Genomic DNA, 1,153,433 nt, shown 5'->3' with positions numbered 1-1,153,433 from the left:
GAAATGGGGTTACAGTCATTAAGAAAATTACAGATTGACCCTCTGTAGTTTCCTTTTAATTAACTTCAGTCTTTTAGTGTTCTTCTCTACCTCCTTCTCCAGACTGTCCAACTTTTTATAGACCAGTGTCACATCCCTCTGTAGCTCCTTTAGTGCATTCATGTCCATGGCAGCAGGTGGGTGGGCTATGGCACAGATGTTGAGGGTGTAGCAGCTGGGGCTGTAGTTATAGTGTCAGCTGTGCCCCCCTGCACATCTGTGGTGCTTGGTCCTCTCCACGTGGTCAGTGTGGGTCCCCCTTGGGTGAATGCACGCCATTCTTCGGGAGATCGCTCACTGCAATAGCGGCTTGCCATCCTCTGGAACCCAGATTCCACTGTCAGGATGAGCCTATAGCAGACTGCCCTCTTTTGAAATGCCCGCAGTTCGTCATTGTTCATGTTGGCAGCTGTTAAATTGTGATAGGCAACCATCAGTGTCAGCATTCTATGGAGTATGTACAGATTCTACAGGTTATTGCACATGCACTCCACCTCACATTAGGGATAAAACAATGGCCCTGATAAATACAACTGCAATCCTGCCTTAGCATCATTTCATTGACAGCAAAACAATGCTCAACAAGATTAGGAACCAAGCCAAATTAGGTGTGCATTGATTTTGTGCCATGTGTAACAATGCAAAGTCAGCATCAACTTCACATAGATCAGGGCCAATATTCCTCATCATCTGTGTGTGTCAATTTTCAACCATACATCACCAGTAACTTGAATATGTAATTGGGAGTATAGGATGCAGTTGCTAACCATAGGGGTCAATGTTAATAGTTACACATGCAAGCCTGACTGCCACCTACACTGTCAGCATCACATCTACCCACAAATTAGTTCTTCCTCTCTCCCTGTGCTTCAGGGGGGATGGCCATGCAATCCATCATCTTGATTGTCCAGGCCATCCACCAAGGCATGCCCACTCATACATGGAGTAAGGGAGTGGACTATATGTTAGGAGGGCTGCCAACTAGGAAGCTGGTATCCATAGGTCTATCATATCTATATTCATTTATCCAGGTGTAGGCACCCATCAATACCTGATCTGACAATACTATTCCTTACACACCCATATCCATGTCAGCACATGTCTGGCCTTAACCTGCATGCACGCCTATTACATTCCACATAAGTGTCACGTAAATGGAGTACAAAATATGGGGCACCATGCTGGGGGACAATTGCCCACCCAGTCCTACATATGCATTTCAAAACAGGGATGCATCAATTTGTGTTCAAAATGGTGCACACTGTGTTGTGAGAATGACCGTGTGTCCAGTGCCAATATTCTCACAGCAGTGCACTTCTTAGTCACATATGGGCCTACATGTGGCTTGTCATCACCTTGTTTACACAATGCTGCCCATTGAGCACCACAAGCCTCACAAGATGTGACTCTCTGCTCATTCATGGGTAACCCTTAATTGGGACACAATGTCACCATTCTGCAGGTCAGACATTATCACACTTACTGGATACATATGGATCTACAAATCTTGCCACTTCACTGATGTTGTAGGAGGCAGGTCCACCTGTAAGATAGAGATGGAGAACCATGCTTGGTGTTATATGACTGTCAGTACTAGTGGACAACATATTACAGTGTGCACTATTTTAGAGGAATGAGCTAGTTATCCTGGTGTAAGACAGTGCAACAGAAACACCACTGCAAAATTACAATGACACTGATTCTCAGGTAAGTGAAAGCCACACATCTGCACACTTACACTAGGCCTGAGACGCATGTAGTGCTACACCCTGCAAAAACCATATATGGCCAATCTATAGAAGATGGAACTCCATGGTATGAGGGGGAGTTTGGTGACAAATACATGACACTACCCAGGTGCTCTTCAAGACAACTGACTCAGGTATTCTGGCTTGTCCTGCAAGGCACCCAGAGGCACTTTGTGATGGACATGCGGCTCAATTTTTAGTCTGCAATTATCATGCGTTGAGTAATCCATGACTGATGTGAAAAAGTTGTCTGATTGCATCAAATGCCCTATTGCCACTGCCCCCTAACGAGGGTATGCCCCCTTTGCTAACATAATGGCAGGGATCATGTGTGTGAAATGATGAAAATGTAGTGCTATATATGGATTGCCCTTCTTTGTTGTCACAATCCAGTTAAATATGGTATGCTGGTAGTTTCTTGGCTTGTCATACATGACACTATGCTGGGGCACAGGTTTTGCCATGGCCCCTGTAATGTGTGACTTAGTGATGTTTGTGCATGACTCAACGAACATTTGACCTGCATTTGCAAAATGGTAGGACATGTGAACTCCATGTCTAGATTGGCGCAGTTAGACTTTCTTCTGGTTGCATGCAACCTGTCCACAAGCATTGCATGCAGTACTCCAACACATCTGCTGTCATTCAAGAGTGGTGAACAGTAGATAGTATGCCAATGGGAGACTTATTAACAGGGCCACTGATCACCACACCAAGATGGTCAAGCAGATCCTGCTCCCTGGTCACCAGATCTGCCCAGTGATGCTTTAGCTGGTGCTCGTTGCGGCTGCTGTTATACACGCTCTTCAGGTGGTGGATCACCTTGCCCCACCGCAACCGCCTCGCCTACGTCCGGTAGCCTTGGTTCACACGGCTCCCCATCTCCAACATTAACGGCAGGTAGTGGGCTACCAGCACTCGAAGCCTCCCAGCTCCTCCTCCCCCATCCTTGTCAACCCCCCCCCCCTACCAGACATATCTATCAGGTACAGGTTGACGCTAATAATGAATATAAACAAAATTAATAGAAAGGAAACTTAAGGCCCAAAAATTAATCATAACTAACCCAACTTATCAACTATCCCGGACATACACCCCACAGTACAAGTACAATAATAGACACAAAAAACACACAAATTTACAAACACTGGGACAAAGTACAGTCAAAATTACAAATAACACAACAGGAGGGACAACACAAGATACAGTACAGAGCAAAAACACACCACCAACTCCAGGACACAACCACACAGTCAAAAGAGGCACAGAATGTAAAGAGAAAATGAAGGTACACCCAAACTTCCATGCCTATAAACAGGATTTCCTATTATATAACTTCCTGTCCTGTACATCACTTTTTCTGTTATTCATGTATTTATTTGATGTATGTGATATTTGAGTGAGTATTTCAGATGCATAACCTACGTGTGTCTTTTTATTGACGCATTACCTTTATACATTGAATTAACAGAAAATCTGAATTGAGATGAGTGCGAAGGTGGAATTCATGCTAAGGGCCCATGGATAATATACATTGCATTTACGGATGTTTTCGACACATTTGCGTAAATTGTTTTGACTCTATTCCTGATTGCGTGATTTTGTTCCATTGTCTGTGGATGCACACTATATCAACATACAAATGGAATGGGCTGTGTTGCATTGTGTCATATTATGTATGGCTGTTGGAAAATAGGTTATTGGCGAGGGCAGGTAAGTACCTAGACTTAGCAATAGGCCACTAACCTCCACCTAGGTTCAGTTAGGTCTCAATAAATTAAACCCAACTCAACCCTTGGTAGCTTGGCAACGAGTGACAAGGCTTAACTTAGGAGACAAATGTGGAACCATTTAAAAATCACAAAACAGTAGATAAGTAAAACACAAAACACAATAAAAATCCAATACCAATTTATAAAAATAGATTCTATTTTTATCTTTAAAATGACACCAAAGCGATTAAAATCCGATAAGGGTAATCAGGGATATGAATTTGTAAAGAATTAATGCTTTTTAGCGCTTAGAAATCAAAAGGGCCAATCTGGTCGCCAAGTCACACCTGGACCGGGGCAAAGTCAAAGTTTGAGGCTGACCGCGATGGAGCCCTGCTTGCTACAACTTGCGGAAGGCCTTGGTCAAAAGTTTACCTACGGACTTAGTCGTTTTCTTGAAGATTTTCTTCAGCCAGACCAAGTCACCAGTCCAATCCGACCTCCTGGAACTCTTCCTCAGATATGCATTGTGGGAGCCCTCAATGGAGATTTTTACCTTCGGACATAGTCATTTTTTTGAGATGAAAATCCTTCGACCGGGGAAAACCTGAGTTTTGATCCGACATCCCTGTAGCCCCCTTCGGATTCACTGCCTGGGAGGTCCCGGTCAGCTTTCTACATTTGGACTTAGTCATTTTTTCAGAGATTTTCTTCACCGGGACGAAGCTGCAAGTCAGGCCGGATCAGGGTTGAGGCAAGCAGGCTAGAGTTGCTGCAGCGGGTCAGTGCCTTTATGAACCTTTTTTCCAAAAGTTCTCCAAACTTCTCCAAACCTCTAGATCTTCTTCCAAATGTTCTTTCAAGGTTCTTCTGAGGTCCACAGCTCACCCCAAGGTTCCAGAAGCTCTGAGATGCTCCTTGATGGTACGGACTACAACTCCCAGAATGCACCGGGCACAAACTTAAAAATGGCCACTGGACAGTGGTCAGCTGGTCAGGTTCTTCAGTAGTTGGTGCAGGGGAATCTGGTTAGCAATTTTTCACCTGTAACAAACAGGGAGTCCTTCCTTGAACCAGTTGAAGACAGGCAAAGTCATTCTTGTGGTGAAGCAGCTGGTGCAGTCCTCCAGAGTGCAGTGTCTAGGTGCAGGTCAGGGGTCCAGCAGGGCAGTCCTTCTTCTTCTGTAGTTCTTCCTTGTTGGAATCTGGTAGGGATCTGAGGTGTGGGTGCAGGCCTGCCAGTTTTATCCTTGCTTCTCGGTGAAAAGCAGGAGGACCTGGTTCTCCAATCAGGTGCAGGGTCCTTTTTCCTGTAATGACCACTTCCTGGGAAGTGTGGCAAAAATCAATCCCAGGGTGCAACATTTCTCAAAAATCCATTGTGGCTGAAAGTGATGTTTGGAGGTAATCTGTCTGAACACACCATTCTTCTGCCTTCTCCTAATCCAATCAGGGGGGCGCCTAAATGTTTGGGTTTGCAGGAGGTGAGGGAGGTGCTAGGTTACTCCAAATGTCCTTCCCTGCCTTTGAAGACCAGTTTGGCAGCCCTCCCCCCTGCCTGCCTCTCCATCTGCTGAGAGAAGTTCTCCTCCACCAAGCACATTCCATTGTGCTGATCCCAGGCTACTTCATACCCCATCAAGGCAGCCTGCCAAAGCACTACAGGGCTGAAGTTGCCAACTTTTTAGGTACAGTTTAAAACTCTTTACCTGAACAAGTTATATTACATCCAACAATTGTAAGTTGTGGGATGTATTCTAACAATTAATTTGATACCCGACTTGAGGTACCTGACACTTAAGGGGGCTTTACCAATTAAAATAAAGTCTCCCCATTCTAGCCTATGGAGGCTATTCACTACAATGAGGGAAAAACTAATTTGGTGATTTTACCTCACCAGGGCTTATGAAACTATTTTTATAAGGTCCCTGCTTATAGTTACAGGGCACCCTATACGGATCGAGCATCAAAATGTAAATATGCTGTTGAGTTTGTGCTGTATTTGGTAAAAAACAATATGCAAATTCAGCCCAAATAGAGTATAAATATGCCCTTAAATGTTCAAAATGTTGGAGATATTTTAAACCTCAGTCTATTTGGGTTAGGAAATGGTGATGACAACAGGAGGTTGATCCCTACAAGGATTTTGACTATGAGTTCCAGCCCCCTACACTGAGGAAAGAAGGTTAAGTAAGGGCTATTTCATTGGGGTATACGCTTTTACCAAAATTACACCTAAGCCTTCATCCCCTTTTTATACACTTATATGTGTACCTCTATTGATTGACATGTTCATAGGGAATGGAAGGGGAATGAAAAAGTATATACATATGAGATTTCCTATTTACCATTATTGAGGAGGCTATATTCACTTTATATGAAGTCCTCTCTATATTTCTATTTTTTCTTTTTTGTCAAATTACTCCCAAGTCATAATGTTTCCGTAATTACTCTTAATTGTCTTACCCTATTACTTTATCCCACTAAATATGCTTCATTAAGATATCTACAGTTTCATGCAATCTCATGCAGTGTGGTTTATGTGAAATAAATCCAAAATTGTCCATATCCTCAAGACGAAAAGGAAAAGAAAAAGAGAAAATATTTTCTAATTTGCTTTCCCATAAACTACTTTCCCCTTCCTTAAATCATCCAGCTCCCCTCTCCTTTGATACTTGCCGGGATTGCGACCTGTCCTGAGGCAACTGGTATAGACCTTCAGAACATATTCCTTGTTTATCGGTTACCACCAGTTTTTGTGTCTATCATCAATAGCCTCTTTGTCCTCATAGACATCCCAAACTCCAGTGTTCTTGGTCTCCTGGACCTCTGTTTCCTCGATGTCTCAATCATATGTACCCTTAATGAACCGCTCTTCTATGGCTTGTGTCCCAACCTAATTTCCAGTCCCTTGAATATTATCCTGGGTCATCACGTCTTCTGCACCACAGTCAGTGTTTGACCTTTTGCCATATGCCTTGTATTTAGCAGTGTGTCCTTTGTTAGAGCTCTTTTCTTCCAATTTTACATGAATATAGCACTGTGGGTCCAAAATGTACTGCCTTTTAGGACAATTGACCTTTTGTCTCCCTTGCTGGATACTCTATTTGCCCCTGCCGAAAAGTCAGAGGCTTGTAAGGGTCACTGTCACACCATATAGATAATACACAGCAAATTACACGTTATGCATGCTAAAAGGGACAGGCAATGGAAAGCTCAAAGAGAGGAGGAGATATTGTGCTTTAAAGTGCTGATGATCTGGTGGTAAAGGGTTGCATTTCATTGTGCTGGAATGAACCCCTAGATGTTTCTGTCTTTGATATGAAGGGTAAATGACTTGGAAGAACCACTTTGAATGCATTGATTCATATTGATTGAAATGAAGAAGCCCAGGATGCAAAACAGCCTATTAAGCGTGAAGGTGATTGTGATGATCTATTTGGTGCTGAAAGTTCATTACTGTAGCTCCTGGGAGGGCACTGCAGACAAAGGTGATGTAATATGGGCCTGCCATATTGTGCTGCAAGTTGTGTCTGTGAGTTTGCACGTGTGTGTATGTATGTGTGTGTGGATTGGCTGGTTGAGTGCGGGTGTTGTGTGGTAGACATTATCGTGATGTGTGTAGTTGTGCATGTGTGTGAGTGTATTTGTGTAGCTGTGTGTGTAGTTGTGTACGATTATGTGGTTGTGTTTTATGTCTGTGAGCAGTGTCAATGGTGTGTGTAGGTTGTGGCATGGATTTATGTTGATGTGTGTTTTTGGCATTTATGTGTTGTGTTGGGTTGGTTTGGCAATGGGTTGTTGTATGAATGTGTTGTGTAGTGTGTGGTGGGGGGCACCTATCGCTAAGAGACAATAGGTGTATGACACTTACCTCTCTTCATAGCCCCTGCCATTGTACGAAGTTCATTGAGTCCTGCCACTGTCTCCCTCCATCAGCAATCCGTTGCCAGCCAATCCACTTGCAGAGCTGTAACATCTAAATACTGCAGGTGGAAGACCTTTGACTTGATGGTCTTCTAGGGTCCACTGCAGAGGCTGCTTTACCATGTGACCACCAAGGTGTAAATCAGGCCCCGGGTATTAAATGATGTATTATAGAGGACAGACCATTTTTAGCTGTGCCACCAATGAAAACACCTGAAATATATTACTATGGTGCAATGGCCACTGTCCTTAATCATGCATGATATTTGAAAACCGGACACAAATTATAGGATTGCACTTAGCACAGCACAGTATCTCATCCTTAAATTCTCAAAAGATTTAGCATGAAAGAAATCTACATGGAGCTCCTATTAAGCAAACTTCAAGTAAACTAGCTCTCATATGTCAGTATTTTGTTTTATAAATGTCCTAATTAAGTAATCAACAAATTAATCACTTTCATCACAATCAATAATCAATAATATTTTATTTGATTCAGCCCTAGGGCCATACAAAGAACGTAAGGAAATACAACTTAAAAATATAGGGGGTCATTACAACATTGGCGGCAAAAGCCGTTTACCGCCGTGCAGTAGACCGCCAACACACCGCCGCAGCAGCGGAATTCCGCCACGGTCATTATGACCCACTGCTCGGAATCTGCCAAAATTCAGACACCCACACAAGTCCGCCACACCAAAGGTCAGTGATAAACTGGCGAAAACAAAACCTCCATCGTCACCCCAACAGAAATACGCCCACACTATCACGACACACGAACCTGCCAGTCCAATCCGACCTCCTGGAACTCTTCCTCGGATACGTGTCGTGGGAGCCCTCGGTCGAGATTTTTACCTTCGGACTTAGTCATTTTTTCGAGGTGAAGATCCTTGGACCGGGGCAAACCTAGATCTTGATCCGACGTCCTTGGAGCCCTCCACGGATACGGTGGCTAGGAGGTCCCGGTCAACTTCCTACTTTCGGCCCTCATTACAACATTAGCGGTAAAAGCCGCTTACCGTCTTGCAGAAGATCGCCAACACACAGCTATTACGACCCACAGCTCGTAATCCGCCAAAATTCAGACACCCACACAAGTCCGCCACACCAAAAGTCAGTGATGAACTGGCGAAAACAAAACCTCCACTGTCAGGCCAACAGAAATACGCCCACACTATCACGACCCACGAATCCACGAGGCAGTCTTTCAACCGTGGTATTCCATTGGCGGTACACACCTCCGCGCTCAAAATAAACACACATTTACAAAACACAACCACATTGGACAATTCGAAATACACACACCTGATACACATACACACACCACTCCGACACACCCATTACAATATAAAACACACACCCACATCACCCACAAACCCCTACGACAAAATTACCGAGAGAAGGACAGAAAGAGACACTACAAACAACTACCAAGCATCCACAGGCACACAATACCATCACCCACATAACTTCCACGCACCTCACACAACACACCACTAAATATCACCCCACACATCACTACACACACCACCCCACACATCACCCACACCACCCCATGGCACGGCAAAGACACCCCAGGTTCTCTGACGAGGAGCTCAGGATCATGGTGGAGGAAATCGTCCGGGTAGAGCCACAGCTATTCGGATCACAGGTGCAGCACACCTCCATAGCTAGGAAGATGGAGCTATGGCGCAGAATAGTGGACAGGGTCAACACAGTGGGACAGCACCCAAGAAATAGGGATGACATCAGGAAGAGGTGGAACGACCTACGGGGGAAGGTTCCGTGGTCTCAAGACACCACATTGTGGTACAGAGGACTGGCGGCGGACCCCCACCTCCGCCCCCACAACTAACAACATGGGAGGAGCAAGTCTTGGCGATTCTGCATCCTGAGGGCCTCGCAGGAGTAGATGGAGGAATGGACTTTGGTAAGTCAAATCTTAACTATTACATCCCCCACCCTACTTGCATGATATCACATACCCCCACCCTCACCCTCACCCCCATCACTCCAACTCCTCACAAATGTCCCAACATCACAAACCACGCATCCTAACACCAAGCCCTGCATGCAACAACAAAGCATGGACACACATCACCAAAGCATGGCCACTGCACATACCCATACACCCCCCTAAACCACCATCACACAAGGACCCACAGAGGAATGCAAGCAGTGGGGTACAGGGTCACCCACCCATTGCACACAATGGCACACACAGATGTAATAAACATCCTTTTATACCCCTGCAGGACGCCTACCCAACGTCACCGGACAGGAGGGTCCACACATGTCCACACCACCAACAGAAGAGGCCCAGAGTGATGACAGCAGCTCTGTCCAACTGGATCTAGATGACCAGCCCAGCCCATCTCGGACCTCTGGACAGTCGGTTCCCCTGACGCAGTCACAGGCCACCACAGAGCTTCCACCCTCTGGAAACACCAGCACAGCACCCACCAAGCGGGCCAATACCTCTGTCCCCAGGACACGTCAATCAGCAGTGTGTCCACCGCTACAGGGAACCCAGGCTAACCCACCACCCCAACAACAACAGGGACCTGTGGGCAGTGGCAGTGGGCACACGGTCCAGGGGACGGAGGCCCAGGAACACAGAGGAACTGGGAGTGCTGCTGTGCGACAGGGGGAGGACAGGCCAAGGGAACCCACTCTCCACGCGGCCCTCTCCAACATCATGGGAGCCTACCACTATTCCCAGGAGACGATGGCAACGGTACTGGCCAAGTTTCAGGAGACCCAGCGCCTGCAGAAGGAACAGTATTTGGGCTTCAGGGAGGAACTCAGATTCATCAATTCCACCAGGGACACTGTGGCACAACAAGGGGCCGCTGACACTAGCCTGGATGATGAACTGCCCACCACCTCCGCCGGCGCTAGTGGACAGGAGGCACCGCCACTGGACCACCACACCAGCACCCCACCCCCTGCAGAGGGAGAACCACCCCGCAAACGGTCCCTGAGATCTAGGACAAAGACAGAGAACGATGCCAAGACCCCAGCAAAGAAATGAGACCACCCTGAATGTCATCCTTCTGTCCCTCCTTGTCACCCTGTCCATCCTCAAACTGCCCCAGCTCCACCTCCTATGCCCATTTGGGCAATGCACCTGTGAGACTAATAGACGGGACTCTGCAATGGACATTCCTCCACCAACACCCCTCACCATTTTACAACCCCCTCCAATATTGAGCACAGAAATAAACACCCTTAAAGCACAAAACAATCTGGAGTCTGTCTGTGATTACCAAATAGTGTATTAACAATTACAGTGACAAAATGCTCTTACAATTGTAGTGTCACCATACCTATGTCACACAGCTCTAGTCCATGAGGAAACAAAGCAGATGTCACACATGGGGACCCACATCTGTGAAATAGTAAGGGAAGGTGACAACTCAGTGACCATACACTGGGTGAAAACAACAGACAGTAGAGAGGTAGTAGTGTTAAAGTACTTGTAGTAGGCATGTTTGTATTCTTACCTGTGTGTCAATGGAAAATTGCAGGATAACCGAGTTCCTGTTGTCAATGTCCTCTTCTTCTGCTTCCTCGTCGTCACTGTCCCCAGGCTCCACAGCTGCCACAACACCGCCATCTGGACCATCCTCCTGCAGAAAAGGCACCTGTCATCGCAAAGCAAAGTTGTGAAGCATACAGCAGGCCACGATGATCTGGCACACCTTCTCTGGTGAGTAGAATAGGGATCCACCTGTCATATGGAGGCACCGGAACCTGGCCTTCAGGAGGCCGAAGGTCCGCTCTATAATCCTCCGAGTTTGCCCCTTGGCCTCATTGTAGCGTTCCTCTGCCCTTGTCCTGGGATTCCTCACTGGGGTCAGTAGCCATGACAGGTTGGGGTAACCAGAGTCACCTGCAAATGGCGAGGGACAACTGTTAGACACACACTACCTGTAGGGATATCCCCAGACCCAGACAACAATTCCCACTGACTTGCTTCCAGGTGCTCACCTAATAGCCACACATGGTGCCTCTGGAGTTGACCCATCACATAAGGGATGCTGCTATTCCGCAGGATGTAAGCGTCATGCACTAAGCCAGGGAATTTGGCATTCACACGGGACATGTACTGGTCTGCCAAACACACCATCTGCACATTCATGGAATGATAACTTTGCCGGTTTCTGTACACCTGTTCACTGCTGCGGGGGTTACCAAAGCCACATGTGTCCCATCAATGGCACCTATGATGTTGGGGATATGTCCCAGGCATAGAAGTCACCTTTCACTGTAGGCAAATCCTCCACCTGAGGGAAAACAATGTAGCTCTGCATGTGTTTCAGCAGGGCAGACAACACTATGGACAACACGTTGGAAAACATAGGCTGGGACATCCCTGATGCTATGGCCACTGTTGTTTGAAATGACCAACTTGCAAGGAAATGGAGTACTGACAGCACCTGCACTAGAGGGGGGATTCCTGTGTGATGGCGGATAGCTGACATCAGGTCTGGATCCAGCTGGGCACACAGTTCCAGGATTGTGACACGATCAAGCCTGTAGGTGATGATCACACGTCTTTCCTCCATTGTCGACAGGTCCACCAGCGGTCTGTACACCGGAGGATGCCGCCATCTCCTCACATGTCCCAGCGGACGGTGCCTATGAAGGACAACAGCGAGCACAGTGTCAACCAACTCAGAGGAGGTACGTACCCACAGCTTACACAGAATACGAATAATAATCCGAAATTTGGCCTCTATGAGTGTTGAAGCAAGGCCTAGGTATGTGTGACACAGTTAAAAATTAAGCCATGTGGGCCCCCTGAAATGGCGGCTGCCTGACCTGTAAAGTGGGACAAAGGGATGTGAGGTAACTGCGCTGGCGTTGTACACCGTCGCAGTAGGCGGTCGGAGACCACGCCGCAATTCTGGATTGGTTAACATTGGACCCTATGGGTCACAGGAGCCAATGACGATGTACGCTGGTGGTGACAGTACGCACCGCCGCGGACGTGACCGCCATTTTCTATCTGTTCAATCACTCTATACCTGATCTTTGACAGGAGAGGACCTACACTGCAAGTGCTGATGTGACCTCAGTCTGGAAGAGACAATGGCTTGTGCGTCTGGGGAAAGGGCCCCTGCCTTCACATCGGAGGAGTTGGAGAAACTTGTGGATGGGGTCCTCCCCCAGTACACGCTACTCTACGGTCCTCCAGACAAATAGGTAAGTACACTTGGAGCATGCTGTATGGGCTATGCTTGTTTGGAGTGGGCTGGATGAAAGATGGGGGGGGAGATTGAGGCGTGCATGAAACGACGGTGAGTGCATGTGCCACATGGCAAGGGTAGGGATGGGGGCCAATGACTGTGACGGTGCAGTTGGTAATAACTTTTCTTTTTCCCCTGTACAATTCATGTAGGTCAGCGCCCACCAGAAGAAGGATATTTGGCGTGCCATCACCAAGGACGTCCGCACCCTGGGGTCTACCACAGACGGAGCACCCACTGCCGTAAGAGATGGGAGGACATTCGCTGCTGGAGCAAGAAGATGACGGAGGCCCAGCTGGGGATGGCCTCCCAATGTGGGAGGGGTGCCCGTCGCACCATGACCCCCCTGATGTTCAGGATCCTGGCAGTGGCATACCCGGAGTTGGATGGGCGCTTGAGGGCATCACAGCAGCCACAAGGGGGTGAGTACACTCTCATTCTGCTGATTTTGCGTGCAGTGGAGGTGTCTGGGTGGGGGAGGTGGTCTGTGGGTTTCCCTAGGCCAGGGCGAGTGTGCTAGTTAGGTCCCCTTGTTCTGGCAGACCCTGTGGTACCCCACCCCACCTGTGTACAGTGCCAAGTACACCTAGTCAGGCTCCTGTGACATCCATGTGTGCAGATGTCGGCCATTGCCTTGTAGGCCATGTCCCAGAGATTGAAAAGTGGACCCCAAGTGCACGGCGTAGTGCAGGGGGCTTCTGTGTCTGTCGTGTCCGCCAACGGTAGCGGTAATGCATGCACTCAACATGTCTTTCTTCTGTCGTTCCCCCCCCTTTTTGTGGTCTCCCTGTTCTTGTGTGTATTAGCATCATCAGGCGGAGGAGAAGTGGCACTGGAGCAGGAGGGAGCTGCATCCCACATGGCCCTGGAGGACGAGACTACGGACTCCGAATTCACCAGTGGGACGGAGGGCGAGGGGATCTCCACGGCGGGGACAGGAGCTGACACCAGTGATACGGACTCGTCCTCTGATGGGAGCTCCCTTGTGGTGGCGGCCACATCTGTGCCCCCCGCATCCACAGGGACAGCTGCCACCCCCCCTACCAGCACCGCACTCCCAGCAGCCCCTCAGCGTTTGCCCCGTGCCCGCTCACCCAGGAGGGTGGGCATCACCTTTGCCCCAGGCATCTCAGGCCCTGCCCCAGTCACCCCTGCTGTCCTCAGTGAGGAGGCCATTGACCTCCTCATGTCCCTCACTGTTGGGCAGTCTACCATTTTGAATGCCATCCAGGGTGTAGAAAGTCAGTTGCAACAAACAAATGCATTCCTGGAGGGCATTCATTCTGGTCAGGCGGCCCTTCAGAAAGCTTTTCAAACTCTGGCCTCAGCACTGATGGCAGCTATTGTCCCTGTCTCTAGCCTCCCACCTTCAACTTCCTCCACCCAGACCCAATCCCCTCTACCTCAGCCTATCCCAAGCACACCTTCAGACCAGCATGCACACACGTCAAAACACAAGGGAAGCTCAGGCAAACATAAGCACCACACATCCCACAGGCACTCTCACACACATGTAGACACACCAACATCCACTGCCTCCACTGTGTCCCCCTCCTCCTTGTCTCCCTCCTCCCTCCCAGTCTCATCTCCACTCACACCTGCATGCACTACATCTACAGCCACTACTTCCATCACCAGCACACACACCACCACACCCCGCTCACGTGCAGTCCCCACCCCCACTACCATTCACACGTCCCCTGTGTCCTCTCAAGATACACAAATGCAGGCACACACCCACCCAACAGCCATCCACCTCACGACAGCATCCAGCGCATGCACCTTCACCCAAAGTCACCAAACGAACACCTCCTACAACCACATCCTCTTCCTCCACTACCAAACCCCCTCCAGCTACCCGTCCCAGTGTTCCCAAGAAACTTTTCCTGTGCAACCTTGACCTCTTTCCCTCACCTCCCCACCTCGTCAGTCTCCTAGGGCCCGACTCTCCAGGTCCCAACCTAGCACCTCAGCCACAACATTTCCGGGACCAGTGTTGTCTGTAGTCACTGGAATCTGGAGTGCACCGGGCAGCAGGGCAGCCAGTGTGGCACGGAGCCACAGCACGGACAGTCCCCCACCTGTCAAACATCAAAAGTTGGCCAGTGCCCGGCGGGAGAGGAGGAAGACTCCAGCCATCAAAGCCGCTCCAAGGGTTACAGGTGGGAGTGTGGAGTCAGCTGCGACACCTTCCAAGGTGGGGAAGGGCCACAAGAAACTCAGCAAGTCTGGGAAAAGCAGCACGGCTGAGAAGACCGCCATCATCCCCGCTGCCCAGGAGGCCACCGCTATCATCCCCTCTGCCCAGGAGGCCATCGTCATCATCCCCGCTGCCCAGGAGGCAACCGCCAGCACCAGCCCTGCTGCCCAGGAGGCCACCGCCATCATCCCCGCTGCCCAGGAGGCCTCTGCCAGCACCAGCCCTGCTGCCCAGGAGGCCACCGCCATCATCCCCGCTGCCCAGGATGCCACCGCCATCATCCCCGCTGCCCAGGAGGCCACCGCCAGCACCAGCCCAGCTGCCCAGGAGGCCACTGCCAGCACCAGCCCAGCTGCCCAGGACTGGACCACCAGCACCAGCCCAGCTGCCCAGGAGGCCACCGCCAGCACCAGCCCAGCTGCCCAGGACAGGACCGCCAGCACCAGCCCCGCTGGGCCATAAGGGACCGCCAGCACCAGCCCTGACGGGCCATAAAGGACCGCCAGCACCAGCCCTGCTGGGCCATAAAGGACCGCCAGCACCAGCCCCGCTGGGCCAGACAGGACCGCCAGCACCAGCCCGCTGGGCCAGACAGGACCGCCAGCAGCTGAGTCACTGCCAATGACCCCGCCGCCACAAGCACCGCTGAACAGGACACTGCCGCCACAAGCACCTCTGAACAGGACACCGCCGCCACAAGCACCGCTGCACAGGACACTGCCGCCACAAGCACAGCTGCCAAGGACACCGCCGCAACAATCACCGCTGCCAAGGACACCGCCGCAACAAGCACCGCTGGCCCATGGGTGCCAAGGGCACTGACGCTACTGAGTCCGTCTCGAGCAGGATGAAGCACTCTGGGCACAAGGCCCCCTCCAGAACCAGTGGAGAGATACATCCACTACCTCTGTCCTTGGCAGGATGAAGCACTCTGGGCACAAGACCCCCTCCAGAACCAGTGGAGAGATAAATCAACTACCTCTGTCCTTGGCAGGATGAAGCACTCTGGGCACAAGGCCCCCTCCAGAACCAGTGGAGTAAGGGAACCACTACCTCAGTCCTTGGCAGGATGAAGCACTCTGGGCACAAGGCCCCCTCCAGAACCAGTGGAGACTGTTATCCACTTGAGAGACTGTGGTGGCTTTTCACTCCCCAGGATTGAACAGTGGGCAACCCACCCACTGTAGAGACTTGAGAGACTGTGGCTTTGCACTCCCCAGGATTGAACAGTGGGCAACCCACCCACTGTAGAGACTTGTGAGACTGTGGCTTTGCACTCCCCAGGATGGTACAGTGGGCAACCCACCCACTGTAGAGACTTGAGAGACTGTGGCTTTGCACTCCCCAGGATGGAACAGTGGGCAACCCACCCACTGTAGAGACTTGAGAGACTGTGGCTTTGCACTCCCCAGGATTGAACAGTGGGCAAACCACCCACTGTAGAGACTTGAGAGACTGTGGCTTTGCACTCCCCAGGATTGAACAGTGGGCAACCCACCCACTGTAGAGACTTGTGAGACTGTGGCTTTGCACTCCCCAGGATGGAACAGTGGGCAACCCACCCACTGTAGAGACTTGAGAGACTGTGGCTTTGCACTCCCCAGGATTGAACAGTGGGCATGTGGCCCCCTCGTGGATTTGGCGTCGTGCACTCAACCGGCTGAAGTGCCCCCCCTTTCCCTTCCCCCTGAGGTGCCTGTTTTATTGCTATCTGACGCCCGTGCAGTGTTCTCTCCGTCATGTTTGGGGATTGAGTGTGGACCTCGCCCATGCCGTGTGGGCCCAGTGTTCCACAGACTTCAATGGAGCACTACCTGGACTACTATTCTTTGTGTATATATTTGTTTATAGTGTATATCTATTTTTGGTACTGGATTATAATATATTACAATGGTTACACTCATTTCCTTTTATCTTTGCATTCTTCCGGGGGGTGTGTAACTGTAATGTATCATGCTGTATTAGTGTGTGTGTTGTAGTGGGTCAGGGTGGGGGTGTTGCGTGTGTGTGTCCTTTTTTTTCCCTCCCCCCTCCCCTGTGTTGTAGGTGTAGTACTCACCGTGGTTCGTGCTCCTGGTAGAGGAGCAAGAAGATAAGGGCTGGCAGGATCTGGAGCTCGGGTTCCATGGCGTCCCGATTCCTCGTGGGGTGTGTAGAGGTGAGCATTTTCCATTCGAAGTTCTATTTCCGCCGTGTTTTTTTTCGCGGTGAATCCGCACCAGAAAAGCTCTTGGATTGGTAGGTTGTGATACTGTGGGCGGTACATTGTCCTCCGCCTGTCTGTTGGCGGTGACCGCCAAGCTGTTTGTTTGTACCGCTGTGGCGGTCGGAGTGTTAAAGTGGCTGTCTTTGTTGGCGGTTTCCACCACGGTCGTAATTCAATTTTTTTTACTGCTGGCCTGTTGGTGGTCTTACCCCCGCTTTAACACCGACCGCTTGGGTTGTAATGACCACCATAATAATGATTGCATTTACAGCAAGATACAAGTTAAAAAGCGCTAATAGGTTAGTCACTTTTCACGAAGAATGTCATTCTATTGGCTTCACTTTTAACATCTGCATTATTCCCGCACGTCTTGATTTGGTTGGTAATAATTGAAATTCAGATTAAGCAACACTTTTTAAATGTTCTTATTTTTATTTCGCTGATAACTAGAACTGTATACACTCCATGACCGGAAAGAAGCAAGCAACACAATCTGATAATGAGGTTAATAGTCAACCTCTTGCTTGCCCATTCAAGCTCTAGAAGGTTGACACGTCTGCTTACAGGCAGGGAGTGACAGGCACATGAACCTCACTAAAGTGAGATGCTGTAAAAAGCCAGCTCGAGTATAATTGTCCTGCCTGCACAATAATGGAAGTTGATAGAAAACTGATAGGGGATTAGTGAGATATAAAATGTAGGAGGAATGGGATTAAGAGGATATATGAAAGGAAAAAATATAGAAAGGGATCACAAAAAGACAACGTTAAGAAGAGAATGAGAGAAAGGGCAGCTTTCATTCCTCCCGAGAAGCTTTAACAAAAGACACTGAGATGGAATTACAGATAAGCAGGTACACTTATAAAGTGGGAGAATGACAGATGGCAAAGATGATATGAAACTAACTGAAAACGTACTGGTCAGGCTGCCCGAGTAATTGTATGCGATTTAAAGCAATGAGGTTTCTTTATCAGCAAGATAATAAAAGTTAAGGGAAAGCAATTTCAATGAAGAAATGCATCAAAAGATAAAGGCCACACTATCCATGAAAACTAACCTGGAAGGAATAAAATAGAAAATGCGTTGAAATATTTCGCTTTTCATGGATTGCAATTTTTGTAAACTTAATTTCATGAAGCTGGCTGCCAGATCTATATAAATATATTGTAAATAGCGTCATGATGTGATATTTTAAAGTCAAATATATGATTGGTTATTGAAGCGCATGCTAATAATAATCAAATAATCTTTGGCTCATTGAAAGATTGCACTGACCATGCAAAAGCACTAGAACATATATCACAAGCATTTTCAGTACACTCGAAATTTCACAGTGCTGATTTTTGACACTGCTATTGGAGATGTGTGTCAAGTTATGTTTATTAATGATTTGGAACTCTGAATAGACCCACATTAAAATGAACACAATACATATACATACAACAAACAATTTCCCAGACTCCAAGGGAATTACATACCATATATAAAAAATACAACCATATTCAACCAATCAAGCTTATAAAATTGATTCTAAAAGATATATTAAAATGCATCCCTGGCGATATCAATAAAGTACTTCACCAAAAGGTGCAATAAAGCTTAAACTCTCAGGCCTCTATAACAAAATTTTACATAAAACACAAATCTCTATATAAATACATTTGAAAAGAAATGCATCAATATACAAACACTCATATCAATAATGTCACACATTTCACAATACAGAGGTTAATCAAACAAACTAATAAGGTGATTCGTTTTCATACACACAAATATCACTAGCTAAGCCACATAATAAACACCACAATCAGAATAATCCTAAAATAATTGAAAATCCCAAAACAAAATATTTCATTTGGATAATTAACCAGTAAATCAAAAACTACACTAGATGATCGAACTATTCATTTTAAAAAGATGGGTTTAAATTTTTTTTTAATCAAAGACAACATGAAGGGACAAACAAAAAGCGTATGCTTAAGATCTTGAATATCAGTGTGGCATGTCACAAACATTAGAGGAGCCGTACCATTTGTGAGTAAGTGCCTCTAAAGGCGCCATGTTCAATAAAAGAACAAGCATTTTCAATGCAACGGGTCTTGCATTTGCTCGAGTTAGAGCTATTACCATTGTAAACTTCAAACTGTACTTTTCTTGCCACACAAATTAAAAGAAAAAAAACACAGCATGATCGCCTAAGTAAAATGCAGCGCAATGCCGCTGCGTAGAAAATAAACAGATAAAGTAGTCTGGAAACCATGCTGAAAACATCTAGCCTCGTATGTTTTTAGTAATTTACCAGTGCTGTGTAGGTGGGCTAAACACCAGAAAAGGCATGACGTATGCATGCCTTTCACAAATGAAAGCAAGCGGATTTTAAAAGGCAAGCCCACGAACCAATGAAAGTGACTGACGTGACATGGTCGTGGTTGGAAGCCCAAAGAGAGATTACAGCATGGGATGGAGCGCTTTGCGCTCGCCCATAAGAAGCAACCTCACACTTGCGAATGATTCCAAATCAAAAAAAGCTGCAATATGCCCGACATAACCACATTTTTCAAAAACTCAAATCTTTTCTTCTTCTTACAAATATCTAGATCTAGCTGAAACCTTTTACGCAGTGTAACAGCCTTTATACACATTTTCGGCTGCAGGGGCAATCAAGCGAGCATGGAGTCCAACATTTCCAAAGAATATTTACAATTTCTTAAAAACTGGGATTTATATCTCAACTAATTAAAAACCTCTTTATTGATCAAGGGTCTTATCAACAGTTCATCACTGTGGAATAAACAAAATGCCCTCCGGAACACCCCGCAAGGCCTAATGCATGAGTCCTTTTGAGACCAAGCTAAATCTCAGAACAGCAGTAGAGGTCAGGGTATTACACATGCGATGTAGGATTTGCCCCTCAATTCTGTCTAAGAAGCCCCACTCTGCAATATTTGTAAATTCCAACCTATATAACAAAGTGGCAGGGATCTTTGCCTTATAGGCGGCTAAAAGATGGCAAAAATGTCTCCCATCAACTGCCTTAAAAAATGTCCCTAATCCCAAAGCTTAGAAACTGGCCTTACCCAAATTTTTAGATATGTGCTCAGAATCCCTAAGGGAAGAGGACATGGTTTTCCCCAAAAAGCAATAAGATTTTACTTGCTCAAACCTTTGGGAACCCACCCCTCAAACAAAACTTTTTTTTTCTGCATATTTTCCTTCCCCTAGAGCACACAACTCTTCTTAGCCTTTATCTACAAATGATGTTGATCTACATAACTAATGAGAGCTGACAACCCTTTTGGGGTAGGATCTACAACAACAATGTCATCTGCATACAATAAACAAATCACCTGACGCCCACCAATGCTAAGCGGAAAGCCTACACTTTTAGATAGGGCCATTGGCAGATCACATGTATACAGCAAGACTAGAAGTGGGGCCAGTAGGCACTCCTGCTTTAAGCCATTTTCTATTGCCTTTTCAGCTCATAAACCACGCTCCCCACCTAACAATGCTTTGCACCAAGTTTAAGAATGCAAGGCTATGAACACATGTAACAGATTTGTTGGAATGCCTAATTTGACCAACTTCTTCCATAGGGTCAGACGATAAACCCTATCAAATGCTGTAGAAAAGTCTATAAATGCAGCATAAACCACACACCCCTCATCAATACATATTTTTCATTTAACAATTGCGGGACTGAGATGTTGTCTAAGGTATTATGGCGCTTCCCGAAACCAGGCTGTTCCAAGGGGAAAATTGGATTATCATCGACCCATGTCTTCAGATGTTATAAAAGGCTTTTCACAAAAATCTTTCCTACAGCATCCCATAAGGCTTTTTGCTGTCACTTTTCTTATGTAGAGGAACTATAACACTCCCAACCCATGAGGGTGGTACTACACCTTTTGCATAGCAATAATGAAATACAGAGGGCAAGACCTTTGCCCATAGCAGTGATTCCTGCTTGATCACTGAAATCAGGACCAATTGCATGTCAAGCAGGAATGGCCCTGTTGTAAGCCTCAATCTCTCCCACTGGAGAGGGGCCAAAAGCATTCAATACGCCTTTACAATTGGACCAAATAACTGCTTCATAAGAATCAGTAGTACATTTTTGAGCGTACAGAGACAGGATATAGTCTCTCCACGTGCCTCCACAAGTACTTAGGTGTCCCACAACCATCAGCTACAATCTCCCAAAATTTGCAAGAATTCTTTAACCGAGCGGCTTCCCTTAAATCAATCCATTTCCGCTCAAGGTTTCACTTTCTGATAACTGTCCTTATCCAAACTATCCTCCTCTTCAATAGTAAAATCATTCTGCCCCTTTCTTGCGAGGCTAAGAAAATTTGTTGTCTCACCAACCTATTAATTTTGTTACTTTACAGCTGAATTGACATATTCTTGTATACAGACCTCTCGCCATTATTATTAGGAGCTTTCCTAGCGCACTTTAACTTGTTATTTGTTACTACCGCACACATAAACTCGGAAAACCAGTAAAGTGGATCCCCACTCCAGTTTTCACTAAACACTATGGCCCTTTCAAGGTGATTTTTCACAAACCATCTTTATGAAGGGGTACAGCGAGTTCTACCTGTATTCCTATGAAATTCAGGCTATGATTTATACTTTTTTGGCACCGCATCTGCCTCATGTTTTGATGCAAAAGTGGCGCAAACTTACAAAATTCTATTATATTTTGAATGTTTGTGCCGCTTTTGCGTCAAAAAAAGGATGCAAATGTGGCACAAAAAAGGTATAAATATGGGCCCTAGTCTTTGTGACCGTAAGCTGCCAGGCCTCCAAAGCAGATACTCTCATCTTGAGGGAAAGAAGGAGAATCCTCTGATCACTCAGAGCGGAGTCAAGAACAATCAAGTCCCCAACTGACTGAGCTAAGGCATATGGAGAAACAAAATAATCAATTATATAGCCACCCTTCTGCGTTTTGTGAATCACTAAGGCCGGTGAGTCCAAGGTAAATCTCCCATTTAGAATCAGGTAACTATACTCCCTCAAACACTTTAAGAGGGCGTATCTCCTTTTATCAGTTCTACTATTTAAAGTAAAAACAAGAGGAGATATATTAAAAGCAGATTCCCTTTCTAAGTCACAAAAAATAGGTTTGCAAATTTCTATTTGGTTTTGTAGGATGTTAACAAAGGTAGCTCGTTATTTGATTTTTGCTTAATGCTAATATCTTGAGTTAGAGAATGGTGCAAATTGATAATCTGGCACAAAAATTCAGACTCCTAGTTGCACATTGGATACTCCAGGTGAAGGATATTTTGATGGCAAATAATCCTACAGGTCATTAACATATTTGGTATAGAAACAGCTGCTCAGTCTATGGTAATTAGTTCACTGCCATGTTTGACAGATGTAACAAATGAAATATTTCAATAGAACTAATGACATGCTTTCAGGACAAGGTAAGTAGTAACCCAAGCCTACAAGTAAACAGTCCCATGAAATCTGGGAGACACTGTATATCAGCACTGTCAATGTACTCTCACTTTGGTGGTTTATTTTCATGCATGCGTTTTGTGGTGGAAAGCACACTAGATTAGATGGACGTTCAACTTTCTGCCATAGTCTGCTTCACCAAAGTTACTCATGTGGATCTGTGCCCCTTGACTGGCCTGAATTATTGCTACTCAGGCCCACCATTCCCAGGTCCTCGATGAGAGAAAGGTTCCTTAGACCTTGAGGAAATGTAACGATTTTAAAGGTAGGTTAACTGAACACTAAATTAATGTCTTCCACAGTGACAAGATGGAAATAATAGGTCCCACAATTGCCTCAACACCAGAACATTTAATCAGGACCAGCAGGCAATTATGTTAAGGCCTGTGAATTAGAAGTACAACTAATGGATCTTACTGCAAGTGTCTTACTCCACACATGTCTATTTATTAACATTGCTGTTCAACCAGTTGAGGCAGATGTTTGTCTACTTGAACGATGCCAAGTCTCCTTGTTATCCATCAAATCTCCAATAGCCCCCTTTAAGAAGACATTACAAGTTTAACACACTGTTCAGTTTAACTATGTGGCAAATAGTAACAAACATGAATGTTTGTGCTGGATGTTGGGTTTAGGATATAGGTACAACTGTGCATCAATATTTCAGACCCACTGAGCTGTCTTGTTTCACCCAAGACATCAGCATCAACAGGGATATAGACCCAGCCATGCTTGAGCATATAAGATCTATTACACCAGCGCTGACTATGGGATAACTGATAAATCTGGTCAGACCTGCAATTGTCCTAATGCAGAATATTGGACTGTAGAAAACCCTCTAATCATGATTAGAGACCTATGTTATATGGTTAAAGCTTAGGTGTGTGTGTCCTTGAAATCAGGTTTCTCATGTAATAGAAATCATTATGGTGTATCCAGAATAAAAGGTTTATTTTTGAGTGCCTAGTTTTGACTACAATTCTTAAATAAGCTCTATTAACCTTAAACGTAATTGTGTGGACCGACATTATATTTATTAGGTTAATAGTCTATCAATTTTTTTACCATTTCTAAAGTCAGCATTCGTTGAATGGCCTAGCAACACTTACAAGGTTGGGTGCACTTCTATTATACAACTACTGGTGTTACATTGACACATAGTGGTACTAAATGTGCTCCTCTAGGCCATCATCTACATCATTGTCTCTGTACCACAGATGGTTTTAACCTACCTTGCAAAGATGGCTAAAAACCTGTAGTGTTCATATACCACTTCTCAAGTCTCAATGGGCATTGTGCTCTGTATAAGGCTGTGGACCTAAACATCTTGTGGTTCATGCTGCACATGACACAGAGGCACATGACCACACAGATCAGTCTATTGAATATTCACATGTCTCCTCATCCAGCACATTATTTTGCTAACATCCCTAATTGCGGCCACTAAATCATGCTGTTGGCTATGTGGCTGAGAAGGGCCGTACCAGTTCTAGGTTTCTTTTATGGCAATGCTATGGTTAGATGATGGAGAATAGTTGCGCTGTTTAGTTTCTATGTTTTCTTTCTTTGACACACTGTCACATTCAACCACCCTAATTTAGAGGGATGATAAGGTAACGTTTCTATAACTCCTTGACTCCTGCAAATGCTTGGAATGAGCTTGAGGGCATTACCATCTCTGATTAGATAACAACACTTACAAAAAGTGTTCTTAGAAATTATCAAAGGTATCTCTGGCTTTTTGCAATGCTCTTTCTGTTTACTTTTATGATAAAATCTGCTCCTTCTAATTGAATTTTACTATTCTACAGTTGATCAACTCTCTCCCCTTCATGACCCCCCCCCCCTTTGCCACCTTGCCGGGTAATGCCCTACCAAAATAGCTCTGGTAGATACTGATACTGTTTGCACTACTATGTACTCTATGAAATCAGGATCTTAGTTTGTCTTCGCTTACTGCTCTGAGTATTGTACCACTGTCTTAACTTCACTCTGTGATCTCTCTTTTACAATATTGTTTTTTACTGCAGTATGGAAACATACTAACATTCTAGCTCTGGTGACAAAACACTGCTGTTTCTCAAATGCTCGCAAATCACAGGCTAAGAGTATTGCTACCTTTCCTTGCTACTATGCTGGAAAGACTGATGATTTACAAATCACCATTCCGCTTAGCACTAGCAGGAATGGATTACATCTGTAGAACCATAAACTCTGGCACTTTGGAAGCCCTGATCCTATTGGACATATTCATGACATTCAACATGGTCTCTTGTTCCATACTACTCATGCATGCACAAGTTTATAATCTGTCCTGATGCTTTAGAGTGGGTTAAAACTTTTCTGACCAGTAAACCTCAAACTGTTGTGCTCCCTCTCACCACTCTGATACTACCATGAGTCCTTCTAGAGTTCCTCTGTGCTCCTCTTTAAGCCCAATCTTTTTCAACATCTATAGGTGTGCTCTACATATGTGCCACTATTTTTGGGGTGCTCCAAGGGGGGCCTTTTTCCCATTGCCATCTCAAATAGCGATTTCCTAATAGGAAATTGCTTATTTGGGAAATGAAAAAGCAGTCCATTGACACAAATGCAATGGGATTCTAGTTTATGATTTCCTAATAGCGATTACTACTTTGTAGGAATGACTATTATGAAATCAGTATCTGTTTACAAAGTATTTTGCATTTCCTAAATAGCAATTTCTAAGAATGTATTCTTTAGGAAATGCAAAATTTAATTTTAGTACATATGTGTTAGAAATGGGGTCTTTGTTTGGCAGTTAGGTTACCCCCTGTCCAAGCAAGGACACTCACTCTGGTCAGGGTAAAGGAGACTCACCCTCAGTTAATCCTGGCTCACCCCCTTGGTAGCTTGGCATGAGCAAGCAGGCTTAACTACAGAAGCAATGTGTAAATTATTTGTACCAACGCACACAGTAACTCAGTGAAAATACTACAAAATGACACAACACAGGTTTAGAAAAAATGGTAATATTTATCTTAACAAAACAAGACCAAAACAACTAAAAAAACAACATACACGAGTCAAGTTATGAATTTGAAAAAGAATAAGAATCTTAATGCATGCATTGTGCCACTTTGTAAATATGGTGCAAGGAAAGTGCCATTTTAGAGTCACCTTAGCATAAAAAAATGACGCTATGGTGGTGCTAAGGTTGCACTAGGGGATCTTAAATCTGCCCCATCATTTTTAGCAAAAAGTACTCAGACTACCTAGTGCAAACATATTTATGCGTTTCTAATATTCCAGAACTCAGCTAATAAAACTCCTACATTCTCAAAAAGAATAAAACGTTGTCACCATGAAGTTTTAGGCAGGGCCACTAAATTATGCAGCACAAGAGGACCGAATTATGCAGCATGGTTCACTAAATTAGGCAGCAATAAAAAGTAAATTATGCAGCATAATGCAGCACATTTTGTAGTTAGTATAACTTCATTATTTTGTCATTTTTACTGAGCGTCACACTGTCTGTAAAATGTTTCACCTCATTAGTAGCAGTTTAACACCCAAATACAGCAATAAACAACTGAAATATGACCAGTCAACTTTTGAAAAGGGTATTCCACTGCTCCAGAACACTTCACATTTTAGTAACCTTTGGGCTGCTTGACCTAGAATGTTTTTTGCAAATGATGAGGCAGATGATGGATTATGTAGCAAATTTAGTAAACCTATATTTGTGCAGAAAATGCTGCTGCTACAGAATCTCATATTTTCAGTCAACATGACTTTAAGTGAGTAGGTCAATTAACGGCTGGTGAGAAGGGTTGTTTCTTCTTTAGGTCTCTGCAATAGCACCCCCTCTCTTTGCTTTCTGGCAGAGGCACCTCAAAGTCAGCCCTTATAATTCAGCAGCAGTTGTTTTTTTAAATGGTGAGACCAAGGGGTGAAATAAAGGAACTCAATGGGGTTGCATTAAGATGCAGAGCATTACTCCTTTAAACCCCTAGGCTCTCTGAGCAATGGTCTAGGAGAAAAAGGATAGGAGTATGATTCATGGATGTTGTCAAAGAGATATCCCGGAAGAGGGAGCACTGCATGGGTGTGTGTGATTTTGTTTGTTTACAAAGTAGCCAGAGACAGCTTCCTCAGAGAGCTATCCAAAAGAAAGGAAAATACATGGGGCCTTTTAAAAAAAAAAAAAGAAAAGGACCGTCCATTAGTGCAGTATGCACTACTGCCAGGTGCGTAAGAGTCCACTTCTGCTCTATTATAGCTGTCTTGCTATGATTAAAGTGAAGTGGATGCCAACATTCCTTGCCAGCATTAGAGCTCAGGTCACACGTGCTACTTTGTAACACAAAGAGGCATAAAGTATGATTGGTGCTGCAGATACAGTGGCACCAAAGGGCAGTTGATCCTGCTAGCTTGAGGTTGATGTTTATGGACATGGTGCTGTACTGTGTTTTCCCTTTTATGGAATGCACAGCAGTAGATTTGGGTACTGCTCTGCATTGTGTGAAAACCTGGGGAATGCGTAATTTGGTCTGGTGTGTTACAATACCAGTGAATCCAGGCCATTCTTTCAGCTTTTGGTGTCCTGGAATATTCCAAATAGTAAAAAATTTTGGAGTGTGACAATTAGCAGTTGAGCTGGTACTGGAATTTGCCAGCGCTGGCAGGGATATAATGGATAGCATAAACTGCAGTGGCCACCTGAGATATACCATGGGTCATGGAACTTACTTTTTTACAAATGGAGCACTTCTCAAATGGTGCACCTTTTGAGGAAGAAGATGATGATATTTTTCGCAAGGTTACTGTCAGAGAAAAGAGCAAAATATCATTGTCCTAGATTTTTTCTCACTATCTGGTAAAAATATGAATGTCAGAAACAAAAGTGGTTTGCAAGTTATGTGAACAGCTGTTGAGCTAGGGACAAGGGGGTTACATTTCTTTGTATCAACAACAATGAGAAGTCCTGAAAAACAGAAGAGGAGGTAGAAAAGAACTATACCAGAGGATGCTTGGAAGAGGGAAGCACCTGAAAATGTTCTTCTGGAGATGCTGAAGGAGATGCATGAAGAAAATGATCCTTAAATCTATGTGTTGCACTGTATAACATGCAATGAGAAAAGATTGTGTGAAGAAGCAAATAAAATTTGGAGATTGGGAAAGAAAAGTTGGAGGAACACTAAGGAAATTATTTTGCATAATATGATACCATAACATATTTTCCTGATCGTTCTGTATGTTCCTGTACTTTTCTATGTTGCCTCCCCTGGAATTACCATGTCACCTGTTGTGATCTACTACTCAATGCCTAGAGAAACCTTTGCTTTGCCTGTTCAAGCCCTACACATCAGGAGGTATTTGTTCATTAAATGGGATACAGGGTATAGTCAGAGACCACAACCTTCCCAAGACCATACTTGGAAGACAGCTCAAATATTATCATGGGAATGAGAGGTGAGGAACGTGAGGTATAAGAGAATCATGAAGGCTTGAGGGATGATATAATCATCTCTTCATCGCCATGGTGAAGGCTACAATGAACTAATGAAAGCAAATGGATTGATGCATGGTATAAACAGTGGAAGTAGCAGGAATCATTAGCTCTATTAAGACCAATGTGCCCAAGCGCACCAATTAACAATCACAGCTTACTAAATGACAAAACGTCAAGAAATGTATTTTATCATATACAAAATCCTACACTTGGGGTGGGGGTACTTTTTCTTTTTATCTTTGATTTCTCAGTTTGCATTTTTTACAAAGCCTTCTTGTGTTTTTCAATATATTATGATATAATGCAAACCGTTATGTTGGTCAACAAATGGGACTTCAACAGGACAGGTACAACATTAGCATTAAGGCATAATCGACACTCCTACAACCCCTGCACTTCGGTGGTTCTGCCGTCTGCAACTTCCCATTCTGATGGGGGCCCCTCAGCCTGTTTGCTTCCATGTGAGTTTACATGCATTTAAAACTGAGTTTCCTTGGGCTGTGCAGTATGCTGGCATTGCTTGTTTTGTGTCATGGGACCAAGGCCCACATGCTAAATAATAATGATACAGACACAGAGGATAACTGTACTTAACTAATCCCGAACATGTGTTCTCAGGCTCCTTTATGAGCAGGGTTACCTGACCGGTGACACCTGTGTTAATGGGTGTGGAGTGAATGTTAAGGCCAGTCTTCAGGGAGTGGCAGGTAAACTGGTACATGCTGATAGTACATTCCTCCCAAACTTCATTGAAAATAAAAACAAGACCTACCTGTAGGAATAAAACAAAACCACTAGATGCCAACTTAGACTCCCAACCTCGAGGGGCATTCCACAAGTCAGTAATGGACAGGTGCAGCTGGGAGCACCTGGGAATCTCTGGATGCATCCATGGTTTAACCAGCTACTACTGGGCACAAACATTATGGAGATGGAGTCCGGATTCATTGACAGCCAATGTCCACTCATGCACTGTTTGTCAGTCCTGTGTGCTCTTCCGGTGGTGCAGTTGGTGTCAAACAGTTCAAACTTGCTGCATCAGAAGCATTGGTGGAGTCCGCTGCAGAGATTTCTATTAAGGCATCCTGACTCCATGAAGGCCAATCCGACAAAGACTGGGAAGACATAGGCGATGTTTAGATGCCTTCCTCTGAAACCTCTGTGCTTCCTAGTACCGTGTCGGTGGAGCAGCTTCCGGATCATCTCTTGTGCAGGGATTCTCTTGAGACCCTTTAGATGAGTCTCCACAGGACTGCGTGGAGTGTGCAGGGCTCCATGTGGCTGTCTGCGGGCCTCTGCAAGATCACCAAAAGAACCCACAGGGAAGTCATTCATGCAACTGCAAGGGTGGATGATAAGTAGTCAGTATGTTTTTCAAAAGGACCCAGATGCTTGTGGGCTATCAGATAGTCTGTGGACAATTGAACCCCCACATTGCCAGGAGTCCCTCATTGGTCTCTTGATGATTCAGCAGGTAAGGCTCCACCCGGTGCTTAGATGGTCCTTCGCTGTGTTGGGTGACACCATTGGTAATGGAGGTGTGGTTGCCATTGGACAACCTGGACAATAGGTGGTGATGATTTGCTGGAGTGAGGGTGTCTGAAGCGGACTTTGCATCCATGTGGCTCGGTGTATTTGCTGGTGCTGTTGTTCTACCCATGGCATGTGCAGTTGTGTGCAGAGATGCCATCACTCGTAAAGCAGCTGTTGCCTGGGAACGGATAGTTGCACTGGAAAGTGTGGGGCAGAGATGGGGTTTGCGCTTGCTGGTGGCTAACATTTGGTTCTCCTTCTGAGAGTTCACCAGTTCTTTCAGTCTGACAGGTCTGTCACATGATCTTCTTTCCTCTCCCTTTCCTTCCTTCAATGTGGCATAGCATTGTATCATGCTGTCTTCTTGCTTGTTGTGATGTGGCATCCAGCTACATGTCATCTCTTTGCATGGACATCTCACAGGTCTGGCCCTATCTGAGGACTAGTTGTCTTCTCTTTGTATTACAGTGGTAGCAGCTTGCCACTCCAGTGTGTGACTCTCCTCTTCCCTGTCATGGGCCACTGGAGAATCTGTCTTAAGGCAGCACAGTGAGGACACTCCCTGAACACTTTTTGGCCTGCTGTGGGGCAGTGCTAGTACAGTTAGGGCCATATGTATGAACACATTTTCCCATAGACACGGAATGGGCAAAACTGCTTGCTACATCCGGCCCATAGTGTGTACACAATCTCCTTCCTCTGTTCAGGTCATACAGGGCGCCTCCTGTGGGATCTCCTAGGTGCTCCTCTCCATGGTTTGCGGGTAACCTTGGTATGGGGTTGGTGTCTGTCTTAAGGTTTCTTTTTCTTCTTTTGGATTGCTGGCCCTTTTTCCTGGTGTGTAGAGCAGATAGTGTGCTAGGCCATCAAATTCTACTAATAGCTGGTGTAGGACCGTTGGCTGTCCCAGTATTATGAGTGGCAGAGCCTGATGTTAGTTGTGTGCATTGCTTTATTGTCTTTCATTATATAACAGAGCCCTTTATTGGTGATATGTTAGCATCTTCAGCTCTCAAGGATGCAGTGTATTCCTCATTAATGGAGGGCCCATGGTTCTTTCTGCTGTTGTGTTTCTTTTTAAAATAACTTTTCCTGCTTGTGGCGTAGCTGCTCTTTAGACTCTTTTTTTGTGCAGATACCTTGTAAACTGAATAAAGTCTCTCAGTTGGGCCCAATTTCTCCCTTGAAAGCACTGCACATGCTGGATGCAGTCTTTACCAATGTTCAGGGGGGGGTAATTCAACTTCTGTTGATGTCAATGGAGAACAGGTGCTCCTGTGTTAGTCACTGGTTTTACCGTTCAATGTGTGGCATCTCTGCTTGCCAACGATGAGTCCGTGTTCAGCTGACAGGAAATGCTGGGCGCTGTGTATCGGAAGGCCACTAGGTGGGGGTGCAGTCACTCGCTTTGCAGGTGCTAGGCTCTAGCTTGTTGGCTGTCCTGGTACCTCTTGGAGTGGCCACTGCCACTGCAGCGTTCGCCGGAGGGGCAGAGCAGTGGAGGTACACTGCACCTCTTGGTCTCATACTGAGCCTAACGGGCTCGAACATGGATGCTTCTCTTAGCAGGCAGGCACTCAGCACCAAAAAGGGCCTGACAGAGTGGCCTGCTCAGTGTAGCAAGAAGCCACGGAGGTGTCATTCGCTTCTGTGCACTCCCTGGTATTCAGCAGGTATTCAACAGGTGGCAGCTGCTTTGAGATGGGATTCAGTTTGGGCCTACAGACCAACCCGATTTCACCTTTCCTTTTGACTACTTTGGGACATCAGTAAGGATGTTATCACTTGTTGGTGGGCTGGTAGTGTTCAGACATAACATGCGTTGACAGCACGCTGCAGTAATTCACCTCTGCTTCACTGTTGTTCCTTTCCTGTAAATTAAATTGAGGGTCCAGGACATAGCTCTGTTTGCTCTTCTCTACTCACCTCACACAGTTACTGAGACGGGGGATGACAGCAGGTGTGGTGTGATGCTAGACGGTTTCTGTTTCCTCTCTCTCAAGCCTGGAGAGGGTTCACCTTCCTCGTGGGATGGGCTGTAGGTAGTTGTGACAGTGCCTACAAATGTCTCTCCTCCTTCTTCTTCACAGCTGGTGAAGCGTCACAGCATGTAGTGTCAGACCCCTCAGCACCATTGTTGGTCTGGGCCCTTGGCCTACAAGTAGCATAAACCATGATTTTAATGTAGATAACTGGCCTTGTGCTTAAGCTCTAGGGCTCGTTCATTGGCAGGGTGACCCAACGAGTGATGCCTGTGTTGGATGGATGGGAATGGCAGTAAAAGGCAGCCTTCTGGGAGTGGCTGGTAGAAACATCTGTGTGTGTCCATCAGGACACTACAGCCTGGAAAGAAACAAAATCACAAACTGAGTTTCTCTTTCACGAAGAGCCAGGGTGTGTTTCAGAAACCTTCATTGGAGAGTGGAAGCTTCCCTTCACCGTCCTACCCCACCTCCTGAAAGTAGCTCAAGCAAGAAAAGGCGCACTGAACTGGCCAGGTATCTGCTGCAGACAAAACATTTGTTTTCATCTATTAAATCTTATGGACTTGCTTAGACATAAATTACTTAATATTTGGTTTTAGCCCTGGCTCGCACTGTGATGCCCAATAATTCTATTGTTTAAAACTGAGCACCTAACCAGGATTTCACAGAACATAATCCACCGGCTTTTTATGCAGTCTGAGTCACAGCTATCAGCTTATCCTAGCATCTAAACAAAAATTACTGTGCATTCTGGGATGCTTACGACTCATAATTTTTCCTTAGCGTTCATAAGTGGGTGATAAAAAGTTCCCATTTGCAAGTGTCAAAATGTGGCATACTGGCTGCCACGCATACATGTCATCTCAATACTGTCCATGCTGTTTCTGTTTGTGAGGTAATTTCACATTTCTGCTGTCTATCTGGTGCCTGTCTTTTTATATGTAAGACTTGAAAAGCTTCAGGCCATTCTTTACTCATTTTGTGAGTGAGGCATGCATTGTGATTGCTTCCAGTATTCTACTGGTTTAGCAGAGGCGAAGCTTGGTCAGTAAGATTCAGGGGTGTGTGTGCTTCAGATATTACAACAAACACTCTGGCATATCATGTTAAAATAGAAGCACGACATGAGTGTGGGTTGAAGGGGCAAGGAAAAGGAAGAGAGGTGGGGATTGTTACAGGTACTTAAAACTCATTATTTTGTAAAATAATCAATATTTTTTAGGATCTTCAAAACAAAGGCAAGAATGTGTGTGTGTGTTTTGCAAGTGTGTACTTTTGTCTGTTTATGTATGTAAATTTCCCCAGTGAAAGATCAACAGATATCTCAATATACCTGACTGAAAGTACCTGTACCATGTTAGAGAATAAATTTATTGGGGGGTATAACACCCCAAACACTCCCCCTAAAGCTACTCCTCTGCTATTTAGTGAGACAGGTTCAGCAACTGCTGCCATAATTTTCAGATTTTGTGCAGGGGAAGCTAGTACAGCTCTTGCTCATGCTGTATCCCTGTTGTGAAGAAGATAGTTACTGATGTTTGCAATCTGTACCTGTTTTGTATAAAGGAGGACTGTACAACTACTTCCACTTATATGCTTGAGTGCTTATTTTGATCCAGTGAGGCTCCCCAGCACTTATGTTTGGGTACTGGCACTTATTTTTCCATATCAGTAATTTGCCGTGAGCAAGAGAAATAAAAAATAAACAGATCAAGACATAGGAAGAGAAAGATGACAATAGCATCACAATGGGAGAATGTAGGAACATGCAAGAGTGGGATAAAAGGGCAGGTTGTGTATAATAGTGGATTAAAGACGCATGGAGTAACTTTAAGACTACCAGCCTTGGTATTCAGCATGCCAATGTTTTATTTCACCAGCCACAATCTTATGAGCAGAGGTCTAGGTACCAGCACTCCTTCTTTTACAAATCAAGCACTGCTTGCATGTACTTTGTGTCAGAGTTATTTTCACAGCTGATACCCTCCTTCTGCCTTTTCTGTGTGAGAACAACTTACCCTTCTCCTCTCTGTTGTCTGCCTTTTCTGTCTGGGAAGAAATCTAGCACAGGTACTTCTATTGCTGTTTCTTTTTTTGTGTCATGGAACTTTGCTGTGCTGCTCTCTGTGCTGTACCTGTTCAGTGTGAAAGAAATTTACACTGTTTATGTCAATGCTGATCTTGTTCACAGTGAGAGATGTATGCACTGCTGATGCCTTTTGGGTTTATATATTCTTTGTTTAGGAAAATCTTTGACTCCTCCCTTTGCTGTACATGTTTTGTGTAAGCCTGAAGCTTGCAAGCAATGCTGTCAGTTATGTGGTTCAGTTAGGCTCGTACCACTCTGTGTGTTGTGTCTGTTCCATAAGAAACATCAGCTATTGCTGCCTTTGCAGTGGCCTCCAGTTGAAGTGATCTTCACGCCCCCCTCCTTGAGGGTCTTATGTAAATATTGGTAAGAAACATCAGAGTTGCTGGTGGTTGAATAGCAGCAGCAAACTGGAGATGGCGACTTGAAATGACAAAGTACAGGAGAGACTAAAAGAGGTGTGAGCAAGGCAAAAGGTCGAGACAAAAGAGGAATAATGGAGCTGTGGGAAATAATGAAAAGCTAAGAAGTAGTAATGATAAAAAGGTGAGAAGAATTAAGTGGAAGAACATGGCAGAGAAAGTAGAATGGAAGAGGGTAAGAAAGAAAACTTTGAGGGAGACATAAAAGGGATGGAAGGAAATAACCAAAGAAATATGCAGAACGAACGTGGTAAACTGCAAAACAGATGAAACAGCAAGAGTGAAAGAGAAAAAAAATAAGAGATGGTAAAATAGAACAAAGAAGAAGGGGAAGTAACAAAAATATACAAACAAGGCAGGGAGGGAATAGGTAAATAGAAAAGATGTCACAGTAAAAAGGGGATTTGACATAGAAAAGAACTGATTTATAGATAGAATAGAGATGGAAAATATGAGAAATATTAATGATTTGATCAAATGTGCAAGAAAGATAGACCATGAGAGCTAGCCCAAAAGGCAAATCGAAAAAGATGTAAAAGGGTGGAGCTGTGCAATGCTATGTGGAGAGGAAAAGAGAGGATGGAAGGTGTGGGAAATTGGGTTGTTGGTTGACTGGGGTGTGAGCCCTGGTCAAGAACAGCCACAATCTCTTTGCAGGGTGAACCACAAAGAGTCACCTTTGCTTAACCCTAGTGTGGTACAAAAAGCAGTCAGGCGATACTTAGAGGACATTTTTAAAGTATTTATGCAGTACACAAACAGCAATACAGTGAAAACACAACACAAGAAAAATCCAGAACAATTTAGATTAATAGGGTAAGTTGTGATACATTATTTGACACCAAACCCATCAAAAGCCAATTTATAGAACCAGAGTTATGAATTTTTAAAGTTTGAGGTTCAAAATAGCAAGTCCTCAGTTTTAGAAAATGCCCCGATGGCACTTTGTAACACTTAAGTAGGATGCAGGTACAGGTTCAAAATGGTGGGAGCCTGTTATGGCCCTGAGGCTCTTAACAGGGGGCAAGCTAAACTAGCCCATGGAGTTATTTTTGGAAGTCCTGGGTGCAGGTGAAGTTGCAGGGCTCCCTAGCAGGGCTGCCCTTTGAAGGTACAAGGCAGGCTCCAGGCAGCAAAGCAATCCTTCCAGGCATAGCAGCATTCTGGCAGAGTACACAGCAGGTCACAGCAGCAGGCAGTCCTCTGAAAGTCCTTCTGCACGTCCAGTAGTGAACTAAGGAGTAGGTCTGAGAGCCCTATGTTTATGTCCTGGTGCCCTGCTCCTAGAAGATGGGAGATGATTCCAAAAGGGTTCGCTGAAATTCCAGGAATTTCCTGCTTCCCCTGCCCTGGCCCCTAGCTGACTGTACTAACAATAAAGGGTCATTAAGCCTATTAATGTGTCAGTGGGCAGTGCGTAGCCCACCCTCAAGCAAGTCAGTTAATGGCCCATTAATGCTAAGATAATCCCACTATTGTGTGACTGTCTGGGGTGAATACACAAAGCCTGAACTGTCAGTTACACCTAGTCTTCTGACCTAATGCAGCCTACAGGCACATAGGGCTAAGGGCAGGAAAATGACAACTTTCCAAAAGGGGCACTTTCAAACTTGTAATGAGAAATCAGACTTTACTATTAAAGAGGGTTTATCATTACAAGCTCATAGATACCAAACATGATGTATCTACCATTTCTTGTATAGGAATTACAACTTATTGTTTTAATAAGGAATCCCCAATGCTAACCTATGGGAAGGGTAGGCCTCACAGTAGTGAGAAAACACATTTTGGAGCTTTTCACTATTAGGACTTGTAAAAGTAAAACATATATATCCTAACTTTTAGTTACATAGCACGCTGCCCTATAGGCTCCCTAAGTCCTACCTTAGGGGTGACATATATGTAAAAAAGGAGTTTTAAAGGCTTGGCAAGGGGGTTTGAATGCCAAATCGACAATACCAATCTACAAGAGACTTACACAGAAAATAAATATGCCAATCAGGTAAATGCCAATCAATCCATGTTTACATGCCTATTAGCACTGGTTAGCAGTGGTAAAGGGCACAGAGCCCTAAGACCAACAAGCAAAAATCCAACAGAAATCTGGAGGCAGAAGACAAAAGGTTTGGGGGTAACCCTGTAGAGAGGGCCATTTCCAACAGAGGGGCATATAAATTGTGGAGTTGTGATGGGTCTGAGAAAACAGGGCTGATTGCAGAGGCCCCTAACTTTTTGCCCCCACTTTTCACTTTTTGCTGGTGTTCTCCTGACTCTGATGGTGCCCTGGGTACTACTAACCAGTCCCAGGGCCTGTGCTCTGTGTAAAATGGATATGCAAATTAGGCTAATTATAATTGGCTAAGTTAACCTACCTATAAGTCCCTAGTATATGGGAGGGCATGTAGGTTTAGGGACCACAACATAGGTGGTGCACCCATAGGTGCACTGCTGAGGGGCCCGGTGTCATTTTAAAGGCAGGCCTGCCTTGCTGGCTGCTTTTAAATTAAAGTTATATGCAAATTCGACTTTGGAATTAAAAGTAGTTCCAAAGTCTTAAACTACCTTATTTTTACATATAAGTCACCCGTAAGGTGTGCCCTATGTGACCCTAGGGCTGGGTGCCAAGTAAATATAAGCAGGGACCTTATAAAAATAGTTTTATAAGCCCTGGTGAGGTAAAAACAGCCAAATTCGTTTTTCCCTCATTGTAGTAAATGACCTTCATAGGCTAGAATGGGGCGACTTTATTTTAATTTTTAAAGTCCCCTTAAATGATGCATACCAATAATTTGGTATCAAATTAATTGTTGTAATAAATCCCACAACTTCCAGTTGTTGGATTTAATATAACTTGTTCAGGTAAAGAGTTTTAAACTTTACCTGAAAAGTTGCCAATTTCAGCCCTGCATTGTTTTTGCTGCTGTGCTCTGATTGGCCAGCCTCTAGCAGTGTGGCCAAGCTGCCTTGATGAGGTGTGAAGTGGCCTGGCTTCACACAAAGGAATGTGCCTGTGGGAGGTAATCTCCCCTCAGCAGATGGTGAGGCAGGAAGGGGGGGGGGGCTGCGAAACTGGTCTTCAAAGGCAGAAAAGGACATTTGGAGCAACCAGCAACACCCCCACATCCTGCAACCCCAGACAACTAGGTGCCCCCTTGATTAGATTAGGAGAGAGCAGGAGAGGGGTGTGTTTATGATTTTTAGCCACACCAGTGGGTGGGCTCAGCCAGATGTAAACTCCAAAAATCAGATTCAGCCATGATGGATTTTTGGAGGATGTTGCCTCCTGGGATTGATTTTTGCCACACTTCCCAGGAAGTGGTCATCACAGGGGGAAGGACCCTGCACCTGATTGGAGAACCAGGACCCCCCTGCTTTTCACCCAGGAGCAAGGATAAAACTGGCAGACCTGCACCCACACCTCAGTTCCCTACCACATCCAACAAGGAAGAACAACAGAAGAAGAAGGACTGCCCTGCTGGACCACTGGCTTGCACCTGGACCCTGCACTCAGAAGGACTGCGCCAGCTGCACACTTGGGCTTCACCACAAGAAGGACTTTGCCTGGCTTCAACTGGTTCAAGTAGGGACTCCCTGTTTGCTACAGGTGAAAAATTGCTATTCAGAGTCCCCTGCACCAACTCCTGAAGAAAGCGACCAGCTGACCACTGTCCAGTGGCCAAAAAGGAGTTTGCATCAGGTGCATTCTGGGAGTTGTAGTCCGCACTCCCCAAGGACCATCTCAGAACTTCTGGACCCTTGGGGTGAGCTGTGGACACCAAAAGAACCTTAAAAGGGCATATGGGAGAAGCCCCAGATGTTTGGAGAAGTTTGGACAACTTTTGAAAAAAAGCTCTATAGAGGGACCGACCCGCCGTGGCAACTCTAGCCGGCTTGCCTCAACCGCGACCCGGCCTGATTTGCTGGTTCGTCCCGGTAAAGAAAATCTCAGAAAAAGAGACTAAGGGGGTCATTACAACATTGGCGGTAAAAGGCGCTTACCGCCGTGCAGAAGACCGCCAAAACACCGCCGCGGAATTCCGCCACAGCTAATATGACACACATTCCGGAAACCGCCGAAATTCAGACATCCACACAAGTCCGCCACACCAAAGGTCACTGTTAAACTGGCGAAAACAAAACCTCCACCGTCACGCCAACAGAAACACGCCCATGCTATCACTACCCACGAATCCACGCGGCGGTCTTTCAACCGCGGTATTCCATTGGCGGTACACACCGCCACGCTCAAAATACATACACATCTCCAAAACACCGCCACATTGGACAATTCAAAATACACACACCTGATACACATACAAACACCACTTCCACACACCAATCAAAATATAAAACACAAACCCACATCACCCACAAACCCCTACGACCCAAAATCAGAGACGAAGGCGACAGACAGAGAGCACAGCAATAGAGAACCCCACCACACAGAGGCACACAACACCATCACCCATACAACATTCCACGCACAAAACACCACACACCACCACACATCACCACACTCATCAACACATACAACACCACACACATCAACCACACCACCCCATGTCACGCCAAAGACACCCCAGGTTTTCCGAGGAGGAGCTCAGGGTTATGGTGGAGGAAATAATCCGGGTAGAGCCACAGCTATTTGGATCCCAGGTGCAGCACGCCTCCATAGCCAGGAAGATGGAGCTATGGCGCAGAATCGTGGACAGGGTCAACACTGTGGGACAGCATCAAAGAAATCGGGAGGACATCAGGAAGAGGTGGAACGACCTAAGGGGGAAGGTGCGTTCTGTGGTCTCCAGGCACAACATCGCGATTCAGCGGACTGGCGGCGGACCCCCACCTCCTCCCCCACAACTAACAACATGGGAGGAGCAAGTCTTGACCATCATGCATCCAGAGGGCCTCGGAGGAGTCAGTGGAGGAATGGACACTGGTAAGTCAAATCTTAACTATCATATCCCCCACCCTACCTGCATGCTATCACAGACCCCCACCCTCGCCCCCTCCCCTATCACTCCAACTCCTCACTAATGTACTAATAACACAAACCACCCATCTCAAAACAAAGCCCTGCATGACACAACTAAGCATGGTCACCCTTCACTAAATCATGCTCACTGCACATACCCATAACACCCCCCCAAGCATCATCACACAAGCCCCCACACAGGAATGCTTGCACTGGGGTACACAAACACCCACCCATTGCACACCATGACACACACACATGCAATAATCATGCTCTCATACCCCTGCAGGACCACTACGTAACGTTACCACACAGGAGGGTCCAGACATCTCCACTCCACCCACAGAAGAGGCCCACAGCGATGACAGCAGCTCTAGCCAACTGGATCCAGATGACCATCCCGGACCATCGTGGGCCTCGGGACAGTCGGTTCCCCTTGCACAGGCACAGCCCAACACTGACCTTCCACCCTCTGGTAACACCAGCACAGCACCCACCCAGCGGGCCCATACCTCCATGCCCAGGACATGTCAATCAGCGGTGTGTCCACCACTACAGGGAACCCAGGGTAACCCACCACCCCAACAACAACAGGGACCTGGGAGCAGTGGTAGTAGGCACACGGTCCAGGGGACGGAGGCACAGGAACACAGGGGAACTGAGAGCGCTGCTGTGCGACAGGGGGCGGACAGGCCAAGGGAACCCACCCTCCACGAGGCCCTCTCCTCCATCATGGGAGCATTCCACCACTCCCAGGAGATGATGGCTACGGTCCTGGCCAAGTTTCAGGAGACCCAGCGCATGCAGGAGGAACAGTATTTGGGGTTCAGGGAGGAGCTCAGAACCATCAGCTCCACCCTGGGCACCATCGTAGGGGTGCTTAAGGACATACAAAAGACCATGAGGGACACCGTGGCACTCCAAGTGGCCCCTGACACTAGCATGGACGATGAACTGCCCACCACCTCCGCCGGTGCTAGTGGACAGGACGCCCCGCCACAGGACCACAACACCAGCTCCACACCCCCTGCAGACGGACAACCGCCACGCAAGCGGTCCCTGAGATCCAGGAACAGGACAGAGCAAGATGGCAAGACCCCGCCAGGAAATGAGACCACCCTGATTGTCCTCCCACTGTCCCACTTTGTTACCCTGTCCAGATTGGAACTGCCCCAGCTCCACTTCCTATGCCCATATGGGCAGTGCACCTGTGTGACCAATAGACTGGACTCTGCCATGGACATTCCTCCACCATCACCCATCACCATTTTGCCACCCCCTCCAATAATGAGCACTTCAATAAACACCCTTGAACCACAAAACAATCTGTGTATTAGCTATGACAATGACAAAATGCGTTTTCAAATGTAATGCCAACATACCTATGTCACACATCACAAGTCCATGAAGGATGCAAGCAGATGACACACGTTGGTAACCACACCTGTGAAACCGTAATGGAAAGGTACAACTCAGTTACCAAATACTTCTACTAATTGACAGACAGGATAGAGGTAGAAGTGTGAAAGTGAATGTAATAGTAAAAAAATTGTTCTCACCTGTGTGTCACTGGAAATATTGCTGTATGACTGACTCCCTGTTGTCTATGTCTTCTTCCTCAGCTTCCTCCTCATCACTGTCCACAGGCTCCACAGGCTCCACAGGCTCCACAGCTGCCACAACACCGTCATCTGGACCATCCTCCTGCAGAAAAGGCACCTGGCGTCGCAAAGCAAGATTGTGAAGCATCGAGCAGGCGATGATGATCTGGCACACCTTCCTTGGTGAGTAGAATAGGGAACCACCTGTCATATGCAGGCACCTGAACCTGGCCTTCAGGAGGCCGAAGGTGCGTTCGATCACCCTCCTAGTCCGCCCATCGGCCTCATTGTAGCGTTCCTCTGCCCTGGGATTCCTCACTGGGGTCAATAGCCGTGACAGGTTGGGGTAAGCAGAGTCCCCTAATAGCCACATCCGATGCCTCTGGAGTTGACCCATCACATTCGGGATGCTGCTATTCCGCAGGATGTAGGCGTCATGCACTGAGCCAGGGAACATAGTATTTACCTGGGAGTTGTACTGGTCTGCCAAACATACCATCTGTACATTCATGGAACGATAACTCTTCCGGTTCCTGTACACCTGTTCACTCCTGTGGGGGGGGACCAGAGCTACATGGGTGCCATCAATAGCACCTATGATGTTGGGGATATGTCCAAGGGCATAGAAGTCACCTTTCACTGTAGCCAAATCCCCCACCTGAGGGAAAATGATGTAGCTCCTTACGTGTTTCAGCAGGGCAGACAACACTCTGGACAACACGTTGGAAAACATAGGCTGGGACATCCCTGATGCGATGGCCACAGTTGTTTGAAATGATCCACTTGCAAGAAAATGGAGCACTGATAGCACCTGCACTTCAGGGGGTATTCCTGTGGGATGGTGGATTGGTGAGATCAGATCTGGCTCCAACAGTTCCTGGATTGTGGCACAGTCAAACCTGTAGGTGATGGTCAAATGTTGCTCCTCCATTGTTAACAGGTCCACCAGCGGTCGGTACACTGGAGGATTCCGCCATCTTCTCAAATGTCCCAGCTGACGGTGCCTAAGAAGGACAGCAGCACCACAGAGTCAACAAATTCCCAGGTATGTACCCACAGCTACACAGAACACAACACCAAATACAAAACTCTTCCTGTATGTGTGTTGAGTGTAGGCCTAGGTATGTGTGACGCAGTAGTAAATGAAGCCATGTGGGCCCCTGAAATGGCGGCTGCCTGACCTCTAAAGTGGGACAATGGGATGTGAGGTATCTGCGCTGGCGTTGTACACCGTCGCGGTAGGCGGTCGTAGACCGCGGCACAATGCTGCATTGTTTAACATTGTACCCTATGGGTCCCAGGAGCCAATGATGTAGTGCGCCGGCGGTGATGATACGCACCGCCGCGGACGTCACTGCCGCGGACGTGACCGACATTTTCTATCTGTTCAATCACTCGATACCTGATCTTCGACAGGAGAGGACCTACACCGCAAGTGCTGCTGTTACCTCGGTCTGGAAGAGACAATGGCTGCTGCGTCTGGGGAAAGGGCCCCTGCCTTCACTGCTCAGGAGTTGGAGAAGCTCGTGGACGGGTTCCTCCCCCAGTACACGCTACTCTTCGGTCCTCCAGACCAACAGGTAAGTACACAGGGAGAACGTTGTATGGGCTATGCTGGGTGGAGAGGGCTGGATGTCAGTAGGAAGGGGGCAGAGTTCAGTGAACATGAAGGACTGTGAATGCATGTGCCACATGGCAAGGGTAGGGATGGGGGCCACTCACTTCGACGGTGCAGTTGGTAATGACTTCTCTTCTTCCCCTGTACATGTCATGTATGTCAGCACCCACCAGAAGAAGGACATTTGGCATGCCATCGCCAAGGACGTCCGGCCCCTGGGGGTCCACCAGAGACGGGGCACCCACTGCCGTAAAAGATGGGAGGACATTCGCCGCTGGAGTAAGAAGACGGCGGAGGCTCAGCTGTGGATGGCCTCCCAACGTGGGAGGGGTGCCCATCGCACCATGACCCCCCTGATGTTCCGGATCCTGGCGGTGGCCTACCCGGACTTGGATGGGCGCTTGAGGGCATCACAGCAGACACAAGGGGGTGAGTACACTCTCATTCTGCGGACTTTGCGCACAGTGGAGGGGTCTGGGTGGGGGAGGAGGACTGTGGGTTTCCCTAGGCCACGGCGAGTTACGTAGGCTAGTCCCCTCCGGAATGCAGGCCATGTGGCACTCCACCCCACCTCTGTAGAGTGGCAAGTACAGGTATACATGCCCCTGTGTCATCTATGTGTGATGATGTCCACCATAGCCATGTAGGCCAGGTCCCAGGAATTGCATCTGTAGAGGCCAAGAGCACGGTGTAGTGCAGAGGGCTGCTGTGTCTGTATTGTCTGCCAACGGTAGCTGTAAGCCATGCACTCAACCTGTCTTTCTTCTGTCGTCCCCCCCACTTTTTGTGCTCTCCCTGTTCTTGTGTGCATCAGCGGATGTACATGTACAGGTACAGTGGCACCGGAGCACGAGGGAGCTGCATCCCACATGGCCATGGAGGGCCACACCACAGACTCTGAATACACCAGTGGCACGGAGGGCGAGGGGAGCTTCACGTCGGTCACCGGATCACCAAACAGCGACACGGACTCGCCCGCCGATGGGAGCTCCCTTGTGGTGGCGGCACCATCTGTGCCCCCCACTTCTACAGGTACAGACACCACCTCCCCTACCAGCACCGCCCTCTCAGAAGCCCCTCAGCCTTCGCTCCGTGCCCGCTCACCCAGGAGGGTGGGCATCACCTTCGCCCCAGGCACCTCAGCCCCTGCCCCAGTCACCCCTGTGCCCTCAGTGAGGAGGCCATTGACCTCCTCAGGTCACTCACTGTTGGGCAGTCTACCATTGTGAATGCCATCCAGGGTGTAGAAAGGGAGTTGCAACACGGTAATGCATTCCTGGAGGGCATTCATTCTGGTCAGGCTGCCCTTCATCGAACCCTGCAATCTCTGGCCTCAGCACTGATCGCAGCCATTGTCCCTGTGTCTAGCCTTCCCCCTCCAACTTCCTCCACCCAGACCCAGTCCCCTGTACCCCAGCCTATCCCAAGCACACCATCAGACAAGCATGCACACACCTCAACACACAAAAGTAGCTCAGGCAAACATATGCACCACACAACCCACAGGCACTCAAACAAGCATCACCCACATACAGACACAACAACATCCACTGCCTCCACTGTGTCCCCCTCCTCGTCGTCTCCCTCCTCCCTCCCAGTGTCGTCTACACTCTCACCTGCATGCACTACATCTACAGGCACTAGGACTCGCACCAGAACACCCAGCACCACACTCCGCTCACCTGCACTCACCACCCCCACTACCATTTACACGTCCCCAGTGTCCACTCCCAGTGTGTCTGTGACGCCCCCTCCCAAAATACACAAACGCGGGCACCCACACACCCAACATCCATCCACCTCACGACAGCCACCAGTACCTGCACCTGCACCCAAATCACCTAAAGTTACACCTCCTACAACCACCTCCTCTTCCTCCACTCCCAGACCCCCTCCAGCTACCCATCCCAGGCTTCGTCAGAAACTCTTCCTCAGCAACGTTGACGTCTTTGCCACCACCCCCACCCCTCCAATTCATAGGTCCCATAGTAGCACCTCAGCCAAAAAAAGTCCAGTACCAGTGGTGCGTGTTAAAGGTGTGTGGAGTGCACCGGCCACCAGGGCAGCCAGTGTGACACGAAGCCAAAGCACTGCCAGTCCACCCCCTGTAAAGCACCTTAAGTTGGAAAGTGGCCGACGGGAGAGGGTGAAGACTCCTGCTGGCAAAACTGCTCACAAGGGTCCCGGGGGAGTGCCGAGTCAGCTGTGACTCCTCCCAAGGTGGTGAAGGGGCAGAAGAAGTCTCCAAAGTCTGGTAAGAGCAGCACGGCGGAGAAGGGCGCCATCCTCCCCGGCAGCCGGGACGCCACCTCCAGCACTGTCGTCACTGGTCCGGAGACCACCGCCAGAGTCAGTGCCCTGGAGGGCAGCAGTATCGTCACTGGTCCAGAGACCACCGCCAGAGTCAGTGCCCTGGAGGGCAGCAGTATCGTCACTGGTCAGGAGACCACCGCCAGAGTCAGTGCCCTGGAGGGCAGCAGTATCGTCACTGGTCTGGAGACCACCGCCAGAGTCAGTGCCCTGGAGGGCAGCAGTATCGTCACTGGTCAGGAGACCATCGCCAGAGTCAGTGCCCTGGAGGGCAGCAGTATCGTCACTGGTCCGGAGACCACCGCCAGCATCAGTGACCTGTATTGCCCAGGCAGCCACAGCCCCGCTGGGCACTGAGGGACCGTAATGCCACACAGCACAGGTCAGGGACAGCAAAGGCAAGCACCGCTGAACAGGGCAAAGACCGCCATGGCAAAGCACTGCTGAACAGGCCAAAGACCGCCATGGTGAAGACCGCTGAACAGGGCAAAGCACCGCTGAACAGGGCAAAGACCGCCATGGCAAAGCACCGCTGAACAGGCCAAAGACCGCCATGGTGAAGACCGCTGAACAGGGCAAAGCACCGCTGAACAGAGCAAAGACCGCCATGGCAAAGCACTGCTGAACAGGTCACAGACAGCAAAGGCAAGCACCACTGAACAGGCCAAAGACCGCCATAGCAAAGCACTGCTGAACAGGTCTGAGACAGCAAAGGCAAGCACCGCTGAACAGGGCAAAGACCGCCATGGCAAAGCACCGCTGAACAGGGCAAAGACCGCCAAATCAAGCATCGTTAGCCCATGTGCAGCTGTGACAGTGACGGAACTGGGACCGTCACGGGGAGCGTGATGCACTCTGGGTACCATTCCCCCTCCAGAACCAGTGGAGACCTGCATACACTTGAGAGACTGTGGCTTTGCACTCCCCAGGATGGTACAGTGGGCAACCCACCCACTGTCGAGACTTGGGAGACTGTGGCTTTGCACTCCCCAGGATGGTACAGTGGGCAACCCACCCACTGTAGAGACTTGAGAGACTGTGGCTTTGCACTCCCCAGGATGGTACAGTGGGCAAACCACCCACTGTAGAGACTTGAGAGACTGTGGCTTTGCACTCCCCACGATAAAGTAGTGGGCAAACCACCCACTGTCGAGACTTGAGAGACTGTGGCTTTGCACTCCCCAGGATGGTACAGTGGGCAAACCACCCACTGTAGAGATTTGAGAGACTGTGGCTTAGCACTCCACAGGATAAAGCAGTGGGCAAACCACCCACTGTCGAGACTTGAGAGACTGTGGCTTTGCACTCCCCAGGATGGTACAGTGGGCAAACCACCCACTGTAGAGACTTGAGAGACTGTGGCTTTGCACTCCCCAGGATACATCAATGGGCATGGAGCCCCGTCGTGGATCTGGCGTGGTGCTGTAATCCGGCTGAGGTGCCGCCCCTTCCCTTCCCCCTGAGGTGTCTGTTGTATTTCTATCAGATGCCCCTGCAGTGTTCTCTCCATTTGTGGACAGGTATCTAGTGTGGGCCTCGCCCATGCATTTTGGGCCCAGTGGTCCACGGACATTGATATGTGCATGCCTGCAGTACTACTCGTGATGTATGATTTTCGACTGTTTATATATATCTGTATATAGTTGGTTACTCTATTTTGATACATTACAATGTTTGAACTGATTTCCTTTTGTCTTTGCATTTTTCCGGGGGGGTTGTGGGTTGTTACTGTGCTGTTTGGAAATGCATTGGTGTGTGTGTTGTAGTGGGTGAGAGTTGGTTGGGGGTGGGGGTGTTGCGTGTGTGTCCCCCTGACTTTTGCCTCCCCCCCCTATGTCGTAGGTGCAGTACTCACCGTTGTCTTCGTTGCCTACGTTGCTGGTGATCGTAGAGGAGGAGGAAGACAAGCGCAGGGAGAATATGTAGTTCGGGCTCCATGGTGGCCTCCTTCCTCGTGGAGTGTATTAAGGTGAGCGTTTTCCCATTGCAAAAGCTGTTTCCGCCGTGTTTTTATCCACGGTGAATCCATCCCAGAAAAGGTGGCGGATTGGCGGGTTGTGATACTGTGGGCGGTACATTGTCTTCCGCCTGTCTGTTGGCGGTGACCGCCGCGCTGCTTGTCTGTACCGCCGTGGCGGGCGGAGTGTTAAAGTGGCAGTCTATGTTGGCGGTTTCCACCACGGTCATAATTCCCTTTTTTTGTCCGCAGGCCTGTTTGCGGTATTACCACAGCTTTAACACCGTCCGCCAGGGTTGTAATGACCCCCTAAGTCCGAAGGTAAAAAGTTGACCGGGACCTCCCAGCCAGCGTATCCGAGGAGGGCTCCAGGGACGTCTGATCAAAATCCAGGTTTACCCGGGTCGAAGGATTTTCACCTCGAAAAAACGACTAAGTCCAAAGGTAAAAATCTCCACCGAGGATTCCAGCATCGCCTATTCGGAGAAGGGCTCCAGGAGGTCGGATTGGACTGGCAGGTTCGTCCCGCTGAAGAAAATCTTCGAAAAAGAGACTAAGGGCCTGATTCTAACTTTGGAGGACGGTGTTAAACCGTCCCAAAAGAGGCGGATATACCACCTACCGTATTACGAGTCCATTATATCCTATGGAAGTCGTAATACGGTAGGTGGTATATCCGCCACTTTTGGGACGGTTTAACACCGTCCTCCAAAGTTAGAATCAGGCCCTAAGTGTGAAGGTAAACTTTTAACCAAGGCCTCCAGTGGCCTGTAGCCAAGCAGGGCTCCATTGCGGTCGGCCTGAAACTTTTACTTTGCCCCAGTCAAGGTGCAACCAAATGACCCGTTTGGCGCTTTTTGTTTCTAGGCGCTAAAAAAAAAAAAATCTTTAAAAATTCATATCTCTGGTTCCCCTTATCTGATTTTATTCATTTTTGTGGCATTTTAAATATAAAAATATAATCTATTTTTATAAATTGGTTTTGGATTTTTAAACTGCTTCCTGTGTTTTATTTAATTACTGTTTTGTGATATTTGAATGCTTTACACTCTGGGCCTCATTATGACCCTGGCGGGCGGCGGAGGCCGCCCGCCAGGATGCCGCCCTCCAAAATACCGCGCCGCGGTCAAAAGACCGCGGCGGGTATTACAAGTTTTCCCCTGGGCTGGCGGGCGGTTGCTGAAAAACCGCCCGCCAGCCCAGGGGAAAACGACCTTCCCACGAGGATGCCGGCTCGTAATCGAGCCGGCGGAGTGGGAAGGTGCGACGGGTGCAGTGGCACCCGTCACGTATTTCAGTGTCTGCAAGGCAGACACTGAAATACTTTGCGGGGCCCTCTTACGGGGGCCCCTGCCGTGCCCATGCCATTGGCATGGGCACAGCAGGGGCTCCCAGGGGCCCCGCGACCCCCCCTACCGCCATCCTGTTCATGGCGGCTTTCCCGCCATGAACAGGATGGCGGTAGGGGGGTCAGAATCCTCCTCCGCAGCCATGGAGGATTCACACGAGCAGCGGAAAGTCAGCGGGAGACCGCTGACTTTCCGCTTCTGACCGCGGCTGAACCGCCGCGGTCAGAATGCTCGTTGGAGCACCGCCAGCCTGTTGGCGGTGCTCCCGTGGTCGGTGGCCCTGGCGGCCACCGGCCGCCAGGGTCAGAATGACCCTCTCTGTCTGCTAAGTTAAGCCTTGAAGCTCGTTGCCAAGCTACCAAGGGTTGAGCTGGGTTTAATTTACTGAGACCTAACTGGACCTTAGTGGAGGTTAGTGGCCTATTGCTAAGTGTAGGTATCTACCTGCCCCTACCAATAACCCATTTTCCAACAATGGGAATGCGATGACAGAGGGTGTATAATGGGCCTGAAATGGGAAGAAAGAGGTGTGTGAGTGGACAGAACGTTACACTAGGTTAGATACAGATATGAGAAGTATAGGGAAATATTAAAAAAACAACTTTATAGAAGAAGCTAGATGATGCCAGTAAGAGAATCAAAGATAAGATGTGTAGATGGGAGGAAATCTGAAAAAAGATAGCAGTGAGCCTGAGACAAGTAGAGACTGAGGTGGCTGAAAGAGGGGAATATAGTTTGAGGCAATAGACAAAGTGGGGAGGTAGAGTGAAAGAATGAGTGAGTGAGTTCAAAGAAACCCAGGAGAAACAAAGGTAAATCAATATGAGGAAAAGGTGTTATGGAACATGTAGTAGAAGTGTGAGAATGAGAGATGAAGCCGAAGATGAATGGGGAACTGCAAAAGATGGATATTAGATGAGAACATAGGTGTAATGAAAGGGGAACTGGGATGAATAGAAAACTATGGCAAAATAAAGGGTGGAGTTGAGAGGAAGACTCGAAAGGGATGATATGAGAGAATAGCAGTGGAGAAGAAAGATGGTGTGAAGCATATGGAGGCAAGTGTGTAAAAGTCTGAGATGGCAAAATAATTTGAGATGGAATCAGGCCTGACTATGAAAATCCAGGTCAACTATATAATCCTTGTGATGACTGAGATTATCGTAACTCAGTGTAACGTAATCAAGCAGAATTATGTATGAATTCTGTGAGATTATGCATAATTCTGCAAGAAGAGTAATTCTGCATTTAACACTATTTCCTATTGGGAAAATATCCACTTGCATACAAAATGGATGTAAGAATGCATTTTGCACTAAGAAATAGCCCTAATGCAGCAGAACAAGAATAGCGAGCGCAAGCTGCTACTTGCTCTTGCTAAATGTGCTTGTAGGGTAGGATTTCCCCCAACGTTCTCTTTGCATTTAGCGCTATTTTCTTAGAACAAAAATGTCCCCTTGCATGAATAATGCACCTGAGGATGAATTTTGCACTAAGAAATAGGTCCAAATGCAACAGAACACGAATAGTGAACGTGAGCTAAGTGAGATCCTGGGGAAGGATTTTCCCCAATGTACTCTTGACATTCATCACTATTTTCATAGTGCAAAATGTCCCCATGCATCCAGAATGGTGCAAAAATTTATTTTGCACTATGAAATAGTGTTAAATGTGCTGTTGTAGGATTCTCTCCCCAACTTACTGCTGTAGTATAGTGCTATTTTCTTAGTGCAAATGCACCCTACTGTCTGAAATGGACACAAGGATACATTTTGCACTAAGAAATAGCTCTAAATATAGCAAAACATAAGTAGCAAGTATGAATGGTTGCTCGCAGTCATGAAATGTGCTCTGTCAGTAAAATTGCTTTAACTCAAATTACTCTTAATTATGCGAGCAGGAGTAATCACTGAATTATTGGCAATTAAGGCAGAATTGCGGAAATTACTCTGATTACTCCAGGGTAATTAGGCCTACTCTGGAGAGTGGTGTGTAGACATGAACTCATATATAGCATACATGGAAATAGCACACAATAAAGCGTAATCAAGTCAGTTCTATTACAGTAGTGCTACAATTAAACAGATCAGCCCAATATCTGGGGTTCTCTGGCTTTTCTTCTTTGCAGAAGATATACAGAGTTGATGCCCATTTGGAAGTCAGAAGAGGGGAACACTTACAGATGCCATGTGATTTTTATGGCCAGTGTACACTGTGTCACAGCTAGTGGAAAACCCAGAGTTCTCTGCTTGTACTCACACAGTTTACATATTACATGTCCTTTGGTGGAGTTAGAAGAGTGTGACTGGCATCCTGTCAAACTTAGGGTGCAAGTCACTTGTGGTTGGCATGCTGTGGAGTTGGCGAGCTAAATGAAAGACATATTGGGTGTTAAAGGCTGCTGGGAGGTTACGGACATGGGCCTTGCAACAAAGGTCAGTACAAGGCAGGTCAGCAGTATACGTGCACTGGGACATAGGGCCTCATTATGACCCTGGTGGGCGGCGGAGGCCGCCCGCCAGGATGCCGCCCTCCAAAATACCGCGCTGCGGTCAAAAGACCGCGGCGGGTATTACAAGTTTTCCCCTGGGCTGGCGGGCGGTTGCTGAAAAACCGCCCGCCAGCCCAGGGGAAAACGACCTTCCCACGAGGATGCCGGCTCGTAATCGAGCCGGCAGAGTGGGAAGGTGCGACGGGTGCAGTGGCACCCGTCGCGTATTTCAGTGTCTGCAAGGCAGACACTGAAATACTTTGCGGGGCCCTCTTAAGGGGGCCCCTGCCGTGCCCATGCCATTGGCATGGGCACGGCAGGGGCCCCCAGGGGCCCTGCGACCCCCCCTACCGCCATCCTGTTCATGGCGGCTTTCCCGCCATGAACAGGATGGCGGTAGGGGGGGTCAGAATCCTCATGGCTGCGGAGCGCGCTCTGCAGCCATGGAGGATTCACACGAGCAGCGCAAAGTCTTTCCGCCGCGGTCAGAATGCTCGTTGGAGCACCGCCAGCCCGTGGTCGGTGGCCCTGGCGGCCACCGGCCGCCAGGGTCAGAATGACCCTCATAGTCTTCATGCAAAAGGGCGGTGGGGACAAAGCAGTGATTTTCGATTATTATGGTGGTAGTGGTGACTGAGTGACACTGGTAAGTTCAGGTCAACAGAATGCCCTAGGCAGCTGCAGTCATGAGAGGAAGAGCACTTCAGGAGTTCTGCAAAGGGAACGATTCACCACTCAGGATTTTAAAATCTTCTTTTGCAACAAGCAGACAGTGCTCCAAATGAAAAAGGCCTCTCACTCTTTTTCTCTCTCTTTGCAGGAATGCAGGAATGGAGCAAAGTTACAGCAGTCATATTGCACTAAATGCTGCTCTACAGTGGGCAGGAGTAGCAAGAGATTTGCCTTGGGCCGGCTCCTCCCTCTTTAGTCAGTAGCCTAGCTCGTAGCACCTGGGTCCCTTAAGGGAGTCAGTCAGATTCTCATCTCACAAGGTAGTCTACGTCCTTCTTTTCAAGTGCATGTACAACAGGACTTTCTTTTTCAGTCCTGTAGAATGTCATGTACTCCTTAAGGTGGACCAGCCAAACTTTCCGTTTCTAATTCAGGTGTTTGATTTGTCCTGTGTTCAGAAATCCTTAACATCAAAAGCTGAATTTAATGACTGCCTCATAGGACCTACTCATATCCTAAAACAGTGGACAGTTAGTCGTCATTCAGATTGAGAAGCAAACTTCAAATTCAATCAATTCCAAGTACATTCAAGTACATCTTCCTGTGGATATAGCTTAGTCACATAGAAACCAGTGCCACATAACAGGCACCGTCACAGTAATGTTAGGCATTCAATAACATCCATAGGGTTTGTGTATCACACTCAGACACTCTTGCCGGCAATCAGTGACTGTTGCTTGGTTTGCTATTGTTGCCATTGTTAGACACATGGCTATCTGAACAGTTTACAAGTGGTCATACCCTTGGCTCCAGTTTTTCCTTCAGGTTTTCTCTTGCTCAGACCTCTGAATATGAGGAGGGGAAGAGGAGAGGGAGCAGAACAGTGGGATGTTTAGGAAAAGATAAACAGCTTGTTATTTTGCGTTATTGATATCCTCCTTAGTAGCCCAAAGTCCTCTGTCTAGATACTGAGGAATTGCCATGCTGGAGTTCCCCATTCTGCATGTGGCCATGTACAATTTTCACATTTCCATGAATGAGGGTACCAACCATAACACATTACACAGATTTAGGATGGTAAAAGAAAGAAGCAATCTCATGCACTGCGGTGCAGATACAAAAAGTTGGTAATTATTGACTATCAGCTTCCACCAACCAACTGTTAGTTGTGGCATGGGTGTGGGGAAGCTAGTCATCCATGCTAAAAGCCACACCCCTTTGGGCACAGGGCTGTCACAAGAAGAGGGCAGCATGGGCTCACTTTCCCAGGAGCTCTCTTTTTGAGGGACCACTCTCCTGATGCAACCTGAACTTATAAACGAAGAAGCAGGAATGTCCCGTCCCTTTCTTATGCAACTAACACAGCTACAACAGTAGGCTGAACCAAAAAATGTATTTTCCCTTTTCCAAGTATATATGTTAGTGCAAACTATGAGTTGCCCTTAGATTGGAAACCAATTGCTGAATTTTCATTCCCTGGCCCCTCTAACATTTCGAACATGCCTATTTGGGCCTGTTGGTAATGACAAAATTCATGTTGCATACTGGACAAGAGGCTCTTGACCGAGGTCACCTGGCAGATAACCCTACCAGGTCCGAATTTTGAAATGGGAAGCAAGAAGGCACCTAGCTATGGCATCAGTGACATGATAGAGAGAGCATAGTGATAAACTAATGTGATGAAGAGATAGTGTTAAGAAAAAGAGTGGGAAAATTGGAAATGAGAAATAAGAGAGACAGAGACATCTGACAACTTGTCTATTGATAAGTTTACTTTGCAATTGTACAAAGTCAGCAGTGCTGCTCATTGTGATCTTTGATGTACATAGAGCCCCAAGTCTGTCCCAGGGTACCCCTCCATTTTCCTAGGGATTATTCCTCTTAGGCACTTAGAAGTATATGCCTTAAGCCCCCAGAATTTCAAAGCTAAATCCACCTGTGTCATTTAGAGACAATATTCATGATTAAACTTTAGCTTGAGAGATCTTGAGAGAAAGAAGACATAGTAGTCTGCCAACCTCTCCAAGTGTGTTTGTTAAATGTGTTTAATGTGTAGCATTTAATGCTAGGGGTATTTGTATAGATACCAGTCGTTTGCATCACCCCATAGTTATGCTCCTCTGTCATTGTTTGAGCTATGCCAGCTGCATGTTGATACCCTGTGCAAATTTGCAAGCCACTATGTATTAGGGTGCTTTGAAAACTTGCACCATGACAGTGTCTATAACGGATAGAATTGCTGCTTGACCAGCATGACCTGTGATGCTCAAACATAGCGTTGTCACTACCACTGCATCCTGAGCAACCTAGTTCACCATAAGCTACTCAGGTTTGTGGTGTACCACTGTAATATTAAGGCCAATATTTATACTTTTTTAGCGCCACATTTGCGTCATTTTTTGATGCAAAAACGGCGCAAACTTGCAAAATACAATTGTATTTTGTAAGTTTGCGCCGTTTTTGCATCAAAAAGGGGCGCAAACGTGGCACTAAAAAAAGTATAAATATGGGTCTAAGTCTCTCATTTTTAAATTGACAGGAAGTGTGGTACTTAAAACATGTTTTTATTTGCAGCACCACAGAATGTTTGAGCAGCAGCCTGTGCTATTTAATCAAAGGGCACCTATATTTGAAGTGCTCTGATATATGATGCCTGCATCCCTAAATATATTCCTCCTTGCAATACCAGCAATTTAGAACAGAAGTGTGATGTAGGGGTCCCTCCTCGGTGTACCTTGCAGGTCCCCCCAGTGGTTTTTGATTCTGCCACTGATTTGAATACAGTTACCCATACAACACCGACCAAAACATCCCCTCAGTCGATGTTTGAGTAATAACAAGCACATTGATCAAGTGCCTTTAGGCATGAATGGGATGAAGTCGGTAGTATGCACATGGAAAGGGTGGCTGGTTTATAGGCAGGAAAGCACAGTAAAGAGGCAGACAGGAAATGTAGAGTATATCTCTGTGCCATACACAGGGTTCATACTCATAGCATCAGATATCTGAACTATGGTGACTAATTGCATTTTGTAAATCAGCTCACTGCAGGTGTTTGTCTTGGTTTCTGTTAGATGGAGTGAGTGCATATCTGGTTATTATCAGGAAGGGACAAAGGGGAGGGAAATTGCTAGCCTTCTCAAAATATTTAATAAAGATCATTCATCTGCACCTAATGAGCACAATTGTGTAGCACCCTATGGCCCTCATTCTGACCTTGGCGGGCGGCGGAGGCCGCCCGCCAAAGTCCCGCCGTCAGATTACCGTTCCGCGGTCGAAAGACCGCGGCGGTAATTCTGACTTTCCCGCTGGGCTGGCGGGCGGTCGCCTTCAGACCGCCCGCCAGCCCAGCGGGAAAGAGGCTTCCACGATGAAGCCGGCTCGGAATCGAGCCGGCGGAGTGGAAGCTGTGCGACGGGTGCAGTTGCACCCGTCGCGTATTTCACTGTCTGCGCAGCAGACAGTGAAATACATGTAGGGGCCCTCTTACGGGGGCCCCTGCAATGCCCATGCCAGTGGCATGGGCACTGCAGGGGCCCCCAGGGGCCCCGCGACCCCCCCCTACCGCCATCCGGATCCCGGCGGTCCGACCGCCGGGATCTGGATGGCGGTAGGGGGGGTCGGAATCCCCGCGGCGGTGCAGCAAGCTGCGCCGCCGCGGAGGATTCAATGGGGCGGCGGTACACTGGCGGGACCCCGCCAGTGGTGCCGGTCCGACCGCGGCTTTACCGCCGCGGTCGGAATCCCCATTGGAGCACCGCCGGCCTGTCGGCGGTGCTCCCGCGGTCCTCCGCCCTGGCGGTCAAAGACCGCCAGGGTCAGAATGACCACCTATGTGTCACTGCAGTCCAAAAGGATTTAAGCAGGATATTCATTAGGACACTATCCTCCCATATACAGTTTACACTATAACACCCCAATGAGTCATACATCTGTATACCCTGTGGTAGTGAGTTGTCAAAAATGGAAGGCAATTACTCAAGGCTTTGTTTACTACTTTCAAGCTTGTGCCCTCACTCTGGAACTCTTTGACTTAGGGCCTGTGCTGGTGTGCTGATGTTATGGTACCGTGTTGGTACTCTTGAAAAGGATGGAGACTGCTCATATGAGCAACTTCTAAGTTCCCTGGTGTGATTTATACAGTGACCTGGCTTCTCATCATCATTGTTCTTGTAAAAAAGGCTAGAAGGGTGTTGCCTGTTGGTCTTATCAGTATAGGTGGAAAATACCTGTCGTCAGTGAGACTTTTTAAACTGATGCTGATCAATGCAACAACCACTATATACTCTGGCGTAGTTATCTCTATTGTCCTGGCATGAATGTCGGTACATGTTCACCTAGTGAGTCTACATCCTCTTATGCTTGTGTGTGTGCTAACAGCCTGTGTAGTATTAGTGTGTCATTGGTGGTATATTTCCTTCTTTATTCATATTCTTCCTGAGACCTATTGAAATCAAAGGTATGCACCCTTAATGAATGGAGGTCAACATGTTTCAGTTACTTTAGGCAATTTCTTTGGGACCAGAGGAGATAAAATATTAGCAATTTCTCACTGAACCTCTCAGGTTTTTTTCATGCACTACTGATAGCAAACCAGTAAGCATTTTGATTTTAGACCACAGCTTTTGGAAACACGGTGGAATTGTAGATCCTCCTCGGTTGTGGTGTCATCATCACATAGGCTGCCACTTTCCGCTATATATAAAAACCTCTAAATGAAAAGAGAGCATTGATAGGTGTGCTGCTTTGCTGATTGGCTGGTTAGTAGGTTCACTTTGGGAGAATTATAGTTCTTACAAGTAGCCTTCAAAAGCAGACAGCATATGTCCCAGAAATATGAAGGGGGCAACTCATGGACACGTTCGTCCCCACTGCTGGCTCTCAAAAAAAGGAGGTACAATAAAATTAAAGAATATAGGTGGTCATTCTGACCTCGGCGGTAAAAGGCGCCTACCGCCGGTCAGAAATCCTCCATAATCCCGCCGCGGTCGCGGAAACCCGCCACGGTCATTCTGACCCGCAGAAGGCAAACCTCCGAAAATCCGACAGCCACAACAGACCGCCAGACCAGCGGTCGGCGGAAAAGTGGAGGTGACAAAACCTCCACCGTCACGCCAACAGAAATACGCCCATGCCATTACGACCCACGAATCCACGCGGCGGTCTTTCAAACGCGGTATTCCATTGGCGGGACACACCGCCGCGGTCAGAATACACACAAACGAACAAAACTCAGCCACATTGGCCGATTTGAATACCACACACCTGATACACATACACACACCACTCCCACACACACAATACAATATAAAACACACACCCACATCACCCACAAACCCCTACGACCAAAAATTCTGAAATAAGGCCAGAGCGAGACACCACCATCCACAAACTAGCAGCCACAGCCACTCAACACCATCACCCACACACTATCCACACACAAAACAACACACACCACCACACTCAACACACTTAACTACACATACTCCACCCCACACATCATACACACCACCCCATGGCACCCCAAAGACACCCCCGCTTCTCAGACGAAGAACTCAGGGTCATGGTGGAGGAAATCGTTCGGGTAGAGCCCCAGCTGTTCGGCACACAGGTCCAATACACCAGCATTGCCCGGAGGACGGAGCTATGGCAGAGGATTGTCGACAGGGTCAACGCTGTGGGACAGCACCCCAGAAATCGGGAAGACATCAGGAAGCGATGGAACGACCTACGGGGGAAGGTGCGTTCCATGGTATCCAGGCACAACATCGCCGTGCAGAAGACTGGCGGAGGACCCCCACCTCAACCCCCACAATTTACAACATGGGAGGAGGAAGTCTTGAACATCCTGCATCCTGACGGCCTCGCAGGAGTCGGCGGAGGAATGGATACTGGTAAGTTGAAGCTTCACTACTGCTTCCCCCCCACCTGCATGCCAAATCATACCCCAACCCTCACCCCCATCCTCGAACCCCACCCTCACCCCCACCCCCATCCTCACCCCCACCCTCACCCCCACCACCATCCTCACCCCCACCACCATCCTCACCCCCACCCCCAGCACACCTATTCCCTGCCAATGTCTCACCATCACAACCCACACATCCAAAAACCTAGGCCTGCATGCGTCCACTAAGCATGGACACCCATCACCAAAGCATGCCCAATGCATATACACATCCCCCCCACAAGCCACCCTCACCAAAGCCCCCACACACGAATGCCAGCACTTGGGGACACGGGAACCCACAGATACACCCATATGCCACACATTGAAACTATAACCATACCTCTATACCCCTGCAGGACCCGACCGTCAACACACCGCCGCGGAGGGCCCAGAATTCTCCACACCCCCCACCCAAGAGGCCGTCAGCGATGACAGCAGCTCTGTCGACCTTGACACCGATGACCAGCCCGGACCATCGGGGACCTCTGGACAGTCGGTTCCCCTCACACAGGCCCAGGCCACTACAGACCCAAACCCCTCTGGGAACACCAGCACAGCTCCCACCCAGCGGGCCCATGCCACTGTCTCCAGGGCGCGTCAATCTGCGGTGTGTCTACCACTACAGGGCACCCAGGATAACCCACCACCCCAACAACAACAGGGACCTGGGGGCAGTGGTAGTGGGCACACCGGCCAGGGGGCAGAGGCCCAGGGAAACAGGGCAACTCGGAGGGCAGCTGTGCGACAGGGGGGGGACGGGCCCAGGGAACCCACTCTCCACGAGGCCCTCACCACCATCATGGGAGCATACAACCGCTCCCAGGAGACGATGGCGACGGTACTGGCCCGGTTCCAGGAGATCCAGGTACTGCAGGAGGAACACTATCGGGGGTACAGGGAGGACATCAGAGCCCTCACCTCCACCCTGGTTACCATGGTAGGGCTGCTGCAGGACCTCATCAACACCAGGACGGACACTCAACAACACCCAAGGGCCCCTGCCACTAGCCTGGACCAAGAACAGCCAACCACCTCCGCCGGCGCTAGTGGACAGGAGGCCCCCGCACAGCAGCAGCCCACCAGACCCCCACCTCCTGCAGGAGAAGAACCACCCCGCAAGAGGGCCCTGAGATCTCGCAAGAAGACAGAGTAGGATGTCAAGACCCCCGCCAGCAAAGGATACCACCTGATGTCATCCCACTGTCCCACATTGTCACCCTGTCCATCCTTGAACTGCCCATGCTCCATCTCTCCACAGGCCTCTGGACAATGCACCTGTGTGACTGTTACTCTGGACTCTGCCATGGACATTCCTTCACCATAGCCCCCACCCACTTGAAACCACCCATCCCATTTTGAGCACTTAAATAAACACCTATTTTGCACAAAACTATCTGGAGTCTGGCTGTGATTTCAAAATATTGTAATTGACATGACAGTGCAAATATGTCCTTGTACATAGTGAAGTCAACAAACAGCTGCCACAAAGCTGTAGTCCATGGGGAAACGAAGCACAGGACTCGTAGTGGGGACCCCAGATCTGAAATAGGGAGGGAAAAGCCACAACTCAGTCATCATACACTGGGGCAAATAGACAGGCAGCAGAGATGCAGGAGAGTAGTTCACATTTACTAAATTATCTTTGAATTGTTACCTGTGTCCTATTGGAAGTACTGTTCAATGATTCTGTCCCTGTTGTCTGTTTCAGCCCCGTCGTCTTCCTCCTCGTCACTCTCCTCAGGTTCCACCGCTGCCACAACACCACCGTCTCGACCATCCTCCTGCAGGAAAGGCACCTGGCGGCGCAAAGCCAGGTTGTGAAGCATGCAGCAGGCCACGATGATGTGACACACCTTCTTAGGTGAGTACATTAGGGATCCACCTGTCATATGCAGGCACCGAAACCTGGCCTTTAGGAGGCCAAAGGTGCGTTCGATCACCCTCCTAGTACGCCCATGGGCCTCATTGTACCGTTCCTCTGCCCTGGTCTGGGGATTCCTTACTGGGGTCAGTAGCCACGACAGGTTGGGGTACCCAGAGTCCCCCAATAGCCATACACGGTGTCTCTCTAGCTGTTCCATCACGTAAGGGATGCTGCTATTCCTCAGGATGTAGGCGTCATGCACTGACCCTGGGAATTTGGCATTTACATGCGAGATGTACTGGTCAGCCAAACACACCACCTGGATGTTCATTGAATGGTAACTTTTTCTGTTCCTGTACACCTGCTCCCTGTCTCTTGGGGGAACCAAAGCCACATGGGTCCCATCAATGGCACCAATGACGTTGGGAATATGTCCAAGGGTGTAGAAATCACCCTTCACTGCAGCCAATTCGCCCACCTCAGGGAAAATGATGTAGCTCCTCACGTATTTCATCAGGGCAGACAACACTCTGGATAACACCTTCGAAAACATGGGCTGAGACATCCCAGAAGCAATTCCCACTGTTGTCTGAAATGACCCACTTGCCAAGAAATGTAGTACTGACAGGACCTGCACCAGAGGGGGAATCCCTGTGGGTTGGCGGATGGGGGACATCAGGTCGGGCTCCAGCTGGGCACACAGTTCATGTATAGTGGCACGGTTAAGACGGTAGGTCAGGATAATGTGGCGTTCTTCCATTGTCGACAGGTCCACCAGCGGTCGGTACACGGGAGGATTCATCCGTCTCCTCGCCAAACTCAGCGGACGGTGCCTAGGAAGGACAACATGGAGCACACAGTCAAGCAACCCACAGGTACGTACTCACAGCTAGCACAGTAAACGATTCTCTATGCAGTGAATGGCGTGTCTGAGTGGCTATGCAAGGCCTAGGCCTGTGTGACGCAGTTGAAATTGAGCCATGTGGACCCTCGAAATGGCGGCTGCCTGACCTGTGAAGTGTGACAATGGGATGTGAGGTCAATGCGCTGGCGTGGCACACCGCGGCGGGCGGCGGGCGAAGACCGCGGCGCGAAGCCGCATTGGTTAACATTGAAGCCTATGGGTTTCAGGAGCCAATGGCGAAGGGCGCCGGCGGTGGCGGTACGCACCGCCGCGGTACGCACCGCCGCGGACGTGACCGCCATTTTCTATCTACTTATCCACTTGCGACTTGAACTTTCACAGGAGAGGACCTATACTGCAAGTGTTGCTGTGACCTCGGTCTGGAAGGGACAATGGCTGCTGCGCCTGGGGAAAGGGCCCCTGCCTTCACTGGAGAGGAGTTGGAGAAACTTGTGGATGGGGTCCTCCCCCAGTATGCGCTACTCTACGGTCCTCCAGACCAACAAGTGAGTTTAATTCAATCTGGATTTGGGGCCACTGGCTGGCTTGGGGGCCTGGCGGGGGGCCTGGCGGGGATCGGGGGCATGTTGGGGCTGGCGGGGGGCCTGGCGGGGATGGGGGGGCATGTTGGGCCTGGTGGGGGGCATGGCGGGGGGCCTGGCGGGGATGGGGGGCGTTGGGCCTGGCTTGGGGGCCTGGCGGGGGCCTGGCGGGGATGGGGGGGCATGTTGGGGCTGGCGGGGGGCCTGGCGGGGATGGGGGGCATGTTGGGCCTGGTGGGGGGCCTGGCGGGGGGCCTGGCGGGGATGGGGGGGCATGTTGGGGCTGGCGGGGGGCCTGGCGGGGATGGGGGGGCATGTTGGGGCTGGCGGGAGGCCTGGCGGGGATGGGGGGCATGTTGGGGCTGGCGGGGGGCATGGCGGGGATGGGGGTGCATGTTGGGGCTGGCGGGGGGCATGGCGGGGGGCCTGGCGGGGATGGGGGGCGTTGGGCCACTGGCAACGAAAATGCAGACAAACTTGAACGTGGTATTTCTCCCTCCCTGTACGTGTCACATAGGTCCGCTCCCATGAGAAGATCGGGATTTGGCGTGCCATCGCCAAGGAAGTCCGGACCCTGGGGGTCCACCATCGACGGGGCACCCACTGCCGCAAGAGGTGGGAGGACATCCGCCGCGGGACCAAGAAGACCGCCGAGTCTCTGCTGGGGATGGCCTCCCAACGTAGGCGGGGTGCCTGCCGTCAACTGACCCCCCTGATGTTCCGGATCCTGGCGGTGGCCTACCCTGATTTGGATGGGCGCGTGAGGGCAGCACAGCAGACACAAGGGGGTGAGTACAAGCATTATCTACTCTGTTGTCGCGCAGTGGAGGTGTCTGGGTGGGGGAGGAGGGCTGTGGGTCCCCCTAGGCCAGGGCGATATCTGTAGGCTGGGCACCCCCGTAAGCCCCTGTGTCCCCAGCCACCACCCTCAGTAGTTTGTCAGTACAGCCATCCCTGGGCCGTGTCATCCATGGGTGCAGTTGTCAACTCTAGGCGTGTAGGGCATGTTCCACGGAATGCGTAGCGGACCCCAAGTGCGCAACTTAGTGCAGGGGGCATCTGTGTCTGTCATGTCCGCTAACTGTACCGGAGATCCATGTACTCAATATCCCTTTATTTCTCTCTCCCCCCCCCTTTTTGTTTGTCTTTCTGTGCTTGTGTGCATCAGCATCATCAGGCGGAGGAGAAGTGGCATCGGGGCAGGAGGGAGCTGCATCTCACATGGCCCAGGAGGGCCATGCCACAGAGTCAGACTGGACCAGTGAGACGGAGGGCGAGGGGAGCTCCACAACGGGGACGACTGGACCCTGCAGCGACACGGACACGTCCTCGGAAGGGAGCTCCCTTGCGGGGGTGGCACCATCCGTGCCCCCCGCCATTACAGGTACAGCCGCCACCCAGCGCACCATCTCCGCCCTCCCAGCAGCCCCTCAGCGTTCGCCCTGTGCCCGCTCTGCCAGGAAGCCGGGCATCTCCTTCGCCCCAGGCACCTCAGGCCCTGCCCCTGTTACCCCCGCTGCCCTCAGTGAGGAGGTCATTGACCTCCTCCGAACGCTCATTGTTGGGCAGACTACCCTTTTGAATGCCATCCAGGGGGTGGAGAGGGAGGTTCATCGCAGCAATGCGTACCTGGAGGGCATTCATTCGGGTCAGGCTGCCCATCAGCGATCGTTCCAGGCTCTGGCCTCAGCACTGACGGCAGCCATTGTCCCTGTCTCCTGCCTCCCTCTACTAACTCCCTCCTCCCAGTCTCCTGTTCCTCTGCCTGTCCCACCCACACCATCAGACCAGCCTGCACACACCTCAACACCCAAGAGAAGCTCATCCAAACATAAGCACCACAGATCACGCAGACATTCACACACGCAACATTCCGATGCAGACATGCCAACAGTCACTACCACCTCTGTGACCCCCACCTCCTCGTCTCCCTCCTCCCTCCCTGTGACGTCTACACTCACACCTCCATTCACCTCACCATCAGCCAGTGTTTCCATCACCAGCACACCCTCCACTCCAGTCCGCACACGTGCAGTCACCTCCCCCACTGCCATTTACACGTCCCCTGTGTCCTCTCCCACTGTGTCTGTCACCCCCTCTTCCACACCACACAAACGCAGCCACCCACCCACCCAACAGCCATCCACCTCACGACAGCCTATCCCTCCTGCACCTGCACCCAAAGACAGCAAACGTGACTCACCTACAACCACATCCTCTCCACTCCCATTCCCACTGTACCTACCACTCTCCATTGTCCCAAGAAACTCTTCCTCGCCACTGCTAACTTCTTTCCTGACCCTGAGCCCCCCCCTCCTTCTCGTCGGGGTAAGAAGAGCACCTCAGCCACCACCAGCCCTGCAGCCCCCTTGACAAGGGTGCAGGGGTATTGGAGCCCACCAGCCCGCATGTCTGGATCTTCGCCCAGCAGCAAGGGGACAGCCAGCCCACCCCCTGGGAAGAGGAGCAGAATGCGGAAGGGGCGCCGCAGGAGCCCGGCTTCTACATCCCCCCCGGACACCACCCAGAGACAGTCACCAGCCACAGCTCCAAAGGGAGGAAAGGGCCACAGACTCCCGACTAAGGAGGGCAAGGGCAGCAAGTCGGAGAGGTCAGGATGCAGGCCTGCTGCCCAGGAGGAGCCCACCACCCCCATAGCCGCTGCCCAGGGAGGACCCAGCCCAGCTGGCCAGGAGGGCCCCACCACCCACAGCCCAGGTGGGCATTGAAGGAGCACCACGAGGCAATGAGCAGTTGGCCATAGACCGGCCGCCGTCTCAAGCCCGCTGAACTGGGCCCCGCAGTCTCAAGCACCGCTCCGCTGGGCCCCGCCGTCTCCAGCACCGCTCCGCTGGGCCCCGCAGTCTCAAGCACCGCTCCGCTGGGCCCCGCCGTCTCAAGCACCGCTGAACTGGGCCCCGCCGTCTCAAGCACCGCTGAACTGGGCCCCGCCGTCTCAAGAACCGCTGAACTGGGCCCCGCCGTCTCAAGCACCGCTGAACTGGGCCCCGCCGTCTCAAGAACCGCTGAACTGGGCCCCGCCGTCTCAAGCACCGCTGAACTGGGCCCCGCCGTCTCAAGCACCGCTGAACTGGGCCCCGCCGTCTCAAGAACCGCTGAACTGGGCCCCGCCGTCTCAAGCACCGCTGAACTGGGCCCCGCAGTCTCAAGCACCGCTCCGCTGGGCCCCGCCGTCTCCAGCACCGCTCCGCTGGGCCCCGCAGTCTCAAGCACCGCTCCGCTGGGCCCCGCCGTCTCAAGCACCGCTGAACTGGGCCCCGCCGTCTCAAGCACCGCTCCGCTGGGCCCCACCGTCTCAAGCACCGCTGAACTGGGCCCCGCCGTCTCAAGCACCGCTGAACTGGGCCCCGCCGTCTCAAGCACCGCTCCGCTGGGCCCCGCCGTCTCAAGCACCGCTGAACTGGGCCCCGCCGTCTCAAGCACCGCTGAACTGGGCCCTTCAAGGCAAGACCCGCTGAACTGGGCCCTTCAAGGCAAGAAGCGCTGAACTGGGCCCTTCAAGGCAAGAAGCGCTGAACTGGGCCCTTCAAGGCAAGATGCGCTGAACTGGGCCCTTCCAGGCAAGAACCGCTGGCCCTTTGGCAGACGTGGCAGGGCAGGATCTGTCTCGGGCAGGGCTGCAGGATGTCCTCTGGCCAACATGCCTCCTCCAATGGCAGTGGGGTCTGTTATGGACTGTGGCTTTGCTCTCCCCAGGATGGCCCAGTGGGCAGGCCACCCACTGTATGGACTGTTTGGACTGTGGCTTTGCTCTCCCCAGGATGGCCCAGTGGGCAGGCCACCCACTGTATGGACTGTATGGACTGTGGCTTTGCTCTCCCCAGGATGGCCCAGTGGTCATGGAGTCCCCTCGTGGATCTGGCGTCGTGTACTCAAGTGGCTGAGGTGCCCCCCCTTCCCTTCCCCCTGAGGTGCCTGTCCTATTTTCTTTCTGATGCCCCTGCAGTGTTCTCTCCGTGGAGTTCTTGTCGTGGGACTGGGCCTTGCCCCTTTGCACAGGACCCCTGTGGTCCACGGACAGTGGTTGGACTACATTTAGTAGCTGTATATATTTTGTACATAGTTTATTTATTTATTGGGATTACTGGTGTCCATATTTCAATATATCTGCCCGTTTATGATCTCTTCTTTTGGTCTTTGCATTATTTCGGAGGGGGGGGTTTGTGGGTTGTGACAGTGATCTGTGGGAATGCATTGATGTGTGTGTTGTAGTGGGTATGGGTGGGTGGGTGTGTGCCGGTAATCTTTTCCCTCCCCTGTGTCGTAGGTGCAGTACTCACCGATGTCTTCCGCGCCGCCGGGCGTGCTCCTGGTACAGGAGCAGGTATAGGAGTGCGGGGATGACCTGCAACTCGGGTTCCATACTGCCGGAATCTCGCGTGGAGTGCGTAGAGGTGAGCGTTTTCCCGTTCGTAGTCTGTTTCCGCCGTGTTTTTATCGGCGGTGCTCCCGCCCCGGAAAAGGTGGCGGATTGGTGGGTCGTGATAGGGTGGGCGGTACATTGTCTGCCGCCTGGCTGTTGGCGGGGACCGCCGCGCTGTTTGTTTGTGCCGCCGTGGCGGGCGGAGTGTTAATGCGGCGGGCTGTGTTGGCGGTTCCCGCCAGGGTCAGAATTGCATATTTTGGACCGCCGGCCTGTTGGCAGCTTGGCCGCCGCATTATCACCGACTGCCAGGGTCAGAATGAGGGCCATATTCTTTGTAAAAAGGAATCCGGGCCACAAGGACATAAATTTGGCTGTCCGATAAAGTGCGCAGGTGGGTTTCGACCTTGAATGGACATAGTATGGGCCAATAGATAACATGTCCAGATGTCCGGCACGTGATCACTGCGTGTGGTGTGTGTGCTGTGTTCTGATTGGCTGTGTGTTCCTAACTTCATACGGCATCTAACTTTATGGTGTTTTTGGAACATGTATCCCTCCGACCAAATGTGTTTATTGGGGGCCATTTTCCTAGGACCCTTGTGTTGTTGCTGCCTATCTGGGGACTAGATCTGGCTCTTTCCTGTTTCATATGTTTGTCTATGGGCTATGTGTCATCCCACCTGTAATCTGTCAGTTGCTTCAGGCCTGGGTTATAGGGCCTACTTGACCACAGGTCTGGGTAAATGGGGCGGTCATGTTGGGTGGAATCAGCAATAGCAAAGCGAGTTCATTGTTATGCTTGCACATATCACTGTGTAAATTGACATTGTTTCTATGCATATCAACATTCCCCCTCTAGTTGAATTTTCAACTACTTTATCCACCCCATGTTTCATGACAATTACATTATTCGACTTTTGATGTGTTTCTGTTGTGTCTACTATCATTTCTGTACCTACTTGAACTCTACCTAATTTGAGGATTGTGTTTTTATAGAAAAACAGCACGGAACTGAGGCTTAGCAGCAATGACACGCACAGTGCACAGTCTGACCATTCACCCAGGAAGCCAGGAAATCCTATCAAACAACTAGACCTGCTCTGGGGCACCTCCCTCCTTCTTCATTTCAGCTTGTAGACGATGCAGTGCTTGGATGTTGAAAGTCAGTGTCCCATTGTTCAGGTCGTTACCAAGTATAAATGTGCAACAGGATATATCAATCTTGGTGAATACCCCACCTTCCATTGCGCTCATTAAGTCCAACACATACTGATGTCGCATCACCATGAGGTGGATGTCTCTTAGTTCTCACTTGATTGTGTTTAGGCCAAGCTCATTATTGTTCACCATACCACACCATTTCCCACCTAGTTATCTTCAACCAGTGGGCATCCCATTTTGTCTATAGTATGAAGAATGGTATGGACTCTCCTGTGTTTACTTGAGTGTAAGTTAATAGTCTGAATTCCTCTGGAATGTCCTTGTACTGAACCCAACCAAATTAATCAGAAGTTCCTTTTTTTCGAGTCTGATGCAGCAGAATTGTTTTCCTCTGTAGAGGATTTTGGAACAGTTCAAACAGGTCTTTTCGGGGGATAACCAGGTTCAGGGTGTGCACTGTAAAGAGGGAGCAAAGGCTCCTACATCTGGGGACAAGCTGAGCATAAGCAAATTCTCTATATTGCCAGTAGAAATCCATCAGCGCGGAGGTGCCCCAGTTCATTTCTGGTCCGTGCAGTATTGCTCCACAATTTTCATTTTTGTGCTGAGAGGGATCGACCCTTTACATCGCAATCATAATGAATACAGTGTAAGTTTCCATACAATTAGGGGTTGCCCCTTCCCAGCCAACCACATGTACCTATTTCAGTATCCCAGATTTCTTGGCATGGGGTATCTATGATGGTATTTAACCCTCCCCTATAAGACTTGTTTCTCCTTGTATCATTAAGGTGGATGGCATTACACAGAAACTTAATGGATGGGGTCCAATTGTCATTGAAGAAGACTGCATTAGACACTCTACAGCCACCCTGGGACCACAGACAGCTCCGGTCAAGTGCTGCGGTACCAGGGGTGTCTTGCTTGGGTAAGAGAATTCATAGTGGAATGTACGTAAAAGCAGCCCATGGTTGAGGTCATGGAGGAATTGCCGGTGAATGTTTTAGCCACACATCGAAGAGGTGGACCCATACCTCTCTTCAGGTGTTGTGAAGATTACCTTGTAAGGCCCTTCAAACTTGGTCTGTTTCCATTTACTTATAAAGTTGTGGATATAGACTTCCTGCCCAGATTAAGATGTTTTGCAGCTTGGTGGTGGTGCACTAAGAGCTGTGGTGGCTGACCTTAACTCAGAGAGATATATGTGCAACTCATCCCCTAGTGCCCGAGAGCTTGCCTAATCGCTTAATTTGGTCCACCTCTTTGGGAAAGGTGTTTCCACCAGTCTGCTAGTTATGATCTGGTGTGGTGTAAGGTAGTGCTCCCTGCTAGGTGTGTTTTTAAGCGTGAACAGGGCTATGGACAGGCAGTGGAGCCACTTTTGTTGGGGATAGTGGAGATTTAAACAGGCTGTTGAGCCATTGCTTGGGGATGATATACATAATATGTGCATTATGACTAAAAAGGGTGCAAATGTGGTTAACCATGGAGTGAACAAAGTGCCTTCTGTTGTCTGATTAGATAACATCTGGTACCCCCACCTTGGTTTTACCTCCCTAGTGAGGAACCTGGCCGTCACCTTGGCATCACAGTGTATTCAGGGGCCATCTTCGACCCAACTGGAGTATGGGCAGATCACTACTATCACATATTGATAGTTAGCACACCACTCAATCATATCAATAAAATTAATCTGTAATGCTTTGAATGGTCCTGAAGGCCGTGGGATAGCTGACAACACAACCTTCAGTGTAGGTTTGGTTGAATTTAGCTGGCAGATAGTGCACCCATTTAAATACATGGTTACTTCCTCAGTAAGGTTGGGGATCAAACAGTCCCTCTGGAGCTCAGCTAACATGTTTCCTTCAGCTGTGGATGCCAGTAAGTGTAATTGGTGTAAGGCCATGTTGACTAGGCTCTGTGGCATGAAAGGTCTGCCCGTTGCAAGTGTCTATATGCAAGGTTGTGTGCAGTTTGTATGCAACCACTGGCTAGTTGATGCCCTTTTCATCAGTAAGTGCTGCTTCCTGCAATTCCATCGCGCATAATTTTGCTGTCTCGGTGTATGACTTGTCCTGTGATGGCTCTGTTTCCATAGGTTGAAGTGAGGGGAGTAGGTGTATGTGTTTAACCATTCCGTAAGCTGCCTAACGTTAGCACATCTATTAGTAATTCCAGAAGATCCTTGTGTGCGATGGGGAAGCCATCTGATTTTAGAAACCCTTGTCTTCTCCATTGGCCTATGCTTCAGTGCACTATGGTGGTGACATAAGCAGAGTCAGAGTAAATGGTTACCGTTTTCCCTGCACTTTGGGTGAGGGCTTAAATTAGAGCTGTTAACTCTACTACCTCTGCTGACAAGTTAGGGAGAAAAGTCAGCTTTGCAGTGACGTGCAATGCTTCTGAGGCTGCGTGGCTATGGGCCTTCACTGTCGTTGCTCCTTTGTGGCTTATACCTTTCTCGTGCTCTATTGTGGAAGATCCCTCAATAAAGAATGCCTCACAATCTAGGATAGGATCCTCCTTTGCTTGTCAGGTCCCTTGGAGCCTTCTCTCCCTCCTTGGCCTCGTGTGCTAGAAAGGTGGCTTAGTTCACCAGATGGCTCCATACTAGTTTTAGAGATAGCCTAGAAAGTTTGTACCCCGACACCCGATGTGTACTCAGTGTGCTCTTGCTCTTCTATATAACCGCAAACACTGAGTGGGTACCCCAATGATGATGAAAGTGCTTTTGTTAATTGCAAGGGCTGCTGCTGCTATTGCCTGCTCACATGGGAATTGTCCCTGCATGACTGAGTGCAAGAGCCAGCTGTAATGTGCAAGAGGGTTGTGTCCTGGAGGGTACTTTTGGGTTAGGATGACTGTCATGACTCGCTCATCACTGTGACTGAATAAGAAAAATGATTTCTTGTAGTTGGGTGTTCCTAGTTCGGAGGAGTACGATATCTCTGTTTTCAGTTATTTAATAGTCTTGTGCACCTCAGGCATCCATGCTAATTCCTCATGGATCATTTTTGCCTCTTTTATGGCCCTGATTAAGGAGGTAATGAGTGTACCCACTGTCAGATATAGGTACATAGTCCCAAAAACTTCTGCATACCTTTTTTTTGTTCTTGGAGGTGTCATAGCCCTGATGCAGCCTATGCGTTCCGGTGTGATCTGCTGGCCTGTCACTGAGACTAGTTAGCCGAGATAGCTAACCTCCGGTCGTACATACTGCACCATCCCCTTTTCCACTTTGTACTCTCTTGTGGCAAGTGCGGTCAGGAGGGCTATCTTATCTTGGTGACACAGGTCCTCCAAGGGGCTGCATACCAGGATGTTGTCTATGTACTGTATAAGGGAGCTGCTGGATTGGAATTTAGTGGGATCTTTTCTCAGTATTCGGTTAAAAATACGGGGGGACTCACAGCATTCCTGGCGAAGTATCCGGAAAAGCAGCTGCACTCCTCGGAATGTGAATGCAGTCAGATATAGACTGTCAGGGTGCAGTAAAAATGCAAAAAAATGAATTTGTTATGTCTATCATGGAGAAATAGCAGGTATTTGTGGGTATGCTAGTTAGTATGACAGATGGGTCTGGTACTACAGGGAAGACCAGGACCATGATGTCACTGAGGGAGTGCAGATCCTGCACCAGATGCCAGGTTCCTCCCTTACTCTCTCTGACGAGGAAGATTGGCATGCTACAGGGGAGACCCCCACAAGGAGGACCCCTTGATCAATTAGAACTTGGATCATGGGTGCTATGCCTTCGTCTGCCTCCTTAGAGAGCAGGTCCAGGTGCACCCAGGGTAGGATAGCCCCCTCCCGCAGTGTTGTCCCTATAGGTTAGGTGGTGATGATGACCCCTACATTGTAGAGCCTTTTGAGCCACAGCTGTGGCAGTACTGTGGCCATATCTTGTTCCTCCCGTGTTGTTAATACCGCCATGAGTGACTAGACCTCATTCAGCAATTCAACCCTAATCTGGATAGGGTCGGCAAATATGATTTCTGAGGCTCTCGGGCACTCACTGAACAACTGGTCATCAGTTGTTTCCTTTATTCTGGGACCGGGTGACATGAAGATGACACATGCCCACATTCCATCTGCTTGATCGGTTGCCCGCAGGATCCCGTATCTGGGTCATATTCCGACAGCTTCCAGAAAGAGCAGTGCTTCCTCTTGGTATCCAGCATTATGGTGACCTTTCCAGCAGTTCAGATCTCCCTTAGGTAAACCCCCCCCCAGAGGTTGAGTCCGCCCTGGTAGTATTATCTTCTCAGGGCAGGATGAGTTTGGCTACGATGAAGCGTGTTACAATACATGAGTGAGCATTCCCCATTCAATTTTTGGAATTGTCCAAATTGGTGGTGGAGAAGTGGAGAGACCTTGAGTGATTTTCTCTCCTCTCATAGGTCTTTCAAGTACCATACATAGTGGGGATCTGTTATGTTTATGTGATAGATTATGAGGCTGGTGTGTTTCTCCAATAATAGACTTCCCCAGTATATCTCTCTATGTGGTGGTTTCGACCTTCCCAGCAGAACATGAAATTATGGGCAATTGCCGCTCTCAGTCTGCCAGTTCTGGTGCTTTAGCAATGGGGGTGAGTATGACATCAGTAGAGGCAACCATATTGGCAGGTGCAGCTCTTGTTGGTCTGGTTGTGCGATGTGATTGAATCAAGGACATGAGTCTTGCCGGTGTGTCCCCTGGGATCGAGCACGTCATTGTCCCATCTTCAACAAAATTAATGGTCATATTTAGCGTGGCTATCGAATCTCTTCCTAGAATATTAGTTGGGGATAAGGGGTGAAATAGTAATTTCCCTTCCACACAGCTGCCTCCCATGTCCAACTCTGGTGGTATCATGAAGGAAACTCTCATGACTGTGCCTGAGAACCCTGGCATGTCCATCGAATCATTGGACAAGGGTAAGATCCCTTCTTTTAGGCAGGACTTTGTTGTCCCTGTGTCAATCAGGAAGATGTGTGGTATGTCATTTATTTATCAATATCATTATGGTGGGCTCCTCATTGAATCATTGGGTCATTGATAATATGGGACATGTGAGGTTGGGGGTACGGTTCTCACCCGTCGGGCACAGGGTTGACTTCTGTCAGTCCTGCTGTCTATCCAGTCCTTTGAGCAGAGAGGGGAATGTGACTCTGTCCCAGCCCTTGGGGCACTCTATATGATTTCCTCAACTCCCATCTCTGCATGCTAAAACCTTCCCAAACCTCTGTGGTGACACCCTTCTTGTAATTTAATAGCGATTAGATTAAGCATTAGCAGAAGACATCCTGTATTTAGCAACTATTGTGAACATTTGGTGGAATCCATTTTGTATTCATGGCAGCCATTTTCTCTGCCATGTGCTCGCCATGTGCTCTGTCCTACCTTTCTGTTAACTACTCTTGAAAATCTGTCTAGTGACAAGTTATATTTAGCATCTCCCACTTTCGCACATGCCCAGTAAGATCTGCAGCTGTTAGTAATCAGTAACAGACAGTAATGTGTCAACTAGTCCTTGAAACTGTTAGCCCCTCCTACCTGTCGACTGTGCATTTCCATATGACCTTACATGTATGTAAGTCTTGCTTCTATAATTGTACCACCTTCTTTTAGCCCCTGAGTGGGTATAAAAGGACCATGCTCTCTTAGTTCAGTGTGCTACTTCAAACATTACCGAAAGGTGCTGTTTGAACTGTAGTACCACCTCATGAGGTTTAATAAACTTTGTCTTTTATTTCAGTATCTGTGCCAACTTCTTCCTATATGGTCTGAGGACTTTGTGCAGAGAAGGGCTAACCCCTTGCACTAGCTGAGGCTTACTTCAACAAATTGGCACCCGAACAGGGACTCATCGGCGACTCGGACGCCCGACGGATTGGTCGCGATGAAGGATTAGGATCTCTCTGCGGACGATCAATGCCTGAGGAGACCCGAGTCTTGGCAACCACGGCTTTTTTCCCTTCTTTCTGATTTGACCATCCAGGTGGTGCAGGTCCTCGACTGAGATCCTTTTTGTTCATTCGTCATGCAGTGACCATTTGTTCGATTTTAGAACCTGGCAGTTGGAACCTGGACACCCTGTGATTGGTAAGAGCCGTTTTACGGCACTTGCTGTGGGTTTTGATGCCTTTGTTTGGTAATGAAGTTTAGCACTACTTACTGTGGCTCTCGTGTTTTGGGTGACTAGTCAATTTGTGTCCTTTGAATTGATATATAAATTGCAATTTATATAGGCAGGTAATGAGGAGAATTTTCTCCAATTTAATTTTGATTTGAACGGCACCTTAAGTGCTACTTTGATTATAATATTGCATATTCTGCACTATATTTGGCATGCCTGTTTTTAGGGCACTTCGTAGGATGTGTTGCTTTTGTAATGGTACCAATTTGAGTCTGGAAGAATCGCAACCGGCACCCCCAGATGGGACGCCCAATAGAGATATGTATGTTAAACATGGTCTTTCTTCTAAAATGTACAGCACATTATGGAATAAATGCACTCGTGTGGATCCTGAGTTACGTTGGCCTGTGCATGGGACATTTGATTTGCGAAAGATTGAGTATGTGGAACAATGTATGTGTAAGCAAAGGTCTAGGCAACATATGTTTGACTGTGTACGAATGTGGGAGAAAGAAGTGCGTGGACGAGTGAAGCGTGAGCAAGCCTTGCTTGAGAAAGTGCAGTGGAAGAATGTATATGAGAAAGCATTGGAAATGAGAAAGAAAGAAATAAATGACTTAAAGGAGCTAGAAGAGAAAGAACGTAAATTACAGGTAACTGGCCAATACACCGTTAGGCAACCTCTCTATCCTATCCTTAATAAACCACACAATGATTTTTTGTTACTAGATCGCCCTCCACCTCCGTATGTCATTCCTTCTGCCCCTCATGAGTTAGCTAAGATCTCCGGTTCGGAGCAACAGAAGATACGAGACAGTCGCTCTATGTTGCCTGCTGACCGTGCGTCTGAGCTTAGATCTATTGCTCGTAAAACAATTTGTAGCGTTGTCTCTGCTTCTGAACTTTTAGACAACATGAAAGGGTGGACGGAAAAGGAGCAGCTATATTTTAGTGAGGCATTTGGCACAGAAGTTATTGAACTATATCGGAAATATTCTGATGAGTTAGAGCCCGATGATGTAGCAGCTGATCATAAGCAAATGCGTGATGGTCTTTTTGTTTTCTCCCAAGTGGCTGATGCAATCAGGCGTTTGGTGAAATTATGTGTTGTAGCAGTCCGTTTGCAAGAGGAGAAAAGGGCCGTGGACGTAGTTGCACGGACATCTCAGACCGGCGGGGTGCAAGCTTCCATCTTCGGAACAGATAAGACTATGATAGTTCACGCGAAACTAATGCGGGAGGCCGCACCTTTGTATGTTCCTCCTATAGGATTGGGTACAAGTGATGATAAAACTTCTGTTGATGCTAAGGGTTATTTTATTTATAATTGGGTATATACTCCTTGGAATAGGACAGATGTAATGGCACTTAAAACAGCATTTCCTGACCCACGGAAAAATCCAGCCGCCTTTTATGAGGAAGTTGAGGGAGCAATTAGTTCTTGTACTATGACTTTGGCTGACGTTAATTTATTTTTCAGATTGATATTACCGCCAGATATGTGGAGAACTGTTCGTAAAGTGGATGATCGTGTAGTTTTTGGGGCGTAATGGAAAGAATTAGAACAAATGGACGGGGATAGGGAACCTGCGAAAAAGCCATATCAGTTGATTCTAGATCTTCCCGCAGCCATATTAGTTAAGTTAAAAACGATTATTCCCCCTAAAAAGATAGATTGGACTGTTTTAGCGTCTTGTAAGCAAAAGGCAGATTAATCGATCTCTGATTTCTTTACATGCTTAAAAGAAGCATTTCATGATTTTAGCGGCCACTTATTGTCAGATGATACGGGCAGACATTTGTTTGTCGATAAATATGTCGCAAATCTGTTACCATGAATAGCTAGTCGTCTAAAAGCTAGAGAAAGTTCATGGACTACCTCTACTCCGGCTTCTCTTTTGACTATGGCTCAGTATTATGAACGTCAGGAATTAGAAGCAAAAGGTAGTGAGGATAAAAAGATTAAAGAATTAAAGACGAAGGTTATGTTGGCTCAAGCTTATGGTCCGCCTTTTAGAGGTAGTGATAGAGGTGGACGTGGATCTTATGGTTCTTCTTACACTCGTTCGAATTTGTCTGTTGATTAGTGTGCTTATTGTAAGAAATTTGGGCATTGAGCTGCCGATTGTCCAGCACTACGTGTTCAGCAGTGTTCACATGGTCGGGGACAAATGAGAAATCACTCAGGATATTCAGGGCCTGGCCTAGAAGAAGCACGAATGATCATGCTAGAGTTGATGCTAATGTACGAGGGCAGGATGGGTTTAACACTTTTGATAGACGGAACCAATACCAGATGTCTAACTATGTGCAGCCTGATTTCCAAGATTCTGCATATGCATAGGATTGCCTAGGATGGGGTAAGGAATCAATTGAAGTTCCAGTAGTTCAGAGGGGTCTCTATGTTACAGCACATGTTTTGGGTTCTACTGATCAGTTTCTGGTTGATACAGGAGCTACTCGTAGCGCCTTGTCTAAACAATTGATTCCAAGGGCTCCTCTGTCTGGCTTAACCATTACACTGATAGGTTTCAATGGAACACCTTCCCCTAGCCCATTGTCACAACCACTTGCATTCCATGTTGATAAATTTACTGCTCCATGTCCAGTTTTGCTTTCTCCAAATACACCAGACAATATTGTGGGTCTTGATATGCTCAAGTATTTCAGGGCTACAATACGATGCTCTCCTGAAGGGGTGCGTGTTATTTTAAATGATAATCATCCTGTGATGGAAAGAGTTTTTCTTGTTAAAGAGGATATTGCATTAGCTTCACTCCCTAGTACTTCGTGGGCTACTTCAGATACTGATGTGGGACAAATGATTATTCCACCGGTACATATTAGTGTCAAGGAGGGAGCTGTATTGCCACGTTTGCCTCAATACAAAATTTCACAGGAGGGTGAAGAAGCACTCACAAGAATTGTGCATGATCTTATTGCAGTTGGAGTTGTTGAGGAAGTTCCGTATAATGTTTGTAACAGTCCGATTCTTCCTATTCTGAAAAAGGATACTGATACTAGGATTTACCGATTCATTATTAATTTGCAAGAAGTCAATAAGATTGTGATACCACAATATCCTGTGGTATCTGACATCACAACACTTCTTACTTTGGTTCCCCTGACAGCAACTACGTTCTCTGTGATAGACTTGAAGAATGCTTTCTTTTCGATCCCTATTCATTCTGATAGCCGATATTTGTTTGGTTTTACTTTGAATAAACGATCATCTAGATTTTGCAGAGTTCCTCAAGGCTATACTGAGAGTCCTAGTATTTATAGCCAAGCGTTAAAACGACAACTTGATTCTTTTGTTTTGCCTGAAGGTGTGGCTCTCATACAATATGTCGATGATATTTTGTTGGCAGCTGATACCCCTGAGCAATGTGAAAAGGGCACTTTGTCCTTCCTTTCTTTTCTTGCTTCACACCATCATAAAGTGTCACAAAAGAAATTTCAATATTGTAGACCAAAGGTAACCTATTTAGATCACCTTTTGTCTAAGGAGGGCCGTGCACTTACATCAGATCGTATTCAAGCAATTTTAGACACACCAGTACCCTCTACTCAGAAAGATGTTCGTGCATTCCTTGGTCTTACTTCTTTTTGTAGGCAATGGATATTAGGGTTTTCACACATTGTCAAACCTTTGCTAGCACGTTTGACTAAAGATACTCCAATGCCCCTCCCATGGACAGATGAATGTGAGACTGCTTTCCGGCAGCTACGACAAGCCCTTTGTTCAGCACCTGTGTTAGGTACTCCAGATTACATGAAGCCTTTTGCACTTTACGTACATGAGAAAGATGGATGTGCATTGTCAGTTTGAGTACAGACACATAGCGATAAGCAGCGTCCTTGTGCATATTTTTCAGCAGTACTTGATCCTGTCACTCGAGCATTGCCTGGGTGTTTTCGTTCAGTTGCCGCAACAGCTGTGTCAATACGTCAGAGTGAAGGGATAGTTTTGTCACATAAGCTGTTGGTGTTAGTACCCCATGCGGTTGATGCTCTTTTAAATCAAACAAAGACACAACATTTAACTAGCGCTTGCCTGACAAGATATGAATTGACATTGCTGGTTCCTCACATTACACTAAAGGGATGTTCAACACTAAATCCAGCCACTTTGTTTCCATATCCGGTGACTCAGCCTCAGTCACAAGAAACACATGATTGTATATTCCTTACCGAAGAACAGACAAAGGGTCGTATTGATTTACAAGATACGCCCCTTCCAGATGTAGACGGGGAATTGTGGGTTGATGGGTCTTGTTTGAAGTTGACAGATGGTACGACCTCAGCTGCATATGCAATCACCACAACACACACAGTAGTGGAGACAGCTCGTATACCACAGAAGTCAGCTCAAGCAGCTGAACTAATAGCTTTGACACGAGCATGTGAGCTTAGCACTGACTTATGTGTGAACATTTATACAGACAGCCTCTATGCTTTTGGAGTGGATCATGATTTTGGTTTGCTTTGGAAGGAAAGAGGCTTTCTCACATCCCACAGGATGCAGATAATGCACGGAGAATTAGTGCATAACCTCTTGACTGCATTGACATATCCAAAGAAACGAGCTATTGTAAAATGTAGTGCACACAAGAAAGTGACCGATAAGATAGGGCAAGGTTATGCCCTTGCGGACCGGGTAGCACGTGAGACTGAGATGCAGCGAAGTACTACTACTATGTATGTAGTGAAGTCACAAGCTGAACGTTGGCATAATGCTAGACAAGACATATTAGATATACAGAAATCTACTTCTGTGAAAGAACGTGAGCAATGGTCTGAAGAACGAGAATTGGATGATGAGGGCTGTTGGCGGAATAAGCAGATGGATAAATGGAAATTGCCTATAGCTTTTGTACAACCTATGGTTCAGATGGCACATGGTCTGGAACATGTTGGAGCTTCAACAATAACGAAGTTGCTTACGCAAGTTTGGGAGCATCCAGAAATTTCTAGTACAGCTAAGAGAGTAGTACAGTCTTGTTTGATCTGTTTACAATACAATCCTGGAAAAGGGACACGTACTCCTGCGGGAGGGTTTGCTACACCAACTGCACCTTTTGAAGTTCTACAAATGTATTATATTCAGCTTGAACGCTGCAACAATTTAAAGTATGTCTTGGTGGTGGTATGTGCCTTCAGTAAATGGATAGAGGCGTACCCCACAAAGGATAATACTTCCATTACCACAGCGAAGGTGCTTTTGAAAGAATCTTTCCCTAGGTTTGGTGTTTGCAGACTTTTATGGAATGATAACGGACCTCATTTTGTTGGAGAAGTTATTAAGTATGTCCTGAAAGGATTAAGGATAAAACAGAAGTTCCATGCGGTTTTCCATTCACAATCAGCAGGGTTGGTGGAAAGGTATAATGCTACTTTGAAGCTGAAGTTAGCGAAGATACAGGCTTCCACATCCTTAACTTGGCAGGATGCATTACCGTTGGCATTATTGTCTATTAGGTCAGTGCCACACTCTCGAATCGGCCTTACTCTTTACAAAATAGTGTTTGGAAGGCCAATGAACATTTGGGGAGTTCCTAAGCCAAATTCTGTATATGATGTACCTTGTGTCCTGAAGAATGGTTATTTGGCACAGTTAACCGACAATTTGGTTTCTATTCATCAACAGGTTCGAGAAGCACTTCCTGACAGATCTACAGGTGAAGGCCATGAACTCCCACCAGGTGACCAGGTGATGATTAAGTCCTTTGAAAGATCAAGCAGTTTGGAACCAAGGTGGCGAGGCCCAGAACAGGTGCTCCTTGCGACAAGGATAGCAGTTCGAGTGACAAACCGAAAGAATTGGGTCCATAGTACTCACTGCAAGAGAGTGCTACCTACCTTGGTGGAACCTGCTGTGTTGACCGATCATTGAGAGATTTTGACTACGGAGAAAGTCCGTGCTATATCACCTGACGAATCTGCGGAGTTCTTCCCAGACCATACAGTTTCTGGAGTGTCTCGATATAATTTGAGACTGAGGAAAGACCCCGTAGTGCTGGAGAAAACTGGTTGAGCTACCGCCCTGGGTTAGTGAAATGGAGAGCCAATGTGGCAAGGGGGGGGATCAGCCATGCATTAGAGTAATGACACCCGTCTTGGCCCGTGGTGAAGAAATCAGCGGCTGCCCAGGGATAAGAGCTCCAACGATTGTTTTTAATTAATTTCTGAAAGGGTCGATTATCACTGTTGCTAAAATGAATAACAAACTGATCATTAGTACTATGGGGGTTTGTTGTTGTTTTGGTGGTTATAGCAATAATCACCTGGTTTGTTGAAAAGAAGGCTCCTGCTTGTGAGTTTTTTGTTGCCACTACTCCAGTACCAGAGGATCACTATTACTTTACGCTTCCCTATCAGGAGCAGAAGCACCGTCAATCGTTCTTCAATAATACTTTCATTCAGATGTTGCATCATACTCCTAATGCTACAAATACTACTAACCGTTGGGTATGTGGAATGATACCTACGCATCAAAAGAAAGGAGGAACACCTTTCATTCCTCTTCCTTTTTCACACAATGGTTCTTGTCAAGCTTGGTATACGCTTTTGTTTGCATCTGGAAAACGTACAGAGGGTGGACTTCTTTTTCACCATAATAAAGTATGCTACCAAGACAAAGATGGGTATCCCCAAGCCAAAGGAACTTAATGGGAATGGGAAGAGTATCAACCCTACAATGTTTCAATACCATGGGGCATATTTATACTCCGTTTGCGGCGAATGTGCGTCAAAAATTTTGACGGACAATCAGCGCAAACGTTGCCCCATATTTAAACCCTGACGCCCGAGGCCGCGCACGAGAAAAATCCGCAGTGTGCGCCATTTTCTGGAAGCGGCAACCCGCCCTGCGTTAATGATATGCAGGGTAGGCATTCCCGTCCAAAAAACGACGCACACGGCCGCACGTCGTATTTATGCTTCCGGGCAAAAAGGACTCCCGGCCGGTAGGCGGAGCAAAAAAATGACGCAAAGCCCGATGTGCGTCAAAATTTAACGTCTGGGTCAGGGCAGGCGTTAAAATGGGGCAAACACACCTGTATTTAATCAGAACACACAGAACATACAGCAGAGAAGCAGAGCAGCAGAGCAGCAACAGGGAGGCATGGAGGTGATTTTTCTTCAGCGTGCACGTAGACGCAGAGCCCTGCAGCAACAACAGCAGCCACAACAACAACAGCAGGGACCCCAAAGACAGCGCAGAAGGCAGGAGAGGATATTCCGCCCAAGAACAACCCTGCATGGCCTCAGGGAATACAACATCATCCAGAGGTACCGGTTGAACTGGCAGGCCATTCAGCAGCTGCTGAGAAATATTGAACAGCAGTTGGCCCCCACTTTGGTGACACCCCGCACCATCCCAACAGAAACAAACCTGCTTGCCGTACTTCACCTGCTGGCAAGTGGCTCGTTTCAGACAACTGGTGCCCTGGTTGGTGGAATATCACAACCATCATTCTCTGCATTCCTGCCAAAAGTACTGGATGCCATCATTCGCCTGACACCCCGCCACATCTGCTTCCCTAACACACTGCAGAAGCAGCAGGAAACTAAACAGGGGTTCTACGCCATCAGTGGCTTCCCACACGTCCTTGGTGCAATCGACTGCACACACATACGCCTTGTGCCACCTGCTGCAACAGAACACCTCTACCACAACAGGAAGCACACACATTCAATCAACGTGCAGGCCATAGTCGATCACCAAGGACTGATCAACAACATCGTGGCTAAATATCCTGGGAGTATACATGACGCATTTATTTTCCGTCACAGCACCATCAACCAACACTTCCAGGATGGACGGTATGGCAATGGACTTGTTGGTAAGGACAAAAATCAAACTCATATACACACTGCACAGCAACCCTCTAAGACAAACAACACATACACCACATTAGCAACACCTCGCCAGGAACACACTGAGGTCCTCACATCACTAGCCATGTGTCATAAGTCACCATTGAACCTGTTGCACATTGGAATGTACTCCACAGCTTAATGTGAAGACATTAATGAGTGTGGTTGCCTAAATGTCAGCTTGCAAATTGGAAGTGTCACAATAACCTGTACATTAACACATTGCATAAGCCTTAAGGTAAGGGATGTCCAGGGTACTTTCATATGAACGTCTTAACTACACTTTCATGTTTTAACTCTGCATGGAACTATCATCTCACCCCCAGTGAAGACACACGGACACGTGTATCACAAGTCACAATGCAAGGGAGGGCACACTGTTATGAAAATCAAAATACAGACTGCTGACAAACGGTTAGCTAACAAACACTTGCTCAGCCAAGGAAAAAACTCAATGCAAAACTTTTACCCTACAAGTATAGGTTGTCACATTAGTACACAAAAGAGTCACAGACAACACAAGACAACTACTGCCATCAATGGTCTGTACAAGAGTGCTTTCTACATCTAATTGATCCCATTCTGTGTTTCTATTTCAGCTGATCAGGGGTATGGCATCCAGCCTTGGCTAATGACACCATTTGGGAACCCCACTACTGCTGCAGAGCGGGCATACAATGACGCCCATAAGAGGACACGCAGCATTGTTGAGCGGACCTTTGGGATCCTAAAGTCAAGGTTCCGCTGCCTTGACATCACAGGCGGTAGCCTACTCTATTCCCCAGAGATGGTCTGTAGGATCATACTCACTTGTGCCATATTGCACAACATTTGTGTAAAAAGGAACATTCCCCTCCTTGAACCAGACCCAGACATGCCTGAAGATGGCGAAGAGGAGGATGCTGGCCTGCAACAGGAGGGGGAACAACCAAACACGGCAGCAGGAGTGCGTAGGCGCCAACAGCTTGTAAATAATTATTTTTCATAATTTCTTATATCAACACTTATTGCACAATTGTAAATAAACACAGATAACAAACACCACATCATGCTTTGGCCTATTCATTTCTGCCCACCTTTAGTTCGAAATTGTTGAAGAAGAATGTCGTCTCATTGAGCAATAATGACATAACACTCATCACACAAAAAATATACACCACAAATGTCTGCACAGAGGGTAGGATGTTACATGATACATTATCATCCACAGAGGCCAACAGGAGTACAAATGTGGCAATGACACATGCCTGATCCAGACACCTGAGACAGTCTCTCACTCAGCCCAAAAATGTAGATCATTTGAAAGTCTCATTACACGTGTTCAGTGACAGGGTGGGACCATCCTTGTGTACGTGACCATGTCCTCAATGGCTTCTCTCAATTTTTTATATAAACAATACCCAATTGGAACAACATTAGCTGCCACTAACTCATGAGGAGACCTTGAAGTTACAGTGACAACATACACCCAGACAGGTGATAGTGGATCCACATTCGCACACACATATAAACATATGTCATCCAATCAACCAAATATTTGCAAGCAGCCCATCACAGTAGTGTCCCAGTTCGAACCTAGCAGGAAGAATGTAACATGCCACTAAACCAGGTAATGCATAAAGGGCCACATACATCAACAACCTATTTGTCATCAGCACATGAGGAACGCTGAGATTTAGCAAACATAGTCAGTGCAAAATGGTATGTCAGATTGCTCCAAATAATCAATAGGGCAAACGTCAAATGGGCTAATGAGATGAATGAATGGCTAACAGTGATTCATACCCTATGGCCTTCCATTAGCCTGTTGCTGCAGGTTTTGCATAACAGAATAAATGAAAGCCATGGATAAATTAGCAAATCTGGAAGGGCAAACGCTAGGGTGCTGGGGGCCTAAGTCCACCTCTACCGCCCCCCAACTATACAAGAATCATGAACTTGTGAACTAAACACATGCATAAGGCGCATGTGTGGCCTACATGTCAAAAGTCAAACACAAATCAGATACACAAAATGATAATAGGACATGGTTAGCCCCATAAAAAGTGTAAGTGACTACTGCACTCCCTGTTTGGACTATAGATAAATGCATTACCATGATAAATGTGGACACATTTTTGAGAAGGAATACATCATGGTATCCCATTCATCATTTAAAAATAGCCATCAGCAATTACCCAAAATATGTGTACAAATATGGTTAATACATTTTTTGAGGTATCATAAATATTACAGTGTGAATGCCTTCTATACATCCAATAAGGGACATGTGTCATAGCTAACCATAAATGTGTATCACATAGCACCGTTTGCTCATGACAAAGTTCCTTCCTCATCTTTAAAAAATGAAGACATAATTTAAAAATGCGTCAAATTTCCACGCATACAGCATGGGCATCATAATTTTTTCACGTACAGGAGTGCACAGAATGCAGAGTCAAAAAATATGAAATGAAAAATTATAAATTAATAAGGTACATGACATGTCCACCATAATGTCCATGTAGCGTCAAATTTCCACGCATACAGCATGGGCGTCATAATTTTTTCACGTACAGGAGTGCACAGAATGCAGAGTCAAAAAATATGAAATGAAAAATAATAAATTAATAAGGTACATGACATGTCCACCATAATGTCCATGTAGCGTCAAATTTCCACGCATACAGCATGGGCGTCATAATTTTTTCACGTACAGGAGTGCACAGAATGCAGAGTCAAAAAATATGATATGAAAAATAATAAATTAATAAGGTACATGACATGTCCACCATAATGTCCATGTAGCGTCAAATTTCCACGCATACAGCATGGGCGTCATCATTTTTTCACGTACAGGAGTGCACAGAATGCAGAGTCAAAAAATATGATATGAAAAATAATAAATTAATAAGGTACATGACATGTCCACCATAATGTCCATGTAGCGTCAAATTTCCACGCATACAGCATGGGCGTCATCATTTTTTCACATACAGGAGTGCACAGAATGCAGAGTCAAAAAATATGATATGAAAAATAATAAATTAATAAGGTACATGACATGTCCACCATAATGTCCATGTAGCGTCAAATTTCCACGCATACAGCATGGGCGTCATAATTTTTTCACGTACAGGAGTGCACAGAATGCAGAGTCAAAAAATATGATATGAAAAATAATAAATTGATAAGGTACATGACATGTCCACCATAATGTCCATGTAGCGTCAAATTTCCACGCATACAGCATGGGCGTCATAATTTTTTCACGTACAGGAGTGCACAGAATGCAGAGTCAAAAAATATGATATGAAAAATAATAAATTAATAAGGTACAGGACATGTCCACCATAATGTCCATGTAGCGTAAAATTTCCACGCATACAGCATGGGCGTCATCATTTTTTCACTTACAGGAGTGCACAGAATGCAGAGTCAAAAAATATGATATGAAAAATAATAAATTAATAAGGTACATGACATGTCCACCATAATGTCCATGTAGCGTCAAATTTCCACGCATACAGCATGGGCGTCATCATTTTTTCACGTACAGGAGTGCACAGAATGCAGAGTCAAAAAATATGATATGAAAAATAATAAATTGATAAGGTACATGACATGTCCACCATAATGTCCATGTAGCGTCAAATTTCCACGCATACAGCATGGGCGTCATAATTTTTTCACGTACAGGAGTGCACAGAATGCAGAGTCAAAAAATATGATATGAAAAAAAAAAATTTTATAAGGTACATGACATGTCCACCATAATGTCCATGTAGCGTCAAATTTCCACGCATACAGAATGGGCGTCATAATTTTTCACGTACAGGAGTGCACAGAATGCAGAGTCAAATATAAATTTTCATATATGTTTCTCATATTTGCCAGGAAATTATAATTCTACACTAGAACTGTAAACTCAGCCTCACAATAATGTAAGGGAACAATGAAGAAATTACTTTTGTCTCTGCATTATGTGCAATGTTATGCGTTAAAAAATATGACGCACAATCTATATGCGTGAAAATATGACGCATAACGGGAAAATAAAAACGGCGGCCATTTTATGCAGGAAGTGATGTAATAGGATATCCTGTTTACAAAACCTGTACTGTGAGTTAACTTTCACTTTCAATTTGCAGTCTCAGATTTATCTAGACTGTGTGGTTGTGTGAAAAGTGTAGTCCTGTGTTTAACCGCTTTTGTGTCCTATGTACCTAGTATTTTGTGTTTTTGTGATCATAGTCTTGTTGTCTAATATTGTCTTAGTCTGTTTAGTATACTTTTGTCCAATCCTGTTTTTGTTTGTATTGTCTGTGGGAGTCTGTTCTGGGTAGTTTAACTTTGGGGTTAGTTGGGCTATTTTTCTTAAGTTTTATTTTTCCTTCACTACTCTACCTTTCCCCATTTCCCACTTTTACTTGTTTGTCTCATTTTTCACCTTTCAATTTGTTAATATGTCAGGTAGGCCTCGGCTTGGCAGGATGGGTGAGGAGGAATTGGGGGGATTCATTTGGCTTGTTTGCCATTTCCTCCCACTCATGCTGGAGGCTGGGGGCCGTGTGATACAGGGGTATCACACGGAGGCACGTAAAGTCCGGTGGGGGAAGGTGCGCCATCACCTGGTCCGGGTGTACGGTAGCATTAGGAATGAGCATCAACTAAAGCACCGCTGGGCTGATCTCATATCCAGGGAGCAGGACCTGCTGGACCACCTGGAAATCAAGATTGGTGGCCATGTTGGTGAGTACAAATCAATTACATGTGAATAATTGAAATCTGTGTGGGGACATGTGATGATTGTTACCCAATCTGCTAGATAAGTAGCTGACTGTGTGTAATGCTAGGGAAACCTAATGTGTATTTGTTGCACAATGTGTAGGAAGACCAATGCTAGCAGTCTGATGGCTCATGTTTTCAACACATACCGGATGCCTGTGGCTGTATGTAATGTAGTGTTGCCTTTGTGTCAGACAAGCGACACGTTAATGCCTCTATTTGAACTCTACAGGTCATATTGGCCAGTGAGAAAGTTATGTTGAAACAACATACCTACATATGTAGACGCCGTAGCTAGACAGAAAATTGTAAACCCATGATGATGCTATAAATGTGTGGTGCCTTCACGTCACATGAAGTTAGCTATGTTGTCCACACATATGTCACATGTGTGTCTGGTTGCTGTGTGTTGAAAATGTCCACATAGCCTGTTTGAGTTTGAGGGGTCATGCAGTCCTCAAGTAACCAGCTTTTGGATGTCTCTCTGGGATGCACATGATGAGATGAATGCAAGCCATTATTGTTGGGGCATACTAATGGAGGTGTATCTTTGACAACACATGACTGTCCTGGCCACTGCATGTGTGTAGTAGGGTGTGTAACTGTAGCAGGAGACTCATCCAATGTTAATGTTGATTAAAAAATCATCCATGCAGTATGAGCATGTGGGAAAGTGTATCATTACCATGTCATATTCACACAGTGTCATAGTAACTGCAATTATTTGTCAGTGCACGGAGTCTGAGTATATTCTTCCTTTCATGCTTTACAGGTGGACCAGCACCGTACACCGTGGGAGAGGTGGCACATTTTGAGGACCCCGATACCTACAGTGAGTGTGGCCTGAGTGCTATTTTTATTGTTTGCTAGTGATGCATGATGGACTACTGTGTGTTCAACAGAATTCATGATTTGATGCGCTGCCCGTTCATTGGCATTGTTGCTTTAGTGGGATTTCAAATATCACTTCTGTTTCTGTAGACCAATACTTAGCCATCTCTCAGATTTAGGGGCTGTGGGTCATTCCAGTCGGCCCGCTATGGGGATTGGGATGAGTCATGTGGAATACACTGGTTAACGTAAGAGTTGCTCTGGGACTTGGCTTGAACTGAGTCTGCATATCAGACTGACATTCTCCCAGATAGCTTTGGCAAATGGCTTGTATGAAATATGCAGCTTCCTAGTTGAGGATGCTCTGTGTACACTGTAGGTTGGATCTTCCGGGGGCATGTACTTCCACAAGTTGAACTAGAAGTGTGTGTGACTAGAGTGCAATGGCCTAGGTGTTCAGTCGACTCATGATCATGGGTGTTCTTGCTCCTCTGTGTGTGTTGTAAAACATGCCTCACTGATAGTATGTGATGTTGGCCTGAGTCAGAGCATTTTGACATGTGTGGACCTTGGATATGACAATGTTTGGCTGACTCCAACGTGTTGCTAGCCCTTCATTGGTGTTGTGTGTGGAGGCAAATACTTGTTGACCTTTCTATACACTCCTGGGTGTGCATTGAACCTGGGATTGTTGGTTGTTCTTCCCACCCCACCCACAAAGACTGCCATGTGATTGGGAATAGGGTACCTAGGACTGTAGCAACCAGTATGTTACAGGTACTTGTGACCTTTTGCAACTTTGTTTAGAACCTAGGGCCAGATGTAGCAAACAGTTTTCAAGTCGCAAACGGCGAAAATCGCCGTTTGCGAGTCGCAAACATGTGTTTGCTATGCAGAAATGCATTTTGCGAGTCGGAACCGACTCGCAAAATGCATTTCCAACTCGCAAATAGGAAGGGGTGTTCCCTTCCTATTTGCGACTCGCAGTGGTATGCAATTCCATTTGCGACCGAGTACGCGGTCGCAAATGGAGTCGCAGTTACCATCCACTTGAAGTGGATGGTAACCCACTCGCAAACTGGAAGGGGTCCCCATAGGACCCATTCCCCTTTGTGAGTGGACCCAAAAATATTTTTTCAGACCAGGCAGTGGTCCAAGGGACCACTACCTGCCCTGAAAAAATCAGAAACTAAAGATTTAAGGAAAACGGGCTACACTAGGAAAATAAAACACCTGCTTTATTTAAAAGCAGTCACGGACATGGAGGTCTGCTGTTCCCAGCAGGCCTCCATCCCAGTGAGTGCCCATAGTCGCTATGGGGGCGCAAATTGGGACACACCTCATTAATATTAATGAGGTGGGTCTTTGCGACCTCATAGCGACTCGCAGACGGTGTCTGAGACACCGTTCTGCATAGCAAATTGCGAGTTGCAATTTGCGAGTCGCTCGGACTCGCAAATTGCAAGTCGCAATTTGCCGTCTTCCTACATCTGGCCCCTAGTGTACACATTCGGTTATGGCCCATGGGTTAAATATTTGCAAACAACAAATTACAAATGGCATTGAGTGAGGGTTGTGATAGTTATCACATAGAGTGACATATGTAGTGAAGTCAGTATGCAGAAGAGGTTCAGCCATAATGTCAGCTGCATTAGGCATTATTTGGATGAGAAGTTGATGCTGATGTCATCCATCATGTAGAGACATGGATATGCTAGGTGTGAGATGGCCTTATGTATGCAGACTTCACATGTACTTCCTCTGAGACTTTAAATAAACTATGTTGTGACAATTGCTGTAACAAATACAGTACAAGTAATGTACAAATAACCCATTGTGCTATTCCACCCAATGCAATTCCCATGGTAAATATTTGCCATATCTCTTCACAGCTGCAAACATGAGTGCCGCAGATAGACACCAATTTGAGAGGCGTGCCATGCGATACCGGCACATCCTGCAGGTGCAGTCGGGGTACAGGAGGCTGGCCCGAAAATACCAATCAGATCGGGCCTCCGGGGCATGGTGGGCCTCACCACAGGGTGGCCCTACATTGCCCACAACAGCCACCACCACCACATCCACCAGGTCTCCCCAAGTGGCCCCAGCAACGTCGGGCACAGTTGACCCTGGCTCCTCATCAAGACCTGGACCCAGCCATCTTCAACAACCAGGACAGTCCAGTGGGCATTCAACTGCTGGCACAAGTTCCACCTCAGCCGGCACACAGACTGCATCAGCCCCTCCTGTGGACCCAGCCGCATTCCTGGCATTGAGCCGTAAATTGGACAAGGTGTTTACAAAGGTGGACAAGCTAAGCCAGGATGTGGCATATATCAAAAAAAGGGTTCGGTCCATCAGGCGGACCCTACGGAGGGCCAACCTTTAGGACATTTGCCATGTTTAACTTTTACCCCTCCCCTCTCTCCTCTTTCCTATTTTGTACTGATAGTTGGGTTTTGGGGATTAGAATTAGGTTAGTATAGGTAGTTAGCTTAGTTAGTGTTAGGGAAGAGGGTGGGGGGCACTTATTCTTTCTATCTTTATTTTTTGTGTGGGTGGGGGTCAATGTTGAGATTCCTGTTTGTTTAAAAAAAATATATATATATATAACAATATATAAAAAAAAGAAAATACAAAAAAATACATGATTGTTTAGGATAGTATAGTATGTGTGTAGGTTAGCAAGTGTTGTCCTGCATGTGTCCTGTCTCATAATGGTGGGTGGGGGGTTGATGTTTAGATAGTTTAGTTATATGTGTAGAGTAAGTTTAGCTTAGGTTAGTTAGGGACAGTTGTGGGTTAGTAGTAGTCAGGTTAGATTAGTGTAGGTATTACTTTTCCCTTAGTTGCCTCTTGTGTGAATAAATAGTAATAAATATATAGTTAATCCTTTACATGATGCGTTAGGTGCTACTTTATCATGGCCTTGACATCAGTGTAGGTGAATGTTTTTGTATGACATTAGTGTCCTATGCTAGCCATCCCCAGAAAATGGAGGTTTAACATGCCAGCTACCCGTGTGATAACTTGGTAAGTATCCACCATTTGGGAGACCCACCATTGGTAGTTTGCATCGATCACCAAGGTTTTGTGTTGGTGAGTATGTATTCTACTTCACAAAGTGTGCTTCCAGACTTGTTATTGTGGGTAATTTCATAGGTCGGACTGCAGTGTGATGTTCAGGGAGATCTTTGTAGATGAGGTGTTCTTAACACTCTTGTCTTGTTGCCTTCATTGCTGACCTACATCATGTGTGTACTAATTCTGCATGACTTTCCTTCATGGAAGTATACTCAGAAAGGGTGATTGATGCAGTGTTATTTTTTTATGTTTGCTTACATTTTGCAGCATAATTTCATGTTTTAGTATTGCATGGTGCCTACATATCTCAGCCACCATTAGTTGACTAGAATTGCTATAGATGGTGCATCATTCTGTCCAACACAGCATGATTGTGTGTGGTTAGTCCCTTCATCAGTTATTCTCCTCAGTATGGTATGAGAATGTGATCTGTTCCATGTCTTCTTCTTCTGATGTGTGTGTTGCCTGGTTTATCCTTGTTGTTGTTGGTTGTGAAGGGGCAACACACGCCTCAGTGTTAGAAGACGTGGAGGCAGACATCCCGGGGGCTGCTCCCTGTGGAGTTATTAAGGGCAGTACTGCAGCAAGGAGGGCCTGCTGGTTTTTCAGAATAGCAGCCACATCACGATGGTAGGCAGCCAGGTCGGCCCTGAGGGGTTCAATGTTGCATTCGTGTACACGTTGACTGGATTGCAGTTGTAGGTGTTGTGTCAACTGGATGACAGCTGTGCTGATTTCCTTCAGTGTTTTGTCAAGTTCCTGCAAGAGAGATGTTCGGGCTTGCATAGCAGCTGCCTGATCTGCAAATGACATCATGCACAAACGCACCCCCTCAAGGCTGGCTGCCATGTTTTGCATCCCCACCGCACCTCCTTGGCCAGCTCCCGCTGTACCCCAACTACAGTTCTTTCAAAGCTGGTGCCATTGTCGTCAGAGTCCTCAGCTGTGTTGGAGCTGGCAGGTCTTAGAATTGGGGTGGTGGATGGTTCTTCTGTGATGGCTGCTTCTTCTGTGCTCCTCCTTGTGACTGAAGGTGGGGTCTGGAGGGTTTCAAGGACCTTTTGGATGGTCTCCTGGGAAATAGTTATGGGCTCGTCATCCATGTCATCAGGGAAATCAGGGACAGGCATATCGGCAGGAGATCCATGTTCCTCTGCAATGAAACAGGGTACAATTAGTGTGTCTGTGTTGTGACAATTTTGCCATAACATGCAAGCCTTTGGATGACTTAACTTTGTGCTCTGGTTTGGTATTGGTATCTGCTGTCCTTCATATGGGCATTGTTATAGGCCTATGGCCCACCTGTGTGTCACATGTATGATATAGAGTTATCAGACTTGTCTACCTAATTGCCTCTAGGTGTTGCTTTGTACCAATTTGGGAGTAGCCATCTTTTTGTCCTACTCGTCCCTCCGTGTATATCTATTCTTATGGAGAGACATTTTGTTGCGTGGGCTCTCATTATCCTTCATGAGATTACTGGATTTCTAGGCAGCAGGATAGCTAATGGTGTGGGGGACTGAGTCTGACCCACTTGTAAATAACTCTGTCACCCTAATTCTTTCTTTTTGCTCTGGCTAACTAGCAGTGCCTCATGTCTCCCACGGCAAAGAAATGATTAGACAGCCGAGCGCATGACATCTTTGGAACTTCTCAGGGAAGTCGTGGTCACTCAGATCAACCAATTCTCTCTTTTCCAGTATGATCTCATATACAAATGACAAAGACAGTATTTGTTTTATATGATGATTTCATAAAACAACTGACTTTTAGATAATTAGGTGTGAGCCACAATAACGCAAACAATACAACATGGTAGAATTGAAATAGTCACCAGGAGTGTAAAACATTTGAACAAAGCTATCATGGTGTCTAACTGTTTCTACTCTCCCTCTGCTTGTTCTATTTAGAGCACAGCATGTTAAGCTTCGAGCTTGCCTGTCTGAATCACTGGGGAGACATCAGCCCTCATATCTGAGCAATGGCCTGTGATCTGGTTCAGCATCTGCAGCAAGGCAGGCAGCGTCTAGTTGTGGTTCTCTGTTCGGAAACTTCCTCTTGCGTGTATTGGGACAAGGAAGTGATTTTATAACTAACATGTCATCGTGATGACAAAGTGTCCCTACGCAGGAATGCCAAATCTGAACTCCTACCACGTCTATCGGCAATGTACCAGACTGTATCCTTGACTGGAGCACAGAGTGAATATGTTATGGAGAACTCCAGTGCTGAAGTAGGCAAAACAGTGTGATATGAATAAAAAACAACACCATAGAACTGGCTATTTGCAAAATAACTGATACGAAGCCTAATAAAAAGCATTTAGTGCAAAGTGCACAGAGGCTCTAAGCTGTTAGCAAATGAATAAAAGTACATTCAGGGCAAGGTGCACAAAGGCATAAAGCCTGAAGCTAATGCGCAAAGTATACGTAAAACTTACAACACTACACTTTGACTGGCTGTGGGTGTTGTGAATGCCCTGGCAGCACACTTGCCTCTCAGGACCTGCCCCAAACACTTTTTATTCACATTGACCTAAATGTACATGTTATGTGGCTTATCCTATGGATGGCAATGTTAGGATGTGGTATGGATGTAAACATTGTTGATGTTTCCAGATGATGTTGGGTAATGTGTGTTTAATTGGATTGCCCTGTTTATCGTATCAAAGTCCTATTTGGTTCTCAGACTGTGCAGGTGTTTTTCAGTGAACAGTTGCATGTGTCCCCTCCTCAATGTTGTTGTCTGAGCAGTATGACATTAGTGATGTTGCCTTGTTAGCGAGGCACATGAGGGACCCTGACGTATGCAGCATGTGTGTGTCCTTAGTGCTGTGTGGCTCCTATTGCTGTTTACTTTGGCTGATGTATGTGTCAAGTATGGGCATTGGCATTTGAGTGTACTGGTGCCTTTGTCTTATTTCTCTAAATAGTTGCAATGTCATCCTCACCCCCTAATTTAGGCATGTATGTTCCATGGGGAGGTTCCTGCCATTTGCTACTATAGCTGCACAGAGATCAGAGGTGTTATTGTCAACTGTTGTCGCAGTTACATTGCAGTTGTTGTTTTGGCTACTGGATTACTGATAGGGACCTAGTTGATGTAGGATACATTTTGACTGACGAGTGCCTGGATGTAAGTTTGACGTAGTGGCCTTCCCACCTGTCGCTGCTTTCTCTTGGCTCCATTGTAGTAATTACAGGATGGCCCCATGGGACTGTTGTTGGTGCTGTATTTTGTCGTGCCCCAGCTTCAGTCTGTGCTGGCCATGCCCCCCTGCCGTGCCCCTTTACCCATGCCACTTCATATATATGCTGACTTACATGCATTGTGTAGTAGGTATTCCCCCCCCTGGTTGCAGTTATCATTATTGCATTATAATTCCCCATGCGACTTACCCTGCATGTGCGTTGTGTCGTGGTAGTCTGCGCTTTCCCCGTCCTTGAATCCCTGTGACGATCTCCTCAGGGATGACGGCTGCGACCATCTCCTGCATGTGGTCTAGGGCCTCCTGGTGTGCTGGACTCCCCTCTCCAGTCTGCAGTGCTGACTTCCTGTTCCTGGCCATTTTTTCTTTTGTCCTACGTTTGCAGTCATGCCAGCGTTTCTTACACTCAGTGACTGTTCTGCGTTCTTCAGCCACACTGTTGATCTTGTCCACAATTATTTGCCATATGGCCTCTCTCCTGCTGATTGGCAACTTAGAGGTGATGAACAGTTGGTGCTGGTGTTCCGTCACCTCTTTAACCAGGATTTCCTGCTCCTCTGCACTGAAGCGACACTTTCTTTTTTTTCTAAAAATGTCCTGGTTCCTGTATGGATCATCCTGGCTGGTTCCTGGTCTGCTGTCATCTTCCTGGGGTCTGTTGTGGCATCTGGGATCCATTTTGTCTCTCCTCTGCTGAAAGGGCAGTGTTCGCGGGTAAATATGACGGTATTGCGTCAAAAAAAACAGCGCTTTCTGGGTTGCGCTGTCGTAAATCGACCCACAGTCATTTGCGTCGCGTTAACGTTGGTTTCCTTTACGACTTGACGCCGCTGTGTGCGTCACGAAATAATGACTCCCACCTGTTGGTTGCGCCGCCGTGCGTCAAAGTATAAATTTGATGCCCGCACGGCGCATCGAAATGGCGTTAGCCGGCGTTAAAATTTTTGGCGCAAAGCTGCGCCGGCGCAGCTTTGCGTCAAAAAGTATAAATATGGCCTCGCATGTCTTCACAAATATAAGAGACTCTGACAAGAAAGAACAATTTGTGATTTCTGTTACAAAAACTAAAGCAGATTTATGTATACGTAGCATTGGGTGAATTCCAGTAGGGATAAGCTATTGTACCTTGATTTTAACTATTGAGGGTGTAAATAATAGTAGTTTTACAGCTTCACATAATACATATTTTGTTTGTGGTAACTATGGATATTACCAACTACCTGTTGCGTGGTCAGGTGTGTGTTATGTATCTTTTCTATTACCCCCTGTGTTTTTTGGCCCCTGCATCATATCACAGAGATTTTAAACTGTTCAATGACATCATTAAAAATAGATATAAAAGGACAATAAGTACAAATGAGGTAGACCAAACGGATACTAGCCTGCAACAATATGTTGATTTTAATTTAGGGTTGTTCTCCTTTGTGGGTGCTGTGTTAAACAGTAGGAAAGTGAGACGATTGACTAGGGTTGTGGAAGCTGTTACCAATCAGGCAGCTCTGGCACTTGGGAATATTACAGAGGAGCTCCAAATTGCGAGGATTGTAGCGCTCCAAAATCGTATGGTACCAGATGTGATATTAGCTGATCGAGGTGGTGCATGTCGCATGATCCGTAGTAGTTGCTGTGTTTTTATTCCAGATCACTCACCTTCAGTATATGATGCAATATCTAAATTGCATAAAATTGCTGCAGACATCCACACAGAGACTAGTACTTGGACTTTTTCTGGATGGTTTTGGGCTCTTGTTTCCGCTTGGGGCTGGAAACTACTGACTATCCTGTGTGTAATGATTGCAATATTTTTCAAATGCTGTATCTGTATTCAGTGTGGTCCAATGTTCTGCTCCATGTGTATTACTGCTTGTATGCCTACCAAAAGAAATATTACAGAAATAAAAGCACAACACGTTAGATAAGGAAATAGCTGAAATGATGAGCATAAATATACAAGATGAATATTTAGATTATCCCAGAAAATGCTGAAAGGGTCGTCTGTTGTAATTTAATAGCAATTAGATTAAGCATTAGCAGAAGACATTTTGTATTTAGCAACTATTGTGAACATTTGGCGGAATCCATTTTGTATTCATGGCAGCCATTTTCTCTGCCATGTGCTCGCCATGTGCTCTGTCCTACCTTTCTGTTAACTGCTCTTGAAAATCTGTCTAGTGACAAGTTATATTTAGCATCTCCCACTTTCGCACATGCCCAGTAGGATCTGCAGCTGTTAGTAATCAGTAACAGACAGTAATGTGTCAACTAGTCCTTGAAACTGTTAGCCCCTCCTACCTGTCGACTGTGCATTTCCATATGACCTTACATGTATGTAAGTCTTGCTTCTATAATTGTACCACCTTCTTTTAGCCCCTGCGTGAGTATAAAAGGACCATGCTATCTTAGTTCAGTGTGCTACTTCAAACATTACCGAAGGGTGCTGTTTGAACTGTAGTACCACCTCATGAGGTTTAATGAACTTTGTCTTTTATTTCAGTTTCTGTGCCAACTTCTTCCTATATGGTCTGAGGACTTTGTGCAGAGAAGAGCGAACCCCTTGCACTAGTAGGCCTTGCTGAGTCTTACTTCAACACCCTCAGTAGTTTTGCCGCCTTCTGTGCCATCGTGGCTACTGCTGTTCTGACCAGGGTTGCCTGCTCCCCATTCAGGGATTCTCTACTTATTCTCACTTCCTTCTTCCCTCGACTTGTCTTCTTTTCCACCTTATGAGGCCAAACAGGATTTCCAATTCCATACCTAATGCAATCCTTTACCATTGCTACATCCTCTGGATCAAAGGACTCCCCCCTAGTTTGCATGTGGCTAAATGGCAATTCCATCATGAGTTGGGGACCTTTTTAGGGGACTGGTACAGTTCTAACTTAATTGAATTTTAAATTGTCCTTAATCCTATTCTTATCATGGGTAGATACGTACACAGGATTATGCCGGAAACAACTGCTAGCTATGAGGTAAGAAAGTGCAATGGTTAACTTCAACATTATAAACCACTTTAAGAGTGGATTAGCAGGCTTGGAATAAAACTTTGTAGGAAAAAGATAGTGACTTCTTTATATGCACATAAAACACTGAAGAAGACATAGCATTTCAACTTGAAATATAGTTGCAACCGTTTATCAGGCCCACAAAATGCATCAATTGAAAACCACAATGGAAGTGAAAAGAAAAGAGAGGAAAAAATGGCAGATAAAAATCGACGACCTTCTCTGAAAAAACCTTAGCCTGCTTCTAGTGCATGCTGCCCAATGCTGTGGGGAGGCTGTGCATGGTACATGGGACCTAGTGAGCACGACAGTCTATCAATATGGGTTTGGGGACAAAGATTGCAACAATTTATGATGAGAAAAATGAACTACAGGGCCTCCTTGGCCAATCACAAGCTACACTCAGGCCCATATTTATACTTTTTGACGCAAAACTGCGCTAACGCAGTTTTGCGTCAAAATAATTAGCGCTGGGTAACGCCATTCTGAAGCGTCATGGGGGCGCTGTATTTAATCAATGATGTTAGCCGGCGTTAGCCGCCGGCGCTGCTTGGTGTGCGTGGAAAAAAATGACGTACACCAGGCAGCGCCGGCGTAGGGGAAAATGGAGTTTGGGCGTCAAAAAATGGGGCAAGTCAGGCTGAGGCACATTTTTCGCCTCAACCCAATTTGCGTCATTTTTTTTCACTCCCAACCCCCATTGAAATGACTCCTGTCTTAGCAAAGACAGGAGTCATGCCCCCTTGCCCAATGGCCATGCCCAGGGGACTTATGTCCCCTGGGCATGGTCATTGGGCATAGTGGCATGTAGGGGGGCACAAATCAGGCCCCCCATGCCAAAAAAAAAAAAAAAAAACACTTACCTGAACTTACCTTAATGTCCCTGGGATGGGTCCCTCCATCCTTGGGTGTCCTCCTTGGGTGGGCAAGGGTGACAGGGGGTGTCCCTGGGGGCATGGGAGGGCACCTCTGGGCTCCTTCAGAGCCCACAGGTCCCTTAACGCCTGCCTTTTGCAGGCACTAAAAAACGGCGCAAAAGCGGCCGTACGTCATTTTTTTTGACCCGCCCACTCCCGGGCGTGAATTTTGCCCGGGAGTGTAAATATGGCGCACATGCCTCGGAGTCAATTTTTTAGACGTGAACGCCTACCTTGCATCTCATTAACGCAAAGTAGGTGTCCACGCTAAAAAATGACGCAAACTCCATGGACTTTGGCACTAGACTCGTCTAACGCCAAAGTATAAATATGGAGTTAGTTTTGTGTCGGAATTGCGTCAAAAAAAACAACGCAATTCCGGCGCAAACGGAGTATAAATATGCCCCTCAATCTCCAAGATCCAAGTTTTCCCCAACGTCCAAATTGCACCCTGTTTACCACCTAGGGGGTTAGCGTACCATCTGTGTCACACCCAGAGGTCCAAGCGAAAAGCACTTCTTTCAAACACCACCATTGATTAAAAGAGACCGGTAGTACTGAGCTGGCTCTATGTCAGCCCAGATCCTATGCAGAGCTTCTGTGTCTCATCAAGTGGTCCAAGTGAAACCCTATATCACACTGAAGGTCATGTGTACCATCTGTGTCTCACCCAATGGTCCAAGCGTAACCCTATATCACACTCAGGGTCATGCATACCATCTGTGTCTCACTCAGTGGTCCAAGCAGAACCCTACATCACACTAAGGGTGAGGCATACCATCTGTGTCCAAGGCGAGCCCCAGTTTGCCATATGCCAAATGTTGGGACTAAGGATCAGACGTAGGCCCTCATTACAACCCTGGCAGATGGCGGAATGAGGGAGGTAAGACCGCAAACAGGCCAACGGTCATTACCGCCCCATTATGAACGCCAATGTCCCGCACCGCCCACCACGGCAGTAACGACCTCCACGCTGAAGACAACGGTCTCCAGCCCAGCGGCCGTCCCTAGACCGCCAGTGGTATCAGGACCCTGCATACTGCCATGAATTTCGTGGGGTTTTCTACCGCCATAAAATCCATGGCGGTATGTACCATCAGTGCCGGGGAATCCGTTTCCTGGCACTGATTGGGGTCTCCTCCTCCCCCATCCCCCTCCCCTGAGTCCTCCCCAACACCCACAACCCCCCCTAACACCCCAAAAAGGTGGTAGGATCCCCACCCCCATGGAAACCCACACACATACCCCCTACATGCACGCTCACACCACTCACACACATACACATGCACATACATGCACACATGCACACATCCATACATGTTACATTTCCCATACACACATTACACCCCCCGCATGCATACACGCACTCACACAATCCCTCTACACACTCACACGCACACCCCCATGCACGCACACAACACCCCCTCACCCCCTCCCCTAACAGACGATCACCTTACTTGTTCCAGTGATCCTCCGGGAGGGAATGGGATCCATGAGGGCTGCTCCGCCGCCATCACCCTATCACCAGAACACCGCCACTGAGTCATATTACGGTGGGCAGTGTTCTGATGACGTGGCCATCCAAAAATGGGCAGAGGGTTGCCATCAGTCATAATATGGTTGGCGGAAGACCGACTACACTGACGGTCTTCGGCCCGGCGGACCCTCTGCAGTCTTGTGAAAAGACCGCTGAGGTTAAAATGAGGGCCGTAATCTCTTACCCATTGACAGTGACTTCAGGATGGACCTCCACCCTGCAGATTCAGCAGATTCAGCAGAATGTTCAATCAATTTCAGCATCTCCTCACCTCTCTTTGTTGCATAGATCTGAATCCGTATGGGTGGGGTCTCTTCTTTTGGCTGCAGTCTAGGCTCCGAGGACCAATCTCTGCTGGTTGGGTTGCCAAAATGTTGTTTGATTATGGATTTACCTTAAATAAATGAAAGACAAGAGGCATTTGGATAAGCAGGAACAGTCTGTTTAATTGAACACAGCAGCTGGGAAAGCACAGTACAGAATTGGGGTTTGATGACTGTCTCTCAAAGTTACAGAGTTTTGAGAGTCGTTTCATGCATTGTCTTGAGGTGAAATAAAATCATTGAATACATTCTTTGAAAAAAGGAATCCGGGCCTAGTCACGAGGCGCTAACCCAACCATCTGATAATGTGTGCAGGTGGGTTTCGACCTTGTGTGGACATATTGTGGACCAGTAGGTAACATGTACAGATGTCCAGCACTGGGAGCACATGATCACTGCTTGTGGTGTGTTTGCTGTGTTCTGATTGACTGTATGTTCCTAACTTCTTGTGCCATCTAACTTTATGGTGTTTTGGGAATGCGTACCCTTCCGGCCAAATGTGCTTTATTGCAGGCCAATTTCCTAGCACTGTTGTGGTGTTGCTGCTTATCTGTGGAATCAATCTGGGTCTTTCCTGTTTTGTGCATTTGTCTATGGGCTACATGTCACCCCACCTGTGATCTGTCAATCAAGTTGCTTAAGGCCTGAGTCGTAGGGCCTTCTTGACCATGTACTTCTGGCTCTTGGTTGACAGGGTGGTCATGTCAGGTGGAATGGACAATAGTAACTCCACTGACACATATCATGGCAACCAGTGACATTGTTTGTATGCATATCAACAAAAACACATTCCGCCTTGTTTACAACTGCTTCAAATGGGTGGTAGTTTTTGACCCAAAGCCCATATAGTTTTATTAGAAGATCGTGTTTTTGTATCAAAGCATGAAAGCCTCAATTAACAACCCCAAGATGGAAAGCGATGCAGAGCAGTGCAAAACGGGTCTGAGCTGATAGAAAGGTATCCTTCCAGTCAAAAACACCTTTGCACTGAATAGTAAGAAGCCGGAGTAAAGCTCTGCCAGACTGTTTTTGGAAACCCAGATTTCCTCACCTTATCAACCATAGACGTCCAGGGAAAATCATAATGGTTGTACCATGAACCAACGCTTCGAAATATTAAAATAAGTATTTCCATCAGCAACTAAGCAAATCGAAATTCTCTTCAGCCCCGTCTCTGAGAAAGTTATTAAGAAAGGAAAACCATGGCAATGTTCATAAAATTATTCAGCAAATGCTAATTTTTCAAGTCTCAGTAATTACTTTAGCCATCACACCATTACTGATTTAATGCGAAGGTAATAAGCCGAATAATTAGATGCACTAGGTCACAGTTTCCACCCTAATTCCAGAAAGATAGATGAAAACTGGACATTTTAATATTAGGCATATGCTATAACAAGCAACGTGTGAAAGGTTAATGGAGAAACGAAGAGCATGCAGTGAGTGGAAGAAAAAGAGACAAAGAGCGCGAGAGAGGGAGATGAAAATGTAATAAAGAGTGAAAAAGAGAGTTATTGTTCTTTCGCTTCAAATTTATTTGTACTGATTTACTTTTCTCGTTTTGATGAAGGTCATTTCAGATATTTAATTACATGCTGATGGTCAAATACGCTTGACTGGGTGGTTGGCTGTCTGCAAGACGTAAGTCTGAGAGCATTTGATTTAACTGTCGGTGCTCAAAGTTAGTACTTTTCCAATTAGCCTTTTCGTTTTACTTAATTGGCGTTTAGCATTGTGATGAATGATAACTAATTTGCAGGGAGAATACACTCTTCTCTCGAAATCATTTCAGAAAGGAAGTAGCAATTTAAGAATTTAAAAGGATTTTAAATCAAACAAAATGCACCTCAGTCTCTAGAAATGTTGGGATACAGTGTGATGTCACTCTAATAAGACCAGTTTATCTATGAAACGGATGTATCTTTTTTCATAAATACATCTGTTATGAATGGATTGTTATTGAAAAGGGCAGCTGCTATCTACTGGTTATCTTTAGTCTTAGGGCAGTCTCCTGGCACCTTTCACCTTCAACCCTTTCAACATTTTTAGCATTTCAATGTGTATTTGTGACCAGAGGAAACTGTCTTTAAGCCCTTAGCTGTCAGACCTTTTCTCCATCAGGTGCCAGGCCTTTTTTTGGCTATTTGGTGCAGTTCGCGCTTAAGCCCTCATAACTTTTTGTCCACATAAGCTACCCACGCCAAATTTGTGTCCTTTTTTTCCAACATCCTAGGGATTCTAGAGGTATCCAGAGTTTGTGGATTCCTCTGGAGGACACCAAGAAATTAGCCAAAATACAGCAAAAATGATTTTTTTTTTTAAAAGGGGGGGAAAGGGTGGCAGAAGAAGGCTTGTGGGTTTTTTACCCTGAAAATGGCAACAACAAAGGATTTATAGTGCTAAAATCACCATCTTCCCAGCTTTCAGGAACAAGCAGACACATTTTTCAACACAATTTTGGCATTTTACTGGGACATCCCCCATTTTTACTATTTTTTGTGCTTTCAGCCTCCTTCCAGTTAGTGACAGAAATGGGTGTGAAACCAATGCTGGATCCCAGACATCTAAACATTTCTAAAAAGTAGACAAAATTCTGAATTCAGCAAGGGGGCATTTGTGTAGATCCTTCATGGTTTTCCTACAGAAAATAACAGCTGAAATAAACAAATATTGAAATTGAGATGAGAAACTGACATTTTTCTCCACATTTTACTCTGTAACTTTTTCTTGCGATATCAGATTTTTTAAAGCAATATATCATTACTGTTGTATCCTGACAGCCCCATGTGGAATCACCATAGTTATTTTTGTTTTGTGCCAGGATTCCAGGCAGTTGGAGGCTGGACGCTGGCAGAGAGGTCTGTGCTGGAGTACTGGCAGGGGTTGTATCGTATCTACTTAATAAACGTTTGAAGTTACCTCTGTGGACCCAATTCTTTCCAAAATTGGCGGCTCGGGTGAGATGGTGATTTCCAAAAATTACATCTGCTGGACTCTTCTGGTTGTGGGTATATATAGGGCTTGTAGGTTCATCAAGAACCCTAGGTACCCAGAGCCAAAAAAAGAGCTGCACCTTGCAATGGGTTTTCATTGTATACCGGGTATTCAGCAATTCATTTGGTGTAATATAAAGAATGAAAAATAGGTATCAAGGAAACCTTTATATTTAAAAAATGAGTACAAGATAAGGTATTCATAAGCACAGGTTATTTGCACAACTCTGATTTCCAGGGTTCCCATCCTTGCATGTGAATTACAGGTCATTTGTCAAATAGACATCTTTTTTACACACTGTCTTACATTTGGAAGGAAAACATGTAAAGAAAGACAAGAGGCAATAATACTTGTTATTCTTTGTTCCCCCAAGTCTCCCGATAAAATGGCACCTCACTTGCATTGGTAGGCCTAGTGCCTGCGACAGGAAACAAAACATGGACACATCACAATTTACATTGAAATCTGACATGTTTTTTGGAAAGTGCCCAGTTGTGGATTTTGGCCTCAAGCTCAGCTGGCACATAGGGAAACCTACCAAACTTGTGCATGTTTCAAAACTAGACACCTAGGGGAATCCAGGATGGGGCTCTCACCAGGTTCTGTTACCCATAATCCTTTGCAAACCTTAACATTTTGAAAAAAAACACCTTTTCCTCACATTTCAGTGATAGAAAGTTCTGGAATCTGAGAGGAGCCACAAATTTCTTTCCACCCAGCACCCCCCAAGTCTCCCAATAGAAATGGTACCTCACTTGTGTGGGTAGGCTTAGTGCCTGTGACAGGAAATGCCCCAAAACACAATATGGACACATCACATTTTCCCAAAGAAAAACTGACCTGTTTTTTGCAAAGTGCCTAGCTGTGGATTTTAGCCTGTAGCTCGCAACATAGCAAAACTGGACATTTCTGAAAACTAGAGACTTAGGGGACCCAGGTTGGGGTAACTTGTAGTGCTCTCACCAGGTTCTGTTACCCAGAATCCTTAGCAAACCTCACTTCTTCCTCACATTTCGGTGCTGCAAAGTTCTGGAATCTGAGGTGAGCCACAAACTTCCATCTACCCAGCATTCCTCCAGGTTTCACAATAAAAATTATATTTCACTTGTGTGGGTAGGCCTAGTGCCCGCAACAGGAAATGCCCCAAAACACTATATGGGCACTTCAAAATGATCAAATACAAAACTACCTGTTTTGGCAGGGGAGCACCTGCATTTCTGGTCCTGGGCTCAGCAGCCATTTAGGGAAACCTATCAAATCCAAACATTTCTAAAAGCTAGATACCCAAGGAAGTCCAGGGAGGTGTGACTTGCATGGATCCCCCAGTGTTTTCTTACCTAGAATCCTCAGCAAACCTTAAATTTAGCTTAACAAAAATCGCATTTTCCCATATTTCTGTGTGGGATCATCGCACTGGCACACATCTCCTACCACTCAACCTTCCCCTCAGCCTCCCGGTAAAAATGATACCTCACTTGTGTAAGTGGGCCAAGTGCCTGTGACACGAAAGAGCGAAAAACATGTTGAAAATAAGTGGGAACCAAAGCGTGTCCAAAAGTGCAGTTGAAAAAAAGCTGACAAGTGGGCCAGAATTTTTATTTGGTATAGATGCGACAATAGTGGGTGATAGAACTTTTGTGGATTCCTGTAGATTCTGGAAGGTTCCATCACAAAAATGTGGGAAAATGTGTGATTTCAAGCAAAGTTGAAGGTTTGCAAGGCATTGTGGGTTAGTATTGTATTGTATTGTAATAGTATTTATATAGTGCTTACTACCCCTGACAAGGCGTCAAAGTGCTTTTCGGCGAATAGCACGCTACTCCGGAACCCAACAAGAATTAGTGATGGATTAGTATCGGGAAATATGAATACAGTTTTAGTATTATTATGAGTTAATTTGAGCCGCGGATATGAGAGTGTGTTAGTTAGATTGACTGGAGTAATGGAGGAGTGGAGGAGGAAAGAAATCCAGAAGTGTTAATTGGGAGTATATCCCTCATTTACTCATCCCAAAGGCTTGGGATGAGTAAAGGGAGATGGAGGAGGGAAGGGTTAGGGAGATCATAGTAGCAGGGTGAGATAAATGAGGGAGAATTTAGTAGGGTTGTTTGGGAGGTCATGGTAGTAGAGTGAGGTTTGGTGAGTTAGATGTGGAAGCGGAGGGAAGAGCTTAGGCAGAGTTATGTAGGAGATGAAAGTAGTAGAATGGATTTGGGATGAGTCAGAGTGGGAATGGAGGATAGATTGATAGAGACATGACATATGATGATGGGTAGATAAGTGTGATAAGATGAGAACAGGGATTCATAGATAACTGGTATGACAACCCACCCAGGAGCCATGCAATGAACCACGAACATGCCAAGCACAGAACAACATACACACACACATACATATATATTTATATATATATATATATATATATATATATACGCACACACATACACACACACATACAAACACACATAAATACCCACACACGACCACATATATGTACATACAATACATAATTAGAACCTTGGGTAAATATACTTAGTCAAACAGGTTTAAAGAGTGTGTGTGTATTTTATTGTTATGATATAGTAGTGATACATATTTTCTAAAGAACTATACATAACTAGAAATAGACACATAATCAGAAAAAATATTTATCAACATTGGCATATGCAGTCCATAGTTGTTTGAATATGGTGGTTATGAAGGAAAGAGACAACTCTTGAGTAGTTTTTTGAAGACAAGAAAGTTATCTGTGGCTCTTATAGTTGGGGGTAATGAATTCCATAGTTTGGCTGCTTGAACGGAGAAGGATGTACCACCTATAGTCTTTTTCTTGTATGGTGGTGTTCTAAGGCGGGGTGCTAAGCTTGAACTGAGGTTTCTTTGTTGGATGTATTTGGTTATTTTGTGTCTGATAAAAAGCGGTCCTGTTCCATGTATAGCTTTGTGGGTGATACAAAGCACATTGAAAGTCCATCTTCTGGCAACGGGTAACCAGTGTAGTGCTCTCAAGGCAGGGCAGATGTGGGCTTGCGTCTTTACATGTAATAGTAGCCTGGCTGCGGAGTTCTGAATATGTTGTCGTTTTTTCATAATAGATAGAGATGATCCATGGTGGAGGCCATTGGCATAATCCAGTTTAGATAGTACAAGCAAGATAGTAGCTTGCACCTTGTGTGGAAATCCGAGGTCGGGGAAGATGCGTCGTAGAGTCGTCAAGGTGATGAAGCTTGTTTGTGCTAATTTGTCCACTTGGGCATTCATAGTAAACTTGGAGTCCATGGTGATTCCAAGGTTTTTAACTTCCTTTGATAATTTGGGAGGTGGTCCGATATCTCAGGCCAGACGCACAGAGGGTCATAACTTTTCCAGTCACCACATATGAGTATTTCTGTTTTGGAGGTATTTAGTTTGAGATGGCTCCAGGTCATCCACTGATCAACGGCTGAGGCAACTGAAGATTTCTGAGTTTTCAATGTTTTTGGGGCATTTTAATTTAAGTAGTATTTGTGTGTCATCTGCATAGTTGTAGCATGTGAGATGGAAATTATTGATCAGTTCGGGTAATGATATCATGTAAATGTTGAAAAGCAAAGGTGAGATGATTAATCCTTGGGGAACCCCTGCTTTTGTGAGGTAGGGTTTGGATGAGAAGGGGGGGCGAGTAGATGATATTAGATCTTTTTTGAAGATAGGAAGTAATCCAGTCGAGAGCAGTCCCTTGTATGCCGGCTTCGTGGAGTCTTTGAATTAGGGTGTCATGGTCAACTGTATCAAAGGCAGCCGAGAGGTCCAAGATAAGTACTGCAGCAACTCCATTGCGGTCGACTGTGTTTTTAAGATCATCCCAGATTGCTATGAGTGCCGATTCCATGCCTCTTCCTGGGTGGAATCCAGTTTGGAAGTCTGAAAGTATAGAATTGTGTTCAATGAATTGTGGCATCTGGGCGAATGCTGCTCTTTCTATCAATTTGCCCAGGAAAGGTCCATTTGTGATTGGTCTGTAGTTGTTGGGGTCTTGTGGGTCTAGGTTTGTTTTCTTTAATAACAGTCGTATGTATGCCTTTTTCAGGTCTATAGGAAAAGTACTTGTAGTGAGAGAGTTGTTGATGATTCTTCTTACAGGTGTGGCAGCAGAAGTAGATAGAAGAATGTTCTTGAAAATTTGTGGTGGGCAAGGGTCAGAAGGGCAAACGGAAGGTCTGCTTGCTTTGGCCAAATCCATGAATTCACCATGGGATATTTGTTGGAAGGACTGTAGAGGCTTGGTTGGTTTATTCTTAGAGGGTATTTTAGGAAAGGGGGTGGTGCTGATTGTTTTCTTCTGTTTTAAATAGGAGTCCAATGTGTCTGCCTTGGTTGTGTAGTGAGTTGGCAATTTGTTTGTGAAATCTTGAGTAGTGGGATGACTTCCTTCCATGCATGTAGGTTTTTTAAATTAATTGAGAATTTTATAAAATTCCTTGGTTGTAGATTGAGCATTTTGAATTCTGTCTGAGCAGTACCTTTTTTTAGCCTTTTTGATTGATGATTTGTATATTATGTTAAGTTTGTGTCGCTGCAGTTTGTCTTGACTGTTGTTTGTTTTGAGCCAGGTCCACTGCAATTTTCTGATTCGTTGCTTTATCTTTTTAAGTTCTGTGTTTCTCCAAGGTGTTGTTTTTCTTTTGTCGTGTTTAGTTTTTCTGAGTGGTATTAGGATATCAAAAGCTTCCGGTAGCCACTCATAAAGTTTGGGCACAGAATTAATTGTATCTAGATCTGTGTTGGCTGTTAGTTGTGTTTCTAAGTCATCCAAATTGAGTTTGCTGCATGGTCGATAGGTGCATGTATGTAAGTAGTTGTGGGGTGTGTTGATTTGTGGAGTTGTCTGTCGCCAAGTTATCAAATGGTGGTCTGCCCAAGTGATTGGCGTGATGCTATGAACGGTAACTAGTTCAGGCTTAGCAAAAATGACATCTAGGATGTGTCCGGCGATGTGTGTGGGATTGTGTACAATCTGATGTAGGTTCAACGCGACTAGGCCAGTGGTGATAGTTTTTGGATGGGGCATATTGGGTTTGTCAAACGAAATGTTTAGATCCCCAAGAATGCATTGGTTGGAGACTAGTGTAATAAGGTTTGAGACTGTATCTAGAAAAGCAGCTGGGAATGTTGAGTTGTTAGGTGAAGGTCTGTAAAGGAGGAGAAAGTTACAGGAGGACGTTGGAGTAGGGTGGCATCTGGTGAGGAGGGCTTCACAACCTTGTATGGAGATGTTGTCTGTTTTACTGAGGTTCATTGCCTGTTTGAATATAATAGCTAGTCCACCTCCTCTCTTGCCTATATGGTTTTGTGTGATGGTTTGATAGCCCAGAGGAAGGGCTTCGTGCAACACTTGGGCTATGTCATCTCCCAACCAGGTTTCAGTTATGAATAGTAAGTCAGGTTGTGTGTCTGTGAGCAGGTCGTAGATGTCGTACATGTTTTTTGGGAGTGATTGAGCATTTATGAGCTGACAGTTTGACAAAGGCGTGTTAGTGGTAGTGTTGTTTTGTTTAGCAGAAGGGTAAGTAGTGTAATATGAGCTTGAAGCAGGAGTGTTGCTAGTTGTGATAACTGTTTGAAGCTCACAATAGTCTTGTTTTTCAATATAGTGTTCCTCTTCCAGCAGGTTAAGGAGGCATTTTGTTGGGTCTGTGTGTGTGGGTGGTGGACTTGGTGGCTTAGAGAGACATGAAGAGTGTACTGTTTTTTGTAGGGTAGTCTTATAATATAATAGACCAGGGAATGCGAGGTTGCTAAGAGTGGCATGTTGTTTATTTTGTTTGTATCTGTTTAGTGTGGATGGAGTATGGGTTAGGGGTGGTGGAGGAGCATGTGGATCATGATGCAAGGCTCTAAATTGTGCAATGGAGGAGAGGCGAGTGAATGAAAGTTGCTGGGTTGGGGCGCTTGTGTTAGGTGTTTGTGAAGAGTGAGAAAGTAGGGGTAAAGATAGGATGGGATTTGTATTCTTTGTGTAGTCCCGAGGGTGGGAGTGGGTGTGACGATAAGTGTAATGAAAGTTTGTGTTGCTTTGATGTGCTGATGTGTGTGGTCTGTATTGTTTTTGTGGAATAGTGAGAGGGGATATTGGTGTAGTTGTTTTTGGTGAGGGATTTGTATGTTAAATGGTGCTGGTGAGTGGAATTAGAGGGTTAGATGGGGTGTTAATGTGTTTTAGAGATGAATGTACGAGGTGTGTAAGAGGTGATGGATGTGTGTCAGGGGAGTTAGTGTTAGTTGTGATGACTGGAAGAGGTAATATGTGTGGTGGAGTGAAATGTGGGGATTGTATGGTTGTGTGTAATTGCTGAAGAGAGGGGAAGGGTGCTTGTAGATGGTGTGTTGGAAGGCTGGGTTTTGGCATTGTTATAATGAAAGGTGGTCTGTGTGGAGCAAACAGTGGATTGTATTGTTGGTTAGTATGAGCAGAGAGTGTGTATCTGGAAGGCTGAGATTGAGACAAATGTTTACTGTAGGTTTGTGTCGTGTGGGTGATGCCAGGTTGTTAGTGGGAGTGGACAGAGTAGTGTTTGTTATGAGAATGCAGGCGTTTGACTTTGTAGTTGTGGAGTATATGTGTATATGTGTTGTATAATGGGTATTTTGTTGGGTGATGGGACATTGCAATCTGTCTGCGGTCAGTTTGTGATGCATAAATTGGATGTCTTTGTAGATAATGTGTTTACATGTTGATGGATGTGTAGGGACTGATATCAATCCTGGTCATTAGTGAATTGGGCAGCATTTCTGGCCCCTAGGCCCTAGTCCCTAGTCCCTACCTGCCCCGAGCAGGCCCAAACAGGCAACTGCCCTTGTCCTCTCCGCCCGGGCTGAGACGCCCTGAGTCCTAGGCTTAAGTAGCCCTACTGGCCAATAGGAACCTGGTCCTAACCCTAACCAAGCCAATTTCTAACCCCAATTCAAACAACAAATGGGAGACCCAGCCCTAATCACCAATCATACCCCAAATCCTGACCACCAATTGCATCCCCAGCCCTAGATCAAGCAACCAATCAGAAACCCAGACCTATCCACCAATCACAGTCCTTGAAACAACAGTTAATCAGAATCCCAACCCTATCCACCAATCACAGCCCTTGAAACAACAGCCAATAAGAATCCCAGCCCTAGCCACCAATCACAGCCCTAGAACCAACAGACAATCAGACACAGCCCTAGAACCAACAGCCAATCAGATTCTCAACCCTATCCACCAATCATAACCCTAGCCCTGGAGCCAGCAACCAATGGAAAGACCAGCTCCCAACAACCTATCACAACATATGCAACAACCAATAGGAACTTATATAAGGAGCAAGTTAACTGAAGTCCAGTCCCTGTGGGCAGGGAGGAGGCAGCTGTTGCTCTATTCAGAAACTCCTTGCATACAGACAGGCTTAATCCACACTTCCAAGCTAGCACAGTCTACTTTCCAGGTAAGGGAGAGATTGTTTAAAAACAAACACTGGAATACTGATTGTCGCGCAGTAAAACAGACACAGGTAGCTGAAATAAACACTTTTGAACAAATAATACTATTTACCCAGAAAATTCTGGGGGCTCGTTCCCTAGGTCTTTTTGCAATACTTGAACACTGGGCTGCATTAGGACACAGGGAAGATGCTGAGGCTCACAAAATGGAGGTGGCTGTCTTGGGCTTCCCTCCACATACTTAAGGGGCCAGAGCAGGTGTGGGGGGGAGGGCTCAGGTTCAACAGGGACTCAGAGAGCCAATCAGCTAAGTCCAGTCCCTGCGGGCAGGGAGGAGGCAGCTGCTGTTCTATTCAGAAACTCCATGGATACAGACAGGCTGAATCCACACTTCCAAGCTAGCAGAGTCTACTTTCCAGGAAAGGGAGAGATTGTTGGAATACTGCTGGTCGCGCACGTTGAAATGTGGCTTTTTTAAAGGTAAACAAACAGGGAGGGGGCAGACAGTTTCTAAACACAATTTAAATCACAGAAACAGATTAAAACAGTCTCCTAAAAACACACTCTGCAAGATGTATGTAGCCTTTTTACTTAGAAAAATGGGGGGGGGGGGGGTTTATCAAGTCATGTGCCACAAACTAGGAAGGTAATTCACACAGTCACGGCAAAAACAAATAAAAAAAAACACCACTTTAAAAAGGCCTATTTATAGTTCCTACTCCAATCTAAACCTATTTACAGAAGGTGTTGGACACTAAAGGGATGACATTTACTATTCCCACTACAATCTAAAACATGTTATGCAAGGTGCTGAGCACAAAAAAAAAAAAAAAAAATCAATGCTCCATACTCACACATATTTTTGATCTATAAAATAAAATTTACAAAATCTTAAAAACTCGAAAAACTAGCCTATAAACCTATTTGTTGATCATTCTACATTAACGTACAAAGTATTTTTTTAATAATTATAATTCATTATGTTTATTAATAATTAAAAATGTCCCTAGACTTTGAAACATAACATAAAAAATTCATACTACAAAATGAAAATAAAAAAATACAAAATATGAAATTAATTTTTAGTTCAAACATTGAAAATGCGTTTACTTTGCTAATACATTTTAAAATATATATTTCCAACAACAGAATGTATTCCAATACTAAACATATTAAAAATGTCAATTCAAAATTTAGTTTAACACTTGTTTCATAATTAAACTGATAACATAATAATTTACAACAAAATATAGGTTTTCGCATCATAAACAATACATAAATATATTCTATTTTCATAATTTAATTTGACAATATTTAAAAACCTTTTAAAATAAATAGAAATATACAAATAAAAAATTGTTCTAAGAATTTGTTTACAATTACATCATATTTTCAACTTTAAAAAATCCTTAAACATATAAAAAATATAACATTTATAAAACTGAATTCAAAACATATTAAACATATTTTTATTTTTTTTAAACTCACAGTTTCTTTGAAAGGCGTGGTGATGGATTCTTTGTATAAATTGTACTCAGGATCCTTTAGATTTACTAAGGGAATATACTTGCTAATCAGGTTTATCACAAACTCTTTCAGGTTTCTCCCTTCTGCTCCTTCTGGGATGTTTAGCACTCTTAAATTATTCCTTCTACAGTCATTTTGTAGTGATTCTAACTTTTTGGGGAGTTCTTTTTCCCCCGTCTTCAAAGTGTGAATCTCTCTGTGATCAACACTAACCTCCTAATTCAATGTTTTCAAAGAGACTTCCATTGAACAAAGTCTCTCAGTGAGGTCAATCATCTTAAGTTCTAAACAGGCACCTTGAATTTTAGCTTGATATTTCTCTTAGATTGCACACTTATGTTTAATCATCTCCTTCAGTGGTATTAGCAGAAATGCAATACCAGGCTGCCCTGCATTGTCCTGCATTTTGTATTCCTCCTCCTGAGGTGACACTTGTGGTACTTGTCGTTCCCCTTCTGTATTTCTTTCTAGGAGATGTTGGTTGAGAGCTTGATAACTGTTGGTGAGCACTAACCTTGCACTCTCAGCAGGGGCTTGTTGTTCTGCTTCCATATTTCTTGCTAACAAAGTAATTTCTGGTTCTTTCTCCTGTACCTTAAAGAAGGATTTCATTGATAGCGTCATTTTGACTCTCCTTTCCAATTTAGTTGAGTCCCTTCTACTCTGTAAGCTAGCAATGTCCACTGTCCCCTGGAGTTGATGGACAATAGTATCAGTGGGAGGTGAAACTAATAATCTATTGTGCTGCCTATGTGTGCTATTGTTCCCCTTAATTTGAGATAATTCTAAGCCAATCTGTTTGCTTCTTAGAGCGTAGGTTCTCTTGTTACCCTGGGATTTCTTTGGATCCGCTTCAACCTCCACCTGACCTTTTACACCCTGGTGAACTGCCTTCTTGTTTGAAACTGTTCTCGCTTGAGCAAAAAAGATGGACTCCTCAAGGGGCTTTGTTTTGGGGTCAAGCACTGCCCTTCGTGTTGGTCACATAGGACTTTGTATTCCTCGCTCTGAGCGTCCGATCCTCTGCTGCCAGAAATGCTCGCAGCCACTAGGAGGTGCTGTCCTTGTGGACGAAACCCCTGGACGCTGACCAGAGCCTGTGTGCAATGATCCCTGTGAAGCCCCTGGGCGCCCCCCATTGTACCACTGTTGCTGCTCGCCCGTGATCATGCAGTGACCATACCATAGCCACGCCTCTCTCCATTCAACTCAGACACCAGGTAAGCTGATGTGATTATACAAAAATGCCGACAGAGCCCTCCTGCGGTCCCCAAAGGTAAGCCTGCTAAGTCATGTAATATTTCCTGCCTGTAACACTGGAGAGACACAGAGCTCCCGGCCGGTGTGTTAGCTAGCTGCCACAATCCCCCATGGTATCTGCTCAGGAATACGATATGCAAAGAATCCACTGGGACCCCTTTAAAAGAAATCCTAATAGGGAGAAGCCAAGGAAGATACTAGAAAACTTTCAAATGTGTTCACTAAAAGAACAGAATATTTCTGAAGCCTTGAAAGCTAATAGTTTCACTAAAGGTGAGCTGACACTCCGCATTAGATTGAATATCTCTAGGATGACCCAGAATAGGCAATGGGAGCTGGGGAAATATGTCCAGGAATTTAGATATTTAAGTCCCACAGCCCAATAGAAGTTCCCAGCTACTTTGAGGATAATATCGAGCAACAAGATTTATATTATCAAAAGCCTGCTGAAGTTGAAAACTTAACACAATAGTTAAGAGCAAAACACAAGCAGACACCAGACAGCCAAGGCTCAAAGGTACTAGAAGTTACCCAACAAGGTTGTTTGGAGGGTTCCCCAGGGAGAGTGGGATGGTGGGACAGGTTGGAGAGAGCACAAAAGTAAAGAAAAATAGACATTTTAAAAACTAGGTGGAGAGCATGTGGGCAAAAAAATAAAAAAATAAGTCACCATAATTGACAACAGGTGTGGGAGAAACCATGAAAACCACAAAGGCAGGGGCCCTACACACTGATTGATTCAACTAATACACCAAACGTAAGCCTCTTAACATCAAATGTAACTGGGCACCGGGTAGCTCGTAGGAGGATGAAAAACTTAGAATTCCTAAAACAATCAGACAATGATGTTATAATACTCCAGGAAACCCACTTCCTCCAAGAAGAGCGTGATCAAATATGCAAGGGTTAAGACTGGATTAGCCAGCTACCATTCACTAATCAGAGATGCAATGTGAGGGGGGTAGCTATTCTGTTAAAAATCTCAGTGAATGCATAATGTTAAATTTTCTTTATGATCCTTGGGTAGATAGGTTATAGCAAATGTTAAATTCTATAGAGTAAGGTACTCCTTTGTAGGATATTATGGTTCAAATGTCAAAGACTCAAGCCACTTCAGGAACTCTATGGCCAGCTAGTGGACATCAGAGATCATATAGTGATGGATGGAGATTTTAACACACTGCTAGATCCCACTTTGGATAAATCTACAAACAGGCCAGTGGTAAATTCTCCTAAATTGAAGGACTATGTTCACTACATTAAGAAAGATTTAGGACTATCAGATATCTGGAGGCAGAGAGCAGGTCAGAAGAAGGGTTTTACCTACTACAATATAAAAAAAATACGGTCATTCATCTCAAATCGATTTTTTCCTGATAGATGTAAAGCTTGGACAAAAAGTATATGGAGTAGTACATCAACCGGAACATTTATCCGACCACCATGCCATGAAGTTAGAGCTTCTGATAGACAAGAATCCAGCTCCACCTCGGTGGACACTGGGCAGGACATTTTTACGGGTCCATTACCAACTAAAAAGTGACACAGTTGAGTTTTTCAAAGTAAATAAAGGCTCTAGCCCCCTACAAATTACCTAGGATACTTACAAAGATTTTATTTGAGGGATATTTTTAGCTATGCATTCTATAAAAGGAGAGAAAATAAACAAAACATGAGAGAGCCAGAGATGAAAATAGAATGGTTCCAAAAAGATCTGAATAACTGTAATGATCCACAGGTAAAGGAAGTACTAAGTAACTAATTCAAAGATATAAAGAGAGAACTGGTAGATTATTTAGAAAAGATGGTACAAAGAAAGTGGGAGGCCAGTAAGGAGGTACACCATGAGTATGGAGAAGGGTGCATAAAATTATTGGCTTGGAAGACAAGGGGGGGCAGTTCTAAAAATCTTATCAAGGAAAAATCTGGCACAGATTCGGCCTTTGTTACATTGTTACATTTGTATACAATTACCTCTAAGGCTACAGAAGAGCAGATAGTTACTTAACTTAAAGAGAATGCTCTTCCTGTACTACAGACAGATCGGAAATAGAGTTGAAATCAAGAAATAAGCACAGAAGAAGTAGAAAAAATGCTTAGAGGATTAAAAAAGGCAAAGACACTGGGCCTTGGTTGCTTACCATATGAGATGTTACAGTGCTCTGAGATAGGAACTTATTCAATTTTTGACTATAAGTTTACATTAAATATACTTGGAAGGGCATGCCCAGCCAAGGTCATCGGATGAGGTGATAATTGTATAATTTTAAAACCAAACAAAGACCACAACATGTGTAAATCGTACAGACCAATATCATTATTGATCAATGATTACAAGATTTATATTCTAATATTGGCAAAAATGCTGGAGAAATTGATTGGGAAACTTGTGCATGAAGACCAAAAGGGCTCCATGAAAGATAGACAACTATATGAGCTATTCCATGACTGTGTGTGCAATAGATGTGGCACTGGATACACACCTCCCTCTTACTGTTATGACTTTTGATGCTGCTAAGGCCTTCAAAAGGGTGATCTGGCCTTTTTTAAATGAAGTTTACAAACAATTTGGTCTAGGAGAAAACTTTCTTAGAATAATCAATGCTATCTATAAAGCACCAATGGCAAGGATAATAGCCATTGGAAATATAACACAGAAACTTCAGATAGGAAGAGTTACCTGACAAGGTTGCCCTTTTACCCCTACCGTTTATACTTTATATCAACTCCTTAGCAGGTCAGATCAGGAAAAAACATCCCATTCCAATATCATGATTGGGTGAAAAAAGTGTTGGTGTATGCTGACAACTTATTATTATGTAGGCAGGATTTGGAAAAACGAATTTCCTGCTATTCTAAATACTCTAAATTACTTTGGTAGGGTTACCAGTTATTTAGTAAACCAACAGAAAGCTGAGGTGATGACATGGAATGACTCACTTGATAATCTCACGAAGAAGAAGGAAATCAGGTACATAGGGATTCAACTTGTGAATGCCCAAATTAAATTTAATAAGCTTTTGATAGAAACCAAGAAACTTCTGAATTAGTGGGCTTATCTCCCATTCTCAATAGTGGGTACTGCCAATGAAATAAAACTGATGATTCTTACGAAGTTCACTTTTATTTTTACTACTCTACCTCTGAGCTTTAAGACAGAATGGTGTAGTAAATTACAGAGGGAATTGTGCAATTGCATCTGGAGTTACAAAGGAGAGAGAATTGCCTGGAGGACATTCCATAAATGTAAACTAGAGGGAGGGATAGCCTTCCCAGACTTCCAACTATTCTGCTGAGCATTTTTTTTTAAATGTGAGAATCTTACTAACGAGAGACTTCCAATAGGTTTGCCTTCTCTATCAAGCCCTAGCAAACAATTACCTGGGGGAAGGAGAACATTTTTTTATTCATATGTTGTCACCCAAAATACTTTAAGAAGATCATGTTGAAGGCTCTGAATATGGCGTGAAAGGTTAGATATCAGGTTAGGCGGATGCTAGGAATCTCATATTGCAATGACTTGGCTCCAATATGACACACACCAGGAATGCTGGCCTGTCTGCAGGACACATTGGCATAGCATTTAATGGATGCTGGGATATTAAGATGGGGTAACTGATTGATTGGGGTTACCCTGAGACCATGGGAAACACTACTACACCTTTCAAGTTATAGGCTAGCAAAATGTAGCTTTTACTAATTGATGAGTTGGGCACATGAACAGGGTAACGGAGGGAAAAACAGTACGGAATGGGAAGTGAAATTACAAAACAACCCTCCTCAGAAGAAGGAGGAATCCAAATGGTATTGAATGTTAGTGCAAAGTGAAGGTGGACCCCATGCATTGCCAGAGGACATTTGCAGAGTGGATCTGACATTGTTAGAGCTAATAGACCTATAGCAAGTATTCGTGTCTACACTTTGGGCTGCTTTAAAACTTGCTCCTCTGAAAAGAAACCATTTATTTACATTACATAGGGCTTCCTGGTATCTGAAGAATTTGTCGAAGATAATAGAACAGGAGGTGAGGTGCTGGCCAAAATGCAGATTCGAAAAAGCAGACGATTTCTATTTGTTGAGCAGTGTCCCCAAATCAAGCTCCTCTGGCAGAAAGAGAGTAAGGAAATAACAGAGACAAGCAAAAGGTTAATCCATTTAAGGCTCATTTGCACATAGATGGATCCACCTGAGGTGACATGGTGTGCAAAATGAAGATGAATTTGGATGCTGTCCCAGAGTAATTATCAGAGGCTGAGATTAATTCAAGCATCTCATCCATTGCATTTTTGTACACTTTGTTTATGTTTTTATGCACTAGTTTGGATTTCAAATAAGGTAAAAGGTCAATAGTAATTAATTTAACCCAGAGTACTACTTCCTACAAACAACTGTATACCCTTATGTGATGTATGTTTACATTTGTCTTCTTTAAAGTAATGACATCGTATAAAATAAAGATTTGTTGCACTCGTCATGTGAACCTAGATATTTATAAGTGTCCTAATATGTTCAAATGTCTAAAACTGTTTCTAACTCATTTGTAATGGGTTATCACATTCATATTGAAGCTCATAGCACCTGCTAATTTGAGAATGCGAGGGGAAGGACATTTTTAATTAGAGTAAAAAAGAAAACTAATGCAAGTTCCTTTACTATTGTGTATGTATAAAGTTATAACCACATTGACTCATTAATGTCCTTTTTTAAAATAAAACGCGAACATTGTAAACAAATGAATCGGTGTATTTTGTTAAATTATTCGGTTGTAATAATGATATTCTCTCTTAGGTGTATTTCATTTAACCTTTTGATATTGTGACTTCAGCATGTGCAATGCTTGGCCATGCTGGTCCCATTTAACCCTGGCTGTAACTCGTACATTATCCCGTATAATTACAGCAAAGTCGTATGTAGTGTTCGTTTTTGCCTATGTGGTTTGAGTCATTTTCTGACCTTTGAAGTAGATACATGAATACATAGTATTACCATGCTATTAGATGCCACTTAACTGCCAATTAGAGACCACTCCTTGTCCTCCCACCCTGCTTGACTTGTTGACTAGACTTATATAGTGCATCTATCACAGAGAGCTCTTTTCAATGTTTAAACTCGCTGAGTTGAGATACGAAAAGGGTCAGAAATATACTGCTTCTCAAACTGCCCACACTTTTGACAACTACAAATTTTATTTTTAAAAGTATCATCTCTCAAATAAATATATTAGGGTAACTAAAGAACTTCACTTTAGAAGAACTGCAGCAAGATGTAAAACAGTAGTAAATCTGGAATCTGCCCTTTTTGGAATTTGTATGCATTCCCAGAACTAGGCTTGGGAGCTGCATCAGATGTCGATTTCCTGGCATGCTTCTGGGAGTGACATGTGACACATTCCTTTTGCTTTTGTTTCCCCTGTGCGTATTTTTACCTACTGTAACTGAGGCACAGGAGGAAAGTAGACTGCTGTACAAATGCAATTTTTTCAGTTTTCTTTCCTCTATAAGGGAAACATTGTTCCCTGTGGAAAAATCTCTTTCTTTAGATCCCCACCTAATCTGGATGAGGGACTGCAATATGGGCTCCTTTCCTTCCTGTGATTATTTCCAGGGTTTGATAGGGCTAGATTTCAGTTTTGCATGTGGGAATGCACACCAACAAATGTGTTAGGGTGCATTTCCAAACTCAGAAGCCATATTTCTCCACAGTTGCAGTGGAGAAGTATACCATGGTAAACCTATTTATGCCGGCGAGGAATCCCTTTGCGAACTGCTGACAGATCTAAATACAGGCATCACTTCATGAATTTGCTTGCACTCTGTAAGAAGCTTGGTCAACCAATGCAAATACAAGTTATGAATATGCTTATAAATATATAATAGCTATTGCACGTTGAGGGTAGGTGGCTTACATAAGATTACTTAAACCAGTTAAAATGCTTGAACATCACTCATTTAATTTTGATTTTACTAGGTGAGAGGTGAACATTGGAGGAATAACAACCTATGGTGATAACTGGCTGACTGAGATACACTTTACTGCTATGATGAAGGCTGACAAGAGCTCTGTCAGGGGAGGGACTACTCTTCTCTCAGAATACTTCCTGTTTAAAGTTTTATTTGTGTGTGGGAGTATAATAAAGCACAAAGGGCCAGATGTACTAACATTTGTAATACCGATTTCCTAATAGTTATTCCCTCCGAATCGTAACAAAAGTAATTGGTATTCCTAGTGTATGTATCTCCTTTGAGTTTCATCAGTGACTCCTTGTGGGTCACAAATAGATCTACCTCATCATATTGATGAGGTAGATTTCAATTTGCGTTCCATGGGGAATCACAGCCATCACAGGGATGGTGGGGGGTTATGATTACTTTTCAATAAAGCAATCTTTTATTTTAAATACAGCCTGCATTCCTTAACCCCTTCGCTGCCAGGCCTTTTCCCCCTCCTGTGCCGAGCCTTTTTTTGGCTATTTGGAGCAGTTCGCGCTTAGGCCCTCCTAACTTTTTGTTCACATAAGCTACCCACGCCATATTTGCGTCCTTTTTTTCCAACACCCTAGGGATTCTAGAGGTACCCAGACTTTGTGGGTTCCCCAGAAGGAGGCCAAGAAATTAGCCAAAAAACAGTGAAAATTTCGTTTTTTTCAAAAAAATGGGAAAAATGGGCTGCAGAAGAAGGCTTGTGGTTTTTCCCCTGAAAAGGGCATCAACAAAGGGTTTGCGATGCTAAAATCACCAGCTTCCCAGCTTTCAGGAACAGGCCGACTTGAATCAGAAAACCCAATTTTTCAACACAATTTTGGCATTTTACTGGGACATACCCCATTTTTACGATTTTTTGTGCTTTCAGCCTCCTTCCAGTCAATGACAGAAATGGGCATGAAACCAACGCTGGATCCCAGAAACCGCAACATTTCTGAAAAGTAGACAAAATTCTGAATTCAGCAAGGGATAATTTGTGTAGATCCTACAAGGGTTTCCTACAGAAAATAACAACTGAAAAAGAAAAATATTGAAATTGAGGTGAAAAAAACATCACTTTTTCTCTATGTTTTACTCTGTAACTTTTACCTGCAATGTCAGATTTTTGAAAGCAATATACCGTTACGTCTGCTGGACTCTTCTGGTTGCGGGGACATATAGGGCTTGTAGGTTCATCAAGAACTCTAGGTACTCAGAGCCAATAAATGACCTGCACCCTGCAGTGGGTTTTCATTCTATGCCGGGTATACAGCAATTCATTTGCTGAAATATAAAGAGTAAAAAATAGCTATCAAGAAAACCTTTGTATTTCCAAAATGGGCACAAGATAAGGTGTTGAGAAGCAGTGGTTATTTGCACATCTCTGAATTCCTGGGTGCCCATACTAGCATGTGAATTACAGGGCATTTCTCAAATAGGCGTCTTTTTTACACACTGTCTTACATTTGGAAGGGAAAAATGTAGAGAAAGACAAGGGGCAATAACACTTGTTTTGCTATTCTATGTTCCCCCAAGTCTCCCGATAAAAATGATACCTCACTTGTGTGGGTAGGCCTAGCGCCCGCGACAGGATATGCCCCAAAACACAACGTGGACACATCACAGAAAACAGAGCTGTTTTTAGCAAAGTGTCTACCTGTAGATTTTGGCCTCTAGCTCAGCCGCCACCTAGGGAAACCTACCAAACCTGTGCATTTCTGAAAACTAGAGACCTAGGGGAATCCAAGATGGGGTGACTTGTGTGGCTCGGACCAGGTTCTGTTACCCAGAATCCTTTGCAAACCTCAAAATGTGGCTAAAAAAACACATGTTCCTCACATTTCTGTGGCAGAAAGTTCTGGAATCTGAGAGGAGCCACAATTTCCTTCCACCCAGCATTCCCCCATGTCTCCCGATAAAAATGATACCTCACTTGTGTGGGTAGGCCTAGCGCCCGCGACAGGAAACGCCCCAAAGCGCAACGTGCACACAGCCAAATTTTTGAAGGAAAACAGAGGTGTTTTTTGCAAAGTGCCTACCTGTAGATTTTGGCCTGTAGCTCAGCTGCCACCTAGGGAAACCTACCAAACCTGTGCATTTCTGAAAACTAGAGACCTAGGGGAATCCAAGATGGGGTGACTTGTGTGGCTCGGACCAGGTTCTGTTACCCAGAATCCTTTGCAAACCTCAAAATTTGGCTAAAAAAACACATGTTCCTCACATTTCTGTGGCAGAAAGTTCTGAAATCTGAGGGGAGCCACAAATTTCCTTCCACCCAGCGTTCCCCCACGTCTCCCGATAAAAATGATACCTCACTTGTGTGGGTAGGCCTAGCGCCCGCGACAGGAAACGCCCCAAAGCGCAACGTGGACACAGCCAAATTTTTGAAGGAAAACAGAGGTGTTTTTTGCAAAGTGCCTACCTGTAGATTTTGGCCTGTAGCTCAGCCGCCACCTAGGGAAACCTACCAAACCTGTGCATTTCTGAAAACTAGAGACCTAGGGGAATCCAAGATGGGGTGACTTGTGTGGCTCGGACCAGGTTCTGTTACCCAGAATCCTTTGCAAACCTCAAAAGTTGGCTAAAAAAACACATGTTCCTCACATTTCTGTGGCAGAAAGTTCTGGAATCTGAGAGGAGCCACAAATTTCCTTCCACCCAGCGTTCCCCCACGTCTCCCGATAAAAATGATACCTCACTTGTGTGAGTAGGCCTAGCGCCCGCGACAGGAAACGCCCCAAAGCGCAACGTGGACACAGCCAAATTTTTGAAGGAAAACAGAGGTGTTTTTTGCAAAGTGCCTACCTGTAGATTTTGGCCTGTAGCTCAGCCGCCACCTAGGGAAACCTACCAAACCTGTGCATTTCTGAAAACTAGAGACCTAGGGTAATCCAAGATGGGGTGACTTGTGTGGCTCGGACCAGGTTCTGTTACCCAGAATCCTTTGCAAACCTCAAAATTTGGCTAAAAAAACACATGTTCCTTACATTTCTGTGGCAGAAAGTTCTGGAATCTGAGAGGAGCCACAAATTTCCTTCCACCCAGCGTTCCCCCAAGTCTCCCAATAAAAATGATACCTCACTTGTGTGGGTAGGCCTAGCGCCCGCAACAGGAAACGCTCCAAAGCGCAACGTGGACACAGCCAAACTTTTGAAGGAAAACAGAGGTGTTTTTTGCAAAGTGCCTACCTGTAGATTTTGGCCTGTAGCTCAGCCGCCACCTAGGGAAACCTACCAAACCTGTGCATTTCTGAAACCTAGGGACCTAGGGGAATCCAAGATGGGGTGACTTGTGTGGCTCGGACCAGGTTCTGTTACCCAGAATCCTTTGCAAACCTCAAAATTTGGCTAAAAAAACACATGTTCCTCACATTTCTGTGGCAGAAAGTTCTGGAATCTGAGAGGAGCCCCAAATTTCCTTCCACCCAGCGTTCCCCCACGTCTTCCGATAAAAATGATCCCTCACTTGTGTGGGTAGGCCTAGCGCTCACGACAGGAAACGGCCCAAAACACAACGTGGACACATCACATTTTTTCATAGAAAACAGTGCTTACCTGTGGATTTTGGCCTCTAGCTCAGCCGGCACCAGGGGAAACCTAGCAAACCAGCGCATTTTTGAATACTAGAGACCTAGGGGAATCCAAGATGGGGTGATATGCGGGGGTCTGACCAGGTTCTGTTACCCAGAATCCTTTGCAAACATCAAAATTTGGCCCAAAAACACTTTTTCCTTTCATTTCGATGACAGAAAGTTCTGGAATCTGAGAGGAGCCACAAATTTCCTTCCACCCAGCGTTCCCCTAAGTCTCTCCATAAAAATGGTACCTCACTTGTGTGGGTAGGCCTAGCGCCCACGAAAGGAAATGGCCCAAAACACAACGTGAACACAACATATTTTTTCACAGAAAACAGAGGTGTTTTTTGCAAAGTGCCTACCTGTGGATTTTGACCTCTAGCTCAGCCGGTCCCAGGGGGGGGGGGAAATGCCCTAAAATAAATTTGACCCCCCAAACCCCCCCTGCCCAGGAGCGACCCTTGCCTACGGGGTCGCTCCCCCTGCGTGACATTGGCGCCAAACAACAAATCCCCGGTGCCTAGTGGTTTCTGCCCCCTTGGGGGCAGATTGCCCTAAAATTGACCAATCTGCCCCCAAGGGGGGAAGAAATGGTCTAAACACAGTTTGCCCCCCAGGGGAGCGACCCTTGTCTGATGGGTCGCTCCCCATCTCTAAAAAAACAAACAAACAAACAAAAAAACACAAAAAACAAATTTGCCCTGGCGCCTACAGGTTTCTGCCTCCCATGGGGGCAGATCGGCCTAATAATAGGCCGATCTTTCCCCAGGGGAAATGGCCTAAAATAAATTAGCCCCCGAACCTCCACCCCCCCCCGGGAGCGACCCTTGCCTACGGGGTCGCTCCCCCTGCGTGACATTGGCGCCAAAAAACATATCCCCGGTGCCTAGTGGTTTCTGCCCCTTGGGGGCAGATTGACCTAAAATCGACCACTTCTGCCCCCAAGGGGGGCAGAAATGCTCTAAATACAGTTTGCCCCCCAGGGGAGCGACCCTTGTCTGATGGGTCGCTCCCCATCTCTAAAAAAACAAACAAACCAAAAAAAACAACACAAATTTTTTTTTTGCCCTGGCAACAAGAGGTTTCTGCCCCCTGGGGGCAGATTGGCCTAATAATAGGCTGATCTGCCCCCAGGGGGGGCCGAAATGGCCTAAAATAAATTTGCCCCCCCAACCCCCACCCCCCCACCAGGAGCGACCCTTGCCTACGGGGTCGCTCCCCCTGCGTGACATTGGCGCCAAAAAAGAAATCCCCGGTGCCTAGTGGTTTCTGCCCCCTTGGGGGCAGATTGACCTAAAATCAACCACTTCTGCCCCCAAGGGGGGCAGAAATGCTCTAAATACAGTTTGCCCCCCAGGGGAGCGACCCTTGTCTGATGGGTTGCTCCCCATCTCTAAAAAAACAAACAAACCAAAAAAAAAAACACAATTTTTTTTTTTGCCCTGGCAACAAGAGGTTTCTGCCCCCCGGGGGCAGATTGGCCTAATAATAGGCCGATCTGCCCCCAGGGGGGGCAGAAATGGCCTAAAATAAATTAGCCCCCACGAACCCCCCCCCCCCCCGGGAGCGACCCTTGCCTACGGGGTCGCTCCCCCTGCGTGACATTGGCGACAAAAAACAAATCCCTGGTGCCTAGTGGTTTCTGCCCCCTTGGGGCAGATTGACCTAAAATCGACCAATCTGCCCCCAAGGGGGGCAAAAATGGTCTAAATACAATTTGCCCCCCAGGGGAGCGACCCTTGCCTGATGGGTCGCTCCCCATCTCTAAAAAAAAAAAAAAAAAAAAAAAAAAACACAAAAAAAAAATTGCCCTGGCGCCTAGAGGTTTCTGCCCACCCTGGGGGTAGATCGGTCTAATACCAATAGGCCGATCTGCCCCCAGGGGGGGCAGAGATGGCCTAAAATAATTTTGCTCCCCCACCTCATCCCCCCCCCCCCGGGGAGCTACCCTTGCCTACAAGGTCGCTCCACTTGCGTGACGGCGCAAAAAAAAGATCCCTGGTGCCTAGTGGTTTCTGCCCCCCTTGGGGGCAGATTGACCTAAAATCGGCCGATCTGCCCCCAATGGCCTAAATACATTTTGCCCCTCCAGGGGAGCGACCCTTGTCCAAGGGGTCACTCCCCATCTGTAAAACAAAAAAACAAAAAAATCCCTGGTGCCTAGTGGTTTCTGCCCCCCTTGGTGGCAGATCAGCTGAATCAAAATAGGCTTATCTACCCCCCAGGGGGGCAGAAATGGCCTAAAATAATCCCCCCCCCAGGGAGTGACCCTTGTCTAAGGGGTCGCTCCCCTTGCGTGAAATTCACGCAAAAAAAAAACTCCCTGGTGTCTAATGGTTTCTGCCCCCCTTGGGGGCAGATTGGCCTCATCAAAATAGGCCAATCTGCCCCCAAGGGGGACAGAAATGGCCTAAATATAATTTGCCCCCTAGGGGAGCGACCCTTGCCTAAGGGGTCGCTCCCCACCTAAAAAAAAAAGAAAACATAACAAAAAGAAAAAAGAAAAGAAATGATCCCTGGTGCCTAGAGGTTTCTGCCCCCCCTGGGGGCAGATCGGCCTAATAATAGGCCGATCTGCCCCCAGGGGGGGCAGAAAAGGCCTTCCCAAAAAAATGCCCCCCCTGGGAGCGACCCTTGCCCAAGGGGTCGCTCCCGTTGCGTGAAATTTGCGCAAAAAAAACCTCCCTGGTGTCTAATGGTTTCTGCCCCCCTTGGGGGCAGATTGGCCTCATCAAAATAGCCCAATCTGCCCCCAAGGGGGGCAGAAATGGCCTAAATATATATTGCCCCATAGGGGAGCGACCCTTGCCTAAGGGATCGCTCCCCACCTAAAAAAAAAGAGAACATCACAAAAAAAAAAAAAGCTCCCTGGTGCCTAGAGGTTTCTGCCCCCCCTGGGGGCAGATCGGCCTAATAATAGGCCAATCTTCCCCCAGAGGGGGCAGAAAAGGCCTTCCCAAAAAATGCCCCCCCCTGGGAGCGACCCTTGCCCAAGGGGTCGCTCCTGTTGCGTGAAATTCGCGCCCAAAAAAAACCTCCCTGGTGTCTAATGGTTTCTGCCCCCCTTGGGGGCAGATTGGCCTCATCAAAATAGGCCAATCTGCCCCCAAGGGGGGCAGAAATGGCCTAAATATAATTTGCCCCCTAGGGGAGCGACCCTTGCCTAAGGGGTCGCTCCCCACCTAAAAAAAAAAGAAAACTACACAAAAAAAAAAAGGTCCCTGGTGCCTAGAGGTTTCTGCCCCCCCCGGGGGCAGATCGGCCTAATAATAGGCCAATCTGCCCCCAGGGGGGGCAGAAAAGGCCTTCCTAAAAAAATGCCCCCCCTGGGAGCGACCCTTGCCCAAGGGGTCGCTCCCTTTTGCCAATTTCACTGAAAAAAAAAAATCCCTGGTGTCTAGTGGGGTTTCAAAAGCCGGATTGCAAGCAATCCGGCTTTTGAAACCTGTGAGAGACTTCAAAGGGAAGAAAATACATTTCCTTCCCTTTGAAGCCTCTCGGGGCCTCCCCCATGGGATTGAAAGAGAAATGCAAAAGCATTTCTCTTTCAGCTTCCAGCGCGATGGGGGAGACCCTGTGACTAATCAGCGCGCGCTCGCGCGCTGACGTCACAGGGGGGGTTGGGGGGGTCGGGGGTGGGAGGGGAAGGGCTTCCCCTTCCATCCCTGACTTGGGGGGGTGGGGGGGAACCCCACAGAGGGAGCGCTAGCGCTCCCTCTGGGCTCTGTGCACAGGACGTAATGGTTACGTCCTGGGCACAGCAGCACTGTGCCTCAGGACGTAACCATTACGTCCTGGGCACGGAAGGGGTTAAAGGAATGTACAAAGTCTAAAACTACATTTGTAGAATTTAGAAGTCATCTCTAAGGTCCACCATGGTGCCCCAAGGGTAGGGTGTCTTGTTGTACAAAGCAGGAAAATATCAAACATATTTTGTGTACCCTGGTAGGGAAAACAGGTATTTTTCCCTAGTGTAGTGGTGCTACCCTCCTAGACTAACATGTGAACGATTAATTAAACTTTAATAAAGTCTATCTTTTGATTTGAGCTAGCCAGGAATTTCTTTCAAAGTATCAAAATAATGGTCACAATACATCCAACAAATTGCTGAGGTTGGATTTATTATAATTATTGCAGGAAAGTCGTTTTAGAACATAGGGCCTGATTTAGATCTTGGCTATCATGGTCCCACTATCCCTTTTCCATCTGAAAGGAAAGCCCATACATCGCCATGACGGTCCGCCCGCCCTATTTAGACACACCGCCCCGTCACGGACTCAGATAAAAACGTCAGACAGTTTGATCCACATAAGAATGGTCATGAGTTTACAAGCTTCTGAATAAATGAGCGTTTTGAAGGAAAGGATTTTGCCTTAACAACTCGGAAGGCCCCTATACCAACTGGCTCTTTTACATTAAATGATTGATGGCTTCTTGCAAGTCAATAGATTGATGTGCTACAGAGTGACACAATAGCTAAAACATTGAGGCCACACGACAACGGATTGGTGATTGCCATTATATTGTTTTTAGCTCGACTAGGCTGTATGATATCAATATTAATGTGGACTGCTTCCTACCATAATACTTTGTCCTGATGATGATCCGTTTGAATACATTTCATTGTTTTGGGGTCAAAACATCAACATAAAATTTGAATGTGGATTGGACTTTAAAAAGTGCTTGTAGGTTCTGAACATCTACACCAAGGATGTTCATAGGGTACTACAGGATTTTTAACCACATTTTGTTTGTATTTGCATTGTAAATAGAACTGATGCACTTTATTAACACATAATTAACTTGCACTGCATCGTTAGAATATAGGAGCACCTAAAATATTATCCTGATTCAAACAGTTGAATCTAAATTTTCGTGATAAATGGGATATAATACTAAATGAACCTCATTGATTCAGAGAGTTTTTTGTAGTAAAACCACTGCCGTGGAAGTTGATAAGTCTCTTCTCTGGAGGGACTATTGTTTGTTGTTATACTATTTAGATGTTAGGGGGAGCATAGCCGAAAGACCGCTGACTGTCTACCATCATTGCTGGAAATCTCTACCCGTGTTAACTGTGTTATAGGTTAAAGTGGCTGGCGGTGGAACTCCTGCTCTTTTTGCCATCAAGCCAATCATAATGTGCTTTCCCGCTGATGCAACTGTGGCAGCTAAACCTCCACACCTGAAATGGCGGATTAGGAGGGGTAAAACTCACCACTTTTCCACTTTTCCCATTTCCTGCCCCCATGACCCCAATCATACAAGTCCTGCCATTGCTGCTGCCCCTGGACCAAGATGAAAATCAACCCAGTTGTCTCTGGAACCAAGAGTAAATCACTGTTTTACTTGTCATTTGTTGCTGTAAAGTAGCGCTCGACTCAAGTGTGATTAACAAAGGTTTGCAAATAACAGTACAGTGATGTGCAATACATATGTCTGTAATGTACTTAGAAAAATGTCCATAAACACACCCCAAGAAATTAGTAGCATGCACCAATCTGGGATCAACTGCCTTCATGGCATTAGACACCTACATCAAAACTCACAGCAAATTCAAATACAAATGTGTCCATAGAGGTGTGTGCAATATTGTCCCCTAAACTACCATACCATACACATTAACAGTATATCCAATAGGAACTACTCAAACCTATGATACTATAGCAATTGCACTACAAAATGCAACAAGTTGGTGTACAAAGAATGTACAACCAATCTTACCTCTAAACTGCTGCAAACATGGCAGAGATGTATGAAGGTCACATGTCCCCCTGGTGTGACAACCATGAGATGTCATTTAACTGTAAAGTGTTATGTTCCCTGTTAATCTGTTGCTCAAATGAGAAATTACCCTAAAAAACAAAAGACATGAGGCATCTGGCAAAACAGGAACAGTTTGTTTAATTAAACGTTACAGCTGGGAGAGCCGTTACTGAACCGGGGTCTGAGGACTGTCTCTCATTGTACATCGGATTGAAGCAAGATTTTATACATTTCTCTATGTGTCAAAAAAACATAAAAACATTCTTTTTTTGGGTAAATAGTTGTCAAAGAGTCGTAAATACAAATAGTAAAAGCAAGTGGGCCTCGACCTGGTGTGGACACAATATGGGCCAGGGAGTATGTGCCCAAATGTCCCGCCTCAGGGGTTGGTAGTCACTCTGTGTGCTGTGATCTGATTGGCTATCTTTTCCTAAAGACAGTGCCTTGAGACCCCATGGGTGATAAGCCGTGCTCTAGAAGTACTGATTGATTGACGTGGCATCTAACTTTATGGTGTGTTTGGGAATGCATGTGTCCCTCTGGCCATGTGTGTTTTATTGTGTCTGGGGCCATTGTGGTGCTGCTGCCTATTTTTGGAATCTGATCTAAGTTTTCCTGTTTGTTCATTTGGCTGCCGGCTAAGTGTTACCCCAACCTGTGATCTTATGTGCTCGGGCTGACAGAGGGTACACAACGAGGGAATCTAATAATGGTGATGCAACTTCATTTGTGCATATAAATGCATTGCTGTGTACATCAACATCCAATATTTACAAATGCATATGTGCATATTATTGGCACATCATGTCAAAATAAACATGCATGCATACTTCAGTCACAATAACATAAACACATAAAGGGCCTGATTAAGACTGTTGTGGAGGGGGTACACAAATGTGATGAATGTCCTACCTGCCATATTACAATTTCCATTATATAGTACTGGAATTTTTTTAATGGCGGGTGGGATATCCGTCACGTTTGAGACAGAGAAGCCCATCTGCCAAAGTCATAATCAGGCCCAAAAGTTTGTTGTAAGTTCCAGTAACGTGATGAATGCTTGGGCCAAAATTAATATGCCCATCACAAAATGTATAACACTAATGTATGCATTTAAAAAAAATAACTAAAATACATGACATATGCTTCTCACTGTTACAAAAGAGATGAGGTGCATGGCACACAAATTAACAGAAATAACATCATCAGCAAACAATTAGTAACAATCACAAAAATAAGGCCAGGACAAATGTATGCTCAAAATAAAAATATTGTATATAAATGAGATAACTCTCTCATGAGGAAAATACATATTATTCCAAAGAAAAGACAAAGGCACTAGGTCATTACTTGAGAGTGTAGGTTGCATGCCCACGACTTGGCTCCTGATGTCACCACCTAATGAAATTCCTTTGGAAGGGGCATCTATGTGGCAGAAAGCAGGCACCTCAATGATCTTAGGTTTGGAATTGGTGGTTTTGGGTTTGGAGGGGTGGGTTAGAATTTGGAAGGGGTGTGTTGGAGTTTGGAAGGGTCAGGAAGACGTTTAGGTGAAGTGGTCTGATGTTTGGGAGGGGTGGTCTGGGATGAGGAAGGGTTTAGGGACATGGCATACATGAGGCCCTCCTTGGGGTCAGAGGTAGGTTGACTGGAAGGGAGTTGAGTTTAGGAGGTAGAGGGAGTGTCAGTGGCTGTTGTGCCTGTGTCTGTTCTGTGGGTGAGTGTGGGTGTTGTGTTTGTGTTCAGTATGTGCGTGTGGATGTGTGTGTGTGCTTTGAGGTGATGTGTGTAGTTGTGGTCTGTGTGTGTGCTGGTGTATGTTTGTGTTGTGGTGGGTGTGGTGACTGCAGGTGTGCTGGTTGTATGTGTGGGTGTTCGTGTAGTGGTGGGTGTGGTGTCCGAGAATGTGCTGGTGGTGAGAGCGGATGTCTATGTCTTGGTGGGTGTGGGTTCTGATGGTGTGCTGATGGTGAGTACAGATGTCTGCGTGGTGAGTGTAGGTATTTGTATCATGGTGGGTGTGGTGTCTGGGATATGCTTGTGGTCATGGTGTGTGGTGTCTGCATGTGTGTGTCTGTTTTTCTTGTCATGTTGGTGTGAGGATGTGCTTTTGTGGGTGTTGCAATGGGTGCATATAAATATGTACATGTTCTCTGGATAGACTGGTTAAAGGGATTTGTGATGGGGAAGGGGTGGGAGTTGGAGCACGAGGTGGGGTTGGTGGGATGCTGCAGTCAATGAGGAGGCCAGACCATGGAATGACCACTCTAGGCCAAACAGGGCACCATGCCTGCCATCCACGTAAGCCAGCTTCTGAGTATTCTGGCCTGCAACGATAGTCTCAAAAGATCAACAGCCTTTTGATTGAGTGTTGCCTGGGAGACTGGGACGGGGAGGGAGGTTCCTGAAGCAAAGGTGACACCACCCATTTTAGGGGAGCAACTATAGCCAACTAGGGTGGGTCAAGAGGGAGGGTGGAGTGTGCAATGTGGGTGACAGATGACGATGCAGCTGTAATAGTCACACTAGGGTCTGCCACCACTAGGGACTGGTCATCTCTGGAGGCCTCTGAAGAAGATGATGAGTCACTCTTGGCCTCTGTGGCAGTCCCTTCACCCTCAGTGGCACTGTGTCCCTCAGTGTTGGCGGTGTCTGCACCAGTGCTACAGTGCCCAGCTCCTTCTCTGCTGACGTGGCTGCTGTAACCTTCACCTTGCCCAGATGTTGCTGTAAATACAGATACAACAGTTTGAGAGTATCTGTGTAAACAGAGTTTAACATGAACTTTGCCTAGCCTTCACATTACACCAGCTTCAAAGGACTCAAACTTGGCTTCTTTATCAACAGTATCTCACGCATGTGGGAAGAATTTCACAAACCATCTGCTCACGGTCTAGAAATTCCCCATGCTAGCTCCCATATCATAAATACCTTTTATCCCTTATCCACTTTTATTTCTCTGCATGACAAATGGCTTTGAGAGCATTAGTAAATACATAGGTTGGATTCATTCCTAAATCACTGCAGTATAGAGCAAAACATTTTCAACGTATCTAAAAAGGACATGTTTTGGGTCAGATATTACCTCATCAAGATGGGATATACCAAAATCTACGAGATGGAACCTTCCATCTTCATATGTTTTTTCAAGTATCACTTTGCTCACAATCGTTGCTTTCTCATCTGAACATAGCTAAGAATATGCACATATCATTTGGGCTATGTGTACTCTGTCACCAATGTATGCACATTCCTGTATGTTTAAATTAATACTTTATGGCCTGAAACGTCATGTTGGTTGACACAGACTGGCCCACATGCACATTTGGGAAGGACTGAGGCTTCATGACAACCTGCTACTGTCTACCTGAAATGAACTGAGTTTTGCTATTGAAACATTTCTCAAACAGATTTCAATAAGGAATGATGCCATTGTGCACGTTTCCAGTCCTTTCAGTGCAGTTGTTCATGACCATATGTTCATTGTACAACCTACCGAAGTAAAGTTTGAAACTGCAACTGTCTATCAGGTGTTTACTATGCCATGTCACCACTAATAGGGCTTACAATACCTATTCACATCTGTGATGGAGCATCACATGTGACCCAGTCCTCAAATGGGACAAGTTGGGTACAAATGTCCCTCAAAACATTGAGAAAATACAGGTACCCCTTTTTCACATGCTACCATGTGTCTGCTCTAGATAGTACTGGACTTATGATAAAAAATCTTGTGACAAACTTTGACAGGCTATGGTGCAGGCACTTGCCTCGTTGGTAGGCTTGGCCAAGCTTGATTTGCGCTGATTTCCTGGTGCAACATCAGAGGTCCTCCCACCTCTTCCTGCAATGCAGGCTGTACCATTTGAAGACACCCAGAGCCCACACCATCTTTGTAATGGCCTTCCACAAATCATGCCTCTAATGGGCGTTAACCTGTAAGGATGACAACAAATGTAAAAAAAAGAGATTTTTAGTGATTTTGGCTGTCTATAGTGCAGTCACACAATTTAGTTGCAGGGATCACAAGGGTTCCCCTGGCAGACAGTACAGATTATATACAAATATTTAATAATTCCTTTGAAACAATAATTTGCAGTGATCTGTGGAGTAGCCTCACAATTTTTACCTAGTTTTACCAATACAGGACACAAACACCATGTAATCAAGGGATAGGTAACTTGTCATGTAGTGAGACCACTCGAGATTAGTCCAGCTCATTGTGAACTACTAAATGCTAAACAACCTGTGCATTATGTGCACACAACCAAACACACAGCTACATTGACTTCATGCCTAACCTTCTAAGGGTCGGATAATATGGTTATTAACACATACACTTGCTAAGGACAGTATGGGAGGGCTGCCATGTGTCAGTGAGAGCATGGTTTTGGGTCATATATGAACAAGTGTGTACACTAATGGGACGTACATCAGTGACTAATTGTGAATCTGTGTCATTTGGACTGGCAGCACAGGCAATACCTTTCTCCATATGTGTCACTGTGTCATGTTTAAAACAAAAACTTACTCCAATTCCCAATTATGGCCAGTACATTACATTAACTTGAAAGAACAGAATCAGACATCTCTAGAACTCTGAAAAATCTGCTTGGATTTCAGATTTCTACCATTTTGACATGGGGCTGTGTTTCCACTTAAATTAGTGGTACAGTGCCTATTAGCAAATGGAAGTTAGGGGCACGCATTTTGTCTCATTATACCTGGAATTGTGAGAAACATGCACTGAAACAGCTAATTCTCAAAGGTGACTTTTCATTTCAATGCACAGACATTTCTAACATTCTCAAACAACACCCTGTAGCTAAATCATTCAGTTCACTACCCTTAAATCCAATCACAACAGTCATGACCAAAAAGAGACCCAAGAGCCTGTGGACAAAGAGGGAACAAGTTACTTTGGTAGATATCGCCCACTCAATCATGTACCTGTTAGTCTGGGGTCCAATACAGCTACCTGTACAGGGACAGAACCTCCTGGTGAGGATTTCCAGCTTTTCAGGTGAGAAGGCAGGAGCCCTGTCACCTGCTTTTCCCAGCATCCTGGCTCCCAGAGGTCGGTAACAGCAGCAAAAAAAATACGTTCTTGTTAGCTGCAATGTTAGGAGGTGAATTAGCTTTTTTTCAATACACCGCATACAAGTACACGTCTGAAGTGATAAACGATAGAGATGGACACAGATATTAGCTTTCCTGTGTAGCCATCACACATGTGACCTTGTGGCAAGGTCTCTTGTGGACTGTTCCATGTACCACACTATCAACTTCCACTATCAGGTGGCCAATGCCCTGATGGAAAGACCAGGCAGCCACCATTTTAGGGTGTGAAGCTGTGTAGTTTCATGTGTCACTGGCACTAAAAATGGAGACTAGTGTCTACACAAATGTCAGATATGAACAACACTGTTTTTGGCAAGAGATAACACGTGACTGTGTTTGACCTCAATAGTGTCGCAGTGAAAGTAATGACAATATTTTGAATCAAACATTTTAAAACAAATTAAGTGCAAATAATACATTTCAAGTGTATTATTTGCACACTATTAAAAATAGACATATAAAATGTGAGTTTTAAGTAAAAAAATAGTTGTACATGTATGACACAATGACATTCCTAATGTTAAAAAGACTTACGATGTGTGTTGATCATCAAAGTATGGCGTGACCATTTAAGCTGGTATTTTCTTTTCCATACATGCATGCAATGGCTTCAGGTCTTCAGGGCAGTTCCATACTTTGCCACAATGGAGGAAAGGGATGTCATTAAGATGTTTTGGTTCAATAGGCAAACTATCCTAAATTTGAGTCACCGGCTGGAGCCTGATCTCCTGCCTCACAACAACAATACAACAGAAATAACACCAAAAGTCAAACACATGGCATTTTTTGGCTACTGGCTCTTTTCAATATACTGTGGCAGTATCTGGGGCTTTTACCATCCAACTTTCAGTGGTGTGCTACAAGAAATCCTTTTGTCGGTGCTGAAACACATCAATAGCTACATGAAGTTCCCACAATAACAGAAACTGGCCACTGTGAAAAAAGAATGTCATGCTTGGGTAGACTACCACACGTGGTTGGAGCAATAGATGGTACACATTTTCCTTGGTACCACCACACATAAGGGAATAGGTCTAACACAATTGGAAGAACTTTCTTTCCATCCATGTGCAAGTTGTCTATTTAGCAGATGTGTACATCTCAAGTGTGTGTGTGCACTTTCCTGGGTCAACATATGATTCATTTGTATCGTGGGAACAGCACCACACCCCTGTAAATGTCAAAACTTGGACCTGGGAGGGCCTGGCTTGTTGGTAAGTGCAATATGACCTGTGGATCATTTGCTTGAGTCCTAGTTTAGGAAGGTAAAATGGCTTGATATATATTAATATAACAATTGATATGTTGCTTCCATGTAGGAGACTCAGCTTCTCCCAACAGACCATGGTTGTTAGCACTGCTGAGGAATCCAGCAATGCCAGGGAAAGTCTGCTTCAGTAAGGCCCAGGGAAGAACACAGAGGCCAGTGGAGCAGGCTTTTTGCTCCTCAAGACGAGGTCTAGGTACCTGAAGAGGACTGATGAAGCCTTCCTATACTCACCTGATAAGGTGTACCAAATCACGGTTGCCTGCTGCATGCTCCACAATGTCATCTGCGACAGAGCTTCCTAATAATTGCAAAGGATGAAGACCATGAAGAGCCACCGGGTAAGGATAATGAAATGCCCAGTGAAGATGAAAGTGGTGAAGAAGAAGGAATTGACCTACATCAAGATATTATTGGCCAGTTCCTCATCTGAGTTTAAATTTACGTTTACATATTGTAACCTCCAATGTCAGAACAACTTGTGACATTAGGAACATATCAGTCTACAATTGTGATTTGATACAATGGTCAGTTCGTAAAAGGCCAAGGTCAAGATAATAGTGGATAAGAGTTTCCCTACATTGACTACTGTGTTTATTGACATAGATTAACTTTGCTTGTGCTAAGTATATGTGTCCTTCTAACTTGTCATTTGAGTCAAATTTAATATATGAAATCATTAATTATTCCATGTTATTCTGTTTCAGGGTCCTTCACTATGGCATTGGCACTGAATTCAGGGTAACCTTGATGATGAGAGGTGATACCACAAAACCAGTCCCAGGAGGCTTGTTTCTGGCTCAGGGAAGGCCTGGCCTGGCATTTTGGGCAAGTGTGTTAGAAAAGTTTCAGCACTTTGTCCATCATGTGTTTGTTTTGCTAAAGTTGCCTTAGCAGGGTCGAGACTGATTTCTATATGGCTGGGTCCAAACTGGGGTGGCATGGTGGGCAAAAGAACAATGGATCCAACCCAGATCTGTGACTGGGATGAGTGTTTGAAAAGTTTCAGCACTCCGTTCATCATCCTTTATTGTTGCTAAAGTCACCATAAGTGGGCAGGGTATGCCCAGATGTAAGTCCCTTGCTTACTGTGCCACTGGATTCAAGCTAACCTGGCTGATGAGGGATGGTACCCCAAAACTGGTCCCTGGATGCTTGTTTCTGCTCTAGGTAAGACCTCACCTGGCAGTTTGAGGTGGGCTGTTCCCATGGGGAGCAGGGTCGAGACTGATTTGCAAATGGATGGGTTCAAACTGGGGTTACATGTTGAGCAAAAGAACAATGGATTCAACCCAGATCTATGACCGGGGGTGAGTGTTTGAAAAGGTTCAGCACTTCATCCTTTTGTGCTGCTAAAGTCACCGTAAGTGGCCAGGGTATGCCTAGACGTGGGTCCCTTGCTCACTGTGCCACTGGAATCAAGCTAGCCTGGTTGATGAGGGGTGGTACCCCAGAACCAGTCCCTGGATGCTTATTTCTTGTCTGGGGAAGACCTGGCCTGGCAGTTTGGGGTGGACTTCTCCCATGGGGAGAAAGGTCAAGACTGATTTGCATATGGCTGGGTCCAAACTGGGGTTGCATTTTGAGCAAAAAAACAATGGATTCAATCCAGATCTGTGATCGGGGGTAAGTGTTTGAAAAGTTTCAGCACGCCATTCATCATCCTTTTATGTTACTAAAGTCGCCGTAAGTGTCCAGGGTATGCCTAGACGTGGGTCCCTTGCTCATTGTGCCACTGGAATCAAACTAGCCTGGAGGAAGAGTGGTGATACCCCAAAACCGGTCCCAGGATGCTAGTTTCTGGTTCAAGGATGAATTGGCCTGGCAGTTTGAGCTGGACTGTTACCATTGGGAGCAGCGTAAAGACTGATTTGCATACGGCTGGGTCCAAACTGGGGTGGCATGGTGAGCAAAGCAATGGTGAATTCAATCTGGATGTGTGACTAGGGTGAATGTTTGAAAGGTTTCAGCACTTCATCCATCATCTTTTTGTGCTGCTAAAGGCACAATAAGTGGCCAGGGAATTCGCAGATGTGGATCCCTTGCTCACTGTGCCACTGGATTCAGGCTAGCCTGGCTAATGAGTGGTGATACACGGAAAGTGGTTTGAGGATGCTTGTTTCCAGTCCAGGGAAGACCTGGCCTGGCAGTTTAGGCTGCACTGTTCCCATGGGGAACAGGGTCAAGACTGATTTGTATATGGCTGGGTCCAAACTAGGGTGGCATGTGAGAAAAAGAACTATAGATTCAACCTAGGTCTGTGACTGGGTTTGAGTGTTTAAAAAGTTTCATCATCCAGGGCGGCCCTGTCTGTGGCCAGCAGTAGTGTACTTGGTCCAGCTGTAGAAGGGCCATAGACAGGAGCAGATGGTATGGAAAAAGCCCTGCACATGTGGTGATAGATGTTACAAAGCACAATAATCAGGGAGCTAATTTTGTCATTTTGGTTGAGTATTTCCAGCATTAACTCCCTATGTACCTTCTTGCTCTCCCAGAGCTCAGTTACGACCTGGCCCATCACATCTTGGGGACTCTTGTCAATAGTGATCTGGTTGACAAAGACGCCATTGGCCTCACTTTCCTGGCCCATTGATTCCACACCACAATGCTTACCCCCACAACCCTGTGCCCTGGAACCAGTGTGCCCCATCCCACTTAGTCCTGACACAACTGGATGCTATATTGGTGTTGTTTCAACTGAAGTCAGGGCTAAGTGGTACAAGACTCATTTAAAGTTCTATGGTACACAGGAAGTGGAGTGCTGAGATGTGGTTGCAACTGAGGTGGGAGGTGTAGGTATGAGCCCGAGAGAGATTCACTGGGGCTGTCTGGCCAGACAGAGTAGATGGACCAGGCTGCTTCTGATCATTCAGCCTTGCAGAAGTGGAGTCCTCACTAATGGCTTGATTCTGGTCTCGAGTAGAGGTGTCTTGAGCGGCAGATGGTAGTCCACTGACCTGGGAGGTTTGACCTGAGAAGAAGGCAGACCATATTAAATTACAATCTGGTTTGTACCTCATAGGTATTTTAGCTACAAATAGGGTAACTTAAAAGGTAAAATCAGTCTGGTAGCATGTTTAGGCCTTTGGGTCATATTTATGGTTTTACACATGCAGGCTGATTTACACACATGCAAACTCCAGTGATGATGTTGTAGTTATATTGTGAAAAGCAAAAAAAATATTTCTGAATTGTACATTACATGTAGGGGACATTCAAACTGACACAATGGTGAGTAGATTAGAGTAATGGACCATTCCATGGCCTACCAGGCTACAAAACTGTGGTTCAACTTAATAGAAAAACTGACATTGGTCATCATATGGTCAGTACAAAGTAAATTGTGTGTGGATAGTACTTCTATTAAGCATGCCACATCACATGGTAGATAATCCTGGATTCAACAGATTAATAATTATGTGAGCATTTATATCAATTCAATGTAGCTTTGAGAAGGTGTCAACATGCTTGAGGAACAAAACAACTGACATTTTCATACATAGCATGACATGGTAACTGTGATATGCATAGGTTTTTTTTATGTGTACACATATGGTAGTAAAGGAAGGTAGTTCCACATTACATTGCACTGTTGGTTTGCAGACACAACAACAGGGCATCAGGGTAGTTGTAGTCATCTGTTGACACCATACACAAAAGTTATTAAAAAGTGAGGTCCACATATATATTTCAATAAGTATAGTGGAGATGAACACACAGTTACAACATGTACCCATATATAGGTATAATATCAATAGGTGAAAACACCACTTGCAAACAGCATACTTTCATGTTCAAATGGATGGGGTTTTTGACCTGATTTTGGGAGAGCAACAACATACGTGGATAGAAATCATGTGACTGAGCAAATGCAAGGGCTTATTCATGGGAACAATCTCCTCCTTGCAGTTGTGCTTATTTGTTAACAAATGAGTGCCCAAAAAGATGAGGCATAATAAAAAAATCATATTTACAAATAACACAGATGGAAAGAAACACAGGAAAAAAAACAGTCTCCTGTGTGGCAAAGTCTGCTGGGAAAATGCTCTACTTCAGTTTAATGACAAAGGAACATGGCCTGAAATTGAGTGTGTTTTCTAGTGAGTTTTTCAGGTGTTCTCATTTGTCCAATATACAACAGCCATAGTACTATACTGAAAGGGTCCTATGACGGACTCCCACCATCATGGTGGTGCCGCTGATACATCACCAGCACAAATGGGTTATCTAAATAGGCTTGGCGAGATTCCTCTGTCAAGATGGGGACAGTGGGGTACTCATCAGCATCAGCATTAGAGTCTGCTTCGTTGGCTACACTCCATCATGGCAGTCTGCTGCACAGCCACAATAGATCTAATTGTGGCAGGAGAAACACTGTCGACTTGACGGTCTTTTTGGATCTGCCGCTGCTGTGAATTGGAAAGAAGACCTCCAAGATATAAATCAGGCCCTTATTACCCTGAAGTGAACTAAAACAGCCCTATAGCAGACCGTTCGGATTGGTCAGCCTTTGACATCCTGAGACAAGCTGCTTCCTGAGTAGGTATGAGGAGGCCTGGGGCTGAAACAATACAGCCATTTGATGGGAGGTGGTCTGTTTACTTGATAACCCCGGAGAAGATGAGTGTTTTTATTACATTATGGCATAACGAAGGAGGACATGTGAATAAAGAGAGGTTATCTCTGAAACCCATTGCGTTTATTTATGCCATAATGTAATAAAAAAAAGCTTTACAATTTAAAAACACTCGTGTCCTCGACTGTTACTGCTGCTGGGATCATGGAATGGGTTTCATGTGAGGAGTAACTAAAAAAGTGGATATTTGGAGATCGCTGCCTGTGGCGGCCCACTGCAGAAGTGAGCTTGGTGACAAGTGAAGGTTAAAGTGGAACATTTTATAGTTTGTATACAACTGGTTTGTAATGGCTGCATCTTGTAGATCCTTTAGTGCATAGAGACTAGGACCACTTCCTATGGTGACAATGGGTGCGAACATGACTTCTGTCAAACAATTGCAGTAGTTTCTGCCCTTCTCTGTACTCCACCACTTCAAATTGAGTGTGGTGGGAAGATGTCATGCCTCATAATGGGTGGACTCTGATTCAGATGCAATGTCACCAAAAACGGTTTCATTCTGGATGCTTATTTTAACTTTAGTCCTTGACTTCGTTTCTAGAGGTGACCATGGTGGTCTTGTACAAAAAATGTCAAAAATGCCCTCGATGTGCGCAGAAAAGGCTCCCAGCATGTAATAGTAATTTTTTAACATCCACGTTGGAGATGCATAATCAGTACCACATTCACAAAAGCAGTACCACTATAAATCTAAGGCTTGAAACCTTTATATCGTCACATGAATGGTGCCCTATGTAGGTAGTTGCTGTATTGGAAAGTGTCCATATCTTTATTTGGGAAATTGTAAAAGTTTGAGGCATCTCACGAAGGCTCAGCCACCTAGTTCAAAGTCAGTCAGTGTGAAGATATATATGTTCACTGCACCTGAGGATGAATAAACATACTAAACTTTTGGGTATATTTACAAGCCCCATAGCGCCACCGAAGCATCACGTTTTGTGACGCCCCGGTTGGTGCTGTACATTGTGCATATTTACAAGGCGGCACTAAGGCACTTTTTGTGGCTTAATGCCCCCTTGTAAATATGCCCCCCCAACACAGTTTTCTACGGCAGAGGGGAGTACAATGGGTGTTGCTGTGCATTTTGCTGTATACTTTGAAAGAGCCAAACCACCCTGGATAATTGTTTATGTGAAGGAAAGTGTCCCTCCCTGCACCTAACAATCATTAAAAAATTATGTTTGGTATTTCTATGTCTGCTACATTATGCAACACACCTATAAGTGCCAAATCACCATTGTAAAAAAAACAAAAAACTTTATCACCATAAAACATCTCATCATAGCACATCATTCAGAGAAAAAGCAAACCCATTTAACAATACCAAACATATTCTTACCCATTTGCCCAGAACCATCTTTAAGTCCTCACAATTGACATACAAAACTATTGTGCTAGATAAAGTACAATGCAAAAGTGACAAACAAACACCCACAGACTAAAACGATAAAGCGCAATCATGATAAAAACACTTCCTGGTAAAAACAGCTGAAACCCAGAGACAATACTTATGCAGAATTCATCCTGTCCACCACATTATTACTTCACTGTGCCTAAAGGGCTAGGGACAAACGTTAAATAGGATACTTTCCAAACTTTATCTAGTTTTATTCGAGAAGTGGCAGACCTGTTTGTCAGTACCAGGAGTACTCTTGCCCTTTAACCTGGCCATACACATCTTTGTATTCTCGCGGTTGGCATGCAAGCTGTTATACTTAGATTGATAAAGTGCAGTACAAAGATGTCAAGCAGCACCCAATACTAGGAGAATAGATCATCATTATCATAAAAACAGAATCATAGTAAAAAGGCTGATGCCCCGGGACACTACTAATGAAAATATGACCTGGTCATCACTTAATTACTTCATAGTGCGTGAAGGGCTGGGGACAAATGTTAGGTAGGATGGTTTTCCCACTTTAACTAATTTTATCTTGAAAAGCATCTATGACCCTTGCTTCCCTTGACATCTAAATGGTTTATTGGGCAGGAAAACATATCCTATTCCATTGACCTTAAAAGCTAAGATGAAATAATTTGTCAAAACAACCCCTTCTCCTTCATTAAAGGGAAAGAGGCGAGATAGCCAGTGAGGCAAAAATTCTTAACAACTGGACTAGTCTAATGTTTAACATTTCATTGCTTGGGTCAAGTGCTGTCATGAAGGCTGGCCTACAGGATCAAACTTGTAGGGCATTAACTTCTCTCCTCAGTACACAACTGGCCATATACAGACCACATGGGTCAGCGTCTCCCTAGTCTGACAGCATAGCCTGCATTCATGGGGTTCTGATACAGCCTCCTTTTTCCATTTGGGTGGGAAATCAAGGGTTGGAATATTTCCCTGTCTTAGCTTTAAAAGTCTTTGTTTGATTTTCAGGGATAGAGGAGCAGACAGGATGGGTGATTCCTTACCTAGTTTAAATGAATTTAAAACCAACCATTGTGTGACCGTTTGGATACTCTTCTATATCTTCTAACCAGCTTAGGATTTTAACTGATCTATTTACTGCTTTCCTAAAGACTGGGACAGGCAATGTATTACCCCATAGGTCAACCAGCTCCATCTGTTGGATGCTTTTTTCTGAGTGCTTCTTGAAGATACTGTTACCCCTCGCAAGATTAATTTCCTGCCATACTAAATTGGCTACAGTCTCTTTGGTGGCAAGATGTAATCTATAACAACCTTTGATAAATGCTGCCAGCCTGGCCATGATTGCTTTACTAAGGACAATTCTAGTCTAATTCGGGCCAGAGAGGCCAATGTAGGTAGCCAAAAAACTTGTTTATACGATTTAGCTGTTAACTTAAATAACAAGACTTTCTCCGCCCCCCTCATTATTTCTGTCCTATAAGAAAGTATCAGGAGTGATTTAGCTCTCATTATCATGGTCATCAGCTTAAGAGGGCACACAAGTATTGACTTTGCTAGATTTCCAAAAGCACAATATAGAACTTGTGCTTTCTCTCTTACCACTTCTCTGTGGCCTGCAAAAGTACCTTTTGAGTCAATCCTGACCCCCAGGTATGTGTATGTGGCCACTTCCTCAATACACTGCCCATTCAGATGCCATTTATGATGTAAGGTGGGTTTACAGTTGAGGGGGATTGTTTTAGTTTTACCTTGATTTATTTCCAGGTTATTGACCTACACATACCCCCTAAACCTTTCAGGAGTTTCTGTAAGCCTACTCTAGAGTTGCTAAACATCAACAGATTATCTGCATAAAGTAGATTGGATATTTGGCAACCACCAAGGATTGGGGGGTGGGCTGGCTGATTATCTAAAACTGGAGATAATTCTGCAATATACAGATTGGAAAGAAGTTGAACTAACACACAACCCTGCTTCAGGTCAACTGTAGTCTTGATAGACCTGGATAAGTAGGGACTGTACCCAAGTTTGATTTTTACCCAGGTGTTAGACTAGAGCATAATGATGGCATTCAATAGTTTTAATGGCAGCCCCCACTGCTGTAATTTTGACCACAATGTATCTCGAGGAACACAGTCAACTGCGGCTTTAAAGTCTACAAAACACATGTAGAGAGGCATCCCTGTAGCCTTTTCTCTATATTTATCATCCTCAATGCCATGAGATTGGTTAAAGTGCTTTGCTACTTAGTAAAGCTAGTTTGGTTAATAGGGAGCCTGCCATGATCTGCGGCCTACTGTTCTAAGTGCTGCAGAATTCCTATGTAGAAGTATTTGAGGTCCACCTTCAAAAGGGTGACTAGACAGTAGATAAATGGAAGGGAGACCTTCCCTCCCTTGTAAATAGGATGAATTATTGAGGGGAACCATCCAGAACCACGACTCCAGAAGAAAGAAGTTGTGAACAACTAAGGCAGAACAACGATTTTGTTAACCACAACTTCATTCTTCTGTGCCTCAACCATGCATGTGCTGAACAATGCACATGAGTGATTGAGGCAAAGACGAAGGGAGTCGGCTTCTGAGGAGGACAAGGTCAGGTAGGTGGGCCTGGGGCCATTTGAGGGGCGGGGTAGGGGGTGGTGGGTCAGGGTATTTTTGTTTTTTAGGGACAGGGTGGGAGGCCTGGGGAGTTTACGTTTTAGGGGCATGGGGGGCTGCGGTAGTTTTAGAGGCAGGGCTGGGGGGTTGGGGTATTTTTAGTTTTTAGGGGTGGGGGACGGGTGGTTTTAGGGGCAGGGGTGGGGGGTCGGTGTAGTTTAGATTTTAGGGGGTGGGGGTTGTTGTAGTTTTAGCATCAGGTTTGGGGTATTTTTAGTTTTTAGGGTGGGGTGGGAGGTCGAGGTAGTTTAGGTTTTGGGGGATGGGGGTCACTGTAGTTTTAGGGGTAGAGGTGGGTCAGGATATTTTTAGCTTTTAACGGCGGGTGGGGAGTCAGAGTAGTTTCGGTTTTAGGGGGTGGGGGTCGTTGTAGTTTTAGGGGTGGGGTGGGGGTGGGTATTTTTAGTTTTTAGGGGTGGGGTAGTTTAGGTTTTAACTGTGGGTCACTGTAGTTTTAGGGGCAGGGTGGTGGGTAGGGGTATTTTTAGGGGTAGTTTTAGGGGCGGGTGGGGGTGGGGAGTCGGGGTAATTGAGGTTTTATGGGGGTCGTGGTAGTTTTAGGTGTGGGGGTGGGGGTTGGGTAGTTTAGGTTTTAGTGGGTGGTGGAGTCAAAATCATTTTAGGGGCGGGGATGGGGGGTCGGAGTTTTTAAAAAAATTTATGGGGTGGAGGGTCGCAGTAAATTTAGGGGCAGGGGCTAGTTTAAGTTTTAGGGCTGGGGCCAGGGTAGTGGGGTGAGGTAGAATTGTTTTTAGGGGTGAGTGTGGGGTTTGGGGTACGATTGTTTTAGGGGTGGGGGTTGCATGCTGGAACCACGCATGCCGTTCCATGTATGCCTTTACCAGGAATGCCTTTACAACAAAAAAAGGTATTAGTGGTGAAGGCATTCATGGTAACAACGCGTCGTTGTTCTGATCGCAGTGTTTAGGCATGTGTGGTTCCAGAGTTTGTGGTTCCGGCACATATGTCTGGAACAGTACCTGTTGCCAAGACATAATTGAACATTAATGTAAAAAAAAGCAGCCCATCTTGTTGTAAATTGTTTAAACAGGGCCTGGGGTAATCCATTAGGGCCAGGTGCGCAGTCTGGGTGTGATTTTTCAATTATCTTGGTTATTTCAAGTGAGGTAAACATGATGGACTCCTGGACCTTGGACCCACCTGCGTTCTCTCCCATTGAACCGGACCAGCATCTGCTGAATAGGATTCCTTAAAGTGGGATTTCAAATATCCTACCCATGACTCCTCGTTTATATTTGCATTGTTGGCGGCCCTGGGGCCTTTTTTAGTGTTGTTGACCAATCTCCAAAAACCTCTTGAATTTGCAGATGCCGATGCATAATGCAATTTTGCCCATAACACTTCCTGCTTTGATTTTTTTAAAGAACCAGATGTTTCTTTTTAGAAGTTTCCTTTACTTCTGAAGAGTTTTTAGGATTGTTCTATCTTCTGGATGTTTCCGCAGATGCCTCAAGAGCCTATTCACCACCGATTTCCTCAGCATAGTGATTGTGGCATAAGTATTCTGTTACTGCACCCCAATTATGCACCCCTAGACCTACCATTCGCAAAACATTGATTAATAAGATTTTTTTAGAATGATTCCCATATGGCGACTGCATTTATAGATTAATTGGCCATGTTTTCTATCATCATGACTGCTTCCTCTGCCTGTACTTTGACCGAATGAGGACGTTTTCAGAGCAGAGCTCCCATTAAGAGGACTTGTTTCTTTCTGGATACATGCTTTGCTCTGGGCTGTAACTATTGGAGAGTTGTGGTCACTTTCTGGACAATCTTGAATTCTAAAATCACTCACAAATTTAAATAAGGGAGCATTTACCACCGTTTAGTCTAGATATGACATATCTGCTGGCAACCGCCCATTGAGTATAAAAAGGCTTGCTAACTCATAGCTCTCAATTAACTTATCACCAATTTTATTTTTCTTTCTCTAAGGAGGCAAATTTTGGATGGGCAATGGGACTGCTAAATGCATGTGGTCCTCACTTGGTGAATGAAATAGATTGAGATTAAAATCACCTGAGATAAGGAAATAGGCAGAGTTGGATGAATTTTTTTATGTGTAGCAGATGTTCGAAGAGTGTATTAGCTTCCATCATTTTCCTTTTAGGGTTCACATAAACATTAATCAGAATCAGTGGATCACGTATATTTTTTGCCCAGCCGCCCAAACGAACCAGCAGAAATGGCTGATCTTCCCTCTTGGGTTCTGACGGCTTAGCCATGAGTCTAGTGCTGATAAAGGTTACTAAACCACCTTTTGCCCTTCCAAACATATTGTGTTTCACTGCTGGCTTGTTAAATTCCTTGTATCCAATTAGAGGGAGACTCGTAAGTGCCCATGTTTCCTGCAACATTACAATATCAAAGGACCCCAAAAATTGAATAACCACTGGATCTTCCAGCTTGGCCTGAAGACCCCTATGTTCCAAGAGCAAATACTCAATGATCCTTGCAAATGAGGTGACTGATGGGCTACTATTCAGCTTTTTGGAGATATTCCAGAGGCTAGTGTTGTTGGAAGCCAGGACCATTTATCCTAGGGGTAGCCTTTTGTCAAAGACTGTCTGATAAGATCCTTCTTTGGCCCTTCTCTTTCCATATTTCTATTTTCAGATTTAATTGAACTGCCGCCCTTTCTCCTACCCCTTCCTTTGCAGGTTCTCCAGTCTTGGACTTCCCATTTGCCCCTTGTAAAACAGACCGGGGCATTACTTTGTTCTTTTTCAATAAACAGTCTTGCAGTAGCAGATATGGGTATCTTTTCCCTTGATAAAAGATAACCTCAATTTCCAAGTCTTTTAGGATGTTTTTCCTTTCCATGATTTGCATTGGGAGGGCTGGTGATACACATACCACTACTGTGTCATCCGTTTGTTAACTTCCCTGGACTTGTATGAATTTTATAGCAGCAATGTCATCTGACGCCACAGATTGAAGGCCCGGGAGAACATTTATTACTTTGAGAACAGTAGAGTGGTTAAGCACATCTTAGGGACCTCTAGATTTAAATTCTGGAATCCATAGCAACTGGAGGCCTTGGACCAGCATGGTCTGATTTGGATTGTTTACAAGGCTTGGCTGTTCTTTAGAAGTGCCTACTCAGTTAGGCCTTGGGAGGTAGTTCCACTCTGTGGAGTCTTCCCCTCCTAACTGCAGACTCCAGGGTGCCGTCTCTACTTGCCTACCCATGAATCCCCTAGTCTCCTCCTGATTAACTTCTAAAGGCTGCATTGGGATGATTTTCTGCCAGTCCTTGATGGGCCTAGCAGTACCTACTTATTCTGGCCCTTGTATTGCTAGGGAAGGTGGGGAAGGCATGTAAGGTGGTGTGAGGAAAGGGGAGATTAGGAGAAGTACCCTCCCTTAAAAAACACTACACCAAGAAAAAGAATGGCTTTTAGCAGGTTGGTTTTGTCAACCTCGTAAAAGCCATACTAAAAGAAAACCTCATCAACAATTGTTGAACAAAATAAGTTCATCATGTATTTTCATTCTGGATTTTCATTCAAATCGCATACAACATAACAACCCCTATATTTTAAGGTAAAACCTGAGAGGAGAAAAAGTGGAAACGATTTAGATGACTAAATTACTCAAATTCACCCTCTTGGAGCTTTTGCTAACAAAACTAAAGATCATCAGGATTGGAGAAAATTAATATCCACCTTTACCAGAATATGGCTGACAACACTGCCCCTTTGTGTCCCACTGTGACTGTATGGAGACATTTTACTTACATGAAATAAAATAGGAGGTTGTTTAGAGTTAGGTAGATGCAGGAAAATTGGCAGATGTCCTATCCACCTTATTCCGAGTATGCTGATGTCATACGCTAAATAAGATCCTAAAGTGAAAGTTTTGAGAGATATCATATGTACCTAAATTATATCCTTGTTCAGGTGAATGCTTTTTCATTGCTTTGTATTTTTGTAACTCTAGTATTCATGTATCTAATCCCCTTAATAAAATTCCAATATATTGTGTGTCATTTTGGTTATTACATTTTGTCACACTTTTGATAAATGAGTTTGGAAATTACTTTGGAGTACTTAGCAGAAATATTCTGGAGAAAGGTTTGCTGTTTTGTGCCAGAGCCCTCAGAGGAGAAGCCAAGATTAGATTTATAATTTGGTGTTACCCTGCCTCCAAATTAAAATAGGACAGAAGGTAAAATGGTGTGTCACATCAGTAACAAAGAACCTAACATATTTTCATCTCCCACACTCCTACCAAAGCAATGTGACTCTATGGTTGATTAGAGTTTGAAATACCTTGCTCCAAATAACTTCTTGCTTGCAACGTAAGTGAGGGGTAACAAGCGCAAAGTGCAGAAAGTAAACATGACATCATTGCTTGTATACTCGACCTGCACATGCAATCTCTGAATCATAGGTTACAACGTCAGCATGAAGCTACTCCTTTTGTTTTAGTGATTAAGAACGTACCAAATCCTACCATGTCACAGGAATTGCTAAGAAATAATTGTGTTCATTGGATTGGGCACAATATGAAGAATGTAACCATCTTTACCGGGGAGATCATGGTGGAAACTCACGTAGCTTGGATTGGACGCTCAGTGAAATACTGTCTCTCGGACTGGGTGATTATAAAGTTTAATTCATCTAAATTTGTGCACTATATGTTAACATTTTCTTGTGCTAATGCAGTTCAGTCTGAAGGTCTTCAATTTGTGCCACTTGACTAGGTAAACATCCTTTATGCCGAATTTTTTATAACGAAGTCCTGGTTAACGAAAGCGGAACAACGCTTTCTTTAACCACGACTTCGTTATTTTGTGCCTTAACCACGCATGTCCTGAACAACGAACATGCATGGTTAAGGTACAAACAAGGGAGTCGGCTGAGGAGGACGACGCAGATGACAAGGTGACGACTCAGGTAAGTGGGGGGTTTTAGGTTTTGGGGAGGGGGTGGGGGTCAGGGTGTTTTAGGTTTTGGGGTGGGGTTGGGGGGGTGGGGCATTTTTGGTTTTGGGGAGGGGGTGGGGGGTTGGGGGTTTTAGATTTTGGGGTGGGGTTGGGGGGGTGGGGCGTTTTGGTTTTGGGGAGGGGGTGGGGGGTCGGGGGTTTTAGGTTTTAGGGTGGGGTTGGGGGGTGGGGCGTTTTTAGTTTTGGGGAGTGGGTGGGGGGTCAGGGGTTTTAGGTTTTAGGGTGGGGTTGGGGGCGTGGGGCGTTTTTGGTTTTGGGGAGTGGGTGGGGGGTCAGGGGGTTTTAGGTTTTGGGGTGGGGCGTTTTTGGTTTTGGGGAGTGGGTGGGGGGTCAGAGGGTTTTAGGTTTTAGGGTGGGGTTGGGGACGTGGGGCGTTTTTGGTTTTGGGGAGTGGGTGGGGGGTCAGGGGGTTTTAGGTTTTGGGGTGGGGTTGGGGGGGTGGGGTGAGGGATGTAGGGTGAATGGTGCCTATTGCTAATGATTTTATCAGGAATGCCTTTACAACAAAATATCGTTGTTAAGGCATTCGTGGTAAAATCATTAGTAGTAAAGACGAGGTCGGTGTTCCGACCTCGTTGTTAAGGTTAGTAGTAGTTTAAGATTCGGTGTTCCGTCATATAACCACTTGACTATTTCTATAAACCTCAACCTGACCAGCAGCTCCCACCAGTACTCCTTTGCCCTGTGTTTAGAGGGTATCCTGCAAGAGACCACATTTATGACTTACCGCTAACTAACCATTTCCAACCCTTAGCTAACACAGAAGAGATAGAATTACTTATGTCACTGGTCTGGATTGCGCAATCCAAATGGGGACGAAGATGGGTGTCACACGTCTCTTTTCTCTTTTATGGTAAAGAAATATGGCTAGTCTCCCCTAATTCGGTCCATACGGAACAGAGTAGTAATGGGCTTGTTAACAAAAAAGGACCAGTGAAAACTGGGGTTTTTAACAACACTGTCCAGTTATCTAATTCAATGGAGGGTATTAACCAAGCACTTCTCTTGGTTGGTCAATTAGGCCAGTGCAAATCTCTTAATCGAACATAAACAGTAAGCTTAGGCCTGGCCTTGTTACCAATCAAGTGGCAGAAAATGAAATGATCGTATCACCACTTCCTCCCTACCTGAACCAAAAGAGGGTAGCCAGCACCATAGCCAGCAATTGGACACGTGCCATTGGTAATACAGCTTTTACCACCAAGCTAGCATTGTGGAATTTAGCAGGCTTACCCTCAAAATTACCCTGTCCAGATTTGTGGCAGTTTATTGACAAATGTGATATTTGCCTCTTTCAGGAGACCTAGGGCCTCATTACGACCTCCAGCTTTGTGGTGCCAGTCAGGACCGCCGCTGCTGTGGCGATCTGACCACCACATTAAGACCACTAGGGTAATGCTGTCTCTGCAGTGAACAGTGATCCAGACATTCTGACAGTGGCAGATGCCAGAATCAGCCAGGGTGGTGATGCATGCAGCACCACCCTGCTGATTACGTCCGGGGTCTCTGACAGCTTTTTCATGGCAGTATTACCACATGAAAAGGCTGGGAGAGAACAGGTGCAGGGGCCCACAGGGAGGGGCCTTCACTGCCCATGCACTTGGCATGGGCAGTGCAGGGGTTCCTCTGCCCAGCACCCTCACAATGTTCACTGTCTGCTATGCAGACAATGAACATTACGAGGGTGCTGGTGCACCCTGCATGCGACAACATTGCCTCTTGCTCGATAAGGAGCCAGAGAAAATGTTGCCACCACTTTCCCACACTGGTGGAAACCTCAGTTTATAATTATTATGCATCCTTTATTCCATCCTTTTTAATGAAATGAAAATGTTGACAAACCAATCGGATGGATTTTACTCCATTGCACAAACTGTATTCATTTTATGGATGTTTTGTTTATATGTGTCCTTTTACAGCTATGTAGCAGAATAAAGGTATTTGATAAATGATAGTGAAGACTGAGCTTTGAGTGGTAGTTTATACCTTTGATGATGTCTAAAGGGTGTCCATCAGTGGCAGTCAGAGTGGAAAAATCAAAGTAATACACTTGTGGCACTAGTAGGGAATCCCCATAGACAGATACTTGAATAAAGCTGGGAGTTCTGCATATTTACCAGTAGCAGAAACAATGGTTTGTTCTAAAGCGTTCAGAACAGCTGCATAAGCATTAACCCATCTATTTCAGGGATCCTAGTAAAAAATGAGTAAGACAAATTCCTCCATAGTGAAGAAATTGAGGAGAATGATGATGATGGTAAACAATGATAAAAATGAGCAGCAGCCTAAGTAAGGGACAAAATATAATAAACCCAACTTAAAGAAAATAGCAGTAACATGCATAAATGACATATTGTCCCTCATTACAACCCTGGCGGTCGGTGATAAAGCGGCAGTAATACCGCCAACAAACCAGCGGTAAGAAAAATTGAATTATGACCACGGCGGAAACCGCCAACACATACAGCCACTTTAACACTCTGGCTGCCACGGCGGTAGCAACAAACACCATGGCGGTAACTGCCAACAGCCAGGAGGAAGACAATGTACCACCCACTGTATTATGACAAACCAATCTGCCATCTTTTCTAGGGCGGTACCAATGCCATCAAAAGCACAGTGGAAACAGTACACAGAAGGGAAACTACTCACCTCTCGACACTCAAGGAAGAACCACAACGCCATGGAGACCGAACTGCACATATTTCCAATGCTGGTCTACCTCCTCCTACACCAGGAACACGAACGGCAGCGAAGACGACCACAGTGATTTGTCCACTGCTTGGTCCTGGGGAGTGCAAAGCCACAGTCTCTCTAGTGGATGGCTTCTCTACTGGTTTTGGAGGGGGCCTTGTGCCCAGTGTGCTTCATCCTGGCAAGGAGAGGGGGAGTGGATGCCTTCTTCCACTGGTTCTGGAGGGGGCCTTGTGCTCAGTGTGCTTCATTCTGGCATGGAGGGGGTGAGTGGATGCCTTCTTCCACTGGTTCTGGAGGGGACCTTGTGCCCTGTGATGCTGATCATGGATGGTGCAAGGTACAGTCTCTCACCTGGGTGTCACACCTACAGGTGTTTGGTGGGACCAGGACGCACTACAGCCCATGTAGTCATGACTCCACACTGCTCGCCGGCGGTGACGGCTGCTCAGTGGATTGCAGTTGCGTGCTGGCAGTGGTGTTGTCAGCGGTGGGGGGAGGATCCAGCACTTCCCCTGCAGCCGCAGACGGTTGCCCACTGGGGCTGCTGCTACTGGTAGTGGTGCTGCTGGTGATGCAGTGGCGGTGCTGGCGACGGTGCAGGTGGCGGTGCTGACAGTGGTGGAGGGAGGCTCCAGCCCTTCTCCTGTAGCCTCAGACGGCTGTCCACTGGGGCTGCTGCTGCTGGCAATGGTGCTGCTGGCGGTGCATGTGGCGGTACTGGCAGCGGTGCTGGTGGCAGTGCTGTCAGTGGTGGGGGGAGGCTCCAGCCCTTCCTCTACAGCCTCGGATGGCCGAAGTGCCATGGCTGGTGTTGTTTGCCCAGATGCTGCTCCAGCCCCAGGCACCATCCTTCCTGCTGCGTCTGTCCCTTTTTACATTGGCCTTGGCAGCTGTTGTCCCCTTCCTGCCCTTGGCAGATGGTGGTGCCTCCTTGCTTCTGCCAGCTGGTGTTCCCTTCCTGCCCTTGCTGGCTGGTGTTCACTCCTTCCCCTTGCTGGCTGGTGGTGCCTCCTTCTCCTTGCTGGTTGGTGGTGCCTCCTTCCCCTTGCTGGCTGGTGGTGCCTGCTGCCCCATGCTGGCTGGTTTCCTCTTCCTGCCCCTGCTAGCTGGCGGGCCCTTCTTGCCCTTGGCATGTGGTGCTGGCACACTGGCTGTGCTGACGGGTGCCTCCTTGGAGCCTCTCACACCTACAGTAGCTGCAGAAACTACAGTGGCCGTGGACTGGGTGGCTGAGGTGCTGGGCTGCCCACCCTGGCCCGAATTGAAGGATGGGGATAGGGGCAAGGAATAGGTCAAGGGACACTGAGGCTGGAAGAGGGTGAAGGTTTGGGAGTGGAGGAAGAGAGAGTGGTTGTAGGAGGTGTCTGTTGGGTGTCTGAGTCCTTGTGTTTGTGTACTGTGGGAGGAGGGGACACAGACACAGTGGGAGAGGACACAGGGGACGTGTGCATGGATGTGGGTGTGATGACTGCCAGTGAGGGGCGTGTTGTGATAGGTGTGCTGGTGATGGAGGTAGTGGATGAGGATGTAGTGCATGCAGGTGTGAGTGGAGATGTAGCTGGGAGGGAGGTGGATGACGAGGAGGAGGGGGACACAGTGGAGGCAGTGGATGTTGGTGTGTCTGCATCTGGATTATGCTTGTGTAAGTGCCTGTAGGATGAAGTGTGGTGCTTGTTTGCCTGAGCCACTTCTGTGTGTTGATTTGGGTGCATGCAGGTCTGAAGGTGTGTTTGGACAGGCTGGGGTTGAGGGGAATGGGACTGGGTAGAGGAAGTTGGAGGGGGGAGGCTTGAGACAGGGATAATGGCTGCCATCAGTGAGTTGGCCAGTGCCTGGAATGCTCTCTGTTTGGCCACTACACCAGAGTGAATGCCCTCCAGGTATACATTTGTTTGTTGCAAATGCCCTGCTAGACCCTGGATGGCATTCAGTATGGTTGACTGCCCAACAGAGAGGGATTTCAGGAGGTCAAGTGCCTCCTCACTGAGGGCAACAGGGCTGACTGGGGCAGGGCCTGAGGTGCATGGGGCGAAGGAGATGCCCACCCTCCTGGGTGAGCGGGCACGGGGAACTCGCTGAGGGGCTGCTGGGTGGGCGGTGCTGGTACGGGGGTGGCAGCTGTACCTGCAGTTGGGATGGGCACAGAGGCGTCCGCCACCACCAGGGAGCTTCCCTCAGAGGAGGTGTCGCTTTCAAAACTGTCCCCTCCTTTCTCTGTCGTGGTGATCCCCTCACCCTCCATCCCACTGATACCCTCACCGTCGTGGATTCGGCCTCCAGGCCCATGTGGGATGCAGCTCCCTCTGTCAAGGGTGCCTCTGCTCCTCCGCTAGATGATGCTAATGCACACAAGGACAGGGTGACAAAAATAGAAGGGGTGGAGAGACAGAGTATACACTTGGTCAATGGCAGCAACAACAATATCGTTGGCGTACACAACTCACAGGGAACAGCACTATGCACTAGGTCATTCACTACCAGTTACAATGCTAGTCACCAGGCCATGGGGTACGATGCCTAACGCCATTAGCTGCACACCGGAAACCCACAGGACCCTGTCCAGTAGTAGATGCCCACTAACATTATTGGGGATGGAGTGCATCTGAGCTTGCCCTTCATGGAACCTACCCTGCCATGTTCTCCCTGGCCTAGTGCCACTCAGCGACCCACATCCCCCACCCAGGTGACAACTTAACGTGTGTAAATTCATGATTCTGAATCTGTACTCACCCCCTTGTGGCTGCTGTAATGCCTTCAAGCACCCATCCAACTCCGGATAGGCCACCGCCAGGATGCGGAGCATCAGGGGGGCAGGGTACGACAGGCACCCATTCCTCGTTGTGAGGCCAGCCCCAGCTGGGCCTCCGCCATCTTCCTTGCCCAGCAGCGCAGGTCCTTCCACTGTTTGCGACAGTGGGTGCTCTGCCTGTCAAAGACCCCTAGGGTCCACACCTCCTTGGCAATGGAACGCCAAATACTCTATTTCTGACGGGCGCTGACCTGCAGAAAGAGATACATAAAAAAGGTATTAGTCATACCGTTTGCCCTCATGTCCCACCATATCCCTCCCATCCTCTTACGCACAGACATTGCCCACCAAACATGGAGCACTCTGCCCGACCCCTCAGCCCCCCTCTACATGAGGCTTACACACACAGCACTCCATACATTCATGCCCCACACATCGTGCTCACAGTGTACTCACCTGTTTGTCTTGAGGGCCATAAAGTAAAGGGTACCTGGATAGGGCCCCATCCGCTAGTCTCTCCAACTGCTCGGAAATGAAGGCAGGGGCCCTTTCCCCAGACACTCGAGCCATGGTCGCTTCCAGATACAGGTCACAGCAGCACTTGCAGTGTAGGTCCTCTCCTGTTGAAGGTCAGGTGGCAAGTGAGTGAACAGATAGAAAATGGCAGTCAAGTCCGCGGCGGAGTGTACCATCAGCACCGGCGTACATCACCATTAGCTCCTCGAACCCTTAGGCCCCAATGATAACCAATGATGTGTTGCACGGTGTAGGAAAGTACCATCTTGCCTGGCATTTTACCCCTATTGACCTATATGTAGTGCACGCGTGTAATGGTGTCTCCGCACTCACAAAGTCCGGAGACTTTGCCCTGAACAATGTGGGGGCACCTTGGCTAGTGCCAGGGAGCCCACACACTAAGTAACTTGGCACCTAACCTTCACCAAGTGAGGATTAGACATATAGGTGACTTATAAGTTACTTATGTGCAGTGAAAATGGCTGTGAAATAACATGGACGTTATTTCACTCAGGCTGCGGTGGCAGTCCTGTGTAAGAATTGTCTGCACTCCCTATGGGTGGCAAAAGAAATGCTGAAGCCCAGAGGGATGTCCTGGAACCCCAATACCCTGGGTACCTAGATACATATACAAGGGAATTATAAGACTGTTCCAGTGTACCAATGAGAATTTGTAAAATTAGTCACTAGCCTGCAGTAACAATTTTAAAAGCAGAGAGAGAGCATAAACACTGAGGTTCTGGTTAGCAGAGCCTCAGTGATACAGTTAGGCACCACACTGGGAACACATACCAGGCATACATTATGACCATTGGAGTCCTGCCTGGCAGGATCCCAGTGACACATAAGCAAAAACAAACATACATACAGTGAAAATGGGGGTAACATGCCAGGCAAGATGGTACTTTACCGCAGTCACTAAAATAAAGTACCTTTATTTTTAGTAACTCTGAGTATTGTGATTCTTATGAGATAGTGATATATAATATAAGTGGCATAGTAGGAGCTTTGCACGTCTCCTAGTTCAGCTTAAGCTGCTCTGCTATAACTACCTCTATCAGCCTAAGCTGCTAAAACACTACTAATCTACTAATAAGGGATAACTGGACCTGGCACAAGCTGTAAGTACCATCAGGTACCCACTATAAGCCAGGCCAGCCTCCTCCACTGGGAGCAGCGATGGGATAAGTACTTGTAAATGCTTTACCACTTTGTCATTGGTGCTTTTCATAAGAAAAGCATATACCAAATACTTAGAAATATACAAAGTTAACCTAATCAGTTTAATGTTCTTTCTACAAACTTTCTAAAACGTTTCTGAAAAGTTTTGAAAAGTTTTGAAAAGTTTGAAAAAGTTTTCTGTTTTCTCTAAAAGTTTCTAAACTTTTTTTTCTCTCTGTCCTAAACCCTTTCTAACAATCATGTCTGCAGTCGAACTTACTCCCACAGTTGTCCAAGCAACCAATGGTAGTTTAACATTTTAAAGTTTGGGGCGTCTCAGGATAGAAAGAGGTTTAAGCATTGGTAAGAACACTACCAAAGATCTTCTCCTTAGCCTTCTTCTAGAAAGTGACCAGAACCATTCTGGCCCATCCCAGGATCAGGAGGTAGAGGAGGGGGTTGCCCAGCAAGACTCAGAGCAGTCCCCTGAGGATGCTGGGGAGGGTTCATCCAAAGACCTGCCAGCTAACAGGCCTCCTAGTAACACTGGTAGTGGGAGGGGGTCACACACTAGTAGGGCACCTTTCACTCCAAAAGGCCAGGTTACTAGATATCAGCCAGTTACAGACAGTCCACTTCTGCCAATTCCCACATCTCCTCTGTGTCTCAGATTTCCCAAGACTCCCACCCTGAGGATAACACTATGGAAAGGGAACTCAGAATGCTGAGGTTGGAAGAGGCCAGACTGAAGCTAAGACAGTACCAGTTGGTCTTAGACAGGGAATCTCTAGATGTAGAGAGGGAAAACAGAGGTTGGGGTTAGCTCCCCATGGTGGCAGCAGCAGTGTTTTTGATAGTAATCCTGTAAGAGAGCCAGATTCCAGAAACCTGCATAAGAAAGTCCCCCCTTACAAGGAGGGGGATGACATTAACAAGTGGTTTGCTGCACTTGAGAGGGCTTGTATGGTACAGTTGGTCCCTCAGAGGCAGTGGGCTGCTATCTTGTGGCTATCCTTCACTGGTAAGGGTAGGGATAGGCTCCTTACTGTCAGAGAAAGTGATGCTAATAATTACAAAGTTTTGAAGGATGCACTCTTAGATGGATTTGGCTTAACCACTGAACAATACAGGATAACGTTCAGAGATACCAGAAAAAAGTCCTTTCAAGACTGGACAGACTTTGTAGACTGTTCAGTGAAGGCCTTGGAGGGTTGGTTACATGGCAGTAAGGTGACTGACTATGAAAGCCTGTATAATTTAATCCTGAGAGAGCATATTTTGAACAATTGTGTGTCTGATGTGTTGCACCAGTACTTGGTAGACTCAAATCTGACCTCTCCCCAAGAATTGTGAAAGGATGCAGACAAATTAGTCAGAACAAGAGTGAGCAGAAAAGCACATACAGGGGCTGACAAGGATGGCAAGAGGAAAGATGGTTTGAGATCTTAGGATAAGCATGGGGATAATGGTAAAAACAAAGATCCTTCTTCACATCCTAAACACTCTTCAGGGGTGGGGATAAATCATCGTCTTCCTCTTCTTCACAATCCACACACACTAAAAAGCCTTGGTGCTATGTGTGTAAAAATAATGGCCATTGGCCAGGGGATAATTCCTGCCCAGGTAAACCCCTTGAGCCTACCACCACTATTACGTCAAACTCTAGTGCCCCTAGCAGTAGTGGTAATAGTGGTGGGACTGCTGGAAACAATCAAAATAAGGGTGTAGTTAGGTTCATTTTTTGGTCTATCATAGAAACTGGGGTAGTCAGTCCCAAAACAGTTTTTGTCACCCCTGGTGGCATTGGCCTTGCCACACTGACTGCTTGTCCCCTTACAATGGATAGGTACAGGCAGTCAGTTTCAATAAATGGTGTTGTGGCCCAGGGCTACAGGGACACAGGTGCCACTATCACTTTGGTAACTGAAAACCTGGTGTCTCCTGCACAACTCCTCATTGGACAACAGTACAAGATTATTGATGTCCATAACTCCATTCAGTTCCTCCCCTTAGCTATAGTTCAGTTTAGTTGGGGTGGAGTTACTGGCCCTAAGCAGGTGGTAGAATCACCCAGCTTACCTGTAGACTGTCTCTTAGGCAATGACCTAGAGACCTCAGGTTGGGCTGAGGTAGAGTTTAATACCCATGCATCCATGCAGGGTATCCCTGTGGAAGTGCTTCCTCTCATTTCAGCTGAAATGAAACAGCAAATGAGAGGAAAAGGCCTGATAACTCAGAATCCTTCTCCAATAACAGGTAAAAGGGGCATCAAAGTATCCTCTACCCACCCTGCCATTAAGGATACCATTTCTGTGGTGGGAGAAACCTCTCCTGGGGTGGAACCTGTACCAAGGGAACCATCAGCTACTACAGCTGTACTCCCTGAGGTAAACGTACCTCTCTGTGGGATAACTAATCCTCATGTGAAAAATTGCACCAGTTTAGTTAGCAACCCTACACTGCCTGACAGCACTTAGGACAGCAGCCCTGCCCTAGTGTGGAGCATATAGGACAGCAGCCCTGCCCTGCTCCAACCCAAGAGAAACAGCAACCCTGTTCTCTCTTACAGCCATATGGACAAACGTTTTGCCCAGCCATAGCCTTATTGAGACAGCATCCCTGTCTGGCATTCTCATAACTTCATATAGGCCCAGTGGATCAATCCCACTGCTCTGAACTAAAACATAGTAATGGGAACTCTGAGAATATAACTGCACATTGTTGGCTAAAAAACTCCAAACAGGGTGGTTTACATCCCCACAGGGAAGTAACCATACAATGGATGATAAAGGGAGTTATTGCAGAGCTACTCTCCACTTATCACTACTGGCCAAGGTTAGTCTTATTGTCTTTCGTTTTGGGGGGGGGTTGTGTTGGAAGGTAGCCTCTTTTTTTAGCCTTGTTATCCCCACTTTTGGCCTGTTTGTTTGTATATGTCAAGGTGTTTTTACTGTCTCACTGGGATCCTGCTAGCCAGGACCCCAGTGCTCATAGTTTGTGGCCTGAATGTGTTCCCTTTGTGGTGCCTAATTGTGTCACTGAGGCTTTGCTAATCAGAACCTCAGTGCTTATGCTCTTTCTGTATTTAAAATTGTCACTGCAGGCAAGTGACCATTTTTACCAATTCTGATTGGTGCACTGGAACACCTTTTTAACTCCCTAGTATATGGTACCTAGGTACCCAGGGTATTGGGGTTCCAGGAGATCCCTATGGGCTGCAGCATTTCTTTTGCCACCCATAGGGAGCTCAGATCAATATTACACAGGACTGCCACTGCAGCCTGAGTAAAATAACGTCCACCTTATTTCACAGCCATTTTACACTGCACTTAAGTAACTTATAAGTCACCTATATGTCTAACCCTCACTTGGTGAAGGTTAGGTGCAAAGTTACTAAGTGTGAGGGCACCCTGGCACTAGCCAAGGTGCCCCCACATAGTTCAGGGCAATTTCCTCGGACTTTGTGAATGCAGGGACACCATTACACGCGTGCACTACATATAGGTCAATACCTATATGTAGCTTCACAATGGTAACTCCGAATATGGCCATGTAACATATCGAAGATCATGGAATTGTCCCCCCATGCCAAATCTGGTATTGGGGTGCCAATCCCATGCATCTCCGGGGCTCCAGCATGGACCCTGGGTACTGCCAAACTAGCTCTCTGGGGTTTTCACTGCAGCTACCGCTGCTGCCAAACCACAGACAGGCTTCTGCCCTCCTGGGGTCTGGGCAGCCCGGTCCCGGGAAGCCAGAACAAAGGATTTCCTCTGAGAGAGGGTGTTACACCCTCTCCCTTTGGAAATAGGTGTTAAGGGTTGGGGAGGAGTAGCCTCCTCCAGCCTCTGGAAATGCTTTGAAGGGCACAGATGGTGCCCTCCTTGCATAAGCCAGTCTACATCCGTTCAGGGATCCCCCAGTCCTGCTCTGGCACGAAACTGGACAAAGGAGAGGGGAGTGACCAATCCCCTGTCCATCACCACCCCAGGGGTGGTGCCCAGAGCTCCTCCAGTGTGTCCTAGACCTCTGCCATCTTGAATGCAGAGGTGTGAGGGCACAGTGGAAGCCTCTGAGTGGCCAGTGCCAGCAGGTGATGTCAGAGACTCCTCCTGATAGGTGCTTATCTGGATGGGTGGCCAATCCTACTCTGAGGGCTATTTAGGGCCTCTTCAGTGGGCTTTTCCTCAGATAACGATGTGCAAGAATTCACCAGAGTTCCTCTGCATCTCCCTCTTCGACTTCTGCCAAGGATCGACCGCTGACTGCTCCAGGATGCCTGCAAAACTGCAACAAAGGAGCAAGAAGATTACCAGTGACATTGTAGCACCTAATCCTGGCAGCTTTCTCGACAGTTTCCTGGTGGTGCATGCTCTGGGGGCTGTCTGCCTTCACCCTGCACTAGAAGCCAAGAAGAAATCTCCTGTGGGTTGACAGAGTCTTCCCCCTGCTAACGCAGGCACCAAACTTCAGCTTCACTGGTCCTCTGGGTCCCCTCTCATTGTACGGAGCGTGGTCCCTGGAACACAGGCGGTGAATCCAAGTGACCTGGACAGTCCAGTGGTCCATCTGTCCAAATTTGGCACAGGTAAGTCCTTGCCTCCCCTCGCCAGACAGTAATCCTTTGCAATGCGTGATTTTCAGCTGCTAGGGCTTCTGTGCACTTTTGCAAGGAATACTTTGAGCACAGCACTCCATCTTCCATTGCTCAACTCGCTGAGTTGACCACCTGCTTCGTGGGGCCCTCCTTTGTAGTGTTGAGATGACCGCCATGCTCAGTTTTCTTGAACCTGTGTTCAAGTTTTTCTGCGGGTGCTGCCTTCTTGTGTGTGGGCTCGATGTGTTGCTGAGGGCCCCATCTATCTCCTCTTTCAAGTGGCGACCTCCTGGTCCATCCTGGGCCGCACCCTTTTTCTTCAACCGCAACCTTTGTAGCTGGCAAGGCTTGTTAGTGGTCTTTCTTCAAAGAACCAACTCTGCATCCTCCAGCATTCTGTGCGACATCCTCTGAGCAAAGGATAATTTCCTGGCACCTTCCGTTGTTGCAGAATCTTCAGCTTCTTCCACCCGGAGGCAGCCATTTTGCAACTTCATAAGGGGTTTAGTGGGCTCCTGCACCCCCTGGACACTTTTGTGACTCTTGGACTTGGTCGCCTTCTTTTACAGGTCCTCAGGTCCAGGAATCTGTCTTCAGTGCTTTGCAGTCAGTTGTGGTCTTTGCAGAATCTCCTATCACGACTTTAGTGTGTTTGTGGGGAAGTAGGGTCATTTTACATCTACTTTTCAGGGTCTTGGGGTTGGACACCATTAATTTCTTCTGACACTCCCAGCAACCCTCTACACACTACACTAGGCCATGGGGTCCCTAAGTGGTTCGCATTCCACTTTCATAGTATATGGTTTTTGTTGCCCCTAGGCCTATTGCATTCTATTGTGTTCTACAGTGTTTGCACTACTTTTCTAACTATTTACTTACCTGATTTTGGTTTGTGTGTATATTTTGTGTATTTTACTTCCTTCCTAAGGCAGTATATCCTCTGAGATATTTTTGGCATATTGTCACTAAAATAAAGTACCTTTATTTTTAGTAACTCTGAGTATTGTGATTCTTATGATATAGTGCTATATCATACAAGTGGTATAGTAGGAGCTTTGCATGTCTCCTAGTTCAGCCTAAGCTGCTCTGCTATAGCTACTTCTATCAGCCTAAGCTGCTAGAACACTACTAATCTACTAATAAGGGATAACTGGACCTGGCACAAGGTGTAAGTACCCTCAGGTACCCACTATAAGCCAGGCCAGCCTCCTACACACGGCGGTCGTCAACCGCCTCCCGCAACGGTGCACAACGTCAACGGAATTACCTCATTTCCACTTGTCACTCCTCACAGGTCAGGCGGCCGCTATTTCAGGGGGGCACAGGCCATGGCACCTAACTCCATTTCAGCAGTCATAGGCACATCAATGGACCTACACGTTCTCATTGAGTTTCTGTAAAAAATCCAAGGCATATTAATCTGAGTATATGTTTGAAGATGACCATCTGCTCACCATTTTTCACCCTAGAGTTCAAGCACTAAGGATGGATGACGATGGAGACATACCCCTGTGTACAAACCCCTGGTGGACCTGGCGACAATGGAGGACAGGCTGTAGGAGGCTGGCACTCCCTTTTAGCCATTGTCTGTTGTTTCTCAGAGAGAGTAAAAGCAGTGAACAGTTCACTACTGTTAATGTACCTCCATGGAACACGGCCATTTTTCAATGTTTGTAACGTCCAACCAAGCTGCATGATAGAACACAGCTGACATTGTCCATGGTACAAAAGGGACATGTCTGACTGAATAATATCAATCGTAGATGACACTATATTCGTGAGCGAATAAATTCTGTTGGACAGGGTGTTCATGCCATTATCGACAACTGCCAAAGTTCTTTCTAAATTTTCCTTATCTATCTGCCTTAAGTGAGCAGCGGCTTCTATCTGAGAAAGTTTCCATATCTCATTATATATTGCATATACAAATCTTTTTGAGTGCTGTTTCCTAGGACCCAACAAGAAGTCCTGCCAGTCTATATTCTCAGAAAGTGTGTTCAGGTGTTCTTTAACTGCCGCTAATGTGTTAGACTGTACCTATTGTTGATACAGTTTACCCACACTATACGTAGTTTCTATCCCCATGTGTTGACCCGAGATGAAGCGAGGATCTGGCCGGCTAATCTTAAAACCCCCTGAGGAATCTAAAAAACGAGCCTGACATCAATTGGTGTCTTTTGGCCAAATCAACCACCCGCCAGGACTGGAAAGTGAAGAATTATAGGTACCAGCCTGAACCTTTGCATCTAGCTCTTCTTCGGTGTTATTAAAAAATAATTGCCAACCGTTAAATTTAGCCAGTATGGGGATACTAAGCTTGTTCAGTTCTTTTATTTTTGCTAACCCAAGTCAGGACGTCTGTTGAACAGTGTCATTCAAAAAAATCATTTGTTCAGGAATCAGGCATGCCTTGAACAAGGCCTCCCTTTCCTGTATTTGCCAATCCTGTGTCCCCCATAAACTCTTTAAATCAATATTGTTCTTCCAGTGATCGTAACCTTCAACGATAAGACGGGAAACTAAGGCATCTGAGTATATCAGTTTTGTATCAGTTAGCTACATTTTCCTAAAATTTGAATGAGGCAGTTAAAAAAAATATGGCTCGGAGTTTCTTGTATCATGCCCAGTAAAGTAAATGAATTTGTCTAAATACATTTTAGGGCTCCCCACTGGTGGTGTTGAACAATGTTCCCATTGTGTGTAAGTAAGAACTGGTCTATGTCTAGTTGCACAGTGCAGGTAGTAATGCCCCCAATTGTTGTAGCAGAACATTTCCCCATAGTTAATTGTATTACATATACATCATCACTTTCAAATATTGAATAGTCCTTCATTTCAGTTAAAATATTATCAACTTTGTGGACATCCCAATCATCAGAAACAACACCGGGTGTAATCACATCTGTCATTGATATTTTGAGTACATATGGAATTTTAATGACCTCAGTAGGCCTGTTTATTTCAAAAGGAACTTTGTCCCATACAATCCCATCAGAAATTGGTACTGCTGAAATGTTCACCAGGGTCCTTGTGTGAGGAATGCTGTGGAGTCAAAACTTCATCTATTGGTGTAATAATTGCGCGTTCAGGGGTGTAATGACCATTTATAAGCAAGAAAAAAACAGTCACAAATCTGATCCAAAAAAATAAAGTAATAAATGTCAAGCAGAACCAAAAATAGTTCCATGGATATATCAAATAGTTCTTTTTAAGCCATTGATAGAGGGTGCGCGTCTTTGAATCATATGAGTCAATAAGTCCAAAGAAAAGTCATCAATGTTGACAAAGTCTCTGCAAAAACAGGAGCAAGTTCAGTATTTGTAGACATGTCGACTTCTCGTGGGGGCTCATGGTAAATTGTGCCATCAGTCTGTGTTGTATTGGTGTATAAAATGGCCAACTCTAACTAGAAGTTGTGGAATTGGTGATTGGAACCAGGAGGAGCTCATTCTCCCCCCTCCCCATGGTCAAGGAGTTACTCATAGCATTGTTGTCCATTTTAACATAGTCCATAGTATTATTGGTCACTCTATTCTGAAGAGGAATGTCCTGTTGGGTAGTGCGAGGGGATCAGGAACCACCCAAGGGACATCTGGGTCTACTGTGCAGGATCAGCCACATGGTGTAATTTGACATTGTCGATTGAAACAAATCTGTTTCCTCGGGAACCTGGCAACGGTGGCAGGATTTCTGTTCTGGTACCTTGTATTCCCAAGACTAAGGGCCAGATGTAGGAAGGTCCGAATTTGCGATTCGGAAATTGCGAGTCGGTGTGACTCGCAATTTCCGAATCGGAAATTCGGAAGCAGAACGGTGTCTCAGACACCCTCTGCGACTCGCTATGGGGTCGCAAAGACCCACCTCATCAATATTAATGAGGTGGGTCGCATATTGCGACCCCATAGCGAGTCCCTGCACTCACAGGGATGGTGGCCTGCTGAAGTCAGCAGACCTCCATGTCTGTGACTGCTTTTTCAATAAAGCAGTTTTTTTTATTTATTTTGCAGCCCGTTTTCCTTAAAGAAAAACGAGTTGCAAAATGAAAAAAAACACGAAACCATTTGGTTTCATTTTTTCTGTGTAGGCAGTGGTCCATTGGACCACTGCCTGCTCTGAAAAAACCTTTATGCCCACATTCACAAAGGGGAAGGGGTCCCCTGGGGACCCCTTCCCTTTTGCGAATGAGTTACCACCAGTGTGACACTGGTGGTAACTGCGAGTTGCTTTGCGACTGCATTCGCGGTCACAAAGCAATTCTGAATTGCGATGCGAGTCGCAAATAGGAAGGGAACACCCCTTCCTATTTGCGAGCCGCATTCACAAATTGCGAGTCGGTCCCGACTTGCAATTTGTGAATGAGCATTGCGTTAGGCTGTTTGCATGGCGCAAACTGCGATTTTCGCAGTTTGCACCATGCAATCGGCTTCCTACATCTGGCCCTAAGACCGGTGCTCTGTAGGATTGACCAAATTCCTTCTTCACAGCGATCTTTTCACAAATTAGATCCCCAACTTTAGGAATCCAGCCAGTGGAAGTTGTTGGAATATCCCTTATTCCTAAGGTGGCAGCACTGGTAGATGATTTTTCATCTCAAAATTGTTGAAGCTCCTGTAAGACAGTGAGATGTTCATTTATGTCAAAAGGTGTTTCTGCTGTTACCATACCAGAACCATCAAGATCTGGGACATACATAGATATCCCAAAGAGAACCTCATAGGGAGTTCGTCCCCCCAAGGACCATCTTGGCAGATTATTCAGTGCTCTCTGGACCCTATATAGGTGATGAAGCCAGTTGCGGCCAGAGCCGAATACCCTTGCTGTTAAGGACTGCTTTAAATCTCAGGTCCGCCTCTCCACAACCGAATTTCCCTCAGGGTGGTATGGTAAGGAGTAACGGAGTTCAACACCCATCATCCCCATGGTGTCCCTGAATGCCTTAGAGTCATTTGCAGGGCCCTGGTCCGAATGGAATGCTGCAACCGCATATGTACTGATAAAGATCAGCAAGTCTTTTATAACAGTCCGAGCGTCAGCCGACTGCTGCGGCCACACCCACAGGAATCTAGAACAGGAATCCACAGCAACTAAAATATATTTGTATGCACCATCAGGTTGAAGTGGACCGCAATGGTCCAGGTACACACATTGTAGTGGCCTACTGGACACTATAAGGGATGTCTGTGGTGGGCGTTTGATGTTAGAGCCTTTCATTTGCTGGCAAATGTAACAACAGAGAATGTATTGTTTTGCCCGTCTGCATAGACCAGGCCACAGATGCGTTTCTGTAAGAGTGTTGTTGTGGCCGAGAAACCAGCATGAGCAGAAGCGACACTCTCATGTGCTACTTTCACTAGACCTAGCCTTTGGTCTTTGTTGGGGATCACCCGATTTCCAACCCCAGGAATTGTTGCATAGGCAACACTCTGTGCACTGTTATGGTAGAAATATCTTGTAGGGTACCCTTTCGGGAGAGACTTGCCCTCAGCTGAAGCTTTCATGGCAGTCAAAATGTCATTATCCAATCTCGTATGTACTACATGGACACACAGAAGCTTCTCCTTAAGATCAGCCAGCCTCCCCCACAACATTTTGTGTATTATGGTGTTCCCTTTAGAAACTCTGAATCCGTTCAGTTTCCAATTATTAAGATAATCATTGTAAAACTGAACACAATAATATGAATCACAGACTATCAAAGTCTGTCTTCCTGTCTCAGTTTTTTCTAGTGCTAAAATAAGGGCTTTAAGTTCAGCCAACTGAGCTGTGCAGTCTCCTAGGGTCTGCGTATATGTATTGTGCGGGTGGAAAATCCCATCCTTCATCACACCACTCACGGCTGTGCAAATGGCTGAGTATTGATGTTTGGTACCTACAGCTGGTTGGGCTGAACCATCAGTTTAAATCACAATAAAATAGTTCGTTTAAGGAGCAGGGGCATTCTTGTTCATATTGGAGAAATTATTTTCTTTGAAGTTTTGGTTCAAAAATATAATCCACATCAGTAGCTGTCAGAGAAGTTGCCCACTGAATCCAGCGTGGGTGTAGTGCTTTAGCATTAGGAACGCTCGATTTAGTGACGGCCTCTAGTGCCGGCACCGGGGTAACGACAATGATGCATTTCCCATGGGCAAGTGGTCTCTCTTTTATGGCAGCCATCTGAACTGCAGTTACAATTTTTTCTACGGCGCAAAGTGTTGCTTTGCAATCGAGTATAGATGAGATTTATATTCTATGGGCACTGTGAGGGTCATTCTGACCCTGGCGGCCGGTGGCCGCCAGGGCCACCGACCACGGGAGCACCGCCAACAGGCTGGCGGTGCTCCAATGAGCATTCTGACCGCGGCGGTTCAGCCGCGGTCAGAAGCGGAAAGTCAGCGGTCTCCCGCTGACTTTCCGCTGCTCTTTGGAATCCTCCATGGCTGCGGAGCGTGCTCCGCAGCCATGAGGATTCTGACCCCCCCTACCGCCATCCAGTTCATGGCGGGAAAGCCGCCATGAACAGGATGGCGGTAGGGGGGGTCGCGGGGCCCCTGGGGGCCCCTGCCGTGCCCATGCCAGTGGCATGGGCACGGCAGGGGCCCCCGTAAGAGGGCCCCGAAAAGTATTTCAGTGTCTGCCTTGCAGACACTGAAATACGCGACGGGTGCCACTGCACCCGTCGCACCTTCCCACTCCGCCGGCTCGATTACGAGCCGGCATCCTCGTGGGAAGGTCGTTTTCCCCTGGGCTGGCGGGCGGTTTTACTGGAACCGCCCGCCAGCCCAGGGGAAAACTCGTAATGCCCGCCGCGGTCTTTTGACCGTGGCGCGGTAATTTGGAGGGCGGGATCCTGGCGGGCGGCCTCCGCCGCCCGCCAGGGTCATAATGAGGCCCTGTGTCTTCCTCATTGAAGGTGACATACGTGAACCCAAGGGCATCCAGCAATTATTCTGATGACCACATTTTTCTTGTTGTCACAGGTGCAAGTGTTTGGCTTCTAGCATGTCCTGTTGCAAATCCTTAAGGCTGTGTGTATGTCCAATTGTCCAGTGTCTGCTAGAAAAGTCTGGACGTATTAAGTCATATAGTGGCTTAATGCGTTGTGCATAGTCCGGAATGTATGTTCTGCTAAAATTAAAGAAACTGAGCAAAGACTGTAGTTTCCTTAGCGTGTTTGGTAGGTGCAGTTTTGCACATTTTTCTAAGAAGTGTAGAGCCAGGCTCTTTCCTTCGTTTGATAGCTCATATCCCAGGAACAGTACACTGAGAAAGGCGATCTTAATTTTCTTAAAGTTGAATTTCTAACCAACTTCTGCAAACCCCAAAATTATGAGATCAACTCTCACAAGGTGAATGATCAGGTTGTTGTCTGTGAGGTAAATGTCATCGACATAGGATAATGCCTCAGGATCAATATTATGTAATATTGACGTTACTCGGGCTGAGAATAGCCCTGGGCTGTTCTTATAGCCCTGGGTTAAATGGCAAACGCGTTTCTGTGAGCCGAATGAGAATGCACTCAGGTCCCTAGTTTCTTTTGCTAAATTCTGACAGAAGAACCCGCTGGATATATCCAACGTTGTTTCATATTTTTTTCACACTATATTATTTATCAGGGCTGTGCTGTGTGAGTTTTGTATAGCATATGGAGGGGTATGGCTGTTTAAGAGTCTGTAATCTAAGACTATTCTATACAAATGATCTGTCTTCGCAACCGGGAATAACGAGTTATTCATTGCAGAGGCAAAGCGCTCAATTACCCCCTGATATTCCAGTTGACTGAGGATCTCCCTCACTGGAGCTTTCGCCTCATGTTTTACTGGATATTGTGGCTGAGGCTGGGGTGTAGACCTAATAGGTATGACATGACACGGAAAATCCCTGTCCCAACCTACATGATTGCGGTATAATGCAGGTGCCTGTGCTAAAGCCCAACTGACAACATAGGCTTCCTTTTTAGCCGCTGGAACAAGATTGGAGAAACCAGGCAAAATGACATTTTCCCCATGTGGGAGCTTACGGACGTGTTCGGACGTGTTTGGCTAATAAGATGTCACAATTAAGTCCATCCGAAAAGATCACACCAATGGTGCATTCCACATCTCCCTCAATTCGGATTTTTAGGTCATAAGTCTATCTGGTGGGAGTACATGCCCATCAGCCGTTTCAACTATAACAAAATCGCTAGTTGCTGTCGCATCCAGATGTTCTTTCAGACTCTGGCGACATATTGTGACCTCTGCTGCGCTGTCTAGCAGTGTCACTGCCACGTATTGTTCTTCAGCAAAGTTCTCAAGTGTATTGGCATTTTTAAGCGATAATGCTGCCACCTTTTTCTTTTTAAACTGTGGCTTTTGTTGCAAAGTCTCTTCTTCTTTTTTTACTGTAAACTTTGGTGAGTCTTTCTTTCGTTTCACCTAGTCCGGACATCGGTCAGGACGGCCCCCTCTCTCGGTATGCCTATCCGGAGCGTCCTGAAAAGAACGAGAGGGATGTGAATCAATATATCTATCAGGAGTTCTAATATTCTCCCTATTTCTGAGAGTATATCTCCTTTCGGAGTTCTCCGGATGTGGATAATCTGCTCTCTTATGCTGTCTTTCTTTAAATTCTCACAGCTCTTTTTTTAACTTTCTTGTGTCTGTTTAGTACCTTCCTTAGGGGTGGTACCTTGTACTTCCAATTTCTTCGGCTTGGCTCCCAAACCATCCCGTCCTATACTAGTATAGGTATCGGAAATACTTTTTGGTAGCTGTCTCTCTTGTTCCAAATGTCGAGTTTCTCAGAGACTCTGGCATATAGCCAGTGCTACCGCTTCCCCTTTAATATTTCTAAGGGGGTCATTACAACCTCGGCGGTCTTGGAAAAAGAACGCCGAGGCTGCGAGAGACAGAATACCGCCATTGCCGGCGGTATTCCTGGCTCCCTATTATGACATTGCCGCTGGGCCAGTGGAAATGTCACATCAACATTGCTGCCGGCTTGTAATAGAGACGGCGGCAATGCTGATGTGCAGCGGGTGCAGTAGCGAAATTCGGGCAGTGAAATGCGCGACGGGGCTATGCCTGGGGGCCCCTGCACTGCCCATGCCAAGTGCATGGGCAGTGCAGGGGCCCCCAGGGGCACCCCAAGTCCCCTTACCGCCAGCCTTTCCATGGCGGTGATTACTGCCACGGACAGGCTGGCGGTCGGGGACTCATAATCCCCAGGGCAGCGGTGCTTGCACCGCTGCCCTGGGGATTATGACCGCCAGGCGGAAACCTGGCGGGAAAGTGGAGGGGCCGGCGGTATGGCCGTGGCTATTGTGCCACGGTCATAATTGCTGGCGGAACACCGCCAGCCTGTTGGCGGTGTTACCGCCACCTTACCGCCGGCCGCCAGGGTCGTAATGACCCCCTAAGTATTGTCGAGGATACTGCGTCAAAATTACGCATCAATTTCATCCCCAAATCTAGGGCAGGGGATGCCCCATGATCATTCAGAATTTGTTTTAACACCTCCGGTAAATTGGCAAGTGTCGGGATACCATGTGTGGTAGTATATATTGCAGCGAAGGCTATACCCCATGTGGCACAGTCATCCACCGAGGGAACCATCTCAAAGGGCAAGCACATCATTTGAATTCTATGTTTCTCATGTGGTCCCGTATGGGGAAACACAGCTTCCAGCTGATTAGTTTTCTGGCTATCCAATAAGATACCTTCTCCCTGTCTGTGGGTACCTTACCCATAATGGTATGTACAGTTTGTGGAATAATCCCAGTAGCCAATTGATATCCAGCAGGTGGTGCTGGGCACGCTGGGGTTGTGTTCAAAGTCCGCATTACGAACTGAACAAGCCTTCTGTGTAATGTTACAATTTCATTATATAAGTTTTACAGATCTGCTACTAGCATATTGTGAATTCCTGGGTGTGGGGTGTATGTGGCAAACATAGGCCATGTTGGTTCATCATTACTCAAAGGACCTAATCTCACTCGCTGTATAATGTGTGGGACGGCGCCTTCAAACCAGTTCTGATGCTCTTGATAGGTGAGCGGTATTTCGTGATACTGGTATGCTTTTATTTTTTTTTACATCTTTTTATTTGTATTTATTTAACATTGCACTCAGGGATAGGCAAAATAGCAAAAATAGAAACGAGCTCCATACACAATATGAGTACATTTAAAATTGCACACTTGTGTAGAGCACCAGTGTTGCAGTCACGTCCTTTTGACCTGCTATCTTATACTAATGGCTAGTTTGGTGCTTACTGCTAGTATTCTTGGGGATAGTTTGAGTGAAAGGAAGGAGATAGGAGCTAAAAGAGAGACATTAAGTACAATAGTGGGAAAATACGAGGAAAGGGGCAGATATAGGGAGCCTGGTGGCTCAGCTCCATTGTTATCAGCGGTGTTTTTTTTTTATTTCTTTCGGTAAGTGGGTGTGCGGGGTGTGTTTTGTGTAGGCTATGCACTGCTTGCTGTTTCTTTCATTCTTTACTTAATCAATTTGAGTGTTTTTGTAATCGGGGGGCGCTTGTCGTCCTTGCTTTCAAGTGTTGTGACAAAGGAGTTCCAGGTTACTACGCCCTTCACTTTGATCCCTCTATCTTGCAGCGACTGCAGTGTATATGCCTCTGCTTTTGCCCAGCGCAATAGTTCTGTGCGTCAAAGTGTCATTCATGGTGCGTTGGGGGTCTTCCAGTGCATAGCTATTAATCGTCTGTACAAGACTAACGCTAAATCTATGCATTTGTGTATTTGCTTTTTGCCTTTAGGCCTTTCTCTTATTCCCAGTAAGCATAGCGCTGGGCTGGAGGCCAATGGAGCATCGAGCCATACGGTTATTTGAGATATTATGTTGCTCCAAGCATTCAAGATCGGGGGACATTCCCAGGTCATGTGAAAGAAAGTGGCTTCAATGGTTCCGCATCTTGGGCATTTCTGGGTTGATTGAGGGAACATTCGTGCGAGTCGGTGTGGTGATAGATATGTCTGATGTAGATAGTTAAACTGTGTATATTTTAGCCTGGGGTTGCGTGATACTGTGTGTGTCGATGTTACAGCCTGATTCCACTCTTGTTGTAAGAGGGTGTTGGCGAGTGTCTGGTCCCCTCTGGTTTTAGCTTGTTCTTGGCCTTGTGTAAATTGTGTGGTCAAGATTCTATATGTTCCCAAGACATTCTGTGGGTTTTGCAGGTTATTTAATAGTTCATGTAGGATTGGGGCTACTGCGGGCTCTTTGTTACCGCATTTCCATGTAGCACGTATTAATTGTCGCACCGCTCCAAATGTGATGAAGTCGCCTCGCCCTAGGTTGTGAGCGGCATCCAGTGCCTCGTAGGTTTTTATTTGACCATCGTTGAATAAGTCGCCCACTGTTTGTATGCCTTTATCCGGCCATACTGATAAGTCTAGTTTTGTGGCTATCACTTCGACTTTGGGTATGTCTAATAGTGGAATCTTAGGGGAGTATTGTGGTGTCTTGTCGCCACTCAGCACATATCGGTGCCATATTCGCCGTGCATTGTGAAGTAGTATATTTTGTGTGCGCCGTGTATCGTCCCTGTCCATTAGGTGACGTATTATATTAGTGTGTCCTATTTTGCCGTGTATATTTTGTGTTTCTGTGTTTGCAGGATCGCTTATCCATTTAAGCACCCACTGTAGTTGGGCGGATGCATAGTATAGTTCGAGTCGCAGCACCCCCATCCCTCCCTGTGCCAGTGGGTGGTGTATTTTGTTTAGGGCCACTCTGCGGCGGCCGTTCCCCCAGATTAGATCTGTCAATATGCTGGACAGGGTTTTAAAGAAGGAGGCAGGGAGTATCAGTGGTAGCGCAGAGAAAAAATATAGCAGACGTGGCAGAACCACCATCTTTGCTATGGCCACTCTGCCCAGTGGGGAGAGTGGGAGCGAGCACCAAAAGTGTAAGGATCCATGGAGGGCTCTGATCGCACGTCCTAGGTTACCCTCCTTAAGATCCTGGGGGTCATGGTAAATATTTATACCTAGGTACTTAAATGTAGTGTAACACCATTTCAGCTCAGTCGGAGAATGGTCTATGCGGCATGAGTCTGGGATTGCACGCATTGGGAATAAACAGGATTTCGACCAGTTGACCTTAAGACCGGATATAGTGCCAAATTGATCTAACAGTTCAAGCATACCAGGAAGGGAGGTAGTATAGTTACGTAGGAATATTAATGCATCATCCACGTACAGGGAGACTATACGGTACTGTGGACCGTCTTGAATGCCCCACTCAGACGTGTATGTACGAAGTCGGGCGGCCAGGGGCTCAATGGCGAGAGCAAACAGCAGTGGAGATAATGGGAATCCCTGACTAGTGCCCCTTTCCACTCTAAACTTCTCAGATATAGTTTCGCCTGTTTTGACTCTAGCTGTCGGTTCAGAGTATAAGGTTCTGATCCACCTAATGAATGTCTTGCCAAATCCCATTAGATCTAGTGTTTCTAGCAGAAAAGGCCAACCCAGTGTGTCAAACGCCTTTTCAATGTCCAGTGACACCGCTACTCGTCCGTTTTGTTTCTCAGGGGTGTTCGCCATTAAGCGTAGTAGGTTCTGTATATTGATATATGTGTTACGGCCGGGTATGAATCCCGATTGGTCGTGATGCACCAAATCCGACAGCAGTGGGAGAAGGCGGTTTGCTAGTATTTTGCCTAGCAGTTTGCAGTCTGTATTTAATAATGACAGTGGCCGGTATGAGTGGACATCCATTGGGTCGCGGCCTGGTTTATGCAGGACCACTATTATTGCCTCACGTTGTGATTCGGATAGCTGACCTCGTTCTAGGGCCTCGCCCAACATTTCAAAGTATGGCGCTAGTGTTTGCGTTTGGAAGGTGTTAAAATATTCTATAGGGAGACCATCGCCTCCCGGTGCCTTACCATGTGTCAGCTGTCATAGTGCCTGTTGCGTGATGTCTATTGGTCTATCCAGTTCCTCGGCCTGTGTTAATGTGAGTTGATTTATTTGTATTCCACTAAGGAACTTACGCAGCTGTTCTTGTGTGGGGGGGAGATGCGCTCTATACTGTGTACTGTGATATTCTTTGAAAGCGTAATTTATTTCAGCTTGGGTATTTATGATTGCCCCCGAGCTTAGCCGTATTGCCCTGATAGGGGCACTGTGTCTCTCGTTCTTCAGGAGCCATGCCAGAAGTCTGCCTGGTCTATCGCCCTCTGAATGCATACGGGCCATGTGATATCTGTAGTCATATTGCCTCAGGCGGTGATCTGCATCTTTCCACAGTGTGCGCGTAGCTGTGAGGCCCGCATTGTCTATTGCTCCCTCTGCAAATTTACATTCTGCGGATCTCACATTTTGCTCGTGTACTCAGATTTCGCTTGTCAGTGTTTGTCTTACCCCCTTGGACATTGACATGCATATGCCCCTAACCACCACCTTGTGTGCGTCCCATTCGTTTTCTCTGGATTTCGTAGTGCCAATATTAAGTGCAAAATATGTGGTAATTTGAGTGGCTATTTCTTTTCTGAAGGGGGGATCCAGTAATAGTCGCGGTTGCAGGCGCCACGTCGGGATGCGTGTATGCGGTCTGCCCCACTTGATATGTGCTATGAGCGGGCTGTGATCTGAGATCACTCTTGCGGAGTATTCTGCTTTGGTGAATTTGTGTGTCAATTCAAGTGAGCAAAGTATTAAGTCTATGCGGGTGTGTAGGAGGTGCACGGGTGAGTGGTAAGAGTATTCCCTGTCCAATGGGTGGAGGTGTCTCCACACGTCAATTAGTCGGCGCTCGGACATCCAGGATTGCAGTGTTTGTGAGTTTTTCCTCACTGTGGCAGCCACTAGCGGGGGGTGTGATCTGTCCATGTCTACTTGTGGCACGCAGTTCATGTCCCCACCCCAAATATTGGGTATGTTTAAAGTGTTTGATAGATGAGATATAGTGGTTTGCAGAAATTCACCCTGTTTAACGTTAGGGGTATATAACCCCGTAATCGCCAGTGGCTCACCATCCAGTGAGCCGACCAGCAGGATATATCTCCCTTCTTTATCTGTTGTATTATGTTTCATAGAGTAGGGTACCCCAGGAGCTATCCAGATCATAACCCCTCTCGCGAAAGATAATGTACCTGCTGAGTATAGCTGTCATGCCCAGTTCTTTTCTAATGATTTGGCGTCTGCTGAAGTGATGTGTGTTTCCTGCAATATAGCGATGTGTATATGATGGCGTTTTAGATGTGCCCGTACCCTGTTGCGTTTGGCTGCGCCAGCCATGCCTTTTACATTCCATGTTATTATGTTGTATGTTGTGTTCTTGTGTGCCATTTTACGTTATGTTGACTTTCGCCCTAAAGGCCCGCTTTAGAGATAGGATTGACTCCTTGCATTGCACGTCATAGTACTGGCGCAGCGCTTTAGCCCCCCACCCGATTATCGTCCCGCATGTGTAGGATATTGATAGCCCCGGGGGATTGGTGTAAGCACCTACGAAAAAGGGTAGAATAGAGGAAAGAAGCATAGAGCAATAAAAAGGATATACTGGGCAAAGCCCAACTTTAAATGTTTTGGCACAACCGGTGCCTAAATCGTGTCCGAAGGGATACTGTTCCATTCAGGTACCGTATAGGTAGTGGGGGGCGTGAGTAGTTAGAGGCCAGTCTCTTGCCCATGGCCCGTTTTAGTACAGGTTGTTCCCAGCGCCAACTTGTAGGTTTCCATGTAAATGGGTGTTGTTATTTCAGCTTCAGCGTGCGGCCGCACCGGGCAAGCATGCCACCAGTGTAGTGTTGAAACGATCTTACCCTCATACGATATTGACTGACGTTTTAGGGCAGGTGTTGCTAGTTTCGATACTTTGGGGTACTAACAAGAGATTCTCATATTTCGTCGGCCGCACGTGGGGTGAGGCGCGGACCCCCCGCCAGCGGAGAGAGGGAGGGGCTGGTACCGCTGTGTTGCGAGCTGCTGTCAATATACTCTGCTTCATTGTTGGTGCTCAGCTGCGAGCGTGCTAGTGTGCTGATCTCTTTTAAGGCTTGTGCCTGATCGGCTGCCATTTGTGTTTTGGTTGGTCTCGCCAAGTTGTTTTTCTTTTTTTTCCCTCTGCGCGGGTATGGGGTTATCCAGTCTTCCTTCGGCCTGTCTTCTTTAGTTGGGTCTACTAGGCTTCGCGTGTGCCCAGGTCCAGGCGTCCTCCGGTGTTGGGAATATAAGTGTTTTTTCATCTGAAATTATCCGGAGGCGATCTGGAAACATGAGTGAGTAAGTGATTTTATTCTCTCGCAAGACTTGCTTGATTTTGAAGAACGAAGCCCTCTTGTTTTGAACTTCCGCTGTATAGTCCGGGTAGGCAGTGATAATACAATTCTCCATGCTGGCCGTGCCAGAGGCTCTGAAGTGCTGTAAGACTAGGTCCCTGTCTCTACAGTTTAGAAATCTCGCTATCAGTGGACAGGGCGGAGCGCCCGGGCGAGGAGTTCTGCCTGGGATTCTGTGTGCTCTTTCTATGATTGGTACTTTTGTAGGGTCTTGTATTTTCATTGTGTCTTTAAGCCTGTTCTCCAGGAATACTTCAGCCTTTGGTGATTCTGCTCTTTCTGGTATTCCCAGGAATCTGATGTTATTGCGTCTGGAGCGACCCTCAGCCTCCTCGGTTCTCCGCTTCAGCTGTGTGATTTCCGCTTCCAGCTGTTGTATTTTATTTTTCATAACAGTTACCTCTGGTTGGACGTTTTCTAATGCTGTTTCTGTGTCCGCAACCCTATCTGTAAGTTTGCGGTGATCCGCCCGAAGAATGGTGATTTCCGAGATTGCAAAATCACTTTTAGTCTTGAGGGAGGTCTTAGTGTCCATGACTCTTTGCAACAGTTTTTCGAATTGTAACGAATGCGTGCGCAATGTCTCATTCACTTGTGATATTGTTGTCATTTGCAAGTCTGGTGGAGTGCCGCGGTCCAAACTGGGCCCCAGTTTGGGCTGCTTTGGTTTGACCATTATACCATCTGTAGTGTGCTTTTGGATCAGTTGAGGGTATTGTGCGCTGCCAGCACTGTTCGGGGCTGCTGAGCGCTGCAGTGAGGCGGTGTTGTCTTCCACGAGCGGCTTTTAAGTGGTAGGCTGTGCCTGGGTATGGCCGGGACATCCGAGTTAGCTTTGGGAGTTCCTGATCGAAGTCTCGCTAGTTGTGGGTGGCCAGTGTTGGCAGGGCTATTGGTTTTATGCCGGGCACTGCTCTGGGTCTATCCCTCCAGTCATGGATTAATCGTGTTAGTGTCTAGGCCAACTAATTGCGAGAGGGCCCCACGCAGTTCATCTGCCGGAACGAGTTGGCATTGCTTATTCTGCCCACTTGAGCCATAGCGTTATGTTTTTTTTCTGGCGCCCTTGGGAGTCCCCCAGCAGTGTCACTCCGATCGTCGACCCCTCTCCCGTCTTCGAGGCCGACACCATGCGTCCACAGCCCAGAGCGAGCTGCGATCGGCCAGCGGGGAACGCCCCTCGGGTCCGCAGGATCTCTTTTGTTCTTCTTACCTCGGGCAGTTACTCCGAGTTTCACGGCTGTCCGACCAACCTCGTTCGGAGCCACGAGCACCGCCTCGCCTCGCCGCCACCTACACTGGACCACCGAGCCGCCAAGTCGCGGTCACGGGGAGCACCCAGCTCCACAGCCGTTCATCGCCGGTCACTGCTGGCACGTTCTGTGCGCGGTCAGTACCGATCACCACTGGACTCCGTCAGCAGCGGGCCAAACCGTATCTTTCACTTTCACAGCCCGTTCACAGCCACAAGCCAGCTGCGCTCATCCAGCGGGGATCGCCCCTCGGGTCCGCAGGGTCTTCTTTGTACTTCTTACCTCGGGCCGCTGCTCCGAGTTCCGCGACAGTCCGGCCCAGCCCATCCAGAGCCACAAGCTCCACCAAGCCTTGCCACCTCCTCTGGATCACCGAGCCGCGAATACGTGGTCACAGGGAGCTCCGAGCTCCTTAGCCACTCGTCGCCAGCCTCTGTCGGCGCGTTCAACACGCGCCTGATACCAATCCCCACTGGACTCTGACAGCAGCAGGTCAAACCGTTTCTTTGGTTTTGGCTGTGCCGCCCGCGGGTCAGGACCACGATCCTGGCCCCGTGAAGCCTTATCGGCCGGGACGGGCGGCGCCCATCGATATCTTCTTCGGCTCTGGCCCCATGGAAACGCACGCTGCGCGTTCCATGCTGCTACATGTGTTGCGGAGCCTCACAATCCTATGTAGGAATTCAGTGGGGACTCCGGTTTACAACTTTGATGTTGTTTTGGCGCTGGGGTCAGGATCGGTGAAGGATTCTGATGGGCCGAGAGCAGAGCTCCTCGTTCAAGCGTCTGCTCCGGCCGCCATCTTGGCCACGCCCCGTGATACTGGTATGCTTGATACTGTTGAGGTACGTCAGCAATTTTATATGTGTGATATGTAGCTGACCTGGCGTCTTCCTCATGAAAGGTGACCCAGGCACAGAATTTTTCAGTTTGGTAAGCTTCATTAGCTTCTACTATGAAAGTGACGTCCCCGCTGTCGTCTCTTAAGCCATGCACTACTAGATGTAAAGTCAATGCCTGTCTGGCATTTTCAGGAATGTCTATTGCATTAGCCATATTGGAAAGAAAAAAAAATGGGTAAAGAGATGGAACATCAAGTGGGGAGTATTAAGTCCTTTTTAAAGATTTCGAGCTCGAACAACCTACATCTTAATTAGGTGTTCCCTGTTCAGATGAGGAGGATTTTCCCAAAGACCACGGACGTCTCTGTATAATGCTACTTAGGGTACCTGTCGTCTGTGAGACAGCGATAATAGGGGTATCCGTAAATTAGTGCCTAAACACCATCATTGGTGGTGCCATGTCGTACTTTGGACTCTTGCCCTGGACAAGGCTGCTGGTTTAGAGATGACAGTACTTATGTTTGTAGGTGACTATGCCTGTCCTACAACAAGTCGCAACTGTAGTCCCAACCCTTACGTCTCACTAGCAGTACCTCACCAATAACCCGAACAGTCAAAGTTGATTTGTGGCAGCCTTTATGCATGGACTCAGAAATACAACATCTCAGGGAATGTCGTGGTTAAACGGAGATTACCCCTTTCTCACATATATATTGTATCTCAAACAAACACAGGTAATAACAAAGATGCTGTAATGTTTCAATAGTTTTTATTCAACATAACACAGTAAATCATATTGGCTGCAATGATTAGGATAATGAACAGTACAAGAGATAGAATTGTAAAGACGAGGGTCATGGTTATGAAGACCCCCACCATCTTGTATTAGCATAGGAAGACATGAAGCGTATCATGTGTCCGTGTACCCTATCATAATAGGCCTAACCTTCTACCTAGAAAAGAGCTGGGTATGTTAAACCTAATATGGCAATGACATTTCCCTGGAAGGAGCCGCCAACCCTGGTTACCTTGAATGAGGTTTCAAGCTCAGACTTTGGCAGAACACGAAGTCCGGGCCTGCGTGAAGGCGACGTGCAGCATCGATAGTAGCAATGGTATCTGGTCGGAATCCCTCTGATTATCTGTCTTAAGTGTGATGTATTTATACAGATCTACTTGGACCCCTGACGTAGGTTGTTCCAAAACAATAGATGAAGCCGCATGCTTGGGACGGTAATTTCTACTGTGAGCCCCTATAGTTTGTTTGTCTTTGTTGTGTGAGTTAACACCTTAGCGAGGTGACACTGATAACATAAATCTAAACAAAAGGGACTAACTATAAACACGGCAGCCATCTTAAAAGATTTAATTAAATAAATGGTCTAAGACAGAGCAAGCTAAGTAGGTTAAAAGTCACTAGGTGACGGGGCACAAGTCTGCAAGTGAAAGCTAAGCTAACTCCTGTTATTCCATTAAAACAAACTAGGATTCACTACAGTAGTACATGGATGCGTCACACATATATGTCTAATGTCTAAAGGATGTATAATTTGTATATGTTACTGTCTCTTTGATACTATCAGGCAGCATGCCAAACGTTTTCATTTCATTTCATGGCTCTGTTTGTGAACTTAATGGTTAAATGACACATCATCCCAAAGCTTACAACACATTAAGGTCCTCATTACAACCCTGGCGGTCGGTGTTAAAACGGCAGTAATACTGCCAACAGGCCGGCGGTAAAAAAAATGGAATCATGACCACGCCAGCACATACAGTCACTTTAACACTCCGACCGCCATGGTGATAGCAACAAACACCGCGGTGGTCACCACAACAGCAAACCGGAAGACAATATACAGCCCACTCCATTACAACCCGCTCATCCACCAGCTTTTCCGGGGCGGTACTAACGCCATCAAAAGCACAGCAGAAACAGTACTTTGAAGGAAAACCACTCACCTCTCGACACTCAAGGAAGAACCAGGATGCCATGGAGCCCGAGCTGCAGGTCTTCCCCATGCTGGTGTTTCTGCTCACTGGGCCAAAACACATAGGCCAAGCCCACACTTGACTCCTGCCTCAATACGGAGAGAAGACTGCAAGGCATCAGGTCGAAAACACACAGGCACCTCAGGGGGCCAGGGAATGGGGGAGCACCTCAGACGGAAGATGGTACAACGCCACTGCTCCTGGAGGGGGTTCCATGACCACAGCGATGTCCTGGGGACTGCATAGCCACAGTCTCTCAAGTGGGTGGTTTGCCCACTGCTTGGTCCTGGGGAGTGCAAAGCCACAGTCCCTCAAGTGGGTGGTTTGCCCACTGCTTGGTCCTGGGAGTGCAAGGCCACAGTCTCTCAAGTGGGAGGCTCCTACATTGGTTCTGGAGGGGGCTTGTTGCCCAGTGTGCTTCATCCTGCCAAGGATAGGGTGAGTGGATGCCTTCTTCCACTGGTTCAGGAAGTGGGATTGGTGCCCAGTGTGCTTCACCCTGCCAAGGATAGGGTGAGTGGATGCCTTCTTCCACTGGTTCTGGAGGGGCGTTGTGCCCAGTGATGCAGCACATGAGGTGTGCAGGGTCACAGTCACTTACCTGGGTGTCAGATCCACCCGATTTTCTGTGGGCAGGATACATGACACACCATGGATGCATGACTACAGTCCATCTGCCGACAGGGATGGCTGTACAATGGTTGCGGTGCCGGGGCAGGTGGCGATGCTGCCAGTGGTGGGGGGAGGATCCAGCCCTTCCCCTGCAGCCTCGGATGGCTGCACACTGGGGCTGCTGCTGCTGGTGGCGATGCTGCTGTCCGCGGTGCAGGTGGCAGTGCTGGCGCAGGGCAGCTGGCGGTGGTGGCCACGGTGCAGGTGGCGGTGCTGGCTGCAGTGCAGCTGGCGGTGCTGCCAGTGGTGGAGGGAGGCTCCAGCCCTTCCCCTGCAGCCTTGTACAGCTGCCCACTGGGGCTGCTGCTGCTGGTGGCGGTGCTGCTGTCTGCGGTGGTGGCAGTGCTGGATGCAGGATATCTGGCGGTGGTGGCCGCGGTGCTGTTGGCAGTGCAGGTAGCAGCCCTTCCTCTGCAGCCTCGGACGGCTGAAGTGCCCTGCCTGGTGTGCCCCTTCCTGCCCTTGGCTGATGGTGGTGCCCCCTTGCTTCTGCCAGCTGGAGTCTTTGCCTTGGTCTTGCTGGCTGGTTGTGCCTCCTTATCCTTGCTGGATGCTCTCACCTTTTTGCCCTTTCCTGGTGGCAGAACCTTCGTGTCCTTGGCAGGTGTGGTGGCACACTGGCTGGGCTGACGGGTGCCTCCTTAGAGCCTCTCTGAGCTCCACAAACCACAGCGGACATAGACTTGGTGGCTGAGGTGCTGGGCTGGGTTCTGGCCACGCTAGCCCAAGGTGAAGGACGTGGGGGGGAGGGGTAGGGAATAGGTCAAGGATGGCAAGGAAAAGCTTCTTAGGGACACTGGGACGGGAAGAGGGTGAAAGTGTGAGAGTGGAGGAAGAGGGGATGGTTGTAGGAGGTGTCAGCCTGCTGTGTTTGGGTGCAGGTGCATGGGCTGGATGCTGTTGTGAGGTGGATGGCTGTTCGGTGGGTGTGTGTTTGCGTTTGTGTACTTTGGGAGGAGGGGTCACAGACACAGTGGGAGAGGACACAGGGGACGTGTGAATTGATGTTGGGGTGGTGACTGCCAGTGAGGGGCGTGTAGTGATAGGCGTGCTGGTGATGGAGGTAGTGGATGAGGATGTAGTGCATGCAGGTGTGAGTGGAGACACTAATGGAGGGAGGTGGAAGACGAGGAGGAGGGGGACACAGTAGAGGCACTGGATGTTGGAGTGTCTGCTTCTGGATGGTGCTTGTGTGAGTGTCTGTGGGATGATGTGTGGTGCTTGTGTTTGCCTGAACCACTTCTGTGTTGATTTAGGTGAATATTGTTCTGAAGGTGTGCTTGGGATAGGTTGGGTGAGAGGTTTGGGACTGGATAGAGGAAGTTGGAGGAGGGAGGCTGGAGACAGGGACAACGACTGCCATCAGTGCGGAGGCCAGAGCCTGAAATGCTCTCTGTTGGGCCGCCACGCCAGAGTGAATGCCCTCCAGTAATGCATTTGTTTGTTGCAAATGCCTCTCGACACCCTAGATGGCATTCAGAATGGTTGACTGCCCAACAGTGAGAGATCTCAAGTGGTCAATAGCCTCCTCACTGAGGGCAGCAGGGCTGACTGGGGCAGGGCCTGAGGTGCCTGGGGCGATGGAGATGCCCATCCTCCTGGGTGAGCGGGCAGGGGAAACACACTGAGGAGCTGCTTGTAGGGTGGTGCTGGTGGGGGGGTGGCAGCTGTACCTGTTGTTGGGGTGGGCACAGAGGTGTCCGCCACCGCCAGGGAGCTTCCATTGGAGGAGGAGTTGTTGTCTGTAGTTTCCCCTCCTGTCTCCGTCGTGGTGCTCCCCTCACCCTCCGTCCCACCGGTGCCTCTGCTCCTCCGCCAGATGATGCTAATACACACAAGGACATGGTGACAAAACAAAAAGGGGGAGAAACACAGGATACACTTGGTCAATGCCAGCAACACTACTACCGTTGGCGTACACAACACACAGGGAGCTGCCCTGTGCACTAGGCCATGCACTACCAGTTACACAGCTAGTCACCAGCCCATGGGGTTCAATGTCTAATGCCATGAGCTGCACACCTGAAACCCACAGGACCCTGCCCAGTAGTAGATTGCCAATATACTAAGGGGGTGGGAGTTCTTCAGAACCTGCCCAACAAGGGACCTACCCTGCCAGTTCGCCCTGTCTTAGGGGCACCCACAGCCCACATCCCCCACCCAGGTAAAACCTTAACGCGCACAAAGTCAGGAATCTGAATCTGTACTCACTCCCTTGTGGCTGCTGTGATGCCTTCAAGTGCCCATCCAACTCCGGATAGGCCACCGCCAGGATGCAGAACATCAGATGGGGCAGGGTACAACAGGCTCCCCTTCCTCGTTGGGAGGCCAGCCCCAGCTGGGCCTCCACCATCTTCCTTGCGGTGCAGGTCCTAACATCGTTTGTGGCAGTGGGTGCTCCGCCTGTCAAAGACCCCCGGGGTCCGCACCACCTTGGCGATAGCACACCAAATACCCTTTTTCTGATGGGCACTGACCACTGACAATGCCAGCGGAATTACCTCATTTCTACTTTTCTCTCCTCAGAGGTCAGGCAGCTGCCATTTCAGGGGGTCACAGGCCTTGGCACCCAACTGCGTCAGAGCAGACATTGGCACATCAACTGATTTTCGAATTCACATACTGTTTCTGTGAAGGAAGAAATGCATCTCTATTGCAACATATTTGTGAATATGACCCTCTGCTCACCGGTTTGAACCCTAGAGTTCAACCGCTGAGGATGAATAGGAGATGGAGACATCCCACAGTGTACAGACCCCTTTTGGACCTGGAGACTATGGAGGACAGGCACATAATCCTTACCTACAGACTTGATTGGGCCACAATCCAAGAACTGTGTGCCCAGTTGGAACCAGACCTGATTTCAGCTATCTCCCACCCCACAGGTATCCCCCGTCTAGTTCAGGTCCTGTCATTGGCCATTTCCTGGCAAGTGGTTCCTTCCAAACAACAGTGGCCATGGCATCAGGGATGTCTCAGCCAATGTTCTCAAATGTGTTGACCAGAGTATTGTCTGCCCTGCTGAAACACATGTGCAGCTACATTGTATTCCCCCAGGTGGAAGATTTGGCCACAGTGAAAGCTGACTTTTATGCCCTGGGACATATCCCCAACATCTTTGGTGCCATTAATGGTACACATGTAGCATTTGCCCCCCCCCCGAGAAATGAACAAGTGTTCAGGAATAGAAAAAGCTATCACTCTCTGAATGTGCAGATGGTGTGTTTGGCAGACCAGTACATCTCCCATGTGAATGACAAGAATTCTGGCTCTGTGCATGACACCATTATCTTGAGGAATAGCAGCATCCCATATGTGATGGCTCAACTCCAAAGGCACTGGGTGTGTCTAATAGGTGACCCCAAGGTCCCCAACCAGTATATGTTGGTGTATGGGTATGGGGTTGTCCCTAAGGGTGAGTGTGTAGCTAAAAGGTATCCCTCGATATTTGCAGGTGACTCTGGTTACCCCAACCTCTCATGGCTACTGACCCCAGTGAGGAATGCCAGGACAAGGGCAGAGGAACGTTACAATGAGGCACATGGGCAAACAAGGAGGATAATTGAGAGAACCTTCGGCCTCCAGAAGGCCAGGTTCAGGTGCCTCCATCTGACTGGTAGATCCCTGTACTACTCACCCAAGAAGGTGTGCCAGATCATCGTTGCATGTTGCATGTTGCACAACCTGGCCTTGAGACGCCAGAGGCCTTTTCTGCAGGAGGATGAGCCTGGAGATGGTCTTGTGGCAGCGGTGGAGCCTGTGGACAGTGAGGAAGAGGAGGCAGAGGATGAAGATGTGGACAACAGGAGTTCTCTCATACAGCAGTACTTCCAGTGGCACACAGGTAAGACACTGTAACTTCACTTTACATTGTAGGTTTTCTGTTGGACATTGGACATGGCAGCATGATTTCCCAATACCTATGGCCACTTACTGCACCCTTTGGGATCTCTATTTTCAAATCTCTGTGCCCCACTCTGGCTCCTGGTGTGTTTACCGCTGCCCACTACAGGTCATACCAAAGTATACATAACTGTACATATGAATTGCAATGCTTACAGATTGTTGAACTAATACATATTTCAATCAATTGACAGATTCCAGACTTGTATTTGTTCCAAGGGTGTTTATTTAAGTGCTAAGAGGTTGAGGGGGGTGTGCAATGGGCTGGGTTGATGGTGGAGGAATGTCCAGTTAGAGTCCAGTCTCTTTGTCTCACAGGTGCATTGTCCAATGGGGAATAGGAAGGGGAGCAATGGCAGTTCAAGGTGGACAGGGTGACAGAATGGGACACAAGGGTGACAATCAGGAGAGTCTTATTGTCTTGACAATGTTCTCTGGCTTCTGCTGGATCGCAGGGACCGTTTTCTCTGTGGTTCTCCTTCTGCAGGGGTTGGGGTGCTGGTGGCCTGTTGGTCCTGTGGCGGGGCCACCCTAGCGCCGGCGGAGGTGGAGGGCTGTTCTTCAGTGTGGCTTCTGTCAGGTTCCCAACTGTCCAAAGGTCCCTGCTGGGAAAGGTTGGTCATTGTGATCCAGGTGTGCAGAGCTGCTATCAACACAGTAGGCCTCTTCTGTGGGGGGACTGGATGTTGGTGGCACCTCCTTTCTGGTGAGGGAGGATGCAAATGCAGTGTTATTGTATCTGTTTGTGCCATCTTGTGCATTGTTTGTTTCCCTGTATGGTTGTGATAGCCCTGTCAGCTTTGCCTTGTGTGCGTGGTGATTTTGTAGGCTAGGTGATTCTCTCTAATGGGCATGCTTTAGTAATGGGTGTCCTTCCAGGTCTGTGATGGGTGTCCATGCATTGTTGTTGCATGCAGGGCTTAGTATTGGGATGGGTGGGTTGTGATAGTGGGGTATATGTGAGGTGGTGGAGTGATGGGTGTAAGGGTAGGGGTAGGAGTTTGTGATGGCATGCAGGTAAGGTGGGGGAAATAGTAGTAAATATTTGACTTACCAGAGTCCAGTCCTCCTGCTTCTCCTGTGAGGCCCTCAGGATGCAAGATCACCAAGACTTGTTCCCTCCATGTTGTTAGTTGTGGGGGAGGAGGTGGGGGTCCACTGCCAGTCCTCTGTACAGCTACCTGGTGTCTTGCAATCACGGAACGCACCTTCCGCCATAGGTCGATCCACCTATTTCTGATGTCATCCCTTGTTCTGGGGTGCTCTCCCACGGCATTGACCCTGTCCACGACTCTCCACCATAGCTCCATCTTCCTTGCAATGGACATCTGCTACACCTGTGATCCGAATAGATGTGGCTCTACCCGGATGATTTCCTCCACCATGACCCTTAGCTCCTCCTCTGAAAACCTGGGGTGTCTTTGGGGTGTCAGGGATGTGGTGTGAGTGGTGTGTGTGAGGATGTGTGGGGTGATGTGTTGTGGTGTGTGCTGTGAGGTGCGTAGATGGTATATGGGTGATGGTGTTCTGTGGCTCAGATTGAGTGGTTGCTCCTGGCTTCTCTCTCCCTCTGTTCGCAATCTTTTTTTTCATTGAAAGGGTTGTGGGTAATGTGGGTGCGTGTTTCATAGTGGTGTGGGTGTGTGGGTGTGGTGTGTGTATGTGTGTCAAGTGTGCGTAGTTTGAATTGTCCAATGTGGTGTAGTTTTGTATGTGTGTGCGTGCTTTGAGCGCGGCTATCCTTTTGGTACCGCCAGTTTATCACTGACCTTTGGTCAGAAGTACTTGTGTGGGTGTCTGTATAGTGACGGGTTTCTCTGTGTGGGTCATAATACCCGTAGCTGTATACCGCCGTGGTCACAGTATGTTGGTGGCTGTCAACAAGGCAGTAGGCAGCATTTACCGCCAATGCTGTAATTAGGGCCTAAGTCCTCTCCAACACATTTATTCCTGCCCCTGGAACATGACCACTGCACTGTAGTGTGCTGAAATATTTTGGCAGATTTAGGTTTGCCCTGCATTAGTCAGTGGTTTTTGTGGGCCCCCAGTTGGGTCAGAACTCAAAGAAGGGAGAAGAAATGACAAACAGGAAATCAACACAAAGAAGTTCAACACACTAAGTTGCTGGCATCCATTTTTAGTCATTCCGAGTATTCCTCAACTCCACGCAAGATTCTCTGTCATCTTGCTGTTCTGTTTCACCTATCTGTCCCAAATACGGCTAAGGGGCTTGAGAACAAAACATCCACTTTCAGTGAGACTGAATTGAACATTCTAACTGAGGGAGGCTTATCTTTAAGAGAAGCATCAGAGTAATGCAGTGCTCACAAGATTCTAGCAAAAGATTGCAACTCGAAGCAGTGCATTGGGCATGTACCATTGGTGGGGCAAGATGTGTAGAAACAATTGGGAGGACCTGAGATGCTAGGCCCGAATTAGGGCCCAGGACATCATGGTGTGTCCTCCCAGCCCATCTCACAGAGGGCCCACATTAGCCCACTGTACGGGAGGGTCATGAAGACAGCCTGGTCGAACGTCCATGCTCCGCTGGAGAAATTTGAGCAGCAGAGACCTGGTAAGCATAGAAACTGAATTATGAGTCTGTTAGTATGATGTGACTGGTGAAAGAGATGTAACATTGTGTTTCTTTTGTCACTTTCACCTATCTGTGTAATGGCTGCAGTACGTATGAGGTCAATGTTTGCATGGAGTTATTGGAATGCTGTTTTGTGAGGACATCCTGGGACTTAGAGTGTTCTAAACACAACTGAGGAAAGTGTCTTTACAGTTGCATTTTATGGAATGTATTCACTTAGTTTGGGGATGACCCTGCAAAGAGGGCCAGGTCCAACAATTATATATGCTTGATTTGAAGTATGGAAGTCTACATCAGTAGGTGTTTAGCTATGCTTTCAACATGACACCTTGGTGCACAGATTTTCACACAAATCTACATGTCTCACTCACACATGTATCATCAGATGTATGGCCTACAGCGGGGATAACCAATTGGCCATAATCAACTATTCCTCAGCTCAGTATTAAAAAGTTAAAAATATATTTTTATTTACAAATATTGTGTGTAGTCATATTTTATAATGATCATGGTGATCTCTCTTGTGCCTTCGCAACAGTGGTGGTGAGGATCTCTGTGAGTAAGTGTGTTTATTATCTCGGTGCTGATGTATGGGTAGGAGTGGTGCATCAGCCTGTACAGTTGGTGTGCCTGTTCAGGGCGTGAGGGTGTCTGTAATGTTGGTGAGAGAGGTACCTGTATGGGGGTGAGGCTGCCTGTACAGGTGCTGGGGGTACCTGTACAGGGGATGAGGGTGCCTCTACATATGGGGGAGGTACCTGTGGAGGAGTGAGGATATGTGTGTTGGATCCCCTTGGCCGTGAATGATGTCTTTGAAATAGTTTCAACATGCCCTCTTTCAACTTCAAGGTCAAGGCATGGTGTCTTGCAATCTCTTCTCTATAGATTGCTATGATGTCATTTTGCCTCCTTGTAATGTCTTGGCAGGATATATAAATCCTGTCCAAGACATGTATCTGCCTGCCAATTCCTGTACTGAGTCTGAAATGTCAGACAGTGTAGCACAAATGTCCTGCCTCACATCAGCCTGTTGTTAGAAAAATTCATCCTCCAACTGACCACAATCACCATCTTCCAGTGTCCTCTGCATGGGACGGCCTTGATACGACAGGGAGGAATGGCACATGGGAGACTGTGGGGATGTGTGCCTAAGGCATACATGTTACTCACCTGGGGTATTAGGTCCTTCATCTGCTTGAGAGAATGCCAGTGATACACTGTCATAAGAGGAGTGTGTAGGAGATGCAACACGTCTAGCTTGGATGTGAGCACTGTGAGGAATTGATGGTTGTGTTGGGGGTAGCTGGATGGCTGACTGCTGGGAATGGGCAATCCTCAGAGGTGAACTGGGAGGTATAATGCTGGCCGGACCTAATATAGGCTGTAGTGTTTTGCCTAGTGGGCCAACATTGCACTCCTGATAATCCAGGTCCTCTTCCCACAACCAGCTCATCATCAGCGTCTTCCTCTTCATCTACCTCCTCTTCATCCTCCTTTTTCTGAGCATTGCTGGCTACTGACATTGCTGCATTGAGGATGATTGGATTCTCTGCTCGGATAGTCCACAGCCCTCCACTGGTGAATGATTCAGCTTCATTTGTGACTCATTGACCTCAGCACTTGAATGAGGTTGCAACATTCTAGGTATTTTCATTTGTATATCATGAGCTACAAGACAAGGTTTGGGTCAGTTATTCTTTGCATCTAGGTGATTTTCCACATGTGACCTGGTTTGTATAAACATACACATGTGAGCTCACACTGTTGCACTGAGGTGTTCAATACAGAGGTACAATGCAAAACCAAACCCACGGGCTCCATCCTCAGCTCTGTGCAGTATTTAAATCCCCTGTGATGTCAACTGCTGAATGTGGCTCATTGAGTGTGTGTCGATCCAGCAGCTTTAGAGGAAAGTGAGAGCATAATTCATGTTCTGCATGAAATATATGTGAAAATGCAAAATTAACAGAGACATCCATGATTATGTTAGAAACATATCACACACCATCATCAGATGATCAGAAATTGTCCATTTCTGCTAATATCCTTTCACAAGGATTAGATTATTGTGCATTATTTGGGAATCAATAGGTTACAAAACTATATGGCACACTTAACTGATGAATGGATGGTAGTGTGTCTGACTGCTGCAGCCAGACTGTCTCCCAAATCCCTGGATGAGATACTTTGGATGGCTGAGGATAGCCTGACAGCAGCTGCAATGTACCGTACATATACTTATTTCAATACAAAGGATGGTGTGACTCATTTTACATATACATGTCATGGGTATAGACTTTCAACCCAGTTGTGGATAAATATAAACCTTTTGGTAAATACTGTACACATTAACCCCTTCGCTGCCAGGCCTTTTCCCCCTCCTGTGCCAGGCCTTTTTTTGCCTATTTGGGGCAGTTCGCGCTTAGGCCCTCATAACTTTTTGTCCACATAAGCTAACCAAGCCAAATTTGCGTCCTTTTTTTCCAACATCCTAGGGATTCTAGAGGTACCCAGACTTTGTGGGTTCCCTTGAAGGAGGCCAAGAAATTGGCCAAAATACAGTGAAAATTTCGTTTTTTTTTTTAAAAATGGAAAAAGTGGCTGCAGAAGAAGGCTTGTGGATTTCCCCCTGAAAATGGCATCAACAAAGGGTTTGTAGTGCTAAACTCAGCAGCTTCCTAGCTTTCAGGAACAGGCAGACTTGAATCAGAAAACCCAATTTTTCAGCACAATTTTGGCATTTTACTGGGGCATACCCCATTTTTGCAATTTTTTTTGCTTTCAGCCTCCTTCCAGTCAGTGACAGGAATGGGCATGAAACCAATGCTGGATTCCAGAAACCTAACCATTTCTGAAAAGTAGAGAAAATTCTGAATTCAGCAAGGGGTCATTTGTGTAGATCCTACAAGGGTTTCCTACAGAAAATAACAGCTGAAAGAGAAAAATATTGAAATTGAGGTGAAAAAAACATCAATTTTTCTCTACGTTTTACTCTGTAACTTTTCCCTGCAATGTCAGATTATGGAAAGCAATATACCGTTACGTCTGGTGGACTCCTCTGGTTGCGGGGATATATAGGGCATGTAGGTTCATCAAGAACCCGAGGAACCCAGAGCCAATAAATGAGCTGCACCCTGCAGTGCGTTTTCATTCTATACCGGGTATACAGCAATTCATTTGTTGAAATATAAAGAGTAAAAAATTGCTATCAAGAAAACCTTTGCATTTCCAAAAAGGGCACAAGATAAGGTGCTGAGGAGCAGTGGTTATTTGCACATCTCTGAATTCCGGGGTGACCATACAAGCATGTGAATTATAGGGAATTTCTCAAATAGATGTCTTTTTTACACACTCTCCTATATTTGGAAGGAAAAAATGTAGAGAAAGACAAGGGGCAATAGCACTTGTTTTGCTAATCTATGTTCCCCCAAGTCTACCGATAAAAATGATACCTCACTTGTGTGGGTAGGCCTAGCGCTGGCGACAGGAAACACCCCAAAGCGCAACGTGGACACATCCTAAATTTTGGAAAAAAACGGAGGTGTTTTTTGCGAAGTGCCTACCTGTAGATTTTGGCCTCTAGCTCAGCCGGCACCTAGGGAAACCTACCAAACCTGTGCATTTCTGAAAACTAGAGACCTAGGGGAATCCAAGGAGGGGTGACTTGCGGGGCTCGGACCAGGTTCTGTTACCCAGAATCCTTTGCAAACCTCAAAATTTGGCTAAAAAAACACATGTTCCTCACATTTCTGTGGCAGAAAGTTCTGGAATCTGAGAGGAGCTACAAATTTCCTTCCACCCAGCATTCCCCAAAGTCTCCCGATAAAAATGATACCTCACTTGCGTGGGTAGGCCTAGCGCCGGCGACAGGAAACACCCCAAAGCGCAACGCGGACACATCCTAAATTTTGGAAAAAAACAGAGGTTTTTTTGCGAAGTGCCTACCTGTAGATTTTGGCCTCTAGCTCAGCCGGCACCTAGGGAAACCTACCAAACCTGTGCATTTCTGAAAACTAGAGACCTAGGGGAATCCAAGGAGGGGTGACTTGCGGGGCTCGGACCAGGTTCTGTTACCCAGAATCCTTTGCAAACCTCAAAATTTGGCTAAAAAAACACATGTTCCTCACATTTCTGTGGCAGAAAGTTCTGGAATCTGAGAGGAGCTACAAATTTCCTTCCACCCAGCGTTCCCCCAAGTCTCCCGATAAAAATGATACCTCACTTGCGTGGGTAGGCCTAGCGCCGGCGACAGGAAACACCCCAAAGCGCAACGTGGACACATCCTACATTTTGGAAAAAAACAGAGGTGTTTTTTGCGAAGTGCCTACCTGTAGATTTTGGCCTCTAGCTCAGCCGGCACCTAGGGAAACCTACCAAACCTGTGCATTTCTGAAAACTAGAGACCTAGGGGAATCCAAGGAGGGGTGACTTGCGGGGCTCGGACCAGGTTCTGTTACCCAGAATCCTTTGCAAACCTCAAAATTTGGCTAAAAAAACACATGTTCCTCACATTTCTGTGGCAGAAAGTTCTGGAATCTGAGAGGAGCTACAAATTTCCTTCCACCCAGCGTTCCCCCAAGTCTCCCGATAAAAATGATACCTCACTTGCGTGGGTAGGCCTAGCGCCGGCGACAGGAAACACCCCAAAGCGCAACGCGGACACATCCTAAATTTTGGAAAAAAACAGAGGTGTTTTTTGCGAAGTGCCTACCTGTAGATTTTGGCCTCTAGCTCAGCCGGCACCTAGGGAAACCTACCAAACCTGTGCATTTCTGAAAACTAGAGACCTAGGGGAATCCAAGGAGGGGTGACTTGCGGGGCTCGGACCAGGTTCTCTTACCCAGAATCCTTTGCAAACCTCAAAATTTGGCTAAAAAAACACATGTTCCTCACATTTCTGTGGCAGAAAGTTCTGTAATCTGAGAGGAGCTACAAATTTCCTTCCACCCAGCGTTCCCCCAAGTCTCCCGATAAAAATGATACCTCACTTGCGTGGGTAGGCCTAGCGCCGGCGACAGGAAACACCCCAAAGCGCAACGCGGACACATCCTAAATTTTGGAAAAAAACAGAGATGTTTTTTGCGAAGTGCCTACCTGTAGATTTTGGCCTCTAGCTCAGCCGGCACCTAGGGAAACCTACCAAACCTGTGCATTTCTGAAAACTAGAGACCTAGGGGAATCCAAGGAGGGGTGACTTGCGGGGCTCGGACCAGGTTCTGTTACCCAGAATACTTTGCAAACCTCAAAATTTGGCTAAAAAAACACATGTTCCTCACATTTCTGTGGCAGAAAGTTCTGGAATCTGAGAGGAGCTACAAATTTCCTTCCACCCAGCGTTCCCCCAAGTCTCCCGATAAAAATGATACCTCACTTGCGTGGGTAGGCCTAGCGCCGGCGACAGGAAACACCCCAAAGCGCAACGCGGACACATCCTAAATTTTTGAAAAAAACAGAGGTGTTTTTTGCGAAGTGCCTACCTGTAGATTTTGGCCTCTAGCTCAGCCGGCACCTAGGGAAACCTACCAAACCTGTGCATTTCTGAAAACTAGAGACCTAGGGGAATCCAAGGAAGGGTGACTTGCGGGGCTCGGACCAGGTTCTGTTACCCAGAATCCTTTGCAAACCTCAAAATTTGGCTAAAAAAACACATGTTCCTCACATTTCTGTGGCAGAAAGTTCTGGAATCTGAGAGGAGCTACAAATTTCCTTCCACCCAGCGTTCCCCCAAGTCTCCCGATAAAAATGATACCTCACTTGCGTTGGTAGGCCTAGCGCCGGCGACAGGAAACACCCCAAAGCGCAACGTGGACACATCCTAAATTTTGGAAAAAAACAGAGGTGTTTTTTGTGAAGTGCCTACCTGTAGATTTTGGCCTCTAGCTCAGCCGGCACCTAGGGAAACCTACCAAACCTGTGCATTTCTGAAAACTAGAGACCTAGGGGAATCCAAGGAGGTGTGACTTGTGGGGCTCGGACCAGGTTCTGTTACCCAGAATCCTTTGCAAACCTCAAAATTTGGCTAAAAAAACACATGTTCCTCACATTTCTGTGGCAGAAAGTTCTGGAATCTGAGAGGAGCTACAAATTTCCTTCCACCCAGCGTTCCCCCAAGTCTCCCGATAAAAATGATACCTCACTTGCGTGGGTAGGCCTAGCGCCTGCGACAGGAAACACCCCAAAGCGCAACGTGGACACATCCAAAATTTTGGGAGAAAACAGTGCCTACCTGTGGATTTTGGCCTGTAGCTCACCCGGCGCCTAGGGAAACCTACCAAACCTGTGCATTTCTGAAAACTAGAGACCTAGGGGAATCCAAGGAGGGGTGACTTGCGGGGCTCGGACCAGGTTCAGAATCCTTTGCAAACCTCAAAATTTGGCTAAAAAAACACATGTTCCTCACATTTCTGTGGCAGAAAGTTCTGGAATCTGATAGGAGCCACAAATTTCCTTCCACCCAGCGTTCCCCCAAGTCTCCCGATAAAAATGATACCTCACTTGTGTGGGTGGGCCAGGTGCCTGCAACAGAATAAGGCCCAAAACCTGAAGGGATAGAAGGGATAGCACAGCAAGTTTATAAGGGCATATTCTTTTATACATCTTTAGACGGACTCTGCTTTGGGGACCCACATAAGTGAGGTGTAATTTTACTTGGGAGACTGAGGGGAAAACTGGGGAGTAGGAATTTTGTGCTTTTGTGCTGGAGCGGTGATCCTACTAAGAAAAATCAGGAAAATATGCTTTTTTATGCAAATTTTGAGGTTTACAGAGGAGTCTGGGTAAGAAAATGTTGGGGGAGCCACACAAGCCACACCTCCCTAGACTCCTTGGGGTGCCTAGTTTTAAAAAGTTTCTGGGTTTTGTAGGTTTCCCTACATGACGGCCGCACCCAGGACCAAAAACATAGGTGGGCCCTCCCCCCCAAACACAGGTATTTTTGGAATATATCACTTTGATGTGTGCACATACGTCCGTGATGTGCCAAACACTAAAATTGTGAAAAGAAACACACTTAGGTTATGTGAAGAAGACCCCTCACCCACCAACCAAGTTGGTGGCATGCTTCATCATCGGGGTCCCACCCGAGGCACCTAGCGTGTCTCAAGTGTGCTGCGACGCCTGATTACAGCGGAGCAGGTTTTGTCATTTGTACCACACATACTGGTTGGATTTGGCACGAGGGTGAGTGATGGTTCAGTAGATCAAATTTTATTAACAAGAGATTTCACAAAAGTGAAATGCACTGGTAATAACTGAAAGGCCAAAAAACAGAACCAATGACTCACAGCTCGTGAGCTGTAAAGCCACGACAAGGCACCAACCGCTTTACAGTCCATTCACACACCTTTCATACATGACATGCACTAGACCATTCACGCCGCCAGCCACGGGCCCAGCACATTACAAGACTCGCATCCACAGACAGCGCCAGTCAAGGGCCCATCACTTTCATATGCCCACATGCCTGATACAGCAATCACACCAGCTGATGAGTGTGTGGACTGGCGTTTGGCCGGCACTGCCAGCCAAGCGCCACACCACCAGCCAAGCGCCACCCCACCCACACCACCAGCCAAGCGCCACCCCACACACACCGCCAGCCCAGCGCCACCCCACACACACCGCCAGCCAAGCGCCACCCCACACACACCGCCAGCCAAGCGCCACCCCACACACACCGCCAGCCAAGCGCCACCCCACACACACCGCCAGCCAAGCGCCACCACACCCACGCCGCCAGCCAAGCGCCACTCTACACATGCCATCCCCTTTTTTTTGTTTTTAAACAACAAAGAAACCACTAATCATAAATTAGTACAAAACTACAAACACAAAAGCTCTAACTGAATACATAACTAATGCCAACCGTGAAACCGAACATATAAAAATATAAAACACCAGTTTACGCTCACGGAATTTCCCAATAATTCTTCTGTGTGTGGTAGCTCCTGAAACAGCCACCCACACACAGCCCAGGCTTTGAAGGACAATCAGGGCAGTACATCCTAGTCTCCTTCCTGATTCCTCTTCGAGCACAGACTCTACATCTCTTAGCAGGAAAGTTTTTTTTGGCCGTGGGAGGAATGTGCTCAGCAAAGTGACGATCTTTCAATATAGCCACATCCTCCACCACTGCTTCTCTAGGAACTCTTGCCTGTTCCAGCACAACAAGGCTAGCTATGATAGACTCCTGAAATTTCACAATTTGTCATCCTTGACTCTGGAGAACTATCCTTAAACACAACAAAAGCATTAAAAGTTGCCAAGTGGAACAAGTGAAGCGCTAATTTCTTATACCACACATAAGACTTACGAGCAGCAGTGTAAGGTTCTAACCTCTGATCTACTCTATCAACACCACCCATGTGCTTATTATAGTCTAAGATGCACACAGGTTTGCGCACTTCGGCAACCTGACCCCAAACAGCCACAGGTGAAGTACTCTCATCATGGATGGTGCTTAGCATGTATACATCCCTCTTGTCTACAAATTTCAGAGCTAGCAGCTCATCATTCCGCAAGGCACTGCACTGTCCCTTCTCAAGTTTTTTACAGACAAGCTCTTTTGGATAGCCTTTCCGATTAGAGCGGATTGTGCCACAAGCAACAGTGTCCACTCTGAACAACTCCTTGAACAACCGAACTCCAGTGTAGAAGTTATCTACATATAAATGGTGACCTTTGTTAAACAGTCGTCTACCAAGTTCCCACACAATTTTCTCACTAACTCCAAAAGTGGGAGGACAACCAGGGGGGTCAATATTGGAATCCCTACCAGTGTAGACCCGGAAATTATAAACATATCCTGTACTACTTTCTGACATCATATAAAATTTAATTCCATACCGTGCCCTCTTGCTAGGAATGTACTGCCTAAAAACCAAACGACCCTTGAACAGGACCAAAGACTCATCTACAGATATTTCTTTCCCTGGAACATAGATCTCTGAAAACCGATCTACCAAATGATCAAGGACAGGTCTAATCTTAAAAAGACGGTCAGAATCAGGATGATCTTGTGGCAAGGCTAAAGCATTATCTACAAAATGCAACATCCGAAGAAGAAGCTCATACCGGTTACGACTCATGATGGCAGGAAATATAGCAGTTGCCATCAAGGGACTAGTAGACCAATATGAAGACAGCGACGGCTTCCTTATCAGCCCCATCAAAAAAGTTAAACCCAAGAACTTTTTCAACTCTTCCAGATTTGTGGGAATCCACCGGCTAGCTCTAGAGTGTGGCCTAAGTCTGGCAGCGTTGTCCCCTTAAAAACTGCTCTGCATACAAATTAGTCTGCTCAACAATCTCTTCCAAAAATATATCGTCCATAAACAACTCAAAAAAGTTGACGGGCAAAAAGTTTTCCGTATTAACTCGACACCCTGGAAAACCAGTAAACGCAGGCAACTGTGGCTGCTCCATGTTTGGTGCAACCCATGCGTCAGGTCTTCCAATGGGAAGCCTTTCAGCTGCTGGCTCCTGCACCATTGGCACATCACTGTCCTCCTCTAAAACAGGCCCTTCATCAGCACTGAGAGTGGCTTCATCATCAGATGATTCATCTCTGACAGAAAATTCACTTCCAGAATCCTGCACTTCCTCCTCTGCCTCAGATGCAGAGTCAGTCTCATATTCATGGTCAGAAGATGACTCAAAAAGCACACTAACAACCTGCTGAGCGGTCATCCTACGGCTGGCCATGATCCTTCCTACAAAAATTAACTGGACAAATACACCACCAACAACCAGCACTGTGTAAGATAAGTAACAAAGTATAGGTTTATCACTAAGAATTATAAACTCAAAAACTATACTGCTCACTTGCCTGAAAAAGCTTGACTCACCAGCAACTACTCTGCACAGCCACAGCAATCACCAACGATATCCCACTAAAAAGAGAAAAAAAAAGCAAATTAGACATAAGACAACACAATAATCATTGTGCATAACTCTAAGGACAATTTCACACACAATCCTGCATTCAGTACACCACCTACAAACATGTCATTCATGCATTGCAACAATACTCACTTGGAGTAAATGTATTTACTTACCTAAAACATGCAACTACGCAAACCGCAGGACAACTACTGCCAAAACTGCAACAAGCCACAGCAAAGTCAGCAAAAGCTTTGAACTAAAACAAAAAGGAGAAAAACTGTTATTATCATAAAAGCAAATACTTCGCCAGTTGACAAACACTCCGCCACTAACCATTTTTTCATTTTCCCTTGTGTCTAGTCTTCTCTGCTTGGGGGAAGATGGGCCTAAAAAAAAATAGGCCAATCTACCCCCAATGGGAGGGAGCAGAAATCGCCCAGATTACATTGCACCCTTTGGGGGTGGGCGACCCTTGCCCAAGGGGCCACACCCCCACACAAAGCACACACACACACATAGTATCCCTGGCGCTATGGGGATTCTGCCCCCCTTGGGGACAGAAAGGCCTAAAAAATAGGCATATCTGCCCCCAAGGGGGGCAGAACTGCCCAAAAATACATGTGGGCCCCTGGGGGCGACCCTTGCCCAAGGGGCCGCCCCCCAACACAAAAAATAAAAACCAACAATAAAATCCCTGGTGTCTAGTGGCTTTCTGCCCCCCTTGGGGGCAGATCGGCGTAAAAATAGGGCCAATCTGCCCCCAAGGGGGGCAGAAACGACGATAAATACATTGCGCCCCCGGGGGGAGCGACCCTTGCCCAAGGGGCCACCCCCCAACACAAAGCACACATACAAACATATCTTTCTGGCGCTATTGGGATTCTGCCCCCCTTGGGGGCAGAAAGGCCTAAAAAAAATAGGCCTCTCTGCCCCCAAGGGGGGCAGAACTGCCCAAAAATACATGTGGGCCCATGGGGGCGACCCTTGCCCAAGGGGCCACCCCCCAACACAAAAAATAAAAATCAACAATAAAATCCCTGGTGTCTAGTGGCTTTCTGCCCCCCTTGGGGGCAGATCGGCCTAAAAATAGGGCCAATCTGCCCCCAAGGGGGGCAGAAACGACAATAAATACATTGTGCCCCTGGGGGGAGCGACCCTTGCCCAAGGGGCCACCCCCCAACACAAAGCACACATACATACATACTATTTCTGGCGCTATTGGGTTAGGCCTCTCTGCCCCCAAGGGGGGCAGAACTGCCCAAAAATACATGAGGGCCCCTGGGGGCGACCCTTGCCCAAGGGGCCGCCCCCCAACACAAAAAATACAAATCAACAATAAAATCCCTGGTGTCTAGTGGCTTTCTGCCCCCCTTGGGGACAGATCGGCCTAAAAATAGGGCCAATCTGCCCCCAGGGGGGGCAGAAACTACGTAAAATACATTTGCCCCCAAAGGGGAGCGACCCTTGCCCAAGGGGCCGCCCCCCAACACAAAAAATACAAATCAACAATAAAATCCCTGGTGTCTAGTGGCTTTCTGCCCCCCTTGGGGGCAGATCGGCCTAAAAATAGGGCCAATCTGCCCCCAGGGGGGGGCAGAAACGACGTAAAATACATGTGCCCCCAAAGGGGAGCGACCCTTGCCCAAGGGGCCGCCCCCCAACACAAAAAATACAAATCAACAATAAAATCCCTGGTGTCTAGTGGCTTTCTGCCCCCCTTGGGGGCAGATCGGCCTAAAAATAGGGCCAATCTGCCCCCAGGGGGGGCAGAAACGACGTAAAATACATGTGCCCCCAAAGGGGAGCGACCCTTGCCCAAGGGGTCGCTCCCCCACACTAATATAACACACACACACACACATACTGAAATCCCTGGTGTCTAGTGGGCATTCCTGCTGCCCGATCGCATCGTGATCGGGCAGCAGGAATGCTCAAAGAGACATCGAGGGAAAGGAAAACCCTTTCCTTTCCCTCGATGCCTCTCTCAGAGCACCCCCACCCCGCACGAAGGTGAAAAACTCACCTTCTCCCTTAGACGCGCTGGAAGCAAATGGCTTCCAGCGCGTCTTTCCCCCTTTCCATGAAATCAGCGCGCGATCGCGCGCTGACGTCATGGGGGGGGGGGTGGGGGGGTTGGCGTGAAAGGGGAAGGGATTCCCCTTTCAGCCCTGGCCTGGGGGTGTTGGGGGGCAGCCCTCGGGGGAAGCGCTAGCGCTTCCCCCGACTGCCAGTCCCAGGACGTAATGGTTACGTCCATGGCGCCACACGGGCGCTGCCATGGACGTAACCATTACGTCCCTGGCGGGGAAGGGGTTAAAAATAGAATTATCCATTCATTAGTCAACATGCTACACTTATGAGCCGCATATGAAGATCAGTGACAATAAGAATATTGGACACACACCTTATAGTGTTGACATATCATACAATAGTTTAGACTATGAACCTTTAATAAAGTAATTTTAAGTGCACTTACTAGACGCTACCATCTGCCCAGTGTGTGGTACCTGATCATATGTCACACTCAAATGTGGGGCAGTGATCACTGTAGTAGATGTTTTTCAGGCCAGCGCCACAGACCCTAAAATGATATGGATGCATTTAGTTTACTTTCTAGTTGAGGCATGTAATGGACAACATCTCCTAGTTCAGTTCACATATTTGAGGATATTAATGGTTTCTAAGTAGAAAATCCATGAGTTGTCTGATCCCAATATACTAAATGGGACCCTCTTCTGGCCATATTGATGTACCAGTTTGTGCTGGTGAAATGGGTTGAAGTGCCCCTTGACGTTGCTTCCCTGCAAGTGTAGGGACCTTTGCACCAGTGGACAAGTCTACTCTGGATGTATATACCAATAAAAACAAGAAGTCAACATACAATACCAACATGTGATCAATATGTACAACCTTTCTCATAGTTACTAAATTGCATTTGTAAGACAACTGTGATGGCTACTAACTCAGGGAAATTTTCTAAGGCTGCATACCAGTGTAAAATGAAATCACCAGCAATGATGGGCCACTCTTTGTGAATGAGGAATTGGAAGGTAAAATTTTCCATCACAAAGGATTCTGGAACTTGTAGTGCAATAGACAAAATGAGACACAATGAAAAACAAATGAGAGTCTGAATCGCAATGAATATTTGCACAAACTTGAAGTGGCTTACAGAGTCACATTTGTAGTTTATTTTATACCTTTATCATTTGAATTCTTTGTTTACCTCATCATATATTAACTGGCACCACATTAGGTTCATCATTACTAGCCAGTCCACGCAGCAGCTGGGGGAGCATGTTGGAGAGGACATCCTTGTCAATTGGGGTGAAATGGAGACAGGCTACAGTTTGTCCTCCAGGGAGGTCTCTGGCCACTTCTAACCTGGTGAACTTCCCCTTCACTCACCCTGCCACTTCCTTTTGGTGTCTGTGATGGACTGGATATCCTCCCCCAATGCACTGACTGCAGTGGTCAACTACTGCCATAGGACTGCCATGTTGCAATGCTGATATAAGGAGGTATACCACGCAGTTTTTGTAGTTCCTTAATACAAATGATATAATTATACTGGTATCCTCTATGTAGTTCTTCTTCCTCCTCACATGCAGCATGGTGATGGGAAGGCACAGTGCAGGCAGGTGTTGTGTGGGTGTGAAAAAACAGAGTCTTGGTTATATGCTGTGTTTATGTGTTTTATAGAGCATGGGTTGCAAGTGTATAAAATTATCTTTACTCCTCAATGAGTGTAGAGATTCTATCCCGAGTACAAACATCTGCCCTAAGTGCAGAACTACCACAGTCATAAGGACATGACTTATAAGTCCCTTTGTGAATACCGAAAGTAGAAAAGTTAGACTTTTAGTCTAGCTTTACCTTTGTGAATCAAACCCAAACTGTTTTAGTGCTAGGCATAATGAGGAGTTTTAAGCACTGCGTATGTTGCTATTATTGTATTGTTCTACTTATCCATAATGGAGTGAGGTAGTTCAGTTTGTTAAATTAGTGATGCCACTTGATAGCTTCAACTCAGGGTAGAGCTGCACTATGCTGAAACAAGCACGTGTGAACTCCATACCAATTTCTTATCTCTGAGAAAGAAACAGCAAGCTCTCTGATAAAGAAAAAGGATAAGCGATGCTTACCCGACAATAGCTTTCTGCAAAATGAATAAGGAGACAAACATTATGGCGGGATCTAGAGAACAGTTAGGAAATATTGCCCCTGTCTGTACAGTCCACCATGGCACTTCTATAGTGCCATGTATATATAGCAAAGAATAAAAAGAAATATAAACACTTGATAACATTCTCTGAACAGGGCACTCCAGTAAAAAGACAATAAAATACTTTACACAAATTATACAGCCACATCAATCCCAAAAGATGTGTTTACCAATTCAGTTTCTGTAAGATCTGTAGTGCAACACCAGATATACAGATCAGAGACAGATATGCCATCTACCTTATACAAGAATATATAATCCACTTATAATGAGTGGCTAAGAATGTATGTCACTTTTTTTTGTAGAATAACATGTGCCAAACTCTAAATTAGCGATTTTTCTCCTTAAATCAATTCCAGTAGTGGCTTCCACTGAACAGGGGTGGTGGGGCGGGACAGGGTGCGAAGGGTTGGGGGGGACCAAAACATTTTTTTTTAAAACCCCAAAACACTTACCTTCGAGGTGAGACACGTTTGTCTCCATCCGTTGCACAGGCTCCCAGCCATTCAATAAGCCCAACATGGCCAGCCAAACAGATATGCACATTTTGAGCCCTCCTTCGCCCCTCTCCCTCCAGCCTAGCCCTGCCCTTTACTACAAGGAAAAATAAAATGATAATAATGTACTGTATGTTATTATAATTTTTTTCATTTTGGGAAATCCAGTGGGTGATGGTCCTGCCCCTTAGCAGAGGAGCCACCCCTGATCAATTCTTGTATCACGCTTTCAGGGAAATTGCACACACAAAATAAAAACAGTAAATTAATATGCTCAAGCAGAAGCTGCTATTCATTATTTCTGGAAAGATACCATATGCACAACTTAAATGAAACCAAAACAAACTCTTTCCTAATTTGTCATGGATTATATGGGCCAAAAATACTGAGTACAGCTCCCTGACTCTCCCAATAGAAATCATATAAGAACAAATAAGACAGAGCTACACTATCATCAGTGCTTTTCTATCCAAAACTCATTATGGAAAGAATATGCAAATAATACCAGAAGAGAAATAATATTACTTTCATTAGTCCATATTGTATACTAGGCTAAAGTCACTGTCATGAGTATTAATTATGTTTGATGAATAATGTAGAAAATGAGTTTCAACCATCTAATCTCTGAATTTTTCATTTTTTGCCTACCTGGGTTTGTACCTTTACTGTTAGTGAGTTTCACTAATTGAGTCTCACTTATTGTAAATGCTGTGGAAATGGACTGAGATTTCTAACACCAGTATCAGTCTTTTAAGATAAGGTGGCTGCTGCACAGATGGGTAAGAAGATCTGCTGACTACACGAAAAACACATGATTATTTGTATGTACACATGTGTGCACGCTGAGCATGTGAGACTACTATCTAGCTCAGCCCAGTATTTGCACATCATTAGCCTGTTGCAGAAAGGACCTTTGAGGGATTGGTGCTGACCTGATGTTGGTCTTATAATAGGAGTGTGCATTCATAGTGTACGTCAGTAATGATTACTAAAATGTCGGTGTGCTTTACTGATTTACACATTATAGGCAAAATCAGTACACTTCTGCCCTATGCAGGCCTATAGATATTGGTCACACAGTATTCCTAGAGTAAAAATGTCCCCCAATCGCAGATCAAAAATCACTTCTGTAATAACTGTACTTCTTACGGCACTTTGAGGATTGTCATATTTCCCTGCCTCAGGTCATCTTCAGATTCCAGGTCTTTATTTCACTGACTGAGCCATCCTAATTACTCTGCTGGCCAGAAAGAGGATGAAGGGCCTCTCAAAACAAAAGAGACATTTAACAGTGCTTGACCCTATTTTTAGGAAAGGAGGAGGTGGGGAAGAAATCGTCATGTGCTAAATAGGGGTCTGATTTAGACCTTGGTGGATCTGGTCCTGCTGTCACATTTCCATCGGTTAATCTGTCTACCTTCGAGGTGGTCCTCCTATTCAATTTAGATGCTAGCAAGTCTATAAATGATTTGCCTTCCATTCAACGTAACTGTGTGGGAGATGCTGCCTAAGAGGTCATTAGTCTCCTCACTCAGTGCAGCCGGGGTGACAGGGGCAAAGGGTGAGGTGCCTGAGGCAAAGGAGACCCCCGACTTTATAGGGTGTTGGGTTTGGCCAAATGGGGGGGGTAAGAGGAAAGGTGGAGATGTATCTCTGGGTAGTTTACAAGGATGAGATGTTAACAGTTACAGAAGTGTCCAACACCACTAGGTACTGGTCAATTGTGGATGCCTGTGATAAAGATGACAATATGGTAGCCTCCATTCCAGTCCAGTCCCTACATTCCACTGTGTCCATCGCTGTCAGGTGTTTCCCCACACGAAACACAGTGGCCAGCTGCTTCCCCATCTTCTTGGCCAATGTCTCCTTTGCCTGCTCTTGAAGATGCTGTAAAGACATATTCAATAGTTTTATTGTATCTTTCTAAATATATGGTAATTGATAATCAAGTTTTTTTCTCAAAATATTTTCTAACTTTTTATATTTCACTTGATAACAAGGCTTTTAAACTTAGGTTTATATGCATCTTTATCTCCTGGGTGAGGGGACATTTTCAAAAAACATTTGGTCACAGTTTTGTAAGTTTCTATTACTGCTCTTAATTCAATTTTGATCATTTTCTAATCTTTTTTTGTTTATCTTCAGGAACTTTTCTATACTTCTGATTGTTTCACATTTGTTGTTTTGAATAGTGAACTTATGTTATCAGACTTTTAAGTCAAAGAAAAAAAACTTTGCACATAGTGTTTACAAGGCAAAAAAAGCTGATTCAACTTTTTTTTTTAAACAATTGAATCATTCTATGTTAATATTTACTGTAATATATCTATATTTGTATAAACAGAAAGTTTGTTTTATTTTGGGGGGGGGGATTTCACAATGGTAAAAATTACTTTAATGAACTTACATATTAAAAAAAAAAAAAAAAAACAATTCTGTACTTAAGTTGCCCATTAATCCATCATGCTCTATGTATGCTGTTGAAGAATTCCCCAAAATATTTTTTGCTTAATTTCAATTTTGTTCTACTGTACACGTAAATAAGTACATAGGGCTTGATACAGTGTTAATCCACCTCAGTACATACAGAAAAAAGTTTAACATTTTCTCTAAAATATATTATTTTCTTTTTTGTTTGTTTTACCATTGTGAAAATATGAACTACAATTCTGGCTTTCAGGTTAGTCAAAAATACAACATTACATTAACTTTTTAACACAAAAATTCATATTAAATTTTAAAAATAAAAAGTCAAAATGCAATTTATAATTGTAAAATGTTAAACTTTGATGCATTTCAAATATTTTGTGCCTGATTTTGATTTTTGCAGATGTGATACTACAACATATATGTGACGGAATTCCTGTCTGTCAAATTTCAAGTGCTTTGTAATATATTGCCTTTGGAATAGTTAGGACAAAATATTTGTTTTGTTGTGATGGAACATTCTGGGCCCGATTTTGAGTTTGGTTGACGGAAAACTCTGCCCGCCAAACTCCTGACAGGGTGGCCGCCGCCTATGTAGCGCCATCTCCATCAGAGTTAGTAAGAGTTTCTTGCTAGGTCAGCCTGCGTAAACCTGAGTTTCCACCCACTGGCCTAGCAGGAAACAAGCTACAGCATTGTCTCCTGCTTGTAATTGAGCCGGTAGCAATGCTGTAGCCTGCAGGGTGCACCAGCAAAGCAGGCAGTGAACATTGTGATGGCGCTAGACAGATAGCCCCTGCACTGCCCATGCCAAGGGCATGGGCCACCCTGGGGCCACCTCAGTTTGACTCCCATGAAAAGGCAGGCGTAGAACGCTGTGGTAATCTGAAGGGCAGCACTGCTTGCAGTGCTGTCCAGGTGGATTAGGTCCGCCATCTACCACTAGACTACTGAGATCCCTGATCCTGGTGGGGATGGTGGTCACCTGGTGGCCCCACCACCAGGGTTGTAATATGGCACTGTACCAACTCATTGGTAGCAGTCCGACCGCCATCCATGAATCTGGTGTTCCAGTGACCGCCCGGTTCGTAATGAGGCCCTCTGTCTGCAAAAGTCTTTTTAATCCATAAACACTACCTCTCTGGTGCGGGTCACGACCAGTGGCCGACACCAGGGAGGATGATAAAAAATCCTCTGGTACGTTGCACCTGAGGATTTTTTTTTACAAAAACCCCCGGGAGTCATGGACGATCAACTGTGTCTCCCCCTGCCCCTCCTCCTGGCTCTTTGTGATGTCAGCGCACCATAAGGCGTTTCAACTGTAGCTTTTAGGCAACAGTAAAAAAGTCAAGTAAGTCTTGTGATTATGTTTCTGCTACAAAAGGATCAGACTTTTGTCTAATGGCAGTTTTGGTGCCATAAGGAAGCGCAGAAGGTTTATATGCCTACTGCAAAGAGCAAATCTTTCTTTTATGTACATAGCTGAGTACATTAGTAAAGTCAGCCCTTACCTGCGCTATAATACAAATGAAATGTATGTGCAGGGGTGGCTATGGAGAGATGAAGGGCACTTTTGCTGGGTGGTAGTGCGGGAATCCGAGGAAGAGGACATGGGAGTGGGAGCACCAATAATGATTGTTGGACTGGGCGCTAGAGGTTCCAAAGACTGTGACGATTGGTATGTGACAAGGTGTTTTTTGAGTGTCTTGAAAGAATGTGCTGACTGAGGAAAGAAGCGTAGGTAAGGTGACCTCTACTGTTGCATGTATCACACACACACCAGCAATTAAGCCAGTAGCAGAGATGGCATCTCGTTGGATGACTGCTGCTCACGCCCTCACTTGGGTTATAGAGGACAGCTTTGACATAGGATCAGAGACTGAGACAGCAAAAACAGACACAGCATCTGAGGGATAGGCAATGGCACATACTCTGGGAGTGAATTTTCAGTCTCATTCGATAACTCCTCTTCCAGTAATTATGAGGGAGGTGATAAGGACAGTCCTGCTGTCCTTTCGCAAGCATAGTGTGTGCAACAGGACAATAGCGGGTTAGCCTAACCCAGAGAGCAGGTGAATGTAGCAGCAAGCACAGAGAGAGAGTGCTCTCTTGGGAGCTACCCAATTTAGTTCACCCACAAATTCCACCACCCAAATCATATTCTGGAGACATCAAAATTATATATCACAAAAGAAACTGGTTTTGTAAGGCAGGCACTTGTGTTTTTGGTCCTGGGCTCGGCAGCCATATAGGGAAACATACTAAGTCCAGACATTTCTGGAAACTAGACATCCTGGGGAGTCCACAGATTCCCCAAAGTTTTCTTACCCAGAATACCCTGCAAAGCTGAAATGTTAAATAAAAACTCTATTTTTTCTTGCATTCCTGTCACACAAATGACAGGAATATGCTGGTATCCACAAAATTCCTACCATCCAGTGATTCCTCACCTGTCCCGATAACAACACTACCCCACTTGAGTGCCTGTACCTAGTGCCTGCGCAAAAACAACAAGTGATGGACGGAATGCTGAACATTGTCAAACATTCACCCCCAGTACAGTGATCTGGGCCTAAGTCCATCGTTTTTCTGCTGCCCATGCCATTCCAGTTTGGACCCAGCCATATGCAAATCAGTCTTGACCCTGTCCTCCAGATCTATGACTGGGGGTGAGTGTTTGACAATGTTCAGCATTCCGTCCATCACTTGTTGTTTTTGCGTTGTTGTTGTTGTTTTTGCTTTGTACCTAGTGCCTGCGTCAGGAATGGATCACCTCAGGGTTAACAGTTGCCTCATGTAAGGCCCAACATTGACCGTTGTGTGATCTACTCCTGTAGCTTGCACTATGCCTACCCACACAAGTGAGGTACCATTTTTATCAGGAGACTTGAGGAAATGCTGGGTGAAAGGAAATTTGTGGCTTTTCTCAGATTCCAGAACTTTCTATCACCAAAATGAGAGGAAAAAGTATTTCTTTGCCAAATATTGAGTTTTGCAAAGGATTCTGGGTAACAGAACCTGGTGAGAGCCCCACAAGTCACCTCACCTTGGATTCCCCTAGCTCTCTAGTTTTTAAAAATGCACAGGTTTGGTAGGTTTCCCTAGGTGCCGACTGAGCTAGGGGCCAAATCCACAGCTAGGCACTTTGCAAAAAACTGGTCTGCTTTTTGGGGGGTGGAAATGCGATGTGTCCATGTCGTGTTTTGAGTCATTTCCTGTCACGGGCACTAGGCCTACCTACACAAGTGAGGTACCATTTTATTGGGAGACTTGGGGGAATGATGGGTGGAAGGAAATTTGTTGCTCCTCTCTGATTCCAGAACTTTCTTTCACCAAAATATGAGGAAAAAGTGTTTATTTCGCCAAATGTTGAGGTTTGCAAAGGATTCTGGGTAACAGAACCTGGTGAGAGCCCCACAAGTCACCCCATCTTGGATTTCCCTAGGTGTCTAGTTTGAAGAAATGTGTAGGTTTGGTAGGTTTCCCTAGGTGCCGGCTGAGCTAGAGGCCGAAATCCACAGCTAGGCACTTTGCAAAGAACAGCTCTGTTTTCTTTGGGAGAATGTGATGTGTCCACATGCGTTTTGTGGCATTTTCTGTCGCATGCGCTCAGACTACCCACACAATTGAGGTACCATTTTTATCAGGAGACTTGAGGTAACACTGGGTGGAAGGAAATGTGTTGCTCCTCTCAGATTCCAGAACTTTCTGTCACCGAAATGTGAGGAAAAAGTGTTTTGGGGCCAAATTTTGAGGTTTGCAAAGGATTCTGGGTAACAGAACCTGGTGAGAGCCCCACAAGTCACCCCATCTTGGATTCCGCTATGTGTCTATTTTTCAAAATTGCACCGGTTTGGTAGGTTTCCTTAGGTGCCGGCTGAGCTAGAGGCCAAAATCCATAGCTAGGCGCTTTCCAAAAAACAGGTCTGTCCATTACACTTCTTGATTCTGCTTCTTTCTTGATTATTGGTGGTTTGGGTTCAAATACACACTTGATTTGAACTTATTTCAACTGTAAGCTTTTGGCCATATCGAACTATGTGGATAATTTCTTGTTTATATTCTAGAGCTCATGCTTTCTCTAGCATCCTCCAGATTTTCTGTGATTGATCCAGAAGTGACTTCTTCTTCTTGGTTTGTTGATTTTCCTTTTTTGGTGCTAAGAGCTCCAATATAACTCTGTGATATATAAGACAATTGGACTTCTTCACCTGTCAGAGTTTCTTCATCCCTAAGTCCTTCTTGCTGTCTCTGATCACAGATTGTTCTTCTTTGAGTTTGAGCTTCTACAACTTGTGGTGGTACATTCACCAGTATTCTTTGCTCTGGGTTATAGACAACTATGGGCCTGATTTATGAAAAGTTATCGCCGCCTCTGTATCATTTTTTTATGCAAAAGCAGCGCAAACATACATACAAAATATAATTATATTTTGTAAGTTTGCACTGCTTTTGCATCAAAAAATTACACAAAGTCGGTGCTAATTTTCATAAATCAGGCCCTCCATCTTCATAAGGATCTCTTGTTCTCTAGGTACACAAAGCATACGTCCAGTTTGGAATTCTAGCACACTTGACATCTGTGTTTGTGATCGGAATAGTTTGGTTGGGGCTTTTCCAGTGTGACTCTAGACAGGACTTTCTCACATATTTTTTTATTAAGATCCAGTCTCCAGGACTAAGGTCATGGCATTGCTCTTCTGTGGCTTCATCCTGTCGAAAGACAGAATGTACCATCTCAGCCAGTCCCTTACAGCAATTGAGTACCATGTCATCTGTAATAGTTACAAGTACATTTGCTGGAAGTGCAGGTAATATTGCTCTGCCCATCAATATTGTGTGAAGCAACCACCCAGCTTTCCTGTCAGGTGCACATCTTAGCTCATTAACTCCAAAGGCAAAACATCAGGCTATTTTAGTGAAGTGGATGCACACATTTTGCCAATCTTGATTTAATCGTTTTGTTAAACTGTTTCACTATGTCTGAAGCCTCAGATCAATGACTGCATTGTAGCTTCTGCTCAACTTGCAATCTGATCACAACATTTTTATAATCTCAGTATTGAAGTGACTACCTCACTCTGACTCTAGAGAAACAGGTATACCATACCTAGGTACTAACTCCCTCAACAGTTACTTTGCAACAGTGAAACTATCATTTATTTTCATTGGGTATGATTCCATCCATCTTGAAAAGATGCTCACTATGACCAGGATGTATCTCAGCCCATTACAAGCAAGCATTTCAATGAAGTCAATTTGTATATTAAACACATATGATACTCATCTGATTCTCTATCTTTACAGCTACCATCAGACTGTAGTAAAGGTTTTCCACAACTGCGTGAAGGACATTGCTTTATGGCTGAACCCCAACACTATCAAATTTAATGGGGATAAGACAGAAATCCTCATTATGACCCTGGCGGTCGGCGGTAATATGAAGGAAAGTACTGCCAACAGTCTGGCGGTACTTTCCATCATATTATGACATTGGCGGTTTGGCTGAAACAAACCACCAATGTACCACACCGACCGCCACTGCCATAACAGCTGCTGGGCTGGAGATGCCAATCTCCAGCCCGGCGGCTGTCACTGTACCGCCTGTGGGATAATGGTCCTGCCTACCGCCATGGTTTCTGAGGCTTCCTTACTGTCACGAAAACCATGGCGGTAAGGAAGTATCAGTGACAGGGAATCCTTTCCCTGTCACTGATAGAGCTCTCCCCCATCCCCACCCCCATCTCCAGGTACCCCTCACCCCTCTTCCTCTCCAAACCCCCCTACATTCATACCCTCCCTTCACACACACACACACACATGCATACACACACACCCATTCCCACATGCATCCACGCATGCATACATCCATTCACACACACATCCGCACACACCTCCATCCATGCACACACATCCAACACATAACACACACCTGCATACACACACACACACACATACACACACACACACACCACACCCCCATCCCCCTCCCCTGTCGGAACACCCACTTACCTGAGTTCAGGAGGTCCTCCAGCAGGAGTTGGGACGGCCAGCAGAACCCCGCCAAGCTGAATTATGGGTCATAATACAGCCGGCGGCGGTCTACTGTCGTGGCGCAGCTGCTGGCAGCAGCCCCACATTAGCGCCATCTGCTGCCATGGCCACAGCCAGATTTCCACCATCCTTCTGGTGGAAATCTGGCTGTGGTAATAATAGGGCGGACGACTGGTAGCTGTGGCGATGTGCTTTTGGCGGCCGTCGCCGCAGCAGTAGGGTGTTTTTACCACCAATATCATAATGACGGCCATCGTTCTTATGCTGTTCAGCAAATAAAGTCTCAATGAACCTTCCTGCAAACTTCTGCCCTTTTCGAACAAAGGATGATCCTACCACCTCGGGCTCAGTTCGTGAATTGGGAGATATTTTTGATAAGAAACTGACCCTTGAAGTTCATACTACAAAACTAGCCGGGACTTGCTTTTTGCTCCTTCGAGGACTGCAGAAACTGCTTCCCATGCTGCCATTTTATGACACAACCATAATTAATTGCTGCGTGATTCTGAGCAGGCTTGAACATTGCAACTCTCTCCTTTTAAAGGCCTCAGACTGGTTAATAAATAGTCTGTATGGAGTTCAGGCTGCTGCGGCAAAATTGACCTTAATTCGTGCTAGAAGGTCAAGAGCCTCAGATGCCCTAAAAGAGCTTCACTGGTTACTGGTCAAGCAGAGAATAGTGTTTAAACCTCTCTGCATTGTTTTTAAAACTCTACATGGACAACGACCAGTCCCCTTGCAGAATCGTTTTCAAACATATTTCCCGAGGAGGAATCTACGCTCCTTATTGGTTTTCAGAGCCTGCATTCCTAAATTTAATAAATCAAGACAGGGAGGGTTGGGTTTTTCAGGAAGAGCTGCTCAACTTTGGAATCAGCTTACTGCCCCCACTTGGACTTACAGATGATTTGTTGTCCTTCTGAAAAGCTCTGAAAAATGGCTCTTTCCTTAATAACACTGCACATCCTCCTTGTCGACTGCTCTACTACTTTCCTCTCGTACCAGGGTCCCCTAGCGCCACGATACCTTACTGGTATAAATACTACTACTAACAATAATCATAATGATTTTAATAATAATAATAATAATAATAAGCTGGTTGAAAGGTTCCACCTGATCTCCCTATGTGACTCAGTGTAACATGTGTTTGTTTGCCTACATTAATTTGTTGACAGGCGATGCATTGATGACACAATTCTTCTGCTTGGGCAATGAATGTGGTATTGACCTAGTAATGCTTAAATGTATGTATCATGGCATCCTTCCCTAAAAGAGTTGGCTCATCGAGATGTCTAGTCATGGGGGACTGTCTGGTAGTACTGGTCTTCCATCCACTGAAGCACAAATATTATATTCATCTTTCCCATAACCTGCTGTGATCCATCCCTGTTTTTCTGTGTCAGGCTCTTTTTTATTTGCCTCAATTCATCCCAAATGTCTGCAACCATTGGCATCATAGAATGTTTTTTCTTGAGATTAATGTGGGAATGTTCCATTCAATGTACAAGCTTTTTCTAACATATTTTTCATAATTGGTGTTCTTCCTGCTATCACTTTAGAAGTCATGTGGTATGGTGGAGATCCTGGAAAAATCACATTTGGCTTTATGTTTATTCTGACTGGTCCTAAACCTTTGATTAGTCCAATATCCATACTTCTCCATCTAGTGGCTCTTTAAAAGTTACAGGTCCATCTTTTGTTGTCATCATTGGATATATTCTTTACTGTCCCTCTGGTGTACAATAGATGGTGTAATTGAACATAAACAACAAATCTATCCCTAGGAGGTTTACTGAACTTAAATCACAAACAGCAGGTTGATGGTTTTCTTCAAATGAACCTATTTTTACAGGAACATTTTTTTAAATTGGATTGTCATCTGTCTATTTGTAAATTCTACATTTGAGATCTCTATTCCAGATTGGGGTGGGGGTGGTAATTCTGCTGTTCTCATAGTGGTACGTGTAGCTCCAGTGTCAGTAAGAAATAACACTTGGTGACCATTCACCTCACCTTCATCAAATGGTCCACTCTGGTCTACCTCTAAGATTGCATCAAGTTTGCAATCTACCTTCCCTCTCAGACACAATCATTGTGATGAGCCTGATTTTGATCCTTCCTCGGTGAATATAGTAAATTGCTGAATCCCATTCTGATTTTGCATCTGCATCTCATTTTGATTTATTTTGGCATCTGATTTTGATTTGACCTCATGTGAGTTACATTTGGTTGAATCAAAAGTGCTTGTGGAATGGGAACCATTTTAGTCTGATTTTGTGTCAGTACTTTCACCTGTTGCAGAGAACCATGTTGCACAAGCAATTGATTTCCTCCCTGCATCTGGTTATGGTTTCCTGTATTTGGATTAATTCACAACTCCTTTGAAATCTTAAAAGGACGACAGGCACTCCAGTGCATGTATCAATAAATCATTTAGTCCGGGCAGCACAGACGTACAGACGCGTTTTGGCAGAAGAGCTACATTTTAGTCAATACTGTATGCGTCATTTTACTCAAGCCTTATAAAGTCACATGGACGTTGTTAGGAATGGGGCTTCTAATGGGCAGTCAGTTTACACCCTGACCAAGTAGGGACTCTCAAAGTAGTCAGGGCAATGGATATACCCAGCTCAGATATCCACAAATCACCCCCTTTGGCAGCTTGGCACGAGCAGTCAGGCTTAAATCAGAAGCAATTTGTAGATAATTTGTACATAACACACAGTAATACAGTGAAAACACTACAAAACGACACCACACCAGTTTTAGAAAAATAGCCAATATCTGTCTGTGTGAAACAAGACCAAAATCCAACATACAGTAATAAAGATATGAACTTTGCAAGAATCACTTAAAAATACAGCTCCTTGAAGTTGATAGTTCAATCTGGGGCTATCACAGCATCATCAACAACAGTTCAGACCATGGTGTCACGAGCCAGCTATGATGTTCAGAAGACCTGAAAACAGTAGCTAGAAATGCAGGACGTCGTGATCCTTACAATGAGATCTGAAGTGCAGTGTTGCTGGTGTTGCATGCATCTGTTCCGCAAGCCGGTGCAGGGATTTTCAGGCCCTTGAAGCCACCAGTGTTGCAGATCAAACTCCCAGCTGATGGTGAAGTCAGGAGCGCTGGCATTGTTGGCATGGGGGCTGCGTTGTGAAGCGTGATGATGCGACATGTGTTGCCTACAAGTCACGGTCCAGTCATTGGCTTGGTCACAGCATCCGGCGGAGTCAGTGTGACCAGGGTTGCAGTGTGACGTGGGGCAGGGTGACGTGTGGAATTCCCAGGTCATGATGCAGGCAGCAGTGTTGCTGAAGTGCAGTCATCTGTAGGCCCAAGGAGGCAGTATAACACAGGGTGGGCTTCATGCGGTTGCGATGCAGACAGGGCATCTTTTGACGATCCTGGAGTCAATGACACTGATGTCGGTGGACCGGGGCTGCGATGCACAATGGGACGGTGTTTCATGTACCTCACAAGCAATCCTCAGGCCATGGTGCAGGCAGCGGAGTCAGTGTCATCATAGAGTGGCGTCATCAGGGATACCAAGGGGGTCATTCTGACTTTGGCGGGCGGCGGAGGCTGCCCGCCAAAGTACCGCCGGCAGAATACCGCTGCACGGTCAAAAGACCGCCGCAGTAATTCTGAGTTTCCCGCTGGGCTGGCGGGCGACCGCCAGAAGGCCGCCCGCCAGCCCAGCGGGAAACCCCCTTCCATGAGGATGCCGGCTCCGAATGGAGCCGGCGGAGTGGAAGGGGTGCGACGGGTGCAGTTGCACCCGTTGCGATTTTCAGTGTCAGACACTGAAAATCTTGGTGGGGCCCTGTTAGGGGGCCCCTGCAGTGCCCATGCCATTGGCATGGGCACTGCAGGGGCCCCCAGGGGCCCCACGACACCCGTTATCGCCAGCCAGGTTCTGGCGGTCAAAACCGGCAGAACCAGGCTGGCGGTAAGGGGGTCGGAATCCCCATGGCGGCGCTGCCTGCAGCGCCGCCATGGAGGATTCCCTAGGGCAGCGGGAAACCGGCGGGACACCGCCGGTTTCCCGTTTCTGACCGCGGCTGTACCGCCGCGGTCAGAATGCCCATGGATGCACCGCCAGCCTGTTGGCGGTGCATCCGCGGTCCCCGGCCCCCAAGTCTGCAGTGTGAGCAAGACAATGCGGAGTGTGGGGCCCACAAGTCACAGTGCAAGGAGCTGCTCGGTGATCGCATCAGGTGGCAGCAGCGGTAAGACCAGGGTTGGAATGCGAAGTGGGGCATGGCTCTGTGCAGCGGCGTCAGGTCAAGGGGCAGACAGCGGCATAGTTTACGTAGTCCAGGTGGTTTTTCTTCTGTTGCACCACAAAACACTCAGTTCCCAGAGATGTAGGGAGATGAATATGAAGTCTTTAAAATCCCTGAGACTTCCAACAGGAGGCAAGCTTTACTTCAAGCCCTTGGAGAAACTTTGCAAGCAGGATATACAGCAAAATCCAGTCTTTATCCTTTTTAAGACAGAAGAAGGAACTGCAGTGGAACCCAGCAAGGCACACACAGCAAAGGGGCAGTAGTCCTCCTCCAGCACTTCAGCTCTTCTCCTTGGCAGAGGTTCCTCTTGATCCAGAAGTGTTCTAAAAGTCTGGGGGTTTGGGTCCACTACTTATAGTCATTTCTGCCTTTGAGGTAGGCAACCTTCAAAGGAAAGCCTCTGTTATTCACAAAATCCTGCCTTGCCCAGACCTGGCTCCAAACACACTCCAGGGGGTCAGAGAGGGCATTGTGTGAGGACAGGCATAGCCCTTTCAGGAACAGGTGTCATCTCCACCCTCCAACTCTAGCCCAGGAAGACTTATCACGATATGAAGGACACTCCACAGCTCCCTTTGTGTCACCTTCTAGAGGGAGTTCACAAACAGCCCAACTGTTAGTGTGACTCAGATGTGTATTCCGCAAGCAGGCAGAGGCACAGAATGGTTGAGCAAAAAAATGCCCACTTTGTAAAAGTGGCTTTTTCAAACAGACAATCTAAACCAATTCTACCAAAAGATGTATTTTTAAAATGTGAGTTCTGAGACCCCCAAAATCCATATCTCTAGCTACTACCAATGTAAAGGCAGTCTCCATGTTAACCAATGGGAAAGATAGGACTTACAATAGTGAAAAACAAATTTGGCAGTATTTCACTGTCAGGACATGTGAAACACACCAGTATAGGTCCTTCGTTTTAATCTGCCCACAGAGCTACCTGGGCCTACCTTAGGGGTAACGTACATGAAGTAAAAGGGAAGATTTGGGCCTAGAAAGTGGGTACACTTCCCAGGTCAAATAGGCAGTTCAAAGCTGCAGACACAAACACTGCAGTGTCAGGTCTGATACATGAGCTACTCATATGAGAGGCGCACTCGTAGCATTTGATTTGCAGGCCCTTTGCGCACACAGTGCACTTTACTAGGGTCTTACTAGTAAATAAATATACCAATCATGGAAAAACCAATCACCAATACAATTTACAAAGGGATCACTTGCACTTTAGCACTGATCTGCAGTGATAAAGTGAGCAGAGACAATAAACCAGCAAAACAGATCAGAAAAAATAGGAGGACAAAGTCAAAACATTTGGGGATAACACTGCAAAAAGGCCCAATTCCAAATGTTATGACCCCACCAAAAGCACAGAAGTCAAACCTTTTGGGGAGTATTCAACCTAACATGTACACACCTCTACATGTTATCTCTTATATTCAGTCATATCAATCAATCAATCAAAAAAAACTTTAAGCGCACTACTCACCCGTTAGGGTCTCAAGGCGCTGAGGGGGAGAGGGTTGCCGTTTACTGCGCAAAAAGCATGTCTTGAGGTGCTTTCTGAAAGTTAGGAGGTCCTGAGTCTTGAGTAGGTTGGTGGGGAGGGAGTTCCAGGACTTGGCGGCGAGGTGGGAGAAGGATCTGCTGCCGGAGGTGGTGCGTTAGATGCGTGGGACTGTGGCAAGGGCGAGGTCAGCAGAGCGGAGAAGTCGAGTAGGTGTGTGGAAGTTTACTCGTTCGTTAAGGTAGGCTGGTCCAGTGTCATGGTGGGGTTTGTTAGCGTGGATAAGGACTTTGAAGATGATCCTTTTACTGATGGGCAGCCAGTGTAGGGATCTGAGGTGAGCGGAGATGTGTTAGTGGTGGATGGAGGTTGAGGATGAGATGTGCGGCTGCATTCTGGATTCGCTGGAGTTTTTTCTGAAGCTTGGCTGTGGTGCCAGCATAGAGGGTGTTGCCATAGTCCAGTCTGCTGCTGATGAGGGCATGGGTGACTGTTTTTCTTGTTTCCGAGGGAATCCATTTGAAAGTCTTGCATAGCATGCAAAGGGTGTTGAAGCAGGAGGACGATATAGTGTTGATTTGCTAGGTCATGGAGAGAGATGAGTCTAAGATGATGCCGAGGTTGCATGCATGAGTGGTGGGTATTGGAGGTGGTCCGAGGGCGTTGGCCCACCAGGAGTCATCCAATGCTGTCTTGTTGGGGCCGAAAATAATAATTTCTGTTTTGTTGTAGTAAAGTTTGAGGTGGCTTGCTGGTTTCCATTTGGCGATTTTGAGGAGTCTGGCGTGCAGGTTTGTCTTGGCGGTTCCCGGTGAGGGAGATGATGAGCTGGGTGTCATCTGTGTAGGAGATGATGGTGATTCCGTGGGGGCGAAGGATGTTGGTGAGGGGGTCCATGTATATGTTTAAGATGGTGGGGCTGAGGGAGCATCCTTGGGGGACCCCGCAGATGATCTTGGTGGCTGGAGACCGGAAGGGATGGAGGAGAACTCTTTGGGTTCTTTTGGCGCAGAAGGAGGTGAGCCTGTCTAGGGCCTTGTGTCAGATTCCTGCGTCAAAAAGGCGTGCGTGGAGGGTTTGGTGGCATACAGTGTCGAACGCTGCGGAGAGGTCCAGGAGGATGAGAGCGACGGTCTTGCCCTTGTCCACTCTGGTTCTGATGTCGTCTGTGCAGGCTATGAAGGTGGTTTCAGTGCTGTGGTTCTTGCGGAATCCAGACTGGGAGGCGTTGAGTGTGTTGTTTTCTTCTAAGAAGTGAGACAGTTGGCCGTTCACGATCTTCTTAGCGACCTTGGTGGGGAAGGAGAGAAGGGAGATGGGACAATAGTTTTTATGGTCTTCCGAGTTTGCTTTGGGTTTTTTGATGAGCACGTTGACTTCAGTGTGCTTCCAGATGTCTGGGAAGGTTGCGGTGTTGAAGGAGCTATTGAATACGACACAGAGCTGGGGAGCAGTGATTTGGCTGGCCTTGTTGAAAATGTGGTGGGGGCAGTGGTCTGTGGGGGAACCTAAGTGGATGGAGTACATGGTTTTTTCAGTTTCTTTGTCGTTGGTTGGGGTCCAGGTGTGTATTTGGTTGGTGTGGGGGGCGTTGTGCTGTCAGTCGTGTCGGTGGTGGTGACCGTGGGTGCTGATGCTGTGAAACTGTTGTGTATGTCTATGATTTTAAGGTGAAAGTAGTTGGAAAGGGAGTTGCAAGGGTTTTGGGTGTGAGGGGGGTCAATGGTGCTGGATTTGGGTTTGGTGAGCTCTTTGACAATGGTAAAGAGTTTCTTGTTGTTCTGTGAGTTATTGTCTATGCATTCTTTGTAGAAGGACCGTTTGGTCTGGATGAGTTGGTGGTGTTTGCGTATGGTTGTTTTGAGGGTAGAGAAGTTGCTCATTAAGGGTTCTTGGTGCCATGCTTTCTCAATTTTGCCCATTCACGTTTGGAGGCTTGGAGTTCTGTGGTGAACCAGGGGGCGGTCTTGATGGGTCAGGTTTTGTTGTTTCTTTTCAGTGGGGCGAAGAAGTCTGCGCAAGTTGTTAACCATTGTGTAAGGTTGTGGGCAGCAGTGTTGGGGTCGTTGGTGATGGGGGTGGGGCTTGTGTGAGCTTGGCGATCAGGTGTTCTTTGGATATCTTCTCCCACTTTCGGTAGGGTGCTGTGTGTTTTCGGTGGTGGGTGCGGGGTTTCATGAAGGAGAAATGGACGCAGTGGTGGTTAGTCCAGTGGAGTTTGGTGGTGTGGGTAAAGGTGACGTGTCATATAAAAAAATACAAAGTATAATGTCATAACAAAAACCTTCTTCATAAATTACTGATGTACCAATGTCTACTGTACAATTCAAAATGTCCAAAATAAACTTAATAAAGAAAATCGGTTATACAATCTACTTTCCACTGCCTGGCCTTTTCCCCTCGTAGCACAGCAATGAATCCTGAGGGCAACATATCTACAACTGTATACAATTAAACCATGGCTTTACATTTTATTTACAAACATTCTTTTTTCTAATAATAATTATTGTCTCAGTTACAATTACATTTAATGTGCAGCCACACTATCTCCATTGGCGGGTTTGAATGTCTCTTACATCAAAATGGATATGAATTTGTTTGTGATTGAGTCATTCCTTCCCAGTGGGCTTTTTTGGTAATACTGATAAGTGTCTCTGTTAACCATTTAAAAACTAAGGGCAAGCACATTTGAATCTGGGATATCATTCCACAATAATCACATTTTTCTCATACAGACCCAAAATGTATAAACAACATGATCTTGAACCTCCCTAACCCTGGAAAATGACTTGGAACATCAACAGGTCCAACGGGCAACCTCAGATACAATAGCTAAATCGCTTCCTCGAGGTTTAACCATATTCTAGAAAGAAATCTACCAAACATACTTAAGTTTAAACCAAGTAAAACATCTCTACTTATTACAAAGCAGCAGACAGCAGGTTCTTATCTATAATGAAGAAAACGTCATGAAAGGATCCTCATAAGGCTGGAAGTTCACAGGTGTACATACATACATCTCCTTATCACAGTTCAGACCTTTGTGTTCTTTACTGTTTAAGGCTCTTATATATCTTGACTCCAGTATCTTTAATATTTTTTCTCTTTTGCCACCACTTGCTCCCTTAGAGACACTATTTAACACTGTACTTTAGTTAGGTTTTTGAGGCACATCAAGAACTGAAAAATGCTGTGGTACACCTGAAGGGTGGCTGCCTACATACACTTTGGGACTTGTGTACTTTAATATATATATAGCACATATTCACTACTAGAAAAATACTGACCTTTGATCTAATACATCCCCCTGCCAAACATGTACATTTCTGTTCTATTCTCATCATTTTTGCAGGCTTTGCATTTCATATGTTTTTTAAAGCTGTCAAATGGTTTTAACCACACTTTCTTTTACAGTCTGATGTCACTTCTATTCAGGGTATTCCACATGGATCTAGCTCTCCTATAGGTTGTGACACACTGCACTACCACAGTGTTTCTTCATCAGACCGTGGTCGGGCCGGCGGGCCGTGTTTCGGGAAACCGTGACCGCCGCGGCACATCTTTCTGTTTGGATTTTTCCACATGGCGGCCCAGGAGGCACCTTTCCTGCACTGGATCGCACCGTAGCCCCTGCCAGCCTCCCTGATTTCTACCATATTTACCTCTTTGGTTTTTTCCCTCTTTTTTCCTCCTTTTCTTCTTCTTTTTCTTCCATCTTTGTCTCTTCTTTTTCTTTATGTCCATGTTGTCTTCTTCCTTGGTGTTCTTCTACCCTGCATGCCTTTTTCCTTTTCTACTTAGTCTTTTTACCAATTCTTTTCTATATGGTCGTTCCCAACCCAAGATGATATCGTACTTTATTCCTGTTGTGTCACTTACTGTTTTCTGGTATATAAGCACTTCAGTTCTTGTCTTCCTTGCATTGTAAACTCTTCCGCTTTGGTGGTGATCCTCCCTCCTGTTTTTCCATGTTTTCATGTGTCTGTTTTTTCCTGCAAGATTATATTCTATGTTTTCCTTTTTCATTGTTTCTTTTTCCTATTTTTCAGGAGTTCCTGTGGTAGAGGATTTTTCCCAACTTTTTGGGCGGGTACTGTCTGCTTTGGTGTCTTTTCCTGTCAGCAGCACCGTGGCTAATAGAAAGGGTCGTCGTTAAATTGGCCAGTCCAGAACCAATAAAATACCGGGTGTTTCTTCAAGTTATACAGTCAGTGGTGGAAAGAGATGTGTAGACTGTGACATAGGTAACAAATGGTCTTCTTGTAAGGTCTCCTTCTATCACTGGGTCACTAGTGAGGAGATCAGTGTTTTCTCAAAACAGTACTGTGTGACTGGTGTGCTGTGTGGTAGGTAGTTATGAACCTGTGTTCATTCTTTTTAACTCTATGTTAGTTCTGTGGACCAAAGAGTTCCTCTCAAGTCTAGCCACTTTTGAACATGCAGTGTCTAAAGTGGCCGTGCTATATCCTCTATCTTTGAATCTCAGCAACACTTTGGAAGCCCTCCTTTGTACTACAAATTGTGTTTGCTCTTAAAAGTTTCCTGTATAGAATGCTTTCTTTCACCTGGACAGGATGAAAGCTCCTACCATGTAGGATACATTTGCCCACACTCGGTTTCCTATGGAGCACTGTCATTATTTTGTTACCTTGTATCTTTAACATGAGATTCATAAATTCTGCTTCAGTCTCACATTGCATGTAAATTTCAGGTTCAAATCTTTATTGTTAATGTCACAGACAAACATTAGAGCTGGTTATTTGTCAAATATATAGATATCATTTATTAACCCTATCCATAAGGAAATGTTCGTATTCCATTTATCCAGTGGCGAGTCAACCGAGCACCTGTTCCTCCCACCATCCCATGTGGAGGTTTGCATAACTGGGGACAAAACAAGTGTCCATCGCAGACCCCCTCTGCTGTTCAAATATCTTGTGGTTGAAGAAAAATGTTTGTATTTGAGGCACCATTCTCTCATGCTGAGTAACATCTTCATAAGTTTATAAAGTGTTTTGGACCTTGCCCCGAGGAAGTGTTCTACCACCCTAAGGCCGTCAGTGTGATAGATACTAGTATATAATGATGCCACAGCCAGTGTTAGCAGTAAGGTGTGCTCCCCACAAACAATATTAAAGATTATTCACAGGAAATCTGGTGTATCTTTTATATAGGACAGAAGGTTCTGCACAATGGCCATAAAAAGTTGGCAATGTAATGTGAGACATTCTCAAACAACCCTTCCTGGGCCACTATATTGGGTCTCCCTGGGTTTCTTTTTGGCATCTTTGTATATTTTAGGTATTAAATAAAATACTGAAAGCTCACGATAATCTGTTCTGGGATAGCTATATTCCTCATTGCTGATAAGACCTGTGCTTTCCATTCTGTCAACATACCTGTGAACTTCTTAACAACTTCTTTAAGTTAAAGTGTGTGAGGTCAGCTTTCTGTAGTAGGTAGGAACCCCCAATTGGGAATAGGCCTCCTCAAAGTATGCTTTAGTGGACCACAGCACTTCATTACCCCCTTTCCTTGAGCTTCTAATGATTACTTGAAGGATTTTGTACTACCTTTTTCATAGTATTTTTATAACTTCTGTCAACTTTAATCTCTATGCATACATTCTTTCTTTGTAAATCTCTGAACTCTTTAATCAAAATTTCTAAAAGATCGATCTGTGGGGTCATTAGTACTAGACAGTAACATTTTGTATTTTAGTCTGAGGGACAAACCTACTTCCTTAGATACTTATACGTCTTGGTTCTCAAGCTTTTCAGCTACAGTTCTTTCACTCAACTCTTCTCTCCCTTAACTCTCTAGGTAAAGCATCTCCTTCATGAATGTAATGTCTTCTATCAGCAACATGCTGGAGGAACACTCAGTACTCAGTACATTTATGTCTGGTTGTTTCACATCTTTCCATTTATATGATTTCAGTGATTTCAGTCTCCTTGAAAATTGAAACAAATAAATCTGTGTCTGAACGTTATCCAAATCTTTTTGTGACAATACAAGAGTCCTAAAGAGAGGATCTTGAAGTGGTTTTTAGAAAGTGAAATGTCAATCAAATTAATTACTTCTTTAATATCCTGTTGCTTCTGGTCATTTTCCCACTGCTTTCCCCTTATGTTTCTTTTACCTTGGCTTCCTCTTCTTTGTTGCCTTTCCCTCTTCCTCTTTTTCTTATGCTGCCTCTCCAAGGTCCATGGTGTGATCTATTGTCCCTTTGTAAAAAATAAAACTCCTGCTTTAAGGTTGTGGGATTGCTCATATGACCTGCATCTTCATAATCTGTATCTGAGCTCAGACCAGTACTCCTATCGTTCTGTATTAATTCCTGCCTGATCAGATTGTTTTCACCCATTTTCTGCCTCCTAATATTATCAAATCTCTGGGCAAAGGTATATATCCTTCCATTCTCATAATCTATATTATAAATGTTGAATGTTTGTGCTTTTGTTTGAATAATAGTTTTTCTCTTTATTAAGCTTACATTTGTGTTTCTAATGGCTCACCCTGGTACATAAATGATGAGGAGTCATCTTTTTCAGTGTTGCAAATCAACACCTGTACTCTGAACAATTACAGCACCTCTTCTTTGAGACACCATCATTTCTCCTTGAAGACCTTGCATTCCTGTTTGAAAACTAAATGTCTGCATTCCATTGAAACCATTTTCATTCTGTACGATACCACTGTTTCTCATAAACAACTGATTTTGAAACCCTCTTTGTGCAACTTTCATACATTTGTTTAAGGTTACACTATTTCATCTCCTGTTCATCATTACAATATTGTGCATATTTCAAAATCTAATCCAAATACTTTGTCTACCAACAAATCACGTTCTGAAATATGTGCTGAAAAATCTCAAATCTCAGACCAAGCAAACACTGTGAAATGAAAAATCCCAACATCTTCTGGATTAAGATGTGTATGTCCTGCTGAAATGCTTTTATCAGTCTCTCATATAATGCATGCACCGACTCCTTAACATTATCATGAACTCATTTCATTCTCAAATAATATAAATATTTAGGTAAAACTCTACCCTTCAAAAATGTTAGTGCCTTATTAAGCTTGGTCATTATAAGAAGCAAAGCAACGTTTGTGTGAGGATTTCTTGCCGTTTCTGCATCTGGCATTGAATTGCAATTTTACATTCTGCCTACAAGTCGCTCAGAACCACAATATCAAAGAATGTGTTTAAATCAATCCCCAAGACCTTTGAAATTTAAACAAATATATTGATTTGCATACACTATTGCATAGGGCTTTCTCCATGCTGTATAAAAATGTTCATAAATGATTCCAGGTCTCCCCTACTCCAAGCCAAATAAACCTCCACCTGGTATCTCTGGCAAAGGATAAGCAGTAGTTTCCATATCCAGCTCAGTAGGTGCAGTTTGTTTTCTGTTCCCCTCAGCCTCCTCTGCCTGTTTATTTTTCTTTTCATGCTTTTGTAATCATTGGTTTTCCCATTTATCAAATTCACTCCATCTTTGTGCATATTTTGTAATTCAGTAATATGCAATCAGATTCCTCAAAAACATATATTTTCAATGGACTCATCATCTAGATATACACTACAGCTTTTCTGCAATGGGACACTCTTTACAATATCAACATCTCATGTCTGTACTAATTCTGTTAATTTCTAATGTACATTTGATAATTCATATGATGAAGATCTAAACATCCTCTTATTAGTTCATCTAATTAAATTTTTAATGTGGAATATTTGATGATGTCTCTTTTTCTTAGGCTGAACTAGTATTTTGACTTGAACTGGCACTTGGACTTTCGGCATCCTCAGCTTTTACATATTTTCTGGCAGCCTCTTCAAAACAAAGGGCAAATATATCCCACCTTCTAGTGAATTACTTTCTCCTGCTACTGCTTGTGTGGTGAAGACAAATCATCTTCCTTCTGCTAATGCTTGAATAGTTTGCGGGGTATCCAAACCACAATCTAAGAATTTGGAGTGTCAGGATAAAACCATTTACTGGAACTCCTTCAGTTGCTTATTTAACTACTGTAGCTGGTGTGCAAACAACCTGTGCAAGCACTAATTTGGTTGAGACTTCCTGTGATGTTATCTCTAACCTCAACCCCACCCATCCATCAACTCTACCACTATTTCCTCCTTGGCAATCACAACTTCCACATCTACAATATCAACTCCACCACCCTACTGGATAACCTGAACAACATCAGCCTCACCCAATTGGTCACTGAACCCACGCACAAAGCAAGACACATACTCAACTCCATTTTTACCTCCAGCAATAGAATCCATTTCACCCATGCCACAGAACTCACCTAGACTGATCACACCATTGTTCACTTCATCATCTCCAGCACTCAGCACACCACTGCCAAGCACGAGCTACCCCTCAACGCAACTGGAGCAAAATAACAGAGACTCAGCAACACAGGCCCTCAGCACCACAAAACACAGAGGTGGTCATTACAACATTGGCGGTAAAAGCCGCTTACCGCCGTGCAGAAGACCGCCAACACACCGCTGCGGCAGCGGAATTCCACCACAGCTATTATGACCCACATCTCGGAATCCGACAAAATTCAGACACCCACACAAGTCCGCCACACCAAAGGTCAGTGATAAACTGGCGAAAACAAATCCTCCACCGTCACGCCAACAGAAATACGCCCACACTATCACGACCCACGAATCCACGCAGCGGTCTTTCAACTGCGGTATTCCATTGGCAGTACACAAGCCGCGCTCAAAATACATACACATCTCCAAAACACAGCCACATTGGACAATTCGAAATACACACACCTGATACACATCCACAAACCACACCCACACACCCAATACAATATAAAACACCCCCCACATCATCCACAAACCCCTACGACCACAATTAAAGAGAGAAGGCCAGAGAGAGACACCACCATCAACTAGCATCCACAGGCACACAACACCATCATCCACACAACTTCCACACACAAAACACCACACACCACTACATATCACCACACTTATCACCACACACACCACCCCACACATCACCTACACCACCCCATGGCACGGCAAAGACACCCCAGGTTCTCGGAGGAGGAACTCAGGGTCATGGTGGAGGAAATTGTCCGGGTAGATCCACAGCTATTTGGATCACAGGTGCAGCACACCTCCATTGCAAGGAAGATGGAGCTATGGCGAAGAATAGTCGACAGGGTCAACGCAGTGGACAACACCCAAGAAATCGGGTGTCAGGAAGTGGTGGAACAACCTAAGGGGGAAGGTGCGTTCCGTGGTCTCAAGACAAAACCTGGCGGTTCAGTGAACTGGCGGCGGACCCCAACCACCACCCCCACAACTAACAACATGGGAGGAGCAGGTCTTGGCGATTCTGCATCCTGAGGGCCTCGCAGGAGTCGGTGGAGAAATGGACTCTGGTAAGTCAAATCTTAACTATTACATCCCCCACCCTACCTGCATGCTATCACATACCCCCACCCTCGCCCCCACCCCTAACACTCCAACTCCTCACAAATGTACCAATATCACAAACCAAACATCCCAACACCAAGCCCTGCATGCAACAACAACGCATGGACACCCATCACTAAAGCATGCCCACTGCACATACCCATACACCCCCCTAAACCATCATCATACAAGGTCCCACACAGCAATGCCAGCCCTGGGGCACACGGTCACCCACACATTGCCCTCCATGACACACACAGATGCAATAATCATGCCTTTCCACCCCTGCAGGACCACTACCCAACGTCACCAGGAAGGAGGGTCCAGACATGTCCACTCCACCCACAGAAGAGGCCCACAGTGATGACAGCACCTCTGTCCACCTGGATCTACATGACCAGCCTGGACCATAGTGGGCCTTGGGACAGTCGGTTCCCCTCACACAGGCACAGGCCACCACAGACCTTCCCCCCTCTGGAAACACCAGCACAGCACCCACCCAGTGGGCCCATACCTCCGTCCCCAGGACACGTCAATCAGCTGTGTGTCCACCACTACAGGGAACCCAACAACAACAGGGACCTGGGGTCAGTGGCAGTGGACACACGGTCCAGGGGTCGGAGGCCCAGGAACACAGGGGAACTGGGAAGGCTGCTGTGCGACAGGGGGCGGACAGGCCAAGGGAACCCACTCTCCACGAGGCCCTCTCCTCCATCATGGGAGCCTACCACCACTCCCAGGAGACGATGGCAACGGTACTGGCCAAGTTTCAGGAGACCCAGCGCATGCAGGGGGAACAGTATTTGGGGTTCAGGGAGGAACTCAGAACCATCAGCTCCACCCTGGGCACCATCGTAGGGGTACTGAAGGAAGTACTCAACACCAGGAGGAACACTGTGGCACTCCAAGGGGCCCCTGTCACTAGCATGGACAATGAACTGCCCACCACCTCCGCCGGCGCTAGTGGACAGGAGGCACCGCCACAGGACCCCACCCCCTGCAGACGGAGAACCACCCCGCAAACGGTCCCTGAGATCCAGGAACAAGACAGAGCACGATGCCAAGACCCCCACCAAGAAATGAGACCACCCTGATTGTCATCCCACTGTCCCACTTTGTCACCCTGTCCATATTGAAACTGCCCCAGCTCCACTTCCTAAGCCCATATGGGCAATGCACCTGTGAGACTAATAGACTGGACTCTGCCATGGACACTCCTCCGCCATCAACCCTCACCATTTAACTTCCCCCTCCAATATTTTGTATTAAAATAAACACACCTAAAGCACCAAAAGATCTGGAGTCTGTCTGTGATTTCAAAATAGTGTATTTGCAATTACAATGACAAAATGTTCATGAAATAGTAATGTCAACATACCTATGTCACACAGCTCTAGTCCATGGGGAATCTAAGCAGATGACACACTTTGGGACCCACACCTGTTAAACCGTAAGGGAAAGTGACAACTCAGTGACCATACACTGGGTGAAATCGACAGACAGGATAGAGGTAGAAGTGTAAAAGTACATGTAGTAGGCAGGAATGTATTCTCACCTGTGTTTCACTGAAAATATTGCTGGATCACTGAGTCCCTGTTCTGCATGTCTTCTTCCTCTGCTTCCTCCTCATCACTGTCCACAGGCTCCACAGCTGCCACAACACCGCCATCTGGACCATCCTCCTGCAGAAAAGGCACCTGTCATCGCAAAGCCAAGTTGTGAAGCGTACAGCAGGCCACGATGATCTGGCACACCTTCTTTGGTGAGTAACTGCACCCGTCGCACCCCTGCAACACCGCCGGCTCCATTCGGAGCCGGCTTCTGGGTTGCAGGGCCTTTCCCGCTGGGCCGGCGGGCGCTCCCTTGGCGGCGCCCGCCGGCCCAGCGGGAAAGCCAGAATGGCCTCTGCGGTCTTTTGACCGCGGAGCGGCCAAGTGGCGGTTCCGCTTGGCGGGCGGCGGCCGCCGCCCGCCAATGTAGGAATGACCCCCACAATCTGCAATATATCTATAGAGACAAAAATTATATATTTTTTTGTTTCCTGGGTTATGGATCAAATACTCAATAGAGAATTCCCCAAATGTGTCATGCTATGTTTTCTTAGCTTTTAGAGAAATGTAGTTTCCAAGCTTAACGGAGCTAGAAAAATGATTTCAACATGCAGGTCCTCATAATGAACACGGTGGTCGAAACTGACGTGTTCATGCTGGCGGTCAAAACACTGACTGCCAGGGTCCCCGGATCCCCGCAGGCCGTATTAGGAGCATTCCTCTGGGCCAGTTGGCGGAAACACTGTTTCCGCTCGCCGGCCCAGAGGAATGCATGACCATGACATTGCCGGCGGCTCCACATGAAGCCGCCGCCACTGCCTCTGTGTGGCGGGCGCAGCTGCCCCCGTCATGCAGATCACTGCGAAAATCGGGCAGTGACCTGCGCGATGGGGTCCCCAGGGGTGCCCCGGGCACCCCCTCTGCAAGCCTTTCCCTGGCGGGTTTCCCCGCCAGAGAAAGGCTGGAGGATTAGGGTTAATTAGCCGAGGGGAAGCACCGCTGCCCTGTCGGATAATGATTCCGACCACCGCCAGGCTGCCTGACGGAGGGAGCCTGACGGTGTGTGAGGGCTGCTGATGGCGGCCCTCAAAGTGTTCTTAATGTGGCGGTGTGGCCCGCCATGTTCAAAATGACTTCCATAGTGTCAGAGACAGAGAGAGTATGATAACGAGAAGGGAAAAAATAGAAAAATGGGACAAGTAAGTATGAGAGAAAGAAAAGAAGAATAAAAAAATAACAGGAAGGCAGGGAGGGTGAAAGAACGAAAAAGAAAGAAAGCAAAGAGAATGAAACAAAGAAATAAAGAAAGAACAAAGATAAAGCAAAAGGAAATAAAGGAAAAAAACATAGAAAAAAGAGAAATAAAAATGCAGGGTAAAGAGAATTAAATATACAAATGTGACAAACATACAGCAGCGAATAGACAAAAGATTAAAATGGAACAATAAAGGAATGAATTTTAATAATAGAAATAAAATAATAAAAAAAGAAATTTAGAAAAGGAAATGAAACACATGTTAAATAAAATACAGATAGAGAGATTGGGAAGGAAGTTAAGAATTAGAGTAATCAATCAATCATTCAAGTAATTTATAAAGCGTGCTACTCACCCATCAGGGTCTCAAGGTGCTGGGGGTGGGGAGGGAGCTACTGGTCGAATATCCCTGTCTTGAGGCGTTTCCTGAAAGGCAGGAGGTCCTGAGTCTGGCGTAGTTGGAGCGGTAGAGAGTTCCAGGTTTTGGCAGCGAGGTGAGACAAGGATCTTCCTCCGGAGGTGTTGCGGTGAAAGCGGGGGACAAAAGTGAGGGTGAGGCTGGCAGAGCGGAGCTGGCGGCAGGGAGTGTGGAAGGTGAGTCTGTCATTGAGGTAGGCTGGACTTGTGCTGTGGAGGGCTTTGTGTGTGAGGAGTTTGAAGGTAATCCTCTTTGATACGGGTAGCCAGTGTAGTTCTTTGAGGTGGGCAGAGATGTAGTCGTGGCGTGGAACATTGAGGATGAGTCGGGCAGAGGCGTTTTGGATACATTGCATTTTCTTTTGTAGTTTGGCTGTGGTTCCTGCATAGAGTGCGTTGCTGCTGACCAGGGCGTGGGTGACTGTCTTTCTGGTTTCGACGGGGATCCACTTAAAAATCTTGAAGAGCATGCAAAGGGTGTTGTAGCAGGAAGAGGAGACTGCGTTGGTCTTCTGAGTCATGCTGAGTGTTGAATCCAAGATAATTCCCAGGTTTCATACTTGAGCGGTGGGTGTGGGTGCAGCTCCTAGGGAGGTAGGCCACCAGGAGTCGTTCCAGGCTGAGCGGTTGCAACCGAAGATGAGGATCTCTGTTGTATCTGTGTTTAGCTTGAGGCGGCTAGATTCCATCTAGTTGGCGATGGCGTGAAGTCCATTATAGAGGTTGTTTCTTGCGGTTGTGGGGTCTTTCGTGAGGGAGATGATCAGCTGGGTGTCGTCTGCATAGGACACTATGTTGATGTGGTGGGATTGTGCGATATTGGTGAGAGGAGCCATGTAAACGTTGAAGAGTGTTAGGCTGAGTGAGGATCCCGGTGGGATGCCACAGATGGTCTTGGAGGATTCGGACAGATAAGGTGGAAGTCTGACTCTCTGGGTTCTGTCGGAGAGGAATGAAGTGATCCAGTCGAGGGCCTTGTCGCGGATCCCTGCGTTGTGGAGGCATTTTCGAAGGGTGGTGACAAACGGTGTCGAAGGCTGCGGAGAGGTCCAGGAGGATGAGCGCTCAGGTTTCGCCTTCGTCGAGCATGATCCTGATGTCACCTGTAGCAGCAATGAATGCGGTCTCAGTGCTGTGGTTCTTGCGAAATCCGTATTGGGAGGTATCAAGGGCCTTGCTGTCTTCCAGAAAGCGGGATAGTTGGCTGTTCACGATTTTCTCAATGACCTTTGCTGGGAAGGGGAGGAGGGAGATGGGCTGGTAGTTCTTGGGGAAATCTGGGTCCGCCTTGGATTTCTTCAATAGGGCATTGACTTTGGCGTGTTTCCAGCTCTCCGGGAAGGTGGCTGTCTCAAAGGAGCTGTTGATGATGGCGTGGAGGTGGGGGGCGATGATGTTGCTGGCCTTGTTGAAGATCTGGTATGGGTAGGGGTCCGAGGGGGAGCCAGAGTGGATGGAGGCCATGGTGTTGATGGTGTCTTCATTGTTGACGTGGGTCCAGGCGCATAGAAGGTTTGTGCTGCTTGGTGCGTTGGGTTCGTGGTTGTCTATGGTAGGCTGGTGGGTCTGGGGTTTGAAGCTATTATGGATGTATTTGATCTTTCAGAGGAAATAGGTGGCGAGGGAGTTGCAGAGCTCCTGTAAAGGTGTGGGTTTGTCGGAGCAGGGCCTGGGGTTTGAGAGTTCTTTGATGATGCCAAAGAGCTCTCTGTTGTTGTGGGCATTGGTGGCTTTTGTAGTAGGTTCTTTTGGAGGTGCGGATCAGCTGGTGATGTTTGCGGATGGCCGTCTTGAGTGCGATGTGGTTGGATTCAGTAGGTTCAAGGCGCCAGGTCTTCTCCATTCTTTGGCATTCCAGTTTGGAGGTTTGTAGGTCTGGGGTGAACCAGCTGGCCTTGGGTCTGTGGTGGATGCCCAAGGGTTGTTTGAGTGGCGCGAGGGTGTTGGCACAGTCGTCTATCCACTGATGCAGGTTGGTGGCGGCTGAGTTGGGGTCCCAGGTCCTAGGAGGAGGTGCCTGGGCGAGGGTGGTGAGCAGCTGTTCTGTTGAGATTTTGTTCCAGTGGCGGCGGGGGGGCTGAGTGGTGAGGGGGTGGGTGACCGGTTTTTGGAAGGATAAGTGGATCCATTGATGGTCGGTCCAGTGGAGTTCAGTGGTGTGGCTGAAGTAGATGCGGTTGCTTGCTGAGAAGATGTGTGTCTTGCAGTGTGGGTTTGCAACATGACGAGTTGCTTAAGACCGAGGTTGGCAAGTTTGTCGAGTAGGTTGGTGGAGTTGATGTCGTGGGCCAGAGGGACTTTTTTTTTTTTTTTTAAACATATTTTATTGTTTTCATAAGCATAAGAAACTATGGAGAGCACACAAGGCATACATGGTTTTACATGTGCATTTTTCACTGAATTATATGCTATTACATTCTGTGTGTCTTTACATATCAACTCTTTTGTCCTTAAACTGTCATATATGGTGGACTACGTGCATTATAGCGGTGGTGTGTTCAAGTTAGTATGTCACCTTGTGTTCTTTACATCGAACATTATTTTTAACTACCAACTATTGACCACTAATCAGACATCTTGGTGTTGAGGATAGATTTTCTATCGCTGCATTCTTGACTGTTATCAATTATTATACATTATTGATCTAAGTAAGAAAACAATTCTGGGGGGGTGGGAGCGTCTCGTCTATTTTGTTATGTACTTGGTGATTATTATCTTATGGGTATCATTGAGATGCATCCTTGCCATTTTCACCTTTATCAAATGATATGAACTTTTCTACTAATTCATCCCATTCCTGGGCTATTAGGTATTTCCTACATACGGCATTTTCTTCTCTTCTAAGGGCAACTCCTTCTGCTTTACCCCATTCTATTACCTCCGCCCTCCATTGGCTCACTGTGGGTGGTGTCGTGGCTTTCCATCTCCTAGTCAGTAGGTGTTTAGCTAATAGGAGTGCTAGGTTTATCCATCTAGGGAGAACTTTCTTTTTGGGGGGATGCGGGACCATTCCCAGTATACATGTCTCCATTTTACAGTATATAGTCTTCGCTGCTAGTGTATTTAGGGAGTTGGTTATATTTTCCCAGTATTCAGAGATGGCATGGCAGTGCTAGAGCATGTGTGTGAGTCCCGCCTCCTCCTCCCTGCATCTGGGGCATGTTCAGGGCAGTTCGGGGTATAAAATTTGTAGTCTGTGTGGGGAGAGATATGCTCTGTGAAGTATAGCGTATTGAATGAATTTAAATCTTGTATTACGTGATATTTGGCTTGGGTAGTTTAGTATGGTAGTCCACTCCTCTTCTGATATCTCTCTTCCTACGTCTGTTTCCCATTTGCTTTTTAATTCCGTCAGGGGTTTAGATAGGTGAGTTTTCAGTCCTTCATACAGCCACTTGACCATGTGTATCCCTTGGCTTATAGTATATATGGAGTGTGCCAGTGCGTGTGTAGGTGGTTCTGTGTTATTCGGGGCCCAGTATTTAGTGACGTAATGCGTAATACTAGCATGTAGGAGGAAAAGTGAGGTTGACAGGTTGTGTTCATGGATGTAGCCAGTGTTTGTTAGTAAACGTTGGTCTTTAAACATGGAACCTATGAACTCTACGCCTTCCTGTGCCCATTTTTGTAGCTGTGCAGGGGTTAAATTACCTATGGTTACTGGTAATCCCAACAGTGGGATATTGGGAGAATAGGGGATCATGCCAGAGGTGTATCGAAGTGCCAGCTGCCAATAGTGGAGTGCTATTTTCAACAGGAGAGGGGTGTGTCCCTGAATCAGGGTTCCGGGGCATAACAAGGAGTGTAAATTACCCCTATCTAGCATCTGTTGATTGTAGTTTATTTCTTGTAAATTTCAGACGCTAAGCCAGCACGCCAGCCACTGGAGCTGCCCCGCAATGCAGTAAGCCTTAAAGTCTGGTGCGTTCATCCCTCCCTGCTCTACCGGCAACTGTAATTTGGCCAGGCTTATTCTGCATCGTCCTTTCCCCCATATAAGTTCCAGCAAGATAGAGTTGAGTAGTTTAAAATATGATTCTGGAACCTTCACTGGTAGGTTGGTGAAGTAGTATAGTAGGTGGGGTAGTGCCACCATTTTGTCTAGTGCCAACCTTCCCGCAATTGATATTGGTAACGTAGTCCAGAACTGGATCTGTGTTTTAAGTGAGGAGAGGGCCTTTTTTCAGGTTACCTTCCAAGAGGTCTTCTGGAGTGCGATATATTTGAATCCCAAGATATCGGAAAGTGTCCGTTGCAACTTGTAGTTGGTGATCTCCAAATGGTAACGTGTTGTTTCTATGTGGCTCATAAAATGAGAAAGCTGTGGATTTGTTATAGTTTATGGCCAGTCCAGACAGGGGCATGAATTCTTCAAAGATGTACGCCGCTTTGTTAGGGTTTTGGTTCAGATCCTTGATACGTAATATAATATTGTCAGCGTATAGTGAAAATACGTGTTGTGCATGATCTATTTCAATGCCCCATGTTCCGCCCTCTTGTCTCAATAACTGTGCCACTGGTTCTATGGCTAAGACAAATAGTAAGGGGGATAAAGGGCAGCCTTGCCTTGTGCCTCTGTGTACCGAATAAGTGTCTGATATATTTTGTCCTGTACGTGCTCTGGCTGTTGGTGCCGTATATAGTAGGTTGACCCATTTAATATAGTCCGGCGGAACCTGAAACTTCTTTAGTACCTTTATCATGTGTTCCCAGCTAAGTGAGTCGAAGGCCTGGCGGAGATCCAACAAGAGACATCCCGCGTGTGGGAGCTTCCCCCTTGCCGCATCCATTACCTGGTATAATCTACGCACATTTAAGGAGGTGTTCCTCGTTGGTACAAAACCGCATTGGTCCGTGTGTATAAGATTGGCTATGTGTGGTAGGAGCCTTTGTGCTAGAATTCTTGCTAGGATTTTATATTCCATGATTAGTAAGGATAGTGGTCTATACGATGACATATCCGTTGCGTCCTTACCCGGTTTCCGTAGGGACATCAGTAGTGCTTGCCCCGTTGTGTCTGGTAGTCGTCCTATCTCTGAGGATGCTTGATATAATCGCTCTAAGTGTGGGGTGAGCTGTGTGTTGAATTGTGAGTAAAATTCTGCTGGTAGACCGTCTGTTCCTGGTGTTTTATTGTGCACCATATTTTTGATAGTTTCCTTGATCTCCCCTTGTGTGATTTGACCTCCTAGTATCTGCCCGTCCTCTGCGTTAAGTGTTGGAAGTTTCATCCTAGCCAGGAAAGAGTCAATTTTTCCCTCTTCTACTGGGGGCGGGCGGAGTATAAAAGCCATGTAATAATCTTTAAAGGCTGTATTAATGTCCAATTGGGTAGTTATATCACCATGGTGTATTGTCCTGATATGCAGTATGGGAGTGGGGGCTATTTCTTCTCTTATTAGTCGTTCTAGGAGTGGTGCTGGCCTTTCACCTTCTCTGTGCATTATTTCCTTATATCTAATATGATCAAATTTTCACAGTTTTTCTACCAGGCGGGCGTGTTCAGATCTGAGACCCTGCAGTGCTGTAGTGTTGGTAGGGTTTATGACCGATTCTTTCTCAAGGATACCCAGCTTTTCTTCTGCCTGTGTCAGTTCCCTCACCAGAGTTTTTCATACTCCCGACACTGTTCCTATTATAACGCCTCGTATAACCACCTTGAATGCTTCCCATTCTACTAGTGGGGAGGAAGATGTGTCTGTATTGTTATGGAAAAAGGTCTTGGTTGTCTGCGCTAGTTCCTCTCGTAGGGCAGTGTCTTCTAACAATATGATGAGTAAATGCCATGTTGGGATAGGTGTGGATATTCGTCACCCTTTCATTGTCACTTCTAAAGGGTTATGGTCTGATACTGTCTTCGCAAGGTAAGTGGTTTTGGTCATGTGCATCTGCAATGCCTCAGTGCAGACAATCCAATCCAATCTCATGTGTACTTTGTGAGGGTGGGAATAGAAGGAATATTCCTTCATATTAGTGTTTCTTGCCCGCCAGACCTGGGGGATCATCCCTGTAGCCATCTCTTTAGTGCATCTGCTTGTCTCCGTGCATTTGTTCCTGACATTGGAGGGGTGTTCCTGTCCATAACAACATCTAACACCGCATTAAAGTCTCCCCCAATTACTCAGGGAATATGTGCCCATAGTGTTAATGCTCTGGATAGGCGTTCTAGGAAGGTGTCTTGGCCAGTATTTGGTGCATATATGCTGCCCAGCACCACTGGTTTCCCATCCAAGTTACCCTTGATTAAAACTAATCTCCCTTCCACATCAATCTTAGTATCAGCCAACTCTAAGGGCACACCAGCTCTTATCCACATGGCTGTTCCTCATGCAAATGCCGAGTATGAGGTGTGGAAGATCTGGCCTCGCCATTTTTTACAAAGTTTTACTGCTTCATGTGCAGTTAGATGAGTTTCTTGTAAACAAACAATATGTGCTTTGTGACGATTTAATTGTGCAAGGATTCTGTGTCTTTTTTTAATAGCTCCCATCCCCCTCACATTCCAAGTGACAATATTATATTCACGTGGTGTATGCATTTTTGAGTTTGGTTCTGTGCATCCACAGTCGTTTATGGCCCCATGTTAGTCTATAGTTTCTACAGGATAGTGTATCTGGAGTAGGTGTAGATGTCTGTCTTAATGGCAAATAAACATACTTATACTCTAATAGAAATACCAGGCAAAGCCTAAACTTGCTTTGCCAAACAATTACGTAATACATAACTTAGGTGCTACAACGAAGCAGCCAATTCGAGTTGGAAGGGGCCTGTGCAATGGGGCATGGATGAAGAATATGTCCCGCTGCCAGCGGGTTTGTTAGTGATAATGTGAGATAAAAACAAATTCAGCGTGTGTCAAGGAGCTCTACCAACCGGGCCCAATACAATTATTATAGGGAGGGGGGCAGGGGGGGTCAACCAGGAAGCATAATAGACATTTTGTGAATGTTATTATGGGGTTGCATCTGCTAAAAGTCTCTAGCAAGTTGTGGAGTAATGTCTGGAAATAAAGCCATGCTCGCCTCTGAGTCTGATGCCGCTATGCTATCTATTGAAGAAGCAGTTCTGCAGGGAGAGGGGTTAATCTCTCATAGGGAGCCTGCCATTTGTAATGCATTGTTTTGTCCCTCCAGGGCCTGACGCAGTGTTGGGCTTGTTCTTTTCCGCGACATTTGGGCATTATTCCGTTTGTCTCTTGTGATATTGCGGAAGTTGTCCTGTGTGGTGGCCGTTGTTCTGTTCCATTGCTCTTGAGTGTGGGAAGTTTTCGTCGAGCTAGGTACTCACCAGTTTGGGCGAGTCAAAGAAGTGCGTTTTTTGGTTATGTGTGATGTGGAGTTTTGCTGGGAATAGTAGTGTGTATTTTAGCTCCATTTTGCGTAGTCTTTGTTTTATTATTTGGAAGGATGCTCTGCGTTTCTGGACTGCCAGGGTATAGTCTGGGTACAGTGAGATCCTGGCATTGTCTATTATAATGGGATATAATTATCTTGCAACCTGTAAGGCGACGTCTCTATCTCTATAGTTCAATATTCGTGTTATTACAGGTCTTGCTGGGGCTCCTGGTATGGGTTTTCTGCCAGGGATACGGTGTGCTCTTTCCACCACAAAGTGAATCGACATTTTGTCTTTGGCTATGGATTGCATCCATGTCTCAATGTATTGTGTGAGATCGTTTCCTTCTTTGCCTTCGGGGAGCCCAATTATGCGTATATTATTGCGCCGTGAGCGCCCTTCTGCGTCTTCGATCCTTTCCTGCAGGGCTTCCATCTGTTGCTGGAGCTTCGCAATGGCATTTTTATTATCATTGTGTGTTGGGAGGATATCTGCCACTGTTGATTCTGTTTGTTTTAACCTGTATGAGAGTTTTGCTTGGTCATCTTTCATTATATTCATGTCCGTTGTGATCATATCTAATCTGTTCTCTATGGCTTGTCGAGAGTCTCTAATTTCTTGTAATATAGTGTCCAGCTTATCCATATTCTCCTTCACCTGGGGTGTTGGGTTCTGACTCCGGGGAGTTGGGGTCACACCGTCCTCCATTGATTTGCCCTTTGTGCGGCCCATTACCGAACTTCCCTGTAATATTCTTTTGTCTTACACCTCAGGTCGGATTTTCATTTGTTCATTCTTGGCGTGTTCTCGGGTCTTATTGTTTTTATAGCATTTGATCAGGTTGCCAGAATCTTATTTCCTCTTCGCGGAGTATAGTAGGGGGAGGGGAAGGTCCTGGGAATGGCTTTGTGAGTTATTCCTTTCATCGGAATGTGTACTCCCCATTTATGCGACCGCCATCTTAGGCGGTTAGCCACGCCCCCGGGCCAGGGGGACTGATAATGAAAGATAAAACTGATAATGAATGAAATCAGAAGATGAAAAATATGTTTTTTCAATGTGTTTTGGCGAGGTGTGTGCCATACAAATAAAACATCCATATATTCATATATAAAAACAAAACAGAAGAAGAAAAGCACAAAGAAGAAGAGAGAATGGATGGAAGACAAATTAGAAAGAAAGATAAAAAAGACAAACTGGAAAAAGTTGTAAACAGCAAGTGGTAAAAAGTATAGGGGAATAAAACCAAGTAGGATATACCAGAAGAATATACCAAGGTAGACAAGGATATGAAAGAGATAGATTGAGACAAGACAGTAGGAGTTAAAAAGGAAATAGGATGAGAGAGGCAACAGATAGTTAAAGTAGAGATATTTGTGAAGGTGAGAGGAGATGAAGAATAGAAAGATACTTGAACAGAGAGCAGCTGAAAAGAGAGAGAAGTGAGAAGTATCCTCAGATAGAGAATAACAGCTGGGCAGAAACACAAGTTTCTGACATGATGAGACTTAAGGGAAATAAGGGCCATATGTAAAAAGCATTTTTAAGATTGCAAATGGCACAATTCGCATAATTGGGCTGATGGAGACCTAACAAAATGTTTTTTCAAATATACAAAATGCAAAATGCAATTGGGTAACTTGTTGCCAAATTGCATTTTGCATTTGCGACTTGGTATTTGGAGGGGTGTTTTTAAAGCACCCTTAACAAATACCAAAGTTTTATTTGTTTCACTAAGGCTCCTTTTAGATGTGATTTTTACATATTTTATCAACCTGCCTTTATTTTAGGAATACGAGGAACATGCTATTTGTTTACTTAGGCTTCGTACAACATGTAATCGGTACTTTCTGAGTCAAAGGCAAAAGATCACGGTACACAATATGCTACTAATGTTGCCTGTTCACGAGACAGCTTCTAACATCTAGACACAGCACCTCATTGGAACTGTACTTCCAATATATGGTTTATTGTATAAATGGTACAGTGAACCAGTTGGGGACAGGGGGCATTCAAGCCACATCTATCCTGGGATGCATGCTGTGTGACATGCAGCTCGTTGGCACTGATCTACCAGCCTCCTGTGGGGATTGACATCTACATCACCAACTAACTCCTGACACTGTGTCCAAGAATGGTGTTGGGATTAATCCTTTAGATCAGGCCAGACAGAGGGTACACCCGCTATGTTCTCAGTGTAGACTTAGGGTTAGGTAGGAACATTTACAAATATAAAACCACACACACAATGCTTGGATTGTTTATTCTCTTTACCATGTTCTTTATGCTGATTACCTTGCTTTGCTTCATCTGCCTAATTATCCCAGCTCACTTGCTCTGTGCCAGATTGTGATTGCTGCAATAAATATATTGAAAACTTAGTTTGCATCTATTTGTCTCTTCTTGGCATGCATGAGTAATAACCGGAAGGGGTAAAATCTATTTCCATGTCTTCCCTGGGGAGTCTGAGTGTTATTTTCAGATTGTCATAATCACCTTTCACCCCAGAAGGTTTGGGGGGGCACATGTGGTACTGTGAGCTAACCAGGAATTAGGCCGAGAGTTACTAATGGTGTAGATTGACTCAGTCTCCCACATTCTACTGTTCTGTCATCCTAAACATGTGGTCTTATTACTATAGTGGGGAATGCATAACATAATACCAGCATCATATCAAGTTCAGGTACCTATTTAAAAGATCTCCTTTGTAGGCTCTCTGATATGTCTAAGGTGCCCTATTTTACCGTTATGCAGACATCCATGGTATTGGGGAATATCATCCTCAGCATTTTAGGTAGTACCTATATTTGTCTGTATATTGTTCAAGCGTTTACCTTTAAAAAGATATCGAACTTAGAGGAATATTTATATGCCCCTCGTGCCATAGGAGCATCAATTTTAGCGATGCTCTGGTGGCGCTGTGGACCTCACCATATTTACAAGGCAGCGCTAAGCCACTTTTTGTGGTTTAACACCGCTTTGTAAATTTGGGTCTCTCTAATGTAGTTTTCTGTAGCAGAGGGGCATGCAATGGGTATTGCTGTGGGTCTTTCACCGCAACACCCATTGCTTGTGACGCTGCCCCAGATTTACAAGAATTCATAAATCTGTGCCAGCACTCAAAAGTAACTCCATTTCAGGAGTGGCGTTAGCATGGCGCAATAGGGAGAAAGACTTTTATTTCTCTTTGTTTTTGCTTTTTCTGTGTGTGCTGCATTCTGCATAACACCATGAATGACTGTTTGTGTGCAGGAAGGTGTTGTTTCTTACACATAAACATTCATTCTCTTCAACACAGACACCCTTGCACTATGGTACAAGGATGCTTGCATTGGCGGTGGCAGCTAAATTTAGCACCAGCGCTAGAGGAAACACAGGGGTACACTGTAATTTTGTAAATATGGCACATCCCTACATTCCAGATGTGACGCAGAGCGGTGCTGCCAATTTTGGCGCTGTGCAACTTCTGTGTAAATATTTCCCTTAGTGTTTCCCACTCTGAATGTTGTTTATACATGTCAAATCCAGTGGTTAAACCAGTAAATTGTAGAGATGCTGTTACACACCATTTGCTTCTAAATGCAATACTTAATGGGGGTGGAGATGTTACATTTTTGGTAGAGGCACACCATGCATACAGAACTGAAACATTCTATTCATGAGTAAATTTTCCTGCAGTCGATGTCAACACAGTCAATATTCTACCACAATACAGCACATACAACTATTTTGAAATACTTCTGCATGTCAGGAACATCAAAATCAGTTCCAAGGCACCTGAGCACCTGCTCAATAACAGCAGGACCAGATGGCCAGTTTCAGATGCCTATACACAATATACAATCTGACGATCTGCTGCCATTATACAATAATCCAGTTAGATGATGTAGATGCTTAGCACAATTTTTAACATGAACATTGAACACTGCCCCAGCAAGGGCTGCCTGAGGTATCAAACAACAATTGGCTACACCTGGGACCAACCCAGTGACTATTAATGTTAGTATGTGTAAAGTAACCACCAAATGAGAGACATTTCTGTTTTAGATTGATCAAACAATCAGCTGGAAGCAGGGCTTACCCATAGGGGACCCCAAGATAAACATAGAATTCTCACAATGTGCTTGCCACTTGGAATGGTACCCTCTAATAATGATTGTGCTAATTGTGGCACAGATTTTCTGCAATATATACCATAACACATGGTATACTATCACTTGCAGTTTTACACGGTGCGTGCAGTGGTATTACTATTTTGTCTGGCTCTAATATTCCTGGAATTAGGGACTGTAACAAGCTGTTGGAAAGCTAGGCAACTGTCATGGGTCTTGCTAGATAGTTGGACCGGGATATTGAGGCTCCAAGGGCCAGGCTATTAGTGTGGGGCTCTCAGAAGGTTTTACCAATCTAAAATATTTTGTGAAAGTAATTAGATGCGCAATTGATTTTTTCATCGTTAATATGCTGCTTGAGCCCTTTTAATTTCAGAATGGTAATGTTTAATGGTATCTCAATATTTTTGTTTACTTATGTCAACATAGTCTCCTCTTTATGTCTTTCAGATTTTTTACATTCTTTTTTTAGTTTCAAGTGGTTGGGGTGTATACTAAGGTGTAGATTTATCTTTGGCGCACCTGGTGTAAGTATTTATAGGGATCACTTGATCAAGAGAGGATCTAATCTACTAGGGGATCTTCTCATTTACTACTGAGGAATCCCTGTCCAGATCAGGCCTACTATTATTAAGAACCTGGGTCAAACTGTCAATAGGTAGTTTTGACCAACTGTGGTCTTTCCAAGAGGTTTTGTCTAAGAAATTAGGTGAGTGTGGTAATTCCTGGACAAAAGTTACAGGCAACACGTTTTGTTCTTTTAACAGGATATCTTTGAAAAAAGGAGTCTAGCAAATGGCCTTTTTCAAGTGTGAGTCCTGATACTATTTCGGAAAGTGAAATGGCCGAGAAATCCTGTTAGGGTCCAGAAGCGTAGGCAACACTTGGCCCTTCCAGTTACAATCTCCTATTACAGTGAAATTAGATTTTGTGCTAGCCAAATTAACAATTACCTCAGAAAGTTGATAGAGGACAGCTCCAGAGAAAGTGAATGTTGGAAACAGTGAAATCGTTATAATCATGCTTTCACAATCTGGGAGCCGAAGGGGTTCAATGCGGCATCTAAGGTCTCCTTTGAGAATGTAGGCAATCCCTACCCCTGCCCTTGCCTTCAAAACAATTCACCCTTTTGATGCTCACTGGCATTATGAGGAACTTCCTCAAGAAAAAACCCAACTCAGGGGTGTGGAATTTATTAAAATATCTACTTGTCCAGGGGACAGGTTGCTTCTCAAATCTACTTGTCCTGTAAAAAGATCTACTTGTCCCTTTGGTGCCATGTAGTGTGGCGACAAATTATGGCAGCAATTAATAGCCTCTCTGATTATGCCAGGGCTACTACCATAGTAGGGCTTGAATACTTGGAGTTTCAATCCCTACTGTAGCAATTTCCTTATTTTGCCACCTTTCTGCAGATCTGCATACTGGGGCTGGAGGAAGCAGTAAGCAATAGTTCCAGGGCAGGAATGCCTTTGAGTCTGCAAACCTACTAACCTGCATGTTTTAAAGATTTTTACCAGCTTCTCTCTAATATTTTCCCATAATAAGAAAGGTTGGACATTTACTCCTGACAATGGCAGAATTAGAACTTCTTCCAGGGTTGGGAAGAAAGTGGCTGGAGGGAAAATGAACTTGCAAATGCTCAATAGATTTTCACATGAGCAAATCTACACATCGTATTTACCCATGCTAAAATACAGTTCACAAATATTTTATAGGGGTACGACATATACCATGGGTGCACTTTTGTGACTTTCTTTAAGAATTTGGGGCCACAAGTAGGTAGGTTCAGATTTGTGACCTGCAAATTGTGAGTCGCAAATCCGAATGTAGGATGGTGTCCTGGACACCATCTGTGATTCGCAAGGGCTTCGCAAATGCCCACATCATGAATAATCATGAGGTGGGTCGCAATTTGCGACCCCCTCGTGAATGGTGGCCTGCTGGAGACAGCAGACCACCATGTCTGTGACTGCTTTTCAATAAAGCCGTTTGTTTTGTTTTTTTTGTAATGCAGCCCGTTTTCCTTAAAGGAAAACGAGATGCATAACAAAAAGGAAAAATGAAACGTTTTCGTTTCATTTTTTCAGAGCAGGCAGTGGTCCGCAGGACCACTGCCTGCTCTGAAAAAATGTTTACAGTGACATTCACAATGGGGGAAGGGGTCCCATGGGGATCCCTTCCCTTTTGCGAAAGTGTTAGCACCCATTTGAAATGGGTGCAAACTGCGATTGGTTTGCGCCCGCGTTCGCGGACACAAAACAATCCTACATTGCACTGCGAGTTGCAATTAGGAAGGGAACACCCCTTACTAATTGCGAGTCGCAAACCCGTTTTGTGATTCGGTAACCAGGTTACTGAATCGCAAAACTGGGTTTGTGCATCACAATGTGCTTTTTGCACATCGCAAACAGCGAAAGTCGCTGTTTGCGACATGCAAAAAGCTACCTACATGTGGGTCTTGGTCCCTAATTAGGTCTGGTGTTAACAAAGACATTTTGTTTTTATTAAACTTCTATTTCTCTCTCTTTCGGCTGGCTTTACTGTGAGTGATTGCATTCTGCTCTTCCACAAGGAGCATATTGCCACACAAAGTAGTTTTGTTCAGTGTCAGGAACTAAAGTGGCAATCAGTGACGTAACGAAACTGGAGGGTGCCCCTTTGCAAAGAACATGGAGGAGCCCCCTCTCCAGACTCACTCAGGGCAGGTGCTGTGCTGAAGGGGCCTCCTGGAGGGCATCTGCGCGGCCTTTGTTATGCCGCTGGTGGCAACGTGTGCTTTAAGAGTTCAAAAACTTTTGGGGGGGGTTTTGCCAATGTTTGTTACAATGTTGAGGGCCTGGTAGCTCCCACAACAATAAAGTGTTACAAAAGCCATGTCAAAACAAGACACGCATTGATGAAACTAAAAGACTTATAAAAATGTCAGATCAGTTGGCTTTGTCAGTGTTTGTTTATTTTCATGCTTCCCATAATCGTGTTGAAAATGGTTACACTGATTTTCCATTAGAAATATTTTTGGGAAATACTAGCATGCATCAACACATTTTACTAAATGACACTTTATTTGCATATAATCAGAGAGCATTCTGGGAGCATTATACTTAGCCTCTTAGCCTAAACTTTTCAAACGTGTGTACACGTTTTTTTTTTTTTGTACTGGAACCAACGTCAGTAGTGAAGTGTGACCTTAAAACATTTATTTACAGCACGCACCCTAATAATGAAGGCTTTCAAATAATGAACCATAAATACAAGTTCGAACAGCATTATCTTTTGGAAACACATTACCTCAACTGCAGAGAGTTCCACTCTCTGTAAACAGGCAGCCAAAGGGTTTGTGCTGCAGGGGGTTGGGCCTTCTTGTCCCAAGGACAAAGTAAACATACAAACTTGTTGCCCTTGACCCCAAACAAGATGTGTCGGGCGATAGGAATTCCACATCCCTGCAACTCAAAAAGAGGGTAGTTGCAAGAATTTTGGTAAAATACGCCACACATACTGAGAACATTACTATGGAATAGGACGTGGGCAGTGACTCTGCTAGACAGCGTGGCAGAGATCACAGTAGTTTTCCTGTTTCTGGATGTGAGAGTAACTAACAACTTTTTAGAAGTTGAAACCCCAGAAAGATGAGCCACCACTCCAGACAGCTTCTATAACTTATACATACATATTGAGGGGAACATAACTCATACATTAAGGTAATTCCTTTGGGAAAAACATTAAGCTATGACATTTTCTTTGCATACAAAGGCTGGCCACCGGAGTTTCTCAGAACACTTCCACAAGAGGAAAATATGATTTTACCATCTATCTCATTCTTGTTTCCAGAGCAAGTAAAGCAAATGTATGCTGCAGATTGGGCTCTAGCACAAGCCCCAGCACTGTACTGCAACCAAGTTGGCTTGGATAGGGATTCTCCTTATTATGCAATACCTATATGGTCCAGCTCACAAGTGCAACCACAATACTCTATAAAGCACAAAGCAAAAGAACCTGCAAGGGAAATTCTCTCATAGCTTAGCTTGAGAAACAGGGTATAATTGAACCTTGAGAATTTCCTAAACAAGTTCCTTCCTGCAGAATAGTCTTAGATTACAGACATTTGAATAGTCACACATTGCATGAACATTTGCCATACAAAATTCACACATAGTACGGCATTAATTGAACAATACTGCACATAAACATGCAAAACAGTCCTGGATATTTCCAATGGATTTTCTGCCAGAGTATAGAGGTTGTCTAGGCCTGTTCTCTGCCTGTGTAACATCAATATTGCATATACTGAACCTGGAGCATTGTCCTGTGTCAATGATTTGTATTTGATGAATGATGACTTAAACACACATTTTGCCAGGGTAGTTCAAATTGTTTTCAGATTTGTTGAACATGGCTACAGATCCAATTTTAAGAAAACTAAAATAGCCTTTCTCAGTGTCCTGTATTTAGGATACAAGTTATCAAATGAGGGGAAGAGCCTGGCACCACGCTTCCCTGAGAAGTGTGCACAATTCCAATGACCAAATACCATTAAAAAACTACAATCATTTTTAGGATTTTTCATCTTTGGCAGAACATACATACCTCACTATGCGCAATGGATAAAACCTTTCTATGACTTAATTCATCTAGTTTTTTTCCAGTAAACGTTGGACACAAGCACAAACACAAATACTCAGATCATTACAGACTGGCATGTTTTACCTATGTTACATTTAATAAAGGTGTCACAGTGCCGATCACATAGAAAACACATTTATCCCAATGTTGAAATGCGCTTTGCTTCCACTGAAAAAATAGACTGCCTTTCAGAAGGCTGTTATTAAGGAAATATGACTGGCTGAGGCAAATCACATTATTGTTGACACCCAAGTCCCAGCCTTAAAGGCTGTCAGAAAGGATAGCATTCCAAACACAAAAGCCATACATCCTGGATGGATACAATTGGTCATTTCCTTGAAGGTCACTTATGTAGACAAAGTATTTGACCCAATATTACACACTCAAGAGTTTCTCCAATACAAACTGGATAACCCTATGCACAATAACATTATGCCTCTTGCTCAGGACACATATATGATTTATACTGAGCTCAAACTGCTGTAGGTACTAAGCTTCAATTCTTGATGGCTTGTGCAACTGTTAATTGAGTGATGAGGGATGGAGAGTTCCAACCTCATCAAACCTTTATGCAGTTCCTTGTTGATTGTACTGCTCAACTAGCTGAGCAGAAAGCATTGTTTTTGGCACTGGAAAATAGAATCCCAAATTCCCAACACTTATTCCTTGTGATTTGTACTACTGTGTCCCCTCTTTCAATGAACATTTGCATTACAGGTGCGTTATTGGATTCAGAGGTTCTAAAGGAAATACTATCAAGCATAAAGTGTTTTGGGAAAAAGGGGCACAGGATCATGCAATACATACACTGGGCTACCAATGTGTTGCAATACATGTTGTAGGGAATTCAATGGCTGAGGAAACAGCCAAAAGTGCAGTTTTTATGGCAACTCTAGCTGTGATTACTCATACTCTTACAAGGGTGGGTGAAGAAATACTGGCTGCTGTGAAAGCCTTGGCTGATGGTACCTCTTTACTAAAAGCTTACCAGCAAAATATTCCTACCATTTAAGAGCCCAAAACATTCCATATATAACAGTGGGTAATCGCGTGATCCCCAACCAAGACCGTAGGCTAAAACTAATTCAAGCAGTGCATGAGGGTGTTTCTTCTGCCCGTGCTGGTACAGCGGCTTCCATATCCCTGCTACAAAACTGCTATTGGTGGCATGGTCTATAAAAGCATACTAAACAGTATGTCCTTATTTGGGACACCTGCTAGCAAATTAAAGGCTCCACCATTGAGCTCCTACATTAGATACCCCTCTTAGTCTCAAACAAGCCTTTGCAGTGTGTGTACCTGGAACACTGTAGTCTCTTAAATTCTTATGGTGTATTCTGTTATATTATACTACCAATAGATTCTTGCTCCAGATTCCTTTGAGTGTGGCCACAACAATCAGCTAAAGCGTGCACTGTTATTAAAGATTTGCAAGTCTTTGTTGGGACATATATAGTAGCTGCATTCCACTCACACCAGGGCCCAGATTTTGCCTGCAAAGAATGCAAGGACACCATGGGAGCCATGTAAAGCTAGAGTATTAGATTCAGGTCATAGGTGGATCCATCTCCTACATGAAGTACAGAGAGCATTAAATAATCTGCCTAGAAGATCTGGCCCATATGAAATCCTGTTTGGCACCTCAATGTGTATTCCAGATTTTGATTGTCCTGGCACAGTGGTAGCAGAAACTGTTTTTGACATCAATGAATGTCTCACTGTCTTACAGCATCTACAAGATATCGGAGATGAGTGTTCCGCTATACATGTTGCTGCTGTGGGAATGAAGAATATACTAGTATCTACGGTTGGATTAAAAAAGTTGGGCATCTAGTCTGAGAAAAGATTGCAGTGAGAAAATAATTTGGCCATCATACTGTGCACTGGTGCCAGTCCTTGGAATTAAAGGTACCAGAATTGTCATCTTGGCACCAATTGCTGGTTGTAAAGGAAAACGCTTTGTCTCCATTGATCAAGATCAATAAAATTGCATTAAATGGCAGATCCTACACAGTAGCCCTCAAGAAATTCTGGGTAGTTCCCTATCCCCTCTCACTACCATTCAGGAAATACCTTTGCAAGCTTTGAACAATGCTGGAATTGTTTTCCCTAGGCTCAGGAAGGAAGAGAATGAACTTTTGTTGATTCCAATTACCGCTGCAAACACCAGAATCACCTTAGACATAGATCTACATTCTTCAATTACTTCTTAAAACATCTGAGTTTTTTATGATGAACCACCTTTAGATGAGTCCATCAGTTTCCTTTACCCTGCACTGGCTCCAGCCTTAACACAGACTGCTTCTGGGTATTTTGTTGACATTGGTAACTTTTGTTCAGACTTTACTGAAGCCTCTTTTCAGGGTATACCTAAGATATTTTACTAGGTTAAACACATTTATCTGATCTGTCCATGTTCCTATTTGTGAATTACACTGGCTTTGCTTGCTCTTTTCTTATGGATTTGATCTGTGACTAATTTATTTCTTCTTATAAATGGGCATTACCTTCTTGACTGCTCTGCTGTTGAGTTGAACTGCTAGACGAGGTACTGAAGCCTCGCATGGCTTCTCAATTTGTGAAGAGAACTGTTCCTTGTGAACAGTCCTGCTGTTCCAGTTCCTGATGGGATTGTTTAGAATGAAAGTTCCATATATGATATATTTGGTCCTACAGAAACTATTCATATTCCTTTCATTTTTTATATTTCTATGGATTGTATAATCTCGTCTAAGCCATGTGAGCTTGAATGTTAAACTGTAGTAAAAGTGGAGATATGTACATGAACTCCACGAATTATGGGGAAATGTTTTGTTATCACCATTATGCACATGATTACCTACATAGAGCTAGCACCCCATGTGCAGTTTTCAATTACACACAATGGGAGCATTGCCCGACTCCACCAGTGGGGAGTTCAAAATCATATTCATATACATTTACAAACTTTTCTGGACATGATAGAACTGAACCAGTCTCTTACTACTTCAAACTACTTTTGACTACAGTAAGGAAAAACATGCTGACCGCTACTAAATTAATTTATTCAGATTATGTTTTGTTTCCCAATTAGCCATTAAGGGTTACAAAAGTACAAAATTGATTTAAAATCAGTTTGTAAAAACAAAAGATTGGCAAGTACAGAGCCTAGATGCTTTGTTTAAAGCATGTCTGATTCATTTATAAATAATATTTCTCAATGACACTATTTAGCAGACAACATGCCTACGGTTAGCAAAAAATAAGGACATGAATGTGTCCAATTTCCCTTCCATTGCAAACCAGCAATTGGTAAAATATGATAAATTACACAGAGGAAGAGCTCACCGGTATGGTGACAAATTGTATATTTAACTTAACACTTTAAGGTCCCAACGGGAAGTGCTTGTGGCCAATGAACACATATTGTTGTCATGCACGCTTCAGAACACAGGGTTTTAAAACACACCAGATCCTCACTATATCGAGACACAACACACATGTTTTTTGACTAAATACAGCACAGGAAAGTTATGTCAGTAATGGTTGCAACATTCCACTTTGACAGATGTAAAAGAGCATCTCTCTCTTCTCTCTGACACAAACTTTCTAGATTTATTGTTAGTGCCTAGCTACCCATGCTCCAAAACATTCTTGTAAGCAATCTACAATGAAATTTGGAAGCAGTTGCAAATGGAAGCTGCTGTTCATTTAAGGCAAATAGACCAGGCAAATTTGGAGAAATCCTTAGCAGTTGTCAACAATAGGATGACTACATTGTCCAAATGTATTTACATACGTAATAACATTGTGTCATCTGCAATTGATATTATACAAAATGACATATCATTTTTACAACATGAACAGAGTCAGCTTAGATCCATAAGGCAGGTGAGTTGGACATCACAGGTTCCAAAATTGAAGTGCATGCCTTGAAAGCACCTCAACTCGGAAGAGTTATTTTTGCTCTTCAATATCAATAAGTTATCAACAGATAATGACAAAGAAGGATGCACCATAAACAATGCTTAGTATTGAAAAGTTTGAAAAGTTGCCTTCCACATCAGCTGAAACACCATCAGTTATGTGGCTAGTGCATGGAGTTATCTCTATGCCAATCTCCACATTTCAATTAACATGTTAAAACATTTTCCAGTAGGCAGGTTTGAGGCTTTCAAGGAGTGTTTTCTGCACATGTGTGGGTACTGTCTTTCAATTAGAGATGCATGAGTGGGGAAAATGGAGTGCTTCTTAGTGGTAGTGATTGTGAAACTTCTGGAAGCCACTCAATGATTTGTAGGCAGGTGATATTACACAATGTTTGTAATGTATCTGTAGCTAATTTAGCTTGTTACTTGAAGGGAGATCCCATCCGCTTTGATTCGCCCAGTGTTTCGGTTACTTTCAAATGGAAGTTACTTAATGTTGAGTGATCAAGGTTGTTGTGGGATGAGAGCAGGAGTCTCATATGTGATGTTTGTTTCTCAAATAGTAACCTGCTGTGGTAATGTCTTATTTCTTGCCAAGATACAGTCACTTTTAAATACTAACTTTCCGAGGCACAAGCACAACGGTTCGGCTGTTTCTTTTCTTTACCATATTCATAATGCTGATTAACTTGCTTTGTTTCATCTGCCTAATTATGCAGAGATCTATGACTTTTTTGGTTTACATTTACATGAGTAGCCAATCTTCCTAGATGGCTTCTGTCACACTCATATTGTGTGCATGTATGACTGTGATAACCAGGTTACTGAAGTAGCTGTCTATAGTAATTGATGAAATGACGAGTTGGTGCTTGACAATAAAGCTCATGATTAGACTAAAAATGTAAAGGTAATATTTACACAAGCATTCTTTCTTTCTTTTTAGTGTAAAGCTTTTAGTTGGAGAAATTGACTTTTTAATTCTGTCTTTATTTTTTTATTTATTATTTATGCATTGACTTAGTCAATGAGTTTTTCACATGTGTATTTGTTTATTTATTTCAAGTTTTAAAATAGGTCTGTGGTCTTTACAAGATAACAACAAAGGTGACCAAGAATCTCTTCACAGAGAAAATAATAAAATGATGAAATGAAGAGCTGCTGATAAAGTTCAGAAGAGGGGAAAAACAGTGCTGGTAACAAATGGGGTAGGGTAAATGAAAAAAGGAGAGGGATTTGAGCGCTAGAGAGCAATTCAGGATCAATCAACTATTAAAATTGAGAACGAAACAGAAGGCGATAAGGTGGGTGGACAAGACTAGTGATAAAATATATAAATAACAGCTAATGTAAAAGGTAAAAGAAGAACACAAGGAAGGCCTTGAAGAAAATAAGACAGCAAGGTTAGTATTTTCAAGAGCTGGGTGAAGGGAAAGATAAGCAGAATAATAGTAACTGTCAAAAATGAGCTGCAGATGAATGAGGCTCAATGAGGGAAAGAGTTGGGGGTTGTCAAAGGAAGAAAAATATAGCATAGTGCAGATCAAAATAAAGACTAACAGGAAGGGGTTTAGGGCCACATGTACGAAGCTAAAAAATTGTCAGAAATAGCAACTCAATGCGAATCGCTATTTCCGACTCACAAAACCGGATGTAACAAAAAATCGCAAATCAGTTTTGCGATTCGGTGCTGAGTCGCTTTCCTAAATTGCACATGGGTGTGTAACAGAATCGCAAATTGCTACTGAGTCGCAATTAGCGAACAGGTGCAGAAAAAAAGGGAAATCACTCTTGCTGGTGCTGGATGATGACCTCAGAACCAGGAAGTACCCCCCATATAAGTGGGAGGAGTCTAGCCAGCACATACAGCAGAGGCACACCCATCTGAAAGGAGCAACTACAGCCATGGCAAAGCCAAACTAAGGAGGCAACCACAGCAAGGAGGAAGAGAAAGCTCACATTCTCAGACAAAGAGTTGGAGGTCCTCCCTGAGGAGTGCTGCCTACACCATGAGGTCCTGCTTGGGAAGGCAGCAAAGAGTGTCCTTGACTCACAAAAAAAGAAGATTTGGCTGGACATACAAAGCAAGATAAATGCCATAGGAGTCAGTCATCGCTCCATCGAGGAGGTGCGCAAAAGATGGTATGACCTCAGATCCAGAACCAAGGAAAGGAAAGGATAGCAAAGCGGTTGAAGGTGTCGCATGGAACAGGTCGGGGACCATCCACAGTACCACCACCCACAGCAATAGAGAGCATGGTGGAGACCACTCTGGAGCCAAAGGCTGTTGTAGGAATTGGGGACCTGGACAGTTCAGCACCTGGAACCTCCAAAAGTAAGTAGCAAATCTCACTCATTTACACTATTCAAGATACCATGCACACAACCACAGTCCACAAAAGCATGTATCATCCACATTGTTCCATGCCGATATGCCAACCTCAAGTTCAGTGCATTATGGGTAATGTAGTACAGTAGTCCAGATTTTGAGGAATATTTATTTTGAGAAGCCACACATCTGAGAGGCACTGACAATGTATCCCCTGTGTCCCACAGGTCTCCCTCAAGTAACCACCCATTACCCTAGTGTGGAGGGAGATGACAATGCCATCATGACAGCAGATGAGGCAGTCAGCATTTCCCCAGGGGAGTGCAGTACCACACCGATTGTTCACCATGCACGTGAGACCACAAAGGAGATAGATGTGGACAATGAGGCAGTAAACCTGACACCGGGGACACAGATGGGTGAGAGTCGGCCACTGCGAACAGCTGGGTCTGGGCGTAGAAGGTGTTGTCTGACACATGATGCAGGTGAGGAAGATGTCACGACAGAACAATTCCTTGGACTGGAGGCATCCCTACTAAGCAGTCACCGCCTGCAAATCAAACAAATGCAGATAATGACCCGGGACCTGCACCGAATGCAACAGACCCTCACACAAGGATTTGGAAATGGTGAAAACCAACTATCCACCATCAACACCAACATGGTCAACCTGACTACCGCCATAAATTACCTATGTAGGGAAATGGTTGCAGATCGGGCCCATGCAAGGCGCAGAGAGCGCAACACAGCTGCACATTTGGACCGGCTCAGTCAGCACATTGGCCACCTAGCCACCACAACTACCTGCCTGTCAAGGCGCAGTGTCATGCTCCAGGTAGAACTAGGCCATTTTGCTGGAGAGGTGGCAAGGGGAGTAGGGCGCATTACTGCTGCAATTGACCTCATTCATACCTCCCAGACAGCAAGAGGTATTGGTGACACCCCTCAGGACGGTGAGGACATATCAAGCGTAAGCAGCGTTTCTGCCTCAGATGCCCGCACCCTGCGTAGTAGCAGTGCCCACCAGACATCAGTGGACCAACCAGGCACAGGCCATAGTGGTCGTAGCTGTTTGAGGGTGTGATGTTGTCTGCCTAGGTTTAGCCTAAGGCACACAAGTTTAGTGTGTTAGACTTTGTTACATTATACTTCTTTACTTCTAACTGTATGCCACTCCTGACATTAAAGGATATTTTTGTTTTGCACAACCTGGCTATGTGTGTCTTACATTTGTGAGTGCTGTTACGGTGGCACATACCTGCCAAAGTAATGATTTGTTATGTGATCCTGTCTCTGTCTGCCCTCCATTGCAATGCTACCATCCCCAGGCTGTCATTGTGGTGGCTCCTGCTCCTCATCCTCCGAATCTGTGTAATCTAGGGTGAGATGTAGCCCATGTCTGGTTTCTATGTTGTGTAGGATGGCATATGTCGCCACAATCTTGCATGCAGTCTCTGGGGCATACTGGAGTGCACCTCTACTTTTGTGCAGGCATCTAAAACGTGACTTCAACATGCCAAAGGTCCTCTCAATGACAGTTCTGGTTCACCGATGTCCAATGTTGTAGCGCCTCTCATTCTGATTGGCAGGTGTTAGGTATGGGGTAAGCATCCATGGCCTCAGAGCATATGCACTGTCACCTGTGTAACAAAACAGCATATATGAGCATGGCTTCACATGGTTATGCATTGAAATGTATTTCTGACATTGGTGTGTACTGCACAGTATCTAATAAATATCCTTCACCAAACTCCCCCGTTCTAGGCATTGGTGTTTCCCACTGTGCCTGAATATGTACGCATCATGTGTGCTCCCTGGAAATGTTGCCAGTATATAATTTATGACATTATGGGCATCACATACCACCTGGATGTTGAGTGAGTGAGTACATTTACTATTGCGGAACACATATTCCAGATTTGCAGGAGGACATATGGGCATATGTGTCCCGTCCACACACCCTATTACATGGGGAACGTTTGCAATTCTGTAGAAGTCCAATTTGGTTTTGTGTATTTCCTCTGCATTCCTGGGAAGGTGTATGTATCTTGACATGTGTGCGAGTATGATATCTAGGAACCTTCTAAGGAATTGTGACAGGGCACTTTGGGACACCCCACCAACAACTGCAATCACCCCCTGGTAGCTACCTGAGGCCAAGAGGTGCAGTGAGCACAGCACTTGCACATGTGTGTGGATGGAGCAGCTGCGCAGGGTTTGGCATTCTAGCTGAGGTTTCAGCAGTTCTATAATCTCTGAGACGACTGTGCTGCTCAGTCTATATTTCTCATATATTTCCTCCTCAGGCTGTTGAAATATGCTCTGCCTGGTTCTGTATATCCTCTCCTGTCTCCGCCTCCTCCTTCTCTGCTGGGCAGCCTGGACTCGCCTCCTCCACCCAATCACGTAGAGTGCAGCCATTTTGAAAAACCCAGATGCCTTCTGGGTCTGATTTCATACTTTGGTTCTGGTTACCACCTGTTCGGAATCAGTGTCAATCTGGGTGTGCAAAACGGACTATTTGCGACTATTTGCAATTCGCGACTTCCTTTGTACATTCTGTTTGCGACTCGCAAATTGCGATTTCTTAATTGCGATTTGCAAACTTGAGTCGCAAATGTTTGTGATTCAGTAATTGGTTGCATCGCTGTTTGGGACTCCGAAATGGCATTTGTACATACCATTTTGCATTTTGCACAGTTGCAAATAGCGCAAAATGTATATACATGTGGCCCTTAGTTGTTTATACCATTGTAGAACACCCGTTTGCCTTCAGAGATCTTTGAATAAGGGAGTGTCAGAGAAATAGGTTGTATCACGTGTAACACAGTGGTGGCTCCTCCACAATGGCGGAGGAGAATAACCCCCTGCCAACCCCTCCCCGTCAGCAGCAGCCTGTCAATTTGAGCAATCTGACCATGGGGAGGGAGCTTCGGACTTATCTGGCATATCATATTGCTTCTAAAACATGGACTGAACTGCCGCTACACCAGAGCATCCTCCCCCTCACGTCTTGAATTCTGCAGGAAGTTGAGAGCCTGGATATTTTAGTAGTCCCACTAGCTCCAAAGCGTGCCATGACTTACACAATCACAGTGACAAGATACCCTCCCGGGCAACAGTGTCCTCCACAAACCTGCATAATTTAACATAACCACAAACATATTTTAAAAAATGCATTTCACTTCAGACCTACCTCTAAAACCTACAGCTGTTTAGCCATTTTTTTTCTAATAGACTGCTGTAAAATGCAAATGTTTACCCCATTTTCATGTTCTATTTGAGCAGGGTTCTGCAAAGTCAGTCCTGGAGAGCCGGGTCCATGCCAGATTTTTAGCATATCCACATTTTGAAAAAATTAGAATTCTGAAACATCTTGTTTCTAAATGTGGATATGCTAAAAATCTGGCATGGACCCGGCTCTCCAGGACCGACTTTGCAGAACCCTGGAGAACAACCAAGCACCAACAGGAATGTCAGGTTTGGTAAACAGTTCTTTATTTTTCAGATTATTCCCTTAATACCGTGGCATACCCATCAGTAAATATTCTTTGCCCACATTATTTGAGAATTGTGAGCTAGAATAAATTATCTTCTGTTTTTTGATGACCAGTTGGTGGGATAATCAATTGAAACTTCATAAAGAGAGATGAGCCACCCTGCTTTGCTTGCTCACTTACTGCCATTTATAGTGATGTGTCAATCAAAGTGGTGTGTATTTGAGCATGTATGGAATAGTATCTCACCACTTTGTAGTCCAAGATAAAGAGTACATTTTGGTGTGACAATGCAATGCTGAGTTCTATTTCTTAAGTGGGAATCATGCCCTGGACCTGCACAAATCACAAAGCAACCTCATCATGAGATCAAATATCTGGTCAGTTGTTGGCATTTCATCAATGTGCATGTCATCAGTAATGCTAGGGTGAGGCCAGTCAAGCATCTGTATGCCTATTTCTGTGATGCAGTAGGATGCTGATGACCATGAGATTTAGATGCTTGGTGAAAGTTCTACATTATCATTTTTTATTACTTCATTTAACTACTATTAAAGTCACCCTGCCTTCAGAAAATTATGCAGGTGTCAAATAAATGCTAGAAGATGTACAAGACCATTAGTTTCCATGTACACTGTAGGGCTTCATTTGGTATTTTGAACCCACATTTTAGTTGGCTTGAGTTGACAGATGAGTGCACGTAAACACCCCATATATGGTTGACAAATCATTATAAACTGTTTGTGTCGCACTTTTAATCAGGGGCGGCTCCTCCATAAGGGCGGAGGAGCGTCTCCTCCCACCCCCGCCAGCAATGGCAGCTGCAAAACCTTTGAAAGAAAACGATTATAAACTGTGTTTATTATCATTTTCTTTGAAAGGGGCGGGGCCACGGGGGTGGCATGCACTGAGGGGGAGTGCATAGCACTCTCCCTCACGGTGCATGTATGTTTGGCCGGCTGCCTCGGGCCAGACAAACACACATGTGCAGAGGGCTCTCCAGCCCAGCAACAGGGTGCTCCCAGTCTGCCTGGGAGCGCCCTGGACGTTCCCAGCCAGTCCTGATGTTGCTTCTTATTCCCCCCCCATCTCTGCACGCTGCCCCGCCCCTTTTGAGCCCCGCGAAGCGCCACTGCTTTTAATTGCAATTCAAGTAAGAAACATTTGCTCTTATTAAGGAATTTGATCATGTAAAACATTAAACTGATATAATGTTAAGTGGGGGTAAAACTGCTCCCATAGGAAGGCAATGAGCGTTTCAAGGTAGGATTGCACATGAGCGATTGACAGGCACATAAACTGATGGGTCCGTGGGCATTCATCAACCCTTTTTCAGCTCATACTTTTCCAAAAATCGTCAGAGATCTACTCCTGTCAAGGGCGATCATAAATTGTTTTCTATTTTAGGAATGATTAGGAAACACCCAAAAATTATTGCGGTTTTAGCAGAAAAAAAATAAAAATGCAATTACACTAATGTAAATGCCTCTTTTGCATGTCCACATTTACACGATTTACAGTTGTGTATGGGAAAATTGACTTTGCATGAAGGTAAACAGGAACTTTTGAGCACTTTTTGAAATTTCTGATGTTCAACAATCTACATTGAGATAGTGGCGTGAATACGTGAATGTAATGGTTGAATTGTGTCTCAACCACGAAAACTTTACAGACCACTTGCAAAGCTTACTCTGCGCATTCCACAAAGTACAAAATACACGCTTCTAACAGACAGGTTTTACGTGTATAAGAAGGATGGTTGCATTCTACGATTAGAGGAGTGTTACTCGTTGTTTGAGGAAAAATATATGTTGTATGCATACATCACAATAGCAATTTGCTCTATACGAAAATTCTGTTTTATTTCCATTTGAGCCCATTCCCTGCTTTTTGGCTTGTTTCAGCTTCTCCCATATGAAAGTTTAGCGATATTATGAGTCCAAATCAAAGTTTACACATCTGGGTGATATTTTATCAACTGTGAATGCTAACATTTTCTAGCTGGTTACTTGTTTCTAAAGTTTCATTTCTTGGGAATGCTTGTCAGAGAATACTAATATTTACTGCACAGTAGTTTGTTGACATCGTATTGGATTTTGTGACTCCACAATAATAAACAGGCTCTACAGGAAACTGACAGCGATGTATCTAGTTTATCTCCAGGATAAATGTGTTGCATGCCATTAGTCTTACATAAATACCTTACCTCCTGTATATTTTTCATTGTATTTGCTTGTATTCGGGGCACTGAATCCTGAATTGACAAAAGAAATTCATTTACAGGACATTTTGCAGAAATATGGCCATTGGCCCTGGTAGTAAATAAGGATTGGGACATAGGGTACATAGAGTAGTAAACTCATAAGGGCAGATTTACAAGCCTTACCGCTGCTTTATCGTCATTTTTATGACACTTAAGGTCATATTTATACTCTGCTGCGCCGGATTTGCGTCATTTTTATGATGCAAATTGGGCACAAAACTATCACCATATTTATACTTTGACGCCCGCGAACGCCAAATTTCCGCTGTGTGCGTCATTTTCTGGAAGCGTGAAACCGCCTTGCGTTAATGTCATGCAAGATAGGCGTTCCCATCCAAAAAATGACTTAAACACCAGTGCACCATATTTATCCTACAGCACAAAAATCCCGCACAACTGGGAGGCGGAGTCGAAAAATGGGGCACAGCCCGATTTGCGGCAAAAATTACCACCTGGGTCTGGGCAGGTGTTAAAATGGGGCAAACACACCAGAAGCAACAGCAGAGCTCCAAAAGGAAGACATGGAGGTGCTTTTCATCCAGCATGCACGAAGACGCAGAGCACAGGACCAACAGCAGCAGCTTCCACCACACCAGCAGGGACACCAAAGGCAATGCAGAAGGCAGGCGAGGATATTCCGGACCAGGATAACCCTTCTGGGCCTCAGGGAACATGACATCATCTAGAGGTATAGATTAAACAGGCAAGCCATTCAGCAGCTGCTGTGACACATTGAGCCACAGTTGGCACCCAGCTTGCAGACACCTCACATCATTCCACCAGAGACCAAGCTGTTAGCTGTCCTCCACATGTTGGCTGGTAGCTCTTTTCAAACCACTGGTGCCCTGGTTGCCAGGATCTCACAGCCCTCATTCTCTGCCTTCCTACCCTGGGTACTGGATGCCATTATCTCCTTCACACCCCGCCACATCAACTTCCCCAGCACACAGCTGAAGCAGCAGGAGACCAAACAAGGCTTCTACCAAATCAGTGGCATCCCACACGTGCTTGGTGCCATTGATTGCACACATGTAGGGATTGTGCCACCTGCTGCAACCGCAACAGGAAGCACACACACTCCATCAATGTGCAGGCCATTGTCGATCACCGGGGATTGGTCACCAACATAGTGGCAAAGTATCCTGGGAGTGTACATGATTCATTCATCTTCCGCCACTGCACCATCAATCAACACTTCCAGGATGGACGATATGGAAATGGCCTACTTGTTGGTAAGTACAGAAACCCAGTTATATACACACTGCACAGCAACCCTGTAGGACACACAACACATGCACCACTACATTGACACATGGCCAGGAAGACACTGAGGTTGTGACACTGCTAATCACATTTGATATCCTGACCCAATAGGGTACACACCTATGGACAAATGACAGATGCAAATAACAACAGATGCCACTCCAGAGACACAAGGGAACAATTTAAAACCACACAGTGACAATGACATGGCCTTTACTGGCAGTACAACTTGGAAGATTAATCTTCCAACATCACATCAATAACACTCAATCACACACCCTTCCAAACAATATGTACTGTGTAAGGGGTATGCAATGTGTTTCGCTGCAGGTCTAACACTAACACTATGACACAAATAGCATGATGATGATGACTCCAATGAATGGGACATGGAATCATTGAGGCGGTACCAACATCTCACATTACTCCTGGGGTGACATTGTCCACTACCAATTAGCAAGTGGACTGTGCTAAGAACACATATTGATGTGACAATATTGCAAAGTGCACATTGCTACACATATGGATTGAGACAATTTCACACACACACAACAGATTAGCCAGTTAGCCAGCTCACCTGGACCAGGTTCAGTAGTGTAGGTACAAGTTTGAAAATGAGCCAACTCGGTGAGGACAGAAAAATAAGTTTGCATAGAACTTGTCACACATGGGATATTTGTGCATTGTCAATTGTCGACTCTTCAGTGCTGCCGACTTATGGAGATGTGTTGTACATTGTCACCTAGCCAAATCAAAGGGCTTCCCTGATGTTTAACAAATTACATTGCATATGTTAAATTGGATGGGATGTTCAGGCCATTTAGATGCAACCGTGTTACCACCACTGTGGAATTGATTGTGTATATGGAAGTATCATGGCACCCCCAGTTAAGGCACGTAGACACCTCTTTCACATGACCTAATGCATGGGAGTACACAATGTACTGCGAGTCTACAAAAATACCACTGACATCCGGTCAATCAGGCACCAGTTCAGATAGTGAAACATCCCAATGCTGATGGTACATCCTAGATGCCTAGGATTCCACACAATAACACAAACACAGATGAGTCACAGACAACACAAGATAACAACTGCCATGCAAAGTGATAATCATGGTGCAAGCTCCATCAAAGATTTTCTCTCATTTTCTCTTTCAGCTGATCAGGGGTATGGGATCCAGACATGAATCATTACCCCATTTGCAAACCCAAGCACTGCAGCAGAGCGTGCCTATAATGAGGCACATCGGAGGACACGCACTATAGGAGAGAGGGCCGTTGGCATCCTGAAGTCAAGATTCAGGTGTCTTGACATCACCGGAGACAGCCTCCTCTATTCCCCGGAAATGGTCTACAAGATCATTCTGACCTGTGCCATCCAGTACAATATATGTGTAAGGAGGAACATTCGCCTCTATGACCCAGACCCACAAATGCCTGAAGAGGAGGAAGAGGAGGATGCTGTTGATCAACATGAGGGGGACCATCCAAACACTGCTTCAGGATTGCGTCAGAGACAACACATTGTACAAAACGTCTTTTAACTATAGTCACCATCATCACTTTCTTACCATATGTCATTAAACACCTAATCTAATCAATAAATCATGGTCTGGGTAATTATTTATGCATCACAGAATCGCTAGGAATCACAATCTGAGTTTAGCCTCATGAAGCAGTGTAGTGATACAGATTAGGATACTGTGAGAAAACAGGGCTGATTGCAGAGGCCCCCTAACTTTTTGCCCCCATTTTCCACTTTTTGCTGGTGTTTTCCTGACTCTGATGGTGCCCTGGGTAATGATAACCAGTCCCAGGGCCTGTGCTCTGTGTAAAATGGATATGCAAATTAGGCTAATTATAATTGGCTAAGTAAACCTACCTATATGTCCCTAGTATATGGTAGGGCATGTAGGTTTAGGGACCACAGCATAGGTAGCACTGCTGAGGTGCCCAGTGTCATTTTAATGGCAGGCCTGCCTTGTTGGCTGCTTTTAAATTAAAGTTATATGCAAATTCGACTTTGGAATTAAAAGTAGTTCTAAAGTCTTAAACGACCTTAGTTTTACATATAAGTCACCCCTAAGGTGTGCCCTAGGTGCCCCTAGGGCTGGGTGCCATGTAACTATAAGCAGGGACTTTATAAAAATAGTTTTATAAGCCCTGGTGAGGTAAAAACAGCCAAATTTGTTTTTCCCTCATTGTAGTAAATGGCCTTCATAGGCTACAATGGGGAGACTTTATTTTAATTTTTAAAGTCTCCTTAAATGATGCATACCAAGAGTTTGGTATCAAATTAATTGTTGTAATAAATCCCACAACTTCTAGTTGTTGGATTTCATATAACTTGTTCAGGTAAAGAGTTTTAAACTTTACCTAAAAAGTTGCCAATTTCAGCCCTGCATTATTTTTGCTGCTGTGCTCTGATTGGCCAGCCTCGAGCAGCTTGGCCAAGCTGCCTTGATGAGGTGTGAAGTGGCCTGGCTTCACACAAAGGAATGTGCCTGTGGGAAGGAATCTCCCCTCAGCAGATGGTGAGGCAGGAAGGGGGAGGGCTGCCAAACTGGTCTTCAAAGGCAGAGAAGGACATTTGGAGCAACCAGCAACACCCCCACATCCTGCAACCCCAGACAACTAGGTGCCCCCTTGATTAGATTAGGAAAGGGCAGGAGAGGGGTGTGTTTATGATTTTTACCCACACCAGTGGGTGGGCTCAGCAAGATGTAACCTCCAAAAATCAGATTCAGCCATGATGGATTTTTAGAGAATATTGCCTCCTGGGATTTATTTTTGCCACACTTCCCAGGAAGTGGTCATCACAGGGGGAAGGACCCTGCACCTGATTGGAGAACCAGGACCCCCCTGCTTTTCACCCAGGAGCAAGGATACAACTGGCAGACCTGCACCCACACCTCAGTTCCCTACCACATCCAACAAGGAAGAACAACAGAAGAAGAAGGACTGCCCTGCTGGACCCCTGGCCTGCACCTGGAACCTGCACCCAGAAGGACTGCACCAGCTGCACACTTGGGCTTCACCACAAGAAGGACTTTGCCTGGCTTCAACTGGTTCAAGGAGGGACTCCCTGTTTGCTACAGGTGAAAAATTGCTAACCAGAGTCCCCTGCACCAACTCCTGAAGAAAGCGATCAGCTGACCACTGTCCAGTGGCCAAAAAGGAGTTTGCGCCAGGTGCATTCTGGGAGTTGTAGTCCGCACCCCCCAAGGACCATCTCAGAACTTCTGGACCGTTGGGGTGAGCTGTGGACCCCAAAAGAACCTTAAAAGGACATCTGGGAGAAGCCCCAGAAGTTTGGAGAAGTTTGGACAACTTTTGAAAAAAAGCTCCATAGAGGGACCGACCCGCCGCAGCAACTCTAGCCGGCTTGCCTCAACCGCGACCCGGCCTGATTTGCTGGTTCGTCCCAGTAAAGAAAAATCTCTGAAAAAGAGACTAAGTCAGAAGGTAAAAAGTTGACCGGGACCTCCCAGCCAGCGTATCTGAGGAGGGCTCCATGGACGTCGGATCAAGATCCAGGTTTACCCCGGTCGAAGGATTTTCACCTCGAAAAAATGACTAAGTCCGAAGGTAAAAATCTCCACTGAGGATTCCAGCATCGCGTATCCGGAGAAGGGCTCCAGGAGGTCGGATTGGACTGGCAGGTTCGTCCCGCTGAAGAAAATCTTTGAAAAAAAAGACTAAGGCGGTCATTCCAACTGCGGCGGGCGGCAGTAGCCGCCCGCCTGGCGGGAACCGCTGAATGACCGCACTGCCATTCTGGCTTTCCCGCTGGGCCGGCGGGCGACCGCCAAAAGGCCGCCCGCCGGCCCAGCGGGAAAGACCCAGCAACGATGAAGCCGGCTCCGAATGGAGCCGGCAGAGTTGCTGGTGTGCGATGGGTGCAGTGGCACCCATCGCGATTTTCAGTGTCTGCAAAGCAGACGCTGAAAATCATTATGGGGCCCTGTTAGGGGGCCCCACGACACCCGTTCCCGCCTTCCTGTTCCTGGCGGTAAAAACCGCCAGGAACGGGATGGCGGGAAGGGGGTCAGAATCCCCATGGCGGCGCTGCAAGCAGCGCCGCCATGGAGGATTCCCTGGGCCAGGGGAAAACCGGCGGGAAACCGCTGGTTCCCCTTTTCTGACCGCGGCTTTACCGCCACGGTCAGAATGGCCCAGGAAGCACCGCCAGCCTGTTGGCGGTGCTTCCGCGGTCCCCGGCCCTGGCGGTCATGGACCGCCAGGGTCGGAATGACCCCCTAAGTGTGAAGGTAAACTTTCAACCAAGGCCTCCCGCGGCCTGTAGCCGAGCAGGGCTCCATCGCGGTCGGCCTTAAACTTTGCCCCGGTCGAGGTGCAACCAGATGACCCGATTTTTGTTTCTAGGCGCTAAAAAAATAATAATTCTTTAAAAATTCATATCTCCGGTTCCCCTTATCCGATTTTATTTGTTGACCGCCGCCCGCCAGACGGGAACCGCCAATTGGCCGCCCCGCAGTCAAAAGACCGCTGGGGCCATTCTAACTTTCCCGCTGGGCCGGCGGGTGCTACCTAAGGTAGCGCCCGCCGGGCCAGCGGGAAAGGGGCCTGCAACACAGAAGCCGGCTCCGAATGGAGCCGGCGGTGTTGCAGGTGTGTGACGGGTGCAGTTGCACCCGTCGCGCTTTTCACTGTCTGCATAGCAGACAGTGAAAAGCAGGCTGGGGCCCTATTAGGGGGCCCCTGCACTGCCCATGCCAGCGGCCCATGCCAGGGGCCCCCGGACACCTGTTCCCGCAATCCTGTTCCTGGCGGTTAAAACCGCCAGAAACAGGCGGGAAGGGGGTCAGAATCCCCATGGCGGCGCTGCTTGCAGCGCCGCCATGGAGGATTCGCCCAGCCGGGGGAAATCCGTCGGGAAACCGCCGGACCCGGTTTTCCGACCGCGGCTTTACAGCCTCGGTCGGAATGGGCAATGAAGCACCGCCAGCCTGTTGGCGGTGCTTCAGTCATCCATGGCCCTGGCGGTCTTGGACCGCCAGGGTCAGAATGACCCCCATAATCTATTTTTATAAATTGGTCTTGGATTTTGAAACTGTTTCCTGTGTTTTATTTAATTACTGTTTTGTGATATTTGAATGCTTTACACTCTGTCTCCTAAGTTAAGCCTTGACGCTCGTTGCCAAGCTACCAAGGGTTGAGCTGGGTTTAATTTACTGAGACCTAACTGGACCTTAGTGGAGGTTAGTGGCCTATTGCTAAGTGTAGGTACCTACCTGCCCTTACCAATAACCCATTTTCCAACAGATACTGAAAAAGCCATATCACATTTGTTGGGTATGAATGTACACCCAACTTCACATACAGTGTAAATGACATATACGGTGTTCATTTCACATTTGAAGGGCAATGTCAGAGTAGCACAACTATGGGACACATCCATGTTGGCAACGTGGTTCATTGCAGCATATGGCACACAATTAAAACATAATCAATCACAAGTTAAAAACCTGCTTCATACATGAGCCAGTGGATTTGCAATTGCATTAGTAACAGGAATGTATGACCACACCCTTGACAGCAGTAAGTGTGACATCAGCTTTCTCTGCAAGGAGCATGTGTGACAAGAAGTCCATCTAAGCTGCAAATGGATAGCCCAGGTGCCCCAAGTATGGCAAGCATTGCTCACAAGACATGCCCTGTGCATGCCATCCCAGGTTATAAGTTCTGTCACAGGCATTTATTCAGTCTCTCCCCACCCTTCTCTAGTTAGCTCTGTAACAGGACTATATGTACCCTGATAATCCATCATCTACACACACCCAGTGTGATTCCCTCTTTAGTATGGCATGCCATATTCCTAGTTCAAAATGCACTGCCTGGGAGTCTGCTGGACCTGTAATCACCTGTCCATTGCTTCCCATGTGAAAGGTATTGTTGGCCCTTTGAACTTGATTCTCACCTACATGACTTGCGAGAGACTGAAGCTGCACACACCTGTGAGCACTTCCATGCAGACCACCCATTTGAATCTGCACTGACATTGCTGCTGGCTGGAACTGCTTAGAAGCTGCCTTTTTATGTATATCCTTGTTGAGCATTGTGTATAAACCACTTGTGTAACACAGCCCTTGGGTTATTGTGTAATGTTGCAGCCAACAGCACACATCCAGTTTTAATTATCCACAGTGTTGTTCAGGCTTTTCCCAGTCTGAGTCTGCTCACTGTGCATTTGCCTTGTTCATGTTAGTTCCTGACAGAGCGTGCATCCTGTTAGCCTGATTGTTACCTGTTTTTGTGTAACCATAGAGGTTCCCTGTGGCTACATTTCTCTCATAGTTGCTTTCCATGCCCTCACTTTCCTCCTGGGGTATTGTGTCTGGTAGGTCTACGATGAATCCACAAATACATATTGTATAGTTTAATCATTTTACATATGGTATCAAGGTCTGAGGCATGTATTCAAATAGCCTAATCCCTGCACTGTCCCTTGCCTGTGTTTCATGTATGCATGATTAACAAACACTGACAGTGTACTATGGCTGTATGCATGGATTGGAAATGGTGCCTCCAGCACAAAAAACATCGTTTGCTAATGTTCATGAATGGACTAAACATTTTTGTACCCTGACGGTCCACACACAGATTCACATTGGCTGCAACCCAATGATGGTGCTTGCATGGTGACTAGATGTGAGATTAATCAGCACAGAGGCACTGATGTTCCCTGTTGCAGTGGGAATTTTAGAGGCCACCCTGTGTACAAATGTTGTGATGAAAGCTGCCGGGTTCTGTTTACTAATCCATTACGTTTGTGGGCACAGCAAGGTTACCCTGTTATCAGCCTCTTGAAACTTCTGTAGTGCCATAGCTCAAATATCTCCATATGTGTTGTCAATTCGCCTTTGGCTTTCAGTCAATTCTGCTTTGAAGGATACTTTGTTAATGCAGGGAAAGGATCCAAAGACTCATGAGTAGACCTGCACTCAACAGTGGCAACATGGAGGACAATAATGACACCGGGTACACATGGCCACACACTTGAACTGGACACCTTTGTGCAATTAACCACTGAAAATATGTGAACACATGCAGCTTGGTTTGCTGGTCCTCCACTGCCACAGGAGAAACATAGGTCACATATAGGACTCAAACAGTGGAGTGGCATTACATTTCTGGATTGTTTTGCAACTCTGTGCCACAAACACTGTACCTACAAAGCATTTTCATATGACTGACTCATGGCTAGTATACAAACAAGTTACCAGGATGTGGTATCTAACATTCCTGTACATGTGATGGCTTACTCATTGCCATTATCAATCGTCCTCTATCTATCCTGTGCATAGTTTGTCATGGGAGATGTATTGTCCCAAAAGTCAGTGAAGTTCACACAGCATTAGATGCTACGTGTATGACAAACACATATCCTGACTGATATCTACACTGAAAAGTTTGTGAAGGTTATCCACATTAACAACAAATGCATACAAGCACATTAATGAAAGCATGTCTTGTGACGTTCACACAGAGGCCCAACAAAAATTGAAATAGCCAATTCACAGACATTGACACACAGGCAATGAGTTAATGTATTAAGTTGCATAGCCTTGCTGTCCTCTATGGACGCACAACTTGCTCAAACTGGGTAATATCAATTTGTGTTAAAAAAGTTTGGGTATCTATTGCGTTAGTGAAGAGTGCTCATCCGGTACAACAACTGGAGTATCATGGTCAGCAGTAGTGTGATCTGCCACATGTGCCCAAACACTGGAATACACAATGCAGGTGCAAACAGCCTATCTCTGTACAGTTACAGCTGTCATTTACTTAAAAAATGTGAGAAATGACACAAACACAGTAAAAGACATAAATGTTGATGCAAACACGTAAAAAAAGACGCATATGCATAAAAAATTGCTGCATATGCGTAGAAAAATGACGCTTGCAGCCATTATACATCCAGTGGCCCCAAACGGTAATTCCTACAATGTACCCCATGAAATTGGTTACCAATGATAAATATTTTGAACCATGGATGCGGGGTAATTTTTAAGCTATCGCATAAAAAAAATTGACGCACAGACTGTAAACGTCATAAACGTTTGACGCATCATAATAAAAATGCATATGAGGCAGGAAGTGATGTAATAGGATATCCTGTTTACAGAAATGGTACAGTGGGTGTACTTTCACTTTGCAGTCTGTGATTTTTCTAGACTGTGTGGCTGTGCTTAGAGTTTTGTCTGCCCCAATTGTGCTTTTGTCTCCTGTGTGCCATCCTATTTGACATCTGTTTTATTTGTAATTGTCTCAGTTGTTCATTGTAAGTGTTTATTTGTCATATTTGGTGTCTAATTTAGTCTTTGTACTGTTGGGAGTCTGTTGTGGGTATTGTTAGTTTGGGGATAGTTGGGCTGTTTGAGGGTTACTCTTCTTTCATTTTCCTCCCTCCTTTCCCTTTATTTTCCTCTGTACCCTTTATTTTTCCTATTATTTTGGTCATGTTGGGGAGGCCACGTCTGGGGCGAATAGTTGAGGAGGATCTGAGGTCATTCATTTGGCTGGTGTGCCACTTCCTCCCCTTGATGATTGAAGCAGGTGGCAGGGTGATACAGGGGTATCACACGGAGGCGAGGAGGATCAGGTGGTCTAAGGTGTTGTGCCATCTGCGCTGCATCTTTCACACACCGCGCTACGACCACCAAATGAAGCACCACTGGGCTGACCTTGTTGCCAGGGAGCAAGACCTGCAGGACCACCTGGGTATTGTGATTGGTGGCCCTGTTGGTGAGTACAATTCAGGGTAATGTGCACATTTAAATTATCTGTAGTGACAGTAGCAGATTTGTTGATATGCTGCAGGCAATGTTTTTGGACATGTGGAATGCAAGTTAAACATACATCGGCCCTGAGTTAGACAATAATTGCTACACATTACCGTCATTTGTGGACGCAACAGCTGCACTAACTTACAAAACACAACTTGATCTTGTAAATTAGTGCTGCCTTCACATCAATAGATGATGGCAATGTGGCTCAAACATGTGTTTTATCCATGGTCTGTGAGTGTACAAGGAAAGAGATGTTTTTCACAAGCTAAAGCAAAGAATGAATGTGTTCCCCAATTATTTTGAATACATGTCTGAACTGTATTCCGGCCCATACATAAAATGTCTTCCTAACCTCCGGTAATATCTTAGGTTGATAGTTTGACTTGGTTGTGCCGCAATTAAATTAGGAATGGATGCCAAAGTAATGCACACGGGTTCATATCTAAATGTTTGGTGCTACTTCCCATAGCTGTAGCATAAAACATGATGCAAATTATGCAAATTGAGGGATAACAACTATCCCTGGCCCTCTGTTCATTGTACCTGTGTGTTTTAAATTGGTCTTGGGCACATTAGCTGGAATAGAGCTGATGCATTTCCTATCTGTGTTACTTTATAGCCATGCACTTCTCCTAAGTTATTGGGTCATCGTGGGATACCTGACGTTGGGGAATGCATTTTCACGATGTGTTACTTGCATGATGTTGTGCAAGGGACTCCTGAGCAATTCCATCATACATATAAAGTTCCCAAATATTTTGCTAGTTTACGTTTGGTACACCCCTGCTGATCTAGTGCAATATATGTACAATAGCTAACTTCCCAGTATGGAGGCTATCACAGACATGGGTGTATACTAAGATCAGAAGACCAGCATTCCTGTGACTGCTGCCATTCTGAAGGTACATGCAAATTGAAACCTACATCATCATGATTGACAAAGTAGGACATTTGCTAAACCATGTTTCAATAATGGGACAGTGTCAGTTTGCTGTATACCGCTAATCTTCCAACTTGGCAATTGTAAGATGATGAGTGTGGCTAACTGTGAATTCCAAAACCCAATATGGGTGCACAGGGCAATGAGTGACACATTTCAGGTGCAATGACTACACCTGTGCCCATGCATTTTGTCATGGATGGCCACAATATTCACTGTCAGCATATATTTCTTTGTTGTATTAATTTAGATAAATGGCCAATCCATGTTTAGTGTCAGATTGTCATCAAGTAACGCACATGATCCCTGCCATTATGGTGTCAGAGGGGGCATATGTGACTCAGGGTACACTGTAAATGCGGCATATGTAACCTACACACAACACAGGCCCACATTTAAGGGACCATAGAAAGCACAATAAATCGTAAGCTTCACTTAACCCACATTAGCATCACACAGTAACTGATTGTCCCTTGATGCACAAGCCACAATACCTAAGTGACTGGTATTGCAGTGCTCCAGGAATGTGGCTGTGCATGTCTCTCATTACAACAAATGATGAAATGGAGTACACTACATAAATGAGTCTGCAAACAATTGAGGGATCATGTTTGTCACCACATGATAGTTAGGGCCACTGCATGTGTGCATATGTGTGTGTATCACTCACTGGAGTGACAGGGTCTATACATGTTTTCAGTGGTATGTATGTTGGAGTATCATCATGCCTGAGGGGCTGGACTTTCAGATATAATGTCACACACAGTCATTTTATTTGAAAGTGTTTTACAGTGCACAGACATTGAGCACATTTCACCCTTCCATGCACTACAGGTGGACCTGCCCCTTACACAATTGGCAAAGTGGCTCAATTTGCGGACCCAGATATATCCAGTAAGTGTTGATATTTCAGTTCTGTGTTGTGTTTGCAGCTGTTGTGTGATTGACTCCTGTGCATTGGACACGTGGCAAGGTATGATGTGCTGGCACATTATCTGATATATAACTTGACTTGAGGTTGACTTTTTTTTCCATATTTGAGTTGGACAATCATAACGTAGAGTCATATTTTGGGATTGGAGTGCAGCCCTGTAGGCATGGCCATGTGAATAGGGTGACATTTGTTGTTACATTTCTTGTAAAGAAAAATTTGCAGAGGCCCATTTTCATGATTTAGTCAGCAAGTCATACCCGGATTCTCACAGAATAGGGATGCCAAACTATTACCCACAGACTAATGTTCACTAATGAACATGTTCGACTGTATGTTTGACTTCATAGCAGCCTCTAGGTCCACATGTTGTGCTACGTGTATGTGGCACTTGAGTACCATGTCATAGGTGTGCATGCAGCTCAGGCCCAGATGGGTGCTTGCATCTATCTCTTTGTTGTAGGACAGGTATTGGTGGTATCAAATGATGTTGACAATTGTCTGCAATTACAAACATAAATGTGGATGGGATTGTACAAGGTTTGTGTCTATCCTAGTTGGACACCCTCCTTACCTGTGGTAGACTGGCTAAATCCATGTCCAGCTATCCAAAGCTTCCTGGCTGTCCTTGATGTTTGAAAGTATGTGTTGCTTGTCCATCCCCCCGAGGCACAGGCTTAGGGTTATGAAATGTGTGTACCTAGGTGTCAGTAAGGATGACAGCCACCACTGCAGGTCCATCAACATCCTCAGCTCCTGGACCACTAACAGCAGCCCCTGCACCTCCCCCTCCAAGCATGCCACCACCAACTGGACAATCCTCGACAACTGGCACACAGACCACCCCTGCTGCTGTCATTGACAATGTTAAATTTCGTGATGGGTGGGTGGGAAATTATGTTGGGGTTTTTGTGTATTAAATAAAAAAAAATTAAAAAAAAAATATATATATATATATATATATATATATGTATATATATATATATATATATATATTAATGCAAGATGACCAAGGCACACAGAGGTGCAAAGTCCAGCAAAGTTTGTAGGAAAAGGTATCCCTTGTAGTGTGAATCCAGAAGCGGAGAAAAAAGCGCTGATTCCAAGTTGGTGTTGAACAGTGTCTTTATTCTTAGACAAAGTTTATCGTAGGTAAGTTTAGTCTTGCAGAAAAACAGCCAACACGTGTTTCGTCACACAAGTGACTTTATCAATTATAAGAAACTATAATGTGCCCGTGATCCGCTTACATATATATGTGTGAATATGCACACGCTAGTGAGGAGAGAGTGAAAGGCATGGCAATCCAAGTGATCTCGTATGCTCTTAGTTGGTTAAGAAGTGAGAGCAAAAGAGATGAGAGTGAACTAGACACCGGAGACCGTTCAGTAATGATTGTGTAACATTTAAAGTGCTAATAAATGTGCATCAAAGGAAAAGACCATAAAGCATGTGTGCTGCATTGCAGAAATGCAAAAACGCGAGATGTTAGAGAGAGAAGAAATAGCCCACAGAAGACTCCAATTGAGGGAAAAAGATGCGCTGTGTAGCGCGGTGGAAAGAGGAACGTGATAGGAATGAGTAATCCTAAGAACATACCTGGGCCCGTCCGGCCAAGGAAAATGTAACCACAATCGGTGTGCAGGTAAGTGGTAGGTATGTACTGAGCCTGGCAAGGTCAGTAATTAGTTGTCCAGTAATCGAAGATAGAGACAAGGAGGCCCTGATAAGCCTCCAAACATGGTCCTAAAACATGAAAGAGTCTGTAGTGAAAAAACGGTACAGGGGTTGTCCAAGAAGAGAACCCCTGTGGATATGATATATAGCCAAAAAAGGAGGGAATGGGGGCCTAACAGAGGTGCTTGCTAGTAAAACAATCTTTTAGCCACTGCGAACGTGGATTAAATGGCAGTAGTTGTTAACTGAAGGTAAAAAACTAGTAACACAACAAAGGAAGTACGTGTCCAAATGGTGCAAGGTTAACCGTATAAGATGAATATGTACATTGGGCAATGGGGCGGATCCGGATTACGAGCGCCTGCTTCCATCCCAAGATATCTGATGCAGATATATGCAGCCACCTGAAAAGGGGTGCTCGCACTAGGTCTCGGTTTGCTTAATGGAGGATACACGCAGTCGGCGTTAAGAAAAACACTGTAAACTGTAATTGAAGGAACAGTGTATAGCGCAGGCAGCGAGGGTAAACATAGGTTGGGAGGGGCAAAGGTCTCATAAACTAGACGAAACGTCCGATTTAAGTTTCCAAGTTACCTGATTAAAGATGCGAGGCACACCGGTCCATCCGAAGAAACTCGTCTGGGGTCTTAGAGCCCCGCGCGTTCTTAATAGGCGGTCCATTGCAGCGAAATAGAGACAGGACTAAGCTGTCAAGCTGCTGTGAGTAGGTATCGTTAATGCTGGGAAAAGAGGCGGCCATTTTGTAGAGGTGAAGTAAAAAATGAAAAATGGGAGCGAGAGAGTGGAAAAATAGCCGAGAGGCACGAGTATCTCAGTTATGCCCAGTTGATCTAAATTGTTTCCTTGTTCTTCAAACATGACGAAACATGTGTTGGCTGTTTTTCTGCAAGAATAAACTTACCTACGACAAACTTTGTCTAAGAATAAAGACACTGTTCAACACCAACTTGGAATCAGCGCTTTTTTCTCCGCTTGTGGATTCACACTACCAGGGATACCTTTTCATACAAACTTTGCTGGACTTTGCACCTCTGTGTGCCTTGGTCATCTTGCATTAATTGTTATTGTGTATCTTGGTACACAACTCTCAGTGCCCATTGGGTAGTTGGGCACTCGACCAACTTGGCACCAGTTTCTCAAACTCTTTGACTTTGTTGCTTAATACGAATTGTTACGATAGCACTTTTACCGCCACTACCCTTGTACGTTTCATATATATATATATATATATATATATATAAAATATATATATTTGTTTAATATAAGATAGTATGGTGGTCATTCTGACCTCGGCGGTAAAAGGCGCCTACCGCCGGTCAGAAATCCTCCATAATTCCGCCGCGGTCGCGGTAACCCGCCACGGTCATTCTGACCCGCAGCAGCCAAACCTCCGAAAATCCGACAGCCACAACAGACCGCCAGACCAGCGGTCGGCGGAAAAGTGGAGGTGACCAAACCTCCACTGTCACGCCAACAGAAATACGCCCATGCCATTACGACCCACGAATCCACGCGGCGGTCTTTCAAACGCGGTTTTCCATTGGCGGTACACACCGCCGCGGTCAGAATACACACAAACGAACAAAACTCAGCCACATTGGACAATTTGAATTCCACACACCTGATACACATACACACACCACTCCCACACACACAATACAATATAAAACACACACCCACATCACCCACAAACCCCTACGACCAAAAATTCAGAAAGAAGCACTGAGAGACACATCAGCGATCACAGAATACCATCACACAGAGGCACACTACACCATCACCCACACAATATCCACACACAAAACAACACACACCACCACACTCAACACACTTAACTACACATACTCCACCCCACACATCATACACACCACTCCATGGCACCCCAAAGACACCCCCGCTTCTCAGACGAAGAACTCAGGGTCATGGTGGAGGAAATCGTTCGGGTAGAGCCCCAGCTCTTCGGCACACAGGTCCAATACACCAGCATTGCCCGGAGGACGGAGCTATGGCAGAGGATTGTCGACAGGGTCAACGCTGTGGGACAGCACCCCAGAAATCGGGAAGACAACTGGAAGCGATGGAACGACCTACGGGGGAAGGTGCGTTCCATGGTATCCAGGCACAACATCGCCGTGCAGAAGACTGGCGGAGGACCCCCACCTCAACCCCCACAATTTACAACATGGGAGGAGGAAGTCTTGAACATCCTGCATCCTGACGGCCTCGCAGGAGTCGCCGGAGGAATGAATTCTGGTAAGTTGAAGCTTCAATACTGCTTCCCCCCCACCTGCATGCCAAATCATACCCCAACCCTCACCCCCATCCTCGAACCCCACCCTCACCCCCACCCCCATCCTCACCCCCACCCTCACCCCCACCACCATCCTCATCCCCACCACCATCCTCACCCCCACCACCATCCTCACCCCCACCCCCAGCACACCTATTCCCTGCCAATGTCTCACCATCACAACCCACACATCCCAAAACCTAGGCCTGCATGCGTCCACTAAGCATGGACACCCATCACCAAAGCATGCCCAATGCATATACACATCCCCCCCACAAGCCACCCTCACCAAAGCACCCACACACGAATGCCAGCACTTGGGGACACGGCCGAAGGTGCGTTCGATCACCCTCCTAGTACGCCCATGGGCCTCATTGTACCGTTCCTCTGCCCTGGTCCGGGGATTCCTTACTGGGGTCAGTAGCCACGACAGGTTGGGGTACCCAGAGTCCCCCAATAGCCATACACGGTGTCTCTCTAGCTGTTCCATCACGTAAGGGATGCTGCTATTCCTTAGGATGTAGGCGTCATGCACTGACCCTGGGAATTTGGCATTTACATGCGAGATGTACTGGTCAGCCAAACACACCACCTGGATGTTCATGGAATGGTAACTTTTTCTGTTCCTGTACACCTGCTCCCTGTCTCTTGGGGGAACCAAAGCCACATGGGTCCCATCAATGGCACCAATGACGTTGGGAATATGTCCAAGGGCGTAGAAATCACCCTTCACTGTAGCCAATTCGCCCACCTCAGGGAAAATGATGTAGCTCCTCACGTATTTCATCAGGGCAGACAACACTCTGGATAACACCTTCGAAAACATGGGCTGAGACATCCCAGAAGCAATTCCCACTGTTGTCTGAAATGACCCACTTGCCAAGAAGTGGAGTACTGACAGGACCTGCACCAGAGGGGGAATCCCTGTGGGTTGGCGGATGGGGGACATCAGGTCGGGCTCCAGCTGGGCACACAGTTCTTGTATAGTGGCACGGTCAAGCCGGTAGGTCAGGATAATGTGGCGTGCTTCCATTATCGACAGGTCCACCAGCGGCCTGTACAAGGGAGGATTCATCCGTCTCCTCGCCAAACCCAGCGGACGGTGCCTAGGAAGGACAACATGGAGCACACAGTCAAGCAACCCACAGGTACGTACTCACAGCTTGCACAGTAAACGATTCTCTATGCAGTGAATGGCGTGTCTGAGTGGCTATGCAAGGCCTAGGCCTGTGTGACGCAGTTGAAATTGAGCCATGTGGACCCTCGAAATGGCGGCTGCCTGACCTGTGAAGTGTGACAATGGGATGTGAGGTCAATGCGCTGGCGTGGCACACCGCGGCGGTCGGCGGTCGAAGACCGTGGCGCGAAGCCGCATTGGTTAACATTGAAGCCTATGGGTTTCAGGAGCCAATGGCAAAGGGCGCCGGCGGTGGCGGTACGCACCGCCGCGGTACGCACCGCCGCGGACGTGACCGCCATTTTCTATCTACTTATTCACTTGCGACTTGAACTTTCACAGGAGAGGACCTATACTGCAAGTGTTGCTGTGACCTCGGTCTGGAAGGGACAATGGCTGCTGCGCCTGGGGAAAGGGCCCCTGCCTTCACTGGAGAAGAGTTGGAGAAACTTGTCGATGGGGTCCTCCCCCAGTATGCGCTACTCTACGGTCCTCCAGACCAACAAGTGAGTTTAATTCAATATGGATTTGGGGCCACTGGCTGGCTTGGGGGCCTGGCGGGGGGCCTGGCGGGGGGCCTGGCGGGGATGGGGGGCATGTTGGGCCTGGCGGGGGGCCTGGCGGGGGGCCTGGCGGGGATGGGGGGCATGTTGGGCCTGGGGGGGGGGGCCTGGCGGGGGGCCTGGCGGGGATGGGGGGCATGATGGGCCTGGCGGGGGGCCTGGCGGGGATGGGGGGCGTTGGGCCACTGGCAACAAAAATGCAGACAAACTTGAACGTGGTATTTCTCCCTCCCTGTACGTGTCACATAGGTCCGCGCCCATGAGAAGATCGGGATTTGGCGTGCCATCGCCAAGGAAGTCCGGACCTTGGGGGTCCACCATCGACGGGGCACCCACTGCCGCAAGAGGTGGGAGGACATCCGCCGCGGGACCAAGAAGACCGCCGAGTCTCTGCTGGGGATGGCCTCCCAACGTAGGCGGGGTGCCTGCCGTCAACTGACCCCCCTGATGTTCCGGATCCTGGCGGTGGCCTACCCTGATTTGGATGGGCGTGTGAGGGCAGCACAGCAGACACAAGGGGGTGAGTACAAGCATTATCTACTCTGTTGTCGCGCAGTGGAGGTGTCTGGGTGGGGGAGGAGGGCTGGGGGTCCCCCTAGGCCAGGGCGATATCTGTAGGCTGGGCACCCCCGTAAGCCCCTGTGTCCCCAGCCACCACCCTCAGTAGTGTGTCAGTACAGCCATCCCTGGGCCGTGTCATCCATGGGTGCAGTTGTCAACTCTAGGCGTGTAGGGCATGTTCCACGGAATGCGTAGCGGACCCCAAGTGCGCAACTTAGTGCAGGGGGCATCTGTGTCTGTCATGTCCGCTAACTGTACCGGTGATCCATGTACTCAAAATCTCTTTATTTCTCTCTCCCCCCCCCTTTTTGTTTCTCTTTCTGTGCTTGTGTGCATCAGCATCATCAGGCGGAGGAGAAGTGGCATCGGGGCAGGAGGGAGCTGCATCTCACATGGCCCAGGAGGGCCATGCCACAGAGTCTGACTGGACCAGTGAGACGGAGGGCGAGGGGAGCTCCACAACGGGGACGACTGGACCCTGCAGCGACACGGACACGTCCTCGGAAGGGAGCTCCCTTGCGGGGGTGGCACCATCCGTGCCCCCCGCCATTACAGGTACAGCCGCCACCCAGCGCACCATCTCCGCCCTCCCAGCAGCCCCTCAGCGTTCGCCCCGTGCCCGCTCTGGCAGGAAGCCGGGCATCTCCTTCGCCCCAGGCACCTCAGGCCCTGCCCCTGTTACCCCCGCTGCCCTCAGTGTGGAGGTCATTGACCTCCTCCGAACCCTCATTGTTGGGCAGACTACCCTTTTGAATGCCATCCAGGGGGTGGAGAGGGAGGTTCATCGCAGCAATGCGTACCTGGAGGGCATTCATTCGGGTCAGGCTGCCCATCAGCGATCGTTCCAGGCTCTGGCCTCAGCACTGACGGCAGCCATTGTCCCTGTCTCCTGCCTCCCTCTACTAACTCCCTCCTCCCAGTCTCCTGTTCCTCTGCCTGTCCCACCCACACCATCAGACCAGCCTGCACACACCTCAACACCCAAGAGCAGCTCATCCAAACATAAGCACCACAGATCACGCAGACATTCACACAAGCAACATTCCGATGCAGACATGCCAACAGTCACTACCACCTCTGTGACCCCCACCTCCTCGTCTCCCTCCTCCCTCCCTGTGACGTCTACACTCACACCTTCATTCACCTCACCATCAGCCAGTGTTTCCATCACCAGCACACCCTCCAGTACAGTCCGCACACGTGCAGTCACCACCCCCACTGCCATTTACACATCCCCTGTGTCCTCTCCCACTGTGTCTGTCACCCCCTCTTCCACACCACACAAACACAGCCACCCACCCACCCAACAGCCATCCACCTCACGACAGCCTCCCGCTCCTGCACCTGCACCCAAAGACAGCAAACTTGTCTCGCCTACAACCACATCCTCTCCCTCCACTCCCATACCCACTGTACCTACCACTCTCCATTGTCCCAAGAAAATCTATCTCTCTACTGCTACCTTCTTTCCTGACCCTGAGCCCCCCCCTCCTTCTCGTCGGGGAAAGAAGAGCACCTCAGCCACCACCAGCCCTGCAGCTCCCTTGACAAGGGTGCAGGGGTATTGGAGCCCACCAGCCCGCAGGTCTGGATCTTCGCCCAGCAGCAAGGGGACAGCCAGCCCACCCCCTGGGAAGAGGAGCAGAAGGCGGAAGGGCCGCCGCCGGAGCCCGGATTCTATATCCCCCCAGGACACTAGCCAGCCACCGTCAACAGCCACAGCTCCAAAGGGAGGAAAGGGCCACAGACTCCCGACTAAGGAGGGCAAGGGCAGCAAGGCGGAGAAGTCAGGCAGCAGGCCTGCTGCCCATGGAGGACCCGTCACAGCTGCCCAGGAGGAGCCCGCAACCCCCATAGCCGCTGCCCCGGGAGGAACCGGCACAGCTGCCCCGGGAGAGCCCACCACCCCCATAGCCGCTGCCCAGGGAGGACCCAGCCCAGCTGGCCAGGAGGGCCCCACCACCCACAGCCCAGGTGGGCATTGAAGGAGCACCATCCCCGCTGCCCAGGAGGGCACCACCAGGCAATGAGCAGTTGGCCATTGAATGTCCGCCGTCTCCAGCACCGCTCCGCTGGGGACCGCCGTCTCAAGAACCGCTGAACTGGGCCCTTCAAGGCAAGAACCGCTGAACTGGGCCCTTCAAGGCAAGAACCGCTGAACTGGTCCCTTCCAGGCAGGAACCGCTGGCCCTTTGGCAGACGTGGCAGGACAGGATCTGTCTCGGGCAGGGCTGCAGGATGTCCTCTGGCCAACATGCCTCCTCCAGTGGCAGTGGAGTCTGTTATGGACTGTTTTGACTGTGGCTTTGCTCTCCCCAGGATGGCCCAGTGGGCAGGCCACCCACTGTATGGACTGTATGGACTGTGGCTTTGCTCTCCCCAGGATGGCCCAGTGGGCAGGCCACCCACTGTATGGACTGTATGGACTGTGGCTTTGCTCTCCCCAGGATGGCCCAGTGGGCAGGCCACCCACTGTATGGACTGTATGGACTGTGGCTTTGCTCTCCCCAGGATGGCCCAGTGGGCAGGCCACCCACTGTATGGACTGTTTGGACTGTGGCTTTGCTCTCCCCAGGATGGGCCAGTGGTCATGGAGTCCCCTCGTGGATCTGGTGTCGTGTACTCAAGTGGCTGAGGTGCCCCCCCTTCCCTTCCCCCTGAGGTGCCTGTCCTTTTTTCTTTCTGATGCCCTTGCAGTGTTCTCTCCGTGGAGTTCTTGTCGTGGGACTGGGCCTTGCCCCTTTGCTCAGGACCCCTGTGGTCCACGGACAGTGGTTGGACTACATTTAGTAGATGTATATATTTTGTACAGTGCAAAAAGACATGTCATTGGACATGCTGGGGTGAAGTGTCATACAGTGCAGAGGGATATGAATTGCCAATGAGGTAGTGAGAGACAATCACAGGGTATAGTAACAAGCTAAACAGTGGGCTGGAGAACAGTGCTTGTGAGCAGCTGTTGCAAGACTGGCATGTTACAAAGCACAGGACCTTGGTTATAAGTGCCCATGTGGCAGGGACTTGTGCTACTGGGTACTCTTACAGGTGAAGGTGATCTGTTCCACATCTTCATCTTCTGATGTGTGTGTCATCTCCTATGCCCTTGGTGGTGGTGGGTTTGAAGGGGCAACACACACTTCAGTGTTTGAAGACGTAGAGTCAGAAATCCCGGTAGCTACCAACTGTGGGGCTATTAAGGGCAGTACTGCAGCAAGGAGGAGCTGCTGGTTCTGAAGGATAGCAGCTACATTACTGTGGTAGGCAGCCAGGTCTGACCTGAGGGGGTCAATATTGCATTCATGCACGCGTTAAAAGGTTTGTTGTTGGAGGTTTTGTGTCAACTCCCTTACTGTTGTGCTGATTTCCTTCAAACTTTGTTGAAGTTCTTGCAAGATTGATGTTCACCCTTGCATGGATGCTGCCTGTTTAGCAGATGACATCATGCACGAACGCACCCCCTCAAGGCTGGCTGCCATATTTTGCATCCCCACCCGCACCTCCTTGGCCAGCTCCCGCTGTACTCCAACTACAGTCCTCTCAAAGCTGGTACCAGTGTCGTCAGAGTCCTCAGCTGAGTTGGAGCTGGCAGGTAATACAATTGGGGTAGTGGGTGGGTCCTCTGTGATGGCTGCTACTTCTGTGCTCCTCCTTGAGACTGAAGGTGAGGTCTGGAGGGTTCCGAGGACATCTTGGAGGGTCTGCTGGCTGATTTTTGTCAGCTCGTCATCCATGTCATCAGGGAAGTCCAAGACAGGCACATCCCCAGGAGAGCCATCGTCCTCTGCAATGAGATATTGTACAATTAGTGTGTCTGTGTTGTTGCATTTGTAATGTGACGTTCTTTACTTCCTATTAGTTGCACATTGTGATCCTGGTTCCTGTTCATTGTTCCTGTCATTAAGATTAGCATTGTCCCAGGCCTATGTCCCACCTGCATGTCACATGTAGTGTGGGCAGTTTGGGGAATTGTCTGTGTCACATCCTCTAGGTGTAGGTTCTGCCCAAATAGTCTGTTGACACCTTCTTGTACAACTCAACCGTCCGTCTACTTCCATTATCATGGTGTGGCCTTGCACTGGCTGTGGGTGTTCTGATGGCACTTGCATCACACTTAACAATCTGGAACTCTGATATTTCACATCCAGCTATGTATTGCTGAGACCTAGCATATACTATGTATAGCATTGGCATGGCACACTACAGATGTCAGCATTGGTAGTGTGTAATGTTGATGTTGGGGAATGTGTGCTACATTGGATTGCACTGATGGTCCTAGCAGTGTTCCATTCCCTCTTCCAACTGCGCGGGTGTGTTTCACTAGCCAGAAACATTTGTCCTCCCCATCAATGCTGTTGTCTTAGCACTATGACAGTTGGGATGTTGCATGGTGGCATTGCAGCTATTGTGACCCAAGCAGAGAGTAGACACTGACATATGCAGCATGGGTATGACATTTCTGCTGGGTACCTCATAGTGTTTATGATAATGGCTGATGTTTGTAGCAACTATGGACATTCACATTTGACAGGATTAGCACATTTGTATTGATTACAGGGGATTGATAATGTTGTCATCCTGAACCCTGTAATTTGGGTGTGTTTGGGTGTGTTTGATCCATGGGCACGTAACTGCGATTGGCTACTTGACCTGCACACACAGCAGAGGTGGTAGTGGCAACTGTTGTCAATGGTAAATTTCACTTGCAGATATGGCCTGAGACTGTTAAGTGAGCCCTAGTTCATGTAGGGAGAATACCAGCTGTCGTGTGACAGCATGCCAGTTTTACATTGTACCCTACCCTCCTGGACTGGCTTTACCTTTCCAACATCCTTGGCATGGCAGCATACTCCAATGCAAAAGTTGTTAGTGTAAAGTAGTACTGTGCCCCAGGTTTCCTCTGAACAGCCCATGCCCCGTGCTGTGCCCCTTTGCCCATTCCACTCCCTGAATATCATGACTTACATGCATTGTGTAGTAGGTATGTCCACCCCCTGATTACAGTTTACATTTGGGCATTTTAGTTCCCCATGCCACTTCACCTGCATCGGTGTTGTCTCCTGGTAGTCTACACTGTCCAGTCCTTAAATCCCTGTAACAATCTCCTTAGGGATGACGGCTGCCACCATCTATGTGGTCCAGGTCCTCCTGCGGTGCTGGACTCCCACTTCCAGTCTGCAGTGCTGCCTTTATGTTCCTGGCCATCTTCTCCTTGGTCCTGCGCTTGCAGTCATGCCAGTGTTTCTTGCACTCGATGACTGTTTTCTGTACTTCTGCCACACTGTTTATCTTCTCAACAATTTGTTGCCAAATTGCATCTCTCCTGTTAATTGGCAATTTAGAGGTGACAAAAAGTTGGTGCTGGTGTTCTGTCACCTCGTTCACCAGTATTTCCTGCTCCTCTGCACTGAACCGACACTTCCTTTTCTTCTTCTTCCTCTTCTGGGTCTTGTTTGGGTTCTCCTGGCTAGTTCCTGGTCTGTTGTCATCTTCCTGGGGTCTCTCAAAGCTTCTGGGATCCATTTTGGCTCTCCTTTGCACATCTTGCTGTGTTTGCGCCGCTTTTTGACGCAATTGCATAAAAAAAAGGTGCATATCCGGTTTGTGATTTCGTAAACCGGATCAAAGTCATTTTCGCCACATTAACGTCATTTGTCTTTACAACGTGACGCATTGGTTTGAGTAAAAAAAAATGACTCACACCGGTGGTTTGCAAAGCCGAGCGTCAAAGTATAAATTTGACGCCTGAGCGGCGTTAAAATTTTGATGCAAAACTGCGTCTGCGCAGTTTTGCGTGAAAAAGTATAAATATGGGCCTAAGGTGGCATTGTGATAGCCACTTCCCGACCCATTCTTACAAAGTGGTGCAATGCATGCATTGCAAAAGTTTGCCTCCCCTTGCAGCACATTATGTCTACCTCATTATGCCTACGCATCGAGGCCCTAAATTTTCAAGATTTTACTGTGCCATTTTTTCTGTAATTTTTAATGCCTACTCAGGACAGGCGTTACAGTGACGCACCCACAGAAATCCATGGGCCTCCCCATGCTCTGCTGAATTAGCCTGAAATTTTTTATTCCTAGTGCAGCAAAGCACCACAACAGCATCAAAAATGTTCATAGTAACAGCCATCATAGTGCACCGTACTGTGAATATGGTGCAACCATTGTATCAATAGTGGGGGCAAGGGGAAGGCAAGAAAAGTGGCATATTGAGACCAATGTGCTACTTTCTTGTAAATCTGCCCCTTAGGGACCTCTAGTTACCGTTTACGATGTTAATGCTGACATCTTCAGCTTCAAGGATGGTTAATAGTCATGTGATCTGTTGAAAGGAGTTGTACTCCTCATGTGCTAGACAGAAAATATGTCCACCTGTACCCTTACAATATCTTGCCAATAGATGATTTTCTGCAATCCCTATATTTAAAATCCATCTTTCCTTATAAAAGGCGACTTGCAACACACCCAGTCTCTTATTAATAGTAAATGACAAAGCTGGTCAACATTAATAACCTATTACAGTTGAGCTCTAATATCACAATGCCTGCTGCCAGAGCCGGCAGCCCAGGGTAAAGGGTGGTCAACTCACATAGCATAACTAAAGCAGCTGTTTAAAGAAAGAAAATGAAAAATTGCTTTTCTTTTTTGTTCTCTGCTTTTCAGTCTGTACTGTGTCAAAGAAGAAAGGAGATGTTTATGGCAACATGTCTATTTATTGCACTCCTTAGGTAATTATGGGCCAGATGTAGGAAAGGAATTGCAACTCGCAAACGGCAAAAACTGCCGTTTGCGAGTTGCAAATCACATATTCCTATGCAGAAATGCATTCTGCGAGTCGGACCGACTCGCAAAATGCATTTCAGAATCGCAAATAGGAAGGGGTGTTCCCTTCCTATTTGCGATTCCTAGTGGTATGCAATACCATTTGTGACCGCATATGCGGTCGCAAATGGTGTTGCAGTTACCATCCACTTCAAGTGGATGGTAACCCACTCGCAAATTGGAAGGGGTCCCCATGGGACCCCTTCCAGTTTGTGACTGGACCCAAAAACATTTTTTCAGGGCAGGGAGTGGTCCCAGGGACCACTCCCTGCCCTGAAAAAATACCGAAACTAAAGGTTTCGGTTTTTTTTTTTAAGTGCAGCTCGTTTTCCTTTAAGGAAAACGGGCTACACTTAAAAAAAAAAAAACTGCTTTATTTAAAGCAGTCACGAACACGGAGGTCTGCTGACTACAGCAGGCCTCCATGTTTGCGAGTGCCCATAGTCGGTATGGGGCCGCAATTTGCAACCCACCTCATGAATATTCATGAGGTGGGTCATTGCGACCCCATACCAACTTGCAGACGGTGTCTGAGACACCGTTCTGCATAACATTTTGCGACTTGCAAACAGCGAGTCGCAATGACTCGCTATTTGCAAGTCGCAAAATGTTATTTTGCTACATCTGGCCCCACATCTCTTATATTCCAAGAAAATATGTTGTTTTTCCTTCCTTTTACTGCTACAATTTCAACCCCTTCTGCTTTCAGGATTGCAGGATAGTATAAGGTCAGATATAAAAACGAATTAAAGTATAGAAACTGCTCGCTCTCAATCATGGCATGCCCATTGAATGCCTATTTGTCATATGTGTAGCCACTATATAATTATGGTTAGGTCAGAGTTAGGTGAGAGTCTCCATAGGAAGATTTTTTGTTTCTTTTCATAAGAACTTTGGCTCTGTTTCATAAATCTTCAAGAAATTTTCCAAAATTCCATCCTAAATGTGATAGATATCCTGCCCGCCATATTTCATGTTCTATTATCTCCAAGGTCATAATCAGGCCCTGAGAAACATGAGGGGTGCCAAACCATTGTTTTTCCATGTAATTTCCAAGTGACTTTTTGGGGGGGTGATATAGAATAAATAGCTAAGCAGAATTACATTGAAATTTAGCAAAAAGTTGGAACTTTATTCAGAAATCTGGACTTTTATGATTTGGTCTATTAGCTGTTTTAGAGAAATGTATTTGTGTTTAAAGAGGTACTCAGGGTAGCTTTGAAAGGGCTAAAGAATAAAATATGTATATCTGGGTGGCTAGTCCCTAATTTAGAATTTTCTTGTGAAACTCCTGCACTACTGTAAACTAAAAGAATAGAGCCATTTGATTAGCAGAGAGATATTTTTTCCTCATCAGTGACCTCAGTTTCGCTAGATGGCTACCTGTCCAGGCGGACCAAGCAATCTGATTTTCTGGCCGCAGCCTGAACAGAAATACTGTACCTACCTTTACAGGGAAGGACATACGTATCCTCTTAGCCCCTGGCCCTTCTGGAGTGACCCAGAGAGTCCCCATTAGGTAAAAAAAAAAAAAAAAACTTGTGCCGTATGTACCACGTGTTCCTAAAGTGCTAAGACATCTTCTGAGGTACCACTATACTTCAACATAAGGTTTAAATTAAAGAAACATAATCCACCTGAGCTCCTTCTTGAAAAGTTTTGCTGCCAAGAAAAGAAGGTGTGGTCCCAAAACATTGATTTCCCATATTAATTATCAGATGAATATTGTGTTGTAGCCACTGAAAATTGGCTTAAAAAATTACATCAAAGTTAGAAGAAAGGTTGAACATTATTTTTGTCTACATCTGTTCAGCCTTATTAGAAAACTTTGCATTTAAAAAGGTGCTTATGATGATCATGAAAGCATTAAAGAAACTTTAGGTATATCTGGAATTTGAGTGTCCAGGTATGCAATTTTTAAGTGGATTTATCACTCTTTCTTGGCTGGCCACAACTTCAGCAATATATTGGGACAGCAATTGCAGGACTTAGGGAAATGGTCGCTACATCCTAAAAATTAATTAAAAAATATATGTTTAGAAAAGGTGAGCACATCCTGAACCAAAGGGCATTTGGTGTGGAGTCCTAAAGGGATCCCTCCTTGATTGGCTGGCCACAGCATAGACAACATGTCCTGTGCTGTCCAATATACAGTTTCACTTGTTGAGTTGTCTGGCTGAATAACTAATACAGATGAGTCTATGACTTTACTGAGGTCATCCATTTGATCACCATATGCAACAGTTACTCTACATAACTCAATATTAAACCCACAGGTATACTTTGAAGAATTGAACCAACCTTGTGGCCGTTCTCAACATCCAAGTTATAAACAGGCCATGGAACCATGTAACCATCCTAGAGATTAAACATCTAATCATAGTATTTATTATTAATTCTCCACTTAGGCACCCCTGTCATCAAATGTCCTGATGAGAGCTAAATATTACAAATTAGTTTGAAATGCTGTTAACAATATTGCACACACACAATTGTTTGGGATAAGTAAATTGCAATTCTAAAGTGACTATAGTTGTGACTAAAATTAAAAAACATACTTTATCTATATATATAAAATCATCACTTGCTCCCTTCTACATAGTTTCTTAATGGGACACACCAAACCTGTCTTTCTGTTTGTTTTTTTATAATTTCATGCACTCTATGTGACTTTTGAATAATTATATTCAGTTCTATTTCATCTCTTGTACAAGAAAGGCACATAAAAGAAACTGAAATAAAGATGCTTAACAGACAAGGGTATGAAATGTGGGCTCATGCAGGCTTTGCCTTGGACTGGAGAGGGGGGATCCTGCTGAAAAAGTCTACACCTTTCACTTTGCACCGCACCTGGGTTGATGGTGATGGCAGTGTATGTTGCACCCACATTAAAAGCACAAACACTGAGAGAATTGGGGGGGGGGGTGCTTCTCCAGTTCCCAGTAGGGATTGTTATACTGGGGGTGTCCAGAACCTTGTACTTGATGTGGATTGGGATCCCCCAAGAGAGAGAGGGTCTTACATGTGGGGTTTTTCAGCCTTCCTGGAAGCTATGCAACTGGGAGACATCTGGCAGTCTCTTATACTCAGGGAAAGCAGTTTACATACCACTCTGGGTCACACCATACCATACCCCGCTTATATAGATTGCCTGCTCACCACACTTATCATTGGCAGGTTTCTAGGATGCCATAATTATGGTACAAGGAATATCAGATCACACACCTATTTGGGTTAAGTTCCAGAGTTCAGAGGCATTGGTGGAAATTAGACAGTTGGTTCCTAAAAAACACAAAGGTATTATGGATGGCATTAGGGAGGGCATCAAACTGTATTTCCAGTTGGGTCTGTAGTCACATTATGGGAGGCCTATAAGACCATCCTATAGGGGCCTAGCAATGTTGCTGATAGCGAGAGAAAAAAAGGAAGAAACAGGAATGGGGAGATAGGGTTCAGGAAGAAGTATTAGAACTAGAGACAACTGGGGGGCACCTTTTACGCCAGAATAGTGTGAAAAGCTTCCTCTCACACAACAAGAGTACAGAGGTATGGCAGAGAATACAGCCTGCAACATTTCTCAGGTGGCATTGCCCTTCCTGAGTTGGAAAGGTACTTATGGGCTTCACAATTGATAATTATCAATCAATGGGTCTTTGCCCCCCTGACGGAGCCAACAGTCAGGGCAGATCACATGGTCCCTCAGATTAACAATAATAAATCCTTAGCATAGTCATGGTAGTGTGAGAAAGAGCAGTCAGGCTTTACTGGATGTGAGATGAGCATTTCAGAGTACCAACATGGAGGATAAGTAATTGATATGACTCAAAAGAAATTCAGAACCAATTAAAATAAAATAGAGCATATAATTGTGGACACCAAAACAAAGAAAATCAGTTATGTATAACCAGAGTTATGGATTTCAAAGCAGAAATAAAATCAGTGCATTTACAAGCTGTCAAATCTCACCAGTGCTGTCGCTGGTGACGGTCACTTGCGGGGTGACTACAGTGGAACCCACTTGTGGTTAAGTTTGTGTGGGTCTCATTCCCAAGCTGCGACAGTCAGACCAATTTTACTTAGCTCATGGGTCGTGGGTGCGGAGGTGTCCTGGTTGTCCTTTGTGTTGAATGCAGGAGTCAAGGGTACTGAAAAATGGTACTTGTGACACTTGGTCACTTTCAGGTCGAGTTTGTGGGAGCTCACAGGGTGTTAAGCTTGGGTGAGTCCCTGAACCAGGATTCACCAGGTTAAACAACTCCACATAGTCTCAGCGTCTTTGTGCAGAGGTGTGCTTAGCTATCCTTCGTGTTGAATGGGAGCTGCGATTGCAGGTTTTACCACTGAGAGGGTGTAGAGGAGGAAAAAGATGCAAAAACTCAACAATGGAGTCACAGATGATGCTGGATGAAGGTGTTGCAGTGTACCCTCGAGTTGCACACTACAATGAGTAAAGGTAGTGATGACTGGACTGGCCACCAGCAAGCCTTGGAAGTGGTAAGGTAGAGGAGAAGCTATCTCCCCTTTTGCAGGTCCAGTGGAGAATTGTAGCTGATTGTAACTTGACAGGCAGCTGAACTGTACTTCCCACAATGCACTGATTCACCTGTCTTTGGGCGATCCCTCAGAGGGTGTGTTGGCCAGCGCTTCTTTGGATCCGGTGAATACTTTTTATCTGTTGTGGGGATGGGTCTAGTTCCACCAGTCCAAGGGAGTCTGATCTTGCCTTTGGCTCACTAAGGGTTCCCTTTTGCTGTGGGAAGCGTTTCTGGTCCGGGATAAGCCGCAGTCGGGCAGTTCCAGGAAGTTGCCACAGGTTTAAGGGGATAATGCCTTTTGTCAGTGCAGAGTCCTGTTGTCATCGATGTGGATCTTCTTCTGCCCATTGTCACAAGTTGTTACAGATCTGAGATTCTGGTGCCAGGTGAGTACCTTATAACCTAGATTTATCAGCATTAGGGGTGTGGGTGCAAGAAGCCAATGGGCTTCTAGCCCCAGCAGCTAATCCTCCCCTGACTTCAGCACATCTGATGGGTTCTGGCATCTCTTCTACCCAAAACCCTGTATTCTGCATCTTCTTATTTTGGAAGAAGTCTTTTACTGTATAGACCAGTCTGCCCACCCTAGTGGTGTGGCTAGCCTTCTGGTGGTGTACACTTGCCGACTAACTAATTTTTGTGCCTGCCTGGGTGAAGACGTGCCTAGGGCATGGGGACTACTTTGTCCTCCACTGTGAGGCAACCTGCTTGAATATCAGAGGCGGTGTGCCCTTTGAAACTCACTGTCCTGTTGTACCACTTCACAAGCTTTCCTGGGAAAGATGGTGTGAGGGCCAGGCCATTGTATTTACTCCTGGGAGTGTTTGCACATCTGCCAGAGGGTCAGAATCTTGGCCTGGCTGTAGCAGCTCTGGGCTGGCAGCCAGACCCCTACACAACTGGGGTGGCTCTGTGGGCCACTTTTTAGGTTCCTTTCTGGGTCCATGCCTCATTGCCCTGGACATGAGATTCTTGTCTGGGTGAGAAGGCATGGTGTTTGATACCAAACATGACCCACTTTGGTGGTACTATGGTGGTACTATGGCGGAGCTGACGACTTCGGGATTACCAGGGGATCAGCCCATGGTATGCTATGGAATGTTGTTCACTTATAGTGCCAAAATGGAAAGGTCCGTTATAGGGACATATAACCTTGCATGTATATGTCCATACCTTTAATATAATGCATCCTGATTCCTGAGCTCAGAAGCACTTCCTTGGGGGGCTGACATATATTAAAGATAGTGCTTGGGCTGTGCCACACATGGTGTGGGCACAGTCATGTTTAATCGGTTTGCACTGGTCCTGCAGTCTGCAATTCTGCAATGGCACACCGGCTGTCAGTAGCTTACTTTGGTCATGAAGGGTGGCACAAACAGTGCCTCAGGCCCTGATGACCCCTTTAACACCCATGCTTTGGTGCTACCACATGCTAGGGGCTTATATGGGGGTTAAAGTACTTGTCAACTGTGGATACCAATACACAGTTACCACTTTAGGGAGAGAGCACTGGCACTTGAGCCTGGTTAGCAGGCTCCAGTACACTTTCGGAGTCATAGCCAGCATCACATAGAGTAAAAGTGTTGGGTGACCCTCCAGAAAAGGCACTTACCTACATGACTCCACCCAGACAAAAGGTGATGAGCAACTAACCTCACTCTTGGTAGTTTTCATCTTCTAAGTGGAAGAACCTCGAAATGACATCTGCATTGGCATGGTCAGCCTCAAGTCAGTGTTCCACTATAAAGACCAGTCTTGGGTTCTCTCCTCTCCTCTGCATCTGGATACCAATTCACTGTTAACAATTTAGGGAGAGAACACTGACACTGTGCCCTGGTTAGCAGGATTCAGTGCACTTTCAGAGTCATAACCAAAAACATCTAGAACTAAAAGTGTGGGGGTGACCATCAAAAAAGGGCACTTTCCTACAGAGGGTTTCTGCCTACACTATGGAACTGTCCACAGCTAGTGGACTTCTGGGTGGGGGTCCCCGGAGAGTCTCCAAGAGGGAACCAGCCTCTCTACTGCAATCTCAAAAAATCCTCTTGAATGTCTGGGAGGAGGAGAATCCGGTAAAGTACCCTAGACTGTTATCCACCCTGGGATTTTTAGTGGCTAAGCGTAATATTGTTCACAGGTGGTTCACTGAGTGCTGAGGAATTAAAATTTGACATGGACTGGTGCAGGACTGTAGAGCGACAGGTTTATGAATGTAGAGGATGCCCCACAAGTGGGAGAAAACATGGAGAATAGGGGACTAATTGAGGTACTGGATGGCCCTTTAGGACAGGAGTAACATCCCTACCAGTTTAAGGATCATGAATGATGAATGCCTTTTTTGTGAGGGAGCTTTGGGGTTGAAGAGATCATGAGGGGAGTTCCATTAATACGTTGATGTAGTATCCTGAGAGGAACATTAAGCAGACATGGGATTTTTGGTTGTGTTTTTTTTTTTGCTAATTAAAAATTGTTATGAAAAAATGAAGTGCATAGACTAAATTGGCCTGATTACGAGACCGGCGGTCAGGACTGCCGCTGTTGTGGTTGTCCAACCACCAGGGTCCCCCAGCACCGCCAGGATCCATGATCCCGATGGCCTGGTGATGGCAGAGGTCGTAACCCACCAGGGCAGCGATGTATTCAGCTCTCCTCTGCGGATTACAACCTTGTTCTCGGCCAGCATTTGCGAGGTGGTAAAACCATCATGAAGAGGCTAATGGAGCACAGGTACAGGGGGCCACAGGGGCCCCTGTACTGCCCATGAACTTGGCATAGGCAGTGCAGGAGCCCCCCCATCCAGCCCCATCACATTCATCACTGTCTGCCTTGCAGACAGGGAACATTGTGAGGGTTCTGGGGCTCCCTTTGGGCTACAGCATAGCTACTGGCTCGATAATGGGCTAAAGACACTGCTTTAGCCTGTTACCTGCTAGACCAGTGGGGTCTGCAAGTCATTTCATGAAAAGGCTGGTGGAGAACAGGTGCAGGGGGCCACAGGGGGGCCCTTGCACTGCCTATGCACTTGGCATGGGCAGTGTAGGTGTCACCCTGACCAGCACCCTGTCCATGTGCAGTCAGTGAACATTGTGAGGTTGGTGGTGCACCCTGCATGCGTCAGCATTGCTGCTGGCTCACATTTGAGCTAGATACAATGCTGCTGCCTGTTTCCTGCTAGGCTGAGGGGTAAAAGCCTCAGTTCCCCCCACCAGCCTAGCTGGAAACAGTTTGTAGGTCTGGTGGGTTGGTCGCCATCATGGCGGCATTCACCCTGTCAGGAGTTTGGTGGACGGGCTATCCTATTTGCCAAACTCTTAATTAGGCCCTTTATGTCTTTTTAAGTTTTCTTAGCTGGGAGTAGCTCTGTAGTGTGACCATGAACTTTTGGTGTGATGCTTTTTCAAATTGTCCCTTCATATTATTTAGAACTAGTGCTTGCTTTTCCAAGGTCATGCAAAACATTTCTAGCATCAGATTTTGTGACATTTACACGTGATTATATTCTCTATCATTTAGTATAGCATTGTGACAAGTAGTAGTCCTCCCATAGCTTGTATTTAAATAATATATTATGCATTACCAATGCCTAATTTCTAAGCTTGTGGTCGTATTACTGTAAGTATATCCCACATGAGACAATAACAGTTTTTCTTTTGGAAATGGGATGTAAGTGGCTGTTTCCATCATTATAACTGTGAATTTAATGTTGGTAATATCTACAAAGTAGTATTAACATGTATAAGTGCATTCCATTTTTTTCACATTTTAGATTTACAGATTTAATATAGTTTTATTATGAAGAAAAGTTTGTTGAGTTCTTCAGTTTTTTTTTTATTTAAGGAAGAGGTGTGAAATTTTAGCTTGTTAAAAAAGGGGGATTTGTTAAAATTAAGTCTGTTCAAAGATGTTCGCTTATTTATAGAATTTATTTTATGCTTGTTTATTTTTAAACTACACACTTTACATTTTTTAATTGCAAAGTTACTTATTGTGATTTTGTTGTTCAGAAAGATGATTCTGTTCCTTTTGTCTTTGAAATTTCTGATATGTGCCACTGGTGTGTTTTCCTATATTAGTGAAATGTAAATAATTGTTTTATATAAGTTTTCAAGTTTAAGTTTTGGTGTTATGTTGTTATAAATATTTTAGGTTATCTTACTTACGCTTTAGAGTTGGTGTTGCTTTTTGTAGTTACATTCCTCTTTTTCTCTGTTTAGAGTTGGCTGAATGTCACTTTGTTCAAGTATGAGTTTATTTGCAAAGTAATGCATGATGTTGTGTTCATTTTCTAGTGGTCATCTACTGTATTTGGAAAGTGTATGTATTGGTTAGTTAATTATACATTTTATTTAATTGGTTGTTGTGTTTGATGTTAGTTTAGTCCTTATTTGGTGGACGCTAGTTAGTGTTTATATGTCAATATTCTATATATGTTTATTTTAAAGCTATATCTGGTAAGTTTATTTCAGTTATGCTATGTTTTAATGTAAAAAAATGTTTATAGATGTGTGTTGGAAAGTGGATTATTGGTAAGGACAGGTAGCTACCTACACTTAGCAATATGCCACAAACCCCAAATAGACCCAGTCAAGGGCTCAGTAAATGAATCCTTGTTCAACCCTTGGTAGCTTGGCCCATGAGCACTTAGGATAAATTTAGGAGAAGTTTGTGAAGCAATTAGTATCAACAAAAGAGTAAATTAAAACAACACAACATACAATAGAAATCCAACATCAATTTATAAAAATAGGAAATATTTGTATCTTTAAAATGACACCACAAATGACAAATATTCAGTGTAAGGAACCACAAATATGATTTTTTAAAGATTAAACGAAAGAAAAATGTTCTGTAGTGCCGGAAAACCAAAAGCTCTAACCGGAGACATCTTGTCTCACTTGACCAGGGCAAAGTCAAAAGTTGAGGTCGACAGTGATGGAGTCCTGCTCGGGTACACTGAGAGGTAGACCTCGGTCAAAGTTTTACCTTTACACTTTTCTGGAGCTTTTCTTCCTCTACGTTGTGCAGTCCTCCTCAGTAAGCCAATTTTGATGCAAGTCATCATATTGCCTTTCCACGAGCCCCCAGTAAAAACCTGGGAGTCTGGAGCTTTCAGCAGGAGGAACCTGAAATTCAGGCCGTGTCATGTTTGAAGGTGGCCGGCTTGACTACCGAAGTCGGGTCAGTTTACTTATGGAGCTTTTTTCAAAGTTCCTCCAAACTTCTGGATCTACTTCCAGAAGTCCTTTATGGGTCCTTGAAGTGTCCATAAACTTGACACAAGGTTCCAGAAACTCTGAGTTTCTCCTTGGAAGTCAGGACTACAGTTCCCCGAATGCACATGATCAGGATCCTCAAATGGCCACTGGATTCTGGTCAGCTGGGCTCTTCTTGCAGGACTTGATGCAGGGGACTCTGGTCACCTGCATCGTACCTGCAGCTTACAGGAAGTCCACTTCTGGAGTTGCAGAAGCAAGGCAAAGTGCAGCTTGTGCAGTCCTTGTGAGAGCAGTGTCCAAGTGCAGGCCACGAGTCCAGCAGGGCAGTCCTTCTCCAGTATCTTTTTCCAGCAGGGATCTGAATTGTGGGGCAGCTCTGCCATATTTATCCTTGCTCCCTGGAGTAGGAAGCAGGGGGGTGCTCCTATATAATAGAGGGCAGGCCACCACACTTTGGGGTGCTCACTTCCTGTGTAGTGTGGCAAAAATCAATCCCAGGGAGCAACATTCTCTAAAAATACAATATGACAAACATTCATTTTTGGAGGCTAAATCTGGCTGAGTCCACCCACTGGTTTTGCTAAGTCTCTCTTAACACATTCCTTCCAGCCCCTCCTCTCATCAAATCAGCTGGGCTCCCATCTGTTTGGGGTGCAGGAAATGGGGGAGGTCCAGTTTCTGTCCCTTGAAGGCAAGTTTGGAAACTCTTTCCCAACCCTGTTCTGCCATTTTCTGCAACAATTATTTGCTCATCACATGTTTTCTTTGTCTCAGCCCAGGACACTTCACACCTCATTAAGGTAGCCTGTCTCAGGCTACCAGAGGCTGACCAATCAAGACCAATCAGGAGAGGGCACTACATGGCTAATTTTGGTAAGTTTAAGAAAGAGTTGTAGAACTTTTTCTCTGTGGCAGTTATATTGAATTCTGCATTGGCAAGTTAATTTGGTACCAAACCTTCTATATTTAGCTCATCTCTATGAAAAATAAGACTTTATTATTTTAAGGTATTCCAATATTAGCCTATTGAGATCAGTGACTAAAATGGTGAATATGGATTTGGCTGTTTTTCCCTCACCAGGGTATATAAAATATCTTTTAGAATGCCCTGTTTATATTTACACCACACCTGACCTTGGCACCTAAGGCAGACTCTAAAGGTGATTTATATGCAAGAATAAAGTAGTTTGAGACTTTGGAAGTACTTTTAATTCTAAGGTTGAATTTGGGGTTAATTTTACCTTAAAAGCAGCCAGCAACTCAGGCCTGCCTTTACAGTGATGCCAGGGACCACAGCAGTGCACCCAGCGGTGTCCTATCTACTCTGGGGTCCCCAAACCTACATCCCCTACCATATACTAGGGACTCATAGGTAGGTTTTCAAATCCAATTATAATTAGTTCTAATTTGTGTGTACCATTTTACACAGAGCACTGGGCCTAGGACTTGTTAGTAGTGCCCAGGGCACAGTCAGTAACCACAAGTATCAGTCAAAAAGTTTGGGAGTGATCAGGGCAAAAAGGATAACTTTCCCACAATGTTCAATAAACAATTTTAAGTTTTTTAAATGTTGATTTTTTAAACCAATCACCCAGTCATTTATAAAAAAAAAAAAACTTTACAAAGTTACATTCACATAGCTTAATACTTAAAAAAATTACAATTAAGGTAAATAAAAAGATTATAATTTAATTTTCATAAAATTAAATTTCACAAAAAATGTTTTTAAACAAAAAAACATACAATATCACCATGCTAATTCTCCTACTATTTCCACAACCCATCGCTAAAATGTTAACATACTACATTAAAATAAGCACTATTGACTTATAACATTATATAAAAAAGTATAAATAACTGTGTACAACATTATTAAAGCTAACATTAAAAAAAAGTGTTTTTGTTTTTCCATTTACCATTTATTGTTGTCAGCCTATCCAGCCATAACAATTACACGTTTACAAATAGCAATCCAACGTAACACTTTAAAAATCACATAAAATAAAAAAATGTCAGTAAAAACTACACTTAACATTGGTGCTTAGACGTGTGCCGCAACACTGCGCCCAACTTACCCTGCATTATAATGTAAATGCTTTTTAACTGTGGCTAACCAATCACACCCTAGTTTATTTACATAACATACTAGACTGTTCTGTAATGGTGATATGGATCTAAAGATTAAATAACTTGTTCTGGCACTAGTCATTTGGGACCTTTCAGTGCAAACCTCCAGTTTGATGATGTCCCAGAAACTATCCGTGTTTTACCTCATCCTGCACCAGTTTCCCTAGGCTGGTGACTGTAGGACGCCGCAAGCAGTTATTCTCGTGCCAGCTGCAAGTACATTGATGATCGTAGCTTCAATGCCTCCAGGATGTATGTTGAAACCATCATCACGATGTGTTTTTCGTCTGATCGCATACATAGCACTTCCGCTTCTTTTCACTTCCTGACTCCGTACGTTCTAAAAAATGGGTGTAAGTACAGTTTACGAAGATTGATCGTAAAGTGACATAATAAAAGGAAGTGGGATAATGTTTCTTGGCTGCCGTGAAGGCATGGACAGCAGTCTGATCTACCCAGGGGTACAGGCTACCATTTATTGGTCACCGCGGTCACCGGTAGTGTGTCCACCCAAAATTTAAAATAAAGAGCTCTTTTTCCCTTCAGGTAGATACTATCTATGAAAGCAGCTGGTTTGAGTTCTTGATTGAATAAGATGTAACGCTTAAATAAAGAACTAAGGCCCTCATTACAACATTGGTGGTAAATCCCGCTTACCGCCATTCAGAAGACTGCCAACACACCGCTGCGGCCGCGGAATTCTGCCACAGTTATTATGACCCACAGCTCGGAATCCGCCAAAATCTAGACACCCACACAAGTCCGCCACACCAAAGGTCAGTGATAAACTGCCGATAACAAAACCTCTACCGTCACGCCAACAGGAATACGCCCACACTCTCACGACCCACGAATCATGCGGCTGTCTTTCAGCCACGGTATTCCATTGGCGGTACACATCGCTGCGCTCAAAATACACACATATTTACAAAACACGACCACATTGGATAAATCGAAATACACACACCTGATACACATACACACACCACTCCCACACACCCAATCCAATATAAAACACCCACCCACATTACCCACAAACCTTTACAAACAAAAATTTGGAAGAAGCAGAGAGACAGAAAAGCAAAGACCACACCAGCAGACAGAGGCACACAACACCATTACTCATACACATCCACGCACAAAACACCACACACCCCTAAACATCACCCCACATATCACAACACACACCACCTCACACATCACACACACCACCCTATGGCACCGCAAAGACACCCCAGGTTTTCTGAGGAGGAGCTCAGGGTCATGGTGGAGGAAATCATCCGGGTAGAGCCACAGCTATTCGGATCACAGGTGCAGCACACCTCCATAGCTAGGAAGATGGAGCTATGGCGCAGAATCGTGGACAGGGTCAATGCAGTGGGACAGCACCCAAGAACATGGAATGACATCAGGAAGAGGTGGAACGACCTGCAGGGGAAGGTGCGTACCGTGGTCTCAAGACACCACATTGCAGTTCAGAGGACTGGCGGCGGACCTCCACCTCCTCCCCCACAATTAACAACATGGGAGGAGCAGGTCTTGGTTATACTGCATCCTGAGGGCCTCGCAGGAGTAGCTGGAGTAATGGACTTTGGTAAGTCAAATCTTTAACTACCATATACCCCACCCTACCTGCATGCTTACACCCCTGCAGGACCCCTACCCAACGTCACCGGACAGAAGGTTCCGGACATGTCCACTCCCCCCACAGAAGAGGCCCACAGTGATGACAGCAGCTCTGTCCAACTGGATCTAGATGACCAGCCCGGCCCATCTGGGACCTCGGGACAGTCGGTTCCCCTGACACAGTCACAGGCCACCACAGAGCCTCCCCCCTCAGGAAACACCAGCACAGCACCCACCCAGCGGGCCCATACCTCTGTCCCCAGGACACGTCAAGCAGCAGTGTGTCCACCACTACAGGGAACCCAGGCAAACCCACCACCCCAAGAACAGCAGGGACCTGGGGGCAGTGGCAGTGGGCACACGTTTCAGGGGACAGAGGCCCAGGAAAACCGGGGAACTGGGAAGTCTGCTGTGCAACAGGGGGAGGACAGGCCCAGGGAACCCACTCTCCACAAGGCCCTCTCCAACATCATGGGAGTATACCATAATTCCCAGGAGACAATGGCAACGGTACTGGCCAAATTTCAGGAGACCTAGCGGCTGCAGGATGAACAGTATTTGGGGTTCAGGGAGGAACTCAAATCCATCAATACCACCCTGGGCACCATTGTAGGGGTGCTAAAGGCCCTTGTGAACACCAGGAAGGACACTGTAGCACAACAAGGGGCCCCTGACACTAGCCTGGATGATGAACTGCCCACCACCTCTGCCGGCGCTAGTGGACAGGAGGAACCGCCACAGGACCACGACACCAGCACCCCACCCCCTGCAGATGGAGAACCACCCTGCAAGCGGTCCCTGAAATCCAGGACAAAGACAGAGAACAATGCCAAGACCCCCACCAAGAAATGAGACCACCCTGATTGTCATCCTTCTGTCCCACTTTGTCACCCTGTCCATCCTTAAACTGCCCTAGCTCCACTTCCTATGCCCCTTTGGACAATGCACCTGTGAGACAAATAGACTGGACTCTACCATGGACATTCCTCCACCATCACCCCTGACAACTTTAATACTACCTCCACCATTGTGCACTTAAATAAACACCCTTGAATCACAAAACAATCTGGAGTCAGTCTGTGCTTTCAAAAATGTGTATTTGCAATAACTGAGGAAAATACCAATGTCCATTCAATTTGTCAACATACCTATGTCACGCAGCTCTAGTCCATGAGGTAACATACCAGAGGTCACAGAGTGGGACCCACATCTGTGAAATGGTAAGGCAGAATGGTTTAAGCAAGAAAATGCTCGCTTTCTAAAAGTGGCATTTTCAAACACACAATCTTAAAATCAACTTTACCAAAAGATGTATTTTTACATTGTGAGCTCAGGGACCCCAAAATCCCCATTTATATCCGCTCCTAAAGGAAATCTACACTTTAATCATATTTAAAGGCAGCCCCCAAGTTAACCTATGAGAGGGATAGGCCTTTCAACGGTGAAAACCGAAATTAGCAGTATTTCACTGTTAGGACAGATAAAACACATTAGTGTATGTCCTACCTTAAATATACACTGCACCCTGTCCGTGTGACTACCTAGGGCCTACCTTAGGGGTGTCTTACATATAAGAAAAGGGAAGGTTGAGGCCTGGCAAGTCGGTACACTTGCCAAGTCGAATTGGCAGTTTAAAAAACTGCACGCACAGACGCTGCAGTGGCAGGTCTGAGCCATGTTTACAGAGCTACTATTGTGGGTGGCACAACCAATGCTGCAGGCCCACTAGTAGCATTTAAATTACAGGCCCTGGGCACCTCTGGTGCACTGTACTAGGGACTTACCAGTAAATCAAATACGTCAATCATGGATTAACCAATTACTTACACATTTTGTATAGGAGCACTTGTACTTTAGCACTGGATAGCAGTGGTAAAGTGCCCAGAGTAAGAAAAACAGCAAAAACAGAGTCCAGCACACATTAACAACCTGGAAAACAGAGGCAAAACATTAGGGGAGACCACAACAAGGATGCCAAGTATAACATTCATGAAGCCCATTGCCTGCTTTAAAGCATATCTAGATGACATGCAACCACCAATGGCCAAAACTCTGTGTATGTGATTTTGCTGGGGGTCCTGCAGTTGGACCAAACCACCTTAACTGTACTTTATGCCCTTATAATTCAATTGAGGACATTGCACATGTTATGATTTTCTGTCCGGCCTATAACACTTCCAGGGTAATATGGATATGAACAATTTGTCGCAATTTGGGTTTTAGAATGCATGCAGAAGCACTTCGAGTTCTGCATAATGATTCATTGAAATCCCTTGTATAAGTAGTCGGTAGATATCGGTATATGGTATGGCTTATCCCTTAGAAGAAGGGAGGTTTGATGTTCTAAGAATTTAGATGAATGCATTTTATGGTGAGGTGATGTTTTAATTGGAATGTTACATGATGTTTTACTTTATTTGGTTTTATAATATATATTTTTTAAATAGCTTTTATGTTTTTTAACCAAAATAAAGCTTGAAAATCTCTCTCTCTCTATATATATATATATATGTGTATGAATATATATTTATATACATATATATATATATATATATATATATATATATATATTTTTTTTTTATAAATATATATTTGTTGCAGGTTACAGGACTGTCACATTTCACACGTACAAAACCAGTGAAATTCAGCATTTACAGTTACCTCAGCTAACTGTAACTTGGGGCCCCATAATGCGCTACTTATGAACTCACATATTACATCACTCATGACAAGTTCAGTGACCTCCATGTGGACAATCATGTATGGTTCATCATGTGTAAATTGTCCTAATGGAGTCATGGAAGTAGTACTAATGTTGAGCAGGTATTCTACACATTTGGCATGGAAATGGACACTAATGACAACATGTGGAAATTGTCAGGGAGAAAGGTCTCTAAAATCCACGGCACAATGAATCCCCAGGGAAATCACCACTACTGTATGGCACCCCTTTTAATGACGTACTCTGATTACATCATTAGAAACTGTTAGTCCTTTGCATGTTGGAGAGGCCCAGGTATTTGCAAGTACCTGTAGTAGGCCCTCAACATGTTGCAAAATGGGAAGCTACATCACTGTCACCATTCTGGTCCTGCAAACACAGATGTCCGTGGATGAATAGTTGTACCCAACTACATGTGATTCCAACATAACCACAAGTTTTTCCATGATGCCTGCCAACTGTCAGGTAACAAACCTTTCCCATTTCACATATGCAGAGCACTTTGCCACATGATGCCACATAAATTGCATGGAAATACACATTGTGGTAGTCCTACCTGTCATGTCCATCATTGCTACTGCGGTTGTGCATGCCAAATGACATGCAATGATGGGTGAGAGTATGTGTGAGCCAACAATCAATGGTGACACACTCCTGTCTGTGGCACCACATGAAATGTATGCCCCATTACATATGTTTAATTCCAAACAAAGTTTGGCATGCACATATATGCCAGGGAATACAGCAATGATACCATGAACACAGTTAGAACATGAATGAAACAGCAGTGTACACATTTTGTCAAAAGAGAAAGGGATACATGTTAACATGTTGGCAACAGTGATGGCACATAAATCATTTCATTTCAAATAATTCCAAGTGAAAGTTTTGATCTGTAGTTGTTATGTCAATGATGGCTACCTCCACATGACAGACAGTAGTAAGGCACCAGCAATCATTGCACACTGAAGACAAGTGTCCTCTGGGGTATAGATGCCAATTTAATCACTTGACCAGACCCGTGGCTGAGGACAGTGAGCCACCACTTATTTTTCTTTGCGCTGTAACACTGAGGAGTAGTGGTCTGTTATGAAGAATTTAGACCCACTACAGCTACAAACATTACTTTATTGATAAATGTGCACAGCTATGTGTTGTCCCTAGAGAGCACATTTTTGGTGGATTGTACTCAATCATGTCCCAGGTCTCTGGGCTAATAGGCAAGGCACATTAGTATGCACCAAATTACATATTTACACAAACAGTTACTCATCTTGTCTGTCACACATGGCCCATCCCTACTAATCATGGGGAGGTGCCAGAACCTAACATATCAAGTTGGCTAGGTGACAGGCAGGAATTTGCTCTGTACTCACCCCCTTGTGGCTACTGTGCTCCCCTCAAATGCCCATCAAGGTCTGGGCCTGCCACCACCAGAATAGGAGCCATTAGGGGATACAACCTCTAATGTGAGCCCAGCCAATGTTGGGGGGACAGCCCCAGCTAGCCCTCCGTGATCTTGTAAGCCCAGAATCTCAGGTCCTCCCACACCTTCTGGGTAATGGCTCCCCAAATCTCCTTCTTCTCATAGGCATTTACCTATAAAGATACAAAAGCCAAATCAAATGATTACAAACACAAGTATTTGACCACATGGTGTGTCACACCCATGTCAGAATCACCAAGCACAAAATGGGCAATTTGTCAACACACCACAAGTGTAAAACACTCATTTCGGTAAGTACAGGGACATGACTACACACATTTGGAATCTACCCTGCTCATGACCTACAATGAATAAGCAAGCCTACTGACATCAGGTAGTCCATTCTCTAGCAAAATGTACTGTGATGTAAGCCTCAATGAAACACTACACACCAGTGTGACTTCTGAAGGGTAAAGGTCTTAGAACTGACTGGAAAAACACATTTACACTCTGCTAGATTGACTCAATGCACACCTATGGGCAACAACCATGTGTAGACATGGTGCCTACCAAATGCAGACTCATGTCACTTCAGGGTGGGTTTCTGTGGTATGTATCTGTACCACAGAACACTCCTTTGAATATTTGTTTCTAACCCACAGAGATGCCTTCCAACATACAATGGTATGTATTGTACAATTTCTGCTATGTAAGAGGCTACTAAATCTCATGTCATGGCCTCCAAAGAACCTTCACACTGTCTACACTGTGGGCTTTTCCTTTGTACAATAATACTGTACAAAACAAATATGACTTTTATGAAGGTGACAACAGCGCTGTGAGAGTAAGGAATGTAAAGGGCCTGTCATGAGTCAAAGACACACATTGACAATGATGCAAAATGCACAAATGGACTAGTTCTGGGATTTTCCTCAGTACCCATTCCTAATCTAGTCAATGGACTGAGGCATTCAGGGCAAGTTTTGCCAATAGATCCTCATATTGGCCACCTGACAGGATCTGCAGGTCCACTGGGAGTGGGCACAGTGCCACAGTTGCATAGCCACAGTGACTCAGCCTGGACTATGTCCCATACTGGGAAATGCATTTGACAGGACCTGGTCTCTGCAGGCTGAGCACACAAAACCTACTTGACACTTACATTTCCATCACTTCCTTGCATGAAAGTACAACATGTGATGATCATCAATGTGGCCTGTGGCTTGTATGGCAACCTGAAGGGCACATGCCTTCCAGATAATAGTTTGACAAGACAATATGTGGGTGAAAGATTTGTGGGACAATACACATTGCTTACAAGATCCTCAAATGATTCCAACAAGATGCATACACATCTCATGATCTCCTGCTCATACATGTTGTCTCACATTTGCAACAATTATAAACAAAGAAATGTAATTGTAAGGTAGGAAAGTTCAGGTTCCCCCAACATAAGGATTTAGCCAATGTGAAGGCTGACTTTTGTGAATTTGCTCACATCCCTGATGTGGTGGGGGCCATTGATGGCATAAATGTTGGCTTAGCACTAACAAGTCTATTGCAACAGAAAAAACTTCCATTCCATAAACATACAAGTTGTATGTTTGAAGAATCTCAAATGTGTGTGCCTGTTTTCCTGGCTCAGCCCATGATTCCTTTGTACCGCCAAACAATGCCATACCCGATCTGAAGTCATAGGTGCAACCAAAAAAGGGCCTGGCTGGTTGGTAAGTCACATCTGCCCTGATTGTGTGTGAGCAATGTCAGGTGCTACAATCATGAAGTGAGTGACTCATTGTCTCAGCATATCCAAACTTGGTTATTGATGCCTCTGAGGAATTCAACTACGCCAGAGGAAGTCCACTTCAATGATGCTTATGGAAGAACACAGCAGGTGGTGGAGCAGGCTTTTGGGCTCCTGAAGGCCAGATTCCGCTGTCTGGACAGGCCTGGTGGAGCCCTCCTCTTCTCACCAGGGAGTGTGTATCAGATCACTACGGCATGCTGCATGCTCCACTACATTGCCCTGTGCAGGAATATCCATTACATCCCAGAGGAGGGGGGAGCCTGGAGTGCAACTGGGTGAAAATCCTGAAATGCCAACTGAAGATGACAGTGGTGAAGAGGAAGGAGCTGACTTGTGAGAAGATATCATCCACAGCTACTTTTCATGAGTGTAAGTATGTTATTTGATGTCATGACTGCGAGACTACAATTAACTACATTTGTTAGACTGTATGGAGTTTGCTCTTTTTGAAACAGTGAGGGAGCTTACATTCTGCAAAAATCAGCCAAAGGCTGATTGATAAATTAGCTTTTGACATATCCACCACCTTGATAATGTTGCATTGCTTGTGTCAGAATTATTGCAATGTACTTTATTTTCCAGATGTTTGCTACGTGAGTTGTGTCATATGTATGATTTCAAGACTATACTCCTTGTTTTATTCTTTGTAAAGGTACCTTCATCATGACATCTTTATGTGGGCATTTCAGAGTTGTGACTTTGGCAGGTATGTGATGCTGCACTGACTTACAAATTAGACGGGAATTGTTCCGTTGATGTAGGTCACATAGTTCGGGTGTATGAGACATATGCCAAGACAGTTTGCACAGTGTTTGGATGTAAGTTCAGAAGTGCCCATTCAACTTGCTTTGTGTGCTGTGGTAGGCCTGATGCATAATGTCTGTCATCATGTGGTCATTACATATGTAGTCCTAGGTCACATCCAAGTCAGTTTCCATTAGATTGGCTAAACAATCTTTCTGTGACCTGTGTGTACATGTAAATGTGTTTTATCATTGTAGGCCACAGTGCCTGTACCAAAACACTGACCTATGTTTGTGTCATACCACCAGATGGTATTGGATTATTTGGTGTTGTATGTGATAAAGCTCAGACTGGTGACATCAACCACTTCAACATTTGCCTATTACACAGGACAATGTCTGACAAATCCCTTCCTTACATGGTCTGGTGGTCTGTACCTGTAAACATGTTCATTTACTCAGTATGAGTGACTTATTTATGATTTCCTATAGTTCAGTTAAGGTCTCGGGAACTAGAGTGACACAAAAGATCTGTACCACTCAAAGGTTAAAACAGGGTTGTATACTGCCCATCCTTGTTATTTAATGTATGTCTGGCAGACCTTAACAGTGCTCTGGCAGAAGTTAATGTGTTCCCACCTAAGCTAGCTGGTATACATTTGCAATGTATGCAGTATGATGATGATACTATTCTCTTTGATCACACCGCAGTAGGAATGCAATTATTGCTGCATGTCCTGTCACATTATCGTGATGAAAATATGATCTCCATCAATGTCTATAAAACCAAAATTATGGGTTTTGGGAGAAAGAAAGTGAGGAAAAGGGCCTTTGTATTGCTTTAAGTGTTTAGGTGTTTAATTTGGGAGACTCACGCCATGCCCAACTAGAGTCCATTAAAGGAATGGCAGTAGCTATGTCCATCATCTTTCAGAAACTCTTAAAACAAATGCCAGAACTAGGCTTGACTGCAATTTGATGTGAAACCGATGGCTTGCTGATCTTTAAAGGTAGGCTCGCTTCCTGGTTACATGAGACACAGTGCTGATGTTACATATGACTATTGCAGCTCCGGGACACTTCCCCATCCTCCCAAATTTGATTAGAATTTAATTTAAGTAATCAAATAATCATGGCGCAAGTAAGATTTTTGAACCATCATACAAAGCTTAAGGCAGTTCCTCCTGGCACATTGAGAAGTTTGATTTGGTTAAGCATGCAGATTAGTAAATCCGCATGGAAGTAGTATGCCAACAAATCTATTTCCACTGTGGGAGTCAATTACATTTTTCCTCAGAGGGTGCTTTATTTATCCAGCTCTGTGAAGCTGTGTTGGAAAAAAGATCTAATCAGTGTGGGATTATACCCTTAAAAGCCTATAAGTATGGCTGTCTGAAGAGATCAGCAGACCTGGATTGTAGAATATGCGAGTACAAATTAGAATTGTTACAGCATATATTATGCATTTCTATTGAATTGAGGCAATTTAGAGCCTTTTGGTTGACCCCTGTGTTTCTAATGCTAAAGATTAGGAAGTGCCACAGTGCAATTGTTACATGTCTATGTGGGGTTTATCCCCACTTAACAATAAGATTCCTGAAATTCTTGAAAGAAGCAGGTAAAACTTCAAACAGGACTGCTGCACCTTTTTAAAGTGTCTGATTTTTAGCACTCCTCACCCCTTAGAGGTTCACACCTCATTAATACCTCTGGATATCAATTAAGGGTGATTGGGCACACACTGGCTTGCTCCTGTGCCTGTAATGCTAGGGATTATGAAAAGGACAGAGTAGAACTGTCATATGTCCAAGTAGGCTATATTCCTAGTTTCCTGTAATATTTTGGAAACTTTGGAAAGAAGAAGACAAGGCCCTAAACAGTACACAGTCTAAGTATCTAAATGTTTTGCACTCAGCACTTTTCAGAAATTTTGGGCCCAAATTTAAGAAACGTTTGTGCCGCCTTTGCGTAATGTTTTTTTTTTTTTTACACAAAGGCTATGCTAACCTACCGCCACATTTATATTTTGATGCAAGTTCCATCCAGCGACAAATTATCTGAGATAGCATCATTTTTTTGGGAGCAGCAACCCACCTTGCATTGTTTTGCGACAATGATATGCCGGGTAGGCATTCCCTTCAAAAACATGATGCTATACCCGAATGCTAACATGATGCACAGAAAGGAAAAGGTCCCAAAAAATGACACGCAGCTTGCTTTGAATCAAATTTCAACACCTGGTCAGACCAGGTGTTTAAATAAGACCCACACAACACTACTTAAGGAATTGTAGGAAAGTACCATCTTGCCTGGCATGTTACCCCCATTTTTCACTGTATATATGTTGTTTTAGTTGTATGTGTCACTGGGACCCTGCCAGCCAGGGCCCCAGTGCTCATAAGTGTGCCTGAATGTGTTACCTGTGTTATGACTAACTGTCTCACTGGGGCTCTGCGAATCAGAACCTCAGTGGTTATGCTCTCTCATTTCTTTCAAATTGTCACTCACAGGCTAGTGACCAATTTTACCAATTTATATTGGCTTACTGGAACACCCTTATAATTCCCTAGTATATGGTACTGAGGTACCCAGGGTATTGGGGTTCCAGGAGATCCCTATGGGCTGCAGAATTTCTTTTGCCACCCATAGGGAGCTCTGACAATTCTTACACAGGCCTGCCACTGCAGCCTGAGTGAAATAACGTCCACGTTATTTCACAGCCATTTTACACTGCACTTAAGTAACTTATAAGTCACCTATATGTCTAACCTTTACCTGGTAAAGGTTGGGTGCTAACTTACTTAGTGTGTGGGCACCCTGGCACTAGCCAAGGTGCCCCCACATTTTTCAGGGCCAATTCCCCGGACTTTGTGAGTGCGGGGACACCATTACACGCGTGCACTACATATAGGTCACTACCTATATGTAGCTTCACAATGGTAACTCCGAATATGGCCATGTAACATGTCTATGATCATGGAATTGCCCCCTCTATACCATCCTGGCATAGTTGGCACAATCCCATGATCCCAGTGGTCTGTAGCACAGACCCTGGTACTGCCAAGCTGCCTTTCCCGGGGTTTCACTGCAGCTGCTGCCAACCCCTCAGACAGGCTTCTGCCCTCCTGGGGTCCAGCCAAGCCTGGCCCAGGATGGCAGAACAAAGGACTTCCTCTGAGAGAGGGTGTTACACCCTCTCCCTTTGGAAAATGGTGTGAAGGCAGGGGAGGAGTAGCCTCCCCCAGCCTCTGGAAATGCTTTCATGGGCACACATGGTGCCCATTTCTGCATAAGCCAGTCTACACCGGGTCAGGGACACCTTAGCCCTGCTCTGGCGCGAAACTGGACAAAGGAAAGGGGAGTGACCACTCCCCTGACCTGCACCTCCCCTGGGAGGTGTCCAGAGCTCCTCCAGTGTGCTCCAGACCTCTGCCATCTTGGAAACAGAGGTGCTGCTGGCACACTGGACTGCTCTGAGTGGCCAGTGCCATCAGGTGACGTCAGAGACTCCTTCTGATAGGCTTCTTCAGGTGTTGCTAGCCTATCCTCTCTCCTAGGTAGCCAAACCCTCTTTTCTGGCTATTTAGGGTCTCTGTCTCTTGGGATTCCTTAGATAACGAATGCAAGACCTCATCCGAGTTCCTCTGCATCTCTCTCTTCACCTTCTACCAAGGAATCGACTGCTGACCGCGCTGGAAGCCTGCAAAACTGCAACATAGTAGCGAAGACGACTACTGCAACTCTGTAACGCTGATCCTGCCGCCTTCTCGACTGTTTTCCTGGTGGTGCATGCTGTGGGGGTAGTCTGCCTCCTCTCTGCACTAGAAGCTCCAAAGAAATCTCCCGTGGGTCGACGGAATCATCCACCTGCAACCGCAGGCACCAAAGAACTGCATCACAGGTACCCTGGGTCTCCTCTCAGCACGACGAGCGAGGTCCCTTGAATCCAGCAACTCTGTCCAAGTGACTCCCACAGTCCAGTGACTCTTCAGTCCAAGTTTGGTGGAGGTAAGTCCTTGCCTCCCCACGCCAGACTGCATTGCTGGGAACCGTGACTTTTGCAGCTACTCCGGCCTCTGTTCACTTCCGGTGGAAATCCTTTGTGCACAGTCCAGCCTGGGTCCACGGCACTCTAACCTACATTGCACGACCTCCTAAGTTGTTCTCCGGCGACGTGGGACCCCTTTGTGCGACTTCGGGTGAGCACCATTTCACGCATCCTCGTAGTGCCTGTTTCTGGCACTTCTGCGGGTGCTGCCTGCTGCTGAGAGGGCTCCTTGTCTTGCTCGGCGCCCCCTCTGTCCTCTGATGCAATTGGCGACATCCTGGTCCCTCCTGGGCCACAGCAGCATCCAAAAACACTAACTGCACGATTTGCAGCTAGCAAGGCTTGTTGGCAGTCTTTTGGCAGAAAAACACTTCTGCACGACTCTCCACGGCGTTTGGGATCCGTCCTCTAAAGGAGAAGTCTCTAGCCCATGTCGTTCCTGGAGAAACCTAAGCTTCTATTGTCCAGTAGCAGCTTCTTTGCACCCACAGCTGGCATTTCCTGGGCATCTGCCCATCTCCGACTTGCTTGTGACTTTTGGACTTGGTCCCCTTGTTCCACAGGTACCCTCGACTGGAAATCCATCATTGTTGCATTGCTGGTTTGTGTCTTTCCTGCAGAATTCCCCTATCACGACTTCTATGTCCTTTGGGGAACTTTAGTGCACTTTGCACTCACTTTTCAGGGTCTTGGGGTGGGCTATTTTTCTAGCCCTTAATATTTTCTAATAGTCCCAGCGACCCTCTACAAGGTCACATAGGTTTGGGGTCCATTCGTGGTTCGCATTCCACTTTTGGAGTATATGGTTTGTGTTGCCCCTATCCCTATGTGTCCCCATTGCATCCTAATGTAACTATACATTGTTTGCACTGTTTTCTAATACTATTACTGCATATTTTGGTATTGTGTACATATATCTTGTGTATATTTGCTATCCTCATACTGAGGGTACTCACTGAGATACTTTTGGCATATTGTCATAAAAATAAAGTACCTTTATTTTTAGTATATCTGTGTATTGTGTTTTCTTATGATATTGTGCATATGACACTAGTGGTACTGTAGGAGCTTCACTCGTCTCCTAGTTCAGCCTAAGCTGCTCTGCTAAGCTACCATTATCTATCAGCCTATGCTGCTAGACACCCTATACACTAATAAGGGATAACTGGGCCTGGTGCAAGGTGCAAGTACCCCTAGGTACTCACTACAAGCCAGTCCAGCCTCCTACAGGAATACACACAGAAGGAGCATTGGCAACCTCCTGGAAAACATGGGATTGTTAATGATCCATCTTGGCACACATTGCTGTTGGCAGCGATGACAACATGTTCCTCAAGCAGCACCACAGCAATCCCAAACACTACCACAGCACCCACAAAGGCAGTGCAGAAGACAGGAGAGGATATTTTGACAGCGTACAACCATCGTTGGACTCAGGAAACAAGATGACATCAGAACCTATCATTTGAAGCAGGAGTCCATTGTACCCCTACTGCTCCACATGGCGCCAGACATCACTGCAAGGGTGGAAACTCCAACAAATATTCTACCCATGACCAAACTCCTCCCTGTCATCCATATGCTGGCATCAGGAACATTTCAGACAGTGGGCATACAAGTGGCTGGCATCTGCCAGCCATCCTTCTCGCCCTTCCTACCAAAGGAAATGGATGCAATGATCCGCCCTACAACCCACCACATCTGCTTCGCCAACACCCAGCAACTGCAGCAGGAGACTAAGCAATGTTTCACCCTAATTGTTGGGATCCTGCATGTGCTGGGTTCAATGGACTGCACCCATGACCAACTTGTGCCATCTGCAGCAACGGAACACCCCTACAGGAACCCTAACACAACCATTCAATAAATGTGCATGCCATTGTGGACCACCATGGGCTCTTCACAAACATCCCGACAGCAACCATGATGTCTACATATTCCAGCTTTCCACCATCAAAGAGCGGTTCCATGATGGACAATATGGCAATGGGATACTCTTAGGTAAGCCACCATACCAATCAGTACACAGACAACACACCAACTTTGTATGACAAACAAAACATAAACCACACTAAACACACATGGGCAGGGGAACACAGTTGTACAGACAACACATATGCCACCTGCCACACTACACTGAATTCATTGCACATCACACACACATACACATATGTCTACATAATACAGTCACAATTTGTCTGGCACACCAGGTGAAGGACAGGTGAAACTTGTCCCCTTTGTGTACAGAAGTTGGGCCCAAACCAATATGTGTTGTGAGAAACAGGGATGATTACAGTTGCCCCCTGACTTTTTGCCCCATTTTTCACTTGTTGCTGGTGTTTTCCTTTTTTAATGTCAGGCCTGCCTAGCTGGCTGCTTTTGAATTAAAGTTACATGCACATTTGACTTTGGAATTAAAAGTAGTTCCAAAGTCTTAAACAACCTTATTTTTACATTTAAGTCACCCCTAAGGTGTGCCCTCTATGCCACTAGGGCGGGTGCCATGATGTAACTATAAGCAGGGACCTTATAGAAATTGTTTTATAAGCCCTAGTGAGGTAAAACAGACACATTCATTTTTCACTCATTGTAGTGAATGACCTCCAGGGGCTAAAATGGGGAGAATTTTGAAAGTCCCCTTAAGTAAAAGATATCTCAAGTTTTATATCAAATCTATTTTTATAATACATCCCACAACTTCCAGTTGTTGGATTTCATATAACTTGTTCAGGTAAAGAGTTTTAAACTTTACCTGAAAAGTTGCCAACTTCAGCCCTGCAGTGTTTTTGCTGCTTTGGTCTGATTGGCCAACCTCTAGCAGCCTGGCCAGGATGCCTTGATGAGGTGTGAAGTGGCCTGGCTCAACACAAAGAGATGTGCCTGTGGGAGGAGATCTTGCCTCAGCAGATGGAGGGACAGAAAGGGGGGAGGTCTGCCAAACTGGTCTTCAAAGGCAGGGAAGGACATTTGGAGCAACCCAGCACCTCCCACACCTCCTGCAAACCCAGACAATTAGGTTCCCCTATGATTAGATAAGGCGACGGCAGGAGAAGGGCGTGTTTACAATTGTTAGCCACACCAGTAGGTGGGCTCAGCCAGATGTAACCTCAAAAATCACTTTCAGGCATGATGGATTTTTGAGGAATGTTGCTCCCTGGAACTGATTTTTGCCAGACTTCCCAGGAAGGGGTCATCACAAGGGGAAGGACCCTGCACCTGATTGTAGAACCAGGACCCCTCTGTTTTTCACCCAGGAGCAAGGATAAAACTGGCAGACCTGCACCCACAACTCATCCCTACCAGATTCCAACAAGGAAGATCTACAGAAGAAGAAGGACTGCTCTGCTGGACCCCTGACCTGGACACTGCACTCTGGAGGACTACACCAGCTGCATACTTGGGCTCCACCACAAGAAGGATTTTGCCTGGCTTCAACTGGTTCAAGGAGGGAATCCCTGTTTGCTATGGGTGAAAATGTGCTAACCAGATGTCCCCTGCACCAACTCCTGAAGAAACTGACCAGCGGACCACTGTCCAGTGGCCAAAAAGGAGTTTGCACCAGGTGCATTCTGGGAGTTGTAGTCCGCACCCTCAAGGAGCCTCTCAGAGCTTCTGGAATCTAGGGGTGAGATGTGGACCTCAAAAGAACCTTAAAGGAACATCTGGAAGAAGATCCAGTAGTTTGGAGAGGTTTGGAGAACTTTTGGAAAAATGCTCCATAAAGGGACCGACCCACCGCTGCAACTCTAGCCAGCTTGCCTCAACCGCGACCCGGCCTGACTTACAGGTTCTCCCGGTGAAGAAAATCTCTGAAAAAGTGACTACGTCCGAATGTAGAAAGTTGACCGGGACCTTCCAGGCAGTGTATACGGAGAGGGATCCAGGGACATCAGATCAAGATTCAGGTTTGCCCCGGTCGAAGGATTTTCATCTCGAAAAAATGACTAAGTCCAAAGCTAAAAATCTCCACTGAGGGCTACCGTGACGCGTATCGGAGGAAGAGTTCTAGGAGGTCGGATTGGACTGGCGACTTGGTCCCGCTGAAGAAAATCTCCAGAAAAACCATTAAGTCCGAAGGTAAACTTTTGACTGAGGCCTCCCATGAGCTGTAGCCGAGCAGGGCTCCATCGCTGTAGGCCTCAAACTTTGACTTTGCCCTTGTCAAAGTGCGACCAGATTGGCGCTATATGTTTCTAAGCACTAAAAAGTATTATTTTTTTCAAAATTCATATCTCTGGTTCCCCTTTTCTGATTTTATTTGTTTTGGTGACATTTTAAATAAATTACTTATTTACTGTTTTGTGATGTCTCCTAAGTTAAGCCTTGTCACTTGTTGCCAAGCTACCAAGGGTTGAGCTGGGTTTAATTTATTGAGACCTAACTGGACATAACTGGAGATTAGTGGCCTATTGCTAAGTGTAGATACTTGCCAGCCCTTACCAATAACCCATTTTCCAACAAGTGTCCACTGGTTGACAACTAAACACAGAACCCACACACATTACACTAAACAATGAAAAGCTCAGCTATGTGAATTACGTAGGCCATGTCAATGTAAAGAAAGTACCACATAGGCACAACCCCACATTTGTCATGGTGTTCAAGCCTCTACGGGCTCAAATATCAAATGCCACCCAAGTGTTGCCATTACCAACTACATATCGCCTACACATACCTGACCTACCTGTGGTGTGCACCTTACCTTCACCTGTCTGCTGCATTGTGCCCTACACATAGGAATACACCATCATGAGCCATAAAAGACCATGGGGCAGATTAATGAGAAGTGGTGCAGCACCTAGTCCAGTCCCACTTCACATGCGCCCCTTAGCGGACCATAAGGCCACCATGTAGGTGCTGTATACAAGAAACAGTTCACCATGGTGCAGAGTAGGTGCAATACTGTCAAGATAATGGATGTCATAGTAGGACTCTGTAGGAGTATTGAGAACATACCTAACCTTTTATGCACCGGATATAGTGATCCATGCAAAAATATGGTGTCCCCCCTCCCATTGCCTGCAACGTGCATGTGTTGAAAATGTCTGTGAGAAATCATGAATAGGACCCTTGGAGATTCCTCTGCACCTATTTTGCTACTCCTCCGATTGTGTGAATCACACCCTTGTACATATGATGGCTGGCACAGGCATCATCTGCCACAAAGGGACACTAAGGGGGTCATTACAACATTGGCGGTAAAAGCCGCTTACCGCCGTGCAGAAGACCGCCAATACACCGCTGCGGCTGCGGAATTCCGCCACAGCTATTATGACCCACATCTCAGAATCCGCCGAAATTGAGACACCCACACAAGTCCACCACACCAAAGGTCAGTGATAAACTGGCAAAAACAAAACATCCACCGTCACGCCAACAGAAATACGCCCATGCTATCACAACCCACGAATCCACGCGGCGGTCTTTCAACCGCGGTATTCCATTGGCAGTACACACTGCCGCACTCAAAATACAGACACATCGCCAAAACACCGCCACATTGAACAATTCAAAATACACACACCTGATACACATACACACACCACTCCCACACACCCATTGCAATATAAAACACAGACCCACATCACCCACAAACCCCTACGACCAAAAACTATAGATGAAGGCGACAGGCAGGGAGCACAGCAATAGACCTCCCCACCACACAGAGGCACACAACCCCATCACCCATACAACATCCACGCACAAAACACCCCACACCACCACACATCACCACACTCATCAACACATACACCACCCCACACATTACCTACACCACCCCATGTCACGCCAAAGACACCCCAGGTTTTCGGAGGAGGAGCTCAGGGTCATGGTGGAGGAAATCGTATGGGTAGAGCCACAGCTATTTGGATCACAGGTACAGCACACCTCCATAGCCAGGAAGATGGAGCTATGGCGAAGAATCGTGGACAGGGTCAACGCTGTGGGACAGCATCCAAGAAATCGGGAGGACATCAGGAAGAGGTGGAACGACCTACGGGGGAAGGTGCATTCAGTGGTCTCCAGGCACAACATTGCGATTCAGCGGACTGGCGGCGGACCCCCACCTCCTCCCCCACAACTAACAACATGGGAGGAGCAGGTCTTGACCATCATGCATCCAGAGGGCCTCAGGGGAGTCGGTGGAGGAATGGACACTGGTAAGTCAAATCTTAACTATCATATCCCCCACCCTACCTGCATGCTATCACACACCCCCACCCTAACCCCCTCCCCTATCACTCCAACTCCTCACTAATGTACTAATAACACAAACCACACATCCCAACACCAAGCCCTGCATGACACAACTAAGCATGGACACCCATCACTAAAGCATGCTCACTGCAGATACCCATAACACCCCCACAACCATCATCACACAAGCTCCCATACAGGAATGCTAGCACTGGGGTACACGCACACCCACCCATTGCACACCATGACACAAACACATGCAATAATCATGCTCTTATACCCTGCAGGACCACTACGTAACGTCACCAGACTGGAGGGTCCAGACATCTCCACTCCACCCACAGAAGAGGCCCACAGTGACGACAGCAGCTCTGGCCAACTGGATCCAGATGACCAGCCCGGACCATCGTGGGCCTCGGGACAGTCGGTTCCCCTTGCACAGGCACAGCCCAACACTGACCTTCCACCCTCTGGTAACACCAGCACAGCACCCACCCAGCGGGCCCACACCTCCGTCCCCAAGACACGTCAATCAGCTGTGTGTCCACCACTACAGGGAACCCAGGATAACCCACCACCCCAACAACAGGGACCTGGGAGCAGTGGTAGTGGGCACACGGTCCAGGGGACGGAGGCACAGGAACACAGGGGAACTGGGAGGGCTGCTGTGCGACAGGGGGCGGACAGGCCAAGGGAACCCAATCTCCACGAGGCCCTCTCCTCCATCATGGGAGCATACCACCACTCCCAGGAGACGATGGCTACGGTCCTGACCAAGTTTCAGGAGACCTAGCGCCTGCAGGAGGAACAGTATTTGGGGTTCAGGGAGGAGCTCAGAACCATCAGCTCCACCCTGGGCACCATCGTAGGGGTGCTGAAGGACATACAAAAGACCATGAGGGACACCATGGCACTCCAAGGGGCCCCTGACACTATCCTGGACGATGAACTGCCCACCACCTCTGCCGGCGCTAGTGGACAGGACGCCCCGCCACAGGACCACCACACCAGCACCCCACCCCCTGCAGACGGAGAACCACCCCGCAAGCGGTCCCTGAGATCCAGGAACAGGACAGAGCAAGATGGCAAGACCCCCGCCAGGAAATGAGACCACCCTGATTGTCATCCCACTGTCCCACTTTGTTACCCTGTCCATATTGGAACTGCCCCACCTCCACTTCATATGCCCATATGGGCAGTGCACCTGTGAGACTAATAGACTGGACTCTGCCATGGACATTCCTCCACCATCACCCATCACCATTTTGCCACCCCATCCAATAATTAGCACTTCAATAAACACCCTTGAACCACAAAACAATCTGGAGTCAGTCTGTGATTTTGAAAATGTGTATGAGCAATGACAGTGACAAAATGCGTTTTCGAATATAATGCCAACATACCTATGTCACACATCACAAGTCCATGAAGGATGCAAGCAGATGACACACGTTGGTAACCACACCTGTGAAACCGTAATGGAAATGTACAACTCAGTTACCAAATACTGCTTCAAATTGACAGACAAGATAGAGGTAGAAGTGTGAAAGTGAATGTAATAGTAAATAAATTGTTCTCACCTGTGTGTCACTGGAAATATTGCTGTATGACAGAGTCCCTGTTGTCAATGTCTTCTTCCTCTGCTTCCTCCTCATCACTGTCCACAGGCTCCACAGCTGCCACAACACCGTCATCTGGACCATCCTCCTGCAGAAAAGGCACCTGGCGTCGCAAAGCAAGATTGCGAATCATTGAGCAGGCGATGATGATCTGGCACACCTTCCTTGGTGAGTAGAATAGGGAACCCCGTGTCATATGGAGGCACCTGAACCTGGCCTTCAGGAGGCCGAAGGTGCGTTCGATCACCCTCCTAGTCCGCCCATGAGCCTCATTGTAGCGTTCCTCTGCCCTGGTCCTGGGATTCCTCACTGGGGTCAATAGCCATGACAGGTTGGGGTAACCAGAGTCCCCTAATAGCCACACACAGTGCCTCTGGAGTTGACCCATCACATACGGGATGCTGCTATTCCGCAGGATGTAGGCGTCATGCACAGAGCCAGGGAACATAGCATTTACCTGGGAGATGTACTGGTCTGCCAAACATACCATCTGTACATTCATCAAATGATAACTCTTCCGGTTCCTGTACACCTGTTCACTCCTGTGGGGGGACCAGAGCTACATGGGTCCCATCAATGGCACCTATGATGTTAGGGATATGTCCCAGGGCATAGAAGTCACCTTTAACTGTAGCCAAATCCTCCACCGGAGGGAAAACGATGTAGCTCCTCCCGTGTTTCAGCAGGGCAGACAACACTCTGGACAACACGTTGGAAAACATAGGCTGGGACATCCCTGATGCCATGGCCACTGTTGTTTGAAATGAACCACTTGCAAGGAAATGGAGCACTAATAGCACCTGCACTTCAGGGGGTATTCCTGTGGGATGGCGGATTGGTGAGATCAGGTCTGGCTCCAACTGGGTACACAGTTCCTGGATTGTGGCACGGTCAAACCTGTAGGTGATGATCAAATGTCGCTCCTCCATTGTTAACAGGTCCACCAGCGGTCGGTACACCTGAGGATTCCGCCATCTCCTCAAATGTCCCAGCTGATGGTGCCTAAGAAGGACAACAGCGACCACAGAGTCAACAAATTCTCAGGTATGTACCCACAGCTACACAGAACACAACACCAAATGCAAAACTCTTCCTGTATGTGTGTTGAGTGTAGGCCTAGGTATGTGTGACGCAGTAGTAAATGAAGCCATGTGGGCCCCTGAAATGGCGGCTGCCTGACCTCTAAACTGGGACAAAAGGATGTGAGGTAACTGCGCTGGCATTGTACACCGTCGCGGTAGGCGGTCTTAGACCGCGGCGCAATGCTGCATTGGTTAACATTGGACCCTATGGGTCCCAGGAGCCAATGATGAAGTGCGCCGGCGGTGATGATACGCACCGCCGCGTACGTCACCGCCACGGACGTGACCGCCATTTTCTATGTGTTCAACCACTCGATACCTGATCTTCGACAGGAGACGACCTACACTGCAAGTGCTGCTGTGACCTCGGTCTGGAAGAGACAATGGCTGCTGCGTCTGGGGAAAGGGCCCCTGCCTTCACTGCTCAGGAGTTGGAGAAGCTCGTGGACGGGGTCCTTCCCCAGTACACGCTACTTTACGGTCCTCCAGACCAACAGGTAAGTACACAGGGAGCACGTTGTATGGGCTATGCCTGGGTGGAGAGGGCTGGATGTCAGTAGGAAGGGGGAAGAGTTCTGCGACCATGAAGGACTGTGAATGCATGTGCCACATGGCAAGGGTAGGGATGGGGGCCACTCACTTCGACGGTGCAGTTGGTAATGACTTCTCTTCTTCCCCTGTACATGTCATGTGGGTCAGCGCCCACCAGAAGAAGGACATTTGGCGTGCCATCGCCAAGGACGTCCGGACCCTGGGGGTCCACCAGAGACGGAGCACCCACTGCCGGAAAAGATGGGAGGACATTCGCCGCTGGAGCAAGAAGACAGCGGAGGCTCAGCTGGGGATGGCCTCCCAACATGGGAGGGGTGCCCGTCGCACCATGACCCCCCTGATGTTCCGGATCCTGGCGGTGGCCTTCCCTGAGTTGGATGGGCGCTTGAGGGCATCACAGCAGCCACAATGGGGTGAGTACACTCTCATTCTGCAGACTTTGCGTGCAGTGGAGGGGTCTGGATGGGGGAGGAGGGCTGTGGGTTTCCCTAGGCCAGGGCGAGTTACGTAGGCTAGGCCCCTTCGTAAGGCATGGCCCTGTGGCCCCCCACCCCACCTCTGTAGAGTGCCAAGTACAGGTAGACATGCCCCTGTGTCATCTATGTGGACAGATGACACTCATAGCCATGTAGGCCATATCCCAGGAATTGCATCTGTAGAGGCCAAGAGCACGGCGTAGTGCAGGGGGCTGCTGTGTCTGTATTGTCCGCCAACGGTAGCGGAAAGCCATGCACTCAACCTGTCTTTCTTCTGTCGTCCCCCCCCTTTTTGTGCTCTCCCTGTTCTTTTGTGCATCAGCATCATCAGGCGGAGGTACAGTGGCACTGGAGCACGAGGGAGCTGCATCCCACAAGGCCATGGAGGGCCACACCACGGACTCTGAATACACCAGTGGGACGGAGGGTGAGGGGAGCTTCACGTCTGTCACCGGATCAGCAAACAGCGACACGGACTCGTCCGCCGATGGGAGCTCCCTTACCCCCCCTACCAGCACCGCCCTCCCAGCAGCCCCTCAGCCTTCGCTCCGTGCCCGCTCACCCAGGAGGGTGGGCATCACCTTCACCCCAGGCACCTCAGCCCCTGCCCCTGTCACCCCTGCTGCCCTCAGTGAGGAGGCCATTGACCTCCTCAGGTCACTCACTGTTGGGCAGTCTACCATTGTGAATGCCATCCAGGGTGTAGAAAGGGAGTTGCAACACACTAATGCATTCCTGGAGGGCATTCATTCTGGTCAGGCTGCCTATCATCGAACCCTGCAATCTCTGGCCTCAGCACTAATGGAAGCCATTTTCCCTGTGTCCAGCCTCCCCCCTCCAACTTCCTCCACCCAGACCCAATCCCCTATACCCCAGCCTATCCCAACCACACCATCAGACAAGCATGCACACACCTCAACACACAAAAGTATCTCAGGCAAACATAGGCACTACACATCCCACAGGCACTCACACAAGCATCACCCACATACAGACACAGCAACATCCACTGCCTCCACTGTGTCCCCCTCCTCGTCGTCTCCCTCCTCCCTCCCAGTGTCGTCTACACTCTCACCTGCATGCACTACATCTACAGGCACTAGGACTCGCACCAGAACACCCAGCACCACACCCCGCTCACCTGCACTCGCCACCCCCACTACCATTTACACGTTCCCTGTCTCCGCTCCCAGTGTGTCTGTGACGCCCCCTCCCAAAGTACACAAACGCGGGCACCCACACACTCAACATCCATCCACCTGACGACAGCTTCCAGTACCTGCACCTGCACCCAAATCACCTAAAGTTACACCTCCTACAACCACCTCCTCTTCCTCCACTCCCAGACCCCCTCCAGCTACCCATCCCAGTGTTCGTCAGAACCTTTTCCTGAGCAACGTTGACCTCTGTGCCACCACCCCCACCCCTCCAATTCATAGGTCTCGTAGTAGCACCTCAGCCAAAAAAAGTCCGGTACCAGTGGTGCGTGTTAGAGGTCTTTGGAGTGCACCGGCCACCAGGGCAGCCAGTGTGACACGGAGCCAAAGCACTGCCAGTCCACCCCCTGTAAAGCACCTTAAGTTGGAAAGTGCCCGACGGGAGAGGGTGAAGACTCCTGCCGGCAAAACAGATCACAAGGGTCCCAGGGGGAGTGCCGAGTCAGCTGTGACTCCTCCCAAGGTGGTGAAGGGGCAGAAGAAGTCTCCAAGGTCTGGTAAGATCAGCACGGCGGAGAAGGCCGCCATCCTCCCCGCCGGCCGGGATGCCACCACCAGCACTATTGTCACTGGTCCGGAGACCACCGCCAGAGTCAGTGCCCTGGAGGGCAGCACTATCGTCACTGGTCCGGAGATCACCGCCAGCGTCAGTGCCCTGGAGGGCAGTACTATTGTCACTGGTCCGGAGACCACCGCCAGTGTCAGTGCCCTGGAGGGCCCCGGCAGCCACAGCCCGCTGGGCACTGAGGGACCGTCATGCCACATACCGCTGCACAGGTCAGAGACAGCAAAGTCAAGCACCGCTGAACAGGGCAAAGACCGCCATGGTGAAGACCGCTGAACAGGGCAAAGCACCGCTGAACAGGGCAAAGACTGCCATGGCAAAGCACCGCTGAACAGGTCAGAGACAGCAAAGTCAAGCACCGCTGAACAGGGCAAAGACCGCCATGGTGAAGACCGCTGAACAGGGCAAAGCACCGCTGAACAGGGCAAAGACCGCCATGGCAAAGCACCGCTGAACAGGTCAGAGACAGCAAAGTCAAGCACCGCTGAACAGGGCAAAGACCGCCATGGTGAAGACCGCTGAACAGGGCAAAGCATCGCTGAACAGGGCAAAGACCGCCATGATGAGGACCGCTGAACAGGGCAAAGCACAGCTGAACAGGGCAAAGACCGCCATGGCAAAGCACTGCTGAACAGGTCAGAAACAGCAAAGTCAAGCACCGCTGAACAGGGCAAAGACCGCCATGGTGAGGACTGCTGAACAGGGCAAAGCACCGCTGAACAGGGCAAAGACCGCCATGGCAAAGCACCGCTGAACAGGTCAGAGACAGCAAAATCAAGCACCGCTGAACAGGGCAAAGACTGCCATGGTGAAGACCGCTGAACAGGGCAAAGACCGCCATGGCAAAGCACCGCTGAACAGGGCAAAAACCGCCAACTCAAGCATCGTTAGCCCATGTGCAGCTGGGACAGTGATGGAACTGGGACCGTCACGGGGAGCGTGATGCACTCTGGGCACCATTCCCCCTCCAGAACCAGTGGAGAACAGCATCCACTCCGTCTGTCCTTCACAGGATGAAGCACTCTGGGCACCAGTCCCCCTCCAGAACCAGTGGAGAACAGCATCCACTCCGTCTGTCCTTCACAGGATGAAGCACTCTGGGCACCAGTCCCCCTCCAGAACCAGTGGAGACTGTTATACACTTGAGAGACTGTGGCTTTGCACTCCCCAGGATGGTACAGTGGGTAAACCACCCACTTGTGAGACTTGAGAGACTATGGCTTTGCACTCCCCAGGATAAAGCAGTGGGCAAACCACCCACTGGAGTGACTTGAGAGACTGTGGCTTTGCACTCCCCAGGATGGTACAGTGGGCAAACCACCCACTGGAGTGACTTAAGAGACTGTGGCTTTGCACTTCCCAGGATAAAGCAGTGGGCAAACCACCCACTGGAGTGACTTGAGAGACTGTGGCTTTGCACTCCCCAGGATACATCAATTGGCATGGAGCCCCGTTGTGGATCTGGCGTGGTGCTCTAATCCGGCTGAGGTGCCCCCCCCCTTCCTTTCCCCCTGAGGTGCCTGTTGTATTTCTATCTGATGCCCCTGCAGTGTTCTCTCCGTTTGTGGACAGGTATCTAGTGTGGGCCTCGCCCATGCATTGTGGGCCCAGTGGTCCTAGGACATTGATATGTGCATACCTGCATTACTAATCGTGATGTATAATTTTTAGAATGTTTATATATATCTGTATATATTTGTTTACTGTATTTTGATACATTACAATGTTTGAACTGATTTCCTTTTGTCTTTGCATTATTCCGGGGGGGTTTTGGGTTGTTACTGTGATGTTTGGAAATGCATTAGTGTGTGTGTTGTAGTGTGCGAGGGTCGGGTTGAGAGTGGGGCTGTTGCGTGTGTGTGTCCCTGACTTTTGCCTCCCCCCTCCCCTATGTCGTAGGTGCAGTACTCACCGTTATCTTCGGCGCCGACGTTGCTGGTGTTCATAGAGGAGCAGGAAGACAAGCGCAGGGAGTATTTGTAGTTCCGGCTCCATGGTGGCCTCCTTCCTCATGGAGTGTGTTGAGGTGAGCGTTTTCCCATTGTAAGAGCTGTTTCCGCCGTGTTTTTATCCACAGTGAATCCGCCCCGGAAAAGGTGGCGGATTGGCGGGTTGTGATACTGTGGGCGGTACATTGTTTTCCGCCTGTCTGTTGGCGGTGACCGCCGCGCTGCTTGTCTGTACCGCCGTGGCGGTCGGAGTGTTAAAGTGGCTGTCTATGTTGGCGGTTTCCGCCACGGTTATAATTCCCTTTTTTTTCCCGCCGGCCTGTTTGCGGTATTATCACAGCTTTAACACCGTCCGCCAGGGTTGTAATGACCCCCTAAGTGTAGCACTGCATGCATAGTGCCACATGGTAACATAGATGCCTGAGTTTTGCTTTGTAACGCTACTATGGTGTAAAAACAAATGGCACCATTGTGGGGCAAGGAGGTGGTAGGTTCCACTAAGACAGCCTCAAATATAGACAACACATATTTGGCATGGTTGAACTGTCAGTTCGGATTTATTTTGACAATCACCAGGTCACTGAGCAACAACCACTGATAGTAATGTCCCCCAACACATACCAATGCAATCGTTCCACAAAACACACAATACCAGAAGCAAGTCTGAGTCACCACTAAAAATAAAACTAACAGCTGCAATGGAACATACGAAACCACAAATATGCATTACCAACACATGGTCTCTAATTCCTTTGCAGCCGACCATATGTATATAGACCAATGTTCACTGGGATGAACTAGTAGATGTCCCCAATGAAGAGGAGGGTGACAATGGTTCAGCACAGTTGAAGGGTGAACTTCAAAAAACTGCTTCTGGAGTTCACAGGAGACAACAAATTGTACCGAACATCTGCACCTAGACACTGTACAAATAATATCGCTTTGTAAATATCATCAATAAATCACTCTGCACCAGAATATCCATGGTCTACTCATTTTCCAGTACACATACCATTGGAATAATGCTCATAGCTCAAAGAGTAGGAAAGAAACACAACAATTGCAAAAATAGTTGGAACATAGGTTGTGATATAAGAGGGTCTAGCACCTCCATGCCACACACCAATGTCACTTAACTCACGGCCATGTGGCTCTCGAAGACCTAGATCCACACACCACCAACAATATGTGGCATTAAGTGGCCATTGTGCAAATTCCTACCCCTTTCCCCATATCATCCTTACAACTGGAAAGATATAGTCAAGGGGGCGTACATACAGTAGGGGCTCTTTCCAAATGGTGCATGAGAAAATTAGCTTCTGAACTGTGTCACATCTCAGGTAGAAGGCTGCACTGAGCATGTGTGACAAGGGGGGACACCACTGGAATTAATGGACCTTCATTGACTTTTCAGGGCTAGGTACCAAAGTTTGAGCCTAAGCCTGCACCGTGTATCAATGGTGCTACATTCCAGCACCGCCATTGGGCCCAATCCAGCCACATGGTGTGCTATACCTCAAATTTAGCACACACATGTTAGCTGTGGATTACACTAAGGGTTGCTAGACACTACAGAATGAACGTCTGGGTGGAATGTAGACAGAGTGTGTCCCACTCCCTATGTACATTCTAACCCACTGTTACACAAATCTGCTGTCTTGAGACATGCCTGAAGCTAATCTGGATATACATGTGAAGACTGATGTACGGGTGTATGGCCTAGGTAGGAAAGGGTTTGCAATTTCTTACAATGGTTGACATGTGTCAGCAAGGTAACCTAGTATAGTCTGTATGATACCATCACATACCACATATAAAAACACACCTCTAATTGACACGCTCATGCCTGACCAAGAGAAAGTTACCAGCAGTGACCAAGTTCCCTAAAATGTTTAGACCTCCAACATGCAACTCAGATGTGGGATGTGCAAGTATGTCTAGCAATGTCCAAACATGTCACAGACCCATCCTAAAATGTATGGCTGAAGAAGTATACAGATATGATGCATGTGGCAAATAAAAAATCCAGCACACAGATGATTTCACACACTAACAAGATACACTCATGGTGAAAGTGACATAGGTTGTGGAATGCAAAATTTGATACATACCCATGTACACCAAAGGATGTGGAAGAATAGCTGAGACAATCCCACAGATACTTGGAGATACAAGATGGGAAGGTGACCTGGAGACTATACAAGTGCTCTGGCAGGTGTACTCTCATTTGTGTGTGGAAGTCATGTGTTAGACCTGACATCCTTGGGGTGGTCTCCCCTGTCTTTTTTGCCTCTGCTTCCCATGTATTGACTGTGTGCTGGACTCTGTTTTTGCTGGTTTTGGCACTCTGGGCACCTTACCACTACTGACCAGTGCTGAACTGCAAGTGCTTTCAGTGAAGAATGTATGTATAATTGGCTTTTCCATGAGTGGCACATTTGAGTTACTAATAAGTCTCAAGTAAAGTGCACTAGAGGTGCGCAGGGCCTGTAAATCAAATGCTACTAGTGGGCCTGCATTACTGAATGTGCCACCTACATGAGTAGCTCTGTAAACATAGATCAGGCCTGCCACTGCAGTGTGTGTGTGTGTGTGTGTGTGTGTGTGTGTGCAGTTTTAAACTGCCAATTCAACCTGCAAGTGTACCCACTTCAGACTGTCAGGCTGACAGTAGACCTGTTTGTGAATCTCCACAAGACAGTGACACAAAGGGAGCTGGGGTGTAGCTGGGGTATAGCCTGCATATCCTGATGGGACATCTGAACTAGAGTGGAGGGAGGGGTGGTCACTTATACCTGAATGGCCTATGCCTGCCCTCACACAATGCATTCTCCTACCCCCGTGTGCGTCTGGGGCCAGGCCTGGACAATGCAGGATTGTGTGTACAATGGAGATTTTCCTTTGAAGTTTGCCTACTTCTTAGACAGAAAGGGGTATAAGTAGGGGACGCATAACAGTACATTTTCAGATTATTTCTGGATTCAAGAGGAACCTCTGCCAAGGAGAAGTTCTGAAGAGCTGCAGGAGGAGTAGTGCCCCTTTGCCTGTGACTGTGCTTTGCTAGGTTGGCCTGCAGTTGCTGCTTCTACCTGAATGAGGACAAAGACTGGACTTTGAGGTATATTCCTGCTTGTGAAGTGTCTCCAAGGGCTTGGACTGAACTTGCCTCCTGTTTTGAAGTCCCAGGGCTATCAAAAACATTTCCTGCCATCATCTGAACTCTGCTTAGACTCCTGCCAAGTGGTTCCCCATCCAGTCCCTGGGACCTTGAAAGGTGAAGCTGGTAGAACAAGGTCTGAAATCCACACACAGGAAGCTGTGCAGGGAAAGTTTTTGATGCACCACTTGCAATGTGGCTGTAAAAATGATGTGTCACCCTCCTCGCGGGTGAAGTTGATGCTCCACCTCCATCGCGGCTGGAAAATCGACACATCACCTGGATCGCGGCTGAAGAAACAATGCAACGTGCGCTTGTGGCTGCTGAAAACTGCACAAACCCCACACAGCAAGGATTTTCCATCACTGTACAGACAGAATTCGTACACACCATCGCTGTTCGTCAAAATCAACGTGAACCTGCACAGATGTACAGTGCCGTGTCCAAAACAACAATGCATCACTGACTTTTTTGACACACGCTCACCTGTGCAGCTTTATTTTTGTTACAAACCAGGCACTTTGTGTAACAACAGTGTTTCCATTGTATTCTATAGAGTAAGATTCAATTATTTTTAAAAATCATAACTTTACTTGTGTGTTGGATTTTTGTCATTTTGGTCTTGTTTGATTTAGATAAATATTGGCTATTTTTCTAAACTGGTGTGGTGCCCATTTTGTAGTGTTTCCACTGTATTATTGTGTGTGTTGGTACAAATACATTACACATTACCTTTAAGATAAGTCTGACGGCATGTGGCACGCTACTAAGGGGTAAGCAGGGGTTATCTTGAGTGAGTATCTCCTAGCCCTGACTAGAGTGAGGGTCCTTGCTTGGACAGAGTGCAAACTGCCTGCCAACCAGAGACCCCATTTCTAACATTGGTGATCAGCAGTGAGGATAGAACTTGTATTTGTACGTGACATACAGTGATTAAGTGTAACCTACAGCTTTCACTGCAGAAAGTGGGGGATAACCATGTAAAAAAAGAGGCCCTCTCTCACCCTAAGCCCCCCAAAATGAAAAGAGGATAAGACTACTCCTTCCCTAGTGAGTCTTCTTCACCCAGAACATCTGCATTGGCATGGGCAGTACCAGGTCTGTGTTCCACTTGAAAGTCCAGCCCTTGTAGGGAAATGGGCCACCTAAGCAGTTTGGGGTTTTCACCATTCATTTGTTGTAGCCATCTGAGAGGCCTGTGGTCAGTATGAACTATAAAATGAGAGCCAAACAGGTAAGGCCTCAACTTCTTCAGGGCCTAAACCACAGCAAAGGCTTTCCTCTCTATGGCACTCCATTTTTGTTCCCTAGAAAGTAGTTTCTTTCTTATAAAAGGAACTGGTTGGTCATGTCCATCATCATTTTTCTGGGAGAGGACCACTCATATCCCCATTTCAGATGTATCAGTTTAGACTATGAATTCCCTGGCGTAGTTTGGTGCTTGTAGAACTGAAGCAAAGCACATAGCTTCCTTCAGAGTGTCAAAGGCCTTTTGACAACTCACTGGCATTTTCTTGGAGGTAAGCTCTGTGAGGATGGCAACTATTGTGCTATAATCCTTCTCAAACCTCCTGTAACAGCCAGTCAAGCCAAGGAATACCCTGACTTGTGTCTGGGTTGTGGGAGCTTCCCAAGCCACAATAGTCTGAATCTTGGGTTAGAGGGGTTGCGCCTGGCCTCCACCAACCAGGTGGCAACAAGTAAGTGTCTTTTCCCTGCCCTATCTGGCACTTACTGGCCTTGATAGTAAACCCTGCCTTTTGCAGAGACTCAAGGACCTTTCCAAGGTGGATTAGGTGATTCTGCTAGGTGGAACTATAGACAGCTATGTCACCTAAGTAAGCTGCACTAAATGTTTCCAGTCTAGCAAGGACTTAGTTCACCAACCTCTGGAAGGTGGCAGGTGCATTCTTTAATCCAAAGGGCATAACAGTGAACTGATAATTCCCATTAGCAGTAGAAAATGCTGACCTCTTTAGTGCTCCTAAAGTCAGACTAATATACCTGTACCCAGATATTAAATTAATGGTACTCTGATATTTGTCTGCCCCAACTCTGTCGTTGAGCTTATCAGCTCTTGGAATTATGTGTTTATCAGTTTTTTGTCACACAGTTGAGGCCCCTGTATTCCACACAAAACCTCATTTCCTTTTTCTATCCTTTGGAGTGAGGCTTGGGGACTAAAACTACTGGGATAGCCCAGGGACTCTTGGAGGGTTCAATGACACCCAAATCCTGCATTTGTTTTACTTCTGCCTCTATGCACTCCTACATGGTCTGACTGTCTATAGATTGTTTTTCACAAGCAAGCTGTCACCAGTGTCCACATCATGGGTACACCAGTTTGTCCTTCCAGGGGTTGAGGACTGCAATCAGTTCGCTGTTAGCCCATGAGGGTGTTTGAAAAGACCACTCCATCCACAGAACCATCTTGTGGGTTGCTGGAGAGGAGATTAGGGAAAGGCTCACTCTCATCTTCCTGTCTCTCATCTGTAACCATGAGCATGGTCACATCAGCTCTGTCATAAAAGGGTTTTAGGCGGTAGACATGAATGATTCTTTGGGTTTTTTGCAACTGCCTAGGTCAACTAAGTAAGTGACCTCCCCTTTTCTCTCAAGTATGGGATAGGGCCCAAAACATTTGCCTTGGAGGTCCCTTGGAGCTACAGGCTCCAACACCCAAGCTTTCTGTCTTGGTTGGAACTCCACCATAGCAGCTTTTTGGTCATATCATAGCTTTTGAAGCTCTTGGCTGGACTGAAGGTTGTTGCTGGCCTTTTCATGTACTCACTCATTCTTGAACGTAGGGCAAATAAAGTCCACAATATCCTGTTTGGGCTCTTTAATAGGCTTCTCCCAGCCTTCCCTAACAAGACTTAGTGGTCCCCTAACAGGGTGCCCAAACTAAAGCTCAAATGGAAAAAAATGTAATCCCTTTTGTGGCACTTCCCTGTCTGTAAATAGGCAAGGAAGCAGGACATCCCATCTCCTTCTGAGTTTTTCAAAGAGTCCTCCAATCACGCCTTTTAGTGTCTGGTTGAAGCTTTCTACCAGTCCATTGGTTTGTGCATGGTATAGGGTAGTGAATTTATAAGTCACTCCACATTCCTGCCACATGTGTTTCAACTATGCAGGCATGAGGTTTGACCCTCTGTCTGATACTACCTCCTTAGGGATCCCTACTCTGGTCAATAAACCCAGGAGGGCTTGTGCAACTGTAGGTACAGTAATGGTCCTCATGGGTATTGCTTTAGGATACCTAGTGGCATGATCAACTACCACTAGTATGTATCTGTGTCTTGATGCTGTTTGAAGGTCATGGAGGCCAAATATGTCGAGCCCTACCCCTATAAAGGGTACCCCAAACACTGGGAGTGGCTTGTAGGGCACCTTTAAATGCCCATCTGCTTTGCTAATGGCCTGGCAGGTGGAATAGGACTGACAAACGGACTTCACTTTTTGAGACATTCCTGACCTATAGAAGTGGTTAACTAACCTACTCCAAGTTTTGGTTTGGCCTAGATGCCCTGCTAGGGGAAGGTCATGGACTAGAGTGAGAAGGGATTCTCTGAACTTCTAGGGCACTGCCATCCTTCTGGTTGCACCAGGTTCGAGGTCCCTGGCCTCAGTGGACAGGCGCCACTCCTCCCAATAGACCCTGTGGCTAACACTGACATTTCTTAGCTCCTCCTGAGCAGCATGCTGTCTCAGGCCTTCATGAGTGCGACAGGTTCTCTTCCCCGCCACAGATATTCCTTGAAGGGTCCCCGTGGACCCAAGAGCTCTGGGTGGTAAGGCCCATGTTCTTTAGGCCCGGTTCCCTCTAAGGTGGGTGACTCCCCTTCCTGAGACGAGGGGTCCTGTCTTGTGATCTGCTTTGAAGCTGGTCCCCCAGTCTTCTTGTCTTTTCTCTTGGAAGGCTGGTCCACTATTTCAGGACCCAGCTCTCATTTTTCCCTCTCAAGTTTGCTCTGTGCCCGTGTCTTGTCACATCCCCCTCAGTGTTACCTAGCATTGCTGTATGGGTCTTTAGTTCTACTTCAGCCCAGGGGGAATGCTCCAGGTAATTTCCAAGCAGGCAATCTACAGGGATGGATGAGGATACGACTACTTCTTTCTGCCCTAATACTCCCCCCATTCAAAGGTTACCATAGCCATGGGATGGAACTTTTTCTCATTGTCAGCATTAGTGATAGGATAAGAATTCCCTACCAGGAACTGTTTTGAGTGGACCAGGTGCTGAGTCACCACAGTAATACTAGCTACTTGGCCAGGCACCATAGGATAATTCTACCCCACCCTCAGTGACTAATGTTACCTCTGTGGGGACACTGACGTGGTCAGGCCATATCTCTGGCCCCATATGGATAGTGGCAACTGTATTTACTGCAGGGTGACTAGAGGCATTCTTTTTGTTTTTACAGCCAGAGTCTCCAGTTTGGTGCCCTTTGGTTTTGTAATCTTGGCACCAAGCCTTGCTGGGGTCAGAGTGTTTCTCTTTGTACCAACCCCTGGACTGAGTGTAGCTCTGGCCCCACCCTCCTGTGCAGATTTTGTGAGGCCTTAAGAAGTCTGTTTCTTATTTTTACCCTGGCTCCCATCTTTCCCTTATGGGGGCTTTTTGGCCTCTTTCATTTGGTCTCCCCCACCAGTGGTAGTTTTGGTCATTCTTGTTTTGACCCAGTGGTCTGCCTTCCTCCCCACTTCTTGACAGGAAAATAGCTCCAGGTCTATTAGATGTTGATGTAGCCTATCACTGGAACAATTACTCAACAGGTGCTCTTACATGAACAGATTATGCAGCCCATTATTGCCTTGTATCTTGTTCCCAATTAACCAACCACCCAGCATTTTTACTCAATAGTCCACAAAGTCTACCCAAGTCTGGCTCTGGGATTTTTGAGCCTCCCTGAACTTTATCCTGTACTCTTCAGTTGTAAATCTAAAGCCCTCTACCAGGGTACCCTTCATGAGGTTATAGGATATAGAATCTGTCTCATTCAGTGTCAGTAGCCTATCCTTGCACATTCCTGACATGACTCCCACATCAGTGTGCTCCAATGTTTCTTTTCAATTTCCCACCCAATGCAGGCACTTTCAAAGGCAGAAAACTATGTTACTATGTCATCCCCTTCAGTGAAGGGAAAGACAACTCATTTTGGGAGTTTGATGTTGAAAGCTTTTTCTTTCAACACTTGAATGCTGCCACCAGAGGTGGGACAAAAGCCTACCTCCTTTTGTTGTTTTTCTATCTCCAAGAGCTGACTGTCTAAGGCCAGTGTCTTGGTCAGCCTGGCAATATCCAGGTCTGTTTCTGTGGGTGCTCTAGAGCTGCTGAGGGAAGAGGAACTACCCTCATCCCTATAGACTATAGGATCTTCCTCCATCACAGGGCCACCAGAAACCTAATTTCTCTGTTTTGGGGCTTTTCCCAGTCTGAATATTGAATAGTCTGCAGAGTTTCCTTAATTGGTCATAGTTATATGCCTCATAAGGTTCCAGGTCAAGTTCCTGGCGTTCTGACCTCTGTATCAGACATAGGCCCTCATTCTGACCCTGGCGGTCAAAGACCGCCAGGGCGGAGGACCGCGGGAGCACCGCCGACAGGCCGGCGGTGCTCCAATGGGGATTCCGACTGCGGCGGTAAAGCCGCGGTCGGACCGGCACCACTGGCGGGCTCCCGCCAGTGTACCGCCGCCCCATTGAATCGTCCACGGCGGCGCAGCTTGCTGCACCGCCGCGGGGATTCCGACCCCCCCTACCGCCATCCAGATCCCGGCGGTCCGACCGCCGGGATCCGGATGGCGGTAGGGGGGGTCGCGGGGCCCCTGGGGGCCCCTGCAGTGCCCATGCCACTGGCATGGGCATTGCAGGGGCCCCCGTAAGAGGGCCCCTACATGTATTTCACTGTCTGCTGCGCAGACAGTGAAATACGCGACGGGTGCAACTGCACCCGTCGCACAGCTTCCACTCCGCCGGCTCGATTCCGAGCCGGCTTCATTGTGGAAGCCTCTTTCCCGCTGGGCTGGCGGGCGGTCTGAAGGCGACCGCCCGCCAGCCCAGCGGGAAAGTCAGAATTACCGCCGCGGTCTTTCGACCGCGGAACGGTAACCTGACGGCGGGACTTTGGCGGGCGGCCTCCGCCGCCCGCCAAGGTCAGAATGAGGGCCATAATTCTTTTACTGAAGTTGGGACCTTTTTAGAAATCTAGGGGCATATTTATACTCTGTTTGCGCCGGAATTGCGTTGTTTTTTTTTACGCAATTCCGACGCAAAACTAACTCCATATTTATACTTTGGCGTTAGACGTGTCTAGCGCCAAAGTCCATGGAGTTTGCGTCATTTTTTTGCGTGGACACCTACTTTGCGTTAATGATATGCAAGGTAGACGTTCCCGTCTAAAAAATTTACTCCGAGGCATGTGCGCCGTATTTACACTCCCGGGCAAAATTCACGCCCGGGAGTGGGCGGCTGAAAAAAAAAATGACGTACGGCCGCTTTTGCGCCGTTTTTTTGCGCCTGGTCAGGGCAGGCGTTAAGGGACCTGTGAGCTCGGAAGGAGCCCAGAGGTGCCCTCCCATGCCCCCAGGGACCCCCCCTGTCACCCTTGCCCACCCCAGGAGGACGCCTAAGGATGGAGGGACCCATCCCAGGGACATTAAGGTAAGTTCATGTAAGTGTTTTATTTTTTATTTTTTTGTGGCATAGGGGGGCCTGATTTGTGCCCCCTACATGCCACTATGCCCAATGACCATGCCCAGGGGACAGAAGTCCCCTGGGCATGGCCATTGGGCAAGGGGGCATGACTCCTGTCTTTGCTAAGACAGGAGTCATTTCAATGGGGGTTGGGAGTCGAAAAAAATGGCGCAAATCGGGTTGAGGCGAAAAATTTGCCTCAGCCTGACTTGCCCCATTTTTTGGTGCCCAAGCTCCATATCCCCCTACGCCGGCGCTGCCTGGTGTACGTCGTTTTTTTTCACGCACACCAGGCAGCGCCTGCGGCTAACGCCGGCTAACGTCATTGAATAAATACGGCGCCCGCATGGCGCTTCAGAATGGCGTTAGCCGGCGCTAATTTTTTTGACGCAAAACTGCGTTACCGCAGTTTTGCGTCAAAAGTATAAATATGGCCCCTAGAATCCCATTTTTGGGTAGGCCAACTAAAGTAAGGACTTTGATAACTGTTTTTAGAGTTGTAGTGACCTAACCAGGGCCCTAACAATTATTTTAAAAATCTGCCAAAAAATTGTTAGTCAATTAGAAAATCTAAAGACAAATTAGAGAGTTATTTGAGTGTTCACACACTTGACAAAGTGGCATCAGCAAATGCAAAGTCTTTATCCCACCACTGATACATCAAATGTAGGAGGCTGGCCCTCTATGTAGTGCACAAAACTAGGTACACTGTGTAGGGTGTCCAGGCAACCACACGTTGGTTTCCAGATGCAAAAACTAGATCACCTAATGAGGTACTTTGTTCAAGCAGATGGCTAATCTTGGAGAAGTACTAAGGATTTGCTGTACTCACAGTATCAATCATGCATCAAACACACTCAATGAATAAACCAAGACTAATTTTATAAAATTATTTCAGATTTTTATATATTTTGTAAGACCAAGATGGTCAAGATACGTCAAGTTCTTTTTGAGTTATGATTTTTCAAAGTTTTATTAAAGTAAGGGCCTCATTATGTCCCTGGCAGTCACCAGACCGCCAGGGTCACGGTCGCGGTCAGACTGCCACCAAAGTGGCGATCCAACAGTGACATTACGACCATGGTGAAAGTTCCATGGTTGGACCAGGACATCAACACCGACAGGTTGCCGCTAGTCGACAGCCTGATGTTCTCGACATTTGTAATCCGCCTGGGCAGTGCTGCTTGCAGTGCTGCCCTAGGGGATTACAAGTCCCCTTTCTACCAGCCTTTGCATGGCTGTAGCCATTGCATGCCATGCAAAGGCTGGTGGAAAGGGGGTGCTGGGGGCCCGTGGGGGCCCCTGCATTGCCCATGCTATTGGCATGGGAAGTGTATGGTCCCCATGGACTGCTCAGGTGGGCTTTCCACTAGCCGAATTACTGACAGTGGAAAGCGCAATGGGTGCTGCTGCATCTGCCGCTCTGCCACATTGGTGCCGGCTGGATTTTTGCCAGCATCAATGTTGAGGCCCTGTTCACTGCAGGGCCAGCAGTGTTCTGGCCGCACAAGTTGCCACCCACCAAACTCGTAATGAGGGCCTTAGTCTTTTTGTGCGTAATAACGCACCATAGAAATCAGTAGGCAGTCACTTTTAAAAATGCATTAAAAATCGTACAGTTCGGTTACCACTCTCTTATTTTGCAGAATGGTCGAATCAGTCGGTGGGCATGCTGTGCCAGCTGGAGAGTCTCGGGTGACTCCCGGTTCAGGCGGGAGCAGAGCTGGAAAGTCTCTTGGCACAGGCAAAGGGCCACTTGGAGTGGCCACCTAGAAAAGAAGATGGTTTGTAGCCTTAAAGTTGGTGGGGTCCCCCTTGGGCTGTCAAGATTGCAAGGGGTTAGGGAACCATGGAGCACAGCTGGTTCCTCATTGCAGGGCACAGGGCGCCGGATGCAGTGCGAGTTGGTGATTCAGGAGCTGTGCTCAATGGAGCCTGTTGGGGCTGGAGGTAATGCTCTTTGAGGATGGCTCACAGGATGACAATGGCACTCTGGCGGGAGGCCCTGGGTGTTCCTGAAGTCCCTTGACTGGGGCTCTCTTCTGGTTCAGTTGCAGCAATGGGGGTGCTGTTTTTCATGGAATCCAACATGCACTGGCCAGTACTTGTGGTATTAAAACGACTCAGCCACTCGAGGGTGCCGTGCCACCAAATGATACAATTGAAGGTCTTGTCCAGGCTGTTGTTGGTGTGTTGTCGGGTCTGGCTGCAGCTACCTCTTGCGGAGATATCAGCCAGTCAGTGAAGTGATCCTCACTGGCTTGTTACTTCTTGTTGCCTTCTTGAGTGGTTCCTCCACTCAGGAGGGAGATCTTGGGCTATTTGTGCAGCATGGAGGTCTTCGGGGTCTTGTGAGATCAGTCCAATGGTCAGCTCCTCCACAGCGGTGATTTTCGGGACACAGATGCAACAGGCAGGCTCTTGGCTCCTCTTCTGATGCAGCAGGTCCTCAGTTCTCTTGCTGTGGTCTTCTTTGGGGCTGTCTTCTTTTTTGTCCTTTTGAATCTGAATTCTCAGTCTGGGGCGCCCACTAAATACTGAATTTAGAGAGCGTTTTAGGGGGAACCTGGTAGTGTCCGATGGGACACTTACCTTAGGGTGGATTCACCCACTACAGTGACCACTTTCTGTGGGAATGGTCACTTCCCTAAACCTCATTGGCTATTCTCCTCCATTCCAAAATGTAGGATACAAAATTTTAGGGTCCACCTCGCAGACAACACCTTAGGGGTTGTGCATAACAGGTAAGGCAACTCCTTCTACCCATTGTTAGGTTTCCTGCCTTTGCTCCTGCCAAAAGTGGGGTTTGCAAAGGGGGATGCCAGTTGCTGCTAGCAGCAGGCTTGAGGGTTGTGTTTCAAGAGCGGTAAGCCCTTTGAGGCTCACGCCAGGACAGTGCACATTCCAGAGGGAGGGGAGTGTTAGCTCCTCCAACCAGAAAGGGCATTGTCTTACAAACCGAAGCGGCTGACCTCTCCCCCAAGGATTGTATATTGGCTGTCTGGAGGTAGCAGCTGGATTAGACCAGTTAGCAACCATTCCAGGTTAGGTTAGCTTTTGCAGGGGGCACCTCTATGGTGACCCCTGCAACATTTAGGGACAAATCCAATAGTGGCACCAGTTTAGATTTATTATTCTGAGTTGTTGGATACCAAACACTCCAGGGTTCAGATTGGCCATCATGTAGCTGGGAAACTTGTGTTGACCAGTGTCTAGCACATATATTAAAATGGCTGCTCTGTTCACTCACTATGTCCCAGGTTTGGCAAGGACACAGTGGGGGCATATTCCTCATGCAACTATGCCCTTACATATAATATGAAGCACCCTTCCTTGGGGCTGTAAGGCCTGCTAGAGGGGTGACTTACCCATAATAAATGCAGTTTATGGTGGACAGGGCACCCAGGCAGTGTGCCATGTCGAGTATGTATTTTAACTTTCCACCAAGACACTCAGACGGCAACGGCAGTGCTAGGTGCATCTTAATGCATGGTCCTAGAGGGCGACACAATCCGTGCTGCTGTTCTCAGGAGCCTACCATAGTACCCCAGGCCCCTGGGCACCTGGATACGCCTTTACTAGGGACTTATAGTGGTAGCTAAGGGTGTGTCCAATTGTGCCAATGCATCACAACAGATTTAGAGAAAGAGCTCTGGCCCTGGGATCCTGGTTAGCAGGGGCCCTGGGCACTACAATTTCTAGACACATCAACATCAGGCAAAAAGTGGGGGAATAACCATGTAAAAAAACAGCCCTCTCAAGGTGTTGAAATTGCCAATAGGTATGAATTGAAACAATGACAGTACTTAGCAGACAAGTCAACATAGGTTAAGTGAAGAAGGCACTTTGCCAGCTGTCACAACACTGGCATGATCTTACCCACATAACTAAGGAAATACTTTCTATGTGACACTGACTGTTGCTACCGGGTGGTTTCCGTGTTAATGTAATTATTTCCACATCTTCATCTTCCAATGTGTGTGGTGCCTCCTAGTGTCATGGGAGGTGCTGTTGTTGAGGTTGAGGGGCCCACACACACATCAGGGGATAGATATGTGGAGTCAAAGGTGTTAGCAGCTGCCATTTGTGGGAACATATAAGGCATCACTTCAGCAAGGAGGAACTGCTGATTTATCACTATCACAATGATAGGCAGCCTGTTTTCCCTGAGGGAGGCCACATCCTGCTATATGGACTCCAGGGCATTATATCCCCCAGCCTGTTGTCTATCATTCTGCTGACACTTTGGGAGGGCAAATGTTGAAACCTCTGCCTCATGACAGCAGCTGTGTCAGCCAAGAGCTTTTGGAGTCCATGTAGTGGAGAGTGGGTGCCTCTGATGGCACCTGAGTTGTCCTTATGTGGACTGAGGCACATCTGCACTCATTCTAGGCTCACTGCCATGGTCTCTATCACTACCCACACCTGCATGGCCAGCTCCAGCTGGACTCCTACCACTGTCCTCTGAAAGGTGATTTTTGGGTCCTCTAAGTCCAGGGCTTTGTCAGTACTGGCTGGTGCTGTGTTTGGGTAGCAGGGTGTTTCATGTGGAGACCCTACAATGCTGTGTGTCCTCCCTGTGACAGGAGGTGGTGTCTAGAGGGAACCTAGGACATCCTGGAGAGTCTCTTTATTGATGGTCGGCAGCTGGTCATCCACGTTATCTGTAAAATCAGGGACAGGAAGGTCAACAGGAGGTTAGGCATCATCCTCTGCATTGAGATAGTGAAATGTCAATCTTTGAATGTGGTGGCTATTGACATGGCACATCATTTACCTGTTACTGGAGGTTCAGTGGCATTTCACAGAACCCAGGTTGTAGTTGTAAATTATGTGTTGCATTGGGCATCACACATGGGGCAACCTTTCAAGGTATTATGTGCTTTGATCCTACACCACAAACTTCCTTTAAGGTTCCTTGCCCCTGCCACTGACACCATGGTGGCACATAATTTACTTTCTTATTAACAATGGTGGACATTCCCACAGTAGCGTATTGTGTGCTGTCACTCTTTTGGTACAATAAAGTGTTGGCACAATGAATGACGGAACTAATGCAGCAAAGCACAGGTAGGTCCATTGCTTACAATGTTTCAATTATATTGTAATCTGCCTCTAGCAAGCCCCACACGTGCTAATTGGAAGGGGCAGTCCATCCATTAGGGATTATCTGCCCCATTAGTTTGTCACTCCCTACATTTGGGACATTTTCTTGTATACAGCATATTCGCCACATGCATATGTTGGGCTAAAGATGTAGAATGTAGATCAATGCATGCATTTTGAGACTTTAATGATGTGGCACGAGGGGAATGTGCAGCATGGATCCACATGGGCAACTATTTGTATGATGGTACAGTTGCATTACAGGCTAGTGACATTGTGCCCGTAGTGGAACTTTGATGCCACTTGTGCTAGTTCTTATGCATGTAGATGTCCCATTAAGCAATACACCAGCCATTCACAGCTACAGCTACTTGTACAGTTGCACAAATGATGGTCACAGATATGCCCCATATGTTTTTGAGTTCATTTTTATGTCCTTCCCCAAATGGCGCATGACGGTGTGTGGAGTTGTTGTTGGTCCACCCTGTGTGCTTTGTGTTCCACAGGTTGCACACATAGGGCCGGATTTTTCCTCAAGTGGCACAGCTCAGTGCAGCAGCATTATAAGTTTCATGGCACTGAGTCACTTTAGAAACGCAGGTATGAGCCATGTTTACTAGAATACAGCACACCCCTGCATTTCCCCCGTACCTCCACAGATTTGTTCTCCCTGCACCAACACATACATCCTTGCACCATAGTGAAGGGGTGCCTGTGTTGAGGGGATAGATTGTTTATATGCAAAGAGGTGTCCCTTCCTGCACATGTACAAGCAATTATGGCAAGGTGACATTTCAATGTGTGCTGCTGGATGCAGCACACATGAGAAGGGCAATGACACAAGGAGGAAGGAAAACATTTTGCCTTGTTGCGCCTTCCTGACTCCACCCCTGGGGTGGTGTTGACCTCAGTCACAGTATCTGATCAACATGTGTCAGATCTGGGGCAATAAGAATAGGCAATGGGTGTTGTTGTGGCACAGCCACAGCCTCACTTATTGCAGGTCCCTTCCGGGCAATGTGGCTGTTGTCCATGTTGTGTATATGTCAGAGTTCATTGCACAACCAGAGCGTCTCTACAAGTGTGGCTTGGGTGGGGATGGGTCCAATGTGTCCCAATGCAACCCTTTAGCATGCATTGAGTGTGTCCTATGTGCCTCCCCCTTCTGCATTTGTGAGATTCCAGATAGCCCCCCATTCAATGTACCCTGCATTTGTGGTAGTTCTTGGTAGTCTGTGCTTTCCTGTCCTGTAATTCCAGTGACCAGCTTCTCCGGAATGACCGCTGCCACCATATCCTCCAGCTCATCCAGGACCTCGTCTGGTGCGGGACTTCCACCTCCAGTCTGCAGTGCTGTCTTTCAGTTCCTGGACAGTTTCTCCTTAGTTCTATACTTGCAATCGTGCCAGCGCTTCTTTCAATCAGTGACAGTCCTCCTCACCTTTGCCACGCTGTTGACTTTGTCTAATATTGCCTGCCATATGGCCTCTCTTCTACCTATTGGTAATTTGGAGGTGATGAAGAGCTGGTGTTGGTGCTCCGTCACTTTTCTGACTAAGATGTCATGCTCCTCCTCACTAAAGCGGCACTTCAGCTTCATGTTCTCCTTCTCCTCAGACTTTTCTGGACCCTCCTGGCTGGTACTTGGCTGATTAGGATCTCCCTGGGGTCTCTCCTGGTCTGCATTCTCGATTTTGTCTTTTCAGTTGTTTTTTTTCTTGCTTGCGCATTTTTTTACACTACTGTGGCTAAATATGGTGCTAAGCCATTTTGCCAGAAAAAACGTGCCACAAAATGGTCTAGCACCACTTTTGCAGCATTACCGTTATTGTTTCTTACGGCATGTTGCAGTGGTTAGTGTAATTTCTTTTGTCACTAACCATTTGTCAGAGGCATCGTGCATCATTTTTTAAATATGGTGCACTGATGGCGCTAGGGAATTTCCTTAGCTCATGGTAAATTTTTTGATGAACGTAGCGCAGTTGTGCATCATTTTTCTTAAATACAGGCCTTATATTTTAATAACATAATAGGGGACTGAGGAGGACAGTGACCTCCAGTCCACTAAGGAGGACTGTTAGTGGTGTTTGTGTGGTTCATTATACGAAATGATGTGATAATACTTATTATAGTACATCAAGAAAGTGGTGGGGTACTGGAAAGATTGGGTGGAACCATAAGACAATATTTTTTGTCTAAGTATCTTTAGGTATTTAATGGTATTTAGAGATGTCTTTTATGTGTAACCAGGTTGTGTAATGCTGGGAAGATAAATACATGTTGTGAGTTACAGGACAGCATGAGTGAGTTGCCATATTGTGTTTTTATGTATTGAGAAGGATTACATAAATATGTAATAAGTCTCTGAATCACCAACGCTACAAATGCTGACCTACTAAGGTTGGGAATGTATTGTATAATATTTTCCTCATTGTTATGTTTTTAAGTAACTAAAACAATACAATTTGCTACTTACTAACTTACTTACGTACAATAGTTCAGGCATATTGACAGCCAATGGGCTGAACATTGTAATACAAGTTTAACCAGTCACCTGTCTGTATGTGTTTGAGGAAGATGTTTGTAATCTTCATCTGGAAACTGTGAACATGCAACATATCCCATATTAAATAATTACCTTGGATTATCATTGTATGGCTTACAGGGTTTGACATATCTACATGGCTAAACATGGAAGCAAAATCAGCAAACAATGAGTCAGTGATGGGTGATGTTATTGTGAAGCTATGACTAACAGAAAATGTATGTTACATGAATCAACCCAAGAAAAAATATATGAAGGGGTCAGTCATAGTTAAGGAAATCATTAGAGCAGATGCGGCACCATTGGAAGTCCAAAGTCCAGAGTTCTCCTTGAATCGAAATGGAAAGTGGTTTAGGAGCAGTCCACAAAGTGAATGTGGAACACACAAAGGAGGACCTTAAGGAAGAGGGATATAGCTGGTAGTGGTGGGTCTTTTGCCATGAAGGGGAAGATTGGTTTTGAAAAGCCCTGCTCAGGGTTATGTGTATGTCCATCAACACCCCTGCTAAGAAGGCCATGTTGGAATTGTGGGCCTCCATCTGTTCTTGCATGTCCCTCTGTAGCTGTTTGATTTCCCGGAGTTTGGTCAAAGACTGGCCCATCACACCTTGCAACTCGTGATAGACCCCCAAGCTGTGGCTAATGATGTCCTGGCCAAGAGCTGCCCCAGTGGCCCCATCCTGCTAGCCCACAGCATCCCATGTACCCTACCCCACGGACCTCAGCCTTTGGCACCCAAAGTGACTGGGGGGACAAGATGGTGGAAACTGTGCTAGGTACATAGGTTGAGGGGGAATGGTTTCCAGTGATGTTGAAGGAACAGGGCTGGGAGGTGACATTTTGGGCACAGTGAGGCTCACTGTTGCCATCTGACCAGGTTTCCCAGATGGACCAGAACCATCCTCCACATGTCCAGGAGTGTTGTTGTCACTAGGGGCTTCATCCAATGGGGTAGTGGAGGTCTGTTTTATGGCCTCCGTGTACCCAGCAGCATATTCACCTATTTATGAAAAACATGCATTATTACTGGTTGAATTATGACATCTACCCCCAATAATTTTGTGTCACAGTAAGCAGAAACCTTTGACAAACTTACATTACAGGAAATCTAGTTATGCCAAGTAACAACAGTACTGGGTGATTTGACATAACATGTTTGAAGCATGACAAACCAATTTGATTCAAGCAGCTGATGAGATGTACAGATCCGTTTCAGTTTGGAAGATGCCCTGAAAATGAGATCTTACCACCAGTGCAGCCAATACAGTGGAGAGGCAATATGTGGCTTTGACCACATGTAGGACTAGTTGAGTGGGATGCAAGCAAACACAGGGCTTTGTTGGATATGCTACTAGAGGCAGCATTTACACAGTGCTGTGTCAATGAGTTTGCTGCCAATAACAATCTGGTGCTGCATCTTGAGGCCTTAGGAATACTTGTTTTACACCTTGGGTAAGGTGTCATGCCTGTCCTGAATAGTTTGCTTGGGTTAGCAAGTCAAGACTGAGCTAGGTAGACAGACATGTCTGTGAGTTCAGCATGATCTGTATCTTTATCACTTGTAGGTGATTTAACTTCAATTGAGAGTTCACAAACAAGGGTGTTTGGACAGAGAAACACTGGGCTGGTGTTCGAAGATACTGTACCAGGGCCTCCTGGGAGTTGCTATAAAGTCACTTACTCTAGTTTAGTTTAGTTTAAGAATTTATAAAGCGCGTAGTGACCTGAAGGCATCCCAGCGCTAACCTAACCTGACCGGTGCTGTCACTAGGAGAGTTGAGAGCGCTACCTACAGAAAAGAATGGTCTTGAGTTTTTTCCTAAAAAGTAGTTCTGAATGTTCCTGACGTAGATCGGAAGGAAGATCATTCCAAAGACGGACGGCCTTGGTAAGGAAGGAGTTGGCCCCCCAAGCTCTCTTGGACCTCAAGATGGTCACAAGACGAGAGGAGGAGGACCTCAGACTTCGAGAAGGAACATAAAGACATAGCCGCTTTCTAAAGAACATTGGGCCCTTATGTTGAAGAGCTCTATGAACAATGCATAGGGCCTTAAAATAGGTACGTTGCTTGAAAGGGAGCCAATGAAGCGAGGAAAGAGCAGGTTTAGCGGATACATGTCTGGGAAGATTGACAAGAAGCCGGGCGGCTGCGTTCTGGACTGTTTGTAGCCTTTTTATAACATAAGCCGGGGCGCTGAGAAAAAGTGAGTTCCCATAATCCAACCGGGAGAGGATAAGAGTTTGAACGAGGATTCTTCTGGCCATAGGGGGAAGAAGAATCGAGATTTTCCTAAGAACTCTTAAGATGCTAAAGAATATAGAGGAGACTCTTTTTGCTTGATAATCCATGGTCAGACGAGAATCCACCCAGAAACCAAGGCTTTTTACCTGGTCCTTAGGGGGAGGAAGATTATTGAAAGCCTCAGAGTACAGCGGAAGCGAAAGAGCTGGGGGGGAATTGCCTAGTACGATGACTTCTGACTTTCTGTCATTGAATTTGAGCTTAGACTGGACCATCCAAGCTCCAATGTCTTTCATACAGCACGAGAGGTTAGCTGCCGACGAGTCCCCGGAGCTGGATAGGGACACCACAAGTTGAGTATCGTCGGCGTAGGTGACCAAAGACAAATTGTAGGGAGCGATCACCTTAGCCAGCGGGGATAAATAGACATTAAAAAGAGTTGGGCTCAAAGAAGAGCCCTGAGGAACTCCACAAGTCAAAGGAAAAATGTCAGAGAAGTAGGCTCGATCCAGGACTTGAAAAGATCTGCCTTTGACAAAAGCGGACAGCCAGGACCATGCCAGGCCTCCTATCCCCAATTCTGAGAGCCTGCGGCAGAGAAGGTTGTGGTCCACTGTATCAAAAGCAGCGCTGAGATCAAGCAGAATCATGGCCACATGGGACCCTTGGTCCAAAAGCTGCCTGGCTGACTCAGTCACTGCAAGGAGGGCTGACTCCGTGCTATGATGGGCTCTAAAACCCATTTGGGTGGGGTGGAGGAGTTCATGGGTCTCTAAGTAGCTGGTTAATTGGTGATTAACGTGTTTCTCCAAAATTTTTGTTGAAATAGGGAGAAGAGCAATGGGTCTATAATTCTCCAGCAGAGATGGGTCCAGTTTCGGTTTTTTTAACAGAGGCTTAATAATGGCATGCTTAAAAAGAGGGGGGAGAAGACCTAACGATTCAGTATTTCTGTGAGGGGAGGTACAACAATATCTGAAACTCGCGAGAGGATGGGGGGAGGAGCGGGGTCCAGGGGGGAGCCCGATTTAATCTGAAGAAGAAGTTTAGTGGCAACAGTATCAGTAAGAGGTGTGAAGACAGTTAATGTGGTTCCGTAGAGGGAGGGATCCATCATTTGGTGCTCTACTGTACCTGGGGGAGGAGGAGAAGGGAACCTAGAGTATATCTTAATTACTTTGTCATTAAAATGAGATTCCAAAAGATTACTATATTCAGTGGAGGGTTCTGTGGGAGGAGAGGGCATAGGGGTTATAGTTAATTCCTTAAAAATCTGAAAAATTTCCTTTTGTGAGCAGGAGGAGCTTTCTATTCTTAATCCATAGTAGGAGGACTGGGCGGCTTTGATGTTTTGATGGTAGAGTCTGACGGATTGCCTATATATTTCTCTATCAATGAGACTGTAATTCTTTCTCCAGGCTCTTTCTAGCCTTTTGCACATTTTTTTTAGTTCTAGCAGACAAGGTGAAAACCAGGGTTTGGCCTTATGGGGGGGCTTGTTAGATCTCAATTTGATGGGCAGAATACTATCTCTACTACAAACACTTGACAAATTGTATACTGTGAGGTGGGTACATTTCAATTTAGAGGTCACAAATAAGGGTATTTGGCCAATTAACTACTGGGCTGGTGTTTAGAGTTTGTGGAACAGGGTCTATTGTGTGCAGTAGGCAGAGCACTCGTTAGACTACATACACTATACAAATGGTATCCTCCCAGGTGAGTACACTTCAATTGAGAGGTCAAAATCAAGGGTATTTGGGCAATTAACCACTGGGATGGTGTTTGGAATTACTGAAACAGGGTCTCCTAGCAGTTACAGTCAGGTAACTCCCTCTACTATACACAATACATGATATTCCCCACAGTTGAATAAACTTCAATTGAGAGTTCACAAACAAGAGTATTTGGACAAGTGACCACAGGGCTGGTTTTTGGAGTTACTGAGACAGGGCCACCTTGGAGTTGTAGTCCGGTCACACCCTCTACTAAACACACTTGACGAAGGTATCATCCCAGGTGACTATACTTCAATTGAGAGTTAAGACACATGGCTACTTGGACAATTGACCACTGGGCTGGTGTTTGGAGTTAGGGAAACAGGGCCTACTGAGAATTTCTGTCAGGTCACTTTCTCTACTACACACACTTGACAAATGGTATCCCCGAGGTGACTACACTTCAATTGAGACTTTACACACAGAGGTATTTGGAGAAGTGCCTACTAGGGTGGTGTTTGGAGTAACTGAAATAGGACCTCTTTGGAGTTGCAGTTCGGTTACTCCCTCTAGTACATACACTTGCAAATGTATATTCCCAGGTAAATAAACTTCAATTGAGAGTTAAGAGACAGGGATTTTTGGAGAAGTGAGCACTGAGCTGGTGTTTGGAGTTACTGAAACAGGGCCTCCTGGGAGTTGCAGTCAGGTGACTCCCTCTACTATACACACTATACAAATGGCATCCCCCAAAGAGAATACACTCCAATTGAGAGTTCACAAAAAAAGGGTATTTGGACAAGTGACCACTGGGGTGGTGTTTGGAGTTACTGAATCAGAACCTCCTGGGAGTTGCAGTCCAGTCACTCAGTCTACTATACACACTTGACAAATGGTATCCTCCCAGGTGAGTATACTTCAATTGAGAGTTAAGGCACAGGGGTATTTGGGCAAGTGACCACTGGGCTGGTGTTTGGAGTTAGAGAAACAGGGTGTACAGGGAATTGCAGTCAGGTCACTCCCTCCACTCCCCAACAGTTGTCAAATGTTTGGAATTATATATCTGTATGTAGGCTGCATTTAGGTTTGAGCATACGTTTACATGTTGGGACATACCTTGAATTCTGGAATGTGTTTGTGTTTTTGGTATTGTGTGATTTCCAGGCACCATTTTGACACATGGCATGGGATGGGCCTTGGTAGCTGTGATGTTGAATCCAATTAAACAGATTGACAGTTACTTCTCAGATACTTTCGGTATTGAATGTTGGTAAGGTACATGAACAAGAAAGTGGCAAAAGCTGAGCTGTGAGCAACCATAACATTGAATTTTTATGACAGTTTTTAGGTTGTAACTTACCAAGCTCTACTCCCCCAAGTATTCCTGTCATGCAGGATGGCCAAGACCTTCTACTCTCAGGGAAAGAATCTCAATGGGGCACTGGAAGGCTACAGTCAGTATTCGTGGCCTCAAGCTGCTGCATGGAGACTAGGGAACAGACCTTGTCCCTGAGGTCATTCCACCTCTTCCTACTGTTCTCCTTTGTGCATAGGGTAGTGCCTACAACATTCACTCTGTCAACTATCCTGTTCCACTTTTCCATTTTCCTTCTGAGAGGAGTGTGCTGGACTTGGGTTCCAAACTATTTTGGCTCCACTCTAATGATTTCACCCACCAAGACTCTCAACTCATCCTCTGAAAATCATGTTTTGTTGGCCCATGACATGACTGGAAATGAAAGGGAGTGACAGTGACTAACTTAACAAGACAATTGAATATGGGGAAAAGAAAATAGATGATGTGTGTGAAAGGTGTAAAATGGTTTGGGGCAAAAAGGGCTGCCTTATGAAAAAAATTAGAAAATGATGTGTGGTATGTCTTGCTGTACTGCAGAACAAATTCAAAGGTTTGCACACTGTGAGGGGTTTGTTTTATAGTACCCTTTGCAGGTGTGTCCACTTGGTCAATGTGTGTCAGCTGTGTTGTTTTTTAATTCATCCAATGTTCACTTGTGTGTTACTTCGCTGAGCGCGGACAGCTGTGGTCGACTGCCATTGGCTGACAGCTGCGTGGGGAATGCCAAGATGACTGTGTGTTTGTAGTAGCCTAGGTGGTTGGCTGCGGTGCTCATGGCACTGGTAGTCGGACTGCCTAAGTCCAAGCTGCCACACCACTGGCAATCTGACTTTTTTGCTTGATGGATGGCATTCCTGCCTGAATGAATCATAATATGGCAGTGTGGGACTACTGGCCCGGTGACCTTTTTGGGACCGCCAACATGGAGGTCTGGCGGTCTGGCCGCCAAATCCATAATCATGCCCTAAATCTTTAGGACATCTGGAGCGGCTTAAGAGTTAACGTTGATCACATGGTTTTTCACACTGCTATTAGGTGCAATGTTAAAGTTGTGTAGGCTATGTATAAAGGGTGGTTGGTGACACTTTCATGGCAAGTCAACTTCATGAGTTGCCCTTTCTCCTGATAAACTCATAGCCACTTTATCAGGGTTTAAGGTCACCTACCCAGAGACCTTGAGTAGAGTTGTTGCCAACCATGTATTTAGCAACAAACTATCACCAGAAATGTAACCAATTTACAAATCAGCTGTGGGTCACCAGGATTGAAACACACAATTATTGCTCCAGTACAAGATCCAATTTTCCTGATGTTAAAACTGCTTTTTGAATATTGTGACCGCAATGTGTGCAGACACGAGCAGGTGCATATCAGATGAATGAGATCTTCTTTTTTGTCTTTTGCAATACCTGCCCAATGTTGAATCAGCATGTTTCCATGCTGGAATGGATGCCAGGGCTGAGATGCCACCCATGCATAGTTGCACATTAAATGTGCGCAGAGAATGACATTTAGATACATGAGGCAATCGTAAGAAAGTTATATTTCTTTAGTAGCAGCCAGGTAAGGGAGCGAGCACTGAATTTATTTTTATGCTCTAACAGTGATATTGTTGTAGTGGACCTGTTGTCTCCCCATTTGAACGCGTCGTATGATGGAATTGCCACTCACTGGTCAGTGAGACTCAGCAGTTTAACAGAGGAATACAGATATTTTTATAACCTAATTTCCTGTTGCTTTGTACTGTAGACCATAGGGCTTAATTATGAGCATGGCTGATCTTGTACAAACTCTTTAGCTTTGTTGCTCTTCTGGCTAGGTCTTGTTTAGTGAACCCAAATTCATAAATTCTAAATTAATTTGGGATGGCAACACATTCCAAGGTAATTTGAAAACTTGCCTAAAGGCGTCTGTATTTTGTCAACTGTGACTACATTGTGACCCCTCATTGCTGGACTTACATAAGTGATAGTTGGCAACAGCTTTGCGGAAATTACTGAAAAAGCTGCATTGAGGGCCTGCTTAGTTTTTTTGCCTGAACAGTGAAGGCATGGATAAGAGGAGTCCCCATCAGCTTACTGCATCTCATTTGTTCCTTGAATTGAAGTATGGACCCGGATATTTATGGCTGGAAAAAGAATCAAGCTGTGGTGCATGTAGTCAAAATCTTGGGCTGTGCCCCGAAGGAGTTCCGAAAGACATTGTTTTGGTTTTTGTCACATTGACCTCCAGAGGATTGTTTTCAGCATAACCAGACAGAATTTTTGTGGACTTTTGTAATCCCACTTTGGTTTGACTAAATAATACAATGCCATCTGCACATAGAAAATTGGTAAGGCAAAAGGGGCCCAGTTTTGGAGGATGTTTTTTTCCTGGTCCAGAGTGGAAATGAGATCTCCCATGAATAGACTGAAAAGGTGAGAGGCTAACAGGCATTCCTGTTTTAGAACTTGGTACGTGGGGATCTCTCTGAACAGTCTTGTACCATCTCCAATTTTGATTTGAACCCATGTATCTGAGTTACAAAATCAAAACTTCAAAAATCTAATTCAGGCACAAAAAATGTGAAAAGCATCAAAGTTATTGTTTTTTTTAAAATTTCATATAAATCCATTTATGCAAAGTTTTACTGTAATGCTGTACCAATATTTGACTAACCAGAAAGCCAGAATTTGTTTTATTTTATTTTTATATTGGTAAAAAAATACAATTGAATGATGATATTTTAGAGAAAAAATGTATATGTTTCTATCTACTAAAGTGGATTAAAAATGTATCAAGTCTGTACAAGTGATTTAAATTTGACAAATTCTTTGGGGGATTTCTTTAATAGCCAAGGTGTTAGAAATGGGGTCTTTGGTTGGCTGTCAGGTTACCCCCTGTCCAAGCAAGGACCCTCACTCTAGTCAGGGTAAAGGTGAATCACCCTCAGCTAAACCCCGCCGGGTCGGCGTGTGTCGTTTCTCCTCTCCGCAGGAGAGCGATGCAGCGATCCCATCAGCACTCTCAAGTCCGGGCAGGCCTTGTGTGGTTTTTACATCCCCAGCGGTGTTAGCGTCCAAAATCCAGCCACATGTTGATCCAAAAACCACGCAGCGTGGGTTGCAATCTCACCAGCCTCTGTTAGCGATGCTGTGTGTCGTTTCTACAGCCAAGAAGGTCAGGATGACAAAACAAGAAAGGGGGGGATGCCCTGGCTGAAATGGACTGCTAACACGCTAGGTTACCTATACTTGCCATACACCCATTACCCTTCAGATGACCTATGTGCAATATCTGGCCTGGCCTTAGAGGCACCCACTAATACACCTCTGCCAACCGGATATCACCTCAACAGCCAAAATATGTAATGATACCCACTATACTCACCCCCTTGTGGCAGCTGTGATTCCCTCAAGCGCCCATCCAGCTCAGGCTAGGCCACCGCCAGTATGCTGGCCATCAGGGGGTCAGGGTCCGATGGGCAACCCTTCCTCATTGGGAGGCCATCGACAGCTGGGCATCCACGGTCTTCCATGCCCAGTGTCTCAGGTCCTCCCACCATTTCCGACAGTTCCTTGGAGATGGCACGCCATATTCCTTTCTTTTGATGGGCGCTGACCTGCAGAGGCAATACAGACAGGAGAATACCATTAAACAAACAGTCCAGCCTGTCACACAAATGGCCCACCATGCCCGTTTCCATCACCATTGGCACACACATAGCCCAGCGCACACCAAGTACACCACCACAAGACATTCCCCCACCCCACCCCCTTACACGATGCTTGCACACACATCTCTATGCATCCTTCCCACATGCATTGTGCCCAAAGTGTACTCACCTGTTGGTGTGGAGGCCCATACAGCTAACGGTACTGGGTTAGGACTCTATCCACCAGTCGCTCCAACTCCTCTGAAGTGAAGGCTGGGGCTCTTTCCCCGGTCACACAGGCCATGGTACATTCCGGACACAGGTCACAGCAGCACACGCAGTGTAGGTGTTCTCCTGTTGAAGGTCAGGAAAGAAGTGAGTAATCAGGTAAAAAATGGTGGGCTGGTCCTCAGAGGTGTACACCGTCACCACCGGCGTAGATCCCCATTGGCCACTGTACTCCATAGAGCCCCATATTATCCAATGAGGAATTGCACAGCAGTGCAAGACTGCCTTCTGCCACGACACCCAACATCAGAGTAATTACCTCACTTCCACATGTCCCTACAAACAGGACAGGCCATTGCCATTTCGGGGTGAAAAATCATATTGACAATTACTATGTCACAGGTTAGATTGGCACATACTTCGCCATTAACACTGTACCAATACATAAGTGCACCATGTGGACTGCAGTTGTGGTTTCATTGTTCCAATTGAGACAGCCTATTCACTCTTGTGTCCCTTAGATACCTACTGCTGCGGATGAATAAGAGGTAGAGACATACCCTCATGTATAGACCCCTGGTGGACTTAACTACACTGGAGGACAGGCACATTCTCCTCACCTACAGACTGGACAGGGCCAAAATCACTGAGCAGTGTGCCCAATTGGAGCCTGACCTGATCTTATCTATCCATCATCTAACTGGGATCCCCCCTCTTGTGCAAGTGCTATCAGTGCTCCATTTCCTGGCAACTGGTTCTTTCCAACTGACAGTGGGCTTGGCAGCAGGAATATCACAGCCAATGTTCTCAATCGTGCTGACAAGAGTGTTGTCTGCCCTGGTAAAATACATGTGCAGCTACATTGCTTTCCCCCAGGTGGAAGATTTGGCCACTGTGAAGGGTGGATTCTATGCAATGGGACACATCCCCAATATTATTGGTGTGATTGATGGTACACATATTGCGTTTGTTCCCTCGCCAGAATTAACAGGTGTTCAGAAATCATAAGTTTCTACTCACTGAATGTGCAGATGGTGTGCCTGGCGGACCAGTACATCTTCCACATCGATGTAAGTATCCTGGGTCAGTGCATGATCCCTTTGTTCTGAGGGATAGCAGCATCCCAAATGTAATGGCACAACTACAGAGGCACAGGGTTTGGCTATAATTGAGCTTTGGTCCCCACCCACTGTATTTTAGTGTATGCCTCTGGTTTTAACCCCATGGGATTGTGTGTGGCTAGATGTGCCCCTCAATACTTGCAGGTGACTCTGGCTACCCAAACCAATTGTGGCAGGTAACCCTTGTGAGGAATGCCAGTACAGGGGCAGAGGAACATTATAACGAGGCCTAAGGGCAAACCAGATGGATTATCAAAAGGACCTTCGACCTCCTGAAGGCTAGGTTCAGGTGCCTCCATCTGACAGGTGGATCCCTGTGCTACTCACCCGAGAAGGTCTGCCCGATAGTAATAGCATGCTGCAAGTTGCACAACCTGGCCCTCAGACGCCATGTACCCTTTCTTCAGGAGGAGGAGACACAAGATGCCCCTCTGGCAGCAGAAGACCCTCATGACAGTGAAGATGAAGAGGCTGAGGATGAGGACAACTGAACATCAGTTATCCGTCAGTACTTCCAATGACACACAGATGAGACAGTGCAACTGCACATTCCTATGACTATTGGTGTATTCTGTGTGGCTGTAGCATGATGGCATTTACTTCCTTTTATCTCTACTTAATGTCACCTATGGTTTGTCATTTTTCAGATGTTGGTGATATAACAACTGTGTACTGATGTGCTGACTACAGCCAGCTACAGGTCATTATTTCTATGCTCTTACAGTGTACAGTTAATTTGTAATGGATAAGACTATTACCATAAATACACCTTTTCAACACATAAAATACTAGTAGTTGAGTTGTGTTCAAGGTTGTCTATTGTAGTGCTAAGAAATTGAGGGAAAAGTGCAATGGAATGGGGTGATGATGGAGAGAAGTCCAGGTATTGTTCCAGTTTGTTTGTAGCACAGGTGCAGTGTCCATGAGGCCATTGGAAGGCAAGCAAAGCGGACAAGGTGACAGTGTGGGACACAAGGGGGACAATCAGGAAAGTCTCATTTCCTGGCGGTGGTCTTGGCAAGTGTCTCTGGCTTCTGCCGGGGTTGCAGGGAACGTTTGCGGGGTGGTTCACCTTCTCTAGAAGGAGGGATGCTGGAGGCCTGTGGGTCCTGTGGCAGGGCCTCCTGCCCACTAGTGGCAGCGGAAGTGGAGTTCTGGTCAATGGACTGGCTAGTGGTAGGGGCCCGCTTGTGTGCTGTTGCCTTCCTCATGATATTGGCCATGTCTGCCAGCACCCCAGCTATGGAGATCAGGGTGGTGTTAATGGTCTCCAAGTCCTCCCTGATCCCCTGATACTGTTCCTCCTGAAGCCACCTGTTCTTCTGCACATTCTGGCCCATGGTGTCCTGGGAATGTTGGTGGGCTCCCAGGATCTCAGAGAATGCCTCCTGGAGAGTCAGTTTCCTGGTCCTGTCCTTCCCCTGGCACACAGCAGTCCTTCCAGTGTCCCTGTTGGCCTGTGCTTCTGTCCCCTGAACGGTGAGCCCACTGCCACTGACCCCAGGTCCCTGATGGTCTTGGGACGAGGTGTGGCCTGGGGTCCCTGTACAGGTGGGCACACTGCTGATTGATGTGTCCTGGGGACAGAGGTGTAGGTACGCTGGGTGGGTGCTGTGGTGTGGGATACTGAAAAGGGGGGCTCTGTGGTGGTCTGTGAGTGGTCTTGGATGACCTGCTGTCCAATGGTGCCTGATGGGCCAGGTAGGTCATCCAGATCCTGAAGTCCAGAGTTACTGTCATCACTGGGGGCATCTTCTGTTGGGAGACTGGATAGTTGTGGCACCTCCTCTCCACTGACATTGGCTGGGGTACCTGTGGGGATGTTAGTGATGTATTATGCTTCCTGTGTATGACCTTTGTACATCTCTGGCTTCCACTCTATCGTTGGTGTTACCCTGCCACCTTTGTTTGTATAGGGTGAGGTATTGTGGGATTGTTAGTTTCCCTATGCTGTGCATGCTTTTGTGATGGATGTCCATGCAGGGCTGGGAGGGCTGTCCCTGCATTGGTATCGCATGAAGGGCCTGGCATTCGGGTTAGCCTATGTGTAGGTACAGTATGTGGGATGGAGTGGAGTGATGGGAGTGAGGGTGAGGGGATGTGATGGCATGCAGTTATGGGGGGTGATAAATAGTAAATATAGACTTACCAGTGTCCAGTCCTCATGCTACTCCAGCGAGTCCCTCAGAATGCAGTATTGCCAAGAGTTGCTCCTCCCATGCTGTGAACTGTGGTGGAGGAGGTGGGGGTACACCACCAGTCCTCTGTATGGCGAGCTGGTGCCTTGCTGCTATGGTACGTACCTTCCCAGGGTCTTTCCACATCTTCCTGATGTCATCCTTTGTTCTTGGGTGCTGTCCTATGGCGTTCACACTGTCCATCATTCTCCGCCATAGTTTCATCTTCCTTGCAATTGATATCTGTTGTACCTGTGCTGCAAAGAGCTGTGGCTGTAACCTGACAATGTCCTCCACCATGACCTTTAACTCCTCCTCAGTGAAACGGGAGTGCCTTTAGGGGACATTGGTGTTGTGTGGTGTGTTTTGGTGAGAGTGTGTTGAGTAATGTGGTGGGGTGTGTGATGTGGGGTGCTTGAGGGATGTATGGGTGTAAGTGGTGTGTGTCTAGGTTTTGCATTGGTCTTGGTGTCAGTCTGATGGCAATGATTTGTATTCGTAAAGAGTTGTGGGTATTGTGGGTGTGTGGGTGTGGTGTGTGTATGAGTGTCAAGTGTGTATTTTTCATATTGACCAATGTGGTGTTGTTTTGTATGTGGATATCTATTCTGAGCACAGCGGTATGTACCGCCAATAGTTTACCGCCATTGAATGTCCGCAGTGTGATTCGTGGGTCATAATGTGATGGGCTTTGTTTTGTTGGTGTAACGGTATGGGTGTTGGTACCGCCACTTTATCACTGACCTTTGGCTAACGGATTTGGGTATGTGGCTGTATTCTGTCCAATTGGTGTGTGTGTCTCATAATATGGCGAACGGATATTCGCCACCTCAGTGGTATGTTGGCAGCCGTCAGCAGGGCGGTAAGCAGCCTTTACCACCAATGTCATAATGAGGGCTATAATGTCGAACATGACATGCACAGCAGACCAAAGTAAGGGCAATAATTATAAACTTTGAATTTGGTACAAAAAAGCCAATCATCAAATTTTCTAACAAAAGTCATGATCTTGAAGAGCATCTTCGAAGCCATTACATGGAAAGGACCTCAGGAAAGAGGCCATATTGTCAGATGTTAGATCAATCACAGGATAGGCAGACGGATCCATGGAGAAGTAGTGTAAAGTAGTCTCTTATGGAGTTCCACCCCTCAGGAGTGGCATCCTCCAGAGTGCCAAAAAGAGACAGATTGTTCATCAAGTGTGGCTCATAAGTGGCCTCATGAATCAGCCTTAGTCTCAAGAGGCACGACCGTAAATGAACCCTCAGCAGTGCTTGGTCCACAGGAGGCAGTGGTGTAAAAGCAAGGCACACAGTAGGCAAGTGTTTGAAGAGGCACATTACCCAGCGAAAGACTGGTTGCACACACCATAGGAGTGGTCGGAATGAGTATGACCAGTCACGCTCCAATTCCTCCAGCAACAAAGCTTCAAAGACCTGAACCATGCGTTCAGAGCACAGTTGAGCCGGTGGCAGAGACACATAATTATGCATTACATCCTCAGCCACTACCTCCATCACCAGCACGCCCATCACCACACACCGCTCACATGCACTCACCACCCCCACTACAATTCATCCCCTGTCCTCTCCCAGTGTCCTCTCCCAGTGTGTCTGTGAGCCCTCCTCCCAAACTACACAAACGCAGGCAAACACCCACCCAACAGCCATCCACCTCACAATAGCCTCCGGCCCATGCACCTTCACCCAAATTCAGTACCCCTCCTACAACCACTACCTCTTCCTCCACTCCCAAACCCCCTCCATCTTCTCGTCCCAGTGTGTCTAAGAAACTTTTCCTGGCTAACATTGACCTCTTCCCTACGCCTCCCCCCATCCTTCCCGAAGGGCCAGGCTGTCCAGGTCCCAGCCCAGTACCTCAGCCACCAAATCCCCAAGCACAGTGGTCCCAGCAACTCCGGTCTCATCGCGGGCGCCACCCATCAGGGCTGCCAGTATGCTACCTAGCGAGGCCAAGGAGCAGGCCATTCCGCCACCTGCCAGGGTGAAGAAGGTGCCCACATGCCAGAGGGAGAAGCCGCACCTACCAGCAAGCAAGGGCTCCTCCAAACCAAAAGGGGACAGTGGCAAGACATCAGCAGCAACATCAAAGGTGGGGAAGGGACACAAACCGAAGAGCAGGTCAGAACAGGGCACAGTGGCTCTGGCTGAGGGACCAGAGTCACCCCTTCTGTCAACCAGTAGATCAACCTGTATGGCAGTGGACACTACCACCTGCACCGCCACCAGCACCGCCACCTGCAACGCCACCAGCACCGCCACCTGCACGTCTGCTGCCTCACCAACAGTCCCCAGCATCATCCCCAGTGGGCAGCAGTCCGAGGCTGCAGGAGACGTCCTGATGTGTCCCTCAACAGGTGCAGACACATGCACCACCACCAGCACCTCCGCCACAGACACCACTGCAACCACCACCACCAGCCTGGCAACATGCTCAAACAGTGCCACTACAGTTGACATGGCAATCATCCACAGTGGGCAGCCGTCCAAGGCTGCAGGAGACGCCCTGGACCCTGCCCAGCGTCAATGAGGCATGATTCCCAGCACTGTTTGTACCAGGAGGTGGCAGGCGAAGTCGCAGCAGGGTGGAGTGTGTCTCTGCCTCCATGGCGCATAATGCTACCTGTTCCCAGGCAATCTCGTGGCACACGCACCCAGGAGAGGGAATGGGACCTGCCACACTGCATGTGAAGCACTCTGGGCACAAAGCCCCATCCAGAACCAGTTCAGAGATACATCCACTACCTCAGTCCTTGGCAGGATGAAGCACTCTGGGCACAAAGCTCCTCCAGAAGCAGTGGAGATTCACATCCACCACCTCAGTCCTTGGCAGGATGAAGCACTCTGGGCACAAAGCCCCCTCCAGAACCAGTGGAGAGATACATCCACTTCCTCAGTCCTTAGCAGGGTGAAGCACTCTGGGCACAAAGCCCCCTCCAGAACCAGTGGAGATTCACATTCACTAACTCAGTCCTTGGCAGGATGAAGCACTCTGGGCACAAAGACATCTCCAGAACCAGTGGAGATTCACATCCACTTCCTCAGTCCTTGGCAGGATGAAGCACTCTGGGCACAAAGCCCCCTCCAGAACCAGTGGAGACCGACATCCACTTGAGAGACTGTGGCCTTGCACTACCCAGGATTGAGCAGTGGGCAAACCACCCACTTGAAAGACTTGTGAGACTGTGTCCTTGCACTCCCAGGATAGAGCAGTGGGCAAACCACCCACTGGAAAGACTTGAGAGAATGTGGCTTTGCACTCCCAGGATAGAGCAGTGGGCAAACCACCCACTGGAGAGACTTGAGAGACTGTGGCTTTGCACTCCCAGGGATAGAGCAGTGGGGAAACCACCCACTGGAAAGACTTGTGAGACTGTGGCTTTGCACTCCCCAGGATAGAGCAGTGGGCAAACCACCCACTGGAAAGACTTGTGAGACTGTGGCTTTGCACTCCCCAGGATAGAGCAGTGGGCAAACCACCCACTGGAAAGACTTGAGAGACTGTGGCTTTGCACTCCCTAGGATAGAGCAGTGGGCAAACCACCCACTGGAGAGACTTGAGATACTGTGGCTTTGCGATCTCCAGGATACAGCAGTGGGCATGGAGCCCCCTCGTGGAGCAGTGGCGTCGTCCGTTCATCTGGCTGAGGTGCCCCCCCCCGCTGAGGTGCCTGTTTCACTTCGATCTGATGCCCCTGCATTGTTCTGTCCGTTTCGAGTCAGGTATCTTGTGTGGGCTTTGCCCATGCATTTTTGGACACTGATCCATGGACAATGATTTGATTAATATCCGGACTTGTGTAGTTGGTGTACATATTTGTATATACTGATTTTTGAAATTGCCCTATCTGATTTTTATTGATTACACCATTTTCATTTGTCCTTGTGTTCTTCCAGGGGGTGAGAGGGTGTATATGTAATGTTGCTGCATGTATTTGTGTGAATGGTGTTGTGGGTGAGGGTGGGGGTGGGGGCATTGCGTGTTGCGTTTGTGTGTCACTCTCTTTTCCCTCCCACCCTCCCCTGTGTTGTAGGTGCAGTACTCACCGTGGTCGTCGACTGTGTCTTTCCTGCTCCTGATACAAGAGGAGGAAGACCAGCATGGGCAGGACCTGTAGTTTGGGCTCCATGGCATCCTGGTTCCTCGTTGGGTGTCGAGAGGTGAGTGGTTTCTGTTCCAATTCCTGTTTCCGCTGTGCTTTTGACAGCATTGGTACCCCTCGGGAAAAGGTGACAGATCGGCCTCTTGTAATAGTGTGGGCTGTATATTATCTTCTGTCTGTCTGTTGGCGGTTACTGCAGCAGCGTTTGTTTCTACTGCCGTGGAGGTCGGAGTGTTATGGTGGCTGTCTATGTTGGCAGTTCCCGCCGTGGTCGTGATTCCATTTTTTTTCCTGTGAGGCTGTTGGCGGTATTACCACTGCTTTAACACCCACCGCCAGGGTTGTAATGAGGGTCTTAGTCTGCCCAGCTTGTCATAATTTACATTGACAGTATCAATGTGAGGCCACATTTCTGATACTTTTATCTCTCATGTGGGGGGGGGAATAAAACTTGTCCACAACATGTAACGACCTTAGAGACTGAAATTTCGTAGGCAATTCCTGGTCACATACTGCAACAGCTTTGGTTGCTCAGCACCACATAACTTCCATTCAAAAGTACATGAACTGTTGGTCAAATCAAAGGGACAGGAGTACCCCTAAGAAAACAGGCCAAGTTTGCCACCCCCACATTGCAAAGGCTGTGAAGGGACACCTGCTTGCAGATCATTGAATGGCCAACAGTAGTCTCCCATTCGCTTCCGCTGAGAAAGACCTCTGTTTCACCATTCGGACATTTGTATTCCAAGGGCAACTCCCACTCTTCTTTAATACAGCTATCCCCTAGTCACACGTATCTGCCCACAGTAAGATGTTCAGGCATTTTGAGAAACGAAAAGTGGAAATGGGCAGATTAATTATGTTATGTAGGAGCCATTCTGTTGAAGTACTTTCTGCAACTGTGAAAGGCAACTTTTCTAACTTCTCTATGTGAAGTTTGGTGAAACTTGCTTCCTTTTTAGCCATTGTGTGTTGTTCCCTGGATAAATTAAAGGCCGGTGAACAATTCACTACTGTTAATGTACTTCCATGGAATTCTGCCATTTTTCAATGTCTGTAACATCCAACCTAACTGCATGATGGAACACAGCTGACTTTCTCCATGCTGTAAAAGGGACATGTCTGTTTGAATGATATCAATCGCAGATGACACTATGGCCCTCATTACGACCTTGGCGGTAAATGCCGCCTACCGCCATGCTGATGGCCGCCAACATACCGTGGCCGCAGTGGTATACTGCTATGGGTATTATGACCCACACAGAGAAATCTGCCACTATACAGACACCCACACAAGTCCGCCACACCAAAGGTCAGTGATAAACAGGCAGTAACAAAACCCACACCGTTAAGCCAACAGGAATGCGCCCACAGTATCACGACCCACGAATCAATGCAGCGGTTGTTTAACCGTGGTAATACATTGGCTGTACACACCCCGTGCTCAAAATACACACACATTTACAAAACACAACCACATTGGACAATTCAAACTACACACACCTGACACACATACACACTCCACACCCGTACACCCACACAGCCACACCACTATAAAACACACACCCACATTACCCACAAACCCTTGCAACCTAAAATTCCGAAGAAGGCCAGAGAGAGAGATTAGCAAACACAACGCCAGCATCCACAGACACACAACACAATCACTTATTCAATATCCACGCACCTCAAACAACACACACCAACACATCCCCCCAGACATCACAACAGACAGCACCTCACACATCACCCACACCACATCATGGCACCTCAAAGACACCCCAGGTTTTCAGAGGAGGAGCTCAGGGTCATGGTGGAGGAAATCATCCGGGTAGAGCCACAGCTATTCGGATCACAGGTGCAGAAGACCTCCATTGCAAGGAAGATGGAGCTATGGCGGAGAATCGTCGACAGGGTCAACGCAGTGGGTCAAGCATCCAAGAACACGGGATGAGATCAAGAAGAGGAGGAATGACCTATGGGGAAAGGTGCGTTCTTTGGTTGCAAGACACCAGGTAGCAGTAAAGAGGACTGGCAGCGGACCCCCACCTCCTCCACCACAACTAACAACATGGGAGGAGCAAGTCTTGGCGATCATGCATCCTGAGGGCCTCGCAGGAGTAGCAGGAGGACTGGACTCTGGTAAGTCAATTCTTTAATACTACATCCCCCACCCTACCTGCATGCCATCCCAAACTCCTACCACCACCCTCACCCCATCACTCCACCGCCTAAAATATACCCCACTATCACAACACACCCATCCCAATACCAAGCCCTGCATGCCACACCAATGCATGGACACCCATCACAGACCTGCATGGAGACTCATCACCACAGCATGCCCATTAGAGAGAATCACCTAACCTACAAAATCACCACGCACACAAGGGAATCACAACCATACTGGGAAACACACCCATGCACAAGATGGCGCACGCAGATACAATGACACTGCATTTGCATTCCCACAGGACCACCACTCAACATTACCGGAGAAGAGGTGCCACCAACATCCAGTCCCCCCACAGAAGAGGCCCACAGTGATGATAGCAGCTGTGGACGCCTGGATCACGATGACCAACCTGGCCCATCAGGGATCTCAGGACAGTTGGTTGCCTTGCCACAGTCCCATACCACCACAGAGCCTGCCCCCTCAGGAAACACCAACACATCACCTACCCAGCGGGCCCATGCCACTGTCCCCAGGACACGTCAATCATCAGTAGGTCTACCACCACAGGAACCCCAGGCAACCCCACAAACCCAAGAAAATCAGGGACCTGGGGTCAGTGGCAGTGGGCATGCGGTTCAGGGGACAGAGGCACAGGACAACAGGGAAGCTGGGAGGACTGCTGTGCGACAGGGCGAGGACAGGCCTAGGGAACCCACTCTCCACGAGGCACTTGCAGGGATCCTGAGAGCATACCAACATTCCAAGGAGACCTTGGGCCAGATTCCGGCCAAGTTGTAGAAGACCCAGCCGCTGCAGGAGGGACAGTACCTGGGGATCTGGGAGGATGTCAAACACATCCACACCATCCTGGTCACCATTACAGGGGTGCTGGCTGACATGGGGGAGGCAGTGGCACAACAACGGGCCCCTGACACTAGCCACAACGATGAACAGCCCTTCACCTCTGCCAGCGCTAGTGAGTAGGAGGCCCCGCAACTGGACCAACAGGCCACCAGCACCCCAACCCCATGCAGAAGGAGAACCACCCCGCAAATGGTCCCTGCGATCCAGGCAGAAGTAAAAAAACATTGCTAAGACCCCGGCCAGGAAAAAAAGACTCGCCTGATTGTCACCCTTATGCCCCACTTTGTCACCCTGTCCACCTTGAACTGCCATTGCTCCCCTTCATATGCCCCATCAGACAATGTACCTGTGATACCAAGAGACTGGAGTCTAACTGGACATTCCTCCACCATCACCCCAGCCCATTGCACATCCCCCTCTACTTATTAGCACTTAACACCCTTGGAAAAAATATGAATCTGGAGTCTGTCAATTGATTGAAACATGTATTAGTACAACATTCTGAAAACATTGCAATTCACAGTAATTTATACATTGGTATGACCTATAAAGGGCAGCATTAAACATACCAGGAGCCAGAGTGGGGCACAGAGAACTGAAAATAGAGATGTCAAAGGGCACAGCAAGTGGCCATAGACATAGGGAAATCAAGCTGCCATGTGCAATGTCCAACAGAAAACTGAAAAGTAAAGTGAAGTTACAGTGTCTTACCTGTGTGTCACTGGAAGTACTGCTGTATGATATTACATCTGTTGTCAACATCTTCTTCCTCTGCCTCCTCTTCCTCACTGTCCACAGGCTCCACCGCTGCCACAAGACAATCTCCAGGATCATCCTCCTACAGAAAAGGCACCTGGCATCTCAAGCCCAGGTTGTGCAAAATGCAACATGCAACGATGATCTGGCACACCTTCTTGGGTGAGTAGTACAGGGATCCCCTGTCAGATGGAGGCACCGGAACCTGTCCTTCAGGAAGCCGAAGGTTCTCTCAATAATCCTCCTTGTTAGCCCATGTGCCTCATTGCAACATTCCTCTGCCAATGTCCTGGAATTCCTCACTGGGGTCAGTAGCCATGACAGGTAGAGGTAACCAGGGACACCTGCAAACATCGAGAGAAACTGTTAGACACACACTAACCCTTAGGGACAACCCCATACCCAGAAACCAACATATACAGGGTGGGGACCTTGGGCTCATCTATTAGCCACACTCTGTGCCTCTGGAGTTGAGCCATCACATATGGGATGCTGCTATTCCTCAAAATAAAGGCGTCATGCACAGAGCCAGGATACTTGGCATTCACATGGGACATGTACTGGTCAGCCAAACATATCATCTGCACATTCATAGAGTGCTTTTTCTATTCCTGAATACCTGTTCATTTCTCCGGGGGGGGGGGCAAATGCTACATGTGTACCATCAATGGCACCAATGATGTTGGGGATATGTCCCAGGGCATAAAAGTCAACTTTCACTGTGGCCAAATCCTCCACCTGGGGGAAAACGATGTAGCTGCACATGTGTTTCAGCAGGGCAGACAACACTTTGGTCAACACGTTTGAGAACATTGGCTGAGACATCCCTGATGCTATGGCCACTGTTGCTTGGAATGACCCACTTAACAGGAAATGAAGCCCTGACAGGACCTGCACTAGAGGGGGGATACCTGGGGGCTGGCGGATAGCTGACATCAGGTTTGGCTCCAATTGGGCACACAGTTCTTGGATTGTGGCGTGATCAAGTCTGTAGGTTAGGATAATGTGTCTGTCCTCCATTGTCGCAAAGTCCACCAGGGGTGTGTACACTGGAGGATGTCTCCATCTCATATTCATCCTCAGTGATTGAAGCCTAGGGAGGAAAACGGTGAGCAGAGGGTCATATTCACACATCTATTGCAATAATGATGCATCTCTTCATTTACAGAACCAGTATGTGAATCCGAGAGTCAGTTGATGTGCCAATGTCTGCTGTGATGCAGTTAGGTGCCATTGCCTGAGCTCCCCTGAAATGGCAGCTGCCTGGCCTGTGAGGAGGGACAGTTGGAAATGGATGACCGCTGCGCAACTTTGCAGTGGTTCCAGGATCCAATGGCAATGTACGCCAGCGGTGACGGCACGCCCCACTGCAGACGTGACCGCCATTTTCTATCTATTCACTCACTTGCTACCTGACCTTCAATAGGAGAGGACCTACACTGCAAGTGCTGCTGTGACCTGTGTCTGGAAGTAACAATGGCTCATGTGTCTGGGGAAAGGTCCTCTACCTTCACTGCGGAAGAGTTGGAGAGATTTGTGGATGGGGTCCTACCCCAGTACACTTTACTCTATGGTGCCCCAGACAAACAGTTGAGTACACTGTGAGCATGATGCGTGGGCCATGAATGTACGGAGTGCTGTGTGTGTAAGCCACATGTAGGGGGGCTAAGGTGTCCTGGGCAGAGTGCTGCATGTATGGTGATCAATGTATGTGTGTTATTGGATGGGAGGGATATTCTGGGCCATGAGTGTTGGGCAGAGTGCTGCATGTATGGTGGTCAATGTATGTGCGTTAGTGGATGGGAGGGATATTGTGGGCCATGAGTGTGACAGTCCAGACGGTATTACTAATCCCTTTTCTGCTGTCTTTTTCCTGCAGGTCAGCACCCATCAGAAAAAGGGTATTTGGCATGGCATCGCCAAAGAGGTGTGGACCCTGGGGATCTTTGATAGGCAGAGCACCCACTGCCGCAAACGGTGGGAGCACCTGAACCGTTGGGCAAGGAAGACGGCGGAGGCCCAGCTGGGGCTGGCCTTCCAACGAGGAAGGGGTGCCTGTCGTACCCTGACCCCCCTGATGTTCCGCTTCCTGGGGGTGGCCTATCCGGAGTTGGATGGGCGTTTGAGGGCATCACAGCAGCCAGAAGGGGGTGAGTACAAATTCTAATTCATGATTTGGCATGCGTTAAGGTTTGACCTGGGTGGGGAATGTGGACTGTGGGTGCCCCTATGCCAGGGCGAACATGGCAGGGTAGGTCGTTTGTTGGGGAGGCTCTGAAGCACTCCAAACCCAATGGTCCTAGTGGGCATTTACTACTGGGCAGGGTCCTGTGGATTTCAGGTGTGCAGCCGATGGCATTATGCCATGTCCCCCATGGGCTGGTGACTAGCAGTGTAACTGTTAGTGCATGGCCTTGTGCATAGGGCAGCTCCCTGTGTGTTGTGTACGCCAACGATAATGTTGTTGCTGGCATTGACCAAGTGTATCCTCTTTCTCCCCCCCCCTTTTTGTTTTGTCACCCTGTCCTTGTCCATCATCTGGCAGAGGAGCAGAGGCATCAGCAACGGAGGAAACTGCATCCCACATTGGCCTGGAGGATGAATTCACCGAGGGTGAGGGCACCACTGGGACGGAGGGCGAGGGGAGCACCACAACGGAGACAGGAGGGGACACTACAGACAGTGACTCCTCATCCGATGGAAGCTCCCTGGTGGTGGCGGACACCTCGGTGCCCACCCCAACAACAGGTACAGCCGCCAGCTCTGCCCTCCCAGCAACCCCTCAGCGTGTTTCCAGGGCCCGCTCACCCAGGAGGGTGGGCATCTCCCTCGCCCCAGGCACCTCAGGCCCTGACCCAGTCTGCCCTGCTGCCCTCAGTGAGGAGGCTTTTGACCTCCTGAGATCCCTCACTGTTGGGCAGTCAACATTTCTGAATGCCATCCAGGGTGTCTAGAGGCATTTGCAACAAACAAATGCATACCTGGAGGGCATTCACTCTGGCGTGGTGGCCCAACAGAGAGCATTTCAGGCTCTGGCCTCTGCTCTGATGGCAGCCATTGTCCCTGTCTCTAGCCTCCCCCTCCAACTTCCTCTACCCAGTCCCAATCCCCTCAACCACAGCCTATCCCAAGCACACCTTCAGACCAGCATTCACCCAAATCAACACACAAAAGTGGCTCAAGCAAACACAAGCACCACACTTCATCTCACAGGCACTCACACAAGCACCATCCCCATGCAGACACACCAACATCCACTGTGTCCCCACCTCCTCGTCATCCACCTCCCTCCCAGTGGCGTCTCCACTCACACCTGCATGCACTACATCCTCATCCACTACCTCCATCACCAGCACGCCCATCACTACACACCCATCAGTAGCAGTCACCACCCCCACATACATGCACACATCCCCTGTGTCCTCTCCCACTGTATCTGTGACCCCGCCTCCCAAAGTGCACAAACGCAAGCACACACCCACCCAAAAGCCATCCACCTCACAACAGCATCCAGCTCATGCACCTGCACCCAAACATAGCAGACTAACACCTTCTACAAGCACTCCCTCTTACTCCACTCCCAAAATTTCACCCTCTTCCCACCCCAATGTCCCTAAGAAGCTTTTCCTAGACAACATTGACCTGTTCCCTACCCCTCCCCCCGTCCACCCTTCGGGCCAGGGTGGGCAAAACCCAGCCCAGCACCTCAGCCGCCAAGTCCACATCCGCTGTATTTCCTGCAGCTGTCAGAGGCTCAAAGGGCGCACCCGTCAGTCCAGCCAGTGTGCCACCAACCCCTGCCAAGGCAAAGAACATTCCACCACCTGGCAACGCAAAGAAGGGGACAGCATCCAGTAAGGGGAAGGAGCCAGAGCCACCCAGAAAGGCCACAAGGCCACCTCAAAGACTCCAGCTGCCAGACCCAAGGTGACACCACCATCTGCCATGGGCAGAAAACACCAACCAAGGCACTTCAGCCATCCGAGCCTGCAGGTGAAGGCCTGGTGGCTACCAGCACAACCGCCAGCACTGCGACTAGCACGGCACCTGTACCGCCACAAGCACTGCCACATGCAACCCCTGCCAAGGCAAAGAACATTCCGCCACCTGGCAACGCGAAGAAGGGGACAGCATCCAGTAAGGGGAAGGAGCCAGAGCCACCCAGAAAGGCCACAAGGCCACCTCAAAGACTCCAGCTGCCAGACCCAAGGTGACACCACCATCTGCCAAGGGCAGAAAACACCAGCCAAGGCACTTCAGCCGTCCGAGCCTGCAGGTGAAGGCCTGGTGGCTACCAGCACAACCGCCAGCACTGCGACTAGCACGGCACCTGTACCGCCATAAGCACTGCCACATGCACCACCACCTGCACTGCCGCAAGCACCACTACTGTCAGCAGCAGCAGCCACAGTGGGCAGCCATCCGAGGCTACAGGAGAAGGGCTGGAGCCTCCTCCCACCAATGGCAGCACCGGTACCTCCACCGCGGCCAGCACCGCCACTTGCACTGCCGCAAGCACCGCCTCTAGCACTGCCACCTGCACCGCTGACAGTAGCACCACTGGCAGCAGCCCCAGTGGGCAGCCATCCGAGGCTGCAAGAGAAGGGCTGGAGCCTGCTCCCACCACCAGCAGCACCAGTACCTCCACTGCATCCAGCACCACCACCTGCACTGCCGCAAGCACCGCCGCTAGCACTGCCACCTGCACCGCGGACAGTAGCACCACCGGCAGCAGCCCCAGCGGGCAGCCATCCGAGGCTGCAGGAGAAGGGTTGGAGCCTCCCCCCACCACTGGCAGCACCCCCACCACCACTGGCACTACCACCACTGTGCAGCCGTAGCCGCAGGCGGATGGACTGTACCCCTGCCTCCATGGACTATCATGCATCCTGACCACTGCAACTCTTGTGGCTCTGACACCCAGGTGAGGGACAGTGACCTGGCACCACCTAATTGCCGCATCACTGGGCACAAAGCCCCCTCCAGAACCAGTGGAGAAAGGCATCCACTCACCCTATCCTTGGCAGGATGAAGCACACTAGGCACAAAGCCCACACCAGAACCAGTGGAAGAAGGCATCTACTCACCCTGTTCTTGGCAAGATGAAGCTCACTGGGCACAAAGCCCCCTCCAGAACCAGTGGAGAAAGGCATCCACTCACCCTATCCGTGGCAGTATGAAGCACACTGGGCACAAAGCCCCCTCCAGAACCATTGGAGAAAGGCATCCACTCACCCTATCCTTGGCAGGATGGAGCACACTGGGCACAAAGCCCCCTCCAGAACCAGTGGGGAAAGGCATCCACTCACCCTATCCTTGGCAGGATGAAGCACACTAGGTACAATGAACCCTCCAGAACCAGTGGAAGAAGCCATCCACTTGAGAGACTGTGGCCTTGCACTCCCTAGGACCAAGCAGTGGGCAAACCACCCACTGGAGAGACTTGGGTCAACATCAGGGCAGTGCGCGCTCTACGGGCGACTACAATGCAAAAACCCAGTCTTTAGGCAAGAGCATAATTCATGAATTATGTTGATATGCTGTTGTTTAACCTTTTGCATTGCAGAGTTTAATCCTGAAGACTTATATTCAAGGTGCTTGTAAATACTGTTCATTTGCAATGTATTGCTGCAGGCTTTCAGAGTGTGTCAGGGTGTGGTCCCATTCCAGGGCCTTCTAGAAGCTTTCTCTGCAGCATGACTGGGTGTGGTTTGCGGGCTGGGCCAGACTCCATATAAGGGAGCCAGCCCAGCTCCACGTGCTCACTATTCAAAGGTCCTGGTGCAGAGCAGCAGCAACTTCCTGAGCTCCTGTTCCGGAGGCCTACTTTGACCTTCCAGGCCTTGCCCTTCATTGTATTGGTGATCCTTGAACAGGGCGTTAAGACGGAGGTCGGGCTGGGCCCCCAACCCCGTTTTCAAAGGCATTCGAGTTTTTGGGCCTAGCCTAGGTTTTGCAACATGCAACGATGCTTGAAAGATTTTCCTTGTGCTTGTAAATGTGCTTGCCGTTTGCTGGCATTTACATGTTGGTATTCGAATTGGCAAGATGCGCGATTCATTCCTTGCACTTAACTCTTGATACTCATTGTGAGCTACCATTTCTTGACATTTGCATGGTGACATTTGAATCGGCAAGACGTGCGAATCATTCCTTGCTTCCTTAACTCTTGATATTCATTATGCGCAACCATTTCTTGACATTTGCATGGTGACATTCGAATCAGCAAGACGCGCAATTCATTCCTTGCGTTTAACTCTTGATATTCATTGTGCGCAACCATTTCCTGGCATTTGCATGGTGGTATTCGAATCAGCAAGTCGCGCGATTCATTCCTTGCATTTAACTCTTGATATTCAATGTGCTCAACCACTTCTTGGCACTTGCATGGTGACATTCGAATCGGCAAGACGCGTGATTCATTTCCCGCATTTAAATCTTGATGTTCAGATTGCTTACAGTGTGCACAATCATTTCATGGCATTTGCATGTACTTGTTAGAGTCGGCAGTGTTTTTCCAGGTACCTAGATTTCTTGAGGCCTAATTAGAGTCTAGTTCTAGGCCATTCATGTTTCTTCAGTCTAAGTGTTATTTCATGTTCCGAGTATCATTGAACTCTAGATTCAACAGAGTGTTACTTCATGTTCAGAGTATCATTGAACTCTAGATTCAACAGAGTGTTACTTCATGTTCCGAGTACCATTGAACTCTAGGTTCAACAGAGTGTTACTTCATGTTCCGAGTACCATTGAACTCTAGATTCAACAGAGTGTTACTTCATGTTCCGAGTACCATGGAACCCTAGAGTCAACAGAGTGTTATTTCATGTTCCAAATATCATTGAACCTTAGATTCAACAGAGTGTTATTTCATGTTCTGAGTATCATTGAACCTTAGTTTCAACAGAGTGTTATTTCATGTTCCGAGTATCATTGAACTCCTAGAATCATAGTCTAGTGAAAGTCAATGTGACTATATTCTGATATTGTGTTATTTAACCTTTTGCTTCCTACAGGTCTCCTTCCCAGCTGTTCCCTTCCTAATCCCCTTTTCCCCACTATCAGAGTTTTGGAGCTGTCTTGTGGTGGACATGTTGGGAACATGCGCAGACCCCGAGGATCTGGTCTCCCTGACAACTTGAAAGACAGTGGCTTTGAACTCCCCAGGACCAGCAGTGGGCAAACCACCGACTGGAGAGACTTGAGAGACCGTGGTTTTGCACTCCTCAGGACCACAGGACCAAGCAGTGGCAAACCACCCACTTGAGAGACTGTGACTTTGCACTACCCAGGACATCACTGTGGGCATGGAGCCCCCTCCAGGAGCAGTGGCATTGTACCATCTTCTGGCTGAGGTGCCCTCCCCATCCCCCTAAGGTGCCTGTGTGTTGTCGTCCTGATGCCCCTGCAGTGTTCTCTCCATATTGAGGCAGGAGTCAAGTGTGGGCTTGTTCTATGTGTTATGGCCCAGTGGGCCATGGACTATTTTTGTGTGGACATTGTCCTCATTTTGTATAAATTGTATATATTGTACATACTGTTTATTTATTTATGAACATATTTCTCTAAAATTCTAATATTGCACTAATTTGACTCAATTAATTTTGGCCTTGAGTTCTTCTAGAGGGTTACGGGGTGTATATGTAATGTTGTTCCATGTGTTTGTGTGTATGGTGTTGGGGGTGAGGGTGGGGGTGGGGATGTTGTGTGTTGTGTGTGTGTGTCACTCTCTTTTTCCTCCCCCCCTCACCTGTCTACTAGGTGCTGTACTCACTGTGGTCGTCGTCGGCGCCGTTGGTACTCCTGATATATGAGAAGATACACCAGCATGGGCAGGACGTGCAGCTCGGGCTCCATGGCGTCCTGGGTCTTCTCTGAGTGTCAAGGGGTGAGTGGTTTCCCTTCCAAGTACTGTTTCCACCGTGCTTTTGATGGCGTTGGTACCGCCCCGGGAAAGCTGGCGGATGGGCGGGTTGTAATGGGGTGGGTGGTACATTGTCTTCCGCCTGTCTGTTGGCGGTTACCGCCACGGTGTTTGTTGCTACCACAGTAGCGGCCGGAGTGTTAAAGTGGCTGTATGCGTTTGTGATTTCCGCCGTGGTCGTGATTCAATTTTTTTTTACTGTCGACCTGTTGGCAGTAATACCACCGCTTTAACACCAACTGCCAGGGTTGTAATGAGGGTCTATGTTTGTTAGGGAATAAATCCTGTTGGACAGAGTGTTTATGCCGTTATCGACAACAACTAAACCTTTTCTAAGTTTTCCTCATCTATCTGCCATAAACATGCAACAGCTTCTAATTGAGAAAGCTTCCAGATCTCATTATACATAGCATAGATGAATCTTTTAGAATGTGGCTTCCTAGGACCTAGCAAAAAGTCCTGCAAGTCTGTATCCGCAGAAAGAGTGTTAAGATGTTCTTTAACTGCTGCTAACGTGTTAGTCTGTATCCATTGTTGGCACCGTTTACCCACATTGTATGTTGTAACTATAACTGTTTGTTGACCCGAGACAAAGCGAGGGTCTGGGCGGCTAATCTTGAAACCCACTGAGGAATTCAAAAAATTTGCCTGACATCCATTGGTGTCTTTTGGCCAAACTAATCACCCACCGGGTCTGGAAAGTGAAGAATTATAGGCACCAGCCTGAACCTTTGCATCTAGCTCTTTCTCAGTGACATTCAGGAAGAATTGCCAATCATTAAACTTTGCCGGAGTGGGGATGCTGGGCGTGTTTATTTCTTTTTTTTTGGCTAACCCCAGACAGGATGTCTGTTGAATGGTTTCACTTAAAAAGATCATTTGCACATGAATCAGGCATGCTCTAAATAAAGCTTCCCTACATCTCTTTAAATCAACAGTGTTTCTCCAGTATTCGTAACCTTCAACTGCAAGATGGGAAACAAAGGAATCTGAATAAATCAGCTTTGTATCAGATAACAAAATGTTCCTAATTTGTGAAGGAGGTAATATTAAATAATATCATTCTGGATGTTTATGTCATACCCAGAAAAATGAGTAAATTTATCTTTATAACATTTGGGGCTCCCCACAGGTGGTGTTGAACAGTGTTCCCACTGTCTGTAGTTAAGTACTGGTCTATGTCTAGAGGCATGGTGCAGGTAGTAATGTTCCCAGTTATTATAACAGAACATTTCCCCATAATTCATTGTATGTCTATTTACATCATCACTTTCAAACACTGATTAGTCCTTCATTTCAGTTAACATAGTATAAACTGTCTGGACATCCCAATCATCAGATACAACACCAGCTGTAATTACTTCAGTCATAGAAATTTTGAATACATATAGAATTTGAATGACCTCAGTAGGCCCGTATTTAACAAATACAGGCATCAGCTGACAACTGAGGCGATACTCACAGGAATCAACAAGAATCTACAGCGACTAAAATGTATTTGTATGCACCATCAGGTTAAAGTGGGCCACAGTGGTCCAGGTACACACATTGTAGTGGCCTGCTGGACTCTAAGAGGGATGTCTGTAGTGGGTGTTTGATGTTTCAGCGCTTAATTTGCTGGCAACTCTCACAACAGAGGACATACTGTTTCATTGGTTTGTACAAACCTGGCCACCAGAAGCGTTTCTGTAAGAGTGCTACTGTGGCCGACATACCAGCATGAGTAGAAGCAACACCCTCATGCGCTGCTTTTATTAGATCTAATCTCTGGTCTTTGTTAGGGATTACTCGATCTCCAACCCCAGGTAGTGTCACATACGCAACATTCTATGCACTGATGCAGTAAGAATATTTTGTAAGGTATGCTTTTGGAAGGGGCTTGCCTTTAGCCGAAGCTTTCACTGCAGTCAGAATTTCATGATCCAATCTCGTCTGAGAACGAGTCACTGCAGCCACAGACGCCGTAGCTACCGCAGATTTTACTGCTTCATCAGCCAAAGTATTGCCGATGATGGGTACTCCTACACGTTGATGGCCCAATGTATGTACTACATGGACACAAGGTAGCTTATCCTTGAGTTCAGCCATCCTCCCCAACAGTGTTTTGTGTTTTATGGTGTTCCCTTTGGAGTCTCTAAACCTGTTAAGCTTCCAATGATTGAGGTAATCATTGTAGGACTGGACGCAGTAGTATGAGTCACAGGCAATTAAAGTCAGCAATACTGGCTCTGTATGTTCAAGTGCTAGAATAAGAGCTTTGAGTTTAGCCAGCAGAGCTGTGCAGTCTCCTAAGGTCTGCATGTAGGTATTGTGAGGGTGAAAAATTCCATCCTTCATCACTTCACTCACGGCTGCTCAAGCGGCTGAATATTGATGTTTGGTACCAACAGCTGGTTGTGCTGAACGATCAGTATAAATGACAATATGGTATCTGTGAAGTGGTATACTATCTAGAGGATCGGGTACTGCTGTTCGTATTGGAGACATTTCTGTGTCTGAAGTTTTGGATAAAAAATGTAATCTACATTGTTGGCAGTCAGGGAGGTTGCCCACTGAATCCAGCATAAATGTAATGCTTTAGCGTTAGGAACGCTTGCTTTGGTGACGGCCTCTAACGCTGGCACCGGGGTAACGACAATGATGCAGTTCCCTTGGGAAAGTGGCCTCTCTTTAATGCTAGCCATCTGAACTGCAGGTAAAAAAAAATCTGTGGTTGCAAAACGTTGTTCTGCATTAAAATATAAATGAGATTTGAATGCTATGGGCAATGTGGTGCCCACGTTAAAGGTGACATAAGTTAACCCAATGGCACCAGCAATTATTCTAATGGCCAAATTGTCACGTGTGTGCAAGTGTTTTGCTTCTAGCATGTCCTGTTGCAATTCCCTAAGGATGTGTGTGTGTTCAACTGTCCAGTGTCTGCTAGAAAAATCAAGGTGTATGAAGTCATAGAGTGGCTTGATACGTTGTGCATAGTCAGAAATGTAAGTTCTGACAAAATTAAAAAAAACAAGTAAAGACTGTCATTTCTTGAGAGTGTTAGGTGGGTGAATTGGTGCATATTTCTCTAGAAAGTGCGGGTCCAGGCTCTTCCCCTTGTTTTTCTAAACTGAATTTGTAGCCAAGGGCTGCGAATCCTACAATGATCCGATCAACCCTGGCAGGATGAATGTTGAATGTTGAGGCCGTAATCTGTGAGATAGATGTCATCCATGTAGGACAACGCCTCATAATCAATATCATGCAATATTTATGTTTTCCGGGCTGTGAACAGCCCTGGGCTGTTCTTGTAGCCTTGGGGCAAATGGCAAAAGCATTTTTGTGAGCCAAATGAGAATGCACTCAGGTCCCGACTTTCGTGTGCTAAGTTTTGGCAGAATAACCCGTTGGAAATATCCAACATTGTTTTGTATTTGTTGTACACTATGTTGTTAATTAGTGCTGTGCCATGTGAATTTTTTATAGCGTATGTGAGTGTATGTCAGTTTAAGTGTCTGTAATCTAAGACTGTTCTATAGGAATGGTCTGGTTTTGCAACTGGGAATAATGGATTATTCATTGCAGGGACACAGGACTCAATTACTCCCTGGTGTTCAAGCTGAGTGAGGATCTCACTCACTGGAGATTTTGCTTTGTGTTTATCAGGATATTGTGGCTGAGGTTGGGGTGTAGACCTGGTACGTATTACATGACAAGGAGAATCTTTGTCCCAACCTACATGATTGCGGTACAAAGTAGGTGCCTGCGCTAAAGCCCAATTGACAGCGTAGGCTTGTTTTTCCGCTTCTGGAACAAAATGAGAGAAAGAAGGCAAAATTGCACCTTCCCCATGTGGGAGCTTATGGACGTGCTCAGGTGGCCAGTCCCTTTTGGCCAGCAGTATATCACAACTAATTTCATCCCAAAATATCACACCAATGGTGCTCTCTACGTCTCCCTCAATTTGGATATTTTAATCATAAACCCTGTTAGGTAGGAGAACGCGGCCGCCTGCAGTCTCAACTGCAATGAAATCGCTAGTTGCTGTCGCATCCGGATGATCTTTCAGACTCTGGCGACATATTGTGACCTCTGCTGCGCTGTCTAACAGTGTCACTGCCCACGTCTTGTTCTTCATCAATGTTCTCAAGTGTACTGCCATTTTTAATTGACAGTGCTGCCACCTTTTTCTTTTTAAACTCTGGCTTTTGTTTTGGAGACTTATCTTCTTTTTTGTCTGAGGACTGTGGTACGTCTTTTTTCTGTTTCACATATTCAGGACATCGATCAGGACGGCCCCCTCTCTCCCTACATCTATCCGGTGTGTCCTGAAAGGAACGACAGGGACATGAATCAGTATATTTGTCAGAAGCATTTACATTTTCTCTATCTCTGAGATTGTATCTCCTTTCGGAGTTCTCCGGTTGTGGAGCATCAGCTCTCTGATTTCATCTATCTTTAAATTGCTTTTGCTTATCCCAGTGCTTCTTAGAACCTCCCTGTGCCTGTTTAGTAACTTCCTGAGGGATGGTACTCTGTATTTCAAGCTTCTTCGGCTTGGCTCCCAAACCATTCCGTCCTATACTGGTATAGGTGTAGTAAATAATTTTTGGTAGCTCTTTCTCCCGATCAAAATGTGGAATCTCTCGGAGGCGCTAGTGCTACCGCTTCTCCTTTGATATTACTGAGTACTATGGAGGAGACTGCTTCAAAATTACGAAATAATTTCAGCCCTAAATCTAGGGCTGGTGCAGCCACGGGCTCATTCTATATTTGTTTTAACACTGTCGGCAAATTGGCAAGTGTAGGGGTACCTTGTGTGGTAGTATAAATTGCAGCGAAGACTGTACCCCATGTGGTGCAGTCATCCATCGAGGGGACCGTCCTGAAAGGCAGGCACATTGTGAGAATTCTATGTTTCTCCTGTGGTCATGTATGGAGAAACACAGCTTCCAGCTGATTTGTTTTCTGGGCTATCCAGAACTGTATTTTCTCTCATTCTGTGGGTATCTTACCCATGATAGTATGTACTGTTTGTGGATTCATCCCAGTAGCCAATTGATATCCAGCAGGTGCTGAATGAGCTGGTGTAGTGTTCAAAGTTTGCATTACGAACTGAACAAGTCATTTGTATAGTGTTAATAGTTCAAGATATAAGTTTTGCATGTCTGCTGCCTGCATATTTTGTATACCTAGGTGAGGTGCGTATGTGGCAAACATAGACCATGTTTGCCCATCATTACCTAAGGGACCTGATCTCACGGGTTGTATTACATGTGGTAGGGTGCCATTAAACCAGTTCTGGTGTTCTTGATAAGTAATCGGAATCTCAAGATACTGGTGTCCTTGGTACCGTTGAGGTACATTTGGAACTCTGTATGTATGGAATGTAAATGATCTTTGGTCTTCCTCAGGAAAGGTGACCCAAGAGTAGAATGTTTCTGTTTGGTAAGCTTCACTAGTTTCTACTATGAATGTGACATCCCTACCCTCTTCTTTTAAGCCATGCACTACTAGGTGTAGTGTTAATGATTGTTTAGCATTCTCAGGTATGTCTATGGCGTTAGCCATATTGTATAATGGGTATAAGAGATGGAGCACCAAATGGAGAGTAAAGTTCTTTTATGAGTTTGAGCTCGAACAACCTACAGCCTAATTAGGTACTCTCTGTTCAGCTGAGAAAGATCTTCCCAAGACCACGGACGTCTCCGTATAATGGTACTTAGGGTACCTGTTGTATTTGAGACAGTGATAGGCGGGGTATACATAAATTAGTGCCTAAACACCATTGTTGGTGGCGCCATGTCGTAGTTGTTCTTTTGCTCTAGACAAGACTTCTGGTTTAAGGATGACAGTAGTTATGTTTGTAGGTGACTAAGTCAGTCCTACAACCAGTCACAACTGTCATCTCAACCCTCCCGGCTCATAAGCAGCACCTCACCAAAAAACCCAAAAAGTAGAAGGTGATTTGTGGCAGCCTTTACGCATGGACTCCCGAGTGTGACATCTCAGGGAATGTCGTGGTTAAAGGGAGATTACCCCTGTCTCACATAAACACCATGGTGGTCATTACAACCCTGGGGGTCGGTATAAAAGCGGCGGTAAGACCGCCAACAGGCCGGTGGTAATAAAATTGCAATTACGACCGTGGCGGAAACCACCAACAAAGACAGCCACTTTAACACTCTGACAGCCACAGCGGTACAAACAAACAGCGCGGCGGTCACCGCCAACAGATAGGCGGGAGACAATGTACCGCCCACACTATTATGACTGGTCAGTGGATAAAAACATGGCGGAAACAGGAATTCCGAAGGGAAAACGCTCACCTCTACACACCCCACGAGGAACGAGGACACCATGGACCACGGAACTCCAAATTCTACCTGCAATAGTCTTCCTTCTCCTCTACCAGGAGCACGAACGCCGGTGGCGAAGACAACGGTGAGTACTGCACCTACGACACAGGGGAGGGGGGAGGGAAAAAACAGGGACATACACACGCAACACCCGCACCCTCACCCACTACAACACACACAAATGCATATCAATACATCACAGTTACACCCCCCAAACCCCCAGGAAGAATGCAAAGACAATAGAAAATGAGTGTAACCATTGTAATATATTAGAAACAAGTAGGCAGAAATATATATATACACCATGTACAAAATATATACCAACCATGGTAGTCCAGGTAGAGCACTAAGAAAGTCAGTGGAACACTGGGACCACACGGTATGGGCGAGGCCCACACAAGATCCCCGACCATGACGGAGAGAACACTGCAGGGGCATCAGAGAGCAAGAAAACAGGCACCTCAGGGGGAGGGAAAGGGGGGGCACCTCAGCCGCTTGAGTGCACAATGCCAAATCCACGAGGGGGCCACATGCCCACTGTTCCATCCTGGAGAGTGCAAAGCCACAGTCTCTCAAGTCTCTACAGTGGGTGGCTTGCCCACTGTTCCATCCTGGGGAGTGCAAAGCCACAGTCTCTCAAGTCTCTACAGTGGGTGGGTTGCCCACTGTTCCATCCTGGGGAGTGCAAATCCACAGTCTCTCAAGCCTCTACAGTGGGTGGCTTACCCACTGTTCCATCCTGGGGAGTGCAAATCCACAGTCTCTCAAGTCTATACAGTGGGTGGGTTGCCCACTGTTCCATCCTGGGGAGTGCAAAGCCACAGTCTCTCAAGTCTCTACAGTGGGTGGCTTGCCCACTGTTCCATCCTGGGGAGTGCAAATCCACAGTCTCTCAAGTCTCTACAGTGGGTGGCTTGCCCACTGTTCCATCCTGGGGAGTGTAAAGCCACAGTCTCACAAGTGGATGGCAGTCTCCACTGGTTCTGGAGGGGGCTTTGTGCCCAGAGTGCTTCATCCTGTTAAGGACAGAGGTAGTGGATGACAGCCTCCACTGGTTCTGGAGGGGGCATGGTGCCCAGAGTGCTTCATCCTGTTAAGGACAGAGGTAGTGGATGACAGTCTCCACTGGTTCTGGAGGGGTCATGGTGCCCAGAGTGCTTCATCCTGTTAAGGACAGAGGTAGTGGATGACAGTCTCCACTGGTTCTGGAGGGGGCTTTGTGCCCAGAGTGCTTCATCCTGTTAAGGACAGAGGTAGTGGATGACAGTCTCCACTGGTTCTGGAGGGGGCTTTGTGCCCAGAGTGCTTTATCCTGTTAAGGACAGAGGTAGTGGATGATATTCTTCACTGGTTCTGGAGGGGGCATGGTGCCCAGAGTGCTTCATCCTGTTAAGGACAGAGGTAGTGGATGACAGTCTCCACTGGTTCTGGAGGGGTCTTTGTGCCAAGAGTGCTTCATCCTGTTAAGGACAGAGGTAGTGGATGACAGTCTCCACTGGTTCTGGAGGGGGCATGGTGCCCAGAGTACATCATTCACCCCGTGACGGACTCAGTTGCGTCAGTGCCCCTGCCGCTCATGGGCTAGCGGTGTTTGAGATGGTGGTGCCCTGTTCAGCGGTGCTTGAGATGGCGGTGCCCTGTTCAGCGGTGTTTGAGATGGCGGTGCCCTGTTCAGCGGTGCTTGAGATGGCGGTGCCCTGTTCAGCGGTGTTTGAGATGGCGGTGCCCTGTGCAGCGGTGCTTGAGATGGCGGTGCCCTGTTCAGCGGTGCTTGAGATGGCGGTGCCCTGTTCAGCGGTGTTTGAGATGGCGGTGCCCTGTTCAGCGGTGCTTGAGATGGCGGTGCCCTGTTCAGCGGTGCTTGAGATGGCGGTGCCCTGTGCAGCGGTGCTTGAGATGGCGGTGCCCTGTTCAGCAGTGCTTGAGATGGCGGTGCCCTGTACAGAGGTGTTTGAGATGGCGGTCTCCATTGCAGGGTCTCAGCTGCTGGCGGTCCTTCATGGCCCAGCGGGGCTGGTGCTGGCGGTCCTTCATGGCCCAGCGGGGCTGGTGCTAGCGGGCCATCCTTCATGGCCCAGCGGGGCTGGTGCTGGCGGTTCTTCATGGCCCAGCGGGACTGGAGCTGGCGGTCCTTCATGGCCCAGCAGGGCTGGTGCTGGCGGTGGCCTCCTGGGCAGCTGGGCTGCTGCTGGCGGTGGCCTCCTGGGCAGCTGGGCTGGTGCTGGCGGTGGCCTCCTGGGCAGCTGGGCTGCTGCTGGCGGTGGCCTCCTGGGCAGCGGGGATGATGGCGGTCTTCTCCGCCGTGCTGCTCTTCCCAGACTTGCTGGGTTTCTTGTGGCCCTTCCCCACCTTGGAAGGTGTCACAGCTGACTCCACACTCCGAACGGGACCCCTGGGAGCAGCTTTGGTGGCTGGAGTCTTCCCCCTCTCCCGCCGGGCACTGGCCAACTTCTGATGCTTCACAGGTGGGGTACAGCCTGTGCTGTGGCTCCGTGCCACACTGGCTGCCCTGGTGGCCGGTGCACTCCAGATTTCGGTGACTACAGGCACCACTGGTCCTGGAGATGTTGTGGCTGAGGTGCTACTTCGGGACCTATGAGGCAGACAGGGTGGGGGATTTGTGGGAAAGAGGTCAAGGTTGGACAGGAAAGGTTTTTGGGACACACTGGGACGGGTAGCTGGAGGGGGTTTGGGAGTGGAGGAAGAGGTGGTTGTTGTAGGGGGTGTACGTTTGGTGACTTTGGGTGAAGGTGCATGCACTGGAGGCTGTCGTGAGGTGGATGACTGTTGGGTGGGTGTGTGCCTGCGTTTGTGTATCTTGGGTGGGGGCGTCACAGACACACTGGGAGAGGACACAGGGGACGTGTGAATGGTAGTGGGGGTGGTGACTGCACGTGAGCGGGGTATGCTGGAGAGGGACGTAGTGGCTGTAGAGATAGTGCATGCAGGTGTGAGTGGAGACTGGGAGGGAGGAGGGAGACGAGGAGGAGGGGGACACAGTGGAGGCAGTGGATGTTGGTGTGTCTGAATGTCTGTGATGCTTGCATGAGTGCCTGTGGGATGTGTGGTGCTTAGGTTTGCCTGAGCTTCACTTGGGTGTTTACGTGTGTGCATGTTGGTCTGTAGGTGTGCTTGGGATAGGCTGAGGTAGAGGGGATTGGGTCGGGGTGGAGGAAGTTGGAGCTGGCGGCTAGAGACGGGGACAAGGGCTGCCATCAGTGCTGAGGTCAGAGTCTGAAAAGCTCGCTGAAGGGCCGCCTGACCAGAATGAATGCCCTCCAGGAATGCATTGGTTTGTTGCAACTGCCTCTCTACACCCTGGATGGCATTCAAAATGGTAGACTGCCCAACAGTGAGGGACCTGAGGAGGTCAATGGCCTCCTCACTGAGGGCAGCAGGGGTGACTGGGGCAGGGCCTGAGGTGCCTGGGGCAAAGGTGATGCCCACCCTCCTGGGTGAGCGGGCACAGGGCAAAGGCTGAGGGGCTGCTGGGAGGGCGGTGCTGGTAGGGGTGGTGGTGGCTGTACCTGTAGATGCGGGGGCACAGATGTTGCCGCCACCACAAGGGAGCTCCCATCAGAGGACGAGTCCGTGTCGCTGGTATAAGCTCCTGTCCCCGCCGTGGAGCTCCCCTCACCCTCCGTCCCACTGGTGAATTCAGACTCCGTAGTGTCGCCCTTCAGTGCCATGTGGGATGCAGCTCCCTCGTGCTCCGGTGACACTGCTCCTCTGCCTGATGATGCTAATGCACACAAGAACAGGGAGACCACAAAAAGGGGGGGGAAGACAGAAGAAAGACATGTTGAGTGCATGCATTACCGCTACCGTTGGCAGACACGACAGACACAGAAGCCCCCTGCACTACGCCGCGCTCTTGGGCTCCACTGTTCAATTTCTGGGAAATGGCCTACAAGGCTATGGACGACATCTGCACACATAGATGACACAGGGGCATGACTAGGTGTACTTGGGACTCTACAGAGGTGGGGTAGGGTGCCACATGGCCTGCCTTACGGAGGGGCCTTGCCTACAGAACTCGCCCTGGCCTAGGGAATCCCCCAGCCCACCTCCCCCACCCAGACACCTCCACTGCGTGCAAAGTCAGCAGAATGAGAGTGTACTCACCCCCTTGTGGCTGCTGTGATGCCCTCAAGCGCCCATCAAGCTCCGGGTAGGCCACCGCCGGGATCCTGAACATCAGGGGGGTCATGGTGCGACGGGCACCCCTCCCACGTTGGGAGGCCATCCCCAGCTGAGCCTCCGCCGTCTTCTTGCTCCAGCGGCCAATGTCCTCCCATCTTTTCCGGCAGTGGGTGCTCCGTCTGTGGTAGACCCCCAGGGTCCGGACGTCCTTGACGATGGCACGCCAAATATCTTTCTTCTGGTGGGCGCTGACCTACATGAAATGTACAGGGGAAAAAGAGAAGTTATTACCAACTGCACCGTCAAAGTGATTGGCCCCCATCCCTACCCTTGCCATGTGGCACATGCATTCACCGTCTTTCATGCACGCAGCACTCTCCCCCCTTCCTACTTACATCCAGCCCTCTCCACACAGGCATAGCCCATACAACATGCTCCCTGTGTACTTACCTATTTGTCTGGAGGACCGTAGAGTAGCGAGTACTGGGGGAGGACCCCATCCACGAGCTTCTCCAACTCCTCCGATGTGAAGGCAGGGGCCCTTTCCCCAGACACTCGAGCCATTGTCTCTTCCAGACCGAGGTTACAGCAGCACTTGCAGTGTAGGTCCTCTCCTGTCGAAGATCAGGTATCGAGTGATTGAACAGATAGAAAATGGCGGTCACGTCCACGCTGTGCGTACCGTCACTGCCGGCGTACATCGCCATTGGCTCCTGGGACCCATAGGGTCCAATGTTAACCAATGCAGCATTGCGCCGCCGTCTTCGACCGCCTACCGTGACGGTGTACAGCGCCAGTGCAGTTACCTCACATCCCATTGTCCCACTTTACAGTTCAGGCAGCCGCCATTTCAGGGGCCCACATGGCTTCATTTCCAACTGCGTCACACATACCTAGGCCTAGACTCAACACACATACAGGCCACCTTTTGTGTATGATTGGTGTTCTTGGAAAACTGTGGGTACGTACCTCTGAGTTGTTTGACTCTGTGCTCGCTGTTTTCCTTCATAGGCACCATCCGCTGGGACACGTGAGGAGATGGCGGCATCCTCCAGTGTACCGATCGTTGGTGGACCCGACGACAATGGAGGAGCGACATTTGATTATCACCTACAGGCTTCACCGTGCCACAATCCAGGAACTGTGTACCCAGTTGGAGCCAGACCTGATGTCAGCAATCCGCCATCCCACAGGAATCCCCCCTCAAGTGCTGTCAGTGCTCCATTTCCTTGCAAGTGGGTCATTTCAAACAAGAGTGGCCATAGCATCAGGGATGTCCCAGCCTATGTTTTCCAACGTATTGTCCAGAGTGTTGTCTGCCCTTCCTAAACACATGCAGAGCTACATCGTTTTCCCTCAGGTGGACGATTTTCCTACAGTGAAAGGGGATTTCTATGGCCTGGGACACATCCCCAACATCATAGGTGCCATTGATGGGACCCCTCTGGCTCTGGTCCCCCCCACAGGAGTGAACAGGTGTACAGAAACCCGAAGAGTTATCATTCTATGAATGTACAGATGGTATGTTTGGCAGACCAGTACATCTCCCATGTGAAAGCCAAGTTCCCTGGCTCAGTGCATGACCCCTACATCCTATGGAATAGCAGCATCCCTTATGTGATGGGTCAACTCCAGAGGCACTGTGTGTGGCTATTAGGTGAGCACCTGGAAGCAAGTCAGTGGTCATGGTTGTCTGGGTCTGGGGATATCTATCCAGGTTAGTGCGTGTCTAACAGTTGTCCCTCACCAGGACTTGCAGGTGACTCTGGTTACCCCAACCTGTCATGGCTACTGACCCCAGTGAGGAATCCCAGGACAAGGGCAGAGGAACGCTACAATGAAGCCCATGGGCGAACTAGGAGAGTGATCAAGCGGACCTTCGCCTCCTGAAGGCCAGGTTCAGGTGCCTCCATATGACAGGTGGATCCCTATTCTACTCACCAAAGAAGGTGTGCCAGATCATTGTGGCCTGCTGTATGCTTCATAACTTGGCTTTGCGATGACAGGTGCCTTTTCTGCAGGAGGATGGTCCAGATGGCGGTGTTGTTGCAGCTGTGGAGCCTGTGGACAGTGAAGACGAGGAAGCAGAGGAAGAAGACATGCACAACAGGGACTCAGTGATCCAGCAATATTTCCAGTGAGACACAGGTAAGAGTACAAACCTGCCTACTACATGTACTTTAACACTACTACCTCTCTACTGTGTGTCGTTTTCACCCAGTGCATGGTCACTGAGTTGTCACTTTCCCCTTACGATTTCACAGATGTGGGTCCCACTGTGTGACATCTGCTTAGATTCCTCCTGTACTAGAGCTGTGTGACATAGGTATGTTAACATTACAATTGAAAGAGCATTTTGTCACTGTAATTGCTAATACACTATTTTGAAATCACAGACTCCAGATAGTTTTGTGCTTTAAGGGTGTTTATTTAAGTGCTCAATATTGGAGGGGGTAGTGAAATGGTGAGGGGTGATGGCGGAGGAATGTCCATGACAGAGTCCAGTCTATTAGTCTCACAGGTGCATTGCCCAAATGGGCATAGGAAGTGGAGCTGGGGCAGTTAAAGTATGGATAGGGTGACAAAGTGGGACAGTAGGAGGACAATCAGGGTGGTCTCATTTCTTGGTGAGGGTCTTGGCATCATGCACTGTCTTTGTCCTGGATCTCAGGGTCCGTTTGCGGGGTGGTTCTCCCTCTGCAGGGCGTGGGGTGCTGGTGGGATGGTCCTGTGGCAGGGCGTCCTGTCCACTAGCGCCGGCGGAGGTGGTGGGCAGTTCATCGTCCATGCTAGTGTCAGGGGCCCCTTGTAGTGCCACAGTGTCCCTCCTGGTGTTGAGTACTTCCTTCAGCACCCCTACGATGGTGCCCAGGTTCTGAGTTCCTCCCTGAAGCCCATATACTGGTCCTCCTACAGTTGCTGGGTCTCCTGAAACTTGGCCAGTACCGTTGCCATTGTCTCCTGGGAGTGGTGGTATGCTCCCATGATGGAGGAGAGGGCCTCGTGGAGAGTGGGTTCCTTTGGCCTGTCCGCCCCCTGTTGCACAGCAGCCCTCCCAGTTCCCTTGTGTTCCTCGGCCTGCATCCCCTGGACCGTGTGCCCACTACCACTACCCCCAGGTCCCTGTTGTTGTTGTGGTGGTGGGTTATCCTGGGTTCCCTGTAGTGGTGGACACACTGCTGATTGACGTGTCCTGGGGACGAAGGTATGGGCCCTCTGGGTGGGTGCTGTGCTGGTGTTTCCAGAGGGTGGAAGCTCTGTAGTGGCCTGTGACTGGGTGATGGGAACCAACTGTCCCGAGGTCCCCGATGGTCCGGCCTGGTCATCTAGATCCAGTTGGACAGAGGTGCTGTCATCTTCTGTTGGTGGTGTGGACATGTGTGGATCCTCCTGTCCAATGACATAGGGTAGGGGTCCTGCAGGGGTATAAAAGGATGGCTATTACATCTATGTGTGTCATGGTGTGCAATAGGTGGGTGACCGTGTACCCCAGTGTTTGCATTCCTGTGTGGGACCTTGTGTGAGGATGGTTTAGGGGGTTGTATGGGTATGTGCAGTGGGCATGCTTTAGTGATGGGTGTCCATGCTTTGTTGTTGCATGCAGGGCTTGGTGTTGGGATGGGTGGTTTGTGATGTTGGGACATATGTGAGGAGTTGGGGTGCTGGGGGTGAGGGTGAGGGTGGGGGTATGTGATAGCATGCAGGTAGGGTGGGGGTTGTAATAGTTGAGATTTGTCTTACCAGAGTCCATTCCTCCACCTACTCCTGCGAGGCCCTCAGGATGCAGAATCGCCAAGACCTGCTCCTCCCATGTTGCTAGTTGTGGGAGAGGAGGTGGGGGTCCGCCGCCAGTCCTCTGAACTGGCAGGTGGTGTCTTGAGACCATGGAATGCACCTTGCCCCATAGGTCGTTCCACCGCTTCCTGATGTTCTCCCGATTTCTTGGGTGCTGTCCCACTGCGTTGACCCTGTCCACTATTCTTCGCCATAGCTCCATCTTCCTAGCTATGGAGGTGTGCTGCACCTGTGATCTGAATAGCTGTGGCTCTATCCGGACGATTTCCTCCACCATGACCCTGAGCTCCTCCTCCGAGAACCTGGGGTGTCTTTGCCGTGCCATGTGGTGGTGTAGGTGATGTGTGGGGTGGAGTGTGTGGTGATATGTGGGGTGATATGTAGTGGTGTGTTGTGTGAGGTGCGTGGAAGTTCTGTGGGTGATGGTGTTGTGTGCCTGTGGATGCTGTTGTTCTTGCTGGTGCTGTCTCTCTCTGGCCTTCTTTCGGAATTTATTGTCGTGGGGGTTTGTGGGTGATGTGGGTATGTGTTTTATATTGTAATGGGTGTGTGGGAGTGGTGTGTGTATGTGTATTAGGTGTGTGTATTTTTAATTGTCCAATGTGGCTGTGTTTTGTAAGAGTGTGTGTATTTTGAGCGCAGAGGTGTGCACCGCCAATGGAATACCGCGGTTGAAAGACCGCCACGTGGATTCGTGTGTCGTGATATTGTGGGCGTATTTCTGTTGGCGTGATGGTGGAGGTTTTGTTTTCGCCAGTTTATCACTGACCTTTGGTGTGGCGGACTTGTGTGGGTGTCTGAATTTTGGCGGTTTTCGACATGTGGGTCATAATAGCTGTGGAGGTATTCCGCGGCGATGTGTTGGCGGTCTTCTGCACGGCAGTAAGCGGCTTTTACCACTAATGTTGTAATGAGGGCCCATGTCTCAATCAAACACAGGCAATGAAGAAGATGCAGTCAAGTTTCAATAGGTTTTATTTAACAAAACTGCAATCTGTGATAAGTTGCATGGGATGCAATGATTTGGATAATGAACAGTGGAAGAAAAAGAATGGTAAAGACAAGAGTCATTGATACAAAGACCCCCAACATCTTGCAATACCATGAAGTGACAGTATGAGATATGTCCTAATACCCTAGAATAATGAGCCTAACCTCTAACCTAAAGGAGAGCTAGGTATGTTAAACCTAATCTGCCAATCCCATGTCCATGGGAAGAGCCCCCCAACCCATGTTACCTTGGAATGAGGTCGCTAGCTCAGACTCCCTAGGGACACAAAGACTGGGTCAGTGTCAAGGCGATGTGCAGCATCGATAACTGTGATGGCATCTGGTTTGGATCCCTCAGACTATCTGTTTAAGTGAGGAGTATTTATACAGATCTGCTTGGACCGCTGATGTAGGTATGTTCCCAAACAATAGTTAAGAAGACATGCTTGGGATGGTAATTTTTACAAACAATTCCCTCAAAAGCGTGAAGAGGGGAAGTACCTAATGTGAACACCTAAGGTTTGTTTATCTTTGTTGCTTGATATTGACGGCTTAGTGCAGTGACACTGATAACGCAAACTAAAACAACGGCCTAACTAAAAACAAGGAAGCCATCTTAAAAGATTTAATTAAATAAATGCACTAAAATAGAGCAAGCTAAGAATGGTGAAAGTCACTAGGTGACAGGGGCACGAGTCCGCAAGCCAAAGGCTAACTCCTGTATCCCATTAAAACACACTAGGATTCACTGCAACTTGCTATTCAAAAGTCAGATGTTTTGGAGCATGATGCACCTCAGAAGGAAATCATTGGTGTTTAAGGTCACTGAGATACTCACCGCTAACCATGTAATAACGGCTTTTGTTGTTGCTTGCTATATATCGCAGAAAGGACATTTTTTCGCGCAATTATCATGATAACCGTGTATTGCGAATACGTTTGTTATCACTAAGTTTAATACAACATTTTCATAATTGGTGCTGGTGATACGGAACATTCTGTGAATGATCTGAAAGTTTAATTGCTATGCTCAACTTACTCTGTGATGTAACAGTGACGAAACTGATCGCTTGTGTTATTGATATCAACCCTATATTCCTAAAGTATTACAAACATTGCACTGTGATCTTTTGATATTAATCATATGTTCCTAAAGTGTTACAAACATTGTACTGCAATCCTTTGATATTAACCCTATGTTACCCGAGTGGTGTAAACATTGCACTGTGATCTGTTGGTATTAACCCTATGTTTCCAGAGTGATGCAAACTTTGGACCATGATCTTTTTCCTGAAAAATTCCTAGAGAGAGGGAGAGCCATTTAAAGTGGAAAAGTTGAACATAACAGGCACACCTAGCTTTCACATAGTAGTCAGAGACTAGTATATACATTATTATGAGTTATGAACTGTTTGACTATAATTGATCATGGGAAATCACAGCTCTTCAAGGGCCATCACAAGTCATTCAGATCTGGACCTGTGGCTCCAGTATCTCTCTCTCTCTCTCTTTCATTTGTCCCCTTTCCCCCACAGCGTTCCAATACTGTTCATGTGCATTTAAGTGGAAGGCACGAAATGTCTAGGAGGAATTGTGAATAAGCAACTTTATCAACATCATGGGGGTCATTACGACCCTGGTGGTCTTGAGACCACCAAGGTCACAATGGCGGTTGGACTGCCACCAACGTGGTGATCCGACACCCATATTACAATGGTGGTGGTGGTGATGGTGGTAGTGCCATGGTCAGACCGCCAGCACCAACAGTTTTCCTCCACAGGAGGGACTGGCAGTAGTGGCGGTCCTAGCGGTGGTGATTACAAATCCCTTCCTGCCTCAGGGGGGGCCCTGCACTGCACTTGGCATGGGCGTTGCAAGGGCCCCTTGGCCAGCCCCATAATGATGTTCACTGTCTGCTTTGCAGACAGTGAACATTCCGTTGGGTGCTAGTGCACCCTACACCGTCCAATCCCAAGCACACATCCACACCCACAGATACAAGCAGCACAATCATGCACACACACACACACAAATACAAATACACAAAGAAACACAAACACACAACGTATACATACTATTGACACGGCACCCACCAATGCCACAAGCACCACAATCATTACCACAACCATATGTACAACAACCACCACTACTTCCACACCCACCACCACCCACACACAGCCGCCACAACTACCATCACACCCACTACCACTGCAACCACTACCACACCCACAGCCATCGCAACCACCATCACACCCTCAACAACTACCACATCCACAAGCACCACAACCACACCAACCATCACAATAGCACACTCATCAAAACCAACACACTAGCACAAAAGCACACATACACAGAGAACACCACCAACAAAAACCAACACAGATACTCCTCAAAGTATGTCTTGACCCCTAACAACCTTGAATCCACCCCTCCCAAGGAAAAGACTTGAGGTGTCTTCTCTGTGCCCAATAGATGCGCAATAGGTGCCCCTTCCTGAGTAGGTTACTCCTATATGAGATAAGTTATAGGCAAGAAACCAACAAGCTGTTCTGTTGGACAACCATTTTGTACGAATTTATATTTTTTCATCTAAAAAAATATTGCATGAGGGAATTATCTAATTTATGAATAAAGCATTTCTTTTTACAAAGTACATCTTAACAATATTATTCAAGTACACTTTATTGATTAACAAAAATGTTAATGATAAAAATTTAAAATACTTACATTTATAACAGTAAATACAAAATATTTTTATTATGATATATTTGCAAAGTCCAAACATTAGAAACTTTTGAAATTCTAAAAGACATTAAGAGTTTGGTGCAAGCATTCCTCATGATAATGGACACTTTCACCAAAAACTACAATTCATATTTTTATTTTAAAGTGTTGATACAGGTGTGTTTATTTTAAATTAATTAGTGAAAAATCACACATGCATTAAACCTTAGAAAATAATTGAAATTAAGTGTAATAAAATACAGTACATGTACTGTCTAGTGCTATTACTGAATTATATCTGATTTAAAATATTTAGAAAAGTGTAATGCGTATATTCATAATTTGTTAGTTTATGATAAATAAATGAAAACACCTGGAGGAACAATTTATGTATTTTGATTTATGTCACATTTTGGATATCTGTCTACTATCACGATGAAAGGTTGGATCAAATTAGATTTTTTATTTTTTATTTAGATGTTTTCCTATTATTTCTTAAATGAAAACATTCCACACACAAATGCATTAAACCTTTCAAAAAGTACTTGCAAGACATTTTTGTAAATTCAAAAGTCCAAAGCAATTGTAAACAGACAATTCAAATGATAACAAGTGGCAAAAAAGCTTAACACTGATTCAGCGACAATGGGCTTGATTTGCTTTGTGGTCAAGTGCCAGCAGCAAAGGAAGGACTTTGATGATTAGATTCATGACAGAAACTGAAGGGAAAAAAGGAAATAGGTTTCTACCTTATATACCTTTGAATCCCCATCTCATATGCAGAGGTTTACCCACCACAGTTACGTCCAGAGGAAAGTATAACGTGGTTGTCTTGGCAGAAATATTGACTGTGATCCGTCCAAAAGCCACTTTTGCCTCTACAGCTGGACCAGATCTGCCAAGATCTAAATCTGCTCCTAAGCTGGAAGTTATAATCTTTACAGGGCTAAGGAACCAATAGTGTCCAACCACTCCTGGCTGAGAAATTAAAATGTATCCCTCTCAGAGCATTAGCAGCCAAACCCAATGGCTTAAGTGGTATGTCATTCAATGCCCATTTGACATTGTGAAGACTTCTTTGGACATAGCTTGTGACATTTGAAATAACATAATTGAAGAACCTACTGTGAATTGTACATGTCAAGAGAGCAAATTATACTTATTTCAGTTAACTATAGTGATTTTAGAGTTTAAAGTGTAAAGTTTTAACTGAAATGTGCACCTAACTATAACATCAATTAGTTTTTTGTTTTTATAGGAATTACCAACTAAATTTAATTCTCATATGGCCAAAAGCCAGTCGAGAGGTGGAATTGAACTCCAGCGGAAAGACTAGGGATGTACAGAATCTAACAGAACTTCAGAAAGAAAACTCAAGGCTGAGAAAAATAGACTAACAGGAGTGTGAGGCATTTCAGCATTGGTAAGTGGATAGGACAGCAGGACCACTTCTGGCCTGTCTGTTGCACACCAAAGTCTCTTGGACATCGATTGGAGCTATATGGAAACATAGGAGTGATTTAGTACATACTGAAGTAGGTATAAGTACTAAATACTACTTTATGTCTTTATTTGCAGCTGCTGCAGTAGTAGATGAGCATTTTGTGAATACCTATCTATTTGTAAAGCTATACCCAGGATCGATCGGATACAACAATAATCCCTAGATGAGCCACTTAGGATTAAAGAACTCTAAGCTGCGATTAACCAAATGGTACACAATAAAACTCCATATCATTATATACTGATGATGTGCTGATTTACTTGTGCAATGTGCAACAAGATCTATCAATGCGGAATTTGTAAAGTGCACTACTCACCTGTGAGGTTTTCAAGGGGCTGAGGATGGGGGCAGAAGGGGGCCAAGGTGCTGCTACTGCTAGAACAGCCATGGCTTGAGAAGTTTCCTAAAGGTAAGTAGGTCTTTGGTCTGGCGCAGGTGGGTGGAAAGAGTGTTCCACGTTTTGGCAGCGAAGTGAAAGAATGATCTACCGCTTTTTGTAGTTCTGTGGAAGCGTGGGACGGTTGAGAGGGCGAGGTCAGCGGAGCGGAGATGTCAGGTCAGGGTGTAGAAGGAGAGCTGTCTGTTGAGGTATTCTGGTCAGGTGTTGTGCAGTGCTTTGTGAGCCTGGGTGAGAAGTTTGAAAGTAACTCTCTTGTTGACTGGGAGCCAGTGCAGGTTTCTCAGGTGGTCTGTGATGTGGCAGTGGCAGGGGATGTCAAGGGTGAGGCGGGCAGAGGCGTTCTTGATGTGTTGCAGCCTCTTCTGGAGTATGGCTGAGGTTCTTGCGTAGAGGGCATTGCCATAGTCCAGTTTGCTTCTTACGAAGGCTTGGGTGACTGTTCTTCTGGTTTCAGCGGGTATCCATTTGTAGCTCTTTTGGAGCATGAGGAGGGTGTTAAAGCTGGAGGAGGAGATGGCGTTGACTTGCTAGGTCATGGATAATGAGGAGTCCGAGATGAATCCCAGGTTGCGTGTGTGGCCAGTGGGAGTCGGAGCGACTCCGAAAGTGACAGTCCACCAGGAGTCATCCCACGTGGAGGGGGTGGAGCCAAAGACGAGGACTTCCGTCTTGTCGAAATTGAGTTTGAGGCAGCTGCTCTTCATCCATTCGGCGATGGCCTTCATTCCTTTGTGGAGGTTGGTCTTGGCAGAGTCCTTGGTAAGAGAGAGGATCAGCTGGGTGTCATTGGCGTAAGAGATGATGTTGAGGTTTTGGGATCGGGTGATGTTAGCGAGCTGGACCATGTAGACGTTGAAGAGGGTCAGGCTGAGGTTTGAGCCCTGCAGCACGCCGCAGATGATTTGGTGGCCTCCGCGCGGAATGGGGGGAGGTGAACTCTCTGGGTTCTGCAGGTGAGATAGGGTGTGACCCAGTCCAGGGCTCTGTCACGTATTCCTGCGTAGTTCTCCTTGACGAAGCAGGCTAGCTGTCTCTTGACAGCCTTTTTGATGACTTTTGCCGGAAAGAGGAGCAGGGAGATAGGCTTGACGTTCTTGAGGTCCTTTGGGTCCGCTTTCATTTTTTTGAGGAGGGCATTGATCTCGGCGTGTTTCCAGCTCTCCAGGAAGGTGGCGGACTCAAAGGAGCTATTGATGATCTTCCCTAGTTGGAGTGCGATGACGGAGCTTGCTTTGTTGAGGATGTGGTGAGGGCAGGGGTCAGATGGACAGCCGAAGTGGATGGTGTTCATGATTTTGATGGTGTTGTTGTCGTTGACGGGGGTCTAGGAGAGCAGGAGGTTGGTCGGAGGTGAATCTGTGGTGGTGGTTGCAGGGGGGTCTGGATGCTGGAGCTGTTGTGGATGTCTGCAATCTTGCTGTGGACGTAGGAGGTTAGGGAGTCGCAGAGTTTTTGGGATTGTGGGATGTCGTTGGAGCTGGGAATGGAGAGTTCCTTAACAACATTGAAGAGCTCCTTGTGGATGTGTGCATTGTTGTTGATTCGGTCTTTGACGGCGGTTCTCTTGGTGGCTTGGATGAGTTGGTAGTGTCTGAGGATGGCGTTTTTGAAGGCTGTGTGGTTGTACAAAGTCTGATCTTGGTGCCACTTTCTTTCGAGTCTTCGGCAGGTTTGCTTAGATTTGCGGAGGTTGGCGTTAAACCAGAAGGCCTTTCTGAGACTATTGGCACTGGTGTCAACCCATTGCCTGAAGTTGCGGGCAGCTGCATCAGTGTTGGTGGTGTCGATGGGTGGGTTCCTGGAGAGGGTCACGATGAGTTGGTCTTCGTGACCTTGTTCCAACTGTGGTGGGGGATCTGTTGTGGATGGTGGTGTGTTGTGGGTTTCTTGAAGGAGAAGTGGATGCAGTGGTGGTCTGTCCAGTGCAGTTCGGAGGTGTGGCTGAAGGTGACATGATTGCTGGTGGAAAAAATAGGGTCGGTTGAGTGTCCTGTGGATTGGGTCGGTGTTGTGACAAGCTGTTTGAGGCCGAGGTTGGAGAGGTTGTTGAGCAGGGTGGCAGCGTTGTTGTAGTTGGTGTTCTCTGTGGTGATAGTAATGTTGGACAAATGTGGTGACTTTTCAGACCTAAAAGTAAACTGGGCTAACTCTTGCCTAAGTTGTATGTGGTGTGGAGGTTAGACACTTTTTAATATTTGAGGGTAACCATACACCACACAGATACTACCCTCATACAATGTAACCTGGGTCAACTATTAATGATGACACAACAGTTCTTTCAGTTATTGAGGTCCCTTCCCTTTCCCCCGATAGGAAGAGTGGGGATAGCCAAGATGTTGGCACTTCCAAGATTGCTGGACTTCTTTGCTGGACAACAAGTAAAGACAGTGCACTTTTTTTCAAAGATCTACAGAGTGTATTGCCTGACTTCCTGACTTAATATGGAGCATAGAAAGGAAGAGTGTGGCCCTGTATAAGTTATATAACCCCCAGACGGAGCAAGGTCTTGGACCCCGCAGTATGAACTCTATTACCAGCCGCACAATGTAAATGGCTGATACAATGAAATAACCAACCCAGAGAGAGAGAGGGGATTATTAGTTGTAATTAGTTAACTTCAGGGACCTCCATTACTGGATTAGTTGCTGGGACCCAAAAGTGGTGACATTTTGTTGAATAATCTGGCATTGCTAAGCACTGCTGTCATGAGTATGTACAACTAATGCAGTCTTCCATATCATATTTTTTACTTCTCCTAGTGTGGCCATTGCCAGAAATTGAAATGGTAGCTTTCACATACAACAGTAAAACATGGGTGAATCTGGGATAGCAACACTAGGCCACATGTACCTCAATAGCACCCTGGTAACCTTTCAGGAGATACTTGATTACATATATATATATATATATATATATATATATATATATATAAATATATATATATATTGCACATGGGGACAGGACCAGGCTGAACCACAAACTGCAGAGCAATTAAATTATTACTAACTCATGAAACAGTAGTAAGGCAATCACTTTATTATACAGGGGATTATTGAGGGAGAGGTTAAGGACTTACCTCCCAAAGACATATGGCTGACGGTGGTGGACCAGATACTGACGGATACCCATTGGAAATTCTCTCTAGAACAAGTGAAAACGTGTCAAGGAATCCCAGATTTAAATCTAACCATTTTAACTATTTTTACCAAATGTATCTTACCCCTCAGTGTATAACCCATATGTTCCCAGGTACAGAGGAAATCTGTCTCAGATGTGAATGAGTAGACGCTGGTTTTCTTTGCATGGTAGATCACAATATTCTGAATACTGGTGGGTAAGGAGACGGCTGAGCTAGCTGGAAATACACTTACCATAGATTCACTTATGTCTGCTAGGGGTGAAGCTTAAAGCAAAGCAAAATAAATACACAATGAAGTTCATAGAATAGGCATTAATCCTAGTCAAGTGGCACATGGCCATGACATGGAAATCACCAAAGCCTCCTGACATGGGGACCTGCTTTAGAGATTTGAAAAACTGGACAATAGCTAAAAAAGACATGTGGACATTACATGGACTAGGGGGTAAAGGTCTGCCAGAAAGGGTTTGGGATGTGTTTATATCATCCATAGAGGCCAAACCAGATCAGAGACCTCCCTGAGCAATATTTGAATGTAAGAAATTGGGTTGTTGGTTGAAGGGGTGAACCCGACTAAAGCAGCAACCACAATTCTTGTCAGGGTGGAGTCACAAGCAAATCCCAAATTTACCTGTGCTCATCCCTCTGGTAGATTGGGACAGGGCAGTCAGGCTTAATGTAGAGGCAATGTGTGAAGGACTCTGAGGCATCCATTTGCAAAATTAACTCCTGGGAAATGTCTGGGGCCTTTGGTACTGAGGCTGTACATATAGCCTGTTTGAGGGATGTCAAACACCTTCTGAAAGCACTCACGGGGTCATTACGACCTTGGTGGTCTTTTCGAAAGACCGCCGGGGTACCGCCGTGCTGAAGACCACCAGTGGTGGCGGTCTTCCGCGCCACGTATTATGACCGCTGGCAGCCCGCTGTCCTTTTTCGTACGGAAAGCCGCCAGCAGCCATACTGGCAGACGGCGGGAAAGTGGAGGTTGCTCAACCTCCACCGCCATGTCAACGGAACACCACCCACTGAATCACGTCCCATGATTCGGTGTGGCGGTGTTCTGGTGACGGTGTTCTGGTGGCGGAGCTGCCCCCATGGATCCCGTCCCCTCCCGGAGGATCAACGGACAAGGTAAGTTGATCGTCCGTTAGGGAAGGGGGTTGGGGGATGTTGTGTGTTGTGTGCATGCATGGGGCTGTGCGTGTGAGAGTGAAGAGGGGGTGAGTGAGTGTAAACGTGCGGTGGGTGTTGTGTGTATGGGAAATGTGTGCAGGTCGGACGGTGTGCATGTCTGTTTGTATGTGTGCGGGTATGTGTTGTCGGGGTGTATGTGTGCATGTAGGGGTGTGTATATGTGCATGTTCGGGGTCGGGGTGGGGAGGGGGGTTGTGCCACCTTTGGGGGGTGGCAGGGGTGTGGGGGGTGTGGGGGGAGGATTCGTGCGGGGTAGCGGGGGTGGGTCAGACCCCTATCAGTGCCAGGGAAGGAATTCCCTGCCACTGATAGTGCCTACCGCCATGGATCTCATGGCGGTTCCCAACCACCCGAGATCCATGGCAGTATGCAGGGTCCTGATATCATCGGCGGTCTAGTGATGACGGACGGGCTGGAGACTGCAATCTCCAGCCCAGCGGTCTTCACCGCCATGGTGGTCGGAATGGTGAAGTGGAGGGTGACCGCGGCGGTAACCGCCACGGTCATAATTCCATTTTTTTTTTCGCCAGCCTGTTTGCGTCTTACCGCCGCTTTACCACCGACCGTGGTCGCAATGACCCCCTCTGTCTTCATATTTTTGGGCTCATTCTTCAAAGTTAGCTCAGTCAAGGGGGTAACTATGGTATCATACTGCTTGACAAACCTCATGTAATAACTAGTGAGGCCCAAGAATTTCTCAATTCTGTCTGAGTTTTGAGAGGCTCCTAGGCCATGATGGTTTCTATCTAGGCTTGGGTGGTCTATACCCCTTGTCAACAAGTGTCTCAACTACACCACTGACTCCTGCCCTATCTGGCAATAATTGGCCTTGATAGTCAGGCCTGCCTGTTGCTGGGCCTGAAGCACCTCCTGGAGGTTAAACTGGTGACTCTTCCAGCTGATAGTGAAGTCTTCTATGTCATCCTGGTTAGCTGTACTGTAGGCCTCCATCCTAGCTGGGGCCTGACTCACCAACCGCTGGAAGGTAGCAGGAACATTCTTAGCAGGAGCGTTCTTTGTGTCCAAAGGGCATCATTTTAAACTGGAAGAGGCCCTCTGGAATGGATCTTTTTGTTGCCTCCTCAGGTAAAGCAGTCTGTCATTTCATAGATGTCAGGTTAACCATGCTGAAACATTTTTCAGCTGCCAACCGATTAAAGAGCTGATCAGCTTGGGGGATGGATGAGCCCCCTATAGTGCAGGCAGAACTTGAGTTCAGTGCAGGCACCCCATGGGGCCTCCTAGGGAGCAGGCACTACTGGGTTGGACCAGGGACAGTTGGAGTGGTCAATTACTTGCCCTTTCTTTGATACTGGCCCTCACTTTGTCTGACAGTCTATAGATATTATTCCTGACAGGGGAGCTGTCACCATTGACAATTTCATGGGTGTGTAAGCCCAGGGTTGAGGGAGAACAGACAAGCAAATTGGCCCAATAGTGGGTGGCATTCACTCTGCTGCTCTGAGGTCAGGGTAGGAGAGAAGATGACACCTTCAAATGACACATCTTTATCCTGGGATAACAGAAGATCAGAGATCTCCATCAGCTATCACCAACAGTAACATGACCTCAGACCTCGCATAGTGGGGCTTGATGCTATTGATGTGAAGGACCGTTAGGACTTTCTGGGGGTCTTGGGATCCATCATGTAGGTGACATCCCTCTTCCTCTCAATCACCTCATAGGGCCCAGTCAAATGATCTGGAGGACCTTGGGCTCAACTTGCGCCATCACACATAGTTTCTGGCCAGGCTGAGAGATGACCAGAGGAGTCTGTTTCATTGCCTCCTGTCTAACATTTAAGTTCTCTGAAGCCTTCTTCTAGAACTTGTGCATTTTCTTGTGGAGGGCTAGTATTTAGCTATCCACATCACAAGGGGGTCTATTCTAGGGTTTGCACCTACACCTCCTTCACCAAAGAAGGTGACCATAGAGGAGTACAAAAGGGCTAAACTCTACTCTTTTATGTGTGTATCTCCCTGTAAGCAAAGATCAGGCAGGGCAAGAGATTGTACCATTTACATCTCATCGACTCATGATAGCCCATAATCTTGTCATTAAGCGTCTTTTTGACCCTTTCAACAGCCTCATTAGTCTGGGGATTCTAGGGTGCAGAGAACTTGTAGGTTACCGCACATTCCTTCCTTATGGACTTCATGCGCTCAGACACCACCTCTCTGATACCAGTTCCTTTGAAAACCTACCCAGATACACACATCCCCATCCGCATTCCAGCTACTACAGGTGCAGTCAATGACCTCCGAGTGATGGCCTCTGGGTACCAGCTGGCATGGTCCACCAAACCCAGGATAAACCAGCTGCCCAGGGCAATTTTGAGTTCCTTGAACAACAGCCATGCGATTCAGGGAGCATTGAGCTTCTTCCCTGTCTTACCATGCAGGAGAAGCTAGTTTTAAAGACGCATCAGAGACTGTTTTCAGCCAGGGCCAACAGATATGTGTAGAAAGACTGGTGAAGGCTTTGTCCTGCCCTAGATGCCCTGCTTGGGGTATCTTGTGAGCCAGACCCCGCAGAAGGTCCTGTAACATTGGGGGACCACCAGAACACATGCTGCCTCATGCTCAGGAGCCTTAGGCTCACTTAAAAAGAGGATCTTCTTCCAGTTAATAAGGTTATCCTCAGATATGTCACTAGCTGCCTGGGCTTCACCCCTCTAGGGTTTGGACACTCTCTCTGTGTCTAGAAAACTCCCCTCATAGGGTCCATCTTCAACTGTCACCCAGCAAGCTCAGACAGGTCTCCAAGGGAGGCAATGTCTTCCCATGTCTTCTCTGGGGCAGTCATCTCCACTGCCCAATCCACTGGTACAGTGGAAACTTCAGGAGCTGGTTACCCATGCCCCTTGACCTTCACCTTTTTTCTAACTGCATGGGCTATTCTTTGAGGCTGTCTTAACTGTCTTGTGAGCCAGACCCAGTAGAAGGTCTTGTAACACTGGGGGACCAGCAGCACACATGCTGACTCATGTTCAGGAACCTTAGGCTCACTTTAAAAGAGGATCTTCTCCCAGTTAATAAGGTGATCCTCAGATATGTCACTAGCTTCCTGGGCTTCACCCCTCTAGGGTTGGACACTCTCTCTGTGCCTAGAAAACTCCCCCCATAGGGTCCACCTCCAACTGCCATCCAGCAAGCTCAGACAGGTCTCCTAGGGAATCAATGTCTTCCATGGTCTTCTATTTGGCAGTCATCTAAATTGCCCAATCCACTGGCACAGTGGAAACTTCAGGAGCTGGTTTCCCATGCCCCCTGCCTTTCACCTTCTTTCTAACTGCATGGGCTATTCTTTCAGGCTGTCTTAACTCCCCTCCAGAACAGTCGTGGACAGAGTTGTCAAGCAGACTCTCTCAGGCAACCCCAACATTTCCAGGTGTGGCTTGAGCTCCATTTCCTTCCAGTTTGACCAGTGATATTATATCAATCTAACAAGTATTGAGAAATACAAATATTGGAAATTAAATATTGAGTACAAAAGTCTTGGCTCTGCCTACATAACTATAAAAAATCACCAATATCAAGAACACAAATATTGTTGATAAAAACACACATTTGTATATATTTATAACAGAAATATTGGAAACACAAAAATAGTCAACTATAAATAAACATATAGCATGTCAAAAATATTGATTAACACAATATTGACTACAAATCGTCATAACTTGTTTTGTTCAAAATATTTTTATTAGAATTTTTATGTAAAACATTGAAAAGCGAAATAGAAAATGTTGATACATTTAAGCTAGAGAGAATACAGGGGAACAGTATTCACTAGAAATCTGACAATGATATTATACTTCTAAGGATAATTTGCGGGGGTCTTCCACAGGAGAACATTGGGTCTGTGGTTAGCTCCTGACTACTGAACAGAGAATGCATAAGGAAGAATTCCCAACACAGGTCCCAACATCATAGTCTTTAACAAGAACCCCAGAAAATACTGACAGGATCACAACCAAAGTGGTTGCTGCTGACAGATTTATCTTATTTCCTCCTCAGCCTTTGTGTATACGGCCATCATTTTATCATTCATCTTTTTTCATTTATGACAACAGATTCTGAGAGAGATTTCCATTGAAAGTTGGAGTTGTCAACAATGGATGGGTGGAAGTTGATGTTCAGACCCAGGGTCTGTGTTCTGTCCTTGTTTTAGGAGTAACCAGAGAAGCAGGAAAAGTGATCCATAATATCCAAGATCACTGGGATGGCTGAGCATAAGGGTTCTGTAAAATTAATATGTCATCTGAGTAAGAAGCAACATTAAATATTATTTCCCCTTATTGCATGCCTGGGATGTATGTGGATTCATTTAACATTACTAGAAGGGGGTCAATGGCAAAAAGGAATAGTTAAGAGGATAGTGGGCAGCCTTGGTGGGTGCCCTCTGGTAGGTAGAAGGGTTGTAATAAAACACTGTTTATTTTAGTTCTAGCAGAAGGGTTAGCGTATAGGGCCATGGTCATTCTAATAAAGGGGCCATCTAGATTTTATCTGGATAGGACGGCTACTACATATGGCTGTAGAACCTTATTGAAGGCCTTCTCTGCATCCAAGGCCATAGTTGCTGCTTTTGGGAAAATAAGGCTGGATTTTTTTTATCGCATGAGAAAATACATATTTGTTGTCACAGGCTATGTGATCTTTTATAAAGCCTGTCTGGGTGAGGTGAACCGCATTGGGTGTCAGGGGAGCAAGGTGCCTAGCAGTGATTTTAGCTTAAACCTTCGCCTCTGTGTTTATTAGGGAGATGGGTCTAAAAATTTTAGGTTCAGTGAGATCTTTCCCATCTTTGGGGAGGACTATAATGTTGGCCTCAGAGGCTGACCCCAACACTGAACAAAAAAATTGTTCAGAGCAGACTCCAGATGTGCTATAATTGTGGGGACAATGGTTTTAAGGAAGATATTTGTGAGACTGTCTGCTACTGGTGCTTTACCAACTGAAATATTTAATTTTGTCACTATTGATTGGACTATTTAAGGTTAGTTGTTCATTGTTAGACATTTGCTTTATTCAAAGGTTACGGAAGAATTCTAGACTTACATCCGTGGGTGTATTTCCAGATAGTGTAAATAGTTTGGTATAAAATATAGGATTTCATTCATCAATGTTTGTAGTTTTCCTGCGTCTTCTTTGATACTCTGGATGAGATAGGAATTGCATGTAAACTTCAGACATGCTGCTAGTGATCTACCTCCTTCTTCTAGGCATGGACCCATAGATGGGCAAATTTACTGACTATGGAATTGAATTATTATTTGAGTCTTTTTAATGCCGCCAAGTCAGAAGGGTCATTACTGTGCCTTTAAGCCAATTCTTTGGACTTGATTTTGGATGTTAATTTGTCTTCAGAGGTTTAATTGGTTTCTTTTTCCTGGCCATGCACATTATGACTTTAACTTTGAAAAAGCATTTAAGGGTAACCCGTAGCATTATCAAGGAAGATGTTGAGTCTTTGTTTTCCTGGATGCATTGGGCTAGTTCTTAGTGTACCCATTCATAGTACCATCATCTTTCCGAACCACAGTGTTCTTAGCCAGATTCATCCCTTAAATTGAATATGGCGGATCCGTGGAGTTACTGAGATAGCTGCATGATCAGAGACTATGATGGGTTTTATGGATGCAGAAGATGTGTTGATAAGAAGAGAGATGTTAACCAGTAGATAATCTATTCTCAAGAAGGTATTGTGTGGTGGTAGAAGAAGGTGAATTTATTTCCTGAAGGATTATCTAATCTCCATATGTTGGTTAGGCCATGGGCTACAAATAGGGAATTCTTCGCTTAGTGGGCCCTGGGTGCCTTATATCTAAAGACAGAAAGTCTGAGTAAGGTGGTGTCCATTTGCATGTTGAAGTTGCTGCCTAGGATAATCCAGACATTGCCGGGGGAGTGAGAGTTTTACAGATAGGTTGTCCAAGAATTGGGGATTGTCAGCAGTAGGGGCATAGATTTTTACTGCATAAACTTTTGTAGCATCAATCTGGAGGTGTGTAATCAGCCATCTGCCATCTTTATCTGATTCTGGCATAATGCTAAAAAAAAGAATTTCTGGAGACCAAGATGATTACACAATTCATTTTAGAGATGGGTGCAGAACAGGCAATGTTGTAAGCTCAACCAGAGCGCAAGGATAGCATTTCTTCATAGCCGATCCTGGTTTCCTGTAGAAAAACCTTGTCACTTTTATGAGTTTGGCAGTATTCAGAGAATTTCCTGCATTTCACAGGAAGATTGACTCCTTTGGCATTGATAGAAACATTTTTGAGGGTTATGATACGTTTGTCAGCCATCTGGTTGAGGGAAACCGCTAGTGAAATTGACTTGGAGTGAGACTGCTATTTATGGCAGGGTAGGAAGGAATGCAAGGCTGACACATGACTCAAGGGGAGTGAAGTAAACAAAACAGAGAGAAAAGAGAGAGAGAAAATCATAGAATTTTGTACTACAAAAGATCCCCACTAGAGGAGGATGGAAAATGGACATCATGCACAAGAAGCAGGAGAGGAGCTTTCGCTGGCCGCATCAAATCGTATGCTGAATAGGTGAGAAACAGGGGGCCCAATTATGAGCTTGGCAGTTCGGCTGCCAGACTGCCATGTTGGTGATCATGAAAAGACTTTCAGACCACCCCATTATGGGTTATACAGGCAGGATCGCTGACTGCCAAGCAAACAAAAGCAGACCTCCAGTGGTGATGCAGCCTGAAAATAGGTGGTCTGACCTCCAGCCCTGTCAGCACCGTGAACAACCACCAAACATATTACAAGCACATCATCGTCATGGCAGATGCTCATGGTGGTCAGCAAATAGTAGTACGAACAATGGTGGTTTGCGGTCAGCAAAGTAATAGACAATTGCACTTTGGATGAATTTTGAAAAAACGCAGTTGACATCCACTGCCACGGTGGACACACCTGCAAAAGATGCTATAAAACACTCCCCTTCACAGACCACAATCCTTTGCATTTGTAAGGCAAAACAGAGAAGCCAGAGCTCCTTACTTCCAAAACACTTCATAGATTAAGCACCCCTTTTTTCCACCATCCCATAGAATGCCCTGTACACACTTTTGTCCATTCACACCCTTTTGCACTTCCCATTTTTAGTTAGTCTCTGTCACCCATTTTCTTTTTGCCACCACCTCATGGTTGAAAAATCTACTTTTTTCAGAAGATGAGTTAAGAGTCATGGCGGATGAAATCATAAGAGTAGAACCACAATTTATTGGAGCACAAGTCTAGCACTCTCCTCTTAGTAGGAAAATGGGACCAGTTAGATGATAGGGTCAATGCTGTAGGCACCACCCTGCATACAAAGGAGGACATCAGGAAAAGGTGGAACGACCTTAGGGGCAAGGTCCGTTACCTGGTCTCCAGGTACCAGCTATAAGCAGAGAAGATTGGTGGTGGCCCTCTTAGTGCCCCATTATATCTCTTTCTGTGGGAGGAGAAGGTCTTGGCCACTCTGCATCCTGAGGGCTTGACAGGAATACCTGGGGAGTGCAGTCTGGTAAGTCACAACATACAAAATGTCACCAAAATGTAATGTCAGGCATGTTCACACCTCACCTTTACCCACTGTCTTCTTCATGTACCCCACTAACATTCAATATCCAGAGTATCTGAGTGTAAACAATGTCTATCTGCATTGTCTGGCCCAACATCACAGCTACTAAGGTCCATCACATGCCATTGGTCCAAAAAGGGACCGTAAATCTTTCAACATACAATAATAGTCCCAGAACTCATGGTATGTCTCAACAGGTAAATGTATGCCCAAATATAAATGCAGTCTGCATACAGATATGTAATACACAACATTTGTATAGTGTTTGTAGTACCAAGAGTTACCAGACTGCCACTCCCAGAAGGCAGTGTTCCTATTACATCAGACATGTGTTCACTAGTACACATCCTCCTGTTTGGTAACTCTCAATTGAAATTTCCTCACCTGGAAGGATACCATTTGTTAAGTGTTGGAAGTAGAGTGAGTGACCTGACTGCTAAAGCCAGAATTCCCTGTTTCTGTAATTACAACCACCAGCCCAGTGTACACTTACCGAAATACCCCTGTTTGGTAACTCTCACTTGAAGTGGACTCACCTGGGAGGATAACATGTGTGTAATGTGTGTAGTACAGGGGGTGACCTCACTGCAACTTCCAGGAGTCACTGTTTCACTAACTCCAAACACCAGTCCAGTGGTCACTTGCTCCAATACATCAATTATTGAACTCTCAAATGAAGTTCACTTACCTGGGGGGAGCATTTGTCAAGTGTGAACTAGAGAGTGTAACCTGATCGCAACTCCCAGGAGGTAGTGTTTCAGCAAATGCAAATATCAGACCAGTGCATTCTTGGCAAAATACCCTTGTTTGGTAACTCTCAATTGAAGTGTACTCATCTGGGAGGATAACATTTGTATAGTGCATGCACTAGAGAGAGTGTGCAGATTGCACCTCCCATGAGGCACTATTTCACTAATTCCAAACACCAGCCTAGTGGTCACTTGTCCACATATCCCTGTTTGGCAAATCACAAATAAACTTTACTCGCCTGGAAGGATACCATTTGTCAAGCATGGGGAGTAGAGGGAGTGACCAGACTCCTAAGGCCAGGAAGTCCCTTTGCGTGGTCATAACAACCTCGGCGGTCTTTTAACAAGACCGCCGAGGGACCGCCGTGCGGAAGACCGCCAGTAGTGGCGGTTTGCTGCTCGGCGTATTATGACCGTTGGCTGCCCTCTGTCGTTTTTCTGACGGAGAGCCGCCAACAGCCATACTTGCGGGTGGCGGGGAAGTGGAGGTTGCTCCACCTCCACCGCCATGCCAACAGAACACCGCCCAGCTAATCACGTCCTGTGATTCTGCGCGGCGGTGTTCTGTTGGCGGTGTGGTGTCGGCGGAGCTGCCCCCATGGCTCCCCTCCCCTCCCGGCGGATCGACGGAACAGGTAAGTCGATCGTCCGTTAGGGGAGGGGGGTGAGGGGTGTTGTGTGTTGTGTGGGTGCATGGGGGTGTGCATCTGTGTATGTAGGGGGGGTGTGAGTGCGTGTATGCTTGCGGGGGTGTTGCATGTTTTGGGAATGAGTGCGTGTATGTCTGTAGGTATGTCTGTGTGGATGTGTGCGTGAATGTGTGAATGTGGGTGTACGTGTTTGACTGTGTGTGTGGATGTTGGCATGTGTGTCGGTGTGTGTGCATGTATGTGTGTTGGTGGTGCCCGCGTGCGTGTCCGGTGTGTGTTTGTAAGGTAATGTCTGGGGTCGGGGTGGGGAGGGGGGTCCTGCCACCTTTGGGGGGTGGCAGGGGTGGTGGGGGGTGTAGGGGAGGGAGTCGGGGTGGGGGGTGGGGGAGACCCCTATCAGTGCCAGGGAAGGAATTCCCTGGCACTGATAGTGCTTACCGTCATGGATTTCATGGCGGTTCCTACCGCTGGAAATCCACGGCGTTAAGGCGGGTCAAAATACCGGCGGCGGTATTGTCATGGCCACCGGGCTGGAGACCAAGGTCTCCAGCCCAGCGGTCGTCTCCGCCCTGGCGGCGGAACGGAGAAGCGGCGGATGACCATGGCGGTAACCGCCATGGTCATGATTCCAAAAATAAGACCGCCAGCCAGTTGGCGGTCTTATCGCCACTTTAGCACCGTCCGCCAGGGTTGTAATGACCCCTTATGTGTACTCACCTTTCGAGATCACACTTGTATAGTATGTATAGTACAGGGAGTGACATGACTGCTGAGGCCAGGAGGCTCTGTTACTGTTATACCACTCACCAGCCCAGTATTCTCTTTTCCTAATACCACTGTTTGGTAACCCACAAATGAAGTGTACTCATCTTGGGAGATTATATTTGTGTATTGTGTGCAGTATAGGGAGTGACATGATTGATGAGGCAAGGGGGCTCTGTTACTGTTACTCCACTCATCAGCCCAATGTTCTCTTGTCCAAATACCATTGTTTGGTAAACCACAAATGGGAGGATACAATTCGCCAAGTGTGTGAAGTAGAGGGAATAACCTGACTGCAACTCCCAGGAGGCACTGTTTCTCTGACTCCAAACACCAGGCTAGTGTTCTCTTGTCCACATACCCCTGTTGGGTAAGTCTCAGTTGTAGTGTACATACCTAGGAAGATACCATTTGCTAAATGTTGGGAAGTAGCAGGAGTGACATGACTACAAAGCCCAAGAGGCCCTGCAACTCTAAGTCCAAACACCAGCACAGTGGCCATTTGTCCAAATACCTTTGTTTATCAACTATCAAATGAAATATACTCACCTAGGACTGATCAAGCACAGATCATGCCCAAACCACAGATGTATCTGTCAACATAGTCCCACCTTGACTTCCCAACCCAAGATGAAATATTTGAGGACTGGAATAACACCTTAACCACTGTGTGTAACAAGTATTCACAAGACCTCAAGATGCATCAAACAGATTGGTATTGGCAGAAGAAATATTCATATTGCACTGTGCACATAAAAAGCAAAGTCCTGGGCCTGCCTCCAACACAAATAACTAGGCCTCCTAATGGGCAAAGCCATATCTTGCCTAGCCACTGTTTTGCCTGCATTGGTGGCAAGATGGCATTTTCAGGAAAAATTAATTGGCATGATTCACTCGTGTCCCTATACCGTGGTTACTTGCCACAATAGGATTAACTGAAACTTAACTTTGTACAATGACTTGGCTTACTTTAATGCTAAAATTGTGCATTTTACACAACAGGTAGAGCTGCCTCTGGGCACACAGAGGATACAGAACAGACTGCCTCTACCGCCCTGGAAGAAGCCCTCAGTGAAGAAGACATTCCTGGACATCTGGACATGGAGGACAGTTCTGACCCATCTGGGCAACCTGGTCAGATGGCAACAGTAAGTCTCACTGTGGCCACTACATCACCATCGATTCCAGTTGCCTCAACATCACAGGTATTCACCCTCTAACCTGTGTCCCGGGCACAGCATGTACCACCTTGTGCCCCCTAGTCGTAGATTCTGATTTGCAGCACAACACTTCCAACAATGAGGGTCTAGGATAAAGTTAGAGAGGGCATCCTGTGGAAAAAACACAGGCCAGTGGAGATAGGGTGCCTGGAGGAATGCTGTGGGCCAGCAGGGTGAGGCCACTGTGGCTAATATTGGCCAGGACACCATTGGATGTGTCTTGGGGGTCTATCAGGAGTCCCAATGCTTGATGGGCCAGATCTTGACTGAATGCCATGAAATCAAGCAGCTACAGAGGGACATGCACAGAGACATGTGGGAATAGATTGAGGCCCACAATACCAACATGTCCTCCCTGACAGGTGTGCTGAGGGACATTCAAACCACCCTGAGCAGCAGTGGCGGCTGTCACTAAATAGGGGTGGTGGGGTGGGACAGGGTATGAAGAGATGGAGGGGACAGGTTATGAAAATAAATAAGTTTTAAAAAAAACTAAAACACTTACCTCCATCCTCTTCCTCTTCCTGGCTGCACAGGCTCCCAACCAGCAGCGTCATGACTGCTCTGAGCAGCTTCCTTCATTGCTCAGAATGGGAGTGAGAGCCTGTGTATGTTCTCTACCCAGCTGTGCTATACAGCTGAGTAGAGAACATGCAAAGTGTGTATGTCTTTTTGGCCGGCCAAACATGGCTGGCCAAAAAGACATGCATGCTTAGTGTGCACATAGCCCTCCTTAGCCCCCTTCCTCCTGCCCAGCCCACCCTGCCATATGAGGAAAAACAAAATGATAATCACATAATGTACATTATTAACCTTTTATTTTTACTTTTAGGAAAAACCAGTGGGGTGACACTCCTCCACCTTAGCGGAGGAGTCACCCCTACCGAGCAGGACTTTTCAGTCTACCACTTCCTTTGGCTCATCAACACCAGGCACATCAACATCAGTGCAAGCCACTGGAAGGGAGGCCCTGCCAGAGGAAGAACCAGTCCCAGACACCCTTGACCCTGTAGTAGCAGATGCCCACCTTTGCAAGCAGGGACGTGCAGCAATGAATCCTGGAGGTGCGGATCGCAAGAGAAACTCCACTGCCAGCAAGTTAACTCTTCTGAAAGGATCTGCTTTGAGTACCAAAAATTCACTCTGTTGACTGATCCTCAACCCCTTCAATCTACTCCAACAATTACTTTCACCATGGCTGACCCCTTTGCCATACATCTTTTGTTTCTTTCTGTCCAAATAATATTTTCAGAAATTGGATTGTAATAAATTCACCCATTACAATCACATTCTCTGCTTGCTTAATTTTCACATTTTCGTATGTAGAGATGTAAGGCCATGTGAACCATATGATGAAGACACAAGCTACTTGTGGATGGAGGGACATGTAACAGATACAGGTACAGTGTCCAGCTCATAATTACATACATTACACACCAACACGTTAGTACAAATGTCTGGTCAAACCCAGAAATTGGATTACAGTTTACAGGACATAGGATATCAATATGTCTCGACTCTTAGGAACAAGAATGTGTGACTTATACTGAGTCAAAGTGCATATTTCAAGGTAGAGATCCCCAGAGCACAGTAAGACGGGCTTTGTCAGACATTGGCCCTCATTCTGACCCTGGCGGTCGGCGGAGAGACGGCGGTCGGACCGCGAACAGACCGGCGGTATTAAAAATGGCATTCTGACCGCGGCGGTCCCCGCCGCGACCGACCGCTACTTCTCCACTCCGACCGCCACGGCGGTCATGACCGCGGGGCTGGAGTTTGCGCACTCCGGCCCGGCGGTCGTCCCAAGACCGCCAAGGGTATTATGACCCTGCCTACCGCCGCGGTTTCTTGCGGGCGGGAACCGCCGTGCGAACCATGGCGGTAAGCACTATCGGGGCCAGGGAATTCCTTCCCTGGCACTGATAGGGGTCTCCCCCACCCCCCACTACCCACCCGAGTCCTCCCCCCACACCCTCCACCCCCCTGCCACCCCCCAGAGGTGGTACGAACCCCCTCCCCACCCCCACCCCGACATGCACATACATGTACCCCGACATGCACACACCCCCAACATGCACATATACACACCCCCTACACACACATACACAACGGGGACACATACCCGCACACATACATGCCGACATGCGCACCTGCCGAACAGCACACATTACCCATAGACACAGCAGCACCCCCCGCCCGCATACACGCACTCACACACCCCCTCTACACACTCACACGCACACCCCCATGCACGCCCACATCACACAACACCCCCCCACCCCCTCCCCTCACGGACGATCAACTTACCTTGTGCGTTGGTCCTCCGGGAGGCGACGGGAGCCATAGGGACGTGACCGCCAACAGAAGACCGCCACACAGAAATGTGGGTCGTAATTCTGTGGGCGGTGTTCTGCTGGCGTGGCGGTGGAGGTTGACCAGTCTCCACTTTCCCGCCGACCGCCAGTGTGGCTGCTGGCGGTTTTCCGGCGGAACGCTCCCAGCGGTCAGAATGCGCACAGCGGCACACCGCCGCGGTCGGCGGTCTTCACCGCGGCGGTAACTCAGCGGTCTTGCGAAAAGACCGCCAAGGTCAGAATGAGGGCCATTGTCCTGTAGAATAGGAAAACGTTAAAGTGGTAAATGTCTGCAGCTTGAGTTGTATTACATACCGCACCAAAATAATCCAACATCACATAATCCAAAATACCGACAGATGACAGTACAACAGCCCCTGATCACAGGCCCATCATAATCCAATTTGCATGCATTTGATGGTATGACACAAAAATATGTCAGTGTTATGGCACATGAACATGCACATGCACTGTGTCCTGCAATGATGAAGCACATCTACAGCTAGATACAGGTCATACAAAAATAGAGTTGATCAAAAGCTAGGACTACATATTTTCAGACAGCATAATGACACAAATGATATATCAGGCATACCACAAGACACAAAACAAGTGCAATGTGCACTTCTGTATCTCTATCCAAACACCGGGGGTCATTACAACCCTGGCGGTCTTTGACCACCAGGGTTGTTTTGGCGGATTTCACCACCAGCAGGCTGGTGGTGAAATCCTTGGTATTACGACCGTGGCATAAGCGCCGCAGTCACACTGCCGGGACTGGCGGTTTCCCACCACTTTAATCCCGGTGGGAGTAATCCTCCAGGGCAGCGCTGCTTGCAGCGCTGCACAGGGGATTACGAGTCCCCCTCCTGCCAGCCTTTTCATGGCGGTTTGCACTGCCATGAAAAGGCTGGCGGAAAGGGGAGTCGCGGGGCCCCTGGGGGCCCCTGCGCTGCCCATGCCACTGGCATGGGCAATGCAGGGGTCCCCTGCCACGGCCCCATGCAGCTTTTCGCGAAGGGTGCAACTGCACCCGTTGCACTGCCGCAACACTGCCTGCTCCATTTGGAGCCGGCTCCTGTGTTGCTGCCGAGATCCCCGCTGGGCCAGCGGGCAGAAACCAGGTTTCCTCCCGGCGGCCCAGCAGGGATCTCATAATGGCTGTGGCGCGAGTGTGGCTGCATTGGCGGCCGTCCGGCGGCGTAATGACCCCCACAGTGCCAACTGTCTTGGTACAGTTCTCATACATGTAAACTTTTCAACCTACATTACCTGGAACAGTACATGCCCACTTCCATGCCTATTTTGTATGTCAGAATAGCATCAGATAACTGCCAATGTCACAGCTCTGAAATGCCCACATGAGGGTTTTATGGTGAAGGTACCTGTACAAAGAATAAAACAAGGAGTATAGGCTTGAAACCATACCTATGACACAAGTCACATAGCAAGTAAATGAAAATAAAATACATTGCAAGGAAACTGACACAGACAAAGCTACATCATCAAAGTGGTAATGGTTCAAAAGCTAACCTATTAAGCAGCCTTTGGCTGAATATTGCAGACTGCAAGATCCCTTGCTGTTTCTAAGACACTCAAATCCACACATTTTCACAACTACAGTTCATCGTACAGTCACAGTCATTACATCACATGACATACTTACACTGATGAAAAGTAGCTGTTGATGAGTTCTTCCTGCTAGTCAGCTGTTTTACCACTGTCATCCTCACTTGGCATTTCAGGAGTCTCACCGGGTGTCACTCCATACTCCCCCTCCTCCGGGATGTACAGGATATTCCTCCGCAGGAATATGTTGTGGATCATGCAGAATGCCTCAGTGATCTGACACACTTTCCCAGGTGAGTAGAGGAGGGCTCCACCAGTCCAGACAGCGGAATCTGGACTTCGGGAGCCCAAAAACCCACTCCTCTGGCTGCTGTGTTCTTCCATGGGCCTCATTGAAGAGAATTTCCCCAGGAGTAGTTGAATTCTTCAGCAGCATCAACAACCAAGTACGGTTTGGATATGTAGAGTCTCCTCTGGGTGCAGTTGTAACATCACCAAGGGTATGGTGCTGTTCAGCACCATGAAGGAATCATGGGCTGAACCCGTATAACGGGCACAGACATGTAAGATGTAAAGATCTGCCAAACAGACAACTTGCACGTTGTCTGTTACAATAGACTTGTTCATTGGCATGTGGTGGACCAAACCAACATGTGTGCCATCAATGGCCCCCACCACATGTAAGAGGTGGGCAAAACCATAAAATTCAGCCTTCACATTGGCTAAATCCTCACGTTGGGGGAACCTGATATAGCTGTCAATGTGTTTTACCATTGCTGAGAAGAAATCTTTCAACACCAGAATAGACATAGGTTCGGACATACAAGCAGATGTGACCACTGTATTTTGGAAGGACTCTGTGACCAGAAAGTACAATACCGACATGACGTGTATAATGGGTGGTATGCTGGTTGGATAACTAAAAGCTGGCATCAATTCTGGCTCCAACTAGTGGCAAAAGTCTACTATTGTTTGCCTATTCAAACAGAAGAGTGTATGATGTGGTCTGATGGTCTGGCAGTGGATGTTAGACAGCAGGTTATCCTCACTATCCTAGGGTACCTATGTACAACAAGACCTGACTTGTAACAGCAGTATGTCCCTCGCAGCATACATGATGCATGCAAACAATATCATGTGAAAAAGCATTTCTGACTGGATAGACATGACACACGGTACACATCCCAGCTGTCAACTCTACAAGGGTCCTATCTGACCTCCATGGTTTTCAAAACATGCGTCCACAACATGGATTTGGATGAAATTCAAATATGTACTACACAAATCCCCCTCAAAATGTGTCTGGATATTGCGACCGCCAAAACGACCATCTATGTAAGGAGACTGAACCAATTGCGAAGTGAAGGCAAAGGTCTGGCTATTGTTCTGCTGGCAGTCCTCTCCGTTGGCTGGAAAGATAAGGTCAAGATCAGTGAAGCTGTCAACGAAATAGCACACAGCATAAGATGGCACTGTCTGGAATGCTCTTTACCCTTCTTAGGCCTATGTGGGGTTTATGTAACAAAATGTGCTCTGTTCTGAGAACAGGCCTGATGTGATGGTATGTCTGTGGTTAGAAGGTTGACTCGGCCTTGTATGTCTTGGAGTGGCAATACTGGGTAAGTTAGTCTTAAGCAGGGCACAGAGTGAGATCGGTGCAAGGGACAGATAAGTGAAGAATATGAACAAATATCTTTTCTAAGAAAGGAAGCCAATCAAATGCAAATCAACAAGCTAAAAGTGAGCTCTCTTAAAATGAATACAAGTGAATAAAATGTGTATATGTCTTAAAGGCACAAGCTTTGGGCAAAGAGCTAAAATATGGGTGCCCAATCTAGGCGCTAAAAGGTACCCACAACACTCTCCCTATTGTCGGTACAAGAGTGCAGTGTCCAAGACCTAAAATAAACTACACTATGGGCTAGATGTGCCAAGAAATGGGCTTGCGATTCGCAATTTGCGAGTCGCAAACCGATATGCAGGATGGTGTCCCTGACACCATCTGCGAATCGCAAGGGGGTCGCAAAGACCCACCTCATTAATATTAATGAGGTGTGTCGCAATTTGCGACCCCCTTGCGATTCGCTGCACTCACAGGGATGGTAGCCTGCTGAAGACAGCAGACCACCATGTCTGTGACTGCTTTTTATTAAAGCAGTTTTTTTTTTATTGCAGCCCGTTTTCCTTAAAGGAAAACGAGTTGCAATACACTCGAGAAAATGAAACGTTTTTGTTTCATTTTTTGAGAGCAGCTCTGAAAAAATGTTTTTAGAGCCCTTCACAAAGGGGAAGGGGTCCCATGGGACCCCTTCCCTTTTGCGAATGGGTTAGCACCCATTTGAAATGGGTGCTAACTGCAAATCGCTGCGTTCGTGGTCACAAAGCAATTTTGCATCGCGATGAGAATCTCAAATAGGAAGGGGAACACCCCTTCCTATTTGCGAGTCGCATTCCCATTTTGTGAGTCGATAACAAGGTTACTGACTCGCAAAATGGGAATGAGCATCGCGATGCACGTTTTGCATGGCTCAAACAGCGAAATTCGCTGTTTGCACCATGCAAAACGCTTCGTACATCTGGCCCTAGGTAAACTACCTTAAAACAGAGTAAAATATACATAAAAGAGATGAAAATGGCTAAGTGGACAAGCCGACCAGTCTAAATTATGTGGCAAAGTAAAAATAGGCCAATTTAAGACTTTTAGAAAAATATCCAAAATGCCAAATTAACAAAAATGATGATCCCGAAGGTGATCTCCAAGCACTTCAATGGAAAGGGAATCCAAGATAGACCCCACGTCAGCAGGCAATAAATCCACCAGCTTGTCAGACAAAAGGTGGAAGGAGCACACGTGATCCGTAGTCTCAGTGTCAGTACCAGTCAAGGTGGCAACGTTTGGCACTGTGCCAGATGTTGAAGCACCAGGAGCCATTAAATACAGAAAGGGCGGCTCATAGAAGGCATCCTGCAACAACTGGGATCTCAATGGACAAGTCCAGCAAAGAGCCCTCATCAAAAACATCATCAATGTACTTCCAAAGAAGGCACATGTTGTAGGACAAGGCACACTTCGAGTGCATTTTTGAAAGGGCACTACAAGCAATGGAAGATGGGCTATACACAATTGAGAGTGAATCGAAATGACAGTGAACAATTCTTCTCTAGTTCTTCAAATGGTGATGCTCTGAAATGCTGCAACATGCATTCACGACACAGTTGGTCTGGTGGGAGCTCCATCATGACTCTTAGTTGAGATGGGGGAGCCACTTGAAAATAAAAAATAGCAATATCAGGATACCACCAGTTAATGCCAATGTTATTGGAAATCCTTCAAAACCACTAAAAAAAAGTGAGTGGATGGCTGAAGGTATCACTTCGAACATGGTGTGGAAGGTACTGACAAATCCAGAACTAACAGACTTAAAATGTTTTGGGAAGTTGGCATTTATACGGAACTGTATCTCTGTAGATGGCCTTGCCACTTGCTGGTCATAGGTTTCACGGGCTGGTGTGAGAGCCATGTGTTTTTTAAACAAAAGAGCTTTCAGTCTGCTCAGCTTGTCAAACTTATATTATAGGTAGCAACGTCAGCCCACATTTCAGCTACTTTTATCTCATGCATGCGGGGGAAATAGTACATTGCAGCAACAAGTTACAAATTGAGAGGCCAAAGTCACGTAAGGCACCTGGTATCATCCCATAGCAACCTTGATCACTTAGCATTGAGTAACTCCTATTCGAAAGCAGCTGAAACACTGGGTGAGTCAAAGGGATGGGACTGTCCTTCAGATAGCAAGCCAAAGCAGGCACTTGTCAAGACCCGCAATATCATGGATCAAACCTTTGGTGTGCTGAAGTCCCAGTTCAGATACCTGGATATTTAAGGAGGCACATTGCTATACTTGCCCCCTGTGGTCTGCAACAGGATCCTAATATGTGCTATCTTCCAAAATATATGTGGTTGGGCAAATACCCTGTGGGAAGCGGACACTGATGAGCTGGCCCCAATGGAGGGTAATGATGAGGATGATGGTGGAGGTGAGATCCAACACAATGACTGGTAGTCAGTAACGCAACCGCATAGTGCAACATTTTTTCACATGAAATACTTTAACTTTCATGGACAAAAAAATCTGAAAATAATATATATGTTCAACATGAAAATATTTGTTTGAATCCAATCTTTGTGTTGTCTTTTATGTCACAATCACAGTAAACATCAGCACCTACATCTCAATTAGAAGTAGGCCTCAGCATGTAAGAATCATGTCATCAGACCTACTGAGGAACATGGGGCTATGCCTCTCATCAATCACTTCTACTGATACATAAATGCAATGTGATGTTGTGTGCTCCTTTAAAGGGACACCATTACCACATTTTAATTTCCAAATTGATCATTATTTTCCTCATGCACTTGAGCAGTGCAGAGATGCACAGCTAGAATGCGTGATGTGTTCTGCAGCAGCAAAGTGTGGTACAGATGGCATTCAGTGAAGTTTGGAACAAAAACCAACAAATACCCTACCTAAGTCAAACCTCACACTGTTGTGTTTGTCACCATTGTAGTAACATGCAGAATGGCAGCATTTTGTAGGAACTAATGTTGTTGCAGATACCATCATAATCAGAGATAATGATTGACAGTTGTCATGGACAAAGGCCTAGTTTCATGTGAATAAGTAAAAGCTGTAAAGTGTAAAAAACACATACATGCATGAGTGTTGTCTTTCAAAACACAGCACACGTGGCCCAATTACTGGCTACATTGTCACATACACCACATCCTGCTAGAGGAGATAAATTACACATTTGCCATGTATTGCAAAGCAATGCAATGAGGAACAAAGGCTTGTAAAACAGCAATTTGAGCAAACTACGTTGTATAGTGAGTAAATAGCCAGAAACGTATGACATTGGAGATGTTCTGTGCAAACATCTAAACATCTTTTTCAAACGTCAGACAAAATGTATGTGCATACACACTAACTCATTGCACATGGTCAGATGGAGGGATTTGGATATAAACTTATCTTACCTTTGCATGGCTAGAGTTTGTACCCCTGAACTGAGTGTAAAGGCGCATAGTTGCTTAGATCGCACATCTTGTATCATCCCAAAGATGAATTTGCATTTGCTTTTTTGTGCAATTATTTAGGCCTGTGTCATGGATCACAGTATTTCTGGACCCAGAGCCCCACAGAAAGATCTGCTTGCAGAATAGATGTACTGCTGCTGCCTTTGTCAGGTGTAAGCCAGAGCTAAAGTGAGCTGTGTAGCATAATGTCAAGTGAACAGTAATAGTGACTATGACCATGTGACCGTTGGTTAAATGCAGTGAGGCCTAGTGGCATACGCCCCTATTAAAAATGTCTGTTGCTGTGTGTTAGTGTTACCTATAATGAGCACCCCAAACCAACATCATGTTGAGCAAAATATTTGTTAACAACAAAACCATGTGTAGAATGCATGGGTCTGTGCAAGATATACACAACACATAGGTTACAATGTGGAACAGTGTGCACATGGTCAATGTGTGTGTGCTGGCAGTGTGTTTTCACTCTCACACATTCTAGGATAGTCCAAGGAGAGTGTAGAGCAAAAAGGTGTACAGAGGCTCAATGTTGGTGCTGCATGTCATGATGTTGCTGCTAATAAGAGACATATAGACCATTGTATTGCTCACATAAAGTCCTGTCACTGTAAATAGAGGGTCATATAATGAGCATGGCCACACAGTGCAGTGCAGATATGCAGACTACTGCCCGACTGTATCTAAATGCATGCAGATTGTGGCTGGATTATATTCTGTGCTGTGCCATTTTAGACTTCTATGAGCCAACACAGGCATTCTAGCGCCATGGCACAGGATTGCCTGTGTTGCATGCAGGAATGTATTTGTGCATGAAGGTGCACCTTCCTGCTACCCAAATTATCCAGTGAGCCATAATCTCTACATGAGATGCAGAATGCAGGACACATTGAATGATGAAATGATGAAGAATATGAGAGTTCCAACTACTTGTGACAACACTGATTGGATGAGTTATGTCCCTGGGCATTCCCATGATCACATAGTTTGCTAAGTGTGGGAATATATTTCAAACCAATGGTTGTGATTAGGTAGAGCTTACATGTAACCACTCTCTAGTGCAGAGTAAGGCAAGGCATTGATGGGCAATGCATTGTGTCACACAAATTCAGTCACACTTTTAAGGGCAACACATGTTGCCCATGGGTGGATTAACAATTATCATAATAGAATAGGGTTACACATTTACCATGTTGTGCTGTGCATGCACTACATATTGGGTTTTATAAATGTTCTTGAGTGCCGCAGTGTCTTAGCGAGCACATTAAATGGCGGACCTTTCTACCTTCATGCGTAAGACATGGCTGTCTGACAACACATGTGCAATCTTGGATTCATACCTGTTGGTCTAAGAACTTTCTTTAAATTTGCACGCTGGATAATACATACACTGTTATATGGGAGAGCCATCCTGTCTCTAAGATTTACTAAGTGGGTTTTGCATCTGTGAAACATCACATGGAAGGATCCCTGACATGTTGCACGTGGGAAGAGATTTGTCAAAATGAGGAATACAAAAGAGTGGGCCATTGGCCCTAGGAGTAAATGTTCACATGCACATATAACTTTGGGAGATATCCAAGTATGTACCCTGGTGACAACTGTCACAACTGATGTGCGATGCTACAGCTAATAATGTCTGTCCTGCTATGCTGCCTACTGTCTTCCATTGCATGGTGATAGAGACTGCACATGTATTCCTTGGGACCCTGCTGACTCAATGAACAATCTGTTGCCTCACCTATAAATAATTTGCCACTCGTTATAAAATTATCGGCACATGATGGACTTACAACAACCCTGATTAACCACATAGCCACTTCCCTCTGTCACACAGAGCTGCCAAGTGATGCAAACCCAATTGTGGCCTAATGACAGGGTGTCCATTGTCTCTGATTCAGCATCACACAGACATCTACAGTTGAAACAGACCATTAGGCCCAGATGCATGGGTCATAACACCTGCATTGTCCTTGTTGCACGGTGCATTGCAGCACTTTCTTTGATTGGAAATCGTGCATCCAACCCAATGTGTGGAAATGACAGAAGAAGTGCTAATGTGCATTGAAGTATTGACAAATTGTCCGTTTAAGTTCCAATGCATAAAAAAAACCACTGCAAATGTCAAAAACTGGTGGGGTACACCCAGGAAATGATGTATTGGGTGGAATGGGCTGCAAACTAGGAAGTATGTAAGTTAGTTTCACTTTTGCTTACAGTATGTTACTCTGTGCTGGGTATTGGTGGTGTTTCGTTGAGCAGCTTGTGGTTTGTGCTGATTTATGGTGTTGCCAGTGTCTGTTCTGTCCTTGTGTCAATTGTCTTTATTGTGTATTGTAATTGTAAATTGTATAATTTTTGTCATTGTATTGTTGAGTGTTTGTTCTTTCAGGGGTTGCCATCTGCATGTAGTTATTTCCTCATTACAAAAAAAATAAAAATGTTAGATACATGTAAGGGGCAGATTTTTTAGGTTTAGCATAACAATTCCTGTGTACATCAGTCCAAGTGCTATAACCTACCACAGGGGACTGTTCACCATGTTCTTGTGTTTTTAAATTTATCCACATGCATGTATGTATTTGTATTTTTAACCTGATTTCACATACACGCTTGTTTAACAAAAACACTGCACATGTGATGTGTAAGGATGAAATTATTCATTAATCTTCTAATATGTTAGGCTTCTTCTGTGTGTTGCATTGTTCTGCACTCATAGAGAGTACAACATGCCCTGGAAAATATTTTTGTTTTGGAGGGTGGGCCTTTCAGGTTAGAAACGTTATACCGTCTTTAAAAAACATGCTCCCTTGCACCATGTTACAAGGTAGCATGCTTCATGGCTACTCAGCAATCTGTGCACAAGTGACATTAACAGTTTGATGTTGTCCTTATAATTTTATATATGGTGTATTATAGTCCTTTTATATACCAGCTCAACTTTGTCATGCCTAGGCTAAATGGTTTTCCCCTTTGTGTAATGGTGCAAGTGATCTCAAATGATGGTGTCTCCCAGTACACAAAACATTACATGCTTGACCCATGCTTTAGGCATGTGCTGTGAGATATCTCTGAACATCAATATCCGGACACCTCTGCCATGTAAGGTGACTATCTGCATCTCATATTTACAGACAATGTATACATATGTGTGTCCAATGAATTGAATATACCAGATCACTGGGATGTCATTGTACTGTTGGCATTTGAACTGACAGTGTGCATAAGAAAATTGCACAAAGCAATGTTCTAATTGTCTTGTAGGTGGACCTACACCATACACTCGGGGCAAAGTTGAAACCTTCAGGGACCTCAGTGTAACCAGTAGGTGTAATTAGTACATGGTTGTAACTCTGTAAGGTTATTGCCATTGCAGTAGCTGTAGTAGTTGTTGGTGCATATCCAAAAATAGCATGTGGTAGTGACTTTTGTTTACTCTCCTTGAGATGCTACTAAGTGAGTTATGTTAATACACATCCTCCATGGTATGAGTAGTCCATTAATCAACAAACATGCCCTGGTTTATAGAGGTGAATTTATTAATCAATATTTGTTTGGCTCAGCATGTGCTTTCTTGCAGTGTTTGGGGCAACAACAACATTGATTGTGACCAAAAGTTGTCCAGACAGAGTCTATGTGGGAGACATGTCATGCAACATGTAGAGTTGATGAGAATTTCAGTGAGGAGTTGGAATTTGCCATTAGAGAAGGTAGGCTTCTTCAGCAGTCCACAATTAGATAAGATTAATAGGCACACAAACAAAAGGTACAGTGGTGGTTGGTTAAGAAGGTGGCATAATGACAGGCATAGGACCAATGGGAAACTGGCCAGAGGGCACAGACAAATGTTACCTGTCAGTTTTCTGACAGAAATAGGAGAAGTTCACATCTTCCCCCTGTGATGGTTATGGGGCTTCCCCTGCAGTTGGTGGTGTTTGTGTGGGAGGCATCTGTGGCATATGCACTTTAGGGGCAGAAGATGGGTGTCCCATGTTCATGGCAGCCTTTGTCTGTGGCAGCAAGGCAGGCAGAACAGCACTGACAAGGGATTGAAGGTTTCTCAACAGTTCAACAATATCACTATGGAGGGCAGCCATTGTACTTATGTTTGAGTCCACCGTCTGCTCCATAGAATTCATTATGTTAATTGATGGTCTCCAGCCTGGTGACAACCTCACTGCGGTCAGAGGTTGAGACCTGTTGTTCTTGTCTTTCCCTCATGACACCTTCATTGTCAGTCATCAATGGTAGGTACCTTTAATTGCCTCAGTTATGCACTTATTAGGACTGAGGCACCTATGGACTTCCTCCATGCTGCCTACTATGATCTTTATCCCTGCCTGCATCACATCAGCCATTTGCTGCTGGACCCCTATGACTTGCCATTAGAAGACAGCTTTGGGGTCCTTGAAGTGCACAGCTAGACTTGGACTGGCAGCTGCGGCATGTCCTCTCGCTGACAGTTCCTCTGGAGACCCTACAACACTCTCATCCCTTGGTGTAACCAGTGGAGGGGATTTTATGGAATCCAGGAGTTGTTGGAAGTTGCCATCATCCATTGGGGACAGGATGTCATCACCAAAAGGTTGGTTATGCAGGACAGACTGCTGGACAGGAGTTGTTGTTTGTCCCTCTGCCACTAAATTATAATATGTCAATGATGATCTATGATAGCTGTTGACTATTTCGAGTTTTGTTGACATACATGCTTTGTTGTCATTCACTTTATGTTACACATAGATGTGTTGAACATGTGTTACTAACAATAAATGAGGGCAAGTAATACTGTTTTTGCCTTGCACACAGCAATGTCTGTACATAGTTCACATATCCACAAGGGGGGCATTTTTGTGCCATAACATACATTGCTAGGTAGCTACAAAACATGCTAGCCTGACCTGAGAGAAAGAATGAGTGCAGGTAAGGCTCTCATACATCATGTTTACTGACTTATTTTCAAATCATGGCTGCATTGATATAAGGTTAACATTTTGACACTACCACTCAGATCGTTGCACCCTGTTATGAGGGTGCCTGCATTCCCTGTAGCCCTTATGTATCCCACAGCTTATGACAAAATAATGTCAGTTTAATCAACTATCAATTTTTGCAAATCACTCTCACTTTCAAACAGTACAGCATGACAATCTGCCTCACAGTTCTGTAATGAATGCTATGTGTGTATTCCTGTGGCCAAGGCCCATATGTGACACACATACTTACAAGTCTGCACACCAAGCAGCCTTGATACATTGCAGGTCTGTGTAAGGTCATGTAATTACCATGGTTTACTTATTTGTGTGTACTGCTGTAATTTCCTAACACACACAGACATCTCCAGAGTCTAAACCAATAGGCACTGTGAACTATCTTTGAAGGGGATGTGCACAATAAAACTTGTAATACTAAAACTCCTATGTATCAACATTTGATAATTAGCCAACTTGGTCCTCTGCAGAGCATCACACATCTGTTCACTCAGTCCTGAACACTTGCCTCCTCTGTCATACATCACTTGGGCCCAGGGTCAGGACCTACACTTAGACACTGATGATAAACAGATCATACATTGACTGCTTGGGGACACAGACACAACCATCAACTACAATATACAACTGACCAACATGCCTATCCTCTATGCCAGAACTATGGCTCATGCCAAACTTCACAAGAGAGTAGTTGTGATTATATGTAACATTTACTTACACTAGTTTCCAACACGACTAGCCCCAAACACATCACTCCCCAACCATCCCTAAAACAAGCCTGTGATTCTGGACAACTGACTCATCCTATCATTTCCGATTTCTCCTCCAGAGCCAGCTGGCAAAAAACTCAAAGAAATCCTTTGCGCATGCTTTAACCTCCTCCAGAGTTTCTCCTCCCGGAGGAGTATACTTAGGGCACTGCTGTCCAGTTAACTTCCTCCTACTTGACATATGTAGCATAGTCAGACTTTTGTGGTTAAGGCTCCCTCCTGACACCTGCAACACATTCTGCCAGGCCCAAATTACATATTAAGGGAGTCTTTACGACCCTGGCAGTCGGTGTAATAGTAGAGGTATTACCACCAACAGGCTGGCAGTACATATCGCCACTATTATGACACTGACGGTTTGGCCAAAGCCAAACTGCCAAGATAACACATGGACCACCACGGCGGTAATGACCGCCAGGCTGGAGACTAGGCCGTCCATGGTATTGTGACCCCAACCCACAGCCATGGTTTCTGTGGTTTATGTACAACCACTGACATCATGGCGGTAGGCAAAGTCGTGCCAGGGAATTCCTTCCCTGGCACTGATAGGGGTCTCCCCCACCCCCCTCAACCTCCCCAGAGCCTTCTGGCGGAATTCCGGCTACGGTCATAGTTCCATGGATGGTCGGTAGCCACAGTGACGGTATGTTGGTGGCCGTCGATGTGGCGGTAGGCGGCATTTGCCGCCAATGTCATAATGAGGCCCTAAGTGTAGTGCACAAATTACCTCTTCGACAATATCCCTTCCCAGTTACTACACAAGTGTAATAATATCAAAAGAAGGTATGCATTGCTGTCACTGAGGATGCCTTGCCTCACAAACATCACCCCTCTCCTCCCAAAATCCAATGGCTCACTAGACATACCCACTGGCAGTTCCATGTGCTCATTTACAACTACATGGCACTGCACTACTAGGGACTCACCAAACTCTCACACAATCTATGCATCCGACAAACACTCATGGACTTTTGGTGGGCATCACTTGCATTTTCCCCCACCCCTATTCTTCATTTAACAAGAGAGGGAGTAGTTTTGTCTCCCATATGACAGCCATCAACTTTGAGATATGAACCAGTCTCAACAAGACAGCTACATGCATTATGGTTGAATGCTAGTGACTGGACATATGGCCCTGCACATAATCCTACTGGGAGATACTCCACATGCTGACAGCCTGTATTTCCTCTCAGGTGAAATGTATGTCCTCTGGCAACACCATTTTATTCCATTTTCTCATACACCCTGATGGAAAGTCTTCATTTTTTCCCTGGTCACCCCCAAACCTTTTGAACAGATACTGGTGATTACTGACTCTTGGTTGTGCCCTGTGTACTGCTAACCAGTCCCTGGGCCAAGGCTCTTTGTAAAGTGGATATGCAAATTAGGCTAATTATAATTGGCAGTATCAACCTACCTATAAGTCCCTAGTATACGGAAGGGCATGTAGATTTAGGAACCCCAGCATGGGTAGTGCATCCTTAGGTGTTCTGCTGAGGTGTCAAGTGCTATTTTAAAGGCAGGGCTGCCTTGCTGGCTACTTTTAAATTAAAGTTATCTTTAATTTCAACTTTGGAATTAGGGCCATATGTACAAACACATTTTCCCAAAGACATAGAATGGGTAAAACCCTTTGCTGCATCTGGCCCTAAATGTACTTCCAAAGTCTTAAACTGACTTATTTTTACATTTAGGTGACCTCTAAGGTGTGACCTAGGAGCCCCCAGGGTTGAGTGCAGTGTACATACAAGCAGGGACCTTGTATAAGATGTTTTATAAGCCCTGGTGAGGGGAAAATAGCCAAATTCACTCTTCCCTCATTTTAGTTAATGGAATACACAGGCTAAAATAGAGATACTTTATTTTTAATTATAAAGTACCAAAAGGAGCTAAATATGTCAAGTTTGGTATCAAGCAGATTGTCATAATACACCAACAACTTGCCATTGTTGAATCTAATGTGGCTAGTTCAGGTAGTTTTAGAACTCTACCTGAAAGTTGCCAACTTCAACTCTGCAGTGCCCTTCTCTGATTAGCCAGTCTCTGGCAGCCTGGCAAGGCTGCATGAATGAATGAAGTGTGAATTGGCCTCGACTGAAGACAAAGGAAGTGCCTGGGGGAGGAGATCTGCCTCAGCAGATGATGAAACTGGATTAGGGGAGGGTAGACAAACTGGTCTTCAAAGGAGGGAAGGATATTTGGATTAGTCCAGGACCTTCCCTTTTCCTGCAAACCCAGACAACCAGGTGCCCCCTTGATTAGATTAGGAGAGGGCAGGAAAGGGGTGTGTTAAGGAATTATAGTCATACCAGTTGGTGGACTGAGCCGCACCTAACCTCCAAAATTCAGAGTCTGCCGTTTTGGAAGTTTAAAGAATATTGCTCCCTGGGATTGATTTTGCCATACTTTCCAGGGAATGGTTATCCACAGGGGCAAGGATAAACATGGCAGAGCTTCACCCATATCTCAGATCCCTACCGGGAACAAAGACAAGAAGAAGAAGAACTGCCCTGCTCGACCTCTGACCTGCAGCTGGACACTCCACTCTCAAGGACTGCACCAGCTGCACACTTGGGCTTCACCACTTAAAGGACTTTGCCTGTCTGCAACTGGTTCAAGAAGGAGCTCCCTGTGTGCTACAGGTAGAAAATTGCTGACCAGATTCCCCTGCATCGAAGCCTGAAGAAAATGACCAGCTGACAAGTGGCTAGCGGTAATTTTTGGATTTCAACCAGGTGCATTCTGGGAGTTGAGGTCCTAACTCTAAAGGAGCAACTCAGAGCTTCTGGAACCTTGGGGTGAGTTGTAGACTCATAAAGGACTTTCAAAGAACTTCTGGAAGAAGATCCAGAAGTTTGTAGAAGATTGGAGAACGATTAAGTCCAAAGATAGAACTCTTCACCGATGTCTCCTGTGACATGTATCCAAAGAGGGCTCAAGCGAGGTCGGAAACGCCACCTCAGCTTGGGATGACTCCTGCTGGCCCATATCTCTCAGCGCCCCCCCTGCATTGACTGAACATGCCCGCAACTTAGGAATCATTCTCGATTCCTCCCTATCCTTGAGCCACCAGGTAAACTCTGTCGCCTCCTCCTGCTGGAACACACTCCGCAAACTTCAGAAGATCTTCAGCTGGATTCTATCGGACTGTCACAGGACACGCCTTAGTCACTAGCAAGCTCGACTATGGCCACTCCCGCTATGCCAGCACCTCAACTAGGAATATCAGAAAACAACATCTCATCCAGAACTCTGCCGCCAGACTCATTCTGGACCTCCCTCCCTAGAACACATCTCCCAACACATGAGGACCCTCCACTGGCTACTGATCGAGAAGCGAATCACATTCAAGCTTCTCACCCACTTGTACAAGGCCATACACAGCGCAGAACCAGCCTACCTGAACCGCTGCGTCTCCTTCCACATCCCCGCCAGATACCTCCTGTCTGGTTAGATGGCCCTAGCTGCCATCCCTTGCATCCGCAAAACCACCAGTAGAGGAAAATCCTTCACCTGCACTGCAGCAAAAAGCTGGAACAACCTCTCACTGTACTACAGACAAAGCCCATCGAACGCCATCTTAAGGAAGAACCTCAAGACGTGGCTCTTTGGGTAATGCATCCCCCCCAGCATCTCAAGACCCTCACATGTGAGTAGCCATGCTATACAATTACTGAATGATTGATTGATAAATTGAATCTGTGACTTCGTCCCAGTGAGGAAAATCTTTAAGAAAAAGATTAAGGCCCTCATTATGACATTGGCAGAAAGTCCCTCTTACTGACATGCCGACTGCCGCCAACATACCACTGCCGCGGCGATTTACCGCTACCCATATTATGACGCACACACAAGTCTGCCAACCCAAAGGTCACTGATAAAATGGCGTTAGCAAAACTCACACTGTTGCGCCAACAGAACTATGCCCACAGCATTATGACCCACGAATCACTGAGGCGGACACGCTCAAAATACACACAACCTAACAAAACAACACCACATTGGACATTTTGAATAACACACACCTGACACCCATACACACACCACACCCACACTCCACTATAAAACACACACACATTACCCATAACCCTTTACAACTGAAGAAAATTGATAACTGAGGGAGAGACACACTAAGAGCACCCACAGAACCAGAGCCACAGAACACCATCCCGCATACACCATCCACGCACCTCACAGCACACACCCCAACACATCACCCCACACACCCTCACACACACCACTCACACTACACCCATGGCACCAAAAAGACACCCCATGTTCTCAGAGGATAAGCTAAGGGTCATGGTGGAGGAAATCATCTGGGTAGAGCCACAGCTATTTGGATTACAGGTGCAGCAGACATCCATTGCCAGGAAGATGGAGCTATGGTGGAGGATCGTGGACAGGGTCAACGCTGTGGGACAGCACCCCAGAACAAGGGATGACATCAGGAAGAGGTGGAACGACCTACAGGGGAAGGTATGTTCCATGGTAGCAAGACCCCAGATAGCAGTAATGAGGACCGGCGGTGGACCCCCACCTCCTCCCCCATAACTAACAACATGGGAGGAGCAAGTCTTGGAAATACTGCATCCTGAGGGCCTAGCAGGAGTAGCAGGAGGACTGGACTCTGGTAAGTCAAATCTCTGTTACTATCACCCCCCTACCTGCATGCCACCACAAACCCCACCCCTACCCTCACCCCAATCACTCCACTACCTCACATACACCCAACCGTCACGACCCACCCCTCCCACTACCAAGTCCTGCATGCGACACCAATGCCAGGACACCCATCACCAAAGCATACACACTTGAGACAATCACTGATCGAACCAAATCACTACTCACATAAGACTAAGCTGCCAGGGCAATCACAACCATACAGGGCAACACACCCATGCACAAGATGTCACACGCAGAAACAATAACACTGCATTTACATCCCCACAGGTCCCCCACACAATGTCACGGGAGAGGAGATGACAGCAACATCCAGTCCCCACCCAGAAGAGGCCCACAGTGATGACAGCAGCTCTGCACGCCTGGATCAAAATGAAGAACCTGGCCCATCAGGGACCTCAGGACAGTCAGTTACCCAGGCACAGTCCCACACCACCACAGGGCCTCTCCCCTCAGGAAACACAACCACAGCACCCACCCAGCAGGCCATTACCTCTGTCCCCAGGACACGTCAGTCAGCAGTGTGTCCACCACTACAATGACCCCAGGCAACCCCACAAACAATGGATGATCAGGGACCAGGTGTCAGTGGCAGTGGGTACACGGTTCAGGGGACAGTGGCACAGGACAACAGGAAAGCCGGGAGTACTGCTGTGCGACAGGGGGAGGACAGGCCTAGGAAACCGACTTTCCAGGTGGCACTCACCAACAGCCTGGGAGCATACCACCATTCCCAGGAGACGATGGGCCAGATACTGGCCAAGTTACAGGAGACCCAGTAGCTGCAGAAAGGACAGTACCTGGGGATCAGGGAGGACCTGAGGGACATCCACACCACCCTGGTCACCATTGCAGGGGTGCTGGCAGACATGGCCAACACCATGAGGGAGGCAGTGGCACACCACTGGGCCCCTGACACTAGCCACACCGATGAACAGCCATCCACCTCTGCTGACGCTAGTGGACAGGAGGCCCCACAACAGGAACAATCAAGGCTACGGCTGAAACGCATTGTACTGGGAGGAAGCATTGGTGAATAAAGCATTTTGGACTTCCATTTGGTGTCCGGGAACTTTCTGTATGTAACAGGAGTTATTTTGGAAATATATATATATATATATATATATATATATGTATACACAAATACATAAGTTATGCTTCACTCCGGGCTCTGGCAGACTGTGGCCATCATTACGAGTTTGGCGGTCATCGGATACCCATGCAGGTGGTGATAGTTGAACCGCCATATTACGACCAGGAGGTGATCCAACCACAACACAGCCAAGTCACTGCCAGATCTGGATCTTTTTTCAATACATTCCATTACGTGTTCAAAATAATCTCTTTGTTGTATGTCAAGATCATTCTGACAACTCTTTGCTCATTGTCCTTTTTCTCTCCATGATTAAATTTGTTGACCAGTGTTTGCGCTCTTGTCTGAGATCTAGCTCTTTTCTCCCCTTGTTTGATATCTCTATGTCTATCTCGTCTTTGCATTAATCTCTGTTTTGTTTCTGCAAATTTTTCTTCCATCTCCTTCTTAGTCAAACAGTTGTGTTTCTTTCTAATACATCATCAATATGGGATGCTTCTTTTTAATGAACTGGGATGGAAACTAGAACCATGTAAGATGATATTAGTTGATGTTGATTTTCGATGTAGTGTAGTCTGTTTCTGTTTCTTATTGTTCTCTATAAATACTGTCACATCCAAAAATTAAATTTGAGTGCTGCTCATACTGCATGTAAATTGTGGTCCAACCTCATTGTTGTTCAGTCTCTCAAAATATTTCTGAAATTCCATTTCTGTTCCATTCCAAATGAGAAACAGATTGTCTAAGAAACGCAACCAGAGTACTATTTTCTCCATATGTTCCTTATTCCCCTCCCACAAGCTATTTGTTTTTCCCACCAACCCATTGTAAGATTGGTGAAGCTTGGAAAGAAGAAAACTCCCATCACTGTCCCACATATTTGAGAGTGCATCTGATGGTTAAAGAGAAATATGTTATTTTTCAGGCATAGTTCAATCATTTGCAGTAGCATTTCCAAATGTTTCAGTTCTTCAATATTTCTCTGTTGAAAAAAGTATTTGACAGCTTTCAGGCCAAATTCATGCATAATAGATTTATATAATGAGACCACGTCTTTAGTGACCAACAAAAAACCTTCATGTCACTCCATATTTGTTAGTATCCTGAGGAAGTCACAAGTTTCCTTTAAGTACGAACTTAAAGTGACCACCATTGGGGCTAGGAAGTGGTCCACATATGTTGAAATGTTTTCACAGAGAGAGCCGCAACTGGATATCATAGGTCTCTTGGGAGGTTTCTTTAAGGTTTTGTTAACTTTCAGTAAGAAGTGCATGGCAGGAATTATTGGACTCTCATCCTTGAGATATATAAGTTCATCATCATTCAGTAGTTCCTCAGTGTGCCATTCCTTAATTTTGTCATTGAGTTCTACAGTTAGAATTCATTGACAATTTCTGATAATTGGTGGCAATACTCTAGGTTTTCAATGATTACCACATTACCCCTTTTGTCTACAGGTTTAATCTCCAGACTTTGATTAGACATCAGATCTTTGAAAGCTTGTCGTTCCTTCAGTGTGAAATTCTCCTTCTTGTTGTTCTGTTTGATATTCTCCAACTTTCCCAAGTCTGTCATTACTAAGTCATGGAAGATGTCTACCTTATTTCCAAGAGTGAGAATAGGGCAGAGTTTAGATTTAGGTTTTAAAAATGTGTTTATGTCCTACAGTATCTATCTCCAGTTACTCAAAAACCTGTGTTTCAGATAGTTCATCACCTTCCAGAATGCACATCAAGTCATATGCAAGTTTGATATCCGATTTCTTTACTCTGGTAAATTCTGTGGATGGAATATTTACATTTTGCCCCGGTTGTTCCTTATGGTCAAATTTGGAAAAGAACTTGACTAGTTTCAACTTACGTACAAATTTGTATAGATCAATCTGTGTTTAGACGGAGTCAAAATGTTTATCCGGGCAGAATGTCAAGTCCTTGTTCAAGAGTCTGGCTTCATATTCAGTGAATTGGTGTTTTGTAAAATTGATTATTAGATTCTCATCTTGCTTCCCATCCATTAGTTCCTTTACTTCTTTTGTCTGTTACATAGTAAATAGCTTCTTTTTTTTCCAGACCCCCTTCTTGTTTTATGGCATCTTTTCATTTGAGTATGCAACCTCTTCTTTGGCCCCTGCCTTGTCCACTGCCTCTTCCTCTTGGTGTGCCCTGGAACATGTAGAACAGTTTCATTTTGTCTGAAAAAGTGGTTCTCCCAGTTTGTAGTGATGTTCCTTCCCCTTCACTTAGATCTGTATCTGATCCACTTATGGTTTCATTTGGGGACTTGTCAACTACAATTTGACCATACTGTAATTGTTGTGTAAGAATGTCAAATTGTTTCATGAATGTGAGGATTCTTCCAGTATTATAATCAGTTTTGTCTCTTTTAGATTTTCTTTGTTTTCATTCCTCTACATGGTTCTTATGTTTAGCAAGATTTGCCTCCATTTCATTCCTTAATTTCTTGCTTTCCTCCTCTTGTTTCAAGGACAGGATCTTGGCCTCTATCTCACTCAGACATTTCTGGATTTCCTCAATGTCCTTCTTCACATCCTAATAATGATGTACATCATGTTTTTAGAACACTCCATACTGCTAGCCCCCAATTCTTCTCACATTTCTGATTTGGTGTCTGGACGATTTGTTAATGTAAAGAGCCTTAACCCTCTGGGAACTCCACCAACTTCTATATATTGCTCCAATGTAATGATCTCCCAGCTTTTTGTTATTTCCTTCTTTAATAAGCATTCCAGTTGGATATATAATTGTTTGAAATTACCTTCCCCTCTTTTGAAGTCTATTTTAGAACTCCTTTTCTCACTATCTGTTTTTGTCTCATCTTTGTTGAACAGTATTTCTTCCTTCTGTATCCGTCTCGCCGCTCAGGCTTCCATGATAACTAACAACCAAGTATCCAATATTCTCGATACTTTGCACAGATGTAGGCAGGCATTTTAATTCTGCCATCACTCACCAATGGTGGTTCAGTGTTGCTTTCTTGCTCTTAGAGCCCTGAATTATAAAAGTTCTCCTGATCCATACTAGGGTATCTACCTTTGTCCCTTCCTGGATCACTTCAATATCGACCCCTCCTTTATACAATCATTTTTCTTACATGAGGAAATTTCCCTTTTCGTACTGCGTCCTCAGACCCCGCATGTTCAGTGTTGTCCTCGGTCTCAGCAAGCTAGTGAAGCAGTGATCATTTTTAACATTGTGAGTGTAACACTACAAGTCCCATAATGCTTCTTAAATGGCCTATATTGGTCAGTATAAGTAGTAGAGATATAAAATGCACTCACAACCAGTGAGTAAGAAGTGGTTGTGAATATGGTTGAGGCATACCTGGTGAAATAAATCAAAACACACAGGAGGTCAATATGACCCCGGCGGTCGGTGATAATGCAGCAGTAGTACTGCCAACAGGCTGGCGGTACTCACCGCCACATCATGACATTGGCAGATTGGTTGAAGTCAACCCGCCAATGTACGACTCCAACTGCCATGGCGGTAACAGCTGCCGGGATAGAGATATCAGTAGGAGGTTGGCCTGGCATATAGTGGGTACCTGATGGTACTTACACCTTGTGCCAGGTCCATTTATCCCTTATTAGTAGATTAGTAATGTTCTAGCAGCTTAGGCTGATAGAAGTAGCTATAGCAGAGAAGCTTAGGCTGAACTAGGAGACATGCAAAGCTATACCACTTATATCATATAACACTATATCATAAGAAACACAATACTCAGAGTTACTAAAAATGAAGGTACTTTATTTTAGTGACAATATGCCAAAAGTATCTCAGAGGATATACTCCCGTAGGAGGAAATAAAATACACAAAATATACACACAAACCAAAGTCAGGTAGGCCTAGTTCAACATAAACCATAAACTCCAAATGTGGAATGCGAACCACGAATGGACCCCAGGCCTAGTGTAGTGGGTAGAGGGTTGCTGGGAGTGTAAGAAAACACTAAGGGTATCCAAGATAACCCACCATAAGACCCTAAAAGGTAGGAGTAAAGTTACCCTACTACCCCAGAAAAACAGTAAAGTCGAGATAAGGGATTCTGCAAAAGCAACGACTGATTGCAAAGCACTGAAGACGGATTCCTGGACCTGAGGACCTGTAAAGAAAGGGGGCCCAGTCCAAGTATCAAGCAAGAGTCCAGGGGGGCAGGAGCTCACTAAACCCCAGATGAAGGTGCAAAAGGGCTGCCTCTGGGTGGAAGAAGCTGAAGATTCTGCAACAACAGAAGATGCCAGGAACTTCTCCTTTGCACAGGAGATGTCCCACGGCTTGCTGGAGGATGCAGAGTTATTTCCGTGCATAATGACCGCAAACAAGCCTTGCTAGCTGCAAGAGTCGTGGTTGAAGAAAATGGGTGCTGCCCGGGCCCAGGAAGGACCAGAAGGTTGCCCCTTGGAGGAGGAGACAGAGAGAGCCCATGCAGAAGCAGGCAGCCCCTGCAGAAGTACTTGAACAGGCATTCAAGAAATCTGAGCATGGCAGTCATCTCACCACTACAAAAGACGGTCCCACGAAGTCAGTGGTCAACTCAGTGAGTTGAGCAATGCAGGACGGAGTGCTGGGGACCTGGGCTATGCTGTGCATGAAGGATTCCTTGCAAAAGTACACAGAAGCCCTAGCAGCTGCAGATCATGCAGTACACAGGATTACTGTCTGGCATGGGGAGGCAAGGACTTACCACCACCAAATTTGGACAGAAGGACCACTGGACTGTCTGGGTCATTTGGATCCAGCTCCTGTGTTCTACGGACCATGCTTGTCAAGATGAGAGGGGACCCAGAGAACCAGTGATGCAGAAGTTTGGTGCCTGCGTTAGCAGGGGGAAGATTCCATCAACCCACAGGAGATTTCTTCTAGGCTTCCAGTGCAGGGTGAAGGCAGACAGCCCTCAGAGCATGTACCACCAGGAAACAGTCAAGAAAACCAGCAGGATGAGGTGCTACAATGTTGCTAGTAGTCGTCTTGCTACTTTGTTGTGGTTTTGCAGGCGTCCTGGAGAAGTCAGCGGTTGATGCTTGGCAGACGTTGAAGAGAGAGATACAGAGGAACTCTGGTGAGCTCTTGCATTTGTTATCTGAAGAGAAATCCACAGGAGAAACCCTAAATAGCCCTCAGAGGAGGATTGGCTACCTAACCAGGTAAGAGCCTATCTGACGTCACCTGCCAGCACTGTCCACTCAGATGCCTCCATTGTGCCCTCACACCTCTGCATTCAAGATGACAGCGGTCTGGAACACACTGGAGGAGCTCTGGGCACCACCCCTGGGGTGGTGATGGACAGGGGAGTGGTCACTCCCCTTTCCTTTGTCCAGTTTTGTGCCAGAGCAAGGGCTGGGGGATCCCTGAACTGGTGTAGAAGGGCACCATCTGTGCCCTTGTAAGCATTTTCAGAGGCTCGGGGAGGCTACTCCTCCCCAGCCCTTAACACCTATTTCCAAAGGAAGAGGGTGTAACACCCTCTCTCAGAGGACATCCTTTGTTCCACCTTCCTGGGACTGGGCAGCCCGGACCACAGGAGGGCAGAAACCTGTCTGAGGGTTGGCAGCAGCGGTAGCTGCGGAGAAAACCCCAGAGAGCTAGTTTGGCAGTACCCGCGGTCCATGCTGGAGCCCCGGAATGCATGGCACCTCAATACCAAATTTGGCATGGGGGAACAATTCTATGATCTTAGACATGTTACATGGCCATATTTGGAGTTACCATTGTGAAGCTACATATAGGTATTGAGCTATATGTAGTGCACACGTTTAATGGTGTCCCCGCACTCACAAAGTGTGGGGAAATTGCCCTGAACAATGTGGGGGCACCTTGGTTAGTGCCAGGGTGCCCTCACACTTAGTAACTTTGCACCTAACCTTCAGTAGGTGAGGGTTAGACATATAGGTGACTTATAAGTTACTTAAGTGCAGTGCAAAACGGCTGTGAAATAAGGTGGATGTTATTTCACTCAGGCTGCAGTGGCAGCCCTGTGTAAAAATTGTCTGAGCTCCCTACGGGTGGCAAAAGAAATGTTGCAGCCCATAGGAATCTCCTAAAACCCCAATACCATGGGTACCTAGGTACCATATACTATGGAATTCTAAGGGTGTTCCAGTGTGCCAATCAGAATTGGTGAAAATGGTCACTAGCCTGCAGTGACAATTTTAAAAGCAGAGAGAGCATAAACACAGAGTTTCTGGTTAGCAGAGCATCAGTGATACAGTTAGGCACCACACAGGGATAATATATAGACCACAAACTATGAGCACTGGGGTCCTGGCTAGCAGGATCCCAGTGACACATGCAAAAACAAACTGACAAACAAGTAAAAATGGGGGTAACATGCCAGGCAAGATGGTACTTTCCTACAATATCCATCTCCAGCCCAGCCCAGCGGCCACCATTGTGCTGCCGGAGCGATTATGACCCCACCTACAGCCATGGTTTTCGTGGTAAAACCATGGCAGTAGGCCCTGTCAGTGACAGGGAATTCATTCCCTGTCACTGATAGGTGGACCCACCTCCTGTACCTTTCGAAAGACCCCCCACAATTCCCCTATCTTTCCGAAGACACCTTCCACCCTCCCTACATCCATGCCCCCTTTACACACTCACACACACACACGCAGACACACACTTATTCACACATACATACACACATGCATACATCCAAACACACACACATCCCCACACACTTCAAACATACACGTAGGCGCGCATCACGAATACTATACATACACGTACTCACACTTCCATACATTCACACACGCAGTGAACATTGAACACACACCCACAATCACGCACACACATATATGCACACACACCCACACACACACACAACACCCCCCTCCCCTGTTGGAGACCAGACTTCCCTGGATCAAGGGGTCCTCCGGCAGGAGACGGGATGGAGCGCTACTACCGCCAGCAGCACCCACCAGCAGAACACCACCAGGTGTATTATTTTTCATAATATGGCTGGCAGCAATCTACTGGCGTGGCGCTGGTGGTGGTAGCAGCACCACCTTACCGCCATTCGCCAGTATGGCCACAGACGGATTTCCGCCCTTCTTGTGGTGGAAATATGCCTGTGGTCATAATATGGCGGACAGCTGGTAGCCACGGCGACAGTCTTTTGGCGGCCGTCGCCGCGGTGGTAGGCGTTTTTTACCACCAATGTTATAATGAGGGCCACAGTCTCCTGGAGTGCAGAGTAAATTTCTTTTAGGGAATTATATATATATATATATATATATATATATATATATATATATATATATATACATACATATATGCAGAGAGAGAGAGAGAGAGATTTTGTTCATTACGTGTTAGTGTAATCATGTTTGAAAAAAACATATATATACATCGGGGAGTTATACCTTAGGGCATGAATTATAGTTTCTTGAGGTAAGTATAACTATGACTGCTGAATTTCTATGGTTCTGTCTGTATAAAATCTGAACCCAACAAAAACGTCCCTGTATCATTTGTTTTTTTCAGTGAATTTGAAATATTTCATTATACACAGTTTTCTCATTAATAACTTTACAGCAAACGTTATAGTGATTCTATCAAGGATGTCATAGAAAATGTTACGACCGATGGAATATGTGGGATAATTAGTAGTGCATGATGAGTGCGTGAGTTATGATTACCTTAGTGTACGAGCTATAGTCATTTGAGATAATTCCAACTATTTCACTGAATTTCAGTGGCTTTGCACAAGTGAAATCTGAGTCTAACAATAACATTCCTGTAACCTTTGTTTTTATTTCAAAATTATTTTGAAGGTTTTTTTCTAATTTTATTTTGTTACTATACCGTCCTTGCAACCTTTGCTTTTTTCAGTGAATTTCTATGTTTTCTAATGCTATTTCTTAACTATAATATCCCTTCAATCTGGGTGTGTGACAGGGTGTGTGAGTAGGTATGTGAGTTGTTGTGTGGGTATGAAAGTGGGTATGTGATTATGTGGTGGGTATGTGAGTGCATGTGTGACTGGCTGTATGGGTCTGTGAGTGAGTATGGGAGTGGCTGTGTGGGTGTGTGAGAGGATGTGTGTGTGGGTTTTTGTGAGTATGTAACTGGCTCTGTGAGGGTGTGTGTGAAAGCTGTGTGGGTCTGGGAGTGGTTGTGTGAGTGGCTGCAAGGGCGTCTGAGTGTGAGTGATTGGCTGTATGGGTGTGTGAGTGGCTGTGTGGCTATGTAGGTGGGTGTAGGAGCATTCGAGTAGATATGTGAATGGTTTTTTGGGTCTGTGAGTTAGTACATGAGTTATTATATATGTGTATGAGTGGGTGTGTGAGTGATTGGGTGTGTAAGTGGGTGTGTGAGTGTTTGAGTAGGTGTGTTGAACTGTCAGTGAGTTTATGTTATTTTTAAATTGGGTTCTGGATACCTGAATCCACCTGAATCTGTGAGGATGTAGGGCTCCTTGTGTGGTTAAAAATGTTTTTGGGACAATTTCTTACCTAGATGGCATTCCCCACAGACCCTTCCATTAGTCCCATGGCATCAGGGTATCTCTATCCTGACTGCTTCTATTACTTTTATCTTGCTGTTGAGACCTGAGTCCTAATGAACAAAATGTGTCACGCCGCGGCCGCAAGCACGGGCCGCCGCAGCGCGGCACTCTCTGAATACCGCGGTCCGCAGGCAAGCCGCGGGGGAAGCCGCGGCTTGCAGGCGGATCACGGGAGAAGCCGCGACGCAGGTCAGGGGTCGCGGCACTCGCCGCGCTCCCTTCTTTTGCCTCGCACATCAAGGGCAGACGCGGCAGGGGAAGAGACTCGGAGTCGGGTCTCGAACCTGCCGCATACAGCGCATTTAGTGCGCTGAACATATTTAAGGTGCATTTACATAATCCTTTACATGCAGAAACCCTCTTGGCACCTTCTTACCGGTTACAAGGGCAAAAGCCGATTGCATGCACATGATTTATTTTTATGCATGCTTCCTCCTTTCCCAGCATGCTGTTCACATCCTCTCTTCCCTGCATGCATTGCTTTCCTTTTTCTAGGCACATATTTCCTATCATTTAACATGACCTGTTCCCCAATCCAAGATGGTGGTATTTCTACTTCCTGTTTTTCACTTCCTGTCTATGGGTATATAAGGGGACTTTAACCTCTTTCTCATTGCGTTGCAACACTCCTTTAGTGGTAGTCACGCTCCGGCTGGTTTGTTCCTATGAATCCAGTATTTCCTGACCTATCTTCGTTTCCAGTCTTCCTGTACCCTCGGATCTTCAGCTCTAACGCCTTGGTGTCCTCCTTCTGTTTCAGGGAGTTCCTGTTGGAGGTTTTTTACCCTATTGGGGTTTTTCCTCTGGGACCCCTTCTGGAGGGCACGGACTGTAGTGGCTTGCTATTGTCAACAGCACCGTGGCTACCGGAAGGGGTCGCACCTACCTCGGCCAGAGCAGAACCTGCCGGAACCGGGGTCGTTCCCCAACCCTCCTCAACTTCGACGGTAAGCCCATTGAAAACCGTGACAGATTGCAACGCCCAAAAATCCAGTTGCAGTCCGGAACCATGGATAATCCAGTGGTAAATACGGAACCCACGAGTCAGACCCTGCTCATGACGATACAACAACAGGCTCAAGAACTCCAACAGCTACGTACTGAAAATACCGTCTATCGACAAGCCTTTGCATCCAGGACCACTGATGTACCCTCAGTAGCTGCCACTACACCTCGTTTCTCCGGGGATCCTAACAAATTAAGAGAATTCCTGGATGCCTTGACGGTTTATTTTGCCTTTCGCCCCTCGCAATTTGTACAAGACAAGACCAAGGTGGGGTATTTGATTAGCGCCTTATCGGGGCCAGCATTGGCTTGGCCCACTCCTTTAGTGACAAGAAATGATCCTTGCCTGTCTAATTATTCCACCTTTGTCACTACTTTTAAACAGATGTTTGAGCGCCCTGGACTCAAGGCTTCAGCAGAAGAAGCTCTGCGAAATCCAACAAGGGAATCAAGATGTATTACAATACATCACCCGTTTCAGACAATTAGCAGCAGAAACATCCTGGGTGGACCGTACCTTGTTGACACTGTTCCGCAGAGGTCTCAGAGAGGACATTAAGGACGAACTGGTGCACTCTGCTAGAATAGAGAACCTTAAAGGATTGATGGATCAGACTTTGATGATAGAATATCGGTTGAACGAACGAAGAATGGAGAAAAAGAAGAGTCGTTTGCCATCTCACTCAGTAACGTCTCGCACCTTCTCTCATCGTACCGAGGAAGTCCGTTCTGAACCTAAGGGGACTACTGAGGAAGAGCCAATGCAAATTGATGCGGCTCGAGGACCTTTATCAGCAAGTGAAAGAGAACATAGACGAAGGAAGGGGCTTTTTCTATATTGTGCTGCAGCTGGTCACCTAATTCGCACCTGCCCCATTCGTCCAACCAAGCCTGTGGGAAACGCCAACTCCTGTCCTCAGTGAGAAGGGTGAGGGCGGGATATCATGAAATACCTTCCATTTGTTCTTCCAGGGAGGAAGGAACTGCTCTTTTTCTTTTACCAGTTATCCTTCATTTAACTGATGGCCGGGAAGAAAGAACCTTGGCTTTATTGGACTGCGGAGCCAGTGGCATCTATTTAGATGAAGCATGGGCCAAAGAACGACATATAGCACAAATACCTAAGGAAGTACCAGAACAAGTACACACGGTGGATGGATCACTCTTGGCCTCAGGACCCGTACAATATACCACCCCTACTTTCTGTCTACAGTTTGGGAAACACCAAGAAAATCTTTTGTTTGATTTAATTTCATCACCACACCACGTCATGATCCTGGGAATTCCATGGCTCACACGGCACAACCCTTACATCAACTGGGAAACAAGAACTATTTCTTTATCCTCGCACTTATGCCAACACCACTGCTATCTCGCAGGGGATTATTGGTCCCCAAAAGGTCTCTTAGCAGCACCCCCTAAGGTGGGATGCTCTATTAACGTCCTACAGGGAGTTCCCAGTCATTATCAGGAATATGCCGATGTATTCCAGAAGCCAGAAAAACCTGAACTGCCACCCCATAGAGAATATGATTGTGCCATTCCTTTAGAACCAGATACAGTAGTTTCTTTCGGGCGAATGTACTCTCTCACAGAACCTGAGAAGCAGATTCTTAAAGAATACCTTGATGAGAACCTACAGAGCGGGTTGATTGCTCCCTCTTCTTCACCTTCAGGGGCTCCTCTCTTCTTTGTGCCTAAGAAGACTAAAGATCTGCGTCCCTGTATTGATTTCAGAGGATTAAACAAGATCACTATTAAAGATCGGTACCGTTACCCCTCATTAAGGACATTCTAGAAGCAGTCAGAGGGGCAAAGAAATTCACCAAGCTGGATCTCAGAGGAGCCTACCATCTTTTAAGAATGAAAAAGGGTGATGAATGGAAGACCGCTTTTAGAACACCCTTTGGTCACTACGAATATCGAGTAATGCCATTCAGACTCACCAATGCCCCTTCCATTTTTCAAAGGTTCATGGATTCTATCTTTTCCGATCTTTTGCAACAAACAGTGGTGGTGTATCTCGACGACATTTTAATCTTTTCTGTTCATCCAGAGGAACACTCTAAGCATGTTCGCCACGTTTTAGAGAGACTCCGACAACACCATTTATTCTGCAAACCTGAAAAGTGCGAGTTTGATCAGACGGAAGTAAAATACTTGGGATATTGCATTAACCAAACTGGAGTCGCCATGGATTCAGACAAGGTGCAAGCTATATTGAATTGGCCATCTCCTTCTTCCATCAAAGAGACTCAGGGGGTCATTCTGACCTCGGCGGTAAAAGGCTCTTACCGCCGGTCAGAAGTCCGCCATTCTACCGCCGCGGCCGCGGTAAACCGCCACGGGCATTCTGACCCACAACTGCCAAACCGCCAAAAACCCGACATCCACGGAAGGCCGCCTCATCAGCGGTCAGCGATAAATTGGAGATGGCCAAACCTCCACCGTCACGCCAACACAAACACGCCCATGCCATTACGACCCACGAATCCACGCGGCGGTCTTTCAACCGCGGTATTCCATTGGCGGTACACACCGCCGCGGTCAAAATACACACACCTTTACAAAACACAGCCACATTGGACAATTCGAAATACACACACCTGATACACATACATACACCACTCCCACACATCCAATCAACTATAAAACACACACCCACATCACCCACAAGCCCCCACTACTAGAATTTCGGAGAGAAGGCGAGAGAGAGAGAGAGAGAGAGCACAGCTATCGAAAAACCCAACACACACAGGAACACAACATCATCACCCACACTACATCCACGCACAAAACACCACACACCACCACACAGACCACACTCATCACCACAAACACCACCCCACACCACCCCATGGCACCCCAAAGACACCCCAGGTTCTCGGACCAAGAACTCAGGGTCATGGTGGAGGAAATAATAAGGGTAGAGCCCCAGCTATTCGGCACACAGGTGCAGCACACTACAATAGCTAGGAAGGCGGAGCTATGGCAAAGGATCGTCGACAGGGTCAACGCTGTGGGACAGCATCCCGGAAACCGGGAAGACATCCAAAAGCGCTGGAACGACCTACGGGGGAAGGTGCGGTCGATGGTGTCAAGACACAACATCGCTGTGCAGAAGACTGGCGGCAGACCCACACCCACTCCACCCGAATTCACAGCATGGGAGCAAGAGGTCTTGAACATCCTGCATCCTGAGGGCCTCGCTGGAGTAGGCGGAGGAATGGACTCTGGTAAGTCTAATCTCAACTACCGTACCCCCCCAAACACCAGCATGCCAACCCACACCCCCGCCCTCACCCCCAACCCCCCAGCACACATCCTCCCTGCCAATGTCTCACCAGCACAACCCACCCAACACAACCCCAATCCCTGAATGCCACCACAAACCATGGACACCGATCACCTAAGCATGACCACTGCACATACCCATCCCCCCTCACAAACCACCCTCACAACTCCTCCCACAAGGGAATGCCAGCACTGGGGGACAAGGGCACCCACAAATCGCACGCCATGGCACACACAGAAGCAATAACCATACTCTTTTACCCCTGCAGGGCCCGAACGCCAACACACCGGCCAGGAGGGTCCAGATTTGTCCATCCCGCCCCCAGAGCAGGCCCCCAGTGATGACAGCAGCTCTGTCGACCTAGAACCTGATGACCAGCCCGGACCATCGGGGACCTCTGGACAGTCGGTTCCCCACCCACAGACACTGGCCACAGCAGACCCAACCCCCTCTGGGAATACCAGCACAGCTCCCACCCAGCGGGCCCATGCCTCTGTCTCCAGGATGCGTCAATCAGCGGTGTGTCCGCCACTACACTGCACCCAGGCTGACCCACCACCCCAACAACAACAGGGACCTGGGGGCAGTGGTAGTGGGCACACCGTCCAGGGGACAGAGGCCCGGGGAAACAGGGCAACTGGGAGGGCTGCTGTGCGAGAGGGGGTTGACCGGCCCAGGGAACCCACTCTCCAAGAGGCCCTCACCACCATCATGGGAGCATACCACCACTCCCAGGAGACGATGGCGACGGTACTGGCCAGGTTCCAGGAGATCCAGGCACAGCAGGAGGAACGGTACATGGGGTTCAGAGACGAACTCAGGAACATCGGTACCGCAATGGGGACCATCGTCCTGGCCCTCAACCAGATAGTCACCACATTGCGGGACCATGTGGCACCCCAAAGGGCCCCTGTCACCAGCCCGGATGACGAACAGCCTACCACCTCTGCCGGCGCTAGTGGACAGGAGGCCCCCACACCACAACAGGCCACCAGAACCCCACCTCCTGCTGAAGATCAACCACCCCGCAAGCGGAACCTGAGATCACACAAGAAGACAGAGTAGGATGCCAAGACCCCCACCAGCATAAGATACCCCCTGATGTCATCCCACTGTCCCACATTGTCACCCTGTCCAACCTTGAACTGCCCCTGCTCCATCCTTCCACAGGCATATGGGCAAGGCACCTGTGCTACTGAGAACTGGACTCTGCCATGGACATTACTCTACCCCCACCCATCACCGTTTTAATATCATGGACCTATACGCAGCACTTTAAATAAATCACCAATTGCACTTCAAATGTCAGGAGTCTGCTTGTATTCTTTACAAATGTATTACACATAACGGTGCAATAATGTTCATTTACATTGTGATGACAACATACCAGTGTCAATAAGCATTAGTCCATGGGCAAACAAAGCAGAAGTCACGCTGTGGGTCATACAGCTCTGAAAAGGGAAGGGAAAGTCAAAAATCAGTGAAAAGGAACTGGGGGGAAACACAGAAAGTAGAGATGCAGGAGGCCAGAAGTAAATTTAAAATGGCGTGGGTGATTCTTACCTGTGTGCTACTGAAAATACTGTTGTATAACTGTGTCCCTGTTGTCCTTGTCGTCCCCGTCGTCTTCCTCCTCTTCACTCTCCACAGGCTCCACAGCTGCTACAACACCACCATCTGGACCATCCTCCTGCAGGAAAGGCACCTGGCGTCGCAAAGCCAGGTTGTGAAGCATACAGCAGGCCACGATGATCTGGCACACCTTCTTTGGTGAGTACATTAGGGATCCACCAGTCATATGGAGGCACCTAAACCTGGCCTTCAGGACCCCGAAGGTCCGTTCTATAATCCTCCTAGTTCGCCCATGTGCCTCATTGTACCGTTCCTCTGCCCTGGTCCGGGGATTCCTCACTGGGGTCAATAGCCAAGGCAGGTTGGGGTAACCAGAGTCACCTATTAGCCACACACGGTGTCTCTGTAGCTGTTCCATCACATAAGGGATGCTGCTATTTCGCATGACATACGCGTCATGCACTGACCCCGGAAACTTGGCATTTAGATGGGAGATGTACTGGTCAGCCAAACCAACCACCTGGACATTCATCGAATGGTAATTTTTTCTATTTCTGTACACCTGCTCATTGTCTTTTGGGGGTACTAAAGCCACATGGGTCCCATCAATGGCACCAATGATGTTGGGGATATGTCCAAGGGCATAGAAATCATCCTTCACAGTGGCCAAATCACCCTCCTCAGGGAAAACAATGTATCTCTGCATGTATTTCATCAGGGCAGATAACACTCTGGACAAAACCTTAGAAAACATAGGCTGAGACATCCCTGATGACATGGCCACTGTTGTCTGAAAAGAGCCACTTGCAAAAAATGGCGTACTGACAGAACCTGCACCAGAGGGGGAATTCCTGTGGTTGGCGGATGGGGGACATCAGGTCTGGCTCCAGCTGGGCACACAGTTCATGTATAGTGGCTCGGTCAAGTCGGTATCGAAGTATAATATGTCGTTCTTCCATTGTCGACAGGTCCACCAGCGGTCGGTACACGGGAGGATTCATCCTTCTCCTCGCAAGTCCCAGCGGACGGTGCCTAGGAAGGACAACATGGAGCACAGAGTCAAGCAACCCACAGGTACGTTCACCCAGCTTGCACAGTACACGAATCGCTATGCATTGAAAGGCTTGTATGAGTGGCAATGCAAGGCCTAGGCCTGTGTGACGCAGTAGCAATTAAGCCATGTGGGCCCTTGTATTGGCGGCTGCCTGACCTGAGAAGTGTGACAGTGGGATGTGAGGTCAACGCGCTGGCGTGGCACACCGTGGCGGTAGGCGGTCGAAGACCGCAGTGCGAAGGCGAATTGGTTAACATTGCACCCTATGGGTCTCAGGAGCCAATGACGATGTGCGCCGGTGGTCGCGGTACGCACCGCGCCGGTACGCACCGCCGCGGGCGTGACCGCCATTTTCTATCTGCTTAATCACTCGAGACCTGATCATCCACAGGAGAGGACCTATACTGCAAGTGCTGCTGTGACCTCGATCTGGAAGAGACAATGGCTGCTGCGACTGGGGAAAGGGCCTCTGCCTTCACTTCAGAAGAGTTGGAGAAACTTGTGGATGGGATCCTGCCCCAGTATGCGCTACTCTACGGTCCTCCAGACCAACAGGTAAGTACACTGGGTGCACGTTGAATGGGCTATGCCTGGGTTGTGTATGGTGGATGTAAGATGGTGGGGTGGGGAGCGAATGAGGAGTGCAAGGCACGACAGATGAGAGCATGTGCCACATGGCAGGGTTGGGGAGGGGGGGGCAATCACATCTAACATGCAGAAAATGTTGAAATTTTCTTTCCCACCCTGTACATGTCAAATAGGTCAGCGCCCATCAGAAAGTCGACATTTGGCGTGCCATCGCCAAGGAAGTCGGGACCTGGGGGTCCACAACAGACAGGGCACCCACTGCCGAAAGAGGTGGGAGGACATCCGCCGCGGGACCAGGAAGACCGCCGAGTCACTGCTGGGGATGGCCTCCCAACGTAGGAGGGGTGCCAGTCGTACCTTGACCCCCCTGATGTCCCGGATCCTGGCGGTGGCCTACCCCGATTTGGATGGGCGCGTGAGGACATCACAGCAGACACAAGGGGGTGAGTACCAGCACATTCTGCTATCTTTACACGCAGTGGAGGCGTCTGGGTGGGGGAGGAGGGCTGTGGGTGACATTAGGCCAGGGCGCTTTCTGTAGTGTAGTCCCCTCCTTTAGGCATGGCCCTGTGCCCCCGCCCCCCACCTCTGTAGGGTGCCAAGTACAGCAATCCATGGTCCAGCATCACCCATGTGCGCATTTGTTGTCCATAGACCTGTTGGCCTAGTCACAAGTACTGAGTAGTATACCCCGATTGCGCTGCGTAGTGCATGAGGCTCCTGTGTCTGTCCTCTCCGCCAACGGTGTTGTCAATGCATGCACTCAACCTGTTTTTATTTCTCCCCCCACCCTTTTTCTATATCTTCTTGTGCATGTGTGCATTAGCATCATCAGGCGGAGGAGAATTGGCATCGGAGCACGAGGGAGCTGCAAGTCACAAGGCCCTGGTGGGCCATGGTACAGACACCGAGGTCACCAGTGATACGGCGGGCGAGGGGACGTCCTCGGAAGGGAGCTCCATAGCGGTGGTGGCAGCATCCGGGCCTCCCGCCTCTACAGGTACAGCCGCAACCCAGCGCACCAGCTCCGCCCTCCCAGCAGCCCCTCAGCCTTCGCTCCGTGCCCGCTCGCCCAAGAAGGCGGGCATCTCCTTTGCCCCAGGCACCTCAGGCCCTGGCCCTGTTACCCCTGCTGCCCTCAGTGAGGAGGTCATTGACCTCCTACAGACCATCATTGTTGGGCAGTCTACCCTTTTGAATGCCATCCAGGGGGTAGAGAGGGAGGTGCATCGGAGCAATGCATACCTGGAGGGCATTCATTCGGGTCAGGCTGCCCATCAACGATCGTTCAATGCTCTGGCCTCAGCACTGACGGCAGCCATTGTCCCTGTTTCCAGCCTCCCTCTTCTGACTGCCTCCACCCTGTCTCTGTCTCCTGTTCCTCAGCCTATCCCATCCACACCATCAGACCAGCCTGCTCACACCTCAACACCCAAGGGCAGCTCATCCAGACATAAGCACCACAGATCACACAAGCATTCACCCAAGCAACACCCAGATGCAGACATGCCAACAGTCACTACCACCCCTGTGTCCCCCTCCTCCTCGTCTCCCTCCTCCCTCCCTGTGACGTCTCCACTCACACCTGCATGCACACCACCATCAGCCAGTACTTCCATCACCAGCACACCCTCCAGTACAGTCCGCACACGTGCAGTCACCACCCCCACTGCCATTTACACGTCCCCTGTGTCCTCTCCCACTGTGTCTGTCACCCCCTCTTCCAAGACACACAAACGCAGGCAGCCACCCACCCAACAGCCATCCACCTCACGCCAGCCTCCGTCACAAGCACCTGCACCCAAAGACAGCACACCTGACTCTCCTACAACCACATCCTCTTCCTCCACTCCCATACCCACTACACCTACCCTTTACATTGGTCCTAAAAAACTTTACCTCTCAAAACTTAACCTCTTTGCCCCGCCTGACCCACCCCCTCCATCTGCTAAGAGTCCCAAGAGCCCCTCAGCCACCACCAGCCCTGCTTCAAGTGTCAGCATTGTGCACGGGTTTTGGAGTCCACCCTTTCCCAGCACTGATACATCGGCCAGCAGCAAGGGGACAGCCAGCCCCCCCTCTGGAAAGAGGTCCCGTAAAATCAAGGGCCGCGGCGAGAAGACTGACACGGCTGCCCCCAAGGAGCAAAGTCCTGGGCCGTCACCTGCCACAACATCCAGGGGAGGCAAGGGCCAGAGAGCCTCATCGAAGGAGGGCAAGGGCAGCAGGGCGGAGAAGACAGCCAGCAGGGGCGCGGACCAGGAGGGACCCACAAGCCCCATCCCGGGTGTGAGGGAGGACACCCACGGGCCCAGGACTCCGTCACAGAAGGGTCCAGCAACTGCACGGTCAGAGGGCGACTAAGCAGGGAGTCCTGGCCAGGTCTGGCTCCCTTGATTGACTGGACAAGGACCGCTGAAGAGGGCCCCGCCGTACAGCAAGGCACTGCTGAAGAGGGCCCCGCCGGGCAGAAAGGCACCGCTGAAGAGGGCCCCGCCGTGCAGCAAGGCACCGCTGAAGAGGGCCCCGCCAGGCAGAAAGGCACTGCTGAAGAGGGCCCCGCCGTGCAGCAAGGCACCGCTGAAGAGGGCCCCGCCGGGCAGAAAGGCACCCCTGAAGAGGGCCCCGCCGTGCAGCAAGGCACCGCTGAAGAGGGCCCCGCCGGGCAGCAAGGCACCGCTGAAGAGGGCCCCGCCGGGCAGCAAGGCACCGCTGAAGAGGGCCCCGCCAGGCAGAAAGGCACCGCTCCGCTGGGCCCCGCCGTCTCATGCACCGCTCCGCTGGGCCCTTCCTGTCAAGCACCGCTCCGCTGGGCCTCGCCGTCTCAAGCACCGCTCCGCTGGGCCCCGTCGTCTCAAGCACTGCTCCGCTGGGCCCCGCCGTCTCAAGCACCGCTCCGCTGGGCCCTTCCTGTCAAGCACCGCTCCGCTGGGCCTCGCCGTCTCAAGCACCGCTCCTCTGGGCCCCGCCATCTCAAGCACCGCTCCGCTGGGCCCCGCCGTCTCAAGCACCGCTCCACTGGGCCTCGCCGTCTCAAGCACCGCTCCGCTGGGCCCTTCCTGTCAAGCACCGCTCCGCTGGGCCCTTCCTGTCAAGCACCGCTCCGCTGAACCTCGCAGTCTCAAGCACCGCTCCGCTGGGCCCCGCCGTCTCAAGCACCGCTCCGCTGGGCCTCGCAGTCTCAAGCACCGTTCCACTGGGCCCTTCCTGTCAAGCACCGCTCCGCTGGGCCCTTCCTGTCAAGCACCGCTCCGCTGGGCCTCGCAGTCTCAAGCACCGCTCCGCTAGGCCCCGCCGTCTCAAGCACCGCTCCGCTGGGCCCTTCCTGTCAAGCACCGCTGGCCCATTGACAGTGCTGGTTCTGTGTCGAGCTAGTGTTCACGCTGTACTCGGGGCACCCTGACTCCTCCATTACCTGTGGAGTCTGTAATCCACCTGATGGCCTGTGTCTCTGCACTCCCCAGGATGGCAGAGTGGGCAGACCACCCACTGTAGAGACTTGTGAGACTGTGGCTTTGCACTCCCCAGGATGGCAGAGTGGGCAGACCACCCACTGTAGAGACTTGTGAGACTGTGGCTTTGCACTCCCCAGGATGGCAGAGTGGGCAGACCACCCACTGTAGAGACTTGTGAGACTGTGGCTTTGCACTCCCCAGGATGGCACAGTGGGCATGGTGGACCCTTCGTGGATCTGGCGTCGTGGACTCATGAGGCTGAGGTGCCCCCCCTTCCCTTCCCCCTGAGGTGCCTGTAGTTTTGTCATCTGATGCCCCAGCAGTGTTCTCTCCAACTGACTCAGGTCTCCTGTGTGGGCTTTGCCCATGTGTTGATACACTTTGGCCCACGGACAGTGGAAATTTAAGTGACTGTGCAGGACTTATTGCCTATGTTTATCGGTTTCGCAGTGTTCTTATTTGATTTTTTTGAATTCATATTGCTATTTTACCATGACTTCAATGACCCTCTTTTATACATAAATTTTGATTCTCACTTTAATTATGTCTTTGGATTATTCCGGGGGGTTTGGGTGGTGTCACTGTGACTTGGTGCTCTGCATTGGTGTGTAGATAGTTGGGGGGGGGTCGCATATGTGTGTGCCCGTAAGCTTTCCTCCTCCCCCTCCCCTGTGTCGTAGGTGCATTACTCACCGTTGTCGTCTGCGCCGGCGTTCGTACTCGTGGTAGATGAGCAGGTAGACAATAGCTGGTAGGATGTTTAATTCGGGTTCCATGCTGTTCTCCATCCTCGTGGAGTGTGTATAGGTGAGCGTTTTCCCGTTCGTAGTCTGTTTCCGCCGTGTTTTTATCGGCGGGGCTCCCGCCCCGGAAAAGGTGGCGGATTGGTGAGTTGTGATAGTGTGGGCGGTACATTGTCTGCCGCCTGGCTGTTGGCGGTGACCGCCGCGCTGTTTGTTTGTGCCGCTGTGGCCTGTGTTGGCGGTTCCCGCCAGGGTCAGAATTCCATTTTTTGGACCGCCAGCCTATTGGCGGGTTGGCCGCCGCTTTAACACCGACCGCCAGGGTCAGAATGACCGCCTCAGTGTTTTTTGGGATTAGCCAATTTCTATCGACAATTCATAGCAGACTTTGTTCAGAGAACCAGCTACATTACTCAAACCCTTAAAAAAGATCATCTAAAGAAGGGCTTTTGTTGGACACAAGACGCAGAGTTAGCCTTTCAGGATTTAAAGAAAGCCTTTATTCAAGCCCCTATTCTACGACACCCAGACACCAGCAAACAATTCATTGTTGTCGCAGATGCCTCAGAAAGAGCCATTGGGGCTGCCTTACTGCAAAAACAAGACGATGATGATTTAGAACATCCCGTATTCTACCTGTCACACATTTTATCCGATTCAGAGCGGAACTATTCCGTGTTAGAACGTGAATTACTCGCCTTAAAGACTGCATGCACAGAATGGAGACACTTTCTGATGGGCTCAAAAGAACCTTTTGAAGCCCGGACAGACCACAGAAATTTACAGTGCTTAAGAAACATTCAGTGTCAGAATAGCCGGCAGGCTCGATGGGCTTTCTTTTTCAGCCAATATGACTTCTATATCACTTACATCCCTGGTTCTCAGAACATCCTGGCGGATGCCTTGTCCCAAAGTTACCCTGGGTGCAGCGATTCTACTGTACAGAACCTATTTGACAATAACAAGAACATTGGGGTAGTACAGACTTTTTTAGATCAAGTCAAGTCCGAATATGCCCGTCTAGAAGAGACAGAGCTGAATAAGTTGCGTCCACAACTGCATGTAGATCAAGGCTATTATTATCATGATAAGGCCCTGTTATTATCCACTAAAATAGTACAGAATGAAGCCTTACGTATGTGCCATGATTCCCCCATCGCAGGTCATCGAGGAATGAAAGCTACCCAAGAACTTCTGCTTCGCTCCTTTTGATGGCCAACTCTCAAGACAGATACTGAGGAATATGTATCATCTTGTCCTATATGTGCTCAAGCCAAGACACCCCGTACTAAACCAGTAGGATTACTTCGCCCACTACCAGTTCCCCCAGGTCCATGGCACACTATCTCTACAGATTTCATGTGCTCATTACCCTCTTCAATGGGAAATCACGTAGTAATGGTAACCGTAGACTCCTTCACCAAGATGGCTCACTTCACGGCCTTAAGAAAGTTACCAATGGCAAAAGAATTAGGTCAAATCTTTACACAAGAAATCTTTCGATTTCATGGATTACCTCAGGTCATTATATCGGATAGGGGTCCTCAATATATCTCTCGATTCTGGAATCAATTCTGTAAGACATTGGGAATCAAAGTGGCCTTATCATCTTGGTTCCATCCTCAAACCAACGGACAGACGGAACGACTCAATCAAGGTCTCGAACAATATTTACGTAGCTTCTGCAATGCTACACAGAGTAATTGGGCTACCTATTTACCGCTTGCAGAATTCTCCTATAACAACTCCATACACAGCGCCTCGAAGGTCTCTCCCTTCTATGGCTCCTACGGTTTCCATCCCAAGGCCTTTCCAACTCCCCTGAGAGATAATTCCAATCTTCCTGCTATTTCCTCCTATGTTCGACAGCTACGGGGTGTCCAACGTGTTATCCATTCCAACCTTGTGGCCACTAAGTTCCGCATGAAAAGGATAGCAGATAGGAGACGCTGTGCGGCTCCTCAATATCAGGTCCATGATAAAGTCTGGCTCTCCTCTAGTATTTCTACCTCTCCGACTCACTCAAAACAAATTCAAACCCCGCTTTTATGGTCCCTTCCTAATTCTTAAAAAGATTAACCCAGTGTCTGTGCGTCTTCGCCTGCCCCGGACGTGGAAAATTCACCCTGTGTTCCATGTCTCTCACCTTAAACCTTACCTTCCTGATCCTTTTCACAGGCAATTCTCCTGCCCCCCTCCTCTGTTGGTTGATAATGTGCCCGAGTACGAGGTCCAGGAAATCTGTGACTCTCGGTTTTTCCATGGGCGCCTCCGATATCTTATTCATTGGAAGGGCTATCCTATGAGTGAGTGTTCCTGGGAGGATGCCCCTTCAGTTCATGCCCCTCTTTTGGTCCGTCGCTTTTTTCGACTCTTCCCTCACAAACCCGGGACCTCGGGGAGGGGACCTACTGTCACGCCGCAGCCGCAAGCACGGGCCGCCGCGGCGCGGCACTCTGAATACCGCGGTCCGCAGGCAAGCCGCGGGGGAAGCCGCGGCTTGCAGGCGGATCGCGGGAGAAGCCACGACGCAGGTCAGGGGTCGCGGCACTCGCCGCGCTCCCTTCTTTTGCCTCGCACATCAAGGGCAGACGCGGAAGGGGAAGAGACTCGGAGTCGGGTCTCGAACCTGCCGCATACAGCGCATTTAGTGCGCTGAACATATTTAAGGTGCATTTACATAATCCTTTACATGCAGAAACCCTCTTGGCACCTACTTACCGGTTACAAGGGCAAAAGCCGATTGCATGCACATGATTTCTTTTTATGCATGCTTCCTCCTTTCCCAGCATGCTGTTCACATCCTCTCTTCCCTGCATGCATTGCTTTCCTTTTTCTAGGCACATATTTCCTATCATTTAACATGACCTGTTCCCCAATCCAAGATGGTGGTATTTCTACTTCCTGTTTTTCACTTCCTGTCTATGGGTATATAAGGGGACTTTAACCTCTTTCTCATTGCGTTGCAACACTCCTTTGGTGGTAGTCACGCTCCGGCTGGTTTCTTCCTATGAATCCAGTATTTCCTGACCTATCTTCATTTCCAGTCTTCCTGTACCCTCGGAACTTCAGCTCTAACGCCTTGGTGTCCTCCTTCTGTTTCAGGGAGTTCCTGTTGGAGGTTTTTTACCCTATTGGGGTTTTTCTTCTGGGACTCCTTCTGGAGGGCACGGACTGTAGTGGCTTGCTATTGTCAACAGCACCGTGGCTACCGGAAGGGGTCGCCCCTACCTCGGCCAGAGCAGAACCTGCCGGAACCGGGGTCGTTCCCCAACCCTCCTCAACTTCGACGGTAAGCCCATTGAAAACCGTGACAAAATGACTGGTGCAACTTTCCTCTCAGGTTGCGGCCAGCCAATTATGGCATTGTTGTTGGCGAGTGGATTCACGAATCTGAGGAGGATCCAAGGAGGATCCACAAAGGACCCACGTCCCTATATATACACATTTGGTTATCTTTTAATAATTTGAAAACTGCAGAATGGATTTACACCAAATAATCAAAAGGACACTTTCTGAACCAAGATAATTTAAATAATTAGGCCAGGCCCCAGAGAATGGGGTCCTTGGGCCCAAAATCGGCCTGTTGAGGGAGGCCGAATGTCCCCCTCCCAATAGAAAATAAAATATTTAGAGCTGGCCCTGCAGATAGGGTCCTCTGGGCCGAGATCTGCCTGTGGAGGGGAGCTGTGTGGGGTTGTTATCAGGGTTGGCTCTAGGGCCTGGCCTCAGGGCCTGACTTCAGGCCAGGCCATGAGGTCAGCCACCACAGCACATGGCGAGGGCCGTGCACAGCATGGGTTTGGGTGGTTACAGGGGTTGACCGCATTCCATCCCCTGCTGTGCACGGCCTTTGGCTTTGTGCAATCCAGGGTTCAGTGGTTATAGGTCAATAAGTTTACTGCAGATATTACACTGACATTATCACCGATGTTAACAAAGATGTCATGAATTCTGTAATATCTAGGGTAATTAGCAGTGCATAGCGAGTGAGCAAATTATACTTACCTTAGGGCATGAGTTATAGTTGCTTGAAATAACTCTAACTGCTGAATTTCAGTGGTTTTGTATGAGTGAATTCAGCACCTAACTATAATGTCCGTGTAACCTTTGGTTTTTTAAGTGAATTTCTATGTTGGTTTTTTTTAATGTTATTTCCTAGCTATAACATCCCTGTAACCTTTGTTTTCTTCAGTGAATTTCCATGTCTTTTATTAACGTGAAGTCATTTTAATGACTATATGTGACTCCAAACACTGTGCACGGCAGGGGTTGGCCACAGGACCCGCGACCAACCCCTTATAACAACTCAAACCCACATTATGCATGCCCTTTGGACATGCATTGCATGGGTTGGCTGCAGGGCCAACCCCCTATAACCACCCAAATCTGCACAATGCACCGATAAAGGGTCTGTCTCTCTGGGTGTGAGAATAGGTGTGAGAGGGTGTCTCTGGCTGTGAGACTGTCTGTCAGGGTGTGGAGTGGGTGTGTCAGAGTCTAAGTGGTTTTGTGAGTGAATGTGTGATAGTCTGAGTGGTTCAATGAGTGTGTGTGTTAGTGTTTAAGTGGGTCTGTGAGTAGGTGCGTCAGTGTCTATGAGTAAGTGCATGAGGGTCAGAGTGGGTCTGTGAGTGGGTAGATGAGTGTCTGAGTGGGTGTGTGAGTGAGTGTGTGAGGGTCTTAGTGGGTCTATGAGTGCACGTGTGATGGTCTGAGTGGGTCTGTGAGTGGGTGTGTCAGTGTCTGAGTGGGTCTGTGAGCGGGTGCATCAGAGTCTGAGTTGGTTTGGGAGTGGGTGTGTCAGTGTTTGAGTAAGTCTGTGAGTGGCTGTGTAATGGTTTGAGTGGGTGTGTGAGTGGGTGTATGAGTGTCTATGTGTGTCACTTAGAGGGTGCGTGAGTGTCTGAGTGGGTCTGTCAGTAGCTACATGAGTCTCTGAGTGTTAATATGAGTGAATGAATTACTGCATGAATGAGTCTGTGAATGTTTTATTGATTTGCCCAAATTTGCAAATTTGTCACAACGTTACATGAGGGTCACACTGAGCCACAGGACATATTCATGAATATTGTGCGTTGTGGAAAAAAAATATTAAGGCCATAATTTGACCGTCAAATATCCCTATATCACATCCCTGGGGTCAGAGTACCTCTACCCTGACCCTTTATGCCACTTTTTAATTTACTTTTCAGTCCCTCTGACCAGGTCCCGTAAACTAAAATGGCAACTGCAACTTTCTGGTCAGGTTGAAGCCAGACAATCACAGCATTCCTGTTTGGCATGTGCATTTGTGAATTTGCCATCTCCAGGCTATTTCCATGTTGGAGGGGGATCCTGTGGCTCCCCTCAAGGAGCAATCAATTTCCCTGGGGACCACCATCCACAAGGGATTGCTCCTGCTATGTTCAAGTGGCACCCTCCCCATTGAAAAGCGATGGGTCCCAGAGAATGGGGTTCCTGGTTCTGAAATCAGCTGGAGGAGAGTGGCTGCGTTCCCCCCTCACTGAATAATGGCGATCCCCAGGGGATGGGGTCCCCAGGGCCAAAATCATCAAGACAGGGGCCCACATGGACCGCCTCCCCTGCATAACATGGTTTTCACTTTGAATTGCTAACAGTAGGCAAATGTGCAAATCACTTGGCCCCACACCGTCTAGCTTAGTAGCATACATGTCTTCCCCCCTCTTGCCAGGATGATGGGCAGGTTCCCAAAGAGCCCACGTGCATTTCCCACCAATTCTGATGGTGCATTATTGATGCTGAGAAATATGAGGATATCGCCACAAAACAAAGAAACATTTACTTCATATAGATAAGATGAAGGACCCTGGTTTGGTGGAGATTTCCATCTTTGTAGTCTCGTTGGCCTCTCTATAGGAGGCTTGATGTTATCACAGAATTCTAGAGAAACAGAAAACAGGAACAATCATGTTGCCACAAGGCTCACAGGGTCACTGGTAACATTTCCTTGTGCTCCTTAACACAGCTGTAGTGTACAATACATACTGGGCATTTACCCATGCAGGCAGATAGAACACCACTTGGGTAGATATTTCATGCATGCGAAGCTGTGGACTTTTGTTGGATAAAAGGGCAGGTGAGGGTCCTTTTTGGCAGAGACACTGACACAGCTACTGACATTCCAACTCAGAGACTCATGAACCTACTCACATACCCACCCAGATATTCACACACACCCACTCCCAGACCCACTCAGATATTCACACACACTCGCAGACCCACTTACATACTCATGCACCCACTCACAGATCGGCTCAAAACCTCACATACCCACTCAAAGACTCACGCACCCATTCATAGACCCACTAGGAGACTTACACACCCAGTCACAGACCTACTCAAAGGTTCTCGCACCTACGCACAGACTCACTAAGACACTCACAGACCTACTCACTGACCCATTCAGAGACTCATGCACCCCCACAGACCCATCCAGACCCACTCACAGACCCATCCAGACATTCATACACTCATGCACAGACCCACTCAGACTCACTTACTCACAGATCCACTTAGACACCCATGCACTCACTCACAAAACGAATCAGACATTCACACATCCACTCACAGACCCACTCAGACTGCCTGCTTCTGCCATGGCATGATAAGAAAGTGAGTCAGACTTGGATGGGGAACTTAGAAATAAAAAAGGACAAGAGGGAGGTCAAATAACAAATCAGGAAAGCAAAACAAAATACAGAAAGTCACGAAAACATAAATACACAAAGGGAGAGAAAGTAATAAAAAAAAATTCAATTTCTGTTCCATTCCAAATGAGAAACAGATCGTCTAAGAAACGCAACCAGAGTACTATTTTCTCCATATGTTCCTTATTCACCTCCCCCAAGCTATTTGTTTTTCCCACCAACCCATTGTAAGATTGGTGAAGCTTGGAAGGAAGAAAACTCCCATCACTGACCCACATATTTGAGAGTGCATCTGAAGGTTAAAGAGAAATATGTTATTTTTCAGACATAGTTCAATCATTTGCAGTAGCATTTCCAAATGTTTCAGTTCTTCAATATTTCTCTGTTGTAAAAAGTATTTGACAGCTTTCAGGCCTAATTCATGGATAATAGATTTAAAACCTTCATGTCGCTCCATATCTGCTAGTATCCTAATGAAGTCACACGTTTCCTTTAAGTACGAACTTAAAGTGACCACCATTGGGGCTAGGAAGTGGTCCACATATGTTGAAATGTTTTTATATAGAGAGCCGCAGCTGGATATCATAGGTCTCTTGGGAGGTGTCTTTAAGGTTTTGTTAACTTTCAGTAAGAAGTGCATGGTAGGAATTATTGGACTCTCATCCTTGAGATATATAACTTCATCATCATTCAGTAGTTCCTCAGTGTGCCATTCCTTAATTTTGTCATTGAGTTCTACAGTTAGAATTCATTGACAATTTCTGATAATTGGTGGCAATACTCTTGTTTTTCCATGATTACCACGTTACCCCTTTTGTCCACTGGTTTAATCTCCAGACTTTGATTAGTCATCAGATCTTTGAAAGCTTGTCGTTCCTTCAGTGTGAAAATCTCCTTCTTGTTGTTCTGTTTGATATTCTCCAACTTTCCCAAGTCTGTCATTACTAAGTCATGAAAGATGTCTATCTTATTTCCAAGAGTGAGAATAGGGCAGAGTTTAGATTTGGGTTTTAAAAATGTGTTTATGTACTACAGTATCTATCTCCAGTTACTCAAAAACCCGTGTTTCAGATAGCTTATCACCTTCCAGATTGCACATCAAGTCATATGCAAGTTTGATATCTGATTTCTTTACTTTGGTAAATTCTGTGGATGGAATACCTACATTTTGCTCTGGTTGTTCCTTATGGTCAAATTTGGAAAATAACTTGACTAGTTTGAACTTACTTACAAATTTGTATAGATCAATCCGTGTTTAGACGGAGTCAAAATGTTTATCCGGGCAGAATGTCAAGTCCTTGTTCAAGAGTCTGGCTTCATATTCAGTGAGTTAGTGTTTTGTAAAATTGATTATTAGATTCTCATCTTGCTTCCCATCCATTAGTTCCTTTACTTCTTTTGTCTGTTGCATAGTAAATAGCTTCTTTTTTTTCCAGTCCCCCTGCTTGTTTTATGGCATCTTTTCATTTGAGTATGCAACCTCTTCTTTGGCCCCTGCCTTGTCCACTGCCTCTTCCTCTTGGTGTCTCCTGGAACGTGTAGAACAGTTTCATTTTGTCCGAAAAAGTGGTTCTCCCAGTTTGTAGTGATGTTCCTTTCCCTTCCCTTAGATCTGTATCTGATCCACTTATGGTTTCATTTGGGGACTTGTCAACTACAATTTGACCATACTGTAATTGTTGTGTAAGAATGTCAAATCGTTTCATGAATGTGAGGATTCTTCCAGTATTATAATCTGTTTTGTCTCTTTTGTATTTTCTTTCTTTTAATTCCTCCACATGGTTCTCATGTTTAGCAAGATTTGCCTCCATTTCATTCCTTAATTTCTTACTTTCCTCCTCTTGTTTCAAGGACAGGATCTTGGCCTCTATCTCACTCAGACATTTCTGGATTTCCTCAATGTCTTTCTTCACATCCTAATAATGATGTACATCATGTTTTTAGAACACTCCATACTGTTAGCCCCCCTATTCTTCTCACATTTCTGATTAGGTGTCTGGACGATTTGTTAATGTAAAGAGCCTAACCCTCTGGGAACTCCACCATCTTCTATATATTTCTCCAATGTAATGATCTCCCAGCTTTTTGTTATTTCCTTCTTTAATAAGCATTCCAGTTGGATATATGATTGTTTCAAATTACCTTCCCCTCTATTGAAGTCTAGTTTAGAACTCCTTTTCTCACTATCTGTTTTTGTCTCATCTTTGTTGAATAGTATTTCTTCCTTCTGTATCCGTCGCGCAGCTCAGGCTTCCATGATAACTAACAACCAAGTATTCAATAAACTTGATACTTTCCACAGATGCATTTTAATTCTGCCATCACTCACCAATGGTGGTTCAGTGTTGCTTTCTTGCTCTTAGAGCCCTGAATTATAAAAGTTCTCCTGATCCATACTAGAGTATCTACCTTTGTTCCTTCCTGGATCACTTCAATATCGACCCCTCCTTTATACAATCATTTTTCTTACATGAGGAAATTTCCCTTTTCGTACTGCGTCCTCAGACCCCGCATGTTCAGTGCTGTCCTCGGTCTCAGCAAGCTAGTGAAGCAGTGATCATTTCTGCCCATGACGGTAAATGATGTTTTTAACATTGTGAGTGTAACACTACAAGTCCCATAATGCTTCTTAATGGGCCTATATTGGTCAGTATAAGTAGTAGAGATGTAAAATGCACTCACAACCAGTGAGCAAGACTTGTTAGTCGAACTGCGTAAGCGGTTGTGAATATGGTTGATGCATACCTGGTGAAATAAATCAAAACACACAGGAGGTCATTATGACCCCGGCGGTCGGTGATAATGCAGTGGTAGTACTGCCAACATCATGACATTGGGGGATTGGTTGAAGCCAACCCGCCAATGTACGACTCCGACTGCCATGGCGGTAACAGCTGCTGGGCTGGAGATATCAGTAGGAGGTTGGCCTGGCTTATAGTGGGTACCTGATGGTACCTACACCTTGTGCCAGGTCCATTTATCCCTTATTAGTAGATTAGTAGTGTTCTAGCAGCTTAGGCTGATAGAAGTAGCTAAAGGAGAGCAGCTTAGGCTGAACTAGGAGACATGCAAAGCTCCTACTATACCACTTGTATCATATAACACTATATCATAAGAAACACAATACTCAGAGTTACTAAAAATAAAGGTACTTTATTTTAGTGACAATATGCCAAAAGTATCTCAGAGGATATACTCCCTTAGGAGGTAAGTAAAATACTCAAAATATACACACAAACCAAAATCAGGTAGACATAGGGGCAACATAAACCATGTACTCCAAATGTGGAATGCGAACCACGAATGGACCCTAGGCCTAGTGTAGTGTGTAGAGGGTCGCAGGGAGTGTAAAAAAACATGAAGGGTATCCAAGATACCCCACCACAAGACCCTGAAAGGTAGGAATAAAGTTACCCTACTACCCCAAAAAGACAGTAGAGTTGAGATAAGGGATTCTGCAAAGGCAACAACTGACTGCAAAGCACTGAAGACGGATTCCTGGACCTGAGGACCTGTAAAGAAAGGGGACCAAGTCCAAGAGTCAAGCAAGTGTCCGGGGGGGCAGAAGCCCACTAAACCCCGGATGAAGGTGCAAAAGGGCTGCCTCTGGGTGGAAGAAGCTGAATATTCTGCAACAACAGAAGATGCCAGGAACTTCTCCTTTGCACAGGAGATGTCCCACGGCTTGCTGGAGGATGCAGAGTTATTTCCGTGCATAAAGACCACAAACAAGCCTTGCTAGCTGCAAGAGTCGCGGTTGAAGAAAATGGGTGCTGTCCGGGCCCAGGAAAGACCAGGAGGTCGCCCCTTGGAGGAGGAGACAGAGGAGGCACTCAGCAAGACACAGAGCCCATGCAGAAGCAGGCAACCCCTGCAGAAGTACTTGAACAGGCATTCAAGAAATCTGAGCATGGCAGTCATCTCTACACTACAAAAGACGGTCCCACGAATTCGGTGGTCAACTCAGTGAGTTGAGCAATACAGGATGGAATGCTGGGGACCTGGGCTATGCTGTGCGTGAAGGATTCCTTGCAAAAGTACACAGAAGCCCTAGCAGCTGCAGATCTTGCAGTACACAGTATTACTGTCTGGCGTGGCGAGGCAAGGACTTACCTCCACCAAATTTGGACAGAAGGACCACTGGACTGTCTGGGTCATTTGGATCCAGCTCCTGTGTTCTACAGACCATGCTTGTCAAGATGAGAGGGGACCCAGAGGACCAGTTAGCAGGGGGAAGATTCCGTCGACCCACAGGAGATTTCTTCTTGGCTTCCAGTGCAGGGTGAAGGCAGACAGCCCTCAGAGCATGCACCACCAGGAAACAGTTGAGAAAACCAGCAGGATTAGGTGCTACAACATTGCTAGTAGTCGTCTTGCTACTTTGTTGCGGTTTTGCAGGCGTCCTGGAGAAGTCAGCAGTCAATGCTTGGCAGACGTTGAAGAGAGAGATGCAGAGGAACTCTGGTGAGCTCTTGCATTTGTTATCTGAAGAGAAACCCACAGGAGAGACCCTGAATAGCCCTCAGAGGAGGATTTGCTACCTAACCAGGTAAGAGCCTATCGGGCGGGATCTCTGATGTAACATGCTGGCACTGGCCACTCAGAGGTCTCCAATGTGCCCTCACACCTCTGCATTCAAGATGACAGAGGTCTGGGACACCCTGGAGGAGCTCTGGGCACCACCCCTGGGGTGGTGATGGACAGGGGAGTGGTCACTCCCCTTTCATTTGCCCAGTTTTGCGCCAGAGCAGGGGCTAGGGGATCCCAAAACCTGTTGTAGACTGGCTTATGCAAGAAGGACACCATTTCTGCCCTTGTAAGCATTTCCAGAGGCTGTGGGAGGCTACTCCTCCCCAGCCCTTAACACCTATTTCCAAAGGAAGAGGGTGTAACACCCTCTCTCAGAGGAAATCCTTTGTTCTGCCTTCCTGGGCATGGGCAGCCCAGACCCCAGGAGGGCAGAAACCTGTCTGAGGGTTGGCAGCAGCGGTAGCTGTGGAGAAAACCCCAGAGAGCTAGTTTGGCAGTACCCGTGGTCCATGCTGGAGCCCCGGGAATGCATGGGATTGGCACCCCAATACCAAATTTGGAATGGGGGAACAATTCTATGATCTTAGACATGTTACATGGCCATATTTGGAGTTACCATAGTGAAGCTACATATAGGTGAAGAGGGCCCCGCCAGGCAGCAAGGCACCGCTGAAGAGGGCCCCGCCAGGCAGAAAGGCACCGCTCCGCTGGGCCCCGCCGTCTCATGCACCGCTCCGCTGGGCCCTTCCTGTCAAGCACCGCTCCGCTGGGCCTCGCCGTCTCAAGCACCGCTCCGCTGGGCCCCGTCGTCTCAAGCACTGCTCCGCTGGGCCCCGCCGTCTCAAGCACCGCTCCGCTGGGCCCTTCCTGTCAAGCACCGCTCCGCTGGGCCTCGCCGTCTCAAGCACCGCTCCTCTGGGCCCCGCCATCTCAAGCACCGCTCCGCTGGGCCCCGCCGTCTCAAGCACCGCTCCACTGGGCCTCGCCGTCTCAAGCCCCGCTCCGCTGGGCCCTTCCTGTCAAGCACCGCTCCGCTGGGCCCTTCCTGTCAAGCACCGCTCCGCTGAACCTCGCAGTCTCAAGCACCGCTCCGCTGGGCCCCGCCGTCTCAAGCACCGCTCCGCTGGGCCTCGCAGTCTCAAGCACCGTTCCACTGGGCCCTTCCTGTCAAGCACCGCTCCGCTGGGCCCTTCCTGTCAAGCACCGCTCCGCTGGGCCTCGCAGTCTCAAGCACCGCTCCGCTAGGCCCCGCCGTCTCAAGCACCGCTCCGCTGGGCCCTTCCTGTCAAGCACCGCTGGCCCATTGACAGTGCTGGTTCTGTGTCGAGCTAGTGTTCACGCTGCACTCGGGGCACCCTGACTCCTCCATTACCTGTGGAGTCTGTAATCCACCTGATGGCCTGTGTCTCTGCACTCCCCAGGATGGCAGAGTGGGCAGACCACCCACTGTAGAGACTTGTGAGACTGTGGCTTTGCACTCCCCAGGATGGCAGAGTGGGCAGACCACCCACTGTAGAGACTTGTGAGACTGTGGCTTTGCACTCCCCAGGATGGCAGAGTGGGCAGACCACCCACTGTAGAGACTTGTGAGACTGTGGCTTTGCACTCCCCAGGATGGCACAGTGGGCATGGTGGACCCTTCGTGGATCTGGCGTCGTGGACTCATGAGGCTGAGGTGCCCCCCCTTCCCTTCCCCCTGAGGTGCCTGTAGTTTTGTCATCTGATGCCCCAGCAGTGTTCTCTCCAACTGACTCAGGTCTCCTGTGTGGGCTTTGCCCATGTGTTGATACACTTTGGCCCACGGACAGTGGAAATTTAAGTGACTGTGCAGGACTTATTGCCTATGTTTATCGGTTTCGCAGTGTTCTTATTTGATTTTTTTGAATTCATATTGCTATTTTACCATGACTTCAATGACCCTCTTTTATACATAAATTTTGATTCTCACTTTAATTATGTCTTTGGATTATTCCGGGGGGTTTGGGTGGTGTCACTGTGACTTGGTGCTCTGCATTGGTGTGTAGATAGTTGGGGGGGGGTCGCATATGTGTGTGCCCGTAAGCTTTCCTCCTCCCCCTCCCCTGTGTCGTAGGTGCATTACTCACCGTTGTCGTCTGCGCCGGTGTTTGTACTCGTGGTAGATGAGCAGGTAGACAATAGCTGGTAGGATGTTTAATTCGGGTTCCATGCTGTTCTCCATCCTCGTGGAGTGTGTATAGGTGAGCGTTTTCCCGTTCGTAGTCTGTTTCCGCCGTGTTTTTATCGGCGGGGCTCCCGCCCCGGAAAAGGTGGCGGATTGGTGAGTTGTGATAGTGTGGGCGGTACATTGTCTGCCGCCTGGCTGTTGGCGGTGACCGCCGCGCTGTTTGTTTGTGCCGCTGTGGCCTGTGTTGGCGGTTCCCGCCAGGGTCAGAATTCCATTTTTTGGACCGCCAGCCTATTGGCGGGTTGGCCGGCGCTTTAACACCGACCGCCAGGGTCAGAATGACCGCCTCAGTGTTTTTTGGGATTAGCCAATTTCTATCGACAATTCATAGCAGACTTTGTTCAGAGAACCAGCTACATTACTCAAACCCTTAAAAAAGATCATCTAAAGAAGGGCTTTTGTTGGACACAAGACGCAGAGTTAGCCTTTCAGGATTTAAAGAAAGCCTTTATTCAAGCCCCTATTCTACGACACCCAGACACCAGCAAACAATTCATTGTTGTCGCAGATGCCTCAGAAAGAGCCATTGGGGCTGCCTTACTGCAAAAACAAGACGATGATGATTTAGAACATCCCGTATTCTACCTGTCACACATTTTATCCGATTCAGAGCGGAACTATTCCGTGTTAGAACGTGAATTACTCGCCTTAAAGACTGCATGCACAGAATGGAGACACTTTCTGATGGGCTCAAAAGAACCTTTTGAAGCCCGGACAGACCACAGAAATTTACAGTGCTTAAGAAACTTTCAGTGTCAGAATAGCCGGCAGGCTCGATGGGCTTTCTTTTTCAGCCAATATGACTTCTATATCACTTACATCCCTGGTTCTCAGAACATCCTGGCGGATGCCTTGTCCCAACGTTACCCTGGGTGCAGCGATTCTACTGTACAGAACCTATTTGACAATAACAAGAACATTGGGGTAGTACAGACTTTTTTAGATCAAGTCAAGTCCGAATATGCCCGTCTAGAAGAGACAGAGCTGAATAAGTTGCGTCCACAACTGCATGTAGATCAAGGCTATTATTATCATGATAAGGCCCTGTTATTATCCACTAAAATAGTACAGAATGAAGCCTTACGTATGTGCCATGATTCCCCCATCGCAGGTCATCGAGGAATGAAAGCTACCCAAGAACTTCTGCTTCGCTCCTTTTGATGGCCAACTCTCAAGACAGATACTGAGGAATATGTATCATCTTGTCCTATATGTGCTCAAGCCAAGACACCCCGTACTAAACCAGTAGGATTACTTCGCCCACTACCAGTTCCCCCAGGTCCATGGCACACTATCTCTACAGATTTCATGTGCTCATTACCCTCTTCAATGGGAAATCACGTAGTAATGGTAACCGTAGACTCCTTCACCAAGATGGCTCACTTCACGGCCTTAAGAAAGTTACCAATGGCAAAAGAATTAGGTCAAATCTTTACACAAGAAATCTTTCGATTTCATGGATTACCTCAGGTCATTATATCGGATAGGGGTCCTCAATATATCTCTCGATTCTGGAATCAATTCTGTAAGACATTGGGAATCAAAGTGGCCTTATCATCTTGGTTCCATCCTCAAACCAACGGACAGACGGAACGACTCAATCAAGGTCTCGAACAATATTTACGTAGCTTCTGCAATGCTACACAGAGTAATTGGGCTACCTATTTACCGCTTGCAGAATTCTCCTATAACAACTCCATACACAGCGCCTCGAAGGTCTCTCCCTTCTATGGCTCCTACGGTTTCCATCCCAAGGCCTTTCCAACTCCCCTGAGAGATAATTCCAATCTTCCTGCTATTTCCTCCTATGTTCGACAGCTACGGGGTGTCCAACGTGTTATCCATTCCAACCTTGTGGCCACTAAGTTCCGCATGAAAAGGATAGCAGATAGGAGACGCTGTGCGGCTCCTCAATATCAGGTCCATGATAAAGTCTGGCTCTCCTCTAGTATTTCTACCTCTCCGACTCACTCAAAACAAATTCAAACCCCGCTTTTATGGTCCCTTCCTAATTCTTAAAAAGATTAACCCAGTGTCTGTGCGTCTTCGCCTGCCCCGGACGTGGAAAATTCACCCTGTGTTCCATGTCTCTCACCTTAAACCTTACCTTCCTGATCCTTTTCACAGGCAATTCTCCTGCCCCCCTCCTCTGTTGGTTGATAATGTGCCCGAGTACGAGGTCCAGGAAATCTGTGACTCTCGGTTTTTCCATGGGCGCCTCCAATATCTTATTCATTGGAAGGGCTATCCTATGAGTGAGTGTTCCTGGGAGGATGCCCCTTCAGTTCATGCCCCTCTTTTGGTCCGTCGCTTTTTTCGACTCTTCCCTCACAAACCCGGGACCTCGGGGAGGGGACCTACTGTCACGCCGCAGCTGCAAGCACGGGCCGCCGCGGCGCGGCACTCTGAATACCGCGGTCCGCAGGCAAGCCGCGGGGGAAGCCGCGGCTTGCAGGCGGATCGCGGGAGAAGCCACGACGCAGGTCAGGGGTCGCGGCACTCGCCGCGCTCCCTTCTTTTGCCTCGCACATCAAGGGCAGACGCGGAAGGGGAAGAGACTCGGAGTCGGGTCTCGAACCTGCCGCATACAGCGCATTTAGTGCGCTGAACATATTTAAGGTGCATTTACATAATCCTTTACATGCAGAAACCCTCTTGGCACCTACTTACCGGTTACAAGGGCAAAAGCCGATTGCATGCACATGATTTCTTTTTATGCATGCTTCCTCCTTTCCCAGCATGCTGTTCACATCCTCTCTTCCCTGCATGCATTGCTTTCCTTTTTCTAGGCACATATTTCCTATCATTTAACATGACCTGTTCCCCAATCCAAGATGGTGGTATTTCTACTTCCTGTTTTTCACTTCCTGTCTATGGGTATATAAGGGGACTTTAACCTCTTTCTCATTGCGTTGCAACACTCCTTTGGTGGTAGTCACGCTCCGGCTGGTTTCTTCCTATGAATCCAGTATTTCCTGACCTATCTTCATTTCCAGTCTTCCTGTACCCTCGGAACTTCAGCTCTAACGCCTTGGTGTCCTCCTTCTGTTTCAGGGAGTTCCTGTTGGAGGTTTTTTACCCTATTGGGGTTTTTCTTCTGGGACTCCTTCTGGAGGGCACGGACTGTAGTGGCTTGCTATTGTCAACAGCACCGTGGCTACCGGAAGGGGTCGCCCCTACCTCGGCCAGAGCAGAACCTGCCGGAACCGGGGTCGTTCCCCAACCCTCCTCAACTTCGACGGTAAGCCCATTGAAAACCGTGACAAAATGACTGGTGCAACTTTCCTCTCAGGTTGCGGCCAGCCAATTATGGCATTGTTGTTGGCGAGTGGATTCACGAATCTGAGGAGGATCCAAGGAGGATCCACAAAGGACCCACGTCCCTATATATACACATTTGGTTATCTTTTAATAATTTGAAAACTGCAGAATGGATTTACACCAAATAATCAAAAGGACACTTTCTGAACCAAGATAATTTAAATAATTAGGCCAGGCCCCAGAGAATGGGGTCCTTGGGCCCAAAATCGGCCTGTTGAGGGAGGCCGAATGTCCCCCTCCCAATAGAAAATAAAATATTTAGAGCTGGCCCTGCAGATAGGGTCCTCTGGGCCGAGATCTGCCTGTGGAGGGGAGCTGTGTGGGGTTGTTATCAGGGTTGGCTCTAGGGCCTGGCCTCAGGGCCTGACTTCAGGCCAGGCCATGAGGTCAGCCACCACAGCACATGGCGAGGGCCGTGCACAGCATGGGTTTGGGTGGTTACAGGGGTTGACCGCATTCCATCCCCTGCTGTGCACGGCCTTTGGCTTTGTGCAATCCAGGGTTCAGTGGTTATAGGTCAATAAGTTTACTGCAGATATTACACTGACATTATCACCGATGTTAACAAAGATGTCATGAATTCTGTAATATCTAGGGTAATTAGCAGTGCATAGCGAGTGAGCAAATTATACTTACCTTAGGGCATGAGTTATAGTTGCTTGAAATAACTCTAACTGCTGAATTTCAGTGGTTTTGTATGAGTGAATTCAGCACCTAACTATAATGTCCGTGTAACCTTTGGTTTTTTAAGTGAATTTCTATGTTGTTTTTTTTTTATGTTATTTCCTAGCTATAACATCCCTGTAACCTTTGTTTTCTTCAGTGAATTTCCATGTCTTTTATTAACGTGAAGTCATTTTAATGACTATATGTGACTCCCAACACTGTGCACGGCAGGGGTTGGCCACAGGACCCGCGACCAACCCCTTATAACAACTCAAACCCACATTATGCATGCCCTTTGGACATGCATTGCATGGGTTGGCTGCAGGGCCAACCCCCTATAACCACCCAAATCTGCACAATGCACCGATAAAGGGTCTGTCTCTCTGGGTGTGAGAATAGGTGTGAGAGGGTGTCTCTGGCTGTGAGACTGTCTGTCAGGGTGTGGAGTGGGTGTGTCAGAGTCTAAGTGGTTTTGTGAGTGAATGTGTGATAGTCTGAGTGGTTCAATGAGTGTGTGTGTTAGTGTTTAAGTGGGTCTGTGAGTAGGTGCGTCAGTGTCTATGAGTAAGTGCATGAGGGTCAGAGTGGGTCTGTGAGTGGGTAGATGAGTGTCTGAGTGGGTGTGTGAGTGAGTGTGTGAGGGTCTTAGTGGGTCTATGAGTGCACGTGTGATGGTCTGAGTGGGTCTGTGAGTGGGTGTGTCAGTGTCTGAGTGGGTCTGTGAGCGGGTGCATCAGAGTCTGAGTTGGTTTGGGAGTGGGTGTGTCAGTGTTTGAGTAAGTCTGTGAGTGGCTGTGTAATGGTTTGAGTGGGTGTGTGAGTGGGTGTATGAGTGTCTATGTGTGTCACTTAGAGGGTGCGTGAGTGTCTGAGTGGGTCTGTCAGTAGCTACATGAGTCTCTGAGTGTTAATATGAGTGAATGAATTACTGCATGAATGAGTCTGTGAATGTTTTATTGATTTGCCCAAATTTGCAAATTTGTCACAACGTTACATGAGGGTCACACTGAGCCACAGGACATATTCATGAATATTGTGCGTTGTGGAAAAAAAATATTAAGGCCATAATTTGACCGTCAAATATCCCTATATCACATCCCTGGGGTCAGAGTACCTCTACCCTGACCCTTTATGCCACTTTTTAATTTACTTTTCAGTCCCTCTGACCAGGTCCCGTAAACTAAAATGGCAACTGCAACTTTCTGGTCAGGTTGAAGCCAGACAATCACAGCATTCCTGTTTGGCATGTGCATTTGTGAATTTGCCATCTCCAGGCTATTTCCATGTTGGAGGGGGATCCTGTGGCTCCCCTCAAGGAGCAATCAATTTCCCTGGGGACCACCATCCACAAGGGATTGCTCCTGCTATGTTCAAGTGGCACCCTCCCCATTGAAAAGCGATGGGTCCCAGAGAATGGGGTTCCTGGTTCTGAAATCAGCTGGAGGAGAGTGGCTGCGTTCCCCCCTCACTGAATAATGGCGATCCCCAGGGGATGGGGTCCCCAGGGCCAAAATCATCAAGACAGGGGCCCACATGGACCGCCTCCCCTGCATAACATGGTTTTCACTTTGAATTGCTAACAGTAGGCAAATGTGCAAATCACTTGGCCCCACACCGTCTAGCTTAGTAGCATACATGTCTTCCCCCCTCTTGCCAGGATGATGGGCAGGTTCCCAAAGAGCCCACGTGCATTTCCCACCAATTCTGATGGTGCATTATTGATGCTGAGAAATATGAGGATATCGCCACAAAACAAAGAAACATTTACTTCATATAGATAAGATGAAGGACCCTGGTTTGGTGGAGATTTCCATCTTTGTAGTCTCGTTGGCCTCTCTATAGGAGGCTTGATGTTATCACAGAATTCTAGAGAAACAGAAAACAGGAACAATCATGTTGCCACAAGGCTCACAGGGTCACTGGTAACATTTCCTTGTGCTCCTTAACACAGCTGTAGTGTACAATACATACTGGGCATTTACCCATGCAGGCAGATAGAACACCACTTGGGTAGATATTTCATGCATGCGAAGCTGTGGACTTTTGTTGGATAAAAGGGCAGGTGAGGGTCCTTTTTGGCAGAGACACTGACACAGCTACTGACATTCCAACTCAGAGACTCATGAACCTACTCACATACCCACCCAGATATTCACACACACCCACTCCCAGACCCACTCAGATATTCACACACACTCGCAGACCCACTTACATACTCATGCACCCACTCACAGATCGGCTCAAAACCTCACATACCCACTCAAAGACTCACGCACCCATTCATAGACCCACTAGGAGACTTACACACCCAGTCACAGACCTACTCAAAGGTTCTCGCACCTACGCACAGACTCACTAAGACACTCACAGACCTACTCACTGACCCATTCAGAGACTCATGCACCCCCACAGACCCATCCAGACCCACTCACAGACCCATCCAGACATTCATACACTCATGCACAGACCCACTCAGACTCACTTACTCACAGATCCACTTAGACACCCATGCACTCACTCACAAAACGAATCAGACATTCACACATCCACTCACAGACCCACTCAGACTGCCTGCTTCTGCCATGGCATGATAAGAAAGTGAGTCAGACTTGGATGGGGAACTTAGAAATGAAAAAGGACAAGAGGGAGGTCAAATAACAAATCAGGAAAGCAAAACAAAATACAGAAAGTCACGAAAACATAAATACACAAAGGGAGAGAAAGTAATAAAAAAAAATTCAATTTCTGTTCCATTCCAAATGAGAAACAGATCGTCTAAGAAACGCAACCAGAGTACTATTTTCTCCATATGTTCCTTATTCACCTCCCCCAAGCTATTTGTTTTTCCCACCAACCCATTGTAAGATTGGTGAAGCTTGGAAGGAAGAAAACTCCCATCACTGACCCACATATTTGAGAGTGCATCTGAAGGTTAAAGAGAAATATGTTATTTTTCAGACATAGTTCAATCATTTGCAGTAGCATTTCCAAATGTTTCAGTTCTTCAATATTTCTCTGTTGAAAAAAGTATTTGACAGCTTTCAGGCCTAATTCATGGATAATAGATTTAAAACCTTCATGTCGCTCCATATCTGCTAGTATCCTAATGAAGTCACACGTTTCCTTTAAGTACGAACTTAAAGTGACCACCATTGGGGCTAGGAAGTGGTCCACATATGTTGAAATGTTTTTATATAGAGAGCCGCAGCTGGATATCATAGGTCTCTTGGGAGGTGTCTTTAAGGTTTTGTTAACTTTCAGTAAGAAGTGCATGGTAGGAATTATTGGACTCTCATCCTTGAGATATATAACTTCATCATCATTCAGTAGTTCCTCAGTGTGCCATTCCTTAATTTTGTCATTGAGTTCTACAGTTAGAATTCATTGACAATTTCTGATAATTGGTGGCAATACTCTTGTTTTTCCATGATTACCACGTTACCCCTTTTGTCCACTGGTTTAATCTCCAGACTTTGATTAGTCATCAGATCTTTGAAAGCTTGTCGTTCCTTCAGTGTGAAAATCTCCTTCTTGTTGTTCTGTTTGATATTCTCCAACTTTCCCAAGTCTGTCATTACTAAGTCATGAAAGATGTCTATCTTATTTCCAAGAGTGAGAATAGGGCAGAGTTTAGATTTGGGTTTTAAAAATGTGTTTATGTACTACAGTATCTATCTCCAGTTACTCAAAAACCCGTGTTTCAGATAGCTTATCACCTTCCAGATTGCACATCAAGTCATATGCAAGTTTGATATCTGATTTCTTTACTTTGGTAAATTCTGTGGATGGAATACCTACATTTTGCTCTGGTTGTTCCTTATGGTCAAATTTGGAAAATAACTTGACTAGTTTGAACTTACTTACAAATTTGTATAGATCAATCCGTGTTTAGACGGAGTCAAAATGTTTATCCGGGCAGAATGTCAAGTCCTTGTTCAAGAGTCTGGCTTCATATTCAGTGAGTTAGTGTTTTGTAAAATTGATTATTAGATTCTCATCTTGCTTCCCATCCATTAGTTCCTTTACTTCTTTTGTCTGTTGCATAGTAAATAGCTTCTTTTTTTTCCAGTCCCCCTGCTTGTTTTATGGCATCTTTTCATTTGAGTATGCAACCTCTTCTTTGGCCCCTGCCTTGTCCACTGCCTCTTCCTCTTGGTGTCTCCTGGAACGTGTAGAACAGTTTCATTTTGTCCGAAAAAGTGGTTCTCCCAGTTTGTAGTGATGTTCCTTTCCCTTCCCTTAGATCTGTATCTGATCCACTTATGGTTTCATTTGGGGACTTGTCAACTACAATTTGACCATACTGTAATTGTTGTGTAAGAATGTCAAATCGTTTCATGAATGTGAGGTTTCTTCCAGTATTATAATCTGTTTTGTCTCTTTTGTATTTTCTTTCTTTTAATTCCTCCACATGGTTCTCATGTTTAGCAAGATTTGCCTCCATTTCATTCCTTAATTTCTTACTTTCCTCCTCTTGTTTCAAGGACAGGATCTTGGCCTCTATCTCACTCAGACATTTCTGGATTTCCTCAATGTCTTTCTTCACATCCTAATAATGATGTACATCATGTTTTTAGAACACTCCATACTGTTAGCCCCCCTATTCTTCTCACATTTCTGATTTGGTGTCTGGACGATTTGTTAATGTAAAGAGCCTAACCCTCTGGGAACTCCACCATCTTCTATATATTTCTCCAATGTAATGATCTCCCAGCTTTTTGTTATTTCCTTCTTTAATAAGCATTCCAGTTGGATATATGATTGTTTCAAATTACCTTCCCCTCTATTGAAGTCTAGTTTAGAACTCCTTTTCTCACTATCTGTTTTTGTCTCATCTTTGTTGAATAGTATTTCTTCCTTCTGTATCCGTCGCGCAGCTCAGGCTTCCATGATAACTAACAACCAAGAATTCAATAAACTTGATACTTTCCACAGATGCATTTTAATTCTGCCATCACTCACCAATGGTGGTTCAGTGTTGCTTTCTTGCTCTTAGAGCCCTGAATTATAAAAGTTCTCCTGATCCATACTAGAGTATCTACCTTTGTTCCTTCCTGGATCACTTCAATATCGACCCCTCCTTTATACAATCATTTTTCTTACATGAGGAAATTTCCCTTTTCGTACTGCGTCCTCAGACCCCGCATGTTCAGTGCTGTCCTCGGTCTCAGCAAGCTAGTGAAGCAGTGATCATTTCTGCCCATGACGGTAAATGATGTTTTTAACATTGTGAGTGTAACACTACAAGTCCCATAATGCTTCTTAATGGGCCTATATTGGTCAGTATAAGTAGTAGAGATGTAAAATGCACTCACAACCAGTGAGCAAGACTTGTTAGTCGAACTGCGTAAGCGGTTGTGAATATGGTTGATGCATACCTGGTGAAATAAATCAAAACACACAGGAGGTCATTATGACCCCGGCGGTCGGTGATAATGCAGTGGTAGTACTGCCAACATCATGACATTGGGGGATTGGTTGAAGCCAACCCGCCAATGTACGACTCCGACTGCCATGGCGGTAACAGCTGCTGGGCTGGAGATATCAGTAGGAGGTTGGCCTGGCTTATAGTGGGTACCTGATGGTACCTACACCTTGTGCCAGGTCCATTTATCCCTTATTAGTAGATTAGTAGTGTTCTAGCAGCTTAGGCTGATAGAAGTAGCTAAAGGAGAGCAGCTTAGGCTGAACTAGGAGACATGCAAAGCTCCTACTATACCACTTGTATCATATAACACTATATCATAAGAAACACAATACTCAGAGTTACTAAAAATAAAGGTACTTTATTTTAGTGACAATATGCCAAAAGTATCTCAGAGGATATACTCCCTTAGGAGGTAAGTAAAATACACAAAATATACACACAAACCAAAATCAGGTAGACATAGGGGCAACATAAACCATGTACTCCAAATGTGGAATGCGAACCACGAATGGACCCTAGGCCTAGTGTAGTGTGTAGAGGGTCGCAGGGAGTGTAAAAAAACATGAAGGGTATCCAAGATACCCCACCACAAGACCCTGAAAGGTAGGAATAAAGTTACCCTACTACCCCAAAAAGACAGTAAAGTTGAGATAAGGGATTCTGCAAAGGCAACAACTGACTGCAAAGCACTGAAGACGGATTCCTGGACCTGAGGACCTGTAAAGAAAGGGGACCAAGTCCAAGAGTCAAGCAAGTGTCCGGGGGGGCAGAAGCCCACTAAACCCCGGATGAAGGTGCAAAAGGGCTGCCTCTGGGTGGAAGAAGCTGAATATTCTGCAACAACAGAAGATGCCAGGAACTTCTCCTTTGCACAGGAGATGTCCCACGGCTTGCTGGAGGATGCAGAGTTATTTCCGTGCATAAAGACCACAAACAAGCCTTGCTAGCTGCAAGAGTCGCGGTTGAAGAAAATGGGTGCTGTCCGGGCCCAGGAAAGACCAGGAGGTCGCCCCTTGGAGGAGGAGACAGAGGAGGCACTCAGCAAGACACAGAGCCCATGCAGAAGCAGGCAACCCCTGCAGAAGTACTTGAACAGGCATTCAAGAAATCTGAGCATGGCAGTCATCTCTACACTACAAAAGACGGTCCCACGAATTCGGTGGTCAACTCAGTGAGTTGAGCAATACAGGATGGAATGCTGGGGACCTGGGCTATGCTGTGCGTGAAGGATTCCTTGCAAAAGTACACAGAAGCCCTAGCAGCTGCAGATCTTGCAGTACACAGTATTACTGTCTGGCGTGGCGAGGCAAGGACTTACCTCCACCAAATTTGGACAGAAGGACCACTGGACTGTCTGGGTCATTTGGATCCAGCTCCTGTGTTCTACAGACCATGCTTGTCAAGATGAGAGGGGACCCAGAGGACCAGTTAGCAGGGGGAAGATTCCGTCGACCCACAGGAGATTTCTTCTTGGCTTCCAGTGCAGGGTGAAGGCAGACAGCCCTCAGAGCATGCACCACCAGGAAACAGTTGAGAAAACCAGCAGGATTAGGTGCTACAACATTGCTAGTAGTCGTCTTGCTACTTTGTTGCGGTTTTGCAGGCGTCCTGGAGAAGTCAGCAGTCAATGCTTGGCAGACGTTGAAGAGAGAGATGCAGAGGAACTCTGGTGAGCTCTTGCATTTGTTATCTGAAGAGAAACCCACAGGAGAGACCCTGAATAGCCCTCAGAGGAGGATTTGCTACCTAACCAGGTAAGAGCCTATCGGGCGGGATCTCTGATGTAACATGCTGGCACTGGCCACTCAGAGGTCTCCAATGTGCCCTCACACCTCTGCATTCAAGATGACAGAGGTCTGGGACACCCTGGAGGAGCTCTGGGCACCACCCCTGGGGTGGTGATGGACAGGGGAGTGGTCACTCCCCTTTCATTTGCCCAGTTTTGCGCCAGAGCAGGGGCTAGGGGATCCCAAAACCTGTTGTAGACTGGCTTATGCAAGAAGGACACCATTTCTGCCCTTGTAAGCATTTCCAGAGGCTGTGGGAGGCTACTCCTCCCCAGCCCTTAACACCTATTTCCAAAGGAAGAGGGTGTAACACCCTCTCTCAGAGGAAATCCTTTGTTCTGCCTTCCTGGGCATGGGCAGCCCAGACCCCAGGAGGGCAGAAACCTGTCTGAGGGTTGGCAGCAGCGGTAGCTGTGGAGAAAACCCCAGAGAGCTAGTTTGGCAGTACCCGTGGTCCATGCTGGAGCCCCGGGAATGCATGGGATTGGCACCCCAATACCAAATTTGGAATGGGGGAACAATTCTATGATCTTAGACATGTTACATGGCCATATTTGGAGTTACCATAGTGAAGCTACATATAGGTATTTAGCTATATGTAGTGCACACGTTTAATGGTGTCCCGCACTCACAAAGTCTGGGGAAATTGCCCTGAACAATGTGGGGGCACCTTGGCTAGGGCCAGGGTGCCCTCACACTTAGTAACTTTGCACCTAACCTTCACTAGGTGAGGGTTAGACATATAGGTGACTTATAAGTTACTTAAGAGCAGTGTAAAATGGCTGTGAAATAAGGTGGACGTTATTTCATTCAGGCTGCAGTGGCAGTCCTGGGTAAGAATTGTCTGAGCTCCCTATGGGTGACAAAAGAAATGCTGCAGCCCATAGGAATCTGATAGAAATCCAATACCATGGGTACCTAGGTACCATATACTAGCGAATTATAAGGGTGTTCCAGTGTGCCAATCAGAATTGGTGAAAATGGTCACTAGTCTGCAGTGACAATTTTAAAAGCAGATAGAGCATAAACACTGAGGGGCATATTTATACTCTGTTTGCGCCGGAAATGCGTTGTTTTTTTTAATGCAAATCCGACGCAAAGCTAACTCCATATTTATACTTTGGCGTTAGACCCGTCTAGCGCCAAAGATCTTGGAGTTTGCGTCATTTTTTAGCGTGGACACCTACCTTGCGTTACTGAGATGCAAGGTAGGCGTTCCCGTCTAAAAAATGACTCCAAGGCATGTGCGCCTTATTTAAACTCCTGTGCAAAAATGACGCACGGGAGTGGGCGGGTAAAAAAAAATGACGTCCAGACACTTTTGCGTCATTTTTTAACACCTGGTCAGGGCAGGCGTTAAGGGACCTGTGGGCTCGGAAGAAGCCCAGAGGTGCCCTCCCATGCCCCCAGGGACACCCCCTGCCACCCTTGCCCACCCCAGGAGGACGCCCAAGGATGGAGGGACCCATCCCAGGGAACTTAAGGTAAGTTCAGGTAAGTATTTTTATTTTTTTGTGGCATAGGGGGGCCTGCTTTGTGCCCCCCTACATGCCACTATGCCCAATGACCATGCCCAGGGAACATAAGTCCCCTGGGCATGGCCATTGGGCAAGGGGGCATGACTCCTGTCTGTGCTAAGACAGGAGTCATTTCAATGGGTGTTGGGAGTAAAAACAAATGGGGTTGAGGCCAATATTTTGCCTCAGACCTGACTTGCCCCATTTTTTGACACCCAAGCTCCATTTGCCCCTACGCCGGCGCTGCCTGGTGTGGGTCATTTTGTTTTACGCACACCAGTCAGCTGCGCCGGCTAACGTCATTCCATAAATAAGGCGCCCGCATGGCGCTTTGGAATGGCGTTAGCCGGCGTTAAAATTTTTGACGCACAACTGCGTTGGCGCAGTTGTGCGTCAAAAAGTATAAATATGGCCCTGAGTTTCTGGTTAGTAGAGCATCAGTGATACAGTTAGGCACCACACAGGGAACATATGTAGGCCACAATCTATGAGCACGGAGTCCTGGCTAGCAGGATCCCAGTGACACATGCAAAAACAAACTGACACACAAGTGAAAATGGGGATAACATGCCAGGCAAGATGGTACTTTCCTACAATATCCATCTCCAGCCCAGCGGCCACCATTGTGCTGCCGGAGGGATTATGACCCCGCCTACAGCCATGGTTTTCGTGGTGTTCGTAACACCAAGAAAACCATGGCAGTAGGCCCTGTCAGTGACAGGGAGTTCGTTCCCTGTCACTGATAGGTGGACCCACCTCCTGTACCTTTCCAAAGACCCCCCACACCCCCCTACCTTTCCGAAGACACCCTCTACCCTCCCTACATCCACGCCCCCTTTACACACTCACACACACACACGCAGACACACACTTATTCACACATACATACACACATGCATACATCCAAACACACACACATCCGCACACACTTCAAACATACACGTAGACGCGCATCACGAATACTATACATACACTCACTCACACTTCCATACATTCACACACGCAGTGAACATAGAACATACACCCACAATCACGCACACACATACATGCACACACACCCACACACACACAACACCCCCCTCTCCTGTTGGAGACCAGACTTCCCTGGATCCAGGGGGTCCTCCGGCAGGAGACAGGATGGAGCGCTGCTACCACCAGCAGCACCCACCAGCAGAACACCACCAGGCCGTATTATTTTTCATAATATGTCTGGCAGCAATCTACTGGTGTGGCGCTGGTGGTGGTAGCAGCGACACCTTACCGCCATCCGCCAGTATGGCCACAGACAGATTTCCGCCCTTCTTGTGGTAGAAATATGCCTGTGGTTATAATATGACGGACAGCTGGTAGCCACAGCGACAGTCTTTTGGCGGCCATCGCCGCGGTGGTAGGTGGTTTTTATCACCAATGTTATAATGAGGGCCACAGTCTCCTGGAGTGCAGAGTAAATTTATTTTGGGGAATGAGATATATATATATATATATATATATATATATATATATATATATATATATATATATATATATAGATACATATATATATATATATAGAGAGAGAGAGAGAGAGAGAGAGAGAGAGAGATTGATTCTGTTCAGTACGTGTTAGTGTAATCATGTTTGAAAAAAACATATATATACATCGGGGAGTTATAACTTAGGGCATGAATGATAGTTTCTTGAGATAAGTATAACTATGACTGCTGAATTTCTATGGTTCTGTCTGTGTAAAATCTGAACCCAACAAAAATGTCCCTGTATCATTTGTTTTTTTCAGTGAATATGAAATATTTCATTATACATAGTTTTCTCATTAATAATTTTACAGCAAACGTTATAGTGATTCTATTAAGGATGTCATAGAAAATGTTACGACTGATTGAATATGTGGGATAATTAGTAGTGCATGATGAGTGCGTGAGTTATGATTATCTTAGTGTACGAGCTATAGTTATTTGAGATAATTCCAACTATTTCACTGAATTTCAGTGGTTTTGCACAAGTGAAATCTGAGTCTAACAATAACATTCCTGTAACCTTTGTTTTTTTCCAAATTATTTCAAAGGTTTTTTTAAATTTTATTTTGTTACTATACCATCCTTGCAACCTTTGCTTTTTTCAGTGAATTTCTATGTTTTTAATGCTATTTCTTAACTATAATATCCCTTCAATCTGGGTGTGTGACAGGGTGTGTGAGTAGGTATGTGAGTTGTTGTGTGGGTATGTAAGTGGGTATGTGAGTATGTGGTGGGTATGTGAGTGCATGTGTGACTGGCTGTGTGGGTCTGTGAGTGAGTATGGGAGTGGCTGTGTGGGTGTGTGAGAGGATGTGTGGGTGTGTGTGGATTTTTGTGAGTTTGTAACTGGGTGTGTGAGGGTGTGTGTGAAAGCTGTGTGGGTCTGGGAGTGGGTGTGTGAGTGGCTGCAAGGGTGTCTGAGTATGAGTGATTGGTTGTATGGGTGTGTGAGTGGCTGTGTGGCGGTGTAGGTGGGTGTAGGAGTATTCGAGTAGATATGTGAATGGTTTTTTGGGTCTGTGAGTTGGTACATGAGTGAATATTTATGTGTATGAGTGGGTGTGTGAGTGATTGGGTGTGTAAGTGGGTGTGGGAGTGTTTGAGTAGGTGTGTTGATCTGTCAGTGAGTTTATGTTATTTTTAAATTGGGGTCTGGATATCTGAATCTACCTGAACCTGTGAGGATGTAGGGCTCCTTGTGTGGTTAAAAATGTTTTTGGGACAATTTCTTACCTAGATGGCATTCCCCACAGACAATAAGTTTACTGCAGATATTACACTGACATTATTACTGATGTTAACAAAGATGTCATGAATTCTGTAATATCTAGGGTAATTAGCAGTGCTTGGGGAGTGAGCAAATTATACTTACCTTAGGGCATGAGTTATAGTTGCTTGAAATAACTCAAACTATACCTGCTGAATTTCAGTGGTTTTGTATGAGTCAATTCAGCACCTAACTATAATGTCCGTGTAACCTTTGGTTTTTAAAGTGAATTTCTATGTTTTTTAAAAATTGTATTTCCTAGCTATAACATCCCTGTAACCTTTGTTTTCTTCAGTGAATTTCTATGTTTTTTATTAATGTGAAGTCATTGTAATGACTATATGTGACTCCAAACACTGTGCACTGCAGGTGTTGGCCACAGGACCTGCGACCAACCCCTTATAACAACTCAAACCAACATCATGCATGGACTTTGGACGTGCATTGCATGGGTTGGCTGCAGGGCCAACCCCCTATAACCACCCAAATCTGCACAATGCACCGATAAAGGGTCTGTCTCTCTGGGTGTGAGAATAGGTGTGAGAGGGTGTCTCTGGCTGTGAAACTGTCTGTCAGGGTGTGGAGTGGGTGTATCAAAGTCTGAGTGGTTTTGTGAGTGAATGTGTGACAGTCTGAGTGGATCAATGAGTGTGTGTGTTAGTGTTTAAGTGGGTCTGTGAGTAGGTGCGTCAGTGTCTATGAGTAAGTGCATGAGGGTCAGATTGGGTCTGTGAGTAGGTAGATGAGTGTCTGAGTGCATGTGTGAGCGAGTGTGTGAGGGTCTTAGTGGGTCTATGAGTGCACGTGTGATGTCTGGGTGGGTCTGTGAGTGGGTGTGTCAGTGTCTGAGTGGGTCTGTGAGCGGGTGCATCAGAGTCTGAGTTGGTTTGTGAGTGGGTGTGCCAGTGTTTGAGTAAGTCTGTGAGTGGCTGTGTAAGGGTTTGAGTGGATGTGTGAGTGGGTGCATGAGTGTCTATGTGTGTCACTTAGAGGGTGCGTGAGTGTCTGAGTGGGTCTGTCAGTAGCTACATGAGTCTCTGAGTGTTAATATGAGTGAATGAATTACTGTATGAATGAGTCTGTGAATGTTTTATTGATTTGCGCCAAATTCGCAAATTTGTCACAACGTTACATGAGGGTCACACTGAGCCTCATGACATATTCATGAATATTGTGCTTGTGAAAAATAAATATTAAGGCCATAATTTGACCCTCAAATATCCCTATATCACATCCCTGGGGTCAGAGTACCTCTACCCTGACCCTTTATGCCACTTTTTAATTTACTTTTCAGTCCCTGTGACCAGGTCCCGTAAACTAAAATGGCAACTGCAACTTTCTGGCCAGGTTGAAGCCAGACAATCACAGCATTCCTGTTTGGCATGTGCATTTGTGAATTTGCCATCTCCAGGCTATTTCCATGTTGGAGGGGGATCCTGTGGCTCCCCTCAAGGAGCAATCAATTTCCCTGGGGACCACCATCCACAAGGGATTGCTCCTGCTATGTTCAAGTGGCACCCTCCCCATTGAAAAGCGATGGGTCCCAGAGAATGGGGTTCCTGGTTCTGAAATCAGCTGGAGGAGAGTGGCTGCGTTCCCCCCTCACTGAATAATGGCGATCCCCAGGGGATGGGGTCCCCAGGGCCAAAATCATCAAGACAGGGGCCCACATGGACCGCCTCCCCTGCATAACATGGTTTTCACTTTGAATTGCTAACAGTAGGCAAATGTGCAAATCACTTGGCCCCACACCGTCTAGCTTAGTAGCATACATGTCTTCCCCCCTCTTGCCAGGATGATGGGCAGGTTCCCAAGGAGCCCACGTGCATTTCCCACCAATTCTGATGGTGCATTATTGATGCTGAGAAATATGAGGATATCGCCACAAAACAAAGAAACATTTACTTCATATAGATAAGATGAAGGACCCTGGTTTGGTGGAGATTTCCATCTTTGTAGTCTCGTTGGCCTCTCTATAGGAGGCTTGATGTTATCACAGAATTCTAGAGAAACAGAAAACAGGAACAATCATGTTGCCACAAGGCTCACAGGGTCACTGGTAACATTTCCTTGTGCTCCTTTACACAGCTGTAGTGTACAATACATACTGGGCATTTACCCATGCAGGCAGATAGAACACCACTTGGGTAGATATTTCATGCATGCGAAGCTGTGGACTTTTGTTGGATAAAAGGGCAGATGAGGGTCCTTTTTGGCAGAGACACTGACACAGCTACTGACATTCCAACTCAGAGACTCATGAACCTACTCACATACCCACCCAGATATTCACACACACACACTCCCAGACCCACTCAGATATTCACACACACTCGCAGACCCACTTACATACTCATGCACCCACTCACAGATCGGCTCAAAAACTCACGTGCCCATTCACAGACCAACTCAAAGACTCACACACCCATTCATAGACCCACTAGGAGACTTACACACCCAGTCACAGACCTACTCAAAGATTCTCACACCTACACACATACTCACTAAGACACTCACAGACCTACTCACTGACCCATTCAGAGACTCATGCACCCACTCACAGACCCATCCAGACATTCATACACTCACGCACAGACCCACTCAGACTTACTTACTCACAGATCCACTTAGACACCCATGCACTCACTCACAAAATGAATCAGACATTCACACATCCACTCACAGACCCACTCAGACTGCCTGATTCTGCCATGGCATGATAAGAAAGGGAGTCAGACTGGGATGGGGAACTTATAAATGAACAAGGACAAGGAGGAGGTCAAACAACAGATCAGGAAAGCAAAACAAAATACAGAAAGGGAGAGAAAGTAATAAAAAAAAGTAAAGAAACAAACTGGGATTGGGAAGTAAGTGATCAGATGGGAGTAGATAAGGTGAGCTACAAAAGTTTGGAAAGAGCAGGCAAGAAAAGCTATGCATAGGGAGGGAAAAGAAAATTTCTGTTCCTTTGTTCACCTCTTGTTGCCATTCGCAATGATTTTCAGTGCAGAATGCACTACTGGCATGAAAAAAACGGTGTGACAACAGGGCAAGTATTTTTCAACTGCTGGTGGAATTCCATTGAATCTCATGGCCTTTTTTGATAACTCCGTAGAATTCTGCAGAGTGAAATTCCACAGGTTCTGCCCAGGACTGATTTCTGTCTGGGGTTGAGGACTACGGGATGACCTACATTTATGAGTATACACTAGTGTTGACATCTTGAATAGATCTAAGCATGTTTTTATACCATGCAAGTGTAGCACATGCATGGTGTGTGAGTAAAGTCGGTGTGATCAATTTTGATATCCCTGGATTGGCCTAGCACAAAAAGGGGGGTGAGAATTGTTCTCTCAGGCAGTAGAAGTGTGATGCCTGCATTTCTGTAGCTGGACTGGAACAAAAATACTAGACATTTAAGTGAGAGGTTTGGCGACACAACTGACTTTAGAAATTCGAAATGCCCTTGTGGTTATCAAGGAGCTCCTGATTAGTGATTGTTGGACTTTTTTGCTTATGCAGGATCATCCCCAATCTTTTTGTCTCTTGCCTGATATTTTGTCTGACCTGTTGCTGTTGGCTTTTGAACTCTGAGCACTTTACCACTGCATATGCTCTATGTGTAAATTGTAATGTTGATTGGTTAATTCATGATTGGCATATTTAACTTACCAGTAAGTCCCTAGTAAGGTGCACTAGAGGTGCCAGGGCCTGTAAATCAAATGCTACTAGTGGGTCTGCAGCACTCGGTGTGCCACCCACATAAGTCGCTCTGTGATCATGTCTCAGACCTGCCACTGCAGTGTCTGTGTGTGCAGTTTTAACTGTAAATTCGACTTGGCAAGTGTACACACTTGCCAGGCTTAAACCTTCCCTTTTCTTACATGTAAGGCACCCCTAAGGTAGGCCCTAGGTAGCCCCAAGGGCAGCGTGCAGTGTATAGTTGAGGTAGGACATAGTGGGGGTCATTACAACCCTGGCGGTAAAAGGTGCTTACCACCGTGCAGAAGACCGCCAATACACCGCCGCAGCGGCGGTAGTCTGCCACAGCTATTATGACACACATCTCGGAATCTGCTGAAATACAGACACCCACACAACTCCGCCACACCAAAGGTCAGAGTTAAAGTGGCGAAAACAAAACCCCCACCTCCACGCCAACAGAAACACGCCCATGCTATTACGACCCAAAAATCCACGTGGCAGTCTTTCAACCGCGGTATTCCATTGGCGGTACACACCGACGCGCTCAAAATACACACACATCTCCAAAACACCGCCACATTGGACAATTCAAAATACACACACCTGATACACATACAAACAACACTCCCACACACCCAACTCAATATAAAGCACACACCCACATCACCCACAAACCCCTACGACAAAAATTCACGGACGAAGGCCAGAGAGACAGCACAGCCAAGACAACACCACCATACAGAGGCACACAACACCATCACCCACACCACATCCACGCACAAAACACCACACACCACTACACATCACCACACACATCAACACTCACTACGCCCCACACATCACACACACCACCCCATGTCACGCCAAAGACACCCCGCTTCTCCGAGGAGGAGCTCAGGGTCATGGTGGAGGAAATCATCCGGGTAGAGCCACAGCTATTTGGATCACAGGTACAGCACACCTCCATAGCCAGGAAGATGGAGCTATGGCGAAGAATTGTGGACAGGGTCAATGCTGTGGGACAGCACCCAAGAAAAAGGGAGGACATCAGGAAGAGGTGGAACGACCTACGGGGGAAGGTGCGTTCAACGGTCTCCAGGCACAACATAGCGGTTCAGCGGACTGGCGGCGGACCCCCACCTCCTCCCCCACAACTAAAAACATGGGAGGAGCAAGTCTTGACCATCATGCATCCAGAGGGCCTTGGAGGAGTCGGTGGAGGATGGGACACTGGTAAGTCAAATCTTAACTATCATATCCCCCACCCTACCTGCATGCCATCACACACCCCCACCCTCATCCCCTCCCCTATCACCCAAAATCCTCACTAATGTACTAATAACACAAACACCCATCCCAACACCAAGCCCTGCATGACACAACTAAGCATGGACACCCAGCACTAAAGCATGCCCACTGCACATAGCCAGAACAACCCCCTAACCATCATCACACAAGCCCCCACACAGGAATGCCTGCACTGGGGTAGACAGAAACCCACCCATTGCACACCATCACACATACAAATGCATTAATCATGCTCTTATGCCCCTGCAGGAACCCGAAGGACCGTCACCACACCAGAGGGTCCAGACAACACCACTCCACCCCCAGAAGAGGCCCACAGTGACGATAGCAGCTCTGCCCTACTGGATCCTGATGACCAGCCCGGACCATCGTGGGCCTCGGGACAGTCGGTTCCCCTTGCACAGGCACAGCCCAACACTGACCTTCAACCCTTTGGTAACACCAGCACAGCAACCACCCAGCGGGCCCAAACCTCCCTACCCAGGACAGGTCAATCAGCGGTGTGTCCACCACTACAGGGAACCCAGGATAACCCACCACCCCAATAACAACAGGGACCTGGGGGCAGTGGTAGTGGGCACACGGTCCAGGGGACGGAGACCCAGGAACACAGGGGAACTGGGAGGGCTGCTGTGCGACAGGGGGCAGGCAATCCAAGGGAACCTACTCTCCACAAGGCCCTATCCTCCATCATGGGAGCATACCACCACTCCCAGGAGACGATGGCGACGGTTCTGGACAAGTTGCAGGAGACCCTGCGCCTGCAGGACGAACTGTATTTGGGGTTCAGGGAGGAGCTCAGGACCATCAGTTCCACCCTGGGCACCATCGTAGGGGTGCTGAAGGACATACAGCAGACCCTGAGGGACACCGTGGCACTCCAAGGGGCCCCTGACACTAGCCAGGACGATGAACTGCCCACCACCTCTGCCGGCGCTAGTGGACAGGGCGCCCCACCACAGGACCACCACACCAGCACCCCACCCCCTGAAGACGGACAACCACCCCGCAAGCGGTCCCTGAGAGCCTGGAACAGGACAGAGCAAGATGGCAAGAACCCCGCCAGGAAATGAGACTACCCTGATTTTCCTCCCACTGACCCACTTTGTTACCCTGTCCATACTTGAACTGCCCCAGCTCCACTTCCTATGCCCAGATGGGCAGTGCACCTGTGAAACTACTAGACTGGACTCTGCCATGGACATTCCTCCGCCATCACCCATCCTCAACCCCCTCCCATTTCTGAGCACTTCAATAAACACCCTTGAAACACAAAACAATCTGGAGTCAGTCTGTGATATTGTAAATATGTATTATTAATGACAGAGTCATAATGCGTTTCCCATTGTAAAGCCAACATACCTATGTCACACATCACAAGTCCTTGAAGGATGCAAGCAGATGACACACGTTGGTAACCACACCTGTGAAACCGTAATGGAAAGGTACAACTCAGTAACCAAATACTGGTTGAAATCGACAGACAGGATAGAGGTAGACGTGTGAAAGTTAATGTAATGGTAAAAATGAAAATGTTCTCACCTGTGTCTCACTGGAAATATTGCTGTATGACTGACTCCCTGTTGTCGTTGTCTTCTTCCTCAGCTTCCTCCTCATCACTGTCCACAGGCTCCACAGCTGCCACAACACCGTCATCTGGACCATCCTCCTGCAGAAAATGCACCTGGCGTCGCAAAGCCAAATTATGAAGCATCGAGCAGGCGATGATGATCTCGCACACCTTCTTCGGTGAGTAGAATAGGGAACCACCTGTCATATGGAGGCACCTGAACCTGGCCTTCAGGAGGCCAAAGGTGCGCTTGATCACCCACCTGGTCCGCCCATGGGCCTCATTGTACCGTTCCTCTGCCCTGGTCCTGGGATTCCTAACTGGGGTCAATAGCCATGACAGGTTGGGGTAACCAGAGTCCCCCAATAGCCATACACTGTGCCTCTGGAGTTGACCCATCATATCAGGGATGCTGCTATTCCGCAGGATGTAGGCGTCATGCACTGAGCCAGGGAACATAGCATTTACCTGGGAGATGTACTGGTCTGCCAAACAGACCATCTGAACATTCATGGAATTATAACTCTTCCTGTTTCTGTACACCTGTTCACTCCTGTGGGGGGGGACCAGAGCTACATGGGTCCCATCAATGGCACCTATGACGTTGGGGATATGTCCAAGGGCATAGAAGTCACCTTTAACTGTAGGCAAATCTTCTACCTCAGGGAAAATTATGTATCTCCTTACGTGTTTCAGCAGGGCAGACAACACTCTGGGCAAAACGTTGGAAAACATAGGCTGGGACATCCCTGATGCCATGGCCACTGTTGTCTGGAATGACCCACTTGCAAGGAAATGGAGCACTGACAGCACCTGCACGTCAGGGGGGATTCCAGTGGGATGGCGGATTGGTGACATCAGGTCTGGCTCCAACTGGGTACATAGTTCCTGGATTGTGGCACGGTCAAACCGGTAGGTGACGATGACATGTCGCTCTTCCATTGTTAACAGGTCCACCAGCGGTCGGTGCACCGGAGGATTCCGCCATCTTCTCAAATGTCCCAGCTGACGGTGCCTACGAAGGACAACAGCGACAAATCAGTCATTTTTCCTCCAGGTATGTACCCACAGTTACACACAAGACTACACCAATCACAAAACCCTTCCTGTATGTGTGTTGAGTGTAGGCCTAGCTATGTGTGACGCAGAGGTAAATGAAGCCATGTGGGCCCCTGAAATGGCGGCTGCCTGACCTCTAAACTGGGACAATGGGATTGTGGGGTAACAGCGCTGGCGTTGCTCACCGTGGCGGTAGGCGGTCGTAGATCGCGGCGCAATGCTGCATTGGTTAACATTGAACCCTATGGGGCCCAGGAGCCAATGAACAGGTGCGCCGGCGGTGATGATGCGCACCGCCGCGGACGTCACCTCCGCGGACGTCACCGCCATTTTCTATCTGTTCAATCACTAGATACCTGACCTTCGACAGGAGAGGACTTATACTGCAAGTGCTGCTGTGGCCTCGGTCTGGAAGAGACGATGGCTGCTGCATCTGGGGAAAGGGCCCCTGCCTTCACTGCTCAGGAGTTGGAGAAACTGGTAGACGGGGTCCTCCCCCAGTACACGCTACTCTACGGTCCTCCAGACCAACAGGTTATACAGAGAGCACGTTGTATGGGCTAGGCCTGGGTGGAGAGGGCTGGTTGGAAGAGGGAAGGGGGCAGAGTTCATAGAACATTAATGCATGTGAATGAATGGGCCACATGGCCAGAGTAGGGAGGGGGCCACTCACATCGACGGTGCAGTTGGTAATGACTGTTCCTCTTCCCTTGTGCATGTCATGTAGGTCAGCGCCCACCAGAAGAGGGACATTTGGCGTGCCATCGCCAAGGAGGTCTGGACCCTGGGGGCCCACCAGAGACGGGGCACCCACTGCCGGAAAAGATGGGAGGACATTCGCCGCTGCAGCAAGAAGACGGCGGAGGCTCAGCTGGGGATGGCCTCCCAACGTGGGAGGGGTGCCCGTCGCACCATGACCCCCCTGATGTTCCGGATCCTGGGGGTGGCCTACCCGGAGTTGTATGGGCGCTTGAGGGCATCACAGCAGACACAAGGGGGTGAGTACAACCTCATTCTGCGGACTTTGCGCGCAGTAGAGGGGTCTGGGTGGGGGAGGAAGCCTGTGGATGTACCTAGGCCAGCCAGAAACACGAAGACTAGGCCCCTCTGTAATGCAGCCCATGTGGCACTCTACCACACCTCAGTATAGTGCCAAGTCGAGGTATAGTTGTCCCTGTGGCATCCATGTGTGCAGATGTCCACCATTGCCATGTAGGCCATATCCCAGAAATTGCATATGCAGAGGGCAGGAGCACGGTGTAATGCAGGGGGCTGCTGTGTCTGTCTTGTCCGCCAACGGTAGCGGTATGTCATGCACGCAACCTGTCTTTCTTCTGTCCCCCCCCCTTTTTTCTGCTCTCCCTGTTCTTTTGTACATCAGCATCATCAGGCGGAGGTACAGTGGCACCGGAGCACGAGGGAGCTGCATCCCACATGGCCATGGAGGGCCACACCACAGACTCAGAATACACCAGTGGGACGGAGGGCGAGGGGAGCTTCACGTCGGGCACAGGATCACCAACCAGCGACACGGACTCGTCCGCCGATGGGGGCTCCCTTGTGGTGGCAGCACCATCTGTGCGCCCCACTTCCACAGGTACAGCCGCCACCTCCCCTACCAGCACCGTCCTCCCAGCAGCCCCTCAGCGTTCACCCCGTGCCCGCTCACCCAGGAGGGTGGGCATCACCTTCGCCCCAGGCACCTCAGGCCCTGCCCCAGTCACCCCTGCTGCCCTCAGTGAGGAGGCCATTGACCTCCTCAGGTCACTCACTGTTGGGCAGTCTACCATTGTGAATGCCATCCAGGGTGTAGAACGAGAGTTGCAACACGGTAATGCATTCCTGGAGGGCATTCATTCTGGTCAGGCTGTCCTTCAGCGAACCCTGCAATCTCTGGCCTCAGCACTGATGGCAGCCATTGTCCCTGTGTGTAGCCTCCCCCCTCCAACCTCCTCCACCCAGACCCAATCCCCTGTACCCCAGCCCATCCCAAGCACACCTACAGACCAGCATGCACACAAGTCAGCACACACAAGTAGCTCAAGCAAACATAGGCACCACACATCCCACAGGCACTCAGCAAGCAACACACACATGCAGACACACCAACATCCACTGCCTCCACTGTGTCCCCCTCCTCGTCGTCTCTCTCCTCCCTCCCAGTCTCGTCTACACTCTCACCTGCATGCAGTACATCTACAGGCACTAGGACTCGCAACAGAACACCCAGCACCACACCCCGCTCACCTGCACTCACCACCCCCACTACCATTTACACATCCCCTGTGTCCTCTCCCAGTGTGTCTGTGATGCTCCCTCCCAAAGTACACAAACGTGGGCACCCACACACCCAACATCCATCCACCTCACGACAGCCTCCAGTACCTGCACCTGCATCCCAAAACACCTAAAGTGACACCTCCTACAACCACCTCCTCTTCCTCCACTCCCAGACCCCCTCCAGCTACCCATCCCAGTGTTCGTCAGAAACTGGCCCTCTGTAAAGTTGACCTTTTTGCCCCCACCCCCCCTTCCAATTCATTAGTCACGTCATAGCGCCTCAGCCAAAAAGCCTCCAATACCAGTGGTGCCTGTACAAGGTATGTGGAGTGATGTGGAGTGCACCGGCCACCAGGGCAGGCAGTGTGACCCGGAGCCAAGGCACTGGCAGCCCACCCCCTGTAAAGGCTCTGAAATTGGAGAGTGGACGACGGGACCTTGTGAAGACTCCTGGTGGGAAAACAACTCACATGGGTTCCAAGGGGATTGGAGAGTCAGCTGTGACTCCACCAAAGGTGGGGAAGGGCCAGAGGAAGTCTGCCCAGCCTGTTGTGAGTATCACGGCGGAGAAGGGCGGCATCATTCCCAGCGGTCGGGACGCCACCACCAGCACCGTCGTCACTGGTCAGGAGACCACTGCCAGAGTCATAGCCCAGGAGGGCCCAAGTATCGTAACTGGTCAGGAGACCACCGCCGGAGTCATAGCCCAGGAGGGCCCAAGTATCGTCACTGGTCAGGAGACCACCGCCGGAGTCATAGCCCAGTAGGGCCCAAGTATCGTCACTGGTCAGGAGACCACCACCAGAGTCATAGCCCAGGAGGGCACAAGTATTGTCACTGGTCAGGAGACCACCGCCACCGCCGGAGTCAGTGCCCAGGAGGGCCCCGGCTGCCACAGCACAGGTGGGCTATGAGGGAACGTCATGCCACACACCAATACACAGTCTAGGGAACGTCATGCCACACACCAATGTCCGTACCAGAACCGCCATGGTAAAGCACCGCTGAACAGGGCGAGCACCGCCATGGCAAAGCACCGCTGAACAGTCCAGAACCGCCATGGAAAAGCACCGCTGAACAGGGCAAAGACCGCCATGGCAAAGCACCGCTGAACAGGCCAAAGACAGCCATGGCAAAGCACAGCTGAACAGGGCAAAGACCACCATGGCAAAGCACCGCTGAACAGGGCAAAGAACGCCATGGCACAGCACCGCTGAACAGTCCAGAACCGCCATGGCAAAGCACCGCTGAACAGGCCAAAGACCGCCATGGCAAAGAACTGCTGAACAGGGCAAAGACCGCCATGGCAAAGCACCGCTGAACAGGGCAAGCACCGCCATGGAAAAGCACCGCTGAACAGTCCAGAACCGCCATGGCAAAGCACCGCTGAACAGGGCAAAGACCGCCATGGCAACCCACCCACTGTAGAGACTTGAGAGACTGTGGCTTTGCACTCCCCAGGATGGTCCAGTGGGCAAGCCACCCACTGTAGAGACTTGAGAGACTGTGGCTTTGCACTCCCCAGGATGGTCTAGTGGGCATACCACACACTGTATAGACTTTAGAGACTGTGGCTTTGCACTCCCCAGGATGGCATAGTGGGCAAACCACCCACTGTATAGACTTTAGAGACTGTGGCTTTGCACTCCCCAGGATGGCACAGTGGCCAACCCACCCACTTTTGAGACTAGAGACTGCGGCTTTGCACTCCCCAGGATGGCACAGTGGGCATGGAGCCCCGTCGTGGATCTGGCTTTGCAGTCATCCGGCTGAGGTGCCCTCCCTTCCCTTCCCCCTGAGGTGCCTGTAGTATTTCCATCTGATGCCCCGGCAGTGTTCTCTCCGATTGTGGTCAGGTATCTTTTGTGGGCCTCGCCCATGCATTTTCGGACTAGAGGTGCACGGACATTGATATGTACATATCTGCACTACTTCTCGTAATGTATATATTTCTGCCTGATTTTCATATAGATCTGTATATTTTTGCAAGACATGTATATTGATACATTATAATGTTTAAACGGATTTCGCTTTGTCTTTGCATTCTTCCGGGGGGATTGTGGGTTGTTACTGTGATTTTTGTGGATGCATTGGTGTGTATGTTGTAATATGCGAGGGTGTGGGTGTTTCGTGGGTGTCCCCCTAACTTTTGCCTCCCCCATGTCGTAGGTGCAGTACTCACTGTTGTCTTCGGCGCCTACGTAGATGGTGGTCGTAGAGGAGCAGAAAGACAAGCGCAGGGAGTATTTGGAGTTCCGGCTCCATGGAGTCCTCGTTCCTCGTGGGATGTGTTCAGGTGAGCGTTTTCCCATTGCAAAAGCTGATTCCGCCGTGTTATTATCCACGGTGAATCTGCCCAGGAAAAGGTGGCGGATTGGCGGGTTGTGATACTATGGGCAGTACATTGTCTTCCGCCTGTCTGTTGGCGGTGACCGCCGTGCTGCTTGTCTGTACCGCCGTGGCTGTCGGAGTGTTAAAGTGGCTGTCTTTGTTGGCGGTTTCCGCCAGGGTCATAATTCCCTTTTTTTTTTCGACGGCCTGTTGGCGGTATTACCGCAGCTTTACCACCGTCTGCCAGGGTTCTAATGACCCCCATAGTAATGTGTTTTACATGTCCTGACAGTGAAATATTGCTAAATTCGTTTTTCACTGTTGCAAGCCTGTCCCTCTCATAGGTTAACATGGGGGCTACCTTTAAATCTGTTTAAAGGGTAGATTCCCTTTGGGAGCGGATGGACATATGGAGTTTGGGGTCTCTGAGCTCACAATTTAAAAATACATCTTTTAGTAAAGTTGATTTTAAGATTGTGCGTTTGAAAATGCTACTTTTAGAAAGTAAGCATTTTCTTGCTTATAACATTTCTATGACTCTGCCTGTTTGTGGATTCCCTGTCTGGGTCAGTTTGACAGTTGGGCTGGTTGCACCTCACACTAGACATTGACACAAAAAAGCAGCTGGGTGTAGACTGCATTTCCTGATGAGCCATCTGTGCTAGGAGGGAGCGGAGGATTGGTAACTTACAACTGAAAGGGCTGTTCCTGTCCTCACACAATGCAGTCTCTGGCCCCCTGGTAAGTGTCTGGGGCCTGGCCTGGGTAAGGCAGGATTTAGCATTCAAAAGAGACTTTACTTTGAAGTAGGCCTACAAGTAGGCCTACGTCAAAGGAGAAATTGGGTATAAGAAGGGCACCCAAAATCACAGACTTTAGGAACACTTCTGGAAACCAAGAGGAACCACTGCATAGAGAAGAGCTGAAGAGCTGAGGAAGAAGAGTTGTCCTGCCTGTGACTGTGCTTTGTGGAACCCTCCTGCAGTTGCTGCTTCTGCCTGTGCTAGAGGACAAAGACTGGACTTCGTGTTGCCTTCTTGTGAAGAACTCTCAAAGGGCTTGATTTAGAGCTTGCCTCCTGTTGTTTGAGGTCTCGGGGACAGCAAAGACTTGTCTCTGCCAGCACCTGGAGTCTCTGGAGAGACTCCTGCTCCGACAAGTGGTGCCCTATCCAGTCCCTGGGCCCTTGAAAGGAAAGTTGGCAGAAATCCAAGGAAATCGACTTCGGACGACTTCGGACTGACGCCGCTGCTTAATCCGGTAACGCCGCCTGCACCCGACTCCTTGATCTTCGCTGGAACGCGACGACCTTCGCAGACCCGACGCCGCTGAGCCCCGCTGAAGTCCGCAACTCCGTGTATGTCGCCGCACCACGTTGTGACCGACGCAGCTCGAAGTGCTCGGATTCAACGTTTCGCACAGACGCCGCAATCCCCTACTTCGCGCATCGGCTTGTTTTCACTCTTCACCAAAGGTACTGTACTTGGGGGTCTACGTGACTCCGTGTCCAGCGCCGCCGGTGTCGGCTTGTTGGGAACGACTCCGTTTCGACGCCGTGTTAACACCTCATCGAAGCTTTTTTTGTTTCTAAGCGCTATTTTTGAGTTTAATTGTGAAAAATTCATAACTTGACTTGTGTATGGCGGATTTTTGTCGTTTTGGTCTTGTTTTATTTAGATAAATATTTCCTATTTTTCTAAACTGGTGTTGTGTCATTTTGTAGTGTTTTAATTAAGTTACTGTGTGTGTTGGTAATAATACTTTACACCATGCACTCTGAAGTTAAGCCTTCTGCTCTACCAAGCTACCAAGGAGGTAAGCAGGGGTTAGCTGAGGGTGATTCTCTTTTACCCTGACTAGAGTGAGGGTCCTTGCTTGAACATGGGGTAACCTGACTGTCAACCAAAGACCCCATTTCTAACAGTGATCTTAAGCACTACCATTTGGTGGATGGCAGGGGTGGGAGGTGGTACTTCAGACTCTGTTGTGAATAGTGAAAAACTCTGTATGGCATGCGTATGCCTAGGCATGGGTCCTTTGCCCAGGGTATCCCCAGAAACAAGCTGCACCCAGCTGATAAGTCCATAACTCGGTTGAAACCGGTCCTGGGTGGATTGTTTCAGTTCATGGAGGACCTGGCTTTGCGGTTCTGGCTGGACTGTTACCATGAGGAGCAATTTCAAGGCTAATTTGCTTAGGGTTGGGTCCAAACTGAGTTGGCATAGTGTGCAAAGAACAATGGGTCAGCGTGTTACCCCCAGCTTTTCCAAGTGAGTAGACGTATTGCAAGCAGCCTCTCATCATCTTTTGTCTGTTTCATGTACTGTCCTAAGTGTTAAGGTAATGCCCAGACGTGGTTTCTGTGCTCACTGTGTCACTGGAGCCAAGCAGTACCCAACTGATGAACCCATAACTAGGGCCAAACTGGTCTTAGGTTGCTTGTGTTACAGTTCAGGAAGGACCTGGCTTGGTAGTTCAGGCTGGACTGTTCACATGAGAAGCAGGGTCAAGACTGATTTGAATATGGCTATCCAAACGGGGGTGGTATGGTGAGCAAGAGAACAATGGATTGGAGTGCTTCCCTGAGCTATTGCCAGTGGTTAGGTTTATTGCAAGCAGCCTCCTGTCACCTTTTCAGTTCTGAAACCTAAACAGACAAGGGATTAGAGAGTTTTCTCTCCCACAATGCCCTTCAAACCTCAAATTTTGACTCCAAAATTTGACTACACACACATTTTCCTCACATTTGTTTGAGGAAAACTTCTGGGCTCTGTGGGGAGCCACATACTTCCCCCCACCATGAGTTCCCACTAATTCTTCTATAAGATTGGTAACCCACTTGTGTGTGTGGGCCACAAGAACACAACACAAAAAGGCCTTTAACCACTACATTGAGAGATAAACAATAGTGGTAACTCTAGTATTCAGGCCATGTTGTGGTTCCACTGATGCAAACCTATGAACCACATACATTGTTTTAAACTAGACAACTAGGGGATTCCAGAGTGGGGTGCCTTTTGTGGATCCCTCAAACTGTGCCTCAAATGATGCATTTTCCTTCCAATTTTGTAATGGAAAACTTCCAAAATCTGTAGGAATCCACAAAATTCCACCACTTGTGGAGATACAAATGCTGCACCAGTGTGTGACTGGGAGTTCTGACCACAACAGAAATGGATCTGCACCAGAGAGGGCTTTATATGCCTTCCCAGTGCCAGCAAACGGATGATGACTGGGAAGGCAGTATAGGTGTCAGGCATTGACAGACACCCACATTCAACGTGTTAAGGTGCTTCTCTCACTGGATTGTGTGATGTTTTCTCAGATGTAACAATTACCTGCTATACCATATTGCCAACCTGGTATAGCAAATGAAGCATTTTGCAATGTTATTCTCCTGCTTGCTGATCATGAAGAAGTTCCAAACTGAGGAAGATAATTTTTTTAGTGTGCCACTGCTAAGGCCTGAAGAAATGGAGGTAGGTAGGCATGTCATTTGGCTCACTGTAAGGCATATTTCAACTTTGGTAGTGGTGAACGCAGTTCTTGACAGCGGTCTTACAAATGTGGAAGCTGATGGTGGTAGTGGTGGAATCACATCCCTCTGAGCAGGTTGAATAGGAGGGGCCATCTTGGGGTCCTCTGAGTCACCCTTCATACTGACAATCATTAGCTCATCCTCATCACTGTCACTTTTCTTAACTCTGAGGCTTTGGGGAACTGTGCTTTTCTCTTGTCTCCTGGGGCAGGTCCCAGACTCAGCCGAGGTCCAAGCCATGTCTAGATCATCAAAAGGGGGGCTTGGAGTAGATGATGGAGTATCCTTCCTTTTTCTTGCTGGATATTGTGAAGTCAATGATTGAAGAACAATGTCTTGCTCAGCAGGAATATCAATCTCCTGTTCTGTTCCTACTTCAGGAAGAACTATTGTTGGCTGCTGCTCCTGTTGCCACTTTCCTGCAATGATTGGGTAATAATTTGCAGCTAAGACAAATCCAGTTCAGACTCACTCATTTTTGCTGTGTAGAGGAGGGTGCAGCAGGGATACCACGTTACCCAGAAAAGGTGGAGGCCTGCTAGCCAATGGTGGAAATATCGTTCTTCTCCTCGTCACTGGCCAACGTTAAGTTCTTTCTTAGCTCTGGCAGTTACCACTAAGTGCAATGGGAGGAGGACTCAGTGGGAGTGCACTGGTTCCGGCCTTCTGTCTGTCTGTGCATAATGATGACTCTTGTGCACCCAAAAGCAAACAAACAAGAAAAAAATCTGTGGAACATGACATTTACATTTTGAATCTATGGCAAATATAATTTAGTGAGATCACATCAAAAATAATTAACAATAGTGTATCTATTCCAAACTATAATACCATAATACTTCAATAACATACAGGTTGAAAAGTTTACTTTATGTATCTCTAGGTCCCATGAGATGCCTGTGACAAGTATCTGGTGCAGGGGAATAAGGATTAATCTTAAATAAATTTATGTTGGTGTCTACCAATGGCAGGCAGGAAGTGCAGGGGGAAGTGGAATCATTCTTTAAAAATGAATACTGTTATATACCTATGGCCTAGGAGAACTAAGGCAAGCAAGGTGTGTAGGGGCTGTTGCCTCAATAAGGACTTTGTGAAATCCTATGGGAGGCAAACAGCTGCAGGGGAAAATAGAAAAAATTAATACAGTGTAGAAACACTGTAAATACATACTACAGTCCTCCTCAAACACATTAAACTGACATCTGCAAAAAAACAAAAGAAAAGAACGAAATAACAGAAGACAAAACTCTTTTATCAATTCCTAAAAAAAAGGCATGAAAACGTGAAGAAAAGGATTTAACACACTGACTACTTCACAGAATGACTGCTGGCCACATGTTCAAACAACAGCAAGCAAGGAGGTACAGACAACAAAGCACATATGCAGGCCTATGACTAAAGAACACTAACTGCTACTCAGAAAGGCTGCTGGTCACATGTTCAAACAACAAGCACAACAAGCAAGAAGGCATGGACAACAAAGAACACATTCAGGCCTAACGCAAAAACTCACTGACTGCTACACAAAATGGCTACCAGAAAAATGGTCAAACAACAACAAACAAAGAGGCATGGACAAGTAAAAACATGCAGGCCTATGGGCCCTGACTACATAAAATAGCCGCCTGTCACATGGTATGGAGACCAAAGTCAAAATGATGGCATATTATGCATACACACACACACACACACACAGATACACACACAGTGGTCGGACAAAAAATAGCCACTTGGCTAGTAAACAAAGGAGGCATGGAAAACAAAGAAGAAAAAAGTACCATGAATTTATCAATGACAAAATTATTATTAAGTCACCTATTAAAGTTTCCCAACAACACAAATCTTCCCAATGCATACAAAATGACCCCCTACCAAAATAAACTTTAACACTTTACCCAAAAACATGAAATACAAACAAATCACATTTTTCATTTAATGCAAGGCCATTCCTGCACCATAGTTGTTGTAAAACAAACATATACCACAGAAACAGTTGTTTTATATACCCAGTGCCTTTCACTGTATGAATGGGCGATGATCAGATTAGACAACATGGTAAAATGAATCATGCACATTTCATAAAAATGGAGAAAAAGTACTTAGCTGTGCAACTTTTTGCATTATAAAAACTAAAAAAGTGAATCCAAAAATAGGCCACTTCTGCAGCTCCAAACCACCCACAATCAAATTAAAAAATTGAACAAAAAATGAAAAAGTACAAACAACACCCTTATCTAAAAGTGTTCTACTTACTTGACTGATATGTTAAAACAAGTCCTTAAGATCCAATGGTGTACCAGCAGGAATTGCAGAGGAAGAGAGTGATCCTTTCACCTCAAACTCCGAAGGAAGAGTGACCAGGGGATGGGCAAAGCACTAGGAGGCACCTTCTAGATAGGAAATGATGCTTGGAGTCTCTGTGGCACTTCCTTCCTGTTAAAAAAGTAAAATAAAAAAGCATGCTTCATACCAAAAAACTACATGAACCATCTGTTCAGGTAGAATATTTACTCGAAAAGGCATTTTTTTAGTTGATTTAGCTGCTTATAAAGTAGGAAATCTTCTCAAAAAGCAACCCCAACCACTTGCAATCAAACATGTTAGCAAAAGGTGCCTGGGACTTGCGTCAGGAGCCACCAAATCTCACAAGCTCTCATGAGAGCCTTGCATTGTACTCATTGTCATTGTGTTGCTCAGACAGGAGCAAAATCCTGCCTAGAGGCACTTGGTGGAATTAGGCACAGGAGTAATTTGGAGTTACCAAACTCTATCATTCAACAGGGGATACCAAAATTTTGCCCGCGCCTAATAAATAGTATGGTCACAATATTGATTTCCCTTTACCACAATTTGCTGCATCACCGCTATATGTGCTTCACCCACAACAATGAAGGCACACTTGGTCAATCCCTAAGGGTCACAGAAGAGTTCCCTTATTATGATGGTCACGCCTTTTCATATATACTTAAATTACGTTGATACCAAGCTAACAAAAAGTCAGAATACTATATATCCATGCATTTGGACACTATGAGGAGGCACACACATCTATTTATGGTACAAGAGACATTCCCGTCCCATTAAACACTTAGATTAACTCAAATAACATGGGAAATGCAAAGTAGGGAGTCCACGCAAGAAGGGAGTAAACATAAAGTCCTAATCCAAAAGTGAGATTCTTTCCAAAACATCTATAAAGCCTCATGGAGAACACGCAACCACTACACATAATGATGAACCCTTCCTCCTACATGACAATCACAATAAGAACAGAGGCCCATATTTATACTTTTTGACGCAAAACTGCGCCAACGCAGTTTTGCGTCAAAAAAATTAGCGCCGGCTAACGCCATTCCGAAGCGCCATGCGAGCGCCGTATTTATTGAATGACGTTAGCAGGCGTTAGCCGCCGGCGCTGTCTGGTGTGCGTTCAAAAAAACTACGTACACCAGGCAGCGCCGGCGTAGGGGGAAAATGGCGTATGGGCGTCCAGAAATGGTGCAAGTCAGGCTGAGGCAAAAAAATTGCCACAACCCGATTTGCGGCATTTTTTTACGACGCCCATCCCCCATTGAAATGACTCCTGTCTTAGCAAAGACAGGAGTCATGCCCCCTTGCCCAATGGCCATGCCCAGGGGACTTATGTCCCCTGGGCATGGCCATTGGGCATAGTGGCATGTAGGGGGGCACAAATCAGGCCCCCCTATGCCACAAAAAAAAATATAAAAAAATACTTACCTGGACTTACCTTAATGTCCCTGGGGTGGGTCCCTCCATCCTTGGGTGTCCTCCTGGAGTGGGCAAGGGTGGCAGGGGGTGTCCCTGGGGGCAGGAGAGGGCACCTCTGGGCTCATTCTGAGCCCACAGGTCCCTTAACGCGTGCCCTGACCCAGGCGCTAAAATCCGGCACAAATGCAGGTTTTTTAGTCCCGCCCACTCCCGGGCGTCATTTTTGCCCGGGAGTATAAATACGACGCATATGCATCGCAGTCATTTTTTAAGACGGGAACGCCTACCTTGCATATCATTAACGCAAGGAAGGTGTTCACGCAAAAAAATGACGCTAACTCCATGAACTTTGGCACTAGACGCGTCTAACGCCAAAGTATAAATATGGAGTTAGTTTTGCGTCGAATTTGCGTCGAAAAAAACGACGCAAATTCGGCGCAAACGGAGTATAAATATGCCCCAGAAGATTAGTCATATTTGCAACTGACAATAAACTTCTAAGACTAAGCTAATGTGAAATGTGAATGATGGGCGTACCTTTCAAAATGTGCCCTCAATCATGCACACAGATATATGCCAAACATGGTGAATATCATAACACTAGCACACAAAGTAAAATTTGCTGTGGACTTTTAAATCATTTCAAAATACAAAATATCAAGTACTCTCCACACAAAATTATAACAGAAGTTAAAAATGCAATAATACATAAATACTTAAACTTTACCCACACACAGCCCTTTCAAGGCTACTACTGTTATTTCAGCCAAAGCATTTGGAAACCTCTGCACTAAGTGTAGAATATGCAAAACACCAAGTTTGGTTTTGAAGTTAAAAGGTTATTAGCCCCAGCATATGTATCTGTCACAGGTGTAGCTAACCAAATTCCAAATGCCATGACGCAATGTCTACGATAGCACCATGGCTCAATAAGCCAAAACCAACAAGTCAAGTCAAATTATGTTTATTGAGACAGTCAGTATTTAAAAGAAGGAAAAAACGTAATCCATTCATAAAAATACAATCAATTAACAAATGGATGCAATAGTACAGTTATTTTCCTTCATTAAAAAACACATCTCATTCATTACCTTAAAATACTATACGAAACATCCTAAAGAATTAAAATATTGCCCAAAAATTATTCTAGGACACAGAACGGTACAATCTCTAAAATTAAACTAAAAACATCTCCTTTTAAGGTTCCAGTGACTGCATTTGAAAACTTTCCAATAGAACAAGTCATATACAAATATTTAATTTCTCTCAAAAACTCTGCTTCTAGTTTAAAATTAAACATCCCATATTTGAGAAAAATTGGTATAAAATGTTTTATGTGCAGACAAAAACCTTCAACAGTCAAATAAAACATGTAAAATATTGCATTTTGTATTTAGACCACATGTAAATTTTACCTTGTCACCAATGGCTGCAGATCTATCAATCTTATTTTGAAATCAGAAATTTAAACCAGGTCTGAACTTTAGTATAGTTTGTCTCAGCAAGGCGTTCAGGAATGTATCAACATATGAGAACCCATCATCTCTTTCCCATGACTTTCTAAAAAACGTTATTGATGTCTCGCATTTAGTTACTGCATATCATGTTCCCTGGTGAAAGTTTTAGTCAATGCACCTGTAGACAAAGGTGACTCTTATTAAATCCTGTTAGGGCTTAAAGGGCTTAGGTTTAGATGAAATGCTGCCAGCTATAGAGGTAGGCCACTGCACTGTGGATGCTCATAGTACAGAATGCACAATCACCCTTTGCACAACATAACACAAATACACATCCAAAACTAATCATCTCCCTAACTTTAATATACTCATTCTTACCACTCTTGCTAGCTCTCAAAAACCCTCAAATATAAAAATCTTACAACTCATACTAATTACTTTTCAATCATATGTCCACCTTACCAACAACACTGGCAACTACATCTGCACATTCAACGTTGATGTATTTGTCATCAATTTTAGATTTTCTGCCTCAAATTTAAGTAACTGACTATTAAGTTTTACAGTAAGTAGTTTTCTGACTTCTGAAAAAGTAAGGGCTTTGATTGTTATTTAGATTTATGATATTTTGCTTTGTAATGGGTTTTGGTAATCTGATCAATATGCTTTATTTCTACAGTTGCATATGTGGCAAACCAGGGTGAACCTCATATTCTTTTGGTAATTATACAGTTTACTACTGCCTTGCTTCTCTTTCCTCAAGGACTTTACATCCTCTACTGCTTATACCACAAATCATTAAAACTCAATGATGAAACATATCTGTAACAAGAGTTTTATAGTTTGGCATCATTTTTAACAACCACTTTCATCTTTTCAGTAGCTATATAGCTTACTACACTTAAAGGAGGATAGCTGTTTGGACTTGTACTATAAGCATAGTTAGAGGGAGTAGCAATTTATAAATGTATCAGTCAGTCAGTCAGTCAAAAAAAACTTTATTCTGCATATTGCCATAAAAGTGCACATGTAAAAGTATCACCATAAAATGCAATGCTTATTACTTATTTCAGAATCAAGTTTTCTTCGATCTGCTAATTTACAAAAACTAAAAATCTGAGCATGTCCCTTAACCCTTCTAAGTCAGAATAAAATAGTTAATACTTATAGAATCATATACAACAATAAAACAGTATTTAAAATTACATTAATAAATAGTCACATCAACTAATTCATATCGATTTGTAATGGTAATAGCTGATTTAATAAAACTTAAAATAGAACTGCACATTTGTTTAGATGAAAGTCTTTGAATACCATTCAGTCCTTCCTTATAAGAGAGAGTGTGTAAATTACGCAAAATTAGTAATATAAAAGTTTTCCTAGGAACTGAGTAAAGTGAACAAAATAAAATAAAGTGACAAGTGCTTTGTTTCGAGAAATTGTCGCAAGGGCATGGCGGTAATATTTTTTCCCACACGCATTTTGTTGGAAACGCCACTCTAAAATGAATCATATTACATCTGAAAAGTACAAGTAAAGAATATAGGGAGGGGAACGGAAACCAAACAAAATATGGTTCTATCAAGTTTGAAAATGAAATTTGTACATATGACTCAAAAGATCTCAATTTCTCTGCCACTTGATATCTAAGATTCACAACGTACTCCTTGTAACGGGATTTGACAATTCCCTTCGCATTGACAGGCAGAAGCTCCGGTTTAAGATACATAAACTCCAAGTCCAAATTTTGAAAACAATTTTGAATAAAATGTAACCATGGAATTTTGTTGTGATTTGCTAACAAAATACAATCCTGTGTTAAAGTAGCCGCCGGGTTTGACCATACTTTTATCCATAACAAAAGGGGGGCAATGTCTATCAAATCAGTACTATAGCCTATACCCAACTCCTCATGGCATATAATATTCGCTATATTCTTGGGTACCATAAGTAGCCGACGGAGAAATTTATTCTCCACCCGTTGTAGTGTAATTGAGCTGGTATATCCCCAAAGGACCCCCCCCCATAAATCGCTGCCGAAACACATTTGGATTTATAGAGCATAATGATCTGCTGGACTGGTCTGGGCCCTAGTCTACAGGCAAAGTGAAAAATTGCTTCAACATTTCTTTCCATTTGTTGAAGCTTAAAATTCAAATGGGGTTTCCATGACAAAGAGGAATTTAGATACAAACCTAAATAACAAAAATCTTTTACCTTTGTTAAGGTGTTCCCCCATCTTAAAACATTTAGTGTGTGTATTTCTAGGACCACAGATCATAACATCTGACTTTTTAAAGTGAACTTTCAGGTCAAGCTCTTGTGTATACATTAAAAAAAGATCCAAAAGGATCTGTAGGCCATTAGCCGTGCTGGCAATCAAAACAGCATCATCAGTGTACAATAAAATCGGCAATTGTCTAAAACTCATCCTTGGGAAATCCTTACCATTTTGGGCTAAATAGCTATACAAGCCGCTAATGTATAACAGATATAGAAAAGGTGCCAAAGTACAGCCCTGTCTAACACCCCGATTGGATGCAAGCGGATGTTGACCAAACTGAATTGAGATAGTAAAATCAGAGTATAAACGTCTGATCAGATCCAACAAATCTTGCTCAACCCCCTTTGTGACCATTAGTGCCCACAGTTTCACTCTATTCACTGTGTCAAATGCGCTGCATAGGTCTATAAAGGCTAAGTGGATAGATTCCCTTTTAGCAATGACATATTTGCTAAGAATAAGGTGCAAATTTTGGGCCTGATCCACTGTACCTAATCCAGGCCTAAACCCATATTGAATTGGTGATAAGATACTTGTCCTTGCCACCCACTCCTCAAGCCGATTCAAGATGACACTCCCCAGGATCTTTGCCGTAGAGTCGATGAGAGAAATGGGTCTGTAGCAAAAGGGGTCAAGCCTATTAAAATATCTTTTTTAAATATCGGAACAATTATTGCTGTTAGCCATGATGAAGGGATGGAGATTTGAATGGCACTATTCAAAACATTTGTGATTAGCGGAACCCACAGATCAGGTAAAGATTTGAATAAGTCCACTGGTACCCCATCAGGGCCGGGGGCTTTCCCTGGTTTCATTTTATTTATTGCTGTAGCAATCTCATGTGTCTCAAGTGAAATTCCGCTCTTATTTGGAATGGAAGTAACCAATGCCGGAGAGCCACATACCTCCGTACCAGGATTAGGGTTATTTACGGACTGAAATACAGATGAAAAGTGTTCTACCCAGACCCCCTCTGGTATCAGACAGTGATCCTCCCTATTATCCTGTCCTGAGAAATATGGGTGATTAATCACCTTCCAAAATTGAGAGGGGTCACTCAATTCTGTGGCTGCCATGAGATCTTCCCATGCATACGTACTTCATTCTTCCTTCCTATCCTCAAGGACTGACTTATATCAACCCCTAGCCTGTATAACTAAGTCACGGCTAAAATAGAATAGTTTTCATAGCTGTTTTTAAGTCTCTGTGGGCAGCCGTACAGGCCAAATTAAACCAGCGTTGAGGTTTTACACCTTTAGAATGTTCAGCACACGTCAGTGCCTCATAAATAGCGTGACCTAAAGAATCATAAGCAGCTACAAGGTGCGCACAAATAGGTTGCAGAGTCAAACAAGTATTATTGTGGACCTTAATTTGTATTAGGAAATCCTCGTGAAAGGTATTTAAATTTACTCTCACCACTTCATACGGGGGCCAAAATTTCTTTTAGAAACCACTTTCTCCTTGCATTCTGTCCTAGGTAAAATTACCCTAGTTTTAAGGGATAGTTTTATACTCAAGGGATTATGGTCGCTGGCACAGTGGGATATAATCTTAAAATCCACAATTAAACGTGAAAGTGAAGAGCAGATAAGAATAACATCAATAATGCTACCATTCATACTCCCTGTATAGGTGGGTATTTTCCTTATCTGACTATTTGTCATATACCTTGCAAAAGCAAGATCAAATTTATAAATGAGGGAATTCAGAGCACTCCCTGAATTAGAATGAGTAAAATGTGTAAGTGACTCTGCCTTCTATAGGGACACCACATAAATGGGGTAATTCATGATTACACAACTGAACATTAAAATCTCCGACCCAAATCACATCAAATTCCCTATCCTGGAGTTTAACTGAAGAGTCTAAAAAGTCTGTTAACTCTTCAAGGCTTCCTGACAAGGCATTGACCGGAATGTTATTATAAAAACTTATGAGTAAAATATCCTTACGCCCAGCCATTGATAATAAAACCACCATAAAAAAGGCAGAAGACCAAATCAGAGAAACACCAATTTTTGGAAGTAATAAAGACACGAGTACCAGGAGCCCACCACTTGCTCTGCCCGCTATGGATGGAAGAGCTGGCTGAAACACAGAATAATAGCCATCCAAATAAAAAGGGGCCATAGACCAAGTTTCTTGAAGACAAATAATATCATAAGTAGATACAAACTCCAGCCATTCTAAGTTTTCAGCTTTAGAGCGAAGCCCTGCAATATTTCAGCTAATTAAGGATAGAGATTCAGTGCTTTCCTGGGACATATTCCCTGGCTCCTTAATTATAGCAACATCTGTTATATTCTGTGATAAAATAACTGGCTCGTCAAATAATAATTTGATAATTCCAGAGATATATGTCCTCCCACCATCTCGTTCTCCTGCGGAGTATCAATTAGAGACCCCATCCCCTCCGCTTGTCAATCATTAACATCAAGGGGTGACAGATTTTGATTGCCTTCAAAGTCGAAGGTAGGGTTCCGTGGAGGTGCCTTTAACAGAGCTGCATTTAGTCCATGGTGAACCTTCATAGAGGATTGATAAAACAGTTGGTTCATAGAAGAAACTTAAAGGGTGAATTTTGATCCCACCATCCCCATTCGCACACAATGACAGGGTCACCAGCAAATAGTTAACCAAATGAGGGTTGGCAAAATTAAGCACTATACAATCCCCTTCATATGCTTTTTTGGACAGACCTACCCACTTCACCCTTCTTGACATAATAATTCTGTCATTTAAATTGTCTTGATATCTAAGTTTTCTCCTCATCCAGTGTGCACATTTCCTTATTAGAGCCCGAGTGTCTGCCTTCTGGGTATAGTCCAGAGGGGGCACATTAGCTAAAACTAGAACATATGGCATACTATCCGATGGAAGCTGTAGAACCTCCTTTGGAGTGATGAGAAATCTGGGCCTGAAGGCTGTATCGGGTTTCAACATAGTAGTCGTACTGCCAGCCAGAATAGGCAAAGGATCTATTGGTAAATCATCATGAAAGCCACGAGTGGATATACATTGGGCCGAAATTTGATCGTAATCCGTTAAGCAATTAGCTTGCTGTAAATCTTTAGGATCAGACGCAGTCTCCTGAGTAGAGGGGGCCACAGAATTTATATCAGTTTTTATGATAGACCGTTGAATCAAAAATCTAGAAACAGTTTCTTGTAACTGCTTGAATTTAGAATTAATTAATAGTATTAGTTTTTCCTCTAACGCCGCAAAAAGCGGTTTGAGAATTAGGTCCAAGTTAGGCAGATGATTGTCATTTACATTTCTACTATCTGAACCCAATTCTCCTGATGGTAGACCTGCCATAGAGAAGTGATCAACCGGGGCGTCCAATGATGAAGAAATAAATTCCTTAGCCTTCGGCACTTGTTTTAACAGCTTGGTACTTTTACGATGACCTCCAGCTTTCCTTTTTTTAGGAGGAGGAGAAATAGCAACTAAGTGTTCTGTGGTGGCATCATTGCATACATTAGGAGACTGTAAGGAGTGCAAAACGTTAATTTTGTCTTTAAGTTGAGGCGAACCAAAATTAGAAGGGGCAGTTAAAAAATCAGTAGATGAACCGTGGGCTCTAAGGGGATTCTTTCAGTTAAATTGTTGACCTCCCCAATCCTTTCTTCTACTTGGCCAATTTCAGATACAATAGCCCCGATAACTGAAGATAAATAACTTGTTAATGATGATTGAACAGGCACAGCATGTACACCTTCAGCCCCAGATGTAATGTTCTTCCTTTTGCCCAATGTCTTCAAATAATAATAGGGCAGAACGCCCAATATTAGCCAAAACCAATAGTAATAAAGCACAAAAGATGCTGTATAACAATTTGAAATACGTAAATAAATAAAACTACTCAGTTAGCAGATCAAGAATATGGCTTACTTCTCCTCTCTTACTTGATTGCTGTTCACTTGACAACTCCTGGACTGCAAACCTCAGAGGGTGGGCCCGGCCTGGACTCAACTGGTCACTTTACGTGCTTTGAGACAGGGGGCCCCACATCTCCTCTCCGGCATCCCCGATGGGCCAAAACAGTGCTTGCGGCCAAGATTGCGTCCCGCGCTGCGGGGGACAGCTGAGCGCTATACGCACCCCGCCCCTCCTCTCCGGCTCCGGCATCCCCGATGGGCTGAAACAGTGCTCGCTGTCAAGATTGCATCCCCTCGAGAGTCTTTGGAAAGGGGGTTGGGGGCCCAGCCCGACCACATTACCGCCCTGCTCAAGGATCACCAATACTATGTGGGGCAGGCCTGGAACGTCAAGGTAGGCCTCCGGAACAGGAGCTCAGGAAGTTGCTGCTGCACTGCACCGGGACCTCTGAATAGTGAGAATAAATGTATCATTAGACCTGTCATCCAGTGTTCTTTTCCAAAGGTTTTGCCTTCTACCCTTCTGTTTTGGTTTTACCAGAGCTAACTGAAGCTAAAGTGCTTGTGTTCACTCACATAAACATGGTGAAATTGGCTTATACCTGATTACCATGTTTAATTTACTTATAAGTCCCAGTGAAGTGGTATACCATATACTCAGAGCCAGTAAATTAAATGCTACTAATTGGCTGGCAGTACTTAGGGCCAGACTACAAGTTTGGCAATGCCATGTTGGTGGTCCTACAAAAAGACCCAAACGACCGTATCATGATGCAAACAGGCATGACCACTGCACACCAAGCATAGGAGCAGACTGTCAGCGGCACGGTGGCTTGTATCTAGGCAGTCTGACCTCCAGCACAGTCAGTGCCTCAACCAACCACCGAACCTATTACAAACACACAGTCACTGTGGCAGTCTACTGGTGGCGGTTAGCCAATGCCTGTCAACCACTGCGGTCCACATTCAGTAAAGTCAGACAAGTGCACATTTGATGAGATCAAACACAAAACAGCTGACACACATTGGTTCAGTGGACACACCTGCAAATTGAATGTATGATGGAACAACGAATGCTGGAACTACGCATGCCTGAACAACTCATTCGGAACAACGACCGCATTGTTACCATGAATGCCTTTACCATGTAAGCCTTTGCAATGATTTTTTTGTTTTATAATCATGCCTAGTAAAGGCATGCTTGGGAACGGCATGTATGGTTCTAGCATGCGACCCCCCACCTGTCCGTAGGCTCAGAATGACCCCACCGCTAACACTAAAATTCCCCCTATCCCCGCCCCTAAAAACAAAAGTACCCCCACCCACCCTGAGGCCTAAAACCTTCCATACCCCCCACCCGCCCTAAAAACAACTCACCCTGCCCCTAAAAGCAAAACAACCCCAATCCCCCACCGCAAAAACCAAACTACCCTGACCCCCACCCCCAAAAACCAAACTACCCTGACCTCCTCACCCTCAAAAAACAGACTTCCCACCACCCCCAAGCCCTTAATCCAACCCCACCCCTAAAAAATATCACCAACCCTGCCCCTGCCCCACTTGTGACCGCGTCCTCTCCCGATGCACTCTCCCTTTTCTCTACCTTAACCATGCATGTTACCACGTTGTCACCACAAATGTCTTTACCACGCATGCCTTTACGATTTTTCGTTGTAAAAGCATGCCTAGTAAAGGCATGTGTGAGAATGACATGTGTGGTTCTAGCATGTGATCCACCTCCTGTCCTAAGGCCTGAAAGTACCCCACCCCTAATACTAAAACTATCCTGATCCCTGCCCCTAAAAATACCCCCACCCACCCTGAGCCATAAAAACTTCCTGAACCCCACCCGCCCGAAAACCATGACCTCACTCCTAAAAACAGAAACTACCCTGGTCCCCAGCCCCACAAACCAATCTACCCTGACCACCCACCCTGCACCCCCAAAAATCAAAACACCCTGATCCCCCTTCCCAAAAAACCAAGCTACCTTGACCCCCACCTCCAACCCCAAAAACCAAACTATCCTGGCCCCCATCCCCAAAAACCAAACTACCAAGATCCCCTAACCCCAAAAAAATCTATCCTGAGCCCCCACCCCCAAGAAAATAGCCAACCTCCAACCCACTCCCAAAAATAAAACTACCCCGATCCCCCCACCCCCAAAACCTACCTATCCCGATTCCCCACCCCAAAAACCAAACTACCCCGACCCCTCAACCCCCAAAAAAACAAACTACCCCGACCCTCACCCCCAAAAACTAAAGTACCCCAACCCCCACCCCACCCCCAAAAAATAAACTACCCTGATCCCCCACCCCCAAAAAATGAACCACCCGATCCCCTAACCCCAAAAAACTAACTACCCTGATCACCCACCCCCAAAAACAAAAGTACCCCGACCCCCTGCCCCAAAACAAAACTACCCGATCTTCACACTCCCCCTTAAAAACTGAACTGCCACAATCCCCCTGCCCCTAAAAACCAAAACTACCCTGATCCCCCCAGCCCCACCCCTAAAAAAACAAACTCCCCCAACCTCACCATCCCAAGCCCTTAATCCACCCCACCCCCAAAACCTACCCCCAACCATGCCCCAGCCCCACTTACCTGACAGCGTCCTCTCCCGATTCACTCTCCCTTTTCTCAGCCTTAACTGCGAATTTGTGTTGCTAGGGACATGAGTGGCTAAGGCAGAGAAAAAGGGAGCCATTGTCAACACAAGCGTGGTTCTGCTTGCGCTAACAATGTAGGTCGTTGTTCCGGAGTTGTTGTTCCAGATGTTTACCCTGCAAAGCACCATATAAAACATATCCCTTCAAAGATCACAATCCTTTATATTTTCACATGGACCCAAACATCCACAACCCACACTTATCAATTTTTACATACATTAGGCAAACCTTTATCCACCATCCCATAGAACACCCTGCACACACTTTTGTCTAATCACTCCCTATTGCTCTTCCCCTGGGAAGTAAGTCCCTGTCACCCATTCTGTTTCTGCGATGTCACGTTCCACAAATCCCCATTTCTCCAAAGATGAGTTGAGAGTCATGGTGGATGAAATCATAGGAGTAAAGCCACAATTTCTGGAGCCTAAGTCCAGCATACTCCTCTCAGTAGAAAAATGGAAATGCGGGACAGGATAGTTGACAGAGTGAATAGGTACTACCCTGTGCACAAAGGAGGACATTAGGAAGAGGTGGAACAACCTCAGGGGCAAGGTCCATTCTCTGGTCTCCTGGCACCATCTGGAGGTCAAGAACACCGGCGGTGCACCTCCCAGTAATTCTGTTAAGGCTCTTTCCCTGGGAGGTTGTGGCCATCATATATCCTAAGGGCTTGACAGGAATACCTGGGGGAGTGGAGTCTAGTAAGTTACCACACAAAAATGTCGCAATACATGCAATGTCATGCATGCTCACAGCTCAACTTTTGACATTGTCTTGTTCATGTACCTCAACAAAATTCAATACCCAGAGTATCTGAGGTTAAACACTGTCAATGTGAATCATTGGCCCAACATCACAGCTACTAAGGACCTTCACATGCCGTATGTCCAAATGGTGCCTATAAATCTCACAGTACCCAAAAGACATTCCAGGATCCCAAAAAGTAAATGTATGCTCAAACCTAAATGCAGTTTACCTACAGATATGTAATACCCAACATTTGTCAAGTGGTGGAGAGTAGAGGGAGTGACTAGACTGTAAATCCCAGGAGGCCTTGTTTCTCTAACTCCAAACACCAGCCCAGTGTGAATTTTCCCAAATGCATCTTCTTGTGAACTCTCAAATGAAGCATACTCACCTGGGACTATAAATTTGTCTTGTGTTAGGAAGCAGAGGGAGTTCAAAACCCAACAGGCCCTGTTGTTGAAACTCCAAACACAAATCAAGCGTAAACTTGTCCAATTACCCCTGTGTCTATACTCTAAATTGAAGTGTACTCCCATGGGAGGATACCATATGTATAGTATGTGTACTAGAGGGAGTGACATGATTGTAACTCCCAGGAGGCCCTGTTTCTTTAACTCCAAACACAGGCTCAGTAGTCACTTGGCCCAATACATCTGTTAGTGAACTCACACATGAAGTGTAGTCACCTGAGAGAATACCATTTGCACAGTGTGTTTAGTAGAGGGAATGACTTGACTGCAACTCTCAGGAGAGACTATTTCTGTAACTCCAACCACCAACACATTATACCCTAGCCCAAATATCCTTGTTTGCTAACTCTCAATCGAAGTTTAGTCACCTGGTAGGGTAACATTTATCAAGTGTTGAGAAGTAGAGGGAGTGACCAGCAAAGCCCAATAGGCCCTGTTTCTCTAACTCCAACCACCAGCACAGTGTGCACTTTTCCAAATACCCTTGTTTGCTAATTCTCAATTGAAGTTTACTTGCCTGGGAGTGACCAAAATACAGATCATGCTCAAACCAGAGACGTGTCTGCCTATCTAGCTCCATCTTGACTTGCTAACCCAAGATTAAACCATTGAGGACATGAAAGACACCTGACCCAGTTCGTACAACAAGTATTTCAAGGCATGTATTGGCAACAGACACATTGACACAGCACTGTGCAAATGATGACTCAATTCACATATACAACATAGTCCTGGGTTTGCTTGCATCCCACTCAACTAGGTCTCTGAATGGTCAAAGCCATATGTGGCCTCTCCACTGTGCTGATTGCACTGATGGTAAAATGTCATTTTCAGGTCATCTTACCAAGTGCAACAGGTCTGCGCATCTCAGCAGCTGCTTGAGTCAAATAAGTTTGGCATGCTTCACACATGTCATGTCAAATCACCTATTACCATGGGAACTTAGCACAATTGGATTATCTACAACTAACCTATGTCCAATGTCTCTGCTTACTGTAACACAAAACCTTTGGAGCTAGATGTCACCATTCAACCAGTAGCAATGTAAGGTTTTCATCAACAGGTGGATCTGACACTGGGCAGACAGAGACCACAGAACAGACTACCACTATCCCCCTGGATGAAGCCCTTGTTGACCCTCCTGGACTTGTGAATGTGGAAGAAGGTCCTGGTATATCTGGGAAACCAGGTAAGATGGTAACAGTGAGTCTCACTGTGCTCACAAGATCACCTTTCAATCTTGTTACTTCTACATCAAAGGTAACCATTCACCCCCTGACCAGTGTACCTAGTACAGTGTCTACCATCTTGTGCCTCAGTCCTGGATCCTGAGGTGGAGCTCAACACTTTGGACACTAAGGGCCGTATTTATACTTTTTGGCGCACAACTACGCCAACGCAGTTGTGTGTCAAAAAATGTAACGCCGGCTAACGCCATTCCAAAGCGCCATGCGGGCGGCGTATTTATGGAATGACGTTAGCCGGCGGAGCTGACTGGTGTGCGTAAAAAAAAATGACCCACACCAGGCAGCGCCAGCGTAGAGGAAAATGGAGCTTGGGCGTCAAAGAATGGGGCAAGTCGGTCTGAGGCAAAAAATCTGCCTCAACCCGATAAGCGCCATTTTTATTTTACTCCCACCCTCCATTGACATGACTCCTGTCTTAGCAAAGACAGGAGTCATGCCCCCTTGCCCAATGGCCATGCCCAGGGGACTTCTGTCCCATGGGCATGGTCATTGGGCATAGTGGCATGTAGGGGGGCACAAATCAGGCCCCCCTATGCCACAAAAAAAAAATATATATATACTTACCTGAACTTACCTTAAGTTCCCTGGGATGGGTCCCTCCATCCTTGGGCGTCCTCCTGGGGTGGGCAAGGGTGGCAGGGGGTGTCCCTGGGGGGCATGGGAGGGCACCTCTGGGCTCCTTCCAAGCCCACAGGTCCCTTAACGCCTGCCCTGACCAGGCGTGAAGAAATGACGCAAAAGCAGCTGGACGTAAAAAAAATTTACCCGCCCACTCCCGGGCGTCATTTTTGCCCGCGAGTATAAATACGGCGCACATGCCTCAGAGTCATTTTTTAGAAGGGAACACCTACCTTGCATGTCATTAACGCAAGGAAGGTGTCCACGCTAAAAAATTACGCAAACTCCAAGATTTTTGGCGCTAGACGGGTCTAACGCCAATGTATAAATATGGAGTTAGTTTTGCGTCAGATTTGCATAAAAAAAAAACGACGCAAATCCGGCGCAAACAGAGTATAAATATGCCCCTAAAGGTCCAGGAACCAGTTGGAAAGGGAACCCTCTGTAAAGGGCACAGGCTTGTTGGGTATAGGGTGAGTGGGAGGGATGCTGTGGACCAGTGGACTCAGGCCAATGTGGCTGCTGTTGGCTGGGACACCATTAGCCATGCCTTGGGGGTCTATAAGGAGTGTTGACCCAACTCTGGGAAATCAAGCAGCTACAGAGGGACAAGCATAGGGACATGTTTCAACAAATGGAGGACCACAATTCCAACATAGCATCCGACAGAGGTGCTAAGGACATTCACACAGCCCTGAGCACGGCTTTTCCAAACCAACCTTCCCCTTCTTGTGGGTCATCAGTGTGGCCCTGCCAGAGGAACAACCAACCACAGGCACGCCTGCCTCTCTAGCAAATGATCCCTCCCCCCTCACAAGTGGGGACATCCATCAAAGAATCCAGGTGATATTGCTGGCAAGGCACCCACATCTACCAGCAATAATCCTCTTCCTTAAGGTTCTCCTTGTGTGTCACCCTTTCACTCTGCAGACTGATCCTGTACCACCTACCATTTCCAATGGGATGAAAGCTCTGGACTTTGGGCTTCCAATGGTGTAGTACCTATATTTTCTATTACTCATAGCTTTGCAATAAAATCACCCATCACTGACTCAGTGTCTGTTGATTTTGATTTCATATTTAGCCATGTAGATATGTCAGAACATGTGACCCACATAATGATGATCCAAAGTACTTGTTTACAATGGGATCTGGTGCATATACACAGTGTCTAGCTCAGGATTACAACCATCCCACACAAACACATACATACAAGTGTCTTGTCAAACTAAACATTGTATTACAGTGTTCAGAACATAGACTGTCAATATATCTGAACTATTAGAATTCATAAATGATTGACTTATACTGAGAAAATTAAATTTTTTACAGGAACAGCCCTTCAGACCATGGAAGGAAGGGATTTGTCAAATGTATTGTCCGGTAAAATAGGCGAACATTAAAGTGGTTGATGTCACCAGTTTCAGCCTTATCACATACCACACCTAAGTAATCCAACATCACATAATCAACGATTCAGACAGGTGGCAGTAGAACAGTTTCCGATCCCGTGCTTTTGCATCTGGTGATATGACGCAAACATTTGTCAGTGTTTTGGCACAGGCACTGTGGCCTACATTGGTGAAACACATCTACAGCTAAATACAGGTCAGGCACATAACACACATGATGCATCAGGCACACCACAGGACACAAAAGAGTTCAATGGGGAGTTCAGAACTTTCATTCAAACACTGTGCACGCTGTCTTGGTACAGGTCTCCTACACCCAAACCCTGTGACCTACACTACCTGGAACAATCGATGTCCATTTAGTATGTCTGAACAGCATCACATACCTGCAAATGTCATGGCTGTGAAACGCCGACATGAAGATGTCATGGTAAAGGTAAGAACAAAATAGGGAGTATAGGCTTCAAACCGTACATATGACACAAGTCACATAGCAAGTATCTGGAAAACAAAGTACATTGCAAGAAACTTAACACAAACAAAGGCTCCTACCACATGTGGAAGGCCGACAAAACCATGGAAGTCAGCTTTAGCATTGGCTAAATCCTCATGTCAGGGGAACCTGATATAGCTGTCATTGGTGAAAGGAAATCTCTCAATACCAGACTGAACATGGGTTGGGAAATACCTCCAAATAGGGCCACTGTATTGAAAGGATCCTGTGGCCAGGAAGTGCAATACTGAACCATAGGTGGAATGCAGTATGGATTACTGTTAGATGCATCAGATCTGGCTCCAACTGATATTCCACATAAATCCACTATTGATTGCCTAATCAAATTGTAGAGCTGGATGACATGTCATTCTCCCATGGTTTGAAGGTCTGGCAATGGACGGTAGACAGGAGGTTGTCTCATCCTCCATCTTCCAGGGTACCTATGTCTGCATAAGTATGATTTCGAACATTGGTCACTGTGTCCACAGCAGCATACACGATACGTACCAACAATATCATGGGACAAAATATGTCTGACTGGAAATACATTACACCCAGAACGCATCACAGCTGTCAGCTACACAAGGGTCAAATGTGACCCCATGTGTCCACAACATGGATTGCTACTCAATTGCCCCTCGAAATATGACAGTCTTTTCTGACCGCCAAAAATACCATCAGTGGTGGTGAACCGTGCATTGCCATCATGTGCAACCTGTGCCCTGCAAAACATTAGACTGGTGGTTGTGTAGCCAGACCTCTACAACAAGACAGATTTAGGATGTTTGTAAACATCCTACACATACATTGTGACACATTTAATGGGACCATATGCAGTATTTCAAACTGTCAAAATGGCGGATGCTTGATCTACTGCTCTAGACATCAGGAATCGCCCGTGTAATCCGGCGACAGTTATCTGCATGGTAGGTGATACCAACCATTGTGAACACAGCCATAGGCTAATGTTGTTGCCTGTGGCAGTCACGGCTTAATGTCTGTGTCTGTCAGTGGTGATGACCTCATATGTGTGAGCCGCGAGGAGCAAAATCAATCACTTGACTCCTGACACTGCTGCTAGTGACACCTATACTACTTCAGCTGCTGTGAGCCACCTTTGGGAGCAATCATGCAATGTCCAGAAGGTGAAAGGGCCCCTGTCTTCTCTTCAGAGGAAATGGCGAGACTTGTAAACAAGGTCCTTCCCCAGTATTGCCAGATCTGTGGCTCACCAAGGGGGCAGGTAAGTACCTCATAGGCACAATTGACTTTGTTCATCACCATCCTTTTCCTCCTCACAGGCTACAATGTGCTGTTGTGTGTCATTTAGACTTCTTGTGTGCCTGTTGTTGCAGGTTGTGTGGCATCAATGGGATGTACATTGTGAAGGTATTGGAGACCAGTACTACATGTTGTATTCATTCACATTGTGTTTTGAGGCCCTAGATCCTCCCTGTTTTGGATGTACATATCTAGGCGAGGAAACTTCACTGACCTACAATGACATTTCTTTGTTAACGATGGCTGTAAATGTTAAACAGCTTCTATGTGCATGATAGCATGAGCTGTGAATTTATCTTGTATGAGTCATTTGAGGATTGTGCAAGCAATGTGTATTGTGCCAATGTCTGGAAGGCATATCATGACTTACTGTACCCTTCAGGTTGCCACACAAGCCACAAGCCATATTACATATTGTCATGCATGGAAGTGATGGAAATGTGAGTGTTATGTGAGTTCTGTATGCTCAGCCTGCAGAATCCAGGGCCTGTCAAATGTATCTCCCAGTATGGAACATACTCCAGGCTGTGAGAGAGTCACTGTGGTTAAGCAATTGTGGCATTGGGCCCACTACCCATAGAACTGCAGATCCTGCCATGTGGTCATATGATGCTCTAATGGAAAGACTTCCCCTGAATGCCTCAGTTGTTTGACTAGATTAGGAATGGGTGCTGAGGTAAATCCCTGAGCTCTGTTGTCACCTTCACAGAAGTCATATTTGTCCTGTACAGGCTTATTGGACACATGACACACCTTCAGTGCAGACAGTGTGTAGATTCTTTGAGGCCGTGACATGTGACTCAGTAGTTTGATTTCATAGCAGAAATTGAACAAAACATACATTTGTATGTCGGATACCATCTTTATAGGTTAGAAACAGATGTTCAAAGGTGTGTTCTGTGGTACAGGTACATACCACAGACACCCACCTTGAAGTGGCATGAGTCTGCATTTGGCAGGCCACCTGTCCACACATGCACATGGAAAAACCTTTCGGTACCCGTCAGGCCAGCCCTTTCATTGTTACTCAAGTGTAAGGGTGAAGGCTGTTCTATGATAGTTACCTGTGGGGACTGTATGCATTGTGTCAATGTTTGCAGAGTGTAAATGTATTTATCCAGTCTGGAGTTTAACCTTCAGAAGCCACATGTGTAGTGTTTCATTGTGGCTCCCATCACAGTACGTGTTGCTAGAGCATGGGCTGCCTGATGTCAGCAGATTTGCTCAGTCATCATAGGCCATGAACACGATAGTGGGTTAGTCTGCAGATGACTTCAAATGTGTGTAGTCATGTTCCTGTACGTTTCAACATGTGTGCTTTACTCTTGTGGTGTGTTTCTGACATGTGTGTTACACACCATTTGTGTACAAACTTGTGTTTGTAATCATTTGAGTTGTTTCTTACATTCATACATGTCAACATCCATCAGAAGAAGGGAATTTGTAGAGACATCGCCTGGAAGGTGAGGACCCTAGGTGTCCATAGCCGGCAGGTCGCCCATGTTGCAAGAGGTGGGAGGCCTGATATGCTGAGCTCGAAAGATCACGGAGGTCCAAATGGGACTGTTCTCCCAACGTGGGCAGGGTGCATGTTGAAGCATGACCCCCCTAATGGCTGCATTGTGCCAGTGGTGTACCCCGAGACTGATGGGCATTTGAGGGGAGCACAGCAGCCACAAAGGGGTGAGTACAGGGCAAATTCCTGCCTGTCACATGGCCAAGTTAATGTGTTAGCTTCTGACATCTTTCCCTGATGATTGGGGATGCACCATGTGTGACACACAAGATGAATAACTGTTTGTGTAGGTATTGAATTTGGTGCATACTGATGTGCCTTCACTATTAGCCCGGGGACCTAGGATACAACCAACTGCACCCCATAACATATTTGCTCACCAGTGCCAACACCTGGCTGTGTACATGATCAATCAAGTATTGTTTGCTGCTCTAGTTGGTCTAACTTCTATGCAACAGACTGCTACTTCTCAGTATTACAGCTCAATGAAAAAGAAGCAATGGATCACTGTCCTCAGCCATCTGTCTGGTCAACAGAGTAAATTGGCATCTGCCCCCCAGAGGTCACTCGTCTTCAGTGTGTGATGAGTGCTGGTCCCTCACTACTGTCTGTCATGTAAAGGTGGCCCTCATACAAGTGACAGAGCATATATTGCTCTTTGGGTGCAGTTGTAGAGCAATACGTTATGGTAACGCGTCCCAAACTAGATAATTTATTCACTCTGGGACTTGTTTTAGGCCGATGAATCTTTTGACCCTGATTGAGGACACCTTAAGACGAGTTGTCTAATCAGCATGTCAATCAATAAGTCAATAACGTCATCAATAGGCACCATAACAAATCAATTAGATTAATCAATAACATTAATAAGACTCGGAAACCACCATGACCTTTTAGTCATGAATAACCACACCAGTTTAGTACGATTTTATGATATTTACTCCCTCTTGATTACAATTCTACTAGTAAATTTATTAGTCTCAAAACCATGAAACACATCAGCATCGTTATAATATGGCAACTCGAATAAGATTTCATCAAAGCAAAGATCACGAACATTAGAACATAACACGACATCAACATAGGTTAACATTAGCAGAGTATCATTAGCGCATTATTCAACAAAGCATTGATTCAGTCATTTGTCTATTTGCATCCGTCTAGTGAACCCCTTAACTAACCTCGAATTAGCATTGGCATGTTGGGTTTCATGCAAAACAATTTAGCAACACAAATTTAGAAAACATCTAACTAGGGTCTCTGTCAAAAGAAGCAGTTGGTACTTAGAAAGGAAAGGCAAACAGACAATTACAATTTCATCATCATATAGTTACCCTCCATAATGGGTCAGCATACAGAGTCAGTCTTCATCCTCAGGACATCAGTTGATTCGCCATCAGCCAGGAAACACAGCAAAATTCAGCAAGACAGGGTAAGTAGGGACACTTCCCTCATAAGGAGGAGAAGTATAGAACGGGCAAGGTAAGGGTGAGGATGGTTTGAAGAGTCAAACAGCAAAGTCTCTAGGCAGAGTGACAAAGTGTTTGGGTCATATCAAGATTATTCGCAATGGCATCTCCTCATGGCTCCTCGTGTCAAAGGTTTTTATCCCTTTTCTGTTGTACAGTCCCCTAATTTCTAATTGGGCAGGTTTGGCACACCACTATCTCCATCCAATGGTTCTCCAGTCGTACTATCAAAATTGTCACCTCATAACAGTTCTCACGTAGTTTATTGGTTCTTGTGATTGACGTCTCCAACTGGTAGAATGTCCGGTATGATTTCATATTCTCGTGGTCCTCTCGCATCCCCCGTCAGTGGTTCCATTGTCTATACCGGTTTAGGCGACCTTGTACCTTTTGCGAATCTACACTGTTGCATTCAGCAAGAATGTTTCCTTGAGCAAGTCGATTATCTTGAGAACGGATCTACTATAGTTACACTCATCTTCTGGAAAAATACGATTACATGTCCTTCAGCAAGTCCGCACACTGCACGTTAGAAAAACACATTTAATATGAAACCGGGCAGCTAGGCCCCGACTCATGCTAACTAAGGCCTAGTGAATTAATTAGAAAAACCTTAATATATAGCTCTTAATACTAATACAAAATCATACATTAGTGCATCTATAACTCTTTATTAGTCAATTTTCTTAGTCCCCGTATATATTGGCGGCCACTCCCCGTGGGCACATTTCGGACTCACGTTAGTAAAAACACATTAAGGGGGTCATTACAACATTGGCAGTAAAAGCCGCTTACCGTCATGCAGAAGACCGCCAATACACCGCCGCGTCTGTGGAATTCCGCCACAGCTATTATGACCCACATTTCGGAAACCGCCGAAATTCAGACACCCACACAACTCTGCCACACCAAAGTACAGTGTTAAACTGGCGAAAACAAATCCTCCACCTCCACGCCAACAGAAACACGCCCATGCTATTACGACCCACGAATCCACGCGGCGGTCTTTTACCCGCGGTATTCCATTGGCGGTACACACCCCGCGCTCAAAATACACACACATCTCCATAACACCGCCAGATTGGACAATTCCAAATACACACACCTGATACACATACAAACACCACTCCCACACACCCAACACAATATAAAACACACATCCACATCACCCACAAAACCCTACAACCAAAAATTTTGACGAAGGCCAGAGAGACAGCACAGCATAGACAACCCCACCACACAGAGGCACAGAACACCATCATCCATACAACATCCACGCACAAAACACCACACACCACTACACATCACCACACACATCAACACTCACACCGCCCCACACTTCACACATACCACCCCATGTCACGCCAAAGACAACCCTGTTTTCCGAGGAGGAGCTCAGGGTCATGGTGGAGGAAATCCTACGGGTAGAGCCACAGCTGTTTGGCTCACAGGTGCAGCACTCATCCATAGCCAGGAAGATGGAGCTATGGCGCAGAATAGTGGACAGGGTCAACGCTGTGGGACAGCACCCAAGAAATCGGGAGGACATCAGGAAGAGGTGGAACGACCTACGGGGGAAGGTGCGTTCAACTGTCTCCAGGCACAACATTGAGGTTCAGCGGACGGGCGGCGGACCCCACCTCCTCCCCCGCAACTAACAACATGGGAGGAGCAAGTCTTGACCATCATGCATCCAGAGGGCCTCGGAGGAGTCGGTGGAGGAATGGACACTAGTAAGTCAAATCTTAACTATCATATCCCCCACCCTACCTGCATGCTAGCACACACCCCCACCCTCACCCCCTCCCCTATCACTCAAACTCCTCACTAATGTACTAATAACACAAACCACACATCCCAACACCAAGCCCTGCATGACACAACTAAGCAGGGACACCCAGCACTAAAGCATGCTCACTGCACATACCCAGAACACCCCCCCTACCATCATCACACAAGTCCCCCCACAGGAATGCTTGCACTGGTGTACACGGTCAGCCACCCATTGCACACCATGACACACACACATGTAATAATCATGCTCTTATGCCCCTGCGGGACCACGAAGGACCGTCACCACACCGGAGGGTCCAGACATCTCCACTCCACCCACAGAAGAGGCCCACAGTGACGATAGCAGCTCTGCCCTACTGGATCCTGATGACCAGCCCCGACCATCGTGGGCCTCGGGACAGTCGGTTCCCCTCGCACAGGCACAGCCCAACACTGACCTTCCACCCTCTGGTAACACCAGCACAGCACCCACCCAGCGGGCCCATACCTCCGTCCCCAGGACACGTCAATCAGCAGTGTGTCCACCACTACAGGGAACCCAGGATAACCCACCACCCCAACAACAACAGGGACCTGGGGGCAGTGGTAGTGGGCACACGGTCCAGGGGACGGAGGCACAGGAACACAGGGGAACTGGGAGGGCTGCTGTGCGACAGGGGGCAGACAGGCCAAGGGAACTCACTCTCCACGAGGCCCTCTCCTCCATATTGGGAGCATACCACCACTCCCAGGAGACGATGGCTACGGTCCTGGCCAAGTTTCAGGAGACCCAGCGCCTGCAGGACGAACAGTATTTGGGGTTCAGGGAGGAGCTCAGAACCATCAGCTCTGCCCTGGGCACCATCGTAGCGGTGCCGAAGGACATACAGAACACCATGAGGGACACCGTGGCACTCCAAGGGGCCCCTGACACTAGCCTGGACGATGAACTGGCCACCACCTCTGCCGGCACTAGTGGACAGGACGCCCCGCCACAGGACCACCACACCAGCACCCCACCCCCTGCAGACGGAGAACCACCCTGCAAGCGGTCCCTGAGATCCATGAACAGGACAGAGCACGATGGCAAGACCCCTGCCAGGAAATGAGACCACCCTGATTGTCATCCCACTGTCTCACTTTGTTACCCTGTCCAGATTGGAACTGTCCCAGCTCCACTTCCTATGCCCATATGGGCAGTGCACCTGTGAGACTAATAGCCTGGACTCTACCATGGACATTCCTCCACCATCACCCATCACCATTCTGCCACCCCCTCCAATAATTAGCACTTCAATAAACACCCTTGAACCACAAAACAATCTGGAGTCAGTCTGTGATTTTGAAAATGTTTATTATCTATGACAATGACAAAATGCGTTCGAAAATGTAATGTCAACATACCTATGTCACACATCACAAGCCCATGAAGGATGCAAGCAGATGACACACGTTGGTAACCACACCTGTGAAACCGTAATGGAAATGTACCACTCAGTTAGCAAATACTGCTTCAAATTGACAGACAGGATAAAGGTAGAAGTGTGAAAGTAAATGTAATAGTAAAAAAATAGTTCTCACCTGTGTGTCACTGGAAATATTGCTGTATGACAGAGTCCCTGTTATCAATGTCTTCTTCCTCTGCTTCCTCCTCATCACTGTCCACAGGCTCCACAGCTGGCACAACACCGTCATCTGGACCATCCTCCTGCAGAAAAGGCACCTGGCGTAGCAAAGCAAGATTGTGAAGCATAGAGCAGGCGATGATGATCTGGCACACCTTCCTTGGTGAGTAGAATAGGGAACCACCTGTCATATGGAGGCACCTGAACCTGTCCTTCAGGAGGCCGAAGGTGCGTTCGACCACCCTCCTAGTCCACCCATGGGCCTCATTGTAGTGTTCCTCTGCCCTGGTCCTGGGATTGCTCACTGGGGTCAATAGCCATGACAGGTTGGGGTAACCAGAGTCTCCTAATAGCCACACCCAGTGCCTCTGGAGTTGACCCATCAGATAAGGGATGCTGCTATTCCGCAGGATGTAGGCGTCATGCACTGAGCCAGGGAACATAGCATTTACCTGCGAGATGTACTGGTCTGCCAAACATACCATCTGTACATTCATCGAATGATAACTTGTCCAGTTCCTGTACACCTGTTCACTCCTGTGGGGGGGGGACCAAAGCCACATGGGTCCCATCAATGGCACCTATGATGTTAGGGATATGTCCCAGGGCATAGAAGTCACCTTTCACTGTAGCCAAATCCTCCATCTGAGGGAAAACGATGTAGCTCCTCCTGTGTTTCAGCAGGGCAGACAACACTCTGGACAACACGTTGGAAAACATAGGGGGTTATTCCAACTTTGGAGGAGGTGTTAATCCGTCCCAAAAGTGACGGAAAAGTGACGGATTTACCACCAGCCGTATTACGAGTCCATTATATCCTATGGAACTCGTAATACGGCTGGTGGTATATCCGTCACTTTACCGTCACTTTTGGGACGGATTAACACTCCTCCAAAGTTGGAATAACCCCCATAGACTGGGACATCCCTGATGCCATGGCCACTGTTGTCTGAAATGACCCACTTGCTAGGAAATGGAGTACTAACAGCACCTGCACTTGAGGGGGGATTCCTGTGGGATGGCGGATTGCTGACGAGATCTGGCTCCAACTGGGTAACCAGTGCCTGGATTGTGGCATGGTCAAACCTGTAGGTGATGATTAAATGTCGCTCCTCCTTTGTCAACAGGTCCACCACCGGTCGGTACACCGGAGGGTTCCGCCATCTCCTCACATTTCCCAGCTGACGGTGCCTAGGAAGGACAACAGCAACCACAGAGTCAACCAATTCTGAGGTATGTACCCACAGCTACACAGAACACGACCCAAAATACAAAAATCTTCCTGTATGTGTGTTGAGTCCAGGCCTAGGTATGTGTGACACAGTTGTAAATGAAGCCATGTGGGCCCCTGAAATGGCGGCTGCCTGACCTCTAAAGTGGGACAATGGGATGTGAGGTAACTGTGCTGGCGTTGTACATCGTCGTGGTAGGCGGTCGAAGACTGTGGCGCAATGCTGCATTGGTTAACATTGGACCCTATGGGTCCCAGGAGCCAATGACGAAGTGCGCCGGCGGTGATGATCCGCACTGCCGTGGATATCACCGCGCAGACGTGACCGCCATTTTCTATCTGTTCAATCACTCGATACCTGATCTTCGACAGGAGAGGACCTACACTGCAAGTGCTGCTGTGACCTCGGTCTGGAAGAGACAATGGCACGTGCGTCTGGGGAAAGGGCCCCTGCCTTCACTGCACAGGAGTTGGAGAAGCTCGTGGACGGGGTCCTCCTCCAGTACACGCTACTCTACGGTCCTCCAGACCAACAGGTGAGTACATAGGGTGCAAGTTGTATGGGCTATGCCCAGGTGGAGAGGGCTGGATGTAAGTAGGAAGGGGGCAGAGTTATGTGAGCATGAAGGAGTGTGAATGCATGCGCCACATGGCAAGGGCAGGGATGTGGGCCACTCACTACGACGGTGCAGTTGGTAATGACTTCTCTTCTTCCCCTGTACATGTCATGTAGGTCAGCGCCCACCAGAAGAAGGATATTTGCCGTGCCATCGCCAAGGACGTCTGGACCCTGGGTGTCCACCAGAGACAGAGCACCCACTGCCGTAAAAGATGGGAGGACATTCGCCGCTGGAGCAAGAAGACAGCGGAGGCTCAGCTGGGGATGGCCTCCCAACGTGGGAGGGGTGCCCGTCGCACCATGACCCCCCTGATGTTCCGGATCCTGGCGGTGGCCTACCCTGAGTTGGATGGGCGCATGTGGGCATCACAGCAGACACAAGGGGGTGAGTACACTCACATTCTCATAACTTTGCGCGCAGTGGAGGGGTCTGGGTGGGGGAGGAGGGCTGTGAGTTTCCCTAGGCCAGGGCGAGTTCCGTAGGCTAGGCCCCTCTGTAATGCAGGCCATGTGCCGCTCCACCCCACCTCTGTAGAGTGCCAAGTACAGGTATACATGCCCCTGTGTCATCTATGTGGGCAGATGACACTCATAGCCAAGTAGGCCATATCCCAGGAACTGCATCTGTAGAGGCCAAGAGCACGGCGTGGTGCAGGGGGCTGCTGTGTCTGTATTGTCCGCCAACGGTAGCGGTAAGCCATGCACTCAACCTGTCTTTCTTCTGTTTCCCCCCCACTTTTTGTGCTCTCCCTGTTCTTTTGTGCATCAGCATCATCAGGCGGAGGTACAGGGGTACCGGAGCACGAGGGGGCTGCGTCCCACATGGCCATGGAGGGCCACACCATGGACTCGGAATACACCAGTGGGACGGAGGGCGAGGGGAGCTTCACGGCAGTCAGCGGACCAGCAAACAGCGACACAGACTCTTCCTCCGATGGGAGCTCCCTTGTGGTGGCTGCACCATCTGTGCCCCCCACTTCTACAGGTACAGCCGCCACCCCCCTACCAGCACCGCCCTCCCAGCAGCCCCTCAGCCTTCGCCCTGTGCCCGCTCATCCAGGAGGGTGGGCATCACCTTCGCCCCAGGCACCTCAACCCCTGCCCCTGTCACCCCTGCTGCCCTCAGTGAGGAGGCCATTGACCTCCTCAGGTCACTCACTGTTGGGCAGTCTACCATTTTGAATGACATCCAGGGTGTAGAGAGGGAGTTGCAACACACCAATGCATTCCTGGAGGGCATTCATTCTGGTCAGGCTGCCCATCATCGAACCCTGCAATCTCTAGCCTCAGCACTGATGGAAGCCATTGTCCCTGTGTCTAGCCTCCTCCCTCCAACATCCTCCACCCAGACCCAATCCCCTGTACCTCAACCTATCCCAAGCACACCATCAGACCAGCCTGCATACACCTCAACACACAAGGGCAGCTCAGGCAAACATAGGCACCACACATCCCACAGGCACTCACACAAGCATCACACACATACACACACGCCAACATCCACTGCCTCCACTGTGTCCCCCTCCTCGTCGTCTCCCTCCTCTCTCCCAATGTCGTCTACACTCTCACCTGCATGCACTACCACTACAGCCACTAGGACTCGCACCAGAACACCCAGCACCACACCCCGCTCACCTGCACTCACCACCCCCACTACCATTTACACGTCCCCTGTGTCCTCTCCCAGTGTGTCTGTGACACCTCCTCCCAAAGTACACAAACGCGGGCACACACACACCCAACATCCATCCACCTCACAACAGCCTCCAGAACATGCACCTGCACCCAAAGCATCAAAAGTTAAACCTCCCACAACCACCTCCTCTTCCTCCACTCCCTGACCCCCTCTAGCTACCCGTCCCAGTGTTCGTCAGAAACTTTTCCTGAGCAACCTTGACCTCTGTCCCATCACCCCCCCCTCCAATTCATAGGTCCCGTAGTAGCACCTCAGCCAAAAAGATTCCGGTACCAGTGGTGCCTGTTAGAGGTATGTGGAGTGCACGGGCACCAGGGCAGCCAGTGTGACACAGAGCCAAAGCACTACCAGTCCACCCCCTGTGAAGCACCAGAAGTTGGACAGTGCCCGACGGGAGAGGGGGAAGACACCTGCCGGCAAAGCCGCCCAAAAGGGCCCCGGGGGGAGTGTCAAGTCAGCTGTGACTCCTCCCAAGGTGGTCAAAATAAGTAAATGATCTTAATCCCTCATCGAACAGGACTTGAATAAACAGGCGTTGACAAACAAATATGAAAACTTACCCCGCAGTTGCATCCTCCTCAACACCCGCTCCATCTACAAGCATGCCGTTGAACTTTGGGACCTACTCATCTCATCATCCCCGGACGTCACCTTCCTAACTGAAACCTGGATGAACCCCTCCTCGGAACCCGACATCGCCATAGCCATCCCTGACGGCTATATGGTCACCTGCAGAGACCGCACCAACAGACCGGAAGGAGGGATCGCCATAGTCCACAAGAACACCATCAGAATCTCGACCAACACCGAAGAAGCCCTCGACGCCGCCGAACACTTACATTTCCAGATTCACATCAACGCCAACACCACCCTCAGAGGAACTCTCGTCTACAGACCCCCCCATCCCCTGGCCGCAGTTCAGTGACTCCATCACCGACGTAATCAGAGCTCACATCCTTGCTTCTACAGATTACATCCTCCTCGGCGACCTGAACTTTCACCTCGAGAACTCCAAAAACAGTGACTCCACCGCCCTGCTCGCCAACCTCGCCAACCTCAGTCTCAAACAACTCGTCAAGACACCCACCCACTCCACCGGCCTCACGCTCGACCCCGTCTTCTCCGCCAGCAGCCATGTCACCTTCAGCCTCACCATCGAACTCCACTGGACCGACCACCGTTGCAACCACTTCACCTTCCACGAACCCACCACGCACCACCACCCACAACAGATCCCCTGCTGCAGCTGGAACAAGATCACTGAAGACCAACTGATCTCCACCCTCGCCCAAGCCACCCATCACCACCGACCCCAAAACAGCCGCCCTCAACCTCAGACAATGGATAGACGACTGCACCAACACCCTCGCCCCGATCAAGAAACACTCTAACAACCGTACCAGCTCTAAGGCCATCTGGTTCACAGCCGACCTTCAGGCCTCTAAGCATGAATGTCGAAAACTCGAGAAGAAGTGGCGCCATGAACAAACAGAGAGCAACCAAACCGCCCTCGAGAACGCCATCCGCAAGCACCAGCTCATCCGGACCACTAAGAGATCCTTCTACAAGGAACGAATCGACAACAACGCTCACGACAGCAAAGAGCTCTTCAACATCGTTAAGGAACTCGCCAACCCAAGGTCCTGCTCCAATGACACCTCACCTTCTGAAGACCTCTGTGACTCCCTCTCCACCTTTTTTTCACCACAAGATCACAGACATCCATGACAGCATCAATATCTTGACCCTCACGACAGCTGCTGTCACCACAAACCCTGACTCACCGGACCCCAGCCACACCAACCTCCTGCTCTCCTGGACCCACATCAAGAACGTGGATACCATCAAAACCATGAGCACCATCCACTCCAGCTCACCCTCCCACCCCTGCCCCCCCATGTCTTCACCAAAGCATGTTCCATCATCGCCCCCCAACTCCGAATGATTGTCAACAACTCCTTTGAGACTGTCACCTTCCCGGAAAGCTGGAAGCACGCCGAAGTCAACACCCTGCTAAAGAAACCCAAAGCAGACCCAAGAGATCTCAAGAACTTCTGGCCCATCCAGTTTTCGTAGCAACAACAAAACAGAGACCGCCCTCATCGCCGTGACGACGACATCAGGACCATGCTCGACAAAGGCGAAACTGCAGGCCTTATTGTCCTGGACTTTCCGCTGCCTTTGACACCGTCTGCCACCACACCCTTCATACACACCTCCAAGATGCAGGGATCCACCACAAAGTCCTGGACTGGATCACATCCTTCCTCTCTGGCAAAACCCAAAGAGTCCGCCTCCCTCCACTCCTTTCTGAAGCCACCAAGACCATCTGAGGCGATCCCCAAGGATCCACACTCAGCCCAACCCTTTTCAACATCTACATGGCACCGCTCGCCAACATCGTCTGATCACACAACCTCAACATCATCTCCTACGCCGATGACACTCAGCTGATCCTCTCACTCACCAAGGACCCCGCCACGGCCAAAATCATCCTCCACAATGGAATAAAGGCCATCGCCAACTGGATGGAGAGCAGCCGCCTGAAACTGAACTCAGAGAAGATGGAGATGACTCCTGGTGGCCGGCCACCCTAGGAACTGCACCGATGCCCACCAACCACGCACGCAACCTAGGATTCATCCTGGACTCATCACTCACTATGACCCAGCAAGTCAATGCCGTCTCATCTTCCTGCTTCAACACCCTCCGCATGCTCCGCAAGATCTTCAGGTGGATCCCCACTGAAACCAGAAGGATGGTCACCCAGGCCCTCGTCAGCAGCAGACTGGACTATAGCAACGCTCTCTACGCGGGAACCACGGCCACGCTCCAGAAAAAACTGGAATGTATACAGAACGCCTCCGCACCCCTCATCCTCGACATCCCACACCGCAACCACATTTCAGCCCACCTGAGAGATCTACACTCGCTCCCCGTCAACAAGAGGATCCCCTTCAAGCTCCTCACCCATGCTCACAAAGTACTCCACAATGCCGCCCCTGCTTACCTCAATGAGCGACTCACCTTCTACACTCCCAACCGTCAACTCTGCTACGCCAACCTCACCCTCGGCACCGTTCCCCGCATCCACTGAACTACAGCCGGCGGCAGATGGTTCTCCCACTTCACCGCCAAGATCTGGAACTCCCTGCCCGTCCACCTGTGACAGACTCAGGACCTGCTGACCTTCACGAAACGCCTCAAGACCTGGCTGTTAGAGCAGTAGCACCTCCCCTGCTCTCCCCCTCAGTGCCTTGAGACCCTAGCGGGTGAGTAGCGTGCTCTACAAATGACTGATTGACTGATTGGTTGTTACTTTTGCATACCCAAGGTATCAAACAAGAAAATATACAAATATTTATTTTCAAACATTTATTAAGGAGATCTTATTTTCGTAATACATGTATGAGCTGCGATTATGAAGCAGTATGAGACACAATTTTGTAACAGGCACTATTTGATTGGTAAAAAATACAAACAATTTAACCATGTCAGTTGTTATTAATGTGTCTCATTTATGTCACTAATAGCTAAACACTAAAGTTGGTAACCTGACATGATTCACCGTAGGGGACGTACTTTGAGGGACCAGCTGTGCCACAGTTTTTCACCAACATTTACAAACAACAGTTGGTTACCCTCACCACCCTTGGGTTTTTACAAATGCGGTCACTGCAATGTGTGCGAATTTGCTTTGGACAAAACAAAGGATTTCTGTTACAACGCGAATAAGACTTACATCATTAAACATTTTATGAACTGCAACACCAAGTTTGTAGTATACTGCATCGTTTGTACCTGTAAAAAAATATGTGTTGGTAGTACCATCAGACCGTTTAAAGAAAGACTACAGGAACATATCAGGGCAATCAAAAATAAGAACAATGATTATCCCTTTGCGGTACATTACAACTCAGAACATCCGTTACAAGAAAGATTAGACATACATACACATGGTATCGCCACCGTGGACAGTTGCCCAAGGGGGGGGGGCAATAAGACTCTCCAGCTTAGACAACTTGAAAGCAGATGGATCATTAGATTACGGACAGTTGAGGAGGGTCTTAATTCTGATAAAGACCTACATGTTTTTCTGTAGTATATTTACCCTTATGGTATGACCTTATCAGTATTGCTATCATCATCACAATATTTGTTTTGTATGTATACAATTTGGAACTTTTTGCTGTAATTTGTTATACATTATACTGCAACTTCTGTGGCATCTTAATAATATTGTCTATGCCACTACTATGTCCCACTTTACAGATGTGACCATTTTTGTGTTTCTGTTTCAATTGACCATGAAAATGTTTGTCATTTTACATATTCTCCTTTTTTTACATTTGTATATACTTGATGTGATGTCTTATACTCCATCTTCTACTTGCATGATACTGTCTTTCTCCTTGTGAGCACATGCACTATTTTTCCTCTATACCTTTCCTTTTTGGGTTTCCTCCCAAACATGGCAGACTTCGGAATCAGCTGCTCCAGAGTCCGCTTTCTATTACCACCTTTCATTCAACATAAATAGCAGCTGCTCATCGGCGCGCATTTCAGATGCGACGCCGCTAGCAGCTCGTGAAAACATCCTTCGTTTCACAACAAGGTGAGATGCCCTTAGCCTTATCCTAATTTAACCTCTTTCGAGACATGCTTCATTTTCGCAGCGGTCCCCTCTGGTATACCGGCAAGGCACACGTGCGGACAAGCGCCTGTGTGTTTTATTGCTTCTTCGATGTTATTGCTAGTTTTGTGTCCCCGTTATCTTTTGCCTTTTACTAAGATGCGTTGCCTTTAGCCTAATTTAATTTCTACTTTTGGGAGACACGCTTTACCATTGCAGTGGTTCCCTTTTTACACCGGCACGACACACGTGCACATAAGCGGCCGTGTGTTTTGCCTTTGACTATTACTACCAGCCTCATGTCATGACTTCCCGCAGACCATCGTTCTCTAATTCATTTTATTTCATTTGTCATCAGTACACACCTTATGCTTTAAACAGTATGTGTTTTCCGTTTACGGGCAGTTTACTATTTATTTCATACAATTTCGGCCTAACATTTTCCATTTTAGAATAGCACCTATACCATGAGTTACACCAAGGGTCGTTCGTACTAAAACTATACCTAAAATGTCTGTCGTTTGGAATTCTCTGACTTTACAAATCAAGAGAAGGTCTCTTGCGGCATTGACATTAGTGAAAGAACCATCTATAAGGGAGACAGACAAACCTATCCCTTTCTTTATTTATAACTATAAATATATTTTTCAAGTTATTTAACTAGTCTTGACTCTGGGAATTTTGGTTTTCAGAGCTTAGCTCATTAAATTACATTTTTTTTTCTTTCTCTCCTATGGTCCATTTTTCCTGTCTACAGTCCAGACTTATCATGGTCTGCGGATGCTTTTCTTATCTCATGCCATGCTACCTCATTAACATCATTGACCATTGGAGTTCAACAACACAATTTGATACTTCCACAAGTTGGAGGTATGTCCACTTCTCTATTTTGCATGTATTTGTGTCTTCTCTTTTGGACACAACCTTTCCATACACTATTACAACTGCACACAAAACGTGGTTGGAATTTCTAACATGAGATATAATGCATGGTTTCTTTTTCCTTCTTCTTGTCTCTTTTTATTCTATACTTTCACTGTTTTTTGCCTGCCAACACATATTTTCCTATATAGGCACTGGCACTTTTGTAGTTAACTTCATTCACATACCGGCCATTGGAATGCTTTCACTCTCACTGGGGTTATAGAAGGGTTATATTTTTATATTTTTTGTGGTTATAGCAAGATACATCCTCTAGCTGCGGCATCGGGCCTCTCTCTTTATTCACAACACTTGTCTCTATTTCAGTTCACACTTGGCATTATAGTATTTGATAATACCAGCAATATGTGTGACTGACGTATTCCATCTGTATATGTTCACAGCCTTGAAAAAGTTAATTCTGACGAAACACGTGTCGGCTGTTGTTTTCCGAATATGAGAATTGTATTAGCCTTTTGACATCATGCCCATTTTGTCTCACCGGGTCAAGTGATGTGCTTCCCGAGACACCATAGAGGAATAAATCGAAAACTCTACATACCTGTGATGTGCTGTGGTTTCTCTTTTCTTTACTAAAGTTAGTATAGTGGGAGTGCACTCTGCCTGACCTGTTTGGATGGTCCAACCTCTATACCTTGATATAATGTGTCAGGAAGCCGGTCTAGGTGTGCAGTTATCTTCCTTCACAAGATGAAGTAGGACTGTATCTCAGTTACAGCACACATTGGTTCCATGACACACTAAGCTTGAAGAGCTCCTCTCACTGGGCCTAGCCTGGATTCCGCTTATATAATCAAACATTATCCTTATCCCACAGTGACAGAGTTGCAAAACAACTTCTTTAGTTTGTCTAGAGCGAAACAGCTTTCTCCGACAAGCAGAGAAAAATAAAGTAAGGGCATTGCATTCTGATTGCCCAACCCTGGAACTAAATGTGCAGACTACAAGGTGACAATGCCTACTGAGAATAAATATGTGTGCGTCCTGTGATAAAGGAAAACATGCGTAAGTTATCACCAGAAAATTATGTCAAGCTAAAGAAATCCAAAAATGAGACTAACTGCAGGCTCTACAACCTTGTACTGGAAGGGTTGTATTTCAGTACAAAAGCTATTCCTTCCAGAACCCACACGCCCTTCTGTAGTGACTCATGGGTGTGTGCACGGGCACACAGAAGCCCATAGTGTACCAGCACACTGTAGTTTCTATGTTATGATGTGCCTTGCTGTGTTGGATTACTTTTTTGTAAATCTGGACCAGAATACCTTTACATTCTTGGGTTCACCCTCCAATACCTCTACTCTAATGCTCAATTGGGTAGATTGGGCCCTCTTTAGTATTCATCATTTATGCACTTTCATGTTTTGTGAGTATATATAGAAAAATGAGCATTTGCATTTGCTTTGAAGCTCTTTTCAAAGTACTGGTGTCTACCAGTTGGGTGAAAAATTTGTGCTATTAATGTTCATCAAATTTCCAGGAAGGAATTGGTGGCCCTCAAGTGCTTGTCATTTGAACAATTAATGGTAAATAATCTTTATCTTATGTTGTTGATTTTTATAAACTTTCATTTAAGAAAAAAACTTTCCCCTTAAACTCTCCCGGTCCCACATGGCTGAATATGGAAGGTTAATTTTAAGTAAGGTAGAGTTACTGACTTTGTCAGAGAATGAGAACCTCATCCCTCAGAACTGTATTCATTTATCATAGGGAGGATGTGTGAGGCTTCCTCTCTGAGCCTTTCCTCGCCCCAGAGACCCCATTCTCCTGGGTTGTATTTATTTATTAAGGAGGAGGGAGTGCATGGCCGTCCTCTCCAGGTAATTATGGGCCCCAGGCACCTCCATCCACCACAGGTTGTATTTTCTTTTTAAGGGAAGGAGATGCCTCTTGGGATTCCCCTGCCCACCAGGGATAGGGGGTCAGGGTATCCCTACCGTGCCCCTTATATTGTTTTTTTAATATATATTTTCAGGACAGGGAACTATGTCCCTGGAGTCCTATAATGGCTGCTGCAACATTTGTTTATGTTCAAAACGCTCAATCCTGTGGGACCCTCACTCCTATGAGAATGAGTCCCTCAAACACACTGTCCAGATATACAAATATTTTTGAACCTTTATTTCCTTAAACCTATTCTACAGATGTATACCAATTCACAAATAGCATATTTTCTCAACCAAGATCTAGCTTCCTGCCAAATTTGTTATAATTTAATTCAGCCGTTTTTGTGCTATCACATTCCAAAAAAGCCTATGAAAAATTCATAGAGATTTTGAGTTTTTAGACCCAGTCTTTTTCTTGGCCCCAGCCCCCATACACACACTTGACAGATTACCACAAAATCTTCCAGGAAGAAGGAAAAAGAGCACTTTTTGGAACTTTTTGGTGAAAATTTGTTAGACAGCACCAAAGTTATTAACAAACCAGAAAAGCCATTTCACAAGGATACACAATCATAATTATAACTATAAATAGCTATATATTTACTTATAAATAAAGGTTAAAGAGATGTTTTAGTTAGGTAAAAATGTTAAACATGACAATTTAAACACCCTAATCCACTGAAATTTACCAGTTGTAGTTATCTCACATAACTATAGCATAGGTAAATAGCAGTGTCAAGTTACTTTAGGGCAGGTGGTATAGTTAGCCGACATAACTATAACTGGTGAATTTCAGTGGTTTTGTTAATTTAAAATGGTATGTTTTAACTGACAGTTTCACCTACCTATAAGGTTACTATATCCTTTGCTTTTTTAAGTAAATTTCTTCATTTTCTTTCAATGTAAATCAAGATAATTTTACGATTCCTAACTAGTCACACTACCCTTTTTTATTTTCTGTGAATTTCCATGTTATTTTTTAAAATAAAGTAAGATGTCCATTGTGGCATGTTGAATAGGGTTGGGTGCAGGGCCTGGCCTATGTGTAGGTTAATCGCCCAAGCCCCCACCGTGGGCCCTGTGTGGCATGGTGTTGTGCATGCATGGCTGACATGAAAACATGAAAGTGCATAAATGATGTCATGTAACAATATAAATGGTGTCATTTTAAGTAATGTAGACCTGCTGGCTTTAAAACTCCAACATATAAAGAGCTGCAGGCCTGTTAGCTTTATCAAGGGGTCAGAACATGAACATGTCTTGAGGTCTTTAACATTTTCAGTCCACAGTGCACACTAGCTGAAGAACCTACAGCTTAAGCTTGGAGTGCTTTAAAAATATATGGTAAGCTCAGTTTTCCTGTGGTCATGGATTCGATTACCCAGGAGACTTACTGTGTTGTTTTACTGCTGCTGACGGGCTGATTCACTTCCTGCAGCCTTACATATTATTACAAAATGCTTGGTGGTGCCCCCGCCCCTTTTAGGGAAAATACCAAGATCCCAAAATATTACTAAAAAGCCCTGGCAGGGCAATATTGGGTGGTCCTTGCCCAGAGCATGAATAATAGATGAGTGTCTCTTGCTACTCATTAACAATTCGTTTTTTTTATTTTTTCCTTGGGTTTCTCCTTCCCACCCCGGATGTCCACATTTTATCTTCACTTTGGGGCCACTAGGAAAGACGTAAGATCCCTGTGCCCCCTGCTGTCTTCCCAGCCATCGTGCATACTGGGGTCTTGGATGCCCTGGTGCCCACCTTGACTTCTAAGCATTGTTTTTTATAGTTGAGGGCTGCAAGAGGAGCCCCAGGTCTCCCACAATAGCTGACATCTCCACAGCCAGCACCCATTATAGGTTTTGGTGGAAACCAGCCAATTTTCTTCTACCAGCCGGGGAACCCACAATTTTTTTAATGCTCTGGCAGCTAGGGGGAGCCAGCTCTAAACGTTTGCTCGTGCCTGATGGGAGCTGCTTTTTCTATGCTCCCACCAGGCAGGAGCAAAGCTGTGTTTCCTGCTCAGGAGAGAGCAGGCAGAGAATTACATTTACATTTCCTGCACATATTCTCCCGGGGAGGGAACAAGTCAGTGTCCTAGGAAATGGGATCCCCAGGAAACTGCACTTGGTGGACGAGGGGAAGGGGGTCTCTGAAGCCCTCTTATAGGTCAGAGAGGGGGCCTGAAGCAAGCACCCTAACTTTAATTAGTAAGTCAAGCCTGGGGATGTGGTTCTGGGACTTCCTAAAGGCTTGGGGAGGAGAGTCCAAACACTCCCCCCATAATTAAAGATATCCACCCCAGTGAGATGGGGTCTCCAAAGCCTTTTTAAGACTCAGTCAGTGGGCTGCATGCATCCCTCCCCTAACTTTTGAAATGTCCCCAGGGAATGGGGCCCTCTGGGCCTAGTAAAAACTTGGGGAGGAGGTCACACGCCCCCTCCTCAACAACAGTGGTTGTGCCAATGCCCTGGGCCCTGGCCCACCTCAGGGGGCATAAAATATAAAAATATGGGGCTTACCATGTCTTTTTTAACACCACCATTGATGCACAGATCAACCACAGATCTGTGGTACCGCTATGAAATGTTTTTATGTGTGTAGCATCAGGTGTGAACCTACACTAGACCTAGGAAAGTAGGGCACCTCTGCCCTGTCTCCTATCTGTTTTTTATACTTTTTGAAAGACATAGGACTGAGTCCATGAGTCCTAAAATGGCTGCAGGAACATCTTTGTTTATGTAGTGGAAGCCAATCAAATCCTATCTTAGGTCTGTCAGGTCTGGGGATCCTCGATGGTCTGATATAAACATACATTTGAACCCCTAATTACTCACATTACTGAAAGGATTCATATCAAATACCCCCAAAAACAGTTTTTTCCTCAAGATTTAGATTGCAGTTGAATCTGGTGTAATTTCGTTCAGCCTTTTTTGTGGTATCACTGTTCAATTTTCCTATGGAAAATTTGTTAGGGAAACTATTGATAGATACAGAGACAGACAGACAGACAGACAGATAGACAGAGAGAGAGATAGATAGAAGTGTCTTTCAATGTTTTGTAAATAATTAACATGGAACTCTGACATCAATACACTGAAAGTGAAAGTGAAATGAGCCAACCGGCTCATTTCATTTTCACTGCATCAGTGCTTGGGGGCATATATCAGACCCCTGAGCACTGATTCAGATGGGAGCGGTGTCACTGGAAAGAAGAGAATCCCCCCTTTCCAATGGTACCTTTCTCCTGTAGATCCCTGCTTGGGGATTACCACAGGAGGGTGATCCCCAAGCAAGGATCCACTAGATACCAGGGAGATAGGAGTTAGCCCCTTGGGCAATGGCTTATGCTCCCCCTGTTGCTTTTTTTATAGCCTTTCTGCCCCCTCGCCCTCCCAGGGGGGCTGATGGGGTCAATAACTCCCATCATCTGATGGAGTCCAGAGTGGTGTGCTTTGCATGCATCCCACACCATTTTCATTCCCACAAAAACATGTATTTCCTCACATTTCTGTGAGGACAACTTCTGAATTCAGTGGGGAGCCTAACAATTCCTGCTACACAGTATCCCCTCAAGTCTCCTGACAAAAATGGTACATCACTTGTGTGGGTGAGCCAAGAGACCTTGACACAAAAGGCCCTAAAGTGCTACATGAAGAGATCAGCAATAGGGGTAGCTGCTTCATTTGGGGCCATGCTTGGCCTCCACCCATTTAAACCTACCAACAAAGTGGAAAACCAGGGGATTTTAGAGTGGTGTGCCTTGCCTGAATTCCATGAGGTTTTTCTTACCCACAATGCCCTACAAACCTCAAACTTTGACTGACGTCAGACATTTTCTCTTCAATTCTGTGATGGTAACTTCAAGAATCTCAGGAATCCATAAACTTCCACTGGGCATTGTTGGTAGGAAAACCTCATGGGATCTACGTAATTTGCCCCATCCTGGATTTCCACTAGGTATCTATTTTTCAAAATTGTTCAGGTTTTCTAGGTTTTCCCTACCAGCTGATCTAGACCCCAAATTCCACAGCCACCCACTTTACAAAAAACGGGTCCGGTTTGAGTAGAAAAATTTAATTCATTCCTGTTGCAGTTTGGGTCATTTCCAGTCACGGGCACTAGGCCTACTCACACAAGTGAGGTGTCATTTTTTGTCAGGAGACTTAGGGAAATGCTGGGTGGAAGGACGTTTTTGGCTCCATGTAGATTTCAGAACTTTCCATCACTGAAATGTGAGAAAAATATGTTTTTAGGTAAAGTTTGAGGTTTGAAAGGGATTCTGAATAAGACAACCTGGCTTGAACCATTCAAGTCACCCCATTCTGGATTCCCCTGTGTGTCTAGTTTTAAAAATGCACAGGTTTACTAGGATTTCCTAGGTGCTGAATGAACTGGGACCCAAAAACCATAGCTACCCACTTTGTAAAAAAAGAGTCCGTTTTGAGTGGAAAAATGGGATGTGTCAATGTTGCATTTTGGGCAATTTTCTGATGTAGGCACAAGGCCTACCTGCAAAAAATGAGGTACTATTTTTATCAGAAGACATGTGGAAGCATAGAACAGTAGGATATTTGTTGTTACCAATTTTACTTCACTGCATTTGTGTCTTCCAGTGTGTAAGAAAGAAGATATTTTGAAAAAATACTTTCTAAATGTTGTGCTGGTCCAGGTACCCAGAAATTGAAGATGTACAAATAGCCACTGCTACTAAGCTCCATATCTTGTGCCTATTGTCAGAAATACATATGTTTCCTTGATATCTATTTTTCACTCTACATATTTCACCATATGAATTGATCTATACTTGGTATATAATGAAAACCCATTGTACTGTGCAGCTAAGTTGTTGGCTCTAGGTACTTTAGGTTCTTGGGAAAACTACAGACCCTTTATATCACTACAATCTGCCTAGGAGAAGTAATGGTATACTGTTTTTGTACACTGCCCATTGTGACAAAAAGTTTCAGGTGGAAATATTGTCACTATTGGCCGTTTTTTCCTACTTATTTACAGTATTTCTTTAAACAGTTACTTTTTGGGGGAAAACCTTGAGGGGCCTACCCATATGACTCCTGGCTGATTTTTGGAATGTTGTCTACTTTTCAGAAATCTATAGTTTTTCCAGATCACTCATGGGTTTCACACTGGTTTCCAACACAATCTGGAAGCAGGTTGAGAGCACAAAAAATAGGAAAAATGGGATACCTCTTTGAGAAATGCCAAAAACGTGGTATGTTTTTTATTCAGCTCTGTGTGTTCCTAAATGCAGGGAAGATGGTGACTTTAGCACAGCAAACCCTTTGTTGATGTCATTTTTATGAAATAAGCTGCCACTTTCATCCAGAAATACTTTTCCCTATTTTTCCCCAAAAACTCAAAATGTTGCTATTATTTTGTCATTTTCCTGGTCCCTTACAACAGAATCCACAAGCCCTTGATACCTTTAGAAAAAGCCTAAGGATGTTGGAAAAAAGGGTGCAAATTTGGAGTGTGTAGCTTATGTGGACAAAAAGTTATGGAGGCCTAAGCACAAACTGCCCCAAATAGCCAGAGAAGGCCTAGCACTAGGAGGGAAAAGGCCTAGCAGCAAAATGACTCATTTGATTTGAGAACTTCAGTATTTTGTACCTGCTGTACTTGCATCACGATCACCCAATGGGTGGTATGGTTGCAGTAATGCATATTTTGAAATCACAGTGATGCATTCCTGCCGACATACTTTATCATTAACAAACAATTTCAAATTAGCATGTTATATTTGCATAGTATGCGGGCCGTTTCATGAAGACTTCTCACAGGCACGCAAAGTTGCCATTCCCTTGTTATAGAGAATTTGTGATGATATTCATTAAAACCAGACACAGCTTCTTTCTGTGCCTGAGTTCACTGCTCTTAAAAAAGGCCCAAGCTGGCACATTTGTTTAAATTAAAATGTGCATATATTATATTATATTATATGGACCACTTTTAATCTCTCCCTCATTATCAGGTGGTTCATATTGTTCAAATGCTCAAACAAGGTGCGACTTTGTAGCACTTCCGCCATCCCCGCGACAGTAAAAATGCTTTCTAGCTTCGGTAGTAAAAAACATGATGCCTTGTCCACCATGAGATGAAAGAGTGGCACATTTGCTTTTAGTTATGCTACTTCAGAACAGAGACCCATTAAGTGATATGGTTTCTTTGGAAAAAACATAACTACAAAACGTTTATATTTGATTAATACAAAAGTATAAAAGAGTATATTCAAATAATAAAAACATTAACAATCTTAAAACGTAATTCCTCCGTACAATTCATCCCAATAGAGATACTAATTTGAAAAGAAAATTGATTTTTTTTGTTATAATCAACTCTAATCATTTAATGTGGTCCTGTATTAAATACACCCCAATGAGATGCCCTACAGAAAAACATGTTATAACACTGCACAGTATCTGAATATGCATTAGTGCAAGTTTACAAGTTCTAAATGCTAGGGGTCATTCTTATGACCCGGTTTGCATTGCATTGGCACCATGCGACATGATTGACGCAAACCATAAGTGAGATTTATGAAGCCATGCAAGGCCATCTTGCATGGCCCTGAGTGGCTTCATAAATCGCGAGAAATACATGCAGCGCAAATAGCTGCGTTACATTACTCTGCGCAAGGGATGCATTTTCGAGGGTGTTTTGTGGGTGTTCCCATGGAACATCCATGGATTTTGATACATTTCCAGATTTACCATAAATGGTAGACCTGGGAATGCAATAAAAACCTATGCCTTCCCGGGTGAGGGGTATTGTGGAAAAATATTTTTGTTTCTCCTTGTTGTTACCTCTTTCTACGTCACATAGAAATAGGAAAGAGCCTCTCAGGATTGTTTTTGTGCAAGAAGGCACCCTTTCCGGCACAAAAACAATCCTGCATGTAATACGGACACCCTTGCACAAAAGTGTGCAAGGGTGCCTTTGTTGGCTCTAGGCAGCCCATTGTGTGCCCGTGCAGGGAGAAGAACAGGATTGCGCAGTATTGTTTTAGGTAAAGTGCATTCCTACCCTTTCGCTCAGGGGCAGCCCAGCAAGTTGACTTGCAGAGCTCCACTGCACCAAAATTTCATAAATGTGCCCCTAGAAGTGTTTCCTCATTACAGTATAGAAGTTCCATCACAATATTTTTCAGAGACATCATTGCAGTTGCATCTCTTGAAATGATTGTCTAGGGGCACACAAAGGGTCATATAAAAAATTGGTGAGGTGGGTCACTCCTATCGGACAAACAGGCAAACGAGAAGAGTGTTCGCACAGGTGTGCGTACGTGGCTTGTGTGTGCATACATATACAACTTTTCATCTATACTCCTGTTTATCATTGTCCTCTTTACAATCGCTTATTTCGTTCTCTTTCGGTCTCTTTCACTTTTTCATTTTGTTTTCTGTCTTTCCTTCTTCAATTATTTCCTTTTTTGTATTAATTGCTATCACATCACCATTTTATTTACATCTCCTATTTTCTTTGTGTCTTCCCCTTCGACCATGTCTTTTTTGCAAACTTCGGTAAAACGTTTGTCGTTCTTCCAGGTTTTTTTTTAAAACTGTTATTTGCTTCGCCTAATTGACATAATGATGGGGAACAATGGTAGGCCAGGGAAATGCCGCTGGGGCGGGAACCCTTGCTGTCCCCACTATGATGAAGCAATTGTGTCAGTGCTCTTGCAGTATTACCACATGTGCTGCGTCACAAATTGCAGTTAGGCACAATAGGAATCACAGCCTGTTTACAATTAAAACTGTGCTTTATGAAGTAACCACAATTCATATATATTAGCATTACAATCATATACCTACGACTACTTCGTATATAACTTGAGTAATACTGACATTTGTTTCCACTCACCTCACGTCAGGTGCAAACAGCGATCACACAACCTGATTGATTGCAACTGGCACCTGTCTCCAAATGGTGCAGTGCAGAACATGGATGCAAAAGCCATTGCACCTGTCGTTATCGCTGCTAGCCTGTTCTAAACTTTATGACTGTTATCACTTATGATATATATAGCTCCGTTGGAGGGCTTTGTTATTTCCTTAAGGAAACGTCAGGGAATCCATCTTTTCTAATCATAATGGTCAATATACCACTGTGTGAGAGGCATGGGCTGGTTCAGCCTTATCTTACCTGCGTGCCACATCAAATGAAACCGGCTTCTTTAAATGTTGGGTACATTGATACTGATCTTTCCAATCAATAGTGTTCCCTAATGTGATGAAGTCATTTGATTGTATCAGGTAAATACATTCTCGACATATGGTTATAGCAGTTAACAGGCATTGAGGTCACAGATGGTCTCTCTATCTCTCTCTCTCCCCACTCTCTCTTATGCAACAAAAGAATGGAAGATTTTGACATGCCACTACTAACAATGGAAAATATATGACATGTTGACACCTTATGCTATCAGGAACTGCCCAATTTACTGCTGACTACACTGTCTACAAACACAGCAAAACTGAAACACATTGTAAAGATCTGGTTGATTTGTGAATTCTTTCCTAGTTCAGCTATATTGGAATATTTGGTAGTATGAATCACAGAATCACAACACACAATGACCTAAACTTTGTTCCTTCACTGATTGCCGATTCCAAGACAGGATGAAAGTCCATAACATTATCACAGTATGCACACCATTTTTCATGCAGAAATGTGCATCCACTTAAAGTTGTTTAAGGGATATTAAAACACTGGAATGTTTAGTGCATCGTTAAAGACATTGGATTACTCCAGGCTTTTAATGGCTGTTAGAAGCCCAGAGCATCACAATGCCAATGTTTGCCTTGCACAGCTGTTGCTGTGAACAAAGGCCTCACGGAACCAAAGGGGATTTTAATCCCAGTGGGCTCTGTGAGGCCTTTGTTTTATAGCCTTATAGCCAACTGTAGCGGGTTATATAGGCAACTAAAGGCCAACTCCAGCATTAAATGGGGAGCCAAAGGCTGTGTTAACTATGTATTCGTTTTTAATAAATGATGCATTAATGTTTTGTATTTTTCCTTTTAGGAGAGAACAAATACAAAATACAAAAGTTAATTCAAATAGATACATATTAATCAAGGAGTTGAACATCAATCACTAAAATCCTCATTATCAACAAAAAGAAGGAACACCCCCAGAAAACAAACAGGATTCCAAGATCCTCAAAGCCAATCATTATACTGCCCCATACCATACCATACCATACAGCTCAATAGTGAGCTACGCATGAATTTAGAATCAAAGAATAATTACTTGTCCGCAAATATGCCAATTAAGATATCTCAAGAATTCTTACATTCACCCAGTTAGACAGTGGGTTCATATCATTGTTCCCCTAGCCCTTGCTCTTTTTCCTTTACCAGGATATACACAATCCGCTGCATTATAAATGCACAACAATTCAGAGAGCCAGTGATGATAGGAATGACGTTACAGATTCAGCCAAGCTTCAGCAGTGCCTACACAAGCCACTGCCCTGGCCACGAACATTGGATACATTTTAACTATAAACAAGCTCAATTGCACTTCCACCCCAATAATATTAGGTGCAATTAGATAGGAATCTGAATGCATAAAATAATGTCCACAAATTCACTATGTTTCTCCACAAGGTGGCTAAGTTTGAACAGGTAGAGAACATATGTACAATATTGACATCACCACCTCTGCAGCGATTGTAGCTAGCATAAAGCCTTTATCCACACCTGAACTTCTTCACAAGTTTATAAGTGTATAATATAAGTTATTTATAGTATTATAGCGTGGACTTTTTAAACATCTCGATTTCTGCTTAAGCCCTCGGACATCTGAAAGTAGCTTGCAAGGATTAGTATCCAGCTCACTTCTCCTATTGCCAATTTGTATCATCCATATCAAGATTGAGCAGAACACTATATAATGTTATATATTTTGGACTCCCCCGAGGTAATCAGAGACTGCAACATCACAAACTGCTCCAATTAGAATTTCATATTTTCAAGTTTAATAGAAAAGTCTCTGATTTGCAGGTATTTAAACAAGGGATTGCACTGAGAAAATGCATAACCTCAGGGAGTACCAACATTGTAATTACATTACAACCCCTTGTTAACGCCATCTTAGCAAACTGGAAAAATTGGCCTTGCCTCAGCTGTAAGGATTCCATTGCATCTTGCAGTGTTTTGAACCTTTTATTTCAGTACAGATCCCCAAGTGTATTGCAGCCTCCCCGAGCTGCCATCTGTCCAATGCCACTGTCTTTGTTATCTAACTAAATGGCTGAAGCCTCCATATCGGCACATCTGCTGCATAAGGAGCACACCTAAACTTCAACTAACAGCCCTTTCCCACACCCTACATACCTGACTCGCTGTGCCTCTATTTCTTTTTTAAAAATCTGCATTTCAGTCCTTCTTTGACTACTATTCCTGGGGTTTAGCATTAAAGCCTTATCAAATGTCTAGGAATGATGCTGTCTGACTATAAAATAGAAACACCCTTTGGGTTGTGATTGGAAAAAACACTGGGTTATTTTGCTATCCACACACCCCTCAGAAGGCTTGAAGAAACCAAGAGGTAATCTAGCCAAATTAACTTCCTACGGGGCCAAGAGCAAAAAATGCAGCCAGGATCCTGCAGGTTCAAGCTGGCTGAGGCATTGATAAGTCCATGTAGCTCCATGAGTTACTCTATAGCCCCGTGTATCTTCGACTTACAACCTACATATGCTTTTGTTGGTGTCCATACCATATCATCATGGCAGTCAAGATACCCACAGACAACGATGGGCTTTGGCTAGGTAGCTAATTCCACCCACAGAAATTCTATGATAGACACTATGTTGAGGTTAGATCAATAAATAAAACAGATAGAGAATTAAACTATGAGTTTCTGGCACTCAAATATTGCCCATTTTCCAACATTTTCTGAGGCACACCTGTTGGAAGACACATAAATTATCTTTGGCTAAAGTAGCCACTCCTCTGATAGTAGTACTGTGTGTAAGAAAATTCAATAAACTTTACCCAAGATTTTCCAGAAAACATTTCTTAATGACAGGTATATGTTTTTCCTACAGAAATAAACTATCTGCACCCAGTGTTCTTAACTCTGATAAGACCATAGACTCCACTAACAAACCCCTCCGGCATGCCACACTCTCCCAAAACTCCCCCCGCCAACCTCTTTGAGGAAGCCATGCCTACCCTTGGTAGATTGTGTGATGTGGCGTGCATCCTCCACCCCTCCGCACAGGACCAGTAATTTATGCTCCTACCATACAACTATCAATTTATATATCACTTCCTGAGATAAAATAGCTGCTCCTGAAATCACAAGCAATTAGGAATGTAAAAGGTGTCCAGATAATCCTTTGCCTTGATTTCAGAATTGAAGGTGCAGGTTTTGTTATTAAAAATTGTCTTGTTGGTTAGAGCAGAAAGACTTGAGTTCCCTTTCCCTGAAAAAGTTTATTAAACTGGCACGGTCTCCCGCAATGCTCAACGGTTCAGTGACAGAAATCATGTCCCCAAAAAAAAGTGACCATCCGCCTCCCATTTACAGTCAGGCTACGCTTTTGTAAAAATTATTTGTCTAAGGAGAAAGTTACCAAAGAAACCTAGAACGGCTCTAGACTTGGAGTTAGCCAATGCCTCACCCTGGAGTGATTGCTTTAAACTAACCGGGAACTTATGTGTTCATTGGATCTCATGCTCCTAGTTCCATCCATTTATCCATTAGTTACGGAAAGGTGGCTTGAAGCAGAGTAATCATGAATCTTCTAGTGTCATCCCTCTTCATACCTTCCTTGATCCTGAGGACCCTTTGAATATTTAGCCACTGGCGTTTCTTAAAGTCCTCCAGCTTTCTTAGCATGACAACATGTTTAACCTAATGTGACACTGCCTCTTCCCTCACAGAGGGGAGGTCAGTCTTTAATATCATTGTGTGTCCCTCTACCATTAAAATTCTCTCCATTATCTCTGAACAAGGCTTTGAGAGTTTCTGAATTGCCCCCTGCAATTTCCTTGTAGCTGCACAAACCCTCTTGTTATCAGCTCGTCTTCTGATGTGCCACAATACCCTCGTAGATGACCTCTACAGAAAGAGGATCCTGCTTCTTATTCCCTCTCTGAGCAGATAAAAACCCAGCAATAGGTCCATGTTGAGTGACCCTGTAATCCACTTTTAGATGTGGCATAAAGCCTCCCTTACTGGATACCTTTGGTGGAAGTCTCTACACCATGGGTTGGGTATTTTCATCCCTATCTCCATGCGCAGGAGCAAAACTACTTACTTCAGTGATGCAGCTATTCATTAAGTCATACTCTGAGGCAGCGGTCTTATTAGAAGACACATCGGAGTGGGAAAAGAAATGCTATACAATCTCAGTGTCTGACTCCATCATACTCCGACACTCCTTTCCCTTGTGTTTCTCCTGTCCTTTGCCTTGACTCTTGCTATTAGAAGACACATCAGAGTGGGAAAAGAAATGCTATACAACCTCAGTGTCTGACTCCATCATACTCCGACACTCCTTTCCCTTGTTTTTCTCCTTTCCCTTGCCTTGACTCTTGCTATTATAAGTCACCTTTTCCACTGTCATATCCTTGAAATCTTCCTTCACCTTCTCCAGGCACTCCTCAGTTGACCCATCCAGTCCCATCTCGGAAGGGCACCCCTTTTATAGCAGTTGATCTTGACCTAGAATTGATTTGTTCTATAGTGACTGCTATCAGCAAATAATCCAGTCATACGCTCAAGGAACTTTCACATGTTCTTTACCTGCTTCTGAATCTCTGCTATTACCGTCCCCCATCGTAGTTATATCCAATGTTCTGATGGAAGCCTGGTTGCACCAACAACATTAAAATCATGGGAGCCCTCTTCTCTCTCCAGTACGTTCTTGTGACAACCTGCTGAACTACATTGTTAGTTTAGTCTCTGACCTGAGTTCCAGAGAGGATAGCGGGGGAAAGCAAGGGTCTGAATCCTCCATACCAAGACTAACTAAAGCTCTTGAATGCATGAAATTATACCTTTCCCCAGTGTCCCCAGCAACTAGATCTGGAAAGCCTGGGAAGGGAAGCCCATCTGATGCTCGAGCCAGAGAAGTCTGTATAGGCTTGGGACAATGGATAGAAACTGGAAAGTCCAAAACAGCTAAACCCTTATGTGGTTTAAACAGCAAATCAGCAATTGTGAGCTTTGGCACAGCAGAATCAGTAGTTTAGATGACCATCCCACCGACAAGGCGAGAGCCTGCACTGCCCACCCAGATATGTTTGGGTAGCTGGCACACCCAGCAACACCAGCTCATCGTCCAGCCCCATTCCCAGTCATGCTGTTGTGATTTACTCCTACTGCTTGTTTCTTAACCATGGATAGTCCTCATATATTAACACCCCTAGACATCTGCAGGGCCATAGCTCCACACTGCTTCCTTTCCATACAGCAGCAGAACTTTTACTTCAACAAACATGCCTTGTTAGCAACTCTTATTCCTCTGAAGTCCAACTCTTTACCTACTACTGTTGGAGTGGGAATAGTAAATCTGACCCAACGATGTTTGTCACTTTAGCTACTGTTCTCATGTCCCAATGGGAATAACAAATTTTTTCCTCTCCAGCACCCAAAGCTTTCCATACAATTGCTTATGTCGTAGTGGGAATAGAAAATCTAACCTTTCAAGAATCCAACACTTTTTTGTAAGGTTCATGCCTTCCAGTGCAGAAACCCCTTTTTCATTTCAGTTTGAAGATGTGTTACTGAACATGTAACAACTGATGGGTTGATATTTCATGTAATGCATGCTTCTCTTGTGCTTTTATTCTGTAAATGTAATATCAATATGTCTGATAAGCAAGCTCAATCACAAACACATTCAGTGACAACTGAGTGAATACTTAGCTTACACATTGTTCCAGGAATGCTATAAATCTTGTGACTGTTTCCATCCACAATTCTATTATTTTATGTATTACAAACACTTGCTTTTAGGCTTCTTTCTTTTAGTTTTAGGTTCTTAAGCACATACAGCATAGGTTCCATTTTAGCTGTCGTCTCAATTGTAGTTAGTCTTTCCAGCTTATTTATTCTTGTCCCAAATAGTGCATATCATTATGACTTAAAATCTTTAGGTCAGATTCCATTTTAAATAGGCCTCAAAATCATCTTAGGTGATGGAAGTTGCCATCATAGGGGTTAGACCTGACAGCTTAGAGTGGTCACCCCCAACTTTTTGCCTGCCTCCCTCTATTTTTCTGACACTGTTTTTGCTGGATTTAGGATTCTGCGCACTTTACCACTGCTAACCAGTGCTAACGTGCATATGCTCTCTCCCTTAAAACATGGTGACATTGGCTCATACCCAATTGGCATATTTAATGTATTTGTAAGTCCCTAGTAAAGTGCACCTAATGTGCCCAGGGCCTGTAAATTAAATGCTACTAGTGGGCCTGCAGCACTGTTTGTGTCACCCACATAAGTAGCTCCTTAACCATGATTCAGGGCTGCCATTGGAAGGCATGTGGGTGCAGTTTCACTGCCACTTTGACTTGGCATTTAAAAGTATTTGCCTTACACTCCTCTTTTTCTACATATAAGTCACCCCTAGGTAGGTCCTAGGTAACCCAGAGGGCAGTGTGCTGTGTGGGTACAAGACAGGACATATATCTGTGTGTTTAATAGGTCCTTGTAGTGGAAAACTGCTAAATTAATTTTCCACTGCTGTGAGGCCTGCTCCTTTCATTAAGGTTACCCTCATAAACGGTTTGAGCTGTAGATTCTGATTAGAAAGGGGTAAACAGGTCATCTTTAGTAAGGCCAGAATGGTAACATAAAATCTTGCTGACTGGTGAGGTTGGATTTTATTTTAGTATTTTAGAAATGCTGCATTTAGAAAGTGAGCCTTTCTCTGCACTTAAATCCTTCTGTGCCTTACAGCTTGTCTCCAATCCACATCTGGGCTGGAATGGTTGACAGCTCCCTTGTGCACTTCAATCCCAGACAGCGACAAATACAGGATGCTCAGTCACACCTGCACACATCTGCATACTGAATGGGTCTTCCTGGGCTGGAATGGTGGAGGGCCTGACACTTACATTTCACAGGACAGTGGCCTGCCCTCACACTAAGGACTGACAAACCCCCCACTGGGACCCTAGCAGACAGGGTTGTACTTAAAGGGGACTGTGTGCACTTCAAAAGAACTCTTTGAAGTATCCCCCACTACAAAGGCACTTTTGGGTATACAAACTGGGTCCCTGACCCTACCAACTTAGACACTTCTTGGGAAAAACACTCTGCACCTGAACCTGCAACCTGCCAAGAGAAGCTGCCTGGCTGCCCAAAGGACTCACCTGGACTGCTTTGCTGTAAAGGACTGCTGCCTTGCTGATGCCCTGCTGCCTTGCTGGCCTATGGCTCTGCTGAGAAGTGCTCTGCAAGGGCCTGAATTGAGCTTGCCTCCTGTTTTCTGACGTCTCAGGGCCAAAAAGCTTCACCTCTGCAAAGAAATTCCTTGTGAGGAGAAAATCAACAAACAGCCTGCTGGAATCGATGCACAGCCTGCTGTGCAACAGAAATTTCTACGCATTGCCCACTGGATCGAAGCGACACCTTTGGCTTCGTCTTGCACGCCCAAGATTTCCACACATTGTCCCTGGGTGTCAAAAGACCCTGCATCGCAAAGAGGATTCAATCCTGCACAACGGAATTCGACACAAAGACCTTGCCTCATGGAAAAAGAATTGATGCATTGACTGTGTACGCATGGAAATCCAATGCACACCTACCTTTTTCCACGCATCTCCTCCTCTGCAGTCCTCGTGTGTGTAATTTTGACGTAAACCTGGTACTTTGTGCTTGCAAGAGACAATTGTTACTTTTAAGAACCAAAGACTCCTCTTATAATTACAAAAGTGATATTTCAACTTGTGATTATCAAATCTTGATATTTTTGTACCTTAATATTCTATATTTTTCCTGTGTAGTGTCTTTTTGTGGTGTTCTCACTGTGATATTGCATGATTTATTGCACAAATACTTTACACTTCTAAGTTAAGCCTGACTGCTCACTGCCAAGCTACCAAAGGGTGGGCACAGGATAATTTGAATTCTATGTGACTTAGCCTGACTAGGATTGTGATCCCATTTGGACAAGGGTGTATACCTCTGTCAAATAGAGACCCATTTCTAACACTGGTGATCAGCGGTGAGGATAGGACTTGTATTTGTGCAGTAACATACAATAGCTACAGGTACACTACCTACCCACAGTTGAAGGACAACTTGATTTTTTTTCTTTTTCTGCAATTTCATTTTTCTGCTTGCCAGTTTAATCAACTCTTAATACAACATGTCTCTGGCTGGGTCTCAAGCAGGAGCTGGAAAGTCTGACCTAGCCAAGCTGGAGACATACATTGTTGGCTAGCTGAAAGGATTCTGCAAGGTGATGGGAGTACCTACATGGGGTGCCTCCAGGAAAAGGGAGTACCAAAAAGTGCTGAGGGCCTGGGCAGGAACAGGGAGTAGTGTCTCTGGCCATGGCCTGACTGCAGAGGAAAGGAGGGAGGAGAGAGAATTTGAACTGCAATTGTCAAGATTAGAGCTGGAGGAAAAGAAAGCAGAGAGAGAATCAGAAGCCAAACAAGCTGATGCTTAAAGGGCTTTGGCTAAGAAGAAACTTTTATTGGTTCTTGAACTGAGTATGAAAGAGCTGGATATCCAGGCTAGACAGTCTGAGTCCAGCAGTGGTGGTGGCAGCATACATGCAGGACCTGCTGGGGACAAGAATATTTGTATACCCAAAAATGTGGTGCCAAGTTATGTGGAGGGAGATGACATTGGTAAGTGGTTGGCTGCTTATGAAGTTACACTAAGGGCTCATGTGGTTCCAGAAGAGCAATGGGGGGGGGGGGCAGGCTTGTGGGGCTATGTACCAGTTGTTGGGAGGGACACACTTCTCACATTAGATCCAAAGGATCAGAACACTTACTCAACCATGAAAACTACTTTGCTTGCCAAGTTTGGGCTGACTCCTGAGAAGTACCATCAGAGGTTCAGGGACAGCACCAAGCTTTCCACACAACCTTGGGTAGACTTTTTTGATTTGTCCAGTAAGGCAATGAATGGATGGGTGCGGGTCAGTAAAGTAGATGACTATGTGGGGTTGTATAATTTGATCCAGAGAGAGTATATGCTCAGTGTGTGCTTTACAGAGTTGCGCCAGACCATAGTTGACAGTAAGCTGACTGACCCTAGGAAGCTTGCTGAGGAGGCAGACCTCTGGGTTAGCACCAGAGAGTCCAAAAAGGTATCTGGGGACACCCACAAAGGTGGTCAGGGTTCCCATCAGAAGAAAGAGGGAAGAAAAAAAATAAAAATAAGGAGTTCTCAAACGGCCCCTAAAACAATTCCTAGGGGGCGGTGGTAACCAGTCCAAACCTGATTCTGAAAAGAGGGCAGGGTTCTTTGATAAAGAAAGGAAAGTTTGTACCCAAATGCTTAGAGTGCACCAGGTTTTGTCACTACAAGGGTGACTCACCATGTCCAATGTGGGCATCGCAATCCACTAGAGGACAGACACCTGGGTTGGCTAGCGTAGCGTTCGGGGAGGAGGTAGTCCCAGATAATTTTGGGGAACAGATAGAGGTAACCCTCGTGCCCCTGGGAGACGAACAAATGGTGCCAAAAGTCCACATGCATGCCAACACTTCCAAGTATAGGCAGTGGGTCACCATTAATGGGCAAAGGGTGGAGACTCTGAGTGACACTGGAGCCAGCATGACCTCTGTCAGGGGTCAGCTAGTGTCCGAAGAGCAGGTCATCCCCAATGCCCTTAATTCCTGGCAAAATACTCCTCTGTGTCACCATGAGCATGGACATGCCAGAACAGTCTGGGCAGAGCAGACATACAGCCTAGGAAGAATGTGTGACTGGAGCAACTCTTTGTATTTGCTAAATTGCCCATTACTAAATCACTTCCCCTATTAAAATATGTTTACATCATGTTTTTAAATAACCTTGTATAATTATTAATATATTGTGTCAGAAACCCATTCCCCATTGAAGGGACAGGGCAAGTGGAAGCTACTGGACACAATGGTGGAGAATGAAGTATTTACTCCCAAGGTCCCTCAGGCACAACCTACTAACGATCCTGAGCATCTGGGCCAAGTATCTCTTCAGCAATTGACTTTCACCTGTAGTGCGGGTTGAGCAGTTTTTGGGGTGAACACTGGATCACAACTCAAAATACTTTTATTAACAGCAATGTATGACCACCTCTAAAAATACAGGGCGCTCAACTAGTTAAGAAGAAAAATTAATAACATTTAGTGAGCATAATCGTACAAACATGGCTGCTGATTCTCAAATAAGGTCAACTGTAAACTACAAAATCATGAAAAACAAACAGAATAAACATTGTTCAAACTCTAGCAGGACAGCTGTCAGTAATAAATATGTAAACCTTCAACATCCAAAAACTAACTTTGATATAAATATTTGTTTTCTTTTCTGCACAAAATAACCTATTTTTAAAGACAGGCTCCTTTGAATGATGGGAGGAACCTTTAGGTTATGACCTCTGCCATTCCGATTACACAGCAAATTGTACATTCACCCATTGCCCTTAAGCATGCCCTACCCACCAATAAGTATAGAACAACATACTCTAAATTAGCAAATGACAAACATCAGTCTGAAGTATAAGTATAATTGACCTAGCATTTTTTCCACACGATTCTTGAATTTAACACAAAGTAGTTGGTTTAAAAGTCAGTTAGAGTCATATCCCTCAGTAGGATGCTGCTCCACCAGATTACATATTTCTCACCCTTACGTTTATCTAGGTGCAGGGTCATCAGATCCTGTCTGGAAAATGTTTCTGGTAAAATTGCAGTGGAATTAGGCAAGGGATTTAGCTGCACACATACAAGGCCCCAATCTGCCCCCATTATTTTGCATTGGAGTAGCATGGATACCATTCTGCCCGTTGCCATCCTCGCCATCTCCATCATCTTGCAACACAGCAGATGGTAAATGACAGCACTACTCTTCATAAAATTGAAAATTCCATGAATAATTTCATCCAGATACCTTGGTCCACATCATTATTCCCCATTCAGTGGGGATTGACACCTAATTCCAGAGCTCTGGGTGTGTGTGTTTCCACTTAGTCTTTGGTATATGAGTACAGAGTTTGTCCATGCTAGTACCATGTAACTCACTATTGGGGCCTCAGGAAGAAATCAAAAGCACATACTACAGGACACATAAAGAAACAGTGTCCCCTTCACAAGAATAATTTGAAGAAACCTGGATAGTTAGAATACACACATGAGGCTGACGTTTCCCATGAAAATGGCAGACTTCAGCCATTACTGTGTATGTGAAGGTATGCAGACAGTATTAAACGCAACCCTGACATGTGTCTCGGGTGGTCCATCGTGTCTGAACAAAGCTAAACCTCTCTGAAGAGCTATAATGATAGTGAAATATGTGTCTAAGAATGCTTTTATTCATTCTAGGTTGGTTTGGGTAGTGTTTTACCAATCTAAAGCTGTAATACTATGCCTGGAGTGGTAGATGGCTTTTGTAATTTTACTGCTTGGTGTGGATTGCACTGTGCTAATCCTATGCTTAAAGAATTTGCTGAATAAATAGCAAAAGTTTTTGGGCCCCATTTTGAGCTTGACGGCCGGAAGAGCCGACCACCAAACTCGCAGGAATGAGACTGCTGTCAACCCAACCGTCTCACCCCCTGTCATATTACGATGTTCCCGCCAGTCAGCCCGGTGGGAACAATACTGTTGTATTGGTCTTGCCTCACTTAAGGAAGCCAAGACCAATACCATAGCATTACTGCACCCTCGGAATGTGCATTGTCTGCAAAGCAGACGTGCACATTCTGAGCATGCTGGGTAGGGGGGCCCCTGCATGGCCCATGACATGGCAGTAGAGAGTGCAGGAGCCCCCTGTGGTCCCCAGCATAGCCTTTCCACCACCCTTTGCAGTTGAACTGCCATGGAAAGGCTGGCGGAAAGGCGACTTGTGCTAAGCAGTGCTGAACTCAGCACCGCCGTGGCTGAGCATGAGTCAGGCCACCGTCAGCCCATAGGGAACCATGAGCGGCCGGACCTCCGGGAGTGCGGCTGTCCGACCGCCACCACGGCATTGGTGGTCCTCGGACTGCCAATGTTGCAATGAGGCCCTTTGGCACCGCCTAGCTCTGCCTGGATGCACTGTGCTAATCCTATGCTTAAAAATAATATATGTGTATATATATATATATATATATATATATATATAGACATAGATATAAAGATGCAAAAACAACCAGAGAGAAAATGCTCACTCAGGTGAAAAGTTCTAGAATTTACTTCAAACTGACACGTTTTGGCCGACTATGCGGCCTTGATCAAGTGATATCTATATATATATTTGGGGATATTATTTGTCGTGTGCTCCGCCGGCCCACGCTCCACCCCCCTTGGGTAGCGAGCCTGTTTCCAGGAAAGATTTGTTTGGTATGATATATAGATATAGGTATAGAGCTTGCTACTTCTTTTTTACATAAATATAATACAGATAGATAGATAGATAGATAGATAGATAGATAGATAGATAGATAGATAGATAGATAGATAGATAGATAGATAGATAGATAGATAGATTATCCTTAGTGTGCACCGTTCTTTAAAGGGACATTATAATTGGTTGGAAATGTAAGTTAAAGGTAAAACATAATATTATAAACTAACAAAACCACTGATAATAACTTATAGTTATTAGAAGTAACTGTGGCATGCCCTAAAGTAGCTATAACTGAAATCCTTGCCATGCACAGTGTTGATATCAGTGATGTAATTTCAGACGCCATTAGGGTTGTTATCAATGCAATCACTAAACGTGTCATGACTGATGTAATATGGGAGGGAAGAAGAGCATGGTGCACAAGTTGTAGTTACTTTAGGGCCAAGTTGTAGTTACGTGAGCTAACTTAAGGCAGGTCTCTGCACAGGTTTGTACTGATGGTTGAAGACTGGAAGCAGTGCTATTTTACCACCATGTTCCCTGGTAAATTATTGCTTTCCTGCTTTTGGTTTTAAATGTGGCAGTATTTGTCAACGTATATAAAGTAAAACAGAATTTACCACATTGACAATTGCAAAGCATCAAAACTACACAATCAAAGACAGCAGGGCATAACAAAACGGAAAGCAAAACCACAATACCCATTAAAATACATCAAATTACATTAATTTAGCACAAAATCACAGAAGTACAAAAACAACGGATAACACCACCGCCACACAAAAGTCCTACACAGCATATATATATGCACGCTTTTGTTCCACATCACCATCTCCAGAAAGCTGCTTTCATTACAAGCAAGCCAAAGGTGTTTGCACCACGCACCGCCTTAAGTACCACTAGAAGAAGAAATAGCGCGAGCCGAAAATGTTTTGTAATCCTGACAACTGTTTATATAATCTGCCTTCGAAGAGCATTGCGCTTTCCGCTTGTTTATCATGTGAGCTTTTATTTTGAACAGATGAAACTGTCACAGCTCACCATAAAAATCACTGTACTATTCGGTCATGGTATGCTAATGCTGCCAAAACACAAAACAATTAAATCACTATTCTAAGATTTATTGTCTAATAAAGGAAGGCAGCTGGAACACACTGCAGGATGCTTGACTCGTAGACACAGCAGCGTTTGTTTCCAGAGGTTTAGGCCAGCCATGCGTAAGAGCTGTCATGTTATTGCAATTAGTAGTCATTGTGCTGCTGTCACAGGGCCAGTCCAAAGTGACAGTGATAGGTAACCCACACAGCCGTAGCTAAGAGTGGGCATGATTGTTCTCCATCTGAAATGTTGTTCTCTTCATAACATGTCAATTTATAAAAAGTAAGGGCAGCACTGTCTTGAAATGTCGAACAAAGCAGTGTTTAGAACCACTATCCTAAATCATTTTACAAAGATGCCTCTTTATCACGCTAGCTAGTCTGTTTACCATACATAATTTTGATGTTTGGCATCACTCGGTGATAACCCGTTTGGCATCATGGGGGGGGGTTGTGATGTACTGTTTTCAGATTGATTTAAATTCTACACAATAATAATAGCCATGATTTAGGATACGCATTTTTTTTAACGGGTGACTCTCCTTTAGTGCTGTATGCCAGCATATTTTAGACATATGTCGCCTGACATAAAGATGCACTCCAAATCAAAGGGCCTGATTTAAGTGGCCCTGCACTGAATGGGTGCTTTTCTAAATATTGTGCTCTTTAGCGCCCCCCCTAATGCCACCATGTGCGTGCTGTATCTAAGATACGGTGCACCATGTGCATAGTTAAGGGAACTAGCATCAACATTTTTGACGCTAGTTTGGAGCTTTGCAGGATTAGCGTAAAAAAGGTTGACGCTAATCCTGCAAAGCCCATTGAAGCCCATTGTAAACAATGGTGTGCCTCTATTTAATGCCTGCTCTGAGCAGGTGTTAAAAGTGCTGAAAAAAATGGTGCAAAGAAATCTTTTAGAACGCCCCCTTTGCATACCTTATGCTTGGTGCAGGCATAATGTAGTGCAAAGGGTTACAAAGTGGTGTAATGCATGTATTGTGCCACTTTGTAAATTTGGATTGAGATTTTGGCCTTGTTGGGCCACATTAACGTAAAAAAAGTGACACTAATGTGGTGCAAGGAGGCACTAGGGGCTCTTAAATCTGCCCTTCAGTTTACAAAACTGTTGTCCCATTGGGTGTAGCTATCCTCTTATGAACTCCAAAGGTGTAGAATGCAGGTAGACAATAGTTAGGACACAATATCTATGGTAGCGAGCCACATCAAGGGCAAAGAAGTAGGCCCTCATTATGACCCTGGCGGACGGGGGAGAAGTGGCGGTAATACCGCCAACAGGCCGGCGGAAAATAAATTGAATTATGACCATGGCGGTTACCACCATGGTTATCCGCCACTTCTCCACTCCGACCGCCTGGGCAGTGACGATCGCTGGGCTGTAGTCTTCCGTCTACAGCCCGGCGGCCGTCACCAGACCGCCGGCGGTATCACGACCCTGCATACCACCATGGATTTCGAGTGGTTTGGAACCACCATGAAATCCATGGCGGTAGGCACTATCAGTGCTAGGGAAATCCTTCCCTGGCACTGATAGGGGTCTCCCCCACCACCAATCCCCACCGAGTCCTCTCCCTACACCACCCACCCCCCAAAGATGGCAGGACCCCCCTCCCCACCCCTACCCCCAACATTGAAACACACCCCCACCCTACATGCATACAGACACCACCATTACACATACCTGCACCCATACCAACAAACATACCAACAGACACACACACGGTCATACACGCACACATACATACAGACATCCACGCACACATGCTCACAGACATACAAACAGACATACATGCACACATTTTCAAACACACAACATCCCCTGCATGCATACACGCACTCGCACACCCCCTCTACATACTCAGACGCACACCCCCATGCACGCACACAACACACAACACCCCTCCGCCCCCCTCCCCTAACGGACAATCAACTTACCTTGTCTGTTGATCCTCCGGGAGGGGACGGGATCCATGGGGGCTGCTCCACCACCAGCTCCCCGTCACCAGAACACCGCCACACCGCATCATGGGACGTGATTCGGTAGGCGGTGTTCTGATGACGGGGCGGTGGAGGTGGAGCACCCTCCACTTCCCCGCCGACCGCCCGTATGGCTGCTGGCGGCACTCTGTCTGAAAAAGGACGGAGGGCTGCCAGCAGTCATAATACGCCGCTTGGAAAACCGCCTGCACTGGCGGGCTTCAGCACGGCGGTTCCTCAGCGGTCTTCGAACAAGATCGCCGAGGTCGTAATGAGGACCATAGTCTTCTTCATTTTAGAGCATTAGCCGGCCCTTGGTAACACCTTGGGGGGGCATCATTTTTATTAGGGTGACTCATATCGCTGAAAATCCATTCCTTTAAAAATATTGTTTGATAGCCCTGTAAAAACCAACACTATGATAAGTTGACCATGTTTTGCAGATATCAGGACTTATTCTGGGCATTTCATTCTCGTGTACGAGTTGGCCCAGTGGTTCTGACAGCAATATGCTTGGGCAGAGTCTGGTGGGCAACAGAATATGTTGATGTCTAATTAGTTGAGTACCTCTGTGGTTGTCTATCTGTACTCTGTATACTTGAAGTGAGAACATTTGAATTAATTAATTGACATTATTAGTGCAGGGAGAGACTATCAGGTGACTGAAACAAAAGACAACCATGGGTGCTGGTCTTTTTGCTGTAAAAGGGAGAGTAACGGAGAGTCAAATGGTCCATCCAGAAGATCTGGTTGCTGACCTGAATCCTTGCAGCAACATAAGATGGGGACCTTGCAGATCCAAAGTCTCAACAAGCCAGCATTATGCTAGTACTGCTAGTAGATTATCCCTACCCCGAAACTGCGCAGAGAGGAGATGATGTGATTGAACTTGGATCCACAATTTTTCTTTCAAATAGTAAGTGGCTAGAACACGTCATGTGCTTGCTAGGGCTATCTCCCATGATAAGGAGCAGAATTTAACTTCAGTCCTAGGTTCTGGGGCATGACAAGCTCTATAATTAACACACCGCCAAACAATGTGCCTCCCTCCAGACGAAGTTAGTCCCTCACATTGGCTCATCAGCCATGTTTTTCTTCAATGCCTACAGGTTTTTCACTCATAGGACATAGGAAGTTAGGGACCCAGTAAAAATGATGTTAGGGTCGATGAGAACGTGGAGGACAGAATGAGTCCCCTGGGTGAGTTTTGCTGTCCTCATAATGCCAAGCTGTATTGTCATGGTGTGTTTCTCGATCAATTAAAGAATGATCAATCAACCCTTGTCAGTCCTTGAAAGAAAGATCTTGAAATTATGATGATCATGAAGTGATACCTGGTCACTGCAATCTAGAGGTAGGAAGATGAGCTTGATATAATTTTAAGTATGGACCTAGAGGTTAGAACTCCCAGGATGGATTCGACCTAATAGCCTGCGGCTACGAAGATAAAGAAGAAACAAATTCAGGCAAATTGGAGAGGTTTAGGTTTTCATAAAGCACAAGCACTTTAATAATGGGCTAAGGAGGGCGGGGTGCGGGTTTTGTGTAAAACAAGGGTTCGGTGCTCATAGATGAAAACTGGACTGGTGTGGAGGTTGCAGTTTTACATAAAGCACATGCACTTTACCTAAGGCCGGAGTAGGGGTCGGGAAGGACCATAACAATAATTGAGGTGGCCTGACTATGAGAAGAAGTGCACTTTTCTTATTTTAATGGAGTTTGGCTTTATATTTTTATAGCTTGGTATGCAATGGCTTTAATTAACTATGCAAATAAATTTGAATTGAATTGTGCCACAATGGACACATTGGCCTCATTCTTCAGGTCCCCTGGACTATCTTTTAGAGATAGGAGCAATTGCTGGTCACAGGTAGTGAATGGGTGAGGGTAAAAGTGTTACAAGTTACACATTTGTTATTCATTCAGAGCCTCAGGCCGCTACTCTGGCTGCCCATAGGGAAGCATATTTCCTTTACAGCTCTCTGTATCACCTATAAGGCTTTAAACTCCCAGGGCTCCAATTATTTCTGTTCCATTTTAAGGTGGTATACGCCTAGCCACTGATTAAGATCAGCCGGCCTTCACCTGGTCGTGGTCCCCTGCTGTAGGAAATCTAAATGGGGTGACAAGGCTTTTTCGATTGCGGCTGTCAAGTTGTGAATTCTCTTCTGCTACATTTTAGGAAATTAGAATCCTTCCTGCCATTCCAGAAACAGCTGAAAACCTGGCTTTTTCCCTATAATCCTGCCCCTTTTTTTGCTATCTTACTGCAATTGTCTGCTTCTCTCTCTGGCAGCGCTTCGATGCTATGGACAGAATGCACTTTATAAATACAAAATGCAAATACAAATTAACAAAATCAGGGCTAGAGATGCTGAACATAGACAGGGCCTTTCCAAAAATAATTCAACCATTTCTTATCTGACCTACAGTTTCAGGTGCTCCTACATATACATTTTAGTACCATAGTGTAAAGCTCTTACCTTCAGTTGAACAGTCGCCCTACAGGAAAATAAAACCATCTGTTTTCCTGGGGCTGAGACAAGATTTGTGAGACAAATTGAAATACCAAGCTAGAGCTAACATGACGGTTGTTAATTTTATACAAAGAAAAGCTGCAATCTGCATGCACCTCACTGAGCAACCATAAAACAGAAATATAAATGTACTGTTACTTACATTGTGCTTAATAGAATAAATTAGAGCATTTCTAATTGATCCTGTTTTTTGCAGATAAAGAAGATGAGGGACAAGGAGATTAACTAAAGGTGAATGTGCTTGCTTCCATGGTGTGAAGTGGCAGAAAATGGCACAAAGAACAGCATTGATCCTCTTTCGATCACGAAAGGTCTTTATAATTGAAAGTTGGATTTGCACTGTGCCATACCCACTTTGCAACACAAAGTTTCAACATCCTAGTCATGTATGCTTCAGAGGTCGCTCCTTCTCCCACTTCCCCTCCAAGGCCTGGAACGATCTCCCCCTCCACCTGCACACCACCCCTTCTCAAAAGGACTTCAGGAAACAGCTTAAGACTTGGTTCTTCGACCACCATCGCCATCGGTCTTGGCTCAAGGAAACCCCCATATACCAGGAAATCCCCCTGGCTGACAAAGTGTGCTTTACATGCCCCCCGATTGATTGATTGATTGGTTTATTTATTAATTGATGTGCAAAATGGGTGTTTCTGAGCTGCAGCAGTGTAAGCACTCAGAGGTTTTGACTCAAAACCCAGTCAACTAAGATGGAATGATATGGATTTGCTTCAGAACCTAACACTAAACAAAAAAAAAGAGAAATGATGGAGCAACCAGTCATTAGCATCAGAAATGTAATGCATTGGATGTATGCTGGACACAAAGCGCAGATCCAACTTGTTTGACCCTTCTGCAGTTGTCTACGCATAGGAATTCTTAGTGGATGTTATACAGTTGTAAGTTATGCTACGCTATTTGTATATGGATCAATTACCCTAGAGTACTAATTAATTATTGATTAAAAAACGTTTTCATTTTTTGTAGGAGGTTGGCCTGGTTTGTAGTGGGTACCTTAGGTGCTCACACCTTATACCAGGTCCATTTATCCCTTGTTAGTGAAATGTAGTAGTGTTCTAGCAGCGTATGCTAATACAGGTAGCTGTAGCAGAGTAGCTTAGGCTGAACTAGGAGACATGCAAAGCTCCTGCAATACCATCATAGTTACACAGTACTTATACACAAGTAAAGACAATACTCAGTGTCACCAAAAATAAAGGTAATTTATTTTAGTGACACAAGGCCAAAAATATCTTAGAGATGATACTCCTTCTGGAGGTATTATACATAATATATACATTAGACACCAAAATAAGGGAAGCAAATAGTCATAGGATAGTGCAAACAATAGGAAATGCTGTAGGATGCAATAGGAGAAAATAGGTCTGGGGCAACACAAACCATAGACTAAGAAAGTGGAACGTGAATCAGGAATTCCCCCCTAGACAAGTGTAGTGTGTAGAGAATCATTGGGAGAGTAAGAAAACCACAAAGGTGAGTACAATACCCCACCCCAGAGCCCAGGAAAGTAGGAGTAAAGTACTGCAAGTTTCCTTAGGACACACTGCAAGTCGTGATTAGAGTTATTGCAAGAACCAAGCAAGACTGCAAGCAACAAATGGTGGATTCCTGGGCTTGAAGACCTGTAAAGAGAGGAGACCAAGTCCAGAAGTCACAGAAGATTCCAGGAAGGACAGGTTCCCCTGCCAACCTAGAAGATGGTGCAAAAGAGGAGTCTCCAGTTGGAAGAAGACTGCAGAAGAGCACCAAGGAAGATGGTTGTGGGTTCCTGCATGATGCAATGGATGTACCATGTTGGATGCAGGCGAGTTGCTGCGCTGGATTCATCCAACAAGCCTTGGATCAAGCAATGTTGCGGATTGCGTCAAAATGGCGCTGCCGAGACCCGGGAGGGTCCTGGGGGCCTCAACTCGGACTGAGGATGCAGAGGTGGCTCCCAACATTGGAGGGAACCTACAGATGACCAGGCATCACCCACGGAGGTCCCAGGACACGGGGACAAAGAAGGTGCAAATTGCGGATGTTGCAGCAGTACAAAAGAAGGTCCCACGCCACCGGAGAACAACTCAGCGAGTTAAGCGTCACAGGATAGAGTGCTGAGGACCTGGGCCAGGGTGTGCACAAAGGATTCTTGCAAATAGTGCACAGAGGCCTCAGGAGGTGAAGATGACACAGTGCACAGGGTTACTGTCGCAAACAGGGAAGGCAAGCTCTTACCTCCTTCAAATTTGGACAGCAGGACCTTGGGACAGTCTGTGTCAAAGGGGTCCACAACCTGCGTTCCAGGGAGCACCCTTGCTGCCAGTAGAGGAGTGCAAGACAACTGGTCATCATCTTAGAAGGTGCCTGCTGGAGCAGGGAAGTGACTCTGTCACTCCATAGGAGATTTCGTCGGTCCTTCTGGTGCAGGGCAAAGACAGGGAGTCCACGGAGCATGCACACTGTGGAAACTGTTGCCGTTGCTGGCTGGAGCTGAAGTTGCAGAGTCGAAGTAGCTCTTTCTGGATACTTTGTTGCAGTTACAGCAGTTCCTGGAGCAGTCTGCGGTCTATCTGAGGTCAGAGGATGAAGTAGTAGTTGCAGAGGATTCCTGATGGAAACTTGCAAGCAGAATCTGAAGAGAAACCCACAGGAGAGGCCCCAAGTATCCCTGAGAAGGGGATTAGCTACCTTATCAGTTATGGACCTATCAGGAGGGGTCTCTGACATCACCTGCTAGCACTGGCCACTCAGAGGCCACCAGAGTGTCCCCACACCTTGGAAAACAAGATGGCTGAAGTCTGGGACACACTGGAGGAGCTCTGGGCACCACCCTTGGGGTGGTGATGGACAGGGGCGTAGTCATTCCCCTTTCCTTTGTCCAGTTTCGCACCAGAGCAGGGACTGGGGGTCCCTGAACCGGTGTAGACTGGCTTATGCAAGGAGGGCACCATCTTTGCCTTTCAAAGCATTTCCAGAGGCTCTGGGAGGCTACCCCTCCCAAGCCTGTAACACCTATTTCCAAAGGGAGAGGGTGTAACACCCTCCTACCAATGGAAGTGCTTTGTTCTGCCTTCCTGGGACTGAGCTTCTCACCCCAGGAGGGCAGAACCTTGTTTGTGAGGTGGCAGCAGCTGTAGCTGCAGTGCAAGCCTCAGAGAGGTAGTTTGGCAGTACTGGGGGTCCATGGTGGAGCCCCCAGGATGCATGGAATTGGCTCCCCAATACCATATTTGGAATGGGACGACAATTCCATGATCTTGGACACCTTACATGGCCATATTCAGGGTTACCCTTGTGAAGCTACATATAGGTATTGACCTATATGTAGTGCACGTGTGTAATGGCATCCCTGCACTCACAAAGTCTGGGGAATTGGCCCTGGACTGTGTGGGGACACCTTTGCTAGTGCAAGGGTGCCCTCACACTTAGTAACATTGCACCTAGCCTTCAGTAAATGAAGTTTAGACATATAGGTGACTTATAAGTCACTCAAGTGCAGTGACAATGGCTGTGAAATAGTGTGTGCACTATTTCACGCAGGCTGCTATGGCAGTCCTGTGAAAGGGTTTGTCTGAGCTCCTTATAGGTGGCAAAGGAAATGCTGTAGCCCATAAGAATCTCCTGGAACCCCAATGCCCTGGGTACCTAGGTACCATGCACTAGGGACTCATAAGGGGGGTCCAGTGTGCCAATTGGAATTGGTAAATGAAGTCACTAGCCTATAGTGACAAATTTAGAAGCAGAGAAAGCATAAGCACTGAGGTTCTGGTTAGCAGAGCCTCAGTGACACAGCTAAGCACTACTGACAAAACACACCTTAGGCCACAAACAATGAGCACTGGGGTCCTGGCTAGCAGGATCTCAGTGAGACAGGCAAAACACACTGACAAACAGGGTTTTCACTATGAGCACTGGCGTCCTGGCTAGCAGGGACCCAGTGTCACAGTAAAAACACACTGACACACACTCACAAACAGGCCAAAAGTGGGGGTAACCATGCTAGAAAGAGGCTACTTTCTCACATTTTTCCTTCTGAACAGATAGAGGGGTTGCATTCTACCTGGAGGTTGCTTCATTCTCTAGCTGCTTCTACCACAAAGGCTCAATCCACAAAAGTGACTTGTTTAACGCTGGATATTTTCATAAAGAACTGGCCAGTGGAACAAAGAATATGGCTAGGTTAATAGTGCTTAAGTTTAGACACCACCAAGTGTAAGAAGAGTTGTGAACTATCTCATGTAGTGTAATTAGCGCTTTGAACCGTACTCTTTTCTTTAGAGGGAACCAGTGACGTGATCTAAGGATGGGATTGATATACTCCCTCAAACTGTACCCCACCACTATTAGAGCTGCATGTGGTTGGTACCAGTCATACATTTTTGAGAGATTTTTCTGATAGTCACAGATAAATGTCATTTCAATAACCCAGCCCTGCTGGTGCGTGCAATTGTAGCGGAATGTAGGGAAGGATTTTTTACAACAGTGCTATATTTGCCAACAAATACACATGTAACATTTGTATTCTGTGTTTCCAAAGAAATATCAGAATTAATGCAAATGTCCACTGCTTTTACTTGAGTGAGTGGAGTAGACATTACTTTGTCTTAACAGACCTGGTTCCATTTACCTATATGTTTTTTGTGATCAGTAATTCGGTTTTAGCGGGTTTCAGTTTGAAACAATTCTAATGCATCCATTGTTGCACACTGAAGAGGGTCTCAGTTAGAACTTCTTGACCAAATGGCAATTGATTTGAATGCCAACTGCCAGTCAGAATAATAGTTGTAAACCATCAGTGTAAATGTAAAACTGGAGACTTGACTGTGAAAGGACTTCCAGCCGTACCATTTAGACATTAAAAGGTAGAAGTGACAGCCAGAAAACCTGCCACTAACTACACAGGCCACTAACATTGGTGCTGACTTTAAAGGTAGATGGAAGGCAGTCTGAGGTCCATCTAAAAGGAATGATTTTAACCATTTCAGATTAAGCTTTTCAAGGTCCATATCCCTTGATCTCAAAACTAACTAGCTCCTCGTATATCCAAGTGAAATATTTACTCCCTCAAATTTTAGTCAGGAGCTACGTGGAGGTCAGTAAGGGGATGGGGCAAATTAACTTCTAATCCAGGAACGATATAATGGTGGGCTTTTCTGGTGCAACGCAGAGTCACGCTCTTGTTTTATGCATCTGTAGGGCATAAAGTGAATTCATTTATTGCTTTATTTTCAGATAGTACAGCTCAGAAATCAGTTTTGCCTAATTCTGATTCTCGGTGGGGGTGTATGAAAATAAAGCTGGAAACTATCAGGTTAAATGCATTGACTTTATTCCCTGCAGGCACATAACATGTGCACTTGGCTCTGCACTGCACTAGGAAAGCCCATCATGATGCTGCTGCAGGGGGTCAAAGTGCAGTTCTAAGGACAGTGCCGGGGGTGCAACTGCTACTACTTGTGACACAACTGACGTCCATTTTCCTTGCTTATTGCCAGCCCTCACAGTGTTTTATATACTGCTGGTATTGTGAAGAGGTTTTTGTCCTCTTTTGTTTTTTCCATAGACCTGTGTGTCATGAATTTGAATACTTGGATAGCTTTTTTTTGGTTATTATAGTACTACTCATCAATAAAGAAAAATAAACCTCTTTGAGACTATCCTGGCTAATTCGACATCCTGTAGAGGTGGCTTCTTAAGGTTTTGTGTTCTCTCATAAAGCCAGTGGCATATACATGAGTTATCCAGATACTGCTTGAAAGGATTGCATATTTCTCACATCTGGTTAAAATGATTAAATATATGTGATTGGTAAAGGGGGCTCTTATACTTGTGCACACCTGTTTTTGCTCTGCTGTGTTCCTTAGGAAATTATAGCTATTTCTGTAAAATATGGACACTATGAAACACAGACAAACTTTCAAGTTACGTAGGAAATCTTGACAGAGATACAGGGTCTCATATAAAATTTTGTTTTACACCAGTGAAGCCTTGTTGACTCTGCTTTCAGTAACCTCGATCCTGACAGGTCATCTATATACTTAAGGTGTTTGACCATCACGAGATTTTTCTACCCAGAACTACAATGCAAGGCATGATGGTCCATTAAGATAATTCCATCAATTGGCGCCACGTGCAGGGCGAAAAAAACATGTGTTAGGGATGTTGATTTTCTGAAGAACCAACTCCTGCTTTTTTATTTTAATCTTAAAAAATGTTTACTGAACAAGTTTAAAATATGCTGTCCACAAACTGACAAACGTTAGCCTTCAGAGTAAATGCAACAGCAGTGATTGTTCTGACAGTGTGGAGATGCCAGCCTGGTGGTTGAGGATCTCTGAAAAAGAAGAGTGATCCCTTAGCAGGGGAGGGGAGATCATGGCCTCTGCCGAGCAGGTAGTCTCTCTGTCTATGACCGAGACAGTCTTCAGGGGTAAGCCAATATAGCTTGGTGAGGAGCGAGCTAAAGTAGTCAGGCTTTTTAAATCTGAAGATAACTTGGGCTTCTGACTTTGGGATTAAATTAAGTGTGGTAAATAATTGTTTAACTCCTAAAAACGTAGCAAAAACTACCATAAATGTATCAGTTCAGTGCCATATTTGATGTATTTGCTTCACTCATTTCAGCAGTAACAACATGTAAAATATCATAATGTAAATGCAAATGTCAGCAATAGTGCATATTAATTATAAACCATAATAACCACAGTTGCAATTATTATCAGGGCCAGACTGCTGACCAAAAGCAGACCTGGCAAAAATGTTCAAACTAATCCTCCTCACTTTCACACCTCTCTCTTTCTCTTCATTCATTCAAGGGCTCTCTTCTTTTTTCCTCTCTCTCTCTTTCCCTCACTCAGTTTGTCACTATTCTCAGATGATCCCACTGTGTCTGTTGCGAATATACATATAGAACTGGAAATAAAGCCAGCAGAGGCTCTGTGCTTTCAAGAATAGTCCTCCAATGGTTCCAGCTCCAATGCCTCCCCCCACCCTGGGAAATTCTAGATGGAATAAATAACTAGTCTGTCCTTGTTAATTGCAAACATGAACAGTAATATCAGCACAGAGCTAATTTTGAAGGTGCACAGTTTCCAATTAAAACGGGCCTCAAAGCAAAGTCTTCTTTTCCTCATGGTTCAGGCTTTCAAAAGTGAGAAGCCAAAGGCCACAACCAGCACCTTTAACAAAGCTCATTACCAAGATGCCATTCCACTATTAATTAACGGAAAATCCTGTATTCTGTTAAACTGCCATATAAACAGTGCTGACTTGGGGTTCCTATGGCTAATTTCATGGTGTGCACACATCCCATCTCTACTATAGACCAAGGCTGTATGTCCACTCAATCACTGAAATTGTGCTGTCAATTTGTGAGTCACTACAGACAGAAATATGCAATACATCGATGGGTCTGCATGTTTATTTGCTGCTCTGTCTGCATGACAGGGACACTGTCAGATGGTTCTAATGGTCTGTTTCCCCAGGTTTCTTTACCTCATTCCTGATTAATCATAGTTATTCTGGTCCCAGAATCTACAAGTAAATTAATCTTTTTAAAACAAACCCCAATCTCAACATAGGAATCAACACATGGAGAGGCATCTTCTGTCACCACATCTTCAGAAGCTACCATCACCATGTCTCTGAATTCATCTTGAATCTTCTGTACCTTTTCTCACTCATCATAATCAACCTTAGACACATTGGTTACTCTATTCCTCTTCAATTTAGTACTAGTGACATGAATGTTTCTACCACTCTGTTTACCACTTTGACCAATTTTGGCAAAGTGACACACTTTGCCACATGCTCTACACACAGCACTTTTGCCGGACAAACTTTGTTACCCTGGCATTTGTAGTGTTGCCACACAAAAAACAAATGTTAACGTGTTTGAAGAATAATTTATTTTCTTATAACTCCATTGTGATAGATTTGACCTCTTTAACTTTACCCGCACTCGTTTCACCAGACCTATCTTCAAACCCTTTGACAAATGCCTTAGACATTTCAATGCTTTTCACCATGTGAATAGTCTCTTCCAGTGATGGGTTCCCCATTGGAAGAAGTTTCTGTTGGATAGTTTTATCAGAACATTTGCAAATATACTGATCCCTGACCAGTTGATCAGCCTTCAAATCAGCAGTCTGCACTTAGGCCCTGATTTAAGAGGGCCTAGCTCCACTCTAGCACCGCCTTATTGTAATTTGTTTCTGCTAAGGCAGTGCTAAGGTGGCGTTTTCCCCACACCATTTTTACAAAGTGTCTCAATGCATGCATTGCACCACTTGGCAACACTTTTCAGTGCATTATGCATGTGCTATGCATGATGTATGCACTGGGGCGTTCTCCCTTTGGGGGGGGGCAAAGAAATCTAAGAGATTTCTTTGTATCACTTTTTTTCGGCACTTTTAATGCCTGCTCATAGCAGGCATTATAAGAGGGCACACCATTGTTTACAATGGGCCCCGATGTACTGTTCAGGATTAGTGACAACAGTTTGGTGATAACCCTGAACATTACATCATTAGCATCAAAAATGTTCCAGTAACCCTGACCATTACATCAATACAGTCAAAAATGTTGACGCTGTTGCCCCCTACCCTGCGCCATGGAGTGCCGTGTCTTAGGTACAGCACACATATGGTGGTAGTAGGTGGGTGCTGAGGGGCGCAGGGAAAGTAGCACCTCAATAGGTTCAGCGCTACTTTCCTTAAATCTGCCCCTTAGTTCCGGTTGAATGTCAAAATGTAGCTCTAATCTTTTTACAGCTTCAATATATTCATCAGGTTCTTCTTCCTCAATATTGTCTGCAAATGGTGGTTAATGCTTAAACACAGACCTTTCATCAACCCCCAATGAATGAAGTAATAAGAATTTCTTTCTTTCTGGCCTATAATGGGATGCCCCTATTACCCCCAAATATGTGGTAAGCACATCATATAAGTTTTTCCACACAATCAGTGGATTACCAGGAACCCCCAGAAAAGTTGGTGGTGTGACCGCTTGCATCACATACTACAATAAGTAATACTACACACCACAGCACTAGTCACAATAGTAGAAGTAAATAACTTACAGAGAATGCAAATCAATGATACAATGCACTGAATTGTGACACACTATATACTCTTGATGAAGCTGTGTGTATCACTGTGATACAACTGTGCATGTAGGTGTGGTGCCTAGGTTACTGACTACATAGTAACCGGGCATGAGGTTCTAGAATGTGGGAAATAGAGTAGACAGTTTGAGTGGAGTTGTGGATTAAGCAGTTGTAGGTTTGCTCTCCTAAATAAATACACAAATTGAACATACCAGGCTCCGGATGAATGTCTACATAATGGCGACCAATGGGAGATGCTATGCGAGATAAGAGGAGAGCAAACCAGGAAGTCACAGAAAGGAATTCCAAGTGGCAGCTTCTGAAAATACGAGGAAACAGAACGGAACGTTTCTTTCAGTGGATTATTGTGCTGCAGACTAACAATCTGCTGAGTAGGTACAGCCTGCAAGGAAAACTCACCTTTGTTCATCTAAATTTTGGATGTGTCACACTCTCTCCACAACGTGCAAGGAAATTTCTTCAACAATGTCATGCTCCTTCAACGAATTACATATGTGACGCTTTGCGCTTCTTCAAAAATTTATGTGGGAAACGCATGTATGTACCACCATCTTGGACTTGGATATTACGTCAACCAGTCAGAACATTATTCTTTTTTAATATTGTTAAAAATGTATTAACTGTGGCAGCACACATGGGCACAGCTCAGGAGATACTCGCTCCTCATAGAGTTCAAAGTGAGGGCATTATATTATAGACTTAGATATGTAGTATCAGCCTATAGTCTGTGTAGCAATTGACAGATATGCATTCTTTTAAACGAAACAGTTAGCTAATAAAACAATTGAGGATTACATTTCAACATTAAAGAAACTCGCAGTCAATTGCATATTTGGCATACTACACGATGACCTAATTAGAGATCAAGTAGTTATGCACTGTGTGGCGAATCACCTTTAAATGAGGTAGTTGCAATTGTAAAAAAAAGCAGATTTGTCTAAAAGATGCGCTAATGTAGTTCTCAAAAACGAAAATGGGGAAGAGGCTGTATGCAAAACTGGTCATTCCATTGCTCAAGGGAAAAGAATGGACAATTAGTCTGGGAAGGAGAAAATTATTAAAAGTAATTATAAAAATGTGGACAATTTTGCCCAAAATACATGTTATCCAGCAGTTAAAGTCAAATGCACATATTGTGGGATTGTGGATAATTACAAAAGAGTGTGTAGGAAAAAGAAGAGTGAGAAAAATCAGATAGTAATATAGAGGAGACCAATGAACAGGATTCCACGAGTGATGAGAATGTTTTAAGCATTAGTGAAAATGATACAGCTTTAGCTATTAATGTTAATACTAGGAAGAAATCAAAGTGTGACATAAGTATTAATGGTGGGGTCCCGGTTATGGTTGTCGAGGATCCCTCTTGAAATCCTGAAGACATGGTTAAGAAACAATTTCCAAGTGTGTTTTCAGGAAATGTTGGGAATTTGCTGGGATTTACACATACAATTAAATTAAAGAAGGGTGCCATTTCAGTATGTCATAAAGTTAGGAATATACCTATGAGTATAAGAGAAAATGTTATATGGGAATTGGAATCTTTTGATAGTAAAGAAATTATTGAACCAATAGAAAGTGCTGAATGGTTGGCTCTGCTGGTCATGGCTCGTAAATCGGATGGATGGTTGCGTCTTTGCATTGACTTAAGCGAGTTGAACAAAAACATTGTTAAAGATAAATTTCCCTTACCTTAAATTGATTAACTTCTGTCTCAATCCAAAGATGCAAAATGGTTTTCAACCATAGATCTGACTTCGGATTACCATCAAGTCCAATTAGAAGCATCAAGTAGGGACCTTACAGCATTTATAAATCCATTTGGTTGTTACAGGTTTGTTAGAAAGCCATTTGAGTTAGCTTTGGCAGAAGCTGTATTTCAACAGTTGATGTGTATACTATTCAAAGGGATTGGTAAACTAATTTACTTCCAAGATGACATATTGATTATGGGCAATAGTACAGAGGAACATGATCACAAACTCAAGTTGGTATTGGGAAAGTTAGCTGAAGTGGGATTAACTGAAGAACTAAGGAAGTGCTAATTTGCTGAATTCAGTGACCTATTTGGGACATGAAGTAGGCAATGAGGGCATCACACCTAAGAAGGATATTATCAAAGCGATTAGTGATTCACCTGCACCTACATTGAAAGAGGAAGTAAGACTTACAGAATTTCAAGCTAAATTTGTAGAGAACCTTTCCATGAAAACACACAAATTGAGACAATTATTAAAGGGAAGGCAAAAGTTAAATTGGGATGAGCAATTACAAGAGGATTTTGAAAATATTAAATCAGATATTTGCAGAGCCAGTACCTTACAAGGATTTGAGATGGGAGTGCTTAGCATTGTTACAACCGATGCCTGTGGGAAGGGTCTAGGAGCAGTTCTCACCCAAATATCTGAAGAGGTTAGTGAAAGCACAGTGCTCTATGCCCTCTCGTTCACTATCGCCTGTAGAAGAGAAATCCTCTGTGATTCAGAGAGAGATGTTAGCTGCCGTGTGGGCAGTAGGGAAATTCAGCCAATATGTGTGGAGAACGAGATTTATGCTAAGAACAGATCACAAACTACTGGTGAAAATCAGGTGGGATTCTCAAACCAACACCACGTATAGCGAGAATTACATTAAAGCTTTTGTATTATGTGTATGATGTGGAATATCTACCACAAAAGATTAATAAAGTAGCAGATTATTTAAGTCAATCTCCATTACCCAATGAAGAGACTGGGAATGAGTTGGATGACTATAATGTTGCTTTTGTGTATGAGGAACATAGTGCCATATTGAAAGAAGAATGGGATTTGGACTACAAAAAGGATGAGAATAAGGAGTTAATAAAACAACTCATCGTCAAAGGGTGGGCAGCAAAAGACAAACTACAAGACGAGTGGAAGACGTATTAGGAAACTAAAGACAAACTATCTGTATGTGACACAGGGTATATTCTCAGAGGAGAAAAATTGGTACCTCCTGATGGTTTAAGATTAAGGGTTTTAGAATTGAACCATGAAGGGCATCTGAGCATAGTGAATTCGAAGAAAAGAGTGAAATTCTTGTATTGGTGGCCTGGTATAGATGTAGCAATTGAGAGATTTGTGAGAAATTATATTAATTGTTCTAATCATGATAAGTCTCACTGTGTTTAGACCTTCCATGGGTGAACGTATACTTCCAGAACGGCTGTGGGATGAAGTGAGTATAGACATATTAGGGCCAGTTTTGAATGATATGGGATATCTAAACACATAAAAGTTGCTGTGGACAATTACTCTAAGTGGCCAGAGATTGTGGTTACAGATAAGATTGAGGCGAAAGAAGTAGTTATCTTCTTTGAGAGTTTGTTTTTAACGGAAGGTATTCCAAAATATGTGTTGAGTGACAATGGGCCACAATTTATGTCACAGAAATTTGATAAGTTCATAAGGAGGAATGAATTCATCACTAAAAAAAAAAACAGTTTACCGTCCAGTGGGAAATGGTATTGTGGAACGGTTTAACAGAGTAATCATGGGTAGTATACAAGTTGCCATTGCGGCAGGGAAGGATTGGGTGAAAGAACTTAATATCACTATTTGGGCATACAGGGTAACCCCAAATGGACTTGGGTCTAATCCTATTAGGATTTTAATTTAAGGGGTAGAGAACCTTTCACAAAAGACAATGCGATTTGGCAGGAGAAAAAAAATTGTAGCAAGTGGTCACTCTGCAGTTAAGAACAACATGAGGAAAATGCAAGAAGCGCATAAAGTGCAGTATGATAAAAAACATGCGCCCTTGTTTATACTTTTTTAGCGCTGTATTTGCGTTGCTTTTTGACGCAAAAGTGGTGCAAACCTACAAAATACAATTGTATTTTGTAAGTTTGCGCTGATTTTGCATCAAAAATGCTGCAAATGCGGCACTAAAAACGTATAAGTATAGGGCCATGGTGAGGGAGAGATGCAATTAGTTCCAGGTGACTGGGTTAAAGTGATACTTGGTCACAGGACAAGGAAGGGTGGAAGCAAATTTTCAGTACCACAGCATGTATGTCAGGTGTACAATAAATCTGCTCTGTTAAGTGATAAAAAATTTGCATTTTAATGGGATGTTTAAATCTAACAAATTAATGGTTCAGGAATACCATAATAAGGAGAACTTGTATACTAATAACATGGATTGGTTGTGGGGTATGGTTCCTTGCACTCAGGGGTATCTCTGATGATTTACTACAATCTACAAATGAACCAGGGGTATCTCTGATGATTTACTACAATCTACAAATGAACCAAGTTCTCATTCTACTAAGACAACTTGTAGGGGAAGGGAAGTTAAGTTGCCAAATACATTTAATGATTTTGTAATGTGAAGAATCACTATGCATGTTCCTTTGTTATGTGTTGTTTTCTCTGAAGGTTATGGAGAGGTGGTCTATATTTTATATTCCTTGTTAAGAATGTTCTGTGTAAATATGTTAAAATTATAGGTTGAATATTATTAAAGGAGGGAGATGTGGTGTCTAGGTTACTGACTCTATTATAACAGGACACAAGGTTTAAGAATGTGGGAAACGGAGTGGACAGTTGGAGTGGAGTTGTGGATTAAGCAGTTGTAGGTTTGCTCCCATAAATAAATACATGAATTGAACTTACCAGGCTCCGGATGAATGTCTACAGTAGGGACGAACAGGGCACAGTAGTCATTCTCCCGTGTGTGCTTTTGATACAGTATCAGTACAAATGGGTGTGCACATCATCGAATACCAATATACATCAAAAAGATTAAAACAAACATTTTTTTGCATAAATTTGAACCTGGGTGTATTATTTAATATAATATTTTTCCATGTGCAGCTCACTATGAAAATGTTTCTCTCTGTGGAGACAAACCAATTTACACATTGCTCAGGTGTGCAGATCACCACAAACTCCCTTAAAATTCTGCAAGTTTTCTCAATTAAAAACTATAAGTGTGCAGATCACTGTGTAAAGAAATGCTCAAAACTAATAAGAGTGCATGACAATACGGCCCGTGTCCTTTGTTTATACTGAATTTCCCTGGGTAAACGCTGGACTGATTCAAGTAAACTGGAAAGTTGGGTTCTGCAGTCTCTTCTCTTCAATAGTCGCCACAATATTTGTAGTAACCACGCCGTACCAGAAGGTTTTAATGATGATTTGATGGTCAGAATTCAACTGTTGTTCCCCAGTTTAACATTAATAACATTCAAAAACAGAACAATATTACATCACAAACCATGATGTCATTAGCTCCTTATGTCATAAGCTAGCCAGTACAACAACCTACTACTGAGTATTACAGTGATCATGGGACATCCAACTAACTTCCCAGTTTGTTTGGATAGTTCAAGAATATTGAAAATGAAATCACGCAGTCAGAATAATCACCCCCTCTGAAGATGCATGCACTTGACCAATGCCTAAATGTTATTTCCTAAAGTTTTTCCTAGAAGTCCATGACTAGCGGTGTGAAATGTTTAAATACCAAGGCTGTCTACTCTTGATTTCACCTAACGCCTTTTTTGTCCCCCACTCTACACTCCCTGCCCCTTTATTTCGCTCTTGCAGCTTATTTTTCATCTCTGCTTTCTCACTCGTAGCTATTTTTCTGTTATTCTCAACCCCCCCTTCTGCCTTTACCTCTTGTTCTGGGCAAAGTTTTTTTTATTAGAATTAGCTGTCAGTACACAAAATTATTGTGCATGGCCTCAGCTGCAACCACCAGCTCTAAGTAAGTACTGCAGTGTGACACTTCACCTTTACTGGTGTCCAAAAGAGGCCAGTCAGGTCAGACTGGGGAACTGAAAGCTTTCCTGACAAACATGTTCAAACAAACCCTGGTTCCTTTGTTTTCTCATCTTATATCTTTCCATCCATCCCTTCTCTCTCTCCTTAGCTCATCTTTCTCTCCTCCCTCTCTGATTGCTTCTCTCTCCTGTCCCCCTCCCGCTCTCTCTCTCTTTCTCTTTCTTGAAGCCTCCCTGTGCTTACTGTAGTTAACATCTGGGAACTAGGGAAAGTGATAAAGGCACCAGGGGTAGCCCTGGGTTTTCCAAACCAGCCTCCAAGGGTCCAAATGCACCTGAGAAATGCCCAGTGGTATGAAAGGCCTCCCCAGTACTGGGGCCAGTCAGACCTTTTCTATACAAAGTTGCAAACATGGTTGCCCATGGAACCGCTTGCTGTTTGTTATTCTGAAGCTTCTTGTATTAGTTGCTGAGTGCTGCACATAAAGGAAGATGAGTGACTAGTGCAGGAAAATGCACCTTCCCTACTCGTGAATCTTCCTGTCTCTGACCGCACTCCATATGAAAATGACTGATATGTAACTATAATCACATTGGCTGCAATTTCAAAACGTTCAAGTTCATTTGGTTGCCTATTCTGATTTACACACATATGGTAGAATTATCAAACAATATATGAAACGTTTGTAGTTTTGGCTTAAAGTGTAAGAAAGCAAGTGATTCTAGGCCTCTAGCTGTCAAGACTTGGGGGGAGGGCATCAACGATTCTGAATTTTCCTCTTAACCTTGCACGGGAAAGCCCAAAGAAAGGGAAGAAATGAAGCCAGTAAACACCATAATGTTTGGTTAGTCTTCTGTAGTCTGTTTAAACCATGCTATATGCCTGCAACCATGCTATATGGGATTCACATGGGTCCCATGGTGCCATCCACAAACCACAAGAGTGGCCTATTAAGGTCAACCAGGCTACAGTGCAGTACTTAGGGGCAGCTCCTCCTCAATGGAGGAGAAGAGACACCCCCTGGCTAACAACCAGCAGCAGAAAAATAAAACAATACTTAAATATTGTTTTATTTTTCTGCTTCTGGCTCAGTCAGCATGAGACGGGAGGGGAAGGGCTGGGCCATGGGAGGTGGGAGTGGGGATGAGGAATGGAGTGCGCTAAGTGTGCATGTGTGTTTGGCCAGCTGTCTTAGGCCGGCCAAACACACATGCACAATTAGGTTCCTTAGTTTGCTCCAGCCTGGCTGTGTGCACAGCTGGGCTGGAGAAACTGCACAGGTCCCAGGGTTGTGCCTGAGTGGCAATCCAAGCCACTCAGACCAATCCTGATGCTGCTTTTATTCTAGGTTTAGCATGAAAGCAGCACCAGGATTGTTGGGTAGTCTGTTCTGGTGTCCCAGTGAATGTTGGGACACCAGCACAGGAATGAGCGTCAAGTGAGGTGACAGGAGATGGCAGCGGCAGGAAGGGTTAGTCTTTTTTAAAATTTCATTATTTGTTCCTCCACCCCCGTCCTCGTAATCCCTGTTGTCCACCTGCCCCTCCCCTTGAATTTTGCAGCAATTGCGGCTGGCAGTACTGAATGTGAAATACCTATGAAGCTCACTCGCAACATCACTGGTGGATTGTTTATGTATTAGAACATTTAACACCCCTTCCACCACGCTCTTCAGGTGTTACCTATTGTATGTGAACTTCTGTATCTCTTAGCTTATCAATCACACCTTTCCACTGTTTCTGATACCTTTTGTATCTTCAGTCTTTGAGCACTGTTTCGATACTCCCTCCTCATTCCCTCACTGGCTTTAATTGGTAGTGACTAGTAGCTCCTGTACCTCTCAACCATCAAAATCTTGTTTTGAGCCACTCTCACTGAACCGATCATAATGCCAGCATTTTCAGACTACTGAGAAGTGTGTAATCAACCTCATTCAAGTGACTTATGTCCCTGTAAATCTATGCAACAGGGCACTGCTTTATCTGTGATCCCCCACCCCTTGCTGGCAAGCTTGATCGTTGTGGTCTCTTTTGCATCTGGACTACTTTGAAAAAAAAAAAAATGTGTCCCCCCCTCACTAATGTGGTTGCTGCCTTTTGTGTCTTGAGACCATAACCCCTATGATCATGAGTAACTCTTGTACATCCTGTCCCTTAACACAGCTTTTTAGAAGCAGTTTGCTTGTTTTACATACTGAATGTATAGCTACCCTTGGGATCATGATGGGTCTCCCACATTCTTTGCGATCAAGTGTTAATATTTGAGGATATGGAGGCCAATGTTATTCTGTTAATTGTGTTAATAGGCCATGACCGCAATGTAACATATCTCTATTTTACAGTTCACAAAGAACACATAATGATCATTCTTATTCTGTTATTGCATTAAATCAATATACAACAGAATTGCAAATGCTTCTGCGAACCATTGCTTTCAGTCAAAGTAGTCTCACTAGTCATCTAGAGTTGTTTCCTCGTCTGCTAATTATGTGTGCTCTCTTGTACTATATGCCCTCTCTTCTTATGGATCTTAAATGCTCCCATCTTTCCCTCGCAGCTCTCTATTCATCAGTATGGCCACTAAGTTAATTACGACCACGTATAAGGATTCTCTGGAATTGACTTGTACTTCCTCCATAATCTATTTGCACTTCTAATATTTCAAAATATGATCAAGAGTATAATACATTCACTGCTGAAGAACCTTCATGTCTGAAGAATGAAGATGCATTTGTTTGCTCAGTGGACCAATGCATCCACTGCAGAAATCTGTATTTGACAGGATGGTCAAAGGTTCCAATCCAGGCCTGTCCCCTGAGCTTTTTGTCCTTCCAAAGTTGATCTAATATTTCAGTCTGCGTTAAGATACCCCGGCTGAGGTGAACATGCACTTCACAAATACATTATATTATAATTGTAAATAAGGCACAAGATACAACAAACTGTCCCCTGGAAACCTAACTCCTATCTTTCACTGAAAAAAGAAAGGCATGATTGGATACACTGTTAAAGATCCTATCCATTCTTTCAAATGTAAATATAATTTGTATTTATGAGTGCTTTAACATAGCTAATTCCAGTTGACAGCACACCTTGATACATCCCCGTATGACAATCATGAACAGGCTTCTAATGAAAGACACATACTTCGAGAATCTCTGTTTCCCTGCACAAACTTGATTCACCAACCGAGTCCTGCTTCTCCAGGGAAAACCTCACAAATCTATACTTCTTCCTCCTCTGGATGTTCCTACAATTGCCTTTAACACATAAGTAGTCCCAAAATGTCAAGTACTTCGAGGTGTGCCACAACGTGCATAATCCACTCCCAACTAACAAACTATTACCAGAATTCCAAGTAATATTTACTGCACCTCACAATTAGGGGCCCAACTACCAGTAATCTTGACAACCTCTCCAGCAGTGGTCATGCTCTCAGTACCTGTACATCTTCATAGATGCTACCAATCTGATTTCCAAATGTTCTGACACTACATAGCCACTAGATTTCTCCTCTATCTCTTCTGACCACTCATCTCACCAGAGAGGCATCAAATTCAAAATGGTTAACATCTAAATCACCTTTAAAAGTAAGGCCTAAAGCTCTCACTCTGAGGCCCTCATTCCGTATATGGAGGGGGAAGTGTTCTTTATCAAATCAAATCCAATATGCCAGTGTATAGAATGTAGTTTTCAGAGCTTAATGCATCACATTCTGCATGCCCAAGTAAATACCAAGCTATGTTATATTCCAGTAGATTTGATCACCTAAGTTGGAATTCTGAGCTCTGCACAAATGGGTTATCCCTGGGTCTGAAAACTCCAACCAACTGCGAAATAGGACATATGAGTTTAAATTCTGAAATAGTACGTCAGAATTCAATGCCAGATTTCTCCCCTCATTACCCATGATTTCCAGTGACTGAACCCTTGCTTTCACTGCTGTCTCCTTGCCACATGATAATATTCAACATTATCTCTATCAGCCTAGACCCGAAACACCTTGCTCTCTGACACCCCGGAAGCCTCATAACACGCCTAATAAATTATCTTAGATCTATGATTTATACTCTCAGTGACCACTTAGATTCTTCCTACTCAACTTAAAGTTGCTCTTCTATAGTTATTATGACCAAGATCTGTTCTTCACAGTACTACCATTCACCCATTACTCTCCAAGAAAGGTTATATCTTCTGAATTGTCTCCAATATCATCCAATACAACTTCTACACCTGAGCCATGCATGCAATGACTTTATACTATTATTAAATATGGCTATTTTACTTCCCCAAAGTACCCTTTCCTCTACTGCAGTTATTCCAGTTCTGAAATGATGTATTCACCTTACAACTGTACTCATGGTTTCATGCATTTTTATAATTGCACTGCCATAACGTCTTTAGCATCCTCAAATCAGGCTTGAGCATAATGCCACACTTATAATTTTAGAACCATCCTCATTGCTGTGCCTCCTCCAAAACCGCTGATTTTTCATGGCTCATTTCATTTAATGAACTGTTTTTATACTGTACCTTGATTGAGGCCTACAACTCCTTACTGAAACCTGGTTCACAGAAACCTCTAAAACAATTATGAACCTTGTTTTGCCTCTGAACTATTGTTAGACCTGGGATCTTTGGCATGGTTTTCCACCTAGATGTTTGTCTTCAACCCCCCTATTTTGCAGACTTCATTTGTACTGCACTTAGCACATTACCATAGCTAACCAGTGCTAAAGTGATATCTCCTGAAAACCTGATAGAATTGGCTTATGTCCAATTGGTATATTTGATTTACTTCTAAGTTTACTTTAAGTCTCTACTAAAGTGCCACTACCTGTGACCAGAGACTGTAAATCAAATGCTCCTAGTGGGCCTGCAGCACTGACTGTGCCACTCTCTTAAGTAACACTTTAAACATGTCTCAGGTCCTCCTTTGCCTTTGTGTGCAGTTCTAAACTGTCATTTCAATCTTGCAACATAAAACCTATTTAGAGGCCAACCTCACTTTTTAATAGATGTACGTCACCCACGAGGTAGGTCCTGGACAGCCCAGAGGACAGGGTGCAGTGTATTTAAAAAGTAGGACATGTACTTTTCAGTTTTATATGTTCTGGTAGTACAAAAAAACCTCTTAAATTCATTTTCACTGTTACAAGGCCTACGTCTCCCATACGATAAAATAGTGATTCAACATATTACATTTCAAAAGCTGTAACTTCCAAATGGGAAAATGTAACTAGTTCATGTTTGGTACCCTTGGGATTCTAATGAAAAATCCTCTCTTTTGGTAAAGTCAGCTTTTAGATTACAATTTTTAAAATGTCACTTTTACAAAGTTGCCTTTTTTATGCCTTAGCCATTTAGTGCCTACAGCCTGTCTCTAGGTCAACATGACTGGGTGTAGCTAACAGTTCGGCTTTGTGTATTCCTCGTAGACAGCCACATACAACAGAGTTTATGTGTGCCCAGATGGGCTATCGCTGGCAGGGTGGGTTGTCAGGGCAGGGTATAGCCCTACTTACACTTCCGTTATACTTGAATTACACTTGTCTGTGCTTTCTACGTTACTAGCAGTCTCGTAAAGGGATCAGGGATTCAGTAGTAGTTCAAACCCAATTGCATTCTATTGCATGGCACACTCAAGAACTGCATCAAAAGCACTATGTATATATTATGCGTTTATTTCAACAGCCTCATCCTGTTGCTTTGTACATGAGTATTAGCCACATAGTATATTATCAAAACAGCTCTTATGCTTGCTGCTTGCAGCGAAAATCAAATGAACGGTTGTAAAATAATTAGAATGTTCCTGGTAGCCCAACACCCTAAAGAATACTTATATGTGCAACATTATTAGAGCATGAAGTAGATAACCTGCCTCCAGACTTTCTTGGGGCTCAGTGCACTATATACCTTTTCACACTAGATCAGCTGTGGTTATCAGACTTTATCAACAAAAAAAGGGGACTGGGAGGTTGGTGGTCCAGTGTACGGTCTCCCTAATAACTAGATATGCAAAAACAAGTGTACACTGTTCCAAAGACAAAGAAAACTAGGGGGACACTAATGTTCAGAAGCAAGAGCCCTCACACATCCGAGAGGATGTCATGCTTCATCATTGGGTAGCTCCTCGTCAGACCGGCGCTGCAATTTCTGACGGGCTCCCCATAAAGGGGGCTCTTTGCCGGAGATCTTTATAGGTGGCTGCCGTAGTGGAGGACACTAGTATCACGGTCAGGCACTATTCCTAGCAGGAGAGTGACTCATAAACTTAGTTCCCAGTCCTAATAGAGTAAATACATTTAATAAATTGAAAGATAAGACTGGAACCAAGATTAAAAAACATAAGGAAAGTGTAATGTGAGAAATAATGCTCAACCACTTTCTACCTAATGTTGGAGCTGAGAAAATTATTGCAGGTCTCTTAAACATGGTCAACATGTTTCGCGTACAGTGGTCTAACAAGATCCTATTACGCTTCTTCAGGACCAATTAATAACAAAACTTCTCCTGTCTATATGTTACAAAAAGTTTGCGTAATTTTAATTCGTCGAACGAGAACATGCAGTCACTTACATTGAAGTTCGCTGTTTGTCAAAAGAAAATATTTTTTCGGTCGCCCTAGAAAACAAATCATTTTATCAATATAGACGGAAAAATTTGAGGGAACACCCGTGATACAACAGAGTGTAGTCGTGTGGAATAACAAGCCAGTATGCTTACCATCCCTTATTATGTGGGGAGCCCCTTGGGAAGTAGCATGCCGAAAGCGGTCACTACTAATAGAGAAAATAAACACAATAAATTTGACACAAACAATAGAATCAAACACAGTCAAGCTCACTACTAAAGTACAAGTGATCAGAATGAATGTCAAATGTATATTAATCTGTGTGACTCAGTTATTCAGAAATGCTCCCTTCTCTGGTAAATAAAATAAAGTAAAATGCGAAGAGGGAATGGAAATACCAAACAGGTAGGTATATTCGGTGTCTATAGATTGTTGTCAGTGGTGATTTTTAGGTTGAGAATCACCTGGACCCGGTCTGAACCTCCATGTATCACTAAAGAACTAAAAAAACGAGCATCTGCTAAACTGTAAAACTAATTCAACAGAGCTCCATGTCTACCCCTTTAAAACAAAACAAAATACAGCGTTAAATTAAGGCCACTTACTTCATATGTACCAGCAATCCACCGGGTCACCTACCCTGGCGTGCTATCCCGCATTGTGAAAATACTGACTCGGGACGAGTCTTTTAAAGGAATTATCTCGAGCAGGAAATGGCACGAGTAGTAAAAACTGAAGAAGGACTCAATTCCAAAGCCTTCTTTGACAGAGCTTTCATAGACCCATCACCATGAAAGCACTTTTAAATTAGGGTGACCACCTGGGATTGAGGCAAATTCTGGACAGGACTGTAAAAAATTCAGGACAAAAATTCAGGACAAAGGGTCAAAATTCAGGACAAAAATTCAAGAACAAACGTCAGTTTTACAGACACACGCAAGAGAGGCCATGCCTCACTATGTTGTCAGTGCATTTATTTACTCTTTTTTAACATAGCACTATTTATTCACTGTGGTCTTTTTGTGATTGCCTCCTGGTATGCTACATTCAGGTGTCACATTACGTCCTTGTTCAGTAGTAAATTAATGCCCTTTCCATACTGTGGAAAGCCCATCCCCCCTACCCAAATCTACCCGATCTTTCTTGAAGAGAAAGTAACAGCAACATTTTGATTATGTTTCTGAACATTTTAAAACCCCTGGCAAACAGTATGGCAAACATTAAGGTAATTAACCTTATGCGTATTTAAACAAATTGAACAAAAAACATCTGGCTTACCCCAACCGCCCATGGACTTTCAACCTAATTTTTTTTTAAAGAGGCTGGGCAGATGGTGTGGACGACAGTCTCACACCTAATGTCAGGATGAGGCACCCATAACTTGTCTGTAGTCTCACTGCACTAGAGTGTATGCCTGGGACTCTACATTTATCTCAGAAATGGGAGCCTGGACTACAAATCGAAGATAAGAGAGGAGGATGAAATTGAGATCAAATGGGAGATCCTCAGCAAGTAATTCAAAGCGTTGTTGCTAATAACTGGATAAATAAAGAAGAGAAGAACAAGGTGGGACAATTCCTAAAATCAGACAAGATGGGTCCACCAAGACTATTCAAAGGTATTGGGTACCTGGGGAGTTGTCTCTGCACACAGGAGCGAAACAGAAGAGGCACTGTCAAGTGGTCGAACAAGCAACACCCATCCACCTTGGCAAACTCTTCTGGTGCAATGGTCCGCTGTTAGTGCTTGTGAAGGATGAGCAGGGGGCAGACCCCTTGCAAGGTTGTGCAAGGCAATTGCCTGCTTTGTCCATGTCTTTAAATGGTTTTGAAATTGAGCAAAAGCCAAACTAGAGATCTGGGTTATCCTTAAGTGTCAAGTACACATAGAATCTTCAAAATATTTGGGATGTAAATTTTACAAACAAAATGAACTAATTTTAAAATGTCATTAGTGTTTCTTAAACATATGGCACTGTTTTCCCCTTTATATACAATTAGATCTCAGATTGAACTAGGAACCAGTTACCTTTTGATATCTAGTAATAAAGATCTACCATTCTTACACTGATTTCCAGGATGAAAATCTCGGCAGAGCGAGTGGTCCCTCCAAGCCCAGTTTGCTTTTTGGTCTTCTCTTCTGCTTTCTTTAGTGGGCCAACTGGCACTAGTGAAGATGGTGTGCTACCCCAATGATAGTATTATTTTGCAAACCTTCCCCTGCTCGTCCTTCATTCCTTCTTCAGACAGGCCACACATCTGATTTGGTTGCTGCGGTGCCATCGGGTAGCTCTTTCCACTCTAAATACACTGCTCATTGTTTCCTACTGACCTTTCCATGGATCACCATCTGGGGTTATCATGCACAGCTTTCTCTTGCCTTGCCAAAACCTGTAAACTCACTGACCCGAAGAAACCCTATGCTCCTGCACTACCTTTGCTAAGCCTTCCCACCTGCACACTGCACTGGTCGCCACTGTACTCTACACCACTCTGCCCTGTACTACCGCATTCTGCACCAATACACTCTATTCTACTGCACTCTATGCCACTCTACCCTGCCCAGTGCCACTCTATGCAACTGCACTCTACACCAGTGCACTCTAAACAACTGCACTGTGTGCCACTGCCCTTTACTCTGAACCACTGTACTCTATGCCACTGTTCTCTGTACCACTCTACACCACTGCACTGACACTCTACTCTGCAACTCTGTACTCTACACCACTCTACTCTATGCCACTGAACGCTAGGCACTATACTCTACTCTACACCACTCTACAATACTCCTCTCTGCACCACTCTACACCACTGCACTCTATGCCACATGAGTCTACTCTGCACTCTGACACTGCACCACTCTACATTACTGCACTCTATGCCACATGAGTCTACTCTGCACTCTGACACTGCACCACTCTGCATTACTGCAGTCTCTGCTACTCCACTGCACTCTATGTAACTCTACCCTATGCCACTCTATGCCACTGCACTCTGCGCCAATGTACTCTAAACAACTGCACTGTACTCCACTGCCCTCTACTCTGTACCACTGACTCTACGCCACTCTGTGCCACTCTACATCACTGCACTGACACTCTACAGCGTTGCACTCTGAGCCACTGCACTCTGCGCCACTGCACTCTACTCTGCACCACTCTACACTACACCACTGCACTCCCTGCAATGTGAGTCTACTCTGCAATCTATGCCACTGCACCACTCTACACTACTGCTCTCTCTGCTACTCTATTGTATGCCACTTTGCTCCACTGCACTCTATGCCACTGTACTCTGTCCCACGCCACTCCATGCCACTGCACTCTAAACCACTGCACTCTACGCTAACGCACTCTAAACAACTGCACTGTACCCCACTGCACTGTACTTTGCACCACTGGGCTCTACGCCACTGATCCTATGCTACTCCACTCCACACCACTATGCCACTAACTTTAAGCCATGCTGAACAGCAGCTACTCTGGTGTATAACATGGCTAATGGCTAAAACACATTAGCAAAGACAATAACTCTTTCGTAGACGAGACCTGTTGGCTTTGCCAATGTTTGTTAGTACTATGAGGTACAGAGGTCGCTGAAAGAACTGTGAAAAATACAATTACATCATCACAAAAGCTGCTACAAAATGTGCAAATACATTTCGGTTAAGTAAAAAAAAGTGCTTCTCAAATACAGATTTGAATAATATACGGTTTATACCTAGTACTAAAAAAAATTATAACACTCCATTAAAAACACACACTCCACAGCTCACCTTGGGACACCATTACAATACCTCTCTGAAAGAAATATCTTTGCCACCAGAAAACTTCAAGTGACTCCTTTTAGTAAAGTCAATGCAGGTTTTCAAGCCCCTTTGTATTTGCAGATTTACCAGTTGGGCACATTTGCATGTCTTTAGGGAAGGAGACCCCCTGGCAAGAAGGTCTGATTCTTATCTGTCTGCCCCTCCCTCCCTCAGAGCACAGGAGACTCGCAGCTGGGGAAACTGATCGGCCCGTAATTTCGCTCTACCTTCCCTTGTCCATTTGGTGAAAGGCTAAAATTACGGATAAATGCCATCCGTTAAGCCTTTCATCACGGACAAGGGATGGCAGGGCGAAATTACGGACAGTCCGTGAAATTTACGGACTGGTGGTCACCCTAAATGTGTCGTCACCCTTGGAAAGTCCATTCTCCCTCTGCTTGACATTCGGATTATTACTGTCCCTAGCATTATTATTTTCCGTTAGCTTGCGCTAAATATAATGTTCTCGTCGCTCTACAGACCTATGATACTCTTTAGTCTCACGTTTGTGCAGTATAATTGCTTAAAAATATTAATAATGAGATCAAGTCTGTTGAGGCATAATTGTGAGCTGTGCGATGAGGTGTCTTGTTTATAAGAAAAGATAACGTGAATAACGCGGTGAGAAAAACGGAACGTCAAGGGATTCAGTTGATAATTAACCAAATAAATAAGCACCATTGGCTCGGCGTCATTTATTTGAATTTTAAGATGCCTTGCGTTGCTGGGCTGCATTGTGGGCAGGAAGTTATTTTCACTCCACAATGGCAGGAAGGATTATAGAATAAAAGCAAGGGAGATAAGAAAGGTGAATCAATTGTACTGACCTTCGTTCAAGCGTCATTGAAGCACACAAATAAGATGGATTTATCCAGTGAAACTAAAATGGAACTGGGGAAAACAGTATAATGCATATAAATCAATTTCCATCAAAAGACCCGAACAAAAGAGGAGTTATGGAGAGGGATTTGTTGAATTTCTATTATAAAACGAAAAACTGGCACATGTGTAAAAGCATCGAGGGCCCTAAAGAAAATTTTACAAACGGTTTAGAACGGTGATATTTAATTTCAGGAACCATCATCTTGAATACTGCTACTGAGAACAGATGACATGTTGTGGCGAAATAGTTTTGCACAGAGGTAAGTGGAACACTAACGTCTTTAGTGTCAGTTATATTTGCAGGCGCCTAGTAGCATACCATATTATGTGGTCGAAAAGCTTTGCACCTGACGGCTCCCTATTTAAGTATGAAATTCGCAAACAGGGCCTCTTTGGTATACAACTTTGTACTTTCATTCTTAAACTTTACTCTTTTGTACACATTTACATATTACATTTACACATTTTACATTGAAGAAACGTACCCTTTCACGTAATACGGAGATTACAAGAGGATGTTGATCCGACCACTGCTTCCGAATTGTTGCTTTGTTAACCTGTGGGTCGGATACATAAACCTTTAAGGAATCAGCGAGAGGAACTTCGGACCTTTCATTACAAATACAAAAATCCTTTGTTATATTTCTTGGTAGGACTATTGCTCACGAAGGAAGACAGTCAAGGGAAGTGAGTGAAACATTCACAAGGTAAAAGTAATCTACAGACCCAGCCCCTTCAATGTTTTGAAGTGTAATTTGCCAAGGCATAAAATTAAGCAAAATATCTCCAAGTAAATGTAAATAAAAAGACATTATACAGTGAATATAAATGAATACAATATGAAATGTGAAAATATTGACACGGAAGACTGCACAAGGTAACGAAAAAACATTGAAATCCACTGCTCGGCTATATTAAACACTGAAAACACCCCTCTTTCGCCCAACGACATGGTACACATCACTCAATGACGGTGACTCCGCGTGGCCTCTTTTGCCTCACCGCACCACCACTGCCATTCTACGTTCCGCCCCCAACTACTATCCTTTACTACTTACACTTTGACTGGACTTCTGGTGCTAGGTGACTAACACCAACATCTCCACCGGACATATCAATTTACTAATTTATATATATATTTAGTTTGCATGTTTATATAGCTCCAAGAGCCAAGATTTGTATGCCTTACATAAAATTGTTTCTACTCCATACAAGCCGCAAGAAATGGTTGCATGGATTAGGATACATAAGAACATTTTAACAGATGCATAAGTTTAAAACAACAATCACCCAGATAAACATTATCCAGCAGGAAATTAGAGTTCAGCCGTGAGGACATATGGTGACAATATAACGTAGTCACTAAAAAAAAATAAAGTAATTGTAATTGTAATCGTATTTATATAGCGCTTACTACCCCTGACGAGGCGTCGAAGCGCTTTTCGATGAGTAGCACGCTACTCCGGTGCCCAACAAGAATTAGTGATGGATTAGTATAATTTAATAAGGAGTACAGTTTTAGTATTATTATGAGTTGCGGATATGAGAGTTTGTTAGTTAGATTGACTGGAGTAATGGAGGGGTGGAGGAGGAAAGAAATCCAGAAGTGTTAATTGGGAGTTTATCCTTCATTTACTCAATCCAAAGGCTTGAGATGAATAAAAGGGGGGCGGAGGGGAAAGAGGATGTGGAAGGGTTAGGGAGAGCATAGTAGCAGGGTGAGATGAATGCAGGAGAATTTAGTAGGGTTGTGTGGGAGGTCACAGAGGTAGAGTGAGGTTTGGTGAGTTAGATGTGGGGGTGGAGGGATGAGCTTAGGCAGAGATATTTAGGAGATGAAAGTGGTCGAAGGGATTTGGGATGAGTCCGAGTGAGAATGGAGGATAGTTTGATAGAGACATGACATAAGAGCGATGAGTAGATAAGTGTGATAAAAAGAGAGCAGAAATTCATAGAAACATGCCAGGCACAGAAACAACATATACACATACATACACATATATATATATATTTATACACACACACACATGACTATACACACACATCTGCACATACAATACATAATTAGAATCATGGGTAAAAAATACTTAGTCGTCCATCCATCATCCTAGTAAAAAGGCGGGAACTCCCCCACCTACCTCGAGGGTGGACGGGGCGTGGCCCAGCGGGCGGAGCCCACAGGTGCTCCACAAAGGGAGAAACCCTCCACTCTGTGTCTCCAGCAGAGGAAGACAGAAACCGCGCGTCCCAGTCAGACACAGACCACGCTCCAGCACATCATCAGCTCACCTCCAGGAAGGATTCCAGATCCCCTCCGCCATGGGATCTCTGAGCGCACAGCCCCGCCCCGCCCCATCCCTGCTAAGCCCAAGAGCCAGGGTGGGCCGTCCTTTCCAGAAGGTGAGCTTCAACCGCGGCATCTGCCGCGTCCACATTGTACACTAGGGTACGTGATGGGCCACGGGGGCAAAACGTCTTCAGCAACCTTGTGTGCCCCCGGCAATGTCATTGCCACTAGTGCGTCCCCGCGGAGATGTCCTCGCGCCCCTGCGCATCAACAACGCACCACGCGAGTCGGCGGCAAACGCAGTGGGGTCGCCTTGGAAAGCTGTCCATCATCCTGGCAAGAGGCGGGAATTCCCCTACCTACTTCGAGGGTGGACGGGGCGTGGCTCAGCGGGCGGAGCTTACAGGTGCTTCATAAAGGGAGAACCTTCTACTCTGTGTCTCCAGGAGAGGAAGATAGAACCCGCGCGTCACAGTCAGATACAGATTACGCTCCAGTACATCATCAGTTCACCTCCAGGAAGGATTCTGGATCTTTTTCTGCTATGGGATCTCTGAGCGCACAGCCTTGCTTTATCTTTGCCAAGCCCGAGAGTTAGGGTGGCTTGTCCTTTCCAGAAGCTGAGCTTCGACTGCGGCACCTGCTACATTTATATTGGTAAGTGCTTCCTTTGAGGTTTAGTTTCTGTAAAATGAGCATCGTGGCCTACACAACCGGAGTATTTTCTACGAGTATGTCAGTAAGCGTTACCTAGCATGTTTTATATACCCTGTTTATATTGTACACTAGGGGTACGTGATGGGCCACGGGGTAAACGTCTCCAGCAACCTTGTGTGCCTTTGGCAATGTTATTGTTACTAGTGCGTCTTTGTGGAGATGTCCTCGTGCTTCTGCGCATCAACAACACACCACCGGAATCGCCGGTAAACGCAGTGGGGTCGTTTTGGAAAGCTGTCCATCATCCTGGCAAGAGGCGGGAATTCCCCTACCTACTTCGAGGGTGGACGGGGCGTGGCTCAGCGGGCGGAGCTTACAGGTGCTTCATAAAGGGAGAACCTTCTACTCTGTGTCTCCAGGAGAGGAAGAAAGAACCCGCGCGTCACAGTCAGACACAGACCACGCTCCAGCACACCATCAGTTCACCTCCAGGAAGGACTCCAGATCTTCCTCTGCTATGGGATCTCTGAGCGCACAGCCGTGCTTCATCCTTGCCAAGCCCAAGAGCCAGGGTGGCTTGTCCTTTCCAGAGGCTGAGCTTCGACTGCGGCACCTGCTACGTTTATATTGGTAAGTGCTTCCTGTTGAGGTTTAGTTTCTGTAAAATGAGCATCGTGGCCTACACAACCGGAGTATTTTCTACGAGTATGTCAGTAAGCGTTACCTAGCATGTTTTATACACCCTGTTTATATTGTATACTAGGGGTACGTGATGGGCCACGGGGTAAACGTCTCCAGCAACCTTGTGTGCCTTTGGCAATGTTATTGTTACTAGTGCGTCTTTGTGGAGATGTCCTCGTGCTTCTGCGCATCAACAACGCACCACCGGAATCGGCGGTAAACGCAGTGGGGTCGTTTTGGAAAGCTGTCCATCATCCTGGTAAGAGGCGGGAATTCCTTTACCTACTTCGAGGGTGGACGGGCGTGGCTCAGCGGGCGGAGCTTACAGGTGCTTTATAAAGGGAGAAGTAGGCGCCTTATATATTATCAACATGACTATCACATTGCAGGTGAAACAAGAGGCAGTACTTGTGCGAGCAGGAAAGGAAAGGAAAGAATTATAAACTTTGTTCAGATCCTTTTGACTTGAATGATGACTGGGGGTGAGCTTTCCTAGCGGAACAGTAAAAAAAACGATGTCATAGTGATTTATGGTGTCAGGCAGGTCAAATATACATGGGATTATATCTAGACCAGTATTTTGTGTCACACAATAATCAGCAAAATTCATGAGGTTTGGATTGTCCTCCCTTGCCTCAATTAGTAAATAGGTTAATTGGGAACTACCAATGAGTATTACTCTATGATTTATGAGCACTGGTCAAACTTCTAATTGTGAAGAGGTAACTTCTTTGGGCATTGTTTAAACCTTGTTAGACTAGTAATGGAGTGGGATTTTTATGCTGTTGTGTTTTCGATTTATTGCCCATTTATTGTTTAGCTTGACATCGCAGTTGTCACTAGACCATTCAATGCAAATTGTGTTAGATAACTAGATAACTTATGTTGATTTTCTCTTGCAGCAGCACAGATGGGAGGAGGGCAGCCATTAGCCTACATGAATTTGTAGGTCTGGGTTAACAGTTCAACTGTCACCTAACCTTTTTCCTCAACACCTATATTACTCTACAGTTCTTTGGTTACTCACAAATACATATACACTCCCATTCTGCTTACCAGCAATGCTTCACATTGTCATACAGCATTCCTATAAAGACAATACTATTGGCATTGCCAATGCTTGTTTGATATTTCAAAATGTTTTACACATTTTCTTTAAATTAATCATATCTGCTCTCTGCCATAGCTAAAAGGGGTTGAGATCAGCTTTAATGTGCTGAAATCTTGGACTGGATCGAATAGCCTAGTGACATTATTACTTGTGGTGAACCACTACCCCAATTAATAATTTACTTTCTTACACATTTTGTTAGTCTATGGATTAACACTGAACATTATCTAATGGAGGTAACAGACACTTTGAACCATGTATACGAACATGTTAGGTGTGATGACAAAAGCAAGGTGTGGGTCTACATTTATTGTTTGAGGAAAGACTCCTACCTTATTAGAATAAGAATTGGTTTCTTTCCAGGCTAAAACACGGTTTCATTGAGAAAACGTGGGTTTCCAAACTAAGTTCGTAAAAACAATTAGAAAATAACAAAAAATATAGTACGAACATGGAAAAAATCAACATAAAGAAACTGGATACATTCACTTTTTGATCTATGATGTTTGTACGATTTCAGACAGAACATGATGGAGTTGGAGTGAGTTACTCAGAGTTTTACCTTCTGACTTAATGGCTTGGTTAGGGTTATTATGGACAAGAGCACCACCACACACTGCAGGTGCTCCATCTCCACCACCCTAATTAGGGAGGGGAAGCTATTACTGATTTTAATTTTCCAAGACCAGCATTTGAGGCCGTGAAAAAATAGGAATCTGTCGCTACTATGAAGAGAAAGGTTCATCTACATCAGAGAACGTTATTTTAGGCTTTTCAGCAACAAACCCTACTTTCGGGGATTTGTTGCTGAAAAGCAAATGAGAATGTCATGAAGGTAGAATAAATCTTTGGCCAGCTCGGCATTCACCAGTAATGGAACTGCATCTGCCTCTCTAGGGAATGCACTTTCATCACAGAAGCAGAATGAATCACTAAGTATTGTTTTTTATGAAAATCCAAATCCTTTGGCAAAGTAAGGCAGACCCAGGAGTTGGCAAAGTCTTCCTGGCATCAGAAGTTAAATTTTTAAGGTGCAACTAAAGCCTTGAATGTTGGTACCAAAAGTTCACACTGGGAAAAACTTGAAAACATATGGTCTCCTATGTACTTTTATCCCTGGTATCCTTTTGGCTTATTTTCCCACACTCTGATTTGACTTTCAGCCTTAGTCATTTTTTTGGAACTTAACAGTGTTTACTGAGGTCAGGGATCATGAGGCTATGACTTTCTCAGTGGGGAAAAGTAGAAGCCTTTTTCTTCTTGGCAAGCACCTTCAACCAGATTGCATCAGGAAATCTTAGTCCCTTTCCATGTAGCCATGATTAAGTTCCAACTATCTCCAGTTGCTGCAGATTATCCTTATGAAGATGCTTATAGATTCCTAACTGATAGGGTCAGTGATGGCAGTGAGGGAAAAGATGAACTATTTACTCCAGGAAAGGCTGCATAAAAATCCACAGCCTCACTTGTGAGTGGGGAAACAACACAACACTGACTTTTCCAATGCTCGCTCACCCATGCAGCTTTATTTTTTTATGCAAACCAGGTACTTTGTGTAACAACAACACATAATTGTTTTCTATGGAGTAAGACTCTTTTTTAATTTAAAAATGTGAGAAAGGCTGGAAGTGCATTTCTTCATTCCTAGAACCAAGTGGCTCCAAGGGCTTGCTGGCTTGCTAGCTTGCCTCCTGTTCAGTAGTCTCAGGGCCATCAAAGACATCCTCTAACTCTGCTTCAGCTACTGGACTGTGCCATCTTGAGTCTTGTCCTGCCAAGAGCTGTCAATCCAGTCCTGGTTTCTGAAAGGGGACTCTGCAACTGTTTTTCTGCAAAAACTGACTAATTTATACCGTTGCGGAGATCAGATCTGCCGTATCCTTGACGCATCACCACTGCTGCAGCGGTCAACCTTATCATCACCTTCACTGTGTAGCTCGATGATTGTGCAATAACTGCAACAGAGAGAGCTCAATGTCCCACTTTGAGGATACTGCTTCAATGACTGCGTGGCTTGGTGACAATGCATCTCCTCGACTGCCGGATCAGAATCGACACATCACATCACCTCCTCACCGTTGACACAGCCCTCCATCTAGGGTACTTTGCATTGAGCCCTGTGTGGGTCCTATAGCCAGTTTGCCTTCCATGAAGGTTGGCATGAACTTTAGATTTACCCTGGTCTAGCACGACCTTAAGTAACAATTTAGAGCTATTGACTTCTAAGCACTACATTGCAACTTATTCATATCTTGAGTATTACTTAGTGTATTTTTGTAGTTTTAGTCTGTTTTTACTCAGATAAATATTCTCTATTTTTCTAAACTGGTGTGAAGTATTTTTGTGGTGCCTTCACTGTGTTACTGTAATATGTGTTGCACAAATACTTTACACTTTGCCTCTTAAGCTTAGTCTGACTGCTCAGTGCCAAACTACCAGAGGGTGAACACAGGTTACATTAGGGTGTGTATCTGACTTACCATGGCCAGGATTGTGGTCCCTAACACTTCCAACTAGGAACCCAATTTTCTAACAACAGGGAAACCTCTAGAGCCTGTTCCCACTTCAAAGGAAGGACCAGGTATAAATATTGGACCGCAGACACCAGCTCTTCAGTACAGTTCTGGACCTGTGGAGACTGTGTGGAAGAAGGACAGCTTTGCTGCTGAACGGACTGCCACTCTGCTAGACTGCTGCTCTGAAGGACTGCTGTCCTGCTGTGCTGACCGCTGCCTGCTACCCTCTTGTCTGGGTGAGAAGGACTGGGCCTGCATCTGTATAAGCCAGGACCCCAGAATGACTCTAAGGGCTTGGTGGCTGGGCTCCTGACTAGAGCTTCAGGGACAGAACTCTCCAATAGCCTTGAACGCATCCACTGGACTCCATGATCTGTGAGTCCTACCCTGTTAAGTGGTGTCACCCCAGTCCTGGACCATTGGAATTGGGCCTGAAGCTGCTCTAACAGCCCATATGTGGATCTAGCAAAACTGACACATCAAATTCACTTCAAGAATTCTCTCAGTGCAAGGGCTCCGCATCAACCTCATACCCCACGTTGGAAGCACTACTGTACAAAGCTTCTCTGATTCAGGCCTCCGCATCACAAACCACTCATTGGCAGCAGACTTGCCGACAATGAGGTTCTCACATCGCAGTCTCTAAGCTTCTTGCAACTGATGCATCACCTCAACTGTATAACACATCCTTTCTCAGACTTCACATCACAAGCACCTTTTGATTAGATCCTCATCTCCCAGGAAACAAAGCATCCCAACATGGGGACCTCGCCACACTCCACAACCAGGATTTAAGGTACTCTTGTCCCGTAGGCCTAAATGGGTTTGTGTAGCTGCCAACGTTCCATGGCGGTTGGGCTGAACCTCTGACTTTGTCTTGTCCTGACTGCTCTGCACCAAGCTACTAGAGAGTAGAGCACATATAAATATGTGGTTCACTTGTGCCTTACCTCACAAGGATTGTGGTCACTGCCCGAGTAGGGTTTCACCCCCCTTAACAAGTAACCCAATTTCTTACATCTCTTAAGAACCCTATGTGGTGAAGCCATTTTAGTTGTTTTTTTGGACACATTGGGCCGTATTTATACTCTGGTTGCGCCGAATTTGCGTCGTTTTTTTCGACGCAAATTCGACGCTAAACTAACGCCAACTAACGCCATATTTATACTATGGCGTTAGACGCTTCGGGCGCCAAAGTGCCCGGAGTGTGCGTCATTTTTTAGCGTGAACCCCTTCCTTGCGTTAATGATATGCAAGGGAGGCGTTCCCGTCTTAAAAAATGACTCCCAGGCCTTTACGTGGTATTTATACTCCCGGGCAAAAATGACGCCCGGGAGTGGGCGTGGCCAAAAACGGCGCATTTGCGCCGCTTTTTAACGCCAGGGTCAGGCATGGCGTTAAGGGACAAGTGGGCTCAAAATGAGCCCAGAGTGCCCTCCCCTGCCCCCAGGGACCCCCCCTGCCACCCTTGGCCACCCCAGGAGGACACCCAAGGATGGAGGGACCCATCCCATGGACATTAAGGTAAGTTCAGGTAAGTTTTTTATTTTTTATTTTTTGTGGCATAGGGGGGCCTGATTTGTGCCCCCCTACATGCCACTATGCCCAATGACCATGCCCAGGGGACAGAAGTCCCCTGCGCATGGCCATTGGGCAAGGGGGCATGACTCCTATCTTTACAATGATAGGAGTCATGTTGATGGGGGATGGGCGTCGAAAAAAAATGGCGCAAGTCGGGTTACGACGATTTTTTCGACGTAACCTGACTTGCCCCATTTTAAGACGCCCATACGCCATTTTCCCCCTACGCCGGCGCTGTCTGGTGTACGTGGCTTTTTTCCACGCAAACCAGGCAGCGCCGGTCTGCTTGCGCCGGCTAACGCCATTCCATAAATACGGCGCCCGCATGGCGCTTCAGAATGGCGTTAGACGGCGCAAAATTTTTTGACGCTAAACTGCGTTAGCGCAGTTTAGCGTCAAAAAGTATAAATATGGGCCATTATTTTAGCAAAAAGCCATGCTGCGTGTGCTCTTTGGCCTAGTTACATTTCATTTTATCCCACTGTATTCTTTTAGAAACAATCACATTTGTGGTGATGTTTCATTTTCCTCTATCTTGCTGTTATTTCACCTAAGACATTTCTTAGCACAACATTCTTTTATTCTATGCTTTGTTTAAGGCTGAAACAAGATAGGGTTGCCAGCACATAGCGGTAGATCGCGTCTTTCACAGAAACATACATATTTTTACATGGAGACAATTTCCTCAGAACACTAAGGCCCTCATTACAACCCTGGCTGTCGGTGATAAAGTGGGGGTAATACCGCCAACAGGTTGGTGGTAACTACCACCAAATTATGACCATGGCGGTGACAACTCAGATAGACAGCCTCTTTACCATACCGACTGCCAGGGCGGATACAACAGCCACCATGGCGGTAGCCGCCTAAAGCCAGGCGGAAGTCAATATTCCGCCCACCATATTATGAGACAGGAAACTGCCACCTTTTCTGGGGCTGTACCAACACCAGCAAAAGCCTGGCGGAAACAGACCTATGAAGTGAAAGGACTCACCTTTGGAGACATTTGGAACAACCACGACGCCATGGAGCCCGAGCTGCAAACATTTCCCATGATATTTTACGCCCTGCTCCACCACGAACACCAACGACGGTGAAGATGACTACTGTGAGTACAGACGCCTAGCACACAAAGGAGGGTGGAGGAAAAGGAGAGAGACACACACACGCATAACACACACCCTGACCCCCAACACCATACACATAATTAGATGCAGTAAGACAACATATTTACCCCATACCCCTAAGGAATAATGCAAGGACAACACGAATAGATGAAAGTGAGTATATCAATAGAAATACAGTAAAAATACGAACATTCAATCCAAAAGTATATACATATGTACATTACAAGGGACACTGCCCAGTCCTCAATGTGCACGGGCCACCTGGCCACATTACAAAGCCCAAGGCCCCACCTTTCTCCTACACCAACATGGAGAGACCACTGCAGGGGCATCAGTTGTGAAATAGGCAGGCATCTCAGGGGGACGGGGAACAGGGGACACCTCAGAGGGCAGATGGAACAAATCCACTGGTTCTGGAGGGGGCAACATGCCCTGTGCTTGGTCCGCGTGAGTGCAAGGCCACAGTCTCTCAAGTGGGTGACTTGCCCACATGCTTTGGAGGGGGCAACATGCCCTGTGCTTGGTCCTGGGGAGTGCAAGGCCACAGTCTCTCAAGTGGGTGACTTGCCCACATGATCTGGAGGGGGCATTGTGTCGTGTGCTTCTGATCCTGGGGAGGATGGGGTGAGTGGCTGGCATACCCACTGGTTCTGGAGGGGGCATCGTGCCCTGTGCTTCTGATCCTGGGGAGAATGGGGTGAGTGGCTGACATAGCCACTGGTTCTGGAGGGGGCATCGTGCCCAGTGCCACTGATGCTGGGAAGTGCAAGGTCATAGTCTCTCAGCTGGGTGTCATAACCACAGGATTTGCAGGGGGAAGGCTGCATAACAGCCCATGGAGGCTGTACTACAGACAGTCTGCCGGCGGTGATGGCTGCTCAGTGGTGGTAGTGGTTCTGATGAAGCTCCAGCCCATCCCCTGCAGTCTCGGATGGCTGTCCACTGGTAGTGGTGGTGCTGCTGCTGCTGCTGGTGGTGGTTCTGAGGGGAAGCTCCAGCCCATCCCCTGCAGCCTCAGATGGCTGCCCACTGGTGCTGGTGGTGGTGGAGCTGCTGCTGGTGGCAGTTGTGGGGGGAAGCTCCAGCCTATGCCCTCCAGCCTCGGATGGCTGCCCAGTAGTGCTGGTGGTGGTACTGCTGCTGCTGCTGGTGGCGGTTGTGGGGGGAAGCTCCAGCCCTTTCCCTGCAGCCTCGGATGGCTGCCCACTGGTGCTGGTGCTGCTGCTGGTGGCGGCTGTGGGGGGAAGCTCCAGCCCATCATCTGCAACCTCAGCTGGCTGCACAACCATGGTTGGTGGTGGGGGCTCCAACTGAGTCCCAGCACAAGGCCCATTTTCCTTCCTGCCTGCTGGTTCAGGCCCCTTGCCATTCCTGCCTGCTGGTGCAGGCCCCTTGCCCTTCCTGGCAGCATCTGGGGATTGCTCCTTGCCCTTCCTGTCAGCATCTGGGGATGGCACTTTGCTCTTCCTGGCAGAAGCTGGGGAAGGCTCCTTGCCCTTACTGGCAGCAGCTGGGAATGGCACCTTGCCCGTCTTTGCAGGACTTGGGGCAGGCTCCTTGCTCTGCCGGGCAGCACTTGGGGATGGCACCCCTTCCTTGAGGCTGCCTGGTTCCCTGGAACTTTTACCACCACAAGTGGGTGTGGACACTACTGTGCCCGTGAAATGGGTGGCTGAGGTGCTTCCCTGGGTTTTTACCACCCTGGCCAGATGTGAAGGACGGGGGAGAGGTAGTTAAGAGGTCAATGGTAGAGAGGAAAAGCTTCTTAGGGACACTGGGGCAGGAAAAGGGAGAAGGTTTGGGAGTGGAGGAATAGGGTGTGGTTGTATGAGGTGTCTATCTGCTGTCTTTGGGTGCAGGTGCATGGGCTGGATGCTGTTGTGAGGTATATGGCTGTTCGGTGTCTGAGTGCTTGCATTTGTGTACCTTGGGAGGGGGGACACAGACACAGTGGGAGAGGACATAAGGCATGTTTGCATGGCTGTTGTGGTGTCTGGAAGTGAGGTGTGTGTTCTGTTAGGTGTAGTGGTGATGCTGGTAGTGGATGATGGTGTAGTGCATGCAGGTGTGAGTGTAGACACAACTGGGAGGGAGGTGGATCAGAGGAGGAGGAGGGGGACACAGTGGAGGCAGTGGATGTTGGTATGGCTGGTGTTTGAGTGAGTGCCTGTGGGATGATGTGTGGTGTTTGTGTTTGCTATGTCCGCTCTTGTGTGTTGTCCTGTGTGCATGCTTGTCTGCCTGTGTGCTTGGGATAGGTTGGGGTTGAGAGGAATGGGATTGGGATGAGGAAATTGGAGGGGGTACGGTGGAAACAGGGACAATGGCTGCCATCAGAGAGGATGCCAGAGCCTTGATTGATCTCTGTTGGGCCACCAAGCGTGTGTGAATGAGATGCATTTATCTGTTGCATTTGGGCTGCCAGCCCCTGGATGGCATTCACATTGGCTCATTGCCTTATAGAGATGGATTGCAGGAGGTCACTAGCCTCCTCACTTAGGTCAGCAGGGCTAACTGGGGCAGGGCCTGAGGTGCCTTGGGCAAAGGAGATGCCCACCTTCCTGGGTGAGCGGGCACGAGCAACTTGATGAGGGGCTGCTGGGAGGGTGGTGCTGGTACGGGGGCTGGGGTGGTCACAAAAGTGTCCACCACCACCAGGGAGCTTCCATTGGAGGAGGTATCTGTGTCCTAACTGTCCCCTCCTGTCTCCTCCATGGCGCTCCCCTCGCCCTCTGTCACACTGGTGACCTCAGCATCGGTGGACTCAGCCTCCTGGGTCCTGTGGGATGCAGCTCCCTCCGTCACCAGTGCCTCGGCTCCTCTGCCAGATGATGCTAATGCACATAAGGAAAGGATGAAAAAACAAAAAAGGGGGGGAGACAAACGATACACATGGTCAATAGCTGGACCAACACCACCATTGGCATACATACCACACTCTCACACATGTAACAGGCCTACACACTATGCAAATCACTAACAGTACCTATGCTAGCCTCCAGGGCATGGGGAGGGATACATCCCACCAATTGTGGATACCTGGGACCCACACAGCCCTGCCCAGTAGACCATACCTACAAGTTAGGTTGGAAGAATATCACTTCAGAACTCTGCCCAACATGGGACCTACTCTGTAATGTCAGGCCTGGCTTAGGGGCACCCACTGATTCAAAACCCCCTCCCTCATACCACCCTACCAGGCATAAGTTGTAATGACGGGAACTGTACTCACCCCCTTGTGACTGCTGTGATGCCCTCAAGCGCCCATCTAGCTCCGGATAGGCCACCACCAGTATTAGGGGGATCAGGGTTTGATGGGCACCCCTTCCTCGTTTGGAGGCAATCCCCAGCTGGGCCTCCATGGACTTCCATGCCCAGCGTCTCAGGTCCTCCTACCATTTCCGACAGTGGGTGCTCCAAATGCCGTAGACCCCCACGGTCCGCACATCCTTGGCGATGGCACCCCATATACCCTTCTTTTGATGGGCGCTGACCTGCAGAGAAAATACACATAGGAAAATAGTGCCGGCTGAGCTAGAGGCCAAAATCCACAGCTAAGCACTTTCCAAAAAACACATCAGTTTTCAATCTAAAAATGTGATATGTCCATGTTGCGTTTCCTGTCACGGACATTAGGCCTACCCATGCAAGTGATGTACCATTTTTATCTGGAGACCTTGGGAAACACAGAATAGCAGAACAAGGGTTATTGCTCCTTGTTTTTCTCTACATTTTTTTCTTCCAAATGTAAGCCAGTGTGTAAAAAAGACATCTATTTGAGAAATGCCCTGTAATTCACAGGCCAATATGGGCACCCCGGAATTCAAGGATGTGCAAATAACCACTGCTTCTCAACATCTTATTTTATGCCCATTTTGGAAATACAAAGCTTTTCTAGGTACCTATTTTTCACTCTCTATATTTCAGCAAATGAATTGCTGTATACCCAGTACAGAATGAAACCTAATTGCAAGGTGCAGCTTATTTATTGGCTCTGGGTACCTATGGATCTTGATGAGCCTACAACCCCTATATATCCCCACAACCAGAAGAGTCCAGCAGATGTAACGGTATATTGCTTTAAAAAATCTGACATCACAGGAAAAAGTTACAGAGTAAAACATGAAGAAAAATGGCTGTTTTGGTCAGCTCAATTTCAATATTTTTTTATTTGTGCTGCTATTTTCCAAAGGGAAAACCTTGTAGGATCTACACAAATGACTGCTTGGTGAATTAAGAATTGTGTCTATTTTTCAGAAATGTTTAGCTTTGCAGGATCCAGCATTGGTTTCACACCCATTCCTATCACTAACTGGAAGGAGGCACAAAGCACAAAAAATTGTACAAATGGGGTATGTCCCAGTAAAATGCCAAAATTGTGTTGAAAAATGTGGTTTTCTGATTCAAGAGCCTGTTCCTGAAAGCTGGGAAGATGGTGATTTTAGCACCGCAAACCCTTTCTTTATGCCATTGTCTGGGAAAAACCACAAACCTTCTTTGGCAGCAGCTTTTTCCCATTTTCTTTGAAATGTTCGCTGTATTTTGGTTAATTGCTTAGTCTCCTCCAGGGAAACCCACAAACTCTGGGTACCTTTAAATTCCCAGGATGTTAGAAAAAAAGGACACAAATTTGGCGAGGATAGCTTATGTGGACAAAAAGTTATAAAGTCCTAAGCACGAACTGCCCCAAGTAGCCAAAAAAGGGCTCAGCACTGGGTGGGGGGAGGCCCAGCAGCTAAGGGGTTAAACCTTTCAACAAGCCTCTTTAGGGATAGAAGGGTGTGGAGAACTTGTAAGCTACACCACATTCTTCCCAAAAAAACCTCATGGAGGCTGACATGAAGTTGGTGACCCTGTAAAACATCACTTCTTTGGGGAATCCTAATCAGATAAAGATCCTCGTTGGGGCCCTAGTCACAGTAGATACAGTTACAGTCCACAGAGGGATGGCCTCTGGCTATTAAGAGACATGATCCTCCAGGACCAGGATAATCCTGTTTCCTAAGCCAGTTTTGGGGTCTAAGAGTGCTATGATGTCAAATCTCACCCTTTCAGAGGGGGTGCCACGGACAGGTAAGGGATTCAGGGTTTTCCCACTGGCCTAGCAATTTAGACAGGTGCTGCAGAAAGTATTGGAGGCTGTCCTAATCTGGAACCAATAAAAGTGTGAGACCAGTCTAGTAAAGGTCTTTCCTGCTTCAGATGTCTTTCTAGGGGAATTTCATTAGCCAGGTCCAGTAAGAAGGCCCTGTAGCATTGAGGGGCCACCAAAAACATGTATGTCCCATGCCCAGGTGCCTTAGGATCACTATACAGGAGGTAATTCTCCCAATAAATGAGGTGATCTTTGATAACAGTGAGAGATAAGCCTGGCAAAAGTCTTGTCCTGCCCTTGATGCCTTACCAGGGGAATGTCATGAGCTAAACCCAGTAGCAAAGGCCCTGTAGCATTGGGAGACCACCAACACTATTCAGGCTCCTGGAGGAATGTTGGGGTATTTGTGCGGATCATGGTCTTCAAATAAATAGCACCAAAACCAATTACATGTTTTTTTGTGACCCAAAGCATAGAGTGAAGAAAAGCCTATTTTTAGATGGTGAGATTCTTGAATGGGTAACAGACTTTGACTCTTTGGGTGTTAGTCTAGAGAATTCCCTCAATTGGCAGCCCAGCTGCTAAAGTGCACAATGTCCCTAAAACAAAAGACAGGGGGCATCTTGAGATTTGCCGCCAGATTGTCCAGTTTATCCATTACGTCAGTGTTAGAAATTTGCAAAAGCCAAGCTAGAGTGGGGGGGGGGGGTTCCTGTATGGGGCTGAGCTATGGGACCATGGCAAACTAGCAGATATTGAAAGAGTAGAAAAATCATTTCTAAAGGCCCTGCTAAAGATTCCCTCGAGCTTACCTATACTGCTTATTTGAATGGACCTGAAAATGAATTCTGTTTCAGACATATCTGCCTTGAGGCCACTGCAGTACTGGATCCAGATCTGGTCCATAGATACTCTAGATCCATATAGGACATGGCTCAGAGTGCTTCTGGGTGCCCCTCAAGTCGAAAGAATTGCATGGTGTAGCTACGTAAAAAGTGGCTTTTTAAACTTGGGTTGGTCTCCTACTGGTTAGATCCCTCACACCCCCCAAAGAATGCACCACAGAGCCTCAAGGATACTGTTAGACCTGACATGCCTTAGGGTGATCACCCCTAACTTTTTGCCTGCCTCCCTTCACTTTTTTTTTTTTGCTGGCTTTTAGACTCTGCGCACTTTACCACTGCTAACCAGTGCTAAAGTGTATATGCTCTCTCCCTTTAAACATGGTAACTTTGGATCATACCCAATTGGACTATTTTATCTACTTATAAGTCCCTAGTAATGTGCACTGTATGTGCCTAGATAAATGCTACTAGTGGGCCTGCAGCACTGGTTGTGCCACCAACTCAAGCAGCCCCTTTACCTTGTCCCAGGCCTGCCATTGCAAGGCCTGTGTGTGCAGTTCCACTGCCAATTCGACTTGGCATTTAAAAGTACTTTCCAAGCCTAAAACTCCCCTTTTTCTACATATGAGTCACCTCTAGTGTGTGCCCAAGGTAACCCCTAGAGCAGGGTGCTGTGTGGGTAAAAGGCAGGACATGTACCTCTGTAGTTTACATGTCCTGGTAGTGTATAACTCCTAAATTCATTTTTACACTACTGTGAGGCCTGCTCCCTTCATAGGCTAACATTGGGGCTGCCATCATCCATTTTTTAAGTGGTAGCTGCTGATCTGAAAGGAGCAGGAAGGTCATATTTAGTATGACCAGAATGGTGATACAAAATCCTGCTGACTGGTGAAGTTGGATTTAATATTACTATTCTAGAAATGCCACTTTTAGAAAGTGAGCATTTCTTTGCACTTAAATCTTTCTGTGCCTTACAATCCACGTCTGGCTGGGTTTAGTTGACAGCTCCTTTTGCATTCACTCAGACACACCCCAAACACAGGGTACTCAGCCTCACTTGCATACATCTGCATTTTGAATGGGTCTTCCTGGGCTGGGAGGGTGAAGGGCCTGCTCTGACACAAAGGACTGCCACACCCCCTACTGGGACCCTGGCAGACAGGATTGAACTGAAAGGGGACCTGGTGCACTCCTTAGCCACTCTTTGAAGTCACCCCCACTTCAAAGGCACAATTTAGTATAAAACAGGGCCTCTGCCCTACCACCTCAGACACTTGCTGGAGAAGAAACCTGAACCAGAACCTGCATCCTGCCAAGAAGAACTGCCTGGCTGCTCAAAGACTCACCTGACTGCTTTCTACAAAGGACTGCTGCCTTGCTGTTGGCCTGCTGCCTTGCTAAACTCTTGTCTTGCTGCAAAAGTGCTCTCCAAGGGCTTGGATAGAGCTTGCCTCCTGTTCCCTGAAGTCTCAGGATCAAAAATACTTCTCTTTTTCAACTGGAATCCCTGTGCGCCGAACAATTCGACGCACAGCTTGCTCCATGGTGAAAAATTCCCCTCACTCCAATCCAGAAAGACACCGCTTGACGCGACGCCTGCGATGCGACCGGAACTTCGACGCACGGCCCGCCTGGACAACGCCACCCGACTTCCACAGAGGAAATCGACGCGATGCCAGCCGTGAGGAAGAAAATTCCATGCACAGCCCACCGAAACGACGCGCAGCCGGATAACAAGCCGAGGATTCCACCCACAGACCCAGGGACATCTGGTAATCCCGCGACCCACAGAAGGAGACGATCCGCGTGCCGGAAAACGACGCATGTCTTCCCCGAGTGAAAAATAACGATGCAAGTCTGTGTGTGAAGGGGCGAAACCAAAGCACACACCATTTTTCTTCCCAGAGAACGACGCACGTCTCCCCGCGTGCAAAATAACGACGCAAGTCCGTGTGTGAAGGGGCGAAACCGACGCACGCACCATTTTTCCACGCATCTCCTCCTCTGCAGCCCTCTGTGGAGCTTTTCCACTCCAAACCAGGTACTTTGTGCTTGAAAGAGACTTTGGGGGTCATTCCAACCCCGGCGGGCGGCGGGCACCGCCCGCCGGGCGGAAACCGCCCAAACACCGCCCCGCGGTCAGATGACCGCGGGGGGCATTCCGACTTTCCCGCTGGGCTGGCGGGCGATCTGCAAAAGATCGCCCGCCGGCCCAGCGGGAAAGCCCCAGCAAAGATGAAGCCGGCTCCGAATGGTGCCGCCGGTTTTGCTGAGGTGCGACGGGTGCAGTGGCACCCGTCGCGATTTTCAGTGTCTGCCAAGCAGACACTGAAAATCTTGCTGGGGCCCTGTTAGGGGGCCCCTGCACTGCCAGTGGCAGTGCAGGGGCATGGGCACTGCCAGTGGCATGGGCAGTGCAGGGGCCCCCAGGGGCCCCACGACACCCGTTCCCGCCAGCCTCTTCCTGGCGGTGTAAACCGCCAGGAACAGGCTGGCGGGAAGGGGGTCGGAATCCCCATGGCGGAGGATTCCTTTGGCCTGGGGAAAACCGGCGGGAAACGCCCGGTTTCCCTTTTCTGACCGCGGCGGTAGAATTGGCCAGGAAGCACCGCCAGCCTGTTTGCGGTGCTTCCGTGGTCGTTGGCCCTGGCGGTCAATGACCGCCAGGGTCAGAATGACCCCTTTTGTTTGCTTTTTAATGACTTAAGACACTTTATATCACTTTTCAGTGATATCTTTACAAATTCATATTGCATCTTTTGTCGTTTTGACCTGTAAATATCCAGATAAATATTATATATTTTTCTAAACACTGTGTGGTGTATTTTTGTGGTGCTATGTTGTGTTATTGTATGATTTATTGCACAAGTACTTTACACATTGCCTTCTAAGTTAAGCCTGACTGCTCAGTGCCAAGTTACCAGAGGGTGGGCACAGGATAATTTGGATTGTGTGTGACTTACCCTGACTAGAGTGAGGGTCCTTGCTTGGACAGGGGGTAACCTGACTGCCAACCAAAGACCCCATTTCTAACATTGGTGATCAGCGGTGAGGATAGGACTTGTATTTGTGCAGTGACATACAGTAGCTACGTATTTCACCACCTACCCACAGTTGAAGGTCAACTTGGTTTCTATCTCTTTTTGCAAATTAGTTTTCCCTGCCAATTTTCAAAAACTAAATCCTCACTCAACATGTCTCTGGCTGGGTCTCAAGCAGGAGATTTGGACATAGCCCTGTTGGAGACGTATACTGTCAAACAGCTAAAAGGGTTCTGCAAGGTGATGAGAGTACCCACCAAAGGGGCCTCCAGAAAGGAGGACTTTCAAGTGGCGCTGAGGGCCTGGGCAGAAGCCCATTTAGAGGAGGATGATGAGGAAGAGGAGCCAGAAAATAGCCTCTCAGAGGATTTGTTGCCATCAGTGGTTGATGTTACCACTGCAATTTTGCCCCCTTCCAGATCAGGGAGCAGTGTCTCTGAGCAAATCCTGACCGCAGAGGAAAGGAGAGAAGAAAGGGAGTTCCAATTGCAAATAGAAAAACTGAAAATTGAGGCTCAACAGGAGGAAAGAAGGGCAGAGAGAGAAGCCAAGGAGGCTGAAAGAGCTTCCAAACAGATGGAAGCTGAAAGAGCAGCCAAACAGAAGGAAGCTGAGAGAGCTTTGACTGAAAAGAAACTATTGTTGGCTCATGAACTGAGTCTCAAGGAGCTGGAGATCAAGGCAAGACAGTCTAAATCCAACAGTAATGGTAGCAGCATACAGACAGGACCTGCTGGAGAAAAGAAGGTTCGTATACCCAAAAATGTGGTGCCCAGTTTTGTGGTGGGAGATGACATAGATAAATGGTTAGCTGCTTATGAAGTTGCACTAAGGGCTCATGAGGTTCCTGAAGGGCAATGGGGTACAGCTATGTGGGGTTATGTGCCACCATTGGGGAGGGACACACTTCTCACATAGTATAAACCAGATCAAAACACATACCCACTTCAGAAAGTCATTTTACTAGCCTAGTTTGGGCTGACCCCAGAGGGATACCGTCAGAGGTTCAGGGACAGCACCAAACAAACCACACAAACATGGGTAGATTTCTTTGACTTTTCCAGTAAGGCACTGAATGGATGGGTGCGAGGCAACAAAGTAGATGATTACAAAGGGTTATATGACTTGATTCTGAGAGAGCACATGCTCAGTACTACTTTTACAGAGTTGCGCCAGCACTTGGTAGATAGTAAGCTTACTGATCCAAGGAAGCTTGCTGAGGAGGCGGACCTCTGGGTTAGCACCAGAGTGTCCAAAAAGGTATCTGGGGGGACACCCACAAAGGTGGTCAGAGTTCCCAACAGAAGAAAGAGGGGGGAGATAAACTTACAGATAAGGAACTCTCAAAAGGCCCCCAAAAGAATTCCCAGGGAAGGGGTAGCAACCATTCCTCTTTCAGATTTGGGAAAAAGCCAGGGACTTATGATAAATCAGGGAAATCCAACCCCAAATGCTTAGAGTGCTACCAGTATGGTCACTATAAGGGCGACTCCCAGTGTTCAAAGAGAGCGCTGTCCACTACCGGACAGACACATGGGCTGACTAGTGTAGCGCTCGGGGGGAGATGGACCCAGATAGCTGTGGGGAGCAGGCAGAGGTTTCCCTAGTGTCCTTGGGAGAAAGAGAAATGTTGCCCAAAGCCCACATGCCCCAAAATACTTCCAAGTACAGGCAGTGGGTCATCATTGATGGGCAAAAGGTGGAGGCTCTGCGTGACACAGGAGCCAGTATGACTACTGTCAAGAGTCAGCTGGTGTCAACAGAGCAGATAGTCCCTAATACATTCCACCAGGTCATAGTTGCTGACAATCGTGAGAGTCACCTACCGGTGGCTCTGGTTCCCTTTGAGTCAGGGGGGATCTCTGGTACTCTGAAAGTAGCTGTGAGTCCTGCCATGCCTGTGGATTGTCTGTTAGGCAATGATCTTGAGCATACTGCTAAGAAAAAGTAGAGCTCAGATCCCACCTGGAGATGTTAGGTTTGCCTGAGTGGGTCTGCATGACCACACGGTCCATGGCTGCCCGGGAAGGGAGTCAAGGGCGTCTGGAGCCTGGAAAAATGGCCCAGACAGCTGCAAAGAGGAAGGGCAAGAGGTGCGGGAAACCCGCCTCAAATGTTCCCATGGTGGTGGACGGGGTCCCTGAGGAGGAGGAGGCCCCTGAGCCAACTGGGGAGGACATAGCTGACCTGGGTAAGCTACCTGAACTTGCTGGCTGGCAAGTAGAGGGTGGGCCGACCAGGGCAGAATTCTGCAAAGTGCAAAAGGAAGGCCCCACCCTTGAGGGTCTGAGGCAACAGGCCACAGCCCAAGCAGCAGGTGACGCCTCTAGCACTCACCATATTTACTGGGAGAATGATCTCCTTTACAGTGAGCATAAGATTCCAGGTCCTGGGGCAGCCCGTGTACTGGTGGTCCCCCAGTGTTACCAGACCTTCCTACTGGGTCTGGCTCACGACATACCCCTGACAGGACACCTGGGCCAAGACAAGACCTTTAACAGGCTTGACACCCACTTCCATTGGCCCAGAATGAGGACAGCCTCAGATAACTTCTGCAGAGCTTGACCCACCTGCCAGGCTAGTGGGAAGACAGGGAAACGGCTTAAGGCTCCCCTGCTCCCACTCCCAGTCATTGGCACCCCCTTTGAAAGGGTGGGCATCGACATTGTTGGTCCCTTGGACCCCAAAACTTCCTTGGGCAACAGGTTTATCCTGGTTTTGGTGGACCATGCCACTCGCTATCCAGAGGCAATCCCTCTGAGAACAGTGACTGCACCGGTGGTGACCAGAGCCCTGTTGGGAATATTTACCCGTGTGGGATTCCCTAAGGAGGTTGTGTCTGACAGGGGCACAATCTTCATGTCTGCATACATGAAGTCCATGTGGGATGAGTGTGGGGTGACCTACCGGTTTACCACCCCTTATCATCCTCAATCTAATGGGCTTGTTGAGAGATTTAACAAGACCCTGAAAGGCATGATTAGTTGCCTGACTGATGCCATGAGGCGGAAGTGGGACGTCCTCTTACCCTGCCTGTTGTTTGCTTACAGAGAGGTGCCCCAGAAAGGGGTGGGGTTCAGCCCCTTTGAGCTTCTCTATGGTCACCCTGTCAGGGGACCCCTAAGCATTGTTAAAGAGGGCTGGGAGAAAGCTCCCAAGTCACCTCCCCAGGATGTGGTCAGCTACATGCTGGCCCTCCGCAACCAAACCCAACGCTTCTGGTAGCAGTCCAAGAGTAACCTCGAGGCCAGTCAAGAAGTGATGAAGGAGTGGTATGACCGGAAAACCACTCTGGTTGAGTTCTCACCTGGAGACAAAGTTTGGGTGATGGAGCCAGTAGAGCCCAGGGCTCTTCAGGAACGCTGGACTGGCCCCTTTGAGATCAAGGAGCGTAAAGGGGAGGCCACTTACCTAGTTGACCTCAAGACCCCTAGGCACCCCCTAAGGGTCCTCCATCACAACCGGCTCAAACCTCACTTTGAGAGGTCTGAGGTCAGTATGCTCCTGGTCACAGATGAGGGCATGGAAGAGGAGAGTGAACCTCTCCCCGACCTCCTCTCTGTCAAAGAAGGGGATGGGTCAGTGGAGGGCATCATTCTTTCTGACTCCGTGACTCTAACCCAGAGAGGAGACTGCTATGAGCTGTTAGAGCAGTTCTCCCCCCTGTTCTCCCTCACTGCTGGACTAACCCACCTCTGTGTTCATGATATTGACACAGGTGACAGTCCCCCTGTGAAGAACAAAATTTACAGGTTACCGGATAAGGTAAAGGCCAGCATCAAGGAGGAGGTCTCCAAGATGCTGACTTTAGGGGTTATTGAGAAATCCAGTAGTCCCTGGGCCAGCCCTGTGGTATTGGTTCCTAAGGCAACTGTCCCAAGTGCGAAGCCAGAACTCAGGTTCTGTGTGGACTACCGGGGTCTCAACTCAGTCACCCGGACTGATGCTCACCCCATCCCCCGAACTGATGAGCTCGTTGACAGACTAGGCGCTGCCAAGTTCCTGAGTACGTTTGATCTTACTTCAGGGTACTGGCAGATCAGCCTGACTGAGGTGGCTAAAGAAAGATCAGCATTTTCCACCCCGGATGGTCATTACCAATTCCGAGTGATGTCATTTGGATTGAAAAATGCCCCCGCTACCTTTCAACGGTTGGTTAACGGGGTCCTAGCTGGTAAAGATGCCTACTGTGCAGCTTACCTGGACGACATAGCTGTCTAAAGTTCCAGCGGGGAGGAACACCTGCTCCACCTAAAGGAGGTGCTTCAGGCTCTGCAACAGGCCGGCCTGACTATCAAGGCTAGTAAGTGCCAGATTGGGCAGGGTTCTGTGGTGTACTTGGGACACCTAGTAGGTGGTGGCAAGGTGCAGCCACTCCAGGCCAAGATTGAAACTATCAAGGCCTGGCAACCACCTAGAACACAGACTGAGGTGAGATCCTTTTTAGGCCTCACAGGATACTACCGCAGATTCGTCAAGTGCTATGGTACAATTGTGTCACCCTTGACAGAACTCACTTCCAAGAAACAACCTAGGTTGGTGAATTGGACAGAGGCTTGTCAGAAAGACTTTGATTCTCTGAAGGAAGCCCCCGTGCTCAAGGCCCCTGACTACTCCCAGGTATTTATTGTGCAGACAGGTGCTTCAGAGCATGGCATAGGGGCTGTTCTAGCACAGCTAAATTTGGAGGGCTCAGACCAACCAGTAGTCTTTATTAGCAGAAGACTATTACCACAGGAACAGAGGTGGAGTGCTATTGAGAGAGAAGCATTTGCTGTGGTCTGGGCACTGAAGAAGCTAAGACCCTACCTGTTTGGGACTCACTTCCGAGTTCAGACAGACCACAGGCCCCTCAGATGGCTCATGCAGATGAGGGGTGAGAATCCAAAACTCTTGAGGTGTCCATTTCCCTACAGGGGATGGACTTTACGGTGGAGCATCGCCCAGGGGTTGACCACGCCAATGCTGATGGTCTCTCCAGATACTTCAGCCTTAGCGATGAGAGCTCCCAGGAGGTCGGGTAGCTCTCCCCACTTTCAGCTGGGGGGGACACATGTTAGACCTGACATGCCTTAGGGTGGTCACCCCTAACTTTTTGCCTGCCTCCCTTCACTTTTTTTTTTTTGCTGGCTTTTAGACTCTGCACACTTTACCACTGCTAACCAGTGCTAAAGTGCATATGTTCTCTCCCTTTAAACATGGTAACTTTGGATCATACCCACTTGGACTATTTAATCTACTTGTAAGTCCCTAGTAATGTGCACTGTATGTGCCTAGGGCCTGTAGATTAAATGCTACTAGTGGGCATACAGCACTGGTTGTGCCACCCACTCAAGTAGCCCCTTTACCTTGTCCCAGGCCTGCCATTGCAAGGCCTGTGTGTGCAGTTCCACTGCCAATTCGACTTGGCATTTAAAAGTGCTTGCCAAGCCTAAAACTCCCCTTTTTCTACACATGTCACCTCTAATGTGTGCCCTAGGTAGCCCCTAGTGCAGAGTGCTGTGTGGGTAAAAGGCAGGACATGTACCTGTGTAGTTTACATGTCCTGGTAGTGTATAACTCCTAAATTCGTTTTTGCACTACTGTGAGGCCTGCTCCCTTCATAGGCTAACATTGGGGCTGCCCTCATCCATTATTGAAGTGGTAGCTGCTGACCTGAAAGGAGCAGGAAGGTCATATTTAGTATGGCCAGTATGGTAATACAAAATCCTGCTGACTGGTGAAGTTGGATTTAATATTACTATTCTAGAAATGCCACTTTTAGAAAGTGAGCATTTCTTTGCACTTAAATCTTTCTGTGCCTTACAATCCAGGTCTAGCTGGGTTTAGTTGACAGCTCCTTGTGCATTCACTCAGACACACCCCAAACACAGGGTACTCAGCCTCACTTGCATACATCTGCATTTTGAATGGGTCTTCCTGGGCTGGGAGGGTGGAGAGCCTGCTCTGACACAAAGGACTGCCACACCCTCTACTGGGACCCTGGAAGACAGGATTGAACTGAAAGGGGACCTGGTGCACTTCTAAGCCACTCTTTGAAGTCTCCCCCACTTCAAAGGCACATTTGGGTATAAAACAGGGCCTCTGCCCTACCACCTCAGACACTTGCTGGAGAAGAAACCTGAACCAGAACCTGCATCCTGCCAAGAAGAACTGCCTGGCTGCTCAAAGGACTCACCTGACTGCTTTCTACAAAGGACTGCTGCCTTGCTGTTGGCCTGCTGCCTTGCTGAACTCTTGTCTTGCTGCAAAAGTGCTCTCCAAGGGCTTGGATAGAGCTTGCCTCCTGTTCCCTGAAGTCTCACGATCAAAAAGACTTATCTTTTTCAACTGGACTCCTTGTGCGCCGAAAAATTAGACGCACAGCTTGCTCTGCTGTGAAAAATTCACAGCACGCCTATCCAGAAAGACGCAGCTTGACAGGACGCCTGCGGTGCGACCGGAACTTCGACGCACAGCCCACCTGGACAAGGCCACCCGACTTCCAGAGAGGAAATCGACGCAACGCCTGGCGCGAGGAAGAAAATTACACACACAGCCCACCAGAATGACGCGCAGCCAGATAACAAGCCGAGGATTTCACGCACAGACCCTGGGACATCTGGTAATCCCGCGACCCACAGAAGGAGACGGTCCGCCTGCCAGAAAACGACGCACGTCTTCCCCGAGTGAAAAATAATGACGCACATCCGTGTGTGAAGGGGCGAAACCGACGCACACACCATTTTTCTTCCCAGAGAATGACGCACGTCTCCCCGCATGGAAAATAACGACGCAAGTGCGTGTGTGAACTGGCGAAAACGACGCACACATCATTTTTCCACGCATCTCCTCCTCTGCGGCCCTCTGCGGAGATTTTCCACTCGAAACCAGGTACTTTGTGCTTGAAAGAGACTTTGTTTGCTTTTTAAAGACTTAAGACACTTTATATCACTTTTCAGTGATATCTTTACAAATTCATATTGTATCTTTTATCGTTTTGACCTGCAAATATCCAGATAAATATTATATATTTTTCTAAACACTGTGTGGTGTATTTATGTGGTGCTATATTGTGTTATTGTATGATTTATTGCACAAGTACTTTACACATTGACTTCTAAGTTAAGCCTGACTGCTCAGTGCCAAGCTACCAGAGGGTGGGCACAGGATCAGTTGGATTGTGTGTGACTTACCCTGACTAGAGTGAGAGTCCATGCTTGAACAGGGGGTAACCTGGCTGCCAAACAAAGACCCCATTTCTAACAGATGCATACTGGGTGAGTGTGCAAATGGCAGAGTTAGCATCAGTTCCATCTGGCAGCATGACGGACAGCTTTCCATCAGTCAAGTGTCACTATGAATATGAACATTACTTAGACATCATTTTACATCCTTTAGAATGTGCACTTTACATCAGATTTAGATTTGGTTCCTTGCCCTTATGTGATCTGACCTCTAAATGGAAGCAAACTCCGATGGGGTTCAAGACCAAAGAAAACATCGGTCACATCTTATTCCACTGTCCTGCATACAAGAAGCAGAGGGCTTATTGGATAAGACTACTCTGCAACTCCTTGGATGTCAGGGATTGCCACTTGGCCCTTAGGATCTGCAGAACAAATACCCAGGGGCCCGTGGTGTGTACTGTTGCAAAGTTTTTAGCAGCAATGTGGCATACTAGATTAAGATCTTTAAGCATTACTGTACATTCCTTTATTAAATGACTGAAATTGTGTTTTCTGATTAATATCTAGTATTGCTTATTTTAATTATTTGTGAACATATTCATATTTATTAAGTGTTAAATTTTACGTAGAACATGAGAATGACATTTTGTTACTGCTCCTCTAACTTATCTGGTAATGTTCCCAGTGCTCTCTTTTAGAACTATAGGTGGTAAAACTTTCAAACAAATCACTCTATTGCACAAATTCATAATGTTTAATTAATATTTTAGATATAAGTATATTGCGATCTTGTACTCTGTGCAAATTTCATTTCTTGGGACCAGATCATGGTGGTATTTAGTATTGCAAGTTCTTCAATATAGTTTCTTATTTGTCTTAAAATGAGGTCTTGTGGTGTGTGTATATGTTGTGCTTTTATGGCACTTGTTGCCAAAATAAAGCTTAATTATATTGAATTGACTTGACACCACCAACACACTTTTCCCTATGCTCAGGTGCCTTAGGCTCACTATACAGGAGGTCAGTCTCCCAATAAAAAAGACATTTCCCAGAGGTGTGACCAGCTGCCTTGGTTTCAGCCTGTGCACTAGGCTGGTCAAGGGTTGGGCACTCCTTCTGTGCCTTACAGAACATATCCCTGGTGGACTTATTCACTACTTGCCAACCAGCAAGTTCAGGCAGGTCCTCAAGGGAAGCGGTGTCCTCCCTAGTAGGATCTGCAGTGGTCTCCTTTGGCACCCCATCTACCTGTAGCATGAGAGATTCAGGAGCTAGTTTCCAACACACTCTGCCCTTCCTGTTCTCTGCAGGTTCCTAGGACATTCTTTCAAGCTCTTTGCTTATTTGCCTCGCCTCCTGGGCAGCATGGACTTGGTGGTCACACAGACCTCCTCAGGTAACAACAACATTTCCATGTGGGAACTGAGCAAAGGCATGGTAGAACTCACAATTATCCTAAGAGAATATAAGACCCCCCTCCCCGTTCAAAGGGAATCAGAGCCACAGGGTACTGGCTCTCATCGTTGTCTGCTACAAAAACCAAGTGAAATGTTTTGGTTATCACCTGCTATGAGGTCACCAGCTGATATCTGACAGTAGTCATGCCGGCTCCTGTGTCAGCGCCTCCACCCTCTTTCCATTGATCATGACCCATTGCTTCTACTTGGAAGTATTAGAAGGTATGTGGGCTTTGGATACCATTTCTCCATTACCTAGGGGCACTAAGATAACCTCCGCTCTCTTCAACACACTAACTGGGCCCCCTCTGCCCCAAGCTCTACACTGGCTAACCTATGTGACAAACAATCATGGACAAAGAGTCAGAGGAAATTATAATAATTAAAAGTTTATCAACTGATCAGTTATCTCCAAATATTGAAACAGTCAGAACACCCAGAATACATATCCTTGAAGTAAACTATTTCTTTATAGACTAAAACTATGTATTAACTATACAAAAAAAGTTATTAATCATTTTAAGTGGGCTTCAAATGGACCTGTTTACAATTTGTTCATGCTTGTAGTTAAAGTAAATTCATTTTCTACTCTCATCAACCAAATAACAGTTTGACCTTTCATTTGATTTTCAATACTCTGAATTTAAGAGTCCCTCACTCAGCTTGTGTCTTGTTAGAAGAACTGTTTTGTAGTGGATAAGTGAAAGCATTCCTCGGCAAAAGCATGATCCCAGACCTTCCGTTGCAGATAGCACATATCTAAGTTGAAGAGAAGTGGTCTTGTCTTAAGCTATCAGTGGTTAATCATGGTATTTTTCTCTACAAGCATTGTCTGACATTGTATTTGATTGCAAAATGTCCTTGCTGAACTTCAATTTGTGCTCACTCATTTAAAGTTTATTCAAGAAGCAGAATACATAGGTGCATGAGAGGATACTCATATTCCATGTCACATATCAGAAGTAATTTATGATTTGGCTTTAATGCTACTTGAACAGCTACTGTGAGAGAATAATATTTTGCAAATACCGCTACTCACAGCAGTGAAAACCTTTCTTTGTTTATTCATAGAAGGTCTCTGTTTTTAAGATATTTTTTGGAATCCCCTACTTCCTTTATAACTGGCACTAATTCTTCACATGGGCACCAGCAGTTCACAAAAGATCTCTGTCATTAATGGATACCCCAAGGTTCCATAATGTCTCCTGTCATCTTTAATGTTCACATGAAGCCACTCTGTATGCTACTTATCTGTAACAGCATCAACATTTACCAAAATGGTGACAATATCTCTATTTTAAAGTCTCCTCTTCTTCAGACATCCAACACCTCAAACACAGCTTGAACATAAACCAGGCCTCGATGCCAAGTGTCTACCTGAAACTCAACCCAACCAGAACAAAATGTGTAGTATTTTCAAAGAACAATAGACCCGATAAAGTACAAACCTGACTCATTGATGTGAATTTGATGGTTTTGAGCCCCTGCTTTTGCCTAATGCCAGCACACTTGGATTCACCCTGGACACCAAGAAACACATTGGTCAAAAACAAAGGTGGTCTCTTATAAGATCTTTTTCTAAGGCAAGTCAAATTGTTTCTTCCAGAAAGTGACTTCAGGACTGCTATTCAAGCCCTTGCACTCTTACATCTGGATGGCTGTAGTGCCCTATCCAATGGCCTCCCAGACATCACATTAGAATCCATTAAAGTAATTGTTTAAATCCTAGCATATCCCTTTTAATGTCTGAAGAAAAATGATCACATTAACCACCTCCTGATGGAACTCCTTTACCTTCCATTACTGACATTGTATCGTATGCAAAACCATCTACATCATCTACAAAGCCATTAGCAGACAAACTCACCACCTCTGGAGGTTCTCAGTATGCCTGCAGCTTGGACATTATCAGACTGCAGATTAGAAACAACAAAACAAGACAACATGGATTTTCCATCTAGGCACCCAGGACCTGGTACAACATACCCATATCTATCATGACTGTCCAACACAGCTTTAAGGAAAGAGTTGAAAACCAGCATTTTTTAAGCACACTACATCACAATGATACCCACAATGAATCTTCCTCTTCTATTACTTATTGACTTTACATTTGCCTTTGACAATGCACAGAACTCCACTACCTTTTGGTTAGGTTTGTGCTATAGAAATACAAATACATGCATACATACAAACATAAATACACGTCTACAAACATAAATGCATGCATACATACAAACATAGGTTTGTTCAATCAATGTATAATATGTATGTATGTGATTTGTATGTCTTGAACTGGTCTACAAATCAAAGGAGATCTTCACAAGAGAAGAGTCCATGAATTAAACATGCTTGAGACTGACCTACTCTGGCTAAAGAGACATCTTTTTATGATTAAGGTTGACAAATGAATTACACCAGTTTTATTGTTTGCAGTGTTTGTTTGGAATAACAGTTTAATTAATTCACAAACGTATTTATTTCACTGTCTATCAATTACCTTTAGCTATGGCTATCCTGGTCCTCCACAGTAGTACTGATTGCCATTTGATACTTGCAGTTACCAGATACTCATATTCAAAATATTTTACAAATATTTTTCTATCATTTCACAGAAGGTCAGTGTCATCTTTAATATATTTGTCCTGAGGAAATGGAAGTATACAAACCTTTATAAGAGATCAGAGATGATTTGTGTCCTCATATACCGAAAGACGTATAGTTAACACAAAAATGCCACAGTTACTTGTACCTATCCCAATAAATGGATATTGCTCTATTTGACTCTTGGAATAAGAATTTTAGAACTAGAATTTTAGCAGCATGCACAGGCTCTGTCGATTTTGTGTTTATTTCTAGACTATACAGCAATGAGGGCTCATTCAAGTAACAATTTAACACATTTTCTCTCCAAGAGAAACACTGTTAAATGGTATCCAAAAGCCAAAAATGATCATAAGTTGGCTTACATTGACATCAGAATACTGGACATCAACAGAATCACATGCTTCCAAAAGATATGGAAGGCTGGACAGTATGGGCCTGATTCACAAAAGTACACATACACGATTTTGCTAGTTTATGCTTGTTTGGGAATGCACAAAACTGTGTTTTAATAGAAAGTTAAAGTGTGAAGACTCCGCCGCCAGGGCGGAGAACTCCATACATAAAAAAGATGGCATGTTATATATTTTTATTTGTGGAAGTTCTCAGCCCAACTGTGTTAAATAGATTCTGAGAGATGTAAAACAAATATTTTTCTCAGTGTGACAGGTTGCTCTATTTTAAAAAACAGATTATAAATACTTCCACACATTCTAATGTTGTCAAGCATCCAGCCCACATTTGATTCTCAAAAATTGACTTTTCCTTTATTGTCTCATGAGGGAAATTATTCTGCTCTACTATTCCCTTATTCCTGTTGAGCATTGATCTAACTTCAGCCTCTTAGTGGCTTGTCCTAAGTGTTTTGGTCACAATCTGTTGAGAAAACACCATTACTTGAATTGGAAATATTAAAACTTGGAAATTACATAAATGTTTTTTCCTTGAAAAAGCTCTTACGATAAGTTTGCCATCTATAATTGAACAATTCCAATATGTAAATCCGAGATTCTGTAATGAAATAGCTAATGAACCTTTCAACATTCCCGAGTATTGAGTAAATCCAAATCTGCCAGCTATGCCCCATCAAATCCAAAGGTGGTAACTTGACATGATGAGTACTATTTATATTGTCTGAAAGTTTGCAATTTGAGACATGAAAAGTAATTGTTTTTAATGCATAGAAAAGGAAACTGGATGTGACTGGAGGTGAGGATGTAATTAAGTATTCAAAATGATAGAGTTGTGTCAATCTAAGTCAGTCTGTCTTCATAACCGTATAAAATAATACCTTTTTCATCAATGCCCCAGTGCCTAAAGATGAAAGGGGTGATTTAAATCTTGGTGGATATTTAAGGCCACGGGGGTGTCAAAGACCTCACCTAATCCCATTCCTGCCCACTCAACCTTTTTGTTTACAGAAACAGACTGCCAAAGTGGGAGTTTGTTCTTAAGCAAATAAATAAGCTGTTATATGCAGTATGTTTTTCTCTATGCTTTGGGGCCAGCTTTCCTTGCCACAAATGCGAAGCATGACAGACCCATACAGTGATGAATGGGTGATGGTTGTCTCACCGTGAATAGAGCAGGGCAACCATCACTTACACAGCTTGTGTATGCGGCATCAGCAGAGCAGCAGAGGCTTCACATTTGGAACCCCTGTGGTTGACCCACCTATAAATAGAGGATCAATGACATAACATAGATGCAAACAATACAATTCACCAAAATATCTGAAAGTAAATATAGTTTAAAAATATCACCTTTTTATACTTAAAAAAAGCAAAAATATTGATAACCAAAAAATTGCAATTAAAAAGATTTATTCCTACATATATCAATAGCAAAAATGTCCCCCAAAAATATTGTTACCTTCAAAGAAATATATAAAATGTCAAAATACTCAAACCCACAATATTGACTCCGTTATTGTTGCAAAAAGTGAAGCCAACTATTATAAAATACTATATTAACACTTCTTTATGTTGAACAATAAATACAATTAAAACGTTAAAAAAATGATATTCATTTTATAACCCTAAAATAAACTTTAAACACATAACAAATAAACACTTCAACACATTAAATAATTAATAAACTAAAAAGACTCACTACAACTAATGTAACTTAAAAACTAAACAGCAGTAAATAAAAATATAAACCATAAATCATACGCCTACTCCCAAAATAACACTATAAATATACAGTATATGAGTATGTTTTAATAAATTGTGAAAAATAACGATATTTTGAGTCAAATTTTCATCCAAAAAGAAAAAAAAGGTAATTTTTACAATTATATTTAAGAAAACTATATTTTTACAAGGTTATTAAGAACAGCACTTTAAACAAAATTCTTATATTCAATATTCCTGTCCACAATATTTTTGACATAATAGTTGTTATGGCACAATATATTTCATCACAATATTTTTTATTCAATATTTTGTCCAAACACCTAAATCGGGTAAGGCAACTACAAGGGTGGCATCCACCATTTTTGATGGCAACCCAGCCTCTACCAAACCCTAAACTGATTGGAGCAGATAATGAAAATTTAAAAATTAGAGTGTTAATCTTCCATACAAATAGTTAAAACATCTCAGAGTAACATTTGGCCCCAGAGCTCTAACTTTATTTTATTTTCAAATTTAAAATAGTTTGTCTGTATGACCATAGATAGCATTTTCATAGGAAAATATTTGCTCCTGGGGAAGTTCATAGCATTTTTCAGGAGAAAGTATTTCTGTTTTGTAACTCAGGTGCTACTATTATTAACAAGAGGATAGAAGTTAAAATGACAGAATAATGGACCTGATGTACTGAACATTTTTAAAGTCGCAAATGATGACAGCCAATAGGAGTGAGCGAAAATATATGACCTACCTTATTAATATTCATGAGGTAGGTTGATTGTGATCCACTCTGATCATCAATTTTAGGAACTGACCTATTAGTGCATAGGTAAAATAAAATCATTTACTGGCATGAAATTGTAACCACTTTTAAGGAACAAATTTTAGTACATCCGTTTCAGTGGTATTACATGTCTTAATAAATAGTGGGATGTTGTTATAGTTCAGTCTTGTTAAGATTCTTACTTTTTTAGTATTTTAGGGAGGGGCATTCTGAAGGACTTTTGTATGTATTTGATATGCAAACATTTGTGTACTTATCTTTGTTCTCTCTCTAGTCATATACAAAATGTAGCAATGTTTGGAACTGATATTAGGGTTACGAGGGAAGATTTTTTATCTTCTGGTGTATTTCAATGTCTCAACGTTTCTATTTACTAGTTGAAACCAAGGTCCCTGTATTACCTTGCTCTACCCTACCAGCTGTCCCAAGGGATAAAGCAGTGCAGTGCACTGATTCTCCCCATATGTTGAGTGAGGTTCCCTTGGTAACTGACTACCAACCTCATGGCTAAATTAATAGAGGCTTGTGTAAGCTGTCTCAAAAGTGGAACTAACCCTTTTAATGGCCCGACTTGACAACCTGGATTAAGAAATTATGGCATTGAAGTTACTGCCATCTTCAGTGACAAGTACCAGCCCCTCATCAGCTTCTGTGCCATCTATCAACAGATGCAGGCATGTTCCAAACCCCCTCGCCAGCAAAAAAATTACCAAAAGCAAAAATCAAAATACACACACACATACAAAACTAAACCACATTGAACAATTCAATCTACACACACCTGACACACACACCACACCCAAACACCACTATAAAACACCCACCCACAATACCCACAACCCCTTATGATGAAAAAATATTGCCAACTGAAAGAGACCAAGAGCAACCACAGCGCCAGAGCCACAAAACACCATCACCCATTTACCATCCACGCACTTTACAGCACACACCCCAACATATCACCCCACACATCCTCACACACTACACACAAGGAACCAGGTCAACACACATCAGAAAAAGGGTATATGGCATGCCATCGCCAAGAACGTGCGCACCCTGGGGGTCTTCGGCAGGCAGAGAACCCACTGTCGCAAACAGTGGGAGGACCTGAGATGCTAGGCAAGGAAGACGGCGGAGGCCCAGCTGGGGATGGCATTCCCAACGAGGACGTGGTGCTCATCGAACCCTGACCCCCCTGATGTTCCACATATTGGCGGTGGCCTATCCGGAGCTGGATTGGCACTTGAGGGCATCAAAGCAGCCACAAGGGGTGAGTACAGTTTCCAAGTCTACTACTTGCGCGTCGTGGGATGGTCTACGGAGGGAGCTGCATCTCACATGGCCCATGAGGCCAAATCCACTGACGGTGGGGGCACCAGTGGGATAGAGGGCGAGGGGAGCACCACGGTGGAGACAGGAGGGGACAGTTCTGACAGTGATACCTCCTCCGATGAAAGCTCCCTGCTGGTGACGGAAACCTCTGTGCCCACCCAAACTACAGGTACAACCGCCACCCCTGTACCAGCACCACCCTCCCAGCAGCCCCTCAGTGAGTTGCCCGTGCCCGCTCACTGAGGAGGGTGGTTATCTCCTTCACCCCAGGCACCTCAGGCCCTGCCCCAGTGAGCCCTTCCCTACCCCTCTACCCCGTCCTTCAAGTCTGGGCAGGCTGTGTAAAACCCAGGCAAGCACCTCAGCCACCTAATTTCACAGGCCCAGTAGTGTCCACAGCAACTGGTGGTAAAGGATCCAGGCCACCAGCCAGCCACACAGAAAGGGTGCCTGCCCCAAGTGCTGCTGGGAATGACAAGGAACCCTCCCCAGCTGCTGCCATGAAGGTCAAGGTGCCACCCACAGCTGCTGCCAGGAAGGTCAAGGTGCCACACCTAGCTGCTGCCAGGAAGGGCAAGGAGCAATCCCCAGCTGCTGCCAGGAAAGGCAAGGAGCAATCCCCAGCTGCTGCCAGGAAGTGGAAGGAGGAATCCCCATCTGCTGCCAGAAAGGAAAAGTGGTCTGGTGCCGGGTCTGAGCCCCCACAACAAACCATGGTGGTACAGCCGTCTGAGGCTGCGAGGGATGGGCAGGAGCCTCCTCCCACCACCACCACCACCAGCAGTAGCAGCACCACAACCAACACCACCAGCAGCAGTGGGCAGCCGTCCGAGGTAACAGGGGATGGGGAGGAGCCTCCCCCACCACCACCAGCAGCAGCAAAACCACTGAGCAGCCGTCACTGCCGGTGAACAGTCTGTGGTCCTGAGTCCACGGGCTTTTGTGCGGCCTGCCCCCTGTAAATCCTGGGGGTATGACACCCATCTGAGAGACTTTGACCTTGCAATCCCCAAGATATGCATCACAGGCCTCAATGCCCCCTCCAGAACCAGTGTGTATGGCACCCACTCACCCCTCTCCAGGAGGAAGATCACAGGGCATGATGCCCACCCAGAACCAGTGGTGAAAACACCCACTTGAGAGACTGTTGCCTAGCACTCCCTAGGACCAAGCACTGGACATGTTGCCCCCTCCAGAGCCATCAGGCAAATCACCCACTTGAGAGACTGTGGACTTGCACTCCCCAGGACGAAGCACAGGGCATGTTTCCCCATCCAGGACCAGTGGTGTTGTTCCGTCTGCCGGCTGAGGTGTCCCCCCCCCCCGTTTCCATCCCCCTGAGGTGCCTGCCTATCTTCGAACTGATGCCCCTGCAGTGTTCTCTCCGTGATGTTACAGGAATCAAGTGGGGCCTTGGACTTTTTAATGTGGCCCTGTGGTCCCCGCATATTGAGGACTGGCCAGTGTCCCTTTTTCGTACATATGCATATACTTTTAGATTACATTTTTGTATTTCTACTGTTTAATATTATTACACTCACCTTCATCTATTCCTGTAGTCCTTGCATTATACCTGAGGGGTACGGGTTAAACATGTTATATTAAGTTACTGCATCTGCTTGTGTGTATGGTGTTGGGAGTGGGGATGTTGTGTGTGTGTGTCATTCTCTCCCCCCCACTCCCCTGTGCGCTAGGCTGCTGTACTCACCATGGTCATCTTCGACATTGTTGGTGTTTGTGGTGAAGCAGGACGTAGAAAAGCATTGGAAAGATCTGAAGTTCAGGCTCCATGGCGGCGTGGTTCTTTCTTGAGTCTCCAATGGTGAGTAGTTTCCCTTCTGTGCAGTGTTTCCGTCAAGCTTTTGATGTTGTTGTTACCGCCCCGGAAAAGGTGGCGGATTGGGCTGTCATAATACAGTGGGCGGAACACTGACTTCTGCCTGGCTGTTGGAGGCTACTGCCGTGGTGCCTGTTGGTTCCGCCTTGGCGGTTGGTGTGTAAAGTGGCTGTCTGAGTTCTCACCGCCATGGTCATAATTTGGTGGTATTTATCGCCAGCCTGTTAGCAGTATTACCGCCGCTTTATCACCGACTGCCAGGGTTGTAATGAGGGCCTATGTAGTTGTTGCCCAATTCAGGGCTAGATTCATAAGTACAAGAAGCAAGTGCTGACTGTGTTCTCCTTTGATGTAACCAACCAATTCCAGGTGGCGTAGATCCCAAATGAATGTCTATGATCACTATGATGTTCAGATATGATTGACACATTGACATCTGTCACACATGTGGGGAGTATACACTTCTGTGGTGAAAAAGCCTAACCTTAAGCAATTTTGAAATACCTAGGCCAGATTCACAAGAGGCCTTAAAAGCTGTACGTGTGAAAGTTTAAACAAAAGTCCAATTTTCCCTTAGTAAATTGTGCAGAGAGTTTCCTATTGTCCTTGCTACCTAGTCATCTTCCCAAGTCAATCTACAAGTGGAATGTAACATAGTGTGTGCTGGAAATGGCCCTTTTTGCAGGGTCATCCCCAATCCTTTTGCCTCCTTCCTCCTATTTTTCCTGACCTGTTTTGTTGGCTTTAGGACTCTGGGCACTTTACCACTGCTAACCAGTGCTAAAGTGCATGGGCTCTCTGTGTAAATTGAATTGTTGATTGGTTTATCCATGATTGGCATATTTGATTTACTAGTGAGTCCCTCGTAAAGTGCATTAGAGGTACTCAGGGCCTGTAAATCAAATTCGACTAGTGGACCTGCAGCACTGGTTGTGCCACCCACAATAGTAGCTATGTCAACATGGCTCAGACCTGCCACTGCAGTGTCTGTGTGTGCAGTTTTAAACTGCCAATTTGATTTGGCAAGTGTACCCACTTGCCAGGCCTAAACCTTCCCTTTTCTTACATGTAAGTCACCCCTAGGGTAGGCCCTCGGTAGCTCCATGGGCGGGGTGCAGTGTATGTGTAAGGTAGGACATATACTAATGTGTTTTACATGTCCTAACAGTGAAGTACTGCAAAATGCAGTTTTTACTGTTGCAAGGCCTATCCCTCTTATAGGTTAACATGGCTTCTGCCTTTAAATATGATTAAAGTGTAGATTCTATTTGGGAGCGGATCGACATGTGGAATATGGGGTCTCTGAGCTCACAATTTAAAAATACATCTTTTAGTAAAGATGATTTTAATATTGTGTGTTTGAAAATGCCACTTTTAGAAAAGTGAGCATTGTCTTGCTTAAACCATTCTGTGACTCTGCCTGATTGTGGGTTCCCTGTCTATGTCAGTTTGACAGTTGAGTTGTTTGCACCTCTTTCTAGACGAGGTCTTCAAACATTTTGATGCCAGGACCCCTCTTTCAAAATGTTTTAGGTATAAGGACCCCCTCTGACTACCCCTCATTATTGATGATCATAAACATCTCTAATTCCCATAGCAAATCTTTTTTTATGGAGAGGAAATAATATTAAACAGTAGTGTGGGGGGCGTGGTCAAAGATGTGTCTAAAAACTAAGGTCTCCATATATGATGAATTGAAGTAGGGCAGTGGCGCCAGTGTTCTTGCTACTCTGCCCTATGGCAATATAAAAGGGTAGGAATAGACTGTATTTATGAAATTAAGTGCATTCCTGTCCTTTCCCTCAGTGCTGGTGCACAAATTGCTGCCTAGCACAAACAAAGGCAGGATTGTCTCATGCAGGAAGGGGTACCTTCCTGCACAAAACCAATCCTGAGAGGCATTTTCCTTTTTCTATATGTCTGGCAGATAGGAACACACATGGAAAGGGAAAAAAACAAGGAGAAATTAAAAAAATTTTCCTCATTACGGCTGCTCTGGGAGGTGTACGGTTTTGGCACTACTCCAGTTTACGTGATTTTGTAAATCTAAGGCAGCATCAAAATCCATGGATGTGCGTGGGAACACCCACCACATTGCCCGTGGATTGCCTCCTTGATGCAAAGAAAGGCAACACAGTGGCTTGCACTGCGTTGCCTTACTCCATATCCATAAGGCCATGCAAAGCCATGCAGGGTGGCTTTGCGTCGCCTCATACGTATGATTGAGCTGCTTGTGCCACCGGAGCATCAAAAAAAGTGATGCTCTGACAGTGCAAGCCTCCCATAAATAAGCCCCAAAATATTCTGTAAGTTTTTTTAAAGTCTTTCACCATCAGGTAGCTACATATAAAATAATAGTGAGCTTATTTGAAAAAAAAAAAAAAAAAAACATGTTACTCGCTGGGAGATGCACTGTAGTGCATTTTGAAACCTCTATTAGTTAGTGCACTGCAGAGGTGTAACCGAAGAGCAACAGAATTAAATCTTAGTTGGCGCAGTGGAAAATAGCGACGTGTGTATTTTTAGTGCCATGAGGACACAGCCGGTGACAGAAAGCACTGTGAATATGTAAGGCATTATTTTGCACAGCATAGGATAGGCCACCACAAAAAGGTTTAAGATAAAACAGTGCTTCCAAAATGTAGATTTAAGTAATATCAGAGCATATGTAATGAGATATTTAATAGCTGTCCCTTCAACACCTCCAGGTGAAGTAAGCGCTATGTAAATAAAATGACAATTAAAATCACATACTTCACAGTACAGTTGTTAACTCTGAGTGCCACTCATAAACAATAAATGTTTGTCATAATAAAGCTTTGAGTGACTTAATCATTTCAAGCCAAGAACCTCCTTTACTAGTTGCAGAGCAACTCGTAGCACACATTTACATTTAATTCAGGAAGAAGGCACCCTGGCACAAAAGCGTTTTTGGCTGTCTGTGTGGCTTTATTTCACAGCACAGGAGACTCAGTAAATCAAAGTTCTGCTGAGGCATTTTAATGATGGGATGAAGTGAGGCTGGGGCAATGCGCAACCCGTGCCCATGTCACCATGGCCCCCCTGGCAGTTGTGACCCCAAGATTGAAGACCTCTATCTAGACAGTGACACAAAGGGAGCTGGGGCGTAGCCTGCATATCCTGATGAGCCATCTTTGCTAGGAGGGTGGGGAGGACTGGTCAATCACACCTGAAAGGGCTGAGCCTGCCCTCAGACAATGAAGTCTCCAACCCACTGGTGTGTCTCTGGGGCTTGGCCTCAGCAAGGCAGGATTTCACAAACAAAAGAGACTTTTCTTTGAAGTGTGCCTATTTCAAGGGGCAAAATGGGTATACGAAGGGCACTCTAAACCACAGACTTTACATCACTTCTGGAAACCAAGAGGAACCTCTGCCTGGAGAAGGCTGATGTACTGAGGAAGAAGAGCTGCCCTGACTATGACTGTGCTTTTTGGAGCTATCCTGCAGTTGATGTTTCTCCCTGTGCAAGAGGACAAAGACTGGACTTTGTGTGCCTTCCTGCTTGTGAAGAATTCTACAAAGGCTTGAAACTGAGATTTCCTCCTGTTGTTTAATTATCAGGGAGAGCAAAGACTCGCTGAGACTCCTGCCCTGCCAAGTGGTGCCCTATCCAGTTCCTGGGGCCTTGTCAGGTGAAGCTGATGGACCAAGGTTGGAAATCCACGCACTGATCGCCGTGCGGAGACATTTTTTACGCAATCTCTAAAAGCGGCTTAAAGAACAATGCGCCGCCGGCTCCGTGGCTCAAATCAAAGCAGCGCTTGCAGCACAGCTGTGAAATCGATGCACCCGGCTGGAAAAACAACGCTTGGCATTGCTGGAGGCTGCAATGACGCAACATTGCTGGGCGTGGAAAAACAACACAAGCCTGCCTGGACCCGATGTGCTTTGTCCGGATCTACGCATCTCTCTCCTGTGGGGAAAAGAAACTACACCCGCCAATCGGACTGGAGAAGGAGAAATGACGCACAACCTCGCTTACGGGTGAGATATCTACGCACTGGTTACCTTTTGTGATGCACACTAGTCCGTGTGGGTTATTTTGACGTGACCCAGGTACATTTTCATTCTAACAGCGTTAGCGTTGTGTTTGAAAGGATATGAACACTCTTTTTGCATTTTAATTAAAAACTTGACTTGTGTATAGTGGATTTTTGTCGTTTTGGTCTTGTTTTGTTTAGATAAATATTCTCTATTTTTCTAAACCTCTAATGTGTCATTGTGCAGTGTTTTCATTAAGTTACTGTGTGTTGGTACAAACACTTTACACCTAGCACTCTGAAGTTAAGCCTGCCTCCTTGTGCCAAGCTACCAACACAGTGAGCAGGGGTTAGCTGAGGGTGATTCTCTTTTACCCTGACTAAAGTAAGGGTCCTTGCTTGGACAGGGGGTAACCTGACTGCCAACCAAAGACCCCATTTCTAACAATGTGGATGAAGCTATCCACCCCAAAGCATGTATCCATGATCGCCCTGTCAAATGCAGACTTCATATGTGCATTTGCTTTCCTTTGGAAATGTTTGTACTATTTTATGTGGGACAAGTATTCCAAAGACAGTCTTTACTCCAAGACACATGAAATGATACTTTACACCGATGAAACACACAGAAAAGCATGCATCTGACACAAAAAATGCATGTCTTGACCCTACACTAGATGTTACTGGTGCACGTGGGACTGGGAGAACTGTCCCTCTTTCTTTCGTTTAGAGATTACAAAGCTGCATTTGATTGAGTAGAAAGAGGCAAACTATGGTCTAAACTCGCAAACTGGGGCATTCCTCCCCAGCTGTTGAAATCAATTATCCTGCTCCACACAGATACTTACGTGAGGGTCAAATTGGGTGGCGGGACTCACCTTTCTAGGAAAATTCCCACCCTCCAGGGCCTGCCCCAGGGATGTGTACTTGCACCCCTTCTTTTTAATCTATTTTTGACCGATTTGCTGGCGGAACTGGACAAGGTGAATTTGCATTCACCAAGGTTGGGGCAAACTGCTATGACAAGCTTGATGTACCTCGACAATTGTATCCTTTTCCGTCACACTAGAATAAGCCTGCAGATGCTACTTAACGCAACAGATGAATTCTCAGAAAAAATGCTCTTCTCACATTCTGAATAAATAGAACATCATGCCCTTCAAGACCACCGCACGGCTGCAATCTCAGTGGTACTTGGGCAACAACAAGTTTGAAGCAGTTTACAAATATAAGTACCAATGGGTTCTTCATGACAGCAATGGCTTTTCAAGCCCCACCTGGAGTCCCTCAGTTGGAAATCCATCTTGCTTGCATTTGCGTTCAACAGTGTCAAAAAAGCAACTGGTTCCTCAACATATTTGCAGCAATTAAAGGCCATCCAAGCCAAACTAATTCCAACAATCACATATGGCAGCGAAGTTGTAACAGGCCGTGGTTCCGACCACCTGGAGAAAATGATCACCAAGTTCTTTAAGAGGCTGTTCATTTTACCGAATTATGTTTCACTGTGAGAAAGTAGCCTCTTTCTAGCCTTGTTACCCCCACTTTTGGCCTGTTTGTGAATATATGTCAGGGTGTTTTGACTGTTTCTCTGGGATCCTGCTAGCCAGGGCCCAGTGCTCATAGTGAAAACCCTATGTTGTCAGTATGTTTGTTATTTGTCACTGGGACCCTGCTAGTCAGGACCCCAGTGCTAATAAGTTTGTGTCCTATATGTGTTCCCTGTGTGATGCCTAACTGTCTCACAGAGGCTCTGCTAACCAGAACCTCAGTGGTTATGCTCTCTCTGCTTTCCAAATTTGTCACTAACAGGCTAGTGACTAAATTTGCCAATTCACATTGGCATACTGGTAGGCCCATATAAGGCACCCAGGGTATTGGGGTTCCAGGAGATCCCTATGGGCTGCAGCATTTCTTTTGCCACCCATAGGGAGCTCTGACAATTCTTACACAGGACTGCCAGTGCAGCCTGAGTGAAATAACGTCCACGTTATTTCACAGCCATTTACCGCTGCACTTAAGTAACTTATAAGTCACCTATATGTCTAACCTTCACCTGGTGAAGGTTGGGTGCAAAGTTACTTAGTGTGTGGGCACCCTGGCACTAGCCAAGGTGCCCCCACATCGTTCAGGGCAAATTCCCCGGACTTACTCCCCCACCCTCTGGGAGTGCTTTGATGGGCACAGATGGTGCCCATCTCTGCATAAGCCAGTCTACACTGGTTCAGGGATCTCCCAACCCTGCTCTGGCACGAAACTGGACAAAGTAAAGGGGAGTGACCACTCCCCTGACCTGCACCTCCCAGGGGAGGTGCCCAGAGCTCCTCCAGTGTGTCCCAGACCTCTGCCATCTTGGAAACAGAGGTGTCTGTGGCACACTGGACTGCTCTGAGTGGCCAGTGCCAGCAGGTGACATCAGAGGCTCCTTCTGATAGGCTCTTACCTCTCTTGGTAGCCAATCCTCCTTCCTAGGTAGCCAAACCTCCTTTTCTGGCTATTTAGGGTCTCTGCTTTGGGTATCTCACCAGATAACGAATGCAAGAGCTCATCAGAGTTCCTCTGCATCTCCCTCTTCACCTTCTGCCAAAGGATCGACCGCTGACTGCTCAGGACGCCTGCAAAACCGCAACAAAGTAGCAAGACGACTACTATCAACCTTGTATCGCTTCATCCTTCTGGCTTTCTTGACTGTTACCAGGTGGTGCATGCTCTGGGGGCAGCCTGACTCCTCTCTGCACCAGGAGCTCTGAAGAAATCTCCCGTGGGTAGACGGAATCTTCCCCCTGCAACCGCAGGCACCAAAAGACTGCATCACAGTTCCTCTGGGTCCCCTCTCAGCACGACGAGCGTGGTCCCTGGAACTCAGCAACTCTGTCCAAGGGACTCCCACAGTCCAGTGACTCTTCAGTCCAAGTTTAGTGGAGGTAAGTCCTTGCCTCCCCAAACTAGACTGCATTGCTGGGTACTGCGTGCTTTGCAGCTGCTCCGGCTCCTGTGCACTCTTCCAGGATTTCCTTCATGCACAGCCAAGCTTGTATCCCCAGCTCTCCTTCCTGCAGTGCACTACCTTCTGAGTTGTCCTCTGGCATCGTGGGACTCCCTTTTGTGACTTCGAGTGGACTCCAGTTCAATTTTCTTCCAAGTGCCTGTTCCGGTACTTCTGAGGGTGCTGCCTTCTTCTGTGAGAGCTCCCTGAAATGCAGGGCGCCCTCTCTGTCTCCTCCTCCAAGTGGCGTCATCCTGGGTCCTCCTGGGCCACAGCAGCACCCAAAAACCTCTACTGCAACCCTTGCAGCAAGCAAGGCTTGTTTGCGGTCTTTCTGTGTGGGAACACCTCTGCAAGCTTCATCGTAACGTGGGACATCCATCCTCCAAAGGAGAAGTTCCTAGTCCTCTTCTTTCTTGCAGAACTCCAAGCTTCTTCCAACAGGTGGCAGCTTCCTTGCACCCTCAGCTGGCATTTCCTGGGCTCCTGCCCACTCTCAACACTGTTGCGACTATTGGACTTGGTCCCCTTGTCCTACAGGTACTCAGGTCCGGAAATCCACTGTTGTTGCAATGCTGGTGTTTGTTCTTCCTGCAGAATCCCCCTATCATGGCTTGTGTGCTCTCTGGGAGTAGTAGGTGCACTTTACACCTACCTTTCAGGGTCTTGGGGTGGGCTATTTTTCTAACCCTCACTGTTTTTTTACAGTCCCAGCTACCCTCTACAAGCTCACATAGGTTTGGGGTCCATTCGTGGTTCGCATTCCACTTTTGGAGTATATTGTTTGTGTTGCCCCTATACCTATGTGCTCCTATTGCAATCTACTGTAACTTTACACTGCTTGCATTACTTTTCTTGCTATTACCTGCATAATTTTGGTTTGTGTACATATATTCTTGTGTATAATTAACAAAGCAGCTCAAGTCATGGCGCTGCGCTCCTGGAACCGGTGCTCAGACCGAGGGCAAGCCGAACCCTCGATAAACTTAAGGCAGCAAGGGAAGCTCTTTCACTTGGGTGGAAATGACAATGGACCCCAATTCTCCCTTTTGTCTCTACCTTAAGTCCTCTCTGAAAACACTGGGCCTGGAAGACCAACCACCCTAACTCAGCTCACATCAGCTTGTCAAACGTACAATGAAAGCAAGTGCCAGGTTTCTCTCACATCTTCAGGGTAAAGAGGCTTTATCGACACTAAGCCATTCTTGGCTGGTTTTATTATCATACAGCATTCTAACCCCTCAGTTCTATCTGGGAGCAGAGGTAATCCAAAGCAGCCTTTATGAAATACCAAATCGGTTGCCTTCCAACATACGCCCACTTTCCTAGGTGGACGCAAGTCAATATGACGGGCACCTGTCAACTATGTGGGCTGGCTCCAGAAGCACTGATCCATCAGATATGCCTGTGCAAAAGCACCACAACAGACAGATAGTAATAGGCTCTTACGACCAGTCTGGTTTCAAAGGGGGCTGTGTAAGTGCAGACCGGCGATTCTGACAGGCTTTAAAGGGAACAACGTGCAGCTTAGCTGCAGATTAGCTAAATTCTTGGACAAATTAGGGCGCTATCTCCAAGAGACTGAAAAAGCAAGACAAGCGCACACAACTAACCAGCAAGCAACTTTGTAATACTTCATAACATATTTTTAACTCAAAACTGATTTTATTATTGAATTTTATGATTTTTTTCTTCTCTTTTTGTGGAATGGTTTTGACTAACCAAACAAACTGATAAAAATAATAGTGCTTCCAGTGTGTTCAATTGGGGCATCGGCCTTATGACTGCTGCAACAATAGTTGGGAGTATGTGTAAGAGACATGAGGGACACACAAAAAGCATGCATGATACAGCATCTGACACCAAAAATACATGTCTTGACCCTACACTGGACAGTTCTGGACTATTCCTTTGCCATTGCAGCCAGTAATAATAAGGCCCTTGGTTCATCAGTCATGGTGTTGGCATTGAATTTTTCCATATAATTGCAAGAGGGCTGGCTATTTGCCCTCTAGTAGTCAATACACTACAAGTACCAGGCTGCACTCTGATTAGTGCTTCCAATGCGCTCCAATGAGGCATCGGCCTTATGACTGCTGCAACAGTAGCTGGGTGTATGTATAAAGAGACTAGAGGGACACACAAAAAGAAGCATGTATGGAATGGCTTCCGACACCAAAAATACACATCTTGACCCTACACTGGGGAGTGTCTGGACCATCCTTTTGCCATTGCACCTTGCAGTGATAAGGCCCTTGGTTTACCAGTCATAGTGTTGGCATTGCATTGTTCATATAATTTCAAGAGTGATTGCTATTTACCCTGTAGTGGTCAGTACACTACAAGCCCCAGGATGCACTCTAATTATTGCTTCCAGTGTGCTCCATTGGGACATCGGCCTTAGGACTACTGCAGCAATAGCTGGGCGTATGTCTAAATACACATGAGGGACACACAAAGAGCATGCATGATATAGAACCTGACACCAAAAAGACACACCTTGACCATACACTGGACAGTTCTGGACCATTCCTTTGCCATTGCAGCCAGCAGTAATAACCCCTTTGGTTCACCAGTCATGGTGCTGGCATTGCATTGTTCATATAATTGCAAGAGTTGGTGGCTATTTGCCCTGTAGTGGTCAGTACACCACAGGTACCAGAAAGCACTGTGATTAGTGCAATAGTTCAGACTGTGTACATGGTGACATGTGATACATGTTGTTAGAGCTCAGTCACCACTCACATCATACTACAAGGAACAATATGCATCTGATGCACTTACAAAATCTCTGCTGCTTCAACTCCTCCATCTGGGCATGGAGGGTCAGCCAGGCTGTCCTCAGGACCCTCCGTTACCATGGCGTGAGGCGGTGCAGGTGCTCGTGGGGCTGGGAGGACTGTCCCAATAGTTCTTGGGCCCTCAGCTGGGCCCAATGTTTCAGGTCCTCCCAGCGCTTGCAGCATGTCCTGGCCTGCTATGGATAGATGCCCACTGCACTGCAGCACTGTGCAATCTCCTCCAAGAGTCAGGTACGTGCTGCATTACTCAGCTGGTCCTCTGACACCCCATAAAGTTGAAGGTAATTGTCTAGCACCCTCCCCCAGCATAAATATCCAATTCATGTTTACTGAAGGGGGTGCCCCCTCAACTCCCTCAGCCATGTTGGGGAAGTTTGGGTAAAAAGAGCAGCAGGATGGCAGAGGATGCCCTCTGTAGTCGGGGATGACTTGAAAAGATAAAAAAAAAGCTGCCTGCAACTTCCTCTCATGAACTTTCTGCCTTGCATTTCCTCTGTGTCACTTCCTGGACAAATACTTTGGGTTCCGGCCCGTCTGTGAATTGTACGTCCTGAGTACAGATCATCCGATGCTATGCATTTGAAGCGTAGGATCTGCATGTGGGACGCAGGAGCCGCATGTGGGGCATATGATCCACAATCAGAGTGGAACAAAAATTAAGGACATCTGACATCTGCAAATACATGTAAGAAGGGCTGGAAAACTAAGGGAGAAAGGGAAGGTTTTGCAGATACACTCAGCACTGCAGCAATTCCAGCACAGTTTGGCCCTTTGCATTGCATTATGGTACATGTGATCAACATATCTTGCTTGCATCTAAGTAGAATATACTGTATCACCAAAGTAAGCACATATAGGGATGTCAAACCCTGGACACATGGTCCCAAGTACACCAAGGACTAGTGGTAATGAGCAAGACTAGGAACCCAGTGGCAAGGTTGTCATACCAGCCCCAACACAGAGACAGTAAAGTCAAGTGTTGAGGTCATGTAGGATTGCTGCTTAGTAACTGGGGACACTTAGTACAGCACCTGTTCCGAAGCAAAAACAGTAATGAGGCTTATCCAGAAACCTCCAGCCCCCGTCAAACACTCAATGACCCCCCTGGCCAGTCTGGACATTCCCAAGTCCTATGCACTAGTGCAGACACCCCTCAGTCATTTCACTTGGGGCACAATCTCCACAATAAGACATCCAAATGCGGGGGCCTATTGTGACTCAGGCTCAGATCTTTCTTTTGGGATTTCTTCCATCATCATTAGTGAACAACACTCCAAATCCCATTCAGTATATGGAGGGGCTCACATCATCTCATGTTCATTCATAGTCAGCCTCACCTCCAAGCATGATCCCCTGCCAACCTGCTGCACTATTGAACCAAGATCACCCAACATTTTTTAAGGCTCTGTGGATGAGGCATCCACAAAGTCAGAGATACTGATATGGACATATACACTGAGAGAGCGTTAACTAGGTAGTCCCAGTATTATTTGGGCCCAGGAAAGCAGATTCATCCTGCTTTCCACATTGATGACTGGGGCATGATTGTACACGGGGCACACTTTCTATGTCTGCGCCACAATGGAGTTTAAAAAAGGAGCAGTGTGGGACAGTGAGCCCCATTATAAGGAATGCAACACCCCAAGACATCCACATACTGACACTGCCCTGGGTGCAGATAGTCAAGTTGACAAATGAGCTGTCATACAGCAGCTGCTCTGTGCACATGTCAACCTGCATGCACATTTGAGGGGGAATTGGAGATTCCCTTGGAGGCAGGTGCAGTGAGTGACTAGACCCACCTGCAAAGGTATGTCTGTGGGGTCTGTAGGACCACCTGTCTCCCCTACATGGGACTCCCATCAGGGTATGCACTACATATGTATCTTTGGGGTGCACAGAGGGGGTGCACATTCATAATGCATACCTGCTGCACTATGTAAGAGCCAGGAAAATGGAGTTTAATTACTGCATGATGCAGGTAAGTGTATCTAGTTACCTTCAATAGTCTAAGATGTACCTTTGGAGCAGGTTGTATTACAGTAAGATTACCTGCTAGGATAGTGGCAGCTACTTCATGTCCTATGTCTCACAAGGTGCCTGTTGCTTTGACAAGAGCCAGTTACATGTTATCATTCAATAACTTGAGACCTGCATGTGTGATGGGCTCTCCATCACACACAATAGAAAATGGCCACACATTTAGAATGTGACTAATAGGTGTTAGTCTGATTCATGAGGAAGACTATTTGTGGTCATGGAGCCCTGCAAAAGTTACCTGGTCCATTCATGATGTGCAAATCTGGGCTAGATGATCATAATGCATTCAGGATCTTGTAGTTTCAGTCATTCCATGAAGAAACAGGGACAGAATGCCCAATCTCCAATATAAATCACCACATGCCTGGAGTGGGACATCCCATGGACAGCTGCCAAACATGTCAGCTAGGACCATGGACTATCCATATGTTAATACTGGTACATTAGTTCCATGGTGTACCTATGTCAGACATCTGGCCACACCACCATGTGATTTGGCACACCCACACACATACAAAGGGCCAGAACACAAGGGGGCTCTATTCCTGAGTCAGAGGCCACAAAGTCGTAGCTGACTCACCGCACTTGGGGCAGGATCACTGCACTGTGAAATCTCATAGCAGGAATTTCCCCTTGGTAACAGATACTCACCCTCTGATGTGGTGCCTTCACCCCAAAGGATCAGGCCCTTTGTGAAATAAACCCCTTTTGTGACACTGTCCAGGAAGAACTCACACATGAAGACATTTGAACCCCAGAGTCCATGAAGCCCTAAGAGACATTTTCTATGTTGATCCCTGACTTGTGCACATTATGTGATGCATGGCCAATCTTTTGACTCCTGGCAACAGCTTTTGTATATAGACATCATGTATGGCTTACAAAGTAGTCTCGGGTATCATATGTGCACAGAGTTTGAATAGTCCAGCAATCATCATTGACACCAGACTGCAAACCACAAGTAGGCCATGACACATGTTGCTCAAGTAAAACAAGTGCCAATCAAGTGGTCATGCACCTGCATACCCTGCCCTCTGTTTTATACAATGGCCCAGTTGCCTGGATTCAGACCTAGCTGAGGGTCCAGAGGTATGTGTAAGCCATGATTCAATGCTATGTTGTGCAAAACACAGAAGGCTACTATGATCTTGCACACAACTTGAGGTGAGTACAGCAGCACCCCTCGCACATTCGAGACATCTGAATCTTGACTTCAAGAGTCCAAAACTGTGCTCAATAATGTATTGTGTATGTCTGTGTGCCCCTATTTTACCTCTGTTGAGGTACAGTGGTTGTGTATCTGTATGGTGTGAGGAGATGAGAGGAGAGTACATATGCAGCATCACCTGAATAAGGAGAATGAGTGATATTTGTATATGCCTCTCATGCATCTGTATAGTACATGTTGTATGAAATGGTACATACTGTGTCTGTTGGGGCATGAATGGGGCATGAAAATTAGTGTTGACTAATGGTTTGACACGTGTACAAACATATTGCATACTTGTGTGGTGCTTGGTACTTACTGCGTAGCCACATGCTGACAAATTCTCCTGCTGCCATCTGCCAGATAAGAGGTGGCCTGCGTAATACTGTCATGGGTACTGCCTTGGAACACTGCATGCCCATCAATAAAGCTACCACTGGCATCACAGGCATGTTGATGGAGTGCCAGCAGTGTCTGTTGCAGACGATGTGTGCATTGTGGCAAGGTGACTGTGGAGCCACATGTGTGCAATCAATAGCATTCAGCACACGTGGGAAGCTGTAAATGAGGTAGAAATTGCCTTCTGGCCAGTGTATGGTGCATTCATATGTGACGGCGGGCTCTCCTATTGATGCAGCTCAGTAACTGATACAAGCATCGGGACTGGCTTGCTTTGCTATATAATGCTTCGATATCCAATGTGACCAAGGTTTCCTGAATTGATCATGTCCCTAGTATCTTTTGTATAAGAATGAATCTTGGGAATAAATGACCGCAGAATAGAGTCAACATATTTGGAAAAGAGGATCCATAATCAAAGCAGTAGTTGTGACTGTGAGATACACATATGCAGGGTTTCAATAATGAAATACCCTGGGAACAAGCCATTCATTTGAACTCTTCTTGAAATGGCTCTTTGACATAGATGTGATTTACAGGGTTTTCATTGACCTATATTTGGGGCATTTCCATACCACTCCGCGAATTCCAGTTCAAATTAGGGACGTATAGTATTGTTTAGTAGCACCGGCACACTTAAGAAGTCCACCATTTCTCCTCCTTTTTTTGTCTTGGAGGTGTGGGTTAACGTGGAACATGTCCGCATTCTTGCTGTGGTCACATGTCAAGCAGTCCCCTTTTCGCTGTAGCCGTCACCGTTACAAGGTGCATGGCTTCATGCTATTTTTTTGCATGGCAGAGGGCCGACATGTTCATAAACTCATGGCATCTGTACCGGCCAGCCAATACTCAAATTAGCAGGGTTAGTAATACTCAAACAGGTTAAGATTGGATACGCCATTTGCCCTGAGTACTAATTTGGATATTTATTTCCTATGTAGATAGCTGTGTTGTGCAATACCTATTTCAGAATTACACTTAATGTGATTTGGAATATTAGTTATAGAATTGAGAAGTTTTTTCATGAGTTTCATCTCTCCACCCAGCTAGGTGAGCGTGTGACATAGAGTTTGCTCTGTTTGAGACTATTATCATGACCTGGATGCATTTTGAGGCATTATGTTGAAGGACTGTTTTCCAAATTTGTTTTACAGTTTCTATAACTTGGGTTTGTTCTTCCCATTTAGAGTTGCTTTTTAAACCAACATGAGTGTTTACTGTGTAAGCCATTATTGTCTTATGTAGTTGCGATGGTGGGTTAATGTTGTGCATGGGGATTAACCATATGTGCGCTAACACCATGAGTATACTTGCTGTTGAACATTTGACAAAGATTTCCTCTCTTTTTTGTGTTTTAGTTCTTCACTCTATTTTCTGTCTATAGGGGTCACTCTTATTTGTTGGCGGGTTTTTGGATCTTTACTGTATGAGGTTTAGTCTATTCTGATATGAGAATGTTTGTAGCATGCATTTTCCTTCTTCTTGTTGTATTCTGGGTTTGGTTTCATTTTAAGACAGGTTGTGGTAGATACTGCTGAAAAGGTTTTAAACCATCAAAAGATATTGTATTAGTGCTTATGTACTTGGTATCAATGAGGGCATATAATCAAGTGTCTTTTGTTTGCAGAAAATTGGTATTTGGTGTCTCTCCTGAAGAAGGCATTTGAGCACCGAAACACTCGTAGAGTTTGGTCTGTTGCGAACATGCAGGAACTAATATGCAAGCACTCCTCTGAGTACACTTTCAATAATACTTTGAACTGAGTCATAATGATCTTTATTTTGAGATGGAATGGGGAGAAACACAATCCAGATAAGCAGATGTCCTTAACTTTGATGCAAGAGTTATCCTGGAATATAAACACAATCCTGACAAGCAGATTTAATTAACTTTGATGCAAAAGTTATAATGGAAGATGTGATGATAGTGTAAAAATATCCTATAATTTGGTTGCATTAGGGGAGAAAACAAAGGTGGTCATTCCAACCTCGGTGGTAAAAGGCGCTTACCGCCGTTCAGAAGACCGCCATAACACCACTGCGGCCGCGGTAAACCGCCACGGTCATTCTGACCCACAACAGGCAAACCGCCAAAATACAGACATCCACAAAAGTCTGCCACACCAAAGGGCAGCGAGAAACTGGCGATGACCAAACCTCCACCGTCACGCCAACAGAAATACGCCCACACTATCACGACACACGAATCCACACTGAGGTCTTTCAACCGCGGTATTCCATTGGTGGTACACACCGCCGCGCTCAAAATACACACACACTTACAAAATACAACCACATTGGACAATTCAAAATACACACACCTGAGACACATACACACACCACTCCCACACACCCATTACAATATAAAATACACACCCACATCACCCACAAACCTCCACTCTGAGAAATTCGTGAACACGCACCGAGAAAAGACATACGAGCACCCAGGCGCCCAATTCACTGTCACCCAGCAATATTTGCACACTCTTCACACAACACAACAATACACATCATCACACTTAGCACCACACAATCCACCCTACACATCACCCACACCACCCCATGGCACCGCAAAGACACCCCAGGTTCTCTGATGATGAACTCAGGGTCATGGTGGAGGAAATTGTACGAGTAGAGCCACAGTTGTTCGGGGCACAGGTGCAACACACCACCATTGCCAGGAAGATGGAGCTATGGAGCAGAATAGTGGACAGGGTCAACGCTGTGGGACAGCACCCAAGAAATCGGGACGACATCAGGAAGAGGTGGAACGACCTACGGGGGAAGGTGCGTTCCATGGTATCCAGGCACAACATCACGGTGCAGCGGACTGGCGGCGGACCCCCACCTCCTCCCCCAGAATTTACAACATGGGAGGAGCAAGTCTTGAACATCCTGCATCCTGAGGGCCTCGCAGGAGTAGGCGGAGGAATGGACTCTGGTAAGTCAAATCTTAACTACTTCTTCCCCCCACCCCACCTGCATGCCAACTCATCCCCCCACCCTCACCCCCACCCCCATCACACCTACTCCTTGCAAATGTCTCACCATCACAACCCACCCATCCCAACACCTAGCCCTGCATGTGTCCAGAAAGCATGGACACCCATCACCTAAGCATGCCCACTGCACATACACATACAACCCCCCCCAACCACCGTCACAACAGCCCCCACAAAGGAATGCCAGCACTTGGGTACACGGGCACCCACCCATTGCACGCTATGACACACACAGAAGCAATAACCATACTTTTATACCCCTGCAGGACCCGAACGCCACGTCACCGCGCAGGAGGGTCCACAAATGTCCACTCCACCCCCAGAAGAGGCCCACAGTGAGGACAGCAGCTCTGTCTCCCTGGATCTAGATGACCAGCCCGGTCCATCGGGGACCTCGGGACAGTCGGTTCCCCTCACACAGCCACAGGCCACAGCAGACCTTCCCTCCTCTGGGAACACCAGCACAGCACCCACCCAGCGGGCCCATACTTCTGTCCCCAGGACACGTCAATCAGCGGTGTGCCCACCACTACAGGGAACCCAGGCTAACCCAACACCCCAACAACAACAGGGACCTGGGGGCAGTGGTAGTGGGCACACGGTCCAGGGGACAGAGGCCCAGGGAAACAGGGGAACTGGGAGGGCTGCTGTGCGACAGGGGGGGGACAGGTCCAGGGAACCCACTCTCCACGAGGCCCTCTCCTCCATCATGGGAGCATACCACCGCTCCCAGGAGACGATGGCGACGGTCCTGGCCAGGTTTCAGGAGATCCAGCTTCTGCAGGAGCAACAGTATATGGGGTTCAGGGAGGAACTAAGAAACATAAGTTCCGTCATGGGTACCATCGTAGTGGCCCTGAATGAGATAGTCACCACATTGCGGGACACTGTGGCACCTCAAAGGGCCCCTGACACTAGCATGCACCAAGAACTGCCTACCACCTCCGCCGGCGCTAGTGGACAGGAGGCCCCGACACAAGACCAACAGGCCACCAGAACCCCACCCCCTGCAGAAGGAGAACCACCCTGCAAGCGGGCCCTGAGATCCAGGAAGAAGACAGAGTAAGATGTCAAGACCCCCGCCAGCAAAGGATACCGCCCTGATTGTCATCCCACTGTCCCACATTGTCACCCTGTCCAACCTTAAACTGCCCCTGCTCCACTTCCCACAGGCATTTGGACAATGCACCTGTGAAACTGATAGTCTGGACTCTGCCATGGACAATCCTCCACCATCACGCCTCACCGATTTGCAACCACCAATCCAATTTAGAGCACTTGAATAAAAACACTTATTGTACAAAACAATCTGGAGTCTGGCTGTGATTTAGAACAAATGTATTAGACATGACCGTGCCAAAATGTTCATTCACATTGTGATGCCAACAAACCGCTGTCACACAGCTGTAGTCCATGGGGAAACAAAGCAGATGTCACGCAGTGGGGCCCACATCCCTGAAAACGGAAGGGAAAGTCACAACACAGTTACCATACACTGGGGGAAAAAGTCAGACAGTAGAGAGGTAGGAGTCTTTAAGTAAATGTAATATGCCGGTGTGTACTCTTACCTGTGTGTCACTGAAAATACTGCTGTATTACTGTGTTCCTGTTCTCTATGTCGTCCTCTTCGGCTTCCTACTCTTCACTCTCCACAGGCTCCACAGCTGCTACAACACCACCATCTGGACCATCCTCCTGCAGAAAAGGCACCTGGCGGCGCAAAGCCAGGTTGTGAAGCATACAGCAGGCCACGATGATCTGGCACACCTTCTTTGGTGAGTACATTAGGGATCCACCTGTCATATGGAGGCACCTGAACCTGGCCTTCAGGAGGCCAAAGGTTCGCTCGTTCACCCTCCTAGTCCGCCCATGGGCTTCATTGTACCGTTCCTCTGCCCTTGTCCTGGGATTCCTCACTGGGGTCAGTAGCCATGACAGGTTGGGGTAACCAGAGTCCCCTAATAGCCACACCCGGTGCCTCTGGAGTTGACCCATCACATACGGGACGCTGCTATTCCGCAGGATGTACGCGTCATGCACTGACCCAGGGAACTTGGCATTAACATGGGAGATGTACTGGTCAGCCAAACACACCATCTGTACATTCATGGAATGATAACTCTTTCGGTTCCTGTACACCTGTTCACTCCTGCTGGGGGGGACCAAAGCAACATGTGTCCCATCAATGGCACCTATGATGTTGGGGATATGTCCAAGGGCATAGAAATCACCCTTCACTGTAGGCAAATCCCCCACCTCAGGGAAAACGATGTAGCTCCACATGTGTTTCAGCAGGGCATACAACACTCTGGACAACACCTTGGAAAACATAGGCTGGGACATCTCTGATGATATGGCCACTGTTGTTTGAAATGACCCACTTGCTAAGAAATGGAGTACTGACAGCACCTGCACTAGAGGGGGGATCCCTGTGGGTTGGCGGATGGGTGACATCAGGTCTGGCTCCAGCTGGGCACACAGTTCCTGTATAGTGGCTCGGTCAAGCCTGTATGTCAGTATGACATGTTGTTCCTCCATTGTCGACAGGTCCACCAGCGGTCTGTACACAGGAAGATTCCTCCATCTCCTCGCATTGCCAAGCGGACGGTGCCTATGAAGGACAACAGTGAGCACAGAGTCAAGCAACCCACAGGTACGTAACCACAGCTTGCACATAACACGATTCCCAATGCATTGAATGGCTTGTATGAGTGTTGGTGCAAGGCCTAGGTATGTGTGACGCTGTTGGTAATTAGGCCATGTGGGCCCTTGAAATGGCGGCTGCCTGACCTGTGAAGTGCGACAGTGGGATGTGAGGTCAATGCGCTGGCGTGGCACACCGCGGCGGTAGGCGGTCGAAGACCGCGGCGCAAAGCCGCATTGGTTAACATTGAACCCGATGGGTTTCAGGAGCCAATGACGATGTGCTCCGGCGGTCGCGGTACGCACCGCCGCGGTAAGCACCGCGGTGGCCGTGACCGCCATTTTCTATCTGCTTAATCACTCGATACCTGATCTTCGACAGGAGAGGACCTACACTGCAAGTGCTGCTGTGACCTCGGTCTGGAAGAGACAATGGCTCATGTGACTGGGGAAAGGGCCCCTGCCTTCACTGCGGAGGAGTTGGAGAAACTTGTGGATGGGGTCCTCCCCCAGTATGCGCTACTCTACGGTCCTCCAGACCAACAGGTAAGTACACTGGGACCATAATTAGTGGGCAATGCCTGGGTTGAGTGGGGTGGATGAAAGATGGTGGGGAGGGGAGCGATTGAGGCATGCATCAAACGACAGATGAGAGCATGTGCCACATGGCAAGGGTGGGGATAGGGGGCCACTCACATCGAGCATGCAGAAGGTGATGACTATTTTTCTCTCCCTGTACATGTCACATAGGTCAGCGCCCACCAGAAAGTCGCGATTTGGCGTGCCATCGCCAAGGACGTCCGGACCCTGGGGGTCCACAACAGACGGGGCACCCAATGCTGGAAGAGGTGGGAGGACATCCGACGCTGGAGCAGGAAGACGGCAGAGGCTCAGCTGGGGATGGCCTCCCAACGTAGGAGGGGTGCCAGTCGTCATTTGACCCCCCTGATGTCCCGGATCCTGGCGGTGGCCTACCCCGATTTGGATGGGCGCGTGAGGACATCACAGCAGACACAAGGGGGTGAGTACAAATACATTCTGCTGACTTTGCGCGCAGTGGAGGTGTCTGGGTGGGGGAGGAGGGCTGTGGGTATCCCTAGGCCAGGGTGATTTCTGTAGGCTAGGCACCTCCGTAAGGCATGGCCCTGTGCCCCCGCCCCCCACCTCTGTAGGGTGCCAAGTACAGGTATCCATGGCCCTGTGTCATCTATGTGTGCAGTTGTCGTCCATAGGCTTGTAGGCCATGTCCCACGGATTGCGTAGTGGACCCCAAGTGCGCGGCGTAGTGCAGGGGGCTTCTGTGTCTGTCTTGTCCGCCAACGGTAGCGGTAATCCATGCACTCAACATGTCTTTATTTCTCCCCCCCCCTTTTTTGTGGTCTTCCTGTTCATGTGTGCATTAGAATCATCAGGCAGAGGAGAAGTGGCATCGGAGCATGAGGGAGCTGCATCCCACATGGCCCTGGAGGGCCATGCAACGGAGTCCGAATACACAAGTGGGACGGAGGGCGAGGGGAGCTCCACAGCGGGGACTCGTGCTGATGTCAGTGACAGCGACTCGTCCTCTGAAGGGAACTCCCTTGTGGTGGCGGCAACATCCGTGCCCCCGCAACAACAGGTACAGCCGCCACCCAGTGCACCAGCACCGCCCTCCCAGCAGCCCCTCAGCATTTGCCCCGTGCCCGCTCACCCAGGAAGGTGGGCATCTCCTTCGCCCCAGGCACCTCAGGCCCTGCCCCTGTCGCCCCTGCTGCCCTCAGTGAGGAGGTCATTGACCTCCTAAGGACCATCACTGTTGGGCAGTCTACCCTTTTGAATGCCATCCAGGGTGTACAAAGAGAGGTGCACCAGAGTAATGCATACCTGGAGGGCATTCATTCGGGTCAGGCTGCCCATCAGCGATCGTTCAACGCTCTGGCCTCAGCACAGACGGCAGCAATTGTCCCTGTCTCTAGCCTCCCCCCTCCAACTTCCTCCACCCAGACCCAATCCCCTGTACCTCTGCCTATCCCAGACATACCTACAGACCAGCCTGCACACACCTCAACACCCAAGGGAAGCTCATCCAGACATAAGCACCACACATCACACAAGCATTCACACAAGCAACATCCACATGCAGACATACCAACAGCCACTGCCTCCACTGTGTCCCCCTCCTCGTCGTCTCCCTCCTCCCTCCCTGTGACGTCTCCTCTCACACTTGCATGCACAACATCTTCAGCCACTACGTCCATCACCAGCACACCCACCAGAACACTCCGCACACGTGCAGTCACCACCCCCACTACCATTTACACGTCCCCTGTGTCCTCTCCCAGTGTGTCTGTCACCCCCTCTTCCAAACTACACAAATGCAGGCAGCCACCCACCCAACAGCCATCCACCTCACGACATCCTCCAGCCCAAGCACCTGCACCCAAAGACACCAGACTTCACACTCCTACAACCACATCCTCTTCCTCCACTCCCATACCCACTACACCTACCCGTCCCTCTCTTTCCAAATTGCTTTTCTTTTCAAAAGTTGACCTCTTTCCTACAACTCTCCCACCGGTCCATCTCATAAGACTCCAATCAGCACCTCAGCCACCACAAAACAGGGACCTGTAAAGACTGTTGTCCATGGACTGTGGAGTCCCCCACCCTCAATGGCATCCAGTTCAGCTAGGAGCCAAGGCATGGCCAGCCCACCCCCGGAAAAGCATCCTAAGATTGCCAGTGTCCGGCGCGAGCGACCAAAGACCCCAGGGACAAAAATCCCTTCATTGGCTCCGGCAGGAAGTCGGGTGCCACCTGGCACACCGCCAAAGGTGGGAAAGGGCCACAAGCGTACAGGGAAGGGTGGGAAGGGCAGCACGCCCAACAAGTCTGGCAGCAGGCCAGCTGGCCTGGAGGGCCCCACCAGCCCCATCCCAGGTGTGCAGGAGGACACCCACAGGCCTGGTACTGCATCCCAGAAGGGTCCCGCAAGCCACGTTCCAGGTGGGCAGGAAGGCCCCGCCAGCCACATGTCGGGTGGCGAGTGACATCCATGCCTGGGCCGGATCCGCTGACCAGGACACTCATCTCAAGCACCGCTCCGCTGGGCACCGCCGTCTCAAGCACCGCTTAACAGGGCACCGCCATCCCAAGCACCGGTGAACAGGGCACCGCCGTCTCAAGCACCGGTGAACAGGGCACCGCCGCCTCAAGCACCGGTGAACAGGGCACCGACGTCTCAAGCACCGCTGAACAGGGCACTGCCGTCTCAAGCACCGCTGAACAGGGCACCGCCGTCTCAAGCACCGCTGAACTGGGCCCTTCATCTCAAGAACCGCTGGCCCATTGGCGGAAGAGGCAGGCCCGCATCTGTGTCGGGCAGGGCTGCACAAAGCACTCTGGGCACTAGTCCCCCTCCAGAACCAGTGGAGACTGTTATCCACTTGAGAGACTGTGGCTTTGCACTCCCCAGGATGGCACAGTGGGCAAGCCACCCACTGTAGAGATTTGAGAGACTGTGGCTTTGCACTCCCCAGGATGGCACAGTGGGCAAGCCACCCACTGTAGAGACTTGAGAGACTGTGGCTTTGCACTCCCCAGGATGGCACAGTGGGCAACCCACCCACTGTAGAGACTTGAGAGACTGTGGCTTTGCACTCCCCAGGATATGGCAGTGGGCAACCCACCCACTGTAGAGACTTGAGAGACTGTGGCTTTGCACTCCCCAGGATGGCACAGTGGGCAACCCACCCACTGTAGAGACTTGAGAGACTGTGGCTTTGCACTCCCCAGGATATGGCAGTGGGCAACCCACCCACTGTAGAGACTTGTGAGACTGTGGCTTTGCACTCCCCAAGATGGCACAGTGGCCATGGAGGCCCCTCGTGGATCTGGCGTTGTGGACTCATCTGGCTGAGGTGCCCCCCTTCCCTTCCCTCTGAGGTGCCTGTAGTTTTCCTATCTGATGCCCCTGCAGTGTTCTCTCCGTTTGAGGCAGGTATCCTGTGTGGGCTTTGCCCATGTGTTTTGGCCCAGTGGCCCACGAACAATGGACTGGACAATTTATGTATATAAAGTTATAGATGTGTGATATATTTTATACTCAGTCTTACAATATAATTCTATATTTATAATCATTTCCTTTTGCCTTTGCATTCTTCCGGGGGGTTTGGGGGTGTAACTGTGATGTGTTGCTATGCATTGGTGTGTGTGTTGTAGTGGGTGGGGGTGGGTGTGTCGCGTATGTGTGTCCCCGTAATATTTTCTCCTCCCCCCTCCCCTGTGTCCTAGGTGCAGTACTCACCGTTGTCTTCTGCGCCGGCGTTCGTGCTCCTGGTAGAGGAGCAGGAAGACAATGGCTAGTAGGATGTGTTGTTCGGGTTCCATGCTGTCCAGATTCCTCGTGGGGTGTATGGAGGTGAGTGTTTTCTGTTTGAAATGTCTGTTTCCGCCGTGTTTTTATCAGCGGGGCTACCGCCCCGGAAAAGGTGGCGGATTGGTGGGTTGTGATAGGGTGGGCAGTACATTGTCTCCCGCCTGTCTGTTGGCGGTGACCGCCGCACTGTTTGTTTGTCCCGCCGTAGCGGGCGGTGTGTTAAAGTGGCGGTCTCTGTTGGCGGTTTCCGCCAGGGTCGGAATTGCATTTTTTTTACCACCAGCCTGTTGGCGGTTTGGCCGCCGCTTTAACACTGACCGCCAGGGTTGGAATGACCCCCAAAGTGTTTGTTTGTTTGTTTGATATACATTTTTTATTAATCCAGTATGAGTGCTTTGTTATGTATGCGAGTATGAAAGGAGTATTTTTCTGTTTTCATACTGTGTTTTTTTCTATTACATTGAACAGTTCAATAATAAACGATTTAACAGTCTTGTTCATTGTATATTTAGTTTTTTGCCCTTTATCTGTACCATGAGGTGTAGATTAGAGTACAGATATATGTTCGAGTTGCCATAGAATTTTAGCATATTGATGTATTTTCCCTGCCTTTGGAACTCACTTTGAGAGCAAGGGGCTCTTTTCTTTAGACAACTGCAGGTTGATGACACACCAAATCAGTCCAGTCTGCACAATAATGCTGGGAAAGCTGTGATGAAGTAACCCCTGCTTCCTCCGGAGTGCACTGCATACTTAATTGTTCTTACGGATGTCCCAGAAATCCTTCCTGGTATAACCAAATGCCACTTGACCTTGAAAAAAAAGTCTTTACATTGGATAAAAATGAACTTAAGATTGCTGCACAATATAGCTCATGATATTATCCCGGTAAGAAAAACCCCATGGCTCGGCATCCATCCAAGAGACAATGAAGGGGACTGGGTCCTGGTGAATTTTAAAACCCCCATGCAAATAGACTCACTCCTAAGGTGACTAAACAACTTACCTTCAACACCAGGGAAAATAAAAGCCCTTCCTTAGGGCTATTTTCTTAGACCTTTGCCATCCTCAACAACCCATAGTAGATTTTTAAATTGCTCTGGCAGAGCAATTGATCTTACCAGCCAAACAATTTCTAATGTATCAATCAATAATCGTTTTGAGCCATTAACATCCTTGGATACCCAAGACTGATGGTGGCTGCACATGGCACCTTCTCTTGGAGGATTTATATCAAAACCAGTGCTCAAAGAAGGCGAGATAATCCTGCATGCTGTATTTGATTCAAACATAGACTTTATGAAGGAGACTACTGTCAGGCCTGCAAACCTGGATCTGGCCCAGTAAAAAACTTCTGAGTTGATCATTTGCCTTTGCAAATAGACCCTAGAAAGGTGGAAGCCATTACTCAGTGGATGGCTCCACAATGTGTAAAAAAAGTACAAAGCTTCATAGGGTTTGCCAACTTCTATAGACGTTTTATTGATCAGTCTTCCACCATTGTAGCTTCCATCACAAAGTTGCTTCATAAAGGAATACATTTTCAGTGGGGAGGAGAGGCAGATAAGGCTTTTCATCAATTGGAAGACAAGTTTAATACCACCCCCATTTTATGACACCCAGATCATACGCAATTATTTGTCGTAGAAGCGGTTCCTTCTCAAGTAGCGGTGGCTGGGGTCTTGTCTCAACGCGACCCTGGAACCGACGAGCTTCATCCTGTGCCTTACTTCTCCCACAAATTGAAACCAGCTGAAACTAACTACTCAGTAGCAGACCGAGAATTACTAGCAACAAAACATGTCTTTGAAGAAAAGAGACATTGGGGGTCATTCTGACCCTGGCGGCCGGTGACCGCCAGGGTCACCGACCACGGGAGCACCGCCAACAGGCTGGCGGTGCTCCCGAGGGCATTCTGACCGCGGCGGTTCAGCCGTGGCCAGAAAGGGTAAACCGGCGGTCTCCCGCCGGTTTACCACTGCCCTTGTGAATCCTCCATGGCTGCGGAGCGCGCTCCGCAGCCATGGGGATTCTGACACCCCCTACCGCCATCCTGTTCCTGGCGGGTCTCCCGCCAGGAACAGGATGGCGGTAGGGGGTGCCGCGGGGCCCCTGGGGGCCCCTGCAGTGCCCATGCCCATGGCATGGGCACTGCAGGGGCCCACGTAAGAGGGCCCCGCAAAGTATTTCAGTGTCTGCTAAGCAGACACTGAAATACGCGACGGGTGCAACTGCACCCGTCGCACCCCTGCAACTACGCCGGCTCAATTCTGAGCCGGCGTCCTCGTTGCAGGGGCATTTCCTCTGGCCCGGCGGGTGCTCTTTTGGAGAGCGCCCGCCGGCCCAGAGGAAATGTCTGAATGGCCGCCGCGGTCTTTTGACCGCGGTGCGGTCATTCAGCGGCGGTACCTTGGCGGACGGCCTCCGCCGTCCGCCAAGGTCAAAATGACCCCCATTATCTTTTAGGGGTTTACACACCGTCACTATTTAACAGATCACATGAGCTTACAATTTCTTAAGTCTGCACGTGCTTCGTCTACGCGACAGTTGCGATGATCCCAATTTTTTTATGACTATCACTTTCTTATCCATTTCCAACCAGGTCATGAGAATGGTAATGCTGACATAGTTTCTAGACTAGCTCACACCATTACAGGTGGAAGAGCCCCCCTTTATTATTTCATCAGACAAGATAGTTGGGGCCACTAACTATGATTCAGACTTCTTACAAGAAGTGCAGTGGTAGCAAGAAAGTACAGTAGCCATAGAAACCCTGAAACACCACACTACTGACAATACTAGTTATGGGGGATTAAAGTATGCAGCACAAAAGTTATACCTAACCGCAAAAACACTACAAGACAAATCTTGGGAGTGGTTGCATGTTAGTAAACTTGCTGGTCACCCAGGGGAGAAAAAGACCCTAGAAACCCTTCAATAACACTTTTGGTGGCCATCCATATCCAAAGACAAAAATACCTTCATAGCAAATTGTGTGACCTGTGCCCAAGGGAAGAGTTCTCATCATGTCCCCGCTGGTCTTTTGCAACACTTACCTACACCACCTGTGCCGTGGCACATGGTACCTTTAGACTTCATAGAAGAATTACCAAAATCTCAAGATGGGTTCATCACTGTTCTAGTTGTGGTAGATCATTTGACCAAGATTTGACCATTATTCCTCTAAAAGCCTTACCTTTGGCTATACATTTAGCCCATGTATTCCTACAATCAATAGTCCATTTACATGGTTTTCTTTCAGTCGTCATGTAAGATCGAGGAGCACAATTTGTGTCCAAATGTTAGAAATGTCTTTGTCAGGAATTGGAAATGGATGTCCACCTGTCATCAAGTCATCATCCACAATCATATGGACAAACTGAAAGAGTTAACCAATGTATGTACAAATATTCACATTGTTATCTCCTAAGCTCAGTAGTGGATTGGAATGAGTGCTTGTGGGCAGCCCAATTTGTGTATACAAATGCAATCCATGTACCCACAGAATATTCACCTTTTTACTGCCTCAATTGTTGGAATTAAGGGCCAGATGTAGCAAACTTTTGCGAGTCGCAAATGGCCCGAATCGCTATTTGCGACTCCGCAAAATCGGAAATGGGATGCAAAAATCCCATTTCCGACTCGCAAAAAGCGATGCGAGCCGTTACCGACTCGCAAAATTTGCGACCCCATTTTGCGACCTGCAACTAGGAAGTCGCAATTTGCGAGTCGCAAACCATATGCAATAGCAACTCGCAAATTGCGACTAGTCGCAAAAAGCCCAGTTTGCATGTCCAATTTACCACTAACTCAGAGCAGGTGGTAACCATTACCAAAGTATAAAAGGAGACCCAGAAGGCATCTGGGTTACTCAAGATGGCGGAGATATACCTGATAGGAGTGAGGAGGAGAGCCCATGCAGCCCAGCAGAGGAGGAGGAGGAGCCAGAGACAGGAGAAGATTTACAGAACAAGGCAGACACTCTTCCAGCAAACTGAGGAGGAAATATATGATAAATACAGACTTAGCAGCGCAGCTATACTAGATTTAATAAATTTACTCAAACCACAGCTAGAACGCCAGACTGTGCGCGGCTGCGCCATCCCTACGCATGTGCAAGTGCTATGCTCACTGCACCTCTTGGCCTCAGGGAGCTATCAGGGGGTCATTGCTGTGGCAGGTGGGGTATCCCAAAGTGCACTATCAAGGTTCCCCAGGGCATTCCTAGATGCCTTACTCACACACATGTCCCGATACATATACCTACCCAGGAATGAGGCAGAAAGCAACAGTACCAAGTCAGACTTTTACTGGATTGCCAACTTTCCCCATGTCATAGGTTGTGTAGATGGGACACATATTCAAATATGCCCTCCTGCAAACCTGGAATATCTATTCCGCAATAGAAAGTGTACCCACTCACTCAATATTCAGGTTATTTGTGACGCCCATTATGTCATCAATGACATGGTAGCTAAATTTCCAGGCAGTACACATGACTCCTACATTTTTAGGCACAGTGGGATACACCAGTGCCTGGAAAGTGGGGAGTTTGGAGACGGATACCTCCTAGGTAGAGCTGCATACACCTTGTAGACATGCACACAGAACAATGTGCACACCAACCTGGACTTTCTAACAGTGTACTTTTTGTGCCCAACAGGTGACAGTGCATATGCACTACGGCCATGGATACTGACTCCGTACTTAACATCCAGCAATGAATGTGAGAGGCGATACAACAGTGCACATAAGAGGACCAGGAACTTGATTGAAAGAACCTTTGGATTGCTGAAAGCACGGTTCAGATGCCTCCACCGAAGTGGAGGTGCCCTCCAGTATACCCCCATAACGGCATTCAAAATAGTAGTCGCATGCGCTATCCTGCACAACATTGCCACCCGACGTGGGCTACCTCTCACCCCTGCAGACCCAGATTCTGAGGATGAAGAGCAAGAGTAACCACATTGCCATCATGGGGATAGGAGCATCGCAAATCAAGGCAGACTGAGACGGGAACACATTGCAACCCACTACTTTGGAAGGTACGTGCCAACTTCTACCATACTCACCAATAGAACAAACACTCCATGTGTTAAGTGTAACGAACAAATTATTTAATATGTGCAAAAACCAAACTATATACAAGGAAAAACTGTTCAGGGACTTCAAAAAGTCCACCTGGCATGGGACACATTACCATCATGTGCCCCAACATCAGGGACAGTGGTTAGTTCACAGCCTACGGCGGGCTCGGCCAGCCTGGCTGGTACCAGGATGCTGAGCAGTGCTCTGCCTTGTACTCCCACTCCGTAGCACCCTGGTGTCACCAGCAGAGACACTGCTGACAGTGAAGCCCTCCTCACTGTCTTGTGGGGTGTCCCCTGTACCGCTGGACACCTGCCGTGCCTCCATGAGGTCTATCACATGGGTGATCCAGCCCAGGCCCCTTGCTACATCACCCGCAAAGTGGCCCATGTCAACCTGGAGGCTGACTGTTCTCCTTGACAGCCCAGTTGTGTTCACTGCCAGTCTGCAGATAGAGGAGGCCATCCTGTCCAGCCTTTGTAGCAGCTGGCGGTCCCTGCGCCGCGCACCCTCACTCTGCGTAAGCAGTCCAGCCACCAGTTCGCGCATTGACAGGGCTAGGTCACCTGTGTTGTTGCCAAGGACCTCCAGTTGTGCATGAACCTGCTGCATGCTGTTTGCATGGTTCCTTTCGAAGCGCTGCAGAACCCCACTAATCCGCCCTAACTGTTGATTCTGCAGGCGCTGACCCCGTAGCAGTTGTGCCTCCGTCGGTGTTGTGGATGGAAGCCCTGACTCTGCCTGCTACCCTGCTCTCCTCATCCTGCGTCGCCTGCGCAGCGGTGGAGGCCCTGTGATGTGTGAAGTGGCACTCCGGCTTGTTACTGGTGCAGGCTCCAAGACCACTGTTGCAGCGGGTGTTGCCAGAGAGGGGATGGTGTTGGTGGTGCAGGTGGGAGTGGTGGCTGCTCCTGTTGTCTCCTCATGGGGCTGGCTGACAATTGGCACCTGGCTGCTTTGGCTGGTGGTGGTGTCTTGTGGGAGACCTGTGGGACATGGGGAAAACACTGTCAGTGTCTACTATCTGTTGAACACTTCCTAATAAACATTTGCCTATTAACTGCCTACTTGACTACATTGCCCATAATGCATCATGCTGGTATTTGCTACTCTGAAATGGAGCTATCTTGGTTGTTCATGCCCCTGTGTACATGGTGGGTGGGGGTATGGCATTGATGGGGGTACAGGCATATCACATGGTACTCACCGGTTGATGTTCCGGGCTCAGAGGTGTCCAGTTCTCCAAATCCAGTTACTGACTACGGCTCCAGGGTCTCCTCCACCCTTTCCTCCAGGGGTGTGGGTGGTTGTATGGAAGATGGTCCCCCTCCTGTGCCTCTCATCTCCCGGAGCCTTTCTGCCACCCTCTCCTTGGTCCGGTAGCGGAGGTCGTACCACCTCTTCTTTAGTTCATCCACACTCCTGTTGCAGACCCCCAGGGAGTTTACCTTCTTCTGGATTTCCTGCCAAATTTGTTTTTTGGCAGAGTCTGGCACATTGAGGGCTGCCTTCCCAAAAAGCTCATCATGGTGCTGACAGCACTCATCTGTGAGCACCTCCAGCTCCTTCTCTGCAAACTTCAGCTTTCTCTTCCTGGGAGGGTCAGCCATGGTTGCTGGTGCTCTGTTAGCTGTGCTGCAGTTAAAAAGGGTGTGGTCCTCCCTCCTCCCAGGTGTATTTGTAAACTTCCTAGCTGTGATGTCATCATCATGTGCCAGGAAGTGTTTTCCTGAGTGTTCTGGAGTGGTTTCTGGAGTGTTCTGCAGCACCTGCTTTCAAATTTCAGCACAGTCGCAATTTGCGACACCCACTCGCAAATTGCGAGTCCGTTTTTTGTGTGTTCGCAAAAAGCGACCTTGCAAACAGCGGACTCGCTATCTGCGGTGCGACTCCGGGTGCGAGTTGCAATTTGTCCGTGCAAATTCTACCTGCATTCCAGTTAGCGACACGCAAATTGCGTGTTGCTAACTGCTCGCAAATTGCGAGTCGCTAATTTTTTTGTACCTACATCTGGCCCTAAGTGCACTACCTCAGTTAACCACTCCTGCGATACAAGACTTTTTACTATTGAGCGACATAAAAAAAAATGAGCAAGATAATCTAAAATTAGCAAAGCAAACATACAAAATATATGCAGACAAAAAAAGACGTCAGGACCAAAGTATGAAAATGGCACCTAAACAGATAAATGTGAAAGGTGCACGAAAGTTTCATCCAAGGTTTATGGGTCCTTTTACCATCATCAAAAGGATTAGCAAGGTGGCAGCGAAACTAGAACTTCCCACTTCTTTACCAATTCATCTAGTATTCCACGTCTCCTTATTAAAACCAGTAGCAGACGCCTTGCATTGGCCAAAAAGACCTCTTCCAATCCTAGTGGATTATCAACTAGAGTATGAGGTCAGGGCCATACTAGACTCTAAACAAATATGTAAAAAACTGTATTATTTATTGAACTGGAAAGGTTATGGGCCAGAAGATCATTCAGGGGAACTGGCAGGACACGTACGTGCTTCCCGATTGGTTTGTCAGTTCCACTATCAATACCCTGACAAACCGAAACCAATTGGGAGGGCCTTGGGAGGGGTGTACTGTTGGGCCTGCACACCAGGATATGCACCGGTAATAATCTTCTGAGTTGATCACTTGCCTATGCAGGAACCAATGCTTGTTTACAGAAACTAATGCTTGTTTGCAGAGACCAATGCTTGTTGGAACTAATGCCTGTTAGAGACAAGTGCTTGTTTGGAAACATGTGTTGCACAAGCCTCCAGCATCTCTATGACTCAGACTGGGTGTTGTTCCCTATAACTCAGGCTGGGAGTGGCTAGATGCAGCTCGTATTTAAACCACACCCAGTGTAAAAGTATTGCTTGCTGTGAAGGTCACCGGCTACCGAGGAGGAATCTCTGCTCCTTTGCTTTTGATCTTCACATTCTTTTCTGTCCAGCATTTTGGATTCCGCTTCTGGAAGAAGAAGAGACCGAGGGGATTAATCCTTAAAAAGGCGGTAAGCCGCTGCACGTGATTTAGGAACATGTATTGCTAAAACGTGAAACTTACTGACTTTAATCTTGATAAGTGAATGATCCTGGATGTGATGCACCTAAAAGTGCTCATCTTTGGCTTGTGATGTTCGCCTCTTGTCATGCTATAACGCGTATACCACAGAAAGGAGTTTCTATTGAACAGTTATTATGAAAATGACATACTGTGAATATGTTTTTTATTGCTCAGTTCAATGTGTAATTACTATGTTGTTAGCAATATGATGTACTGTGAATAAGTTTATTAACACTGAGTTCAAAGTGCCATTTGCATTATTTCAAATTGTTGCTGGTGATGCAGAACATTCTGTATTTTGCGCTTAAATGAAGTTGTCATTTATCCTAGGAAATACCAGCTCTTCAAGAACCATCGCTAGGCATCCGGATCCAGTGCTGCGACTCTAGTGCCTCTCTCCTTCTCACATGCATATCCTTTCCCCTGGGATGTTGCAGTGCCGATCATGTGTGTTTAAGTGGGAGTCACGCAACGTTTAGGTAGAATTGGGAACAAGCAGCTTGGTCAACATTGTGTCTCCATGGGAAAAACAGGTTAGTGCTTGACAACTATTGATATTTGCCAGCCATCCCCTCCCTAGCCAATACACCAACGGGAGATGTTGGATTATTCCCAAGGGCAGATGACCAGGTGGGTTGCTTGGATCCCCTTGTAATAGTCCCTTTGTCTTCAATTGAAATAGAAGGGGTAGGGTCTCATTTATGTGGCTTGTCTCCATTACCAACTATATCTCATCCCCAGGAGGTTCTGGTAGCAGACTATTCCCATCACGGACAAAACGTTATTCCCACTGGTGCAAATAACATCTTCTCTTGTACTGTTGCATATCTTAAGCCCAACTTTCTAGCAATGGACTGGACAGAATTTATTGATCAATTTGGTGTGCGTTTCTTCCTTGAGGTATGGCCTATGGAACCTTTGTATAAATTGGTCTATACTACATACCATATAAATGCTCTACTCTCTGTTCATGGTAGATCAACGGGGGACTTTTGATTTGGGTAAGAATAGACCTAAACTTGTGTATTGCCATGCTATATTGTGACTCATGAGACATTCTGGGTTTAAAATTCCACCTACCAGAAAGGTCACGTACTTGTCTGTATAATGTCTACTGGAGGCCTAGAAGCAGAAGTGCAGAATCGCCCACTCTGTATGCTTAATTAATCCCAAAGACTTGATCCTCAAAGCGCAGACTCGTAATCTAAACTTTGAACTCATATATGGCTATCATATGATCCTTGAGAAGGAGGATGAGTGGTGGGGTATAACCTCTCTCACCTCCAAACATTTTGTACTGGGCTCAGTGGCTGCCATGAAGGTTCTTCGCTTAAAGCCATCTAATGGGCTGAGAGCATGTAATGGTAGAACTGATAGGCACGAAGCTCCTGCACTCAGAAAAGGCCTGCTATCATCTAAATTGGACTATATTTTGAACAAAACCTCTATGTGTGATATGCTTGTAGATTTAAAGATAGAACATGGGGGGAGAGTGACTACTATCCCCTGTATGCTAAAATCTTGAACTATTGGACTACTGCCCCCTAGTACATCCAACTGATATCCCAGTAATAGGAAGTAATTGTAGGCCCATTAGATGCTCTTAAGTTTTTGGGAATCTGGAGACTCTAAGATATATAGGCCTAGATTTAAGAGGGCCTAATGCCACTTTAGTGCCGCCTTAGCATCATTTTTTTAATGCTAAGGTAGCACTAAGGTGACTTTATTCCCCTGCCATATTTACAAAGTGGCACAATGCATGCATTGCTCTTCTTTGTAACCCTTTGCCACAGGCATAATGTATGCACAGGGGGTGTTCCCCCATTTGGGAGGGGCAGAAAAATGGTGCAAAGAAATCTAAGAGAGCAGGCATTAAATGGGGGAACACCATTATTTACAATGGGCCCGAGTGTACTGTTCAGGGTTAGCACCAAAATGTTGATGCTAACCCAGAACATTACATCAATAGCTTCAGACGTTCTGACACTATTGCCCGCTACCCTGCACAAAGGTGCATGTAATGTAGCACCACATTTCATAAATGTGGCCCATAATGCTTTCATGTCAATAATAAATCACTGATGTTTTTACTAAAATGATGCGACATTCTGCGCCAAATAGAGATGCAAAGCTCAGCCTTTTCCTAAAGTGCCAAACTTGATTGGTTTTGTCCTTCATGTTAGTATTAGTGAACAAGTGCTCAAACGTAGAAACGTCTTTATGGTGGTCATCTAGCTCAGTATATTGAACACTTGCCATTGAAACATGTAGCACTTTCAATGTCAAGCGTTTGAATCCCAGTTTACCCCCCTGAACCTTTTAGGCAGATCAAATATCTGTTTCTATTGCAAGATGTTATATGTGGAGCTGTGTCTCTGTTTCTATAACGGCCTGGAGACACAGCTTGTCCGTGGATAACTTCCTCCTATGGTAAATGCCACGTCTGTTTTAGACGTACGATAAGAAAAAAACTAAACCCAAAGGGGAAATGTTTTTGTAAACCATATTTACGAAATACTGCTTATGTCAATAAATATTTTGCTTACTGTATTCTGGCACACAACACTCGTAGGTAAAAGGTCTAACCTCTTTCTGAAGTTATACGTTGGAGGAAAGTGTAGAAACTGTGGTTTGAAAGCCTTCCTATTCTGCGCTTAATACCTGCTCTGCGGCCTTGTTGTTGGCGAAGCGCTCAACTTTCACTTTCATCACAGTTGGAAAAGAGGAAAAAGTGAAAAGCCTCGCCACACTTTTTCCCCATGGGAAACCAATTTTCTCCGACTTTAAATGAGGATCATTGGTTCTCTTCTTGTTTAGCGAGACACATGGGTAACATTGAGATATGGATCTTTAAAGGACGTGGTGAGTTACGGTAAAGAATCTCATTAGTTCTATGCAGGATGTTAATGGTAATGTAATATTGATTTCGAAAGAGAATAAAGTCACCATATCAGGAATATGTGTAAAGGATGTCAGCCACACTCAATTTTATAATATCAGATTTAGCTGCCATAAGGAGTCACATGAAAGCAATCGTTAAGCCACATAAAGTCACACGTTAAGGCTTTAAGAAACCAAGACCAGTATTTGTAGGAATAACCTCTAGAAAAACAGAGTAACAAAGGTTTTTTTTTTTTTAACCAAGGAAACGTAAATTGTATTATCTCGAAATAAAATGTACAAGTGCATATATATTTGTTTATTTTATCAATATACCTAAGCATTAGCATTAGCCTCGTTAAGATATCTTGGCAGCCACGCTGCAAGAACTCAACAAATATTCTGCAGAGTGATTCTCTAGTTTCAAAAAGACAAGCAGGTATTTATTTCTGCAATCGTTCCAAAATTTTCAGTCATTCAAGGTTACAGCACAGCACAACACTTAATGTATGGTCTATTTATCTCACAACTCCCCTGAAAGCAGTCCACTAGTGGTGCAGTCCACTGCAGAAATGAGAAAATGGCCTGTCCAGCATAATGGACTGGCTTAGGTAGAAAGCATTCAAAATAAAATATGCTCCAGAAACGGCGAGAATCGAGCCAAGTTCAAGAAGTGCACTGAAGGAGCCACAATTGTTCAACACTTTGAGAATTTTAAATATCAAATTAGAGCGAAGCTATTCCAAGGCATTGGAGCAGAGATTAGACAATGTTCTGTCGCTCTATGCGTTTTCTTTTAAAAAAGTAGAAGCCACTATGAGACTGGTCAAAAAAGCAAGTCGTCATAATGCCGCACAATCACTACGAGGACCTTTTTCAAAATGTGTTCTCTATTTGACCAACTACTTTAAGTATTACTTATTTAGCATTTATATTCCTATTTGATCATTGGCCTTTATTGTAACCTTTCTTAGCAGTCAGTCTAGTTTGATAAATACATAATTTGAGGGACAACTTGCCAACAAATGCCACTTGACAAAGTTAATTCAAGACATGCATATCAATGGAAATTGAATCAGTCTTTAAACTGGATCCTCAAGATCAGAAGATGCTGGCACTGCCACTAGTTAATGTAGCCATTATTTGTTAAAGACTCTATTGAAACGAATGACCTTTCTTGAACACTTTTTCCATAAAAAGGAAAAAAATGAATTTATGGAAAATTCCTTAAAGAAAGCCGTAGGCTTTTTGGTGTTGTACAGTAAGTATGTGAATTGCACTGAGATTAATCACTGTTATAGCAGTAATGAGGAAAAGACCCTCAAGGGAAACGTTTCCACTAAGAAGTCAAATTGATATTGTTAGAAATGGGGTCTTTGGTTGGCAGTCAGTTTACTCCCTGTCCAAGCAAGGACCCTCCCTCTAGTTAGAGAAAGTCACACACAATCCAAATTATCCTGTGCCCACCTTCTGGTAGCTTGGCACTGAGCAGTCAGGCTTAGCTTAGAAGGCAATGTGTAAAGTATTTGAGCAATAAATCATGCAATAACACAGTAGAACACCATAAAAATACACCACACAGTAGTTAGAAAAATATATAATATTTATCTGGATAAATGCAGGTCAAAACGATTAAGATGCAATAATTATATGTTGAAAATAACACTGTAAAACTGATATAAAGTGTGTTTAGTCTCTTAAAAGCAATAAATGTCTCTTGCAAGCAACCAAGTACCTAGTTTGCGTTCAAAATCTACACAAAGAACTGCAGAGAAGAAGATGCGTGGAAAACAGGGAAGTGTGCGTTGATTTCTCGGGCCATACACATCGATGCGTCATTTATTTTTCATGCAGGGAAGGCTTTGCGTCGATTTCTGGTGCTTGGTTTTGGATCCTCTTCAGGTTGCGGGGTTTTCGGATGCCCCAGGGACGATGTGTTGAACCACTGACAGGAAAAAGTCACAGGGGCTGCGTCGATCCGGTGGGTGTTGCATAGAAAATTCTAATGCACGGCAGGCGCTGCGTTGATTCCTCTCTGGAAGTCGGGCTGTGTTGTTCCGGCTTGGCTGTGCATCGATCCAGTGGGCCGTGTGTCAAATTTCAGGTCGCTATGCTGTCGCTACATTGATCTTCTCCTTGAGAAGTTGGGCTGCCTCGTTCCTGTTTGGCGTGCCGTGAATTTTTCACCGCAATGCAGGCTGTGTGTCGTTTCTGGCAGGCTGTGTGTTGGTTTTCGTCGCACAAGAAGTTCTTGCAGAGATTAAGGCGGTCATTACGAATACGGCAGGAATTCCCGCCGTGTTCAGGCTGGCGGTCTTTCCATGGACCGCCAGCCTTCTGGAAAACCCGCCGTCCGTATCATGATCTCCCCGCCAGGCCGGCGGGCAGAGACAGTGTCTCCGCCCACCGGCCTGGCGTGGAACACGGGCGCAACATTGAGGGCGGCTCCATGAGGAGCCGCGGCCAATTTTGTTGTGCAGCGGGTACAGCAGCACCCGTCGCACATGTCACTGTCCGTAAACCGGGCAGTGACAAGCGCGACAGGTGCCTGCACCGGGGCCCCTGCAATGCCCATGCAAAGTGCATTTAAAACATTATCCGCAGGGTAGAGCAGCTACCCTGGCGGATGGTGTTTGCGGCGGAAACATGGCGGTGGGTGACGGCTGCTGCTGGTGGCCGTCACCCTGTTCTTTATATGGCGGTTCGGCCTGCCATGCCGGTTGGAGGCTTTAGCCGCTGTTGAAGTAAGCCTCAGCAAGGCCTACTAGTGCAAGGGGTTCGCCCTTCTCTGCACAAAGTCCTCAGACCATATAGGAAGAAGTTGGCACAGAAACTGAAATAAAAGACAAAGTTTATTAAACCTCGTGAGGTGGTACTACAGTTCAAACAGCACCCTTCGGTAATGTTTGAAGTAGCACACTGAACTAAGAGAGCATGGTCCTTTTATACCCACGCAGGGGCTAAAAGAGGGTGGTACAATTATAGAAGCAAGACTTACATACATGGAAGGCCATATGGAAATGCACAGTCGAAAGGTAGGAGGGGCTAACAGTTTCAAGGACTAGTTGACACATTACTGTCTGTTACTGATTACTAACAGCTGCAGATCTTACTGGGCATGTGCGAAAAAGTGAGATGCTAAATATAACTTGTCACTAGACAGATTTTCAAGAGTAATTAACAGAAAGGTAGGACAGAGCACATGGTGAGCACATGGCATAGAAAATGGCTGCCATGAATACAAAATGGATTCCGCCAAATGTCCACAATAGTTGCTAAATACAAGATGTCTTCTGCTAATGCTTAATCTAATCGCTATTAAATTACAACAGACAATCCTTTCAGCATTAGCTGAAGGCATTCGTCTTTCTGGGATAATCTAAAAATTAATCTTGTATATTTATGCTCATCATTTCAGCTATTTCCTTGTCTAACATGTGTTGTGCTTTCATTTCTGTAATATTTCTTTTGGTAGGCATACAAGCAGTAATACACATGGAGCAGAACATTGGACCACACTGAATACAGATACAGCATGTCAAAAATATTGCAATCATTACAGACAGGATAGTCAGTAGTTTCCAACCCCAAGCGGAAACAAGAGCCCAAAACCATCCAGAAAAAGTCCAAGTTCCAGTCTCTGTGTGGATTTCTGAAGCAATTTTATGCAATTTAGATATTGCATCATATACTGAAGGTGAGTGATCTGGAATAAAAACACAGTAACTACTACCGATGATGCGACATGCACCACCTCGATCAGCTAATATCACATCTAGTACCATACAATTTTGGAGCGCTACAATCCTCGCAATTTGGAGCTCCTCAGTAATATTCCCAAGTGCCAGAGCTGCCTGATTGGTAACAGCTTCCACAACCCTAGCCAATCGTCTCACTTTCCTACTGTTTAACGCAGCACCCACAAAGGAGAACAACCCTAAATAAAAATCAACGTATTGTTGCAGGCTAGTATCCGTTTTGGTCTACCTCATTTGTACTTATTGTTCTTTTATATCTATTTTTAATGATGTCATTGCACAGTTTAAAATCTCGGTGATATGATGCAGGGGCCAAAAACACAGGGGGTAATAGAAAAGAGACATAACACACACCTGACCACCCAACAGGTAAATGGAAATATCCAAAGTTACCACAAACAAAATATGTATTATGTGAAGCTGTAAAACTACTATTATTTACACCCTCAATAGTTAAAATCAAGGTACAATCGCTTATCCCTACTGGAATTCGCCCAATGCTACTTATACATAAATCTGCTTTAGTTATTGTAACAGAAATCACAAATTGTTCTTTCTTGTCAGAGTCTCTTATATTTGTGAAGACATATGGGGCCTGATTCTGACCCTGGCGGCCGGTGACCGCCAGGGTCACCGGCCACGGGAGCACCGCCGACAGGCTGGCGGTGCTCCGAAGGGCATTCTGACCGCAGCGGTTCAGCCGCGGTCAAAGGGTAAACCGGCGGTCACCCGCCGGTTTACCGCTGCCCTTCTGAATCGTCCATGGCGGCGGAGCGCGCTCCGCCGCCATGGTGATTCAGACACCCCCCACTGCCATCCTGTTCATGGCGGGAAACCCGCCATGAACAGGATGGCGGTAGGGGGTGCCGCGGGGCCCCTGGGGGCCCCTGCAGTGCCCATGCCAATGGCATGGGCACTGCAGGGCCCCCCGTAAGAGGGCCCCGCAAAGTATTTCAGTGTCTGCAAAGCAGACACTGAAATACGCGATGGGTGCCACTGCTCCCGTCGCACCTTCCCACTACGCCGGCTCAATTCTGAGCCGGCGTCCTCGTGGGAAGGTTGATTTGCCCTGGGCTGGCGGGCGGCCTTTTGGCGGCCGCCCGCCAGCCTAGGGCAAATCTCAGAATCACCGCAGCGGTCTTTCGACCGTGGTGCGGTGTTCTGACGGGGTTACTTTGGCGGGCGGCGGAGGCCGCCCGCCAAAGTAAGAATGACCCCCATGGTATTGAAACATTGTCCGATTGATACTCTTCCCATTCCCATTTAGTTCCTTTGGCTAGGGGATACCCATCTTTGTCTTGGTAGCATACTTTATTAAGGCGAAAAAGAAGTCCGCCCTCAGAACGTTTGCCAGGTGCAAACAAAAGCGTATACCAAGCTTGACAAGAACCATTGTTTGAAAAAGGAAGAGGAATGAAAGGTGTTCCTCCTTTCTTTTGATGCGCAGGTATCATTCCACATACCCAACAGTTAGTAGTATTTGTAGCATTATGAGTATGATGCAACATCTGAATGAAAGTATTATTAAAGTATGATTGAAGGTGCTTCTGCTCCTGATATGGGAGCGTAAAGTAATAGTGATCCTCTGGTACTGAAGTAGTGGCAACAAAAAACTCACGAGCAGGAGCCTTCTTTTCAACAAACCAGGTGATTATTGCTATAACCACCAAAACAACAACAAACCCCATAGTACTAATGATTAGTTTGTTATTCATTTTAGCAACAGTGATAATCGACCCTTTCAGAAATTAATTAAAAACAATTGTTGGAGCTCTTATCCCTAGGCAGCTGCTGATTTCTTCACCACGGGCCAAGACGGGTGTCACTGCTCTGAGGCATGGCTGATCCCCACCCCTTGCCACATTGGCTCTCCGTTTCACTAACCCAGGGCGGTAGCTCAACCAGTTTTCTCCAGCACTACGGGGTCTTTCCTCGGTCTCAAATTATATCGCAACACTCCAGAAATCGTATGGTCCGGGAAGAACTCCGCAGATTTGTCAGGTGATATAACACGGCCTTTCTCCGTAGTCAAAATCTTTCGATGATCGGTCAGCAGAGCAGGTTCCACCAAGGTAGTTTGCACTCTCTTGCAGTGAGTACTATGGACCCAATTCTTTCGGTTCATCACTTGAACTGCTGTCCTTGTCGCAAGGAGCACCTGTTCTGGGCCTCGCCACCTTGGTTCCAAGCTGCTTGATCTTTCAAAGGATTTAATTATGACCTGGTCACCAGGTCGGAGTTCATGGCCTTCACCTGTAGATCTGTCAGGAAGTGCTTCTCGAACCTGTTGATGAATAGAAACCAAATTGTCAGTTAACTGTGCCAAATAATTATTCATCAGTACACAAGGTACATCATATACAGAATTTGGCTTAGGAGCACCCCAAATGTTCATTGGCCTTCCAAACACTATTTCGTAAGGAGTAAGGCCGATTCGAGAGTGTGGCACTGACCTAGTAGACAATAATGCCAACTGTAATGTATCCGGCCAAGTTAAGGATGTGGAAGCCTGTATCTTCGCTAACTTCAGCTTCAAAGTAGCATTATACCTTTCCACCAACCCTGCTGATTGTGGGTGGAAAACCGCATGGAACTTTTATTTGATCCCTAATCCTTTCAGGACATACTTAATAACTTCCCCAACAAAATGAGGTCCGTTATCATTCCATAAACGTCTGAAAATACCAAACCTAGGGAAAATTTTTTTCAAAAGCACCTTCGCTGTGGTAATGGCAATATTATCCTTTGTGGGGTACGCCTCTATCCATTTACTGAAAGCACATACCACCACCAAGACATACTTTAAATTGTTGCAGTGTTCAAGCTGAATATAATCCATTTGTAGAACTTCAAAAGGTGCAGTTGGTGTAGCAAACCCTCCCGCAAGAGTACGTGTCCCTTTTCCAGGATTGTATTGTAAACAGATCAAACAAGACTGTAGTACTCTCTTAGCTGTACTGGAAATTCTGGATGCTCCCAAACTTGAGTAAGCAACTTTGTTATTGTTGAAGCTCCAACATGTGCCAGCCCATGTGCCATCTGAACCATAGGTTGTACAAAAGCTATAGGCAATTTCCATTTATCCATCTGCTTATTCCGCCAACAGCCCTCATCATCCAATTCTCCTTCTTCAGACCATTGCTCACGTTCTTTCACAGAAGCAGATTTCTGTACATCTAATACGTCTTGTCTAGCATTATGCCAACGTTCAGCTTGTGACTTCACTACATACATTGAAGTAGTACTTCGCTGCATCGCAGTCTCACGTGCTACGCGGTCCGCAAGGGCATTACCTTGCCCTATTTTATCGGTCACTTTCTTGTGTGCACTACATTTCACAATAGCTAATTTCTTTGGATATGTCAATGCAGTCAAGAGGTTATGCACTAATTCTCCGTGCATTATCTGCATCCTGTGGGATGTGAGAAAGCCTCTCTCCTTCCAAAGCAAACCAAAATCATGAGCCACTCCAAAATCATAGTGGCTGTCTTTATAAATGTTCACACATAAGTCAGTACTAAGCTCACATGCTTGTGTCAAAGCTATTAGTTCAGCTGCTTGAGCTGACTTCTGTGGTATACGAGCTGTCTCCACTACCGTGTATATTGTGGTGATTGCATATGCAGCTGAGGTCGTACCGTCTGGCAACTTCAAACAAGACCCATCAACCCACAATTCCCGTCTACATCTGGAAGGGGCGTATCTTGTAAATCAATATGACCCTTTGCTTGTTCTTCGGTAAGGAATATACAATCATGTGTTTCTTGTGACTGAGGCTGAGTCACCGGATATGGCAACAAAGTGGCTGGATTTAGTGTTGCACATCTCTTCAGTGTAATGTGAGGAGCCAGCAATGTCAATTCATATCCTGTCAGGCGAGCGCAAGTTAAATGTTGTGTCTTTGTTTATTTTAAAAGGGCATCAACCGCATGGTGTACTAACACCAACAGCTTATGTGACAAAACTATCCCTTCACTCTGACGTATTGACACAGCTGTTGCAGCAACTGAATGAAAACACCCAGGCAACGCTCGAGCAACAGGATCAAGTACTGCTGAAAAATATGCACAGGGACGCTGCTTATCGCCATGTGTCTGTACTAAAACTGACAATGCACATCCATCTTTCTCATGTACGTAAAGTGCAAAAGGCGTCATGTAATCTGGAGTACCTAACACTGGTGCTGAACAAAGGGCTTGTTGTAGCTGCCGGAAAGCAGTCTCACATTCATCTGTCCATGGGAGGGGCATTGGAGTATCTTTAGTCAAAAGTGCTAGCAAAGGTTTGACAATGTGTGAAAACCCTAATATCCATTGCCTACAAAAAGAAGTAAGACCAAGGAATGTACGAACATCTTTCTGAGTAGAGGTACTGGTGTGTCTAAAATTGCTTGAATATGATCTGATGTAAGTGCACAGCCCTCCTTAGACAAAAGGTGATATAAATAGGTTACCTTTGGTCTACAATATTGCAATTTCTTTCGTGACACTTTATGATGGTGTGAAGCAAGAAAAGAAAGTAAGGACAAAGTGCACTTTTCACATTGCTCAGGGGTATCAGCTGCCAACAAAATATCATCGACATATTGTATGAGAGCCACACCTTCAGGCAAAACAAAAGAATCAAGTTGTCATTTTAACGCTTGACTATAAATACTAGAACTCTCAGTATAGCCTTGAGAAACTCTTCAAAATCTAAATGATCGTTTATTCAAAGTAAAACCAAACAAATATCGGCTGTCAGGATGAATAGGGATCGAAAAGAAAACATTCTTCAAGTCTATCACAGAGAACGTAGTTGCTGTTGGGAGAACCAAAGTAAGAAGTGTTGTGATGTCAGATACCACAGGATATTGTGGTATCACAATCTTATTGACTTCTCGTAAATCAATAATGAATTGGTAAATCCTAGTATCAGTATCCTTTTTCAGAATAGGAAGAATCGGACTGTTACAAACATTATACGGAACTTCCTCAACAACTCCAACTGTAATAAGATCATGCACAAATCGTGTGAGTGCTTCTTCGTCCTCCAGTGAAATTTGGCAAACGTGGCAATACAGCTCCCTCCTTGACACTAATATGTACCGGTTGAATAATCATTTGTCCCACATCAGTATCTGAAGTAGCCCACAGAGTACTAGGGAGTGAAGCTAATGCAACATCCTATTTAACAAGACAAACTCTTTCCATCACAGGAAGATTATCATTTAAAATTACATGCACCCCTTCAGGAGAGCATCGTATTGTAGCCCTGAAATAGTTGAGCATATCAAGACCCACAATATTGTCTGGTGTATTTGGAGAAAGCAAAAATGGACATGGAGAAGTAAATTTATCAACATTGAATGCAATTGGTTGTGACAATGGTCTAGGGGAAGGTGTTCCATCAAAACCTATCAATGTAATGGTTAAGCCACACAGGGGAGCCCTTGGAATCAATTGTTTAGACAAGGCACTACGAGTAGCTCCTGTATCAACCAGAAATTGATCAGTAGAACCCAAAACATGTGCTGTAACTTAGGGACCCCTCTGATCTACTGGAACTTCAACTGATTCCTTACCCCATCCTAGGCAATCCTATGCATAGGCAGAATCTTGGAAATCAGGCTGCACATGGTTAGACATCTGGTATTGGTTCCGTCTATCAAAAGTGTTAAACCCATCCTGCCCTCGTACATTAGCATCAACCCTAGCATGATCATTTGTGCTTCTTCTAGGCCCTGAATATCCTGAGTGATTTCTCATTTGTCCCCGACCACTTGAACACTGCTGAACACGTAGTGCTGGACAATCGACAGCCCAATGCCCAAATTTCTTACAATACACACACTGATCAACAGACAAATTCGAACGAGTGTAAGAAGAACCATAAGATCCACGTCCACCTCTATCACTAACTCTAAAAGGCAGACCATAAGCTTGAGCCAACATAACCTTTGTCTTTAATTCTTTAATCTTTTTATCCTCGCTACCTTTTGCTTCTTATTCCTGACATTCATAATACTGAGCCATAGTCAAAAGAGAAACCGGAGTAGAGGTAGTCCATGATTTTTCACTAGCTTTTAGACGAATAGCTATTAGTGGTAAAAGATTTGTGACATATTTATTGACAAACAAATGTCTGCCCATATCATCTGACAATAACTGGCCGCTAAAATCATGAAATGCTTCTTCAAAGCGTGTAAAGAAATCGGAGACCGATTCATCTGCCTTTTGCTTACAAGACGCTAAAACAGTCCAATCTATCTTTTTAGGGGGAATAATCGTTTTTAACTTAACTAACTTAACTGCGGGTAGATCTAGAATCAACTGATATGGCTTTTTCGCAGGTTCCCTATCCCCGTCCATCTGTTCTAATTCTTTCCATGATGCCCCAAAAACTACACGATCGTCAACTTTACGAACAGTTCTCCACATATTTGGTGGTAATATCAATCCGAAAAATAAATCAATGTCAGCCAAAGTCATAGTACAAGAACTAATTGCTCCCTCAACTTCCTCATAAAAGGCTGCTGGATTTTTCAGCGGGTCAGGTAATGCTGTTTTAAGTGCCATTACATCTGCCCTATTCCAAGGAGTATACACCCAATTATAAATAAAATAACCCTTAGCATCAACAGAAGTTTTATCATCACTTGTACTCAATCCTTTAGGAGGAACATACAAAGGCGCGGCCTGCCGCATTGGTTTCGCGTGAACTATCATAGTCTTATCTGTTCCGAAGATGGAAGCTTGCACCTCGCCGGTCTGAGATGTCCATGCAACTACGTCCACGGCCCTTTTCTCCTCTTGCAAATGGACTGCCACAACACATAATTTCACCAAACGCCTGATTGCATCAGCCACCTGGGAGAAAACAGAAAGACCATCACACATTTGCTTATGATCAGCTGCTACATCATCGGGCTCTTACTCATCAGAATATTTCCGATATAGTTCAATAACTTTGGTGGCAAATACCTCAGTAAAATATAGCTGCTCCTTTTCCGTCCACCCTTTCATGTTGTCTAAAAGTTCAGAAGCAGAGACAGCGCTACAAATTGTTTTACGAGCAATAGATCTAAGCTCAGACGCACGGTCAGCAGGCAACATAGAGCGACTGTCTGGTATCTTCTGTTGCTCTGAACCAGAGACCTTAGCTAACTCATGAGGGGCAGAAGGAACGACATACAGAGGTGGTGGGTGATCTAGGAACAAAAAATCATTGTGTGGTTTATTAAGGATAGGATAGAGAGGTTGCCTAACGGTGTATTGGCCAGTTACCTGTAATTTAAGTTCTTTCTCTTCTAGCTCCTTTAAGTCGTTTATTTATTTCTTTCTCATTTCCAATGCTTTCCCATATACATTCTTCCGCTGCTCTTTCTCAAGCAAGGCCTGCTCACGCTTCACTCGTCCACGCACTTCTTTCTCCCACATTTGTACACAGTCAAACATATCTTGCCTAGACCTTCGCTTACACATACATTGTTCCACATACTCAATCTTTCGCAAGTCAAATGACCCATGCATAGGCCAACGTAACTCGGGATCCGCACAAGTGTATTTATTCCATAATGTGCTGTACATTATAGAAGAAAGACCATGTTTAACATACATATCTCTATTGGGCGTCCCCTCTGGGGGTGCCGGTTGCGATTCTTCCAGTATCAAATTGGTACCATTACAAAAGCAACACATCCTACGAAGTGCGCTAAAAACAGGCATGCCAAAAATAGTGCAGAATATGCAATATTATAATCAAAGTAGCACTTAAGGTGCCGTTCAAATCAAAATTAAATTGGAGAAAATTCTCCTCATTACCTGCCTATACAAATTGCAATTTATATATCAATTCAAAGGACACAAATTTACTAGTAACCCAAAACACAAGAGCCACAGTAAATAGTGCTAAACTTCATTACCAAACAAAGGCATCAAAACCCACAGCAAGTGCCGTAAAACGGCTCTTACCAATCACAGGGTGTCCAGGTTCCAACTGCCAAGTTCTAAAATCGACCAAATGGTCACTGCATGATGAATGAACAAAAAGGATCTCAGTCGAGGACCGGCGCCACCTGGATGGTCAAATCAGAAAGAAGGGAAAAACGCCGTGGTTGCCAAGACTCGGGTCTCCTCAGGCATTGATCGTCCACAGCGAGATCCCAATCCTTTGTCGCGACCAATCCGTCGGGCGTCCGAGTCGCCGATGAGTCCCTGTTCGGGCACCAATTTGTTGAAGTAAGCCTTGGCCGTATCATGATCTCCCCGCCAGGCCGGTGGGCAGAGACAGTGTCTCCGTCCACCAGCCTGGCGGGGAACACAGGCGCAACATTGAGGGCGGCTCCATGAGGAGCCACCGCCAATTTTGTTGTGCAGCGGGTGCAGTAGCACCCGTCGCACATGTCACTGTCCGTAAACCGGGCAGTGACAAGCGCGACGGGTGCCTGCACTGGGGCCCCTGCAATGCCCATGCAAAGTGCATTTAAAACATTATCCGCAGGGTAGCGCAGCTACCCTGGCGGATGGTGTTTGCGGCGGAAACATGGCGGTGGGTGACGGCTGCCGCTGGCGGCCATCACCCTGTTCTTTATATGGCGGTTCGGCTTGCCATGCCGGTTGGCGGCTTTAGCCGCTGTTGAAGTAAGCCTCAGCAAGGCCTACTAGTGCAAGGGGTTCGCCCTTCTCTGCACAAAGTCCTCAGACCATATAGGAAGAAGTTGGCACAGAAACGGAAATAAAAGACAAAGTTTATTAAACCTCATGAGGTGGTACTACAGTTCAAACCGCACCCTTCGGTAATGTTTGAAGTAGCACACTCAACTAAGAGAGCATGGTCCTTTTATACCCATGCAGGGGCTAAAAGAAGGTGGTACAGTTATAGAAGCAAGACTTACATACATGTAAGGTCATATGGAAATGCACAGTCGACAGGTAGGAGGAGGAGGCTAACAGTTTCAAGGACTAGTTGACACATTACTGTCTGTTACTGATTACTAACAGCTGCAGATCTTACTGGGCATGTGCAAAAGTGTGAGATGCTAAATATAACTTGTCACTAAACAGATTTTCAAGAGTAGTTAACAGAAAGGTAGGACAGAGCACAAGGCGAGCACATGGCAGAGAAAATGGCTGCCATGAATACAAAATGGATTCCGCCAAATGTTCACAATAGTTGCTAAATACAAGATGTCTTATGCTAATGCTTAATCTAATCGCTATTAAATTACAACACCGCCACAGCCGGCATGGCGGGCCGAACCGCTGTGTTCGTAATGACCGCCTAAGTCTTTTTGGTCCTGAGACTTCAGGGAACAGCAAGCAAGCTCTATCCAAGCCCTTGGTGAGCACTTCTCAGCACAGCCAGAGAGCAGCAAGGCATCAGGGAAACAGGAAGGCAGCAGTCCTTCACAGAAAGCAGTCAGGTGAGTCCTTTGGGCATCCAGGCAGTTCTTCTTGGCAGGTTACAGGTTCTGGTTCAGGTTCTCTTCTCCACGAAGTGTCTGAGTAGGTAGAGGCGGAGGCCCTTTTTAAATACCCAATTGTGCCTTTGAAGTGGGGGAGACTTCAAAGAGTGCCTTAGAAGTGCACATGGTCCCCTTTCAGTTCAATCCTGTCTGCCAGGGTCCTAGTAGGGGTTATGGCAGTCCTTTGTGTGAGGGCAGGCTACTGTTCTTTGACATGTAAGTGTCAGGCCCTCCACACTCCCAGCCCAGGAAGTCCAATTCAAAATGCAGATGTATGCAAGTGAGGCTAAGCAATCTGTGTTTGGGGTTTGTCTGAGTGAATGGACGAGGGAGCTGTCAGCTGAACCTAGCCAGACGTGGATTGTAAGGCACAGAAGGATTCAAGTGCAGAGAAATGCTCACTTTCTAAAGTGGCATTTCTAAAATAGTAATATTAAATCCAACTTCACCCGTCAGCAGGATTTTGTATTACCATTCTGGTCATACTAAATATGACCTCCCTGCTCCTTATAGATCAGCAGCTATCACTCAAACAGTATATGAGGGTAGCCCTAATGTTAGCATAGGAAAGGAGCAGGCCTCACAGCAGTGTAAAAACAAATTTAGGAGTTTTACACTACCATGACTTGTAAACTACCCTTTGTCCTGCCTTTTGCCCACACAGCACCCTGCCCTATAGGTTACCTGGGGCCTATCTTTGGGGTGACCTATATGTAGAAAAAGGGGTATTTTAGGCTTGACAAGTATTTTTAAATGCCAAGACGAATTGGCAGTGAAACTGCACACACAGGCTTTGCAATGGCAGGCCTGAGACATGGTTAAGGAGCTACGTAAGTGGGTGGCACAATCCGTGCTGCAGGCCCACTAGTAGCTTTTCATCTACAGGGCCTGGGAACATATAGTGCACATTACTAGAGATTTATAAGTAAATTAAATAATCCAATTGGGTATGATCCAATGTTATCATGTTTAAAGGGAGAGATCATATGCACTTTAGCACTGGTTAGAAGTGGTAAAGTGCGCAGAGTCTTAAAACCAGCAAAAACAGTGTCCAAAAAGTGGAGGGAGGCAGGCAAAAAGTTAGGGGTGACCACCCTAAGGCTGTCAGATCTAAAATGTGTCCCCCCAACTAAAAGGGGGGAGAGCTACCCAACCTCCTAGGAGTTCTCATCGCTAAGGTGGAAGTATCTGGAGAGACCATCAGCATTGGCGTGGTCAATCCCCGGGCGATGTTCCACCGTAAAGTCCATCCCCTGTAGGGAAATGAACCACCTCAAAAGTTTAAGATTCTCAATATTCATCTGCATGAGCCATCTAAGAGGCCTGTGGTCTGTCTGAACCCGGAAGTGAGTCCCAAACAGGTATGGTCTCCGCTTCTTCAGTGCCCAGACCACAGCAAATGCTTCTCTCTTAATAGCACTCCACCTCTGTTCCCATGGTAATAGACTTCTGCTAATAAACACTCCTGGTTGGTATAGACCCTCCTCCTTTAGCTGTGCTAAAACAGCCCCATGACATCTCTGAAGCGTCTGTCTGCACAATAAATTCCTTGGAGTAGCTAGGGCCCATGAGCACGGGGGCTTTGCACATGGCTTCCTTCAGGGAGTAAAAAGGCTTTCTGACACGCCTCTGTCCAATTCACCAACTAGGTTGCTTTTTGGAAGTAAGTTCTGTCAAGGGTGTCACAATGGATCCATAGCCCTTGACAAACCTACGGTAGTATCTAGTGAGGCCTAAGAAGGCTCTCACCTCTGTCTCTTTTCTAGGTGGTTGCCACACCTTGATAGTTTCAATCTTGGCCTGGAGTGGCTGCACCTTGCCACCACCTACTAGGTGTCCCAAGTATACCACGGAACCCTGCCCTATCTGGCACTTGCTAGCCTTGATGGTCAGGCCTGCCTGTTGCAGAGCCTGAAGCACCTCCTTGAGGTGGAGCAGGTGCTCCTCCTAGCTGGAACTATAAACGGCCATGTCGTCTAGGTAGGGTGCGCAGAAGGCATCCTTGCCAGCTAGGACCCCGTTAACCAACCGTCGGAATTTAGCGGGGGCATTTTTGAACCCAAAGGGAATCACCCAGAATTGGTAATGGCCCTCAGATGTGGAAAATGCAGATCTCCCTTTAGCCCCCTCAGTCAGAGCAATCTGCCAGTACCCTGATGTGAAATCAAAAGTACTGAGGAATTTGGCAGCGCCTAGTCTCTCTACGAGCTCATCTGCTCGGGGATGGGGTGAGTGTCAGTCCGTGTGACCGAGTTGAGATTCCGGTAGTCCACACAGAACCGAAGTTCTGGCTTGGCACCGGGTACGGCAGCCTTGGGAACCTACACCACAGGGCTGGCCCAGGGACTGCTGGACTTCTCAATAACCCCTAGGACCACCATCCTGGTGACTTCCTCCTTGATGCTAGCCTTCAACTTATCTGACAACCTGTAAATGTTGTTCTTTACAGGGGGACTGTCTCCCTTGTCAATATTGTGGACACACAAGTGGGTGAGTCCAGGAGTAAGGGAAAACAGGGAAGAGAACTGCTCCAATAACTCGTGGCAGTCTCCTTTCTGATCTAGAGTCAGGGAGTCAGAGAGATTGACACCCTCCACTAATCCATCACCTTCTTTCTCGCCTCAGTGCCTAATCTAATTAATGAGTCCCACTCTGTAACTTGGGGCAATAGCTTGCTTAATCTCCACAACGGCCCTGACAGCGCTTGGATGCCTTGCTTCACCCTGGAGGTTGCCCAGGAGTGGGCACCTCACAGGGAAAAGCCAGGAGGGGTTCCACAGCGGTATGTGTACCTCGCCTTCAGACCCTAACGGGTGAGTAGTGCGCTATACATATACAAGTGCGAAGTTTACAGTTTTACAGTTTTTGGCAGAGAGGAGTTTGGGGAAAGGCTCACTCTCCTCTTCCATGCCCTCATCTGTCACAAGGAGCATACTGACCTCAGACCTCTCAAAAGGAGGTTTGAGTCAGTTGTGGTGGAGAATCCTTAGGGAGTATCTATGGGTCTTGAGGTCCACTAGGTAAGTCGTCTCCCCCTTCTGCTCCTTCATCTCAAATGAGCCAGTCCAGTGGTCCTATAGAGCTCTAGGTTCTACTGGCTCCATTACCCAAACTTTTTCTCCAGGTGACAATTCAACCAGAGTGGCCTACCGGTCATACCACTCCTTCATCACCTCTTGACTGGCCCCCATGTTATTTTTGACCTGCTTCCAGAAGCGTTGGGTTTGGTTGCGGAGGGCCAGCATGTAACTGACCACATCATGGGGAGGCGTCTTGGGAGCTTTCTCCCAGACCTCTTTCACTATGCTTAGTGGTCCCCTGCCATAGATAAGTTCAAAGGTGCTGAACCCCACCTCTTTCTGGGGCACCTCCCTAGAAATAAAGACAAGGCATGGCAAGAGGACGTCCCACTTACTCCTCATGGCCTCAATTAGGCCAGTGATCATGCCTTTTTAGGGTCTTGTTAAATCTCTCAACAAGACCATTGGATTGAGGATGGTAAGGGGTGGTAAACCGGTAGGTTACTCAACACTCATCCCACATGGACTTCATGTACGCTGACCTGAAGTTTGTGCCTCTGTCAGACACAACCTCCTTTGGGAACCCCACACGGGTAAATATTCCCATCAGGGCTCTAGTCACCACTGGTGCATTCACTGTTCTCAGAGGGAGAGCCTCTGGGTAGCGGGTGGCATGGTCCACCAAAACTAGGATAAACCTGTTGCCCAATGCAGTTTTGGGGTCCAAGGGACGAATGACGTCAATGCCCACCGTTTCAAAGTGGGTGTCAACAATAGGGAGCGGGATCAGGGGGGCCTTAAGCCTGTTCCCTGTCTTCCCACTAGCCTGGCAGGTGGGGCAGGCCCTATAGAAACTATCTGAGGCTACCTGCATTCTAGGCCAATGGAAGTGGGTGACAAGCATGGCAAAGGTCTTCTCTTGGCCCAAATGCCCTGCCAGGGGGATGTCATGAGCCAGGCCCAATAGGAAGGCCCGGTAGCAGTGAGGACCACCAGCACACGTGCTGCCCCAATGGCTGGAACCTTAGGCTCACTGTAAAGAAATCATTCTCCGAGTAGATATGGTGATCGCCAGAGGCTTCACCTGCTGTTTGAGCAGTGCCTGTTGCCTCAGACCCTCAAGAGTGGGACACTCCTGTTGCGCTTTGCAGACATTCTTCCCTGGTTGGCCCACCATCTACTTGCCAGCCAGCAAGTTCAGGTAGGTTGCCCAGGTATGCAATATCCTCTCCAGTTGGTTCAGGGGCCTCCTCCTCTGGTACCCCATTCACCACTATGGGAATATCTGAGGAGGGTTTCCTGCACCTATTGCCCTTCCTATGTGCAGCTGTCTGGGCCATTGTTCCAGGCTCTAGATGCCCTTAACTCCCCTACCGGTCAGCCAAGGACCTTGTGGTCATGCAGACCCACTCAGGCAAACCTAACATCTCCAGGTGGGATCTGAGCTTTACCTCTTTCCAGGCAGTATGCTTAAAATCATTGCCTAACAGACAATCTACAGGCCTGGCAGGACGCACAGCTACCTTAAGAGTACCAGAGACCCCCCGACTCAAAGGGAACCAGAGCCACCGGTAGGTGACTCTAGCAATTGTCAACGACAATTACCTGGTGGAATGTATTAGGGACCATCTGCTCTGCTGACACCAGCTGACTCCTGACAGTAGTCATACTGGCTCCTGTGTCACGCAGAGCCTCTACCCTTTGCCCATCAATGCTTACCTACTGCCTATACTTGGAAGTATTGGCAGGCATTTGGGCTTTTGGCACCATTTCCTTATCTCCCAGGGATACTAGGGAAACCTTTATCTGCTACCCAAAACTAACTGGGGCTGTCTCTCCCCGAGCGCTACACTAGTCAACCCAGGTGTCTGCCCTCCCGTGGTGGGCTGTGCCCTTTTGGGACACTGGGAGTCACCCTTAGAGTGTCCATGCTAGTAGCACTCTAAGCATTTGCCGATTAACTTCCCTATCTTTTTATCAAAGTATCCCGGCTTCTTCCCAAATTTAGATGAGGAATGGTTACCACCCACCCCCCTTGGGAATTGTTTTGCGGGCCTTTTGAGAGTTCATTATCTTTAAGTTTTTCTTCCCCCTCTTTCTTCTTTTGGGAACCCTGTCCACCTTTGTGGGTGTCCCCCGGTACCTTTTCAGACACTCTGGTGCTAACCCAGAGGTCTGCCTCCTCAGCAAGCTTTCTGGGATCAGTCAGCTTACTGTCTACTAAGTGCTGGCGCAACTCTGTAAAACAAATACTGAGCATATGCTCAGAATCAAAATATATAGGCCCGTATTTATACTTTTTGACGCTAAACTGCGCTAACGCAGTTTAGCGTAAAAAAAATTTGCGCCGGCTAACGCCATTCTGAAGCGCCATGCGGGCGCCGTATTTATTGAATGGCGTTAGCCGGCGCAAGCAGACCGGCGCTGCCTGGTGTGCGTGGAAAAAAACCACGTACACCAGGCAACGCCGGCGTTGGGAAAAATGGCGTTAGGGCGTCTTAAAATGGCGCAAGTCAGGTTGACGCTAAAAAATCGTCTTAACCCGATTTGCGCCATTTGACACGACGCCATTTACATGACTCCTGTCTTAGTAAAGACAGGAGTCATGCCCCCTTGCCCAATGGCCATGCCCAGGGGACTTATGTCCCCTGGGCATGGTCATTGGGCATTGTGGCATGTAGGGGGGCACAAATCAGGCCCCCCTATGCCAAAAAAAAAATATAAAAATTTTTTTTTTATACTTACCTGAATGTCCCTGGGATGGGTCCCTCCATCCTTGGGTGTCCTCCTGGGGTGGGCAAGGGTGGCAGGAGGGGTCCCTGGGGGCAGGGGAGGGCACCTGTGGGCTCATTTTGAGCCCACAGGCCCCTTAACGCCTACCCTGACCCAGGCGTTAAAAAGTGGCGCAAATGCGGGGTTTTTTGACCCGACCACTCCTGGGCGTGATTTTTGCCCGGGAGTATAAATACGACGCATTTGCGTCGCCGTCATTTTTTTAGACGGGAACGCCTTCCTTGCATCTCATTAACGCAAGGAAGGCGTTCACGCAAAAAAATGACGCTCTTTACTCATACTTTGGCGCTAGACGCGTCTAACGCCAAAGTATAAATATGGCGTTAGTTTTGCGCCGAATTTGCGTCGAAAAAAACAACGCTAATTCGGCGCAAACGGAGTATAAATATGCCCCATAATCCTTTGTAATAATTTACTTTGCTGCCCTGCACCCATCCATTGAGAGCCGTATTGGAAAAATCAAAACAGTCTACCCAATTCTGTGTGGAAAGTTTGGTGCTGTCCCTAAACCTATGATGGTATTTTTCAGGGGTCAGCCCAAACTTGGCCAGTACAGCGGCTTTCATGGGTGCATATACATTTTGATCATGTGGATCTAGTGTAAGAAGTGTGTCCTCCCCATTGCTGGTACATTAAACCACAAGACCACCCTCCATTGCTCCTCAGAGGTCGCATGAGCCCTTAGTGCAACTTTAGTGGCAGCCAACCACTTATCAATGTCATCTCCCACCACATAACTTGGCACCACATTTTTGGGTATGCAAACCTTTCTCTCCCCAACAGGTCCTGCATGTATGCTGCCACCATCACTGCTGGACTCAGACTGTCTTGCCTTGATATCCAGCTCCTTCATACTCAGTTCATGAGCCAACAAAAGTTTATTTTCAGCCAAGGCTCTCTCAGCTGCAGCCTCAGCTTGTTTGGCTGTTCTTACAGCTTTAGCCTCGTCTCTCCTCTCCTCTGCGTCTCTCTGTGGTTTCCTTTCCTCTGCTTCCATGTTTAACTTTGCCAATTGCAACTGAAATTCTCTCTCCTCCCTCCTTTTACATCTCCCTGGTTTGGCAGGGGGCACAATTACATTGGTAACATCCTCCACTGATGCCAAAAAATCCTCTGAGGGGCTATCATCTGGATCCTCCTCCTAAACCTCCTCCTCTGATTGGGCTTCTGCCCAGTCCCTCAGTGCTATTTGGAATTCCTCCTTTCTGGAGGCAGCTTGGGTAGGTACTCCCATATCCTTGCAGAACCATTTCAGCTGTTTAACAGTGTAAGTCTCTGGAATGGCTAGATCAAAATCTTCATCTCCTGCTTGAGACCCAGCCAGAGACATGTTGAGTGAGGATTTTAGTTAAACAATGTCAGGTAGAAAAACAAAATTGCAGAAAAAGATAAAAAATCAAGTTGACCTTCAACTGTGGATAGGTAGTGAACACTTAGCTATTGTATGTCACTGCACAAATACAAGTCCTATCCTCACCGCTGATCACCAATGTTAGAAATGGGGTCTTTGGTTGGCAGTCAGGTTACCCCCTGTCAAAGCAAGGAACCTCTCTCTAGTCAGGGTAAGTCACACACAATCCAAATTAACCTGTGCCCACCCTCTGGTAGCTTGGCACTGAGCAGTCAGGCATAACTTAGAAGGCAATGTGTAAAGTATTTGTGTAATAAATCATGCAATAACACAGTAGAACACCACAAATATACACCACACAGTGTTTACAATAATATATATTTATCTGGATAAATGTAGGTCAAAATGATTAAGATGCAATAAGTATATGTTGAAAATATCCCTGTAAAAATGATATAAAGTGTCTTTAGTCTCTTAAAAGCAATGCATGTCTCTTGCAAGCACCAAGTACCTGGTTTGTGTGCAAAATCTCTGTAAGAACCGCAGAGGAGGAGATGCATTGAAAACAGGGAGGTGTGCATCGATTTCTCAGGCCGCACACGGTGATGCGTCATTTATGTTTCATGCAGGGAAGGCTTTACGTTGATTTCCGGTGCTCGGTCTTGGATCCTCAATGGGTTGCAGGGTTTTTGGACGCCCCGGAGATGATGCATTGAATTCCAGCACTGACAGGATGATGTCACAGGGGCTGCGTAGATCCGGTGGGCATTGCGTTGAAATTTCTACTGCATGGCAGGTGCTGCGTCGATTCCTCTCTGGAAGGCGTGCTGCATCGTTCCGGCTGAGCTATGTGTCGATCCAGTGGGCAGTGTGTCGAAATTTACGGTTGCTAAGCTGGCGCTGCATCAATCTTCTACTTGCCAAGTCGGGCTGCATCGTTCCGGTTTGGCCTGCAGTGAATTTTTCACCACAATGCAAGCTGTGTGTCGTTTCTGACAGACTGTGCGTCGATCTTCACCGCACAAGGAGTTCTTCTTGCAGAGATTAAGTATTTTTGGTCCTGAGACTTCAGGGAACAGGAGGCAAGCTCTATCTAAGCCCTTGGAGAGCACTTTGTAGCACAGCCAGAGAGCAGCAAGACAGCAGTCCTTCACAGAAAGCACTAAGGTGTGTCCTTTTGGCAGCCAGACAGGTCTTCTTGGCAGGTTGCAGGTTCTGGTTCAGGTTCAGGTTCTCTTCTCCAGGAAGTGTTTGAGTTGGTAGGGGCAGAGGCCCTTTTTAAATACCCAAATGTGCCTTTAAAGTGGGGGAGACTCCAAAGAGTTGCTTAGAAGTGCACAAGGTCCCTTTTTAGTTCAATCCTGTCAGCCAGGGTCCCAGTAGGGGGTGTGGCAGTCCTTTGTGTGAGGGCAGGCTACTGTCCTTTGGCATGTAGTTGTCAGGCACTCCACCCTCCCAGCCCAGGAAGACCCATTCAAAATGCAGATGTATGCAAGTGAGGCTGAGTATCCTGTGTTTGGGGTTTGTCTGAGTGAATGCACAAGGGAGCTGTCAACGGAACCTAGACAGACATGGATTTTAAGATACAGAAGGATTTAGATGCAGAGAAGTGCTCACTTTCTAAAAGTGGCATTTCTAAAATAGTAATATTAAATTTAACTTCACCAGTCAGCAGGATTTTGTTTTACCATTCTGGTCATTCTACTTTTAAATCATCAGCTACCACTCAAACAGTTTATGAAGGTAGCCCTAATGTTAGCCTGGGACAGGAGCAGGCCTCACAGCTGTTTAAACACACATTTAGGAGTTTTACTCTACCAGGACATGCAAACTGCACAGGTACATATCCTGCCTTTTGCCTACACAGCACCCTGCCCTATGGGTTACCTAGGGCCTACTTTAGGGATGACTTATATGTAGAAAAAGGGGTGTTTTAGGCTTGGCAAATACTTTTAAATGCCAAGTCGAATTGGCAGTGAAGCTGCACACACAGGCCTTGCAATGGCAGGTCTGAGGCATGGTTAAGGAGCTACGTAAGTGGGTGGCACAATCAGTACTGCAGGCCCACTAGTAGCATTTAACCTACAGGCCCTGGGCACATGTAGTGCACTTTACTAGGGATTTATAAGTAAATTAAAAAAATCCAATTGGGTATGGTCCAATGTTATCATGCTTAAAGGGAGTGTGCATGTGCACTTTAGCACTGGTTAGCAGTGGTAAAGTGCGCAGATCATTAAAACCAGCAAAAACAGCATCCAAAAAGTGGAGGGAGGCAGGCAAAAAGTTAGGGGTGACCACCCTAAGGCTGTCAGGTCTAATAGATATCATCTCCTAACCCCTCTCACATTCTACAGTGTTAAGACTTGCAATAAGGGATATAAAAAATATGCTTATTTCAAGTATGTGAATTTGATACTTTTCCTGGTAACGTAAAATTCATTGAATGATGCAACAAGATTCCCATCTTTTCTCTGATAATGCCTGTGAAATGTTCTAGTGCCGCTATTTTTTTGTATGTAAGTAAGGAAAACAAATTAGTGGCACCCACAGCAGGTATCTCTCAATACTGCATGACAAATTTGCTATTATTTCTCGCAAAGCAGTGCAGCAATCAGAACTGCTGTGCTGCACTGTATTGATGGATTTACAACAGGACACTGACATATCTACTAAGATGTGGTGCTGAGGCTTCTCTCTTCCTAAAGACGGATGCACAAGCCAGCTGCCTACCACCACACACAGACCACCTGCTATGTTAGTAGATATAGTTTTGCAATAAAAAACATAGGTAGTTGCTAAAAACCATGGGTGTGAGCATGGGAACGCCCTTGTACCACATATTGAAGGCACCCTAGATGCAAAATAGGTCAATCAAATCAAATCATTAACATTTATAAAGCGCGCTACTCACCCGTGCGGGTCTCAAGGCGCTAAACGGTCTGCACTGGAAAGAATATAACAAATCAAATCATTGTGCAATTTTGCATCACTCCAGGTGACATTGCATCAGTGCTAACTGTTATTAAATGTGGCTCATCATATTGTATTCTCAGAAAAATATCTCTGTGGGTTAAGTGTCAGCTGCAGAGACTTGTGTGCAAAAAGCAGGTCAAAAATTGTCATCCCATTAAGATGGATCACTGGAATAATGGGCCGGCTGACAGTATTTGTGAGTAAAATGTAGATCACAGATCTAAATTCAGCCATTGATGAGTCGGAGGCTCATTTAGGGCCTGAAAGTGACATGATTTCTGTGAAAAGCTGATGGATGCCCTATCCTCCCAACTCACAGACCCCACCTTGTTGAGAGAAAATATGCTCTCAGTTTCCGATGGTGGAGTCACAGTTGCCTATGATGTAAGGAACAGCCGCTCTGGTGTTGGAACATTAGCTGATAAGGCATGACAAGAACCGCACTATTGTGGGTCATCTGATATCGTCATCTCTAGTTTTCCTCCCCACTGCTGGCATGCACCGCACAGTGATAAAGGACAGATCATTTCTTTAAAAAAAAAATTTTTTTAGAAAAGTTGCCCATCTGTGCAAGAACGCTTAACAAAAGTCACCAAATGAGGGAAAACATGTCCAGCACACCAGGGGCATTAATATTTATTTTCCCCAAAAATGTTGGGGGTTTACTTTGGAAAGTAAATGAAATCGCAATTGTTGTGCCATCCTGTCAGATCACGGTATTGTTTGATTTCCCCCAGGTCCCCCAGGTCCCCCAGTCTGTTTTAACCACAGTGGTTGGTTAGGTTTTGTAAAAAACGAATCAATTATCAAAAGCAAACCATACATTTGGCTCCTTAATATATAAATCAGAGAACCTTACAGTATTTTGCCTTGCGTCTAATTTTCACACTGAAAAGCAAAATGCAAACTGTACTCCCTATACAAATCCAGAAACACACTGCTTTAAAATACTCCTTTTACCTGGTCAACCTACTTTTTCAACTGCATTTTATTGCTGGATTACGGACTCTGCATACTGAGCTATTGATGTCTATTGTGCATTGTCTGTGCTCTGAGCCTGAAACATGTAGAAATTGGATAAGCCCTCATTGGCATATTCTACTCTCCTAAAACGCTACAGTATCGAGTGTAGAAACTGCCCCTATGGCACAGAAAGTTACATTTCACCAGTCGACTTTGGCACCTACTGTGCCATCCATGAGTGTGACAAGGACAATTTGTTCAAACCTCACAATATAGTCTGACTTCTGCAGTTTAAACATGCTGTGCGATCTATTAGAATAACCCTTTTTGGCAGGTAAAATCCTCCCATTTAGGTTTTATTAAGTCACCCCTCTCTGGGCCGTGTAGCCTGTAAGAGAGGATGCATGTATTTAACAGTGGGACATGTAGAAAAGTTATGTTACCATGTCCCTACAGAACCAAAGTTGAAACAAATATTTTCACTGGTGCAGGCCTAGCTGTCCTATGTAGAAAACCAGAGTGCAGGCTAGGGGCATGATTTAATTCCTGATGGTAAGGACACTCTGTCACAGCAGTGATTGAGTATCCTTACAGCTAAGAAGGTGGTCGACCCACAAATTTAGATGCAGACGGACCTTTGCTTTACTTCATCTCCTCTGTGATTAAATCCCTCAAATACCCATCGGAAGCAGACCTATAATTCCACCCACTTACTTTGGATGGGCAGCATTAGAGGTCAGTTTTCCCTGGCAGTCACTGTCAAGAAAACCATGGGGCTAAAGGGCAATGAAAACTGCTCAACGATCCCCTCACTATTATCGAGCACTCCCACAGTGAGGAGAGCATTGTTTTTTGTATTTTCAAAAGGAGAATCCTGGTCCAGGATTTTCTTTTTGAAAAAACAAAAGAAAACAGTTTGGTGCATGGCAGACTTCACAAAGCATTGACAGGAACTGTTGTGATGACAGTTCCTGCCAATGCTTTTTGAAATGACTCCCTGCTTGGCAGTCATTTCTCAGTTTGGCGGAAGGAACCTCTGCTGGGATGACAGAGTGATTTCCTCTGTCTCTCTGACAGAGAAACTAGTTGTTCTCATATAAAATCAGGGCCTAAAATTCTAACACTTCTAACTCAGGAAAGGGACCAGCTGAAACAAAACCAACTATCATTTCTTAGTTACTAAAATCCAATTCAATGGTGAGGTCAGATCATTTATAAAGATTAAGGAAAATTCGTTTTTATAAATTTACCATTGACCTGTCTGAGCTTGCAGGAGGATATTTTGTGTTAGCTCTATAGCTATTTCCAGCGAGTCGTCATTCAAATGTTTCTGTGCCGTTGACACCCCAGTATAAATCCTGCATGACATGTCTATTAAAAGCACATGTGAAAGTTTTGCACCCTTTAAAGGAAGCACACAGGATGAAATGACTCTTAATGCATATTGCCTGCCTGGCGAAGAACCTGCGAAAGAACCTGCTTTTGTCCTACCAGCCTTCTGTCTCTGCCCGCTTCAAACTGTATCTTAGTGTAAGATGTGGGACGACACTGGGATTACCACAGTACACTTCCCACATACCCCCACAGCCCTCTGACCCCAAATTTTGTATGACTGAAGACTCTCTCCATCTTGATATTGTCCTGACACATGGCATTTTCAGCCTGGTTACACTAACAAACATGAACTACTTCAAAAGCAGGCAGGTCAGGGCCTTGATCTTCACCTGGTCTTCGTCAGAATGCTACTGGACTTGTGTAAAGATTCCAGGTAGACTGAACCTTGGTACGTGGAATCTGTAAGCTGTGAGAAGACGTGAGGAGGTTGGACCCCGCTCTCACTTGAAAACAAAAGGCAGAACGATCTCCAAGGATCATGAGGCTGATCCCATGGGTGGTTTGAGGAACATAAATAAGCTGAATAGGACATCTCCCAGGTGACCAGTGTCAATGGAACCTGGACCGGACTTTGCTCTTTCTCTGTGCCTGAAAGCCTGAGAATATCCAACGACTTCCCCAAAAGTTCAGAGGGCCTTTAAAGTGCACTCTTCTCTTTGTTTTTAGGGTAATAAAAGAAGTTTGAGAGCTTTTTCAAACTTAACCTCTACAGCTTCAAGAGACAAACCACAGAGACTGGCATTTCCACAGCATCGGGTTGAATTTTAGGTTTGTCCTATACAAAGAAGAGTTTGCTTAACAGACTCTGACTTCTAGGCCCCACCGGCCAGTCTGCTGTGTATCTGACCCACGCCGCATCATGGTCGGCAGTAAGCGGTACTTAAGTCCGGTCTACTGTGACCATTTATGCTACATTCTCTTAAATCTTTAAAAATCCATGCTTCTATTTCCCCTTATTTGATCTGTCATTTTGGTGTCATTTTTAAATTTTACTCAGTTTTTTCAAATTGAAATGGTATATTTTCTTGTCGTGTTTTAGACCTTTTAACTATTTCGGTACTTTTAAATACTTTACATATTTTCTCTAAATTTAACCTGTCCGCTCTACGCCATTGCTACCAGTGGCTGACGACCGGTTTACGTAATGCAAGCTGTTGACTAGACCTAATAGGACAGTGACTTTATTAGCTGTGGTGGACACTAATTCACACTAAATAATACATCAGATTGTCACACATACACATAAAAAGAAGTAAATTCAAAGTTACTTTAGAAAAAAACTTACATCTATAAAAAGGGAACGCACATTGTGGACTACAAGATTAAACAACACATTGGATATGAGAAAGTCTAGAAAGATCTGTGCTTTGGCACATTTAGAGACTATGAGCCTCATTATGAGTTTGGGGTGCAGCGGAGGCTGACTGCCAAACCCTTCCTGCCATCAGGCCACCTGTGCGGCCTGAACTCCACAGGCTCTCTTAGGAGTTCACCGCTGGGCCGGCAGGCAGAAACAGAGTTTCCACCTGCCGGCCCTGCGGTGAACAGGGCCTTAACATTGAAGCTGGCTCCTATTGGAGCCGGCTGCAATTTGGCGATGCGGCGGGTGCAACAGCACCCGTTGCGCATTCCACTGCCCATAATTCGGGCAGTGCAATGCAGACGTGGCTGTGCATGGGGGCCCATTCACTGCCCATGCCAAGTGCATTGGCTATGCATGGGGTCCACTGCACTGCCCATGCAAATGTCATGGGCAGTGCAGGGGCCCCTAAGGGCCCGAGTCCTCTAATTTGCCAGCCTTTCCATGGACAGGCTGGCGGATGGGGACTCGTAATCCCTAGGGCAGCGCTGTTTGCAGTGCTGCCCTGGCGGATTACAACCAGGCTGGCAGTATCAGCAGTTGGACCATGGTGGCTCCACCACGGTCATAATGGCGTGGTCAGACTGCCAATTTGGTAGCTGTCCTCCTGCAACTGTGACACTGACATTCTGGTGAACTCCAGGGTCATAATGAGACCCTATGTCATTCAAATGACATGTCAGGCATGAGAAGTAGGGGACTCATTCAATGTGCCCATTGAAAAGCTAGAGGATATAGAATGCCTAGATAGTGAAGGTCTTTTAAATCCACAGGGCCGAATTTAAGAAAAGTGGTGTTGCATCCAATGCAGTGCCATTTTTCTTGCACCCACCTGCACTCCCATAAACACCACTATGTGTGTGCTAAATATGTGCTCTGACACACCATGGTGGTATTAGGAGCAATAGTGTCAAAAAATGGTATGCCATTGTGGCGTTTTGCTCCACTAGCATCATACATTGTGACACTAGTGGAGCAAAGTGTAAGAAGGCCCATTGATTATAATGGGTGCGTCCTTTTAAGGCCTGCTTTCAGCAGGCATTAAAAATGACACCAAAAATGGCAAAATGAAATCTTTTAGATTTTATTGCGCCCTTTTTGTGGGCTTCCTTGCACCGGAACGCCCCCTTTGTATACATTATGCATGACGCATGCAAAATGTGGCATAAAGACTTACAAATGGGCACAATGCATGCAATGCGTAATTTTTTTAATATGGCGCATCATTTTTGCAAGCGTAACACAACCTTAGCGTAAAAAATGACGCTAATGTGGCACTAGGCCTTCTTAAATTTGGGCCACAGTTTCATATTTGATTTCCTTGTAGCCATTATCCATCAAAAACTAGCAAAGCCAATGGACTCTGTCCTTAGGACCTAATGGCTTTGAAAATTATTTTTGGTAATGCTGAATAACATCAGTAAAAACATAATGGTTTTTGTTGTTGCTATTTACCATTGAGGTAAAAAAAGTCACAATGACATGGCTACTGTTGTGGATGCATAATTCTGTAGTTTTTTTACATGCATCAGAATGCATGAGGAGGCGTACAACATGATGCAGGCAGCATTTCCTTTTATTTTGTATGGACTAATCTAAGCTGGTGAGTGCCACTTAGATCAGGCAATTTAAAAAAACAGAACTTTTCAGTGTGCAAAAACACTTTTATGTTGTACCACCACCAATTTTCAATATCCAGCCAGCACTGATAAAGCCAACAGGCCCTGACTTTAGGACCAAATGGCTTTGCCAGTGCTTTTTGGTAATGCTGAATATCAACAGAAAAAGCACAATGCTTTTTTTGTGATGCTATATACCACTGAGAAAAGAAAAAAAAAAGGCACAATTACATGTCAACCGTTTGCGGGTGTGTAATTCTGCAGTTTTTCACTTGCATCAGAATCGATGAGCAAGTGTACAGAATGTTGTGGGCAGCAATTTAAATTATTTTTTATTGACCAATGGTGAGTGCTACTTAGATCAGACAACTTAAACAAAGACATCTTTTTGATGTGCAAAAACACTTTTATGAATCACTAGCAAAATTTGCTTCCTGGCCATCCAAAATAATTTAAAAAAATGTGTATTTTAAAAAATAGATATAGCCAATGGAGGAGCTGGAGGGGAAGTAACAATGGATTCAACCTTCACATTACTTAAAATGAAGCTGGGGAGAAGGATGTATGCAGCAAACAAGGGGAATAGCAGCACAGGATGAGGAGAGAAGCACAAGAGAAATAGTGCAACAGAGTGTGTACTGGGGGTGGTGGTCTTGGCGGCATGATAAAAGCAAATGAGGAAGACAACAACACCGAGCTGAGGGGGCAAAATTTAGTGAAGGGAACAGAAAAGAACATGAGAGAGAGAGAGAATACATACATGCACTCTCCTGGGGTGCTCAAAGAAAAAGAAAAAAAGTAGTTTCCTAAAAGTAAGCAGTGGAAGAATAAAATTCACAAAAGAGCATAAAGAGTCTATGTTCAGGGGGAAGCACAAATACAGTATGGACAGGGAAAGCCATTGAATAAGACACAAGCAATTGAGAGAGGCAATAAAGCTAACCAATGGTAAGCAAAGGGTAAAAGAAAAGACCACTGAAAGTTCAAGGATAAGTCCACAGTAGGTTTTTCCAACCAGTCAGCTTACACTTTAAGGTAGACGAGTCCTAAAAAGAATCTCTGAGCACCCTCCACATCTAAGACAGCCAGTTGAAGTTATATCCTGAGTACCTACATTATTTCAGTAACATGATGAGGGTGTAGCTTGCGGAAAAAAACAAACTACAGTCATTTTAAGTAACTGGCCCTTATGTTCCTAAATTAGCCAAGTGCTTCCACATTATTTGAAAGGTTCACCCTGCCTAAACATTACTATTTTATGTTCTTGGGCGACTATTCCATCTGCAGGCTCACATCATGCACCAGTTGAGGAGAAGGGCCAGTGTAGTGCTTTTCAGATTCTTCCATAATATCTACAGATTGAGCAGTGCTTTGAAACATTGAAAAATGTACTGTTGTTGCACCATAAAGCCCATACCTCTGGCTAAATTCTGGAAAAACTATCCAAGATTGAGGTATGACTAATTAGTGATCTGTAAAATGTAATCAGCATAATGGAAAGCAAATATTCTGTAACAGACTCAACTTAAAGAAACATCCCATTCATTGTCATTGGAAGGTTTCTCCAGCATTCCTTCCCAATCAGATTTGAGCCAGGAAAGACCAGTGGTTGAAGAAGAGTATTGGATTCAAACATCAACCTCCCTATTGCTCAGAAAAGTTACTCCAAGTTTGAAAGATTTTTGCATAAGTCCTAGAAGAATCCCCTGCTATCTCTATGTAGGTAAAGAAAAAAAAGAAATATTTCTGGTAATACCTTTTCCATTCCTGCACAAATAGATAAACCAATCTGAAACCCCAGCTGCCTTCACTTTCTAAGCTATCTGTACAGGAATCCATTCAATAGAGAGAATAGGTAACAGCAACAGACATCACAGCAGGGAAAGTCAGGATGAGCTTTGTGCCCTAATGCTTTCATGACTGATAACATAAAGTATACATGTGAGGCTGACCAGGTCAATTTGCAGGTGTTGGGGGGGGGGGGGGGGTTACAAATACAGAGGGAGAAAATTATCCTTTAGTATCCCATTGGGGCTCATTACGAGTTTGGCGGTCTCAGCATTGCCATGTTGGTGGCGGCGGTTGACCCGCCAACAGGCTGGCGGAGAATACCGCCAAATTATGACCATGGCGTACTTCCCAACACAATACAGCCAATCCTTCGCCAACACCGCCAGTATGGTCAGGACACCACGGACCGCAGTAGCCACCTTTAGGCCGGCGGACACCATGGTTCTGCCAGACAGATTACGAGGCTGCACACCGCCAAGGTTTCCACGTAACAACACCTGAAAACCAATACACACAATAACACAGCCAAACAAAGAAACATGTCATAACACACCACACAACACTTCCGATATACCCATCACCACACAGGCACACTCTACAACCACACAAGTGCACACAACACCACCATTACATACGTCAACACAATCAATAAACAAAACTTCAACATACATGCAAGTTTAAAACACAAACATTTCCTACACACATTACACTGCCATTAAAGCAGAACAAACAAATGCTAGGGCCACACCCACACATGCTGCCCAAACACAACAGCTAGCACAACCACCTCACACACATGTCACACAGACAAACCAAAGCAGGCAAGACCTAAAAAGCCATGTGGAAAGAAAGCCAGGGCAAATATGTGACCATGGGACCAACAGACCAGATATCTTAAAAATATAAATAAGGCAAGAAATAAATAACTATGTACAATATAAAAGGCCATGGGCCAGTCCAAAATGCAAAGTACATAATGCACAACTGGCACTTCTGTGTGCCCCAACTTGACTCCAAATTACTACATGACCTCCACAGGATAGGGGCTTCAAGGGGGCAGGTAGGCACCTCAGGGACTGGGGCAGGGGGGTGGAACTTTGGTTTGGGAGGGGGTCTTTGGGCTTGGGCTTGGAGGGGCCTAGGGTGAGCTTTAGGCAAGGGCTTGGAACACTAGGGAGGGACTGACTTCTTTGCAGGGGAGGGGCATGGGTACTAGCAGAGGGAGGACTTAGAGGTGGGAGGGCTGTTCTTGGGTAGTGATACAGACCGTTTGGGATGGGAGAGGAGTAGGGAAGAAGGATAACTCAGAGAGTAACATCTTTTTAGATAGACAGGCACGGTCATGGCAAAAGGGTTGGGAGTGGAGGGAGATGGAGTGGTTGTAGGAGGTGTGTTGGTAGATGTCTTGGGTGCATGTACGTGCAAGGAATTCTTGTGGGTGTCTGTTGGGTGGGCGAGTGTGGGCATTTACGTGTTTTGGGAGGAGGGGGGAAGGAGGTGTTGGGAGATGCCATGCTGGATGGGGGACTGTCTGTTGGGGTGTTGTCTGCAAGTATGGACATTGTGCTGCATATGGGGTGTGTCAGTGGTCATGGTGGCTGTGGATGTGGTGACTGGGGTGGATATCTGCGGATCTGCTATTGTGCTGACTTTGTGTAGGATAGAAGTTGTGGCTGGCTCTGTGAATGTTGGTGTGGTGTCTGCAGGTGTGTCTGGTGTTGTGTCTGTGAAGGTGGGAGTGGTGGGGGAGTCTTGCAGATAGTGGATGTTGGTGTGTCTGCAGGAGGGTGTTGTTTGTGTGTGTGCCGGTGGTGGGTCTTGTGGTGCTTGTGTTTATCTGAGCTATACTTAGATGTTAAGGTGGGTTTGGGAAGAGGGGTTTGGGATTGGAAAGAGGTAAGTGGAGGGGGGATGGAAGGCAAACTGTGACTGGCTGCCATCAGTGTGGCAGTCAGAGCCTGAAAGGATGTTGTTGGCCAGCCAGTGCACTGTGAATGCCCTCCAGGAATGCATTGCTCTGCTGGACTTGAACTGCCAGTCCCTGGTTGGGATGGTGAACTGCCTCACAGAGATGGACCTCAGGAGGTTAATAGCCTCCTCACAGAGGGAGGGAGGGTTGATAGGGGCAGTGGCAAATTTGCTTGCAGTGAAGGAGACGCCCAACCTTGGGTGAGCAGGCATGAACAACTGGGTGGGGAGCTACAGGGGGGAGGTGGTAGTAACGGAGGTGGCAGACATAGATTGCGTGGGGTGGTCCCAGTACATTCCGATGCCACAAGGGAGTGTCCACTGAAAGAGGATTCCGAAGATGGTGGTGAAGATCTGGTCTCCCTCTTGACAGTCCCCTCACCCTCTGTGACGCTGGGTCCCTCGCTGTAACTGATAGCAGCACTCCGGGTCCCATGGCCTGCAGCATCCCCACTCGCCTGTGTCCTGTCTCCTTCACCTGCCGATGCTGATGCACGCAAATAGAGATAGGGAGGGAGAAAGAGTGAGAATGTTTGCATTGTTCAGCATTCTGTCCATCATCTGTTCTTTTTGCATTTGTCGCACCAAGTGGGAAGGGTATGCCCAAACGTGGGTCCCTTGCTCACTGTGCCATTGGATTCAAGCTAACCTGGCTGATGAAGGGTGATACCCTGAAACCGGGCCCAGGATGCTTGTTTCAGATCCAGGGAGGACCTGGCCTGACAGTTCGGGCTGGACTGTTCCCATGCAGAACAGGCTCAAGACTGATTTGCATTTGGCTAGGTCCAAACTGGGGTGGCTTGGGGAGCAAAAGAAAGATGGATTAAACCAAGATCTGTGACCGGGGTGAGTGTTTACATTGTTCAGCACTCCGTCCATCATCCTTTTGTGTTGCTACCAGATCCCAAAACTACATAGGGCACCTACAGGAAAGAACGAACAGCAAATATTTCACATCAACATCTCATGAGTCATACAATACGGAATCCTGTCCAAATCACACACTTCAGCTAAGCCAAAGGTTTCAGTCATTGTCCCACTCCATCAAATGTGCTCCCAATAACCATTGAGACATGATGCGGGCTGCAATAAACAATGTTGCACTGTAATTGCTAGGGCATTGGCACACATGACATTTACATAACATGTTGTCAAAGGTGATGTCTGCCTAGGCACTTACCACCTTTAATACTATCTCATGGGTTTCAAGGTCATATCCCTACAAGTCTAGCATATTGAAATCATTGATGATTGCAATCATACCAAATCAAACACACAAATTATTTAATCCTACTGTTGCAACCTTCACATACCCCATAGATAGAAGAAGAAGATAATATTGGACTACAACTACCAAGCCAGACGTTAAGTCCTATACAGGCCATACCTGTGGTGGAACTGGAATGGCTGCCTCACATGGATTCAATACCAGTACCAGTACTTGATATCTCTAGTCTCTGTGAAAAAACGAGAGTCACCCAGTTGCAAATGCAAGTAAGCAATACAGATGGGAGTGGACTTTCACTAATGCACAAATGCTGATGGATGGACCAGGTCATACGCAGTGGGGAGGGTAAAACGCAAGCTCACATCCATGGAAAAGGCAGGATGGAGTCACAGATGTGGCAATGTCATTTGACCATCTCCACAAGCAGACATGGAGATGTCTTGATACAGGAGATGTGCATCCAATAATAGCAAACCATGAATACACATCTACAACTAATAAGCCGTGTGGGCACTACCCATGTCCATTATTCTAAATACATGTTGCACAAACGACATTGTCATAGAAGCTACAGCGAGGCACCTAACACCGTACAACCAGTGCTAAGACCCAGGATACAGTCAGCACTCATCCCCTTGTGGCTGTTGTGCTGCCTTCAAACGCCCATCCACCTCTGGGTAGGCCACTACCAAAATATAGACCATTAGGGGGGGATCAGGGTCCGTCGGTCACCCCTCCATCATTGGGAGGACATCCCCAGCTGAGCCTCCAGTCTTCCTGGCCCAGCCTCTCAGGTCATCCCACTGCTTGCGACAATGAGTGCTCCGCCAGCTGTGGACCCCCAGGGTACGCACTTGCTTTGCGATGGCATGCCAGATTCCTTCCTTCTGATGGGCGTTTACCTGCATGGATGACACAGAGAGAAGGAGAAAGTCATGTACACTGGCACCATACCAACTGTGGTGAGCAATACACATTTGTCTCAGCAAGGACCCACACATATCCATCCTCATCCTCTCTGCTCACACGCCTTCACTTTATGCCCTCTGCATGCATATACTCCCTCACTGGTTCACTTGCACGATTCACTGTCACACGCAACCCCTATCACACATGACTATGGCAGTGGACTAACCTGCTTCTCTGGTGCCCCATTTTGCTGTTCATGCAGGGGTAGGACCTCCTCCACAAGCTTCTCCAGCTCTTCTGGGATGAAGGCTGGGGCCCTATCACCTGCAGAATGTGTCAAGATGGCTCTCAGAGACAATACACAGCAGCTCAGGTCATATATGTCTTTCTAGCAACAGTGTCAAGAGTCAAGTGAGCAAGGTTGCAAAAAATGGTGGTCACGGCCGCCACATATAGGACCGTCACCACCGGCAGTCATCATCATTGGCCCCAGCCTGCCACAGGCAGCAACGTTAACCAATGACAAGTTGCACGGCGGTTGCGACAGCTTACCGCCATGACAACATCTGCCGGCAAACTTAGGTCACTTTCAATTGTCCACTTCAGCAAAACAGGCGACTACCATTTTGTGCACCTATAAACGATGGATGTCCCAAAATAAGTGTGCCAAACACATAATTGCTGTTATAGTATATGTCAACAGTGCTACGCATGTCCTAAAGTGTTAGGTGTGCGTTATTTTAACATGTTCTGCTTAAATGTGTCATCTGCTTTACTCAATGTACATTCTCTCCTCTCAACCCCTGCCATGAGGAGATTGAGACAACCACCAGTGTACCGTCCACTAGTTGACCTTGCAACCTTGGAGGACAGGCTTGTCATTCAGACCTATCTTCTGAGTCTTCATACCGTCATGGACCTATATAAACAGTTGGAGCCAGATCTCTGGCCAGCCATACGCAATCCCTATTGTATTCCCCCCACAGTACAAATCTTGTCAGTGCTACACTTCCTTGCCACAGGCTCCTCTCAGAATACAGTGGGACTTACTGCAGGGATGCCTCAGCCCATGTTCAGTCTGGTTTTGAAGGAAGTACTGTGTGCTTTTTTAAAGAACCTGGATAGATACATCAGGTTTCCCCAACGTGTGGACTTGGCCTATGTGAAGGCAGACTTTTATGATATGGGACAGATTCCTCATGTGGTATGGGCCATTGAAGGCACTCATATAGCCCTGGTCCCTCCCAGTGCTAATGAACAGGTGTATAGGAACAGGAAGAACTATCACTCCATAAATGTTCAGGTGGTGTGTCTGGAAGACCAGTTTATCTCACTAGTGACACCCAAGTATCCTGGATCTGTGCATGACTCCTACATTTTGAGGAACAGCAATGTCCCAGACATGATGGCATGACTACACACAGAGAGGGCCAGGCTCCTTGGTATGTATGCATTATAAGGGGTTTCACTATTATGGCACCTGTTATCCCTATCTGCCTTGACGCTGTACCTGTCATTTCACTGATCCTATATGTGTGCACACAGGTGCCTCTGGATATCCTAACCTTCCCTGGCTGTTGACACCACTGAGGTACCCCGCCACGGAAGGTGAACTCCATTTCAATGAGGCCCAAGGGAGGATGAGGCATGTAATCGAAAAAACATTTGAGCTCCTGAAGGCCAGATTCAGGTACCTGGACCTATCTGGAGGTACCCTCCTCTACTTGCTCCAAATGGTATGCCAGATAATCATTGCCTGCTGTATGCTCCACAATCTAGCTCTGAGACACCATATACCATCACTAGCTGATGAGGGTGAGGCAGCTGGACCAGTGGCTGGAAATACTGAAATGGCAAGTGATGAGTAGGCAAAGGAAGAAGGTGCAGGTGACTTTAGGACTGAGCTCCTCAATCAGTACTTCCAGTGACTTTCAGGTTTGTTGAGTAGAGTTTTCAAGTCTTGTATGCCCACAATCATTGGTGACAGTTGTCCTCCTGACTTCATTTGTGGGGTGTTATTTGGTCCTAAGCCAATGTGTGACACGTGGAGCTGACTGATAGAATGTAAGGTGCACAGTAAAAGTGTTTCACCTCTAACAAACTGCACGTTCCAACATTTACATCTCAAATGGACAGACCAGTATGGAGATAAATTAGCTGCATTCGCCTGTTCTCATGTCATTGAACCCACTGACTGTGGTATCTTACTCAGTGCCTCTTATATCTATGGTTTGATGCATTCATTGTCATTAGCCATTGGTAAGTGATAGCAGAAAAGTTGGTTGAACAGGACAGTTGGCAGGTAACGTGTTTTGTATGCATAATCTGTGACTGGTGATGTTTAGGTGTTATCTGGGGCCCCTGCTTAGGTGGAATGCTGGAGTGGGCACAACATCTGTGATCTGAATGTGTGGTATGTGTGACATCATGCCTTCATTCCTGATGGTACCCTCTGACATGTTTTTTTGCAGGTTAGACTACTGACTACACCCTTGTATGGCCCAGGATTTCAAACTCTCTGACATCTGTCCTGGGAAATATCTGTTGTAATGTGTCTCCTGCAGAGAAAGCCTACCTGTGGTATCCATTATACTACCTATTGGATGTAGGAGGGCATTACCAGACCACATTTGTCATACATGGTATTAGTTGATGTTTAATTACAGACACATATAGAGTAGCTGTGTCCCATGTTGTTCATTGTGCATATCATGATTTTGTAAGGCAACAAAAAGGTGCATACATTGTCCAACTGGTGATGAGTGATGCCATGGTAGACACAATCATCAGAGTACGTGCTACAGCAGTTGTTTCCACAGGTCAAGTGTCCATGTGCTATTTTAAAATGGAGTAATGTCACTGAACAGTCAACAAGGTGTCCCAGGAGCACACAAGAGAGGCATATCAGGAGAGGTTCACTTCCTGGCAGTGGGTTTGGTCTTGGCATCTGCTTGAGCTGGATGTCTGGGTGGATGTCCACATTTGCAGGGGGGTTCTTCAGCTACAGAGGGAGGGGTATCTGAGGCATGTGGTTCCCCTGGCAAGGCCTCCATTCCACTAGCTGCTGCTGATGTAAATGGCTCAGATGTTAGGTTGCTATCGGAAGGGGCCTGCTGGTGGGTGGAGGAAAGCATGCATGGTGGTGTTGCTGTCCCTCAGCACCCCTGCAATGTAGGCCATGGTGGCATTGTGGGCCTGACACTGCTATATGACCCTCTGCAGCCTTTGGTTTTCCCCCAACATTGTGATAATCTGGCCCATCCTGTTCTGGAACATTGGTATTCTCAGAACTTGGGAGATGGTTTCCTGGTCAGTGGGGTCCCTTGGGCCCCCTCTGGCCGACAGCTTCCCTCCTACGTCCAGTGCCCCCGGGTACCTGTGCCCCTGGCACGGTGTATCCACTCCCAGTGTCTGCTGGACCTTCCTTGCCTGGGGTGTCATGGGTCAACTCAGGTCCCTGTACTGTGGGGCACACAACAGTTTGAACAGTCCTTTAGACACAGGCTTATAAATGTAGGGTTGGCTGTGATGTAGCACCAGGGAGGAAGAACTGATATGGGCAGTGTGAGGCAGGGATTGTATCCCAGATGGGGCAGGTAGGTCGTCAGTGTCCAGACATCCATGCATGTTGTCCTCACTGGGGGCCTTCATCCTGAGGAGGGCTGGCAGTGTCTGGTATCCTCTCCATGGTGGCACTGACAGGGGTATCTGTGGATGGAGTGTGAGACAGAGTTACATATAGAAAGTGTGTTTGGGTATCTGTTTATCAGATGCTTACAGTGGCTAAACATGATTCCCAGCAATTACAATGACAGATGCTGCACAGCATACCATTGGCGGTAGACAGTAATCTGTGCCATGTGTACCATACTCCATATAGGTTGGTAACTATAGCTCTGTGGATGTGTTCATGTACCTACTTCACATGACTGTTCAGCACTGTTAACTAGTGACTAATCAAGCTTGCTAGATGTGACACAAAATGGCTGGACATTGCTGCATGGTGTTCCAGTCAGGCCCTTGGGATGCAGAATTTACAAGACCTTCTCCTCCCAAGGTGTGAACTGTGGGGGAGGAGGTGGGTGCCCACCGGCAGTCTTGTGAACGGTGATCTAGTGTTGTGATGTCATGGAACCTACCTTCCCCCATAGGTTGTTCCACTTCTTCCTGATGTCCTCCCATGTGCGTAGGTGGCTGTCTACTGAGTTGACCCTGTCAACTATTCTCTGCCATATCTCTATTTTCCTGGCAATCGAGGTTTGCTGGACTGTGCTCCAAACAGCTGTGACTCTACCCAGAAAATTTCATCCACCATGACCCTCAACTCGTCATCTGTGAAACACGGGTGCTTTTGTTTGAACATGGTAGTGGTTGCGTTGGGGGGGTGTTGTGTGTGTAAGGGTTCAGTGTTGGGTGATTGAAGAGGTTGTATGTGGTGCTTGTGAGTGTTGGACACTTGTGGTGTTTGTGTGTGCTTGTTAAGTGTGTATTGCATTAGTAGTGCAGTTGTGTGGTGTGTGCTTAGTGAGATGTATATGTGTGCCTGCTTTGTGTAGGTGCTATATTAGTGTATTTGGCTGCTCTCAGTATCTCTGTGTGGTATTAGTTGAAAATGATTGTGGGGTGTGTGGGGTCTGTTATACAGTGCTGTGAGTAGGTGTGTCTGGTGTGTGTATGGATGTCAGGTGTGGGGTATTCAAACTGTCCAATGTGGTGTTATGTTCTGACAGGAGTGTGTCCTGGGCGTGGCAGTTCAGACTGCCAATGGCTTTCTGCCATGGAAGAACCGCTGTTATGATTTGTGGATCATAAGGTGGTGGGTGGAATTGTGTCAGGCTGACGGTGCCGGTGGTTAAACTGTCTCTTTCCCAGCCTCCTGTGTCTTGGCTGTGTCGGGATTTGGGCGGGTTTATGGCAGCCTTCACAGTGTGTCTCTTAATACAGCGGTCAGTTTAACGTCAACATGGCGGTCTTTTGGAGGCCCACACCAAAGTTGCAATGAGGCCCAATGTCTTTTTAGACTGTGGGTGAACCATTATTATCCTGGGATTTGCAGCTGTGGAAACACAAAATAGTCAGGCAAGACTGGTCCATAGGCTGAATTAGAGTTTTGATTGTGATCCTTAACATCCTGCTGCAACATCTGAAGCTGTTAGACACAGGTGAGGGAAAAATACTTCAGGACCAACACTGGAAACATTTTTAAATAAAATAAATGGGTTGGCAAAATATTCTGCTCTCTAGAGATCATATTAATGAACACGCAAATAGACGGTATACCATCATGACCTATTTAATTCAGCAATAATATTAAAGATCAAAAAGATAAATATATACTTGAAAAAGGAAGACAACAAAGAATGTATAAGGTTGATAAAGCATTCAATTTATGTAATAGTTAGTTCAGATGGCAAACAAAGACAGTAGAACTCCTTTTGCTAGAAGTTTATCAAATAGGATCATGAACTTGACCTTTTACCTCAAAACCAGACAAGACTTGATAAACCATTTATTCTTCTGGTCCCCAAACTCTGGAATTCTATGCCCCACTATCTATGGTATCTGGAGGAGGAATCCAACTTTAGGCAAAAACTTAAAGCTTGTCTTTTTCCCTAACAGCATCATCACTATTCTGTTGTTTCTCCTACAGTCATCCGTACTTACCTAGCTCTGGGAAGCTTTAAGGCAGCCATGTGCTCTACAAGTGCTATAACCTAACATAACCTAACATAACATAACATAACATAACATAACATAATATTATAGAATAGGGGAGGGGAAGGAGATTCTGGCATAGCACTTGCCGCTGGAAACCAGTGGGATTGTAGTTTTTCAAAAGTAACTGAAGCCAAATGTACGCCTATTCAGTATAAACAGAAAAGCTAGAATGGATGGTCAAACTCCAAATGTCAGTGAAATCATTAGGAGGAAAGATCAATCTTACACTTGACAGCCTTAGGGTGGCCTTTCCCAAAGTTTTTGCCTTCCTCCAGTTTTGATCTCATCTTTAAAACATAGTGAAATTGGCTTACACCCAGTTAAAACATTTAATTTACTTGTAAGTCTCTAGTAGTGCTACTATATTTACCTGGGCATGTACATTAGAGGCTACTAGTGGGCCTGCATCACTGATTGGGGCACCCACTTATGAAGCCATGAAACATGTCTCAGGCCTGCCTCTGCTGACTGTTTGGCAATTTTAAACTGCCATTTTGACCTGGCAAGATAAATGTTTAGCGGGCTTAAATTGTCCTTTTTAATAGATATAAGTCACCCTTAGAGTAGACCCTGAACAGCTGAGAGGGCAGGGTGCAATGTACCTAAAATTTGGACATGTACTTTTAAGTTATATATGCAATTTCAGCAAAAAAAATCCTAAATTTGTTTTTCACTACCTATCCCATAAGATAACATTTGGTTTACAAAACTGATTAACTGGGGGCAGTGGTAGTGGGCACACAGTCCAAGGGACAGAGGCCCAGGAACACAGGGGAACTGGAAGGGCTGCTGTGCGACAGGGGGCGGACAGGCCCAGGGAACTCACTCTCCACGAGGCCCTCTCCTCCATCATGGGAGCCTACCACCACTCCCGGGAGACAATGGCAACGGTACTGGCCAAGTTTCAGGAGACCCAGCGCCTGCAAGAGGAACAGTATATGGGCTTCAGGGAGGAACTCAGAACCATCAGCTCCACCCTGGGCACCATCGTAGGGATGCTGAAGGAAGTACTCAACACCAGGAGGGACACTGTGGCACTACAAGGGGCCCCTGACACTAGCCTGGACGATGAACTGTCCACCACCTCCGCCGGCGCTAGTGGACAGGACGCCCGCCACAGGACCACCACACCAGCACCCCACCCCCTGCAGAGGGAGAACAACCTCGCAAACGGTCCCTGAGATCCAGGAGAAAGACAGAGAACGATGCCAAGACCCCCCCCAAGAAATGAGACCACCCTGATTATCATCCTACTGTCCCACTTTGTCACCCTGTCCATCCTCAAACTGCCCTAGCTCCACTTCCTATGCCCATTTGGGCAATGCACCTGTGAGACTAATAGACTGGACTCTGCCATGGACATTCCTCCGCCATCACCCCTCACCATTTTACAACCCCCTCCAATATTGAGCACTTAAATAAACACCCTTAAAGCACCAAAAAATCTGGAGTCTGTCTATGATTTAGGAATACTGTATTAGCAATAACTGTGTCAAAAAGCTTTTTCATTGGTAATGTCAACATACCTATGTCACACAGCACTAGTCCATGAGGAAACAAAGCAGATGTCACACAGTGGGACCTAGATATGTGAAATCGTAAGGGAAAGTTAAAAATCAGTGACCATACACTGGGTGAAAACGACAGACAGAGAGGTAGTAGTGTTTAAGTACATGTAGTAGGCAGGTTTGTATTCTTACCTGTGTGTCACTGGAAATATTGCTGGATCACTGAGTCCCTGTTGTCCATGTCTTCTTCCTCTGATTCCTCGTCTTCACTGCCCATAGGCTACACAGCTGCAACAACACCGTCATCTGGACCATCCTCCTGCAGAAAGGGCACCTGTCGTCAAGTTGTGAAGCATACAGCAGGCCACGATGATCTGGCCCCCCTTCTTTGGTGAGTAGAATAGGGATACACCTGTCATATGGAGGCACCTGAACCTGGCCTTCAGGAGGCCGAAGGTCCGCTCGATCACCCTCCTAGTTCGCCCATGGACCTCATTGTAGCGTTCCTCTGCCTTTGTCCTGGGATTCCTCACTGGGGTCAGTAGCCATAACAGGTTGGGGTAACCAGAGTCACCTGCAAATGGCGAGGGACAACTGTTAGACACACACTAACCTGGAGGGAAATCCCCAGACCCAGACAACCATTCCCACTGACTAGCTTCCAGGTGCTCACCTAATAGCCACACACAGTGCCTCTGGAGTTAACCCATCACATAAGGGATTCTGCTATTCTGCAGGATGTAAGCGTCATGCACTGAGCCAGGGAACATGGCATTCACATGGGAGATGTACTAGTCTGCAAAACATACCATCTGTACATTCATGGAATGAGAACTCTTCCGGTTTCTGTACACCTGTTCACTCCTGTGGGGGAGACCAAAGCCACATGGGTCCCATCAATGGCACCTATGATGTTGGGGATATGTCCCAGAGCATAGAAGTCACCTTTCACTGTAGGCAAATCCTCAGCATGTGTTTCAGCAGGGCAGACAACACTCTGGACAACACGTTGGAAAACACAGGCTGGGACATTCCTGATGCAATGGCCACTGTAGTTTGAAAAGACCCACTTGCTAGGAAATGGAGTACTGACAGCACTTGAAGTGGGATTCCTGTGGGATGGTGGATAGCTGACATCAGTCTGGCTCCAACTGGGCACACAGTTCCAGGATTGTGGTAGGATCAAGTCTGTAGGTGATGATCACATGTTGCTCCTCCATTGTCGACAGGTCCACCAGCGGTCTGTATACCAGAGGATGCCGCCATCTCCTCACATGCCCCAGCAGACGGTGTCTATGGAGAAGAACAGCGAGCAGAGAGTCGACCAAAACTGAGGTACGTAAACACAGCTTAATCGGAAAATATTAACAAATCGACATATGTCTGTATTAGTGTTTAAGCAAGGCCTAGATATGTGTGATGCAGTCAAAAATAATGCCATGTGGCCCCATGAAATGGCGGCTGCCTGACCTGTAATGTGGGACAAGGGGATATGAGGTAACTGCGCTGGCATTGTACACCGTCGCGGTAGGCAGTCGAAGACCGAGGCGCAATCCTGCATTGGTTAGCATTGGAACCTATGGGTCCCAGGAGCCAATGACTATGTACGTCTGTGGTGACGGTATGCACCACCGCGGACGTGACTGCCATTTTCTGTCTGTTCAATCACTTGATACCTGGTCTTTGACAGGAGAGGACCTACACTGCAAGTGCTGCTGTGACCTCGGTCTGGAAGAGACAATGGCTCGTGTGTCTGGGGAAAGGGCCCCTGCCTTCAGCACAGAGGAGTTGCAGAAACTAGTGGATGGGGTCCTCCCCCAGTACACGCTACTCTACTGTCCTCCAGACAAACAGGTAAGTACACTGTGAGCATGCTGTATGGGCAATGCCTGTTTGGAGTGGTGTGGATGAAAGATAGAGGGAGGGAGAATGAGGCGTGCATGAAACGACGGTGAGTGCATGTGCGTCATGGCAAGGGTAGGGATGCGGGCCAATGACTGTGACGGTTTGGACGGTTAATCTTCTCCTTTTCCCCTGTACTATTCCTGTAGGTCAGCACCCACCAGAAGAAGGATATTTGGTGTGCCATCGCCAAGGAAGTCCGGACCCTGGGGGTCTACCACAGACGGAGCACCCACTGCCGGAAAAGATGGGGGGACATTCGCCGTTGGAGAAAGAAGACGGCGGAGGCCCAGTTGGGGATGGGCTCCCAGCGTGGGAGGGGTGCCTGTGGCACCATGACCCCCCTGATGTTCCAGATCCTGGCGGTGGCATACCCGGAGTTGGATGGATGCTTGAGGGCATCACAGCAGCCACAAGGGGGTGAGTACACTCTCATTCAGCTGATTCAGCGCGCATTGTAGGTGTCTGGGTGGGGCAGGTGGGCTGTGGGTTCCCCTAAGCCAGGGCGAGTTTAGTAGGCAAAGTCCCTTCTTAAGGCAGGCCCTGTGGCACCCCACCCCACCTGTGTACAGAGCCAACTACACCTAGTCAGGCTCCTGTGACTTCCATGTATGCAGCAATCGGGCATAGCCTTGTAACCCATGTCCATGTGATTGATTAGGGAACTCCAAGTGCATGGCGTAGTGCAAGGGGATTCTGTGTCTGTAGTGTCCGCCAACGGTAGCGGTATTGCATGCACTCAACATGTCTTTCTTCTGTCTTCCCCCCCCTTTTTGTGGTCGCTCTGTGCTTGTGTGCATTAGCATCATCAGGCGGAGCAGCAGTGGCACCGGAGCAGGAGGGAGCTGCATCCCACATGGCCCTGGAGGGCGACACAACGGAGTCAGAATTCACCAGCGGGACGGAGGGAGAGGGGAGCTCCACGGCGGGGACAGGAGCTGAGTCCAGCGATACGGACTCCTCCTCTGATGGGAGCTCCCTTGCGGTGGCAGGCCCCTCTTTGCTCCCGCATCTACAGGTATAGCCGCCACCCCCTTAAAAGCACCGCCCTCCCAGCAGCCCCTCAGCGTGTGTCCTGTGGCCGCTCACCCAGGAGGGTGGGCATCTCCTTCGCCCCAGGCACCACAGCCCCTGCCCCTGTCACCCCTGCTGCCCTCAGTGAGGAGGCCATTGACCTCCTCAGGTCACTCACTATTGGGCAGTCTACCATTTTGAATGCCATCCAGGGTGTAGAGAGGCAGTTGCAACAGACCAATGCATACCTGGAGGGCATTCATTCTGGTCAGGCAGCCGATCAGCAAGCTTTTCAAACTCTGGCCACAGCACTGATGGCAGCCATTGTCCCTGTCTCTAGCCTCCCCCCTCCAGCTTCCTCCACCCAAACCCCTGTACCTCAGCCTATCCCAAGCACACCATCAGACCAGCATGCACACACGTCAACACACAAGGGAAGCTCAGGCAAACGTAAGCACCACACATCCCACAGGCACTCACTCAAGCATCATACACATGCAGACATACCAACAGAAACTGCCTCCACTGTGTCCCCCTCCTCCTCGTCTCCCTCCTCCCTCCCAGTCTCATCTCCACTCACAACTGCATGCACTACATCGGCAGTCACTGCCTCCATCACCAGCACACCCACCACCACACCCCGCTCATGTGCATTCACCACCCCCATTACCATTCACACATCCCCTGTGTCCTCTCCCAGTGTGTCTGTGAGCCCACCTCCCAAGGTACACAAACGCAGCCACACACCCACCTAACAACCATCCATCTCACGACAGCCTCCAGCCCATGCACCTTCACCCAAAGTCACCAAATGTACACCTCCTACAACCACTACCTCTTCCTCCACTCCCAAACCCCCTCCATCTACCCATCCCATTGTGTCCAAAAAACTTTTCCTGTCCAACCTTGACCTCTTCCCCTCACTTCCCCCACCCCTTCAGTCTCCTAGGGCCCGCCTCTCCAGGTCCCAACCCAGCGCCTCAGCCACAACATCAGCAGGAAAAGTGGTGCCAGTAGTAACCGGCTTCTGGAGTGCGCCAGACAGCAGGGCAGCCAGTGTACCAAGGAGCCAGAGCACGAACATTCCCCCAACTTAAAAGCATAAAAAGTTGGCCAGTGCCCCAGTGGGAGAGAGGAAAAAAATCTTCCACCGAAGTCTCTCCCAGGGGTACAGTTGGGAGTGTGGAGACAGCTGCGCCACCATCCAAGGTGGGGAAGGGCACAGTAAAACAGGCAAGTCTGGGAAACCTGCACGGCAGACAAGATTACAACAAGCACCGCTGCCAAGGACACTGCCGCCAAAAGCAGTGCTGCCAAGGACACCGCCGCCACAACCACTGCTGCCAAGGACTCCGCCGTCACCAGCACTGCTGCCAAGGACACTGCCGTCACCAGCACTGCTGCCAAGGACACTGCCGTCACCAGCACTGCTGCCAAGGACACTGCCGCCACCAGCACCGCTGAACAGGACACTGCCGCCACCAGCACCGCTGAACAGGACACAGCCCCCACAAGCACTGCTGCCAAGGACACCACCGCCACCAGCACCGCTGCCAAGGACACCAACAGCACTGCTGAACAAGACACCGCCGCCACCAGCACCACTGAACAGGACACCGCCACCCCCAGCACCACTAAACAGGACACTGCTGCAACAGGCACCGCAGGCCAGTGAGCATCAAGATTCCAATGCTACTGAGGTCGCCACAAGCAGGATGAAGCACTCTGGGCCCAAAGACCCCTCCAGAACCAGTGGAGATTCACATCCACTACCTCAGTCCTTGGCAGGATGAAGCACTCTGGGCACAAAGCCCCCTCCAGAACCAGTGGAGAAAGTCATCCACTCCCTGAGTCCTTGGGAGGATGAAGCAGTCTGGGCACAAAGCCCCCTCCAGAACCAGTGGAGATTCACATCCACTACCTCAGGCCTTGGCAGGATGAAGCACTCTGGGCACAAAGCCCCCTCCAGAACCAGTGGAGATTCACATCCACTACCTCAGTCCTCGGCAGGGTGAAGCACTCTGGGGACAAAGACCCCCCAGAACCAGTGGAGACTGTTATCCACTTGAGAGACTGTGGCTCTGCACTCCCCAGGATGCAGCAGTGGGCAACCCACCCACTGGAGAGACTTGAGAGACTGTGGCTTTGCACTCCCCAGGATAAAGCAGTGGGTAAAACACCCACTGGAGAGACTTGAGAGAATGTTGCTTTGCACTCCCCAGGATGGGAAGTGGGCAACCCACCCACTGGAGAGACTCGAGAGACTGTGGCTTTGCACTCCCCAGGATTAAGCAGTGGGCAAACCACCCACTGGAGAGACTTGAGAGACTGTGGCTTTGCACTCCCCTGGATAAAGCAGTGGGCAAACCACCCACTGGAGAGACTTGAGAGACTGTGGCTTTGCACTCCGCAGGATACATCAATGGGCATGGAGCTCCCTCGTGGATCTGGCGTCATGCACTCATCCGGCTGAGGTGCCACCCCCTTCCCTTCCCCCTGAGATGCCTGCTGTATTTCTATCTGATGCTCCAGCAGTGTTCTCTCCATCTTGATCGGGTATTGAGTGTGGGCCTCGCCCATGCATTTTGGGCCCAGTGGTCCACGGACTATGATGGTGGAATACCTTGGACTTGTATTTGTGGTGTATATGTTTGTTTCTAGTGTAAATATATGTATATGAATGTATATATTTTGAGTACTGTTTTTGAATAGATTACAAACGTTCAACTCATTTCCTTTTGTCCTTGCATTCTTCCAGGGGGAGTTGGGAGTGGTTAATGTAATGTATCTACATGTACTTGTTTGTGTGTTGTAGTGGGTGAGGGTAGGGGTGGGAGTGTTGCATGTGTGTGTGTGTCACTCTTTTTTCCTTCCCCCCTCCCCTGTGTCGTAGGTGCAGTACTCGCCGTTGTCTTCGCCGCTGTCTTTGTTGTTCCTGGTAGAGAAGCAGGAAGATAAAGCCTGGCAGTATCTGGAGTTCCGGTTCCATGGCGTCCTGGATCCTCGTAGGTGTGTAGAGAAGAGCGTTTTCCCTTCCAAGTGCTGTTTACGCTGTGTTTTTGTTCGCTGTGAATCCGTCCCGGAAAAGGTGGTGGATTGGACTGTTGTAATACAGTGGGCGTAACCTTGTCTTCCGCCTGTCTGTTGCCGGTTACCGCCACCGTGTTTGTTTGTACCGCCGTGGCAGTCGGAGTGTTAAAGTGGCTGTCTATGTTGGCGGTTTCCGCCACGGTCGTGATTCCATTTTATTTACCGCCGGCCTGTTGCCGGTTTTACCGCTGCTTTAACACCGACCGCCAGGGTTGTAATGACCCCCTATATATTTTTCATTTACTTAATACATCCTGGATGGTATTTAGGATATTATTTTCGTATTGTATTGCAGCCCTGAAGAAGTCCTTTGTTGAGGACAAAACGTGTTGGCTGTTGTGTTTTTGATCTATTCCTAGAGTGGAGTTGAATAAAATAAAGACAACAAAATGAACAAAAGTGACGCTACATGATGTCTGGACTTTTTTAACATATTAATACTGTTGGTGCACTATCAAAATATTTGACATTTGTAATAACATTTGCTTTACTTATTACACTGAATAAGTGATAACTTTCATTTGGGTGCAGATAGGAAAGTCAAGTTCGGGGTGTAAAGAATTGTAGCTTAAAGCCCTTTTTGATGGTCAGGTTGGATGATAAATCACAATTATGAAAATTACAGTTTTAGAGAGTTATCATTTTCTTTGTCCTTACCTTTTGGTGCCTGCTACCTGTGACCTGGGTCACATGCATATATGTAGCTAGCAGATGTTTTTTGTGTATTGCTCCAAGAAAGTAAAACAAAAGGGCCATGGGTGTTGGCAGGACGGGCAATCTCTGACTTGACAAGTGGAAGTAAATGTCACCTAGCACACATGCACATCACAAAGGTTTTGCCTGAGCACACACAGAGAGGGCTTGACCCTGGTATATTGTGACCCCAGACAATCTGCAGCCAAGGCAGGAAAATTCTAACATTCTGGAGGTAGAATCTTTCAGAACCTGCTCCCACTTCAAAAGGGGCATCAAGTATATATATTGGGCCCTAAGACCCACCTCTGGGCCTGTGGAAGACTGAGAGGGACTGCTATGCTACTCTCCCAGATAGACTGCTGCTCTGTTGCCCTGCTACCCTACTGACGTACTGCCATGCCTCTCTCCTGCCTGAAGGAAGGACTGGACCTGCATCTTGGACCCAGTACCATATGAGTGACTCCAATCATCAGTTGGTTGACCAGCTGATGAGAAGCATCGGGGATGGAACATGCTCCAACTACTTTGAGTCCAGCACCTTGACGTAGTCTGCTGTGAGTCTTGTTCCTCAAATGGTCCCACCCTAGTCCATGTTCCTTGAACCTGAACATGAAGGTGCTTTTCCAGCCCAGCTGTGGTCCGGTGGGCAGAACCAGTACAGTGCAATACATCTCCTGAAAACAACACTTTGAAACCACTACTGCGTGACAAATTCCTGACACAGGACTTTGCATCGCAGCCCACAGTCTCCTCAAAACGGCCACTACATAACTAATCCTAAATGCAGGTCTTCGCATCACAAGCCCCTCATTGACAGCATTGTTACTGACAAATCCAGACTTTTGGTGTGTGATGCATCTTTCATGCAGGACTTCCCATCGCAAGCCTCTCTTTGATGGCATCCTTGACAATGCTGCAGTACCTCATATCACAGCCTTGCAGCTCCTCAGAAATGGTGCTAAGCAACACATCCTTGACGCAGGATCTTGCAATGGTCTACAAGCAGGATTTAAGGTACTCTTCAGCCAGCCTAACTTGTCCCCTGTATCTGGCCCACATTCCATCATAGGCGGCCTGAACTTGTGACCTTGTCCCAGTCTGGCACGACCAGGTGACCACAGTTCCTGAATGTGCTTTTAGATACTATATTCAGATAAATCTTTAAAGTTGCATATCACGGATCCCTACTGATTGGATTTTTGTTGTTTTCATGTCAAATATTGATTACATTTTTCTGTATTTTTTACATTATTGTGGTATTATTCTTGTGTTGTGTTTTCACGTTATTGCTGTGCGAGGTATTGAATACATACTTTGCATTTTACCTTTATGTTAAGCCTGACTGATTTTGTGCCAAGCTACCAGAGGGTTAAACAAAGGTCAATTTGGGGTTTGCTTGTGTTTCACCCTGACACAAATTATGGTTCCTACTTAAGAAGGGTTTGATCACACTCAATGAGTAATCCAGGTTCCAACAATCACTCTGCCCTCTTAAAAGTGTTTTCAGTATCATGGAAAGACTGCTACTCCTGACCCCCACCTGCTCTGCTGAACAACAATTTTAACAGTATATCTCACAATTTTCCATGTGATGAATTACATCATTTTTGTTGTCATCCCGATTTTTTCTATCAGATTTTGCTAACTTTATGGCTTGGTGGGGCAGATTTTTCAACAATTTAAGCCACTGCAAATTCAGTCAAAGTCCCACAAATTGGCAAACTTACTTTTGCAATGAAATGTACCCCTTAATAGCACTTTGGCTCGGTTCTCTGAGGAGGAGCTCAGGGTCATGGTGGAGGAAATCATCCGGGTAGAACCACACCGCCATAGCTAGGAAGATGGAGCTATGGCGAAGAATCGTGGACAGGGTCAACGCAGTGGGACAGCACCCAAGAACACGTGATGACATGAGGAAGAGGTGGAATGACCTACAGGGGAAGGTGCGTTCCGTGGTCTCAAGACACCACCTTGCGGTTCAGAGGACTGGCGGCGGACCCCCCACCTCCTTTCCCAGAACTCACTACATGGGAGGAACAGGTCTTGGCTATAATGCATCCTGAGGGCCTTGCAGGAGTAGCAGGAGGAATGGACTCTGGTAAGTCAAACCTTTAACTACTTCATCCCCCACCCGCCTGCATGCTATCACATACCCCCACCCTTGCCCTCACCCCCATCACTCCAACTCCTCACATATGTCCCAATATCACAAACCACACATCCCAAACCCAAGCCCTGCATGTAACACCAAAGCATGGACACCCATCACCAAAGCATGGCCTCTGCACATACCCATACACCCCCCTAAACCATTATCACAAAAGGTCCTACACAGGAATGCAAGCACTGGGGTATACGGGCACCCACCCATTGGTCACCATGGCACACATAGATGCAATAGTCATGTCTTTACACCCCTGCAGGACCCCTACCCAACGTCACCGGACAGGAGGGTCCAGATATGTCCACTCCACCCTCAGAAGAGGCCCACAGTGATGACAGCAGCTCTGTCCAACTGGATCAAGATGACCAGCCCGGCCCATCTGAGACCTCACGACAGTCGGTTCCCCTCACACTGGCACAGTCCACTACAGAGCTTCCCCCCTCTGGAAACACCAGCACAGCACCCACACAGCGGGCCCATACCTCTGTCCCCAGGACACGTCAATCAGCAGTGTGTCCACCACTACAGGGAACCCAGGTTAACCCACCACCCCAACAACACCAGGGACCTGGGGGCAGTGGTAGTGGGCACACGGTTCAGGGGACAGACGCACAGGAACACAGGGGAACTGGGAGGGCTTCTGTGCGAAAGGGGGAGGACAGGCCCAGGGAACCCACTCTCCACGAAGCCCTCTCCAACATCATGGGAGCCTACCACCATTCCCAGGAGATGATGACAACGGTACTGGCCAAGTTTCAGGAGACCCAGTGGCTGCAGGAGGAACAGTATTTGGGCATCAGGGAGGAACTCAAATCCATCAATTCCAACCTGGGCACCATTGTTGGGGTGCTGATGGAACTCGAACACCAGGAGGGAAACTGTGGCACAACAAGGGGCCCCTGACACTAGCCTGGACGATGAACTGCCCACCACCTCTGCTGGCGCTAGTGGACAGGAGGCACTGCCACAGGACCACCATACCAGCATCCCACTCGCTGCAGGTGGAGAACCACCCCGCAAGCGGTCCCTGAGATCAGGACAAAGACAAAGAACAATGCCAAGACATGAGACCACCCTGATTGTCATCCTTCTGTCCCACTTTGTCACCCTGTCCATACTTAAACTGCCCTAGCTCCACTTCCTATGCCCCTTTGGACAATGCACCTGTGAGACTAATAGACTGGACTCTGCCATGGACATTCCTCCACCATCACCCCTGACCATTTTACAACCCCCTCCACTATTGAGCACTTAAATAAACACCCTTAAATCACAAAACAATTAGGAGTCTGTCTGTGCTTTCGAAAATGTGTATTAGCAATAACAGTGGCAAAATGCTATATCAAATGTAATCGCAACATACCTATGTCACACAGCTCTAGTCCATGCAGAAACAAAGCAGATGTCACACAGTGGGACCCACATCTGTGAAATCGTAAGGGAAAGTGAGAACTCAGTGACCATACACTGGGTCAAAATGACAGAGAGAAGATAGAATTAAATCAGATGTAGCAGGCAGTGTTGTCTTCTTACCTGTGTCTCACTGGAAGTATTGCAGGATCACTGTGTTCCTGTTGTCTATGTCCTCTTCTTCTGCTTCCTCGTCTTCACTGTCACAAGCTCCACAGCTGCCACAACATCTCCATCTGGACCATCCTACTGCAGAAAAGGCACCTGTCGTCGCAAAGTCAAGTTGTGAAGCAAACAGCAGGCCACAATGATCGTGGACACCTTCTTTGGTGAGTAGAATAGGGAACCACATGTCATATGGAGGCATCGGAACCTGGCCTTCAGGAGGCCAAAGGTCCGCTCTATAATCCTGCTAGTTCGCCCATGGGCCTCATTGTAGCGTTCCTCTGCCCTTGTCCTGGGATTCCTCACTGGGGTCAGTAGCCATAAAAGGGTGGGGTAACCAGAGTCACCTGCAAATGTCGAGGGACAACTGTTAGACACACACTAACTCACAGGGACATCCCCAGACCCAGACTCCTAGTCACACTGTATTGGGTCCATGTCCTCACCTAATAGCCACACACGGTGTCTCTGGAGTTGCCTCATCACATAAGGGATGCTGCTATTCTATAGAATATAAGCGTCATGCACTGAGCCAGGAAATTTGGCATTCACATGGGAGATGTACTGGTCTGCCAAACACACCATTTGCACATTCATCGAATGGTAACACTTCCGGTTTCTCTACACCTGTTCACTCCTGCAGGGGGGGACCAAGGCCACATATGTCCCATCAATGGCACCTATGATGTTGGGGATATGTTCCAGGGCATAGAAATCACCTTTCACTGTAGTTAAATCCTCCACCTCAGGGAAAACGATGTAGCTCCGCATGTGTTTCAGCAGGGCAGCAACACTCTGGACAACACATTGGAAAACATAGGCTGGGACATCCCTGATGCTATGGCCACTGTATTTTGAAAAGACCCACTTGCTAGGAAATGGAGTACTGACAGCACCTGCACTTGAAGTGGGATTCCTGTGGGATGGTGGATAGTTGACATCAGTCTGGCTCCAACTGGGCACACAGTTCCAGGATTGTGGTACGATCAAGTCTGTAGGTGATGATCACATGTTGCTCCTCCATTGTCGACAGGTCCACCAGCGGTCTGTACACCGGAGGATGCCGCCATCTCCTCACATGCCCCAGCGGACGGTGCCTATGGAGGAGAACAGCGAGCAGAGAGTCCACCAAAACTGAGGTACGTAAACACAGCTTAATCGGAAAATATTAACAAATCGACATATGTCTGTATTAGTGTTTAAGCAAGGCCTAGATATGTGTGACGCAGCCAAAAATAATGCCATGTGGCCCCCTGAAACGGCGGCTGCCTGACCTGTAATGTGGGACAAGGGGATATGAGGTAACTGCGCTTGGCTCGTGTGTCTAGGGAAAGCGCCCCTGCCTTCAGCACGGAGGAGTTAGAGAAACTAGTGGATGGGGTCCTCCCCCAGTACACGCTACTCTACGGTCCTCCAGACAAACAGGTAAGTACACTGTGAGCATGCTGTATGGACAATGCCTGTTTGGAGTGGTGTGGATGAAAGATGGGGGGGGTTGAGAATGAGGCGTGCATGATACGACGGTGAGTGCAAGTGTGTCATGGCAAGGGTAGGGATGCGGGCCAATGACTGTGACGGTGCGGACGGTAATATCTTCTCCTTTTCCCCTGTACTATTCCTGTAGGTCAGCGCCCACCAGAAGAAGAACATTTGGCGTGCCATCGCAAAGGAAGTCTGGACCCTGGGGGTTTACCACAGACGGAGCACCCACTGCCGGTAAAGATGGGAGGACATTCGCCGCTGGAGCAAGAAGACGGCGGAGGCCCAGCTGGGGATTGCCTCCCAACGTGGGAGGGGTGCCTGTCGCATGACCCCCCCTGATGTTCAGGATCCTGGAGGTGGCGTACCCGGAGTTGGATGGGCGCTCAAGTGCATCACAGCAGCCACTAGGGGGTGAGTACACTTTCATTCTACAGATTCAGCACGCATTGGAGGTGTCTGGGTGGGGGAGGTGGGATGTGGGTTCCCCTAGGCCAGGGCAAGTTTAGTAGGCAAGGTCCCTTCTTAAGGCAGGCCCTGTGGCACCCCACCCCACCTGTGTACAGTGCCAACTACACCTAGTCAGGCTCCTGTAACATCCATGTGTGCAGCAATTGGGCATAGCCTTGTAACCCATGTCCCTGGCATTGATTAGGGAACTCAAAGTGCACGATGTAGTGCAGGGGGCTTCTGTGTCTGTAGTGTCCGCCAACGGTAGCGGTATTGCATGCACTGAACATGTCTTTCTTCTGTCTTCCTCCCCCTTTTTGCGGTCTCCCTGTTCTTGTGTGCATTAGCATCATTAGGCGGAGGAGCAGTGGCACCGGAGCAGGAGGGAGCTGCATCCCACATGGCCCTGGAGGGCGACACAACGGAGTCAGAATTCATCAGTGGGATGGAGGGCGAGCGGAGCTCACGGCGGGGACAGTAGCTGAGACCAGCGATACAGACTCCTCCTCTAATGGGAGCTCCCTTGCGGTGGTGGGCCCATCTGTGCCACCGTATCTAAAGGTACTGCTGCCACCCCCATACCAGCACCACCCTCCCAGCAGCCCCTCAGCGTGTGTCCGTGCCCGCTCACACAGGAGGGTGGGCATCTCCTTCGACCCAGGCACCACAGCCCCTGCCCCTGTCACCCCTGCTGCCCTCAGTGAGGAGGCCATTGACCTCCTCAGGTCACTCACTGTTGGGCAGTCTACCATTTTGATTGTAGAGAGGCAGTTGCAACAAACCAATGCATACCTGGAGGGCATTCATTCTGGTCAGGCAGCCCATCAGCGAGCTTTTCAGACTCTGGCCTCAGCACTGATGGCAGCCTCCCCCCTCCAACTTCCTACCCCAGACCCAAAACTCTGTACCTCAGCCTATCCCAAGCACACCATCAGACCAGCATGCACACACCTCAACACACAAGGGAAGCTCTGGCAAACATAAGCACCACACATCCCACAGGCACTCATGTAAGCATCATACACATGCAGACACACCAACATCCACTGCCTCCACTGTGTCCCCCTCCACCTCGTCTCCCTCCTCCCTCCCTGTCTCATCTCCACTCAAACCTGCATGCACTACATCGTCAGCCACTACGTCCATCACCAGCACACCCACCCCGCTCACGTGCAGTCACCACCCCCACTACCATTCACACATCCCCTGTGTCCTCTCCCAGTGTGTCTGTGACCCACCTCCCAAGGTACACAAACACAGCCACACACCAACCCAACAGCCATCCACCTCACGGCAGCCTCCAGCCCATGCACCTTCACCCAAAGTCACCAAACGTACACCTCCTACAACTACTACCCCTTCCTCCACTCCCAAACCCCCTCCATCTACCCGTCCCAGTGTTCCCCAAAAACTTTTCCTGTTCAACCTTGACCTCTTCCCCTCAACTCCCCCACCCTTTCAGTCTCCTACGGCCCGCCTAGTAACCAGCTTCTGGAGTGTGCCAGGCAGCAGGGCAGCCAGAGTGGCAAGGAGCCAGAGCACGGACAGTCCCCCACCTGAAAAGCACAAAAAGTTGGCCAGTGCCCACGGGGGCGAGGAAAGAAATCAGCCACCAAAGCCGCTCCCAGGGGTACAGTTGGGAGTGAGGAGACAGATGCGCCACCATCCAAGGTGGGGAAGGGGTACAGTAAAACTGGCAAGTCTGGGAAAATCTGCACGGCGGACAAGACCGCCACCAGCCCTGCTGCCCAGGACACCACTGCCACCAGCCCCGATGGCCAGGACACCGCCGCCACCAGCACCACTGCCCAGGATACCCACGCCACCAGCACCGCTGCCCAGGACACCGCCACCACCAGCCCCGCTGCCCAGGACTCCGCCGCCACCAGCACCGCTGCCCAGGACTCCGCCGCCACCAGCACCGCTGCCCAGGACACCGCCGCCACCAGCACCGCTGCCCAGGACACTGCCACAACAAGCACCGCAGCCCAGGACACTGCCGCAACAAGCACCACAGGCCAGTGAGCGCCAAAGATTCCGACACTACTGAGGCCGCCAGAACAGGATGAAGCACTCTGGGCACAAAGCCCCGCCCAGAACCAGTGGAGTTTACATCCACTACCTCAGTCCTTGGCAGATGAAATACTCTGGGCACAAAGCCCCCTCCAGAACCAGTGGAGTAAGGCATCCACTACCTTTGTCCTTGGCAGGATGAAGCACTCTGGGCACAAAGCCCCCTCCAGAATCAGTGGGGTATGTTATCCACTTGAGAGACTGTGGCTTTGCACTCCCAAGGATTAAGCAGTGGGCAAACCACCCACTGTAGAGACTTGAGAGACTGTGGCTTTGCACTCCCCAGAATTGAACAATGGGCAAACCACCCACTGTAGAGACTTGAGAGACTGTGGCTTTGCACTCCCCAGGATTGAACAGTGGGCATGGAGCCCCCTCGTGGATCTGTCGTTGTGCACTCATCCGGCTGAGGTGCCCCCCCCTTCCCTTCCCCCTGAGGTGCCTGTTTTTTTTTCTATCTGATGCCCCAGCAGTGTTCTCTCCTTCTTGTTTGGGTATCTTGTGTGGGCCTCGCCCATGCCTTTTGGACCCAGTGGTCCACGGACTATGATAGTGGAATACCTTGTACTTGTATTCTTGGTGTGTATATTTGTTTATAGTGTACTTATCTTTATATATGAATATATTTTTTATTACTGTATTTGAATATATTACAATCATTCGACTCATTTCCTTTTGTCCTTGCATTCTTCCAGGGGGATTGGGGGGTGTAAATGTAATGTATCATGATGTATTAGTGTGTGTGTTGTCGTGGGTGAGGGTGGCGGTTGGGGTTTTGCGTGTTGCGTGTGTGTGTCACTGTTTTTTCCCTCTCCCCTCCCCTGTGCCGTAGGTGCAGTACTCACCATGGTCTTTGCCGCCGGCGTTCGTGCTCCTGGTAGAGGAGCAGGAAGATAAAGGCTGGCAGTATCTGGAGTTCCGATTCCATGGCATCCTGGTTCCTCGTGGGGTGTGTAGAGGTGAGCGTTTTCCCTTCCAAGTCCTGTTTCCACTGTGTTTTTGTTCGCGGTGAATCCACCCCGGAAAAGGTGGCGAATTGGACTGTTGTAATACAGTGGGCGGAACCTTGTCTTCCGCCTGTCTGTTGGCGGCTAGCGCCGCTGTGTTTGTTTGTACCACCGTGGCGGTCGAAGTGTTAAAGTGACTGTCTATGTTGGCGGTTTCCGCCACAGTCGTGATTCCATTTTTTTTTACCGCCGGCATGTTGGCGGTTTTACCGGCCCTTTAACACCGACTGCCAGGGTTGTAATGACCCCCTATATATTTTTTCTATTATTTAATATATCCAGGATGGTATTTAGGATATTATTTTTATTGTATTGCTGCCCTGAAGAAGTCCTATGTTGAGGACGAAACGCGTTGGCTGTTGTGTTTATAATCTATTCCTAGAGTGAAGTTGAATAAAATGAAGACAACAAAATTAACAAAAGTGATGCTACATGATGATGGAAAGACTGCTACTCCTGACCCCCACCTGCTCTGCTGAACAATTTTAACAGTATATCTCTCAATTTTCCATGTGATGAATTACATCATTTTTGTTGTCATCCCGATTTTTTTCTATCAGATTTTGCTAACTTTATGGCTTGGTGGGGCAGATTTTTCAACAATTTAAGCCACTGCAAATTCAGTCAAAGTCCCACAAATTGGCAAAATTTATTTTGCAGTGAAATATACCCCTTAATAGCACTTTGGGGGTCATTACAACATCGGTGGTAAAAGCCACTTACCGCTGAGTAGAAGACCGCCAACACACTCCGCGGTCGTGGAATTTCGCCACAGTCTTTACGACCCACAGCTCGGAATCTGCCAAAATCCACACACCCACATAAGTCCGCCACAACAAACGTCAGTGATAAACTGGTGATAACAAAACCTCCAATGTCACGCCAACAGGAACACGCCCACGCTATCACGACCCACAAATCCACCCGGCGGTCTTTCAACCACGGTATTCCATTGGCGGTACACACCACTGCGCTCAAAATACACACACATTTACAAAACACTACCACATTGGACCATTCCAAATGCACAAACCTGATACACATACACACACAACTCCCACACACCCAATACAATATAAAACACACACCCACATCACCCACAAACCCTTACGTCAACAATTGCGACTGAAGGCCAGAGAGAGACACCACCATCTACAAACTAGCATCCACAGACACACAACACCATCACTCACACAACATCCACGCACCTCACACAACACACATCTAAATATCACCTCACACATCACAACACACACCACCCCACACATCACCCACACCACCCCATGGCCCCGCAAAGACAACCCAGGTTCTCTGAGGAGGAGCTCAGGGTCATGGTGGAGGAAATCTTCTGGGTAGAACCACACCGCCATAGCTAGGAAGATGGAGCTATGGCGAAGAATCGTGGACAGGGTCAACGCAGTGGGACAGCACCCAAGAACACGTGGTGACATCAGGAAGAGGTGGAATGACCTACGAGGGAAGGTGCATTCAGTGGTCTCAAGACACCAGATTGCAGTTCAGAGGTCTGGCGGCGGACCCCCACCTCCTCCCCCACAACTAACAACATGGGAGGAGCAGGTCTTGGCTATACTGCATCCTGAGGGCCTCGCAGGAGTAGCACGTACTGCGCTGCGCTGGACTTCTCACCTCTGGATTTCGGATTGGCGAATACACCAAGGGGGTCATTCTGACCTCGGCGGTAAAAGCCGTTTACCGCCGGTCAGAAGGCCGCCACAATACTGCCGCGGCCGCGGTTAGCCGCTACGGACATTCTGACCCACAACTGCAAAACCTCCAAAAATCCGACCTCCACTGCAGTCCGTCACATCAGCGGGCAGTGGTAAACTGGAGATGACCAAACCTCCACCGCCACGCCAACAGGAATACGCCCATGCCATTACGACCCGCAAATCCATGCGGCGGTCTATCAAACGCGGTAGTCCATTGGCGGTACACACCGCCGCGGTCAAAATACACACACCTTTACAAAACTCTACCACATTGGACAATGTGAAAGGCACACACCTGAAACACATACACACACCACACCCACACACCCAATACAATATAAAAGACACACCCACATCATGCACAAACCACTACTAACAAAAATCAGAGACGAAGGAGAGAGAGAAACATCACAGAATAGAGAGCTACATCACACAGAGGCACACTACACCATCACACACACCACATAGAAGCACAAAGCACCACACACCAACACACACATCACCACATACAACACCCCACACCTCATACACACCACCCCATGGCACCCCAAAGGCACCCACGCTTTTCGGACCAAGAACTCCGGGTCATGGTGGAGGAAATTATAAGTGTTGAACCGCAGCTCTTCGGCTCACAGGTGCAGCACACCACCATAGCCAGGAAGGCGGAGCTATGGCAGCGGATCGTGGACAGGGTCAACGCGGTGGGACAGCATCTCAGAAATAGGGACGACATCCGCAAACGCTGGAACGACCTACGGGGGAAGGTGCGCTCGATGGTCTTGCGACACAACATCGCAGTGCAGAAGACTGGCGGAGGACCACCACCCATACCACCCGAATTCACAGCATGGGAGCAAGAGGTACTAAACATCCTGCATCCTGAGGGCCTCGCTGGAGTATCCGGAGGAATGGACTCTGGTAAGTACAAGCTCAACTACTTCACCCCCCCCAGCATGCTAACCACCACCACCACCCCCACCCTCACCCCCAACCCCCATCACACATCCTCCCTGAGAATGTCTCTCCAGCACAACCCACCCAACACCAACCCCTGCATGCCACCACAAACTATGGACACCCATCACCTAAGCATGACCACTGCACATACCCCCCCCCCACAAAACACCCTCACAACACCTCCCCCAAGAGAATGCCAGCACTGGGGGACAAGGGCACCCATAAATCGCACGCAATTGCACACACAGAAACAATAACCATACTCTCTTACCCCATGCAGGACCCGAACGACAACACACCGGTCAGGAGGGACCAGAAATGTCCATCCCACCCCCGGAAGAGGCCCCTAGTGATGACAGCAGCTCTGTCGACCTGGACCCTGATGACCAGCCCGGACCATCGGGGACCTCTGGACAGTCGGTTCCCCTCAGGCAGCCACAGGCCACTGCAGACCCAACCCCCTCTGGGAACAACAGCACAGCTCCCACCCAGCGGGCCCATGCCTCTGTCTCTAGGAAAGGTCAATCAGCGGTGTGTCTGCCACTACAGGGCACCCAGGGTAACCCACCACCCCAACAACAACAGGGACCTGGGGGCAGTGGTAGTGGGCACACCGTCCAGGGGACAGAGGCCGGGGGAAACCGGGCAACTCGGAGGGCTGCTGTGCGACAGGGGGGGGAGGAGAGGCCCAGGGAACCCACTCTCCAAGAGGCCCTCACCACCATCATGGCAGCCTACCACCACTCACAAGAGACGATGGTGACGGTACTGGCCAGGTTCCAGGAGATCCAGGCACAGCAGGAGGAACGCTACATGGGGTTCAGCGACCAACTAACCAACATCTCTACCGCTATGGGGAGCATAGTCCAGGCCCTCAACCGTATAGAGGACACGTTTCGGGACCATGTGGCATCACACAGGGCCCCTGTCACTAGCCCGGAACAGGAACAGCCTACCACCTCCGCCAGCACTAGTGGACAGGAGGCCCCACCACAACGACAGGCCACCAGAACCCCACCTCCTGCTGAACAACAACCACCCCGCAAGAGGAGCCTGAGATCTAAAAAATCGACAGAGTAGGATGTCAAGACCCCCGCCAGCATCAGATACCCCCTGAAGTCCTCCCACTGTCCCACATTGCCACCCTGTCAAACCTTGAACTGTCCCTGCTCCATCCTTCCACAGGCATATGGACAATGCACCTGTGAGACTGAGAACTGGACTCCGCCATGGACATTACTCCACCCCCACCCATCACCGTTTGACTAGAATGTACCATCATCTTGCACTAAAAATAAATCACTCATTGCACTGAAATCAATCAGGACTCAGCCTGTATTATTTACAAATGTATAAAACATTACATATCAATTACGTTCTGTTAACTTTGTGCTGAACACATACCGAGGTCACTTAGCATTAGTCCATGGGCTAACCAAGCAGAAGTCACGCAGTGGGTCATACAGCACTGAAAAGGGAACGGAAAATAAAACATCAGTTTTAAAGTTCTGGGGGGAAATAGACAAAGTTGAGATGCAGGAGGCTTTCAGGAAATGTAAAATGGCATGGGTGATTCTTACCTGTGTGCTACTGAAAATACTGTTCTATTACTCTGTCCCTGTTGTCTGTGTCGTCTTCTGAGTCTTCCTCCTCTTCACTCTCCGCAGGCTCCACAGCTGCTTCAACACCACCATCTGCACCATCCTCCTGAAGGAAAGGAACCTGACGTCGCAATGCCAGATTGTGAAGCATACAGCAGGCCACGATGATATGGCACACCTTCTTTGGTGAGTACATCAGGGATCCCCCTGTCATATGCAGGCACCTAAACCTGGCCTTCAGGAGGCCAAAGGTCCTTTCTATGATCCTCCTAGTTCGCCCATGGGCCTCATTGTACCGTTCCTCTGCCCTTGTCCGGGGATTCCTCACTGGGGTCAGTAGCCAAGGCAGGTTGGGGTAACCAGAGTCACCTATTAGCCACACACGTTGTCTCTGTAGCTGCTCCATCACATAGGGGATGCTGCTATTTCGCATAACATACGTGTCATGCACTGACCCAGGGAACTTGGCATTTACATGGGATATGTACTGGTCAGCCAAACAGACCACCTGGACATTCATCGAATGGTAATTTTTCCTGTTTCTGTACACCTGCTCATCGTCTTTTGGGGGCACCAAAGCCACATGGGTCCCATCAATGGCACCAATGATGTTGGGGATATGTCCAAGGGCATAGAAATCACCCTTCACTGTAGGCAAATCACCCTCCTCTGGGAAAATGATGTAGCTCCGCATGAGTTTCATCAGGGCAGACAACACTCTGGACAAAATCTTGGAAAACATAGGCTGAGACATTCCAGATGAGATGGCCACTGTTGTCTGGAATGACCCACTTGCCAAAAAATGGAGGACTGACAGAACCTGCACCAGAGGGGGAATGCCTGTGGGTTGGCGGATGGGGGACATCAGGGCTGGCTCCAGCTGGGCACACAGTTCATGTATAGTGGCACGGTCAAGTCTGTAGCGTAGTATTATATGGCGTTCTTCCATTGTCGACAGGTCCACCAGCGGACGGTACACGCGAGGATTCATCCTTCTCCTCGGAAGTCCCAGCGGACGGTGCCTAGGAAGGACAACATGGAGCACCGAGTCAGGCAAACCACAGGTACGTTCACACAGCTTGCACAGTTAAAGAATCGCAATGCATTGAAAGGCGTGTATGTGTGGCAATGCAAGGCCTAGGCCTGTGTGACGCAGTCAAATTTAAGCCATGTGGGCCCTTGAAATGGCGACTGCCTGACCTGTGAAGTGGGACAATGGGATGTGAGGTCAATGCGCTGGCGTGGCACACCGTGGCGGTAGGCGGTCGAAGACCGCTGTACGAAGTCGTATTGGTTAACATTGAACCCTATGGGATTCAGGAGCCAATGACGATGTGCGCCGGCGGTCGCGGTACGCACCGCCGCGGTACGCACCGCCGCGGGCGTGACTGCCATTTTCTATCTGATAATTACTCGAGACCTGATCATCCACAGGAGAGGACCTATACTGCAAGTGCTGCTGTGAACTCGGTCTGGAAGTGACAATGGCTGCTGCGACTGGGGAAAGGGCCCCTGCCTTCACGTCTGAAGAGTTGGAGAAACTTGTGGATGGGGTCCTCCCCCAGTATGCGCTACTCTACGGTCCTCCAGACCAACAGGTGAGTACACTGAGTGCTCCTTGAATGGTCTATGCCTGTGTGGAGTGGGGTGGCTGTCAGTTGGTGGGGTGGGGAGAAAATGAGGAGTGCAACGCACGACAGATGTGAGAATGGGCCACATGGCAAGGTTGGGGAGGGGGGGGGGGCATTTACTCCATACATGCAGAAATGTGACGTTTTCTCTTTCCCACCCTGTACATGTCAAACAGGTGAGCGCCCATCAGAAAATCGATATTTGGCGTGCCATCGCCAAGGAAGTCCAGGCCCTGGGGGTCTACACCAGACGGGGCACCCACTGTCGGAAGAGGTGGGAGGACATCCGCCGTGGAACCCGTAAGACCGCAGAGAAACTGCTGGGGATGGCCTCCCGACCTAGGAGGGGTGCCAGTCGTACCCTGACCCCCCTGATGTCCCGGATCCTGGCGGTGGCCTACCCTGAGTTGGATGGGCGCTTGAGGACAGCACAGCAGACACAAGGGGGTGAGTATCAGCACATTCTGCTATCCTTACGCGCAGTTGAGGCGTCTGGGTGGGGGAGGAGGCCTGTGTGTGACAGTAGGCCAGGGCGCTTTCCGTAGTGTAGTCCCCTCCCTTAGACATGGCCCTGTGCTCCTGCCCCCCACCTCTGTAGGGTGCCAAGTGCAGCTATCCATGGTCCTCCATCACCCATGTGCGCGTCTGTTGTCCCTAGACCTGTTGGCCTAGTCAGAAGTACTGAGTAGTATACCCCAAGTTCGCGGCTTAGTGCACGAGGCACCTGTGTCTGTCCTCTCCGCCAAGGGTATTGACAAGGCATACACTCAACGTTGTTTTATTTCTCCCCCCACCCTTATTCTTTGTTTTCTTGTGCATTAGCATCATCAGGCGGAGGAGAATTGGCGTCAGAGCACGAGGGAGCTGCAGGTCACCAGGCCCCGGTGGGCACTGACACACAGACACCGAGGGCACCAGTGATCCGGAGGGCGAGGGGAGCACCACAACGGGGGCCGGTGGAGACACCAGCGACACGGACACGTCCTCGTTTGGGAGCTCCCTAGCGGGGGCGGCAACATCTGTGCCCCCGCAACAACGGGTACAGCCGCCACCCAGCGCACCAGCACCGCCCTCCCAGCAGCCCCTCAGTCTTCGCTCCGTGCCTGTTCGCCCAGGAAGGCGCGCGTCTCCTTCGCCCCAAGCACCTCAGCCCCTACCTCTGTTACCCCTGCTGCCCTCAGTGCGGAGCTCATTGACCTGGTGAGGACGCTCATTGTTGGGCAGACCACCCTTTTGACCACCCTTTTGAATGCCATCCAGGGGGTGCAAAGGGAGGTGCAACAGAGCAATGCCTACCTGGAGGGCATTCATTCGGGTCAGGCTGCCCATCAACGAGCGTTCACTTCTCTGGCCTCAGCACTGACGGCAGCCATTGTCCCTGTCTCCAGTCTCCCTCTTCTAACTGCCTCCACTCTTTCTCTGTCTCCTGTTCCTCAGCCTATCCCATCCACACCATCAGACCAGCCTGCACACACCTCAACACCCAAGGCCAGCTCATCCAAACATAAGCACCACAGAACACACAAGCATTCACCCAAGCAACACCCAGATGCAGACATACCAACATTCACTACCACCTCTGTGTCCCCCACCTCCTTGTCTCCCTCCTCCCTCCCTGTGACATCTACACTCACACCTGCGTCCATCCAGTTCTTCCATCACCAGCACACCCTCCACTACAGTCCTCACACGTGCAGTCACCACCCCCACTGCCATCTACACGTCCCCTGTGTCCTCTCCCACTGTGTCTGTCACCCCCTCTTCCAAGACACATAAACGCAGGCAGCCACCCAAGCAACAGCCAACCACCTCACGACAGCCTACGTCCCAGTCACCTGCACCCAAGGACAGCACACCTGACTCTCCTACAACCACATCCTCTTCCTCCACTTCTATCACCACTACTCCTACCCTTTACCTTGGTCCAAAGAAGTATTACCTCTCCAATGTTAACCTCTTTCCCTCCCCTGACCCAACCCTCCATCTGGGAAAAGTCCCAAAGGCACCTCAGCCACCACCAGCCCAGCTGCTAAGGTACAAGTGGTGCATGGATTATGGAGCCCACCCTTTGGCGGCAGTGACACTTCACTGAGCAGCAAGGGGACTGCCAGCCCCCCCCAGGCAAGAGGACCCGGAAAGTGAAGGGCCGCTGTGAGCGGACTGAGATGGCTGCCCCCAAGGAGGTAACTCCGGCCACTTCACCTGCCACAACAGCCAGGGGAGGCAAGGGCCCGAGAGCCCCATCTAAGGAGCGGAAGGGCAGCAGGGCGGAGAGGCCAGCCAGCAGGAGCGCGGAGCAGGAGGGCCCCACACGCCCCATCCCACCTGCAAGGGACGACACCAAAGGGCCCAGGACTCCGTCTCTGAAGGGGCCTGACACTGCATGTTCGGAGGGCGAGTGAGCAGGTTGTCAAGGCCAGGTCTGACTCCCTACACTGACTGGAAGAGCACCACTGAACAGGGCCCCGCCGTGCATAAGAGCACCGCTGAACAGGGCCCCGCCATGAAGACAAGCACCGCTGAACAGGGCCCCGCCGTGCAGAAGAGCACCGCTGAACAGGGCCCCGCCATGAAGACAAGCACTGCTGAACAGGGCCCCGCCGTGCAGAAGAGCACCGCTGAACAGGGCCCCGCCGTGCAGAAGAGCACCGCTGAACAGGGCCCCGCCGTGCAGAAAAGCACCGCTGAACAGGGCCCGCCATGAAGACAAGCACCGCTGAACAGGGCCCCGCCGTGCAGAAGAGCACCGCTGAACAGGGCCCCGCCATGAAGACAAGCACCGCTGAACAGGGCCCCACAGTGCAGAAGAGCACCGCTGAACAGGGCCCCGCCGTGCAGAAGAGCACCGCTGAACAGGGCCCCGCCGTGCAGAAGAGCACCGCTGAACAGGGCCCCGCCATGAAGACAAGCACCGCTGAATAGGGCCCCGCCGTGCAGAAGAGCACCGCTGAACAGGGCCCCGCCATGAAGACAAGCACCGCTGAACAGGGCCCCGCCGTGCAGAAGAGCACCGCTGAACAGGGCCCGCCATGAAGACAAGCACCGCTGAACAGGGCCCCGCCATGAAGACAAGCACTGCTGAACAGGGCCCCGCCATGAAGACAAGCACTGCTGAACAGGGCCCCGCCATGAAGACAAGCACCGCTGAACAGGGCCCCGCCGTGCAGAAGAGACCCGCTGAACAGGGCCCCGCCGTCTCAAGCACCGCTCCGCTGGGCCCTTCCTGTCAAGCACCGCTCCGCTGGGCCCCGCCGTCTCAAGCACCGCTCCGCTGGGCCCTTCCTGTCAAGCACCGCTCCGCTGGGCCCTTCCTGTCAAGCACCGCTCCGCTGGGCCCCGCCGTCTCAAGCACCGCTCCGCTGGGCCCTTCCTGTCAAGCACCGCTCCGCTGGGCCCCGCCGTCTCAAGCACCGCTCCGCTGGGCCCCGCCGTCTCACGCACCGCTCCGCTGGGCCCTTCCTGTCAAGCACCGCTCCGCTGGGCCCCGCCGTCTCACGCACCGCTCCGCTGGGCCCTTCCTGTCAAGCACCGCTCCGCTGGGCCCCGCCGTCTCAAGCACCGCTCCGCTGGGCCCTTCCTGTCAAGCACCGCTCCGCTGGGCCCCGCCGTCTCAAGCACTGCTCCGCTGGGCCCTTCCTGTCAAGCACTGTTCACGGTTCACTGTGCCCACCATGCATCCTCCATGACCAGTGGACTCTGTTATCCACCTGATGGACTGTGGCTTTGCACTCCCCAGGATGGCACAGTGGGCAAGCCACCCACTGTAGAGACTTTGAGAGACTGTGGCTTTGCACTCCCCAGGATATGTCTGTGGGCATGGTGGCCCCTTCGTGGATCTGGCGTCGTGGACTCATGTGGCTGTGGTGCCCCCCCTTCCCTTCCCCCTGAGGTGCCTGTAGTTTTGTCACCAGATGCTCCTGCAGTGTTCTCTCCAAAGGACTCAGGTCTCCTGTGTGGGCTTTGCCCTTGTTTCGCTACACTTTGGCCCACGGACATGATGAATTCGTAAGATGTGCAGGACTACTTGCTTCAGTTATCCACTGCTGTGTAAATACTTTTTTTTTAATGAAATATTTTTTGATGGTTGAATAAGACTTTTCTGAAGCTATTTTGTACATAAATATTTATTCTCAATTTGGTTATGTCATTGTATTTTTTACGGGTGTTTGGGTGGTGTCACTGTGAGTTGTTGCTCTGCATTGGTGTGTACATCTTGGGGGGGGGGTGGGGGTCGCATATGTGTGTGCCCGTAACCTTTCGTCCTCCCCCCTCCCGTGTGTCGTAGGTGCAGTACTCACCGTTGTCGTCTGCGCCGGACTTCGTACTCGTGGTAGATGAGAAGGTAGACGAGAGCAGGTAGGATGTTTAATTCGGGTTCCATGCTGTCCTCCGTACTCGTGGAGTGCGTAGAGGTGAGCGTTTTCCCGTTCGTAGTCTGTTTCCGCCGTGTTTTTATCGGCGGTGCTCCCGCCCCGGAAAAGGTGGCGGATTGGTGAGTTGTGATAGTGTGGGCGGTACATTGTCTGCCGCCTGGCTGTCGGCGGTGACCGCCGCGCTGTTTGTCAGTCCTGCCGTGGCGGTCGGAGTGTTAAAGTGGCGGGCTGTGTTGGCGGTTCCCGCCAGGGTCAGAATTCCATTTTTTGGACCGCCGGCCTGTTGGCGGTTTGGCCGCCGCTTTATCACCGACCGCCAGGGTTAGAATCACCCCCCAAGTCTTCTACAGGTCCTGGATGTTCCCAGATAAGGGCGACCCCTTCTAGTAGCCACGGTGCCGCTTGACAGGCTACGCCAATGCAGACCGTATCCTCCAGAAGGAGTCCCAGAGGGAAAAAAAACCAACACTGGGGAAAAAACTTCTAACAGGAACTCCTGAAGGAAAACAAGGAAAAAACAGGACTTGACAACAGGAAACAAAAATAGGCAATATCCAGCGTACAAGGCAGGAAAAAAGGAACAGGCAAAAATATCCCAAGGCAAAAGCAGGAACAAAAGAACAGGCAAAAATCTCCCAAGGCAAAAGCAGGAACAAAGAATCAGGCAAAAATCTCCCAAGGCAAAAAAAGCAGGAACAAAGAACAGGAGCAAACAGCACAACCAGAAGGAAGTGTTTGCAACGCAAGGAGGAACAAGACTGACTGACTTATATACTGAGAAAAGGGAAGTGACATCACAGGAAAGGGAAGTAACACCATCTTGGATTGGGAAAAGCCCATAGACCAGTATGGGAAAAAGGAAGTAGTATAAAAGAAAGCAGAGCATGCTGGGACAAAAACACAAAGAAGACAAGATGGACACAACATGGATAGAGACAGGCAAAAGGCCCAACAAAAAACCCACCACCAACAATAAAAGAAGAAAAAAGGCTACAAGTAAGTGTAGCGCGACCGGGAGCGAAATATATGCTTCCCAGAAAGCTTAGTCAAAAAACGCGGCGAACGGCGCTCCGAATATCGGTAGCGTGTTTCACCCGCGAGGACAGAAAGAGACGCCGCGTCAGAGCGCCACAGTAGGTCCCCTCCCCGAGGCTCCAGGTTTGTCAGGATGATTGTCAAAAAACAGGCGAACCAAACGGGGAGCATGGACAGAGGAAGCATCTTCCCACGAACAGTCACTGAGGGGGTATCCTTTCCAGTGGACCAAAAACTGTAGTTTGCGGCGAAAAATTCTGGAATCACAGATCTCCTGGACTTCATACTCAGGCTGTCCGTTGATAGAAAGAGGAGGTGGACGTTGGAACTGGCGATGGTAAGGATCAGGAACAAAGGGTTTTAACTGGGACACATGGAAAACAGGATGAACCCTCCAGGTATGAGGTAAGCGGAGGCGCACAACTACAGGATTCAAGATGTGCGAAATTCGAAAGGGTCCATAAAAACGTGGTTTGAACTTATTGGTGGAAAACCGGGATGGTAGAAATCTGGAAGAAAGCCATACCTTGTGGCCCACTTGATACAAAGGTGCGGCTTGCCGATAACGATCCGCCTTTCGCTTAATAGCTTGTTTTGAAGCTAGGAGAGTAGTGTGAAGTAGGCCCTGGATTCGACGGATCTGTCATGAAAAAGAAGTGACTGCAGGCACAGAAGAGGATGTTCGAGAAACAGTAGTGAAAGTCCTCGGATGAAATCCATAAGTACAATAAAAGGGTGTGCACTTGGTCGCACTATGTATTGTGTTGTTATAGGAGAACTCGGCAAGAGCAAGATATTCCGACCATTTGCTTTGTGTGGCATTACAGTAACATCTCAGATACTGCTGAAGTTCTTGATTCACTCGTTCAGTTTGCCCATTCGTTTGTGGATGGAAACCCGAGGATAAAGAAATCTCAATGTTAAAGAAGGCACAAAAGGCTCTCCAGAAACGTGATACATATTGAGGCTCACTGTCTGAAATGACCTCTAGAGGAAGACCATGAAGGCGAAAAATATTTCGTAGAAAAATGCGACTGATTTCTGGGGCCGTTGGTAGTTTCTTCAAGGCTGAAAAATGGGCCATCTTGGTGAATGAATCTACGGTTACCATGATTACTTGGTTACCAGAGGAAGTAGGTAGAGAGCATATGAAATCCGTGGATAGAGTACACCAAGGAGCGGAAGGACCCGGTAAAGGTCTTAATAAACCTGCCACCTTAGTTCGGGGTGTCTTATTCTGGGCACAGACTGGGCATGCTGACACATAGGTTTCAGTGTCTGTCTTTAGCGAAGGCCACCAAAAAGATCGCTGAAGCAGTTCCTGGGTCTTCCTGATACCTCAATCACCGGCTATAGGAGAATCATGGCACATTTGCAGGGCTTCTGTCTGCACTTTCTTGGTAGGTAGGAAGAGAGCATGTTGATGATAGAAGTAGTTGTCCTTCTTCTGCAAAAAAGGAGTCACTTTATCCCATTCTGAAGGAGACAGAAACTGGTACTCGGATTGAACGCGTTCTTGAAAAGATTGAGTAGCTCCGATGATCCTGTTAGACTCAATAAGATGTGGAGATGAGTTCTGGGCTATGTCAGGATATCTGCGGGATAAGGCATCTGCCACTAAATTCTGGGAACCAGGTATGTACGTGATCACGAAATCGTACTGGCTAAAGAAGAAAGCCCATCGAGCCTGACGACTGTTGCGACACTGAAAGCTCCGAAGACACTGGAGATTACGGTGATCAGTCCTAGCTCCAAAAGGCTCTCTGGAACCCATCAGGAAATGCCTCCATTCCTTACAAGCTACTTTGAGAGCGAGTAGTTCTCGTTCCAGTACAGAATAATTTCGTTCAGCCTCTGATAGAATATGTGACAGATAAAAGATAGGATGTTCCAATCCATCATTGTCTTGCTTCTGCAGCAGAACTGCTCCAATAGCTCTGTCTGAGGCATCAGTCACGACGATAAATTTCTTGGTATTGTCAGGATGACGCAACACAGGTGCTTGGGTAAAGGCTGTCTTTAATTCTTGAAACGCATGTTCAGCCTCCTTGGTCCAAATAAATCCCTTCTTCAGGTTCTCTTTCTTAATTGTTTGTGATATGAAACTTTGTAGGTGGGCAAAGTTCTGAATAAACTGACGATAAAAGTTTGATAACCCAAGAAAACATTGCGCTTCTTTAATGGATGTTGGAGAAGGGCAATCTAATATGGCACTGACCTTGTCAGGATCCATGGATATTCCGTGTTGATTAATACAAAACCCGAGATACCTTACTTCAGATTTATGGAACTCACACTTCTCAGGTTTACAAAACAATTGTTTTTTCTTGAGTCTTTCCAGGACTTGCAGGACATGATCCACATGGTCCTCAGGATCACGGGAATATATCAAGATATCATCCAAATAAATGACTACAAATTGGTTGAGTACATCAGAGAACACTGAATCCATAAATCGTTGAAAAACAGAAGGGGCGTTGGTCAGTCCAAAGGGCATAACACGATACTCATAGTGCCCAAAAGGGGTATGGAATGCAGTCTTCCATTCATCTCCTTCCTTGATCCGAAGGAGATGATAGGCACCCTGTAAGTCTAATTTAGTAAATATCTTGGCTCCTTGAATGGCATCCTGTATATCTCTGATTAAAGGCAGTGGATATCGATCCTTAATCGTTATTCTGTTGAGTTCACGAAAGTCCACACAAGGACGCAGATCCTTAGTCTTCTTTGGGACGAAGAAGAGAGGAGCCCCAGCGGGGGTCGTGGAAGGAGCAATCAAACCGTTGTGTAAGTTGTTGTCTAAATATTCCCTTAACACCTTCTTTTCTTGGTCTGTCTGAGAATACATTCGACCGAAGGGAACGACTTCATCAGGAATTAAAGGAATAGCACAGTCATAACTGCGATGAGGTGGCAAAATAGGATTACTAGGTTTCTGAAAAATCCTGATATATTCCTGATAACAATCTGGAACCCCCTGGATAATATTGATAGAGTTAGTGTTATCCTTAGTTGACTGACAGGAACTTTTTGGAGTCCAATAAGAAGTAGTAGAATAACAATTCTGTTGACAAAAGGAAGACGTTAGGGATATAGTTTGTGTTTCCCAATTGATATAGGGGTTGTGTCGGGCTAACCAGGGAATTCCCAAAATCATGATGTGATTAGGTGAGGCTATGAGATCAAAGGCAACGTGTTCTTGATGCCCCCCAAATGTCAAACAAAGAGTAGGAGTTGAGGCCACCATAGGTCCTGAGGTTAACGGAGAGCCATCCACAGTGTGAACCTGCTCAGGGGTTTCTTTAGGAATGCGGGGAATTCCTTTACTAGTAGCCCAGGTCTCATCCAGATAGAGTCCACTGGCTCCACAATCAAGGAGAGCCAGAAGATGTTCTTCTTGATCTTGTGAACTTTGTAACTTGACCGAGAGGATAAACAGGGTGGACATGCTTTCTTTGGAAGAACTTATTGATGGTACTTCAGCTCCTCCCATCTCCTTCCTCCCTACAGAGGACGGGAGCTGGCGTTTCCCGCAGGCCTTGAGGGACGTACCGGACAATTACGGATCAGGAGGCCAGCCTTACCACAGTATAGGCAAAGTCCCCTTCGTAGTCGTTCCTCCCTTTCTGACTCCGTCAAAGGCCCACAAACCAGATCTATCTGCATGGGCTCTTCATGGGGAGGTGGAGAGGCTTCAGGTGGACTATCTTCCGTTCGCCGACTGCTAGCACGGAAGGTACCGGGCTGGTATGGAGCTCTAGTTCTACGTCTTTCCATCTTGCGCTCTCGAAGTCTATACTCGATGTTCATAGATTGATCCATTAATTCTTTCAAAGAACAAGCTGGAGAAGAGTGTACAAGCTAATCTTTAATTTCTTCACACAGGCCTCGGCGGAAAAGGGTTACGAAGGTGCGTTCTACCCAGGAGGTTTCAGCTGCCAGCTGTTTGAAGCGGGTTATATACTGCAGTACATCCTGATTACCTTGCTGAATGTCACATAAGGCTTCTTCAGCTGCTGCTTCTACCCCAGGTCTCTCAAACATTTGTTTGAAAACAGTCAGGAAAGCGGAATAGTTAGCCAGGACTGGGTCATCTGCAGAAACCAGAGGAGTCGCCCAAGCAAGCGCTGGACCAGACAAGGCGCTGATCAGATAGCCCACCTTAGTCTTATCTGAAGAAAACTGGAGTGGACGAAAGGCAAAGAAAACCGCCAGGGCGTCCAAAAATTCCTTCATCTTTAAAGGATCTCCGGAATATCGAGGAATAGTAGCAGATACGGGTGGTATGTCCATTGATCGGGAAGACAAGACCTGTCGTAGCGCAGTGTTCTCTGCCCTTAACTGTTGTAACTCTTGGGCTTGTTGTTGGACAGTCTGTAACATAGCTTGAGCATTTTCTGACACCTTTCCCTGTGGATCTTCCATGGCGCTCTCGCAACGCGGAATCCTTTGGCGTTGCAATCTGTCACGTACTGCGCTGGACTTCTCACCTCTGGATTTCGGATTGGCGAATACACCAAGGCCCTCATTCTGACCTTGGCGGTCTTTTCGCAAGACCGCTGAGTTACCGCCGCGGTGAAGACCGCCGACCGCGGCGGTATGCCGCTGTGCGCATTCTGACCGCTGGGAGCGTTCCGCCGGAAAAACCGACAGCAGCCACACTGGCGGTCGGCGGGAAAGTGGAGACTGGTCAACCTCCAACGCCACGCCAGCAGAACACCGCCCACAGAATTACGACCCACATTTCTGTGTGGCGGTCTTCTGTTGGCGGTCTTCTGTTGGCGGTCACCTCCCCATGGCTCCCATCGCCTCCCGGAGGACCAACGCACAAGGTAAGTTGATCGTCCGTGAGGGGAGGGGGTGGGGGGGTGTTGTGTGATGTGGGCGTGCATGGGGGTGTGCGTGTGAGTGTGTAGAGGGGGTGTGTGAGTGCGTGTATGCGGGCGGGGGGTGCTGCTGTGTCTATGGGTAATGTGTGCTGTTCGGCAGGTGCGCATGTCTGCATGTATGTGTGCGGGTATGTGTCCCCGTTGTGTATGTGTGTGTAGGGGGTGTGTATATGTGCATGTTGGGGGTGTGTGCATGTCGGGGTGCATGTATGTGCATGTCGGGGTGGGGGTGGGGAGGGGGTTCGTACCACCTCTGGGGGGTGGCAGGGGGGTGGAGGGTGTGGGGGGAGGACTCGGGTGGGTAGTGGGGGGTGGGGGAGACCCCTATCAGTGCCAGGGAAGGAATTCCCTGGCCCCGATAGTGCTTACTGCCATGGTTCGCATGGCGGTTCCCGCCCGCAAGAAACCGCGGCGGTAGGCAGGGTCATGATACCGTTGGCGGTCTTGGGACGACCGCCGGGCCGGAGTGCGCAAACTCCAGCCCGGCGGTCATGACCGCCGTGGCGGTCGGAGTGGGGAAGTGGCGGTCGGTCGCGGCGGGGACCGCCGCGGTCAGAATGCCATTTTTAATACTGCCGGTCTGTTCGCGGTCCGACCGCCGTCTCTCCGCCGACCGCCAGGGTCAGAATGAGGGCCCAAGTCTTCTACAGGTCCTGGATGTTCCCAGATAAGGGCGACCCCTTCTAGTAGCCACGGTTCCGCTTGACAGGCTACGCCAAAGCAGACCGTATCCTCCAGAAGGAGTCCCAGAGGGAAAAAAAAACAACACTGGGGAAAAAACCTCTAACAGGAACTTCTGAAGGAAAACAAGGAAAAAACATGACTTGACAACAGGAAACAAAAATAGGCAATATCCAGGGTACAAGGCAGGAAAAAAGGAACAGGCAAAAATATCCCAAGGCAAAAGCAGGAACAAAAGAACAGGCAAAAATCTCCCAAGGCAAAAGCAGGAACAAAGAATCAGGCAAAAATCTCCCAAGGCAAAAAAAGCAGGAACAAAGAACAGGAGTGAACAGCACAACCAGAAGGAAGTGTTTGCAACGCAAGGAGGAACAAGACTGACTGACTTATATACTGAGAAAAGGGAAGTGACATCACAGGAAAGGGAAGTAACACCATCTTGGATTGGGAAAAGCCCATAGACCAGTATGGGAAAAAGGAAGTAGTATAAAAGAAAGCAGAGCATGCTGGGACAAAAACACGAAGAAGACAAGATGGACACAACATGGATAGAGACAGGCAAAAGGCCCAACAAAAAACCCACCACCATCAATAAAAGAAGAAAAAAGGCTACAAGTAAGTGTAGCGCGACCGGGAGCGAAATATATGCTTCCCAGAAAGCATAGTCAAAAAACGCGGAGAACGGCGCTCCGAATATCGGTAGCGTGTTCCACCCGCGAGGACAGAAAGAGACGCCGCATCAGAGCGCGGCGTCACATTTGTGTTCTTTCGCCTCACGCAGTGTCCCTTGTGCAGTAAATGGGCACTGCCATGATTTCATCCATAGTTTTTACTAGACATGGCTCTGTTCTAAAAACAATGTCACCTTGAAGCAGGCACAAAGTCATTTTATTTTCTCCTAACATCTCATGCATTGCATGTACGCTGCTAGTACAGCTCACATTAAATGTGTAAAATGCTTGACTTGAGATAATATGTTGTACTTGAAGGGTACCCTTGGTATTTGAAACCTAAGCTAAACATCACTCACACATCTTTGCACTATGGTACAAATGTTTGTATGTTTTGCTAAACTGCTTACTTGTGCTCATGTGCTGGGGAAGGGATTAGCAGCACCATATATTAGTAGACATTGATCTGCATTTCTCTCTTCCCCTAGCACAATGCAGCACAGAAAACTGGTCACTATGCTGCATTACACTACACTGTTTTTAACTCTAACTCTGTGTGCTTCCAGCTGCTAAACAGTGATACAGCACCTGTGTTCCCCTATAAAACAGGTTCAGTGTATTGGAATCCCCTATCTGGGTATTTTACCTTCCTTAAACTTTCATTATAAATGGTGAATGAAATGCGCCCTTGTCATGGAAACGTATAGTCATGTGGGTTACAGCATGTAGTTACACCACTCACATGTATGACAAAAGTATATGTCTGCTAGGAGCGCAACTGTTATGTAGCTAAGCTGTGTTTTAAATTCCCAGCAGTGACAAATGGAAGGGAAATTGTTTAATTGCTATCTAAAAAAATACTATTGTTATATAGATGCAATTCACCATTCAAATGTTTCTTTAAGCCAACTGAGCCATTTACTAATTTGTAGGATAGGGCACACTTCATATTGAGATTAGGATGCATTTGCAGTGAAATTAAACCCAAAAGCAATTTTCACTGGGTATGCTATGCTAGAGTTTTCCATAAGCAGGCCTTGAATGTTAATACATTATTCAGGGCCTGATTTAGAATTTGACGTAGTGGTTACTGCATCACAAAGGTGACAGATATCCTGTCCACTGAAATCTAAATCCCTTAATAGCCTATGGGATTTAGATTTCGGCAGACGGGATAGACTAACTGGTCTGCCAAGTTCTAAATCAGTCCCTTTAGTTTCCTTGCTAGATAAATAATTCAAAGGCTGACATTTACACAGTACTACATCTCATGTGCCCTATGGAGAGGAATTCTAAAGACTCCGGCTGCAGTCCAGTGCGCAGCAGATCAGTTTAAGTGATAGCACGTGCAGGGGGAGAAAGCTAGAGTGGAATGCAACGGACCTGTAGCATACTAGAATTAGATTACAGGTGGTGTCCAAAGGGACAGCACAGTATCAGGTCAGTGAGTGATTAAGTATGCAGAGTACCTTTCTGGAAAGATGAAAGGAGCAAGCCCCACAAACCCGTCATAGGTGTCCAGTTTGTCATTAAGTTTGTCGGTACTGCATTCATGCAGTGCTACCCTATACAATGTAATAAGCCACTCTTGGCCCATGGGAGTAGCCAGTTGTGGAGGATACATACCTTAGCAATTGCCAAACTGGAAGCCACCCAGTAGTGAACATGAGATTCTATGTCTGAGATGTCATACATATCATACAAAAGTGCGAGATGAGGTGAAGGTACTAACATTAGGGGGTTGTAGAATCACAAGTGTGTCCACACTGATGCCCAATAATCTTGTAAAGTCAAACTAGAGCTTAGTCAATATAATTTCAATTACACTCTGTCTCCACAGTTTCAACATAGGTCATGAGGCAATTTTTGTGCCCAGTACAACGTCTAGGGCATCCAATACCACTCATTCAAGGTCTTAAAGTAAAGGAATTTCAACCTAGATTCTTGAAGGACTCTGTCATTGTCTAAAAGCAATGTCAACAGTCCTCAGGTAAATATTCCTTGCCTAGCAGTATCTGCCAATGAAGTCTGATTGTGTTGAGTAATAGACTGAGTGCAAAGTTGTTATGAGAACCATAGAAGGCTCGGAAAACACCAGTTTGAATGGGTCCAACGATGTCAGATATTGTTGAATGGGGAACACTGGGAGGGCCACTGGTGAAGAGCCCATAATAGCCCAAAGGCAGTGGGTCAATTGTCACTTTGTCCAATGATCCATGGCTGGGAGGTTAAGTTCCCCGTTCCATGCCTGATTTGAATCAAGGAGACCATTCTGATATAGCTGATCTATACATTGCACTACTCTGTGATGCCAAGAAGCCCAACAGAATGGAACATTGACTATGCATAGGACAGAATTGTGTTACAACAGTATTCTGCTATGGAAGAGCAAGGCTATCCTTAGAGCACAATGCTTCTGCCTTGGCAAGGAGAGCAAGGTTATCTGCCTGAGGCAGGTGTAAAGCAGATAAGTACACTATCAGACAGATATCAGGACAGCCTAAGCTGTGGGTGGGGTTCAATATGGACCACATCAGGCCTTCTTTGAAGCACAAATATAAAGGGAAAGTTACAAAAGGTGGGAAGCAAAACTGTGTAATGCCATGTGGGGGAATCATAGGCCACCCACCATGGTACCTGACCATACATAACTGTAGTGCATGGAGTGGTGGTCTCTGCCTGCTCCAGACGTACAACCTGATATCTGCTTCTATCACCTCGGGGAGAGCAGGAGTTTCTCAAGAGGCAACATTTTCAGTACATATTTATAGCGGGGGTTTCCACTATCCTAATCATCTGTACCGTCCCTCACAGCAAGATATTCAGATGTTTCCACTTAACAAAATCACCACTAGGTAGTTATTTTTAGGACCATGTTTCCATAGGAAAAGGTTTTGTGCCTTGCCCATATCATTGGCACCGTTTGACGAATCTTCACAAAATGCTCCAAGAAAAGTGTTGCAGTGATTCTTGTTGCGCACAGAAAGTTTTGGTGTGATCCATCAAGGTGGAGGTGGGGGCAAGAAAAGAGGGGTTAAAAAAGTTGTGTTTACCATGTTAATTCCCATAGGACCTTTAGACACGTCTCAAGCTTGAAACGATGGATCCCCCCCAGTTTTACACCACGTTTGACAGAAAGCTAGATTTCAGTATGCAGATCATACTTTTGCTTATTTTTTTGTAAACCCATTCCGTAGCTTCTGAGATGTTACAAGGAGAATACATTTGTATATGTCTTGCAGCAAAGACTTTGCAATTATTTTGTGAATAATAAATGTGAAAAGAAGCACTGCAATTGGCCGGCCTCAACCTCAAAGTTGCTGCCACCATTTTATTTCATGGGACATGGTCCCTGGGGGGGGAAATCCAAATTGAAAGTTGCATAAGGGGTCAGGCTGAAGGTACCCTGACCCCAGGGATGTGATGTAAGTGTGTTTTAGGGGCAAATTATAGGTTTAAAATAATTTTTCATCACCATGTGCACTGACCTCCTCTTCCTGGTCAGCATCTTGCGCCCCTCCACAGCTCCTCTGGTTGCTGCTGCTGCCTTTGCTTTTGCTGGGACGAATTGAGAGTGTCCTGACTCTCAGTTTAAGGCCTTTCTCTACCCGCAGGCTCATCCCTGTGCCTCATCTCTGGTGGTCTAGTGGCCATCACAGGTCAGTATGTCCTTTTCTTTTTCTTTGTCTCTCTTGCATTTTTTGCCTTTTTTCTATCATCCTTCATTTTTTTCGATTTCTTTTTCCTCTCTCCCCTCTTTTCTCTGCCCCACCTCCCCCGCAAAGCACATTTCCCACCCTCCCATCTTCCAGCTGACTGTCCCCCCTGCCCCCTCCCCTTCTTAAAGGCAGTGCGCCAAAAGCAAGCCTGTCTGAGCACGTCCGCGCCCAGTGCCAGGAACCCTGGATGCCCGTTAAACCACCTTCTAGTGCCTCTGTTACAACTCCAAGACCCTCCTCTGCCTCAACACCGGATGTCTCAACAACTGCTGTGCCATCTCCCACAAGGACACCCATGGACCTTTCACCTGCCAGAACTGCAACTTCAGCGCCAGCCTCAACAAACCGAAGGTACTCTCCGCACACAAAGATACCAACAACCTCCAGAACCCCATCAACTACCTGCTCCTGAACATCCACTCCCTCCACAAACATGCCACCAAACTCTGCAACCTGATCAACACCACCCGACCAGACATCGCCTTCCTTTCTGAGACCTGGACCAACCTCACCTCGGGTCCAGATATCGCCATCACCATTCCCGACAGTTATAGCATCCTAAGGAGGGACTGGACCTCCCGCCCGGGCGGAGGACTCACCATCGTACAGTCCTCACGTGTCGAGGCCACCCAAGAAGAGCACTCCACCACCATGGAACACCTTCACTTCCTGGTCCACTCCAACCAAAATCTTCTATCCGTGGCACCCTGGTGTACAGGCCACCTGACCCCCACCCAGCTTTCATAGACGACGTCATAGACATCGCTGTCCCCCAGGCCCTGGCGTCAGTGAATTTCCTCCTTCTCGGCGACCTGAACTTCCACTTCGAGGACCGCACTGACCCAAACACCACCATTCTACTCGACAACCTCGCCACCCTCAGCCTCATTCAGCTGGTCTCCACACCCACACACATCGCAGGACACACACTGGACCCCATCTTCACGTCAAGCAACCAGATCACCATTGAGACCATCTCCACCCCAGACTGGACCGACCACTGCTGCATACATTTCACAATCACCAAACCCAGCAGCCGCACCCTCACCTCCAGGACCCCCCACAGGAAATGGAACAAAATCACCAATGAGCATCTCACTTCATCGCTCGCCAAATCCCTCCCACCCACCTCTGACGACACCAACACAGCAGAGCGCAATTTAATCACATGGATCATTGAATGCGCCAACACTCTAGCCCCTCTCTGGCTGACATCGGCCAAAACATACCTAAGGAAGCCAGCTGGTTTTCCACCATAGCTGTAGATGTTTTGAGGAAAAATGGAGGAACAGCCATTCCAGTGAAGAAGTCGCCTCATTCAGAGCCACAACAGCTGGCCACCGATGAAAAGAAGGACACACTCCGGGAGCGCATCAACCCATGCACACACAACTCTAAGGAACTCTTCTCAGTCATCAACAAGTTCACAAATCCCCACTCTGAAGCCACCAGCATCCCCCCATACCAGGACCTCTGCAACAAACTCACCTGCTTTTTCCACCACAAGATCAAGGACATCTACAACAGTTTCCTCCTGTAAAATCCTGGCACCGGAACCTGTGACTGACCCACCCCCCCCAGAACCCACCTTACATCCACGTCTGGCACATGCTTACCTCAGAGGAAACAGCAAACATCATGAACAGCACCCACTCAGGAGCCCCTTCGGACCCCTGCCCGTACCACATATACATCAGAGCCAGCACATCCATCGCCCTTCAAGCTTCATAACACAATCAACTGCTACCCTACCCTGCCAAAGTACTAGAGAAAGCAATCAATGCACAACTAAGGAATTTCATATATATACATAGATGTCGAGTTAAGAATATGACACATTTACTTAACTATATGCACTTAGACTCTTGATCTCTTGCTCCTTAATATTGTGGCCAAGATAATTTTACAGCACAATGTGTCTGTAGTCAGTACTTCCACATACAGCCCAGACAGAAGCCACACCTTTTTTTCAATTGACTATAATTGATTCTCAATACCTTAAACTATTAAAGTGTATTCATAGCTATATAGTGCTCAGAGGAAGCCCTAAGGTGGCATGCAACATTTTCTAAAACTCCCTACCTAAATACTCTATACTGTTGTGTAGTAAACTGTTCTACACTCAAGGAGAGTAGAACACGGCCCAATAATTCTAGAAGTGTCTTATTAAAGGAGAAATCACCTAGAAGTCCAGTCCAGCAGCAGCAGAGCTATGACGCGTACCACCGAAATACCTCTTAACATTTACTGCCCAGCATAAATCCTGCTGTTTTTATTCAGATCAAGCACAAAGCACCCCAACCCTGGTGTAAGCTCTCTGTAGGCTTTTAACCATGCCCATGTCAAGCCCATCAGTTTGGTTGGTTCATGGGCTTGCCTTTTAAAATTAGCTTGATTTAATTAGTGAAAGGCATGCATACGTCATGCCTTTTCCTGTGTTTAGCCCACCTTGAGTGCACCGGCCAACTACTGAAAACATACAGGGCTTCATGTTTTCAGTACAATTTCTGCACTACTTTTTCTCTTTATTTTGTAGGCAGGACGATCTCGCTGAGCAGTAGTAGAGCGCTTTGCATGTCATCAAACCTGGTACATGGATATTTGCACTTTTGCCAGTTATATGGATAATTGCACTTTTGCCGGTTACATGAAGAATTGCACTTTTACCGATACGTTTCACTGCAAGCTACCTTCTGTTTCCTTTTGTGTGTTTGCTTTGCACTCATGGCGGCCGTCGGCTCGCTTTTGTGAAACTGTTTTACGTTTCAGTTTATGTGGCAAGAAAAGTCAGGTTAGGAGGGTACAACGCTAATAGCTGTAACTCGAGCAAACGCGAGGCCCATTGCATTGCAAATGCTTGTTATACAGTATTATTCATTTGGTGTGTTCACCTTCTCAATAATAAAGCATGGGAGAGGTGGTGTGATATCTTTAGCATGGAGATGCATATAGGCATATTTCAGAGATGCTGTCGGTTGCTCAGTGTTTTGGTGCCGAGCCCAACGCATACACCATTTTAGTACTCGGGACAGATCATGATGACTGAAACTACCAATGTCCATGGGGAGTCACAGGATCAGCATGAAAGTATGTATACTGCTTTAGATGTTAGATGGCATGTATGCTACAGTAACTGTTGGAAGTCAGCATCAAAGGAAGTACTAATACCCATGAGGAGACATCAGAAGAATGTCTCTCAAGTTTCATCATCAAGTTCTATCTGTCATGCAACAATCTCTGTCTGCATATAAGTCAGCATCAAAGCAAGCGCAAAGTCCATGGAGAGTCATCACAACAGTGTGTACCCTCTCTTCGGCATTAGATATTAGATGGCATGTGAGGGACATTCACTGCTTGCTGGTAGGGCAGCATCAAAGCTATTACTAATGTCCATGGGGAGTCAGTGAGAGAGTGTGCATCTCCTGCTTCGACATCCGATGATACCTGGCATGAAGGCTGCATTTACTTCTTGCATGAAGGTCAGCCTCAAAGTGGTCAGCCTGAAGGTGTGTAACCCCTGGCTGTGCATTAGATGATCTATAGCATGTATGCTGCATTGACTGTCTACATGAAGGTCAATGGAGAGCTAGAACGAGAGTACTTATCCCCCTCTGGAGCAGTAGATGATACATGACATGCAACCTGCATTCACCTCTTGCACAAAGGCCGGTATCAAAGCATCAAACGGTACTTCATAGTAGACTTGATACTTAGGGACCGGCAAGCTCATTAGTGATCAGTATGCAACCGTCAAGGGAGGGCAAATCAACATGATATAGGATTCTTTAATGTGAAAGTAAAACTGATCTCACCCATCACTAGACATGCAGGAGGAATTCACAACCCTGAGCCAACTGTTAGAAACCCATTTAAGTCTGAGTCTCACGTCTAGTTGCTGAATAGCATACACATGCCCAGTGCTATATTTCTGCAACACATGCGTCTGCAGGGCCAGGAAGGTAGGACAGGAAAGAAAGGAGGGGTCAATGTAGCTTATCCCTCACTGATATTGTCCTCAGGGCAGCTAATCCTATTTTGATACATTCATAGCAGTGTGTCTTAAAGTAGGCAAACTCTCAATACAGTTCTCAGTAGCAGAGTGTTGTGTTTGAGTTCACTGTTACAAAGGCTAAGGCGGTCATTATGAACACAGCGGTAAATGAGATCCTGAAGGTCGAGCCACAAATATTCAGGGCTCAGATGCAGCACTCCCATCGCCAGGAAGATGGAGCTACGGCAGACCATTGTCAACAGGGTCAATGCAGTGGGACACCATCCATGCACAAGGGAAGACATCCACAAGAGATGGACCGACCTGCATGGGAAGGTCAGGGCCATGGCATCCAGGCACTACATTGCAGTCCCGAAGACTGGGGGAGGACCTCCACCAACACCACCCGAATACACAGACTGGGAGGAAAAGGTGCTGGCCATCCTGCACCCTGAGGGACTCACTGGATTCACTGGAGGAATGGACTTGGGTAAGTCATCTACATTTATCCCATATACATCACACCTGGAATGCATGCACCACCCCACCCCACCAACACCCACCAGGACCACTACTTCACCCAGCCCACAGCCACTGAATCCACCCCACCTGCATGACCACAAACCAACTAACAGGCCCACATCCCTCCCCAGCCCAGCCACTTACCCCTGCAAGGATTCACAATGGCACTACACCACCCACAATGCAACTCCACATCCTAAGCAAAATGCAGTGCAAACCTCACAAAGGAACCCTGCATGGCTCCAAAATGTTACACCTGCACAAAACAGCCCAGCCCTCTGCACCCCATCCGATCATGCATTTGTAACAGACATGTCCATTTCCCCCAACAGGCACCACCACCCATGCCACCATGACGGGCAGGACAAGGAGTGCCAGTCCCCCCCAGGGAGACAGAGGCACCTCACAGGATGCTGGTGAAGGATCCCTGGACACTGATGAGCAGGCTGGCCCTTCACACAGTCCTGGACTGTCACCATGCAGCACTCCCACCCAGGATACCACTGACACCCCTACCACCCAGGCAAGAACATCAGCCCAGGGCAAGCATCCCCCCACTAGTGAATCCAGGCCACATACTGGTAGAACACAGGTACAGAGGCCACAGTCACCCTCTACCAACAGGCAGGAAGACGATGGCCCCAGTACAAGCGGCAAAGCCAGACCTGTGCAGGGGACATAGGCACAGGGGGCTAGGCCCAGTGGGAGGGCCTCAGTGGCACAGGGGGGAGGCCACAGGATGGATGCTGCAGCCCAGGACGTGATCTCCGAGGTCCTGGGGGCCTACCAGCATACCCATGACAGGTTGGCACAGATAGTATCCACCCTGGGGCACAGTCAGAGGATGCAGCAGGAACACCACCAAGAGGCCATGGAGCAGGGGAAACAGCACAACACCACAATGTCCAGCATAGCAGGAGCACTGCTGCAGCTGGTACAAACCCAGTCTGAAACCCAAACAGGACAGGAGGCCCCCACTACAGCATAGGAGACAGACTGGACAATGACACGTTCAGCAGCAACATCCCAGGAACTACCCTCAGAGGAAACACAAGGATCAACTATGTCATCCCTCTAGGTCAACAGCAGGCGCACAAACGGACCCTCAGGCCAAGATATGGGACTGGAATGCCTGCCAAAAACAAGGCCCTCTTCAAGAAGTAACTCTGCAACAATCTGCACACCAACCATCCCACAAATCAACCACCAAACAGTGCTAACAATCAATAAGAACTCATGTAAGCATCGATGGACCCATCAATACTACCAACAAGGCTGCCACCATGTTGGCATTGAGGACAACCACCCATGACCAACTGCCATCACTGTAAATTGCACTATTCATTCCCTGCCACCAATAAAACACATATCACACCTGTAACACGTCCCCTGTCATAATGTGTGAACAAAGTGAAGTATGGATGCAACTGGCTGATAACTACTTTATTGGTAATGCGTTGCATGAAAGTACACCTGTGTGTCTAAATGTTGTCCCAAAAAAATGCACTAAATTGTATTTGGTACCATGCAGACCTGGACCCAGTTGCAAATAGTAGATTCAAACCCCCTTGTAGATGACAAAGCACACTGACAGTATGTGTCACAAACACCAATGTCAGTCCTTAGTCCCACATAGTTACTGGAAGTAGAGTTGTACCAATTGGGTCCTGGAATTGACATCTTCCCCTTGCTCATCATCACTATCACTCTCCTCCCCTCTCTGAGGAAGCTGGTCAGGATATACAGCACCATCCACCTCTGAGAGGGCGATAGAATTTCTCACTGCCACGTTGTGCAGCATGCAGTAGGCCACCACTATTCTACACACCTTTTCAGGCCCAGAGGCCAGTGAACCCCCAGAGATATGTAGACAACGAAATCTAGCCTTCAGGAGGCCTATTGTGTGCTCTATCACCCTCCCAGTACGTCCATGGGCCTCATTGTAATTCCTCTCTGCATCTGTCCCAGGATTCCTCACTGGTGTCAGGAGCCAACGCAATTTCGGATAGCCAGAATCACCTAGAAAAAGGTGCAAAACAGAGTAGTCATTGTCAAGCCTCTGAGTCAGACAGCTTGGCTGTCTGCTAGGTGGCAGTTAGTGACAGAAGCACCTACCTATGACCCACCCTCTGTCCTCTTGCAGTTGTTCCATCTTCTGTGGCACACTACTGTTCCTCAGCACAAAGGAATCATGGACTGAACCGGGGAACATGGCATTCACATGTGAGATGTACTGGTCTGCAGTACATACCAATTGGATGTTCATGGAGTGAAAGTTCTTTCTGTTTCTGTACACCTGTTCACTGACTCTTGGGGGTATTATAGGTATGTGGCTGCCATCAATGGCACCGATCACATGGGGTATCTTTGCAAATGCATGGAAGTCAGATTTGATGGCAGGGAGGTCAGTACTTTGGGGAAACCTCACTTAGGACTGCAGGTGTCCTACAAATACATTTAGAAATCTTGTCAGTACCATGCTGAACATTGGCTGTGAAATTCCAGCACCCATGCCCACTGTCGCTTGAAATGAGCCTGTGGCCAGGAAATGGAGTGCAGAGAGCACCTGCACTTCAGTAGGGATGGCATGCTGATTACGATTTGCCGGTGTTAGTGCAGGATCCAGTAATGCACAAAGTTTGAGATTAGTTGCATGTGTGAGTATGTAATTGATTATGATGTGACGCTCCCCCATGGTCCGCAAATCCACAAGTGGTCTGTACACCGATGGGGCCCTTCCTCGCCACAAGGGTCGGTACCTAGGAGGGATATGAAACACGTGTGAGGAACACACATACATTGGCACACATTATCATTCATTGTGCACTGCTTACTTGATTTTAGGGACTCAAAAGAAACATGTCCTTGACAGAATTTCATCTAGGCCTTAATGAGTGAACAGTGTTTGTTATGTGTAGTATTGTTAATGGTCACATGTATAGGTGTTTTAGGGCCTGCACTGTGCACTTGTAATTTTTATTATTGCGTAGTTAAGGTCAAAATGTCTGTAATCCAGAACTGTTGTTGAGGAAGTGACCTCATACCGCTAGCGGTTGACGTAACAGCGTAAGGCGAGGTTTACCGCCATTCACACTGTCATTGGTTAACATGGATGCATAAGGGGAATCCTGGCGTATCATGATCGCTTCCGGCAGTGATGGTGCACACCGCCCCAGTACGTACGCAAATTCGTATCACCCCAACTTCACTAGACTCCCTGATCTCGTGCGAGCAGGTACTCCACTGAGTGTACTGCTGTGTCCTGCCTCTTGTCATGGAAGTGGCTCATGTTGCAGGGGAAAGGACCCCGGCCTTCACCCAGGAGGAATTGGAGAGGCTAGTGGATGGGGCACTGCCCCTGTACGGCAAACTCTATGGACGGTCAGAGGTACAGGTGAGTTGGGGTTGGGAGACACTGTTTGGGTGTAATGGATAGTGTTGTAAGTACATATGTGTGCCCCTCTGAGCCTGCATGGGCCATGGTTCATACCATGCTGCGTGCGTATGCCCTGTAAGTTTGTCAGTACTGTCCATCCCATAGTGGACGTACAGCCAGCTATACATAATTTCCAAGTGCCTGACCTCTGTGTTACATTTCTGTGTCTCCCTTTTAGTTCAGCGCCCACCAGAAGAGGGCACTTTGGCATGTCATCGCCAAAGAGGTGCGGACCCTGGGGGTCTACAGCCGGCGGAGCACCCACTACAGGAAGAGGTGGGAGGACCTGCTGTGCTGGGTGCGAAAAATCTGTGAGGGCCCGCTGGGGATGTCCTCCCAATTTGGAAGGGGTGCTCGTCGGGCACTGACCCCCCTCGTGCTACGCATCCTTGCGGTGGCGTACCCAGACCTAGATAGGTGCTTGAAGGGGGTGCTCATGTCACAATCTTAACCCTTGATGGATGTCTGTGTGTGCATTTGGGTTTATGCTGCTTAGTTGCAGGGACTCTCGCTGAAGTCCATCTACATGATAACCCCTGTATTGTGTAGGGGTGATTTGGTCAGGTCTCCTACACATCGGGTCCTTAGGTAGTTCAGGGAATGGGTGTAGAGCAGGGTTCTGGTCACTAGTCAAGGGCATGGCCATGGGCATAGTGGAAGGGGGTGCCTGTTGGGGGGCTCTTCTGGGTGGGTGTATATCTGGCCACTATGTTCACTCCTTTCAGCTATTTACAAGTTTCTCTCCTGTTTTGTCTCCCCATCCCTGTTCTCTTGTGTTGTTTGTGTACATCTGCATCATCTGGCGAGGGAGCTGAGGCACCGTCAAGTGGGGATGCAGCAGCCCACAGATCCTCGGAGGCAGAGTCATCCGACACCAAGGAGACCAGTGGGTTTGAGGGCGAGGGGAGTACCACGGGGAGGCAACTACCAATGGAGGTAGTGACTCTGATACCTCCTCTGATGGGGGCTCCCTGGCGGTGGTGGACCCTAGTGGGCACACCCCTACAGTATCATCTTCTGCCACCCCCATGCCATCACCGCCCTCCCTTTTGCTCCCCACTGAATTGCCCGTGCCCGCTCACCCAGAAAGGTGGGATTCTCCTTTGCCCAGGCACCTCCTCCCTTGCCCCAGTCAGCCCTGCTGCCCTCACAGAGGAGGCTATTGACCTCCTGAGAACCATCTCTGTATGCCAGACAACCATTGTCAATGCCATCCAGAGGCTAGCCTCAGATATGCCTATCCGGATGGCATTCACGGTGCTGTGTCTGTCCTACAGAGATCTTTTCAGGCTCTGGCCTCCTCTTGGACGGCAGCCAGTTTCCCTGGTCATTCTGTCCCCCCTCCAGCCTCCTCTACCCCTTCCAGCACCCCACTCCCTTCACCTGTCCAAGGCACACAATCTGACACGCAGTCAAGCACCTCAACACACAAAAAGCACACTTCTAACCACAAGCACCACACCTCCCACCACAAGAATTCACACAGCCAACATACACATGCACACACAGCAACATCCACTTCCCATAGTGTGCCCACCTCTTCCGCCTCCCTGTCTGTCCCCTTTACATGCATACCCCCAAGCACTGAACCTTCAGTCACTGTTGCTGAGCCTCTTCCTACACTCACCACAATAGCAGACATCCATACATGCACCCCAGACACCACGCCTGCACTCACCACAACTACTGTAGTTGACACATGCAGCACACTCACCAGACTTGCAGACACCCACACAACATACATCCACACCGGCAGCGTGTCTTCTCCGACTGTGTCCACCCCGCTTCTCCAAAAACACACAAACGCAAAAGAACACCCACCCATCACACATCCACCACACCTCAGCATACTGTTCAGTCACCTGCACCCACAACACTCACCCCAACACCACTTACGTCCACAACCTCTGCCTCCACTCCCACACCCTCCTCCAGGCCCAACCCAATTGCTCCCAAAAAACGTTTCCGCTCCCGTGCTGACCTCTTCCAACCCACTGGCCCACCCCGTCTTGTCCCTAAGCGTGAGCACCTCCTTGCCCTTTCCACTCCTTCCACTTCACAGCCCGCCCCTGTCTGCCCTTCACATTCCCGTGCCCCTTCCCCTAGAGAGGAAGAAGCCCTGTGCAGAGCCAATTCCATCCGGCTCCACCTGCTCAAAGCACACACCCCCACCTTCCAAAGCCAAACCCAAACCCCTCCACCTTCCGAGCGCAAGTCCAAGCCCCACCCCGTCACAAATCTCCACCCCACAACCCGCTAGCCCTGTTCCCTGAGGTGCCTGGATGCCCCATTTTTTCCCCATTAGGTGGAGTACTGTGCACTTTTGGGAGTCAGGTTGGGCCCATTGTAGCCCACACACATCTGGCACTATGGACTGGCCATTGGCCTTGTTGTGAATAGTTAGCTCTGTGAGCTCAAATAAATATTTATGTGTGGCCTGTGTTTTGGCGACACACTCTTGAACCCTGGTCTTTCGCTTCATTGTTTGTGGGTGTGAGGCATTTGTATGTACTATGATCACGTTGTATTTGCCTTGTGTCAGGTAAGTACCTCTTGCTGTGGGGTCTATGGCTTGTGCTGCTGTGAAGGGTTGGGGGAGCGTTGCAGGGTGGGTGGAGTGGATGGGTATGTAACTGTGCCCTTTCTTCCCTTGTTTCATAGGTTGCGGTACTTACCGTCATCGTCTTCATCGGTGGTCTCAGTCGTGGAGGTATATGGCAAGGAGCAGGGATGGCATGATCTGCAGCTCTCTATCCATGTCTGCTTCAGCGCGTTGTGTGGGCCTCCAGTGAGTGTTTCCTTATATCCGGTTCATTTCCACCTGTCATTGTGTGGTCATTATTTGGTTGTCCGGACCGCTCCTCTGTTGGCGGTTTTTACTGCTACCACCAGCAGCGCAGTTTGGACCGCCGTGTTCATAATGAGGGCCTAAGAGTGTTTGTATGAATGACGGTGGATTCGCGTGGGGAGTGAATTGAACTCGGGGTGAGGAAAACAAAGGATGGACGTGGAGAGAAGTGGATGTGCTGTTTACAGCTATAGGCAATAAAGCTGTGACGTGCATGTAACTCATCGAGTGGTGCATTATTCAAATGTTGAGTCGACAAACAATAACATGTGAGAGCCTTAAAACAAGCACGTGTTTTAAATATTTCACTCTCATTGTTGAAGATTAAGGAGAAACAAGAACATAGTAATATTTAGTAATCCCTGCAAGCAAAGTTCAGTTGGTCTGTGTGCAAAGGTGATTTTCCTTAGCATGCAAGAAGATAAACATTCCCATTTGTATTTGATGCATCAGTTTCTAGATCTAGGAAGGTTCTTTAATCACTCCTTCAGCAAGGCTAATGTTTTCTGCAGTGTCATTTGCTCAGTTCCCCTTTGAATATCAACTGCTTTGTAGAGTGAAATCATCTCCTGCAATTGAAGATAGAAAAAAGCCAATAAAACATCATTGCAGTGCGAGAGGAAATGTTGGACACTAAGAATCTGGTTCTTTTTGATAAACATGAATTGCAGCACCGATCTAATGTGAAAGGCCACTGAATATTTCAATAAAACCTTCAGCAGTGTTTTAACAGTATTAGTAGTGAGATGAGAGACGTGGAAGCCTGATAATCAGGGGAAAAATAATGTTATGGGAAAAGCAAAGATTTGGCTGTTGGAAGGCTGTGTTGATAATTCAGGGATGTATTGCTATTCTGGTGCTCAAGATGAAGACTAGAACAAATAATATATATATATATATATATATATATATATATATATATATATTTTACACCCTACATTGTGTCTTAGCAGCAGAATGATATATGGCTCAATAGCACTCTTCAAATCGCACTTTTCCCGGTAAGGTGCAGCATTACACAAACCAGCTCAAATGGAATTAATTTAGACAGTGTGTTATCGAAGAGAAGAAGTAAAAAGATCAATTTATGAGTGAAACTAAGACCCTCATTAAGACTTTTTGTAATATTTGAAGATGTTGTGATTTGGAAATTTCTGCATAGCAGTTATTGTAGGTTACCCTAGCATCAAAATAAACCCACCCACCTGGGTTTTGATTTTGCAGAAAGGAGAGTTTAAAAATTAGGAAATTATTTGAATGAGAGAAACCTGTAATATTTCCTGCCGGCCCCAAAAGGTATGTAAGTTGCTAGAAGGCCACTAAAATTAGGAGATATTATTCTTTTGCACCACTGTCATGAAAAAAGAAGTCCTCATTTTATGGCGTTATGGAGGAAGCTTCCAAGAGCAATGAGTGGACTGGGGTGTACTTTGTTCCTATATTTCAGTCATTTGTGTAGGGTAGGCAGTACTGGGAAAAAATTGCGACAACTGGGGTGATACTTCCCTAAAAGACAAACAAACCAACAGGGGCTAGACACCAAAAGCAAAGTCCCATAGATGAGGTAACACCTTATTGCACCCCGGACTCCCAAGCATTAGAGGCATCTCAAATGGTCTCCCCACTATCATGCTCTTCAAAACAAAATACTACCCCATGTGTCTAACACAACATAGTGGGTGCAGTTAATAGAACCCTGGCTTACTGTCTTTGTCAGTGTATCACCACTTTAATTAAAGAAAGAATTATAAAGTCAAAACAGTGCATTCAATATTAAAACATTTAAGAAAACTATCAACCTTGATTAAAGTTTAACTTTTATGTTTAATGATATATTATACCTCCACAAAATAACATGATGCAGTGTTGAAACTTTTCAAACACTCACTCTAGTCACAGAACTGGGTTTAATCAATTGTTATTTTGCTCGCCACATCACCCAAGTTTGGACCCAGCCATATCCAAGTCAGTCTTGACCCTGCTTCTCATGGGAACAGTTCAGCCTGAACGGCCAAGCCAAGTCTTCCCTGGACCAGAAACGAGCATCCTGGGACTCGTTCCAGGGTATCACCCCTCATCAGCCAGGGTGGCTTGAATCCAGTGGTGCAGCGAGCAAGGAACACACGTCAGGGCATACCCTAGCCACTTAAGGCACACTCACCAATCCCACAAAGCAAAAACACTCACCCCCAGTCACAGATATGAGTTTAATCAATTATTATTTTGGTTGTCACGTCACCCCAGTTTAGACACAGCAATGATATATTGTCACTGTCAATAAAATGTTTGAATAGCGTGTCATCTGTGAATCTTTCTTGTACCTTTATATATACTGCAAATAGACACATACCCTGTAGACAAATGTCTACATACCATTGACATACAACTAAATGCCACAGTTGCAGAGATGCTTGAAAACACAAGTAATACCTACAAGGGGCATATATTCTTCTACCTTGGTGCCCAACAGTATCACTTCATATTTTTGATCAAGATGCCTGTGGAGGCTGCCTCACTTTTGGCAGGCCCCAGGAGACAACATTCAGTTTTTAAGAGGTGCCCCTGCAAAAATATGTAAAAAATTTCTAGGCCTGCAGTTGGTGCTTTTAAGTCAGTTTTACAGACCAGCAGATTCCCTTCTCATCACGTGCTTTTTAATGCTGACTTCCATTTTTGGCCTTTTCTCCTTTTTTTCAATAAAGCACCTACTTGTAAGAAGGCTACATTTTTTTATCCTGGTTACTCCATGGCAAAATGGGGCATCTCCATAGTCCCAAGTGGAGCACCTGGATTGGGGGCCGCAAGTGAGCCCCACAGCCCTACGGTCCGAGAGGCTTCCTGTGCTCAGCTAAGCTTTGAGACACCAGAGTGGGGCATCTGGCATCTTTTCTTTCTTCTAAAGCCCATATTTGGTTGGGTGATAACATTCAGAGTGGGTGCTACTCAAACAAAGGCAGGGGGTCCAAGGGCTCTGTCCCTCCTAGAGTCTTTCAGTTAGGAGTGTGACAAGGTTCTGTGACTCTCCTGGGACACTGGACCTGTTGGGAAAATTGCTATTTTGCTTAATGGTAGCACCACACTTCCAAGTATCTTCTGCCCCTTGGACACTGGGGGCTATAACTTAAAGGAAGGGGGAGTGCTATGCTCACCTCCTCCCAGGAGTCAATTTCCCCTGGGGTCTGGTTGTTAGACCTGTCAGCACTAGGGTGGTCTTCCACTACAAACATTTTGCCAGCTAAAGCATGGTAACATTGGTATGTCCACAATTTGAATTTTTAATTGACTTAGTTAAGTGCACTATATGTGCCCAGAATCTGTAAATTAAATGCTACTAGTGAGCCTGCAGCACTGATTGTGCCACCCACTTACATAGACCTATAAGCATGTCTCAAACCTGCCACTGCAGAACCTGTGTGTGCAGTTCAGCTGCCAAGTAATCTTGACATATAAACCCCTTGACAAACCTTAAACCCCTCTAGTCCCCCTTTTATTACACATAAATCACCCCTAAGATAGGTCCTAGGTAGCCCAGAGGGCAGGATACTATGGGCCTCATTATGACCCTGGCGGCCGGCGGTAAGCTGGAGGTAACACCTCCAACAGGCTGGCGGTGTTCCGCCAGCTATTATGACTGTGGCGCAATAGCCACGGCCATACCGCCTGCCCCTCCACTATACCGCCAGACTTTCACCTGGTGGTCATAATCCCCAGGGCACCGCTGCCCTGGGGATTATGAGTCCCAAACCGCCAGCCTGGCCACGGTGGTAAACACTGCCATGGAAAGGCTGACGGTAAGGAGGACTTGGGGTCCCTGTGGGGGCCCCTGCACTGCCCATGCACTTGGCATGGGCAATGCAGGGGCCCCGAGGCATAGCCCTGTCACGCATTTCACTGCTCGAATTTCAGGCAGTGAAATGCACGAGGGATGCTACTGTACCCGCTGCATATCAGCATTGCCGCCAGCTCGATTACGAGGCAGCAGCAATGTTGATGTGACTTTTCCGCTGGTCCAGTGGAAGGTAACACTGTTACCGTCTGCTGGCCCAGCGGAAAAGTCATAATAGGGACCAGAAATACCACCGGCACTAGCGATATTCTGGCTCCCGCAGCCTCTGCAGTGTTTTTAAAAGACCTCCAAGCTTGTAATGAGGGCGTATGTAATTAAAAGGCAGGACATATACTTTTAAGTTATATATGTCCTGGTAGTGAAAACTCTCAAATTCATTTTCCCTGCTATGATGTCTACTCCTCTCAAAGGTTAACATTGGGGATTCCTTACTACATATAATAATGTGTAATTCCTATTTGAGAAGGAGTGGACCTGTCATGTTTAGTACCTATGGAACTGTAATGATAAATCCTCTTTATTGGTAAAGTCATAGTTACTATTACAATTTTGAAAATGCCACTTTTATAAAGTTGCCATTTTCCTGCTCTTAGCCCTGTGTCCCTGCATCCTCTCTCCAATACACATCTGGGCTGGTGTGACAGCTGCTCACCGCATTCCCTCTAGACAGCCTCACACAAAGGAAAGGAATGGTAGGTGTGACTGAGTGGCCATCTGCATGTTGATGAGCTATCCTGGGCAAAATGGGAGGAAGGAGCTGACACACCTGAATAGGCAGTGTCCTGCTCCCACACAAGGAACTGATTAGTTCCCTGTAGTGAGTCTGGAGCCCGGCCATGAAGGGAGCACCACAGTGCACTTCAAAAATCCCTCTTTGAAGTCACCGCCCCCACTACAAAGGCACCGCTTGAAATGCGAACTGGACCGTTGACCCGACCAAATCAGTAAACTTCTGGACCTGTGAAGATCTCTGCCAGGAACAAGGACTGCTGTGCTGCTACAAGGACTGCCATTCTGGACTGCTGCTCTGGTAGAACTGCTTTTCTAACTTGCTGCCCTGCTGACTGCTGCCTCTGCTTATCTGATAAAGGACTGCCCCCATCTCACTTGAACCCACAGTGACTCCAAGGGCATACTGGCTTGCCTCATGTCCTTCTGAAGTCTCAGGGACACATGGGACTTTGACCCATCATCGCCCACGGCATCTGGACCTTGCTTGCTGCAAATCGTGCCCTGCCATGTGGTGCCAATCCAGTCATGGACCTTTGGAAGTTGGTATAAAATGCTGCAATTGCCAAAATCCACATATCACTAACATTGCGCTATATGACCAATGCATCTTTTTTGATGCAGACGTTTCGCTGCTTGAGCACTTCGCATCACCAGCTGCAAGGCTCAATGATGATGCATCAAATTCATCACACAAGGATCACAGATGACGCAGCTCTAACTGCATGAATCGCAGCCAATGCATCGCCTGCATACAACGGGATCAACACTGATGCATTGCCTCCTCTGCTCCTCGCATCGGATCTTCAAGGTCAATGCACCCTCGATCCAAAGGTACTTTCTGAGTGGGAGAAGGTTGGTCCCGGTATCTAACACGTGCTCCATCGCAGTCAGCCTGAACTTTCAGATTTGAACTGGGACGAGATAGCCTCGGCTGGCGCTTTAGGTTTTTATGCATTATATTTACAGATATTCTTTTTAAAATTCTTATCTCAACTTGTACTTATTTTTATCTATATTGTTATTTTTGTTGTTTGGCCTTGTTTTGTTCATTAAGTTCACCTCTATTTTTTTTAACCAGGTGTAGCATGCCAGGTTCAATATCCCTGTCCTGGCCCACACACATGCGCCACCATCAGACCAGCCTACTAAAACTGACATCACTAGCAAGTATTGGAACACCTCTGTCAACACCTACTGACCCAAACACAGCAACAGGATCAGCCTTGCCAATGCCATAAAGAATGTCGACAATTAAATCACCTCCTGCGCTGACTCTCTGGTCCCCCTTAAAATACAGCAAAACAAAAAGATCTGGACTCAAGTCTAGTTGATTAGTTGATACACAGGGGAACTCAGAATGATGTAATGTCGCAAACAATGCAGATAGGAACACATGATAATCCACTCTGAGATGCTACCACCAAATAATCTGGACCACCAAACAAGCCAATGTGGTGTACTGCATCGAAGCCAACACCAACAGAAGCCAGAAATCTTAGCCATTGTACAGTATTTCACCTCACCAGTTGCTACCTTCATTTCAATCACTAACTTGCAGGACCTCTGCAACAATTTCTCTCAATTTTTCAGCAACAAAATCACCACCATTTACAGCAACTTAAACACACAATAGGACCAATCAGTATTCGCAAGCATCACACAATCCTACCCCAAAAAAACTACTGGTAACCACTTGGCCCATCATAATCCTACAAGAAACCTCCACCACGAAACAGGGACCCCATAAAGCCCCTGACCCCCACTCCTACTCCAGTGGACTGCAAGCCATCATCACTATGCTTATACCTATTCTGAATAGTTCTACTTCTTTTGCAGCCTTCCCATATGCCTAGAAAAACACAACTGTTCTCCCATTGATGAAGAAACTCTCCTCTGATACTTCAATGCTCACCAGCTCACCAACTCAATGCTCACCAGCTATAGACTGATGTCCCTGCTACAATTTCCGGCCAAAGTCTTGGAGAAAATCATCAACAGATTCCTGACAAAATACCTCAATGGCCACCAACTTCTTAACACCACTCAGTCTGTTTTCAAACACAACCACAGCACAGAAACTAACCTCATTGGCCCCACAGATATTATCCGCATGACTTTGGACAGTGGAGACATGGTGGCCCTCACCCTCCTCGACCCCTTTGCAGAATTTGACACTGTCTCCCACCCCATCCTCATCCAATGCATACACAACATCAAAATCTAAGGACTGTACATCTTGGACATCCACAACTTCATCTCCGGAGTTCCACCAAGACCCTCCCTGAGTCTGACCCTCTCCATTACATACATGATTCCTCTAGCCAGCATCATCAACTCTCACAACATCAACATCATCTCACACAACAACATGCAGCTCATTCTCATGAATAAGACACTGAAATCGCTGACTGGATGAAGGCCAACTGTCTAAAGCTTTAACCTGGGACTCCACCTGTTGGCCAACAGAGGCAGGACTAACGCCGAACACCCACTTCAAGAACTTTTGGCTCATCATTGCAGGAGAACTCTACATGACCACCTAAGTCAACACTGTCACTGCCTCATGCTTCCATACCATGAAGATGCTGCAGAAGATTTTCAAATGGCTCCCAATCAGCACCCAGAAAACCATCACCCAGACAACCAACGTGTCACAAACAGCCAGACCATGGGACCACCCGCTATGCCAGGATCAACAAAAACTCACCAAGACTGCAGACCAAACAGCTTGCACTCTGCACGTACATTACACACAATTAGTAATTGTGTGAAAATATAGCACAAAAAAATCCCACACCAATTCAGAAAAAGAGAAAAACAGAGCACATTTTAATAAATTATTAAACACCAAAATGACAAAAATCCAATCAGGAGAACTGTAGTTATTAATTTTTTAAAGTTAAAGTAAAAACTAGCACCTAAACATTTGCAACACTAACTGCGAACATCTGGTGGCACGACTGAGTTAAAGTCCCAAAAAATGTCAGACCTCGTTGGAGCTTGGGTCAGATACACATAGAGGATTGGGCCCAGTCAGCACTTACCTTCAGACTTAGAAGACGTCTAGAAAAGAATGTTCTGAGAAGGTAAAGTTCAGTGGGGAAAGGCTGCAGGCGGTGTTTGAGGAGGAAGCTCAGTCACAGGGAAACTGCTGGATAAAGTTGCAGTGCAGATTTTGACATTTGGACTTATGGCCTCATCAAGAGTTTGGCAGTTCAAGGACCGCCAAACTCATAGTGTAGGTCAGACTACTACTTTCCTGGAGGTATGACCTCCAGGTTATAATTCTGTTGGTCGGACCGCCAAGAGAATGTCACTTCCGCCGGGATCAGGGATCCTGATGGGTTGGCGGTGGTTGGAGTCTTTGTCGGTCATGGAGGTGCTGAGTTCTGCACCCCCATGCTGATCACAACTCCACTTTTCGCCAGTCTTTCTATGGTAGTTTCACCACCGTGGAAAGGCTGATGGAAAGCCAATGCTTTTGGCCACAAGGGAGGCCTTGCACTGCCTATGGCCATATTGTAGACAGTGCAAGGCCACCCCTGCCAGCACCCTCCAAATGCGCACTCTCAGCTGTTCAGAAAATGCACTTTGTGGGGGTGCTGTGTGTGACGGCCCAATTGGAGCCCAGGCCAATTCAGCCACACTCTTTTCGGGCTGACCAACGGAAACATCACAATTGTGATGTGTGATGTGAAAGCAGCCTCACTCTGGTGGATAGACAAGCAAGTTGGTCTCCTCTTGGGTCTCAGAGTAGTTTTTAGCCAAGCATTTACTACATCTCAGTTTTTAGTTGGAGCCTTTTCTGTTATGAGACTCTGATCAGGAGGTTAGCCAGATAGCCCTTGGAGCCATTTTGTTAGTCCTGGTTTGCTCTGGATTCAGGCAGTGGAACAGGGCTTAAGCAGCAGGTGAGGCCTCTGAAGATTCAAGTTAGGTGTAGCTAAGCAGCCTAGTGGAGTTCACAGGAAGCCGCAGTAGCAGGTAGTCCACTGAGAGTCCTTCCGTTGGTCCAGAAAATAAACTGTTCTGAGGGTCATATTGTATACCTGGTGCCTTCTTTGAAGTAGGAGAAGTTTCTAGACAATTCCCTTCGAAGACGGTGAAGTTTCCTGCCTCCTCTGCCCCAGCTACAAGCTGCCTGCATGGTCAATGCAGTGGTGACAAGACCTTTGTGTGACGGCAGGGCATAGCCTATTGTGTTGCAGCCTATTCATTTGCAAGTGAGATTCTGTCCAGCTCCGCCCCTCACTGTGCCACTGGAACCAAGCTATACATGTCTGAAGAGCCCTAACCAGTACAAAACTGGTCCTAGGTTGCTTGTGTTCCAGTTCAAGGAGGACTTGGCCTTGCAGTTCAGGCTGGACTGTTCCCACGAGGAGCAGGGTCAAGACTCAATTGCAGATGGCTGGGCCAAACTGAGGTGGCATGGTGGGCAAAAAATGATAGATTGGAATGGGACGCAAGCAAGTGCCTTTGTCTGAGATTATTTCAAGCATTTCATCCATCACCTTGTAGTCTTTGCATTTGCCAACCTAAATGCACCAGATATACACAGATGTGGATCCGAAGCTCACTGTGCCACTGGAAACAAGCCGTATCTAGCTGAAGAGCTCTAACTAGAGCGGAACTGGACTTAGGTTGCTTGTGTTCCCATTCAGAGAGGACTTGGCCTGGTAGTTCAGGCTGAACTGTTCTCATGAAGAGTAGGGTCAAGACTGAGTTGCATATGGCTGTGCATATGGCTTGGTCCAATCTGATGTGGCATGGTGGGCAAAAAGTAATGGATTGAGCCTTGAGCAATTGCCAGTGGCTAGGATTAATTCAAAGATTTCATCCATCACCTTGTTGTCTGGAAGGAATAAACAAAGACCAACTGAAAACTACACCCAGTCAACTGATCTAGAAAGAGGATTTTGCCAGCAAATGGTTAGGGCAAGACACAGTGGCATTTCCAAATTGTAACTGAAAATCCATTTTACCATTAAAGAGGATATTTAATTGCAATTTCTCACCAAACAGGAAATGCTTTCCTGTTCCCAATCAAAATTTGGCAGATATTAAATGTAATAAGGCAACCTAATCATATCCTGTGGTAGAGGGAGGCCTCACAGTAGTGAAAACCACATTTAGGGGTTTGCTACTACCAGGACATGTGAAACTTAAAAGTACATTCCCAACATTTTTATTATAATGTACCCAGCCACATGGGCTACATAAACAAACAAACACAAATAATGGACATAAGGCAGAACCAAACAAACTTTCACCCCCAGTCACACATCTGGGTTTAATCCATCAAATATATTGTTCACTATGCCACCCCAGTTTGGAGCCAGCTGTATGCAAACCAGCCTTGACCCTGTTCCCCATGGAAACGGTCCAGCCCGAACTGCCAGGCTAGGTCCTCCCTTGACCAGAAACAGGCATCCAATATTAACAAAATGGTTGTTCCAACAAGTCCATTGGATACAAAATCCACCCAAGGTAGTCCGATAAATCCAGGATTTTCAGGCCCAATGGCCTTCAAATAACCTTGCTTTCAATAGTCTCTCAAAATGATAGTTTTATTGTCAGGACTCCTTGAAAGCTTGCAGAGGTGTTTTGGCCCATAGAAATGTGGCCTCTTCAGGACACCGGAAGACAAGGAATATTCATAGATCCTATCAACAGATTAAACGATAATTGCATAAAAATACACCATATATCTTACGTACACAGTATGCAGAGACTTTAAAACATGCAAGAGAACAGCCTTCTCAAATCAATGAACCTCCAGGGTACACCCTTTCATGCACAGTATGACAAAGCCTAAGGTTCTGATGTGGATGATATTCAATGGGACCCATTAAGCTTTTCTACACACATGCATCGCATGCCCATCCCATGTTAAAAAGGCAGTAACCTCCTATCCATGCAGTTAGTACAAGTGGGAATTCAATTTGCTGTGCTTGTTCACCGTATCCACATCTCTAAAGTGGTGTTATCCGGTGCTTACTGCCCAGAAATGTAGACTATATTGCAACGTTGCTAAAACCTGATCATGAGTGACTCACTGATATATATGGTAAATCAATGGTCTATCTCCAGAGCTCCACAAGTAGCCCACTAAATTGAAGCTACCTATATGAAAAGCAAAAGAAGATTATGTTGCGTGAAAATAGTGCTGTCCAGTGACATATTTATGAAATGGAAATGTGGAAAAGAAACAAGAAACACAGCTTTCTAAAAAGTACTTATTTCAGGCTGAATCAGTAACTCCCCAGTAACTCCCCAGTCTTGCGAACAAATTAAAGTGAAAAGACATCCAATTATTTAAGGATAAGGATAAGGTGAGCTATAGCTGTTATGCCTTCAGCTGTATCTATCTGCATTGTAATATCTGCGTGGTCCCTTCGGGTTGAAAGAAGCCTGACTCCTGTGGAAGAACATAAAAAATGCTAGAGGAGTAGAGAGCGGGCCTCGTGTGGCGACCACAAGTATACATAGAGGGCACTGTCCTCAGGCTCTATTAAAACAGATGAGAGTCTGCTGGTGCTAAACCCCATGTGGTGCAAAAATACATGACAACCTTTTGGAAAAGGGGAAAACTCATATTACAGAGGTAAAAGGGATGACCTCCTGGCAGTGTGTATGCAATACTCCAACTGCAGTTAGCGGCCTGATTCGCTCAACTTCCAGGACTAATTTTGACTATTAAAACATATTATACCTCACAAATGTCATAAAGTGAAGCAAACGCTCAATTAGAGACATCAATAATAATAAGTACATCCTTTACAACGTATTCCACATAGGAAATATATTCAACCTATAAATATATCCACTTTTACATAAATATTTAAGTGGCATGGTCATCGGTAAGTATTCAAAAGGAACACGTACATCTCCTATTACACTGTATGAAAATGGCATTGTGTGATCAACAGTAAGACACATGTTCATCTTTGTACATTCTCTCAAAATCCCCAACATAGACAAGAGGCAGCTTGTCATCAACATTAAATTCAATATTCATCTTTGTACATGCCCCAACAATCCCCACCATACAAAGAGAGGCTGGCAAAACCAATCTAGGGATGTTCAGAAATGAACAACGATGGGAAATCAAAGTCCTATCGCGTGTTGCCTTTTTTCAGTTACGGTGTATTATTGGTTTACAAGTGCAATGGGTTGGGGATGGCCCCATAGTGATCTCAAGACAAAGAAGATGTAGCCCCTGCGTAGTTGCCTCGAAGAGTACTGTAGATCATCATCAAGTAAGTCAGTAACCACATTTCATCCAGACCATTTAGGCTCTGCCGTGCCACCTGAAATTCTTCAATTAGTTTCCTCTTTACTCTGGTCAATATCGAAACTAAATTGGACTGCTTCCATTATGCTACATAATGGACTGACCAGGTAATATAATTTTCTATATGCGTCTTTTGTTTGCAATGTTCCACCAAAGGTGCCTCCTGTGTACTGCATCTGATACATGATCTATGCTGCAGTGTGGATTTGACCAGCAGTGTTGTATTCCTTATGTATGTCAAGTCACATGGGCACTTAATGTAATATACGGCATTCCTTGTTTTAAAATTCAAAACTTTCACTTGGTTATAACTGATCCCATTTATGTTGATATGTTTGGATTTCTAAGTGAATCTGCAGGCTGTACAATTCAGACATTTATAGTGTCACAACATTGGTGGTAACCCCAACATTTCCCGTAGGTCTTTGGATGTTTTGTGGAAGCTCTAGTTGCTTTGACTCAATGCTGTCTAAAATGTTTGCCCAATTTTGAAAGGATATTCGAGTTTTTTCGAGGAATCTCCTCATTTTATTGGCCTTAGATTGTATGAAAGGACACAAGTCATGGGATTCTCTTCCGATTTCTTCTTAGTTATCGAGAGTGTTACCCGAGGTATGTACCATGACCTTTTTAAGGATGATTCAACCAATTTTTTAGGGTACCCTCTCGCTATCAGTTTATTCATCAATATTCTTGAGTTATTGAAATAATCTTCCTTATTTGTGCAGTTTCAGCAGATGCAAAGAAACTGCCGAAAGGGAAGATTCTCCTTAAGGGATTTAGGATGGCCACTAGTGAAATCTAAATCTAAATCTGAATGCCAAATCAAACATTGATGGGGGCATAATCGGCAAAAATGTCAAACCAAAGCAGCATAGAATTTTTGATTTGACATTTAAATTTATGGCCTCTTTACAAGGCTGGTGGTCACAAAACCGCCAACCTCGCAAAGGCCACATTACGAGTTTCCCGGGCAGACCTGCCAATAGACGGGTGTACCCACCAGGATATATGATCCCGATGGAGTGACGATGGTCCGGGATGTAATCAGCCCTGCTGATTACAACATTGTTCTCTGTCAGCCTCTTCATGGCAGGACACCGCCATGAAAACGCTGACGGAGAACAAGTGCTGGGGGCCACAAGGGGGCTCCTGCTCTGGTCATGATGATGGCTCTGGTCGCAGCACCTTTGGAATGCGCTCTCTCTGCTTTGTTGACAGTGCACACACCGAGGTTACTGAATGGCCCCCCTGTGCGACAGCATTGAACGCAGCTCATGTGGAGCTGAGTCCAATGCCTCCACACGTTTTCCACTGGGCTGACTGGCAGAAACATTGTTTTCCACCAGTCAGCCCAGTGAAAAATTCATAATGGGTTTGGTGGGGAGACCGCCAGCACTGTGGTAGTCTCCTCATCGTAATTCTGGTGGTCGGGTGTTCTGACTGCCAGACTCGTAATGAGGCCCTTAGATTTAGATTTTGCAATTTTGGCAATTACACTGCAATCGGATTGTGACGCCCGTACCTCATCACCAGCCAACAAACTGGATCAAAACATGGACAAAAATATAGGCCCTTATTATGACTTATGCGGTCTTTTTAGCAGACCGGGTGTTGTCTGCATGTGTGCATGTGTGTATGCATGTGCAAATGCGTATTGGAACGTTTGTATGAATGCGTGTATGCATGTGTGTGTGTGAATGCACGTATGGATGTGTGTGTGAATGTTTGTATGTAAGTGTTGGTGAATTAGTGTATGCGGGGTGCATGTGTGCATGTCTGTGTATGCATGGGGTGAGGGGGTGCTGCTGTGTAAGGGGCAGTGGGGAGGGGGCGATGTTCTGGAAGCTGGGTGGGGGTGTTGGGATTGCAGGTGGGTGGGGGAGTCATCTGCCAGTGACAAGAAAGAAATTTCCTGTCACCGGTAGCCTTTCAGCCAGGGTTTTCGTGGAGGTGCTACTGCCGCGGAAACCCTGGTGGAAAGCCGACTCCTGATATGAATGAAGATGCTAATCTCCAGCCTGGCTGTCCAACTGCCCTGGCGGTACAGGCGGGATGTGGAGGGTTGGCAAAGGCCAACCCACCACACTTATAATGTGGCGGTCTTCACAGCCGGCTTCTGTGATCTTCTGCTACACTTCTATACAATTTTCTGCACATGGCCTTGAGTCAACTAGCAAGAACAGCAATAGCAAACATAGGAGACTCAGCTGCAGTCGTGAATGACATCTGATTGACCCCCTATGCATGAAGCTGAAGTTAGATGGAACTGTGCCTGTGCAATTACTGTGGTGTACTTGAAAGAGTATCAAAATACATTTATGTGTAAAATCAGCACCATCCTTTTAGCAAACAAACATCACCTCACAAACAGGATTTAGTGAACTGAGGGGGTGAAGGTGATGGAGAATTGTCTCTGACAAGCAATGTATGGCTCTTTGCTGATACTTCTGTGATGGCAGTAATGTAAGTTCAGCCTGGAATCAGTGCTGTACCAGAATGCAACTTAGAAAGAGATCGGTAGGGTTGATTTATGGTTTCATGGGTATTTGGACAAAATATTGACTCCAAAATATTGTGTTGACAAAATAATGTGTCAAAAATATTGAGGACAGAAATATAATGAAGTTCGTTTTCCATGAGTATGCAAAGTTTACTATACTTAACTCCATATCAATGTACCTTGACAATATATATATACATGTATGCAAATTCTTGAACTTTATCCATTTCTTGATCAGAACTAAAATGTTTTGGCGTTACAATCAATCAAGTGCAGAACAAGTAAATTGACTTACTGTGTCTTCTTGTGGATCCAAAGTAAGTTCTGCCAATCCTTGTAGATTGCCACTGCTTCAGGTATAACAGAGTCAGTGCCATCCAAAAGGGTCAAGTCGAAAACTAGTACTCGGAGGAAAAACATCCCAACAGAGAAGCAACAAATCTATGAGAGTGAGAAAGCAGAGAATAACTATATTTCACCTATTATTTTAAATCTCTGCACCCCTTGGGCTATGTGAGTGCAGACCTTTGAGAGAGTAGGAAATCGAGAGACTGCAGACCTCAAATGTTAATAAACTCAGTCAATTTCTCTAGTTCTGGAGTCAATAATGAGAGTTATAATTGAATTTTAAAATGTTTATTAATCATTAATTCAAAAAATATTTTTAGTTTTTATTTAGTCAAAATACATAATACAGAACATACCATATAGCATGTCCCATAGAACTAATCCTTAATCTAATTAATCAAATCTAATTATCTTATAAATCAGGAAAATCAAATGTAGTTGAGTATAGCTCAGCTCTCCCAAAGACAGCAACAGCGACTCAGTAATAGAACATTATCCAAGCCAGAGAGTATCAAGAAATAAAGTATAAATTAGCAAACAGAACAAGTGTCTGAGAGTCTGTCTACCTTCGGAGGCTACTCACTGACAGAGAGAGAAAATATGTCAGTTAAGGCAATCATAGTGTCTCTGAAGCAACTGTGTAGCAGCATCTCCCTAAGAGTAAATCTCAGAGCGTGTGTACAGTGTGTATCTCCTAGCCAAGTTGTGTGAACCTGTTCTTTCCCTGGGACAACTTTTATACAGATTACATGAAAACAAAAAGTTATACATTATTACAGATGATACATTAGGGGGACCAATAAGAATCAAGAAACGTTGTGAGAGAAGAACATTTTCAATTGAGGTGGTAGATTCTAACAAAAAGCAGCCTAAACAAGAGATAGATTTTATTCCATTGAAAATTAGTCTTGAAATTTAAGAACAATTTCCCATCTGCTTCACTTTCTGAAAAACAAATCACTTGTACACGTTTTATGTTTATTCGCATTCCCTCGTTTCTTTTCTCACAACTTCACACTAGAAGCCTATTCATAAGCAACAAATGCTAAAACTTATTAAGCAAATTAAGAATATTGATGCAGGACAAGCAGTTAAAAGGAAGAGAAATTTAACTTTTTATTTGTTAGGATAGGAAGTTTGCATAATAGGAAGATGTGTGAAAGAACCATTTCAGCCAAGCTATAGCAATTTGGAATTTGCAAGCATTAGCAAGTTAACCAGGCGGAGGTCATGCAGAGTTTATAACTTGAAATGCAAGTTTTAATATGCAGCATTAAGTTAGACCTACACTCCATTTGAATGGGTTTAATGATTGAAATGCATTTATTTTTTTATTTCTAACGAAATCTCTTGCAAGAGCAGGCAAGAACTCTGTCAAAGCTGACCAGAATGGCAGACAGGAGTGATGATCAAGAAGTTGGGAAACGAACACAAGCTGGATTAGAGAGAACAACATGGAAACAGTGAGGCAAAGATTAAGGCATGAACCTGTTTTTTTACAAATAGAGATGTCCTTTAACCCTGACCTTTTTTGCACTATATTGGATTGGGAAATGATTACCTGCAAGGAGAAAGAAAAACCATGACACTAACGACAAACACATGGTCTGGGTTACTTATGGAGAAAATCCTATGGCATGGATTTTCAGCTGCAGTATCTGGGAATGCCGTGGATTAGGCCTGAATTCATCGCTTGAAGGAAACTGAACTTTGCTCCTGGCAGACCAAGAGTCGCAATTGGGTGGTGGGAGGAGGAAGGGTGTTAAACCAGAATGATACAATGACAGTGAACTGGGATGAGAGTATAAAAAGAGAAAAATAGTAGTAGGCAGAGATCGAACTACTTGTATAAAATATTATGGTTAAAAATGATGTACCTATACTTGATATTTCCTTCCTTGATATATTTTTAATCAGGATATCTTTTGACCTCAATATTATTGTCAAGCACTTTTCCATAGAGGATATTAAGGGTATCCACTGCCCTAATTTAAAGATAGGTGTTAAAGAAACATCCTTCCAACAAGCATTTGCAATGCAATGGGTCTCACGTTTGCTCGAGTTAGAGCTATTAGCATTATACATTTCTAACTGGACTTTTCTTGCCACATAAATTGAAACTGAAAAGTAAAACAGTTGACATAAGCAAGTCAATTCAAAGCTTCATGGCCGCCGTGAGCGTGACAGTTATTGGCTCCCTGCGTGAATGTCTAGGACGAATCACGTTGCTGGGATAAAAGGCGAACTGAAACCGAAGGAGGGGCCATCACACGCTGTAACATGACAAAATGTTATGTAGTATGATGGCCAATAAAAAGCTTCACTTAGTGAAATCACCTGGGAGGGAACTCAGCACACAAAGGAGGGGCATTTCACAAAACGTACTGATAAAAATAAAGCATTTAAAACAAGCACAAAAAAGAATGAACAGCAAGAGTGGGCGAGGTTAAAAGCCCACGGAGAGATTACAACAGGCCAGAGCGCTTGCACGCTCAACCTTAAAAATTATAGAAATGTCACTGCAACACATTTCTTCACCTTATAATAAGCAAGGTGGAAGGTGGATTTCTCAATGGAAGAGCTACTGCCATTTCCACAATTGAGAATCAAATTTGGTTTTGATAACATTTTGCAAATATAGTTGTACTGGCCTGCCAATACAGGTATGCTGTCCAATAGTTTGAAGTGAGTAACCTCCATGAAGGACCACCATTCAGACCACAGTAACTTCTCAGGGAACAACACAAAAAAGTCCCTGTTACTCTAACAGAAACTAACCAAAATTTTAGGAACACTTTCCTGTAGCCAGATTGGGTGACAGCAGTCCCCCAAGCTGAACAGGCACAATGGAATTTCTACATCAAAGACAAAAACATTGTATGTGCAAAAGTGTTTTTTTTTCTTTTCACCTAGAATGGAGCAGGAGTCCCTTCTACACTGGCAGTTGGAAAGATGACCCGCTATACTATAATACAAAAGGCCTTTTGCTATTTTGGATGTAACTTTACTGCCATTTTTCTCACCTTTAGGCTGTGTACTACTTGATTACAATTTACACTTAGGGTGATCAGGAGGACAATCATTCATATCAATGAGTGAGAATAGGCATTTACAGATTGTAAACTTAAATTAACAACAGGTTGTTGCAGTTCTTATCAAAACCACAGTATTCATTAGACAATTTATTATTAAGCCATGCAGTCACAGTAGACAACTGGGACCAGGCAAACAAATCTCTTACTTTCTACCCAAGAAAAAGGGCCCAGTTAACGATAATTTATCCAGAGTATTTTCACTTTCCTCTGTAGATTATAAATCAAATCCCAACGTACTGCGAAGAGTAAAGCCCAGCGCTTGTTTCAGTGCATGATGGGAATTATATTCTGGAGGAAACAGGAAATCGAGCAGGAAAGAATGAAAGAGAGAGCATAGACTACACTAGAAAGTGGGGATGGCTCTTCCTCCCAATCCCCTTCTGACCACAACAGAATCAATCCCTTAATTCGTTACTCCATGTGCACCCCATGTCAGCTTGTTCCCTGGGGGCATGGAAAACTGCACTGCACAGGGGCAGCATCTATGGAGTTGCTCTGGTGGCCCATGCGTGGCAATACACAGGAAGAGGGCAATGTAGGTCTTTTTTGTCAATTTATTATAGGAATTGGGGTAACAAAATGCATAATTTTAACACACTTTAATTTTAAAAAGCAACTATCGGCGGAAGAATCCCCTGAAACCTACAGGTGACACTGGCTGCTATAGGTTGCACAGGCAACTTTAGGATTTGGTTTTAAGCCCCAAAGTTCTCAAGTCGCCACCAATACTGACTCCTTTGATTTTCCTTGTCTGACTGATTCAACTTGATTTCTTGTTGTTATACTGTAATGTTCGTATACTGATTTAACTTACTAAAATATAGGTATAAATAATTAAATACATCTTGCCGTTCCCTTCTCCTGAAAAATGTCCCCTGCCGCTGGGAAAGTGTGGGGGGGAAAGTTGGTAAAGGTTGGGCCAAAGCCCGAATGGATAGGTAAGGGTGAGTCAGAACCTGGTCATAAATGTTGTAACTTCCATGTGAATTATCTTTTGGAAGTTTAGTGATTTTGTTTGGGTCACAAACTATTTATACTGATACATTTCTTTGTTGATCTCTTCTAATTTTTTTCGTGACAAATGAGATTTGTACTAAGGTTTTCAGATTGTTTTTCCTACCCTGTCTCTCGTTTACCATTGCACCTGAAATATTTTTATCTGTGTTAAAAATAAGAACAAACCCAGTGCTTAATTTGTGCTTGTTGTTTCAGGTGCTGAGCACCAGCACCTATTTTTGAGGGCGGGCGCTCATTTTTCTGCCAAAAGCATTTGCTGTGAGCAAAAGACCCATGTGGGAAAGGAAGAGGAAGAGGAAGAGAAAAACAAAAAAGCGTCACAAAAGGAGAAAGCAGAAAGCTGCAAGAGTGAACTGAAATGGCAGGGAGTAGCTTTAAATAGATTGAAGACGCCCGAGATGGCTTCAGGATTACGATGCCCCAGTATTCCGTGTTCCCACAGTTAGTTACAGCAGCCGAGTGTTTAAGAGGAGGGCTTTGGGCACCGGCACGTTGTTATTTATCAATTAAGCACTGAACGAACCAGTCCCTACTACATTTGCAGGTAAGGAAAGACCATTCTTTGCTGAAAGTGGGGTCATGCAGGAAGATCCTGGGTTGTTTGGTGAGCGCTAGACCTCTTAGGGATGCTTTTATTTTGATATATTCAGTCATATTAGCTTTACAAAGTACTGTTCTTATCTGATTATGTTTCATCAATGGTAAATATTCCCAATCATCTGAAGTGAGGGTATTTGGGAGAAATTTAAAGTTTCCAATATGGATGGAGCTGTTAGAATGATGCTCACTGTGATCTCATCAAAGGCTAGTTCTAGTTGTTCCTGATTTTTGGAAAAAAAGTTCACAGAGTAACACTGATTAAAGGGTCGGGTGACTGATATATTAATACTTAAAGCCCGAGTGCTCCAAACATCAGAGAAAAAGAATACTTACTGGCCCAGAGAAATTCTCACAGTTAATCTACTGTTTTAGGAATATAAATGACAAAATGGGAATTATAGTGTGGGGTTGTCTAAAATAGCTACCTCCCAAAACCTGACACTATGCCAATCCAAAAAGGTTATCTGTGCGAAAGAGTATCCCATTTGGATTACCTGAATGAGGGCACCCTATTTCATTAGTTGTATGTTGAACCTACGAGGCATGCTTCATCATGGGGTTTTCTTATCTGACTGATAGTCAGTTTCTGAGGTAAATGGTCTCCCTTGAAGAATCAGGGAGTACTTTGTTTTAAGTAAATAAGTACTCATTAGTCATTATATGGGGGATCCTGAAATAGTTATTACAAATCCCTTTCAGTAAACATGGAATATCTTATTTTTTTAGGTTTTTAGAGAAATAATCTGTCAAACTGTGACGGGTATCCCGTCCACTGCATTACAAATCTATACAGCAATTCATACAGCAGACGTGACATCCACCACGTTTGTGAGGGAGTATGCTATCTACCAAAGTCTAAGTAAAACTATTTATTACAAGAGGCACTCACTCCAGGGATTAGACAACAATGTCAAGTTAAAATATACACTGAAGGAATAAAAGCCCTGATTACCAGTTGTAGTGTCCTGCTGGACACGTTCTAGTGTTCTGCCAGCCCTCGGCTGAGGGCTGGCCTTCCATCTACACCCCACACCCACCCAACAAAGGCGTCACCAGTCAGGTGACCCTGCAAATAAAAAGGGCCAGGCCACTGGCCAGGCCAGTTATTAGCACCATGCCACTGTGTCTCTCCTCACGTTATTCCAGTAGCATGAGGGCCTAGGGCCCCCAACACTACACCAGTGACCTGCAGTTCCCGATGATGCCAGTAAAGGGAGGTACCAGCAGCATTGAGAGTTATAAACAGTGCCAGTGCTGTCCCAGCACTACAGATTGTGAGCAGCAGGAATTCTTGCACCATGGACCTAGAGATCCCTGAGGTAATGATAACTTCTGGATGAAGGAATTTCAGCTCTATTAACAGAACGTGTGTAATAGGGCGTATAGAGTCAAAGCGACATACTGTCAAAATATTGACTATATTTAAATCCCCTTTTAAGTTCACTTAAAACGTTATTGAGCACTTATCATCAACATGCAAGGACTGGAGTTAGATTAGTAAATTAACCAAGCCTTCCAGATGGTGGGAAGTTGTTGGACTGTAGTTTGAAATTTAAAACAAGCCAGCATCGTTTATGTAGGGGCATTTTTATGAATGCTAGATATTTTAGCAGCATGCAGGTGTTTTAGTCTATTTTCTGTAGTTTGTTTTTTTAGTTTACGTCCTCACATAAAATCATGCAAAGTGCTGACCTACAGATATATCGTAACTGTTAATCAAAGAAACGCGTGCGTATCAAACCTACTCGCTGTAAATTTCTAAAACCGACTATTGTTACCATTGTTTTAAATTCTGAGAAATATTTACATGCGAAAAAGGTGCAATGCATTTGCTACAAAAAATAGCCAGAATTTAAAAACATTTATTCTAAAGTGAACGAATAATTTACAATTATTTTAACATGATATTTTAAAACTATAATACATATGGTAGCCATGGCAATCATGTTTGTTAAATATCTACAGCAATCATTAACACACAGATTATTTTAGGTCTTAATTATTTGATTATCAATTGTAAAAGAAAAAAGACAGCACCTGTTATCTCTGCTTGTGCTTGCTTAAACGCAGAGGTTACACAATTAATGCAAACATCGAAATGGATATTTTTTATTAACAAAAACGAATATGTTTGCAATGGATTTTCATAAGTATAAGGTAAAACGGCCTTAAGTATTCCATCACTCAGATAATTATACTTGCTAATTTGCAAGCTCATTATATATGTTACAGATAACAAGGATTCCTGACAGATGCCTTTTTGATGGAAAATGTGAAACATCCCATGCACTTCATTATGAGCGACATCAAAAGCAGGAACGTGTAGCGCTTGATCTATATTTTATAATACCCCGAAACGCCTGCTAAACAGCCAAGACACCGTCAAACTAAAAATTATTTTTAAATAATAAGGGTAGCATTGATATATTTCAAACACATGAGTAACCAATTATTTCTACATTTTCACACCACCTACCTTTTGACCAAATGTTCGAGATGTCTGAGATACACATATTTCACACTTTTTAAATATATTTATATATAATCATAAAGGAATTTCACATTTATAGTGACATTTCATATAAGGGTCTTTCACCGAAAATACAGTATTACATTTGAAACCTCTCACAATTTAAATATAAACATATTGATGATTGCCTGAGGAGTTGCGATGGAAGCAGGCAACAAGGCCACTAACTTCTTTCCTGTGTTATTTTTGACTTGCACTTTTTCTGTGCACTTTAGAGGGACACTCTGCCTAAAAACAAAATGCTTTGGTTCCAAGACTCTCCCAATAAAATTGTTCTCATTGTGAAATACAGCTGATCATGGAAAGCAGTCAGGGCACTGGGACATTTTGATTTGATAAGTAATTTTGTTGAGCCATGTTTGCTGCTATATTCCAGAAGGTAGCAAACCTCAGCTAGGTTCATCTGAATAAAAGAAAGAATTCAGTGTTTCAAGGCCAAGGTGTTGTTGGAAATAACCATCTTTTTAATGGTGCACCCCTAGATTTTTGCCCTGACTGTTTTTGCTAGCTGCAGAACTTTATGCACTGTACTCCTCCTAAGCAGTGGTAAAATGCAGCATGATGTAATTGACATGTCCTTAGCCGGACATTTTAAATTACCTATAAATCGCTAGTAGATGGTACAAGAGTGCCCACAGGGCCTGAAAGTTAAATGTCACCAGTGGGCTGTAGCACACATTGTGCCACCAGCTGCAGTGCTAATGTAAACACAGCTATGGGCTTACCTTAGTAGCCTGGCTGTGCAGTTAAAATGGCAAGTTCAACCTGTAAAAAGCATAACTCCTTTTGAAACTTCCAAGCCTTATTTTGAAATATTAATAAGTCATCACTAATTAGGCCTTACTGCCCGTAAGGCAAGGTGTATGGTATTTAAAAGTTTGGACATGTAAAAGTTCAATACTAAACATGTCCTTATATTGAAAAGGCCCCAGAAGCTGTTTTAACTGTAGAAGGGGTGGCAGCTCCTTAGGAAAGCCTGGGATACAAAATGTAGTTTGTAAATGTTTTCACTGGCTAGGAAACAGTGCCAAATTGAATTTCTGAAAGTTTTAGTACAGGCCAAATTGACTGGTGAAGTCGGATTTGTAAAACATGTTTTGGAAAATGTACCCTTTACTTGTGTAAAGCCCCTGGAAGTCCCTTTGCATGAAATTGAAATGCCACCAGGTAGCTGAAAAATGTGAAAACTGCTCACTGAGCATGGCAAAGGCTACGTTATGTGGAGATGTTCTGTTCATCTGACAGAAATGCCATTGGGGCTGTGCCCAGGAAGATAATTAACTACCAAGAGACCTATGCTGTCACAGGCAAATGCTGATCTGCACCTGGGTAGGGCTCTTTTTTGCTCCCCCAGTCAAGCAGGCACCACTCTCAGTGGGAGAGAAGCTGCCATCTGAACTTGCATTGAATAACCAGAGGGGAGGGGTTTCTAATTTCCCTGGCAACGCCTGTAGGGTAGGGATATAGGCTCAGGACTAGGGGAGACCAGCTTTACCATTTTGAATTTACACAGATAAGGTCACTGTGAGATTGTTTTCAGTATGGAAAACAAGTAGTGCTGAAAAAGTCAGTAGTTTTATCCCAGGTTACTTTTACCCTAAATATTAGGGAGAGCCTGGAGTCACCACCTTCCACAGGCTGGTGCTAGGCATAAATGTGGCACCCTTGTAACCTCTGGAGAAAAGTTTCCGGACTTATCAAAGAATAGAAGAGACCTGCATCTTCTGTCTGTGATTTAAAAAGAACCTAGAATCTTGAACCTGTTCTCCCTCTTGTACCCCGAACAAAGAAGTGGACTCCTAGGCTTTACACAGATAAGGTCACTGTGAGATTGTTTTCAGTATGGAAAACAAGTAGTGCTGAAAAAGTCAGTAGTGTTATCCCAGGTTACTTTTACCCTAAATATTAAGGAGAGCCTGGAGTCACCACCTTCCACAGGCTGGTGCTAGGCATAAATGTGGCACCCTTGTAACCTCTGGAGAAAAGTTTCCGGACTTATCAAAGAATAGAAGAGATCTGCATCTTCTGTCTGTGATTTAAAAAGAACCTAGAATCTTGAACATGGTCTCCCTCTTGTACCCCGAACAAAGAAATGGACTCCTAGGCTGATCTTCTGTTCAAGCTACAGGGACACAACAAGCTAGAAGAAGCCTTTTCTGCAACTGCCCAGTCAACCTGTTCCAACTGGATCTGCCCTGGACACTGTTTCTGGTCTCTGCTGGAATGAGTATTGGCCCCAACTTCTGAGTCACAGGCCCTTGACCCTCAGTTGGTGTCAAAATGTACTCTTCCTATCATCTTCTCAAACCTGGGGCTCAGAAACTTTTTTTCTTCACAGGACTGTGACCTAACTGCAAAGCTGATCCAACAAAGATGTGCCAAAGATTCAGGATAATCCAATTCTTGGAGCTTTATCACAGCAACAAATCTGATTCACCAAGACCTAGCTAAAAAATGGTATCTGGCCATCTGTAGCTATCTTCAGGTACAACCTGCATACTTGTCCCACTGGAAGAATATGAGCTCCACAAACTGACCAAGTACAAACAGAGAAATCTTCACCAAATGAAGGTGCCAAAAGTATCTGATGTTGGGACTCCCTTGCCTGTGTCTGCCTCCTGTGGAGTTTGTCACCACCTACACCGAGGGTTCTGGCTTTATCATGTGAATTCTGGTAATGTGTGTAGTCAGCTGGTTTGTTTTTGTCACTGACTGGTTTTACCATCGCTTGGTGCCTTGCTCATCTCAATGCTTGTTGCCACTGCTGGTTTTGCCAAGGCTTGTTTATTCTGTCACTGTGGGTTTTACCGAGGCTTGTTTATTCTGCTGCCACGGGCCTGTTGTTAAACACCCCTGCTTCTGTGCATTGCGAGACAGTTGCTCTCATCTGTTGCTAGGCAGCGTCCTCGTGTTCTTTGCTTGGCCATATGCTGCTCAAGGACATTCCAGACAGGCCAATAAAAGCCCTGCTTGCGTCAGACAGTGCTTGGCTTTTTTCACTGTTTTTTGCACAGCTGATGTCTGGGGTGGGCCCTGGACAACTCCCTTCAAGCTTTGCCCGTGTTGCGGAGCAACCAAAGACAAGTTGGCTTCCTTCGCGGCAGTCACAGTTCTTCAGCTAAGTGACTTATGTGTGCTTTAAAGAGTGTTATGTTTTGAACAAGAGATAGTGTGCGCTCAGAGACTTGGTACTGGCACAAAGTGGCATGTGTAGAAACCGGTTCCAATAGTGTATTTAACTCTTATTTCTAATGCTGGATGTTATGTTGTTGAACTGAAAATTTTAGGTTAATAGTGTGTGCTCAGAGGCTTAGGCCCTCATTATGACATTGGCGGTAAATGCCGCTTACCGTCACCCTGACGGCCGCCAACTTACCGCCATGGCGGCGGATATCTGTTCACCATATTATGACACATACACACCAATCCGACAGAATTCACCCACAGACCCAAATCCGCCAGACTAAAGGTCAGTGATAAAATGGCGGTGTCAAAACCCACACAGTTACGCCAACAGAACAACGCCCACCACATTATGACCCACGAATCACCACCGCGAACATTCAACGGTGGTAAACCATAGGCGGTACAATGGACACCCACAGCGAAAACAACACCACATCGGACAATTCAGACAACACACACCTGACACTCATACATACACAGCACACCCACACACCCACACCATTATAAAACACACACCCACATTACCCACCAAGACCACTGAGACAACTAGAGCCACAAACCACTCACACCCATACACCACTCACGCACTCCACATCATACACCCCAAAACATTACCCAACACACCCTCACCAGCACACCTCACATAACACCCATGGCACCACAAAGACACCCCCGTTTCACAGAGGAGTGGCTAAGGGTCATGGTGGAGGAAATTGTCAGGGTAGAGCCACAGTTATTAGGAGCACAGGTGCAGCAAATATCTATAGCTAGGAAGATTGAGCTATGGTGCAGAATCATGGACAGGTTGAATACCGTGGGACAGCACACCAGAACAATGGACGACATCAGGAAGAGGTGGAACAACCTATAGGGGAAGGTAAGTTCTATAGCAGCAAGACACCAGCTCGCTATATAGAGAACAGGCGGTAGACCCCCACCTCCTCCCCCACAACTCACAGCATGGGAGGAGCAAGTCTTGACAATACTGCATCCTGAGGGCCTGGCCGGAATCGGAGGAGGACTGGATTCTAGTAAGTCTACTCTCTACTATTATCACCCCCCTACCTACCTTACCCCTACATACCCTCACTCCCATCACTCCACTCCATCCCACACACTCCACAATCACATCTCACTAATCCCAAGCCCTGCATGCTGTACCAATGAATGGACACCCCTCACAGCCCTGCATGGACACACATCACTAAAGCATGCACAGCATAGAGAACTAATAATCCCACCATACACTAACATTCAAAAGTGAAAGCTGGGAGGACAAAACCAACCATAGAGGGGAAGCCAGGGATGTACAATATCTCTTACACATCAACCATAACACATCATTTACATCCCCACAGGTACCCCAGCCAATGTCACCGGAGAGGAGGTGCCAGCACTATCGAGTATCCCAACTGAAGAGGCCCACAGTGATGACAGTAACTCTGGACTTCAGGATCTGGAAGATCTACCTGGCCCATCAGGGACCACTGGACAGCCGGTTACCCAAGCCCAGTCACAGACCACAACACAGCCTGCCCTTTCAGGAAACACCACCACAGCACCCACCCAGCATACCCACACCTCTGTTTCAGGGACAAGTCAATCAGCGTTGTTAGAACCTGTACAGGGACCTCAGGCCACACCTCATACCTAAGACAATCAGGGATCTGGGGTCAGTGGCAGTGGGCACACAGTTCAGGGGACAGAGGCACAGGCAAACAGGGAAACTGGGAGGTGTGCTGTGCACCAGGGGGAGGACAGGCCCAGGGAACTGACTCTCCAGGAGGCACTCTCCGAGATACTGGGAGCCTACCAACATTTCCAGGACACAATGGGCCAGATCCTGGACAACATGCAGGAGAACAGGTGGCTGCAGGGGGGGCAGTACCAGGGGATCAGGGAGGACTTGCAGGCCATCAACAACACCCTGCTCTCCATAGCAGGGGTGCTAGCAGACTTAGCCAACATTATGAGGGAGGCAGTCTCACACCAGTGAGCCCCTGCCACTAGCCAGTCACCTGAACAGCCATCCACTTCTGCTGCGGCTAGTGGCCAGGAGGCCCCGCCATAGGACTCACAGGCCACCAGCACCCCTCCCTCTGCAGAAGGTGAACCACCCCTCAAACATTCCCTGCAATCCAGACAGAAGCCAGAGACACTTGCCAAGACCCCTGGCAGGAAATAAGACTCTCCTTATTGTCACCGTTTTTTCCCACACATTCACCCTGTCCACCTTGAACTGCCATTGCTCCCCTTGCTATGTCCCCATGGACAATGCACCTGTGCTACAAACAGACTGGAACAATACTCTGGAATTTTCTCCATCATCACCCCATCCCAATGCACTTTCCCCCTATATGTTAGCACTTCAATAAAGACCCTTTGACAAAAATTGATTTAGAGTATGTCATGTATATCAAACATGTATTGTTTAAAACAGGTACAACCGTTGCAAATAAACTGTACATAGAATGAGCATAGATTAATGACCTGTAGTTGGCTGTAGTGATCACACCAGTAGCATTTGTCATATCACCAACATCTGCAAAATGAATATCCAGAGGGAACAGTAAGTGAGCATTGAATTGGGAAATACCAGTATGCCAATGCCACACAGAATACAACCAAAGTCATTGAAATGTAAAGTTACACTGGCTTACCTGTGTGTCATTAGAAGTAATAACGGATCACAGATGTTCTGTTGTCCTCATCTTCATCCTCTGTCTCCTCATACCCACGGTCCACAGGGTCCACTGCTACCACAGGGGCATCTCCAGTCTCCTCCTCCTGCAGAAAAGGTACATGGCGTCTGAGGGCCAGGTTGTGCAAAATGCACCATGCCACTACTATCTGGCAGATCTTCTTGGGTGAGTAGCACAGGGATCCACCTGTTAGATTGAGGCACCAAAACCTAGACTTAAGGAGGCCAAAAGTTCTCTCAATTATCCTTCTGGTTTGCCCATGTGCCTCATTATAACATTCTTCTGCCTTTGTCCTGGCATTCCTCACAGGGGTCAGCAGACATGATAGGTTTGGGTAACAAGAGTCACCTGCAATTATTGAGGGACAACATTTAGCCACACACTATCCTATCTAGCCCACACCATACCCATACACCAACATATACTGAGTGGAAACCAGGGCTCACCTATAAGCCACACCCTGTGCCTCTGTAGTTGGGACATCACATTTGGGATGCTTCTTTTCCTTAGGACAAAGGCATCATGCACTGACCCTGCATACTTACAATTGACGTGGGAGATGTACTGGTCAGCCAAGCACACCATCTGCACATTCATGGAGTTGAAACTCTTACGATTCCTGAACACCTGTTCATTCTGGCCAGGGGGGACAAATGCAATATGTGTTCCATCAATTGCCCCAATTAAATTGGGGATATGTCCCATTGCATAAAACCCGGCCTTCACAGTGGCCTCATCCTCATCCTGGGGGAATGCAATGTAGCTGCACATGTGTTTTAAAAGGGCAGACAATACTCTTGTCAGCATTATTGAGAACATTGGCTGTGACATTCCTACTGCCAAGACCACTGTTACTTGAAAAGGACCACTTGCCGGGAAATGGAGTACTGATAGCACATGCACAGAGGGGGGGATCCCAGTGGGGTGACGGATGGCAGATATCAGGTCAGGCTGCAATTGGGCACATAGCTCTGTGATTGTGGCCCAGTCCAGTCTATAGGTGAGTATTATGTGCCATCCTCCAGTGTAGCCAAGTCCAACAGGGGTCTGTATATGGGGGTATGTCTCCATCTCCTATTCATCTGCAGCAACAGGAATCTATGGGACAAAATAATGAGGAGCCTGTCACAAACTAAACAATGGAGCCACAACAGTAGTTCGCATTCTGTAAACATGTAATGGGTCAGTGTGATTTGTCTAGTATGTGCCTATTCCTCCTGTGATGCAGCATTATTCCATAGGGCTGCCCCCCTGAAATGGCATCCGCCTGTCCTGGTGGAGGGACAGATGGAAGTGAGGTTATTTTGCTGACATTGTGCTCCGTGGCGGGAGGCAGTCGGGAACCGCCATGTAACTCTTCATTGGTTAATATTGAGCCTTATGGGTTACAGTGGCCAATTGTGATCTACGCCAGCAGTGATGGTATGCAACGCCGCAGATGTGACTGCCTTTTTCTATCATATTCCTCACTTCTTACCTGACCTTCCATAGGAGAGGACCTACACTGCATGTGCTGCTGTGACCTGTGTCTGGAACCTACAATGGTCCGTGTGACTGGGGAAAGAGCCCCAGCCTTCATTTCTGAGGAGTTGGAGCGACTGGTGGATGGGGTCCTACCCCAGTACGGACTGTTGTATGGGCCTCCAGACCAACAGTTGAGTACACTGTGGGCACGATGCATGTGGCATGGAGATGTGTGTGAAGGCATTGTGTAAGGGGGGATTATCTGTTGGCGGTGTACATGTTGTGAGCTGGGCTATGTATGTGCCAATGGTGATGGAAAGGGGTAAGGTGGGCCATGTGTGTGACAGGCTGGACTGTTTGTCTTATGGTGTTCTCCTTTCTGTATTGCCTCTGCAGGTCAGTGTCAATCAAAGAAGGGTATATGGCGTGCCATCGCCAAGGAGGTGCGGACCCTGGGGGTCTATGGCACGCGGAGCACACACTGTCGCAAACGGTGGGAGGACTTGAGACGCTGGGCATGGAAGACTGCAAAGGCCCAGCTGGTGATGGCCTCTCAGTGAGGAAGGGGTGCCAGTCGAACCCAGACCCCCCTGATGCCCCGCATACTGGCGGTGGCCTATCCAGAGCTGGCTGGGTGCTTGAGGGCAATGCAGCAGGCACAAGGGGGTGAGTACAGTGGCTATCATTACAGCTAACACCTGGTGGGGTGGTACCTGGGTGGTGGTTGTGTGTCAGTGGTGCCCCTAGCCAGGCCAGACATACCAGCATAGGTCCTCTGGTGGCTAGGGGTCTGAAGGGAAAATAATGGTTATCTAGCTTGTTAGCATCCATTATTGGCCAGGGCTGTATGGGTCCCAGGTGTGCTGCAGTTGGCGGTGTGTGCCCCTCCTCATGCCTTGGTGGCTAGCAATATCACTGGTAGTGCAATGCATACTGTGTAGGCCCGTTCCTTGTGTGACAGTACTGTGTATGCCAACGGTGGTGCTGGTGTAGTCATTGAGCCAGTGTATCTTTTTGTTGTGTAGCCATTTTAGTTATAGATCTAGGTATGTTATTTTAACACACTGGGCCGCTGTGCACTTTAAACTAGATATATTTTATTCAGCTTCATCTTATTATTCTTACAATAACAATTTTTACGGTCTTGTTTTATTTTTCCGTTTATCTAACTGTTTTTGCCTAGGCCAGCACTCTGTTCTCAAACAAGACATTCTTAATCACTCTGTGCTTCTTCCAAGGCTACAGCACAGTACATTGCCGGTGAACGTGGTAGAAGTTTAGTCTCCAACATTAGTAGAAAACACACATCCTTACGTAAGGACATTTTCTCAGAACATCAGCTGTGTTGTTATAAAAACACTTCCTTGTCCCTTACACGTTAGAGGGAAATTCCAGCCAGGGAACCATGACGGTATGCTGATTGCTGAATACTTCGCTACACATGCTAACGCAGACCGCAGGCCTTTGCTCAGGTATGGGGGTTGATGTCTTCCCAGTGGAACCTGAAGGGCAGAGTTAGAGATTAATATGATGTGCTCTATCATAGCCTAGGTAGAAGCTAGTCTATTGACTGTAGTGACAATATGATAGCGTTGTTTTTATGCTTCACTCTTCTCGTCACAATTTTAATACTGTCATGTTGTGTCATCCCAGTTATTGCAGCTTACGCTTTGCTATCTAAGATGCAGTTGTTTTATTTAACCTATTATTGAAACATATACTGCTTCTGTTTGTCATTTGTATGAGACTGAATTGTAAATGAGAGAAATGGATGAGACCTGAGGGACCACGACTTCCCTGAGAAGCCATGTATGGTATGCGCTTGGCTGCCCAGTCATCCCAATCCTTGGGTAAAGATGAGGCACTGCTAGTTAGCCGGAGCAAAGCCCGGATTGGAGTGACAGGTGTCACCCGCAGTGGGTTAGTCTTAGTCTCTCACACCGCAGGTGATTCTGCTGCTCATAATCCAGTTGTCTCATTAGAATAATGAGAGTCTACACGACATGGCGCTGCCAACGATTGGTCAGACTCCAATTTTTGGGTCCTCCGGAGTATCTCTATCTCATTATATACAATGACAACACCGTGTATGGAGACGTCCGTGGTACTGAGAATTTCCACCTCAGCTACGTAGGATATCCTATCTGAGGCTGGAGGTTGTTCAAGCTTGAACTTTAAAATGAAAAACACCATTTGTTGTGCCTTCTGTGAACAGATAGGTGGTCATTACAACCCTGGCGGTCGGTGTTAAAGAGGCGGTAAAACCGCCAACAGGCCGGCGGAAGAAAAAATTGAATTACGACTGTGGCGGAAACCGCCAACATAGACAGCCACTTTAACACTCCGACGCCACGGCGGTACAAACAAACACCGTGGCGGTAACCGCCAACAGACAGGCGGAGGACAATGTACCGCTCACAGAATTACAACAGTCCAATCCGCCACCTTTTCCGGGGCGGATTCACTGCGAACAAAAACACGACGGAAACAGGACTTGGAAGGGAAAACGCTCCCCTCTACACATCCCATGAGGAGCCAGGACGCCATGGAGCCTGAGCTCCAGATTCTTCCAGCCTTTATCTTCCTGCTCCTCTGCCAGGAGCACGTACACCGGCGGCGAAGACCACGGTGAGTACTGCACCTATGACACAGGGGAGGGAAAAAACAATGACACAAACACGCACCATGCAAAGCCCCCACCCTCACCCATGACAGCACACACACTAATACATCAGGATACATTACAGTTACACCCCCAACCCCCCCGGAAGAATGCAAGGACAAAAGGAAATGAGTCGAATGACTGTAATATATCAAAATACAGTAATCAAAAATATATCCATATATAAAGATATGTACACTATAAACAAATATATACACCAAGAATACAAGTCCGAGGTATTCCACTATCATAGTCCGTGGACCACTGGGCCCAAAAGGCATGGGCGAGGCCCACACAAGATACCCGAACAAGACAGAGAGAACACTGCTGGGGCATCAGATAGAAAAAAAACAGGCACATCAGGGGGAAAGGGTGGGGGGGCACCTCAGCCGGATGAGTGCACGACACCAGATCCACGAGGGGGCTCCATGCCCACTGCTGTATCCTGGGGAGTGCAAAGCCACAGTCTTTCAAGTCTTTACACTGGGTGGTTTGCCCACTGTTCAATCCTGGGGAGTGCAAAGCCACAGTCTCTCAAGCTTTTACAGTGGGTGGTTTGCCCACTGCTGTATCCTGGGGAGTGCAAAGCCATAGTCTCTGAAGTCTTTACAGTGGGTGGTTTGCCCACTGTTCAATCCTGGGGAGTGCAAAGCCACAGTCTCTCAAGTCTTTACAGTGGGTGGTTTGCCCACTGATTTATCCTGGGGAGTGCAAAGCCACAGTCTCTCAAGTCTCTCAAGTGGGTGGTTTCCCCACTGCATTATCCCGGGGAGTGCAAAGCCACAGTCTCACAAGTGGATGCCTTTCTCCACTGGTTCTGGAGGGGGCTTTGTGCCCAGAGTGCTTCATCCTGCCAAGGACTGAGGTAGTGGATGTGAATCTCCACTGGTTCTGGAGGGGGTTTCGTGCACAGAGTGCTTTATCCTGCCAAGGACTCAGGTAGTGGACATGAATCTCCACTGGATCTGGAGGGGGCTTTGTGCCCAGAGTGATTCATCCTGCTCGTGACGGACTCAGTAGTGTCAGTGCCCTTGGTGCTCATGGGGCAGCGGTGCTTGTTGCTGCGGTGCCCTGTTCAGCGGTGCTTGTGGCGGCGGTGCCCTGTTCAGCTGTGCTTGTTGCAGTGGTGCCCAGTTCAGCAGTGCTTGTGGTGGTGGTGTCCTGGGCAGCGGTGCTGGTGGCGGCGGTGTCCTGGGCAGTGGCGGTGTACTGGGCAGCAGTGCTGGTGGCGGTGGTGTCCTGGGCAGCGGTGCTGCTGGCGGCTGTGTCCTGGGCAGCGGGTGCTGGTGGTGGCGGTGTCCTGGGCAGCGGTGCGGGTGGCAGCGGTGCAGGTGGAGGCAGTGTCCTGGGCAGCAGTGCTGGTGGCGGTCTTGTCCGCCGTGCAGATTTTCCCAGACTTGCCGGTTTTACTGTGCCTCTTCCCCATCTTGGATGGTGGCGCCGCTGTCTCCACACTCCCAACTGTACCCCTGGGAGCGGCTTTGGTGGCTGATTTCTTGCTTCTCTCCCGCTGGGCAGTGGCCAACTTTTTGTGCTTTACAGGTGGGGGACTGTCTGTGCTCTGGCTCTTTGCCACACTGGCTGCCCTGCTGCCTGGCGCACTCCAGAAGCCAGTAACTACTGGCACCACTGGTCCTGCAGATGTTGTGGCTGAGGTGCTGGGTTGGGACCTGGAGAGGCAGGCCCTAGGAGACTGAAGGGGTGGGGGAGGTGAGGAAAGAGGTCAAGGTTGGACAGGAAAAGTTTTTTAGGAACACTGGGACGGGTAGATGGAGGGGGTTTGGGAGTGGAGGAAGAGGTAGTGGTTGTAGGAGGTGTACGTTTGGTGACTTTGGGTGAAGTTGCATGCGCTGGAGGCTGTCGTGAGGTGGATGGCTGTTGGGTGGGTGTGTGGCTGCATTTGTGTACCTTGGGAGGTGGCCTCACAGACACACTGGGAGAGGACACAGGGGATGTGTGAGTGGTAGTGGGGTGGTAAGTGCACGTGAGCGGGGTGTGGTGGTGGGTGTGCTGGTGTTGGACGTAGTGGCTGAGGATGTAGTGCATGCAGGTGTGAGTGGAGACGAGACAGGGAGGGAGGAGGGAAACGAGGAGGATGGGGACACAGTGGAGTCTGTCTGCATGGGTATGATGTTTGCGTGAGTGCCTGTGGGATCTGTGGTGCTTATGTTTGCCACAGCTTCCTTGTGTGTTGACGTGTGTGCATGCTGGTCTGATGGTGTGCTTGGGATAAGCTGAGGTACAGGGGTTTGGTTCAGGGTGGAGGAGGTTGGAGGGGGGAAGCTAGAGACAGGGACAATGGCTGCCATCAGTGCTAAGGCCAGAGTCTGAAAAGCTCGCTGATCGGCTGCCTGACCAGAATGAATGCCTTCCAGGTATGCATTGGTTTGTTGCAACTGCCTCTCTACACCCTGGATGGCATTCAAAATGGTAGACTGCCAAACAGCGAGGGACCTGAGGAGGTCAAAGCCTCCTCACTGAGGGCAGCAGGGGTGACAGGGGCGGGGGCTGAGGTGCCTGGGTCGAAGGAGATGCCCACCCTCCTCGGTGAGCGGGCACGGGACACACGCTGAGGAGCTACTGGGAGGGCGGTGCTGGTAGGGGGTGGCAGCTGTACTTGTAGATGCGGGGGGCACAGATGGGCCCGCCACCGCAAGGGAGCTCCCATCAGAGGAGGAGTCCGTATCGCTGGTCTCAGCTCCAGTCCCTGCCGTGGAGCTCCCCTCGCCCTCCGTCCCACTGGTGAATTCTGACTCCGTAGTGTCGCCCTCCAGGGCCATGTGGGATGCTGCTCCCTCCTGCTCCGGTGCCACTGCTCTTCTGCCTGATGATGCTAATGCACACAAGAACAGGGAGACCACAAAAAGGGGGGGGGAGACAGAAGAAAGACATGTTGAGTGCATGCAATACCGTTACCGTTGGCGGACACTACAGACACAGAAGCCCCCTGCACTATGCCGTGCACTTGGAGTTCCCTAATCAATCCCAGGGACATGGGTTACAAGGCTATGCCCGATTGCTGCACACATGGATGTCACAGGAGCCGGACTAGGTGTAGTTGGCATTGTACACAGGTGGGGTGGGGTGCCACAGGGCCTGCCTTAAGAAGGGACCTTCCCTACTAAACTCACCCTGGCCTAGGGGAACCCACTGCCCACCTCCCCCACCCAGATACCTCCAATGCACACTGAATCAGCAGAATGAGAGTGTACTCACCCCCTTGTGGCTGCTGTGATGCCCTCAAGCACCCATCGAACTCCGGGTATGCCACCACCAGGATCCTGAACATCAGGGGGGTCATGGTGTGACGGGCACCCCTCCCACGTTGGGAGGCCATCCCCAGCTGGGCCTCCGCCGTCTTCTTGCTCCAGTGGCGAATGTCCTCCCATCTTTTCCGGCAGTGGGTGCTCCGTCTGTGGTAGACCCCCAGGGTCCGGACTTCCTTGGCGATGGTACGCCAAATGTGGTTCTTCTGGTGGGCGCTGACCTACAGGAATAGTACAGTGGAAAAGGAGAAGATATTACCGTCCGCACCGTCACAGTCATTGGCCCGCATCCCTACCCTTGCCATGATGCACATGCACTCACCCTCATTTCATGCATGCCTCATTCTCACCCCCCCATCTTTGATCCACACCACTCCACACAGGCATTGCCCATACAGCATGCTCGCAGTGCACATACCTGTTTGTCTGGAGGACCGTAGAGTAGCGTGTACTGGGGGAGGACCCCATCCACTAGTTTCTCCAACTCCTCCGTGCTGAAGGCAGGGGCCCTTTCCCCAGACACACAAGCCGTTGTCTCTTCCAGACTGAGGTCACAGCAGCACTTGCAGTGTAGGTCCTCTCCTGTCGAAGATCAGGTATTAAGTGATTGAACAGAGAGAAAATGGCGGTCACGTCCGCGGCGGCCCGTACTGTCACCGCCGGCGTACATCAGTATTGGCTCCTGGGACCCATAGGGTCCAATGCTAACCAATGCAGGATTAAGCCGCTGTCTTCGACTGCCTACCGCGATGGTGTATAACGCCAGCTCAGTTACCTCATATCCCCTTGTCCCACTTTACAGGTCAGACAGCCACCATTTAATGGGCCCACATGGCATTATTTTGGACTGCGTCACACATATCTAGGTCTAGCGTAAACACTAATATAGGCATATTTCGATTTGCTAATATTTTCAGAGTAAGCTGTGTTTACGTACCTCAGAGTTGGTTGACTCTCTGCTCGCTGTTCTACTCCATAGGCACCGTCCGCTGGGGCATGTGAGGAGATGGCGTCATCCTCCGGTGTACAGACCGCTGGTGGACCTGTCGACAATGGAGGAGCGACATGTGATCATCACCTACAGACTTGATCGTACCACAATCCAGGAACTGAGTGCCCAGTTGGAGCCAGACCTGATATCAGATATCCGCCATCCCACAGGAATCCCCCCTCAGGTGCAGGTGCTGTCAGTACTCCATTTCCTAGCAAGTAGGTCTTTTCAAACTACAGTGGCCATAGCATCAGGGATGTCCCAGCCTATGTTTTCCAACGTGTTGTCCAGAGTGTTGTCTGCCCTGCTGAAACACATGCAGAGCAACATCGTTTTCCCTCAGGTGGAGGATTTGCCTACAGTGAAAGGTGATTTCTATGCCCTGGGACATATCCCCAACATCATAGGTGCCATTGATGGGACACAGGTGGCCCTGGTCCCCCCCGCAGGAGTGAACAGGTGTACAGAAACCGGAAGAGTTACCATTCGATGAATGTGCAGATGGTGTGTTTGGCAGACTTGTACATCTCCCATGTGAATGCCAAATTTCCTGGATCAGTGCATGACGCTTATATTCTACGGAATAGCAGCATCCCTTATGTGATGGGGCAACTCCTGAGGCACCGTGTGTGGCTAGTAGCTGCGGACATGACCCAATACAGTGTGACTAGGTGTCTGGGTATGTCCCTATGAGTTGGTGTGTGTCTAACAGTTGTCCCTCGACATTTGCAGGTGACTCTGGTTACCCCAACCTGTCATGGCTACTGACCCCAGTGAGGAATCCCACGACAAGGGCAGAGGAACACTACAATGAGGCCCCTGGGCAAACTAGCAGGATTATGGAGCGGACCTTTGGCCTCCTGAAGGCCAGGTTCTGGTGCCTCCATATGACAGGTGGGTCCCTATTCTACTCACCATAGAAGGTATGCCAGATCATCGTGGCCTGCTGTATGCTTCACAACTTGGCTTTGCGACGATTGGTGCCTTTTCTGCAGGAGGGTGGTCCAGATGGAGGTGTTGTGGCAGCTGTGGAGCCTGTGGACAGTGAAGACGAGGAAGCAGAAGAGGAGGACATAGACAACAGGAACACAGTGATCCTGCAATACTTCCAGTGAGACACAGGTAAGAAGACAACACTGCCTGCTACATGTGATTTAATTCTATTACCTCTCATCTGTCTGTCATTTTCACCCAGTGTATGGTCACTGAGTTGTCACTTTCCCTTACGATTTCACAGATGTGGGTCCCACTGTGTGACATCTGCTTTGTTTCCGCGTGGACTAGAGCTGTGTGACATAGGTATGTTGACATTACATTTGATATAGCATTTTGCCACTGTAATTGCTAATACACATTTTCAAAAGCACAGACAGACTCCAGATTGTTTTGTGATTTAAGGGTGTTTATTTAAGTGCTAAATAGTGGAGGGGGTTGTAAAATGGTCAGGGGTGATGGTGGAGTAATGTCCATGGCAGAGTCCAGTCTATTAGTCTCACAGGTGCATTGTCCAAAGGGGCATAGGAGGTAGAGCTGGGGCAGTTTAAGTATGTACAGAGTGACAAAGTGGGACAGAAGGATGACAATCAGGGTGGTCTCATTTCTTGGCGGGGGTCTTGGCATTGTTCTCTGTCTTTGTCCCGGATCTCAGGTACCGTTTGAGGGGTGGTTCTCCATCTGCAGGGGGTGGGGTGCTGGTGTGGTGGTCCTGTGGCTTTGCCTCCTGTCCACTAGCGCCGGCGGAGGTGGTGGGCAGTTCATCGTCCAGGCTAGTGTCAAGAGCCCCTTGTTGTGCCACAGTGTCCCTCCTGGTGTTCACGAGTTCCTTCAGCACCCCTACAATGGTGCCTAGGGTGGAATTGATGGATTTGAGTTCCTCCCTGAACCCCAAATACTGTTCCTCCTTCCGGCGCTGGGTCTCCTGAAACTTGGCCAGTACTGTTGCCATTGTCTCCTGGAAATGGTGGTAGGCTCCCATGATGTTAGAGAGGGCCTCGTGGAGAGTGGGCTCCCTGGGCCTGTCCTCCCCTGTCGCACAGCAGCCCTCCCAGTTCCCCTGTGTTCCTGGGCATCTGTCCCCTGAACTGTTTGTCCACTACCACTGCCCCCAGGTCCCTGGTGTTGTTGGGGTGGTGGGTTAGCCTGGGTTCCCTGTAGTGGTGGACACACTGCTGATTGATGTGTCCTGGGGACAGAGGTATGGGCCCGCTGGGTGGGTGCTGTGCTGGTGTTTCCAGAGGGAGGAAGCTCTGTAGTGGCCTGTGCCAGTGTGAGGGGAACCGACTGTCCCGAGGTCCCAGATGGGCTGCGCTGGTCATCTTGATTCAGTTGGACAGAGCTGCTGTCATCACTGTGGGCCTCTTCTGTGGGTGGAGTGGACATATCTGGACCCTCCTGTCCGGTGACGGTGGGTAGGGGTCCTGCAGGGGTGTAAAGGCATGATTAGTGCATCTGTGTGTGCCATGGTGTGCAATGGGTGGGTGACCATGTACCCCAGTGCTTTCGTTCCTGTGTAGGACCTTGTGTGATAATGATTTAGGTGGGTGTATGGGTATGTGCAGTGGCCATGTTTTGGTGATGGGTGTCCATGCTTTGATGTTACATGTAGGGCTTGGGGTTGGGATGTGTGTTTTTTTTACATTGGGACATATGTGAGAAGTTGGATTGATGGGGTGAGGGTGAGGGTGGGAGTATGTGATGGCATGCAGGTAGGGTGGGTGGGATAAAGTAGTAAAGATTTGCCTTACCAGAGTCCATTCCTCCAGCTACTCCTGTGAGGCCCTCAGGATGCAGTATAGCCAAGACCTGGTCCTCCCATGTAGTGAGTTCTGGGAGGGGAGGTGGGGGTCCGCTGCCAGTCCTCTGAACCACAATGTGGTGTCTTGAGACCACGGAACGCACCTTCCCCCGTAGGTTGTTCCACCTCTTCCTGATGTCATCCCGTGTTCTTGGGTGCTGTCGCACTGCATTGACCCTGTCCACGATTCTTCGCCATAGCTCCATCTTCCTAGCTATGGTGGTGTGCTGCACCTGTGATCCGAATAGCTGTGGATCTACCCGGATGATTTCCTCCACCATGACCCTGGGCTCTCCACAGAGAACCTGGGGTGTCTTTGCGGGGCCATGGGGTGGTGTGGGTGATGTGTGGGGTGATAATTAGAGGTATGTTGGGTGAGGTTCTTGGATGTTTTGTGCGTGATGGTGTGCCTCTGTATGCTGGTGTAGTCTTTGCTTTGTTGTCTCCCTAGCCTTCTTCGTTTTTTTTGGGTAGTAAGGGTTTGTGGGTAATGTGGGTGTGTGTTTTATATTGTATTGGGTGTGTGGAAGTGGTGTGTGTATGTGTATCAGGTGTGTGTATTTGGAATTGTCCAATGTGGTTGTGTTTTGTAAATGTGTGTGTATTTTGAGCGTGGCGGTGTGTACCGCCAATGGAATACGGCGGTTGAAGGACTGCTGCGTGGATTCGTGGGTCGTGATCGTATTCCTGTTGGCGTGACGGTGTCGGTTTTGTTATCGCCAGTTTATCACTGACCTTTGGTGTGGCGGACTTGTGTGGGTGTCTAAATTTTGGCGGATTCCGAGCTGTGGGTCGTAATGACAGTGGCGGAATTCCGCGGCCGTGGCGGTGTGTTGGCGGTCTTCTGCACGGCGGTAAGCGGCTTTTACCGCCAATGTTGTAGGACCCCAATAGTCTGTCTATGATGGCAAATCCACAGCAGATAGAAATAGCAGTTAATATGAGACAACCTCTGACTGCACATTTATTAGCAAATGACCTAACGGCCAGGGGTGTCCAGTCACATTTGTGGTGGATGCCCATGCAGCTTATAGAACAGAACTCTTTTATTCTTGGGTAACATTTCCTGCAGTTGATGGGAACACAAATATATTTCATCATTATACACTTGCAAATGCACCTGGACATTGCAGAGCATACCCATATTTAGAAATAGCATCATCTCATCAAGAACATAAATAATTGGCCTGATGGCGCCCTACCCCACACAACTTTACCAGTTAGGTTATGTCCTCAAAGTAACGATGGTCCTACCTGGCCTTTATGGGCCATCTATACACCACATCCTGCAGTTGCACATTTAGCAGTAGCTGAGATTCGTCGCTTATATACAGAATTAACAGTGATATATAGATGATTAGTACAATTTGTAATGCAAGCATTAAATACAAACCCAGCACGTCCTTCTCCAGCACACCCCCATGCAGTAACACCAGGTATAAACCCTGCGACTGTATAGTCAATCATGGGTGAAGTACCCGCCAAACGGGAGGAAACTCTGTTTTGGCTAGCACAAAAAATAAATGCGCTGGAGGCAGTATTTCCCCATACAGGGCCTCAGGATAAACATAGAATATTAACGATGTGCTTGCCATTTTGGATGGTCCCTACAGTGGATAACTATAATACCTGGGGCACGGTATTTACTGCGCTCTATACAACCGCACACGGTACACCCACACTTGCCAATTTACCGGAGGTGTTGAAACAAATTCAACACCTGTCCCAGCCCTAGATTTGGGGATGCAATTGATGGGCAATTTTGCCACAGTATCCTCAATCATTTTAAGTAAACTTAAAGGGGAAGCGGTCGCACTTGCAGTGCGCATGCGGCTCCGTGATGTTCTGCAACAGGATCAGGAACGCAAGCTGCCTAAGATTATCACAGAGACCTATTCTAGCATTGGTCGAGACTGTTTAGGGGCCAGACCATCTAAACCACAATTTCAGGGCAAATCTAATAAAGATTTTCCCAAGCAAGCTCCTAAGGGTAATAGGAAACGCTGGGATAAAAAACAACCAACTCCAAAAAAAGAGAGGGGAGAATCTCCACAAATGGAGACCCTACAAAATAGATATAGGGGGTCATTACGACCTGCAGCCGCACTCCCGCGGCCCCCATTACGACATCCCCGCTGGCCCAGCGGGGATGAGGCCGCAATATAGTAGCCGGCGGTGTTGCGGCTGTGCGACGGGTGCAGTAGCACCCGTCGTGCTTTTCACTGTCTGCTATGCAGACAGTGAAAAGCTGGCCGAGGCCCTGTTAAGGGGCCCCTGCACTGCCCATGCCAGTGGCATGGGCAGTGCAAGGGCCCCCAGGGGCCCCAGGACACCCCTTACCGCCAGCCTCTTCCTGGCAGTGCAAACCGCCAGAAACAGGCTGGCGGTAGGGGTGTCATAATCCCCAGGGCAGCGCTGCTTGCAGCGCTGCCCTGGCGGATTATCACCGCTGGGGCTAAAACGGCAGGACGGCGCTACTGCCGCAGTCGTAATAAGGACCTCCGTACCGCCAGCCTGTTGGCGGTACGGATGCTACATTACCCCTGGCGGTTTCCGACCGCCAGGGTCGTAATGACCCCCATAATCTCAGAAATAGAGATGATATAAAAACGCCTGACATACATCAATATACTGAAACACGCCAATTTCGTTCCATTCAGGACTCATCGGAAAAATGAAATGAGAGAGGTGGGCGATCAGAGCGAAGAACAGAGTACATGAAACCGAGACAGGAATCACACCGCTCATTGGAGGTTTCTGTTAAAAAGGAAGAGAAATCCACTCAGCAAAAACCCCAATTCAAAAAGAAAAAAGTGGCAGCGGTTGCAGTCCGACAAGCCACTCAGGAAGAGGGTCCTCTTGAAGAACAAGAAGTGGGCACTAGCACTGCTAGACAGCGCGGCAGAGGTCACAATAGTTCGCTGGAGTCTTCTAGAGCATCTTGAGGTGAAAGCAACTGATGACTTTAACCCCTTCGCTGCCAGGCCTTTTCCCCCTCCTGGTCAGGCCTTTTTTTGCCTATTTGGGGCAGTTCGCGCTTAGGCCCTCATAACTTTTTGTCCACATAAGCTAACCAAGCCAAATTTGCGTCCTTTTTTTCCAACATCCTAGGGATTCTAGAGGTACCCAGACTTCGTGGGTTCCCTTGAAGGAGGCCAAGAAATTGGCCAAAATACAGTGAAAATTTCGTTTTTTTAAAAGAAAATTGAAAAAGTGGCTGCAGAAGAAGGCTTGTGGATTTCCCCCTGAAAATGGCATCAACAAAGGGTTTGCAGTGCTAAACTCAGCAGCTTCCTAGCTTTCAGGAACAGGCAGACTTGAATCAGAAAACCCAATTTTTCAACACAAGTTTGGCATTTTACTGGGGCATACCCCATTTTTGCAATTTTTTGTGCTTTCAGCCTCCTTCCAGTCAGTGACAGGAATGGGCATGAAACCAATGCTGGATCCCAGATACCTAACCATTTCTGAAAACTAGACCAAATTCTGAATTCAGCAAGGGGTCATTTGTGTAGATCCTACAAGGGTTTCCTACAGAAAATAACAGCTGAAAAAGAAAAATAATGAAATTGAGGTGAAAAAACCATAAATTTTTCTCTACGTTTTACTCTGTAATTTTTCCCTGCAATGTCAGATTATGGAAAGCAATATACCGTTACGTCTGCTGGACTCCTCTGGTTGCGGGGATATATAGGGCTTGTAGGTTCATCAAGAACCCGAGGAACCCAGAGCCAATAAATGAGCTGCACCCTGCAGTGCGTTTTCATTCTATACCGGGTATACAGCAATTCATTTGCTGAAATATAAAGAGTAAAAAATTGCTATCAAGAAAACCTTTGCATTTCCAAAAAGGGCACAAGATAAGGTGCTGAGGAGCAGTGGTTATTTGCACATCTCTGAATTCCGGGGTGACCATACTAGCATGTGAATTATAGGGAATTTCTCAAATAGATGTCTTTTTTACACACTCTCCTATATTTGGAAGGAAAAAATGTAGAGAAAGACAAGGGGCAATAGCACTTGTTTTGCTAATCTATGTTCCCCCAAGTCTCCCGATAAAAATGATACCTCACTTGTGTGGGTAGGCCTAGCGCCCACGACAGGAAACGCCCCAAAACGCAACGTGGACACATCCCATTTTTTTTAAAGAAAACAGAGGTGTTTTTTGCAAAGTGCCTACCTGTAGATTTTGGCCTCTAGCTCAGCCGGCATCTAGGGAAACCTACCAAACCTGTGCATTTCTGAAAACTAGAGACCTAGGGGAATCCAAGATGGGGTGACTTGCGGGGCTCGGACCAGGTTCTGTTACCCAGAATCCTTTGCAAACCTCAAAATTTGGCTAAAAAAACACATGTTCCTCACATTTCTGTGGCAGAAAGTTCTGGAATCTAAGAGGAGCCACAAATTTCCTTCCACCCAGCGTTCCCCCAAGTCTCCCGATAAAAATGATACCTCACTTGCGTGGGTAGACCTAGCGCCCGCGACAGGAAACACCCCAAAGCGCAACGTGGACACATCCAAAATTTTGGAAGAAAACAGAGGTGTTTTTTGTGAAGTGCCTACCTGTAGATTTTGGCCTCTAGCTCAGCCGGCACCTAGGGAAACCTACCAAACCTGTGCATTTCTGAAAACTAGAGACCTAGGGGAATCCAAGGAGGGGTGACTTGCGGGGCTCGGACCAGGTTCTGTTACCCAGAATCCTTTGCAAACCTCAAAATTTAGCTAAAAAAACACATGTTCCTCACATTTCTGTGGCAGAATGTTCTGGAATCTGAGAGGAGCCACAAATTTCCTTCCACCTAGCGTTCCCCCAAGTCTCCCGATAAAAATGATACCTCACTTGCGTGGGTAGGCCTAGCGTCCGCGACAGGAAACACCCCAAAGCGCAACGTGGACACATCCAAAATTTTGGAAGAAAACAGAGGTGTTTTTTGCGAAGTACCTACCTGTAGATTTTGGCCTCTAGCTCAGCCGGCACCTAGGGAAACCTACCAATCCTGTGCATTTCTGAAAACTAGAGACCTAGGGGAATCCAAGGAGGGGTGTCTTGCGGGGCTCGGACCAGGTTCTGTTACCCAGAATCCTTTGCAAACCTCAAAATTTGGCTAAAAAAACACATGTTCCTCACATTTCTGTGGCAGAAAGTTCTGGCATCTGAGAGGAGCCACAAATTTCCTTCTACCCAGCGTTCCCCCACGTCTCCCGATAAAAATGATACCTCACTTGCGTGGGTAGGCCTAGCGCCCGCGACAGGAAACACCCCAAAGCGCAACGTGGACACATCCAAAATTTTGGAAGAAAACAGAGGTGTTTTTTGCGAAGTGCCTACCTGTAGATTTTGGCCTCTAGCTCAGCCGGCACCTAGGGAAACCTACCAAACCTGTGCATTTCTGAAAACTAGAGACCTAGGGGAATCCAAGATGGGGTGACTTGCGGGGCTCGGACCAGGTTCTGTTACCCAGAATCCTTTGCAAACCTCAAAATTTGGCTAAAAAAACACATGTTCCTCACATTTCTGTGGCAGAAAGTTCTGGCATCTGAGAGGAGCCACAAATTTCCTTCCACCCAGCGTTCCCCCAAGTCTCCCGATAAAAATGATACCTCACTTGCGTGGGTAGGCCTAGCGCCCGCGACAGGAAACGCCCCAAAACGCAACGTGGACACATCCCATTTTTTGAAAGAAAACATTGCCTACCTGTGGATTTTGGCCTGTAGCTCAGCCGGCACCTAGGGAAACCTACCAAACCTGTGCCTTTCTGAAAACTAGAGACCTAGGGGAATCCAAGGAGGGGTGACTTGCGGGGCTCGGACCAGGTTCTGTTACCCAGAATCCTTTGCAAACCTCAAAATGTGGCTAAAAAAACACATGTTCCTCACATTTCTGTGGGAGAAAGTTCTGGAATCTGAGAGGAGCCACAAATTTCCTTCCACCCAGCGTTCCCCCAAGTCTCCCGATAAAAATGATACCTCACTTGTGTGGGTGGGCCAGGTGCCTGCAACAGAATAAGGCCCAAAACCTGAAGGGATAGAAGGGATAGCACAGCAAGTTTATAAGGGCATATTCTTTTATACATCTTGAGACGGACTCTGCTTTGGGGACCCACATAAGTGAGGTGTCATTTTACTTGGGAGACTGAGGGGAAAACTGGGTGAGTAGGAATTTTGTGCTGGAGCGGTGATCCTACTAAGAAAAATCAGGAAAATATGCTTTTTTATGCAAATTTTGAGGTTTACAGAGGAGTCTGGGTAAGAAAATGTTAGGGGAGCCACGCAAGCCACACCTCCCTGGACTCCTTGGGGTGCCTAGTTTTAAAAAGTTTCTGGGTTTTGTAGGTTTCCCTACATGAAGGCCGCACCCAGGACCAAAAACATAGGTGGGCCCTCCCCCCCAAACACAGGTATTTTTGGAATATATCACTTTGATGTGTGCACATACATCCGTGATGTGCCAAACACTAAAATTGTGAAAAGAAACACACTTAGGTTATGTGAAGAAGACCCCTCACCCACCAACCAAGTTGGTGGCATGCTTCATCATCGGGGTCCCACCCGAGGCACCTAGCGTGTCACAGGTGTGCTGCGACGCCTGATTACAGCGGAGCAGGTTTTGTCATTTTGTACAACACATACTGGTTGGATTTGGCACGAGGGTGAGTGATGGTTCAGTGGATCAAATTTTATTAACAAGAGATTTCACAAAAATGAAATGCACTGCTAATAAGTGAAAGGCAAAAAAGTGAACCAATGACTCACAGCTCGTGAGCTGTAAAGCCGCGACAAGGCACCAACCGCTTTACAGTCCATTCACACACCTTTCATACATGACACGCACAAGACCATTCACACCGCCAGCCACGGGCCCAGCACATTACAACACTCACATCGACAGACCCCGCCACTCAAGGGCCCATCACTTACATACGCCCACATGCCTGATACAAGAATCACACCAGCTGATGGGAGTGTGGACTGCCGTTTGGCTGGCACCGCCAGCCAAGCGCCACCCCACGCACACCACCAGCCAAACGCCACCCCACATACACCGCCAGCCAAGCGCCACCCCACGCACACCGCCAGCCAAGCGCCACCCCACGCACATCGCCAGCCAAGCGCCACCCCACGCACTCCGCCAGCCAAGCGCCACCCCAAGCACACCGGCAGCCAAGCGCCACCCCAAGCACATCGCCAGCCATGCGCCACCCCACGCACACCGCCAGCCAAGCGCCACCCCACGCACACCGCCAGCCAAGCGCCACCCCACGCACACCGCCAGCCAAGCGCCACCCCACGCACACCGCAATCACTTTTTTTATTTATAAACAACAAAGAAACTACTAATTATAAAATAAGCACAAAACTACAAACACAAAAGCTCTAACTAAATACACAACAGATGCCAACCGTGAAACATATGAAAATATAAAACAGACAGCTTACGCTCACGGTATTTCCCAAAAGTTTTTCCTTGTGTGGTAACTTCTAAAACAGTTGGGCACACACAGCCCAGGCTTTGAAGGGCATTCGGGACAGTACATCCGGCTCTCCCTCCGGATTGATCTCCGGGCACATACTCTACATTTCTTTGTGGGCATGTCTTTTTTGGGAGTGGGAGGAATGTGATCTGGAAAGTGCTTATCTTTCAATCTAGCCACATCCTCCACCACTTCTACTCTAGGAACTCTTGCCGGTTCCACCACAATAAGGCTTTCTATCACCGACTCCTGAAATTTAACAAATGTCATCCTTGACTCGGGTGAACAATCCTTGTATACAATAAAGGCATTAAAAGTTGCCAAATGAAATAAATGTAGGGCCAACTTTTTATACCACACATATGACTTACGAAGAGCAGTGTAAGGTTCTAACCTCTGATCTACTCTATCAACACCACCCATGTGCCTATTGTAGTCCAAAATGCACGCAGGTTTGCGCATTTCCGCAACCTGACCCCAAACAGCCACAGGGGAAGTACTCTCATCATGGATTGTCGATAGCATGTACACATCCCTCCTGTCTGAAAATTTCAGAGCTAGCAGCTCATTATTCCGCAAGGCACTGCACTGTCCCCTCTCAAGTTTTTTACAGACAAGCTCCCTTGGATAGCCTTTCCGGTTAGAATGGATTGTGCCACAAGCAACAGTGTCCACCCTAAACAACTCCTTGAACAACTGCACTCCAGTGTAGAAATTATCTACGTACAAATGGTGACCTTTGGTAAACAGCCGTCTAGCAAGTTCCCACACAATTTTTTCGCTAACTCCAAAAGTGGCCGGACAACCAGGAGGGTCAATACTGGAATCCCTACCAGTGTAGACCCGGAAATTATACACATATCCTGTACTGCTTTCTGACAGCAGATACAATTTAATCCCATACCGTGCCCTCTTACTAGGAATGTACTGCTTAAAAACTAAACGCCCCTTGAAAAGGACCAAAGACTCGTCCACACTTATCTCTTTGCCTGGGACATAGACCTCTGAAAACCGATCCACAAAATGATCAAGGACAGGCCTAATCTTAAAAAGGCGGTCACAATCAGGGTGATCTCGTGGCATTGTCTACAAAATGCAGCATACGAAGAAGAAGCAAATACCGATTACGTGTCATAGTTGCAAGAAATATAGCAGTTGCCATCAAGGGACTAGTAGACCAATAAGAAGCCAGTGACGGCTTCCTGATCAACCCCATCAAAAAAGACAAACCTAAAAACCTTTTCATCTCTTCCAGATATGTGGGAACCCAATGAGTAGCTCTAGACTGAGGCTTAAGTCTGGCAGCGTTGTCCCGCAAATATTGCTCTGCATACACATTTGTCTGCTCCACAATCTCTTCCAAAAATACATCGTCCATAAACAAGTGAAAGAAATGGACAGGCAGAAAGTTTTCCGTATTAACTCTACACCCTGGGAGACCAGTAAATGCAGGTAACTGTGGCTGCTCCATGTTTGGGGCAATCCAGGTGTCAGGTCTTCCAATGGGAAACCCTGCAGCCCCAGGCTGCTGCACTCTTGGCACATCAATGTCCTCCTCTAACACAGGCCCTTCATCTGCACTGAGAGTAGCTTTCTTATCAGAAGAATACTCTCGGACAGAAAAATCACTTCCAGAATCTCCTGCTTCCTCCTTTGCCTCAGATGCAGAGTCAGTGTCGTAATCATGGTCTGAAGACGACTCAAAGAGCATGCAAACAACCTGCTGAGCGGTCACTTTGCGGCTAGCCATGATCCTAACAACAAATGGATTGCCAACAACAACTAGCACTAAAATAAGTAATAAACAAAGTGTAGCTTTATCACAAAGAGTTATGTACTACAAAAAACTATACCACTCAGTTGCCTGAAATAGCTACTCACCAAGCAACTACTCTGCACAGACAGCAATCACCAATGATATCCCACTAAAAAGAAAAAAGAAAAAAGCAATTTAGACATATGACAACACAAACATCACTGTGCTCAAATCTAAGGACAATGTCAAACACACAATACTGCATTTAGTACACCACCTACAAACATGTCAACAATACTCCTTTGGAGTAAATTGCTTTCACTTACCTAAAACATGCAACTATGCAAACCACAGGACAACTACTGCCAAAACCGCAAAGATCCACAGCAAAGGAAGCAAAAGCGTTGAACTAGAAGAAAAAGAAGAAATAAATTGTTATAATCACAAATACAAATACTTTGCCAGTTGACAAACACCCCACCACCAAGAACTTAGAAGTTGTCCCTGGTACCTAAGTGGATCCTGACCCCCTCGGGGGTAGATGGGCGTAAAAAAATTGGCCAATCTGACCCAAAGGGGGGCAGAAATGGGCAACACCTCTGTGCCCCCTTTCAGGGGGCGACCCTTCCCAAAGGGGGCACCTCCAGCACAACACAAAACAAAAAAATCCCTGCCGTATTGGTGGTCTCTGCCCTCCTTGGGGCAGAGATGGGCAATACAAATTTTCCCCACCTTAGGGGGGCGACCGTTGCCCAAGGGGTGCCCCCAAACACACACCAAACACAAACCCTGGCACCTAGTGTGCTTCCACCCTCCCCCCCCGGGCCAGATCGTCCAAAAAATGTCTGGTCTGCCATCGGGGGGAGCCGAAACAGAAAAAAAAAAAGCGACCCTTGCCCAAGGAGTTGCCCCAAAATAAACAATAAAAACAAAATCCCTGGTGTCTAGTGGTTTTCGCCCCCCCCCGGGGGCAGATCAGCCCAAAAATCGGCAGATCTGCCCCCAGGGGGGGGCGAAATACCAAAAAAAATGGCCCCCGGGGGTGGGTGGGGGCGACCCTTGCCCAAGGGGTCGCCCCCAAAATACTTATAAATAACAATATCCCTGGTGTCTAGTGGTTTTCGCCCCCCCTGGGGGCAGATCCGCCTAAAAATCAGCGGATCTGCCCCCAGGGGGGGGCAAAATACAAATAAAAATTGCCCCCGGGGGGGGCGACCCTTGCCCAAGGGGTCGCCCCCAAAAACACACATAAACAAACATATCCCTGGTGTCTAGTGGTTTTCGCCCCCCCCTGGTGGCAGATCCGCCGTTTCAGGGGGGGGCCAAATACAAATTAAAAATTGCCCCCGGGGGGGGGCGACCCTTGCCCAAGGGGTCGCCCCCAAATTTACCCAAAAAGAAAATCCCTGGTGGCTAGTGGAGATTCCTGCTCCACGATCGCGGGCCCTGCCCGCGATCGTGGAGCAGGAATCTTGTGAAAACAGACACAGGGGGAAAGGAAAAACCCTTTCCTTTCCCACCGTGTCTGTTTTCTCAACCCCCCGCCCCCCAAAAACGGAGAGGACTCACCTAACAGGTCCTCCTCCGAAGACGCGCTGGAAGCAAATGGCTTCCAGCGCGCCCGGCAACACTAGATGACGTCAGCGCGCTGTGCGTGTGCTGATGTCATCGGATTGCCGTGGGGGGGGCGGGGGTGGAAGGGGAAGGTCTTCCCCTTCCATCCCCGCCTGGAGGGGTAGAGGGGGGTGCACGGGGGCGCGCTAGCGCACCCCCAAGTTCCCCTGTACCTAGGACGAGATGATCTCGTCCAAGGCACAGGGGAACTGTAGCCTTGGACGAGATGATCTCGTCCAAGGCACAGAAGGAGTTATACAAGTAGAGACTGCGGACATGCGTGTCTCCACGCCCGACAGGGTGTATAAAGTAGCGCTACCGTTAGAGGGAGACATGGAGTGCATAATACACGCAATCTTTTGGTATCGCGTTGTAAACATATATGATATTTTGTTGGCCGAACAAGATTGGCCACCTGAATTTATCTGCACCTGCCCCTATGCAGAAGACGTCATTAAGCCTTCCTTTTCGCCCCTTGGTCCAGAGGAACTCACTCAATCCTATGCCATTGATTGGGCTTTGGCACAGGCACCTGTGTTATACCGAAATCACGTTGGATGGGATAAAGAATCCCCCTACCATGTAATTCCAATCAAAAATGAACCTCAACCTCAGTATCCAATAAAACATGAAGCAGAAGCACCTGTGAAAGAAATACTCACACAATTAGAGTACCAGGGCGTAATTGAACCCTGTGTCTCCCCAATGAATAATCTATTGTTCGCAAGTAGAAAACCAGACCATTCATATAGAATAGTCTTAGACTACTGGCACTTAAACAGTCATACACGCACATATGCCATACAAAACTCACATAGCAATATAGGGGGTCATTATGACCCCGGCCGAAGGCGGAGAACCGGCGGTAAGACCCCCAACAGGCTGGCGGTCTTACTTTGTGGAATTATGACCGCCATGGTCATCCGCCGGTTCTCCTTTCCACCTGCCAGGGCGGAGACGACTGCCGGGCTGGAGACCTGGGTCTCCAGCCCGGCGGCCGTCACTATACCGCTGGCGGTATTTGGACCGGGCTTACCGCCGTGAATTTCCAGCGGTTTGAACCGCCATGAAATCCATGGCGGTAAGCACTATCAGTGCCAGGGAATTTCTTCCCTGGCACTGATAGGGGTCTCCACCACACCCCACCCCCACCCCGACCCTCTCCCCTACCCCCACCACCACCCCTGCCACCCCCCAAAGGTGGCAGGGCCCCCCTCCCCACCCCGACCCCCAACATCACTTCACTCATACCCACACGACACGCACGCAGGCACCGCCTACACGACACGCACACACGCCGACATACATGCCTACATCCACACACACAGTCATACATGCACACCCACATTCAAACATACACGCACACATCCATACAGACATACCCACAGACATACACGCACTCATTCCCATACACACCACACCCCCCCAGGCATACACGCACTCACACACCCCCTCTACATACACACACGCACAACCCATGCACCCACACAACACACAACCCGCCCCACCCCCCTCCCCACATGGACAATCGACTTACCTGGTCCGACGATCCTCCGGGAGGGGACGGGAGCCATGGGGCCAAAAAGACCGCTGAGGTCAAAATGACCCCCATAGTGCGTAAAAAATACAAAACAACACTGGACATTTCCCATGGTTTCTTCTACCAGGATATAGCGCCTGAGAGTAGAGACTTCACAAGTTTCAGCGCACTAGGCTCCCAGAAAAAATTATGTTGTTTACCTTAGGGGTATAAGAATAGCCCAGGACTGTTCGCAGCTCGTGTGACAGCAGTTTTGCACAAGAGTGATCCTGAAGCATTGTCCTATGTTGATGATATCTATCTTACGGATGATTAATTGCTACAACATTTAAGACGGGGGCCCGCATTGTCGTAGGATTTGCTGAATTTGGCTACAAATTCAATAAAAAAAAAAAAACGGCTTTCTCAGCGTCCTGTTTTTTGGATATGAGCTGTCAAGTGAAGGAAAGATTCTAGCTCCACAATTCTTAGAAAAATGTGGACAGTTACAACCCCCAAACACAATTAAAAAACTCCAATCTCTGTTGGGTTTCCTAGATTTTGGCAGAATTTACATTCCAGATTATGCTACACGCATAAAACCTTTATATGATTTGATACGTCCTGATTTTTCAAGCAAATTCTGGACAATTGAACATACACGCATTTAGAGAATTGCAAACAGACATGCTTGTAGCACACCATTTACACACAAGGGACAACAAAGCACATTTGGTCATCAGAGTAATAGCTGGTGCCATCGGTTTCACCTATATGACATTTAATGAAGGTGAGACAATCCCAATTGCGTACAAATGACACTTATATTCAGCGGCAGAACAACACTTTGCTCCCACTGAGAAAATCCTCACTGCTGTACAGATGGCTGTCATTAAAGAACGACCTCTTGCCCAAGGAAAACACATTATTGTCGTGTCTCCGATCCCAGCCCTGGAGACTACAGTATTACAAAAGGCAGCGTTCCAAATGCAAAAGCATTACATCCACGCTGGATACAATGGACTACGACTTCGACACCACTGATGTATACTACATTTTTGACCCAAAATTACAAACTCAAGAATTTTTGCAGTATGAACTAGAATACCCAGTTCCAGCAAATACATTGCCTATTGGACAATATCATAGAGTCATGTACACCGATGGCTCAGCACAACCTACAATCGGCATAAAACACCAATATTCTGCTGCTTGCGTTGTCGTAAGCGGCTACATGTAGGGTGATAAATGTTATCCCCTACATACACTTACGCAAACCCCAGGGGATTGCACAGCACAATTGTCAGAGCTAAAAGCGCTGTTGATGGCACTGGAACGTACGGATCATGCACAGCCTACGCTGATTGTTTGATTCATATTATTTTGTCCAGTCCTTCAATGAATATCTGCATTACTGGCGCTAGAATGGGTGCAGAGATTCCAAAGGCAACACCATTAAATATAGACTTCTGTCAGGGAAAGTAGCAGATCTGAAAGAGACGCTACCAAATGTCCATGTTGTACATTCACTTGGACACCAGCGCATTGGTATACACGTTGCTGGAAATAAATTGGCTGATGAAGCCTCAAAGTCAATAGTGGCTGTGGCTGCTGTTGCTGCAGTGACTCGTTTGAGTTCAAAACCAGACGCAGATATATGGGCTGCCGTGACAGCTACGGCTGATGGTACGCCCTATCCCAAAGGATTTCCTGACAAATATTCCTACCGAGTGGGAGATATACTGAACGCTGAGGTTAAGATACCAGGCGTAGGGGTACAAGACATTCCCAAAAGAGATATAAGATCATAATTGATTAAAGCAGAGCTTGAGGGGGTGGCATCTGCCCATGCTGGTGTGGCAGCTACAGTTTCAATCTTGCAAGCCTGTTATTGGTGGCCAGGCCTCTATAAAGAGACCAAGCAGTGTGTTCTTTGCTGTGACATCTGCCAACAAATCAAAGTTTCTACTGCCAAACGCCCGCTGCAGACACCCCTCTTGATTTCAAACAAACCATTACAATGTGTGTACTTGGACCATAGTGGTCTCCTAACACCGGATAGTGCATACAAATATATATTATCGCTGTTGATTCATGCTCCAGAGTTCTATGGGTGTGGCCACAATGCTCAGCTAATGCTCGGACTGTTATTAAAGATTTGCAAGTCTTTATCGGTACATATGTGGTTGCGGCTTTCCACTCGGACCAGGGCCCATAGATAGTTCCATGGAACTATCTATGGCTTTCTTTGACTGTCCTAGCTTTTCTACTTTGGATTGATTTTGTTATCACCTTTTTCTTGTTGATACATGGTCATTTTCACCCTGAAAAATCAACAGTTGACTTGGTGGAGGAGGTCTTAAGACCACATTTTTCATCACACAAGGTCCGAAGAGACTTCTCATTTGTAAACATTTCTGCAGTACCAATTCCAGATGGGATTGTTTGGGACAAAGTAATATTTGACATATACGGTCCCCCGGAAGTCATTCAAATACCATATGTGTTCAAACTATCAATGAAGAATAAAATAATACCATGCATTGTTTCTGATGATTGGGATGTGAAAACAGTTGATTCTATGATGACTGAATTGCAGTATTATACTGTATTTGAAAACGAAAATATTTATCCATCTAAAGAAAATTATGGTTATATGTTTTGCTATAATTATTATGGTCACCATTTAATACATAGAACGAGCAGCCCCAAAACTGTTTTTAATTATACACAATGGGAACATTGTCCGACTCCACCACAAGGGAGTTCCAAAACATATTCTGAAAAATTTACATATTTTTCTGGGCACAATGTAAAAAATGCTGAGTCATATTATTTTTAATTGCCTCCTACTAAAGATATACATAGACTATTGACGAATACAAAATTTATATATTCGGAATACTTTGTTTGTCGGTTGTCTATAGAAAGCTACGAGTATTGGCTGAAGTCGATTGATCTGAAAAGTGTATGGGGAACTAGACATTGGCAAATTAGGGGAAAGGAAGCTTTATTTAGAGCATGCCTAATACATGTACAAATGATATTCTTAAATGAAACAGTACAACAAACAAGTTGTTTAGGTTTAGCTAAGATTAAGGAATTAAACATGCCCAGTATACCTGCCCCTGCAAAGTTTTATAAATGGCAAAAATGTACGAATGCAACTGAAGATCAGCTCGATGAATGGGTCCAGAATGGTACATTTAATGTTTAACTGACACGTCCTGGCGGGTGGTTATTGTGGCCAATGGATACCAATGGGTGTCATCAACGTTTTATCAACTCCTCGGGGGGGCTTTAGAACTAGTTGGCCGGACCTTCGCTATATAACATCCGAACACACAGGCTTAGTTACGACATATAGGGCCTCATTCTGACCCTGGCGGACGGCGGAGGCCGTCCGCCAGGGTACAGCCGCTGAATGACCGCACCGCGGTCAAAAGACCGCGGCGGCCATTCAGACATTTCCTCTGGGCCGGCGGGCGCTCTCCAAAAGAGCGCCCGCCGGCCCAGAGGAAATGCCCCTGCAACGAGGACGCCGGCTCAGAATTGAGCCGGCGTAGTTGCAGGGGTGCGACGGGTGCAGTTGCACCCGTCGCGTATTTCAGTGTCTGCTTAGCAGACACTGAAATACTTTTCGGGGCCCTCTTACGGGGGCCCCTGCCGTGCCCATGCCATTGGCATGGGCACAGCAGGGGCCCCCAGGGGCCCCGCGGCACCCCCTACTGCCATCCTGTTCCTGGCGGGCGAACCGCCAGGAACAGGATGGCGGTAGGGGGTGTCAGAATCCCCCATGGCGGCGCAGCAAGCTGCGCCGCCATGGGGGATTCTAAGGGCAGCGGTAAACCGGCGGGAGACCGCCGGTTTGCCTCTTCTGACCGCGGCCGAACCGCCGCGGTCAGAATGCCCTGCGGGGCACCGCCGGCCTGCCGGCGGTGCTCCCGCCGACCCTGGCCCCGGCGGTCTTGGACCGCCGGGGTCAGAATGACCCCCATAGTGTAGGGAAATTATGCCAGCAATGGTTAAGAACATCCTCACTAGATGCGGTTAGAGAACACCTAAGTCACCTGTCTAATAATACTGACATACAGGACTTCCTGTTAGGCCCCAGAAAACACCATAGGAAGCGTTTCTTATATGAAGTATATAATGAAATTTGGAAGCTTTCCCAACAAGAAGCAGTTGTCCGGTTAAGGCAAATAGACCAGGAAAATCCGAAAAGGGCATTAGCTGTTGTGGATAGTGGGATTAATACCTTGTCCGACCGGATATACACTCTAAATAACATAGGTGGTCATTACAACCCTGGCGGACGGTGTTAAAGCGGCGGTAAGACCGCCAACAGGCCGGTGGGGAAAAAATTGGAATTACAACCGTGGCGGAAACCACCAACAAAGACAGCCACTTTAACACTCCAACCGCCATGGCAGTACAAACAAACAGTGCGGCGGTCACCGCCAACAGACTGGCGGAGGACAATGTATCGCCCACAGTATCACAACCTACTAATCTGCCACCTTTTCCGGGGTGGTTTCACCGCGGGCAAAAACACGGCGGAAACAGGAATCCGAAGGGAAAACGCTCACCTCTACACACCCCACGAGGAATCCTGACGCCATGGAACCCGAGCTCAGCATCCTGCCAGCCCTCTTCTTCTTGCTCCTCTACCAGGAGCACGAACGCCGGCGGCGAAGACCACACTGAGTACTGCACCTACGACACAGGGGAGGGGGAGGGAAAAAACAGGGACACACACACGCACTATGCAACACCCCCACCACCACCCTCACCCACTACAACACACACTAATACAGCATGATACATTACAGTTACTCCCCCTAACCCCCCCTGGAAGAATGCAAGGACAAAAGGAAATGAGTGTAACCATTGTAATATATTAACATCCAGTACGCAAAAATATATATATACACTTTAAACAAAATATACACCAAGAGTAGTAGTCCAGGTAGTGCTCCATTGAAGTCCGTGGAACACTGGGCCCACCCTGTATGGGAACATGACGGAGAGAACACTGCAGGGGCATCAGATAGCAATAATACAGGCACCTCAGGGGGAAGGGAAAGGGGGGGTACCTCAGCCGGTTGAGTGCATGACGCCAAATCCACGAGGGGGCCACATGCCCACTGTTCCATCCTGGGGAGTGCAAAGCCACAGTCTCTCAAGTCTCTACAGTGGGTGGTTTGCCCACTGTTCCATCCTGGGGAGTGAAAAGCCACAGTCTTTCAAGTCTCTACAGTGGGTGGTTTGCCCACTGTTCCATCCTGGGGAGTGCAAAGCCATAGTCTCTCAAGTGGATAACAGTCTCCACTGATTCTGGAGGGGGCTTTGTGCCCAGAGTGCTTCATCCTGCCAAGGACTGAGGTAGTGGATGTGATACTCCACTGGGTCTGGAGGGGGCTTTGTTCCCAGAGTGCTTCATCCTGCCAAGGACTGTGTTAGTGGATGCCTTTCTCCACTGGTTCTGGAGGGGGCTTTGTGCCCAGAGTGCTTCATCCTGCTTGTGACAGACTCAATAGCGTTAGTGCCCTCGGTGCTCATGGGCCAGCGGTGCTTGTTGCGGTGGTGCCCTGTTCAGCGGTGCTTGTTGCGGCGGTGCCCTGTTCAGCGGTGCTTGTGGCGGCGGTGTCCTGTTCAGCGGTTCTTCTGGTGGCTGTGCCCTGTTCAGCGGTGCTTGTGGCAGCTGGGTCGTTTGCAGTGACTCAGCTCCTGGCGGTCCTTCATGGCCCAGCGGGGCTTGTGCTGGCAGTCCTTTATGGCCCAGCGGGGCTGGTGCTGTGGGTCCTGTCTGGCCCAGCGAGGCTTGCGCTGGCGGTCCTTCGTGGCCCAGCGGGGCTGGTGCTGGCGGTCCTGTCTGGCCCAGCGGGGCTTGTGCTGGCAGTCCTTCATGGCCCAGCGGCACCCCCTACTGCCATCCTGTTCCTGGCGGGCGAACCGCCAGGAACAGGATGGCGGTAGGGGGTGTCAGAATCCCCCATGGCGGCGCAGCAAGCTGCGCCGCCATGGGGGATTCTAAGGGCAGCGGTAAACCGGCGGGAGACCGCCGGTTTGCCTCTTCTGACCGCGGCCGAACCGCCGCGGTCAGAATGCCCTGCGGGGCACCGCCGGCCTGCCGGCGGTGCTCCCGCCGACCCTGGCCCCGGCGGTCTTGGACCGCCGGGGTCAGAATGACCCCCATAGTGTAGGGAAATTATGCCAGCAATGGTTAAGAACATCCTCACTAGATGCGGTTAGAGAAGACCTAAGTCACCTGTCTAATAATACTGACATACAGGACTTCCTGTTAGGCCCCAGAAAACACCATAGGAAGCGTTTCTTATATGAAGTATATAATGAAATTTGGAAGCTTTCCCAACAAGAAGCAGTTGTCCGGTTAAGGCAAATAGACCAGGAAAATCCGAAAAGGGCATTAGCTGTTGTGGATAGTGGGATTAATACCTTGTCCGACCGGATATACACTCTAAATAACATAGGTGGTCATTACAACCCTGGCGGACGGTGTTAAAGCGGCGGTAAGACCGCCAACAGGCCGGTGGGGAAAAAATTGGAATTACAACCGTGGCGGAAACCACCAACAAAGACAGCCACTTTAACACTCCAACCGCCATGGCAGTACAAACAAACAGTGCGGCGGTCACCGCCAACAGACTGGCGGAGGACAATGTATCGCCCACAGTATCACAACCTACTAATCTGCCACCTTTTCCGGGGTGGTTTCACCGCGGGCATAAACACGGCGGAAACAGGAATCCGAAGGGAAAACGCTCACCTCTACACACCCCACGAGGAATCCTGACGCCATGGAACCCGAGCTCAGCATCCTGCCAGCCCTCTTCTTCTTGCTCCTCTACCAGGAGCACGAACGCCGGCGGCGAAGACCACAGTGAGTACTGCACCTACGACACAGGGGAGGGGGAGGGAAAAAACAGGGACACACACACGCACTATGCAACACCCCCACCACCACCCTCACCCACTACAACACACACACTAATACAGCATGATACATTACAGTTACTCCCCCTAACCCCCCCTGGAAGAATGCAAGGACAAAAGGAAATGAGTGTAACCATTGTAATATATTAACATCCAGTACGCAAAAATATATATATACACTTTAAACAAAATATACACCAAGAGTAGTAGTCCAGGTAGTGCTCCATTGAAGTCCGTGGAACACTGGGCCCACCCTGTATGGGAACATGACGGAGAGAACACTGCAGGGGCATCAGATAGCAATAATACAGGCACCTCAGGGGGAAGGGAAAGGGGGGGTACCTCAGCCGGTTGAGTGCATGACGCCAAATCCACGAGGGGGCCACATGCCCACTGTTCCATCCTGGGGAGTGCAAAGCCACAGTCTCTCAAGTCTCTACAGTGGGTGGTTTGCCCACTGTTCCATCCTGGGGAGTGAAAAGCCACAGTCTTTCAAGTCTCTACAGTGGGTGGTTTGCCCACTGTTCCATCCTGGGGAGTGCAAAGCCACAGTCTCTCAAGTGGATAACAGTCTCCACTGATTCTGGAGGGGGCTTTGTGCCCAGAGTGCTTCATCCTGCCAAGGACTGAGGTAGTGGATGTGATACTCCACTGGGTCTGGAGGGGGCTTTGTTCCCAGAGTGCTTCATCCTGCCAAGGACTGTGTTAGTGGATGCCTTTCTCCACTGGTTCTGGAGGGGGCTTTGTGCCCAGAGTGCTTCATCCTGCTTGTGACAGACTCAATAGCGTTAGTGCCCTCGGTGCTCATGGGCCAGCGGTGCTTGTTGCGGTGGTGCCCTGTTCAGCGGTGCTTGTTGCGGCGGTGCCCTGTTCAGCGGTGCTTGTGGCGGCGGTGTCCTGTTCAGCGGTTCTTCTGGCGGCTGTGCCCTCTTCAGCGGTGCTTGTGGCAGCTGGGTCGTTTGCAGTGACTCAGCTCCTGGCGGTCCTTCATGGCCCAGCGGGGCTTGTGCTGGCAGTCCTTTATGGCCCAGCGGGGCTGGTGCTGTGGGTCCTGTCTGGCCCAGCGAGGCTTGCGCTGGCGGTCCTTCGTGGCCCAGCGGGGCTGGTGCTGGCGGTCCTGTCTGGCCCAGCGGGGCTTGTGCTGGCAGTCCTTCATGGCCCAGCGGGGCTGGTGCTGGCGGTCCTGTCTGGCCCAGCGGGGCTCGTGGCGGTGGCCTCCTGGGCAGCAGGGCTGGTGCTGGCGGTGGCCTCCTGGGCAGCAGGACTGGTGGCGATGGCTTCCTGGGCAGCCGGGCTGGTGCTGGCGGTCCTGTCTGGTCCAGTGGGCCTGGTGCTGGCCTCCTGGGCAGCGGGATGATGGCGGTGGCCTCCTGAGGAGGTCAATGGCCTCCTCACTGAGGGCAGCAGGGGTGACTGGGGCAGGGGCTGAAGTGCCTGGGGCAAAGGTGATGCCCACCCTCCTGGGTGAGCGGGCACGGGGCAAAGGCTGATGGGCTGCTGGGAGGGCGGTGCTTGTAGGGGGGGTGGCAGCTGTACCTGTAGATGCGGGGGCACAGATGTTGCCGCCACCACAAGGGAGCTCCCCTCAGAGGACAAATCTGTGTCACTGGTGTCAGCTCCTGTCCCCGCCGTGGAGCTCCCCTCGCCCTCCATCCCACTGGTGAACTCTGAGTCCGTAGTCTCGCTTTCCAGGGCCATGTGGGATGCAGCTCCCTCCTGCTCCGGTGCCACTGCTCCTCCGCCTAACGCTAATGCACACAAGAACAAGGAGACCACAAAAAGGGAGGGGACAGAAGAAAGACATGTTGAGTGCATACATTACCGCTACTGTTGGCGGACACAACAGACACAGAAGCCCTCTGCACTACGCCGCGCACTTGGGGTCCTGACTAGGTGTACTTTGTACTGTACACAGGTGGGATGGGGTGCCACAGGGTCTGCCAGAACAAGGGGACCTAACTGGCGCACTCGCCCTGGCCTAGGGAAACCCACAGCCCACCTCCCCCACCCAGACACCTCCACTGCTCGCAAAATCAGCAGGATGAGTGTGTACTTACCCCCTTGTGACTGCTGTGATGCCCTCAAGCGCCCATCCAACTCCGGATACCCCACCGCCAGGATCCTGAACATCAGGGGGGTCATGGTGCAACGGGCACCCCTCCCATGCTGGGAGGCCATCCCCAGCTGGGCCTCTGCCATCTTCTTGCTCCAACGGCGAATGTCCTTCCATCTCTTACGGCAGTGGGTGCTCCGTCTGTGGTAGACCCCCAGGGTCCATACGTCCTTGGCGATGGCACACCAAATATATTTTTTCTGGTGGGCACTGACCTACATGATTTGTACAGGGGGGAAGAAAAGTTATTACCAGCTGCACCGTCACAGACATTGGCCCCTATCCCTAGCCTTGCCATGTGGCACATGCACTCACCGTTGTTTCATGCACGCCTCTATCTCCCCCCCATCTTTCTTCCACCCCACTCCAAACAGGCATAGCCCATAGAGCATGCTCCCAGTGTACTTACCTGTTTGTCTGGAGGACCGTAGAGTAGCATGTACTGGGGGAGGACCCCATCCACGAGTTTCTCCAACTCCACCGATGTGAAGGCAGGGGCCCTTTCCCCAGACGCACGAGCCATTGTCTCTTCCAGACCGAGGTCACAGCAGCACTTGCAGTGTAGGTCCTCTCCTGTCGAAGATCAGGTATTGAGTGATTGAACAGATAGAAAATGGCGGTCACGTTCGTGGCGGTGCGTACCCTCAGCGCCAGCGTACATCGTCATTGGCTCCTGGGACCCATAGGGTCCAATGTTAACCAAGGCAGAATTGCGCCGCGGTCTTCGACCCCCTACCGCGACGGTGTACAACGCCAGCGCAGTTACCTCACATCCCAATATCCCACTTTACAGGTCAGGCAGCCGCCATTTCCGGGGCCCACATGGCTTTATTTTTCACTGCGTCACACATACCTAGGCCTAGCCTCAACACTCATACAGGCCAAATTTCAGATTAGGATTTGTGTTCTGTGTAAGCTGTGGGTACGTACCTCTGGTTGGTTGACTCTGTGCTCACTGTTGTCATTCATGGACACAAGGTACATCATATGCAGAATTTGGCTTAGGAACTTCCCAAATGTTCATTGGCCTTCCAAATCTATTTCATAGGGGGTAAGGCCTGTTCGAGAGTGTGGCACTGACCTAATAGACAATAATGCCAACGGTAATGCATCCGGCCAAGTTAAAGATGTGGACGCCTGTATCTTCGCTAACTTCAGCTTCAAAGTAGCATTATACCTTTCCACCAACCCTGCTGATTGTGGGTGGAAAACCGCATGGAACTTCTGTTTGATCCCTAATCCTTTCAGAACATACATAATAACTTCTCCAACAAAATGAGGTCCGTTATCATTCCATAAATGTCTGCAAACACCAAACCTAGGGAAAAACTATTTCAAAAGCACTTTCGCTGTGGTAATGGCAGTATTGTCCTTTGTGGGGTACGCCTCTATCCATTTACTGAAGGCACATACCACCACCAAGACATACTTTAAATTGTCGCAGCTTTCAAGCTGAATATAATCCATTTGTAGAACTTCGAAAGGTGCAGTTGGTGTAGCAAACCCTCCCGCAGGAGTTTGTGTCCCTTTTACAGGATTGAATTGTAAACAGATCAAACAAGACTGTACTACTTTCTTAGCTGTACTGGAAATTTCTGGATGCTCCCAAACTTGCATAAGCAACTTCATTATTGTTGAAGCTCCAACATGTGCCAGTCCATGTGCCATCTGAACCATAGGTTGTACAAAAGCTATAGGCAATTTCCATTTATCCATCTGCTTATTCCGCCAACAGCCCTCATCATCCAATTCTCCATCTTCAGACCATTGCTCATGTTCTTTCACAGAAGCAGATTTCTGTATATCTAATACGTCTTGTCTAGCATTATGCCAACGTTCAGCTTGTGACTTCACTACATACATAGAAGCAGTACTTCGCTGCATCGCAGTCCCATGTGCTACGCGGTCCGAAGGGCATTACCTTGCCCTATCTTATTGGTCACTCTCTTTTGTGCACTACATTTCACAATAGCTATTTTCTTTGGATATGTCAATGCAGTCAAGAGGTTATGCACAAATTCTCCGTGCATTATCTGCATCCCTTGGGATGTGAGAAAGCCTCTCTCCTTCCAAAGCAAACCAAAATCATGAGCCACTCCAAAAGCATAGCGGCTGTCTGTATAAATGTTCATGCATAAGTCAGTACTAAGCTCACATGCTCGTGTCAAAGCTATTAGTTCAGCTGCTTGAGCTGACTTCTATGGTATACGAGCTGTCTCCACTACCATGTGTATTGTGGTGATTGCATATGCAGCTGAGGTCGTACCATCTGACAACTTCAAACAAGACCCATCAACCCACAATTCCCCGTTTACATCTGGAAGGGGCGTATCTTGCAAATCAATATGACCCTTTGTCTGTTCTTCGGTAAGGAATATACAATCATGTGTTTCTTGTGACTGAGACTGAGTCACCGGATATGGCAACAAAGTGGCTGGATTTAGTGTTGCACATCTCTTCAGTGTAATGTGAGGAGCCAGCAATGTCAATTCATATCCTGTCAGCCGAGCGCTAGTTAAATGTTGCGTCTTTGTTTGATTTAAAAGAGCATCAACCGCATGGGGTACTAACACCAACAGCTTATGTGACAAAACTATCTCTTCACTCTGACGTATTGACACAGCTGTTGCCGCAACTGAACGAAAACTCCCAGGCAACGCTAGAGCGAAAGGATCAAGTACTGCTGAAAAATATGAACAGGGACGCTGCTTATCGCCATGTGTCTGTACTAAAACTGACAATGCACATCCATCTTTCTCATGTACGTAAAGTGCAAAAGGCTTCGTGTAATCTGGAGTACCTAACACTGGTGCTGAAAAAAGGGCTTGTCGTAGCTGCCAGAAAGCAGTCTCACATTCATCTGTCCATGGGAGGGGCATTGGAGTATCTTTAGTCAAAAGTGCTAGCAAAGGTTTGACAATGTGTGAAAACCCTAATATCCATTGCCTACAGAAAGAAGTAAGACCAAGGAATGCACGAATATCTTTCTGAGTAGAGGGTACTGGTGTGTCTAAAATTGCTTGAATATGATCTGATATAAGTGCACAGCCCTCCTTAGACAAAAGGTGACCTAAATAGGTTACCTTTGGTCTACAATATTGCAATTTCTTTCGTGACACTTTATGATGGTGTGAAGCAACAAAAGAAAGTAAGGACAAATTGCATTTTTCACATTGCTCAGGGGTATCAGCTGCCAACAAAATATAATTGACATTTTGTATGAGAGCCACACCTTCAGGCAAAACAAAAGAATCAAGTTGTCGTTTTAATGCTTGACTATAAATACTAGGACTCTCAGTATAGCCTTGAGGAACTCTACAAAATCTATCTGAGCGTTTATTCAAAGTAAAACCAAACAAATATCGGCTGTCAGGAGGAATAGGGATCGAAAAGAAAGTACTCTTCAAGTCTATCACAGAGAACGTATTTGCTGTCGGGGGAACCAAAGTAAGAAGTGTCGTGATATCAGATACCACAGGATATTGTGGTACCACAATGTTATTCACTTCTTGTAAATTAATAATGAATCGGTAAATCCTAGTATCAGTATCCTTTTTTTAGAATAGGAAGAATCGGACTGTTACAAACATTATACGGAACTTCCTCAACAACTCCAACTGCAATAAGATCATGCACAATTCGTGTGAGTGCTTCTTCGCCCTCATGTGAAATTTTGTATTGAGGCAAACGTGGCAATGCAGCTCCCTCCTCAACACTAATATGTACCGGTGGAATAATAATTTGTCCCACATCAGTATCTGAAGTAGCCCACAAAGTACTAGGGAGTGAAGCTAATGCAATATCCTCTTTAACAAGACAAACTCTTTCCATCACAGGATGATTATCATTCAAAATAACAAGCACCCCTTCAGGAGAGCATCGTATTGTATCCCTAAAATACTTGAGCATATCAAGACCCACAATATTGTCTGGTGTATTTGGAGAAAGCAAAAACTGACATGGAGAAGTAAATTTATCAACATGGAATGCAAGTGGTTGTGACAATGGGCTAGGGGAAGGTGTTCCATCGAAACCTATCGATATAATGGTTAAGCCAGACAGGGGAGCCCTTGGAACCAATTGTTTAGACAAGGCGATACGAGTAGCTCCTGCATCAACCAGAAACTGATCAGTAGACCCAAAACATGTGCTGTAACATAGGGACCCCTCTGATCTACTGGAACTTCAACTGATTTCTTACCCCATCCTAGGCAATCCTATGTATGAGCAGAATCTTGGAAATCAGGCTGCACATAGTTAGACATCTGGTATTGGTTCTGTCTATCAAAAGTGTTAAACCCATCCTGCCCTTGTACATTTGCATCAAACCTAGCATGATCATTGGTGCTTCTTCTAGGCCCTGAATATCCTGAGCGATTTCTCATTTGTCCCCGATCACGTGAACACTGCTGAACACGTAGTGCTGGACAATCGGCAGCCCAATGGCCAAATTTCTTACAATACGCACACTGATCAACAGACAAATTCGAACGAGTGTAAGAAGAACCATAAGATCCACATCCACCTCTATCACTACCTCTAAAAGGCGGACCATAAGCTTGAGCCACCATAACCTTCATCTTTAATTCTTTAATTTTTTTATCCTCGCTACCTCGCTACCTTTTGCTTCTAATTCCTGACGTTCATAATACTGAGCCATAGTCAAAAGAGAAACCGGAGTAGAGGTAGTCCATGAACTTTCACTAGCTTTTAGACGACTAGCTATTCCTGGTAACAGATTTGCGATATATTTATCGACAAACAAATGTCTGCCCGTACCATCTTACAATAACTGGCTGCTAAAATCATGAAATGCTTCTTCAAAGCGTGTAAAGAAATCAGAGACCGATTCATCTGCCTTTTGCTTACAAGATGCTAAAACAGTCCAATCTATCTTTTAGGGGGAATAATCGTTTTTAACTTAACTAATATGGCTGCGGGAAGATCTAGAATCAACTGATACGGTTTTATCACAGGTTCCTTATCCCTGTCCATCTGTTCTAATTCTTTTCATGAAGCCCCAAAAACTACACGAACAATTCTCCACATATCTGGTGGTAATATCAACCCGAAAAATAAATCATTGTCAGCCAAAATCATAGTACAAGAATTAATTGCTCCCTCAACTTCCTCATAAAAGGCGGCTGGATTTTTCCACGGGTCATGTAATGCTGTTTTAAGTGCCATTACATCTGCCCTATTCTAAGGAGTATACAGCCAATTATAAATAAAATAACCCTTAGCATCAACAGAAGTTTTATCATCACTTGTACCCGATTCTTCAGGAGGAACATACAAAGGCGCGGCCTCCTGCATTGGTTTCGCGTGAACTATCATAGTCTTATCTGTTCCGAAGATGGAAGCTTGCACCCTGCCGGTCTGAGATGTCCGTGCAACTATGTCCACGGCCCTTTTCTCCTCTCGCAAACGGTCTGCCGCTACACATAATTGCATCAGCCACCTGGGAGAAAAGAAAAAGACCATCACGCATTTGCTTACAATCAGCTGCTACATCATCGGGCTCTAACATCAGAATATTTCCGAAATAGTTCAACAACTTCTGTGCCAAATGCCTCAGTAAAATATAGCTGCTCCTTTTCCGTCCACCCTTTCATGTTGTCTAAAAGTTCAGAAGCAGAGACAATGCTACGAATTGCTTTACGAGCAATAGATCTAAGCTCAGACGCACGGTCAGCAGGCAACATGGAGCGACTGTATCGTATCTTCTGTTGCTCCGTACCGGAGACCTCAGCTAACTCATGAGGGGCAGAAGGAATGACATACGGAGGTGGAGGGAGATCTAGAACAAAAAAACATTGTGCGGTTTATTAAGGATAGGATAGAGAGGTTGTCAAACAGTGTATTGGCCAGTTACCTGTAATATACGTTCTTTCTCTTCTATCTCCTTTAAGTCATTTATTTATTTCTTTCTCATTTCCAATGCTTTCACATATACATTCTTCCGCTGCTCTTTCTCAAGCAAGGCTTGCTCATGCTTCACTCGTCCACGCACTTCTTTCTCCCACATTCGTACATAGTCAAATATATCTTGCCTAGACCTTCGCTTACACATATATTGTTCCACATACTCAATCTTTTGCAAATCAAATGACCCATGCATAGGCCAACGTAACTCAGGATCCGCATGAGTGTATTTATTCCATAATGTGCTGCACAGTATAAAAGAAAGACCATGTTTAACGTACATATCTCTATTGGGCGTCCCCTCTGGGGGTGCCGGTTGAGATTCTTCCATTCTCAAATTGGTACCATTACAAAAGCAACACATCCTACGAAGTGCGCTAAAAATAGGCATGCCAAAAATACTGCAGAATATGCAGTACTATAATCAAAGTAGCACTTAAGGTGCTGTTCAAATCAAAATTAAATTGGAGAAAATTCTCCTCATTACTGCCTATATAAATTGCAATTTATATATCAATTCAAAGGACACAAATTGACTAGTCACCCGAAACATGAGAGCCACAGTAAGTGGTGAAACAAAGGCATCAAAACCCACAGCAAGTGCCGTAAAACAGCTCTTACCAATCACAGGGCATCCAGTTTCCAACTGCCAAGTTCTAAAATCGACCAAATGGTCACTGCATGACGAATGAACAAAAAGGATCTCAGTCGAGGACCGGCGCCACCTGGATGGTCAAATCAGAAAGAAGGGAAAAACGCTGTGGTTGCCAAGACTCGGGTCTCCTCAGGCATTGATCGTCTGCAGCGAGATCCCAATCCTTCGTCGCAACCAATCCGTCGGGCTTCCGAGTCGCTGATGAGTCCCTGTTCGGGTGCCAATTTGTCGAAGTAAGTCTCAGCAAGGCCTACTAGTGCAGGGGGTTCGCCCTTCTCTGCACAAAGTCCTAAGACCATATAGGAAGAAGTTGGCACAGAAACTGAAATAAAAGACAAAGTTCATTAAACCTCATGAGGTGGTACTACAGTTCAAACAGCCCCCTTCGGTAATGTTTGAAGTAGCACACTGAACTAAGAGAGCATGGTCCTTTTATACCCATGCAGGGGCTAAAAAGAAGGTGGTCCAATTATAGAAGTAAGACTTGTATACATATAAGATCATATGGAAATGCACTATCAACAGGTAGGAGGGGCTAATAGTTTTCAAGGACTAGTTGACACATTAATGTCTGTTACTAATTACTAACAGCTGCAGATCTTACTGGGCATGTGCGAAAGTGGGAGATGCTTAATATAACTTGTCACTAGACAGATTTTCAAGAGTAGTTAACAGGAAGGTAGGACAGAGCACACGGTGAGCGCATGGCAGCATGTGGCAGAGATAATGGCTGGCATGAATACAAAATGGATTCCGCGAAATGTTCAAAATAGTTGCTAAATACCAGATGTCTTCGGCTAATGCTTAATCTAATCGCTACTAAATTACAACAGTGAGACCTACGCACTTCAGTTGGCAAGGTCGTCAGCAGAAATACAGTCCCTTTTAAATACAAACTTTCTGAGATACTTTGGTGAACTTGTGGGACGAATATTTAATGATCCAGTACAACTGAAATCAAATTTTTTTTTAAAGCAGTTGGTTCTGGTTTCATTCACACATTCTCCTCCATATTCGGTTTAATACCATCAGCAATCCACTCAATCTTCTCTAGTATTTTGGGGGGATTTCCGATAACTTTGGCTTTATTAGCTGGCATCTTGCTGTTGCTATTTGTTATGTGCAATGGCTGGCAAAGGAGGAATGAAGGCGCTCCCATCAGCGCAGCTGTGTCATGAATGCATGATGCAGGGTTTTGGAGCAACACACCTGGAGCAATTGAAATGTGGCTGATCTTTGTCATTCAAACCGGTTTTGCATTGTGTGTAGCCCGTGTTTCGGTGCCTCTTGTGCTCTTTCGAACACGCACTGGAAGTCTGTCTTTCAACGCAGTGCTTGCCTGCATTGGACGCTGATCTGTTGATGTCTTCACTGAGGGTTCACTACAGGACATGCGCATTAAGGTTGCGTTTGCTACGAGAAGCTACTTATGAGTTGCCCTTCCTGGAGTATGTAGCTCACGACTCATCACTGGGCACACCACGGAATGCCACCTTGGCTGAGGCTACGGAACACAACCGCTCCTTGATCCTTCTTGGCGATGACTTTCCAACTTTAACATTGGCCGAAGTGGAAGATCTCCTGTCCTCTATGGTCCCAGAATCGAATGGCACCTTTCAAAATGTACTTTGTCTGTTGAATTTGGGTTTATGCCACATGCTCATGTGTCCCTTCGACTTGTTATCATGGACATTGCTTTTATATATATATCTTAGTTTGAGCCTTTTAGTAACAATTTTATAAGTCTTTAGGCTTTGAACCACCTTCATCCGACAAGGGGAGGGTGTTGTGTAGCAATTTTAGTTATAGCTCCATGAACGGTATTTTAACACACTAAGCTGGTGTGCACTTTAACCTAGATATATTTTATTCAGCTTCATCTTATTATTGTTACAATAACCATTTTTACGGTCTTGTTTTAATTTCCGTTTATCTAACTGTTTTTGCCTAGGCCAGCACTCTGTTCTCAAACAAGACATTCTTGATCACTCTGTGCTTCTTCCAAGGCTACAGCATGGTACATTGCCAGTGAACGTGGTAGAAGTTTAGTCTCCAACATTCGTAGAAAACACACATCCTTACGTAGGGACATTTTCTCAGAACATCAGCTGTGTTCCTTGTCCCTTACACGTTAGAGGGAGATTCCAGCCAGGGAACCACAACTGTATGCTGATTACTGAATACTTTGCTACAGATGCTAACGCAGACCTCAGGCCTTTGCTCAGGTATGGGGGTTGATGGCTTCCCAGGGGAACCTGAAGGGTAGAATTAGAGCTTAACATGCTATGCTCTATCAAAGCCTAGGTAGGAGCTAGTCTATTGACTATAGTGACAATATGATAGCGTTGTTTTTATGCTTCACTCTTCTCGTCACAATTTTAATACTGTCATGTTGTGTCATCCTGGTTATTGCAGCTCACGCTTTGCTATCTAAGATGCAGTTGTTTTATTAAACTCAATATTGAAACATATACTGCTTCTGTTTATAATTTATATATGAGACTGAATAGTAAATGAGAGAAACGGATGAGACCTGAGTGACCACGACTTCCCTGAGAAGCCAAGTATGTCATGCGCTCGGCTGCTCAGTCATCCCTATCCTTGGGTAGAGAAGAGGCACTTCTAGTTAGCGGGAGCAAAGCCCGGATTGGAGGAACATGTGTCACCCGCAGTGGGTTAGACTTAGGCCCCAATTACAAACCTGGCGGTAAATGGCACTTACCACCGCGCTGACGGCCGCCAAGATACTGTGACCACGAAGGTAATCCGCCACGGGTGTCATGACCCACACAGAGAATACCGCCACTATACAGACACCAACACAAGTGCACCACACCAAAGGTCAGTGATAAACTGCCGCTAGCAAAACCTACACCGTCAAGCCAACAGGAATATGCCCACAGTATCACGACCCACGAATCAACGTGGTGGTCTTTCAACCACAGTAACCATTGGTGGTATATACCGCTGCAGTCAAAATACACACACATATACAAAACAACACCACATTGGACAATTCAAAATACACACACCTGACACATATACACACACCACACCCTCACACTCATACCACTATAAAACACACACCCACAATACCCACAACCCCTTACAATGAAAAAAAAGAGACCAAGCACAGAGAGACAAGCAAAGAGCACACATTCAATCAGAGTTACAGAACACCCATACACCATCCACGCACCTCACAGCATACACCACAACACATCACCCCACACATCACCCCACACATCCACACACCTATCACTCACACCACATCCATGGCACTGCAAAGACACCCCAGGTTTTCTGAGGAGGAGCTAAGGATCATGGTGGAGGAAATTATCCGGGTAGAGCCACAACTATTCGGATCATATGTGCAGCAGACATCCATTGCTAGGAAGATGAAGCTATGGCAGAGAATCGTCGACAGGGTCAACGCTGTGGGACAGCACCCAAGAATAAGGGATGACATCAGACAGAGGTGGAACGACCTACGGGGAAGGTGCGTTCCGTGGTTTCAAGACACCAGGTTGCTTTACAGAGAACTGGCTGTGGACTCTCGCATCCTCCCCCACAACTAACAACATGGGAGGAGCAAGTCTTGGCGATCATGCATCCTGAGGGCCTCGCAGGAGTAGCAGAAGAACTGGATTCTGGTAAGTCAAGCCTTAACTACTTTATCCCCCTACCCTACCTGCATGCCATCACTTACCCCCACCCTTTCCCTCACTCTCATCACTCCACCAACTCACATATATTCCACTATCACAACCCACCCATCCAAATGTGCAACAACAATGCATGGACACCCATCACAGACCTGCATGGACACACATCACCACAGCATGCCCAGTAGAGAGGCTCACCCAGCCCACATAATCACCACTCACACAAGGCCAAGGCGACAGGGAAAGCACAGTTATACAGGGAAACACACCCATTGCACAAGATGGCACACACAGATACAATAGAAATGCATTTGCATCCCAACAGGACCCCTACCCAACGTCACTGGAAAGGAGGTGCCACCAACATCCACCGCCCCCGAAGAGGCCCACAGTGATGACAGCAGCACTGCACGCCTGGATCACAAAGACCAACCTGACCCATCAGGGACCTCTGGACAGTCAGTTACCCTGCCACAGCCCCAACCCACCACAGAGCATCCCCCCTCAGGAAACACCACCACAGCACCCACCCAGCGGGTGTTCCCAGGACACGTCAATCAGCAGTGTGTCCACCACTACAGGGACCCCAGGCAACCCCTCAAACACAGGACGATCAGGGACCTGGGGTCAGTGGCAGTGGGCACACAGTTCAGGGGACAGAGGCACAAGACAACAGAGAAGCTGGGAGGACTGCTGTGTGACGGGGGAGGACAGGCCCAAGGAACCGACCCTCCACGAGGCACTCTCAAACATCATGGGAGCATACCACCATTCCCAGGAGACCATGGGCACAGTACTGGCCAAGTTACAGGAGTTCTAATAAGAGCAGACTCATAGACTCTATTACTTATTGTATACATGTGTACTAGTCTATTGGCTGGAACTGTGTACTTTTGGTTTTTCAAGTTACAGGAGACACAGCAGCTGCAGGAGGGACAGTACCTGGAGATCAGGGAGGACGTCACAAAAATCTACACCATCCTGGTCACCATAGAAGGGGTGCTGGCTGACATGGGCAAGACCATGAGGGAGGCAGTGGCACAACAAAGGGCCCCTGACACTAGCCAAACCGAGGAACAGCCTTCCACCTCCACCTGCGTTAGTGGACAGGAGGCCCCGTGACAGGAACAACAGGCCACCAGCACCCCACCGCCTGCAGAAGGAGAACCACCCCGCAAACGGTCCTGCAATCCAGGCAGAAGACAGAGAACATTTCCAAGACCCCGCCAGGAAAAAGGACTCTCCTGATTGTCACCCTTCTGTCCCACTCTGTCACCCTGTCCAACTTGAACTGCCATTGCTCCACTTCCTATGCCCCATTGGACAATGCACCTGTGATACTAAGAGATTGGCCTCTACCCCGGACTTTTCACCACCATCACCCCAGCTCCTTGCACTTACCCCCATACTAATTAGCACAAAAAATAAACACCCTTGGAATTTAAACCATGCTGGAGTCAGTGTAATGATTGGAAAGATGTATTCTTACAACATTCTAAAAGCATTGCATCATCTATATTCAAATAATTATACCACAGGAGGACAGTTGGTTGGCAGCAGTACGTATAACAGGAGCCACAATGGGGTACACTGATCTGAAAAAAGGGAATCCAAAGGGAACAGGCAGTGTCCATAGATAGAGGGTAAGAGGCAGCCATGTACAATGTCCAAAACTATACTGAGATGTGAAGTTGAGGTACAGTCTCTTATCTGTGTGTCACTGGATGCACTGCTGTATAATGTTTGTTCTTTTGTCCACATCTTCTTCATCTGCCTCCTCTTCCTCACAGTCCACAGGCTCCACCGCTGCCACACGACCATCACCAGGCTCATCCTCCAGCAGAAAAGGCACTTGGCGTCTCATGGCCAGGTTGTGCAACATACAACATGCCACAATGATCTGGCACACCTTCTTGGGTGAGTAGTACAGGGATCCACCAGTCAGATGGAGGCACCAGAACCTGGCCTTCAGGATGCCGAAGGTCCTCTCAATAATCCTCCTTGTTCGCCCATGTGCCTCATTGTAACATTCCTCTGCCCTTGTCCTGGGATTCCTCACTGGGGTCAGTAGCCATTAGAGGTTGGGGTAACCAGAGCCACCTGTAAATATCGAGGGACAACTGTTAGACACACACTAACCCTTAGGGACAACCCCATACTCAGACCCTAACTTATACTGTGTGGGGACCATGGCCTCACCTAATAGCCACACCCGGTGCCTCTGGAGTTGCCCCATCACATGAGGGATGCTGCTATTCCTCAAGACGTAGGCGTCATGCACTGAGCCAGATATTTGCCATTCACATGGGAGATGTACTGGTCTGCCAAACACACCATTTGCACATTCATAAAATTATAGCTTTTTCTATTCCTGTAGACCTGTTCATTTCTGCAGGGGGTGGACAAATGACACATGTGTACCATCAATAGCACCAATGATGTTGGGGATGTGTCTCAGGGCATAGAAGTCAGCTTTCACTGTGGCCAAATCCTCCACCTGGGGGAAGACGATGTAGCTGCGCATGTGTTTCAGCAGGGCAGACAACCCTCTGGTCAACACTTTGGAGAACATGTTGGAGAACTTTGGCTGAGACAACCTTGATGCCATGGCCATTGTTGTTTGAAAGGAACCACTTGCCAGGAAATGGAGCACTGACAGGACCTGCACTAGAGGGGGTATTCCTGTGGGCTGGCAGATAGCTGACATCAGGTCTGGCTCCAATTGGGTACACAGTTCTTGGATTGTGGCACGATGAAGTCTGTATGTGATGATAATGTGTCTGTCCTCAATTGTCGACAGGTCCATCAGGGGTCTGTACACCGGAGGATGCCGCCATCTCATCATCTGCCTCAGCGGTTATAGCCTATGGAGGAGAACGGTGAGCAGAAGGTCATGTTCCACAACTGTTTTTGAATTAATGTCACAAGAGCAGTGTGTGAATTTGAGAGTCAGTAGATGTGCCAATATGTGCTGTGATGCACCTAGGTGCCATACCATGTGCCCCCCCACAATGGCAGCTGCCTGACCTGTGAGGAGGGACAAGGGGAAATGAGGTAACTGCGTTGGCGTTGTGCTGCGTTGCGGTAGGTGGTCGATGACCGCCGCACAACTCCACTTTGGTTATCATTGGGTCCTATGGGTCCCAGGAGCCAATGGCGAAGTACACCGGTGGTGACGGTATGCACCCCCACAGACGTCACCGTAATTTTCTAGCTATTCACTCACTTGCTACCTGACCATCAACAGGAGAGGACCTACACTGCAAGTGCTGCTGTGACCTCAGTCTGGAAGCGACAATGGCTACAGTGTCTGGGGAAAGGGCCCCTGCCTTCACAGAGGAGGAGTCAGAGAAACTGGTGGATGTGGTCCTCCCCCAGTACACGTTACTCTATGGTCCTCCAGACAAACAGGTGAGTACACTGTGAGCATGATGTGTGGGCAATGCCTGTTTGGAGTGGTGTGGATGTAAGCCACATGTTGGGGGGTGCTAAGGCGTCCTGACCTGAATGCTGCATGAAAGGTAGTCAGTGTATGTGCGTCAGGGCATGGGTGGGAGCTGGTGGGCAATGAGTATGACGGTCCGGACGGGTGGGTAATTACATTTTCCTCTGTCTTTTCCCACTAGGTCAGCGCCCACCAGAAAAAGGGTATTTGGCGTGCCATCGCCAAGGAGGTGCGGACCCTGGGGGTCTATCACAGGCGGAGCACCCACTGCTGCAGGAGATGGGAGGACCTGCGCCGCTGGACCAAGAAGACGGCGGAGGTCCAACTAGGGCTGGCCTCCCAACGTGGAAGGGGTGCCCATCGCACCATGACCCCCCTGATGTTCCGCATCCTGGCTGTGGCCTATTTGGAGTTGGATGGGCACTTGAGGGCATCACAGCATTCACAAGGGGGTGAGTACAGATTCTGATTCCTGACTTTGGGCACTTTAGGAGGTAGCTGGGCTGGGTATGTGGGCTGTGGGTGACCCTAGGCCAGGGCTATTATGGCAGGGTAGGTCCCTTGTGTGCAGGTTCTGAAGCACTCCAAACCTAATGGTGTAAGTGGGCATATACTACTGGGCAGGGTCCTGTGGGTGTCAGGTGTGCAGATTCTGGCGTTAACCATTGTACCCCATGGGCTTGTGACTACCTTAGTGACTGGTTGGGCATGGCCTAGTGCATAGGGCTGATCCCTGTGTATGTTGTGTACGCCAACGGTAGTGGTGTTGCTGGCATTGACCAAGTGTATCCTCGGTCTCCCCACCTTTTTGTTTTGTCACCCTGTCCTTGTGTGCATTAGCATCATCTGACGGAGGAGCAAAGGCACAGGTGACGGAGGGATCTGCATCCCACGTGGCCCATGAGGGCCAATCCACTGAGGGTGAAGGCACCAGTGGGACGGAGGGTGAGGGGAGCTACAAGACAGGGACAGGAGGGGAGGCCAGTGACAGCGACTCCTCCTCCGATGGAAGCTCCCTGTCGGTGGTGGACACCTCTGTGCCCACCCCAACAACAGGCACAGCCACCACTCCCCTACTAGCACCGCCCTCCCAGAAGCCCCTCAGCGTGTTTCCCGTGCCCGCACACCCAGCACCTCAGGCCCTGCCCCAGTCAGCCCTGCTGCCCTCAGTGAGGAGGCCTTTGACCTCCTGAGATCCCTGTTGGGCAGTCAACCATTCTGAATGACATCCAGGGTGTCAAGAGGCATTTGCAACAAACAAATGCATACCTGGAGGGCATTCATTCTGGCGTGGCAGCCCAACAGAGAGCATTTCAGGTTCTGGACTCAGCATTGATAGCAGCCATTGTCCCTGTGTCTAGCCTTACCCCCCCAACTTCTTCTACCCAATCCCACTCCCCTCAACCACAACCTATCCCAAGCACACATTCAGACCAGCATTCACCCAACTCAACAGACAAAAGTGGCTCAGGCAAACATAAGCACCACACCTCATTTCACAGGCACTCACACAAGCACCATGCCCAGGCAGACACAGCAACATCCACTGCCTCCACTGTGTCCCCCTCCTCTTCTTTGCCACCGCCTCTCATTCTCCTCTCCACTCACACCTGCATGCACTACATCCTCATCCACTACCTCCATCACCAGCACGCCCATCATTACACACCCTTCATGAGCAGTCACCACCCCCACAACCATGCACACATCCCCTGTGTCCTCTCCCAGTGTATCTGTGAGCCCTCCTCCCAAAGTACACAAATACAGGCACACACCCACTGAACAGCCATCCACCTCACAACAGCCTCCAGCCCATACACCTTCACCCAAACTCAGCAGACATACACCTCCTACAACCACTACCTCTTCCTCCACTCCCACACACTTTCCATCTTCCCAACCCAGTGTGTCTAAAAAACCTTTCCTGGCTAACTGTGACCTCTTCCCTACACCTCCCAGAATGTCTAGATCCCAGGCCAGCACCTCAGCCACCAACTCGGCATCCGCTGTGGTTCCTGAAAGTCCGAGAGGATCAAAGGGGCACCCGTCCGGGCTGACACTGTGCCACCTACCAATGCAAAAGACCTACTGATTCCGCCGCCTGCAAAGGTTAAGAAGGGACCAGCATGCAGCATGACAAGATGCACTAACCACCCAGCAAGGCCTCATCCGAACAACAAGAGGACAGTGCCAAGGTCCCAGCAGCATCTACCAAGGTGGGTAAGGGAAAAGAAAGCAAGGGCAGGGCACTTCAGGGCTCGAAGCCTCCAGGTGAGGGACTGGTGAGCACCATTTGTCCTGACAGACCAGCAACCTGTACCACGGTAAGCACCGCTGCAACCACCGCCACCTGCACCGCCACCTGCACCGCCGCTGCCACAACAACAGTCACCAGCATCATCCCCAGTGGGCAGCTGTCCGAGGCTGCTGGAGATGGCCTGGTGTCTCCCTCCACAAATACCAGCACCTGCACCATGGCCAGCACTGGCAGCATCTCTGCCACAGACACCGCCACAGGTACCGCCACCTGCACCGCCATATGCACCGCCACATGCCCAGCCGGTGCCACTACATCAGACATCAGCAGCATCCCCAGTGGGCAGCCATCCAAGGCTGCAGGAGACATCCTGGAACCTGTACCTACCACTTGAGGCAGAACCACCAGAAATGGCTCTGTCTTCATGGAGTATCTTGCTACCTGTTCCCTGCACATCTCGTGCCTCAGACACCCAGGTGAGGGAATGTGAACTGCCACACCCCAGGTGCAGCATCACTGGGCACACAGCCCCCTCCAGAACCAGTGGAGAGATGCATCCACTCCCCCTATCCTTGGCAGGATGAAGCAGACTGGGCACAAGGCCCTCTCCAGAACCAGTGGAGAAAGGCATCCACTTCCCCTATCCTTGCCAGGACGAAGCAGACTGGGCACAAGGCACCCTCCAGAACCAGTGGAGCCAGTGGAGAGATGCATGCACTCCCCCTATCCTTGGCAGGATGAAGCAGACTGGGCACCAGGTCCCCTCCAGAACCAGTGGAGAAGCCATCCATTTGAGAGACTGTGGCTTTGCACTCCCCAGGACCAAGCAGTGAGAAAACCAACCACTTGAGAGACTTGAGATACTGTGGCTTTGCACTACCCAGGAGCAAGCAGTGGGCAAACTACCCACTTGAGAGACTCGAGAGACTGTGGCTTTGCCTCCCCAGGACATGGCTGTGGGCATGCTGCCCCCTCCAGGAGCAATGGAGTAGTGTCATCTTCCGGCTCAGGTGCCCCCCCTTCCCCTTGAGGTGCCTGTGTTTTTTTGACCTGATGCCCCTGCAGTGTTCTCTCCGTTTTGAGGCAGGAGTCAAGTGTGGGCTTCGCCCATGATTTTTTGGGCCACTGGTCCACGGACATTTGCAATGGACAGTGTACGGCCCTCTGTACATATTGTAAAGATTTGTTTAAACTGGTGTTTACAATCGTTAACTTTATATGCATTTTCTAAATATCACAGATTTGACTCTATTCTTTTTGTCCTTGCATTCTTCCAGGGGGTTACGGGGTGTATCTGCAATGTTGTTGGATTTGTTAGTGTGTATGGTGTTGTGGGTGAGGGTGGGGTGGGGGTGTTGCAGTTGCGTGTGTGTGTGGCACTCTCTTTTTCCTCCCCCCTCCCCTGTGGGCTAGGTGCAGTACTCACCGTCGTCGCCGTCTTTGGTGTTCCTGATAGATGAGGAGGTAGACCAGCATGGGCAGGACCTGCAGCTCGGGCTCCATGGCGTTGTGGTTCTTCGTTGAGTGTCGAAAAGTGAGTGGTTCCCCTTCAATGTACTGTTTCTGCTGTGCTTTTGATGTCTATGGTACCGCCCCGGAAAAGCTAGCAGATTGGTGCCTTGTAATGCAGTGGGTGGTACATTGTCTTCCGCCTGTCTGTTGGTGGTGACCGCCGCGGTGTTTGTTGCTACCGCAGTGGCGGATGGAGTGTTAAAGTGTCTGTCTATGTTGGCGGTTTCCACCATGGTCGTGATCCCATTTTTTTTACTGCCGGCCTATTGGCGTTATTACCGCCGCTTTATCACCGACCGCCATGGTTGTAATGAGGGCCTTAGTCTTCCACACTGCAGGCGATTCTGCAGCTCAAAATCCAGTAGTCTCATTAGAATAATGAAAGCCTAAGCGACACTTTGTCTCTCTCCCCTCTTTCTTGTTTTGTCATCCTGTCCTTATGTGCATTAGCATCATCTGGCAGAGGAGCAGAGGCACCAGAGATGAAGGGAGCTGCATCCCACAGGACCCAGGAGGCAGAGTCCACCGATGCTGAGGGCATCAGTGGGACAGAGGGCGAGGGGAGCACCATGGCGGAGACTGGAGGGGACAATACAGACTTGATACCTCCTCCGATGAGAGCTCCCTGGTGATGGCAGACACCTCTGTGACCAACCAAGTTACAGGTACAGCCGCACCCCCTATACCAGCACTGCCCTCCCAGCAGCCCCTCAGTGAGTTGCCAGTGCCAGCTCACCCAGGAGGGTGGGCATCTCCTTTGCTCCAGGCTCCTCAGGCCCTTCCACAGTCAGCCCTGCTACTCTGAGTGAGGAGGCTATTGACCTCCTGAGTTCCATCTCTGTAGGGCAGACAACCATTGTGAATGCCATCCAGGATCTTGCAGCCCAGATGCAACAATAAAAAGAATTCTAGCGATCGCGTTGATAATTTTCAATTCTATTAAGGACACGGAGGCGAGGGTTATGCTTCTCTTTCTATGCTTTCATAACTTTCAGCAGCCAATAAGGAAGACTTTTCCATGAAAACTACAAATCCCAAGAACCCACCCTAACACCTGAATAACCATAGAGTCCAGCCCTATAAAACCTTCCTGACAAAATGTCTCTTCCACTTTCTTTGCACATAGACATAGTTACTGCACTAATGCCAAAGTGTTACAAATAAACCTGAAGTCCAGAAAAAAGAATGATGAAAATTCCGAACCAGGACGAGGAACATCCCATCAACAATCAACAAAGTGGAAGAAGAATTCCAAGAAGAGATCCAGGCGATGGAAGAAAAATCATTTGACCTCTTGACCTAGAATGAAGGAACAATATACAGCCATAAACACTGTATTATGAATAAATAAACAGATATAAATAATACATTTTTTTTTTTTATGTACATAATACAATATCAGGGTGGGAAAGTTTTTTGCAAGAATCACATCAAACATTGTGCAAACAAATGTACCAGGGATCATGAAAGACCTCATAATGACATTTCAAATAAAAATAATATTAATGGGTGGGATAATCCTCACCTCAGTGTCCTTAATAGAATTGAAAATTCTAAATGCGATTCCTAGAAAGTTTTTCTTTCAGTCAGGAACGGAGGCTCTGATTATGCTAGTTTAAAGTTTTTCCATTACTCCTGACGACACATCCAAAATAGGTTTATAATAGAACCTTTTAAACGTGGAATCAGAAGACCAATCTGCTGCGTTCAAAATATCTTCTACACGAGAACCAAGAGCAAAAGACTATGATGCCATAGCATCCCTCACTAAATGTGCTCCAAATTTGGTACAATCAATACCAATTTCTGAAAAATCCATTTCACCCATCTGTCTAGAGTTGCTGAAGAAACTGGTCGAAATGGTTTCTGGAGCAAAAGAAGCAGTTGGCCCAACTCAGACCGAAATTCAGAAGTACTTACCTCATAATCCTTCAGGTATTGAACAACGCAGAGCTTGCTATTATCTGGAAATCCTGGGTAGGATACCAACCTGGTATTGCACTTAGTTCTTCAAGATATGACAAACAAAACACCTTCAGGGGAGAAACGTCTCCCTGCTAAATCTAAAGCTTTAATGTCAGACACATGTTTACAAAAAATGAGGCAAAGCAGGATGGTAAGCCTAGCAGAAAGCTGTTTCCTGGAGAGATATTTATGGGAAGGCCAGGAATCTAAAAAACTGTAGAATAATGTTAACATCCCAAAGCTCTGACAATTTGGGTAAAGGGGGGTTTAACATCCCAATGCCCCTAATTAGTTTACAAACAACAGGTAACTGACCAACAGGTCTACCGTCAATAAAGACATGTCCGGCAGAAATGGCTGAGTGAAAATTGTTAATAGAATTGTAAGCCAACCCAGAGGTGGCTAAAGAAGCTATGAAATTCAAGATCAAGGTGCAATCTGCATTAAAGGGATCTGAACCCCGTGAAGTACACCAACTACACCAGCGTCTCCAAGCTAAGGCACAACGCTTATGTGTGTTGGGGGCCCAAGATTAATTGATGAATTCCTGAGCTTTACTCGAAAGGCCTGGGAGACTCCAGTTTTGCCTGAAAGATGACAAGTTAGTAGAGAGAGTTGACCTGACAGGATCAAGGGATGAGGCGATCCCACTGGATCCAGAAGGAGGTTCCAACACCAGGGCAAGAGACTGGGAGGAGCACAGGCCAGCTCCATAATGATGGGAAACCAAGGTTGGGCTCTCCAATATGGGAAGATCAAAACCATATCCGCTTCTTGTCTCTGAAGATGAGCTAGGACCCTGGGGATCATTACAAATGGAGGAAATGCATAAGAGAGGAATGGAGTTCAATCTTGGAGGAAAGCATCCGTCGCTCTCGTTCCCTGATCCTGACACCAACTGAAGTACGTCAGGAGTTGAGTGTTCAGACGTGAAGCGAAAAGGTCGATTGTGCACCAACCCCACATCTGCATGATAGTCCTGAAAACTCAAGGATGCAGTCTCCAATCTCTGGTGTCTGTCAAATGACGGGAGTGCCGGTCCGCTATCACATTCTGGAGACAATAATGCCAAAAGTCTTTGGCAATCTCTGTCAGTAAATGTGAACGGGTTCCTCCCAGCTTGTTCACATACCAAACCACTGAAACATTGTCCATCCTGAGAAGAATGCAACATTTCGCCTTGCCTGCAGTGAAGCTGCAAATTGCAAAGGAACCTGCTAAGAGCTCCAGGCAATTGATATGCAGTGAAAGTTCCTCCTGGGACCAGCGACCCCTGGTGAAGATTTGGCCGCAACGAGCCCCCAACCACACATACTGGCATCCACCTCTATGACCAGGTCCGGGGAACAGGCAAAAATGGCTCTCCCGTACGATGCCTCCATGTGAGTTAACCACCAAGAAATTTAAATTTTTGTCTCTTCTGATAGGGGAACTTACTGGGAGTAAGACAAGCCCTTGTTCAGGTGCATGATCTTCAGGTGTTGAAGAGACCTGTAGTGCAGGGGGCCCGGAAAGATCGCTTGAATAGAAGAGGCTAGCAGTCCCACCAAACGAGCCAGGGACCTCAAGGACACAGTCGTCTTGAGCAAAGCTAGTCTCAATTCTCTCTTGATGTTCCTCACTTTCGTTTGAGGAAGAACCAATTGAGCCAAAGGCGAGTCCACCAAAAAAACCTAGGAATTCTATGGATTGTGAAGGGGTTAGAATGGATTTTTGGACGTTGGTAACAAAACCTAACTCCTGAAGGAGAGAGATCACCCATTCCAGGTGAATCATAACCGTCTGGGGAGACTGGGACATCATTATTATGTCGTCCAGATAAATGATCAGACGAACACCCCTGGTTCTCAGAAATTCCACCACCGGCCTCATCAGCTTTGCAAAACACCACAGAGCTGATGACAGACCGAAGGAAAGAACCTTGAATTTGTAAATCTTTCCCTCCCACCGAATCTGGAGAAAACGTCTGTGGGGAGGAAAGATAGGAACGGACAGGTAAGCATCCTTCAGATCCAGCCGGACCATCCAATCTCCTGTCCGGAGGATGTCCCGTAGTAAATGGATGCCCTCCATTTTGAAATGTCGATACAGAATCCACTGATTGAATTCCTTTAAATTGAGAACCAATCTTGAGCCGCCACCTTTTTTGTCTACCAGAAAAATGGGACTCACAAAACCTCGGGATGCAAATCCCTTTCCTCTATTGCATCATTTGATAAGGGGGCAAGAATCTCTTTTTGAATGATAATTTGATCTGAGTGGGAAAAATACAGTGTGCTGGGAATGTAAGTTGATGGAGAAGCTGAAAGAATTCTGTCTTGAATCCCTGAACGGACTCTAGCATCCAAAGATCGTTTAAGAGTTTTTTCCAATTGTGGTAAAAAAATTGAGTGCAACCCCCTAAAGCAACCTCTTCCCATGGCATGGGGAGGGGCACACACCGGTAAATGCAGCACACCTGGGACCCACGCAGCCCTGACCAGTAGTGGATGCCTAAGAGCTAGGTAGCAGGATTATCCCTTCAGAACCCTAACCACCAGGGGACCTACACTGCAATGCTAGGCCTGGCCTAGGGGCACCCACTGACAAACATCCCCCACCCGGATACCACCCTACCATGCATAAGTTGTAATGACGGGCACTGTACTCAACCACTTGTGGCTGCTGTGATGCCCTCAAGCACCCATCCAGCTCAGGATAGGCCATTACCAGTAGACGGCCATCAGGGGGGTCAGGGTTCGACGGGCACCCCTTCCTCGTTGGGAGGCCATCCCCAGCAGTTTTCCGTGCCCAGCATCTCAGGTCCTCCCACCGTTTCCAACAGTGGGTACTCCGCCTGCCATGGACCCCCAGGGTCCGCACGTTCTTGGCGATGGCACGCCATAAAACATTCTTTTGATGGGCACTGACCTGCAGAGGAAATACACACAGGAAAATAGTATTAGTCAAGCAGTCCTGCATGTTACACTTATGGCCCACCATACCCCTTCACATCAACATTTACACACACACATGGCCCAGCACACAACAAATACGTTGCCCAGAGGACATTCACCCACCCCCCTTACACAAGGCCTTCACAAACACATCTCCATGTATCCTGCCCACAGTGTACTCACCTGTTGGTCTGGAGGCCCAAACAGCAGTCCGTACAGGGGTAGGACCCCATCCACCAGTCGCTCCAACTCCTCCAAAGTGAAGGCATGGGCCCTTTTCCCATTCACATGGGCCATAGTAGGTTCCAGACCCAGGTCACAGCAGCACATGCAGTGTAGGGCCTCTTTTGTTGAAGATCAGGTAGCAAGGGAGGGATGAGATAGAAAATGGCGGTCACGTCCGCGACGGTGCATACCGTCACCACTGGCGTAGATCACCATTGGCCATTGTAAGCCATAGGGCCCAATGTTATCCAATGAGGAGCTGCACAGCGGTTTCCAACCACCTCCCGCAACGGCACACAACTTCAGAATTACCTCACTTCAACCTGTCCCTCCACACAGGACAGCTGGATGCCATTTCAGTTGGGGTGTAGGCCCTGGACATTTGCTGCATCACTGGAGAAATTTGTACATACTGGAAAATTCACACTTACCCATTACAAGTTCACAGCATGCAAAGTTCTGTTGTAGCCCCATTGTTCAGTTTGTGACCGGCTCCTCATTCTTTTGCCCCATAGATTGCTACCGCTGCGGATGAATAGGAGATGGAGACATACCCCCGTGTACAGACCCCTGGTGGACTTGGCAACAATGGAGGATAGGTACATCATCCTCACCTGAAGACTTGACTGGGCCACAATCACAGAGCTGTGTGCCCAATTGGAGCCTGACCTGATATCTGCTCTCCGTCACCCCATTGGGATCCCCCCTCTTGTGCATGTTCTATTGGTGCTCCATTTCCAGGCAACTGGTTATTTCCAAGTGACAGTGGACTTGGCAGCAGGAATGTCACAGCCAATGTTCTCAATAGTGCTGACCAGAGTGTTGTCTGCCCTGATTAAACACATGTGCAGCTACATCGTATTTCCCCAGGTTGAAGATTTGGCCACAGTGGAGGCCGAGTTCTATGCAATGGGACATAACCCCAACATCACTGGGGCGATTGATGGATAATATATTGCATTTGTGCCCCCCGTAAAATGAACAGGTGTTCAGAAATTGAAAGAGTTTCCACTCTATAAATGTACAGATGGTGTGCTTGGAGGACCAGTACATCTCCCACGTCAATGCAAAGTATCCTGGGTCGTGCATGATGCCTTTGCCCTGAGGAATAGCAGCATCCCAAATGTGATGGCCCCACTACAGAGGCCCAGGGTGTGGCTAATAGGTGAGCCCTAGTTCTCACCCAATATATGTTGGTATATAGGGTGGGCCATATGGGATTGTGTGTGGCTAAATGTTGTCCCTCAATATTTGCAGGTGACTCTGATTACCCAACCTATCATGGCTGCTGACCCCTGTGAGGAATACCAGGACAAGGGCAGAAGAACGTTATTATGTGGCCCATGGATGAACCAGAAGGATAATAGAAAGGACCTTTGGCCTCCTGAAGGCCCGGATTCAGGTGCCTCCATCTAACAGGTGGATCCCTGTACTGCTCTCCCAAGAAAGTCTGTCAGGTAATAGTGGCATGCTGCATGTTGCACAACCTTGCCCTGAGACGCCATGGGCCTTTTGTGCAGGAGGAGGAGGAGGCTGGAGATGCCTGTGTGGCAGCAGTGGACCCTGTGGACAGTGAGGATGAGAAGGCAGAGGATGAGGATGAGGACAACAGAACATCAGTCATCAGACAGTACTTCCAATGACAGACAGGTGAGACAGTGTTACTTCACATTTCAATGAAATATTTTTGAATTTCTGTGGCACTGGCATGCTGTTATTTCCCACTTCTATGCTCACTTACTGTACCCTTTGGCAATTCATTTTTCAAATGTTGGTGACCTCACATATGCACCTGGTATGATCACTGCAGCCAGCTACAGGTCATACACATATGCTCATTTTCTGTACAGTTAAATTGCAGTGTCTGTACCTGTTGAAATGAATACATACTTTAAAAATTTGACATACTTCTAAATTATTTTTCCAAGGGTGTTTATTGAAGTGCTAAAACATGGAGGGGCAAGTGCAATGGGGTAGGGTGATGATGGAGGAAATTCCAAGGTTTTGTTCCAGTCTATTTGTGGCACAGGTGCATTGTCCAAGGGGACATAGGAAGGGGAGCAATGGCAGTTCAAGGTGGACAGGGTGACAGAGTGAGACACAAGGGTGACAATCAGGAAACTCTCATTTCCTGGCGGCGGTCTTGGCAAGTGTCTCTGGCTTCTGTCTGGATCACGGGAAATGTTTGCGGGGTGGTTCACCTTCTGCAGGGAGAGGGGTGCTGGTGGCCTGTTAGTCCTGTGGCAGGGCCTCCTTTCCACTAGCAGAGGTGGAAGGCTGTTCAGATATCTGGCTAGTGGCAGGGATGCCGCTAGTGTGACACTGCATCCCTCATAATGTTGGCCATGTCTGCCAGCACCCATGCTATGGAGACCAGGTTGTTGTTAATGGCCTGCAAGTCCTCCCTGATCCCCTGGTACTGTCCCTCCTGCAGCCGCCTGTTCTACTGCACATTTTCCAGGATCTGGCCCATCGTGTCCTGGGAATGTTGATATGCTCCTAGGATCTCGGCGAGTGCCTCCTGGAGAGTTTGTTCCCTGGGTTTGTCCTCCCCCGGCACACAGCACTCCTCCCAGTGTCCTTGTTGGCCTGTGCCTCTGTCCCCTGAACCGTGTGCCCACTGCCACTGACCCCAGGTCCCTGATTGTCTTGGGTATGAGGTGTGGCCTGGAGTCGCTGTAGCGGTGGACAGACTGCTGATTGACGTATCCTGGGGACAGAGGTGTTGGTACGCTGGGTGGGTGCTGTGGTGGTGTTTCCTGATGGGAGAGGCTCTGTGGTGGTTTGTGACTGGGCCTGGGTAACTGGCTGTCCAGAGGTCCCTGAAGGGCCAGGTTGGTCATCCAGATCCTGAAGACCAGAGTTGCTGTCATCACTGTGGGCCTCTTCTGTTGGGGGACTTGATATTTCTGGCACCTCCTCTCCGCTGACATTGGCTGGGGTACCTATGGGGATGTAAATGATGTGTTATTGTTGCACTGTCTGACATATTGTGCATCCGTGGCTTGCCCTCTTTGATTGTATTTGCCCTGGCAGCTTTCACTTGTGTAAGTTGGTATATGGTGGGTTAGCTGACTCTCTCTAGTGTGCATGCTTTAGTGATAGGTGTCCATGCAGGTCTGTGAGTGGTGTCCATGCATTGGTATGGCATGCAGGGCTTGGCATTGGGATAAGTGAGATGTGATGGTAGGGTATGTGGGAAGTGGAGGAGTGATGGGCGTAAGGGTGAGGGTGGGGGTATGTGATGACATGCAAGTAAGGGGGTAGTAGTAGTGGAGAGTTGAGAGAGTCCAGTCCTCCTCCTACTCCGACCAGGTCCTCAGGATGCATGATTGCCAAGACTTGCTCCTCCCATGCTATTAGTTGTGGGGGGGAGGTGTGGGCCCACCACCTGTTCTCTGTACAGTGAGTTGGTGTCTTGCTGCAATTGAACGTACCTTCCACCGTAGGTCGTTCCACCTCTTCATCATGTCATCCCTAGTTCATGGGTGCTGTCCCACAACATTGACCCTGTCCACGATTCTCTGCCATAGCTCCATCTTCCTAGCTATTGATATCTGCTGCACCTGTGCTCCAAATAGCTGTGGCTGTACACTAATGATTTTCTCCACCATGACCCTTAGCTCCTCTTCTGTGAATCAGGGTGTCTTTGTTGTGCCATAGGTGTTGTGAGAGGTGTGTAGATGAGGATGAGTAGGGTGATGTTTTGGGGTGTGTGAGATGGGGTGCGTGAATAGTGTATAGATGTAAGTAGTGTGTGGCTCTGGTTTTGTCTGTGGTCTTGGTGTCTGTCTTGTGCCAATGGTTTGTAATCGTAAAGGGGTGTGGGTAATGTGGGTGTGTGTTTTGTAATGGTGTGGGTGTGCTGTATGTATGGGTGTCAAGTGTGTGTTATTTAAGTTGATCAATGTAGTGTTGTTTTGTATGTGTGTGTGTATTTTGAGCACAGCGGTATGTACAACCAATGGTTTACCGCCGTTTAATGTCCGCAGTGGTGATTCGTTGGTCATAATGTGGTGGGCCTTGTTCTGTTGCCGTAACAGTGTGGGTTATGATACAGCCAGTTTATCACTGACCTTTGGTGTGGCGGAATTGTGTCTGTGGCTGAATAGTGAAGGATTGGTGTATTTGTGTCATAACATGGTGAACGGATATCCGCCACAGCAGCGGTAAGTTGGCGGCAGTCAGCATGGTGGTAAGTGGAATTTACCACCAATGTCATTATGAGGGCCTTAGTGTTTGCACATACGTCTCCTTGTGTTTGGGAAAGACCATTCCCTGTTTTATGTGTTATGTTATGTTATGTTATGATTCACAGTGAGTAAAGCAGCACCAAGAGAAACCTCTATCTTGTGATACAAGGATAGATAGAAGTTGCAAGACATTAATGGTGCACTTCTGCCAGTCCTACTGTGTGAAGAGCGAATACAAGTGAATGTGTTGAGTGATAGGTGATTCAATGAGGTTGAACAATTACGTAAACATCTATTGCTCGGTGGGCTTCATCAACACGTCACTCATACCTGTTCTTCCCTTTGTAGAACTAGTCTCACTCAACTACAGCATGGATGACAACCACCTGCACCCTGAAGCATGGAAGCCTGGCTGAACCAGGTGGCAGTGGTGGTATCGCTCTCTCTTTTTTCATTCAATCCCCACACCCTTTAGGGACACCAGCCGGAACTCCTGTGCTACACCAGCAGTGCCGAGAGGTGTCCTGGGAGGATGGGGAGCAGTCATCGCCCCTGTAGACAACCTCCTTTTCAGGGGAGTGGTCAAGCTCTCACATAAAGCCACAACATACAGGGCTGCCTTAGTGATGGATTCCCTAGGGTTGACTTTTGAGGGCCTCACTCAAGCCTTGCAGTCTCCTGATGGCAACTCCTTTTTAATAGAAATCACTAGGGTGTTAACAGACTTACAACACGAAGTAGCCTCCCTTTTGCAGGAAACCCAGTCTTTGTAATATGAGCTGCAAAGGTATAAGCCTCTAAATACCCATGTGGATTAACAAAAAGGGTAACACCAAAAGTCCAATCCTGCAACTCCCTTAGTTCGATTTTCCTGCAACTGGTTCCACTACTACACCTAGTGCTACTACTTCTGCTTCAACCCACCCAACCTTTGCAACTTTTGATTATCACACCTACACATGTTCCACTAGCCAGAATGTTTTCTCAGTGATAGTGCTAATATTTTCTTGAATTAGTGCCAGCTGCAATTCATGTGTCCTCCTCCTGCTTTTCCAAACAATGCCGCCAAAGTAGCTTTTGGGATTTCCTTTTTGGGTGGGAATGCTGCCTCTTGGTCTGTCCCTTTGGTCGAGCATAACGACTGTAGGAAAGTACCATCATGCCTGGCATGTTACCCTCATTTTTACATGTATGTCAGTTTGTTTTTGCCTTTTTCACTGGGATCCTGCTAGTCATGACACAAGTGCTCATAGTTTGTGGCCTGAATGTGTATACCTGTGTAGTGGCTAACTGTGTCGCTGAGGCACTGCTAATCAGAACCTCAGTGCTCATGCTCTCTCTGCCTTAAAATTTGTCACTATAGGCTAGTGGCCACTTTTACCAATTTCAATTGGCATACTGGAACACCCTTAGAATTCCCTACTATATGGTACCTAGGTACCCAGGGTATTGGGGTTCCAGGAGATCCCTATGGGCTGCAACATTTATTTTGCCACCCATAGGGAGCTCAGACAAACCTTTACACAGGACTGCCATTGCAGCCTGAGTGAAATAATGCACGATATTTCACAGCCATTTTCACAGCACTTAAGTAACTTATAAGTCACATATCTGTTTAACCTTCACTGGCTGAAGGTTAGGTGCAAAGTTACTAAGTGTGAGGGCACTCTTGCACTAGCAAAGGTGCCCCCACATCGTTCAGGACCATTTCCCCAGAATTTGTGAGTGCGGGGACACCATTACACCCATGCAATACATATAGGTCAATACCTATATGTAGCTTCACAACGGCAACTATAAATATTACCATGTAATATGCATAAGATCATGGAATTGTCCCCCCATTCCAAATCTGGTATTGGGGAGCCAATTCCATGCATCCTGGGGGCTCCACTATGGACCCCCAGTACTGCCGAACCAGCTCTCTGGGGTTGTCTCTGCAGCTACAGCTTCTGCCACCCCACAGACAGGGTTCTTCCCTCCTTGGGTCTGGGCAGCCCAGTCCCAGGAAGACAGAACAAAGAATTTCCTCTGAGAGAGGGTGTTACACTCACTCCCTTTGGAAATAGGTGTTAAAGGCTGTGGAGGGGTAGCCTCTCCCAGCCTCTGGAAATGCTTTGAAGGGCACAGATGGTACCCTCGTTGCATTAGCCAGTTTACACCGGTTTAGGGAACCCCCAGTCCCTGTTCTGACGTGAAACAGGACAAAGGAAGGGGAGTAACCACGCCCCTTTCCATCACCACCCCAAGGGTGGTGCCCAGAGCTCCTCCAGTGTTTCTCAGACCTCTGCCATCTTGCTTTCACGGGTGTGGGGGCACTCCGGAGGCCCCTGAGTGGCCAGTGCCAACAGGTGATGTCATAGACCCCTCCTGATAGGTGCATACCTGACTAGGTGGCCAATCCTCCTCTGAGTGCTACTTAGGGTCTCTCCAGTGGGCTTTTCCTCAGATTACAACTTGCAAGAATTCTTCAGGGTTCCTTTGCACTTCTCTCTTCGACTTCTGCCAAGGATCGACTGCTGACTGCTCCAGGACACCTGCAAAACTGCAACAAAGCAGCAAGAAGACTACCAGTGATATTGTAGCACCTAATCCTGCTGGCTTTCTCAACTGTTTCCTGGTGGTGCATGCTCTGGGGACTGCCTGCCTTCACTCTGCACTGCAAGCCATGAAGAAATCTCCTGTGGGTCGACAGACTCTTCCCCCTGCTCCAGCAGGCACCAAACGTCAGCTTCACCGATACTCTGGGACCCCTCTCATCCTGACGAGCATGGCCCCTGGAACACAGGTGGCGGACCCTAGTGACCCAGACTGTCCAGTGGTCCAACTGTTCAAATTTGGAGGAGATGCATCCTTGCCTCCCCTCTCCAGACAGTAATCCTGTGCACCTCTTGATCTGCAGCTAGAAGGGCTTCTTTGCACATTTCCAAGAAATCCTCCATGCACAGCTGAACCTAGGTCCCCAGCACCTTGTCCTGTGATGCTCAGCTCCCTGAGTCGATCTCCGGTGTTGTGGGACCTCCTTTTGCAGTGTTGAGATGACTGCCATGTTCAGACTTCTTGAACCCATGTTCAAGGATTTCTGCAGGTGCTACCTTCTTGTGCATGGGCTCTCTACATTGCTGAGGGTACCCTCTGTCTCCTCTCCCAAGTGGAGACATCCTGGTCCTTCCTGGGCCCAGGCAGCACCATTTTCCTCCAACCATGGCTCTTGCAGCTAGCAAGGCTTGTCTGTGGTGTTTTGCCAAGGAAACAACTCTGCATCCTCCAGCACACCATGGGACATCTTCTGCATGAAGAAAAACTTCCTACCTCCTTTCGTTGTTGCAGAATCTTCAGCTTCTTCCAACCGGAGGCAGCCATTTTGCACCTTCATCCGGGGTTTAGTGGGCTCCTGCCCCCCGCTGGACATTTTTGCAACTCTTGGACTTGGTCCCCTTCCTTTGCAGATCCTCAGGTCCAGGAATCCATCTTCAATGGTTTGCAGTCTGTTGTGGTCCTTGCAAAATCCTTTATCACGACTTTAGTGTGTTTCTGGGGAAATAGTAATACTTTACTCCTTCTTTCCCGGGTCTTGGCTTGGGGTATCTTGGACACCCTTAGTGTTTTCTTAAACTCCCAGCAACCCTCTACACACTACACTTGCCTAAGGGTCCATTTGTGGTTCGCATTCCACTTTCTTAGTATATGGTTTTTGTTACCCCAGGCCTAATGCATCCTATTGTATTCTACAGTGTTTGTACTACTTTCTGACTCTTTTACGTACCTCATTTGGTTTGTTGTGTATATTTTGTGTATGTTACTTACCGCCTAAGGGAGTATATCCTCAGAGATATTTTTGGCACATTGTCACTAAAATAAAGTACCTTTATTTTTAGTAACACTGAGGCCCTCATTACAACATTGGCGGTAAATCCCGCTTACCGCCGAGCAGAAGACCGCCAACACACCGCTGCGGCAGCGGAATTCCGCTACAGGTATTACGACCCACAGGCCGGAATCCACCAAAATCTAGACACCCACACAAGTCTGCCACACCAAAGGTCAGTGATAAACTGGCGATAACAAAACCTCCACCGTCACGCTAACAGGAATACGCCCACACTATCACGACCCACGAATCCACGCGGTGGTCTTTCAACCGCGATATTCCATTGGCGGTACACACCGCTGCGCTCAAAATACACACACATTTACAAAACACAACCACATTGGATAATTTGAAATACACACACCACACCCACACACACAATCCAATATAAAACACACACCCACATCACCCACAAACCCTTACTACCTAAAATTCCGAAAGAAGCACAGAGAGAGACACCAACATCAACAATACTAGCATCCACAGGCACACCACACCAGCACTCACACAACATCCACGCACCTCTGAAAACACACACCACCCCCCACATCACTCACACCACACCATGGCCCCGCAAAGACACCCCAGGTTCTCTGAGCTCAGGGTCATGGTGTAGGAAATCATCCAGGTAGAGCCACAGCTATTCAGATCACAGGTGCAGCACACCTCCATAGCTAGGAAGATTGAGCTATGGCGCAGAGTCGTAGACAGGGTCAAAGCAGTGGGACAGCATCCAAGAACACAGGATGACATCAGGAAGAGGTGGAACGACCTACGGGGGAAGGTGCGTTCCGTAGTCTCAAGACACCAGATTGCAGTTCAGAGGACTGGCGGTGGACCCCCAACTCCTCCCCCACAACTAACAACATGGGAGGAGCAGGTCTTGGCTATACTGCATCCTGAGGGCCTTGCAGGAGTAGCAGGAGGAATGGCCTCTGGTAAGTCAAATCTTAACTATTACATCCCCTACCCTACCTGCATGCTATCACATACCCCTCCCTCACCCTCACCCCATCACTCCAACAAGGTGGGACAAAGGGATATGAGGTAACTGCGCTGGCGTTGCACACCGTCGCGGTAGGCGGTCGAAGACCGCAGCGCAATCCTGCATTGGTCAACATTGGACCCTATGGGTCCCAGGAGCCAATGACGATGTACACCGGCGGTGACGGTACGCACCGCCGCGGACGAGACCGCCATTTTCTGTCTGTTCACTCACTTGATACCTGACTTTCAACAGGAGAAGACCTACACTACAAGTGCTGCTGTGACCTCAGTCTGGAAGCGACGATGGCTCATGTGTCTGGGGAAAGGGCCCCTGCCTTCACTTCGGAGGAGTTGGAGAAGTTAGTGGATGGGGTCCTCCCCAGTACACGCTACTCTACGGTCCTCCAGACAAACAGGTGAGTACACTGTGAGCATGCTGTATGGGCATTGCCTGTTTGGAGTGGTGTGGATGGAAGATACGGGGGGACTGAGGCCTGCATGAGCGGACGGGGAGTGTATGTGCGTCAGGGCAAGGGTGGGAACGTGGGTCAAAGACTGTGACAGTCCGGGCGGTTAAATATTATCCTTTTCCCCTGTACTATTCCTCTAGGTCAGCCCCACCAGAAGAAGGATATTTGGCGTGCCATCACCAAGGACGTCTGGACCCTGGAGGTCCACCACAGACAGAGCACCCACTGCCGTAAAAGATGGGAGGACATTCGACGCTGGAGCAAGAAGACGGCGGAGGCCCAGCTGGGGATGGCCTCCCAACGTCGGAGAGGTCCCCTTCGCACCATGACCCCCCTGATGTGCCGGATCCTGGCGGTGGCCTATCCGGAGTTGGATGTGCGCTTGAGGGCATCACAGCAGCCACAAGGGGGTGAGTACAGTGACATCCATCTGACTCTGTGCCCATTACGAGGTGTCTGGGTGAGGGAGGTGGGCTGTGGGTTCCCCTAGGCCAGGGCGAGTTTTGTAGGCAAGGTCCCTTCGTGAGGCAGGCTATGTGGCACCCCAAAACTACCAGTGGTAAGAGCCAACTACACCTAGTCAGGCACCTGTGACTTCCATGTGTGCAGCAATTGGCATAGGCCTTGTACCCCATGTCCCTGTGATTAATTAGGGAACTCTAAGTGCATGGCGTAGTGCAGAGGGCTGCTGTGTCTGTAGTGTCCACCAACAGTAGCAGTATTGCATGCACTGAACATGTCTTTCTACTGTCTCCCCCTGTTGAAGTAAGCCTCAGCCTTCTCTTCACCCTTCTCTGCACAAAGTCCTCAGACCATATAGGAAGAAGTTGGCACAGAAACTGAAATAAAAGACAAAGTTTATTAAACCTCATGAGGTGGTACTACAGTTCAAACAGCACCCTTCGGTAATGTTTGAAGTAGCACAATGAACTGAGAGAGCATGGTCCTTTTATACCCACGCAGGGGCTAAAAGGAGGTGGTACAATTATAGAAGCAAGACTTACATACATGTAAGGTCATATGGAAATGCACAGTCGACAGGTAGGTGGGGCTAACAGTTTCAAGGACTAGTTGGCACATTACTGTCTGTTACTGATTACTAACAGCTGCAGATCTTACTGGGCATGTGCGAAAGTGGGAGATGCTAAATATAACTTGTCACTAGACAGATTTTCAAGAGTAGAAAGGTAGGACAGAGCACATGGCGAGCACATGGCAGAGAAAATGGCTGCCATGAATACAAAATGGATTCCACCAAATGTTCACAATAGTTGCTAAATACAAGATGTCTTCTGCTAATGCTTAATCTAATCTATATTAAATTACAACACCCCCCGCTTTTTGTGATCTTCCTGTTCTTGTGTGCATTAGCATCATCAGGCAGAGGAGCAGTGGCACCGGAGCAGGAGGGAGCTGCATCCCACATGGCCCTGGAGGGCGAGACAACAGAGTCTGAAGCCAACAGTGGGACGGAGGGCAAGGGGAGATCCACGGCGGGGACAGGAAGTGACATCAGCGACAGCGACTCTTCCTCTGACGGGAGCTCCCTTATGGTGGCGGGCCCCTCTGTGCCCCCGCATCAACAGGTACTGCCGCCACCCCCCCCTACCAGCACTGCCCTCCCAGCAGCCCCTCAGCATGTGTCCCGTGGCCGCTCACCCAGGAGGGTGGGCGTCTCCTTTGCCCCAGGCACCTCAGGCCCTGCCCCAGTCAGCCCTGCTGCCCTCAGTGAGGAGGCTATTGACCTCCTGAGATCCGTCACTGTTGGGCAGTCTACCATTCTGAATGCCATCCAGGGTGTAGAGAAGCATTTGCAACAAACAAATGCATACCTGGAGGGCATTCATTCTGGCCAGGCAGCCCAACAGAGAGCATTTCAGGCTCTGGCCTCAGCACTGATGGCAGCCATTGTCCCTGTGTCCAGCCTCCCCCCTCCAACTTCCTCCATCGAGACCCAATCCCCTGTACCTCAGCCTATCCCAAGCACACCATCAGACCAGCATGCACACACCTCAACACACAAGGGTGGCTAAGGCAAACATACGCACCACACATCCCACAGGCACTCACACAAGCATCATAACCATGCACACATACCAACATCCACTGCCTCCACTGTGTCCCCCTCCTCCACGTCGTTCTCCTCCCTCCCTGTCTCATCTCCACTCACACCTGCATGCACTACATCTTCAGCCACTACCTCCATCACCAGCACGCCCATCACCACACAATGCTCACGTGCACTCACCACCCCCACTACCATTCACACATCCCCTGTGTCCTATACCAATGTGTCTGTGAGCCCTCCTCTCAAACTACACAAACGCAGCCACACACCCACCCAACAGCCATCCACCTCACAACAGCCTCCAGCCCATGCACCCTCACCCAAAGTCAGCAAACGTACACCTCCTACAACCACTACCTCTTCCTCCACTCCCAAATCCCCTCCATCTACCCGTCCCAGTGTGTCTAAAAAGCTTTTCCTATCTAATGTTGACCTCTTCCCTACACCTCCCCCGTCCGTCCCCTAGGGCCCAACTTTCCACCACATCACCGGGCACAGTGGTGCCAGCGACTGCAGGCTTTTGGAGTGCGCCAAGCAACAGGGCTGCCAGTGTTCCACGGACAGCTGTGCCACCATCCAGGTGGGGAAGGGCCAGACAATCAAGGGAAGGTCAACGGCAATGCCAACCTGCATTTCGGGCAAGACCGCCACCAGCACCTCCACCTGCACTGCCACATGCACCACCCCAGCACCGCAGTCACTGAGCCTGCCACCAGCACCGCAGTCACTGAGCCCTCCACCAGCACCGATGCCACAGAGCCCGCCACCAGCACCGATGCCACAAAGGCAACTGCCAGCACCGCCACCACAAAGACCGCCACCAGCACCGATGCCACAGAGCCCGCCACCAGCACCAGTGCCACTGAGTCTGCCGCAAGCACTACCTCTACTGACACCGCCACCAGTACCGATGCCACTGAGGCAGCCGCAAGCACCGCCGCTACTGACACCACCACCAGCACCGCCAGTGGCCTTGCGACATCCTGAGCCAGTGGGACCACCGCAGACATGGCTGCCATCCCCAGTGGTCATTCGTCCGTGGCTGGTGGTCACTTCCAGGAGCCAGGGCAGCTTGCATGTTGCACCACCGTCAGTGGAGTATCACATCCACTAGCTCACTCCTTGGCAGGATGAAGAACTCTGGGCACCAAGCCCCCTCCACAACCAGTGGAGAGAGACATCCACGAGCTCAGTACTTGGCAGGATGAAGCACTCTGGGCACCAAGCCCCCTCCAGAACCAGTGGAGTATCACATCCACTACCTCAGTACTTGGCAGGATGAAGCATTCTGGGCCCAAAGCCCCCTCCAGAACCAGTGGAGACTGTTATCCACTTGAGAGACTGTGGCTTTGCACTCCCCATGATAGAGCAGTGGGCAAACAACCCACTGGAGAGACTTGAGAGACTGTGGCTTCGCACTCCCCAGGATAGAGCAGTGGGCAAACCACCCACTGGAGAGACTTGAGAGACTGTGGCTTTGCACTCCCCAGGATACATCAATGGGCATGGAGCCCCCTCGTGGAGCTGGCGACGTGCACCCATCCGGCTGAGGTGCCCTCCCTTCCCTTCCCCCTGAGGTGCCTGTTTCATTTCGATCTGATGCCCCCGCAGTGTTCTCTCTGTTTGGAGTCTGGTATCGACTGTGGGCTTTGCCCATGCATATTGGGCCCAGTGGTCCACGGACTATGAATGGTGCACTATCCAGACTTGTGTACTTGGTGTACATAATTGTTTATACTGTATTTCAAGTTTAGACTAATGGATTTTTATTTATTACAATCGTTCAACTCATTTCCTTTTGTCCTTGCGTTCTTCCAAAAGGGGGTGGGGAGGGTGAAAATGTAATGTTGCAGCATGTATTTGTGTGCATGTTGTTGTGGGTGAGGGTGGGGGGGGTTTGCGTGTTGCGTGTGTGTGTCACTCTCTTTTCCCTCCTCCCTCTCCTGTGTTGTAGGTGCAGTACTCACCGTGGTCATCTCCGCCGTCTTTCGTGCTCCTGGTAGAGGAGTAGGAATACTATTGCAGGGAGTATTTGGAGTTCTGGCTCCATGGTGTCCTGGTTCCATGTGGAACATGTAGAGGTGAGTGTTTTCCCTTCCACATCCTGTTTCTGCTGTGTTTTTGTTCACGTTAGTTCCGCCCCGGAAAAGGTGGCGGATTGGCCTCTCATAATAGTGTGGGTGGTACATTGTCTTCTGCCTGTCTGTTGGCGGTGAGCGCCAAGCTGTTTGTTTCTACCGCCGTGGCGGTCGGAGTGTTAAAGTGGCTGTCTATGTTGGCAGTTTCCACCATGGTCGTGATTCCATTTTTTTTTACCGCCAGCCTGTTGGCGGTCTTACAACCGCTTTAACACCGACCGCCAGGGTTGTAATGAGGGCCTGTGTATTGTTTTTCTTATGATATAGTACCTATATGATATACGTGGTATTGCATGAGCTTTGCATGTCTCCTAGTTCAGCCTTGGCTGCTCTGCTATAGCTACCTCTATCAGCCTAAGCTGCTAGAACACTACTACTCTACTAATAAGGGATAGCTGGACCTGGCACAAGGTGTAAGTACCATTGTTACCCACTACAAGCCAGGCCAGCCTCCTACAACGACCCACTACTGTGCAGCTTCGACCGGTTTAAGGAGGGTATGTGGAAGCTTTTTGTCAAACACCTATTTGTGCAGGCTGGCGACAATGAATTACTAAACTTGCATCAGGGAAACAAGGATAGTTAACCTATATTGCGTCCTTTAACCCCTTGGTGGCAGAAACCGAGTGGGCAGAGAGAAAAGGAGATCCTTTTTCCATCACAGCCTTCTGCATGATCTAAAGGATGTTTTGGCACAGAATGTAGACATACCCACTGACTGTTCAGAGGTACATTGACTTAGTGGTTTGCCTAGATGGCCAGTTGGGGGAACGTAAGGAGGAGAAGTCCCGCAGATACACACATCTTCTAGTAATAAATGTGGGTAGGAAAAATACCCCAAGTTCTCCTCATGACATGACCAAGCCTATGCAGATAGGTGGAGTTTGGGGACCCTTATCAAAAGAAGAGAAGGAGTGTAGACGGAAATTAATTTGGTGCATTTACAGTCGAAGGCAGGGAACTTCACCAAAGGCTGCACTAGTAAACATAGTATCTCCAAGAAAGCAGTAGAAGCAGTAATTGGAAATGAGGACATCGATTCAGAAAACTCCCACACTCCATGAAACCTGAGGCCACTTTATTGAGCTGCTTCTCACCAATGGTCTCTCATCAGTTTTCTAACACCATGACTCCTATCCCGACACCTGACACTCATTTTGACTTTGATACTGCTGTCACAAGTCCTTCCACTTTCACTAGATTCAGGGGCTACGATTAACTTTCTAGACCTCAGCCTTGCCAAAACCTTAGGCATCGCCATGCTGAGAAAAGAAACACCTAAACAAATCCAAGCTGTGGATGTTTCAAAACTGTCCTCTGGACTTATCATTTATCAGACATGTCCCGTAACCATAGTCTGTGCAAATGGTCATATCAGCAGATTCAATTTGACCTAAGTGACACACCAGTTTTTGGGGCTATTCTAAGCATTTCGTGGTTTAAATTACACAACCCCAAGATTGATTGGGTAGCAGGAAAAGTAACCTTAGACTCCAAACAGTGCTAGCACTCCTGTTATGAGGAACCTCAGCACCTGATTACTCCTTTACACTGTGCCTCCTCATATAAACCGGTGATGACAGATCCACAATCAATCAGATATTTGTGTAGAATGACTTATTACCCAGGGTGTCTCAAGGCACTGATTGGTAGACATGGGTCAGTCAAAGAGCCAGGTCTTGAGGCCCTTCCTGAAAGAGAGCCTGCCTGAGGTGAAGCAGCAAGGTAGGAGAAGGATCTTCCTCCAGACGTGTTCTTCCGGATACTAGGGTTGGTAGCAAGGGCCAGGTGAGCAGAGCGGAGTTGCGTAGGAGAGGCAGTAGTTGAGGTAGGCAGGTCAAATGTTGTGAAGGGCCTTGTAAGCGTGTGTCAGGAGTTGGAGAGTGATGTGTTTGTTGACAGGGAGCCAGTTTAGGTCTCTCAAGTGGGCAGGGATGTGGCTGTTGGGAGGGATGTCCAGGATGCATCTTACCACGGCGTTCTGTATTCTCTAGAGTCTTGTTTGGAGTTTCTTGTTAATGCCAGCATTAAGTGTGTTGGTGTAGTCAAGTTTACTGGTGACTGTCCTTCTCGCAGCAATGGGGATCCACTTGAAAATCTTCCAAAGCAGTGTGTGGAAGCACAAGGATGAGATACTGTTAACTTGTTGTGCCATGGACAGCGAGGAGTCAAGGATGATACTGAGGTAGCGTGCATGGTTGGTGGGAGATGGGGCATTTCCGAGGGCACTGGACCACCAGGATTCATCCCAGGTAGTGGGGCCAAGTATGAGGATGTCTTGCTTGAGGAAGCTGTCCTTCATCCAATTTGCGACTTTATTCATTCCATTGTAAAAGTTCCTTTTAGCTGTCAATGGCTCATCAGTGAGAGAGAAAATAGCTGTGTGTCATCAGAGTATGAGACAATGTTGAGCCTGTGGTGTCTGGCGTTGTTAGCGAGTAGGGCCATGTAGACATTGAAGAGGGTGGGGCTCAAAGCGGAGTGCTGGGGTACTCCTTAGCAGGTTTTTGTTGGTTTCGAGGTGAGGGGTGGGAGTCTGACTCTCTGGGATTGGCCAGTGAGGTAGGAGCGGATCCACTCCAGTGGTTTGCTGCGGATGCCAGCATTGTGTAGTCTGGTGCACATGATAGTGTAGGAGACAGCTTTGAGTGTGGCAGAGAGGTCAAGGAGAATGAGATCAGCTGTCTTGCTGTGGTCCAGTAGGGTGCGGATGTGATCCGTTGCTGCTAGGAGTGCAGTATCAGTGCTGTGGTTTGTCTTGCTGAACTCGGTGAGCTGCATATTGATCGCTTTATATTATTACCTTGGCTGAGAAAGGGAGCAGTGAGATCGGTCTGTAGTTTTTCAGCTCCATTGGGCCTGCTGAGGGCTTTTTCAGCAGGGGATTTATCTCTGAGTGTTTCCAGTCATCCAGGAAGGTGGCCATCATGATGGATCGGTTGATGGTATGGCATAGTTATGTGTGATGGTGGTGTCGGCGTGTTTGAAGATGTGGTGCGGGCATGGGTCTGGGGGTGCCCCAGAGAGGAGGGTACTCATGAGCTTCAGGGTGTCTTCCAAGATGAGGAGGGTCCAGTGGTTCAGGGTCGTGGAGGTTGGAATCCGTGGTGGTGCTGGTTCTTGGCTTGCGAATCCTTCATAAATGTCCTGATTTTTTGTTGAAGAAGGTGGAGAGGTTGTTGCAGAGGTCTTGGGAGATGTGATGTCTGTTGTGTCTGTGTCAGGTTTAAAGAATTCTTTGACTATGGTGAAGAGTTATATGCTTTTGTGTACGTTGGCACTGATGTGCTCCTGAATGGCTGATTTTCTAGTTGATCTGATGAGCCGGTGGTGCTATGTGACAGCATCTGTGAAGGCTTTGTGGTCTGTCATGCTCTTGCTGCTTCTCCACTTTCTCTCAAGTCATCTGCAGGTGCTCTTGGATACTTGTAGGCTGGGAGGAGAACCAGCTTGGTCTCCGCTGGTGTTGATAGCCGGAAGGTTTTCTTGGTGGTGCTAGAGTGTTGGCACAGTTGTCGGTCTATTGGTGGAGGTTGTGGTCTGAGGCATTGGTGTCCGTGGTGTCTGTTGGTGGGGGAATGGTGGTTAGCGGTGGTGAGCCAGGCTTTAGTGACCTTGGTTCAGTTTCTGCGGGGGCAGTGGGCATAGTGTTGTTCAGTGGTCTTGGTGAAGGGAAAATGGACACAGTGGTGGTCAGTCCAGTGGAGTTCAGAGGTGTGTGAGAAGGAGATGTGGTTTCCGGCGGAGAAGACAGGGTCAAGGGTGTGTCCTGCTGAGTGTGTGGGAAGGTTCACCAGTTGTTTGAGCCCAAGGGTGGTGAGGTTCTCCATGAGGGTTGAGGTGTTCGGGTCGCTGTGGTTGTCGAAGTGAAAGTTGAGATCGCCAAGGAAGATGTAGTCCACTGAGGTGATGGCATGGGGAGCGATGATGTCAGCCAGGGCTTCGCAGAAGGGGGACAGGGTCTGTGGGGATCTGAAGATGAGGGTGCTGTGTGGAGGATAATATTCTGATTTGTCTGAATCTGAAAGTGTAGGTGTTCGGTGATGGGGTTTGGACACTGATGCTGGTTGTGAGGCAGAGTGAGTTTTTGTGGACTGTGACGATACCTCCTCCTGATCATTTGACGTGGTCTTTTTGTATGATCTTGTAGCCATCAGAGATGGCAGTGGTGATGTCTGGCACTGAGGTGATGGTAATCCACCTATCTATGAAGAAGACAGCGTCGGGATGATGGAGGCGAGTAGATACCATACTTCTATTGAGTATTTGATGAGGGATCAAGTGTTGAGGAGTATGCATCTGAGGTGTCTAGGCGGTCTAGCAAAGGGGATGTTTGGTGTGCGTGCGTAGGTGAAAATGCAGTTGTGGCAGGAAACGGGCTGTGAGTGTCCTTAGGTGAGGCATGCGGTGGAGCCTCTGGTTTTAAGGGCATGCAGGGTACTGGCATCGTATCAATGGATTAGAGCAAGAACCAGGGTCCATGGCATGGGCACTGTTCAGGCACGGGAAGATACCCTACCAGGGCTTTCATGATGTATTTAGCAAGCAGAAAGCTACTCAGTTGCCACCTTACATGTCATACTACTGCCACATAGACTTACTCCCGGGGGTGACATTGCCATATAGTAGGGTCTATGCCCTGTTGTAGCCAGAGACCCAGCACCTTTGAGAGTACCTTGATGACCAGCAAGCCTAGGAGTTTATACGCCATTCTATGTCCCCTGTATTGTTGAATTTGGTAACTCTGCATAACACTTGTAACATGGAGTTCCTTTCAAATGACACCAATCGGTGTGTGGTAGAATTATTCTGCCATTTGTGCCTCCATGGAGTGATGCAAAGCTGCAGAATGCATGCTTGTGAGCACAAGCAAGATTTGCTGGCCCCTGGTGCAACTTCGAGTCACTGCAGAGCTTCTGGCACCATTTTCTAATGCCTTCAGATGCAAGTGGTCACGGTTAGAAAATGGTGCCACTCGAGTAGATTTCTACACAAGTGGCAGCAAAATCAACTTGGCCATGCACTCTTGCATAACAGATGGTGATATTCATCCTGATTTTCAGCGTTGCTTGTGCTACCAGCACCACATTGCTGTGGAAACAGCAGGAGCAGCATATTCACCTTCTTTTGGCAGAATTCTGTGGACCTTCACTGAGTTTTTCTATTACTCTGTGGAATTCCGCAAAGTGCAGCTCTCCTAGTTCCTGCTCATCCCTGCCCTCTGTCAGTTACCAGCATTACCTCACTAGTGAGTGGCTCTCCTTTGGTGAGATGTGGATTACTCAAAGACAGGGGACAAAGGTATTTTAATGTGGATAGGTGTTTTTCTTCCTTGAACAGGAGGGCGGATGCCCAGCCCCTTCCTGAGCTTCAAAGGGCACCTGCTAGCAGATGTTGCTCACATCGATGCCTGCCTCCTTTAGTATTCCTAGACAGCTTGGCTCCAAGCCATTAAGAGGTGGGGAACTGCCACAGACCTGGTTTGGAGTGAGCACAAGGGCAAATATGCACATTATCATAGCAACTCCCCTGGATGGGCACAGGGAGCTCTGCCCAGAAGAAGAAACATTCTGTAATTTTGGCTTTAGTTAGAGAAGGTCATTGTGGGATAATGTACAGTAAGACACACAGGAAGTGCAACAAATGTGGATAGAGTAAATCCTGAAAAACTATAACCCATTGGTATGGGAGTATCTAATGTCCCTGACCCACAACTGGTACTGGTCATACAAGTGATGGCATCCCCAGTACCCCTCCTAGAAAACTCTTGGACCAGTGAAGAAACAAAAGAACGTCTGCCTTGCTGTCTGAAGAACTTAAAGTAGGGCTGAACCTGCTTGCCATGAACACAGGATACCTGACGTGAATCCAAGGGTCAGTTGGCTGACCACCAGCTTAAGCTACAGAGACACAACAACCTTCCAGTGGCCCTTCCTGCAAATGCCCAGGTGATCAGTTGCCAACTTGACCCTCCTGGACCCTGTTTCTGGCCTCTGACGGAATGTGTCTTGACCCCCAGGTGCTGTTCCCAAGGTCCTATGACTTTGTTTGGTGTCAAAGTGTATTCCTCCTAAACGTTTCTGAAACCTTGGACTTAAAAACTTTTTGCCACGTTTTTGCTCTGAGAACCGACAGTGGAATCGGACCAACCTGCCATGCTGATCTGAAGGCTGTGCATCAACCCTGGGCCAACGATTCAGGTATCTCTAGCTACTTTCTACTCTACAGCAACAAATCCGATCTAGCTGGACTTTGAGGGGAAGGTGCCTGACCTAGTGGATTCCTCTTCGGCTGCTGCCTGCAGCCTTGCCCAGCTGGTAGAATCCAAGCTCCAGAAATGTGAAGGTAGACATCTTCACTGTGAAAATGTGTGAAAAGTATTCAGCCTGTGATGCAGCTTCTCTGGGTGTGAATTTCAAATTTCTGCTACTTGGAGCTTTCCCATCAAAATTCATCAGCTTCACGAGAACTTGTCCAGTGGCAATCTGACAAGCCCCAGCCTGTTGCCTTGCCTGACTTAGGATTTTTGACATCCGTTCCAGAGACTAGGGCCCTCATTCTGACCTTGGCGGGCGGCGGAGGCCGCCCGCCAAAGTCCCGCCGTCAGGTTACCGTTCCACGGTCGAAAGACCGCGGCGGTAATTCTGACTTTCCCGCTGGGCTGGCGGGCGGTCGCCTTCAGGCCGCCCGCCAGCCCAGCGGGAAAGAGGCTTCCACGATGAAGCCGGCTCGGAATCGAGCCGGCGGAGTGGAAGCTGTGCGACGGGTGCAGTTGCACCCGTCGCGTATTTCACTGCCTGCGCAGCAGACAGTGAAATACATGTAGGGGCCCTCTTACGGGGGCCCCTGCAATGCCCATGCCAGTGGCATGGGCACTGCAGGGGCCCCCAGGGGCCCCGCGACCCCCCCTACCGCCATCCGGATCCCGGCGATCGGACCGCCGGGATCTGGATGGCGGTAGGGGGGGTCGGAATCCCCTCGGCGGCGCAGCAAGCTGCGCCGCCTTGGAGGATTCAATGGGGCGGCGGTACACTGGCGGCCTGTCGGCGGTGCTCCCGCGGTCCTCCGCCCTGGCGGTCTTTGACCGCCAGGGTCAGAATGACCGCCTAGGTCTGTAGGTAAAGCTTTTCACTGGGAAGAACCTGGTCTCAGTATCTGTTCCATGGTCCATCGCTGTCAAGCTTAACTTTTCACTATGTCACCGTCAAGTGAAACCAGATGAATGCAGTTGGCTGTTACCTCTTTTTCGCTTTAAACTTTAAACTTTCAAACCTCCATTTAAACTTGATGGATTTTTGTAGTGTTTGGTGTCCTTTTATTCATAAAAATTATAGCTATTTAAAAAAAAATCATTTTAGAGTTTCCTTCAGTTGTGTTTGCAGTTTATCACTATTTGAGTACCACATAAACACTTTACACATTTCCTCTAAGTTAAACCTGAGTTAAGCACAGATTTATTTATTGACATATTGTCGAAAGCTGGCTCTTTATATAGCATCTCAAAATGAAATATATCATGCAAAGTGTCCAGGGGTTCCTTTACTAGTGGACAGGGGTTTGTTCTAGCAATCCCAAGGTGCACTTTTTAGGGGGTAATGTGGTCGGGCAGCCTTAGGCTTATCAGAGAGGAGTGTCAGACATCTGCAAACACTTACACAGCCAATAAATGAGACACACAACTCAAGAAGGAGATCCACACAAATTTACAAACATAACAAATACTTTATATATATATTGGCACGAGAATCAATGTGTTCAGATAAGTACATTTTGCAAGAAAAATCTTTACAGTTTTGAAAAGTTGACACAGTGCAATTTTTTTAAATTGCAATGTTGCCATATAGAGGAAAAACAAATACGGCACACAGGTACAATACATCCACTAATGGAACCTATCTCCTGATCTTAAGGTGAGTGGGCAAGAGTCAGGACCACCCCAACAGGTCACAAATGGGTGGCACTGGGATGGCCAGGTGCAGAGGTGTGGTATGGTGTTCGCCCAATGTTAGTCAATGGGAATCGATGAGGTCAAAAAGATGTTGGAGTTGAGGACTGGGAAATTTGGACTCTCTAGCGATGTGGGAACACCTTGGGTCCTATTCTCCAGGGGCCAAGAGTGACGGGTGCAGAGGTCTCTTGAGGCTTTGGGTTTTCTCTACAAGAGCGCTCACGGCTGAGGTGGTCTTCGTGCAGAACCTACAAGTGATGTCTGTGAGTCCACAGTGGGCAAGTCCAAGGTGGGCTTCATCTCTGGAGAGTGGGGGAACCACGCTGGTACCGCTGGTCCACTTCAACTCGGGCACAGTGGTGCTTTCAGGTGTCGGTTTCGAAGTGGTCTTGAATCCTCACAGTTTGTCTTGGGCAGCCTGCAAGATGCAAGGAAGCAGCTCTGCTGCTCAACAGGAGTTCCTGGGTCTTTGTTGAAGGTAGGCAGTCCGCCTGGGTTTTGGAGGCACAACAGCTGCAGGAGATGACTGGCGCAATTTGGCAGGAGCATAAGACAGGCCGGCAGGGCTGGGTCCAGGTCAGGTGCTTCTTCCTTTGCTTTTGAAGCTCTTCAGTACCCTTCTTCTTAGGTCAGCAGGAATCTGCTTTTACCACATTTAGGGGTGTTTCAAGGAGTGGAGAGTAGTAGCCAGTGGTCTACTTACCACCTGGTCACCTCACCTCCAGATGACCACTTCCTGTGGGAAGTGGGATTAACCCTGTCCAAGATTTCCTAAAGCTAAGACGGCAGATTTCTAAAAGTTGTGTCAACATCAGGCAGCACACTTAATGGGTGTAACTGACCTAAGGGGTGGACACATCTCCCTGAAGACTAAGGGGCAGATTTAAGAAAAGTGGCACTACACCTAGTGAACCACCACTTTTCTTGCACCCCCTACAGTCACCATGTGTGAGCTGTATTTAACATGGAGTGCACCATGATGCAGGGTAGGGGGCAATAGCATTAACATTTTTGATTCTATTGATGTACTGTTCAGGGTTAGCCCCAAAATGTTGGTGCTAACCCTGAAAAGTATATAGGTACCCATGTAACAAATTGTGGCCCTCATTCTGACCTTGGCGGGCGGCGGAGGCCGCCCGCCAAAGTCCCGCCGTCAGGTTACCGTTCCGCGGTGGAAAGACCGCGGCGGTAATTCTGACTTTCCCGCTGGGCTGGCGGGCGGTCTCCTTCAGACCGCCAGCCAGCCCAGCGGGAAAGAGGCTTCCACGATGAAGCCGGCTCGGAATCGAGCCGGCGGAGTGGAAGCTGTGCGACGGGTGCAGTTGCACCCGTCGCGTATTTCACTGTCTGCGCAGCGGACAGTGAAATACATTTAGGGGCCCTCTTACGGGGGCCCCTGCAATGCCCATGCCAGTGGCATGGGCACTGCAGGGGCCCCCAGGGGCCCCGCGACCCCCCCTACCGCCATCCGGATCTCGGCGGTCCGACCGCCGGGATCTGGATGGCGGTAGGGGGGGTCAGAATCCCCGCGGCGGTGCAGCAAGCTGCGCCGCCGCGGAGGATTCAATGGGGCCGCGGTACACTGGCGGGACCCCGCCAGTGGTGCCGGTCCGACCGCGGCTTTACCGCCGCGGTCGGAATCCCCATTGAAGCACCGCCGGCTTGTCGGCGGTGCTCCCGCGGTCCTCCGCCCTGGCGGTCAAAGACCGCCAGGGTCAGAATGAGGGCCTGTGTGTCTCCTCTGAGCAGGTGTTAAAAGTAGCTGCAAAAATGACACAGTGGAATCTCAGATTCCACTACACCATTTTTGCGGTTCCCCTTATGCGGGAACACCCCCTTTGCATACAGTATGCATGGTGTGTGCATAATGAGCCACAAAGTGTTACGAAGTAGGGCAATGCATGCATTGACCTACTTTGTAAATATGGTGCAGCAATGTTTGTAGCCTAACGTCACATTAATGTAAAAAAAAAGATGCAAATGTGGCGCTACTTCTTCATAAATCTGGGCCTAAGTTTCCCACCCATCCAGTTGCTAAATGTGCCCGGAGGCAAAGGGGGGTCAGTAACTTTGCTTTGAGTGAAGCCATATCTTCATATCAAGGGCAGTGGGCCACTTTGAACCACCAGCCTTGAAATGCAGATTCACATGTCACTGTCTTGGGTGGGGTGTGCAAGCACCTCTCCCAGAGCAGGCTTTTTCCCTGACCCCCCGAGAGCAAAGGCTCTCACCCTCGGGGTCAGATTTGTGTCTGTTGGTGGCTGACTGGCTAAAACTAGGCAGTCTGCACACAGGTAGTAGGTAGGTTTTCAGGATGCACCTCTCAGGTTCCCTCTATGTGCATGTATTAATAAATTAATCACTGGCATCAGTGAGGGTTTATTAATACAAAATGTTTAATACAAAAGAGCCCTGTATTCAGTGAAGTTATCATGTAGCTGGGGAACTCATAGTGACCAGTGTCCAGCACATGTACTTAAAATGGCTTCCCTGTTCACTCACTATGACTGAGAGTTGACAAAGACATAGCAGGGGCATATCTGCTTATGGAGATATGTCCTCACATGTAATATAATGCACCATGCCATAGGGCTGTAAGACCTGCTATAGGGGTGGTTTACATATATTGCATGCAGTGTTAGGGAACATGGCACACAGGCTGTGTGCCATGTTGTGTTTTCATTTTTAGCTGCACCAAGACACATGGCCTGCAATGGCAGTCTGCGTGTGCAAGGTGTGGGGTCCCTGAGGTTGTCACAATACATGCTGCAGCCCTTGGCGACCCTCTTTGGTACCCACATTATTTACTAGGGACTTACAGGGGGGTGGGAAGAAAAGGTATTGACGAATGGGGAACAATTGTACAGTTTTAGGAAAAGAGATCTGACACTTTGGACCTTGTTAGCAGGAACCCAGTGCACTTTCAGCCAAAATTGCATTACATACCAAGCAAAAAGGGCATGACCATGTCAAAAATGTGTACTTTCCTACAGATACACATATCCAAACGAAAGATAATGAGGGTAACCTTTCGTGAGAGTGTTCATTGTCTTAGTGGAAGAAACTGGATAGGTCATCTGCATTGGCATGGTCTGTCCCAGGTCTGTGTTCCATTGAAAAAGTCGATTCCTTGTAGCGATACTGGCCACCTTAACAGTTTTGGGTTTTCACCTTTCATTTGTATCAGCCGTCTGAGTGGCCTGTGGTAAGATTGAACAAGGAAGTGAGAACCAAACAGGTATGGTCTCAACTTCTCCGGGGACCGGACCACAGCGAAGATTACCCTCTCAATGTCACTCCAAAACTGCTTTCTGGGGAGCAACCTCCTGTCAATAAAAGCAACAGGTTGGTCATGGCTATCATCATTAGTATGGAGTAGGACTGCTCCTATCCCACTTTTTAGAGGCATCAGCCTGTACTTTGATCTGCATAGAATAATCTGGAGCTTGCAGAATGGGTGCTAAGCATATTGCTTCCTTCAATGTGTCAAAAGCCTTTTGACAGCTCACAGTCTAGTTTACATTCTTTGGCATTTTCTCAGAGGTAAATTTTGTGAGGGGTGCCACAATGATACCGGACCCCTGCACAAACCTCCTGTATTACCTAGGCACGCCAAGCAATGCCCTCACTTATGTTTGGGTGGTTGGACCTTCCCAACCCAGCATTGTCTAGATCCTGGGCTGTAGTAGTTGGACTTGGCTTCCACCTACCAGGTGACAAAAGTATACAACCTTACCCTGCCCTATCTTGCACTTGCTTGCCTTGATAGTAAGACCTGCATTTTGTAGATCTTTAAGGACCTTACCAAGCTGGATCAGCTGATCCTGCCAAGAGGAGCTAAAGTCAGCAGTATCTTCAAGATATGCTTCACTAAAGGCTTCCAACCCAGCAAGGTCAGTGTTTGCCAACCTTTGAAGGTGGCAGGGGCATTCCTTAACCCAAATGGCATAACAGTGAACTGGTAATATCCATCTGGGTTTGAGAATGCTGGTCTTTCTTTTGCTCCAGGGGTCAGACTAATCTGCCAATATTTGGCTGCCCCAACCTGTCAAATATTTCATCTGCCCTTGAAATTGGGTGTGCATCTCTCCTAGTGACAGCATTGAGACCTCTATACTATAATCCACACAAAATCTCAGCACTGGTTTACCTTCCTTGTAATGAGGGTTGGGGATTAAGAACACTGGGCTGGCCCAGAGACTGTCAGAGGGCTCAATAACCCCTAAATCTAGCATCTTGCTTACTTTAGCTCTGATGCTATCTTTCACATGGTCAGGCTATCTATAGCTTTTACTCTTGACAGGCACATGGTCACCAGTATCCACATCATTGACACACCAGTTAGTCTGACCGGGGTGAGGGAAAAGAGCTCAGCATATTGCCATAGGACTTGCCTGCAATATCTTGTTGGTGGGCAGTGCAGGTGTCTGAAAAGACCACTCCATCAATTGACTCATTTTCAGAGCTGTGGGAGAGGAGTTCAGGGAGAGGCTTGTTCTCTTCTTCTTGATCTTCATCAGTGACCATCAGCATTGTCACATCAGCCCTGTCATGGAAGAGCTTTGGGCATTTCACATGTATTAGCATGTGAGGGTTCCTTGGAGTGTCTAGGTGAACCAGATACGTTACCTCACTCTTCTTTCAAGGATGGGATATGGGCCACCTCATTGGTCCTGGAGTGCCTTGGGAGCCGCTGGCTCAAGTACCTACACCTTCCCCCGCAGTGGAAACCTCACCATGGCAGACTTTTGGTCATACCATAGCTTCTGGAGCTGTTGGATGGCTCAAGGTTTGTAGATGCTCTTTCCGTGTACTCAGCCATTCTTGAACGTAGGTCAAGCACATAGTCACAATGTATTATTTGGGCTCTTTGAGAGCTCTCTCCCAGCCTTCCCTCAATGGACACAGTGGTCCCTTACCGGATGACAGAACAGAAGTTCAAAGGGGGAAAAAACCTACACCCTTCTGTATTATATTGTATTGTATTGTAGCCATTTATAGAGCGCATTCCGGCCGTAGCATTGAAGCGCTAGCGAACATTGAAAGGGGAAATGTAGTAAATAATAAAAATAGAAGAAAATAAAAGAACCCTGCAAGGCTAGGATCTCGGTAGAGTACAGCACAAAGGCTGCAAAAAAGGAATGCCTAGTGTAATCTGAGAATAACCAGGTTTTAAGCCGCTTTCGGAAACAGAAGTACGTCTCCTCCATCTTGACAGAAAGTGGGTGAGAATTCCAGAATCTTGCCTCTGTGACTGAGAAGGCTCTATCCCCACATCTGACCATACGGCAGCAAGGGATACATATCATTTCAAATGCAAATGATCTAAGCTGACATCCTGGTTGGTAAGGCCGTAAAATCAAACTTAAATAGTTACAGCCTTCCTGACAAAAAGCCTTATAGGTAAGACAGAGTGCTTTAAATGTAACCTGTTATTCCATCGGCAACCAGTGAAGCTGTCTTAGACTGCTGCTAGCTGATGAGGAACTTGGAAGTTCCAGAATTAAGCGAGCAGACGCATTTTGAATCAATTGTAGTTGCCTAATAGAGAACTTCTTGATGTTAAGCATCAGCGCATTACAATAGTCAAGTCTAGAAGTCACTAATGCTAAGGTCACTCGAATTTTAAGTTCTCTTTGAAGAAAGTGATTTTTTTTAAAAACATTTTCATGCACCAATAGCAACATTTAATTGTGCTGTTAATTTGATGTTCGAAGGAGAAAGTACCATCAAACAAAACACGAAGGTTTCTTACCACGGAGCTTGGAGTAGGACATTCACTGTAAGACTTCGGCCACCAGTGAGCATTGGTATCTAGGCCGAAAAAGAGAATTTCCATCTTTTCTCCACTTAACTTAAGCCAATTGTTACTCATTTAATTACTGATTTTGTTCATGCATGTATGGAATCTATTTGCCACCTCCTCCCAGTTCTGATTAACCGGTACAATTAGCTGGGTGTCACCAGCATAAGAAACCACTTGAAATCCAAATGAACGGATCAGTCTGGCAAGAGGAGCCACGTATAAGTTAAACAAGGTGGGGCTAAGTGATGAAACTTGTGGAACCCCGCTGGGGAGTTGAAAAGGACGAGCCCTGAAATCTCCACAGCTGAACATGATTGATCTGTCAACCAAAAAAGACTCTAAAATATCAAGTGCCTTATCTCTGACACTAGCTTGATAAAGACGTTGTAAGAGCAGCTGTGGAGATCTAGGGGCATATTCATACTCTGTTTGCACCGAATTAGCGTCATTTTGTTTTACTCTAATGTGGTGCAAAACTAACTCCATATTTATACTTTGGTGCTAGACCCATCTAGCACCAAACTTGTGTAGTTAAAGTCATTTTTTGGAAGTGGAAACCTACCTTGCCTTAAAGAGATGCAAGGTAGACGTTCTTGTGCAAAAAATTACTCTATGGCTTTAACGCCATATTTACAGTCCCATGCAAAAATGGTGCACGGGAGGGAGGAGGGGTCAAAAAATGGTGCAAAGCTTGCTTTACCCAGTTTTTTAACTCCTGGGTCAGGGCTGGTGTTAGGGGACCTGTGGGCCTATTTCCATGGTGGAACACCATGGAATAAGCCCGCTGCTGTCCTCCCCAGGCCCCAGGGGCACCCCCACCCACACCAGAGGAACTGCCAAGGATGGGGGACCTCATCCCAGGTAAGTACAGATAAGTACAGGTAAGTATTGCATTTTATTTTTTAAAGTGCCATAGGAGGCACTGTAATGGGCCCCTACACATGGCACAGGGTGCAATGGCCATGCCCAGGGGACCCTTGTCCCCTGTTCTGACCATTGGGGTGGTGGGCTTGACTCCTGCCTTTTTTGGTTTAGCACCATAAAATTACGCTAATCTGGTTAGAGTCGTTTTTTTTTTTACTCTAACCTGCCTAAAGTCATTTTTTGGTGCTAAACCCCCTTCTTCTATACCACCAGCCCCACTCGACTAAAGTCTTTTTTTTTTTTTTTTTTTACTCTAGCCTACCCTTTGCACTGGCTTGCACCATTCCATAAATATGGTGCCCGGGTGGTGCACAGAAATGGATTTGCGTTTTAATGCAGTGAACAAAGGATTGAATACGGATTATGAATTAGGCTACTTTCTAGGGAAAGAGTAATTACATTGCATCTGATTATTAAACATATTTAGGATGGTGAGCAGTGCAAGCACACACCTATATCACTATGGACCACATATTTTAAGTATTCGGATAGAGGCTAGAAGACTAGGTAGGGAAGAACATAGTCTAGTATAGTTTAGATGAGGTACTTGTTAATACAGGTATGGGCCCACGAGGAATAATTATATAGGATAATACAAAATAAGTATTTTGCAAGGGATAGACTATGTTGATGTGTGATGCCCTTTGTAGCAAGCACAGCACCATTATTTATCATACCCGATTCAATATGGCCCCCATTCTGCTTTACACAGTCCGATTTATGAGTAAACAGAACACTATATTTAGTGACTGTGTATTTATAGAACGATGAATAGTTAAGTTGAATATGACATATTGGAGACTGAAAGGATAGGAATAGAGGGAATTGATAGGTCTGACCGTTCCATCATGCCACTAAAACAATAATATTACCATTTCATAATGGCGCCAGGTTTTATGCACAGAGTTAGTTTTTGATATTTAGGATCACTCGTTAAAAGGGCAGAGTAAATTAGAGACGCTGCGTACTCGAGCATTGGACACAGACAGAGCGTACTCGCGGAGTTAAAGATTTCGAAAGTTTACCGAATCGGTAAGTGCATGAAACGCATCGTAGTGCAGGGGGCGTAAATTAACGGAGTAACTACATTCTCACGAAAGTTAAATGGTTACAATGTAGCGTTGGTAGTCTCTTCTCTCTAGACACTTCAAACCCCAAATTGGAGATCTCGGGTAAGCCTTCTGATTTTTACTGACACAAGGAAAGTTCGAGAGGTGGAATCTCACATAGGGGTCTATAATAAAAATGGATTTTGCCTCTTATTTAAGGGTCAGTTTCATGGGATGCAATTAACGGACCAGAGGAGAATACATTACTAATTTCTAAAGCGCAGGCGAAGAGGTACGAGGTGGAGGGACAAATGGTTGTATATAAAATGCAAAAGCAACTTTGTGAGGCACTTTGGGAATGGGAGTTTTTACATAATTGTTTGTGCTTGCACTTGCTCACTATTCTAGGAACACAGGTGTTGAAAGCACTTGGGATGTTTTTCCTCAGAGGTTTTGATTGTATACATGTAAGGTAATGTTTTTATATTGAGGATTTGTTTACTTAAGTTAATAGCATATTTGTGGGAAGGAAGTCCCACAAGGTGATAAATTGCAGCTGGGATTTTCACTTGTTAAAGAATTATTCACTGGAGGACGCTGTATATGGGCTAAGATGAGACTATACATATGATGCTACTGTATGTGAATCTAGTCTTATTAGATTGTTGTTGCAGCCATTACAGGCCTTTTCAAAGTCGTAGGGTGAATGCACAAGATGAAACACGTGTTAGCGGGCTGAGTCTAGTTTGAGATTTCGTGAAAAACTGAATAAAAGGAACAACAAGAATCAGATTGTATCGATGTGTGCCTGTTTTCTCTATATTTTATCTCTGAGAACAGTTTCTGTTTAACTGGGGGTGAAGGTGGTACCCCAAACAGAGCACCGTCTTCCAAAGCAATTTGTATTATATACTCTGTTACTGTGCCATTCCCATATAAGCACCTCGCTTATCCCCCTCAATTTCACCCTGTAGCTTGGATGAATAATGCAAGGACAAAATGATTTCGCAAAAGTGAATGTAATGAGATCAACAAGGCATGAAAAATAAGTTAGACAAGATAATAGATATATACATAAGTAAAGAAAAAGGGACACAGCCCAGTCCACTATTTGCATAGTCCACATGGCCACAGGCCAAAGTTCAAGGCCACATATGTCACCTGCTTCAACACGGAGAGAACACTGCAGGGGCATCAGTTGGTAAATAGGCAGGCACCTCAGGGAGATGGGGAACAGGGGGCATCTCAGCTGGGAGATTAAACAAGATCACTGATTCTGGAAGGGCAACATGCCCTGTGCTTGGTCCTGTGGAGTGCAAGGTCATGATCTCTCCTGTGGGTGTCTCACCCACTGGCTCTGGAGGGGGCAACATGCCCTGTGCTCTTGATCCTGGGGAGTGTAAGGTCACAGTCTCTCAGGTGGGTGTCATACCCACTGGATTTGCAGGGGGCAGGTTGCATATCGGCACATGGAGGCATGATTACATACCGTCCAAAGGTGGTGACGGCTGCTCAGTGGTGGTGGTGGTGCTGCTGCTGGTGGGGGGAGGCTCCTACCCATCCCCTGCAACCTGAGACGGCTGCGCAGTGGTGGTGCTGCTGCTGATGGGGGGAGGCTCTTGCCCCTCCCCTGCAACCTCGGACGGCTGCTCAGTGGTGGTGGTGCTGCTGGTGGGGGACGGCTGCACAACCATGGTTGGTGGTGAGGGCTCCATCACAGCCCTGCCCTAGGGCTGATGCAGGCTCCTTGCTCTTCCTGGCAGCTGGGGCAGGCTACTTTGCCTTCTTGCCTGCTGGTGCAGGCTCCTTTGTCTTCCTGGCACCTGGGGCAGGCTCCTTTCCCTTCCTGGCAGCTGGGGCAGGCTCCTTTCCCTTCTTGCCTGCTGGTGCAGGCTCTTTGGTCTTTATGGCAGCTGGGACGGGCTCCTTTCCCTTGAGGCTGCCTAGTGCAGGCTCCTTCACCTTCAGGACATGTGGCCTGGATCCTTTTCCAACACGAGTGGGTGTAGTGACGACTGGGCCCGTGGACTGTGTGGCTGAGGTGCTTGGCTGGGTTCTACCTAACCAGCCCATATGTGCAGGATGGGAGGGAGGGGTAGGGAAGAGGTCAATGGTGGAGAGGAACTGTTTTTTAGGGACATTGGCACAGGGAATTGGGAGAAGGAATGGGAGTAGAGGAGGAGGGATTGGTTTTTGGAGGTGTTTGTCTGCTGCTTGCAGGTGAAGGTGCATGGCCTGTATGTTGTTGTGAGGTGGATGGCTGTTGGGTGTCTGAGTGCTTGCATTTGTATACCTTAGTAGGGGGCAGACACAGTAGGCTAGGACACAGGGGATGTGTGCATGCCTGTTGTGGAGGTGTCTGCCAGTGAGTTGTGTGTTCTGTTTGGTGTGGTGATGATGCTGGTAGTGGATGATGATGTAGTGCATGCAGGTGTGAGTGTGGACGGAACTGGGTGGGAGGTAGTGGAGGAGGAAGGGGGAGACCGTGGAAATAGTGGATGTTGGTGTGTCTGCATCTGGATGGTGTTTGTGTGAGTGCCTGTGGGAAGAAGTGTGGTGTTTGTGTTTGCCTGTACCACTCTTGTGTGTTGTCTTGTGTGCAAACTCGTCTGGCTGAGTGCTTGGGATGAGTTGGGGTTGAGGAGAATGGGACTGGGCAGTGGAAGTTGGGAGGAGGGTAGAAACAGGGACAATGGCTGCCATCAGAGAGGAGGCCAGAGCCTGAATCGATCTCTGTTGGGCCACCAATCCAGTGTGAATGCCCTCCAGGAATGCATTAGTCTGTTGCATCTGGGCTGCCAGCCCCTGGATGGCATTCACAATGGTTACCTGCCCTAAGGAGATGGATCTCAGGACGTCAATAGCCTCCTCACTCAGGGCAACAAGGCTAACTGGGGCAGGGCCTGAGGTGCCTGGGGCGAAGGAGATTCCCACCCTCCTGGGTGAGCGGGCACAAGCAACTTGCTGAGGGGCTGCTGGGAGGGTGGTGCTGGTATGGGGGTGGCGGCTGTACCTGTAGCTGGGGTGGTTACAGAAGTGTCCACCACCACCAGAGAGCTTCCATCGGAGGAGGTATCTGTGTCAGAACTGTCACCTCCAGTCTCTGCCGTGCTGCTCCCCTCACCCTCCGTCCCACTGCTGGCCTCAGAGTCAGTGGACTCTGACTCCTGGGTCCTGTGGGATGCAGCTGCCTCCGTCGCCGGTGCCTCTGCTCCTCTGCCAGATGATGGTAATGCACATAAGGACAGGATTACAAAACAAAAAGGGGGGGAAGCGACAAAGGATACATTGGGTCAATGGCTGCACCAACACCACCGTTGGCGTACACAGCACTCTCACACACAGGGAACAGGCCTACGCAAAATGCCATAGCACTAGTAGAGAAATAGTTAGCAGCCAAGGCATGGGGAGGGGCTCACACTGCCAAATGCAGCACACCTGGGACCCATACAGCCCTGACCAGTTGTGGATACCTACGAGCTAAGTAGCAAGATTTTCCCTTCTGAACCCTAGCCACCAGGGGACCTACACTGCAATGTCAGACCTGGCCTAGGGGCACCCACTGACACACATCCTCCACCCGGATACCACCCTACCATGCGTAGGTTTTAATGATGGACACTGTACTCACTGCCTTGTGGCTGCAGTGATGCCCTCAAGCGCTCATCCAACTCAGGATAGGCCACCACCAGTATGCAGGCCATCGGGGGGTCAGGGCCCGATGGGCACCCCTTCCTCGTTGGGAGGCCATCCCCACCTGGGCCTCTGTTGTCTTCCATGCCCAGCGTCTCAGGTCCTCCCACCGTTTGCGACAGTGGGTGCTTCGCCTGTCATAGACCCCCAGGGTCTGCACCTCCCTGGCGATTACACACCATATACCCTTCTTTTGATGGGTGCTGACCTGCAGAGGCAATACACAGAGGAAAATTGAATTACACAAACAGTCCTGCCTGTTACACATATGGCCCACCATACCCGTTTCCATCACCATTTGGCATACACATGCCCCAGTACACAAACCTATACGCTGCTCAGAGGACATCCACCCACCCCTCTTACACGAGGCCTTCACACACACCACTCCATGCATTCATGGCAAATGCTTTGTGCCCACAGTGTACTCATCTGTTCTTCTAGATGTCCATACAGCAGTCCGTACTGGGGTAGGACCCATCCTCATCCACCAGTCTCTCCAACTCCTCCGAAGTTAAGGCTAGGGCCCTTTCCCCCGTCACATGGGCCATGGTAGGTTCCAGACACAGGTCACAGCAGCACATGCAGTGTAGGTCCTCTCTTGTGGAAGATTAGGTAGCAAGTGAGGGATCAGATAGAAAATGGCAGTCAAGTCAGCAACGGTGCATACTGTCATCGCTGGGGTAGATCACCATTGGCTACTGCAACCCATGGGGCCCAATGTTAACCAATGAGGAGTTGCCTGGCGTTTCCGGACAGCCTCCCGTAACCGCGCTCAACGTCAGCAGAATAACTTCACTTCCACCTGTCCCTCCACAGATGCCATTTTGGGGGAGGGGTCAGACCCTGAAAAATTGCTGTGTCACTGGTGAAATTAGGACATACTGGACAAATCACACTGACCCATTACAAGTTAACAGCATGCAAAGTTCTGTTGTATCTCCATTGTTCAGTTTGTGACCGGCTCCTCATTCTTTTGCCCCATAGATCCCTACCACTGTGGATGAATAGGAGATGGAGACATACCCCATGTACAGAACCCGTGTGGACTTGGCTACACTGGAGGACAGGCACATAATACTCACCTGACAGGGCGACAATCACAGAGCTGTGTACCCAATTGGAGCCTGACCTGATATCTGCTATCCATCACCCCACTAGGATCCCTCCTCTTGTGCAAGTTCTATCAGTGCTCCATTTACTGGCAACTGGTTCTTTACAAGTGACAGTGGGCTTGGCAGCAAGAATGTAACAGTCAATGTTCTCAATAGTGCTGACAAGAGTGTTGTCTGCCCTGATTAAACACATGTGCAGCTACATTGTTTTCGCCCAGGTTGAAGATTTGGCCACAGTGAAGGCTGAGTTCTTTGCAATGGGACATATCCCCAACAAAATTGGGGCGATTAATGGAACACATATTGCATTTCTTCCCCCCGCCAGAATTAACATGTGTTCAGGAATCTGAATAGTTTCCACTTTATGAATGTACAGATGGTGTGCTTGACGGGCCAGTACATCTTCCACGTCAATGCTAAGAATTCTGGGTCGGTGCATGATGCCTTTGTCCTAAGGAATAGCAGCATCCCAAATGTGATGGGCCAACTACAGAGGCACAGGGTGTGGCTAATAGGTGACCCCTGGTTCCCACCCAGTAGATGTTGGTATGTGGGCATGGTGTGGGCTATACGGGATAGTGTGTGGCTAAATGTTGTCCCTCAATATTTGCAGGTCACCCCAACCTCTCATGGCTGCTGATGCCTGTGAGGAATGCCAGGACAAAGGCTGAAGAACATTATAATGAGGCCCATGGGCAAACTAGCAGGATAATTGAAAGGAGCTTTGGCCTCCTGAAGGCCAGGTTCCAGTGGCTCCATCTGACAGTTGGATCCCTGTGCTACTCACCCAAGAAGGTCTGCAAGATAGTGGTGGCATGTTGCATGTTGCATAACCTGACCCTCAGATGACATGTCCCATTCCTGCAGGAGGAGGAGTCTGGAGATGCCCATGTGCCAGCAGTGGACCCTGTGGACAGTGAGGATGAGGAGGCAGAGGATGAGGATGAGGACAACAGAACATCAGTGATCAGACAATACTTCCAATGACACATAAGTAGGTCAGTGTTACGTCACATTTCAATGAAATTTGTTTGAGTTTCTGTTGCACTGGCATGCTGATATTTCCCACCTCAATGCCCACTTACTGTTCCCAATGGAAACTCATTTTGCAGATGTTGGTAACCTCACAAATACTCCTGGTGTGATCACTGCAGCCAGCTACAGGTCCGTAAGCTATGCTCATTTTCTGTACAGTTGGTTTGCAATGTTAGTACCTGTTTCAATGAATACATGTCTGATATACAGGACATACTCCAAAGGGTGTTTATTGAAGTGTTAAAATATAGAGGGGCAAGTGCAATTGGATGGGGTGACGATGGAGGAAAGTCCAGGGTATTGTTCCATTCTGTTTGTAGCACAGGTGCATTGTCCAAGGGGACATAGGAAGGGGAGCAATGGCAGTTCAAGGTGGACAGGCTGACTGAGTGGTGCACAAGGGTGACAATCAGGAGAGTCTCATTTCCTGGTGGGGGTCTTGGCAAGGGTCTCTGGTTTCTGTCTGGATTGCAGGGCAAGTTTGCAGGGTGGTTCTCCTTTTGTGGGGGGTGCTGGTGGCCTGTGAGTCCTGTGGCAGGGGCTCCTGTCCAGCAGCAGTGGAGGTGGAAGGCTGTGCAGATGTCTGGTTAGTGGAAGGGGCCCACTGTTGTGAGACTGCTTCCCTCATGATATTGGCCACTTCTGCCAGCACTCCTGATAAGGAGATCAGGGTGTTGTTGATGGCCTGCACGTACTCCCTGATCCCCTTTTACTGTCCCTTCTGCAGTCGTCTGTTCTTCAGCATACTGTCCAGGATCTGGCCCATCGTGTCTTGGGAATGTTGATAGGCTCTCAGGATCTCTGCAAGTGCCTCCTGGAGAGTCAGTTCCCTGGGCCTGTCCTCCCCCTGGCACACAGTACTCCTCACAGTTTCCCTGCTGGCCTGTGCCTCTGTCCCCTGAACAGTGTGCCCACTGCCACTGACCCCAGGTCCAAGAATGTCATGGGTTTGAGGTGTACAATGGGGTCCCTGTAGAGGTGGACACATTGCTGATTGACGTGTCTTGGGGACAGAGGTGTGGGTACGCTGGGTGGGTGCTGTGGTGGTGTTTCCAGATGGCAGAGCCTCCGTGGTTGTCTGTGACTGGGCTTGGGTAACTGACTGTCCAGAGGTCCCTGATGGGCCAGGTTGGTCATCCAGATCCAGGCAGCCAGAGTTGCTGTCATCACTGTGGGCCTCTTCAGTTGGGGGACTGGATATTGCTGGCACCTCCTCTCCGGTGACATTTTCTGGGATACCTGTGTGGATGTAAATGGTGTGTTTTTGTTTCTGTGTGTGACATATTGTGCATCAGTGGCTTGCCCTCTTTGCTTGCATTGGCCTTGGCAGCTTTCACTTTTGTAAGTTGGTATGTGGTGGGCAAGCTGATTCTCTCTAGTGTGCATGCTTGTGTATGTTGGTGTATCTTTAGTGATGAGTGTCCATTCAGGGCTGTGTGGGCTGTCCATGTGTTAGTAGAGCATGCAGGGCTTGGCATTGGGATGAGTGTGATGTGATGGTGGGGCGTGTGGGAAGTAGTGGAGTGATGGGACTGAGGGTGAGGGTAGTGGTATGTGATGTTATGCAGGTAGGGGGTGATAGAAATAGAGAGTTGACTTACCAGAGTCCAGTCTTCCTCCTACTCTGGCCAGGCCCTCAGGATGCAGTATTGCCAAGACTTGCTCCTCCCATTTTGTGAGTTGTGGGGGAGGAGGTTGGGGTCAGCCGCCAGTCCTCTGGATAGTGAGCTGGTGTCTTGCTGCAATGGTAAGTACATTCGCCCGTAGGTCATTCCAACTCTTCCTGATATCATCCCTAGCTCATGGGTGCTATCCCATGGCGTTGTACCCTATCCACGATTCTCTGCCATAGCTCCATCTTCCTAGGTATCGATATCTGCTGCATCTGTGCTCCAAATAGCTCTGGCTCTACCCTGATGATTTCCTCCACCATGACCCTTAGCTCCTCCTCTGTGAAATGGGGATGTCTTGGTGGTGCCATGGGTGTTGTGTGAGGTGTGTAGGTGAGGGTGTGTAGGGTAATGTGTTGTGGGGTGCGTGAATGGTGTATAGTGTGTGGCTCTAGTTGTGTCTGTGGTCTTGATGTCTCTCTGGTGGCAATGCTTTGTAATCATAAAGGGTTGTGGGTAATGTGGGTGTGTGTTTTAAAGTGGTGTGGGTGTGTGGGTGTGGTGTGTATGGGTCTCAGGTGTATGTTGTTTTAATTGTCCAATGTGGTGGTGTTTTGTATGTGTGTCCATTTTGAGCACGGCGGTATGTACTGCAATGGTTTGCCGCAGTTGAATGTCCGCTGTGGTGATTCGTGGGTCATAATGTGGTAGGTGTAGTTCTGTTGGCATAACGGTGTGGTTTTTTAAACTGCCAGTTTATCACTGACCTTTAGTGTGGCGGATTTGTTTATGTGGCTGAATACTGACAGATTGGTCTGTGTGTGTCATAATATGGTGAACGGATATCCACCACGGAGGCAGTAAGTTGGCGGCAGTCAGCATGGCGGTAAGAGGGATTTAACACCAATTTCATAATGAGGGCCTTTGATTTTAGACCAGTCATCATCTTTCTCTTGGGGGCTTAGCAACCCCTTTCCTTTCGTCGTCCCCACCTTGAGTTACCTTGGAAACCCTAGTCTTGAACCAGAGGTCCACTTTCGTTCCCAATTATTGGGGAGAAATTGGACCTAGGTCCACCAGGTACTGATGCAATTATTCAGAAACACAGTTCCTTAACAGATGCTCTTTCATAATAACATTATAAGGGCCCATCACAGCCTTGCACCTGGGTCCCTTTTAACCAGTCACCCAGTGTTTTGACTGAGAAGTCAACAGAATCTACCCATGATTGACTAGAGGTTTTTTCTTGTTTCCCTGAACCTGATCCTGTGCTCCTCAGTTGTGAGTCCAAAGCCCTTAATCAGGGTATACTTCATGCGGTCATAGGACTCAGCATCTGCTCCAGTCGGTGTCAGAAATCTGTTGTCCCAGAGTAGAGACCCCCAATACTTCTGGCTGAGGTTCCCCATAGTACAAGCCCTCTGAAAGGCAGTGAACTATTTGGCGATATCATCACCCTCTGAATATTTGGGGACTATCCCTTTTTGGATCTTAGGGTCAAAGGCTTTTTATTTCCCCCAATTTAAAATGTTGCTGCCACAAGAGATGGGTCCTAGGCCCATCTCAGCTTTATTTTTCTATAGCTAAGAGTCTATTCTCAAAGCTAATTTTTGGAGTTTAGCATCTTCACTGTCGCCACCTCCTGGGGGGGTACAATCAGAAGTGCTCCCAGAGGTGTTATTGTCTGTGGGTTGTGGAGGAATTCATCATCCTCTTCCACCTCCTCTTCAGCCTCCTGAGGAGCTCCTTTACTTGCCATGGTTCTATCATTTTCTGCAAGCAGTTGCTGTAGATGTGCTTTTGTGAGTTTAGACCCCATGACAAGATTCCATGCTTGGCAGAGGGCGTTAAGTTGGGCCAACGTAAGGTTTTGGCAGGGGCCCAGGTTGAGCTTCTGGGATGTACCTGCTGCCTCAGTCATGGTATTAAAGTAGTTGGGACCTTTTTAGAAACAATAAAAATTTAAGTGAACTACTATAAATGGCCTAAATTACCAAACATATTTTACATTCTAGATACTTTGGACTGGGGACTGAAAACACGACTCTAACAGTAAATTTTTAAACAATTTAGAAAAATCGACAAGTGGAAAGAATGTCTCCTGTCGAAACACAATTTCAGATTCCTCAGTGGTACCACTTATTAGCCGAGTGGTACAGCAAACGTCAAATCTTGTATCCTACCACTGCCACCAATGTAGGAAGCTGGCTCTTTATATGATATTGTAAAATAAGACATAGCATGCAAAGAGTCCTGGGGTTCCCTTACTAGTGCACAAGGGCTTGCGCTAATAATCTCAAGGTGCTCTTTTTTAGGGTGTTGTGTGGTCGAGCAGCCTTAGGCTTATCAGAGCGGAGTGTGAGACACCTACAAATACACACACAGCCAATAAATGAGGGACACAACTCAAGAAAGAGACCCAGACCAATTTACAAAAATAACAAGTATCTTTATATACATTTTGGCACCAGAATCAATTTGTTCAGGTAAATACATTTTGCAAAAAAACCTCTTTACAGTTTTGAAAAGTCAACACTTTGTGCAGTTTTTGAAAGCTGCAAGGTTATCCTATGGATGAAAAACAAATATAGCACACAGGCATAGTACAGTGACTTACGGGACCAATCTCCTGGACTTAATGTGAGTATTGAGCAACAGTTAGGACCACACCAGCAAGTCACACCAGGCGGCACTAGGGCAGCTGGTTGCAGAGGTGTAGTACAGCATTGGGTGCCCCATTTTAGTCAATGGGGATAGGTCCAGTCAAAAAGATGCTGCAAGTGAGGACTGGAGATCCACTTGGAGAACTGAGGGGTGAACACACCTTCCTGAATACTAAAATTCCTACCTGTCCAGGTGGCAAGTAGGCCCTGGGCAGGGGTGTTGACAACTCTCCTTTGAGTCAGATCTGCATACTGAGAGTGGTAGGCCACTTTGAAGCCACTTGCCTTGGAATCCATATTCACAGGTCATCCTTTTGGGTTGGGTGTGCAGGCATTTCTCCCAGAGCAGGCTTTGTCTCTGACCATCCAAGAGCAAAGGCTCTCACCCTCGGGGTCAGATTTGTGTCTGGCGGTGGCAAGCTGGCTAAAACTAGACAGTCTGATGACTAAACCTAGACAGTTTGTAGTTTTCAAGGGGCACCTCTAAGGTGCCCTCTGGGTGCATTTATTAATAATCAATCACTGGCATCAGTGAGGGATTATTAACAAGCAATGGTTGATACAAGCATCCCTATTTACAGTGCAATAGTCCATGAAGTCAATTTCTTAGTAAAGTGTATCAATCAAAGGTCTGAATAACCGTCTGTAAACAGTTGAAATTGTATTCATCCAAGGAACAATGAATCCTATGAACACCAGCTGACACGTGTTTCGTCATCAAGACTTTCTCAAGGTTGCAAGATGGACATGCAAAAGAAATACAGTCAGATAAAATGACAAAAACAGGAAATCTGATTGTGGCTCAGACACAGACCAAAGGCCATGGACATTTTCAAATCATGTGAGCAAAAATGTAAGAAGAAGAGGAGGGAATGGGGGAAAGAGTACATGTGCCCCTCCAAGATGTTGGTATTATAACCCCATGAAAAGAGGGCATATAGTTGTTGTGTCATGCTTCTGCACAGTGACATGTCAGCCATGTGCAGAAAACCGCTGGACAGTATATTTTACATGACTCATGTGCGCAAAAATAAGTAAAAGTGTCCTGAATCTGTAAGCCCATATAACCCATAAACAGCAAGCAGAAGTGATGTCAAACATGTGCTAAAACATGCAACATATATAGACAGTCAATGTGCGGTCCTTGTAGAAACTGGTGAGGTTAAGTAAGAAGATGTGATATCGTATGAAAATAAGGATACCATATGTTCGCAAAAGTGGTATCCCAGAAATAAAGCGAGAATCCTGATAGCTAGGTAACACAAATTGTTAGGCTGTCTTGCCAAATACTGACAGGTAAATGAGTCTTTCAAGCAGACACGGCCATGATAAGCCTAAGTAAAAACAAAGTAACCACAATTATAAGGGCGATATAATTACGAGGATGTAATATATCCCTTGTCACAGGGGATAAACAGGAATAAAAACAATATCTAATGTTTGCCCTGGAATGGACATAATAATTGGGGTGTCCAAAATCACAGGTATAGTAAAAATGGTCCAAAAATGCCTACTAAAGAGAGGTCCTATGTAAAAGTTCCCAGTACCTCTAAAAAACCCATGCAAAAATAGGTTCTAACAGTACAAGTGTAACTAAAACGTGCGTCATAATAGGACGTCTAGTGTAGGCCTAAAATGCAGAAATAATGTAAAAAAGTAAAAACCCAAAAGAATATAAGGACATTGTCCCATGAGTGCCTCCCACCTATAATGTACAAGATGCTTAATATATAATAAAACGACTCGCAAAAGACAAAGGCGGTCATTCTGACTTTGGCGGGCGGCGGAGGCCGCCCGCCAAAGTCCCGCCGTCAGAATACCGCTGCGTGGTCAAAAGACCGGTAACTCAGGTAATTCTGAGTTTCCCGCTGGGCTGGCGGGCGACCGCCAGAAGGCCGCCTGCCAGCCCAGCGGGAAACCCCCTTCCATGAGGATGCCGGCTCCGAATGGAGCCGGCGGAGTGGAAGGGGTGCGACGGGTGCAGTTGCACCCGTCGCGATTTTCAGTGTCTGCTTGGCAGACACAAAAAATCTTGGTGGGGCCCTGTTAGGGGGCCCCTGCAGTGCCCATGCCATTGGCATGGGCACTGCAGGGGCCCCCAGGGGCCCCACGACACCCGTTACCGCCAGCCAGGTTCTGGCGGTCAAAACCGCCAGAACCAGGCTGGCGGTAAGGGGGTCGGAATCCCCATGGCGGCGCTGCCTGCAGCGCCGCCATGGAGGATTCCCAAGGGCAGCGGGAAACCGGCGGGACACCGCCGGTTTCCCGTTTCTGACCGCGGCTGTACCGCCGCGGTCAGAATGCCCATGGATGCACCGCCAGCCTGTTGGCGGTGCATCCGCGGTCCCCAGCTCTGGCGGTAGACAACCGCCAGGGTCGGAATGACCCCCAAAGTGTCAATTAACAAAAGCCTATGGTGAGGCATCGTGAATAACAATATACACAAGGGTTGCCAGTAAAAAATGGGCAGAAAAGAAAAGCAACTGTAGTTGAAAAAACCCCGGGAAGGAGACAAATATGTTCTAGATTGATATCTGGAATATACAAGTAAAGTGAAACATCGTCAGCAGAGTGCAGCTATAAAGGGGAACAAGCATAGAGGCCTTACTCCAACGGGTTGGCGCTGCATAGTGAGAGGAAATGTGTAAGCAGGTCGTACAAGCGACGTCATTGTGTTTGATATAAATACAAGTGTCATGACGACAGAAAGACCCAACTGGTAGAGGTGATTTTTAGCAGCCTTGTATAGTCTCTGAAAAGCCCTCAGGGACATTTTGGTGGAAACAAGTCTTACCCGTTTTTCTCCACATACAAGTCTCCTACACACACATAGGCAAAAAGGGATGCAGGACAGTTTTCAAAATATGTATACATTCATTGAAAGAACTGCAATCCATGATACAATGCATAAGCTGCAATGATTAGGATAATGAGGAGTAACAAAACAAGGATTGTGAAAATCAGAAGATGTGAATATAAACAACCCCAACATATTTGTAACAACATAAATCTGCAATTCCTAAAAGCCTAATCCTGAGCCATTAAGTGAAAGCATGGCCATGTCAGCCAAATCTGTCCATAGAGTGTCCATGAGAAGCACACTCCACCCCCGTTACCTGGGTGCATGGTCAGGCTGCCAATCTCCAGATCACAAACCATGGAGAAACAAAGGCTAAGGTATACCAGAAGCCAGCATGCTGCATGGATGGAAATTCTGACTGGAACCCCTTCTAATTGATTTATAGGGGACATGTTTATGCACAGAAGCCTGATGCAGGTATATACCTAAGCACTGGACTGTTTTTGCAGTCTTGGGACCAGCAATACAAAATATTATTCTGTGTGCCTCGCATTCCATTCTTGTAATTCCGAAGAAAGAACATGATGCACAGTATGTCATCCATAGTACTGATAATGACGCTTTCGCAAAATAGCAGTTGATAATGGAATTAAAACAATGCCACTAAAGAAACAATAAAAAAAATGAATACAATTAAGCATGGAAATACAGAGCATGAATGCTAGACACAAGGGCACAGGCCGCAAGCCGAAGCTAAGCTATCACTGAACCCAAACGACTAACTAAAATGGACCCATGACAGGGAATGAGGAAACTGAGTCCTGCACAGCATTTTCGCTGCATTACTCCTTTTTTGCAACCCAGGGCCCATTGTCTTAAAATCTGAATGTCTAACTGTTTCATCAAAACCTATTAAATTAGGACTTTTAGGCTTCTATTGTTCTGACTTTGATATTGCGATAAACTATTTTTGATGAGTGATCTCCATGTATAATTAAAATAAAGATTTTATTTACACACTTTAATAAATGATGTACTTTTAAATAAAATATTTTGTATGACAATTTTGCTTGATTTTTTCAATTTCGCCCCATGTCTGACCTTCAAGATTAGTAAAACAAGACGTTTAAAGTAATTTTAGATTTGGTGGTTTGAGAAATGCTCAGATTAATTACCGGTAATGTTCATTACTCTTATTCCTACTAGTCCTCGACCCAGTTCTTAACCATGAGGTTTAGTTAGCCAATCCCAGGATAGGAAAGAAAACAGGAAATGCTACAAGTTCTACCCCCTTCATTGGGAACTAGACAGGACAGACCTTTTGAGAAACCAGGAGAGCCAGACATGATGTCACACCAAGTGATTACATGTCACATCTCCTAAACTGTAAGCAACAAAATCCAGTACTTAACCATTTATTGAACACCATCTGTAAAACACCAGAGCCAAAATTCTTGTGTCGCTGCAGCAGTTCATGCAACCTGTAAAGCTTAACAAAAGTTTGCCCTGAAGCACAAGTTCTAGCTCTACAAATCTCTCCTAAAGGGTCACCATGCAGTTCATCCCAAGAAGCAGCCACCCCCTTGGTTGTACGACCCTGCTGACCAGAACCGCATAAGCAAATGCAATAGTCTCCATGATCGAGCAACTCAGTGTGATCTTGGATACCTTCTTCCCCCTCCCTGGGATGGAAAACTTGATGGACAAAGAATTACATTTCCTGTAGTCTTTGGATCCGTCAAGCTAAATCAAGAGATCACATTTCACATCCAGCAAATGCAATAGAGATTTCTCAGCAGAAGAGGGGTTACAATAGAAAGCGAGAAGAATTAGTTCTTGGGAAACATGAAACTTTGGCAGCACCTTAGGGAGAAAGAAGGTATCAGGATGAAGAATCACAGAGTCTTCAAGAAAAGACAGGAAGGGAGGGTGACACAGCAAAGCAGAGATGTCACCCAGCCGGCAGGCAGAAGTGACAGCTACTAAGAATAAAACCTTAAAGGAAATGAATTTTAGAGCCACTGAATCCAAAGATTCAAGCAAGGCTTTCAAAATCAATGGGATGTCCAAAGAAGGGAATGTAGCCTTCACCAAAGTGCAAGAGATAGCAAAGATCTTGAGTGACCTAGTACCTAATGGAACTGCCTCTTTGACCAGGTCTTACCTTACAAGGAATGCCTTAATAGCATACCATTGAGACTTCAAGGTTGATAGAGAAAGAGTTTTATGAAACTCATACAACAGAAACTGAAAAAAGAAGAGACAGAACAGTTCACTGAAGAAAACCCCTGGTCAGAACTCCAAGAATTGAACACCATCCAGTGTTTGAAATAGGAAACAAGAGTAGAAGATTTCCTAGATCTCTTAACAACATCAATAATATAAGGCAGGAGACCTTGATCCTCCAGTCTCATCCTTTCAACCTCCAAACCGAACAAAAAAGACACCGAAGTTGAGGCTGTGTGTACGACATCAGAGGAGCTGGAGAGACAAGAAGGAACCATGAAATTCCTTGTGCAATACATGCTAGCAGTGGAAACCAACTGTGCCTGGGCCAGTGAAGCACTACTACAATCACTGGGGCCTTCTCCTGCTCAATCCTGCAGAAGAGCCTCTGGTTCCCAGTAATATGAGAAAAGGCAAACAGAAGTTTCAGGGACAAAGCCAATATCAGTGCATCCATATCTCCAGAGGCCTTCCACCTGGACCCTGAAGCAAAACCTCAGAAGAAACGTGCTGTGCTTAGAGGCAAAAAGATCCAGATATGGGAGGCCAAACTTCCTGAAAATGTTCCTGAAAGTTATCCTTGTTAACTACAAATGTGGGGAAGAGGGTAATTTCTGACTCAATGTATCTAGAACAAATTGTCCAGACCAGTGAACTGCTGTCAAAGAGAGAAGATGAGCTTCTGCCCACCGACCCAGACTGCAGACCAACTTGTTCAGTGATCAGCAGCGTGTATCCCCCTGACAACTGATAAAATCAATTGTCACTGTGTTGTCTGATCTCACTAAAACATGCCGGTGGAGCAGGTAAGAAGTGAAGGGACGCAGAACAAGGAAAACTGCCATCAGTTCTTTTCAATTCGACAACCTCCTCATTTCCACTGTAGACCATTTCGCCTGAGCCGAAAGGGACCCTAGTGATGCTCCCCAGCCCAAAATGCTTGCATCCGTTGTCACTATCATTGGCAAGTCTCAGCGCATCACCATCCCCTTGCAAATGTTGTCCTTGACCATTCACCACTGCACAGATAGTTTGACATCCATAGAGACAGGAATCAGGCAGTTCAGGTCCTTTGAAGACAGGGCTCCCTAGGTAAAAAGATGGAACAGGAATGGCCTCATATGAGGTCTCGTCCATGGACCTGTAAACACAGTTGCTGCCACATGATCCTGAATCTTTAACCAGTGAAATGGGAACCTGACTTGCTGTCCAGGAGGGCCCTCAACAACCCCTGCAGTCTTACTATCTGGTCTGTTGGGAGAAACACCTTGCCCGCCTGAGTTTTGAATCTTGCTCTAATGTACTGCAGGTCCCTGGAGTCGAAAAGATGACATTTCAGAAGATTCAGGAAGAATCTGTGAAGGCTTAGCGTAGCAATGATCAGAGACAAGTGACACTTGAGCGTCAGCGATGGAGCTTGGACCAACAATTCATCCAGATAAGGGAATGGCAAGACTCCTTTGAGAAGAAGATATGCCATTTCCCGAAACACAGAACTGGAGAAATTTCTGATGACCAGCGCATATTGTGATGTGTAGTTAGGCGTCCATCAAAGCCAATGTTGCAAACCAGGCATTTAGCTCTATCAAAGGACTGATCCTGTGCAAGGGTATCTTCCTCAAAAACTGATTCAACGATTTCAGATCTATTACAATCCAAATCCCTCCTTTGGCTTTGGGGACTGGGAACACAATAGAGTGTACCCGCCTGTCTAAATTCCACTTTTGAAATGGGGATGATTGCTTTATTTTTGACCAGCTTCCAAATGCTGCCCTCAAAGCCTCTGCTTTCTCATAAGATGTCGAAACTAGGATGATAATGCTCTCTGGCTGAACTGGAGAGGGGCTGTACTCGATATGATATCCACACTGCAGTACCTGTAGAACCCACTTGTCTGTGGTCATGGATTTCCATGCCAGCTGGCAATGTTGAATCGTGCCACCAACCTCGTACTCTGGACCATCTATTAACCCCAGCACGGCATAGTCAGGAGCACTGACTGGTACTCTCTGGATCAGGTTTCCCTTTCTTCTGAAACTTTCTGGAGGAGAATCTGGGCGGAAATCTTGACCTGTGTTCCATTTTCTGCTGCCGCCTAGAAGGCCGCCTGAGTGACTCTCACTTAAACGGAAAAGAGTGTCTCTGGTCAGATTGTCTATGGAACGATGAACAATGCTTGCACTCCTTAAAGAAGTTTCTCTTCGAAGTCAGGAACCCAACAACTTATCCTCCCTAAAGGACATTCTCAGAGCTGCAGACATCTGAGCAGAGTCAGTATTCTAGTGTTTCAAAAATACATTCCGCCTGGCAGCCACAGATGCCCTACATGAGAGTGCAACAACATGGACTGCATTAAATGAATATCGGATAATAACTTGACCTGTTTCTCCATGTTTTCCAACAGTTCTGGACAAGGTACTGCTTGGTGCATAGATTAGTAAAGTTCTTTAAAGTCCGACAATAATGATTGCACTGTGTCTGCACCATATATTCAACTGCGGAGAGCCAAGTGGGAACCAGAGTAGAACTTAAGGGCTCCATCCACCTTTTTATCTGCTGGATCATTGAGAACACTCTCCTTTGACACTGAGGAATGACCAAGAAGACTCGCCACCACAGAGTCAACTTGATCAATGCCAGGAAGGGTCTCCTCCATCCGTTCCAAAGGATATAATTTGGGCATAAAGCAGGGAATAATAATTTTGTCTGGATCTTTTCACTCATTAAGAAATGCAATCATAACATGCTGTTGTATAGGAACTCCAACATTTGCAGGCTTTTTAAATTGGTGCAAAACAGCATCTTTTGAGGTCTCCACCACCTCTTCAGAAGGAAACACCATGTTATTCTTCATGTGGGCAAGCCATTGAGGTAACATCTCCTTTGACACATACTTTTTCTTGTGATCAGGAGGAGGAAGAGGCAAAGAACCCCCCGACAGGTCAGAGTCAGATAAGTCAGAGTACAAACTTTCAACATCTGCAGAATGCCTGGACTCTTCGTTCTGCTTTTTCAATTAAACCAGTGTCTCCATCACACATTTCCTGATGAATTCTGCATCTGCCAAGGATTTCACATTCTTAGGAGGCAAAGGAGAATACAACCCACTGGATGAAGAGGCAACAGTAGGAGGGGACACATATTTCCTTTTCAACAAATGCTTGCCCATAATGAAAAGGGAACTGCACCTCTACTACAGAACACACTGCAACACTGAGCTTCAACTTACCAAGCATCTACGTACAGGTAAACAAGCAGAAACATCACCCTCTCCTCGGGCAAAAATTATGCCCAAACACTTGAGCACTAACCGCTACTCTCACCCAAGTGGGCAGCCCACATGCACCAAACTTCACCACTATGGCTTGCATCAATAAATAAGCACGCCCAGTGACCACCTATGCACCTGGAAAACATTACATGTTGCCAGTGAGACACGCAAGTCCTTGTCGGGCCCTGCGCACAGTCTGACACACTAAAAAACTAAGGTGGTCATTATGACCCTGGCGGTATTACAACCGCAGGGCCAAAACGACGGGAGCACCGCCAACAGGCTGACGGTGCCTCCCGGTGTATTTTGACCGCGGCAGTAACGCCGCGGTCGCATCGCCGGGGCCGGCGGTTTACCGCCAAAATGGCCCCGGCGGATGTAATCCGCCAGGGCAGCGCTGCTTGCAGCGCTGCCCTGGGGATTACAACCCCCTTACCGCCAGCCTGTTTCTGGCGGTTTGCACCGCCAGGAAGAGGCTGGCGGTAAGGGGTGTCCTGGGGCCCCTGGGGGCCCCTGCAATGCCCATGCCACTGGCATGGGCATTGCAGGAGCCCCCTAACAGGCCCCGGCCAGCTTTTCACTGTCTGCATAGCAGACAGTGAAAAGCGCGACGGGTGCAACTGCACCCGTCGCACGGCCGCATCACCGCCGGCTCCATTAGGAGCCGGCTCCTATGTTGCGGCCTCATTCCCGCTGGGCTGGCGGGCGCAAACTTGGTTTGCGCCCGCCGGCCCAGCGGGAATGTCATAATGGGGGCCGCGTGAGTGCGGCCGCATTGTCGTAATGACTCCCCAAGTTTGAAAAAGAAAAGGCCTCAAAGACCCATACCAGCAACAAAACAAAAAAAAATCACTGACCAGGGCCCAGGGATTAATTTCAACACTCGCCATTAGCGCTGCTCCTGCCTTGGTAGGATAAACTACTACAAGCCAAGCAGGGAGAGAGAACCATCTTACATTGTAGGAAATAGATGCCCTGTCGACCACTTTGTAGCATTCCCTATCCCAGTCCGCAGAACAGGAAACAAAATAGGATGTGCTGGGGGAGGGCCATGCTCCTGTAGTTCCCGTTGGGGCGGGGTGGGGCTTGTAGCATTTCTTGCTTTGTTTCCTGTCCTGAAATTCGTTAACTAAACCTCATGGTTAAGGAACGGGGCAAGAAAGAGTGACGTGGAGGTAATGTTTATTGTTTTAAGGAGCAACCATGAAAACTTTTTTCGCTAATTCAATAAAGGTGTCGTGTTCCGTTTACATATTATAGAAAAATGCAAATGACTATTAATGACTTGTGGATTAACAGTAATAAACTCCCAGCACATTATCTGTGCGTGGGGAAACTACACCAAACGTTAACCTGCAAGCAATAATTAATTGCATGCCATTTAGCTCACAGAATTCTGTCCAGAAAATATTGAGTAAGTCCAAGTGAGCTTTCATTTTAAAAGTAATCTTTTCCACTTGTGCCAAGTTCACAATATGCTCAAGTCAGGATTCAATATTTGGATTAAAAGATCATGTTTAGTTTATCAAGATGATGTTTTAGCCACTATAGATTTCCTGTAATAGCTGCTGTTTTGTGCCAATGTCATTAGGAAGAAATTCCCTATTTGAAGGCATTTTGTAGGCTTATAAAAACCGTTAATTTCAAGGTTGAACTTCGATCTGCCAATCTGAAATAATAGAACAGCCCAAAACGTGTTTATATCCTACCTGTGTTTCTTTGCATTTATTGCAATGGCGATCATCAGGAAAGTCAATTATCATCATTTTAATTAGATTGAACTAGAGCCTTAGAAAATTCTTCTGTATTATTAGTGGAACTCTTTGATAGGCAGACACATTTTGGACAGTTTTCAGCTATTAATTCTAGTCACTTTCAAAGACTTAACAATCCAGTTAAGATTTCCAACCCTTCTTCTTTTCCTTAGACAGTAAATGTACATTATCGTTTCATATAATTTATAGGTGTTAGAACATGTATTCTCCTCAGTTGCGAAGGTCTCATTAAAACCAATTGCATGTAAGATAGAATTACTTCTTAGGTTTGATTAACAAGTCACACCCAGACCAGGCATTCAAATCCAGATGCCTGGAATGTAAATATCAAGCACAATGAGACTAATGCATCTAGGAAACGATGGGCCCAAATTTAAGAAGGGCTACCGCCAGATTAGCATTATTTTGTTTTACCACTTTGCATCCTTTTGCGCCGCATTATGCATGGGCATACACCATGCATAATGTATGTAAAGGGGGCATTCCGGCTCAAGGAGGGCTGAAAAAATGGCGCAATTAAATCTACAAGATTTCATTGCGTGACTTTTGGCATCATTTTAATGCCGGCTGAAAGACCAGTGGAACCCTTGTTATATGCCTGGGGGGAGACTGCAAGCTCCACAGCTGTCACATCTCTACGGGGCTGGCGGGCCCACTGTTGACCCACCAGCCTTATAATGAGGCCCTTTCTCTTCTTGTCTTCTAAGCACCCAGCAGCAGGTAGACAACTGCTATCTATTGTGCAAATAAAAGGCTATTGAAGACAATCTGTGACACATTTTTAGCAACAGTGATGGTAACAATATCAGAAGTGCTATGAACCATCTTGATTGGACAAGACAGATGAGTAGGCAGATAGAAGACCCAATCACAATGAGAGGAGAAAATGTACATTGACCTTTACATGGCCACTTCTGCAATGCTCACCTTCCCGATTCCATGATGTATGATGACTGTCAAACCATAGCATATCACCATCAACAGGGCTGTAAGTGAGATGTAAAAACTTAGAGGGGTCTCTCAAATGGGCATGACCTGTTTAGGGAAGGGTATGGCTTGAATATGCAAGCTAGAAATCTGTGCTTAGCATAGTGTGCTACTCGACTGATATTTTGCTGTCTCTTTCTGTCATTGCAACTAGATATATAATACAACAACTGACAAGACACCTAAGCAAGCCAGGTTTATTGGCTTTGTTTAGGGTTGTTGTCTATATGAGATAAATGGGTAACGATAATGACTAAGGGCCTAGTTATGAGTATGGCAGTCCTAAGACCATTGTACTCGTGATGGCGGTCCAGCCCCCACAATCTTGGTCAATTGACCACCAGATTACAATGTTAACAGTTGACCACCAGAAGACTGCTGTCACCTCCAGGTTCATGGATCCAGACAAGTTGGCAGTGGTGCAAGTCATGGTCAAGCACAGCTGTGATGATGTCAACACCACTGTGATTATCACGAGTTGCTTTTTTGCTAGCCTTTTCATGGGTGGGTCATCACCATGAAAAGGCTGGCAGAAAGGCAGTAATGGGACCACAGGGTGGCCCCAGCACTGCGCCTGGCCATGTCATGAGCATGCATGGGCCACCCTGTCAGCACACTCGGAATGCGCACTGTCTGCCAACGGAATTCTGAGTGTGCTGCAGGTGCAGACAGTGCAGCAGCATGAGTGTGCTTCCGGCACAGACAGTGCAGCAGCATTGGCCTTGGCTCTCCCTGAGAGCCAAAGTCAATGCTGCTGCACTCTCTGCACCAGCCAGCCGGGCAGAGCATACTACAGCAATGGGGAGGCCCCATCTCCCCTCTGTCGTATTGGCAGTCAGGTGGTCAGACCACCAAAGTCCTTAGGCGTTAGTTGTAAATATTTAAAATGTTTCAATTCTGAGATGATGGGAACACTCCATTAGAAATGTTAAATTGAAATATATGCAAAATATTTACTTCCATTTTTTGTGGGCTTGAAAATGACTAGAAGCTGCTAACACTTGGCATAAGCAGCCCAGGCACCTCTATCGCTGAAGAACTGCTACATTTAGAGGCTGCTCTCTGCCCTTCACCCCTCCTGCCCCTCTGCCAACTCGGGTGCATTTGTTTTCAGCTCACGTGAACATATCTACTGATTAGTGCCTGATTGTGGCAGCATTCATAATAAAAGAGTGTCTTCTAATCTACATCCAAGGCCGGTGATGCATAGTACTGCCTCTGACTTCTTTTTTTTTTTTTTTACCCTGTGGGTAAAGGCAAAAATGGAGAGCCCAATAGGGACCCATCTCTGTATCTGTTTTTAGGTCAAGCGCACAAGCACTCAGCCTGTTGTAATCTATCTGTGGGCTTTTAACCATGCCCACCACATGCCCATCACTATCACTTGTTCATGGGCTTGCCTTTCAAATATCCTTTGTTATCGTTGGTAAATGCTTTACGTCCCTTGGGGCAGTTTGGCCATAGACCCCGTTACATGGATAATTGCACGTTTCGTGATACGTTTGACTGCGAACAAACTTCTTTTTCCTTTTGTGTCGCTCCTTTGTGCTCACTGCGCCGGAGGCGCTTTGAACGAGCTCGCTTATGTCAACTGTTTTACTTTTCATTTTCAATTTGTGTGGCAAGAAAAGTCCAGTTAGGAATTTACAACGCTAATAGCTCGAACTCGAGAAAACGTGAGACCTACTGCATTGCAAATGCTTGTTTGGAACTGCATTTGCTGATCACAAACAAGCCAGGCCCACTTAAAGCCCCGGCCACGAGTCAGCACATCTGTGAGTGTCTAAACTCTCTCTTCAGTCACTCCAGTAACCTATAGATGCACTTGAAAACGTTCACTTTAAATCCTAGATTTTTTTTTAGATCTATGACTGCATGTCTCAAATATCAAAATCGTTCTCTGACAGCAGAGCAGCACATAATTATTGGCCTACCCTTCCAGTGAAGACGTTGTTTCCCAGGTGGGGGTAAAAGATCAGACAATTCTACCGAGAGATTGATGTTGAGATGAAACCGTTTTTTTAAAGATTGTTGTTCCTTTAGTGTTTGTTTAAACGTCCTTTTGCGAGTACATGAAGGTAAGTACAGCAAATAAATTAGTTACGCAACATATCCTGTATCATAAACTGGGGTTGCTTAGTGCCTGTAGCTATTAGCACATTGTTCTGGAAGCATTTTTAATCCTGATTCACATTACTGTAAAGTGGTCACGGGTTAACACAATTCAATTGCTGACTATTGGCGTCTGAACTGAAGTACCAATTGCATTACAACCTTTTTTCAGTAGTTCCACCAGAAGATGAGCAATGAATGCTATTTATGTACTCCCACAAGTACATGATAGATTAAGACATATTTTGTTATAAAAATGATTCTCTGAACATTTAGTAACCAACAGGAAAAAGCTTTACGGTTATTTTGTTCTCGGACTAATTATTGACTTTTCGCATTCAGGACAAGCGAGGCGTGCAACTTAGTCACAGACAGTATTGATTGGGCATGCTAAAACAAAGTCATACTCTCCTTTAAATTTATTGAATTTTAACACAGCAGTGTAATCTCCTTACAATTTGTAAAATCGCCTTCACAGATTTCTAGCTCAATTTCTCCCTCTTCTGATCTTTGACTGATTTGTCACTCACAGACTTATTTTTATCTGAACTTTTCATTGCTGTTTTTTTATGAGCTCAATTACAGTGTAGTCACTAAATACTATTTAAGAATTCGTTTAATGTATCAAGTTTAACTTCATGACTGTTCCCCCAGCAAGCAACTTGTTTTAATACCAATCGGAAGCGAATATTGTTTAAGAAGTAATGTGGTGTGAATTGGCAATGAAGGATGAATCAGTATTTACGAAAAGGAGACTGCTATATAAAGTAAAGGGGAAAAAGAACAGATGATGAACGGAGTGCTGAACAGTGCAAACATTCACCCCAGACACAAAGATCTGGGTTCAATCTATCTTTTTTGCCCACCATACCACCCCAGTTTGGACCCAGCCACATGCAAATCAGTCTTGAACCAGCTCCCCACAGGAACAGTCCAGCCCAAACTGCCAGGCCAGGTCCTCCCTGGACTGAAAATAAGCATCCTGGGACTGGTCTCAGGGTATCACCCCTCATCAGCCAGGTTAGCTGGAATCCAATGGCACAATGAGCAAGGGACCCACATCTGGGAATACCTTTCCCACTTAAAGTGGCAAGGGTGCCTGCCTTAGCAATAGGCAGCAATTTGTGCACCTGTGCAGGAGAGAGGACAGAAATGCACTGTATCTTGTAAGTACAGCAAGTTTCTGCCCTTTCTCAGTGGGACAGTGCAGGCAGTAAGACACTTGCTGTGCCACCCTGCACCATGGGGCTTGTAAATAAGCCCCCAAGTGTCTTATTTGGAGGAATGTGGTAAGAATATCTGCTCCACACATTCCAATGCGCTGAGGAACAAACACCAAACCACATTTGGGGGGCATATTTGCAAGCCCTTAGCACTTTCCTGCGTCACATTAGCATTATTTTTTTTTGCACTAATGTGGCATTAGGAAGGCTTTTTTGCTGCACCATATTTATGCTCCCATTGCACCACTTTGCCCCACCTTGCACTACATTATGCCTGCACCAGGCATAATGTTTCCAGGTGTAGCATTCTGGTGCTAAGAGTCCTGCAAAAATGGGGCAGTGAAATCTACAATATTTCACTGCGCAATTTTTGGTATCATTTTTAATGCCTGCTCAAAGGAGGCTTTAAAATGATGCACCCATAGAAACCTTAAGCTTCCATGCACCTTGCTGCACTAGCATCAAAATTTATGATTCTAGTTCAGCAAAATGCCGCAATAGCATAAATTTCAAAACTATTGGAATAACAACCACCATGGTGTGCCATATTGTAAATAAGGAGGGATGCAAGAAAACTGGTGCATCAGAACTGTTGTGCCTGTTTCTTGTGAATATGCCTCTTGAGTTTGTTTTGCTACTGCGCTTGGTATTATGTAAGGATTGTGTCTAGGCCTACACTGCTTACATAGGCCCTCATTATGACATTGGCAGCAAATGGCACCTACCGCCACGGCAATGGCCTCCAATATACCGTTGCTGTGGAGACCAGCCGCCCACCCAATTATGACCCTCGACGGAATTCCGCCAGAAGGCTGGCGGAATACCGTCGACAGTCATGGCGGCGGACGGCAGTAAGGTGGAACTTCTGTCAGCAGCAGCACCACACCAGCAAAACACTGCCTTTGTATCATGAGCAATGATTCGGCCTGGCGATGTTTTGCTGGTGGATGCTGCTGCTGACAGCAGTGCTGAGTCCCGTTTCCATCAGGAGGACCCCCTGCAAGCAGGTAAGTTGGATTCTCTGACAGGAGAGGGGGTGGAGGGTGTGCTGTGTGCATGTGTGAGGGTGTTGTGTGTATGTGGGCGGGGGTGTGTCTGTTTTTGTATGCGTGCATGCGAGTGTGAGTTGCATTGAATGCGTGCATGAATGACAGAATGTGATTGTACGTGTATGTTGTGTGTTGTGAATGCGTGTGTGCGACAATGTATGTTGGTGTGTGTTGCGGTGTGTGGGTGTGTATGAGTGCATGCATGGGTGGATGGGGGTATATGATTGTGTGTATATGATTGTGTATGTGTGCGCGTGTGGGTGTGTAAATGTGGGGGTGCAGCAGAGGGAGTGGAAAGGTGGGGGAGGACTCTGGGGAGGTAGTGGGGGAGGGGAGCGGAAGGAATTCCCTAGCACTGATAATGCCTACTGCCATGGTTTTTGTGGCAGTACGCTTGCCCCGAAAACCATGGCAGTAGGCGGGGTCATAATCCCGAGGGTGGGATTGGGACGGCTGCTGGGCTGGAGACTGAAGTCTCCAGCCCAGCGGTCGATACCACTCTGGCGACCGGAGTGGTACATTGGCAGTTTGGCTTGAGCCAAACCGCCAGTGTCATAATTTGGGAAAAGGTACCCTCAGCCTGTTAGCAGTACCTTTCCCAAATTACCACCGACCACCAGGGTCGTAATGAAGGCCAGAGTCTTTCTTTACAGGATAATTTATATGTGAGGACCTTGTGAGTATTATATTTATTATATCTCAGCACTCTGAAAGTTTTACCCACTCCTACATCACAAGAGAGTTATGGTTTTGTTAATTTTTAATCAACCTACCTATGATTGATTCATTATCATTACCGTCATATACATTGAAGGGTCCCTTTTGTGGGGCTGTTGTTTGAGATTTGCTCATTGTGAGTAGTTTTCATAGTTCCTTTATGCTGATATAAAGGTGATGTGTTCTTAACAATTGTTGTGTGTAGGAAAGTGCCACTTTTGACATGGTAAGCCCCCCCCCCCCCAATTTTTGCCTGCCATTTGTTGTGGTTTCAAAGTGGTTAATGCCCAAAGACCCTGCTAACCACGCTCTGTGGGCCAGATCTCCGTCCCAAAACTGTTGTGATGCATTGGCACAGTTAGAAACAATTTTGGGTTGAACCTAGACGTCCCTAGTAAAGTTTACTAAGGTACCCAGGGCATGAGGTATGAAGGGTAGGCTCCTGGGGGCAGAAGCATTGATTGTGCCACCCTCAGGGACCATGCAGCCAGGCGCACCAAGCCCTGCCATTGCAGGCTGAGTGCCCTGGTGCAAATCTAAGTTGCAAAACTGACATGGCACACAGCCTTTGCATGCAATATAGGTAAGTCACCCCTCTGGCAGGATTTCCAGCCCAAGGCAGGATGCACTATACTGCATGTGTGGGCATAGATGTTTGAGCAATATATCCCTACTTTGTCTCTGCCAAACCTGGGACAAAGTATGCCATTTTACATGCATGTGCTGAACGAGTTTCACAGCTGCATGATGGCCACTTTGCACTTTTGTTTTTTTTTATCAAACATCTCAGAATGATAAATCCAAACTGGTACCAGTATTGTATCTATTGCAAAATGTACCCAGGTACCACCTTAGAGGTTCCCTCTGCAAAAGCTAACTACCCTGGCATTGTTGCTGTCTGGTCCCAACCAGCCTTCCACCACCAGACAGGACTCTGGAACTGTGGGATGAGAGCCTGTGCTCTCTGGGTCCAGAGAACAACACACTTCCTGGGAAGAGGTGTCACACCTCCTCCTCCAGAAATGTGCACTGCACTGCCAGTGAGCCTCAAAGGGCTTACCACCTTTGAAACTCAACCCACAGCTGTGCTGCTATCAGCAGATGGCCGACACATAGTAAACCACACTTTTGGTTGGAGCATCAGTGGGAAAACACACAGAGGACAGGAGAAGTGGTCATCCCCAGCTTGCACCACCCCTAAGGTGTTGCATGGGAGGTGACCACTCCTTTTCATTTTCCACCATGCATGGTAGGAAAATAGCCTATCATGGATAGGTAAGTGACCTCTGCCCACAGGAGGTGGCCACATACTGGGTGTAGCCACCCTAAGGTAGATGACCCATTGGTCACTACCAGCTACTCCCCTAAATGCCCACTACATGCAGTATTTAGTAGACATACCTAGAACTGCAGATCTGATTCCAAGGACAAAAGAAGACCAGCAACAAAGAAGACCCATGACTCAAGAACTGCATTCCTGCTGCACAAAGAAAAGAGTGCCAAACCCTACCTGCTGCACCTAGGTCTTGGCAATCATCGTTGAGGGGTTGCTAGGACATTGGATGGACTCTAAAATTCCCCATAGTGTTGAAGTAAGCCTCAGCAAGGCCTACTAGTGCAAGGGGTTCACCTTTCTCTGCACAAAGTCCTCAGACCATGTAGGAAGAAGTTGGCACAGGAACTGAAATAAAAGACAAAGTTTATTAACCTCATGAGGTGGTACTACAGTTCAAACAGCACCCTTAGGCAATGCTTGAAGTAGCACACTGAACTGAGAGAGCATGGTCCTTTTATAACCACGCAGGGGCTAAAAGGAGGTGGTACAATTATAGAAGCAAGACTTGTATACATGTAAGGTCATGTGGAAAATGCACAGTCGACAGGTAGGAGGAGCTAACAGTTTTCAAGGACTAACAGCTGCAGACCTTACTGAGCATGTGCGAAAGTGGGAGATGCTAAATATAACTTGTCACTAGGCAGATTTCAAGAGTAGTTAACAGAAAGGTAGGACAGAGCACATGGTGAGCACATGGCAGAGAAAATGGCTGCCATGAATACAAAATGGATTCAGCGAAATGTTCACAATAGTTACAAAATACAGATGTCTTCTGCTAATGCTTAATATAATCGCTGCTAAACTACAATAGACGACCCTTTCAGCATTAGCTGAAGACATTTGTCTTTCTGGGATAATCTAAATATTCATCTTGTATATTTATGCTCATCATTTCAGCTATTTCTTTATCTAACATATGTTGTGCTTTCATTTCTGTAATATTTCTTTTGGTAGGCATACAAGCAGTAATACACATGGAGCAGAACATTGGACCACACTGAATACAGATACAGCATGTGGAAAATATTGCAATCATTACACACAGGATAGTCAGTAGTTTCCAGCCCCAGGCGGAAACAAGAGCCCAAAACCATCCAGAAAAAGTCCAAGTACCAGTCTCTGTGTGGATTTCTGCAGCAATTTTATGCAATTTAGATATTGCATCATATACTGAAGGTGAGTGATCGGGCATGAAAACACAGCAACTACTACCGATGATGCGACATGCACCACCTCGGTCAGCTAATATCACATCTAGTACCATACGATTTTGGAGCGCTACAATCCTCTCAATTTGGAGCTCCTCAGTAATATTCCCAAGTGCCATAGCTGCCTGATTGGTAACAGCTTCAACAACCCTAGTCAATCGTCTCACTTTCCTACTGTTTAACGCAGCACCCACAAAGGGGAACAATCCTAAATTAAAATCAACATATTGTTGCAGGCTAGTATCCGTTTGGTCTACCTCATTTGTACTTATTTCCCTTTTATATCTATTGTTAATGATGTCATTGAACAGTTTTAAATCTCGGTGATATGATGCAGGGGCCAAAAACACAGGGGGTAATAGAAAAGATACATAACACACACCTGACCACCCAACAGGTAGTTGGTAATATCCATAGTTACCACAAACAAAATATGTATTATGTGAAGCTGTAAAACTACTATTATTTACACCCTCAATAGTTAAAATCAAGGTACAATCGCTTATCCCTACTGGAATTCGCCCAATGCTACGTATACATAAATCTGCTTTAGTTTTTGTAACAGAAATCACAAATTGTTCTTTCTTGTCAGAGTCTCATATATTTGTCCCATTTAGTTCCTTTGGCTTGGAGATACCCATCTTTGTCTTGGTAGCATACTTTATTAAGACGAAAAAGAAGTCCGCCCTCTGTACGTTTTCCAGATGCAAACAAAAGCGTGTACCAAGCTTGACAAAAACCATTGTGTGAAAAAGGAAGAGGAATGAAAGGTGTTCCTCCTTTCTTTTGATGAGCAGGTATCATTCCACATACCCAACAGTTAGAAGTATTTGTAGCATTATGAGTATGATGAAACATCTGAATAAAAGTATTATTGAAGTACGATTGACAGTGCTTCTGCTCCTGATAGGGAAGTGTAAAGTAATAGTGATCCTCTGGTACTGGAGTAGTGGCAACAGAAAACTCACGAGCAGGAGCCTTCTTTTCAACAAACCAGGTGATTGTTGCTGTAATCACCAAAACAACAACAAACCCCATAGTATTAATGATCAGTTTGTTATTCATTTTAGCAACAGTGATAATCGACCCTTTCAGAAATGGATTAAAAACAATAGTTGGAGCTCTTATCCCTGTGCAGCCGCTGATTTCTTCACCACGGGCCAAGACGGGTGTCACTACTCTAATGCATGGCTGATTCCCCCCCCTTGCCACATTGGCTCTCCGTTTCACCAACCCAGGGCGGTAGCTCAACCAGTTTTTTTCAAAACATTTTCAGATTCTTTCCTCAGTCTCAAATTATATCACAACACTCCAGAAGTCGTATGGTCCGGGAAGACCTCTGCAGATTCGTCAGGTGATATAGCAAGGCCTTTCTCCGTAGTCAAAATCTCTCGATGATCGGTCAGACCAGCAGGTTCCACCAAGGTCGGTAGCACTCTCTTGCAGTGAGTACTATGAACCCAATTCTTTCGGTTTGTCACTCGAACTGCTGTCCTTGTCGCAAGGAGCACCTGTTCTGGGCCCCGCCACCTTGGTTTCAAGCTGCTTGATCTTTCAAAAGACTTAATCATCACCTGGTCACCAGGTCGGAGTTCATGGCCTTCACCTGTAGATCTGTCAGGAAGTGCTTCTCGAACCTGTTGATGAATAGAAACCAAATTGTCGGTTAACTGTGCCAAATAATCATTCATCAGGACACAAGGTACATCATATACGGATTTTGGCTTAGGAACTCCCCAAATATTCATTGGCCTCCTGAATACAACTTCATAGGGGGTCAGGCCAGTTTGAGAGTGTGGCACTGACCTAATAGACAATAATGCCAACGGTAATGCATCCGGCCAAGTTAAGGATGCGGAAGCCTGTATCTTCGCTAACTTCAGCTTTAAAGTAGCATTATACATTTCCACCAACCCTGCTGATTGTGGGTGGAAAACCGCATGGAACTTCTGTTTGATCCCTAATCCTTTCAGGACATACTTAATATCTTCCCCAACAAAATGAGGTCCGTTATCACTCCATAAAAGTCTGCAAACACCAAACCTAGGGAAAAATTCTTTCAAAAGCACCTTCGCTGTGGTAATGGCAGTATTATCCTTTGTGGGGTACGCCTCTATCCATTTACTGAAGGCACAAACCACCACCAAGACATACTTTAAATTGTTGCAGCGTTCAAGCTGAATATAATCCATTTGTAGAACTTCAAAAGGTGCAGTTGGTGTAGCAAACCCTCCCGCAGGAGTACGTCTCCCTTTTCCAGGATTGTATTGTAAACAGTTCAAACAAGACTGTACTACTCTCTAGCTGTACTGGAAATTTCTGGATGTTCCCAAACCTGCGTAAGCAACTTCGTTATTGTTGAAGCTCCAACATGTGCCAGCCCATGTGCCATCTGAACCATAGGTTGTACAAAAGCTATAGGCAATTTCCATTTATCCATCTGCTTATTCCGCCAACGGCCCTCATCATCCAATTCTCCATCTTCAGACCATTGCTCACGTTCTTTCACAGAAGCAGATTCTGTATATCTAATATGTCTTTTCTAGCATTATGCCAACGTTCAGCTTGTGACTTCACTACATACATAGAAGTAGTACTTCGCTGCATCGCAGTCTCACGTGCTACGCGGTCTGCAAGAGCATTACCTTGCCCTATCTTATTGGTCACTTTCTTATGTGCACTACATTTCACAATAGCTAGTTTCTTTGGATATGTCAATGCAGTCAAGAGGTTATGCACTAATTCTCTGTGCATTATCTGCATCCCGTGGGATGTGAGAAAGCCTCTCTCCTTCCAAAGCAAACCAAAATCATGAGCCACTCCAAAAGCATAGCGGCTGTCTGTATAAATGTTCACACTTAAGCCAGTACTAAGCTCACATGCTCGTGTCAAAGCTATTAGTTCAGCTGCTTTAGCTGACGAGCTGTCTCCACTACTGTGTGGATTGTGGTGATTGCATATGCAGCTGAGGTCGTACCATCTGGCAACTTCAAACAAGACCCATCAACCCACAATTCCCTGTCTACATCTAAAAGGGGCATATCTTGTAAATCAATACGACCCTTTGTCTGTTCTTCGGTAAGGAATATACAATCATGTGTTTCTTGTGACTGAGGCTGAGTCACCGGATATGGCAACAAAGTGGCTGGATTTAGTGTTGCACATCTCTTCAGTGTAATGCGAGGAGCCAACAATGTCAACTCATCTCCCGTTATATGGGCGCTAGTTAAATGTTGTGTCTTTGTTTGATTTAAAAGAGCATCAACCGCATGGGGTACTAACACCAACAGCTCATGTGACAAAACTATCCCTTCACTCTGACGTATTGACACAGCTGTTGCGGCAACTGAACCAAAACACCCAGGCAACGCTCGAGCGACAGGATCAAGTACTGCTGAAAAATATGCACAGGGACGCTGCTTATCGCCATGTGTCTGTACTAAAACTGACAATGCACATCCATCTTTCTCATGTACGTAAAGTGCAAAAGGCTTCATGTAATCTGGAGTACCTAACACTGGTGCGGAACAAAGGGCTTGTCGCAGCTGCCTGAAAGTAGTCTCACATTCATCTGTCCATGGGTGGGGCATTGGAGTATCTTTAGTCAAAAGTGCTAGCAAAGGTTTGACAATGTGTGAAAACCCTAATATCCATTGGCTACAAAAAGAAGTAAGACCAAGGAATGCCCGAACATCTTTCTGAGTAGAGGGTACTAGTGTGTCTAAAATTGCTTGAATACGATCTGATGTAAGTGCACGGCCCTCCTTAGACAAAAGGTGACCTAAATAGGTTACCTTTGGTCTACAATATTGCAATTTCTTTCGTGACACTTTATGATGGTGTGAAGCAAGAAAAGAAAGTAAAGACAAAGTGCACTTTTCACATTGCTCAGGGGTATCAGCCGCCAACAAAATATCATCGACATATTGTATGAGAGCCACACCTTCAGGCAAAACAAAACAATCAAGTTGTCGTTTTAACGCTTGACTATAAATACTTGGACTCTCCATATAGCCTTGTGGAACTCCTCAAAATCTAATTGATCGTTTATTCAAAGTAAAACCAAACAAATATCGGCTGTCAGGATGAATAGGGATCGAAAAGAAAGCATTCTTCAAGTCTATCACAGAGAACTTATTTACTGTCGGGGGAACCAAAGTGAGGAGTGTCGTGATGTCAGATACCACAGGATATTGTGGTACACAATCTTATTGACTTCTCGTAAATCAATAATGAATCGGTAAATCCTAGTATCAGTATCCTTTTTCAGAATAGGAAGAATCGGACTGTTACAAACATTATACAGAACTTCCTGAACAACTCCAACTGCAATAAGATCACGCAGAATTCGTGTGAGTGCTTCTTCACCCTCCTGTGAAATTTTGTATTGAGGCAAACGTGGCAATACAGCTCCCTCCTTCACACTAATATGTACCGGTGGAATAATCATTTGTCCCACATCAGTATCTGAAGTAGCCCACAAAGTACTAGGGAGTGAAGCTAATGCAATATTCTCTTTAACAAGACAAACTCTTTCCATCACAGGATGATTATCATTTAAAATAACACGCACCCCTTCAGGAGAGCATCGTATTGTAGCCCTGAAATACTTGAGCATATCAAGACCCACAATATTGTCTGGTGTATTTGGAGAAAGCAAAAATGGACATGGAGCAGTAAATTTATCAACATGGAATGCAAGTGGTTGTGACAATGGGCTAGGGGAAGGTGTTCCATCGAAACCTATCGATGTAATGGTTAAGCCAGACAGGGGAGCCCTTGGAATCAATTGTTTAGACAAGGCGCTACGAGTAGCTCCTGTATCAACCAGAAACTGATCAGTAGAACCCAAAACATGTGCTGTAACATAGGGACCCCTCTGATCTACTGGACTTCAACTGATTCCTTACCCCATCCTAGGCAATCCTATGCATAAGCAGAATCTTGGAAATCAGGCTGCACATGGTCAGACATCTGGTATTGGTTCCGTCTATCAAAAGTGTTAAACCCATCCTGCCCTCGTACATTAGCATCAACCCTAGCATGATCATTCGTGCTTCTTCTAGGTCCTGAATATCTTGAGCGATTTCTCATTTGTCCCCGACCACGTGAACACTGCTGAACACGTAGTACTGGACAATCGGCAGCCCAATGCCCAAATTTCTTATAATACGCACACTGATCAACAGACAAATTCGAATGAGTGTAAGAAGAACCATAAGATCCACGTCCACCTCTATCACTACCTCTAAAAGGCGGACCATAAGCTTGAGCCAACATAACCTTCGTCTTTAATTCTTTAATTTTTTTATCCTTGCTACCTCGCTACCTTTTGCTTCTAATTCCTGACGTTCATAATACTGAGCCATAGTCAAAAGAGAAACCGGAGTAGAGGTAGTCTATGAACTTTCACTAGCTTTTAGACGACTAGCTTTTCCTGGTAACAGATTTGGGGCATATTTATCGACAAACAAATGTCTGCCCGTATCATCTGACAATAACTGACCGCTAAAATCATGAAATGGTTCTTCAAAGCGTGTAAAGAAATCAGAGACTGATTCATCTGCCTTTTGCTTACAAGACGCTAAAACAGTCCAATCTATCTTTTTAGGGGGAATAATCATTTTTAACTTAACTAATGTGGCTGCAGGAAGATCTAGAATCAACTGATATAGCTTTTTCATAGGTTCCCTATCCCCGTCCATCTGTTCTAATTCTTTCCATGACGCCCCAAAAACTGCACGATCATAAATTTTACGAACAGTTCTCCACATATCTGGCGGTAATATCAATCCGAAAAATAAATCAATGTCAGCCAAAGTCATAGTACAAGAAGTAATTGCTCCCTCAACTTCCTCATAAAAGGTGGCTGGATTTTTCCGCGGGTCAGGTAATGCTGTTTTAAGTGCCATTACATCTGCCCTATTCCAAGGAGTGTAAACCCAATTATAAATAAAATAACCCTTAGCATCAACAGAAGTTTTATCATCACTTGTACCCAATCCTTTAGGAAGAACATACAAAGGCGCCGCCTCCCGCATTGGTTTCGTGTGAACTATCATAGTCTTATCTGTTCCGAAGATGGAAGCTTGCACCCCATCGGTCTGAGATGGTCGTGCAACTACGTCCACAGCCCTTTTCTCCTCTTGCAAACGGACTGCCGTAACACATAATTTAATTAAACGCCTGATTGCATCAGCCACCTGGGAGAAAACAAAAAGACCATCACGCATTTGCTTATGATCAGCTGCTACATCATCGGGCTCTAACTCATCAGAATATTTCCGATATAGTTCAATAACTTCTGAGCCAAATGCCTCAGTAAAATATAGCTGCTCCTTTTTCGTCCAACCTTTCATGTTGTCTAAAAGTTCAGAATCAGGGACAACGCTACGAATTGTTTTACGAGCAATAGATCTAAGCTCAGACGCACGGTCAGCAGGCAACATAGAGCGACTGTCTCGCAACTTCTGTTGCTCTGAACTGGAGGTCTTAACTAACTCGTGAGGGGCAGAAGGGACGACATACGGAGATGGAGGGCGATCTAATAACAATAAATCATCATGTGGTTTATTAAAGATAGGATAGAGAGGTTGCCTAACGGTGTATTGGCCAGTTACCTGTAATTCACGTTCTTTCTCTTCTAGCTCCTTTAAGTCATTTATTTATTTCTTTCTCATTTCCAATGCTTTCACATATACATTCTTCCGCTGCTCTTTTTCAAGCAAGGCTTGCTCACGCTTCACTCGTCCACGCACTTCTTTCTCCCACATTCATACACAGTCAAACATATCTCGCCTAGACTTTTGCTTACACATACATTGTTCCACATACTCAATCTTTCGCAAATCAAATGACCCATACATAGGCCAACGTAACTCAGGATCCGCACGAGTGTATTTATTCCATAATGTGCTGTACATTATAGAAGAAAGACCATGTTTAACAAACATATCTCTATTTGGCGTCCCCTCTGGGGGTGCCGGTTGCGATTCTTCCAGTCTCAAATTGGAACCATTACAAAAGCAACACATCCTGCGAAGTGCGCTAAAAACAGGCATGCCAAAAATAGTGCAAAATATGCAATATTATAATCAAAGTAGCACTTAAGGTGCCGTTCAAATCAAAATTAAATTGGAGAAAATTCTCCTCATTACCTGCCTATATAAATTGCAATTTATATATCAATTCAAAGGATACAAATTGACTAGTCACCCAAAACACGAGAGCCACAGTAAGTAGTGCTACACTACATTACCAAACAAAGGCATCAAAACCCACAGCAAGTGCCGTAAAACGGCTCTTACCAATCACAGGGTGTCCAGGTTCCAACTGGCAAGTTATAAATGACGAATTAACAAAAAGGATCTCAGTCGAGGACCGGCGCCACCTGGATGGTCAAATCAGAAAGAAGGGAAAAACGCTGGGGTTGCCAAGACTCGGGTCTCCTCAGGCATTGATCGTCTGCAGCGAGATCCCAATCCTTCGTCGCGACCAATCCGTTGGGCATCCGAGTCACCGATGAGTCCCTGTTCGAGCGCCAATTTGTTGAAGTAAGCCTCAGCAAGGCCTACTAGTGCAAGGGGTTCACCTTTCTCTGCACAAAGTCCTCAGACCATGTAGGAAAAAGTTGGCACAGGAACTGAAATAAAAGACAAAGGGGGTCATTCCGACTCCCGCCGGCGGCGGTAACTGCACGCCCGGCGGGAGCCTCCGAATGACCGCACCGCGGTCAAATGACCGCGGCGGCCATTCTGGCTTTCCCGCTGGGCTGGCGGGCGACCGCCAGAAGGCCCAGCGGGAAAGCGCCTTCAACGAGGAAGCCGGCTCCGAATGGAGCCGGCGGAGTTGAAGGCGTGCGACGGGTGCAGTGGGTCCCATCGCGATTTTCAGTGTCTGCTTGGCAGACACTGAAAATCAATGTGGGTCCCTGTTATGGGCACTGCAGGGGCCCCCAGGGCCCCCACGACACCTGTTACCGCCATCCTGTTCCTGGCTGTGAAAACCACCAGGAACAGGATTGCGGTAAGGGGGTCGGAATCCCCATGGCGGCGCTGCAAGCAGCGCCGCCGTGGAGGATTCCCTGGGGCAACTGGAAACCGGCGCCCGTTTTTGACCGCGGCTCTACCGCCGCGGTCAGAATGCCCATGGAAGCACCGCCAGCCTGTTGGCGGTGCTTCCGCGGTCGTTGGCCCTGGCGGTCGGTGACCGCCAGGGTCAGAATGACCCCCAAAGTTTATTAACCTCATGAGGTGGTACTACAGTTCAAACAGCACCCTTATGCAATGCTTGAAGTAGCACACTGACATGAGAGAGCATGGTCCTTTTATACCCATGCAGGGGCTAAAAGGAGGTGGTACAATTATAGAAGCAAGACTTGTATACATGTAAGGTCATGTGGAAAATGCACAGTTGACAGGTAGGAGAAGCTAACAGTTTTCAAGGACTAACAGCTGCAGACCTTAGTGAGCATGTGCGAAAGTGGGAGATGCTAAATATAACTTGTCACTAGGCAGATTTCAAGAGTAGTTAACAGAAAGGTAGGACAGAGCACATGGTGAGCACATGGCAGAGAAAATGGCTGCCATGAATACAAAATGGATTCCGAGAAATGTTCACAATAGTTACAAAATACAGATGTCTTCTGCTAATGCTTAATCTAATCGCTGCTAAACTACAACAATAGGACCTACACTCTTCTGAAAGTTGCTGAAGATCTCCCTCCATAGTGAAGGCATCACTCTCCTGCACAAAAGACCAAAAGACAAATGAAGTCCAGTTCACTGACCGGCTGCTGACCAAATAACAAGATGGTACAGCTGGACCTAATTTCACCTAATGGACTTTTAGAACACAACCTGAAAGTGTGCTACATTTGGTGGCACTGCAACCTCCAGTGGCTGAATCGTGCAATAGCCCCATGTACTGGTCACTCACTGTCGGACACCAGGAAGTAAAGTCTACTCTGGACTCCTAAAGAACAAGGAGGAAGCTCCAGTCAAGGGACTTCAGAAACCACCAAAACCACCCACCAGAGTGGCCCTTCTGACTTGCAAGTGACCCTCAAAGTGACCTCCCCCCTTCTTCCAAGGGCACTTTTGCACACAGCCCTTGGCTAATCTATCTGCGCTGCACCTGGCCTCCCTGGGCCCTGCACTGAAGAAACAGCTATGTGTCCCCCACTCCTTGCAACCTCTACACTCTGAGGGGGCCCACCGGACTCATTTTGTAGCCCACGTGTGCATTGCTTTTTCGAGTGTTCCCCGCAGTGGTCCTTCACCAGCTCAAGGACTAATCAGCAGCTCTTCCTACCAAAACCAGGCACCACCCAAACCCCTCCATCTGGCCCAAAGGGCTTCTTGATGACCTCAATCCAAGAGCAAAAAGAGATTTTGGTAAATACATTACCTGATTTACATATATTTTTTAAGTTTTCTCCCATTGATTCCAATAGTGTGTAATTATGCACAAAAAGACAGTTTTTGCTAAAAATTTAAAAAAATCATAACTTAAAATCTGCTTACCCAATTTTGATTATGTTGGTCTTACAATCGTTATAAAAATCCTAAGTTTTTTTTGTTAATTGCTCTCAAGTTATTCCTTTGAGTGTGTGTCTTTATTTGTTGATTCCTTGAGTACAACAAATGCTTTGCACTTCTGCAAGATTGGCCTAACTGCTTGACCAAACTACCATAAAAATTAGAGCATTGTGTGGTCTAGCACTTACCTCTGTAAACCAATATGTGGCTGCCTGGACTCCCTGCACAGTGTGCCTAGTTTTGCACACTACATGGAGAGCAATAAGGTTACCCAATGTTATCCTATGGGAGAGGTATGTCTTGCAGTAGTGAACAATGAATGAAGGAGTTTTTCACTACCAGGACATGTAACTGTTAAAAGTACATGTCCAACATTTTAAATGCAGTGCACCCTGCTCTTTGGGCTATTTAAGGCCTACTCTATGAATGACATATGCATTAAAAAGGAAGATTTTGACATGAAGAAAGGTTTATTTTTCAAAGGTTGGAATGGCAGTCTAAAACTGCACACACAGGCTACAATGGCATGCCTGCTATATGTTTAAAGGGCTAGTTAAGTGGGTTAAGTGGGTGGCACAATCAGTGTTTACTCTACAAGCCTTTGGTTCATGCACTGTTAAGGACCTTCAGGTAAATTAAATGTGTCAATTCAGTGCAAGACAATTTTACTTTAGCCCTTACCACGTTGGCAATCAAGCAATTTCCTATATGAAAGTCCATTATTCACAATTTTAAGGAAAAATCTTTTTTGATGATCTACTTTACAAGTGCATTTGTGTAAGGGAAATAACTTTTTTAACAAAATGATGTTGTCCTGAAGAAGTGGTGTATTATATAGAAATTAGACCAAAACAGATTGACAAATTATTGGACCTTACTACAATATGAACTTAATGTGATTGTGATTGATATTACATAATCCTGTGCATAATGATCTGGTGAGACTAAAGCAATTAACTATCTTTACCTTGAGTATTATGTTGTATGTTTATGTTTTGTCGGGGGCGTGTCCAAGATGGCGACCGGGTCGGACGCATAAGGCGTAGCTCCGACCCGGCCTATTATAAGAATCCTGAAATTAAAGACGCCTCGCCCTGCTGTGGAGGTTTGAAACCTCTCCATTTGTCCGGAACACAAACGGGACGGAGGCGACGTCGAGCGACCGACCGAGGGAGTTGCTTGTGGCGCTTGACGAGCGCCCGAATCACGAGACGACTGGGGCACCATTTCACGCAGCGCTACTGCGTTGGGAGACGCCGGAAGGGGGCCACCAGCGGAAGATCGAGGCGCCGGGAGCCGCGATCATAAGGAGCAGCGGAGGTGAGATCCCTGTCCTCCCAACAAGGACGCTGATTGATCGGGGGAAGTTTAAGAGTGCCGGGCCGGGAGAACTATCAGGGAGGCTCGGAGCGCACTCGCATCACGGGGCACCGGAGACGCTTTCTCCCGCAACGAGATCGCGCAGGGAGTTACCTGGACGCGGCAACCAGGAAAATGTCAGGATAATAGGAGGCGAGATTTCAAAGGGCGACGGAGATAGGAATCCTCACCTTCCGATCAAGGCGCAGGTGGGGCGGAAGAGAAGACGAGCGGCGGAGCGTGGGAGCTGCTCGGGACGGCCAGCGCGCGTTTGGCTCGCGTGTCGATTGAGGCGCCCTTCCTAATGGCATGATCAAGCTGGGACTGTTCCAAAAGCGGCCTCTGGTGAAAAAAGAAAAACGAGACATCTGGAACCGAGATCGGCGGGAGAGACGCATGCAGGCACCCTCTCCTACTAAGCAGGATATAAACAAATAGGAAATAACGGCGAGTAGCGGGCCGTAGGAACTGCCCGGGACACCTGGGGGGCGTTTGACGCACGGGATGGTAGCGGCATCCCTTACAGAAGCGCGATTACGTTGGGGGACACCCGATTGCAGCCGCCATGGAAAAAAGGGGGTGTCTGGAGTCGTGACTACAGTAGAGGGTGATGCATTTCATGTGCGGTAAGTGGTAAGCCGCCCCTGCGGGCACTGAAAAAGGGTAGGCCCGGAAGTCTCAAGTGGGCCCAATAGACCTTTCAAAGAACCCCATGCGAAGCACTGAAGTACGCATAGGTCCCTGAACAGAAAAAACCTGAAAGGCTGACAATTCCTAAAAAGAATAGTTCCCAAAGAGTACAAAGTAATGCAAGTCAGCCATAACGGGACGAGGCCAAGTGTGTGCGCGCTGTATATTCACAGAGTGGCCCAGCAAAGAAACGTAGTACCCGATCTGGGGGTGGATGAAAAACATAGGACATGTCAACGCAGAATTAATTAACATGAAGACGTAAATGAGCCGCAGAAGCAATTGGCTAAGATAGCACTTATAGACGAGTGCGTAGGGAGCGAGGTGGAGCACTGTCTGGGATCCTCAAGCATCGTGTCACAGCCGGATTGCTATTTGCCGCATTCGACGCGTCATTGCCGATGTAATGCTCACCCACTGAGATAAAATCAAGCAATACAACGCTGAACCCAGAGACAAATAAAAATATTGCACGGAAATCTCCCGATGGGAAAACCAAAAACTTTGCGTGCACCTCCAGACACCATGGATTCTACTAAGTCGCCTTTAACAACCACTCCTGTGGACACACTCCAGACCCTCCAGAAAATGGAAGAGACATTACAAGCGCACTCAACACAATTCGAAAGGGTGCTGCAAGCCATCCTTGATACTAAAACAACGCTAGAAGCGAAAATGGGATCACTCACGGAAGAGGTGAATCTACTCCGCGTAGACCATCAGTTACTAGCTGAAAAGGTATCTGAGCTCGAAAAGAATACGTCACACCTCACACCATCCATGTTGGAAGTTAAATCCCAATTGAGCGCTATAAATGCAGAAATCGAGACACTCAAACATAGGGCCGAGGAAACCGAAGGCAGATCGCGACGGAATAACATCCGGTTCGTGGGATTTCCGGAACGCGTTGAAAGTCCCAATACGGAACTTTTTATCGAAAAATGGCTAATTGAAACGGTGCTGAAAGATAATGTTCCAAAGTTTTTTTCAATAGAGCACGCCCACAGGGTTCCGGGCAGACCCCCACCTCCGGGTGCTTATCCACGTCCCCTCATAGCAAAACTACTGAACTACCGCGATAGAGACCTCATATTACAGCTATTCCGGAAAATTGGCCCAATATACTTTGAGGGCGCACAAATATCAGCCTATCCGGATTTTACAACTGAAGTTAAAAAAAAACGAAACTCATTCTACCGGATCAAAGAGCACCTAAGAGGGCACAATATTAAATATTCTCTGTTGTTCCCTGTTGTTCCCTGCTAAACTCCGAGTACAAGACAATACCCGTACTCTTTTTTTCACTACCCCTGAAGATGCATGGACATGGCTCCATGCAAAAGGTCTGGCGGATACACTATCCCTTACCGATAAAAGTCTCCCTCCGAGGAATAAACTGAGACCTCGCAACAAGCAAAACAACAAACCTTCCCCTGAACAGTCACGTGTCGAACGTTCACTATTGTTGCAATCTACGTCGCGCTTTGCCAAGACGTCGCCGACATCCATATCTGGGCAATCAGATGCAGACCTTGACCCAGAGTTAAATTCCGACTCAACGGAAATTGATCGGGGTCCTACCCTCACACCTAGATCAGCGGATGACATTTGATATATGTTAGATACCTGTCTCTAAGTACTAGAGTACATCCTGACCGCTGTCCCTGTCTGGAGATTTTTATCGTTTGGGTCTGCACAATCCTAAGATGCTCGGGTTGCTGCCGACACTGCTTGATACGGGCACCAACATATGCAAAATAGGCCGGGTCTAAGACGCTTAACTACCCATAGCCATGGACTACCCTCCGATCCGTAAGGACTGTTACCCTAAGTTGACAAGTTCCGTCACTCCCCTGTCGCTATCTCAACTACTATTGTTGCTATATATAGTGGATGTTATTGTAGTAGTTGAACAATATGTTTTATTGTTACAAGTAATGACACATATCATTTGTAGGGCGTCACATCACAATGTAAACCTTAAAGGCTGGGCTCCTATATTAATAACCAAACGGCTAGATATTACGAAAGAGGGTCAAATAGCAAGGATAATTGGGCTTCTGCAGACACAAGCTGCATTCCTCCACATCACCTCACTCAAACTCCATGGTGACCCAAAATAAGCGTTATATTACACATTACAAAATCCTCACATGGAATGTAAAGGGTATGGCATCTGTAAACAAAAGGCAACGGATTTATACATACCTCAGAAGACACCAGATACATATAGCAATGCTACAGGAAACCCACTTAGATGAATCCTCGTTAGCACACACGAAAACAAAATGGAAAGGTCAATTGTATGGTACCACTTTTTCGACATTCGCGAGAGGCACGGTAATCTGGATAGCCCCTGGTATCCCATACATTACGTCCCGCACTCAATACGATACCAACGGGCGATACGCAATACTAGAGGGTACTCTGGATGGAAGTCCCTTGGCACTGATAACAGTATACGCGCCTAACATAAACCAACGCGACTTCCTGGTGTCACTAGGCAGCAGTATGCTCAGCGATCCTGCAATGGATGCCATATGGGGGGGGGATTTCAATTGCGTTCTAGATATTTTAAAAGACCGCTCTACTCCTCCACTGGAGCACACTCCAGCTAAACGTGCGTCGCTAGACCTGATAGATTGGGCGTCGAATAACGGATTGAGCGAAATGTGGAGAACTTCCCATCCCACATCGCGCGAGTATTCGTTTTTCTCACCAGTGCATAAACTTTACACTAGGTTGGATATGCTCTTCACTACATCTAACATAATCCCAAAGGTAACTACATGTGGCTATCTAGCCCGCACTATATCAGACCACAACCCACACTATTCCGTATTACTATGGGGATACATACATTCCCGCATTCCTACATGGCGCTTGCAGCCAGATGCCTTGACTGACCCCTCATTTAACTCCGAACTGGCCACATGCTTGACGACCTATTTTTTATTAAATAAAAAGACAGCATCGAATCGTGCTACTGAGTGGGATGCCCATAAAGTAGTAATCAGGGGGCACTGCTTGGCAGCATCTGTGGGCATTAAGAAAATGCTTACCACGGAGTTACTAAAGTTTGAAACCAAAATACATAGGGAGGAGAATGAAGTCTCAACAAACAATACCTCACAAGAAACACTGATATCACTGAAAGCAAAATATAGAGAAACGGATGACAGCCTTAGCAGACATGACTATAGACACTTCAAAACGAGACAACATGCTGAGGGGGACAGATCGGGCAGGATGCTGGCGTGGCTGGTGCGACAGACCCCACAATCATCACCAATAGGAGCTATTAAATTACAAACAGGTATAGAGGTTAACACTCAAGCTGATATTAATAAGGCTTTCTACAATTATTATCACACGCTATCCTCTACTCCTCCTATAGAACAACAATTGGCCGAATTCTTAGTTCAGATTCCTCAAAATTCGAACATCGTTAATAATGCTAATAGCTTAGACGGTCCCATTACTATGGAGGAGCTTCGTCTGGCCCTCTCTCAAATGGCACGTGGTAAGACCCCGTGCACAGATGGCCTACCGCCAGAATATTACAATTCACACAGCATCCACTTGTTACGGCCCCTACTAGAAGTGTTTAATGAAGCACGCAATAGGAAACAATTGCCAGATTCTATGAGGGAAGCATTGATAGTGGTCCTACCAAAACCAGGGCGTGACCCACTAGATGTCAGATCATATAGGCCACTCTCTCTTCTGAATACTGACTGCAAACTTCTGGGGAAAATCCTAGCAAATAGACTGCTCCCCCATATGTCGAACTTAATACATCCCGATCAGTCGGGATTTATTCCGGAAAGAACTACTTTTTCTAATATTAGACGTCTAATCCGTATCATGCACGCCACCAAGGACCCAGATAGTGTAACTGTGTCACTGGACATAGAGAAGGCGTTTGATACGCTGGGCTGGGAATATTTATTCAGTACCCTCAAGGCGTTCGGATTCCAGAGTGGCTTCATTAACTGGATCACTACATTATATTCCAAACCAATAGCCCGAGTTAAAACTGGTCAGGTGGTTTCGGAAGCCTTCCTTGTGAACAGAGGAACTAGACATGGCTGCCCACTTTCGCCATTGCTGTTCGCTATAGCCATGGAACCACTTGCAATTAAGCTTAGGAGCTTTGCACATAAGTGGGGCATAAAGGAGTTCGACACATATCACATAGTATCCTTGTACGCTGACGACGCCTTGATATATCTGCGGAATCACTCTGTCTCCCTACCTGAAATAATGCAAGTATTGAACAGGTTCGCTCTTGTGTCTGGCTTACACGTGAATTGGTCTAAGTCCTGTATTTTCCCCTTGACCTGCCTGACCCCTGAACAACGTGCATCATTCCCCATGCACCAACTGCCATGGTCGCACCAAACCTTCAAATATTTAGGGGTTCAGGTATATCATTCTATGTCAGACATTAGAGAAGGTAATTTAGATAGGCTGCTCCGCTCTACCCGCGGCTCCTTGTCATTTTGGAGCTCTTTACCCTTATCGCCTATGGGTCGAACTGCATTAGTCAAAATGCTAATTTTACCAAGGTTCTTATACTACTTCTCTGCACTCCCGCTGAACATACCACGCTCTTTTTTTTCACAAGGTGCACTCTCTATTAACAGACTTGTTATGGGGCAGAGACAGACGTAGAGTGGCCCTAACCACTACACAATACTTACAAGAGGAGGGGGGCCTAGGCATGCCAAATCTTGAGCTGTATTATGCAGCAGCCCAACTTCAATGGGTCACTAAATGGCTAAATGAGCCGGCCAATATAGAGTCTACAGCAATAATGGCCTATACATCCCCAACAATGATACTGACATGGTTATTAACAGGTCTCCCTCATCTATTATGTAATACTCCCCTGCTTGATTCGGCCAGATTTTGTTGGAAGAGATATGTACAAGGCAAAATGCAACCTCTCCCCTATTCTCCCCTAATCCCAATTTCACAATTGCCGGGTATCCATGCACTTTCCTCACATCACGATGTGCGGGCGATTAATACTCTGAACATAGGGGACCTATACAGCGACGCTAGTGCAATAAAATTTGCAGATTTGGTGACTTCGGGGGTTATGCAACCACGAACCTTCCTGACGTTCAGTGCTATATCTAACCTACTACGTAACATATGGGGCTGTGGACAAAATGAGCCAAACGAATCCCCACTACTTACAACAATGCTTTCTATGAGCACAGCGAAGCACGCTGTTACTAAACTATACAAAATACTCTTAACAAAGAGCTGTAAAGCTCTAACCCAGGCCAAGCATCGATGGGACTCTGCTCTCCCCGCACCTATGACGCAAAAATCCTGGGACACGGCCCTCACCTCGATCAAATCCGTATCCCGCAACTTCAGACTAAGATACACGCAATTTAATTATGTGCATCATGCATATCTTTCCCCTGCTCGTATTCATAAAATATATCCAGGAGCTAATTCCATATGCCCAAGATGTGCTACCCCTGCAGCCACCTTTTACCATATGGTTTGGGAATGTCACGTGATCAATACTGGCTGGAATCAAATAGTCGCTACATCCGCAGACATAGTAGGCCATCCACTGTCCCCTACTCCAGAATCCTGTCTGCTTAATGTGCGGCATCGTACAAAAAATTATAAACATAAGCATAGGTTCATAGATTTAGCATTCGTGACATATAAACGTCTGATAGCTACACATTGGAAGGCCCCAAACGCCCCCTCCCAGTCCCTCTGGATACGAGACTTATATGATTATGCAATGGCGGAATCTCGAACATTAAGGCAATTACAGCACAGAGGTCAGGCACAGAGCGGGATTGACAGTTGGGACCTCTTTATAGTTGGAATTGAATCCAAAAACGACAAGTACCCACCTTGAAGCAATCTCTTTAAAATTCTAAAGATACGTTAATACTAAAAGCCATCCATAGCAGTCGAGATTGCCGTAAATTACCTTATGCCAATGTAATATCAGGTCTAACCCATTATAAATCTGCTAAGCGGCTACACTTTGTTAATGCGACTCTCTGATACCAATGTACATACACAAAAAAAAAAAAAAAAAAGGAGTATCTACGACCTATACAGATCCCTGCTTTCACTATAATAATTGACGCCAATATACATATATTTTAGAACAGTAATCCTCATGTAATGTGTTATTAGTTATATAATGTTTATGAAAATCAGTACACTCAGATACAGCTTTGTTGTGCAGTATAATGTACAAATGTCAAAAACTAAAAAAGATACAAATGGAGAAGTACTGGATACTCTCCCTACAATATATACGGAATGTACTGATACTTTTGCATTTTGTTTTGTATTAAGTTTAATAAACAGATTTAAAAAATAACAAAAAAAAATGTTTATGTTTTGTCCTCCTGTCTATGGTTTTCAATATAGATGTTTGTGATTCCCGAACCATATGTAGTTTTTTTTTTACTCTACACAATAAATTAAACATACAGTTTTATATTTTTGTTGTAATTTTCTTTTTTGCACAGTTAGCACACTGCCCTAATAATGTGCTATCAATAACTGAAGGCTGTTTCATTTTAATAGTTCCCGCCTATTGCATTTATCTGCCTTATCAGCTCTATCTTGTGCCAGTCTAATTCCACAACCTGAAGCATTTAAACAAATGAAAGCCTGTTAACACATCCACTCAGTCACTGTTACATATAGCTAGAATGACTACAGATGAACATTTTCATCATTGCATAAACAGAGCAGAGGGTGGCTAGAGCTGACTGGTTGACAATTAACTGAACAATTAAGCACCCACAGCACACAACCTTAGTAGAAGGTGGTAGGTGGTTGTAGAACATCACTTAATACAACTCCTATTCTACTCATCATGTGGGGTTTCATCTCTGGAGATGAGTGTGACTTCATGGGTGGCCCAAAGGGCACTTGAGGGAGGGGAACCAACTCTGCTATTGTGAATTGCAGCACCCTAAATATTGTAAGCCATTAAAAAATCTTTGCCTGTTACTTAAAGCAAAGGCAAACAATATGTAATCACAGGCTGTGAAATAGCAGCATTCAAGTCAGTTTGACTCCTGGACACCTCAAATCTCAAACAGTTGAAGAGAGAAAACCAGGAGATGAGGAGGGGCAGGGAGTTCTTACTATCATTTGTCAGACACTACACATCTTTTAGTCAGAAGTAACTGTGAATCATGGCCAACCAACATTATATATCCTTTAAGCTTTAAGTTCATATTGACAGCTTCTTAACTAAGCCTCCTCTTTGTTAGGACATAGAGGTCCCTCAAATGAGTGAGTCACACTTCCAAGGGACACTGCTAGATAGGCTCTTGAACTATGTGCATTTATTTTAAAACGTGGATCGCTGTTTTAAGAATTTCTTCAGATTCCATGATAGTGTACCAGTGAGTGTGTAAGTTTGCAGTTTGCAGCCCATCAATTAAATGTGTCAATTAGAAAGCATTCTGCAGCAGACATAGAAAGAGTAATATGCCTCTGGATTGTTTTTGTGCAGGAACAATCCTCCTTAAAATCCTCTGCAAAATGTAGTCAATCTTGCACCATGGTGAAAGGAGCCTGCATTGGCACTAGGCTGCCAAAATGGCACCAGCTCAGGGACATTAGGAATGTGCCGCATTCTTTTAAATATGGTGCATTCCAGCCCTTTCCTTTACTTGTGATACAGCACATCAAAGTGACTTGCTGCACAGTGCTGCACCATAAGCCCAGTGTTATTAATTGAAAGGGTGAGAGCTCAACTCAAGTAATAATGGCAATCCTTGTCATAAAATAAACATGAACTCAACCCTCTGGGCTCTTTGGAACAGAGCACACAGGCTTAACAGTAGAGGTGTTTTGTAAAGTATTTATGCAGTACACAAACAGGAATAAAGTTAAAACAGGGCACAAGAAAAATCCCCAAACCAATGTAGTGAAATAGAGAAGAGTTTAATAAATAAAATATGAAGGGAACCAGAGGTATGCATGTTTAAAATGTAAATGTGAAAAAAAGCACCAAAAAGTGTTGTTAGAAATGGTGTCTTTGGTTGGCAGTCAGGTTACCCCCTGTCCAAGCAAGGACCCTCACTCTAGTCAGGGTAAGACACACACAATTCAAACTATCCTGTGCCCACCCTCTGGTAGCTTGGCACTGAGCAGTCAGACTTAACTTAGAAGGCAATGTGTAACGTAGTTGTGCAATGAATCATACAATACCACAATAATACACCACACAGTGTTCAGAAAAATATATTATATGTACCTGAATACATGCAGGTCAAAATGATTAAAGATGAAATAGCAAATGTAGGCATATCACTGAAAGTGATATCATGTGTCTTTAGAGTTAAAAGATTACTGTAAAAGCAATAAAAAGTGTCTTAAGTTCTCCTAGAAACAACAAGTGTCTCTTGCAGGGCAAAGTACCTGGTTTGCATTGAGAAATCCTCGAAGGGACCGCAGAGGAGGAGATGAGTGAAAAACGGTGAGTGTGCGTCGGTTTTGCCCCTTCGCACATGGACTTGCGTCGTTATTTTCCACACGGGGAAGATGTTGCGTTGATTTACGGTGTGCAGACTTGTATCCTCTTCGGGTTGCTGGCTTTTCAGATGCCCCGGGGACGATGCGTGGAATCCTGGGATTGCAGAGCGAAGTCACAGTGGCTGCGACGATTCTGGTAGGCAATGCGTGGAATTTTCTACTGCACGGCAGGTGCTGTGTCGATTCCTCTCAGGAAGTGAAACTGCACACACAGGCCTTGCAATGGCAGGCTTGAGACAAGGTTAAGGGGCTACTGAAGTGGGTGGCACAACCAGTGCTGCAGGCCCACTAGCAGCTTTTAATCTACAGGCCCTGGGCACATATGGTGCACTCTACTAGGGACTTATAAGTACATTAAATAGCCCAATTGGGTGTGATCCAATGTTACCATGCTTAAAGGGAGATGGCATATGCATTTTACCACTGGTTAGCAGTGGTAAAGTGTGCAGAGTCTAAAAACCAGCAAAAACAGTATCTCAAAAGTGGAGGGAGGCAGGCAAAAAGTTAGGGGTGACCACCCTAAGGCTGTCAGGTCTAACATGTGTCCCCGTCAGCTGAAAGTGAGGAGAGCTACCCAACCTCTTGGGAGCTCTCATCGCCAAGGTGGAAGTATCTGGAGAGACAATCAGCGTTGGAGTGGTCAATCCCCGGGCAATGCGCCACCGTAAATTCCATTCCCTATAGGGAAATGGACCACCTCAAGAGTTTAGGATTCTCACACCTCATCTGCATGAGCCATCTGAGGGGACTGTGGTCTGTCTGAACCCGGAAGTGAGACCCAAACAGTTATGGTCTCAGCTTCTTCAGTGCCCAGACCACAGTAAATGCTTCTCTTTCAATAGCACTCTCCCTCTGTTCCCGTGGTAATAGTCTTCTGCTAATAATGACTACTGGTTGGTCTAGGCCCTCCTCATTTAGCTGTGCTAGGTCCGCCCCTATGCCATGCTCTGAAGCGTATGTCTCCACGATGAATCCCTTGGAGTAGTCAGAAGCCTTGAGCATGAGGGCCGTGCACATGGCTTCCTTCAGGGAGTCAAAGGTTTTCTGACAATCCTCTGTCCAATTCCCCAACCCAGGTTGCTTTTTGGATGTGAGTTCTGTCAAGGGTGTCACCATGGTTCCATAGCCCTTGACAAATCTGCAATAATACCCAGTGAGGCCTAAGAAGGCTCTCACCTCTGTTTGGGTTATAGGTGGTTGCCAGGCCTTGATAGTTTCAATCTTGGCCTGGAGTGGCTGCACCTTGCCACCACCTACTAGGTGTCCCAAGTACACCACGGAACCCTGCCCAATCTGGCACTTACTGGCCTTGATGGTCAGGCCTGCCTTTTGCAGAGCCTGAAGCACCTCCTTGAGGTGGAGCAGGTGTTCCTCCCAGCTGTCACTGTAGACGGCAGTGTCGTCCAGGTAGGCTGCGCAGAAGGCATCCTTGCCAGCTAGGACCCCATTAACCAACCTTTGGAAGATAGCGGGGGCATTTTTCAACCCAAAGGGCATCACCCGGAACTGGTAATGGCCCTCAGCTGTGGAAAATGCCGATCTCTCTATAATCCCCTCACTCAAGGTGATCTCCCAGTACCCTGATGTGAGATCAAAAGTACTTAGGAATTTGGTAGTGCCTAGTCAGTCTACGAGCTCATCAGCTCGGGGATGGGGTGAGCATCAGCCCATGTGACTGAATTGAGACCCCGGTAGTCCACGCAGAACTGAAGACCTGGCTTGGCACTGCGGGCAGCAGCCTTGGGTACCAGCACCACAGGGCTGGCCCAGGGTCTACTAGACTTCTCAATAACCCCAGGAGCCAACATCCTGGAGACTTCCTCTTTGATGCTGGCCTTCACTTTGTCTGACAACCTGTAAATGTTGTTCTTCACAGGGGGGTCGTCTCCTGTGTCAATGTTATGGACACACATGTGTGTGAGTCCAGGAATGAGACAAAACAGGGAGGAGTACTGTTCCAGTAACTGGTAGCAGCCCCTTCTCTGGTCTAGGGTTAGGGAGTCAGAGAGAATGACAACCTCCACTGACCCATCACCTTCCTTGGCAGCTAGGAGGTCGGGGAGAGGTTCACTCTCCTCCTCCATATCCTCATCTGTCACCAGAAGCATGTTGACTTCAGACCTCTCAAAGTGAGGATTCAGTCGATTGTCATGGACCACCCTCAGGGAGTTCCTAGGGGATTGGAGGTCCACTAGGTAAGTGGCCTCCCCTTTCCCCTCCTTCACTTCAAATGGGACAGACCAGCGGTCCTAGAGGGCTCTAGGCTCTACTGGCTCCATTACCCACACTTTGTTTCCAGGTTGAAACTCTACCAGGGTAGCCTTCTGGTCATAACAGCGCTTCATTACCTCTTGACTGGCCTCAAGATTACTTTTGGCCTTTTTCCAGAAGTGGTGCATCTGGTTGTGGAGGGCCAGCATGTAGCTGACCACATCCTGAGGGGGTGCCTTTGGAGCTTTCTCCAACCCCTCCCTGACAATGCTTAAGGTTCCCCTGACAGGGTGCCCATAAAGAAGCTCAAAGAGACTGAACCCTACCGCTTTCTGGGGTACCTCTCTGTAAGCAAAGAGAAGGCATGGTAAGAGGACATCCCATTTATGCCTCAGGGAGGCCTGTGATCATGCCTTTCAAGGTCTTGTTGAATCTCTCCACAAGACCATTAGATTGGGGGTGATAAGGTGTGGTGAACTTGTAGGTTACACCACACGCATCCCACATAGACTTCATGTCCCCAGATATGAAGTTAGTGTCTCTGTCAGACATCTCCTTTGGGAATCCCACACGGGTAAATATCCCCATCAGAGTTCTGGTCACCACTGGTGCAGTTACGGTCCTCAGAGGGTTTGCCTCTGGGTAACGGGTGGCATGGTCCACTAAAACCAGGATGATCCTGTTGCCTAGGGCAGTTTTGGGGTCAATGTCGATGCCTACCCTTTCAAAGTGGGTGCTAATGACAGGAAGTGGAATCAAGGGGGGCTTTAACCCTTTCTTAGGGTCGAGCCTGCGTTGCATGCGCTCGCGCGTGCGTATTGCAGCGAAACGCTTTAGTTATTAGAAAAGGGCTCGGAGCCCTATCGACGTCATGTCAGTGTGTTTCATTGGTTCGTGGGCTTGCCTAGTAAAATCTGCTTGCTTTCATTAGTGGAAGGCATGTACACGTCATGCCTTTTCCGGTGGTTAGCCCTCCTCGAGCGCAGCGACCAAGTACAGAAAACATGCGTGGCTCGCTGTTTTCTGTCTGATCGTGGACTACTTTTTCTTTATTTTCCTAGCGCGAATTCGCCAAGCAGAAGTCGAGCGCTTTACACAGTTAATTTCACTTTTTCGGGTTACAAACATAAAAGCACTTTTGCCGATAGATGAAAAGTCGCATTAGGAGTTTACAACGCGATCAGCTCTAACATGAGCAAATGCGAGACCCGTTGCGTTGCAAATGCTTGTCCTGTTTTACCACTGGCCTGGCAGGTAGGACAATACCTACAGAACACATCTCAGTTTATCCTCATTTGGGGCTAATAGAAGTGGGTGACAAGCCTGGCAAAGGTCTTGTCTTGCCCCAAATATCCTGCCAGTGGAATGTCGTGAGCCAGTCCCAGTAGGAAGGTTCGGTAACACTGGGGGACCACCAGCGCACACGCTGCCCCAATGGCTGGGACCTTAGGCTCACTGTAGAGGAGATCATTCTCCCAATATATGTGGCGATTTCCAGAGGCTTCACATGCTGCCTGTGCTGAGGCTTGCTTCCTCATGCCCTTTAGTGTGGGACATTCTTTCTGCACCTTGCAGAATTTCTCCCTGGTGGGCCCACCCTCAACTTACCAGCCAGCAATCTCAGGTAGGTCACTTAGGGTGGCAGTGTCTTCCCCAGTTGGCTCGGGGGCCTCCTCCTCAGGAACCCCGTCAACCCCTGCGGGAACGTCTCAGACCAGTTTCCTGCGTCCCTTGCCCCTCCTCTTGGCAGTTGTCTGGGCCATTGTTCAAGGCTCCAGACGCCCTTGACTTCCTTCCTGGGCAGCCATGGACTGTGTGGTCATGCAGACCCACTCAGGCAATCCTAACATCTCCAAGTGAGACCTTAGCTTTACCTCCTTCCAGGTAGTGTACTCAAAGTTGTTGCCTAACAGATAATCTACAGGCATAGCAGGACTCACAACTACTTTTAGAGTAGCAGAGACCCCCCCACTCAAAGGGAACCAGAGCTACCGGTAGGTGGCTCTCACGATTGTTGGTGACTATGACTTGGTGGAACGTATTTGGGAGGACCTGCTCTGCTGACACCAGCTGACCCTTGACAGTAGTCATGCTGGCTCCTGTGTCACACAGAGCCTCCACCCTTTGCCCATTGATCATGACCCACTGCCTATACTTGGAAGTATTGGCAGGCATGTGGGTTTTTGACACCATCCCTGCATCCCCCAGAGACACTAGGGTTACCTCTGTCTGCTCCCCAAAACTGTCTGGGACCATCTCCTCCCTGAGCACTATGCTAGCCAACCCAGGTATCTGTCCTCCTTTGGGGGGCTGGGCCTTCTTGGGACACTTGGAGTCACCCTTAGAGTGCCCATACTTATTGCACTCTGCACAGTGGGGTACAAACCTCACTGTCTTATGGTCAGTAAAACCTCTCCTTTTGGAATCAAACCGGGACTGGTTACCACTACTCCCTTGTGAACTATTTTGGGGGCCTTTTGAGAATTCATTGTTTTTAGGTTTTTCTAACCCCTCTTTTATCTGATGGGAACCCTGACCACCTTTGTGGTTGTCCCCCCAGATACCTTTCTGGACACTCTGGTGCTAGTCCAGAGGTCTGCCTCCTCAGCAAGCATTCTGGGATCAGTCAGCTTACTGTCTACTAGGTGCTGGCACAACTTTGTAAAACAAATACTGAGCACATGCTCTCTCAGAATCAAATTATAGAATCCTGTGTAATCATGTACTTTGCAGCCCCGCACCCATCAATTCAGTGCCTTATTGGAAAGGCCAAATAAATCTACCCATGTTTGTGTGGACTGTTTGGTGCTGTCCCTGAACCTCTGACGGTATTTCTCAGGGGTCAGCCCAAACTTGGCAAGTAAAATGGCTTTCATAAGTGGGTTTGTGTTTTGATCCTTTGGGTCCAATGTGAGAAGTGTGTCCCTCCCCAGTGCTGGCACATAACTCCACATAGCTGTACCCCATTGCCCTTCAGGAACCTCATGAGCCCTTAGTGCAACTTCATAAGCAGATAGCCATTTATCTATGTCATCTCCCACCACAAAACTGGGCACCACGTTTTTGGGTTTACAAACCTTCTTTTATCCAGCAGGTCCTGCTTGTATGCTGCCACCATTACTGCTGGATTCAGACTGCTTCGCCTTAAAATCCAGCTCCTTGAGACTCAGTTCATGAGCCAACAAAAGTTCATTTTCAGCCAAGGCTCTTTCAGCTGCTTGCGCTTCTCTCCCTGCCCTCCTTTCTTCCTGTTGAGCCTCAATTTTCAGTCTTGCCATTTCCAATTGGAACTCCCTCTCCTCTCTCCTTTCTTCTGCGGTCAGGCCCTGGTCAGAGACACTGCTCCCTGGTCTGGCAGGGGGCACAATTGCAGTGGTTACTTCATCCACTGATGGCATAAAATCCTCTGAGGGGCCATCTTCTGGCTCCTCATCCTCAGCATCATCCTTTACATGGACATTCCACCCAAACCCTCAGTGCCACTTGAAAGTCCTCCTTTCTGGATGCCCCTTAGGTGGGTACACTTATCTCCTTGCAGAACCCTTTTAGCTGTTAGACAGTATCGCCCTCATTACAACATTGGTGGCAAAAGCCGTTTACCGCCGTGCAGAAGACCGCCAACACACTGCTGTGGCCGCGGAATTCCGCCACGGTCATTATGACCCACTGCTCGGAATCCGCCAAAATTCAGACTCCCACACAAGTCCGTCACACCAAAGGTCAGTGATAAACTGGCGAAAACAAAACCTCCACCATCATGCCAACAGAAATATGCCCACACTATCATGACAGACAAATCCACGTGGAGGTCTTTCAACAGCAGTATTCCATTGGCGGTACACACCGCCGCACTCAAAATACACACACATTTACAAAACACTACCACATTGGACAATTCCATATAAACACACCTGATACACATACACACACCACTCCCACACATCCAATACAATATAAAACACACAGCCACTTCACCCACAAACCCGTACGACAAAATTACAGAGAGAAGGCCAGAGAGAGACACTACAAACAACTACCAAGCATCCACAGGCACACAATACCATCACCCACATAACTTCACGCACCTCACACAACACATCACTAAATATCACCCCACTTATCACTACACACACTACCCCACAAATCACCCACATCACCCAATGGCACGACAAAGACACCCCAGGTTCTCTGAGGAGGAGCTCAGGGTCATGGTGGAGGAAATCGTCCAGGTAGAGCCACAGCAATTCGGATCACAGGTGCAGCACACCTCCATAGCTAGGAAGATGGAGCTATGGCGCAGAATAGTGGACAGGGTCAATGCAGTGGGACAGCACCCAAGAAATATTGATGACATAAGGAAGAGGTGGAATGACCTAAGGGGGAAGGTGCGTTCCGTGGTCTCCAGACACCACCTTGAGGTACAGAGGACTGGCGGCGGACCCCCACCTCCTCCCCAACAACTAACAACATGGGAGGAGCAAGTCTTGGCGATTCTACATCCTGAGGGCCTCGCAGGAGTAGATGGAGGAATGGACTCTGGTAAGTCAAATCTTAACTATTACATCCCCCACCCTACTTGCATGGTATTACATACCCCCACCCTCACCCCCATCACTCCAACTCCTCACAAATGTCACAACATCACAAACACCAAGCCCTGCATGCAACAACAAAGCATGGACACCCATCACCAAAGCATGGCCACTGCACATACCCATACACCCTCCTAAACCACCATCACACAAGGACCCACACAGGAATGCAAGCACTGGGGTAGACGGTCACCCACCCATTGCACACCATGGCACACACAGATGTAATAAACATCCTTTTATACCCCTGCAGGACCCCTACCCAACGTCACAGGACAGGAGGGTCCACACATGTCCACACCACCAACAGAAGAGGCCCACAGTGATGACAGCAGCTCTGTCCAACTGGATCTAGATGACAAGCCCGGCCCATCTGGGACCTCTGGACAGTTGGTTCCCCTGACACAGTCACAGGCCACCACAGAGCTTCCCCTCTCTGGAAACACCAACACAGCACCCACCCAGCGGGCCCATACCTCTGTCCCCAGGACACGTGAATCAGCAGTGTGTCCACCACTACAGGGAACCTAGGCTAACCCATCACCCCAACAACAACAGGGACCTGGGGGCAGTGGCAGTAGGCACACAGTCCAGGAGACGGAGGCCCAGGAACAAAGGGGAACTGGGAGGGCTGCTGTGCGACAGGGGGAGGACAGGCCAAGGGAACCCACTCTCCACGAGGCCCTCTCCAACATCATGGGAGCCTACCACCATTCCCAGGAGACGATGGCAACGGTATTGGCCAAGTTTCAGGAGACCCAGAACCTGCAGGAGGAACAGTATTTGGGCTTCAGGGAGGAACTCAGATCCATCAATTCCACCCTGGGCACCATCATAGGGGTGCTGAAGGAAGTCCTCAACACCAGGAGGGACACTGTGGCATAACAAGGGGCCCCTGACACTAGCCTGGATGATGAACTGCCCACCACCTCCGCCAGTGCTAGTGGACAGGAGGCACCGCCACAGGACCATCACACCAGCACCCCACCCCCTGCAGAGGGGGAACCACCCCGCAAACGGTCCCTGAGATCCAGGACAAAGACAGAAAACGATGGCAAGACCCCCGCCAAGAAATGAGACCACCTTGAATGTCATCCTTCTGTCCCACCTTGTCACCCTGTTCATGCTCAAACTGCCCCAGCTCCACTTCCTATGCCCATTTGGGCAATCTACCTGTGAGACTAATAGACTGGACTCTGCCATGGACATTCCTCCACCATCAACCCTCACCATTTTACAACCCCCTCCAATATTCAGCACTGAAATAAACACCCTTAAAACACAAAACAATCTGGAGTCTGTCTGTGATTTCAAAATAGTGTATTAGCAATTACAGTGACAAAATGCTCTTTCAATTGTAATGTCAACATACCTATGTCACACAGCTCTAGTCCATAAGGAAACAAAGCAGATGTCACACAGTGGGACCCACATCTGTGAAATTGTAAGGGAAAGTGACAACTCAGTGACCATACACTGGATGAAAGCGACAGACAGTAGAGAGGTAGTAGTGTTAAAGTACATGTAGTAGGCAAGTTTGTATTCTTACCTGTGTCTCACTGGAAGTATTGCAGGATCACAGAGTTCCTGTTGTCGATTTCCTCTTCTTCTGCTTCCTCGCCTTCACTGTCCACAGGCTCCACAGCTGCCACAACACCGCCATCTGGACCATCCTCCTGCAGAAAAGGCACCTGTCGTCGCAAAGCTAAGTTGTGAGGCATACAGCAGGCCACGATGATCTGGCACACCTTCTTTGGTGAGTAGAATAGGGATCCACCTGTCATAGGGAGGCACCTGAATCTGGCCTTCAGGAGGCCGAAGGTCTGCTCTATAATTCTCTGAGTCCGCCCATGGGCCTCATTGTAGTGTTCCTCTGCCCTTGTCCTGGGATTCCTCACTGGGGTTAGTAGCCATGACAGGTTGGGGTAACCAGAGTCACTTGCAAATGGCGAGGGCAACTGTTAGACACACACTAACCTGTAGGGATGTCCCCAGACAACCATTCCCATTGACTTGCTTCCAGGTGCTCACCTAATAGCCACACACGGTGCCTCTGGAGTTGACCCATCACATAAGGGATGCTACTATTCCGCAGGATGTAAGCGTCATGCACTGAGCTAGGGAATTTGGCATTCACATGGGAGATGTACTGGTCTGCCAAACACACCATCTGTACATTCATGGAATGATAACTCTTCCGGTTTCTGTACACCTGTTCACTCCTGCGGGGGGTACCAAAGCCACATGTGTTCCATCAATGGCACCTATGATGCTGGGGATATGTCCCAGGGCATAGAAGTCACCTTTCATTGTAGGCAAATCTTCCACCTGAGGGAAAACGATGTAGCTCTGCATGTGTTTCAGCAGGGCAGACAGCAGTCTGGACAACACGTTGGAAAACGTAGGCTTGGACATCGCTGATGCTATGGCCACTGTTGTTTGAAATGACCCACTTGCAAGGAAATGGAGTACTGACAGCACCTGCACTAGAGGGGGATTCCTGTGGGATGGTGGATAGCTGACATCAGGTCTGGCTCCAGCTGGGCACACAGTTCCAGGATTGTGGCACGATCAAGCTTGTAGGTGATGATCACGTCTTTCCTCCATTGTAGACAGGTCCACCTGCAGTCTGTACACCGGAGGATGCCGCCATCTCCTCATATGTCCCACAGGATGGTGCCTATGAAGGATAACAGCGAGCACAGAGTCAACCAACTCAGAGGTATGTACCCACAGTTTACACAGAACACAAATCATAATCTGAAATTTGGCCTCTATGAGTGTTGGGGCAAGGCCTAGGTATGTGTGACACAGTGAAAAATTAAGCCATGTGGGCCCCTGAAATAGCGGCTGCCTGACCAGTAAAGTGGGACAATGAGATGTGAGGTAACTGCGCTGGTGTTGTACACCGTCGCGGTAGGCGGTCGAAGACCGCGACGCAATTCTGCATTAGTTAACATTGGACCCTATGGGTCCCAGGAGCCAATTACAATGTACGCCAGCGGTGACGGTACGCACCACTGTGGACGCGACCGCCATTTTCTATCTGTTCAATCACTCGATACCTGATCTTCGACAGGAGAGGACCTATACTGCAAGTGCTGCTGTGACCTCAGTCTGGAGGAGACAATGGCTTGTGCATCTGGGGAAAGGCCTCCTGCCTTCACATCGGAGGAGTTGGAGAAACTCGTGGATGGGGTCCTCCCCCAGTACACGCTACTCTACGGTCCTCCAGACAAACAGGTAAGTACACAGGGAGCATGCTGTATGGACTATGCCTGTGTGGAGTGGGGTGGATGAAAGATAGGGGGGGAGATTGAGCGTGCATGAAAAACGGTGAGTGCATGTGCCACATGGCAAGGGTAGGGATGGGGGCCAATGGCTGTGATGGTGCAGTTGCTAATAACTTTCCTTTTTCCCCTGTACAATTCATGTAGGTCAGCGCCCACCAGAAGAAGGATATTTGGCATGCCATCGCCAAGGACATCTGGACACTGGGGGTCTATCACAGACGGAGCACCCACTGCCATGAGAGATGGAGGACATTCGCCGCTGGATTAAGAAGATGGCGGAGGCCCAGCTGGGGATGGCCTCCCAACGTGGGAGGGGTGCCCGTCACACCATGATGCCCCTGATGTTCAGGATCCTGGCGGTGGCGTACCCAGAGTTGGATGGCCGCTTGAGGGCATCACAGCAGCCACAAGGGGGTGAGTACACTCTCATTCTGCTGATTTTGCACGCAGTGGAGGTGTCTGGGTGGGGGAGGTGGGCTGTGGGCTTCCCTAGGCCAGGGTGAGTGTGCTAGTTAGGTCCCCTTGCTCTGGCAGACCCATTGGAACCCCACCCTACCTGTGTACAGTGCCAAGTACACCTAGTCAGGCTCCTGTGACATCCATGTGTGCAGATGTCGGCCATAGCCTTGTAGGCCATGTCCCAGGGATTGAACAGTGGACCCCAAGTGTGCGGCGTAGTGCAGGGGGCTTCTGTGTCTGTCGTGTCCGCCAACGGTAGCGGTAATGCATGCACTCAACATGTCTTTCTTCTGTCATTCCCCCCCTTTTTGTGGTCTCCCTGTTCTTGTGTGCATTAGCATCATCAGACGGAGAAGCAGTGGCACCGGAGCAGGAGGGAGCTGCATCTATGGACTCGGAATTCATCAGTTTGAGGGAGGGCGAGGGGAGCTCCACGGCGGGGACAGGAGTTGACACCAGTGATACGGACTCATCCTCTGATGGGAGCTCCCTTGTGGTGGCGGCCACATCTGTGCCCCCTGCATCTACAGGTACAGCCGCCACCCCACCTACCAGCACCTCCCTCCCAGCAGCCCCTCAGCCTTTGCCCCATGCCCGGTCACCCAGGGGAGTGGGCATCACCTTTGCACCAGGCACCTCAGCCCCTGCCCCAGTCACCCCTGCTGCCCTCAGTGAGGAGGCCATTGACCTCCTCAGGTCCCTCACTATTGGGCAGTCTACCATTTTGAATGCCATCCAGGGTGTAGAAAGTTAGTTCCAACAAACAAATGCTTTGCTGGAGGGCATTCATTCTGGTCAGGTGGCCCTTCAGCAAGCTTTTCAGACTCTGGCCTCAGCATTGATGGCAGCTATTGTCCCTGTCTCTAGCCTCCCTCCTCCAACTTCCTCCACCCAGACCCAATCCACTCTACCTCAGCCTATCCCAAGCACACCTTCAGACCAGCATGCACACATGTCAACACACAAGGGAAGCTCATTCAAACATAAGCACCACACATCCCACAGGCACTCACGCAAGCATCACACACATGCAGACACACCAAACATCCACTGCCTCCACTGTGTCCCCCTCCTCCTCGTCTCCCTCCTCCCTCCCAGTCTCATCTCCACTCACACCTGCATGCACTACATCTACAGCCGCTACTTCCATCACCAGCACACACACAACCACACCCGCTCACATATCTGATGCCCCTGTAGTGTTCTCTCCATCATGTTCGGGGATTGAGTGTGGGCCTTGCCCATGCCATGTGGGCCCAGTGTTCCATTGACTTCAATGGGGCACTACCTGGACTATTATTCTTGGTGTATATATTTGTTAATAGTGTATATATATTTTTGCGTACTGGATTTTAATATATTACAATGGTTACACTCATTTCCTTTTGTCTTTGCATTCTTCCGAGGGGGTTGGGGGTGTAACTGTGATGTATCATGCTGTATTAGTGTGTGTGTTGTAGTGGGTGAGGGTGGGGGTGGGGGTGTTGCGTGTGTGTGTCCCTGTTTTTCCCTCCCCCCTCTCCCGTGTTGTAGGTGCAGTTCTCACCATGGTCTTCGCCACCGGCATTCGTGCTCCTGGTAGAGGAGCAAGAAGATAAGGGATGGCAGGATCTGGAGCTGGGATTCCATGGCTTCCGGATTCCTCGTGGGGTGTGTAGAGGTAAGCGTTTTCCCTTCGAAGTCCAGTTTCCACCGTGTTTTTGTTCGCGGTGAATCCATCCCGGAAAAGGTGGTTGATTGGTAGGTTGTGATACTGTGGGCAGGACATTGTCCTCCGCCTGTCTGTTGGCGGTGACCGCCATGCTGTTTGTTTGTACCGCTGTGGCGGTCAGAGTGTTAAAGTGGCTGTCTATGTTGGCGGTTTCCGCCACGTCGTGATTACATTTTTTTTTCGCCGGCCTGTTGGCGGTCTTATTGCCGCTTTACCACCGACCGCCAGGGTTTTAATGACCACCTATATGTCTCCAACAAGGCTAGGTCATCATTTCCTGCATGAGACCCAGCCTGAGACATGTTGAGGGAGGATTTAGGTTTAGAAAATTGTCAGGAAAAACAAATTTGCAAAAAGAGATAAATATCAAGTTGACCTTCAACTGTGGGTAGGTAGTGAAATACTTAGCTACTGTCACTCCACAAATACAAGTTCTATCCTTATCGCTGATCACCAATGTTAGAAATGGGGTTTTTGGTTGGCAGTCAGGTTACCCCCTGTCCCAGCAAGACCCTCACTCTAGTCAGGGTAAGTCACACACAATCCAAATTATCCTGTGCCCACCCTATGATAGCTTGGCACTAAGCAGTCAGGCTTAACTTAGAAGGCAATGTGTAAAGTATTTGTGCAATAAATCATACAATACCACAAAAATACACCACTCAGTGTTCAGAAAAATATATAATATTTATCTGAATAAATGAAGGTTAAAATGATTAACGATGAAATAGCAAATGGAGGGATATCACTGAAAGTGATTTCAAGTGTCTTTAGAGTTAAAAGATTACTGTAAAAGCAATAAAAAGTGTCTTAGAAACAACAAATGTCTCTTCCAGGACAAATTACCTGATTTACATTGAAACATCCTTGCAAGAGACCGCAGAGGAGGAGATGCATGGAAAACGGTGAGTTTGCGTAGGTTTCGCCCCTTCGCACACAGACTTGTGTCGTTATTTTCCACGTGGGGAAGACGTTGCGTCGATTTACAGTGCGCAGACTTGGATCCTCTTCGGGTTGTGGGGTTTTCAGACACCCCGGGGACGATGCGTGGAATCCTGGGCTTGCGAAGCGATGCGTGGAATTTTCGATTCCTCTCAGGAAGTCGGGCGGCGTTGTTTTGAGTCAGCTTGCATCAATCCAGTAGGGCTGTGCATTGAAGTCCCAGTTGCGTCACTGGCGCTGCATCAAACTTCTGTCGCGAAGTCAGGCTGCGTCGTTCCAGACTCGGCTGCGGTGAATTTTTCACTGCAAGCAGGCTGTGTGTCATTCTTAGCAGGTGGTGCGTCGAATTTTCACCGCACAGGGATTTCAGCTGCAGGAGAGAAGTCTTTTTGGTCTTGAGACTTCAGGGAACAGGAGGCAAGCTCTATCCAAGCCCTTGGAGAGCACTTCTGCAGCAAGGCAAGAGAGCAGCAAGACAGCAGGGCAACAGCAAGGGAGCAGTCCTCTTCAGAAAGCAGTCAGGTAAGTCCTTAAGGCAGCCAGGCAGTTCTTCTTGTCAGGGTGCAGGTTCTGGTTCAGGTTTCTTCTCCAGGAAGTGTCTGAGGTGGTAGGGCAGAGGCCCTGTTTTATACCCAAATGTGCCTTTGAAGTGGGGGAGACTTCAAAGAGTGGCTCGGAAGTGCACCAGGTCCCCTTCCAGTTAAATCCTGTCCGCCATTGTCTCAGTAGGGGTATGGCAGTCCTTTGTGTGAGGGCAGGCCCTCCACCCTCCTAGCCCAGGAAGACCCATTCAAAATGTAGATATATGCAAGTGAGGCTGAGTATACTCTGTTTGGGGTGTGTCTGAGTGAATGCCCAAGGAGCTTTCAACTAAACCCAGCAAGATGTGAATTGTAAGGCACAGAAAGATTTAAGTGCAGAGAAATGCTCACTTTCTAAAAGTGGATTTCTAAAATAGTAATATTAAATGCAACTTCACCAGTCAGCAGGATTTAGCATTACCATTCTGGCCATACTAAATAAGACCTTCCTACTCCTTTCAGATCAGCAGCTACCACTCAAACAATGTATGAGGGCAGACCCAATGTTAGCCTATGAAGGGAGCAGGGTAGTGTAAAAATGAATTTAGGAGTTTTACACTACCAGGACATGTAAACTACACAGGTATATGTCCTGCCTTTTACCTACACAGCACCCTAGGGTTTACCTAGGGCACACCTTAGGGGTGACTTATATGTAGAAAAAGGGGAGTTTTAGGCTTGACAAGTACTTTTAAATGCCAAGTCGAATTGGCAGTGAAACTGCACACACAGGCCTTGCAATGGCAGGCCTGAGACAAGGTTAAGGGACTACTGAAGTGGATGGCACAACGAGTGTTGCAGGCCCGCTAGTAGCTTTTAATCTACAGCCCCTGGGCACATATGGTGCACTCTACTAGGGACTTATAAGTACATTAAATAGCCCATTTGGGTGTGATCCAATGTTACCATGTTTAAAGGGAGAGAGCATATGCACGTTAGCACTGGTTAGCAGTGGTAAAGTGTGCACAGTCTAAAAACCAGCAAAAACAGTATCTCAAAAGTGGAGGGAGGCAGCAAAATGTTAGGGGTGACCACCCTAAGGCTGTCAGGTCCAACAAGTGTTAAATGGCAACCATGGTTATCTGGTTGCACTTGACCAGTACTAAGGTGAAATTTAAAGTTGACAACAAGAGAGCGTGGGTCAGAAAAAGGGACCATGTTCGTCTCAGTCAGAAGTTTTATCTGCTGGCTTAAACGACTTTTGGATGGATAACATAATGTCGATAGCAACTATATTAATTCACAAAAATATTGGAAAATAAATATAATTTTAAAAATATTGCCTTCATATATTCTTTTATTTAATTAATAAAACACAAATATTGATAAGCAAAATCATTTTATTACTGGTAGAAATAACAAACATATCAGTAGCAAAAACATGCACATTGTCAAAAATATTGCAACACACTAAATAGACTACATTAAGTTTGACAAATATAAGGATATTTTATTACTAAACATCAAAATAACAGCATTTTGCATTAATCAAAAAATAAAATTAAACTTAAACCTTATTACAATTTCATACTACTAAAATAAACTTAAAACAACCTCCAAAATTTATACATCAACACTTTAATATATACATAAGTAAATATATATGTCAAATCATAAAATAAATAGTAATAATAGGAATTAGTGTTTACCATGAAAAACAGTAACTGAAAAAAATTAAACTATACAAACACTAACCAGTAAAAACAAACCGTAAAGCATAATAACTAATAAAACGATATTTCAATTAAACTAGCAATCTAAAAGGCACACAAAATGTGGTTAGTTACTATACCAAAAACTACAAAAGCTGCAAGACAATGATGCTCGGTCGGATTTACTAGAATCTAACAGCGGAAGTGGTATTGAGTACATGCAACTACTTTCTAAAGTAGGTGAAACATTTATTTAAACTAACTCATAAAATGAATTAAATAATTAAAAAACATAAAATAATGAATAACTACAAAACCTACTGTTAGAAATGGGGTGTCTGGATGGAAGTCAGCTTGCACTCTGTCCAAACAGAGACCCTCACTCTAGTCAGGGCAACGGGGATACACACTTAAGATACCCCTGCTCACCACCTTTGTATCTTGGCAGAATCAATCAGGCTTATCTCAAAGGCAATGTGTAAAGTATGTGTATCAATACACAAAGTAATGCAGTGAAAACATTGCAAAATGGACACAACACAGGTTTAGAAAAATAGGCAATATATATTTAAATCAGAACAGCAAAAGTCCAACATACACAGTACATTTATTCATTTTTGGATTAAAACGATTTAAACTCCACAGAAAACAATGGATGCATTGATATTACACAAAGTACCTGGATTGCATAAAAAAAGCTGCACGGACGAGCGTGCATTGGAAAAGTCAGCAATGGGCCTATTCCTTACTCGCTAGTGAGGACGTGCAATGTTTCTTCTTCAGTCGGGTTTACAATTCAACGGTTTTCTCTCCCTCAAGAGAGTAATGCATCAATATCCAGACAGGCAACCTCGAGTCCATGCAGGTTTAGATAGATTTTTATGACCATCGATGATGTGTGCAAAATCCGGCCACACGGTGATGAGAAACCACGCTGCGTAGGGGTTGCAATGATTTTAGCAGCCGCAAGTGGGCGATTAAGGTGATGTGTTGGTTTCCCAAATGCAATGCAGGTGATGCATCTCTTTCACAGCCGCGGTGCAGGTGGGGCATCAAATCTTTCCCAGCACGGCTCCTATGCATGGATTTCGGTCTTAGTTCCACCATCTTCACCTTTCAAGGGCCCAGGGACTAGAGTGGGTACCACTTGGCAGGGTAGGAGTCTCAGCAAGAGAGTCCATGTGCTTGCAGAGGAAGTCGTTGATGGCCATGAGAGAAAAGAGAAAAAACAAATCACACAGACAAGTAGTATGTGGTCATGAAATGGTCTGCACTGAAAACAGTTGTGTACACTTAATTACTGTATGTCAAGTACAACTACAAGTCCACTCCCATCCGCTGATCACCAATGTTAGAAATGGGGTCTTTAGTTGGCAGTCAGGTAACCCCTGTCCAAGCAAGGACCCTCACTCTAGTCAGGATGAAAGAGAATCACCCTCAGCTAACCCCTGCTTACCCCCTTGGTAGCTTGGCACGAGCAGTAGGCTTAACTTCAGAGTGCTAGGTGTAAAGTATTTGTACCAACACACACAGTAATTCAATCAAAACACTACAAAATGACACACCACAGGTTTAGAAAAATAGAAAATATTTATCTAAACAAAACTAGACAAAATGAAAAAAATCCACAATACACAAATCAAGTTATCACTTAAAATGCAAAAAGAGTCTTCATGTGATTTTAAACACAACGCTAACGCTGTTAGCATGAAAATGTACCTTGGGTGCATCAAAAATAACCCAGCACAGGTGAGTGCGCGTCAAAAGTGCTTGTGATACGTTGATTTCACTCATGAGCGAGACCTTGCGTCATTTGTCCTTTGGTCGGTATGCGTTGTTTATTCTCTCCGCAGGAGAGCAATGCCTCAATCCGGTCAGCACTCTCAGGTCCGGGCAGGCCTTGCATTGTTTTTACATGCCCAGCGGTGTTTACGTCGGGAATCCAGTCACACGATGATCCGAAAACCACGCAGCGCAGGTTGCGATCTCACCAGCCTCCGTCAATGATGCTGTGTTTCGTTTCTCCAGCCCCGGGCGTCGATCTTTGGGTTGCGTTGCAGGCGAGCGTTGATTATTCAGCTGCAGATCGGAGTTGCATCGATCTTTTTCCCGCACAGTAGTCTGTGTGTGGATTTCTCACTCTTGGGCTGCCGGCTTCTCTTCTAAGGGCCCCAGGAACTGGATGGGCACCACTTGGCAGAGTAGGAGTCTCTCCAGAGGCTCCAGGTGCTGACAGAAAGAAGTCTTTGCTGTCCCTGACACTTCAAACAACAGAAGGCAAGCTCTAAATCAAGCCCTTGGAGATCTTCACAAGAAGGAAGGCAACACAAAGTACAGTCCTTGTCCTCTAGCACAGGCAGAAGCAGAAACTGCAGGATAGCTCCACAAAGCACAGGCAGGGCAGCTCTTCTTCCTCAGCTCTTCAGCTCTTCTCCAGGCAGATGTTCCTCTTGGTTTCCAGAAGTGTTCTATAGTCTGTGGTTATGGGTGCCCTTCTTACACCCATTTTGCCCTTTGAAGTAGGCCTACTTCAAAGGAAAGTCTCTCTTGTTTGTGAAATCCTGCTTTGCCCAGGCCAGGCCCCAGACACACACCAGGGGATTGGAGACTGCATTGTGTGAGGGCAGACACAACCCTTTCAGGTGTGAGTGACCACTCCTCCCCTCCTTCCTAGCACAGTTGGCTCATCAGGAAATGCAGACTACACCCCAGCTCCCTTTGGGTCACTGTCTAGTGAGAGGTGCAACCAGCCCAACTGTCAAACTGACCCAGACAGGGAATCCACAAACAGGCAGAGTCACAGAAATGGTTTAAGCAAGAAAATGCTCACTTTCTAAAAGTGGCATTTTCAAACACACAACCTTAAAATCAATTTACTAAAAGATGCATCTTTAAATTGTGAGCTCAGAGACCCCAAACTCTTCATGTCTATCCACTCCCAAATGGAATCTACACTTTAATCATATTTAATGGTAGCCCCCATGTTAACCTATGAGAGGGACAGGCCTTGCAACAGTGAAAAACAAATTTAGCAAAATTTCACTGTCAGGACATATAAAACACATTACTATACGTCCTACCTTAACCATACACTGCACCCTACCCTTGGGGCTACCTAGGGCTTACCTGAGGGGTGCCTTACATGTACGAAAAGTGAAGGGTTAGGCCTGGAGAGTGGGTACACTTGCCGAGTTGAATTTAGAGTTAAAAACTGTACACAGAGACACTGCAGTGGTAGGTCTGAGACATGATTACAGAGCTACTTAGGAGACCACCACCTTCCTGGAAAGCTGGAAGCATGCCGAAACCAACACCTTACTCAAGAAACCCAAGGCGGACCCAAAGAACCTTAAAAACCACAGCCCCATCTCCCTGCTCCCATTCCTGGTGAAGGCCATCAAGAAGATTGTCAACAGGCAACTGATCCGCTTCCTTGAGGTAAACAACACTCTGGATCCATCCCAATCTGGCTTCCGCAGCAACCACAGCATCGAGACTGCCCTCATCACCTCCACCAATGACATTGGGACATTGCTGAACAAAGGTGAAACTGCGGCCCTCATCCTCCTGGACCTCTCGCCCGCCTTCAACACCATCTGCCACCGCACCCTACGCACACCCCTCCATGACGCAGGGATCCGCGACAAAATCCTGGACTGGATCACCTCCTTCCTCACCAGCAGAATCCAGAGAGTGCGCCTCCCTCCTTTCCGATCGGAAGCCACCAAGACCATCTGTGGCGTACCACAAGGATCTTCCCTCAGCCCGACCATCTTCAACATCTACATGGTACCACTCACTAACATCGTCTGATCTCACAACTTCAACATCGTCTCATACGCCGACGACACCCAGCTGATCCTCTCCCTCACCAAGGACCCCGCCACCGCCAAAACTAACTTCCACGAAGGAATGAAGGCCGTCGCCGACTGGATGGAGAGCAGTCACCTGAAACTGAACCTGGACAAAGCGGAGGTCCTCATCCTCGGCTCCACCCCCTCCACCTGGGATGACTCCTGGTGGGTGGCCACACTAGGAGCCGCACCAACGCCTACTGACCATGCACACGACTTGGGGTTCATCCTGGACTCATCGCTCTCCATGACCCAGCAAGTCAACGCTGTCTCATCCTCCTGCTTCAAAACCCTCTGCATGCTCTGCAAAATCTACAGGTGGATCCCCACTGAAACCAGAAGGAAGATCACCCAGGCCCTCATCAGCAGCAGACTGGACTACGGCAATGTTCTCTATGTGGGAACCACGGCCAATCTCCAGAAAAGACTGCAACACATACAGAACACCTCCGCACGCCTCATCCTCGACATCCCCTGCCGCAGCCACATCACAGCCCACCTGAGATGCCTGAACTGGATCCCCATCAACAAGAGGATCACCTTCAAGCTCCTCGCCCACGCTCACAAAGAACTCCACAACGCTGGACCAGCATACCTCAACAAATGACTCACCTTCTATACCCCGAACCGACAGCTCCGCTCAACCGACATCGCCCTCGCCCTCGCCACCGTTCCACGCATCCACAAGACAACAGCCGTTCTCCCACCTCACCGCCAAGACCTGGAACATCCTCCCCATCCACCTGCGGAAGACACAGGACCTGCTGACCTTCAGGAGACACTTCAAGACCTGGCTGTTCGAGCAGTAGCAGCTCCCCTACCCACCCTCAGTGCCCTGAGACCCTCGCTGGTGAGTAGCGTGCTTTACAAAATTATTGATTGATTGATCGATTGAACCAGTGCTGCAGGCCCACTAGTAGCATTTGGTTTACAGGCCCTGTGTACCTCTAGTGCACTTTACTAGGGGCTTACTAGTAAATCAATAAAGCCAATCATGGATAAACCACTTATAATCACATTTTGTAAAGGAGCACTTGCACTTTAGCACTGGTTAGCAGTGGTAAAGTGCCCAGAGTAACAAAAACAGCAAAAACAGAGTCCAGCACACATCAACAACCTGGGAAACAGAGGCAAAAAGTTAAGGGAGACCACGCCAAGGATGAATAGTCTTACAGAGGTGATAATTTGTAAATGTTGATTCACCAGTGTCCAGTCCTCCAGCTACTCCAGTGAGTCTCTCAGGATGCAGGTTTGTCAAGGGGGTCCACCGCCAGTCCTGTGGATAGCGAGCTGGCGCCTTGCTGCCACAGAACATACCTTCCACCATAGGTCCTTCCACTTCTTCCTGATATCATCCTTTGTTCTTGGATACTGACCCACGGCGTTCACCCTGTCCACGATTCTCCGCCATAGCTCCATCTTCCTGGCAATTGATATTTGCTGTACCTGTGCTCCGAAGAGCTGTGTCTCTACCCTATTTCCTCTGCCATGACCTGCAAATCCTCATCTGTGAAATGGGGGTGCCTTAGTGGGGATTTGGGTGTTGCGTGATGTGTGTGGTGCAGATAGTGTTGAGTAATGTGGTGGTGTGTGGGATGAGGAGTGCGTGATGGATATATGGGTGGTTGTGGTGTGTGTGTGTAGTTGTCTCTGTGATTTGCATGACTAGCTATTACGGTCTTTTTGTGTTGGCAAAGGGTTGTGTGTAATGTGGGTAGGTGTTTTATAGTGCTGTGGATGGGTGGGTGTAGTGTGTGATTTTAGTTTTGGCAAGTGTTGTGTTGTTTTGTATTTGGGTGGTCATTCTGACTGCCAATGGTTTACCACTGTTGAATGTCTGACGTGGTGATTCATGGGTCATAGTGTAGTGGGTGTTGTTTTGCTGGCATTACTGTATGGGTGTTCGTATCGACACTTTACCACTGACCTTTGGTCTAGCGGATTGTGTTTTGTGGAAGTATTCTGTTGGTTTAGTATGTGTGTGTCATAATATGGCAAACGGATGTTCGCCTCTGTGACTGTATGTTGGCACCCGTCACTGTGACGGTAAGCAGCATTTACCGCCAATGTAATAATGACCACCATGGTCTGTAATCAATTGCAATTCAGTTAATCAGAGATGGAAGGAATATGACTGGAATACTAACACAACAGAATGGTTACATAAACAACACTAGATTCAATAATAAAAGCAGACCAGTGGCATGTGCATTTATAGCACAGTGCTAGCACAGCGATAACATGAGAAGAAAACAGTCATCATTCATAATGTAGTGAATCTAAAACAGCGTAACAGTTATATAGATCATGATAAAGCTTGAGAATCTGGCCTGTCTCCTCTGGAACTTAACACTGGGAAGCACTTTCCGATTATTCTTCTCTCCCTCCCTCAGACATGGTGACAGGGGGCAGCTTGCAGGGTGGAGGCAGTTCTGAAGGACTCCGTCTTCAAGCTTCTCTGAGCTTTGACACTTGAGCCTTTTTATACATTAAAATCTGCCTTACACAATATTCTATTTGCTTCCCTCAGGTTCTAGTGTTGTTCTCAGTGTTTACCATTCAGTTCTTTTTGGTACCCATGAATCTTGTTGCCAAGTTCTCTTGGTTTCAGCACAACCTCAATGGTATGTGGTGAACAAGATAGCAAAGTTCTAAGAATGTTAAAAACAAGTGTGATACACTTGGTACAGCCCAATGCAATTAGCAGACCATCTTGATCACCTGTGGCATATCAGAACCTTAGGAATGTTGAAAACAAGTGTCATGTGGTCTGTGCACCTTGGTCGAGAAGAGTGTGGAATGTCAAAAGCAAGCTTCACAAGTTAACACTGTGCACAGGTTTCCAGTATGCATTTCTACTCATCAAGACTGCCTAAGCTAGCTAACCGTTTCGCATCACAATGTCTTCTGCAAACTTTTCCCTATGTACACTACACTTCCTAAAGTCTATAAGCACGTCAGTCCAGCTATCAGCTATACCTACCTTAAAATGGTTAACAGCATGAAAACATCCAAATTCCTGGACCCTTAACTACCACACATACTGAAGAACCCTTCTTCTTACATGATAAACTTAACAATTGAAAAATGCATTATAATATTTATTACAGCAGATAACTTTTTAAAACTAAGCCAGTGTCAAACGCTGATGATGGATGAGATAGTCACAATGTGCCTCAAACCATTCACTCAGCTATACACTGTAAATGATGAATTGCAAAACACTAAAAGCCTCATTAAGAGGCTGGCAGTCTAGAGACTGTCCGCCTCGCGGTGGCAGTCGTAACACTACACTCCAGGTGGTCTGATCCCCACAGTAAAACTCTGGTGGCTAACAGTGGTCAGATTCGCGGTCAGCCACAGCTGTGCTGAGTTCAATGCCACCATGCTAATCACAAGTCCCCTTTCTGCTAGCCTTTTCATGGCAGTTTAATCGCCATGAAAAGGCTGATGGAAAGGAAGTGCTGGGGGCCAAAGCAGGGCCCTTGTACTGCCCACAAACATGTTGTAAGCAGTGCAGGGGTCCACCTGCCCGGCATCCTTGGAATACGCTTTGTCTGCTTTACCAACAGTGTGCGTTCTGAGGGTGCTGTTGTGCCACGGTATTGGACTGAGCTCCCTTAAGCTGTTCCCACTGCCCTGACCGGTGGGTACACCGTAATACGCAATTCAGCCCGATGGGAGCATTGTAATACAACTGGGGATGAGTCCACGGGGTTGACGTTGGTCTCATCCCCATGGGTTTGGCAGTTGGCTTGTCAGACCTCCAAACTCAAAATGAGAGCCATAGGACTTCATTACGAGTTTGGCAGTCCATGTGCCCAATGGCGGCATTGGCGATCAGACTGTCATATTACAAGTCATGTGGGCCTATGGAGCAAAGACCACTGTTGTACCACCGGCACCGCCAGGCAGCACAGCCACCGTGGTCATGAGACAGCACAAGCAGGCCAGCGTAGACAGTGTTTCCGCCAACACAATATGAGGTTGCACACTGCCATTGTGACCGTGGCAGTCCAAACACCTCCTCTCAGTAGGCAGAAATCGTGAGTGTAAAGGTAGCAACTCACCTGCAGGCATCCTTGCACATTGAGTGCTGCCATGGAGCCCATCACACACATCCTGCTACTGATCACCAAACATGCACAAAATCCACTCTGCCGTGGGTGAAACCAACTGAAAGTACACACACCTACCTGGGTCATTATGCTCAACAACAGTTCATTGCACCATCAGCCACATTATATGGGGGTTATGCTACAGGCACCAACTACACTTGTCATTGTGTCTTGGGTCAGAATCAAACACAAAGACAGACACATTCACAATTACTTAACGGCCCCTTTGGGCAGGTGACTCACACTGACTGCAACACTACACAAAAACGCACCTCTAATCATCTCAGGCACAGGTCAGTGAAGTGTACACAACATTGTGTCACACAACACCAACAACACAGCAACATCACCTCTACAATTATAACTCACAGACACAAATATACAAAGCTCACTATGCAAACAATACCTGCACAATAGAGATGGGGGCATCAGGAGCAGTCAGGGAAGGAGGCCAAACCGGGACACATATCACTTTGCACATGCCCCTTAATCAACATATGCACTGGAACTGGCCCTTCAGGTTTCTCTAGGACAAATAATACTAGACTCAAGAGACATGCCTATCTTCACAATGTGAAAGTGCACGTCAACAAAGCAAATACAACTCCATCTGCATGGGACATATATCTACATGCAGCAGCTGCAAGGTACACACAGCTAAATGGACACATGTTCAGTTAAATGCAAAGGAAGCTAGTACAATTGAATGCCGTCCATGCCATCACAAATCAAACTTAAGCTGCCACTCATTAGATGAATCTTTAAACCATATCAGGGAGGCATGTCTAACACCATATATGCTCACATTGATCAACACAAGATAAATACCTTCCATACCAACAGAACACAAAGCTATGACACCACAGCTGCATTAACACCCACATACCCATGCAGTCAATATTTACTCTTGTCTTAGGGAACACCAGCACTGCCCACAAACTCAGATATTGCAAACAACAGCAGATGGATTAGCAAGCAGGCTGAAACACACACAAATATAGGCAGACAACACAAAATACTAATGAACAACATAAAGGTATAAAAAGGAATTGCAGAACAAATGTATACCCAAAAAAGCAATGTTTGGGTTTATTTTTAAGTAAATGTAAAATGTCCAAGGACATTGGTCAATCCATATGAAATTGTCCATGCACATCACAGTGTTCTCACTTGACTCATTTACTGCCAGGGAACGTACATCAAGGGAGCAGACAGGCACCTCAGGGATCATCCTGGGGATTTGGATTTGGGATGAGTGGGTTTGGGTTTAAGAGGGGTGGACTGCTTCTCAGGGGTGGACTTGTTCTTGTGGGAGGTGTATGGGTACTTGTGGGGACAGGTGTGACGGGGAGGTCTTGGAGGTGGAAGGGATGAGTTGGGAGGTGGGTGGGGGCCATGGGTCAAGGAAACAGAGGAAAGGACAGGTTCAACAATGAAATCTGTCTTAAGAACATGGGTATGGTCATCAGAAAGGGGTAGGGATTTGGAGGTTGAGGGAGTGATTGTCTGGTATGTCAGTGTGGATGTCTTGGGTGTGTACGTGTGTGAGTGTGTGAGGTATGCTTATATTTGGGTTGTGTCTGTTGCATGTGTGAGTGTAGGTGTTTGCGTGTCTTGGTAGGCTGAGAGGTGGAGCTTTTGGGTAATGGAGTAGAGGATGTATGTGTCTGTTGAGGAAGTGTCTGCAGGTATGGTGGATGTGGTGGATATATGTGTGTTTGTTTGTGTGGTGTCTGCAGGTATGGTGGGTGTGTCACTGACTGCTGTGGTTGTGCATGTGGATATGCTTGATGTGGTGTTAGTCATGGTGGGGGTGCCTGGGGAAGTGGTTGCTGATGTTGTGTAAGTGGGTGTCTGTGGTTAGTTTACATGTGTGGTTCTTGTGTGTTGAGATGTGTGCATGTGGATTGGTCTGTATGCTTGGGAAAGGTAGGGGAATGAGAGATTTGGATTGGGAAGAGAGAGGTAGAGGGAAGACGGAACGTGGGAGGTGACTGGCTGTCATCAGTGTGGAGGCTGGAGACTGAAAAGATCTCTGTAGGCCAGACATTGCACTATGAATTACTTCCAGGAATGCATTTGTCTGCTGTAGTTGGGTGGCAAACCCCTGGATTGCATTCACAATGCCTGTCTGACCCATATAGATACTCCTCAGGAAATCAACAGCCTCCTCACTGAGGGCAGCAGAGGTAACATGGGGTGGAGCAGAGGTGCCTGTGGCAAAAGAGATGCACCCCCCTTGGGTGACAGGGCACGTTAAACCGGCTGAGGAGCAATAGGGAGGGTGGTGATAGTACTGGGAGTAGTAAACAAAGGTGGTACAAGGGTACATCCTGATGGTCCGCAACCACTAGGGAGTGGCCACTGGAAGATCAATCTGATGATGATGAGGATGTAGATCTGGTTTCTACCATGACACTCCCCTCACCCTCCTGGCCGCTGTATCCCTCTGTGTTGATGGTGTCTTTATCTGAGATCCCATTTCCAGATGCTTCCCACTCAGCTGTGCCCTGTCTCCTTTGCGTTCATGTGCTGATTCTGCAAATACAAAGAGAAACAGGGTCATCACATATCCATGATCACACTTGAACAACATTTGTGATTAGCAAATTTTAACATTATGTCAAGTAGGCCACAGCAACAAATTCCACCTGAGGCACATACATGTACCATACAATATGTATGCAATCTGAACTGTCAACATGTGCCCACAAGAGAATGGGGATCTCACACAACTACAATTGCATGGCAGAAGTTGTGCAATCACAGTAACCTTTGAACAAGTAGGAGACCTCATCACCTTCACTGCTTTGCCTCATGGAGTATACACCCTTTATCTGTTGTCATACAATAGTAGGTCAGTGCCAACTCCATTGCCACAGATCCCACCCAAGGTCATGCACACATCTATTTCTCACATACACAATGACATAGCAATAATAAATGATGCTCCCAGAACATGCCATGTTGTTGACAACAGTACAATAGCCTGGAGAATGTGACATGGATGTACTAATGGCACACTGGCAACGGTTCCATAATGCACACCTCACCAAGTGATTTGTGTCCCAATGCAATGGAGTCATGGAGGTAGTACTAATATTGGTCTGGGAGGCCACACATTTGGCATGGAAATGTACACTGTAGATAAATTGTGAAAAATGACAGGGAAATATTTATCTAAACTATACAAAGCAATGAATCGGCAATTCCCAGGGAAATCACCACTAATGTCTGGCACCCCTTACAATGACATACTCTGAGTGCATCAGTAGATACCATTAGTCCCTTGGATGTTGGAGAGGCCCAGAGATTTGCAAGTACTTGTGGAAAGCCCTCAACAGGTTGCCCAATTGGAAGCTACAACATTGTCTCTGTTTTGATCATGCAAATCCCAATGTCTGTGGATGAATGCTTTTACCCAAACACGTGTTTCCGACGTAACTTCAAGTCACTCCATGATGCATGCAAACAGTCAGGTTACAAACCTTACCTATTTCACATGTGCAAAGTACTTTGCTACGTGATTCTACATCAATGACATGTAAATCCTCATATTGGGTAAAAACTCTAGGCCTACCTAGCAAATCCCTCATTGCTACAGCAGTTGTACATGCCAACTGACATGCTATGATGGGTGAGGGTATATGTTAGCCAATAATCAATGGTGACACACTGCTGTCTATGGCACAACACAAAATGTACCCCCATTTCAAATGTCCCATTTCACAGACATGTTGGTATGCCATATGTGTGAAGGAATTAAGAAATGATCCCCTCAAAACAGGTAGACCATGCATGAAACAGCAGCTTACAAATGTTTTTCTAAAGAGAAAGGAACAGATGCTGACTTGTAGACACAAGGAATGGTAGCAACAGTGAAGGCACATAAATCATGTCAATGGACATTCCCCACTTACCAAGAGAAAGTATTGATCTATAGCTGCATCCTAAAATGTCACATGTATAAAGCCCATCTTCACATTACAGTTAGTAGTGAGGCACCAGCACCCATCATACAAGTAGCCTCTAGGTGGCAAAGGCCAATATACTCATTTCCTGAAACACATGGCTGAGGACAGTGATCCATCACTAGCTTTCTTTTGGCCTGTGACACTGAAGAATAGTGGTCTTTTGCATAGAAATTACACCCACTACAGCAACAAACAGTACTTGTTTGATCACTGTACACAGCCATATGCTGTTGTCCTTGGAGAGCAAATTGTTTTTGGATTGTACACAGTTGTGTCCTAGGTCCCTTGGCCAATAGGCAAGGCATATCAGTATGCAACACATGGCATGCCTACAGAAACAATCACTCATCTACTCTGTTGCGCATGGCTCATACTAATTCGTCAGGGGGAACTGTCAGAATATAACACATTCACTTGGCAATGTGACAGGGAAGAATATGGCCTGTACTTACCCCCTTGTGGCTGCTGTGCTGTACCTAAATACCCATCATGGTCTTGAACTGCCACTGCCAGAATGCGGGCCATTAGTGGGTCATGGTCAGGCAGGCACCAAACCCACGTTGGGAGGACATCCCAAGCTGGACGTCAGTGATCTTCTGGGCCCAACGTCTCAGGTTTTCCCACCTCTTCCACCAGTGGGCTCTCTGCCAGCTGTGGATCCCCAGGGTCCTCACCTTCTTGGTACTTGCTCTCCATAGTTCCTTTTTCTGATGGGCGTAGACCTGCATGGATTCAAAAACAAATCACAAGAATACAATCACAAGTTTTGTCACAAATGGTTGAGTCACATACATGCCGGAAACACCAAGCTGAAACTTTTCAATGTGTTAACACTCCACTAGTGTGAAACACACAAGCCCATAAGTACAGGAACATGACTATAGACATATGTACTTACATCTGCAGTCTAACCTACTACTGTGCTCATGGCATACAATGACTTAGCAAGCTTGCTGACATCAGGTAGTCCCTGCTTAAGCAGCCTGTACTATGCTATGAGCCACAATGAAACACTACACACCTATGTTGCTTCTGAATGGTAAACTCCTTAGGCCTGAATGGACCAACACATTCACACTCTGTGAGATTGACTCGCTGGATACAGTCCCTACAGGCAACTGCCATAGTGCAAGCTTCAGAATTACACTTGAGTAACAATCAAGAGGCTAGCATGGTGGGTACAGAAAGTGTCTTCCTTGTCCCTGTGGGGACATGTGGAATAACAAATGCAGACTCATGCTACTTCAGGGGCTGGGTAATGTGGTATGTACCTGTAGCACATAACAGTCCTTTGGCCATATGTGTCTATGCTACAAAAATATCATCCAACATACAAAGGCATGCATTGTACAGTTTCTGCTATGTGACCAAGCCACCGAGTCACATATCATGGCCTCCCAGGAATCAACACACGGTCTGCACTGTGGCATTGACATTTATGCAATAAGCATGTACAGGACAAATATGACCTGTGTGAAGGTGACAAAAGAGGTGTGGGAGTAAAGGACCGGTCATGAGTCTAAGACACACATTGACATTGATGCAAATGCACATATGGATGAGATGAATTATTCACCTCAGTAGCCAATCCTCATCAAACAAATGAACATTTAGGGGGTATTTTGTCCCTAGAGCATCATACTGGCCACATGCCGGGATCTGCTGGGCTACAGGGATTAGGAACAGTTCCACAGTTGCATAGCCATAGTGACACTCCCACAGCCTGGACTAGGTCTCATACTAGGAGATACATTTAACAGGCCCTGGTCTCTGTAGGATGAGCAGACCGATCCTATATGACACTCCATTTCCACCACTTCCATGCATGGCAGTATATCATGTGGCCATCAGTAATTTGGCATGTGGTGTGTGTGGCAACCTGAAGGACACAATGAGTCATTATATGCCTTCCACACAATGGTATAACAGGGCCGGATGTGGTTTGAAAGATCTGCAGCACTATACACTTTGATCACACAATTCTCAAATGACTCATACAACATGAATACAAAGGTCATGCTGCATGCACATACATGTTTTCCAACATTTACAACTATCATGAGGAAAGAGATGGCATTGGATGGCAGTAATGTCTTGTAACCTAGTTAGATGAATCCAACAGAAGGATGATATAGGACCCCAAAAGCCTCACAAAACACGATGTGACTGAACTTAACGTATGGTACTGGCCACCAATAACTGCACACTGTACATCCAAATGATGCCACACAGACTGCACCAACAGACACACAAGAAGTCTGACTGGCACACAGGGGCACATTGTATCCTGTGAGGAGGAAAAGGATGGTGAAGTACAGAGACAATTGCACTCATGAGGTTCTTACTGGCTCCTCTGGTGAGCCACAAAGTTGTCCATAAAGGGAAAGGACCTCAGTAACAAGCCTCTCCCACTCCTCTGCAGAAAAGGCAGGGTACTTTTCACCTGCTGGAAGTGGCATGATTGTCCCACAGATAGCACAGCAGCTCAGGTCATGAAGGTGTTGCTGGCAGCAGTGTCAGGAGTAAAGTGAGTGAATCTGCAGAACATAGTGGTCAAGTCCACCATATATGCAGTCGTCACTTGTGGTGGACACAGCCATTGGGTCGAAACTGCCACTGGCAACATTGTTAGCCTATGGCTGTGTCTGCCACGTTAGCAATTGCCTACACCATGGCGGCTTCTGCCAGAGGTTGCAGGTGGTTCCTAATGTCCATTGGAGTAGGTCAGGTATCTGCCATTTTGGATGACTGAAATGCTGTACTGGGCTTTATAAACTGTGTAACGCCTACAAAACATGTTTTTTTACCTCACAAACATCCTTATCCTGTCTTGTAAGGCCTACTATGCAACCACCATTTTAATATGTTGCAGGGCACAGATGGCATTTACCAACGGGGCACAGTCCATCACCCCTGAGAGTAATTTTGATGATCCGGAAGTACAGTCATATTTCGAGGGGCAATTGTGTTGCACATCTTTGTGTTTTGTCAAAATTCATGTTGTGGACACATATTGAAAATCATGGGGGTCACATGTGACCCATGTGTAGTTGGCAGCTGTGACGTGTACTGGGTGCCAAGTCTATACAGTCAGAAATGCTTTGTCACATGATATCTTTGATATGCATTATGTTAGTTGTTGTGGGCACACTGACTAATGTTAGAAATCATGTCTTGTTATACTTAGGTACCCAGGGAAAGGGAGGATGTGTCAACCTCCTGTCTACCGTCTACTTCCAGACCTTCAGACCATGGCCCAAAGGCACATTATCATGTACTACTGCCTGGATAGGCAAACAATAGTGGACTTATGCTGTCAGTTGGAGACCAATCTGGTGCCAGCTCTTAATTATCCAACCAGCATACCAGCCATTGTAAAAATCATGGCAGCATTACACTTCTTAGCCGCAGGGTCCTTCCAACGCGTAGTGGCCCTATCTTCTGGTATGTCCCAACCTATGTTCAGACTAGTGTTGAAGGACGTCCTCTCAGTAATGTTGAAACACCTTCACAGCTTTATCTGGTTTCCCCATCCTGAGGATTTAGCGCGTGAGAAGGCTGACTTTTATGGTTTTGTATGCCTCCCACATGTGGCGGGGGCCATTAATGGCACACATGTTGGCTGGGTGCCACTGCAGGCCAAAAACAAGTTTATCGTAACAGAAAGAACTTCCATTACATCAACATGGAAGTTGCATGTTTGGTCGACCTCTACATTAAACATGTCTGTGCCCATTTATTCAGGTTCAGACCAGGATTCTTTCATAATGCAGGATAGCACCATACCCTAGCTGATGTCACAACTGTACCCAGTGAGGGTCTGGCTGGTTGGTAAGTCACATCTGTTATGATTGTGTGTGTGCAATGTCAGGTGCCACAATGATGATCTGAGTGACTCATTGTTGCACATATGTCCCATTCCTTAATAGAAGGCTATGCACCAATTTTGGTTTTGGATGACACCAAGGAATCCAGCTGCGCCCCGGGAAGTCCTCTTCAATGAGGCTCATAGAAGAATGCTGTGGGTATTGGAGCAGGCTTTTGGGGTCCTAAAGGGCAGATTTAGGTGTCTGGACAGGACTGGCAGAGCCCTCCTCTACTCACTCGGAAAAGTGTGTCAGATCACTGTTGCATGCCGCATGCTCTACAACATCACGCTGCAGAGCAATATCCCATACATACCTGAGGAAAGGGAGCCTGCAGTGCCACCAAGTAAGACTCCTGAAATGCCAAGTGAGGATGACAGCACTGAAGAGGAAGCAGCTGACTTACAGGAAGATCTCATCAACAACTACTTTTCATAAGTGTAAGTATGTCATGTGATGTAATAACTGGGACTGTACAATGAACTGTAGGTGCGAGGATGTGTGGAGTTGAGTGTTTTAGAAACAACTAGGAAGCTGATACTCTGCAATATTCAGCCAAACACAGCTTGATGAATTATATTGTTATTGTTGTTTTGTCTGTGTCAATTTCCTTGCAATACAATTTCTTTTCCAGATGCTTGCTCTGTTATTTGTGTAGTAGGTATGTTTTCAAGTCTGTACTCATTGTTTTGTCTCTGTACAGGTCATAGATTATGACAGAACTAATTTCCTCATCACATTATCTAAACACTATAACTGTATGACCTGTATGTAGCTGTAGATGTGTTTCATAATTGAGGTCACAGTGCCTGTGCCACAACACTGACACATGTTTGTCATACAACCAGATGGATGGTCATTGGCTTATGATTGGTGCATGATCATGGACTGTTGTACTGCTATCAGTCTGTATTTTGGATTATGTGATGCTGGATTACTTTGCGTAGCATGTGATGAGGCTCAAGCTGGTGAAATCATCCTCTTTGATGGTTGACTGTTCTACGTGTCAATGTCTGACAAATCCCTTCCTCCCACGGTCGGGGGCCAAACCTTGGAATGTGTACTTTGACTCAGTATGAGTCATAGATTCTTGTTTTAAAAAGTTCACACATACAGATAGCCTATGTGCTGTACACTGGAACAAAATGTTTGGTGTGACCAGACAATTGTACTAAAGTGTTTATGTGTAATGGATGTAATCCTGAGCCGGACACTGTTTACCTGTAACATATCTGTCCTTGCAAAAGTAGCTTGCGTCTTCATCAAATGGTTCACCTGGCCTTACATCTCTACATAGCAAAATGTGGAAATGAAGTAAGCAGGCAATGGGTTTGTGATGGGTGAATTTATTACAATGGTGCAGAAAATAACATTTTGACAGAAAGGAACAAAAAAGTAAAGTGAAGGTGTCAGTCATGATGAATGAAATCATTGGCATAGATGCCACTTCATTGGGAATCCAGAGTACACCTCCCATTGGAACTGGTAGGTAGTTGGTGATTAGTCAACAGAGTGAAGATGAGGCATACAAAGGAGGTCCTTTAGGTAGTGATCACTTGCTGGCAGTGGTGGGTATATTGCCCTCTGCTCCTCCTGGATTCTTTGTTAGATGTCCCTGCTTGTGTGGGGAAGGGTCTGCTGATACAGATGCAGGGGTGTCTGGGGCAGATTCTTTCTCTTGGAGGGCCTCCCTTACAGTGGCTAGTACTAAGGTTGGTGTGCCTGGTATTGATGAACCAAAGGAAGGGAAAGATTGGTTTTGAAAAGCCCTGCGCAGGACTGCGTGCATGCCCCTCATCACCTCTGTTAGGGAGGCTATCTTGGTATTATGGGCCTTCATCTGCTCTCACATGTCCCTATGCATGTCCCTCTGTAGCTGCTTGATTTCCTGGAGTTTGTTCAATACCTGGACCATCACGCCTTGGAACTACTGATAGACTCCAAAGATGAGGCTGATGGTATCCTGACCAGGAGCAGCCCCAGTGGCCTCACCCTGCTGGCCCACAACATCCCTTCCATGCACCCTACCCCCACAGCCCTGTGCCCTTGAAACAGGGTGCCCTCACCCACTGGGTCCTGGATGGTCAGTGTCCAAAGTGTTGGACTGCAGCTCAGGATCCAGGCCTGGGGGGGGGGCACAAGATAGTAGACACTGTGCTTGGTACACAGTTTGAGGGACGAATGGCTGCCTGTGATGTAGAAACAGGCTTAGAGATGTTGATGTGACCACAATGAGACTCATTGTTGGTGTCTGACCATGTTGCCCAGATTGGCCAGATCCATCCTTAATGTCCAGTCATCCAGAAGTATCTTCTTCACTTAGGACTTCATCCATGGGGGGTTGTGGCAGTCTCTTCCATGGCCTCAGTGTACCTAGTGGCTGCTCGGCCTGTTGATGTGAAAGATACAGTGTTACTGGTTGTATTGCAACATCTACCTCCCACAGTTTAGTGTCACATTAAGCAGAGACATTGTACACAGTTAAGTTGCAGTTAATCCTTTTGTACAAGTATTGGTTGTAGTGACATGACATTTGTGGAGCATGCCAGATCTTTTTGACTGAAGCAACTGCTGAAATGTGCAGATCGTTATCCCTTGGGAGGATGGCCTGAGATTGCCATCTTGCCACCAATGCAGGCAAAAAGGTGGCTAGGCAAGATATGTATTTGGCCATTTTGATGCCTAGTTGATTGTTATACAGTTAGACCCAGGAGTTTGCTGTTCATGTGACTGGAGTCATCATGTGGTCAATGCAGTGTGAATGTGTCTGCTGCCAATACCATTTTGATTATGCATCTTCAGGCCTTTTTGATCATTGTTTTGCACACTGGCTAAACTGTCCTTCCTGTCTCCGATAGTTTCATCTTGGGTTAGGAGGTCAAGATAAGCTAGGTAACCAGAAATATCTCAGAGTTAAGCATGATCTGTATTTTGGTCACTCGCAGGTGATTAAACTTCAGTTGAGAGTTAGCAAGCAACGGTATGTGGTCTCCCAGGTGAGTAAACTTCAATTGCGAGTTACCAAGCAAAGGTATTAGGCCTGGTTTTGGAGTTATAGAAACAGCGCTTCCTTGGAGTTACACTCATGTCACTCTCCATACTATACAAACACTTGACAAACGTTAACCTCCCAGGTAAGTAAACTTCATTTGAGAGTTCACAAAAAGATTGATTTGGGCAAGGGACACTGGTTTCTTGGTTGGAGTTACAGAAACAGGGCCTATTGGGATTTGTATTCCAATCACTCCCTCTACTTCCCACCACCATACAAATGGTATCCTTCCAGGTGAGTAAACGTGAATTGAGAGTTAACAGGCATGGGTATTTGGGCATGTGAACACTGGGCTTGTGTTTGGAGGTAGAGAAACAGAGCCTCCTGCCTTAGCAGTCATGTCACTCCCTCTATTTTATACAATTGATAAATATCATCTGCCCAGGTGAGTCCACTTCATTTCTGAGTTAGCAAACAAGGGTATTTGGAGAAGAGAACACTGGGCTAGTGGTTGGAATGATAGTAATAGAGGCTCCTGGGAGGTGCAGTCATGTCAATCCCTATACTACACACAATATACAATTATTATCATCCTAGGTGAGTGCACTCCATGAGTTAGTTATCAAACCGACGTCTTTGGAGAAGAGGACACTAGGCTGGTGAGTGAAGTAACATTGCATTGTAAGAGCCTCCTGGCCTTATCAGTCATGCCACTCCCTGTACTACACAAACTTTACAAATTGTGTCCCCCTTAGATGAGTATACTTAATTTGGGAGTTGATAAACAGAGGTATTTTAACCAATGCAGACTGGGCTGGTGTTTGGAGTTACAGATGTAAGGCCTGCTGGGAGTTGTAGCCACATCAGTCTCTATACTACACCCACTATACAAATAGTATCCCCCAGGGAGTACTTCATGTGTGAGTTACCAAACAGGAGTCTTTGGGGAAGAGAACACGGGGTTGGTGAGTGGAGTAACAGTGACAGAGCCTCCTGACCTTAGCAGTCATGTCACTCCCTATACTTCATACACTTCATAAGTGTCATCCCCCAATATGGGTACATTTTATTTGTGAGTTACCAAACAAGGGTATTTTGAGAGGAGAACACTGGACAGGTGGTTGGAGTGATAGTAACAGAGCCCCCTGGGAGTTGTTGTCATATCCTTCCCTGTACTATATATCCTGTACAAATATTATGCCCCCAGTGTCAGTTTAATGAAAAGGAGACTTTAGAGAAGAGGTCACTGGGCTGGTGAGTGAACTAACAATGACAGATCTTCCTGGCCTTAGCAGTCATGTCACTCCCTCTACTACACACATTATACAAATGATATCCTTCCAGCTGAGTAAACTCACATTGAGAGTTGCCAAACAGGAGTCTTTCGACAAATGGACACAGTTCTGGCGTTTGGAGTCAGAGAAACAGTCCTCCTGTGAGTTGCAGTCAGGTTATTCCATTTGCTTTACACACTTGACCAACGTTATCCCCCCAGGTGACACACAAGGGACTTTGGACAAGGGAACAGTGGGCTGGTGTTCGGGGATATATAAGCAGTGCCTCCTGGGAGTTGCAGGCATGTTACTCTCTCTACTACACACACAACACAAATGTTATCCACCCAGGTTAGTACACTGCAATTGATAATTGTAAAACAGATGTATTGGGGCATGTGATCCCTGTGCTGGTGGTTGGCGTTAGAGGAACAGTGCCTCCTGTGAGCTGCAGTCAGGTCAATATGGCCCTCATCACAACCCTGGCAGTTGGTGTAAAAGTGACAGTAATACCGCCAACAGGCTGGCTGTAATGGCAGATAGATCTCAGATAGCGAGCCACTTTACCACACCGAACACCATGGTGGAAACAACAGACACCACAGTGGGAGTCCCCTATAGCCAGGCGGAAGTCAATGTTCCACCCACTGTATTAAGACATGCCAATCCGTAACCTTTTCTGGGGCGGTACTAACGACATCAAAAGCCTGGCGGAAACTGAGCTCAGAAGAGAAAGGACTCACCATTGGAGACACAGGGAACAACCACGCTGCCATGGAGCCCGAGATGCATGTCTTCCCCATGATCTTCTACGTGCTGCTCCACCACGAACACCAACAACGGTGACGATGATGACGGTGAGTATAGCTGCCTAGCAAACAAGGGAGGGGGGAGGAAAAAGAGAATGACACACACAGACACAACACACACCCAACATACACACACCATACACACAACCAAATGCACAAGAAAAAAGTTATTCCCCCTAAATCGGCTGAATAATGCATGGATAAAATTAATTTACGAAAGTGAGTGTAATAATATCAACACAGTGTAAAAATAACTTAGCCAATGTTACAGATATTTACAATTGTACAGTTCAAGGGACACTGCCCAGTCCACAGTCTGCGTAGGCCACATGGCCACAGGCCAAAGTTCAATGCCCCACTTGTCACCTGCATCAACACAGAGAGAACACTTCAGGGACATCAGTTGGTAAATAGGCAGGCACCTGAGGGGTACTGGGGGGCACCTCAGCCAGGAGATTAAACAAGACCACTGGTTCTGGAGGGGACAACATGCCCTGTGCTTGGTCCTGGGAAGTGCAAGGCCACAGTCTCTCGAGTGGGTGACTTGCCCACATGCTCTGGAGGGGACAATATGCCCGGTGCTTGGTCCTGGGGAGTGCAAGTCCACAGTCTCTTGAGTGGGTGACTTGCCCATATGCTCTGGAGGCGGCAACATGCCCTGTGCTTGGTCCTGGGGAGTGCAAGGCCACAGTCTCTCAAGTGGGTGACTTCCCCACTGATTCTGGAGGGGGCATCATGCCCTGTGCAATTGTTCCTGGGGAGGCTGGGGTTGGTGGGTGTCTTACCCATTGATCCTGGGGAGGCTGGGTTTGGTGGGTGTCTTACCCATTGGTTCTGGAGGAGGCATTGTGCCCTGTGCTCCTGTTCCTGGAGTGGCTGGGGTTGGTGGCTGTCTTACCCACTGATTCTGGAGGGGGCATCGTGCCCTGTACTCTTGATGCTGGGGTGGCTGGGATTGGTGGGTGTCTTACCCACTGGTTCCGGAGGGGGCAGGGCTGAGGTTGGTGGGTGTCTTACCCACTGGTTTTGGAGGGGGCATTGTGCCCTTTGCTCTTGATCCTGGGGAGTGCAAGGTCACAGTCTCTCAGGTGGGTGTCACACCCACTTGATTTGCAGGGGGTAGGCCGCATAGCAGTTCATGGAGGCAGGACTTTTACCGTCTGCCAGCGGTGATGGCTGCTCAGTGGTGGTAGTGGTGCTGCTGCAGCCGCTGCTGGGGGGAAGCTCCAGCCCATCCCGTGCAGCCTCAGATGGCTGCCCACTGGTGCTGGTGGTGCTGCTGCTGCTTGTGGGGAGAGGCCTCAGCCCATCCCCTGCAGCCTTGGATGGCTGCCCACTGGTGGTGGTGGTGCTGCTGGTGGGGGCAGGCTCCTGCCCATCCCCTGCAGCCTCATACGGCTGCCTAATGGAGGTAGTGGTGCTGCTGCTGGGGGGAAGATAATGTCCATCCCCTGTAGCCTCAGATTGCTGCCTAATGGAGGTGGTGGTCCTGCTTCTGCTGATGGGGGGAGACTCCTGTACATCCCCTGCAGCCTCGGATGGCTGCCCAGTGGAGAAGGTGGTGCTGGTGGCAGGGGGAGGCTCCTGCCCATCCCCTGCAGCCTCGGACTGCTGCCCTCTGGTGGTGGTGCTGCTGCTGCTGATGGGAGAGGCTCCTGCCTATCCTCTGTAGTCTCTGATGGCTGCACAACCAAGGTTGGTGCTGGGGGCTCTGTCAGAGTTCCTGCCCTAGGCTCCTTGCCCTTTCTGCCTGCTGGCTCCTTGGTCTTCCTGGCAGCAGCTGGGGCAGGCTCCTTGGTCTTCCTGGCAGCAGCTGGGGCAGGCTCCTTTTCCTTCTTGGCAGCAGCTAGGGCAGGCTCCTTGGTCTTCCTAGGAGCAGCTGGGGCAGGCTCCTTGCTCTTCCTTGCAGCAGCTGGAGCAGGCTCCTTACCCTTGAGGCTGCCTGGTGCAGGCTCCTTAACCCTCAAGACATGTGCGATCCTTTTCCACCTCGAGAGGGTGTGGTGACTACTGGGCCTGTGGACTGGGTAGCAGAGGTACTTGGCTGGGATTTTGCCTCTCTGGCCAGACATGCAGGATGGGGGGAGGAGTAGGGAAGAGGTCAATGGTGGATGGGAAAAGCTTTTTAGGGACATTGGGCCGGGAAGAGGGCGAAGGTTTGGGAGTGGAGGAAGAGGGAGTGGTTGTAGGAGGTGTCTGTCTGCTGATTTTGGGTGCAGGTGCATGGGCTGGATGCTGTTATGAGGTGGATTGCTGTTGGGTGTCTGAGTGCTTGTGTCTGTGTACTTTAGGAGGGGGGACAGACACAGTGGGAGAGGACACAAGGGATGTGTGCATGGCTGTTGTGGAGGTGTCTGCCAGTGAGGTGTGTATTTTGCTAGGTGTGGCAGTGATGCTGGTAGTGGATGAGGACGTAGTGCATGCAGGTGTGAGTGTAGACGGAACTGGGAGGGAGGTGAAGAAGGAGGAGGAGGAGGAGAGGAAGACAGTGGAAATTGTGGATGTTGGTATGTCTGCATCAGGGTGGTGTTTGGGTGAGTGCCTGTGGGATGATGAGTGGTGCTTGTGTTTGCCTGTGCCACTCTTTTGTGTTGTCTTGTGTGCATGCTCATCTGCCTGTGTGCTTGGGATAGGTTGGGGTTGAGGGGAATGAGATTGGGAAGAGGAAGTTGGAGGGGAAGTGTGGAAACAGGGATAATGGCTGCCATCAGAGAGGAGGCCAGAGCCGGAATCGATCTCTGTTGGGCCTCCAAGCCAGTGTGAATGCCCTCCAGAAATGCATTAGTCTGTTGCATCTCGACTGCCAGCCCTTGGATGGCATTCACAATGGTTGACTGCCCTACAGAGATGGATCTCAGGAGGTCAATAGGCTCCACACTCAGAGCAGCAGGGCTCACTGGGGCAGAGCCTGAGGTACCTGGGGCGAAGGAGATGCCCACCATCCTGGGTGAGCGGGCACGGGCAACTCTCTGAGGGGCTGCTGGGACGGCGGTGCTGGTAGGGGGTGTGCCGGCTGTACCTGTAGCTGGGGTGGTCACAGAGGTGTCCTCCACCACCAGCGAGCTTCCATCGGAGGAGGTATCTGTGTCAGAACTGTCCCCGCAAGTCTCCGCCGTGGTGCTCCCCTCGCCCTCTGCCCCACTGGTGCCCTCACCATCGGTGGACTCCACCTCCTGGGTCCTGTGGGATGCAGCTCCCTCTGTCACCGGTGCCTCTGCTCCTGTGCCAGATGATGCTAATGCACATAAGGACAGGGTGACAAAACAAAAAGGTGGGGGGAAGCGACAAAGGATACACATTATCAATGGCTGCACCAACACCACTGTTGACGTACACAGCACCCTCACACACAGGGTACAGGCCTACGCACTATGCATTGCACTACCAGTGATATTGCTAGCCACCAAGGCATGGGGAGGGGCACACACTTGCAAATTCAGCACACCTGGGACCCACACAGCCTTGGCCAGTAGTGGATGCCTATGAGCTAAGTAGCAGGATCATCCCTTCTGGACCCTTGCTACCAGGGGACCTATGCTGCAATGTCAGGCCTGGCCGAGGGGCACGCACTGACACACATCCCCCACCCGGATACCACCCTACCATGCATAAGTTGTAATGATGGCCACTATACTCACCCCCTTGTGGCTGCTGTGATGCCCTCAAGCGCCCATCCAGCTCAGGATAGGCCACCACCAGTATGCAGGCCATCAGGGGGGTCAGGGTTTGACGGGCACCCCTTCCTCGTTGGGAGGCCATCCCCAGCTGGGCCTCTGCCGTCTTTCGTGCCCAGCTTCTCAGGTCCTCCCACCATCCACCAGTCTCTCCAACTTCGCCAAGTGAAGGCAGGGACCCTTTCCCATACGGGCCATAGTAGGTTCCAGACACAGGTCAAAGCAGCATATGCAGTGCAGGTCCTCTCCACAGGGCCCAATGTTAACCAATGAGGAGTTGCACAGTGGTTCCTGGCCACCTCCTGCAATGGTGCACAATGTCAGAGGAATTAGCTCACTTCCACCAGGAAAGGCAGACGCCATTTCGTGGGGGGGGGCAGGTCCTGGATAATTATTGCGTCACTGTTTACATTTGGACAAACAGGACAATTCTCACTGACCCATTACAATTTGACAGCATGCAAAGTAATGTTGTTGCCCCTTTGTTCAGTTTGTGACCGCACTCTTTTGTCCCTTAGATTGCTACCACTGCAGATGAATAGGAGATGGAGACATAACCCTGTGTACAGACCCCTGGTGGACTTTGAAACAATGGAGGACAAGCACATCATCCTCACCTATAGACTAGCAGGGCCACAATCACAGAGCCGTGTGCCCAACTGGAGGCTGACCTGATATCTGCTATTCGTCACCCCACTGGGATCCTCCCGCTTGTGCAAGTCCTATCAGTGCTTCATTTCCTGGCAACTGGTTCTTGCCAAGTGACAGTGGTCTTGGCAGCAGGAATGTCACAGCAAATGTTCTCAATTGTGCTGCCTGCCCTGATTAAACACATGTGCAGCTACGTTGTATTTCTCCAGGTGGAAGATTTGGCCACAGTGTAGGCTGACTTCTGTGCAATGGGACATATCCCCAACATAATTGGGGCGATTGATAGAACACATATTGCATTTTCTCCCCAGACAGGTGTAAAGAAATCGTAAGGATTTTCACTCAATCAATGTATAGATGGTGTGCTTGGCGGACCACTACATCTCCCAGGTCAATGCTAAGTATCCTGGGTCTGTACATGATGCCTTTGTCCTGAGGAATAGCAGCATCCCAAATGTGATGGGCCAACTACAGCGGCACAGAGTGTGGCTAATAGATGAGCCCTGGTCCCCACCCAGTATATGTTGGTGTATGGGTATGGTGTGGGCCATATGGGATAGTGTCTGGCTAAATGTTGTCCCTCAATATTTGCAGGTGACTCTGGTTACCCCAACATATCATGGCTACTGACCCCTGTGAGGAATGCCAGGGCAAGGGCAGAGGAACGTTACAATGAACCACATGGGCGAACCAGAAGGATCATAGAAAGAACCTTCGGCCTGCTGAAGGCCAGGCTTCGGTGCCTCCATCTGAAAGGTGGATCCCTGTGCTACTCACCCATGAAGGTCTGCCAGATGATCGTGGCATGTTTCGTGTTGCACAACCTTGCCCTGAGTCTCTTTTCTGCAGGAGGAGGAGGCTGGAGGAGGAGGCTGGAGATGCCCGTGTGGCAGCAGTGGACACTGTGGGCAGTGAGGATAAGGAGGCAGAGGATGAGGATGATGACAAAAGAACAGCAGTGATCAGATAATATTTCCTATGACACACAGGTAAGACAGTGTTACTTCACATTTCATTGTCATTATTTTGAAATTATTTGGCACTGGCATGCTGTTATTTCCCACTTCTATGCCCACATACTGTACCCTTTGGCAATTCATTTTACAGGTGTTGGTGCCTCACAATAGCTCCTGGTGTGATCACTGCAGCCAACTGCAGGTCCTTCATATGTGCTCATTTACTGTACAGTTGAATTGCAATGTTTGTACATTGTTAAACGTATACATACTTAAAAAATGTGACATACTCCATACTTCTATTTTTTCCAAGGGTGTTTATTGAAGTGTTAAGATATTGTGGGCAAGTGCAATGGGATGTGGTGTTGATGGAGGAAATTCCAGGGTATAGTTCCAGTCTGTAGCACAGGTGCATTGTCCATGGGGACATAGGAAGGGGAGCAATAGCAGTTCAAGGTGCACAGGGTGACACAGTGGGACACAAGGGTGACAATCAGGAGAGTCACATTTCCTGGTGGGGGTCTTGGTAATAGTCTCTGGCTTCTGCCTGGATCGCAGGGAATGTTTGCGAGTGGTTCTCCTTCTGTAGGTGGAGGGGTGCTGGTTGCCTGTGAGTCCTGTGGCAGTGCCTCCTGCAAACTAGCGGCAGGCAGAGGTGGAAGGCAGTGCAGATGTCTGGCTAGTGGCAGAGGCCCGCTGTTGTGTGACTGCCTCCCTCATAATATTGGCCATGTCTGCCAGCACCTCTCCTATGGAGACCAGGGTGGTGTTAGTGGCCTGCAAGTCTTCCCTGATCCCCTGGTACTGTCCCTCCTGCAGCCGCCTATTCTACTGCACATTGTCTAGGATCTGGCCCATCGTGTCCTGGGAATGTTGGTATGCTCCCAGGATCTCTGCAAGTGCCTCCTGGAGAGTTAGTTCCCTTGGCCTGTTCTCCCCCTGGTGCACAGCAGTCCTCCTAGTTTCCCTGTTGTCCTGTGCCTCTGTCCACTGAACAGTGTGCCCACTGCCACTGACCCCAGGTCCCTGATTGTCATGGGTTTGAGGTGTGCCCTGGGTCCCTGTAGAGGTGGACACCTTGCTGATTGACGTGTCCTGGGGACAGAGGTTTGGGTACGCTGGGTATGTGCTGTGGTGGTGTTTCCAGATGGGGAGGCTCTGTGGTTGTCTGTGACTAGGCTTGGGTAATCGACTGTCCAGAGGTCCCTGATGGGCCAGGTTGGTCATTCACATCCAGGCGGCCAGAGTAGCTGTCCTCACTGTGGGCCTCTTCAGTTTGGGGACTGGATATTGTTGGCCCCTCCTCTCCGGTGACATTATCTGGGATACCTGTGGGGATGTAAATGATGTGTTATTATTTCTGTGTGTGACATATTGTACATCGTGGCGTGCCTTCTTTGGTTGTATTTGCCCTGGCAGCTTTCACTTGTATAAGTTGGTATGTGATGGGCTAGCTGATTCTCTCTAGTGTGCATTCTTTAGTGATCGGTGTCCATGCAGGACTGTGTGTGATGTCCATGCATTGGTAGGCCATGCAGGGCTTTGCATTGGAATGACTGAGATGTGATGGTGGGGTGTGTGGGAGGTGGTGGAGAGATGGGAATCAGGGTGAGTGTGAGGGTATGTGATGGCACGCAGGTGAGGGGATAGTAGTAGTAGAAAGTTGACTTACCAGAGTCCAGTCCTCCTCCTACTCCGCCCAGGCCCTCAGGATGCATGATTGCCAATACTTGATCCTCCCATGCTGTGAGTTGTGGGGGAGGAGGTAGGGGTCCTCCGCCAGTCCTCTGTATAGCAAGTTGGTGTCTTGCTGCAATGGAACGTACCTTACCCCGTAGGTTGTTCCACCTCTTCCTCATGTCATCCCTAGTTCTTGGGTGCTGTCCCACGGCATTGACCCTGTCCACGATTCTCCACCATAGCTCCATCTTCCTAGCTATCTGTGCTCCAAATAGCTGAGGCTCTACCCTGATGATTTCCTCCACCATGACCCTTAGCTCCTCCTCTGAGAATCGGGGGTGTCTTTGTGGTGCCATGGGTGTTGTGTGAGGTGTGTAGGTGAGGGTGTGTAGGGTAATGTGTTGGGGTGTGTGATGTGGGGTATGTGAGTGGTGTATAGGTGTGAGTAGTGTGTGGCTCTGGTTGTGTCAGTGGTCTTGCTGTTTCTCTCTGGTGGCAAGTGTTTGTAGTTGTAAAGGGTTGTGGGTAATGTGGGTTGGTGTTATAGTGGTGTGGGTGTGGTGTGTGTATGGGTGTCAGGTGTGTGTTGTTTGAATTGTCCAATGTGGTGTTGTTTTGTTTGTGTGTGTATATTTTGAATGTGGCGGTATGTACTACCAATGGTTTACAACCATTGAATGTCCAACGTTGTGATTCATGGGTCATAGTATGATGGGCATTGTTCTGTTGGCGTAACAGTGTGGGTTTTGCTACTGCCAGCTTATCACTGACCTTTGGTATGGCGGAATTGTGTATGTGGCTGAATAATGACGGATTGGTGTATGTGTGTGTCATAATATGGTAAACGGATATCTGCCGCAGCAGCGGTATGTTGGAGGCAGTCAGCTTGGTGGGATTTACCACCAATGTCATAATGAGGTCCTTTATCTTCTATATACACTTGAGCAATGTTCTCCCCCAGGTGAGTACACAGCAACAGAGAATTTGCTAGCAGATGTATTGTTGGATGTTACTACTGTGCTAGTGTTTGTGGTTATAAGAATAGTGCCTGCTGGGAGTTGTAGTCATGTCAGTGCCTGTACTATAACTGTGCAAACTAGACAAATGTTATCTCCCAAGGTGTTTGCCCTTAAATTAATAGATAACAAACAGGGATCTTTGGATAAGGGACCACTGGTCTGGTATTTGGAGTTATAGAAACAGTGCCTGCTGTGAGTTGGAGTCATGACAGTCCCTGTAATACACAAACTATATAAATGTCGTCTCTCTAGGTGAGTACACTTTAATTGTGAGTTTCCTAGTAGAGGTCTTTGGATGGGTGAACACTGGGCTGGTGAGTGGAGTAACAGTAAATAAGGCAAAAGGTGAGCTACAAGCATGCATGACATTGAATTTTGCTGACATTTGTTTGTGTTGTAACCAGACTCCACTCCCCGAGGTATTCCTTTCAACCCCTCAGGACGCAGGATGGCCAAGATCTCCTTCTCCCAGAGAAATGTAAAGGGACAGTGGGAGTGCCACCACTAGTCATCTTGGCCTGCAGCTGGTGCATGGAGACCAAGGAAAGGACATTGCCCCTGAGATTGTTCCAGCTCTTCCTGATGTCCTCCTTTGTGCACAGAGTGATGCCTACAGCATTTACTGTATCAATGATCCTGTCCCACATTTCCATTTTCCTACTGGGAGGAGCTTGCTGGACTTGTGCTCCAGACAATTGTAGCTCTACTCTTATGATTTCATCCACCATGACTAGTAACTCATCTTCAGAAAAATAGGGATTTTTGGAACATGACATGGTGGAACAATAAAAACATGTGACAGTAACGTACTGAACAGAGGAAGTGCAATAAGGTGTGAATTGACAAAAGTATGTGCAGGGTGTTCAATGGAATGGTGAAAAAAGGGGTGCCGTATCTATGTACTCTACAAAAAATGGTGCCCAGGCTTTGTTGTCTTGCAGTGGAAATGCAAAGAATTGTGGTCTGTGAAGGAGTGTGTTTTAGAATGTCCTTTTCAGGTGTGTCCAGTGTGGCAATGTGTGTCAGCTGTATTTTAAAGTTCATCCAGTGAACATTTGTGTATTACTTTGCTGACCATGGACCACCATGGTTCAGAACGCCATTGGCTGACCGCCATGGAGGTCTGCCATGGTGACTGTGGGCTCTTTAATAAGGTCAGTGGTTGGTCACTGTGCTGTCAGCACTGGAGGTCCAACCGCCTCTTTCCAGGCTCCAGTGTCTCTAGCGGTCAGCCTTTTTTGGTTGGTGGTCGATGGTCCTGCCTCTGTAACATTTAATAGGGCAGTTTTTCAGGACTGCCAACATGGTGGTCTAGCAGTCTGACCACTAAACATAATGAGGCCCTAATATTCCATTCATATTTTACATAATAACCAAAGTAACAGTTACAATAATGTAATAAAACTCATTAAAATGTAAACAAACCATAACTGTCCACATAAGAGCTGTGGCAAAGGAGAGTCGATGGGGCCAATTCAGTAGGCAGCCATCCACACACAAGGGAGGACATCAGGAACAGGTGGAATGACCTCTGGGAAAAGGTGCATTCCATGGCATCATGCTACGAGATAGCCGTGCAGAAGACTGACAGTGGGCCCCGCCTATTCTCCCACAGTTCATATCATGGAAGGAGGGACATACTGCATTCCGAGGGCCTGACTGGAATACCCACTAAATTCATGTCACACATTTGTCTTGTGCTGCATGCTTCCTCACCACCCAATCACTCACCTGTTAATTAAATGTCCCACTACACCTCCCACCTAATGCCCTTCTCCTGCATGCCACCACTCCACTCAGCCCAACTGCCCTCACAGCCCTTGACAAAGGCAAGTAAACTACTGGCCAGTGATATCAATACAACTCCCAGAATGCACTAAACCCTTCATTGTGAAAACCTGGAATATGCACAACATAAAACATGTAATGCAGAAACAGCTAAAGTACTAGCTACACCATCAAGATTGTTCTAGTGAGGACCAGTGCATGACAATGACAACAATGCAATGGCCCATACACAATAGCAAACAAAGCAAAACACCCCCATTGCTGAGTGCCTATTCCTAATGGCCACAGGTCAAACATCCCAGGCCAGAAATAGACTGACCTGTGCTGGAAAGTAAGATGGCTGAGTTTTGCACATGCACAACATCTAGCTACAGCACTGTTACCTTTACATGCTCACATACTGTCTTCCCACTAGGACACCATTGTGCAGCTTTAATGTGTGACATCTAGCATGCCTGACTAATCACTAGGTAACAGAGGTGAACAGTCATGCCCATTATCAGACATAACCAGAACCCATTTGCAGTGTAATCTGTAGCAAACTTGTATGACAGCTCCTAACATGGAGGATGGAAATTAAGTGATGGAGTAGTATGAACAATAAAGGTATGCTGTGCAGCATCTGTCAATGTCATTGTAGGGAATCATGTAAAGCCACTGTCTGCATCTCACACAGAGGCAACCAACCTCACATTCTAACCTGAACTCTGTGTCTTACTCACTCCACAGGTAACCCTGCCATTGCCACCATGGAGAGGGTACCTGAGACTGCCAGTCCCCCTCTGGATGAAGGCCCCAGTGAGGACAACACACCTGGATGTCTGGACAATGGGGAACAAGTGGCCCATCTGGTCATCTGGTCAGTCAACGACTCCCAGCCTCACCTTGCCCAAATCACCACCCCAAGCACTGTTCTATCCACATCACAGGCAACCATTTGCCTCCAAACGTATGTCCTAAGGAGTGTTCTTTCAATTGTGTGCCCCACAGTACAGGGATCTGAGTTGAACCTTAACAGCCCTCACAATGAAGGCCCTGCTACCACTGGGAGTGGGCACACTGTGCCAGGGGCACAGGCACCTGGGGGTAGGGTGCATTGGAAGGATGCTGTGGGACAGAGGATGAGGACTCAAAGGGACTCCACTGACCGTGGAACCATCTCCCAAGTCCTAGGAGCATACCAAAGTTCCTAGGACAGGATGGGCCAAATAATCACCATGTTGAAATCAAAGGATGCAGAAGGAATACCACCAGGAAGTCATGCAGCAGTGGCAGGCATAAAATGCACACATGGCTTCCATTGCAGGGGGGATGAGGGACATCAACACCACCCTGATTTGTTTCTCAACACACCATCAGGCCCCTTCCACTAGCAACGTAACAGCTGCCCCATCTACATCTGCAGCAGTTAGTGGACTGGAGGTCCTGCCAGGGGAACCACATGACTCAGACACTCCTCCCTCTGTAGCTGAAGAACTCCCCTTGTAAATGTGGATGTCCACCTAGACATCGAACAGCCAGTGTAATGGTCATCAGATGGTGGCTCCCTCTGCAGGAGACACAGGACAACAGAAATGTCACAAGACAGATGTCAGAGAGGTTGAAATCCAGGGCAACACAATAGTATAGTCAGTATATGAATCCGCAAATAGAGTATGACAGAGAGTACCATACATCAGGATGGAAGACATGGTGACATACAATGCACATATACAGGTCGTAGAGGGCATGGCCATGGTCAACTGCTTACAAAGCAGGGGCACCCAGATTGGACCTATATATCACCAGGTACAGGCTCTTCACATAGCTATACCATAGCTACATAATCACATATCCCATGGAACACACAAAGAACATCACTGACGAACCCAGTACTTCAACCATACACTAAGATAAGCCCCAGTGTCAGTATACAGTTACCTGCACCTTGGACATCAACGCCAGAATACAAACACAGCTATGTCTCATGGTCATCACAAATTGTGAAGCCAGAGACCATGACCCAAACATCACACATGGGCCACAAACATAAACTGACACATAATACACCATTTCATAACCCCCCAACCACACTGGTAATAGGAAAGGGCTAAGCAGTCACAACCCTGCATGTATGAAGGAAGTGCTAACACTGTACCATCCCACTGTAACTATATCCATTTTACCAGCTATCTGTCAGGTACACCCCTCATGTCTGTCAGCAATTACCATTGGCTACTGACAATGAATACCTCAAGCCTAGGTTGCAGAGCCAAACATGGAATAGCAATTTCAGTAAGTGTAAGGAATAGAGGATTAGAGAATGCAAGAATCATAACTCTATGTTGTGTAGTCTATTACAGAAGTGTATGCTAGGATCAGATGTAACAATACATGATATAGTCTACTATATTGTACTGTATACCTTACACTGTGTCAGTCTGCATCGACAACTCACGCATAGGCATTGGAAGTCATGACACGCCCACTGATGATTCAAATCAGGAGATGTAATGGCAGCCATATACTTCAAGTTGTACACATTCAACACATCAAAAGGTCCACTTCACATACCTGTATGTCAGTGGAAGTACTGATTGTTGAGATATGCCCTAGAGTCACCTGCTTCTTCTTCCTCTGGCTCTTCATCACTTGCCATATCAGCATTTCCAGCCACTGGTCCAGCTGCCCCCCACCTCATCTGATAGCAATGGTATTTCACCTCTCAGGGCTAGACTGTGGAACATGCAGCAGGCAATGATAATTTGGCATACCTTGTGGGGTGAGAAGAAGAGGGATCCTCAAGATATGTCGAGGAGCCTGAATCTTGCCTCTTCAGGGGCTCAAATGCTCACTCAATTACATGCCTTGTCCTCCCATGGGCCTCATTGAAATGGAGTTCCCCTGGCGTGGCTTGGTACCTCACTGGTGTCAACAGCCAGAGACGGTTTGGATAGCCATAGTCACCTGTGAACACATGGATAGAACAACTCATAAATAGTTCCTGCGACTGGCAATATTGTGATGACAGGAGACACAACACACAAACACACACCACAATGCAAACTTACAAGCAGCCAGGCCCTCTCTGTTTTTAGCCGTGCCATCAGCTGTGGGACATTGCTGTTACACATAATGTAGGAATGATGCAGAGATCCTGGAAAGTTGACTGTGACTTGTGAGAGGTATTGGTCTTCCAGACACACCACCTGTACGTTGATTGAGTGGTAGTTCTTCTTGTTCCTATACACCTGTTCTTTGGCACTGGGCGAGACAAGGTCTACTTGGGTGCCATCAATGCCCCTACCACATGAGGAATGTGTCCCATCTCTTAAAAGTCAGCCTTCACATAGGCCAAATCAGCTTGTTTGGAAACCTCATGTAGCTGCCCAAGTGTTTCAACAATACACACGGTACAGCCTTTAACACCAGACTGAACAAGGGCTGAGACATCCCTGCCAATAAGGCAACAGTGTTCTGAAAGGACCCTGTGGCCAGGAAGTGTAGCACTGACAGGTCTTGAATGATGGGATGTATGCCATAGGGATTGCGAATGGCAAGCATCAGATCTGGGTACAAAGATCCATGATGATATGACAATTCAGTCTGGATGACATGCCTTTCCTCTATGGTTTCAAGTTCTATTAGTGGACAGTACATTGGTGGTTGTTTCACTCTCCTCATGGCAGGATAACTATGTTGAGAGAAGAGAATACACTACGAGTTATGCAGTATGCACAAGACATTTACACATAGTATATTACCTGACACCTAACCTCTATAGTGGATGTGTAGCAAACCTGACATATACAGTACAGGCCATAGAAATACCCCTATTTCACTCTCATTGCCCCATATTGGCTAACATGTAAATGGGATTGTACATATGAAATAAATGTTAGTGTACTTGTGTGTAAGACTTAGCTGTTCTGCACTAATCACACACATGTTTTGGAATCGATCAATATCTACCCCTGGCCTATTTACCTCAGAGTAGCTTTACATAGTTCTGACCATATATACTCCATCAACACATTGGGGGTCATTACAACATTGGTGGTAAAAGGCGCTTACCACCGTGCAGAAGACCGCCAATACACCGCCGCAGAATACCGCCACAGCTATTATGACCCACATCTCGGAATCTGCCGAAATTCAGACACCCACACAAGTCCGCCACACCAAAGGTCAGTGATAAACTGGCAAAAACAAAACCTCCACCGTCATGCCAACAGAAACACGCCATGCTATCACGACCCACGGATCCATGCGGCGGTCTTTCAACTGTGGTATTCCATTGGCGGTACACACCGCCGCGCTCAAAATACACACACATCTCCAAAACACCGCCACATTGGACAATTCAAAATACACACACCTGACACACATACAAACACCACTCCCACACACCCAACACAATATAAAACACACACCCACATCACCCACAAATCCCTACGACCAAAAAATCCGAAAGAAGGCCAGAGAGAGACTACAGCAATAGACAACCCCACCACACAGAGGCACACAACACCATCACCCATACAACATCCACGCTCAAAACACCCCACACCACCACACATCACCACACTCATCAACACATACACCACCCCACACATCACCTACACCACCCCATGGCACGCCAAAGACACCCCAGGTTTTCCGAGGAGGAGCTCAGGGTCATGGTGGAGGAAATCCTACGGGTAGAGCCACAGCTATTTGGAGCACAGGTACAGCACACCTCCATAGCCAGGAAGATGGAGCTATGGCGCAGAATCGTCGACAGGGTCAACGCTGTGGGACAGCATCCAAGAAATCGGGAGGACATCCGGAAGAGGTGGAACGATCTACGGGGCAAGGTGCGTTCAGTGGTCTCCAGACACAACATTGCGATTCAGCGGACTGGCGGAGGACCCCCACCTCCTCCCCCACAACTAACAACATGGGAGGAGCAGGTCTTGACCATCATGCATCCTGAGCGCCTCGGAGGAGTCGGTGGAGGAATGGACACTGGTAAGTCAAATCTTAACTATCATATCCACCACCCTACCTGCATGCTATCACACACCCCCACCCTCACCCCCTCCCCTATCACTCCAACTCCTCACTAATGTACTAATAACACAAGCCACACATCCCAACACCAAGCCCTGCATGACACAACTAAGCATGGACACCCAGCACTAACGCATGCTCACTGCACATACCCATAACAACCCTCCAACCATCATCATACAAGCCCCCACACAGGAATGCTAGCACTGTCCAGACATCTCCACTCCACCCACAGAAGAGGCCCACAGTGACGAGAGCAGCTCTGGCCAACTGGATCCAGATGACCAGCCCGGACCATCGTGGGCCTCGGGACAGTCGGTTCCCCTTGCACAGGCACAGCCCAACAATGACCTTCCACCCTCTGGTAACACCAGCACAGCACCGACCCAGCAGGCCCATACCTCCGTATCCAGGACACGTCAATCAGCTGTGTGTCCACCACTACAAGGAACCCAGGGTAACCCACCACCCCAACAACAACAGGGACCTGGGGGCAGTGGTAGTGGGCACACGGTCCAGGGGACGGAGGCACAGGAACACAGGGGAACTGGGAGGGCTGCTATGCGACAGGGGGTGGACAGGCCAAGGGAACCCACTCTCCACGAGGCCCTCTCCTCCATCATGGGAGCATACCACCACTCCCAGGAGATGATGGTGACGGTCCTGGCCAAGTTTCAGGAGACCGAGCGCCTGCAGGACGAACAGTATTTGGGGTTCAGGGAGGAGCTCAGAACCATCAGCTCCGCCCTGGGCACCATAGTAGGGGTGCTGAAGGACATACAAAAGACCATGAGGGACACCGTGGCACTCCAAGGGGCCCATGACACTAGCATGGACGATGAACTGCCCACCACCTCCGCCGGCGCTAGTGGACAGGACGCCCTGCCACAGGACCACCACACCAGCACCCCACCCCCTGCAGACGGACAACCAACCCGCAAGCGGTCCCTGAGATCCAGGAACAGGACAGAGCAAGATGGCAAGACCCCCGCCAGGAAATGAGACCACCTTGATTGTCCTCCCACTGTCTCACTATGTAACCCTGTCCAGAAGGAACTGCCCCAGCTCCACTTCCTATGCCCATATGGGCAGTGCACCTGTGAGACTTATAGACTGGACTCTGTCATGGACATACCTCCACCATCACCCATCACCATTTTGCCACCCTCTCCAATAATTAGCACTTCAATAAACACCCTTGAACCACAAAACAATCTGGAGTCAGTCTGTGATTTGGAAAATGTATATTAGCAATGACAGTGACAAAATGCCTTTTCAAATGTAATGCCAACATACCTATGTCACACATCACAAGTCCATGAAGGATGCAAGCAGATGACACACGTTGGTAACCACACCTGTGAAACCATAAGGGAAATGTACAACTCAGTTACCAAATACTGCTACTAATTGACAGACAGGATAGAGGTAGAAGTGTGAAAGTGAATGTAATAGTAAAACAATTGTTCTCACCTGTGTGTCACTGGAAATATTGCTGTATGACTGACTCCCTGTTGTCTATGTCTTCTTCCTCATCACTGTCCACAGGCTCCACAGGCTCCACAGGCTCCACAGCTGCCACAACTCCGTCATCTGGACCATCCTCCTGCAGAAAAGGCACCTGGCATCACAAAGCAAGATTGTGAAGCATTGAGCAGGCGATGATGATCTGGCACACCTTCCTTGGTGAGTAGAATAGGGAACCACCTGTCATATGGAGGCACCTGAACCTGGCCTTCAGGAGGCCGAAGGTGCCTTCGATCACCCTCCTAGTCCGCACATGGGCCTCATTGTAGCGTTCCTCTGCACTGGTCCTGGGATTCCTCACTGGGGTCAATAGCCAGGACAGGTTGGGGTAACCAGAATCCCCTAATAGCCACACCCGGTGCCTCTGGAGTTGACCCATCACATACAGGATGCTGCTATTCCGCAGGATGTAGGCGTCATGCACTGAGCCTGGGAACATAGCATTTACCTGGGAGATGTACTGGTCTGCGAAACATACCATCTGTACATTCATGGAATGATAGCTCTCCCGGTTCCTGTACACCTGTTCACTCCTGCGTGGGGGGACCAGAGCTACATGGATGCCATCAATAGCACCTATGATGTTGGGGATATGTCCCATGGCATAGAAGTCACCTTTCACTGTAGCCAAATCCTCCACCTGAGGGAAAACGATGTAGCTCCTTACGTGTTTCAGCAGGGCAGACAACACTCTGGACATCAATTGGAAAACATAGGCTGGGACATCCCTGATGCCATGGCCACTGTTGTCTGAAATGACCCACTTGCAAGGAAATGGAGCACTGATAGCACCTGCACTTCAGGGGGTATTCCTGTGGGATGGCGGATTGGTGAGATCAGGTCTGGCTCCAACTGGGTACACAGTTCCTGGATTGTGGCACGGTCAAACCTGTAGGTGATGATCAAATGTCGCTCCTCCATTTTTAACAGGTCCACCAGCGGTCAGTACACCAGAGGATTCCGCCATCTCCTCAAATGTCCCAGCTGACGGTGCCTAAGAAGGACAACAGCGACCACAGAGTCAACAAATTCCCAGGTATGTACCCACAGCTACACAGAACACGACACCAAATACAAAACTCTTCCTGTATGTGTGTTGAGTGTAGGCCTAGGTATGTGTGACGCAGTAGTAAATGAAGCCATATGGGCCCCTGAAATGGCGGCTGCCTGACCTCTAAACTGGGACAATGGGATGTGAGGTATTTGCGCTGGTGTTGTACACCGTTGCGATAGGCGGTCGCATTGGTTAACATTGGACCCTATGGGTCCCAGGAGCCAATGATGAAGTGCGCCGGCGGGGATGATACGCACCGACGCGGACGTCACCACCACGGACGTGACCACCATTTTCTATCTGTTCAATCACTCGATACCTGATCTTCGACAGGAGAGGACCTACACTGCAAGTGCTGCTGTGACCACGCTCTGGAAGAGACAATGGCTGCTGCGTCTGGGGAAACGGCCCCTGCCTTGACTGCTCAGGAGTTGGAGAAGCTAGTCGACGGGGTCCTCCCCCAGTACACGCTACTCTACGGTCCTCCAGACCAACAGGTAAGTACACAGGGAGCACCTTGTATGGGCTATGCCTGTGTGGAGAGGGCTGGTTGTGAGAAGGAAGGGGGCAGAGTTCAGCGAGCATGAAGGAGTGTGAATGCATATGCCACATGGCAAGGGTAGGGATGGGGGCCACTCACTTAGATGGTGCAGTTGGTAATGACTTCTCTTCTTCCCCTGTACATGTCATGTAGGTCAGCGCCCACCAGAAGAAGGACATTTGGCGTGCCATCGCCAAGGACATCCAGACCCTGGGGGTCCACCAGAGACAGGGCACCCACTGCCGTAAAAGATGGGAGGACATTCGCCGCTGGAGCAAGAAGACGGCGGAGGCTCCGCTGGGGATGGCCTCCCAACGTGGGAGGGGTGCCCGTCGCACCATGACCCCCCTGATGTTCCGGATCCTGGCGGTGGCCTACCCTGAGTTGGATGGGCGCTTTGAGGGCATCACAGCAGACACAAGGGGTGAGTACAACATCGTTCAGCGGACGGGGTCTGGGTAGGGGAGGAGGGCTGTGGGTTTCCTTAGGCCACGGCGAGTTACGTAGGCTAGGCCCCTCCGGAATGCAGGCCATGTGGCACTCCACCCCACCTCTGTAGAGTGCCAAGTACAGGTATACATGCCCCTGTGTCATCTATGTGTGCAGATGTCCACCATAGACATGTAGGCCAGATCCCAAGAATTGCATCTGTAGAGGCCAAGAGCACGGCATAGTGTAGGGGGCTGCTGTGTCTGTATTGTCCGCCAACGGTAGCGGTAAGCCATGCACTTAACCTGTCTTTCTTCTGTCGCCCCCCCCTTTTTGTGCTCTCCCTGTTCTTTTGTGCATCAGCATCATCAGGCGGAGGTACAGTGGCGCCGGAGCACGAGGGAGCTGCATCTCACATGGCCGTGGAGGGCCACACCACGGACTCTGAATACACCAGTGGGACGGAGGGCGAGGGGAGCTTCACGTCGGTCACCGGATCACTAAACAGCGACACAGACTCGTCTGCCGATGGGAGCTCCCTTGTCGTGGCGGCACCATCTGTGCCCCCCACTTCTACAGGTACAGCCACCCCCCCCCTACCAGCACCGCCCTCCCAGCAGCCCCTCAGCCTTCGCCCCGTGCCCGCTCACCCAGGAGGGTGGGCATCACCTTCGCCCCAGGCACCTCAGCCTCTGCCCCAGTCACCCCTGCTGCCCTCAGTGAGGAGGCCATTGACCTCCTCAGGTCACTCACTGTTGGGCAGTCCACCATTGTGAATGCCATCCAGGGTGTAGAAAGGGAGTTGCAACATGGTAATGCATTCCTGGAGGTCATTCATTCTGGTCAGGCTGCCCTTCATCGAACCCTGCAATCTCTGGCCTCAGCACTGATGGCAGCCATTGTCCCTGTGTCTAGCCTCCCCCCTCCAACTTCCTCCACCCAGACCCAGTCCCCTGTACCCCAGCCTATCCCAAGCACACCATCAGACAAGCATGCACACACCTCAAAACACAAAAGTAGCTCAGGCAAACATAAGCACCACACAACCCACAGGCACTCACACAAGCATCACGCACATACAGACACAGCAACATCCACTGCCTCCACTGTGTCCCCCTCCTCGTCGTCTCCCTCCTCCCTCCCAGTGTTGTCTACACTCTCACCTGCATGCACTACATCTACAGGCACTAAGACTCGCACCAGAACACCCAGCACCATACCCCGCTCACCTGCACTCACCACCCCCACTACCATTTACACGTCCCCTGTGTCCACTCCCAGTGTGTCTGTGATGCCCCTCCAAAAGTACAGAAACGCGGGCACCCACACACCCAACATCCATCCACCTCACGACAGCCTCCAGTACCTGCACCTGCACCCAAATCACCTAAAGTTACACCTCCTACAACCACCTCCTCTTCCTCCACTCCCAGACCCCCTCCAGCTACCCGTCCCAGTGTTCCTAAGAAACTCTTCCTGAGCAACGTTGACCTCTTTCCCACCACCCCCACCCCTCCAATTCATAGGTCACATAGTAGCACCTCAGCCAAAAAAAGTCCGGTACTAGTGGTGCGTGTTAAAGGTGTGTGGAGTGCACCGGCCACCAGGGCAGCCAGTGTGGCACTGAGCCAAAGCACTGCCAGTTCACCCCCTGTAAAGCACCTTAAGGAGAGGGTGAAGACTCCTGCCGGCAAAACAGCTCACAAGGGTCCCGGGGGGAGTGCCGAGTCAGCTGTGACTCCTCCCAAGGTGGTGAAGGGGCTGAAGAAGTCTCCAAAGTCTGGGAAGAGCAGCACGGCGGAGAAGGCCGCCATTCTCCCCGCCGGCCGGGACGCCACCGCCAGCAGTATCGTCACTGGTCCGGAGACCACCGCCAGAGTCAGTGCCCTGGAGGGCAGCATTATCGTCACTGGTCCGGAGACCACCGCCAGAGTCAGTGCCCTGGAGGGCAGCAGTATTGTCACTGGTCCGGAGACCACCACCAGCGTCAGTGACCTGGAGGGCCCCGGCAGTGTAGGAGGCTGGACTGGCTTGCAGTGAGTACCAAGGGGTACTTGCACCTTGCACCAGGCCCAGTTATCCCTTATTAGTGTATAGGGTGTCTAGCAGCTTAGGCTGATAGATAATGGTAGCTTAGCAGAGCAGCTTAGGCTGAACTAGGAGACGTGTGAAGCTACTACAGTACCACTTAGTGTCATATGCACAATATCATAAGAAAACACAATACACAGTTATACTAAAAATAAAGGTACTTTATTTTTATGAAAATATGCCAAAGTATCTTAGAGTGTACCCTCAGTGAGAGGATAGGAAATATACACAAGATATATATACACAATAGCAAAAATATGCAGTATAGTCTTAGAAAACAGTGCAAACAATGTATAGTTACAATAGGATGCAATGGGGAAACATAGGGATAGGGGCAACACAAACCATATACTCCAAAAGTGGGATGCGAACCACGAATGGACCCCAAACCTATGTGACCTTGTAGAGGGTCGCTGGGACTATTAGAAAATAGTGAGAGTTAGAAAAATAACCCTCCCCAAGACCCTGACAAGTGAGTGCAAAGTGCACTAAAGTTCCCCTAAGGACAAAGAAGTCGTGTTAGAGGAATAATGCAGGAAAGACACAAACCAACAATGCAACAACTGTGGATTTCCAATCTAGGGTACCTGCCAATACCCTGCAGTCAAATCAAAAGTGCTTAGATACTTGGCAGATGCCAGTGTATCTATGAGCTCATCTGCCCTGGGTATAGGGTGAGCATCAGTTTTGGTTACCAAGTTGACACCTCTATAGTCTACACAAAACCGCATTTCCTTCTTTCCATCTTTGGAATGGGGTTTTGGTACAAGTACCACAGGAGAAGCCCATGGACTGTCAGAGTGCTCAACCACTCCTAGTTCTAACATTTTCTGGACCTCTTGCTTTATGCAGTCCCTGACACGGTCAGGCTGCCTATAGATCTTACTTTTGACAGGCAAGCTGTCTCCAGTATCTATAGTGTGCTCACACCAAGAAGTGGTACCTGGCACAGTAGAGAAGAGTTCAGAGAATTGATCTAGGAGGTTTATGCAATTGTCTTTCTGCTCAGCAGTAAGACAATCAGCCAAAACTACACCTTCCACCAGAGCATCTTGTTCTGTGGAAGAGAAGAGATCAGGTAGAGGATCACTGTCTTCTTCCTGTCCCTCATCTGTTGCCATGAGCAGGGTGAGATCAGCCCTGTCATAGTAGGGTTTCAGGCGGTTTACATGGAGTACCCTAAGGGGACTCCTTGCAGTGCCTAAGTCAACTAAATAGGTGACTTCTCCCTTTTTCTCAACAATTGTGTGGGGTCCACTCCATTTATCTTGGAGTGCTCTTGGGGCCACAGGCTCCAAGACCCACACTTTCTGCCCTGGTTGGTACTGAACCAAAACAGCCTTCTGATCATGCCATTGCTTCTGGAGCTCTTGGCTGGCCTGAAGGTTTTTACTGGCCTTTTTCATGTACTCGGCCATTCTTGATCTGAGGCCAAGTACATAATCCACAATATCCTGCTTAGGAGTTTTTAAAGGTTGTTCCCAACCCTCCTTTACAAGTGTGAGTGGACCCCTAACAGGGTGTCCAAAAAGAAGTTCAAAGGGGCTGAAGCCCACTCCTTTCTGGGGTACCTCCCTGTAGGCAAAAAGGAGGCATGGTAGAAGGATATCCCATCTCCTGCGGAGTTTTTCAGGGAGACCCATAATCATGCCTTTGAGAGTTTTATTAAATCTCTCCACCAGTCCATTTGTTTGTGGATGATAGGGTGTTGTGAACTTGTACGTTACACCACACTCCTTCCACATGGCCTTTAAGTATGCAGACATTAAATTGCTTCCCCTGTCTGATACCACTTCCTTTGGGAAGCCCACCCTGGAAAATATTCCCAGGAGGGCCTTTGCCACTGCAGGTGCTGTAGTGGTCCTTAAAGGAATAGCTTCAGGATATCTTGTGGCATGGTCCACTACCACCAATATAAACCTATTGCCTGAAGCAGTAGGAGGGTCAAGGGGGCCAACTATGTCAACCCCTACCCTTTCAAAGGGAACCCCAACCACAGGCAGTGGGATAAGGGGTGCCTTTGGGGTGCCACCTGTCTTGGCACTGGCTTGACAGGTTTCACAGGACTTACAAAATTCCTTTGTGTCCTCAGACATTCTAGGCCAATGAAACAGGGGAACAAGCCTGTCCCAAGTTTTCATTTGTCCTAGATGCCCAGCTAGGGGAATGTCATGAGCCAGGGTTAGGAGGAACTTTCTGTACTCCTGAGGAATCACTAATCTCTTGGCAGCTCCAGGTTTAGGATCCCTATGCTCAGTGTACAAGAGGTTGTCCTCCCAGTAAACTCTGTGAGAGTCACTGACATCCCCATTAGCCTGTTTGACAGCTTGCTGTCTGAGACCCTCTAATGTGGGACAGGTTTGCTGTGCCACACTCAGCTCCTCCCTGGCAGGCCCCCCTTCACCCAAAAGCTCAGCAGTGTCTGCTTGAAGCTCCTCTGGTGTAGGTTCTGCACAGGGAGGGAATTCTTCTTCCTCAGAAGTAGAATCCACTGTAGAGGGAGGGATAGTAGGAAGTGGTTTGCTTCTACTAGCCCTAGCTTTAGGGAGCACTTGGTCCATTGTTCCAGGATCCAAGCTTCTCTGTCCTTTTTGCTTTTTGGCCTGAGCCCTTGTCAAAGTAAAAATATGCCCTGGGATGCCCAGCATTGCTGCATGGGCCTCCAACTCCACATCTGACCAAGCTGATGTCTCCAAATCATTCCCTAATAGACAGTCTACAGGTAAATCTGAAGCTACCACAACTTTCTTTGGACCAGTAACCCCCCCCCAGTTGAGATTAACATCAGCCATGGGGTGGCTAAGTGTGTTGTTGTGAGCATCGGTTACTTGGTACTGGTGACCAAGTAGGTGTTGTTCAGGGTGGACCAGTTTCTCTATGACCATAGTGACACTGGCTCCAGTGTCCCTGTAGGCCTGAACCTCAACACCATTTATTAGGGGTAGCTGCTTGTACTTATCCATATTAAGGGGACAAGCAACTAAGGTGGCTAAATCAATAGCCCCCTCAGAGACTAACACAGCCTCTGTGGCCTCCCTAACAAGGCCAACCCCAACTAAGTTACCAATAGTGATCCCAGCTACTCCCTTGGATTGGCTATTAGTAGGTTTGCTCCCACCACCACTGCTATTAGTATGGACACTAGGGGTAGCAGTAGGGGTTGTAGTGGTAGGAGCATTGGTGCTTTTCTTTGGACAACTGGGATCTGTTGTCCAATGGCCTTTTATTTTACATAAATAGCACCATGGTTTCTTTTCCTTGTTCTGATTAAAAGAGGATTTGGGCCCACCACCCCCACCAGAGTGTTTTTGTGGGCCTGATGAAGACTCATTTTTAGATTTGTCCCCACCCTTGTCAGAAGACTTACCATCCTTCTTTTTGTTGCCATCTTTGTCACCCCCTGTATGAACTTTTCTGTTCACCCTTGTTCTGACCCATTTGTCTGCCTTCTTTCCCAATTCTTGGGGAGAGGTCAGATCAGAGTCCACCAAGTACTGGTGCAACAAATCAGACACACAATTATTAAGAATATGCTCTCTCAGGATCAAGTTATACAGGCTGTCATAATCAGTAACTTTACTGCCATGTAACCACCCCTCCAAGGCCTTCACTGAATGGTCAATTAAATCAACCCAGTCTTGTGAAGACTCCTTTTTGGTCTCTCTGAACTTTATCCTGTATTGTTCACTGGTTAAGCCATAACCATCCAGGAGTGCATTCTTAAGAACTTGGAAATTATTAGCATCATTTTCTTTCACAGTAAGGAGCCTATCCCTACCTTTTCCACTAAATGATAGCCATAGGATAGCAGCCCACTGCCTTTGAGGGACATCCTGTACAACACAGGCCCTCTCAAGTGCAGCAAACCACTTGTTAATGTCATCCCCCTCCTTATAAGGGGGAACTATCTTGTGCAGATTCCTGGAATCATGCTCTTTTGCAGGATGACTATGGGGAATACTGCTGCTGCCACCATGGGTTTCTAAACCCAACTTCTGTCTTTCCTTCTCTATTTCAAAAGACTGTCTATCCAAATCCAGCTGTTGCTTTTTAAGCTTCAGTCTGGTTTGTTCCACCCTCAACCTATTGAGTTCCCTCTCTAACATTCTGTCATCAGGGTTGGTGGGAGGGACATTCCTAGATACAGAGGTATGATGGGAATGAACAGAAGGAGACCTGTCCCTTACAGAAGCCACCCTAACAGCTTGGCTAACAGAAACATTACTACCAGTATGGTGAGAATAAATGCTTTTGCTATGATGTGAGACAACACTATTTGTATGGTGTGGCTCATCATCATTACCAACTATGCTAGACTGTCTAGTAATGGGCAGGCTAGGAAGTTTATTTCCTGAATCTTTTCCTGGGGGAGTCCCTGAATCAGATTGGGAACTATTAGGTACTTTTTCAACAGATGGGGCACCTATAGCCTTATCTTGTTCTCTAAGTATGTTAAGTAACAGTTCCAAGGAAGGATTCTTCCCTACACTCAAACCTCTCTCTATGCAGAGACTCCTTGCTCCTTTCCAGCTAAGGTGATCATATGCAAGTTTGGACAGATCAACATTTTGGCCTGTGCCAGACATTTTTAGAGAGAGTTAAAGTGATAGAAAAAGAGAAAAAAGTTTGTCAGAGCTTTTAGAAAGACAGAGAAACAAACTTTTAAAACTTTTTAGAACTTTTTAGAAAGTTAGAAGTACTTTTCAGCACTTAGAAAAGAGTGAAAAGAGGAAATGCAAAACTTTTTGGCTATGTGTATATACACTGACCTTGTTTTGTATATTTTTCTCTTATGAAAAGTACAATGACAAGAGTGGTAAGTAGTCTCAAAGCACTTATCCCACCGCTGCACAACCAATGTAGGAGGCTGGACTGGCTTGTAGTGAGTACCAAGGGGTACTTGCACCTTGCACCAGGCCCAGTTATCCCTTATTAGTGTATAGGGTGTCTAGCAGCTTAGGCTGATAGATAATGGTAGCTTAGCAGAGCAGCTTAGGCTGAACTAGGAAACGTGTGAAGCTACTACAGTACCACTTAGTGTCATATGCACAATATCATAAGAAAACACAATACACAGTTATACCTAAAATAAAGGTACTTTATTTTTATGACAATATGCCAAAGTATCTTAGAGTGTACCCTCAGTGAGAGGATAGGAAATATACACAAGATATATATACACAATAGCAAAAATATGCAGTATAGTCTTAGAAAACAGTGCAAACAATGTATAGTTACAATAGGATGCAATGGGGAAACATAGGGATAGGGGCAACACAAACCATATACTCCAAAAGTGGGATGCGAACCACGAATGGACCCCAAACCTATGTGACCTTGTAGAGGGTCGCTGGGACTATTAGAAAATAGTGAGAGTTAGAAAAATAACCCTCCCCAAGACCCTGAAAAGTGAGTGCAAAGTGCACTAAAGTTCCCCTAAGGACAAAGAAGTCGTGTTAGAGGAATAATGCAGGAAAGACACAAACCAACAATGCAACAACTGTGGATTTCCAATCTAGGGTACCTGTGGAACAAGGGGACCAAGTCCAAAAGTCACATGCAAGTCGGAGATGGGCAGATGCCCAGGAAATGCCAGCTGCGGGTGCAAAGAAGCTTCTACTGGACAGAAGAAGCTGAGGTTTCTGTAGGAACGAAAAGGGCTAGAAACTTCCCCTTTGGTGGACGGATTCCTCTCGCCATGGAGAGTTGTGCAGAAGTGTTTTCCCTCCGAAAGAACGCCAACAAGCCTTGCTAGCTGCAAATCGTGCGGTTAGCATTTTTTGGATGCTGCTGTGACCCTGGAGGAACCAGGAGGTCGCAAATTGGACCAGGAGAGAGAGGGGACGTCGAGCAAGACAAGGAGCCCTCTCAGCAGCAGGTAGCACCCGGAGAAGTGCCAGAAACAGGCACTTCGATGATGCGTTAAACAGTGCTCACCCGAAGTCGCACAAAGAAGTCCCACGTCGCCGGAGAACAACTTAGGAGGTCGTGCAATGCAGGTTAGAGTGCTGTGGACCCAGGCTGGACTGTGCACAAAGGATTTCTGCCGGAAGTGCACGGAGGCCGGAGTAGCTGCAAAAGTCACGGTTCCCAGCAATGCAGTCTAGCGAGGTGAGGCAAGGACTTACCTCCACCAAACTTGGACTGAAGAGTCACTGGACTGTGGGGGCCACTTGGACAGAGTTGCTGGATTCGAGGGACCTCGCTCGTCGTGCTGAGAGGAGACCCAAGGGACCGGTAATGCAGCTTTTTGGTGCCTGCGGTTTCAGGGGGAAGATTCGGTCGACCCACGGGAGATTTCTTCGGAGCTTCTAGTGCAGAGAGGAGGCAGACTACCCCCACAGCATGCACCACCAGGAAAACAGTAGAGAAGGCGGCAGGATCAGCGTTACAGAGCTGCAGTAGTCGTCTTTGCTACTATGTTGCAGTTTTGCAGGCTTCCAGCGCGGTCAGCAGTCGATTCCTTGGCAGAAGGTGAAGAGAGAGATGCAGAGGAACTCGGCTGAGCTCTTGCATTCGTTATCTAAAGTTTCCCCAGAGACAGAGACCCTAAATAGCCAGAAAAGAGGGTTTGGCTACTTAGGAGAGAGGATAGGCTAGCAACACCTGAAGGAGCCTATCAGAAGGAGTCTCTGACGTCACCTGGTGGCACTGGCCACTCAGAGCAGTCCAGTGTGCCAGCAGCACCTCTGTTTCCAAGATGGCAGAGGTCTGGAGCACACTGGAGGAGCTCTGGACACCTCCCAGGGGAGGTGCAGGTCAGGGGAGCGGTCACTCCCCTTTCCTTTGTCCAGTTTCGCGCCAGAGCAGGGCTAAGGGGTCCCCTGAACCGGTGTAGACTGGCTTATGCAGAATTGGGCACATCTGTGCCCAACAAAGCATTTCCAGAGGCTGGGGGAGGCTACTCCTCCCCTGCCTTCACACCATTTTCCAAAGGAAGAGGGTGTCACACCCTCTCTCAGAGGAAGTTCTTTGTTCTGCCATCCTGGGCCAGGCCTGGCTGGACCCCAGGAGGGCAGATGCCTGTCTGAGGGGTTGGCAGCAGCAGCAGCTGCAGTGAAACCCCAGGAAGGGCAGTTTGGCAGTACCAGGGTCTGTGCTACAGACCACTGGGATCATGGGATTGTGCCAACTATGCCAGGATGGCATAGAGGGGGCAATTCCATGATCATAGACATGTTACATGTCCATATTCGGAGTTACCATTGTGAAGCTACATATAGGTAGTGACCTATATGTAGTGCACGCGTGTAATGGTGTCCCCGCACTCACAAAGTTCAGGGAATTGGCTCTGAACAATGTGGGGGCACCTTGGCTAGTGCCAGGGTGCCCTCACACTAAGTAAATTTGCACCTAACCTTTACCAGGTAAAGGTTAGACATATAGGTGACTTATAAGTTACTTAAGTGCAGTGTAAAATGGCTGTGAAATAACGTGGACGTTATTTCACTCAGGCTGCAGTGGCAGGCCTGTGTAAGAATTGTCAGAGCTCCCTATGGGTGGCAAAAGAAATGCTGCAGCCCATAGGGATCTCCTGGAACCCCAATACCCTGGGTACCTCAGTACCATATACTAGGGAATTATAAGGGTGTTCCAGTAAGCCAATGTAAATTGTTAAAAATGGTCACTAGCCTGTTAGTGACAATTTGGAAAGAAATGAGAGAGCATAACCACTGAGGTTCTGATTAGCAGATCCTCAGTGAGACAGTTAGTCACTACACAGGTAACACATTCAGGCACACTTATGAGCACTGGGGCCCTGGGTTACCAGGGTCCCAGTGACACATACAACTAAAACAACATATATACAGTGAAAAATGGGGGTAACATGCCAGGCAAGATGGTACTTTCCTACAGGCAGCCACAGCCCCGCTGGGTACTGAGGGACCGTAATGCCACACACCGCTGACCAGGGCAAAGACTGCCATGGTTAAGACCGCTGAACAGGGCAAAGACCGCCATGGTGAAGACCGCTGAACAGGGCAAAGCACCGCCATGGTGATGACCACTGAAGAGGGCAAAGCACCGCTGAACAGGGCAAAGCCTCACCATGGTGAAGACCGCTGAACAGGGCAAAGCACCACTGAACAGGGCAAAGCACCACCATGGTGAAGACCGCTGAACAGGGCAAAGCACCGCTGAACATGTCAGAGACAGCAAAGGCAAGCACCGCTGAACAGGGCAAAGCACCGCCATGGTGAAGACCGCTGAACAGGGCAAAGCACCGCTGAACAGGGCAAAGACCGCCATGGTGAAGACCGCTGAACAGGGCAAAGCACCGCTGAACAGGTCAGAGACAGCAAAGGCAAGCACCGCTGAACAGGGCAAAGCACTGCTGAACAGGTCAGAGACAGCATAGGCAAGCACCGCTGAACAGGGCAAAGCACCGCTGAACAGGTCAGAGACAGCAAAGGCAAGCACCGTTGAACAGGGCAAAGCACCGCCATGGTGAAGACCGCTGAACAGGGCAAAGCACCGCCAAATCAAGCATCCTTAGCCCATGTGCAGCTGGGACAGTGACGGAACTGGGACCGTCACGGGGAGCGTGATGCACTCTGGGCACCATTCCCCCTTCAGAACCAGTGGAGACCTGCACCCACTCTGTCTGTCCTTCACAGGATGAAGCACTCTGGGCACCAGTCCCCCTCCAGAACCAGTGGAGACCTGAATCCACTCTGTCTGTCCTTCACAGGATGAAGCACTCTGGGCACCAGTCCCCCTCCAGAACCAGTGGAGACCTGCATCCACTCTGTCTGTCCTCCACAGGAAGAAGCACTCTGGGCACCAGTCCCCCTCCAGAACCAGTAGAGACATGCATCCACTTGAGAGACTGTGGCTTTGCACTCCCCAGGATGGTACAGTGGGCAAGCCACCCACTGTAGAGACTTGAGAGACTGTGGCTTTGCACTCCCCAGGATGGTACAGTGGGCAACCCACCCACTGTAGAGACTTGAGAGACTGTGGCTTTGCTCTTCCCAGGATGGTACAGTGGGCAAGCCACACACTGTAGAGACTTGAGAGATGTGGCTTTGCACTCCCCAGGATACATCAATGGGCATGGAGCCCCGTCGTGGATCTGGTGTGGTGCTGTCATCCAGCTGAGGTGCCCCCCCTTCCCTACCCCCTGAGGTGCCTGTTGTATTTCTATCTGATGCCCCTGCAGTGTTCTCTCCGTTCCAGGACAGGTATCGTGTGTGGGCCTCGCCCATGCATTTTGGGCCCAGTGGTCCACGGACATTGAAATGTGCATACCTGTACTACTATTCGTGATGTATATATTTGAAATGTGTATATATTGATGTATATATGTGCTTACTGTTTTTTGATACATTACAATGTTTGAACTCATTTCCTTTTGTCTTAGCATTTATCCGGGGGGGTTGGTGGTTGTTACTGTGATGTTCGGAAATGCATTGGTGTGTGCGTTGTAGTGGGTGAGGGTCGGGTTGGGGGTGGGGGTGTTGCGTGTGTTCCTGACTTTTGCCTCCCCCTCCCCTATGTCGTAGGTGCAGTACTCACCGTTGTCTTCGGCGCCTACGTTGCTGGTGATCGTAGAGGAGCAGGAAGACAAGCGCAGGGAGTATTTGTAGTTCGGGCTCCATGGTGGGCTCCTTCGTCGTGGAGTGTGTTAAGGTGAGCATTTTCCCATTGCAAAAGCTGTTTCCGCCGTGTTTTTATCTACGGTGAATCCGCCCCGGAAAAGGTGGTGGATTGGCGGGTTGTGATACTGTGGGCGGTACATTGTCTTCCGTCTGTCTGTTGGCGGTGACCGCCGTGCTGCTTTTCTGTACCGCCGTGGCGGTCGGAGTGTAAAAGTGGCTGTCTTTGTTGGCAGTTTCCGCCATGGTCATAATTCCCTTTTTTTGTCCACCGGCCTATTTGCGGTATTACCGCAGCTTTAACACCGTCCGCCAGGGTTGTAATGACCCCCATAATGTTGATAAATTTGGCACAATATGTTGCACAACTATGATGGCAGTACATATGGGTACAGAGCATTTTGGGGGAGTAAATGATTGACACAGATAAGTAAGCACATCCATCAATGACATGTGCCCAAAATGGCAGGTGCCCGACCTACTGTAGTGGACAGTTGGAAGTGACTTAAGTCCTGTACATGGTGGCTGTGAGTGCCATTTTCTGCAGCATTGGTCACTTGACTCCTAACACTGTTGCCAGCATGACCTCCATGATATGAGCTGCTGTGTACTGCATCTGGGAGCTATCATGCCACATCCTGTGATAGAGTGATAGGGCCCCTGCCTTCACCCCGGAAGAACTTGAGAGGCTAGTGGAGGAGGTTCTACCCTTGTATGGACAGCTATATGGGGCAGAAGGCAGCAGGTGAGTCCAATGCCCTAGCCATGTGTGATAGGTGTTGTTTGTGACGTTGCATCAGGCATGTGAACTTGTGAGGGTATAGATGCATGCAGATGGCATAAGGTGAAAGTGTGTGAGTAGAGAGGATAGGTATGTGTGCCTATTTGCTGTGACTGATGTGTACATGAATTTCTCCTTTTGTCTGTGTCATCCATGTAGGTCAGCGCCCACCAGAATAAGGGAATTTGGGGTGCCATTGCCAAGCAAGTATGGACCATGGGGGTCCACAGCCAGCAGAGCACCCATTGTAGAAAGCAGTGGGAGGACCTGGGATGCTGGGCGCAGAAGACTGCTGAGGCCCAGCTGGGGGTGTCCTCCCAATTGGACCTTGACCCCCCTAATGACCCACACTTTGGTAGTGGCCTACCCTGAGGTGGATGGGCATTTGAGGGCAGCACCGCAGCCACAAGGGGGTAAGCGCTGACTGTATCCTTTCACTTGAATCTGGTAGTATGCTGTTTGCTGTCACACGTTAGTAGGTGTGACAATGTAGTAGGTGCCACATTTATGAAGACTAGCAGGAATACATAGTATTCACATTGCTGTATTTGCTACTGAATGCCTGGCATGTTTGCCACAGGGCTAGGTACCTTTTGTCCTAGTACAGGTATTGACTCAATGTGAGGCAGCCATCTCAATTAGTCAGCAGATGTGGCCAGTATAGGGCTCAACATATGGGTTTGTGGAGGTGTCCTCATTGCCATTTCATATTTGTACAATGGGGTATTTGAAGATTGTAACAGAAGGACAACCAACTATGGCTATCTTATTCTTAATATTTGCCCTTACAATGCATTTCCATGCCATTGAACTATGGCCAATTCACTATTATCCCAATGCCCTTGTTTTAGAGGAGGTAAGTGATTAGGCTGTCCTACCTTCTGACAATGTGCAAAGTCCATGATATAAGTGCCAAATGCCTACCAATACTTGTGCAACATATGGTATGAGCCCCATACATCATGTCACAATGGTTACTTGGGGCAGATGTTGTTGAGTGGGACAATCATTGCTACCATTAGTATAACTGAAATGGACAGGTTGGACAGGAAATGTTTTTGGGTCACTTCTTGCTTTGAGATGTTATGGTTTGGCTAAACAAATTTTTGTCATACAGGTGTTGTTGGATATGTTGAAAGTGCAATGGCAGTCGTGTAGGACCATGTGTACGTCATGTGGGCATGTCTGATCAGTGGGATATGTGTGGTTTATGGACTTAAGTACAGGTAATCACATGTCAGGAATTATTTGAGTAATGTTGGTTTACTCATGTTGTCAAGTTGTGTAACTGTATTTGCATGTCACGTGGAATGTTATGTGTCGCATCAGGATTTAGTTGACTGGCCTTGGTTTAGTTGTTCTTACAACTGCTTGCTGTGATTGTCAGTTTATGTCTCATGTGTGCTATGTAGGCCACTGCAGCTATACATGCATGAATGATGTGATGTGGTATATCTGTGTATAGTGACTGCAAATACTCCTTTGGGATTTGGTACTTGTTGTGACATGGCTATTTTCCACACATGGATTATAAACATCAGATGGCACCTGTATGGGACTGCCACATGTTGTGTATTCATCAGAGATTCTATCCATTATGACTTATATGTACAGAGGGTTCAGCTAGGCATATGATTGGAATGGCAGATGCAGTGTCATCTGTGAATAGAGTTGTCTTTACTAGCATGAGACATGACTTATGAACAAGGACTGGTCAGGTATTGAATTGGGACCTGCATGATATGGTGTGATCAATCTACTGCTTTTCCTAAAAGCAATAGGAGTATGGAGAGTTTTGACCAGGATTAGGATGGAATTTCAACTTTAGCCAGGGCATGATGAGCCTGCTGACATAGCCTTACAGGTGAATGGAAGGAATGCTCCAGTTGTGCTACTTTACATGGATTATGATGTTGGTGAGAAAGGTGACATTAATACATGTCCTGGGCACAGCACTCAGGCCATCCCATCAAGGGAAGAACAGCACATACCCACAACTGAGGTCCATTTTCCCTATCCTGGAAACATTTCTTACCTCACAGCGAGGGAGCCATCAGCAGCCAGGTGACAGTTGGGATTCACAGAAAGGCCTCAAATGCTTTTTCTCAGGAAAAGGGTGACTTTCTAAAGTGCAGTTTCCTTAATAGTAATAGAGTTCTTTAAGACAAAGCCGGCCAAGATGGCGGTAGCAGGTTAACGAGGCTCCCCTGCCCATCCCTAATCCTTTCCAATTCAACCTGACAGCGGACATCTTTACTCCTCCCTACCCCACCATTGTGGGCGCATGTGCTGCAGGGAGATTTGGCTGAACAGATTCTGGCTGCAGTGACACCGTGGAACTGGGATTGCCCTGCAGCAGAGGCCCTCGTGGTGAAGTTGTCGTGCCCCCCAATGGCATCTGAGACTGCGACAGGGGAGACTAGTGGACACACATCAGAGCGGAGGCCAGCAGATTGTGGGGGCAAGGAAAACAGGCTCATCCCAAGTGGACGGAAGGTGGCGTCTAACTGGTCAGGCTGTTTGGGGCCCTGAGGCAGGCTGGCTGGAGAGAGATGAGTGTGAGGGGGGCCCCTGTAACAAGACCTCTGCTCTCCCAGTGTTAGCGATCAACAGAGGGGACAAGACTAGCCTGGCTGGGGATGCATGTCCGCAGACTCCGCTCGAGGCCCAGGTTGAGGCGGCCACCCCCCGCTGAGGAACCATCCTGGTGGGAGTTGAGGTGAGGCTACATTCCTCACTTGTGAGGTGGCGGTGGATTAGAGCTTGCAGGGGAGCGAGAGTGCACCTGCCTGCAACATACCAGCTTGTGCTTTGCACTGGGACCTGGAGCGGCTATGCTTTCTGTGGTGGGGCACATGTGCCTGTAAGCCCTGGGTGCAGGCAGCTGCCTCCTTATGGCCTGCTACTGCGACCACGGCACATGGGAGTGGAGTAGCCAACCTTGCTACCGGGCCATGTAAACTCACATGTCTGGCAGGCTTTGTGAGCTTGGACACAACTTGGAGGGACCCCCATTTATAATCTGAAGTGGCTGGTGGTGAGGGAACCCCATTGTTCGTTTGCCAGAAGATATTTGGTGGCTGCTGAATTGACCTGGGCAGCCCCCCTGAAGAGACTAGGCTTCACCTGCCTCAATATATAGCCTGTAGATGTGGATGTCAGGGTGTCTACACTGGAGAAGCTATACTGACCTTCTGGATAGTCCATTGGGTGGACTTCTTCCCCTACAGAAAACACCTGTCTGCCTGGCATGGCAAGTGTTCTCCTGCCCTTCGCTGTATTCTGGATGGGATGGGTACCCTCTACTGACTGCCTGTGCTGCCTGAGTGCAAGTTGGTCAGCCTCTTGACCTCCAGTGGCGCCTCCTGCCTTCGGTGGCTGCTGTGCTGTCAGGTGGCAAGTGAGACTTATATTTCTCTACAGCCCTGGACCTATGCTCCTGGAGATGGGCTGCCTGTGCTGCCTTGTGGCAAGCGGGCCCACTTCTTGATACTGTGGGACCTGTACTTCCCCTCACTTATTTGAACAATGGGATGTGACAAACTTTCACAGTCCAAAACTGCACAAACTAAAATTAACCAATACACAATCTCTGCTCCTGATAGCAGGGTAGCCACTGGGGAGTCACTACCTGTACCGCCCTTTGCAGATTTTACCACAATTCTTAAAGCAACTTAAGACTCTAGGAAGACAATGGGGTCTAAAGTGGACGTCATCCAAAGTACCAACGCAGTCCAGAAACGTCACTCGTCCTTTGAAGAGGTGAAGCAAAAAAAAAAACTTTGACACTTAACATTTGATATATGTACCTCTTTCCTGCATGCCTTAAAGTCATCTTTGCTTCCTCCACATATTTTTTGATACACCTGGACAGGCCTGGGAATGAGCAGCAGAGAAGCGACCCATCTGCTAGGACCTCACGTTCTGGCCATACACCTCGCAAGAAACTATGTCATAAAGACACTACCACACTTTTAGATTTTATGTCAGGGCTGGGATGGTCTAAGATGGTTAGTTCCCCCACCCATTTTGCTGGCCATACGTTGGATGGCATTTTCTCTACAGCTAATACCCTTGAGATGGGGGACTGTAATCAACTAGACTGGATTGATCATAGCATTATTGCTTTCAAGATAAATCTCAAGGGCAGTATTACATTTTCCCTTCCGGGTTCTGTGAAGTACAGGAAATGGAATAAGATAAAGAGCGAAGACCTTTCTGACATTTTAGAGAAAACTCAGTTAGATGGGCTGAACGCTCCTGAACTATCCGTCTCTGCTTTAAATACTTGGATCATGAAAGCTATTGAGCTGGTGGCCCCCTTGACAGTAGTGCACCGTACAGAGGGGACAAGAAATTCTGCCCTGTGGTTCTCCGCCGACATAAAAAGCATCAAAAGAGACTGCAAAAGACAGGAAAGGAAATGGAAACTTTACCCTACTTTACTGGAAAGCATTAAATTAAGAGATATTAGAAATCAATATAAAGCAGCCACTAAACAGGCAAAAATTGCATACTTCTCTCAGAGAATTTGAAAGGCCTCAAATTCCCCTCAGGAATTATTTTAAACTGTGAAGTCCTTCTCTACTCCTTCGTAGCCTCATGGGCTAGACAACTCACAGTCACTTTGTGATAGGGTAGCTAGTTTCTTTAAGGAAAAAATTATCAAAATCCATAATGGGTTCCAGGACCCCTCTCCTCTGTTGAGAGATCGGGATTTAGATCTCTACACAGCGCAGCCTGAGCAGCCCAGACTAGAACATTTTGCTCCACTTTCTTCAGAACAAATTAAGGTCCTTTTATCAAGGACTCATTAAGGATCTCCCACTGCCCCCTCCCCCCAATGGTGTTAGAGCAGAATGGTGACACTGTGTCAGGGCCTTTGGAAAATCTGTGTGCCGGGGTGCTGGAAAGGGGCACTTATCCTCCAGAATGGAAAGAAACAATCACTGTCCCATAAAGAAAAAAACGGACAGCGACTCAGAAGACCTTGAGAATCTGTGCCCTATTGAGCTCCAACCCATTTTAGCGAAAATTCTGGAGAAACATTTAAATCAAGAGCTCACCTCGTTCCTAACTACTTATGGCTGTCTGGATGGCTCCAAACATGGGTTCCGGAAACATCACAGCACGGAAACTGCCCTGTTGGCAACCACTGAGACAATTAGAAAGCACGTAGATACGGGAGGGGGTGCAATTTTGTTATTGCTGGATTTGTCAGCTGCTTTTGACACCATCTCGCCACTTAGATTAACTGACCGTCTTTATGAGGTCGGTGTGAGAGGACCAGCCTTAAACTTGCTCTAATCTTTTTTTCAGAATAGATCATTTGTAGTTAAAAGTGGGTCTACACTTCGGAACCATTTCAGCTCCCTTGTGGAATTCCTCAGGGATCCTCCTTTAGTCCAACCCTGTTTAATTTGTATGTTGCGCCTTTGGCAGTACTAGTGCGTTCCTTTGGGTTCCAGGTATCTTCCTATGCAGATGATACACAAATCATTGTTTCCTTTGGAAACAAGACGCAGGATATTGCTGAACAATTTCAGGCCTGCATGCTTGAGGTTAAGAACTGGATGGATAGGAATTGGCTTAAAATGAATGGAGACAAGACGGAGCTCATAGTCTTTGGGGCTAGGTCATCTGTTTGAGACTCTAATCGGTAGCCGGAGCCATGCGGGACACTTCCGGTCCCCTCAGCCACAGTAAAAAATCGGGGTGTTCTTTGTGACTCTGCCTTAACGTTTGATTCTCAGGTTAATAAAATCATCAATACCTGCAGCTGGATTCTTAAGATGGCCAAGAAAATCCTCCCTTTCATACCTCAGGATTTGAGAGTAAAAGTAGTACTAGCCCAGATTGGATCGACACTCCACTACTGCAATGCTCTTTATTTGAATATTAATCAGTCCTCCCTAAATAAGCTACAATTGGTCCAGAATCATAGTGCACGTTTGGTTCAGGGTCTAGATAAGTATGCATCGGCCAAAGATAGCCTGCATAAACTTCATTGGATACCGATTAGGAAGCAGATTATCTTCAAAGCATTGTGCTTGGTTCATAAGTCCCTTTTCTTACAGGCTCCTACCCTCGCCTCTTCCTTTCATTAAGTGGTACATACCTGGGAGGATGCTCAATTCAGCTGATCAGAAGTTAGTTTACGTCTTTAGAACCAAGAAAGTGAAATGGGGGGATCAAGCATTTTCTACAGCGACAGCCAAATTATGGAATAATTTATCTTTGAAAATTAGGAACATTCCTTCCCTTCAGCTATTTCGTAAACAACTGAAAACCTGGCTATTTCAAGCCTAATCATAAACAGATCACAGTATCATGATCTAATTTCCTTCACATAACACTTTGATACCTCTGGTCGAAATGCGCTCTATCAAATACTAGATAAAATAAATAAGAAACACAATAGATGCAGGTGTCACTGCATGGTGGGTGTGATCTCCTGATGGGTCCCCTCCCCCGCTGGGAAGATGCCACCACCGGTGGACCAGCAGGCCTCTTTGTCAGACACACCGATGATCTTTCAATCTGCGGGAACACTGCCAGGCTCCTCGCCTTAAGTGCAGATGTAGGATTACTAAAGAACAATGGCAATTCTGGTCCTGGACTACTGCAGCAGATGGAATCCCCAAACTGGTGATAGATTATTAAAGTTTAAGTGTTTACACTATATAACGGCCAAAGAGTCAGAAGCCAAAAGTTTCTATGTGTAGAGCTTTGTCCGTTGAAGAGGGTCCCTTCCTAGTTCTTTTCTTATCTCATATTCAAAATAGCTGTCAGGCATCATATCCTCAGAAGGGAGTGGGGGACTCCAGACTGCGGGTATTTGATATTAAAATGTTCTTTACAGGGCGACAGATGCTTCATGGGATGAGTATGATGAGGAGGTAGTTGAGAAGGAGATGTGTTGTTCTCATTGTTGATGTCTTCTACTTTTTTTTGCAGATATTCATCACTTATTCCATCTAGTATACATATTCAGACTGCAGAACACATTCAGACACAACCTTCCCCTTTTCAACATGTAAGACACCCCTAAGGTAGGCCCTAGATAGCCCCATGGGCGGGGTGCAGTGTATGTTAAACTGGGACATGTACTTATGTGTTTTACATGTTCTAACAGTGAAATACTGCCAAATTCATTTTTCACTGTTCCAAGACCTGTCTCTCTCATAGGTTAACCTGGGGGCTGCCTTTAAATATTATTAAAGGGCTGATTCCCTTTCGGGGCAGATAGACATGTGGAGTTTGAAATCACAATTTAAAAATACATCTTTTAGTGAAGTTGATTTTTAGATTGTGTGTTTGAAAAGGACACTTTTAGAAAGTAGGCATTTTCTTGCTTAAACTACTTTGTGACTCTGCTTGTTTGTGGATTCCCTGTTTGGGTCAGTTTGACTGTTGGGCTATTTGCAACTCTTTCTAGACAGTGACACAACGGGAGCTGGGGTATAGCCTGCATATCCTGATGAGCCATTTGTGCTGGGAGGGAGGGGAGGAGTGGTCACTCACACCTGAACGGGCTGTGCCTGCCCTCACACAATGCAGTCTTCAACCAACCGGTGTGAGTCTGGGGCCTGGCCTGGGCAAGGCAGGATCTCACACACAAGAGAGACTTTGCTTTGAAGTAGGCCTACTTCAAAGGCAGAAAGGGGTATAAGAAGAGCCCCCAAAACCCCTAAAAATCAGATCACTTCTGGAATCAAGAGGAACCTCTAACATGGAAAAGAGCTGAAGAGCTGAGTAGAAGTGCCACCCCTCCCTGTGAATGTGCTTTGTTGGGCTATCCTGCAGTTGCTGCTTCTGCCTGTGAAAGGGGACAAAGACTGGACTTTGTGGTATATTCCTGCTTGAGAAGAATCTCCAAGGGCTTGGACTGAGCTTCCCCCTATTCTGAAGTCTCAGGGCCATCAAAGACTTCCCATACCAGCACCTGTACTCTCTGCTGAGACTCCTGCCTTGAAAAGTAGGGTCATATCCAGGTCCTGGGCCCTTAAAAAGGAGAAGCTGGTGAAAATCCAAGAAAACCAACTTTGGACAACTCCAGACCGACGCCGCTGCCGAATCCCATGATGCCGCCTGCAACTGACTCTGTGGTCCTCGCTGGAGTGCTACGACCCTCACGGGCCTGACACCGCTGCAGCCCTGTCGTAGTCTGAGACTCTGTGGACGTCACTGCACCACATCGTGCCCGGATATCGACTCCGCCCGAAGTGCGCGGATTCAACACTTCGCACCGATGCCGCCTCACCTCCAATGCCCTGCAGTAAGGACCTGATACCTCTTCAGGGTGCTTCCGCTCCTTCACCCCACAGCACCGGAACTGACTTGCCTCGGATCCAGCGATGCCGCAATCCCAGACTTCACATTGTTTTCACATTTTACTAAGACACTGTACCTGGTGGTCTGCGTGACTCAGAACCCAGAGCCATTGGCATCAGATTGTTGGGAACAACTCCATCATGACGTTGTGTTCTCACCTAATCGAAGCATTTTGTGTTTCCAAGCGCTATTTTTTTGTTTAATCTTTAAAAATTATTAAACTTGACTTGTGTATGTCGGATCTTTGTCATTTTGTTCTTGTTTTGTTTAGATAAATATTGGCTATTTTTCTAAACCAGTGTTGAGTCATTTTGTGGTGTTTTTACTGTGTTAGTGTGTGTGTTGGTACAAGTACTTTACACATTGCTTCTGAAGTTAAGCCTGCCTGCTCGTGCCAAGCTACCAAGGGTGTGAGCGGGGGTTATCCAAGAGTTATTCTCCTGACTAGAGTGAGGGTCCTTGCTTTGACAGGGGGTAACCTGACTGCCAACCAAAGACCCCATTTCTAACAGGGGCACAATAGAAACCTTGTCAGCCCCACACTAAAAGGGTTAGTGGAGTTTTCTATCTGTGAAGTCCCCCCCCCTTAGCTTTTTATGCTATAAACATATTTTCCTTTCCAATGCAGATGCAGTGTGCAGCATGCTCTCAGCTATGGGTATCATGAACCCCCAAATCCGCTTTAGCAGTTAGAGCGGGTGGGGTTCTTGATGGGCCTCTTCTTCCTGCAAGTCAGCAGACAAAAGCTCATAAACAATTTGAAAGGGTGTTAGGGTGCATGAGTGAGTGAAAGGATGGGTGGCTGGGTGTATGAGTGAAAAGGTGGATGAATGGGTGCATGAAAGGGTGGATGGCTAGATAGATGGATGAATGAGTGAAAGGATGGATGTAAGAATGGATGGATGACTGAAAGAGTGGATGAATGGATTGAGGAGCAACCTTTGACCCTGCTTGCAGGTAGGTCGCTCCCCGCTCCGCCTTGCCCGTCCCCCCTTGCTTTTCCCTGCCACTGCATCCATTGCGACCCCTCCTGCATCCCCCCCTTCTCTCACCGTTGTGCCTGTTTCCCTTTCCCGCCGCTGCGCCCCTTCGGCCCCTCCCGCCTCCCCCCCCTTCTCTCACCGTTGTGCCTGTTTCCCTTTCCTGCCGCTGCATCCCTTGCGGCCCCTCCTGCCTCCCCCCTCCTTCTCAAATCATTGTGCCTGTTTCCCTTTCCTGCCACTGCGTCCCTTGCGCCCCCTCCCGCCTCCCCCCTCCTTCTCTCACCATTGTGCCTGCTCCCCTTTCCCGCCGCTTCGTCCCTTGCGGCCCCTCCCACCTCCCCCCTCCTTCTCTCACCATTGTGCCTGTTTCCCTTTCCCGCCGCTGCGTCCCTTGCGGCCCCTCCCACCTCCCTCCTCCTTCTCTCACCGTTGTGCCTGTTTCCCTTTCCCGCCGCTGCGTCCCTTGCAGCCCCACCCCCCAGCTCTCCCATAGGACAAGCCCTCCCGCCTCCCAGCTGCCACTCCCACCCTCCCCTCCTCCTATGGCAGCTGCGGTGCGGCCGCGCATCTCCAGACACCGCTACACAGCCGACCAACTCAACGCCCTCAATCCCGGCCGCATCACAGCATGCTCCCAGCCCTCACCAAGGAACACCGACAGACCCTTCGCATGCCGCACCTGCAGATTCACCTGCGACAGAACAACAAAACCAACAAAGACCGAAACTAACCACCTCCACTGCATACTCCTCAACACCCGCTCCGCACGCAAGCACGCCATCGAGCTCTGGGACCTGCTCGACTCCACTGCCCCAGACGTAGCCTTCCTACCGAAACCTGGTGGAATGACTCCTCGGCGCCCAACATCGCAATAGCCATCCCGGACGGCTACAAGATCATCCGTAGGGACCGCAACAACGGAATCGGAGGAGGCATAGCCATCACCCACAAATCCTCCCTCAAGGTCGACACCCACACTGACGACTCCCTCAAAACCGCCGAACACCTACACTTCCGCATCCACACCGACCCCAACACCACTCTCAGAGGAACGCTCATCTACAGACCCCCCCGGACCACGAGCACCATTCAGCGAATCCCTCGCCGACCTCACCAGCACCCACGCACTCACCTCAATGGATTACATCCTCCTCGGGGACCTACATTTCCACCTGGAGAACAACAACGACACCAACTCCACTACTCTGATTGACAACCTCACCAACCACGGCCTCAGACAACTCGTCAACACACCAACCCACATCGCCGGCCACACGCTTGATCCCATCTTCTCCTCAAGCGCCCACATCACCTTCAACCATACCACCGTACTCCACTGGTTCGACCTCCACTGCATCCACTTCACCTACAAGAAACATACTAAGCACCATCGCACCCAACAACCACCCCGCCGATGCTGGAGCAAAGTCACGGAAGACCAGCTTACCAACTCCCTCGCCCAGAACCCACCCCCGACTCCACGAACCCAGACACCGCCGCCCACAACCTCACCCTCTGGATCAACGAATGCGCCAACACCCTTGCGCCACTCAAAAAACCCACCGACAACCAAGCCAGAAGAAAAGCCACCTGGTTCACCGACGAGCTCCTAAACTCCAAACGCGACTGGCGGAAGCTAAAAAAGGAATGCCTCTTCAAACACACACCTCACAGCCCACAAGGACGCCAACTCATCAGACAAGCCTAACGATCCCACTTCAAAGATCGCCTGGACAACAACGCACACAACAGCAAAGAGCTCTTCAGCAAAGTGAAAGAATTCTCCAACCCCAGCGCCAACGCCAGCGACATCCCTCCATCCCAAGAACTCTGCAACGCACTGTCCACCTTCTTCCACTGGAAGATCACCGACATCCACGACAGCTTCGACGCCACTCCCACGCCAGACCCCACCCCCGAACACTCCACATGTGCAATCCACCTGACCTCCTGGACCAACGTGAACGACACAGAGACACGCAAGATCATAAACTCCATCCACTCAGGATCTCTGTCAGACCCCTGCCCCCACCACGTATACAACAAAGCCGACTCCACCATCGCCCCCCAACTACGGAAGGTCATCAACATCTCCTTTGAAACAGCGACATTCCCTGAAAAATTGAAACACGCCGAAATCCGCGCCCTCCTCAAGAAGCCCAAAGCAGACCCCAACGACATCAAGAACTTCCAACCCACCTCCCTGCTCCCTTTCCCAGCAAAGGTGATTGAAAAAATCGTCAACACACAACTAACCAGCCACCTCGAAGACAATGGCGTCCTAGACCCCTCCCAGTCTGGCTTCAGACGAAACCACAGCACTGAAACCGCCCTTCTCGCCGCCACAGACGACATCAGATGCCAAATGGACAGCGGCAAAACATCAGCCCTCATCCTCTTGGACCTATCTGCCGCCTTCGACACAGTCTGGCACCGCACCCTGAAATCACGCCTCCACGAAACCGGAATTCAAGGAAAAGCCCTCAACTGGATCGTCTCATTCCTCTCCGGCAGAACCCAGAGAGTCCACCTCCCCCCCTTCCGCTCCGAAGCCACCGACATCATCTGCGGCGTCCCCCAAGGCTCATCCCTCAGCCCGACACTGTTCAACATCTACATGGCCCCCCTCGCACAAGTGGCCCAACAACACAACCTCAACATTCTCACCTACGCCGATGACACCCAGCTCATCCTCTCACTCACCAAAGACCCGAGCACCGCCAAAACCAACCTCCACGAGGGAATGAAATCCATCGCCGAATGGATGAGAAACAGCCGTCTGAAACTGAACTCAGACAAGACGGAGTTTCTCATCCTCGGACCCACTGCCTCTGCCTGGGATGACTCCTGGTGGCCCACTGCACTAGGAACCCCACCGACACCGTCCGACCACGCTCGCAACCTGGGCTTCATCCTCAACTCCTCCCTCACCTTGTCTAAACAGGTCAACGCAGTCTCCTCCTCCTGCTACAAAACACTCTGCATGCTCCGCAGAATCTACAAGTGGATCCCGACAGAAACAAGAAGAACAGTGACACAGGCCCTCGTCAGCAGCAGGCTGGACTACGGCAACGCACTCTACACAGGCATCCCAGCAAAAGACGTACTACGCCTTCAACGCATCCAAAACGCCTTTGCCTGGCTGATCCTCGACGTCCCCCACCACAACCACATCTCCCACCACCTGAGAAACCTTCACTGGCTCCTCGTGGACATAAGGATCACTTTCAAGCTTCTTACCCATGCTCACAAAGCGCTCCACGACACCGGACCAGCCTACCTAAACAACAGACTCAGCTTCTACACCCCACCCACCTCCCCTTGCCGTCGTCCCCTGCATCTGAAGAAAGACCACCGGCGGCAGATTCTTCTCAGACCTCACCGCCAAAACCTGGAACATCCTCCCCATCACCCTGCAACAGACTCAAGACCTACTCACCTTCAGAAGACTCCTCAAGACCTGGCTCTTCGACCAGTAACAACTGCTCCCCCGTGCCTTGAAACCCTCACGGGTACGTAGTGCACTTTATAAATCCTATGGTTGATTGATTGATTGATGTATGGATAGATGGAGGATGGATGGTTAAGTGAAAGAATGGACAGATGAATGAAAGGGAGGGTGGGTGAATGGATCAATGAAAGAGTGGATAGATGGATGAGTGAAAAGGTGAATGCATGATGAAAAAAAGTATGTATGCAGTGATGGATGGATGGATTGAGGGTGAATGGAAGGATGAAATGAAAGGGTGGATAAATGTATGAATGAAAGGATGGATACTGGGGTGTCATGACCCCTCAAACATTACCAGCTAAAGCGGGTTCTTAATGGGCTTCTTCTGTCAGTGATGTGAGTGAAAACAGTGGATGGATGGGTTGGTGAAAGGATGGATGGCTAGATGGATGATTGAAAGGAGGGAGGTGGGCACTATGAAGAATCTCCCAAACATATTGTTTGCCTCTGTCCAGCTTTGCTGGATAAGCCTAAAATTAGGCTATGGTAAGAGTGGAACAAATTAGGAGTTTTTACTTGCTTGCGTGCAATTACTGTTTCTCTCAATCCAGATATTACTTCCTTAAACATCCTGCTGACAAAATTTGACTCTCTTGCACTCAACAGGTTGAATGGTCCCAGGTTCCCACTGGGGAGTTCTGTTTCCACTCCTGGCACGCCCAAAGAAGGCTTAGCCCAACTCCCCTTGCCTACAGGATGCCAATTTAATGGCTAATGTGCTGCTCATATATTGCACTGAAAGTTTGAAAGTTACTTCTTTTTCCAAAAGCAATGCTGGCATTTAAGACAGTGTTGTGCATTTTCAGTGCGTGTCAGTGGTAACAGTGTGATGTTATTCTGGTGATGACTGTTTTTATGAATAATTTGATGCTGCATTTTCTGTACCAGCACTTGTGAGAGGTATACTCTCATTAGTAGAACAGTGTGGTGTGCGCTTGTAAGTCGCACTAGATGGTTTTTGTGCTGGGTATCTCTGACCAATTGTACCATCCACCTAATGTGCTAACATCCCCATTGATTTTACCAGGTTCCCTCTTGCACTAACACTTTGACCTTTTAAGTCAAAATGATTTGCTATTGGAATAATCGTCTTGGCTAAATGACTGTTTACCGCGTCTGTCCTTACGAGGTGCTCAGCTTCCACTACCATTACCCCTCAAACAGGACCTGCCTTTCTTCTCGTACCCCAGGATACCCTTTTAATGATCAACCTGCTGCTTCATTCTCTGTACTGGCACTTTGTTGTTTCTCTCTTTTTATGAAGCAATGTTGGTTTTACATAATCTGTGTGCGTCTCCCACACGTTAGTGATCATGGTGTAATGCATTTCTGATGATGATTTTTTCAATGATTAATTAGTTGTTATACTTTCTGCACCGGCACTTATGAGACTTATGAGACATTTACTCTCATTAGTAGAACAGTGATGTGTGTTTGAAATGGAACCTGTGATAGGCTATTTGACTGATTACATGTCCATCAAGTATATTGATGTCCACGCGTTTCTTATTCTGTTCTTCTCTGCACCACCACTTTGGCGTTTTGTGCTAACGTGACATGACATTGGAACCGCTGTCTTAGTTTCTCATGTTTTTTTACGTGTTTTTTTATGCGCGGAATCGTATGTTTTTTTTATTCTTGAAAAATGTTAATGGTTTTAATTAACCATACAACCTGAACGGGGGGATGAGTTAAAGTGAGGATGAATGAATGGTCGGGGGATGATGGAGGAATAAAAGGAAGGGTGGCTGGATGGATTGATGGATGAGTGAAAAAGTGGATGGGAGGATGATGAGAGAAAGGATGGATGGACAAGATAAGTGAAAAGGAGCATGGACAGATACATGGAGGGAAAGTGTGGATAGGCGCATGAGATACAGGCTGGGCGGGTGAGAGAAAGGATGGGTGAGTGAAGGGGTGGATGGAAGGATGGATAAAAGAATGGATGGATGAGTGACTGAATGTATGGATGAGTGAAAGGGAGGGTGAATGGATGGGCATATGAGTGAAAGCATGGTTGGGTGAGTGAAAGGATGGATGATGGATCAGTGAAAGGGAGGGTTGATGGGTGAGTGAAAGGGAGGATGGATGGATGGACTGAAAGGGTGGATGGATAAATGGATGGATGGATGAATGAGCGAAAACATGGAAGATTGAATGACTCAAAGAATGGATGGATAGATGATTGAGAGAGTATATGAATGGATAAACGGATAAATGGATAGTTTTACTGAATAGATTTTGAGATCAATAGATATGTTGGATATGCATGGGTGGACGGATAGAATGGTGAAATACTGAATGAAGGATGAAAGAATGAAAGAATGAATGACAGAAAGAAAAGGTGAAATGGTAGATTATAGCAAGTGGTTGGAAGGACAATAGGATGAATGGATAGATGTTCGGATGAAAGAGACAAGAGCTCTTCATGGAGAGTTGTAATGACTTAATATGCTTGGTGCCACAAGAACTTTGATCCGAGCTGGAGGGGTATGTTGATTTTCTGGCTACTCCCTTGAATGTGAGAGGGAAACAGTACAGTAAGGTACACAGAGAGGACTGAGGTAGAGAGACAGAGATGAGATAGATCAGAGAGAAATGTAGCGATATATAGGGAGGACTAGTACGTGATAGGGAGAGAGAGATATGGTTACAAAGAGGTAGCAAGAGCAGTATTTAGGGAGGTTATATAGCTAAGAGTGGCAGGCAGTTCTGTGATGGGTACATGCCCAGTTGTCACATTAAAACATAAAGTATTTTTTTGCATACCTCTAATATTATTGCAGCAGGACTTAAGGTGGTCTGATAACTTTACAAAGAATTCCTTAGAAGTGGGAGGTGCCGGGTAAATGCCCACTTTGGACATTCCAAATACCTCAGTGCAGCAATAGGTGAGAGATAAAGCACTAGCATTTCATCAATTTCAACCTTGTGGGGGGACTGTGGGCAGGGGACCCATTTAAATTGAAAGTAATGTTTGATAGAAAAAATACCCTGCTTTTTCACTTACATTTCTGACTTAGAATGAAGGATGTGACGGCTGCCAAAATACCGTCACTGTGGCAACCATCTGTCCACCATGTTATGATGACTGCCGGACTTCTGCCACAAGAAGGGCGGAAATCTGGCAGTGATCATGCTGGCAGACGGTGGTAAGCTGGCACTGCTATGACCAGCACCGTCACACCAGTAGAATGCCGGCAGCCATATTATGACAATTCATACGGCCTGGCAGTGTTCTACTGGCGGGGCACTGCTGGCAGTAGCAGTGCCCTTCTCGTTTCCTTCCAGACGACCTCCTTGCCAGACAAGGTAAGTCAGGCGTCCGACAGGGGAGGGGGTGGAAGGGCGGGGGTGTTGTGTGTGAGTGTGTGTGTGAATGCATCTAGGTGTGTTGTGTAGTTTGTGTGTTTCTATACATGTCAGTGAATGGGTGTAAGAATGGTGAGTGCATGTCTGCATGTCAGTATGAATGTGTGCCAGTAAGTCTGTAAGTATACATGTATGAATGCGTGTATGCAGTGTGTGTATGAATGCGTGCATGGCAGTGTTAGTGAATGGGTGTGTGTGGTACATGTGATTGTCTGTGCATGTATGGGGTGGGGGCGTGCTTGTGGATCGAAGTGGGTGGGGGGGTGTTTGTGGATCGGTGGGGGTGGAGGGGTGTTTGTGGATCAGAGGGTGTGGGTGTGTGTGTGTTTGTTGATCGGAGGGGTGGTGGGGAGTTTGGATTGAGGATTGAGGGGGTGTCTGGTGAGTGTTGGGGGGTGGGGGAACCGCCTACCAGTGAAAGGGACAAAATTCCCTGTCACCGGTGGGGCCTACTGTCATGATTTTCCTGGCAGTGCTAACGCCACGAAAACCATGGTGGTAGGCAGGCTCATATTGATGGCGGCGGTACTGTGCCGGCTGATACCACCATGGCGGTATGAGCGGAGCAGTGCCAGGTTAGCTGCAGCCAAACTGCCATTCTCATAATGTGGTGGTATGTACGGCCAGCCTGTTGGCGGTACTACCGCCACATTATCACTCACCACTGGGGTCATAATGACCACCTAAGATTTATTTCCACTATAAATGAGTAGGTTCATAGCAATTGCTGATTTTGTAGAACCTATTCTTTGTTCTGAATAAAGGTCCCTTGATGGCTAGTAATAAAAATGTATTTCCTCCTAGTGTTTCCTCAAAGAAAAAGTCCTGCTAAGACGTGATTACTAGTGCTCTCTGTTAGTCATATCATCTATTTTTTTATGATTTGATTAGGGGTTATGTATCTTATCTGGGCCCTTCAGCATACTTTGTGGGAACCTCCAATGTATCCAAAATCTTTCAGTCAAACCTTTCTGCAGTTTTTTCAAAACCTTTGCCCAGTAAGGGCTACGCTGTAATTCTGGGCCACAGCACATTTTTTTAAGGTTTGTTCACTGGGCGTCCTACCACAATGGACCCTGTAGTCCTTAGAAAGAAAATGAAGAACTATGGCCCATATTTATGCTTTTTTAGTGGCACATTTACATTACATTATATTTTGCGTCAATAAAAGGCGCAAATGCTGCGCTAAAAAAGTATAAATATGGGCCTATATGTACAGATGTAAGCTTTGCTAAAAGTCCCCACTACTAAATATGGTTGCCATGTGCTACTCCACTCGTATTTATGGTCGTACTATTCCACCTGTGTCATTTACTTTACTCATCTACCTTGTGGAAAGTCTAAAAGTTAGCTCTGTTCTGCTAAAATCTCCTCAGGTTGGTTTCGTTTTGAGATCAAGTTGCAGTGCTATACTGCCTTCGGGCTAAATGCAATAAATGAGTTCTACACAACCAGTTGATCAGTCAGTTAAGTGTGTTCCTCCATTCCATTGTAATGCCATGTTATATGCATAGTTTATTCAGTCTAATAATTTGGAAGCAGGCATGGCAATGTGTGCTGTATTTGGATAATTTGCAAAATGGCAGCTTGGCAATATCTGTAAACTGAGGGATAAAGGTGTTGCCAAAGAAGGCAAGTCATATAGTGGGACCTAGAATGTTCTGTAGCCTTTATGACAACCCACCCAATTTAGAGCTCTTTACTGTGTCAACAGGGAACTCTTATACTGAAGTGCATCCATTGATGAATCAAATGTGTCTTTCGCAAGATTGAATGTTGATTGGGTTACCATTTTGCCACAGCCCACTTAGCAAATGTCTCTGCTTTTCAGAACCAAACCCACAATTCAGAGATTTTTTTCTGAAAAACAAAAATGTCCCTCATTCACAGGGAGATTTTTCTCTACAAGTGGTGGGTGACAAGTGTTAATTTCTGCTGGGTATGGTAGACTCCGGGAGCAGTCTGCATCAGGAAATCCACCTGAAATAAAGCAGGTTACCAGATGCACATGCGGCTTAGTCCTTCTAATGGATTAATCTCTGCCTGTAGATGTCCACCACTGGAAAATGGTCACACTTGCAGTGACTCTGCCATCCAGAGTGACTGGCACCAGTGGTACCTTCAGGAGGAGGAATTCAGACATAACAAGGGCACCAGAAGATTTTGCAAAACAAATGTTTCACTTGTTTATGCGAGGTCCTGTGGCTAACCAACTGGGAGACAGCCACACTCCCACAGAAAGCCAACCCCACACTTTGCAAGTCCACTCATTGCACACAGCATGGGGTTCACTGCAGGCAGCCTATCACAGGCAGCGCACAGCCTTTAGTCATACATGGCACAGGGTTAGCTGCAGTGCCTGACTTGCACTCATTCTCTGCTTGCAACTATCCACAGGCAGCCAACCCCTTGCTGTGCATATCCTTTCACTTTGTGCAGTGGGGTGTTGGCCTGCCAACAGGTCATATTGCCAAACCCCGAGCAAGCTCCAAACCCCACACCACTCATAACCTTTGGTGTGTGCAGCTAGGGTTCGGCCTTTGAGCCCTGGGGAGCCTATCCCCTATGACTGAAACATAAGTATTGAGAGTAGGGGATGATGCAGCCCAACCCCAGACCCTTAATTGATACCGGGGACCCCTCCCCATGCTTTCAACCTTGCTTATTAAATCACTCATGTCACATCCATTCACTACATTGATAATATCCCTAACCACATGTGAAAATACATCATTGTTGAAAATACTGTGTGTGACAAGAGCACAGGTTATAGTTACTCTGGTCCACATGTTATAGTTGCTTGAGTTAACTGTAGCTGGTGCATTTCAATGATATGTTTTATGTGACAATTTCATCTAACTATAACATCCCCCCTTATAACGTGTATTTTTCAGTGACTTTCTGAGGTTTTATTGTAAAGGTAAAGTTAGGTATGTTTACAATTTGTAGCTATAATGTCACTTTAACCCCTGTTTTTTCAATTAATTTCTAGAGCTTTTTTTAACTTAAAGTAAGAGGTCCATCACAGTGAACTGGGGGTGGGGGACATTGGGTGCAGGGCTTTGTCTGGCAATGTCCATTTTGCTGTCAGCATTAAGTATAAAATGTAAAGAGGTTAATCTCTAAATGAGGAGTGTAAGATGTGTGCATGTCTGTGGGAGGAGAGTGTGATATGAGTATAGAGTACAATGGCAATGGTAAAACTGAGAGGTACAGGGCCAGATGTATGGTGCTTGATGTTTGCGATTTCCTAATAGCGATAAGCATCTTTGTACAACAGTGTGTTTAACATTGTTTTTAATTCCCAAATTAAGATTGATGAGGCAGGTCGTAATTTGCGACCCATTTGGGAATGCCACAGTCACAGGGATGGTGGACTGCTGAGGTCAGCATGTCTATGACTGTTTTTTTTAAAAACAATCTTTTTTGTAATGCATCCGAAATGAAAAGTTTTCTTTCCAGTTTTTAAGAGTAGGAAGCAGTCCTGGGACCACTGTCTGCTCTTAATTTTCTTTTACACCCCCTGTCACAAAGCGGAAGGGGTCCCTTGGGGACCCCTTCACATTTACCAATGACTGCAAATATTTTGCGACTGCATTCCCGGTAGCAAATCATTCATACATAACAGTACAGCTCGCTATTAGGAAGGGACACCTTTGACACACCCCTTACAACTAGCGAGTCGAAAGCCCTAATTTGCAAGTCATTAATAGGTTACTGACTCGCAAAATAGTGTTAGTGCATGTCAAAAAGGGTTTTACCAGTGTAGGGTTAGTACATGTGAAAATGCATTTTACTGGTCGCACCAGTAAAAGGCTTCTTACACCTGGCCTGTAGTTTCTTAACAGATCTTACAATGGATTCTACAGAACAGGAAGGCAGACAGGCCATGTAGCAAGTCAAGGTAAATTGTGGACAGGATACTTTCATCCAGTGCAGTGAAACGGAGACAAGATCCATATCTGCCTAAGTAAGAGCCTTAGAGAATTTCCCCTTCACCCACCTCTGCTCACCCTGACACATTGTTTTCAGGACCCTCGTCTAGCGTCTGCCAGTTTCAGCCACGTAGCTTCCTTCTTCACTTCACTGATGGAATGAAGGCATACTACGTAGTTCCTTGTAATTACCTACAACAAAGGTCAAAGGGATATCTCCTTCTCGATGAAGTTTCTCTTCCTCCTTAGTTGAGGTTGGCTGCATTCTGGAGACGAGAGATGTTGCACGGTATTCTGAAAGTCAGGCAGTCCGAAGGGGTGAGGGCAGAATTTAGGCAGTGGGCACGATGCATTTGTTTGCTGGTTTAGTGTGAGTCAGGTGTGTGTGGCTGAGGTCAGGACAATGCTGCCCGTCCATAGTGTTTGTTTATATCTTTACATTTTATGTTTTCCACAGCAGAGGCTGAGATTTCCGCCTCTACAGTAGCTCAAAAATCTGGCCATATCCTTACTATTAATAACTTTACGGATGTGATTTCTGTCTAAAATGTCTCCTCAAGAGTCCCCAGCCCACTAGTATAAGGGCGTGGGGAAACATGGGTTCTACTACTTGGTAGAAATTCTCACCGTGAAGTGGTGAATACCAGTCAAAGGCAGAATTCTCATCTTTGTGAATGTGGCACTAAATCAAAATTGACCAGAAACATAAAATAGCATGCTGTTGTATATGCTTGCAACAAAAAATAGTCTGTTAAGGCACAGCTTGCCCTCAGTTTATTAGCATTTCCTGAACAATAATTTTAATCAGTCTCTTTAGGTAACCGACAACAAATGACAGCTGTGTGTTGACAACGTTAAACTCCCAGCAAGGAGGTTTTGGGAACATAACATTTAACTTCCTGCATTGCAAGCCTGTAATAGCAGAAAGTATTCATGGAGGCTTATTTTACTTATTTATAAACTCAATCCATGTGTCATACTTAAGAGCAGTGTTTTGATGTATTTGAAAGCAGACTTTTCCTCATGTCATCTTTTCGCACCTGTCTCTAGTTTAATTGGATGGATTAAGAACATTAGCATCTGCTTTCCCCCTGTATTCTTTGAAAAAGAAACGAACAGAGGCACATTGTGCCGTGACATATCCCTCTTTTCAGAGAGTTTGAAGTCCCAGAGTTGGTTGTTAATAAGATTTGTCATATATTTTAGGGCAATCGAAGGCGGCTTGATAAAAGTAAAATATTCAACAATAGAAAGGCGGCCCTGTCTGTCCTTTGATAGATTTGAGCTTTATGAAACAACAGGCTTAAATCAAAGTATATGATTTGTGCATGCAAAGGAAATGGGAACTTCTTAACAATTTAAATATAGCCAACATTGTTGAAACTTGGGTTCACTTTTTCATGCACAGGCAGATAGGAGTAAGTAGAGATCAATACCTATAATTAGGTTAACTTCCTCTGGGGAAAGCGGGCTGAGTACATATTGGTCAATAAAAAGTGAAAGTTATAAGAGCAGGCGGAGTAACACATATCAGTAAAGTACCATGCATCCAGCACTGAGGAGAACGCAGTTGCCAAACAAATCTTCCTAAAATCAGGGAACCAATTGTGATACTCCAAGTTTAGATTGTTTTCTCCTCAATACTAATACAGTATGTCCGTTACAACTCTCCATTTAGGCGCTGATTATAAGTTAGGTGGAGCAAATAACATTCTTGTTTAATGCCTTATTTTCTCTCTGGCTGATTGTGAATTGCTAGGTTTTTTCTCACCCAGTTTTACCAGATGGGGAAAAACTTCAGCTGCCTCCAAACCTTATTATGTGCTTCTTTTTATATCAGGAGGGAGCATGCAATATTTCCTCCTGTTGGAATAAAGGTTCACCCTCTGTCCCCTACATTCCCTCCTCCCCTCCATCACCAGTATCACACCTGTAGGCTTGCACATTCATCTACCTTTTGCTTAGAGCAGGTGGTAAAGGTATGCAGAAAAACCTCATGGAATGGGGTGTTATCATGTGTTTTTATTCAGCTTCACACAGTAACTCCCTATTCTATTCTACTGGTAAATGTTACCAGGTAATAATGGTAAAATAACATAGGATTTTCAGTGGCCCTAGCACCATGTAAAGTGTGAGGTCCCTAATACAGTGAAACAATTTCTCAACTGATGTACATTAGCTGCTTTTATTGAGTTTAAACCAGAAAAAAATGCAAAACTTGTAAAATGCTCTTCTAAGTGGGAATATTAATATTTGATTCACTCTTTTCAACTTTTTTTCCCTGTGCAAATTGTACCAGATATTATCTGTACAAATGTGCATGACGAAGGAAGCATGGTTGTTCGACATTATTTCACAGCTGGGAATTTTGAGATCGTTTGCAAAGAGCAATTGCACCCAATCCCACTATTTCTCACGAACTCTGAACGAGGTCTGCTCTTGTTTGATGGTTTCCTACTCCTTAAACACACTTCACTCTCCAGCACACGAATACTGTTGAACAACACCTTTCACATTAGTGCAAATGTACTGAGGGCAGAAATGCATGTTGTAGGCCTTAAACGAAGCTCATAAATATGCGCCATTGTTACTTTTTTCTAAGGAAGGTTTGAGACATTGGCATGGCTCTGTATATATCTTTAGTTAATGTAGGTTAGGTGGTAGGTGATCAGATTGGGTGATAGATTAAGGTGCTTTGCTTTTAGATAAATAAAGGTGACCTTGAATATGTGAAAACGGTGCTTTTGCACGTGCTGTTTAGTGAGCGCTGTCTGTGATGGTGTGCAATTTCATTTGTAGCTCACGGGAGAGAGAAGGGGTGCCCCTGTGGGGGGAGGGGCATCGTCCGACCAAAGAAAAATACATTTTTTTAAAACTTAACTGTTTCATCGCGCCATATCCGGACCACTCCTCATCTGCAGGAACAGGCTGCATGAGAGCAGCGGTAGGACTGAATGGAGCGCTTTTATAGCAATTGGCGAGAGGTAACTAACACGAGATAATGGATTTACAATCAATTGTTCATTAGAGGCATATCTAGTTCTGATCTAACATAGTACTGCTGCTCGCTGAATCTCTTTTCTGGCTTGCTTTGGGGTGCCTTTTTGGAATCCCTAGTTTCTTGCTGTGCCATATTTTCCCTGTTAAAAACAAATTTCCCTTCCTGCTATGTGTAGTTTTGGGGGTCCCAGGCCCTCATGCTACTGAAATGATAGATACAGACACAGTAGGTGGGTAGTTGGAACTGGCCACGGGAATGTGCGCCCGGCCCCTTTTATTGGCAGGGTCACCTGACTGGTGACGCCTTTGTTGGGTGGGTGTGGGGTGTGTATGTAAGACCAGCCCTCAGCTGAGTGGCTGGCAGAAACACTAGAACGTGTCCAGCAGGACACTACATCCCTCCCAAACTATATTGAGGAATGAAACAACATAGTCCAACCTGTGGGAGAGAATCAAAGACACAAAATATATACACAGAGTCTCTTCAGGCGGTCCGCCTAAGCTGTGGCATGGAATGGATGCAGCTGTTCACTCAGCATCACAGCACACCTCCGTTGTTCAACCAGACTGCGCTGGACATGAAAAGCAGTGCCAATGACATCCGGATACCTCAGTCGCTTGTCCACGCCCTCACAGTTCTCTGGATATTGTCAGTCCGGCCCCACCTGGGCTCACGTTGTCAAAGTCTATTTACAGTTTCAGATGCGGGTGCATCTGGAGCAGTGGGGAGTCCACTGTACACAGTTTGGGGCGGTATTCTGGCTCTGGAGGTTGTCTATCTCCCAAGACTGCAGATTACATGATGAGCACCAGGGAGTCCAGCGGCAGAGCATCGTCAGTCTTCCCTTTCGTGCCAGACCTCCATCGAGCAGGAGTCTCCTCAAAGCACTTTCGCAGGCTGCCACAGGACTGTGTGGACTGTGCCGGCCTATCGAAGGCCCAGCAAACATGTCATAGAGGAACAGCCTGCAGGACCACATCCAAGTCTTGCATGGAGCCACAAGGGTGGTTGATGCAAGGTCAGCTTGCTCGGACCACCAGGATTCAGGTGCTCTGGCCATAGTGCAAAGGCTTTGGGTGACCAGTCTCTCAATATAAGACCTCCGTGCTTCCTAATGCCTGACGTGGAGCTGTCTCAGATGCATTCTTTCTCAGCAGGATTCCTCTCTCACAGGAATTTGTTGGAGGCCCTTGCCCTTGGATTGCCACGGGACTGCGTGGGCTTTGTGGTCCAACGTAGGTTACACCAAAGGAGTCGCTCTGAACTCCCAACAGGGCCACGTCCAAGTCTGGTGCAACCCCAAGGGTGGATGGTCCGAATGATCTGGTCTGCTCCCACTGGCAGGTGTCTGGTTCACGGGGCTCATGGCAGGTATTCAGATGGTAAGTCTCTACGTTGCCAGACATGCCTTGTCAGCATCAGTTCTTGTTACTGGCTGGCTCCACTCAGGTGGTGCTGTGCTCCTTCGGTGGTTGGGCGATGCACCTCATGATTATGATGATCTGTTTTTCATCTTTCTACAGGTCAGACAGGTGGCAGCATCTTCGTCGGCGGAAGGACCACTTGATGGACATCGTGGCCACTGCTGGGTCTTGTGTGGCCTGTGCAGTTGGTGACAGGGATGCCATCGCAGACAAGCAGCCGGTGACAAGTGACAGGACGGTCGCAATGAAAAGCATGGAGGTCCACCCGCGTAGCTGTCTTCAGTGACATCTGCTCACCCCGGTGACTGTCTTGTGCTGATGGATACCTTCTCATCTGCTCGCATGAGTCCTCAGTAGTGTAACACTACTTCCTTCCGCTTGCACACCTGTGATGGAGTTGATCTGTGTTGTGACCGATCTGTCACACTCCTCTTTTCTCATTTCTTGTTGTGGCATCGTGCCACTCTCTCTTCTCCTTTTCCTCCTTGGTGTGGCGTTGTGCCACAGGTCGCATGTTGCGTCACATGGACCTTGCGCTGCACCTCTGCTGGTGCATCTTCCTCTTTGTCCTCGATGTGGCCTCATGCCACAGGTTGCATGCTGCGTCACATGGACCTATCACTGCACCTCCACTGGTGCATCTTGCTCGGTCGCCGCCTCTCGCAGGCCTGCGGGTAGGACATGATCTTCTCTTCTGGCAGACCTTTCCTGGTCTGGTCTGTTCCCGGATCCCCTTGGTGGACCGCTCCCTAGCAGGAGGGTCACCGCTCTCTTCCTCCATCTCTTTATTTGAGGGCGCCACTCTTGCACCTCGATGCTGCGCTGTTGCGGCGCTTACTCCTACCTCCATCTGATTTGGTAGGGTCCGTCTTTCCTGAAGACCTGCTCACTGATGGGCCAATGGTGGCCATCTTCTGTCCTTGCTTGGCCAGTTGACACAGCCTCTTATTCCGTGCGTTACGTCACACTCTCGGGTACTCTCTCCATCTTCGCGGGCTTTGCCCATGTCGTCACGTTCTCTGGCACAATTCTCTGCGCACGTGACATAGTCTCTTTTTTTTTTTTCACTTCTGGGCATCCTTTGTTAATGGCTGGCATGTCTCTTTCTTTTCCTGCGGTGATGTCCATCATTGCTGGGGAATGTGGCGTTCTTTCGGTGGTGACGGCGGACGGCCACCAGGGGCTGCGCAGGCCATGCGTGCGCTCCTCGTGCCTCACGTGGCACTTAAGTCCATTCTTCATCGTTGCAGCTTGGCTGGGACAGCTGCAGTCTTCTCTATGCAGTATTGTATGCATTTCTTCCGTCTTCTGCGCCGTTTCCGTCTGCAGGCGCGCTGTTCATCCGGTACAGTCACTTGCTGGGGTGTTGCTGTAGACTTTCTTTTAACAAAACTTGTTTTCCTGTTAAAGCAGAACCAAGGGTGCAGTACCTACTTTGGCCACTAGATACCACTAGTGCACTTCTTTCCAGCTGGAACAACAGTCTTTCCTGCTACCGGGCCTCGTTAGTCCAAACAGATGCCGGTGAGGGGCCATGCTTCCAGAAGGAATTTGTGAGGCTGGAGAGGGCTGCAGGAGCTGTAGGTAAGTTTTATTTTATTCATTTTTCACTTTTCTCTCTTTTCTTCATTTTCTTTTTGTCCATTTTGTTTTTCAAAAGGCACAGCCTTGTGGAAAAAGGGGCAAACAGCACGGAGTTCAGTGAGGGTGGGGGGGTACCGGGCACTTTAATGCTCCTTCTCGGGTGTGTGTTAGCACCTGTACCCTTCCTTCCATGCATTTATTTTTTTAATTTGTTGGGGGGCTGCCCTTGGCATTTTACCTCTTTACATTGTCATGATACTCAAATTAGGGGTATGCACAGACGTGGGTCTCGTGCTCACTATGCCACCAGATTTAAGCTAACCTGGCTGAAGAGGGGTGATACCCCGAAACCAGTCCCAAGATGCTTGTTCTGGTCCAGGGAGGACCTGGTCTGGCAGTTCGGGACGGACTGTTCCCATGGGAAACAGGGTCAAGACGGATTTGCATATGGCTGGGTCTAAACTGGAGTGGCATGGTGAGCAAAAAAACTAATGGATTAAACCCAGATCTGTGACTCAGGGTGAATGTTTGATTTGTTCTACATTCCGTCCATCAACTGTTCTTTTTGCTATTGTGGTCTCACAACATCCAGAAAAAATGCCAATGACTAAGTCGATGCAAAACACAAAATGTACTTTTTTTGGATTATGATTAGGATAGCAAAGTAGACAAGAAAGTCCTACATATAGTTGCAGCCCCGGGAATCTGCCAAAAACAGCAATCAACACAACTCACTTGAGAAGCACAAGAGGCTACGAGACACACATAAAGGAAGGAAATACTCCAAGAAGGCCAAGAAGCTGCAGTCCCCTGATTAGACCTACCCTGGAAAATTGAGTCAAGCCAAACACCCTGTAGTTCATGAGTCTAGTTAATGAGAGAACTAACCAATCTACTCAGAGTTGCAATACCTAGCTTTGAAAACATTTTGGAGGATTTGAAGCTAACACAAAGAGCATCAAACATCCAAAATGCAGCAATATGCTCTAAATAACAAAAGATGAATCAGCACCTCCGAAAGTGGGTAGAATTATCTCCTGCTTTTAAATTGAAAGCACCTTTTGTTAAAATTAAGGGACCAGAACGTAAGGCACCAGAGAGAATATACAGTTAAGGAGTGGATCACACTAATGAACCCAAATCACCTGGATGTCTCACGACAAAATACCAACTAGAACATTTTGGAAGATTAGAGTTCCACCATAGTTTGCTCAAATGGTTCAGAGGGAAGATGTTGCACAACACCCAGAACCAAAGGAATTTTCCATGTGGGAACAGCAACCTTTGTAGGGAGGTCCAAAATCGAAAACAACATTTTAGCAAGTGTGGAATTTAACATATTTTACCTCCAATGCACCTCTTTGACAAAAAAAAGCTTTGATAACAACAATTTCTACTTTAAATATAGCAACCATCAAACATTAGGAAATCCCTCCAGCAAGAGATTCAGTTTTCAGGGAGGGGTACAAGACAATGATTGCACTGCCTTGGCAAACATTAAGACTGAAAAAAATTCCAGTGATTGGTGTAAGCCCTGTGAGTGGAGCATGTGCTTATTTGCTGGACAGCCACTGAAAATCACTGGGAAGCCTCAGTTGTGGTACAGATAGCCTCTCAGTTCCTATGCTGTCAACTGAACAACTGATGGCAGCTCCACATTGTAGGCTTCAGAGGACTAAGAACAACAAGTAGTCATCACATTGGTCCCACTGACATGGAAAGGGGAACCCAACTCCAATGTCTCCAATAATGCAAAATCATCAAGATCTCTGCCTGCTCCTGTCCGAACTTGCATATTATCTGCAGAATGAGAAGAATTGGAGGAAAGGCATACAAATGACCTAGGGGTCAAATGTCCATCAGAGCATCAATACTTTTAGGGAATCACTCCTTCCTATTCCATGACAAATATGTTCAATAGGAATCTGTGAGAAAGAAGCCTCTTTCTAGCCTTGTTACCCCCACTTTTGGCCTGTTTGTGAGTACATGTCAGGGTGTTTTCACTGTCTCACTGGGATCCTGTTAGCCAGGGCCCAGTGCTCATAGTGAAAACCCTATGTTGTCAGTATGTTTGTTATGTGTCACTGGGACCCTGCTAGCCAGGACCCCAGTGCTCATAAGTTTGTGGCCTATATGTATGTGTTCCCTGTGTGATGCCTAACTGTCTCACTGAGGCTCTGCTAACCAGAACCTCAGTGGTTATGCTCTCTCTGCTTTCCAAATTTGTCACTAACAAGCTAGTGACTAAATTTACCAATTCACATTGGCATACTGGTACACCCATATAATTCCCTAGTATATGGTACTGAGGTACCCAGGGTATTGGGGTTCCAGGAGATCCCTATGGGCTGCAGCATTTCTTTTGCCACCCATAGGGAGCTCTGACAATTCTTACACAGGCCTGCCACTGCGGCCTCCGTGAAATAACGTCCACATTATTTTACAGCCATTTACCACTGCACTTAAGTAACTTATGAGTCACCTATATGTCTACCCTTCACCTGGTGAAGGTTGGATGCAAAGTTACTTAGTGTGTGGGCACCCTGGCACTAGCCAAGGTGTCCCCACATCGTTCAAGGAAAATTCCCTGGACTTTGTGAGTGCGGGGACACCATTACACATGTGCACTGTACATAGGTCACTACCTATGTACAGCGTCACAATGGTAACTCTGAACATGGCTATGTAACATGTCTAAGATCATGGAATTGTCACCCCAATGCCATTCTGGCATTGAGGGGACAATTCCATGATCCCCCGGGTCTCTAGCACAGAACTCGGGTACTGCCAAACTGCCTTTCCGGGGTCTCCACTGCTGCTGCTGCTGCCAACCCCTCAGACAGGTTTCTGCCCTCCTGGGGTCCAGGCAGCCCTGGCCCAGGAAGACAGAACAAATGACTTCCGCTGAGAGAGGGTGTACCACCCTCTCCCTTTGGAAATAGGTGTGAGGGCTGGGGAGGAGTAGCCTCCCCCAGCCTCTGGAAATGCTTTGATGGGCACAGATGGTGCCCATCTCTGCATAAGCCAGTCTACACCGGTTCAGGGATCCCCAGCCCTGCTCTGGAGCGAAACTGGACAAAGGAAAGGGGAGTGACCACTCCCCTGAGCTGCACCTCCCAGGGGAGGTGCCCAGAGCTCCTCCACTGTGTCCCAGACCTCTGCCATCTTGGAAACAGAGGTATTTGTGGCACACTGGACTGCTCTGAGTGGCCAGTGCCAGCAGGTGACATCAGAGGCTCCTTCTGATAGGCTCTTACCTCTCTTGGTAGCCAATCCTCCTTCCTTGGTAGCCAAACCTCCTTTTCTGGCTATTTAGGGTATCTGCTTTGGGGATCTCACCAGATAACGAATGCAAGAGCTCATCAGAGTTCCTCTGCATCTCCCTCTTCACCTTCTGCCAAAGGAGCGACCGCTGACTGCTCAGGATGCCTACAAAACTGCAACAAAGTAGCAAGACGACTACTAGCAACTTTGTATCGCTTCATCCTGCTGGCTTTCTCGACTGTTTCCAGGTGCTGCATGCTCTGGGGGTAGCCTGCCTCCTCTCTGCACCAGGAGCTCTGAAGAAATCTCCTGTGGGTCAACGGAATCCTCCCCCTGCAACCGCAGGCATGAAAAGACTGTATCACTGGTCCTCTGGGTCCCCTCTCAGCACGACGAGCGTGGTCCCTGGAACTCAGCAACTCTGTCCAAGTGACTCCCACAGTCCAGTGACTCTTCAGTCCAAGTTTGGTGGAGGTAAGTCCTTGCCTCCCCACGCTAGACTGCATTGCTGGGTACTGCGTGGTTTGCAGCTGCTCTAACTCCTGTGCACTCTTCCAGGATTTCCTTTGTGCACAGCCAAGCCTGGGTCCCCGACACTCTAACCTGCAGTGCACAACCTTCTGAGTTGTCCTCCGGTGTCGTGGGACTCCCTTTTGTGACTTCGGGTGGACTCTGGTTGACTTTTCTTCTAAGTGCCTGTTCTGGTACTTCTGCGGGTGCTGCCTGCTTCTGTGAGGGCTCCCTGAGTTGCTGGGCGCCCACTCTGTCTGCTCCTCCAAGTGGCGATATCCTGGTCCCTCCTGGGCCACAACAGCACCCAAAAGCCCTAACCACAACCCTTGCAGCTAGCAAGGCTTGTTTGTGGTCTTTCTGCGTGGGAACACCTCTTGCAGAACTCCAAGCTTCTTCCAACAGGTGGCAGCTTCATTGCACCTTCAGCTGGCATTTACTGGGCTCCTGCCCACTCTTGACACTGTCGCGACTATTGGACTTGGTCCCCTTGTCTTACAGGTACTCAGGTCTGGAAATCCACTGTTGTTGCATTGCTGGTGTCACGACTTCTGTGCTCTCTGGGGGTAGAAGGTGCACTTTACACCTACCTTTCAGGGTCTTAGGGTGGGCTATTTTTCTAACCCTCACTGTTTTTTATAGTCCTAGCGACCCTCTACAAGCTCACATAGGTTTGGGGTCCATTCGTGGTTCGCATTCCACTTTTGGAGTATATGGTTTCTGTTGTCCCTATACCTATGTGCTCCTATTGCAATCTATTGTAACTTTACACTGCTTGCATTACTTTTCTTGCTATTACCTGCATAATTTTGGTTTGTGTACATATATCTTGTGTATATAACTTATCTTCATACTGAGGGTACTCACTGAGATACTTTTGGCATATTGTCAGAAAAATAAAGTACCTTTATTTTTAGTACTTCTGTGTATTGTGTTTTCTTATGATATTGTGCATAGGACACCAGTGGTATAATAGGAGCTTTACATTTCTCCTAGTTCAGCCTAAGCTGCTTTGCCATAGCTACCTTCTATCAGCCTAAACTGCTAGAAACACCTCTTCTACACTAATAAGGGATAACTGGACCTGGCACGAGGTGTAAGTACCTCTGTTACCCACTACAAGCCAGGCCAGCCTCCTACAGAATCAACCGTAATAAGCAGTTAATGTCCAGGAACACTGTCCTGAACAGGGCAAACTCCCTAGAGACAGACAAAGCTCAACTGAGGTGACTGTGCCCCACCCAGTGCCACTCACCTGAATTCCCAGGACTTATGGTGAAGCAAATATATTCCACCACTTGCCCCTGTGGTTCATACTTATGTTCAGAAGAGACTACTGCACCAATGACTGACATTGTTGGTGAGACAGTGTTGGGAGAGAGAGAGAGATAGAGAGAGAACAGTGGTTCCTGGCGCTCCTGTGGAATGAATGAAGTGTTTCTTATTCCTTTTCAGCAGGACTCTGCAATTTCTAATGGTAAGGCATACTCCTTCTGCCAAGACAGGTATTCTGTGACTAATAAGCACAATCACTTTCCATATTGTTAGTTGCATTTGAGTTGAAATAGAAAATTGACCAACCCCAACCTGATGTATACACGTCCTGCCATGTTAGTTGGACTGGAGTTGAAGAAGTAAACATGACCCCAATCAAATATTTGTACTTTCCTCAATATTATTTGAATAGACGTTAGAAGAGTAAATCTAACTCCTCCCACACTTATTCATTTTTCCCAATAATTCTTGCTGATTGAAGTTAAAATGCTTAATTTGACCCCTCCACCAATCAGTGCAATTTCTGCAATCTTTGCCCATGTTTGGTTGGTTGGAGTCAGAATAGTAAATCTCATCCCCCAATACATACACATCCCCCTTTGTTAGATGGAATAAAGTTTTAATAATAAACTTGTCCCCTTTCAAATATTTGTACTTTCCCACGTTTTGTGGGTTTTGAATAATTAGTTTGACAACCCTCCTCCACCAAATATATATTATGTTCACTCATTATATTTGTGTTACTTCAACCACATGTACATTAAAGCAAAAACGTGGATAAGGTTGTACAAAGGCATAAATTACTGTGAACACTACAACTAGTTATTGAGCTAGTCAGTGAGGTTGTCTCTCCATTAGGAACTCTACCTGCTAGGTGCAAACGTAGCTCATTTCCTGACTAAATGATTAGCTCCAATGATGGAAAAGATAACATTGGACAAAACCATCCTAATAGCAAATCAATTTAATCCATTTTTACCAGGAAAGAAATAGTAAGTGCACAGTGACAGCAAGACAGATGATGTGCAAGAAATTCAGCAGAAACAGAATAAACACCACTCCTGACGACTTTTATCCCCTCACCCCCCAAATCTAAGTGTGTGCTCCAATGTTTGGACTGGAGTTTGAATTGTAAATTCGATCTACAGAAATATATTCAATTTCCCAAATTTTAGTTGGATTGCGAAATAGTAAAGACGATCCTAAAAATGGAGAATGGAGTTAAAATAGACAATATGCACCTACACGTATTCACGTAAACATTGCATTTCATGTTTAATAATACAGTGCTTCTTCAGCACATTACGTATTTACAGCACTAAGTACATTTTTTAGAAAAATAAATATCACTTTAGTAATATAAACGTTTTCTGAACGTTAAACATTTATATAGTATGTTTTAGTGTTAACAATTTGCCTATTATTAAGCGCATTTTAGCATAAACCCAGTAAATGCAGGATAAGGACATTTTTTATAATTTATATTTTATAATAAAAATACAAATATTTTTCTGGTCGTAGCAAAGTATTTTCTGTCTTTTTTATTTTAATTTGTCCAACCCTTTTTTACTTCGGTAACAATACACTATAGTCGTTTTCCCATTTCTTCATATCTCGGTTCTTCGGATATTGTATAACCGCTCTTAATACTGCTTTCAGAATTAAATTAACGTTTTGATGGTTGTACTGATTTTTTAAACTGCTAATGGTGTGTGTATTTAACTGGTTTAGTTATCACAGTGTTTTAGTATTATGTGTTTTAGGTGAATGTGTGTTAGTTATGTTAGTGTCTGGGTTATTGTTGGGAGTGTATGCAATTGAATCATCGTCATTGTGGAAGATACGTTGCCTCGAGATGGAGCAAGATGACGAGAAAGCGATTCCGAATGCTGCCTGACCTCATCGTCATATGCTGTTTGTACGTGCACAGTGACGAAGCAGAATGCTGCCCTACCATGTCAGCAAGTGCTGACAACAATTGAAGGACTTGTCAAGCAGGGATTTTTTTTTTTTAAAGTGAGAAGTATACTACGGACTCAAGCACCAACCACCGGTCAAACTATCATAAAAATATAACGTAAAAGGAAGAAAAAGAATCATACCTGTAAATAATGAATAGTTGATACATTTTAAATTCAGGGTTCAGTAATGCCTAGGGCAACAAAATGTTTCTTCACTTTCGTATAAATAAATAAATAAATAAAAGTACGTGAGTGTACTGCTAAAGATTTAACAGCGTCTCTACTATTAATACTAATAGTACGATGTTCATTTTATTCAGGTTGAAATGAAAATAAATGTGAAATGCTTTTTTTGCCCACACCAGGGGAGCCGGAGTTTGAATGGGACCAATAAAAAGAAGGCTCCAAAACATATGTGGAGGAAATTGGTGGTGGCATATTCAATTGAAAAAGTTTCGTTTGCAGAAGGACACAGAGGGCCTGATTTAAGAAAAGTGGTGCTGCATCTACTGCAGTGCCACTTTTCTTGCACCCCCTAGCGCCCCCTAACACCACCATGTGTGCACCATATTTAGTATGTGGTGCACCATGACAGTATTTATGGAACTAGCATCAAAATCTTTGATGCTAGTGAGAGAGCGTAGCTTACATAATCTATATTAACATGAAATACTTATGAACTACTGTGTGATAATGCCGCTTAAGTAATTGTATTAATGTATTTTGTTTAAACGTGCACCTGAAATGTGACCACGGGGAGTGGCCACCAATGTATACAAGAACTAATAGAAATGACTAATATTGATAAAATATAATATTAAAGTGTGGTTTCGTACTAATTATTAATGATTGCGTTATTGAATTTGTGCTGAAATCTTTGTAGGCCTTCAGTTAGCATGAGCCGGAGCTTAGCTGCTAGGCTCTCATAATAAACATATTTTTCCTATTTTGCTGTGTGCTGACTCACAAAAGGACATGACCCCTTGTTTTCTTCAAAACTAGAGGCTGAAAGTAACCATAGTAGATCCGTTCCCATGAAATCCCCATTGCTTGTAGAAATTGCTAATCAAAATGCAACAGTGTAGATTAATGTCATGTACAAGGTCGTTCAAACCAGTGAAGACAATGGAGCTACTGACCAAAAGATGTGCAAAAGAATTACAGAAGGATGAAATCATACCGGACATGCTACCTCCGAAGACGCCAATCATGTGGACCAATGAAAAGCTTGTAAAATAATATGGGGTGAAAGATTAATGACATAATTCATCTTCCAATTGGATAAACATAGTGGGGTATAACTAAGATCCAATAGAATTTTAGGGGAATGTACAACGAAAAAGGGATAAAAACCCATGACACGGGGAGCCATTTAGGTGGGTTAGGGAATGATATTGATTTTATCCAGAAACTTTGCCACTCTGGTGACTTATTGGTTGGCTTAGAACCATCCTCGTTCTTAGATTGCCCATTTTACACTTTGCCTCCTTATGAGGGAAGCACCCCCTTTTTGCCTTGGAGCTGAATTCTGACTGATGGCGATTAGACTGATGTCCTGAAGACGAAGACTGAACCTGAGTGCTGACCTAAACCTTGGAGAGTAACTATGACAATACAATTGTGATTTGTCGGTTTGCTTTTCCTTTCTAGGTACCAACTGCTTGACAGAGACCATAGCTAGATGTTTTCCAAATTGGTGTTCAAAAATGTTTTGCATGAAGCCCCACATGCTAATGCTAATCAGTGGTGAGGACAGGAGTTCACTAAACTGACGCAAATAGACAAACGACTGAATCTATGCTTTGTTGAACTGACGCGTTAAGGACACTCTGCTATAATTGACTTATGTTGACGTTGTGTTATGTTCTAATAATTGCGTTCCTCGCGTTGTTTAAGTCCTTTTCGAGTTACCAAATTATGACAATGCTATTGAGTGTTTTGCTAATGAAATTGACACATAAGCTTTTAGAATTGTAACCAATAGGGAATAAAATTCATAAAATTCTACTAAACTGGTGTGCTATTCATGACTGCAAAGTCATGGTAGTGTCTTGAATTGATTAATGACTTTGACTTAAGTAAAATGTATTGTCGTGATAAATATTGATGACATTATTGACGTATTGATTGACATATTGATTAGCTATCTCGTCCTCAGGTGTCTCTCAACTGGGTCAAAAGATTCATTGGCCTAAAACGAGTCCTAATGTTTAATAAATTATCATAAAGGGACGCGTTAACACTAGATTGGCGCTTTGCAGGATCAGTGCCAAAAGCTTTTCGCTTATTCTGAAAAGCACATTGAGACCCATTATAAATAATGGCGTGTCTCCTTTTAATGCCTTCTCTGTGCAGGCTTTAAAAATGCCACAAAAAATGGCACAAAGAAATATTCTAGATTTCTTTGTGCCATTTATTTTGACCCCCCTGCACACAATATGCCTGGCAGAGGCATAATGTAGAAAAAGGGGCTACAAATTGGCACAATGCATGCATACGCCACTTTGTAAATCTGGTGCAGTGATTTTGGCCTCGTTGTGCCAAATTAGCGTAAACAAAATGGTTCTGGACCCTCTTAAATCTGGGCAAGAGTGTTAAAACACCTTTTCCCATTTTGTTAGAGGATAATGTTTAAGAAAATAAAAAAAACGTGAATGAGGTTGTACAAAGCCATACAATTCTGCGAACACTCCAGATAGCTAGTAAGTCAGTTAATGCTTTTGTCTCTCCATTAGGAACTTTAGCTAATAGGTGCAATTATATTTATTTCTCGTATAAATTATTCAAGATCAGCTCCAACATGAAGTCTCACGACAAAAGTGCTACTGATTGAAAAAATAACAATGGACAAGACCATCTTAACAAAGCAATCTCAGACAACTTCACTAGGAATGAAACAGTATGCGCGCAGATGCTGTACAAGAAATATAGCAAAATTAGAAATACATACCATACCTAGGTGTAGCAGTTTAATAAATATACCCGTAAATGGAGTTTAGGGGAACATGTAGAGACCAGGAGACACAGCCCTGTGATGGCCCACGTATCTTGTAAATCTTAGAATTGTAAAGGCAAGGGAGAAAACTGCTGAATGTGTTGGAGTAAAACAGAAAATATATTTTGGGATCAGTAAATATAAAGGTACGGCCCAGATAAGACAGTTCAGAGAGGGAGATGTGCTAAATAAAGATGGAACCTATTGTCACAGGAGCGAAGAAACTAGTAGTTGGCAATCTTAACGAGGAGTTGTATGCTAATAGGAGATGCTTGTTTAAAATCATTTGGAAAGATAAATTAAACATCGGGTTAAGAGGGTACAGAGGCAGAAGTAAACCAACATAGCTTATACGATACTTTAAAACTTGGATAGGAAAAGGACTTATTTTGAAGAAAATAGGGAAACATCTACCCCTCAGTCCCAGGTAAGGTAATTTCGACATGCATAGTTTACAGATTCACAACCATAACAATCCTTTCAGCCCACGGATGCTTTTATGGAAGCTCTGTATTCGTGATAAGGCATAGTGATATGGAAAGCGCAAACCAGTTCACACAATGAATTAATAACCTGCACTTGCATCTTAGTTTTACCAGCATAATTATAAAGGAGACTCCTCGACTCCTTAGCTCCATATCATACCACATGTTGGGGAAAACATGACAGAGGTATATACTACGCACACTGACTGTAAGATTCTTCTTCGCCTTCATACCCAACATTCCAGAGCATGTTTGGATCATCCATTTGACCATATGTTGAAAATAGGAAGGAACTCTGCCTACACGCCTCGATTTGAGGAACAAGCAAACCCCTTCACACAGAGGCTAGAGGGCAAACGAAATCCCACCAGGATTAGTTGCAGACCAAGGAAAAGAGCAATTAACAAATACAAGAAATCTCTTTCATAAAGATTCCAGAAAGAAGAACCCAATAGAATAACTTTGCAAGAACTATTGTAGTGACACATTACAAAGCCAGTAGGCCTGCCTTTTTAATGATGCCACCCCCTTATATTGTGCTTAATATGGTTGGGATTGTTGCAGCTATAAGGTTCAGGGCTTGATGGGGGCATGCACTGTTCTGAGGGTGTCACCAAAGATATTTCTATCAACATATTTGTAGATATTTGTACATTCATGTGTAGTATTTAGTAGTGTGTGCATTAAAGTACTATTTCTTTGTATAAGAAAAAGCGTTGACTGGACAATTATTTATTGAGTATTGTTGCTGGGCAGCACAGAGCTGGGGGTAGTCGTCCACACCATCCAGTTCCAGGATGCACTAATAACATTTGAAATGATCAGTTTTAGAGCAAATTACATCTTCCTCAAAGGTTTGATTGTGTGAACTTAGGATGTGGGAAAGGAAACCTCCTACCCCAACAAATGTTCTGCGTGAAGGAATTGTTGGTTAATGTATTAACTCTGTTTGATGTGACTCATTTGCATTATGAAATGATGTAAAAGCAGGGTAGGTTGTTTTCATTTAGAGGGATCTGAGGCAATATTGTCCTTGAAACACCAAAATGACACATGCAAGGCCAGAATGAAAAGGATGTTTCTCTATACGTTTAGGGACTGCAACAATAACTCACGCCATAGATTGGGAAGAAGGGGTGTTCCCTGTTTCTTTGATTGGATGAAATTATTGAGGGCCTTATTACGAGTTTGGTGGGTGGCAGAGGCGGCCCGTCAAACTCGTTAGGTTGGAAGACTGCCCTTTCAGTCTTATGACCGCTGGCCCTATTATAAGCTTCCCGCTGGGCCAGGCAGCGGAAACAGAGTTTCCGCCCGCTGGCCCAGCAGGAAACTACCGACAACATTGGCGCCGGCTCATTATTGGGTATGACAGCACCCACCGCCCTGTAATTAAGGCAGTGAAAAGCAAGACGGGGGTGCCCAGTGCCTGGGCAGTACAGGGACCCACATAGGGCCCCTGGCACCTGTCCTGCCTGCCTTTGCATGGCGGTTCCAAGTTGGCAGACATGGGAGTCTTCATCCCCAGGCCATCGCTGCTTGGAGCGCAGCCCTGGTGGATTAAGACTGCTGGCACCGCCAGGCCGAAGAAAAAGTGGCAGTGCCAGCCATTGGACCATGGCACTTTCACCACGGTCAGAATGTGGCTTCAGACCGCCAGACTCGTAATGAGGGCTTGAGTGTCTTGTAGGAAGTTGGCCCTCCGTGTAGTGTGCAAAGGCAGGCTTACTGTGCAGGGGGTCCAGAAAAACACATGTTGGCTTACAGGGGTAAAAACTAGATCACCTAATGCTCTAATTTTGAAGTTAGCTTGGTCTGAGCAGTTAGGCCAATCTTGGAGAAGGGCAAAGCATTTGTTGTTCTCACAGCATCAATCTTGCAACTCACACACTCAAAATAATAACTCAAGACCAATTTATGAAATTACTTCATGTTTTTATACATATTTTAAGATCAAGGACATCAGAATTGGGTAAGTACTTTACGAGAAATGAAATTTTGAAGTTGAATAAAAATAGTTCTTTTAGGCGAAATTACGCACCTTAAGACTCAATGGAGGATCACCTTTAAAATTAAATACAAAATTGTGCAGTTGGTTTAACAAGTTCTTTTTTTGCAGGTTCTTCGAGTTCATCAGTGGGCACACTGTGGCAGCTGGAGAAGTTCAGGTGGCTCCCGGTTCTGCCTGTAAAAGTGAGAGAAAGTCTCTGGAGCTGGTGCAGGGCCATGGCGAGGGACCACTTGGAAAAGTGCTGCACAAGTAAGCTTAAATATGGTTCCTTGGGGTCACCTTAGAGTGTCGAGGTCGCAAGGGGTGGGAGAATCTTACGGAACAGCAGGTTCTTTGGTACAGGGCACACGGTGGCCGGGTGCAGAACGGATCAGTGACCCAGGAGCTGTACACAAAGATGCCCTCAGGAGCAGGAGGTAAGTTTGTTTCAGGGTCGTTCACAAGACAACCGAGCACTTTGGTTGGCGATCCAGGTTGCTTCTGGAGTCCCTCGACAAGGGCTTCCTCCTGGTCCTTTTTCAGGCCAAGGTGGGCTGTTTTACTTGATGTCTGATGTGGGCTGACTAATAACCCTGGAATTGGCATGGTTTGGCCACTGGAGGTCGCAATGCCACCTCTCTTGGCACACTGGCAGGGTTTGTCCTCACAGTCACCAGGTTGTAGTTTGGCCCAGCTACAGCATCTGGTTCGGGTGTTAGCAGCTGGTCAGTGAGGTGACCCTCACTGATTTGTTGGTTCTTCTTTGGAGTGATACCTTCACTCTGGAGAGTTCTCTGGTGATTTACAAAGCTTGTAGGTCTTCTGGAGTTTATTGTAGAGTTGTCCAGTTGTCCAGCAGCTCCTGAGCGATGATTGTTGGGTCCTGGTTGCACAGGCAAGTTTTGGCTCCTTTTCTTTGGTGCAGCAGGTCCACATTTCTCGTACTTTGGATCTTCTTGGTGCTGGTCTTCTTTTGTCCATCAACTATGATTTCTTAGTCTAGGGATGCCCTCTAAATACTAAATTGAGGGGGCATTTTAGGGGGAACCTGGTAATGACCAACGGGTCCTCTACCTTAGGGTGGCTACACCCACTAAGTGACCACTTCCGGTGGGCAGAGGTCCCATTCCTATACCTGGTTGGCTATTTTCCTTTCATCAAAGATGGAGGAAAATCAACTGGAGAGTCCATGTCACAGGCAACACCTTAAGGGTGGTGAATGACAGGTGAGGAACACTCCTCCTACCCCTTGTGCATTTTCCCATCATTGCTCTCGCCCCTATCCAGAACTTAACGCCCCACTTAAAACCTGAGTACACAGGGAAAGACACTTGAGAACCAAATGTACATGGGAGCAACAACAGCAATGGAATGGCCATCTGGAGGACCCACCTGACTCCACTGCAAGAATAGGCTGAAGGACTTCAACTGGCACCCAAAGATTTAGACTTTTTCTTTAGGGCCAACCTATAACTCTTACGCCAATAGAGGAATCAAGCTGCTTATGTACGCCCTGGAGGATTACCTTGGATCTTACCTTGGTGTGTCCTCCAGCTGGGTGACTCCTTGATGAGGGGGGTCTACTGACTCAATTGCTGACACACATGTCCTGCAACATGCCCAAAGTCAGGGGTTGTCGGGAGTGCAGCAGGGAGGGTATTTTGCTTGCAAGCTGCAGAGGGGCAGTTGAAGAGACACCCGGGTGAGAGCAGACACCAGAGTCTTAAACAAAAGACAGGTTCAGCAACATGAGCCTTAGAAATGAAGTTCCATGGAAAGCCAAATTCAGAGGCTAAGAGGCCTGAATAATCTATTACTGGTGGCTAGACCATGAGTGAACTGACAATATGATATGCAAACTAGCCGTATGGGGCTGGAGAACACAGCACCTGAAGCACAGTTCCCCATGGCATCCAGATTGGAAACTAAGGGGTAAACTTATCTAAGTTTCACACAGTGCAGGGCAGCAATCAAAGTTGCTACGCAACAGCATGAAAGGAAGAGAGCTGAGAAGCATCATGGCTACTAAGATAGGGCACTCTTCAGCTCCCACCAATGGCACCAATGCAGGCACCCTCGTGCCATGCTGCAAGAGTGTCTGATGTATGGGCAGGATTGTTTTGTGTAGGAAGAGATACCTTCATGCACAAAAACAATCTTGTAAAGCAATCTTGTAAAGCAATTTCCTTTTTCTATGTGTGATACAGAATGCATTCTGCATAGAAAGAGCAAGTAACGAGAAGAAATATGGAAATTTCTCCTTGTTACACTACACTGGGGAAAGTGCAGCATTTTAATGCATTCTCAGGTTTAGTAGCTCTGGTAAATCTGGGAATGTGCCAAAATCCTTTGGTGATGCCTAGGAACTGCCACTCTCCAGGGAACACCTCCCAGACACAGTGTAACACAATGCAGAACAAGGAGCTGCATTACGTTACATTTTCTATACTAAGCCAAGCAAGGCGACACAAGTAATTCCTTGCATGGCTTAGTAAATTCAAACTAACATTTTGTGTCATGGCTGAACAAAAAAAGTGGCAAACCACAAAGCAAAATGTTAGTAAATCTAGGCCAAGCATGTAGCATACTGCTATATTTCCTTGAATCCTTCTTGGGAGGGTTAAGTCCCAGGGGGTTAGTACTCCCTCAATTCATTTTATTACCATGATGAGGGGGGAGTGTGGGGCCCCTTCCTGAGATGACCTATGGCCCCTGGGACTACTTTTCAGTGGGGCCCAATACGCAATAGAATTGTCCTGAGGGCCCACCACTGGAAGAGAAGATGAGCACCCAAAACCCCCAAAACTGACCTGGGGGCCTCCACTCACCCTGGCTGTGTCTGGAAGAAATGGGGTAACCACCACAAGTCAGGCTCACAGAGTAGGTGGAAGAGACATGCAGGCACATGCCACTTCAGCCAGGTGCAGAGCTCACTGAGCAGGGTGGGAATGGTGTCCATGCACTCCCAACATTGCCTACACACCAGGTGCCTTATTAAAGGGTGAGGGGCACCCGACCCTTAAAAATGATAAGTTGCTGAACAAAGCCTCTTTGGTAAAACATTTTTTAAAAGGCCCATGGTCTCCATGGTATTGTCCCATAAGCTCCTGCAGGTTTTTCAGCTGTCGTTGGAGCACCACATAAGCTGCTGTGAGTGGTTAGAAATGTACCTAATGGTCTTAGTGGTGACCGAAGATTGGGCAGGGGCCCCATCAACATCTGCAGAAGCTTTCAGGGGGTTACAGGGAATGCAGCAGTCTCCCTAAAAAACGTTGGTAAATAAGATTGCCCTACGTCTCCCAGGGAGTACTGATGCCCTAAGAAAATCCTTTTTTGAAAAACTCATTGAGCTTAGCTTTGGCACAGAGGAGGTGGAGTGTGGGGGTCTCTTGTTGGTTGGTCCTAAAACTGTAGTGGCAATATTTTTAAGTACAAGACAGTCTCCTAACCTTAAATGGAGAATATAATAGTTCATTGACAGGAATAGCTTTAGTAATGAAATTGCAATAAAGGTCATTAAGAGGTGGTGCCACCTCTAGTGACTTCAATGTGATGCATTTGTTTGATATGTCCTATTTTGGCTTTTTATTAAAATGGTGACACTTTGAGAAAGCGAATGGGCCTATCTTTTTAATAATGCCACCCCATTATATTGTATTTAGTATAGGTGTGGTTATTGTGGTTATAGGTTTGAGGCTTGCTGCTGGTGTGAACTGTTCTGAGGTTGTCACCAAAGGTACTTCCAGCTACCATATTTGTACATAGTTGTAAAATATTGACTAGTATTTAGTACTAGTGTGTAATAAAGTCCTTTTCCTTTTTATAATAATACTCACTGACAGAACAGTGGTTTATTGAGTGTTGTTGCATACCAGTGATTACTAGCCTACATGGCCTACACTGAGTAGTCCTTGGATTGCCCTGCTTCGCTACTATGAGAGTGCCGAGTGTGACAATGGGGTACTTGGTCCCCAGTAAAGAGAAAGCAGTGGACCTATTACTTGTGAAGGATTCATATTATTTACAACTTATAACCCTAATTTCTTATATGCAGTGTTAGGGAGTATTTTTCACATTCTGTTTTAGAGCAAAATTTGAGCATGTTTTCCTAGATTTAAGCTTTGCTACACACGCCAGCATGGCGTGGTTTGTAGTGGCAAATGTCTCACTTTTGTTCAAGTGTTTTTCTCTAAATCTAAAGTGTGATGGAAATAAATGTTTTAATATGATCAAAACAAATCAAGAGACTTTACTTGGTGAGGTGCAAAGAACAAACATTCACTGAAACCCAATTTTCACACATTGTTGTTTAGGCGCTGTATAGTTTTATGAGTAAAACGGTATATCATTGCAAATTTAGTGGTCATTTAATTGGAATATAAACTGTCTGCAAATTGCAGTGTGCCACCACATCATGCTTTAGTAATATATTTGTGACAGTGTGCTCCTAAATGCAATACCAGTTACATTTTCTGCTGACTTTAGACCTCCTTGCACTTTACCAATGCTAGCCAGCACTAAAGTGCTTGTGCTATCTCCTTAAACATGGTAAAAATGGTCTACACCTCATTGGCACAATTAATTTACTTGTAGGTCCCTAGTAAAGTGGTACCACAAGTCCCCATGGCCTGTAAATCAAATACTACAAGTGGGCCTGCTGCACTTCTTGTGCCACCGACTAAGGTAGACTTTTTAAAGCATGTCTGAGGCCTGCAACCGCAGCCTGTAGTGTAGTTGTGAATTGCCATTTCAACCTGGCAAAATAAACCTTTTGTCAGGCAGATAGCCTTCCTTTTAAGTACTTAAAAGTCATACCTAAAGTAGCCCCTAAATACTCATACTTCAGGGTTCAGGGTATTTGAGGAGTAGGATATGTTTTCATGATCCCGGTGGTGAAAACAACCTAACGTTTTTCACATTTGCAAAGCCTATCGCTCTGATAGGATAACATTGGGTTATTTCATTGCACTTAACAAATGATAGGTTACGTTTGGGAGCAGATAGGAAAATTATGTTTACACTCAAATAAATTGTAATTTTAAATGATTTTTATGGTAAAGTCGTATTTCAAATTAAAATTCTAAAAATGGCACTTTTTGAAAGTTGGCATTTTTTTGTCCTGCCACGATCTGGGATCACATAATTGTGAATGGTTTTGCTCTTGAGGTTTGTGTATTTCTCCTAGACAGTGACTTAATTGGGGACAAGTTGTGTGCAGAAAAAGGAATCCTGCCAGGATGGCTGGGCGTTGAGGTATGCTGAGATCCACTTGCACTTCAATGGGCTTGCCTCCAAGACACACAAAGGAACATGACATTTATCTTTTTTCACCCCAGATGTATTGGAGCCTTGATAGGGGAGTAGAAGTCCTCTCTAGAGCCAGATGTGGGGTTAGTATAGGCAATACCCACACTTGAAAGACTTGAACCAGTTTTGAATATTTGACCTCCAGGGCCATTCTTGTCATCACGTCTGAACCTGTGGAAGACTCAGAAGGACTGTTCTTTGCCCTGCTGTTGGAAGGACAGCCCCACTGGCCGAGGAATGAAGACTGGACCTACTCCTTGAACCCAGGACCACCAGAGTGACTCCAAGGGCTAGCTGGTTGGTCTCCTGTGTGAGTTCCAGTAACACAACAAGTTCTAGGGACTTGTCGTACACCTGCCCAGCTGGTCAGACCCAAATGGAGCTGACTGTGAACCTGCTGCTGGCTTCTACTGGGGTGGTTCCTGATCCCCAAGGCGGGTCTCCCAGGTACGGAGTCTGGCATCAGAGTGGACTCCATCTTGTCCAACTGAGTGTTCCCTCAAAACTGATGCAGTGTGAAGCAACTTGACGCAGTACCTCACACTGCAGCACCTTTCAGCTCTTTATCAGTGGTCTCATTGGAACTGTTGCGGCACAATGCAGCTCAATGTAGGACCTTGCATTATCATGCAGTTCTTAATATTAGAACAAGACTGCATGTTTAGGGTGGCAGCACCAATGAGTGTGGGAGGCTGAGTCAACTCTGCATTGTTTGGAAGCTGTCAATCTAACTCTTGGTTAGTCTTCAGTGCCTCACCTAAACCTAGAAAGGAAGGGGTGATTCATGGCAACCTAAACCTGACACTGACTCTTCAGAGAAGTAATGGAAACAGATCATATACCTTTCGCTCAGTTACTCAGTGACTCACTAACTAACACATGCCAAGGCAGAACATGAGATACAAACTGGAATTCAATGCATTTATTGAAGCAATTGCATCCTAATATGAAAAGCATAATCTGTCATAATAAGGCAGATGAAAAATAATATGGTAATCATCATTACAGCCAGCGTAAAGAAGATAAACAACCCAACATTGTGTATGATTATAGAAAGCCTGGAGATTCCTACCTCAACCCTATGTCTAGGTCTGAAAGCACAGTGGTTGTAACCCTTCTGCCTGACTCAGTCTAAGGGAGTAACCCTGACCCCATATCTCAAAGATATAACAGGGGCTGTCTGGTGTCTGGTTGGCAATCCTCTCAGGAAGCTGAAGTTTCAGCATCAGGATCAGCAAAGCTGTCTGTAGGATGGTGTGTTCCCCAGGACAGTACTGTAATGCAGTCTGCCCTCCTTAGGCTTACGTGCTGTTTATACAGAGTTTGTGGAACAGGCCTGATTTACTGATGAGTCTAGTGAATAGGGACTGGTTATTGGGCTGCTGGACTGACAATATGAGTTTACATATCACGTACTGTACCTGACAGCCTTGAGCAGGGCACGGAGTGCGCATTGCACAATGGCCCAATAAAATGTGCAGCATAAACTCTGTCTTTCTAGAAAGAAGCAGTTGATTAAAATGTAAAAACAATGAGCTAAAAGCAGACTGTGTAAAAAAGATGTAAAAAAAATATAAAGTATATAAAACTTTCAGCTAATAATTCTAAAAGCAAAATGTGAAATGCCCATGTCAACAAGCAGAGCAAGTAAAATAATAAAGCCAAATTAAAACAGTTTGCTGTTGGAAGGAGGGGGCAATTGAAAGACATTGAAATCCCACATGAGGTCATCAAACATAGCAGTGGAAATGGATACAGGATAGACCCAACTTCAGCAGACAATAAAACCACCAGAGCCTCATTTAAAAGTTTAACGGAGCACACATGATCCATAGCCTCAGCCATAACCACAGCTGAGGAAGCAGTGCTCCATGTCATGCCAGATATTAGGGCACCGGGAGCCAAAGCCACTTGATCCATGAAGGCTGGCTCATAGAAGATGTCACAAAGCAACTCCAATCTCATGGGACAACTCCGGCAATGAACCCTCATTGAAAGCATCATCAAATTTATGTCCACCGAAAGTACTTGTTGCTGGACAAGGCAAACCTCCAGTGTATTTTTGAAAGAGCACCATAAGCAACCGAAAACAGGCTGCACACAGCAGAAAACTGGTTGAAATGAAAATTAACAGCCATGATTAAGTTCTTCCAAATAGTGATGCTACAAAGTACTGCATCAGGTGTTCACAACATAGCTGGGCTGATGGGAGCTTGATCACTCTTCTTAGTTGAGTTGGGGCAGCCTTCGCAAAATAAAAATAGCAACATCAAGATACTGCCAATTAGTGGCAAGACAATCACTAAACCTCCAGAAATAACCAGAAAGAGTGAGTGAATGGCTGAAGATATTGCTCCAAAGACAGTCTGGAATGTACTTACAAATCCAGACCCAACAGCCTTAAAAAAGGGTACAATCTCTGCGGTGTTAGTTGCATTAAAAATACAAATCACCAATTCACCAAAGTGTCTTGGAAAGTATGTATTTAAAAGGGACTGTATCTCAGCTGATGACCTTGCTCATGCAGGTCCTATGTCTCATGGGCAGATGTGAGCACCATGTGCTTTTGAAACAATAATGCCTTTAGTCTGCTTAGTTTGTCAAAACTGTTATTATAGGTAGTTTTTTCAGGCCACAAATTCACTACTTATATCTGTTGCGCAGGATGGAAAAGTACATTTCCACAGAAGGTCACTATTTGAGAAACAGGGATCACATAGACAACGCATTCTATCATCCCACTGTCAGGATCCCCATTGTGCCTCCTGCGTTATCTGTCAGCATCCCCAGGGATTAGGGTTACATCATATCTCTGTTCTTGGTTAAACCTTCATGTTTCTAAGTAAACATAATGTGCTGTGTTACACAATTGGTTTTATCAATGCTTGTTTTACCAATGCTTGTTTGCTAATGTGAGCAGGTGTAGACATGTGCCTCTAATTGGGTGTGGTGTAGACATGTGCTTCTAATTGGGTGTGGTGACTCATCCGCATGTGGAAACTCAACTGCTTTCCTGCTTGGCTATAAATAGCAGAGTGAAGCATGCCTCCCTGCTTGGCTTTGTTTTTGTTCCTGATCTCAGCATCTGATTTGGCAGTCCAGCCCCTGCTGTCATCCTCGTATTCAGGACTTTTGAGGCAATTCTTTTCTTCCTTCCTGTACCAGCTGACACCAGGCATTCCTCCAGCACTTTAGAAAAGACTGCAGCTAAGTGACTAGTATTCTCCAGGGAGTTTGTTCTATGAGCGTCGTGCTTTCCTAGAACATAGTTGCTTGCCTAAATGTGCTTCAGGAAATCTGCTTGAGGTCAAGTACTACAAAAAGTGACAGTGCAAGTTTAAAAGAGCATTTATGTGACTTTTCTTTCTCTAATAACATTACTCTTGGATTTAAATTGTGTCATTCATGCCTGTGTTTCAGGTTTGAGAAATTTGTTTTTGAAGGGTTTTTCACACACACAGTGAAACCAAACCAAACTGTGCCACCCTAACTGTTTAAACCCAGAATGGACATTTGCATTTCTTGGATTGTTTTTTTTCCCTTTTAGTTTAACCCTATGCATGCAGGAAAGTTATATGTGATATCATTAATGCCCTTGTTTGTCTTTCTTGTGCATGATAAGTGCAACCACAGTTCTAATTGTAGTGTGCAACAGTGAATCTCTGTAAAGCTAGCCCTAGTGTTGCAGTACTTATTGTTATGGCACTCAGTTTGGGTTTTTGGTAATGCAGTGTTAGTAATTGTGCCAACAGTTATTATTATCCAAGAAAAGTGCTGGAGCATCCCGGTGTTCTTCTACCACTCCGGTGCCCATAACAGGAAGAGAGATTCAGTTTCAAGGAATTTGAGTGCACTAACTATACTATCACTCTGTCAAAAACAACCTGCCCCCCGAAGATACAGAGTGCCTGGCTGGACCAGCAAGATGTGGCAGTGTTTTGTTTCTTTCTCTTCCACTCCCCCTTTCCTTTTGGGACACCTGCTGAGGTTTCTGTGTCCACCAGGAAGTACTGAGAGGTGTTCCAGGAGTTCGGGGGGCATATCATCGCCCCTGAAGACATCCTGCTTTTCAGGTGAGTGGCCCTGTCTAGACACCCACCATAGGGTTGATCACCTAGTGTTGTAGATGGCGCTTCTTAGGGAATTTCCCTGAAATGTTTTGCTGTTTCCTCCCAGTCTTTTGCTGACTCTCTTTGAGTGGCCTTAAGACTCTTGGCACTTTCCCTCTGTACTGCAGTGGGAAAGTGAATGTGCCCAGCCTACACATGCTAATAGGCACACTTACGTGATTGGCTCAGGTGCTGTACCCTGGAGTGCCCTGTAGAAAAGGTACACTACATACCTGGGATGAACACAGCCCTGGCTACTAATGGGACATTGCACTGAGTGTGCCGCCCACTAGAATAGCCTCTGAAGCATGTAGGGGGCCTGCCAATGCAAGCCTGTGGAGGCGCAATTGTGCTTGGGCTTAAGTTGGCACTATTAATGTTGTAGCCAATCCTGAAAGCACCTGCCGCTACCCCTAGAGCACCCCCTGAAGAGGGTGTGGGGGGTAGATGGAGGCTGGGTACGTACGTACAAAAGGGTGTCCCATGCCCGGTAGGGAAAAAACCCCACGTGGGTTCTCCCTACCTTTGAGGGTCAGCTCTTCCCATTGGTTTTTGCTGATTTCCTACTTGGTGGCCTTAGGGCCCTGGGCCCTATTCCTCTGTCAATTCAGTGGGGAAGTAGGTGCACCTTCCTACATATATGAGCAAGGGAGCACTGGCCAGTGTGGCTGCATGAACCCACTGGTGAGTCAAGCATGTGCTGGGCCTGTCATAGCAGTCCTGGGTACATACTGGCTGCTATGGCAGGGTTACATATGCACCTATGGTGCTTTAAAGCTGTATCCGGACTGGTTCAGCAGGACTGTGAATGTGCACTAGCCCCAAGGGGATGTTAAATATGTATCTGGTCTGTCAAGGTAGGGCTAGGTGTGCTTTAAACATGTAGCTGGCCTGACTTGTCAAGCCTGTGTGCCCACTTGCACCTTTGATGCTTTTAAACATGTGTCCAGCCTACCACTGCAGGATTGTATGTGCACAAGGGCACGTATGCCCAGAGAGTGAAGAATACACATGTGTGTTTTCACTGTGTAGAAGAGCTGCTCTGCCAATAGGTTAACATGGGAGAGGTGCTACCATTACTCCCAGCTGCAACAGTGGATTGAAGCAGAGCAGCTTTATGTTGTTTACTATCATTCACCTTGACAAACCCCTTTCTCTGGTAAAGGTGGGATTGTTAATAATCATGGAGACATGCCATTTCTAGACATTTCTCTGGCTTAAAATGCTTTGTGTGCTTTTTAATTTGACTCAAGTCCACACTGGGGGATGGAGGAGCACATCTGTGTATTCCCAAGCTATAAAACATGGGCACACAACTAGAATGAAGATCTAATTTCCCATTTGTGGGCCTAGCTGGATAGATTAGAGGGTGAGTTTCTACCACTTGACCTCTCAGAGCTGGATCATGGCCCCACTAAAGATTAAGATCTGCATTCCACAGCCCCATAGCAGATAGGACTGAAATTTAGGGGAGACATCTGTGGTTCAATGGGGAACCCTCTGAACCTCCCCTAACTTCAAAGGGACACTACAATATAACTACTGGTGCCTGACTCCAGCAAAGTAGAGATCCGCTTGCAGGGACATATTACACACAGCCAGAAGATCCTGTTGTGCACAAGGAGTAATTACTGCCCTACGAAGGGACCTCACACTTTTTCTGCATTGTGGCTGGCCAGGGCAAACTGAATGCTGTTGTGTGTCACTCTGAAGTGTGCTCTCAGGGACTGTTGGCTTGCCCCTGTTCTTGGTGTAGGTCTCAGGGACAACAGAGACCTCCTGTGAGGGACCTACCCCTTCTACCTGTGTCATCTGGAGAGTGGTGCCATAAATGCCTACACTGTCTGCTGGATATCACCTGGTACCAGCGGTGCAGGCATGGAACCAATTATTGTGCATGGAGAACAGTTTTGCCTGGTGGGGAGCCTTCAAAGTACTGCCCATATTCAAGGAGTGTGGCACTTCATTTTGGGACCAAGGCACCCTTAAGCGCCTGGGTGGTGATGAGTAGATTCACCGGTTGCAGGACCCCACTTTGTTGAGTGTGCCCCATTTCTCTTGTGCGACACTTGGCTGCATGATCATTGAATGAGGTATCCAATTTACTGGTATCAACCCTCAGAGTTGCGGGTGTACCCAGAGCAGTGTTGCATTCTACCTCATGCAGCACTGCTGAACTTGCGTCTCTATGTTTTTGACCAAATTTGTCTGGTGCGACCCAAGTCATTGTACACCAGATGATGTGCCTCAATCCAGGGAGGTATGGCATTGGTAACTTTCTGTGTGTGATCGGATCTGTCTGGTGTGACTCAAATCATCGCACACCACACGTTGTGCCTCATTTCAGGGAGGTGCAGCATTGGTAACTTTCCTGGTGTGATCAGATTTGTCTGGTGCAACTCTTGTTATTGTGCACCAGATGTTGTGCCTCATTCCAGGGAACTAAGTAATTTATAGCTTTCTGTCTGGTGCGACTCAAGTCAACGCGCACCAGGTGTTGTGCCTCATTCCAGTGAGGTACGGTATTGTTAACTTTCTGTGTGTGATCTCATCTTTCTGGTGCAACTCAAGTCATTGCGCACCAGACATTGTGCCTCACTCTAGGGAGATGTGGATTTGGTAACTCCTCGTGTGCAGCAGTGACTGTCTGGGGTGACTTGAGTAATTGTGCTTAGGACATTGTGCCTCCTGCCAGGGAGTTGCGGATTTGGTAACTATCTGTTTGTTGGAGTGCCTGGCCTGGGCCAGGGGCCACTTGAAGCAGTGTGTGTCCCAGAGTGACTCTCTCCCTCTGCTAGCAGACCGGGGCCTGCACCGGAAGGCATGGTTCAGAGATCCCTGAGTGAACTGCCTGAGTGGTGGCCAGCTGTCATTTTGTTGACTATTGCTTGATCAGCAATTCAGCTTTCCCCCCACCTTTGTATAGGGATCCGGAATAAGTGTAATTCCAGCCACGAGTGGCCTAGTATCCTGGGAAAAGGGTGCTATGATCTCTAGCTCATGAGGAGGTGCATTAGTAGGAACTGGTTGGAGGGTGGAGGAAGGCTTGTACCTTGTATTCCAAGAACCAGCACCGGTGCCCGGTAAGATGGGCCAAATTCCACCTTTACAGTTATCTCTTCTTAAACCAGGTCTCCAAATTTCGGAACACAGCCTGTGGATGTTGTTGAATCCCTCATTCCCAAGGTGGTAGAATGTGCTGAGGAATTTTAATTTCTGAAGTGTTGTAATTCCTGCAAGACAGTGACACGTTCATTTATGTCAAAAATGTTTCTGCCCACACTGCACCAGGACCATCAAGATCTGGGACATACATAGGGATAACATATATATGGGATCCGGCCTCCGAAAGATCTTCTAGACAGATTTTGTAACGTTCCCTAACTTCTTACAACTGATGGATCAAAAGGCAACCTGAGTCTAGTACTCTAGCAATTGCTTTAAGTCCCTGTTTTTTCTTTCCACTGCTAAATTTCCCTGGGGATGGTGGAGACTAGAATAACACACCATAATACCCATCATTCCCATGGCATCCCTGTATGACCTGGAGGCAAAAGTAGGGCCCTGGTCTGGGTTGAATGCTGTGACTGCATATGTTCTGATGAAGACTTGCAAATCTTTAATAACAGTTTGAGCATCACACCCATGGAATCTGGAGCAAAAGCATACTAAAAGTAGAACGTATTTGTATGCACCATCTGAATTTAGGAGACCACAAGGGTCCAGGTACATAAATTGCATAGGCTTGTTTGATAATAAAAGGGGTGTCTGCATTGGGCATTTGTTGGTGAAGTCTTTAATTTGTTGACAGATGTCACAGCTACGGACCTATGGATTGGTCTGTTTCTATAGACTGTGCCACCAATAGCATTTTTGTAAAGGGAGATGGTAGCCGCCACACCAGCAGGGGCAGAAGCAACACCCTCATGGGCTGCTTTGATCAGTTCTATCTGATGATCTTGGTTGGGTATCACACGATTACTCACCCCTGGTATTGCTACAAAGGCAATATTTAAGGCACTCAATTGTTAGGAATATTTGGTTAGGTATGCATTTGGTAAAGACTTGTCCTAAGCAGAAGCATTCACGGCAGCCAAGATTTAATCATCCACCATTGTATGAGAACGAGTTATCGCAGCAACAGAAGTCATAGCACCCGCAAATTTGACAGTTTCATCAATGAGTTTCCTACAACAGGTATTCCAACATGTTGCTGGCCCAGTGTATGTCTTACATGAGCCTATAGCAGTTTGTCCATAAGACCTGCTACTTTCCCCACAAAAAAGTTGTGCTTTATGGTGTTTCCTGTGGAATCTCTGAACGTATTAAGGTGCCATTAATATAAGTTTTAATTAAAGGACTGGACACAATAATAAGAATCACACATAATAGGTATAGGAAGTTCAGGATCCATATGTTGCACTGCCAAAAGCAATACTCTAAGCTCAGAAACTTGTCCTGTGCAATCTCATATGAACTGTATGTTGGTTTACGTAGGGTGGAAGTTTCCATCTCTCATAGCTCCACCAAACTGCTACACAAGCCACATAGTATTGGTGTCTGGTACCTACAGGTGGTTGAGCTAAACTATCAGTATAAATGATGATTCTTTAAAGGTAAAGGGACATTAGTGGACATGGGGTACTCAGGTTCATACTAGGTAAATTCTTGGGTCTGAAGTTTTGGATCAAAAACATAATCAACTTCAGTGGCAGCCAAGGAGGTAGCCTATTGACTCCAACAAGGATGCACTGCTTTTGCATTTGTAACACTGGCTTTGGTAACAACCTCAAGTGCTGGCATTGAGGTATTAACAATAATGCTCTTACCCTGGGCTAGTGGTATCTCCTTGATGACCTCCATCTGAACTGCAGTCAGTATTTTTACTGCTGGGTCAAAATGAATTTCTGCATTTGAGTATAAATGTGATTTGTACGCTGTGGGTACTGTGTCACCTTCTTTAAAAGTGATATATGCATATCCAAGGGCACTCAAAATGACCCAGATTGTTTTGTTTACATGTGTGTGTAGATATTTTGCTTCCAGCACGTCAGTTTGTAATGATTTGAGAACTTGTGTATGTTGTTGTGTCCAACGTTTGCTTGAGACAAATGCAAAAAGAACAGATGATGGATGGAATGCTGAACAAATCCTTTGGCTTTTGTCACCCTAAGTGTGAACAGTATGCTCAGACATGGGCCCCGTCCTCACTGCACCAATGGATTGAATGTAGCCTGGCTGATGAAGTGTGGTATAACTAAACCGGTCCCAGGATGCTTGTTTCTGGTCCAAGGAGGTCCTAACCTGGCAGTTCAGGCTGGACTGCTCCCATGAGGAGCAGGGTCAAGACTGATTTGCATATGGCTGGCTCCCAACTGGGGTGGTGTGGTGAGTGTAATGTTGATGGGTTAAAACCTGATCTGTGACTGGGAGAGAATGTTTGATTTGCTCAGGATGCCATCCATCACCTGTTCTTTTTGCTTTTGTCACCCTGCGTAGGAAGGGTATGCCCAGATATGGGTCCTGTGCTCACTTTGCCTCTGGATTCAAGCTAGCTTGGCTGATGGGGTGATACTCTGAAACCGGTCCTATGATGCTTGTTTCTGAGCCAGGGAGGAAATTGCCTGGCAGCTCAGGCTGCATTTTTCCCAATGGGAAGCAGGGTCAAGAGTGATTTACAGATTGCTGAGTCCAAAATGGGATGGTGTTGTGAGCAAAAATATAATAGGTTAAACCCAGATCTTTGACTGGGAGTGAATGTTGATTTGCTCATCATTCTCTGCATCATGTGTTCTTTTTGTTGCCCTAAGTGGGGGGGGTATGCATAGATGTGGGTCCTGTGCTCATTGTGCCACTCACTAGCCTGGCTGATGAGGGGTGATACCTTGCAACTGGTCCCAGGATGTTTGTTTCCATTGCAGGGAGAACCTGGCTGGAAGTTGAGGCTGGACTGTTCCCATGAGAAGCAGGGTGAAGTCTGAATAGCATACGGCTGTGTCCAAACCGGGGTGGCATTTAAACAATAGATTAACCCAGATCTGTTACTGGGGGTAAATGTTTGATTTGTTCAGCATTCTGTCCATCATTTGTTATTTTTGCTTTGGCCACCTTCAGTGGGAAGGTTATGGCCAGACACTGTGCCACTGGATTCAAGGTAGCCTGGCTGATGGTGGTAATACCCAGAAACCGGTCCTAGGATGCTTGTTTCGGGTTCAGGGAGGACCTGGCCTGGCACTTTGGGCTGGGCTGTTCCCATGAGGAGAAAGTTAAAGACTGATTTGCACATGGCTGGGTCCAAACTAGGATGGTGTGGTGAGCAAATAAATGATGGATTAAGCCCTGATCTGTGACTGGGGGTGAATGTTTAATTTGTTCAGCATTCTATCCATCACCTGTCCTTTTTGATAAACTGTGCAGCACAAACATTGACTTTCTAGAAAGAGGCAGCTGATTAAGAACAACAAGCTAAAAGCAGACTGTGTTAAAAATATGAAAATTAAAAAAAATGCATATCCTTGTAAAAAGCACAGGCTATGAGCCTAATGCTAAAATAAGGGTGCCAACGTAGGTGCTAAAGTAGTCCTACCTCAGCATCACAGCACCTCACAGGTGCAATGCGATGCAACTCGAAGCAGGACCTTGGATCGCAACACCTTGAAGACCCTGAACAGCAGTCTCATTGGAACTGACACAGCTCAATCCAACTCGAGGCAGAACCTCACATCACAGCACCTCGCAACTCCTGAATGGAGGCCTCATCTGACCCGATGAATCATAATGCAGCATGATGCAGCACAACACAGAACCTTGCATCTCAACCCCAAGTACAACTAGGTACCCCTTCCAGTGGGCCGATCACAGTCCTGTACTAAGCCTGCACTCCATTGTGGTCAGCCTGAACTTGTGACTTTGTCTCAGTCTAGCATGACCAGAAAACCACTGTTGTCCTTTGTGTTTTTGGGTCTATTTTTCTTACACATTTAAAATCTCGATAGCTCTGTTTCTACTGATACATATACTCCATTTTGGTGTCAATTAATTATTAAATTGTCTCCATGTTTCTAAATTGATGAGGGATTTTTCCTCTGTTGGCTTTTCACTTTATTACTGTGTGAATGCTGCATAAGTACATTACTCATTTCCTTTAAGTTAAGCCGGACTGCTTTTATGCCATAGTAGAAGTGGATTAAACACAGGTTAATTTAGTGACTTTTTGAGGTTCACCCTGACAAGGACTGTGGTTGTTGCCTGAGTGGGGGCTTCCACCCCTTTGGTCAATAGCCCAATTTTTTACACACCTTATAAAAAAAGGAAGCATTGCAGGATTCCTTTTTAAACATTTGCAACAAGGCTAGGTAAAAGGGAATCGTGTTGTGGAAGCCAAAAGCACAGCCCCTGTACATTCAACCAATCCTCACTGGTCATCATACATAAATAATATCTGATCAATAAATTATCAATAACATTTCTAAAGTAATGCAGTGAACTTTGCTAGAAAACTTCTGCAGGCATCCTGTTCCTTCCACCCCATCTCGCTCCTCCCCTTCCCCACCAAGGTAATAGAGAAGACCGTCAACAAACAGCTGACCACCTTCCTAGAAGACAACAACCTGCTCGACCCTTCACAAACCGGATTCCGAACCAACCACAGCACTGAAACCGCCCTCATCTCAGTCACAGACGACATCAGAACCCTGATGGACAACGGTGAAACAGTCGCCCTCATCCTCCTCGACCTCTCAGCTGCCTTCGACACCGTCTACCACCGCACCCTAATCACCCGCCTCCGCTCCACCGGGATCCAAGGCCAGGCCCTGGACTGGATCGCCTCCTTCCTCTCAAACCGATCCCAAAGAGTCTACCTCCCTCTGTTTCGCTCAGACCCCACCGAGATCATCTGCGGCGTACCTCAAGGGTCATCGCTCAGCCCGACACTCTTCAATGTCTACATGAGCCCCCTCGCCGACATCGTATGCAAGCACGACATCATCATCACCTCCTACGCCGACGACACCCAACTTATACTCTCCCTCACCAAGGACCCCGCCAGCGCCAAGACCAACCTACAAGAGGGCATGAAGGACGTCGCAGATTGGATGAGGCTCAGCCGCCTAAAACTGAACTCTGACAAAACGGAAGTCCTCATCCTCGGCAACACCCCGTCCGCTTGGGACGACTCCTGGTGGCCCACGCCCTCGGCACCGCACCAACCCCCGCAGACCACACCCGCAACCTCGGCTTCACCTTGGACCCTCTTCTCACCATGACCAAGCAAGTCAACGCTGTGTCCTCCGCCTGCTTCCTCACCCTCCGCATGCTCCGCAAGATCTTCCGCTGGATCCCCGCCGACACTAGAAAAAACGTGACCCACGCCCTCATCACGAGCCGCCTGGACTACGGCAACACCCTCTATGCTGGGACCACCGCCAAGCTCCAAAAACGCCTGCAACATATTCAAAACGCCTCGGCCCGCCTCATCCTCGACGTACCCCGCAACAGCCACATCTCCGCACACCTGAGACACCTGCATTGGCTCCCAGTCAGCAAAAGGATCACCTTCCGACTTCTCACCCACGCACACAAAGTCCTCCACAACAAGAGACCGGATTACCTCAACCGTCGCCTCAGCTTCTACGCCCCCACCCGTCTCCTCCGTTCCTCGGGCCTCGCGCTCGCTGCCGTCCCTCGCATCTGCCGCTCCACTGCGGGTGGGAGGTCCTTCTCCTTCCTGACAGCCAAGACCTGGAACTCCCTCCCCACCAGCCTCAGGACCACCCAGGACCACTCCGCATTCCGGAGACTCCTAAAAACCTGGCTTTTCGAGCAGCAGTAACCCCCCCCGCCCTTTTCCCCTAGCGCCTTGAGACCCGCAAGGGTGAGTAGCGCGCTTTATTAATGTTAATGATTTGATTTGATTTGTTCCACAGTTGCCGCAAAACACTTTCTACTCAAACCAAGTGCCTTATGAGCACTAATTACATAATCAGCATAAGTGTAAAGAAAACAAAAATTATGCATTATATGCGTGGTCCAGTAATAGGGTTTACACTAAATTATGCTTGCATAACAAAATATCCACATCCACATCCACATAGAAGACCAATTCAATATTGTTTTATAATTTTGTTTTACTCTCCAGTGTATATTCACATCTCTATTAGTACTGTATTTTATTTGCATTTATATATATTTCTTTCCATACCTTGCTAGGCATTAACGTTGACGTGATGATCTACAGATTTCTGCTGTGCCTATTCTGAGGCCAAATTGGCTTTATCATTGGATTTCTAACTTCGTACTCCCTGGTGAAACACCAGGATATATTACAGAGGAGCTACAAGCTTCAGCTTTATTTATACTACATTTGATCACATGGAATGGGACATAGTATAATGTGGTCTCTTTAAAAACCCAGAGGCATACTTACAACTAAGTGGTGCAGGACAGCGGAGCAAGTGACCTTGCTGTGGTGCCCTGTGCTATGGGGAAAGGACAGAAATGCACTGTATTTGCAATATAGGGTGCGTTTCTGTCCTTTTGTTCCCTGTGCTGGCACATAATTTTCTGCCAAGCGACAATGAAGCCACCCTTGCACCATGGTACAAGGGTACCTGCGTTGCATCCAGGATTGTTTTGGTGAAGGAAGGGGCACCTTCCTGCACAAAAACAATCCATGGAGGTGTTTTACTCTTTCTAAGCAGAATGCAGCACACATAGAAAGTGGAAAGATTGTGCTTGTCATAGGGATACGTCAAGTTTTGCCTCATTCCCAGGTTTACATTGCCTTATAAATCTGGGAATGGGTCAAAACACATGGGTGTTGCGTGAGAAGCCCACTGCAATGCCCATTGAATACCCCCTAATGCAGTGTAAGGCAATGCAGCGACTTGCACATTATTTCTTCACACCATATCTATGAGGCCATGAAAAGTAAAGAAAAGTGGCTTTGCTTGGTATCTTAGATATGGGTCTGCACAATAAAATGGACACACCGGTGACACAAGTGGCTTGTAACTATGCACCCTAGCACACACTAGAAGAATTCAGTTATTCAGTGGAAAACGAATTAATATATATCTCTTGAAATAAACAATTACCAATTTCCTTTTACCCATTCCTAAGTGAAGTTGAAGTATTGTTTATATTGCTAACCCGCCTCAGTAAACTGTAAATCTGTAAATTACTCTCTTAAGACTTCACAGACCAACATCATTTTCCCAAAATAATTTATTTGTCTTGCAAGTAAACCTCAAAATTACTTGTATGCTTTAAGCAGCTGTTACACAGTGCATTGAGAAAACGAGTCAGGTATTGCTGAGAATAACATTACTTATGTAGCAATATTACATATACTCTCGAGTGGATGCATCCTGGAAACAGATGATTCCAAACACAAACACTTTAATTTTTCTTGCATGCCTTTTTCCCTAGTTAATAAAAAAACAACTAGCCTCATTTCTGAAAATGTTCTTAGGTAAATACTTGAAATTGGCCAGTTTTTCAACAGCTTGTCAAACCGAGCAAACTCTTTCGTCTGTATTCCATTGAGTTAAGGTTCTGTAATTTTAAAAACTACATAAAACACTTGTGTTAGGGTTATAGTTATGGGCGTTTACAGATGCTTGACATACAGATGGATGTCAAGCAGAATATGAACAAAAAATCTGAGCGCATGAATGAACAGGTTAGGACTAAAGATGATGCCCATCGAGGTTTTATGCTACCAGACTTAATAGTAAATTACTGGACATCTGTCTTTGGTCTCAGCCTTCAAATGGATCCAAGCATCAAGTCACATTGTTCATACCTTCTATTAATCCATGTTCTGCTGCATTTAGGCTAGGGTGTCTTTAAGAAAATTATTTAAACTAAATTCAAAACGCCTGCTAAATGCTGGGCAAGTGGTTCTCAAAATTAGTAGATTTTACTGAGCTAATTCACAGAATCGAGCCGTCTGAGAAACCAAAAAAGTATAATACTAATGTACCAAACCCAAATTGCGATTTGGTAACACATTACTGAATCGCCATTTGGATTTGCGACCTCATATTGATTAGGAATTTGGAAGGGGCGTGCTTTGGGCATCTCTTCCAAATACTTATTAGTAGTGGTACTAATGTTTTGCGACTGAAATGGAGACACAAAAAAATCATATTTTACTGATATCATAAAGGAGGTGGTAAGTTATTTGCAAACAGTAAGGCCCAGAGGGACATTTTTTAAGTGACTATTTTTTTTTTTGTAAACATTTTTTAGGAAAAAGGAAAGTTAAACTTTTTTTTTTTTTTTTTTTTTTTAGTGAAGCACTCTCTGTTTTCCTTTAAGATAAACAGGCTCTGTTTAAAAAAAAGAGTGCTTTATGAAAAAAAAACAGTCATGGTGGTCTGCTGACCCCAGCAGGCCACCGTCCATGTAATGTCTATTATTGCTGGGACCTACCTCATTCATATTCATGATACTGATCAATTAGATTCTAAATTAAAAAAATAAGTTTTATACATTAGGAATAGGACTTTCTTAATTGCATTCACAATCAATCGTAATTTAGAAATCACTATCCCCAATGTAAGGGCATTTGGTCCTAAGTAAGCGCATTTCAGCATCCAGAATGAGGGCTTACTTATGTTCAATATTTAATCTTTTTTTGCCTTAAAAACTGTCCAGTTATGTAGAGGGGGATTATCACCTGGGATCAGGAAAAACATTGAGCTCCAGAAAAATTACAACTTCACTTATTCTTTCAAACAATGGCGGCGCCTAAAATCCAGAGTGTCATTGCATCACTGTATCAATCAACTACATTTTGGGCCAGATGTATCAAGATTGTCCTTTGCGAGTCTCAAATAGCGAATTTTAAGAAATCGATATTTCCGGGACACAAAATGTGATGTATCAAAATTGCGAGTCGGAAATAGCGATTTCTTAAAAATCGCCAATGCAATTTGCGAGGTCCAAATACCGAATTGCAAATAAAATCGCAATTCGGTATTTGGACCTCGCAAATTGTGAAAACGGTTACCTGGCACAGCCTGATGACATCACAAGCAGGAAGAGAGTCAGCCCAAGCTGTTTCCAGGTACCACACCCACAGGAGCAGTCAGAGAGTCACAGACCAGCCCCAGGGAGGCTATTGTGGGAGCAAGCCAGGACCTAACACCAACATGGCCAATGCTGGCAATGGGAAGGAGAAGGGAGACAGGAAGAGGAAGCTGAAATTTAGTGAGCAAGAATTGGAGGTGCTCACTGATGAGGTGGTCAAGAGCCATGACCGGCTCTTTGGGAAGAGCTCACTCCAGGTACCAGAGAGTGAGAAGCGGAAACTTTGGGCTGACATCCAGACCAAAATCTGTGCAGTGGGGGTTGCGCAGCGCTCGGTGGAAGAGAAACGCAAGAGGTGGTACAGCCTGCATTCCCGTGCCAAGGAGAGGGGGGCCAGCAGGCTAAAGGAGGCAAGGAGCACAGGAGGCGGACCATCCACCAAGACACCCTTGGAAGACCTGGTGGAGTCCACACTGCTTTCAGAAGCTGTCGGTGGGGTCACTGACATTGACACTTCCGGCACACCCAGCACTAGCAAAGTGTGCCGGAAGGTAAGCAAAGGTAAGTCCAATAATGTAGTGTATCCCCATCCGTGCATGTACAAATGCCCCTTAGGAAATAGTAATTAGTGCAAAGCATTGTGATAAGTAGTCCATTCCACATCTTACATGCGGCACAACAATGCCTTATGGGAGTGGTAGTCCACAACCCTGACCTGAAAATAGCACAGAGATAGCAATTAAGTATACAGACACACATAAGAACAACACACACAATTCACAGTGATACGATGTAAGTGTACATTTATTACCATTGTGCAACATTTGGTGATACATTCATAAATGACATGCTGCACATTGTCGTTGCAGATGGCTCAGGCCCAGCAGCAGCAGAAGGTTCCAATGTGGGGGATGCAGAAACACAGCCACTGTCCGACTCAAACACCAGTGAGTAATTGTGTATAGCACCAATCAGATGCAGGGCAAGGGTGTTACCTCTCCATTAGTTGAACTTGGACTCCGATGAAGGCCACACACCACCCCCAGAAGCTAGATCCACAGGAAGGTAGCAGTCCCTGCCCCATAATCACTCAACTCCCCGCAGGAGGCCTCACGATGGAGGCACACAGCCCACAGATGAAGGCGAGGGCCCATCAATCTTTGGCGGCCTTGAAGCGTCCATGCTCAAAGTGCAGCGCCTGCAATGCAAAAACATGAGGGCAATGCACAGGCAGTTGCAGTCACACAATGACAATATGGGAGGACTGCACAAGCAGTTGGAGTCTCTGAATGCAAACATCTGCAAGCTGCATGAGGGACAGCAAACAGTTGCAGATAACACAAAGGAACTGACAAATGCCATTAAGGAACTCTGTACTGAGATCAGGCATGAGCGTGTGAGCCACCGCAGGCACCAACGGCAATTCATGGGAATGTTCAATGGCTTTTGCAGATCCGTAAATCGGCTCACTACTTCAACTGCCCTGATATCACGGCATGCTGTGGCCGCACAAGTGGAGGCAGCACATAGCAGTCGGGACGTTGCACAGGGATTGGTGCAAATAACCAACGATCTGGATGCTATGCTGACAGCATGCAGTGCTACATCAAGTGAACTGGGTGTTGGGGATACTGAGGAGTCATCTAGCCTCAGCAGTCTTGCAGTCCGCGTGATGGATCCTAGGATTCGCAGTGCCAGGCACAGTACTGCCTGTGAGCCTGATACAAGAGGTGCCGGCGAGGCCACTGCGCACTCAAGTGGAATGCATGGTCGTAAGAAGTGACATTGAGGGCTACAGGGGACTACCTTCACATGTAGCAATACAGTAAAACTATCATGATAATAGTGTGCACTGTTAATGGCTCATGTTTGCCTATTGTGCATTGCTTTGTCCTAGTGACACATATGTTACCTGAAGCCAAGGTAATAAAGGTGCTAACTACCGGACTACATGTCAGTGAGGCGGTGTTTTCATTACTTACATCTGAAATGGTTGTGCGTGATGTCAGCACGCCTTTGCCTGCCCTCTGCTGCACTGGTCCTGTCTGCTCGCTGTAGGGGTGGTATGTGATCATAATCCTCATCTGAGTCTGGCTCCGATATTTCCACAGGTATACCCCTGGTGGTAGCTATATTGTGCAAGATCGCACATGTGGCCACAATTCTACAGGTCGTGTCCGGGCTGTACTGTAGTGCCCCTCCACTTTTGTGGATGCACCGCAAGCGACTCTTCAGCAGGCCAAAGGTGCGCTCCACCACATTGCGGGTTGCCCTGTGTGCTGAATTGTATCTCCGCTCTGCTGGTGTTGCAGGATTTAGGTAGGGCATCATCATGTAGGTGCGCACTTCGTAGGCACTGTCTCCTGGAAGGAACAGAGGGTATAATGAGTAGCTGTGCCATCTGACGTCACACTGCCATCAATGCAACATTGTAAAGTTGGAAATTACCTAGTAGGTATCCTTCACCAAATTCCCCAGCTAGCAGTCTTGTGTGAATCCCGCTGTGGCGAAAGATGTACGAATCATGTGTGCTCCCTGGGTACCTGGCCACAAGATCAGTTATGATGTAGGAGGCATTGCATATCACCTGTATGTTCATTGAATGTTGGTTTTTACGGTTGGGGTACACATACTCTGTGGCCAATGGTGGACAGATGGAAACATGTGTCCCATCTATGGCACCTAGGACATGGGGGAACTGTGCTATCTGGTAGAAATCGATTTTTGTCTGCTGTATTTCCTGTGGGGTGTTGGCAAATCTGATGTGCTGGTGTATCCTGCTTAGCAGGGCATTTAGAAATGCATTGAAAAATCTAGAGAGGGCACTCTGTGATACCCCTCCAGCTGCTGCCCTGACCCCTTGATAGCTCCCTGAGGCAAGTAGGTGCAGGGAGCATAATACCTGCACATGGGTGGGTAAGTATTGGTCTTTTGTGTTGTGTGCTGCAGTATGGGTTGTAGCTCAGCTATCAGGTCAAGTTTCATGGCTGAGCTCAACCTGTACTTCTCACATATCTCCTCCTCAGTCTGGTCAAAAAGGGTTATGTGCACTCTGAAAATGCGCTCCTGTCTCCTCCTCCCTCTCCTCAAACCTGCCAAGATCCTCATTCACCTCGCCATGACATATAGGCCCTCATTCTGACCTTGGCGGTCGGCGGAGAGGCGGCGGTCGGACCGCGAACAGACCGGCGGTCAGAAAAATGGCATTCTGACCGCGGCGGTCACCGCCGCGATCGACCGCCACTTCCCCACTCCGACCGCCACGGCGGTCATGACCGCCGGGCTGGAGTTTGCGCACTCCGGCCCGGCGGTCGTCCCAAGACCGCCAACGGTATCATGACCCTGCCTACCGCCGCGGTTTCTGGCGGTCGGGAACCGCCATGCGAACCATGGCGGTAAGCACTATCGGGGCCAGGGAATTCCTTCCCTGGCACTGATAGGGGTCTCCCCCACCCCCCACTACCCACCGAGTCCTCCCCCCACACCCTCCACCCCCCTGCAATCCCCCAGAGGTGGTACGAACCCCCTCCCCACCCCCACCCCGACATGCACATACATGCACCCCGACATGCACACACCCCCAACATGCACATATACACACCCCCTACACACACATACACAACAGGGACACATACCCGCACACATACATGCAGACATGCGCACCTGCCGAACAGCACACATTACCTATAGACACAGCAGCACCCCCCGCCCGCATACACGCACTCACACACCCCCTCTACACACTCACACGCACACCCCCATGCACGCCCACATCACACAACACTCCCCCTCCCCTCACGGACGGTCAACTTACCTTGTGCGTTGGTCCTCCGGGAGGCGACGGGAGCCATGGGGAGGTGACCGCCAACAGAACACCGCCAACAGAAGACCGCCACACAGATATGTGGGTCGTAATTCTGTGGGCGGTGTTCTGCTGGCGTGGCGGTGGAGGTTGACCAGTCTCCACTTTTCCGCCGACCGCCAGTGTGGCTGCTGGCGGTTTCCCGGCGGAACGCTCCCAGCGGTCGGAATGCGCACAGCGGCATACCGCCGCGGTCGGCGGTCTTCACCGCGGCGGTAACTCGGCGGTCTCGCGAAAAGACCGCCAAGGTCAGAATGAGGGCCATAGTGCAGACATTGTGGAAGAGAGGCTGAGGGATTCTGGGCCTGCACCTGGTTACCATCTGGTTCCAATTCGTGGTAAATTGCATGTGCAAAAGGCTATTCTGCGAATATTCGCAATTTGTGAATTTTAGATGCATCGCATAGCGACATGGTTTTGCATGTCGCAATCTGCGTATCGCAATTTTCGACATGAAATACCGAATCTCTATTTGTGAGTCGCTATTTGAGCTCGCAATTTGCAATATGCAAATAGTGATTCAGTTTTTCATGTCGCAAATTGCGATACGCAGATTGCAACACGCGAAACCATGTTGCTTCGCTAAAATTCGCAATTTTTGCAATTCCTTGTTTTTGGCCTGCGAATGCCTTTTATACATTGCAAAACAAATTTTTGCATTCGCAAACAGCCGTTTTTTCCGATTCGCACCGTTTGTGAATGCTAAAAGTTTGATACATCTGGCCCTTTATTTGGTTAAGATATTATCTGAAAAAGATACATAATAACAACATAAAAATATCTATGCACCAGTTATACACAGGTTGAAAACCCTACAACTCAATATATGCAACAGCCAATTCATGAACTGAAAAGACTTGACAATTCTTTGCTCATTAGCTAAGTAGAATACTTTAATATACAGTACACTCACTCTACAGTTTTCATAACCTATTAGGCTTAGCAGAGTGACTAATATTTCTGGGCGTGAACTGAACGTTGTAGAAAAATGAGTAAGCACATACAGGCATTTTGTGACGGTAATATCTGAAGATATGAAAAAAACTGGTCTGCATGTACACAACTGAAAATCTTAATTAAAGGAATCAAATGTTTCCTTACAGTTTTATATAACTTACAAAATAATATAAAATGCATTGATGATTGAGCTGAATAATTAATCACATGACAACGTATAGGAGTATCTGACCATTGTCCAGATTTTGGGAATCCCAGCAAGCAGTGTGCATAGGTATCTTAAAACACTTATGTAGATAGGGCTCCTAATAGTAGATAGGGCTATATAAAATCTGTAGTTGACAACATTAGATATGTACTGACTGTTGATTTCAATAATTCCAAAAACTCTCTTTCTTCTTTACAAAACGTGTAAAAAATACTTTACAAAACCCTTAGCTTTGCTGGTGATCTTATGCAGCTTATTTAATAGTTCTGGTTTACAGATCTTAGTACATGTTGACTTCACATAATTGAGTCAAGATATTTAATTTGCCTGGTCTAGTCTTGAACAGTCTGGAATCACCATACGATTAAGCCTAGTCTCAGATTTTGCCCATACAGATATCCAAATCAATAGGGATTAAGCAGTACGGACTCTTCTAAAAACTTAGGGGCATATTTAGAAGCCTTGTTGTGCAGGGCCACGCAGCAAGTGACCTTGCTGTGCTCCCCTGCGCAACCTTCCTGCACAAAAAACAATCCAGAGAGGCATTTTCCTTGTTCTCTGTGTGTGCAGAATACAGCACACATGGAAAGAGGAAACGCAAGGAGAAATAAAGATATTTATCCTTATTGGGCATGCCCTGGGGAGGCGTACAGTTTTGCCGTATTCCCAGGATCACAGATTCTTGTAAATCTGGGAATGTGTCAAAACGCATGGGTGTGTGGGAACACCCACGCAATGCCCATGGTACAATTCCCTGATTTCCAAAATTTAAAGGTCTGCCCTCTTCACCTTGGCATCTGTAACATTTCAGCCAAAAGGAAGTACACTCCGCCTCCAGGATGTGGACGACAATACTCAAATGGTACAAGAACTTCACTGCAGATAAGACAGCCTGTGTATTTAAACATGTGGTCAAACACTACAAGTAGTTGCATAGTCAGCCTCCTTAAATCATAATTAGAGCAAATGAGGTAGCCTTGTGCAGGAGTTTACAGGCTTGTGAAAGCATTTGCAAGGAAGGCAGGCACCATAGAAGATATTAAAAAGAAATGTCAGGATGAGAGGAAGCAGGTAAAAGACAAATTATCCAGGATAGAGGTTGCAAAGGTTATTTCTGGAGATGAACCTGGTTCCCATGTCCATCTCACACCCCTCAATTCGTGTGTCCTGTGTGAAATGCACCCTGACTTGCTATATCGCCTGGTTGTGGCAGATAACATTAACATAAAGCCAGGGAAGAAATAAGGGCCAGAAGTACAAAGCTTTTGTCTGTATGCAAACGGCCCGATTCACAGAATCGGGCAGTTTGCGCACAGAAAAAAGCATTTTGGTATGTACAAATACTATTTGGAGATTTGGTAATCTATTTACTGAATCGCGAAATAGGTTTGCAAATCACAATTAGGAAGTGGTGTAGCAAGGGCTTCCCTTCCCACTTACGCATTGCAGTGGTATGTATTATTGTTTTGTGACCGTGAATGCGGTCACAGAACAATCATAACCCAAGGGACCCCTTTCCCTTTGGGAATGTGAGCACAACCATTTTTCCAAAGCAAGCAGTAGTCTCACAGACCACTGCCTATTCTGCAAAAATGAAACTAAAACGTCTCATTTTTATTTTTGAAATCCATCTCTTTTACTTTTAAGGAACACGGACTGCATTTTTAAAAAAACTGCTCTATTTAAAAAGCATTAACAGACAGGTGCGGCCATTCCCAAATGGGTCACAATCTGCAACCTACCTCATGAATATTAATGAGGCAGGCCCCTTGCAACCCACAGTGTCTAAAGACACTGTTGTACATCAGGTTTTACCACTTGCGAGTCTCGCAATTTGCAAAACCTGATGTTTGTACATGTGGCCCTTAGCTCTATCTATTGACTATTATACCTAAGGCATTGGAAATACACAGAGTGGACAGAGAGCACACGGGCGCACTGCTGTGAGGTTGGTGCCTAAATCAGGGAGGAATACACTTCTAACTCTAGATGAGGAGGTAGCCTAGTCGTATAAACACAAAGGATGCACTGGTGCATAAGTTTAGTCTCCCACCTGAAGAGTACTGTAAGAAGTGTACAGACACACACAAAGTCAGTCTTGGAATGACTTCATAGACATGTCATTGAAATCTCATTGAAATCCGTAGAGGGCATACTCAAGAGCAATAAGTGAATACTTATGAGGGCTATACATTGGGTGGTAAAACAGCATATCTTGGGTAATTTTCTTCAGTGTTACACCAGCATCTAGTGAATGCCAAGCTGACTGAAACCAGAAAGCTTGGAAGGACAGCCATCATGTGGATAAGCACTAGGATGTCAAAGAAATCCCAGGGGACAACCTCAAGAGGAAGAGCAGGCCTACAGTGGGGAATGGAGAGGAGCATCAAGGCTCAATAAGATAACTCTTAAGCGGCCCTAAACCTATGACCTTGGGCCATTGTTTTTGCTGTCTGCATTTATGGCACAAGAAGGATGATTCCTCATGCCACAAGAAGAAAGTACTCACCAGTTGGCACCTTGCATGGATTGGTGCCACTTGGGGAAGTAGAGAGTATTGATCATGCAGTAGTGTCCCCCAGAAGGCAGATGCATGCAGAAGGTCAGCTCATAATACCAGAAGTAGTGATCACTTCTAGAGGGTTTGAGTGAATGGGATCTGTGTCACTGCTTTGTGGAATACTTGTGATAGCCAGACCTTGATAGTGGAAAGGCTGTTTTCCCTAGAACAATATCTGCAAGGAGAGGTCGGTATATTTGGGAATGTCCATGGGGCGAGTCTCACCACTCTGTGGCCATGGTCTCTTTAGAGAGTAGAGTACTTGTATGACCCACTTGCTTATAGTCTGTATCCTTGACAGTGAACTACCGCAGGTGGGTAGGGAATCAGTGGGTGAGAGCACCTTGGTAAGCTCAACACAGAGTTCCTTGGATAGTGTCCCTAAGGCTAGGGTAAAAAGCCTAGAGTAAGGAGGAGGAGGTGGGTGACACCCAAAAGTGAAGGACCGGAGGACCAGCAGTTACCTAGTCTGATAGGAGAAAACACCAAGGGTGTCATTGGTGAGGCATGTTCTGACCGGGAGGTGCTGCCGGTATTATCATAGAGAAAGGAGACTTTGGGCAGGCAGTCCCCTTTCTGACACAAAGTGGCAGATTTTGGGAAAGTGGAGCTGCACCCAGTGGGTGTAGTGCCACTTTCCTTGCGTTCCTTAGCACCCACCTACTGCCACAATGTGTGCACCATATCTATGATATGGCGCAGGAGCAATAGCATCAAATGTTTTGATGCTAAGGATGTACTATTCAGGGTTAGCACCAACAGTATATAGGAGACTATTAAAAACAGTGGTGTGCCCCTTTTAAACTCCTGCTCTGAGCAGTCATTGAAAGTCCAGAAATAAATACAGAAAATAAATCACTTAGATTTCTTTGCGCCATTTATTTGACCCCGCTAATGGGGAATGACCTCTTTGCATGCATTATGCCCAGCGCAGGCATAATGTAACGCAAAGGGTTACAAAGTTGTGCAATGCATGCATTGTGTCACTTTGTAAAATCTGGCGTGGGAAAAAGGCTATCTTAGTACCACGTTAGCGTCGTAAAAATGATGCTAGGTTGGGGCTAAAGTGGTACTAGGCCCTCTTAAATAAGGGCCAAAGTTTGTTAGCTTTGAGAGGCTCCCTAGCAGTCCTAGGCTACCAGGCAAGTGTTCATACTCATGGTATTACCTCTGCAGTGGTTAAAGTAGGAGTGGAATGAGCGTGTCTGTAATCTGAATACATAGCTCCCACTCTGATAGTACTAGGAGAACAGAGAGGTGTTAGGACCTTGTTGGCCATGGTAGTGTTGTTGGTTCTCTTTAGTGCCTGGGTTGCATCAGGCCCATAGCCTGAGCCTTTTACATGTAAACATGTTTCTATTATTTTTATATTTTTAGCACAACCAGCCTTTAGCTCATTGTTTTTATATTTTAATCAGATGCTTCATTCTGAGAAGACGTAGTTGGTCGTGCTACACATTTTATTGGCTCTTTATACACATTTCAGTTTGGTTGGACAAGACTGTAATGTTCAGTAAATTATATTCTAACTTGTATTGCCACTCCAGGAGCTGAGGAGTCAGGACCCAATTCCTAGACACATTAGTACATTAGGCCTGTTCTTATAACACTACAGGATTTATTTAATAAACACCACTTGGGCCTAGAGGGGACAGAGGACATTCCAGTCATGACTGTTGTGCCACATACATCATTCCACTGACATCTCCCCTGATCGTGGCAGTGATTTTTCACCTACCTGAGAAGATTGTCATATAGACAACAAGCAGACCCTTGACAACCTCTCCAGGTATGGGGTTGGGGTCTCTCCCTTAGATTGGGATAGGCAGAAGGGTTACCACAGCTATGCTATCAGATTTTAGACATAGTTTGTAGGTATGAATCTTCAGACATTTAGGATCATTCAAACATGGTGGGGTTGTTTATCTCTTCACAGTGATTGTAACAGTGATCACTATTTAATGTTTCATCTGCCTAATCATCGCAGACCATGATTTTTATAATAGGATGCAATTGCTTCAATAAATGCATTGAAATCCAGTTTACATCTCTTGTTCAGCCTTAGCATGTGTGAGTCTCTGAATAACTGAGTAAAAGGGGTATGCACTGTTCACAGCTTGCATTTAGTGTTGGCATATTTCTACAGTGACTAGCCTCTGTAAGCTAGTTTCACTGTACATAGCTACAGCTAAATCAACCACTCTTTCAATTATTTTTCTTTAAAATCCAATTCAATGGGGAAGGTGGATATTTCATATGTATTTACTAATTTACTAATTTGACTTTCTCTGTCATAAACTCTATTGGGCTGTTTAGTATGAGCCTGCCATCTGCAAGCCCCTGTCAGTGTTTTTTCTCTTAAAGGATGTTGCGGGTGTAAGGTATGTGACATACCTTATACTGCTTACCATATATGACTTCTCTCAGCTCAAAGAGGTCAATTGGGAAGAATTTATTAACTAAAAAAGTCCAGAATGAGGCCTGCCCATTAATATTTGAGTGTAAAAAGAGTTCTGGGGAAGAAAAGTTTTTGCTCCGTGGGCAGCAATAGCCAGCTTTCCATAGATACACGTCTGTATGGGACATTAACTACTTACAAGGACAGAAGTGTTTTGTAATGTTGCATTGTACTTAGAACAATGCACTATGGGATCATTTGCATTAATGGAATCATGAAGAGCCTCAAAAGTGAGATATTTACACTTGGGATTTTTTTCTTGTTGGTTAGTATTCATTTCTTTCATTAGCATTCAAATGTATTTATTTCCAAGAGTTATCTTATAGAAATAACACATAAATATTGTAACAAAGTCTTCCTTTTTGCCCTGGTCAACCCCAAACATTTTGAACAAATGCTGGTGGGTACTGACTCTTGGCCGTGCCCTAGGCACTGCTAATCAGTCCCAGGGTCAGTGCTCTGTGTAAAGTGGATATGCAAAGTAGGCTAACTATAATTGCCAGTATCAATCTACCTATAAGTCCCTAGTACATGGTAGGGCATGTAGACCCCAGCATAGGTAGTTTACCCATAGGTACACCGCTGAGGTGCTCATTGCAATTTTAAAGGCAGGCCTGCCTAGTTGGCTGCTTTTCAACTAAAGTTACATGCAAATTCGACTTTGGAATCAAAAGTACTTCCAAATCTTTAACTACCTTATTTTTACATATACATCACCCCTAAGGTATGCCCTGCATCTGGGTGCCATGTAACTATAAGCAGAACCCTTACAAAAAGTGCTTTAGAAACCCTGGTGAGGAAAAATAGCAACATGCATTTTCCCTCACTGTAGTTAATGGGCTCTATAGGCTAAATGGGGAGACTTAATTTTAAATTAATAAAGTCCCAAAAGGAGCTAAATAGGTCAAGGTTGGTATCAAATGTATTGTTATAATAAATCCAACAACTTGTCATTGTTGAATTTAATATAACTAGTTCAGGGAAAGAGTTTTGAAACTCTACCTGAAAGTTGCCAACTTCAGCTCTGTAGTGCTCTTCTCTGGTTGGCCAACCTCTGGCAGCCTGTCCAGGCTGCCTTGATGAGGTGTGAAGTGGCTTGGGCTGAAGACAAATACAGTACCTGGGAGAGGAGATCTGCCTTAGCAGATGGTGATAGGAGGATGGGGGAGAGCAGCCAAACTGGACTTCAAAGGAGGGAAGGACATTTGGAGCAGCTCAGGACCTCTCCCATCTCCTGAAGACCCAGACAACCAGGTGTCCCCTTGAGTAGATTATGAGATGGCACAAAATGGGTGTTTAAGGATTTTTAGCCACACCACTGAGTGGACTCAGCCAGACCTATCTCCAATATTCAATTTCACACATTTTAGATTTTTAAAGAATGTAGGTCCCTGGGATTGATTTTTGCCACACTTTCCAGGAAGTAGTCATCCAAGAGGTGGTAGCCTGCCTATGATTGGGGAGTTGCCCACCCTGCTTTCCACCCCAGGAGCAAGGATAAATATGGCAGAGCTGTACCCACACCTCAGATCCTCCTTTAGCCACAACGCCCGACCCCCCCTGCATACCTGCACACAGACACCCACACGCACCACGCATACATCCATTCACCTACACTTACATGCATGCATTCTCTCACACATATCCATACATGCATTCACAACATTCATACACGTGTTCAAGCACGTATCCGTACACGCATTCACAACAACATTCATATACGTATTCAAGCACGCATCCATACACGCATTCACAACATCATTCATACACACATTCAAGGGTATTGGGATTGAAATGGGGATGGGGAGTCGTCTGCGTGTGACAGGAAGGAAATTTCCTGTCACCTGTAGCCTTTCTGATAGGGTTTTCATGGTGGTGCTACCGCCGTAGAAACCCTGGTGGTAAGGGGACTCGTGATCCCGCCGGTGGTCTTCAGTGGACCAGTGGGTCGGAGATGCTAATCTCGGGCCCGGCTGTCCAACTGCCCTGGTGGTACAGGCAGGGATATGGTCGGTTGGCAGAGGCCACCCCGCCACACTTTTGATATGGTGCTGGCGGTACAAAGACCACCAGGGTCATAATGAGGGCCTTTGTCTCTTAAGTGAAGCCTTGTCCCTCCTTGCCAACCTACCAAGGGTTGAGGTGGGATTAATTTATTGACACCAAACTAGACCTGGTAGGGGTTAGTGGCCTATTGCTAAGTATAGGTATTTACCAGCTCCTATCAATAATCAACTTTCCAACATTTTTGGTGCGCAGTGATGGGATTCAGTACTTGTGTTCTGTATCACACTACAGTTTTAAGTAAAATAATTAAAAAATCCTTTAAATTGTCCTAGTGCAAAAATTGTTTTTGATTTTTAATTTGGATTAATTTCAAGTATTGCCTTTTTGTGTTTTTTCTAAATTCTTGATTCCAATTTTTGCAAATGTGTTTTTGTGTGACACGAAACTAGGGAACCACAGAGCTTGATCTGGCTAGCCTATCTACAGTGACAGTAGTCTAGCTTGGGAGGTTATGTACTGAGAGGGTGTTTCCTGCAGCCGCTAATCTCAGAAAGAATGTTCTGATCAAATCCCTGACAGCCTGGGCTAAGGCCCAAGAGGTAAGCACAGAGGAAGCTCTAGGGGAGGAAGAAGTAGGGGAAGATGCTGGCTCCAACTGCTCAGGGGGGGAGGACAGCTGAACCTTAGTGAGAAGGAGAAAGACCTGTCCTCACTACACACAGTCACCAGGGACATACCCAAAGCTAGTTGGGAGAAGGGGTCCCTTCAGAAGGAAAGAACCTGTCCCTCAGAGAGCTGGAAGCCCAGTTGAAATAAATAGCTTTGGAGGCAAAGAAGCTGCCCCTAGAGAAGAAAAAGTGGGCAAGGGAAGAGAAAAGAGATAGTGGCAGCGACAGCGACACTTTAGTGGGGGGCTTTGTCACAGACTGCCCAAATGGGTTGTTCCTGCTTTTGTAGAGGGGGATGACATAGACAAACGGCTGAGGGCCTTTGAAAGGGCTTTTTAGATGAAAGAGTTAAATTTGAATATCAGGGTTCACTCCTATGGGAGGGGTCCCAATATCTGGGGTGGATAGGCTCCTTGCCCTAAGTGGGAAACAGATTCCTGTCCCGGTGTGAAGAGGTATTTAACCAAGAAGTTTGGTCTGACCCCAGTGCAGCACATACACCCAGAACACAGCTACCCAGTCCTGGGTTGATTTTGTGAAAATATCAGTTAAGGCACGAGAAGGATGGATAAAGGGTAACAGGGGGCTTTATAATTTGATTATGAGGGCGCACTAGCTATCTTATTGTTCCCAAAAGAAGTTGTGCCAGTATCTAGTAGACTCTAAGTTGACCAATCTCAGAGAGCTGGGGGAGTACGCAGATTACTGTTTGAGAACCAGAGTTAATCAGAAACCCCCGGGGGTGATCAGAAAAAGGAAGGCCAAAGTTCTTCTCTAGTGGAGAACCAAGAGAAAGATGATAAAAAGTGCAAGGAGTCCTCACTAGAGTCCCCATAATCTTCTCAGGGTGGGGGGGGGGGTCAGCCATGCCACTTCTAAGGGGAAGGGGTACCAGGAGGAGCATTTTGATCCTCTTAAGGCAGGAAAGTTCCAAGAACTTGCTTAGTCTGGCAAGTGCTTTGAGTGTCAGGAGCCTGAACATAAAAGAGGGTATGTTGCCTGCTCCAATAGGACCCCACTGTTGGGGAGTCCTATGGGATTGCTAGTGTAAGTGTGGGGATGGAATTTGGGCCAGGGTTGGGATCAGGGTACACAAAGGTTATCTTAGTGTCCATGGGTGGGGTGGACATTGCAAGCATGGCCAGCTTACCTCCCAGCATGGAGAGGTATAGGCAGAGGCCTAAAGTCAATGGGACTGAGGTAGAGGCTCTGGGAGATACAGGTGCCAGTGTGACTATGGTCACAGAAAAACTAGTTTCTCCAGAGCAGATCTTGCCTGGTATATTCCACCAAGTGACATATGCAGACAGCAGAACCAAGCTCCATCCCATGGCAAGGGATACCTTTAGAATTTGGAGTTGTGACTGGCTCTAAAAGGGTGGTAGCTGTAGCTCCTGCCCTCCCGGTAGAGTGTCTGCTGGGAAATTACCTGGAAACATCTGTGTGGTCAGAGGTGGAAAGAAGGGTCCATGTCCAGATGCTGGACCTCCCTGAATGGCTGTGTTATGTGACTAGGTCAGAGGCAGCACACCAGGAAAGTGCTGAATACTTGGACCCTGGAACAATGGGCTAAGCATCCAAAAAAAGAGAAAGGGCACTGGGTCTAGTTTACCAGCCCCACCAAGTACAGAGGTTGAGGAGGAATCCAGTCCTGAGGGGGAGTATCTGACCTCTGAGGGGGGACCCTTCTCCTGCAAACCCTGCCTGACCTGGCAGAATTGCAAGGGGCAGGTGGGCCCACCAGAGAAGAGTTGTACCAGGAACAGTGAGAGTGTTCCACTTTTGAGGGCCTGAGGCAAACTGACTCCAGGCAAGAACAATGGGATGTCAGTGGATCCCACAAGGTTTATTGGGAGGATGGAGTTCTCAGCACTGAGACAAGGGACCCCAAACCAGCAGAAATCAGGAGAGTGGTAGTCCCCCAGATGTATAGATAATTCCTCCCAACTCTAAGCCATGATATTCCCCTAGCAGAACATTTGGGGGCAGACCAAGACCTGGGACAGACTGGTCAATCACTTATATTGGCTGCATATATCAGAAAAACAAAGGTGTTTTGCAGCTCCTACGTCACCTGTCAGGCCAGTGGCAAGACAGGGGACAAGCCAAAGGCTCCCTTGATACCACTACCAGTGGATTGGGACTCCCTTTGAGAGGGTGGGGTTTGACATTGTTGGTCTGCTAGACCCACCAACTGCCTCAGTTAACATTTTGGTGGTAGTGGATTATGCAACCAGGTATCCAGAGGCAATACCCCTCGGGGCTGTCAGTGCTTCCACAGTGGCTAGGGCCCTGCTTGGTGTGTTCAGCAGAGTAGGATTCCCTAAGGAGGTGGTTTCAGAAAGGGGCACAAACTTTAGGTCAGCTTATCTGAAAGTAATGTGGGATGAGTGTGTGTTACCTATAAGTTCACCACCCTCTGTCATCCCCAGACCAATGGTCTGGTGGAAAGTTTAACAAGACCCTGAAGGGCATGATAATGGGTTTGTCTGACAAACTCAGGAGGAGATGGGATGTTCTCTTCCCATGTCTGCTGTTTGCATAGAGGAAGGTACCACAAAAGGGAGATAGCTTCAGTCCCTTTGAGTTACTGTTTGTGCACCATGTAAGAGGCCCATTGTGTTTGGTGAGAGAGAAGCCGCTCAAAGAATCCAAGCAGAATGTGCTTGATTATGTGCTGGGCCTGCTTTCATGCATGGCTGAGTACAAGAAGAAGGTAAGCAGCAAACTGGAGACCAGCCAAGAGTGCATGAAATTCTGTCATGACCAGATGGCTAACATGCCTGAGTATCACCCAGTCAGCTGCTGTGAGGTTTGGAGTTTTTGGTTCCTAGGGCACATCAGGCCAAAATGGACTGGGCCCTATCCAATTTTAGAGAAGAAGGGTGAGGTCATCTACCTGGTGGTCCTTGTCACCTCTAGGAATCCTCACAGGATCCTGCATGTGAACAGACTAAAACTCCACTAGGACAGGGCAGACATGACCATGCTTATGGTCACAGGTGATGGAAAGAAGAAGGAGAATTAACCTCTGCCAGACCTCCTATCCCACAATGCACAAGATGGGTCAGTGGAGGGAATAGTACTCTCTCCCAGGTTGACAGCCCAGCAGCAGAAAGACTGCAGACAAGTTCTGGAGCAGTTTGCTGAACTGTTCTCTTTGACCCTTAGACTCACCAATTGGTGTGTCCATCATATTGACATTGGTGACAGCGTACCTGTCAGAAATAAGTTGTACAGGTTGTCAGATCAGGTAAAGGCCAATATCAAAGCTGAGGTAGCCCTTTGGGTTGAAAAATGTCCCTGTCACCTTCCAACGGGTGATGAACAGAGGCTTGTTTGGGTTGGAATCTTTCAGTGCAGCTTATCGGGATGATATAGCTGCATTCAGTTCCAGTGTCACATAGGTTCTCATTATCCTAATGAGACTACTGGATTTGGGTGGCAGAATCACCTGTACTGCGGGAGACTGATTCTAATCCCCCACCACGTGACACCTGTTGACCTAATCCAGGTTTTGTTCCGGCTTACTAGCAGTGCCTCATCTCCACCCAAGAGAAGAAATAATTGGAGCAACCAGGCGTATGACATAAATGACTCCTCAGGGGAATCGTAGTCACTCAGATCTCATCCGTTTCTCTCAGTTATATTAGTCTCACATATGCAAAGAGAATCAGAGGCAGAGTATAGTTCAATAAGGTATTATTGAAGTAACTGCATCTTAGATAATAAAGCATGAATTGCAATAACTAGGATGATGAAGCCTAATAGGATTAAAATTGTGACAAGGAGAGTAAAACACAAGAATAATGCTACCATATTGTCACTAGGGTTTTTAAGGATAGTTCCTATCTAAGCCATGATAGAGCACAGCATGTTAAGCTATAATTCTGCCCTTCAGGTTCCCCCCTGTGAGGACATCATCCCTCATACCTGAGCAAGAGGCCTGTAGTCTACAGAAGAAGCTGCAGTGAAGCAATAGGCATACAGTCATGGTCATCTGGCTGGAATCTCCCTCTAAAGTACTGTAGGAGGCTGGCCTGGTTTGTAGTGGGCACCTTGGGTACTTGCACCTTATAACAGGTCCAGTTATCCCTTATTAGTGAAGTAGTATCAATCAATCAATCAATCATAACATTTGTAAAGCGCACTATGTACACGTCAGGGTTTCGAGGCGCTGGGGGGGGGGGGGGGGGGTGAGCTGTTAGTGGTCGAAGAGCCAGGTCTTGAGGAGTCTCCTGAAGGCGAGGAGGTCCTGGGTCTGGCGCAGTGAGGTGGGGAGAGAGTTCCAGGTCTTGGCGGCGAGGAAGGAGAAGGATCTGCCGCCGGCGGTCTTGCGCTGGATCCTGGGGACGATGGCGAGGGCGAGATTGGCAGAGCGGAGTTGACGAGTGGGGGCGTAAAAGTTGAGTCTGGAGTTGAGGTAGGTAGGTCCGGTGTTGTGTAGAGCCTTGTGAGCGTGGGTGAGGAGTTTAAAGGTGATCCTCTTGTCCACGGGGAGCCAGTGGAGGTCCTTCAGGTGAGGGGAGATGTGACATCGGCGGGGTATGTCAAGGATCAGGCGGGCGGATGCATTTTGGATACGCTGGAGTCGTTTGATGTCTTTTGTTGGGATGCCTGTGTAGAGTGCGTTGCCGTAGTCAAGTCTGCTACTGACGAGGGCCTGGGTCACCGTCTTTCTGGTTCCTGTTGGGATCCACTTGAAAATCCTGCGGAGCATTCGAAGGGTGTTGAAGCAGGAAGAGGAGACGGCGCTGACCTGTTTGGACATGGTGAGGGCTGAGTCCAGGATGAAGCCGAGGTTTCTTGCGTGGCTGGCTGGGGTGGGTGGGGGTCCGAAATCGGTGGGCCACCAGGAGTCGTTCCAGGCCGAAGGGGTGCGCCCGAGGATGAGGACTTCCGTCTTGTCGGAGTTGAGCTTCAGGCGGCTGTCGTTCATCCACTCGGCGATGGCTTTTTGTTCTAGCAGCTTAGGCTGATAGAGGTAGCTATAGCAGAGCAGTTTAGGATGAACTAGGAGACATGAAAAGCTCATGCAATACCACTTATAGTTACACAGTACTTATACACAAGTAAACACAATACTCAGTGCTACCAAAAATAACAAGTGTAGTGTGTGCAGAATCGCTGGGAGAGTAAGAATATAGTAAAGGTAAGTAAATTACCTCACCCTAGATCCCAGAAAAGCAGGAGTAAAGTACTGCAAGTTTCCTTAGGACACACTACATCGCGTTTTGGGGATTTTGCAGCAGCCAACCAAGTTTGCAAAGAAAGACTGCTGGATTATTGGACCTGAAGACCAGCAAATGAAGGGGACCAAGTCCAGAAGTCAAAAGAAGTTCCAGGAAGGACAGGAGCCCATGCCAACCCAGAAGAGGGTGCAAAAGAAGAGTCCCCGGTTAGTTGAAGACGCAGAAATGCACCCTAGGAAGATGCCAGTGGGTTCCTGCATGATGAAAAAGATGTCTCATGGCGTGAAGATTGTTGCAGATGAGATTTCATGTTGGAAGGCGCCAACAAGCCATTGGCTACGACAAAAGTGCATTTCTTGTCAAAATGGCACTGGATGGACCCAGGAGGGACCTGGGGGCCTCAACTCTGTGTGAAGAGGAGGAGGAAGCTCTCAGCACTTCAGAGAGCCCCTCAGGATGCCAACCAGAACCCCCAGAAGCTGCAGGATCTGGGTTCAAAGGAGGTGCAAAATGCAGTTGATGCAGCACAACAAAAGAAGGTCCCACGCTGCCGGAGAACAACTCATCAAGTTGAGCATCACAGAATGGAGTAGTGGGGACCGGGGCCAGACTGTGCATGAAGGAATTTTGCAAAGAGTGCACAGAGGCCTCAGGAGGTGAAGAAGTACACAGGGGTACCATGGTTCTCAGGGAAGGCAAGATCTTAACTCCTCCAAATTGCGTCAGCAGGACCTCAGGACAGTCTATATCGATGATGTCCACCCTCTGTGTCCTTGGGAGCATGCTCGTCGCTGTGAGACGAGTTCCAGGGCACCTTGGAAGGTGCCTGCTTCAAGCAGGGGAGTGACTCTGTCACTCCTCTGGAGATTTCTTCAGTTCTTCTGGCGCAGGATGAAGAAAGGGAGTCCCCAGAGCATGCACACCATGGAAACTGTTGCAGTTGTTGACTTGGAGCTGAGGTTGCTGAAGAAAAGTGTCTCTTGTAGACACTTTGTTGCAGTTACAGCTTTTCTTGGAGCAGGCTGCGGTTGATCCGAGGTCAGAAGAGTCTGAAGTTGTTGTAGAGGATTCCTGAAGGAAACTTGCAAGCAGAATCTGAAGAAAGCCCTCAGGTGAGACCCTGAATAGCCCTGAGAGGGGGATTGGCTACCTTATCAGGTATGGGCCCATCAGGAGGGGTCTTTGATGTCATCTGCTGGGATTGGCCACTCAGAGCCATCCAGGGTGCCCCCACACCTTGCAAAGCAAGATGGCTGAAGTCTGGGACACACTGGAGGAGCTCTGGGCACCACCCCTTGGGTTGTGATGAACAGGGAAGTGGCCCCTTTCCTTTGTCCAGTTTCCTGCCAGAGCAGGGGAGAAAGAGTTCCTGAACTGGTGTAGACTGGTTTATGCAAGGAGGGCACCATCTGTGCCCTTCAAAGCATTTCCAGAGGCTGGGGGAGGCTACCCCTCCCCAGCCTGTCACACCTATTTTCTAAGGGAGAGGGTGTAACACACTGGTCTCAGAGGAAATGCTTTGTTCTGCCTTCCTGGGACTGTGAGGTGGCAGCAGCTGTAGCTGCAGTGGAAGCATCAGAGAGCTGGTTTGGCAGTACTGGAGGTCCATGGTGGAGCCCTTAGGATGCATGGAATTGGCTCCCCAATACCAGATTTGGAATAGGGGGACAATTCCATGATCTTAGACATGGTACATGGCCATATTCGGAGTTACCATTGTGAAGCTACATATAGGTATTGACCTATATGAAGTGCACGCGTGTAATGGTGTCCCCGCACTCACAAAGTCCGGGGAAATGGCCCTGAACTATGTAGGGGCATCTTTGCTAGTGCAAGGGTGCCCTCACACATAGTAACTTTGCACCTAACCTTCAGCAAGTGAAGGTTAGACAGATAGGTGACTTGTAAGTTACTTAAGTGCAGTGTAAAATGGCTGTGAAATAACATGGGTGTTATTTCACGCAGGCTGCAGTGGCTGTCCTGTGTAAGGGTTTGTCTGAGCTCCCTATGGGTGGCAAAAGAAATGCTGCAGCCCATATGGATCTCCTGGATCCCCAATGCCCTGGATCCAGGAGACTTATAAGGGGGGTAAAGTATGCCAATAGAAACTGGTAAATGAAGTCACTGGCCCACAGTAGAGAGAGCATAAGCACAGAGGTTCTGGTTAGCAGAGCCTCAGTGACACAGTTAGGCACTACACAGGCATACACATTAGGCCATAAAGTATGAGCACTGGGGTCCTGGCTAGCAGGATCCCAGTGAGACAGGCAAAACATACTGACATATAGGTTTTTATCTATGAGCACTATGGTCCTGGCTAGCAGGGTCCCAGTGACACAGTAAAAACACACTGACACACACTCACAAACAGGCCAACAGTGGGGGTCACCATGCTAGAAAGAGGCTACTTTCTTACACCTACATGGGTCAAAGGAGTGTTTTTATAATAAAACAGCTGATGTTCCATGAAAGGATCTCCACGTAAGACTGTGTATGTTTCTGTGAACATTGGAGACAAAGCATACCACTTTTGCCGGCAACCTATCTTACTGCAGCCTTGAGAAAAGCACAGAGTGAAAGAAATGTATTGTTTGAGAACATAGTGCTGACTTAGGCAAAGAACAGATAGATAGAGAAAATAAAACAAGATCGCAAATGTGGCTATTGGTAAAATGATAAAAACAAAGACCTAGTATGCTAAAATTACATATATAAAACTGTAGCTAAAATGGCTATACAACACCATCTGGAAGGAGCACCTGGTCCACCTGAAGGAAGTGCTTCAGGTCCTGCTCCATGCAGGCCTGACTATCAAGGCAAGCAAGTGCCAGGTAGGGCAGAGTTCAATAATGTACCTGGGCCACCTTGTTGGTGGATGCCATTTACAGCCTTCACAAGAGGATGAGAACTGGTGTGTAGATACATGAAGGTCTGGACCTACTGCCACTTACTTGCTTATACTATGAAGTGGACTCCAAGGATCCATTGGCTGACCTACTGTGTGGCTACAGAGACACAACCAGCTGCAAGGGTTTTTTTGGACTGACCCGGAGCAACAGGTCCTGAGCTAGACCCTAATGATGACCTCTATTGAAGTTGAGACTTCTAAGACCTCCGGATCTTTGGCTGAACCTTGTGGCAAAGGTGGACAATTTTGAGACGACTTCATCAGATACAGGTTATAACATTCCTTGCTTGAGGATTTTGAGCTCCAAAAAAAGAGATTAAGGCCTTATTTAGAATTTGGGTGATATCACAAATATGTATGTATTTTATCCTATGACACTTGTAATACAGAAAACAGGATTATGCCACATTAGTGATGGGTTATCCCATCTGCCAATTTTTTAAAATAAGGTATGAGTCTGAAGGTAGAAATCTTGATTGGGCACAGGCACAAAAAATGTCTGTCCTATGAGAAGACTTTGGCAGCCTCAAAATTACTGTCTTTAACTTTTCTATGCTGGAGGATTTTGATTTCAATAAAAAGACTCTGGTCCTTCTTCGTTGGCCTGAAATTATAGCTAGGCTGCAGTCAGCTGCAAACAAGGATTTAGGATTAGTGCTCTAATTTTTCTAGACATGTTTTACCTGAAAACCCTAAAAAAATCATAATTCCAGGTTATCCTATTGGATTTGAAGTAGTTTTAATATCATGCTTCCTATAACATTTTTCTCTCTTGTTACAAATTGTTTGTGGGTTTTTTATTTTCAGTGAGTTTTGACTTTTAGACAATTTTAGTGTTGCTAAATACATATTTTCCCTAGCTGAGCCTCATTGTTCTGTGCTATAACTACAAGGAGTGAGCCGAGGTTTAAATTATTTAAACTGTGTGTTTGACCTTACAGAATTGCTTAACTTTGTTCTCTCCAACTAATAACCCTTTTTAAAACATTGATGTTTAGCAGTGGGATCAGGAAATTCTGTTTGGCAAGAGCTATGAAGTTTAAAAGTCAAATATAAAAATCCCTCTGCACAACTGAACGCAAATATTGACAAGATCTTTGCACTACAGCAGAGGCCATTCGTGATGCCGGGTGAGCTCGTTGCCCTACTTCAACAGACTCCCAGCTCCTCATGGCCCCTTCCACCACAAACAGAACTCTTGACACTGGATTAATAAGGTAACTCTTTCAGTGGAAGTAACCTGGTCCCTGTATCTGTCCCACACTCTATTGCGGTTGGCCTGAACTTGTGACTTTCTCCCTGTCTGGCACTACCAGATAGTCGTGGGTGGCACTGTGTGCTTGTAGGTGCTATTTTCACCTAAATCTTCAAAACTGCCCATCTCCGGTTTGAATGATTGTCTTTTGTCATTTTGGTCTTGTTGTATTTATTACAATGTATTCAAGTTTTTCATCTGGTGTGGGATTGTTTCTATGTTGTGTTTTCACTTTATTACTGTTCGAAGTGTTGCACTAATACTTTACACATTGCCTTTAAGTTAAGCCTGACTACTCTCTGCCTAGTTACCCAAGGGTTGAGCACAGGTTAATTTGGGGATTGCTTGTGAATTCATCGTGATTAGGATTTTGATCTCTGCTTCAGTAGGGTTTCACTCCCCTCAACCAGTAATCCAGTTTCCTACACTGGTTTTCAGCATTGAGGATTTAGACTTGTATTTGTGCAGTGTCATAGAGTATTTTTTGTGTCACACTGCCATTCCATATAAATAATTTGAGACTATTAGAGTTTTTTTTTATTCTCTTTGACTGTCTTCTTTTGTTTTTTTTTCCACATATACTCTCATTGCCACTGGACTGTCAGCGACCATACCTGCAGTAATGGAGTTTGAACTGGCCAACCTGGAAAGTTACACTGTAGCTGAACTTTAACAGTTTTGTGAGGAAGGAGAACTGTGAATAAAGAAAGACAACAAGAAGGTGGAGCTTCAGAAAGGTATGAGAGCCTAGAAAAGGGTCTAGCATTTAACAAAAGCCACAGTGGATGGAAAAGAGGAGGATGATGTGGATGAGAAGGATCAGGACCTGAAACACATCCTTCAAGGGAGTTATATGACACATCTCCTAAGTTTAACTCCATGCCAGAGCAGAAATCAGTGTCTCCTCGCACAGCCTGTCCCAAGAGGAGCTAGCAGACAGAAAGGTAGAGAGGGAATTCTTGCTCCAGTTAGGCCAACTCAAGAAGGAAGTAAGGATATCAGCTCTGGAGGAGAAAATAATTGCCTTATGAAAGGAGCCTTAGAGAGGTGGACCTTAGAGCTAAACCAGCAAAGTCCAGCAGAAATGATGGCAGCATACACACAGGGGCATATGAGAGGCTTGAGCCAGCCTCGTATCACATAGTGTGATGCAAGTGTGGCTCAAGCAGGAAGTCATATTTTAAAAACTGTGCATCTTCAAAAACGCATTTTATTTAGGGTTTGAGACAAAAGCTGTGCTGTATTCAGCTGTGTCATGCATTATTTAATTTATTCAAAGTAGGTGTTTCCCCACAAAATCCTACACAAATGTAATACAGTAGTAATTATGGGTGTAGCACTGCATCACACACTTTGGTAAAGCACTGCGCAAAGCTAGAAAAGTGCCAGAATTGCAGTGCATCATCAAACCTGGTGTAAGAAATTACACAGTGGCTGTGGTATAAGAACATCAGCACTACAAAACAGCATGGCAAGCTCAACTATGCCTTGGAGGTCATCATACTCAGAGTAACTAGGACACCACCACCACTACCCCCTTCACTAGGTGGGCAGTGAAGGAGGAGGGAGCATATTTTCCAGCAGCTCATATCCCTCATTGACCTAAGGGAGGGGAGGATTTACAGTCCAACAAATTCAAGAGCGAGTCCATCATGGAATTGCTGGAGAAGATTGTGCCAAGTCTCCAGCCACCAACTGCAAGGCCCAGTAACACCCCACCACAAGTCAAATTGATGGCTGTGCTCCACATTCAGGTTCCTTTTCTAAAAAAAATATTTTATTGAGTTTTCAATACAGATCCAAGTAGTATTATTTGCGTTTACATCTGCAGGATTTAGTTGATCTGGTATAAAGTTTACATTCAAACAAACAGAAAAACAAAACATAACTTAGGTCTTATTTAATTCTTCAAATATTTGTCTGCTGTATATGGTTGGTGTAATTAGCAGTGTGGTATTGGTTGCCTTGCATTTAGCTGCTTGGTTGCACTATTCTCTGCTAGTTCATGCTTCGTTAGTGGTGGTGGGGGGTGCCAATCTAATGTCTGTTGTGGCTTGTGCTGTAGTGGTTTGTTGTTCATATTCTAACTATTTCTTTATTTTTTAACTCATCACTTATTGATCATTGTGGATAGCTGCGACTTGGGGGTAAGGTAGCGAGTGGACCCACAGTCCGCCAGATATGTCCCTCCCAATTTACTCGTTGTGGTGAAAGCGGACAAGTTCCTGCTTACTCATCTCTAAGGCTGTGACATTGTTAGGTTCATGGTGGTCTCTCATCACTCTTAGCCTCTAGTTTATTGACTAAAGTTTCCCAAGCTACGCATCCTGTGTGTTGCTGGCCCTCCCTCGCTAGTTTACGTAGTACCTGATATTCTGTGTGGGCTCAGTGCAATGTCAGGGAGTGCCAGGCTTTCAAATCTGGGGCTTTGGACGCTTTCCAATTCATGGCTATCAGTCTTTTGTACATGACGTACGCTAGGTCTGCGAACTTGTGTAGATGCCTATGTTTCTTTTCTCTCAGTCCTAACAGGTAGGATCTGGGGTCGACCACGAAAACAAGGCCCGTTATTTCTGAGACCTCTGCCACCACCCCACTCCATTCTCTGTGAACCTGGGTGCATTCCCAGACCATGTGGTAGAAATGTGCCAACGGGGCCTTGCATCTAGGACAAATTGGGTCCAGACCAGGGAACATGCGTTTAAACCTAGCTGGTGATAGGTGCGTTTGGTGGGCATAATTAAATTGTGTGAAGCGAAATCTGGGATTCCTTGATACCCCCCGAGTATGGTATAAAACTTTCGGCCATACCTCTTGTGGTATCGGGTCGGGCAGGACTGTATTCCATTTATACCTTACATTCTCCAGATTAGGTTCATGGAATTTATTCAGAGTTTTATATAAGTTTGACACTACTTTTGTTTGATTTTCGTATTGCAACATATGGTGCAGCATGGGGGAGACCGCTGGTTCTTGGTCTCCAGCCGCCCATCTCTTTTTAACTAAGTGGAAAATTGCGTAATAGGCCATAAATTGCCCTGGATTCACTGTGTGAGGGCTTGTATGGATTCGAACGACATCAGTTTCCCTTCCTCAAAACAATCTCCTATCTGCAACATGCCCGCCTCCGTCCAGGGCGTGAGTGAGTGCGTTCTGGCTGCACTAGCCCAGCCAGGAATCAATCCCAGGGGAATGAGCGGCGAGTAGGGGAGCCCACTGTGTCCTTTCTGTACGTATCTCTTCCAACATGAATGTGCTACTAACATTAACAGGTTATCGGCTGCGCCTTTCGGTATTTTATTTGTTAGCCATGTGACCAGCGGTTCTCCAAGTAGTCGCGCCAACACCCATGTGGATTCCGCCGATGTGGGTCTGTGTAACCAGTTCAGTATCCACTGTAACTGTATGGCAGCGTAGTAGAGTTCGAAGTTGGGGGCACCAAGGCCTCCAGCGCTGATTGGGCGCTTCAGCGTGGTGAGAGCGACGCACGCCCTTCCCCCGCCCCATATAAGCTGCAGTAAGACTGCATTAAAATCTCAGAAGAAGCTCTCGGGGACCCTGAGTGGCAATGCCATGAAGTAGTATAGCAGCCGGGCAGCAGCACCATGTTTGCCACCACCACTCTGCCCAGTGGTGACAATGGCAATTTACTCCAGAAGCGCAGCGACCCCTTCATAGAAGCCAATGCTTTTCCCAAGTTTCCATCCTTGAGATCCTCAGTTCTATGGTATATATGGACTCCCAAATATTTGAACGTATCAAAGCACCACTTCAGTTGGCCTGCTGGGGCCGTTTCTCTCCTTGCTGGGGACCAAGTAGTTAGTGGGAACACACACGATTTTTCCCAATTTACCACCAAGCCCGATATCTTCCCATAATCAGTCAGAAGTGAAATTACTAATGGAATCACCTCGCTTCCTTTCCGTATGTACAGGGAGTGCAGAATTATTAGGCAAATTAGTATTTTGACCACATCATCCTCTTTATGCATGTTGTCTTACTCCAAGCTGTATAGGCTCGAAAGCCTACTACCAATTAAGCATATTAGGTGATGTGCATCTCTGTAATGAGAAGGGGTGTGGTCTAATGACATCAACACCCTATATCAGGTGTGCATAATTATTAGGCAACTTCCTTTCCTTTGGCAAAATGGGTCAAAAGAAGGACTTGACAGGCTCAGAAAAGTCAAAAATAGTGAGATATCTTGCAGAGGGATGCAGCACTCTTAAAATTGCAAAGCTTCTGAAGCGTGATCATCGAACAATCAAGCGTTTCATTCAAAATAGTCAACAGGGTCGCAAGAAGCGTGTGGAAAAACCAAGGCGCAAAATAACTGCCCATGTACTGAGAAAAGTCAAGCGTGCAGCTGCCACGATGCCACTTGCCACCAGTATGGCCATATTTCAGAGCTGCAACATCACTGGAGTGCCCAAAAGCACAAGGTGTGCAATACTCAGAGACATGGCCAAGGTAAGAAAGGCTGAAAGACGACCACCACTGAACAAGACACACAAGCTGAAACGTCAAGACTGGGCCAAGAAATATCTCAAGACTGATTTTTCTAAGGTTTTATGGACTGATGAAATGAGAGTGAGTCTTGATGGGCCAGATGGATGGGCCCGTGGCAGGATTGGTAAAGGACAGAGAGCTCCAGTCCGACTCAGACGCCAGCAAGGTGGAGGTGGAGTACTGGTTTGGGCTGGTATCATCAAAGATGAGCTTGTGGGGCCTTTTCGGGTTGAGGATGGAGTCAAGCTCAACTCCCAGTCCTACTGCCAGTTCCTGGAAGACACCTTCTTCAAGCAGTGGTACAGGAAGAAGTCTGCATCCTTCAAGAAAAACATGATTTTCATGCAGGACAATGCTCCATCACACGCGTCCAAGTACTCCACAGCGTGGCTGGCAAGAAAGGGTATAAAAGAAGGAAATCTAATGACATGGCCTCCTTGTTCACCTGATCTGAACCCCATTGAGAACCTGTGGTCCATCATCAAATGTGAGATTTACAAGGAGGGAAAACAGTACACCTCTCTGAACAGTGTCTGGGAGGCTGTGGTTGCTGCTGCATGCAATGTTGATGGTGAACAGATCAAAACACTGACAGAATCCATGGATGGCAGGCTTTTGAGTGTCCTTGCAAAGAAAGGTGGCTATATTGGTCACTGATTTGTTTTTGTTTTGTTTTTGAATGTCAGAAATGTATATTTGTGAATGTTGAGATGTTATATTGGTTTCACTGGTAATAATAAATAATTGAAATGGGTATATATTTGTTTTTTGTTAAGTTGCCTAATAATTATGCACAGTAATAGTCACCTGCACACACAGATATCCCCCTAACATAGCTAAAACTAAAAACAAACTAAAAACTACTTCCAAAAATATTCAGCTTTGATATTAATGAGTTTTTTGGGTTCATTGAGAACATGGTTGTTGTTCAATAATAAAATTAATCCTCAAAAATACAACTTGCCTAATAATTCTGCACTCCCTGTATATTAGGGCATCGTCTGCATATAATGATATGCCATGGTGTAGCCCACTCCCAATTATTCCCCATCTGACTTCCATTGCACGTATTCGGGTCGCCAGTGGTTCCATCACTATAGCAAACAACAAAGGAGAGAGGGGACATCCCTGCCTGGTGCCTCTAGTGATCGGGAAGCTATCGGATATGACCCCTCCCGTTTTCACCCTAGCTTGTGGATTGGCGTAAAGTGTCTGTACCCATTATATGTAGTTAGGGCCAATTCCCATGCTCCGCATAGTGGCAAACAGATAGTCCCAGCCTAGTGTATCAAAAGCTTTCTCGACATCTAATGAAAGTACCATCTCGTCATGTGCATCTGGGGGAGTATCTCCCATGACACTCAGCAATGTACGGATGTTTGAAAAAGGTATTACGTTTTGGGATAAATCTGTTTTGGTCTACATGTATCAAAGTGTGTATGATGGGAGCTAACCTGTTGGCCAGTATTTTACCTAAGATTTTACAATCGATATTTAGAAGTGAGAGTGGTCCATAGGATTTAACGTCTGTGGGATCTTGTCCTTGTTTAGGGAGGACCACTATCATTGCCTCTCTTTGTGTTGGAGGCAATGTCTTACAATTCCAAGCCTCCTGGAACACTTTCAGCAAGTGAGGTATTAAGTGTTTCGCGTATGTGGAATAGTATTCTATTGCGAGGCCATGTATACCTGGTGCCTTGTTCCTTGGCATCTGTACTAGGGCTAAGTCCAGTTCCTTCATTCCCAGAGGGGCCTCCAGCTCTTCCCTATCCGCCTGCGATAATTGTGCCAAGGTTGACCCTGCAAGAAAGGATTTAAGTTGTTCGGCCGTGCACACCGTGCGTTTGGTATAAAGGTTTGTGTATTATTCCCTGAACTCCCCGTTGATTTCTTCTTGAGTGGTGGCCATTTTGCCTCCATCTAATTTTATGGTCCCTATGGGGGACTGCTGACGATTTTCGCGAAGGAGCCATGCCAGCAGCCTGCCCGATCTATCTCCCTCCGTTTGTAAACGCATTAGATAATATGTATGGTTGTGTCGGCGGAGGCGAGAGTCTACTTCAATGTATTTTGTGCGCGCCTCTTTTAGCGCTGTGTAGGGTATCTCGTTTCATGCCACTGCAATTTCCATTCCTCTCAGTTCCTTTTCCAGTCTGCTTATCTCCACACGGAGAGTGAGCCTCACTCCCCAGGTGGACGAGATACAATGTCCTCTAACTACCGCCTTGTGTGCCTCCCAATCTACTGCTCTTGTGCCTGTGGAGTTTTTGTTGATTTCCCAGTACTGTTTCAGTGTTGTGTTTAATCCTTCTGCAAATGGCTGGTCCTGGAGAGCTTCTACTTGCAATCGCCAGGTAGGGATTGCTGAGCGTCTTCTGCCCCAATTCAGTGTTAATCTAAGCGGCGAGTGGTCCGACAGTGTCTTGGCCAGGTATTCTGTGCTGTTGGCCTGTGCACATATGTCTGGGGTCCCCCATATTATATCTATTCTGGTATGCACTTTGTAGGGGTATTGAGCAGAATGAATATTCTCTCTGTTGTGGATGTTTCATGTGCCATAAGTCACCTAGGCCCTCATTATGACCTGGGGGGATCTCGGCGGCAACACAGGAGCCGGCTCCAAATGCAGCTAGCGGTGTTGCGGGCGTGCGACGGGTGCAGTTGCACCCATCGCGCTTTTCAGTGTCTGCTATGCAGACAGTGAAAAGCTGCACAGGGCCCTGTCAGGGGGCCCCGTGACTCCCTGTACCGCCAGCCTTTTCCTGGTGGTTTGAAAGGCTGGCGGTCGGGGACTCGTAATCCCCTGGGCAGCGCTGCCCTGGCGGATTATCACCGCCAGGGCAAATGTGGCGGGAAACCGCTGGCCCCAGCGGTGCGACCGCGGCGCAACCGCTGCAGTCGTAATGAGCTTGGAAGCACCGCCAGCCTGTTGGTGGTGCTTCCGTCAAAACAGCCCTGGCGGTCTTGGACTTCCAGGGTTGTAATGACCGCCATAGTCTCATATCACCCGCCCATGTCTGCAGAGGGCACCTGGCATTTCTATTTATTGATCCCTTCGGGGGGTGTTTGACCTGTCCAGCACTACGTTCGGTGAGCTGTTAAAGTCGCCACCCCAGATGGTCGTGGCAGCGGGGTTTACCAATAATGCTGGAGTTATTGTGCCCAGGAATTCCGCTAACGCACTGCTGGGGGCGTGCACCCCAATTAACGATAATTGCTTCCCGTCTAATTGCCCCTCTACTGCCACGTATATGTCCCCATAGTCTATCTTGTGCGAGGTTTGGGCAAACAGGGCGCCACCCGCTATCCATATTAGTACTCCTCTAGCATAGGCTGAGTATGTTGTGCCTATGATCTGTCCGCCCCATTTCCCACGGATCTCCTGTAAGTCAGGTTCCAGTAGGTGTGTTTCTTGTAAAATAGCGATATGGATCCCGTGGCGTCTGAGGCGTGCTTGTACACAAGCTCTTTTGTTTGGTGCCCCCAGTCCTCTCACATTCCACGTAACTATTTCATATTTGTGTGTGATGAGATTTATGTTTTGGGCCATGTAGCATTGTGTGATAAACCTGTATGTGGCACACCCCGGGTTGCAGTACCCGCCCGAGCCCCCACCGCCCTCACCAGATATGCATTTAAGAATAGCAGCCACTGCAATGTTTTCTGTATACTAAGTTGACCTATTCTAATTAACTTAACTATCACCACCCTCCACCCGCCCCAGCTAATTCCCTCACACATCTATGAACTTGTGCTAAAATATACAACACTCTACAACTTAAGAAAACCTGTATCCATGCGAATACCTGGAGAGGGGCCGTTTTGGCAACCGGATGTGGCTCTTGTACGGGGCTCACATCCTTCCACAGACACAGTCTGCACATACGTTTGGGCGCTCCCAGAGAGTTACTTCTTCCCGGACCGCATATGTAATGATATTAATCAATGTTCACAATGAAGAGGAGTAAATTGTTCAAAAGATACACATAGGTGGCAACTGCGTCCTCCACCTTGTTTCCCACACAGTTATCCTTCGCCTCCCCTCGGCTAGCCACTCCGTTCAGGTATGCGAGCGGTCTAGAAGCCTGCATTTCAAAGAGCGTCTGCAGGTCTAGGGGTGAGCTTCGGGCCCCTGAGCAGCTCTGTTATCATAGAGTCTGAGCTAGCCGAGTCGGAGTCCGAACTGGCCACAGGCACCGGCCGGAGAGCCTCAAAGGAATTCTGCGTGTGCAGGGGAGTTTCTTTCAGTACTTTTGCCCTTTCTTCTGCTGCCTGTTTTACCGTGGATTGACCCTTGGATCGTTTCTTGGTGCGTTTCCGCGACGGAGAGGCGAGCCATCCCTCCTCCTCATTCGTTCCCTCCTGGGATTGTGCAAAGCCCTTGGCATGCATCCAGGTCCAGGCATCTTCAGGAGAGGTGAATATGTGGGTACGGTCATTTGATATCACTCTCAGTTTAGCAGGGAAGAGTAGAGCATATTTGAAATTGTGCTCGCGAATGCGTTGTTTGATGTTAGCATAGGAGTTACGTTGTTTCTGTACCTCTTGGGTGAAGTCTGGGTAGGCATTGACTACTGAGTCTTCGTAACGGAATAAGCCTTTGCTGTGGAACTGCTGTGGTATTAAATTGTGGTCTCTATAGTTTAAGAATCTTGCTATTAGCGGTCTGGGTGGTTGGCCCGGGGCCGGCGGCCTCCCCGGAACTCTATGCGCCCTTTCCACAGTGAAGAGCTTCGATGGGGTCCCATTTAGCACTTCTTTGATGAGCCATTGCTCTAAAAATAATTCCGTGCTCTGCTCTGGTAGGTTCTTAGGGAACCCTAGAAAACGTACATTGTTGAGCTGGATTCTGCCTTCTGCTTCTTCAGCACATCAACATAAAGTCTTCACCTCTGCCTCCAGTCATTGAATTTGTTTTTGATTGTCCGAGACCGTAGGATTCACCACGTTTAACACATCTTCCATTGCCTTCACTCTCTCTGCCAGGTTGCGATGATCCACTCTGAGTAGATTTAAATCTTGTGATACTGCATCTATTCTAAGTTCCAGAGAGGATTTAGTGTCCATGATCGCCTGTAGCACTTTTTTGAATTTTGTAGAGTGGGCTTGGAGTGTGCTTTTCAGCGATTGTAAGGTTGGTATAAGCTGTTGATCGCACGGTGCCGGTCCAGGTGTGTTTCGATCCTGACTTTTTGCATATTTGGATTTCCCGGCCATATTGCGTCTCTGTTGAGCCACTTTCGTGGTGTAGAGATGCGTAGCTATGTTGCTGCCTGGGCGTCGGATTATACCATAGGTGCGTATCTGCCTCTCAGTAAGCGGTTCCTCGCTGCAGCGCAGCCGAGACCTCCTGCAACTCCCCTGGGCGGGCCGGTCAACAACTGCCCAGGTCACAGGCCAATGATTATTTAGCACTGCCGCTGGAAGTTAAGTGTCCGGGGTCTGGAACGCGCCCCCTCCGCTGAACTGCTTGCCACTGCCGATAAGGCACCTTCCTTGGTGGCCTGCGTCACTCCAGGTGGCCCACCCAAAGCATTATTCCTGCTTAAGATTTGACCGCTGGTGGGAACGGGGAAGGAGGGGGCCAAAAAGCAAAGATGGTAGAGAGAAAATGGCGAAGGGGGGGGCAGGGGAGACTCCGGTCTCTCACGCCCGCCTGGCCCCTTCGTTGGCCCTATAAGTCTGTTGCCCCCATTGAACAGGGGGGGAAAGAGGTCAGTTGCCGGCAGTGTGAGGGGAACATTCCCTCAGATCCCTGGGCATCACCGCCAGGCCTGGGCGTATATTCTCAGATTCGGCACAGCTCACCTTCACCCGCGCCTCAGCTGCTGTGCTCTGCTTTTGTCTGCATTTGTTTCACCAAACGATGAGACCATAGTGAGGAGCAGCGCTCGGCTCTCAGCTCCGTTGCGGGAGCGCCTCCGCGCCACTTCCCCTTCTTCAAAGGCAGCGGGAGCCGATGGAGACGCTGCAGCCGCTGCTGCTCAGTAAAACAAGAGGGGGGTTGGGAGGGAAAGGGGAGAAGCCTGGTCCGATTCAGGCCCCCCCACGTAGAGGGCCCCCCCTCGATTCGCCCCCTCACCTCACATCGCCACTGCGCGGCTGGGCGAGCAGGCAGTCCACCACCGTCCCCGCCCCCACCAAGGAACATGCGAGGCTGCGGCCGCCAGCTCCCTCGCGCCACTCGGCCGGCCCAAACGCCGCAGCTCCTCACACGATGCCGCTCGACTCCGTGGCAGGAGGGCGGCCTCCTGGGCTGGTTTACTGCGCTTGCAGGCTCCGAGCCCCTCACCGGGAGCGCCCTACAGGATAATTTTTGTAGGCCCAGATCGGAGCTCACTTTTAGGCGTCCGACTCGGCCGCCATTTTGGCTCTTTCAGGTTCCTTTGAAGTCACGACAGCCAGATTGGCAGGAACTTCACAAGGAGCAGTTTCTGCCTTTATCCCCTCTGTTTTAGATGCCATAATCAAACTCACACGCCTGTACCTTCTCTTCCCCAAAAATACACAACTGGATACCAATCTAGGTTTCTATACCATAGCTAGATTTCCTAATATTCTTGGTGCAATTGATTGCACGCATGTGCAATTGGTGCACCCTGCTGTAACATCCCACCTGTACAGAAACTGCAAGCACACCTACTACAGCAATGGCCAGGCCATGGTAGACCATCAGGGAATGTTCATAAATGTGCTGGCTAAATATCCTTTAAGTGCATATGATGTGTTCATCTTCTGCCACAGTACCTTCAATGAAAGGTTTCATAATGGCAAATATGGGAATGACCTAACCATTGGTAGGCAAAGTGAAAAATACATCTTACTAAGAATTTGTAATATATGAGCTAATATATGTCTCTGTGTTTGTGTATAGATGTTGTTTCATGCTCATAGTGGAAATAACATGTAGAAAATGATATCCCATTGTGTCATTCCCTCACTAATTTGGCATTCTCTAACTAATTCTGCAATGGAAGCAGCAAAAAAACAACTGTGATGAGCATGGTGTCATCTCACACTTTGTAAGTAGACAGAATCACATTGCTTGTACTGTTTCATAAATAATAACACAAATCATGTGGTTCACAATTAAAGTCAATATGACTATAACGGGTACATATTAGCTTAGTGTGAGATGTTTGTATGTTCAATGGTGTATCTAGTCTCAGTAATTACTTTAAGCTCCACTAAAATAACATGTGTTGAGCAAATCATATGTAAGTAAAAGTCTCACACATGGCAGAAAATGTGTATGTTGACCAAAGTATCAGGATCACAAATGGAAGAAGTTGTAAATTCCATTGATGTCATGGTCTGTAAGTCTAACTTAATTTCATGTATAAATGTCAAACCTAGGTACGTATGTAAAACTAAAAGTACAAACTGCACATATGTCTCAGACATGCCTCTTTCTAGGTCTGGACATACACATAGATAAGAACCGACATTGACACACTTCATGAGTGTGACAGATGACCAGTTTAGTGGCTCAAGTTACCTCCATTTCCTGCATCTCAGTCCATCAATGTAAAACTGACACAGTTAACGAATACGCTGTGAAATATGCCATACACTAATAAATAGCATAGAATGAAACGCAACCAAGGTAAGGTATCACAGTGTACTCAGGATTCTAAATTGAACTCTCTATTGCTACATCAATTATGTCATTATTGAGGCACATAAGCATTGAAACACCTACAAGGCAAAATCATATACATACATGTGAAATCCCAAAGTGTTATTTTAGGTCTGTAGCATAAAGTTACCTTTTTTTTATCAGTCTGTCCTCTACGAAATCAGCCTACAACGACATACGTATATGTTGAACTGAATTCAGTACAACAACTTCCCATTCAAAAAGCATTAGCTGATGTTTGGGAAAAGCTGAATTAATATGCATGGCACACATTTGAAATTGGTTATATTTACTGAACAAGTTGGCAAGAACATCATAGGTGACAAAATGACAAATTATGTTGGCACTGTCACAACCTATCTAGGGCTGAATGTATGCAAGATTATCTGTTCATACGTTTGTTACTTACACATATTGAGTGCAAACAACATCAAGGTGGTAAGACTATTCAAATGTACTTATGGTAATCTACAGCCTAAACGTGAAAGTCAACATGTACATGTGTTCTATGTTTCACAACATAGACTACGTGTGCAGTGCACGTAGAAGTTAAACATACATGTGTAAAGCAATGGTCAACAGTACCAAACCATCTGTTAAAATTGAAATGAATGCATTTGAGATTGCCTACATACATAACACACATGTTGAATTGACTATGTAACAAAATCATTAATTGTATGTTCTACCTTTCAGGTGATCAAGGAATTGGGATGCAGCCATAGCTCATTATACCATTCAATAATCCACAGAGTTAGGCTGAAAAAGGATTTAACTGTACCCTCACAAAGACTCGGAATGTAGTTGAAAGGATATTTGGGGTCCTAAAGTTGCGGTTCTGCTGCCTGGACATTGCAGTCACAAGGCTTGTACTCACCACCTATGGTGTGAAAAGTCATCCTTGTGTTTGCGATATTGCACAATACCTGCTTTAAAAAAGTGAGATGAGACTGCGAGCCATAAATTCAACAGGAAGTGATAGAGGATGCAGACAATAATGCTGACATACAGCACACAATGTCCGGTTTGCAAGACTGGACCAAATAGATGTACATTTTTTGGAATAATGAATATCAAGTTATGATAAAACTGTCAGAAAATATGTCAAATTATCCAATAATTGTAATTTCGTAACTCATCCATTGTCTTGTGTATGTGTGAATGTCAAGGTACAGATCTCCTCATTTTACATCTTTCCAACTAGATGTAGTCCTCAAAATGTATGAATCTCGATTTCTGATCTGTAGCTCTCCAAATATGAAAAATGACAATGCAGCAAGCCAATGTTATGCAGTGAACTGCATGCAAGGGGCAAGAGAGGATTGCCACATATTTAGAAATATATATGGGACATTCCTGTCCTAATGCTCTTAAGCAGTGCAATGCAGTGCAGCACAGCATACCGCAGCAAGACATCTTGCTGTGTTAGTAGTATGTGTATGATAGATCACAAATCTGCCAAATACCAGTCTCTGAGGCAAACTCCTAATTGTAGTGTGTCTCACATATGGACTAACATGCAGAATGGCAGGCCTTTCCACGAGCAAATGTCCCAGCAGACACCATCACATATCATGGATGACAGCTGTCATGGACAAAGGCCTAGTCTTAGGTATAGATGTCAAAATGTCATTTGTAAAGAATGCATTCATGCATGTGTGGAATCCAGAGCTGATTGATGTTAAGACTACATTTCCTCATACGTGATACAATACACATTTGCCATGCTTTGGAGCATAATGCTGGAGGCTTAAAGGCCCGAAACAAAACATAATAAGCTGATGAAGCTGCAATACATGGCATTTTTCTGAAAAGTAAGAAAAGTGAGATAGTTTCCAACCATCACATCAGGAAGACATAGATGGGTAATGTGTTAAGTATGTATGTCAAGAAACAACCACAAATGGTTGTGGACATACAGAATTTATTTAAATAAGGTGCAATGGTGTTTGTTGTGAGGTAATTCATACCACATACTAATATTGGTTTATCCCTTAGCCTGAGTGCCCAACAGTATTGCATTACTAATGCTTGTTTTTTGCCATAAGGTAACATTGAATTTGCATAAGTGCCCTCACAGAGACCTCTGTAATGGAATTCAGACTGGTTAAACCAGGAGGTTCACCCAAAAACCTGACATCATAGTCGATGTAAGCTGTGGCCTTCACCAGGAGTGAAACAGAGCAAACAACTCATGTGTACAGGTAGACCCATAATCATGTCTTGAGGGTTCATTGAATCTCTCAACCAACCAACTGGTTGTGGGTGGTAAGGAGTGGAGAACTAGTAGTTTACCCTACAGTCCTTCCATATCTCCTTCATGTAGTTGGGCATTGTTAGAAATGGGTCCTTTGGTTGGCAGCTAGGTTACCCCCTGTCCAAGCAAGGACCCGCACTCTAGTCAGGGCAAATGAGAATCACCCTCAGTTAACCCCCGCTCACTACCTAGGTAGCTTGGCACGAGCAGGTAGGCTTAGCTTCCAAAGCAATGTTTAAAGTATTTGTAACAGCACACACAGTAACAAAGTGAAAACACTACAAAATAACACAACACAGGTTTAGAAAAATAGTTAATATTTATCTAAACAAAACATGACCAAAATGACAAAAATCAAACATACACAAGTCAAGATGTAAATCTGAAAAAGAATAAGAGTCATAATCCTTAGAAAACAGTGAGAATGCTGTTATTGCACAAAAGTACCTGGGTAGCGTCAAAATAAAATCGCAAGGGTGAGTGTGTGTTGAAAAAGGCCAGCAATGCATCAATTTTTTACTCGCAAGCAAGACCATGCGTCATTCCTCCTCTGGTCGGGTTGCCGTGCATTGTTTCTTCTCTCCCACAAGAGAGCGAAGCATTGACCCTGGATGGGCACTTCGGGTCCGAACAGGCTTTACGTTTACTTTCCGCGCCCAGCAATGTTGCGTTGAAACCCGGTCACATGGTATCAAGAAACCGTGCTGTGTGGGGTCTTGCATCATTAACAGCAGCCGCTGCAGGTGTTGTGCAACATTTCTCCACACCAAAGCATGGATCTCCCAGCCATGAGGCAGGTGGAACGTCGAACATAGCCGCAAGACCGGCTGCGTGTTGTTTATCAGCCGTGGGGCAGGTGGTGCGTCAAAAGTTTCCCAGCACGGCAGTCTTTGCGTAGATTTCTGTCCTTTGGCACCAGCTTCACCTTTCAAGGGCCCAGAGATAGGATAGGGCACCACTTGGCATAGCAGGACTCTCAGCAGAAAGTCCAGGTACTGGTAGAGGGAAGTCTTTGATGTCCCTGAGGCTTCAACAAGAGGCAAGCTCAGTTCAAGCCCTTGGAGATTCCTCACCAGTGGGAAGTCCCACAAAAGTCAATCTTTGTCCTCTTCCAGCTACTGGAGGCCAACCCAGCAAAGCATAGTCACAGGCAAAGGGGCAGTACTCCTCCTCCGGCTTCTACAGCTCTTCTCCCAGGCAGAGGTTAGTCTTGGTTCCAGAAGTAATCTGATTTTCAGGGATTTGGGGTCCACTTCTTATACCCCTTTCTGCCTTTGAAGTAGGTCTACTTCAAAGAGAAGTCTCTGCTGTTTGCAAGATCCTGCCTTGCCCAGGTCAGGCCCCAGACACAGACCAGGCGGTTGGAGACTGCATTGTGTGAGGGTAGGCACAGCCCTTTAAGGTGTAAATGACAACTCCCCTGTCCCCTCCAGCCCAGATGGCCCATCAGGATTTGCAGACTACACCCCATCTCCCTTTGTGTCACTGTCTAGAGGAGAGGTACAAAGAGCCCAGCTGTCAAACTGACCCAGACAGGGAATCCACAAACAGGCAGAGTCACAGATTGGTTTAAACAAGAAAATGCCTACTTTCTAAAAGTGGCATTTTTAAACACACAATCTAAAAACAACCTTTGCCAAAAGATTTATATTTAAATTGTGAGTTCAGTGACACTACACTCCGCATGTCTATCTGCTCCCAAAGGGAATCTATGTGTTAATGATATTTAAAGGCAGCCCCCATGTTAACCTACGAGAGAGCTACGCCTTACAACAGTGAAAACCAAATTTGGGAGTATTTCACTGTTATGACAGGGAAAACACATCCGTACATGTACCACCTTTAACGTATACTGCACCATGTCCCTGGGGCAACCTAGGTCTGACCTTAGGGGCACCTTATATTTATAAAAAGTAAGATTTGTGCCTGGCAAGTGGGTACAATTGTCAAGTTGAATTGTCAATTTAAACTGCACACACAGACACTACAGTGGCAGGCCTGAGTCATGTTTAAAGATCTTCTAATGTCGGTGGCACAACAAGTGCTGCAGGCCCACTAGTAGCATTTAATTTACAGGCCCTGGGCACATAAAGTGCACTTTACTAGGGTCTTACAAGTAAATTAAATTTGTCAATTGTGAAAAAGCCAATATCATGTGTACTTTAGCACTGGTTACCAGAGGTAAAGTGCACGAATCCTAAACCCAGTAAAAATGAAGTCTGAAAACCAGGAGGTCAGAAGGCAAAATGTTTGGGGAAACCACACCAAGGAAGTCAGGTCTAACATTGACCATCCAACCATGTGTCACTACATTGAATTCTACTCGCTCAAATGCCTTTTTTAAATTATTCTGCAGCGCTTCAGTTACACCTTACCAACATCATGTTGACCTGGATTTGTGTGTGTGATTACATCATGTGCACAGTGCATGTGCCTGTGCAAGACACACATATCACATGGGTCGAAATGTGGAACAGGGCACACATGGCCAACGTGTCTGCTGGTAGTGTGCATTCGAAGTGACACTCTCTAGTACAGTACAAAGGAACTGTAGTACAGAATAGTGTGTGCAGCCTGAGTGTGTATACTGAATGCCATTATGCTGCTGTCAGCATAATACCTATGGATTACCGTACCGAATGTGCGGTGACTGTACACTGCCAAAGTGCCTTCACTGCAACATAACTTCAAGGACCTTGGTTTAGTTTGTGAGTAATGTCCTGATGAATAACATGAGTATTAGAGATACACCACCAGACAGAGTTTGATAGTGGAGCAAAGTTATATGGTGGGTGGAGCATACACTGGAATATGGGAGAGCAGGCCTGTGTCTGTGTTACCCTGAGTTTGGGTTAAACCAGTGATGCTCCACAAGAATGGGGCCACAACACATCTCAGGAACAGAGAGATTGGGCAGAATAAGTAAAGGAAAGTACCATCTTCCTTGGCATGTTACCCCCATTTTTACTTATATGTCAGTTTGTTTTTGCCTGTCTCACTCGAGTGCTCATAATTTGTGGCCTGAATGTGTGTACCTGTGTAGTGACTAACTGTGTCACCAAGGCTCTGCTAACCAGAACCTCAGTGCTTATGCTCTCTCTGCCTTTGAAATTGTCACTACAGGCTAGTGACCATTTTCACCAATTCTAATTGGCACACTGGAACACCCTTATAATTCCCTAGTATATGGTACCTAGGTACCCAGGGTATTGGGGTTCCATGAGATCCCTATGGGCTGCAGCATTTGTTTTGCCACCCATAGGGAGCTCAGACAAATCTTACACAGGACTGCCACTGCAGCCTGAGTGAAATAGGACACACGCTATTTCACAGCCATTTTACACTGCACTTAAGTAACTTATAAGTCACCTATATGTCTAACCTTCACTTAGTGAAGGTTAGGTGCAAAGTTACTAATTGTGAGGGCACCCTTGCACTAGCCAGGGTGCCCCCACATAGTTCAGGGAAATTTCCCCAAACTTTGTGAGTGCGGTGACACCATTACACGCGTGCATTACATATAGGTAAATACCTATATGTAGCTTCACAATGGTAACTCCTAATATGGCCATGTAACATGTCTAAGATCATGGAATTTCCCCCCATGCCAAATCTGGTATTGGGGTGCCAATCCCATGCATCCCCGGGGCTCCACTATGGACCCCGGGTACTGCCAAACCAGCTCTCTGGGGTTTTCTCTGCAGCTACTGCTGCTGCCAAACCACAGACAGGGTTCTGCCCTCCTGGGTTCTGGGCAGCCCAGTCCCCGGAAGGCAGAACAAAGGATTTCCTCTGAGAGAGGGTGTTACACCCTCTCCCTCTCGAAATAGGTGTTAAGTGCTGGGAGGAGTAGTCTCTCCCAGCCTCTGGAAATGCTTTGAAAGGCACAGATGGTGCCCTCCTTGCATAAGCCAGTCTACACCGGTTCAGGGAACTCCCAGTCCCTGCTCTGGCACGATACTGGGCAAAGGAAAGGGGAGTGACTACTCCCCTGTCCATCACCACCCTAGCGGTGGTGCCCAGAGCTCCTCCAGTGTGTTCCAAATCTCTGCCATCTTGAATCCAGAAGTGTGAGGGCACTATGGAGGCCTCTGAGTGGCCAGTGCCAGCAGGTGACGTTAGAGACCCCTACTGATAGGTTCTTACCTCTCTAGGTGGCCAATTCTCCTCCGAGGGCTATTTAGGGTCTCTCCTGTAGGTTTTTCCTCAGATAATGATTTGCAAGAATTCACCAGAGCTCCTCTGCATCTCCCTCTTTGACTTCTGCCAAGGATCGACCGCTGACTGCTCCAGGATGCCTGAAAAAATTGCAACAAAGCAGCAAAAGACTACCAGCAACATTGTAGCGCCTAATCCTGCTGGCTTTCTCGACTGTTTCCTGGTGGTGCATGCTCTGAGGGCTGTCTGCCTTCACCCTGCACTGGAAGCCAAGAAGAAATCTCCTGTGGGTTGATGGAATTTTCCCCCTGCTCCAGCAGGCACCAAACATCAGCGTCACCGGTACTCCAGGAACCCTATCATCCTGACGAGTTTGGCCCTGGAAAACAGGTGGTGGACCTAAGTGACCCAGAAGGTCCAGTGGTCCAACTGTCCAAATTTGGAGGAGGTAAGTCCTTGCCTCCCCTCTCCAGACAGTAATCCTGTGTGCTGCGGGAACTGCAGCTGCTCGTGCTTCTGTGCACTTTTGCTCGGAATCCTTTGTGCACACCCTTGTCCAGGTCCCCAGCACTCTGTCCTGCATTGCTCAACTCGCTGAGTTGACCACTGGCTTTGTGGGACCCTTTTTTGTTGTGTTGAGATGACTGCTGTGCTCAGTTTTCTTGAACCAATGTTCAAGTACTTCTACTGGTGCTGCCTTCTTGTGCGTGGGCTCTCTGTGTTGCTGAGGGCCCTCTCTGTCTCCTCTTCCAAGTGGCAGCCTCCTGGTCCTTTCTGGGCCCAGACAGCACCCTTTTTCTTCAATTGTGACCTTTGCTGCTAGCAAGTCTTGTTTGCAGTGTTTCTCCAAAGAAACAATGCTGCATCCTCCAGCACTCCGTGGGACATCTTCTGCACAAATACAAAGTTCCTAGCAGCTTTCGTTGTTGCAGAATCCTCAGCTTCTTCCATACAGAGGCAGTCATTTTGCACCTTCATCTGGGGTTTAGTGGGCTCCTGCCCCCCCGGACACTTTCGTGACTCTTGGACTTGGTCCCCTTCCTTTACAGGTCCTGGTCCAGGAATCTGTCCTCAGTGCTCTACAGTCTGTTGTGGTCTTTGCAGAATCTCCTATCACAAGTTTAGTGTGTTTTCGGGAAGGTAGTATCACTGTACTCATACTTTTCAGGGTCTTGGGATGGGGTATCTTGGACACTCTTTTTGTTTTCTTACACTCCCAGTGACCCCCTACACACTACACTAGGCCAGGGGTCCCTAAGTGGTTCACATTCCACTTTCTTAGTATATGGTTTGTGTTGCCCCTAGCCCTATTGCATCCTATTGTATTCTACAGTGTTTGCACTACTTTTCTAACTGTTTACTTACCTGATTTTGGTTTGTGTCGATATTTTGTGTATTTTACTTACCTCCTAAGGGAGTATATCCTCTGAGATATTTTTGGCACATTGGCTCTAAAATAAAGTACTTTTATTTTGAGTAACTGAGTATTGTGATTCTGATGATATAGTGCTATATGATACACGTGGTATAGTAGGAGCTGTGCATGTCTCCTAGTTCAGCCTAACCTGCTCTGCTATAGCTACCTCTATCAGCCTAAGGTGCTAGAACGCTACTAATCTACTAATAAGCGATAACTGGACCTGGCACAAGGTGTAAGTACCATCAGGTACCCACTATAAGCCAGGCCAGCCTCCTAGAACAGGATACCTAAAAGGTTGGGGAAGTGGGCCAACGGTAAACCTTTTTAATGTACATGACTCTGGGTGACCTGAAGGTGTGTACGTTGGTAACTCATGTGAATTATAAAGTGGGAATAATCAGCTCTTGAGTCCTGCCTTGTTGTGCTGCCTTGCTGCCTGCTGTTCCCCTGACTGGGTGATAAGGACTGCACATATATCCAGTGAAACCAGAAGGACACTAAAGGCAATTTGCTTGGCCTACTGTCATCAAGTCTAATGGACAATAAAGATTGCATTATTCAGCACACATAGAAAGATGAAAATGCCTCAAGAATTGTTTGTGTGCAGGAAGGGGTCCCTTCCTGCACAAAAACAATCTGCGATACAACAGAGGCAGCCTTGCACCATGGTGCAGAGGGACCTGCACTGGAACTAGGCTGCAAAATGGCACCAGCACAGGGACAAATGTAGGAAGGCACTGTATTCTTTTAAATATGGCTAGGCTAGTTGACATGCTGTGCTTTATCACTTGGCCAAAATTATGATCCCTGGACTCTGTCATCTGTCAGTCTGCCTGTCATATAGTGCCAACCCAGTCTTGGAACAAAGGAAGTGGTCCTACATTGTTTGTTCCAGCCGAAGCCATGCTTCTGCTTTAGATCCTGCACATCACTCCTGTTGTGCTGCTCAGAACCTGTGCATGGCCTCTGTTGTGTTGCTCAGAACCCACCACCACCAATGCATTGGACTTGCTATAGCTGCAGAAGTGTATCAGCTCAGTGCATCCTTCACTCAATGTGCATTTACATAGCAATGCATCGGAAAAATCAAGGCAAATGTAAAAAATGTGCTGGTTACACACTGGAAATAACACAATGGGCGTGACATGCTACATGCTAGTAAGTGTGAAAGTTAGTTTCACTTTCTGTTACTGTCAGTTGGTTGGAGCTGGTTGTTGGTTTAGAATGTGTTTTGAGGAGATTCTTGCTGTTTTTGGTGTCTGATCTGTCCCTGATTTGTCTTTAGTGTGTACTTTTTGTGTTTTTGTATTTGTAATTTGCTGTTGTATTTGTTTTTGTATTGTCAGGTGCTTCTCCTTTTTGGGGGGTTTGTAGATTAGCCCTAGTTAGTAATCTAAAGGGTGTTATTTTGGGGTTTAGAGGGTAGAGGCAATATTGGTTGGAGGACTTATATACTGGTTATGCACTACCTGCCACAATTGGTAGCATCAGGGCATAGGATAAGACAAGGTTATACCCCAATGGATCAGAAGGGCTCGTGGTAGAGCGTGCAATGGTACATAAGTGAGGTATTTGGCGAGGACTGGACTGTCAGCCAGATCAAGCACCCTTGGGCAGATGTGATAGCCTGTGAAGAGGATGCTATGGACCTGCTGGGTTTGGAGGTTGGAGAACCCGTAGTATGTCTTTATGTACCATCAGTATGGAGTAATGTTGCTATATTAGTCATCCAAACTTAATATGCAAAATGTGGTTGCAATGTGTAGATATATTCTGACAAATGAGGCAATAGAGAGAGTTCCAGAAAGTGGCAGAGGTATCAAAGGGTCACACTAAGCAGCGCATCTGGCATGAAATATGTCTTGCGTTAAATGGAGCAAGCAGTCATGGAGCCAAGTAATAGCAGGTTGCACTTTCCCTAACCGAGTATCAATATTGACTAATTACCTGCCCTGATGAATGTCAATGTATTGGTATGCATGAAGTATTACTATGCATATACCAAGTTTCACGTTCATCATTGCAATGCACAGCAAAGAAACTACTATTGAGTTGCTGCACCAGAGTGAAAGGGCAGCAATGCAACATATTGAACCTTTACGGTGCATTCCTGTCCCTTATAATTGCAGGAACACTTTTGTGTGCCAAATGGTTGCACCCTTGTGTCATGGTGCTGGCGGTCTAGTGATGATGCTGGCCAGCAGTACCTATAACATCACATACCGGGAGCATGAATTTGCCATGTGATGTGAGATAGCTCTAACCATGTACCTACAGCCAGGACTGCCCTGAAAGATGACTAGCTGCATTCCATATTCTGACAATGTATACATATGTGTGAACAGCTGTTGAAATGTTCTATTACACTGGGATGGCATTGTGCTTACTTTAGCTTTTGAACTATGTGTACTAGCATCATTTCTAATGCAATTTCTAAATGAATATCTTGCAGGTAAACATATGCCTTTCACCCGGGGAGAAGTGGACAGCTTTCAGAACCTTAATTTGACAAGTAAGTGTAATGAGTACATTGTAGTAGCACAGTGACATCTGTATGCGATCCGTGATAGTTCTAACAGTGTGATGTGTTTGGGGAGGTATCCATCACCTATCAATTCATGCCAATCACTGTGCCAAGAAAACAGTCCATGTCCACAGAATCTTTTTGAATTGATGAGGAGGCATAGGGATGTGAATGTAGTGTCAATATAGAAAGGGCCATTGGATTAACGCATTTGTGTGGCTGTAGGGATTTTTGCATATTTAAAGATTTGACGCATTTACATTATTAACCATCATCCGGCATATATTCTGAAATTGTAAAAAAACGTTATTCACATGGAATGGCATATCAATGCTAGCCTCATGGTCAGTATATTCTCTATGTGGCATTTCTGTGATGCATTCATACAATGCAAGGTGCAAAACCTTACACTGTGTATAAGTTAAAATGAAGAAATGCACAGTGATGCCAGGTTACAGTGCATTACTGTGCCTTCCTACTGGCGGTATACTTTTGACTGGCTAGCGCCAACACAGGCCCCCTTGCATCACTCTGCAAGGAGTCCTATATTGTAGGCAACATAGGTGGTCATTATGAAATTGGCGGTCATCTGACCATCTGACCATACCTTTGGTCCAACCACTGTAATACATTGGATATATGAACCTCAAGATTGTAAATGCAAATATTTAAGGATATGGCCATGGGCCAGTCCAAGTGAAACACAATGACACAGGGCAACCTCCAAGGAGCTACTTGACTCCTGATAGCCCAGTCACTCCATTGGGCAGGGGCATCATGACAATGTTAGACAGGCACTTCAGGGGGCAGGGGATTGTGGGGGGTGGGGTTCTTGCCCTTCCGACTTGAGGGTGGCAGAGTGGCCTTGGATGGGGAACAGGAGTCAATTTGGAGCTGGAAGTACTAGGCTGGGGGAGTGACTTTCCTTTTACGGATGGGAGAGTGGGTGGGGTAGGGAAGAGGTCACGCAGAAAAGGAAAAAGCTTCTTAGGACCAATGGGGCAGGTTTTGGGAGGAGGATTGGGTGTGGAGGTAGAGGGAGTGGTTGTAGGAGGAGGAGGTGTGCTGGAATTGGGTGCAGGTGCATGTGTGAGGTGGATGGCTGTTGGGTGTCTGAGTGCGAGTGTTTGTGTGTCTTTGGGGGGGCACCCATGGTGGGGAAAATCAAACAGGACATGGAGATGGATGTTGTGGTGGTGTCTGCAAGTGAGGTGGGTGTGCTGCATGAGGTGGTGATGGCGGTGGTGGGTGGTGGTGACTTCACATGTGGTATGTGGGGTGCATCTCTGCAGTTCTGCTGTTGTGGTGACTGTGCACAAGGCTGTGCAGGTGGCAAGATCTGGGACTGCTGATGCTGTGCATGCAGTTGTGAGTGCCAATGTGACTGTGAGGGAGGAGGAGGAGGGGAGACTGTGGAGGCAGTGGCTGATACTGTGTGTGCATCTGTGTGTTGGCTGTGTGTGTGCTTGTGGACTGAAGTGTGGTGCCTTTGTTTGTCTGTGTGAGTCTTGTCTGTTGTTTTGGGTGCATGCTTGTCAGAATGTGTGTGTGGGATGGGTTGGGGAGAGGAGACAGGGACTGGGAAGAGGTGGTTGGAGGGGGACGGAAGAAACAGGGACACTGGCTGCTATCAGAGAGGAAGACAGAGCCTGAAACGATCTCTGTAGTGCCGTCAAGTCACCATGAATGCCCTCCTGGAAGGCATTACATTGCTACATCTGGGATGCCAGCCTCTGGATGAATGCCCTACAGGGATGGATCTCAGGAGGCCAATAGCCTCCTCACTGAGGGCAGCAGGGCTGACTGGGGCAGGGCCTGAGGTGCCTGGGGAAAAGGAGGTGCCCACCCTTCTGGGTGAGCAGGCACGGGCAAATCGGTGGGGTGGCTACTGGGAGGGCGGTGCTGGTACAGAGGGTGGCAGAAGATGAAGTTGCTGGCATGGTCCCAGATGGGTCCGCCACCACCAAGGAGCTCCCATCGAAGGAGGAAACAGAGTCAGTTGTATCAGCTCCTGACTTCCCTGTGGTGCTCCCCTCGCCCTTCATCCCCCTGGTCCCCTAGGCGTCAGTGGACTCTGCCTCCTGGGTCCCATGGGCTGCAGCTCCCTCACTCGCCAGTGCCCCTGCTCCTTTGCCAGATTATGCTAATGCACACATGGGCAGGATGACACATGGAAACAGAGAGGGAGAAAGAAAGGGAGCACAAGGTCAATCACAGCACCAACAGCACAGATGGCATACACATCGTGTATTACTCAATGGGACTAAAAATGGGCAATATGAACCACAGAGGCATACAATTGGCTAAGTACTACAGCCTGAAGGAGCCAAACACTGCCATCTGTATGCATACCTACTGGGACCAACTAAGCCTTGTCTGCCATGGAAAGCCAGCTACCTAGCATTAAAAATATGCATACAACCCTATATGCCTAAGCTGAACCACGCAACAATGTCTACACTGCCATATTGGGACATCCACTGACTAGAACCCTGCACCCAAATCCCAGACCAGAAAACAAATGCTGAATGTCACACATACTGTATTCACCCCCTTGTGGCTGCTATGCTGCCCTTAAGTGCCCATCCAGCTCTGGGTAGGCTACCTCCAGTAAGCTGGCTATTAGTGGGGTCCAGCTCCGACTGCACCTCTCCCTTGTTGGGAGGCTGTCCCCAGCTGGGCCTCCGTAGTCGTCTGGGCCCAGCATCTAAGGTCCTCGCACCATTTCCTGCAGTGGGTGCTCCCGGCTATGGACCCCCAGGTTCCGCACATCCATAGTGATGGCACTCCACAACCCCTTCTTCTGATGGGGGCTGACCTGCAGAGGAAACACAGACAGAGGGACACCATAAACCATACAATCCAGCCTGTCACAGATACAGCCTACATACAGCATTTGTCCCTCATCAAGCACACACATGACCTGTACTTCTTCATTCACATTGCCTGTAGCCATACCCCCCAAAATGACACACTGCCAGCAAACACATACATCTACATGCAGCCATGTTGCATGAAACATACCCATGAAGTACTCACCTGTTGGTCTGGAGGCCCATACAACTGCCCATACAGGTTTAGGATCCCATCCACAAGCCTTTTCAACCCCCCTGATATGAAGGCTGGGAACCTTTCCCCTGTAGTATGGGCCATGGCAGGTACCAGACACAGGTTACAGCAGCACACACAGTGAAGATGTAGTTTAGTGGAAAGTCAGGAATCAAGTGAAGTAGTAGGAAGAAAATTACATCACATCCATGGCGGTGAGCACTGTCACCGCCGCCACTGATCATCATTGGTTCCTGTACTCCATAGAGCCCCACGTTAGCCAAGGAGGAATTGCACAGCGGTGCAGACCGCCTTGTTCCATGACGCATGACAGAGTGAGGTCACTTCCACCTGTACCTGCATACAGGACAGGCGGTTGCCATTTCCTATTGCTAATATTCATGTATTGAATTTAAAAGTGTATCATTGTTGTCGACTGTACACACCTAGACAGTTCTAGTGTCCACATACATACATGCTCTGGGTACTCTGATGTTGTGTGTCCATAGGTCCTCTTGTCACTTCCTTTCTACTTTTGGGTCATTTAGGTACCAATCACTGCGGAGGAATAGGAGGAGGAAGCAAGCACCTGTGTACAGACCCCTTGTGGACTTAACTACACTGGAGGACAGGCACATCATACTCACCTATCATCTGGACAGGGCCACAATCACAGCGCTGTGTGCACAATTGGAGTCTGATCTGCTACCTGCTATCCATTGCACCACAATAATACCTCCTCTTGTGCAGGTACTATCAGTGCTCCATTTCCTGGCAACAGGTTCCTACTAAGTGACTGTGGGCTTGGCTGCAACAATGTCAGAGCCAATGCTCTTGATTGTGCTTGGAAGGATTTTGTCTGCCTTGCTCAAACACATATGCAGCTACATTGCATTCCCCCAGTTTGATTATTTGCCCACTGTGAAGGCTGGATTATACGCAATGGGACACATACCACATGTGATTGGGGCCATGGACGGCACCCATATTGCCTTAGTGCACCCCAGGGCCAATGAACAGGTGTACACGAATAGGAAGAGTTTCCACTCATTCAACGTCCAGATGGTGTGCCTTGCTGACCAGTACATCTCCCATGTCACTGCCAAGTAACCTGGGTCCGTGATTGATGCCTTTGTCCTGAGGAATAGCAGCACCCCAGAGCTGATGGCATGACTACAGAGGCACAGAGTGTGGCTTATAGGTGAGCCTGAGTCCCCACCCAATGTATGTCAGTGTATGCCCACAGGAGTCATACCTCATGCCATTGTGCAAGGCTAATGTGCATCCCTCACTTCTTCCAGGTGACTCTGGCTACCCAAACCTGTCCTGGTTCTTGACCCCTGTTAGGAATCCGAGAACAGGGGCTGAGAATAGGTACAATAATGCTCATGGGTGCACCAGGAGGATTGTTGAACGCACCTTTGGTCTCCTGAAGGCCAGGTTTAGGTGCCTCTGTCTGACAAGTGGATCCCTATGCTGCACAATCTGGCCCTCAGACACCATGTGCCCTATCTGCAGGAGGAGGGGGTGACAATGCTCCTGTGGCAGCAGTGGACACTGAGGACTATAGGAGGAGGAAGAGGAAAAGGGTGTGGACCACAGGACACATATCATACAGCAGTACTTCCAATGACACTCAGGTAAGACTGTTGAACTATACATTTCTACAGTTAAGTGTTGTGCTGTGTGGCTGTAGTATAATGCCAGTCACTACCTTTGCATGCCAACTGACTGTCTCACATGCTTTCCCTTATTGCAGATGTTGGTGTGGTTACAACAGTGTAATGCTGTGATGTGTGCAGACTGCTGAGACACATATGTAGAATGGATTAACACATTATAGGACGTTTGCACAGGATCATGCAGTTCAATGCAGATAAAGCACTATGACTCAAGTTATGTCCAAAGATATTTATTAATAAATTAGGTATACAATTCAAAGTGCAATAGGGTGGGGCAATTTTTGAGAAAAGTCCAGTGTAGTGGTCCAGTCTGTTTGTAGCACAGGTCCAGTGTCCAAGGGGCCATAGGAGGAGGAGCAATGGCAGTTCAAAGTGGACATGGTGACACAGTGGAACACAAAGGAGACATTCTGGAGGGGCTCATTTCCTGGCTGTGGTCCTGGCAACTGTCTCTGGTGTCTGTCTGGGTAACAGGGAACGTTCATGGGGTGGTTCACCTTCTGCAGGGGGAGGGGAGGTGGTGGCTTGTGGGTCCTGTGGCAAGGTCTCCTGTCCACTAGCTGCAGCAGATGTTGAGGGCTGGTCAGTGCACTGGCTAGTGGTAGGGGACCGGTGGTGTGCTGTTTACTGCATGATGTTGACCATGTCACCCAGCACTCCTGCAATTGAGGTCATCGTGGTATTTTAGGCCTGCAATTGTTGCATGACCTCCTTGTGGTGTTCCTCCTGCAGCCTCTGGTTCTCCGGCATGATGTTGACTACCCAACCCATCCTGTCCTGGGATTGTTGGTATGCTAGCAACACAAAAGGATGATGGACGGAGTACTGAACAATGCAAGCACTCACCCCCAGTCACAGATCTGGGTTTAATCCATTGTTCTTCTGCTCACTATGCCACCCAAATTTGGACCCTGCCATATGCAAATCACTCTTGACCCTGTTCCTCATGGGAACAGTCCAGCCCTATCTGCCAAGCCAGGTCCTCACTGGACTGGAAACAAGCATCCTGGGACCAGTTTCAGGATTTCACCCTTCATCAGCCAGGCTAGCTTGAATCCAGTGGCTCAGTGAGCAAGGGACCCATGTCTTGGCATACGCTTCCCACTTAGGGCAACAATAGCAACACAAAAGAATGATGGACGGAGTGCTGAACAATGCAAACACTCACCCACAGTCTCAGATCTGGGTTTAATCCATTGTTCTTTTGCTCACCATGCCACCCCAGTTTGGACCCTGCCATATGCAAATCAGTCTTGACCCTGTTCCTCATGGTAACAGTCCAGCCCGAACTGCCAAGCCAGGTCCTCATTTGACCAGTTTCAGGATTCACCCTTCATCAGCCAGGCTAGCTTGAATCCTGTGGCACAGTGAGAAAGGGACCCACATCTGGGCATACCCTTCCCACTTAGGGCAACTTTAGTAACACAAAAGGATGATGGAAGGAGTGCTGAACAATGCAAACACTCACCTCCAATCACAGATCTGGGTTTAATCCATCATTCTTTTGCTCACCATGCCACCCCAGTTTGGACTCTGCCATATGCAAATCAGTTTTGACCCTGTTCCTCATGGGATCCGTCCAGCCTGAACTGCCAAGCCAGGTTTTCACTGGACCAAAAACAAGCATCGTAGGACCAATTTCAGAGTTTCACCCTTCATCAGCCAGGCTAGCTTGAATCCAGTAGCATAGTGAGCAAGGGACCCATGTCTGGGCATACCCTTCCCACTTAGGGCAACTATAGCAACACAAAAGTATGATGGACGGAGTGCTGAACAATGCAAACACTCACCCCTAGTCACAGATCTGGGTTTAATCCATTGTTCTTTTGCTCACCTTGCGACCCCAGTTTGGACCCTGCCATATGCAAATCAGTCTTGACCCTGTTCCTCTTGGGAACAGTCCAGCGCGAACTGCCAAGCCAGGTCCTCACTGGACCGGAAACAAGCATCCTGGGATCGGTTTCAGGGTTTCACCCTTCATCAGCCAGGCTAGCTTGAATCCAGTGGCACAGTGAGCAAGGGACCCTCGTCTGGGCATACCCTTCCCACTTAGGGCAACCTTAGCAACACAAAAGGATGATGGACGGAGTGCTGAACAATGCAAACACTCACCCCCAGTCCTTTTGTGTTGCTAAAGTTGCCCTAAGTGAGAAAGGTATGCTCAGACGTGGGTTCCAGCAAGAAATCCAACACACCACTGCCAGACTATTATTCAGCCTACCTTGTGGCACACACATCACACTACACCTCAGAAATCTTCATTGGTTTACCATTCAGATGAATGGGTGGTTCAAGATGCTCAGCCACACACCTACAAGGCACTTCACTTCCAGGGACCGCCTTAGCACAGACCCCATCTACACTTCCACCAAACAAACATGACCCTCTATTGTATGCTGCTTCCGCTCACTCAAACCCCCAATATCCATATGATTGTGCCAGAAGATAGGGTGTTTTCATGCATGGCAGCCTATGCTTGGGACAATCTTCCCCAGCACATAAGGTCTGCTGCGTCAAATATGAATTTATACTTGTAACTGTACATGTGGCTATTGAAGTGATACTACCTGCAGTGCATACCCCTCCTCAGCACCTGGAGACCCTTTTAGGTGACACATTGCTCCTATAAATAGACATAATGACTACATGATATGGTAGTCCAGGCCAGAGTTTGTACTTTGTTTTCTGTAACTTGTAATCCTGTTCTGTGAAGGGGTACATGGCAGTAAAAGTACAAGGATTGAGAGGGAATCCCTTGACTGTGGCAGCACATCACGCATTTACTTGAGAAACTTGACAGGACTGGACTGGGATGATAACATAGGTACTGCCCATGAAAAGAACAGTGATGTGTAGGATGATTTGGCCTGTGGGGCATTCCTGTCCTTTCTCTTTCTTGCAGCACAGTACAGTGCAGCACAGTGTTGCTGCATTGGTCTGCATGCCAGTTTGCCAATACATGGTCCCTTGTTTTGATTCACCCCCTAGTTGTTCCTGGTCCTCCACTTCAGCACTGTCCTGCCCTTCAACTGCATCTACCAAACCTGTTAGGAAGACGGATCCCACCTACTCCTCCAGTGGATTGAACGCCTTCTGGACATCAGGTCCTCCTCCTGTCCTCATGGCTTCATTAAGGTTTCTGGACAGTTTTTCTTTGGTCTTGTGTTTATAATCATGCCATTTCTTCTTACACTCCAGAATAGACCTATTTCCTTGTGCAATGCAGTTGATCTTGTTCACTGTGGATTGCAAATAGCCTCCTTCCTCCATAATGGCAATTTTGAGGTGGTGAATTATGTCATCTCACTTAATAATATCTGGTTCTCTTCCTCACTGAAGTTTGACTTCCTCTTCCTGTTACCCGGGGTTGTTGGTGAGTCTTATGGGTTAGGGTGTTGCCCTACTGGCTCCTTGAGGCTCCTTCTATGGTTGTCAGAATTGTGAAGTATTGCTTGGTTGAATGCTTTGCTTTTTCATGCCCTCTCGCAATGCAAAGCACTCCCGCATCATGCTATCCTGACTTGCAGTACGTATAGGTGCTTTGCAACCCACAAATTAGGCAAGAAAATGCAGCAACACAGCACAGTTTTTTCTAATGATGCACTGCTGCAATGCAGCATTGCATCATAACTCATAAATATGCCCCTCGATGTCTGAAGGAGACAAGAAGGTCGGCATACCTAAAAAACTGGTGCCAAATTATGTGGTTGGAAATGACACAGATAATTGGTTTTCTGCCTTTAAAGTGACCCTGATGATACACAAGATCCGAGAGGAACATTTGTCGAAACTTATGCCTCCAGTGGAGAAGCACACTACTCACACTAGAAGTAGTGGACCAAACTAAATTTGAGATGAGCACAGAAAAGTACTGGCAAAGGTTCACAGACAGCCACAAGCTTCCAAGTCTCTCTTGGATGAGCTTCTGGGACTACTCCAGCAAGGAACTGAATCGCTGGGTGAGAGGCAGCAAGGTGAATGATTACAATGGGTTAAACAACTTGATTCTCAGTGAGTACTTGCTCAACATTTGTTTTACAGGGCTGAAGCAGCGCCTAGCGGACAGCAAGTAGATTGACCCCAGGAAGCTTGCTAAGGAGGTGAACCTCTGACCCAGCATCAGAGTATCAAAAAATGCATCTGTGGGTACTTCTGAAAGGGTGGTCAGGGGTCCCATCAAAAGAAAAAAGGTGCAAAGAAACTTAAAAATAAGGACTCCTCTAAAGGCCCCTGAAATAATTGCCAAGGGAAGAGCAGTAGCAGGCCCAATATGAGTCAAAAAAGAAAGGGATCTTTTTAACAGAGAGGGACTGTGTCCCCTAGTGTACTTAGTAATGCAGGTATGGGCACTCCAAGGGAGACACCAAATGTCCCAAGAGGTCACAGCCCCTACCAGTGAGCAGACACCTGGGTTTGTGAGGATGGTCCCAGTAATCTTTGGAGAGCAGACAGAGGTTATCCTAGTGTCCCTGGGAGATAAAGAGATGGTTCCGAAAACTCATATTCCTGCAAAAACTTCTAAGAATAGGCAGTGGGTCAACATCAATGGACAACAGGTGGCGGTTCTGAGTGAAATAGGAGTCAGCATGGCTAATGTAAGGTGTCAGTTGGTGTCATCAGAGCACAATCTCCCAACACATTCCATGAAATCTTAGTCACACACGTGTGAGAGTCATCTGCAGGTGGCTCTGGTTCCTGTTAAGTGGGGGGGGTCTCAGGTTCGCTAAAAGTAGCTATGAGGCCTGCCATGCTTTCAGATTATCTGTCCCTCACTGTTACAGGGCCTTCCATTTCTATGAGCCCTGGATGAAGATGGCCGCAGATGCATTCTATAGGTCTGGTCGCTAGGTCAGTGGGAATTCAGGCAAAAAGCTAATGGCTCACTGACCCATTACATGTCATTGGCACACACTTTGAGAGGGCAGGCATTGACATTGTTGGTCCCTTGGACCCCAAGACAACTTTAGGTGACAGGTAGGTGATTGTACCTGCCATGGCAGGACCTTGATGGTGATTTTTACCCATGTGGAGTTCCCCAAAGAGGTAGTGTATGACAGAGGCACTAAAGACATGCCAGCATACATGGAGTTCATGCAGAATGAGTGTGGAGTGACTTACAATTCTCAACACCCTATCATTCTCAAACAAATGGACTTGTAGCGAGATTAAACAAGTGCTGTAAAGAAGTGATAATGGGCCTACCTGATCCCATGAGGCGTACGTGGGATACTCCCCTGCCATGCATTCTGTTTGCCTACAGGGAGCTGCCTGAGGGAGGTAGATTTAGTCCACTCCAGCTTTTCAATGAATACCCTGTTAGGGGACTTCTCAGTCTTTTAAGAGAGGGGTGGAATCAAGCTCCTAAGAACCCTCCTGAGTAAATGGTCAGCTACACGCTGGCACTTGTAAACCAAATGCATCACTTACGGAAAAAGGTGAAAAACAATCTTGAGGCTAGTCAAGAAGTTATGAAATTCTGGCATGACCAGAAGGCCACTTTGGTAAAGTTTCAACCTGGCCAGAACGTGTCGAATATGGAGGCCATGAAGCTCAGAGCCCTTCAGAACTACTGGATAGGCCCATATGAAGTGAAAGCGCAGAAGGAGTAGTCCTCCTACTTGATGGAGATCAAGATCGCTAGAAACCCAGTAAGGATGTTCCACAGAAACCACCTCAAACCCCACTTTGAGAGGTCTAAAATAAGACAGGTCTGGTAACATAAATTGTTAAACCCAAACCTTCTTTTTAATATATATGTCACCCTTAGTGTGGGCCCAAAAAGCTCAGAGGACGGGTGCAATGTATATAAAAAGTAGGATATGTATTTTTGGGTTTTGCATGTCCTGTTAGTGAAAATGTCTTAAATTAATTTTTCACTATTACAAGGCCTAGCTCTCCAATAGGATAACATTGGAGTTACCTTATTACATTTAATAAGCTGTAATCTCCAAATGGGAACAGGTAAACAGTTCATGTCTAGTGTCTTTGGGATTATAATGAAAATGGTGAAGTCAGATTTTTGGTTACAACTCTTTACCACTTTAAGAAAATTAGATTTTTCCTGCCTTAGCCAACAGTCTGTCTGTCTGGGTCACACGAATGGGTGTAGTTGGAAATTGGACTTTGTATAGACTCTTTCTTAAGATCAGTGCTTGAAGTATCCCCCACAGGGAAAAACCATTACAAACCGCGGCAAGATATGTAAAAAGCTGTATCCAAAACCTTGGCCTCGAGCCTCTATGGTCTGAGCCAGGCAAAATCAACAGTACCACTTCCACCATGTTTAAAGGAAGCATTTCTGCACCCCAAACTTAAGACACACATTTGGAAAGAATGCTCTCTCATTCTATCTGCAACTATTTGCACACAAAGCAAACCCTGGGTGTGGAGCAGCACGTGAATGATGTTAGCACCAATGCACACCGCACCCTATATTTAAAATTTCCAAATTGTCTAAAGGCTGCACCATCTCCGAACTCTACAATTGCACAGTGGACGATAAGGAGTCCATAAAGCACTTTCTGATATTTTGCACCACAACCAAGCACTGACGCACAAAGTGGCTTATCCCACTGTTTAAACAGTTTTTGATTACATCTCGCACAGACACACTAGCATTTTATGCCAGATCAGATCGGCCAAATATCTACAATCCCATGTCAAGTTACATTCTGGGAGAATGGCTTATTGTAAGATAAAAAAGGTATAGCGATTTCCTTCTCACAACAACCAAGCAACTGCAGCCTCATTTAATGCATTAGCATGTTGTGTCAGATCAATCTTGTCAGCCACCTACAAGCCTGTTTGCGGCTATGCAAGGGATCATGGTTTGTTGCAAGAAGGGCATCAAGACCTTTCCTCATGGTTATTGATTTAGGCCCTCATTATGAACATGGCGGTGTTAACTGCCGTGTTCATGCTGGCTGTCATTTAGCTGACTGCCAGACCCCCTGGGACCCTGCTGGCCATATAATGTACATTCTGCTGGTCCGGTGGGCAGAAACATTGTTTCTGGCCACCAGCCCAGCAGAATGCATGGCCCAGACATTGCCGGTGGCTCCACATGGAGCCGCCATCAATGCCTCTGTGCGGGCGGGTGCAGCTGCACCCATCGCGCAGATCACTGCCCGTAACTCGGGCAGTGAAATGCGCGATGGGAAACTGCACAGGGACACCTGCACTGCCCATGCCAAGTGCATGGGCAGTGCAGGGGCCCCCAGTGGGGCACCAGAGCACTCCATCCTCCAGCCTCCCCCGCCAGGGAAAGGCTGGTGGCAGTAGGGATCATTATCAGAGGGGCAGCAGTGCTGCCCTATGGGATAATGATTCCCTCCACCATCAGGCTGCCTGTCGGAGGCAGCCAGGTGGTGGAGTGGCCCTCCATGTGTTCGTTATATGGCAGTTCAGACCGCCATGCCCGTGGCGGTTTTTTCACCCGCCGCCGGCATGGCGGGCTGAACCGCCAGGGATCATATTGACCCCCATAGTTTAATTTATTAATTTAACCACAAAACCACTCCACCGGGATGTTAACTGACCTTTACCTGAAGCACTGTTATACAACTGAAGTGTCTACTACTGTTTTAATTTTGCTTTTTAAGATGTTGTGGCATAAACACACCAACACCAAAACATACCTGAGCCTGCTGATCATGACTATACCAGCATGCATGATGTACCTGAACATTAATTGTCTGATTTATGTTGTTTCATTGTGAGTGCAATAAGATAGGAACATCTTTTTTCTCAAGTCATTATGGCCCTCATTACAACCCTGGCGGTTGGTGTTAAAATGGCAGTAATACCACCAACAGGCTGGCGGTAACTACCGCCAAATTATGACCATGGCAGAAAGTTCTCCGATAGACAGCCAATGTACTACACCGACCGCCAGGGTGGAAACTACAGCCACCACGGCGGTAGCAGCCTACAGCCACGCAAAAGTCAATGTTCTGCTCACCATATTAAGATACTGCAATCTGCCTCCTTTTCTGGGGCGGTACCAACGACATCAAAAGCCTGGTGGAAACTGAGCTCAGAAGGAAAAGGACTCACCATTGGGGACACAGGGAACAACCACGCCACCATAGAGCCCGAACTGAATGTATTCCCCATGATCTTCTACGTGCTGTTCCACCACAAACACCAACGCTGGCAAAGACGACGACGGTGAGTACAGATGCTAGCACACAAGGGAGGGTGGAAAAATAGAGTGACACACACATGCACCACATAAACCTCAACACCATACACACAATCAGCTGCATTACTAAAACATTTTTACCCTGTAACTCGGCTGAATAATGCAAGAACAAAACAACTTTTAAAAAGTGAATGTAATGAGAGCAACACATCAAAAAAAATAAGTTAAGATAATAGATGTGTACATATGTACAGAAAAAGGGACACAGCCCAGTCCACAAAGTTCGTAGGCCACATGGCCACAGGCCAAAGTCCAAGGCCACACATGTCACCTGCCTCAACACTGAAAGAACACTGCAGGGGCGTCAGTTGATAAATAGGCAGGCACATCAGGGGGGCAGGGGACGGGGAGCACCTCAGCCGAGAGATGGAACAAGACCACTGGTTCTGGAAGGGGCAACATGCCCTGTGCTTGGTCCTGGGGAGTGCAAGGCCACAGTCTTTCAAGTGGGTGACTTGTCCACTTGCTCTGGAGGGGGCAACATGCCCTGTGCTTGGTCCTGGGGAGTGCAAGGCCACAGTCTTTCGAGTGGGTGATTTGCCCACTTGCTCTGGAGGGGGCAACATACCCTGTGCTTGGTCGTGGGGAGTGCAAGGCCACAGTCTCTCGAGTGGGTGACTTTCCCACTGGTTCTGGCCTGTGCTCTTGATCCTGGGGAGTCTTGGGTATGTGGGTGTCTTACCCAGTGGTTCTGGAGGGGGCATTGTGCCCTGTGCTCTTGATCCTGGGGACTCTTGGGTATGTGGGTGTCTTCCCACTGGTTCTGGAAGGGGCCTTGTGTCCTGTGCTCTTGATCCTGGGGAGTCTTTGGTACGTGTGTGTCTTACCCACTGGTTCTGGAGGGGGCCTCATGCCCTGTGCTCTTGAGTGCTAGGTCACAGCCTCTCAGGTGGGTGTCATACCCACTGGATTTGCAGGGGGCAGGCTGCACAGCAGTCCATGGAGGCAGGATTACATACTGTCCGCCATCGGTGATGGCTGCTCACTGGAGGTGGTGGTGCTGCTGTTGAGGGGAGGCTCCTGCCCATCCCTTGCAACCTCGGACGGCTGAAACAACCATGGTTGGTGGTGGGGGCTCTGTCACAGTTCGTGCCCTAGGCACCTTGCTCTTCCTGCCTGCTGGTGCAGGCTCCTTGATCTTCTTGGTAGCTGGGGTAGGTTCCTTTCCTTTCTTAGCAGCTGATACAGGCACCATTGTCTTCCTGGCAGCTGGGGCAGGCTCCTTTCCCTTCCTAGCAGCTGCTGTAGGTTCCTTTGTCTTCCTGGCAGCTGGGGCAGGCTCCTTTCCCTTCTTGTCTGCAGGCGGAGGCTCCTTGCTCTTTCTGGCAGCTGGGGCAGTCTCCTTTCCCTGAGGCTTCCTGGTGCAGGCTCCTTCACCGTCAGTACATGTGGCCTGGATCCTTTTCCACCACGGGTAGGTGGGGTGATGTCTGGGCCTGTGGACTGGGTGGCTGAGGTGCTTGGCTGGGTTCTTCCTACCCTGGCCGCACATGCAGGACGGGGGGAAGGGTAGGGAAGTGGTCAGTGGTGGATAGGAACAGTTTTTTAGGGACATTGGGTCGGGAAGAGGGAGAAGGAATGGAAGTGGAGGAAAAGGGAGTGGTTGTTGGAGGTGTCTGTCTGCTGATTTTGGGTGCAGGTGCATGGGCTGGATGCTGTTATGAGGTGGATGGCTGTTGGGTGTCTGAGTGCTTGTGTTTGTGTACCTTAGGAGGGGGGCAGACGAAGTGTGAGAGGACACAGGGAACGTGTGCATGGCTGTTGTGGAGGTGTCTGCCAGTGAGGTGTGTGTTCTGATTGGTGTGGTGATGATGCTGGTAGTGGATGATGATGTAGTGCATGCAGGTGTGAGTGTAGACGAACTGAGAGGGAGGTGGAAGAGGAGGAGGAGAGGGAGACAGTGGAAATAGTGCATGTTGGTGTGTCTGCATCTGGATGGTGTTTGTGTGAGTGCCTGTAGGATGAAGGGTGGTACTTGTGTTTGCCTGTACCACTCTTGTGTGTTGTCTTGTGTGCATGCTCGTCTGCCTGTGTACTTGGGATGGGTTGGGGTTGAGGAAAATGGGACTGGGCAGTGGAAGTTGGAGGGGGAGCGGTTGAAACAGAGACAATGACTGCCATCAGAGAGGAGGCTAGAGCCTGGATCGATCTCTGTTGGGCCGCCAAGCCAGTGTGAATGCCCTCCAGGAATGCATTAGTCTGTTGCAGCTGGATGGCATTCACAATGGTTGACTGCCCTACAGAGATGGATCGCAGGAGGTGACTAGCCTCCTCACTCAGGGCAGCAGGGCTCACTGGGGCAGGGCCTGAGGTGCCTGGGGCGAAGGAGATGCCCACCCTCCTCGGTGAGTGGGCACAGGCAACTGGATGAGGGGCTGCTGGGGATGGCGGCTGAACCTGTGGCTGGGGTGGTCACAGAGGTGTCCACCACCAGGGATCTTCCATCGGAGGAGGAATATGTGTCAGAACTGTCCCCTCCAGTCTCTGCCGTGCTGCTCTCCTCGCCCTCTGTCCTACTGGTGCCCTCACCGTCAGGGGACTCTGCCTCCTGGGTTCTGTGGGATGCAGCTCCATCCGTCATCGGTGCCTCTGCTCCTCCACCAGATTATGCTAATGCACATAAGAACAGGATGACAAAACAATAAAGGGGGGAAGAGACAAAGGATACACTTGGTCAATGGCTGCACCAACACCACCGTTGGTTTACACAGCAGTGTCACATACAGGGAACAGCCCTGCGCAATATGCCATAGCACTAGCAGAGAAACAGATAGCAGCCAAGGCATAGGGAGGGGCACACAATGCCAAATGCAGCACACATGGAACCCACGCAACCCTGGCCAGTAGCAGATGTTTACGAGCTAGATTGCAAGATTTTCCCTTCTGAACCGTAGCCACCAGGGGACCAACGCTGCAATGTCAGGCCTGGCATAGGGGGACCCAATGACACACATCCCCCACCCTACCATGCGTACGTTGTAATGATCAGCACTTTACTCACCCCCTTGTGGCTGCTGTGATGCCCTCAAGTGCCCATCCAGCTCAGGATAGGCCACTGCCAGTACGCGGGCCATCTGGGGGGTCAGGGTTCGATGGTCACCCTTTCCTCGCTGGGAGGCAATCCCCAGCTAGGCCTCCGCCATCTTCCATGCCCAGCATCTCAAGCCCTCCCACTGTTTCCAACAGTGGGTGCTCCACCTGCCATAGACCCCCAGGGTCTGCACATCCTTGGCGATGGCATGCCATATACCCTTCTTTTGATGGCCGCTGACCTGCAGAGGCAATACACACAGGAAAATGGAATTAGTCAGACAGTCCTGCCTGTAACACTTATGGCCCACCATACCCTTTCACATCACCATTTACACACACACGGCCCAGCACACAGCAAATACGCCACCCAGAACACATCCACCCACCCCCTTACACGAGGCCTTCACACACACCACTCCATGCAATCATGCCACATGTATCGTTCCTACAGTGTACTCACCTGATGATTTGGAGGCCCATACAGCAGTCCGTACTGGGGTAGGGCCCCATCCACCAGTCTCTACAACTGCTGAATTGAAGGCTGGGTCCCTTTCCCAGTCACACGGACCATGGTAGGTTCCAGACACAGGTCACAGCAGCACATGAAGTGTACGTCCTCTCCTGTAGAAGATCAGGAAGCAAGTGAAGGATGAGATTCAAAATGACGGTCACGTCCGTACGGTGCATACCGTCACCGCCGGTGTAGATCACCATTGGCCACTGTACCCCATAGGGCCCAATGTTAACCAATGAGGAGTTGCACTGCGGTTTCCGACCACCTCCCGCAATGGCACACAACATCAGCGGAATTACCTCACTTCCACCTGTCCCTCCACACAGGACAGGTGGACACCATTTCAGGGGGGTGCAGGCCCTGGGAAATTGCTGCATCACTGGTGAAATTAGGACATGCTGGACAAATCACACTTACCCATTACAAGTTAACAGCATGCAAAGTTCTGTTGTATCCCCATTGTTCACTTTGTGACAGGCTCCTCACTCTTTTGCCCCATAGATTGCTACCGCTGCTGATGAATAGGAGATGGGGACATACCCCCATGTACAGCCCCCTGGTGGACTTGGCAACAATGGAGGACAGGCACATTATCCTAACTTATCGACTGGATAGGGCCACAATCATAGAGCTGTGTGCCCAATTGGAGCCTGACCTGATATCTGCTATCATCACCCCACTGGGATGCCCCTTTTGTGCATGTTCTATCAGTGCTCCATTTCCTGGGAGATGGTTCTTTCCAAGTGACAGTGGGCTTGGCAGCAGGAATGTCACAACCAATGTTCTCAATAGTGCTAACAAGAGTGTTGTCTGCCCTGATTAAACACATGTGCAGCTACATTGTATTTCCTCAGGTTAAAGATTTGGCCACAGTGAAGGCTGAGTTCAATGCAATGGGACATATCCCCAACATAATTGGGGCGATTGATGGAACACATATTGTGATTGATGGAACACATATTGCATTTGTCCTCCCCCATCAGAATGAACAGGTGTTCAGAAATCATAAGAGTTTCCACTATAGGAAAGTACAGATGGTGTGCTTGGTGGACCAGTACATCTCCCATTTCAATGCTAAGTATCCTGGGTCGGTGCATAATGCCTTTGTCCTGAGGAATAGCAGCATCCCAAATGTGATGTCCCAACTACAGAGGCACAGGGTGTGGCTAATAGGTGAGCCCTGGTTCCCACCCAGTATATGTTGATGTATGGGTATGGTGTGTGTCATATGGGATAGTGTGTGGCTAAATATTGTCCCTCAAAATTTGCAGGTGACTTTGGTTACCCCAACCTAATATGGTTGCTGACCCCGGTGAGGAATGCCAGAAAAAGGGCAGAAGAACATTTTAATGAGGCACATGGGTGAACCAGAAGGATAATAGAAAGGACCTTCGGCCTTCTGAAGGCCAGGTTGCAGTGCCTCCATCTAACAGGTGGATCCCTGTGCTACTCACCCAAGAAGGTCTGCCAGATAGTAGTGGCATGCTGCATGTTGCCCTTTGATGTCATGTGCCTTTTCTGCAGGAGGAGGAGGCTGGAGATGCCCATGTGGCAGCAGTGGACCCTGTGGACAGTGAGGATGAGAAGTCAGAGGATGAGGATGAGGACAACAGAACATCAGTGATCAGACAATATGACACACAGGTAAGACATTGTTACTTCACATTTCAATCACAATTGTTTAAATTTCTGTGGCACTGGCATGCTGTTATTTCCTACTTCTATGCGCACTTACTGTAACCTCTGGCAATTCATTTTGCAGATGTTGGAGACCTCACATATGCTCCTGGTGTGATCATTGCAGCCAGCTACAGGTCATTAATCTATGCTCGTTTTCTGTACAGTTGAATTGCAATGTTTGTACCTGTTTAAATGAATACATACATAGGGGCAAGTGCAATGGGATGGGGTGATGATGGAGGAATGTCCAAGGTATTGTTCCAATCTGTTTGTAGCACAGGTGCATTGTCCAAGGGGACATAGGAAGGGGAGCAATGGCAGTTCAAGGTGGACAGGGTGACAGAGTGGGACACAAGGGTGACAATCAGGAGAGTCTCATTTCCTGGCGGGGATCTTGGCAAGTGCCTCTGGCTTCTGTCTGGATTACAGGGAACATTTGCAAGGTGGTTCTCCTTCTGCAGGGGGAGGGGTGCTGGTGGCCTGTGAGTCCTTTGGCAGAGCCTCCTGGCCACTAGCGGCAGCGGAGGTGGAAGGCTGTTCAGATGTCTGGCTAGTAGCAGGGGCCTGCTGTTGTGTGACTGCCTCCCTCATAATATTGCCCATGTCTGCCAGCACCCATGCTATGGAGATCAGGGTGTTGTTGATGGCCTGCAAGTCCTCCCTGATCCCCTGGTACTGTCCCTCCTGCAGCCACCTATTCTCCTCCACATTGTCCAGGATCTGGCCCATCGTGTCCTGGGAATGTTGATATGCTCCCAGGATCTCTGCAAGAGCCTTCAGGAAAGTCGTTTCCCTGGGCCTGTCCTCCCCCTGGCGCACATCAGTCTTTCCAGTGAGCCTGGTGACCTGTGCTTCTGTCCCCTGAACCATGTGCCCACTAGCACTGACCACAGGTCCCTGATTGTCTTGGGCACGAGGTGTGGCCTGGGGTCCCTGTAGAGGTGGACACACTGCTGATTGAGGTGTCCTGGGGACAGAGGTATGAGAACGTTGGGTGGGTGCTGTGGTGGTGTTTCCTGACGGGGAGGATCTGTGGTGGTGTGTGACTGGACCTGGGTAACCGGCTGTCCAGAGGTCCCTGATGGGCCAGGTTGGTCATCAAGATCCTGAAGACCAGAGTTGCTGTCATCTCTGTGGGCCTATTCAGTTGGGGGACTAGATATTGCTGGCACCTCCTCTCCTCTGACATTGGCTGGGGTACCTGTGGGGATGTAACTGATGTGTTATGGTTTCTGTGTCTTACATATTGTGCATCTGTGGCTTGGCCTCTTTAGTTGTATTTGCCCTGGCTAGCAGCTTTCACTTGTGAATGTTGGTGTATGGTGGGATTGTTAGTTCTCTATGGTGTGCATGCTTTAGTGATGAGTGTCCATGCAGGGCTGTGAGTGGTGTCCATACATTGTTGGAGCATACAGGGCTTGGCACTGGGATGAGTGAGATGTGATGGTGGGGTGTGTGGAAGGTAGTGGAGTAATGGGAGTGCGGTGTGGGTATGTTATGGCATGCAGGTAGAGGGGTAGTAGTAGTAGAGAGTTGACTTACCAGAGTCCAGTCCTACTCCTACTGTGACCAGGTCATCAGGATTGCCAAGACTTGCTCCTTCCATACTGTTAGTTTTGGGGGAGGAGGTCGGGGTCCACCGCCAGTCCTCTGTTCAGCGAGCTGGTGTCTTGCTGCAATGGAACGTACCTTCCCCCGTAGGTCGTTCCACTTCTTCCTGGTGTCATCCCTAGTTCTTGGGTGCTGTCCCACGGCGTTGACCCTGTCCACAATTCTCCACCATATCTCCATCTTCATAGCTATCAATATCTGCTGCACCTGTGCTCCAAATAGCTGATGTTCCGGATCCTGGTGGTGGCGTATCTGGAGTTGGATGGGCGCTTGAGGGCATCACAGCAGCCACAATTAGGTGAGTACCATCACATCCATCTGACTCCGCGCGCATTGGAGGTGCCTGGGTGGGGGAGGTGTGCAGTGGGTTCGCCTAGGCTAGGGCGAGCTTTGTAGGCAAGGACCCTTTGTGAAGCAGGCTAAGTGGCACCCCAACCCCACCAGTAGTAAGAGCCATCGACACCTAGACAGGCTCCTGTGACTTCCATGTGTGCAGCAATGGGGCATAGGCCATGTACCCCATGTCCCTGTGATAAATTAGGGAACTCTAAGTGCATGGCATAATGCAGAGGGCTGCTGTGTCTGTAGTGTCCGCCAACGGTAGCGGTGTTGCATGCACTGAACATGTCTTTGTACTTTCTTTCCCCCACCCTTTTTGTGGTCTCCCTGTTCTTGTGTGCATTAGCATCATCAGGTGGAGGAGCTGTGCCACCGAAGCAGGAGGGAGCTGCATCCCACATGGCCCTGGAGGGCGAGACTACGGAGTCAGAATTCACCGGTGGGACAAAGGGCGAGGGGAGCTCCACGGCGGGGACTGGAGCAGAGACCAGCGACATTGACTCCTCCTCTGATGGAAGTTCCCTTTCAGTGGCGGGCCCCTCAGTGCCCCCACATCTAAAGGTACAGCCGCCACCCCCCTATCAGCACCGCCCTCCCAGCAGCCCCTCAGCGTGTGCCCTGTGGCTGCTCACCCAGGAGGGTGGGCATCTCCTTTGCCCCAGGCACCTCCGGCCCTGCCCCAGTCAGCCCTGCTGTCCTCAGTGAGGAGACCATTGACCTCCTCAGATCCCTCACTGTTGGGCAGTCTACTATTCTGAATGCCATCCAGGGTGTAGAGAGGCAGTTGCAACAGACACATGCATACCTGGAGGGCATTCATTCTGGCCAGGCAGCCCAACAGCAAGCATTTCAGATTCAGGCCTCAGCACTGATGGCAGCCATTGTCCCTGTGTCCAGCCTCCCTCTCAAACTTCCTCCACCCAGACCCAATCCCCAGTACCTCAGCCTATCCCAAGCACACCAGACCAGCTTGCACACACCTCAACACACAAGGGTAGCTCTGGCAAACATAAGCACCACACATCCCAAGGGAACTCACACAAGCATCATACCCATGCACACATACCATCATCCACTGCCTCCACTGTGTCCCCCTCCTCCACATCTCCCTGTCACGTCTCTACTCACACCTGCATGCACTACATCTTCAGCCACTACCTCCATCACCAGCACGCCCATCACCACACACCTCTCACGTGCAGTCACCACCCCCACATCCCCTGTGTCCTCTTCCAGTGTGTCTGTGAGCCCTCCTCCCAAAGTACACAAACGCAGTCACACACCCACCCAACAGCCATCCACCTCACGACAGCCTCCAGTCCATGCACCTTCACCCAAAGTCAGAAAACGGAAACCTCCTACAACCACTACCTCTTCCTCCACTCCCAAACCCCCTCCATCTACCCATCCCAGTGTGTCTAAAAAACTTTTCCTGTCAAACCTTGACCTCTTCCCTTCACTTCCCCCACCCCTTCTGTCCCCAAGGGCCCGCCTTTCCAGGTCTCAACTCAGCACCTCAGCCACCACATCACCAGGCACAGTGGTGCCAGCAGTAACCGGCTTCTGGAGTGCGCCAAGCAGCAGGGCTGCCCTTGTCCCAAGGAGTGAGTCCAAGGACATTCCCCCATCTCCAAAACAGAAGAAGTTGCCCACATCCCAGAGGGAGAAGGCCAAAACACCTACCACCAAGAGCTAAGCCAAGACAACGGTTGGGAGTGGCAAGACAGCTGCACCACCATCCAAGGTGGGGAAGGGCCTGAAAAAGAAAGGCAAGTCGCCGCCAACCTGCACGGTGGACAAGACCGCCACCGGCACTGCCACATGCACCGCCGCCACCACCCAAAATACTGAGCCCTTCACCAGCACCGCAGACACTGTGCCCTTCAGCAGCACCGAGGCCAGCGAGGCCGCCCCCAGCACTGCCGCTCATGACACTGCAGCCAACACCGAGGTCAGTGAGCCCGCCACCTGCACCGCCGCTCATGACACCGCCGCCAGCACCGAGGTCAGTGAGCCCGCCACCAGCACCGCCGCTCATGACACCGCCGCCAGCACCGAGGTCAGTGAGCCCTCCACCAGCACCACTGCCCAATGACTGCCGCAAACACCGCCGCTACTGAGCCCGCCACCAGCACCGCCAGCGGCCACGCCACATCCTAAGCCAGTGGCACCATCGCAGGCATGGCTGCCATACACAGTGGTCGTACGAGGCTGGTGGTCAGTTCCAGGGGCCTGGGCAGCTTCCATGTTGCACCGCCATCAGTGGAGTATCACATCCACTACCTCAGTCCTTGGCAGGATGAAGCACTCTGGGCACAAAGCCCCCTCCAGAACCAGTGGAGTATCACATCCACTACCTCTGTCCTTGGCAGGATGAAGCACTCTGGGCACAAAGCCCCCTCCAGAACCAGTGGAGTATCACATCCACTACCTCTGTCCTTGGCAGGATGAAGCCCTCTGGGCACAAAGCCCCCTCCAGAACCAGTGGAGTATCACATCCTCTACCTCAGTCCTTGGCAGGATGAAGCACTCTGAGCACAAAGCCCCCTCCGGAACCAGTGGAGACTGTTATCCACTTGAGAGACTGTGGCTTTGCACTCCCCAGGATAAAGCAGTTGGCAAACCACCCACTTGAGAGACTGTGGCTTTGCACTCCCCAGGATACAACAATGGGCATGGAGCCCCCTTCGTGGAGCTGGCGTCGTGCACTCATCTGGCTGAGGTGCCCCCCCTTCCGTTCCCCCTGAGGTGTCTGTTTTATTTCGATCTGATGCCCCTGCAGTGTTCTCTCCATTTGGATCGGGTATCTTGTGTGGGCCTCGCCCATGCATTTTGGGCCCAGTGGTCCACGGACTATATAGGTGCAGTACCTGGACTTGAATTCTTGGTGTACATATTTGTTAATAGTGTATATGCATTTTTGAGTAGTGGATTTTTCTTGATTACATTTGTTCAAATCATTTCCTTTTGTCCTTGCGTTCTTCCAAGGGGGTTAGGGGGGAAATGTAATATTTCAGCGTGTATTTGTGCGTCTGTTGTTGTGGGTGACGGTGGGGGTGTTGCGTGTTGCGTGTGTGTGTCACTCTCTTTTCCCTCCCCTCTCCCCCCCTGTGTCGTAGGTGCAGTACTCACCGTGGTGTTGCCGCCGTCGGTCGTGCTCCTGGTAGAGGAGCAGGAAGACAATCGCAGGGAGGATTTGAAGTTCCGGCACCATGGCATACTGGTTCCTCGTGGGGTGTGTAGAGGTGAGAGTTTTCCCTTCCAAGTCCTGTTTCTGCTGTGTTTTTGTTCACGTTGAATCCGCCCCAGAAAAGGTGGCGGATTGGCCTGTCATTATAGTGTTGGCAGTACATTGTCTTCCGCCTGTCTGTTGGCGGTGACCACCATGCTGTTTGTTTGTACCGCCGTTGCGGTCGGAGTGTTAAAGTGGCTGTCTTTGTTGGCGGTTTCCGCCACGGTCGTGATTCAATTTTTTTTCCGCCAGCCTGTTGGCGGTCGTACCGCCGCTTTACCACCGACCGCCAGGGTTGTAATGAGGGCCTCTGTGTTCTTCTGGTGAGGAACGACCTGATCCAAACCAGAACTTTATCTTGGATGCAGGCATCGTGTAGTCTGTCATGAAGGGTGGAGTGGTAGATGGTGTCAAATGCAGTGGAGAGGTCGAGGAGGATGAGTACGGCTGTGCCTCCGCAGTCCAGTATGATGCGAATGTCATCGGTGGCTGCTAAAAGCATGTTTTCAGTGCTGTGGTTGCTTCTGAATCTGGATTAGGATTGGTCTAGGATGCGGTGCGTCTCGAGGAACTTGGTGAGTTGTTGGTTGATGGCCTTCTCCGTTACCTTGGCTCGTAAAGAAGCAGAGATTTGGGTCTGTAGTTCCTCAGGTCCCTAGGGTCGGCGGTGGGTTTCTTAAGTAGTGGGTTGATTTCCCTGTGTTTCCAGCCTGAGGGGAATGTGGAGGTCTCGAAGGATCAGATTATTGTTTGACAGAGTTCCAGTGCTATGGTGTCACTAGCCAGGCAGAGGATATGATGAAGGCACAGATCTGAGGGTGCTCCCGAGAGGATGAAGTTCATCAGTCTAAGGGTGTCCTCTTTGGTGATGGGGGACCAGGAGTTCAGTATCTGGTGAGTTGCTAGCTCTGTGGTGGTGAGCAGTGCTGGTGGGGTTTGATTCCTGAAACCTTTGTAGATGTCCTGGATTTTACAGTGAAAGTAGGTGGAAAGGTTGTCGGAGAGGTCTTGGGAGGAAGGCATGGATGAGGTGTCTGTCCCGGGGTTCGTGAACTCTTTAACAATGGTGAAGAGCTGTTTGCTCTTGTGAGTGCTGGTGTTGAGGTATGCTTGAAGGGTGGCTTTTTTGATAGCTGTGATGTTCTGTTGGTGGGTGATGACTGCATTTTTAAGAGTTGTGCAGTCTTCAGGTGATTTGCTGATCCTCCATTTCCGTTTCAGTCATCTACAGGAGCAATTGGATTCCTGTAGGTATGCCGTAAACCATTTATGTGTTTTTCTCTGTAGATTTCCAGTTGTTTTCTTCAGGAGGTTACATTGTTGGTGCAGTTTGATAGCCAGCAGTGTAGGTTGCATGCGGTTTTATGTGCATGTAGCTGTGGGTGTAGCGGCAAGGACACAGAAGACATCTCGAGTTTCGGTGATGTGAAAGGTGAGTTTTTATTGTTAATATGCCAGTCCTTCCTATCAGTCCATGAGTCTCTCTCTCTCTCTCTCTCTCTCTCTCTCTCTCTCTCTCTCTCTCTCTCTGTCAGAGATTATAACCCTTTCTTTCTTCAGGTCTTCTGTGGTCCAACCAAAGGTCTTGTGGTGGAGTGGCGCCGTCAGGGAAAACCGGAAAAGGAGAGAAGGTAAGGTAAGTTTTAACACTGGGGTATGCTTTTCAGTCGTTTTAGTATGGTGGGAGGGTCTAGAGAGTGTGCGGTGAGGTGATAGAGGAGGAGGTGTATAGAAAGGGGGTAACCAAATAGCGCAATCACCTTTGTGGGGGTAGATCCCTCCTAAAAGGCAGTTCACACACACACCGCCTGTGTAAGAAAGGTAAGTGTGGATATTAGTGGTGGGGTCACTGTGAGAATAGTTCTCTTCTTAATATTCTACGTCCCAAAAGAAGAAAAAAAAACACAATAAAACCAAAAACCAAACATTCAAGGGACTGTTTACTCTGTTAGGCTTTAGCCCTTACTTCCTTTGATTTCCTTCCCTTCTTCCCTCTCCCTCCTTTTTCCCCTTTCCACCTCTCACTCCCTCCTCCCTCCCCACCAAGGCTTGTATCCCACTTTGCAAGCAAGACTGTACCTGCTGGAGCCAGGCCCCTCCAGGGACGTGGCAGAGTCTTCTTGTTTCTGGGCCCCCTTGCCCGTCGTCAGGATTTCCTCCTGGAGCCCGCTGTCCTGGCCGCTGGGTTTCCTCGCTATCCCGTTCTCCACGTCCCTTCTCTACTTCCACGTTCTTGTTGTCTTCCTCCTCTGGCCGCCGTGGGCATTCCGCATTTTGAACTTCGGGAATCCGGATATCCGGATTCCCGATGTCTTCATCTTCCGGTTCCTCCCCATCGGTGCCCCCGGGGTATCGGTCCGTATGGAGGCCACCATTGGAGGTAGCCGGGCGCTCTGACACCTGGCTACAGTGCATCTGCTGCGTCCCGTTTGAGGGAGTGGTTGAGAGCCTTGGTGAGTTGTGCTTCTGTGACTTTGTCCCAGCATCTGCCAAGGGGATGGGGGCGTAGTGGTGTGGGGTGTTCTTTGTGTAGGTGGATACACTTGTGATTGGAAAAAAACAAAAGAAACCCACCTCCTACAATAGTTCCAAATGGAATCTAAGTAATGATTAATCACCCGTTGAGCAAACACAAAAAATTCCAATCTATATATAATATGGAACAATATCCCTTTATTATACAATTTATAAATGATAACACATATATATATATATATATATATGTGTAAATAAATGAACGTTCACGAGGCAGCCTGAAAAACTCTCTTTCAAATAACATTCATACTCACTTATACCTTACACAGCCATACAATAAAAAATAAATAGAAAGAACAACTAGCTGAATCAAGGTGTCAATCCATGTAATCATTCTTTGTACATATTATATTCATCATATCCAAGTTGCATGCAATCAATTCCTGTTAAGTCAATTTGCTTGAAAACCCCAAATAATTCTTTAGATCAAACAAGTCTTTGAAAAGATATGATGAAAATGTCTCCTTGGATAGTCTCTAATTAGGACAGTACTGGACATCAAGTACTGTCAATCTCAATCCAGAGAAACAAATTCTTCATCTTCGCCAACCATGCCAATTATGCCGATGTACGTTTTGGTGTAAAGTTGCCAAAAGGCCACACACCTTCCTCAGGGCATAAAGATAGTGCCCAAAGTTGGTAAAAAGTATAGAAATAGAGGTTTCGTCCAATCAATCAGGCTCTGAACAAATTATAGAAAACAAATGATATAATGCTCAATCCAATTTGTGCACTTGTGATTGGTCCAGTGGTGTTCGGAGGTGTGGGAAATGGTGATGTTGTCCCCTGCCTAGAACACGGGGTTGAGAATGTGTCCGGCTGTGTGGGTGGGGACGTTGACGATTTACAGTGCACTCTTACCACTATTAGTAATGTATTTTTTGTGTTTTTTTTAAATCATATGGCGAAGAGCTGAAACAGTAAAATAATTGAATTGACTCTGTGTATTACTCCTAGAGAGCCACACACAATAGAGAGCTTAGGTGTGCTTAGATGGGCCATTACTGACAGTATGGGACAGCAGAACTAGGCACGGTCCCACTCACACCGAAATAGTCTGTGTCCTGTCTGCCTTCGCATACAGAATTGCATAACCCCTTTAATTAGTCTGGAGCCAGGGCAATTGAGACAGGAAACCTGTACTCTTCAAAGTGAAACGTCTAGAAGTTTCTCACAATTTAAAGGAGGCATCAGGTATAATTATAGGACCTCAGGCACTAATTATCCAGCACACTCCTAGACCTGTGGATTCTACAGAAGACTGACTGTAGTCCTGCTGCTTTGCTGGCAGAAGGACTGGCACTCTGCTGCACTGCTAATCAGCTGCTCTGCTGCCTGCTGCCCTGCTTGCAGAGAAGGAAAATTGGACCTGCACCCTTTATCTCAGCCAACCTCTTATTCCGAGGTACAGAGACAGAACAAGCTCCATAGGTTCCCTACAACATCCCAGCTGATCTGCTGTCTGGACCTGCAACTGGACCTGCTGGAACCCTGCTGACCTCTGCTGTAGTGTGTTCCTGACCCCCAATTGTTACCCTACGGGTCCTAGAATCTTGGTGTGACCTTAGTTTAGCTCCCACGAAGATTTTGGGGTCTTTGAAATCATAAACAGGCCTGCTGTAGCTCAAATTGTGCCACTTGCACCTATCATCATAAAAGCTCATGTGAATCAACCCTTTGCACTACAGAATTGACCACCGTGGTAACTGCCAATGCAAAGCTCCAGCACTGACCATCCCTGATGCTGACAGGATCTTTACAAGCCAGCGGAAACCATCCATGAAACCTGGACATTTCTTTGCAGCACTTCGACAGATGCCCACAATGCTTGCCACAGTCCCTTCCAATGTGAATGGAACTCTTAGTTTCTGGACTGAGACTGTTACTACCTCAACTGAACTTACTTGGTCCCTGTATCAGACCAGTACTCTATCATGATCTGCCTGCATTTGGGACTTTCTCACAATCTCACACGACCAGACAGCCACGAGTGGTGCTTTCTGCTACTAGGAGCTATTTTCACCTAAATCTGCATATCTCTCATTCTGTTATGTCATTTTTGTCTTGTTTTATTTACTAAAATAGAGTCTATATTTCTAATCTGGTGTGGGATCCTTTCTGTGTGCTGTTTTCACTTTACTACTGTTTACAGCATTGCACAAATATTTACACATTGCCTCTGAGTAAAGCCAGACTGCTCTGAGCCAAGCTACCAAAGGGTTGAGCATAGGTTAACTTGGGGATTGCTAGGGACTTCACCCTGAAAAGGATAGTAGTTCCTGGTTGAGTAGGGTTTCAGCCCCTTAACCAATAACCTAATTTCTTGCAGACATCTTATTGCCTTGCCTTTCGTTCACCTAAAGGGACGTACCAGAGAAGGGTGTAGGCTTGAGCTCATTCGAGCTTCTGTATGGGCATCCTGTGAGAGGCCCTCTGAGTCTTGTAAGAGAAGGGTGGGAGGAACCCAAGCAGGACATATTTAACTATGTACTGAGACAGAGATCTAAGATACCTGAGTATAAGAAAATGCTAACCACAATATGGAGGCCAGACAAGTGCTGATAAACTGTGATATGATCAGAAAATGACATTGAGTACTAACCTAGCCAAAGCCTCTGGGAGGTAGAGCCAGTGGCTCAGAGGCCCTTCAAGGCAAGATGACTGGCCCCTACACTGTACTGGGAAAGGTGGGTGTGGTTACCTATCTGGTGGACATGAGCACACCAGACACAGAGTGAATCATATCAACTGACTGAAACCCAAATTTGACAGGGCTGACAGGACCATGTTGATGGTGACAGATGAGGGAATGTGGAAGAGAGTGAGCCACTTCCAAACCTCCTGTCCTACAATGAGCAATGAAGAGAGTTGTAATCTTCTCTACCGTGACAGAATCAAAGCAGTAGGACTATCACTAGTTGATGGGCAATTTAGCTCCTCTGTTCTTGCTGACACATAGTATGACCTAGTCCAGTGGCATGACCATAGGGTTGACACTGGTGACAGCCTATCTGCCAAAACAAAATGTACATAATGCAAGAAAAAGTGAGGACCAGCATGAAGGGAAGGTGCCTATATGCTGTCCCTTCGACTCAATTAGCCTTGGTCATATCCCCAAGGACTATTGTGCCCTGCTGTGGGTAGAGAGATCATTTTATCCCATGAAGACAGATCCCTAACAGCTTTGATATTCACCCCAGATATAGTTCCAGATCTAGAGTTTGACAGATGTACTCGGCCTGTCAGAGAGACAGAGAACATTATGGTAGAGAACATTATGTCCACTCCCTGATGAACTACCATCCACCAAGTTAAAGGATCGAGGGTGATCTCTGTACCCTGAAGAACCACAGCCATGGCAGTTTTTGGGGCAAAACGTAAGGTGGACCCTGTTGCTGGTTTTGACAGTCATCCACCAAGCTTTAACACAATATTAGTTTTTCATGACCCCCAGACCCAATGAACTTTTTCCCTGGGTGCATGGAGGATCATTATTTGTTTTTTTCTGTTCTGCACCACCCAGTTTTACCTAGTGGTGAGATAAAGAAAAAAGAGCATTACACTATCCACTCTAAATAGTGTGGGTGTTACAATGCCCTTCCTACTCTGTTAGGCCATTAGAGGGAGCTTTCCTTTGACTGAGCCAACGGGGCTCTCTCTATCGAAAGGTGACAGATCTACCGACCCTTTATATAGCAAGTGGAACCATCATTTTGGTGGACAGGGTACACTGTCGCATTTCCAAAGGAGTGCCCTCTGCCAAACTGTAAATCATCCTCATAGTCTCATACAGACTGTGGGTTGTGTAGGTCTTTTCTGTACTCAGCCATGGCATTGAGATATCAGGGCTCTGTATTTCATCTCTCATTCTGGCAGATAACCTCTACTGCTAAGCATTACTAAGCTATGTAAGAGAAATATAAATAAAGTATAAACCAACGCACATAAAGCTCACTTTTTTCATGTTGCATTCATTTTTGTGCTTGTAATTGAAAATAATTATATAATATTTCTGACCATTATTCTGCACACATTGTGTTAATTGTTGATATACAATAATAGCCTTTAATTTAACAATTATTATCTTTCTGTGTATGAGCTACATGGAGGAAGGGCTGAGTGGAACTCTTCAACATATGTCTGTCATCTGTCTTTCTTTATGTAAGGAATGAGGGAGACACTTGCTTGGGGGATTAGAGAAATCTATGTAGTGTGATGTAAATCATCAGCTCGAAACAAGGGGGAAACATTAAAGTAGAGTGCAGATAAAGGCAAATATGCCTACTGTAACTGTTGCTATACTAGTCTCATCATTGACATCAGCTATCCAAAAGTGCAATAATCAGACATATTGATGTATATAAATATGTATTAATATATGTTAGTAACATCAACAAATTTGGGAGGCAACACTCTAAGGCAAGCAAAATGTAATCCATTACACATGATATTTAAATATGTATATGAGCTTGTAATTAAATTATGTTTTGAGCACATAGACTTAGCTGTTTCCCAGCAAACTACAATCTTCAACATGCATGATGCATGTGTTTACTAGATAGACTTTTTCAACACTCCGAAGACCTCAGTTCTTTGTGTATAGAATTGTTTAAGTACAATGTTGTTTTTGCCATTGCTTACCTTAAAATGTACCTCCCTATGTGTGCACCAAAAGATCACTACGCAAACTCAATAATGCAGCTGGTCAGAATGACATTTACTTTTTTTCTGTGTGGAAATCATAAAAAATTTTGATCAGGGTTTTTAAGCCTTTCTGTCCCCAATCACGTTTAATGCTAATACTGGTGTATGTCCATGGAAGAGTCACATGGGATACCTCCTAAAAAGGTGGGCAAGTGGGGGGGGAGTCATTGGATTATTTGTCAATATTCATGAGGTTTCTCTTGGCCAACAATCTCTAGATGAGTCCCTAAATCACCATTTAGGGCCTAATTCAGGTCTTGGCGACGGGAATACTCCATCACAAAAGTGACAGATATCCTGTCCACCTTATTACGATCTACATAGGATATCATGGGATTGTAACAAGGCAGTCAGGATATCCTTCACGTTTGTGATGGAGTATTCCCCCCTGCAAGTACCTAAATCATGCCCTTAGATAGTAAATCTCCTATTATATACATACAATTTCAGCATGGAAGTGTGCATTCCCCCTGCATCAAAGATTTCTGAAAGTTTGAATACACTTTTTTATTCATTTGATCCAATGGACCCCATTTGGAAGTGGGCTTACGGCCAATCCTTGCATGGTTCTGTTACCTACTTCATTTAGAAGTGTGGAAACCACTTAATTTCTACTGGAATAGCTAATGGATAATCATGATAATTGGATATACATTAAATTCTACTTATCTTAAATACTTATCTACTGGGGAACTGTACGGGTATAATGAGCATAGCGATAGTATGGCTACGTGATGTGACTGGTTGTTAAACATAAGTCAAACCCATAACCCATGCAATGTGACATGCATCATCATTGTGTTGACTCATGTGTGGGAAATGACATACAGTGGAGGATTTAAAATGTCAAGGATGGATGGCAGGGTTTATATGTCAGAAAGAGATATTTATAGTGTGTTCTTTTGATTATTACTCTTTACAGTCATGCCTACACTACTAATTCTTGTCTGATTGCAGACACATCTCTTGGTTACAACAACAACGTACCACCTAAGGACGTCTAAAATTGTGTGAGAGTGGGTATGCCCACTTAGATGCAGATGTAAATAAAATCAAAGAGGACTAATGAATTTTACTTTAATGTCTTTCATACATATTCTCTAAAAATAATGTTTCCATCAGTTTTCTAACAACATTTAGGTGAAAATATATATTTTTGCAAACTACATATTTTTAAAAGCTGGCTGCAGCCACACATCCGTAACATAACAGATGAGCTTTTGTTAACTTTGTAAATGCAAGAGAATTTTGAACCCCAGGCATGTTTGAGCTTTTTTAAGACCATTTTGCAAGATTTTCTCCAAAGGTAAGTGTGAAAGTCTTCCTCTATATGCTCACATTTGGAATTTAATATTTCTACAGCCTGCTCTGTTTCTTTACAAATTTTATCTGATGTATATAAAAGTTACATTTGATCATTTAATTGTAAAAACATTTTCATGTTTAGTGAAGTACACATGTAGTTGAAGCCTGTTTGTTTCTGAGTCCAAAATGGAAAAATAAAACAAAGAAATAGGGGGAAACTCAATGATAAGGAGGATTTCCTATGTTTGTCAAAGTGTAAACTGTGAGTTTCAAGTTTAACTTGAATTACTGCTTCTGCAGACCTTGATGTTGCTTTTGTAGGGAATGTTGTCAGTTAACAGTTGCAAACATTAATGTCTTACATGTCCCAGGCACCCTACCATGTGGGTTATAAGGCTTCTTTAATAGAGTTTCCCCTGTGCAAAAAGGTTTATTTTGACAGGTCTGCCTGCAGGTTTAACAGCTACAGACATCAGGCTACACATGTTGATCTGAAGTCATATTTTCTTGCCTGACTAGTAAATGTCACAATGGGTGTAGCTGTCCAAAGCTAACATTTTCTCACCCCATATTCAACGGCTTTACTAGAAGGTTAAACATGCAAATTAGGGAGTGACCAAATTTATCACTTTCTAGAGGGTAGAACATATACAGTGCAGGCTGAACAGCATTAGTCTAGCACACAGAGTTCATAAACCAGCAGCATGAGTCCACATGACACTCCTCTAACCAGTTCAATTTATTGGGCTGCTTCTAGGAAGCCAGGTGTGTCAGGTGGGTCACATTGTGCCATATCCCTTGAGAAACATCTGGTAATACCTACTCACACTCAGGAAAGCTGTGGCCTGAAATTGGCTTTTTTGAGGGCTTCTAGGCCTCAATAGGTTGAATCCTGGGTTGGAGAGGCAGTACGTGTATACACCTAACTTGGATGTGTAGGTACACAACACATCCCTGTCCTATCTGAAACTTGCTGGCTTTGATAGTCAGTCCTGATTGCTGTAGAACATGAAGCACTTCCCATAGGTGAGTAAAGTGGCCCTGCCAGGTGGAGCTATAGACAGAAATATCATCAAGATATGATCCATTGACGTTCTCCAACAGACTTGGTTGACCAGCCTCTGAAAGGTCACAGAGGCATAGATCAGCATAAAGGGCATCATCATAAACTAAAAGCAGCTATTGGGGTGTAAAATGCTGACCTCTCTTGAGACCCATCTTTCAGGGTAATTTGCCAGTACCCACAGGTCAAATCAAAGGTCCTGAAGTATTTGGCAGACTCTGATTTCACTATTAACTCATCAGCTCAAGGGATAGGGTAAGTGCCAGTTTTAGTGATCCCCAGTAAGCCCCCAGTAATTCACAGAGAACCTGAGCTCTGGTGTCTGCCCTTGGTGGAGCTATAGACAGAAATATCATCAAGATATGATCCATTGATGTTCTCCAACAGACTTGGTTGACCAGCCTCTGAAAGGTCACAGAGGCATAGATCAGCCTAAAGGGTATCATCATAAACTAAGAGCAGCTATTGGGGTGGAAAATGCTGACCTCTCTTGAGACCCATCTTTCAGGGTAATTTGCCAGTACCCAGAGGTCAAATCAAAGGTCCTGAAGTATTTGGCAGACTCTGATTTCACTATAAACTCATCAGCTCAAGGGATAGGGTAAGTGCCAGTTTTAGTGATCCCCAGTAAGCCCCCAGTAATTCACAGAGAACCTGAGCTCTGGTGTCTGCCCTTGAGGGGCGACCTTATGTATTGGACCATGGGCTACTGAAGGCTCAAAATCATTGAACCAATTTGTTGGAAAATGGGTTATTGGTAGGGCAGGTAGGTACCTACACCTAGCAACAAGCCACAAACCTCCACAAAAGTACAGTTAGGTCTCAGTAAATTAATCCCAGCTCTACCCTTGGTAGCTTGGCATCGAGCGTCGAGGCTTAACTTAGGAGACAAAGTGTAAAGCATTCAAATATCACAAAACAGTAATTAAATAAAACACAGGAAACAGTTTAAAAATCCAAAACCAATTTATAAAAATAGCTTATAATTTTATCTTTAAAATGACACAAAAACGATTAAAATCGGTTCAGGGGAACCGGAGATATGAATTTTTAAAGTATTATTATTTTCTAGCGCTTAGAAACAAAAAGCGCCAATTGGGTCATCTGGTTGCACCAGGACCGGGGCAAAGTCAAACTTTCAGGCCGACCGCGATGGAGCCCTGCTCGGCTACAAGTCGCGGGAGGCCTCGGTTAAAAAGTTACCTTCTGACTTAGTCTCTTTTTTGATGTTTTTCTTCCCCGGGACGAACCTGCCAGTTGGATCCGACCTCCTGGAGCCCTTGTCCGGATACGCGAAGTCGGTTTCCTCGGTGGTGATTTTTACCTTCGGACTTAGTCGTTTTTTCGAGATGAAAATCCTTCGACCGGGGTAAACCTGGATCTTGATCCGACGTCCGTGGAGCCCTTCTCGGATACGATGGCTGGAAGGTCCCGGTCAACTTTTTACGTTCGGACTTAGTCTCTTTTTTGGATGTTTTTCTTTACCGGGACGAACCACGAAGTCAGGGCGGGTCGCGGTTGAGGCAAGCCGGCTAGAATTTCCGCGTCGGGTCGGTCACTTTATGGAGCTTTTTTAAAAAAATTCTCCAATCTTTTCCAAACTTCTGGGGCTTCACCCAGATGTTCTTTTAAGGTTCTTTTGGGGTCCACAGCTCACCCCAAGGGTCCAGAAGTTCTGTGATGGTCCTTGGGGGTGCGGACTTCAACTCCCAGAATGCACCTGGCGCAAACTCCTTTTTGGCCACTGGACAGTGGTCAGCTGGTCACTTTTTCAGGAGTCGGTGCAGGGGACTCTTGTTAGCAATTTTTCACCTGTAGCAAACAGGGAGTCCCTCCTTGAACCAGTGGAAGCCAGGCAAAGTCCTTCTTGTGGTGAAGCCCAAGTGTGCAGCTGGTGCAGTCTTTCTGAGTGCAGGGTCCAGGTGCAGGCCAGGGGTCCAGCAGGGCAGTCCTTCTTCTCCTTGTAGTTCCTTCTTCTTGAATTCTGGAGGGGATCTGAGGCGTGGGTGCAGGTCTGCCAGTTTTATCCTTGCTCCTGGGTGAAAAGCAGGGGGGCCCTGGTTCTCCAATCAGGGACAGGGTCGTCCCCCTGTGATGACCACTTCCTGGGAAGTGTGGCAAAAATCCATCCCAGAAGGCAACAGTCTCTAAAAATCCAAAATGGATGAATCTGATTTTTGGAGGAGAGATCTGGCTGAGCCCACCCACTGGTGTGGCTAAAAATCATAAACACACCCTTCTCCTGCCCTCTCCTAATCTAATCAAGGGGGCACCTAGCTGTCTGGGGTTGCAGGATGTGGGGGTGTTGCTGGGTGCTCCAGATGTCCTTCTCTGCCTTTGAAGACCAGTTTGGCAGCCCTCCCCCTTCCTGCCTCACCATCTGCTGAGGGGAGATTCTCTCCCCCAAGCACATTCCTTTGTGTGAAGTCAGGCCACTTCACACCTCATTAAAGTAGCCTGGCAGAAGCTGCTGCAGGCTGGCCAATCAGAGCACAGCAGCAAAAACAATGCAGAGCTGAAATTGGCAACTTTTTAGGTAAAGTCTAAACTTTTTACCTGCACTAGTTATATTAAATCCAACAACTGGAAGTTGTGGGATTTATTATAACAATCAATTTGATACCAAATTCTTGGTATGTAACATTTAAGGAGACTTTAAAATTTAAAATAAAGTCTGCCCATTCTAGCCTATGAAGGCCATTTACTTCAATGAGGGAAAAACGAATTTGGCTGTTTTTACCTCACCAGGGCTTATAAATCTATTTTTATAAAATCCCTGCTTATAGTTACATGGCACCCTGCCCTAGGGGCACATAGGGCACACCTTAGGGGTGACTTATATGTAAAAATAAGGTAGTTTAAGACTTTGGAAGTACCTTTAATTCCCAAGTCGAATTTGCATATAACTTTAATTTAAAAGCAGCCAGCAAGGCAGGCTTGCTTTTAAAATGACACTGGGCACCTCAGCAATGCACCTAGGTGTGCACCACCTATGCTGTGGTCCCTAAACCTACATGCCCTACCATATACTAGGGACTTATAGGTAGGTTAACTTAGCCAATTATAATTAGCCTAATTTGCATATCCATTTTACACAGAGCACAGGCCCTGGGACTGGTTAGCAGTACCCAGGGCACCATCAGAGTCAGGAAAACACCAGCATAAAGTGGAAAATGGGGGCAAAAAGTTAGGGGGCCTCTGCAATCAGCCCCAGTTTCTCACACAACCCCCCCCCAGCCCACACGCCCAGGAGACTCAGCCCAACCCTGGGAGAGTCTTCCTGGCTTGTTAGGCGAGGAAGACAGTGAAGAAAACTTGCTGTCCCTTTGCAGGGCCTACTCTGCCTTATATCCTCCTGTCAGGGTCACTCCCTCTGGGTAGTGAAGCCATCCCAACAGTAAAAGGACCCAATCCAAACTGAAACTTCCCTCTAGGGGGGTCTTCCTCCTCTCTCTCTGCCAACTTGGGTAGTGAGGTGCCCACCTCCCCTACTCCTAACTTTGCTAGGGCAAGACCTAGCTTACCCAAAGAGGTCACCCAACACTTGAGCAACCCCACCATGACCAACAGGGTCAGGGGGCCTACTTTGCTATTGGCCTTGGGGTCTGCCTCCCAGGCCAAGTACAGTGCTGCCAGGAAGGCTAGCACCCAGCAGAGGCTACTGACAGCTGTCAGTACCCAGAACCACACCCTAAGCTCTCCACTGACAGGTGGCTGAGCTGCTTTAGGGGCATCTTTGGGGTCCTGGCACCCCTCTTGCTGTCTAGAGTGGGGGGCTACCACCTCCTGTGGCAGACACCCTCCTTCCACTCTCCCTTCTGTCAGTGCAGGGGCAACACCTTGCATCTGGACAGCTGCCTGACTACTCAGGACTTCCTTGGGGTCAGGTGAGGCCTCACCAGTGCCAACTCTGGGCTCCCCCCCTACTGGGGCAGAAGGCCTTTGGCTCCTTGGAACTCTCTTTAAGAGTGGCCTACCCTTCCTTTTCTTCTTTCCTTTTCTTGGGGACCCCTGTCTCCTAACTGTAGGGACTGACTCCCCAGGACTTTGGGTTGGGGGGGCGCCCTGGGCGACCACCCCATCTGTGACCAGACTCACCTCTGGGAGGTCATTGCCCAGGATACAATCTAGGGGAAGGTCAGCACTGACTACCACCCTAATCCAGTCAAGGATACCCTCCCTCTCTAGGGGCACTATGGCTACAGGTTTGGAGGTGACCTCCCCTGTGGCTATCCTGACTTTCTTTGTCTTTCCTGGGACATACATGTCTGGGGTCACTAACCGGTCACTCACTACAGTGTGACTGGCACAGGTGTCTCTCAGGCCAGTGGTAGGGATCCCATTCACTTGAATGTGGTGGAAGTGCCTACTCCCACCCTCAGGGATCACCAGCTTACCATCTGGTCCTGTCTCCCAGCACAATGCTAGGAGGACTTCATCATCTGAGGAATCCTCCTCTATGGCTACACTGGACAGCCCAGTGCTAACCACTTTCTTTGGACAGGCTGCATCTCCTCTGAAGTGACCTGTCTGCTGACAGTCAAAGCAAGCCCTACTGTCCAAGAGCTTTTTTAACCCTGGGTCTCCCTGTCTCTGCATGTCAGATTGGGAGTGGGATTTACTCTCCTCCTTCTTAGGGTTCTGGGGTACAGAGGGAGTCTCTGTGGTGGGCTTACCACCTCCCTCCTTAGGTTTTTGGGGACCTGTCCCCCCCTTCTTGGAGTCTCCCCCCTGGGACTTGACAACCACCCTGGTTCTCAACCACTCATCAGCTGCCTCCCCTAGCTCTCTAGGGTTGGTCAGCTTAGAGTCCACTAGATGCTGGCGTAACCTTTCTTGGATACAATTGGTCAAGATGTGCTCTCTCATGATCAGATTGTATAACCCCTCATAAGTATTAACTTTGTTGCCAATAATCCAGCCCTCCAGTGCTTTTAGTGAGGTGTCTACAAAGTCAACCCAAGACTGGGTACTGACCTTCTGGGTGTCCCTGAACTTCATTCTATATTGCTCTGGGGTCAGACCAAACTTCTTGGCTAAGCACCTTTTCATACTAGGGTATGAATCTGCCTCCTCCCCCCTTAAGGTCAGAAGCCTATCCCTCCCTGAGTTGGGGACCAACTCCCACAAAAGGGAACCCCAGTATTGAGGCCTAACCCTTCTCATTTGGAGTGCCCTCTCAAAGGCCTCCAGCCACTTATCTATGTCATCCCCCTCTACATAAGCAGGGACCACCCCCTTGGGTAATCTGGGGCAAACTCCCCCACCCATGGACACCTCAGCTTCTTTATCGCTGCTTCCATCTCTTTTTTCTTTGTATGCCCACTTTTTCTTTTCTAGGGCCAGCTTCTCTGCTTCCAAAGCTATGTAGGCTAGCTGGGATTCCAGCTCTCTTTCCCTGATGGATGGGTTCTCTCCTCCTGAAAGGACCCTCTTCCTACCACTAGCTTTGGGTCTGCCCCTAGTGACTGTATCCATTGAGGACCGTTCCTCCTCTTCCTCACTTGGGGTCTGATGCCTTCCCTCCCCTGAGTGGTTAGAGTTAGCATCTTCCTCTTTTTCTTCCTCCTCTGGAGCTTCCTCTGTCTCTACCTCTTGGGCCTCAGCCCATGCTGTCAGGGATTTAATCAGGATTTGCTTCCTGAGATCAGGGGTTGCAGGCAACCCCCTCTCAATACACAACCCCCTAAGCTGGACTACTGTCAGTGTGGGTAGGCTAGCCAGATCAAGCTCCATGGTTCCCTAGTTTTGTGTCAACAAAAACTTTTTGCAAAAATTGGAAACAAGAATTTAGAAAAATTACAAAAATTCAATAATTGAAATTAATCCAAATTAATTTAAAAAAAAAAAATTAAAATTAAAAATTAAAAACAATTTTTGCACTAGGACAATTTAAAGGATTTTTAATTTGTTTTATCTAAAACTGTAACGTGATATTGAACACAAGTACAGGATCCCGTCGCTGCTTCCAATTATGTTGGAAAATGGGTTATTGGTAGGGCAGGTAGGTACCTACACCTAGCAACAAGCCACAAACCTCCACAAAAGTACAGTTAGGTCTCAGTAAATTAATCCCAGCTCTACCCTTGGTAGCTTGGCATCGAGCGTCGAGGCTTAACTTAGGAGACAAAGTGTAAAGCATTCAAATATCACAAAACAGTAATTAAATAAAACACAGGAAACAGTTTAAAAATCCAAAACCAATTTATAAAAATAGCTTATATTTTTATCTTTAAAATGACACAAAAACGATTAAAATCGGTTCAGGGGAACCGGAGATATGAATTTTTAAAGTATTATTATTTTCTAGCGCTTAGAAACAAAAAGCGCCAATCGGGTCATCTGGTTGCACCAGGACCGGGGCAAAGTCAAACTTTCAGGCCGACCGCGATGGAGCCCTGCTCGGCTACAAGTCGCGGGAGGCCTCGGTTAAAAAGTTACCTTCTGACTTAGTCTCTTTTTTGATGTTTTTCTTCCCCGGGACGAACCTGCCAGTTGGATCCGACCTCCTGGAGCCCTTGTCCGGATACGCGAAGTCGGTTTCCTCGGTGGTGATTTTTACCTTCGGACTTAGTCGTTTTTTCGAGATGAAAATCCTTCGACCGGGGTAAACCTGGATCTTGATCCGACGTCCGTGGAGCCCTTCTCGGATACGATGGCTGGAAGGTCCCGGTCAACTTTTTACGTTCGGACTTAGTCTCTTTTTTGGATGTTTTTCTTTACCGGGACGAACCACGAAGTCAGGGCGGGTCGCGGTTGAGGCAAGCCGGCTAGAATTTCCGCGTCGGGTCGGTCACTTTATGGAGCTTTTTTAAAAAAATTCTCCAATCTTTTCCAAACTTCTGGGGCTTCACCCAGATGTTCTTTTAAGGTTCTTTTGGGGTCCACAGCTCACCCCAAGGGTCCAGAAGTTCTGTGATGGTCCTTGGGGGTGCGGACTTCAACTCCCAGAATGCACCTGGCGCAAACTCCTTTTTGGCCACTGGACAGTGGTCAGCTGGTCACTTTTTCAGGAGTCGGTGCAGGGGACTCTTGTTAGCAATTTTTCACCTGTAGCAAACAGGGAGTCCCTCCTTGAACCAGTGGAAGCCAGGCAAAGTCCTTCTTGTGGTGAAGCCCAAGTGTGCAGCTGGTGCAGTCTTTCTGAGTGCAGGGTCCAGGTGCAGGCCAGGGGTCCAGCAGGGCAGTCCTTCTTCTCCTTGTAGTTCCTTCTTCTTGAATTCTGGAGGGGATCTGAGGCGTGGGTGCAGGTCTGCCAGTTTTATCCTTGCTCCTGGGTGAAAAGCAGGGGGGCCCTGGTTCTCCAATCAGGGACAGGGTCGTCCCCCTGTGATGACCACTTCCTGGGAAGTGTGGCAAAAATCCATCCCAGAAGGCAACAGTCTCTAAAAATCCAAAATGGATGAATCTGATTTTTGGAGGAGAGATCTGGCTGAGCCCACCCACTGGTGTGGCTAAAAATCATAAACACACCCCTCTCCTGCCCTCTCCTAATCTAATCAAGGGGGCACCTAGCTGTCTGGGGTTGCAGGATGTGGGGGTGTTGCTGGGTGCTCCAGATGTCCTTCTCTGCCTTTGAAGACCAGTTTGGCAGCCCTCCCCCTTCCTGCCTCACCATCTGCTGAGGGGAGATTCTCTCCCCCAAGCACATTCCTTTGTGTGAAGTCAGGCCACTTCACACCTCATTAAAGTAGCCTGGCAGAAGCTGCTGCAGGCTGGCCAATCAGAGCACAGCAGCAAAAACAATGCAGAGCTGAAATTGGCAACTTTTTAGGTAAAGTCTAAACTTTTTACCTGCACTAGTTATATTAAATCCAACAACTGGAAGTTGTGGGATTTATTATAACAATCAATTTGATACCAAATTCTTGGTATGTAACATTTAAGGAGACTTTAAAATTTAAAATAAAGTCTGCCCATTCTAGCCTATGAAGGCCATTTACTTCAATGAGGGAAAAACGAATTTGGCTGTTTTTACCTCACCAGGGCTTATAAATCTATTTTTATAAAATCCCTGCTTATAGTTACATGGCACCCTGCCCTAGGGGCACATAGGGCACACCTTAGGGGTGACTTATATGTAAAAATAAGGTAGTTTAAGACTTTGGAAGTACCTTTAATTCCCAAGTCGAATTTGCATATAACTTTAATTTAAAAGCAGCCAGCAAGGCAGGCTTGCTTTTAAAATGACACTGGGCACCTCAGCAATGCACCTAGGTGTGCACCACCTATGCTGTGGTCCCTAAACCTACATGCCCTACCATATACTAGGGACTTATAGGTAGGTTAACTTAGCCAATTATAATTAGCCTAATTTGCATATCCATTTTACACAGAGCACAGGCCCTGGGACTGGTTAGCAGTACCCAGGGCACCATCAGAGTCAGGAAAACACCAGCATAAAGTGGAAAATGGGGGCAAAAAGTTAGGGGGCCTCTGCAATCAGCCCCAGTTTCTCACACAATTTCACCAGGTTTATACTAAGATGCATGAGAAAAGGGTTCTTGAGAGCATGTTCGTTGGGCTGGACAGTAGAGTATCTAAATATGTAATATTCACATTTGTATAAAGGACCAATTTCTTTGGTCCTCCAATAAAAGGTTTGGAGAGGCACTTGTATAAGGTGCTGGGAATCCCTATGATGCATATAAACATTGTGGGTCTGATTCACAAAAGTAAACTTACACGTTTGCTTAAACTTACACAAACGTGTACATTTACCTTTGTGACTCAGGCCCTGTAAGTTACTGTAGCTTCTAATATTAATAACAAAAATAAGCATAACATCATAGGGGTTTGCAAAGCAAAGTATGTATGCGGAGTCTGAGGGGCCCCAGATTATGGGTCAGAGGTCTCACAAACCTAACACGTTGAAAAATAACAAAGTGCATATGCATCAATACTGCCTCCATTTATGTATTAGAACAGAGGAATACCCAGGGTTCTGTAGGCCCTGGAAAGGAGAGAAAATGCCTGTCACTCATGCACTTCTTCACTCCAAGCCCCACAGTATTCCACAGCTAATGCTGGAGGAATTTAGGAACATCGGATTGGGCATTTATGACATCTCATTTCACCACACAAGTCACCATTGCCCTTTAAATTTCATCAAAAAATAAATTACTAACTATGTAACCCTCTTTGTATATTTCTCATCTGAGTTGATAGCTCAATTACTCACATTAACTACATGGTGGTTTTTAAGCGATTTTTACGCAGACTAGTAGCTTCATATGTTGTCATCTTTCCATCGAGGGAGCTATTGTAGGTACCCTCCACAACTATTAAGAAATGTCCTTAGGCTGGGTGTTCCAAGTGATTGATTGTGTGAAGTACACAATCTACTGCTGAATTCGATATAGCCTGTTACATATTTTAGGATGACACCAGGTTAGTGCAATACCTCCTACTTACGTAAGAAAACAGGCTGCTGAAAATGTGACCCTAGTGCTTGTAAAAGGAGAGCATTGCCTATTTCAAATACCCTCGCTCCCTTCTTCTAGAACCTTTATTAATTACATCAAACTAGAAACACACTGTCTATGAATAAACACCTTATATTTCCATAGAAATGAGGAATTGGAAAAGAGGGTAATTAGACTGAAACATTCGCTGTATGTTTGAAAATTCAGACTAATATCTGCGTTTTTTATTATGTGCAAATGTGTCAATCTTTTTGTACATTCATTCTACTTTTATTGCTAATCCCACGGATTGCTGTGTTCATAATCCTAATTATTCTAAAATCGTTAATGTTCCTAGGATTACGACATTGGAGTTTTTTGTTGTCCTTTATGTGCAAAGGTATTACTCGCTGAAAAGTCCAAAAGGTGTAATACAGAATTGATCATAATTTCTAATTTATTCCTTTAGAGCAATTGCTGAATTTTTTGTCACTGGCATTTCTTGGAACGGAGTACTAGTTAATGAGAATTAAACACGTTTCTACTCACTGTGTTATGCATGGTATTGTGGCACTCTACTACGCCCCTTACAATAACCTTGAACACTGAACCAGTGGAAATAAATAACATGCTTTCTGCGAGACTTTACTTTGCTAACTCTAAGGTGTGTGTACTGAATACAAATTGCCCTATTTAAACTCATCTTTCACTTTAATTTCACAGTTATAAAGATTGCATATTGTGGGGGAATCTGCATCAGCACATCTGGCAATAACATCCCCTGCAGACATGCCATTCTATTAATTTGAATCCTCTGGGAATAGCTGCTTCCTGTGTTGAAGAAAGTTCAAATTATACCTTAGGTTCTCAAACTACTTTAAACTGATCCACCTACGTTCAGCAGCTGCCTCCCAATGTGACTGCCACTTTCAATGAAATATCTCTTCAACTGCCAGCCGCCTGTGATATTAGCATTGCCATCCTGCCCCACTCGCCCAAACTAAACACTTGTTTTCCAGACATGTGTATGGTTTTTGATGCAAGAGCCATTTTGAAGACAAAACATGTTTTGGTATGATGAAATCCTGACCACGCAGAGCGATGGCACAGATTTTAATAATTACATACCAGAGTTCCGTTTTAAAAATGTCTATGTAATTATTTAACAGATTCTGTTTGGTTTACTCTAGTTTCAAACCAGTTTTCATCTAATTTATTTGCCGAGATAGTCTACATTTTGCTGTAGTTGGCAATTTGATGAAGTCATTTTATTAGCTGACCAGTTTTAAAGGTTATTAGGGAATCGTCCCTTTAAGAAGGTATATGTTATGTAGTGGCGGGTTCAGGGCCAAAAATAGGACGATTTTACAAGTAAACAGTTATAGAAAACAGAAGGATATTTGCGAGGGACAAAAAGGCTAACTAAAACGAAAATAACAGCCATAAACATATTTATTGGTGTTTGTGCTTTACATTGTGGTTGAAACCAATATCCAGACAGGTTGTTGTTGTTGTTATTATTATTATTATTATTATTAATATTATTATTATAGTTGTTAATACGATGTTTATAATGAGCACCGTGTTATCATACTCCCTCACAGCTTTGAATGTTCTTATAAATTTCATCCTTAAATATTTTCATATGTGTTTGGTAAAATGTTTTCTGAGCTAAAATTACATTTATTGATTCTCCAGTGGATTGTTAGTGTTTGTTTTAGATTTTTATGGTGTTATTCTCAAATCTGTGTTAATTAAAAAATTAATTAAAAGCATTATAATTTCAGAGCTACGGATCAGGAAACGTTTGCTTTGTTGCTCCTTTAGGCTACGGAATGCTTTGAATAATTAGCCAAACAGAAGTCATTCACTATTCATGTTGTAGAAATCAGTGCACCTTGGGGGGTGGCTCCTTCACAATGGCGAAGGAGCGTCAACCCCTTGGCTACGGCAGGATTTATAAAATAAAACAATATTTCTCTATCATTTTATCTTTCAGCTGCTGGCTCAGTCACCTGCATGTGAAGGGAGGGGTGGGGCTGGGTCACGGGAGGGAGGAGAAGTGAGTGCACCTAAGTGTGCATGTACGTTTGTCTGGCTGTCTTAAGCTGGCCAAACACACATGCTGTCTTAGGTTTCTCCAGTCTGGCTGTGTTGAACAGCTGGGCTAGAGAAACTGCACAGACTCCCATTCAGTGTCTGAGTGGCAGTCCAAGCTGCTTAGACCAATCATGATGCTGCTTTCATGCTAGGTCTAGCATGAGAGCAGTGCCATGATTCCTGGGGAGCCTGGCCTGGTGTCCCAGGGACTGCTGGGACACCAGAAGAAGAGAAGCGAGGCGGCAGGAGGTGGCGGTGATGGGAAGAGTCAAGTTTATTCCCCCCACCCCCTTGAGGTTTGTGGTGGCCGCCGCTGGTGCACCTAGGTTAGCTATTTAATGCAAAGCTCAATAGAAAGAGTTGGACAATTGTACGTGTTACGAAGGTCGTTGTATGGTTATTAATTTTCAGGTATCATTACACAAAGTATGCAACTCAACTTAGGTTAAACAATGATCTCTACTCTTTATAGATTTCCCACTCTTAGTTCAGACAAAGAGAACTATTTGATTTTGCTAGTTTTCATTTGCGATGCAATAAAGGTTAATTTATATACCAACATTTTGATACAATAAATACACTCAGGATTATTGAACAAATTCAAAAAAGTAATTCTTTCAGCCCTGCATATTGAAATAATGGTTGAAAGACATTGAACATTCCAAAATTGAGAAACTTTTCTAAATTAAGTGGCGTAGTTAATTTGTAAAGTGTGCCCTTTTCTTTTTCTTTTGCCTCCCTCCTAAGTATCCCATATTTAAATTCAAATATGGCATTTTGTCCAAAAGAAGAAAACAACATTTAGGAGAATGTCTCTCCGTATTGTGTACGTAAATGACGTGCACTGTGCAGAGAGTCCAAGAAACCCCACTTTGTTATCCAGAAGTAAAAAAGCAAACCATCAAATGCTTTGTTTTTGTGGTATTGTGGGCAAGTAGATAGACTTATCTTGGAGATATACTAAGCATTTGTTGTACACACTGTATCAATAAATATGGAAAAACACACTTGGAAGAATAACTCGAGACCAATAAAAAAAAAAAAAATTCAGATTTTCTAACATTTTAAGACCGATCAATATACAGTAAGTACTTCTTTTGCTATGATTTTTTATATTTTAGAAAATATATGCTTTTTGTACACACCATAAGAATGAATCAGAAAATCTTCAGAAACGCATATAAAATCAGGCAATGCTCTCACAAGTGTCACCTTCTATTTTTAGGTTTACATCATCAAGATGTCCCCTGGACCAGTCTGAGAAGTTCGGGCAGTTCTCGTTTCAAGCAGGAGGCTGAAAGTCTTGGAGCTGGTGCACAACAGAGAATGGGACCACTTAGGAACACACTGCACAGGTGGACTTAAATGTAAGCCTGTTGGGTTCCCTTGGAGGGTAGAGGTTGTAAGGGGTTATGGACTCCTAGAGCACAGCTGGTTTGATGATTCTGGGGCAAGGGAGGCTGTGTACAGTGCAAATATGTCAGTCAAGAGTTATGTACCTTGGAATCCTTGGAGCTAGGAGCAGGTACTTACAGGGTAGTTTGCAGGTAAGCAGGGCCACTCTGCTTGGTAGTTTCTGGATGTCCTGAAGTCCATCAACTGGTGCTTGCTTCTGGGCTTTGGAGAGTCTAGAGTGGACTTTGCTTCTGGGTGTCCAATATTTTGAATTAATGGAGGGTTGTAAACTCAGAAGGGTTTGTGACTATAAATCACTGCTTGAATCTGTGGGAACAAGGAATCATAAACAAAGGTGCCCCTCTTTCTTGTCTCAGTTTTATCAGTGGGAAGGCCAATGGGCAATATTAATATTTTTAATTTAGGAACTATGCAGCAGTATTCGCTGCCCCTTCACTCAGATGCCCTAATTCTTTGTTAATTTTAAGTCATACACCTGGGTGGGCTTCATTTTTCTGTATGTAGGCAAGTTTGTTTTCTGTTACTTGATTTTAACGTATTTTTTATTTCCATTTTTGTTGTCCTGTGCTTTGATGTTCTGTGCGTAGCTCACATGCTCATCCTTCACCAGTTGTCTCATAGGCACCTCAAGAATTCAATTTGCTTACATTTCTTTTGGTTGTCAGGATCAGGCTCAAAGTAAATGGAAACTCTAGCATTAGGGAGTAACCTGTTTATTTTTTAATTGTGGGTCCCTCTTCAGTGTTAGAAGAGGTAGGAAACTGTCAGGTTTGGTATTTGTGCATGTCTCTGCCCGATCACAGTTTGTTGACACTTTCTTTTCCTTGGGTTCCAGGGGAAAGTGACAAAGGCTTCAGACATGGTGAGCTGTAGCCAAAACCTTCATTGACTTTGCTAAACAGGCTACAGCTCACTTCCCAGCCTTGCCTTTTAGGAGTATAGCTCTCTGGATTTGGGGGGAAGTGGAATGTTAAGTTATTTTGAAAAGTGCGCTGTCACCCTGGGGTCGCATGATACCAAATGGACAACAATATTAAAGCAGAACTATAAAACAAGCTTATTGAAAGAGCAGCATTTTGAAACAATACCCACTTCCAAAAGTAGGATGGCAGACAGAAAAAGAGTAATCCCAAGTGCAGGCTTTGCGGTACCTTGGAACTTGAAGAAGTAAATGTTTAGATAAATGCTGAGTTCTAGATGGACAATATCTTTTGATACACCGTGACATGAAGAGTGGTCCCGTACAATGCACAGTGAATTATGAAGAGGATTGTAATGATTATGAGCCATATTAATCAATGATTAGCATCACTTCTGCACCATGCAACATAGTGCAGGAGCGACCCAAGTCCTAAGGCAGGTTTATCAAGCCAGGTAAGGCCAACTTGCATGGCCTTGCCTAGCTTGATAAATCTAGAGTAAAGCAATACACCACTAATTGCTGCATTGCTTTACTCTGCCCTGGAAAGGTACTCTGTGAGTGGGGCCCATGTGTTCCCATGCGTCCACCCATAGATTTTGGCACACTCACAGATTTACCATCACAGGTAGACCCGTGAAAGTGTCAAAAACCTATGCCTGCACAGTTTAGGGTTAACGAGGAAACATATCTTTAAATATCATTCTCATAAGTCGTGAAGGCTGTGCATAGATTGGATAGATTTTGAGACTGAAATTACGAGTAGTAAACTGTGAGGACTAGCTGTGTCTTCTCTGAGGATTAATGTGACTCAATTGTAAGATCTTGCCTTCTGTAATACTGTTATACTGGATGCAAAAAATCAGCCAGCTAAGCATACTGGGGTCTGGATAATTGAAGTGATATATATCAATATTAGAAAGAATCAAGACAAAGAAATATCAAAGTCAAAATATGGACAGCTATGATATCGTTAACAGTATACTTTTAATACAAGTAGCCAACATACTCAATATAAACTATTGCTATATATAAACATCTAACGTTTTAAAATATCAACACCCAAAACATGGATAACCATTATATGGACATTTGACATTAAGACTGAAAATCACAGACATATAAAAAAAACAAAAAAAACAACAAATGCAAAAGGTATTAGAAAAGCAAAATAAATTAATAATGGCATTATTCTTTAACATATTATATTTACAAGACACACACACACCCATATATATATATATATATATATATATATATATATATATATATATATAGATATATATATGAATAACACCAAGGAATCCATCAGGGCCACACGTCCTTTTTATCCAGCCTGGATTCCACAGGAGGAACATAAGCGGCATGGCTCCAATCAGGTAATGACATTTATTTAGTAATTACTTTAAATCAAGGGAATAGAACTGCACCCCCCACCATGCACAGTCTTTTCATCAAAACTTTTACTGTAAATATTAAATTGATATTATCAATGATGTTATCAAAGGTGTTGTGAGTGTTGTAATTTGTGGGGTAATTAACAGTGCATGGCAAGGGTGGGAGTTGTAGTTACCTTAGGGCATAAGTTATAGTAACTTAAGATAACTCTAACTATAATAGGTGCATTTCTATGGTTATGTACTTTTAAAATGTGAGCCTAACTATAACATCTCTGTAACCTTGGTTCTTCAAGTGAATTTCTGTGTTTTTTCAATTCTATTTCCTAACTATAATGTCCCTGTAACCTTGTTTAATATGTAGTTATTTTCATTATTATACATTAATCCAACCAACTATGGCCAGGCACTTTGGCCAACCCCCTACAATCACCCAACCTTGTGACACGCACGTCCTTGGGCTGTGCGCAGTGGGGTTGGCCAAAGAGACTGGCTTGCAGTCAGACCCTGTGGCCAACCACTCTAACCACCCAACCCTGAGATATTTATTAAGTTTTTTATAAATGACATATTTAGAACGAGATATTTCCAGACAAAATTCAAAAGAAAAATGCTTTTGTTAATTAAAACAAGTGAGATCACCTTTCTGTATGTAACTTAAATATTTATAGTTGAAAACAAACTAAAGCAGGAAATGATCACAGACTCACCTAGTCCCCTTAATCTTTAGTGTGCACGTCTGAGACCTTAACTACTAGGCCAGAGGTGACTCCTTACTGTATAGTGTCCAGGCTTAGCTATGACATTCAGCCCACAGAACTTGAGGGTAAAAAGACTTCCCACACTAGGAATATTTAACAGGGAAAACACTAGAAAATAAACAGACACACTGCCGAGGGATACTAGGATTTGAACTTTCAGCCTATTCAGTGATAGCACAAGACCTTGACCAGTAGGCCATAAGTGGCTCTGTTTCGCTCTGCATCCAAACCTAACCATAACATTGGCACCAAAAATCTTGCTAATATGACTATTTAAAGTCATTGTATGACCATTGCACTGACAATCTCTCTTTCATTTCTCTATGGGATGGAAGAGAGAGAGAAAGTGACAGGACTGTGGGGTAAGACTCAAGGCAAAACGGTCCTTGTCAGCTCCCCGCATCCTGCGGGAGCTGGCCTTGCTCCCAGAAGCAGGATCTGCTTTAAATAGCAGCTCCCTGCTTGTGGGAGCAATGTTTTCATCTGTTTCTTTGTGCGCATATTTGTGTGCAGGGAAATAGATGAAAAGATCACTTTCCACAAGTGAGAGCTGTTTGACATCTCTCACTTGCAGAAAGTGAAGTGTTTGCTCTTACTTGCCGGGAGCTGTCAAAGCTACTCCAGGTGGACCCCTCAGGACATAGAAGGATCCGGCAAACAAGAATGTGACAAACATTTTTATATAAAAGTGGTTTTTAGCCCTGACACCAGAGCTAAGGGGTCAGGGTGACTCTGCCCTATCCCCTTGTCTTTTTTTTGTTTTTTACTTTTGTTGTGGGACTTGGCTGAACCAAAGATGACTGCCTACACTTCCTGGTTGAAGTGTTGGCAGTCAGTCAGAGCTCTGCAGCTCCATGCACAAGCATGTTATTATTCGTGAACTTGTCGGGGAGAATCCGTAGCTCTAGGTATACAAATTTATTTGCCCTTTAATATCTCAAAAACGACTGAACAAGTTTACACCAAAACCTACCTTTCTGCTAATTTTGATGTAATTCTGTCCAGCTGTTTGGGCTGTAGTCGTGTTAAAAATTCCTATGGGAATTAACATGGGAAACACACATTTTTTGACACCCTCCTTTTTTCTCAGTCCCCGCTTCACGAATCACCCTGAAACTTCCCATGTGCAATAAGAATAACCGGCACAGTTCTTTTACATATATACATATATATATATAGTTAGGCCCTAGTTTCCACAGGAAGGGCATTTTTTTTGTTTTGCTAATAACTTTGGCACTGCTTGACGAATCTTCAATTTTCAAAATGTATACATTGGTCAGTTCATCTGCTGTCTAGAAAGTTTTGGGGTGCTCTGTCAAGTGGGGGCCGAGAAAAAGGGGGTCCCAAAACTCATTTTTCCCATACATTGTCCCATAGGAACTTTCAACATGACAACAGCATGAACCGCTGGACAGGATTACACCAATTTTGGCAGAAATCTATCCCTTGGTGCAGAAAGTATGCTTTTTTGTGATTTGGTGTAAATCCATTCAGTGGTTTTAGAGCTATTAAAGGACAAAAAATATAGATATCTAGAGGCGAGGATTTACTGCTGATCCAACTGTCCCCATTCTGATATCTGATTGGCTGCCAACAGGGGCACGAGTTATAGTTACCCAAGAACGAGAATTAAAGTTACTTGAAATAGTTCTAATTATAACTGCTGAATTTCTTTGGTTTTGTGCGAGTAAAATCAGAACCTAACTATAACATCTCTGTAACCTCTAGTTTTTAAGTGTGTGTATATATATATCTATATATATATATATATATATAGATATATATATACATATATATATATATATATATATATATATATATGTATATGTATATATATATATCTATATATAGATATATATATATATACATATATATACATATACACATATTTATATGATTTTTTTATCAAAGTAATGTTGATGTGCACATAGTAACAGAAGCACTGAAATTAAATAATATAGGTACAGACTACATCTTGTAGCAGTGAGTGTGCATTCCCAACCGCCGCAGGAATAATCAAATGTTCTCATCAGAACAACCACCGAACATCGTACAAAGAAGAACGCAATACCTGTTTTCCGCCATCTCTAACCACATTACCTACATATAAATGAGTGAGATATTATCCACCCAGTTCCTCAGACATGAATTCTTGATACACAGCTCCCCAGCTACAGTTATTGCTCTGCTAGGTTTCCCTGGATTCAGCCCCGGATTAATCCCCACAATCAGTGAGGAGGGCAGATCCCCAATCTGCAATCCATGAACTAGTCTTATGGCAGCAGCCAAAAGCAGTTATGCAGCTGGCAACCCAGTCAGACTCTCAAGGTAAACCTCCTATTGTTCCATGGAGTGGAATCTTCTGACCCTTGCCCTGGTGCCAGTCTGTACTGCCAACTCAGCACATGTCCATCTGACCAAGTCCCTTCCTCAAAATACGTACGGATGGTGCCATAGCCACCTTCTTTGACATGGCTAGGCAGCGCTTTGCAAGCACCATGGCAAGTTCTGAAATCCAGCCTTCTGCCTCATGGTAACCACTACTGGGTGGAGTAAGCAATGCAGTGGGTCCTGTGGCAGGATGGAAGCAGTCACTTCTGATATACACTGCAAGTCCTACTCCCAAAACCCAGTGACTATCGGACATACCCATATCATGTGTATAAAATCCACTGATTCTACCTTGCTGCAGGGAAAAAGTGTCTGTTGCCCACTTGCAGATAGTTTCCCTATCTGACCAGGTGCTAGATATGTGTGGTGTATACAGCTGAATTGTGTATATTGTAAATAGCATTCCTGGAGATTGCCTTAATGGAGCACAAACTTTATACCCACACCGCCTCCAGAACTCAGTGCATCACTCAGTCACGGTATCAGCCATTGAAACTGTGCAGCAGCATAGTAAAGCTCATAGTTAGGTTTCCCCAAACCCACTTCTCCCATGGTAGCATATAAAATGTTTATTGACACCCTATGCCTCCCAAATCCCCATATGAGGGAAGCGAGCAGGAGTTGCAAATCTGTAAAGAAGGACTTCTTCAGTAGTATCAGCAGTGCTGAGAAAAAATATAGGAGTCTATGGAGGACTAACATTTTCACTGTTAATACCCTGCCATACGTGACAATGGTAGCTGTGTTCAGAGGGGAAGGGACTGTCAAATTAATGTCAGCACTTTCCCTAGGCTCCCATCAACCAAGTTCTGCTCTGTGTGATATACCTTAACCCCTAGGCACTTCATAGGGTCATACTCCATAGGAGAGGGTCCCCTATCACTGTGCGGCACTGGGGTTCAGGAGTCTGCAACAGAGGAAACAGAGATGTCTTCCACTAGTTAAAGCAAAGCCTGTACATCTGTCCAAACTCATTTAGGACTGCCATGACCTCCAGCAATGCATTGGTGTTTCCTTTGAGATAAATACAAGTGTAATTGGCACATATTGATATCACCTGGGGAAACACAGAAACCAGACCCCCCACAATTGCCCTGGGAATGTAGGAGACACACCAAGGGTTCCATGGTGAAAGCAACCAGGAGAGGGGAGAGGTAAGAGGGCATAGCCCTGCCTGGAGTCCTGCTTCATGTCAAGGCTTGTCCCATGTGCAGACCCTGGCTAAACGACATTCATAAAGGACCACACCCACCTGCGGAACTCAGGTCTCTTCCCAAATTTGGAGAGCACCAACTGTAAATGAACCTACCCCAGGGTATCAAACACCTTCTCAATACTGAGGGAGGCTACCCAATAGTTATTGCCTGTCCTACACGCCTAGTCCGTGGTACACAATAAGTGGTGTAAACTCAAAAGCATGTTCCTACCAATAATTAACCCATTCTGGTCATGGTGTATCAAGGTCTCCACCAATAGGGTCAGTTTATTAGCTTTTCCCAGAATCTTGTTGTCACGATTAAGGAGGTAGAGGGGCAATACGTTGGATGACAACCCAGTTTGTGGAACACAGTTATTAGGGCCTTTCTCTTGGAGTCAGGTAGATTACCTCACTCTTTTGCCTTTTCTTAAAACCCGTGACGGATGGGCATGAGAAGTGGCATAAAACCCAATGGGAATGGCATCTGTCATTGGAGTCTGGTAACTGGCTGTTTTATCATCAATATGGCCTCCTTAAAGGTCTGTGGGGCATCCAAGTCTTGTTTTTGTAAGGGGTGAAGGGTAGGCATCCCTGTATCACTCAATTAAGATGCTATTGATTCCTGGTCTGAGTTTCCTGGGGTCCTATACAGTGTCCTATAATTGATCTCAAATTTCCCATTTATACCCAATTGCAAAGAGTCCACTGGCAGATTCTCTGATCAAAACAGCCAAGCAAGCAGGCTAGTGGCTTTATCTCCCCCTAATGTTTGTGTTTAATGCATTCCTTGTAATCCAGGGCAGACAGGTACTGTAACACCTTCCTGTAATTAGCTCTGACACCTTGTAAGGGCGTATTGTGGATATATTATAAAGTCATTTCAATGTGCCATTCATAATATTACATAAAGTTCAGAACAGAGCTAAGAGTCAAATAATGAAGGATGAAAGATATGCTTTTGGATGTTAGTAAAGTCCAGAAACGGGCAAGATCTTCTGAAAAGACAATATGTTTGGGAAGAGTCAGGCAAATGTCAGGCTTTATCTTGAGAAGCATGCAGGGTTAGGGACAGTCATTCGTGAGCAAGATGATCCTCTTTATTCACCAGTAGGACCAGTGCAGAGTCAACTGTAGATATGCTGGGCTATGTAAGAGTTAGTCATGTGCCAGACACGCATCTAGCAGTCACTGTCAAGTCTGATTGCTCAGAGGGAGAATCCTCAGAGATTTCCATCTTTTAGAATGAAGGAACTTGGCTTACAACTTGACTTATAAATATATTAGAAGTCTAGTGTGTCCAAATGAGGGTGTAAGAGGCTGTCTCTCTATGTAGTTTGCAAAACCAGGCACACTGTGCAGAGAATCCAGGCAGCCACATATTGGTTTACAGGGGTATAAACTAAACCACCTAATGCTCTAATTTTTATGATGGCTTGGTCGAGCATTAAGGCCAATCTTGGAGAAGTACAAAGCATTTGTTGTACCCACAGTACAAATAAAGCAAGACACACACTCAAAGGAATAACTAAAAACAAATTAACAAAAATACTTCTGATTTTAATCAAATTTTTAAAACCAAGATCGTCAAAAATTGGGTAAATACTTTTAAAGTTACGATTTTTCAAAGTTTAGCAAAAGTGTGTTTACCAATGTCTCCTTTTGTTTTTAGGTCAAGACCGTCAAGAAGTCCTGTGAGCCAGCCAGAGGAGCTCAGGCAGTTCCCAGTTTTGGTGGGAAGAGCTGGTTCAGGACCACTGGGGAGACCACTTTGAAAAGGAATGCATGGGTGGACTTCAAGTTGAGTCCAGTGTGTCCCCTTGGAGCCTAGAGGTCGCAACGGTTGGGGGACCCTTAGAGCACAGCTTGTTCTCTGTTGTAGGGCCCAGGGAGGCCGGGTGCAGAGCAGATAGATGAGCAAAGACATGTGCACAACGTACCCTTGGAAGCAGGAGGTAGGTCACTTTGAGGGTCACTTACAGGTCAGTACGGACACTCTGGTGGGTGGTTCTGTTGGTTTCTGAAGTCTCTTGACTGGGTATTCCTCTGGGTTCTTTTGAAGTCCAGAGTGGACTTCTATTCCTGGTGGCTGCTTCTGAGTGACCAGTACCTGGAGATATTGCACAGTTTAGCCACTGGAGGTTCACACTTTCATGTTTTATCCTCAAGGTCCATCAGGTGAAATTTGGTCTGGGTAGAGTGTCCAGTTCATTGGTCAGCAGCCGGTCATTGAACTGGACTTCACTGGTCTTTTGTTTTTTGTTGCAGGAGAGTGATGCCTTCACTCTGGAGGGAGACATTCAGCGATTTTTAGAAGAGTGGAAGTCCTATGGGGATTTTTAGGGTTCGTCTGATGTCCAAGCAACCCCTCAGTGGTGATTGTCGAGTCCTGGGTGCAGCAAGATTTGGCACCTTTTTCTGTATGCAGTTGGAATACAGTTCTCAAGCCTTGTGTCTTCTCTGTTGCTCGTCTTCTGGTGTCCTTTGAATCTGATCTGCAGGTTTATGGGTGCCCACCAAATACTGCATTTAGTGTGTGTTTAGGGGAGTACCTAGTAGTGACCAAAGAGTCATCTACCTTAGGGTGGCTACACCCACTATGTGAGCACTTCCTGTGAGCAGCGTCACTTCCCAATCCCTGATAGGAATTTTACTACCATGCAAGATTGAGGACATTGAAATAAAGAGGTCACCTCCCATGCAACACCTTAGAGGTGGTGCAAGCTGGGGATGGCAATTCCTCCTGTCCTTTGTGCATTTTCCTGCCGTCATCCCACCAAAAGGGGGGTTTGCAACAGGGGTGGCCATCTGTTGCTAGTAGCAGGGCTGGGGGTTGAGTTTCAGAGTGGTAAGCCCTTTGAAGCTCGCTGGCAGGGCAGTATACGTTCCTGGGGGAGGAGGTGTAACACCTCTGACCAGGAACCACCCAGGGTGTGGAGTGGCCATCATGTAGCTGTGGAACTTGTACTAACTAGTGTCCAGCACAGGCATGTAACATGGCTTCTCTGTTCACTTTCCATGTCCTAGGTTTGGCAGGGACATAGTAGGGGCATATTGCTCATGCATCTATGCGAACATATGGAGTATAGTGCACCCTTACTTAGGACTGGGAGGCCTGTCAGAGGGGTGACTTACCTATATTTCATGCAGTGTATAGTGGTCAGGGAACACAGGATGTGTGCCATGTCAGTTTTGCAATTTAGGGTTGCACCCAAAAACTCAGCCTGCAATGGCAGTGATGGGTGCACTTGGATACATGGTGCCTGAGGGTGGCACAATCTGTGCTGCTGCCCTCTGGGCCCTACCCTTAGTACCACATGCCCTGGGTACCTCAGTACCATTTACTGGGGACTTATAGGGCACCTAAGGTGTTTCAAATTGTGCCACTGCATCACAACAGTTTTGGGACAAATATCTGTCTCATGGAACCTAATTAGCAGTGGCTCTAGGCCCTAACAAATTTGAAACCACATCAAATACCAGGCAAAATGTGGGGGGCTGACCATGTCAAAAGAGGAACTAGAGCAAGGAATGGAAATTAGGGAACAAGATGCTAGTGTGTGAGATCTGGAATGAGATAAGGAGATCCAATGAACTTTCCTACTTGAAAAAGATCACACTCATTTCACAATTGAAAGATTTTTAATTTTACTCTAGATTCTATTCCCTTTTAAAGTGCTGCATCACAAGTTAGTGCACATACCAACCATACCCAAATAATCATTAAGAACTTGCACAATATTGAAGTGATTTGTGCAAGTAACACATATGTTCTCCATCGTTCACATACCTTTTCTTCACAAACAGTGCTACCAGTTGTGCGCATGAGGGCAACAGAGAGCACTGTTAACAAAGAGTTAGGGCCTGATTTTGATCTTGGTGGGTGAAACACTGTCACAGATGTGGCAGATATGCCGTCTGCTGTATTATGATCTCCTTATGACATAATGGGATTGTAATATGGTGGATGGGATATCCGTCACATTGTGATGCAGTATTCCCCTTCTCCGAAATCTAAATCAGGCCCTTAGTCACATCACGCACACATTTGAGAGAGAATTGTGACTTAATAGCAAACAATCACACTTTGATCACATCATTGACAAGCTGGTAGGGTATGGGTTGAGTGAGTCACATGTCAGATACACCTCCTTTAGGTGACTGTAGGGCTAGTACAGAGTAAGATGGCCTATACCCCTTGTGACGGGCTGGCTGTGGACGGACCCGCACATGAGACAGACTGGTGCTGGCGCTGTCTGCCGGAACTCCGGGAGGTCAAAAGTGTCAGCAGCAGAACCAGAGGTGTGTGGAAGAAGAGACGGAAACGGAGTCAGAAGAGGAGGCGGCGAGGAAGAGGACGGGGAAGAGGACGAAGAATACCCGAGAACCAAGAGGTGCCTGAAGACAGGAGAGCGGCATCTCCCCAAGCGTCGGGGAACAGACACCACAGACGGGATCCCTGACACCGAGGGAAGACGGAACGCTGCATCCCACCACTCTTCCGGAGAAGCGTGGCAGTTCCAGGTGTGTGTCGGCCCTGCCCTGAGGGAGCTGGAGGGCGGAGAGAAGGGGGGGGAGAAAAGAGAAGGGGAAAAGTACGAAGGGGAAAAGGGGTGTGAGATCACTATTGCATGAAATCACCAAGGTATTGAGCACTAAACTAAAAGGCATTTCCGTGAGATTCAGCACCAAGGCACCGCGCACAGAGAACCACAGAAAATAGGAAAATAGGTGAACTCCAGACCATTTGCTGCAGAAGGAAATGAACAAGGGCAAGAGGGCAGACATAGTAATAAACCCACCCTAATGAGACAGATCAGAGAAGTAGGAAAAGAGTAAAGGAAGAAAAGACACCAGTATAACAAAAGTGGAACAAAAAGAAGGGAAGGCAGGAAGGCGACAGAAGAGAGGAAGCTACCCAGAGTGTATTACAAATCACTTATCTCTACTCCTCTCTTTCTCTCCACATACGCTTCCCAGGGAACCTGTGAGACGAGGGGAACAAGGAGAAGTGCAATCCGATATCACAACATCCAACCAAACTAGAAGAAAGAAAAAGAGTGGAAACCGGGAACTACCACTGCTCAACCCCACAATATATCAAATAAATATCACGTACATAGAACAACCGATTCATGTGTGATTACTACCCGCCAAGACCATTACACTCCTCTTGAAAGCCTGTGGGCCTGTAGTTGTCAGTTACATGTCATACGTGCCCATGAAAGATAAGGATTGCTGGGGCATACACAGACATGCCAGGTGTATCTAAGACAAGCATGCAGGGCTGCAACAACGTTAGTCACATATCAAGCACATCTCCATTTGTTAGACAACAGGGCTAGAGACAGTTTCATGTCAGGCACACTTCTGACAGCGTGCTAGAACTGAGGTAGAATCACCCACATGCCATGTGCACTCTTCATCTCTGATAAGCTATTCAAGTTCTCAAGAACGTGAAAGATGTGTTTAAGAATGTGCAAAAAAATGCTACCATGTCTTAACTAACATTAGCAAAGCCAGGGGATTGCACTTTTGTGGCAATCCTGTGCAAGAAGGGCCACATGACATAGGAAGATAGGATGAGAGTATCTGGCATTTAAAATGTATTTTCTTTTATCGCAGTACTAACATTTCTATCAGAGATGTTTTACAAATCAACCCTGGTAGTGCACTGGTAGCATGAGTGGTGTATTGGATATAGATGTGATGCAAGTTCCAAAAAAGACTTTTACATGCTTCCAGTGGATGTATAAACCATCACAGAGAGGCATCCAGGCACACAAACTTGAACCCATGCACATAGTCAACACATGTAGGGAGGTATTGACATGTAAGAATCATTCCTTTGTGTGTGAGGGAATCGTGCACTGATGTTCATGTAGTAGCTGGTATGCTATGTCTGTGTGCTTGAGTATGTATATCTGTGTGTATGACCATGTGTAGAAGGAGCAAGCACTGATACCATTCATATGGTACTTGTTTCATGAGTGGAAAGGATTATTACACCCTGTGCTTGCCACTTCAGCCTTATAATCTGTGATCCCTTGTGCACCCATTGCTCCTAATTGCATCCTGAGCCACTCCTTCCTTTGCAGCCACCCCTCCCCACATAGCACAATCATGTTGCCTTTTGTGTAATGATAAGGGTTTCATCAGGTATCGCTAAACCTATCATTTGTTTTCCATTTGTTAAGCACAGCTCAATACCCTGGGTGTTATCCAGGAGCTGATGGTTGAATGCTGAGTGCTGACGGACTCTCATTGAGGAGCCAAGTCTTGAGCTTGTTTCTGAAGTTGAAAAGAGAGTGTGCGCTTTGCAGGTGGAGATCACTCCAGGCTTTGGCAGCAAGTTAGGAGAAGGAAAGGCCTCGGCAGCAGTTTGGTGGATATGTGGGATTTTTGCGAGGGCAAGGAAAGTTGATCAGAGTTCTTCGGTGGTCTGTTGGAAAGCCAGATAGTGGTTGATGTGTTTGGGTTCAATGTTGTGGAGGGCTTTGTAGGTGAAGGTCAGAACCTTTAACTTGCATCTTCTGAGTTGAGGGGTGGTGCTGGCACCCTTGAGGAGGTCTAGGATAAGTCTGGCTGTGGAGATTTGTATGGTTTGAAGGCGGTTGAGGAGATGGGCATTATAGTATGTGTAGCAGCATTTCCCAACCCGTAAAACAGTTGAAGGATAGGAACCAATAGTATACACTTCCTCATACAAACAGAATAGGTACAACATTTGGAGAGTCATACGTGTGTGGAAATAAGCATCACCTAATCCTACTGATGTGCCACCTCTTCTGTGCATTACTCAAACCTACAAGTATCTTTTCAGTATCTATCTAAGGGCCAGATGTAGCAAACGTTTGCGACTCGCAAACGGGCCGAATCGCAATTTGCGACAGTGCAAAATCGGAAATGGGATGCAAAAAGCCCATTTCCGACTCGCAAAAAGCGATGTGCCCCGTTTGCGAGTCGCACCCGTTGCGACCCCCTTTTGCGACCCGCAATGTGCGAGTCGCAATTTGCGAGTCGCAACCCATATGCAATTGCAACTCGCAAATTGCGACTAGTCGCAAAAAAACCAGTTTGCAAGTCGCATTTACCACTAACTCAGAGCAGGTGGTAACCATTATCAAAGTATAAAAGGAGACCCAGAAGCCACCTGGGTCACTCAAGATGGCGGACATATACCTGATAGCAGTGAGGAGGAGAGTCTACGCAGCCCAGCAGAGGAGGAGGAGGGGCCACAGACAGGAGAAGATATATAGAACAAGGCAGACCTTTTCCAACAAACTGAAGAGGAGATCTATGATAAATACCGCCTTAGCAGCGCTGCCATTCTAGAATTAATAGATTTACTAAAACCACAGCTAGAACACAAGACTCTGCGTTCCTGCGCCATCCCTACGCATGTGCAAGTACTATGCGCATTGCACCTCTTGGCCTCAGGGAGCTATCAGGGGGTCATTGCCGTGGCAGGTGGGGTATCCCAAAGTGCAGTGTCAAGGTTCCTCAGGGCATTCCTAGATGCCTTAGTAGCGCACAGGTCTCAGTTCATATACTTACCAAGGAATGAGGCAGAAATTAACAGCACGAAGCTGGACTTTTACCGCATTGCCCACTTCCCCCATGTCATTGGATGTGTAGATGGGACACACATTCAAATATGCCCCCCGCTAATCTGGAACATATTTTCCGCAACAGAAAGTGTACCCACTCACTCAACATACAGGTTGTTTGCGATGCCCATTACGTCATCATGGACATCGTAGCTAAGTTTCCAGGCAGTACCCATGACTCATACATTTTTAGACATAGTGGGATACATCAACGCCTGGAACGTGGGGAGTTTGGAGACGGATACCTCCTAGGTAGAGCTGCATACACCTTGCAGACATACACACAGGTCACTGTGCACGACTATCTGGACTTACTAACAGTGTACTTTTGTGCCCAACAGGTGACAGTGCATATGCTCTAAGGCCATGGATCATGACTCCATTTTTAACACCCAGCAATGATTCAGAGAGGCAATACAACAGTGCGCATAAGAGGACCAGGAACCTCATAGAGCGCACCTTTGGACTCCTGAAGGCAAGATTCCGATGCCTCCACCGCAGCGGAGGCACCCTCCAATACACCCCCATTACCGCCTTCAAAATTGTGGTCGCATGCGCCATCCTCCACAACATAGCCACCAGACGTGGGCTACCTCTCACCCCTGCAGACCCAGATCCTGATGAGGAAGAGCAAGAACAACCACACCGCCATCATGGGGATAGGAGTCTAGCTAATCAAGGCAGACTGAGACGGGAACACATTGCAACGCAATATTTTGGACGGTACGTGTAAACTCCCACCATACTCACCCATTAACCAAACACTCCTTTTGTTAAGTGGAAGAAAAAGAACTGTTTTAATAATGTAATGCATGAACTATATACAAGATGAAATTGTCCATGGGCAGGGAAATGCCAACCACTCATGTGGCACATTAAAGCCATGTGCCACATTTGTTTGTCCGGGCTGTTGGCTAACTTCTCCTGCCCCTCCTGCCAGCCTGGCTGGTCCCAGCCGCATCTATGGTGCTCTGCCTCCCACTCCTTAGCACCCTACTGTCAGTGGCAGATACACTGCTCACTGTGGAGCCCTCTTCACTATCTTGGGGTGTTTCCCCGGTGGCCCTCAACATCTCACGTGTCTCCATTAGTTCAATGATATGTGTGAGACGTCCCAGGCCCCTGGCAACATCCCCAGCAAAATGGCCCATCTCAATTTGCAGGCCAACTGTCCTCCTCGACAGGCCTGTTGTGTTGATGGCTAGCCTGCCGATTGATGTGGCCATCCTGTCCAGTCTTAACATAATCTGCCGATCCCTGCGCCGCCCAGCCTCTGCCTGACCCAGCAGTCCGGCCGCCAGTTCCCTGATGGCAGAGGCAATGTCCCCAGTGTTCTGGCACATCAGGTCCATCCGCCTGTTGAGGTGCCGCATGCTTGCATGGTTTTGTCTTTCAATGCGGTGCAGCACCCCACTGATCCTGCCCAATATTGTGTTCTGCAGGCGCTGACCCCGCAGCAGAGGTGCCTCACTGCTGGTTGGAGGATGAATCCGGCAATCAGACGCTCTTGCCCTGCGACGTCTGCGCAGTGGTGGCTGCCCTGTCCTCGCACCTGTATCCTCCCTGGCTGTTGCTGGGGCAGCTCCTGGCGTTGCTGTTGCAGCAGGCGTTACAACTGCAGGAATGCTGCTGACTGTGCATGTGGGGGTGCTGGAGGGTCCTGGGGTGTCCTCCTGGGCCTGGGTGCTTGGGGTGTAGGGGGTGTCTTGCTGGAGACCTGTGGGACATGGGGAACACACTGTCAGTGTCTAGTATCTTTTGCACAATTCCTAATAAACATTTGCCTATGCACTGCCTATTGGACTACATTTCCCATAATGCATCATTCTGGCTTTTTCTACCCTGAAATGGAGCTAATTTGGTTGTGCATGCACATGTGTACATGGTGGGTGGGGTATGACATTGATAGGGGTACAGGCTTATCACATGGTACTCACCGGTTGATGTCCTGGGCTCTGAAGTGTCCGGGTCCCCAAATCCACACACTGCCTCCGGCTCAAAGGTTTGCTCAATCCTGTCTTCAAGGGGTGTGGGTGGTGGCACAGATGATGGTCCCCCTCCAGTGCCTCTCATCTCCCGGAGCCTTTCTGCCACCCTCTCCTTGGTCCGGGAGCGGAGGTCATACCACCTCTTCCTTATGTCCTCAATTGTCCTGTGGCTCACCCCCAGGGCATTGATTTTCTCTTGCATTTCCTGCCAGATTTTCTTTTTGGTGGCCTCTGGAACAGTGAGGGCAGCTCTCCCAAAGAGCTCATCATGGTGCTGACAACATTCTTCGGTCAGCACCTCAAGCTCCCTCTCAGAGAATTTAATTTTCCTTTTTCGGGGGGTTCCCTCCATGGCTGCTGCAGCTAGCTCAGTGTGCAGACTGCCAGTTGTAAAAGGGTGTGGTCCAGCCTCCTCCCAGGTGTATTTGTTAACTTCCTGGCTGTGATGTCATCATCATGTGCCAGGAAGTGTTTCCAGAGTGTTTTGGTGTGCTTTCTGGAGTGTTCTGCTGCACCTGCAAGCAATTTTGAGGGAACTCGCAATTTGCGACACCAACTCGCTAATTGCGAGTTCGTTTTTTGCACACTCGCAAACAGCGACCTCGCAATCTGCGGACTCGCACACAGCGTTGCGAGTCCGGATGCGAGTCGCTAAATCGGACCGGTTTATTTCCTGGCATACCAAATTGCAAGTCGCATTTTGCGAGTCGCATTGACTCGCAAAATGCGACTTTCAATTTTTATTTTTCCTACATCTGGCCCTAAATGTATTTTTACCTGAAGTTAACAAACCCACTTCCTACATATGCCTGTTCAGTTGACTTTTGGCTGAATGCATTGATCCTCATGTGTTAGCATCCAACAATTTTCTTCTCTTGGGAGACTTTTCATGGGGAAGAGGCCACATACCTAGAGGTTGCCCAACTTTTCACTAACATAGAGATGTTGGGCCTCCGCCAGATCATTTTTGATCCCACACATGTGGCAGGTCACACTCTAGATTTCATTTTCACAAAATCCATCCTGTTAGAGAGTGAATGCCCACGTCCTCTAACATGAACTGACCATCACTGAGTCAAATTTGAGACTGCAAAGACCGTCTTGACTGGCAAGCTGGTCACAGCTAACAAAAAAAGCCTATTGATCTTGGAACACAGTCTTGCTGGACATGTTCTCAAAGGCCTTTTACCTTGTGGGACTTACCCAGGGCTCTGACCTCAACATAGCACTGCCCAATTGCCATTACACTCTCTCTGCAGCATTTATTTGGATTTCTATGCTGAAACAGACCAGGTTTGTCCCTTCTATACATCATGCACTGTGGTACTCCACAGAATTTAGCAGTATGAAGCTTCGGGAAAATTAAGAAGCCAATAAGTCAGCACTTACCAGTTATCACAGACAAATTAGAATAGCTCGGAAAAGCTGTATATCCAGTAAAATTGAGTTTATGGGATACTTATCCAAAGAACTTTACAAAGTGCTCAAGGGCTTCACTAAACCACATACCCGTTCCAATGCCAACCCTACATCACAACTTTATGACTTCTTCACAGATTTCTTCGAGGAAAACATATGTCAAATCCCAGAATTTTATCAACTGCCTGAGTTGGATTTGTTTAACAAGCTTCACTGCGCCCTCTCCTGACACTACATTTTATCTGGACAGGTTTGGGACCTTTTACTTTAGGTCAAATTAAGAGGCTCTTAGTAAGTTCCAAATCCGAATTCTCGAGAATTGAGAGGCCCACTGGGGCGGACTGGTATTTAAAGAGACTAATCAGGTGCCTGTAATTAGACAAGCTGAAGCCATGCCGGTCTTTTCAGTAAGAAAGAAATGCCTGGAACACTTCCAGCACTGGCTGCACCTATGAGGGTGAAACACTTTTATATTTTTCTCTGCTGAAGAAAGGATTGACCTTGAATCACGTGTCCAGAGATGATTTTATAACTTAAGGCCTGGAATAATGAAACTGCTTAAAGAATTCACTGTGAGTTGCTGTCTTTGCTTTTTCTTCCCGTTATAACCTGTTGGGAGTGCGCTTTCACATGAGGACAACTTCGTTTTTGATATTTAACCGGCCTGTCCAGTCGGGAAAGCAGCACCACTGCATATCGTAGCAGGTCTGTGTGACTAAAAATGGATTGTCACATAAGAGCAGTCAGGTTGGGATATTCATAGCAAATCTGACAATTTTACTTTGGATTCGCCTACAAAGGTTTTGCACTTTGGTTCATTATTTCGTTTGGCTACAGCAACCCACTTGGGGCAAAATGAAAAAATTGCAGGACCACCACAACCAACATGCACTGCTCACTTGAGAGGCCCACTGGGGCGGACTGGTATTTAAAGAGACTAATCAGGTGCCTGTAATTAGACAAGCTGAAGCCATGCCGGTCTTTTCAGTAAGAAAGAAATGCCTGGAACACTTCCAGCACTGGCTGCACCTATGAGGGTGAAACACTTTTATATTTTTCTCTGCTGAAGAAAGGATTGACCTTGAAACACGTGTCCAGAGATGATTTTATAACTTAAGGCCTGGAATAATTAAACTGCTTAAAGAATTCACTGTGAGTTGCTGGCTTTGCTTTTTCTTCCCGTTTATATAACCTGTTGGGAGTGCGCTTTCACATGAGGACAACTTCGTTTTTGATATATATATATATATATATATATATATATATACATATTTTTTTAGTTGTTGTATGGTTCCTTGGGGGCCAAAATGGCCCCCAGGGAAACCCTACAACAACTAAAAAAAATATTGCCCCCACAGGGGGTCGCCCTTCCCACGGGCGACCCCCTGTCCATTTCTTTTTAATATTTTTTTAAAATACAATTTAGCCCCGGGGGGGGGGGCGTTTTCCGAGGGGGATGACCCACCCAAGTGAAATCCCTGGTGTCTAGTGGTTTTTCCTGGCCCCCGATCGCAGCTGTGCTGCGATCGGGGGCAAGGAAACACTTTCAGGAAGGCCTCTTAAGAAAGGGGAGAGTCTCCCTTTCTTACGAGGCCTTCCCGAACGTGGGTAAGGCCGTTTGGGGCCATTTTCCCCATTGGAGGAAGAAGCGACCGCAAGGGGCGGGTGGAGGCACGGAAAAGCTTCCGTGTCTCCCGGGGAGAGAAAAAAATAAAATCCTCCCTGGTGTCAGCCACTGGTCGTGACCCGCACCAGGGAGGTAGTGCGGGCGTGGGGTTAAGGAACCAATAGTTTACTAACTGTGGGGAACTGCTTTGACTACCAATCCTTTTTTAATCTACTTATATAACTAGTTACCCCAGGCACGTCTTCTTCATTTGGGCGGAGGAGCATCACCCCCTCGCCAGTAGCAACAGCTGCAAATCCTTTTCACAACGAAAGGATAATAAACTCTGTTTACTATCCTTTCCTTGTGAAAGGGGTGGGGCATTGGGGGTGATAAGCCAAGGGGAGTTTACTGTACACTCCTCTCAGTGCGCATGTCTGTTTTGGCCGGCTGTCTCGGGCTGGCCAAACACACATGTACACAGGGCTCTCTCCAGCCCAGCAACAGAACTGTTGGGCTGGAGGAAGCCTGCACAGGCCCCCAGTCTGTCTGGGTGCTCCCAGTTAATCCTGACGCTGCTCTGAGCAGCATCAGGATTGGCCGCAGGGCAGGCTGGGAGCCTGTGCCTGCAGCAGTGACGAGAGAGGAGCAGAGCGGGAGCGGAGCAGGTAAGTGATTTTTTTAAACATTTTTAATTAATTTTCTGTCGCGCCCCTCACCCTCCCTGCATTCCTGCACCCCCACCCCACCCCAACAAAGCCCCACTCCCCTTGATAAATTCACTGTTTAGTTCTAATATTCACACTTTTTGTCACAGTAAAATGTTCATCTTGATCTAAATTTGAAGGCACGTAAGTGGAAACTAGTATTTCAGAATTCATATTTAAGTATAAATAGACTGTGTATCTGGACTGTAAATCTTTTAGGAAAAGTCTAAATTTATTGGATTAGCACGACTACATATGATTATAGGTTAAACCTAACTGCTACAGCGTTTGACAAGTAAAAACAACAAAAAGATAAGTTATTAGACTTTAAATGCAGGATGTGAATCAGGAAAACTATTTTGAGAAAGCTAAAACAATTATGGTTTCACAGACTCAGAGAGGGATTAAAAGCCTTTTGTTCTTCATTGGACTATTGTTTGATAAATAAAAATCAATCTACAGAACTATACATGGTGTCTCAGAAAAAGTTCAATTAGAAATAATTTTGAAGCAAACATTTAGTTCAGATCCGACTCCCGCTCATTGAAGATAGGTGAAGGGTGAAAATTAATATTTGATTAGTCTGTCATCGATTGCATGTGTTCTTTCACATGGAGATCAAGCTGATCGATGTGATACAACTTAATAGCTGTAAATAATTCTAACATAGCTGACCTTCTATGCTCAATAATGTAAATTTGTTCAAATTAGTCCCTGATACAACGAGTCACAGAAATGTAAAATACAGAAATGTAAAATGCAGTCAGGTTTTCAGGGTGATGAAAACATGCAAATAGCTTCGACTGAAGTTAACTGTTTGTAAAACGACCTCACACATAGTCGCTCTGGATTTCCTGAAAACCCGACTGGAATTTACTATTTGCTGCCCCAACTAGCATATTTTATTTATACAATATAAAACAACGTATACATAATTGCACTATTCATTAGACGTGCTACATCAGCGCTATATCTCGTCCCAGCCTTCCAGGTATAATGTCCAAACCATGTCAGTATCATAGTTTTCATCTTTTTACGTAATGCTATAATACAGAGTGTATGGCCGAAAAATACAGTGGTGGCAATATAATAGTCTATCACAAGCTATGCAGTACTCAGATATTGAAGAGATGGGCAATACTATCCATAACGGTTACAGTGCGTAGTACATTAAATCTTAACCATTAAACACTAATATTTTAATGCATAATCCTAAAGAAAGAGCAACGGTCGCTTTCCAATTGACCAAACTAACGGATTCAGATTGGAAAGGCTCTTAGAGGGGCCAGTGGACATCTAGCCTGGGGTTAAGCAGGTACCTTCAACTAGGCAGGAGAGAGGGGGGACGCACCCACGAGGAAGCAGTAAATCAAAGGGAGGGGGGCACACCATAGTCGGGCAACTTACAACCACTCATCCGGAATCCACATATGTATTGCCCAATTGGGCATGCCAGGGTCAGGTCTTAACTATTGGGTTCATTTGTTGACTCCCCGTCCCCCAGGGGTTCTCCGAGAAGCCCTCAGTCCTACCATGCCAGACCTCCAGATCCCACTCAGCGTGTTCATCCACACATACCTTATGTAGTCAGCATTCGTCCGCAGTCGCCCCATCAATGAGATCAGACAGCTACGCATCATGCAAAGGGGACCGGGTTTGCCCACTGGATCGCAATGCGCCTCTTGGCCAAAATAAACCCCAGCTGCACAAATCTATACGCCATTTTGGGCACTTTTTTAGGGATGGGAAGTAGTCCCAGCAAGCAGTGCCTCATTGATACCTTTGTGCTATCACTTCCCTCAGTGTCTTCACTATCTGGCGCCAAAAGTGTTGAATGGACTTACATGCCCATATTACGTGTTCAAAAGTGGCTGAAGATTAGCCACAGTTAGCACATCTGTCAGGAATGTCACGTGATGGGAATATTCTGTGTGGGTGAACAGGTATGCTCTATGTAAATAATAAAAGTGTGTCAGCTTAAATCCAGCATTACTGGTCACATCCCGCAGCAGGGAGCAGGTCCTATTCCATTTCCCATCCGTAAGTGGAGTTCCCAGGTTTGCATCCCATCATTCCCTTGTCCCATTTATGTTTATCTGCCTATCCCTTTTTATGGCCTTGTAGGTTCAGGAGAGGAGACCACGGTCACAACCGGGGTCAATAAGAGCCACTAAGGGTGGGATTCAGCAGATTCTGTGAGAAAAGACGTCCAAATCTCCTGGGATGTCTGCGATAGGCTTGCATATTGCAGGAATTGTCCCAGGTCAATTCAAAAGAGGGACTTGGCCTTCTCACGCATAATAAATGTGCCATTTTCGTATTAATCACCCTCATTGTTACATCCGCCTGCGCGCCACTTCGCGAAGTCCAGTATATCAGTAGCTCTGGCAAAGGGATGGATCCACCAGAGCAGAATTAAGCGCGCATCTGGTGCTCTTCACAGTACCCGCATAACAGCCCGCTCCCAGATCCGCGACACCTGCGCTGCAAGGAAGGGGGCATCCTGCTGAAGCCCAGAGCCACCCATCAGTAGGTAGGGTAGACGAGACACACATATAGAGCCTTCCAACAATTATTTTTCCCAGTTGGGGGCATATTCACACCACATGGCCGCATACTGCAGCAAGCCCGCCATGTAATATAGATGTAGGTCTGGTAGACCCAGTCCAATGCGAACTCTGCATCTCTTACCTGCCCAGACCAGGGACAGTAGTAGTTTATCTAACTGTCGAAGCAAAGAAGGGTGTAGTTCACAGAACAAGTTTTGCATAAAGTATAGGCATCGCAGGAGTAAGACCATTTTACTAGGTGAAATTCTGCGCATAACCGAGAGCGGGAAGGAAGTCCAAAATTGGACCGAGGCTCGGAGGCCATCTATCACTCTACCCATGTTCAAGTCATTTTGTAATTGATGGGAGTGCACTACCTGCATGCCCAAATACTGAAAGGACTCAGTATCCCATGCCAAATCCACCTGCAGTAGCTCCGATGCCACAAAAGTCGTCAGGCCCGCCATGGGGAATAACATCATCTTCCAACGGTTTACCCGGAGGACTGATATCCCACCAAAATCATCCATCATTTTTAACAAAAGTGGAATCGACCTTTTCGGGTCTGTAACGCAAAATAGAGCATCATCTGCATATAATGATATAATATGTATTCTTGCCCCTACTCGTATGCCCCACCTCTGCAGGCCTGTCCGCAGTTGTATGGCCAGAGACACCATAGCTAATGAGAACAGTAGCAGTAGAGAGCATCCCTGCCGTGTGCCCCGTTAAATATCAAATGAGTCTGACACTTTTGCTCCAGTACGCACCCACGCCCACGGTGCTGTATATAGCGGATGCACCCATGGCAGGAAGTATGGTTCTATGCCCATCCTGCACAGTACCTTCCATAAGTATTCCCAGGACACAGTACAAAATGCCTTTTCTTTATCTAAGGCCACCAGTGCTGTGCAGATTACAGAGTCACAAGTCTCATGCATTACATGCGATAATTTCCGCAAGTTCATATGGGTTCCTTTCCCAGGTATGAATCTGCATTGATCTCCCACACTAAATGGGTCACCACTCATTGTAAACGTGTTGCCAGTACCTTAGCAAGCAGTTTTACATCAACACTGAGCATGGGTCCGCAGTATCTTTCCTTGGTTTCAGGATTGTGTGTTGGCAAAATGCCTTCTCTATGTGACTCATGAAGCGTTTCCAACAATCGAGGAAGGACCATGGTAAAATATGCTCAGTAGAATTCAACTGAACCAGGTGTTTTACTAGGTGCCATATCCCCCAAGGCTTCCTGTAACTCCTCGAGTAACACCTACCCCTCCAACTCCTCATCCTAAGCCTCAGTAAGGCAGTGAAGTCGGAGCCCATCCAGTACTTGTGCATTTGACATCTATCTTCACTCTTTGGTGAAGTGTATATAGCTTTTAGGTGATCTTGCAAATATATATTCACTCATGCTTGCCCCAAAATCTTTTCCCTGGATGGTCCATGGAGAGACAGGATTATGGGGATGAGACGTTCATGCCTGAGTAGCCAAGCTAGAATTCCCCCAGAGTGGTTCCCCCGCAATACAGCGGCTGTCTAAAGTCCTTATGGACATAGTTATCCAGCCTACTCCAAAGGGCTCCTATTCTTCCATGCACCACACGGCAATCAGCCTCCGATTCATCTCCGTTGTCTACTTGGTGCTGGAGGGCAGTCAGGGTGTCCTCCTGCTGTTCATGCTCCCGGTCCAGCTTATTCCTGATACTGTATGATTTACTAAGGCTTTCGCCTTCTTAGGACGACATTTAGGGCTTCCCATTCTATGCCGCGGGTCCGGGTCGTGGTCCAGTTCACACTAAAATATCCATTCAGCGCTGCCTGCATGTCTCGCTTATATTCAGAGTCCACAAGTAGCTCAGGCCGTATGCGCCACAGGGGGATCGCCGGCCTGGTCATGCGTGTCTCGAATTCTAATAGCCGAGGGGCATGATCTGATAGGAATCTGACCTGATAGATAGCTCGATGGATATCAAGCGTGAAGTCTTGCTAGTAGAAATCTATCTAATCTGCTATATGCCCCATGTGTGGGAGTGTAACAAGAATTTGGATGAGGGGTGTATTTCTCTCCATATCTATGAAGTGCAGGCTACTCATGACTATGTGGAGCTTGGCAGTCATATGAGGCTTAGTACCCAACTTTGGCAGGTCCCTATCCAAAAGTGCCATCTAAGACACAATTCAAATCACCCGCCCAAATGATGGGCATCCCCGTGTACAGTACTAATTTTTGTTGGAGCTTTTTAAAGAACTCTGCATCATCCGAATTGGGGGCATGTATATATTTAAAATGCAGAGTTCGCAGCCATCGAATTCTCCATGTAAGAATATATAACGGCTTTGCATGTCTGCCGTTAGACTTTTTAGTTGGAAAGAGGTCCCGGGGCAACCCAGACAGACACCCCCCTGGCATAGGATGAATATGTCACTGAATATAACTGTGCTCGCCACTTTTTCTGTAATTTCAGTGCTTCATTATCCATCAAGTGCGTCTCCTGCACGAGGGCAATATTGGCACCAGTTCGTCTAAGGTATGTATGTACTCTATAGCGCTTCACAAAAGAGTTCAGCCCCCTCACTTTCCATGTAACCATTCGCATTGGGGTACCCGTCATGATCCATGCCGACCCACAATCATCACTTCACCCCTCGTCCATCCCCTCCCTCCTCATCGCAGCCTCCCCAGCCTCGGACTCTGGTCCATCACGCTCTTAACAGCGTAACTCAGGCATACAATACGCGAGTGTATAAAACAGAACTCCAACTCCAACTATGAACCGCATACAACACCCCATCCCACCCAGGGTAAACACCTCCCTCAACTAGTGTCTGCCTAATCCATGTGTACGCCCCACTATCTACCCCAGAGTCCAGAAGAGAGGAAAAGCAATCGCTGACCCTGCTTGATAGGTAGGTACCGGTCAAGATAGTGTCACCAACTTACAAGTATTTCTCCAACTCCTCTTAAACAACTATCCAAACCACGCACACACTGTACCCGTATAACTGAGTTTATCACTACAGTAAAAGCATAAACAACAACAATAAATGCACCACATTAGAAAAAGAAGATAGGTTAGTCATGGTCAAAACAGGGGGGGAAAGAGCATGTACACCAGACTATCTCCAACCCGTGCCCTGTTGCTGTCTCGAGTCTCCGCCTCCCCCAGCACCAGGAAGCATTGTGATAGAAAAGAGAGGGGGGAGAGAAAGAGAAATGGGTGCAGGAAGAGGGAGGGTCATTATTTCCAAACCTGATAGAAGTCCAGCTCCCGCCTTCTAACTCTGTGGCTCATCAACTTCCCTCAGGTGTCGGCATTGTCCGAGTCTGGAGTCGGGCCATCCTCACCACATAGTGATCTGGAACGCGAGGATGTCTCTGAGATGATGGATTTTACTAACAGTCTGGCTTCCTCACGCTCCTGTCTTCTCCTACCCATACTCATGGTGTCATCTGGATGCACTATCACTCTGTCACCACGGCCGGCACAGCAGCGCCTGCTGTTCCTACATGCAGTGGTCTGCGAATCACCTGTCCATCGGTTCCGTCTGCAGCTCCCCCCGCGTGGAGTCTCTGGGGGTCTTTCACCATTTCTCAGTTCCAACCAATCCCAAACTACTTAAGGAGATTGGAAGAAAAGGGAGCAGCCGCATGGAGAACCTACAGCTTGGATGGATGCAGTAGCATATAGGTATAACCCAGTTCTTTTAACTTTCGTTTAACACCTATATATGATTGCCTTTGGAGCTGCACCGCTCTAGTGTAGTCAGGAAAAAAGCAGATAGTGTTATTCTTTTAGGTAGGGTCCCTGTGTTTGCCCACTTCCTGTAAGATAATGTCTCGGTCTCTATAGTTGAGAAGCTTGGCGATAATCACTCTAGGAGGGGCTCCTGGCAGTGGAGGAGGTGCCAAGGCCATGTGTGCTCTCTCAACCACAAACACTGACGATGGGGGGGGTGATAGGCAATGTCTTTTGAATCCAGTCCTCTAAGAAGGCCTCCGGGGTCATCCCCTCTGCCCCCTCGGGGAAGCCCATTACAGATAGATTACACCTCCTCACCCTTCCCTCCGCATCTTCAGCCCTCGCCTCTAGTTTGCGTGCTTTAACTTCAAGGGTGGCCAGTGAGGCCTTCCGCATATCTATGTTCATCTGCATGCAAGCCACCTGTTGCTCAGTGGCCACCGAGCAGTCTGCCACCACCCTCGTATCAGCTCTCAATAAGTTACAGTGTACTGCTATGGCCGCAATTTGTGTTTGCTCTGCCTGTCCGGATTCCTCAATGGCAGCCAAGATTTGTGTTCCAGTGGGTTCACTCCCCTTTTCCATGGGGACAGAGGGTTCTTTTTGCAAACTCTCTCCTATATTCTGGGCTGTGTATTGGTCCATCCGGATTTGCTGCACTCCGTTGCTCGATCTGTCTTTGCCCATGTTATATACAGCCCATAGCACCAGCCTCTGCCAAACTCACAGGGTAGTGGTGGGCACGTTGCGGGCAACTGGATAACCGCTCGATCTCCACACTCTCACAGCTGACGGCATCACAGTCACCAAGGGGCTAGCTTCCATTGTAACAGCGCCAGACCGGCGTCCAACGCAAGCAGTGCCAGGGCCAGCGTCCTTCGTGTTCCAGAGTGCTGTCCCATGCAACCGGCCAGCTCTGTGCCCAAGGGGCCAACCAACAATGTTTATGTAGCCAGGAGGGAGGCAGGGGGAGACAGCACCCGCGCCACCGACCCACCGTCAGGCCCCAGCTGCGTCTGCAATCTAAGTGATACGCCACACCACCCAGTAATATTCAGGCAGGGTGTGCCCCTCGGGGGCCAATCAGTAGGGCAGGTGTGCCCCAACTCGTCTCCGTTCCTCAGCGGGGCTCCCCCACCTCCACTGTGCCGCACACTGTCCTTCACCAGGTTCCTCCAGTGGGTCCCCCTGGCCCAGGCACTCACTGCCGCCACAGCTTTCATTGCGCAGTGGGTGAGGAGGGGAAACAAAGCTCATCCAGGCTGACCCCCTCACAATAGGCAACCCCCCACCGGGGCTTCACCAATCCAGGTCACACAGATCAGGTACGGTGCCTAATTGCCTCCGGCCGAGCTCGCAGTTGCGAGCGTTACCACCATGTTGGAGTCAGGCACTTACCACAAGTGCGGCTCTGTGGCCCATGCGCTGTGTTTTCGTCCATTGCCTGCACTCCACCTCGATCCCACGATCCCTACCAACTGTTCTGCTGGGTCCAAAGGGGAAGGGTAGGGGTTGACATAGTTGGCCCTCTTGACCCTCCAACAGCTTCAGGCAATAGGTTTATCCTTGTGGTAGTGGACCATGCCACTAGGTATCCTGAAGCAATTCCCTTAAGGACCACTACAGCTCCTGCAGTAGCAAAGGCCCTTCAGGGAATCTTTTCCAGAGTGGGCTTCCCTAAGGAAGTGGTGTCAGACAGAGGTAGTAACTTCATGTCTGTATACCTCAAAGCTATGTGGAAGGAGTGTGGTGTATCTTATAAGTTCACTACTCCTTGTCATCCACAGACAAATGGTCTGGTTGAGAGGTTTAATAAAACTCTCAAAGGTATGATCAAGGGACTCCTTGAAAAACTCAGAAGTAGATGGGATATCCTGTTGCCATGCCTCCTTTTTGCTTACAGGGAGGTACCCCAAGAAGGAGTGGGCTTTAGCCCGTTGAACTCCTCTTTGGGCACCCTGTGAGAGGTCCCCTTGCACTTGTGAAAGAAGGTTGGGAACAACCTTTAAAAGCTCCAAAGCAAGACATTGTGGACTATGTACTTGGCCTAAGATCCAGAATGGCTGTATACATGAAAAAGGCCAGAAAAAACCTTCAGGCCAGCCAAGAGCTCCAAAAGCAATGGCATGACCAGAAGGCTGTCCTAACCCAGTACCACCCAGGACAGAAGGTGTGGGTATTGGAGCCTGTGGCCTCATGAGCACTTCAGGACAAATGGAGTGGACCCAATCTCATTGTTGAAAAGAAGGGTGAGTTTACCTATTTGGCAGACATGGGCACTGCCAGGATCCCCATTAGGGTGCTCCATGTCAATCGCCTACAACCCTACTATGACAGGGATGACTTAACCCTGCTCATGGCAACTGATGAGGGACAGGAAGAAGAGAGTGACCTTCTCCCTGATCTCTTCTCCACCACTAAAGCTGATGGCTTAGTGGAGGGAGTGGTGCTTGCAGATTGACTTTACTGCTGAGCAGAAGGACAACTGTATAAATCTCCTAGGCCAATTTTCTGACCTCTTCTCACTGATACCAGGTACCACTACCTGGTGTGAGCACACAATCGACACTGGAGACAGTTTACCTGTCAAAAGTAAGATTTATAGGCAGCCTGACCATGTCAGAGATTGCATAAAACAGGTACTGAAAATGCTGGACTTAGGAGTGATTGAGCCTTCAGAAAGCCCATGGGCTAGCCAAGTGGTGCTTGTCCCAAAACCTCACAGTAAAGATGGTAAAAGAGAAAAGAGGTTTTGTGTTGACTACAGAGGTCTCAATCAAGTAACAAAAACTGATGCTGACCCTATACCCAGTGCAGATGAGCTAATAGATACACTGGGTTCTGCCAAGTATCTAAGCACTTTTGATTTAACTGCAGGGTATAGGCAGATTAAATCATCAGAAGATGCTAAATCTAAAACTGCATTTTCAACCATTGGAGGGCACTATCAGTTCACTGTGATGCCCTTTGGTTTGAAGAATGCACCTGCCACTTTTCAGAGGTTGGTGAATACAGTCCTGCAAGGTTTGAAAGCTTTTAGTGCAGCATATCTAGATGATATAGCTGACTTTAGCTCCACCTGGGATTAGCACCTGGTACACCTATGGAAAGTGTTGGAGGCCCTGCAAAAGGCAGGCCTCACTATCAAGGCTTCAAAGTGCAAGATAGGGCAGGGAAAGTGGTTTATCTGGGCCACCAGGCAGGTGGGGAACAGATTGCACCACTGCAGGGGAAGATCCAGACCATTATGGAATGGCCTCCCCCTACAACTCAAACCCAGGTGAGAGCCTTCTTAGGCCTCACAGGTTACTATAGGAGGTTCATTAAGAACCATGGCTCCATTGCAGCTCCTCTTAATGACCTCACTAGTAAGAAGATGCCTAAAAAGGTATTGTGGACAGCAAGCTGTCAAAAGGCTTTTGATGAGCTAAAACAGGCCATGTGCTCTGCACCTGTCCTAAAAAGCCCTTGTTACTCCAAGAAGTTCATATTCCAGACTGATGCTTCTGAATTAGGGGTGAGGCAGTCCTATCACAGCTTAACACTGAGGGCCAGGATCAACCTGTTGTTTTTATCAGCAGGAGGTTGACCCCTAGAGAAAAGCTTTGGTCTGCCACAGAGAGGGAGGCCTTTGCTGTGGTCTGGGCACTGAAAAAGTTGAGACCATACCTGTTTGGTACTCACTTTATTGTTCAGGCAGACCACAAACCTCTATTATGGCTTAAACAAATGAAAGGTGAAAACCCTAATTGTTGAGGTGGTCCATCTCCTACAGGAAATGGACTATACAGTGGAACATAGACCTGGGAGTACCCACTACAATGCAAATGGACTGCAGATATTTCCACTTAGACAATGAAGAGTCATCTGGGCAAGGTTAGCCTTATTGCTCCTCGTTTTGGGGGGGGGGGGGGGGGGGTTTGTGTAGGAAAGTACCATCTTGCCTGGCATGTTACCCCCATTTTCACTTGTGTGTCAGTTTGTTTTTGCCTGTCTCACTGGTATCCTGCTAGCCAGGACCCCAGTGCTCATAGTTTGTGGCCTGAATGTGTTCCCTGTGTGGTGCCTAACTGTGTCACTGAGGCTCTGCTAACCAGAACCTCAGTGCTTATGCTCTCTCTGTCATTAAACTTGTCACTGTAGGTTAGTGACCATTTTTACCAATTCTGATTGGCATACTAGAACACCCTTGTAATTCCCTAGTATATAGTACCCAGGTACCCAGGGTATTGGGGTTCCAGGAGACACCTATGGGCTGCAGCATTTATTTTGCCACCCATAGGGAGCTCAGATAATTCTTACACAGGACTGCCACTGCAGCCTGAGTGAAATAACATCCACATTATTTCACAGCTATTTTACACTGCACTTAAGTAACTTATAAGTCACCTATATGTTAGGTGCAAAGTTACTAAGTGTGAGGTCACCCTGGCACTAGCCAAGGTGCCCCGAAATAGTTCAGGGCAATTTCCCTGGACTTTGGGAGTGTGGGGACACCACTACACGCGTGCACTACATATAGGTCAATACCTATATGTAGCTTCGCAATGGTAACACCGAATATGGCATGTTACATGTCTAAGATCATGGAATTGTCCCCCATGCGAAATCTGGTATTGGGGTGCCAATCCCATGCATCCCTGGGGCTCCAGCATGGAGCCCGGGTACTGTCAAACTAGCTCTCTGGGGTTTTCACTGCAGCTCCCGCCAACCCACAGACAGGCTTCTGCCCTCCTGGGGTCTGGGCAGCCCAGTCCCAGGAAGGCAGAACAAAGGATTGCCTCTGAGAGAGGGTTTTAAACCCTCTCCCTTTGGAAATCGGTGTTAAGGGCCTGAGAGGAGTAGCCTCTCCTGGCCTCTGGGAATGCTTTGAAGGGCACAGATGGTGCCCTCCTTGCATAAACCAGTCTACACTGGTTCAGGGATCCCTCAGCCCCTTCTCTGGTGCAAAACTGGACAAAGGAAAGGGGAGTGACCACTCCCCTGTCCATCACCACCCCAGGGGTGGTGCCCAGAGCTCCTCCAGTGTGTCCCAGACCTTTGCCATCTTGAACGCAGAGGTGTGAGGGCCTCTGAGTGGCCAGTGCCAGGAGGTAATGTAAGAGACTCCTCCCAATAGGTGCTTACCTGACTAGGTGGCCAATCCTCCTCTGAGGGCTATTTAGTGTCTCTCCTATGGGTGTCTCATCAGATACCGAATGCAAGAGCTCACCAGAGTTCCTCTGCATCTCCCTCTTTGACTTCTTTCAAGGACTGACCGCTGACTGCTCCAGGACGCCTGCAAAACCGCAACTATGTAGCAAGAAGACTACCGGCAACATTGTAGCGCCTAATCCGGCGGGCTTGTTTGACTGTTTCCTGGTGGTGCATGATCGGGGGGCTGTCTGCCTTCACCCTGGAATGGAAGCCAAGAAGAAATATCCATTGGGTCGACTGAATCTTCCCCCTGCTAACGCAGGCACCAAACGCCTGCTTCACTGGTACTCTGGGTCCCCTCTCATCTTGACGAGCGTGCTCCCTGGAACACAGGAGCTGTATCCAATTGACTCCAACAGTCCAGTGGTCCATCTGTCCAAATTTGGTGGTGGCAAGTCCTTGCCTCCCCACGCCAGACAGTAATCCTGTGTACTGCATGAACTGCAGCTGCTAGGGCTTCTGTGCACTTTTGCAAGGAATCCTTCATGCACAGCACAGCCCAGGTCCCCAGCACTCCGTCCTGCATTGCTCAACTTGCTGAGTTGACCACTGGCTTCGTGGGACCCTCCTTTGTAGTGTTGAGACGACCGCCATGCTCAGTTTTCTTGAACCTGTGTCAAGTGCTTCTATGGGTGCTGCCTGCTTCTGTATGGGCTCTCTTTGTTACTGAGCGCACCCTCTGTCTCCTCCTCCAAAGGGCGACCTCTTGGTCCTTCCTGGGCCCAGGCAGCACCCATTTTCTTCAACCACGACCTTTGCAGCTAGCAAGGCTTGTTTTCAGTCTTTCTGTGTGGAAAGAACTCTGCATCCTCCAGCACGCCGTGGGACATCTTCTGTGCAAAGGAGAAGTTCCTGGCATCTTCCGTTGTTGCAGAATCTTCAGCTTCTTCTTCCCAGAGGCAGCCATTTTTACCCCTTCATCCAGGGTTTAGTGGTCTCCTGTCCACCCCCCTGGACACTTTCATGACTCCTGGATTTGGTCCCCTTCCTTTGCAGGTCCTCAGGTCCAGGAATCCATCTTCAGTGCTTTGCAGTCAGTTGTGGTCTTTGCAGAATCTCCTATCACGACTTTAGTGTGTTGCTGGGAAAGTAGGGTAACTTTACTCCTACTTTTCAGGGTCTTGGGGTGGGGTATCTTGGACACCCTTAGTGTTTTCTTACACTCCCAGTGACCCTCTACACACTATACCTGGCCTGGGGTCCCTAAGTGGTTTGCATTCCACTTTCTTAGGATATGGTTTGTGTTGCCCCTAGGCCTATTGCATCCTATTGTATTCTACAGTGTTTGCACTACTTTTCTAACTGTTTACTTACCTGATTTTGGTTTGTGTGTATATTTTGTGTATTTTACTTACCTAAGGGAGTATATGCTCTGAGGTATTTTTTGCACATTGTCACTAAAATAAAGTACCTGTAATTTTAGTAACTCTGAGAATTGTGATTCTTATGATATAGTGCTATATGATACAAGTGGTATGGTAGGAGCTTTGCATGTCTCCTAGTTCAGCCTAAACTGCTCTGCTATAGCTACCTCTATCAGCCTAAGCTGCTAGAACACTACTAATCTACTAATAAGGGATAACTGGACCTGGGACAAGGTATAAGTACCATCATGTACCCACTATAAGCCAGGCCAGCCTCCTATAACTGACTAATGCATTCACATTAACAATTGATTGCTCATATTCATTAAGGACAGATATTTTGAGTGCACACATGTATTTATTCAAAGTCAAAACATCCATGAGTAATGGGACAGTGGAAGGGAGTGGGCACATGTTGAACACCATACTCAGGTGCATTTGCTCAGCTGTTGGTAGCACAGGAGTATAGTCCATGTGGCCATTGGAAAATGGTGTGATGGCAGTGGTATGTCAACAAGGTAGCTCAGTTGGAAACAAGGGAGACAGTTCAGGGTAGAGTCACTTCCTGGCGGTGGGCTTGATCTTGGCTGGTGTTTCAGTGGGATGTCTGGGTCTGAGGCCACATTTGCGAGGGGGAAGCTGGGCTCCAGGGGAAGGGGTGCTGGTGTCCTGTGAATCCTCTGGCAGTGCTACCAGTCCAGTTGCTGCTGCAGATGTAGAAGGCAGGGTAGTGTCCTGGCTAGTGGAAGGGGCCAGCAGGGGCATGGAAGACTCAGGCTGGATGCGTGTCTGGTGCTGCAGTACCCCTGCAATGGAGGCCATGGTAGTATTGAGCTCTTTCCATTGTCCATGGCCTTCTGCTAGTGTGCTACCTGCAGCCTCGGATCTGGCCCATCCTGTCCTGTGAATGGTGGTATGCTCCCAGGACCTCAGCAATGACCTTCTAGGCAGCAGCATCCCTCCTTGCGCCACCCCCTGGGCCACTGATACCCTGTCACTGGCCCTAGCCCCCTGTGACTGTGTCCCCTGCATAGGTCCGGCAGTCCCACTTGCACTGGGCCCTTCATCATCCTGCTTAGTGCTGGGTGGAGACTCAGGGGGTCATTCCGGAGACCGTCAGAAGACCGCACCACGGTCAAATGACCGCGGCGGTCATTCTGACTTTCCCGCTGGGCGGGCGGGCGACCGCCAAAAGGCCGCCCGCCTGCCCAGCGGGAAAGCCCCAGCAACGATGAAGCAGTGGCACCCGTCGCGATTTTCAGTGTCTGCTTTGCAGACACTGAAAATCAGAATGGGGCCCTGTTAGGGGGCCCCTGCAGTGCCCATGCCAGTGGCATGGGCACTGCAGGGGCCCCCAGGGGCCCCACGACACCCGTTCCCGCCAGCCTTTATCTGGCGGTGTAAACCGCCACGAACAGGCTGGCGGGAAGGGGGTCGGAATCCCCATGGCAGCGCTGGTTGCAGCGCCGCCCTGGAGGATTCCCTGGGGCAGGGGAAAACCGGCGGGAAACCGCCGGTTCCCCTTTTCTGACTGCAGGTTTACCGCCGCGGTCAGAATGGCCCCAGAAGCACCGCCAGCCTGTTGGCGGTGCTTCCTCCGTCCCCGGCCCTGGCGGTCCATGACCGCCAGGGTCGGAATGAGGCCCTCAGTCCTCTGTACTTGTGGGCAACCAGTCCGTGGCCTGGAGACACTGGTGTGGGGGCGTTGGGCCAGAGATGATCGTGGTGACCGAGTGGTAGGGGTGTCAGTGGTGTCCTGGGTGGGGCTTTTGGAGGGTGACTGTCCAGGGGTATGGGTTGGGCCCAGGATTTTCTCTTCTCCAGACATCCCTTTGCACTCTCCAGAGTGGGGCCTTCATCTTCAGGTGGAGGACTGCCACTCCTTGATGTCTCCGTCTGGGGGGTTGCGTGGGTGGTGGTGCTTGTGTGTGAGAGAATAAAGATGTGGGTGTCCTGCACTTTCTTGTCAATGGCAGCACTGGTCAGTGGTATTTGGTGGTTGAATTCCCATGTAGTGGCATGCAGGGTCCCTCCGTGTTCATTTTGATGCATGTATTGAGGTGGGCTGGTTCATTGTGGGTGTTGTTGTGCTCCTGACAATATATGCATGGGTTGATGACTGTGCACAGGGGGCTGGATGGTGATTTGTATGGGGAATTGTGGGCATGCAGGTGACATGGATATGAGTGTGTGGGTGTTGTGGGCTGGGTAGGGGATGGGGGCATGGTAGTAGTGAGAGGGATGCGGTGATAGATGTATTACAGGTGTGGTGACTGTTAAGGTATTGTAGTTGACTTACCCCAGTCCATCCTTCAGTGAGTCCAGTGAGGCCGTCCGGGGGCAGGATAGCCAGGACCTTCTCATCCCAGTCGGTGTATTCGGGGGAAGGAGGAGGGGACCACCACCAGTCTACTGGTCAGCTATATCGTGCCTGAATGCCATGAAGCGCACCTTCCTGCGCAGGTCGTTCCATCTCTTCCTGATGTCATCCCTTGTGCATGGATGGTTTCTTACGGCATTGACCTTGTTGACTATCCTCTGCCATAGCTCCATCTTCCTGGCCAAGGGTGTCTGTTGCACCTTTGCCCTGAATAGGTGTGGCTCGGCCCAGAGTATTTTGTCCTCCATTGTCCTTAACTCCCTGTCTGTGAAGCGGTGTGCTTACGGGGTGCCATGGTGTGTGTTGTCGGTGGTGTGTTGTAGGTGTGTTGGTGAGGGTGCTGTTGTGTGGTTGGGTGTGTGGCTTGTGATGGTGGGTGTGCAATGTATGAGATTTGGTGGTGTTTTTATTTGTGTGACTTGTGTGCTGGTTAGTTCAGTGTATGCGTGTTCTGGTGTCAGTATCTGTCGTATTATTGGCATTGCAAAGGATTGTGGGATGTGCATGTGTGTGTTTTAAAGTGTTGTGGATGTGTGTCAGGTGTGTCCTTTTCGAACTTGCCAGTGTGTGCATTTGTTGTTGGCGGGTCCCATTGCTGGCCGTAGCGGTCCGTACAGCCAATGGTCGTTTGACATTCACTGCCTGCCGAGCTGATTTGTGCATCATTATTTGGTGGGCGTGGGATTTGTCTGCATGGCGGTGGCGGGTGAGGTGTAGTGCCTTTCTACCGTGATTGGCCCTGGCGGTAGGAGGAGGTTACAAGATTTTTGGAGGATTGTCCTTTTGGCTTCATTATACGGCGGTATTCAGTTCACTGCCATTGGCGGTCTTTTGTTCACCGTCAGCATGGCAGTCAGCAGTGATTGCCGCCAAGATCATAATGAGGGCCTATATTTTTAAATTACACCGCCCAGCAAACATCCTTTGTGGGGTTATTATAACTAAAAGAATTGAACGTGCCCAGTATCCCCACACCTGCTAAATTTCACAGTTGGAAAACATTCTTAATTCTCATCGAAGAGCAACTAACTGCTTGGATTCAGAATGGTACCTTTAATTCCTCACTTTTGAGTCCCGTGGATGGGTATAATGGCCTATTGACACAAATTAGTGCAAGGCACATTTTTTTGATTCCTCTGCAGGTTTCAGAGCAAGCCGTCCAGATCCTTGCTTTGTCTTGGCTCAACATTCAGTTATCGTCACCAAATACAGTGTCAGTAGACATTGTCAACAACTGTTATGTTCCTTCATTTTAAGATCTGTAAAAGAACATCTTAGTCTCCTATCTGTTAGGACCCAGGAAGCCATGCTCAAAGTGTTCATAACAAGATCCGAAAACTATCCCAAAAGAAAGCTGCTGTACTTTTAGGGCAGATTGGTGAGGTAGACATGGAAAAGGCTTTAGCTGTTCTTGATAATTGCATGAACATTTTGTCCAACAAAATTTAGACCTTAAATAATGTTGTATCATCTGCAATTGGTATAATTCAGAGTGACATGTCCTTTTTACAACGTGGACAAAGCCAGCTGTGTTTTATCATGCAGTTAAGTTGGACACTGCAGGTTCCCAAAGTAGCTGAGCGCCATGTTAGCGTTACTCAATTTTTTGGCGCTTTTAATTTGTCCAGACAACAGATAATGGCTAAAAATGAAGCTAGTTACATCATGCTTAACACTGAGAAATTAGAAAAGTTGCCTTTTACTGTAGCAGAAATCTCCTCACTAGTATATCCAATACATTGAGTAATAAATTTGCCCCTTTCACCCTTTCGTTTCATCAAATGTTTACAGCATTTTGCAGTAGGTAGGTTTGAACGGCTAGGACACAGTTACATACACCATGTGTGGAAGTTTCCTTTCACCTACAAATGTATGAACGGCAAAACAGAGGTCTTTCTTAGCGGAAGCGAATGTGAGACTACTGTTAGTCATTCTATTATTTGTAAGCAGGTGTCCTTGCACGGCCTTTGCGATGCGGAGGTCACAAATTATGCATTCTATCTAAAGGGTACTCCTGTCTCTTTGCTTCATCCAGTATTTCAAATACTTTCTAATAGAAGTTATGTGGTTCAGACCAATCAAAGCTGCTGTGGAATGAAGCCAGAAATCGCTTACGTGATTTCAGTTAGTCAAATGGTGACTTGTTGTGGCCATGTTTTATTCATCCCCCCCCACACAAGACATAAAAGTGGCACACTTGTGGTTCACATTGCTACTTCTAATGTAAACTTCGACAAGCTCAGGAGACTAAAGACACTGTTGTTTCAAAAACATGTGGCCCTGACATCAGCGAGAGAGACATACGATCTTCAGATAGCAAGATCAGCTGAGATACAATCCCTATTAAATGCCAACTTCCCAAAGCATTTTGGGGAATTGGTGAGCAGAATATTCAACGTATCAAACACTGCGGGGATTGCGCACTGTTTTTAAGGCTGTGAGCTCCCGATTTGTCCAAACCGTGTGTGGAGTAATGCCTGTAACCATACACTCATTCTTTTTGAGTGTCTTTGGGGGATTGCCTATAACTTTGACATTAATTGGCAGAATTCTGCTGCTATTTTCGATACGCATTGGTTGTTCTCTCACAGCAAAATGGAGTGATGGAGTTACCACCAGCCTAGCTGTGTCGTGAATGCATGTTGCAGCATTTTGGAGTTTCCTTGCTTGGGGAGCGGGAGCTAGATTGACCTTTGACTTTCAGACCAGTCTTGAGATGTGTCCAGCCAGTCTTCCATTGCATCTGGTGCCTCTTCGATAGTGCACCTATGGTGTGTCTTGACGGGTAGCCTGCACCTCCTGTGGACAAGTACCTGTTAATGTTCTTGATGAGGGTTCATTCACAACATGCCCCTTGAGACTTCTGGTAATTCGCGAGGCAACCTATGAGCCACTGTGGATTTGTTAGCTCCAATGACGTTTTGGCACAATGGACAGTGCTACCTACCCAGTTCATTCTGTTCCATAGGCTGCCCCACACTTCTGCTCTGCGTATCCTTCTGCCAACACATTGTTCAACTTGTCACCTGCTGAAGTGGAATCCTACTTGGTCTCACTCTACCTTGATGAACTCGGAGATTTTCTGCAAGACCATTATCACTGAATTCAACCTTTGGCCTTTTTTCAAAAAGTAAAATGTGACACCAAATTGCCTTTTAATTCAGCCTGTCTGTTGGCCTGCTTAGCTTGTCAATTTAGACATTTGTCTCTTAGATATGATTTTAGTTATGCTTTTAGAATTTCATGATTTAGAATACAAGCATTGTGAATAGTCGGCTTTGGACTTCGCACCCTTTTTCCGTCAATAGGGGAGGGTGTCATGGGTCTATTTTAGTTGCTTGGGCACAGTGATAGCTTAGATTAGGCCTGCAGCCTGTGCCTTTTTATCTAGTTATTATGCTCTGTTTTCTCATATAAATTTTTTATTCATTTTATTATTGCTTCTTCTAGAGGAATTGTTTTAATTTCATTTACAGCCACTATTGCAAAAGCATCATCAGTGCTATGGATGACATACTTTGCATTGTGTTCTTTCCCCCAGATTCACAAAAACAAAATGTGAGACACATAGAATAATATTTTGTATTAACAGCCCCAAGACTGTGTAAACAGTTCAGTGCTTAGGTAAATATCTGTGTCAGGCTTCTGTGCATGAACATAAACTTGTCCCCTATAAAAACATCTTGTAGGACAAAGAGCATTAGAGGGGGTTCCAGCCTGAATTTCCATCCATGGAGCATGCCGGTTTTCAGTCGACCTCAGCCTTTGTGGCTCCATGGATCATGATCTGGAGACTGGCGGCCTGATCTTGTACCAATGTCACTGGGATGGGGTGTGCTTTTCATGGAAACTGTATGGACAGATTTGGCTTACATCGCCATGCTCTCACTAAGGGGCTAGAGACTAGGTTTTTAAGTAGGAACTGTGTGCTCACATCATAACAATATGTTGGGGTTATTTGTATTTACATCTCTAATTTTCACAATCCTGATTATGTAATTCCTCATTATCCTAATCATTGCAGCTCATGCATTTTATCGCACATTGCAGTCTTTTCTATAAATGTATTTAAAAATCTCCTGCATCTCTTTTCTTGCCTATGTATGTGTAAGAGATTTGTATGTGGAGAGAAAAGGGTAGGGCTTGTTTCACCATGATTTCCCTGAGGGTGTTTTAGAGTCCCATATGCAAGACTGCTACAATTCACCTTCTCAGTTGGATTTTGGTGAGGTGTTGCTAGAGAGCCGGTAGGGTTGGGCCAACAGCTGCCAACTGGTGTGAGAGTGACTCAGTCACCTGCAGATATGCTGCTGCCTCAAATCCAGCAGTTTCATTGGAGTACGAGAGTCGCTGTGAAAGTAGCTATTGCTAATGAAATTGAAGTTAAGGAGTTTGCTGAAGCCAAAATATGGGCATATCATTCTACTCATCATTTACCCACTGTTTTCTCTCTCTTTTCTATGCTTAAAGGGTGTGTGCCCAGAATCCCTTTGGTCCCCTGTTGGACAAGGAAAGAATTACCAGTGTTGAATCTTAAGCAGATGTGTATTGATGCTGAGAAATATATTTTGGGTAATAAGAATGTTGGTTCTGGTAACGAAATACAAATTCTAGCAGTCAAAGAAACCTAAAAATACAAATGGGGCATTGTGTAAACATTAAACTCCTAGTACATGTAAAAAAAGAGATTAGAGTTTTCCAGAGCCTTCGAGGCAGTCACGGTTGGAAAATCATCTGCAAAACTTGGTTATTGGTGGAGACTGAACAGACTGGCTAGAGTCAATAAAGCTATATTTGATTGTAATGAATGTGGAAGTCCTGATGATCTTGGTGGTGTAGATGCAAGTTCACAAGCTTTCTCTTTTTCAGATGCCAGCACCAATGTTCCTTTGGAAAACAATTCTACAAGTGCATGTGATTTACACCATTTATACTTTGATCAAGAAAACATGTTAGATGTCACTAGTGAGTGTACCCCTCTAAAGAGGACTGTGAATCCAAGGAGGGAAAAGTTGTCATATCCACTGAAACCTGGTCCACTTCTCCAGAGTAAAAGAATAGAAAACAAAACTATTTGTGCTCCGAGGAAGATATGGAAGAAATAATTGAAGTGGATTGTCCTCCTAAAAGAGACATTGTCCAACCAAAAAATTTAAAGATTTCATTTTAGGTTGATTTCACCTGTCAACAATTCTTATAGTTGTATTATTTTTATTGTCTACTTTTCTTGATAGTGTTACCATTTTTATTGCTAGTATTATTGTTATTTTAGTTTTGTTAATGACCCTGGCGGTCGGTGATAAAGCGGCGGCCAACCCGCCAACAGTCTGGCGGTCCAAAAAATGGAATTCTGACCCTGGCGGGAACCGCCAACACAGCCCGCCACTTTAACACTCCGACCGCCACGGCGGGACACACAAACAGCACGGCGGCCACCGCCAACAGGCAGGCGGCAGACAATGTACCACCCACCCTATCACAACTCACCAATCCGCCACCTTTTCCGGGGCGGGAGCCCCGCCGATAAAAACACGGCGTAAACAGACTACGAACGGGA

The sequence above is a fragment of the Pleurodeles waltl genome, chromosome 3_1, assembly GCF_031143425.1.
Source record: "Pleurodeles waltl isolate 20211129_DDA chromosome 3_1, aPleWal1.hap1.20221129, whole genome shotgun sequence".
Taxonomy (NCBI): domain Eukaryota; kingdom Metazoa; phylum Chordata; class Amphibia; order Caudata; family Salamandridae; genus Pleurodeles; species Pleurodeles waltl.
Note: the sequence above shows the minus strand (reverse complement) of the source record.